General features: G+C 46.1%; 4 protein-coding genes and 3 long non-coding RNA genes across 16 annotated transcripts; 4 read left to right on the forward strand and 3 right to left on the reverse strand.

Moving 5' to 3' along the window:
- Positions 1-1,517: 1,517 nt before the first annotated feature.
- Positions 1,518-113,169, forward strand: SMAD7 (SMAD family member 7; the record flags this gene model as incomplete). 2 transcript variants are annotated; one of them, XM_079994974.1, is made up of 5 exons in its annotated part: positions 1,518-1,958; positions 9,818-9,908; positions 63,699-63,752; positions 72,858-72,932; positions 110,936-113,168. In XM_079994974.1, the coding sequence occupies 4 exons, from the start codon at positions 9,869-9,871 to the stop codon at positions 111,472-111,474; spliced, it is 708 nt and encodes a 235-aa protein (XP_079851100.1). In that variant the 3' UTR covers positions 111,475-113,168. The 2 variants fall into 2 exon arrangements, with proteins under 2 accessions (XP_079851100.1, XP_079851099.1); XM_079994973.1 differs by lacking the exons at positions 1,518-1,958; positions 9,818-9,908 and adding an exon at positions 61,124-61,844 and having other exon boundaries at positions 110,936-113,169.
- A 43,376-nt stretch (positions 113,170-156,545) lies between these two features.
- LOC307226408 lies at positions 156,546-460,975 on the reverse strand. Its single transcript, XR_013843379.1, has 2 exons — positions 460,932-460,975; positions 156,546-160,137 (listed from the first exon to the last, which is right to left on the reverse strand). It is a non-coding gene; the product is annotated as an uncharacterized lncRNA (long non-coding RNA).
- Positions 160,132-164,394, forward strand: LOC307226420. The gene is made up of 2 exons (XR_013843399.1): positions 160,132-161,053; positions 162,441-164,394. It is a non-coding gene; the product is annotated as an uncharacterized lncRNA (long non-coding RNA).
- CTIF (cap binding complex dependent translation initiation factor) lies at positions 163,802-356,191 on the reverse strand. Of its 3 annotated transcripts, none has more exons than XM_079994875.1 (13): positions 355,949-356,191; positions 299,157-299,369; positions 297,579-297,662; positions 290,082-290,204; positions 287,622-287,695; positions 286,451-286,555; positions 280,432-280,507; positions 242,572-242,648; positions 215,929-216,367; positions 211,830-212,129; positions 176,383-176,538; positions 167,652-167,705; positions 163,802-165,353 (listed from the first exon to the last, which is right to left on the reverse strand). In XM_079994875.1, exons 2-13 carry the CDS (start codon positions 299,334-299,336, stop codon positions 165,138-165,140), a joined length of 1,884 nt encoding a protein of 627 aa, XP_079851001.1. In that variant the 5' UTR covers positions 299,337-299,369; positions 355,949-356,191; the 3' UTR covers positions 163,802-165,137. The 3 variants fall into 3 exon arrangements, with proteins under 3 accessions (XP_079851001.1, XP_079851000.1, XP_079851002.1); XM_079994874.1 differs by having other exon boundaries at positions 211,830-212,159; XM_079994876.1 differs by lacking the exon at positions 290,082-290,204 and having other exon boundaries at positions 211,830-212,159.
- ZBTB7C (zinc finger and BTB domain containing 7C) lies at positions 391,482-644,630 on the forward strand. Of its 3 annotated transcripts, XM_079994871.1 has the most exons (6): positions 391,482-391,863; positions 489,230-489,294; positions 600,175-600,328; positions 625,045-626,217; positions 638,382-639,048; positions 640,716-644,630. In XM_079994871.1, exons 3-5 carry the CDS (start codon positions 600,276-600,278, stop codon positions 639,016-639,018), a joined length of 1,863 nt encoding a protein of 620 aa, XP_079850997.1. In that variant the 5' UTR covers positions 391,482-391,863; positions 489,230-489,294; positions 600,175-600,275; the 3' UTR covers positions 639,019-639,048; positions 640,716-644,630. The 3 variants fall into 3 exon arrangements, with proteins under 3 accessions (XP_079850997.1, XP_079850995.1, XP_079850996.1); XM_079994870.1 differs by lacking the exons at positions 391,482-391,863; positions 489,230-489,294 and adding an exon at positions 544,179-544,311; XM_079994869.1 differs by lacking the exons at positions 391,482-391,863; positions 489,230-489,294; positions 600,175-600,328 and adding an exon at positions 543,991-544,311.
- Positions 644,631-648,529: 3,899 nt separating this feature from the next.
- LOC307226430 lies at positions 648,530-653,714 on the reverse strand. Its single transcript, XR_013843411.1, has 3 exons — positions 653,416-653,714; positions 650,076-650,257; positions 648,530-648,726 (listed from the first exon to the last, which is right to left on the reverse strand). It is a non-coding gene; the product is annotated as an uncharacterized lncRNA (long non-coding RNA).
- A 427-nt stretch (positions 653,715-654,141) lies between these two features.
- Positions 654,142-693,080, forward strand: SMAD2 (SMAD family member 2). Of its 5 annotated transcripts, XM_079994969.1 has the most exons (12): positions 654,203-654,247; positions 655,169-655,237; positions 667,166-667,450; positions 677,994-678,083; positions 679,137-679,330; positions 681,965-682,099; positions 684,049-684,123; positions 685,765-685,818; positions 688,177-688,389; positions 688,812-688,949; positions 689,138-689,282; positions 690,415-693,080. In XM_079994969.1, the coding sequence occupies exons 3-12, from the start codon at positions 667,215-667,217 to the stop codon at positions 690,536-690,538; spliced, it is 1,404 nt and encodes a 467-aa protein (XP_079851095.1). In that variant the 5' UTR covers positions 654,203-654,247; positions 655,169-655,237; positions 667,166-667,214; the 3' UTR covers positions 690,539-693,080. The 5 variants fall into 5 exon arrangements, with proteins under 5 accessions (XP_079851094.1, XP_079851098.1, XP_079851095.1 ...); XM_079994968.1 differs by lacking the exon at positions 655,169-655,237 and having other exon boundaries at positions 654,142-654,247; XM_079994971.1 differs by lacking the exons at positions 654,203-654,247; positions 655,169-655,237 and adding an exon at positions 654,824-654,989.
- The last annotated feature ends 332,257 nt before the right edge of the window (positions 693,081-1,025,337 follow it).

Genomic DNA, 1,025,337 nt, shown 5'->3' on the forward strand with positions numbered 1-1,025,337 from the left:
AACGGCACCTTTGAGATACGTCAAAATTAACCTTCATGATCCAGAAAGCGGTTAGTCCCAAGCAAATCAGCAGGAATTAATGAGTGGCCTTGAAATACAGGTGACTCCAGACAGCTCAAGCAGGTGTGCCAAGCCACAAACTACAGCTTCCCATCGCTGCTAGTCAAAACAGACTCCTAAAACAGTTAACAACCTGATCCCTATTTACTCAGAAGACAATCTTACAGATTTAAATTGTGCTTATGCTTATGTTTGAACTGTTATTGGACTTGGGTTTGGGCTGTTCTTCATTCAAGTTAGGAACTATCAATCACAGCAGGCCTAAGTGATATTACATTTTTGATGTTGGCATCCGTCTGTCTCAAGAGAGAGTGGAGTGCAACTATGAAGGTGAAAGTCAAACTGTTGTGTTTGCAGCACCAAAGTAATCTCCCCAGGGCGCAAGCCCGGACAGCATGTGACAAGACACTCACACACCCCCAGCCTGGCTGATGTGGTCCAAAGGAAAAGAGCGATACATTTGGCACCAGCTTGGCTGTAGGAGTTGCTGGAAAAAGGTGTGCAAGCCGCCATTCAACCCTCTTAGGGACTCCACTTTGGATTTGTGTAGGGTTTACTCAGTGATTTTTTTCTGGGGGGGACGCAGGGGTATGCATACCCCTAAACATTTTGTGTATCTAATGGGAGAAATTTTTAAAATTAAAATTATTATTTTTTAAGATGACTGGCAGAATCCAAGACCTGGGAGAAGAACTGGTGGAGGAGGACTGGAAGAAATTTAAGGACTATCTACAAAAATATTGTAAATTGTATGAATGTTAAGAAAGATGTAAGATTAGCAAAAACACGGCTCCAACAAACTAGTTATAAAGAATATAAATTTAAATTTAATTGGTAGATGAAAAGATAAATTTTGGATAAGTAATATTTTATGATTAAGCTTCAATAAGAGTATGTTAAATCCCAAAATTTGAGACATTAAATATTGGAAAATTATATTATATGAATTAAATTAAGTTAATAATTTGCTGGTAAAATCTATGTTTAGAAAGCAGGAACAAGAGATGTGAGGAAGTCCAAAGTTGAGAATGAAATGTGGATAATGGAAAATATTTTGTTATTATGTATGTTTTTTATTGGTTATACAAAAATTTAATAAATATTATTATAAAAAAAAATAAAATTATTATTTTTTAGCACGGTGAATCGTCAGTTCCATTGCTACCCCTGATGGCAGCCTCATTTCCTGTTGCGGTGTTTCCTGATTCTCAGACGGAATGACAGTACCCCTAAACATATTTTTTTTTTAGGAAAAAAAGCACTGGGTTTACTCCTTAGGCTTTTCTTGAAGAAATCCCACAAGGCAGTGGAAGTATACGACCAGAGTTTTCTTTCTCCTGGATGAGCTACCTTCCCAGATTGACGGGCCCCACCTGCCCCTCACTTCCCTCTTCTTTACCTTAGTCAGGCCATCGGTCCATTGAGCTCAGCATTTCCTGAGCGGCTCCAGCCACACAGGCGCCTCCTCGGCCAAGAGGTCTACTTGTGAGTAAGCAGGGCTTGATATTCCTTCACTGCCTGCAGCTGCGGTTTCAGAAGCCAGCACATAGAGCAAGGCGATTCCTAGGCCTCAGGGCCCTTGGGCCTAGTTCCCGAGTACAAGCCTCCGGCCTGCCTTGCTTGTTGTGCCCTTTGCCTGTGCCACGGACCTTGGACTGCTGCCTCACTCTGCTCCGGGGTCGTGTTTGGGCCTAGGCTGAGTCTCTGGCTGGTTTGGGCACCTGCAGCCCCGCTATCTTTGCTGAGCAGTTTAGGAAGGCTTTCGTCTTCGCCTCACTGGGGCCCCGGACATGACAGCACCCTCGAGTGCCCATGAAAAGAAGCTGGATGATCCAAGTCCCTAGTTCTCAACAGGATTGCAAGCAGAAGGCCACGGGTTCAATCCCCAGCATCTCCAGGTACGGTCTTGCCTCAAATCCTGGAGAGCTGCTGCCGGTCAGGGTAGACCATGGATAGGCAAACTAAGGCCCGGGGGCCGGATCCGGCCCAATTGCCTTCTAAATCTGGCCTGTGGATGGTCTGGGAATTATTATTATTATTATTATTATTTGCATGAGTAGAATGTGTGTTTTTATTTAAAATGCATCTCTGGGTTATTTGTAGGCCCTGCCTGGTGTTTTTACATGAGTAGAATGTGTGCTTTTATTTAAAATGCATCTCTGGGTTATTTGTAAGGCATAGGAATTCGTTTATTCCCCCCCCCCAATATATATATATAGTCCGGCCCCCCACAAGGTCTGAGGGACAGTGGACCGGTCCCCTGCTGGAAATGTTTGCTGGCCCCTGGTGTAGACCGTATGGGGCTAGATGAGCCCAACGGTCTGATTGCAGCTTCCTGTGTTTCTGTGTTCCTGCAGGGCCTTTTAAAAGTGTGCCGTTGCTAGTAAATAAAAACGAAGTAAATGCCAGTTGGCTTTTTTCAGTAGCCTAGGGTTGCCGTATTCTGAGCAGCAAAAATCCGGACAGAAAAGTTGATGAGCTTTTTTGGCAAAATCACACACACACAAAATTGATGTTTTTGAGCTGTCTTTAAGGAAAATCAGCAAAAACAACGCTGCCGACCTGGGTTGCCATGCGCCCAGATTTTCCTGGACATTTTTCTGATTTCCGCCAGGACACTGCAGTATTCCAGATATGTCCAGGAAATTCCAGATGTATGGCCACCCTACAGTAGCCTGATCAGGAATTCTGGATTCTGCTGAATTTGCTGGGTCCCTATGCTGGATTCTTTGACAAAATGTGGTTTTACTTGTCAGAGCACTAAAAAAGAAGCAGCAGCTGGCTGGCAGCCCACCCTGATCTAGAACTCCTTACAACAATCATTTTTGTCTTTTTTTTCCTTGTTGCCTCTTGACACGAAGAGTTCCCACTTCCTTAACTCATGTTGATAGTAGTGCCAATAAAACCAGGTCTGGTATTTTAATAGCTGCATTCAATCAAAGCACATTTCTACATGGACGTTAAAAAAAAAAGGCATAACCATTCACAGAGCCATATTTTAAGGCTGAAGGGTAGGCACTGGTTCATTTTTATTTTGCTTTGCTTGTGATTTCTTAATTGAATTGACTCGTAAGTCAACTTTTGCAAAGTTTGTCTTCAGGGTCAGCTCCATGTTTGAGGGGCATCTGGGCAAAGTGGTCTCTGGTGATCTCACACGAGACTTTCCTCATGTTGGTGGTGGCAGCAACACACCAAGGGGCAACTACCAGTTTTAGTTTTTCATAATGCCCCATTGCGCCTAATGTAGTGTCACTCCAGGGCATCGTGGGAAATTAAAATTGAAGTTCACAGAGCCAGCTTGGAGTACCAAGGATCAGTGTCAGCATATTGGTGAATCCTGCAGGAACCCTGGCACCTGCCCTCAGATGCCAAGTAGTTATGCTGAATCTCATACCCCACAAGTGTCCCAGAAAAAAAGGGACATCCCATTTTTCTCTGCAAGAGCATGGCAACCCATTTGGCTGCTGTGATATTGCATGACTTCGCACTGAGATCTTGCCCTGAAAAAATGCGCTGGGGGGGGGCATCATCTCACGTGGCATCCCCAAACAATCATTTTACAGCACAGTCCCAATAACAGCACATATTTCAGACTCCATGATATTGCATGGGTCACGTGATTTGGGAGCACAGATGGAAAGATGCACATTCCCAGTTTTGGTACTCAATAAGTTGGAGGGTATGGGATCTGCTTGTGTTGTTTGGCTCAAGTAAGAGCCAAAGGTTATGTTTATCCTAGCTGTTAACCCCGTTCAGACATTAACTTACCTTGAGTTCAATATACACGTGACCTAGGCCTGCTCAAACCACACCTTCTCTCTTATTTTCATGGCATACCACAATCAAAGACTTCCTGGGTGAATTAACTATAGTTTTCCATATCACCTTTTTGATGTCTATAGGGGCGTTCTTAGCTTATCTAAAGTCTTGTCTGTTGACACACGTAAAAATAATAACATTAATAATTCTTAACACTTGCCTTCTCCCTCTTTAGCTGGTTTTGCTCAAGAGTTTTTTTGGAGCAGCTTTGAGTTTAGCCATAAATATAATTTCCAAATCCTGGCTTTGGGTAAGATGATCCGAGGCACCATTCCAGTGTCACAAAGATTTTGTTGCCCATCTACAAAGAAACAAACATTTCTTGGAAGGCGACAAGCGGGAGCTCTGTTTGTGTCCGTTCCCTGAGGGCAACCCAGTAATCAGTAAGGCGTTATTTTTAGGAAAATGAGATCCAATGCAGATATCAGTTCCCCTTAAAGCTACTTTTGGGCCTGCACTATTTATCTATTTTGGTGCCACTTCTGATGGCAGCACTTGCAGAGGCCCTCTCAGCTTCCATCAGAAGGACTGGCCCAAATGCCTGCAGAAGAATGATGAGCAACAGTTCGTTTTGAGGCCCAATTCAAAGTGCTCATGTTAGTGTTTAAAGCACGTAATGACTTGGGCTCCAAATATCTGAAAGACCGGCTTCTTCTCTACAGAAGAAACTTTATTTTTACCAATCTCCTCATTTGGGGAAAGTTTGCTCTTTTGAAGTCAAAAATGGCCATGTTGGGTTTGCTTGGTGATTGGTCGTTTGTTTACATGTATGGTTTTCCCAGTAGTGATGTATGGAAGTGAAAGCTGGACCATAAAGAAGGCTGATCGCCGAAGAATGGATGCTTTTGAATTATGGTGCTGGAGGAGACTCTTGAGAGTCCCATGGACTGCAAGAAGATCCAGCCTATCCATTCTGAAGGAAATCAGCCCTGAGTGCTCACTGGAAGGACAGATCGTGAAGCTGAGACTCCAATACTTTGGCCACCTCATGAGAAGAGAAGACTCCCTGGAAAAGACCCTGATGTTGGGAAAGATGGAGGGCACAAGGAGAGATGGTTGGATATTGTTCTTGAAGCTACCAGCATGAGTTGGACCAAACTGCAGGAGGCAGTGGAAGACAGGAGTGCCTGGCGTGCTCTGGTCGATGGGGTCACGAAGTCAGACACAACTAAACGACTAAACAACAAAAACAACAAAATGTTTAGTTTAATACCACCATGGTCATGACAACACCTACATCTTGCAGCAGGTACTGAACACCACTCAAGATTAGGTCCAGGGTTTCTGCTATGGCTAATTGCTCTTGGGCACAGTCAAATGGAATATCTAGAATTTGTACCTCTTTGTCATGACTAGAACACATATGTAGCCAGTCTATGTGCAGGAAGCCTTGTCCCCAGAGTTGCTCAGGAATTCCAAGAAACCAACAAATCAGTGCAGTTTTGAAATCAGTAGCTAAGGTCAGTTTTGATCAGGTTCATTCCACCACCATCTTGATTCAAAATGGTGTCCTGCTATATCCAAACACAGACAGAAAATGGCTCCTTGATCTCAGCAACCATCACCAAAAAATTGGTTTTGATATCTTAATAGGTGTCCAAATGAACGAATAAACACACAGCTTTCCAAAATATATAATGCAAGTGGATGTCACTTGGCTGGCAAAAGCTGTAAATTTTTCTTCCATCTGGTAACATGGAAGCTTACCTTTCAGCAGAATCCGCTGAAACACCTACTGTATTTTTTGCTCTATAAGACTCACTTTTTCCCTCCTAAAATGTAAGGGTATCTTGGAAAGCGTTGCAGCTTCAATTAAAGGCTCCATTTCTTTACATGACCCTGATGCCTGTATTCTGAAATTCCACATGGCAGTATTTTCATTGTGAAGAAACATCTTTCCTTTCTGACGCACCAACTTCTTTGTGAACTGGCCGTTCTCACTTTGGATGTGTTCACAGATACAATGGAAGTTCCATCATCAGGCCACCCCGAAGTGACTTATAAGAGGCAGGGGGTTCTTTTCAGTGCCAGGAAATGTAACATTATTGTTGTCTCTGAATTGGTGCTCTCGCAAGTTGTTAAATCCTTGGCCCCAAATTAAAAAGAGAGACAGAGAAGTATAGAATTATTTCTTTTCTTCCCGGGCCAGGGGGGAAGGCCGGAGGGAAGAAAATATATCAAAAGAAACGAACACAGTTACACAACCCTTTCTCACCTACTATCAAGCCTCATCTCTGTTAGCAAAAATATCATGTTACCTATTTTGTGTCTTTCATTGTGTGGGACCAACAAAAGTACAAACACTGTGATCTGCTATGGTGGATATCAAATGTTCCAGCCGGACAGGGTAATTTTGTGATCACTGAAAGAAGAAAGTTAGAGCAGAGTGTTCTCTAACTGCTACACAACTGTGTGAGACAATACATTATACTGAGCTGACTCGACACCACAGGACCCTTGCAGACTTCCTTTTTTTGTTGTGCGTTTATGATGATTCGTGCTCGTGATGGTATTGGGGCGGTTATATGAGATCCTGCTTTCATCACTGTTCGAGACTGCAGAAGTTTTGATTTGAACATATTTCCAATCAGTGTATTACCCTGAAGTAATGCTGAAAACCTGTAACTTCTTAGGTCTCTATGTGCATCAGTTCCAGGTAATTTTTTTCCTGCTTCTGCTGCACTGTATTTTGAGAGTGCCCCTGCAGACAGCAATAATATGGTGACACGGTGGAAACATCACACAACTAATAATTCAGAATGTTGGACAGGTGGTCTGGTGTAAGTCCATCACTTTTTGCATCAGTTACATGTTGCAGAATGCACCTGCAAAAAAAAGAGCAGTTTGGAGAGAGCCAGAATCTCATCAACCACTACGTAAGCAATTTGCAAGCTTTCTACATTCGGGAAAAAACTTTCCCATTAACCGCTGATGAACTGCTGTATATTTGTTGAATTGCCTTTTTCCCATATAGCCATCCCAGATGGGGGATCTCTTCTTTTTCCATCAGCTCTGTTCATCATTATACCATCTGTATGGCATTGCAAAGCTGGTGTTTCTGCTCTTGTGGCTATTAAAGCAAAGGTGCGACAGACTGGCTGTTGAAAGTGACCTGAGATGTGGCAAGCACGGCTCATCCATTCTCACATTAATAATAACTGAAGGCGCCTTTTTGAAATTTCATGTGGGTGGTGTTTTTTTGAAAATTTGCATATATATATTGGAATATAAATACTTAGATTTACTTTTATTATTATCCCAAACTTATTATTTGACGTTAAAAGTATGGGAAGAATATGGGATTTTTCTGTTGGCTGAAAGGGGGCATGGGTTAGAAAAGGCTAAGAAACAACGCCCCAGCAGAACGAGTACACTGGATACTGCCCGATATCTTTTACCCATGTACACATAAAAGCATTTTGCGTGTGTACGTAAAAAGTTAACGGTGAATGGTTCCAAAATGAAAACGGAAACCTGACATAAAGGCCGCAGGTCTGTGCAGCTTGTGACTCCTGTTACTCAACCTGATGGTGAATCCATACAGTTTATGGATTCTCTAGTGAATCCATGCCTGACCCCAGTGGATTCCATTTGGCTTCGTGGCTCATAAATGGCACAGGCTTTCTCTAAAATTCTATTTTGACTGACGTCCTACATCCCCAACCCCATTTGCTACATCGGTTTTCAAAGGGCTTAAAGAACCAAGTATGTTTTATCAGGGTACGGTGGCCTTCTGTTAGGGCTAAGCGTGGGACCTCTGTACCAAGGACCCAAAAGGGGCTTTGAATAATAATAATAATAATAATAATAATAATAATAATAATAATAATAATTTATTATTTGTACCCCGCCCATCTGGCTGGGTTTCCCCAGCCACTCTGGGCGGCTTCCAACAAAGATGAAAAGTACACTAAAATGTCACATATTAAAAACTTCCCTGAACAGGGCTAACTTCAGATGTCTTCTGAATGTCAGGTAGTTGTTTATCGCTTTGACATCTGATGGGAGGGCGTTCCACAGGGTGGGCGCCACTACCAAGAAGGCCCTCTGCCTGGTTCCTTGTAACTTGGCCTATCGCAGTGAGGGAACCGCCAGAAGGCCCTCGGAGCTGGACCTCAGTGTCCGGGCAGAACGACAGGGGAGGAGACGCTCCTTCAGATATACTGGACTGAGGCCGTTTAGGGCTTTAAAGGTCAGCACCAACACTTTGAATTGTGCTCGGAAACGCACTGGGAGCCAATGTAGGTCTTTCAAGACTGGTGTTAAAGGGTCTCGGCGGCCGCTCCCAGTCACCAGTCTAGCTGCCGCGTTCTGGATTAGTTGTAGTTTCCGGGTCACCTTCAAAGGTAGCCCCACGTAGTCCAAGCGGGAGATAACCAGAAGGCCCTGCCCATTAGCTGGTTGATCACCTGATCGTATGGGCAGTTTGTGCATCCGTAAGCTGTGATGGTCTGATGCTTGGGTACAAGATAGGTGCAAACCAGTTCAGGCTGCAATCCTACATGCACTTACATGGGAGCAGTCCGTGTTGACCTGAGTGAAGCTTACTTCTGAGTAGACGCCACTGGGATGTCACTGTTAATTGTCCCCTTTGGAAGTGATCAAGCCTTACTGAATCTGAGTTGGAAAGTGATACGGTGCCAAGCGCAGGGGCTCGAGGCAAATGATGACATATTCAAAGCTGTTTGGGGACGGAACTTCCGTTATCCCCGCTCTGTTCCAAGAACATGCCGCTGTTCCAGCAGCAGACTGGAAGGAGAGGCGCATGTTGCAAATACCGGGTCTTAGCAGCAGCCCAAAGCGGCTGAGGGTGATGACGGGAATGGGATATAGAGGTTGGCGCAGGCAGATGGGGCCTTGATACATCTCTATAGCAAAAAGGACCACTCCTCCTCCTCAGCCCTGTGCCTTTTAAATTTAAAACGGGCCCTGCCAAAATGCAATCCGATTTATTTACAGCCGGGACAGAATCTGTGGCCTCTTGACTTCCTAAGAACACAACTAGCGTATAGAACACAGGGCATAACAGGAAAGGCCTGGGATTCTGTTCCCTCTTCAGAAGCGAAAAGAAAAGCCCCAGAGGTTCCCCTCCTTCCTCTTTGCAAGTCTTTTGCACTCCCTCCACCGATGACTGATATATAAATGCAACCATATCAAATGGGCTGGTCCCATTTCAGGAGCACGCCCTGGCTGCCTTACATCTTGGCCCAAGATCGAATCTCACAAGATACTCTGCAGTGATTTACGGGTGACTCTCAGTTTGTCACTGGCTGTTGCAGGAATTAAGGCTGTGTTTTGCATGCTAAAGCCTTGCTTATTTTTCTATTCTTACTTAATCTATTTGAATAACACTACCAGGGTGCTGTTTCGTCTGGAGCATTTCCCATTCAAATAGCTATTGCTTCACTTTCTTCGCTCTTTCATGTTGCCACAGATGTGGCAGATCTGTGTTGTTTGCATGTTCCCTGTGTCGTGTTGCAGACCAAGCCACGACACAAGATTTAGGTAACGCAGATTTATGGCTACAGTTTTGTAGACTCCTTTGGGGAAGGGACGCAGTCGTAATCGCTGCAAACGCTTGTTCTTTCTTTCTGCTGGCGCCATTGTTGTCTTTTTCTCCTTGCAACATTATTTTTCATTTCATTTCTATAACACTTTATATTTTTTAAGAACAAAAAAATCAAAGAAGTTTACAGCCTACATTAAATCATCAAATAAAACACCCCAAAATAAAACTCTCCCCCCACAACCTCACAATGCCTGTGATAGCAACGTCCCATACCAGATGTAACCTATGGATAGGACTCTGAACTGAAAACAGAGATGTTTTATGTACCTTTGTTATCCATGAAAATCATTCAATAAAAAGAATTTTAAAAATACAAAATATACATTCAAAGCAACAGAAGAAGAAACTAAAATATAATCTTTTGCACAGAACACACCTGCTGCAGTTGCTGCCGCTGCCAGTGATTCTAAGTCAACAGCCATGCTCAGGAACACACAGCCATCATCTTCCAGAAAATCAGGTGAGTTGAGTGTGATGCTACTTCTTTTTCTTTTTTAAAAAAATAATTTTTATTGGTTTTCCAACACAAATAAAAACAAACAACACATTCACATACACAAACAAAAACATATACAACATGTATAATTTCATAATCCTGTTTTCATACCCCTTGTTTCTCCGACTTCCCCATACCTCCCTTTTACTGCATCCTTAGTTTTTAACATTTTTTTTTTAGCAATTCTCCAATAATTAATTATTTAATTCACTTTCATTACATTCCTTTTTCTTTAACTTATTAGTTACAGCTGCAATTCTCTATTTCTTATTCCCTGACATCTAGCACTCCTCAATTTTGCAATAATTTTTAAGATATATCTTGAATTTCTTCCAATCTTCTTCCGCTGTCTCTTTCCCCTGGTCACGAATTCTGCCGGTCATCTCTGCCAGTCCCATATATTCAATCACCTTCATCTGCCATTCTTCCAGAGTAGGTAGTTCTTGTGTCTTCCAATACTTTGCGAGAAGAATTCTTGCTGCTGTAGTAGCATACATAAAAAACGTGTGATGCTACTTCTTGCTATTCTAATTTTGCCCCAGGAGTGCTTTGGGCCTTCTTGTTGGAAGTAGTATTTGTGGGGCGGTTGGGAGAGCAAGCTTCCTTTGGGCCCTGGTATTCAAAGAGGATGTGGCAGATGCCAGGAGGGCAGTTCTCAGAAGTGTGCCCACTCTTAACACCTGGTCTTTCAATAGCAAATATGACATCGTTGACTGTGATGGTCTTCCAGGACTTCAAGAGTCTGCTGACAACAGCTTCACAGTTGTCAAAGGGATATTCCCACATGCCAAAGAAGAACATAGGCTGCCAACTCAAATTTTATTCTATAAGCAATGGAGACTAGAGTGTTTGGGGTTTTCCCCCCTACGTAGTCCACTCACAGTTTAGATCTGTTACAAAAAAAATTTGCCCCTGAAAAGCTGCTTCTTGAGAAACCCGTATCATTCAGAAAATAAAAGCTCATTGCAGGTTAATTCTGTGCTATCCCGCAGTTTGAGAACAGATGTATGTGGTGCCAGCCATCAGGAGGGTGATTATCCAGACCTGTCCAATTGACACTCTACCAAGACCTGTAATAGGCACTTCCTTCTTCATTTCTCAAGTCAGGAGGAAAATGCATGGATAACTTAATGAAGGCAAGGGTTTTCAGATATGTTGTGAAGTTACTACATCTACCCTTATGGGTGGCATGATCTAGCATGTTGAGGATGAGCATGGATCATTCCAGACTGAGAGAGACGACATTTTTTATGTTACAAATGGGTTTACTGTGTAAGCAGCCTTGGATTAGCCTCTTTTGCTCTTCTACAAGAAAACAGGTGGCCTGTCGAGAAGCTAAGCCAAGAGAGGTCAGTGGCTAGAAGAAATCTATACTGAGATAAATGCACGGAGGGTGATGTTCTGCTGGTGATTGTAATAATGAAGCTCACATCCACACTATGCCTTTAAAGCACTACAGTGGTGTCCCGCAAGACGAATGCCTCGCAAGACGAAAAACCCGCTAGACGAAAGGGTTTTCCGTTTTGGAGGCGCTTCGCAAAACGAATTTCCCTATGAGCTTGCTTCACAAGACGAAATGTCTTGCGAGTTTTTCTGACTTTTTCCCCCTTTCCCCCCCTTTTTCTAAGCTGCTAAGCCGCTTATCCGCTTATCCGCTAAGCTGATAAGCCGCTAAAAGCCGCTAAGCCGCTAATAGCGCTAATCTGCTAAGCCGTCAATGGGCTTGCTTTGCAAGACGAAAAAACCGCTAGACGAAGAGAATCGCGGAACGGATTCTTTTCGTCTTGTGAGGCACCACTGTATTATATACCACTTCACGAATCGCGACTTCCCCCAAGAATCCTGAGAACCGTATTTTCATCAGAGTGGTGGGAATTGTTAGGAGACCTTGAACCAACTATAGCTTGCAGGATTATTTGGGGGGAAGCCATAGCTCTTAAAAAGTCTTACAACAGTGCTTTAAATATAGTGCGGATGATTGCCGGATTTTTCGATGGGTTTCAGTTATGCACAATTTCGCCAACACGCATAGTGACTCGGAACGTAACCCGGGGAGTGGGGAGCTGCCTGTACTTTTGTGAAACATTTTCCCACAAGACACATGTGCACGAGGAACCCTAGGCGAATTGTTAAGCGAACCCCCGGCCGTTACTCAGTAAATTGACTTGGGAACAAGACAAGCCTTTTAGGTCTGGCCATAACTCTCTGATGGCTCATGTGGTCTGCCTGCAGATGACTGCGTGTTAACTCCCTGCCATCTCTCGGGTAGCAGCTAGAGCAGATAATACTGATCTAAATGGTCCAGTGCTCAGCCAATTAAGCTGCTATGTCATAGTTCCAAACTATATTTCGTGTTATGGGGAGAGATTCTACAAACAACTCCAGTCTGACTGTGGTACGAGTTAACACATTCCAGTAAGTCTTAACCTTAAAGGTAAAGGTAAAGGGACCCCTGACCATTAGGTCCTGTCATTGCCGACTCTGGGGTTGCAGCGCTCATCTCACTTTATTGGCTGAGGGAGCCAGCGTACAGCTTCCGGGTCATGTGGCCAGCATGACTAAGCCGCTTCTGGCGAACCAGAGCAGCGGACCAAAACGCCGTTTACCTTACCGCCGGAGCGGTACCTATTTATCTACTTGCACGTGCTTTCGAACTGCTAGGTTGGCAGGAGCAGGGGCCAAGCAATGGGAGCTCACCCCATCACGGGGATTCGAACCGCCGACCTTCTGATTGGCAAGTCCTAGGCTCTGTGGTTTAACCCACAGTGCCACCCGCATGCCTGGTCTTAACCTTAGGAGTTTTTTTATTTTGTTTTATTAATCATACACTTGAACCACCCTCTCCAGTGGATTGAACCCAGGGGTGGGGAACATGTGGCCCTTGAGATGTTGTTAGGACTCCCAACTCCCATCAGCCTCAGCCCGCATGGCCAGTGGTCAGGGATGATGGGCATTGTAGTCAAATAATAGTTTAGCCAACCCTGATTGAGCCAAACTTCACAACAGAAGGTTTAAACTGTCTGGCCCACAGTGTTAGATTATCCAAACGATAGGGTTGCATCCCACACAGGCAACCTTGGAGTGTTATAAAATGGGATTTGCAATTAGATTATTTTTTTTAAAGAATATATATAAATATGAATCTCCTAGAAAGACATTTAGGTAATGCAAAGTTTGCGTATTTGCCCTGTCCAAATCCCACCAAATTCATTTCTTTCTTTTTTTAATAAAAAAAAATCGCCCAACAAAATGAAAGTCAGGCTAGTTATAGCTTCTGCTAATAGCTGTCATGGTGACTGGTCCTGTATGCATACTTTGAACAGATGTAAACAATACTTGTGGTGGTAACCCACTGTGTCAGAAATGGGGCCTGGGCGTTAAACTAAGGGTGTATATTTAAGATCACTTAATTGAACTTCTGCATATTGTCTCTCTGCAGTCTGGTATGACCCCCAAAGCGTTAGGATACTTAAAATACCACTGTGTCCTTCTGAGAATTTGCCTCTTAAGCCAGTCCCATTAGAATTTATTGGATTTTTGTATTTTTATCTGGAAACGATAGGAGGAGACATTGATATATGTCTTTCTGCCATCCGTTTCCCACAAGGACTAAAAAGAAAAAAAAAAGAAAAAGGCAGTGTACCTTATTTTATGATCAAGGGGTCATTCATCTAGAGCTGCTTTAAAGCCACAGTAGACTTTTTGCCAATCGCTAATAGAAACTAAATAAACACAGCCAAAACAGTGTCATCTATCTGTGGGTGAGTAATTATGAAGGATTCCTCTTTAAATAGATGTTTAAGTAAATATAGAAATATCGTTTTACAAATGCTGGCTCAAGACGAGAGGCTTGCTGGACTGCACAGCAAGGGCACTCTGGTGTGTGTGTGTGTGTGTGTGTGTGTGTGTGTGTGTGTGTCTGAGTGTGAATAAGAGGCCCAATTTACATGTTATCAACATGGTGCAACAAACAAACAAACTCCCATCTCCCTGTGGCCAGGCTCCACGCCACATTTGTTATGGGCCTCCAGACAAGATGCCTTCAGTTGGCTGTTTCTCTTTCCGGCCCAGCAGGGCCTCCTACAAAGTCAGAGCACATCCAATGCCCTTTGTGATGGCACAGCTGAGGGTCAGCAATCTTTTTGGGCCGGTGTGCACATTTGGGAATTTGGAGAAAGCCGGTGGGTGCCGGTCACTAAACGCTTGCCGTGTCTGTCTCGCCAGTGTGGTGCATGCTCTAGTTATCTCCCGCTTGGACTACTGCAATGCGCTCTACGTGGGGCTACCTTTGAAGGTGACCCGGAAACTACAACTAATCCAGAATGCGGCAGCTAGACTAGTGACTGGGAGTGGCCGCCGGGACCACATAACACCGGTCTTGAAAGACCTATATTGGCTCCCAGTGCGTTTCCGAGCACAATTCAAAGTGTTGGTGTTGACCTTTAAAGCCCTAAACAGCCTTGGCCCAGTATACCTGAAGGAGCGTCTCCACTCCCATCGTTCTGCTCGGACACTGAGGTCCAGCTCCGAGGGCTTTCTGGTGGTTCCCTCACTGCGACAAGCCAAGTTACAGGGAACCAGGCAGAGGGCCTTCTCGGTAGTGGCACCTGCCCTGTGGAATGCCCTCCCATCAGATGTCAAGGAGATAAACAACTACCTGACGTTTAGAAGACATCTGAAGGCAGCCCTGTTTAGGGAAGTTTTTAATGACTGATGCTTTAATGTATTTTTAATCTCTGTTGGAAGCTGCCCAGAGTGGCTGGGGAGCCCCAGCCAGATGGGCGTGGTACAAATAATAAGTTGTTGTTGCTGTTGTTGTGCCATAATACAAAATGGCTGGAGTGGGGTCACGGCATATTGCAAGATGGCGTGCCCTCCTATGAACCGTCTCCACCGATGTGGGGGGGGGGGAGGCACCTATATCAGCCACTATTCCACGCACTCACAGAGAGTAGTTCTTCAGAATAGAAGAGGCGCATGTGAGCATGTTGAAAGGGGCTCGTTCGATATCGAAAGAACTGATCAGGTAGAGCAAGCCGTCTTTTATGCATTGTAGAATAACCTCCCCAGAAACAAGCCTTCTGGGCCGTGGTCTCCCTTTGCACTTGGCTTGGCTAGATCGGAGGCTATGTACGCTGTGTATGACCTTCCCAGCGCCCATCTCTGCTCAAACTGAGAGCCTCTCGCTGTTGCATAACATGAGACGCAGCCAGGTCAGAAAATCAGATTCAGCCGATCTTGGTAATCTTACTTGGTAAGCCTTAGCAAATGGTCAGCCTTGTGGGCTGCTTGGAGCAGCAATGACTGCTTGTTGTGGGTCACATATTTCTTTTCCTTTTTTATTATTTTGTTTATGCATTTTTACAACTTACATATACATCATACAGCATTCATCATTATTTCTTATCCTCGGACTTCCCAGTCCATCTCCCCATGGCATTCTATATAGTCTTTTGTCGGCTTTATAATCTATTATTCCACCCATTTTCGTCTCAAATCATCTTTTATTTAATGTTATCTGCTGCTCATGTGTTCATTCCTACTTGTAGGTTAAATTGACTATTATACCTTCTAAGATACTCTTAAAAGCACTTCTACTCGTCTCTTATCCGTGACTCATTCTTATTTCTTAGTTTCACGGTCATAGTTACTAATTCTGTGTATTCTATCAATTTATTCTGTCACATTTCTTTCATGGGTACATCTTTTTCTTTCCTTTGTTGTTGTTGTGTGTTTTTTGCATATACTATTCTAGCTGCGGCAGTCGCATTTAAAAAAAGAGATTGGGTGCATCTTTCGGAATACCATCACTTATTATCCTTAACAGAAATGCCTCGGGCCTTTTGGTAAATGTGATCTTAAGGATCTTTTCTAATTTTGTATGAATCGTCATCTCCCAGTATTCACTAGTATATTTACATGACCACCACATACAGAATAGGGTTTCCTCTACCGTGTGGCACTTCCAGCATAGATTTGACCCTTTTCTGTACATTTTCACCAGTTTGCTGGGTGTCAAGTACCACCAATACATTGTCTTCTGTAATTTTTCCTTAATAAGGTAGCCCATTTAATCATTGCCGCCTTTACCATTTCATCTTTAGTCTCCCACTCCCAATAGCAGTTTAATTTTTTCCCCCATTCCAACCTCACACCTCCATAGGACCACGGCCTGGCAGATAATGTTGTCAAATACCCCGCACCAGACACACACACACATGTGCACGCACACAGACGCATTGATTGGTGCTTTTATGAGATTGCTGCACTTAAGAGGCTAGTTGCACAGAAGCTGGTTTTCAGGAGCCGGTGCTCTGCCTAGATACCCTGCAAATTGAGTCTTAATCAGCTTGATTAATTAGCACATAGCAGATGTGCTTTTTATCTCCCCACAAACTCCTCACTCCTGTTTTATAAATGCACCATCGGTGACTGATACACTGCATGCCTTTTATTGTCATGATTTCAGCACCTCCATTCATTAACAAGAAATTCATTAGGAGTTTTCACATTGTCTGAGAATCTTAATTTCTCAGGTGGGGGTGGAAGGGGAGGTGAAAATCTTTGTGACATGACAAGCTTGTGCAATGTGAAGAAATGCCGTAATGTGCTTCCTTGCGCTTACATCCCGTCTGCTTATGGCTGTTAATGATCCAATAACTCCTTTTTGCAAGCGTAAGGGTGTTAACCAAGTAGCCTTTTCTGGCTTGAGGCCAGCACAGGTAAATTTGTTCTCCCTGTAAGTTTGTAAATTCACCGAAACCCAGAAATGTGAATTTACATATTTATTTCAAGTACTTAAATCCTGCCTTTTCCAGTGGCAAACAAAAAATCTTTTTTTTAAAAAAGGAAGCAAGTAAAACAAAAGGCACAAATGGACAATGTTAGAAATTAAACTTGTTAGAAATTAAACAATATTAGAAATTAAATATTCTACAACCACATTTAAAGTAGCAGGTGTCATCATTAAAACGGAGCACCCCCAAAATGACAGTGAAAATGTCTTAGTTCTCTGCTGGAATGTGTGCATGGATAGGCCAGAGGCGAGACCCTTAGGAGAACGTTTGACATTCTTGACACCCGAACAAAAAAGGCCCTGTTGTGTTGCTCGTACCCTGAGTAGGTATCAACAGTAGATCTCAACAGGAAGAGATCCTTGATACCCTCTGAGCCCAGGCTGCTTATGGCTATGAAGGTCAAAACCAGGACTTTGAATTCAGCTTGAAAACGGGTTAGTAGACGGCGTAAACGGTGCACAATTGTTATGAGTTGTGGTTTCTGGATTGTGCTGATTTGACGGTGCACAATTGTTATGAGTTGTGGCTTCTGGATTGTGCTGATTTGACGCAGGCCACAGTGGTTGCGTGCTAATTCACCATGCACCTTGCTTGCAACTCAAGTGCATTTGCTCTCACCATCTGCCAGACTAATGGTACATACGCATTAGCAGCTAAAAATGCAACAAGCTTATTTCCCCCTGCTGTGTTTCAAGTCCTATGTTACTGGACACGTCAGCAAGGGGGTGAGGATTTTGTCAATCGATGCACATTACCTGACTTGTGCTTGCATTCCCCAACTCTGCTTCAGGGGATCTGTCATCTGAGCATGTGCAACTGATCTTCAAAACGTACACACCTCAACTTACGGCGGCTTACATTTTCAAACCGGATGGGAGCTGATTTGAGGGGAAACGCATCAGACAGCACTATTTCTCAAGGAAATACAGGATACATATGAATTGGGATTAACATCGTGTGTACTTGATTTCAAACACCATCAGCATGAGCTCGCTGGAGCCACGATAAATGGTAATGTGTACACAACCTGAGTGGAATCTTAGGCAATGTGGACTCAGTTCTTAGCCAGGCACCTGGTGGAGCAAACACATGTTTTCAGAACTGCACAGATCACTCACTTCGACCAAACGCTCAAGTCTGGTGGTGTGCATTGGCTTGTTGTGGCATTCATTCATTGTTGGCTTGTTGTGGCTTTCATTCATTCATTCATTCATTCATTCATTCATTCATTCATTTTTATGGACAGAGGCTTTATTCTGAAATGGATGCACAACATGCAGAGCTGGACAGGGGATGACTTTTCCAGTGTAGCCTTATTGGAGTTCACCGATTGGGTCTGCTTTGCTCCGGGACAGGAGGAAGGAAGTCAAATGACACCGAGTTGGTTCAAAGAAAGAGTTTATTCTGCTCTCCGGATAGCAGAAGGCACTTGCGTGATCAAGTCCACAGCAAGTCCAAAGAAATGACAGGTTTCATGCAGTTTATATATCCTCCAGGCACCCTCTCCCTCCTCCCCTAGGAGCCCAACCACGTTGGCCTACGTACGCAGGTTGACATCACATATGTTCCTGCTCTGGTACTCTCAACCATAAAAGGATCTTCCTTCCTGTACTTCTGACCATAAAAGGATCTTCCTCTTCCTACTCTTATCTGGGACGAGGTCACCATCTCCAGGAACACGCTTTTGGCGTTTTCCCCAGACATCAGTCTTGCGCGTATTTTGTGGTCAGCACATAAGATAAAGTTCTGACGTGTTTTCTTTGTTTCCCTGAAAAGTCAAGGCCATCCCTTGCCGTGACTGATAAAGGAGAGAGCTTGTTTATGTTTTTGCTCAACAGCTCAAGTTTTACGCATTTAAAAGTGCTCTCTTTTGAAAGAACAAAAGGGGGGGGGGTTGAGTCAGTTTTAAACTTACTACACAGAAACCCATTCCTTCACCAGGACTGAACAGAAGTGAAAGGGGGCAGGTGCGTGTGCTGAATTGTTGCCACTCCGTGCAGCTGTTGAAAGGTACCAATTCATTCTCAAAGAGCAGCTGCTGCAAAAACAAACACAAGGAAGAGGCTTTTGGCATCCCACAGACAGACAGGTTTACTGTGACATAACTTTTCACATCAGCAGTTGCATCTGATTTAAGTCGGCTCCCAACCGTGAAATGTTGGCATCTGTCTGTCTCAAGAGACAGTGGAATGCGCCTCCAGTGGTGAAGTCAAACCACCGCGTTAGCAGCACCGAAGTGGCCTCCCAGGGGCGCAAGCCTGGGCAGTGTGTCTGCAGGTCCTGAGCTGCCCAGACAACAAGACCCCCCTCTCAGCCTTGCTGATGTGGTCCAATGGGAAGCAGAGAATGTGTTTGGCACCAGCTGGGATGCAAGAGTTGCCGGAAGGAGGCATATAAGGCACCATCCAACTATCTTAGGGACTCCACTCTGGACTTGTGTGGGGTTTACTCCTTCGCCTTTCCTTCTCCCGAAGATATCCTGCAAGGCAGCAGAGGCTTAGGATCAGAGTTTTCCTTTTCCTAGATGGGCTCCCGTCCCAAGGTTGACGAGCCCCATCTGCACCTCACTTCCCTTTTTCGCCTTGACTGTTGCACCCACTATGGGGTTTGAGCCCCTAACTCACTGAGGGTTTGAGCCCCATGGGGTTTGAGCCCCTAACTCACTGAGGGTTTGAGCCCCATCAATTTTCAACGGCTCATTCTATAATGCAAGCCCCATTGAAAGTACCAGGTCCCTGATCCAAGACTATCCCCTATACAAGATGCTAGCACTGTCAGTGGTTTTGAGATCAACAAAGCAACGCTATACGATGTGTACTTAGAGTACACTCAACTCCACTGAGTTCAGTGTTTGAAATATACTCAGAGTCAAGTGTGAATTTCATGCTCTTTATTCAGCTCGTAGTAGCAATGAGTGAAACTTTCCTCAAAACCTCTAGCAATATATACATTATTTACACAATGGGCTCCGCGTGATTGGCTAATTCCAGGCTGCTCCTGTAGGCCAATCAGGTTGCTGGTTCACTTTATCCAGGAGCCTGATTGGCTGCCCCTGTAGGCCAATCATGTCGCTGATTCACTTCCACTTGGAGCTGGATTGGGTAGCTCCTGCGGACCAATCATATTGCTGCATTCTGGATCCTATTGTTCTAGGATTCAGCTCAGTACATAACAGTGTTGCTTTTACTCCTAAGCAAGTTCTGCAGCCTAAAGGACTTGATTCTGAGCGGATTCCACAGTTGTTAATTTAGAACACCATTTACCTTCCCGCCGGAGTGGTACCTATTTATCTACTTGCACTTTGAGGTGCTTTCAAACTGCTAGGTTGGCAGGAGCTGGGACCAAGCAACAGGAGCTCACCCCGTCGTGAGGATTCGAACTGCCAACTTTCTGATTGGCAAGTCCTAGGTTTAACCCACAGCACCACCCACGTCCTACAGAGTAGGGTGCACCTATTTACTATTTATGCTGCTGTCCACCTGCAAATAATCCGTAGGAGGCTTACACTGCAAGAAGCATAACAAGATACCATGTTAAAAATACACTCTGCAACAATTCAAAACAGAGAGCAATGATAATTCAGCATAAAATTTCGTAGAGTGATCTCCTTCAGCATCTGCTTTAATAAAAGTTTCTAGTCCTCATTTCCACAGGGAACAATATTTGAGTGGTGTATTTACACAAGCTCAGAAAATGAAAGGGCCCTTTGGCCCCTCTCTGTTTTCTTGGGAGTCCTAATTCCAGTAGTCCCAGTCCTGGTCAGAAAAAAAAGCCTCCTTAACAACGCTACCCTATCGACTCAGAAGTTGTTAGTTTCATTGAACTCAATGGGGCTTCCAGGGAAGGGGGGTTAGGACTGTGGTCACCATCCTTCCAAAAATGTCCCAAATTCTACATCAATCGGAAATAACAACTACACGGTTAAAGGAGTGCATGCAAAGCCTTTTATGATTTGTTCCAATATCTGGATCAGACGGTTACATATCTTTCCTTTAGGCAAAGAGGCTTTCCTTTGCTTTGCCCTGCCCTGCCTAATCTCCGCACATCATACAAATTCTTAATATTTACATGGAACCATTAAGTATGCAAAGCACCTCTCAGATACGACACGACACCCCTTGCGACATCCGCGTAAACGTAGGTAGGTCAATATGATGATCAATTTTTTTCAGGGCTGCTGCTGATCTCATTTTACTAATCAGGAACTGAAACCGAGATGCCGATACGAGACATGTCTGGCGCAAGGAAGCTGAGCCACAGCTGCTGCCCCTGCCTCAGAGGTTGCACACTGAGTCGCAAGTCTGCATTTTAACAGAACCCGGGACATTTCTTCATTCGTGGAGTCATCCGCAATGCAATCGTTCATTCCCTCTTCTGGTTGCCATGTCTGGATTATTTATTAATTTATGCATCCTGCACCATCAGCATATATCGAAATACGAACAATGCAATCAAATGCAAAGCTAGATAAAGCAGTCACAAAGCAAATCAGCAAGTGGGGGAAAAACAAAAAACACCAAAGCTAGATAAAAGACTTGAGAACTTGCTCTTTTCAGTTATTATTACATTTATATTCCATCTTTTGTCCAAGGAGCTCAAAGTGGCATACATGGTTCTCCCCCTCCCCATTTTACCATGACAACAACCCTGTGAGGTAAAATCTCAATCAATTTTTTATTTCCCCCTGTACAGAGGAGGCACTCACATGTGATGGTCACATAGGCCTGTTTCTCTGAATCTACACATGAGTGTTTTCATACTTCTTCCTACACCAAAGTACTGTCAGTTTCAGAAATCCATAATGTTTGAAGCAGTGTGGAGAGGTAACTTGGGAAATTCCCAAAATAAAAGCTCAACAATACAGTGGTACCTCAGGTTAAGTATTTAATTCGTTCCAGAGGTCTGTTCTTAACCTGAAACTGTTCTTAACCTGAAGCACCACCTTAGCTAATGGGGCCTCCTGCTGCTGCCGTGCTGCCGGAGCCCGATTTCTGTTCTTATCATGAAGCAAAGTTCTTAACCTGAAGCACTGTCTCTGGGTTAGTGGAGTGTGTAACCTGAAGCGTATTTAACCTGAAGCGTATGTAACCTGAGGTACGACTGTATCCACTTCTTTGGCCCTGGTGGGTTGTTTTTTTTTTTAACGGGTGTATTCTGCAACTTGCCATAGCGCATCCGTGGAGGATCTATACTGAAGCATCCACACACCATTCTGCTTTGTTAGTTGTTTTGTGATGCTTCCCCAATGCCAGAGGCGTACCTAAGGGATTGGTGAAACCAGCCTCCGCTGGGAGCGCAGTTGCCCAGGAAATGTGTCTCCAGCTATCCGTGTATAGTTGTGAGATTAGACAAGCTGGGAGCTGAGCAGTGTGAGAAGTGGCAAGGTAGACTGCTCGAGACTATGGGGTGTATGATGCATATGCCGCCGCTATCTTTTTTTTTTATAAATATTTATTAGAGTTTCCAAATTAATACAAAAAAAAACAAAAATATACAAAAAGTGACAAAAATACAAAATTAAAAAACAGTTAAAACAAATATAGTTTCCATTACTTATTTCCATTAACTTGTTTCCCAGACCTCCTCTCACCTCCCCCTTTTGTATTCCAGTTCAAATTCTTAACTCAGCAAATCCTTATTATAACTTATTATAACTTATTGCTCAACCTTTACATTACAGCTGGTAACCACTTAATTTCTGTCCAACATCCCTCTAATGTCCATTAATGCCGCTGCAAATAGTCTTTAAATTTCTTCCAATCTTCTTCCGCCGACTCTTTTCCCTGGTCTCGGATTCTGCCGGTCATTTCTGCTAGTCCCATATAGTCTATCACCTTCATCTGCCATTCTTCCAGAGTGGGTAAATCTTGTTTCTACCAATACTTCGCGGTGAGTATTCTTGCTGCTGTTGTTGCATACATAAAAAAAGTTCTATCTTTCTTTGGCACCAATTGTATGCCACCACTATCTATATCGCAGCAAGATCAAATGTGAGATAAGTTGCTTTTTGGCAGGGAGGAAGGAACACGCTGATACAGCTCCTTGCCAAGGGTGCAAGGGACCCTAGAGGAAGTACTGGGGTTTCTTGGGTGGGTGGGAGCCGATACAGCTCCTTTCCAAAGGCAGAAGGGACCCCAACACTCTTGGCACTGCTGCTGTCTGCAGGGGCACTCCAACACTACAGAGCGATCAAAGTGGGGAAACCCTCCCTCCCAATATTTGCGGTGTAAAAAGTTAAATAATTTCAGCAGGAAGTTACAGAACATGCACTGATTGGAAATGAAGCCGTATGCCCACCCCAAAACTGTTGTGGGCCAAACAGTATTGTCCATGTATAAATCACCCCAAAACCGTCATGACCACAAATAATAATGAATGCCCTTGCAGTAGAGCAGGCATGTCCAAAGTCCGTTTTGGGGGGCTAATCCGGCCTGCCGGTCTGTTTAATCCGGCCCCTGTGGCAGTTGATTTCCTGGGGGTAAAATCCAAGAAAAAGCTCAACAACTTCGATCCTTTAAAAAGGTCAACAACTTTGGTCGGCCCTTTGGTCAGCCCTAAGCATGTTCACTTCATCAAATCTGGCCCTCTTTGAAAAAAGTTTGCACACCCTTACAATAGAGGAACCATGGGATAAGTACTGTAGTTCTTCATTTTAGAAACGACAAATCTGTGGTTTCTTGAATGATGGGAGTGGAGATCCTCCTTCAAATATATAGGCTTGGATGATCCTCAAGGTCTCTTCCAACTACAGTTCTGTGATTTTATGACCCATAAGGTCAGCCCCCAGGAGTGAATCTGTGAAATTAGGTAGGTTGTTTGGGGGGAGGTGACCCCAGGTGGTTCACTTCACACGTGTCCACGCTGAATTGCATTCCTACCTTACCACCCATTCACTCGATTTGGAGAGATCCTCTCGGAGCACTTCCAGATCCCTCTTTTAGTCCTAACTACCCTGAAGAGTTTAGCAGCATCAGCAAACCTGCCCACCTCCGCCACTCAGTGGCGTAGCGTGGGGGGTGCAGGGGGGCCGGCTGCACCGGGCGCAACATCTGGGGGGGGCGCGCTCGCCACCTCCGGAGTCACCGAAGAGCCTCGGGCGCAGGCTGTAGCAGAGCCCCATGTCTCGCGGAACCGACGAGCTGTGCGCGCGTCTGTGCTGAAGGCGTCCGGCAGGCAGTGGCTCTCAGCGCTCGCCGCGGTCCCCGCGCGTCAGGGCCACGGAGGGCGCGCCAGGCAGCCCCTCCTCACAGCCCCCCGCCGCCGCTGCTGGGCCATGTTGCATTTTCCTCGCCTCTCTGCCCTCCTCCTCCTCCGGGCAAGCGGCGTCGTTTGGGCGGCAGCGCCAGCGGCAACTCACCTCAGATCACCTGACACGGACCTGCCGCCGCGGCTAGGTAAAGGTAAAGGTAAAGGTACCCCTGCCCGTACGGGCCAGTCTTGACAGACTCTGGGGTTGTGCGCCCATCTCACTTAAGAGGCCAGGGGCCAGCGCTGTCCGGAGACACTTCCGGGTCACGTGGCCAGGGTGACATCGCTGCTCTGGCGAGCCAGAGCCGCACACGGAAACACCGTTTACCTTCCCGCTGGTAAGCGGTCCCTATTTATCTACTTGCACCCGGAGGTGCTTTCGAACTGCTAGGTTGGCAGGCGCTGGGACCGAGCAGCGGGAGCGCACCCCGCCGCAGGGATTCGAACCGCCGACCTTTCGATCGGCAAGTCCTAGGCGCTGAGGCTTTAACCCACAGCGCCACCCGCTCTACCTTACCGTAAATACCCCAGCCCAGGCAGCAGCAAAAAGAAGCTGGCAGCGGCAGCAGGTTAGGGGTTAGGGGCACAAATTACTTGCCTTGCCCCGGGTGCTGACAACCCAGGCTACGCCGCTGCCGCCACTCACCCTTAAATCTAGATAATTTATGAACAGAACAAAAGGTGCAGATCCGAATACGAATCTCCACTTATTCCTTCTCTCCGTTTCCTATCTATGTATCCATTTCCTGATCTACAGAAGGACCCCTCCTGTTATTCCATGACAGCTAAATTTACGGGGCGGGGGGGGGGCGGTATCTCAGAAGCAAGCTGAATATCATCGTGTTCTCCCTCCGCAGCGCAAAGCCAAGTTGAAGTCTCTGCGTGCGAGGCAGGCTTCTCCTGCTTTCCCTTCGCCCTGCTGTAGCTCGAGGGGCCGCGCGTCAGGCAGGCCGCCCACCGGCCCAGGAAGGAACCCGGCGCTTCCCCCCACCCCCCCTGGCCCGGCCCGGCTCTCTAGCTGCCTCCGCCTCCCGCTGGGCTGGAGGGCCCGCCGCGGCGCCAGGCGGAACCGGCTGCGAACAATCGGGGGCCGGGCGGCGCCTGCCCGCTTGGGCCGCCCCCGGGACTCCAGCAGCAGGGGCAGGAGCCGCGCGCCTCCTTGCTGCTGCGCGCTGCCGTGCGCCCTTGGCCTGGCGTGGCCCCGGCTGCCTGGCTGCCTCGCCCGCCCCCAGGGCTAAGCCATTCCTCGCCCGAGCGGCGGCGGCGGCGACTGCCGGGCTGGCATTGCACAGCCCCCGCCTGAGTCATCATCACAGGGACCGCCGGCAATGGAGCAACGCGGGGCGGGGAGGGAGCGCAAAGGACAGGGCGAGGGCGGAGAGCCGGGTGCTTCTCCGCGGGGTCACCGCCTCCCTGGCTGGCTGGCTGCCTGGCTGCTGCTGTTGCTCTTGCGCCGCCCGGGGACATCCAGCCCTGCCCAGCCCGGCTCGGGGAATCCCTCCCCCTGCCCTGGCTCCAGCCGAGCAATTGCGGAGTCGGGTCACCGAGTGCGCGCCGCTCCGGAGTGCCCGCCCAAGGCGGCGAGGCCACGCCGCAGCCAACCCGGCAGCTCGCGCAACCAGAGCGCCCGCGTGAGCCAAGGCGGCGCCGCAGCCAAAGGGCTGGTGGGGACGGAGGGCGCGCAGCCGGGGGCGCGCTGTGCCAGGAAGGAGGAGGTGGCAGGGATTGCCCGGGACGGTTCTGTGGGTCAGGCCGAGGCTCCCCATATTCGAGGAGGGAGACAACGACGCTTGAAGCGGCGGGAAGTGTGCCCGAGGGCTGCGATAGGCAACCGCGGTGCAATGGCTTCTCCACTCTCTCTGCTCCACGGCTTTTACGCACGAGGCAGGCTCTGCCGGTGGTGCGCTTTGTACACCGCTTTGAGCGCTCTATGAATGTGGTTAAAGAGATAGAAGGCTGGTGCTCCCTTGAACCTTAGGGCTGCTTTGGCTAGCTGCCAACCTGTGGTGGAGGCAGTTGTTGGATCATGTTCACCCCCTCTCCTCCTGCCTTTTGCGGTTTTAGCCCACACATAAAACTCCTTCCAGTTGCCATTGCGACCAGATGCAGAAATAGCCACACATAGCTGTGCCATTGGTTAGGAAAAACACACCAACATTCTCCGTAGCTGGGGTCCCCCCCCCCTTTTATTAGAGCCAACTAAAAAGCCATAACTCTTGCCAACCTAGCAGTTCGAAAGCACCCCTAAGTGCAAGTAGATCAATAGGTACCACTCCGGTGGGAAGGTAAACAGCGTTTCCATGTGCTGCTCTGGTTCGCCAGAAGTGGCTTAGTCATGCTGGCCACATGACCCGGAAGCTGTACGCCGGCTTCCTCTGCCAATAAAGCGAGATGAGTACCGCAACCCCAGAGTCGGCCACGACTAGACCTAATGGTCAGGGGTCCCTTTACTTTTTAAAAAGCTATAAAGTTGTGTGCGAGCTTTCGAGTTTCCCAGAGTGGGAATTGTGTGTGCATTTGCGTCGCGCAGGGGGTGTGGAGGTGAAGGTCTAACTCTAGGGGCCCATTTCTGTTTTCAGTTGAGATTAAGTCATTGGCAAATTCAGGTTGCCGGGTTGATTGTGAGTTTTTGCACAACAAAATCCGCTTTGCAATAAGGAAAGGGATAGGATAACAAGTGCCTGATGCAACATAGTCTAGCCTCCCCATAAACAAGTCAGAATGAATGCTCATCAAATAGCTAGCATTGTCTAATCGCCTTGCAAGCAAATCAGGTTGCATTCTCAGTAAGGTAAGATTACACCATATCTGAGTAAAGCAGGCAGGCAGGCAAGCAAGGGGATGTGTTTGAAACATGTCAAGAAGGCAGTTTCTGTATGTGCTGTAAAGGGAAGTGAGGGGCAGATGGGGCTGGCTCGTCAACCTGGGAAGAAAGCCCATCTAGGAGAAGAAAAACTGATCCTAAACTTCTGCTGCCTTGTGGGATATCTTTGGAAGAAGGAAAGGCTAAGGAGTAAACCCTACACAAGTCCAGAGTGGAGTCCCTAAGACTGTTGGGTGGTGCCTTGTACGCCTCCTTTTGGCAACTCTTGCATCCCAGCTGGTGCCAAACGTCTTGCTCTCCTTTCCTTTAGACCACATCAGTGAAGCGGGGGGGGGGGGTGTCTTGTCGTCTGGGCAACCCAGGACCTCCAGACACTGCCCAGGCTTGCACCTTAGGGAGCTCACTTTGGTGCTGCTAACACAGCGGTTTGACTTCACCCCTGGAGGCGGACTCCATTGTCTCTCAAGGCAACAGCAAGTCGAAACAAAATATATATTAAAAAAAATGATTTTGTTTTGACTACGGCAGACCAACAGCAAGGATAGGGGACCATTTGCAGCCCAAGGGCCACATAAGCTGCTGGGGGCCATTTGCCAGTGGTGAGTGAGATAGATAAATAAATAAATAAATAAATAAATAAATAAATAAATAAATAAATAATTTTTACCCCGCCCATCTGGCTGGGTTTTCCCAGCCACTCTGTTCGGTTTCCAGCAGAATATTAAAATATCAATCATTAAATACTTCCCTAAACAGGACTGCCTTCAGATGTCTTCTAAAGGTCCTATAGTTGTTTATTTCTTCGACATCTGATGGGAGGGCGCCACTACCGAGAAGGCCCTCTGCCTGGTTCCCTGTAACTTGGCTTCTCGTAGTGAGGGAACCAACAGAAGGCCCTCGGCGCTGGACCTCAGAGTCCGGGCAGAACGATGGGGGTGGAGACACTCCTTCAGGTATACTGGAAGCAAAAGTGGGCAAAACAAAGAACATTAATTTTACCTTCGCACAGTAGGCTAATTTCTTACATGCAGACATGCCTCCCCCCCCCCCCGAGTTTCTGAAAAGTGCATCATCGACAGACGCTGAGTACACAATGTAGGAGCAGAATGGAAATAAAAGATAACAGTTCCCAGTGTCATCAGTATACATTGGTGGCACTGAACTCTATGTCTTGCGCATGCAAGGCAACCTTGCTGCTGATGTGTCCTTGCAAGTCAGAAGGACAGATAAACATTAATGCCCACCCAATCACCCAGTCGGGGAACAGACGTATAAAGGTACGAGCACAAGAAGAAAACTGAGGAACGTGCACATCAGAACAATTATGTTAGTAAAAACAATTCACCCACCAAGAGTAATCTCTGTATACATAGATGATTCATATATAGATAAAGGGATTGCTAGTCCCTGGCCAACCCCAGGGAGTGTTACATATCAGTGATGAGGGAGCAACAAGTGGGGACCAACACACACACAAACACTTTTGTGTGCACATGCAGACAGTTACCAGCCAAGGAGAAGGCTATTATTATTTTAATTTATTACCCTCCCTTTACCCTTAGGTCCAAGGGCAGGTTACAACAATTTAAAATACAGCATTAAAAACAGTTTTAAAAATCACCCAAAAACAGGGTGCGTCCTAAAAACACACATCTCTCAGGTGTCAAAGGCTGTTCACTGAAAACTAGAATGGAAGCTGCCAGATGCAGCTCTGTGAGAAGGGAATCCACAATTTAGGGGCTGCCAGAGAGAATGCCAGAGAATGCGGGTGGCGCTGTGGGTTAAACCACAGAGCCTAGGACTTGCCAGTCAGAAGGTCGGTGGTTCGAATCCCCGCGACGGGGTGAGCTCCCGTTGCTCGGTCCCTGCTCCTGCCAACCTAGCAGTTTGAAAGCACGTCAAAGTGCAAATAGATAAATAGGTACCGCTCCGGCGGGAAGGTAAACGGCGTTTCCGTGTGCTGCTCTGGTTCACCAGAAGCAGCTTAGTCATGCTGGCCACATGACCTGGAAGCTGTACGCTGGCTCCCTCAGCAAATAAAGCGAAATGAGAGCCGCAACCCCAGAGTCGGTCATGACTGGACCTAACGGTCAGGGGTCCCTTTACCTTTACCTTTAGAGAGAATGTTCCTCTCTTAGGCAACCTCTCAAAAGACATAAGAGGATGGTGGAACTACCCTCTGCTGAGCTTAATGCCTGAGGGTCTGTAGGGAAGGTGGTCTTTCAGATATTGGGCCTGAGTCATTTAGCCCTTTAAAATACTGTATCGTTGTAAACTCCTTGGATTGGACCTGGAAATGAAGTGTCAGCCCAAATGAACTCCTCTTTGCTTATCAATGGATTCAACTGATTCATTCCCTTGATTCAACAGAGAAGGCAATCTGCATTTCCATCAGGGTGCTGGGCCCCTAGCATCTCAGTGCAGTCTGGCACATGTACATACTTCATTTACAGTTTAGTTTCCAGTCCAAGCAGGGAGGCATCGGGCACACTGCGGAGGAAAGTCAACCTCAACTCCTGAAATATATGCAATCAGTCTTTCAGTCACTCCACAAGCCAAATTAGCAACCAAGGAGGTAGATTGGCACACACACACACTTCACACATTTGTGCAGATAAGCATTGCTTGCAGAGAGCAGAAGTACACTCTGATGCATAAATGCACCCCTGCAGAAAGAGGTGGTTGGGGAATTGCAAAAGTAGATATATACTAGTAGACCTACAAAATCAGCTCCGCTGGTGAGAGAATAATAGTACCCAGAGTGTTTCAGTATTCCTTACAACCGCTCTGTTAGGTCATCCAGAATTTTGGATGCTTCCAGAAAACCTGTTTATCGAGCATTCGTCCTGATTTGTTTGCAGTCGAGAGTAGGTGATATTGGCTATTCAGTGGACATTTGGGAAGCTTGGGTGACGTTGCCTCAAAGCAAGTACTCTCCCAATGCATTTCCCCCTCCCTTTCCTTATCACAAAAAGTCCGGTCATCAGAATATAAGACTAGCCTGCTGGATCAGGCCAGGGTCCCATCTAGTCCAGCATCCTGTTCTCACAGTGACCAACCAGATGTGGGAAACCAGGGAGCAGAACACAAGCACAAGAGCAATTGTCCCATGGTTTCCAGCAACCTCCAGTCTTTCTTTGGAAAGCAGGCTTGTCGCCCGGGACATCCCGATCAGCTTTAATTCTGCAACCTGAATTTGTTGGTGTGTGACTGTATCCTACCTGGAAGTGGGGGCAGTCTGGAAGTGGCTTGCCATTCCCATATTGAGGACATGGGGAGCCGTGAGGCTGCAAGCCACTTGCTTAAGGCTACCTAGAAAAAGAGGATTTGATCCAGCAAACTTCCTGGCCTACAGCTCAGTCTTTTCATCCACAGTGCCATACTAGCTCTGAAGAAGGCACACATGCATAAGTTGTGGGATAAGTGCAAAGCGAGTCAGTCTTGGATCACACACCCTTTCATTCACAGCTTAGGACTGCGTTCTTATGAATCACATACTTCAGTCAAGAGGTGTACAGGAAGGCAGACAGCAAGCCAAGAAGTATTCAGTCACGCACACCCACACACCAGCCTGGGAACGAACACATCCCGTAAAGAAACGGATATAAATACTGCTACAGTCAGCCCATGTTTTCAGAAATATACCTCCCGAGTCCTCGAGTTTCTATTCTAAACTGACCAGACATTAATCTGTTTCTAGGCTAAGGCTTACAGATGTCCCTTTCCTGTTAAGATGCATTAAGTCCACTGCTAAATCCTCTGCAGAGCAATCCTGTCTTCATTGGGGCTTACTCGGATGGGAGCTGTAGTTGGAACATCTGGAGGCCACATCTGGGGAAGTGGTGGCTAGGACTGATGGGGGGTTGTAGTCCAAAATGTCTTGGGAGTGCCAGACTGGGTGTTCACCTGTTGGAATACTTTTATCTATGTTGGGATAATTCAGAAGTGAGGTTGCAGGTTCAAAACATCTGAGAAATGCTATTCATATATTTTCATTGTTGGGTCTCTTTTCTATCTGTGGCTTGCAGTGTAATTAAAACAGCCAGCCAAAGACATAAATAGTTTGAAGTCTAAAAACGTCCCTCCTAATGTTGTTGAATTCCATCGCTTTGGCCACACTGGTTGGGGCTGATGGGAACTGGAGTCCAACAACCTCAGGAGGTTCACAAGATCTCCACCCCTGCAATAAAGTCTCAGTAAACAACATGTCAATAGGACACAGATAGGAAGAAGAAGAAGAAGAAGAAGAAGAAGAAGAAGAAGAAGAAGAAGAAGAAGAAATTATACACCATCCACCTGACTGGTTTGCCCCAGCCACTCTAGGCAGCTTCCAACATGAAAGCACAGCAAAATATCAAACATTAAAAACTTCTCAATACAGAGCTACCTTCAGATGTCTTCTAAAACTCTGATAGATGTTTCTTTCCTTGACATCTGATTGGAGGGCGTTCCACAGCACAGGCGCCAATAGCGAGAAGGCCCTCTTCATGGTTCTATGTAACTTCACATCTCGCAGTGAGGGAACCACCAGAAGACCTTAGGAACCAGCTCAATGTGGTAACCACCAGGTGTTAAAAGCCCGCTGGAACAAAGCAACAGCAAAACCCAGTGCAAGCAGAATGGAGCCTGGAACATCTTCCGGGGAAGAGGGAGTGTTCCACAATCTAGGCACCACCTAGTAGTTTATAGAAAGCATTCTTAGGATAAGGTTTGGGCTCGTCATTGGAGAAGGCCTTGCTGTGGCTAGCATGAAATATATTGCAAATGTCCTTAAACCAGGTCAAACTCTTGGTCCTTCTAGCATGATATTGTCAACTTGGACAGCTCTTGAGGGCTTCAGGTAAAGAGAGAGTTTCCCATCACCTATGGGGAAGCAGGCCGTAGCTCAGTGTCAAAACATCTGCCCTGCAAGCAGAAAGCCCCAGGTTCAAGCGCTGGCAACAGAAGGACCCCAATCTGAAACCCTGGAGAGTTGCTTTCAGACAGTGCAGACTGTACTGAGCTCGGTAGACCAGTACTCAGAAGCGCCCTTGACAGCCTCATCCCCCAGAAGTGAATTCACCTAATTCATGGTTTTTGAATGGTGGGGTTCCTGGCCTGGCGCTTAGCTGCTATGCAACACTAGTGGGTGATGCAAGCAAGTGGCTTGTACAGTGAGATCAATGCATTGCCCTTGCACTATCCTTCATATTTTAACTGAAAGGGTGCAAGGACTTTATATATATACCGTATATCTGCCACCCTGCCATCAACACAAGCCTAAACCAACACTCAGCAGAATCTTGGTGAAAAGTTGTCAGCAGGCTTTTGTGCTTGCAGCCAGCACTTTTACTTAAAATAGGCTTGATGTATGGAAAACACCACTGTCCTTACCAGTTTCCAAGGCTCCAACATGGGCGTTATACCAGCCTAGTCTAGACTTAAAGTCAAAGGGATTTGCAAACATACTTATTAAGGCCCAAAGGGTTTTTATAAAAAAACAACAACCAAAAACTAGTTTGCTGAAGTTTAAAAAGAAATGATTTTCCCCTTCCTTTTTTTGTTTGTGTGTTAAAGAATCTTAAAATAACTTTCACTTAAACAAAAATTCCACCTTGATATTTCAAGCAAATGCAGTTGAAAATAAGCAAGATCAAGCTGTTGCTGCTTTTCTGGCCTCACAAATTGAGAAACATACAATAGGTGGAAGAGCGGGAATCCAGATATTTCATGAAACCAGGTTTATTGTTTAAAAATATTTTTCTTTTGTCGGTTTTCAGATTGCATCAAACATAAGTGATTTTGGGGAGCAGGAGGAACTCAGAATAAACAAACAGTTCAGCAATGTAATTCCTTGCACTCAACAGCTGCTGAAAATGTTTGCGTGCAAGCTTTTGAGCCATACAGAATGTTTCTTGACCTGGACATTCTGAGGAAGAGTTCTGTGTGATTCAGAAGCTTGCTGTATGCATTTTAAAACAAAAGGTGGTGGTGATGAGGATGACAACGACAACAGTACCAACAACAACATCCTCTTCCCACTGGCTCCCTGTTGCTTGTTAATTAACAAGGAAAATCTCTGGTTGACGATTCATTTACATTAATAGGAGCCCTAACATGAAGTGGTGTAACTCCCTTTTATTTCCAGTTGGCTTACACTGGATAATTTCTTGGTGGGTTATGCTATAAGAAATAATATTCTGTATTCTGGCATATTTGGATCACACAGGTTTACTGAGAACGGAATAGTTTTCTATGGCTGCTACAATCTTTACACTCACCTTTAAAATTATTTTTATTATTATAACTAATATTACTAATAGCCTTTTAAACAACTGCCTCAAGGCAATTTATACATAAGATAATTAAAAACACTTACTTGGCAGTAGGCCCCAGTGAGATTTGCTTCCATGTCAACATGCAGAGAATTACAAATGTGTACAGACCTAATCAACCATTTTAATCAACTAAAACTCATGTTATTAATTTTTTTCGAGAATAAGTGGGTGGGCTTCAGTTCCAGATAGAAGAAGAAGAAGAGTTTGGACTTGATATCCCGCCTTTCACTCCCCTTAAGGTGTCTCAAAGCGGCTAACAATCTCCTTTCCCTTCCACCCCCACAACAAACACTCTGTGAGGTGAGTGGGGCTGAGAGACTTCAGAGAAGTGTGACTGGCCCAAGGTCACCCAGAAGCTGCATGTGGAGGAGCGGGGAATCGAACCCGGTTCACCAGATTACGAGTCCACCACTCTTAACCACTACACCACACTGGCTCAGAATACGAAGTTTCAGATAAATGTTTGCCAACAGTAGAGCAGAGTAACAGGGGGGGATGCACCAGATGCAATGGCTACTTGGGGCAGAGTTGAGAGGTGAAACAGAATGCCTTAATTTGTCCCACTAGGTGACCTGAACAAAAAGAGGCGGCAGGGAGAGATAAGGCAGGATTTTTTATATGGAGTCAGACCATTGGCCCATCTAGTGCAGTACTGTCCACATTGACTGGCAGTAGATCTCCAGGGTTTCAGACACAGGGCCTCTCCCACCCCTACCTGGGTTGAACCTGGGACCTTCTGCACGCAGAATAGATGCTGTAGCCCTGATCCTACTTGAAAGGCTAATGCAAATAGATCAGTGAAGAGAGGGGTATACCTTTTAGAAATAACATTTAGAAATGAAGGATGGGTTGAATCTGAACTTAGTCATGCTTCCATGTAACACAAGTCTTCAGTGGGTCAACTCTAATTATGACTAACTTCTTTGGCGATCACTCGTAGCCAAGTAAGATTGTCTTTCATAAACACGGGTTTAAAAGTGAGTCCGTAAGTGACTGTGGAGGCCAATTCTGGATCCACACGTCTTTCCACAGTGGGGACATAGGTTTCCAGGTGGGAATTGATCATGATGAGGGTTTGCCAAGTGTGCCTTCCTCTTAGCGCATTTCTCCCTTTCGTCCTGAGTTTGAGTGTCTTCAAAGTCCACAAGACCTTTGGTAAAAGCTGTTCTCCAAACACCAGTTGTCGTTGTTTATACTACATTTTTTAAGATTTGCCTTCAGAGAGTCTTTGAATCTCTTTTGTTGACCACCAACATTATGCTTACCATTTTTAAGTTCGGAATAGAGTACAGTGGTACCTCGGGGTAAGTACTTAATTCGTTCCGGAGGTCCGTTCTTAACCTGAAACTGTTTTTAACCTGAAGCACCACTTTAGCTAATGGGGCCTCCTGCTGCCGCCGTGCTGCCAGAGCACGATTTCTGTTCTCATCCTGAAGCAAAGTTCTTAACCCAAGGTAATATTTCTGGGTTAGCAGAGTCTGTAACCTGAAGCGTATGTAACCTGAAGCGTATGTAACCCGAGGTACCACTGTAGTTGCTTTGGAAGATAGTAATCAGGTATCCACACAGCATGACTTGTCCAACGAAGTTGATGTTGAAGAATCATTGCTTCAACACTGAGGATCTTTGCTTCTTCTAGTACACTGGCATGAATTCAACTGTCTTCCCAGGTGATGTGTTAATTTTTTCGGAGACACCGTTGATGGAATCTTTCGAAGAGGTGGAGATGGCGTTTATAAGTGGTCCATGTTGGTAGTACAATAGCTTTGTAAACAAGCATTTGGTTTCCCTGCGAATGTCCTGGCCCTCAAACATTCTGCAGTTCAGTCGGGAGAAAGCTGCACTCGCAGAGCTCAGGCGAGGCCGGATTTCGGCATCAATGTCTGCCCTTGTGGAAAGATAACTGCCCAGTGTTATTTTGTGGAAAGAACACTGCGATCCCAACCATGTCTACTCAGAAAAGTCCCCATTGAATTCAGTGGGGTTTACTCCCAATTAAGCGGGGTTAGGATTGCAAACTATGTCTGGATCCAAACCCACCCAACCCAGACACTTGATGTGCCTTTAAAAAGTGTTTTTGATTTGTTGTTGCTTCTGTTTGGAGAGGGGACGCTGGTGGCACTGTGGGTTAAACCACAGAGCCTAGGACTTGCCGATCAGAAGGTCAGCGGTTCGAATCCCCGCAACGGGGTGAGCTCCCGTTGCTCGGTCCCTGCTCCTGCCAACCTAGCAGTTTGAAAGCACGTCAAAGTGCAAGTAGATAAATAGGTACCGCTCTGGCGGGAAGGTAAACGGCGTTTCTGTGCGCTGCTCTGGTTCGCCAGAAGCGGCTTAGTCATGCTGGCCACATGACCCGGAAGCTGTACGGCGGCTCCCTCGGCCAATAAAGCGAGATGAGTGCTGCGACCCCAGAGTCAGTCACGGCTGGACCTAATGGTCAGGGGCCCCTTTACTTTTACCTTTACTGTTTGGAGAAGGAAGTCTAGGAAGAGCAGGCTTGTTTTCGGGCGTGTTCCAATGGCATCCTGTACTTGCTAGGCAATCTCTCTTGAATCCTAAAACACCTGGCTTGTAAACGTCGAAATTTCGCAAAGGTCTGTTTTAAGAACGCAATTAGGAGTGGAAATTTCACCCAGGACTCTTTAAGTGTTCCTGATGCTGAAGAATGATTATGGACAGCTCCTCACCCACGGGGAAGCGTTTCCCCAAACATAGACAACTCCCCTGTCCAAACTCACTGCCTTTCTCCTAAAGGGAAACCTGGACATCACCTTTAAATGACTGAACCTGGGAATTAAGCTTCACAACCTTGTTGGGTACAAAAGACAATGGGCTCCCTTATTCAGGTCTAGTCAGGCCTGAATATTTAGGGCTGTGCCATTCACATAATGGGTTATAAAACTGGTTGCGTCCTTAAAATCAAATGACAATTTCTGGGTGAAACCTCGGATGAGGTCATTTCATGGAAGCTGGCTGGCGTGGCCATTGCTTCATGGGGCAGCATTTACGTTTGCTAAATGGCTTGCATGTCAAACCTTGAAGTGTTAAGACATGAGTCCTGGCGTTTCGAATCCCCTCCACAAACACCTTTAAATGGAAAGGAGGTGGACTCTGTCCTGCAAACTTGTTCCAAATAAGGGCCACTTCATATGCCATGGGGCAACAATTGTCCCCTGTGTGGATTGCAGCTAGGAAAAGGGAAACATTGGAAGCTGCCATATGCCAGTCACAGCACTGGTTCATTTGTCTACATTGAATGGCGGTGGCTCAACAGGATTTGAGGCAGGACTCTTCCCCCACTGACCCTACCTTAAGACACCAGAGATTGACCCTGTGGCCCTTGCCTGCAAAGTCCACCACTGAGCTATGGCCGTTCCCCAAATAAAACATGATGGACGCAAGTCAGCTTTATTTCCAGCTGTCACCGAACAGCTGATGACCCTGGTGATCCAACCAGCTCAATGGAGTTCAGATGAGCATTGCACTGCAGGCTGCAGGTGAATCCAGATGTGCAGTGCATTTTCTACAGGTTTGCTTCCCTATGCCAATGATCTCCCTTGCTGGATCAACACACATAGGTGTGAGATCAGTTAGAGGGCCTCAAACTTCAGCTTCACTTGAGCTAAAGGAAAATCTGGTGGAAACAGTTCCATTGTTGGAAGCTGCAAGAGGCTTGCTTTCTGTGTGACTCGGGGTCCCAGGGGCAAAATTATTTGATGTAGATTAGTTACTGTGTCCTACTTAACAATCCTGGAATCAAAAGTTGTACAGGGGCTCTTCTCCCCCTTTCTGCAGATGAATCTATTATAATCCACGCTAGGGATGCATGTCCATGGAGTTTTCTTTGCAGGGATACTGGAGCGGCTTGCTGGTTCCTGCTCCAGGTGGATCACGTTTGGTCAAAACTCTCCACTATGACCTGTCCATCTTGGGTGGCCCAGCACGGCATAGCTCATAGCTTTTCTGAGTTATTCAAGCCCCTTCACCACGGCAAGGCAGTGATCCATGAAGGGATCACTGGAAGGACAGATCGTGAAGCTGAGGCTCCAATACTTTGGCCACCTCATGAGAAGAGAAGACTCCCTGGAAAAGACCCTGATGCTGGGGAAGATTGAGGGCACAAGGAGAAGGGGACGACAGAGGACGAGACGGTTGGACAGTGTTCTCGAAGCTACCAGCATGAGTTTGACCAAACTGCGGGAGGCAGTGAAAGACAGGAATGCCTGGCATGCTCTGGTCCATGGGGTCAAGAAGAGTTGGACACGACTAAACAACAACAGGGATGCATGGGGTGTTAGGAGAGGGAGGGGTGGTGCCTGGGGGGATGCGACACACATTGTGCTCCTTCTGGGTTAGTTTGTCCCTCTTTGACCCCCACCTAGCACTCAGCCCTCACCTGTGGCTCCTGTGTTCCCATACTCTGCCAAACAGGCTAAGCCAAAGATGCTCTCTCAGATAGGCTAAGCTTCTAAGGAACAACTGCAGCGTTATTCAGGAGGGACTGGGGAACTCCTTGCAACTCCCGTAAATTTATTTGGAGGCACAACATAGGAGCGGCCTTGGATATCCAAGCTGCAGACTACACAAGCCAGTGCAGACAAGAGAGAGCATAATAGCAGTGATGATCCAGGTCATCAAAATGCTTAGCACTTAATGACAATGGTGGTTAAGGAAGGGCTGGGTCATTTAAACGTTTGTTTATGGGCTGGTGATATCACTTATTCCCAGCAAGAGGTCAGCAGCTCATATTTCTGAATGTCTTTAGGAGGTGGTAATTATCTGCCCTTTAATCCCACCTTTCTCTTTTTAAAATGTTCCTGAGATATTTATTTTCCTTTCTGCCCCTCCTCTTCCTCTCTTGTTCTTCTTTTAGAAGCCCAAACGTTTGCTGGGCCTCTGAGGCACCTCCTCCCCTTTATCCACTTCATTTAAAGACATTTTCTCCTTTCAGTTATAGCTGAAAATTGGGGTGTGTGTATGTCTTTTTTTAAAAAAATATATGTTCAAAGTGTTTTCCTTTTCTTTGCTGCTCGTTGAGTTTTTAATAAGTAGAACCGCCACCACGGTTACCATTCCATTTCCTTTTAACCTTTTGCTTTGAATGTAATTGATTCCTTCCCTTAAAACAGAGCCTTGAGGGTATTCAGAATAAATGTATCTGTGGCTTAATTACGTGTTCCTCAATAAAACTTGCAAGGAGTTAAGAACACAAAAAGACGGGGGATTTTGACAAGAGGGTAAGAGCATTAGGGCGCTCTAGGGTGTGGGGCAAGAGGGAGAAATTTGTTTATCTGCTTATTTTTCTGACTCATTTGGATAGACAGATTGGACAATGGCCGGTCTTTATTGAGCTGATTTCTGTGCAAGGAGGTTATAGAACAAGGAGCATCCGAACTGAATTCATCCAGCTTTGCTTGCAAATTGCTTAAAAGTTGCCATCACCTGGGGAAGACTTGGGTGAGAAGAGAGAGCCAGTGTGGTATAACCATTAAGAGAGCTGGAACATGATCTGGGAATCCTGGTTTCAAATCCCCACTCAGCCATGAAGCTCGCTGGGTGACCTCAGGCCAGCTACTGCCTCTCAGCCCAACCTACCTCACAGGGTTGCTGTGTGTGAGGGGGGGGGGACTGGGAGGAAGAGAACCATGTATGCCACCTTGAGAAAAAGGTGGGATATAAAGGCCATTGTTAAATAAATAAATTCACCCCACACTTTTCAATGCATTTGATGCCATTTTCTTACCTGGGAAAATTCCATGCCCCCCCCTTCCCTGCCAAAGTGGATTTCTTGCAATAGAGGTAACGGAGTATTTTGACCCACACTACATGAACCTAAATGCCCCACATGCGCTTGCATCCATCTCCCACGAAATAATGGCGGCCTGGGGGAGATCTGTGTCACTGTCATTTGGTGGGAGAAACGGCACAAACTAGAAGAGGTGGGAAGAGGCTTCTTTGGCAGGCAAAGAGGACGAGTCCTAGACAACCCCAGCTGCCTGAAGCCTTCTCAAGATAAGCATGTTTTGCAATCAGTGCTTCCGACTGAACTGGCAACGGTTCTGGTGAAAACAAGCAGAAAGCGTCGTTGGCACCAGAATTATGAAAACTAAGAAGAAAATTTGGGGCACGCTCCATTCAAAGCCGCCTTGTGCACAAGCCCCATGGTGCAAACTTGCACAACAGCATAAAGGTACACTTGTACAGGTGAGGTCCTTGGTAGATTGCATCCTTCATGGAGAACTTGTGGTCTTCTAGGTGTTGCTGGAATCCAAACCCCATTGTCAGAGGCTGGCTGGACCCTAAGGAGCAGTGGCTGGATGCTGAGGAGTGAGCACTTAGAGAAACTGGCTTGGAAGAAGGGATCTGTGATCTGGAGGAGCCTGAAACAGCCAAGAGACGAGAGTTAGAGGCAGAAGAAGCTGCAGGATTGGAGAATGAAGAACAGGTGCAGGAGGAGGGAGAGATACAGTAGGCCAGGCTGTAGAGTCAAGGGCTTCCACATCTCCCAGGACCAGAAGAGGAATGAAGAGGGAGGAGCAGAAGCAGGATACATTAAGACATAGTCTTCACTTGCTTGCACGCAGCCCGGATGATGGAGATACATAAGCCGAGGTCAAAGGTGGGCCCTCTCTGTTGCCGCAACTGCCTCACCGGTTGCACACCTAGAATGTAGGACTGGTGGACATGCCTTTTCCTAACTTGGAAGTGTACTTTTGACAATTAAGAGTGAATTCCTCTCTCTGGACATTCCTTGTCTAACAGCGCCATGGCACCCATGATCCTTGGCTGCTGGGTCTGGTGGGAGCTGAAACCCACAATTCTTCCACACCAGAATGGAGAGTTATAACTGTGCACATCAGACCTGCAACAAAATGTCGCAGTGCATCCTAACTGCGGTGCTCCTGTTCTGGGTTCCACCTTGCCACGACTTCCTCCATAATACCTCATAAGGTACTCAAGCAAGCCAGTTCTCTGCCTGCCCCACCATTTCCCATTTCTGCTGAAACTCAGAATGGCTGTTGGAGACCATTGAGCATCCTCCCCATCATTTGTCTGTTTTTGTACGGTGCTGCCCTCCTCCACTTTCCTATGTTCTGTACTTCCCTTGTTCTAGGGAAGCCTGAGATTCCTTGAAGGACTTATCAGTGAGTCTACGTGGTGTACAGGTTGGGATGTCAGATGGTTGGGGGAGTTCTGTGTTCAAATCCACTGTTGCCATTGAGAGCCTTGTTCCTCTGCTGCTTGGAATATACCAAAGGTTTGTTTTTAATTAAGAAAATAACCTCTCTCCCACTTCTGAATCCTCCTGAGACAAAACCAGTTTTCCTGCCTTGACAAAATCAGGCCTCCTGGGCAAGTGAAGCTCAGTCTTCCCAGCATCTGTCTTCTCAACATTTGTGGTCACCTGCAATTGTGGTCCCTCGGTAGGGTTGCCAGACCTCCAGATCTTACCTGAAGTCTCCAGGTTTGCCTGGCACCCTGGGGGACTGGAACCTCTAGGTGGGTGAGAACGCCTTTAATGAAGAAGGAAAGATTGTTAAGAAGACTGTGCACACTTGCCTGTGAGCTTCAGCCCAACAGGAGCTGGCTGCAAATTATAGTATAGACCAGGGGTCAGCAAACTTTTTCAGCAGGGGGCCAGCCCACTGTCCCTCAAACCTTGTGGGGGGCCAGACTATATTGGGGGGGGGGGGATGAACGATTTCCTATGCCCCACAAATAACCCAGAGATACCTTTTAAAGAAAAGCACATATTCTACTCATGTAAAAACACCAGGCAGGCCCCACAAATAACCCAGAGATGCATTTTAAATAAAAGGACACGTTCTACTCATGTAAAAACACGCTCATTCCCGGACTGTCTGCGGGCCGGATTTAGAAGGCGATTGGGCCGGATCCGGCCCCCAGGCCTTAGTTTGCCTACCCATATGGTATAGACATTTGGTGAGCAGGGTTCTGTGCTTCTCTTCTCCTCTCTCCCAATTAACCTCTGTCTCCAGGGCCCACCTCTAGACTTCAGGTTTGGGCCCCGAAATCCCAGGGTCTAGTCTGTTCCTAACCCGGCAGCCCTATCCCTGAGTGTAGCAGGGACACCCTTTAGAAAGCCTTGAGGTTGAGCAGTCAGTCCTTTAAAAATCTAAGGAACACCTCCTGCCCTCAAAAAGCCTAAGGCTCATGCCAGCAAAATGGTGAAGGGGGGGGGGGAGCCTGAGACTAGCTGAGTATTATTACAGGTACAACACATTCTGTTTAACGGACAGCCACCCTGCCTTCCCTCGTCCCTTTGGGCGTAGGTGTTCCAGCTTGGTGCCTCGTTCGCTTTGGGTGCTGGTAACTCCACGGGGGGCAGGGAGAGTTAGGTGTTGGGGCTTGGCTCCCTCTGAGGAAAGCTGAACCGCCACCACCTAGATTAGATTCTCTCTGGGCCTCGTGTGTGGTATGCACAGGAGAAAGGCGCAGGGTCCCGCTCCGAGCAAATGTTTTAGCCCGTTTTCTCGTCTATTGCACAGACTCCGAAGATCGCTGAGAAATCTGAAGAAGAGCACTGCCTGTGATTCACCTAATAGCCGCGGCTTTTCAGATACAGATCTAACCCGCACCCTGGGCCCCAGCCAATGGTTTTTAGATGACTAGCTAGAAAATGTTCTGCACTAAGCATTTGGCAAGTGGAGCAAGCAAAATGAAAGGTGGTTTTTGAGTTAAATAGCTCCACAGAAGATTCAAAAAATGGAGATACAGTACTTCATATTTTCTCATGGGGCTGTGAGCTTAATAAAATTCGCCAACCAAATTGTTTTGGTTCATACCTAAGGGGGAAAGCACACTTGGGGATTAATTACAACTTGACTAAGCAGAATTTAATAAATGCCTCTTTGCACAAGAATCGGCAGAGAAAATAGGATTACTTCTCCTCCGTGCAGCACAGAGTTAAACTGTGGAACCGGATCCCACAGGAGGCAGTCGTGGCCACCAACTGCGATGGCTTTAGAAGAGGATGAGGCAAATTCATGGAGGGCAAAGCTATCCTCAGCTGCTATCCACAGTGGCTATGCTCTGCCTTCGCAGCTGGAGGCAGAAATGCTTCTGAATATGGAAACCACAGAAAAGGAGAGTGCTTTTGCGCTTGAATTCTGCTTGCAGGTTTCCCACATGCACCTTGTTGGCCACTGTGAGAACAGGGCTCTGGACCAGAGAACAGGATCCAACAGGCTCTTCTTATGCAAATAGGCATCTAGAAGTGGTAAAGTTAAAGGGACCCCTGACCATTAGGTCCAGTCGTGACCGACTCTGGGGTTGCGGCGCTCATCTCACTTTATTGGCCGAGGGAGCCGGCATACAGCTTCCGGGTCATGTGGCCAGCATGACTAAGCGGCTTCTGGCGAACCAGAGCAGCGCACGGAAACGCCGTTTACCTTCCCGCCAGAGCAGTACCTATTTATCTACTTGGATTTTGATGTGCTTTCGAACTGCTAGGTTGGCAGGAGCAGGGAGTGAGCAACGGGAGCTCACCCCGTCGTGAGGATTCGAACCGCCAACCTTCTGATTGGAAAGTCCTAGGCTCTGTGGTTTAACCCACAGAGCCACCCGCGTCCTTTTATTGATTATAGTTTAGATATTACTTATTGTAAATGCTGAGTGGTTTTCTGTTTAACTTTTATATGTTGATATTACTATTTTATACTATTCTAATGACTTTTTTGATGTAGGTTGCCTATTTTAAAGTTATGTTTTATTGTCACATTTTTGTATTGAATTAGATTGTTATCAGATTTCTTGTTTCTTCAGCTTGTAAACCGCCTTGAGTATTGCAAGATAGAAAGAGATATACAAATTCAAAATGATGATGATGGACTCTCATTCATGGGAGGTTTTTGAACAGAGGTTAGATGGCCATCTGTCTGGGATTCTTCGGCTGTGATTCTGCATGGCACAGATGACTCTTGGAGTCCCTTCTATCTCTGCAATTCTATGATACTGTGCTGTGGTTTACTTGAGGGCCATTAGCTGGTGCCTTTCCTAGAGGGTGCCACAAGTCACTGGAGGCCGCTCTCTTGAAGCTGTGGAGGCACCTAGAGCTGAGTGAGTGGAAGCGGCTGATGCAAATGCACCAGTCTGTGCTGGGCAGCTGGGCCCATTCAGCAACCGCATGCCTATCTGATGTTCAGGCTCCCTTGGGCCCCAACATAGCTCAAGAGTGCCAACAACTGCCCCAGGGCCTCCCAGGGCCAGCCAAACGGGTTTCTGAGCCACCATTGAAATTTCCCACAATTGGGAGATGCATTTTTTTTCTTCCTGGGAAAGTGGTGGCAGCTGGAGGCTTAGAAGGTGCCTTACCAAGGTCATCTTCAAATATGGGGCTGGCTGTGACAGCGACTATGGAACATAGGAAGCTGCCTTATGCTGAGTCTGTGCAGAAATCCATCCAGTATTGTCTGCACTGACTGGCAGTGGTTTTTCAGAGATTCAGGCAGTGGACAGTGCCTGCCCTACTGGGGATTGAAGCTTGTGCATGTAAAACGGTTGCTTTATTCCCCCAGAACTACGTCCCTTTTGATTGCCATCTTTCTCCACCCACCACCTTGCCACTGCTGGCAAAGCCTCCTGATTGGTTCTGCTGCCGCGTCCTAGCCTCCCAGCTGACCAATGGGGCCGGCTGGTGGGCGGGGCTAAATGCGTTTAAACAGCCGCGGCAGCCCTCTTCTCTCAGTTTGCTCCTGCTTTCTTCGGATCTCCTGCCCTCCCTCCCTCTTAGGTCAGCTTCTTTTGCCTATTGACCTTGCTATGGACTTCGGTTGGTTGCCCAAGGGGCCTGGTAGGACTTTTTTAGCCATTTGGCAAATTGGCGCCAGCCACTTCGTTTTTTCGCCTGCCTCGTAGCAATTCGTCACAACTTTCTGGTATTGGCGGTTAGGCATTGGAATATGTGTGCTGTGTTGGAGGATTGGGTATGCGCCATCATCTACCCCTCCTCTTTTGGGTATTCCGTTAAAGGAATCCGGCGGTCGTGGATCCTGTCCGATGCCCTGCTAGTGGCTAGGGCCATGGCACGACCCCCTGTGACGTCATGGGGTTGCTTCCAGTTGTATTTGCATCAACAAGCTCCTCCCATTGGTTGTTAACCCTGATATGACTCCCGGCTGAGCGGGGTGGAGTCTTGTATTGCTGTTTCATCCAATGCCTAAGCCAATACTACTCAGATGCTGTATCCAATAAAAGTTGTGGCCTAATTTTGCCCATTAACCTAAAATAACGTGTCTGTGTGTTTTATTATAATCCTATGTGGGTGGAGGGTCCTCGACTCACAAATTTCCTTGCCTCTGCCTGAACATTGACTGTTGCACTCTTATTCCCCTCTCAAAGGGAACGGGGGGGTCCATCTCATTTGCATCTCCTCCAAACATGACCCAGCCTACTCTCCTATGCTGCCTTCGTCCGCAGATCACCGCCTCCCACAGCGAGGCCAAGGTCTGTTTGCACCACTCCCTGCTGAAAATCTCTGCCAAGGATCTCTTGCTTTCAAAACTGTAGGCCGTATATAAACCCACTGGGAGAGCTGCCTTGCCTGCAAAGTCTCCACTGCAGGCCCTTCTGTTGGTAGGTAATCTCATCACTCCATCTTCAGACAATCTCCCTGGCTCCTGGTTCATTATACAATGACAGCCAAATTGTCCTCTTTTGCTCTGCTAAATCTCCAGGGATCTGCCCCAAGCCTGGGCAGGTGCCTTCTCTTTTTGCTGCTTTTCTCTCTGTCTCTCCTTGCACCACTGGCAACTTCCTGGTTCTTTTGTTTTGTTTTGTACTTGGTCTCCTTGCAAAATGCTGGGTAGGTGATAAAAGTGTGAGAAAACAGTGACAGGATTCTCCATTTTCCCCATTATCCTCTTCCATTGTCCCACTGCTGCTGATGGCGGCAGCTGTTCCTTTCTGCCTGGTATTTTCTGTTTTCTGGTGTGTGTTTTTTACTGGATGGATGTGATTTATTTATTTGACCAGACAATTTATAAGCATCACTCTAAACTCCCAAGGCTGGCATATAATTCAGAGAATTTAAAAACAACAACTATACAATGAAGAAAGATTAAACCATAAAACACAGGGGCAACAGCAGCAGCAGCAGCTGGCAATAAAAACCAGCCCGAACCACAAAGCAAGCAATTAAAATAACTATTTGGTGTGCTGAATTGCCACAGCCGAGCAATTAAATAGGTGCGACAGGATATCAAAGCAGGGGCTGGGCAAGTTTCTTTGGGGAAGGCAGTGCAAATGGAAAGTTTGCACCACAACACTCCATTTGCCACTGTCCTGAGCTCAGATGCTGGTGGGATGAAGATCTTCAGGGGTCAGCAAAGTTTTTCAGCAGGGGGCCAGTCCACTGTCCCTCAGACCTTGTGGGGGGCTGGACTATATTTTGAGGGGGGGAATGAACGAATTCCTATGCCCCACAAATAACCCAGAGATGCATTTTAAATAAAAGCACACATTCTACTCATGTAAAAACACACTGAATCCTGGACCATCCGCGGGCTGGATTTAGAAGGCAATTGGGCCAGATTTGGCCCCAGGGCCTTAGTTTGCCTACCCATGGTTTAATACCTTGGTATCTAGAGCCCTGTGGCCCTACAAACACAGTGGAACCTTGGTTCTCAAACAGCTTAGTTGACGAGCAAATCGGCTCCTGAACGCCAAAAACCCGGAAGTGTTCCAGTTTTCGAACGTTTTTCGGAAGCTGAACGTCCGACACACCTTCCACTTGAGTGTAGGAAACTCCTGCAGCCAATCGGAAGCCGCGCGTTGGTTTTTGAATGTTTTGGGAGTCAAGTGGACTTCCGGAACGGATTAAGTTCAAGAACCAAGGTACCACTGTATTCTTAGACTCCAACACTGGTCGGTACCAGGCAGCAGTGCTGGGACTGGAGTCCATGTATATCTGGAGAGCCACAGATTCCCCGTTCCTGCTGTAGGCACTCCCAGTTAGTAACCTAGGAGCTGCATTGTACAAAATTATACATTTTGGAGAAGTCTCTGAGGGCAGCTCCATGCACAGTGAATTGCAGCAGTCCAGTCTAGGGGTTACGAGGCATGGATGACTGCGGCCAATCTTCGTCTGTCTGGAAGCTGCAGCCGCCACACCACTCTGAAGTGGGTGGGAAGTGCTGTGTGCTACTGGGGACCCTCCAATGACCATGTTGGATCTATCAGTATTTCCAGAGCATGCAAACACGAAAGAGCACATGCCTCTCCATGGTGGGCTGAGAGTGGGCAGTCCATCTGCTATCCAGGTGTATCAAACTGTGGGCAACTTGAAGCCCCCATAAGAGACAGCTGCATATTCCTGCTTTGCATAAGGTTGGACTAGATGATCCTCAGGGTCCCTTCCAACTCTGTCGTTCTATGATTCTATGATCCTGCTCTCCATTCAGACTTATACCAAGGAGCTCTAGGGCGGGCACACTTTCCTCTGTAGGGGATGAAAGTTAGGATACAGTGATGAGGAAGGATCTTAAGAGTTTCTTTTTCTGTTCCTTCTTTCTTTAGTTTCTTTTCTTTATTTCTTGTAGATTGGTTTGTTTCTTTTATTGTACTGTAAAAACTTCAATTAATGATGAAATGGTGAAATCTGCTATGATTAAATGGGCACAAGATGTTGGACATAACATAATGATGGCTGACTGGGAACAGTTATGGACCACTGGTATGAAGTTTACGTCATGTAATGCCTTAAGAGAGAATATAATGAAAATGATTTACAGGTGGTACTTGACACCAGTCAAGCTTGCAAGAATTTATCATTTGCCCGATAATAAATGTTGGAAATGTAAAGAGATTGAAGATACATTCTTTCACCTTTGGTGGACGTGCCCAAAGATTAAGACCTTCTGGGAGATGATCTATAACGAAATGAAAAAGGTATTTAAATATACCTTCCTTAAGAAACCAGAGGCCTTTCTCTTGGGCATGGTCGGCCAATTGGTGCCAAAGAAGGATAGAACTTTTTTTATGTATGCAACAACAGCAGCAAGAATACTCATCGCAAAGTATTGGAAGACACAAGATCTACCCACCCGGGAAGAATGGCAGATGAAGGTGATGGAGTACATGGAACTGGCTGAGATGACTGGCAGAATCTGGGACCAAGGAGAAGAGTCGGTGGAAGAAGATTGGAAAAAATTTAAAGTTTATCTTCAAAAATATTGCAAAATTAAGGATTGTTAGAAAGATGTTGGGAAAAGAAAATTACGTGGTTTTAATAGAAATGACATGAAGGATTAAGTAAAAATGAGTTGGTGAAAGAGAGAATGTAAAATTATAGTATATTAAGACAAATTATTAAGATAAAAATAAGGTTGGAAGGATTTGCTGAAATAAAAAATTGAATTAGAATACAAAAATGGGAGGTGTGAGGAGGTCAAGGAAATAAGTGAATGTAAGCAAGTGATGTACAGGTTTGATTTGTTTTTTATCTTTTTTCTTCTGTTTTCTGGTTTTTGATGATGTTTTTGTTTTTTATATGTATTTTATATGTATTGTTGTTTCTTTTTTTCCTTGTTATATTTCTTTTTTTCCCCTGTAATTTTTAAAATCTTAATAAAAATTTAAAAAATAAAAATATAAAAATAAAAACTTCAATTAATTCCAAAAAAGAGGCAGCTCTTCAAACAAGAGTTCCAAAGTAGGACCAGTGGTCGCCCTGAACTTACCACAACTCAGCCCAGGAACTGATCAGGGATTAATAAATAATAAGAATAGTAATAGTAGTAATAATAATAATTTATTTATATCCCGCCCACCCCAGCCAAAGCCGGGCTAAGAGCGGCTAACAACAATAAAAGTAACACAGTTAAATAAGCAAATGTTTTTAGGCAGATAAAGACTGCTTTGCCCCCAACGCAACAACCAACTCCCATAAATCTGGGGTTAGGGAGAAAACTGTCCTGGTTTGCCAGTTAAAAGGTTGCTGCCAGCTAGGCATGGCCTCTGATTTTATAAAAGCCTTTGCATTTTGAGCCCATTTGGAGGAGGTTGGCCATAAATAATAAATAATAATAATAATAATAAATTTTATTTATATCCCGCCCTCCCCAGCCAAAGCTGGGCTCAGGGCGGCTAACAACAATCAAATAATCCAACATTCTAAAAACATTTCATTATAAAAATTAATTAAAATCAAATTGATGGCAACCATTAAGCAAAAATTCTGTGCAGATTGCCAGAGGAGGGAAATGAAATGAAAACATTAAGTTAGGTTAATCCCAGAAAATGTTGAGCATGCCCCAGTGTTGAAGAGAACAAAAGGTATGCAGAACAACTTGGTTCCACCTAAAACCAAGTTTTCTCCATGAATAACCCTTGATGAGCCTGTGCTTCTTCCTGGCTCTGTCTGGTCTGCCGGAGGACAATTATGTGTCCTCTGGGGGATGGATGGAGGCTCCAGCGAAATGGCTTTGTAGGGGAAAAGAGCCCAAGGAGCTAAAGCAATAAAGGGCTTTTTCCTCTTCCCATTTTTGGTGGTGTCCAGTCACGCTGCATAATAAGAAAAAACAGGATATCCCCACTTAAAAGGTAAGGTCAGGCACTGTTAGCAACATCAGCATTCAAAGTATCCGATGTACCTTTTGGATTTAATACCAAATGAGGGCAGCCACCAGCACTTTTCGGCTTATTGTCAGAGCATCTCCTCTTGGTGATGTGTGGAAGGCGGTATATATTATGCCATCCTGCTGCATTGTGAGCCTCCATTTGTGCAGCCATAAGGTCTGGCAATTTAATGGGCTATTTAATATTTAAATGAGAGCTGCAGAAAATTGATGAGCATAGCCAGGGAAGGAAGGAAGGAAAGAAGGGGGATATAAGAGAGAGAAAGAGAGAGATTTGAATTCTTCCCTGACAGTCAATGGGACTTAAAAGTGCTTAACATTTGGTGAATTGTGTGCCCTAGACTAGGGGTGGCAGGAGGAAGACTGGGATCTGCTCAGGTAGATCTCTGAGTGATTTGCAGGAGATCAGCAAAGATTCCAAGCTTCTAATTGTTTGACAATAGCAGAAGCAACCACATTTAATAGCTGCATGGAGGACACCTCCTGGCATTGCCCTTGTATTTGATTTCTAATACAGTGGTACCTTGGTTCTCAACACCTTGGTACTCAAACAACTTAGAACCCAAACACTGCAAACCCGGAAGTAAGTGTTCCGGTTTGTCCCAACGGGCTGAACTTCACTGCATGTAATGCTTTGAAGGAAAATGTAATGAAAATGATATATAGATGGTACATGACCCCAGTTAAACTTGCCAAAATATACCATTTGTCTGATAACAAATGTTGGAAATGTAAAGAAAATGATGGAACATTCTTTCACCCCTGGTGGACTTGCCCGAGAGTGAAGGCCTTTTGGGAAATGATATATAATGAGTTGAAAAAGGTATTTAAGTATACCTTTACTAAGAAACCAGAGGCCTTCCTTTTGGGTATTGTCGACCAGAAGGTGTTAAAGAAGGACCGAACATTTTTTATGTATGCAACAACAGCAGCAAGGATACTCATCGCTAAGCACTGGAAAACTCAAGATCTACCCACACTGGAAGAGTGGCAGATGCAGCTGATAGACTATATGGAACTAGCCGAGATGACCGGCAGAATCCGAGACCTGGGAGAAGAGAAGGTTGAAGAAGATTGGAAGAAATTTAAGACTTATTTAAAAAAGCATTGTAATTTGGTTGAATGTTAAGATGGAGGCTAGATCATAAATAATTGACCACCACTAAATTAGATGCAATTAGGATGATAAGTGAGATTGAGGGAAAACTTTAAACCTTTGGGAGAACCATTAGATTATATTCTAAATGAATGGGACATAAGAATGTAAACAGGATGATAAATTGCGGGGAAGAATTGACAAAGATGCAAGTGGGAGCGGAAGACGTGAGGGAGTCCAAAGAAGTTAAGAAATTATGTTATGATATATGTTACATTGTTTATTATATTTGCATTTATGTTTAAAAATTTTAATAAAAATTGATTTAAAAAAAAAAAGTAAGTGTTCCGGTTTGTGAACCTTTTTTGGAAGCTGAACGTGTTCCGTTTTGAGTGCCAAACTTCCGTTTTGAGTGCCAAACTTCCATTTTGAGTGTTACGCTGGGGTCTGTCTGTTTTTGCTGTTTATTTTGCGTTTTTTGCTTTTGCAGCTCTTTTTGTTTTTGTGATTGTGTGGAACCCAGTTCAGCTACTGATTGATTGTGTGACTGTAGTACATTGTTTATTGCTTTCATTTTATATCATTAGATAGTAAAATTCATGTTAAATAGCTGTTTTAAGGGTTGTTTTTTAAAAGTCTGGAACGGATTAATCCATTTTGCATTACTTTCTATGGGAAAGCGCGCCTTAGTTTTGGAACACTTTGGTTTTGGAATGGATTAAGTTTGAGAACCAAGGTACCACTGTAGTTACTGATGTGTTGATGTTCTGTAGTGTGTGGTGCCACAAGTAGAATTTGTCCAGGTGATTTGAGCAATAAAGGCTTGTACAGGTGCAAGCAGTCTTTCAGGTAACCTTATCCCAAGTTGTTCAGGGCTTTCTTAACAAGACTTTGAGCATGTCTGGGATCTGAAATTCTGGAGTATTGGGGCGGGGGCATTCAGAGAAAGATGTGCTCCAGCACCAAAATGTTTAAAGGAAAAGGGACCCCTGACCATTAGGTCCAGTCGTGGCCGACTCTAGGGTTACGGCACTCATCTTGCTTTATTGGCCAAGGGAGCAGGCATACAGCTTCCGGGTCATGTGGTCAGCATGACTAAGCCGCTTCGGGCGAACCAGAGCAGCGCATGGAAACATCGTTTACCTTCCTGACGGAGCGGTACCTATTTATCTACTTGCACTTTTGACGTGCTTTTGAACAGCTAGGTTGGCAGGAGTAGCAACCGAGCAACGGGAGTTCACCCCGTCACAGGGATTCGAACCGCCGACCTTCTGATCGGCAAGTCCTAGGCTCTGTGGTTTAACCCACAGCGCCACCCGCGTCCCTTTACCAAAATGTTTACCTTTTAAAAAATCCCACAGGCATCCGGTTGGCCACTGTGAGAACAGGATGCTGGACTAGATGGGCCATTGGCCTGACCCAACAGATTCTTCTAAATTCTCATTCTGCTGTAAACACGCCGACCCAGTTTCCCTTGGAGGAAGCCTAGTAAGTCTTTAAAAATAAAAAGGCCTGATTCACCCAGAAACAACAGAGCAATAGAGAAACGCCTCTCCTTTTTCTTGACCCACGGACTATTACTGGAGGAGTGTTAAACACGAGATTAACTTCCTCAGTGAAATAAATGCAGCTAAAGAAAATCACATCTCCGTTATCCTGCCACAATTTCCTTAAAAAAGAAGAATGCAAATCATACATACTAATGATTTAGTTGTTCCTAATGGAACCAAAAGGTATCAGCTATGCACAAGAAAGAAGTATCAGCGGGTTTGGTGGATTCCCATTTGGTAGGAATGCAAACAAACAAACAAATAAATAAATTTGAAAGACTCCAGTGAAAACTGAGCAAGCACAGTGGCCAGGAATGCTGATAGACACCTGGGGGGCGGGGGTGGAAGAGAAATGGTAAACTAGGAGAAGAGAAGAAATGGAACAGAGTACAGTGGTACCCTGGGTTACGTAGTTGATTCGTTCCGGAGGTCCGTTCTTAACCTGAAACTGTTCTTAACCTGAAGCACCACTTTAGCTAATGGGGCCTCCCGCTGCCGCCACACCACCGGAGCACGATTTCTGTTCTCATCCTGAAGCAAAGTTCTTAGAGGTACTATTTCTGGGTTAGCAGAGTCTGTAACCTGAAGTGTCTGTAACCTGAAGCTTATGTAAGCCAAGGTACCACTGTAGCTGGAACACTAAGCTGGAGATCATCATGACATGAGCCACTAGATAAGATAAGAGCTCCCAGATGCAGAGGGGAAGGAAGGTATTGTGCAGCACAACCCTATGCAGGTTTCTTCAGGAGTAAAGTGCAATGATTTAGGGACGCGGGTGGCGCTGTGGTCTAAACCACAGAGCCTAGGGCTTGCCAGTCGGAAGGTTGGCGGTTCAAATCCCTGCTATGGGGTGAGCTCCCGTTGCTTGGTCCATACTCCTGCCAACCTAGCAGTTCGAAAGCACGCCAGTGCAAGTAGATAAATAGGTACCGCTCTGGCGGGAAGGTAAACGGTGTTTCCGTGTGCTGCTCTGGTTCGCCAGAAGCGGCTTAGTCATGCTGGCCACATGACCCAGAAGCTGTACACTGGCTCCCTTGGCCTATAGAGCAAGATGAGTGCCACAACCCCAGAGTTGCTGGACCTAACAGCTAGGGGTCCCTTTACCTTTTACTCCCAAGTAAGTGTGCAGAGGACTGCAGGTTTAACAGCGCAAGCAGAGGAAAGCAGAATAATCTTACAGCAGCTTAATGATGTCAGGAGTGAAAAGAGTTTGGGATTATATCTTTGGCATGTGTGTGTTTGTATGCCTTTGCTCTGTCACACCCTGGTGCCGTTAGTAAGACAATTAGTTTAACAGTTCCCTGTCTCCAACTGTCTGCCAAATGTTGAATTGCATTGCAAATTAACCTGAATTTATCACTTGCCATTAACTCTTCAAAGGCAGTTGTGGAACACGATTTCCAGCAATCCCCTTGGGAAGTGCAGTCTGGAAATACGGATTTGCATGAACCAGAAGCCTTGATTGTTATTATTTTTGCGGACAGCAGATCAGGGACAAAAGATTGCTGGCTCCATATTAACCACCACCATTTTCCAGTTGAATACTATATACGAATGCTGACACAGAAGACAGTGCCGTACAAACTGTTTCTGTTTTTTAAAAAACCGAGAACTGCGCTGAAAATGTTTTTAATCTGTTAATACTTTGGAAAGCTTTCAGCATTAAAATATATATATAAAAACATGTAAGGCATATGGAAACAGGTGTGTCTGAACTAAGCCGGATGTCTGTATCAGATAAAGAGAGGCGAAAGTAACTCTGTTCTCTTATCTAGGTCATTGAGCCATCATACTGATGAAAAAGAGTGAGTTGCAAACTGTTCGATATATTCTGATGCAGTAATGAGGAAGTAGGTCGGAAAGATTGTGGTCACCTTGGGGAAGATGCACAATTCCCCCCCCCCCAATATATCTCCAAGGGGCTAGATCCCAGACTCTAGCACAACTTGAAACAGGAGATCTGCTGTTACCCTGAAGGCCTGGCTTACCTTCTGCTAAAGTCTCAGCCTAAAAGTTGTACAGTAACTGATTGATGAATTACAAAGTTAGTCTTCAGGTCTGTGTGCTGCTTTTCCACTAAAGGAAGCACTGTGCGGTGAACACTTTGACAAGTCCAAGGCACTAATCCTGCCAGAGTTCTGAATGGGTTCAGCTATTGAGCACATAGCCTGCATGCTTTTGAGTGCTTTATTGATTGAAAACTTTATAACAGAATACAATAGATATTATAGGCAAAATGAGAAATAAAAATAAACAATTATTCATTCTTTAACTAATGCTTGCTTTGCACATACATTTGTTATTAAATTTTTCAAGACCTCCGATCTTCCCTTTGCATTCCCGATTTAAATTCCTTAAACACGTGCTTAAACTTTACTTTCTCCATATTTTTTGACTTACTATAAATTTTGTTTTGTACCATTATCCTATAGGGATATCCTATGGGGATTTAATTTCCTATAATTCCTAGCAGGAAGGCTTCAGGTTTTTTAGGGAAGGAGCATTTGAACATTTTCTTAAGCTCGTTATAAACCATTTCCCAAAATTGTCTGATCTTTTTACAGTTCCACCACATGTGGAAGGGGTGAAGGTGTCTTCTTCTATTTGTCCCTGTGTCAGTTTCAGTTTATTGGTTAATTTTTCTAGTAGGGCTGTTTCCCATACTATTTGGTACCCAAGCAAACTGCCAAAGGTCTTTGGGAAATACTAATGTTTTAAGAAGCAAGCTAAAATTCAGCAATGTAGCCTGAAGAAGGGTCAGCATTCTAGCATTTTGATGTCACAAATGAAAAAAGGAGTGTTTTGGACACTCGCCACACAGACCTCCTGTTCTTGAGGAACCCTCAACAAAGCCTTCTGAGATGGGGAGTTAAAAGCAGCACCTTGAATCGAGCTCTGGAAAAGTTCACACCCAGTGTTGACCTGCCAAAATAGCTTCCGTTCTCTTACCAGCTATCGTGCGGAGAAATATTCAGCAGGTAGAATTCTTCCTGCGGAAGCTGCTCTTCTACAGGTCGAGCGGTGGCTAAAGGAATGGAAGCCCTTCCAGACCAAAGCATTGGCGAACTTACATTTCAATCCGTTTCACTGATCAACTGAAAAAAGTTCAAACTACTCATGTTTACATTCGAATTATCCATGAGATGGGCGAGATCCACCAGCCTTTGTATGATCCTGTATTCCAGGGGTGGGGAAGCTGTGGCCCAGCAGATGTTCCTAGACTACAACTTTGGCCATCCCTGACCATTGGCAAGTTTGGGGGGTGTTTGTGGGAGCTGCGGTCCTTCAAAACCTGGAGGGCACATGTTCTCCACCTTTGCTGCACTCCTAGGAGCAAATGGTTATAATATAGCTCAAACTATTAATCCAGCCAGTCCAGTATCACTTACTTCTACTTGGAAGTTTCTCCAAAGCATAGGTGGAGGTCTTTCACATCACCTGACCCCTTTTTGACTAGAGAAGGACGTGGGACCTTCTGCCCATAAAGGATGGCCTCTAACACCGAGTGCTGGCACCTTGAGAACATCTTGCATTTCACCAGACCTACCAATGGAACTTCTTTGTGCATTGCTAAACAATCACAATGACTTATGCACAATCTCCCTGCTGCCTGGGCGTGTCTGACTTGTTTACTTCCTTGCATGATTTCATGAAGGCATTTATTTATAGCACGAAAGCATTCAAGGCAAGCAGCTAGAACATTGGGGTTGGACTGAGAAGACCCAAGTTCAAATCACCACTTGGCCATGTAGGTAAAATGGGAGGAGCAGCACGTAGAACGCCTTGAGTTCCTTGAAGGAAATGTAAATATAAGAAATAAATGAAAACTAAAGGGAAAAAAGAAGGAAGTCCATGGCTTGGACTTAGAACTGTGATGTCAATGCATTCAGGGGGAAAATAAGCTGAAATTTTACAGCAGCATGGAGCTGGGGGCGGTTCTGAAATGAAAGGCATCCATTATATGCTCGAGGAAATTATGAAATAAGGAGATCTGAAATAACCTTACAGGAGAATTCTGCTGGATCAGACAAGGACCCATCAACATCCTGTTTCTTGCAGTGGCCATCAAGAAGTCTCTAGGGAGCCTACAAGCAGGGCATGAGGGCAACAGCCCTTTCTCATTGCTTGTGCTGGATGTCAGACATTCTAAGGTTCGCTGCTTGTGAACATGGAGGTTCTACACATCAGATGCTGCTAGGTGGCACCAGATGACCCAACTTGCCTAGCCAGTTGCAATTTCATTGCTGGTTTAGTTTGTATCCCACACTTTCTGCCGGATCCAGTTTAATCCATAAAAGCTGCTAAGGACAAAGCAGCTAAAAATGGCTGACGGAATATAGACAACTTCCTTACACTGAGTCAGACCACTGGTCCATCGAACACAGACTGGCAGCGGCTCTGTAGGGATTCAGACAGGACCGTTCCAAGATGTTTGGGACTGAACCTGGGATTTTCTGCGCACAAGACATGAACTGGACTTTCCATTTAACATAAAAAATCTTGACCAGTTGATCAGAGGTAGAAAAAGACTGTGCCTGGTAAACCTCCTTAGGCTGGGAGTTCCAGGGGCGGCTACTGCAGAGAAGGCCCTGCTGCATTTAACTATCGATCTAACTTCTGGTATATGAGACAAATGGAACCACTGCTCCCAAAAGCTTTCCCAAAGACATGTGGGATTTAAGAGATTTAGGGCACAATTCTGTACCAGCTGACTTTCTGGGCATAAGCTCCATGGAACTCAATGGGACTTACTTTTGAATAGGATTGTGGTGTTATGTTTTAAATGGCAGAAACAGAACCTTGAGTTGTGCCCAGAAACTGAATGACACATGAGGACACCTTATTTTTAATTTCCACCTTTGGCGCTGCCCTACCTACATTTCCCAAAGCAACTCACTTAACTGATCTCTTGGCTCCATAAGCTTTGTGAAAGCATAAATTACCACACTTAACATTTAGGAAGCCCGTTCAGCATGCACGTAAATGCGACTTTCAATAACTATTTGCCAGGCAAATAGCACGAAGCACTAGGAGTCAGGGCGTCTAGACTGCCCTCTCGAGCTCTCCTAAAACAGGCTTTATGAGCACGAGTGAGAATCAAGAGTTTCCCATGCCTCAATGTCCCCTCTATAAAATGGGTGCAATAGCAATTTGCACCACCACTTCGCCCATGGCAGGCCACTTTCTTTTGTCCAACTGATTGAGCTCATAGGGCTGAGATCCAAGAGACTTGAGTTTAAATGGCTGCAATATGCAAAAAACGAGATTGCTGAATCCCAGATGGCATACACTGATAGAATTTGCATGACAACAACCCTGGAGTTGTTGGCTTGTTGTTAATGAGCAGCATGGTGCTACACACTGCTACACACTGCCTTCCTGCTCCATGGTGCTAGCAAGTGCTAGAGACAAGACAGTTGATGTCCAAACCCTGGATTGTGTGGCTTATTTCTTGCTAACAAACCAGGATTTGTAAGCCAGCAGTAGAGATGGGGCGGACATTGGCCATCTTTCATAATAGAGGTCAAAATTTGGCACCCCAAAATGGATCTTTTCGATTATGGATCGTCTAAATTTTGCGCCCCTGGCTTGGCACCCTGTGTGTGGGAATTGCTACACTGTCCTAAATTTGGCGCTGCAGTAGAAGACCCTGGTTTTAGGCTCGCCTTAGCGATCCTAGCTTGTGTGAACACAGCCAGTGGTATCTTTGAGCCCTAGATTTTTCTGCAAAAGGCCCACAATTCCAACTTTTCAAAATCATTATTATCACTTCACACATCCTGCTAATTATTTGTGGCACAAAGCTCCAATTCCAAGCTTGTGGCCTGGAGTAAAGGTAAAGGGACCCCTGACCATTAGGTCCAGTCGTGGCCGACTCTGGGGTTGTGACGCTCATCTCGCTTTATTGGCCAAGGGAGCTGGGGTACAGCTTCCGGGCCTGGAGAGTTACGCTTAAATTGACCTCTTGGTGCACTGTAAACAGAGTGTGCAGGGAGCAAACACTTGCAGGTGAATTGGGAAAATGAGCTGAAGTAGATGCTTCAAGGTATTTCTTCCCCAGTATCAGTGGACATTCCGAGCTGAGAATACCTGCCTGCTGGACCCTCCAAGATCCTGGGGAAATATGAGCAAAACGTACCCAAGAACCTCTGTGGGTTGCAGTTCCCTGACATTTTAGCATCCTATCTCTAATGGCAGTGGCGGTGTTAAATTCCCCAGTGGGACTACTGCAGATAAATTTGTTTAATCGGTTCCCAAACTATAGAATTCACAGTGCCAAATGCTCATTTATTCAATAGACTTTATGGATATGTCTAGGAAACTGGAGCCTAATTATTCTGAGTTTTCCCAAGTCCCAGTGAAGCCTACATGGGAAACCACAAGGATTAATTACCCTGCAACAAACCGTCCAGCCAGTTTAAAATAATTTTAAGTCCAATTGATTTTAGTGGTAGGAGAGATCAGAGCACACCCATAATTCCCTCAGTGAATAAAAAGGGACTGAAAAGTTTGTGGAACATTACATAGTTACCTACAAAAACATTTGCACTTTTTTAAATTCCTGGTTTACCCACCCAAGGTATAGATGTAATAATAATAATAATAATACTTCACACTTTAGTTTGGAGCACTTCGCATGCATTATCCTAAGATAGATTTGCTTTATTATTCCCATGTTGCAGATGGGAATGTTGAGGCCAAGAGCACAGAACCTTGCATCACTCATAAATTCCTGCAGTCATATCCACACTTAGCTGGGAGAAGTAAGCCCCCTGAAACTATAACATCTTGTCTGAAGAAGTGTCCTGGTGAGCTCGGAAGCTTGCCGGTTATGTTGCGGCATTTACTTCATACAGGTATTATGCTACTGTCCTTCTGGATGTGATTTACCAGCCTGTACATGGTGGATTGAATCCCTGCGGCGGGGTGCACTCCCGCTGCTCGGTCCCAGCGCCTGCCAACCTAGCAGTTCGAAAGCACCTCTGGGTGCAAGTAGATAAATAGGGACCGCTTACCAGCGGGAAGGTAAACGGCGTTTCCGTGTACGGCTCTGGCTCTGGCTCGCCAGAGCAGCGATGTCACGCTGGCCACGTGACCCGGAAGTGTCTCCGGACAGCGCTGGCCCCTGGCCTCTTAAGTGAGATGGGCGCACAACCCCAGAGTCTGTCAAGACTGGCCCGTACGGGCAGGGGTACCTTTACCTTTACCTTACCTTTACATGGTGGAATGTAAATGCTTTCGGGGAAAGGACTTGCCCTTTTCCTTATGCCAGCCCACAAAAATACAGTGGTACCTTGGGTTAAGTACTTAATTTGTTCTGGAGGTCTGTTCTTAACCTGAAACTGTTCTTAACCTGAAGCACCACTTTAGCTAATGGGGCCTCCCGCTGCTGCCACGCCACCGGAGCACAATTTCTGTTCTCATCCTGAAGCAAAGTTCTTAACCCGAGGTACTATTTCTGGCTTAGCGGAGTCTGTAACCCGAAGCGTCTGTAACCCGAGGTACCACTGTACCATATAGATGGATGGTGCCTGATATATAAACACAGTAAATTAACAGCAGTACAATATAGCAATAACAGCAATGGCTCGATTTGACGTGGAGCGCACTCTCGTCTCTTTAAGCATGGCTCCCTACCTAATTCCCATTAGCCAATCTTGCTCATTGTGCAAGTAATAGTAGTTGAGGGTAATCCGTGCGCGCACGCCTGCACCTAACTTCTATTCCTTTCCTCCTCTGACACTTCCTCAAACCTTTCCTGCTTTTCCTCCCTTCTCTCCTTCTTCTCTCTCCCCCCCCCCCGCTCTGCCTCCTCCTCCCCAGACTTCAGGAATTAAAGAGGAAAAAAAATAGCTTTTAGAAACCCGATGCCTTTTTTGCGCAATACAATCACTGTGCTTTTTTTTTAAAAAAATAAAAAAGCGACAGGGTGTCTAGACGCCCACGTGATAAGAGGCGGGCGGCGCGCAGGGGGGGGGGGACGGACGACGGGGACGACGACGGGTTTGCCTGGGCAGGGCAGCGCCGCTGCGCAGTCTGGAAGCCACCGAGGCAAGGCAAGAGATCGGGAAGGAGGGAGGGGGAAAGAGAGAGAGAGGGAGAGAGAGAAATAACCGGGGGAGGAGGAGGAGACGGAGTCTGGCTCGAGCTGGCTGGCTGTCTCGAGAGGAGGGATCAGAAGCGAGAGCTGCCCAAGCGCGCCCCCCCCCCCTCCAGCCAGCCAGCCCGGCGGCAGAGGCGCACTGGGGCTCTCAGCTTAGGTGATCTCCCCTCATCCCTCTGCCTTGCAAAAAAAAAAAGCTCTCGCCCTCCCCCGAAGGTTTTTTCCATTTTATTTTAACCCCCCCCCCTTTTTTTTTTTTTTTTGCAAAATCGCGGAGCTGCAGAAGGAAAGCTCGGGAAGGAGGAGAGAGGGAAGGAGGGAGGGAAGAAGAAAAGAGGTGGAGGAAGAGCGCGAGAGCGCGCAAGCCAAGCTCCGGGCTCTGCTGCTGCGTTTCGGGAAAGGAAGAAGGGAACGGAAAAAGGAAGGGAGGGGAAGGCAAGAGCCAGCCCAGGCGAAAGGAACTGGGTGGATAGTAAACCACCACCCCCCTCCTTGCCTCCGCCGCCGCCGCCCGGTTCCTCCTCTGGCTTTCTGCTGCGTGCTTGTGTGTGTCGACGGGAGAGGCGATGCTCGTGCTGGAAGGCGGAGGCGGAGGGCAAGCGGCGCAGGCAGCCGCCAGACGCAAGAGCTGAGAGGCGGAGGAGGGGCTGGCGACACTTTTTCCGCCGCTGTCATTCAGAGGAGCGTCCTCGCTCACTTCTCCCGGATTCCTTTCGATCGCCGACGGTCCCCCGACCCATCCTTCTCCTTCGCCCCTGGAACCAGAGGAGAAGGGGGGAGGGCAAGGAAAAAGGTGGCGGTGGGTGGAGAGATCTTTTAAAGGGAGAACTTGGAAGGGGGGCCCCCGGAATCCTGCGTTTTAAAAACTCTCCCTTTCTTGCTCGGAAAAGGAAGCAAGCAAGCGAGGGGCCACCCCGCCAGGGAGCAGCAAGATCAAAGCGCGTTTGGGAAGGGCAGACGCCGCCAGGGAGCGACCGGATCAAGGTGCTGCGAGCTGATCCGCAAATCGGGAGAGAGCTGCTCCTGCAAAGCTCTGCTTGGAAGAGGCGAAGAAAAACAGACCTATCGGGGCGAAAAGGAACGGGGATCTTTGGATGTTTTACTGTGGATTCCCCCCCCCCCCCTTCTCGACCAGATTTTTCTTCTTCCTTTGAAACGACCAGATCTAAATTATTGATTTTTTTAGTTTTTGGCTTGCCCCCATCCCCATTTTTGTAAACACCAGGTTCCCTCTTCCCCCTTCTGCACTTTTGGGCTGGATTTAGCACCTACTTTGATCACCTAAGGATCTAAAATCTTGTGCCTTTTTTTTTTTTTTTGCAACATTAAAGAAAATATTTTTTTTGTTTGGAAACGAAACTCCCTCCGCATCACCTCGCCCGAGGGCTTCTCCTTTGAACCACCGCTGAAGAAAATACTTCCATATCCCGTGGAGTTTCTTTGGACCGGGGGAGGGGGCGCAGAGGGCAAATCACCCCAGAACCCTTTCTTTGCCCCTTAGTGGATAATCCCCCCACCGCACGCACGCTTTAAAGAAACTGCCGGGGGTTTCTCCTTTTTGCTGTTGTTTTTGTGGATCTAGAAGGATTTGCGAAGAGAGGGAGCAAGGCAGACTTGAACCCGAGCCTTTTCCCAAGAGACTGGCGCATGCTTCACCTGGCTTCGCCTACGTCTCCCGCAGCAGGCAGCGCGCGGCGGCCGGCGCCCCCATCTCCCCCCGGCTCCGTCCTCTGTTTCCACTTCATCCCCATCATTTCAGGCTGCTTCTACTGGCTGCCTGGACTCGGCTCCCGGATTCTTCATGAGTTGCGGACGACATGCCCGTTTTTTAGCCGGGGAACCTTCTTCTCGTCCCGCATGTTCAGGACCAAACGATCGCTGCTCGTCCGAAGACTCTGGCGGAGCCGTGCGCCCGGCGGGGAGGAAGAAGGCGGCGAGCTTGGAGAGGGGGCCGCCGACAGCCGGGCGCATGGGGCGGGCGGCGGCGGCGGCGGAGGAAGCCGGGGTTGCTGCATGGGCAAGTCGGGGAAGCTCGCCAAGGCACACCTCGGATCGGAGGCTGAACTGAAAGCGCTGACCCACTCGGTGCTGAAGAGGCTGAAGGAGAAGCACCTGGAGGGCCTCCTGCAAGCCGTGGAGTCCCGGGGGGGCACGCGGACCTCCTGCCTCCTGTTGCCCACCAAGGTGGACTCCAAACTGGGCCAGCATTGGTACTCGCTCCCTCTGCTGCTGTGCAAAGTCTTTCGGTGGCCCGATCTCAGGCACTGCTCGGAAGTCAAGAGGTTATGTTGCTGTGAATCTTATGGGAAAACGCACCCGGACCTGGTCTGCTGCAACCCCTATCACCTCAGCAGGCTCTGTGAACTAGGTAGGCACCGCTTTACAAATAACCCCTTACACCCCCACCCTCAAAAACCCCCCTGAGTGCATCGGTGTGTGTGTGTGTGTGTGTTTTGGACGGTCAAAAAAAAAAAAAAATAAGGGAGAAATGTCAGGCCTTTGCATTCCAAGTCTTGCTGCCTTCAAGTTGCTCTGGGTCTTTGTGGTGCATTGGAATTTTTTTTTTCGGGGGGGGGCACAGGCTTGCATCATTCCCTGGAAATGTTGAGATCTGGAATTAAGGGGCGACCCATATTATTCGGCCAGGGACCCAGTTTAAGTAGGGTACCTCCCTGTGCCCATTCCAGCTTTGTTTTGTTTTTAAAAGTTGCAAGCTTTGATGCCCTGTCAAAGAAAAGCCCTGTGTTTTTGTTGTGCATCAGAGGCTTCCCATATATGTCTGTTTTCCTAAGTTAAAAAATAAATAAAATACCCAGGGAGATTTTTAATTTTAGGTTTGAAAGAAGCCCAAAGGGAATTTTCTGTGAGTAGTGAGAACAGTATCGGACCTTTTCTCTCTCTGTTGCAAACCTGCCCAGTTCTGGGTTTTAGTGTTTGAAGTTCCTGTTGGACCTGCAATCAGGGGGAATGAAGAAAAGCATGCAACAATGATGGAAGGCTCTCCCACCTTCCACACTCTGTAAATAAATGCATTTTTAAAACCCAGGCCATTAGTTTAAGGTGACATCAAACATTCCTCTGTGTTTTCTTAGTGTAGATTTTACTATTTATGCAAAGGAGCTGTAACGCATAGTGCAGGATCAAAGAGGTCCTGATTGGTTTTTGGCAAATACATCCCCAGATCCTCCGGTTTTTTAACATACAGATCTCCAGCCAGCCTGAGGTTTGCAAAAGTAATCCAACACTTTGCTGGCCAGCCGTCCCCAATATTCTCCCACTCAGCCCTCCTTCGCTGCTATAATATAAAAGACAACACACAATTTCCAGGCACCAATCTTCTTTCCTCCTCCGGGCAGGTTGCCTTTTGGTTTCCAAACTGGAAAGGTTGAAGGGGGGGGGGGTGAGAAGAGAGAAGAATCCTCAATGAAAACCCTTTTTTTGTGTGTGCTTCTGAGTGTAAAGTTCACAGCCTGCATCAAGTTTTGTGTATGTGAGTGAGTGAGTGAGTGAGTGAGAGTGAAAGAGAGAGAGGTAGAGAACTGTTTGGTATGTCTTAAGTCATGCTAGCGACCCCTCTCTCCCACCCAAGCCCTCTGAAAACCTCGAGGCTGCAAACTCCCCCCACTCTGACCCCCTTCTTCTCCAAACCGCTTGCAAAAACTTTGGCACAACTTTTGAGCAGCGCAGAAGAAAACTGCCCAGTTATGCAGGGCCGGGAAGTTCTTTTGCTGCTGTTGTTCTTTTCAAAGTGGGAGGAAAATGTGAGTCTTGAATTCTGTACTTGTATCTCTCCCTTCTCTTCCCCCCCCCCCCAGCCATCCCACCCGCCCTCTTTCCTCTCCCCACTCTCCCCCCTAGGCTTTCTGTGAAATGTTAAATGTGCATGCGGAGAGCTAGCCGGGGATTATCAGGGAGCCGGGATCAGTTGGTGATTTCCAGAGCTGGAGTGTTTCAGCCCAGCCAAGGAGGCCCCCGCTCGAGACAGCCAGAGGAGCAGATAGTGCGAGCGACTGGCGCCAGCCGGCCCCCTTTGTTTATCTGACAGTTAAATATCAAGGCAATCGCCGCCTAGCCTGCCCGGCCTCCAACCCCCAGAGCTAAGACAAACAGTTTTGCTACAAGAATGCCACTGTTATCATAAGTTCCTATCTTTCTCTCTCTCTCCCCCCTCCTCTCTTCTCATGGCTCTGCTTTTATTTTCTCTGTACTTTTCTAATTCCAGAGTCTCCCCCTCCTCCTTATTCGAGATATCCAATGGATTTTCTCAAACCAACTGGTAAGTAGACTTGTTTTTAAAACAAACCGAACATTTTTTGGGGATGGGAAACTTGGAAACTTTTTTTTCCTGGGAAGGCGGTTCTCTCCCCACATTGCATGCTCATGGCTCTTTCCTTACGATTGTATTGTTTTGTATTATTACTACTATTATTATTAAGAATCCATTGGTTTGTTTCGCTTTTTTCAGCTCTTGTTTGCTTTCCTAGCACTCCTACACAGTTAATCACAAGCAATTCCGCATTAAGATAAGTGGGATTTGTTCCTGAATAAGTGTGGATTGTGGGATTTTAGCCTTTGTTCTTTAAACCCACCAGCTTTCACAAGAAGAGTCTGCCACGGGTCTTTCTAAGCTTGCCTTCCTTACTTGGAATAAGTTCCTTTCAAGTCAATGGGGTTTACTTCCAGTCTGATTGAGATCTAAGTATATTTGCATTTTAAGTCCAAAAGAGAGGCTGCAGAGGAACAAGCATTCCTCACCTGTTCCTGCACATAATTTACTCAGATGTAAGACCAAAGTGAGTTCAGGGGAGACAGACTCTCCCAACTTAAACCTGCAGTCCAAATCTTTAAAGCTCTTCCCTTAAAAACAAAAACAAACTTGGGTTTCTGTTAAAATGCAAACAAAAAGAGCACTGCTTCATGTCATCCTGACATTTCACCTGTAATGTTTTAGGAGGAGCAGAAGGTGGAACAATAGAAAACTATTTATTTTTGATTGGTGAATAATGGAATGAGTGGATTTCGAGTAATACGGTTTTCCTGAAATGTCCTATTTGTTATTTCACTTTTGCTTGAAAATCCTGCTTTTGGCACAAGTAAGAGCACACCGAAAAAGAATTATGAAGGGGCACACAGATGTTTTTAGCACATTTCTCCCTGCATCCTTGGTTGCTTGTAATTGAATGGCAGGCTGCCAGGGCAGAAGCCCATTCGAGGCTGGCACCAAACGCTGTTGCGGTTGTCTGCATAAACTTTTGGCTGGCAGCAGGGCTCACCCTGTGCTAGATAAATAGGCTGGCATTGTGGAAGGGAGAGAGAGGGTTTAGTGAAAATCGGAAATGTGGATGAAACTGAGGGGGGAGGGAAATAAAATTCCACAAAGCCACTTCATATCTCTCCCAAAGATTAATGGACCAAAATACAGATTGCAGAGCAGTTGTCTCTATTGATTACATCCTGATGTCAAGTCGAGTCAATAGAGTTAGCAAGGTTTTTAAAATTGACTTCTTTGTAAAGGCCCAGTTTCAGGCAGTACCAGGAAACTAGTCTCTGCTCTACCGAAGTAAAACTTGTTACTGTTCAGTTCCCTGGACCTGTCTAGTTTGTCAAGTTTAAACATGGTTAATCCCCAGGGATGTACAAGATTGCAGTTTCCCTCTTCAGTGTTCCGGCCACTTTAGGCTGTAAGCTCCTTGCAGGCAGAGACCTTTATGAGAGCTGTTGTAGTGTAGACTGAGCTATGAATCAGGAAGTGCTTAGTTCAGTTATTTGCCATGAATGTGGCCTCCAGCAAATCAGCCTCAATTCCCCCATCTGCAATTTGGGGCCTAATAACACCGACATGCCTCTCTTCCAGGGTTTATTAGGATTATAGCTGGATATTGCATGTGAAACACTTTGAACCCTTGAAAGCACTATGCTGCTGTCCAGTATTATAAACAACAACAATGATTTCTTAAAATACTAAAAGTGATTGAAGCACAGCTGTGGACACCCCCCCCCCCCCCGCTTTGTTATTTTTGTAACTTTATGTGTGTTGAGGTGTTTAGCTCTCTTTTGGCCTGCAGTTCTTCTGCATGGAGTGAGGATCATTGAATACAGTGCTTCTTACTTCAGAGTAAACATGCACTGCACAAGGTAGTCGCGTCTTGCTGACATTTCTTTATGCCATGTGCAAGCAGGAGAATGGATTTGCAAGGGGTAGGAAACATCATTTAGATGTGCTCACTGAGATGACAATTAATGTCATGGTTTGCAATCCTTGCAACGCACAATTTATTACTTGCTTTAGCAAGCAATAGTGTGTGGTTTCTGATAGACATATGCCCACTCCAAGGTTGCGTTAGATGCTAAAGCATCTATCATAACAGGTTCCCAGCAGTCTGTCACATTGCAGTGTGACGAAGAACAAGAAATAACAGGTTCAAACCCCATGGCATCCTTAAATGCACTCATTTTAATTTTGCACTATATGGGTGCCATTCATTCCAAAGGAGGGAGAAGATTACATTTGGGGAGTCTGTTTTGCAGTGTTGCAAAAGCTGACCTGGCACCTATAGAAAGGGACTGCAGTTAGCCAGCTGTGCTCCAGTGGATGACAGAATGGACTTGAAGCTGTGACACTTTGCAATCAAATAACTGTTCTCGGTGCAGCCTTGGGCAAGTCACCTTCGCTCAGTCTCAGTTTCTCGTTTGTAAAATGGTGGTGCTGTTTTATCTATCTATCTAGCCTGCTTTTCAGACAAATGCTGTCTCCCAAGCAGCTCACATCAATTAAAAAAAAGAAATAATGACGAAGAGGCGGGCCCTGCCCCCAGGCTTGCAAACCGAAAAGACAAGACACACAAGGCAAAGGGGAGTGGAGGGAAAAGGTAGAGAGGGAGAGATCTTGGCTTGACAGCGCCAGACAGAACAATGTGGTGAGTTGTAAACAGGCGTTGATGTTCGTCTGGGGCCAGACAGATCTTCCCTTGCTTGGAGGCCTTTGCTGCCTGGATAGAGGTGCTGGCAACTGACCCAGCAGCCCTGACTGGTGGCTGAGGCCAGAATGTGCTTCCTGCCACTTCTGCAATCCAGGGACACAACTGCTGGGTCCTTAGAGCTGAACGTTCTTTCTAGCAGGGAAGGGGAGAGACAAAAGTCCCCTGCCTCTGGTGAATGTCAGTGTTCGTTGTTACCTTTTGGGACTCGTAGTGCAGGCAGTATGAGAGGTGCCGGCAGAGCCAACAAATTCTGGATTTGTTCCCAGGATGCTGGTAGCCAGTGCTGAGGGCAGACTGAGATGATGGGGCCATGGCCTTTTCGCCATAATGGTCCAACCTCTGCTGGTCAATGGACAGAGCTAGGCTGGCTTTGGCCTCGCCATAATGTTCTTCTTGGGAAGCAGAGGATACATTGCAGGAGTTCTTGGTTTTCCACCTGGAGGATGGGTTCAGGGTCTTGCTGTCCCATTAAAATGTGCCATGTAAAAATAGTGTTGCTTTATCTTGCGGCTGTTTCCTCTGAACTAAGCCCTACTGCATTTGATCAGGCTTTATCCCAAGGAAGTCTGCACACACTATTGCAGGTTCAAGGGTGCAATTCTAAACACACCTGCTTGGACAAAGCCAAGCCAGGGAGACTTACTTCCAAGCAAAAGTGGTTAGGATTGAGGTGTCAGTGTTGTGATTTGTGTGTATGTGTTTAAAAAAGCACATTTTTGTTTATTTACTGCTAATTGCTGTCTGTTGCAGAGACCCAGGGGAATTTGGAAAGAGTGGGCATATCTGGCAACACCAGAGCTGTTTGGAAAGAATGGTTAAGGGCCTGCCATTTGGTTTCCGGTAAAGATGCTAGGATAAATCTATTAGCAGGAGTTTAAACATCCAGTCGGCTGTTGCCAGGGCCTCATTTTCAGTTAGTGGAGTGATATATTTATTCATTAGCAAGTGTTGACATAAGGTAGCAAAACTGTGTGTAAACAGAAAAAAAAAGCCACAGAATGTGAACGTGCCGTTTTGAAAGGAAAAGTTCTCTGTATCGGCCAATGGGAAGTGATTAATGGACCCGGTCGGAAATGAAAAGGCCCCCCTCCTTTAAGTCCGCTTGGCAGTTGAACTCTGAATATTGTCGCACGTGGAGCATGGAGACAAAAATACTCCATAAGTCTGTCATTACAGGTGGTTATTACAACCTCTGACTCCCATTTGACTTCCTGTTTAATCAAGGCCATTGTGAGGATTGAGAGAGTGAGCAAAAGAGAAGTCAGTTGGTCTGTATATCATTTCTATGTTCTGCTATGATTTCCCCCTCTCCCTTTACTAAAACTGTTGTTTAAATACTGTTTGCTTGAGCCTCAGTAGACAAGAGTACTGGTGCTTCAGCTGGAGCAATTTGGGGACAGTGCAGATTGGAACGCACTGTGTTTTGAAGTGGTACAGCACTCTAAATCAGTGCAGTTTCTCCGTTTGCTGATAGAGCAACTGTACTAATGAAAACATTGATTGTTGCCTTAGGATGAGGAACCTCTGGTCTTCCAGATGTTTTGCGGCTTACAGCTCCAATCATCCCTGTTCATTGGCCATGCTATGCTGCCTGGAGCTAGATGGGAGCTGGAGCCACAACAAGATGTGGAAGTGCCACAGGTTCCCCATCTCTGCCTTGCATCCAAATTGGTGCTTAGGAATGCAAAACTCTTTCCCCAGCCCTGCTCTTGGTGATATCACCTTGACAACAAGCCGCTGTGCTTGCAGCACCAACATGCCTGCGTAGTTAGATTATTTGAATTGCCTTTGCTTGCGAAAGGGTGTTCCTCCTCGTGGATGTCTCCCAAAGCCTTTCTAAACAGGAATGTAGAAAACTTCAGAGCAACCTAATAAGATATGCAGATGTGTACTGTTAGTCCAGTTTTTCCAAAGAGGTTATGTGAGGCAGAGCAGAGTATCTGCAAAGCTATAGGCAATGGATGTTGAGTCAATACATGTTGAACAGCAGGAGTTTTGGTGCAGGGAAGAGAGAGACTGGTGCCATGTGTACCACCAAATGATGGTTCAGAGTTCCATTTTTGAGCTGCAAAGGTGAAGATCTTGGAACTATATACAGTCGTACCTCCGTTTACGTATCCCTCTGGTTACGTAAACTTCGGGATGCACGCCCGGCAAACCCGGAAGTATTTTACCGGGGTTCGGTGCAGAAGCCGTCCTCAGGTTGTGGAAACCTCGGGATCTGACCGGATCTCCGGAACGGATCCCATCTGCAACCGGAGGTACCACTGTATATTCTATACTAGTTACTCTAGAATTGATGGCTGGTAGCTGGAAATGTGGACAGCTGACTTCAACTTACAGTTGAAGTTGTTTTGGCCTACAACTCCCATGACCCCTAGCTAACAGGACCAGTGATCAGGGATGATGGGAATTGTAGTCCAAAACATCTGGAGGGCCAAAGGTTGGGGGTGCCTGATGTAGAGCATGCATGTCACAGAGACACTTGCAAACTGTATATGTACATCAGAGAAAAACAACATGTGTGTTCCCTATCTGCTTTAATTTATCTTACCATCTATCATGGTTGCAGCTGCCCTTCCAGTTAGTCCTGGGTGATGCTCATGGCAATCCTATTTTATCCTCCCAGCAGCCCTGTGAATGGTAGGTTATTACACTGAGAAATGATGACTGCCCCAAGATCACCCAGTTTGCTTGCTGACTGAGTAGGGATAGACACTCTAGGCGTCTGGTCCAGGTTCAGATCTCTTTCACCTGCCACACCATGCTTTTCCAAGGAGAAACTATAGAGCGGGAATCATGATTATAATTTGTTTTAGCGCTTAGAAGAGCTGAATCGGATATTGGCATGTGTTGCATTTTAATCAACCCACGATGATAATAATAAAAAAGGTTTTGTGGATGCTCTGTATGTGGGGCAATGGCCAAGCCTAGGTATTTTTGAAAGCCAACATCACCTCCACATAAAGCACTCTTATTCCACTTTATAACAGTTGTGGAGAATCTGAAGAACTGTAGTTTGGGAAGAGGGGTGGGAATAATACACAACAGTTCCCAGAATCCTTTGGAGAAGCCATGACTGTTAAAGTGGTCTGAGAGTGCTTTGAATGTATGGTGTGGAACTGGTGTTGAGTTTTAAAAATACCCGAAATATCCATATCCTGTGTGTGAAGGAGTTGTAATTTTTTGCTGTCCTCATTGTGGGCCCTTTGCTCATTTATGTCTCCTTGGTTTTTGGAGACCCCTTTGTCCACATTCCTACCTGCTCCATGGCCTTTTCCCACTTTAGCTTCGGAAAATCCTCTCCCTTCCCTTGTTTTCCTAGAGGTTCCTGAATTGCAATGTGATCTCTGCTACTGAAAGGGGCATCTCAAGCCCCCAGTCACATCATGACCCACAGTATTAAATCACACTGCTAATTCTGAAACATCAGGTTGGGAGAAACTGGGAAGGACTGTAGTTTGTTGGGTAGAAACACCTGCTTTACATGCAGAAGCTCCCAGGTTGAATCACTGGCCTCTCCAGGTAAGGCCTGGAAAACCACCTGCTCCGAAATCCTGGAGAGCTTCTGCCAATCAGTTCAGATAATACTGAGCTAGATGAACCAGCAGTCTGTCTTTGTTTAAAGCATACTCCCTGTCTGAGGTTTTCGGGAAGGGCCATAGCCCTGTGGCAGAGCATCTGTCTGGAATGCAGAAGGTCCCATCTTCATCCTCAGGTGGGTCTGGAAGAGACTCTGCAGTTATGAAATCTTGGAGAGCAGCTGCCAGTAGCCACATATTGAGCTAGATGGACCAGAGGGTCTGACTCAGCATAAGGCAAAAAAAAACTTGACATGAGCCAACAGTGTGACGCGGCAGCTAAAAAAGCCAATGCAATTCTGGGCTGCATCAATAGGAGTATAGCATCTAGATCAAGGGAAGTAATAGTGCCACTGTATTCTGCTCTGGTCAGACCTCACCTGGAGTACTGTGTCCAGTTCTGGGCACCACAGTTCAAGAAGGACACTGACAAACTGGAACGTGTCCAGAGGAGGGCAACCAAAATGGTCAAAGGCCTGGAAACGATGCCTTATGAAGAACGGCTAAGGGAGCTGGGCATGTTTAGCCTGGAGAAGAGGAGGTTAAGGGGTGATATGATAGCCATGTTCAAATATATAAAAGGATGTCACATAGAGGAGGGAGAAAGGTTGTTTTCTGCTGCTCCAGAGAAGCGGACACGGAGCAATGGTTCCAAACTACAAGAAAAAAGATTCCACCTAAACATTAGGAAGAACTTCCTGACAGTAAGAGCTGTTCGACAGTGGAATTTGCTGCCAAGGAGTGTGGTGGAGTCTCCTTCTTTGGAGGTCTCTAAGCAGAGGCTTGACAACCATATATCAGGAGTGCTCTGATGGTGTTTCCTGCTTGGCAGGGGGTTGGACTCGATGGCCCTTGTGGTCTCTTCCAACTCTATGATTCTATGGCAGCTTCCTATGTTCTGCCACACTAGTTGCAAAGCAACAGATGTCCCACTGTTGAGCTGGGTTTGGAAATCCTAGAAGACGGGTTGAGGAACCTGCGCCCCACACTTGCAGGGCTTCAGCTTCCATCAGTGTGGCCACTAAGGGGTCAGGGAATGGGGGAGATAGAGCTCATCAGCACCTCCAAGACCACGTAGTCTTCACCCCTGAGCTACAGTTTGGGACTTGGCCATCATTCTGTCCCTTCCCTCCATACGTTCAGTAGCTCCCCTCTGCTTTTTCATACTCTTTGCATGGGTCTAGCTCTATGTTATCTGGGCTGTACCACTTGAGGTTGCCAAGGGAGGTTCATGCGGTGGAGAGTGGAGCATTCCGCCATGTCAGTTACCGCCGCTACCCCCAGGTCTGACCTGGTACAGCCCAGGCTCCTGCTCATACCTGGAGTGAGAATTAGGGCCATCTCAAGAACGAAGCATTTGAAGTAGAGCAAGAGGCAAAGCGTTGATGTCTCATTAAAAAAATAAAACAAGAGGCCGTTTCCTTAGAACGCTGAAAACACTGTACATTTAGAAAGTGTATAGTATACAGTATTTCACAAGTAACTCAATTTCCTGTCTGCCCCATTGTTTTCAGTTTGATTAAGTATATCCTGTTAAACTGTATATTCCTGTTCAGGGTTATACTTGACTCTGATAAAATGAGATTACACAGTCGCATACGCACACATACACGTGTTCCTTCTCTTATTTTTTTCAGGAGTGAGTTCTTGGAAAAACAACTTGGAGGGATGGGTAGAGAGGGGTTGAAGGCAAAGACTCTATGTGTTTTTGCATGTGTCCATCACTGTGCTGCAGCTATTGCGTGTCCTAACTTCATGTAGCCATAGGTCATGTTGACAGTTTGCCAGCTTGTCTTGAAGTTGGGCGCATCCTTAGATCGGCTTTTGATTTCCTTTATTTCTCCCCTGGACTTGAACTGCTTAGATTTGGATTTATGTCTATGAGCTGGGCTCCAGTTTTCCTCAGGCCCTGGTGGTGTGGGAAATGGTTGAGAATATGTGACTTCTAGACTTTTTTCACCCTCCTCTCCTAGAGCAGATCAAACTTTGTTTTGTTTGTTTGTTTTGTTTCTTAAAAAACAAAACCACAGAAACGCTTGAGTTTTCATTGCCAGGAACTTGAAAATTCACTCCCCAACACTTGTTTTTCCGTAAGACTCTTTTAAAATGACATTACATAACAGTTTGTAGTAGGGTAGCCATGTTGCATCAAAAACACCATAGTCTTGTGGCACCTTAAAGACTAACAATTTTATGATGGCATAAGTTTTAATGGATGCATCTGATGGAGTCTTTTCCACTGGTTGTCAGACATAGTTTGCCCAGACAAACTATTGCAAAGGCTGGTCATCATTTGGAAGATTCCTAATGAAATAATATGGAAACAAGGACAGTTTTTGTATTTTTTGAAAGGAATGCCTTTGGCAAAATGCCCCCCAGTTCTTCTTCAGTTTTGCATTGTCAACTCACTGCCTTAACGCAAATCAGTAGTGCGCCAGTGAAAACTCCTTTTTGATCTTGAGCTTTGGCTTAAACATGGCAAGATGGATATTTGAATAACCAGTGACCAGCCAGAAGAGAAAACCAGCCAAACAAAAGAAGGGATGAGGGGAAGAGAAGACTATTCCAGCCAGTCTGTAATCTCGTGCTCATTGACTAATGTGATTAAGTGGCAGAGTGGAGCCTAGACATGGGTGATGAGTTAGGGTGGATGTATCATGAAGAATTGCAGTGTCTCTGTGCAGACAATTAGTAATAACTTCCTGCTAAACGCTCTGGAATGTGCTTCATTTGGCTGGAGACATTGTGTGCCTTTCTCTCTCTCTTTTTGAAGTGGTATGTCATGCTTGTTTCTTAATTCATTTCCCTTTTCTCTTGCAGCAAGTTGTCCAGACTCTGTGCCTTCCTCCACTGAGACAGGGGGAACTAATTATCTGGCCCCTGGGGGGCTTTCAGGTAAGAAACAGGATTTCATTTGTACCCATGCTGTTGTACATTTCATAAACGTTTAGCAAGACTTTTAGCATTCTGATCCGGCAGATGTCTGTCACTGTGGTTTGCCCTGTCGTGGCTGAAGTGGTACCCATCTCTTCTCTTGTGTTAACTGGTAGGACAGATCCAGACAAAACACAGCCTGTTCTGTCCCCCTCTCATGAATGCAGTCATGCAGATGTTGGGAACTCGGTTGTCTGAAAAGCTCCAGCAGATGCCTTGAACTAGTTCAGCAGCAGAAAAGTCAGATGTGTGCTTGCAAAAAATCTAGATCTTTGAATCCAACCTCAATTGTGGTTCCATCGAAGGATACAGTCAAGACTATTTTAGGGACCTGTTGTGCAAAGGGCTGAAGAGCCATTTCATATTTTTAGGGGTCAGCAGCCAGTTGATCTGTTGCCGCAGATTTTCTGTGCACAGGGGCCTTGCATGCAGAAGGCTCCATGTTCCTGGCACAGAGTTGTAGAGTTGGAAGGGGCCATGAGGGTCATCTAGTCCAACCCCCTGCAGTGAAGGAATCTTTTTGTCCAATGTGGGTCCATCTTCAGGGGTGGGTGGGAAATGCTCCTGCCTAAAACCCTAAAGCAGGGTTTCCCATTTTTTGGGTCTCCAGGTGTTTGTGGACTACAGTTCGCATCACCCCTAACTAGCAGGACCAGTGGTCAAGGGTGGTGGGGACTGTAGTCCACAAACAGCTGGAAACACTGCGCTACAGAGCTGCTGTCACTCTGTGAACGGAGCTTGATGGACCAGTGGTCTGACTCTGTGTATGGCAGCTTCCTTTATACGTTTGTGCCAGCAATTATTCAGTGTGTAGGTCTTTGCTGATGGTAGCTGGCAACTTGATAACCATAGTGCCTTTACATGCAAGATACTCACGCAGTGGGGAGCATCTCTTCTTGATTTGGCACCATACAACAGATTTGTGTGATGCTGTAGCATTTGACACTTGGTGTTGAATAGTCCCAGGGCATAGTATTTCCTGGCTGCGCTGAAAACACCAGCCACCTTTCCCTCGCATTATCTTTCTGGCCCAACAACCTCGCCGTCAACCCCCGTCGTTAAAAGAGCTGGTTGTGATCCTAGACAAAGACTGCTGCTAGGCTGGCAGCTGCAACACAGCAGTTAGCTGAGGGCATTGTCTGACTATGTGATTTATGCACCGAGAGTTAAATTATATACTGTCCACTGCATGGGTGTGCCAGAGCAGGCTTCTGCTCCCCCCACCAAAGGTTGCAAGTTTGGGCTGGCATTTCAGTGATTCTGGTTGGGCTGTAAGACATTTTGGTGGCCCAGAACTCTAGGGAATGGAAATGGCTGGGTCTCTTGCAAAAAGACTTGTTAAAAGAGCATTATGAGGCACCTGGTTCGGAGAGCTGTTGTCTCTCAAATATCCCTTTGACTTCTAACTTGCCTGTAATGTTTATGGCTGCAATCCTGAGCTGAAGCTCAGGGGGGCTTGAACCTTGATTTTACTCAGACGGGCTTCTTTCAAAGCCTTCTTGTGCTTCCCTTTTTTTCTTTTTTTTTCTTTTTGCTGCTTGTGTAGTTCTGTTCCTTGAGATGCCCCTGATTTTTGTGTGTGTGTGTTTTTGCTAATGCCCCAAAAATACCTGTCTGGGCTTGTGAACCTTTCGGAAGACAAATATTCCTTGGCCAAGGAGTCCCTGCTTGATTTATGGTTTGTGGAATGGTTCTGCTCCTCCACTCATTAACCCTAGACCGGAATGTCAGAAATATGTCGGCTATCTGGTGGTGAGTGTGGATGTGGTGTGTGTGCCTTTCTCTCCAGGAATTGCAAGCAGCATGGCTATATTTAAGTGAGACTTGTTTGCTTTCCTTTTAGCGTAATACATACCCTGCCTGTGTGTCATTTGAGAGGGGAGTATTCTGTTTGTTCAAAGGGCCCTAATGAGAATTAATCAAATGAGCAGGAGGAGAGGGGAAAAGAGAGAGAAGTGGGGGCACTTGCAGGTTAGCCTTTGTTTTTCCTTCCTTGAAAAAAGAGAGCAACTTGTGGTTCTAGTTTTTCAGCAGGGCCTCCTTCTGCAAAAAGCTGAACATCATATGTAGGGGTGGGGGGGGGGCAAAACGAGAAGAAAGAAAGAATCCGTACAACACAATAAGGATGCTAGGTGGTTTCAAAGAAGCAGAAAAACATGCGTGAGTACGCGAGGGGGGTGCGGTTTAGTTTCTCAGGATACCACATGAAATAAGCACAGGAAGTACTAGCTTTTAAAGGAGACTCTTTTTGAAAGCGTTTGCGCATTGATAACATCTTGGTCTGTCTAGTCTGCTGCTGAAGGGGAGGGAAAGTGGGGGGGGGGCGTTATGGGGCTGCAGGAAATAACATCGCCTGCCTGGTGGTGGAATGCTTTCTTAGTAATGCAGGGGGAAAGTGGAAAACTGGTGCTTTCAGTGAGGTTTCCAGTTGCCGTCTTCCGCACTCGAAGCCTCATTGAACTAGATCTTATCCCTCTATAATTTTGGGGTGGGTGGGTGTTGGCGACTTCTGAGTTTTTTTAGCATGCCAGAGAGCCAGGTTCCCACTCTAAAAAGGGAATCTGTAAAAAATAAAAATAAAAAAATGTGTTTGTTGTTTTTTAACTGGACATTTTGTAGATATTTACAGTTTAATGAGGAGGGGAAGGGAGTGCTTTAAGTCACAAAGGAAATGGCGAGCTCTGAAGCAGAAGCTGAATACCTGCTGTGTGAAGGAGCATTTGTTCTGAATTTTGCCTGATTTTCTACTAAATCCACTGGAAATCTCGAAGTGTGCCTCTGAAAATTCCCTAGGAGGAGGAGGTGACTGCAGTCAAAAAGGCAAAAGGGGAAAACACTATCTAGGCATAGCTAAGCGTTTTAAAAGTCCAGTCAGGAAATTTTAGCACATGCTTGACTCCCACCCATTGCAAACATTAAGGTTTAAAAGTGCTATTTGAACAGGGCTTTTCGTGAGCTATTATCAGGGGCATTTAGGATACTTTACGTTTATCTGCAGTAGTAATAACTTCTCTAGGTTTAAGTAGGGGACGGTTCGCTGAAAAGCACACATATTCTTCCTTTTTCCTATTGCCTTCCATGAATGAGCTAGGCCAGTTGCCTTCTCACTTTATCCCAAGCAATTACGAAATGGGTTGTCAGAGTCATCTGTTTGTTTGCTTATTTTTTTATTAAATGTATGTCCTCCTTCCTCCCAAAGGAGCTCTGTTGCTCTCAGCACACAAACCAAACAAACTTACCTGCCACGATTCTCTCTCAAATTCTTACACACACATCACATAGGCTTTCTGTCTCTCTCACACACAGACCATGTATACACAAACCTACCTCCCGTTTTTTATTCTAATCCGTCATCTTGGCACCATGAGATATATATGGTGACCTGTCTACAGAACCTTTCACTGCTATGTGACTTAACCTTTCAAATGGTAAGATGTAAGATGACAAGTATTGTCCCAGCACAGGCAAGCCTTCAGCTTTCCTTGGGCAGCTTCACATGCCTTTAAAAGGTGTACATCTAAGATGATCGGAATTCAACATTGAGCATTATGGTGAACGGAGTAGGTTCAGTCAGGGCAGACGAAAGCAAATCCTTTTTTAGGCGCAGAAATGGCAGTATACAGAGCACGTGGTTAACTTACGGAATTCATTATGGGAACTTATGGCATTCATTTGCAGCAATGGCCACTAGCTTAGAAGCCTTGTAAAAGAAAGGCATTTGACAAGTTCACGAAGAACAAGATTCTCCGTAGCTATTAGCTGTATGAACTAAATGGTTCAGCGAGAGTGTATCTCTGCAGATCAGAAGAGCAGCTGTTGCCTTCATACCTTGCTTGTGAACTTTTCAGAAGCCTTACAAATGCTGATGGCAGAATGTTGGGAGCAGATGGATCTGATCTAGCAATGTCGTTCTTGTTTTTGTTTCTTTACTTAGTCCTACCTTCCCAGAATGTTTTTCAGTGGTGCACACGATAGACCTCTTTAGGCATCACCCCCTCATGTAATCTCCCATCACTTGTGTAGCCCTGCCCCACTCTTGGGGGGAGGGTCACCGCTTCTGCGGTTTTCCACCTGCAGATTTTTCTACTCCCTACGTGATCTAGAACTTTAATCTCCTGGGGCGTTAAATATTCCAGGGAGCCAGTGACTTGATTCTGTTAGCAAAGAAGGAAGTTCCTTGCTTCAGAAGTTCAGGGGCAGCACTAAGGATTTGAGGGAGGGGGCATTATGCACACCCCCTTGTAGTTGTGGGGATGGAGGAAGAACATGGGGAAAGGGACATTGACCTCACTTTTAGCACTTCCATATTGTGAGTCTGTCATGTGAAACTGTTGAAATCAATGAACCAATGAGGTTAATTGGGGGTGCGATTTTTGTAATTGTAATGCCAAAGCAACCGTTTTGTGGATGCTTGCAATGCAGAGTGGCTGGGGAAACCCAGCCAGATGGGCGGGGTATAAATAATAAACCATTATTATTATTATTATTATTATTATTATTATTATTATTATGCCCATGGGCACACCGTTTTCCTAAAACATGGCCCCAGAGTCCTCTTCCACATCCAACATGGAAATGATTCTGGCTTTGCAGTAGGGCATGCACGGTGTCTGTTCCTGAAGTGCACTCTACACTGTTTTTTAGGAGAGTATTCAACATTATTTTAGCCAGCTCTCCCTCTCCCCCAGGAGTTGCCAGAATTCCCATCCCCACCCTAAAAAAATAATTCTGTTGAGTAGGCGCTGCTGGGTGTTTTGCTTCAAGGAGAGCATCTTAAAACAGTTGGAAGGCAAATGGTGCATTTTAAATACACATATGTATGTATGCCTAGCTTTTGCCTGAAGAATGCAAGAAGGGCCTGGCTGTTTTCCTTTAAGGGATGCCTTTCAGAGCTACAAATACTCCTGCAGTTCTGTTTCATGTGGCTAAAACTACTCTCCCTGATGAATGGCAAAGGTGTGTGGGGGGGGAACGCACACTGCCCAGAGGATGTGGGAGGGTGACCATCATGGAAGGATGAGAGAAATTCATGGGAGAGAGCGAGAAAAGCAGGGTGGGGATGGAGAGAGACAGACGCCGCTGCCCAAAGTGTTTCCCCCTCGAAAATAACCAATCTGACTCTCTCTTTCACTTGCTGTGTTTGCTGTTTTTCTTCCTGGCTTGGACTGAGCTGTGGCGGTTCCAGCTAATGAATGAGGCTCAGTTCAGGGTGGGAGGAAGCCTGGGAGCCTGGAGCCAGTGACTTGATTCTTTTGGCAAAGGAAGAAAAAGAGAGAGAGAGGGAGACAGAAATATATATATATTCTGGATTTGAAAACTTAATCCTGTGGGGGTCTTCACAAAGGAACTGGTTCCACCAGAAGTGACCTTTAATTCACTCTGCGCTGCCCTTTCATGTTATGTGTGGCGTTTGGAGGAAAAAAAGGATGAGAAGGCCGGGCCGTTGTAGGGAGGGAAAGAAACTAGGTTGGCTGGCCAAATTTTCTGGGACCTAGTTTAACTATGTTTTTTAAGGAACGTTCCCCCCCCCCCCCCCCGCCCTTAAAGGAGGATCTTCCCAAAGGTTAAAACCTGAACAGGGAAACTTAGGAGTAAACATGTGGCTTGGATCGATTTCCGCCCTCCCCAACTTGCCTCTCAGTTAATCCTCCTCTCCTGAGGCAAAAAAACCACCACCACTCCCTGGTTTTCTCTTTCCCCCACCTTCTCCATAGGTCTTTTGTCCATCTCGCTTTGTGACTCTCCTGCCCGTTAGTTTCTTTTGCAGTAAATAAACTTTGGGCAGGACAAACCTAGGGAGACACGTGGTGGGAGTGGTCAAAGAAGCCAGACATCTGGTAACTGAAGGTCTCGGGTCCCAGCCTGCAAACAGAAGGGATGCTGAGGCACAGCCATTTTTGCCAAGGCCGTTCATAGGATCACAGAAGTGTAGTGTTGGAGGGGGACCATGAGGGTCATCCAGCCCGACCCCCGGAAATCCAGGAATATGCAGCTGCCCCAGATGGGGATTGAACCTGCAACCTTGGCGTTACCAGCACCACGCTCTAACCAACTGAGCTATCTAGGCTGAACATTCATGTTGGAACTGGGTTGGCGATTGAGGCACAATCCATTTCTGTATCAATAGGAGGATACAGGTTACTTTTGGAATAAGTTTTGACGGGCAAGCTGCCTGTTTCGTGTGAGGGTATTTGTCTGTTTTTAAAGTGAGTTAGTCCACCAAAATCTCAATTGAATGCCAAGCTCTTGTTTTGAGCTTAGGCCAGCACCTTCACCTTGGCTGGAGACGTTGTCTGGGTAGATACGGCTGCATATTTTGAACAGCACCAGAAGTTATAAGTTATATGTTGCATTTAACCCGATGTAATGTGAGAGAGGAAGTGGGAGGCGAGTTAGGGACGAAGGGAGGAGGTGGCAACTAATCTACCTTTTGGTAAAGAGGGGCAAAAGGTGCCGGCAGGTTCGGAGGTTTGTTGCAGTTTACTGGATTAGTCACATGGGTGATCCTACCCCAAAAGTGATCCTGTTATGAACAGGGAGATGATGTCACCTGAGGGCGATTGAGAGTGAGGGGTGAGTGAGTTCAATGGAAATGAATAACCAAACAGTGAGAATGAGAAAGAAAATCACGAAAAAGAGGTGTTTGGGGGTTGTTCTTTTTTAAGCACTACGAAAACTGCAGTTTGGGCTCAGCTCTACGTATCTTGAAAGTTTGCACCTGTTTGTGTCAACGGAAGCTTTGGTCTCGAACAGTCATACTGTTTCTATTTCCGTTTTAAGGCAGATATTAGATTGTGCAAGTAAACTAGCCATAACATGAAGAGGTGTGACAGTCAAATGCACCCCACACATGAGAACAGGCCTCGTGTTATTTGACACATATGTTCAATTCTACTTCAGTTCACCTTTTTACTACGAAAAGCTCCAAAGGAAAAGCTGGTGGCCATTTCATTGTGAAATAGCAAACGGCCCTGGTATGTTTCACTATGCCTTTTGATCCTCGCTGGTATCTGTGTCAGCTACGGAGAGGCGGAACATAAAAATAAAATAACCTAGAAACCCTTCACAGTGGCAGAACCTGGTTTTGTTAGTGGCCAAATTTATCTTCTCTTCCATTTCCCTACATGTTAGGTGATAAAGAGAGCAGGTATCCTGTCAAGGGGGAAATTTAGAAAGCGATACTCGCAAAGCGCATACCTGTGGAAATCCCCTCTTTGATGCAAGAGTCTTGTTCTGTTCTGCATCTGACTACCCAACAGTTTGAAATCGTGCATGGTGTTATTGAGGGCAAATAATACTGGGATGGGGGGGATCATTTTATTCATACAAATCCCAATTACATTCCAGTCCCCGCCCCTTTAATATCACATTTATAGCTGCAGAAGAAATGCAATTGTTTACACTTCAGCATTCCTCTTACAATCTTAAAGTGAGACGTTTCTCTGTAAAACCACTAGTGGCTACATACCTTCAATCTAAACAATTGGTAGTGCTTAAAAAAACACACTCCATGGGGTCACGAAGAGTCGGACACGACTAAACGACTAAACAACAACAAAAAAACACACACATCAAAAAACCAACCCCATATACAATGGACGCTCGGGTTGCGAACATGATCTGTGTGGGATGCATGTTCGCAACCTGCAGTGTTCGCAACCCGCATCTGCGCACGCACGGGTTGTGATACAGCGCTTCTGCGCATGCGCAAAGCACAATTTAGCGCTTCTGCGCATGCCCAACTGCCAAAACCCGGAAGTAACCCGTTCCAGTAGTTCCAGGTTTCAGCGGTCTGTAACCCAAAAAAACACAACCTGAAGCGGCTCTAACCCGAGGTATGACTGTGCATCATTTATTTAAATCCCCTCCGCACCCAACATAAATACATATATTTCTCCATATATGGTTTCAAATGTGGTCCTGTGCAGCCTGTTTTCTTATTGCTGGATTTTTAAAAAAGAGGCGGGTTTTACAGAGCATTAGCTTGTACTTACGCCTTATTAAATGGCTTACCTAAAAACTCAGGTCTGTCTGTGCGAAAGGACAAGGTTATCAGGGGTTAATGCTAAGATGACAGCAATGGAGTCTTTGAAGTGAAACAGGCTGCCTGCCAGACTAGCACAGAAGCATTGCAGCTCTCCTTGCACATCATCTGACCAGAGCAGTATGTAGCAAACCGAGGAGACTCACTCTTGGCACCGCGTCCCGTGTAGTTTTTGGCCTCTGACGCTCCATTCTAGCTCCACTGCCCCCCTCCCTCCCGCTTTCTCTCTGTCCTCTGGGCTTTTACTTCCATAGGAAGGAGAAGCAACATTTCAGAAGCCTACAAAATGCGAGGGAGTCCGGATGCAACCCTCCTGTTCTGGATATGCATGTGCGCAGCTCAGTTGGTTGGAGCAGGGTGGTGATAATGCCCAGGTTGCAGGTTCAATCCCCGTATGGGAACAGATGCATATTCCTGCATTGCAGGGGGGTTGGGCCCAATTATCCAACTCTGTGATTCTCTGCTTACTCTAAAGTAGACAGCAATGGAAGTTAAAGTCACAACTAAGTCTCTTTGCTGTCACTGGGACTTGGTCACACAACTAACTATAGCTGGATTGCAGCCATTAATAACAAAAGTCAACATTCCTTGGGCCTTTAAAAAAAAAAGTTGGTTGCAGTGAGAAGGAAAGCATGTTGTTTATCAGACAGTTCTTATTATAAAAAAAACCATGTAATTTTTGTGAGTGTTTTTCTAATATAGGGGGTTTCTTTTTCTTCCCTTTCCAGTCTGCTACATTCCCTCAACAGTCCCCCCCCCAATAATGTTTAAGTGTTTGCATGGCTTTCTGAGCCCTTTAAAAAAATAATAATAATGGGGGGAAGGAGATGAAGTCCCAACAAATATACAAAAGCACACTTTTAAAAGTCTAGTCTAACCCTAATGGCCCGAGCCTGGCTTTATTTATGTATCTGCCTGCTAAATAAAATTTGCCCAGAGGAAGTGGTGAAGGCTTCATCACGTGAGATGGTTTACTTCTGCATGTAAGAGTTGGCAATTGAGCCAGATGGGCAACTTTAAATAGGTGCGGTTGGAGCGAACAGCCAGAGAGTTTGCATGAGGGAGCTAAAAGAAGTCTCCACGTTAGGAAATCCTTCTGTCTGCACAACACCTCAAATGGCATTTCGCATTCCCCAGGACCCTGTTTATGGCGATAGATTATTTAAGACGCAGTTCGGACGCTTACCTGTGTAGTGGCTGCCTTTGCAACGTATAAGGGTGGGTATCTGACACTCTCTTGCACTACTCATGACACTAATGTGTGATTTTGGGTGCTCCAAGGAGACGGCCTCCACTTTCCCCAGACAAACTGGATGGGCCGCCTCTTAACACATGTTGCATAATGTGAGTGGAGGAAGGAAGGGGTAAAATGTACCCCGGTAGAGATATGAACCGCTATTCCCTCGAGAGTCAGGGGGACTCTACGCAGACCTAAGAGCTCACACAGCTAGCTTTACCTCAGGCAAAATGGTTGCAACTTAACTGTACAGTGGTACCTCTGGTTGCGGAAAGGAGGGCCATTCGCAACAAGAAAAGTGCGCAACCTGAAGTGTCGTATCTGTGCAGGTACGCAGCGCAATTTGGCGCTTGTGCGCATGCGCGAGCAGCGAAACCCAGAAGTAACCCTTTCCAGTACTTCTGGGTCGCCTCAGGACGCAACCTGAAAAAACGTAACATGAAGCAAACGTAACATGGCGTATGACTGTATGAATGCAGAAAAGGCTTGAGCGAGACCAGCAGACTGGAAAAGGCCTGTGACCTTCTGCCACATCCACCCCTCTTCAAGTGGCTTCAGGCCTATTTTGCACACTATTTCCTTCTGTTTCAGTCAGTGGCTCCATGCCACTCCATTTCTCCCATGTCCTTGTTCCATGTGTTTTGCTGTTGGAACAATAAGCAAAATTGCCGCGGCGGGTTGTTTAATAACAGTCGTTTGTAATACTACCGCGTGAACAAAAGGGCAGCACTTTCAAGGGTGTAGCTAACTGCACGCGGGGTTTTCGGCGGTCACAGAAACCATGGGAGGTGTAGTATTTGCTGTGGAGGAGAGAGTCACATTTGCTGTGTAAACCCAGCCTCTCACGCAGCTGCTGATCCAAGACTCAGAAAACTGATAGGGATTTCTTGGCAAAGGTGGCTGGCTGCTCCTTCGGGGTAATACCTCAGGTAGGCACCGCTGGCTGTTCCTTCCAGCACGTACTTCCCATTCCTGTGTTTGCTCAGCGAGGAGGCTGCAACATGCTCCTTGGTTGCCCGCTGTTTGGCTATTAACTAAGGTTACTCTGGGGTTATCTGCTTTTGCGCTATCTGCGGCAGCCCATCTCCTCAGCTACTCTCGCCGGGTGGTTTTGAAGCGATGCAGGCACCCGACCTCTCTCAATTGTTTCGCCCAAATATTTGGGCCTCGGCCGCTGCCTTATCAGACAGTGCGGGTTTCGCAAAGATGAAAGTGACATTCCTACTGGTGGTGTCTGGCGCAGCGGCCTCCGAGGGAGCCGTGTAAAAGAAGACGACAACAGGGCCAGTCGGAGGTCACTGCCAGAGAGGACCATCTTTCTGAGCAAGATTGAATGACCCATACCTAGCAACCTGGCTCACCTCCTAGTGTCACAAAGCAGTTTCCCCTCCAGCTTGTTTTCAGCTAAGTGATATTAAGCACAGTTCCATGGACTTAGTTCAGTCCATACCACACAAAAGAAAGCAACGTTCGTGTTTACCTTATTATTTTGGTTTGGAGGGTTTTTTTGGGCATGCTACTGTTTTCTGGACGTGGGTGGCGCTGTGGGTTAAACCACAGAGCCTAGGACTTGCCGATCAGAAGGTTGGCGGTTCGAATCCCCGCGACGGGGTGAGCTCCCGTTGCTCGGTCCCTGCTCCTGCCAACCTAGCAGTTCGAAAGCACGTCAAAGTGCAAGTAGATAAATAGGTACCGGCCGGTGCCTTCCTCCGGCGGGAAGGTAAACAGCGTTTCTGTGCGCTGCTCTGGTTCGCCAGAAGCGGCTTCGTCATGCTGGCCACATGACCCGGAAGCTGTACGCCGGCTCCCTCGGCCAGTAAAGAGAGATGAGCGCCGCAACCCCAGAGTTGGCCACGACTGGACCTCATGGTCAGGGGTCCCTTTACCTTTACCTTTTTACTGTTTTCTGCAGAGTTTGTTTTAAGGTTTAACCGGGAGATGGTCTTCTGCTGTTCAGGAACTGACTATCTGTGAGAAGGAACATGGGCTGGGTGCTGTCAGAACGGTGGGAACTGAAAGTGCTTGATCTCTGGCCCCTGAGTTTGTAATTAGCTGTTTTAACCAACTTTACAACCTTGGATATATTCTTCATTTTATTTTATTCTGTTTTGCTGATAAGCTGGAGGGAACAGCTAGGTAATTTAATCACACAGAGCCACCGTGTCTTCAGAAGCACAGGGACTTTCTGCAAGAAAATGCTCATTAAGGTTTCTTTATTGGGATTTCCCCTACATCATTCTTACTTGTGCCTAGTTGCATTAGCGAGGAATGTCCAAACCCAACTCCTTTATATGGCTGGGGAGGGTCGGCTCTTTTCAGGTAGGCCTCATGTCCTTTCACTGCCTCTACCAAAAATAAATTATTCCATATTTAAGCCTCCCGCATCACATAGGGCCACCTAATGCAGATTTTACACCAACTATATTTCAATAGTTTCGCTCAAGGCAACTCATAAGCTACCTGGGACTTCATGTTTCTTTCTCCCCCTCCAACATGTACAGTGAGGGGGGAAAGTATTTGATCCCCTGCTAAATTTGCCCGTTTGCTCTCTGACGAAGTAATGACTGGTCCATAATTTTAATGGTAGGTTTATTATAGCTGTGAGAGACAGCATAACAACAGGAAAACCCCCAGAAACCCAGAAGCCGCACAATTTCTGTTCTCATCCTGAAGCAAAGTTCTTAACCCGAGGTACTATTTCTGGGTTAGCGGAGTCTGTAACCTGAAGCGTCCGTAACCTGAGGTACCACTGTAGCATGCAGACTGGGGAAAGGGGACTAGAATATGGAAAAACTGATGGCTTTATTCCTGGACAGGAGACGGGGCAGAAAAGGCATTGACCCCATTCAAACGTGGGTGGGCATAAATAGGGTGTGAAAGACTCGCAGGGTGAACCCAGGCGGAGTGAGTGAATGGAGCTGTGGAATGGTGAAATTGGGGGTCCTCTTTTTAAGCCTGGGCTCTTTAGCCTTTAAAAAATTACCCCCCTTGGCTTGATAAGTTCTTGTGTTCACAAACGGATAGAAAACCATTCAGCTTTCAAGACCATAGAGCCAGTTTTCTGCAGCCTTGGCCGGGGGGGGGGGATAACACAGAGCCTGAGGGTTTTTTTTTGGGGGGGGGAGACGGCATGTGTTGATAGCAGGTAGTATTTTTAAAACACGTAATGGTAACTTTCACCCTGTTCTTAACAGCAAACATTGAAACACGATAGGATATTGCATTATTGCTTCATGAGAAAAGTTTTTTTAAAAAATAATAATAAAAGAATGAAAGGACAAAAGGAAGGAAAATGTAGTTAGTAATTAGTGAAAGAGGAGAAAAAGACAGGGAGGCTTAAGAAGGCTGTCACACCCCCTTCCTAGTAATCACATGCTCTTTCAGGACCTGATTTCCAAAGAGAGACTGCCTGCGCGCTTGATTTTTATTTTTATTATCTCAAAAAATATTTTAATAGCAGGGTCACCTTTACTTGAACATTGCCTTGCCGCCTCCTGTCTCAGTTTACTGAGGAATCTTTTCATGATTTTCCCCTTGGTTTCCTTCCCCAGAAGGCGAGGCAAAGAGAGCGTTTTGGCTGGGAAGCTAATTTTGGTTTGGCTGCTGAGGATTAAAATTTGGTCTCCACCCAGTGTCATTATCTAGGTTTCAACTTGGGGTGGTGAAGGAGCACAGAAGAGAAGGGGGGGGGGGGAAAGACTTCATAAAATTTCGTTCAGCCCTCCTTTACCCTTTTAACCTTGCTACGCAGAGGGGGCTTTTATTTATTTTTTTGCGTGTTTGGTCTCTCTCTCCCCTTCCATGCTACTGAGTATGCTCATGTGCCTTTAAAAACATTAAGCCACCAGCCCTTTTTTCAGGAATTCCTTTGAAAGCCTCTTCAGTATCTCCCTGTGCATTAGCAAGAACAAAAAAGGAAGTAACTTTTATAGCTGCCTTGGTGAATCTGGCTTGACTGTCTGTAAAGAACTGGCACAATTAAACCCTTTCTTTAAAGGGGAAGGAAGGGGAAGAGGGTGGGAAAAGACCCTTTCAGGCCAATTATCATGCAGTCTGCCTTCCTAAGGGGCTAATGGTATCCTAGCTCCAGCCTTTAAAGCCCTGACCTTGATCTGATATCTTTCCCCCTTTTGTTTTTGGTAGGATCCTTTTATGTTGGTGTGAATAGAGATACAAGTTAAATCAGAAAGCGTTTAGCGTTGTCTATGGGCCTTTGTTAGCCTCCAAAAACCCTAGCCTTCTGTGGTTTGTGTTATCTTTTGAGATAAGTTTTGGTTACAGAGAGAGGCCCGAAAATGTGATTGCTCAGGAAATGCAACGGGAACAGCAACAAATAAGCCCCAAGCTATCTTAATTGGTTAGGAATCTGGTGATAAGATCACAAGCAAATGTCCTTCTGGCTTAGACAAACCACATCTAGCCCAATACTCTCTCCCCAACAGTGGCAACTCAGATGAACCTGCAAGTTCACAAGCTGGCCATTATGGAGATAACGTAGCAATCCCTGCCAGCATATGGGAAATCAGATGCCTGTTGACCCTCAACATATTAATGACTCTAAAGTCTAAATATAAACATTTTTCCAGGTGCTAAAACCCATTTGAGGCAGACGATTTCAGAATACAAACCCTGGTCAATTAACTAAACAATATGTCCTTCAACAGTAAGTTTGGCCTGTGCCTTGTTCGTGAAAATTAGTTGAATCTCTCTGCAATCACTGCATGAAGGTTAGCTCAGACCATTTGACGCATGGATGTGATTCCTGTGTGGCCTTCATTGCAAAGACAAGTTATCCATTTCTGGATAGATCAGATTGGCAGAAGCCCATAAGCAAACTTGAGGAAGAAGGCATGGAGTCACTGGGATGGTGGGTTTTTGACCTTAAATCCTCACTATCCTGGGTTCTATGCTGTTGCCTGTACAACAGTGGACAGTCCATGCCTGTGTCTGTCATTCCTCCTTCTTTCATTCTTTGCAATCTTTCCTTTTCAGAGCTAGCATCACGGGCAGAAGAGCTTGCTTTCCCTGTACATTGGTCCCAACCGACGGCAAATCTTATTGCCTCTATATGCAGCAGATTGAGACAGTGATAGAAGTAGACTTGTCATGATTACAAATTGCTGGGCGTGAGCCTGGCGTTTGCATCTAATTTGACTAGCCTCCCAATTTCACATGCATCAGGGAGAGAGGAAGCTTGCTTGGCTAGGGTGATAGAACTCCCTTTATTGAACTAAGCACAAAGCAGAAGTCTGGCTAGCTCCTTTGCTGCCTAAGTAACATCCTTCTTGTCTCCCCTTGCTTTTCCCCCTTTCCTTTTTGGCTTCAGTTTGTTTTCATAACAACGAGAGCCTGGGGTTGTAGTTGACAGTGTGTAAAGGCTTGCTGATCCTTCAGCGAGTGTGACTTGTCAAAACACAACTAGACGCCACAGCAGAATGATGCAGACGGAGGTGGATTGTCTTGTTTCTTCTGCCCTTTTTAACTTTCTTCTCCACCCCTCCCACTGGCATAATTTTGAAACATCATTCTTAAATTAAAAATGCACACATTGTCAATGCTCTCCTTGTTGTTTGGCGTGTGTTTGTGTCTGCCGTTTCCCCATGTGCAGTTTTACTCAATCAAGGCTCATATCCAAAGCAGCACATTTGGTGTGGAAGTCTTGTCTCTCTAGATGATAGATTATTCAGGTATGTCCTTGGGAGCCTTTATGTCTCTGGTTGGCTGATGAATGAGGGGCCCCTGGAAAATGAATGTTGATCTCCCTTTATTGCTAAAATCTACGTGGGAGGGAGAAGCGCTTTGGTGTTGGAAATGGCTGTACAAAAGCATGCATGAAAATCCCACTTGCTTCTCATGAGTAGTAGTCATTTGCTATGCAGCTCCTCCTGTGGCAATTTAGCAGAAAGGAAGAGTCCAGTTCATAGTGGTGATAATGTTGTGCCTTTAAAGAATTGGATTTACCAGGAACATAGCAGGGGCACCACCACTGCTGCTGCTGCTGTTGTTGTATGGAGCCGTGGACTTAATGTAACATAAAACAAAACATAATAAGCAAAATATTAAAATAATTATAAGTGTTGTTGTTTAGTCGTTTCCGACTCTTCGTGACCCCATGGACCAGAGCACGCCAGGCACTCCTGCCTTCCACTACCTCCCACAGTTTGGTCAAACTCATGCTGGTAGCTTCAAGAACACTGTCCAACCATCTCTTCCTCTGTCGTCCCCTTCTCCTTGTGCCCTCCATCTTTCCCAACATCAGGGTCTTTTCCAGGGAGTCTTCTCTTCTCGTGAGGTGGCCAAAGTATTGGAGCCTCAGCTTCACGATCTAGCCTTCCAGTGAGCACTCAGGGCTGATTTCCTTCAGAATGGATAGGTTTGATCTTCTTGCAGTCCATGGGACTCTTAAGAGTCTCCCCCAGCACCACAATTCAAAGGCATCAATTCTTTGGTGATCAGCCTTCTTTATGGTCCAGCTCTCACTTCCATACATCACTACTGGAAAACCATAGCTTTAACTAAACGGACCTTTGTCGGCAAGGTGATGTCTCAGCTTTTTAAGATGCTGTCTAGGTTTGACCCAAGGGAACTTTTGCCTATTCTGACACTACATAATTCTTTTCTTTTTTTCACCCCCCTGTCCATTGTTGTTGCTTCTTGCCTTCAACAGAGATGCAAGATACCTAAACCCAACTCTGCTTTGGTTTTGGATTTTACAAGGTGCTGAGGTTTTTTTTTTGTTGTTTTTTTAAATGTGGAACTGAAGGAGAAACACATGTATGTTTTCTTGTACTGCGTTAGATCTTGTGGCCTGTAATAGGATTGCCTTGCCTTTTGTAAAGGTCTTCATTTCAGGGTTACCCGGGAGGAGTCCAGATTTCTCTGGTGTTTCTTTTTTTTTTGCTTCAATGGAGGCTTCCCCTTCTTTCTGTTAAATCAACTGTGGCTGATAGATACTTTGAACCCTGAGATAGCTTCATTGTTCTCTGTAGGTACTTTCTTAGCTGAAGGCCCACCGATGTCGACCTAACAGCCATGACTCCTTATGTGTAGACCACAGTTCCTTCAGGCAGTGGTGTTGGTTTTCTGGGAAAAAATTGAATTGGAAAATTTTCCTATGCGATTTGAGAGTAATGAAAATGTTCCGTTCAAATCGGGTTGTGTGTGTGTGTGTGTGTGTGTGTGTGTGTGTGTGTGTGATGCTTTAGAGAGCGTTGTAATTTAGCCTATAAGCTTATTTTGCTTATATTCAATAAACAAAGCTAAAAAAACTGAACTGCAAAGCTTGCCTAATATTACATATTTGCAGTTTGCATCCTTTCACTGCTTCTAATAGACTTAAGAAACAGAAAATTCTCCATTTTGCAAAGGTTTGCCACTCCACACACCACTGCCTGTGGATGGGAGAGCGATCAGTATTTTATGGGTTCTAGTTGCTGACTCAGGGAATTTCATTCAGCTTCAGTAAAGAGGTAGAGTATACCTGTAAACAAGATGTGAATGCGTGTAATGTATATGCATATGAGAAATAGATCTGATAAGCAGCCTTGGGATGTAGCAATTTTCTTTGTTAGTAGATGTTATTTACAGTGCCGTCTTGCTGCCTAGAGAAAGTTTAAATCAAGTTTTATCTTTTCAAAGTGAGTGCGATGCCAACGCTCAGTGGACGCTCTTGTCTGGGTAGCTTTGCACCCTCCCTTCGAAAGACACACCGTGACTTATGCATTCATAGTTGGACAGAAGTTCATTAACTTCTGAAGCAACTCTTTATTTATGCCTGACTAACCAAAGCTGAGAATGTCTAAAGAACTTTCACTTTGTTGCTTCTGAAGTTTGCCCCAGGCCGTATCACTTGTAATGAGAGCTTGGGCGGACTTAATTCATAGATACCAGAAGTTCCAGAGCATTATTACCACACTGAGGGTTAGTGTTGAATATAAAGGATAGCTGGGACGAACTAATACTTACTCAGGTGAGTAAGAAACGAGATCGCCAGTTTCCAAACCGTGTTGCAGAGAATCCCAGGGTTTCTTGGAAACATATTAAGGGTGCTTCTCCAATTGGACGGTTAAGTGGTAACAGATAAGCTTTCTGCGAAAACGCATTTTTTATTTATTTCTGTAAGTAATTCATTGCTTTGACCATAGTTCACAGCACAGAGCATCATAGGCAGATTAAAAAGGGGGGTATGTTGACAAATGATACATAAGTAGTCCATATAACTCCAATAAAACAAACCCATCATTCAAAGATTGCACAATAAAATTCCCATTGATTCTTACGACAAACTGCTGTATGAGTGTCTAGATCAGACTGATGTAGCTTGGCAGCCACAAGAAGTAAATAGAGCCACTAGCACAACCCCTTATGAACCTGTTGCTATTGGCATGCTAAAACTCGAGCCAGTGGTCTAGTTCTAATTATATATAACGTTTATGAGTTTAACATACAATCTTGGCACAACAACAAAAGTAAACTACAAAATCCACATGAAAAGCCTGTGATATAATCAGAAATATGTATCTTTCTAGAATCGTTTGGCAGTGTGGGATTCCATGGCAAAAAAGATTGTGCAGAAAGGGTTTCCTGAAGCTAGATGATCTGAAAACTGGGGATATACATGTTGCAATCATGTCCTACTCGTGAGCATCTGTGATAACTGGCTGGTAACTATCAAAAGACAGAATGGAGAGATAAATGAACCATTAGTCAGCATGGGTATTCTTAAAAGTTCTTCCATTCATTAGGTTTGCATCCAAAACCAAACACACCGCAGAGTTAGAAAACTGCTTTAGTCTTGTGTGCTTTGGAAATTGTCTCATTCTGTTGTTGATTTCAATTAGAAAAAGGGTTGTGTTGTGCTGGTTTGTTTGATGGGTATGTTTGATGACTTCAGCACCACCTTCAAAATCACAAATCAACTAAGGGCTGATTTGCAGTGATCATAGAATAGTTTACAGGTTACTGTGAGCACTGAGATCATTCATTCATCACTCCCCCCCCCCCCCCCCAGCTCAAGCAGAAGTGGCAAACCATGATTTCTGGCTTAACATTACATCAAAACCAGGGTTGTGGTTTGCTGCAGTCCAAACAGATCACTGTTGGTAAGCAAAGAACAGACCTTGGCTCTACATCATGGTTTGTTTGGAGCGAAACAAACCACAGTCCTGGGTTTCAGGTGTAACACTAAACCAGGAGTTGTGGGTTTTTTTGCTCCTACTGATGCTGAGGGAAGTGGGAGCCATCTGGGCGCTCACAGTTAATCATGGTGCACAAATCCAGTCAGGTACATTTGCCACCAGGAGTGGACACTGGTTTCTGAAAAGGCAAATGGTGCGAAGGGAAGGTATAAGTTTGTATACTTTTAGACATACATTGGGCCGTTCTCCTTGACTCTTTGCAGATTCCACCATATATAAGGGAGTAGATGTGCTTGATTCCTAAAGTGCAAATGGTCTGTAAGTGATGATAGCTTTGGGAAAGTAACTTAGATCTATGTCATCAGAGCTCAGATGGTCACTTGCATTCATTTGGAAACCAGGCTGAGGCTTTTAGCCTTTTTGCAGAACAGCACATGCTTAAATCAAAAAGCATAGAGGTCCCACAGTTGTTCATGTTTCTTTCTTTACACCCTAATGGGCTAAACGGCGTCTCTCACTTTGAAGCATTAGTGGACTTCATTATACAGAGCCTTTTTCACCTGCTGTTAGTTTGGTGCTGATGAGCATGCCTGTGAGAGATTGCACATCAAAATTCCTGGATGTTTATGCTGCAAGTATACTTGTCTATTCAGAAGTAAGCCCTATAAAAAATAAGTCCCATATTGCTTGTTATTTTTAATAGATAGAATGGTCAGGCCATTGGCAAAATGGTGGTTAATAAGACTCAACTGACCGGGTTGTTGTCAGGATCACAAGTAGGTAACACATATGAAGTATTTTGACCATTTCAGAGAGAAATATTATTGTTAAGTATTATTGTTAGATGGAAAGCAGCTTTGAGTAAACTCTCTGATCTGTGTGAACCACATTGGTGGTTGGTACAAAGAGCAGAGGTGCCAGAATTCACTTGGTCGCAAGAAGACAAATGATGTCAAGGTAACTAGCTAGATGCTCCAGGAAAGCTCACAGGTAGACTGTGGTTCTGTTTTATGCTCTGGTAGTTTGAAGCATGCCATCTCTGAACATAAGAGCATGCGTTTCTGAAAACCATGATCAGAACCAATCAACAGGCCTATCTTCCGTATCACTTTTTTAAAAAACATTTTATGTTAGATCCCATCTCAGTATCCTGTGGCAATGAATTCCATTGGCTAATTATCCATTGTGCAAGGAATTGCTTCGTCATAAACCATGTGCCCATTTGCTTCACTGGAAAACATTTGAGTCCATGTAATTTTTCCAACCTGTTCCATCCCCACCACAATTCCACTGCCAAGTGTCTCCTCCAGATTTCCATATTTTCTCTCTCACTTGAACCAAAAGTCCCCGGCATCCCTTTTATGTACCTCTTCCAGTTCCGTTCTACCGTATTTTGTCTGCCATTGTGTGTGTGTGTTTGATTGAGTTAGAAAATCACCCTTCGGATTTTATATTGTTTGCTTCCTTGGGCATGGCCCCTGTATGGAAAGTCTAAATAGCTAGTTCGCTGATGGGAAATGGAGGATAAGAAATGTCGCTATTTCCAAGCACAATTCAAAGTGTTGGTGTTGACCTTTAAAGCCCTAAACGGCCTTGGCCCAGTATACCTGAAGGAACGCGTCCCCACCCCCATCGTTCTGCCCGGACACTGAGGTCCAGTGCCGAGAGCCTTCTGGCGGTTCCTTCATTGCGAGAAGCAAAGCTACAGGGAACCAGGCAGAGGGCCTTCTCGGTAGTGGCACCCGCCCTGTGGAACGCCCTCCCACCAGATCTCAAAGAGAACAACAACTACCAGACTTTTAGAAGACATCTGAAGGCAGCCCTGTTTAGGGAAGCTTTTCATGTTTGATGAATTACTGTATTTTAATATTTTTGTTGGAAGCCGCCCAGAGTGGCTGGGGAATAAATAAATTATTATTATTATTATTATTATTATTATTATTATTATTATTATATTACACAGGTTTGATGCTGGCTATCCTATGCTTGCAAGCACTTTTCTGTAAGCAACCAAGCCAGTAAGAAAAGGCCTTAGTGGCAACTTGACCTGAATATAGTACAGATACTGCAGTCTAGACAGAACCGGACTTTGTCACTGTAGCTCAGACTGCTGGGGGTTTAACCCACTTTGTAGGGACAGCAGTTCCTGATCGTTCTCTCTCTCTCCCTCCCTCCCTCCCTCTCTCCTAGTCTAGCCTGGCATGGCAAACTAGGTCAGGGGACGAAACAGCTCCAGCAGCAGCAGTTCATGCAAGTGCACAAGAAGCAAGAGACTCTGTTGCTGCTACAGACTCTTTTTAAAGTTTCCTGCTCCTCTGCTAGTTCACCCAGTGAATTGCTGCTACGCACGCAAACTCCCTCTTAACTTTTAAAACTGAAGGTTATTTCTTATTTTTTTAAAAAAGAATTCCCCCTCTCTGCTTCCCAGGAATGTTGGGAAGATTGATTAGCTTCATCAACGTAATGTACTATCTTAATTGTTAAGTGCTATTAATTATCCAAGAAAGGTAGGAGACAGAGGAGGTGGGTGGCCGGGCGAAAGGCTAGGGCTGTATTTTTATTTTTTTGCAGGGTGTGTGTCCAGATAAGCAGCATGCAGAGCTAGTCTAAATAGCCTTCTCTGTTGCTTTTGGCTATTAGCTTTCATTCTTGACTTTGGGGGGTCACTTGGGTTTCTATCTGGAGAGTTGGGGGCAGGGAAGGAGAGAGAGAGGCAGGACTGCTAGGCAATGGTTTTGTAGAGTTGGCTCTGTGAAAGAGAGAGAGAGCTTTTGTTGCCTGCGCTTAGGCACAGAAGTGATTAGATTATGAAGGCAGACAGAAGTAATGATTAACTTTTCCAGTCTGCATGCTGTCTCCAGACTGGCGCTCTGTGTTGTTTTCCCCCCTAAGTAGGCCCTGGCCCTGAGTCGACAGGGTATTAGGTTGTAAAGAAAGGCAGAAGGAAGGGAATGAAAGCCAGGGGGAGGAGGAGGGAGAGGAAGAAGCGAAAAGGGGGGAGGAGGAAGGCTGGCGCTTTTCTTCCATCGGATCCGGGAATGGAATTTATTGGCTGGAATGCAGTAAACGTTCAACATGCCAAACCTCTCCCCCCATCTAAACAGTTTTCATAATTGTTATTGGGGGGGGGGGGGGAGATCTGGGCCGGATGAGAACGGAGGGAGCATGAAAAGAACTTTTTGTTTCCAAACTCATTCATATATATATATATATATATATATATATATATATGCTGCTTATGTTTATGCTTAAGGAACATTTTCTTTCACTCTCTAGGAAAATAACTGCTTTAGCCTTTTGGCTAAAAAAAAGAGATGCCTTAAGTTTCGCTTTTTGCAGGCTGAGAACATTTGATCCGTGTGTTGCCGCTGAGAAGGGTTTCCTTTCTTCCGCCTTCTCTCTTTCTCCCTCTCTCTCCCATTAGTAGATTTGCAGAAAGTATAGTGGATTTGCACGGAATGTAACCAGGCATTCAGCAGAGGACGGAAAAAGGCAAAAACTCCAAATGCTGCTAGAGTGTTTAGTGTCAAATTGGTATACTGTACACAGTACTGGCTTATATTGAATGATGATGCTGTTGTTGTTTTGGAATTTGCAAAGTTTCTTAGCATAGCTGTGCCGGAAGAGGGGGGGGGGGGAGCAACGAAACTTAATAACCTATCACATGCAAAAAAGAAAAAAATCACCCCAAATGGGCGGTCAGTTTCAGTGAAATCAGATGTAGATATTCCAGGGAGTTTTTTTGGTTCAGATGCCACACCGGTGACACAAAAGTAGACCTCCCCAGAACCCAGTGATGGCCAAACTTGATCCTCCAGCTGTTTTGGGACTACGACTCCCATCATCCCTAGCTAACAGGACCAGTGGTCAGGGGTGATGGGAACTGTAGTCCCAAAACAGCTGGAGGGCCAAGTTTGGCCATCACTGCCATAACCCATCCCAGTGTAGGACGTGAATTGGCTCTCCGTGTGAAAAAGGAGATGACACATATTTAAGTTTTTGTGAATGAGAGAGAAGACTATTCTACTATAGGGTGGGGGGAGAATACAAATTTGGTTTAATACTCCCGCTGTTGTTTATAGAACACAAGTTTTGAATGAAAAGCGCCTTATTTTTCGATCAGCGCAGAAGATATTTGGATTTATACAGGAGAATCTGCCTCGACGCTGGCACTGGAGAGGGTTATTATTAATTTGTGAAGCTGTTTTGAAATAGGTGCGGAAGGCCTTTTATACGGGGATTGGGGTTACACATTGGTTCTTGCTAGCCCTAGGCGGTCTTTATGCTTGCTGGACTCTCGTTTGGTTAAGGTATCATGTATACTGACAGATCCTGAGCATGACCAGTCTAAGCCAACATGGCCATTGGTCAAGGATGATGGGAGCTTGACCCGTAAGGCCAGAGGTTTCACAGCAGTTTTGCTACAGCGCAGGGTGCAAAGGCAGGACATTTTGGGCCAGTACGATGAGACTGAATAGTATGTTGTGCTTTTCCTGCCTCCCCACTCTCTGGGTCAGCCTAGCCTACCTCACAGGGTTGCTGTGAGGATAAACAAAACCGGTGCACTCTCCCCAAAAATGCAGTTGAGATTTTTTAACAATAATGACTCCTTTCTGGAGCCAGAGAGGGAGGGGAAGGGGGAAAAAAAAACAAGAAGAGAGCTTTGGGGGCTATTTAAGTAGAAGGAGTGAAGAGACACCAAGGAGGAAATAAGGTTTTTGAAATTAAAACTTCAAAAATAATTAGGCTGGGCTTCATACCAAACAACAGCAAAGAGGGCCATTTACTGTAAATATTATGAATGGATTTGGCTGAGTTTCTCGATCCCCGCCCTTCTAAGACTCCTTTTTCTTCTGAGCTAAGTAGAAACTCTGCCTTCAGACACCACAGAACTCTATAATTTGCATGGCTGATGAGGCCTGTTGCCTGGGACAGAGGAGAATGGAGTCAGCTGGCTTTAGTCTAACCACCAGAGACAGCCAGGCCAAGCCTCCTTGGCGTGTGTGTCTGTGTGTGTGTGTGTGTGTGTGTGTGTGTGTGTTTTCTCCCCTAGCTATAAAGCATACTCATTCGAGGACTCGGTGGCTTCTGCCTGCTGGCTTTTAAAAGAAAATACAATTAGGCTTTAAAAAGGAATTCCTCCCCACCCCCGGCACCGCTCCATCTTTCGTCTTCTTCCTCTTTGGATCGTTTCGTAGCAATCGTAATTGATTACTTGTCATAATTAGACAGCGGCAGTGACTAATGAAGCATTTATGAATCAATGTATGTTTGCTTTCCAAAGACCCCTTTTAAAATGCTAGGAAATGTAGGTCTTTCTACTCTACGATCCCTCTCTAACGATAGGACACACAAATTTGGGGCGGGGCGTGCGTTACGTTCTTGCAGCCCGTGGCACCATTCACACATTCGGCAATATGGGTACCTTTAAGGTGTGGTGAAGCAAGTCAGGTCATTGGCGCATCTAACTTGGTGTTTTCAACATTGCATGCGCTTCCATTGTGCTGCACATGGATGCATCTGACACTGATGCAATGTCTAAATGCAACACATGCACACTCATTTTCATACACAAAGCTTAACTTTCATTATTCTTCAGCTGGGGAGGAGAGATCGGAGGAGAGCACCACTTAGACATTATTCCTCATAGCTGATTATTTTGGGTGGTGGGTGGGCTACTTGAGAATTATCTAGGGCGACCCCCCCCCTAAAGTGGGTTGAATACGGTGTGGGGGAACACACACTTTCATGTGAAACATTGCGTCATGTCAAGTAGGAGGTTGAGATCCATCAAGTGGAATGTCATTCACAAGTTACAAGTGGCAGCCCCCACCCAGGGATAAGAGAGGATGGTGGTTTCAACTTAGAATGGTTTCAACTTGCATGACTTAGAAGTCCATATTTAGTCTGGAGGTTCATAAATCACACATTTTTGGAGTTACGTAAACCACTAACTTGAATGCACCATCCATTCAGGTGGTCAGGAGATCATGGGATTGTGAGGACAAAATGGGGAGGTGGAGAATCATGTACACCACCTTGAGATCCTTGGATCCCAAACTGCTCTCTACAGAGAAATTGTAGGGAGGGATGTTTCAGTGAAACAGGAGACACTTCTGAGCAAGAAAGGTTGTTTGATAGTGGAACTGGCCGTCTTGGGAGGTAATGGTATCTCCTTCACTGGAAATATTTAAGCAGAGAGTAGGCCATCTATCAATGTTGCTGCAATTACATCCTGCTTTGTAGAGCCCGCATTGAGCGAGGGGGCTGGAATGGATGACCTTGCGGGGTCCCTTCCAATGCTAAAATGCTATGAATTAACAACTTGGAACTTGCTCTAAGTAAGTAGAGTCTCACTCCCTCCAGAAGCCAAATTCTGACACACATTTCCATTGTTATATATGGAATACCTTTATTCCATTTGATGGTGTGTCCAAGCATGGTCTGAAGAAGAGAGAATGAACATTACATCAGCAGAAACTTAAAAAGGATGGGGATCATTTTCAGAAACTTTTATATGCTTTAGCTTGTAGGGTTACATAGAGTAATAACTGCCTAATTAGCCACAGACACAAATTCATGCTCGGTTCTGGGGATTAAAGGCCTCATAGGCACCCATTGATGCTATGGACTATAATGGCTCCTAAAGAGATGGTGTCCTTTGTCAATAGGTAAAGGCAAAGCGACCCCTGACCGTTAGGTGCAGTCACAGGCGACTCTGGGGTTGCAGCGCTCATCTCGCTTTACCGGCCAAGGGAGCTTCTGGGTCATGTGGCCAGCATGACTAAACTGCTTCTGTCGAACAAGAGCAGTGCAAGGAAATGCAGTTTACCTTCCCGCCAGAGTGGTACCTATATATCTACTTGCACTTTGACGTGCTTTCAAACTGCTGGGTTGGCAGGAGCAGGGACCGAGCAACGGGAACTCACCCCGTCACGGGGATTCAAACCGCCACCTTCTGATTGGCAAGCCATAGGCTCTGTGGTTTAGACCACAGTGCGTTCCACTTTGTCAATAATCCACAGATTAAGAACTCCCTTAAATATTTGTAACATCACTGCCAGGTTGGGTCTTTGCAGCCTAGAGATCCAGCAGTTTTGTACAATCAGTGGTAGTACAGTGGTACCTCGGGTTACATACGCTTCAGGTTACAGACTCCACTAACCCAGAAATATTACCTCGGGTTAAGAACTTTGCTTCAGGATGAGAACAGAAATTGCGTGGTAATGGTGCAGCAGCAGTGGGAGGCCCCATTAGCTAAAGTGGTGCTTCAGGTTAAGAACAGTTTCAGGTTAAGAACTGACCTCCAGAATAAATTAAGTACATAACCCGAGGTACCACTATATTCAGATGGTCCATGGTCAATCCTAGAAGGCATTTCTTACGTGGAACGACTCTTAGAAGAGTGTGCAAGTTATGCTCTAGCTTAGTTATTCAATAACTGTTAAGAGATCCTTTGCTTAGTAAACCTAGACTTAGAACATATGGTGGACCACAGGGATTCTAGTACTGTACAGCATTTTGAAAAATGTGGTCCACAAGAAAGTGAATGAACAGCGGTTCTTTGGTGGCTCTCCTTGCTTTCTGCTCAGCAGTGGTTCCAAACAGTGGCAATATTTCATCTGAGCAGGCTGTGAGGAGTAAGATGGACAGCAGCTGGGAAATGTCCTGAACTTGTCACTGATGGTGGCATTAGTTTAATACACAGGCCCTTCTAAACTGAAGAACTTGATCTCCTGGGGGCATATATTGTTCTGTTCTCTGTTGGCATACCTAGGAGCCGGATAGAATGGCGAATGCAACAGGGAAATGTGATTATATTGAACTGTATGAAAGGAGCTTGCAATTTACATACGGACGTGATGCAAGGATCCACAAATGCACTTACCAGCACCCCATCTTTTCTTCCTTCCATGCCTTGGGAATTGCAAGGACTGACTTCAGGTGTCTGGTGGGATGGCAGAGCCTCTCCCTTATGTTGCACTGAACCTTGGGGAGAACTTGGGCTGCCCTGAGACATTTTGCTGCCTTTTGCGTGTCTGAGGCGCAGTAGAACCAGACCCAATATTTTAGTGCAGCGCTGCCCAAACTTGGGACTCCCGACTGTTTTTGGACTACAGTTCCCAGCTCTCCTGCCCATTGGTCCTGCTAGCTAGGGATGATGGGAGTTGTAGTCTAATAACAGCTTTAGTGTCTAAAAAGTTTTTGGTATAAGCTTTCGTGTATCTGAAGAAGTGTGCATGCACACAAAAGTTTATACCAAGAACAAACTTAGTTGGGTCTCTTTTTTGATATATATTTTGACTGTGTCAGACCAACACGGCTACCTACCTGAATCTAAACAGTTTTAGTGTCTGTTGCTGGGATAGCTAGCCTTGTGGTTTTCACATCCTGTGTTTATTCACGTTTTTGTGAATCTCTCTTGTACTAGTTACAGTGGTGCCCCGCAAGACGAATGCCTCGCTAGAGGAAAAACACGTAAGACAAAGGGTTTTTCGTTTCTTGAGTTGCTTCGCAAGACGAATTTCCCTATGGGCTTGCTTCGCAAGACGAAAACGTCTTGCGGGTTTGCTTCCTTTTTCTTAAAGCCGTTAATACCCAGGGAATCCGCGCTCCGCAAGACGAAAAAATCGCAAGACGAAGCAACTCGTGGAACGAATTAATTTCGTCTTGCGAGGCAGCACTGTACTGGAGGGAGGTCGTTGGCCATCTCTCAGTTGCAGAAGGAACACTTGGTTAGGGAAGTAAAAGTGGCTCGGAAGTTCTTTTGATCAGTTCATTCCCTTTAAGCCAGCTTGGCGGTGTAGCGTTCCTGATAACGTAAGCCTTGTCCTTTTATTCTTAGTTTGCGTTATGTTATCTAGGTGCATTTGCAATACTATATTTACTAAGAGATTCCTAGACATTGCCTCTGTGGGCTAGGCATTGCTTGAGCTTTTTCTCACGTGACATCTCTATTCACATTTCCCCTTGACTGCCATTTGCTCACCAACTTTTTGCTTGATGTGCTGAGCCCAAAAATGGATCCAGAACTGTTCTGCGTACCTCTATTTTTTTTAATTAACTTGTGGTGGGGTCTCTGGAGGCATATATTAGCATTTCAAAATCTATCTACAATTATATTAATAATTAACTGCAACCAGAACAGAAATCCCTTTGAATCTGTTCTTGGCGATTAAGTTGGGAATTCTTTACTACAGCTACAGGGGAGTAAATTCAGGGATGTAGTACAATCTCAGCCTTCTCCAGACCTAGTGTCTTCCAGATGCTTCATATTACAACACCCATCAGCCTCAACAATTAGCCATGCTGGCTAGGACTGATGGGAGTTGTAGTCCAAAACACACCAGGATGGGGTGTCTGTACTGTCTGAGATACCTTTATTATCACAGAGTTTTATGCTTTTATGGCTAGCTATAGATACAATGGACCCACAGAAATTATATATGTTTTTACTCTGTATTTTTTCTCTTATTTCTTCCATTTGTTTTCAGTCTCTAATATTGTGAATGTGTATTCTTTAACCTCTTGCAGTGAATGCAGAAGTAAGCCTGGGGCGCATATTGACATCTTTCCTAGGTTAGGACACTTAATCACAGTTTTGGGAGTCTTAACTAGTCTTGATAATCTCAAGGCTGCTGTGGATGTGCATTGTTTGAATACGCCACTGTGGAAGTGTACAACTCCTGTTGTATGCACAAGAACAATTTCCTGTCCAGGATTTGCTTCAAGAGGAAATGATTCTTTCCATTTTAAAAGGTGGCTATGCAGAGCACTGACTGGCGAGCACTTGTGACGTCACCGCTCCATCTCATCTGTAGAGCAGTTTCACAACTCTTTTTAATGGATGTTATTTTTTGTTTAAGTAAAATGGTGAAGATTTAAATTAATAAACATTCAAAAAAATGTTTAAAGGCATGCAGCCCACCTTAAGATTGTTGTGGATGCATATTTTGATATATATTAGCCAGTGTGGTGTAGTGGTTAAGAGTGGTGACTCGTAATCTGGTGAACTGGGTTTGCTTCCCTGCTCCTCCACATGCAGCTGCTGGGTGACCTTGGGCCAGTCACACTTCTCTGAAGTCTCTCAGCCCCACTCACCTCACAGAGTGTTTGTTGTGGGGGAGGAAGGGAAAATGAGATTGTTTGCCGCTTTGAGACTCCTTAGGGTAGTGATGAAGCGGGATATCAAATCCAAACTCTTCTTCTTCTTCTTAAGATTGTTATTCGTGCATGGGTATGTCTGTCGAATGGGTTGCAAAGGTGAGGAAGTGGGGTTTTTTACCCTAGATGCTGGCAATCTCAGAACTAATAAGACTCTGCTACAGATTGAATGCAGCACGAATGGGCAAACAGTAGCTTGTCACCTGCCTCATTCATGAAAATGATAAGCAAATTACGCTAATTGCATGCAGCTGAAAATGCAAATGAGCTTTGATTCTCTTATCTCATGATATATTACTAATCTGGCCTTTGGTTCTGAACGAATTGCCCAACCATGGCACTGAATAATGAGACCATCTGCACAGTTGGCTTCCCCAGGGACAGCTGGAACTACTGCTGGCTGTTCCAGTGCTAAGTCCCATTTTACAGTGAACTGCAACTGGGGAAGTGAGAATTGCAGAGATAAAGGCGCATTGCATGACAATGAGCAGCCAGTGAGTCTTCGATCTGCAGCCCTGGTTGGCCTCACTTGGTCTGCATGCTGATGTGCACCCAAGTAGTTGCAACCCACGATAACTGACTGCTGGTAAGATTCCTTTGGTCTGTTGTGGATGCTTAGAGCTCCCAGCGACAAACCAGTCTGAGAAACAAAGCAGGCAATGAAATTGCACGTGACAATTTGATGTTTGTGCTTCATCCGCTTCACACTTTAGCAACGCCCGCCACTTTCCTAACTGCAAAAAAGGAAAAAAAGGTTCCCTTTTGAAGTGGATTTGTCGATCTTAGGGCACCCAGAGTATATCTTAATCCTTTTCAGTTGAACAAACCTAAATTTATGGTGTGTGCTTGAATCCCTCCTGAAAAATAGCAACAGTCTTGGAGGAGGCACACCTCATCTAAAATCTTGGAGTGTGCATGATCTTGAGCAGGGGTCAGCAAACTTTTTCAGCAGGGGGCCGGTCCACTGTCCCTCAGACCTTCTGGGGGGCCAGACTATATTTTGAAAAAAATAAATGACTAAACAAATTCCTATACCCCACAAATAACCCATAGATGCATTTTAAATAAAAGGATGCATTCTACTCATGTAAAAATACGCTGATTCCTGGACCGTTTGCAGGCCGGATTGAGAAGGCCATTGGGCCGGATCCGGCCCCCGGGCCTTAAGTTTGCCTACCCACGATCTTTTTTTTTTTATTAAAATTTTTATTACATTTTCAGTTTACAGAAAAGAAAAAGAAGGACAAACCAGAAAAAAGAAAGAAAGAAAAACAGTTCAACTTTCAAAATACATTTTTAGGTTACTAACTGGACTTCCCCACATCTCCCTCACCCTGCATTCTTTACAATAAACATATCAGCAAATTATTACCTTGTTTCGTATCTTATTTATATCTTTCAGAGTGTTTTACTTCTAAATTTAAAGTACCTTTTGTCAAATATTTATACCTTAAGATAATACATAAAATAACTTTAAATTTCAACTTTTTCTTACTTATAACTTAACTTTCTATTTTCCTAATCTAATTGCAGGAGCTAAAATTTCCAAGTCATGCAGATTCTTAACATTCATACAACTTATAATGTTTTTGTAAATAGTCCTTAAATTTCTTCCAGTCCTCTTCCATTGTCTCTTCTCCCAGATCTCGGATTCTGCCAGTCATTTCAGCCAGTTCCATATAGTCCATCAACTGCGTCTGCCACTCTTCCAGCATGGGAAGGTCTTGTATCTTCCAATATTTTGCAATGAGTATTCTTGCTGCTGTGGTTGCATACATAAAAAAAGTTCTATCCTTCTTTAACACCTTTTGGTCCACAATGCCCAGGAGGAAGGCCTCTGGTTTCTTAGGGAAGGTGTATCTAAACACCTTTTTTAACTCATTATAGATCATTTCCCAGAAGGCCTTCACTTTTGGACAAGTCCACCAAAGATGAAAGAATGTCCCTTCAGCCTCCTTACATTTCCAACATTTATTATCAGACCGATGATATATTTTTGCAAGTTTGACTGGGGTCATGTACCACCTATATATCATTTTCATAATATTTTCCTTCAGGGCATTACATGCCGTGAATTTCATTCCAGTGGTCCATAACCTTTCCCAGTCTTCTAACATAATGTTGTACCCAATATCCTGAGCCCATTTTATCATGGCTGATTTGACTATCTCATCCTGGGTGTTCCATTTAAGCAGCAAGTTATACATTCTCGAAAGCGCCTTGGTCTTAGGTTCTAACAGTTCTGTCTCTAATTTCGATTTTTCCACCTGGAATCCTATTTTTTTGTCTGACTTAAAAACCTCTTGAATTTGAGCATAATGAAACCAGTCTTGCACCCTATTCTTTAATTTTTCAAAGCTCTGCAGCCTCCAATTATCTCCAATTTTTTCTATTATTTCCCAGTATTTCGGCCATCCGGCCTCCATATTGGGGTTTTTTCGAACCTTGGCCTCCGCTGGTGATAACCACCTCGGGGTCTTACCTTCCAATAAGTCTTTGTATTTTGTCCAGACCATAAATATAGCTTTCCTGACAATATGGTTTTTAAACATTTTATGAACCTTTACCTTATCGTACCACAAATATGCATGCCATCCAAAAACATTATTATACCCTTCCAGATCTAGGACGTCAGTGTTCTCAAGGAGTAACCAATCTTTCATCCAGCAGAAAGCCGCAGCTTCATAATATAACCTTAAATCTGGCAGGGCAAACCCCCCTCTCTCTTTTGCATCCGTTAATATTTTAAATTTTATTCGGGGCTTTTTGCCCTGCCAGACAAACCTAGAAATATCTTTCTGCCACTTCCCAAAACACTCCACTCTGTCCACGATCTGTAGGGTCTGAAACAAAAATAACATCTTCGGCAATACATTCATCTTTATAGCTGCAATTCGACCCAACAAGGAAAGTTTCAATCTTGACCAGATCTCTAAATCTTTCTTAATTTCTGACCAGCATTTTTCATAATTATCTTTAAATAGATTCAAATTTTTGGCAGACAAGTTTACCCCTAGGTATTTTACCTTTTTAACAACATTTAACTCTGTCTCTTTCTGAAACCCATCTATTTCCAAAGGTGTCAGATTTTTCTCCAAAACCTTGGTTTTTTGCTTGTTCAGTTTGAACCCCGCTACCCGACCAAATTCATAAATTAATTCTAACACTCTCTTCGTACTAGATTCTGGCTCCTGTAGTGTTAAAACCAAATCATCTGCAAAAGCTTTCAATTTAAATTGTTTCACTCCGACCTGTATTCCTTGTACCAACCGGTCTTCCCTAATCATGTTCAAAAGCACCTCCAGAACAGAAATAAATAACAGAGGGGATAGGGGGCAACCTTGTCGTGTTCCTTTTTCAATTTTAAATTCTTCTGTCACCACATTGTTTACTATCAGTTTAGCTTTCTGCTCTGAATAAATTGCCTCTATTCCATTTTCAAACCCCCGTCCCACTCCCATCCCTTCCAAATTTTTCTTCATAAACCTCCAAGAAATGTTATCAAAGGCCTTCTCCGCATCAACAAAAATTAACACTGATTTTGTATTAATGTTGGTTTGCAAAAGTTCCAAAATATCAATAATATTCCTAGTATTATCAGACAAATGTCTTCCTGGGAGAAAGCCTGCCTGGTCCTTGTGAATTACTTCATTTAATACTTTTTAAAATCTACTTCCCAAAATATCTGCAAAAATTTTGTAATCCACATTTAGGAGTGAGATGGGACGGTAGTTCTTAAGTTGAGTCTTTTCAGTTTCCACTTTAGGGATCAATGTGATGAAAGCTTCTTTCCACGATTCCGGTGCCTTCTTCCCCTCCAAAATCTGATTGCATACCTCCATTAATGGTTGTATCAAATAATCTTTCAATATCTTATAATACTTGGAGGTAAGCCCATCCGGACCTGGAGATTTGCCTAGTTGCATATTCTGGATGGCACCCTCTATTTCTTGTTGTGTTATTTTATGATTCAGGATTGTTCTCTTTTCCTGGGCAAGTTTTGGTAAACCATTTGTTTTCAAAAATTGGTCTATCTCCTTCTCCTCTTGTGGCCCTTGAGTATAGAGCTTTTTGAAATATCTCTGGAAACACTTCCTAATTTCTTCGGGTTTCTGGATATCTTTCCCTTCAATCTCTAGATTGGTGACTGTATTCAATTTTTGTCTCTTTTTCAATTGCCATGCTAATAGTTTCCCACACTTGTTAGCTGATTCAAATGATCTTTGTTTCATTTGTTTAATTTTCCACTCAACTTCTTGATTTATCAATTTCACGTACTGTGCTTGGTAAAATTTAATTTCTCTCAAGATCTCCTTCGATTTTGGCTTAGATTTCAACTTTTTCTCTCCATCTCTTATCTTCTCTAAAATCTTATCTTTTTTCCCCATTCCAGATTCTTTTCTTTATCGTGTTCTGTTGTATCAGAAACCCTCTCATAACTGCTTTGCTTGCATCCCAGATTGTTCTCCTTTCCACCGTAGTATTCAAATTTATTTCAAAATAATCTTTCAAGGTTTTTTGGGCCTTCTTCACAATCTCCTGATCTCTTAATAGGGTGTCATTCATTTTCCATCTAAAGGAGCCGATTGGAGTAAGTCTTAATTCCATTTTCATAGCGTTTCATAGCCTACCCACGATCTTGAGAGTCTCCTTGCCTCTCGAGATGGCAGTGCAACTGGCCATTCACATTGGGCGGAAGTTAACGCTTGGTCAAGGATCATAATGCACCCATCCAGTAGCTCCACATCACCGTTTGGTGTGTGTGTGCGCGCATGCATTTACGCCCGCCACCCATGTGGGAAACTTGGCGTTCAAGGAGGTCACTGAAACCTGCCTGTGTGGTGAGTTCGTAGCTGTAAGGGACATATAAATGGAGAAGTCTCTCTGTCTGGCACACACAAACACTAGAGCAAGAGAGAGGAGCCTGCAATTTATCTAGGCTCAGCAATTAACATAATCTGAAAACTTCTCTTTAACTGACGTCTGTCTGAAAATTGCTGGGTGGACCGGCGGGGCCAAGGAGATGAAAGGGAAAGAATGCCGTCTGAGGGATTTTATTTCATGAAATAGGGGAGCTACAGAAAGAAAGGTCCTTCTACACAGATACGCAGATAGAGATGTTCACGCACATACATTCTCTGCCTTTGGTTCTCGCTTTGCTTTTTCCTTTCATGAAAGCATTCTCAAAACCCCAACCCCCCTTTAACCTGGGAAATAGTTCTGTACCTTTTCTATTTTTTTTTATTTCTGTATAAAAAGAAATATACATCCCCTTTGTTATTCTGCACCGACGACTACATTTGAAGTAGTTCTGGAGAGTTTAGGTTAAAGGTAATTTGATATGAGCGTCCTTCGCCTATCCCTCCAGCCCTTTTCAACCCCCTCCCCTTAACTCTGCTTCTCTCCCCCCACATTTTCGGTGCCAGGTTTCAGTGGGATAGTTTTATTGAAACAAAGAATTGTGAGGCACAGAAAAGGGGACTGTTGGAGGCGGCCGGGTGGGGGGGTGGGCAAAGAGCTGAAAGACAAAATCAAGGCCCTACCTCAAAAATATGGGCAGCCCATCCCACAGGCCCCAGCGGTTTAAGGGAGAGGGTCTTCCGCCCCCTGGTCCCCAGGGATGGGTTGTAAATTTTATCTTTCTAATTCCCAAAACACTGCCTCCCCTCTCTTTCTTTTTTTTATAAATAGAAGCTGCCTCAAGCTACCAAGGAAATATTTTCCTAGCCGGCATTTAAAGGAGGAAATTGCACAACACTGTTCCCTCCCTCTAAATGTGGGTTTTTTTTAAGTATTGCAAACTGAATATACCACTCTCAGATCAGGGGAGGGCTGGCTTTAAGGAGTTGGAAGTGGGCGCAGAAAATGGAGCTGCAGAACGATGTGCTTTTGGCTCCGTTGATAGGTTTCCTCGATGGCGTAGCTGCCAGCTTGGAAAGCGCTCCCCCGACATCGCCAGCTCATTGTGGGAAAACTTGGTTTCGCAGGGATCCTTCCCGGGAAATAAGTCGAGAGGAATATAGGATGTTGCTGCATTCAGAGTCTGACCATTGGTCCATTCTAGCAGCTCTTTCCTGCCTCTCATGGTTTGGTTTGCCTCCATGGTTTGGTTTTCTTGGCAACGTGGGAGCCACAACCGAGGAGAAGCGTCAACTCTGCTGATGTTGATGTCTGAGGCAGGTCTTCCTCGCGCCACCCTTATTTATTTTTAAATGTTGCTGGCCTCCAGGGTGAAAACGGCAAAGCACCATAGACCCGAAATATTTGATTAGGACATAAATTCTGTTTTATAGTATTCTCAGTTTGCTTCTGCACTGTGGCTATGGGGCCACAGGCTTCCATGCGCACGGCACTGTAAGCATTGGTGATGGTAGACTTGAGTTTGCACCTAGGGAGGCTGCACAACTGGGTTATCACCCTGAACTGGCAACCCGCTTCACAGCACGCATGGAGCTGGGACACCCGATTCAATTTAGCGCACACATTTTCTCGGTAGTCCGTGCATCTAAGCAACCTGTGGATTTGCCACACCTTTCTCTGAACTGACACCTTTTCTCTGAACTGTGCCATTGGCATAGATACTCTGCATTTTCACCAGGGTTCACCTGTACGGGGCTTTGAGTTCAGTGTGCGTAGGATTGATCAGGGAAAATAGGCAAGGTGCAAATGCCACACTGAACTGTGGTAGAGGGTGATTTTGGAGCAAAATGTTCACATGCTCCTGACTGCTGCTTTAACACCCAGGGATATTTTGGCAGTTTCATGAGGACTCTGGTGGAAATATTCTTGAATTGTGAGACACCCCCCCCCCCGCCTGCTCTCCCCACCCCCGTTCCCTGTTTTCTGCCCCTTGTATTAAAAGGGAACTTTGCATAGAGTTAATAGTTCCCAGGCCTTCCTACGTCTGTAAATAGCATTGTGGAATTTCTGGGTAATCAGAACAGAGCTGATGCTCTCTGCAAGTTGCCTAGCACTTTGAAAGAGGGATTTGGAGACAAGGCTCCCCTCCAGCACCCTGGTGATAATTGCCTCCTTTACCCTGTTTAGCAATAGAGGCAGAGTTGAGAAAGAGAGGGAAGCAGATTTCCCCACCCCCTTTCCCCCCTTCCACCCCACTGCATTTTTTTGCTAACAAATGCAAGACTTCCGGTCTCCACCCCTGCTACCACAAACCACAGTCTAACTGCAATTCAATCAGATTTATAGCTCATCTGACGTCTGCATCCTTGAGCATTTATGACCAGCGATCTGGCTATAGGCTTAAATAAGGCCCGTAAATTATAGCAGATGATCTTGCCCTACCTCCCCAGTCTGGATGGAGCTATGCTTGACTCTCCTTTTATGTCTTTCTCCCTCCCTCCAAGACGAGAGGAAAATTTATTATATGAAACAAAGCTTAGGGATTGGCTTTTAAGAACAGGATGATGTACGCGGCGGGTTAGTCTGTGCGATCCCTCGCTGTCAGCCCTGCTTACCCACATTTGACATCACGAAAGATGTCTGCGGCTGATTAGCAGGGCTTTGGTATTATGTTATCTGCCATTGATTTGCCGTTGGCTTAAACTGAATGACTGTGTTCACGACCTGAAGGCTGCAGCCAGGCTGCAGGGTGGAGGTGAGGATAAATCAGTTACGGGAGATGCAAGGTGGCACGTTGTGCTGTAGTTTTGTGTCTTCAGCCAGTTCCTTTACCACAACATGATTTGATTGGCCCGATTCTGGAATAATCTAGACCAGTGTTTCCCCAAACTTAGTGGGTCTCCAGCGGTTTTTGGACTACAACTCCCATCATCCCTAGGTAGCAAGACCAGTGGTCAGGGATAATGGGAATTATAGTCCCAAAGCAGCTGGTGAGCCAGGCTTGGGGAAACACTGGTCTAGACCATAGCTGTCGACGTTTCCCTTTTTAAAAGGGAAATTCCCTTATTCCGAATAGGATTCCTCGCAAGAAAAGGAAAAAGTTGACAGCTATGGTCTAGACAGTGGGAATGGAACCAGGGTAGGAAGAGTAGCCAGAGCAGCAACAGTGATTAGTCCCAGATACTTCACTTTTTAAAAGTTCTGCAGTTTACCATCAGACCTAAGTTTGTGGAAGGTGTTTTGGTCATAGAGAGCTTGGTTCAGCTCTCCACGAATCCATTCATTCACACTGACTGTTATTGACACAAAAGTGATGCGATGAAGCATCACATGGCATACAGAGAGCCCTGCTGGATCGTCCAGCATAGAGTTGGCCAAGGGTCAATGCAATGCAGGAATGTCCCATACAGGGATCAAACCTGCAACTTTGGCGTTACCAGCACCATGCTCTAACCAACTGAGCTATCATGCTGTTTCTAAACCACGGGCAGCTCAATGCCTCTGGGAAGAACACAAGCTGGGCATGGAAGCAGCAGCCATACGCAACACCTGGCACCCAGAGGCCTCCTTCTCCAAAGGTGGAGATCTTGTTTAGCTCTTTTGACTTCGAACATAGTAACAGCTTTTCACTAAAGGAGGAACGGGAATCCTGAGCTGTGAAAACAGCCAGAAAAGCTTTCCTATAGAAGTGTCCTGCTCTTCTGAACATGTGGGTGTTGCCAAAGGAGCCACAGTCACACCATATGGCAGAAGCACAGTGGCCAGTCAACTGGTGGTGACTTTGCATTCTTGCTGCCACATCAAAATGGTTCCCCAAATCATGTCCAATGTTCGCCCATAATGTCAGCCAGGGAGGGATTTGTAATGCATGCATTCAGCCACATAGAACTCTTTCCTTCTTTCTGACTACAGGATCCAATTAAAACCCAGAGACTCTTACTTATGTGTATTTTTTTTGAGGGGGGGGAGTTCTCTTAGAGCCCACACTCCCCAAATATTTAATGATTTGTAAGCCCAATTCTCTAATGTTTAGCTGCAAACTACTTTGCATTTGGGTTAATTGATTCCATAATAAGACGGTTGCAGAATAAACAAGGAAAATGTTTGGTCTCTGTTGGATTCATGCAAATGAATGTGTGTATTCTGTTTGTAGCTAAAAACATAAATTATCTGGTACACTTAGTGGAAAGGAGGGGAGGGTTGGTGGGCCTGGGAAGACAAATGAAGGGGCTTTGCTGATCTGTTGTGACTATTTGGGTGGAGCCTGTGGCTGAGCTGGCAGAACACATGTTTTGAATGCAGAGGGTTCCAGGTTCAGACCTTGTTAGCCCAATACTTGTAGCACAGGTACCAGTCAGTACTGAGCTAGAGTTCATAAGAGAGCTTTATGTGTTCATTAAACGACAGGGGGCATGCATAGTTGTTCATATTCTGTGGTGTTGTTGTTGATGATGATGATGATGATGATGTTGATGTTTTGTTATGAGGTTAAACTTTGGTCTCCCATCTTCTCTCCCTCCAGATTCCCACGTTCTGCAAGAGCCAGGGGATCCTTCACACTGGTGCGTGGTAGCATACTGGGAAGAAAAAACACGCGTGGGCCGGCTGTATTCTGTCCAAGAACCGTCCCTGGATATCTTCTATGATCTACCTCAGGGGAATGGCTTCTGCCTCGGACAGCTCAACTCGGACAATAAAAGCCAGCTGGTGCAGAAAGTCCGCAGCAAGATTGGCTACGGCATCCAGCTGACCAAGGAGGTCGACGGGGTGTGGGTTTATAACCGCAGCAGTTACCCCATTTTCATCAAGTCGGCCACACTGGACAATCCCGACTCCAGGACGTTGCTAGTGCACAAGGTGTTCCCAGGCTTTTCCATCAAAGTGTTTGACTACGAGAAAGCGTACAGCTTGCAGAGGCCCAATGACCACGAATTCATGCAGCAGCCGTGGACTGGCTTCACCGTTCAGATCAGCTTTGTGAAAGGCTGGGGCCAGTGTTATACGAGACAGTTCATCAGCAGTTGCCCTTGCTGGTTGGAGGTTATTTTCAATAACCGATGATGACTCAAGAGACTTAGGCCGGACTCAACAATGACCTTTTATAACTACTTTGCTGCTAAATATCTCCTTCTGAGTGCTTGCTTTTTCATGCAAACTGTTTTTGTTCATTTGTTTTCTGTTTTGAGAAATAGCTTATGGAAAGATTTCTCTCTCTGTGTTTCTTTTTCTTTTTTTCTTTTCAGTTTTGGTATTTCGATAAGTTTCTTTTCTTCTTTAAAGTGTGAATGACCAATAACTCAGAAGGGGGAAAGGAAGGCACCTGGGAAAGGGCTGGGGTGGGGTGGAGTGGAGGAGAGTTTCACTTGAACGTACTTCATTCATTAGTGGGTCATTTTGTACCCTTTAAGTTATTATTGCCCGAACGTGGTGGGGGGAATTGGACGCAGCTTGGTTTATACATAGCTCCCTCTCGAATTCAAACAGGTTCCTGCCCCCCTTCCTCACACCCTCTTGGTGAACACACATCAATTTGGAGACCCATGTTTGCTCCCAGAGTTCTTGCGCACGTGGCTTTTACCCTGCTTGTTTCGGTTGAGGTATCAGATCTACACACATGCACAACAAGGGATGCCGTTGCAAGGCAGGAGAGCTCCAAACGCACATTGGAGTTACCATGCTTTTAGGAAGGAAAGAAGGATAACCTCTTTGGTTTGCCTTGCAAACTCGGTGCTAAACTGTTTGCAGGAGTCTGCCGCTGTGCGATGCCTTCGTGCCGATCTCGACGCAACATGCATTTCATTTCGCTGCAGCTTCTGCCCTTTGTGGCAGATCAATCCATCTGCTGTTTGTCACAAACACACCAACTCCTTTGCTGGTATGAAGGAAGCTGACCCTCTGCGGCGATGGAAAGCCCATTGTGGATTCCTGGAGCAGAGCGAATGTCCACAGCCCACGTGAAGGCGAGCAGAGTCCGATTAGGGAGCAAATGCAGCCGAGTAAATCTTTTGCCAACAATCTTACAACCTTTTCTTCTCTCTTTCTCTCCCCTTCCTACCCTCTCCACTGCGGCCATCTGCTGCTTTAACACTTCATGTCTGTGTCATTTGGGGGTGGGGGTGAGAAGCATGGGCTCGGAAGGGCATGCCCATTTTTCCCATTGCGCTTAGTGACCATTTGTGATGCCAGGAAAACAATTAAGGTGCATGGCCTGTGCTTTTCAAATTGATCTGCGATGCAGACTTGTTTGAGACCTTTTTCTTTTTTTTAATAATAAAAAAAAGACGAAAGGGAATTTCAGTATTTATCCCCTTGTAACCTGCCCTGGTCAGGTTTGCAACAGTACTGTTCGCATCCAGAAATTGCAGTCATTCATTTATTTCTTCTTGAATTCATACACTTAGTATGATAATTTTACACTGTTCTTAGCTCAATGAGCATGTTTAGACCTTAACATAAGCTATTTTTCTAAATATAAAAGGTTTAAGTGAACAAGAGAAGCATTCTCATTGGAATTTTAGCATTGAAGTGCTTTGGAAAACAAAACAACAACAAAAAAGAGACTCCTTTAAAAAAAAGAAACCCTGAGATTTATTAAAGAAAAAAATGTATTTTATGTTATATATAAATATATTATTACTTGTAAATATAAAGACGTTTTATAAGCATCATTATTTATGTATTGTGCAATGTGTATAAACAAGAAATAAGAAAAGATGCACTTTGCTTTAATATAAATGCAAATAACAAAATGCCAAATTAAAAAAAAAAAGGTAATATCACAAGATTGTGGTGTTTTTCTTTCTTCCTCTGGCTGTTATCATCCAGCTGAACGCTTTTCTAAATGAGTAATTTTGGGGTTTTTTTAAGTACACTTGATATGATAACCATGCACAGCTTAGTTTTTTCAAAGTGAGTTGGGTGTCAGGTGAATAATGGTGCTCAGAATTGCAGGGGTGTCTGCATAGCAGAAACTGGTCACTCGGGCAATAAAGTGTAACCCACGTGGGTGGCACTGTGGATTAAACCACAGGGCCTTGGGCTTGCCAACTGGAAGGTCAGTGGTTCGAATCCCTGCGACGGGGTGAGCTCCCATTGCTCGGTCCCAGCTCCTGCCAACCTAGCAGTTCAAAAGCACGCAGTACAAGTAGATAAGTAGGTACCACTTTGGCAGGAAGGTAAACAGCATTTCTGTGCGCTGCTCTGGTTTCGCCAGAAGCGGCTTAGTCATGCTGGCCACATGACCCGGAAGCTGTACGCCGGCTCCCTCGGCCAGTAAAGCGAGATGAGCACTGCAACCCTAGAGTCATCCACGACTGTACCTAACCGTCAGGGGTACCTTTACCTTTACCTTTACCTAACCTTGACAAAGGGAGAAGTCAGAATTGGGACCTTCAAGATAGGTGAACTTGGAAGCTTCCTCATGATGCAGGGGTGAGAATAACACAATGTGCCAGATGTTAACATGGTAAGATAAGGCTGTCCCATTTCCTGGTTTTTAATAAAATTATTTTAAGCATATAGGGAAGAAAGAAAGAATTCCCAGCTCACATTAACAAGAATAAATCTATCAATCTCAATTTATATCTTATCTATCGTATGTTCAAACAGATATCAAAACAAGATTGACGATTTTATGTTCCAGTGTAGAAAAAGGGCAGTTAAGATCTTCAGAAAATTGAAGTACAAGTTTCTCTGCAACCGTAGAGACTCTTGTTGATAATCTAAAAGTACACAAATGCAAAAGATTTTCCCAGAGTGAATAGGCACAACAATCTGGCTCTTCAAGCAAAAGTGGTTTACAGGTCAATAAGAAAACAAGACGGTTGGTGCATTCAGTGTTATAATATAAAAATGCATTAAACAAAAGGACGAAGTGTTTAGGAAGGGAGGAGGGATGAACCAACTTATGCACCCATTCTCAAGGTTACAGCCCGTCTCGGATGCAAGGAGTTTCAGTAGGTGGCGGTTGAGGAACAAGCCAAGGCAGCTGGTCTCTTCCTCACAGCTGATGGAATAAAGAAACGGTAAAAAGGTAAAGGACCACTGGACTGTTAACAAAGGTCATGTGGCCAGCATGACTAAACCACTTCAGGCACAACGGGACACCGTGACGGAAACCAGAGCGCACAGAGCGTTGTCTACCTTCCTGCCACAGCAGTACCTATTTATCTACTTGCTCTGGCGTGCTTTCAAACTGCTAGGTTGGCAGGAGCAGGGACCGAGCAACGGGAGCTCACCCCGTCGCGGGGATTTGAACCGCTGACCTTCCGATTGGCAAGCCCATAGCCATGCGATAAATGGCTAAAATACGTAAATATATGTATCGCATACATGTGTAATGAAACAATACAGTAGCATTAACTACTGTAAATGAGGTCTGCTGGATAGCTGAGTCAGTAGGAGATTGTTAATCTCTGGGTTGTGGGTTTGAGCCCAACATTGGGCAAAAAGATACCCTTTTGGTTTCTTCCAACTCTACAATTCTATGCAATATAGTAATATGCAGGAGGGAAATGGATGTAATTACATCACACTGGAGGTGAAGTAGAGGGTATGTTTAAAAGCCCAAGGGATGAAAAGGGGTGCAATGATTTCAGAGTCATAATAACCTTGCTGAATTGCATTAGGTCTTAATATTTTTAAGAGGGGGATAGTCTCTAATGCAGGGGTAGGCAACCTAAAGCCCAGGGGCTGGATGCAGCCCAATGGCCGCCTCATTCCAGCCCGCGGATGGTCCCGGAATCAGCGTGTTTTTTACATGAGTAGAATGTGTGCTTTTATTTAAAATGCATCTCTGGGTTATTTGTGGGGCATAGGAATTTGTTCATCCCCCCCCCCAAAAAAAAAGTCCTGCCCACCACATGGTCTGAGGGAGGGTCGCCTGCTGAAAAAGTTTGCTGACCCCTGCTCTAATGCCACCCATTTGCCCTCATGTTCAAGATAAACCTACCGTATTTTTCGCTCTATAAGACGCACCAGACCACAAGGCGCATTTAGTTTTTGGAGGAGGAAAACAAGAAAAAAATATTCTGAATCTCAGAAGCCAGAACAGCAAGAGGGATCGCTGCGCAGTGAAAGCAGACATCCCTCTTGCTGTTCTGGCTTCTGGGATAGCTGCGCAGCCTGCATTCGCTCCATAAGACGCACACACATTTCCCCCTTACTTTTTAGGAGGGAAAAGGTGAGTCTTGTAGAGCAAAAAATATGGTATATCTTGCAGAGGTGATGCACAGATGCACTGTTTTTAAAATTATTTTCCATAGTTTCAGTGGCATTCATACTTGCAGCTAGATTTTTGGTTGCAGGCATTGACTTTAACAATGCACCACCACCTCCACATAGTTACTCTGGCGTAGGAATTAGGTGGATGTCAATGAAAACAGTGCAGAGATGTTAGGCCCCGAGGCAGATCCACCCAGTGAGGTTCTCTGGGAAGGTAGGGGAGGAGGAGGAGGATGTGCTGGAGATCTTGTTTAAGTTTGAAGGGAGGTATAATTGCATAAAAGTCTACGAGGAAGACAGACTTGAGCCATAACTTTCCTCTCTGACACTGTCAGTCATAAAAGCAGCGCCTGGAAGAGTTCAAGGGTCGTGAAAACTTTCATCTGAGTCTTACAGTTCAGTTTGTTTTTCTGCCTGCTGGCAAGAGTTGAACTATTCAATTATCACGTCACATCTTTCCTATGGCACAATGGCTAGACAAGCCTTTTGTTGCGAGATAATCAAGCAAAACCCTCGCTTCCCTTCCCTGCCCAGAAAATCTGCACAATTAATACAACATCAAAGGGAAGAAAGAAAGAAAGAAAGAAAGAAAGAAAGAAAGAAAGAAATAGAAAGAAAGACTTATGATAGATAACAGGTCGAATGCCAAGTTCTTCCCTTACTTAGGGCTGAACCAGCCCAGCGTTCATCAACACCGGGACTGGGATGTGCAGACAATATTGTTAGCTTTTGCTTAGCAGCTTCCCAGTGTGAAGGTGAAGAGTAAGAAAAGGTTCTACAGTGGTACCTCAGGTTAAGAACTTAATTCGTTCTGGAGGTCCGTTCTTAACCTGAAACTGTTCTTAACCTGAGGTACCACTTTAGCTAATGGGGCCTCCTGCTGCCGCCACCATACGATTTCTGTTCTCATCCTGAAGCAAAGATCTTAAACCGAGGTACTATATCTGGGTTAGCGGAGTCTGTAACCTGAAGCGTCTGTAACCTGAAGTGTCTGTAACCTGAGGTACCACTGTATACTTAAGCAGGAACAATCAGATGAACAAATAAAGGATTGTGGACACCTGGCTTGACAGTAGTACATCTGAAAAGGATCTAGGGGTCTTGGTAGACCACAAGATGAGCCATGAGTCAACAGTGTGATGCAGTAGCAGCAAAAAAAACCCCAAACTGCTGCTACCACTGGCGGAGGAAAGGGGTGCGGTCCGCCCCAGGTGTCATTCCTGAGGGGGTGACATCGCTCCCCACCCCCCTGGGATGCTTCCCCTCAGGTGCGCTGCTCCGGGTGTCGCAGCAGCTAGCTCTGCCTCTGGCAGCTACTCTAAACTGGATCAGCAGAAGTAGAGTGTCCAGATCATGGGAAGCTCTTCTGCCTTGGTCAGAACTCCACCTGGAGTCCTGTGTTCAGTTCTGGGTACCATAATTTAAGTCAGGGGTAGGCAACCTAAGGCCTAGAGGCCAGATCACCTTTTAAAATTGGCCCATGGACGGTCCGGGAATCAGCGTGTTTTGACATGAGTAGAATGTGTCCTTTTATTTAAAATGCATCTCTGGATTATTTGTGGGGCATAGGAATTGGTTCATTATTATTTTTTCAAAATATAGTCCGGCCCACCACATGGTCTGAGGGATGGTGGACTGGCTCACAGCTGAAAAAGGTTGCTGACCCCTGGTTTAAGTTGACACGCTGGAACGTGTGCAGAGGGCAGCAACCAAGATGATCGAGGGTCTGGAAACCAGCCTTATGAGGAACAGTTGAGGGAGTTGGATATGTTTAGCCTTCAAAGGAGGAGATTGAGAGGAGATAGGATATCCATCTTCAAATATCTCAAGGGCATGGAAGACAACAAGCTCATTTTCTCCAGCTCTGGAGGCCACAACTCAAACTAATAGATTAAAATTACAAGAATGAAGACTTCAGCTAAATAATAGGAAGAACTTTCTGATTATTTGAGCTGTTTGACAGTGGAACAGACTCCCTTGGAAGGTGTGATCTCGCATTCTTGGAGGTTTTTAAGCAGAAATAGGATGGCCATCTGCCAATGATTCTTTAGTTGTAATTCCTGCATCGCAGGGGGTTGGACTAGATGACATTCAGGGGTTCCTTTCCAACTCTGCAATTCTACGATTGCATGATTCTGTGGTGTCTCTGAATGCACTGGCACCTTCTGGCTTCAAGCAATGACAGATATTGTTTTGTTTAGTCATGTCCGACCCTTCGTGACCCCATGGACCAGAGCATGCCAGGCACTCCTGTCTACAACTGCCTCCCACAGTTTTAACTATACGGGCCTTTGTCGGCAAGGTGATGTCTGCTTTTTAAGATGCTGTCTAGGTTTGTCATTGCTTTTCTCCCAAGAAGCAGGCGTATTTTAATTTCGTGACTGCTGTCACTATCTGCAGCGATCATGGAGCCCAAGTAAGTAAAATCTCTCACTTCCTCCATTTCTTCCCCTTCCATTTGCCAGGCGGTGATGGAACCAGTGGCCATGATCTTCGTTTTTTTGATGTTGAGCTTCAGACCATATTTTGCACTTTCCTCTTTCACCCTCATTAAAAGGTTATTTAATTCCTCCTCACTTTCTGCCATCAAGGTTGTGTCATCTGCATATCTGAGGTTGTTGATATTTCTTCCGGCAATCTTAATTCCGGCTTGGGATTCATCCAGCCCAGCCTTTCGTATGATGAATTCTGCATATAAGTTAAATAAGCAGGGAGACAATATACAGCCTTGTTGTACTCCTTTCCCAATTTTGAACCAATCATATCCAGTTCTAACTGTAGCTTCTTGACCCACATAGAGATTTCTCAGGAGACAGATGGAATGTCAATAAATGATCATATGGACGGTTCTGGGAGGAAGATCCAGGGCATGAGGGGAAGCAAGGGAGGAAGGAGCGAAGCGTTTGATGGGTGGAGTAGACTTTGGGGATGGCCGAGGTCAGAAAGGTGTGCTCCAAGAGGCACACTCTTCTGCATATGCCCCTCCCCTCTTCCAGGTAACATCTAGCATTGCACCAACTGTGGTGCGATGTCATTGTGCTGTATATTTCCATGCCCTTGCCTTGTGCAATCAGTTGTCGGGGGTTGTCATAAGTCCTGTCTTGGCAGGCTGGTCAGAGGGGGAAGAAGGAATGGGATGACAGTGTGGGGCGTGACCCTGGGCGGAGGCCGGGGAGCCCAGCGTGTTGGAAAGTGTTATTCTGGACTCTGAGCAGATTGTTTAGGGAGGAGTGCTCTGCCTGAGTAACCTCAGATACCCCAAACTATTTTTTTATTTTATTTTTTGGAGGGAAGGAGAGGGGAGATGCTAGACCTTAGGAAAGTTGCTTCACTTGTGTGCTTCATTTTCCTCGTGGTAATACCTTAGGCGGATGGTGACAGCAGTCATGAAATTAAAAGGCGCCTGCTTCGTGGGAGAAAGGTGATGATAAACCTAGACAGCATCTTAAAAAGCAGAGAAATCACCTTGCCAACAAAGGTCCGTATAGTAAAAGCTATGGTTTTCCCAGTAGTGATGTATGGAAGTGAGAGCTGGACCATAAAGAAGGCTGATTGCCAAAGAATTGATGCTTTTGAATTATGATGCTGGAGGAGACTCTTGAGAGTCCCATGGACTGCAAGAAGATCAAACCTATCCATTCTGAAGGAAATCAGCCCTGAGTGCTCACTGGAAGGACAGATCCTGAAGCTGAGGCCCCAGTACTTTGGCCACCTCATGAGAAGAGAAGACTCCCTGGAAAAGACCCTGATGTTGGGAAAGATGGAGGGCCCAAGGAGAAGGGGACGACAGAGGACGAGATGGTTGGACAGTGTTCTCTAAGCTACCAGCATGAGTTTGACCAAACTGCAGGAGGCAGTGGAAGACAGGAGTGCCTGGCGTGCTCTGGTCCATGGAGTCACGAAGAGTCGGACACGACTAAACGACTAAACAACAACAAACATTTTGGAGAAGCTGTCCTGTTCCAGCAAGCCTTTGGCATAAACGGACTAGCGAATTTCATTTAGTGATTCCTTGGTGATGCTGTCCGTTTCCCCCCCCCCCCCATGCTGCTGTCCCTTAACTGCTGAATTTGTTGGTTACTGGTTTTCATGTTCTTTGTCGTTTATTTTGTTTCTGATGTATTGCTTGTTGTTAACCACCTTGGTGTGTGTGTGTGTGTGTGTGTCTCCCCACGCTCTGGGACAGAAACGCAATGTATAAATATTTCAGTTCAGTCAGTCATCCAGTTCTCTATTCTTTCAAATCTCTCCTCCAAGAGCACGTCTTCCGAGAAGTCTCTGGCTTTCCTTCTAACCAAAGTGCCCATCCCCAGCTGAAACAAAATCTAATTACACCTAGCTGATTTTGTATATCTTGCATATTTGTACATATTTGTCCCCTCTGTCCCCCCCTTCATCTGTTAAACCATAGACTGCAAGATCCAGTGGAACAGGGGCTCATTTTTAAAATTTTCTTTGTTTTTTCATTTTACAATTTGCCGTACATAGCCAGGACAATTTTTGTCTTATACAGTCTACAAAGAGAAAAAGAAGAAGAGAAAAAGAAACCCTCCCACCTTGATTTCCTTCCCCTCCCTTCTGCAGTTCCATATAATATATTTTATTCCTGCCGCACCTCCAAGTTTACTGTGTTTAACATTTATTCTTTTAATTTTATAAAAATTAATTCGCTGTGAATGTGTACATCAATCCTGCTAATGTTTTTAGTTGTGTGCAACAGATTTTCAAATATTCACTAAAGCATTTCCATTCCAAATGATTGTAAAATGTTTTAGCTTATGTAATTCTATCAAGCAGTTTCCCCCCTCCAACCTAGTACCCACAGCATGCTGGCTGTGGCTGATGGGAGTTGTGGTCAAAAAAAAATCTGGGCGGGGGGAATCAGGTAGGGAAGGCTGCTACAAAGCGCCATGCCCCCAGAGGCCAAAATGTCTTGGGCTGGCTCTGATAATGGTTCAAAGATGGACCTAGGCAACAGGAAGTTGCCAAGTCAAATCTTCTTTCAGCCACGCGCTGCCCTTGTGATTCCATGCTCTCAGCCTCAGTCCCTCCATCTGCAGTATGGGCATAACACTGACTTACTTCACAAGGTTGTTGAAAGGACTGAACAGTCCGATGGCGCACATGAAGCACTTGGAACGCCGGACAGTGTGACATAAATGCGGGGCATAAGTGCGTAGAGAAAGGACTGGGCTCTCCATATGCCGTATTTTTCGCTCTGTAAGACGCACTTTCCCCCTCCTAAAAAGTAAGGGGAAATGTGTGTGCGTCTTATGGAGCGAATGCAGGCAGGGGGCTCTGCTCAGCGCTCCCTTTAAAGAGCGTGTGGAGTGTGTGCCGCTCCTGGGAACTTTCCCCCCCCAAATTATGGGATAGCCGCATGCAGCCTCTCCTGGGCAAGGGGAGCCTTCATCCCGCTGCCCGGTAGAGGCTGCGCGCGGCTATCCCAGAAGCCAGGACAGCCAGTGGGATCGCTGCGCAGCGATCCCGTTTGTTGTCCTGGCTTCTGGGATTCAGAATATTTTTTTTCTTGTTTTCCTCTTCCAAAAACTAGGTGCATCTTATGGTCTGGTGCGTCTTATAGAGCGAAAAATACGCTAAGTAGCACAGTGGCTGGCGGTGCTGATATTAACCTGGGAGCAGATTACTGCTCTTTCCAAAAAGTAGGCGCAAAGACACCGAGGTGTGAATTAGACAGAGACAATAATTAGAGTTGCTTTTCAGTTTGAGGGAGTTTCCTTGATTCTTCGCCCTGGGGGCTCAGACGACTGCAAGGATTCATAGACACTGCAGACTGCAACCGCCACCCTAGAAGAGATGCCCGCAGTGACACAAGGCACGGGGTTATTTATTTATATTTATGGGGCGCCCCATAAAATAAACCGCCTAGGCATCTCGTGAGAAATAAAACATAACAATAAAGTCATGCTACAATTAAACTCCACAATAAGGTTAAAAATACAAACCACCATGAAAGTCGGATACAAATAATCGGCACGTTAAAATATTATACAGAGCATAGAGAGTGAAACCATGCAACTGTCACGCTAGAAGGTCTCCTTGTGGCCTCTAGACTGCCAGTATTTTGTGCCTACATTCAAGGTTTGTGCAATTAAAGTGGATTAAAGTGCTCTCACACCCTAGCGTAACAAATCCACTCTTGTTCTTAAAGAAAAGGACTTTTTGTGGTTTAAGAAAGTGGTGGGGAATCGCACCAGAAAGTGTGGGATAAAAGGATGATTAACAGAATGGTGTATAAACTCCCCGCAGTGAGAGTGAATGTTCGTTGTCATATGACCTCCCAGCAAGCATATCAGAACAAATCCTCAGTAAAGTCTAGGCGTAGTATAACCTCCTTGTAAGCTTCGTGTAAGCAAATCAGGACAAATGTTCAGTAAAACAGGTCACCTGGAGGAGCCGTATAATATAAGATCTTAAAAGGTGTGGGAGGAATGTTGCCACCCTCCAGACCTCTCGTGGAGGAGGTACACGAAGAAAAGACTCAGAGGATGATCTCAGGGTCCGGGTAGGTGCATATGGAGAGAAGCGGTCCTTGAGGCATTGTAGTTCTGGGCGCCACAATTTAAGAATGATGTTGACAAACTGGAACGATTGCAGAAGAGGGCAACCAAGACGACCAAGGGTCTGGAAACCAAGTCTTATGAGAAATGGTTGAGTGAGTCAGGTAGGTTTAGCATGGGAAAGAGAAGACTGGGAGGAGATATGATATAATATCCAAAGGGCTGCCACATGGAAGATGGAGCAAGCTTGCTTCCTCCCGCTCTAGAGGGTAGGACCTGAACTTCAAGTTACAAGAAAGGAGATTCCAAATCAACATCAGGAATAACTTTCTGACAGTAAGAGCTGTTCAATGGTGGAACGGTCTCAGAAGGTGGTGGACTCTCCTTCACTGGAGGTTGTTAAGCAGAGGCTGGATGGCCTTCTGTCCTGAATGCTTTAGCTGAGATTCCTGCATTGCAAGGGGTTGGACTAGATGACCCTCGGGGTCCCTTCCAACTCTACAATTCAATGATTCTAAGGAATCAGAGGTATGTTGGTGTTTAATTGTCAGGGTGTATTGCCCCAAGCCACCATTTTGCCCTTGGCTCAGGTTGGTAAATCTCAGGGGTCTAGTAAAAACCTAAGAATGGATCCAGCAAGCCAGAGGTTTGCCCACTCATGGCATTGGCACATGCCATTTGTATGACGAAGAGCTCACTGGTAGAGCATCTGTTTGGCTTGCAGAAGGTGTGAGGTCCAGTCCCTGGTACCTGTAGACAAGGCTCCATTCCTTTTCTTGCCCATATCTCCATATCAATTTATGTGTTATGTGCAGACGCTGTGTGAAAAAAGACCCGGACTCAACTGAGGTGATAAGTTTCTTAGTCGGAGCACCTGGTCGGCCACGTACGGCCCTCGTGAGAAATAGGCTTTCACTCCAGCTTCTGGAGATCTGACATCAATCTTTTCCTGTTGGTGACAGTAATCTTGCTTTGTACTGAGGCTCCAGTGTAATCAGTACTAAATCTTCTAATGATATACTGCCATTCAGTAAATTATAGCACAGCTGGGGCTCCCTCGGTGTAGCTCTGCTGAGCTGTAATTGCAGGCTGCAGTAAAACAGGCAAAAACCATGTAACTTTGGGCTGATAAATCACCCGCGAAAAATGCTTGAACTGTCAAGTGCTGATAATAGAACAGGGTCTATAATGTTTCATGTACCATGAGGGAGAAGGCTAGGATGAAGGGGGAAAGTGTTCTTGCAATTTGATGTGTGTGTGTGTGTGTGTGTGTGTGTGTGTGTGTTGTGATCTCGACAGAAGCCAGAAGCTTTAGTCAGTCTCCGAGACAAGGCAGGAGGTCTTCCGTAGGAACCGAAGGCGGCTGTTTCACTAGGTGGTAACTCTTCCAGATGAATACGACCTGTTGATTCATTGCCTACCAAAGTGTGGGATCTCCTAGGAGACGTTCAAGGGCCAGTTGACAACCGTATTTCCTGAAGTGGAAAAGGAACCATGAGGCAATGTTCTCTCTTCCGCCATCTCCCGTGCCCTCAACCACCTGCCTCTTTCTAAATTCAGTCCAGGAGGTTGTACTGGATACCAGCGTCTTCGTCCTCCTCTTCATAGTCTCAGTACTGTCTTTGTAGAAGGCAGTAGGGATGAGGATGGGTCACAAATGGAAGATAACTAGGCAGTTATCTTTCCACAAGGGCCAACATTGATGCTGAAATCCAGCATTGCCTGAGCTCTGCAAGTGTGGCTTTCTCCCGACTGAAGTGCAGAGTGTTTGAGGACCGGGACATTCGCAGGGAAACCAAATGCTTGTTTACAAAGCTATTGTACTACCAACCTTACTGTATGCTTGTGAAACATGGACCACTTATAAACACCATCTCTGACTCATCGAAAGATTCCATCAACGGTGTCTCCAAAAATTTTTACACATCACTTGGAAAAACAGGCGAACTAATATCAGTGTACTGGAAGAAGCAAAGATCACAAGTGTTGAAGCAATGATTCTTCAACATCAACTTCGTTGGACTGGTCATGTTGTGTGGATGCCTGATGACCGTCTTCCAAAGCAACTACTCTATTCCGAACTTAAAAATTGAAAGTGTAATGCTGGTGGTCAACAAAAGAGGTTTAAAGACTGTCTCAAGGCAAATCTAAAAAAATGTAGTATAAACACTGACAACTAGGAAACACTGGCCTGCAAGTGCTCCAGCTGGAGAACAGCCTTTACCAAAGGTGTCATGGGCTTCGAAGACACTCGAACTCAGGATGCAAGGGGAAAAAGTGCTAAGAGGAAGGCATGCTTGGCAAATCCACACCGTGATCAATTCCGGCCTGGAAACCAATGTCCGCACTGTGGAAGGACGTGTGGATCCAGAATTGGCCTCCACAGTCACTTACGGACTCATTGTTAAAACCGTGTTTGTGGAAGATAATCTTACTCGGCTACAAGTGATCGCCAAAGAAGACAACTGGAACTAATTGACTCTCCCTTCAATTCCCTCATTCCACCCTTCCAGTCCCAATGGACACCAGTCATCATCACTGGTCTAGAGGTAGGTCATGCTGCAGGAATCCAATTTGCCAAGTTCTTGTAGTGTGAATTCACTTTTATTGTCTGTCTATTGTTATTTTAAGCCTCAAGCTGAATCTTAACTTATCAACTGCTCTGTTAGGTGAGTACCCACGAAACATGTACCAGTGCTGAGACCATATTTCCTCCCTGGATGTAAAAACATTTCAATATTATAGTCTTGATTATTCTGCAGTGGCAGCCACAACATACTTGAGGTAAACCAAGGTTCTTCCAGTGTCTTTTCCTCCAGCATATACATGCAGGACAGAACAATATCGCCTCGTTTTGAAACCATCCCTATGTACCTTGGGAGGCTGTCAGGCAGCAGTTTAAGCAATGGCGATTTTTATTTCATTTTTCTTACATTAACCAGCAACAATAGTGGTAGCAGCAACAACCGTAGTCATGGCAATTTACCTTTCTCCAGCCAAGTATTATTTCTGTAATACCTTTCTGCAAAGATATAATGATATAATCACCAGACGTGGTATTTTACTGTCATGGCTGCTGCTGTTGTTCTTGAGAGCAACATCACTACTTAAAAGGAGGAGAGCAGCAGACAAGCCAAGTTTGTTTGGCCAAAACTTTGGAGAATGAGCCCTGGGGCTAGAGGCATGTGATTCTGGAAGTGCTGTATTTTAGGACCGGTAAGTCCTTTCATCTGATGATAGATTTGAATGCTTGCAGCCTGAAAAGCACAGCAGACACTTGTTACGTAGTGATGGAGTTCAATAATGCAAATAAATGAGGATGAGGATCAATCAATCAATCAATCAATCGATTATATTTATTGCATTTATCTCCCATCACATTTTCCAGGGAGCTCAAGATAGCGTAGAAGATGGTTCTCCCCTTCCTAAATTAATCCCCACGACTACCTGTGTTGTAGGTTAGGCTGAGAGGCAGGGCCTCGCCCAAGGTCCCCCAGTCAGCTTCATAGAAGCCAGTGTGGTGTAGTGGTTAAGAGCAGTGGACTAGTAATCTGGTGAACCGGGTTCGCGTCCCTGTTTCTCCACATGCTGGGTGACCTTGGGCTAGTCACACTTCTCTGAAGTCTCTCAGCCCCACTCACCTCACAGAGTGTTTGTTGTGGGAGAGGAAGGGAAAGGAGATTGTTAGCCACTTTGAGACTCCTTAAGGGGAGTGAAAGGCGGGATATCAAATCCAAACTCTTCTTCATCATCATCTTAGTCAAATTGGGATTTGAACCATAGACTCTTAGGTCCTAGTCCAACACTCTAACCACTGTACCACACTGGCTCTCAATCAATCAATCAATCAATCAATCAAACAAACAAGGCTTGCTGAAGTCAGAAAGCACCGGTGTGCTGTGTTCTTCCTCATCCTGGGTAGCAGCTGTGAGGAAGACATATTTGTTTTTTTTAAAAAATAATATTTATTAAAGTTTCAGAAAAGTTACAAGAATAAAAGAAGAAAAAGAAGAAGAAAAAAAATACAAAATACAAAAAAGTAAAAACAATTAAGAACAAATCAACCTTTCCATGTCTTGACTTTCATTTACTTGTTTCCCTGACCTCCTCGCACCTCCCTTTTTTGTATTCTAGTTCAATTAGTTGTTTCAGCAAATCCTTTCCGTTTTTGCTTTTATCTTAATAATTTATCTTAATATATTATAACTTTACATTCTCTACTGCTAAAACCACATAACTTCATTCCAACATCCTTCTAACATTCCTTAATTTTACAATATTTTTGTAAATAGTCTTTAAATTTCTTCCAATCTTCTTCTACCGACTCTTCTCCCAGGTCTCGGATTCTGCCAGAGGAAGACATATTTGCAGGCAGGGGTCCACAAATTCAATTGCTAGAACCAGGAATTTAAGTCCGGTGAATATTAGGGAAAAGCCTCTACTGTGGCTGGTTGCAGGAGAAGACGTTTCTAAGCAGTTGCCGCCAGCACAAGGAGGCAGAAGGTGCCTCTTTCAAAATGGCCCCAGGCTTTGTCTTGTTATTGGAAGCAGCACTGGCGTCAAGGAGGAGAGGTAGATTTCTGTTGCTTCTACCCCATCATTGTCTGCAAAGATGACATGAAGGCTGGTAACAGCAACTCTGCTGTGTGGGAATTCCTTGCAAATGACCACAATGCCTGGAGACAGACAGGTTGTGTATCCATAGCAGTGAGTGGAGGAGGAATGACCTCTGGGAGGAGCGCAGAGTGGTGCATCTACAGTAGCACAACCAGACGCCTTCATCTGCCCCAGTTGCAACAAAACATGTCTCTACACAACCAGAGCAGGTGCTGTAACCTTCCAACAGTTCGACTTCACTCACAAAGGCACACTCTTCCATCGTCTCCTGAGACAGACGGTTGCCAACAACTAGACTGCATGTACTAAGAGAAACACTTACATTGTCTCTGTGGGGCAGGGGGCAAGAAAGCTGAACCTCACTGACCACTGGAAACAACATTTGTCTGCCAAACACAGCCAAAATGTGTGGACCCCTGTTTGGGAGGCTTTGTCACCAGCAGAAGGTCACAAATAGACAAAACGCAGGCAGTCAACTGCTGTCTCTCCCTGAAATTCTTGCCAGTGCCTCACTCACCATGGAGAACATCAGGAGGAAAAGGCAGACAGGCTTATGAGCACAGAACATTCTCTGTAATAATTATCATTAACGGACATAGTGCAGGCCTATAGCACTTGTTACACACCAGGCCAGACACAACCCATCATCTGCATACAGAGGCCAAAGAATCTCTCTGTTTGCACAACAACAGCAGCAGCAGCAGCAGGCATTATGAAGATGTTTCTTGTCAGGCAGGCAGCAAAACCAGAAGTTCATTAAGCAGTGCCTCAAGGCCATAGCTCACCGGTCGTGCAACTGATCTGAATGCAAAAGGCCACAGGTTCAACCCCTGGCACCTGCTGGGAAAGACGCTTGCATGAAAACCCTTAAGAACTGCTGACAGCCAGTGTGGGCAATACAGTGGTACCTTGGGTTAAGTGCTTAATTCGTTCTGGAGGTCTGTTCTTAACCTGAAACTGTTCTTAACCTGAAGCACCACTTTAGCTAGTGCCGTCGCGCCACCAGAGCATGATTTCTGTTCTCATCCTGAAGCAAAGTTCTTAACCCGAGGTACTATTTCTGGGTTAGCGGAGTCTGTAACCTGAAGTGTCTGTAACCTGAAGCGTCTGTAACCCGAGGTACCACTGTACTAGTTTAGAAGGTCCCTCCAAGTGCCTCGATTTTCCAGAGACAGTCCTGGAATTATGAAAAGGCATCCCGGCTTCTGATTTGATCCTGGAATGTCCCTCTTTTCCTGGCCAGTGCTGCTGAGCTTGGAAAGGAGGATGAACTGCCGCTTGTCTCGAGTGGCGGCAGCTGTGCCTGCGAGGGAGCATCCCGTTGCCCCTTCATGGCCGCCGCTGACAGCCTCCTCCCTTGGGGAGGAGGCCCAGCCTTCGCCACAGAGGCCCAGCCCTGTGTGGCAAACTGGCTCTGAGGGGCAGGAAGAGGGCAGGACCGCTCTGGGTGGGAAGAAAAGGGGAGGAGAGAGCAATGAGGCTTGATATTACACACACACACACACACACACACACACGTACGTGTGTGTGTGTGTGTGTGTGTGTGTGTGTGTGTGTGTTGTTCATCTGCATCTACTCTTGCCCCTTTCTAAAATTTATTTATTGGTGTGGGTTTCTCTTTTTCTAAATCTACCAAATAATAAAATAAACGTGGGATTAAGGGTTTTTCCTCAAAACGGTGGAGTGTGTGTGTTCTGTGTTCCGTTGATGTTGTGGTCCCTTCTTCTGCTCTACAAGTGGGGGATGAAAATGGGGGTGTTTGAAGAGGGTCAGCTTGCAGTGGGGGGGGCAGTGTGTGAAATGTCCCTATTTTCATCCGAGGAATGTTGGAAGGTATGCAATGGGCTGACTTAGTTGAAGGCAACATCCTATAGAGGCCGGTGCTTGGCTCTGTGGATCACGAGTTGTGAAGGCCTGAGGCAAAGCCTGTGTGGTGGCTTGCAAATTTCGACAGAGATTTGCCGCAAAAGGGAAAGTCAGATGAAGGATTAAAGGAAGAGCAGAGAGGAATGCAAGAGAAAGAAAAGGAAGAAAGCTCCGCGTCCATGGAGGCTGCACTCATTCTGTGCCAAGTCTGAGAACCCTCATCCCATAACATCCAGGCACACTTCTCTCCTAAGATGAAAACAACCACTAATATTCCTTGCCAGAGACATCTCCATAATTACTGCTGTTATTATTGTTGCTGCCGTGTCTCTCCCTCTCTCACACATGCTCTTTCTCTCTCAGTCATCAAACACGCTGTGGTACTCTTTGATGATCGTCAACGGCAAGGAGGCGAGGCAAAGTGCCTTCAAACCATCTTTGTATTAACGTCCCAGAGACTGAGGTTCTCATTATGTCATCTACCCCAACTCCCTTGGCAAGGAAGCTGAATCTGAGTTGTTTTCCCACTGGGTTCCTTGTGGAAAACATGAAGGTAGGCGGAAACACGAGTTATCTTGGAAAAAATCTGCATCTCCCAAACACACAGTTGCCGGTTGAACCGTAATTTGGGGTGGGGATTTGTGAGGCCATGGACATGTGAAGGGCTAACCATTCCTTCCTGCCGGTGGTATCTCCCTTGCCACCCTTCCCGCCAAGCTCTTCTCTCGCCATCCCAGCTGTCCGCCCCTCTCTCTCACTTGGCCAGTAGGATGTGCTGGTGAGGAACTGTCAAGAGAAAGGGCTTGGGGGATAATTAGCAATTGGGTGAAGAGTTAAAGCATCGCCTTCCCACCTTCTGATTCTTCTTGCAAATCAGGTGAAAATGGGGCTGGAAATGGTCTGGAATGGGAATGGGATTTGCTGCAATTTTTTTTTGCCCCAAATCAGGAATGGAACTCTTGTATTCACTGCCATGTGTATGCAAACATTAAGCAAATAACGTCTCAATTTTCTGCATTATTTTGATTGAAATGACTGTTGATGGGCAATTTCAAGGCCCCTCTTGCTGTTTACTTGAAGCCAAACTTAGACTGAACAACATTTTGCACAACATTTGCCTATTATATATATGCATGCATATGCGGTCTCTCTCTCTCTCTCTCTCTCTCTCTCTCTCTCACACACACACACACACACACACAAATTTGTGCATTGCTTTTCATGAAAATAATTATTTTCAAACAGAGGATGCCTTCGAACAGAGGACTTTCTCTGACAGCCCTTCAAACAGAGGAGGGTGCTCTCTAAAATAGGACACATGGTCACCCTAGCAGCAAAACCCCACTTATAAAAACCTTCCATTGGCACCAGTGCTTCAAAGGTGATGGTGGCTGGAGTCGCCCGCTTTTAATTCTCGGCATGTCCATTGTTGGCTTGGAGCCCCCGAAATGTTTTTCCATGAGGGAATGCAGCCTTTTAGGCTGTTTAGGTAGCTGGGGAACTCCTGCCACTTTTAACAGGACTGGCTGAGGGACAGAGGGACAGAGCGGTCTCTGGTAGTTGAATTTGGGCAGTCACAAAAGGGTAGCAAAACATTTTTTAGTTACTGTTGTTGCATTTTTTACTTTCAGAGACAAGCGGTTTTCTGCATCAGGCGACAAAATAACTTGACCGGCATTCGGCTCTGTGAACCTTGATGCGTACCGTGGTACCTCGGGTTACATACGCTTCAGGTTACGGACACTTCAGATTACAGACTCTGCTAACCCAGAAATAGTATCTCGGTTTCAGAACTTTGCTTCAGGATGAGAACAGAAATCGCGTGGCGGCAGCAGGAGACCCCATTAGCTAAAGTGGTACCTCAGGTTAAGAACAGTTTCAGGTTAAGAATGGACCTCCAGAATGAATTAAGTTCTTAACCCGAGGTACCACTGTATTTCTATTTCACCTCAGCTGAAACAAAATATCCTGGGCTGTCCCAGTCCCTGCATCCTCCTGGGCGACATCTTCCTTTCCCACCATCTGACAAGGCCCCCATGCCTAGCCAAAATGGCTGCCAGCCGAAGCGCTGAGCTCCACACAAAAGGCACCACCGTAGATGGGGCGCCTTTCATTATGACCTGCCCTTTCCCTCACCTGGAGACTCTGAATGGGAGACAATAACAGAAGCCTAGCTCGTCTCCTTTGTTTGCAACACCGTCTCCAAACAAACAGGCCTTTGGAAATTTCCCACGAGTGACTTTTGCTGAATGAAAGAAAGCGACGGATGATATTGCAAGCGGGGAGACATCAAAGGGGAGAGCGACTCTCCTCTTGGCCTGTCTGCGTCTGCCATCGGTAATGTGCCGGGATCATCTGGGCAGAAGCTTCACGTAATGACAAAGGATGTCTTAGGTCTTCTTAGGAGTACTTCACCCCCCCCCCACCGCACCTGCCTCTCTCGTCTGGCAGGAAAAACGCTCTGACAAGCCTCCATTTAACCATTTAGCTTTAATTAAAGGCAGTTGCTGTCGCAGCAAAACCTTTCACTGGAACTTGTGAACTGAATGAGACCTCTAGGTCCATCCAATTCAAGATTGCCTCTTCTGCCAAGGTCTCAGGCAGAGGCATAGCTGTCAACTTTTCCCTTTTCTTGCGAGGAATCCTATTCGGAATAAGGGAATTCTTATGGGCAGAGGGGCTGCATACACACTGTATGTTTAAAGCATATTTAAAGTGCCATACCCACCAAATAATCCTGGGAACTGTTGCTTGTTCAGGGCGCTGGGAATCGTCCCTCTTTGAAAGGAAAACTACAGTTCCCAGGATGTTTTTTTTTGGGGGGGGGCGGGTGCTTTAAATCTATGGTGCCTTTTGGCATAATTGGGAACTTGCCAACAGGGGACAGCGCCTCATCAGGAGGCCCACGGAGAAGACCCACACAGCCTGTTCCTCTTCTTGCAACCTTGCCGGGGTTCACCTGCCTCTCGCTCTGACCCAGACCACAGCAGAGGAGAGAAGTAGGGAGAAAGCCAGTGGTGGCCATGTTGAGAAAGAGGGGGAAGCATATGGAATGAATGGCAATGAGCAAACAGGCTTATTAAGGAAAGGGTGTGTATGGTGTCTTGCTGAAAGAGCCCTCCAAAAACTTGAAAAGTTTGAATCTGACTGCCCATGGATCTCCTCCCCAGCTAATGCTCTTGGTTATCAGTTGCATATACAGTGTACACAATCCTCTGTTGGAATATCCATCCAGGCCAAGTCTGGTTTCACCAGAAATAACCCCAGGAAGTGAGCACCTGGGCAGCAGGCTGAGCCACCTGTATACAGAACTTGCTTTCCCTTGGGGTGAGATGAATTCTGCCATTCCCATTTAAATTGCACCATTCTTTATAAACCTGCACAAATCTTCCACCTGCCTCATTAAAAGTTGCCTTCACAGAGCTACGCTTTCAATCTATGCCCCCAGCAGTCCTAGATGGACGATGCAACAGAATAATAAAAAAGGCAAAGGACCTATGGATGGTTAAGTCCAGTCAAAGGTGACTATGGGGTCACTTTCAGGCCGAGGGAGCCGGGGTTTGTCCACAGACAGCTTTTCTGGGTTGTGTGGTCAGCAGGACTAAACCGCTTCTGGCAAAATGGGACACAGTGATGGAAACCAGAGCTCACGGAAACGCTGTTTACCTTCCTGCCACAGCGGTACCTATTTATCTACTCACACTGGTGTGCTTTCGAACTGCTAGGTTGGCAGAAGCTGGGACAAAGCAATGGGAGCTCACCACCAGGGAGCGGATTCGAACCGCCTTAGGGAGAGAAAAATTGTCTGTGTGGGCAACCATGTGTAGAGGACATTTGACATGACTTACCACAATGCCCACTATATGCAGACCCAAGAAACCGATTCATGAAACCCCTTTTCACGAAGGAAACAAATCAAACCAGGTCAGAGAGGGTGAGATTGCTGCTGAGTGATCTCTGTGACTTTTTATACCTTGTCAGCTAGAAAGAAAGAGCTGGGTGAGTTGGGGGTCAATTGTGAAGGGGACCCTGAGATCTAATTTGCACATTTTATTTGAGAATCACTTTTATTTTGTGTAATAAGGAATTTTGGTGGATTTGATCATGGTTTTACTGCATAGGTAGCAACTGCTGGTTCTTCCCCCCCTTTCTTTGGATGATGCCGTGGTCTTTGGCTAGCGCAATAAAAGTTTATGTATGTATAAACTTGTACCAATACTTATAGAACAGCACAGGGAATAAATTATGCAAATGAGCAAATGAATGAATAAAATTCTTCCCCAGGAATAATTCCAAAAGGGCACTGTAACATGCAACCATCAGTCTGAGCAGGAGAGTCCCAGCAAACTGAAATGATCTAGATTCAGCAGCTGTTGGTGAAAGACAAGGTAGGTGATACATTTGTTTAAATGGGCAAATTCAATGGGTGTTTTTTTTTTTTTTATGCTGTCCTCAAGATACAAGAGAAGCCTCTCCTCCCAGCGAACGCTGTACATAATTGATAGAACCTTAAATTTTATAACACCCTGAATGCCTCTGAACAGCAAATGCTGTTGGGTCAAGCCCCAGCGAACTGGAAGAGCAAGGCCACCAAAAACATAATTAATAAGTGAAAAGGTAATTGCCTCATGTTTGAGCTGCTAGAATCTCTTCCTCCCTGTGCCAAGCGTCAGAATAAAGCTGCGGTGGTTCTTCGGAGTAAACTGAACATTGATGATCCTATGGAAGATCATACAGAAACAGCATGAATTTATTTTTTTTTAAAAAAAATCTCCATCGCCCCCCATCACTGGGCACTGCAACTAAAACGAGGCTTCCAGAATGGCTCTCTGTGCAAAATCAAGTGACAAGACAGCCCCTGCCTCCAGGCTGACCATCTGAACAGACACAAAAGGAAATGGGTTGGGAGGGAAGAGGAAGTGAACAAACTTGGGCAACGTACCCTTTTCTTGAGCAGGCAAATTTGTTTAGTGCCTGAAACAGCCCGGCACCTGGCTTTAGATCCCACTTCTGACACAAAAGGGGGCTTTGGGCAAGGTGCTATTGCCCCAGTACACCTATTCCCAACCTCAAAATGGGACCAAAGAGGCATAAAGTAAATGCTGAAGCTGTGGGAGCATTTGCAGGAGGTGAGCCTGACCCTTTGTTTGACTTGAAATGACCTTTGTTTGACTTGAAATGTTTTCTCCCTTCTCCTGGGGGGTTGGGGGACAGGGTTTAGGTTGTTTTTGTTTTTATTATGCACTTTGTGTTTTTATATTGTGATTTTATGTTGTAACCACCCTGAGACCTGTGGGTATACAGTAAGGCGGTATACAATTTGTTGTTGTTGTTGTTGTTGTTTATACCCCGCCCATCTGGCTGGGTTTCCCCAGCCACTCTAGGCGGCTTCCAACAAAGTATTAAAATACAATGGTCTGTTAAACATTAAAAGCTTCCCTAAAGAGGGCTGCCTTCAGATGTCTTCTAAAAGTCTGGTAGTTGTTCTTCTCCTTGACATCTGGTGGGAGGGCGTTCCACAGGGCGGGCGCCACTACCGAGAAGGCCCTCTGCCTGGTTCCCTGTAACTTGGCTTCTCACAGTGAGGGAACTGCCAGAAGGCCCTTGGCGCTGGACCTCAGTGTCCAGGCAGAACAATGGGGGTGGAGACACTCCTATTATTATTATTATTATTATTATTATTATTATTATTATCATTTACTTTTAAGGACTCCCTCTCCTGTAGTGCTCCCAAATCAGAAGGGGCAAAATGTGAGAATTTTCCTCGGGGGCGAGGGAAGCATTTGCTTGGGAGAATAGATGGCCGTGGAAAGGGCATGCGCCTTATCCCATTTCTCAGTAACTTAGCAGATTTGGGTTGGGACCAGACTGTAGCCAAAATGATGCCTTGATAGGCCCTAATACTGAGCATAAATAATGTGCAATAAAATGGATACCTGGAGAGGCTCTAAGTGGGCTGCTGGCAGAGAGAAACTCTCTTTCATGCTCAGAAGAGAAATGTAACAGGACAGGCCGGGGTTCTCCATCCCTATCTTGCCCATACTCTGTTTTGATTTTTTGCAGTCTAGCAACCTTAGTGGGCTTGTTTACAACACTGTGTTGGGGTGCAAGGGGAATTGTTACACCACGCTTAAACTCAAAAGGTTATGGTTCTTTTTGTATAGCCAGGTCACTTGAAGACAGAAACTCCCTTTGGATTTTGAGAGGCGCACACACAGAATCACTCTCGCTCCCCCCCCCCAAGTCTGCGAATGCTTAGGAAATGTGTCATCATTTGGAGACAGTCTGCCCGAACAGCCCTTTCACCTAAGTGTTCCTGTTCAAGGAAGTGTCAGGCGGCCCCTCCAGCGCATTCCTTAAAGATGCTGTCAAATGGCTTTTAAAAAAACCAACACAACCCACCCAACCTACTGTCCTTTTGCAATAAACTTTCTAATAATTGCTGGGCAGTGGAGAAGACAAAGAAACTGCTGGAGGTTTCAGGTGATTTCCAGTAAGACGGTGTCTGAGCTTCTTCAGAAAGCAGCTCTAACTGCACTTATAACAGGTCAAGGCTTACTTGCCTGTCCCTTTTAAACATTCCTAGGGGTTCTATGGGACGCAGGTGGCGCTGTGGTCTAAACCACAGAGCCTAGGGCTTGCCAATCAGAAGGTCGGTGGTTCGAATCCCTGCGATGGGGTGAGCTCCCATTGCTCGGTCCCTGCTCCTGCCAACCTAGCAGTTCGAAAGCACACCAGTGCAAGTAGATAAATAGGTACCGCTCCAGCGGGAAGGTAAATGGCGTTTCTGTGCGCTGCTCTGGTTTGCCAGAAGCAGCTTAGTCATGCTGGCCACATGATCCGGAAGCTGTACGCCGGCTACCTCGGCCAGTAAAGCGAGATGAGCACCGCAACCCCAGAGTCGGCCACGACTGGACCTAATCGTCAGGGGTCCCTTTACCTTTAGGGGTTCTATATCTGAAATGGAGAAATGTTACCGGACAGAATATTACACACACACTTTCTAGAAATGACAGTGCTTGGCTGAATCACCTCTGGCTGCTCGACCGGAGGATAGCAGCAGCGACGTATTTTTGGGTTCATGTCTTAAGAACGTAAGAAAAAGTCCTGCTGGATGAAGCCAAAGGCCCAACTAGTCCATCACCTTAGTCTTTCTGTGGCCAGTGAGATAACGCTCGCCCCACTTAGCATACCCAGCACCTATCTCTGATGGTGGAAGTAAAACAAAGACATTGTGGGCAGTAGCCATTGATAGGTTTATCTTCTGTGATAATGGCCATCGTTAATTGCTAGCAGTGAGCCATCATAGAGAGAGAGCTCCCACATCACTGGTTGTCAACGTCTAAAAGATATCGAGCATCAGAACAACCCTGGCCACTATAAGGAAATTCTGCCCTTGGTATGTTCTGTTTCCACCTCTGCATTTTGATTCTCTGGCCCCATATCTTGCACAAACTTATTATCCCAAAATACAGATGTGCTTTTACACTTGCAAGACTGGATATTTTGCCATCTGCGGTACTTGAGGGTCGATTCCAAAAGATCCTGCCTGAGAAACATCTTTGCCCCTGTGGAGATGGTAGCACCGAAACAGCAGCACACGTCCTCCTGTCCTGTACTCTCTACAAAGACCTGAGGAACGAGAGCATCACTCCACTCGTACTAACCATCCCAGGGCGCTCAACGACTGCCACAATGTCCTTTCTTCTATCAGATCAAAATGAGCAGATAACAGCAAAGGTGGCTAGGTTCATAGCAGGGGCAATCAGAATAAGGGCCACTAACTGATGGCTGATTCAGGACTTCAAATTGTGCTCTTATATCAAATTTCCTTTTCTGTGTATACTGTAATGTTTTACTGTTGCTATGGCCATTGGCTAATGCGAATAAAGTTCTCTCTCTCTCTCACTGCTTATCAACTGAATACTCTCCCCATTTCTGGGTACCACAATCTAAGAAGGATGTTCTAGGGCTACCATATGTCTAGAACTTCCCGGACATAGCTGACATTCATCTGTCGAAAATGGCTGACCTTTTCCAAAAACGACTAAAACGCCCTGGAAAACCCGGGCGTATGGCAGGTACTGTTGGCGATTTTATTGGAAAATAGCCCCCCCCCAAAAAAAAACCCTCAACAACTTTTGTGTCCGGATTTTCACTTTTTGAAATATGGCAGCACTAATGTTGACAAGCTGGAACGTGTGCAGAAGAAGGCGACCAAGATGATCAAGGGTCTGGAAACCAAGCCTTATGAGGAACAGTTGAAGGAGCTGACTATGTTTAGCATCCTTAGCAAATGACAGTTCCTTAAATTCTTTGAGAGTAAAAAATGTGCTTTAACTGTATGGTTTGTATGCAGCCATGATAGAAGTTTAGAACATTATAAAAGGTAAGAAGAGAATTTTCTTCCTCTCTCATAATTCTAGGACTTGGGGTAGAATTGATTAGCAGAAGGTTCAGGGATGGCAAAGGCAGCATATATTCATATGAGTCTTAGTTTGCTAAGGCCAGAAGATGTGACTGTGTTGTGCTACCAGCCAAGTTAGCTAAGAGGAACCTCAGTGTATAAAGTATACCTGAATACCAGGTGTTGGGAGTGAACGTTTGTGGGACTATCTAGTGAAGCTCTTTGTTGAAGATGTAATATGGATAATGCTTCTTTGAAACATACACTTTTGCTGTGCCCCACACTTACTAAGTTTTGGGAGAAACTGCTGGACTATATAAACAAGACACTTTTGGGAGGTGATTAAGCTCTTGAACTACATACCCATTGTATGGAAATTGACAGCAAAAATGGATTCTATGTGCCCTAATAGGGGCCAAGAGACTGATACTGGTGAATTGGAAGAATAGAGATACAACCCCCCTTGATCAATGGCTTGGCAACATTAGCAGCATTTGAACGTACAGTTTATAGACACAGACTTTCTTTGGATAAATACAATGATATTTGGAATGAGTTTACACAGATTATATTAGGTTATTTATAACTAAGTGTGTATTAGGATAAGATTATACACATCTGCATGCTAATTTAACTTGAGTATTTCCCCCCCTCTTTTTCAGTCTCACTCACTTTTTTCCCTTTTTTTGTCGCTATCCTTTATATAAATGAAATTCTTCCAATAAAGTATATTTTTAAAAGAGAAGTGTTGCCTCTTTGTTCCCTCATGAACTTCCCAGAACAATCGGTTTGGCCCCTAAGAATTCTGGCCTCGATGAGCTAAAAACATCAGAGGAGCCTCTTTGTAATATATTGTTATTGGATTTTCTATTATAGCAGCTATTACATCAAGTCAAAACCACAAAACTACAAAAGAAAAACAAAACAAGAGAGTACAGAGTTGAATACAGGAAGAGGACAATGCTACCTCATAAACAAGCATCCTTAGCTAAGGCATAGAGGATGAAATAATTATTTTAGAGAAGGAGGATCAGGATGGTATTATCATGGTTTTTTGCAGGGGATGGCCTTTCTATTAACACCAGCTGTAGTCACATGGGCATGGCCAAGGGGGGGCACAAATATTACTGAAAAGCATTGAAAGTACAGTGGTGCCTCGCAAGACGAAAAGAATCCGTTCCGCGATTCTCTTCGTCTAGCGGTTTTTTCGTCTTGCGAAGCAAGCCCATTGACGGATTAGCGGATTAGCGCTATTAGCGGTTTAGCGGCTTTTAGTGGCTTATCAGCTTAGCGGATAAGCAGATAAGTGGCTTAGCGGCTTAGAAAAAGGGGGGGGGGAAGGGGGGGAAAGTTGGAAAAACTCGCAAGACATTTCGTCTTGCGAAGCAAGCCCATAGGGAAATTCGTTTTGCGAAGCGCCTCCAAAACGGAAAACCCTTTCGTCTAGCGGGTTTTTCGTCTTGCGAGGCGTTCGTCTTGCGGGGCACCACTGTACTCAATTATCTTCTTCTTCTTTGGTGATCACTCATAGCCGAGTAAGATTGTCTTCCATAAATACAGTTTTAACAATGAGTCCGTGACTGTGGAGGCCAATTATGGATCCACACGTCCTTCCACAGTGGGGACATTGGTTTCCGGGCGGGAGTTGATCACGGTGTGGATTTGCCAAGCGTGCCTTCCTCTTAGCACATTTCTCCCTTGCGTCCTGAGTTCGAGTGTCTTCAAAGTCTATGACACCTTTGGTAAAGGCTGTTCTCCAACTGGAGCGCTCGCAGGCCAGTGTTTACCAGTTGTCGGTGTTTATACTAAATTTTTTAAGATTTGCCTTGAGAGAGTCTTCAAACCTCTTTTGTTGACCACCAGCATTACGCTTTCCATTTTAAAGTTCAGAATAGAGTAGTTGCTTTAGAATATGATAATCAGGTATCTGCACAACATGACCAGTCCAACAAAGTTGATGTTGAAGAATCATTGCTTCAACACTGGTGATCTTTGCTTCATCTGAGGTTCTGCTCGTCCCTCCCCCCAGCAGAAACCTCCCCCCCCCCCACAATGGCCCCTTTGCAGGGTATTTTTACCCATGATTTCCCAAGAAAAACTCAACAACTTTGGCTTCCCTTCCTAACAGAAATCCAGGCTACGCCCATGCATAGTCATGTGTTGAATAAAGGTAAAGGGACCCCTGACCAATAGGTCCAGTCGTGACCGATTCTGGGGTTGCGGTGCTCATCTCACTTTGTTGGCTGAGGGAGCCAGCGTACAGCTTCCGGGTCGTGTAGCCAGCATGACTAAGCCGCTTCTGGCAAAACCAGAGCAGTGTGCGGAAACGCCGTTTACTTTCCCGCCGGAGCGGTACCTATTTATCTACTTGCACTTTGACGTGCTTTCGAACTGCTAGGTTGGCAGGAGAAGGGACCGAGCAACGGGAGCTCACCCTGTCGTGGGGATTCGAACCGCCGACCTTCTGATCAGCAAGTCCTAGGCTCTGTGGTTTAACCCACAGTGCCACCCGCATCCCTTATGTGTTGAATAGAAGGATGCTAATCAATAACAAAGTGGGCTGTATTTGTCCTTCGCTGAGCTTTTTAAACAGCTAATTTGCTTCCCTGAATCAGTAGAACCTCTTTGGAGTAGACCAAGGGGCCAACTCGTATAGCATCTCATTCTCTCTTGCCAACCAGATGGCTCTCCTGGGAAGCCCACAAGCTGGACATGAACACAAGAGCACTCTGACCAACTGTGATGTCCATCGACTGGGTATTCAGAAGCATAGCACTTCCAGCACTGAAGTCTGAGTGAAGCCACTGTTGGCATGGACCAGGGGTCAGCAAACTTCTTCAGCAGGGGGCCAGTTCACTGTCCCTCAGACCTTGCAGGGAGGGGGGAATGAATTCCTATGCCCCACAAATAACCCAGAGATGCATTAAAACAAAACAAAACCACACACTCTCTACTCATGTAAAAACACCAGGCAGGCCCCACAAACAACCCAGAGATGCATTTTAAATAAAAGGACACATTCTACTCATGTAAAAAACACGCTGATTCCCAGACTGCCCGTGGGCCGGATTTAGAAGGTGATTGGGCCGGATCCGGCCCCCAGGCCTTAGTTTGCCTACCCATGGCCTGGACTGATAGTGGACAAGGCGTTTCTTATGCCCAGCCAGTAGACTAGAAATCTCGACACCACTGAGATAATGTGCCATAGTGGGCGCAAGCATTTTTGCCACCTGAAGCAAAGCCCTAACAGCAAATCCCCACCCACGCTAAGGCCATGCTTTAACAAGCATTGCTGCACTATTGTCCAGAACCACACGGTACCTGGCAGATGCTAGCGTGTAGCCCAAAGTCCAGTCAGGTCATGTTCCAGCCTCTGCAGCCGATCCAGGGGTCAGGACAGTCCCATGGCCTCCACACCATGGTCCAACCAACACAGAAAGTTGAGCAGACAAAACATCTCAGCTCTGTATGCTGATTGCAGCAGCTGGGCTTGATGAGGCCAGTGAGCCTCACCTGTTCAGAGCCTACTCCAGCTGAAGAACCATACCTTCTCCCAGAGCTAGCGAGCCCCACCTGGCCAGGTATGGAGCTGGGCTGTGGGCATTTGCTTACCTCTGCCACCTACAGCATAACTCTCTATGTCTCAGAGCCTGCCATGTTCGTGGAGACAAGGGCCTCTCTGGCTCTGGTGATGGTCCTGTTCCTGTGCAGTGACCCCCATCCCCTCGCCATCTTCTGTCGCCCTGTGAGTACCATAGTTTCTAGACCTTCCCCTCCATCTCCACCCCCAGTTTGCCATGGTGTGTCCTGGTCCCAGCTACACCCCTCGCCAACATCCTCTTCCTCCTCCCTGCCTGTTCATGACAACCATTCAGACATCACTGTCTGCCTTCATCTAGGGCTTGTCCGCATTTAAGCATGATTTAGCTGTTAATCCACAGCAATTTGAACTAGATGAAAGCAGTACAGGGCCCCATAGATTTGAACCTGTGTACATGCAGCAACTTGGGTCTTTCCCATTCATACCAGTTAGGTATTCCCTTTTGAGTTTGTCCCAACCTTCTATTTTTTTTTTTATTATTCTATTCTGCTAATTAAATACTTACAATGCATGGTTTTTTTTAAATTTATTTTTTTTATAAACAAAACGCTCAGCTCAGGAAGGGCGCAAAAGCACACTGTCAGACAATTGCAAATTCTCATCACAAAACTGCTTGTAGTTGTTTTTTTAAAAATAGTTTTTTATTAAAGATTTTTTTTGTAACGCAAATCAAACAAATAAGGAAACGTAGATATAACATCTCCACTTTCAGTGCAGAGTCTTTTTCACTGTTATGAGACTATTGTCATAGACTTTGGGGGGAGAGAGGGAGGGAGAGAGAGGACTGGTGGTTGGTGATATTTTCATTCCATTACATAGCGTTTATGCAAGGTTTCTGTGTTCATGTCCCACTGGGTAGGTCCTTTATTTATATAGTTGTTTGGGTTTTTTTTGGTGGTGTGAGAGATTGGAGGGTCCAGGTTTGGGTTGGTTGTGTTGTGTTGTGTTGGTTGCAGTGCGGCTTGTTTGTATGTCGGCGGGGTGGGTTGTGTCCAGTTAACCATATTGAATTGTATGTTGTTGTAGAGAGGGGGTAGGTCATTGTCTTGTTGTGCTGCATATGTGCTAAAGGGGAACCACACTGGGGTTAAGGCAGCTTCCTTTGCTTGTCACCGTGCTAGTTTAAGTCTGTTGGTTGTAATTTTGCTTGTACAGTTTTCTGGTTTTGTGCAAATCTGAGGGATTATTTACTGTCTACCCTCCTCTTTCAGGAGCAATGGAAACCAGAAGCACAACTGAAATAGATGAACGAAATTGCAAATTCTTGGCACATACCTTTCATATCAATTTGCTTTGCAATACCCTGTGTAGAATTTTTTTAATGTGGTTTACATGTGCAGCTTTCTGGTTTTGTGCAAAACTGAGGGTTCAGAAGTAAAATATATATGTTTAGCTGCATGCAGGGAATATGTATCTGCACAGCCAGAAAATAAATGAAAGCATTGAGGAAGTTATGTATATGGAAAGGGGAGTTACAGGAAGTGACGATTGACAGTGGCGTAGCGTGGGTTGTCAGCACCCAGGGCAAGGCAAGTAATTTGCGCCCCCTAACCCGTGGATTTTAGCAGGGGGCAGAGAGCTGCGAGTGCGAGTGCGCCCCCCCCCCAGATGTTGCGCCCGGTGCGGCCGGCCCCCCCTGCACCCCCCACGCTACGCCACTGACGATTGATCCACCCACCCTAAAACACCAAAAGAAATAATGTGCGACCCCAAATAGAGTGGTTTGGAGCCTCATTTTCCCAAATTTATTACCGCCGTGTCAGGTAAATCTGAACTTAAAAGGAGAAAGCATCAATATTGGTGCTGCAAGAAGGTACCAACATGTGGACTACACAGATTAAATAAGAATGGGAAGGCAAACAGCTGCAAGCACACAGCAAACTATGGTTTGCAAAAGCCCCTAGCCTTTGCTCAAGAAACCAGTCAGTCCTGAAACAGGTCATTTCACCCTTGCAGGATTAGAATCATCAACAGGTCTATGGTTTTCACCAGCTCTTGCAAGTTTTGTTCTGCTGGGCCAATACGGCTACCTGTTTGTTTGTGTTTTTAATACTGAGGAACTTCGGCAGCATTCCTGCTAATTAGAATAATGACACAGATAGGGGTGCTGACGGAACAGGTTCAGTCAAGGAAGCAAAGAATCGATTACAGGAAGTAACTGTAAAATGTAACCTTTTGCAAAATAATATTGCAAAATAATGTAAATGGGTTTGCACAATAATTATGGCTATTCCCCACCTCGGGCAATATTTTGCAAAGATTGTCTTCCTCCAAGCTATATGGTATGTGTATAATTACCTTGTAGGCATGGTATTCACATAAGCTTCCTGATCGGTTACAGACACTCAGACAAACACAATCACTCTTAACTTCCTGGTCCCCTCCCACACTTTTATCATGAAACTACATAGGCATTAATATTTCTTTTTCCCCTGGCCATCCGTTCTGTTTTTTAGGAGTGCAGTGAAGGAAGCTGCCTTATACTGAATCAAACATTTGGTCAGTCTCACCCAGTATTGTCTACAGACTTGCAGCAGCCCTTGGTCTCCCTCTGTCCTGCCAGGAGACACTGGGCACTAAAGCTGCCACCTTTTGCATGCAAAGTGAATGCTGTGCCACTGAGCTAAGGTACCACACAGGCACCGTTAAGGTGTGGTCTGTCCCATTCCAAGGAACTCACACAGGCTGTTCAAAACTGCAAGAAAACACCTGGAACCTAATTTGGTTACCCTAGGTGAAAATTGATTTTGCTCCACCCCAAAAACTTCTATAAAGGCATAATAGGGTTTCAGTTTGGGTGGAACTGCACCTTCTCGCTTCGAATGTATTCCCAACTATAGCTATCCCATATGTCTATCTAGCCCAGTAGTGACTACTCTGACTGACAGCAGCGCCACAACATTTCAGGCAGAGGCCTTCTCCATCACTAGTGACTAATCCTTTCTCAACTGGAGATGCTGCTTGCCCCACACTTCAGATCTTGCTGTTTCAAGGGTCTGGGCCATAGCTGTCAACTTGCAGATTTGAAAATAAGGGACCAGCAGCCAAAATAAGGGATTTTCAGAGCACAGGTATGTTCAACTTCTGAGCCCCTCCGAGCCAAAGGCAGAAAGCCCAGCCAGCAGCCAAACGAAGCCTCAAGCGGTGGTTCCCACAGCGCAGCAATCCGGCAAAGGGGATGCAGCAAGGAAAACCACCGTCCCCTCTCCGCTGGGAAGCGCTGAGCAAAGACGAGTCCCCAGGCAACACGGCCGGGCACAAGGCATACAAGCTCCATCCCCCAGTTGTTCTTAGACTCTTTATTGGGTGAGCAACGCAGCCAAGCAACGCAGTTGGAGCCTCCCTCCTCCCTGGCCGGCAGGGAGGGAGGGAGAGGAGCTGCTTCCTTGGAAACCCGGGAAATTTAAGGGACTTTCCTGCCAAATAAGGGACAGTTGACAGCTATCGTCTGGGCAGAGGTTCTCTCTGTGGGGCACTTTCTCTAAAGAGGTTCTCTCTGTGGGGCACTTTCTCTAAATCCCCAAATCCTGCCATTCCAGGCAGCTGTCTGAGCTGCCGATTAAGTTGGGCTAGACCTTTACGTTTGCTGAGAAATCCCAGCTCCTACAAAAACTCAAAGACTTGAGTTCGAAACTGGGTATGAAAATCGAAGGAAGTGAGTAGTTCGCATAAACTTTATTGATTTGCACAAAAATATCCTGCGGCTGTATTGTTGCCATTTTGAACAAGCCTCCTATGCAAGTTTGGAGGAATGGAACAGATTGCTCTGTTAAGTTGAGAAAGAAGGGAGGGATCCTGATCTGCAAAGATGAGTTTGATGATTAAAATTATTATTTCGGTTGTTGCAGCTCCCGAAGAGTCCTGGGCTTAAGATCCAGACAGTGGTAGCTCCATTTTCTTTAGCCTGACCTCCACATTTATAGAGAGATGACTTATTAATGGTGTTAGTGGCGGATCAAACATTACTAATTGATGCAGCCAATTTGTTTCCTCTGAATCAAAGTTTAATCAGGGAAGCTGGCCTCGAGGATTTCAAACGGGAGAGAGTGTGCCAAAGGTTGAGAGGGACAGAGAGAGTGAGGGGCTGCCGAAAACCAGGAGGCTATCTATAATGGAGGAGAAATGTTTGCTGCAAATGCAGAGCTTGGCTGCTTCAAGCCTTTCCCCAGGTGGAGACAGGACTGTCTTGGCCTTACATTTGCCAAATGAGGTGAGCTCTGCAGATGCACAAAGGAGGAGACTTTCGCCCATGCTGCTGGCCAATGTGGCAAGTCTTAAAAGCTACCTTGGTGCAAAGAAGTGCCCAGGTCCTTCGAGCAAACATGGCAGGCACAGTTGTGGACTTGAGGTCCTCCCATGATGCATACCCTCCAACATTTCTCCGATGAAAATAGGCGCTTCCCATTCCATAACTACAATTTTACTATTCACACTCCACACATCTTTTTGGGTTGCTGCAGCCACTCTGGGCAGCTTCCAACATATAAAAAAAACATAAATAAACCATTAAACATTAAAAAAACCCTTTCCTATATAGGATTGCCTTCAGACGGCTCAGGGGATCGGATAACTCCATATCTTTCAACATTTCTCCGATGAAAATAGGGGCGTCTTAAGGAAAAGCAGGACATTCCAGGATCAAATCTAGAAACCTTTTCTAAATCAGGGACCCCCCAGGAAAATAGGAATACTTGGAGGGTCTGCTGGTGCCCATGAAGTCTCTAAGCCCCCTCACTGCCCCCCTGGTCACAAGGTGGTAAAGGCAGGTCTTTCTCCAAGGAGAAATATATCGAGCTGAAGGAAGAAGTTGGGAGAGAGCTGCTCTTTCCCATTTCCCCTTTCTTATTGCTAGGGACGCGGGTGGCGCTGTGTCCTAAACCACTAAGCCTCTTGGGCTTGCTGATCAGAAGGTTGCAGGTTCGAATCCCCTTGACGGAAGGAGCTCTCGGTGCTCTGTCCCAGCTCCTGCCAACCTAGCAGTTCGAAAGCACACCAGTGCAAGTAGATAAATAGGTACCACTGAGGCGGGAAGGTAAACCGTGTTTCCGTGCGCTCTGGTTTCTGTCACGGTGCCAGAAGCAGTTTAGTCATGCCGACCACATAACCCGGAAAGCTGTCTGTGGACAAACGCCAGTTCCCTCAGAGCACCTCAACCCCATAGTCGCGTTTGACTGGACATAACTGTCCAGGGGTCCTCTACATGATTATTATTATTATTATTATTATTATTATTATTATCATCATTATTTATTATTATTATTATTATTATTATTATTATTATTATTATTATTATTATTGCTAGGGGGGATCTTTCAGCACCATGGATGGGGCAGGACCAAGACCCGTTGTGACTTTCTCCCCTTCCTGGGCCTCTAAAGGCAAAGGGACAATGGCTCTTTCCTCCCTCTCTCGCTGCTCCTCAACTATCAAATCCTCCACATCGTCCTCTGGTAGCCACTGCCACTCTGATCCTGAACCAGACAGGATCGCAGAGCTCATGACACCTTTTTTTAATATGCATTTGTAGCTGATTCCATGGCTTTGATGTATGTTTTGCATGCACTTAGCTGTGTCACGAGGTGATAAATTTGTACGTGTGGACTGATCCCAATCACTCATACACAATCGCTGTTTGCTGAGGTCTGGAACAGATGTAAATTTTCCCAAGAAATGCTAACAGCAATATTAAGTATAATGGCTTCCCATGGTGCCAGCTCTGTAAATAAAGAAGAACGGGTTGTACTAGTCCCTCCCCAAGCCCAGCTGTTGAGCAAATGATGCAATAGGTGGCCTGAGACCCGGCTGCCGGCCCCTACACCCAGTCATGAACAAAGAAAAAGGGGTGGAACTCCTGGGAACCTCCAGCCTGTGGCCATATATGTTGACATGTGGGTCTTGGTGGGTAAGGAAGGATGGCAAAAAGCTGAGGGAGGAGTCAACTGGAGGCAGAGCCAACGTGGTATGTTATTTATATAGGTAAAGGTAAAGGGACCCCTGACCATTAGGTCCAGTCGCGGATGACTCTGGGGTTGCGGCGCTCATCTCGCTTTACTGGCCGAGGGAGCCAGCGTACAGCTTCCGGGTCATGTGGCCAGCATGACTAAGCCGCTTCTGGCGAACCAGAGCAGCGCACAGAAACGCCATATACCTTCCCGCCGGAGTGGTACCTATTTATCTACTTGCACTGTTGTGCTTTTGAACTGCTAGGTTGGCAGGAGCTGGTACAGAGCAACGGGAGCTCACCCCGTCACGGGGATTCGAACCTTCTGATCAGCATTCCTAGGCTCTGTGGTTTAACCCACAGCGCCACCCACGCCCCATGTTATTTATATAGGGGCTGCCTATATATACATGGTATTTTACAATGCGCCAGGTGTAGTAGGTAACCAGTATCGAACTGCAGAGATGAAAGAGGATATCATTAACCTCCCCCAATATTTTTTGGCCAATATTGAGGGGGCTGCCACCCCTCGCCACTGCCAGGCACCCTCATGCACCCCAGCCCCCACCCAGCAGCTCGTGAACCAGGAGGCGGCTGCGACGAGTGTAGGAGATCTTTGTTTTGCTCGAGCAGTGCAGAGATTGCCCTCCATGTGTCCCACCCCGGGTGGCATCAGGTGACGCGTCATGTGACATGTCACATTACATGTCATGTGACCATGACTGCGCTCCCCCCTCAATGTGGGCACAAGTCGGCACCCCTGTGTGGTGCAATGGGTCAGTGCATCTGGCTGTTAACCAGAAAGAAGGCTAGTGGCTGGAGCCCACCCAGAGATAGCTGTGGGAAGGATTCCTGCAATGCAGGGGACTAGATGACCCTCGAGGTGCCTTCGGACTCAATAATAATAATAATAATAATAATAATAATTTATTATTTATACCCCGCCCATCTGGCTGGGTTTCCCCAGCCACTCTGGGCGGCTTCCAACAGAATATTAAAATGCAACAAACTATTAAACATTAAAAGCTTCCCTAAACAGGGCTGCCTTCAGATGTCTTCTAAAAGTCTGGTAGTTGTTGTTCTCTTTGCCATCTGGTGGGAGGGCGTTTCACAGGGCGGTGCCACTACTGAGAAGGCCCTCTGCCTGGTTCCCTGTAACTTGGCTTCTCGCAGTGAGGGAACCGCCAGAAGGCCCTCAGAGTTGGACCTCAGTGTCCAGGCAGAACGATGGGGGTGGAGACGCTCCTTCAGATATACTGGACCAAGGCTGTTTAGGGTTTTAAAGGTCAGTACTAACACTTTGAATTGTGCTCAGAAACGTACTGGGAGCCAGTGTAGATCTTTCAAGACCTGTGTTATGTGGTCTCAATGGCCGCTCCCAGTCACCAGTCTGGCTGCCACATTCTGGATTAGTTGTAGTTTCTGGGTCACCTTCAAAGGTAGCCCCACATAGAGCACATTGCAGTAGTCCAAGGGAGAGATAACTAGACCACGCACCACTCTGGCGAAACAGTTTTATGATTCTACGATTCTGGGAGCCCCACAGAGCAGGATCGTCAGGGGGAGGCACAACTTACTTCCCTAGAACTACTCTCTGAGTACCCAAGGAGAGGTAACTCCACCACTTCCAAGGCTGCCCCATCTCCTTGACTTAGAAACAGGGTGGAGTGGGAAACTGAGGTCTGGGAGCTGAATGTGGCCCCCCAGGCCTCGCTCTCTGGCCCTCTTTATACCACACCCCTCACCCACCCTGCTTCAGACACTCCTTCAGTCTTTTTGCCTGACTGGAATGTGTCCTTGAACTCTGACCATGCCGCTTGCTTGCCTATACAGAGGACAGAGAAGGGTGCCGGTTTGTAGAAACCAGCCTACTGTATAAAGGTAGCATGTATAGTCATTGCTCTGCCCACTTTGGCCTCTAGCATCGCCCATCACTAGTATTTGGCCCCTGGGACATTGCCCAGAAGGGAATGTGGACCTCAGGCTAAAAAGCATTCCTCACTTCTGATGTCAGGGAGCCAGCCAGCAATAAATCACACGGTGTATGTAATGTTTACTCTTTATTACAAGAAGCAAGGCCTTCTCAGTAGGTCTTGCTCCTGTGAGGCAGTTGTGGAGGCTTCCCACAGTTCCTCCTCTCCCGGGTGCTTCCCAAGCAATCTGAGACTATGCCAATGCATCTCTTCATACCTCTTTGCTCCTCCCTCTTCATACCTCTTCTGGTCCTGGGAGACCAGCGTGGGAGGGGAGCTTGTTGCAGGAGGAGGGGGACACCCTGGCTTCTTCACCAGCCTGATTCATGTCTGCCTCTTGACTCCACTCCTCTCTTGTTTCAGCTTCTGAACTCCTTTCTGCCACAGACTCTCCCTGCTCACAGGGTTCTGTTCCCTCTTCAGCTTCCGACACCACCTCCTCCCAGGCTTCTCCCTCTGACAGTAGTCCCACCACCACTCCCTGGGCTCTGAGCCTTCTTCCCTTGGGGATGTCCCAGCTGGAGCCTCCTACCATCCCTCTGTGTCTAGCAAGTCCTTGACTTGGAGGCAAGTATTTGAAGATGGTGGCCGAAGGCCAATGTCACCAAGAAGCAAGCTTGGCCACAGACAACGTCTCTATTTCCGTTGTCCTCGGTGGGCAAGAGAGATCTGTCGGAAGCTGAGCTCCTGGCTCATCATCTGTGACCTCTGGACCGACCAACGGCACACAGCATCTTCCTTCTTGAGGAACACCTTTTCCTGCAAGCCTGCAAAGCACTAGCAAGCCCTTTCCAAAGGGAGTGGAGGGAGCCTGCCTTGCTGTGCGCTGCTCCGCGGTGACAGTAATGCACAGGATTACAGAGCAAAGATAGATTTTACTGGAAAGATGAAAGGAAATTGCATCTTTAATAATTTAACTTGGGCAGTTTGGAGGGAGCCGCCAGGTTGTGGTCTTGGTGCCGTCAGAAAAATCCCACCATCTGTTCCTGGAAATCTGGCTGGCTCCACCGCCCAGCCAGAAAGACCACAGGAGGCTCTGTTTTCTCATTAAAAAGGGACAGCGAATACTCCACCGTGTCTAGACTAGGGTGAAAGGTTAAAACGCTCCAATCCCTGGAACATGTTAAAGTGATATCCCTGGCCAAAAGGGAGGTGGGGGAAAGATATGATAGAAAAATGTAAATGAATAAATAAAACTAATCTATAGAGCTGGAACTGACACAGGCAGATAAGAGTGGTTCTTTCTGTCTCCGTTAATAACCGTTGAATCCTGTTTTATCTTCCAATGCTGCTACTTACGTTTGAATCTGCACGTTGCTTTATGGTCTATGCGTTGTGAGGTTAGTTCTGTTAGATGCCCTTTACGCCTGTGGAGATGAGTCTGAGTTGATCACTGGCAAAGGTGACACCTGATCCTGAGCAAACCACAATTTCTCCACTTGTCTTTTTAAGTTGTTGCGGAAGCCTAGTCAAAACGTCTTCCTTGCATTGCATCAAAAAAGAAGAAGAAGAAAAAGGCCTACGTTTTTTCATAAACCTTCCCTCTGAATAGATGAGTTACAGCGATCAAGGCAATATGAAAACAAGGTTACTAACAGAAACGATTGTAGGCAGCAGCACACATCTCTAACTCGTAAAAGGATGTTTTCAGATACTGTGGCCACACAAACCAGCTCTTTCTGCATCAAAGACTACAGATGGCTAAAAGCAAAGTGTCTCTGTGATTGAATACAATTTCTCTTGTCAAAACCTTTTTGAAAGTCTAAGTAAACAACATCTCACCAGGCATATGAATAGGATCACCCCTATTCACATGCCTGGTGACCCTCTCAAAGAACTCTAAAAGGTCAGTGAAGAAGGATGTATATTTGCAGAAGCTATGCTGATTCTTCTTCAGCAAAATTTATCCTTCTGTGTGCTTGATAGTTTTATCCTTTAATACTTTTCGCCAATTTACCTGAAAATAACATTAAGCTAACTAGGCCTGTAGTTTTCTGGATCAACCCCAGATCCCTTTTATAAAATAGGCTCTACGGCAACCATTTCCCAGTCCTTTGGTAGAGATATTGATCTGTTAACTACTTTTGTTACAAGATAAGCATTGCTATATTTGAGTCCCTGTTGGATGGACGTCATCTGGGCCTGGTGATTTGCTTGTCTTTAATTTCTCCATAAGGTTTGGACCTTCATCTTTTGTCAGTACCATTTGCTTCAGTTCCTCAGACTCCATTCCTGAAGATATATTTGCCATGCATCTTCTGCAGTGAGGTCAGATGCAAAGACAAACCAACATTCAGTTTTTTTGCAACCTTACGTGTTTATTCTCTGTTAGCACATCTTTGGCTCTCTTGCTATCCAGTGGCCCAACTGCTTCCCTAGCTAATCATCTGCTTTGGATATATATTTAAAGATTTTCTTTTTATTGCTGGTCTCAATCAGGAGCAGATGGTTTGGTGGGTTGGCAGTGCTCACCTGAACTCCAGGTAATTCACTGATGCCTACCAGGAGGGACAGTGGGAGGTACCTGGTGGTGGGAAGACCTGTGCTGTGCAGATGCACTGGGAGGAGCTGGTGGCGCTGTGGTCTAAACCACTGAGCCTCTTGGGCTTGCTGATCAAAAGGTTGGCGGTTCGAATCCCCGCAATGGAGTGAGCTCCCATTGCTCTGTCCCAGCTCCTGCCAACCTAGCAGTTCAAAAGCACACCAGTGCAAGTAGATAAATAGGTGCCGCTGTGGTGGGAAGGGAAACAGCCTTTCCATGCGCTCTGGTTTCAGTCATGGTGTTCTGTTGCACCAGAAGCGGTTTAGTCCTGCTGGCCACATGACCTAGAAAGCACATGGAGTTGTGAGGGAGGAAGGGGACATGCAACTAGCCGGATCAACCCTGGTGATTGATGGGGTGACAGATGTCACAGCCAAATCGTCCTTACATCCCCGCGTCTTTCTAGTTTGTTTGGATGGGTTATTGGTTTGCTTTTATTATGTATTTTGTGTTCTCATTTTGTATTTTTATGTTTTGAGTCACCCTGTGATTTCCGGATGAAAGGCAGTATACAAATTTAAATAACAACAACTTCTCCTTTAAAACAAGGCATATTAGGTTGTGTTTTTTTTAAAAAAATCTGCTTTTATTGTTTGTAAGTCACTTTGAGTTGTGGTTTTTTTTTTTAGTGACTAATAAATGTAATTAATAATACTGGCAACGTCAGGGTGCTCAATTAAAATTTGTTTGGTGCTCGTGTGCAACAAACCTGTTTCCCCAAAAGATTGGACATTTTCTGATAAGGAAAGTGATGGGAAAATGCACCAGGGGTCAGCAAACTTTTTCAGCAGGGGGCCGGTCCACTGTCCCTCAGACCTTGTGGGGGGCGGCGGACTATATCTTGGGAAAAAAATATGAACGAATTCCTATGCCCCACAAATAACCCAGAGATGCATTTTAAATAAAAGGACACATTCTACTCATGTAAAAACACACTGATTCCTGGACTGTCCATGGGCTGGATTTAGAAGGCAATTGGGCCGGATCCAGCCTCCAGGCCTTAGTTTGCCTACCCACGGCTTGATGCATCATCTATTTGGGGACTTCCCTGGCTTTTTTCTGGCCCATGTAGGACCAGTCTGGATAGTTGGCCTTGGTGAAGACTTGACGTTTTCATCCCCCAAAAAGTTCTTTATTTGAGTTCCTACTGAAATGAGGCTGCATTTTAATGTTGTATTTTAAACTTGTTTTTAAGTTGTATTTTAATCAATTGTTTTTATACTGGTGTTAGCTGCCCTGAGCCTGGTCTTGGCAGGGGAGGGCGGAGTATAAATAAAATATAATAATAATAATCTCCCTGCAAACGAGTCAATAAACAGGCTGCTGGCCTCTAGAAAAGACAAGACCTACCTTTTCACCATGCTGCTGCAACTCCCCTCTTCATGACAGTTACGTGTGGTCCTTCATCCATGCCTAACAGATGGGAGTGGGGGCAGTCTTGCAGTGTGCGGTGTGAGGGGAGCAGCTCTGCTGCTGTTTTTTCTTTTTAAATAATATTTATTAAAGTTTCAAAAAAGTTACAAGAATAAAAGAAGAAAAAAAGAAGAAGCAAAAAATACAAAATACATAAAAGTAAAAACAATTAAAAACAAATCAACCTTTCCATGTCTTGACTTTCATTTACTTGTTTCCCTGACCTCCTCGCACCTCCCTTTTTTGTAATCTAGTTCAATTAGTTATTTCAGCAAATCCTTTCCATTTTTGCTTTTATCTTAATAATTTATCTTAATATATTATAACTTTACATTCTCACCTGTTAACAATCCATCTTTAAATACTCCTTTATAACATTACTGCTAAAACCACATAACTTCATTCCAACATCCTTCTAACATTCCTTAATTTTACAATATTTCTGTAGATAGTCTTTAAATTTCTTCCAATCTTCTTCTACCGACTCTTCTCCCAGGTCTCGGATTCTGCCAGTCATTTCCGCCAGCTCCGCAGCTCTGCTGCTGTACACCCTCCTTTTTAAAAAAATGAAATAAGGGATTGAGCTAGATATCTGATCCACTTTCAGAAAACATTTGTACCGATTAGCTGATTGGAAGGAATATTGAATGGGTGAGATTCTGTGCTTGTCCACACTTTGTCCCATGACCAGAAAGCAGGGGTCCAAACTTTACCCTCCTGATTTCCACTGGAAACCCCACACTTTACTGAGAAATCAAAACAAAGAAAACCCAATTGCTGTGTGCCCTGATTCATCCCTAAACCGTGAGTTTTCTGGGGGTGGAGAGTGGAAGAGCAAATGGATGTGTGGACATGGGCATAACCAGGATCAATATTTTTTTTTTTGGGGGGGGGGCAGAACCAAGCTATCTGCAATGGGATTGGTTCTTTAGTTAAGTATTTTTATTATTTACTTGATTGGGGCCCCCCTTGGCTATGCCCGTGGGTGTAAATGAGCCCTAAATCCTGGAGAATTTGTGTAATCAGTGTTCGCTGCTGAAGCTGTCTGGGGTGGTGGTTTGGCCCCTGATAAGGGCTGGGGCTGGGGTGGTGGTTTGGCCCCCGATAAAATATTTGAGGAGTCCCGCCCCCCCAGTTGTTGGGCATTGCCATTCATATGGTGTGTGTGCACAACATCATGTGATCATTTATGCTGGGCGGGGCTTACCTGCCCCCCTCCCAATATTTTATTCAAGTTGGCTGGGCTCTTGCACGGAGAGCATCTGTTCTGCCCCTGGCTTGACTGCGGCGAGTGTGTAGAAAGGGCACAGATTTTTTTAGCATGGTTGCAGAGAGAAAGGGGACAAAGCATGACAGAGACAAAAAGGATGTGAGCGTTGGATGTTCCTTCTTTGTTGCTTAGAAGGAAAGCAACACCAAGACTGAAGGACAAATGCACAAGCCATGAATAGGAGTACATTTTTTTCAGAGTCACGACAATGACTGCCTTTTCCTTGAATTCCATCCAACACCAGGTTGAATATAATAGATCAAACAGATTAAAGGAAAACACTTCTGAGTAAGAATGATTGGGTTCTTTTGCACGCAGAAACACAAAGTGCCTTTTTCTTTTTTCAAATGCACCTGGGCGCATGTTCAGAGATGCTCAAGCATGGGAGGGGAACATTATCCCTGCTATTGTACGCCTCTCTATAGCCCAGTTTAGAGGTTCACTGAATCACAAGGCAACACTTTTTCTGGGCTGCATGTTTGAAAGATCTCCTGCAGGAAGAAAACGCCATCCCATTAATGGAGACATCCCATGACCAGGAGGACGCTATGTGCTGCCCAGTTCCTTCAAGTTTTCTGTGTGCAGGTTGGGAGAGCATTCAAATATACAAATGGCCTCCTGTGGCTTGATGTGATGCGGTCCAGGAAGAGGCATAGTTTGATTCATGGTGTAGTGGTTAAGAGCAGTGAACTCGTAATCTGGTGAACCGGGTTCGCTTCCCCGCTCCTCCACATGCAGCTGCTGGGTGACCTTGGGCTAGTCACACTTCTCTGAAGTCTCTCAGCCTCACTCACCTCACAGAGTGTTTGTTGTCGAGAAGGAAGGGGAAGGAGAATGTTAGCCGCTTTGAGACTCCTTCGGGTAGTGATAAAGCGGGTTATCAAATCCAAACTCCTCTTTTTATTCTGCCAATAACAGCCAGCATTTAGGGGTTAAGGGTTTTGGGAGACTAGGGTTCAAATCCCCACTCAACGGTGAAGCTCAATAGATGGCCTTGTGCCAATCACTCAGCTGGACCTACCTCACAGCGTTGTTGTGAGAATAAAACGGAGAGTGGGAGAATTATATACACCACCCCTTGAGCTCCTTGGAGGGAGGGTGGGGTTTATTAATATGCAATAATACTAGCAGTAACAGTAATGATGTGGGCTGGTTCAGGGAAACCCACTGCTAAATCAAATCAAATTCAGAGATTGCGCTTGTTAAATGGTGGCACTTCTGTATCTGCCAGAACACATCTCTGTGATAGAACTGGAGAGTTGGGATCCCGAGGATAATCTAGTCCAGTGGTTCCCAACCTGTGGGTCCCCAGATGTTGTTGGACTACAACTCCCATCACCCCTGAGCTCTGGCTTTGCTAGCTGGGGGTGATGGGAGTTGTAGTCCAACATCTGGGGGTCCCACAGGTTGAGAAAGGCTGATCCAGTCCAACGCCTTGCAATGGACGAATATGCAGCTGCCGCATACGTGGATCGTATCAGCAACCTTGGCGTTATCAGCACCACACTCTAACCCACCAAGCTATGAGTGACCCAATATCTAAGCCGTGAAATTTTGCACCATCCCCACCAAAGGCAGACTGGGAGTTGTAGCTCACGGAAGGTCTTTCCCCAGAAAAATAAAAAGAGCATTCTCATGTCCCCGGGAAAAGCATAGTGGCTGCTAATGCACAACGCAACTTGTTTTGGCCACTCTTAAAAGTGAAGAAATGGTTCCATCCAGACCCAGGGTAGGGTGCATTCCTACCGCTGCCCAGAAGCCATCAGAACAGCCAGAAGGATTTGGGATAGAACATATGGTCCCTGAGGAACCCCCACCCCCAGTACACCTGTGGAAACTTCAGACCTCATAAATGTAATAATGGTGGATTTCCACCAGAAGTGATGAATGGAGGATGTTGGGATGGCCTTGAAAACGTAGCTTTCTGGAATTACCAACAAAGGAAGAAAGGCAATTGAAGCTAATGGAGTACGCGGAACTGGCCAAAATGGCGGGAAGAATCTGAGAATAGCAGGACCAAAAGTTCATCAAGGACTGGACCAAATTTGTAAATTATTTGAAAGACAACTGTATTCAATCAAGTACGTTGGTAGGATTGCAAGCAGCTTTGTAAGGAAAGGTACAAAACCCACTTCAGATAAGAATAAGAATGTATGTTTTCATGTTTTTGATTTTAAAGCAACGGTCAAATAGTGAAAACGCAGAAATCGGAAATGAAAGATAGGAAATCATAAGGAAGGTTTGAAGGAAGTCAGGGCCCTAAAAAGCCAAAATGTGTAATATAAGAGGAGAGATTGCAATGGAAAGTATGGAAAACAAGAAAACGTAGCTTTCAAAGCCACCCATGCTGCTTTGTTTTCTAGATTAATGGGGCTTACTCTATGGTAAATGGAGATAGGATTGCCATCGAAGGTTGTTTAATTGTGTGATGGTTTCGGTAGCATGCTCAGCCCTCTCCACTGCAATTGAAAGGGACTGTCTGTGTGTGTTTGGTGTGTGGTGAGCATTTAAAGACTGGAGTCGCTGGGAACAGCATATGCCTGCTTCTTGCTGGACCAAGCACACAAATGAACAATACAGTCCGTTCCAGCTGTTCTAAAAGTGAAAAAATGGCTCCATCCAAACCCAGGGGTTTTGTACTTTTTCTCTTTTCTGTAATAACTTCTTTTCTCCCATTCTTCATTCCAAGCCAAACAAAATAAGCAAGTCTTTTAAGACCACCAGAACTGATACCACATATCAACAGAGATGGCAAACTGTCGAGCTTGAAACTTTTATTACTCAGATGATGTATTTTATAGCATACAGCGGTTCGGATGTTCCATAAACAAAACTGAATTGCCATGAAGAATTGTCCTCTCCCTTCCCTTAACAGTCTATTAAATGTTGGAAATGATGGGAGTGTTTTCTCCCCAGCCGCCTTCCTCCTATTACAAACATCTAAGTCTCCCCAGTTCCAGAATGGTTTTTTTAAAAATTTTTTTAACAATATTTTTTTAAACAAAAGCACTTAAAAAAACCCAAAATATGATAAATGATTAAATTAAATGTTGGTTTTCAAACAAAATAAATACATTTTTTTTTGCAATTAAAAAAAATCGTTAACGTAACTCTGTGTTCTAAAGAAAACCACTGCTCCATACTGTTGTTGTTTTTTTGACACAGGATCTTGATAGCTTAAATGTTAACTTAATTCTGCAGACCCTAGATATGCATCCAGGTTGATAGGAGTATTAATGATTAGCCAGTTTAAGAAAACAATTAGCTTTAAATAAATTAAAAACAACAATACCAGACATATCCGGGGGGGGGGGGGATAAGAACCAGGGCTGCAATCCAAGGCATACATTTTCTGGAGGTAGACCCCATTGTGCAAAGGATCGCAACAGAAATGAGTAACTTCAAGGATGCTCACATGATCACTTAACAAGCTACCGTTGGTTTTTTTTGTCCTTCTCCAACAGGCAGGCTTTGAGGGAGACCTGCAATTTCATCTGGTCTTCGCCGAGCGTGCTGGATTCCGATCAAGACGTGGTAAGAACTTTTGCTCAGCATTGCAGCCGAATGGAAAAGAAACCCCCTGGCCCAAAAGGTTCTGCAATTGGATTTCACGCAAATAGTGTTCCTGCGTTGCTATCTCATTTTAGAAAGGCAAAGGGCTATACAACTGCCCGTCTCTCCTCTTGAGAAGACCTATTTGTTCCTACTCCATCCCCAGTCAACGACCTCATACCAAACAAGTGCATGGGAAACATTTTATTGCTTGAGCCAACTGTATTATGGCGCCTGTAGTCTTGTGAGAGGGTGGGGTTGTTCCAGGGTGCAGAGAGCCTAATGGCTGCCCCCCAAAAGTTAGGAAGTCCTGGTATACAGGACCCAGTGTTGTGAGAGCATAGGAAATAAAAAGGGGACTCACCACCCACATTTTTTTTTCAAAAAACCCCCCATCAAAACCCTGGAGCAGAGAGCAATATTAAACTAGATTACTTTAACCCTGAACGGGCATGATCCACATGAGTGGCTCAGGACTGTGGATCACGCTTCCCTAAAATCTTTAGGAAGAGTGGAGGAAACCCCCTTCTCCCTGTTCATGCAAACCCACTTGTCAAACGAAAGGGTAGCTAAAAGCGTTTCGAAGTTTGTCTGGTGTGCATTAGCTGGTCCTGTACTTGAGTTCTTCTGAAACGTTGCGGTAATTGTGAGAACAGAACAAGGGGGTGGGCCTTTCATTCCAGATTAGCATTCAGAGTAAAGAAGACAGTTCCCTTAAGAGCTGCTCTGTATGAGATTCCCAAGGGAGGGTTGCTACATAAGTCTAAGATCCTTCAGTGAAAACAAAAAACAAAAAACTGGGGCTGGATACCACCACAAAGTGTTTACAAAGAAATAAGCTGTTCCGCTCTACCACAATATGCTGAAATATCAATTCATTCCTGGTACAGAAAGGGGAAGGCCAATCACTTAATTTTCTCCAGACTTTTACATCTGTCCCCCCCGCCCAATCACCATGCTGTCACACTCAAGTGTGACCAAGAAACAAGGTTCAGGAAAGAGCTGTGAAGCAGGTTTGAGCCTCACTGTCCTGAGTCCCCAGGGACAGAGGCCAACTTTAGCCATCCCCCTTGTGCCATCTCCAAGTGCACTTCTTTCTTGATCCCATAGAAGTCATAGAATTGATTGCCCATCATTCCTATGGAAATTACTATACCACCAGCTAAGTCTTCACTATGGAGTGCACTGCGTCTTTCTGCATCTTAGCACTGCACCCCCTTCCTGGGGCTCTACAGTGAACAGCCCCTCCTGGAACATACTCACATTTTGCAAGGTTCATTTGAACCACAATCCCCCATGAAAGAACTCAAAACCTTCAGCTCAGAAGAAGGGAAGCCTCTTGAAGAAGAAGTGCAGGTGTAAGAAACCCCCAGTTTAGTGGCGTTCAGTCATGGTGTCCCCAATATGTCAGTGTAGATGTATGCAATGCTATCTGGCCCTTTATCCAAATGCAGCTAATTTTCACAGAATTGGACCCTGAGGGTCATCTAGTCCAACTCCCTGCGGTGCAGGAATCTCAACTAAGGAACCATGACAGATGGCCACTCAACCTCTCCTTAAAAACCTCCAAGGAAGGAGAAACCACCAGCTCTTCTGGGAGTCTGTTCCACTGCCGAACAGCTTTTACCAACAGAAAGTTCTTCCTAATTTTTAGTTAGAATCTCCTTTCTTTTAACTTTAGCCGTTGGTTTGGGTCCTAGCCTCTAGAGCAGGAGAAAACAAGCTTGCTCCCTCTTTCATGTGAAAGCTCTTTAGATATTTCCTCTGTCTTCCCTTATCTAGCCTAAACATACCCAACTTCCTCAACCATTCCTCATAAGGCTTGGTTTCCATATCACTGATCATCTTGGTTGCCCTCCTCTGCCCACCTTCCAGCTTGTCATTATCTTTCTTAAATTGTGGTGCTCAGAACCGGACACAGTATTCCAGGTGTGGTCTGGCCAAGGCAGAATAATAGAGCAGTACAACGACTTCCCTTGATCTGGACATTATACTTCTGTTCATGCAGCCTAGAATAGCACCAGCTTTGCTTTTCTGCTGCTGCATCACACTGTTGACTCATGTTAAGCTTGTGGTCCACCAAGACCATTAGATCCTTTTCAAATTACTGGCAAGGCAGCTACCCCTCACATCTTATATTTTTGTAGCCGGTTCTTCATGCCTAAGTGCAGAACCTTACATTTGTCCCTGTTGAAATTCATTTTGTTAGTTTGGGCCCAGTTCTCCGATCTGTTAAGGTCATTTTGAATTCTGATTCTGTCTTCTGCGGCATTAGCTACCCCTCCCAGTTTGGTGTCATCTGCAGATTTGATGAGCACCCCCTCCATTCCTTCATCCAAGTCATTTATAAAGACACTGAAAAACAACGGGTCCAGGATAGAACCCTGTGGCACCCCACTGGTCACTTTTTTCCAGGCTGATGAGGAACCATTGATGAGTACTCTTTGGGTTCGGTCAGTCAACTGGCTACAAATCCACCAAACCGTTACCTTGCCCAGCCCATGTTACCAGCTTCTCTGCAAGAATATCATGGGGAACTTTGTCAAAAGCCTTATTGGATGGTGATGTAGCTGATTTATTCCATATTGAGCTTGGCAGAGGCATCTCAACTAAATAAGAGATCGTCTTGCTGGAACAGCCCAGAGCAGGATTCGGTCTATAACAGATATGACAAAGATTCTGTCTCAGAGAAGCTCAGGGAAGGAGGACATTGAGGTCTAATGCTTTCCCTTTCTGGCTTGCCTACAGCATCTGGAATTTCTGATGTATACTGCAGCTGCAACTGGAGGTTCCATCTACCTGAGGAAAATCACCCCCAATCGGAAGCCACTAGCTTGTTGTTATATTTTAAAAGCAACAACACACCAACAATTTGTTGATGTCAAAGGGCTCAGGAGAAGCTGTTTATAATTTTTACCAACGTTTAGATTTCCACAGATGAGTGGAACAATCAGAACATCAGGTTAAATAATCAAGACACTGGCTGAAAGAAATTAAATTGGAGGATGCTTACATATAAATTAGTCATGGAAGGGCACTGGGACACACCGCTATCGGGAGATGAACACAGATGTTGCCCACTGGAGGCAGAGGAGGAAACCCAGGACTGCAGAAGGAAGTAATGGGACCGATTCCATTAAGGCTGGGTCCACGGCTGCTATTCAAAAGCAATCTCTATTAAAGGCCATCCCTGACTGGAGCTTTCATGGCTGGCGGCAGCAAAGCACTTTAACAGAATTACCGTCATGCGGCTTTTGCTTTCCCTCTTCATAGTCCAAGAAAATTGCAAGTGATTAAGTGAAAATTTAGGGCTTTCGAAAGGCAGTAAAATAAAGGTCTGCACTGGAGTAGGTCCTCCCTCTGCCCTCCATTTAATATTTTTCAGAGGTCAAACTGAAAGCACTGAATGGAACAGAGGAGGAATGCTGCACTTCCATATATGACACCAGGCAGTTTGTGGCCGTATTAATTCTTCATTGTGTTCTACCTCTTTGCTGCCTTCCAATTAGTGCAGGAGAAGAGATTCTTCCATTTGCCTAAACCAGAAAGAGTGCACAGGGTTGTTGTTGTGGTGGTTGTTGTTTTTTTTGCAATAGTGATGGGTAGAAAATAAGTTTGCAAGGGACACACACCAAGTGCCATCGAGGCTGAAATTACCTCTGAAATCTTGGGTGCCACACAGATTAGCAGGCATTTCGGGACAGGCGGCAGGGAAGTGGCCAAACAACTGGGAAAGTGACCCCAAATTTCAGCTCAACAAGGGAGACTAAGGCTGATGCCCTTCGCCCCAGGCCTCCTCCGAAAGTCTCACCACGAGGTTTCAAACTGGTAGCCTACATGTGGCAAATCTTAATTTTAGGGTAACTTGCAGTGAAACAGGACACATAGGCAACACACTTCTCCCAGTTAAGAGTTGCTACAAGGATGACTGCCTACTAACAGTTAGCAGTTGATGGTTTCCTCCCCTCCTCTATGAATTTCTCTTATCCTCATTTCTAAGCGAATGGCCCTTGCAGCATTTTCTGGCAGCATTTTCTTTCTCCCACTGTTTTTGGGTGGGATTCAGTCTCTCACTGTCAAATTCAGGTTGCACAAATGATGCTGATTTGATTCCCTTGTGCAACTAACCCGCTTCTTTCTCACCAGGAAAATGACAAGGAAATTCACTGATATGTTTTATCAATGGCTGCTGCTCCAAGGACTGGCAGGTACATGCATGCCTCTGCCAGTCCCTGGGAAGCAGCTGTTGGAGAAAGCCATTGCCCGTTGCCTTCTGCTTGTGGGCTTCACATTCAGATTTATTGGATGGCCAATGTGTGAAATCGGCTACTGGACCAGATAGGCCTTGGGGGTGTGAGCCAGCAGGGCTCTTTCCATGTCCTTACGATGCAGAAAATCTGGTTTAAAACCAGATCTGCCGCTTCTTTAATGGTACCCCCAAATGTGTCAACTTAAAGTGCACTTCCTCACCCAGTCTAGCAGCAAAGGGGTGGGGGCCCTGCAATATTCTTTTACAGAACTACTTTTCCCTTGGGATGTTAAGACTAAAGCCATGTCAGTAGTTTATTAAAGTCCGCAATGGAGATGTGCTCATAGCTAACTTCTAGGCTGCGGCGTCCTCGCTTTAGGTTGTTCCCTAGGATGGTGCTTGAAAAATCCCTGAGCTTTTGGTGGAACTGGAAGGATTGGGGGCCCAATCTACTGGATGCCCAGACTATTCCAAGGCAACCAACCCCATATTATAAGGGACTTCAGGAGGGTCAAGCCCTTGGGCTAATACAGGGCCGGTCCAGGAGGGATGCCTGCCTTAGATCCTGAATACTCAATCCTGTCTGTGGTGTTGAGACAACACCACTTGGTTCCACTGCGCAGTGGAACCAAGGTGGTCTATGGGCATACTTTGTCTGCTACCAACAAATAATGCATGCTTGATTTTTACATGGGTCCATTTAAAAGTGTTGGTGTGGACCCTTAAAGCATTATATATGGCCGGGGACTCCTAAACCTAAAGAGACACCTTAACCTTCTATGAACCTGCCCAGACCCTGAGATTGTCAGCTGAGGCCCTTCACTGTGTGCCACCTCCGAGGGAGACCTAGAAGGTGACATTGATGGAATGCTCTCTGCAGGGAGGCCCACCTGGCACCAACTTTGCCACCTTCCGGTGCCAGGCAATGGCATTTTTGGTTTTCTCAGGTATCAGGACAGCCCCAATGACTGCATGTTTGCAGTGTTCGCTTTATTCTTCTTGTGAATCGCTTCAGGGCTTCTTGTTGTCGGAAGGGATTCACAAATCCAATAAACCAAAATGTAAACCTTAACCACGGTTAGCAACACAAAGTGCCGTTACTCGCACCAGGCCTCATCCTGCCTCACAACTAAGTTGATACTGTTATCGAAAGGCCTGCGGCCATTTCTGCCCCCCACCAAGGACAGAGCTGCTTTTAAAATGAGGTGGGAATTGTGGTGTGAAGTACTCAGGAGGAACCTTGCCTTAGTAGCTGTGCCACCCTTCCTCTACTCCAGCCTCCATCAACCTTGGTGCTCCCTAGATGTCTTTGGGCAACTCAGTGCTGGCAGGGGCTGATGGGAACTGTAGTCCAAAAACATACTGAGGGCACCAGGTTGACGGAGGCCTCTCCACCGTAACTCCCTTCTCCCTACAGACATCTGAAGGCAGCCCTCTTTAGGGAAGCTTTTAATATCTGAAGGACTATTGTATTTTAATATTTTGTTGGAAGCCACCCAGAGTGGCTGGAGAAACCCAGCCAGATGGGCGGGGTATAAATAAATTATTATTATTATCTAAAAACTTCATCTCACGCAGATAAATAATCCTCTTTGGGTGGCTTATTCATTCAGAAAACTGGCCTTCTAGAGTGGGAGAAATAACCAATGGCAGGTTTCAGCTAAAACCCTATGGCTCTGCAACACAATAAGTATCGGGAAAATAAACACAGGGTTGTATCTAGACCCACTGAAATTAAAGGACATGGCTAACTTAAGTCGATCAGTGTCAATGGGTTTACTCTGAATATGACTCACACTGGATACAACCCATAAAAATGAAACTCTTCTTGTCAGAACACAAAAGGCTTTCTTTCGTCCTTCCTTCCTTTTTTCTCTGTCTCTGTTCAAAACTTCAAATACCACATACATACGTACATATCTCCTCCTATTTACTGGCTTCTAAAGAACAACTTCCACTCCCCTCTTCCCATCCCGATTCCCTTTCTTGTTTCTAGGCTCAACTGTAAGGGGCCCCGGTTCAACTGCGTAATTAGGAATAAGACTGGAATTAAAAAGCCGTTCGTAAGCAGGAAAAGTGTTAACACACAAACCCCAACCCAAAGGCTGAGCTGCTTCTTGATTAGCTGACAAATGTCACCCCCCACAACCTTCAACTTCAACTGATTAGCTGCAGACTGACCGTTTCTGAAATCATTTGGCGCACTGCTCTGAATTTCATTTAAGCTATGCTTTAATTTAATATAATTTAAGCGCATGATTAAGGAACATCCACACATTGCAACTGCTGAGAGAAGAACCAGTGTTTCTTGTACTGAACTCTTAACATGTGGATATCCTCTGTCCCTGTGCACACGCTTCTTTAAACACTTATGTACACGGCAATTAAAAGATTTCAACACTTTTGTATGAAATCACTATGTTAGACGTTCCCTTCAGGAAACTGGTACCAACGCTGGTGTATTCTGACAGCAATTGCAATGTATGGATTTGACCACCTATCTGGAAAACAAGTCCCGGTGAAATCATCATGGAATCAGGCTGTTAATGTGAACCCACCGGGCAAGACATTTTGTGGCTATAATACTTCTAAAGTGGCTTTGGGGTTGCGCTCCTGGTACTTCGAGGTCCTCAAGCAACCCTCCGCTTGCGTCGTAACATTATCTTTGCTTCCCAAAACTCAAGATAGCAATTTGTCCGTTCGTATATATAAGATATATGCTATACATAATGTGCATAAAATAATACACCAATGAGAAAAGAAAAGAAAAACAATACCCAGTGCAATTTTTCTTTTTTTTTGGGGGGGGGGAAGAGTGAAAGAGAGAATTTAATCCCCTCTGAATGTCTAATTTGGAATGGGGGTTTCAGGGTCGGATGAAAGGGGGGTGGAACAGGAGGAAAGCGAAGGAGACAAAACCATGAAGACAAGAGGAGTGAAAGAAAGGAGGGGGGGAGGAGGGGGGGTGTCTCTTTGCCTGACAAAAGCTGTCAATTACCAGAGTCTGGTGTGGAACGTGTCTGCCTTTGTCCCCCCAAAAGACATCTGCTGCGTTCTGCCTCCCGCCAGTTGGTCACTGCAAGCCAGGAGGCGGCTGGTGAAAGCCATCTCTATCTGGCTCTCCGCGCTCCCTATTCAAGCCCGCCGTGTTCTTTCTCGAACCGAAACAATGACCCGGCGGGATGTGGAGCTTGAATGAGCGACGGGGGCGGGATGGAGAAAGGGAATCCTCGAAACAAACAAAAAAAAAGCAGGCACGGAGGGAGTGGGGGGCGGCGACGGCACTTGAGGACACGGCTGAAAAGAAACATGCTTCGCCCCCAGGAACATATTCGTAAGCATGCTGGGAGTTTTTCTTCTTAGGTATCTGGACCACAAAAGGTCGCTCGGTCCTTTCCCTGGTTGCTGTAGCTCAGTTCCTTGCCCAAATCCTTTCTCTTCTCTCTCTCTCTCTCTCTCTCTCTCCTGTTGTGTTTTGCTTTTTGTTTTGTTTTTAAAGTGCGTCTCTTCCTCCTCCTCCTGGCTCTCCACCACCAACCCCGCCTCCCTCTCAGGCTGTCAGTTTCTGGATTGTCTTGTTGTAGTACTGCGTGATGGGGGGCGTCAGGGGGTTCCAGTTGTTGGCGTGCAGCTCAATGACCTCGAGGAGGAGGGACCGGGTCAGCATGGACTCCGAGGGGCACAGCATCTTGTCGCGGGCAATCGCCAGGAGCTCCATCATCATCTCGGGCAGCTGCTCCTCCAGGAGCCGGCCGGTGCTTTGCAGCTGTCGAGAAAGAGAGAGAGAATGAGAACGGGGTCAAACACTGGGCATTAAAGAGGGCCCGTCCCGCCCTGGTGCCACCAAGTCCACCTTCTCTCTCCACCTGGGAAGAAAGGAGGTGGAGAAGGAAGCCTCGTCTAGTTTTGCTTTTCTTTGGGCAAGCTTACGCATTTCGCTCTGGGGCTGCAAAACGCAGCAGTCCAGAGAGGCTCATGGGATCAGACTGCGGCCATCATGCTACGTCTCTGCTTAAAAGGATCGCAGCGTCTGCCAATGAGCGGCCAGGCTAAATGCAAACGGCTGGTTTTGGTGTACAAAGTCCTATACAGTGGACGCTCGGGTTGCGAATGCGTCTGCACACGGGCGGGTTGTGATTCAGTGCTTCTGCGCATGTGCAAAGTGCGATTTAGTGCTTCTGCACATGTGTGACTGCCGCAACCCGGAAATAACCCGTTCCAGTACTTCTGGGTTTCGGCGGTCCGCAACCCAAAAAGACGCAACCTGAAGCGGCTGTAACCCGAGGTATAACTGTACAGCTTGGGACCAGGATACCTAAAACATCGTCTCATCCCTTATATACTGCGCTCTGCCAGAGAGGGCGCCCTGCGGATATTTAGTTTATTAATTTAATTTGTATACCACCCTTCATCCATAGATCTCAGGGCGGTTTCACATCATAAAAATGCAAGATAAAAACACAAAATACACGATGAAACAAGAACAAAGCAAACCAATAACACCCCTCCCTCCCTCATTAGGAGGTCCAGTTCAAATGATACCAGAATCCGGCCTTTAGCATGGTGGCAACTCCTCGCTGGAGCCAGATGCTTTCTCTGTTGTCTATTGAGAATCTGCTAAAGGCCTTTTTTCAACAAGCCTTTTAAATGAGCAGTTTTATCCCATTCTGTATCTGCATTGGTTTTGATTTTTATTTATTTGACTCTAAAAAGTATAAACATACAAAAAAAAAAAAGCCCAAACACAATTCAAAATCCAAATATTGAGATTACTCTGAATCTCCTGACTCCCCCCCCCCCCCATCGCTTTCATGGGTCCAAATGATAATATTTACAACCACATATCAATACTTGTCCAAATGTTATCCTTCCAAATTATCCATACTTGCCATTACTTTACAAGTGGTGTTTAAAATCCTGCTAATGTTTTAACCTGCTTACAATGGTCTTTTAAATAAATTATAAACTTCCCCCATTCTTTTTTAAAGTTCTTGTCCTCTTGATTTCTGAGCTTCCCAGTTAATTTTGCCATTTCAGTATAGTCCATCACCTTGGTTTGCCATTCTTCTCTGGTTGGGGTTGTTCCTTCCTTCCGTCTTTGAATTTGTTTTTGTACGCAAAACTATTTTAATTGTGCTTATATGTGAGGCAGTTTTAATGGCTGGTGCTTTTAGTTTTAAGCCCCCCCCCCCCCCGTGTGCTTTTATAGGAAGAAATTCGTAAATGGAAATAAATAAACAGTGACATTATTTTGATTCATATCCTGCCTTTCAAATGCAACATCAGGGCGGCTGGACACAGCAACCCTATTTGGATAGTTACTCTTGCAGGATTACAATTTATTTTATTTATGGCAGTAATACCCAGGGCTGTCTTTAGCATATGCACAAAGATCTGTCCAGCACCCCCAAATTTAGTTTAGCCGACCCCAAATTAACTTTTGTTGAGTTTTTTGGGGGAGGGAGGAAGCCAAAGTTGTTGACCTTTTTTTTGGGGGGGGGAACAAACGCAAAGTTACTGAGCTTTTTTTTTGGGGGGGGGGCCTCATTCGCCTGTAGCAACGGCAAAAACTGTTTTGTTTCTTGACTCGTCGGGACTTTCGCTCCATTATCATTATCTATACATTTTGTACCCCCCAGAATTTGGTGCCCGGATGCCCCGCACCCCTTGCACCCTCGGGTTAAGACGGCCCTGGTAATACCCCCACCTTTTTCTCCAAGCAGCTCAATGTCTTCCAGGTCCCAGTCTATCCACTACACCAGTGTTTCCCAACCTTGGGCCTCCAGCTGTTTTTGAACTACAGTTCCCATCATCCCTGACCACTGGTCTTGCTAGCTAGGGATGATGGGAGTTGTAGGCCAAAAACATCTGGAGGCCCAAGGTTGGGAAACACTGCACTACACCATGGGAGGTGGGGTGCAAACGATTATTGGCCAGGCTCTCCCCACCCTCTTTCTCATCCATTGACTGATTTTCAACCATAGAGAGACCAACAAGAAACCAAAAAAACGAGGGGATCCATCTCCTGCCCTGCGTCTCAAAATGAAAATGTCAGTATTCCTACCTCCATTGCACAGCAAAGGACAGCATCTTCTTTTATGTCCTGAGACTGCAGCAACTGTAAAAAATACAAGAAAGCAAAATCACACAGTGAGATGCCACTTAGAAAACCCTTTCATGTACTAGAGATTTTTCTTAGCTTCCATATTAATCCATCCATTAGACTGGGGGGTGGGGAGTACCTGAAGCATTCCGGAGACTGTTGGACTTCAACTCCCATGAGCCCCACCTAGAATGGTCAGGGAGGATGAGAGCTTAGTCCAGCAATGTCTGGAGGGCTGCAGGTTCCCCGTGTTTACTTTAGACCAGCTTCCCGCAACTTTGCACTCTCCAGCATGAGCAATAGTTGTCAGGGACTGGCTGGAACCCTGAGGAGTGGTGACTGGAAACTGAGGAGTGGGGCACTGGGAGAAGTGGGGGTTGGAGACTGACTTGGAAGAAGGGGGTCAATGATCTGGGGGAGCCTGGAACAGGCGGGAGGCGAGAGGCAGAGGCAGGAGAAGCTGCAGAATTGGAGAGTAAAGAATGGCTGCAGGAGCAGAGAGAGAGAGATCAGGCTGTTGTAGAGTCAAGGTCTTCCACATCTTCTCCTGGGACCAGGAGAGGATTTGGAGCAGGGGCAGGTTACACACAGACGCAGTCATGGCCTGCTTGCACGCATCTTGGGTGGGCAAGATACATAAGCTGAGGTCTCCGTTGCAAATATACCCACAACATAACTGGCTGTGTTTAGCTATATAAATTCTTTATGCATCATATAAACATAACTCTTTTCACATTATCTAATTGAGCAGAAGCAATTAAGGATCAACATTTAGAACAGGAAATACAAATACAGGGGATGCTCGGGTTGCGAACGTGATCTGTGTGGGATGCACGTTCGCAACCTGCGTCTGTGTGGGTTGTGATTCTGCGCTTCTGCGCATAGAGCGATTTAGCGCTTCTGCACATGTGCGACTGCCAAAACCCGGAAGTAACCCGTTCTGGTACTTCCGGATTTCAGTGGTCCACAACCTGAAAAAACACAACCTGAAGTGGCTGTAACCTGAGGTATGACTGTAGATCAGTTCTTATATACATAAGGTCCAAGCTTTTGTGTTCCATGTATGTAGAAATGAATCAGTTTTTTTAAATGTAATGTCCAGATAAAAGCTTTTTGTGTTCCACGTTGGTCTTAGCGAATACATGTGTCAAAGGCAACAACTTTAAGGAGCAGTACTTTAAGGGTGCATGCCAAGGAGTAGCTGAGAGACGTAGGATGGATGGACACGCCTTCTCCTAACTTAATAAAATGCACTTTTGACAATAAAGAGCTAATTCCACACTCTGGACATGCCGTGACAGTCAGGGATGGTGGGTACTGTACTGCAAAACATGCTGAGGACACCAGGTTGGGGAAGGTGCTCCAGATCTTCCCTTCTCCACGGCTGTCTTCTTCGTCCACCAGGGCCACCCAGATGTCTCTGGGAGGACCCCAGGCAGGGCAGGCTGGAGACAGCCATCCCTCACAGCTTGCCTCTTCTGCCTTTGAAGGAAGGAAATGGCGGGAGTCGAGTTAATCTCCTTCGTCAGACGAGGAGCGGCCTTTGCTTTTGGAGCTAGAATAACACTGTGCAGAAGATTCCTTGGCATTCCATGTGCGAGAACCACCCAACCAGCAGACAGACTACATTTCCTGGCTGTCTGAAGCTGCACTAAACTTTGTGAGAAGAGGATGTGTGACTTCATCTGAAGAACGCTGGGAAACACAAAGCACGAGAAAGACACACACACACACACACACACACACACACACACACACAACCCAGGTGCAAGAGAAGGCATTCTGAAAGCTCCTCGCCCATGAAGTGATAGGGGGCTCAGTCTGTTTCCATGCATCGCCTATGGGCAGTGCTATGCCATCCATGTTTACATTTCTCAGGAGAGGACTCTGGCAGGTCACCCCAGAGCAAGGACAAGGAAAGGGAAGTGACGAAAGCAACACCATGTGAGTGACAAAGCCTCTTCCAAGGAGACGGCCGCACTCGTCAATTCTTATTGCTTCCCTCCCACATTTTAACTAGACCTGGAAATGGGAATAGGGAGGGCATTTCCTCTGCCAGCTGGCACGGCATTCCTCTTCCAGGAGCAGCTCGCTGTGGGTTCACCGGTGGAGCTGAAACAGTAGCTGATCTGCAACACTTACAGCTGATCTGCAACGCCTTCTGGCACTGCAGAAGGGCCAAGCTGCCATGTCTAGAAGAGGGTCAAATCCTGCCGCTGAGCAAACTACAGGGAGGAGTACTGTATAAAGGTGCTGGAGAGCCAGCGTGGTGTAGTGGTTAAGAGTGGTGGACTCGTAATCTGGTGAACCGGGTTCGCTTCCCCGCTCCTCCACATGCAGCTGCTGGGTGACCTTGGGCTAGTCACACTTCTCTGAAGTCTCTCAGCCCCACTCACCTCACAGAGTGTTTGTTGTGGGGGAGGAAGGGAAAGGAGATAGTTAGCCACTTTGAGACTCCTTAAGGGGAGTGAAAGGTGGGATATCAAGTCCAAACTCCTCCTCCTCCTCCTCCTCTTCTTCTTCCACACCTTAAGGAGGCAGTGATGTACCTCCTGTTTAAGATGTCCTTCCTGACTCCAGAACTTTAGACAACTATCGGCTAGTTGCAAATGTCTGCTTTGGGGGCAAGTACTCAGGAAGGCGATGGTGCTTCAACACAAATGGAAGCCGATGATCTGGACCCATTTCAGTCTGTTTCCAGGCCCACTTTTGGCCCTGTGACAGCCTTGGGTGCTTTGCTTGAGGGCCTTTGTCAGGAAAGAGACAGGGAGAGCACATGCTTTTCAATATCTAGGTGAAGCTGCTGAGATGTGTGCTCAGGGGATCTGGAATAAGGAGGAACCAATATGCACTGTTTCTCTGTTCCACCTGAGGCAGGTGAGGCAGGATAGTGGCTGGATATGGGCCAAGAACCCCAAAAAAACTGAATCTAGGAAAGACAGGTGCTATGGGCTGCAGGTTCTTGGGTCCATGATTTTGAGAAGATTTTCCAGATGTGATTGCGCTCCCATTGAAATAGCAGGTACACAGCTTGGGGTTGCTCCATGATCCAGCTTTGTTGCTTGAGGCTCAGGCGATTTCAGTGGCAATGAGTGCCTAATTCCAGCCACTTTTGCCTTACCCCCCCAGTTCCAGAATCAGAGAAGGATGTATTTGGGCAGTGTGGGATTCTGTCCTGCATTCCTGGCCACACAGCAATCCGCAGTGCAGAAGGCAAGAGGGGCGGCAGTCGGCACCACACGCCGTGAAGTCTCCAGATCAAATCCTACTTCGACCATGAGCTCACTAGGTGGCTTTAGTCAAGCTATTCTCTCTCTTATCCTCAGCTTTTCCACCTGCACTATGGGGATAATAATACTGGGTTCCTAAAAAGGGCTGTTGCAAGGATTCCTGAGATAATATACATGAAGCACTTTGAAAAATGTAGCATTTTAAGAATGATGATGTTCAGTTTTCTAGTATGAAATGGGAGTGCGGGGGAGGGAATCTGAATGTAGGGGGCGTTTCTGGTGTAATCCTCCAATGCCAAACAAAGCAGTAACCATTTTTGAGTTTTTGAAACTGTTTGGAGGGTGGTTTTTTGTTTTTTGTTTTATTCAAGTGCTGTATAAATCTTGTGAAATGAAATAAACGAAATAAATAAAATTCTCAGCCTCTGGGCTGCTGTGCCAGAGGAACAGGACCACCTCCCCCCCAAGCCATCTCACACATGGTAGATGTCTTAAGTGACAGAGGGCCTTTTCAGTGGTGGCACCTAAATGGGCGGAAACTTCTTCCCAAGGGAGACTTGGTTGGCCCCACCATTTATAGGAAGTTAAGACTGACCGGCTCAGCTCCTTAGGGAGCAATGGTTGTAACAACTAGGCCATGGGTGTGTGTGGCCTATACATGGATTGGGAAATCTTATTTTCAGAAGGGAAGGGCCATAGCTCAGGGATGCAACCTCTGCTTTGCATGCAGAAAATCCTACGTTCAGTCCATTGCATCTTCAGCTACGACTGGCAACGACTCCTGCTTGAAAGCCACTGTCAGTCACTCAAACAATACTGAGCTAGATAGGCAAATGGATTGATTAGTCTAAGGCAGCATCCTAAGATACACACAGACACACGCAGCAGTTTCAGGGGGCTTTTGGGAAAGCAGGTGTCAGGGGCTCAGGAGCAGAGGCACAGGGAAGAGAGGAGATGGAGAGCGAAGGGGAAGAATCCGAGGGGAGCGTAGGAGAAGAGGACAGTGAACCGAGGGATTCCATGAGCCTCTCCAGCGAATCGGAAGATTCACAGAAGGGGGCGCCAGTGGCCAGGGGTAGGGGGTTCCCAAGGGGAACGCCCCAGGAGCAAGGGGGCAGCAGGGACTCCCAGAGCAGTAGTTGGAAATCAGGACCAGCTTCCCCACCAGAGCAGAGTGGGGGGGAAGAGTCCCAAGGATCGGGGCCAGTGCATTCCCCACCAGGGAGAGAAGATAAGGCAGGGCTGACCACACCTCCATCGGAGAGTCAGACAACGGAGGGGAGGTCAGATCCGGCCAGTATCCTGGAAGAGGGAAGCAGTGACAGAAGTAGTGTAACGGTCAGGAGGAAGGTCACTGGGTTGGCGCGAGAGGCAAGTTCAAATGTACAGGAGCGCGGGACAGCAGAGAATGAGGATTGGGAACCGGGTCCTAAAGCCCGCCGGAGGCAGGGGGAGGAGTTAAGCGACTCAGCGTCAGAAGAGTCCAGAAAGGGGGATGCCCCAGCGGGCAGGAGGACCCAGAGGAGGAGAAAGCAGCGGAAAAGGTGGAGCAGGGCTAGGATCTTAAACTGGTGTCAGAGGGGAGGAGATTCAGACGGGACTTCGCCGGTCTAGGGTTTAAGACGTAGAGCTGCGCGCTGCGGCTTTGAAATGGAAACTGAACCTCAATAAAGACTTTTGTACATAACGACAGCCTCGCGTTGGTCCTCTGTGAGCTGGGACCTAGGGGCAGCTCTGACAGCAGGTAATTAATTTCTCCTATGCCTGACACCTCATTCTTGCAGTCCTCTAAACCCCAGTGAGCTTTTACAGTATTGCTGTTTCAGCTGCGATTTCAAAAAACAACAACCAAACAAACCGAAGTCTCTTGGGTAGCTGTGCTCTTCGCGATAAGTCCTGCTAAGGCTACTTTTCCTTTATTTGAAAGCACTGCATTGTTGTGGTGCTCAATGGCTGGTATTAAGCACACTCCCAAAGCTTTCTAAGAATGGAAGCAAACATGAATGGAAAAAAAAAAGTTAAACAAAACACAGATGAGAATGAAATGACTCAGGGAAACACTTCCTGCGGCTAGATTGCAGTTAAACTGTCTGACTTTAATAATATAAAACTCATGAGAGCTGAGAGGGTTAGTGCAAATATTCCAAAAAGTGCCTTTTTTTTTTTTGCTGCCTCCTGCAAACTTTTAAGAAGACTCTGCAGTGAACTGGTGGCAGCGATGGCCTGAGGGTTAACTAGCAAAATCCCAGAATAGGGATTCCCTGAGCTCCACATCCAGCCCAGCTTCACCACTCCTCAGCCGCCTTGCCAATTCTAGCCTGTTTACTCTGTTCAGTATAACGTCACAATACTGCAACCTGGGAGTCATCCCAAGTTAAATTATGGAACCCTTTGCCACAGGATGTGGTGGAGGTCATCTTTGAGGGCTTCAAAAGTGGATTCGAGAACAACAGCAGCAAGAATACTCATCGCAAAGTACTGGAAGATACAAGATCTACCCACCCTGGAAGAATGGCAGATGAAAGTAATGGACTATATGGAACTGGTGGAAATGACTGGCAGAATCTGAGACCAGGGAGGAGAGTCGGTGGAAGAAGATTGGAAAAAATTCAAAGACTATTTGCAGAAATATTGTAAAATTAATGAAAGTTAAAATGATGTTGGATTGAAACGAACTGGTTTCAGCAATAAGGTTAGAATGAATTCGCAAAAATAGGTTGATAATAGATGAAAATATAAAGTTACAGTATATTAAGATATTGGATTAAGAATAAAACAAAGAGGGGAAGGATTTGCTGAACTAAATATGTGAATTGGAATACAGAAAAGGGAGGTGTGAGGGGGTCAGGGAAATAAGTAAACGAAGTATAAGCTATGAAAAGATGGACTTGTTTTTAACTGTTTGTTTTTTCTATTTTCTATTTTGTATTTTTTTTCTTTGTTGACATCTACTTTGTAACCCATTTATTTTTCTAAAATCTTAATAAATATATTATAAAAAAAACAAAACAAAAGTGGATTCGAGAAATTCGTAGTGCAGAAAGATCTATCAGTGGCTACTTGTTTCACTTGGCTAAGTGAAACCTTCCAAGTTCAGAAGCAGTAGATAATAATAATAATAATAATAATAATAATAATAATTTATTATTTATATCCTGCCCATCTGGCTGGGCTTCCCCAGCCACTCTGGGCGGCTTCCAAAAAATATTAAAATACTGCGATACATCAAACATTAAAAGCTTCCCTAAACAGGGCTGCCTTCAGATGTCTTCTAAAAGTCTGGTAGTTGTTTTTCTCTTTGACATCTGGTGGGAGGGCGTTCCACAGGGAGGGCCACTACCGAGAAGGCCCTCTGCCTGCTTCCCTGTAACTTGGCTTATTGCAGTGAGGGAACTGCCAGAAGGCCCTCGGCGCTGGACCTCAGTGTCCGGGTAGAACGATGGGGGTGGAGATGCTCCTTCAGATATACTGGACCAAGGCCGTTTAGGGCTTTAACGGTCAGCACCAACACTTTGAATTGAGCTGCTGGGGGAACATCACCACAGAGGACTTTACGGTCTTCAAACAAAAACATCTTGGAGGTCCTGGGCCACAGGGAGGTTAGGCTGGCCTCAACCAGAGCCAGGGCTTTTTCGTCCGTGGCCCCGATCTGGTGGAACGCTCTGTCAGAAGAGACTAGGGCCCTGCGGGACTTGACATCCTTCCGAGGGCCTGCAAGACGTGGCTGTTTCACCAGGCCTTTGGTCAAGGCACAGTCTGACCCCCTCCTTCGGTAATCCTCACGGAACTCTAGCCCAATGGTTGCCATTAGTTTGATTTGAACTGATTTTATAATGAATTGATTTTAGAATGCTGTATTATTTTACTGTTGTTAGCTGCTCTGAGCCTGGCTTTGGCTGGGGAGGGCGGGATATAAATAAAATATTATTATTATTATTATTATTATTATTATTATTATTATTATATTAAGAGAGCCGCTGCACTTAGGTACTCTTTCCCATTGGCATCTGCAAGAAGCAGGATGCTAGGCTAGATGGCTCTCTGGCCTGATCCAGCCCTATCTTAACGTTCCTAAATGTGTGTGTGAATAACGGTAAGAGTGGAATTCAACCTAGTGCTATGGTGAAAGTTCAGTGGGCAAAAGGATTTCTCCTTTATTGACAGAATCTTCTTCCCTTCTCCCAGCCTGCCCCATAAATCTGTCCTATTGCTTCCATGAATCCTCTGGAGCAAATTTGGGGACCATGCTGGATTTCAGGTAGGAATTTCTCCCAATCCTACCCAGTGATGCCAAGGAAGGCAGATGTTCTACCATTGAGCTATGGTCCTTCTCCAAGGCGACGAGGAGAAGGGGAGGAAGTCCTTTGTTTTGCGAGTGGAAGTCATTCTATCTGAGTAATCATTGAGTGGAATCCTGCCCTCAGCCCTTTCTCAGGATCCTTTCCTTGCTGCGACAGGAGACTCGACTGAGCTGAAACGGCTTTTGCACAGTAAGCCTGCAGGGCAAAGAGCTGGCTGGCTTTTGTTTGGACCAATTAGATGACTCTTCCCCCTTCCCTGCCGCTGTTCCTTCGTCTCCTGCTCTCCTTCCTATGGGCTCCCAGGTCGCAGCAATGCTGAAGCAACAGCAGAATGACGGTTCGGTGCAACTCTTAAACGATAGAGCCTCTCCGCCTAGCATCCCTATTTCCCTTGGGGCTCCTGAAATATTACGTTGGAATACTAAATCCATTTGCCCATAATGCTTTTCATGTGTATCTCTCCATGGTAATAATTCCAAGACAACTCTCGAGAAGGGAGAAGTCGGGGCTGGGTGTTTTCCCTTCTTTCCCTTCCTTCTTTCCTTCCTTCCTTCCTTCCTTCCTTCCTTCCTTCCTTCCTTCCCTCCTTCTTTCCCTCTCTCCTTCCTTTCTTCTCCCTCCCTCCCTCCCTCCCTCCCTTCCCCCTCTCCCTCCCCCTTCCTTCCTTCCTTCCTTCCTTCCTTCCTTCCTTCCTTCCCTCTCTCTCTCTCTCTCTCTCTCTCCCTTCCTTCTTTCTCCTTCCTTCCTTCCTTCCTTCCTTCCTTCCTTCCTTCCTTCCTTCCTTCCTTCTTTTCTTTCTTTCTCCTTCCTTCCTTCCTTCCTTCCTTCCTTCCTTCCTTCCTTCCTTCCTTCTTTTCTTTCTTTCTCCTTCCTTCCTTCCTTCCTTCCTTCCTTCCTTCCTTCCTTCCTTCCTTCTCTCTCTCTCTCTCTCTCTCTCTCTCTCTCTCTCTCCCTCCCTCTCTCCCTCCCTCCCTTCCTCCTTCCTTCTGGTTGGAACAAGCCCTTTGTTCTAAAAATAAAACAAGAGAAAGGGCTGCGCAGGGTTATCAAGCGTTAATAAGGAAAAGGTGAGGGGGTGGGGGCCTGTAAGCTGCAAAACTGTGGCCCCGTTGTCAAATATGTTGTGTGGCTTGTCACTGGCCGACCCCGGAGACGCCTTACCTCCCTGAGGCAGGTATAGATGGGGCAGACGAGGACTCGGAAGGGCTCTGCAGTGCTGCTCCTCATGGTGCCAAAGACCTCGCAGAGGAAGGTGATGAAGCCCAGCCAGCGCTCCACGTCGCTCTGCTGCAGCTCCTCCCGCACGGTGAAGTCTTTCTGCAAAAAGAAGAAGAAGAAGGGGAGGAAAATGTGAATGTGGAGAGGCAAATCTCTTCCATTACAAGGTCCCAGGAGCAGGTTGCATTATTAATTCTTCTTCTTCTTCTTCTTCTTCAATTCATAATAAATTAATTAAATTTGTATACCGCCCTATACCAGCAGGTCTCAGGGCGGTTACAACACAAAATCACAACACAAAAAACACAAAATGAAAAACAACAACTCCTTGGAAGATCAGCGGAGCACATAACGTGTGGGAACCAAAGCAAAATGGAAAGAGTTGAACCAGGCATAGGCAAACTCAGCTCCTCCAGATGTTTTGGGACTACAATTCCCATCATCCCTGACCACCGGTCCTGTTAGCTAGGGATCATGGGAGTTGTAGTCTCAAAAACATCTGAAAGCCTGAGTTTGCCTATGCCTGAGTTGAACCATGGTCTGTGCATCTTGGTGCTATGTAAAAAGGCATGTTATCTATGCCAAGTTTTCTGGGGGAGCAAACGGGAGAAGCAGTAAGGTGTAGCACAGTAAGGTATACTACTTGTTTAATGAAGCAAGATCATCTCTGCAAAGAAACCCAGAAACCGAAGCCTATAAACAGGACAGGTGTGTCTTGTATGTACAGGTGAGTAGGCCCAACAGTGGATACAACAACTCCATCTCTCTAGATGCCTCCTGACCTGCCCCTAGTCCTCTTCCTTAGAAATCCAACGGTTGCCACTGAAACCCCCAGCTTCTGGGGTCAACTGCTTATTGTTACTCTCGATTCCTGCAACCATGGACCACATCAATAGGTTTCGAAAGCTGCAATTTCCAATGCATGATCTAAGCTGCTTAGGATAACCACATGGATTCTGGATTATGATTCAGGCAGCAAAACGAAACAGCTGTGCTAAAGCAAAAATAAAAAGGGGGGGGGGCAGAAGAGCCATGCATTCATTTGTGCAGGTTTTGATCCTGCCCTGTCTCAAGAACCGCCAGTGGAAAAAACAACGCTTTAAGGCAGAAAAACAGAAGGAAAAGTACCCTTGAACCCCAGGCAAATCCCAGGGGATGAAAGCCCGTTCCATGAGAGTTGCTCCCGGTGCCTTCATTTTCTCCCCCATGGAAATACACGATTGCATTTTCATATTAAAAAAAAAAAAAAAAAAAAAATCTTGCTAAAAAGTTGACCGCACTCTGATCATATATTATTTATTTATTTCATGTATTAGTCACCTCATGAAAATACTTCTCTAGGCGACAAGTTGATGCAAATGAAATTAAAGCAATATTATAATTCCACACCAATAAAACTCGCCCGGCAATAAAATCAGCACGGTGTAAACAACACGTCAGTCACTCAAAGATGATCATTAGCAGCAGTGTCTCTGCGAAAGCTAATACTAATCCGTTGCCACCAGTCTAGGAGGCCACGTAGAACATCCCATGACGTTTAACATATATTAAAAGATATTAGAAAATCTGAGAGGTTCCTGAAAAAGGGCACCAAGGACTTGAAATCATTCCACACTTTATGGAAATAATGATGTGCGTCTTTATGAACTGCTCACCGGGCCATTTTATGGTGTCAAGATGTCTTGCTATTTGTTACATGGTGCCCTCCCAGATGTTGCCGGACCCCAGTTCCCATCAGCCCTGGGCAGAAGGGCCAATGGCTAAGGATGATGGGACTTGTAGTCAACATCTGGAAGACGCCATTGTAAGCCACTTGGCTCCTTGCTCTTAAAGCTGATTCTGGTGCTTGCCTCCTAGGTGGGTCATAAGGAAAGGGTTAAAATGAGTGTGATGTGATTGACCAGAGAGAAACTGATAGGAGGAGCTAGAGTGAGAGTCGGTGTTGTATGAAAGTCAGTTGAGAGTTGGAGAAGTAAGAGGGAGGATAAGTCTGTGGGTTGGTCGAGTTGTGTTGTGAGGGAGTGAGAGGAATTGGTATGTGGAGTCAGATAGTTAGTTGGGATAATCAGTCTGAAGTTGTTAGGAACGTATAGGACACTAAAGGAACTAAGATTAAGAAACTGCCAAGAAAAATTAACTGAAACCATAAGCTTGTTCATGCCTATAAAATAAACTTGATTATTTGTTAATGTTAACAACTGTCTGGACTCTGTGTATACCCGTGAGAAACAGGTTGGTGGCAGCGAAGAAAGCAGTCACAGTGGTGGCACAGGGTCAATAGACCGTCAAACATTCGGGGACCCTGTATGATCGCCACACTGATATTTATTTATTTAAAAAATTAAAAGTAATACGGATGGTGAACCTTCAGAATCTCAGTCTTTGGGTGTTGCCGTTGAATGTGATGCCTCTGTGAGTAACTCCCCATGACTGCAACGTAAAATGGGAAGGATCTCTTTGGATGAGTCGGAGCCTGGCTATGTATGAAATCAGGGTTGGGGAGCCACCAGCCAAGAGGACACATCTGGTCTGTCAAGCCTCTGGCCTGTGAGGCTGTTTCAGCCAAGACATACCCACCTTGGGCAGGTAACAGCAGGGCTTGGATCGAACTATCAATCGATCTATCCAGAAACATCAAATGTGTGTGTATTTTTATCTGTAAGCTGCCTTAAGTCCCTGTCAGGGAAAAAGGTGGGTTATGAATAAATAACTACAGTGGTACCTCTAGTTATGAACTTAATTTGTTCTGGAGGCCCGTTCTTAACCTGAAACTGTTCTTAACTAGAGGCGTGCTTCCGCTAATGGGGCCTCTTGCTGCTGCTGCACCGCTGGCACACGATTTCCGTTCTCATCCTGGGGCAAAGTTCTCAACTCGAGGTAACTCTTCCAGGGTAGTGGAGTTTGTAACCTGAAGCATTTGTAACCTGAGGTGTTTGTAACTCAAGGTACCACTGTATATCTTCATCATCATCATCATCATTGCCAAAGGGAGTGTTACACTTCTAAGGTGGCTGGCTGGGGCCCTTATTTCAGCCGATGTACTACCTATCTGTGGCTGCATGTTGACGGTGAGTGGGCAATAAAATAAAAGTGGACACGATTCCGCAAACATGTGTGCCTTACACACATACAATGTGCACCACAGAAATGCATCCCTCTATGAAGATCTGCTCCATACATAGTAATTAAGCTTAAGAAAATCTCTGTAGGTTGGGGGTTCCCCATCCCTGTTCTGAACCAACAAGTTGGAGAGAGAGAGAAAGCAAAAGTCTACTGAGTTAATTGGGAACCGATTCCTAGCAAGTCTTGGTAGCACTGCACCTCTGATTGTGAACACTTTGGGCACGGGGGGGGGGGGTGCAGCCCCAACATTTTGATGGGATTCCTCTAATGCCACCCCTTAGCCCATGGGAAACAGTGGGGTGAAGATATACTACAGAGCTGCATAAAACAATTCATTTGCTAGGGCACACAACTGGCACTTGGGCAATATGGGTTTGCTCTAAAATGTGGAAACGTTACAAACTCGGACAACGCACAAGCATATTTTAGGGCTGCGCTCTATCCATGTGTTTTGACTTTTCAGCTGAAAGCAGCAGGGCTCAGAAATGCTGAACATAGGCAGGGTTGTGTTGTGTCCTTGATTTGGTATTTCTTTAAACTCTGCTTCAGAAGGCAAGCCCCTATAGAAATATATATATATATATATGAGAGAGAGAGAAATCAAACCTTTAAAAAGTGCAAGGCAGGCACGCTTTTCATCTTAACTAACAAATTCCAGGAGATTTTATGTTTTGACTACGGCCAGAGCAATGGGGTTTGTTGCCAGCTCAAAGGCTTCAAATAGAAAATGCACCTCTCCATATTTATCACTGGCAATGGGCTGCCATTAGCTGTAAGTAGTTCATGCTGGGTGCTTTAAAAGCTGCTGTGAAGCTGGCCAGCTAACTAAGAATATGTGAACTATAACACACCGGTGATCCTTGCTGGCTTTCCGTTATTTTAAGCTCTCCTCAATGCCAATAAATCCCTTCAAAGAAAATGTTCCTAATAATACAGTTATAAAACTCCCATTTACCTCGATGGCTATAAGAAGGGTCCAGATAGGACTTTGAGAAACTGCATGTTTAGATGCCTGTATATGCATATATTAGCAACGAGGAGTTCACATTTTAAAGCAATCCAACCCAGCTCTCACTTCCGGGACTTTTATGTGGATCAGAATGTCATGATCAATCAAACTACGCACTTCTCAAAATCCTGTGATGTTGTTTTGGTTAAAATAAATGCATAGAAAGAGACGGTAGGTAGGAGCCTGGTTTCATTAGCAGTAGCAATGCCTCGCGTTTATATAGCACTTTGAGAGTGTACAAAGTACTTTACATATGTTGTCTCAATAATCCATACAACAACCTTGTAAGGTAGGTCGGTACTATAGTCATACCTCGGGTTAAAGTAGCTTCAAGTTACCGCATTTTTTGCTCTGTAAGACGCACTTTTCCCCCTCCAAAAATTAAGGGGAAATGTGTGTGCGTCTTATGGAGCGAATGCAGGCTCCGTGGCTTCACCGAAAGCAATGCGAAGCCTGGAGAGCGAGAGGGGTCAGTGCGCACCAATCCCTCTTGCTCTCCTGGCTTTGCTTCGCTGGAGAGGTGCTGCGCAGGGAGAGCTGCGCAGTGCCCCTTCAGGGAAGCGGAATGAGAAATGGAAGGGGCTGTGTTTCTCTTGCCGCTTCGCTGAAGGAGCACTGCGCAGAGAGGGGAAGATTTTTTTTCTTGTTCTCCCCCTCTAAAACAAGGTGCGTCTTGTGGTCCGGTGCGTCCTAAAGAGCGAAAAATGTGGTAAGTATTTTCGGGTTGTGCTCCGCAGCGATCCGGAGATGCAGACATGCAGACGCTCAAAATGACATCACGCGCATGTGCGGAAGCGGCAAAACGTGACCTGTGCAGACGCGTGTTACTTTTACTTCAGGATGCGAACGGTGCTCCGGAACGGATCCCGTTCATATCCAGAGGTACCACTGTATTACCACTGACATCAGAAGACCCCTGCAGGGTCTGAGCAAAGGTCCCACATCCTGTCCCCCCCTGCAAAAAAGGGCAGCCAGAGGTTTTCTGGGCACCCACAAAATACCGATTATTATGGCGGAGTATAGTGATTACTCCAGCCTTGTAAATAAGCCCACCAAATTTACTGGCCTGCATAACTGTCCACTAGCTTGCTGGAAGCTGGCAGGAGGGGGCAAAGCACTCCGCCAACCTCCTCACTTGCCTGAATGGAATTCTGTGCTGCCGGGCTAGAGCTTAAACACAAGGCTAGTTTACTTTTCTCCCCGTTGGGGTTGTGCTGGGCCCAGGGGATAACCCGAGCAATGCGGTCCAGGTCCAGTCCTGAATCCAAGGATTCCACGAGGAGTCAGTCCAACAGGGCCAAGGCAGGAAACCAGGCAGGCTCAGGGTCTCAGGCAGGTTCTAGCAAATAGCAATGTTGCTCCCGCAACCTGTGGCGGGGTCTGACAGCCTTTTATCTCTGTCGGGGTAACGGCCGGTCCTGATCCCCCAGTGACTCACCTCCCTGTTTCACCCGAAGGCAAGCACTCCTCCTGCGAGTACTCAGGTCTCTCCTTCTCTCAGACCTCGGTCTCTGCAGCTCAGGAGATATTGGTGGGTTACTAGACCCAGAGGCCACCTCAGCCTCCACTGACCCAACTGGTAGTGGAGCAGCTGTAAGTGATGGCCCGGCTGAAGGCAATGAGGTAATCCCCGCATCTGGAGCCAGGGCAGGCTCAGGCCCCTGACTCGGCCCAGCTGGGGTTTGTTGCAGGGGAACCTGTGCAGACCGGGGCTCTTCAGGACCAGGCCCCAGACTTGGTTCAGATGCCGCCTGAGGCAAAAGATCCGGTGCGGACTGAGACTCCTCTGGTTCCAAGTCCGAGCCCAAGTCCCATTCACTTAAACAGGAGGAAGGAAAGGATGCCATTGGGAGAAATGGGGGTGGGGGGGTGAACCTGCTCTCACTGACCCCATGCACTGAAAACCAAGCCTCGTGGAATTTAGCCGGTCTGTCTTCCTGCACAGCCCCATGCCTGGTCTCTTGGCCGTGCGAAGAGTGTGACAGAATGCTGGAAACCGGATTGTATATATAGACAGGCAGATATAGATGCCATTGAAGAGAAATTTGTGCATGTCATGAATTCATGCGCGCAGAAATCCGTTCATGGTTCTTATTACTGCGGTTGCTTTATGCAGCAGATTCTCTAAGGCCCGACCGGCCACGTCACAAATAGCTCAGCCAGGCAACCTCCGCTTCATGGTGCAAAATCCCCCTTGCTGTTTAGTTCTCCTGCCACCCCCATATTCCCCCCCCCTTCCTTAGAAGCCCAAGGGAGGCAGCTGGAACTCCCGGGAGGCCTAGTTTGCATTGCGGTGTGAAAAGCCAGCCTGCTGCCAGATGTTAACAGAGCCAGGGCTGGGATGCTTCGAAAGGGGGGCAGGAGGAAGTGGGCTCGGGGCAGGCCTACAAGAGGGCTGCGGGGGCTCCTGGATGGGGGCCCGACAGTTTAGCAGCCTGTCTCACATGTACGTGGTAATGTGCTCACGACACCGTCCAAACAGGTTTGCAAGAAACTGCGACTTCACAGCAATTTGTCAGACAAAGAAATCAGGGAAGCAAATGCTATATGGTCATACCTCAGAAGTCGAACAGAATCGATTCCGGAAGTCCGTTCGACTTCCAAAATGTTTGAAAACCAAAGCGCGGCTTCTGATAGGCTTCAGGAAGCTCCTGCAGCCAATCGGAAGCCCCTTCAGACATTTGACTTCCAAAAATAGTTTGCAAACTGGAACACTCACTTCCGGGTTTGCGACGTTTGGGAACCAAAACATTCGAGAACTGAGCTGTTTGAAAACTGAGGTATGACTGTATATAGGTGTGTCTGCCTTCTGTCTTTATTTATCCATCCATCTCCACCTGTGCACACATAAACCCGAAACTCGAACTCAGCCCCATTTTGAGACGAAGTGCCCTTTGTAATTTGCCCTGTTGTGTTGGGGGAAGGCATTTCAGCAGAAGCAGAAGGTGGCGATGCAGAAGAGGGACGATTCCATGTCAACAGCAGACAAAACCGTTTCTGGATTGCATCACAGCTGACTGGAGTTGTGGGAACCATGCGCTTGAATGCTCTTTTGTATAGTATAAAACTGCCCTCATGTGCCGCTCCGAGGGATTTGCATGGGTCTCATGCAGATGAGACTGGGTGGCGCTGTGGGTTAAACCACAGAGCCTAGGACTTGCCGATCAGAAAGTTGGGGTGAGCTCCCGTTGTTCAGTCCTTGCTCCTGCCAACCTAGCAGTTTGAAAGCACGTCAAAGTACAAGTAGATAAATGGGAAGGTAAACAGCGTTTCCGTGCGCTGCTCTGGTTCGCCAGAAGCGGCTTAGTCATGCTGGCCACATGACCCGGAAGCTGTATTCACTTGGCCAGTAAAGCGAGATGAGCGCTGCAACCCCAGTCGGTCACGACTGGACTTAATGGTCGGGGTCCCTTTACCTTACATGCAGATGAAGCGCCCAGAGCGTAAGATTCACTTGTGTGTGTAGGGACACCGTTTTCCACAGCAGGCACTAAAATGCCTGAGGCAGGTCCTGAAAGTTGAGGAATCCACTTTGGACAAAGCGCGGGCCATGCTAGAAGAAGAGGAGTTTGGATTTGATATCCCGCTTTATCACTATCCGAAGGAGTCTCAAAGTGGCTAACATTCTCCTTTCCCTTCCTCCCCCACAACAAACACTCTGTTAGGTGAGTGGGGCTGAGAGACTTCAGAGAAGTGTGACTGGCCCAGCAGCTGCATGTGGAGGAGCGGGGAGGCGAACCCGGTTCACCAGATTACGAGTCCACCGCTCTTAACCACTACACCACACTGGTTCTCAAGCTACTTGCTCCCAAGACGTTCAGACACTCAGCAACAAAGGAGGAATGGGAAGGAGGGAAAGCCAGTATACTGTAAATATAAGCACATGGGAACAGCTGGATCTGGCCAGCAATTCATCGAGTCCAGCATGCTGTTCTCATAGTGGCCAGACAGATACCTATGAGAGGACCTGAGCATTGCAGTTCAGGAGCATTGCTGTCACCAATAATGGAGGAAGAAGATTACCACTGGGTTTTCCGTTCCGTCTTAATTGGAGAGCCCATATAATCTCTCTCTCTCCAAAGGGCCCCAGAGAAAACTTACACGCACATCTGCGAAGGAGCAAGCTGGCTGCTGAACATCTACACCCTCTTTCCACGCTCCTTCCTCTCTCATGCACAAACATGCTCGCTACGTCTTCATTTCATGGCAGAGGTGCCAAGGAGTCTGGTGGGTGCATTCGGGTCAGCAAAAATGGAGAGCAAGTAAGGGAGTGGGGCTCTGCGAGTGTCGGCATTTCCCCTCGCAGCCTTCTCGGCAGCCGCTGGTCTTTCACAGAAGAGACGTAACCTGATGAGGAATGCGCACAAGGACGCTCCTGTTGAGTGTGTCCACCACACACCGCTTGCACCCACTTCGTATTTTGCATCTCTTCGTCCCGTTTGCCCTCAGCTCAGCCGAGGAAACTGTCCTAAAACAACCCAGACCCTTGATCCATGTTAGTAGCTCAGTGCTGTCTGCACCAGAGGTGAACTGCTTGTGGCCTCCTGGAAGCTCCAGCCAGCATGGCCAACGGTCAGAAGTGGGGGGGGGGGGGGCTGCAGCCCAGCAACATTATGGCAAGCCCACCCTTGGTCTACACTGGCTAGCTGTGCCTCTCCAGAGTTTCAGACAGGGGACATTCCCAACCCTAGCCAGAGACTGGAACGTAGGACCTTCTGCATGCAAAGAACAATAATAATAATATAATAATAATTTATTATTTATACCCCAGCCATCTGGCTGGGTTTCCCCGGCCATTCTGGGTGGCTTCCAACACAAAGAATCATAGAGTTGGAAGGAATCTCCAAGGGTACTTAATCGAACTCCCTGCTCTTCTACTGAGCTATGGTAAAGTTAAAGGACCCCCCGATGGTTAAGTCCAGTTGAATTCGACTGTGGGGTGTGATGCTCATCTTGCTTTTCAGGCCGAGACAGACGGCGATTGTCCACAGACAGTTTTCATGTGGCCAAACCACTTCTGGTGCAATGGAACACCGTGATGGAAGCCAGAGCGCATGGAAATGCTGTTTACCTTCCCACAGCAGTGGTACCTATTTATCTACCGGCTAGGTTGGCAGGAGCTGGGACAGAGCAACAGGAGCTCACCCTGTTGTGGGGATTCGAACTGCCGACCTTCTGATCGGCAAGCCCAAGAGGCTGGGTGGTTTAAACCACCTTTACCCATGGGGAAAATTTATAATTCATCTTAAAAACCATTGTAAAACGTTAAAATCGTTATAACACTTGTAGTTTAATGGTGAATTTTGGATATACAGTGGTACCACGGGTTAAGAACTTAATTTGTTCTGGAGGTTCGTTCTTAACCTGAAACTGTTCTTAACCTGAGGTACCACTTTAGCTAATGGGGCCTCCCGCTACTGCCGTGCCACTGGCGTGCGATTTCTGTTCTCATCCTGAGGTAAAGTTCTTAACCCGAGGTACTATTTCTGGGTTAGCGGAGTCTGTAACCTGAAGCGTCTGTAACCTGAAGCATCTGTAACCTGAGGTACCACTGTAATGGAGATGTAAAAGATTTGGATTATTATAAAAGACACAGGAGGGAATGGTTAACAATAGGAACCCACAAAGGGGAGGAGGGAAGTCCAGGAAATTCTTTTGAGCTTTGTTTTTATGGTGTATTCTGGATATGTGATTGTGAAACTTTGATTTGAAAAACCAAATAAATAAAGAATAAAAAAGAAAACAAGCTGTCAGCGTTGACACCTTAACAAAAAATAAATAAAAATAAAAATAAACCACCTTTACCCTTTGTTACTAGAGGTGGGAATGACTACATGGCCAGAGTGGTAATAACTAAGCATGTCATGAAATCTGAGGTGCTGTGTTAAATGGCAGACTCTGTTTAGCTGCGGTGACAAAATGCTACTGCAGGTCACATCCTCTGTGAATTCATCTAATGCTGTCTTAAAGCCCCTGGCTCCAGTTACTGGCAGGGCAGCTAGTTGTGCAGAATCAGCTGGCAGCTTCGGGTGGGAATGCTGGCAGCGTGGAAAGGACCCCATTTCCAGCTCCAAGTGTGGAGCCCAGAGAAGCATCAGGTAGTGTGGTGCAGTGGTTAGAGCGAAATATAGGGCTGCTCCCTTTAAAAGACTTGTAGCCAACCCCTCATAGAACTACAATTCCTAGCACTCTTAAACTACAGTTCCCAGAAAGGGGGGGGCAGGTTAATGTGCTTTAAAAATATGATGTTTACACAGCCTAGGTTCAAATTTCCACTCACTTATGAAGCTCCCCAGGAGAACATGGGCTGTTCACTCCCTCCTGGACTAACCTACCTCACAAGGTTGTTTTGAGGATGAAATGGGGAGCTGGAAGAACGAAACTCAGATGCAGCCCTTTGGTAGGATAGGGTCCATTGTTCCTGACGGAATTTGTACGGTGCTGCAATTCAACTGCATCTCTGAATTGCAGTGCTTGAAACTCCCATTGTTCTAAGAGCATTTTGTGACAGGGAATTTCATTAGCGCAAGCAGCTTCTGAGCTCTGGGAGCAGGACTGCGCCAAAATTTCAGATTAAAACTGCTGAGTGGAAGGAAAGGAGGGCCTTTTTCTGCCTCCCCACTTCCTGCCACTCTCTGAAGACTGGAGAAGAGACCCCTCTTAAGAATATTAGGGGGGTGGGAGGGGAAAGACATGTGAAAAAGCATGTGAAAAAGGAACATAACATTCTAGCTGCAGTTCATTCATTTTCAGCGCTTTGTATTCTTGTGATTAAAAAAGCGAGCCTAGACATTCCGTTGTCGCGCCCATAAACCCAGGTTTAAGATTTAGCTCCTAGTTTTCATGTCTCCGTTTCTAACACTGCTGAACTACCTGCGGTGGCTGTAAAGTATAGATTGCACCAGCGCATTTGACAGGTACGGAAGACGCACGCATGCAACAGCATTAAGAAGCTCTTGTCTTGTCTGTTCACACACTGATGCTTGCACCGAGGGCCGGAAAGTTTTGCAATCCGAAAAAGCAGGAGAGGATGTAACCAGAAGCGGCCGTGTCCCCTGTCACATGCAAGCAAGTAGGCCGTGGACACCATGAGCTGGAGTTTGCCAACAGACCGCATTCTTCCTTTAAGCTTCACACTCGCAGGGCGTCCATTTTATAAGGCCGAGGTGCCGAGGAGTCTATGGGGAGCCGCCAAGTTTGGAAAGAGAGATGCGAGAGAATCTAAAAGGGTAGAGGGGAGGGGGAGGGAGCGAGGGAGGGGGTGGGGATGCAAAGGGAAGGTGCCATTCATGTGCACTTATCGGGGGTCTTCTTCCTCTTCCGATACTTTTACGATCGATTGTAAGCGCAAAATGCCAGCGATGTCAGCCAGTCTCCGATTTATGTATAAACTAAGCAAGCTATAGCTTAGGGCCCCACTCTACTGGGGCCTCCAAAAAATTTAAAGGAAAAACAACAACTGGATGTATGTTTCCAAAATATAAGATAAAAAACAAATAAACTAAAACCTACATACAGCAACAGTGTTTTGTGCTGTGTAGGCTCCTATGATGTAAGTAATGGACCCCCAATCATTTTAAGTTAGGGCTTAATAATTATTTCATTATTAAAATACTTCTTAATTGTATTTCAGTTCAACAATTACTTTGATAGAATACATATTTTTGTTATGTGCAAATGGCTTTAGATACCTATTAGGTCCATAAATGACCATATAGCATATATTCAACACACAAAAACAGGGAAAATTTGTTGCTGACAAAGGACAGCTGGACATTTAAAGGGCCCCATTACCTGCAGTAGCTGAGGGCCTCATCAAACCTAAATCCGGCCCTGGATGTGCAGGGCAGGGGCGATGAATCTAGGCTGCAGTCGCCACAGGGGAATAATAATAATAATAATAATAATAATAATAATAATAATAATTTATTATTTCTACCCCGCCCATCTGGCTGGGTTTCCCCAGCCACTCTGGGCAGCTTCCAACGAAATATTAAAAATATAATAAAACATCAGACATTAAAAACTTCCCTAAACAGGGTGGGCTGCCTTCAGATGTCTTCTAAAAGTCAGATAGTCCAATAACTAAAATTATTATTATTTCTGAAGGCAGCATCCGGCCTGAAATCTCACCTTGGCCATGAACTCAGCAGACGGCTTAGGCAAACTGTAGAATAAGGTAACTTCGTTTCTCACCTGGAGAGTTCTGCGCTCCCCCCCGCCCCCCCGGCACTCAAAGAGCCATGGCTGAGTGGCAGGACACCTGCTTGGCACGCAGAAGGTCCCAGTTCAATCCCCAGCAGCTCCAGGTAGGGCTGGCAGAGGGTTCGACTCTAGAGATGGCTCTCGAGGTCCCTTCCAACCGTTCTAAGATTCTGTGATCCCTGCCTAGAACCCCAGAAAGGCACAGCCAATCAGTGAAGACACTGGTGACCTAGATGGACCAATAGTCTGACACAGTGGCTTCCTATGTACTGCAATGTGAATCATAGAAATGTAGAGCTGGAGGGGACCATGGGGGTCATCCAGACCAACCCTCTGCAACGAAGGTGTACACATGCTCATTCAGATGGAGAAAGTGCATTTGGCTCAGACACATGCAGCGAAACACTGCGTTGCTGAAGGATCTGCTGCGTTGAGTGTTAGAAACTCAAGTATGTAAGCTGGGCACCAAATGGAACCTCGAATCTAGGTTGCAGTCGCCACGAAGGAATATAATACTAATACTATTATTCATTCATTCATTCATTCATTCATTCATTCATTCATTCATTCCCTGCTCATCTGGCTGGGTTTCCCCAGTCACTCTGGGAGGCTTCCAACCAAATATTAAAAATATAATAAAACACCAGACATTAAAAACTTCCCTCAACAGGGCTGCCTTCAGATTTCTTCTAAAAGTCAGGTAGTTGTTTATTTCCTTGACATCTGATGGGAGAACGTTTCACAGGGCGGGTGCCACTACCAAGAAGGCCCTCTGCCTGGTTCCCGGTAACTTTGCTTCTTGCAGTGAGGGAACTGCCAGAAGGCCCTCGGGGTTGGACCTCAGTGTCTGGGCTGAACGATGGGGGTAGAGACGCTCCTTCAGGAATGTCTATCCGCCAGACGGTTGGACTAGATGCCCCCTGGGGGCCCCTTCTGACACTTACAACAATTCACTTGCCACACTATGAAAAGAGGAGAAGCACACACAGTCGAAATGCAAATGGTATTAACTATGGACTAAGGCAGAGGTTTTTAAATTGTGGTTACATGTGGCGCCCAGAAATAACAACAACAACAATTTATTATTTATACCCCGCCCATCTGGCTGGGTTTCCCCAGCCACTCTGGGCGGCTTCCAACAAAGTATTAAAATACAGTAGTCTGTTAAACATTAAAAGCTTCCCTAAACAGGGCTGCCTTCAGATGTCCTCTAAAAGTCTGGTAGTTGTTCTTCTCTTTGTTATCTGGTGGGAGGGTGTTCCACAGGGCAGGTGCCACTACCGAGAAGGCCCTCTGCCTGGTTCCCTGTAACTTAGTTTCACGAAGTGAGGGAACCGCCAGAAGGCCTTCGGAGCTGGACCTCAGTGTCTGGGCAGAACAATGGAGGTGGAGACGCTCCTTCAGGTATACAGTGGTACCTCGGGTTAAGAACTTAATTCGTTCCGGAGGTCTGTTCTTAACCTGAAACTGTTCTTAACCTGAAGCACCACTTTAGCTAATGGGGCCTCCTGCTGCCCCACGCCGCCAGAAAACGATTTCTGTTCTCAGCCTGAAGCAAAGTTCTTATCCCGAGGTACTATTTCTGGGTTAGCAGAGTCTGTAACCTGAAGCGTCTGTATCCTGAAGCATATGTAACTCAAGGTACCACTTGACTTCACATAGTCACAACTGGACCCGCGCCAGTAGCAAAATGCGCCTGGCACCTGGCTAATTTCAAACACTGTTTGCATTAGTTTACTTTTCAACAGCCTGTCTCTACTACACCAAAATGATGAGTGGGGCTGGATCAATATTTAGAGGCTGGCTAGTTTAGAGAACAAAAGGCAAGTTTTGGCTGGTGTTGGGAAAGTGCAGAGGCGTTTTTCTCCCTCTCCTGTATAATACTAGATCCCATTGCCATCCAATAAAGCTGAATGGTGTGGAATTCAAGACAGACAAAAGGAATTACTTCTCCAGCCGACACTCCGTTAAAACTATGGAACTCGCTTGTGATGCCAGCCAACTTAAAGGTAAAGGGACCCCTGACAGTAAAGTCCAGTTGCGAACAACTGTGGGGTTGCGGTGCTCATCTCGCTTTACAGGCCGAGGGAGCCGGCGTTTGTCCGCTCCGCAGTTTTTCTGGGTCACGTGGCCAGCATGACTAAGCCACTTCTGGCGCAACACTGACAGCAGAGCAGTGCACAGAAACGCCGTTTACTTTCCCACCAGAGTGGTACCTATTAATCTACTTGCACTTTTTTTTGGTGCACTTTCGAACTGCTAGGTGGGCAGGAGCTGGGACCAAGCAATGGGAGCTCACCCCGTTGAGGGGATTCGAACCACCGACCTTTTGATCGGCAAGCCCAAGGCTCAGTGGTTTAGACCACAGTGCCACCCATGAGACAAATTCACAGAGGATAAGAGGATAGCAATGGCTTCCCCCAGGATCAGAGGCAGTATGTCTCCGAATACTAGTTGCTAGGGACCAACGTAATAAAACATGCCTGCACAGCTGCATTGCACTCAGGCTGTTGTTGTTTAGTCGTTTAGTCGTGTCCGACTCTTCGTGACCCCATGGACCAGAGAACGCCAGGCACTCCTGCCTTCCACTGCCTCCCGCAGTTTGGTCAAACTCATGCTGGTAGCTTCCAGAACACTGTCCAACCATCTCGTCCTCTGTCGTCTCCTTCTCCTTGTGCACTCCATCTTTCCCAACATCAGGGTCTTTTCCAGGGAGTCTTCTCTTCTCATGAGGTGGCCAAAGTCTTGGAGCCTCAGCTTCACGATCTGTCCTTCCAGTGAGCACTCAGGGCTGATTTCCTTCAGAATGGACCGGTTTGATCTTCTTGCAGTCCATGGGACTCTCAAGAGTCTCCTCCAGCATCATAATTCAAAAGCATCAATTCTTCGGCGATCAGCCTTCTTTATGGTCCAGCTCTCGCTTCCATACATCACTACTGGGAAAACCATAGCTTTAACTATACGGACCTTTGTTGGCAAGGTTAAGTACTCAGGCTGTACTTAAGTGTATACCTGAGTGTGTGCACACCCAAGTCGAGATGCATATACTCAAGAGGTTTAACTTTCTCCCTGAAATCTTTTAAAGCAGAAGCTTACCAAGCTAGAACTGGCCTCTCTGAGGCACCATTTTGGAAGAGACTTGGGATAAGATATTTTAGCGAGATGGTTCTGGGTGAGAGTTAGCAATGCTCCTAGGTGCACTCCATTCTCAAAAGCAAGAAAGCAAAGCTCAGAGCCACCTGTCACGATTCTCCTTTTCAAAAACTACTGCAGTTTTATTGATACAGGAGACACACCCTTTGTACCGGAGCAAAATAATTTGTGTGCTTTGCATTTATACCTAGTACCGAGGCCCGTTTAATTGGTTGCAGCTACCGTCACTGTTTGTGTAGAATCAATGATCTGGCGACCTTTGCAGGTACCTCTGAGTAGCCCACCAGGGAGAAGGGGCTTAGCCCAGGTTCGCTAGCCACACTAGCTTTCTAATTGCGGGGAGCTGTCTCGCACGGAGGAGGCATTCAGGCACGTTGCACTCCTTCTGCCAGCACCCCGAAGTGGCTCAGCCCAGATGCAGAAAACAAAGGGAGTCAACGGAAAGACCGAAGCCGTAGATATTTGAGGCGGTAGTAGGGCTGTGCGAGCAATTGCAGGCTCTTTTCTAAATTCTTTTGGTCGCGAAATGACAGAGGGGAAGAGAACGCGGCAACTGTTTAGTCTGCGAGGGAGGGGGGCCTGACCCGGGAGCTGGGAACATGCTGCTGAGGACTTGAGACCAGCCAGTTACACCTCTTTCCATTCTTACTGTTCCGCTTTGCTTCATCCTGCCTTCGCTTATCTGCCTCTCTGATGCAAGCCAAAGCCCTGGCCTTGGCATTAGCCCCCTCGGGAAGGCATGATCCCAGGGCAGGGGTGAGAACCCCTGCAAGGAATCTCAGCTAAGGCATCCATGACAGATATCCATCCAACCTCTGCTTATAAGCCTCCAAGGAAAGGAAAGTTCCCCACTGCCCTAGGGAGTCTGTTCCAGTGTTCCGTAGCTCTTATAATAATTTATAATATATATAATAATTTATTATTTATACCCCACCCATCTGGCTGTGTTCTTTCTAACGTTTAGTTGGAACCTCTCTTCTTGTAAGTGGAATCCATTGAATTGGGCCCTAGCCTCTGGAGCAGGAGAAAACAAGTCCATGTGACAGCCCATTAGATACAGGGGTACCTCAGGTTACATACGCTTCAGTTTACAGACTCCGCTAACCCAGAAATAGTGCTTCAGGTTAAGAACTTTGCTTCAGGATGACAACAGAAATTGTGCAGCAGCAGGAGGCCCCATTAGCTAAAGTGGTGCTTCAGGTTAAGAACAGTTTCAGGTTAAGAACGGACCTCCGGAACGAATTAAGTACTTAACCCGAGGTACCACTGTATTTTGAAATAGCTATCCTATCTCCTCTGTCTCCACTTTAGCAGGCTAAACATACCAAATCCCCTCAACTGTTCCTCATAAGGCTTGGTTTCCAGACCCTTGATTTCCCCCCCTGATTTCTTTTGTAATTATATAATTTCAGAGTTGGAAGGCACACCAGTTGTCATCTAGCCCATCCCCTGAAGCGCAGGAATCGTGGCTAAAGAATACCTGACAGATGCTTGACATACAGCCGTGTGCCCAGCACAGTAACATCATGCTTTGCTGTGGGCTAGTATATGTATCTTCTTCTTCAAACCCTGGGCAGGTGGGTAGCGGAGGTTGCCCCTTCCAGGCTCCCCTAAACAGTTCCTGCCACATGGAAACGCAAAAATTCAAGACAGTGGGGTGTTCCAAGGAGTTGGTAGGGTCCCTGCACCGCCCAGCTGCATCCTCACATTGCCATTTGCTACCTCCCCTGTAGGAGGTCACCTGTTGGTTAGTCCCACTGGGTAATATCAAGAACAGTTTTATTAGCTCCGTGGCGGCTCCGTGGGACACAGTCCGGCTTTCGCTCGCCAGGGTAGCAACAGGCACAGCATGTTTGCGGGCCGTGTGTTTGCAAAGCGATTCCAGGGGGGAACTTAATTAGCCGGCGATTCTGCAGAATGCTTTGAATTATGCAAGCCATCTTCATTACTTTGGGTTAAAAAAGAAACCGCTCGTGCGGTTCAGACCTTGGTCTACATGCCAAAACGTCAAGCTGGATCAAATTATTGCCTCCACCGATATTATACATGCTTCTCTCCCCCCCCCTCCCGCCCCCCTTTTAAAGCAAGGTTAATAGAGAAAAATGCTGGATGTTCATTAACAGCAGTCATGCTTCTTAGCTAGGCCAGAACACACACACACACACACACACACACACACACACAGACACAGTGTCCACAATGAATCCACTTCCCCCAAAATGTTTATCTATGATCGGTGCATTTTAATTTCCACTTTATGAAACAAAATTCATTGAGAAAGACACTTGCAAAACACAGCAGACGTTGAAATGCTTGCTTCTAGCCTGTAGCAGAGGGAATGAGTGCATTTTGTGTGTATTAAGTGCCGTGTATTTGTGTCTGGCCAGGTCCTAAACAACGTAGGCGCCACCTACAGGTGGCTCAGGCCCATACAAAGCTTCAAACATGCCACGTTATCAGAGTATGCACTTGACCGGCAAATCTCAGCTTTAAAGGTTGAAGCAGAAGGAATGCTGGCAGGTAGATGAGCAAAAGGAGAAAGTTGATGCAAGCAACCAATATCTTTAAAAACATCCCCCTGCAGATGGATGCACCCAGACCTTCTCAATGCCAAACGATGACAACAAACAGCAAAGTGACTTGTGGCATTGGGTTTGAATGGAGAAAAGGCCACTGGGCTTCAGAGCTCCTGGGAAAGTCATTCCCCCTCTGCCTCGCCAGTTTTGCTGGTTTGGTGTAATAAAATAATGCCGGGTTGAATCCAACACAAGTCCAACTCAAGAGCAGACCCACTGAAATTAACGGAGCCAAGTCAGACACGCCCATTAAAATCAATGGGTCTACTCTGAGTAGGACGCGCATTGGATACAACCCTATGCTAGTTTACTGAAAGGTAAAAAGGTAAAGGACCCCTGGACGGTTAAGTCCAGTCAAAGGCGACCATGGGGTTGTGGCGTTCATCTCGCTTTCAGGCTGAGGGAGCCGGCATTTGTCCACAGACAGCTTTCCTGGACACGGGGGCCAGCATGACTAAACCGCTTCTGGCACAACAGATCACCGTGACGGAAACCAGAGCACACAGAAATGCCATTTACCTTCCCGCTGCAGTGGTACCTATTTATCTGCTTGCACTTTGGCGTGCTTCCAAACTGCTAGGTGGGCAGGAGCAGGAACCGAGCAACGGGAGCTCACCCTGTCATGGGGATTCGAACTGCTGACCTTCTGATCAACAAGCCCAAGAGGCTCCATGGTTTAGACCACAACACCACCTGGGTCTTTTTTTATTACATTACATTAGGGAGGTTGGAGAGTTTATAACCCTTAAGAGTGCAGTCCCAACACATACCTGCCCTGGAGCAAGTCTCACTGAACTCAGTGGGACTTGTTTATGAGAGTTGGAAAAGGACCCCAAGGATTCAACCCCCTGAAATGCAGGAATCTCAACTAAAGCATCCACAACACACAGCCATCTAACCTCTGCTGAAAGACCTCCAATACAGGAGATCCCACAAACTCCCAAGGGAGTCTGTTCCACTGTCGTACAGCTCTTACTGTCAGAACGTTTTTCCTGATGTTTATGTGGGGCTACTGTTGAAGGTGACCCGGAAACTACAACTAATCCAGAATGTGGCAGCTAGACTGGTGACTGGGAGTGGCTGCCGAGACCACATAACATCCGTCTTGAAAGATCTACATTGGTTCCCAGTACGTTTCTGAGCACAATTCAAAGTGTTGGTGCTGACCTTTAAAGCCCTAAACGGCCTCGGTCCAGTATACCTGAAGGAGGGCCTCCACCCCCATCGTTCTACCCGGACACTGAGGTCCAACTCCGAGGGTCTTTTGGCGGTTCTCTCGCTGCGAGAAGCCAAGTTACAGGGAACCAGGCAGAGGGCCTTCTCGGTAGTGGCGCCCGCCCTGTGGAACGCCCTCCCACCAGATGTCCAAGAGAAAAACAACTACCAGACTTTTAGAAGACATCTGAAGGCAACCCTATTTAGGGAAGCTTTTAATGTTTGATGTATTACTGTATTTTAATATTTAGTTGGAAGCCGCCCAGAGTGGCTGGGGAAGCCCAGCCAGATAGGTGGGGTATAAATAATAAATTATTATTATTATTATTATGCACAGCATCAATTGATGGAATCAGCTGAGACCCTTGGCCAGCCTTGGCCATCCTCCCTCCTTCCCAGTGTGCAGATCGGTCCACACATTTTGTGCATGTGTGTGTTAAAATCATGGGATCCTATGTGCTCTACTGCTGATGACACAGCTTAAGGCACCCCCAAATTGTGGCACACAATAATAATAATTTATTATTTGTACCCCGCCCATCTGGCTGGGTTTCCCCAGCCACTCTGGGCGGCTTCCACAAAGACCAAAAATACACTAAGATGTCACATATTAAAAACACAAGAGAGCCCCCCAGTTGGTTAGAGTACTGTGCTGATAATGCCAAGGTTGCAGGTTTGATCCAGCTGCCTATTCCTTCACTGCAGTGGGTTGGACTTAGATTATCCTCAGGGTCTCTTCCAACTCTACAGGTCTATGATAAACCTTGGTACCTGAGCCCAGCAACCTGTGTTTCCATTCCTGGAGGATCCGTGGGTCCTTTTAAGCACCACAGAGACACATTCTCACTGCCCTATTAATGGCTTTCAAAAGGGCAGTGCTCCTCTTTCCCCTGGGAAAGATGCAAGCGATGACAGGAGCCCCTCTTGACCAGAGGTGGCAACCGACGCGCTTATCTGAGAATCTATGCTTGTCCTCCACACGAGGGGTTTGCAGCTGGAGAAGTGGCTTGAGACGCCGCCTTCTCCTTTATACCGGCCAGCCGCTGAAAATAGATTGGATGCAAATTGGTCTGGGAAACTTCAGCCTTGCTTTTGTTGATGGAACCGGCTCAAAGGAAGTGGAGCAAAACAGGCCAACAAACTCTGTGGGCTGTCAAAGGTCTTCCCTCTTCTGAGACTTTCAGGGACAAAACAAACCCTGTTGTCTCTGCAAAGGATAACAACCCATTCTAGGGTGGTTTTCAGATCAACAGGACAGGGGTAGGCTTGCCATAAAGCTATCATTTCTAATGTGTTGTTGTTTAGTCGTGTCCGACTCTTCGTGACCCCATGGACCAGAGCACGGCAGGCAAAGTATTGGCGCCTCAGAGGTGGCCAAAGTATTGGAGCCTCAGCTTCAGGATCTGTCCTTCCAGTGACCACTCAGGGCTGATTTCCTTCAGAATGGATAGGTTTGATCTTCTTGCAGTCCATGGGACTCTCAAGAATCTCCTCCAGCACCATAATTCAAAAGCAACAATTCTTCGGCTTAGTCATGCTGGCCACATGACCCGGACGCTGTACGCCAGCTCCCTCAGCCAATAAAGCGAGATGAGCGCCGCAACCCCAGAGTTGGCCACGACTGGACCTAACGGTCAGGGGTCCCTTTACTTTTACCTTTAACTAGGGAAAGCGGGCTCACGTTGTCTCAAGGGTTTGCAATAGGGCTGTGCCACCCGTAGAAGATTGCCGCAGGCAACTGACTGTGCAGCCAACAGGGTTGCACCAAGAGCCAACACATGCTCACCCAACCTCCCATCAATTCAACTCTGCAGCCACCAAACAGATGCCCTCTGGGAGAAGCAGGAGACCCCTTTCTGCCCCGGTCACCACACAGCAGCTGGGTGCAAACTCCACCCCCCACCACCCGTGCACTGCCAGTAGTACACTCGCAAGAAAGACCCCTTGCTCTCTTAAGATAAGATGTTTTTGAACAGGAAAAAACCAGAGAGGAAATCATTTTGCATCTTATTTATGCAATGTGAAGGGACCATCTAAGGATAGCTGGCTCTTTCCGGCATTAGTTGTCTGGTGCCAGGATCTGGGATTTCCCAACGCTGCAGCCGGTTAACACCGGCAATAAAACTAAAAGGTTCAAGTTCAAGAGATTCTAGCAGACTGACCTGGATTTAAGACGGCGTGTTCGGGAGCAGATGGCCTTGCAGACTTAATGCATTAGACTGGCTGAGTCCTTCAGCTGGCAAGATTCAGGGCTCTTTTCTTGACTTGGGGCAGGATGCCACCCTTTGAATGACAATACAATCTGCCCCAGGCATAGGAAAAGCCAACTGGATAGTGACCCAGGGTTGGGTTTCGATTGGGGGTGGGGTGGGGGAAATAGCCTGAATTTTGTGCACCTCTTATAACTATTTCACATCGAATAGGCACCAGCAACATACTGGGATCGCTATGCAACACAGACATCCTTCCTTGCGCAGAAGGCTTGCAGTCCTGCGGTGCGTTTGCCAGGGGTCAGCCTGCGATGGTGGGCATGATGCCCAGAACTGGGGACCCAGACGACACAATGTGAAGCTTCAGAGCAACTGCATGCAGTGTTGTGCCGTGAATTGCCAGCGTCCGGGGAAAGGCAAGTATCCTTGGCACCCCCCGGCGATAGGCTGGAACGACGGGGCAATAGCCCTGCAACCTACCAGAGGTTGCATGCGAGCTTCACAAAGGTTAGCCACAGTGAAATCCTTCTTCCAGGCTTCCCATAGGTTGGCTGCTGGGCGAACAGGATGTTGGACTTTGGCCTGATCCTGCAGGGCTCTTCTGACCCTCTTCTAAATGGCTGAACTGGCCAATGGCAGCTTATATCTCGCTTTCCTCCTACCATGTTGTTGGCCTCCGTCTGTCCCAAGAGACAATGGAGTGCCCCTCTGGGAGTGAAGTCAACCCCAAGTGGCCTCCTGGAAGCGCAAGCCTGGGCAGCGTTTCTGGAGGCTACCCAGATAACAAGACCCCCATGTCAGCCTCACTGATACGGTCCAAAGGAAAGCAGAGCAACACATTTGGCACCAGCTTGGCTGCAGGAGTTGCCAGAAGGAGGAGTTAACAGGCATACAAGACACCATCCAACCGTCTCAGGGACTCTGCTTCAGATTTGTGTAGGGTTTACTCCTTTGCCTTTTCATCTCCCGAAGCTGACCCACAAGGCAGTGGAGGTTCAGGATCAGAGTTTTCCTTCTCCTAGATGGGCTCCCTTCGCAGGTGGATGAACCCCATCTGCCCCACACTTCCTGTTTAGGGAAGCTTTTAATGTCTGATGCATTAAAAGGTAAAGGTAAAGGGACCCCTGACCATTAGGTCCAGTCGTGGCCGACTCTGCGGTTACGGGGCTCATCTCGCTTTACTGGCTGAGGGAGCCGGCGTACAGCTTCCGGGTCATGTGGCCACCATGACTAAGCCGCTTCTGGCGAACCAGAGCAGCGCACGGAAACACCGTTTACCTTCCTATTTATCTACTTGTACTTTGACGTGCTTTCGAACTGTTAGGTTGGCAGGAGCAGGGACCGAGCAATGGGAGCTCACTCCATTGCGGGGATTTGAACCGCTGACCTTCTGATCGGCAAGTCCTAGGCTCTGTGGTTTAACCCACAGTGTCACCCACGTCCCGTTTGATGCATTACTGTATTTTAATATTTTGCTGAAAGCTGCCTATAGCGGCTGGGGAAGCCCAGCCAGATGGGTGGGGTATAAATAATAAATTATTATTATTGTTATTACTTCTACAGCACATGAAAGAAGCTGCCTTCTTGACTGTTGGAGCCACTTTTGGTCTCGTCCACTCGATCTGCCATAGCCTGTCTTCACATGCAGAGGAAGTCCCTAGCTCACCGAGGGTTTAAGATCCATCAGCTACCCTCACCTGGTTATCCTACCACGCAGCAGGACAACATCCCAGCCATGCTAATCTGGCCATGCCTCCCCTTGCTGGGATCTGGTCCCTTTCCCTGTTCTGAGCACAATGGGCCTTGCTCTGGACTCCCTCTTTGCTGCCTTATCCCCAGAGGCACCCAAGGGAGAGCATTACATAACACGGCAAGGAAACTTTCCGTGGCTGGACGTTGCCAGGATTCGCCCTCCCTTTAAACTCCCCTCTCTGCCCAAGCCAGCAGGTATAAGTAGCCTGTTCCTGAGAGCGGCTGCCGGGCGTTCTTGCCTTAGGCTGAGATTCAGCACATTGCTAGTTAGCATGGCTGGGATTCTCTCGTCTGCCTGCCTGACTAGGCAGGAATCCACCCAGCCACCCAGGCTCCCCCCTCCTCCCACGCTGGCTCGGGGTGACGGAAAGGATATTCACATTAGCCGCTCAGACGGGCCCAGCCCGAGAGGTGCCGCTGCTCCGCTTACACACCGGGAAAACTTTGTGGAGCCATGTGGCTGGACACTTAATACGGGCTTCTCCGATAGCTCCCTTTATCTGCATGGGACCCGGCGGAGAGCGGCTCCCGTAACATTAACAAAACACAGCGAGGAAAGCCTATCAGGAGATTAGGGAAGAAAAATATGCAAAGGCGGGCGGCTTGGCCAGACTCAGTGGGCCGTGGCGGAACATTCCCAGCTCCGAGCGAAGTCGTGGCGCTGCCAGAGTTGCCTATAGCCCTAATTGATTCCAAGCTTTCATTTTCACCTGCCTCTTTGGGCAGCCGTCCAGAACCCCCTTCTCTTCTCCTCTCTTGGCAAACCCCCTCTCTGCTCTGCCCCCATATCTCATGTCTCAAGGTGGAATTTGGGTGATTGCAGACACTTGCACACCCTGGCTACCAAGGAGTGTACGAGATAAACACGTCGCTACAGAATTACCCGGAGACGTTCAAGGGTAAAGGAACAAATCCCTGGTATCAGGCTGAGCCCAGGAACGCAGTAAGCTGCAGGATTTCATCTCAGCCCCCCCCCCCCCCCCGTTTTAACCGTCAACTATATCTATAACACTTTAATGTGCTGGGCACCTGATGATTCTGATTTTGCTCAGTCGCTCAGTCGCACAACACCCCTGTGAGGGAGGGCAAAGAGGAAGCGTTTCTGTTCCACGGCTGGGAAATGAAAAACTAAGGGGTTGTGACTTTCCTAACGCCATCCACAGAATTCAAGGCTAAGCAGAAAGCTGAACCTGGGCCCAATGCTTTGTCCAGGCCACCAGAATGGACTAGATGCCCCTTGGGGGGGTCTTTCCTACTTCTACGGCTTCTTTGTGGCCTTCCAAAAAATTTAGGGCACAGTCTATTGGGAAGTTCTTCTGTGCAAGCCCCAATGATCCACTGGGCCCATTTGCTGGAGGAGTGTTGAAAGATGGCCTGGGAAAGACTGATCTGATTCTAACCAGGGACTCTTGGGTTCAGATCACTGGGCACAAGCTACTCAACAGGGTTGTTGTGAGAATAAAGCGAGAAAGGCCCACACACAGCACCTGGAGCTGCCTGGAGGATGAAGAGGATACAGACTGTAAGAAAGAAGTAAATGCATTCTTTCTTTCCTGAGGCTAAGAGGCAAGTGGCCAAGGTGATTCAATGGGTTGATGGCAGATACTGGGATAATATCAATCTTCAGTGGTCGTCTGCGAGATATGACAGATATGAGGAATGCACTGGCTCTGATTATTATTACTGGCTGATTATTATTATCATTATTATTAATAGTATATCACCCTTTATCCGCCGAACTCAGAGTGTTTCACAACATAAAGTACATTATAAAAACACAAAAAAACAGGGACAAAAGACACAAACCCATAATTCCCCTTCCAAACTCCAAACACATTTAAAAGGCGTTAATCAGCCTGTTTATAAACGTTGTTACCCAGCACCTAACGGTATATAATGAAGGCACCAGCCAAATCTCTTTGGGGAGAGCATTCCATATATGGGGAGCCACTGCAGAAAAGACCGTTCTCATGTTGCCACCTTCTGGGCCTCTTGCAGATGAGGCACACAACAACAACAACAACAACAACAACAACAACAACAACAAATAATAATAATAATAATAATAATAATAATAATAATAATAATTTATTTATAACCCGCCCATCTGGCTGGGTTTCCCCAGCCACTCTGGGCGGCTTCCAACAAAATATTAAAATACAGTAATGCACAAAGAAGGGCCTCAGATGATGACTGCAGGTTCCGGGTTGGTTCACATGGGAGACGTGGTCCTGAGCCATTTAAGGCTCTATAGGTCAAAACCAGCCCTTCAAATCGGGCCCATAAACTAACTGGTAGCCAGTGCAGTTGGCTCAAGATCTGTGTCATACGCTCAAACCGTCTTGCCCTGGTGAGCAGCCTGGCTGCTGAATTCTGCAGCAGCTGAGGTTTCCGAACAATCTTCAGGGGTAGCCCTATGCATAAGACGTTGAAGTAATCTAACCTAGAGGTTACCAGAGCATAGATGACAGAAACTAGGCTCTCCCTATCCAGATTGGGACGCAGCTGGGCCAATAGCCCAAGCTGATGGAAGGCATTCTGGGCCACCGAGGCCACCTGAAGAAGAGTTTGGATTTGATATTCAGTTTTATCACTACCCGAAGGAGTCTCAAAGCGGCTAACATTCTCCTTTCCCTTCCTCCCCCACAACAAACACTCTGTGAGGTGAGTGAGGCTGAGAGACTTCAGAGAAGTGTGACTAGCCCTAGGTGACCCAGCAGCTGCATGTGGAGGAGCGGAGACGCAAACCCAGTTCACCAGATTACGACTCCACTGCTCTTAACCACTACACCACACTGGCTCACCTGAGCCTCAAGCGACAGCAAAGGACCCAAAAGTACCCCAGAGCTATGTCCCGGCTCCTTGTTTATGATGCTACCACAACATTTTAAATACATGGTGCGAATGTGGGCACGGCGTTAACGGCCGACGATATTTAACAACGAACGAAGCTTTCGAGTTCACAAAAGGAGAGAACTCTTTAAATCGTACTCTTGGTACCTTGCAGGAAAACTGAAACTCTAAAAAAAGAAAAAGAGCACGGGCCATTGAGCAACGGTTTGCGACATGCGATACTTTTCACCAAGCGCTGGTGGGTTTTAGCATTGAGGAAGATATGGCCGAAGAGAACATTCTGGATTGTTCTGTAACCTGCTCCTCACATGCCTGGAATTCCAGTGTGACTGGGGCCAGCTCTGATTACAAGGCTGCGCTCCCTACAGGAATTTGCTGCCTGCCACTCAGGTAATGATGCGGCTGCACACTGAAGCTAAAGCACCATAAGGCATTATGGGATGCCTGGCTAGGCCGTGCACATTTGTGCAAAGCGCACGTGGTTGTCTTAATACCAGTCAAGGGTCTTTGGGTTAACCCTGGGGCTTGCCGTGCCATTCTCATGTGCTGACAGAAGTGTTCCCCAACCTGGCGCCCTCGGGATATTTTGGAATGCAATTCCCATCAGCCTGACCATAGAGAACTACACCCAGATAAACTAGACCATCAAGCCAAGATGAGAAGTGTGAACAAGTATGTGCCTTTACACAACCTATGTGAACTGGTAAACTCAACAACAGCTCTGCAAAGTGGACTGGTAGTGCCCCCATTTTACAAATGGGGAGGAAGAAGCTGAGGCAGGAAGAATAATAGATTTGTGGCTGAGGCGAGATCTGTTTATTATTATATTTATTGAATTTCTATACTGTCCAATGGTCACAGGGTGGTTTACAATATAAATTAACAACTAAATGATAGTTTGGGCTGACGATGCTATCAAGAACTATCCTCTTCAGTTTAGGACACCTGACCTGCAGGAACATCACAGCAAAGCTGCTAAAATCTCATGGACGTAATGAGGTGATAATAATCAATGATTTCATTGTTACTCCATCTAACACGAAATATAGGCTTTCAGTTAGTTCAGGCTTCCTCAACCTCAGCCTTCCAGACTACAATTCCCATCATCCCTGACCACTGGCCCTGCTAGCTAGGGATCATGGGAGTTGTAGGCCCAAAACATCTGGAAGGCCGAGGTTGAGGAAGCCTGAGTTAGATTCAAACCCATCTTTGGTCCGTTGAGTTTCTTTTAAGGTAATCGTTTCATTGCATTACAAGAAAATATAATTCTGTATGCTTCATCTGAAGGAGAGTTCTGGAGAACTGAAAAGCTTGTTCATGTAGCGGCATTTTAGTTGGTTGAGACAAATGTGCCAATCACCTGTGATCTTCTCAAGCGGACCAAGACAACTACCTACCGCTTTTGCACAGCCTGTAAAAAAAGCTTTGATCAAAACTCTGAAAATCTTGAGGTTCCTCTCTGTGAGAATTTCCCGATGGGGAAATCTAGCAAAACCAGGTGGAAAACAACACACTTTGAACCCGCCCCTTTGGTTGGACTTCCTGCCTTTGAAGAACAAAGCCTTCCATTCAGGGAGAAAAGTATCCTGGCTCCCTTGCTACGGGTTCGCAGCTTGCAGAATAGCATCAAGGACAGCTGCGCGGAAGCCATTTTGACTTCCTTTACTGGATTCTGTCTGGCAGGTGGTGCATTTGAGGGCGCACCTTCCTTCGTAAACTCCCGTGAGATGCACAGATGAAAAGCATTCTGCAATTGTCGGGTTTTTATTATTATTAATAACGCTGCTACAAGCCAATCACCTGCACACAATCCTCAGGGGAGTGATTCTCAATCTGTTACGGCAGATAACTGTTCACTCACCAAAATAACTCATCAGACCTTGATAAATGATGGAGACTTCCGCGATTCCCCCCCCCCTCTCTCGCGGAGCACAAATCATAAACCATAAAGACCTCGACACTGAGGGAGAAGGAAGTTGTAAACCCTACACTACAAAGTTAAATGCGTTTGCTTGTCTGGGTCCTTTAATGAAACTATTCCATTTCTATTTTATAGCTTTGCCTTTGTAAATACTATATTCATATCCACAGGATCCATGTTCCTGGCAAACGTTTTGGTTCAAGGCCCGATCCAAAGAGAGGCTTTTTTAAATGCCTGAGGCAGGAGGCACAAATGTTCTGCAACCTCCCAATTCTCATTTTGGAAAGACATGTTCAGGAACACCTCTGGTGCCCCGATGTCGATTCACAGGAGAAGGAAATAATTCAGGTTTTTAATTGCCTCAGGCTTTAAAAACATCAAGCATCAAAATCACGTCTGTCTACTTTAAGATGTGATTTAGAAACATGTACATTGAGATAAAATGTGCATTTTAATGCATTTTATGATAAAAGTATTTTATGAATTTCTGTGTGGATTTTAAATCAATCGAAGGAAATAATTCAGTTTTTAATTGCCTCAGGCTTTATAAACACCAAGCATCAAAATCACGTCTGTCTACTTTAAGATGAGATTTAGAAACACGTACATTGAGGTAAAATGTGAAATTTTAATGCATTTTATGATAAAAGTATTTTATGAATTTCTGTGTGGATTTTAAATCAATAAATCAATCACAGTTTGAAGTAGAAACGGGAAGGAACGGACTTAATGAATGAACACATGTGAACTTGACATGGTCCAGAAACAGACCGATAGGGTATGGCATAAATTATATCACGCGCTACTGTGCAGGGAAATAAGTCAACCCTCAGCTGTCATTATTTGGTGATGATGACCTTGTCTTTCCTCATTTTACATTTAGTTCGTCCCTCCGAGGATATGAAAATCTGGAGAATGGAACAGAGGTTAGAAAACCGGATTCCGTGAGCTGCTCAGTACTAAGTGAAGAGGACTTGCATCTCAGATGATGACTGGCAATATTAATGTTATTACGCTTAAACCCCACCTTTCTTTCAGTACGGAACCCAAGTCAAGCGTACACATGATTTTGAGGGGACCCCCTATCGTTCAGATGCAACTTCCCAGGCCTCCCTCCAGACCACACCCACTTTTTCAAAGCCACGCCCCTCAGCGGTCCTGCTTTACGCCCCAAATGTCTTTGAACTCTGGATGGATGGAGACGGATCTATGAGATGCCCACAGGAACTCAGCTCTCAGCTGTGGCTCCTAGAAGCTGTCAGCATGTGACAGTGGCCACACCCTGGGAACGGCTTCGACTGGCCGGCTAGACCCGGTGAGGGTAGCCAATGGGTCTCTCAAACCCTTGTTGAGTAAGGGGCTTCCCCTACAAGGCTACAATGGATCGAGCAGATAAGAGCAATGGTGAATCCAATGGTCAAGAACATGGGCTGGTCCAGCCGTGGGCTGGTTCACTGCCTCTCAGATCTTGTGGCAGGCCAGAGAAGTGGCGGGGAGCTGGAAGAAGAGATGAGGGGGGCAAGTAGTCCTCCTCTCCACCCCCCACCATTGCACTTACCTTCCCAGGGGCTGCCACCGCCACCACCACCACTGCTTCTTCTTCTCATGAGTAGGCAGAGCAAGCTTGTCCACTGCGATGTCTGGCCCACAGGAGCACCAGGGGGTGGCAGCGGAGGGAAGGTGAGCGGCGCAAAAGGGCTGGCTCCGGAGGGGGGCTGCTTAGAATGGCGCTCAGCCCAGGGGCGAAGGAAGGCGTCGTGACACCCGGGGCAGATGTCACGACCTAAGGCGCATGTGCGGCATTGCTTCGTATGACTCATGCACTGTACATAGTGACGCCGCACATGCGCTGTATAGCGGTTTGCCGCCGGCGCCTCTCCAACGCAGTACGGACAGTGCTAGGGATCCCTCTGGCACCCCTACAGCTGTGAGCAGAGACTCCTGGCACTGTCTGTATGGCGCTGCAGTGGCCCCGGTGGCAAACCACTAAGTACAGCGCATGTACGGCGTCGCACGCATGCACATAGTGATGCCGCACATGCGCTATATAGCGTTTTGCCGCCAGCGCCAGGATCCTCTGCTCACGGCTGCAGCTGTGAACGGGGGATCCTCCAAAGGCAGCTGCGGCAGTGCAATGGCCGCTCGCGCCGCCGCTCGCTGACTTCTTGTCACCCCCACAGGCATATAACCCGGGGTGTACTGCCCCCCAACCCCCCCGTTGCGTCGCCACTGGCTCAGCCAGCTTAGACCAGCCCCCTTCCTCCTCTAGGCAGGGCGGGGAGAAGCCAGGAGGAGGGAGGGAGGAGGCGCTGTGGTGTGTGGGAGGGGGGAGGGAAATGGAATGGCTCGGGGGGGGAATGGCGCAGCTCGAATGAACAGAATCCCCACGCCGATCCATGGACAGATCCTGAAGGCAATTGAGCCTGATCCAGTCCGTGGGTCTTAGTTTGCCAACCCCTGGTCAAGAAGGTGGTTTCTGCAAGCGCTGTAGGGGGAAATGAGGGGTAGATGGGGCTCGTCAATCTGGGAAGATAGCCCATCTAGGAGAAGGAAAACTCTGGCCCTAAACCGCCGCTGCCTTGAGGGACAAGAAAAGGCTAATGAGCACACCCTACACAAATTTGCAGACGGCTGGATGGCGCCTCCTTCTGGCAGCTCCTGCCGCCAAGCTGGTGCCAAGCATCTTGCTCTGCTTTCCTCTAGATCACATCAGTGAGAGTGGGGTTGTGCCATCTGGGTAGCCCAGAACCCCCAAACACACCGTCCAGGCTCGCACCCCACAGAGGTCACTTTGGTGCGGCTAACACAGCGCACTCCATTGTCTCTCAAGAGGGACGGATGTCGACAACAGCACAAAGCTAAAATTTATTTATGTTGCTCCGCCCTCGTTTGCTCCTGGCCCCTCCCACCCTGGCAATGGTGGCCCCCAGGAAGTTGCTCAGAAGAGAATGTGTCCCTTGGGCTAAGGGAGGCTTCCCCTCTCCAGCTTCAGGCCTTATCTTGGGATGTGTCTCAATCTCCTTTTTCACGCCCTCTTGTCTTGCAACATCCCTGTCGTGTCAATAACTGCATACGGATCTGGCAGTTTTAGTGCTTCTCCCCTGACCCCACCTCCTCTCCCGAAAGGTATCACATCCTTCTGTTTGATGTGTTGTTAGGAACGGTTGCTAAGGAGAGAAGGGTTCTATTACAATCCCAGTGATGCCCTCTCTATTAATACACTTTGCTATGCATACTTTAGAAGCAGACACCTCTCGGTTATAAAGAGCACGCAGATTTCAACAGAGGAATACTTTAACTTAGGTTACATACCCGGAGCTTGCAGGCAAGCCAATTAACGTCCGTTCCTCCCCACCCACAAACACACACTCCGGCCAATGCAACTGCTGGTATTTATAACAATGGTCGCCAGAAGACTCCCAGGGGGAGTATCTTTCCAAACTCCACAATCACAGGTCTCCCTCCCTCACGTTCTTAGAAAATGGAATGGATTGCCTCTTCTCGGTGGGGTTACCTCGATGAGGTATTTCCACATCCATTGCTGCAGCTGGAGGTGGCCTCAGTGGCGCAGAACGCCTTCCACCAGCTTCGGCTGGTGCCCCAGCTGCACCCCTGTCCGCACATAGCCTAGCTTCTGTCACCTAAGCTCTGGCAACCTCTAGGTTAGATTACTGCAACACGTGGAGCCACCTCTGAAGCCTGTTGAAAACTTCAGCCGGTGCAGAATTCAGTGGCCAGGTTGCTCAGATATAATGGGTTTGAACATATGATACCCATCCTGGCCTGAGTGCACCAGATCTCAGAATTCTGGGCCCAATTCTGAGCATTGCACACCATGTATGATGGTCCACTATCACGTGAGTGAGGGGACACACACACCCTTTTTCAACCCAAGGGCCGATTCCGTCATGGCCAACCTTTCTGAGGGCCACATATCATAGGTGACGGACAGACGCCACTCTCCATTCTCCAACCAGGCAAGGAAGAGGCATTTTCACAGTTTAAGGAGGAGTAAACATAAAAAGGAGTTACAAGAGCATAGCAGGGCCAGTGAAGGTGATAGGAGCCAGCCAGCCATAAATCACACTGGGCAAGTTGGAGTTAACTCTTTATGGGCAAAAGCAGGATCTAATGAGCACAGCATCTCATCTCTGCCAGGCCTTTGCCCAAGGAAGCAGTTGTGGAGAGACTGAAGGTCCCTGCCTTCCCACTGCTGCTGAAATCCCCTCCTCTCCAGGGTCTTTCCCAAGCAATCTGAGACTGCACCTCCACAAAGCTAACTTCTCCTCCGCCCTCTTCATGCCTCTCCTGGTTCTGGGAGACAGGAGAGGGGAGCTTGTTGCAGCAGGAGGGGGAGACACCCTGGCTTCTTCCCCAACCTGGCTCATCTTGGCCTCTCTCCTCCCTCTACTCCCTCCCTCTCTCTGCCACCAACTCTCCCAGCTCACTAAACCCTGTTACCTCTTCAGCTTCTGCCACCGCCTCCTCCCACTGACCACTCATTAACACCCCACCACTCATTAACACCCCACTACCAATTCCTGGGCTCTGAGCCTTCTTCCCTTGGGGGCTCCCCAGCTGGTTCCTCCCACCATTCCTCTGCATCCAACCAGTCTGTGGTAGAAGGGTGCAGCCTGCGTAGGATTTAGAGGGCCAGGCAAACAGGTTGTGTGGCCCCCAGCCCTGCCAGTGCTTGAGTGTGTTAGGCCCTCTGCTGAAGCTTGCTGCGAGACTGGTTCTTGCCAGCTTGCCTAAGCCTTTGCAGCCATTTGCTTCTGAGTCCACAGGGCCTTCTTTAAAAACACGAGCATCTGTTAGGCCCATATGCGAGGGGTTCAGGTCGACTGTTCCTGCTCAGTGGCTGGACTGAGAATTCAGAGGCTTTAGCGGTAATGAGGAAAGATGCTTATCCCCTATTTATCACACCCTTGCACAGCCTGGCAACATCAGGCTAAAAAAGGTCCTTCACCCTTCGGGGATAATGCACAGGGCCTCCAAAGGCTTTATCGTGAATTCAATTCTGCCTTAATCCCTGGTGAGAAGGAGGTGTGAACTTAACCCCTGCTGCTAGCTCCTCCTAACCAAAGCCTGTTTCGTGTTTTATCAGGAAGTTGGCAACAACTCGCATTGATGACAGTTTTATATTCAACCTGGAAACACTGGTGATTGAGGTTCCACCCCCAAAACCCAGATTCCTGGAATTTTTTTAGTTGCCTTGTCTTGAGGCACATTCGGCTTTGTGATAACCTTGCCCGGTAGGTTTGGCTGACAGAAGCATTGACTAGTCGGTCGCCATCTCTCCAGAGCAGGAACTTGAATCGGGGTCACCTCTGTTCACCTGCTGCACTACATGGCTCTCGCAGTTGCAAAATGACAGCTGTCAGTCAGCACTGAGCCCGGCATCTTGTTTTCTATAGGGATCCAGCCCTGTACGGCTTACTCCCGATTGAAATGCAGAGTGTTTGAGGATCGGGACATTCACAGGGAAACCAAAATGTTTGTTTAGAAAGCTATTGTACTACCAATCTTACTGTATGCTTGTGAAACATGGACCACTTATAAACGCCATCTCCAACTCCTCGAAATATTCCACCAACGGTGTCTCCGAAAATTTTTACACATCACTTGGGAAGACAGGCGAACTAATGCCAGTGTACTGGAAGAAGCAAAGATCACCAGTGTTGAAGCATGGATTCTTCAACATCAACTTTGTTGGACTGGTCATGTTGTGTGGATGCCTGATTATCGTCTTCCAAAGCAACTACTCTATTCCGAACTTAAAAATGGAAAGCGTAATGCTGGTGGTCAACAAAAGAGGTTTAAAGACTCTCTCAAGGCAAATTTAAAAAAATGTAGTATAAATGCTGAAAACTGGGAAACACTTGTCTGCAAGCACTCCAATTGGAGAACAGCCTTTACCAAAGGTGTCATGGGCCTTGAAGACACTCGAACTCAGAACGCGGGGGAGTAACACACCAAGAGGAAGGCACGCTTGGCAAATCCACACCGCGATCAACCCCCGCCCGGAAACCAATGTCCCCACTGTGGAAGGACGTGTGGATCCAGAATTGGCCTCCACAGTCACTTACAGACTCATTTAAAACCATGTTTATGGAAGACAATGTTACTTGGCTACGAAGAACTGACACCAATAATTTTAAGGTGAACTCATTGTTGCTTGATCCCCAGCATGGACAGGACATATATTCACTGTATATTCAGAAGGGTTTGAAGAAACTAGGCTGACCATTCATGGCTTCCTCCAAAGAATTGTGGGAAATGTAGTTGCAGGAGAGTGTTGAGAATCTGGCATTAAGACAAACCCAGTTATGACACACAGCAACAACCCCGCAGAGGTCTGTGGCTGGGAACCAGGGCAGTTTAAAGGTATTTTAAACTGGTTTAAATTTGTAGTGTGGACACACCTTACTGTGTAGCCACAGAACACCCTCACTTTTCTGGGACAGGAAGCAAAGGTCTTACAGGTCTTAAGACATAAACAACATATGATGCAGCTTACCGAGGTTAACCCTGCTCTCTTCCAGGCTTGGAAAAAACCTTTTGTTGTCTTGTTCCAGCGTGGAGAGAGGGCTGGGGGACATGACCTCTGCGGGCAGATGTCCTCCTGGATCCAAGTCTGTTCCTCTATGATGGCACAGACACACCAACTGAGTTCCACTGGGGAGGCCCGATTCTGGTGCAGGGCTTACTCTATGGCGCTTCCATACATGCAATGAAGGTCTGCCTTGCAACGTCTTGTGGGAAAAGCCTTCATGGTCCTGTGAGAGGTTTGACCCCCTCCCTCCCTCCCTCCACCTGCCTCTTTTAGCCTCTTCAGGCCACCAGATTCACACACGATTTCAAAATTCTATGCAAACCACTTTCAGAAGCCGCCTGTCTGCTGGGCCCTTCATCCTCAGGGCAGGTACCCAAGGCTACCTAACCTGTCCTGCCTCCCCCAAATCTATGGAGGCCGCCCATCAGTTCAAAACTAAAACAAAGTCCAAAACCACAGAATCGGTAGTACAGATCCACCTGGTCTTACAGTGAGATGAACATGTGCTTTGGAGAGACCACACAATTGCCAAAGCGGGCATTCAAAATAGAACAGGAGGCGGGCAGCGCCTATAAAATTATATCAGTCCATCGTAACCATGAAACGCTCGTGTAAACAAACACAGAAATGCTGCCCTGGGTTCCCCCTCCCTCTCTCCCCCTTTATGCTTTCATTTTTCTAAAATTAATTGGGTGAGAATGGAACGAAGGAGGCAGCTCAAGCACGGTCAGAACTTACGGACTTCTCTCTCTGTAAGCGACGGCATGCCAGCAGCAGCAGCGGCAGCAAAAGCAGTGGCTGCGATTTGTCTGGTTACCTGTAGCATGTTGAGAAGGAGGCTTCGGAACTTGGTGCCTTCCACCATGAAGAGCGCCATCTTGTCACAGAGCTTGGCAGCCATGGAGGCAAAGCTGCGGTCCGTCACGGCCTTCTGGTAAATGGTCCTAACTATCTCCCCGAGCATCTCCTCGGAGTTGGTGGAGTTCTGGGCCTCCTCCATGAAGTTGGTGAGCTTGGAGTCCACCCCGCTGCTGTTGTTCCGCATGCTGTTGAGAATTTCAATTAGTTTGTCCATTTTGTTCTTTTGAGGGTTGGTGGACTCCACGGCCACTTCGTCCTGATCCGTGAAAAGGGAAAGACAAGGCATCTGTTATGCAAGGGAAACGTGGAGCGGGGGCGGGGGGGGGGGGGGAGAGAGAGAAGAAAAAGGAAGGAAAGAAAAAGAAAAAGGAAAAAGACAGATCAGCACAGTTGCACCAAGCAAACGACAACTTTGGAAGCATGGAAGGAGGCCTATGCAATTAAAGTATACATTAAGCATGCTGCGAAAAATCTGAACTTGCAGTGAGGAGCAGCTAAAGTTTTAACCGGTGCTTGGACCCAACATCCAAGGGCGAGTCTACACTGCACACTGAATCCCATGTAACTGTCTCAACTCAGTTGGGGCAGGGGCATATAGCTCAGGGGCTAGATGCAGAAGGTTCCGGGTTTAAATAATAATAATAATAATAATTTATTTTTATACCCCGCCCATCTGGCTGGATTTCCCCAGCCACTCTGGGCGGCTTCCAACAGAACACTAAAACAGTGTTTCCCAACCTTGTGCCTCCAGCTGTTTTTGAACTACAACTCCCATCATCCCTGACTAGCAAGACCAGTGGCAAGGGATGATGGGAATTGTAGTCCAAAAACAGCTGGAGGCACAAGGTTGGGAAACACTGCACTAAAATACAATAACCTATTAAACATTAAAAGCTTCCCTAAACAGTCTCTGTCATCTTCAGGTAGGACTGGGAGCAGGGGCAGAGGAAGGGGGGTGCGGTGGGGGTGGTCCACCCTGGTTGTCACCACTGAGGTGTGGTGACAAAATGGAGGACGGCACTCACTGCAGGGCCTGCAGCGTACCCGAGCCAGGCGTCTCTCCTGGGAGAGACAAGGTGGCTTGGGCGCGCGCAGACTCCGTGCTGTCCAAACGGTCCGCCCGCTGCCTCCCCCCCAGCAGTAGGGCAGGGCTTAGTGGGAGGGGGCAGACAGACTCCTTGGAGGCCCAGCGGAGCGTCTTGCCCTGGCTGGCCCCACCCCTGGGCACAGGGCACACGAGCCACCCCAGGCGCCCAATTGGCTTGCTCCACCGCTGATTAGGAGACAATCTTGCCTGAAACCCGGGAGAGAGACTGCCAGTCAGAGCGGACAATTTAGAGTTTGATGGACCAATGGCCTGACTCAATATAAACCCTGTGTTCCTATGCTCACCAGGCAACTAACTAGACCGGCTCGGCTCAGATATGCAAAGCTTCAGAAATGGAACTGCATAAAGTGCCTATAGGCTCCTCTTCTGGGAACAAATCTTAAGGAAACCACAGCAATCAAAAGACAAACCTATTCCAAGCAAACATCTGGATAGGCCTCCGAGTTCAAAACTCTGCAGCCAAATGGGCCACTTTTTAAGGATGGAAGCTCTGTGCTTTTAACAACCACCTGGTAGAAAGAATTGAAGGAATGCAGCTGTCTCCTGTTGAAAAACCATACATGCTGAATTTCTGCCGCACGTTGCAGGCTAAGAAAAGCTTTCTAAGAAAAGAGGTGTTCGGCAGTGCAAGAGACTCCTTTAGGTGGTGGTATAGGCTCTTTGTCCTTGGAGGTTTTTAAGCAGAAGTTGGATCTCTCATGGGTGCTTTGGTTGAGGAAAATTAGCGCAATAAATGCTATCTTTCCATAACTGGTTTCTGGGCACTTGTCTGTGGCAACGTTTTTAAACAAGAGGTGATAGATAGGGGTGAATGTATATTGTTTTTGGGGGTATTAGTCCTCGTAGGCAAAAGCAACAAACAGCATAGAGTGACACCTAGTGGCAAGACGTGGAATTAGAGGACACTGCGCTGGACCTGTTAAGGCAGAAAACCAATGACATATAGCGACACCTAGTGGCAACAGACTTCCTAATGCAAAGAGAAGACAGAGAGCAAAAGGAAATTCCGCAACAACCACATTTTTCTATAGGATCAACCTTCCCTTAGTTCCACAGGACTCAACTCTGAACATAAATGCACATACCCTGGAAAAAGCCAACTAAAACATATCAGTGGTGTCCTATATAAATATATATACATATCTGTGCATATATCTATACTCCCATGTGGGTTTGAACACAATCCATCACAGACCTTTGTGAAGATGAAAAAATATACCTGCGTGATGAAAACAATACATGATGTTCCTAGTAAGGAGAACTACTAAAATGGACACCCCAGATTGTGGCTCGGAGCCACAATATTCAGAGATGTCTGTGCTGCGGGATGCTTATTGCAAACTCGGGGGGAAAGGTTGGCTCCCTGGGGTTTGTGGTTTCTCAATTCCAATCCACACTTTCCCCCTCCTCCTTCTCCCCCCTGCTCATGGCTTCCTTCTTACTTAGCAATTGCAGCATGGAATTCCTTCCCCTGCCACTTGGGATAGAAAGACCCCAATCTCTGGCTCGTGCCCATGCCAGCATCACATTAGGCTGGCAAAGCAGCAGCCCCACCACCCACATAAAGGGGTCCATTGTCTGTGGGTTATGCCAAGGTAAGCTGCCTAGGGAAGGGCTCGGACAGGATTTGTTTGTCTGCTAACCTCCTGGCTGTGTGTGCTTATTTTTAATCTTCTTGGAGAAGCAGGAAGTTGCTGCATTCCCACTGCACTACAAGCGGCGATGATAATGTCAATGAACACATAGCATTTGTGCAGCTAAGAATCCACAAACGCGACTCTCACTTTGAACTGGCAGGAGCAGCACGGCTCCCTCTAGCTCAGCCTTTCTCGACCTGTGGGTCCCCAGATGTTGTTGGACTACAACTCCCATCACCCCTAGCTAGCAAGGCCAGAGCTCAGGGATGATGGGAGTTGCAGTCCAACAACATCTGGGGACCCACAGGTTGAGAACCGCTGCTCTAGCAGCTTCCACCCTTCTGCACAAGAAGTGGCTCCCTTTGCCTTTGGGGGGGGGGAAGAGCACAGGATATACCTGCAATGTTTCTGGTCCTCATGGTGCAGAGCAAAATGTGCATGCTAAGCCAGTTCTAAGAAGGGGTCAGGAACCGGCAAAGGCCTCTCTGAGAGCTCCAGAGATAAGAGGGAAAGGGATTTTGCACTGCCCCTTTCTCCAAACAGCTTAGACCTCCCCTGTGAAAACTGCTGGGCAAATAAGTGCACACCTACGTATTTTTCACTCCAGACCATAAGGCGCACCTAGTTTTTAGAGGAGGAAATCAAGAAAAAAAATATTGGATCCTGCTCGTTGTCTTGGCTTCCTCTTTAGCCGTGCGCAACCTCTCCGGCTGGGAGAGGCTGCGCGCAGCTATGGCAATACCCCCACCTCCTGCAAAAGCCCACAGGAGCCGCACACTCCTTAAAGGAGTGCGCGGCTCCTGTGGGCTTTTCTACGAGGAGTGAGAAGGGACTGACTGGCTGCGTCAGTCTCTTCTTCCTCCTGGGGAAAAGCCCGCAAGAGCCGCATGAAGCCTGTGTGTGGCTCTTGGCGGCTTTTCCTGCTTGCCTCCCCCCTGCATTCGCTCCATAAGGCACACACACATTTCCCTTTACTTTTTAGGAGGGGAAAAGTGTGTCTTATGGAGCGAAAAATAACAGCAGGGGCAGCTTCGCCCCACTTTGCTGATTGAGCCCAAACCGAATATGCTTCCCTGCCCTGCTGCCGCCACTGCAGGCCGAGAAGCAGGAGCCAATTTCGGATGAGACCCTGCCCAAAATTGGCACTGACGCTGGTGCTGCTTCTCCGCCAGTGGCGGAGGCAGCAGGGCAGCTGGGCACCTGCAGGAGTGCCGCTTCCGCCGCCCGAGGCAGTGGCTTCCCCCTACCTAACGTCTGGGCTGGGGATGGGAGCCTGCGTTTCAGCTTGCTTCAAGGGGCAAGGGAGTCACCTTCTCTTTTAGCCTCCTGCGTAGTCTGTCTTTGGAGGACTGGAGCAAGTTGATTTTGGGCCTCTCGCTTATCCGCTCGTGGAGGCTGTCTTTCCGCCTGCTCTCCGGGTCCTGGATGTACTGCGGCGACTGCCTGTCCGTGCCTTCGCTGCCGCGGTGGACCTCCAGGGGGATGTGCACCGTGCAGACAGAGGTGTCCTCGATTTTCAGGTTCTCAGTCTCTTTGGCATTTCTGTGCGCCTCCTTGTCGTTGGGCGAGTGTTTCTGGTTGTGGTGCCACCGCCGGTTTTGGCTGTAGCCGTGGTGGCCGGGCCGGCCTGCCGAGTGCGGCACTTGGCCTCCCTGCGAGGGCTTCTGGTGTTCCCTGTTGTGTTTGGCCGTGCCCTGTTGGTGCTCCGTGTGTTGCTGAGACTTGTTTCCCCCAGGAGCCCTTTGTCTCCTGCAAAGACAAGCAGAGGGGGTTATTGACTTGGTCCTCTTCATTTAAAAAAATAAATAAAAATAGTGAATCCGTTAGCACATTTTTTTCCATTTGTAATTACATAAATCAATTTTCACATTACCAAAACCTCAGTAAAAGGTAAAGGTAAAGGTACCCCTGCCCGTACGGGCCAGTCTTGACAGACTCTGGGGTTGTGCGCCCATCTCACTTAAGAGGCCAGGGGCCAGCGCTGTCCGGAGACACTTCCGGGTCACGTGGCCAGCGTGACATCGCTGCTCTGGCCAGAGCCAGAGCCGCACACGGAAACGCCGTTTACCTTCCCGCTGGTAAGCGGTCCCTATTTATCTACTTGCACCCGGAGGTGCTTTCGAACTGCTAGGTTGGCAGGCGCTGGGACCGAGCAGCGGGAGCGCACCCCGCCACAGGGATTCGAACCGCCGACCTTTCGATCGGCAAGCCCTAGGCGCTGAGGCTTTAACCCACAGCGCCACCTGCGTCCCTCAGTACAGATACCTTAAAAAATATCGAATGAACTCCCCCCCCCCCCGCCCGGAGCAACAATAAAACTCCCAGAACAGTTGTAAAGCTAAGCAGGGTCAAATAGGATGGGGGAAGCACATGTTGAGATTCCTGCATTGCAAGGGGTTAGACTAGATCAGGCATAGGCAAACTTGGCCCTCCAGATGTTTTGGGACTACAACTCCCATTATCCCTGACTGCTGGTCCTGTTAGCTAGGGATGATGGGAGCTGTAGTTCCAAAACATCTGGAGGGCCAAAACATCTGGGGTCCCTCCCAATCCTATGATTTTATGATTCTATAAACTGCAGATAAAGAGCATAAAGAAATAACTATTACAGCAGGTTGAAAGCAGCACAAGTTTGGACATTACCATTGAATTTATTGCTCCGAGCATTATAAAAAACACCTGTTTCCTCATAAACCTGTTCATATGTATTCTTTTATAATAAGGTAGCTTAATCATAGTTCGATGGACCAAACCTTCTCGATTCATTCAGATATAGTAGGAATATATATTCTTCCCCCGTATCACTTTTTAGCTATTATAATCTTAGCTGCAATTATAAGGTGAATAATTATTTCATGATCATTTTCCATTATATCATCTTGTAGATAACCAAACAGAAATATTTTAGGTTCCAAGGGGATATGGTATCCTAATATATCAGCGATATCAGTCTGAATGGATTTCCAAAATATTTCCAATGGATGATAATTCTGGAAGATATGCATGTGATCTGTTTTCTTTTGGTTGTTTTTGTACCTGCACCTGCATTTGGGAACACCCAAGGGCTTTAGGGACGCGGGTGGCGCTGTGGGTTAAACGACAGAGCCTAGGACTTGCTGATCAGAAGGTTGGCAGTTCGAATCCCCACGACAGGGTGAGCTCCCGTTGCTTGGTCCCTGCTCCTGCCAACCTAGCACTTCGAAAGCATGTCAAAGTGCAAGTAGATAAATAGGTACCGCTCCGGCGGGAAGGTAAACAGCATTTCCATGCACTGTATGCCGGCTCCCTTGACCAATAAAGCGAGATGAGTGCCACAACCCCAGAGTCGGTCACGACTGGGCTTAATGGTCAGGGGCCCCTTTAACTTTAAGGGCTTTAGAGGATCTTCTGCCTCCCAGACATTAATGAGAGAACTCACCAACAGTATCTGACATTATACTGACAGTGTATGGGCTTTACTCACTTATTTTTTAATAAAATACCCATCTACTGATATTTCAGCAATAATAATAATAATACTCAGGACAGTGTTTCTCAAACTTCGTTCTTCAGCTGTTATTGGACTACAACTCCCATCTTCTCTGACCACTGGTCCTGTAGCTAGGGATGATGTGTGTTGTAGTCCAATAACAGCTGGGGACCAAAATTTGAGAAACACTGACATAGGAGGTTGGAAGGTACAGAAGCTAGGAGGGTGGCAGGGCAGTTTTCGGTGGTGCAGCCTAGTCTATGGAGCACTGTCTCCCCAAATGTAATCTCAAAACACCAATTGAAAACGTTCTCATTCATTCGGGCATCTGGCCTGTGATTTATTCTAGCCTGGGTAACACCGCCTCCCCATAGAGATCTGTTTGTTGTGCCTATGCTGTTAGGTGTCGTTGCCGTCCTTGTTATTTTAAAAACAATTTATTTTGTGGAGGCGTCCTGTACTCTGGATCAGAAGAAGGGTGGAGCAGAAAAAACACCCAACAGGCAAACAAAAAGACAAACAAACAAATTGGCACCCCAGAAAATAAGATATTGCAGCAGCAGGTGTTAATGTGGCAGCGACAGCCCCACTCTGCCAGATATCATTTGTGAATCGCTTCCGCCAAAACCCCCCGAAGCGATTTAACAATAAAACGTACCTAAAAACAATTTCGAGCTCAACACATATACAGATTGTATCCTGTTCTCTCTTTCTTTTGGAGTGTGGGGTAGAGATGTGGGATGTGCTTTAAATGTCCACAGCCTGGGACAAAACTCTCCACTCAAGTGGCTTGTTGGAAAAAGGAAAGGCTTTTGTAGACGCCAAGAGGATAACAGAGACAGAGCCTGTCTGACGTGGGGTGATACATGCAGCGGCTACTTGTACAGGGAATCTCCTTATTACTTCTTATCAGGAGCACCCTGGGCAAGAAGCTGCATTGGTGCCGCTCCTGCCCCCTTGGCAAAGAGAGCGCCCAGATGTCACAGGTGCCCCCTAGCTAAAGAGACACACACGGCAGATAGTTAACTCTGCATTGTCAAAAGCGGACACTTACAGTCATTTCTACGACTCCAAATACCCACAGGCATCAGTCCGGTGTGCCCACCTGGAACCTTCTCAGGCTTCGCCTGCCTGCAGGCACTTTGAACCGGCGCAATGTATTAGCAGAGCTCAAAATGTCTGAAACCGGTATCGCGATCCGTACACCATATTGTTTTCAGACCATTTATCAATATATTGCCCAGTTCTACTCAGCCCTAGGGATGCAGGTGGCGCTGTGGGTTAAACCACAGGGCCTAGGACTTCCTGATCAGAAGATTGGTGGTTCGAATCCCCGTGACGGGGTGAGCTCCCATTGCTCAGTCCCTGCTCCTGCCAACCTAGCAGTTCAAAAGAATGTCAAAGTGCAAGTAGATAAATAGGTACCGCTCTGGCGGGAAGGTAAACGGTGTTTCCGTGTGCTGCTCTGGTTCGCCAGAAGCGGCTTAGTCATGCTGGCCACATGGCCTGGAATCTTTACGCTGGCTCCCTCGGCCAGTAAAGCGAGATGAGCACCGCAATCCCAGAGTCTGCCACGACTGGACCTAATGGTCAGGGGTCCCTTTACCTTTACTCAGCCCTATCCAGAGATGCTGGGGATTTGAACCCGGGACCTTTGGCATGCAAAGAATGCACCTTCGTCTAGAGCTACAGCCCTTCCCTTCCTGCAAAAGCTTGAAGTCGCAGCCGACCCCTAGAGCCTTTTGTTGTCTCCTAGATAAAATCAAGTACAGAAGTCAACGATCCAGTTTTGCCAAACCCTGCAAACGAGGCAGATCTCTGTCCCGTGTAGTCATAACACAGTGACTGCCTCCAAGCCCTACACTTCCTTTTACAACCAGAACAGCCCTGGGGTTAGGCCACCGTAATGACATGCCCCTCACCACAAAGATTGCATCTCTTATATTTATTTAAATCTGGGGGAAACCTACAAGCAAGTTATAACCCTAAAGTGATCGTTGGCTTTAGGGCTGTGATCCAAGCCTGCTTACTTGGAGGCAAGTGCTGCTGACGTCAGCGGAAGGGGCTTCCGGTAAAATCTGTCTAAGATATTTTGGTTAGAGGAAGGGGCTGACTGATGATACAGTAAATTTGCAAAGATGTGGAGTTCTTGCTCTCTTGCAGTACAGTGGTACCTTGGGTTACATACACTTCAGGTTACATTCGCTTCAGGTTACAGACTCCACTAACCCAAAAATAGTGCTTCAGGTTAAGAACTTTGCTTCGGAATGAGAACAGAAATCGTGCTCCGGCGGCGCGGTGGCAGCAGGAGGCCCCATTAGCTAAAGTGGTGCTTCAGGTTAAGAACAGTTTCAGGTTAAGAACAGACCTCTAGAACGAATTAAGTCCTTAACCCGTGGTACCACTGTACACATTTATTCGAGGCCTGAGAATGTCCAAGGACCACATGGCCATTTCAAATGGGTTTGCAAAAATTCATCCTCTCATCGCTTCTGCGTGTGCACCCCTTATCTCTTGCCTGTGCTCCCAGTTTCCCTGCCTCTCCATCTAACGCTTCCCTGTTGGCTGTCTCATATCACAACCCCTGCCTTAATTCCCCTTAGTAGAAGCAGCTCGGCTCGTGTAGGCAAACAGGGGCCCATCTATGGTCATAGCCCACTGACCACAGAGACTATGTTGGTGGAGCAGAAGTACCGCCTTGTAAAAATCCAGCATGGATGCCTTCTCGGCCCAGTATACCTGAAGGAGGGTGTCCACCCCCATCGTCCAGCCCAGACACTGAGGTCCAGCACTGAGGGCCTTCTGGTGGTTCCCTCACTGCGAGAAGCCAAGTTACAGGGAACCAGGCAGAGGGCCTTCTCGGTAGTGGCGCCTGCTCTGTGGAACGCCCTCCCATCAGATGTCAAGGAAATAAATAACTAACTTTTAGAAGACATCTGAAGGCTGCCCTGTTTAGGGATGTTTTTGATGTTTGATCGTGTTTTTAATATTCTGTTGGGAGCCGCCCAGAGTAGATGGCGAAACCCAGCCAGATGGGCGGGGTATAAATAATAAATTATTATTATATGATGATGATGGTTGTTATGTAGTGAAGTTTCACCCTGGGCCAGCAGGGGGATACTGTATATAGTTTTCACTCAGGTCTGTAGATTGTTTTCACTCAGGTCCACGTCAGTTATTTTAGGCGGGAACTCTGGGCTCTTGTTGCTACAATGTTGACAGCCGGCTGCCTATAAAAGCAGGCCGGCTGAGCTGTTTGCAGTCAGTTCTATTCCAGCTTACAAAATAAAGAGCTACTTGGAGAAATCGCTGTGTCGTCTGCTATGTCAACCCACAACTTAACACTGGCGACGAGGATGGGATCGATGGACATCAGAGCACAGCCAGATGCAGCCAGCCTCTGAACTGAGCTGAATCACTGAGCTGAATCACAGAGCGAAATCACTGAGCGAAATCACTGGACAGAACCAATTCAGAGCTGACTGTTCTGGCTAAGAGCACTGTGTTCCATCCATCGCCCTTCACGCCGGCATCGGAATCATGGCTTCACTTGTGCCTCTACCGCCGTTTGCGCCAGCCTCTGAATCATGGGATTCCTACCTCGCTCGGTTCGACTGCTACCTTCAAGCCAACGAGCTGACAGCAGTATCAAAGGATCGGAAGCGGGGCCTATTCCTCAGCCTCTGTGGGCCTGAGGTGTTTGAGACGGCCCGAGCATTGGTTGCGCCTGAAGCAGTCCAGGCAACACCATGGGACACGATCCAAGAGAAGCTCCGCAACCACTACGCACCAAAGCCGTCCAAGATTGCTGCCCGCCATGCGTTCTACTACCGGAACCAGGCAGAGGGGGAGTCAATCAACAACTACACCACCGCCCTGCGACAGGCTGCAATGCACTGTGAGTTCCGAGACTTAGACGATGCCCTGATGGATCGAATCGTCTGCGGGGTCCGGGACATCCATCTGCAACGGCGTCTCCTCGCCAAGCCAGACCTCATGCTACAGAAAGCCATTGAGGAGGCTGTGGCCTCAGAAGCTGCTGAACGCTCCGCCCAGGAGATCCGCAAGTCCAGCAGCCCGTGTTTTGCTAGGAAGCCAGTTCCGGTGCATCATGAAGAGGCCAGCAGTGATGAGGCATCCTCCAGTGAAGACAATGACGTGCACCAGACAAAGCGGGAGCGCAGGAAGTTCCAACAGAAGTCCAAGGGCCAACCGGAATGTGCCGGCTGCGGAGGCAACCATTCCCGTGCCAAGTGTCGATTCAGAGACGCCATCTGTAGGAAGTGTTCCAGGAGGGGCCACATCGCTAAGGTCTGCCGATCGGCTCCGTCTGACACCCCCCCTTCATCGACTCGCAAGTCCAAGTCTTCACTCCAGTCTGCCAAGGAAAGTTGTTTCGCTCTCACCAACTGCCGCTGCCCGTCTGGAACCACGATTGGCCAAACCGACTCGCCTACGCGACGCAAGCTGAACGTCACGGTGCTCATTGAAGGAGCTCCATGTGACATGGAGATCGACACCGGGTCTGCCCTGTCCATCGTGTCATGGAGCACCATCAAAAGACTGGTACCCAGAGTGTCCAAAAGACAACTCGACTCTCACCGTGTACACCTGAGAGACTACCAGGGAAACGACATTCCCGTGGTAGGCGTTGGCCGGTTCCGGATCGCCTTCAAGGATTTTTCGGGCCTGCTCCGGTTGGTGGTGGTCGAAGGTCAGCGGCCAAGCCTCCTAGGGCTAGACTGGTTTGATGCCCTCGGCCTGGAAGTCACCGGCATCAACTGCATCTCTAACGCAGAGACTGAGGGTCTGGTCAAAGACTTTGCCGAGGTTTTTGACGGCACCTTGGGGCAATATACAGGTACGCCCATCTCCTTTAGCCTTGATCCACAAGTCGCCCCCATCAAGCTAAAGCCACGCCGGGTTCCCTTTGCTCTCAAGGCTAAGGTGGACGAACAACTGGACAAACTGATCGCCCAAGGAGTTTTGGAGCCGGTTGACCACGCCAAGTGGGAAACCCCCATCGTCACGCCTGTCAAGCCAGATGGGTCGGTGAGAATCTGCGCTGACTACAAGTGCACGATCAACAAGGCACTTCAGCAGCACGCTTATCCGGTTCCTTTTGTCCAACACCTGCTGCATTCCCTGGGTGAGGGTAAGGTCTTCGCTAAGCTGGACCTTGCCCAAGCCTATCAACAACTGCCAGTCGATGATGCCACTGCTGAAGCCCAGACGATCATCACCCACCGGGGGGCATTCCGTTGCCGCCGGTTGCAGTTCGGGGTGAGTGTGGCTCCTGGCATCTTCCAAAGCCTTATGGAGAGTCTCCTGCAAGGGCTTCCGGGCGTGGTACCATATTTTGATGACGTCTTGGTGTCTGCAGACTCACACCAGCAGCTGTTCGAGCGCCTCCGTGCCGTGCTGACCAGGTTCCAAGAGGCCGGGCTCAAGGTAAAGAGGGAGAAGTGCCAGATCGCCGTTCCACAGGTAGAGTTCCTGGGCTATCTTATCGATGCCTCCGGCCTTCACCCGACCACATCCAAGATCCACGCTATCCAGCAGGCCCCCACCCCAAAGAACAAGACGGAGTTGCAGGCGTTCCTGGGGCTGCTGAACTTTTATAACATGTTCCTGCCCCACAAAGCCACAGTGGCTGAGCCTCTTCACAGACTCCTTAGCACTAAGACGCCTTGGGCCTGGGGTCATCGGGAGACGGCGGCCTTCAACGCGGTCAAGGCTCTCCTTTCATCAGACAGTGTGCTGGTACAGTACAGTGAATCCAGGCCGCTGGTCCTTGCCTGCGACGCCTCACCTTTTGGCATCGGTGCTGTCCTTAGTCACCGTTTTCCAGACGGAAGAGAAGCACCGCTCGCCTACTTTTCCAGGACGCTATCTCCGACGGAACGGAATTACAGCCAGCTTGACAAGGAGGCACTGGCACTTGTGGCTGGAGTGAAGAGGTTCCATGAATACCTCTATGGCAGGACTTTTGACCTCATCACTGACCACAAGCCACTCCTGGGCCTCCTCGCCGGTGATCGTCCAACTCCACCGGTCCTCTCGCCACGCATGCTGCGATGGACTGTTTTCCTGGCTGCCTACCACTACCGGCTCATCCATCGCCCGGGGAAATCGATGGGCCATGCCGACGCCCTCAGCCGTTGCCCTCTTCCAGCATTTGTGGAAGACCTGGCTCCAGCTTCATCGCTCCTTCTGATTGAGGATCTTCTGGCAGCGCCTGTATCGGCTGCCACTGTGGCCTCCGCGTCTGCCCAGGATCGCACCATCAGCCGGGTGCTCAACTGGGCGTGGAGGGGGTGGCCACAAGGGCCTTTTGCATCGGAGTTCCAGCCCTTCGCAACCAGACAACATGAACTCTCAGCTCATCGCGGCTGTCTGCTGTGGGGAGACCGCGTCGTGATTCCCCAGGGACTCCGTCAGCGCGTCCTGGAGGCTCTGCACGTTGGCCACCCGGGAATTGTCAAAATGAAGGCGTTGGCTCGGTGTTACGTCTGGTGGCCTAATATGGACGATGCCATCACTGCCTGGGTGTCCGCCTGTCAAGCGTGCCAAGAGTCGAGGCCTGCACCACCGGCAGCTAAGGGACACACCTGGGAGACGCCAAAGACACCCTGGTCGAGGGTGCACATTGATCTGGCTGGCCCTTTTCACGGCCGGACCTTTATGGTAGTGGTGGACGCCTATTCCAAATGGCAGGAGGTCGCCCTGATGCCCTCCACCACTACCGAAGCTGTCATCCGGGTGCTGCGAGGCCTGTTTGCAACGCATGGGTGTCCTGATGTCCTTGTCTCTGACAACGGACCACAGTTCACGTCAGGCACGTTTGAGCGGTATCTTTTGGGACTGGGCATCCGCCATGCCGTAACGGCACCCTTCCATCCATCCAGCAACGGGCAAGCGGAAAGAATGGTGCGCTCGGCAAAAGAGGCACTGGTGCGCCTGGACCGGGGAGACTGGCATGAGCGGGTCGCCGAATACTTGTTCGTGCAACACATCACCCCTCATGCGGCCATAGGGAGGAGTCCTGCTGAACTGCTTATGGGCCGCCGCCTCAGGTCACCGCTCGACCGGCTACACCCGGACTTTGCCGTAGCTGAACCCCCAGGCTGTGCCAACGCGCCACGGTCATTTGTCCCAGGAAACCAGGTCTTTGCCCGGAACTATGGGTTAAAGCCTCAGCGCCTAGGGCTTGCCGATCGAAAGGTCGGCGGTTCGAATCCCTGCGGCGGGGTGCGCTCCCGCTGCTCGGTCCCAGCGCCTGCCAACCTAGCAGTTCGAAAGCACCTCTGGGTGCAAGTAGATAAATAGGGACCGCTTACCAGCGGGAAGGTAAACGGCGTTTCCGTGTGCGGCTCTGGCTCGCCAGAGCAGCGATGTCACGCTGGCCACGTGACCCGGAAGTGTCTCCGGACAGCGCTGGCCCCTGGCCTCTTAAGTGAGATGGGCGCACAACCCCAGAGTCTGTCAAGACTAGCCCGTACGGGCAGGGGTACCTTTACCTTTTATGTGGGGGACATTCCTTGGGTGCCAGCCACAGTAGTGGGAGTCACTGGACCTCCCTCGTACCAGGTGGCACTCGAAGACGGACGCTTGTGGCGACGGCACATAGACCAGCTTAGGCGCAGGGTTGGGGACTTGGACACTACCGAGGTGTCCCCAACTGCGCTTGCGGCTCCAGAAGAGACACGTACAGATGGCGAGGCCCCACCTACACCTCCCTCGCAAACTGCCAGCGTGGAGCCGAACCAAGCCGCTTCAGAGGGTCTGCCAGACTTACCACAGACTCAGACCACTCCACTTGCGGAGGCTCCACCCACAGCAGCGGATCCAGGGGAGTTGGTTCCAACGCCACCTAGGGTCGCACCACAGCCTCAGCAAGAACTGTGTGGCCCTCCGGACTTGGCTACCAGTCCCCGGCGGTCTGGCAGAGTTCCCAAGCGCCCAACTTATTTAAAGGACTATGTTGTTGGACATGTATCACTGTTGGTCTAAGTATGGGAAATGTAACCGATATGCTTTTGTGCCTAATTGAACCATTACGCGTAGTGCTGTATATAAGGAAACCATTACGATTGTAACTAATGCCTTATCTCGGTGGGGAGGGGTGTTATGTAGTGAAGTTTCACCCTGGGCCAGCAGGGGGATACTGTATATAGTTTTCACTCAGGTCTGTAGATAGTTTTCACTCAGGTCCACGTCAGTTATTTTAGGCGGGAACTCTGGGCTCTTGTTGCTACAATGTTGACAGCCGGCTGCCTATAAAAGCAGGCCGGCTGAGCTGTTTGCAGTCAGTTCTATTCCAGCTTACAAAATAAAGAGCTACTTGGAGAAATCGCTGTGTCGTCTGCTATGTCAACCTACAACTTAACAATGATGATGATGGAAGCCTCACAGTTTTACCAAAGGCTCCTGCATATAACCAAGATATTTGCCAGTATGATACTGTTACATACAGTGGTACCTTGGGTTAAGAACTTAATTCGTTCTGGAGGTCTGTTCCTAACCTGAAACTGTTCTTAACCTGAGGTACCACTTTAGCTAATGGGGCCTCCCGCTGCTGCTGCACGATTTCTGTTCTCATCCTGAAGCAAAGTTCTTAACCCGAGGTACTATTTCTGGGTTAGCGGAGTCTATAACCTGAAGCGTCTGTAACCTGAAGCGTCTGTAACCCGAGGTACCACTGTACTCCTCTTGGTAACAGCCATTGGGGCAGCTTAGCCAGCCCCACCTTTCCCCCATATTCCCCTAGCAGTGCATGTATATAGGGGGCACAGGGGACAACACACTGCTGTAGAATAGATGTCCCTATTTTCATCTGAGGAAGGTTGTGGTGAATGCAGACGCAGGGACGGAAGGGGTCTGCAGAGTCCACAACATTTGGAGGGTCATCAATTCCCCAAAGCTTCTTTCCTTGAGTCTTCCCCTCTTTTGTCTTGCTACTCTGTTGGGGCTTTGCTTTCCTCTTCCCAAGGAAGATCACCGTCCTGTCCTGCTCTCTTAAGATCAAAGCACCATCTCAATGGTGTAGCTCTGGCCTATGTGACATGAAAACAGCTTGGCCAATAAATTACAGAGCCTGAATTGTCCTCAGCAAACAGCAACAAATCCCCACGCACAGCACGGTATAGATTTTGTTGCTGATGCATGGTTTCCCAACGCACACAGGAAACTGTCCTATCAGAGGTCAGAGAACTGCGACATCGAGCTCAGTCCTGTCTGTTCCCACGGACAGTGACTGTCTGGGGTCTTCTCCATTTCCTCTTGCCTAAGCATCTTAACTGAAGTTGCTGGGATTGAAACTTGAACCTTTTGCACACACAGGTGAGAAATGCATGATTCTGAGAGGTTAGTTGAACTGCTGAAGGCAGACTTCCTATTCATTAGAATTGGGGGGTTTTTTTGGGGGGGGGGTCTATTTGGTTTCCGGGACGTGGGTGGTGCTGTGGGTGGAGCCTAGGACTTGCCAATCAGAAGGTCGGCAGTTCGAATCCCCGCTCGGTCCCTGCTCCTGCCAACCTAGCAGTTTGAGAGCACATCAAAGTGCAAGTGGATAAATAGGTACCGCTATGGCAGGAATGTAAACGGCGTTTTCGTGTGCTGCTCTGGTTCGCCAGAAGCAGCTTAGTCATGCTGGCCACATGACTCGGAAGCTGGACACCGGCTCCCTCGGCCAATAAAGCGAGATGAGCGCCGCAACCGCAGAGTCGGTCACGACTGGACCTAACGGTCAGGGGTCCCTTTACCTTTACTACTCATTTTGCATCACAGAGATCTGAAAAGAGAAGGGCATTTTGCTCTTGTCCCTTGCAAAAGGGGGGTGGGGTGGGATTTCTGCCTGCAAATGCAGCCCAAAAGGGTGTCTTGCATCCCCTCACAGATCTTGAAACACCACAGATTTCCAAAAAGGGCACATTATTGTCAGTTGTAACTCAGAAGATTCAAAATAATAATAAAAAAATTTAAGGAAATTGAAGGCCATTTAAGTTACAGAGGATCCAGGATTTGGTGCATCTTTGAACTGTCGTCTTTTCTAGAGCTTCCATGTTATGTTGTCTGTTTCAAATTGCATTAGATTAGAGCTGTGAGCAAATGGCTTCTCAAAAGTCTCCATCCTATTTGCAAACAGAGAAACCAGGAAGCCCCTTTCAACAAACTTCTTCAGGAAGATTTTTTTTAAAAAGTTTCTTGGGAATAGCACAATTTATCCCCCCCCCCCATAATGGTGGAGGTTCCTGCCCATTGGAACGGGTAGGGTGGAAAGCTGGGAGGCCAACAGTAGGTGGCGCTAGAGCCAATGATAGGTAGAGGCAACTAACTCTGGTTTTGTCCCCATTTTCCTCCCTGCTGAATTCTACAAAGGCAAAACCAGGGAGGAGGAAGCTGACAACCCATGCCACCTCCAAGAGTGGATATAAGTAAGATGCAGAGAGAGGTGATGCCCATCACATTGATGACAATTTCATGCATCATGACTTCTTTTTTCCAGGGGAGAAAAAAGGAAATCATCAGTAATTCTGAGGGGGGGGGGAAAGTCTCCTGTGAAATTTCAGCTCAGCTCTAATTAAAATAGTATTTCAAAGCTCCAGTGTTTTCTTAAGCGCTCACGCCATTTTGCAAGGGGAAATCCCAATTAAAATCCGATTAAACATTTTTCACCTGCAGCTAATGAGCTGATCACAACATGAGCTGATTCTGTTTTGGCCTCTTTCGCTGGAATTCCATGTACAGGAATAGGAATTTTAACCACAGACTACTGTATATAGTAGGGCTTGCTGATCTCATTTGTCATTTAACTCTCCAGACTCTTGAAAGCCAATGATTCCCAAGGCCTGGACGATTATCACAATGCAGAAATTTCCGAAGGAAATGTCAACAGGAAATGGAGTTGCAGGCCAGCAATAGAAGTTCTAATTTCTTCAGGTTCATGTAAAACCAGGGGACTCCTCTCTCTGTGTTGACTAGCCAAGCAACCATTGCCATGAAATGCTAAGTTTGGGGGTAAGGAGCACTTGTATATTTCAAGGGGGCTGAGAAGTTGCACAGGATCATCACTAGGAGGCAGGTTACACACTGGGGAAGGGCGATAGTTCAGCGCTTGGCATGCAGGAAGGTATAAGTAATACTGAGCTGGATGCATCAATGGCTTGACTCAATATAAGGCAGCTTCCCATGTTCCTAGAAGGGAGGTATTGCCCCTGCGGCAACAGTGACCTCTAGTGGCACCTAGTTGCCATTCATTTTTACAGAGCAAAATTAATTTGTGGGTTTATTTATTCTTCTTTTAGAAGGCATAGGCTTGCTTTTCTGTCTATCAAGCCAGCTGCCTGAGGAAGGAGCTGTGTTTGGAAGTAGCAGCCCAGACCTCCTGACCAGGAACACCTGATGGGCTCCAGAATCTGGCTTGGTGATAGAGGTGGCAGCGATTTTCCCTGACAGGTTGTTGATTGCCAAGGCAGAGTCAGACCATCTCCAGAACCTTACTTAGCCTCAGGTAAGGGGTGAGGCCCACAGTGCTATTTTTCTAAAAAATATGTTTAGGGGTACTCTCATTTTCCTAACCATATTGAAATACTGCCCCTCAATGAGGCCAAACTTAGATTCACAAAATGTTTAGGGGTATGCGTACCCCTTCGTACCCCCAGAAAAAAAGCACTGGGTGAGGGAGTCCATTCTTTTGTTCTAAGACAGAGTTTCATTTAAAAAAAAATATTTCTCATTTTCAATTTTACAACCGATTCACAAAACAATATAACCAAACCATCGTCATAACTTTGACATCCCTCCCCTCCCCTCCCATGGTTCATTGTTGTCTTATCTTTTACTGCTGCATATTCTACTTACTCCTTATTTATTCTCAACCAATTTATAACTCATTTACCATTTCCTCCTGCAATTATTCTAATCCTGCTAACGTTTTTAGCTGTTTGCAATAAACTTTCAAAGAATCCACAATCCTCCCCCCCTTTTCTTAAAAAATTCTTCCTGATCTCAAACTCTGTTACGTTAGCCATCTCAGCATATTCCATTAATTTAGTCTGCCAGTCTCCCTTGTAGGGGCTGTATCTTCCTTCCATATGTGGGCATATAACCATCCAGGCCGCTGTGGCTCCATACATAGTTCCAAGAGTTTCAAACAAAGATGGGCTCTTCCAAGCCCACATTCTCAACAAATTCACACTGCTGTCTCAGTGATGTCTAAAAGGTAAAGGTAAAGGACCCCTGGACAGTTAAATCCAGTCAAAGGCGACTATGGGGTTGCGCCGCTCATCTCGCTTTCAGGCTGAGGGAGCCGCCGTTTGTCCACAGACAGCTTACCAGGTCATGTGGCTAGCAGGACTAAACCACTTCTGGGGCAATGGGACACTGTGATGGAAGCCAGAGCACATGGAAACGCCGTTTACCTTCCCACCACAGAGGTACCTATTTATCTACTTGCACTGGTGTGCTTTCAAACTGTTAGGTTGGCAGGAGCTGGGACAGAGCAATGGGAGCTCACCCCGTTGTGGGGATTCGAACCACTGACCTTCCAATCGGCAAGCCCGAGAGGCTCGGTGGTTTAGATGTCTATGCTGGCTTGGTCATGTCCGCAGATTGGAAGATGGCAGGATCCCCAAGTGTGTGCTCTACAGGAGCTGGCTTCCGGCACCAGATCAACTGGCAGACCAACTCTGCGTTACAAAGATGTTTTCAAACATGACATGAAGGCTGGCAACATTAACCCTGTTGTGAGTTGAATCCATTGCCGACAACCGCAGTGCCTGGAGATGGGCAGTTAGATAATGCATCTGTAGCAGTGACCAGGGGAGGAATGACCTCTGGGAGGAGCACAGAGAGAAATAACGCCATGGTGCAACTGCAGTAGCACAACCGGACGTCCTCATCTGCTCCAGACGCAACAAAACATGTCATAGCAGGTGCTAAGTCCAACAGTTTGACTTCACAAAGGCACACTCTTGCATCGTCTCCTGAGACAGACGGTTGCCAATAACTAGACTGCATGTACTAAGAGAAACACTTACCGTATTTTTCACTCTATAAGACACACTTTCCCCCTCCTAAACAGTAAGGGGAAATGTGTGTGCGTCTTATGGAGTGAATGCAGGCTGTGCAGCTATCACTGAAGCCAGAAGAGCAAGAGGGATCGGTGCGCAGCGATCCCTCTTGCTCTTCTGGCTTCAGGGATAGCCACGCAATCCTGCCTCTTCGCTCAAGAGGCTTTGCGGTGCTTTCTTGTTTTCCTCCTCTAAAAACTAGGTGTGTCTTTTGGTCGGTTGCGTCTTATAGAGAGAAAAACATGGTGCGTTGTCTCTGTGGGGCAGGGGGCAAGAAAGCTGAACCTCACTGACCACTGGAAACAACATTTGTCTACCAAACGCAGCCAAAATGTGTGGACCCCCTGTTTGGGAGGCTTTGTCACCAGTGGAAGGTCACAAATAGACAAAACGCAGGCAGTCAACTGCTGTCTCTCCCTGAAATTCTTGCCAGTGCCTCACTCACCATGGAGAACAGCAGGAGGAAAAGGCAGACAGGCTTATGAGCACAGAACATTCTCTGTAATAATTATCATTAACGGACATAGTGCAGGCCTATAGCACTTGTTACACACCAGGCCAGACACAACCCATCATCTGCATACAGAGGCCAGAGAATCTCTGTTTGCACAACAGCAGCAGCAGCAGCAGCAGCAGCAGCAGCAGCAGCAGCAGGCATTATGAAGATGTTTCTTGTCAGGCAGGCAGCAAAACCAGAAGTTCATTAAGCAGTGCCTCAAGGCCATAGCTCAAGAAGAAGATCTGTAACTGGAAGCAGGAGCAATGATAGGGGAAGGGCCAGAACTCAGGCTCAGACCATCTGCTTTGCATGCAGAAGGCTGCAGGTTCAATCCCTGGTATCTGCAGATAGGGTCAGGAATGCCTCCCTACCTGAAACTATGGGGAACTACTGTCAGTCAGCACAGACAATACTGAGCTAGGTAGGCCAGTGGTTTGACTTAATAATAATAATAATAATTTATTATTTATACCCCGCCCATCTGGCTGAGTTTCCCCAGCCACTCTGGGCGGCTCCCAATCAAGTATTAAAAACAATACAGCGTTAAATATTAAAAACTTCCCTGAACAGGGCTGCCTTCAGATGTCTTTTAAAAATAGGATAGCTGCTTATTTCCTTCATATCTGAAGGGAGGGTATTCCACAGGACAGGTGCCACTACCGAGAAGGCCCTCTGTCTGGTTCCCTGTAACCCTCCCTAATGAGGGAACCACCAGAAGGCCCTCGGCGTTGGATCTCAGTGTCCAGGCTGAACAGTACAGTGGTACCTTGGGGTACATACGCTTCAGGTTACATACGCTTCAGGTTACAGATTCCGCTAACCCAGAAGTAATACCTCAGGTCAAGAACTTTGCTTCAGGATGAGAACAGAAATTGTGCTCCAGCGGTGCGACGGCAGCGGGAGGCCCCATTAGCTAAAGTGGTGCTTCAGGTTAAGAACAGTTTCAGGTTAAGAAAGGTCCTTCGGAACGAATTAAGTTCTTAACCCAAGGTACCACTGAATACGTATGGGACGCAGGTGGCGCTGTGGGTTAAAGCCTCAACGCCTAGGACTTGCCGATCGAAAGGTCGGCGGTTCGAATCCCTGCGGCGGGGTGCGCTCCCGCTGCTCGGTCCCAGCGCCTGCCAACCTAGCAGTTCGAAAGCACCTCCGGGTGCAAGTAGATAAATAGGGACCGCTTACCAGCGGGAAGGTAAACGGCGTTTCCGTGTGCGGCTCTGGCTCTGGCTCTGGCCAGAGCAGCGATGTCACGCTGGCCACGTGACCCGGAAGTGTCTCCGGACAGCGCTGGCCCCTGGCCTCTTAAGTGAGATGGGCGCACAACCCCAGAGTCTGTCAAGACTGGCCCGTATGGGCAGGGGTACCTTTACCTTTACCTTTACCTTTACCACTGAATACAGCAGTTTCCTGTGTTCTTCTGTTTATCCCTGTCTCCATTTCCCTCCACTTAAAAACCCCAAAACTCTTTATTTTTAGATATTTAGCCATTGGGGGTTTGGATGTGTCTTCTCAACCTCTGTAAAGTGCCGTGCAAACAAATAAAACAATCACGTTAGCACAGGAGCAGGCAATTTGTGAATACTACTGCGATTCACAAATCTTAGTTCAGCGAAATATTTAACTTATACCAGACATAAGAACAAGCAATCACCTTTCTGAAGCTTTGCTTCCACGATCCCCACCCGACGATCTCAGGAATAATTCTCCTCTGGAGAAATAACGTGTGTTGTTTTAAACATTTTTTTTTTTAAAAAAAGGCACAGAGATTTGTTTTACTTTGCAAAGAAACAAATTTGCGCTGACCTGCTTAAAATGTGCTTCGCTGGAGGAAGTGGCCATTAGCCTTCGCTGGTCAGTGGCTAAAACTGTCCCCCGGGCTTGTTTGCCAAACCAAGCTTGTCCATCAAAATTGTATTCCTTGGCACTCGTAGGAGGTCAGGCCTCCTTTCTGTGGCCAACTGGCTCTTAACTGTCAAGACTGAGCCCTTGTGTTTGGCTAACCGGAGGAAGAGCTGACCTGTTTTCTGTGGTAATGGAAGGAATTCGTGCTTAAGGTTTTTTAAAAAATGGTTGGCTGAGTTTATGAGACACTGGACCGTCTTTTACCAGAAAACTGGTTGGAAAATCAGGTGAGGGAGCATTCCTCTCTGACAGCCTAGCAGGAGTGTCTTCGTGTTACATTGGAGCAGAATGAGTGCAGGTACCATCCTCAAGTCTGCATTTGCAGGAGGAACATGTCTGAGCTCGTAGATCAGAACATCACTACCGCATCATTGTTAATTAACCGAAGGTGACTAATTTTAATGGTACAGTCATACCTCAGGTTACAGATGCTTCACGTTCGTTTTCTCGGGTTAAAGGTAAAGGTAAAGGTACCCCTGCCCGTACGGGCCAGTCTTGACAGACTCTGGGGTTGTGCGCCCATCTCACTTAAGAGGCCAGGGGCCAGCGCTGTCCGGAGACACTTCCGGGTCACGTGGCCAGCGTGACATCGCTGCTCTGGCCAAAGCCAGAGCCAGAGCCAGAGCCGCACACGGAAACGCCGTTTACCTTCCCGCTGGTAAGCGGTCCCTATTTATCTACTTGCACCCGGAGGTGCTCTCGAACTGCTAGGTTGGCAGGCGCTGGGACCGAGCAGCGGGAGCGCACCCCGCCGCAGGGATTCGAACCGCCGACCTTTCGATCGGCAAGCCCTAGGCGCTGAGGCTTTAACCCACAGCGCCACCTGCGTCCCTTTACGGACTGCCAAAACCCGGAGATACTGGAATGGGTTACTTCCGGGTTTCGGTGGTCGTGCATGCACCAAAGCGCTAAATCGCGCTTTGTGCATGCACCAAATCGCAACTGCGCATGCGTAGACATGCCACTGCGGGTTGCGAACGTGCATCCCGGATGGATCACGTTCGCAACCTGAGCATCCACTGTATTATCTTTTCTGTCCTTGTGTTTACAGGGTGTTTTGGTTTTTTTGCGCCGGTTGTTTATTGTATTTAATGTATACATTTTTTGGTATTTATTTAAAAACAAACAAACACACGCAGAACACATCTCTGAAATCCTCCCTCCACTCACAGCATCACTATGGCAACTATGGCCAGCAATGCTTTAAAATGCACATCAAAGATGATGGCATTTGCTATGGCTTAGCACCCACGGGCTACTATTCCTATGTGATGTTGCTTCTGAGAGTGCTGTTGTGGGAGCCTAATTTAATCTTACAAGCAGGACTATATTTCTTTTTTTAAAAGCAACAACTTTTTTAAAAACTTTATTTTCAACATAGTCCGCAACAACTCATACACACAAACAAACCCACCACCGTTGACAATTTAATTATCAAAATTAAGCTCCTATCCCCTTACACAAAGAAAACAGAACATAAAAATAAAAGACTTCCTTTATCCTGCAAATGGCCTCCTTATTTACTTCTTGTATACTGTTTTTTTTTAATGTGATTATTACAATTCTTCCTAATTATGACTTTAAAAAACCACAAAGTCTCCTGTAGAAATTAATCAAAACAAGTCCAGGTGTATATTTTGGTAAAGTATTCTCTGCATTTTCCCCATTCTTTGCGAAATTCTTGTCTAGGCTGTCCCCTAATTGTTTCTGTTAATCTGGCCAATTCCGTATAACCTAACAATTTATCCTGCCATTCCATTTTTGTTGGCACAAATTCTTTTTTCCAAGGACTATATTTCTGAGTAGACATGCAGTCTACACAGAGCATGTGAAATCTGCTCTGAAATCGTGTAAAACATGGGGCAAAATAGCATATTAAAAAACTGGAGACCAGGTAAGCATAGAATAATTTGTTTCGTCACTTCCTTGCTCCGTTGACGTCTGTTCCGTACAGAATTTTTACATTATTATTCTGTGTCATTGGGCGGCTAAAAGTTCTTGCACTCCTGACAAGTTCACAAAGAGACCTGTCAACTTCTTCCGAGATCAAATGACCAGGCACCGGCTAAGTTTACTTTAAAATTATTCCACTCCTCCCACATGCCCCTGCCTCCCACTTGCTCACATAATCCCAGCTGGAGCCCCACAGAGTCACAACCTGGTCCCCTTTCACCCTTCACAGTTCTAAATAGTCTATGCATTTAAACTATTTCCCTGCCCCTCCTCCTTTTTTGTTACAGCCGTTTTTATTTACATCTCCATGAATCTTTGACCCAGGGCAATGAGCCATTCCTCTGTAGTCTCTTTATTCCCCATAAAATATTATTTGCAGTAGGACTTGCAGTCAACAAACAATGGCTGTTCCAGCATCAGCCACAGTAAGCTCCTTCAGGGGATCTCAGGAAGGATGAACTAATCCCAATTTTCCATGGCATTTGGTTACTTCCGACTTGCGGTTTTTGCAAAAATGCACGTCAAGCTCAGAAGCATGCACCAAGCCCTTCCAATGTGAGATCATCGTAACTCGTTCCCCCTCGTGGATCCGCCACAAGAGATGTGCAGCCGAAGATTCGTCTAGTTGCTACAAGTCACAGTCAAATCCATCTTTCATTGCCCCTTTCCCCACGAGAGCACATTTCTTCACTTGCCTTTTGAAAAATTCCCTTCAGACAATCTGCCTTCTGCTTTCCTTACAACCACTGGACTAATGATTCGCAGTATTTTATGACTGAATGAACATACTCATGAACATTCTATGACATCACAGCAGCTCAGCCAGTGAGTGAGAGGAGGGGCTTACAGCAGTTTTCAATTTGGACTCACAACTGTCCATGGAGGCGCAGGTCAATTCTGTGTCCAGGGCAGCTGTCTACCAGCTCCATCTGGTGTGCCAGCTGAGATCCTACTTGCCTGTGCACTGTCTCGCCAGAGTGGTACATGCTCTAGTTATCTCCCGCTTGGAGTACTGCAATGCGCTCTACGTGGGGCTACCTTTGAAGGTGACCCAGAAACTACAACTAATCCAGAATGCGGCAGCTAGACTGGTGACTGGGAGTAGCCGCCGGAACCATATAACACTGGTCCTGAAAGACCTGCATTGGCTCCCAGTACATTTCTGAGCACAATTAAAAGTGTTGACCAGGGGTCAGCAACTTTTTCAGCAGGGGGCCGGTCCACTGTCCCTCAGACCTCGGGGGGGGGACTATATTTTTTTGGGGGAAATGAACGAATTCCTATGCCCCACAAATAACCCAGAGATGGATTTTAAGGACACATTCTACTCATGTAAAAACATGCTGATTCCTTACTTAAGTGAGTTAAAGGTTTGATTTGTTTTTTTATTTGTTTTCTCTTATCTTTTTTCGGTTTTTTTGATGATGTCTTTTTTGTATGTGTATTGTTTTTTCTTTTTTCATTTTTGATTGTTCTCTTTTTAATCTTTATTATTCTTTTTTTCCCTGTAACCTTTAAAATCTTAATAAAAATTTATTTAAAAAAAATAAAAATAAAAATAAAAACATGCTGATTCCTGGACCGCCTGTGAGCTGGATTTAGAAGGCGATTGGGCCAGATCCGGCCCCCGGTCCTTAGTTTGGTGACCTTTAAAGCCCTAAATGACCTTGGCCCACTATACCTGAAGGAGCATCTCCACCCCCATTGTTCAGCCTGGACACTAAGGTCCAGCTCCAAGGGCCTTCTAGTGGTTCCCTCACTGCGAGAAGTGAGGTTACAGGGAACCAGACAGAGGACCTTCTCGGTAGTGACACCACCCTGTGGAACACCCGCCCTTCAGATATACAAGGCATCTGAAGGCAGCCCTTTATAGCGGAGTAGTTAATGTTCAATCTTTTATTATGTTTTTGTATATACTGGAAGCTGCCCAGGCTGGCTGGGGCAACCCAGTCAAGATGGGCGGGGTACAAATAATAAAATTATTATTATTTATTATTCAACCATGTAAGTGTTTAGCGGGTACGTGGTTCTGCATGAAGTGGAGCATAAAACTGGGATGCTATGGAATTAGGGGGCATCACTAAAATAATGCAACCTTCTGGTGGAAAAGCAGCCATGTTACAATAGAATGGGCTGGTGAGGGGAAAATGAGAGTCAAGAAAATTTGTGCAAGGCAAGCAGCTACTTTCAGAAAGGAACAGCCACTAAACACGTTGCCACAATCTGTCATCTCCTTCTCTTCCACTTGAGGCTCTTCTTCTTCTAGCAATGAAAGGGAGGAATGAAACCTGGGCAGCTTGCCACTCCACCCACGACATCCCAGGGAAAGATGTCGAAGCGATTTTTCTACACCTTACCAGGCCAGACAGAATCTCATAACTACAAACACCTCATGTGCTCACTATACTACACTATGTACAGGGGGTGCTGCAAGTTGAAATGGACTTTTTCTCAGTACCCCCTCTTCCAGGTACAACCTTGTAACCGTACCCACACAGCAGGTGAAAAAACCGAGATTGAGAGAGTGTCTCGTGTAAGGCCACACAGTGAGTTTTGTGCAAAGATGAGGGTTTTTTTTTTTTGGGGGGGGGGTTCTCTGCTCACAGCTCACCCTGTTAACTACAAGGACTGCCCCCTCAGCCGCAATTCCTCCTAGCTGCATTTGAGGGAAGAACGAGATGGTGAGGCACCCTCCACTGGACTGACTGGGGAAAACCACCATCTAGCTCCTTGGCTCCCAGAACTGCCTTTGGTCATTACCATATTTTTCACTCCATAAGACGCACTTTTTCCCTCCTAAAAAGTAAGGCGAAATGTGTGTGCGTCTTATGGAGCGAATGCAGGCGGGAGGCTCTGCTCAGCGCTCCCTTTAAAGAGCCGCGTGGAGCGTGTGTGCGGCTCTTGGGGGCTTTTCCCCGAGGAGGGAGAAGGGCAGCCCATCAGTCCCTTCTCCCACCTCACGGAAAAGCTCCCAAGAGCAGCACACACGCTCCGCGCGGCTCTTGGGGGCTTTCCTGTGAGGTGGAAGAAGGGACTGACGGGCTGCCCTCTGTCCCTTCCCACACTTCCCGGAAAAGCCGTCAAGAGCTGCTACCAGGCTCTGCTCAGCGCTCCCTTGTAAGGGCTCCCTTTCGTCCCTCATCCCGCTTTGCTGGCAAGCCAGCAGAACAAGAGGCGCTGCGCAGCTATCGCTCTTGCTCTGCTAGCTTCTCAGCAAGGCAGGAGGAGGGAAGGAAGAAGCAAGAAAAGCGAGAGCCGCTTACATGCTCTGCACAGAATATATTTTTTCTTGCTTTCCCCCTCTAAAAACTAGGTGCGTCTTATGGTCAGGTGCGTCTTATGAAGTGAAAAATATGGTATATAGTTTGTTGTGTGACAATATGAAATACTGGATATACTGACTGGAGGTATTATTATTATTATTATTATTATTATTAGTATTAGTATACCACCCTCCATCTGTAGATCTCAGGGTGGTTCGTAGCATAAAAATACAAGATAAATAAACCACAAAATACATAATAAGAACAAAAACAAGTCAAGTTCACCTATAATGAACTACCTGAATACGCTTCTTTTCCTCTTTCTCACCCATTCCTTTTTTCCTTTTGTGTTGTGTCTCTTAAAGTCACTATTAAGACTGGGCGATATCTGGTTTTCATCCTTGTGATAGATCACTAGCTAAAGGAGTACTGAAGGTATTAAAAAATGCAGTCAAATGTCTCGCAGCTACAAAAGGTTTCAGAGCAGCCTATATAAACTTTAGTTTGATGCTCGTGTGATTTGAGGTGATACTGGGCCACTATCCTGTCCTTTTGCTCACTAAGAGCAGGAAGATGAAATGTCCTGAACTGGTTTTATTCAAGTGTTTGTCCAGGGCTTTGCATATCAACACAAGAACCTTAAGCCTGACCCACTAGTAGCATATAGGCAACCGGCACAAATGTTACAGGCAAATGTTGCCAGCAATCTCACCCCATAAGCAGTCTAATCTGCACCAGCTGGAGCTTCTGAACCTTGAGTTCCATGTGGTGCAATCCTGCGCATGTTTCCTCAGAAGCCCCATGGAGTTATTCCTAAGTAAGTGTTTACACTTTGCAGCTTAAATCAATGAATTAGAAAACAAGCCCTCCAAACTTTAGAAACGAAACAGAACAAAAATGGGAGAAAAACAACATCTGGAGGGCCACAGGTTCCCCATCGCAGATCTTACGGAGTTCAAAACAGCCCTGAGCGACGTTTGTTAAATAACAGGATTACAAACATGTCCCTAACTTTCCAGTTACAGTCTTGGTCAGGTGGGCTTCCTACTGTTAGCTTGGCTTTACACTTAAATGATCAAGTGGAGCTAGCGGGATTTTGGTTTGGTTTGGTTTTTAAAGATGTTTAATTAACTTCACATCCTGAGAAAATGGCGCCCTACTTTCCACTGAAACCCTTGGAGTAGCAAAAGTGTGTCCTTTTCTGTTGTTTTTTTAAACAGAAGCGTTTTGTAAGCTGCTGGTGACTTGCTTGGTTCATTTCCTCTGTTGATAATTGGGTCACCTGAGATTCTCATGAGCCCACATGGCCAATGGTCAAGGATGATGGGATTCCAGCAACAACGGGAGTGTCAAAGGTTCCCCAATTAAGACAAAATGCTCCTCTCCTTTTCCTACATGGTCTCCAACACTCCTTGCAGGTCTACTGGCCCAGAAAAGACACAAGGAGTTGAACTTTCCCAAATTTTCTTTACTGTTGCCTGGTCTTTCAACCCTGATATTGTTCGGGGGGCTTATACCAATGCTGTTCCAGACAATCTGTTCACCGCCTTTGGCCCTCAAGCCAGAACTTCCCTCCTTCGGCTTTCCTCTTCAGCCTTTGGCTCTCGCTCTCCTTTATCCAATGGGACGCGGGTGGCGCTGTGGGTTAAACCACAGAGCCTAGGACTTGCTGATCAGAAGGTCGGCGGTTCAAATCCCCGCGACGGGGTGAGCTCCCGTTGCTCGGTCCCTGCTCCTGCCAACCTAGCAGTTCGAAAGCACGTCATAAGTGCAAGTAGATAAATAGGTACCACTCTGGCGGGAAGGTAAACGGCGTTTCTGTGCGCTGCTCTGGTTCGCCAGAAGCGGCTTAGTCATGCTGGCCACATGACCCGGAAGCTGTACTCACTTGGCCAGTAAAGTGAGATGAGCGCCGCAACCCCAGAGTCGGTCACGACTGGACCTAATGGTCCCTTTACCTTTTACCTTACTCCTTTATCCAGCCCTGTCCTATTTAATGGCTTGCTTCGCAAGTCATGCTAAGCCAAACCATGAACACGCAGAGCTCTGGGAAGAGGAGAGTGTGGCTACTATGCCTGACAACAAATCCTAATTATTGGATTCTTTTGCCCCATCTTTTTGTGCCTGCCAAACAGCCATGTCATGCTTATGATATTTTATTCTCGTGCTAATTATGCTGTTTTAAATGTGCATTTTATATTTGACTTCACTTAGCAATGTTTTCTTTTGAAATGTTTTAAGATTTTCTTTGTTAACTTTATGTTAAATATGTATTCTGTAGTTGACCTCCTTTGTAATGTTTTACTTTGAAACCTTTAAGATAGTATTTTAGTTTTCTGTTAATTATGTTGCTTTGACTGTATACTCTATATTTGACTTTCTTCAGATTGGTTTATTGATGTTTTAATATTCTGTAAACCACTTTGAATTTCTTCTTAAAAATATAAAGCGGTATAGAAATGAAATTATTATTATTAATAATAATAATACTCTACCCGACTCCACTTGTTTTGCCACACTTTGCTAAACCGTGCCTTGGAATGAACACCTGGAAAAGCTCAGTTGGTGGAACATGAGACTCTTAATCTCAGGGTTGTGGGTTCGAGCCTCATGCTGGACAAAAAGGGGGGTTGGACTGGATGACCCTTGACGCCCTTTCCAACTCTACAATTCTTCTATGCCATTTGAACCCAGGCTCACAGTTTGTCCTGCTCAAGGCAAATCACAAGCTGCTCATGCATTTGTACCAAAGCCATGGTCTGGCTTATCACAACAACAACAACAACAACAACAACAACAACGACAACAACAATAATAATAATAATAATAATAATTTGTAACCCACCCATCTGGCTGGGTTTCCCTAGCCACTCTGGGCGGCTTCCACAAAGACCAAAAATACACTAAGACGTCACACATTAAAAACTTCCCTGAACAGGGCTGCCTTCTGAATGTCAGGTAGTTGTTTATCTCTTTGACATCTAATGGAAGGGCGTTCCAAAGGGCGGGCGCCACTACCGAGAAGGCCCTCTGCCTGGTTCCCTGTAACTTTGCTTCTCGCAATGAGGGAACCGCCAGAAGGCCCTTGTCACTGGACCTCAGCGTCCGGGCAGAATGATGGGGGTGGAGACGCTCCTTCAGGTATACTGGGCCGAGGCCGTTTAGGGCTTTAAAGGTCAACACCAACACTTTGAATTGTACTCGGAAACGTACTGGGAGCCAATGTAGGTCTTTCAAGACTGGTGTTATGTGGTCTCAGACACCAGTCACCAGTCTAGCTGCCGCATTCTGGATTAGTTGTAGTTTCCAGGTCACCTTCAAAGGTAGCCCCATGTAGAGCGCATTGCAGTAGTCCAAGCGGGAGATAACTAGAGCATGCACCACTCTGGCAAGACAGTCTGCGGGCAGGTAGGGTCTCAGCCTGCGTACCAGATGGAGCTGGTAGACAGCTGCCTTGGATACAGAATTGACCTGCACCTCCATGGACAGCTGTGAGTCCACAGTTACCCCATTCAGGACCAGGGAGTCCTCCACACTAGCCCGCCCCCTGTCCCCCCAAAACAGTACTTTCACGGTGTGAAAACCAGGCCAATATCTCATCTTTCCCTTGGGCACAAGAAAACATGTTGAATACATGCCACTCACAACCCTCCAGGACTTCCATCTTTGGGTTGCTCCCTGCAGATTGAAGTCTCAGCAAACACCTGTGATTTTAATGTGTGCAGGATTTTCGTTCTTTAGGTAGACAATGAACACACAAAAAGCATCGCCCGTTCAAAAAGCATTCTCCCTACCTCCGGTCATTCCTCCTCCTCCTAAACAATTTTTTGGTGTGTGCGATTTCAGCTTCGTGTGGCAACGGCTGATAACCCTGGCAGAAAAAGAAGGGGAGAAATAAGACAGTCATTAATTCAAAAAGAGGAGCCAGTGACACTTAAAGCTCATAAGAGGCAGGATGCTGGCGCTCCCAGGCTCTTACGATGTCCTTGTAACAGACTCAAACGCTGGCTTGAATGAATCATCCATTTCAACTTCCTTTGAGCTGCTGGAACAAAATAAACTTACTGTGACTTGGGGAGGAATCTCACACTACTCAACACAACCAGCCTCGTTGTTATGCAACTATCCGCACATGAAAAAAGGCGTTGCACCAAAACGGTTTAATATCATCGCCTTCTATGCTTCCAAAAAGGCTACCCTTTTGGAATTCACCCAAGAATATTATTTACACAGCACCATCATGGTACTTCGCTAAAACCAAAGAGGACCATGCCTTTTGGATCTTTCAGCTAGTCCTCTGAATGACCCAGGTCACCGAATGGGGAGAACTGGACCTCAGCACCAAGAAAGAGGAAAATGCAGCCTTAGCAAACTAATAATTTTAGATGCTCCATCAGTCAAATGTTCACTGTCATGTGACCTTTAGTTGATCATTTATTCAATTTATAAATAGCTCAGTCACTAGAGCTGGCATAGGCAAACTCGGCCCTCCAGATGTTTTGGGACTACAATTCCCATCATCCCTGACTACTGGTCCTGTTAGCTAGGGATCATGGGAGTTGTAGTCCCAAAAACATCTGGAGGGCCGAGTTTGCCTATGCCTGCACTAGAGCATGAGACTCATAATTTCAGAGTTGTGGGTTCAAGCACCATGTTGGGCAAAAGATTCCCACATTGCAGAGAATTGAACTAAATGACCCCTGTAGGCCCTCCCAACTCTACAAACTATGATTCTGTGATCCCATCCTTCTTCCCAATGGGCAGCAAACATGCAAGCAATAAAACATATCAAAACATCTAAGAAGGAACCCCTCAGTTCCAATACAGATGTACCGTGTTTTTTGCTTTATAGGACACACTTTCCCCCCTCCAAAAATGAAGGGGAAATGTGTGTGCGTCCTATGGAGTGAATGCAGGCTTTTGCTGAAGCCTGGAGAGCGAGAGGCGTTGGTGCACAGCGACCTCTCTCGCTCTCCAGGCTTCAGGCACCTATCCGCAAGCCTTTGGAGCGCTCCGAAGGCTTGCGGATAGCAGCCTGCAGCCTGAAGCCCGGGGAGTGCAGCGCCAACTCCTGCTGCGCTCCCCCGGGCTTCAGGCAGCTATCCGCAAACCTTCTGAGCGCGGCAGGAGTTCCTGCCGCGCTCAGAAGGCTTGTGGATAGCTGCCTGTTCTGGGGGCTGGGCACGGGGGAAGCTCGGGCTTCCCCCGCCCCCAGCCCCGCAAGCTCCGGGAGCGGCGGCGAGGTTGCGCGCAATCTTGCCGCCGCTCCTGGACCTGTCCTGGACTTAAAAACGAAGCCGCGCACAGCCTCTCCCAGCTGAAGAGGTTGTGCGTGGCTAAAGAGGAAGCCAATACAGCCAGCTGGATGGATCCTGCTCGCTGTCTTGGCTTCTTTGCTCTTTGGGGCTGGGGGGGGGGATAATTTCCCCCCATTTATCCCCCCCTAAAAATTAGGTGCGCCCTATGGTCCGGTGCGCCCTATAGAGTGAAAAATACGGTAGATTGGGAAGGATATCGACTTTTAAAGGCTTGTTGAAAGTTAAGGCGGCATCTGCCAGAGCCCCACTCCTGAACAGCACAGCGATTAGTTGAATTTGATTTATTATACTTCTCCGCCGCTTTTCATTCAAATGAATCCCAAAGCGGCTTGCAAATGATAAACAACAACAACATGATACAAACATCACAAATACAGCATAGGTCATACGGGATAATTAACACGCCATCAGTGAAACAATTACGATCTATAAAGAAACTGTTAACAAAGGAGCAACTGGGGAAAAAAAAAACAATTAAAGCAAAGGTCAAATTATATTATTAAGAAATCAATACAGCGTCTATAATATATAAAACAGTATCAACCTTAACAAAATAGCAACCAAAACAAAAACTAGGTGTTCATACACCTATTCTTCACGCCTCCATGACTTGTAAATCTTTCGGTGTATTCAACTCATTAATATAATATGGGTTTATACAGGGTGAGACAGTGTTTTAGGTATCCCAGGTGACAAGATGTACAGGGTTTTATATACATCAAAACCAGCACTTTGGATTGAGTTGGGAAAGAAGAACACAAACCACTGCAAGTTCTATGATGTGTTTTGCTGCATTAAAAAGCTGCTCACTGCCTTGGCCTTTGGGCCAAAAAATGCTACATAAACAAACCACAACGTACTTCATGGAAATCCCAAAATGCAGAGACTGGCACTACAAGTTTATCCAGTACCAGGGTGTTAAAAGACTTGGGGCACGGCACAGATTTCCAGATGCAAAAAGGCGCAGATGCAAATTTAGGCCAATTTTGGGGGGGCGGGGGCGGACTCTCGTTCCTGATACTGGGGCTTACTTCTAGCCATGTACATCCCAATAGGATTTTCTGGTCACAATATTGAATTGGCCAGATCGACAGAGGCAATTAGGGGTCAAAACAAGCAAAAATTCAAAAAAGAATGGGTAAAACGTAGAGAACATCTTAAAAAGCGGTGCCCTCAAATTAATACTTGGACTTGTTTTGATTAACTTCCGCAGAATAATTTATGGTACTTGCGTTAAAAACAGAAAGAAAAAGGGGTAATAATGAACTAAAAAGGAGACAGTTTACCAAAAAACAAAAAAAGAACCGTGTTGAGGATGAAGGAAGTCAATTAGAAGAACTGAAATATGGTACATATATATTATTGCTTATTTGTTTTCTGTAAGTTCTTGTACGCTATCATGTCTTATTTGTATTTTTGTGTGTGTGTGTGTGTGTTTTGTTGTTGTTTGTTTTTGTTTTGATTCTGTACTATTACTTTCATGTTTAGCTTGACAAGTGTGTGTGTGTATGTGTTGTAAAAAAACACAAAGGATTTTCTGGTCACAGTACAATGTGCGTGGATTGGATCCTCTGTCCCAACGCCTGCAATCGCAGACCCAATTATCCGTGGTCATGGGTTTTCCCCTGTGCCCATTTCATCCTCCTCAACACAACCCCAAGAGGCAGGCAAGGCTACGAGGGAGTGCCTCACAGACAGCCAGTAAGATTCACAGTCACCCAGTTAACTTTACTCATGGGCTGTTTCAGATGCTGGGGAGGCTAGAGGAATCAGCAATGCACTCTACAGGGTGAGCAGCAACCCTGCGAGTGAGGGCCGCTTTCTTTCATTTACAACTTTCTGGGGGCCACAAGGCAGCAGCAGGTGTGCCCAGACTGGCAGAAGCAGGCCTTTGTACTATGGGTTGAATTGCAGCCATGCAAAAAAAAAACAAACCCAGAGGTTTCTGCGCATTTGTACGCATCGTCACCCTCTGTCCAGCCAAGCAAGGAGGGACTATCACAGTTCAAGGACACATTCTATATAGTTAATAATAATAATAATAATAATAATAATAATAATAATAATTTATACCCCGCCCATCTGGCTGGGTTTAACAGAATATTTTAACGGAATATTTTAACATAATATTAAAATACAATAGTCTATTAAACATTGAAAGCTTCCCTAAACAGGGCTGCCTTCAGATGTCTTCTAGTCTGGTAGTTGTTTTTCTCTTTGACATCTGGTGGGAGGGCGTTCCACAGGGCGGGTGCCACTACCGAGAAGGCCCTCTGCCTGGTTCCCTGTAACTTGGCTTCTCACAGAGAGGGAACTGCCAGAAGGCCCTCAGCGCTGGATCTAAGTGTCCAGGCAGAACGACGGGGGTGGAGAAGCTCCTTCAGGTATACAGGGCTAAGGCCGTTTAGGGCTTTAAAGGTCAGCACCAACACTTTGAATTGTGCTCGGAAATGTACTCAAAAGCACTTGAGCAGGGCAGAGGGTAAGGCTGCAGAAGGACACAGCCTGCAGAGAGCCCTGATGAAGGACCAGGTACAGAAGCCTGGGCATTTGGCCTGTGCGTCTGAGGTGACAACACCCCCCCCCTCCTGCTGTAAGCGAAGTCATTTTTTAAAATAAAAGAGGGGGGAGAGGCAGAAGGTATTGGTCCTACTGCAAAAGACAGCAAGGCACAGGCTTCTTGGAACCCTGATCCAATAGGGTGCTTAAGATCATAGGAAGCTCCCTTACAAAATGTCAAGACTATGTTCCCTCCTGCCCAGTGTTGGCTGCAGTGCTTGTTTAAGCCACTTAGTTAAACTGCGGAACTCTCCGCCACAGGAGGCCGGCAATGGCCGCCAACTTGGATGGCTTTAAAACATTAGACAAATTCATGGAGAAAGCGGCTATCGGGGGCTGCTAGCCAAAAGGGCAGCACTGCTTCTGAACGCCAGTTGCTGGAAACCCCAGGAGGAGAGAGGGCTCTTGTGCTTGCATCCTGCTTGCTTTTTTCCCCCACAGACAACTGGTTGGCCACTGGGAGAACAGGATGCTGGATTGACTGGGTGACTGGCCTGACCCAGCAACTGAGCTATGGTCTGTGCCACAGTCCAGCAGGCTGCGGCTGGGAGCCCATGAACTCACAAACCATCACCTGCAAGCTTCAAGAAAAAAACACCTCAGAAGGCAACATGTCAAACAGCAGACAGGCAGGCAGGCAGACAGGCAAGAGTGAAATCTCCTCCATTCGGAGTGAATTAGCATCGTCTGTGCGCTGCAAAGGTTCGGCACTGGTGTGTGTTGTTGTTGTTTAGTCGTGTCCGCCTCTTCGTGACCCCATGGACCAGAGCACTCCAGACACTCCTGCCTTCCACTGCCTCCCGCAGTTTGGTCAAACTCATGCTGGTAGCTTCGAGAACACTGTCCAACCATCTCGTCCTCTGTTGTCCCCTTCTCCTTGTGCCCTCCATCTTTCCCAACATCAGGGTCTTTTCCAGGGAGTCTTCTCTTCTCATGAGGTGGCCAAAGTACTGGAGCCTCAGCTTCACGATCTGTCCTTCCAGTGAGCACTCAGGACTGATTTCCTTAAGAATAGATAGGTTTGATCTTCTTGCAGTCCATGGGACTCTCAAGAGTTTCCTCCAGCACCATAATTCAAAAGCATCAATTCTTCGACGATCAGCCTTCTTTATGGTCCAGCTCTCACTTCCATACATCACTACTGGGAAAACCATAGCTTTGACTATACGGACCTTTGTTGGCAGGGTGATGTCTCTGCTTTTTAAGATCCTGTGTGCTTTGCAATTTTATGGGAGGCTTCTCTACAGCTCCAAGTGTATAAGCCCCTCCTTATGGTTTCCAGACCTTCGCACCTCTCCTGTATAACCTGCCGTTGAGTTTCAACTTTCTCCACCCATCTTTCTGCCCAGAAGTGACATTCTACACGCCCCCCTTAAATATATATATATATATATATATATATATATATATATATATATATATATATATATATATATATAGCATTCAAATGAAATATATGCTAATCTGCTGAACAGGCAGACATTTATTCCAGTCACAGAATATTTAGAGGGTTTAGTTGGATCGCCAAACCCCTTGAATATGGATTCAGTTTGCACGTTGCCCTGTAGTCTGTGCTGGAATTTCTCTCTGTGTGTGTATGACTCTGTCTGAGCCTCAGGGAACGAGTGTTATGGTATGTCTGGCCTGGTCTTAGAGATGTTTTGGGGCCTCATTAGTTTGTGTAAAGAGCTCTGTGGTTCTTGGAAGAGGAGACGCTGCTCTCTAAAAATTGCAAAGTATTATTTATTTTCTCAGAACTACAAAGCTGTCGCAACCACTATAGGCATTAAACGTCCTCTTACTTATGAAACGGTGCTTTGCAGAGCGGCTGTAAAAGAAGCTTTGTAAAACCAACTCTTCAGATACCCATAATGATCCATTACCAGAATTCCTTTGGGAGCCTCCTCTGACACGAAGCCAGTGAATCACAACTGAGAGTATTTCACTCCACTCCAAACCATGATTTGAAACGGGCTTGAAACATCCCGGTTTGGGGGCAGTTCCTGCCTACTGCCAACCATAGTTTACCCGACTCAGACGTCACAGCAAACCATGGTGATCACAGACCACAGAAGCGAGGAGAGAAAGGATCCTATGAGCCTAAAGGGCGAAAGGAAAGAGAGGAGAACAAGGCGGGAACTCCATCAAGCCCCCATCTCCTGTGCGGGGTCCAGCTGCCATCAAGTCTGAGGGAACAACTGTGTGGTAAGAGAGCTGTCCTGTCCTCTTGGCCCACTCTGTTTATGGGTCTGATCTGGGAGGAAGAGAATATGCCCTCATAATGAAAGAAGGGCCTGCTGGATCAGGGTCAATGACCCATCTATTATAACATGTGGTGGGACTGTTGTTGTTGTTTAGTCGTTTAGTCATGTCCAACTCTTTGTGACCCCCTGGACCAGAGCACGCCAGGCACGCCTGTCTTCCACTGCCTCCCGCAGTTTGGTCAAACTTATGCTGCTAGCTTCGAGAACACTATCCAACCATCTCGACCTCTGTCGTCCCCTTCTCCTTGTGCACTCCATCTTTCCCAACATCACGCTGCAAACTTTCTTTATAGGGGAGTCTCTAAACCTCTCAATCATTTGGGTTGCCTATGCTGAACAGTGTCCTTATATGCAAAACAGAGAGTTTCAGTCACTCCTCCTGCAAAAATTTCTAGAGGGGGAGCATGTTCATCTCCTGCATCAAAAGCAACCAAGAGTCTCGTGGAGCTTCAAAGACTAACAAATTTATTACGGCACGCAGTTTCCATGGGCTCAAGCCCAGCCGGTCAGATGCACGAAGCGAAATCTTATTTGGCAGGTACAGTGGTACCTCAGGTTACATACACTTCAGCTTACATATGCTTCAGGTTACAGACTCCGCTAACCCAGAAATAGTGCTTCAGGTTAAGAACTTTGCTTCAGGATGAGAACAGAAATTGTGCTCCGGCGGAGTGGCGGCAGCAGCAGGAGGCCCCATTAGCTAAAGTGGTGCTTCAGGTTAAGAACAGTTTCAGGTTAAGAACGGACCTCCAGAACGAATTAAGTACTTAACCTGAGGTGCCACTGTATACAGAGGGAGGGAGTTGTCAGGTGGAAGATTAATGGCAATGAGGTACAAAGATTACAGGCAGTGATCGTCAGAGCTTCAGAGCATAAAGCCACAGTTGTAGGCTGGCATTACTTTTCTGCCCTCTAAGCACTCAGCTGAATAAAATGCACTCTGGTCTCTGTGGTGCACTATTGTTTGTTGGGGGAAAGCCATGGCTTTTGTGGGAGAGCATCTGCTTTCCATGCACAATGTCCCAGACTCAACCCCAAACATCTCTCAGTTGGGCTGGGAATGACTGACAGACTGTCTGGAACCCTGCTAACTGCTGCCAGTCAGTGCAAAACAGACGCTTCCAAATGTTTTCGGGCCACCGTCCCCTTGGTTCCATAAACTCATCCCCACTGCCTCCTAACCTACCTTCTGAAACGTTATTCTTCAGAATAGAGATCTGAGCAACCCACTAAGGAAGAAAATAACAAAATTAAATTTGGAGCAGTAACAAATGACTGCGTGTTTGTTCAAAACCCAATTAAAACTAGTCTGATTAGTGCATTAAAACTGGTTATTTATTTGTATACCGCCCTGCATTCAAAGATCATGAGGCGGTTCACAGCACAGAAATACAAAACGACAACACAAAACACACAATGAAACAAAAGCAAGGTAAAGCAATATCAGCCAAATGCCTGGTTCATCAGCCAGATGCCTGGTTGAAGAGAAACGTTTTCGCCTGGCACCTAAAGGTTATGTAATGAAGGTGCCAGGTGAGTCTCCCTGGGGAGAGTGTTGCACAAATGGGGAGCCACCACAGAAAAGGCTGAACTTGCTGCCAGCATTTCACAGTCTGTGATTTACACCTCCAAAGCTCCCTGCCTCTTAGAGCAGGGAGCCACTGGCCTAGAGAATACAATCATACCTTGGAAGTCGAACGGAATCCGTTCCGGAAGTCCGTTCGACTTCCAAAACATTTGGAAACCAAAGCGCGGCTTCTGATTGGCTGCAGGAAGCTCCTGCAGCCAATAGGAAGCTGCACCGGATGTTCGGCTTCCGAAAATCATTCGAAAACAGAACACAAACTTCTGGGCAAGGTACGACTGTACAGTGGTTCCTCGGGATGCAAACGGGATCCGTTCCGGAGCCCCGTTCGCATACTGAACAGAACGTAAGACATGACTGTGCGTCTGTGCGTGTCGCCACTTCCACGCATGCACGTGACATCATTTTGATCGTGACGTTATTTTGATCGTGACGTCATTTTGACTGTCTGCGCATGCGCAAGCAGCAAAACCCGGAAGTAACGCGCTCTGTTATTTCCGGGTTGCCGTGGAGCGCAACCAGAAAATACTTATCCTGAAGCATATTTATCCCGAAGTATGACTGTACTGAGCTCAGTAGACCGGGGTGGGCAAGGTTTACCTCACCTGGGCTGGTTCACTCCAGCAGAGATCCTTCGTGGGCCAGATCGCATGTGCATGCACGATTTCTGGCGTCTGCATCTGCACAGGTGCAATTTCCGGTGTCTGCGCATGTGCAGACATGGTTTCCGGCGCCACGGAAGTGAGTCCCCATGCCATGCCGCTTTAGCACAGTGCGCAGGGACTCACCAAGTGGGTGGCTCGGTTCGGGGGCGGTTCGGGGGACAGTTAAATGACCCCCCGTGGGCTGCTTGTGGGCCATGGGACTTAGGTTCCTGACCCCTATCAGTAGACCAATGGTTCAACCTGCTATATGGCAGCCTCCTGTGCCCCTAACAGCAGAGTCGGACACAACAGACTCCTGAGAGGGTCCTTGCAATATGCAAACCTTTCCTGCCATTGCTCCATCATAATAACAGGCTATTTCAACCATTCTGAACAGCTCTGCGTAAAAGCATTTAACACGCTGGGATGCTGAAATATCTTATGGATTTAGAATACTCCAGGACTTTGCTTTGCAGGAGAGAGAGAAAAAATACGCCAGTGGCTAGAACAAATGAAAAACTTTCAGGAACCTGGTGTTGCTTGCAGGAAGTAAGGAGCTGCCACCTTCCCACTGTCAGACTCACCGGCACCCTGAACTCAGCTGCCCTTTCAAACATTATCTCAGGTACGAGGGAGCTGCTTTGTACGTGAGCAGAAGCATTTAAATGACTTGCCTTACCCACACACGGGCGGGTGCTGGTTGCGTGGGAGAAAATATCTAAAGGGCACCTCAGCACCCAGGTTTCCCTGGATACTAGGCTGAGAGAAACACAGTGAAGTGGGCTGCAGGAGCCGGGAACAAAGCTATTTTTTGCTACCATTCTTGCATGAGAATGCAGCTGCGATAGAATCATAAGAGTTGGGACCCCGAGAGTCATCTAGTCCCCACTGGGTTGAACTTCACTGCATGTAATGCTTTGAAGGAAAATATAATGAAAATGATATATAGATGGTACATGACCCCAGTCAAGCTTGCCAAAATATACCATGTGTCTGATAATAAATGTTGGAAGTGTAAAGAAGCTGAAGGAACATTCTTTCACCTCTGGTGGACTTGCCCTAGAGTGAAGGCTTTCTGGGAAATGATATATAATGAGCTGAAAAAGGTATTTAAGTATACCTTCACTAAGAAACCAGAGGCCTTCCTTTTGGGTATTGTCGGCCAAAAGGTGTTAAGGAAGGATCAAACATTTTTTATGTATGCAACAACAGCAGCAAGGATACTTATCGCTAAGCATTGGAAAACCCAAGATTTACCCACACTGGAAGATTGGCAGATGCAGCTGATAGACTATATGGAACTAGCCGAGATGACTGGCAGAATCCGAGACCTGGGAGAAGAGAAAGTTGAAGAAGACTGGAAGAAATTTAAGATTTATTTTAAAAAGTATTGTAATTTGGTTGAATGTTAAGAAGGATGCTAGATCATAAATAATTGACCACCACTAAATTAGATGGAATCAGGGCGATAAGCTAATCAAGGTAAATATAAACCATTTGGAGAACGAATAGATTATGTTTAAAAGAATGGGACCTAGGAATATAAACAAGATGATAATTTGCTGGTTAAAATTTAAGACGATGTAAGTGGGAGCGGGAGATGTGAGGGAGTCCAAGAGGTTTTGAAAATATGTCATGATATATGTTATATTGTTGATTTTTGCACTTGTATTTAAAAACTCTAATAAATATTTATAAAAAAAAAGAGAGAGTCATCTAGTACAACCCAATGCAATGCAGGAATCTCAACGACATTTAAGCTCTAATGATCACCAGCTGTGATTTTTATTCAAGTCCCACATTATATATATAATTTTTACTAGTTTTTTAACATATCATTTTCAACAGTGATTAAGCATACTTTTACATCTTATTCAGTTTTTTTGACTTCCATCAGTCCTGTCTGAAAATTTTCCGATCTAATCTCTTAGTATGCATTTCTTATTTTCTCTATTACATTTCAATCTCATAATCAATATCTCTATCTTTTTCTACTTTGTAACACTTCGTATATTTCTCCTTACAAAACTAGAGTAATTTGTTGATTACAGTTGCTCTTCAAATAATTCATATACTTCTTCCAATCTTCTGTAAATCTCTGGTCCCGCAGGTTTCGAATCCTTCCTGTCATTTTGTCCAATTCTGCATAGTCCATTAATTTCGTATTTAAGACCCACATTGCAATTTACTCCCTTATACAGTGGAACCTCGGTTTTGGAGCGTCTTGGAAGCCAAACGATTCGGAACCCGAATGCCGAAAACCCAGAAGTAATTGCTTCTGTTTTTGAACGCGCCTTGGAAGTCAAACAGCTTCTGAGGCACGTTTCTCCATTTTTTTCAATGGATTTTGCCGACTGTCCATTGATCCTTGGTTGTCGAACGGTCTTCTGGAATGGATTACGTTCAAAAACCGAGGTTCCACTGTATAGCCATCAACTAAGATTTCAAAATATGGTCTGAAGCTCAACATAAAAAAAACGAAGATCATGGCCACTGGTCCCATCACCTCCTGGCAAACAGAAGGGGAAGAAATGGAGGCAGTGAGAGATTTTACTTTCTTGGGTTCCATGATCACTGCAGATGGTGACAGCAGCCACGAAATTAAAAGACGCCTGCTTCTTGGGAGAAAAGCGATGGCAAACCTAGACCGCATCTTAAAAAGCAGAGACACCAGCTTGCCGACAAAGGTCTGTACAGTTAAAGCCATGGTTTTCCCAGTAGTGATGGATGGAAGTGAGAGCTGGACCATAAAGGCTGATCGCCGAAGAACTGATGCTTTTGAATTATGGTGCTGGAGGAGACTCTTGAGAGTCCCATGGACTGCAAGAAGATCAAACCTATCCATTCTGAAGGAAATCAGCCCTGAGTGCTCACTGGAAGGACAGATTGTGAAGCTGAGGCTCCAATACTTTGGCCACCTCATGAGAAGAGAAGACTCCCTGGAAAAGACCCTGATGTTGGGAAAGATGGAGGGCCCAGGGAGAAGGGGACAACAGAGGACGAGATGGTTGGAAAGTGTTCTCGAAGCTACCAGTATGAGTTTGACCAAACTGCAGGAGGCAGTGGAAGACAGGAGGGTCTGGCGTGCTCTGGTCCATGGGGTCACGAAGAGGCGGACACGACTAAACAACAACAAGAAGATTTCATTTCAGGAATCTGATGAAGTCTGCAGGAGTCCATGACAGCTTACGTCGTAATGCATTTGTTAACATTGATTTTGCTACAAGCCTCTTTGCTGCTTTTACACAACGGTATGCCTTTTGCTTTGCGGTCTGTGAAAACAAGCATAGCCCTCAATAACTTGATGTATGTTTTCGGTTTATCACCTTCCTTATGAGGACTAGAAACCTCTCTGTTTTTGTTTTAAACAAAAAGCCAGTCTGTTTCCATTTCTCTGGGAATTCATCAGTCACATAAAATTATTTGTGTTCCCAGAGATACATGGCTACCCAATTGCAGTCACATCAGTTTTTAGAACCTTCAGCCAGTGCCCTGGGAACAAAGGTTCTCAAGGCATGTGGCCTTTAGTTACTGGCTAGAAGGTGAATGAAACCACAGTATTTTTCATACCAAATACAGGGGCCTGGATTCAAGCCTTCAGCTTCTCTAGGTCACCAGTGCTTGCTTTGGTGTACTCAAAACGGCAAAGGTTGCATAACCTACTTTAGGAAGGAGCATAAAAATAACTCACAAAAGAAAATCCCTTTTGTTAGAAGAATCAGCCAGTCAATGCAAAAAAATCAGTTACAATCTGATCTAGGAAATCCAGAGTTCTTTTCCCATGTTACGGCTGGGAATGGAACAATACCTTGTGAGTGGATGTGACTGCAATTGTTTTAACTGATGTTATTTTAGTTTTGTTTGGGTTTATTGCTTATTTGTATGCATTTCCTGTACCAGGGGTCACATTTAAAAACAGACTCCAGCATCAGGGTACCTGCGCACTGTCCACAAAACAGCAAAGAAATCACGGTTGGCGAAATATTGGGTAAATCAAAATAACGTGGAGCCCTTAAGTCAAATGATGGGTAAGTCAACAAAAGGCAAAAATTTAGGGAAGAGCATTACAAAAAGCGTAAAAGCATGTCCCTGTGGCAGATAATCTTTACTGAGTCCGCACCAGAAACTTTAGAAGTGCACAGGAAGGCTCTCAAAGAGAACAAACCCTCTACTGCAAAAGAAGCCCAGTGAGATTTATTCCCAAGCAAAGTGAGCAGAGTCTTGCAGATTTGAAAAAGGTCAGACTCATACAGGTCAAGCTGCATAAAGAAACTAGCAATGGGTACAGAATTCAGCATGTGTAGACTCTAAATAGTTTCTTAAAAAGCAAGTTTCCAGTCCTCGGGACTACAAAGATAAACACAAAGGGAGTTTGGGCAATGCTTTGTGAAACTTGGGGAGTTCTGGAGGAAACAAGATTGTGCGCAAGCAAGTTGGGTTGGTTGACACCCGTCTGCCTTGGGAGACATGCGCCTTTGCGGGAGAAGTCAAACTGTTGGAAGGTTGCAGCAGCTGCTGTGGCTGCAGAGACCGATACTGGAGAGACATGTTTTGTTGTAGCCGGGGCAGACGAAGGCATCCGGTTGAGCTGCTGCGCTGTGATAAGAGCACAGCTCAAGTTGCCTTTGTCTGTTCTCGTTCATGCTGCCAGGACCAAATGCGGTTGTCCCATGTGCGATGATCGTTCTCAACTCTGGCATCAAAATCTCCCAGAACGAATATGTGTTTTTGAAGTTTAGGAACCTTCTGACAGCCTGGTCTAATTCCTTAAAAAACTGCTTCTTGGTTTGCATGTCAGAACACACAGTGGGAGCGTAGACGCTCAAGATGCTAACCAGACCAGAGGTGGTTGAGAGGGAGAGGAACGCAAGCATTCTAAACCCTCGGTTGGCGGATCTATTGCAGACAGGGGGTAGTTCCTTGCTGCAAAGCCTGTGCTGTCAATGTCAAGCGTTTTCAGCTCACGGTCACGAACACGTTCTCCTCTACCAAGGAAAAACCCCAAGTGTCCTGGAGACATCTAAGGCCAGGTGATGGGAACCAGTTGCACTTGGTTTTCAGCAGACAATCGACACTGAACTGTGTGCGGGTCACACAGGGCTACCACAGTGCCGACTGCACATGCGCAACTATATACGTGCACATGCGAAAACTGCAGGGCTCAGAAGTGCATTAAATGCCAGTTTATTGTGAGCCCAAGGCAGGGTGAATTCTGGATTTCACACTGCGTTGCTCTTTACAATGCCGGCCAAGTGCTGATATCTTTGGCTGTCTGGGGTTTATTTTGGGGGGTTTTTTTTGCACCTGCATTATTTTGTCAGCTGGAATCATTTTTATTCAAAGTGTTGGTGCTGACCTTTAAAACCCTAAACGGCCTCGGCCCAGTACAGGGGTACCTTGGGTTACAGACGCTTCAAGTTACAGACTCCGCTAACCTAGAAATAGTACCTCGGGTTAAGAACTTTGCTTCCGGATGAGAACAGAAATCGTGCTCCAGTGGCAGGAGTCCCCATTAGCTAAAGTGGTGCTTCAGGTTAAGAACAGTTTCAGGTTAAGAACGGACCTCCGCAATGAATTAAGTACTTAACCCAAGGTACCACTGTATACCTGAATGAGCATATTCACCCCCATTGTTCAGATCGGACACTGAGGTCCAGTGCGAGAAGTGAGGTTACAGGGAACCAGGCAGAGGGCCTTCTCGGCAGTGGCGCCCACCCTATGGAACACCCTCCCATCAGATATCAAGGAAATAAACAACTATCCTACTTTTAGAAGACATCTGAAGGCAGCCGTGTTTAGAAAGTTTTTAATGTTTGAAGTTTTATTCTGTTTTTAATTTTCTGTTGAAAGCCGCCCAGATGGGTGGGGTAGAAATAAATTAATAATAATAATAATAATAATAATAATAATAGTTGTTGTTGTTTGAACCACCCTGAGCTCTTTTGATGAAGACCACTGTATAAATCCAATAAATAAAAAAATCAAAGACGATCTACACCTGTGTTGAATTTTAGACAGACTTGCATTTCAGATAGCTTTCAAAATTTATTTTATGATCTGTAACGTTATAGATCAACATTCCCTAACCTGGTGCCCTCCTCACAATGTCTTGCTGGGACTGATGGAAATCCAACAATATAGGGAAGAATGTTATTTACTGCTTCTAAGATGTTGCGAGGAGCCGCCTTGAAAGACATCCTATAACCACATAAAACAATAAATTATAATTATAGCAGCAGACTCCCACTCTACTAAGAGGCCTTCTATATTTGCAAACTCTGGTGTTTTGGGATTTTCCATTTTCTCATTGTCTCCCCTCCAAAGCACGTCTGGGTTCTCATGAACTTATTCTCTTCTCTCTAGACTACATGTTTCCCCGACTTGACAGCTTAACTGCCCTGGCTTGAATGAAGAACTCTGCTTTGTGGGCATATAGGAAAACACTTGAATAAAAAATGAACATTTAAAACAAATGTGTCGGTTTGCTTCGGTGGCGACATCAACGCTTCTCCCATGCCCCAGAAGAGTGACGTTACTGGTTTTTTCTCGCCGGTGCGTGGACTATATTAGTTGTCTGAAAGGTTGGGGACAAACCTTGATCTTCGCATTGTTCCCCAGCTGAAGCTGGGCTGTGATGGGTCCGTGCATCACCACCAACTGATAAAGCAAAGGGAGATCTCCCACTAGCAAATGAAGGCTGGAGGTTAATATAAATTCCGTGGGCTTGGCGGGGGAAATGGAGTCAAAGACTCAACAGCGAACCACATTCTCTTTGTCTGGCAGCAGCGAGTTTCATGGGGCTGAGTTATTGAGGAAGTTCGGCGAGGGTTATATTTGTTCCAGATGCACGTTTCCCTTAACCACTTGAAGTGGTGCTTCCCAGAGAGGAGTTCGTTCTTCGTGCTTTGCTTTTCATTTTCATTTGCACAACGCCGGAACAAATAACTTTAATCTTGCTCTTGCTGGGAGAAGTAGAGGGGTTGGGGTGGGGTGGGAGGCTGAAGAGATAAAAAAAACCCACCACGTATGCACCCAGATGCAGAAACCAGAAATAGAAGAGAAGACATCGTTGAGGCAAAAGGCAGGGGGGAAGAAATAATGGATAAGAACACACATACACACACACACAAAAACACACAGCATTTGCAATCAACCTTCTGTCTTCCTTTTGTCTGAGGTATTGTGTGTGTTTTTGTATTGTGTTGGAAGCTGCCCAGAGTGGCTGGGGCAACCCAGTCAGATGGGCAGAGTACAAGTAATAAATTATATTATTATTATTAACCATAAAAAGAAGGATAAAAAGGAAGAGAATACCACCTAAATTGCACAAGCAGTATCTAAATAAAAAATAGGTCCAACTCGACCCCATTCCACTAAGAGATATGCATTAAAATAAGATCCAAAGTCCTGAGGTGAATAAGAACGTTTTTGCCCGGCACCTACAAAAATGATGGGGAGAGCATTGCATCAACAGGGAGTCACCACCGAAAAGGCCCGTTCTCATGTCTCCATTCTCTGCACCTCCCTTGGACATGGAGAAGGGCCACAGAAGAAGAGGTTTTGTGTTGGTTCATGTGGGGAGAGGTGACCCTTGAGGTACTGGGATCCTGAGCTGAATATGGCTTTACAGCGGACGCTCAGGTTGCGAATGTGATCCGTGCGGGAAGCACGTCCGCAACCCGCAGCGCTGCGTCTACGCATGCACACGTCGCGATTCGGCGCATGCGCGAAGTGCGATTTAGCCCTTCTGCGCATGGGCCGAAACCTGAAAGTAACCCGTTCTGGTACTTCCAGGTTCGGCGCAGTGCGCAACCCGAAATCGCGCAGCCCAAAGTGTCTGTAACATGAGGGATGACTGTACAGGCCAAAACCTACACTATGAATTGGGCCCAGAAACTTAACAGGCAGCCAGTGCAATCGGGGCAGAATTGGTGTTACACCGTCTGACGTCCTTGCCTCAGCGGCTGTTTCCGAACTGTCTTCAACGGCAGCCCCACACATAGTGCATTGCAGTAATCTAACCCTCTCAAATCACACACTGCTTTGCTGCCACCTCCGAACACACTGGCGCCCCCAAGCGGCAGCTTAGATGGCTTTCATTGCTTGGCCGGCCCTGCGCGAGTGAACAAGCCTTCCTGAAATCCCCACCCAAACAAACCCTGAAGAGAGGAAGCGAAGGAAATGCCTGAGGCTTCCTAGAGGAAAAAACGATTCTAACACGCTTTTCAAAAGAACAATATTGCGCTAGGCAAATGACTCCAAGCTCTCTCTCCTATTCCCGAACATGGTCTCCTGTCTGTGGTGATTAAAGGAAAGGAGTTCTCATAGAAACACCTTATTTCCTAAGATGGAAACGTCCTCAATATTCATCTCGAATGAAGAAGTTAAATCAGCGGCTGGAGCTGAAGGCCATAGCAACAAAACAACATAACACCAATCGGAATTACGTGATAGTACACACATTTATCTAAATTGTCCTATCCTGTACATATTTACTCGGAAGCAGGGCGTACTCAGCCCCAGGAGTGTTGCTCCTAGGCTAACACGATGCGACCAAGGTGTTTTTTATTTTATTTATTTAACCCAATTTATAGACTGCTTGATTGTTGTTGTTTTTTTAAACGCACCCTGAAAGCCATTTACAAAAAAGATAAAACAAGAAAACTATCACTAAGAGAAATTAACAACAGTAATCAAAAACGGTAATTTAGTTAAAATAAGTAGACATAATTATCGGAACCTGAATATAGCAGGTGCCCTTATGACGTCGGGAAGCAACTCCATGGCAGCTTTTACCAGTCGTAAAATTGTAGAGTTGGATGGGACCCCCAGGGTCATCCAGCTCAACCCCTTGCAATGCAGGAATTTCAACACGCAGTGCCCCTCCAGCGTGAAACCATATTGGACCCTGCTTAGCTTCATAAAAACGCTAGCGGTTTTATTCTTCGTTTTAGAATAAGAGCCTTCACATTTCTGATATCCACAACAGCAATATAAAGAAAGTCAGAGAGCAGGGCTCCCCCACCACCACCCAAGGGGAACTCCCCAGAACTCAGTTCCAGCACCTCTCAGGCGGGTGCCATTGCCATTCCAGGAGAAAGAGCGAGGGCATTCGTGGTGAGTTCTGGCACCTCTTTTTCTAGAAAAATAGCACTGCCAGAGAGTGTTACAAGGAAGACACAGGCGGCGCTGTGGTCTAAACCACTGAGCCTCTTGGGCTTGCCGATCAGGTCGGCAGTTCAAATCCCCGCCACGGGGTGAATTCCCATTGCTCTTTCCCAGCTCCTGCCAACCTAGCAGTTCGAAAGCACACCAGTGCAAGTAGATAAATAGGTACTGCTGTGGCAGGAAGGTAAACAACGTTTCCGTGCACTCTGGTTTCTGTCACGGCATCCTGTTGTGCCAGAAGCAGTTTAGTCATGCTGGCCAGATGAACTCGGAAAGCTGTCTGTGGACGAACGCCGGCTCCCTCGGCTTGAAAGTGAGAGGAGCGCCTTTGACTGGACTTACCGTATTTTTCGCCCTATAGGACGCACCTTTTCCCCTCCAAAAATGAAGGGGAAATCTGGGTGCGTCCTATGGGGCGAATGCAGGCTTTCACTGAAGCTTGGAGAGCGAGAGGGGTCGGTGCGCACCAACCCCTCTTGCTCTCCAGGCTTCAGGAAGACATCCGCAGCCTAGGCAGCCCTGCGGGAGGTCCGGCAGGGATGTCTAGGCTGCGGATAGCAGCCTGCGACCCGGTGCGAGGGGCACCCTGAAGCAGAGCGCCCCTCACGCTGGGCAGACATCGGCCAGCCCCACAAGCTCGGGGGACAGCGGGGAGGCGCAGCGCCGCCATCCCGCTGTTCCTCGACCTTGTTCGGTTTCCCCGACCTGGTTTTGGGGGGGAAATAAAGGGAAAATTTTTTTCCTTTATTTTCCCCCAATAAAACTAGGTGCGTCCTATGGGACGAAAAATACGGTAACCGTCCAGGGGTCCTTTACCTTTTTAGCTTTACAAGGAAGAATAATGCAAAACCCCAACCAACAAAAAGAGACTTGTTGCTACAATTCCACTTCACTCTTGCCATCCATTCTACCCGTCCACTTCCGCACACATTATCTCTAGACAAAACACGTTGTCTAACCCTAACTCTGGCCTTTGGCTTGGAATCAACTTGATCCCCTCCCCCTCTTTCTTTTTTCCTTTCTTCTTCTGTGATGCAACCCCTATTTTGGGACTTCTGTGGCTTTTTTCTGGCCCACGCAGGACCAGTCTGGATAGTTGGCCTTGATGAAGATTTGATGTTTTCATCCCCAACAAGTTTTTGATTTGAGTTTCTACTGAAACGAGGCTGCATTTTCATGTGGTATTTTACTCTTGTTTTTATGTTGTATTTTAAACAATTGTTTTTATACCTGGTGTTAGCCGCCCTGAGCCCGGTCTTGGCTGGGGAGGGCGGGGTATAAATAAAAATTATTATTATTATTATTATTATTATTATTATTATTATTATTATTATTATTATTGTAACATGCATGGCTTTCACTTGGGTAGGTGAGGGAAACTCCTCAGGGTGCGGAAGGCGATTCGGAGCCCAAAGCCACGACACGAGCGCAAAATGGCTCAGCCAAACTTGGGAACGTAAAATCTTTTTTCTTGCCTGCCTGCAGAGCAAACCCTGTCGTGAAGCGCTCCCAGGTTACTCATTAAACGCAGGTCGGAGGGAACTTGTGTGAGTGTGCGTTTCAAGGGATGTGTGGAGCAGCCCAAGGTGGAGTTTACCTTGCATATCCTGTGATATACAATAGACGCCCCCCCCCTTTTCTGCATTTACAGGATTTCCCAGAGGCCCACATACACTCCCCACAGGGGAGCAGAGGGAGGGGTGGCATTTCCCTCGCGTGCCCCCCCCAACCTCTGGTTCCCTACAGATTGTGTCAGGCAGCACGTACGTAAGGCCTGGCCGTATAGCTCTGTGAAAAGAGGGAACTTGCCCTTTTCGCGGCAACTTCCTCTCCTGCGAGAAAGCCTGTCTCCAGGAAAGCCACTCAACCTCTGAGGAAATCCTTGGCTCCAGCAACCTAAAAAGGTTGCGGCAACGTGTTATGGTGTCCATTTACATGAATACACTTCCCAAAGGTTGACGTTGGCCCAGGGCCACCTTTTTGTCAGTTCAAGTAAACCCGTTTACGGGGATGGCTTTACGTGCAAAGAACGACGTGGAGAAGGGGGGTGGAATAAAAATCCTTCTGTTTTATAGAGGGATGCTTGCCGTACGAAATAGGTAGAGCGATGTCTTTGGCCGGGTCAATGTATAGATTGTAGAATAAGGGACCCCCAAGGGTCATCTATTCCAACCCCGTGCACTGCAGGAATCTCAGCTAAAGATGGCCATTGAACTTCGGCTTAAAAACCTCCAAGGAAGGAGAATCCACCACCTCCCGAGGGAGACCGTTCCACTGTCGAACAGCGCTTACTGTCAGAAAGTTGTTTCTGCTGTTTAGTCCAAATCTCCTTTCTTGTAACTTGAAGCCACGGGTTCGAGTCCTACCCACCAGAGCAGGAGAAAACAAGCTCGCTCCATCTTCCATGGGACAGCCCTTGAGATATTTGGCTATCATATCTCCTCTTTTCCAGGTTAAACATACACAGATCCTTCAACTGCTCCTCATAGGTCAGACTTTTAGTCTGTCATGGTCCAGTTCACGGGCGATCAAAGTCCAGGCTGGGGACGTCGGGACCGGGGCAAGATGGCGGGGCGGGAGCAGGAACGGGAGTCCAGAAGCCAGGAGTCAGGAAGCCAAGGGTCCGAGGATCAAGAAGCAAGGAGTCACAAAGTCAGGGGTCCGAGGATCAAGAAGCAAGGAGTCACAAAGTCAGGGGTCCTCTCAGTCTCCTCTTTTCCTGGCTAAACGTACCCAACTCCTTCAACCGTTCCTCACAAGGCTTGGTTTCCAGACCACAGATCATCTCGGTTGCCCTCCTCTGCACACGTTCCAGCTTGTCAACATCCTTCTTAAACTGTGGTGCCCAAATGGGTGAAAGGACACACAACCTTTTCCACGACTCAGGGGAGACTCGGGTTTTGAATGCTCCGCTCGATAAAAGAACAGAGAGCTAGCTTCTCAGGGAGAGGCTAGCCACTAAACTTCTCCCTGAGCTGCTAGCTTTCTAAGTGCAATGGGATTCTCCGGTCTCCTTCAGCATGTGGAGCCAATGTGGTAACAGTATTGGACTTTACCATGCCTAACAACTGGCCAAGCTGACAAGGACGCCACTGTCCTGCTAGGATAGCAGTCAAAACATACCATGCCTTATTTGCAGTCTGAGGCCACACAAGCAGGAGCGAGGAATTGGATCTGTATGGCGGATCAGATCTTTGTCTTCTCCATGCATGCCACAAAATTTGACAGGCGGGTGGAGCCTCTCTGCTAGTTATTATCAGCAGAGAAGAATTAGGGACCAGAGAGCAAGTGAGCCCTGACCGATCCAAACACCTTGCCCACTTCTTCTTCTTCTTCTTATTATTATTATTATTACCCCGCCCATCTGGCTGGGTTTCCCCAGCCACTCTGGGCAGCTACCAACAGAATATTAAAAGCACAATAAAATGTCAAACATCAAAAACTTCCCTAAACAGGGCCGCCTTCAGATGTCTTCTAAAAGTCAGATAGTCGTTTATTTCCTTGACATCTGATGGGAGGGCGTTCCACATGGCAGGTGCCACTACCAAGAAGGCCCTCTGCCTGGTTCCCTGTAACCTCACTTCTCTCAGGCATGGAACCGCCAGAAGGCCCTCGGCGCTGGACCTCAGTGTCCTGGCTGAACGAAGGGGTGGAGGCGCTCTTTCAGGTATACTGGGCCAAGGCCATTTAGGGCTCTAAAGGCCAGCACCGACATTTTGAATTGTGCTCGGAAACGTACTGGGAGCCAATGTAGGCCTTTCAGGACCGGTGTTATATGGTCTCGGCGGCCACTCCCAGTCACCAGTCTGGCTGCTGCATTCTGGATTAATTGTAGTTTCTGGGTCACCTTCAAAGGTAGCCCCACGTAGAGCACATTGCAGTAGTCCAAGTGGGAGATAACCAGAGCATGCACCACTCTGGCGAGACAGTCCTTTCCTTGATTGTCTTGGGATCCTGGACATCCACAACCTTTGACGGCTGAAGGTTATTCTAGCCTCCCATCGCTCAAAACTGGAGGCCTTGGGAGACCTGCAGCTTCTAATATCTCTGCTACCAACACCACACATAGAGGAGAATGCAGGAGGCCCAAGAGACCGACTGCTTTGTTTGGTGTAACCAAAGAATAATAATTTTTAAAAAACGGACTGGGCCAGTCCAGACATCCACCCCCGTTAGGTCATGTGCCTTTGCTCTATTCTCTTAGGTCTCTAAGGCAGCATGGATAAATCTCACAATGGAAGGAAAAGGGTGTAGGAGAAAGGATCAAGCCGTTGACCCCTTTATTGTTTTTAGGCCAGAAGATAGCTTCCTCCTGGCTTCTGAACTGCCACACTGAGAATATTTTCCAGCCAAGTCGAGCCGCACAGAGTCACTTTCTGATTCCTCCCCTCGCCGTCGCCTCCCAGCCCGGTTTGGCCGAGCCACGGGGAGTCACAGGGTTGAGGCCCATTCACAAATACCTGCCAGATATCACGTACTTTCCCGCCCGCAGCCCCAAACACACGCAGGCAGACACAGCCAGGAAAGGAGAAGAAAATCTAAGCAAACGAAAAGAAGTTTTGAATGGGTTGGTGGAGAGAAATTGTGGGGGGTGGAAGCGGCAGACTCCCAGACTGGCGTGTCAAGGTTTGAACATGGGGGAAAGGAACGAGTGTGCAGAAGGAGACACAGGTCTGGGGGGGGGGAACCCCCCCACCAAACACGAAAATAAAATCAAATAAGTTTCGTATTTGCTGGTAAAGGAATAGCGAGAGTTATTTTTCCAAAAAAACACAGGGCAGAATTGTATAACGATGTTTTTAAACCGAGTGTCACGAGGGTCGCCTTGAGCGGCCGACTGGAAAAACCCAAAGTGCCGTGTCGCCTTTTAATTGCTAAACCAAGCATTAAAAAAAAAAAAAAAAAAAAAACAGCACAGAAAAACGATAATGTGATTGCAAGGAAGGCTGTTCTTCACACACTGATGGGCTTATTTTTGCGCTCGTTTGTTCTTTCCAGCTAAGAGGCCCTTGGGCGCATGTTCGACTTGGTCAGCGATCTATTTAGTCTAAACTCGACCGAGGTTAGTTCTGACCACCCATTGCCCTCTAGCTGGACATATGGGAGACAGCTGCTCCAACTTAATAATATGGACATTAATAGTAGCTGGTGTAGAGTTAGCAGAAAGGTACAGGTAAAGATAAAGGTAAAGGGACCCCTGACCATTAGGTCCAGTTGTGGCCGACTCTGGGGTTGCGGCGCTCATCTCACTTTATTGGCCGAGGGAGCCGACGTACAGCTTCCGAGTCATGTGATCAGCATGACTAAGCCGCTTCTGGCGAACCAGAGCAGCACACGGAAATGCCGTTTACCTTCCCGCTGGAGCGGTACCTATTTATCTACTTGCACTGGCGTGCTTTCGAACTGCTAGGTTGGCAGGAGCAAGGACCAAACAACGGGAGCTCACCCCGTCACAGGGATTCAAACCGCCGACCTTCTGATTAGCAAGTCATAGGCTCTGTGGTTTAACCCACAGCGCCACCCGCAGGGTGCCCCCAAATCCAAAACTTGCCTCCACCATCTACTCACCAGCCAGCCCAAGGAAAGCCAGAGAACTCTCTGCCCATCAGCCTAGATACAAACACCAGGAGAGTCCTGCTAGATTCGGCCAAAGGACCCCTCTAGTCCAGCTCTCTGTTCTCATAGTGATCAGGCAAATGGGAAGCCGGGAAGCAGGACATGAGCTCAACAGCACAATCCTCACTCACGGTTCCCAGCAAATAGTATTCAGGAGGTGCCAAGCAGTCACTGAGGCTTGTAACTATTGATAGCCTGATCTTCCATTACCGTATTTTTCGCTCTACAGGATGCACCCGACCATAAGACGCACCTTGTTTTAGAGGGGGAGAACAAGAAAAAAATAAATCTCCCCCTCTCTGCACAGCGCCCTTCAGCGAAGCAGCAGGAGAAACGGAGCCCCTTCCATTTCTCCTCCCGCTTCGCTGAAGGGGCGCTGCGCAGAGAGGGAAAGCTGCGCAGCGCCTCTCCAGCGGAGCAAAGCCAGGAGAGCAAGAGGGATTGGTGCGCACCGACCCCTCTCGCTCTCCAGGCTTCAGCGAAAGCAACGCGAAGCCTCCGGAGCACGGCGGGAGCGATCCCACTGCGCTTCGGAGGCTTCGCGTTGCTATCGCTGAAGCCAAGGAGCCTGCATTCGCTCCATAAGACGCACACACATTTCCCCTTAGTTTTTGGAGGGGACAAAGTGAGTCTTCTAGAGCGAAAAATACGGTAATTTGTTTAATTTTCTTTCAAAGCCATCCAAGTTAGTAACCATAGGAAGCAGCTCTTAGGGACCAAGGGCGCTTTGCTCCCCCCCATAAAATATTTGAGGGGGCCACCCTCCCCTCCAAGCCGATATGCATTGCCATGTTGTGCGGATGCCTGATTATCGTCTTCCAAAGCAACTACTCTATTCCGAACTTAAAAATGGAAAGCGTAATGCTGGTGGTCAACAAAAGAGGTTTAAAGACTGTCTCAGGGCAAATCTTAAAAAAAAACAAGTGGTATAAACACCAACAATTGGGGAAGACTTGCCTGCGAGTGCTCCAATTGGAGAACAGCCTTTACCAAAGGTGTCATGGGCTTTAAATTCAGGTAGGTAGCTGTGTTGGTCTGACGCAGTCAAAATAAATTTAAAAAATTAAAAAATTGTCCAGTAGCACCTTAGAGACCAACTAAGTTTGTTCTGGGTATAAGCTTCCGTGTGCATGCACACTTCTTCACATACTCTGACACTCGAACTCAGGATGCAAGGGAGAAATGTGCTAAGAGGAAGGCATCCTTGGCAAATCCACACTGTGATCAACTCCCGCACGGAAACCAATGTCCTCACTGTGGAAGGACGTGTGGATTCAGAACTGGCCTCCACAGTCACTTAAGGACTCATTGTTAAAACTGTGTTTATGGAAGACCATCTTACTCGGCTACGAGGGATTGCCAAAGAAGAAGTACACTGCGATCAATTATGCAGAGAGGGGCTTACCTGCCCACCCCCAATATTTTGTTCAAGTTGACACCCCTGCTGGTGACTAGCACTATGTCCTGCAGGAACAATTTTCACAGTTCAACCACGCATTGCATTTCAGCTAAATTTTCCCATTTATGTTTTGTTGTTGTTTAGTCGTTTAGTCGTGTCCGACTCTTCGTGACCCCATGGACCAGAGAACGCCAGGCACTCCTGTCCTCCACTGCCCCCCGCAGCTTGGTCAGACTCATGCTGGTAACCTCGAAAACACTATCCAACCATCTCGTCCTCTGTCGCCCCCTTCTCCTTGTGCCCTCCATCTTTCCCAACATCAGGGTCTTCTCCAGGGAGTCTTCTCTTCTCATGAGGTAGCCAAAGTACTGGAGCCTCAGCTTCACAAGCTGTCCTTCCAGTGAGCACTCAGGGCTGATTTCCTTCAGAATGGAGAGGTTTGATCTTCTTGCAGTCCATGGGACTCTCAAGAGTCTCCTCCAGCACCATAATTCAAAAGCATCAATTCTTTGGCGATCAGCCTTCTTTATGGTCCAGCTCTCATGTTTAATAGATTATTGTATTTTAATATACTGCTGGTAGCCGCCCAGAGTGGCTGGGGAAACCCATCCAGATCGGCGGGGTATAAATAATAATAAATTATTATTAATTATTATTATTATTATTAAGTAAAAAGCTCCTTGCCCCCAACTGCGGCGAATAAGGCCCATTTTAAAATGCAGGCCGTGTGAAACAACACACACAGGAGAGCAACTTGCTCAAACCAGCTTACTTGCAAGCATACAGCATTGGCACGTTTACATGGGCCTTGCCCCATATCTCTGGCGTGCTACCAACAAACGTCTTGTGTCTCCTGGTTTGAACGAGGCACGTGGAGCCCCACACGCCACAGTTTTTCTTAGATGTCTGGCATTTGTTAAAATTGGGCCTTAGTTCCACACACTTGAGAGAAAACACAAGATCCCAGACTGGAAGGGAGCGTTGGACAATGGCTCCTAAGTGATTACCTGCCGGCTGCAGACAGGAAGCCAGCATTTTAAGAACTTCTGGTCTCCTATATTGTATTGGTTGCTATTTTCATAACATCAGAGGAAATGCTTAAAGGGGGGGATGGGAAGGGGGGGGCGCTCGGAAAAAAAAACCAACAGAGAGGATTCAGTGAGTTACGAACCCATTTTTAGTCTCAACAGGAAACATTAACTGGTTAAGTACCAAACAAAGGATGAAACATTAGCGTAGACTTAGCAAGCAGCCCAAAGTTTAATACACTAACATTAGGCACCGCCAAAGACGGAGAACGACTTTGATCGTAGCTTTAAAAAACAAAAAAACAAAAAAAAGTTTCCCCCAACTTTTTCTACTAAAGGCAGATCTAAAGCAAATTTAGAGGGTCCTGATCAGGCATAACGACTGTGTAGAAATGTACGGAAGTTAAAAATAATTTTGATAGAATTTGCAAAACGATTCAGATACTTCCAGTTTTGTGCTGGTGGCAGCACAGCGGACACAAAAACATGTGTGCATTTATGCATGTACAGTGGTGCCCCGCAAGACGAATGCCTCGCAAGACGAAAAACTCGCTAGACGAAAGAGTTTTCCGTTTTTTGAGTCGTTCCGCAAGACGAATTTCCCTATGGGCTTGCTTCGCAAGACGAAACGTCTTGCAAGTTCTTGCGAGTTTTTTTCCTTTTTCTTAAAGCCGCTAAGCCGTTAATAGCCGTGCTTCGCAAGACGAAAAAACCGCTAGACGAAGAGACTCGCGGAACGAATTAATTTTGTCTTGCGAGGCACCACTGTACTTATTACAGTGTTTTTGGTTGCAAAATCAATCCAGGTTAATTTAAATCCCCTTCCTAAGTCAGAGTTGTGGGGAGGGGGGGGGGTCTTGCCAGGTTTTCTTTTTCCCCTGGGTAAAGCCTACAGAGCGGGACCATTGAGGCTTCCAGCCTATGTGTGTGTGTACTTTACACAAATGCACATGTTGTGTGTGTGTGTGTGTGTGTGTGGCGCGCCCCAAACTGGATCTTGGACCCAGGTAAAATAAAGCCTAGTTTCGCCCCTGCCTAGTTTCGCAGGTGGCGCTGTGGGTTAAAGCCTCAGCGCCTAGGGCTTGCTGATCGAAAGGTCGGCGGTTCAAATCCCTGCGGCGGGGTGCGCTCCCGCTGCTCGGTCCCAGCGCCTGCCAACCTAGCAGTTCGAAAGCACCTCCGGGTGCAAGTAGATAAATAGGGACCGCTTACCAGCGGGAAGGTAAACGGCGTTTCCGTGTGCGGCTCTGGCTCTGGCTCTGGCCAGAGCAGCGATGTCACGCTGGCCACGTGACCCGGAAGTGTCTCCGGACAGCGCTGGCCCCTGGCCTCTTAAGTGAGATGGGCGCACAACCCCAGAGTCTGTCAAGACTGGCCCGTACGGGCAGGGGTACCTTTACCTTTACCTTTAAGCTACATTCACATGAGGCAAATGGTTTATGAACCCAAGTACAGTCATACCTCAGGGACGCGGGTGGCGCTGTGGGTTAAACCACAGAGCCTAGGACTTGCCAATCAGAAGGTCGGTGGTTCGAATCCCCGCAACGGGGTGAGCTCCTGTTGCTCGGTCCCTGCTCCTACCAACCTAGCAGTTCAAAAGCACGTCAAAGTGCAAGTAGATAAATAGGTACCACTCCAGCGGGTAGGTAAACAGCGTTTCCGTGCACTGCTCTGGTTTGCCAGAAGCGGCTTAGTCATGCTGGCCACATGACCTGGAAGCTGTACGCCGGCTCCCTCGGCCAATAAAGCGAGATCAGCGCCGCAACCCCAGAGTCGGCCACGACTGGGCCTAATGGTCAGGGGTCCCTTTACCCTTTACCTTTTTACAGTCATACCTCGGGTTACAGATGCTTCAGGTTGTGATATTTTTGGGTTACGGACCACCGAAACCCAGAAGTACCGGAATGGGTTACTTCTGGGTTTCGGCGGTCGCACATGCGCGGCAGTGCCAAATCGTGCTTTGCGTCTAAGCGCTGAATCGCAAACCGGATGTGCGCAGACATGCAGCTGTGGGTTGCGAACATTCGCAACCCGAGCGTCCACTGTACGGAGAGCCAAACTCTGTCAGAATATTTGTCTGAGGCACCTCAAATTGGATTAAAAACCAATGTTAAGATCCTAAGACAGGGGAAAGCCATTTTAAGACCATCTGTGTTGGCGACCATCACTATCTCTTCAGTGAAGAAATTCCACACTCTTAATGAAGTAAATGAAGTCGTTCCCCCCCCCCAGCCTGTCCTGAATCTTTCAACATTCGGCTTTATTGGATATGACCAAGTTCTAGCGTTACAGGAGAGAAAAACTTTCTCTCTGTGTTTGTGTGCAGAGAGCAGCTAAGTGAGTGGTTCTCAAAGTGTGTGGCAGGAGAGGCAGGAAGATTAAAGGGCAATCAAAGAAACATTTAAACATTTCAGTGTAGCGTGGTTATACAACCAGAAAGAGTATTCATGCCTGTCTTCAAGAGCATTGACCATTCTTCTAGAGTTCTCCACGGTTTATCATTGTGGATTTTCAACTTTGACAAATATGCAAGATCAGAGAAGAAAAAAAAAAGGCTTATTTGTGTTGAAGAGGTAAGAGGGTTTCTTTGTTTTTTGGTCTCAGATCCGATATAAATTAGATTATCTGGCAAAAGCAAGCTCACCCCTCTCATTGAATTTGTACTTAAGCTACATATGTAAGAGGTTCGTTTATAATTTTATTTTGGGAATGATTCATGTTCTCATGTAGCTGGATTGTTGTATGCTTTCTGGATGCCCTGTGATCATACGATAAAGTAAGTGCGTTCTGTGGAACAATTAATCAAGCACCACTAGGAGTTGTTTCTTTTTGTTTTCCAGCATATTTCTATTCAATAAGAAATTTGGAGTGGTGCAAGCAAAGGTCCAGCTCCGAGGGCCTTCTGGAGGTTCCCTCCCTGGGAGAAGTGAGGTTACAGGGAACCAGGCAGAGGGCCTTCTCAGTGGTGGCGCCCGCCCTGTGGAATGCCCTCCCATCAGATGCTAAGGAAATAAACAACTATCTGACTTTTAGAAGACATCTGAAGGAAGCCCTGTTTAGGGAAGTTTTTAATGTTGGATGTTTTGTCACTTTTTTATATATTCTGTGGGGAGCCGCCCAGAGTGGCTGGGGAAACCCAGCTAGATGGGAAGGGTATAAATAAGTTTAATAATAATAATAATAATAATAATAATAATAATAATAATCTGTAGCCCTCCAGTTATTGCTGAATTGCAATGTTCATCATTCTTGACCACTGGCTATGCTAGGTGATGCTTGGGAGTGATGGAATATCAGATCAGATCACAACCCTGCAGCCCTAAAGATTCACTGTCTCTGCAGCCTAGAGTCTGTCTGTCTGTCTGTCTGTCTGTCTGTCTGTCTGTCTGTCTGGAATCAAACTTTCTTGATACAGTCAGACCTAGGGTTACAGACCCTTCAGGTTGAGCGTTTTCGGGTTACGGACGCGCCGAAACCCGGAAGTACCGGAACGGGTTATTTCTGGGTTTCGGCGCTTTGCGCATGTGCAGAAGCACTAAATCGTGCTTTGCGCAGAAGCGCCGAATCGCAACCTGCCCATGCACAGATGCGGTGCTGCGCATTGCGACCGTGCCTCCTGCACGGATCACGTTCGCAACCCGAGCGTCCATTGTATAAGCAATTCACCCACTCCGAAGAATGGCAGATGAAGGTGATGGACTATATGGAACTGGCGGAAATGACTGGCAGAATCCGAGACCAAGGAGAAGAGTCGGTGGAAGAACATTGGAAGAAATTTAAAGTTTATCTACAGAAACATTGTAAAATTAAGGAATGTTAGAAGGATGTTGGAATGAAGTAATGTGGTTTTAGCAGAAATGATATAAAGGATTAAGTAAAAATGGATTGTTAATTGGTGAAAAAACAGAACGTTAAATTATAGTATATTAAGATAAATCATTAGGATAGAAATAAAGATGGAAAGGATTTGCTGAAATATCTAATTGAATTAGAATACAAAAAAGGGAGGTGTGAGGAGGTCAAGGAAATAAGCAAAGAAAAGAATGTTATGTAAAGGATTGATTTTTTTAAATTATCTGCATCTTTTCTTTTTTCTGGTTTTTTCTTCCCTTGTTTTTTGTTTTGTTTAAATATGCTCTTTATTTTTTTCTTTTTGTAACCTTTAAAAACTGAATACAAATCTATTGAAAAAAAAAAAAAAAAGCAATTCATCCACTCCTAGCTGGAAGCAATATGGTCCAAGCACAGTGGCCAGCCATTTCTCTAGAAAACTTCCCAGAAGGCAGGACAGGCAACGGGAGGAGGGGCAGCCAGCTGCAAAGCTCTCTCCCTCTCACACATACACATGGATGACAAACGACATGAATGCATGTAAGGAAACCCGCAGCGGCTCTTGTTCCCCCCCCCCCACACACACCCTTTCCCGAGAGCCAGGATCACGGCAGGGCACTTGTGCCAGGCTGGGTCCTGCCTCCGCAGAGCAAGGCTCCTTTCGCTTGGGTAAGCCTGAGGTCAGCTGCCACGACTTTGGCGGGAAGAGCGTGTGCCCTGACCCTTGTTCAGGATGTTGTATAGAAAGGCTGCTACTAACACATGCTATATTTCACTATTTGGGAAAAGCGACACCGGCAGCTTCTTCTCCAGAGAGCTCTGTTTAGCTTTGCAGAGGGAGAACCTCTCTGCCAGCGTCCAGCTGCCAGCTCATCTTGCATTGGAAAAACTACATCACCCTCTGCTGCAGCCTGTGGGAGGTGCATCCTTAAAAAAAAACCTTTCACAGAGGATAAATTGCAAGGTGAATCTATGTTTTTGTGGGAAGGGAATAATCAGTGCCGGATTTAATAATAATTTATAACCCACCCGGGCTCAGGGCGGCTAACACCAGTAAAATTACAGTAAAAACATAATAGGAAAAGAAACCCCAATTTAAAATACAGGATAAATTCAATTTAAAATGCAGCCTTATTTTAAAAGTAGCCCATAAAACAAAACCATAAGGGCAAGGAAACGTAAGGGTCAGACTGAGTCCAAACCAAAGGCCAGGCGGAACAGCTCTGTCTTGCAGGCCCTGCAGAAAGATCTCAAGTCCCGCAGGGCCCTAGTCTCTTGTGACAGAGCGTTCCACCAAGTCGGGGCCAGTACTGAAAAGGCCCTGGCCCTAGTTGAGACCAATCTAACCACCTTGCGACTTGGGACCTCCAAAATGTTGTCATTTGTGGACCCTAGGGTCCTCTGCAGGGCATACCAGGAGAGGCGGTCCCGTAGGTACGTGGGTCCTAGGCCCCATAGGGCTTTACGTATAAGCTAAACAAGTTATAGCTTAGGGCCCCACTCTCTTGGGAGCCTCCCCCCAATTTCACTATTAATATACTTCTTCTTAATTGTATTTCAGTTGAACAATTACAACAACTACCTGACATTCAGAAGACATCTTAAGGCAGCCCTGTTCAGGGAAGTTTTTAATGCGTGACATCTTAAGTATATTTTTGGTCTTTGTGGAAGCCGGCCAGAGTGGCTGGGGAAACCCAGCCAGATGGGTGGGGTACAAATAATAAATTATTATTATTATTATTATTATTATTATTATTATTATTATTATTATTATATAAAATACATACTTTGTTATGTTCAAATGGCTTTAGATACCTATTAGGTCCATAAATTACCATATAGCATATATTCAACACAAAAAACCAGCGACAATTTGTTGTTGACAAAGGACAGCTGGACATATAAAGGGCCCCATTACCTTCAGTAGCTTAGCGCTTCATCAAACCTAAATTCAGCCCTGGGAATAATAACTCAGTCAGATGGGTGGGTAATAATAATAATAATTATTATAATAATTATAATAATAATTCTTGGAAACACACTGAAACTTGACCAAGCCCTGTCAAATCAGTTCACCAGGGCGCTCTCTCTCTCTCTCTCTCTCTCTCTCTCTCTCTCACACACACACACACACACACTCATCAGGGCCATTTCACACATTATCCTTTAAACACCATTTCACCATTTTTTAAAAAAGTCCCATGAAGTGATGCTGCTTTGAAGTCCATCTTGAAAGTGCTGCTTAATGAAGTATTTTGCAAATGGTGCAACCTAAAAACTGCATTTATTTTTTGCTTGAAAGGATTCTGAAGAGACGACCTGTTGCACCCTCCCCATTTGAAAAAAAGAAATAAATGCATTCTTGTAATCTTTGCATACAATTCCAAGCACACTCATATTTTTTGTCATACCGGACATTCTGTAGAACGGAATGCACCCAGGACATTACAGTGGCAGGATAAGTCAGAGGGTGGGTATCTGCTGCCACCTCCTGGTTCACAACAAGAAATGCATCCAGCTCAGGGTTTCACAAATTCTGGGCGTTCATTGACTCCTTTGACAAGCTTATAAAATTATCATCAACCCCAGCCCAGGTTCTTAGGAATGTAAAGAAAGCAAATTCAAGAAATATCAATATAAAATCAACACAGATTACTCAATCACCATTATTAGATGCCATAAAAGGCAAGAAAAGAATTTTGCAGTCTTTCTGTCTGAGAATATTGTATTGTGGAATCGTTTTATAAAATACACTGCCCTTTATTTCTGAGGCTCAGAGTTCCTAAATACATATTCTGTACCTCCTAAACTTCTTTTCCTCCACAGGCCATTTTGAACCTCCTTTTAAACCCCCCCCCCCCACTTCTACTGACCCCAGTGAGTCAACATTTGACTGTTCTGGGAAATGCTGCCTTACTCTAACAGTTTTGGATGGAACTGCGTATTTATCAAAATAACAGCAGGGGTGCCTGAAACAAAGAGGGAAAGACAGAGGACTAGAGGAGATGCGCTTAACCCACCAGGTGGAACCTCTTTCCCCAAAATATACCCCCTAAGATCTGGAAATATGCCCCGAACCTCAGAATAATGGACAAGGGCTGCAGCTACATACTTTGAATGGAGTAAAAAAGGTAAAGGTAAATGACCCCTGCTTCTGGGGAGAAAAGCAATGACAAACCTAGACAGCATCTTAAAAAGCAGAGACATCACCTTGCCAACAAAGGTCCATATAGTTAAAGCTTTGGTTTTCCCAGTAGTGATGTATGGAAGTGAGAGCTGGACCATAAAGAAGGCTGATCGCCGAAGAATTGATGCTTTTGAATTATGGTGCTGGAGGAGACTCTTGAGAGTCCCATGGACTGCAAGAAGATCAAACCTATCCATTCTTAAGGAAATCAGCCCTGAGTGCTCACTGGTAGGACAGATCCTGAAGCTTAGGCTCCAATACTTTGGCCACCTCATGAGAAGAGAAAACTCCCTGGAAAAGACCCTGATGTTGGGAAAGATGGAGGGCACAAGGAGAAGGGGACGACAGAGGACGAGATGGTTGGACAGTGTTCTCCAAGCTACCAGCATGAGTTTGACCAAACTGTGGGAGGCAGTGGAAGACAGGAGTGCCCGGCGTGCTCTGGTCCATGGGGTCAAGAAGAGGCGGACACGACTAAATGACAACAACAACAAAGGACCCCTGACGGTTAAGTCCAGTCGTGAACGACTCTGGGGCATAGCTGTCAACGTTTCCCTTTTTAAAAGGGAATTTCCTTTATTCTGAATAGGATTCCTCGCAAGAAACGGGAAAGGTTAACAGCTATGCTATGGGGATGCAGGGCGCATCTCGCTTTACAGGCCGAGGGAGCTGGCATTTGTCCGCAGACAGTTTTTCCGGGCCATATGGCCAGCATGACTAAGCCGCTTCTGGCGAACCAGAGCAGCACACGGAAACGCCATTTACATTCCCGCCAGAGCGGTACCTATTTATCTACTTGCACTTTGACGTGCTTTCGAACTGCTAGGTTGGCAGGAGCAGGGACCGAGCAACGGGAGCTCACCCCGTCGTGGGGATTCGAACTGCTGACCTTCAGACCGGCAAGCTGTGATTTAGACCACAGCGCCACTGAATGAAGTGTGTTTAGCTGCCACACTGCACAGACCAGCCTTTTCCAACCAGTCGACCTCCTGCTCCCTGGGCAGAATTGCCAAGGCTGATGGGAGTTGTAGTCCAACAACACCCCCCCCCCATTCTTTTGAATGCTTTCTTGGTTGAAAACTTTGCAACAGAAATGTACAATAGATGTTATAGGCTAAATAAGAAATAAACAATAAACAATTATTCATTCTTTAACTAATACCTGCATTGTACATCCATTTGTGATTAAGTCTGACAAGACCTCTGATCTTCCCCTTGCATTCCCGAATTAAATTTCTTAAATACGCGCTTAAACTTTACTTTTTCCATGTTATTTAACTTACTATAGATTTTATTTTATAAAATGAACCTATTAACACGCCAAAGCTTAATCAATACCTGCCAATGGATTGATTTTTTGAAAATATTCTTTTACATAAAGGTAAAAGTAAAGGTAAAGGGACCCTTGACCATTAGTCGCAGACGACTCTGGGGTTGTGGTGCTCATCTCCCTTTATTGGCCGAGGGAGCCGGTGTACAGCTTCCGGGTCCTGTGACCAGCATGACTGAGCCGCTTCTGGCGAACAAGAGCAGCACACGGAAACGCCGTTTACCTTCCCGCCGGAGCAGGACCTATTTATCTACTTGCACTTTGATGTGCTTTTGAACTGCTAGGTTGGCAGGAGCAGGGACCGAGCAATGGGAGCTCACCCCGTCGTGGGGATTCAAACCGCCAACCTTCTGATCGGCAAGTCTTAGGCTCTGTGGTTTAACTCACAGCACCACCCGCGTCCCATACATAGTCTTTTACATAGACTCTGTATATATCCCACTTTCTGATAATTGCAAAAGGCTGGAAGGGAGAGGATATCCCATCTAAGTCAGACTGACAAAATAAAATAAGAGAGTACGCTGAACTGGCGAGATTATCAGCAAGGCTAAGGAGCATTACAGATGAAAACATTATCAGAGACTGGGATATATACAGGGTAGCCCAACAACATCTGGAGGAACAGCAAGTGGAGACAAAACTGAGCAAGATGCCAACACTATTAAGATCACACTTTTGGTGTCAAACCACGTCATTTCCCTTGTAGGATGAGAAAGGAGGCATGACTTAACCTCTCCACAGGCAACCAAGTCATAGAAGAATAGAGTTTGAAGGGACCCTGAAAATCATCTAGATCAGAGCTAGCAAGGCCAGAGCTCAGGGATGATGGGAGTTGTAGTCCAACAACATCTGGGGACCCACAGGTTGAGAACCGCTGGTCTAGATTATGGGTAGGCAAACTAAAGCCCGGGGGCCGGATCCGGCCCAATCGCCTTCTAAATCCGGCCCGCGGATGGTCCGAGAAACAGCATATTGTTAAATGAGTAGAATGTGTGCTTTAAAAAAAATTCATCTCTCAGTTATTTGTGGGGCATAGAAATTCGTTCATTTTTTCTTCTTCTTCAAAATATAGTCTGGCCCACCACATGGTCTGAGGGACGGTGGACCGGCCCATGGCTGAAAAAGTTCGCTGACCCCTGATCTAGTTCAACCCCCCTGCAAAGCAGGAATATGCAGCTGTCCCAAACGGGGATCGAACCTGCAACCTTGGTATCATCAGCACCATGCTCTAAGCAACTGAGCTATCCAGCTGAAAAGTCTATGGTGTCTTTCACTAGCTCCTTTGGAAGGAAGGTGGGATGTAAGTTGAATAAATAACAATGAAACACAATGAAACAGAAGGGAGTCTGGCACCACTTCAGCACTTCAGGTTATCAGTCAGATGACTCTGCTACAGGAGGGTGTCCTTCCACCAATGGCCGCCAGATGGCACAACATCCGCTCCAAAACTGACCGTTCAACTTAAGAGAAAGGCAGTGCAAAATACGTTCTGAGTACAGGCCTCAAGTATGTTCAACGATCACTCCTGCTCCTCAGGGAACTATGAAAACTGTACTTCCGTCAGAGAGGGCAGAGGTCTCTGAACCGAGAAGTCACAGCAGTTCCCAACTACAATTCCAAAGGCAACTATGGGGTTGCGGCGCTCATCTCACTTTTCAGGCCAAGGGAGCTGGCGTTTGCCCACCGACAGCTTCCAGGTCATGTGGCCAGCATGACTAAACCGCTTCTGGCACAATGGAACACCGTGACAGAAACCAGAGCGCATGGAAGCACTGTTTACCTTCCCGCCGGAGTGGTACCTATTTATCTACTTGCACTGTCATGCTTTCAAACTGCTAGGTTGGCAGGAGCAGGGACCGAGCAACGGGAGCTCACCCTGTCGTGGGGAGCCCAGCAGCAGCCATGGTTTTCCAACACGTCCTCCAGTTTCCTGCCAGCCCCAGTGCTTCAATTCTTGTGGATATTTTTGGACGTGGTAGTTTTGGTATGGATTGAAGAGAGAGCGGCAGAGGGGGTGTGTTTAAAGAGTGCTCCCCACTTTATTCAATTTGTACTTATAATGAAAATACAAAAATCAGAACTCCTATTAGAATAAATAAGTTCCATTACAAATACTGAAATACAGTAGTACCTCAGGTTAAGTACTTAATTCGTTCCGGAGGTCCGTTCTTAACCTGAAACTGTTCTTAACCTGAAGCACCACTTTAGCTAATGGGGGCCTCCTGCTGCCGCCGCACCGCCGGAGCACGATTTCTGTTCTCATCCTGAAGCAAAGTTCTTAACCCGAGGTACTATATCTGGGTTAGGGGAGTCTGTAACCTGAAGCGTATGTAACCCAAGGTACCACTGTACTAAACAAGATGGATAAAAATGTGTAACAGGAAAAGAAGTGGAAAGTTGGTTTAAAAGTGTGTGAAAGAAAGCAATAGAAGTGGAAAGAAATTGCAATTGAGTAGATTGGATGTCTAACACAAGGGTGGGGTAAGGGCGGAGGGATGGTGATGGGAAAAGGAAGTATCTGTGGGACTGAGTGTGGGTATGTATGAATATTTTTAAGGATTGTATGAAATGTATGTTTGTCTGTATATTTGTAATATTTAATGTTGAATTAATGTTGAATTATTTTAATAAAATTAAAATTAAAAAAAGAAAAGAAAACACAAAAAATACCGAAAACTTTGTGAAGAAACTGCGGCCTCGACACGATTCATTAACAACCGACAATCTTTTGAGACTCCACAGCGCTGAGAAGCAGATACTGTACATAATCTGACATCCATGTATTCAGAATATCCAGCTGTCCTGGCCGGCTGTACCTGCCAAGTTCTGACTGCACCACAGCAAGGAAGTACAAAGTACAGTTGCCCCAAAACCATGATATTGTGGAGTCTGTTCCTAACAGATGCGCTTAAGAAAACATGCCAGGAGCCTTTCAGCCACATAATACAGGAAAGGGACATCTTCTTGTGCCTGGGCTCAGAGGGCAAATTCTTAAAAAATATATGTAAATAAGAATACTTTTAATCAGTGCTTTTTTCCTGGGGGTACGCAAGGGTATGCATACCCCTAAGCATTTTGTGAATCTAAGTTTGGTCTCATTGAGGGGCAATATTTCAATATGAGTAGGAAAATGAGAGTACCTCTAAACATTTTTTTAAAAGAAAAAAAAGCACTGCTTTTAATAATATATCATGCCCACACCCCTGTGGAAAACATTGCAGACAGGATATAATCATACAAATCACTTTTTTAAAAAAAACAACAACTTTTTATTAAAAAGCAATTACCTCCTTATAATTTTATTTTAACTCACTAATGACTCTCAGTCCTCACTTCTGTGTGAAAATTGACCCTGTGCTCCTCTAAGTCCACAACTCAAGGGTAGTAAGAATATTTATACCCCTTATAACTGATTTCATCCATTAGCCCAGTGGGGTGTTTGATGCAACCCCTACATGGGCTTCATTCTGCAAATACCAAATGTGCTGTGTGTATTCTTACATCAGACTCAAAAATCCATAAATGCAATTTAGACAATGAAAAGAAAAAAAGCCCTTTATAGAGCATAATGCTCCAACGACAGCAAGGAATGGTTCTTGGCCTGAACAGCCAGAGACCAAGCATATTTGAGACACAGTTGGGAGCTTGGGAGACGAACGGCTCTCCCGTTTGGGTGTCAAGCAGACAGAACAAGTTGTACAAAGGAGATCTGGGAAAAGACTCACCTGCCAGGCTGGGAGAACCTTCCCTATGTCGTTGAGGTTGATTCCATCTCCGTCCTCGCTCTTCCCTTTTCCGATCCTGAGTCAGGGACAGAGAAAGGGGAGAATGAACACCGTGCGCGAAAATGTGTTCATGCACAGGCTGGCGGTCCATGGCTTACAAACAACACAAAACAAAACTCCGGCAGGTATTTCCCCCAACATGGCAAATGCCGAAAGATCTTTCTTCTTCTCCACGCCCCTCCCCGGTTCCAATTTTAATTTCCATTTCTTAACGATCCACCTTACATGAAAACTTTCCTCTTCCACCAGGCCTCTGGCTGATCAACATCCGATACCCTTTTAAAGGTGAGGTGGGGGATCGTTCATTTGTGTTCTTATCTTTATTATGCGTTTTGTGGTTTTTATATTGTCTTTCTATGCAGGGCCGGATTTAGGTCTGATGATGCCCCAAGCTACTGAAGGTAATGGGGCCCTTTACAGCGGTGCCTCGCAAGACGAAATTAATCCGTTCCGTGAGGCTCTTCGTCTAGCGGTTTCTTCGTCTTGTGAAGCAAGCCCATTGACAGCTTAGCGGATTAGCGCTATTAGCGGTTTAGCAGCTTTTAGCGATCAGCTGTTAAGCGGCTTATCAGCGGATCAGCTGATAAGCGGCTTAACGGCTTAGGAAAAGGGGGAAAAAAGGGGGGGCAAACCCGCAGGAACTCGCAAGACATTTTCGTCTTGCAAAGCAAGCCCATAGGGAAATTCGTTTTGCGAAGCACCTCCAAAACGGAAAACCCTTTCGTCTAGCGGGTTTTCCGTCTTGCGAGGCGTTCGTCTTGCGGGGCACCACTGTATATGTCCAGCTGTCCTTTTTCAACAACAAATTGTCACTGTTTTTTTATGTTGAATATATGCTATATGGTAATTTATGGACCTAATAGGTATCTAAAGCCATTTGCACATGCAGAATGTAGGCACCCTATATATAGAAATGAGCAAACCAGTGATTATTTTAGGGGGCAGGCTAGAAGGAAGGCCCATTACTTACATCATAGGAGCCTACACAACACAAAACACTGTTGCTGCATGTAGATTTTATTTTATTTGTTTTTTATCTTATATTTTGGAAATGTACATCCAGGTTTTTTTTCCTTTAATTTTTTGGGGGGCCCCAAGAGAGCGGGGCCCTAAGCTATAGCTTGTATAGCTTATACGTAATTCCAGCACTGTTTCTATGATGCGAACCGCCCCCCTGAGATCTACGGACAAAGGGCATTATACAGATTTAATAAATTAAATAAATAAACAAACTTCGCTTTCAGCGGCTGAGATGCGTACCAACGTCACATTGTGACACGATAACACATTCCCAAAAGAAATCATAGCACTGAAGAGAATAGTAATAAGCTCATTGCAGGTCTGTGGTCGGAGACAGAGGCAGTTGCAGTTTGAGTTAAGAGTGCTGGACTAGGACCCAGGAGACAGCGGTTTGAATCCCCAAGGCAGCCACCAAACTGACTGGGGTGGCCTTGGGCCGGTTTACTGCCTCTCAGCCTTACATATCTCACAGAGGTAGGAGAGGAGGAACCATTTATACGATTCCTGAGCTCCTGGGCGAAAAAGGTTGGGGTATGAGTGAAATAAATAACATAGCAGGAAGGGGAGCTTATCGCACGCAGAGGGAGACCTGTCTGTGCCTCCATTCAACGCACACAGCCCAGCAAAGGTACGCAGAGAAGGGCCTTTTTGGCTGCTTTCCCTGTAAACAGCAGTGACAAAAAAATTCCAGGTGAAGTGCAGAAGTACCAGCATTGAGAAGCATGTACACTTTGGGCACATTTAAAGGTTCATCTGACCACTTCGTTACATTTTTTTTAATAAGAAAAAATCTCAGCAAGTTTTGGGAGGAGAAGTTAAAAGTTAAATGAACTCCTGCAGTTGGATTTTGTATGGAAGTGACTAATAACTTAATGCTGTCTTTCTCCTATTGTAACTTAAAGAGTTACAGGATTGTATTAATTCATTCCGAGGCCCGTTCTTAACCTGAAACTGTTCTTAACCTGAAGCACCACTTTAGCTAATGAGGCCTCCTGCTGCTGCCGCCGCCGCCGCAGAGCGATTTCTGCTCTCATCCTGAAGCAAAGTTCTTAACCTAAGGTACTATTTTTGGGTTAGTGGAGTCTGTAACCTGAAGCATATGTAACCTGAAGCGTATGTAACCCGAGGTACCACTGTATTCAGTTTACGAACTCCACAGAACCGGAAGTAGTGTCCCGGTTTGCAGACTTTAGCTCAGTCTAAGAACGGAAGCCGAATGGTGAAAGGGCACTAGCGGCAGGAAGCCTCATTAGGGAAAGCACGCCTCGGTTTAAGAACAGTTTCGGTTTAAGAACGGACTTCTCTAACGGATTAAGTTCGTAAACCAAGGTATCACTGTACATCACTCTAGGGCCTTGTAAGCAAGCAAATAAACAAGATCTACACTGCAAGCTTACACAACTTCCCCTGAAATTATCCTGGAAACTATTTGGCCAGGTGATGCAGTTTCTCTATTAAAGATACTTCCCTCCCAACCAAACTACATTTCCCAGGGTTCATTGTGGAAGTGGGGAGGGGAGAGACTTTTTAGCAAGTCCCTTTAAATCTGGAATGTAGAGATGCCCATGGAAACATGTGTACCTATTTGTAGCCTGTACAAAAGGTCAGGAAGGCTTACTGCAATCTCTTTAAACAGCAAGAGTCCAACAAAAATACGACTGCTAGGAGTTTCAATGCCACATGGACCGCATATTTGCAGAAAAGTAAGTTCTACTGTTATTCATCATTAAACAATGGGCAATGTGGATTTCTATGGAACTCAAGGTGATGATATAACACAAACCAGAAAAACCTAAACCTTTTCCCCGGGGTTGCATGCTTCCGTTTCCTTCGGAACAAAAGCAGAAACTGGATTCAATGGCGTTTCCTCGCTGGGTTAACACTTGTTGACCCAATGTCTTTGATGTGAAAGGATTCTAAAAACCCACCCCAGGATGAGACTTTGAAGCAACCGCCTGCTTAAGCTGTTGTACCTTAAAGTTTCAGTAGCACAAAAGGCTGCGTGAATACCACAATTCTGCAGAAGGACACGACAAAGCACAAGGTTGTTGTACCGGGTGAGGAATTTAGGTGCTTGAAAAGCTCACACCTTCCATTTCAATAGGATTTTCTAAACAGGTCTCTAGCTTCCTAGCTGCCTGGAAATGTGTTGGAACAAATTGCACAGGGCAGCCCTGGGCAGTTCAACATTGTCCACTCCTCGCTTTTCCCTCTATGAAGTGGGAAGTGGTATTTGTCTAGACAACCCAAGAGACCAAATGTCTTTCATGCTGCTTCTTTTTTCTTAAAACAAAAGGCACGTAATAATTTACACTCTGCTAATGTTATCATCAGGGATGCGGGTGGCACTGTGGGTTAAACCACAGAGCCTAGGAGTTGCCGATCAGAAGGTGGATGGTTCGAATCCCCGCGACGGGGTGAGTTCCCGTAGCTCGGTCCCTGCTCCTGCCAACCTAGCAGTTCCAAAGCATGTCAAAGTGCAAGTAGATAAATAGGTACCGCTCCGGCGGGAAGGTAAACGGCGTTTCCGTGCGCTGCTCTGGTTCGCCAGAAGCGGATTAGTCATGCTGGCCACATGACCCGGAATCTGTACGCCGGCTCCCTCGGCCAATAAAGCGAGATGAGCGCCGCAACCCCAGAGTCGGTCATGACTGGAACTAATGGTCAGGGGTCCCTTTACCTATACCTTTAATGTTATCATCACCCCCTAATACTGAACTCGGGTGGTCTGGCACCCTACTACCAGTCTGGGTGCAAAAACAAAATTAAGGCAGTGGTTTCTACGGTCAAGGGGTACTCCCCAGGAATGCAGAATTATAGTGGTTAGCAAGTTAGAAGACATTTAAATGAAACCCTATGAAATGAAAACTTCTCAAACGGCCAAACGAGGATCTACGCAAAACAAGTTTCTAGCACCTGTGGAATGATGTGGATGTCAGTGGGGGCGGGGTAGGAAAATAGAGGGGAGGTTGTATTATTTGAACCCCAAACAATGCACAGTCTCATGCGAGCAGGATTAGGTTCAAAGATGTGTGTGCTTTGAGCCCTTCTCTGACCATGATAAAAAGGAGGTTTCAGGAGCAGTGGAAAGTAAAAAAGGATACTTCCTCTCTTTCTGCATCTCCAGAAACCACCCTCCATCAATAATAATAATAATAATAATAATAATAATAATAATAATAAATTATATTTACACCGTGCCCTCCCTGGCCAGAGCTGGGCTCAGGGAGGCTAACACCAGTAAAATTACAGTAAAAACATAATAGGGAAAAAACCCCAATTTAAAATACAGGTTAAAATGCAATTTAAAATGCAGCCTCATTTTAAAAGTAGCCCACAGATCAAAACCATAAGGGGCGGGAAACATAAGGGTCAGACTGAGTCCAAACCAAAGGCCAGGCGGAACAGCTGTCTTGCAGGCCCTGCGGAAAGATGTAAAGTCCTGCAGGGCCCTAGTCTCTTGTAACAGAGCGTTCCACCAAGTCGGGGCCAGTACTGAAAAGGCCCTGGCCCTAGTTGAGACCAATCTAATCGCCTTGCGACTTGGGGCCTCCAATGTGTTGTCATTTGTGGACCTTAAGGTCCTCTGCGGGACATACCAGGAGAGGAGGTCCCATAGGTACAACCTAGGCCCCATAGGGCTTTAAAGGTCAAAACCAGCACCTTAAATTATATGGTTATGTTCAAGCCTGGAAGCACAGCTAGAGAGGACTGGATGGGTGGGGGGGAAATAGTGAATTGTCTTTCTCCTGAAACCCCTCCTCTTCCTCTACGAGTTCTAAACAAACTCCTGCCTTGAGTCGCGGACACCTCGTGCAGGAGCAGTCCTCTTAAGAGGCTGCTGACACACCACAAATGTGGCTAAGGGTCCCCTACTTGTTACTGCTTTAGGAATCCTTGAAGCAGCTCAGCCATAACAGTTGCTGGATAGTTCAGGAGGGAAGAGTGATGGTGGACTTGTGTCCTGTCATTGAAGGAGAAGAGGGCTATCAATGGCTACTACCGTATTTTTCACTCCATAAGACACACCAGACCATAAGGCACGCCTAGTTTTGGGTGGAGGAAAACAAGAAAAAATTATTCTGAATCCCAGATGCCAGAACAACAAGAGGGATCTGGCTTCTGGGATACCATGTGGCTTTTCTGGCATCTGGGATAACCGTGCCAAGCCTCTTCAGGGCAGCGGGATGAAGGCTCCCTCTGCCCGAAGAGGCTGCATGCGGCTAAGGCAAAAGCCAGGACGGCGCGTCACTGAAGGGGCGCTGCACAGTTCTCCCTCTCTGAGAGGGAGAAATGCGCAGCACCCCTTCAGCGAAGCCGGAGAAGGAACAGAAGTCCCTTCTGCTCCTCCTCCGGCTTCGCATGACAGGCGCGTCGCTGAAGGGGTGCTGCGCAGTTCTCTCTCTCTGCAGGAGAGGCGCTGGGCAGAGAGGGAGAGCTGCGCAGCGCCCCTTCAGCGAAGTGGGAGGAGGAACAGAAGGGGCTCCATTCTCCTCCTGCTTCGCTGAAGGGGCGCTGCGCAGCTCTACCTCTCTGCGCAGCGCCATTCGCTTCATAAGACGCTCTCACATTTCCAATACTTTTTAGGAGGGGAAAAGTGCGTCTTATGGAGCAAAAAATACGGTAGCTGGAGGCAGAAATGCTTCTGAATTGCTGGAAGCCATAGGAGGGGAAGCTGTCATTGCACTCATGTTCTCCTTGCAACTCTAGAGGTGTGTGGTTGGTCACGGTCAGAACACGATGCTGGGCGAGGTGAGCCATTGGCCCTGATCCAGCAGGCTATTTTTATGTCCTTCTCATTTGGGGGTACCTGGTTGGTCACTGTGTGACGCTGGACGAGATGGGCCTTTGGGACGACCCAGCAGGGCTTCTGTTCCAATGGTCTTTGGGTTCCCTGCCTCCCAACCAGAAAGTAAACAAAGTCCGGCGACCTACTCACCCTTCTCTGTCTATGTGTGGGAGGGGATGCTTGGGGGTGTTGCGGAGCTTTCTGTGGAATTGCGTGAAATCAAGTTTTTCAGGTTGCAAGTCCCAGGTGGCACCGCTAGGAAGAAGAGAGAGAGCAAAAGAGGGGGTGAGACACAGAGCAGTTGAATCACACACACCACAAAATGGTTTTTTTAAATTGTGCAGGGATCTACTGAACAGGGCACTTGGGAGTTGAATGAACCACCAACCTCATGTGCTTTTATTAGACTGCTGTGGGCGAATGAGGACTAGATGAGCATAGGCACAACTTCCTTGGTGCCTATTTATTTTGCAGTAGGTACTACCTTACAGGGATGCAGGTGGCGCTGTGGGTTAAACCACAGAGCCTAGGACTTGCCGATCAGAAGGTCAGCGGTTCGAATCCCCGCAATGGGGTGAGCTCCCGTTGCTCGGTCCCTGCTCCTGCCAACCTAGCAGTTCGAAAGCACATCAAAGTGCAAGTAGTTAAATAGGTACCGCTCCAGCGGGAAGGTAAACGGCATTTCCGTGCACTGCTCTGGTTCGCCAGAAGCGGCTTAGTCATGCTGGCCACATGACCTGGAAGCTGTACGCCGGCTCCCTCGGCCAATAAAGCGAGATCAGCGCCGCAACCCCAGAGTCGGCCACGACTGGACCTAATGGTCAGGGGTCCCTTTACCTTTACCACCTTACAAGTAGCATTTGCTTTGGTGTGAGAAGTGGAGATTGCTTCTTATAAAAACCACCAGGTGGCATCTTAGAATAATTTCTATTAACAAAAATAGTGAAGATTTTCCAAAAAGATATCTTGCCTAATTTATTAGGGCATCTTATTTTAGTGCCTCTCTGCAGGGAAAAAAAAAAAGCTTTAGAGGCAATCTGACTGATTTTAATAATCAACTGAAATGTTATATAAAGGCAAAAACCCAGCTTGTAGAACTAAACAGCATTAGGAAGCTCGTCAAGGCAGATGGCCTGGAGCTGAGAATTTTACGTTTGCTTCCTCCCAGCAATCATCATAAACCAGAATAGATATTGCAAATGTAATGGTAGAACACAGTACAGCAGTGAGATTAAGAGGTTTAGAAGCAAGCAGAAAAAATTAGCAGGTAACCGAATGGAAATGCGGGGTGGTATGGTGACATTTTAAGAGGTGAACTGACCTGAAGGACTCGAGAGTATTGGCTGCCCAGATATCTGTTCCCAGCATGTCAAGGGAATTGTCTTTGTTGCCGTTCTAAAAAGAAGGTGTAAAATCTTCATTACTTTCAAGCAGAATGCCATGTCTACCATGCAACTTGCCTTAAATAACGGAGAGCGCTTTCAGATTACCCATTTACTGAGCATTCGGCAATATTCGCTTGCACAAAGTTTGCTTATGTACAAATCCAATACATGAAAATAATAATCTTTATTGCTGAGCGTTCACCCTGGTCTTCTTGTGAGATGTTTTACACGTCTTCACGCTAGTCATTTCTTCGCCCCACTCTTCTCTTCGCCCCCATCACTTTCCAAATTGCAAAAAATAAAATAAAAATAGTCTTATTCCTTTCCTTTGCTGAGGTAGGGTGACAGGGCGCACTGATCCAGTTTGGCTGTGCAAACTTGAATCCCTTTTGTAAAATATGGATGGTCTGGAGGCAATTCTGCCATTGCCGAATTTCAGTTCCAGAGAAACAGTGTGAGCCAATGAAACTGAGATGAGTTTGGACAGTGAATCAGGAATAAAACTGGTAAATGGGTTGTAACCGAAACCTACCCCAGAGTACATAGACAACATGGCTCAGCACAGATTTAATCAGCCCTTGTTGTTCATGGAGTGAGTTGGAAGATGAAGAGAGTTAAAGCAGCAGATCACCCTAGCGAGATCAGGGATATTTCCCTCATTCCCCCCCCCCCAAACCAGAAGCGACCATATAACTGCAGACCTGTTATTCTCCGGCAGGCGACGCTTAAAACAGATAATCAGCAATAAGTTCTGGCTGAAACAACAGTTGTAGCTGGAGGTTTCTCATTCAGACAATCATCCTTTTGATGGGTTCACAGTTTGGAGGCTAACAGAACATCTAGCTTGTCGAAACACTAAAAGCTGGACCGCACAACAACTTGTGACCCTCAACAAATGAGACACAGCCCACAGGCAAAGCACAACGACTAATGAGGGCCAACTCCTCTTGTGTGTGTGTGATTTATCAGGTGCTGAAAGGCTTCATGACATGGGAGTGTCACTTAGGGCTGTGCAAATGCTGTACTCAAGTGTTACTCAAATGATACACACACCTTCCCCTACATTTTGGTCACAGGAGCCGTCCGCATTGCAGTTGTGGCAGCCACATTCCCTCAGGATGCTGAGCCCATGTGGACATAGTCAAACTCTCATGATGCCCGGGAAAGTCTAAAAGCATGGGACGCCACCTAACTGCAAGAGCAAAATCCCCATATAGCAAACTACTGGGCTCAAGAAGTGCACCCTTCATTATCGCTTGGCTTGCTAATGGTTTGGAAATTTTGAAACTGGACTTAACGTAAAAGTAGACTTATGGATTTTTATTTTCAAAAAAGATCCAAATCTGTAAACTTTTGCTATCCACTCAAAAGAGTCGGGGGTCTCTTGCTAGCAACCATTCCAGATCTCTGTTAATTCTATTGAGAAGAAACACGTTCATTTTTGTTGGTCAAGTTCTTGTTCTTCTGTACAGATAACTTTACTTTGCAACTTACGCCATGGGATGCTGTATGTTTTCTTTTCATGGCCATTTTTTAAAAAAACAAAATCAGTAAAAGAGAGAGAGAGAGAGAGAGACAGCCTGGAATTGCAGGACTAATTTTGTTTTTCTGCTGAAAAGAAAGACAGTTCAGTTGGAGTTTCATTTTTCAGGTATTACGGAGCTGCCCTTTTCCTCTCATAACTGCCATCCGTCAGTCAGCACCCCTAAAATCAATAAGTTCCTTCTCTTGTTCGCATGATGCAAAACTCTAATTCTTTTTTCTAAAAAAAAAGGAAAAAAGGAAAAGGGAGCTAAATTTTGGGCCAGCCCAACAAATTATAGCTTTTCATATAAACGTGTGCACATGTGTAATTTACTATAAAGTTGTAGGGTATTTGGGTCACAGGACGTGGGCCCTTTTTGAGGAGTGAGACCTAGCTCATTCAACCACAGATTCTATGCCACACAGATCCACACCACACATTTAAAGCACTATCATACCACTTTAAACAGTCATTGCTTCCCCCCCAAGAATCCTGGGAGCTGTAGTTTGTTAAGGGCGCCGAGTGTTGCTAGGAGATGCCTATTCTCTCCTCACGGAACTACAGTTCCCAGAGTTTCCTGGGAATAGACGATTTGTTGTATCGCTCTGGGAACTGTAGCTCTGAGAGGGGAACAGGTGGAGGGTCTCCTAGCAACGCTCAGCACCCTTAAACTACAGTTCCCAGGATTCTCCGGGGGTAAGTGTTTATAAAGCGGTGCAGCGGTGCTTCGAATGTGTGGATGTGGCCACACACACACACTGAAGACTCATGTCCTTACAGGATGAGGCCTCCAATGAACAGCCACCACCAGACATCTCTTCCAGCTTTCCTAATCTTGTCTTCCACCACCAGCAAAACCACTAGAGGATACCTTGGTTGAATGACTGAACTGGCTGCTTCTCCCTCGGCCGCCAGACTTTGACACAGACCCATGCCTGGAGCCTGAACTAGGCTGGGATCCTGAGCTGCCACTGCTGCTGTGATCCCACTCTTCCTGGAAACATCAAAAACAACAACTCACTTTAGTTAAGGGCAACTTATCAAAGCTAATAAACGCCTTTTTTTTTTGTAGGGCAGGAAACAGGTGGGAGAGAGTTGAACCTGGAGTGCCTAGAGACAACCGCTCGCCTTTAGTATCTGAAACCCTTCTGTTATCCTGAACTAGGAATCCTGACTATTTTGTACCGCATTCTGTCCTGAGAATTCTAAGGTCTCAAATACAGAATATTCATAAATGCACACATATCTAAATATATAACCCATGTGTCTGAAATGGTACAGGAGAGCAATCCTGAAGCCATTTTGACTCTCTCAGGGACCTCAAATATTCCTCTGCAGTAAGCGAGGCAAATAGGGAAAGCCTTCCCATTGTCTTTTCGCTTACAAATCCTATCTTAAGGGCATATTTGTGTATGAATAGGGTGAGCCTGTGACCTGGATTCAGGAACCAAAGTACAGTTGCACCTTGGATCCTGAACGCCTTGAGAGTCGAACCTTTTGGCTCCCGAACGGCGCAAACCCGGAAGCGAGTATTCTGGTTTGCAAACATTCTTTGGAACCCGAACGTCTGGCGCAGCTTCTGATTGGCTACAGGAGCTTCCTGCAGCCAATCGGAAGCCGCACCTTGGTTTCTGAATGTTTAGGAAGTCGAATGGACTTCCGGAACAGATTCCGTTTGACTTCCAAGGTACGCCTGTATTAACCACCACAAAAGAAAAGCCAGGCTGCCCAGGTAATGCAATCAGCGACCATTATTAGGTACCCTGGCAGACAGGATTTCTACTGTAAACCACCTCCTAGGATGTATGTATGATGATTTTGGGGTGGTCTTTGGCTTAGGGGAAGTTGGGCAATGTCAAAAGTCTTTAATGGTTCCTGCACAGTTTTGCTCAGAGTCTCTCCCTCCTTGGAAAGAGGCGAGAGAACTCTGTTGCAACAGAAAAATGAAGATCTGCCTTGCTTTCGGCTGGATCCATTCTTCTCTGACAGATCATGGACTTAAGGGAGTTGGGCAGCAAAGCCAAACCCCAATTTTACATCATTCTCCCTGGCTCACATATCTCTAAAGCACCCCTGAAGTGTTGCAGGCGTCTCTGGTCTGCAACCAGTTCTTTATACAGTGGTACCTCGGGTTACATACGCTTCAGGTTACAGACTCTGCTAACCCAGAAATATTACCTCGGATTAAGAACTTTGCTTCAGGATGAGAACAGAAATCGTGCTCCGGCGGCGCGGCAACCACAGGAGGCCCCATTAGCTAAAGTGGTGCTTCAGGTTAAGAACAGTTTCAGGTTAAGTACGGACCTCCGGAACGAATTAAGTACTTAACCTGATGCATGCATTAACTGCTTTGAAAAAGCAGTCGAGGGGGGTTGGACTAGATGATCCTTAGGGTACCCTTCCAACACTATAATTCCAATCTCTGAGTAGAGAAGGGGCCGGGAAGGGCCACAGCTCTGTGGTAGGACACCTGTTTGGTAAGGAGAAGGTCCAACGTTCAACCCCCAGCATCCCCAGGAGAGACGTCTGCCTGAAACCCTGGTCAGCTGCTGCCAGCCAGTGCACACGATACTGAACTGGATGGTCCATGGGCTTGGTTTTGTAGAAGGCAGCTTCCCAAGTTTTGCAGTGACAGGTCGAAAGGTGCCTTGACAGAGCTCAGCCTAGGAATGTAGGATTTTATACCAAGTCAGACCATTAGTCCATCTAACCCAATACTGCCTGCACCAACTGGCAGTACCTCTCCGGGTTTAAGGCAGCAGCTTTTCCCAGCCCTACCTGGTGACACCAGGGATTGAATTTGGGGTGCTGTGTGAGGCAGAGGCCCTACCACAGAGCTATGGTATTTCCCCATGTGGCCAGAGAGATGAAACCTCGGACAGCTGCTGCCAGTCAGTGTGGACAACACTGAACCAGATGCAGCAATGCTTCAACTGTGCACCAGGCAGCTTCCTATGTTCCTGTAGCTCAGTGTCAGAGAACATGGTTTGCACACATAACATCCCAAGTCCAATGCCTGGCCGCTCCAGCTAAAAAGGATTCTCACTGCTGAGAAAAAGATCTATAGGCAGTCACTGTCAGTCGGAGTTAGCACTACTCTGGTAGAAAAGCAACTGATCTGATTCATTATATACCGTATTTTTCGCTCTATAGGACGCACTTTTCCCCCTCCAAAAATGAAGGGGAAATGTGTGTGCGTCCTATGGGGCGAATGCAGGCTTTCGCTGAAGCCTGGAGAGCGAGAGGGGTCAGTGCGCACCGACCCCTCTCGCTCTCCAGGCTTCAGGAAGACATCCGCAAGCCTTCGGAGTGCGGCGGGAGTGCCCACCGGGCTCCGAAGGCTTGCAGATATCAGCCTGCAGCCCAAAGCCCGGGGAGCGCAGCGCTGCGCACCCCAGGCTTCGGGCAGCTATCCGCAGCGCTTGCCGCCGCTCCCGGACCTGTTCTGGGGGCTGGGGTCGGGGGAAGCTGCGGCTAAAAACGAAGCTGCATGCAGCCTCTCCCAGCTGGAGAGGTTGTGCGTGGCTAAAGAGGAAGCCAAGACAGCCAGCGGGATGGATCCGGCTGGCTGTCTTGGCTTCTTTGCTTTTTGGGGCTGGGGGGGGGGATAATTTTTTTTCTTTATTTCCCCCCCCCCAAAAAAAAAAAACTAGGTGCGCCCTCTGGTCCGGTGCGCCCTATAGAGCGAAAAATACAGTATATACAGTGGTGCCTCGCAAGACGAAAAGAATCCGTTCCGCGATTCTCTTTGTCTAGCGGTTTTTTCGTCTTGCAAAGCAAGCCCATTGACGGCTTAGCGGATTAGCGCTATTAGCAGCTTTTAGCGGCTTAGCGGATCAGCTGATAAGCGGCTTAGAAAAAGGGGGGGGTGGGAAGGAAAAAAAAGTCGGAAAAACTCGCAAGATATTTCGTCTTGCGAAGCAAGCCCATAGGGAAATTCGTTTTGCGAAGCGCCTCCAAAACGGAAAACCCTTTCGTCTAGCGGGTTTTCCGTCTTGCGAGGCGTTCGTCTTGCGGGGCACCACTGTATTTCAGATCTTGTCTGGCCAAGCAACAGACTGAGGTGATGCTATCTTGAGAGAGCAAAGTTCACTGTTCCTCTTCCATCAGGGATGCTAAAATTCTTTGCAAGTTAAAACAAAACTGATCTCGGGTGAGCCCAGCTTGGGAAGGAACAGGATAAGCAGGGTTCAACAGTGCTTAAATGCAATGCACACTCAGGTGAAGCACACAAACAGAGACAGACACATGCACACACTTAGCTGGAAGGGTTGCCCACACTTAAAGTATCCAGAAGGACTGCAAAGAGGCAGTTTTGAGCTTCCATTAAAAAAAGAGTTAAGTCTCCTAAAAAATGGATTTATGAAGTAAAACTTGCAGATACCCTTCTAAGTGATTTCTGTGATGTATGAAATTCTAAATTTACACTAGTAAATTTAGAGTAGGCCCCAAGGATGGGGAACCTGTTGATGGACTACAAATCCCATGATCCCTGCCCATTAGCTATGCTGGTCAGGACTGAGGGGAGTCCACTGGTTCTCTGCCTGTGCAGTAGCTTTTGCCAACCTGGTGCCCACAGCTGTGATGTCTGAGAACACCGAGCGTTGCAGCCCCAAATATCTGGAGGGCACCAGGTTGGCAAACGCTGCTTTGAAGAGATTATAAACCCTTTCATGTGTGAACATCCCTGAAGGTTCCATAAAAACAGCCTCGATGCCATGGGGAAACACACATCAAGCAGGAATCCTGTCCATAAGCAGAACTACAGTGGTGCCTCGCAAGACGAAAATAATCCGTTCTGTGAGTCTCTTCGTCTAGCGGTTTTTTCGTCTTGCAAAGCACGGCTATTAGCGGCTTAGCGGCTATTAACGGCTTAGCGGCTTAGCGGCTATTAACGGCTTAGCGGCTTTAAGAAAAAGGAAACAAACTCGCAAGAACTCGCAAGACGTTTCGTCTTGCGAAGCAAGCCCATAGGGAAATTCGTCTTGCGAAGCGCCTCGAAAAACGGAAAACCCTTTCGTCTAGCGGGTTTTTCGTCTTGCGAGGCATTCGTCTTGCGGGGCACCACTGTACAAATACTGCAAGTCCTCCCAACGAACATTAATCTATAACACCAGTAAAAATTATTCCACTTTTCAAAGCTCTGCTTGTTCCGATAGGCAAAATGATAAGGCAGTGTGCATATGCCTTTAAACACCTTTGCCTTCATGAAGCTGGGACCATTTTAAACCATAAAGATATAGCAGAAATCTGGTGTACAGACAGTACTCAGCACATACGTTTTCGAGTTAGAATTTCTAAAACATGGAGACATTTGAGTTTAGAACATGCATGTTGTTACTGGACTCCCGCTTCCATTGGCCCCAGCCAGAATGGCTCATGAGCTGCAATGATGGGATGTGTAGTTAGGTGACGTTGGGAAGGCTACTGGCTCCCCAATCCTTGGTTTGGGGGGGGGGGGGAAATGTGACCCAGGTGGAGTATGGTGCTGGTTTTAGAAGTTAGGCATGGTATGAAAAAAGTCAAGAGAATTAGAGAAGGTTCTTTGTCTCTCTCTGCTAGACTACTAGAACTTAGGTCACCCAATGAAAATGGCTGGCAGGAGATTCAGGACAGACAAAACAAAATACAGTTGTATCTTGGTGCTCAAACGCCTTGGTTCCCACACGCTGAAAACCCGGCTGTTGGCTATTGTTTCCGGTGCACCTGCACCAATCAGAAGCTGCGCCTTGGTTTTCGAACATTTCAGAAGTCAAACGAACTTCTAGAATGGATTAAGTTTGGCGCTTTTGTTTTTGCTATTTATTTTGCGTATTTGTTTTTGAGGCATTTTCGGTTAATTTGTTTCTGTGACTGTGTGGAACCCAGTTCAGCTACTGATTGATTGTGTGACTGCGGCCAAAGTGAGCCTGAGTCCCACAGCAAACGGTGCCTCCATGTACTGCCTATTCTCCACGTGGAGCTACAATTCTCCGTGTGGTTTAACAGTCAAACCCACTTCCCAGGAAACTCTGGGAATTGTAGCCCTGTGCAGAGAACAGGGGCCTCCTAACAGCACCCATAACAAACTGTACTTGCTGCAATTCTTTTCTGGGAAGCTGTGACTGTTTAAAGTGGCATGATATTGCTTTAAATGGGTCCCTAGATTGCGTCCTTTCTTATGATCTGTTTCTCCCCTGAAGTAATCATATCTATTACTGTAGCTCTACCCTTCTCAAATAGCACTGCCTTTGTATCTAGTTTTTTCTCCCCATCTTTCCCAAACTGCAGCAGGGGAGGAGTGGGAGCACTTAACCCTTTCCCCACAGACAGTGGTCCCAGTGCAAATTGCCTTTCTCCCAATAACTGCAGCTGGAGAAAGGAGGAGTGATGATTCAGATGCAGGTTTTCAGAAGCCTGGAAAGAGTTGCTTTTCACTTCCAGCTTAAAGCAGAACAGCAGTGATTTGGGCACTGCTAAATCTTCCACATCTGGAAACACCTCTGGTTAGGGTGCTTGCCAAAAAAGCTAATGAAGTTGGAGAACTTTGCTAAACCTCAGCAAAACTAAGCAGCTCAAGTTTCTTCATTTAGTTCAGGCACCCCCAAACTCGGCCCTCCAGTTGTTTTTGGACTACAACTCTCACCATCCCTAGCTAACAGGACCAGTGGTCAGGGCTGATGGGAACTGCAGTCCCAAAACATCTGGAGGGCCGAGTTTGGGGGTGCCTGATTTTGTTGATAAGATTTATATACCCCTTGATTGCAAAAACCCTAAAAGCAGCTTACAGAGAGTTAGCTTGCAAACAAGCTAAGGTTTATGAAATACTGTTAAGAAAAGGCTGTTACGCACTGCCGCAAGGTCTTTTGTTTTGATTTCGTTAGCTTGGCTTCTGTAGCATAGTGAGTACAGGTATCAGAGTCCAACAACTTCTCATGATCTAGCAAACAGCTTCGAAAGCAAACTAAGGATAACATAGGCAACGCTGGAAGATCGCAACACAGAGGAACAAGCAGCTTTCAAAACTGGCTCCCACCATTACTATTTTTCTAGAAAAAGGGGTGCCAGAACTCGCCAGGAATGATTCTCTTATAATGGCTATGGTGCCCACCTGAGAGGTGCCGGAACTGAGTTCTGGTGAGTTGTGGCTGGGGGAAAAAAAAATCCTGCCTCCCACCCAGTTCAAATAGCAGAGCAGGGTAGTTGAAAACGAGACTTCTTCAGAAGCTATCTTCTTCCTTTTTCAGAAGGATCACCCAGAAATAAAATTTCCCAAAGTCGTACATTGCAACTGAAAATTCAGTTTAAGAGGGAAGGTTTGTGAGCAGTTATCAGCAAGAACCCCAAAGTCATGCTTCAAAATCCTTCTGGGGAACATTATTTTATGCTGCCAAGACATCTGTGTGAGTGTCTGGAGGCGGTTGGAGGATGGATGGCGGCTAACAGATTGAGGTTGAATCCTGACAAGACAGAAGTACTGTTTTTGGGGGACAGGAGGCGGGCAGGTGTGGAGGATTCCCTGGTCCTGAATGGGGTAACTGTGCCCCTGAAGGACCAGGTGCGCAGCCTGGGAGTCATTTTGGACTCACAGCTGTCCATGGAAGCACAGGTCAAATCTGTGTCCAGGGCAGCTGTTTACCAGCTCCATCTGGTACGTAGGCTGAGACCCTATCTGCCTGCGGACTGTCTCGCCAGAGTGGTGCATGCTCTGGTTATCTCCCGCTTGGACTACTGCAATGCACTCTACGTGGGGCTACCTTTGAAGGTGACTCGGAAACTACACCTAATCCAGAATGCGGCAGCTAGACTGGTGACTGGGAGCGGCCGCCGAGACCATATAACACCGGTCTTGAAAGACCTACATTGGCTCCCAGTATGTTTCCGAGCACAATTCAAAGTGTTGGTGCTGACCTTTAAAGCCCTAAACGGCCTCGGTCCAGTATACCTGAAGGAGCGTCTCCACCCCCATCATTCTGCCCGGATGCTGAGGTCCAGCGCCGAGGGCCTTCTGGCGGTTCCCTCATTGCGAGAAGCAAAGCTACAGGGAACCAGGCAGAGGGCCTTCTTGGTAGTGGCACCCGCCCTGTGGAACGCCCTTCCAGCAGATGTCAAAGTGATAAACAACTACCTGACATTCAGAAGACATCTTAAGGCAGCCCTGTTCAGGGAAGTTTTTAACGTGTGATATTTTACTGTATTTTTGGTTTTTATGTAAGCCGCCCAGAGTGGCTGGGGAGGCCCAGCCAGATGGGCGGGGTATCAATAATAAATTATTATTATTATTATTATCTCATGTCTTGGAAGTGAAACCTTGAGGCAAGGAAGAAACCCACAAAACACACAGACAGACAGACACACATTTCTCGCGGAAGGCTCCTGTTTCCCTTACCTGGTTTTGATTATGAGGTGCTACGTTCTTGCCTCGCGACGAGGAACGGTTGCCTTCTACCTGTTCATTGCAGTCAGCTGTCCACTGAAACAAAAGAGAAGGGGACAGGAAGGCGCCATGTGAAACAACTGCTTTGAGGAGGAGAACAACTTCACAAAGAACTTTGTTTGAGCTTGAAACTGGAGATTGAAGGGGAATCATTTTAAACCAGCCCTGCTGCGAGTTTATGCAGAAAGTTACTGACCCACAGAATTATTTTTTAGCCTGCCTGCCCACAGGTCAGCCACTTGTGGAATATCGACAGCCTAAAATTGATGGAGCTGCAGGGAATGGATAAAATTAAGCAAGGGGGTGGATTGGAGCCCCCTCCCCAAAAAGCTGGTTTCCCTGCTCTAGAGGCAGCGGTGGTTCGTGTTGGACGAGGACCAGGGTTCAAATCCCCACTCAGCCATGAAGCTCACTGGGTGACCCTGGGCCAGTCTAACCTACCTCACAGGGTTGTTGTTTTGGGGATTAAATGCTGAGGGGGAGAACCATGCTCACTACCTTGAGGTCCTTGGGAGAAAAAGTTGGGATATAAATGAAATAAATAATACAGCTGGAAGAGAAGTTTCATGGGGGGGGGGGGAGAGTGAGCTGTAAACCACCTTGAGAAAAAAGTGGGATGTTATTGTTGCTGTTGTTATTTGTTAAATGTGTATACCATCCTTCATCTGAAGGTAACAGGGCCGTTCACAACACAACATAAAATACAAATACAAACGAAAAGAAAGCCCAAAACAAGCCAATGACCTTCTTCCTACAAATACATTTATAAAAGGCATTTAAAGAGGAACGTTTTTGCCTGGCGCCTAAAGATGTATAATGAAGGTGCCAGGCAAACCTCCCTGAGGAGGGCATTCCACAAATGGGGAGCCCCCACAGAAAAGGCCCCGTCCTCGTGTTGCTGCCGCTCCGGAGCTCTGGCTGAAGTAACACACAAAAAGGGGCCTCAGACGATGATCGCAGGGTCTGGGTCAGTTTGTATGGGGAGAGGATATACCGTATTTCTCGCTCCATAAGACACATTTTTCCCCTCCTGAAAAGTAAGGGGAAATGTGTGTGCATCTTATGGAGCGAATGCAGGCGGGAGGCTCTGCTCAGCACTCCCTTTAAAGAGCCGTGTGGAGTGTGTGTGCGGCTCTTGGGGGCTTTTCCCCGAGGAGGGAGAAGGGCAGCTCCTTAGTCTCTTCCCCCACCTCGCAGAAAAGCCCCCAAGAGCTGCGCTCCCTTTAAAGAGCCGCGCGGAGCGTGTGTGCGACTCCTTGGGGAAAAGCCTGCAAGCGCCGCACACACGCTCCACGTGGCTCGTGAAAGGGAGCGCTGAGCAGAGCTTGGGATGCATACAGGCTCTGCTCAGCGTTCCCTTTAAATAATATTTTTTTTCTGGCATTCCCCCTCTAAAAACTAGGTGTGACTTATGGAGCGAAAAATACAGTAAATGCCATTCATCAACATCATCGCAAATGGCAGCCGATTCATTGTACTCTCCCCACTGCACCTTACAGCACCTTGTCCAAGTCGCCCACCTGTACGCACCTGCGAGACATTAGACTGCGTTTTCTCGCTCTCCCCGTCCCCTTCCGTCTTGTCCGTTAGCAAGCCTTGGACCTGATACTCCAAAACGTAGCTGTCGATGAAACGCTCCAGCTCTTCGATTTCCTGCGAACGGTTGCTCCCTGCCTCAGACGAGGCAGAAGCCGCAGAGGAATTTTCCATCACTCTGGATAGGGAGCCAAGAGCGGAAGGGGCCTAAGGGCAGGAGGGGTGGGAGAAGGAGAGAGAAGACATGGTTTTTACCTATGTGCCAATATTTGCATTTAAAAACAAAGAAGTCTGAGGAACTGCTCACTTGCACTCCTCAAAGCCTGTCAGAATTTTAAAGGACCTCCCCGCTCCTCTGCGTCAGCCTACAAATATCACAGGGCACTTATTAGACTTTTATCCAACCTTCCTCCACCCCCAAAGGAGCCTACAACACAAAGCAGCAAATACAACACAAAGTTTAGAAAAGGTAACATGTCAGTCAAATATCCTCACAGCTCAACAGCTGAGAACTGGGAGCTGCAGTTTGTTCAGGGCGGATCACTAGGACACTCCTATCCCCCCCCCATAACCAGCGTTTGAAATTCGCCAGGTACATTTTTGCACCTATTAGCCACTTGCGACCAAGTGAAGATGCCTGGGCGCTGGGATGGCACCCGATGTCTCCACCATCTGCCTGGGGATCTTTGGACCTGCACTGTTTCCACACACCAACAACACATCCTTTAGAATTTTACCTGTGATATTTCATTAAGCAGAACGAATTTCAGGAACGAAAAAACCCATATTGAAAAAATATGACGTTCCAGTCGCCCGACCCCAAAATGGCAATGAGGCATTCCATTTTGGCGATTGTAACCCGGTTGAAGGAGCCATTTGTTTCCAAAGCTGCACATAACTACGATTCCCAGAGTCTTATCTGGGAAGAAGGACTGATGGTTAAACCGGTTTAAGTCTGTGGTGCGGGTGTACCCCTTAGGCTTAGATTGGGGCGTGGAGGGAGGGATTTTCAGTGGCAACCAGGAACATAAATCTTGTGGGGGCACGCCAGACTTGGCCTGGGAGATATAATAATAATAATAATAATAATAATAATAATAATAATAATAAGTTATACCCAGCCACTCTGGGTGGCTTCCAACAAAACACTAAAATACAATAACCTATTACAAATTAAAAGCTTCCCTAAACAGGGCTGCCTTCAGATGTCTTATAAAAGTCTGGTAGTTATTTTTCTCTTTGACAACTGGTGGGAGGGCGTTCCACAGGGCGGGTGCCACTACCGAGAAGGCCCTCTGCCTGCTTCCCTGTAACCTCACTTCTCGCAGGGAGGAAACTGCCAGAAGGCCCTTGGCGCTGGACCTCAGTGTCCGGGCAGAACGATGGAGGTGGAGATGCTCCTTCAGGTATACTGGATCGAGGCCGTTTAGGACTTTAAAGGTCAGCACCAACACTTTGAATTGTGCTCGGAAATGTCCTGGGAGCCAGTATAGGTTTTTCAAGACCGGTGTTATATGGTCTCGGCGGCCTCTCCCAGTCACCAGTCTAGCTGCCGCATTCTGGATTAGTTGTAGTTTCCGGGTCACCTTCAAAGGTAGCCCCACGTAGAGCGCATTGCAGTAGTTCAAGTGGGAGAAAACTAGAGCATGCACCACTCTGGCAAGACTGTCTGCAGGCAGGTAGGGTCTCAGCCTGCGTACCAGATGGAGTTGGTAGACAGCTGCCCTGCATACAGAATTGACCTGTGCCTCCATGGACAGCTGTGAGTCCAGAATGACTCCCAGGCTGCGCACCTGGTCCTTCAGGGGCACAGTTACCCCATTCAGGACCAGGGAATCCTCCACACCCGCCCGCCTCCTGTCCCCCCAAAACAGTACTTCTGTCTTGTCAGGATTCAACCTCAATCTGTTAGCCGCCATCCATCCTCCAACCGCCTCCAGACACTCACATATATCTCTATATCATCCAGGACCGGTCGTGAAACCGCTGCGCTCCTGCCAGCGGCGCAACTTCATCCAGGGGTGCTGCTGGCAGAGGGGTCGGAACATGGCGGTTTCACCAGTGATATGCTGCTGAGTGAAAGCAACATCACAGTCTGTCCTCATATAGCGCAGAGGGAGAAAAAAGCTACAGATGGGGTAGGCTTCTTCTACACCACAGCTGAGTGAAGCCTGATGCTGCTGAGGAATTGGGGTCGCTCAGCTGGGGTGGGGGGAGCCCTTCCACCCCCAATGTGAGCAGTGGCCTACGCCGGCTGCATTGGCCCTAGCCTGCGAGGCACTGGAGAGAAAGGGCCCCAGCTCTGGCGGTGAGCTCTGCGATGGCTTCACCCTGCGTCTAACCTGCTAAAGCCAACACAGCTTGTTTCAACAACAACAACAACAACAACAACATAGTCATACCTCGGGATAAATGTGCTTCAGGTTGACCGTTTTCAGGTTACGCTCTGCGGCGACCCGGATGTAATGGACCGCAGTACTTCTGGGTTTCGCGGCTCGTGCATGCGCAGATGCTCAAAATGACGTCATGCGCATGTGCAGTAGCGTCGAATCGCGACCCACGTAGACGCGGGTTATGCTCTACTTAGGATGCGAACGGGGCTCTGCAATGGATCCTGTTCGCATCCAGAGGTACCACTGTAATAAGTGGTACCTCAGGTTAAGTACTTAATTCGTTCTGGAGGTCCGTACTTAACCTGAAACTGTTCTTAACCAGAAGCACCACTTTAGCTAAAGGGGCCTCCTGCTGCTGCCGCACCGCCGGAGCACAATTTCTGTTCTTATCCTGAAGCAAAGTTCTTAACCTGAGGCACTATTTCTGGGTTAGCAGAGTCTGTAACCTGAAGCGTATGTAACCTGAAGTGTATGTAACCCGAGGTACCACTGTAGTAGTAGTTTTATTTATTTATTTATTTATTCATTCATACCCTGCCCATCTTGCTGGGTTTTCCCCAGCCACTCTGGGCAGCTCCCAACAGAAAATTAAAAGCACAATAAAATGTCAAACGTTAAAACTTCCCTAAACAGGGCTGCCTTCAGATGTTTTCTAAAAGTCAGATAGTTGTTTATTTCCTTGACTTCTGGTGGGAGGCCGTTCCACAGGGCGGGCGCCACTACCGAGAAGGCCCTCTGCCTGGCTCCCTGCAACCTCACTTCTCGCAGGGAGGGATCCGCCAGAAGACCCTTGGAGCTGGACCTCAGTGTCCAGGCTGAACGAAGTGGGTGGAGACGCTCCTTCAGGTATACAGGGCCAAGGCCATTTAGGGCTTTAAAGGTCAACAGCAACACTTTGAATTGTGCTCGGAAACGGTCTATCGCGGTATATTCTTCAAACCATGATGTCTAGCTGGTGATGCGCTGCGATGCTGAAAATCTAACATCGCCCAGCCCTGCGCCAGACACACATGAAAGAATTAAAATAGCACGGGATTTCCTCTTTCGTACACCTTCACCACCCTTGAGGGGGGGTTCTAAGAAGCAAGCCATTATTAGCTCCTTCCAATCTGTGCGAGCATGTGCTTTGAGCCCTGTGGCAAGCCAAAGATGGCCGAACAAGAGTCCCAATTACCAAGGTCAGCTAACAATGGGAAATCAAAAGGCTCAGCACCGGGCGAGGCAAAGAAAAGAGGCAACGGTGGGGGACACATTTAGCTCTTTGAGCTCAGGAAGCCAAGAGATTCTTCCGAGCTCCGCTCTGCAGTGTTGCAGAAAGAAGCGAAGCTGCCACAAAAGGTTTTGCTTCAACCTCCACATGAAAGCACAGCCCATTGTAGTCCCTCCTGCACCACGACAATGGAGAGAAGCCGTTAAAGGCCGCCACTCACCAGGGCTCTTATTGCAGAACTGACAGATGGACAATGCCAAGCCAGGCGTGACATATGGGAACATGAATAAACACGGCACAGGGGGTGACGGAAGAGTAAATAATTAACTGGTTCTTAGAGGATAGCGGGACAGAATGAACTGCTGACTCCAGAGTCGAGATTGCAAATGGTCCGGATTCGGGTTTTGGCTCATTAGCCCCCTTAAAAAAAATATTAAAAATGCTAATAACTGGGGATAACTCCGCATACCTGCTGCAAATACATGCAAGCTATCCATCTCTCGGTAGGACAGCATCAGTTCTCTGGAACTCACCGCCTATTGACGATTAGGCAGGTGCCTTCATTGTACTGCTTTCAATGCCCGCTAAAACTTTCCCCTCAAGACAAGGCTACCCAGACATGTAAATTTATTATGTACCATTGTGAGGGGTGTTGTTGTTTTAATCTGCAAGTTTGTTAGCTGTTTATTAGGTCTGCCACTTCTAATTGCTACTTTAAGCATTTTGCACCATTTCATGAAAAGCGCTGATTTTTTAAAATAATAATAATAATAATAATAATTTATTATTTGTACCCCGCCCATCTGGCTGGGTCTCCCCAGCCACTCTGGGCGGCTTCCATAAAAACCAAAAATACACTAAAATATCACAGATTAAAAACTTCCCTGAACAGGGCTTAAAATGATGAAGTGGTGTTCAAATCATGCTAAATGTAAGTACAGTGGTACCTCAGGTTACATACGCTTCAGGTTACAGACTCCACTAACCCAGAAATATTGCTTCAGGTTAAGAACTTTGCTTCAGGATGAGAAGAGAAATCGTGCTCCGGCAGCACGGCAGCAGCAGGAGGCCCCATTAGCTAAAGTGGTGCTTCAGGTTAAGAACAGTTTCAGGTTAAGCACGGACCTCCGGAACGAATTAAGTACTTAACCTGAGGTACCACTTTAGCGAATGGGACCTCCCGCTGCCGCTGCCGTACCATTTCTGTTCTCATCCTGAAGCAAAGTTCTTAACCCGAGGTACTATTTCTGGGTTAGTGCAGTCTGTAACCTGAAGCGTCTGTAACCCAAGGTACCACTGCAAATGTACCGTAAATTTCGCTCCATAACACGCAGATTTTTCCTCCTAGAAAGTAAGGGGAAATGTCTGTGCGTGTTATGGAGCGAATGCCTACAGATGGCGGGGGAATCTGCTGCAGTTGTGAGCAGTCCGTGGCTCGCTTTGAAACAGCAAAGCGGGTGTAAGCGGCTCCTGTCAGCGAGCCGAGCTGGGGAGGAGGGAGAGAAGCAGAGCGGGCTTGGCTGCTTTAAAACAACCCCGTGCTCTCTGTCCCTGCCTGCAGTTTTTTGCTGTCCGATTTTGGATTAGCCACTGTAGGGGCTGTGTGTGTGTGTGTGTGTGTGTGCTTGAGCTATTGTTCTCCTCCTCCTGCTTCCCGTTCACTCTCCCTGCCCTCTCCCTCCGACTTTAGAATTGACACTCTGTGTGTCTGTGTGTGTGAGAGAGGGCTCCTTCTCCTCCTCCTGCTTCCCGTTCACTCTCCCTGCCCTCTCCCTCCGACTTTAGAATTGACACTCTGTGTGTCTGTGTGTGTGTGAGAGAGGGCTCCTTCTCCTCCTCCTGCTTCCCGTTCACTCTCCCTGCCCTCTCCCTCTGACATTAGAATTGACACTCTGTGTGTGAGAGAGAGGGCTCCTTCTCCTCCTCCTGCTTCCCATTGACTCTCCCTGCCCTCTCCCTCCGACTTTAGAATTGACACTCTGTGTGTCTGTGTGTGTGAGAGAGGGCTCCTTCTCCTCCTCCTGCTTCCCGTTCACTCTCCCTGCCCTCTCCCTCCGACTTTAGAATTGACAATCTGCGTGTCTGTGTGTGTGAGAGAGAGGGCTCCTTCTCCTCCTCCTGCTTCCCGTTCACTCTCCCTGCCCTCTCCCTCCGACTTTAGAATTGACACTCTGTGTGTCTGTGTGTGTGTGAGAGAGGGCTCCTTCTCCTCCTCCTGCTTCCCGTTCACTCTCCCTGCCCTCTCCCTCCCTGCCCTCTGCCTCCGACTTTAGAATTGACACTCTGTGTGTCTGTGTGTGTGAGAGAGGGCTCCTTCTCCTCCTCCTGCTTCCCGTTCACTCTCCCTGCCCTCTCCCTCCGACTTTAGAATTGACACTCTGTGTGTCTGTGTGTGTGTGAGAGAGGGCTCCTTCTCCTCTTGCTTCCCGTTCACTCCCCCAGCGCCCCTGCGACTTCCAGCGCCCTGCGACTTTAGGGCCAGTTCTCTCTCTGCGTGTGTGTGTGTTTTGACCTCACTGCGCTTGTTGGGGGAGAGTGTTGGTCGCAATTTTTCTTGATTTGTCTCAGAGTGGTTACTATCATGGTTTCCTTGCCGGGGAGGAGGGAGAGACGCAGAGCCTGCTTGTTCTAAAGGAGCAAAGCTGGAGAGGAGCCTCTCCTGCATTATCAGCAGCATCCTTCTCCACACACCCCACGTGTGCTCCTTGTCCCTTGAGTTCTTTTCCTTCCCTCCCCACTTAAAACGTGGTTACAAAGCACGGATCCACATGGATCCTCAGGATTTTTGCACTAGGTCACCCCAAATTCACCATCAGATCACATAGCATATCCATGGCTACAGCCTGCACCAAAAAACACACGCACCCACTGTTTCATGGGGCCGCAATGGCGCAAAAACGTGGTTACAAAGCATGGATCCACATGGATCCTCAGGATTTTTGCATTGGGCTACCCCAAACTCACCGTCAGATCACATGTCTGTGGCCACAGCATGAACCACAAAAATCATACACCCACTGTTTCGTTTAGAATATTTTTTTCTTGTTTTCCTCCTCTAAAAACTACGTGCGTGTTATGGTCAGGTGCGTGTTATAGAGCGAAAAATACGGTATGTTCTGAACATAAAGGTAAAGGTAAAGGTACCCCTGACCATTAGGTCCAGTCGTGGCCGACTCTGGGGTTGTGGCGCTCATCTCACTTTATTGGCCAAGGGAGCTGGCGTACAGCTTCCAGGTCATGAGGCCAGCATAACTAAGCCGCTTCTGGCGAACCAGAGCAGCGCACGGAAACGCCGTTTACCTTCCCGCCGGAGCCTATTTATCTACTTGCACTTTGATGTGCTTTCGAACTGCTAGATTGGCAGGAGCAGGGACCGAGCAACGGGAGCTCACCCCATTGCGGGGATTCGAACCACCAACCTTCTGATCGGCAAGTCCTAGGCTCTGTGGTTTAATCCAGGGCGCCACCTGCGTCCCTTATGTTCTGAACATAAAGGCGGTCAAAATCATTGTACAAGGCAAAATGGCCCTCCTAGCCCAGCCGGCACCCTGAGTCCAGGGACCAATCTGGTGTCCGCAAGCACAGAATAAATGGCAACAGAACCACTGTGTTTTGTGTCCAGCATCTGATAGTCCTGGGATAGGGAACCTATGGACCAGCGTTCGAAATTAGCCAGGCGCTAGGCGCATTTTGCAACTGAGGACTGTCAGAATGCAAGCTCTTTGAGAAGTCTTGTTGCTGTGTGTGGCAACTGAGAGAATACAGTAAAAGAATAAAATTGCAAGACTTTGCACCCATAACCTAGATTCCGGGAGCCATGTGGCCAATAGATTTTCTATCCTAGTTTCTAACACTGCTGTAGGCCTCCCATCGCACCAGATCATTGGCCATGCTGGCTGGGATGGAGTTGAGAGTCGAGGTAATTGTTGTTGTTTAGTCGTGTCCGACTCTTCGTGACCCCATGGACCAGAGCACGCCAGGCCCTCCTGTCTTCCACTGCCTCTCGCAGTTTGGTCAAACTCATGCTGGTAGCGTCGAGAGCACTATCCCACCATCTTGTCCTCTGTCGTCCCCTTCTCCTTGGCCCTCCATCTTTCCCAACATCAGGGTCTTTTCCAGGGAGTCTTCTCTTCCCATGAGGTGGCCAAAGTCTTGGAGCCTCAGCTTCACGATCTAGCCTTCCAGTGAGCACTCAGGGCTGATTTCCTTCAGAATGGAGAGGTTTGATCTTCTTGCAGTCCATGGGACTCTCAAGAGTCTCCTCCAGCACCATAATTCAAAAGCATCAATTCTTCGGCGATCAGCCTCCTTTATGGTCCAGCTCTCACTTCCATACAAATCCCTGCTCAGCCAGGAAACTCACTGGGCGACCTTGGGCCAGACACTGCTTCTTGGCCTGCCCTACCTCACAGGGATATTATTGTGAGAAAGTGGAGAGATGGAGAGATGTATGGACACCACACCTTGAAGTCCTTTGAGCAAAGGTGAGCTGTTAAAAGAGTTATGGCCCTTCCAAGGGATCCTTGATTTATAATGTAAATATGTTGGTTGAAAGAAAGCAGAGTTTGGGTCCCTGCTCAATAACCAGCTTGTCACCTGTCAACTGCTGCTCTTTAAACTGATCTGTGTTTTCTGCAAGCTCATGAATGTAGCCTGAAAGTTGACTTGCATACTTGAGGAGAGACTCCTGCCTGAAACCCTGGAAAGCTGCTGCCAGTCTGAGTTGACAACATGGAGGTAGATGGACCAGTGGCCTGACTCTGTCTAAGGCAACTTCCTAAGTCCCTCTACGGCAGGGGTCAGCAAACTTTTTCAGCAGGGGGCCGGTCCACTGTCCCTCAGACCTTGTGGGGGGCCAGACTATATTTTGGAAAAAAATATATGAATGAATTCCTATGCCCCACAAATAGACCCTGAGATGCATTTTAAATAAAAGCACACATTCTACTCATGTAAAAACACCAGGCAGGTCCCACAAATAACCCAGAGATGCATTTTAAATAAAAAGGACACATTCTACTCATGTAAAAACACACTGATTCCCGGGCCGTCCATGGGCCGGATTTAGAAGTCGATTGGGCCGGATCCGGCCCCCGGGCCTTAGTTTGCTTACCCATGCTCTATGGAGACTCGAAGAAAACCTTTTAAAGTAGGTTGTCTTCCGTTTACGAAATCTGAATTCGGGAAAGGCTGGTTGAAGGCTTCTCTGCCAACACACAGAGCTGCCCATTTTTCAGAATTCTCTCTTGACCACAGTTAGAAATTGGCAGGACCAGATCTGGCCATGGAAGATCTTGCTGCAGCGCATAGGAACCCGGGCGGAGGCATACACAGGTAAGATGCAATCAAAGCAGAAAATGAGAAGAGCATCTCTCTCTTTCTAAAGCGCTTCTGCTCAGGGGGATCAATAACAGCTGGCGCTAACCTTTGAATAGCTGAACTGCGTGGAAAGGAGTTTCCCAGTTAACTTTTAATCCCCTGAAAAACACAGGTTTTTAAAGGGAAAAAGCTGGCAGGCCTTTAAAATATACAGTGGTACCTCTGGTTGTGAACGGGATCCGTTCCGGAGGCCCATTCGCAACATGAGCAGAATGCAACCCACGTCTGAACGTGCGCAGGTCGCGATTCGCCGCTTCTGTGCATGGCGTCATTTTGCGCGTCTGCGCAAGCGAGAGCGGCGAAACCCGGAAGTAACCCTTTCCGGTACTTCCAGGTCTCCCCGGGACGCAACCTGAAAACGTTCAACCTGAAGCAAACGTAACAAGAGGTATAACTGTACTGTTATGTGCAGGAACCATTCTAATCACTAAAACGTATCTCAGTCTTGCATCAGCTCCATTTGTTCCCCAAAACACACTGCAGATTTAATGCAGCAGCCAGGGGCAAACTACGAGGTAAGATGCTTCTGTGTGAGCGAATGCCATTCGCCTGCATCTGGTGTGGAACAGAGTAGAAGAACAGCAGCTCAGAGTCCATCTTTAATCCAGGAAGTGAGGAAAACAAGTTGTGCCGCTTCCTGCTAGCCCGCGCAAATGATTTCAGTTTCGAATGTATATCCCAGCATTCTTGTAAGAAGACAATGCAAGGAGGCTTGCCCCCATTATTTACTAAAGCTGCCAGTAATTCAGTGTTTCTCAAACCTGAGTCTCCAGCCATTGTTGGACTACAACTCCCATCACCCCTGACCACTGGTCCTGCTAGCTAGGGATGATGGGAGTTGTAGTCCCACAATGTTTGAGGAAACCGTGCAAACTGAACCAGGTAGGGCTGGAAGTTACTCCTGCCTGGAATTCGGATGACACTGAGCTACAGAGACCAATGGTCTGACTCAGTATCAAGACCAATGTTTGAAATTAGCCAGGCACATTTTGCACCTGACTATCTGCCACGCAACCAAGTGAAGATGCCTGGCTGCCAGGAAGTCTTCACCATCTGGAGCTACTTGCCATGAGCTCATTGGATCTTGACTGTTTTCACACACTAATATCACATCCTGTAGAATTCTATCAGTTATATTTTAGCTGCACCATCAGAATGAATTTCAGGAACCAAAATGCTTCTTTCTGTGTATACTGGGCAGGAACAGTGAACAACCTTATACAGTGGTACCTCAGGTTAAGTACTTAATTCATTCCGGAGGTCCATTCTTAACCAGAAACTGTTCTTAACCTGAAGCACCACTTTAGCTAATGGGGCCTCCTCCTCCTCCTGCTGCTGCTGCTGCTGCTGGATTTCTGTTCTCATCCTGAAGCAAAGTTCTTAACCCGAGGTACTATTTCTGAGTTAGTGGAATCTGTAACCTGAAGCGTATGTAACCTGAAGCATATGTAACCCGAGGTACCACGCTACAGTGGTACCTCAGTTTAAGAACAGCCCCGTTTACGAACTATTCCGTTTATGAACTCTGCAAAACCAGAAGTAGTGTCCCGGTTTGTGAACTTTACCTTGGTCTAAGAATGGAATCTGAACGATGAAAGGGCACCAGCGGTGGGAGGCCTCATTAGGGAAAGTGCGCCTCGGTTTATGAATGGTTTTGGTTAAAGAATGGACTTCCAGAACTGGTTAAGTTCCTAAACTGAGGTACCACTGTAGTTAATTATTGTAGCTTGTCTTCACTTACTCCCCCCCCCCCACCCTGCTCACAGCTGTGAAGAATATTCCTGTGTTATGGTCCATGTCACCATTAAGAAAAAGAGGTAGAAATAGGCCAACAGGGAACTGTCTCTGGATCAAGTGACTTTTCTTCTTTAAAGTTCTCAAAGCTCTTGACCTAGCTCAAGGTTGTCATCTGAGATAGCCAGATGTTTTAACTGAGAATCAACCACAGTCAGACTATCATTTGAAAAACGAAACTTTAGAGCCATCTTGTCCCAAAATGTCAACTAGACATTCCGTTTTGGCAACTGTAACCTTTGGATTAAGGAGCCAATTGGCGTCTAGCTGATATAAAGGTAAAGGGACCCCTGACCATTAGGTCCAGTCGTGACCGACTCTGGGGTTGCGGCGCTCATCTCCCCTTATTGGCCGAGGGAGCCAGTGTACAGCTTCAGGGTCATGTGGCCAGCATGACTAAGCTGCTTCTGGCGAACAAGAGCAGCACACGGAAACGCCATTTACATTCCCGCCAGAGCGGTACCTATTTATCTACTTGCACTTTGACGTGCTTTCGAACTGCTAGGTTGGCAGGAGCAGGGACCGAGCAACGGGAGTTCACCCCGTCGCGGGGATTCAAACTGCCGACCTTCTGATCGGCAAGTCCTAGGCTCTGTGGTTTAACAGAGGCAAATTTTAAAAAATGCTGTATAAAGCCACTTCCGGCCTGCCCAGGAAGTAGGGTTGCGGGCTTCACGCCCCCCCCACGTCAGCCCCCGCGAGAACAGGGGAATCCCGGCCGGGTCTGCCCTATTTAGGGCCGGCGCAGAGGGGGCTCGCCCTCTTTTCGCCGGCTAGCCCTCACGTTTTCCCACCCTCCCTCCCTTTAGGTATGCTTTAGGTAGGTCTTTGACTTTGCTATGGACTTTGGTCTGTCGCTGCAAGGGGCATGGTATGAATTTTTCCCAATTGGCAATTTGTAGCCTTTTGGTTTTTCGCCTACCTCGTAGCAACTCGTCACAACTTTTCGGCGTTGGCGGTAGGCATTGGTAAGAAGGGGTTAAGAGGATGTGGGGGGGGGGAGGAACGCCATCACCTCCCGCCCAGTGAGCGAAGGGTGGTCCGTTAAAGGACTCCGGGGGGCGTGGCCCTGTCCGAAGCCTATGGAGGTGTGGGCCAAAGGCACGCCCCAGAGCGGTGACCCGGGGGAGCTCCTAGTCGACGTGCCTTGGCAGGAGACTCCCCCGATAAAGTGTTAACCCTTCCCCGTGTCTCCAGCAAATGGGCTGGAGCCGGATAGTCTATAGGACCAATGCCTAAGCCAATTCCTCTCATTCCTGAATTCAATAAAGTTGTGGCCTAATTCACCCAATTAACCTTAATTATGGTGTCTCGTGTCTTTATTTATCCTGGTGGGGGGCGGGAACTCGCCACGCAAACACCAACAACTGGGAAACACTGGCCTGTGAGTGCTCCAGTTGGAGAACAGCCTTTACCAAAGGTGTCATGGGCTTTGAAGACACTCAAACTCAGGATGCAAGGGAGAAATGTGCTAAGAGGAAGGCATGCTTGGCAAATCCACACCGTGATCAACTCCCTCCTGGAAACCAATGTCCCCACTGTGGAAGGACGTGTGGGTCCAGAATTGACCTACACAGTCACTTATGGACTCATTGTTAAAACTGTGTTTATGGAAGACAATCTTACGCGGCTACGAGTGATCACAGAAGAAGAAGATTTTGCTAGTATTCCAGAAGCACAGAAGCAGCACAAGACCTGGGCTGGTTCTCAGGCAGGCCCTGAGGTTTGTGTGTGTGGGACTCGGAAAGTGAATGGCCTCCTGTCGGCCATATTGGAAAATGGCGTCTATCTCCATCAGGCAGGGGAGCCATTTTGACATGTACCCCAACCAGGAGGAGGCAGGAAAAATGGATAATAAAGAAAAACCGAGAATGTGAAGGGCACAAGAGGTCAAGGGCTTGCTGAGACCATGAGATAATCCCTATTAGGAGAAGGGGAGAGGACAACATATGGGAATTTAGAAAAGCCGTAGGGTCATGGCAAAATACGGCCAATGAAAGTGGGGATGGGGGTGGGATATACATGATTTGATGAAATACTTTTCTCTCTCCCCTTATCAGAATTTAGACTGTAAGCATATTTGAAGCGAAGTCTGCTCTTTTTAAATTTTATTTTATGTACAGTCCTTTCAACAGAAGACTTTACATCCAAAATAAACCAGAACACAAGCAAAAACATGGCTCACATATTTTCATTTGTACCAAATTCTTCTCAAATTCCCTTGTTTTTCTATTCTTTAATGTTAGCCTTCTTTTAACTCCTTGTTCTTAGCCTCTTAAATCACCTAGGCATCCTTAACAATTTTCCAAGTATTGCCCTATCCCTCCCTCCCTCCCCCCCCCCCCAATCCACTGCTTCCCTTCACCAAAAGTCTGCTCTTTTTTATGTCTCTCTGAAAGTACCCTACACACCGGTGTAATACTGATATTCATATTATCATGTCACCCTAGTACCCGTTCATATATCCAAAATGCTGGCTGCCAAAACAGATGCAACACAGGACAAAATTAGGAGGAACTTTAGTAGGCAATCTGAATGAATTAATGAATATGTTACATATGGTGACAACAGACTATTAGCAGGAACAAACAAACAAACACACACACACACACACATTCTAAGATGGAATGGTTAATTAAAATATGGCATGTCACCAAACTGAAGAGACTGGCAATGTGTGCTGTTGCTTTTTTTTAATGTAGAGAATAGTTTCTTAATAATATTGTCATTTTGGTATTAGATGGCAGAAAACTGACGGAGCTGGAGGTATCTTTTACACTGAAAACACTGCCTTTGTTGTGTAATGCCTCTGCATATTTTATAAGTGCTTGTTTGTATTTTAGCACTATTGCATGAATTTGCTCACATCGAACAGCCTGTTTGCATTTGCTTTTACAGTCATACCTCGTGTTACGTCCACTTCATGTTACGCTTTTAAGTTACATCCCACGGCGACCTGGAAGTACCGGAAAGGGTTATTTTCGGGTTTCGCCGCTCGTGCATGCGCAGCGAATCACAACCCGCACGTGCGCAGACGCGTCGCTGTGGGTTGTGTTCCTTTCATGTTGCAAATGTGCCTCCGGAACGGATCCCGTTCGCAACCAGAGGTACCACTGTTCTATGCAAAAAATATTCCATATAAAGAAAGTAATGGGAATTTCCAGACCTGTCCCCCAGTGTTTTTATTTTTTAAAAGAAAAATGATGAGAGGTAATGAGGTTCAATTTTGATTGCAGCCGTGGCACAGAGAAGGGTGGAAGTTGGGGCCATGGCGTCGATAAGAATTTTTCCAGGGTGGTCTGGGTTCAAAGTAAAACAATGGAACAGTTGGATTGGATCCTGAACGCCTTGGTACTTGGACGTTTTGGCTCCCGAACGCCGCAAACCCAGAAGTGTTTCAGTTTTCAAACGTTTTTTGGAACCCAAAGGTCTGACGGGGCTTCAAATTGGCTGCAGGACCTTCCTGCAGCCAATCAGAAGCCACGCTTTGGTTTCCAAACATTTTGGAAGTTGAATGGACTTCCAGAACGGATTCATTTTGACTTCCGAGGTATGACTGAACAGTGGTACCTCAGGTTAAGTACTTAATTCGTTCCGGAGGTCCGTACTTAAGCTGAAACTGTTCTTAACCTGAAGCACCACTTTAGCTAATGGGGTCTCCTGCTGCTGCCGCATCGCCGGAGCCCAATTTCTGTTCTCATCCTGAAGCAAAGTTCTTAACCTGAAGCACTATTTCTGGGTTAGCGGAGTCTGTAACCTGAAGCGTATGTAACCTGAGGTACCACTGTATGGGGATTATGGTTCATGGAGGGGCACCTGCCCTCTTAGCCTCCCCTCTGTCAATGCCCATGGGTAGGGAATTTAACCCCTTCCAAACCTACTATTAGACCTGCTTGGGAGAGCAAACATAATACACACACCTGCCTTTTCCCCCTGTGCAGTTAAGAGCTGCTCCTGGGAGGAAAGATGACAAAAATAAGGGAAAATGTGTGTGTTGGGTGGCTGGGGGGGATGGTTAAGTTCCCCTCCCCCATATGGTGGCTTTGATTTTTTTTAAAAAAATCAGAGCCTTTCACTGCTTTTAAGTTAAAAAACAAAACAAAATAAGAGTAGGGAAGGATTGATCATAGATCTCCAGTGTGACGTCTGTTTTGGCCCCAAGTGATAGTGTTTGCCTCAGCTAATATCAGCATTTTGCCAGTAAAAGTAATGAGATGAAAGCGACTGCACTTGACAGTGTCATCTAGCTGACTGAGCAAAAGAAAATGGAGAGGGAGGGAGGGGAAAAACAGACTGGGGTGGGGGATGTCTTTCCAAATCCAGCTGGCAAAATGCTTAGTGCTGCAAACTGGTTCAACTGCAACGCAGTCCCTCATTATAGGTAAGGTGAGGGTAAAGGGACCCCTGACCGTTAGGTCCAGTCGTGACCGACTCTGGGGTTGCGGCGCTCATCTCGCTTTATTGGCTGAGGGAGCCGGTGTACAGCTTCCGGGTCATGTGGCCAGCATGACTAAGCCGCTTCTGGCGAACCAGAGCAGCGCACGGAAACGCCGTTTACCTTCCCGCCAGAGCGGTACCTATTTATCTACTTGCACTCTGACGTGCTTTCGAACTGCTAGGTTGGCAGGAGCAGGGACTGAGCAACGGGAGATCACCCCGTCGCGGGGATTCGAACCGCCGACCTTCTGATCGGCAAGTCCTAGGCTCTGTGGTTTAACCCACAGAGCCACCCGCGTCATTATAGGTATGGTTCTACTTAGTCCTTGAACTCTTTCCCACAACACCGCTCAGAGACCATAGACCTTTCTCCCCAAGCTGTAGCCCCAAGGGTTAGCCCCGTCCAACTCTACAATTCAATGCTTCAGGAGAAGAGTGACCGCTCTGCATACAGGAGGACCTAAATTTAACCTCTGCCATCTCCAGTAGAAAGGATTTGAGAGGATAGGAAATATTTCTATCAAAGGTCTGTCAGAAATACTGCCAGCTACCGTTGGTGGTACCAGACTTGATCAACAGTTTGTCCAATACAGAAAAGGGTGAACAAAATGATCAATACAAGTTGTTAAGAACTGCAGGTGGGGAGAGCGTTGTTACGTCCAGGCTATGCAGGTGGTCTTCCCCCTGGCATCTGGCTGGCCTCGGTGAGAATTGAGCGCTGGATGGTACATGACCCCAGTTAAACTTGCCAAAATATACCATTTGTCTGATAATAAATGTTGGAAATGTAAAGAACATGAAGGAACATTCTTTCACCTCTGGTGGACCTGCCCTAGAGTGAAGGCCTTCTGGGAAATGATATACAATGAGTTGAAAAAGGTATTTAAGTATACCTTCACTAAGAAACCAGAGGCCTTCATTCTGGGCATTGTCGGCCAGAAGGTGTTAAAGAAGGACCGAACATTTTTTATGTATGCAACAACAGCAGCAAGGATACTCATCGCTAAGAGCTGGAAAACTCAAGATCTACCCACACTGGAAGAGTGGCAGATGCAGCTGATGGACTATATGCAACTGGCCGAGATGACTGGTAGAATTCGAGACCTGGGAGAAGAGAGGGTTGAAGAAGACTGGAAGAAATTCAAGATTTATTTACAAAAGTATTGTAATTTGGCAGAAGGCTAAGAAGGATGCTAGATCATAAATAATTGCCTACCACTGAATTAGATTTGAATCTGACGATAAGTGAGATTGAGGATAATATAAAACTTTTGGAGAATTATTAGATTAAATTAAATGAACGAGATTTAAGAATCTAAACAAGATGATAAATTGCTGGAAAAAGTCTATAATGATGTAAGTGGGAGCGGGAGACGCGAGGGAGTCCAAAGAAGCTTTGAAAATATGTTATGATACAGATTATATTGTTTATTATTTTTGCACCTTGTACTTAAAAAATCTCAATAAATATTTATAAAAAAAAAGAAGAGAGAATTGAGCGCTGGACTAAATGGGCCTTTGGACTTCTCTCGAGGTTTGCTGAGCTCATTCCCCTAGAGCAGCGGTTCTCAACCTGTGGGTCCCCAGATGTTGTTGGACTACAGTGGTACATCTGGTTAATAACTTAATTCGTTCCAGAGGTCCGTTCTTAACCTGAGGTACCACTTTAGCTAATGGGGCCTCCCGCTGCCACTGCGCCACCGATGCACAATTTCTGTTCTCATCCTGAAGCAAAGTTCTTAACCTGAGGTAATATTTCTGGGTTAGCGGAGTCTGTAACCTGAAGCGTCTGTAACCTGAAGCGTCTGTAACCCGAGGTACCACTGTACAACTCCCATCACCCCTAGCTAGCAAGGCCAGAGCTCAGGGATGATGGGAGTTGCAGTCCAACAACATCTGGGGACCCACAGGTTGAGAACCGCTGCCCTAGAGGTTGAGAGTAGGCAAACCAAGAAGTGCTTCTCCAACATGTGCCTGTCCAGCCTAGACAAACCTTTGTAAGAGTCAAGCCCTCCTCAAGGAATACAGGAATTGGATCTTACTGGCAGAACCTTATAGTAGCAAGGCAGCTTCCACATACCCTGTCATGCATTTTACAAGCTTCTCTTGAGTTAGAATCATAGAATAGAATCATAGAGTTGGAAGAGACCACAAGGGCCATCGAGTCCAACCCCCTGCCAAGCAGGAAACACCATCAGAGCACTCCTGACATATGGTTGTCAAGCCTCTGCTTAAAGACCTCCAAAGAAGGAGACTCCACCACACTCCTTGGCAGCAAATTCCACTGTCAAACAGCTCTTACTGTCAGGAAGTTCTTCCTAATGTTTAGGTGGAATCCTCTTTCTTGTAGTTTGGAGCCATTGCTCCGTGTCCGCTTCTCTGGAGCAGCAGAAAACAACCTTTCTCCCTCCTCTATGTGACATCCTTTTATATATTTGAACATGGCTATCATATCACCCCTTAACCTCCTCTTCTCCAGGCTAAACATGCCCAGCTCCCTTAGCCGTTCCTCATAAGGCATCGTTTCCAGGCCTTTGACCATTTTGGTTGCCCTCCTCTTGTCAGTGTCCTTCTTGAACTGTGGTGCCCAGAACTGGACACAGTGCTCCAGGTGAAGTCTGACCAGAGCAGAATACAGTGGCACTATTACTTCCCTTGATCTAGATGCTATACTCCTATTGATGCAGCCCAGAATTGCATTGGCTTTTTTAGCTGCCGCGTCACACTGTTGGCTCACGTCAAGTTTGTGGTCAGGTTAGAGTTAGGTCTTCCAGATATATGAGGCTGGGAAGAGCAGGCAACGTTACCTCAGACACAGGGATGAGTCAATCTCGTCTCAGCCATTAACAGACCCTAAAGTGGAGAACTGCTGCATCCTGCTGCATCCATGCCAGACTGTCTCAAAAATCCCTGATCTCTGCATTGCAAGGGACTCCATTTGGCCACAGAGCAGCACTCTGAGACCTTTGACTACCATACAAAGGTAACTAGCTACCCAAGCAAAATGACGACAATTAATTTGCATCTCAAAACCCTTAATTAATTTGCATCTCGAAAGGTACGTGGGTGGCGCTGTGGCTTAAACCACTGCGTCGCTTGGACTTGCCATTCGGAAGGTCAGTGGTTCGAATCCCTGCGACAGGGTAAGCTCCCGTTGCTCGGTCCCAGCTCCTGCCAACCTAGCAGTTTGAAAGCATGCCAGTGCAAGTAGATAAATAGGTACTGCTGTGGTGGGAAGGTAAACAGCGTTTCCGTGCGCTCTGGTTTCCATCATGGTGTTCCATCGCACCAGAAGCGGCTTAGTCATGCTGGCCACATGAGCCGGAAAGCTGTCTGTGGACAAACGCCGGCTCCCTCGGCCTGCAAGCGAGATGAGCGCCCCAACCCCAAAGTCGCCTTTGACTGGACTTAACCGTCCAGGGGTCCTTTACCTTTTTTTACTTGTACATGAAGGAACATTTCCCCAGCCCCGGAACAATACTACAACAAAGACTGGCAGCATGCAGCTGCCAGAGCTGGGAAAAGTAAGAGTTGGCTCCTTGCCTTAATAGTTTAGTCCTGCAACTTCACTTCCTTCTGCATCGGCAGATCAGACCTCTCTTAACAAATCCTGCCTTCTAGAAACCAGGTGCTATCTGTTTAGAGATGTGGTGTATTCAGTAAGGTAAAGGTAAAGGTAAAGGTAAAGGTAAAGGTACCCCTGCCCGTACGGGCCAGTCGTGTCCGACTCTAGGGTTGTGCGCTCATCTCACTCTAGAGGCCGGGAGCCAGCGCTGTCCGCAGACACTTCCGGGTCACGTGGCCAGCGTGACAAGCTGCATCTGGCGAGCCAGCGCAGCACACGGAACGCGTTTACCTTCCCGCTGGTAAGCGGTCCCTATTTATCTACTTGCACCCGGAGGTGCTTTCGAACTGCTAGGTTGGCAGGCGCTGGGACCGAACGACAGGAGCGCACCCCGCCGTGGGGATTCGAACTGCCGACCATGCGATCAGCAAGTCCTAGGCGCCGAGGTTTTACCCACAGTGCCACCCGCATCCGGTGTATTCAGAGACCGTAGCAAATCAGCCTCCTATATGATGTGCAGTCAGGAATCTCAGGGTTACCTTCAAAGCCCTCTGGCCAACACCTTTTCTTTCTTTCTAAAGAAAACGATGAGAAATGAAATTACCGTATTTTTTGCTCTATAAGACTCACTTTTTCCTTCCTAAAAAGTAAGGAGAAATGTGTGTGCGCCTTATGGAGCGAATGCAGGCTGCGCAGCTATCCCAGAAGCCAGAACAGCAAGAGGGATTGCTGCTTTCACTGCGCAGCGATCCCTCTTGCTGTTCTGGCTTCTGAGATTCAGAATAATTTTTTTCTTGTTTTCCTCCTCCAAAAACTAGGTGCGTCTTGTGGTCTGGTGCGCCTTATAGAGCGAAAATACGGTATCTTCTCCGAGCAAGCAACGCAAGGACCGCTTGGCACCAGCCACATCTCTCAGAAATGCAGAGAGTTCGGGGAACGAGCAGGGGTATTTCATACACGGAAATAATTCTGCATGAGGCCAGGGGTGGTGGGGCGGGCAAGAAGACCCAGGTCATGTGACCGCTGGGGAGACCTTTCGCAACCTAAGCTAATCCCCTCTTTATAAAACTCTATGCCTACAGCCCCAATCGCAACTGGGTTTTTGTGCTTTCTTTCTTTTTTGCTGTTGTCCCTGCACACAGACCCGCGGCTGGGATTCAGAACACATTCCAGAGCCAACAGCCAAGCAAAACAGCAACACTGAGTGCAAGTCTCTCTGTATATGTGTGTGTGTTTGCGCACGCCTCACAATATGCATACCAGGGAGACCAAAATAGGCTGCGACAGCCGTGCCAAAGATCCCAGTAACGCTCTGCAAGGTTTCAAGTTGCATTTCTTGCATGAAGCAGTGGTCCCCGTTTCCATAACCGGGTACACCAATTTCCCTTTCTGCATCTTTGGTTTGGAGGTTTTCCCTTTGAACATGCACACCTACACACACTGTGGGACAGAGAAGAAGCCAAAACAGTGTTCGTTTCAATATATGGTGTGGGGCATATAAAATCATCCATTTTTAAAGAAACTTCATTCAATTAAAAGTGGTGTCTTTTTCCTTTGGAGTCCTCCAGAATAGATGACCAAGCCAGATACTGTTTTTATTCACCTGGAAATTCTGGCTGATGGATGCCCGTCAAATATTGCTGATACCATTTCATAGGAATCACAGAAGCAGATAGATATAGCTAGGTGAAAAAATACTAGGAAAATAACTCTGCTATCCTTTGCATCTTTTCTTAAAAAAAGCAAAAACATGGGGCTACAAAACCTTCCAAAGGTTTGACTTCAACTCCAAAGGCGCCCTCCTAAATTGTCTCCCGAGACACGCGGATGCCAGTGGCAGAAGCAAAGTCACAAGATCCTCAAAGTACAACGCAAAAAACCCTTCGGCTTACAGCAGGCGAGGAACCTTTAAGCAAAAACTATTAAGGGCAAACTGGTTCTTGGCACATAGGGATTCTGATATGCAGTTGGCTAAGGCAAATTCGCGGAGGGCAGATTTAGGTGCATGTTCCAATGCCTAATCCAGGCATCCCCAAACTCGGCCCTCCAGATGTTTTGGGACTACAATTCCCATCACCCCTGACCACTGGTCCTGTTAGCTAGGCATGATGGGAGATGTAGTCCCAAAACATCTGGAGGGCCGAGTTTGGGGGTGCCTGGCCTAATCAGAAGGGGAAGGCGCCCAACTCGGTGGCAGAGCATCTGCTTTGCATGCAAACGGCCCCGGGTTCAAATTTGGGCCCCTGCTTCACCTTGCAACCATCTTTGTGTTCTTTCTGGCTCCAGGAGAAGACTTTTCTTTTCACTCTAGCCCTTCAGGAGGAAGGGAAAGGAGATTGTGAGCCACTTTGAGACTCCTTAGGGTAGTGATAAAGCGGGATATCAAATCCAAACTCTTCTTCCTCTTCTTCTTCTCCCTCTTGTCATTAAGTCAAAAACAGCTGCGTTTTAACTACATTTCGGTTGTTATCGTTTCACACAGCGTCTAAAATGGTTGCGTTTTATTTGCAAGCCACCAGGAGAATTGGCGTTTTTACAGGCCCGCCGTATCAATCAAGCAAATAAACTACTACCTCTCTGCAGAACTTTACTTCTGCCTTATGCATTCCACATGGGCCCTTGCTCCCAGATTCCTACCACCATTCCTGCCCTGCTTCCATCAGCTGCCTTGAAAATCAAGCGAATGAAGAACAGGTGGCTGCTTCTCCTCTACCGTGTAACGAATCAGGACCAAAACTGTGTTTACTTTCCAAAGGAGGTGCTCAGCTTCGACTTAAGAAGGAAATCGAAGTGATGCTTCCTTGCAAGACTGAGACTTCGGAGGATGGCAGGATCGGAGCACAAGAAAGGGAGGGGACTTGTAGCAGGATCAGACTCATTTGTCCATCAACCCCCCCCCCCCCGTAGCTTGACCAATCACAGCGAGGAGCTAGGTGGAGTCATAGATCTAAAAAAACAGTGTAGACCTACACATACTGGCCAGCTTCTGTTTTGACTTGAAATGTTCATTTGGGGCTTTCTCAGAATTATATAAAGGCAAGAAGTTGGAGGGGGGGCGTCGGCCCACAATGACAGCAACCTGAGAGGTGACAGAATTGCTTTCTGGCTGAAAAAAACAGCACTGGAGAAAAGTCTAACAACTTTGAGTTGCTTCAACACATGGAGGCATTTAATGAGGAGTTTGATAGCCACCTATCAGGGCTGTTGGAGATTCCTACACTGAGCAGGAGACTGGTCTTCGTGGCCCCTTTAAATTCTAAAATCCTTATGATTCAGTTAACCCAAGAAGAATATTCGAAGAACTGCGGTGGCAAAGCAGAGCCATCACAGCTAGTAGCCGTCAACAGACCTCTCCTCCTATGAATTTGTCTAACCGCTCTTTTAAAGCCACCCAAGTTAGTTAGAAGTGAGAGCTGGACCATAAAGAAAACTGATCGCCGAAGAATTGATGCTTTTTAATTATGGTTCTGGAGGAGACTCTTGAGAGTCCCATGGACTGCAAGAAGATCAAACCTATCCATTCTGAAGGAAATCAGCCCTGAGTGCTCACTGGAAGGACAGATCCTGAAGCTGAGGCTCCAAGACTTTGGCCACCTCATGAGAAGAGAAGACTCCCTGGAAAAGACCCTGATGTTGGGAAAGATGGAGGGCACAAGGAGAAGGGGACGGCAGAGGACAAGATGGTTGGACAGTATTCTCGAAGCTACCAGCATGAGTTTGACCAAACTGCGGGAGGCAGTGGAAGACAGGAGTGCCTGGCGTGCTCTGGGCCATGGGGTCACGAAGAGTCGGACACGACTAAACGACAAAGTTAGTTAGTAGCTATCACCACTTCCAGTGGGAGTGAGTTCCACAGATTAATCCGCTGGCGTTCCGTGGCAGAGCAGTTGTGTGGAAACAGCTCTCTGAAAGGCCTGAATGCCTCCAAGCCACGCTTTCCAAGCCCGGCTCTTGAATCCAAGCCATTTGGAAACTTCGCACCATTCCCCCGCCAGCTCTTATCAGCAGAGTTCAGGGAGGAGAGCGGCATTAGCAATCGGAACAAAGCTGTCATTCCAGGCATGTTTTCAAAACAGCCCTGCTCCTGCCACACGCTCCCCATGCGCGCCTCAAAGCTGGGCACTCGTCCCAAGGCTTCCGCAGGGTGACCCACGCTTTGCTTTCTGACTCTGCCGGCAATCGCAGTTACAACTCTGCTGCAGAGACCTGGCGAAATCACCCCTGTGCCTCCTTCTCTCTATCCGCACAGAGCAGGGAAACGCAGGCTCACCTGTTGCCAGGTGTTCCCGACAGCTGTTTAATGCTACCTAGGAGTGTGGTGAAAGTTTGGAAGGCATCCATAAAAGCAAAACTCTTTTGAGCCTTAATTTCAAGCGCCCCAAGGCATCCGGCGCCACTATCTGCCAGAAAGAAATTAGGTGCAGTTGTTGTACATTAGAAAAAAGAAGCACTTCCCAATTAGGCGCGTTGTGAGATACAGCACTTGTGCCAGAATTCCTCCTTTTAAAATAAAAGCTGGGAGGGAAGAGATGCCAAGGGCCTTCGATGCACAACAACACATGTTTGTATTGCTGAGTTTCTATCCCTGTCCTGGTACCCAAGACGACGCAATTCAGAATGTTCATTTTCTTAATATTTAGGCCTACTTTGATCATGGGATGTGGATGGCGCTGTGGGTTAAACCACAGAGCCTAGGGCTTGCTGATCAGAAGGCCGGCGGTTCGAATCCCCGGGACAGGGTGAGCTCCCGATGCTCGGTCCCTGCTCCTGCCAACCTAGCAGTTTGAAAGCACGTCAAAGGTACCTATTTATCCACTTGCACTTTGACGTGCTTTCAAACTGCTAGTGGATAAATAGGTACCGCTCCGGCGGGAAGGTAAACGGCGTTTCCGTGCGCTGCTCTGGTTCACCAGAAGCGGCTTAGTCATGCTGGCCACATGACCCGGAAGCTGTACGCCGGATCCCTCGGCCAGTAAAGCGAGATGAGCGCCGCAACCCCAGAGAAGGCCACGACTGGACCTAATGGTCAGGGGTAACTTTTAAAATATTAAAAATAGGGCTGTCTTCAGATGTCTTCTAAAAGTCAGATAGTTCTTTATTTACTTGACATCTGATGGGAGGGCATTCCACAGGGTGGGCGCCACTAACGAGAAGGCCCTTTGTCTGGTTCCTTGTAACCTCGCTTCTCACAGGGAGGGAACCGCCAGAAGGCCCTCGGCGCTGGACCTCAGTGTCTGGGCTGAACGATGGGGGTGGAGACACTCCTTCAGTTATACAGGACCGAGGCCATTTAGGGCTTTAAAGGTCAGCACCAACACTTTGAATTGTGCTCAGAAACATACCAGGAGACAGTGCAGATCTCTCAGGATCGCTGTTATGTGGTCTCAGCGGTCGCTCCCAGTCACCAGTCTAGCTGCCGCATTCTGGATTAATTGCAGTTTCCGGGTCACCTTCAAAGGTAGCCCCACATAGAGCACATTGCAGTAGTCCAAGCAGGAGATAACTAAAGCATGCACCACTCTGGCGAGACAGTTTGCAGGCAAGTAGGGTCTCAGCCTGTGTACCAGGTGGAGCTGGTAGTCTGCCGCCCTGGACCCAGAATTAACCTGCGCCTCCAGGGACAGCTGTGAGTCCAAAATGACTCCCAGGCTGTGCACCTGGTCCTTCAGGGGCACAATTACCCCATCTATGGGCACTACAGACTCTCTAGGCAATATCTATGCATTCCCAACTGATATTGTCTTTCTATCATTTTAGGTTGCTAGGACTCCCCATACCCACTACCCCCAAAGCCCCAGCAATGGTAGCTGCTAAACATTTCCAGTTTCAGATTACAAGTCTTCTCAATGACTTATCTCCAGAGGTTCTAGGGGGAGAGCAACCAAGTAATGACTTCAATGAAGAAAATGCCAGTCACGATTATCGTTGAGAGCTGTAATACTTGCACACCAAGTGAATAATCCACCTAAAATTAAAGGTTCTACCTCAGGGTTTTTGAATTATGGTGCTGTAGGAGACTCTTGAGAGTCCCATGGACTGCAAGAAGATCAAACCTCTCCATTCTGAAGGAAATCAGCCCTGAGTGCTCACTGGAAGGACAGATTGTGAAGCTGAGGCTCCAGTACTTTGGCCACCTCATGAGAAGAGAAGACTCCCTGGAGAAGACCCTGATGTTGGGAAAGATGGAGGGCACAAGGAGAAGGGGGCGACAGAGGACGAGATGGTTGGATAGTGTTTTCGAGGTTACCAGCATGAGTCTGACCAAGCTGCGGGGGGCAGTGGAGGACAGGAGTGCCTGGCGTTCTCTGGTCCATGGGGTCACGAAGAGTCGGACACGACTAAACGACTAAACAACAACAACCTCAGGGTACCATTAGTTCAGCTCAGCAAATGCCCCACAACCAGTAGCCCTCGGGCAAACTGCCATCGTTATAGGGCAGTTATAGGGCAACCTAATCCACCTTATAGGGCAGTTGGTGGAGATAAAGTGGGAATAACCCTAAGCCATCTCTACCCCATGGAGCACCGTAAGCGGAAGAGCAAAAGTACAAAAGGGGATTCAGTCAACAAGTCAGGTCTGGTGCATTTCCCATTACACAAAGTTCCTTCAATGCGCAGATCCTTGCAGAATTTCACACTTGCAAAAGGGGGGGGGGGCTTATTTTTCTCAATCTCCTGTTCCGCTGCAACTTCAAATAAATGATTTTCACCATACATGTTCAAGTAGGGTTGAAAATGGGTTCTCTGGAGATCTGTGATGAAAATCTGCTTTCCTGGGGAAAATATGCTTGCTTAATTAATTTTGTAAGACAAAATTATGCGGGTCAATCAGTTTGATTCACTTAAAAAAGAAAGAAAGAAAGAAGCCAATATGTCTCCATCACTTCAGCAGAAACTGCACACATTAACTACTGTTAATATTGGAACTAACAACACCCCTTGTTGCAGATCTTGCATTGGTCACAAGGTCAGACGAGATGACCCCTATGACTCATTCCAATTCTAAGTTTCTATAATACTACAGAGCCAGGTGTGGGCTCAGCTCAGAGTTTTCCCATTTCCCATGAAATGACATCATTACCATCTTACCAAACGGAGCACCTACGTAGGAAGGCGACCTTGCCAAGATCCATATCTTCGTCAGCCAATCCTGGCATCCCCCTTCGGTACTAAAGAGATCACCGGGCCATTGTCCAAGTCACCGCTGAACCAGGAAAAATACCGTGTTCAGCTCTGAATTGTCAACTCATCCTGATCCCAAAGAACACTTGCTTGTTTTTAATGCTCCAGTATCCTTTTCCGCTTGGAATGCAGGTGGCGCTGTGGGTTAAACCACAGAGCCTAGGACTTGCCGAGCAGAAGGTCAGCGGTTCGAATCCCCACAACGGGGTGAGCTCCCGTTGCTCGGTCCCTGCACCTAACAACCTAGCAGTTCGAAAGCACCTCAAAGTGCAAGTAGATAAATAGGTACCGCTCCGGCGGGAAGGTAAACAGCGTTTCCGTGCACTGCTCTGGTTCACCAGAAGCGGCTTAGTCATGCTGGCCACATGACCCGGAAGCTGTACACCGGCTCCCTCGGCCAATAAAGCGAGATGAGCGCTGCAACCCCAGAGTCGGCCACGACTGGACCTAATGGTCAGGGGTCCCTTTACCTTTACCATACCCAAACAATTGGCCGTGTGGGCCTAAATACAAGAGCATATGACAAGGCTGGGCAATGCAATCAGTCTGCATCATGACAACGGACGTGGGAGGGAGCGTAATTTGATTTAGTTTGCATTTTGATGACAAACTACAGAATTTGCACTTCTTGAACCAATACGTGAACCCAAACACGGCTAACCTTCAAAATTCGCATTTCTCCCAATTTTGCAAATCAGTTTTCTTACTGAACAATGATTATTAAGAGGGCATTTATTATGGAGAAATGTGTAAAAAAGAATTGCACATATCAGTGGAAATAACTTCAAAATGCATGATGTTAAGAAAAATTGCTTTGAAAAAATGTTCGCATCTGTCAAAACTGGACGCAGAAGTTTATTGGGAGAAATTTGCACTAAAATACCAATGAATTTTACCAAGGATTTGAAGAAAATTGCAACAGAAAGATGCAGAACTGAATTTAAATTTGGAAAAATGAGAAACAGAGAGGAACCCAAGTTGGCAGATCTTTCCAATCCTAATCAATATTCACTTTTCAAAAAATCAGCTAACCGAAGATTCACGTTGGCCAGCTATGCAAAGGGCAGTAGTCATTCTTCCATTAAGCCATGTATGTGTCAGACAAGTGTATCAAAAGTGTGCCTTACCTCTGACTGACCACTTCTCCCCTCCTGGCCAACCCCCCCGCCACACATTTATTTTTAACCATACCTGCCTGCTCTGTCATGAATATATATATATATACATATTAATGTACCTACCACCTCCATAGGGACGCGGGTGGCGCTGTGGGTTAAATCACAGAGCCTAGGACTTGCCGATAAGAAGGTCGGCAGTTCGAATCCCCACAACGGGGTGAGCTCCCGTTGCTCGGTCCCAGCTCCTGCCCCCCAGCAGTTGAAAAGCACGTCAAAGTGCAAGTAGATAAATAGGTATCGCTCCAGCGGGAAGGTAAACAATGTTTCTGTGCGCTGCTCTGGTTCGCCAGAAGTGGCTTAGTCATACTGGCCACATGACCCGGAAGCTGTACACCTCGGCCAATAAAGCAAAATGAGCGCCGCAACCCCAGAGTCGGCCACAACTAGACCTAATGGTCAGGGGTCCCTTTACCTTTACCACCTCCATAGCTATAATCTTATGTAGGCCTGCAATTTTCGCTCCACAGATTATATAGTCCAATCTACTATAGCTGTATTTGCTTAAATTAGCAGGCCAACATTAACTGGAAATATTATATTTTTAAAAACCCCAGAAGAGCTATAAATGAAACTTTGCTCTTGATGCATTACCAGCAGCAGGAAATACAGCCCCCACCCCCCAAAAAATAAGCAGCAACTTTGGATCATTAAAGCACAAGCTACCTTACACTTCCTTTAATATCTCAAAAATGCTGAAGTTTTGGCAATACATAAATTCACCTAAACTTAACTGATTAGCTAGTTAAATGACTAATGATTAATCACCTAAATATTCTTTCATTGGTTGGCAGCCTATTTAGCTCTCTTAACGCCAAAGCCGGCTTCCTTTCCAAACCTCTAATTAACCACTGTTCTCTACACTCATTATCGGTTCCCCACCAGCCTGGAGGAACAGTCGGCTCTCAGCTTCTCCAACCCATTCAGAGTTGGCGTTTTGCTGCAATGCCTCATTTTAACTGGCTAATCAAACATTTTGTCTCATTTGACATTGTACCCACCTAATCTTTCACTTTAAATAATGCGGTGATTAGGCATTCCCGAGCCTTTCCTTGATTCTAGAAAGGCCCAGTGTGTGTGTATGTGCACAGGCAAAATTCAGAATGCAGAGAAACGAATGACATGAAAACACAGAAGATTGCCAAGCACAGATGATCTCGCACTGGGTAATATTCACCCAGAGCATGGGTTGGCAAACTAAGGCCCAGGGGCCAGATCCAGCTCAATCGGCTTCTAAATCCGGCCCACAGATGGTCCGGGAACCAGCGTGTTTTTACATGAGTAGAATGTGTGCTTTTCTTTAAAATGCATCTCTGGGTTATTTGTGGGGCATAAGAATTTGTTCATTTCTTTTCTCCAAAATATAGTCCAGCCCCCCACAAGGTCTGAGGGACAGTGGACTGGCCCCCTGCTGAAAAAGTTTGCTGACCCCTGACCCAGAGGAACATACAACTGTGTAGCTGTACAACACTCACTTATATTTCCCACACATGCTTGCAGGCTCATGATTTATTTCCCACACATGCTTGCAGGCTCGTGATTTAGCTCACTTGCCTACTCATGAACCATTGACCATTTCTGCTGACCGAGGGCCTCAGTGAGCCCAGAGGGTGAAAATGGTAAATAGGAGGGCACATCTGATATCCCTGCAGTCTACCATCTCACAGAAAACTAACCCAAATGTCTATGTCCTCTAGGAACTAAGGAGGTGAAAGCTACAGAATATTGGCTGAGCAGGCAGGATTCTGATGTCGTCAGCCAACACACCAGTCACATCACTCATCTCATACCCATCGGCATGATTCCAGCTCTCCAGAATAAGCAACCCCAAATGCGTGGCCTGCATCCCAGCCCGCAGTTGCTAGATTCTGTAGCAGTTTAAGTAATCACTTGTGTCCTTTAGGTGGGACTTTAAACATTACCAACATACAGTGGTGCCCCGCAAGACGAACGCCTCGCAAGACGGAAAACCCGCTAGACGAAAGGGTTTTCCGTTTTGGAGGCGCTTCACAAAATGAATTTCCCTATGGGCTTGCTTCGCAAGACGAAAATGTCTTGCGAGTTCCTGCGGGGTTTTTCCCCTCCCCCCCCTTTCCTAAGCCCTAAGCCGCTTATCAGCTGATCCGCTAAAAGCCGCTAAACCGCTAATAGCGCTAATCCGCTAAGCTGTCAATGGTCTTGCTTCGCAAGACGAAAAAACCGCTAGACGAAGAGCCTCACGGAACGGATTAATTTCGTCTTGCGAGGCACCACTGTATTAAACCGCCTCATACAGACACAGACATTAAGAGCAGAGAGCAGGAGTGACCAAGACGCAGCAACCCAGGTAGTATATGAAAGACTTTCTTATTAAAACTAATAATAAATTATGCAAATAGCAGCAGCAGCAACAACCCCAAACTACACCACCACATACACATGGAACAGAGGAATTATCATCAGACATACTCCTATGGCTCAGTTCATTCCACATAGCCAAGATACATGATCAGCAGAACGATGTGGTGAGCTCCTTTCGCTAGATGGTACACTCATACTTCATGTTACGTCCGCTTCAGGTTGTGTTTTCGTCCTGCATCCCGCGGCAACCCAGAAGTACCAGAACGGGTTACTTCCGGGTTTCACCGCTCGCGCATGCGCAGAAGCGCTAAATCGTTCCTGTGTAGACACGGCGCTTCGAGTTGTGGGCTTTTCAGATTATAGGCGGGCCTCCGGAAAGGATCCCATCCGTAACACAAGATACCACTGTACTGTAATGTGGGGAAGTCCAGTCCATGCTTTGTGTGTACCCCTATTCACCAGAGTCTGCAGCAGTTCCAGTCCAGGTCTTATAGAAAGCCCTAGAGACCAGTCCCCGAGGCAGCTGAGGAGATGCCTAATGTTTAGTAAAGGTAAAGGGACCCCTGACCATTAGGTCCAGTCACAGAGGACTCTGGGGTTGCGGCACTCATCTCGCTTTACTGGCCGAGGGAGCCGGCGTACAGCTTCCGGGTCGTGTGGCCAGCATGACTAAGCCGCTTCTGGTGAACCAGAGCAGTGCACGGAAATGCAGTTTACCTTCTCACCAGAGCGGTACCTATTGATCTACTTACACTTTGACATGCTTTCGAACTGTTAGGTTGGCAGGAGCAGGGACCGAGCAACGGGAGCTAACCCCATTGCGGGGATTCGAACCGCCAACCTTCTGATTCGCAAGCCCTAGGCTCTGTGGTTTAACCCACAGCGTCCCCTGCGTCCCCACCCAATGTTTAAGTTTCTTCTAAATAAAATTGTTTTGGGCACCATCCTTCATACAAGAGTGCATCTTAGGGGGACCACTTCCTATTGCCTGCAGACTGTCTCACCAGAGTGGTGCATGCTCTGGTTATCTCCCGCAATGTGCTCTACGTGGGGCTACCTTTGAAGGTGACTGGGAAACTGCAATTAATCCAGAATGCGGCAGCTAGACTGCTGACTGGGAGTGGCCGCCGGGACCACATAACACCGGTCCTGAGAGATCTGCATTGGCTCCCAGTACGTTTCCGAGCACAATTCAAAGCATTGGTGCTGATCTTTAAAGCCCTAAACAGCATTGGTCTTGTATACCTGAAGGAGCTTCTCCACCCCCATCATTCTGCCCGGACACTGAGGTCCAGCGCCGAGGGCCTTCTGGCGGTTCCCTCATTGCGAGAAGTGAGGTTACAGGGAACCAGACAGAGGGCCTTCTCGGTAGTGGAGCCCACCCTGTGGAACACCCTCCCTTCAAATGTGAAGGAAATAAGCAGCTATCCTATCTTTAAAAGACATCTGAAGGCAGCCCTGTTTAGGGAAGTTTTTAATATTTAATGCTGTGTTGTTTTTAACACTTGATTGGGAGCCGCCCAGTGTGGCTGTGGAGACTCAGCCAGATGGGCGGGGTATAAATAATAATAAATTGTTGTTGTTGTTGTTGTTGTTGTTGTTGTTGTTGTTATTCTTGTTGTTATTATTATTATTTTACTGTGTGAATTATGTGATGGATAATGGGCTCTAGTTTAGGTGTCACCTTCTATGTGCAACAAGCATTTTATGTGGGGTGTGGTGCATTCAAGCATGCAAGGTCCCCACACTGCAGTCTCAAAGGGTTCAGCTGGTCAATCCTGCACAGCTATGGTCTTACTTCCCTTTTGGGGGGGAGATGTCAACAGTTAACATAGGGGGGAAACTCTGCGGCCTCTGCAGCTAGGCTTTGTGCACTGGATGAGGGACTGACAAGCCGACAAAGCCAGGAAGCCTTTTAAAGGCATGGTTAACAATGCCGGGAATTCTGAGTATGGATTCCAGAGCTCCTGACTCATTATGAGACTCCCTGGATGAATTGCTTAAGGTGATTCAACACCCCTCCCCCTACATTTTTAGCCAGCTGAGCTTTTCTTAAAATTCACCTGCAGGTAACGTGAATATTCAGCTGGCAGCCATCAACAGTTCACAAAATCTGGTATCTAAATCGAACACAAACTCTTTCGGAAAGCTATCTGTGGACTGTGCCTGCCCCCCCCCCCCCCCCGCTAAACTTGTTTGATGCTATCAGGCAGAGAATAGCTTCACTGTATTCAGTCGGTCCGGTCGACCAACTCCCCACGGACATAACATGTTGTGTTTTGGAAAACAGGTTATTCTGGGGCGAAATGGAAATCTCTCCGAATATCAAAAAGTCTGTTCAGACATGATACCAGACATGGCACTTTGGGAACATGCCTTGTACTAATAATCAGTGGTCTGGGTTTTCCAGAAAATGTAGAATGATTTGCATTGGGAAATTTGCATCCAAAAAAAATTCAGTTAGTGTAACAAAATATTCTGATGCACTAACAAGTTTATTTTACTTGTAAACGCAGCGAAAAACTGCACCACTTGCTTAATATTGTATTTGCAGCTGACATCTTTCAGAGACTAATGCACTTATAATATAATAGAATATTTTCTGCAGAAAAAATAAAGCGCTAGAAAAATTTCTACCCCACCTTACTGGCTCACACTTTCCCTCTGATTTAGGAGCAAATCATGGTTTGCAGTGTCATCTGAGTCAGGTAAACTATGGTTTGCACAGATCGAAGTATGCCCAAATCAGATATAACAACAATATTAGAATCATAAAGAGAAACTGGTGTGAAGGGGAGAAGATGAGCACAAAGCTTGTTCTCAATGCCAAACCATGGTTTAGCCTTACATCTGGCACCACAATTCCAGCACCATTCTAGAACCTCTGCTAGCTTCTCCCTTCCATCCATTTCCTAGAATTCTAGCAACAATCAAACACCTGTGAGTAAAAATTACCACCTGCGTTCTTCCTGTTCCGATTTTCTGGTGTGGGTAATACTGGACTGAATTTGTGTGTATAGTAATTTTTTATTTGTTTTACAATTTAGTTTACATTCATAAAAAAAGAAAAATACAATAAAAAAATATATAGAATTCTACGAATTCTCAAGACTTCCACCCTCCCTTTCGTGGGGTCTGCTAATGAACATTTTCATGGCATATCATATTATCCTCCATTTATACTGGGCTAAATTTGTGAAACAGCACAAAATAACAGGACTTTGAAAAAGAAGAAGCAAAGAGCCAATTCTGAAACTGGTGGACCAATGGCTGTATCTAGACATGAGCTGAATTTCCATCAGCTTAATTTTATACTGAGAAGTGAAAGAGTGAACTGCATCCCCTAGCTTGAATGCTTTAGCGCAAGGAAACTCTCCACCTAAGTGAGCTTGGGTCCACTGCATATGTGTTAAATCCTCTCCTAGCCCGTAAGACTAGTGTTCAAAACTCCCATTGTTCTAGGCCAGCGGTTCTCAACCTGTGGGTCCCCAGATGTTGCTGGACTACAACTCCCATCAACCCTGAGCACTGGCCTTGCTAGCTAGGGACGATGGGAGTTGTAGTTCAAGAACATCTGGGGACCCACAGGTTGAGAAAGACTGTTCTAGGCCCATTTTGCAACAGGGAATTTCATCAGTGTGAGCAGTTTCTGAGCTCTGAGCGCAGTACTGCACCCAAGATATCAGATTAAGACTGCAGTAGACAGAAAAGAATACCTTTTTCTGCCTCCCCACTTCCAGACACTCTCTGAAGACTGGCAAAGGGACCCTCATAAGAATACAGTGGTACCTCAGGTTAAGTACTTAATTCGTTCCAGAGATCCGTTCTTAACCTGAAACTGTTCTTAACCTGAAGCACCACTTTAGCTAATGGGGCCTCCTGCTGCTGCTTCACTGCCGGAGCCCAATTTCTGTTCTCATCCTGAAGCAAAGTTCTTAACCTGAAGCACTAATTCTGGGTTAGCGGAGTCTGTAACCTGAAGCGTATGTAACCTGAGGTACAACTGTATTGGGGGGGGGGGGGCAGGCAGGAGAAGTATAGCTTTGTTTTTTTGCAGTTTTCAGGTGAGGACCAGACCATGTGAAAAATGAACATAAGAATTTAGCTGCGGTTCATTCATTTTCAGCTTTGTACAGTCAAACCTCATGTTACGTTTGCTTCAGGTTGAGCGTTTTCAGGTTGCATCCCGTGGCGACCCAAAGGTACCAGAAAGGGTTACTTCCGGGTTTCGCCATTTACACATGCGCAGATGCACAAAATGACGTTGTGTGCATGCGCAGAAGCGGCGAATTGCAACCCACGCAGACACGGGTTGGGTTCCTTTCAGGTTGTGAACGGGCCTCCAGAACAGCTCCCGTTCGCAACCAGAGGTACCACTGTATTCTTGTTTTAAAAAAGCGCACCTAGAAACTCCATTGCATAGGTAAAGGTAAAGGGACCCCTGACCATTAGGTCCAGTCGTGGCCGACTCTGGGGTTGCAGCGCTCATCTCGCTTTATTGGCCGAGGGAGCCGGCGTACAGCTTCCGGGTCATGTGGCCAGCATGACTAAGCCGCTTCTGGCGAACCAGAGCAGCGCACGGAAACGCCGTTTACCTTCCCGCCGGAGCGGTACCTATTTATCTACTTGCACTTTGACGTGCTTTCGAACTGCTAGGTTGGCAGGAGCAGGGACCGAGCAATGGAAGCTCATCCTGTCGCGGGGATTCAAACCGCCGACCTTCTGATTGGCAAGTCCTAGGCTCTGTGGTTTAACTCACAGCTTCCCATAACCTAGGTCTAATATCCCATTTAGCTCCTAGCTCTCATCTCAGTTTCTAACACAGTGTGAGACAGTTAAATGTCCTGCCTTAGTCTAGCCCCGAGTCCTGACTACAGACAATCACGTTAGCTTGTGAGGGTGGGAGCTCACAGGGGAGTATAAAAAGACACTCTGCCTAAGCTTTGGTTCAGGTGCTGAGGAATCATCCTGCACCGGCAATAATAGCAATCGACATTCTGCACCGGCTTCCATTGCATCACCTCCAAGGCAGGCAGACGTAGAACAGGCTGAAAAGCACAAAGAGATTCTGCTCCAGCCAGCAATTTCCAGTCCATCAATCATCATCTCCCCACAGACACATGTGAACAAAGCACACACGCGCGCCCCGCCCAACGCACACACCCCAAACTGAAACAATAACGGCGACTCCTCCTGCTTCGAAGAAAGAAATTAATTCCTAGAAGGAGGGCATGCATTGGCTCAAGGAATCTCAAGGTGGAAAGCCGGATTTTGGTAGGGGTAGGACCAGGAGGATTTTGGTAGGACCAGGAGGAAGAGACTGACACTTCGCAATCTTTGTAGAACCAATATGAACTAAGGTTGGCTATTCTTAACACATAAAACTGCCTTACACCAAGTTGGGTTTATTGATTATTGACTGGTTATTTATTCCATTTATATACCACCATTCATCCGAAGATGTCAGGGCGGTTCACAATATAGAAAAGTACAAGGTAAAAGCACAAAATAGATAGATCAAACAAAAACAAACCAGGGCTGAGAAACCTTTCTTAAGCCTCAGGGCCACATGATGTTGTGGGCAACCTTTTGGGGGCCACATGCTAGAGATGGGTGTGGCCAGACACATGGGGGGGGGGTGCAGAGCTGGGCCAGTGAGAATTGCAGCCTGTTGTTTGTGTGTACGGCCTGGGTAGAGTCTCAGGGGCCAGACAGGGAGCCCTGAAGGGCCCCATTACCTTTCCCAGACCTTCATTCCCTTCCACTGGTAACAGGAACAAGAGTTCATTTCCAGTATTGAAGTCAAATTCCATGCCTAAGAATCCTTTTATTCTGTGTCTGCCCACAGTTCTAAGCCCCTATTCTGCACTTGGCTCCATCTGGTGGACCTCAGAGCTTTATGAAAGAACAAAGTAAACCCCATAAATTCGAAGGCCGCTCCCTGCTGCCCCAAGATCTCAGAAAGCAAGACTGGGGGTGAAATACTCTCTATCAAGGGTTCTCCCCTAATGTTCAAAACAGATGCTACAGAATACACATGGCAGAAAGATTTCTATCCATATTTTCTGCCTTATTTCCTTATATCAAAGGGGGGAGGCCTTGTATTGACCTCCCTTACACCCCAACTTAGGGACACGGGTGGCGCTGTGGGTTAAACCACAGAGCCTAGGACTTGCTGATCAGAAGGTTGGTGGTTCGAATCCCCGTGATGGGGTGAGCTCCCGTTGCTCGGTCCCAGCTCCTGCCAACCTAGCAGTTTGAAAGCACCCCAAAAAGTGCAACTAGATAAATAGGTACCGCTCCGGCGGGAAGGTAAACAGCATTTCTGTAGGTCCCCAGTATCTCCAGGTATGGCTAGAGAAGATTCCTGATCTGAACCCTCAAAGAGATGCTGCATTGCAAACAGAAGTGAGCTAGATAGACCAATGATGTACTATGTCAGTATAAAGGTAAAGGGACCCCTGACCATTAGGTCCAGTTGTGGCCTATTTATCTACTTGCACTTTGACGTGCTTTCAAACTGCTAGGTGGGCAGGAGCTGGGAGTGAACAACGGGAGCTCACCCCGTTGCAGGGATTCGAACCGCCGACCTTCTGATCGGCAAGTCCTAGGCTCTGTGGTTTAACCCACAGCGCCACCCGCGTCCCCTATGTCAGTATACTGCTCCCCAAATTCAAGCTGGGTGCAAACAGCTGGTGTGTGTATGTGTTTGTGTGTGTAGAGCTTTCTTTTTCCAGGATGCATTAAATTCCATGCACTAAAAAAAAGTAAAAACCATCACAATCCAGAATGTGCAGTATTGAGATACAGGAGGACATATGGCCCTCAGAGTTCCATTTAGAAATCTGATACAACAGATTTCCTGATCGTTCTCCGCGATGAAAAACAGTGGCTCGCACAGCACAATTCACCCTATGGCTAGATAATGCATTAAATGCATTTTTAAAAAATTGTTTCCTCCCCTCCAGAGCTCACACAGTAGACAAAACGCTCCCCAAACGCCTATCTCCCACCCCAGATCACGAGCACAGCAGAACACGAAGCGAAGGATCTGTGATGTGTCAGAGGTGTCCTTGCTGTCACCCTTGACTTTTCTGAAGTTGGACATCGGCAATGCCAGGCGATAACCAGGGTTATGTACACTGCCTGTCAAGAAAAAGCACATGCCATGACCCAAAGTAACCCAAAGTCGACACCAAGAAAAGCAAGCTGTTGTAGCATCAATAAAGTTTTCCGGTTTGGCAGGTTTTAAGCTTACTTTGGTGACGGCCGAATGCCCTGATGATAGAAAAAAGAAAGGAAAAGTGTTCACTGTAGTATTTTATAAGGGCCTTATCGCAAGCACAGAGCCCTATGGTCCTGTGACATATTTGCATACAGATTCTAATTTTTGTGAGGCTCCTGCATTGTGGGGAGTTGGCCTAGATGCTCCTTCCAATGCTATTATGTCGATATTTGCGAGGGCTTCCAGATCAGGCCTCAAACTTTACCTGGGCAACAGCCTTCCGTGTCTCCTTTTGTCAATTCTACACTTGTAAACCAACCTAGTCCCATTCTTTTTCACTCTCTGCTGACTTCCCTTACAGGCTTACACCTGTGCTTCTGTTCCACCAATTTAGATGGGATTCCTTGAGACAGTGGTTCCCAATTACTGGTAGCTATGAACTGCAGGGACGCAGGTGGCGCTGTGGGTTAAAGCCTCAGCGCCTAGGACTTGCCGATCGAAAGGTCGGCGGTTCGAATCCCTGCGGCGGGGTGCGCTCCCGCTGCTCGGTCCCAGCGCCTGCCAACCTGGCAGTTCTAAAGCACCTCCGGGTGCAAGTAGATAAATAGGGACCGCTTACCAGCGGGAAGGTAAACGGCGTTTCCGTGTGCGGCTCTGGCTCGCCAGAGCAGCGATGTCACGCTGGCCACGTGACCCGGAAGTGTCTCCGGACAGCGCTGGCCCCTGGCCTCTTAAGTGAGATGGGCGCACAACCCCAGAGTCTGTCAAGACTGGCCCGTACGGGCAGGGGTACCTTTACCTTTACCTATGAACTGTAGACCCTGTTTATCAAAAGCCAAGCCATGGACCTCCTACTTTTGAAAACTGCGCTATCACTATGGAAGTTTTTTTGTTATGTGAATGGTGCCACAACCCCCTGGGGTCCACGGACCACCAACTGGGAAAAACTGCTTCGGGGAGGGATCATGTTCTTTAAGGCTCCATCTGTCCTTACACATTTAAAGGACTGTGATGCCACCTTAAACCATTGTGGCTTCCCCCAAAGTTTAGATGAGGCCCTCAAGAGTCCTGGCAGCTGGGCTACAGAAAGTCTGGGGGTAACATTTGACCCCATTTGAAAGTCCCCACCCCAGTCTCATTTATGTATTTAGAAGAAGAAAAAATTCTTTTCTAATTCTCAACCCCAGGGTTGGTTGCAAACACGTTACAAAACATATTATCCTGCATATTGAAAGGGTGGAGACGGAGGCTTTTCTTACTAGATTCTTACCTTTCCAATCTGCCCAGTGAGCCAGCTTTGACAGGTGGACAGAACCAACCTGCCTGTTAGCCACAATTATCCTGTGACCTATTTTCCCTTGGCCCTGCGGTTTGAAACCAGCCGGTTGTCGGTGCTTGCAAAACTCCCGCACGCCTCTGAAGCATCACTGCATTTCGCCTACTAGCGAGTTTATGGCTGAAGAGAGGTTTGAACCAGGGATTTCTAAATTGGTAGCTTACACTCTTCGAGTATGATACTATACACGTCTCCTTAAGAAGCAAGCCCTGCTTGATTTCAGTAGGAAATCGTGTACAGGTAAGCGTGTACAGAATTGCAGCCAGAGACACCACACCAGACGTACCACAGGAAGCAAATACACAGAAACCATTTATGACACTAGCAAAGGTCAGAAATGCCCAGGAATCAGGCCCATCACCAAATCTGTTTGTTTTGCTGCAACGGAGAAGAGTCGAGTCCCTGGGATGTCAAACAGGAGATAGATAGAGAAGTTCTCCGATACGTGGACTCCTTGCAGAGATCTATTTGCTTGGATGTCTGAGCATTGGGACGTAAGAGCCTGCCAAGAGTCTTGATAGCACAAGGACGGAAGAACGAGGAAACCCCGACAAAAGAACAGTGGCAAGAGAAATTGATGAACTATGCAGAATTGGCCAAACTGACATACAAACTGCAAGTTAAGGACAACTGTGACTTTAAAGAAGAATGGGAACTTTTCACAAATTACTTAAAAAGACAACAAAATTATTTGGACCCCTTGGCAGGTTTTGAATAAACATACACAGATTTATTGATTGATAACATGGTAGATATATGTGAGGATCTGTATAATTTTATAACATGCAGAGAATAATATGGGTTGAGAAATCAGAGAGGAGGAGCTGAGGGAAGTCTCGGGGGGAGGGTTTGAGGATGGCAAGGGGGAAAAATAATGAATATGATATGTTTTGATATGTTGTTATGCTGAAATTGCTAATAAAAACATTTAAAAACAAAACAAAACAAATCAACAAAACAAAACAAAACAAAACAAAACAAAACAAAACAAAACAAAACAAAACAAAACAAAACAAAACAAAACATAAAAGCTTGCCAGATGGAGCAAATGTCCCATGTAGCCTACGATCCTGTTCTTAGAGCGGCCAACCAGTTTTATCTTGCCCAGGGCAAACCAAAGTGACTTAGAACCCAACAAACAGCCCCACATAGATACATTAAAATTATGAGGAAAAAGAAATACATTCAAAACATCCCACCCACCTCTGAAAGGCCACAGATAGTTAAAGGTCAAAGGCCTGGTTACAGGTAGGTAGCCGGGTAGGTATCTGAAGAAGTTGTGCATGCATACGAAAGCTCATACCAATAACAAACTTAGTTGGTCTCTAACGTGCTACTGGAAGGAATTTTCTTATTTTGCTTCGTCAAAGGTTACAGAGGAAAGTTTTTGCCTTGCGCCTGAAGATATATTGATAGTGCCAGGCAAGCCTCCCTTGGGAGAGGATTCCACAGACTGCTCTCCCACTGCCACTGCAGAAAAGGCCCGTTCTCCTGTTGCTACTCTCCGAACCTCTCGTGGAGGTGGCACACAAAGAAGGGCCTCAGATGATGATTGCAGGGTCCGGGCTGGTTCACATGGTGAGGGGCGGTCCTTGAGGTATTGCGGTCCTGAGCCATGTAAGGCGTTATGGGTCAAAAACAGCACTTTGGCATTCGGCCCGAAAACTAATTGGCAGCCAATGCAATTGGGCCAGGATTGGAGTTAAATGCTTAACGGAACCGCCACTCCTGGTATGTCCCACGGAGGACCTTACGGTCCATAAATAACAACACTTTGGAGGTCCCGGGCCTCATGGAGGTTTGATTGGTCTCAACAAGGGCCAAGGCCTTTTCAGCACTGGCCCTGACCTGGTGGAACGCTCTGTCATGGGAGACCAGGCCCCTGCGGAATTTGACATCTTTCCGCCAGGCCTTTGGTCTGGACTCAGTCTGTCCCCCTCCCTTTCTTCTTTTCTTGATGGAACCCCTTATATGGGATCCTGCATATAAATTTTCCCTCGGCCCTTTTGCTGGCCCATGTAGGACCAGCATGGATAGCTCGCCCTGGTGAATATTTGATGTTTCCTCCCCTTATGGTCTTAATTTATGGGCTGCCAGTAAAATGAGGCTGCATTTTAAGCTGTATTTTAATCAATTGGTTGAAAACTGTATTTTATATTTAGTGTTGGCTGCCCTGAGCCCAGTCTTGGCTGGGGAGGGAAGGGTATAAATAATAATAATAATAATAATAATAATTATTATTATTATTATTATTATTATTACAGTGGTACCTCAGGTTAGATGCTTCAGGTTACAGACTCCGCTAACCCAGAAATATTACCTCGGGTTAAGAACTTTGCTTCAGGATGAGAACAGAAATTGCATGGCGGCAGCGGGAGGCCCTATTAGCTAAAGTGGTACCTCAGATTAAGAAGTACTTAATTTGTTCCAGAGGTCCGTTCTTAACCTGAAACTGTTCTTAACCTGAAGCACCACTTTAGCTAATGGGGCCTCCCACTGCTGTTGCGCCGCCGGAGCCCGATTTCTGTTCTTATCCTGAAGCAAAGTTCTTAACCTGAAGCACTATTTCTGGGTTAGTGGAGTCTGTAACCTGAAGCGTATGTAACCTGAAGCGTATGTAACCCGAGGTACCACTGTAGTGATAATCTATGCTGGAAATGTAAAGAAAAGGAGGGTACCTTTCAGCAAATTTGGTGGACCTGTCCCAAGGTGAAAGACTTCTGGGAGAAGATTTATAATGAATTGAAAAAAATGTTGAAATATATACATTTGTTAAGAAACCAGACACCTTTCTTCTTGGAATAATAGGTTTGGAATTGCCCAAAAAAGATGTTAGACTGTTTTTGTATGCCACAACTGCAGCTCGAATTTTATTAGCCAAGAATTGGAAAACACAAGAAGTACCAACAGTGGAGGAATGGCAGATGAAGATGATGGATTTTTCGGAGCTAGCCGACCTGACCGGAAGAGTCCGTGACCAGAAGGAGGAGGAGCACCAGGAAGAATGGAAGAATTTCAAAGACTATTTACTCAAATATGCTAAGATAAATTAAATAGAAACAGTTGCAAAAAAATAGATAGGCTAAGGATTTAAATATGTGAAGTTATAGAACAACATGTTTAAAGTTAAGATGAAAAGAAACAAGCATGTTAAGAGGACTAAGTAAATGTTATGAGATTTTATTTTGGAAAACTGTTACAATGATATATAATGAAATTCAGTCAAGGGAATTTGAGAAAATCATTTAACAATGTTACTAAGATTGGACCAAGTTCAGTTATGATTTATGTTTGTTTGTTTAAAATTTTGGAAAATCAATAAAAAAATTTGGGGAAAAAACAAAGAACAGAACCAAATGCATCGCTCAGGCCAAAAACATCCCCTACCACTGTTTCACGTGCACTCAAAATGTCTGGTCTCTGTTAGCTATTGTAACACCCTGTTTTGGGTTATTCGAAGCTGCCCTGATCATTTCCATAGGCAGTCGGATTTACAACGTGTTGCAGAGGTGTTCAGCCTGTGATGGAAGGTGTTGTGCTCAGGATCAGGATTACAGTTTAGGAATGTTTTTGGATCCAACGCTGTCAACTAGACAGGGACCTAAGTATTTTGCATCAGCGCCAGCCAATGTAAAAAGGACTCTGCCATGTGTGTTCATTCTGTGTTGTTTTTAAACGTAGACCCTGGTGCTGTTTTTAAAACTGCTTTAGCTATTTTTAAGGCTAGGTCACAACAGAAACAGTTGCCAGTCGCAAAAAGCACCTGGCGCCCGGGCTAATTTCGAACACGAATTAGATGTGTCGAGTTAAGAAGGACATGGGTTGAACATACTGGTGGTGGTCAGCCAGACTTGTCCACATCAACAGACCAAAATAATGGGGGGCGGGGGGGGCAGAGAGATGCTCTAATAAGCCAGGACCAGACAGCACTCTGAACACACCCATTGGCAAAGCCACATGACCTTGACCACTTTGATCTGCAGAACTGGGAGCGGCCACCGAGACCACATAACACTGGTCTTGAAAGAACTACACTGGCTCTCAGTATGTTTCCGAGCACAATTCAAAGTGTTGGTGCTGACCTTTAAAGCCCTAAATGGCCTTGGTCCAGTATACCTGAAGGAGCGTCTTCCCACCCACCCTTCTGCCTGGACGCTGAGGTCCAGCGCTGAGGGCCTTCTGGCGGTTCCCTTGCTGCAAGAAGCCACGTTACAGGGAACCAGACGGAGGGCCTTCTCAGTGGTGGCACCTGCCCTGTGGAACACCCTCCCACCAGATGTCAAAGAGAACAACCACCACCAGACTTTTAGAAGACATCCGAAGGCAGCCCTCTTTAGGGAAGCTTTTAATATTTGATGCATTACTGTATTTTAATATTTTGTTGGAAGCCGCCCAAAGTGGCTGGGGAAGCCCAGACATATGGGTGGGGTATAAATTATTATTATTATTATTATTATTATTATTATTATTCAAGTTCCTTATAATGTTTCTTCTGCATCGGTGATTTGTCTATCTTTTAGTGTGACATGGTCAGACTAAAGGGGTTGGTGTGCCCATGGATCTACACACAGATGGATCTCCTTCCAAGGCAATGGGAACCCCAGGCAATGGAAACTGTGTTTTTTAAAAATAAAAATAAAAATAAAAATTAAGAACTGCACAGATAATGTTGTGTTATGGGGTGGCCCACAAATGCCAAAAATATAAATAACTAAATAAAGTCTGGCTGTGCACCAACAGAAACCAGCAGCGGAATCTAAGAGCTGAGTCAGTCGTGCTTGATGTTGAGAGTGTCTTCACGCATCTGATACTGAATTGCCCAAAGGAGGTCATAGTGTGCAAACCCCGCATTGTCCCAGACTGTGTCCAAAATGACTCATGTGTGCAGCAAAACGAGTTTGGCTACTGCTCCCTAGGAGTCAGCTTGCAACGTCTCTGGCCAAGCGGCTAATCGCAAGAGGATGTGAGTGAAATAATGTACAACTTGCAACCTGAACCTGGTTGCACTTACTCAGGAGTCAGCTCCATTCAGGCCGACAGAATTTACTTTTGATCTGAGGTTGCAGAGTCGAGAATGCATAACTGCACGCTCTCCAAGATTTGATCCCTTTTATCCAGATATCCAGAGTCCCATGGACTGCAAGAAGATCAAACCTCTCCATTCTGAAGGAAATCAGCCCTGAGTGCTCACTGGAAGGACAGATCATGAAGCTGAGGCTCCAATACTTTGGCCACCTCATGAGAAGAGAAGACTCCCTGGAAAAGACCCTGATGTTGGGAAAGATGGAGGGCACAAGGAGAAGGGAACGACAGAGGACGAGATGGTTGGACAGTGTTCTCAAAGCTACCAGCATGAGTTTGACCAAACTGCGGGAGGCAGTGGAAGACAGGAGTGCCTGGCATGCTCTGGTCCATGGGGTCACGAAGAGGCGGACACAACTAAACGACTAAACAACAACAACACCTCGGGTTGGACAGAAGGGGACAGAAGGGGACGACATGGTTGGGCAGGAGGGGATGACAGAGGACAAGATGGTTGGACAGTGTTTTTGAAGCTACCAGCATGAATTTGAGCAAACTGTGGGAGGCAGTAGAAGACAGGAGTGCCTGACGTGCTCTGGTCCATGGAGTCACATAGAGTCGGACACGACTAAATGACTAAATAACATCCAGACATCCCCAGATTTCTAAGTAGCCAACTCACATTTTTTCTAAACCAAAACTGGAAGGATGCCATTTTAACTACAAATTGGAGCCTTTAACAATAACAAAAAAAAAGAGCAAGTGTAACTAAAAATTATTTTAGGAGAAGCCTCTTGTTGGGGGATGATTAACTCTGCAGCAGCTCTCTGAAGAGAGCATCACGACTAACGCTCCAGACAGTGCCAACACATGAAATGTAATTCCAAAATGTCTAGAGGGCACCAGCTTGGGGAAGCCTGCTGTGAAATAAACACTGACTGATCAACAACAACAACCTTAATAATCTCAGCACATATGATATTGTTAATGCATGAAGTGCCCTTGTATTGCCAGAGGTCTATTCTGGCTGCCTTCCAGAGTTTTGAGGAATGCACATCTCCCCAGGGAAGTGTGTTTGTGTGAGCGCACACATTTTCGAGGAAAGGTATATATATACAATGTCAGCACATTTGCCTTTTATTTATGTGCAGTTTATCCTGAGCATTGAGATTTTCCGCCGTTTGTTTTGCACAACGTATAGGCGTCTCCAACTGATGCTCAATCCTCCTACAGGCTGTGTCATTTCCCACACAAAGACTTGCACTCAGAGCACCTTACAATACAATAGTACCTCTGGTTAAGAACTAGATTCTTTCCAGAGGTCCGTTCTTAACCTGAAACTGTTCTTAACCTAAGGTACCACTTTAGCTAATGGGCCCTCCCGCTGTCACCGCACGATTTCTGTTCTCATCCCGAAGTAAAGTTCTTAACCTGAGGTACTACTGCCGGGTTAGCGGAGTCTGTAACCTGAAGCATTTGCAACCTGAAGCGTTTGTATCCCGAGGTACCACTGTACAGTTGTACCTTGGATCCTGAACACCTCGTGAGTTGAACCTTTTGGCTCCCGAATGCCGCAAACCCAGAAGCGAATGTTCCGGTTTGCGAACGTTCTTTGGAACCCAAACATCCGGCGCGGCTTCCAATTGGCTGCAGGAGCTTCCTGTAGCCAATCGGAAGCTGCACCTTGGTTTCTGAACATTTTGGAACAGATTCCATTCCAAACAGATTCCGTTCGACTTCCGAGGTACGACTGTACACTCATGAAAGCGCGAACCACAGTTCAGTGGCTGGACTGTCTGCTTTGCATGCAAACGGGTTCAGGTTCAATCCCCAACAAGAAGCAGGTGTGCTGGTCCCAGGGGGGTTACTGTGCGGCATGGTCCGGTCCGAGGCTGAAGCATGGTCCAAGGCAGGGAGTCAGGTGAGGTCAGGAACTCTGGCACAAAGCAGAACAGGGTGCCGGCAGGAACAGGCTACCAATGATGTTGCTCCCGCAACCTGGGACTGGGCTGGCTGGCTTTTATCTCCTCCGAGGCATAGGGCGGTCCCGGTCCACAGGTGACTCGCCTCTCCTGGCCTGGAGGCGAGCACTTCTCCTGAGAGAACTTAGTTCCCTCCGCCTCTCTGCCCTGAGCATCTGCAGCTCAGGAGAGGCTGGAGGGTTACTGGATCCAGAGGCAACCTCACCTTCCCCTGACAGGGCTGAGAGTGGAGCACCTGCAGGCAATGGGTCCTCAACCACCTCTGGAGCCAGAGTGGATTCAGCTGGTATCTGCTCCTGAGGATCCAGCACAGGTGAGGGCCCTTCAGGCTCCAGCCCCGGCTCAGCTGGTTCTGGAGGCGGGGACTCTGTGCAGGCTGGGATTCCTCAGGTTCAGCCTCTAAATCAGATTCCCAGGCCATCACAGTATGGAAAAGACCCAGGAGAGATTCTGCCACCGAAAGCAGACAAAACTGGGCAAGATGGGGACACTTTTGACCTGCTGCAAATGCACAGGAACTTGCCTTACACAAGTCAGGCCACTGGTCTATCTATAGCTCAGTACTGTCTACAGTGACCGCCAGCATCTCTCCTGGGTTTTAGTCAGGTGACATTCTCAGCCCTACTACGTGGAGGCGTCAGGGATCGAACCTGGAACCTCTTGCATGCAAAGTGCCATCAATTTGGATTTTAATTAACTTTTATCATGTTTTTATAATGTTGAACTGTTTTGGTGTTGTTAGCCGCCCTGAGCCCGGCTTCAGCTGGGGAGGGCGGGATATAAATAAAATTTATTATTATTATTATTCTACCACTGCCCCACTGAAAAGTCACAGGAAGACAGCTATGTTTCTAAGAACAGCCTGCAGCAAGAGCAATTTGTTCAAAAGGAAGTATCTCGGTTCTAATCTGTGTAATGATCTACCTCCAGCTTTCCCCAACCTGGTGCCCTCCAGATCTTTGGGACTGCAACTCCCATCAGGCCCAGAAGGATGATGCCCAGACAAGGTAAGAATCTCCATCTGATATTTGATGGAGAGTGGCTGGGGAAACCCAGCCAGATGGGCGGGGTATAAATAATAAATTACCGTATTTTTTGCTCTATAAGACTCACTTTTTCCCTCGTAAAAAGTAAGGGGAAGTGTGTGTGCGTCTTATGGAGCGAATGCAGGCTGTGCAGCTATCCCAGAAGCCAGAACAGCAAGAGGGGTCGCTGCTTTCGCTGCGCAGCGATCCCTCTTGTTGTTCTGGCTTCTGAAATTCAGAATATTTTTTTTTCTTGTTTTCCTCCTCCAAAAACTAGGTGCATCTTATTGTTTGGTGCGTCTTATGGCGTGAAAAATACGGTATTATTATTATTGTGTACAGCCCACTAATTGTCCAAGCTTCCCAGCATCCTCTGAGACTCTGAGAAAGAGACTGTGGCTTGCACCTGAAAGGCATGTTTGATGCAAAGTCAGGAAAACTTTCAGCTACCTTTCAAGCAGTATAACTACCGGACAGCACTCTCTGCACAGCAGACAGCATGAGTGCGTGTTTACTGTTCAGCCAAGGGCAACGTAACTAACCTGATCAGATTGCATGATGCAAGCTTTACCCTTGGACCCAAAGTACAAAATCCTGCATGAACATTTGCATATCCAGATGACAGGAACTGCTGCAATTTACAGAGAACTTTAAAAAAACGAAAGGCGTTTCTCAGCCTTCCTCCCCTACAAAACAACGTTGGGAATCAACACACTACTGTCTGAACCACTGAAAGGCAGCTCCGAATACTGAATATCCCCATGATAAGGACATGCACTAACTTCCCTGGTGGGTGGTTGTTGGCCTCTGTCTGTCTTGAGACACAAAGCAGTGTTCCCCCAGGGGTGAAGTCAAACCGCCACATTAGCATTGTGACCTCTCTGGGGCGCGGACCTGGGCAGTGTGCCTGGAGGTCTTGGGGTGCGCAGACAACAAGAACACACACACACACACACACACACACACGACCTCGCTGATGTGGTCCAAAGGAAAGCAGAGCAATGCGTTTGGCAGCAGCCTGGCTGCGGGAGATGCCGGAAGGAGGCATACAAGGCACCAACCAACTGTCTTAGGGACTCCACTCTAGACTTGGGTAGGTTTACTCTAGGGTTGGACGATGTCAGGTTTTCAACACTGCGATGTATCACCAGCCAAACATCACAATCTGGCGATATATTACAGAGTTGATAAAAGTAAAGGTAAAGGTACCCCTGCCCGTACGGGCCAGTCTTGACAGACTCTGGGGTTGTGCGCCCATCTCACTTAAGAGGCCAGGGGCCAGCGCTGTCCGGAGACACTTCCGGGTCACGTGGCCAGCGTGACATCGCTGCTCTGGCCAGAGCCAGAGCCAGAGCCGCACACGGAAACGCCGTTTACCTTCCCGCTGGTAAGCGGTCCCTATTTATCTACTTGCACCCGGAGGTGCTTTCGAACTGCTAGGTTGGCAGGCGCTGGGACCGAGCAGCGGGAGCGCACCCCGCCGCAGGGATTCGAACCGCCGACCTTTCGATCGGCAAGCCCTAGGCGCTGAGGCTTTAACCCACAGCGCCACCAGGAACAAACCACGCAAGCTTCCTGATTTGGGTAATCACCTGGGTGATGGGCCATTAAGAGGAGAAGAAGAAGAAGAAGAAGAAGAAGAAGAAGAAGAAGAAGAGAAGAAGAGTTTAGATTTGGTATCCCGCTTTATCACTACCCTAAGGAGTCTCAAAGCGGCTAACAATCTCCTTTCCCTTCCTCCCCCACAACAAACACTCTGTGAGGTGAGTGAGGCTGAGAGACTTCAGAGAAGTGTGACTGGCCCAAGGTCACCCAGCAGCTGCATGTGGAGGAGCGGAGACGCGAACCCGAGTCCACCGCTCTTAACCACTACACCACACTGGAGAACAAAGGAAATGGGCGGGGTTCCTTTTCCAACTCTTAGAAGAGTTTGAGAGGGTCAGAATTTGCAGTGATATGACCTAGAGGGCTGCAGGCTGGAACGCCAGAGATCAATACAACTTAGCAGTTTGAAAGCACGTCAAAGTGCAAGTAGATAAATAGGTACCACTCCGGCAGGAAGGTAAATGGTATTTCCGTGCACTGCTCTGGTTCACCAGAAGCGGCTTAGTCATGCTGGCCACATGACCTAGAAGCTGTACACCAGCTCCCTCGGCCAGTAAAGTGAGATGAGCTCCGCAACCCCAGAGTCGTCCGTGACTGGTCTTAACGGTCAGGGGTCCCTTACAACTTTCCAAGGAATACAGAGAAGTAAATCACAAACTAAACACTTCTGTATGTGGTTTACAAAAATTCATTAACAGTAACGTATAAAAATTCAACGCCTTCTAATAAAGTCTTAAATGCTATTTACAATGCCAAAATAATAATGACATACACAACTCAATCCCGTGGTACCTCAGTTTTCAAACGTAATTCTTTCTGGAAGACTGTTCGTGTTCCGAAACGTTTGAAAACCAAAAACTCAAAACGGAAATCTCAATAAGGAAGCCACATTTCTGGTTTGTCTTCTGAGGTGCGTTTGAAAACCAAAGCATTTACTTCCAGGTTTACGGCATTCGAGTTCTGAAACGTTCATCAATGGAGATGTTCGAAAACCGAGGTACCACTGTATTGGGTTGTGTATGTCATTATCATTTTGGCATTGTAAAAAAACCCATGCAAATATTCTTGCAGTAAGTCCAAGACACTAACTATATGTATACTTGTTGCTGGTGCAATTCCAACAGAACTCCAACAACATGATAACCAGATTTCAATCTGTTTTGTGAATCTTCTTCTGGTCAGCCCGAAAAGGAACTATGCAATGGCAATTCAATGCTCAACCAAATAGGTCAACTCCAACCTTGAAAAGAGGCACATTGCTCTTTTTGAAAAGGCTGCAACTATGGGAGAAGCAAGACCCTCTTGGAGTGTTAATGATGTGAACCCCTCCATCGTAGGCTCAGGTTGTATATATGTGTAAACCATATATCATAAAGACACCACAGTCTTCGCTCTGCCTCATTGCCAAAAGGAAATACGAATCCTGGGTATGTGCCTGGAACCCCTGGAATCTCGGGAGACTGAGGTGGCGTGCAACACTAGGTAAAGAACCAAAAGGAGTCAGCAGGACAACATGTGTGAAGCTCACCTCACTACAGAAAGGAAGCATCCATGCCATTGTTTTGAACACTTGACTGGGAGCTGCCCAGAGTGACTGAGGAAACTCAGCCAGATCATCATCATCATCATCATCAAACCTTTATTGGCATCACTTATAAACATTCAGAATAAATAGGCCAGTGCGATCTCGTCGCCATTTCAACAGTAGTCATTTCCAAAGGGAAGAAGAGGCGAGCAAACTCAGCCAGATGGGTGGGATAGAAATAATAAATTATTATTATTATTATTCATTTAAAGCACCCGACTTCACCCAAAGTATCCAACTATAGTTTGTTAAGGATGCTGAGGTCTGTAAAGAATAAACCACAGTTCCCAGGATTCTTTGAGGGGGGAGAAATGAGTCCTAAATGCACACAGACCAAAGACAAAGAGCAGCCATGTAACTCAGGAAGGCTTTGTTTAGCAGGGCAAGATCCTGACAGGCTGATGTAACCATGCTGATGTCATCAGTGTAGCTGTGGATTTAGCGCTGATTGCACCATCATAACCAGGATCAGAAATCCCTTCCTCTGGGGGAATCCTCAAGGGGGTACTATGGCAACTCGCGAGCCGTTTGATGCCAAGTGAGCCAGACCACAGATTCAGCAACACCCAAACGAAAGGATACTGAACTTACCTGCTATTCTTTGCCTGCTCTTACAAAAATGGCAAGATTTAATTTTGCATTCTACACAGCAATGGTGTATCTTGCACACGTAGGCCAGAGTTTGCTGCAACGTACCGATCCAAGGCGACATAAATTAACTGAACCTGTTAAATCCTTTAAAAATCCAATCGGGATGTTTCAAGCAACACACTGCTTGAGGGGCACTTACAGAAAACACAACAGATATTTCAACTTGGGACAAAGGGAAACCATTACATATCGTAATGGATACTGCCTCGTTAAGGTATTAATCTGACTTGCAAACCTTTCAGGTCTTCTCAGAGATGGAACGGGGAAAAAAGGCACAAAAGGATGGTTGGGAACACGGGAGGCAGTGTTCATTTCAATATATAAGGCTCTTCTTTTATCCCAAGTTTAAATACAGTGGTGCCTCGCAAGACGAAATTAATCCGTTCCGAGAGTCTCTTCGTCTTGCGGTTTTTTCGTCTTGCGAAGCACGGCTATTAGCGGATTAGCAGATTAGCGCTATTAGCGGTTTAGCGGCTATTAGCGGTTTAGCGGCTATTAGCGGCTTAGAAAAAGGGGGGAAACTCGCAAGAACTCGCCCGACGTTTCGTCTTGCAAAGCAAGCCCATAGGGAAATTCGTCTTGCGAAGCACCTCAAAAGACGAAAAACTCTTTCGTCTAGCGAATTTTTCATCTTGCGAGGCATTCGTCTTGCGGGGCACCACTGTATCTAATTGAGTTCACACAAGGACCCGTGAAGAATAGGAAGAATGTATGCCAGAGTTTCCCAACATGCAGCCCTTCAGATGATGACAGGAGGGGGAGTCTTACAACACCTGGAAACGCATCAGGTGGAGGAAGGAAAACGTCTTTTCTTCAGAAATACTGCTATTGGAACAGTGCATCCCATCAGCATCATCTATTTCCACTTATGCAACAGGACTCCCCACCCCACCGACACTCTCCCCAAATTAGCTCCAGAAGGTAGTTGTTGTTTGGGGAACCCCTGGAACATAGCTGTGGAGTAGGAAATATCTGATTTTCGCCTATATGGAACTTGCCGAACTGACTGGGAGGCTCAGACCAGAGAGAAGAGACGGTGGAAGAAGATTGGAAGAAGTTTAAAGAATATTTGAAAAAATATGTTAATATTTAAATCTTAGAATAGCTCTGGAAGTGGATATAGGCTGTAGGGTTAGAAGCAGAGGATAGTGTATTTTAGAATAGTATTATTTGTAAGTAATAAAATGTGAAGATTTTTATGGTAAAACTAAGCGTGATAAAAAAAATGGCTAGAAATTATTATATATGTAAACTGATAAAGATGAGGTAGAATGAAAATCAGATGGGGGGGGGGGGACTTAGGGAAGCTCACCTAACAATGTTTAGAAAAGAATAAGGATAAGACAAGAATTTGTTTGTATTGTTTGTTTTTCTGTTTGTCTTGTTTAGTTGTGTTATAAAGTGAATAAAAATGTTTTGGGGGGGAAAGGAAATATCTGGTTTTCAACATGTTATATCACCAGCTAAACATCACACTAGACTGATATATCATGATGTCTGAAACAAAGATGGAGCTATGGAGAGGAATTGACTAGTTTCACGGTTTCCCCCACATCCTAATTTTTTTACATAGCACACACACCACTCACCACGATTCATGATATATTGCCAGGTCAACAATTATGAAATCGATATGGACTTCTAACCAGTTTTGGATGATATTTCACCCAGCCCTACTGGGGGGAATAGAGAAAGAAGGTTCCATTCTGCAAGCAGGAATTCCTTGTGCGATGGAATGTTCACTTAGCACTACAGTAGATACCACTCACTGGTTTTCCCCATATGCAAATCTGCACTGATTTATCCATTGATTCAGCCAAGGCTTATTGGCACAGTTGGCCGAGATTTCTGCGATTGTGAGAATGCCACTGAAAGACGTGAGGGCTAGCAAGCGGAATGTGTGACCCGACTCCACTGAAAAGTGTCGGCTTGGAGGAGACATCTGTTAGCTCTGCAATGCCTATATTTCACATATCAAAGTTGCAACCCCCCTCCCGGCCCGGTGGTGCAGTCAACAAGCTGTGAGATCTCTAGAATGAGCATGGCACAAGTGTGTGATATGAAAACGGGTGGAGGGGACCAACACAGGACATTCCCCCCATTCCCCAGAGAGAGAAGAGTTTTTGGCTGATGCTCTCAGCACTGCATCACCACAAATAAACCACCCTGTGATTGTCGGATGAAAGACAATATAGAAATGTAATAAAATCATTAAATAAAGCAGGGGTCAGCAAACTTTTTCAGTAGGGGGCCAGTCCACTGTCCCTCAGACCTAGTGGGGGGCCGGACTATATTTTGGCAGTGGAAAATGAACGAATTCCTATGCCCCACAAATAACCCAGGGATGCATTTTAAATAAAAGCACACATTCTACTCCTTTAAAAACACCAGGCAGGCCCCACAAATAACCCAGGGATGCATTTTAAATAAAAGGACACATTCTACTCATGTAAAAACAGGCTGATTCGCGGACTGGCCGCGGGCCGGATTTAGAAGGTGATCGGGCCGGATCCGGCCCCAGGCCTTTGTTTGCCTACCCATGAAATAAACAAACTATAGGATCCAGGCCCAATTTCCTCCCATTGAAAGGTGGGGGCCAGCTCTGTCCTCTTTTTGGCGCCTACTTAAAACCTTCCCTCTTCCTAGGAGCCTTTTCAGGGCAAGGCTTTCCAGGTCTGCATTGCAATAGTTTTAAGGATGTTTTTGTTTTAGCACTTGTTTGCTACCCTAGGCTGCTTTGGGAGTAAAAGTGGGATTAAAAATAAAATAAAAATAAAAATGACAGGATTTCAGTGGTCAAACATATGACTCTTCTGCAGGAAGTCCCTGGAGCATCACCAGTTAAAAAGGGCCAGGTATATCTGGTTAAAGCTATGGTTTTCCCAGTAGTGATGTATGGAAGCAAGAGCTGGACCATAAAGAAGGCTGATCACCGAAGAATTGATGCTTTTGAATTATGGTGCTGGAGGAGACTCTTGAGAGTCGCATGGACTGCAAGAAGATCAAACCTCTCCATTCTGAGGGAAATCAGCCCTGAGTGCTCACTGGAAGGACAGATCGTAAAGCTGTGTTCTTGAAGCTACCAGCATGAGTTTGACCAAACTGCGGGAGGCAGTGGAAAACAGGAGTGCCTGGTGTGCTCTGGTGCATGGAGTTATGAAGAGTCAGACACAACTAAACAACAACAACAACCATGGTACTGTATAGATTAGGTGTAAGATGCCGCAGGGACCTGATGACAGATGCAAATTCCCCTCTATCCTTCCTAATCACCGTTAAGTGTCACCTTAAGTACTGACCTCACCTACTGTTAAACGTTTGCCAGGCTCTCTTAGCCAGAATTTGCTAACCAGCACTAAAACGCAGCTTCAAACCAGGGTTAGGCCTAACCATGGTTGGTGATGCCAATGCAGTGATTAACCATCTTTAAACCCATGTGTGAGAGTTTTTTTTTTGGGGGGGGGGGATTTGCAAGCTAAAAGGTCTACTTTGAACTCAAAGGTCTGCTTTGAAGAGCAAGCCCCAGTATGGCCTACCATGACTTCACAAACATGCTGGTTTCCGGGAAGAAAATCACAGGTGTTTTGCTCTTTCCCGGTTTTCTTAGGTCAGTGTAATATACTTGTTTGGCTTGGTGTGTCATCCGAACCTGGGATTGTGGCTGAGGTCTCACCTCCTTTACCATGGCTGTAATCAGAAGAGAAGCCTTGGCTATGTACCATATTATGATTATATCCTATTGCCAAAATGCAGCAGTTTGCTCTAGAAATTGCAAACACACTGTGCTCTGTGCCACCCCAAAGATTTGCTAATGGCACACAATCCCACTGCACAAGGATTCATAAAGCAAATTCTTCCTGCACGTACTGCAAAGGCACACTAGATAAACCATTGCATTTCACATAGGACAAAATTACTTTTCTGTACAAGTTTCTAGCTCTCATTGAGAGAAAGTGCACTTTGAATGAGAAAAGGGGAAACGGTTTGCTCCTAAAATACAGTACACGCTAGTGTATCCGGGCTCTATTCATTTTTCTTAGCAGAGCGCCAATTTACCCATCTACAAGAACTTGGATTAAAAGAACAGCAGTTTACGTTTCTGATTCAGAAGCCCACCATTCAAATCCAGCTGCCCACCAGACCTCCGAGAAGCAGCCGTCAAGATATCGGACATTTCGGCGCCTGATTTCACAAACCTGACACCACATCAAGGTGAGCATCCTCTTAAATACAGCAGATAAAAAGCAGAGACAGCTCTTTGCAGAGCTGCTGGTGATTTTGCTAAATGCAAAGATGTGTTTCCCCTGAAGGAAGCTGGAGGAAGGGAAGGACCGTGGCAGAAAGAGAGAGAGAGAGCCTTGCTCTCTGATCTAGCTGCTCCCCCCCCCCAGCAATCTGTTCTTCCCCTCAATACTGCAGCATAAACTCATGTACAGAAAGCTCTTACATGGCACAGGCTAGGAGCAAGAGCCCCCACCCCACTCACCTTCCGCTTTCTGGTCTTTGGAAGCATTTATCCTTCCCCATAACTAAGAATGACAGGAATGATCACCTAGGAGTCACACCTTGATACTAGATTGATGAGTTAAGGGCAGCAGGTACAAAAATCACCCCAAAGCACCAGAATAAAAACCACTGCAGGAAAAATATTATATATATATATATATATATATATATATATATATATATATATATATATATATATAAAATGGACCGCACCCATAACGTGCCTGAAAGCTGATCCAGCCTAGGATCGCTCCCCATTATCCATGCAGAGAGGATGGATCTTAAGGCTACAATTCTATGCTCACATGCCTGGGGTAACCACAGCTGGATTCAATGGGACAATGCAGGAAATGTCACCAATGGCAAAGCACCTTAGCTTGCTCTATGATAGTACCAGGAGATGATGCTCTGGGCTGTTCTGTTCTTATCTATCGCTCAAACCCCTTTCCTTCTCCCTTGGCTACAAGGCAGCGTGAGATTAAAAATGATATCAGGGATTTCGGAATGGAACTATTCTTGCCACGTCAAGAATTAACACTCAAATGAGGCCACCGGCTTCCATGCAAACTAAATCTAATTATCTTAATGGAAATCTGCTAGATTTTTTGATATATGGAAAAGAAATCCAGCTAGGATATGCCCCAAATCACATTGTCACCCAACAGAGCGTTGTGTAGAACTGCACACTGCCTGAACATAATGTGCTGCCTGCACACACACACACACACAAAGGATACCCTTTGGCTCACTTAAAACCCCAGAACATTGAAAATCCGGATAATCTAAGATCTGCATTTTAATAACACGGCAAACCTGAGTATCTATCAACGCATGACATTTAAAAAAAACCACGGGTGCTTGGACTGTGCGTTAGGCTGGCCACGACTCTTCCTTTCCCTAATGCAATCTTGAAACATTCCAGATTTAACCGAAATTGCATGAACCCCACCACCTCTCAGACAGAGAGGAACAATCCAAGCCTTTGCACGGTGTGTGTGGAAGTGGAATCGGACAGAAAAATCTGTGTAAAGCAGCAAGGGCCATTGGGCAGCTGAAAAGGATTACAATAGCCTCTGAACAATTAATCCTGTATTACGGAGGAGGGAGGGAGGGAGAGAGGAAGATGACCTCAAGATACATCATCAATGGAGGAGGGTTATGATTCTGGAGGACTTTTTAACACAGGAAATCCTGGAGGGATCGCAAATCTTCCATTCCACCTCCTCCCCACCCAACAAAATAACCCCCCAAAAGACATACGCAGTTGCATAATATACGCTCAAATAAAATTACACACATGCTTTCAAGGATTTACAGGCGAGGGGGTATTAAATAGAGAGGGGGGGGGGAGTCTGAATCCTTTTACTACACGCTTGTGAAAAATTACAACTACGAGTAACATCCATTCTCTTCCTCTCCCCGCCCAAATTCTGGCAAGGGAGCCTATCTGTGCGTCTCGGGAGTGATCATGCCGGAATGATGCATTTCATAAAAGGGCTGAGATAAATGCCACCAGGCCCGGGCTGCAAATAAAAAAAAAGACTTTCCCTGACATAAACTGCATTGGTTGGAAACGGAGGAGGGGGGGGGGGAGAGAGAAAGCGGGTGGGGGTGGGGGGAGCCGAGATGAAGGGGGAGGGAGGAGAAAAGAGGGAGGGGGAGTTGAAGTCTAGACAACATGCAATCGACACGCACATATCCACGCAGAAGGGGGGTGGGGAGAGAATCACATGGGACTGATTTGTTGGGGGGGGGGAGAGAGAGAGAGAGAGAAGAAAGCAAAATAAACTCCGTCCCAGTTTTGGCCTATGCAGACGCAGGAGGCGGAGAAGAGGAAGCTGGGGAAGAGAGCAGCCGGCTCTTCCTATTTTGATCTGAAGCAGAGATTCCCTCCTCCACCACCACCCCGCAGCAAAAACGCAGGAACACCTTGCAACTTGGTCCCCCGGTTGCAAAACAAAGGGGAGCCCCGCCTCGCCCCCCGCCTGAGTTACGAGGGTGTCACGCAGCCGCCACAACAACAGGGGAGAGACACGAGCGCCCTTCGCCTTCTCTTCCCCGCTTTTCCCCGGGAGAAAGGGCTCCTCCACCACCATCACCCGCGCGCGATCCAATGCGTAAAAACGCGGTTGGATCCAATGCGTAAAAAGGAGGATTCCCTCCTCGTCCCTTTTATTGCAACGCCTCCAGGCTGGGGAGGAATTGTGGTGTGTCGGGCGCGTACGCACGGATATATATCAGCACCAGTCATTTGCTGGCGATCGAGGCGCAGCACGGATGCCCACAAAAGGACCCTCGCGCGCGCATTCACACAGCCCTCCAGATAACCCCATAGCAGCCCAAACCCACAACAGCGCCGGATGATGATGATTACCTTTCTGGAGAGCCAAGGCTGGGCTGGAGAGGAGGAAGAGGGAGCCTCTGGGTGGATTCCGAGGGAGGAAGGAAAGGGGAAGGGGGGTCAGATTCCTTCTTGGAGGTGCATGAGTCCCGACTGGGGAGAGCTTGGGAAGGTGGAGGCAGAAGCAGGGCTTATTTTCGCTCTTATTTTCCAGGCTGTCCAACGACACAGAAACCGGGCTCCTGTGACACAGGCTAAGAGAATGCAGGAATGTGACGTTCCCAACTCCTCCCAACGAGCCACGTGCATAGACTTTAAAAAAGAAAGGGACGCGCTAAGCTTCCTGGGAAATGTAGTTCCTCTTCGAGGGGAGGAGAGATGGAGATGGAGATGGAGGGATTGTAATTTGGACGTGCGCGATCGGACGCACCTGGGAGAATCTTTTTGCCCTCCAAGAGCTGCGATTGCACAGGGCCGGATTTAAATAGGGCCCTTTATATGTCCAGCTGTCCTTTGTCAACAACAAATTGTCTGTTTTTTGTGTTGAATATACGCTAGATGGTAATTTATAGACCTTATAGGTATCTAAAAGCATTTGCACATAACAAAATATGCAGAATGTAGGCACCCTATATATAGAAATGAGCAAACCAGTGATATTTTAGGGAGCAGGCTAGCAGGCGGGGCCCAATATTTACACCATAGGAGCCTACACAACACAAAACACTGTTGCTGTATGTAGGTTTTATTTTATTTGTTTTTTATCTTACATTCTGGAAATGTATATCCAGTTTTTCCCCCTAAAATTTTTATGGGGCCCCCAAGAGAGTGGCACCCTAAGCTATAGCTTTAGCTTATACGTGAAATTAATGGACAATGCAGAATTAGATAAGATAAGATGACAGGAAGGATTCGAAACCTGCGGGACCAGAGATTCTTGGAGGACTGGAGTAAATATTTGAACTATTTGAGAAGCAATTGTAATAAACAGATTACTCTAATAGGATTGCAAGATGCGGTTGATGGAAGTCTAAAACACTGTGTAAGATATGAAAATATGTTAAATGATTGTTGGAAATGATATGTTATATATATATATATATAGGGACGCAGGTGGCGCTGTGGGTTAAAGCCTCAGCGCCTAGGGCTTGCCGATCGAAAGGTCGGCGGTTCGAATCCCTGCGGCGGGGTGCGCTCCCGCTGCTCGGTCCCAGCGCCTGCCAACCTAGCAGTTCGAAAGCACCTCTGGGTGCAAGTAGATAAATAGGGACCGCTTACCAGCGGGAAGGTAAACGGCGTTTCCGTGTGCGGCTCTGGCTCTGGCTCTGGCCAGAGCAGCGATGTCACGCTGGCCACGTGACCCGGAAGTGTCTCCGGACAGCGCTGGCCCCTGGCCTCTTAAGTGAGATGGGCGCACAACCCCAGAGTCTGTCAAGACTGGCCCGTACGGGCAGGGGTACCTTTACCTTTACCTTTACCTCAGGTTAAGTACTTAATTCATTCCGGAGGTCCGTTCTTAACCTGAAACTGTGCTTAACCTGAAGCACCACTTTAGCTAATGGGGCCTCCCGCTGCCGCCACTCTGCCGGAGCATGATTTCTGTTCTTATTGTGAAGCAGAGTTCTTAACTTGAAGCACTATTTCTGGGTTAGCGGAGTCTGTAACCTGAAGCATATGTAACCCGAGGTACCACTGTATGCTACATCAAACCGTTTAACCCAATGCACTCAGAAGTCGGTCCCACTGGGCTCAGTGAGGCTTACTTCTCGGGGGGGAAAGTACAGGACTGCAGCCTGAAGGCATTATTCCATTTTCACGGCTGGTAATACTTTTTGTTTGTTACTTATACATCTCTTTCCCACCCCCACCCAACTTTCCCCCTAATCATGGTCCCACAGCAAGTTGCAAAAATACCACAAATAAGGTAAGTACAATTTACATTCCTATAATAAACGAAAACCACAAAAAGCAAAGCAACAAAACAGCAGCAGACAGGGGAAGAGAAAACATCCAGTCATCCAAAGGCCTAGACCAGCCTCTCTCAATCTAAGGCCATTAGGATGTTTTGGACTGCAACTCCCATCAGCCTCAGCCAGCTCAGGCTAGCTGAGGCTAATGGGGGTTGTAGTCCAAAATAGCCAGAGGCTGACCGAGGTAAAGAGATTTGTCCTAAGCTGTATACAGTACTGGAAACAGGTTTGACATTTCACTCCACTGAGCTTCCTCCAGGGAGATCAGAAAGAGACCAGAGTCGGCTCAAAGATGAAAGAAACTGGAAGTAGTTATCAAAGCACAGAAAAGATGCTGGCATTTGTAAACAGTGAATTAATTTTCCCCAAAACCTCAGTCTTTATATACCGTATTTTTTGCTCTATAAGACTCACTTTTTCCTTCCTAAAAAGTAAGGAGAAATGTGTGTGCGTCTTATGGAGCGAATGCAGGCTGCGCAGCTATCCCAGAAGCCAGAACAGCAAGAGGGATTGCTGCTTTCGCTGCACAGTGATCCCTCTTGCTGTTCTGGCTTCTGAGATTTAGAATATTTTTTTTCTTGTTTTCCCCCTCCAAAAACTAGGTGCGTCTTATGATCTGGTGCGTCTTATAGAGCGAAAAATACGGTACATTATTTACACAATGGGTCCTGTGTGATTGGCTGACTCTGCTTCCCTCCTGGAAGCCAATCAGGTTGTTGCCTTCTATGATCCTACCTGCCTATTGTTCTAGGATCCAAGCTCAGTACATAACACATTTACTCAGAAATAAGTTCCATTGAATTCAACAGAGCTTATTCCCGAATGAGTGGGTTCAAGATTGCAGCCCAACACAATGTTTTCTCAAACTTTGGTACCCAGCTGTTGTTGGACTACAACTCCCATTGTTCCTGACCACTGATCCTGCTAGCTAGGGATGATGGGAGTTGTAGTCCAGCAACAGTTGGAGACCCAAGTGTCCTGGAAATATAACAAATTTGATTCGGAGTGACTTTGCTGGTCTTTAAATTAAAAAAGAAAGAAACTTCTGAAACTGTTGGATCCTGTTGTTCTTTATTTCAGGCCTCCTCATACACAGCATTTTGTCGGCATGTTGCCATAGCAACCTCACACCTCTGGTGGGTATCAGTACTTGGGGGAAATGCCCTTTTGTTCTGGGTTTTTCCCTTTCAGACCTTTTGCCCAAATTCTAGCACTCCAGACCCACCCACACAAAACAGTTACTTTCCTAACCATGGGGTTGCCAGCTTTTTAACAGGCCCCTACAGCTGCGTGAAAGCTGATGGCAGGACAATCCTAGGTATAGGAAGCCACAACAAGTTGTTGTTGTTGTTGTTTAGTCGTTTAGTCATGTCCGACTCTTCGTGACTCCATGGAGCAGAGCACGCCAGGCACTCCTGTCTTCCACTGCCTCCCACAGTTTGGTCAAACTCATGCTGGTAGCTTCGAGAACACTGTCCAACCATCTCGTCTTCTGTCGTCCTCTTCTCCTAGTGCCCTCCATCTTTCGCAGCATCAGGGTCTTTTTCAGGGAGTCTTCTCTTCTCATGAGGTGGCCAAAGTCTTGGAGCCTCAGCTTCAGGATCTGTCCTTCCAGTGAGCACTCAGGGCTGATTTCCTTAAGAATGGATAGGTTTGATCTTCTTGCAGTCCATGGGACTCTCAAGCGTCTCCTCCAGCACCATAATTCAAAAGCATCAGTTCTTTGGCGACCAGCCTTCTTTATGGTCCAGCTCTCACTTCCATACATCACTACTGGGAAAACCATAGCTTTTACTATACGGACCTTTGTTGGCAAGGTGATGTCTCTACTTTTTTTTAAAAAAGTAGAGACAACAAGTTACCCCTATTCTAAACTGGTGCCAGCCGACCCATCAAGCCAAGCAGAGAAAAATCAAACCTTTATAACAAAGTTTAACATAACACCATCTTTTTGCCACTGTAAGTTCCACATTTGAGCCAACTGTAGAGACTGCATAACCCACAAGTATCCTGTTATGGCTCCCATGATCTCGTGCGATTTCATGTGGCAATTCCCCCCTCCCTGGAAAAAAAAGCACTTTTCTTGGAGCTGTGATCTCTGTGTTTGGAGGTGCTATGTCTGTCCCCCCCCCCCAGCACTTTTTAGGGGAGGAAACCATAGTGTGAAATTGCTCGGGAACACAGCAACTGAAATGGCCGCTGAAATATACTTGGAGTCGAGTGTGAATTTCATGCTCTTTATTCAGCTCATAGTAGCAATGAATGAATCTTTCCCCAAAAACGTCTAGCTATATATACATTATATACACAATGGGCCCCGCGTGATTGGCTAATTCCGGGCTGCTCCTGTAGGCCAATCAGGTTGCAGATTCACCTCCTCCAGAAGCCTGATTGGCTGCTCCTGCAGGCCAATCAGGCTGCTGATTCACTTCATCCAGGAGCCTGATTGGCTGCTCCTGCAAGCCAATGAGGTTGCTGATTCACTTCCACCTGGAACTGGATTGGGTGGCTCCTGCGGACCAATCAGCCTGCTGCATTCTGGATCCTATTGCTTAGTACATAACAGCCACCTAGTCCCACAATAAAAAAATAAAAATGGGAAGATGGTGTCTGGGAATGTGGTGTGCCAGATTTTGGCTTCCAAGTGTTAGAGGGTATGAGATGGTCCCTGCCCCATCCAGCTCTGGCACAAGTATAACTGCACCCCTTTTGCATTTAAAGGAAATTTGATCTCGCCTTAAGACTAAGCTGGCTCCAGAGAAATCTGAGCGAGGTGGGAGACAAGACAAGAGCTACTGCCATTTGTCATCCACAGCATTTCAAACATGTAACTTGGTACTAGGCAAGGCAGCATCGATTTTCATTAAAGACCAGCACATCAAAGGATGACTCAGGTTGTAGAAATGGTACCATTTATTAGGCTACAGGCTGTCTGTGTTCTCCAGATTTGCACTGACTTGTAGCTTCCGTCGCTCAGCATCGCTACCCCATCACACTTTTTTTATTAATGTTCTTGTCAGAGCCAAGGTGAAGCTCTTGCAAGGAAATAGACAGGGATCTGTTAGCAGTCTCCATCTCTGGACACCTTTAGTGAATGACAGATGGCATTGTAAGTGCTTCCATAGCACAGTGGTTCTCATTCCACACCCCCCCCCCCTCTGGGCCACACTTTTGGGATGAAAACTAGCTTGCTCCACACCAATTTTTTAATTGGTAAGAAATACACTGGAAACCAAAAAGGAACAGCTCCTAGCAGTGCTTGATTTTTAATACAGAACACAACTACTTTATAATATGATCCCGAGAAATCCAGAAAGTATAAAACAATGCAGCTACATATGGACATGAATAATTCTCAAAATAAACGAGCCTCTTGCATATGTACCTTAAACTCAATGAGAGGGGTGTGAGATACACTGACATGTTTAAATGTTTCTTTGATTGTCCTTGCATCTTCCCACCAAAGTTTCCACTAACTTTCAAAACAAAATACTTGACTTTCGGTTAGCTGCAAGTCCCCTACCTGTGTTTTCCAGTATAACCACTTTGCAGCTCCAAAAACCTTTCCACTACCCGTGCATTGTGCTATGTTAGCAAGCAACATTAACAATACCTGCTTAACCAAGTTCCTTGTCTCTTAATCCCCTTTGCTTTTCTCAAGATAGGAATAAAACGGGATTTGCGGGTGAACAAACATCTGGCCATGTTGGAGACTGCAGAATGGTAACAGTTCATAGGTAAAAGGTTAACTCTGTCAAGCTTAGTAAGTGGAGCTGTCACTTGAAGACAGCTTAAAAACGTCAATAGGTCCCAGAAGCCGTCAGGTTACTAGCCAGAGTTCCACTTAGAACTCACATAGCCTGAGTTTTAATAAAGCTGCATTTGCTATAGACAATGTCACTCAGAACTGCTCATGGAATAGGGAAGGCTTCCTCAAAATTGGCCCTCCAGATGTTTTTTGAGACTACAATTCCCATAATCCTTGACCACTGGTCCTGCTAGCTAGGGATCATGGGAGTTGTAGGCCAAAAAGATCTGGAGTTTGAGAAAGCCTGGAATAGGGTCTGAGCACACAGGAACACGTGTGTGTTTGTGCTTAATGGTAGAGCTGGGTAATCTCTGTGTTCTGCAGGTCTTAGTTGGAATAAAAATGGCAAATATCAATAGGGAACTGTTTTTTCTCTACTTGCAACCCTAATTATACAGAATCATAACAGTAATTGCCTACAGAGAGCTAAGCGCACACATTGTTTGTTTAAAACGTGAACAATGCAATTAATAGTCCCTCTGAGTCCAAGGAGGGGGGGGGGAAATGAGATAATTCTCTTGCTTGCAAACTTCGCAGTCAGGTGAAGGTGTTGGGCGCTTCAGAAATGCTTAGAGGCAATTGCAAAGAAGTAACAGGACAGCCAGAGCAAATGGCAGGTTTAGACTACGAGTAAAGGTAAAGGGACCCCTGACCGTTAGGTCCAGTCGCAGACGACTCTGGGGTTGCAGGGCTCATCTTGCTTTACTGGCCAAGGGAGCCGACGTACAGCTTCTGGGTCATGTGGCCAGCATGTCTAAGCTGCTTCTGGCAAACCAGGGCAGCGCATGGAAACACTGTTTACCTTCCCGCTGTAGTGGTACCTATTTATCTACTGGCACTTTGACATGTTTTCGAACTGCTAGGTTGACAGGAGCTGGTGAGGCATCTAATCATAGCCTGCATTTTTATTAAGGCTTGATCAGGGCCTGTATTTTAAAATGAGCTTAAAGATTTTCAAATGTTCATGCCAGGCAGAAGACCAGCTGCCTAAGAACCTTGGCAAGATGTTTATTCTCCTGGACAAGGGGGCCCCCTGATTTATAGCAGAAAACAATTCTCAAAGTCGTAAAAAGGGAATTACAGGCTGACAGCCAAGGTTACACTGACCCTACATATTACAGAAGATAAAAAAAGAGATAAACATAATTAAGAGTTGATAAATAGTAAAATAAAACCATGTGCCTCCCATTAAACTTGAGCCATATTTTCCTAAGGTTGAAAGGTCAAGAGCAGTGAAAAAGGCAACTGGCTTGGCTGGAGAAGATAGGTTTCATCCTATCTTATTTTGAGGCTGGAAACTGTTCCTTCCTTTTTTACTTTGAAAAGGTTTATTCTTCTAAAAAGCTATCTATGTTATGTATTAAATATATTGGCTTAAATGTAATTATTGCAAAGGATTTAGAAAGAAAGAAATGTTAAATCCTTATGCTAGATTCTTATTTCATATAGTTGGAAGAGATCACAGGGGCCACCAGCCATCAGCCCAGCCCCCCTGCCAAGCAGGAAACATCATTAGAGCAGACATATGGTTGTCAGGCCTTTGTTTAAAGACCTCCAAGAGAAGGAGATCTTTCAATGATGATGTGAACTCAAGATCCTTGACATCTGTTTAAGATAAAAATTTAAGATTAAACCATCTGTTTTGGAGGGCAATAGGGCGAGGTGAGCTGGTAATTAAGGTTCCTTGTTGAGACACATGTAAGATATATTACTACTTATTTGTCATTTATAGATAGAAGAATATATAGCTTTTTGTTTCCCATAAAAGGGCAAAAGGAAATGGGTGTATCTTTTGTGATTGGTTCTAGCAAACAGCCAATAGGAATTTCAACCAGGCTGATTGGACAGAGGCAGCCACAGGAGGAGCAAGGGGGCTGGATTAAGGAAATATAAGTGCTGGCCAGAATGGCAGGAGGCCAGGCCAGAGCTTGGTAACCATAAACCACTGTGCCTCATATTTATTTGTCTGACAAATAAATTATTATTTTAATTTCTCTATTGCTGCGTTGAATATTTCATTCCAGCTAAGCGTTAACCACAAGCAGGGTGCTACACTGCGACCGAGCAATGGGAGCTCACCCCGTGGCAGGGATTCGAACCACTGACCTTCTGAACGGCAAGCCCTAGGCTCTGTGGTTTTAGACCACAGCGCCACCCACGTACATATAAGCTACCACAGTGGTACCTTAGGTTAAGTACTTAATTCATTCCGGAGGTCTGTTCTTAACTTGAAACTGTTCTTAACCTGAAGCACCACTTTAGCTAATGGGGGCCTCCTCCTGCTGCTGCTGCGCCGCCGGAGCACGATTTCTGTTCTTGTTCTGAAGCAAAGTTCTTAACCTGAGGCACTACTTCCAGGTTAGTGGAGTCTGTAACCTGAAGCGTATGTAACCTGAAGCGTATGTAACCCGAGGTACCACTGTATATGTACATATTAGTGACTTCAAACACAGCAAGGTTTCCCCCCTCCTTTCTTGCCACTGTGATTCAGTTCACATTTATATATAGATGTAAACAGCAGAGGGGGCAAGGATGTCTTCACCTGATACATGTTATCTGATTTGCTTTCACACACCTGCCCCCCTGCCTAGGCACAATCTAGGGGAGGCTGGGGGCAGAAGGGCCCCACAAAATTTTCAAGAAAGGAAAATTTGCAGCGGCTGCCCATGCACTCTGTGTGACATGCTCACCTTAATCACACAGCCCACATGGCATGCACCCTCTGGCATGTGTGTCACACCTCAACACAGCGCATGATGTGTGCATGATGTCAGCACATCGCATGGAGCAAGGTGGCATGCTTGACCCCCCCCCAACTCTTATTCAGGGAAGCTATCATCTGCACATGCCCAACGGCTGTCTCAAATAGACCCACACCAGCTGAACCACAGCTTACTTTTTCAAATCAGATGGAAGCTGGTTTGCCGGAAAGCTCATCAATCAACAGTATTTCTCAAGAAACTACAGGGTAAATATGGATTGTGGCTAATGTCAGGGGTACTTGACTTCAAAGTCCAGCAATGGGAGCACATTGGAGCCGGAGTAAACAGTAATGTGTACACAACCTTATAAATTACAGTTTGAAGGATACTGCCTTGCAATACAAGACAATGATAACACATAATACCAGATATTCAGAGTTTCTGAGCGCACCAAGTAGAGAAGCTCTTCCCCCTGCAGAACTTGACAAATTATTTAATCTGTTTCATGGCAGCCCCACACATTTTAGCTCCACGGTAGCTGCAAAAAAAGGGAGAGTGTTTTTCGTTTAATTGCCTTGACATGAGGATAACCAGATTTTATTATTTAAGACACTCTTTGTAGACTGCGAGAGCCATCCTGCTGCTGCTTATTCATGCCTCTGGAGTTTATTGGTCCCTGGGAAAAATGCTAAATATGGCATTTACTGCTTAAGTGCTTTTTATGTTGGAAACAGAAAAATGCAGCTTTAGTGCATGTCTGCAAACTGTCTGCTCCCTAAAGTGTCTGGCTTCACAACCACATCATTTGTTTAAATGAGTGCATATTTTATGAACTTAAAATTGGATTTGGCCATCATACGCTAAAGGAAGTCCAAAGCTGCAATATATCTTGTTTGTATAAAACACAATAATATGGTAAAAATAAACAAATCTCACTCTTTGCTATTTATTGTACAGTGGTACCTCGGGTTAAGTACTTAATTCGTTCCGGAGGTCTGTTCTTAACCTGAAGCACCACTTTAGCTAATGGGGCCTCCTGCTGCTGCCGGAGCACGATTTCTGTTCTTATTCTGAAGCAAAGTTCTTAACTGGAAGCACTATTTCTGGGTTAGCGGAGTCTGTAACCTGAAGCGTATGTAACTTGAAGCGTATGTAACCCAAGGTACCACTGTACTCACATATGAACGGTTGTCTCCATATGTTTTCAAACTGAAAACAGGGCAGTCTGCACCTCATCCCAGGCATAAACCACAACACATAATTAGTTTATAGGATCCCCTCTGCATTATACATTTAAAGCTGTATCATACCACTTTAAACAGTCATGGTTCCCCTCACAACCAGGAATCCTGAGAGCTGTAGTTTGCTAAGGGTGCTGACGCATCTTCCCCTGAGCCTGAGGAACTAAATCTCTCCCCTCTGCTTGTTGCCCTAGTAGTACAGGCCCTCCAGCCGACCAAAGGATTTGAAATCAAGAAGGGAGTGTCACGCTGTCTTCAGGCCTGAGGGCTGGCCCTTTAAGAATCTGAAGTTCCACAAGGGGGTGGAGCCTAGAAGAGGTGGCCTGACGCTTAAAAGCCCCCAGTCTGCTCTCAACCTCTGTGGGATCAGGTTGCTCACGTTGAGCTATCCGTGGTCCTGAAATGTCTTACAGTCATAAAGGTAAAGCTAAGGAAATCAGCCCTGAGTGCTCACTGGAAGGACAGATCCTGAAGCTGAGGCTCCAAGACTTTGGCCACCTCATGAGAAGAGAAGACTCCCTGGAAAAGACCCTGATGTTGGGAAAGATGGAGGGCACAAGGAGAAGGGAACGACAGAGGACGAGATGGTTGGACAGTGTTCTGGAAGCTACCAGCATGAGTTTGAACAAACTGCGGGAGGCAGTGGAAGACAGGAGTGCTTGGCGTCCTCTGGTCCATGGGGTCACAAAGAGTTGGACACGACTAAATGACTAAACAACAACAACAAAAGGGACCCTTGACCATTAGGTCCAGTCGTGATCGAATCTGGGGTTGCGGCACTCATCTCGCTTTATTGGCCGAGGGAGCCGGCGTACAGCTTCCGGGTCATGTGGCCAGCATGACTAAGCCGCTTCTGGTGAAGCATATTTAACCTTACAGTCATACCTCAGGGTAAATATGCTTCAGGTTGACTGCTTTCAGGTTACGCATCGCGGCGACCCGGAAGTAACGGAGCACGTTACTTCCAGGTTTCGCCATTCACGCATGTGCAGACGCTCAAAATGGCGTCACGCGCATACGTGGAAGCGGGGAAACTCAACCCGTGCACGCGCAGATGCGCAGACGCATGTTACGTTCTACTCAGGATGCGAACGGGGCTCCGGAACGGATCCTGTTCGCATCCATAGGTACCACTGTACCTATGGGTTCCAGCACCAGACCCAAGGTGCTGGATATAACGAACAGGGACTCATGCAGAAACACAGAGAGGGGCTCCTTGGAGAAAGTGTAATTCTTGCTCTTCCTTTTCTGTATATCTCTGGATTTTAATTTGCGGGGGGGGGGGGGGGAATGATCAACTACAGTTATCAGGAGGCCAGGGAACACTGTTCTAGAGTATACAGATTATTATAACCCTATTGTGAAATCCCATCATTTGGAGAGGCTCCCATTTAATTTTTAGCAATAACTTGTCTAGACATAATCTACAGCAGAGGCATCTTTATAAGGTCCTGTGTCTTCATAATTTGAAAGATATTACCGGTCTCATCCTCCTTTGTTCAGATGTCAGCTGAAGCTCAGTAAATCATTCATAACACATTCCATATCAGATGAATGGAGGTTCTCTTTCTGAGTGCAGTGCACCGTTTACAGTTTTATTGCATTTATTAATATAATATTTCAAAGCTAGACAGCTTTCTTTAAAAATGCACACATACGTACACACACACACACACACACACACACACACACACCATAGAGCATAGATCAGAATTATCTAGGTATATGTTCCATTTGGCTGGGACTGATTAATGTTTATACAGAGGTTTGACAATATAAAGTATATTGCACATACTATTTTTTGTCTGAAGAGGAAGGAAATGATACTCAAGATCTGTGAAGCTCAGCAAGCCTTTAATAATTTTGATTTGATCTTACCAAGTACATCCTCCGAACAGTTAGATTCACGGCTACCGTGCTGATGTGGGGTTTCCTGTGCCTTACTCAAAAGTTAGTTTTACCTGTGCTGTGGTTTATAACAGTCCGCTAAGGAACTTAACTGGAAGACCCTTGTCTTAAAAGACCTATATATATATTTTTTTTTGGGGGTGTGAAATTACACAGGGATGCCAACAGGATTTCCTGGGTCTGGTACACAGTATGTAGATGAGTTATTCGTTGGCAAGAACTGCTGCTTTATGTGCATGTATTAACTTAGCCTTGCCTACCTCTCAGGGCTGTTACAAATATTAAAGGGTGGGGAGGGTGTGTGTGTAACATACACAACCTTGAAGTCCTGTGAAGAAAGGCAAGATACAAATGTGTAATGAAGAAAGATAAAGATGCACAAAGCCAAAAGAGCTGCCTCCCTCTACTTTAACTGCAGCATTTCATAGTTCTGATATTTACAGCAAAATACCAAAATGAAATGAAAAACTTGCCAGTGCTGGAGATGTATCCACTGCAAATAATATTGCAAATATAGTTGATTATTGCACAATAATCTCCCCAAACGTTGGGGCCTGTTGCAATTCGTGTGGATGGTGTGCACTGCTACAACACACGTTGTAATTTTGTGCGTAGGATATGGCATTACAACCCATTTTCCTGACTCTCTCTCCCTCCCCCCCCTCTCTCTCCCCCCCTCTCTCTCTCCCTCTCTCTCTCTCTCTCTCTCTCTCTCTCTCTGTGTGTGTGTGTGTGTGTGTGTAAGAGCATCTTTTGTTTGTTGGTGCCACAGTTTTAGAGGGATGAAATCCTCAGAGCTGGACATTTGACAGCATGGATGCAGAATCTTCTTCTTTGGCAATCACTCGTAGACGAGTAAGATTGCCTTCCATAAACACGGTCTTAATGGTGTCTCTGTAAGTGACTGTGGAGGCCAATTCTGGATCCACACATCCTTCCACAGTGGGGACATTGGTTTCCGGGCGGGAGTTGATCACAGTGTGGATTTGCCAAGCGTGCCCTCCACTTAGCACGTTTCTCCCTTGCGTCCTGAGTTCGAGTGTCTTCAAAGCCCATGACACCTTTGGTAAAGGCTGTTCTCCAACTGGTGTGGTTTTTTTTACTACATTTTTAAAGATTTGCCTTGAGATAGTCTTTAAACCTCTTTTGTTGACCACCAGCATTACACTTTCCATTTTTAAGTTTGGAATAGAGTAGTTGTTTTGGAAGACGATAATCAGGCATCTACACAACATAACCAGTCCAACAAAGTTGATGTTGAAGAATCATTGCTTCAACACTGGTGCTTTGCTTCTTCCAGTACACTGGTATTAGTTTGCCTGTCTTCCCAAGTGATGTGTAAAAAATTTTGGAGACACCGTTGATGGAATTTTTCGAGGGGTTGAATAATGTTATATTCAATCGTCACACAAGAAGCAGGATGAACTCCTACGAAACTTGAAGGATACAGCCCAACCCTGCCTTCTCCCCCCTGAAATAATTCTTAGCAACATTGCCATAGTTATTGTGACAAATAATAAAAGGAAATCAATCACAATGAACACTCTCAAATTGCCCCTGGTTTGTTTTTTGCTTTTTTGGTAATGTGCAGTCCAATCCTATACATGTTTACTCAGAAGTAAGACCCACGGTGGCCAATGGGACTTAGCCCTGGAGCAGTGGGCATGCGAAATAACTCACTCCCAGGGAAAGCTATGGGGTGGCTTGCAAATTCTCTCAGCGTTTGGTTCATAACGTAACTGTGGAAAGGCAATAAAGACAGGCGACAGTTCCACATGACCATCGTAACACCGACCTTCCTCACAAGATTGCTGCACGGATGATTGAGACAATGTATGTGCAATGCTCTGGACACTCAAAAATGTCTCTGTAAGTGCTAAGAATTATTAATATCATCCATCACAGCAACCTGGCTTAGGCAATAGCTCAAGTTTCCCTGTGGACCTGCGTGTTGCTTTTGGTTAAGCCAATGCTTAACTGCCCTCTAGTGGATAGTTAAACACAGCCCAACGTAAAGACCTCATATTTAGAATGAGTAGCCTGAACGTAAAATCTGCATCAATAATTTTAAAAGTAAGCCTGTGCAATGGAAGTTCACACCTAACCAGCCTCCCTGCTCTACACATCTTGCATCGGTCCCCCCCCCTTCATTTTGTAGTATGCAATAAAATTCTTCTACATTTGTGTTTCAGGAACCCATCCCTAATCTGGAAAAGATGCTATTTAGGCCGATCCTTCAATATTGGATATTCCCCTAATTGCAGAAGCATGCCTGGTGCCTACTGACTATTGTGTGTGTCAGTCGGGGGTGGGTTGTGGAGACAGAAAAAATGTGAATGAAAAGTGGTATAGAAATATAATAAATCAAAACAAAACCCGAGGGAGAATGGGGCGTAACCCGCTGAAATCCTGAACATGAAAATCCAACCAGAGCTTGGTGCAAAAGACACTGAAAACAAAAGACTTTTGCATGCACAAATTTGTTCTGAGTACCAAAAAAGGAACAGAGCTCACAGTCTTCCCCCACAAATCAACCCATTCCTAGTTACAACCAAACCTGTTACAAATTCAGTTCAGCAGTAAAAGTTAGTTGGGGACCTTCTTGGACCAGGGAAATCTGGCCATAGCAGTTCATGTGTTGGGTACATCAAGGCTGGATTATTGCAATGCATTCTAAGCGGGGTGACCCTTGTGCTTGACCCAGAGGCTACAGTTAGTGCAGAATGCTGCAGCACGGTTGCTGACAGGAGTGAGGCCTTGCCAGCATAGAAGACGTGACCTGCGCATTGAGATCGGCACTGGTTGAAGATCTGCTACCTGGCAAAGTTCAAAGTGTTATTACTGTCACATGCCACCCCAATCTCCACAAGCAGTGTGTGGTTCCAGGTGTGCTTACCAGGGTTTGTGTTCCCTTTTGAGACAATGAGGCACAGCAGAGACTGTGGTGTCTTATTATATATGGTTCTATCTATACATATATATAACCGGCACCTGGATGGAGAGATTGCAAAGCCTTCACATCCTATGAGGGTAGCATAGGTGTAGCATAGGCAGTGCCACAGGGGCAGTTGCCCTAGGCACAAAATTCTTAGGGGTACAAAATTTCAAAAGAAAAAAGTAATAAAAAATAGCAGTGGCGTAGCGTGGGGGGTGCAGGGGGCGCCGGCCGCACCGGGCGCAACATCTGGGGGTTAGGGTTAGGGGGCGCAAATCCACGGGTTAGGGGGCCAAAATTACTTGCCTTGCCCCGGGTGCTGACAACCCACGCTACGCCACTGAAAAATAGTGTACCTTCCCCCTCACACAGAAAATCTCTCAATGTTCGAACATTCTCCACAGTTTTTCAACAGGACAGGGCAAATACCATACTTTCCCATCTATTAAAGGTAAAGGTACCCCTGACCGTTCGGTCCATTCGCAGACGACTCTGGGGTTGCGGCACTCATCTTGCTTTACTGGCCGAGGGAGCCGGCGTACAGCTTCTGGGTCATGTGGCCAGCATGACTAAGCTGCTTCTGGTGAACCAGAGCAGCGCATGGAAACGCCATTTACCTTCCCGCCAGAGTGGTACCTATTTACCTACTTGCACTTTGACGTGCTTTCGAACTGCTAGGTTGGCAGGAGCAGGGACTGAGCAATGGGAGCTCACCCCGTCGTGGGGATTCGAACCGCCAACCTTCTGATCGGCAAGCCCTAGGCCCTGTGGTTTAACCCACAGCACCACCCGCGTCACCCGTAAAAAAGACTACTAACTACCAATTTAGAGAGTACTCTGATGTGAATGTTCATTAAATCTAGTTTGTGGCACAGGTCATCATCCGATGAATTTTGAGCACTGCTGTGCAGAATCTGGCATCATTGTATGTTGTAGCAGGCTTGGTATCTGAAAGCAGCAGCGAGGTATAGAATTGTTCTGTGCTCCCTGGGTACTTATGGAGTAGTGGGGAGATGAGGCTAATACAAATGCCTCTATAGTATAGGCACCAGAGAAGCACATGCTCTGTTTTATCTATTTGCCCAGAGTCACAGGGGCATTGCCAGGGCTGCCATTTTTGCCAACAGCAGGCCTCTCTTAATAATGGCTCCGTGGGTATAATGCAAGCTACAGTTTAGTTTTCCAGAAGATAGATAGATGATAGATGATAGATAGATAGATAGATAGATAGATAGATAGATAGATAGATAGATGATAGATGTCAATTTGTCATGCATTCGTATTCCAGTCTAGCGACTTCTATCAGAATTCTCTAGGCCTTTCTGTTGTTCTGAAATTGGCCGCAAGGGGATGCAAGAACTTGGCAAATATATTATGGCTGCTATAAAATGCTAGCAATCCGTGCTCATTGCTCTCAGGGGCTGGTTTGCGGCGAGTTCTTGTTATTCCCACGGGCTCACTTTCATTCTACCTTAATCCAGCCTTTCAGGTCAGTAAGAGAAGGGGGAAATACCCGCATCTGCTCCCAAAATATTTTGATAGACCATCTCTTTTACCTATCTTCATTTGCAACTGACCTGACTTTGGTGACGATGATGATGGCATTTATTACCTGCCCTTCACCAGCAGGCCCGAGGTTGGGTAAGGACAAGTTAAAATTCAGAAATAAAAAGAATTAAAACCATCTCACCTTCGCAAGGATGAGAGCCAGCGGGATCTTCGGCCAGCCAGCATCTCTTCAGCTGAGCCAACCGCACAGGGCTGTTGAAGAAAGCATTTTTCTAGAGCCGACCAGAGCAGGTTGTAGTGTGCACATAGTTGGGGTGTTGTACAGTCACACCAGTAGTGATGTATGGAAGTGAGAGCTGGACCATAAAGGAGGCTGATCGCTGAAGAATCGATGCTTTTGAATTATGGTGCTGGAGGAGACTCTTGAGAGTCCCATGGACTGCAAGAAGATCAAACCTATCCATTCTGAAGGAAATCAGCCCTGAGTGCTCACTAGAAGGACAGATTGTGAAGCTGAGGCTCCAATACTTTGGCCACCTCATGAGAAGAGAAGACTCCCTGGAAAAGACCCTGATGGTGGGAAAGATTGAGGGCACAAGGAGAAGGGGACGACAGAGGACGAGATGGTTGGATGGTGTTCTCGAAGCTACCAGCATGAGTTTGACCAAACTGCGGGAGGCAGTGGAAGACAGGAGTGCCTGGCCTGGCATGCTCTGGTCCATGGGGTCACGAAGAGTCAGACACGACTAAACGACTAAACAACAACAACAGCAGTCACAACAGCTTCTCTGGCATGTAGATGAGCCCAGAGGCTAAAAAAAGAGTATGGTGACCCCTCTTTTGGGTGGTTGATTCCATGGTTGAGTCACTCTTACTGCCCAGTAGTTTCCCTTAATGTTCAGCTGAAATGCAAACCCTTTACAGTTCGCCTGTTTTTAATTGTTCTTAGACATTTTGCTCTTGTTTTTGATTCAATGTGTTTGCTGCCCTGAGCTCCTTCGGGAGAATGGGTGGGATAGAAATCCAGCAAATTGGATCCATTTAGTCCTGCCTTCTGGGGTGGTGGGGAGACTTAGATCTGCTCCTACTGATCTCATCCCCTCTCTGTTCTTGGGCTTTGACTTCCAGAACCAGATAACAGGATCGTGATGTCCTGTATTAAGGGACATTTGGCAGCCCTGCCTGCCTGAGCTGTCCTCACTCCCCATTCCTAATGCCTGAGGAATGTTCATTGATCTGTTAATACGTCTCATAGATTTATTTCTTTTGCATCTCCCCTTGCAGCCTCTCCTGGGGGGCTCTTTCTGTCCATCCTATAAAATGCACCATTTGAAGAGTTTGGATTTGAAGAAGAGTTTGGATTTGATATCCCGCTTTATCACTACCCGAAGGGGTCTCAAAGCGGCTAACCATCTCCTTTCCCTTCCTCTCCCACAACAAACACTCTGTGAGGTGAGTGGGGCTGAGAGACTTCAGAGAAGTGTGACTGGCCCTAGGTCACCCAGCAGCTGCATGTGGAGGAGCGGGGAAGCGAACCCAGTTCACCAGTGTCAGGGTATTGCCATCAGTGCCAGAGGGAGAGAGCAAGCTCCAGAGGGATTCCAGAGAGCGTCCCGGGATGGGGAGGGGCAGCCCATCTTCTGGGGGAAGAGAATCAGCGTAGCACCAGTGGAGAAGGGGGGCAGATGGGGGAATCGGCGAGGCGGTCCCTTGGCTCCTTGCCGGGGACCAGCGGGGAGAGTAAGGGTCCTCCGCTGCCTATGCCCTCCTTGCGCAGAAGGCTTCCGCGCAGGGAGAGTAGGAGGTGACTAGACGTCAAAGAGCTTCTTTGCTGGAAGAAGCTTAAGAAACGCCCACTGACGGATTCTGCCAGCGATTGAGACAGCCACGGGTGAGTGGCTGTCCGGACAGAAAAGGTTCATTCAGGCAACCCAGCCAGGTGTTGGTACCGGCTTACGCACGAGCAACCCCTAGAACCATTACAACCAGATTACAAGTCTACCACTTTTAACCACTACACCACAGTGGCTTTGAGTTTTTGTTGTTGCCCCCCCCCCCGGTGACATCCTCCCCCTCCTTTGTTTGTTTAACGCAACCCAAGAAAAAGTTTATGGGGACCTGAAAAGCTTTCTAGGTACTTTGCAACATATCCCCCCCCCATATCATTTTTATCAGTTTTACAATAATACTTTCCATTGCAATTTCTCCTCTTATATTACACATTTTGGCTTTTTAGGGCCCTGACTTCCTTCAAACCTTCCTTATGATTTCCTATTTTTCATTTCAAATTTCTGCATTTTCACTATTTAACCATTGCTTTAAAATCAAAAACATCAAAACATCATACATTCTTATTCTTACAGTATTCTTATCTGCAGTGGGTTTTTTTTTACCTTTCCTTACAAAGCTGCTTGCAATCCTACCAACGTATCTGATTGAATATAATTGTCCTTCAAATATTTTACACATTTGCTCCAGTCCTTGATGAACTTTTGGTCCCGCTGTTCTCGGATTCTTCCCATCATTTTGGCCAGTTCCGCATACTCCACTAGCTTCAATTGCCATTCTTCCCTTGTCGGTAATTCCTCTTGTTTACACTTCTGTGCTAATAAAATTTTTAACTTGTAAAAGATCTGAGTCTGGTTTGGGTATTAATGACTTTGCGACATATTTTAGCTGGTCGTTGTTGTTGTTGCTGCTGCTGCTGTTTCCCCCAGTGGACCAACAAGCTATTGGCATTGTTTCTGGGTGCCTTAATTACCTGTAAAATGCAAAATAAAATGTGGGAGAAAAACTTAAACAGCAGAGGAAAAGGAAATTACAAGCCCCATATGGTATGTCCACCAAATACCTTTCTAAACAGGAAGATGCTGAACCTCCCTCCTAACCAAAGCGGCTATCCTATCACATACATCCCTGTAGACAAGGAATTCCATACAGAGAGGCACCACCACTGAAAAGGCCCTCCTCCTCCTCATCTGTGCTATTATTCTAGAAAAAGAGATGCCGGAACTCATCACGAACCCTTGTTCTCTTAGAATTGCAATGGTACCCACTTGAGAGATGGCAGAACTGAGTTCCTGTGAGTTCCCCCTGAAAAAATGCCCTAGTTCCAGCTGGGGAAAAAGGCCTGCCCACAATTTTTAATTGCCTGCTTGTGCACGCACACACACCAACAAACACTTCATATGTGGAAAGAATTCTTTTATCACAAAAAAACTGAATGCAGAGATCACATTCTTCCATGCCTGGGCCTTGTTTTGTTTTTAATATTATTATTATTTATTAATTTTCAAATATTTACCCAATACTGTATTACTAGAGTTTCATCAATTATACAGATTCCAGTTAATATCAGAATAATTCCAATTATTTCCAAATTTAAACCAGCATCGGTCTCTCCTCAGAAGTATAGCTATGGGGTTGTCTTGATGAGCTCTTGTACCACTAAATACATGCTTTTATTAAAATGGGTAAAAATCACAAGATAAACATTCCACCCTTTTCCACAGATGGCCTTATTGGACATTTATGATGATTATGATGATTCAGTAGGCAGAGTGATGTCTGAAGATCTATTTACTGTGCTATTAGCAGCAGCAAAGTTGACAATTGCAAAAAGAATAATAAAAATAAAAACCTTGTATGTGAACTTATTAGAATGATGGCAGCAAGACATATGGAGACATGCACAGATGGAAAATTTAACCCGTAGCCTTAAAGAGATGAGGAAAGGAACCAAATAAGAAAAATGTGTAGAAGTGTATCACTTCATTGAATATGCCACTAATATATATATATATATATATATATATATATATATATATATATATATTAAGGAATGTTAGAAGGATGTTGGAATGAAGTTATGTGGTTTTAGCAGTAATGTTATAAAGGAGTATTTAAAGATGGATTGTTAACAGGTGAGAATGTAAAGTTATAATATATTAAGATAAATTATTAAGATAAAAGCAAAAATGGAAAGGATTTGCTGAAATAACTAATTGAACTAGAATACAAAAAAGGGAGGTGCGAGGAGGTCAGGGAAACAAGTAAATGAAAGTCAAGATATGGAAAGGTTGATTTGTTTTTAATTGTTTTTACTTTGTTGTATTTTGTATTTTTTGCTTTTTCTTTTTTCTTTTTTTTCTTGTAACTTTTTTGAAACTTTAATAAATATTATTTAAAAGAAAAAAGAAAAAAAAATACGCCACCAAATACTCAGGGTGATATTTGGGATAATGGTTCTGGATTAAATGTGAACCTCTCTCAAGTCCAATAATGTGTATCTGTTGTATTTTTTGTCATACTGATCCACCTCTCAGTGTAGGGTATAGACTTGTGTTCGTTGCTGTCTTTGTTATGCTTTGTTTAAATGTTAAAAAAATCCACAATACAGTTATTTTTCAAAGAGGACTTCTCTACCACTGCCATTCAACTATTGGTAATACAATGGTACCTTAGTTCTCAAACGCCTTGGTTCCCAAATGCCAAAAACACGGAAGTAAGTGTTCTGGTTTTCAAACATTTTTCGGAAGCTGAACACCCGATGCAGCTGTTGGCTATTGTTTCCGGGGCACCTGCACCAGTCAGAAGCCGCACCTTGGTTTTCGAACATTTCAGAAGTCAAATGGACTTCTAGAACGGATTCAGTTTGGCGCGTTTGTTTTTGCTATTTATTTTGCATTTTTGTTTTTGAGGCTTTTTCAGTTAATTTGTTTTTGTGACTGTGTGGGACCTAGTTCAGCTATTGATTGATTGATTGATTGATTGTGTGACTGCGGAAATGGATAAAAGCCCCCCATCCAAAAAATGACTATCATCAGTGCAGCTAAGAAAAAAAATAATTTTTATTTTTATCATCTACAATACTGACTTATTTATTTTATAGTACAGTACATCAATTATTGCTTTCATTTTATGGATCAGTGGTCTCGTTAGATAGTAAAATTCATGTTAAATTGCTGTTTTAGGGGTTGTTTTTAAAAGTCTGGAATAGATTAATCCGTTCTGCATTGCTTCCTATGGGAAAGCGCGCCTTGGTTTTGGAATGCTTTGGTTTTGGAATGGACTTCCGGAACGGATTAAGTTTGAGTACCAAGGTACCATTGTCGTGTAACTGGGATTTGGAAGAAACTAGATGCTAGACTGATTTGTTTGGGTACCCAGAGCTGAAGAAGCGACTTGTAAATGCTATCTTTGACAACAGTTAACTCTCTGCCGTGTGAATTCCTTTGGCTGCGAAGTGTCCTTGACATGGCCTTTCCGAAGGCCTCTGAAGGCTATTGAGCTTCTCTCGTCCCTCTGTGGATTTCCCTCCAGTCCGCCGATCCGAGGCCATTCTATGTCACTCTGTTGGCCTGTCAACTTTTCAGATCTCTGGCACACCTCTCTCTAGCCTCAGCTAACGGCAGCCAGTAACAGTTAGGATCCAACCAAGTTGTATGCTGAAAGGAAGAAAGAGGAAGAGGGTGGAGAGGCTTCAGGTGGCGCAATTCGCACTCCTGCCCTCTGGTCTGAACTTGCTATGGCAAAGTGTGGAGGGGCAGTGTGAGGCAGAGGGACCCCTTCCTCCTCTTCTTTTCAGATAAGAGTCTAATCAAAATGGGGTCATAGCTGTCAACTTTCTGATTTGAAAATAAGGGATCAACAGCCTCGAAAATAAGGGATCAGCAGCCAAAATAAGGAAGTGGTAGCCTCACCTGTCCCAGGCCCTCCTGTCTTCCACTGCCTCCCACAGTTTGGTCAAACTCATGCTTCGAGAACACTGTCCCAACCATCTCGTCCTCATGGTTCAATGTTACTAGTGAGCAAAGTTACCCAGTCAATATTTGAATCTTGTTCCTAACTTTTGGGTTTAAGTTTCTATTTAGCTGTCCATTAATAATGACAAACCGTATCTCCCATTCATCTCTCAGATCCCCTTGTAAATATAAAGTACTGCCCTCACCACATCCTGCGGTAAAAAATTCCCCAAGTTAATTACACATTGTGTGAAGGTAAGTGTGTGAAGCTACAGCATTCCTACTATCAGCTTAAGTGACACATTCACTCTCTCTCTCTCTCTCTCTCTCTCTCTCACACACACACACACACACAGAGTAGAGCCCCTCCGAGCCAAAGGCCCAAAGGCAGAAAGCCCAGCCAGCAGCCAAATGAAGCCTCAAGCAGTGGTTCCCACAGCGCAGCAACCTGGCGAAGGGGATGCAGCAAGGGAAACCACCGTCACCTCTCCGCTGGGAAGCGCTGAGCAAAGGCGAGTCCCCAGGCAACGCGGCCGATTTGATGGGCACAAGGCATGCAAGCTCCACCCCCCAGTCGTTCTTAGACTCCTTATTGGTGAGCAACGCAGCCGAGCAACGCAGTTGGCTGGCAGGGAGGGAGAGGAGCTCATTCCTTTGAAATCCGGGAAATTTACGGGATATCAACAATCCGGGATAGCAGTGGGAAACGGCACTGGAATAAGGGAGTTTCCCGCCAAAGGGCGATAGCTCAGTGGTAGAAATCTCCTTTTGCATGTTCAGTCGCTGGCATCTTCAGGTAAGACTAATAAGGACATTAGTCCAGATCAGTAGAAGGTAGCTTCCTATGTCTCAGAGGGAGTGACTTCCTGGATTGATTCCTGGGAACCACAAGGACGAAGATAGCAAATCCTGCCTGAATAATCCGGTTCCTTATGGACACCCTATGTCATTCCTGTTGAAGCACTAGGTTTGAGCATCTTTTGGAGACCACTCTGAGAGCCCCTTGAGGCTATAAAGCAGGATATAAATATTACGAATGAAGGAATGAATACAGTTTAGTAGAGGATTACACTAGCAACAGGCAGGGATCAATGCAAACTGTGTTGCTTAATGAGGCAAAGCAGCCTTTAGGATAAATGTTTGAGGAGACAAAGCAGCCTGGGCTGCTTCAGTGCTTTTTACATGTATCTGCCTTTAAAAACAACTTGGGAATTGGTCCAAAATATGGCTGCTAGAAGGTTTTCTGGTTCCAATTGACTGGATCAAAGTAACTGGCTGCCTGTTTGTCTCTAGGCTCCATTTTAAGGGTTCCAGAGCTTATTCTTCCTTTGCTTAAGAGACAGAGCCTTTTCATTGGTGGCCCCAGAGACTCTCAAATATCACCCCTGAGGAGAGCCACCAGATCGCCTCTCTGGCCTTGTTTTCACTCTAAGCTAAAAAGGCTTTTCTTTTGACAGATTTTTCATGTTCAAAGTTGCACTGCTGCTGGCCTTACAAATTATGTTTTTACTGTGTTGTGGCCTGCTCTTTTCAGTTTATTTGTGATAGTTTTTAATTCATTCACTTTCTGAAATATGTTTTCTGTTTTGTAGTTCTTACATGTGAAGCTGCCCAGAGGGCCCCGAGGGCAGAAGAGTTGAACATATATTTCTACCTTCCTTAGAGAACGTTGCATTGTGGCTAAGAGACAGCCAAAAAATGGAAAGCCTTCCGTTCAGATCTCATCTCAAGCAAGTCTCCCTTTCACTCTCAGCAACGTCATCTGTAATATGGGTATAAAAATGCTGTCCACCCTTAAGAGGGTTTTTCTCTCTTTCTTCTCTCTCTCTGGTGATCGTTTGTAGCTGAGTAAGATTGTCTTCCATGAACATGGTCTGAATGGTGTGTGACTGTGGAGGCCAATTCTGGATCCACACGTCCTTCCACAGTGGGGACATTGGTTTCCGGGCAGGAGTTGATCAAGGTGAGGGTTTGCCAAACGTGCCTTCCTCTTAGCGTGTTTCTTCCTTTCCTCCAGAGTTCGAGTGTCTTCAAAGTCCACGACACCTTTGGTGAAGGCTGTTCTCCAATTGGAGTGCTCGCAGGCCAGTGTTTCCCAATTGTTGGTGTTTATACTACATTTTTAAAGATTTGCCTTGAAGGAGTCTTTAAACCTTTTTTTGTTGACCACCCCCCAACACCACACTTTCCATTTTTAAGTTTGTAATAGAGTAGTTGCTTTGGAAGACAATAATCAGGCATCTGCACAACATGACCAGTCCAACGAAGTTGATGTTGAAGAATCATTGCTTCAACACTGGTGACCTTTGCTTCTTCCAGTACACTGGTATTAGTTTGACTGTCTTCCCAAGAGATGTGTAAAAAAATTTGGAGACACCGTTGATGGAATCTTTTGTACTACAGATGGTGACAGCAGTCACAAAATTAAAAGACGTCTGCTTCTTGGGAGAAAAGCACTGACAAACCTAGACAGCATCTTAAAAAGCAGAGACATCACCTTGCCGACAAAGGTCCGTATAGTTAAAGCTATGGTTTTCCCAGTAGTGATGTATGGAAGTGAGAGCTGGACCATAAAGAAGGCTGATCACCAGAGAATTGATTTTTTTGAATTACGGTGCTGGAGGAGACTCTTGAGAGTCCCATGGACTGCAAGAAGATCAAACCTATCCATTCTGAAGGAAATCAGCCCTGAGTGCTCACTGGAAGGACAGATCCTGAAGCTGAGGCTCCAAGACTTTGGCCACCTCATGAGAAGAGAAGACTCCCTGGAAAAGACCCTGATGCTGGGAAAGATGGAGGGCACAAGGAGAAGGGGACGGCAGAGGACGAGATGACTGGACAGTGTTCTCGAAGCTACCAGCATGAGTTTGACCAAACTGCGGGAGGCAGTGGAAGACAGGAGTGCCTGGCGTGCTCTGGTCCATGGGGTCACGAAGAGTCAGACACGACTAAACGACTAAACAACAACAACAACAATTCCTCTTAAAAGAATGGCAACAATGGGATGTATGGGAAATGCTTTGGGTGCTCAATGCTACGTAACATCATGATATGATTGGATATTGTGATATTATTGTTGGCTTTTTGCAGTATGGTAGCGCTGCAGAGAGCTTGCTGGGGAGACCATGCATTAAAAAGGGACTCAAAAATAACTTAAACAAGGTTTTAATTACAAAAACAAAAACTCCTTATACACTAAATACATCAGCAACAAACCAGACCCAACCACCAACCCAACCCCCAGGGTAATGGGAGAGCTAGGTGCTGCTCCTTATATACTACACCCAAATGCTGATACAGCTTAATCAATATAACTCAGCAGCACCTGCTATGTTTCACAGCTGTAAAGCTGGGTCTCGTTATTTTGCTCTGGCCCTTTCTCTGGCCCCTTAAAGACATACACATCGGGTGGAACAATGATGAACCTTTACATTTAAAGAAACCATTCAACAATTATCCCCAAGGGGTAAAGGTGGCAGGTCTGATGCGTGAGTCAAATTTACCTGCAACGTGATGTACCTGGAGAGCCCAAAGCAGCCACAATGTCCTGCCTCTTATATGTCTGATTTTGCATGCAAAGTGTTTGATTTTGCATGCAAGTCTGGGAACGTGCAGAGCAGGAGCACATGCAATGTTGTTGTTTTCCCCCACATGAATATCAGTGTTCCCTGCTGGGACAGCGCCTGCTGGGAAGGGTAGAGGCTGCAAAATGGGTGGGGCCATCTGGGCAAAACAGCTTGCAATATTCCCAGGCGCAAATGATCTGTGGAAAACTGTCCACATCCCTAGTTCCTTGGGTTTTATTGCAAGCATCATCATCACATTTTCGGGCTGTTCATAACGTCCCATCCCTTGGTGTCAGGAATTTCCGCTTCAGTTTATGTGCTTTTAAATGCAGCGTTGCGTGTTTTTGTGTTTTAACCCTCTTGGTCAGAAGTGAAACCTTCCAGATGGAAGTCTTACTGAAGAACAGGATACTGCAGCCCTTAGAAATAGCACCAACAAGGAGGGGGAAGTTGCGAGTAGAGGGTAAAAAGCAGGTGCTCAGATGTGTAGCTGCTGGATACGAAATTCTACTTTGTGACGAGATCCTTTTTGCTTTAATAAAATTTTATGAGTTTTCAAACAATTTAACAAATTCAGTTCAATTTCAGCACAATATTCCTTTATAATTTTGGCTTCCCACCCTTTATTCTGTGATGTTTCAGTTCAGATCATTCATCTACGGCCATAAAAGTAATATTTCTCCAAAACATATATCCTACATTACATTCCTTTATCATTCCTCAAGTTTCATTTGACTATAATATTTTCTCAGATAATCTGAAAAGGGTTCTTTCCCAGGTTGATGAGTCCCATCTGCCCCTCACGTCCTTCTACAGAAACCTTCTTCTTGGACCCACTTTTCTGCTCAATCCACCAGAGTCTGTCTTCACATGCAGGTGAAGTCCCTAACTCACCAAGCGTTTGAGACCCATCAGCTGCCCTCACCTGGTTTAGTCAGCCAGTCAAAGCCTTTTCCCATGGTGTGGCCGCTGTCAGTGTTGCAATGTTGTCATGCTGACAGTTTCTAGGAGCCACAGGTGAGCTCTGAGTGCAGGGTGGACAAATGACCTCAGAAGAAGCACAACATTTCCCCCACCAGAGGTACTCCTCCTCCACACACTTCTTAGCAGAACTTCCTCCCAGGAAAATGTGCAAAGGATTGCAGCCTAAATCATCATCTTGGGACAGAGGCTAAAGATCTGAGACTGTTTGGCTGTCAATAAAGTATTCAACCCAGGAATTAATCTGAAAAAAAAAGAACACGGCAAGAATGGTCCAGTTCACACATGCCTAAGTGCTTCACATGAATGTTCAGGGCTTGACGACTCACAGCTGAATGTTCACTGGATGCTTTGAGGCATCATGAGAATTGCAATTTTGCTGTCGGATCTGTAGTGGCTCATTCACACACATTACTGAACAATCTGTTTCTGTTTTTGCGTATGCACTTATTTATGCAATTCACGATTCGTTCAGGTCTCATTATCTGACTGACTGATTAGGCTTGGCTACTGCTCTAAGGGGGAAATAATTTCCTTGGTACTTGTCAATGGCAGCCGGGTAAACTCGCTGACCCTTCAAGATCTCTCAGAATCCTATGATTCCATGACAACCGGTTACCGCTGTTTCACCCTCATTAGAAACACTTCGGCAGATGTTCCTCACCAGCCAGCTGTGCTCTCTAACTTAAACATATGGTCACCCAAAATTGGAATTCTGCTAAATTTACCCTTTGCAACAGAGATTCGCTTGGCAAGGGTGGGAAATGATTCAGAGTCAGGAAGACATATTTGACCTAGGAATCCCTCCAGACAGGACTGCAATGTCTCGTCAGTGATTGCATGGGGCGTTCCTGGAAATGAAGGCACAAAACTGCTTTGGGGATGGATCTTTGTCAAACCACTGGTCCGCCTCGTCCAATATTGTTTCCATTGACTGAGACAATAAGGGGCTAGGTAGACTCCAGGGATCTCGGGCGTTGGCGGCGCCTCCCCAAATTGCATGGGAAACGGGTTAGAGTCCAGTGTTTCCTAACCTTGGTTCTCCAGCTGGTTTTTGACTACAACTCCCATCATCCCTAGCTAGCAAGACCAGTGGTCAGGGGTGATGGGAATTGTAGTCCGAAAACAGTCGAAGATCCAAGGTTGGGAAAACACTGGTTTAGACTAAACTGAAAGAGACCAAAACAGATTGAGTCTAAACTGTAGGGAGCACCCCCTGATGGCATGAGGCATTCAGCTGTGGAATGGACAGAACTGGAAAACAGCAGACTTGCCTTTATTAGAGCTTTAGACAGAGGCTGGGTGGGCATCTATCTGGGATGCTAGCCTAGCAGACCCACACTAGCAGAACCAGGCAGAGGGCCTTCTCGGTAGTGGCGCCTGCCCTGTGGAACGCCCTCCCATTAGATGTCAAAGCGATAAATAACTACCTGACATTCAGAAGACATCTTAAGGCAGCCCTGTTCAGGGAAGTTTTTAATCTGTGATATTTTAGTGTATTTTTTTTTTATGGAAGCCGCCCAGAGTGGCTGGGGAAACCCAGCCAGATGGGCGGGGTACAAATAATAAATTATTATTATTATTATTATTATTATTATTATTATTATTATTATTATTACTATACATGCAAAGCATATCCACTGAACGTTTAAAGCACAGATCAGGGATAGCTCAGCTGGTTAGGGCGTGGTGCTGATAACACCAAGGTTGCAGGTTCAATCCCCATGTGATGGCCTGGGATTCGGACTCGGAGGCTGACCCTGAGGAATCCCAGCCTGCACAGGAGTCCCCGCCTCCAGAACCAGCTGAGTCGGGGCTGGGGCATGAGCCTGAAGGGTCCTCACCTGTGCTGGATCCTCAGGTGCAGGCACCAGCTGAGTCTGCTCTAGCTCCTGAGGTGATGGAGGACCCATTGCTTGCAGGTGCTCCACTCTCAGCCCCGTCGGGAAGCTGAGGTTGCCTCTGGGTCTGGTAACCCTCCAGCCTCTCCTGAGCTGCAGAGGCTCAGGGCAGAGAGGCGGAGGGAACTAAGTTCCCGCAGGAGGAGTGCTCGCCTCCAGGCCAAGAGAGGCGAGTCACCTGTGGACCGGGGCCGCCCTATGCCTCAGGGCAGATAAAAGCCAGCCAGCCCCAGTCCCAGGTTGCGGGAGCAATGTTGTTGCTAGCCTATTCCTGCCTGCACCCTGCCCTGCTCTTCTGCCAGAGTTCCTGACCACACCCGATTCCTTGCCTTGGACCCCGCTTCAGCCTTGACGGACAGCCTCCATACTGCACCATTGACCTCGGACTGGACTCAGACCTCGCCTCTCGGTTAGCCCCCGGGACCAGCACACCCCATAAGGGACAGCTGCATATTCCCTCAGGGTCCCTCCCAACTCTACAATTCTATGATTTTGACTCCCCCGGCCAACAGGCGTGGACTTCAGTATTATGTCACTCTGAGCAATTTGAGCAATCTTATTTTCCACTATAATTTCTTTATACTTTATCATTATTATTATTATTATTATTATTATTATTATTATTATTATTATTATCATGCACTCCCTTGGCTTGCTGCCCTGTATAGAGGAACCACCTGCACAGCCTTAAATCCGGCGCTGCTCCCCCACCGCATCCTGGGAACTGCAGTTTGTTAAGGGCGCTGTGAATTGTTGCTCTGTGAGGGGGAAACTGCAGTTGCCAGGATTCTAGGATGGGAAAGCCATGCGCTTTAAATGTGCATCGATTTGATTTGATTTATTATATTTCTGTGCCGCTTTTTATTCAAATGAATCCCATTGGATGGGCTTTAAAGGTATGGTGTGGATCTACTGGAATCTTTTATCAGCGGGTGTGACCAGATGACTGGGGAGTCTCTTCTGCTGTTTGCACATGTGCAAAAGCTGCCTGAAATGCAGCCGTCTCAGCAACGACAGCAGCTTCAGATGGAAGCTGGATGGAGGGAAAGGGAATCAGACGGGAGTATTTCTCAAGCAGCTACAGGAAACCTATATGGCTATTGTCTGTGTAAGGTAAAGGTAAAGGGACCCCTGACCATTAGGTCCAGTCGTGGACGACTCTGGAGTTGTGGTGCTCATCTCGCTTTACTGGCTGAGGGAGCCGGTGTACAACTTCCGGGTCATGTGGCCAGTATGACTAAGCCGCTTCTGGCAAACCAGAGGAGCACACGGAAACGCCGTTTACCTTCCCGCCGGAGCGGTACTTATTTATCTACTTGCACTTTGACGTGCTTTTGAACTGCTAGGTTGGCAGGAGCAGGGACCAAGCAATAGGAGCTCACCCCATCACGGGGATTCGAACCGCCGAACTTCTGATCGGCAAGTCCTAGGCTCTGTGGTTTAACCTACAGCACCACCCGCTTCATACACCTTCTTCTTCTTTGGTGATAACTCACAGCCAAGTAAGATTGTCTTCCATAAACACAGTTTTAACAGTGAGTCCGTAAGTGACTGTGCAGGCCAATTCTGGATCCACATGTCCTTCCACAGTGGGGGCCTAGGTTTCCGGGCGGGAGTTGATCACGGTGTGGATTTGCCAAGCGTGCCTTCCTCTTAGCGCACTGCTCCCTTTCGTCCTGAGTTCAAGCATCTTCAAAGCCCATGACGCCTTTGGTAAAGGCTGTTCTTCAATTGGAGCGCACACAGGCCAGTGTTTCTCAATTGTCGGTGTTTATACTACATTTGTCACTATATTTATACTACTCATGAGAAGAGAAAACTCCCTGGAAAAGACCCTGATGTTGGGAAAGATGGAGGGCGCAAGGAGAAGGGGACGACAGAGGACGAGATGGTTGGACAGTGTTCTCGAAGCTACCAGCATGAGTTTGACCAAACTGTGGGAGGCAGTGGAAGACAGGAGTGCCTGGTGTGCTCTGGTCCATAATAATAATAATAAATTTTATTTATATCCCGCCCTCCCCAGCCGAAGCCGGGCTCAGGGCGGCTAACAACATTAAAACAGTATGACATTATAAAACATTATAAACATAAATTAAAATCAAAATTGATGGCAACCATAAACTAAAGCTTTGTAAAGATTGCCAGAGGAGGGGGTCAGGCTGCGCCCTGACCAAATGCCAGGTGGAACAGCTCTGTCTTGCAGGCCCTGCGGAAAGATGTCAAGTCCTGCAGGGCCCTTGTCTCTTGTGACAGAGCGTTCCACCAGGTTGGAGCCGCAGCCGAAAAAGCCCTGGCTCTAGTTGAGGCCAGCCTAACCTCTCTGAGGCCTGGGACCCTCAAGGTGTTTTTATTTGAAGATCGTAAGTTCCTCTGTGGGACATACCAGGAGAGGCGGTCCCGTAGGTACGGGGGCCCTAGGCCGTATAGGGCTTTGAAGGTTAAAACCAGCACCTTAAACCTGATCCTGTACTCCACCGGGAGCCAGTGCAGCTGGTATAGCACCGGATGAATGTGATCTCTAAGCGAAGACCCCGTAAGGAGTCTCGCTGCGGCATTCTGCACCCGCTGGAGTTTCTGGGTCAGTCTCAAGGGCAGCCCCACGTAGAGCGAGTTACAATAATCCAGTCTGGAGGTGACCGTCGCGTGGATCACAGTGGCTAGGTCAGGGCGAGAGAGGTAAGGAGCCAACTGCTTAGCTTGGCGGAGATGAAAAAATGCCGCCTTTGTTGTAGCTGCAATCTGCGCCTCCATGGAGAGGGAGGTATCGAAGATTACACCCAAACTCTTAACGGACGGTGCTGACACTAATTGCACCCCCGCAAGAGATGGGAGTTGCCCCCTCAGTCCCATGTCGTCCCGTCCCAGCCAGAGGACCTCTGTCTTCGAAGGATTTAACTTCAGCCGGCTCCCACGTAACCATCCAGCCACAGCCTCCAAGCATCTGATCAGTGTGTCTGGGGCCGAGTCCGGGTGGCCGTCCATCAACAAATAGAGTTGGGTGTCATCAGCATACTGATGGCAGCCCAGCCCAAAACTCCGGACAAGCTGGGCGAGGGGGCGCATAAAGATGTTAAAAAGCATCGGGGAGAGTATTGCACCCTGAGGCACACCACACACCAAGGAGTGGCGGGATGACAATTCCCCCCCAAGTGCCACCCTCTGTCCCCGACCAGAGACAAATGAGCGCAGCCATTGAAGGACTGTGCCCTGGATCCCCACGTCCATGGGGTCACGAAGAGTCGGACACCACTAAACGAATGAACGACAACAATACTACATTTTTAAAGATTTGCCTTGAGAGAGTCTTCAAACCAGTTTAGTTGACCACCAGCATTAAGCTTTCCATTCTTAAGTTCAGAATAGAGCAGTTGCTTTGGAAGATGATAATCAGGCATCTGCACAACATGACCAGTCCAAAGAAGTTGATGTTGAAGAATCATTGCTTCGACGCTGGTGATCTTTGCTTCTTCCAGTACGCTGGCATTTGTTCGCCTGTCTTCCCAAGTGATGTGTAATTTTTTTGGGAGACACCATTGATGGAATCTTTCCATCAACACCAGCAGTGGGAGCACACCAGCGATGGAGAAAACAGTACCTTAGCTTGCTTCTAAGCAATGCACAGAAGCTCAGACTGCACTACTGCTTGCTATACTCCAGATGATGGGAATTCTAGTCCGAAAACAGTTGAAGATCCAAGGCTGGGAAACACTGGTTTAGACTAAACTGAAAGAGACCAAAACAGATTGAGACTGTAGGGAGCACCCCTTGATGGCCCTCAAGGTGTTTATATTTGCCCCCTGGAACTCTCTCCCAGGCCACACCATCGCTGGCTCCCACATCTTTGTCTGGTGGGAACGTGTCCTTGAACTCTGATGATGCCACTTAATTGTCTGAATAGAGGACAGAGGAAGTGTTGGTGTATGTAGAACCGAGCCTACTGTTGTCGCTGGAATCTGTCTGTCTCTAAAGACAATGGAGTGCATCTCCTCGGGCAAAGTCAAACCGCTGTGTTAGTAGCACTAAAGTGACCTCCCTGGAGTTGCTGTGTTGAGAAGACCTCCGTCTTGGGCTCACTGATGTGGTCCAACGGAATGCGGACTAGCTTGGCTGCAGGAGTTGCCAGAAGGAGGCATACAAGGCTCCTTCCAACCGTCTTAGGGACTCTAGATTTGTGTAGGGTTTACTCCTTAGCCTTTTCTCCTCCTAAAGATATCCCACAAGGTGGAGGTTTAGGATCAGAGTATTCCTTCTCCTATGGGGACGTGGGTGGCGCTGTGGGTAAAACCTCAGTGCCTAGGACTTGCCGACCGTATGGTCAGCGGTTCGAATCCCCGCGGCGGGGTGCGCTCCCGTCGTTCAGTCCCAGCGCCTGCCAACCTAGCAGTTCGAAAGCACCCTCGGGTGCAAGTAGATAAATAGGGACCGCTTACCAGCGGGAAGGTAAACGGCGTTCCGTGTGCTGCGCTGGCTCGCCAGATGCAGCTTGTCACGCTGGCCACGTGACCCGGAAGTGTCTGCGGACAGCGCTGGCTCCCGGCCTCTAGAGTGAGATGAGCGCACAACCCTAGAGTCTGGCAAGACTGGCCCGTACGGGCAGGGGTACCTTTACCTTTACCTTTATTCCTTCTCCTAGATGGGCTATTTTCCCAGGTGGGTGAGCCCAGACCCTCCAAATATCCCTATTTTCCAGGGACTATCCCAGATTTACAGAAGCTGTCCCGGTTTCTGATTTGATCCCTGAATGTCCCGCTTTTCTTTAGGATGTCCCTATTTTCATCAGAGATATGTTCAAGGGTATGGCGTTATCCAGCTCCTGAGCCATCTGACGGCAGCCCTGTACGGTCATACCTCATGTTACGTTTGCTTCATGCTATGTTTTTTCAGGTTGCGTCCCACGGCGACCCGGAAGTACTGGAAAGGGTTACTTCCGGGTTTTGCTGCTCACGCATGCGCAATAGAACAAAATCGCGCTTCGCACATGCGCACAAGCGCCAAATCACACAGCGCACCTGCGCAGATATGGTGCTTCAGGTTGCAGGCTTTTCATGTTGTGAACGGACCTCCGGAACGCATCCCGTTCGCAACCAAAGGTACCACTGTATAGGGAAGTTTTTAAATGCTTGATGTTTTATTATCCTTTTATATATGTTGGAAACCGCCCAGAGTGGCTGGGGCAACCCAGTCAGATGGGCGGGGTATAAATATTAAAATTATTATTATGGAACAGACCATCCTTATTTTCATGGGAGAAATGTTGAAGAGTATGTGAGCCCCACCAGCCTCTCACTTCCCTATGCAGCATGTGAAGAAACCGCCTTCTTGACGGCTGGACGCACTATTGGTCTCATCTGATCAATTCACCCGAGCTTGTCTTTAGGGAAAGTCCCTAACTCACCAAGGGCTTGAGACCCATCTGCTACCTCCACCTGGTTTAGCTGGAGTATCAAAGCCATTCCTGGGATTGTGGCCGCTGTTGCATGCTGACAGCTTTTAGGAGCCACAGGTGAGAGCTGAGTGCAAGGTGGGAACCAGAGGTGGGTGAACTACCCGAAAAGGGGCACAGCAACTCCCTCACACAATGTGCCACCCCTCTCCTAACACCCCAAGCCTACTGCGGAATGGGAAAGTTTACATTCGCTGCTCTTCCCCACTTCTGCCCCTGGCCTCGGCCACCCCTGGCATGTGGCCTCTGGGAAAGCTGTCCAAATGGGAATGTGTCCCTTAGGCTCACAAAGGTTCCCTTTTCCTTTACTACCCCTTGCCTTGGAGTTCAGACCCGGAGCTGTGAAGGAAGGCTACTGCGCACACGCCGTCCTGCGCCACCATAACCTTCCTCCGCGCGTTCATTACCGCGCCCGCTTGCGCAGGGCTCTCCCCGGTTTCCTTCGGCCGGAGGCGAAAAGGCGTCTCTTTTGTGCGTGCAAGAAAAGCCCGGAAAGTCCAGACGAAGGCGGCACGCCTCCTTTCAGCTAAGCGCGAACACGCCAGCAATGCAAGCAGGAACTCCCCCAGTGCAAACAATCATAAAGAGCCCATCCCCTGGCAGGCGGTTCTCTCCGCTCCTTTTTCTTTTTCTTTTTTGGCAATGAATTACGGGATCTCTCTTTCTCTCCGGAACGCATTTCATTAAGGAAACCCAGCGCGTTGCGTCTCAACGAAACGCCTCCCTAGCGACGCCAACGCCGGGTGCGCTGAGAGCTTTCCTTCTTTCCCAAAGGATGTGGCCGATCTCTCAGTCTAGCCTACCTAACAGGGTTGTTGTTGTGAGGATAAATTTAGGGAGGAGCGCTTGCTGAATTAAGAATAGATAGGATTTTATGTGTGTGTAAACAGGTAAATGTTTAATGCCATCCCTGTACATATAGTTCCCTACAGAGGAGAAATCAGGCCCCGCCCGACCTAAACGACTGTTAAAATATTTTTTTTTAAAAAAAACAGTTCTGCATAGTTCTGGCGTTCGCTCAAGGGCGCGAAATCTCGCAGGGGTTTAAAAAGTATTTGGAATTAGTTGGGGTTTGTGCGGCAGGGTTGTCTTTCTGTGTGTGTTGTTGCACAGCATGTCCGGGACTGGACCTAACGGTCAGGGGTACCTTTACCTTTTACATAAATCAGAGACCTTGCTGGACCAGACTGAGCGTTCACTCACCTCTTCGGCTTCTGCCTTCTTAACGCTCACCAGTCAAATGCTCCAAGGGGAGCTCACAGAAGGTAACCACACCACTTCTGCCCTTTCTCTCCACCTGCTGTAACTCCGAGGTACACTGCCTTTGGCCATGGAGGTTCCATCCAGCTTACCATGTCTTACAGTCATTGACCGGGCTATCATGTCTCCCGTGATCTTGCCTGGCCGTGGAAGCCGCACGCTGCTGCGCTCCTGCTGGCGCGCCCCCCTCGAAGAAGCGCTCCCTTCTTTCCTTCTGCTCTGATACCTCACCGGCTGCCACCGGCCGAATATTCTGACAATATACCCGCCTTGCCTTTGCTCCTAGCGACCTGTGCCAGGCTTTTAGCAAGCTTCGCACGCTGGAAACAGGTGCCAGGGGAGTCTGAGCAAAAAGGACAATGATTCGCAAAGAGGCGCTTTGGAAAGGCGCGGGGAGCGCTTCAATCTTTGTGTGTGTGCTTATTTCTTTTTAATTAAAAAAAGGAAAAGCTTCCTCCCCGTAGGAAAGGACAGAGACGACTAAAGCTCCTCCTCCTTCGCCTCCCTCGCCTCCAGCAACAGTTTGGCTCCCCAAGGAGCGCGCGCTGGAGATTCCCCGCCACGCCAAGTGGCTGCGCGTAAAGGGGGCGGCGGAGGAAGGAGGGAGCAGGCTGGAGACACCAGACATCCGGGCCCTTTGCACATTCCTGATCTCTCCCACCACCCCTCCTTTCCTAGCCCCTTTGCTGCAGCCGCCACCTCCACAGCCTGGAGAGAGAGAAAGAGAGAGGAAGGTGGAGGACGCCAGCCAGCCGCTAGCCAGCCAGTCCTTCGAGGCTGCCCAAGTTCGGCGGCAGGTGCTGCCGCGTCCGCCTGTGCCAAGGCGCGCCGAGCCGCCCTGGGTACCCAGCAGTCGCTGTCACAGCCCGGGGAAGCGGACAGCGGCCGCGGCGACGAGGAGAAGGCGCGCCTCCGCCGCGGCTGCCCAGGAGGAGCCGGGCCGAGAGGATTCTCCCACCTGCAGGCATCCTCGCCGCCAGGTTGGTGCCGCTGCTTCCTTCTTTTGCCATCCATCCATCGAGTCTCCTCTCTCTCTCCGCCCTCCTTTGGTCGGCGGTGGCAGCAACTGCCGCCGGTTTCCCCCGCTGGCGAGGGAGGGTTTCGTCGCAGGTCCGGGAGGGAGGGAGGGAAGGCGAGCCGGGCGAGCGGACAGCGGCCACTGGCCCCGTGCCAGCGAGGTCGGTTTTTGCGCACGGAGCTGTTGCGCGTAACGGTGGCGTGAGCGCACAGGTGGTTGGTGGGTTTTTCCTCTCCTATTCTCCTTTTCTTTCCTTCCTAAGAAGGAAGTTTTTGGGTGCAGTAGTTTTTCCGAGAGAATCCGAGTGGATTTGAAATGCGCCCGCGTGGAGCGTTTTCCCACAAACCTTCATTCTCCGTTTTTGTTTGAATTTGCAAGGAAGCTGTCTCGTGGTGTGGGGAGCTGGCAAATGGGAAAGCCGTTTCGTTTGCAGCGCTTTTCGATGTGCGGCGCTTCTCGTTTCGATCAGACTTTTCCGGCTTACCCTTTTAATAAAAACACCCCCACCAAATTGACATTTCCCAAATAAAATAAAACCCAGGGTCAGTACTTAAAACATTCTGTCCAGAGGTCGGTAGATGTATCGCCATATGCAGCAGGCAAAAGCAAGGAAATTTAGGGCCTTTCAGGAAAAACGACCCTCCAAAATGAGTAAGGGGAGGCAGGTGGCTGATTGTTCTCGGTAGCCGCAGCAGCAAAACATCTCAGCCGGTACCGGATATTGAAAAAACGAGTTGGCTTTCCGTCTAGATTTTTTCGTGTCCTCCCTTCGTTTGGAGAACGATGGCTGACCTGGAGGGGTTTTTCTGACATCGGTGCCTGTTTCCTTGAAAGGGACGACAGCCCTGTGAGGTAGGCTGGCTGGAACAAGAGAGAGGTTGTGTCATGTCTTGAGCAGGGTTTTGAACGTGGGACTTCTGTGGTCATAACATCACTTCAGGGATACAGATCCGTGCACACTTACTTAGGAGTAAGTGCTACTGAACCCAATGTGACTTTATTTCTGGTAAGCTGCTACAGGGTATCACTGTAAAAGTGGGAGTTCTGTGCACACTTTGGAGTAAGCCATATGAGACGCAGGTGGGCTTACTTCCGTGTAAACATGGGGTGCATCAGGTTGCAATCATACTGGGACCCTCTCATTTTCCATTCTTGAACGTTGTAAATTGTCAGATTGCCAGAATAACAGGATTATTATTATTTTAGCTGCAAGCAAGCTTTTTGTTTGTTGCTTAACAGATGCAACTTTGTGACCAAGGCTGCAATCCCACACATTCTTCCTTGAGACAAAAGTCCCATTTATCTCCAAAGGGCTTACTTCTGAGTAAACATGGTGTAGGATTGCACTGAAGTCCAAGTGGATTTTTCCTATGAAACAGGTTGTCTAGGAAGTCCTGTGACCTTGTTATCCAGAGGCTTTGTGTTAATGCCCCTTAGGGATATTTTATGGAATCTAATTGTAGTGTAGGGAGAACCGGATAACAGGTAATTCTGCAAGTCTCTCATTACTCCTAACAATGCCATCCTGTGCATGTCTATTCAGAAGTGAGACCCACTGAGTTCAGGTCTGTGAGCAAAGGATTGCAACCTCAGCGTGCATTCTCTTAATTTCACCCCCAGAGGAACAAAGAGAAACAATGGGAAGAATTGCTTATTTTCAGTCAGTCTCATCTTTGAAAAAGTCCCTTTGCAAATAAGGCCAAATGTTATTACAAGTGAATTATTACTGAGAACGTTTGATTTTTTTTTTGGGGGGGGGGTGCAGGGCTGCAATCTGAAAAGGACAATTGCTAGGATGTAGGTTGGATTGGAGGGGCACGGGTGGCGCTGTGGGTTAAACCACAGAGCCTAGGACTTGCCGATCAGAAGGTCGGCGGTTCGAATCCCTGTGATGGGGTGAGCTCCCGTTGTTCGGTCCCTGCTCCTGCCAACCTAGCAGTTCGAAAGCACATCAAAGTGCAAGTAGATAAATAGGTACCAGTCCGGCAGGAAGGTAAACGGTGTTTCTGTGCGCTGCTCTGGTTCGCCAGAAGCGGCTTAGTCATGCTGGCCACATGACCCGGAAGGTGTACTCCGGCTCCCTCGGCCTGTAAAGCGAGATGAGCACCACAACCCCAGAGTCGGTCATGAATGGACCTAATGGTAAGGGGTCCCTTTACCTTTTAGGTTGGATTGGGCTCAAACTGGCTTTTAACATATTTAGGCTACAATCCTGTGCATGCTTATTCAGGAGTAAGCTCCCTTACATTTAATGGGACAAAGGATTTGGCTACATGTCATGCCATTTAGGAACTTTATTTATTTATTTATTTATTTAGCTAGCAGTAATCCACAAGGACATATTCAGTGACTACCGGTCATCACGGCTACACAGAATCCCCTTGCTCAAAGGCTGAAATCTAGTTTTTAGGGTGACACAGCTGGCTTCTCTGCATGACCTGTTTGTTGAGCATCCATCTGGATTTGCTTGTGTGGAGCTTATATATCTTCCGGTCCATGGGTCGTTTATCCCACACTCAATGTGCATTTTCTCACCACTTTCCTAACTGCAAAAGACGGAGCGGGTTTTGGGGGGGTGTTTTTTTTAAACCTTTGGATTTGTTTCACCTGAGTGCCAGAGCACTTTAATAGCACAAACCTACATTCCTGGCCTGATTTTGGATTCCCACACAATACTGGTAGCCTAGGGGTGACTGGCATTAGATTATGATTGGTCGCTGAGGAAACAGGATGCTGGACCACGTGGGGTTTTGGTCTGATCCATCAGGGCTGCTTTTACATCCTTAATCCCTTGCCTACCAAGAGCATGGTGTAGATTCTGGAACAGAAGCGGGTTCGAGTGCAGGTACCGGGGGGGAGGGCGGGCCCAGGTAAATCTTAGCATTTCCCCAGCCCCTTGAATGGCTGCTGGCCTTACAGCCTTACAGCCCTCTTGACTCCTTTGGCCAAAGGGAATCACCATAGCTCAGTGGCAGAGAAAGGTCGCTGGTAAGAATGACCTGGAGGAGGAGGAGGAGAAGAAGAGTTTGGGCTTGATATCCCACCTTTCACTCCCCTTAAGGAGTCTCAAAGCAGCTAACAATCTCCTTTCCCTTCCTCCCCCACAACAAACACCCTGTGAGGTGAGTGGGGCTGAGAGACTTCAGAGAAGTGTGACTGGCCCAAGGTCACCCAGCAGCTGCATGTGGAGGAGCGGGGAAGCGAACCCGGTTCAGCAGATTACGAGTCCACTGCTCTTAACCATTGCACCAAGCTGGCTAGAGCTACTGCCAGTTAGTTTAGACAGTACTGAGCTCTGATTTGCTATAAGGATCCTTAAGGGAAGGCTCACAAACAGCACCAACAAGAAATATAGTGGTTGAGGCTGGAAGGTAAAGTGAGTAAGCAGTACAGTGGTACCTCGGGTTACATATGCTTCAGGTTACAGACTCCGCTAACCCAGAAATAGTGCTTCAGGTTAAGAACCCAGCAGCAGCAGGAGGCCCCATTAGCTAAAGTGGTGCTTCAGGTTAAGAATAGTTTCAGGTTAAGTACAGACCTCTGGAACGAATTAAGTACTTAACCTGAGGTACCACTGTACATGGGATGAATGAAAGCAGTGTGTGTGAATGGGAGTAGCCCCCAAATTTAATTGACTACCAAGATTGCCTATTCCAAGCTAAGATGATGTGTTGGTACTCCCTTGATCCTCTGCCACAGCCTTTGCCAGCCATATTTCTCTTAACTTGGTAGCATATTGTGGGAGATGCCCTTGCAAGACCCCAGGTGCTTAACGTAAACTCGTCTCAACCTGGACTGCCTTGCTGTCTAGTCCCAAAGCCTAGCCTTACGAAGCCTCCTTTGCCATTGGGACTGAACTGAATGCATCTTAACCGCCCCTCCCCTGGTTTAATGGGTTGCATTCAGGGTGGGGGGCACCCTATCACTCGGCTCGTTCCTCTGTGGGTGGCATTGGCAGGGATGGATTGCTGAGGAGGTAGAGGCAATGGCCTCCTCCGTCAGATCATAGAATCGTAGCATGGTAGAGTTTGAAGGGTCATCTTCTCCGACCCCGTGCAATGCAGGAATCTTTTGCCTAATGTGGGATTAGCAAGGATGCAGCAAGGAAAACCACCGTCACCTCTCCGCTGGGAAGCGCTGAGCAAAGACGAGTCCCCAAGCAACGCGGCTGATTTGATCGGCACAAGTTCTTAGACTCCTTATTGGGTGAGCAACACAGCCAAGCAACACAGTTGGAGCCTCCCTCCTCCCTGGCCGGCAGGGAGGGAGGGAGAGGAGCTGTTTCCTTGGAAACCCGGGAAATTTAAGGGACATCATCGATAAGGGACAGCAGCGGGAAATGGCGCTGGGATAAGGGACTGTCCCGCCAAATAAGGGACGCTTGACAGCTATGAGCAGTATTGTATCTGGCAGGGATGCTGAAGGCCCTGCCTCCTTCTGCATAGAGACATACTGATGGCTCTCTGCCTCTTGAACTTTCCAGTCCACAGATGCCCCCTAGAGGACAGCAGAAGCCTAGCACGACTTCAGGTTGCAAACCTGTCATTGGAGTTTATTTACAGTGCTTCTTAACTTGCTCTCCATTGCAAAAAAAAAAAAACCTCTATCCTAGTTGTGGGCCAAATAGCCAGGGCAGGCCATTCAGACTTCATGTTCAGTCTTGGGTTTGGAAAAGTTGGTGTTTCTTTCTTTTTCTTTTCTTTTCTTTTTGAAACGAGCAATAAGCCATGATGCTGTTCCGTAGCAATATCCTTCCCTCGGGGTTCCTTATCACATTTACAGCATCTCTCTCTCTCTCTCCCCTTCCTTCCTGTGCACTGCAGGTCCCTAAATTATAGAAAATAAAGACGGAACAGCCCTATTAGGTCAGCCAGCCTGTCTTCCCTCCTAGCCAGAGAGGAGATGCTCCCCTGCAGTGCTCTTGAGTGCTTTCTCCTGCCAGTCAAAGACTTCAGATCTTTTTTCCTGGAGGGTTCTGGCCAGCTTGCTCTCTTATTCTCCTGGAAGATAGCAACACCATCTCTGCTTAATAGCTTTTGCACAGGGCGAGAAACAATAGTTGAATGAGAACTCCTTTCTCAGTTAAGATAGCCTCCTAGGGTGCATTGTGGAAATTGCAACGTAATTTTTTTTAAAGCAACAACCCCGTTTGCTTAACCTTGTGCATTAAGAACAGGTGTCGTTTTCCAGAGAACTCCTGTTAGGACGGATCGCTGCTCTTCCCCTCGCTCCTCTGTGCTAAATTTCACAGTGTCTCTCTTTAAGACGCAGGACTTCTTGAAATTGATTGCAAAGCTTCCGTAGACGTTAATAGGAGGAAAGGTTCAGGGCACTGCTGTGTGAACAAGAGGCAGACTTTTTTAGCTTATTACGTACATAATTGCAACACCTCTGTAAGCCAATTCCTCTGAGCCATGTTAGGCTCGGAGCTGTGGCTGGAACTGTGGAAAAGTTAGAGGAAGGGGGGGAGAGGGGAGAGTTTGGCACAATCCATTTCCTAAGCTGAAGAGTTTTACTGCAAATTTACCAATTAGCCATGATTACGACCCATCAAGAACAGGAGGGGGAGCTCTCATCGCATTTGCCAATGCAGCAGTTGGAATGAAGAGGAGGAAAAGAGATTGGATCAATTCGTTGTGGTTAGGTCTATCAAGGGGTAGTCATCATAATAGGTAAAAATGGAACTTCCATATACGGTGGCAGTCTATCTCTCAATACCAGATAGGTAAAGGGACCCCTGTAGGTCCAGTTGCGGATGACTCTGGGGTTGCGGCGCTCATCTCGCTCTATGGGCCGAGGGAGCCAGCGTTTGTCTGCAGACCATGTGGCCAGGATGACTAAGCCGCTTCTGGCAAACCAGAGCAGCGCACGGAAACGCTGTTTACCTTCCCGCCGGAGCGGTACCTATTTATCTACTTGCACTTTTATGTGCTTTTGAACTGCTAGGTTGGCAGGAGCAGGGACCGAGCAACGGGAGCTCACTCCGTCATGGGGATTCAAACCGCCAACCTTCTCATCGGCAAGCCCTAGGCTCTGTGGTTTAACCCACAGCGCCACCCGCATCCCTCAATACCAGATGCTGGAGTTGAATTGCATCACCTTTATTCCCTTGCCCATACATTTCCCAGCCACTGTTGGAATGGAAAAGGAGTGGCCCAGCTCGGAGAACCTGGAGGTATTAATCAGAGAGACAAATATTTCCCTACTGTGGATCCCTCAATCGCCAAGACAACACCATCCATGCACAAAAATGAGATATCAGCAGGCTTGGGGGAGACCCAAGGTTTGCAGAAGTATTCCCTGCCCCCAAGTGGGTAAGCTCCCCCACAAAACAGCCCAGTGAGGTATGAGCATGCTGTATGTCCCCAGAATGTTGGGTGTTTTTGGAGGGAGGTGGCACTGGAAAACCTGGGTGTGTGTGGATTGGAGTTGCCTGGAAAAGGGTGGCTGGCTAGAACCCCAAACTTCACATTGCAATATTTCGTGGGAGGTGTTCTAACTCAGGGTTGTTGCTGTTTTTGGTTGCTGTTCAACCTAGAGAGTTCACAGGCTATTGGTATTTCCAAAATGGATAGTTTTGCCAGTGTGCCTTCAGTGGGTTATTCGCCTGCTATTTTATATTTTCTCGCTCCCGAACCAAGAGTAGGTTGGTGCTGGATGCAATTGGTGCCCCATGGATCCTATGTTGCTGGGATGTCACCACAAAAGGCTTTGTAGGTGTGTGTGTGGGGGGTCTCCTAAAATGGATTGGGGATGCTTTCTCCAGGGAAACTCACCTAGCTCCACCATGGTCAGTTTTTATTCGACAAGCTAAGACGTTTCTGTTTACTCAGGTCTTTGGTAGTTAAGCTAACCTGTACCGTAACTCTTCTCTTTTATTGGTGTGGGGTAGGACTTGCCCTCATTGTGGTGTTGGATGAGCATTTTAGGAAATCTGTACAGTACTGTCTTGTACATTAAAAAAAAGAATTATAGCTTTTGATTTATGTGTTTGCATTTTATCTCGTAAAGTTGCTTTGAGGCTGCATGCACCATACATTTAAGGCACATTATTCCCCCCTGAGAATCCTGGGAACTGTAGTTTGTGGTGGTGTTGGGAATTGTAGCTCTGCAAGGGCCAAACTACGCTTCCCAGGATTCTCAGGGGGAACGAATGCGCTTTAAATGTATGGTGTGTGCAGCTTGAGACCTCTTTTGTATAAAGCGACAAACAAATGGAAATAATAATGATGATAGTATTAAAGGTAAAGGTAAAGGGACCCCTGACCATTAGGTCCAGTCGTGGCTGACTTTGGGGTTGTGGCACTCATCTCGCTTTATTGGCCAAGGGAGTACAGCTTCCGGCTCATGTGGCCAGCATGACTAAGCCGCTTCTGGCGAACCAGAGCAGAGCACAGAAATGCCGTTTACCTTCCCGCAGGAGCAGTACCTATTTATCTACTTGCACTTTGACGTGCTTTCGAGCTGCTAGGTTGGCAGGAGCTGGGACCGAGGAACGGGAGCTCACCCCATCACGGGGATTCGAACCGCCGACCTTCTGATCGGCAAGTCCTAGGCTCTGTGGTTTAACCCACAGCGCCACCCGCGTCCCTAATGATAGTAATACCTGATGAAATCTTAGTGGGGAAACACGGGCGCACCCAGAAACACAACCTGCCCCCTTCTTTACGCGACCCCCTTCTGTTAGGATGTGTGTTTGAGGGTGGGAATGATGTAACTTTATATCTCTATCCCTTATGAGCTACAAAAGAGATGCTGTACAGACAGGAAATATTGAGAGAGAAAAGGAAACACTTCAGCTGTAACAAATGGCGTTTGGCAAGCTGAGAGAAGGAGGATGCGGAAAGCAGGGGAGGGGGAAAGGGAAGGGGAGGCAGGTGTTCCCAGGGAGCAGGGTGTGTCCCATTTTGTATTTTAAACTCAGCACTTGTGAGTGCTGCTAATTTTACAGCCCACTGGTGCAAAAAGGGATGCGATACTCCCTCTTTGAGTAATGTGATGTTAAGAAAGCAGCTACCTGGTCTGCACTTAAAAAAACCCACAACAACAACTGGCTAAGGGATCCGTGATTCAAAAGAAGTTTCAAAAATGCGCTGCTGTGGTTTTTTTTTTTTGTTATTTTAGGGGGCTTTTGTCGTTTCCTTGCAAGGCATCGAAAGATTTGTTCGACACCGCAGTGCGTTGTATTGCATCTTGCATTTCTTGTTTTGTAAACGGCTCAGAGACCCATCCAGATGGGCGGGGTAATAATAATAAAATTATTATTATTAGAATAGAGACTGTTTTTCAGTATATAAATATATGAAATGAATAATAAGAGTGGTGGAAGAGAAATCAGTCCTGCTTTCAGGGACGGAGCTATTCTCAGCGCACAAATTATTTCAAATATTATTTTTATTGCGCTGAAATATATACAGCCCTGAGGTTGTGCCACAGATGCACCTGGATTCTCTAACTGGTCTGATCCGTAAAGACAGGATCAGGTGATCTTTAGGATAGGGTTACCAGACGTCCCCGGTTCCTGGGGACAGTCCCCGGTTTTGCAAATCTGTCCCTGGACAAATTTCATCCCCAGAATGTACCCAGATTTGCAAATCTGTCCCCAGGAAACGTGGCAGCCACAGCCTCAGCAGCCCAGAGCCAGACTGGTAGCGCAGTTGGCTCTGGCTGGCTTCAGGAGCTGCTCGCTGCTGCCGCCACTGCTGAAGGAGAACCGGGGATGTCTGGCAGTACAGATCTGCCCCCTTCCCCCTTTGTTTTGACAGATTGAGGGAGGCTTGGGAGTCGTGGACGGGCAGCTGTTGCCTAGGAGGGGCACAAGGTGCATGGTTTCTCTGCCAGGCAAGGTGCAAAGCCCTTTTCCTGCACCCTATGAAACATAAATGTGCAGAGTTTTTTTAAAAACTGGGCAACAGTCGACCACCTATGGCTCCCAAGCCTCCCCCGATCAGTCAAAACAAAGGAGGAAGGGGGCAGGAGATCGGGGGAGTCTCGGGAGTCTCGGGCACACGGCGCACCGTTGCCCAGTTTTTAAAAAAACTCAGCGCATTTATGTTTCACAGGGTGCGAAAGAAGGGCTTTGCACCTTTATACAATATGCATGTGTGCTTGGGCCCAGGGTCTTTTGCCTCACCATCCCCACTACTGACTCCCTGTTGATATTCAGCTTCAAAAAAAAAAAAAAAAAGTAAAAAAAAAGTGTCCCCGGATTCATTGAAAAAAATGTGGCAACCATACCTTAGGACGGCATAACTCTTTCTAAAGGGGGAAAGCTCATCTCCGAAGGACTTCCCCTGCTCATCTTTGTGTACAAGACACAGTGGAGCTTTTGCTTTGCTTTGCTTCCAGAAGCAATCTCAGAGAGCCAGGACTGTGGCCTCACCAGCCAGGGAGCTAGCACACACAATATTCTTAAGGTAATTGAACAGGTGCTAGTCTTTTGGGGGGTCTGCAGAGGTGACGACACTCGCATAGACAGTGAAGCCCTCCACCTGAAGATGAACTGTGGAAGAAGCAAGGGCAGGTCTCAATTTATCCCACCTGGGAATGGACCAAAGAGATGCCTACTGGCTAGTTGGGGCTGCCCCCTGGCAAACTCCTGCATCCCTGTTTCCCGGCATCCCCTCCAACATAACACCGAATATTCCTTCTCCAGCATTCTTCTGACTAATTTGCTTACTTTTAATGGTTAGGCAGCATTGCAGCCTGGCCTGAGCGATCTGGCACAGACTGGGCAGGATTGCAGCGTGCCCGCAGATTGACCATTAAATCTCTCCCCCCCTTTTAAAGAAAAACGTATTTTTAAAAGCTTGCCTAGCAAGCCTGCGCATCAGAGGACACGGGGATGCAGCTATTTCTTTTGCTAGCCAGTGGGCAGCTGCGCATTAGCATGCGTGGCAAAGAAAGGAAGCCACCAGGTGATCTAAGAATGTCGCTTGCCATATGGATCTCTTGTGCAGGCAGAGCTTTGCTTTCTGGATCCATTGCCCAGAGGCAGAAGGAATACAAGGCACTGCGTATGTCCGCAGCACAGAGGAGAAGTGAGAGAAGGAGGTTCAGCTAAACTTCCATGTGTGAGCCCGTTTCCATTGCGTCTATAACTTCATCCTGCTGTTCTTATGTTCTTTCCCCTGGCATAGGCACAAGGGGAAACCCGCTGTGAGTTTTTAACGCTAGCTGCCTTTGGCCTTACCCCCAGGGAACGAGATAAAAAGGGGCGTCAGGCAAGAATTGGGTGGAATGGGGGCATTTCTAGAAGCAAGTCTCTAGTGAAGGGGAAAGCAGAAGTAATTGCTCTGCCCCTCCTTATTGGCAAGAGCCCTCCATGGTTTTTCGGCTCCTGGGCAATGAGGATGCTGCCTCTGGGCTTGTTAATCGCCGGTGGATGAGAGCCAGCCTTGTGTCGGTCCCCTAACAGTATTGCTGGCCCGGAACAATGGGAGGGGCCTTTCTCTTCACACTGTCTCAGCATCCACTGTAAGAAAGGGTGTTTAGTCTGGGATGCTGAAGACCAAGGGATGCTTTCTGAAAGGCTCTTTGCTGCAGAGAAGCAGAAGGTCTGGACCAGGGCAGATGCTAGCATCTAAAAACCAAACATGGAGCATAAACCCAAATAACAGAAGGGTAACAGGTAAAGGGACCCCTGACCATTAGGTCCAGTCGCAGATGACTCTGGGGTTGCAACACTCATCTCCCTTTATTGGCTGAGGGAGCCGGCGTACAGCTTCCGGGTCATGTGGCCAGCATGACTAAGTCCTTCTGGCAAACCAGAGGAGCACACGGAAACGCCGTTTAACTTCCCGGTACCTATTTATCTACTTGCACTTTGATGTGCTTTTGAACTGCTAGGTTGGCAGGAGCAGGGACTGAGCAACAGGAGCTCACCCCATCACGGGGATTCGAACTGCCGACCTTCTGATCGGCAAGCCCTAGGCTCCGTGGTACTGCCTCCCTAAGGGTTACCGCGCTTTTGTTTCTTGCGGAGCTGGAGTGGCTTGTGCTGCAGGGCAGGCAGATGTTCAACAGGCATAGTTCCCGCTTCACTGCCAGGCAAATTTGCATGAAATTTTACATCATGAAGCACCCTGTGATCTTTGGATGAAGGGCGGCATACAGATTTAATAAAAAAGTTGTAGGCTCCTTGGTGGTGAGGCCCCTGGGCCTCGGGTGGCGGTTTTGGGCCTTGTTAGGTATCCTTTAGTCTACCTTCGAGTGAAAGGGGGTGGCATCTCATGCACCCCAATGCGGCAGCCTTTTTGCAGGGCCCGTTAAAGGGCGTTTGTGTGAGTCCCCAGCAAGTAGGTTAAACTCCCAATCTGGCGCTGTGCGTGGGCACAGCGTGTGTAAGTTCACGCTTTGCAGTCCCCTCACACGGCAGCTGTCTCCCTGCACATCCCCAGTGTAAGAGCGGTAGACTCGTAATCTGGGGAACCGGGTTCGATTCCCGGCTCCTCCACATGCAGCTGCTGGGTGACCTTGGGCCAGTCACACTTCTCTGAAGTCTCTCAGCTCCACTCACCTCACAGAGTTGTGGGGGAGGAAGGGAAGGGAGATTGTGAGCCACTTTGAGACTCCTTAGGGTAGTGATAAAGCGGGATATCAAATCCAAACTCTTCTTTTACTTCTTCAGCCCCTTGTGGGGTTGAGAAGGATACCTTCCAAGGGCAAGGCCAGGTTGCCTAAATCTGAAATCTGAATTCAATAAAGCTGTGGCCAATTCGAACCCATACCTTATTGTCTGGTCTCTGCCTTTGGGGGGGGGAGGGGCCCCAAGGACAGGGTTAGCATGTGGGCCCGCAAAGTGATTTTTGAGTGGGTGCAGCCATCTTTGGAGGCTTGGTGGAGAGTGATAAAACCTTTTCTCCCTGCCTCTTTATCCGATCAGCTATTCCTTACACTCTGGCTCCCAACCCAAGCGGCAATAGCCTGGGAGACTTCTGTAATCTTTGCAGATGGGGAAGGGAACTAGCTGACCTGATTTCAGCTAGTTAAGGTTGTTTTTCCCTGGCAGGTTGGATGTTGTTTGCCTGAATTTGTACCAAAGGTGTGAAGCAGACTAATTGGGGGTAGGGGCTCCTATTTTCCCCACTAGTTTGCTTCACATCTATAATGGGATAAGGGGTTGCTTGTGCGTAAGCGCTAAAACGCTCCCAGTTTTGTAGTTAGTTTCAAACTTTCCCTAACCGGACAGCCATGAGTGCCTGGCTGCCTTAATCACTGGCAGAATCCGTCAGTGGGCGTTTCCTGAATTTCTTCCAACATAAAAGCTCTTTGACAGAAAGTCTCCTCCTTGATTCCCTGCGTGACAGCTTTCTGCGCAGAGTGGGCATTCCAAGGGGAGGTCCTGAGCTCTCCCCACTGGTCTCGCTTGAAGCGTCTCTGAGCCTCACCTCCTTCCCTTCTTCTTCAGCGGAAACTCTCCCTCTCCCCCTGCTGGTTCCCTCCTCAGCATCCGAGGGTCTCCCAGCATCCGAGAGCCTCTCCACCACCCTGAGCTCCGATGGCAGTTCCCTGACAACATCTTTGCTACAGTTTGATTCCTCATCTTCCGCACAAGGCGTGTAATTCCGGACGCCCTTTTTTATTGTGCATGGTTTGTGATGTTTTGTGCTCATGATGGTATCAGGGCAGTCGTACACAATCCCACTTTCAATACCAATACAGCGGTACCTTGGGTTAAGAACGTAATTCGTTCCGGAGGTCCGTTCTTAACCTGAAACTGTTCTTAACCTGAGGTACCACTTTAGCTAATGGGGCCTCCCGCTGCCCCCGCATGATTTCTGTTCTCATCCTGAAGCAAAGTTCTTAACCTGGGGTAATATTTCTGGGTTAGTGGAGTCTGTAACCTGAAGCGTCTGTAACCTGAAGTGTCTGTAACCCGAGGTACCACTGTAGTATTGAAATAGCTTCATTTCCAATAGTGCATTTCACATAACATCCTCAGGAAATCCTGTACGTTTCTGTACCACGAAAGTTCTGGGGTGTGCGTCTTGCTTTTGTTGCCGTACAGTGCAAGAATGCCCTTCCAGACACCTTCGGTGTTGTAACATTGGGGAAGCATCGCAGAGAAACGAATAAAGCCCAGTGGTGTGTGTGGATGGTTCGGCATGAATGCGCTATTACTCAATCAACGACCCGTTGCAAAACAGCAGCAACAACACACACCCTAAGTGTCTTTTCTTTGAAACTGCCAGGAGGAAATTCATTGCCCTGATCTAATTCCCAGTCTGTTTGGGTTCTGGCAGTACCAGCGCATCGTCTCTGGGCAGAGAGAATAGAGAGCCTCTTGGACTGTTGCTTTTGCCTGCTTTGCTTTCTCCTTCTGTTTCCCTGTGCTTTAGGAGCACACGGGGTTAATTCTGTCCAGCAGCAGGAACCTCTTCTCACCCTTCTCCAGCTGTCACTGACACCTCTGTGACTTTGGCCCTCTTCCTTATTATCTCTCATCTCTGCCTCCTGGTTGCCTGGCAACACCCATCACTGTTGACAGGACTTCGTTCTTACACACTACTTTTATATCGCATGCTCCTTCTCTTTTTATTGTTGTAAAAAAAAAAAAGGAGAAAAAGTTAAAAATGTGCTCATTAACAGAGAGGCTCGGGCTGCCCTTGGTGAGGTCAAAGGTCATTTGGTCCCTGTTTTGTTTTGTTTTTTTTTAAGTTTTTGTCCAAATGAGGGGAAGAAACTGTTTCTGCACTAATGCTTTGCTACAGAAATAGATATTTGGGGTTTTTTGATTTCTCTGTCCCTGGAGCTCTGGCAGGTCACATTTAAAAATAAAGACGCAACACTGTTTGTCTTTAGATTATTAGATAACGTGACACGTCATCCATCGGTCGATTCAGACGTATCATTTTGCACAGACTTCCCCTGACCTGTAAAATTAGATCTTGTTATTACTGAATTCCTGTTTCTTCCTATGTTTATGATACTACCTTATTTTTTTTAATGTCTTATTGCTTTTATGCTGTATTTTTGCATGCCGCTTAGAGAATTGGAAATAGAAAGGGGTTTAGAAATGCTTTTGAATTGATAAATAGGTAATGCTGTCTTTCAGTTCCATAGTCACCTTAACCACTAGTCAAATGAACTATCCATGCCTTGTGTCCTTGAACAAGTCACTCCCAGTGACCGTATGTCCTTAATCCTTGAATCCTAAACCCTTGGATCCTAAACCCTAGGATCCAACTCCTAGGGGTTGAGGGACCTTTGGCCCACCCCATAAAATATTTGAGGGGCTGGGCCCCCACAAAGTTGATGGGCATTGCCATTCAGATGGTGTGTGCATGCTGTGTCTTGTGATCGATTATGTGGGGCAGGGCTTACCTGGCGCCCCCCCCCCCAATATTTTATTCAAGTTGGCACCTCAACTGGCTGCAGGAATGTCTGCGAGTCTCTTTGCAACAGGGCACCCTGCTCACGTGGGTCTGAAGATCAAGACCCCCACCCCTACAAAGCTGGACAGGAATCTCAAAATTGTCATTGCAAAACCATATATATATATTTATGGAGGAGGTAGCAGGAGAATCAGGTATCAAGTCTGCATGTATGTGTTTATTTATCTTCATTGCTTTCTACAAATCATCTGAAAGCAACTTACAAAATACAGAACAAATGTATTTGAAACCCCACAAATAAAACGCCAAACCAAGGACAGTCGTACCTCAGAAGTTGAACGGAATCCATTCCGGAAGTCCGTTCGACTTCCAAGATGTTCAGAAACCCAAGAGCGGCTTCTAATTGGCTGCAGGAAGCTCCTATAGCCAATCGGAAACTGCACCAGATGTTCGGCTTCCGAAAATCATTCAAAAACCGGAACACTCACTTCCAGGTTTTGATTGTTCGGACGCCGATTTGTTTGGGAACCAAGGCATTTGAGATCCAAGGTACGACTGTAAATGTTCACCCACAAACAAGCACAAAAAGAACCAATCCTACAGGCCACAACCTTAAGACCCCAAAGCCTGGGTGAACAGGAGTGTTTTTGCCTGGCTGGGAAAATGCTGACAAGGTTGGCACCTGGCTAATTTCCCTAGGGAGAGTATTCCATAACCAGGGAGCCACCACTAAAAAGGCCCACTCTCTTGTTCGTACCTCTTGCACCTCCCTTGAAGGAGACACACGGCAAGGGGCCTCTGATGAGAAATGTAGAATCTGGGAAGGTTCGTATGGAAAGAGGTGGTTCTTGAGGTATTGGGGAGCCCCGAGCCACAATACAGGTCCAAACCATTCCTTCAAATTGAGCCCAGAAGCCAGTGGTAGCTAAGGCACTCAGGTCATGCTCAGACCACCTGGTCCCAGTCAACAATCTGGCTGCTTAATGCTGGGGTTTCTGAACCATCTTCAAAGGCAGTCCCACGTATAATGCATTGTGGTAATCTAACAGAGAAGTCACCAGGGTATGTGCAACAGAAGCTAGGCTGTCCCCATCTAGATAGGGTTGCAACTATGTCACCAACCAAAGCTGATGGGAGGCACTTAGTTATAAAAAAGTGATTATATTCACAAACACAAATCCATGCAGCCTACTTTGGTTTTTTTAAAAAATACATTTTTATTAAAGATTTCTTAATTTACAAAAAAAAATACATGCATTGTCTCTTTTTTCAAGTTGTATTTTTTTACAGATCAGTTTCATTTGTTGTGAGACATGAGTGTTGTATACAATGTTAGGTTAGGAAGAAAAGGTGGAAAGAGGGGTCTGAGTCTGGTGGCAACGCTTCTGTTCTACTTAGTGTATTTGTGGGGTTTTGTGTCATTGTCACTTGTGTATGTTCTCTTTACTATTTGCTTGTATTTCTTTGGTGGTGAGAGAGGTTGGGGCTGGCCTAGGGTGTGGTTGGTTGTCTTTGACTGGCTGTAGTGAAATTTGTTTTTGTGTGTGAGTGGAGTGTGTGTTTGGATCAGGTTAACCAGATTGATTCGAATGCTGTTGGGTTTTGCTGTTGTTGTCTTGTTGGGCTGTGCATGTGATAAAGGGTAACCATACCAGGGTGAAGGCGTCTTCTTCTGTTTGTTCCGTGTCAGTTTCAGTTTGTTGGTTAGTTTTTCTAATAAGGCTGTTTCCCATACTATTTGATACCATTGGCCTATGCTTACGCCTGACAGGTCTCTCCAGTGTCTGGCTATGGGACTGCCTTTCCTGGTATGCCCCACGGAGGACCTTAAGGTCCATAAATAGCAACACCCTAGAGGTCCCGGGTCCTAAGGAAGTCAGATTAGCCAAAGGGCCTTTTCAACACTGGCTCCGGCCTGGTGGAACGCTCTGTCTCATGAGACCAGGGCCCTGCAGGATCTCATTTCTTTCCGCAGGGCCTGTAAGATAGAGTAGTTCCGTTTGGCCTTTGGCTTGGAATCAACTTGATCCCATCCCCCCTTTCCCTTTTCCTTTCTTCTTCTGTGATGCAACCCCTATTTTGGGACTTCTGTGGCTTTTTTCTGGCCCACGTAGGACCAGTTTGGATAGTTGGCCTTGATGAAGATTGGACGTTTTCATCCCCAAAAAGTTTTTGATTTGAGTTTCTACTGAAATGAGGCTGCATTTTAATGTTGTATTTTAATCTTGTTTTTAAGTTGTATTTTAATCAATTGTTTTTATATCTGGTGTTAGCCGCCCTGAGCCCGGTCTTGGCTGGGGAGGGTGGGATATAAATAAAATTTATTATTATCATTATTGTGCTTCTGGTTTCTGAGAGTAGGTGGGTTATGAGCTCTTACACAAATCCATGCAGCCTACTTTGTAACCACAAAAAGGAAAAGCAAACGGCTTCATTGTAACTCTTGAGCAACTAAACAATCCTTCTTGTGTGTCCTATAGCAATGTGTGTTTTTGACTAGCGTTGATCTTTCTTAGTGGTCTAAGTAAAGTCACAGAGCTCAAATCAGCCAGCCCTGATCATCGGCTCCCCAGAATTGAACTCTCCTTCCTCCCTGATGCTGCTGGTTTTTCAAAAAAACCCTCTAGCAGGCCAGAACAACTCTCCACCCATCCCCAGTGCTGCCAGCTTAAACATCCTGGTCACCCAAGTCTCCTTCTCCAACGACTAAAAGTCATTGCCACCAATCCACACCCTTTCCTCTTGGCTGCAAACACAGGCAAATTGCAAGTTTCTTTTTTTATATATATAATTTTTATTAACCGGGCAATCAAATCAAATTAAATCACATCACATAAATTCCGAATTACAAAGCCGAATTTTAAATTTTGTTGGGGGGACCCATATTTCAAGATCCGAAGTGGCCCCCCCGGCAAATTGTAACTTTCGCACCCTGTCTTGTTCACTGCAGTTCACTGCTTTCCACTCTGTTAAAATCCCCACCCTACCCAATAGCTGCACTGCTCGTTTCAATGGTTGGCTAGCAGAAGTCTGTTCTGCTTGCTCATGGACACCGTAAGATACAAACTCCAATCAGCGGCAGTCAGTGTGCCCAGTGATCAGAGATGATGGGACTGTAGACCAGCAACATCTGTAAGGAAGATGTCTGCCTTAGGAAGACAAAACGGACCTGCTCCTTCTTATCCTTGGAGATTGTGTAGTAGTTTCAGTGAAGGGTTGGGGTGGTATCTCAGTGTTAGAGAATTTGCTTTGTGTTCCATCCCTGCTATATCCAGCTAGTGCTGGGAGAGACATCTGATAAAGCCCTGGAGACTCGCTGTCAATTGCTGTAGCTAGATGGGTCAGTGGTTTGTCTCAGTGCAAGTAACCCTTCCATGTTCAAGGGTTGCTCTGGGTCATGCCTGGGCCCTCGTTGAGCCCAGGTTCTGTGTTTGACAAGTTTCGCCAATAAACCATGGCTAGCTCCTGTTTTGCTCATGGGATGCCAAGCGAAACTTGGAGGGAACAGACCTTTGGAGGAAATCATCCTGCGGTGGGTAGCAAACCTATGGAAAGGGCCTTCAGGACCAGGGAGAGCTCCCAGGGAAGGCTGATGTTGACCCAACAAGCTCCATAGCTCCGTCAAGCCTTCTGTCTCCAAGAAGGGCCTGATGACTGCATTTCCCAAGCATCGCAGCTGATTTTTGAATGCAGAGGTAGCAAAAGCGATGCCTTCCGGCGGTTGTTGGACTCCACCTTCTATCCTCCCTGACCATTGGCTTTGCTGTTTCTCTACAGCCATTGGCTTTCCTTCCCTAACCAGATGCTCTACTGTGCTGGCCGAGGCTTTTGGAAGTTGTACTCCAAAACATGAGCTTGCAGAAGGCTGTCCAGATTTAAGAACCACGCTCTCAGGAAAGACAGAATTTTCTTTCTCTTTTACTAGAGAGCAGTGACCGATATACGCCCTGGAAATGACATTGTTGACTGTTGATGATGCCAAACAAATGCCCCCCAAAAGCTGAGGGGAACCTTTGACCCTCCAGATATTGCGGAACTACAACTTCCACAACCCCTGGCCATTGACTTTGTTTGCTGAATGGAGTTGTAGTTTGGCAACATCTGGAAGACCAAAGTTCCCCCAACTCTGGTCTAAGAATTTAGTACGTCTTTCAAGGTTCTTTGCATCTTCTGGTTGTAATCACCAGAAACTCAGTTTGCAAACTGCTGGTTTACTAGAAATATATTGATAACTGGGTTGAAACACTTCAAGTTGGAGCAGGGTTTGAAATAGTACAGTGGGTGGGTTGCCTGTGTTGTTCAAGAGGTTAGATTATTTTGGGAAAATGGTCTTTCCCCATATGTTAGAAATGTATCTGAAATGTATGCTGGTTTAATTTCTTTAAAAATGGACATACACAATTATAATTCTTTCTTTCTTTCTTTTTTGCTGACTTTGGGGTGTTGCCCTCTAATTAAGGGAGTGTTATTTATACCTCTCACTTCCTCATCTTCTGGGAACTTCCTGTCTCTTTGGCTTGTAAAGTAAAAATAATTGGGCACAAGCCCAATCTGGTGGAGTTTCCTCAGAAGTAAGTCCCATGGAATCAAATGAGGACAATTTCCTTGTAAAAATGCTTAAGTCTGCAGCCTTGATAAAGTTTTATGAGAGACAAGGCTGGACCTGAGCAGTTTGTTTAGATCTGTGCAGTTCATCTCCTTAAAAAAAGAAAAGAAAACGGCAGCCCTTTTAAACTGCCTCTGTGATGAACTCAAGAATCAATGTGTGCGCTTATGAGCAGCTGTTTATAACTGGAGCTCTTATTGCGGTTTTTTGTGTGTCATGTTCTCTTTAATAGTAATTGCCAGCTTGCTTCGATAGCAACTCCTTTCTCTGGGCATCAAGGGATTCTGTCCTTATCCTACAAATTAGAACTATTAATTTATTTACATTATTTTTCGTGCCACCTTAAAACACTGGTCCAGCGAATGGCTTCTGCAACATATAGACAATCTCTTTGAGCAATAATCATTCCGTTAAAAGCAACAAATGGAGAAACACATCAGTAATCAAACCGAAATGGTTAATTCAAAATGAAGGGCATCAAAATATAAACATACAGACATACGAATTTAAAAATGGAGAGCAGAGGGATAAGAATCCATAGAGCTGAACAATATTAGAACAGCAACGTAGTCCGAAAGGCCTGGGGAAATAAAAATGACTTTCTCAGGGGCTGAAAAGATATTGGAGTAGGTATCTTATGGGTCTCCCTGGGGATGGTTTTCCATAACTGGGAAGGGGGAGGCACTGCTGCAAAGACCCTTTGCTCTTCTACTAACCCAGCGTATCTCACTATGGCCCTGTCTGCACTATGCATTTGAGTATCATGTCACTTTAAGCAGTCATGATTCCCCCCAAAGAATCCTGGGAAATGTAGTTTAAGGGCTCAAAGAGTTGTTTGTAGACCCCCTAATCCTCTTGCAATTCTCTTCCCAGGGAACTTTGAGTTTTGTGAGGGGAATAGGGGAAACGAAAGCTCTTTCTAAGCACAAACACATGGCTATTCTTTAAAACAGTATCCGGGCAAGTGGAATTCCTAAAAAAAACTTCGGACATGGACAGCATGCCCATTGCACACACATGTTTATGGGGCAATATCTGACCTGATATTTGTGCATTCATAGGTGTAAAAGGATGGCCAGTAGGTGCCATTCCTTACAATGGATGTGGGCATGCTGAGGGCAGAGGTTGCTGCTGTGGTGTCGCCCTCTATATCTGCCAGAAGAAAGGCCACAGCTTAGTAGGACACCTGCTTTGCATGCAGAAGGTCCCAGGTTCCATCCCTAGCATCTGCAGGTAGCGCTGGCTGAATTCCTAGGGAGAAACTGTGCAGACAAGACTGAGCCGATGGTCTGAGGCACCTTCCGATGTTCCTACTAAGAATTAAGAGGAGTTGGAGGCTGCTAGACTGGGCTGGCACAGTGGTCTAAACCACTGAGCCTCTTGGGCTTGCTGATCGGAAGGTCGGCGGTTCAAATCCCCACGACGGGGAGAATTCCCATTGCTCTGTCCCAGCTCCTGCCAACCTAGCAGTTCGAAAGCACGCCAGTGCAAGTAGATAAATAGATACCACTGTGGCGGGAAGGTAAACAGCGTTTCTGTGTGCTCTGGTTTCCATCATGGTGTTCCGTTGCACAAGAAGTGGTTTAGTCATACTGGCCACGTGACCCGGAAAGCTGTCTGTGGACAATTGCTGGCTCCCTCGGCCTGAAAGCGAGATGAGCGCCGCAGCCCCATAGTTGCCTTTGACTGGACTTAACTGTCCAGGGGTCCTTTACCTTTTCCTCCCCCCCCCCCAGTCTTGAGAAAACAAGGCCTTTCCTCCAGGAGGAAGATATGTCTGATGCTCCTCCTGCCTGCCTGTCCTAGTTTACTCATATTACACGGCTTCTCTATGCACCTGTGAACATCCGCTGGAGATGCGAGCATAGGAGCATAGTATGTAAGATGCTTATATCAGGTCACAGAATCATAGAGTTGGAAGGGACTCCAAAGGTCATCAAGTCCAACACCCTGCATTGCAGGAATCTCAGCTAAAGCGTCCATGACAGATGGCCATCCAACCTTTGGTTAAAAACCTCCAAGGAAGGAGAACCCACCGCTACTCGTGGGAGACGATTCTACTGTCAAACAGCTTTTGCTGTCAGAAAGTTTCTCTGAATGTTGAGTCGGAATCTCCTTTCTTGCAACTTGACTCCATTGGTTCTGGTCCTCCACTCCAGAGCAGGAGAAAACAGGCTTGTTCCCTCTTCCATGGGACAGCCCTTGAGATCTTTGAAGATGACTATCATATCTCCTCTTTGCCAGGCTAAACATACACAGCTCCTTCAACTGCTCCTCATAGGTCAGACTTTTAGTGTGTCACGGTCCGGTTCATGGGTGATTAAAGTCCCGGCTAGGGACGTCGGGACCGGGGGCAAGATGGTGGAGTCCAGAAGCCAGGAGTCAGGAAGCCAAGGGTCCGAGGGTCAGGAAGCAAGGAGTCAGGAAGCCAAGGGTCCAAGGATCAAGAAGCAAGGAGTCATGAAATCAGGGGTCCAAGGATCAAGAAGCAAGGAGTCACGGCGTCAAGGGTCCGAAGATCAAGAAGCAAGGAGTCATGAAGTCAAGGGTCCAAAGATCAAGCAAGGAGCCACAAAGTCAGGGGTCCGAAGATCAAGAAGCAAGGAGTCACAAAGTCAGGGGTCCGAGGATCAAGAAGCAAGGAGTCACAAAGTCAGGGGTCCAAGGGTCAAGAAGCAAGGAGTCGCGAAGTCAGGGGTCCGAGGATCAAGAAGCAAGGAGTCACAAAGTCAGGGGTCCGAGGATCAAGAAGCAAGGAGTCACAAAGTCAGGGGTCCGAGGATCAAGAAGCAAGGAGTCACAAAGTCAGGGGTCCGAGGATCAAGAAGCAAGGAGTCACAAAGTCAGGGGTCAAAGGATCAAGAAGCAAGGAGTCATGAAGTCAGGGGTCCGAAGATCAAGAAGCAAGGAGTCACAAAGTCAGGGGTCAAAGGATCAAGAAGCAAGGAGTCATGAAGTCAGGGGTCCGAGGATCAAGAAGCAAGGAGTCACAAACTCAGGGGTCCAAGGATCAAGAAGCAAGGAGTCACGACGTCAAGGGTCCGAAGATCAAGAAGCAAGGAGCCACAAAGTCAGGGGTCTGAGGATCAAGAAGCAAGGAGTCACAAACTCAGGGGTCCGAGGGTCAAGAAGCAAGGAGTCACAAACTCAGGGGTCAAAGGATCAAGAAGCAAGGAGCCACAAAGTCAAGGGTCCGAGGATCAAGAAGCAAGGAGCCAAACGCAGCAAGGCAGGGAACATGTCGCTGTGGCAAAGAGCCAAAGGGAAATGCTGACATTATATCCCTTCCTGGCTCTTGCCACCAGGTGCTGTGAGCTATCAGTCAGCCTCACCTGTGCACCCACGCCTTCCCTCTTCAGAACAAACTTAGGAAGGCCCCAGTCCTGCAGAGTCCTACTGGTGACAGGGCCTGGCTCCTGCACACACTCCTGGCATAGTCCATCTGTCTAAGAACTGTCCACTGCTTTGCATGCAGGAGGTCACAGGTTCAATCCCTGGCGTCTCCAGGTAGGGCAGGGAAAGATCCTGGCTCAAATATTGAGCTACATGGAGCAGTGGTCCAGCTCAGCACAAGGCAGCTCCCTGTGCTCTGTGTCCCTCCAGAAGGCGAGCTGGCAGCCCGTGTGCCTCCCATCACAGCGTGCAACTCAGAAAAGGCCTCTTCCCTTGGAAGCTGCATGTTTGAGGCTGTTTTTGCAGATTATTTCCTCCTGCAGCTGCCGATTTCCCCATGCCTTCCGGGCAGTTGAGTGTGACATTTGGGAACTCGCTGCGCATCTTTCCGCATCAATTCTCAGCAGTGTGCCGCTGATCGTGTTCTCTGTCAATTAAAAACCGAAGAAGGTAAGTGGCTTCTGTGCTGATACGGGAAGAGGAGAAAGGGGAAGGTCACACACACCAGTTGTTTTTCATCTCAAAGGAGACAGAAATTGGGTGCCGTTTGCTTCCTGATCGTGTTACATTACCCATTTATACAGGGATGCGGGTGGCGCTGTGGGTTAAACCACAGCAGAGCCTAGGGCTTGCCGATAAGAAGGTTGGTGGTTCGAATCCCCAAGACGGGGTGAGCTCCCGTTGCTCGGTCCTTGCTCCTGCCAACCTAGCAGTTCGAAAGCACATCAAAGTGCAAGTAGATGAATAGGTATCACTCCGGCAGGAAGGTAAACGGCGTTTCCATGCACTGCTCTGGTTCGCCAGAAACGGCTTAGTCATGCTGGCCACATGACCCAGAAGCTGTCTGCAGACAAATGCCGGCTCCCTCGGCCTATAGAGCGAGATGAGCGTGCAACCCCAGAATCGTCCCCGACTGGACCTAACGGTCAGGGGGCTTTAGCTTTTTGGGCGGGCTTTGCTTTGCCTGCAGGAAGGTTGTTCCCCCCATTCACAGGATCCCACACGCCCCAATTCTACCCATGTTTACGTGGAAGGAAGTCCAACCAAGTTCAATGGGAAACTGTAACCTTAAAATGCAGCAACTCAGACTTTTCACCCAAAACAGAACACATGTGCCACAATCTCCACCTTCTCCCCTGTAATGTGTACGTGGGGATTCGAGCCGCCAGCCTTCTGATCTGCAAGCCTTTGGCTCTTTGGTATAGACCACAGCGCCACCCGCACCCCTTCAAAAGTCTGCCTAGGTTATTATTATTCTTTAAAAGTTCCTCCATCCAGCCTGTTATATATTACTTACGTGGATTCAACAACTGGACAAGGAGACACCAAGTCAGGAATCTAGATTTCCTCTTTATTGGTACGCGTTTGCAAAGGCGGGCCCTCCGCTCCGAATTGGTGCGAAGAGCCCCGAGCATACTCCAGCACAAACATTTATACCCTATAGCTGCCGCCCCTCGTTAGAGGCTTGGCTTACAATCTACCTAGCATCATTAGACACCGCACTAATACAATAGCCAATCTACACTCTCTATTCTAACTCTGCCCTTTTATGGAATTACTCATTACTTCCCTATTCTACCTATTACTTCCCTATTCTACCTAGCCGACGTGGCATTCACACACCCACATCCCCTTGTACAAATTACTGAATTCGACACACTCTATTTTCTATTCTCACAATCCCCCCTCTTTTTGTATTTTGTCTCGAATTCACATAAAAGTTCATGGGCCACATTTTCTCCTTCATCCTCTTGTTGTATTATGTGCTATGTACCCCTGTCGAGTCTGAGCCATGGAAAACATTTTTTTCTCTATCTGTTCCTTTGCTGGCAGTTCCTCCCTTATATCCATATACATATATGCTAGAGGTGATAGGTCCTACTGCCAGGGGTTCATAACACTCCGTTTTGTTTCCCTTTACTTTACATCTATTATTTTGTGTCTGGTTGTGGATGCAAGGCTCTATATATTGGATGCATTCCGGGGCTACATTATAATACATCAATGTTTGTGTAATTTTCCTCCCAGTTCTCGTGATTTTAATACACTCGGTACATGAACCTGAGTCCTTATATTCTCCCCCTATGACTATGCATCCTATCATTATACCCAGAATCTGCCAATTAATTTTCATATTCGGGATCTAGACGGGCTAATGCTTGCTTCACCGTTGGGGTTTCTTTTAATAGGCACGTTATCCGTCCTCCCTCTTCTACCTCACAGAACTCTAGTATAATCTCCTCAATGCATATAAGATTACACTTTTCTGTGCAATGTACACATAGCACACACTCCTCGCAATGACCAGCAACAGCATTCAAATAAACATTTACAATCACAATAAAAACACATCACTCTTGTGATGCTTGTTTATCCTTGGTTCCTGATTTGGTAAGTCTTATTTTTAGCGGATTATCCGGACTGGTTGTCACCGCCCAATCCTCCGTTGGAGCTCTTTTCACCCGATGATAATGGGTCCATCCATGCTCTCTGGTCCGTACTGCTGATTCAGTAGTGAGCAGGACCTGGTATGGGCCTTCCCAAGTCGGGTTGAGCTTCTCCGTCCGCCACGCTTTTATCAGGACCAAATCTCCAGGCTGAAAGGTATGCTGTTGCTCCAATAGCGGGGGCCGCTGTGCTAATATGCCTTGCCTATGAAAAGACAATAAAGACTGGGACAGTGTATGCAGATATTTTCTGATGAATTGATCCCTAAATTCAACCTGAGGAGTTCCTACAACCGCCAAGTAGGGATGACCCATCATCATTTCAAAAGGCGATAGACCCGTGTCTTTTCGTGGGGCCACCCTCATTCTTAACAACGCCAGCGGGAGGTTTTTCGTCCAAGGTAGCCCATTTTCCAAATACAATTTAGTTAAATGTTTCTTTATCTCTCCATTTGCCCGTTCCACTTTCCCACTGCTCTCAGGGTGCCACGGTGTATGAAGGTCCCATTTGATTCCTATTGCTTTCATCACCTCTTGCATGGCCTTTTGTGTAAAATGTGTCCCTCTATCAGAATCTATTGCTTCTATTATCCCGTAGCGAGGGAGAAGATGTTCTAAAATGGCTTTGCTGACCACTTGGGCTGTTGCTCTCCTGCTAGGGAAAGCCTCAACCCACCCGGTCAGATGATCTTTAAAAACCAACAGATATTTTTGCCCCCCTCTTTCTGGCAATTCAGTAAAATCTACCTGTACCCGTTGAAACGGCCATACCGCTAAGGGTCTTCCTCCTCTCTCTACTTTCTTGGCCCGAGCCTTATTGACTTTTTGACACAATAGGCATTTCCATGCGATGGCGTGCGCCATTGGCCACATATCCTTACTCCAATATAATGGTTTTATCAAATTTATCATCCCCTCTGTACCGAAATGGCTTCTTTCATGTACTTTCTCCAATAAATTTAACATAACCAATTTTGGGAGCACTGTCTGTCCTTCAGGGGTTTCCCATCCATCTCCCTTTTTCTCCCATCCTTCTTTTTCTATATATTCTTTTTCTTTTGGACTGAATACCAGGTGTTCCAGATCCCGTTTATCTATAATGGGTATTTGCAAGACGCACTGTCTAATTATCTCTGTCTTTATTTCACCCTCTGCTGCTTCCCGCGCTCGGTGATCCGCCCATGCATTTCCTCGTTGCTCTGGGCTATGTCCTTTGGTATGGGCCAGAATATGTACAATACTGATCTTATGCGGCCCCATCAAAGCTTCCAATAATCGTTCAAGCAAAGCTACATGTTCTATTTGCTTTCCATCTGCCTTTATAAATCCCCTTTCTTTCCATGTCCTTCCAAAAGTATGTACCACTCCCCATGCATATCTTGAATCCGTCCAAATCGTCACATCCAACCCCCTGGCTAATTCCAATGCCCGGGCTAATGCCATTACCTCACATTTCTGGGCCGACCAAGTGCTAGGGAGTGCACCACTTTCTATGGTTTCTCCATCTTCTCGCACTATCGCATATCCCGATCTTCTCCTCCCCTCCTTAACATAGCTTGATCCATCTACAAACCATCTTTCACCCTTATTCAGAGGCTCTTCCCTCAAATCTTCCCGGACCTTGGCCATCAATTCTATGTCTTTGAGACAATCATGTTCCCCAGGTTCCCATTCCTGTCGCTCGCCTCTCAGAAACTCTGCTGGGTTTAAATTTCTGTCGGTTCCAATAGTTATATCAGAACCTGTCCTGAGTATACCTTCATATTGTACCAAACGCCTGTCTGTCATCCAGGCGGGCGCAGCCCCTGTCATTACTGCGCCGATCTGGTGAGGACTGTGCACTATCAGAGCCCCTCCAAAAGTCAATTTTCGACTTTCTAAAACGAGCTCTGCCGCAGCGGCCACGGCTTGAATACATGCTGGCCACCCTCTGACCACTGGTTCCAAGGTAGAACTTAGATAGGCCACTGGCTGATATCGCCCTCCCCTCTTTTGAGCCAGAACTCCTACTGCCGTCTGGGCAGCCACTGTTACGTATAAGTGGAAGGGTAATTGCAAATTTGGCAAAGCCAGAGCGGGGCTGGCTATTAAAGTTTTCTTAATCTCCTCCCATCTAATCCGATCCTCCTCATCTGATTCCACCTTTTTTTCTTTTAAGGGAAATTGTTTAAAAGGCGGGGGATCTGGTCCGAAAAATGTTACTCGGGACCAAACCTCTATATAAGGTTTCTCTTTTTCCTTTTTGGTCTTCACTAGATACAGTTTCATCTGTTTTATCCAATATGGATCTGTTTCCCCATCTGGCCTCCACCGGGACTTCCCTTCTGGACCTATGGGATACTCTGGCCAGGTTACCCTACATAATTTAATCATTACTGTCTTCAGTAATCCTTGGCTATAGGGCTTGATCTCCTTTTCGTCCCATTCTAGTAGGACTTGTCCCAGGGGACTATTTGGATCTATTGGATCCCTGTCCTCAATCCTTGGCCCCCTTTTACATTTACTCTGTCTCTTGCAACTCTCGTTCACACAATTACGCGGAATCGCCTGGCCGCTCCCCTCGCGGGAATACGGAACCGCAAGCTAATCCTCTCGCTGGGTCCTGGTCCCCAGTCCACACTCACGCGTCCGTTTGGAACCTCTCTTTCGCACTGAGGCCACTCATACACCCGTCCCTTCCCGGGATTCCTTTATATACTCACCCCTCTCAGTCTAGCGCCTCCTTCTCGGTCGGCTGGTAAACTGGCAGGCGTCCCTGCGGGGCGATGCAGTCCCTGACTGCAACACTTCTCAACACTATCCTGTTCGGCTTTCTGAGTTGGTGTTCCGTTCTTTAAGCCCTCGGGATCCGTCGCTACCGGGGTCTGAATAGCGGATCTCTCCGAAAATACCGGAGTGCCGGCTGATCCCCTTCCAATACCCCGATACGCAGATCGTCGAGGGCCCCACGTGGGGCGCCAAAATTGTTATATATTACTTACGTGGATTCAACAACTGGACAAGGAGACACCAAGTCAGGAATCTAGATTTCCTCTTTATTGGTACGCGTTTGCAAAGGCGGGCCCTCCGCTCCGAATTGGTGCGAAGAGCCCCGAGCATACTCCAGCACAAACATTTATACCCTATAGCTGCCGCCCCTCGTTAGAGGCTTGGCTTACAATCTACCTAGCATCATTAGACACCGCACTAATACAATAGCCAATCTACACTCTCTATTCTAACTCTGCCCTTTTATGGAATTACTCATTACTTCCCTATTCTACCTATTACTTCCCTATTCTACCTAGCCGACGTGGCATTCACACACCCACATCCCCTTGTACAAATTACTGAATTCGACACACTCTATTTTCTATTCTCACACAGCCCCTTCGCGAAATTTATTGTTTCCTGTACCTAAAGCTTCTTTTCTTATTTTTAAAAAAGTTTTTATTTATACTTTTCAAATGTATACATTTCATTAATTTTACAATAATTGTAACATTGCCTTCCCCCTCTTCCTTCCCCCTCTTCCTGCGGTTCCTTACATTTATTTTTAAATATCTACTGCATATCCAAAGTAATTTAATTTGCTCATTTAATTATCTACTTTAAATATATACTGTTAAGAAACTGCATGTTATTACAATAATCCTGCCAGTGTTTTTATCTGTTTGCAATTTATCTGTAAATATTCAATAAACCGTTTCCATTCTTTTATAAACAGTTTGTTATCTTGATATCTTATTCTTCTGGTGAGTTCCGCCATTTTTGCATATTCCACAAGTTCCTGTATCCATTCTTCCTTTGCTGGGACTTCTGCTTCTTTCCATTTCTGGGCAAGTAGCATTCTTGCTGCTACATAAATAAATTTCTAGACAATTTAGGTAGTTCTGTCCCTATAATTTCCCAAAGCTTCATGGCCAAGTAGGGGTTCGAACCCAGGACTTCCCAGCTTTAGTCCAACCCTCTAACAATAGTAGTTCTCATATAGAATTTCCAGGCGGCTCTCTTGAGACCTCCATCTCACAGGACCCACATTGCAACTGGGTAGTGAGAGGAAAGAATATTGCGTTTCTCAGCAGAACATTATATTAATTCTGCTTTACGTCTCAAAAACTGCCATGCTATCTTGCCTTTTTATAGAGTCTTTGTGTGTGTGGATGTTTGCTTATTGATGGCACTTTGCCAATGGAAGCGCTTCAGTTTGGAGACAAGGTTATTGCCTTGTAAATCAGCATGAGGTTATTGCTAATGCCTTTTAATTAAAAACCTAATAATCAGCTGCCTTTGTTTTAACTCTTAAGGAGAACTGTAAGGGGCAAGAGTCTTGTTGGCTTGGGCTGGGGGCAGACATGCACAGCTGGCACAGACATTAGTCCTCATTGTCAGAAGATGAAAATGAAATGTTGTTATTATTCTTTCCCATTCTCCAGTACACTGACATATCAGAGCCGGAATAAAAGTGTGCCCTTCAGCTCTCTTCCCCTCAGCTTAAAAACGGGCCACTCAACTTATTTCTTTTCCATATTTAGAACACTTATAAACTGTTGGATCAAAAAGATTCGAAACCATTAATTATGTGTTTTCTTTTAAAACAGATTTCGGGTGCTGGATTACTAGCTTGAATTTTGTAACAGTACAAACCTTTACATGCCTGTTTCAGAACACTGTTCAGCCAGACTAGGGTAGAGACTTCAGGGTGTAGAGACTCATTCTAATTACAGCCTGAGAAGCCAACTAATGGATGAATTTAAAATGGCCTATCTCTCTCTATCTCTCTCTCTCGATCATCTATATCATCTATCTATCTATCTATCTATCATCTATCTATCTATCTATATCTATATCTATCTATCTATCTATCTATCTATCTATCATCTATCTCTATCTATATCTATCTATCTATCTATCTATCTATCTATCTATCTATCTATCATCTGTCTATCTATCATCTATCTATCAATCATCTATATCTATCTATCTATCTATCTATCTATCTATCTATCTATCTATCTATCTATCTATCTATCTATCATCTATCTCTATCATCTATCTATCTATCTATCTATCTATCATCTAACATCTATATCTATCTATCATCTATCTATCTATCTATCTATCATCTATCTATCTATCATCTATCTATCTATCTATCTATCTATCTATCTATCTATCTATCTATCATCTATCTATCTATCATCTATCTATCTATCTATCTATCTATCTATCTATCTATCTATCTATCATCTAGCTATCTATCATCTATCTATCTATCTATCTATCTATCTATCTATCTATCTATCATCTATCTATCTATCTATCATCATCATCATCATCATCTATCTATCTATCTATCATCTCATCTATCTCATCTATCTCTATCTATCATCTCTATCTCTATCTATCTATCATCTATCTCTATCTGTCTGTCTATCTATCTATCTATCTATCTATCTATCTATCTATCATCTATCTATCTATCAATCATCTATCTATCTATCTATCTATCTATCTATCTATCTATCTATCTATCATCTAACATCATCTATAGATATATAGATATGTCTACGTTTGTCACTGACTTAATTTTGCCATTTCCTTTATTAAAACGGGTTTCCTCGGGTTTTCCGGAAGCATTTGATTATGTTGCATATGATTCTCTAAAGTTCTGGTTTTGTTTTGTTTTTTAAATGCGCATTATGATAAAAATGAATCGCCAGTGTTGCCATAATTTAACCACATTCAGCAAGTGTGGGGGCGAGGGGGAGAGGGGGAGAGGAAGGTGCATCGTGTCTTTTAAACCGTAACCATGAATGTAACAACGATGCCTTAAAGGTTAAGTTTTCCAGGCAAATCTCATGCCCCCGAACTTCAATTAGGGTTGATATTTCTGTGATTGCCCTTCTCCCATTCCGAAGACGGTGATTATGCCTTTTAAAGAACTGATTAAGCAGGGACCCACAGGAGTTTATTGCGGTGGTGGGGTTGACAGGAGGGGGGCGGAAATCACATGCGATATTCTCCATTCTGCAGGGCTTTTTTCCCCAGCGACCTTCTCTTTTGCCCCATGAATACAGATGGCTTCCATCGCTGCCTTTGCACTTCAGCTGTCACAACAAACTTTTCTGCCATCGGAAGAACACGGAACGCTTGAGGAAGTTGGCTGGGGCTTTATAGCCACTGGACTCCAGAAAGAAAGAAAGAAAAAACCTCATTCAAATATTCCCTACGAATAGGGGGCACAATCGCTTGTCTGTATGCTTATAACATAACTTCCAGCAGTGTCAACAATCAGAGCTGCAGCGCGTTCTGTTATTCTTCCTATGCAAGCACATCTTTTGAATGTGGATGCAAAATTCTGCATGCCTTCATAGGAATTGTAGAGTTGGAAGGGAACCCATGTGTCATGTAGTCCAACCCCTTCCAAGTATCCCTATTTTCCAATGACAGTCCTGGATTTACAGAAGCCATTCTGGTTTCTGATTTGATCCTGGAAAGTCCCACTTTTCCTTAGGACGCCCCTCATCTCACCAGAGAAATGTTGGAGGTTATGGTAAAGGTAAAGGGACCCCTGACCATTAGGTCCAGTCGTGGCCGACTCTGGGGTTGCGGCGCTCATCTCGCTTTATTGGCCGAGGGAGCCGGTGTCCAGCTTCCGGGTCATGTGGCCAGCATGACTAAGCCATTTCTGGAGAACCAGAGCAGCGCATGGAAAAGCCATTTACCTTCCCGCCGGAGCGGTACCTATTTATCTTCTTGCACTTTGACGTGCTTTCGAACTGCTAGGTTGGCAGGAGCAGGGACCAAAGAGCGGGAGCTCACCCCATCGCGGGGATTTGAACCGCCGACCTTCTGATCAGCAAGTCCTAGGCTCTGTGGTTTAACCCACTGCGCCACCCGTGTCCCTGGAGGTTGTGGTAGGATGTCCCTAATTTCATTGGAGAAATGTTGGAGGATATGGAGTTATGTGATCCCCGAGCCAAGGAGATAAGTAACTCTATAAGATTTAGAAGACATCAGAAGGCAGCCCTGTATAGGGAAGCTTTTTAATGTTTGATGTTTTGTTATGTTTTTATATATGTTGGAAGCCACCCAGAGTGGCTGGGGCAACCTAGTCAGATGGATGGGGTATAACAACAACAACAGCATTTGTTGTTGTTGTTGTTTAGTCGTTTAGTCATGTCCGACTCTTCGTGACCCCATGGACCAGAGCACGCCAGGCACTCCTGTCTTCCACTGTCTTCCACTGCCTCCCGCAGTTTGGTCAAACTCATGCTGGTAGCTTTGAGAACACTGTCCAACCATCTCATCCTCTGTCGTCCTCTTCTCCTTGTGCCCTCCATCTTTCCCAACATCAGGGTCTTTTCCAGGGAGTCTTCTCTTCTCATGAGGTGGCCAAAGTACTGGAGCCTCAGCTTCAGGATCTGTCCTTCCAATGAGCACTCAGGGCTGATTTCCTTCAGAATGGATTGGTTTGATCTTCTTGCAGTCCAGGGGACTCTCAAGAGTCTCCTCCAGCACCATAATTCAAAAGCATCAATTCTTCGGCGATCAGCCTTCTTTATGGTCCTGCTCTCACTTCCAGTAATAGAATAGGACACCCCTATTTTTATCAGAGAAATGCTGGAAGGTATGTGCTTTTATTTGGAATGTGTGGGTGGGGAAATCCTCTGCACCTCTAGCCCTTAGCATATTTAGGTTTTCGTCTTGGAAATTTGACTTTGGTGGTACCTACACTCACAGAAATGTGCCTAGGATTGGAGGTGTTATAGTCCAGAAATATTCTCTGTCTGTCTGTCTGTCTGTCTGTCTGTCTGTCTGTCTCTGCCCCCCCAAATAAAAGGGCACTGAGCAAGAAATAAAACAAAATAAAAAATGTGTCCTGCTTCACTACGCCCATGATTCTGCTTATTCTGCGTGGCCAGGCACTCTCCCAAATTTATAAATTTTACTCTCAATATTTGGGCCCAGGATTTTAAAACCACTTCCAAATCTGTGTGGGTTCTCCCCTCCTCCGCCTTCCCCACCCCTTAAAAAAAAAAAGCATGTGCAAAGGTCAAAAATAACAAACGCGTAGGAGATGGTTCGAAGCGGATCCCTCAAATAAGAGAGAGGCAGCTGTAAAAATCTCTGCAGAATGTTATTATGACCTTTGCGTAAGTGTTTTTATAGTTTCCCTCCCGCTTCACTTTTCTAGCTAGGAAACATGATTACACTTTTGGGTGGGAAGCATGAACTGGGAGTGAGTAACAGAATTACATGGCACGACCAGCTTCCAAACCCAGTTAAGTTATGCAAGTTTTTTTTAAAAAAGTGAATTAAAAAAGCAATTGCCCTGATCCAGTAGGGGAGAGCTGTTAAAGGTGTGCAGCATGACTCTTGATATGTTTAAAAAGGGACCCCTGACCATTAGGTCCAGTCGTGGCCGACTCGGAGGTTGCGGTGCTCATCTTGCTTTATTGGCCGAGGGAGCCGGCGTACAGCTTCTGGGTCATGCAGCCAGCATGACTAAGCCGCTTCTGGCAAACCAGAGCAGCGCACGGAAACACTGTTTACCTTCCCGCTGGAAGCACTTTGACGTGCTTTCGAACTGCTAGGTTGGCAGGAGCAGGGACTGAGGAACAGGAGCTCAGAAGTAAATCCTGCGATGCACATGGAGGCTTACTACTGGGTGAATGTGCACCAAATTGCACTCTTAATGTAGTTTAATCCAGGATTTCCCAAACTTGGGTCTCCAGCTGTTTTTGGACTACAGTTCCCATCTTCCCTGACCACTGGTCCTGCTAGACAGGGATGATGGGAATTGTAGTCCAAAAAACTGGTGGAGACCCACATTTGGAAACCCTGGGTTAATCTTCAATCCCTCTCCACAGGGAACCCTGCAAATTATGGTTCTATGAGGGGCTAGAGCTCTCTCTTTCTCTCTCTAATAAACAAGTAAGAATAAATCTTAGTCTCTTTACCAAATGAGGATTTCCAGGAATTTTTGAAGAGGGAGGAGGAGGGAGCCCCCGGTTTTAGGAGCAAGAGCTGGATGGCCATCTGTCATGGCTGCTTTAGTGGAGATTTCTGCATTGCAGGGGGATGGACTAGATTGGACCCTCGAGGCTCAGGGTTCACACCTGAAGGTCTGTAGCCAAGTTGCTCACTGCTGAAGGTCAGATTCAGTGCGACTCATGCAACACATTAGCGATGAATATACAGTGGTACCTCGGGTTAAGGACTTAATTCGTTCTGGAGGTCTGTTCTTAACCTGAAACTATTCTTAACCTGAAGCACCACTTTAACTAATGGGGCCTCCCGCTGCTGCCACGCCGCCGGAGCACAATTTCTGTTCTCATCCTGAAGCAAAGTTGTTAACCTGAAGCACTATTTCTGGGTTAGCGGAGTCTGTAACCTGAAGCGTATGTAACCTGAAGCGTACGTAACCAGAGGTACCACTGTACACAGAACAATAATTATACATACTTCATCAACCTTCTGAGAAAAATACAAAACATTAAACAAAACATTAAAAATACAAAACATTAGTCTTGGTTGACCGCAAACTTGACATGAGCCAACAGTGTGACGCGGCAGCTAAAAAAGCCAATGCAATTCTGGGCTGCATCAATAGGAGTATAGCATCTAGATCAAGGGAAGTAATAGTGCCACTGTATTCTGCTCTCGTCAGACCTCACCTGGAGTACTGTGTCCAGTTCTGGGCACAACAGTTCAAGAAGGACACTGACAAACTGGAACGTGTCCAGAGGAGGGCAACCAAAATGGTCAAAGGCCTGGAAACAATGCCTTATGAGGAACGGCTAAGGGAGCTGGGCATGTTTAGCCTGGAGAAGAGGAGGTTAAGGGGTGATATGATAGCCATGTTCAAATATATAAAAGGATGTCACATAGAGGAGGGAGAAAGGTTGTTTTCTGCTGCTCCAGAGAAGCGGACACGGAGCAATGGTTCCAAACTACAAGAAAAAAGATTCCACCTAAACATTAGGAAGAACTTCCTGACAGTAAGAGCTGTTTGACAGTGGAATTTACTGCCAAGGAGTGTGGTGGAGTCTCCTTCTTTGGAGGTCTTTAAGCAGAGGCTTGACAACCATATGTCAGGAGTGCTCTGATGGTGTTTCCTGCTTGGCAGGGGGTTGGACTCGATGGCCCTTGTGGTCTCTTCCAACTCTATGATTCTATGATTCTATGATTCTAAACAAAGCCACAAAGACTTGCGAACTACCCAGCCCAAAATGAACCTATAATGTCCGGCTTCAATAGAGCCTTCAAATGCTCAACTCAGTCTACTAGATAAGTTGATGAAGATACCAACAAAAGGCAGGTTCGGTGATATTCACAATACCGAGAGATGCCAGCAGAGCTGCAGGTAGATGTTAACAAAGTTTCAGACAATGAAGTTGCAGGGTGCCGGCGTTCTGCACCTGCCTCGCCCTGGCAGTCTAAGTAATCAAAAGGCCGCTGTTCTCCCCCGATGGGGCCCTTTAACTGGGTCTTGCAGGTAGCACACTCCCAAGATAGTTTTCCGGGCTTCTTCAGTGGTCTAATCTCAAAGTCTTGATACGTATATTGATATTTAATCTTATAGAGAATACTTTTTCTTGTCTTAAGCTGAAGAGACTGATTTGCTTAGGGTCAGATTCAAGCTGGGCGTTGGAGTCTTCCAAGTCTGCCGCAGTAGTGACACATCAACACTGGCATTGCTGGAACTGGGCTTGGGCAGGTTGGCAGTGTGGTTGGGGCTGCACAGGTGCCTTGGTGGCAGTGCCAGATTGGGTTGGTGACTGTGCCCCGCCAAAGAGCTCACCACCACTGACCTGCCCTGCCCCATCTCCATCTCAGTAAACTGTGGGGTGGGCATGAGTTTATAGCCTGGAAGACAGAATGTTGACATCTGTCTGTCTCAAGAGACAACGGAGTGCGCCTCCAGGGATAATAATAGTAATAATAATAATAATAATAATAATAATAATAATTTATTTACATCCCACCCTCCCCAGCTGAAGCTGGGCTCAGAGCGGCTAACAACAATAAAAGTAACGCAGCATTCTAAAATCAATTCATTCTAAAATCAATTCAGAATCAAATTAATGGCAACCATTGGGCTAGAGTTCTATGAGGATTACCAAAGGAGGGGGTCAGACTGTGCCTTGGCCAAAGGCCTGGTGGAACAGCTCCGTCTTGCAGGCCCTGTGGAAAGATGTCAAGTCCCGCAAGGCCCTAGTCTCTTGTGACAGAGCGTTCCACCAGATCGGGGCCACGGCCGAAAAAGCCCTGGCTCTGGTTGAGGCCTAACCTCCCTGTGGCCTGGGACCTCCAAGATGTTTTAGTTTGAAGAACATAAGGTCCTCTGTGGGACATTCCAGGAGAGGCGGTCCCATAGGGTTCTAGGCCATATAGGGCTTTAAAGGTTAAAACCAGCACCTTAAACCTGATCCTATACTCCACCAGCAGCCAGTGCAGCTGGTATAGCACTGGGTGAATATGATCCCGCGGCGAGGACCCCGTAAGGAGTCTCGCTGCGGCATTCTGCACCTCCTGGAGTTTCTGGGTCATTCTCAAGGGCAGTCTCACGAAGAGTGAGTTACACTAATCCAGTCTGGATGAAGCCAAACCATTCTGTTAGCAGCAGCAGTGTCACCTTACTCCTGGGGTTCAAGCCTGGGCAGTGTGTCTGGAAGTCCTGGGCTGCCCAGATGACAGCCTTGCTGATGTGCTCCAAGGGAAAGCAGAACAAGATGTTTGGCACCAGCTTGGCTGCAGGAGTTGCCATAAGGAGGCCAACAAGGCGCTATCCAACCATTTTAGGGACTCCACTCCGAATTTCCTTTAGCCTTTTCTTCTCCCGAAGATATCCCAGGAGAATGACAAACAGAATAAAATAGCCATCCATGTAGAGGAGCAACATGGTGATATTTATTAAATTTATACCCTCCCCTTCTTCGTAAAGGAGCCCAGGGCAGCAAACACATCAGTGATAAAACTATGAAATTTAAAATAAAACAAAAACAATTAAAAACATCTAAAAGCCATGTAAAATGTCTCAAGAGGACCACGTACTCTCACCGTTCATAATGTCAAAGTTGCCGGGAATGGAATCTGAGCCATCAAATGCCTGGGTGGACAGGAATGTTTTGAAACCCCTCCTTAAAGTGAATAAATAGGGAGACAGAAATCACCATGGAGGGGATTCCACAAATGGGTAACTTCAAATGACAAGGTCTTGTCGTGGGTCAGCGTTGTCAAATGGGCAGACACCTGTAGCCCCTCTTGCTGATTGTAGGGGCCAAAATGGTGGAGATTGCAGAAGGAGCTGTTTTAGGTAATTGGGTCACAAGCCATTTAGGGTTTTGGACACTCGTGCTGACACCTTGAATGACAGCAGCTACAATTTCAGAGTTAGCCTGTTGCTCAGGTTAGCAGCTGGTCTGAAAGAATTTAGTGTAAATGTATACTATATAAATTTAATAAATAGTAAGGGACGTGGGTGGCACTGTGGTCTAAACCACAGAGCCTAGGGCTTGCCGATCAGAAGGTTGGCGGTTCGAATCCCCGCAATAGGGTGAGCTCCCGTTGCTTGGTCCCTGCTCCTGCCCACCTAGCAGTTCGAAAGCACGTCAAAGTGCAAGTAGATAAATAGGTACCGCTCTGGCGGGAAGGTAAACGGTGTTTCCGTGCGCTGCTCTGATTTCGCCAGAAGCGGCTTAGTCATGCTGGCCACATGACCCGGAAGCTGTACGCCAGCTCCCTCGGCCAATAAAGCGAGATGAGCGCTGCAACCCCAGAGTCGGTCACGACTGGACCTAATGGTAAGGGGGCCATTTACCTTTATAAATTTAATAAATAGTAATGGTGGTGAGCAAGGAGGAGCCCATCAGAAGAGAAGTGATGTCGCCAGGCAAGGACAAAAGGCAGCTATGTGAATCTTCGAATCTCAACGAGTGAATGGGGTAAAACTATTTAAACAGGTACATAAAATAAATGACTCCAATGTTCAAAGAGTCTTTTCCTCCTTGTAGAGCAGTTACCAAAGAGGCGATCACTGATCCTGAGGTGGCCATGGAACATTAATGCTTCTTTCTGCATGTTTTTTGATAGCCCTCGCCAGCAAGTTTCCGATTCCTTGGGAAGCCTGACTCCTTGAAAGCAAGGAGTCAGCTTTGCCAAAAGAGGTATGGAAACGACCTCTGCTCCCTTATTTGCTTTAGTGTTTTTACGGTGGTTGTGGTGAACCACCATGGGCGCTTGGTAAAAGCAATGGGAGGGTGATTAAAAAAATAATAATGAAATAAATGCTTTAGAAGAAAAGGTTGGGTTCTTTGACGCCAAATTAGGTTTTTATGGTTTTTGGGTGCAGGAAATTTGGAGCCTTGCATGAAATGCTAGATGTTTCATTTCTCCATTATTATTTTTTAGCTTTCTTCTGAAATGCCCCGCTCTCCTTAATGAGTTATATTTGCTTGCAAACAGCAGGGGGAAAATATATCACCCATCCATTTGAATGAATTTTTCCAAGGCTCTTGAGTCTGCCCTGATTTCTTCCTGTTGAGGTCAGAGGGAGGACTGGCAGTGACTGCAGCAAAACACAACAGATGCCCAGTGCTGAGTGTTTGGAAAAGTTACCACCTGATGCATGCCTGAAGCTGCTCAGCTTTTCCCTTCCTCCCACCACCAAATCGGATTATGAATCAGTGCTACATAGCTTGGGTGCTTTAGAAATATTCAGTGGTGTTGATTTTTGGTGTGTTTTTTTTTTGGCCTCTTGGAGAAAAGGAAGCTCTTTTTTAAGTAGTGCCTCATGTCAAAATTGCAGCCTAGAATCAGAATCCTAAGGGTCATCTAGTCCAACCCTCTGCCGAGTTGGAATCACAGCTAAAGAACCCCTGACAGATGGCCATCTAACCTCTCCTATGAAGGAGAGCCCATCACCTTCTGAGGAAGCCCGTCCCACTGTCAAACAGCTCTTGCTTCCAGAAAGTTCTTCCTGGTGTTTAGCTGGAATCTTCCTTTTTGTCCTTTGAATCCATTGGTTTGGGTCCTGCTGTCTGAAGCACCAAAAAAGCCAAAACAACAACAACAACAACAACAACAACAACAACAACAACTTCTTATCATTTATATCCCGCCCATCTGGCTGAGTTTCCCCAGCCACTCTGGGTGGTTTCCAATTGAGTGTTAAAAACAATACAGCGTTAAATATTAAAAACTTCCCTAAACAGGGCTGCCTTCAGATGTCTTTTAAAGATAAGATACATACTTATTTCCTTCACATCTGAAGGGAGGGCGTTCCACAGGGCGGGCGCCACTACCGAGAAGGCCCTCTGCCTGGTTCCCTGTAACCTCACTTCTCACAGCAAGGGAACTGCCCTTGGCGCTGGACCTCAGTGTCCAGGCTGAACGATGGGGGTGGAGACGCTCCTTCAGGTATACTGGACCGAGGCCGTTTAGGGCTTTACAGGTCAGCACCAACACTTTGAATTGTGCTCGGAAACGTACTGGGAGCCAATGTAGGTCTTTCAAGACTGGTGTTATGTGGTCCCGGCGACCTCTCCCAGTCACCAGTCTAGCTGCCGCATTCTGGATTAATTGCAGTTTCTGGATCACCTTCAAAGGTAGCCCCACGTAGAGCATATTGCAGTAGTCCAAGCAGGAGATAACTAGACTAGAGCATGCACCACTCTGGCAAGACAGTCCGCAGGCAGGTAGGGTCTCATCCTGTGTACCAAATGGAGCTGGTAAATAGCTGCCCTGGACACAGAATTGACCTGCACCTCCATGGACAGCTGTGAGTCCAAAATGACTCCCAGGCTGTGCACCTGGTCCTTCAGGGGCACAGTTACCCCAAGATTGCTCTATCTTCCATGAGATAGCACTTCAGGTATTTGAAGATGGCTGTCATATCCCCCCCCCCCCAAAGAATGCAGCTGTAGTCTGTTTAGGGTGCTGAGAGCTGTTTCCAAACAGTTCCCAGGATTCTTTGGGGGAAGTCACGACTTTTTAAAGGGGTGTGATAAGGTGAGCTGTAAACCGGATGTTTTCCAAGAGACATGTATCAGAGAATAAGAACTCTCTCTGGTAAACAGAGTCAGTTGGCGATGATGCCTTAACCTTCTGACAATAAATATATATTTTTTAAAAATAAATTGTCCAATAGCACCTTAGAGACCAACTAAGTTTGTTCTTGGTATAAGCTTTCGTGTGCATGCACACAAAAGTTTATACCAAGAACAAACTTAGTTGGTTGCTAAGGTGCTACTGGACTTTTTTTAAAAAAAAAAAAAAAAAAATATATTTTGACTGCGTCAGACCTGCACAGCTACCTACCTGAATCTTCTGACAATAAGCGTCTTAAAAAATATACAGCTTCTATATGCCTCTGAAGGGTATTTTTTGGGTTTAGAAATTCCATTCACCAGAGAGCACAGATAAAAACGCAAATCTGTACCCCTGTGAGTGCTTTTCCATTTCTTTTACTAAAAGGTAAAGGTAAAGGACCCCTGGAAGGTTAAGTCCAGTTAAAGGTGGTGAAGTCTAGTTAAAGGGGTTGCGGCGCTCATCTCGCTTTCAGGCCGAGGGAGCTGGCGTTTGTCCACAGACAGCTTTCCAGGTCATGTAGCCAGCATGACTAAACCGCTTCTGGTGCAACAGAACACTGTGACGGAAACCAGAGCACACGGAAACGCCATTTACCTTCCCACCGGAGTGGTACCTATTTATCTACTTGCACTGTTGTGCTTTTGAACTGCTAGGTTGGCAGGAGCAGGGACAGAGCAACAGGAGCTCACCCTGTCGCAGGGATTCGAACTGCTGACCTTCTGATCAGCAAGCCCAAGAGGCTCAGTGGTTTAGACCACAGCGCTGGAGTGTGGAATTTTGCCCAACCTGAAGTGGCAAAGTGTAACAACCTAAATACCGGCCGTGAAAGTTTTAGTTTTCTCCTGGGCCTGTGTTTACGACGATGATTCGAGAGACCGGGCCCGGGCGTAAAGCTTAAATGGGCCAGATCTCATTAGCTATCCCCTCAAGCCACTTTTAAATATAGGCACTGCCTTCTTATCCTTTAGGTCACAGTAGGAACCTGTCTCCATTTCACATTTTGTGTGGGTATTTTTTCCACCCCCTGTCTTTCCGCGCTTTCCGGTATGTCAGGCGGAGATGAACTGACAGCCCTGATTCTCTTCAGCACGGGGTATGGAGCGGCACTGGCTGCTTGAGCATAAGGTGAAATCTTGATGAGCACCGCGGTGAACCCAGGGGAGGCAAGGCCTGTTTTATTAATGAGATCAGCTGCTGCCAGCTTACTCCTGCTGAGGACTAGGAGGGAGGTCAGGCAGGTGATCTCGGCACTCAGCACCTCGTTCGCCTGCCAAGCTCCGCACTTTAAAAGACCCCCTCAAGCCCCCTTTGGTCCACATATCCATCTAACCTGCTGGTTTGGGAGCAAATGAGCGCAGGCCAGCAGTGGGGCCAGGAAGGGTCTTTGCAACCAATTTCCCGCTCAGTGCAGAGAGCTTTGCATCTGCCACCGTAATAGGTTCATCTATTGCATTAGTCCGCAAGACTGATGGGAGAATGATTCGTGAAATATACTCGGAGTCGCGTAATGATTTCATGCTCCTTATTGCAGCTCTAAAACAGTGAATGAATTCTCTCCCCCCCCCCAAACCTCAGGCTTTATATACATTATTTGCACAATGAGTCTCGTCTGATTGGTTGATTCTGTTTCCCTCCTGCCTTTCCTGATATCATCCGCAGAAAGGTAAAGTAAAAAGGTAAAGGACCCCTGGATGGTTAAGCCCAGTGAAAGGCGACTATGGGGTTGCGGCGTTCATCTCGCTTTCAGGCCAAGGGAGCCGGCGTTTGTCCACAGACAGCTTTCCTGGTCATGTGGCCAGCAGGACTAAACTGCTTCTGGCACAACGGGACACCGTGACAGAAGTCAGAGCACACAGAAATGCCGTTTATCTTCCTGCCGTAGTGGTACCTATTCATCTACCTGCACTGGTGCGCTTTCGAACTGCTAGGTAGGCAGAAGCTGGGACAGAGCAATGGGAGCTCACCCCATCGTGCAGACTCGAACATTCTGTGGCTTTGACCACAGCACCACCTTCTTCTTCCATCAGAGGTGCTACCTCCCTCCCTTGAATACACCTGCAGAAATACACACACACTCACAGAACCATTTTGGAAGGGCACTAAGCCTCAGCCTTCTTTCCCTTTCCCTTTCTCCTTCTGTGATGCAACCCCTATTTGGGGCCTTCCCTGGCTTTTTTCTGGCCCATGTAGGACCAGTCTGGATAGTTGGCCTTGGTGAAGATTTGACGTTTTCATCCCCAAAAAGTTTTTGATTTTGAGTTTCTATTGAAATGAGGCTGCATTTTAACGTTGTATTTTAATCTTGTTTTTAAGTTGTATTTTAATCAATTGTTTTTAGCAACAGGTGATGGCCACCCTGAGCCCGGTCTTGGCTGGGGAGGGCGGGGTATAAATAAAATTTGTTGTTGTTGTTGTTGTTAGCCCCATCTCAGTTATGGGGATGGCAACACTGACTAATCTTTACAGTGGTACCTCAGGTTACATACGCTTCAGGTTACATACGCTTCAGGTTACAGACTCCGTTAACCCAGAAATAGTACCTCGGGTTAAGAACTTTGCTTCAGGATGAGAACAGAAATCGTGCTCTGGCGGCAGCGGGAGGCCCCATTAGCTAAAGTGGTGCTTCAGGTCAAAAACAGTTTCAGGTTAAGAACAGATCTCCAGAACGAATTAAGTTCTTAACCTGAGGTACCACTGTATTTTATTATTTAAATGAGGATATGAATATGGGAAGCCCTCTGAGTTCTTGGGGAGAGCACCACACAAATCCTATTACCTTCCCTGCTTCCGTTCTTCGTTCTAATTGTCGATACCAATAACAGCAGGACGCGGCTGTTTCCGACTTGCCTGGCCTTTCCCCTTTGCCGCAGTGCAACCACCAGAGATCTCCCATGGCCGGCGGCAACTTCCTCTTTTTCGGTATCCTGGCATGTGAGATGGGGTCAGGAACCCTTGGATGAATCTTCTTCACAGCTTGCCTCTGCAGCTGTCTCGTTCTGCTGCAGAGTTTGGGGAGTTGCTGCCTGAATTCTCATGGCATCTAATCATCTTCAGCTTCGCAGTCTTTCTTTTTTTGGTGTGTGTGTGTGTGTGTGTGTGTGTGTTTTTAAATCACTGGAGGACTAGATTGTGCCCTTTAGATGGAAGGGCGGAGAACTGTGAAGGCGATATTGTTGTCGTCCCCCACCTCCCAAAAAATATTTATTAAAAAAATCAAGTTGTTCTGCTCAAAGTGCCACATTATGTTTCACGTTGTGTCAAACTCCTCATGGGGCAGGAAAGGAGTTTTTGTTTTCTTCTTCTAAATTGTCTGCTGTGTTTTCACTCAGCAAAATCGTCTAATAATGGAAATATGGGCGGGTTTTGCAAACAGCTTATGAGCAGTAAACCCGTTTCTCAGACCATGTATGTTTGAAGGTGCTTTACTGCAAAATAAATAAATTCCTGCATGCAAAAAGCTAGCGTGGCAGGGCGCACCATTCTTCTTGACATGCTAGCATTCTGCATGCAGGGATTTTTAGAATGATCGGTATTTTTATTTTTATTTTTGTATGGGGGAACTGTTCTAGCATGTACCCAGCAGTACCCACCTGCAACTAGATCCTGAAGCAGATTTGCATTCCTCATCTGGAGAGACCGGCAAAATCCTACACTGCTTAGTATGAGAACTCAGGTGCAAACCGTAATTTTTTAGGTTATTTTTATTTTTATTTATTGTAAGATCTTGGGGTGGCTTGCAGAATGTCCCCTGTGGCCCAGGATCTCCAAGATGTTTTTGTTTGAAGACCAGAGTGGCTGGGGAAACCCAGCCAGATGGGCGGGGTATACATAATAAATTATTATTATTATTCCCCTGCAACAGTGGTGTAGCGTGGGGGGTGCAGGGCGGGCCGGCCGCACTGGGTGCAACATCTGGGGGTTAGGGTTAGGGGGCGCAAATCCACGGGTTAGGGGGCACAAATCCACGGGTTAGGGGGCGCAAATTACTTGCCTTGCCCCGGGTGCTGACAACCCATGCTACGTCACTACCCTGCAACAAACACCAGCTGGGCCGAGTCAGGGGCCTGAGCCTGCCTTGGCTCCAGATGTGGGGATTACCTCATTGCCTTCAGCTGGGCCATCACTTACAGCGGCTCCACTACCGGTTGGGTCAGGGGAGGCTGAGGTGGCCCCTCGGTCTAGTAACCCACCGACATCTCCCAAGCTGCAGAGACTAAGGTCTGAGACAGGGGTCTGCAACCTTTAAGACAAAAAGAGCCACTTGGACCCGTTTCTGAAGAAAAAAAAACTGGGAGCCGCAAAACTCGTCATTATAAAAATAACTTTTTGTCACTTTCTTTGTTTGACCCCTCAGAATTACTCCTCCTCATAGAAATAAACTTTAAATTAACAAGTTACCTTTTTTTTTGTGTGTGTGTTCTTCACTCCCCTTCAAAACAGTGACCAGCGTACATGCCCCCTTTCAATGCAGTGACCAGCGTACATGCCCCTTACAATGTAGCGGGCGGGCGGGCGGGAAGGTGACGTCGGGACGGTGCGTGACTAACGCACGCACCGCCCCCATGCGACGTCACAGCCAGTACAGCGCCTGCCACAGTGGGGAGTGTCGGGGAGCACAATGCGCTTCCTCCCCTTGCTAGTATCCACCCCAGAGCCGCGGCAAAGGTGTAAAAGAGCCACATGCGGCTCCGGAGCCGCGGGTTGCTGACCCCTGGTCTGAGAGAAGGAGACACCTGAGTACTCGCCTTCGGGCGAAACAGGGAGGTGAGTCACCGGGGGATCAGGACTGGCCGCTACCCCAGCAAAGACAAAAGGCTGTCGGACTCCGCCCCAGGTTACGGGAGCAACATTGCTGTATGCTAGATCCTGCCTGAGATCCTGTACCTGTCCTTGCCTGGTTTCCTGCCTTGTCTTGGCCCTGTTGGACCGACTCCTAGCGGAACCTTTAGATTCTGGTCCGGTCCTGGACCGCGTTTCCCGGGTTACCCCCGGGCCCAGCACATGGAGGCCAGGACTGGACGTTTGGTTGTCCCATTCTGTTTGCCAGTAACTTGCAAAGGAAGGGAATGGGACAATTTCAGGGGAGAGATGACAGGAAGGAGGGACCTGCTAATTAAGCCTCCTACCCACCCACCATTTTCCTCTCTGCACCCCTCATCCTGCACTGTGCCTGGCCCTTTTTCCAGCACGAAATGGAAATGTATAAATAACAATGGGGCAAGAGGAAAAAGAGAACACTGGGACTTTTTACAGGAAGTTTAGATGGAAAGACAGTTCCAAGGGAATTTGTCATTTGCAAGGCAGATGCCAGCAGCTAAAATCCCATTATTGGCCTCAATTAAATTTTCTGTTCCAGGTAATTCTAATCAGCATATAACAGAGGGTACTGAATTTGTGGTAGAAGTTGCATCAAGTTGCATGGGCAGTGTAACACAATCTAGATATGCAATATGGAATACGTTGGTGCAAAACAAATTTAGATAGTCCAGCATTTATTTTTATTTGGCTTTCTTCAGCAGGAGGCGGGTATACCAGCCTGATGAACAACGGCCACGTTTGCTCATAATATTATGCCAAACCGAGGTTTGACCTTGGCTCACAGCTCATGGTCAAGGAGGTTAGAGCTTAACCGCAGCCCCAGATTCTGATGACACACTCAAGTTTCTCTCTTGCAAACCAGCACATTAGCTCAGTCCCAGTAAGCCATAGTTTGGCATACTGTCATGAGTGAACCAGGCCATTATATAGAAGTAGGACAGTCACTGTGTGGAAATAGCAAACAATCTGTTTTTGTGAGCTGGTGTCAAATAATTATTTGGTAGCTGAACTGTTGAGAATTGGAGGCAAATGCAAGGTGAGAACATGATAAACAACATTACCTGTTGCTTAAATTTATTGATTACATTGTGTGTAGCTGCTAAGGAGACTTAAGAGTTGGGCAAGCTTTAGAATTTGTAGAAAACATAACACATGGAGGTATATCGACCCAATGCAAGGTAAGGTAAAGGTGAAGGACCCCTGACAGTTAAGTCCAGTCATGAACGACTCTGGGGTTGTGGCGCTCATCTCGCTTTACTGGCCGAGGGAGCCGACATTTGTCCACAGACAGTTTTTCCGGGTCATGTGGCCAGCAAGACTAAGCCGTTTCTGGCGAATCAGAGCAGCGCACGCAAACGCTGTTTACCTTCCTGCCGGAGCGGTACCTATTTATCTACTTGCACTTTGACGTGCTTTTGAACTGCTAGGTTGGCAGGAGCAGGGACCAAGCAATGGGAGCTCACAGCGTCGCGGGGATTCGAACCGCCGACCTTCTGATCGGCAAGCCCAAGAAGCTCAATGGTTTAGACCACAGCGCCACCCGCGTCCCCAATGCAAGGTAGGATGGCCTTTAATCAGTGCAATCGTAGGAAATCAGAACTGCATCCAAGTGATAACCATCTGCATCCAAGTGATAACCAGCTGCTGCAGAACTCCTAATAAGTTTCATAAAATAACTAATACATAACTTCTGGAGTTGGAAACGTAGAATTGTCGGTTAGCTCCATATACCTCCAGGTATAGGACGGTATATAAATTCAGTAAAATAAATAAATAAATGCATTCCATGGGTGGTAGATAGAACCCAAAGCAAAAATATACTGGGCATAATTCGGAGATGCTTTATTATTATTATTATTATTATTATTAAAAATTAGAATTGTTCCTTTGTGGTATAAGAAACTATACATTTATTATTTTTATTGGTGTCTAGGCAAAGTTTGAAAAAGTAAGACTGTGAATTAGTTTCGTAGATGATCAGTGGTGCAAGTGTTTTGAAAGCACAAAACTGTAAAACAATGAGAAACCTTTCTGTAAAAGAGACCAGAGGAAAAGTTGTTGGACTAGGCTGTATTTGGTCAAACCAATTAATGATGTGAGGGTGAAGTAAGAAAGAAGGGAGAAACTGACTGCAATTTGGCTTTTCTTTATTGGTCACGGGGAAAATAGAAAGCATATCATACTGTTACCTCATGTACTGTCATATATATACTCAAAAGGGCTTCCCATATGTGTATCCTTATTTAAATAACAAAATAAAGGTTGCCATCCCCATAACCAAGATGGGGCTGAAGCTTAGTGCTCCTCCATAATGGTAGTGTCAGTGTGTGTGTATTTCTGCAGGTGTATTCAAGATATATGGGGTTTTAGGTAAGAGGTAGTACCCCCTGCTGGAGCGGGCAGATGGTGCTGTGGTCTAAACCACTGAGCCTCTTGGGCTTGCTGATTGGAAGGTCGGTGGTTCGAATTCCCGCGATGGGGTGAGCTCCCGTTTCTCCATCCCAGCTCCTGCCAACCTAGCATTTTGAAAGCATGCCAGTGCAGGTAGATAAATAGGTACCACTATGGGGGGGGGGAGGCAAACGGTGTTTCGTGTGCTCTGGCTTCTGTCATAATGTCCCCTTGTGCCAGAAGCTGTTTAGTCCTACTGGCCACATGACCCGGAAAGCTGTCTGTGGACAAACGCCGGCTCCCTCAGCCTGAAAGCGAGATGAGCGCCGCAATCCTATACAGTGGTACCTCTTGTTAAGTACTTAATTTGTTCCGGAGGTCTGTTCTTAACCTGAAACTGTTCTTAACCTGAAGCACCACTTTAGCTAATGGGTCTTCCTGCTGCTGCCACGCCACCGGAGCATGATTTCTGTTCTCATCCTGAAGCAAAGTTCTTAACCCAAGGTACTATTTCTGGGTTAGCGGAGTCTGTAACCTGAAGCGTCTGTAACCCAAGGTACCACTGTAGTTGCCTTTCACTGGACTTAACCTTCCAGGGGTCCTTTACCTTTTTGCTTTACCTTTCTGTGGATGATATCAGGAAACACAGATTTTTTTTTCCTGAGTGAAATAATTAGATTTAGGAACCAAACAAGCAAACTTCATTTCAGTAGCCCTAGCAGTTGCAAGAAACGTCTGTGGAGATTTTGCTGCACAGTTTCCTCAAAAACCAATTTGCACCTTTTTGGTGCACTTGACTGGTTTGCTTTCAGTTTCACTCACACCCCCCCCAAACCGGCTAATGTTCCCAATGCCATTTGCGTAGCCCACACTTTTAAGAAGCGTTCATAACATGCAATTGTGTCCCGAGACAAATATAGGGACTGGGATTCTAGGGTAGGCAGCCTGCCTTTCAGACAACAAAGCCATCAGAAAGGGTGTGGTCTGTTCCCAACATCCTCCTGCATAAATACTTGATCTGGTTGCATGGTAACCCAGGGATTGGGCACAATTTAACCTCCCCACCCTCCTCCTTTTTTAAACCCTGGGCCACCACAAACGGCTTGATTTAGCTGTCTGGTCCTTTTGCATATAGGCTGCCCAGTCAACTGCATTCATTTAGTACTCTCCTTGCTTAGTTCAGCAGTGAAAGAATGTGTGATCTGTTTAGCATAGCTCTCAACTTACAGATTTGAAAATAAGGGACCAGCAGCCTCGAAAATAAGGGATCAGCAGCCAAAATAAGGGATTTTCAGAGCACAGCTATGTTCAACTTCTGAGCCCCTCCGAGCCAAAGGCAGAAAGCCCAGCCAGCAGCCAAACGAAGCCTCAAGCGGTGGTTCCCACAGCGCAGCAATCCAGCAAAGGGGATGCAGCAAGGAAAACCACCGTCACTTCTCCGCTTCAAAGCGCTGAGCAAAGGCGAGTCCCCAGGCAACGCGGCCGATTTGATTGGCACAAGGCATGCAAGCTCCACCCCCCAGTTGTTCTTAGACTCCTTATTGGGTGAGCAATGCAGCCAAGCAACACAGTTGGAGCCTCCCTCCTCTCTGGCTGGCAGAGAGGGAGGGAGAGGAGCTGCTTCCTTTGAAACCCGGGAAATTTAAGGGACATCATCAATAAGGGACAGCAGTGGGACACAGCGCTGGGATAAGGGACTTTCCCGCCAAATAAGGGACGGCTGACAGCTATGCTGTTTAGGGACCGCGGGGGGTTAGATATTCAATTCACTTTGCATTTAAAGGGGAACCCACCTAATCTGAGTTAACCTTTCCGAACTCAGAACGCCTTCAAAGTTTGCACCTCTCTGAATCCAGCAATCTGTACAAAATCTCTACAGAATTTTGGCTGCAAATTCCCAGTTCCCAGTAACCTGTACAGAACAGTGCTCATCGTAGGCGAATTAGCTTTGCAGATAGGAGTATAGGAGGCAAAACCGCATGCAAGAAATAAGCATCTTAGGATAAATTAGCTCTCAAATGCTGATGCACTTTCTCAATAACCCCCCTTTCCTTTAATTGCAAACTGATGTGGAAATGGAGGGAGCTGAACTGAATAGTGGAAAAATTTGAAATGTTTCAAATTTGCCCACCCCCATTAGATCTGACAAAAGAAGTTATTATCTCTTGCTTGGCTTCTCTCCTGTCTTGTGTTTCCTTTGCAGAGGTGGAACTCTCACAAACCCTTCCGAGATGCAAATAAAGGGTTTTATGAACTGCTGCTACGTTGACTCACAGAGAATGCATTCCCTGTGCATAAGGAGAACGAGGGGAGGGGCATGGGAAATGTATGTGTCAGTGGGAATGTCTGTCTTACGCAATGTTAATCGATAGGCGGGTGCTCTGATCCAGAGCTCTGTATGTGCCCCAGGGTGCGTGGAATTTCACCACAACCTAGTTTGCTTTGTAGGTGGGGAAGGTCCATGTGCACATTGAAGCCCACCTGCCATAGATTCCCATGTACTGAGAGCATGAGCATGGTAGTCACCTCCATGGCATTGCGCTTTGGAAATAATACTTAGCATTTGTATGCAGGTGGCGCTGTGGGTTAAACCACAGAGCCTAGGACTTGCCGATCAGAAGGTCGGCGGTTTGAATCCCCACGACGGGGTGAGCTCCCATTCTTTGGTCCCAGCTCCTGCCCACATAGCAGTTCGAAAGCACTTCAAAGTGCAAGTAGATAAGTAGGTACCACTCCGGCGGGAAGGTAAACAGCATTTCTGTGCACTGCTCTGGTTCGCCAGAAAGCAGCTTAGTCATGCTTGCCACATGACCCGGAAGCTGTCAGCCAATAAAGCGAGATGAGCACCGCAACCCCAGAGTCGGCCACGACTGGACCTAATGGTCAGGGGTCCCTTTACCTTTATCTTTGCGTATTAAGAGCTCTTTGCCTACACTAGCCCTGTACATTTATTACCTCTTCCAGGGGTCTCATGGCGGTACACATGATTCTCCTGCTCCACATTTCATCCTCACAACAACCTTGTGAGGTAGGTTGGCCCAAGAGATCGTGACTGCCCCAAGGTTATCCAGTGAGCTCCATGACTGAGTGGGGGTTTGAACTCTGGTGTCCCAGGTCCTAGTCTGGCACTCTAACCACTACACCACACTGCCTTTCATGAAATGGTGATATATGTAGCTGATGCCCTCTCTCTCCTTAAAATTGTCAGGTGATGACAGACCTTCTTCTCTGCTCGGCACTGGTGTCGGCCTCCATTTGGGATATTTTGGGGTGAATTTAGGCCCCTGGAAATTCAGGCATGAGTCCTCATAATGTTTAAAAATTACAGGAAAAGCCAAGTCTATAGGTGCACCAGAATAATTTATTGTTCTAACGCAACCTACAGCTATCACAAGATTACGACTCTCAAGCCACAATGAGACAAAGGAAAGAGCTATGAAAGCAATCTAATGAAATCGGTTGAGAAAAACAGAATACTGTCAACCTGTTACGGGTGCTGACAGACAGATTCATCAGGAAAAAGGATGAAATTTGCTAAGCCGAGACTGGACTGTTTTGGTAGGATGCCAAAGATTTGAGCTGCAGATTCAGTGGAACTGAGTTTTGGCATTCAGCCTTATCTCGCTTGATTGCTGTGAGCTGGAGGGGCTCGGAAGAATCTAACTGAAGGGTATGGATAGAATTGGCCAGAGAGGCAGGTCAATGTATATTCTCATAAGGTTGTCCCAACAGGCAAGGCAAGTGTGGAGTTGACAGCAAAACCAAGAGTTGTGATTTACAGGATTTGGACATAGAGGAAAAACTAGCAGGAGAGGGAGGGCGGGCGGGGTATAAATAAAATTATTATTATATTATTGTTATTGTTATTTTTTATTTTTTATTTCAACTGCGTCAGACCAACAGTCTACCTACATGAATCTAGTAACTCCTTCGGTTATGCTAGTCATGGCTCTTAAGTGGCCAGCTAAGGCCATTGTCCTGCAATTGCCTAGTTCAGCAACATACCCTCCAACATTTCTCTGAGGAAAATAGGAGCGTCCTCTTTATTCTTATTAATTAATATTATTATTATTACCCCACCCATCTGACTGGGTTGCCCCAGTCACTTTGGGTGGTTTTCAACATATATAAAACCATAATAAAACTTTAAACCTCCCTATACAGGGCTGCCTTCGGATGTCTTGTAGAGGTTGTATAGTTGCTTATCTCATTGGCTCGGGGGCCGCATAGCTCCATATGCTCCAACAATTCTCCAATGACAATAGGGATGTCCTAAGGAAAAGTGAGACATTCCAGGATCAAATCAGAAACTGGACAGTAAATCGGAGACTGTCGTTGGAAAACAGGGACATTTGGAGGGGCTGCACAGCAGAATCCTCTTTACAGATTTTAATCCTTGTTGGGTACAGAACCCCCAAAATTGGAAGGGACTCAAGGCATCATGCAGACTAACCACCCTGAAAAAAAACCCTCTGCCACCAGTGCTTTTTCCCCCCTAGAAAAAGAGGTGCAGAAACACCCACCTTTTTGGGACAGAACCTAAGCTCTATTTTAGGGAGTACCAAAGTTGTTCAACTTTGTTTTAGGGGAACCCTGCCTGCCATAACAACAGAATAATGCTGGGTTGTTGTAGTGTGTGTGTGTGTGTGTGTGTGTGTGTTTTGCAAAGACCTGCAGAGTCAGGCATGTCCAACGAAGCTCATTGCAATAAAGCAAACCACTGATTCTTTCTTTTCAAATCTAAAGATCTGACGCGATTCATTCCATAGAAAACGGCACAGTTCGCCCGGAGCTTAAATGTACAGGGTAGGGTAGTTCTGCCTCTTTTAAGCTTTGTTAGATATCGGCTCTTTAATTTTTAAAAACTTTGTTGTTGCTGCTGCTTTTGATCCCTGACAATAGTCGTTTAGAGCGTTCTGCTCGTCTGTCAGACTTCACCTCCCGAAAGCCACCCAACGGGATCCCAACAGAAGCAAATCATTGTCTTCATATAAGCGCTGTGCTCCTCTTTCATCTGATGCGGTGCTTATAGGACAACAAAGGGATTAACAGGCCAAGGAATGCTTTATGTATTAGCTCACCCAGACAACCACACCCTGGCTTGTCATAATATTGCTGATAATGGTTTTGGGGAGCAATGTTCTTGTGTGGCCGACTCCCACCTTGCGGGGGAGGTTGGGAGCTGGGGGCATTTTGGGGGCGCTCCCTCTGTCCTGGCTGCTGGATGAAGAACTCAGACTTGGGTCCTGGCAAACTCTTTAGTGCATATATCTCAGCAAATACAGTGGTACCTCGGGTTAAGAACTTAATTCGTTCTGGAGGTCCGTCCTTAACCTGAAACTGTTCTGAACCTGAAGCACCACTTTAGCTAATGGGGCCTCCTGCTGCTGCCGCGCTGCCAGAGCACGATTTCTGTTCTCACCCTGAAGCAAAGTTCTTCACCCGAGGTACTATTTCTGGGTTAGTGGAGTCTGTATGTAACCTGAAGCGTCTGTAACCCGAGGTACCACTGTACATGGACAAGGAATTGAACAACTACGGATGAGCTGAGATGTTGACCCAACAAGCTACACACACCCTGTCTCCTCCTTTTGAAGAGGGCACCAGCTTTAGCATGACCAACGACTGGTGTCTTCAGTCCAGCCCTGTTGGAGGTTACAGAGGAGAAAGCTCTTCCTTATTATCCTTCCAAGCAACGTCCATCATTAATCACGCCAGGTGATTAAGAGCTAGAAGGGACCTAAGAGCCATCTAATTCAACCCCCTGCAATGCAGGAATCTCAGTTAAAGCAGTTAAGCAACATATAGGTAAAGGTAAAGGGACCCCTGACCATTAGGTGCAGTCGTGGCCGACTCTGGGGTTGTGGTGCTCATCTCACTTTATTGGCCAAGGGAGCCGGCGTACAGCTTCTGGGTCATGTGGCCAGCATGACTTAAGCCGCTTCTGGCGAACCAGAGCAGCGCACGGAAACGCCGTTTACCTTCCCGCAGGAGCGGTACCTATTTATCTACTTGCACTTGACATGCTTTCGAACTGCTAGGTTGGCAGGAACAGGGACTGAACAACGGGAGCTCACCCTGTTGCAGGGATTCGAACCGCTGACCTGATCGGCAAGCCCTAGGCTCTGTGGTTTAGACCACAGCGCCACCCGCGTCCCAAGCAATATATAAACACTGTTAAATAAAAATGAAATTAAATCAGCCTTCTTTTTAAAAGAATGACAACCCTCAGAAAGTGGCCAGCTAATTTTGCCACCTCCTCAAGTTAGATTGACTCCTAGGTCTTATATCTATCTATACAGGGATCCTGAAATGTATTCTAAAAGTGCAATCTAATACCTGCCTGCTCAGGAGTAAGCCAGGCTGCATCCAGTCAGACTTATTGTATGGCAGTGATGGGGAAACCTTGGATTGGAGACCAAATACAGCCCCTCAATCCTCTCTGTCTGATCCTTGGGATTATTTTCACCTTCCACAACCACCCCAGGCCACGGCCCTGACCAGCACTGTTCCATACTGTTTCTGCCTGTCTGGAACGTGTCCTCAGATTCGGATAATGCCTTTCACTTCCCTAAATGGAGAACAGGGAGGTTTGTGTGAAACCTGTGTTGCCTACAAAGGTAAAGTTTACATCAATTGCCCTGCCCACCACTGGCATATGGCCTTTGTACGGTTGCCTGGAATGGACTGTGGCTCTCCTTTTGCAGCCCCAACTATAGTAAAGGCTGCTCATAAGTCAAAGTTAGTAGACTGCGGCTGCTTGTATGATCGATCTGGAGGAGTGAGCCCCTTCTACCATGTCTCTCAGGAGGTGACTAATAATAATAATAATAATAACCCATCTGGCTGGGCCTCCCCAGCCACTCCGAGCGGCCTCCAACAAAATATTAAAATACCGTAATGGATCAAACATTAAAAGCTTCCCTAAACAGGGCTGCCTTCAGAGGTCTTCTAAAAGTCTGGTAGTTGTTCTCTTTGACATCTGGTGGGAGGGTGTTCCACAGGGCAAGTGCCACTACCGAGAAGGCCATCTGCCTGGTTCCCTGTAACTTGGCTTCTCGCAGTGAGGGAACCACCAGAAGGCCCTCGGTGCTGGACCTCAGTGTCCGGGTAGAACGATGGGGGTGGAGACGCCCTTTCAGATATACTGGATATCCATTGGGGCTTGGGAGCAGATGAAGATCAGGGGGAGCCATGCAGGTCACCGGAGAGCAGACGAAAAGCCATTTCACATCCCCTCTCCCCTCCACACCCACATTGCAACTGAACATCGTGGTTTCTCTCTCCTACCCGGCAGATCCCATTACAGAGCATCTCACAATGGGCTTTTCAATGTTCCTGCTTCCCCCTCTCTCTTTCTACACACACACACACACACACACACACACACACCTCCTTCCTTCACAAGTCCAGGCTCTTCGCTTCCCCCTTTTTTCTTCTCCCAGGTACCCATTATCCGTGCTTACAAGTCACGCAGGAGGTCAGTTTGGTCTATCAACAGCTGCCGAGAGAGATGCTTGCCCTGTTTGCCTCACGAACATCCACTTCTGTGATCTCCGCATAGGCTTAGCTGAAAGGCAAGGTGAATCCTAGGTCTCTGCTTTTGTTTGGCACGAGGAAAACATCCCCGAGCAGCCTCACATGGGAAAGACGGCTGGTTGCCATTGCTGGTGTGAGTGTGTGTGTGTGTGTAAGTAACGCATAGCAGTTGCTGGAAGCTGCAGGAGGGGCGGTGCTCCTGTGTTCAGGACCTGCTTGCTGTGGGGCAGGTGGAGATGCGGTTGGGTCAGCCGCACAGCCCAGTTCCCCATGGGGAGCGCAATGGGGCACACAGTCCCTGCAGAAAGCAGCATTGTCAACCCATAGGCTTGGGACTTTTTAGTGTGTGTGCTGCCAAAGCCTCCTGCATCACGGCTGCCAAGCACCTGACGGCCTGGATAATAATAAATAATAATAATAATAAAAATAATAAAAATAATAAAAATAATAAATAATATTTTATTTATATCCCGCCCCCCCTAGCCAAAGCCGGGCTCAGAGTGGCTAACAACAATAAAAGTAACACAGCATTCTAAAATCAATACAGAATCAAATTAATAGCAACCATTGGGCTAGAGTTCTATGAGGATTACTAAAGGAGGGGGTCAGACTGTGCCTTTGGCCAAAGGCCTGGTGGAACAGCTCCGTCTTGCAGGCCCTGTGGAAAGATGTCAAGACCCACAGGACCCTCGTCTCTTGTGACAGAGCGTTCCACCAGATCGGGGCCACGGCCGAAAAAGCCCTGGCTCTAGTTGAGGCCAGCCTAACCTCCCTGTGGCTTGGGATCTCCATGTGGGACATACCAGGAGAGGTGGTCCCGTAAATACCGGTTCTCACCAGGTGAGGGCACAGATTCTCTATATGGAATTGGCACTGTGGAATCTCTTTGGCAACGTTAGGATACCCAGAACTCAGGTATGAATTGGGTGTCAAACCCCTTTGTCACACCCTGGAGGCCATCTCCAAGCCCTGTGTGCAAATCCTTCACTGGAGTCGTCTCAAACCGAAGACTGAGATGTGTTGGCCCACCATTGGTGGTGGTGAAATCAGAAGTCACAGTAGACTTATACTTTTATTATGACCTAATAAAGGCACCGATATGTTATTAAAATGGATTGCAATAAATAATTAGTTGGGCATAACAAAGGTGTTGCCCTACTTTTAGTTTTATGATAGTTTCGCAGAAGAGGCATAGCAGCATGTTAATCTCCTTAGGAGGGAGGCCCAGCACCCAAAGGTGCTGTGGGACAATTCATTGGGAATGGGTTTTGAACTATTATTTTTGTGCTGTCTTTATTTCACCCATGTACTAATTTTAAATTGTGCATTTACTCACCAGCTGGGTTCACATTTTGATGGTTCAGGCAGTATTTGGGCCCTGAAATACTGATGTTTTTCAGGCATCACACTGTGGGGTCTAAGACTGAATTATGAGCAACTAACTGCTCGGTTCAAATCTCATCCTCACCACGAACCCAGTTAGTTGTTAGGAAAAGCCTTGCGGCATTATCCCCCCTGGGGGAACAGCTTGCCTAGGGGTATTCAGGGAGTTCATGGCTGAGGTAAGATTTTACCACACAATCTCTTAGAACTACAGCCAGCAGTGGGTAAGTGTTTTCCTCTGCCCGTAAGGTGGTGGAGGTGCACCCAATTTTCAAAAATCCACCTCTGGACAAAATGGAGAGGTGTTATAGAACTGTTGCCACAAAACACCTAATATATCCTATTCTCCACCCCCCTCAGGAGTTCAAAATGGCACCCATGGTTCTACAGACCATTGTATTTTAATGCTTTGTTGGAAGCCGCCCAGGGTGGCTGGGGAGACCCAGCCAGATGGGCAGGGTATAAATAATAAATTATTATTATTATTATTATTATTATTATTACCCCTATGAGGTAGGTAAGGCTGAGAGGCCATGACTGTGCTCCAAGGTCATCCAGTGATGGTAGCTGTTGGCATCATCTGGACCTACTAAAATCTGGGATCAGGCTACTGAGCCCGCTTCAAGGTCCTTTTATTAATTTGCAAAGCCCTGATCAGTTTAGGTCCAGGATCTCTTAGGGACCACCTGGGTATCCCAGCCTGGTCACTGAGATCACCAGTGGGAGTGTTGCTGGTCATCCACCAAGTTGGCGAGGCTCATTGGACACCAACAAGAAACCAAACCTTTAATATGGATCTTCCAATAGGGATTCAACAGACATTTTCTATACTGAAATGTTTTTTATGCTGCCAGGCTTATGCAGGCAATTAAAAAAAAAACATTTTGCTGTAAGTGTTCGCTGGCGATCAGTAATTTGTGTGTGTTTTATTGTGTATATGTAATTGTAGCAAACCACCCTGGATTTGTTATGTTATGAAATTGCAGTATACAAGTCATTTTTATGAAGACATAATGGTTGTCTGTTTAGGTAATGGATTTATAGCTTTCAAGCCACGGTTGTTGCATTTGGGGGCAACCTCCAGGCGGTTGCTATTTTGGGGGTGGGATTCAGTCGCATCCTGGCAAATTCAGAGTGTGCAGTTAAAGCTGATTGGAGGGTTGTGCAAGAAGCCTGCTTCTGAAAAAGGTTGGGTTTTTATTTTATTTATTTTTTGCGAAAAGGCAAGGGATGGAAAACTGCCTGGGAAAGTTTGGGGAAATGCTTGCCTGGCGCAATACATCCCTGAAAACAAGTAAGTGTAAATGCTCATTAAATAGCCAATGCCGTCTCATTTCCCTGCAAACAATCTGAGATGAATGCTCAATAAGTAAGGTTTCTGGAATCACCATTGGCTTCCATAGCCCTGCGTTAAAGTCAAGGGGTGCTATTCAACTGTGTTTTGCTCAGCTTAGGTAAAGGTAAAGGGACCCCTGACCATTAGGTCCAGTCGTGACCGACTCTGGGGTTGTGGTGCTGATCTCGCTTTATTGGCTGAGGGAGCCAGCCTACAGCTTCTGGGTCATGTGGCCAGCATGACTAAGCCGCTCCTGGCGAACCAGAGCAGCGCACAGAAACACCGTTTACCTTCCCGCCAGAGCGGTACCTATTTGTCTACTTGCACTTTGACATGCTTTTGAACTGCTAGGTTGGCAGGAGCAGGGACCGAGCAACGGGAGCTCACCCCGTGGCAGGGATCCGAAGCACCGACCTTCTGACCGGCAAGCCCTAGGCTCTGTGGTTTAACTCACAGCGCCACCCGCGTCCCTTAGACCAACTTAAATTAATGGACCCAACCTAGGCATGTTCTTTAATTTCAGTGCGTCTACTCTGAGAATCGTCGAACACCACGCTAGGTCTTTGCCGCATTTCCAAACTGCAAGACAAAAGGAGGATAGCAGATCCCCTTGCCAGCTTTGAAGAACGCTCCCAGTGGGTGATTTGACACCTAAGTACATTCTTTCCCCATTTTGGCCGGCACCAGTTGGAAGAGCTTCCTGAGGCATCCTTAGTTTCTGTGTGCGGAGCTGGAGCAAAAAAACGCTCTCTCAGGACCAGCTGAGAAAATGTGTCACAAAGCAGCCATTGTCGCCTTCTGCTGCTGTTCCTCGCAGAGGATGTGTGCGTTCTCTGTGCTGGGTCCATGCAGGTTGCTTCTTCATAGCCTCCTCCTCCCCAAGAACCAAAGGCAATATTTGTGGTTCGCTTTACATATTTACGGTGGGAACCTGATGTCAGTCCCAGCTTCCTACCGCAAGTACCTGTGGCAACTAAGGAGAGATGAATATGTCACTTTCAGTTCCTCGTTTTTCCAGCCTTACACTCTGTTGTTTTTTTTAAAAGAATATTTATTAAGGTTTTACAAAGTCATAAATACAAAAATACATAGTAAAACAAAAAAAGGAAAAAACTCTCAAACAAAAATACAAGATACAGAAAACAAGAAAAATAGAAAAATAGAAAAAAGAAAGTTAAAATAAATCCATTTTTTATAACTTTAAACTCATTAGCTTGTTTCTTTGACTTCCTCACACCTCCCCTTTTTGTATTCCCATTAATATAATCAAATCAGCAAATCCTTACCCTCTTTCATTTATCTTAACTCTATATCTTAACATATTATAACTCTATATTTTCACCCGTTATCAATTCATTTTTGCATACTCTTTTAAACTTTGTTGCTAATGCCACTTATTTTCAATCCAACATCATTTTAACATTCATTAATTTTACAGTGTTTCTGCAGGTAGTCTTTAAATTTCTTCCAATCTTCTTCCACCAACTCTTCTCCCAGGTCTCGGATTCTGCCAGTCATTTCCGCCAATTCCATATAGTCCATCATCTTCATCTGCCCCAGCCTTACACTCTGTTTGCTTCATTTATGCATCTGTTTTTAAAAGTGCATGAACATTTGTATGTATTTTCTTTTCTTTTTCCCCCAAATCTTTTTTACTGAGTCTTACATTGCAGATTTAAATTCAAACATTAAACATCAACATCATCATCATTTAAGATTCCCTGAATCCATTTGCTCCCCTCTGCCCTTCCATGGTTACCATTTTCAAACTCCCCCCCCCAACTGCTTCACATATTTTCTCTATTTTTCTTAAATAGTCCATTTTTCACCTTAGTTTTTAATACATTGCAAGCGTTACTCAAATCCTGCCAAAGTTTTTGGTTGTTTACAGTGTTCTCTTAAATACATTGTAAATTTTTTCCCATTCCTTCTTAAAGTTCTTCTCTTCCTGGTTTCTGATTTTCCCGGTCATTTGCGCCATTTCGGCATAGTCCATCTTCTTCATCAACCATTCGTCTCTGGTCGGGGCTTCATCTTCTTTCCACCTTGGTATGTATTTCTTGCACATTTCTCCTTGTTTTGTTGTTGTTGTTTAGTCGTTTAGTCGTGTCCGACTCTTCGTGACCCCATGGACCAGAGAACGCCAGGCACTCCTGTCCTCCACTGCCCCCCGCAGCTTGGTCAGACTCATGCTGGTAACCTCGAAAACACTATCCAACCATCTCGTCCTCTGTCGCCCCCTTCTCCTTGTGCCCTCCATCTTTCCCAACATCAGGGTCTTCTCCAGGGAGTCTTCTCTTCTCATGAGGTGGCCAAAGTACTGGAGCCTCAGCTTCACAATCTGTCCTTCCAGTGAGCACTCAGGGCTGATTTCCTTCAGAATGGAGAGGTTTGATCGTCTTGCAGTCCATGGGACTCTCAAGAGTCTCCTCCAGCACCATAATTCAAAAGCATCAATTCTTCGGCGATCAGCCTTCTTTATGGTCCAGCTCTCACTTCCATACATTACTACTGGGAAAACCATAGCTTTAACTATACGGACCTTTGTTGGCAAGGTGATGTCTCTACTTCTCAAGATGCTGTCTAGGCCTGTCATTGCCCTTCTCCCAAGAAGCAGGCGTCTTTTAATTTCGTGGCTGCTGTCACCATCTGCAGTGATCATGGAGCCCAAGAAAGTAAAATCTCTCACTGCCTCCATTTCTTCCCCTTCTATTTGCCAGGAGGTGATGGGACCAGTAGCCATGATCTTCGTTTTTTTGATGTTGAGCTTCAGACCATATTTTGCACTCTCCTCTTTCACCCTCAATAAAAGGTTCTTTAATTCCTCCTCACTTTCTGCCATCAAGGTTGTGTCATCTGCATATCTGAGGTTGTTGATATTTCTTCCGGCAATCTTAATTCCGGCTAGGGATTCATCCAGCCCAGCCTTTCGCATGATGAATTCTGCATATAAGTTAAATAAGCAGGGAGACAAAATGCAGCCTTGTCGTACTCCTTTCCCAATTTTGAACCAGTCAGTTGTGCCATATCCAGTTCTAACTGTAGCTTCTTGTCCCACATAGAGATTTCTCAGGAGACAGATGAGGTGATCAGGCACTCCCATTTCTTTAAGAACTTGCCATAGTTTGCCATGGTCGACACAGTCAAAGGCTTTTGCATAGTCAATGAAGCAGAAGTAAATGTCTTTCTGGAACTCTCTAGCTTTCTCCATAATCCAGCGCATGTTTGCAATTTGGTCTCTGGTTCCTCTGCCTCTTCTAAATCCAGCTTGCACTTCTGGGAGTTCTCGGTCCACATACTGCTTGAGCCTTCCTTGCAGAATTTTAAGCATAACCTTGCTAGCGTGAGAAATTAGTGCAATTGTGCGATAGTTGGAGCATTCTTTGGCACTGCCCTTCTTTGGGATTGGGATGTAGACTGATCTTCTCCAATCTTCTGGCCACTGCTGAGTTTTCCAAACTTGCTGGCATATTGAGTGTAGCACCTTAACAGCATCATCTTTTAAAATTTTAAATAGTTCAGCTGGAATACCATCACTTCCACTGGCCTTGTTATTTGCAGTGCTTTCTAAGGCCCATTTGACTTCACTCTCCAGGATGTCTGGCTCAAGGTCAGCAACCACACTACCTGGGGTATATGAGACATCCGTTTCTTTCTGGTATAATTCCTCTGTGTATTCTTGCCACCTCTTCTTGATGTCTTCTGCTTCTGTTAGGTCCTTTCCACTTTTGTCCTTTATTATGGAAATCTTTGTACGAAATGTTCCTTTCATATCTCCAATTTTCTTGAACAGATCTCTGGTTCTTCCCATTCTATTGCTTTCCTCTATTTCTTTGCATTGCTTGTTTAAGAAGGTCTTCTTGTCTCTCCTTGCTATTCTTTGGAAATCTGCATTCAATTTCCTGTATGTTTCACGATCTCCCTTGCATTTTGCTTGCCTTCTCTCCCCCGCTATTTGTAAGGCCTCATTGGACAGCCACTTTGCTTTCTTGCATTTCCTTTTCATTGGGATGGTTTTCATTGCTGCCTCCTGTATAATGTTACGAGCCTCCATCCATAGTTCTTCAGGCACTCTGTCCACCAAATCTAAATCCTTAAACCTGTTCCTCACTTCCACTGTGTATTCATAAGGGATTTGACTTAGATTGTATCTTACCGGCCCAGTGGTTTTTCCTACTTTCTTCAGTTTAAGCTTGAATTTTGCTATAAGAAGCTGATGATCTGAGCCACAGTCAGCTCCAGGTCTTGTTTTTGCTGACTGTATAGAGCTTCTCCATCTTTGGCTGCAGAGAATATAATCAATCTGATTTCGATGCTGCCCATCTGGTGATGTCCATGTGTAGAGTCGTCTCTTGTGTTGTTGGAAAAGAGTGTTTGTGATGACCAGCTTGTTCTCTTGACAGAACTCTATTAGCCTTTGCCCTGCTTCGTTTTGATCTCCAAGGCCAAACTTGCCAGTTGTTCCTTTTATCTCTTGACTCCCTACTTTAGCATTCCAATCCCCTATAATGAGAAGAACATCCTTCTTTGGTGTCACTTCTATAAGGTGTTGTAAGTCTTCATAGAATTGGTCAATTTCTGTTTCTTCAGCACCAGTAGTTGGTGCATAAACTTGGATTACTGTGATGTTAAAAGGTCTGCCTTGGATTCGTATCGAGATCATTCTATCATTTTTGAGATTGCATCCCAGTACAGCTTTTGCCACTCTTTTGTTGACTATGAGGGCCACTCCATTTCTTTTACGGGTTTCTTGCCCACAGTAGTAGATATGATGGTCATCCAAACTGAATTCACCCATTCCCGTCCATTTTAGTTCACTGATGCCCAGTATGTCAATATTTATTCTTGCCATCTCATTTTTGACCACCTCCAACTTACCCATGTTTATGGTTCTTACATTCCAGGTTCCTATGCAATATTTTTCTTTACAGCATTGGACTTTCCTTTCGCTTCCAGGCATATCCGCAACTGAGCGTCCTTTCGGCTTTGGCCCAGCCGCTTCATCAGCTCTGGATCTACTTGTACTTGCCCTCCGCTCTTCCCCAGTAGCATGTTGGACGCCTTCCGACCTGAGGGGCTCATCTTCCAGCGTCATAACTTTTATATGCCTGTTGTCTTTGTCCATGGAGTTTTCTTGGCAGGGATACTGGAGTGGCTTGCCGGTTCCTCCTCCAGGTGGATCACGTTTGGTCAAAACTCTCCACTATGACCTGTTCATCTTGGGTGCCCTGCTCGGCATAGTTCATAGCTTCTCTGAGTTCTTCAAGCCCCTTCGCCACGGCAAGGCAGTGATCCATGAAGGGGACATTTCTCCTAAGAGATGCATTTTGATACAGGTTTCTGCCCAGTAGACATATTGGGGGGGGGGGAATTGCTTGCAAAAAATCCACTCTGGATTTGTGTAGGGGTTACTCCTCAGCCTTTTCAAAGATCTCCCTCAAGGCAGCAGAGATTTAGGATCAGAGTTTTCCTTCTCCAAGATGGGCTACCTTCCCAGGTTGACAAGCCCCTTGTTTACCCTCGCTAGATTCAACGTGCTGCCATCTTGCCTTTTTGCAGGGCAGATTCGAAGGTAAATCATATGCAGAACAAGTCTGCCCCTGCGGCTTGATGGAGGTATAAACTGTCTCTCATGCCTTGTTACGCTGTTGTTTCTATGGGGATATACATATACGCTCAGCATTTATCATCCCTGTTATACAAAAATCTCCAAATGGGTCCGAACTTCAATGTCTAAAATCCCTGGTAGAGGACAAGGGTCCAGAGATCATACTAAGGGTGGCCAAATTCTGTGCAACTGCCATAAAACTTAGGGAACAAGCTGTGCTACCATAATGACTAAGGCCTTAAATGACAACTTTAGGTTATATTTTAGTGATTAAGATTTGACTTATATATTTTAACTGTTGCTATATCTGTATTGCCCCTGTTATACCCAATTGCAGATCCAAATGTATCCTCAATTGAGGGGGGGGGGGCTGGGAGGGGGGATGGTGTGATGGCCTGGGATTCCGATTCAGAGGCTGAACCAGAGGAATCCCAGCCTGCACAGGAGTCCCCGCCTCCAGGGCCGGCTGAACTGGGGCAGGGTCTTGATGCTGAAGCGCCTGCACCTGTGTCGGAGCCTCAGGAGCAGGCACCAGGTGATCCCACTCTGGCTCCAGAGGTGGTTGAGGACTCAGTGCCTGCAGGTGAGTCTCCCCCTGGGCCCAGTAACCCTTTAGCCTCTCCTGAACTGCAGAGACTCAGGGCAGAGAGGCGAAGGGAACTGGTTTCTCCCAGGAGGAGTGCTCGCCTCCAGGCCAAGAGAGGCGGGTCTCCTGGGGGCCGGGACCACCCCTGGCCTCAGAACAGATAAAGGCCAGTCGGCCCGGTCCCAGGTTGTGGGAGCAACGTCGTCGTTGAGTTCCTGTTCCTGCCCGGACCCAGACCGGACCGGACTTTGACTACGCCTACGGTAACCTTCCCCCCGGGATCAGCACACAGCCCCATGTGGGATATACAGTGGTACCTCAGGTTAAGAACTTAATTCCTTCTGGAGGTCCATTCTTAACTTGAAACTGTTCTTAACCTGAGATACCACTTTAGCTAATGGGGCCTCCCGCTGCTGCCAGAGCACGATTTCTGTTCTCATCCTGAAGCAAAGTTCTTAACCCGAGGTACTGTTTCTGGGTTAGCGGAGTCTGTAACCTGAAGCGTCTGTAACCCGAGGTACCACTGTACAGTGATCTACTTCCTGTGAAGATGGAGGCTTTCCTTAGCCATCATGGCAGAAAGCAACTGGCAGTTCCATCTCTCCTGATGGAGGCTGCTCTGCTCTGTGTCTTAAAGACAATGGTTCAGAAACTCTTTGAGGACTAATTAGGTACCGTGCCAAAAGCACAGTGTCTCAAGTTGCATCAAACGAAGCGGGTCAAAGAAGCAATCGATGCTCTCCCTTTGGAAAAATATAAAAGCCACGAGTTATTTGGATCTGTATCTAGTGTTAACTAGAGCACACGAATCCCTTCCAAGGCAGGGAGCAGCAGCAGAAGAAACAAAACCTTATAATAACAAAGATAGATATTAATTTTAGCTGGTCCACTTGGCTAAGAGTCAATAGAAGCCAAATTGGATAGCTTTACCTGGTGACCGGAGGGCATTTTGCTTCCCCCTCAGGCAAGCCCAAGCTCCTGTGTGTATTTTAGTGTCTCTGAATTGTCAACGTCAGAAATGCTAACAAGTGTGTTATAAATTGAATGAGAATAGCTATTTTTAAGTTCTTTTACCTACTTCCTTAAATAGACACTTTGTGCGAAAGGGGGAGGTTTACAAGACGGGGTTCTGCAGCCTAAGTGAAAGTTAAGGGTAATGGGAAATAAATTAGAAACACCTTTGATTAGTCTATGGATATATGTTTTTGTTTCATAGGAATAACAGGCAATCGCCCTGGATGATCACGATTACCCTTCAGTGCGCCTGGGGAAAAGAAAACTCCAGCATTCAAACACTCATTAGGAACATAACAGAATTGCCTTATATGAGTCGGACTCACCGGTACATGTGGGATATCTTCAGGAGAAGAAAAGGCCAAGGAGTAAACCCTACACAAATCTACCTAAGATGGTTGTATGGCTCCTCATATGCTGGTGCCAAACATCTTGCCTCTGCTTTCCTTTAGACCTCATCAGTCTAAGGAAGTCAGATTATCCTCCACCAGGGCCAGGGCCTTCTCAGTGATGGCACCGACCTGGTGGAATGCTCTGTCCCATGAGAGCAGGGCCCTTCAGGAATTAACTTCCTTTCGCAGGGCCTGTAAGACAGAGCTATTCCACCTAGCTTTCAATTTGAACTTTTATTCCCCTTCCTTCCCTCCCCCTCCCCTTTTTATGAAGATTGGATTCACCGGTACATGTGGGATATCTTCCCTTTTAATTCCTGGTTGTAGTTCAAAGCATCTGAAGGGCACCAGGTTGGGGATGGCTGAGCTAGACCCTGGCCAAGTGACATCTCCACTCCTGCTAGTCAGGGATGTTTTGTATCATTCTTAAGACAGACTTCATTTTCAGATCAACAGCATCTTTGATGTCCATTGACTCTGTCCTTTTCAGTTCTGCGTTGCTCCTAGCAATCACGTTAAGTACCTCCATGATCTTTATTTTAGTTTCTTTTTCTGGTCCTAATTAATGACCCCAGGAGGAATGTGGCGGTTAAGTGGTACAGAGTTTTCTCCAGCAGCTACCTACCATCAGCCTTGCTCCACACGCAACCACTTTTGAAAACAATAGGGCAATCAGAGCCTCTTCACAAGAGTGCTCATATCTGCCTGGGTGCTTTTTTTTTAAGTGGGAGAGAAATAGATTGGGAGAAAGAGGTCAGCCATTTAGGTTAATTGATCCCAAAGAAAGGCTTGGAGAGGTCAGGATTGTAGGAGCTGGGTCCCTGCGGAACAAGTTTGGTCTGCAAGAGTCCAATAATTTGGATTCTACAATTGCCACCAAAATGTTCTATTCTTGCGTACGAGCACCTATGCACTGTCAGTCCCAGCATTTCACAGATGAAATTAGGGGTACTATTCTGCACTTTGCAAAATACACAGTTAGCTGTGTGTTGGTCCACACAGTTGGGCAATTTATTGGGCCCAGCATAAATGTCATGAAATATTGGGCGAGCTATAAAAGTCTATAAGGATTGGAGAATCTTTAAAGAATATTTAGAAAACTATGGAATGAAAAGAAACATCTTGGCAGAATTAGACTGATCCCTGTATTGTATAAATATAAGTTTGTAGGGAGGTAAAAGAAATTATATAAGAAATATGTAACTGTGCGGTATAAAGTAATGGGTAGACAAAGTACAGTGAGATTAACTGGAAGTCAGTTTTAAATTTCTTTTCTATAAATTTTATAATTGTGTTCAATACCAGGAGTATATATGATGATAATTATATTAATCTTCTTATATCTTTTTTTAAAAATAATAATATTGGGGGAGCTTTGGAGTCCCCTATAAATCTTCATCAGATTGCATGTAAAGTAAAACAGAGGTGAAGGGGAACAGGCGACATGGTGTATTATTTTTTTGGTAAAATCGGAGGAGAACCGTAAGAGTATTTTCTGTTATTGTCATTGGAAATGAACCTTGCCAGGCTGTTATGTGACAGCGTAGTCTCCTCACCTCAAAAAGAGTATTGAGGAGATGGAAAAAGTTCAGAAAAGGGCAAAACAAAAGAAAACAGCAGTCACAGGAATGGGGTGGCCCTGAAAAATTTGCTTGCGTTTAGGTTTCTGCGGATTTCGACTGACAAGATTCCTTGCAGGAGTGCACTATCTTGTGTGCTCCCCAGAGGTGTTTGGCTGGTTGCTGTGGCAAGCAGAATGCTGGACCACATAGGCCTTTGGCCTGATCCTGCAGTGCTTTTCTTGCATTCATACCCTCCTCTTCCTTTGCACTAAGTAACACTTAGTTCTCCATTCACCTGTGGCTGCTGAATTTCTGATTTGCTACAGTTTGTTTGTACTTGCCGATCAGAAGGTCGGTAGTTCGAATCCCTGCGACGGGGTGAGCTCCCGTTGCTCGGTCCTTGCTCCTGCCAACCTAGCACTTTGAAAGCATGCCAAAGTGCAAGTAGATAAATAGGTACCGCTCCGGCGGGAAGGTAAACAGCCTTTCCGTGTGCTGCTCTGGTTTGCTGACCACATGACCCGGAAGCTGTACGCCGGCTCCCTCGGCCAATAAAGCGAGATGAGCGCCACAACCCCAGAGTCGGTCACGACTGGACCTAATGGTCAGGGGTCCCTTTACCTTTTTACAGTTTGTGTAACGATTTGATACTATTGCATGTCTTCACACTCCAGGCTTTGCTCCACTTCCTGGATCAGCTACTTCTCCTGCTGGTTTTCTCTTTGGCTCTGCAAACCGCAAGGGTTTTGCAAGTTTAGGTCTTGCTGCTAACACACCGCATCCCCATCACCTACTTTTTCTATGCTATTATCCAAGCCCATCCTCTTCTAGTTACATGCACCTATTGGCAAGTGGCAGCTAAGCCTGGCCTGAAGCTATTGAAACGGTGTTGGGGTGAGCATACGCTGACATTCTCCGGTGTTTGTTAAAGCTGTAAAGCTTTTGCGATTTAGGTCAAGAGGGGAGGCTAAATTCTCTTTGCTTGAGCGGAGAACCAGGAGATGCTCTGTCCCGTACAGGCAGGGAGATTTGCTGCGAGACATTCAAAGTAATCCTCCATCCCTTTCCTCTCACAAAGTTCACAAAGGTGGAATTCTCGGTGCAATCTTACCTGTGCAAGCCCTGCTGAAACGAAGGGCATTGTGTAAATTTCAGCGGACGGTGCCCTTGTGTCGCCAAGTGAATTGATTGCGCGAAAATGGCAGATAAGCTGCCTGTTGCCCGACTTAATGGGAGAAAGTATTCAGCTTCTCCCTCAAAGGCACACCGTGTTTTCAAAATGGACTGTTTCTTGGCACGCTGGTGGGCGGGAGGCCAGCAGGAGTCAATGTTCTGCTTGTGATTCTTCATGGCAGGGAAACTAATTGTTGCAATCAGACGACAGCGAGGAATGTATTCCCTTTCACGTACACTTAAAAGAAAACAAGCCTTTCTTAAGAAATTCAAAGCAAGCAGCCCATTGAGCTGATTGGTCTCCGATTTGTGCTTCCATTAATGCACCAGGTTGGGGGTTGCTCATAATAGATAAAAAAATACCCAAACTTTCCACTTTAATTAGGCCAACAGTGTTTTGTCTGGTCGCCAGCTGGGCTTCCAGCCGTTCTCTTCCCCACCCCCGCTCCACCGTCCCATGTGGAAAAACAGGTCAGAGGTGCAAACTAGGACAGAGAACCCATTTGCCTGAGTGTTTATTTACTTATTGTGTTGCAGTAAGATTTGTTACCTTAATGTGGAGATCACAGTACTAAAGCAAAAAAGAAGGTGAACGGAGAAAAAACTTTAATCAGATATGAAAAAACCAAGACCCTGCCCCCTATGATTGTGCAAAGGCATAACATTGCTTGCTCCTTTGCGAAGGCTCGTCCTTCCCCCTCCCCCCAATTGAAAGTAGGAATGGGAAAATCTGTCAATTTCATTTTCTCTCAGCTTCTCATTTTCCCATTTCCCATCCTTAAGTTCAGTACCACATTTCCACATCAGCTGGTGGTGGTCGTTGTTGTTGTTGTTGTTTTTTAAAAAAGTCCTCATGAAAATTCACCTGCATTTTAGTGTTAATTGCTCTTAATGCACACAATTTTGCGTGCAACATTGCCTAATACAGTGGTACCTCGGTTTAAGAACAGCCCTGTTTGCAAACTATTCGGTTTACGAACTCCGCAAAACCGGAAGTAGCGTCCTGGTTTGCTAATGGAAGCTGGTCTAAAAATGGAAGCTGGATGGTGGAAGGGCACCGGCGGTGGGAGACCTCATTGGGGAAAGTGTGCCTTGGTTTAAGAATGGTTTCGGTTTAAGAACGGACTTCCGGAACGGATTAAGTTCATAAACCGAGGTACCACTGTATACACGTTTTTGCAAAGCATATTTTCCTTACTATTTATATTTCCCGTAATATAACACATTTCTACCTGTGACACTTATATATGCATGTTAACGTGCATTTTACCCTAGCAGATGTGTTTTTGCTTATATTACTTGACTGCACTGCAAAATCCAGAGTAGTACAAATTTCGAGGGATGTCTGTTTCGGAAGGTGCAAATCACCGTATTTTTCGCTCTATAAGACGCACCAGACCACAAGACGCACCTTGCCAATTATACAGATCTGCCAGTGGCGGTTTTCTATACCGTTACAGGTCAGTTAGTCGCTTCCCCTAGGGCAGAAACACATGACCGGAGCAGTTCTGGGGTGTTACTTTTCAAGTGTAGAATTGATTTATTGCATTTATAGCCCACCTTTCCTCCATAGAGCTCAAGGTGCTGTATATAGTTTTGTTAAGCATAATGGTTTAATTTCCTGAAAAGAGAATTTTGCTTATGTTACCGTATTTTTCGCTCTATAAGACGCACCAGACCACAAGACACACCTATTTTTTGCTCTATAAGACGCACCAGACCACAAGACGCACCTAGTTTTTGGAGGAGGAAAACAAGAAAAAAATATTCTGAATCTCAGAAGCCAGGACAGCAAGAGGGATCGCTGCGCAGTGAAAGCAGACATCCCTCTTGCTGTTCTGCCTTCTGGGATAGCTGCGCAGCCTGCATTCGCTCCATAAGACGCACACACATTTCCCCTTACATTTTAGGAGGGAAAAGTGAGTCTTATAGAGCAAAAAATACGGTAGTGAATGCAACTTTGAATGCCAAACTGAATCAAATTTCTCCTTTGTCCCTAATGCAAGAGCTTTGTCAAAAGAGGGAGAGGAATGGAATTGCAAATCATGCTATAGATCACCTCCCTTGAACTTGCAAATCAGTGGATCCCATCCTCTTTCTGTCAATTCGCAAACACTCTGACTGCTTAGAGGAGAGGTAATGTGTTCCTATTGGTTAGGGTCACCCACTTGACCAATCCAGGAAGCACTGCCCTTGCTAACTGGGCTGGGCTTGATCTTAGTCCTGTCATCACATTGTGGGCTCTGATTGGCTTGGATCACTTCTACACAAGCCCAGGCCTGTTCTTGGCTTGGTTGTGGCTGTTCTTCCCTTCACCATGAAATTACAATTCTCAGATTCTCCCAGGACCAGTCTGTGACTGTAGGGTTGGGGGAGAAATTCAGTTCAGTTCATGCTTGAAGGCGGACCTACCTGATTTCCACTTTCTGAAACAATCCGAGAACTGAAACACAGCCAGGCTTCAGCATTCACACTGCTCCGAATTTTGCCACTCAGTTCTGCTGCCAAGTAATGTATACAAAAAAATTGCAAGCACTAGGGTGAAGTTTGCACAAAAATGTGCATATTTGTAAAATAATAATAATAACGTACTAAACTGCATTGTGCGGGGGGAATTGCTTTGCAAAAAATTGTCTGTTGGGCAAATTTGAATACAAACCTGCATATTGTTTGTAGTTTTTATTTGCGGGGGTGGGTTAACCCTAAACCCTATGAATTAATAAACGTTAGGATTTTGATTATGTGGGATATGAATGAAAATACAAGCTGCAGAACTGTGCCAGACAAAGAATCCCTGGGCTGGCTTCTGCAAAGCAGCCTAGGCAGACTAGTGGAGAGCAAAGCCGTTAACATGACAAAAGGTGTTGATGGCCACCTTAAGACGAATCCGTGGGCCTGGGCAGACAGAGGTTGCCAAGATGACAGTGTGTCTCTGTGTGTGAGGTGACAGGAAAAGTGTCTTTAAGCAAGGTGTGCTTGGGCAGGATGACTGAAAGTAGGCTGGGAGATATGTCTTGGAATCCAGTGCTGCTCTGCTGTGGGAAACAAGCCCCTCTTGAGATGACCATGCTGTAAGATCTGGACTGCCTCCAATTAAACTCAGGTATAAAAATGTGAACAAATCCTATTTCCTAAGACTGCAACAGTCTCCAAAGCCAAGACCCTTGGAATTCTGTGTACAGCTTGGCAGGGATTGGGGTGACCGACAACAGTGTAATATGATAATTATGCATTAAGATGCTGGTGAGTTTTCATGGGTACTTTAAAAAACAATAATAATTCACAAACTGAGTAGAAATGCAGAGTTGTGAGCCTAAGAAGGGGAAATGGAAAACTGAGAAAAACTGAAATGGAGAAACTTGTCCCTCCCTATCTGTGAACCAGTTTTATGACAGCTGAGATGTGTGTTAGCAGCGCCAGTGGCTGAGGGGGCAGTTGAATGTGACGAATTTGTAAAAGCACAAATGCCCAAATTTCTTTACAGCAGCTGCCCAGTATGGCTTGGTCCTTGCTCTGTAGACTCTTTTTCCCGATGGTTAATCCTACTCTGATTCAGTCCACTTGCTAATATACTGGTTCCTCACCCAACAATGTCTTTTTGACTTTCCATTGCACTTGCCTCACAACTGGTCACCTAATTCAACGTTGGCTAGGGGGACCAGCCGTGAAGCAACTACGGCGGAATGAGAAATATGGGGAGTAGAACCAACACCCTCTTCAGATTCCCTGCTGGATCAGTTGGGAATCTTGAGTCTGACAGCCCCATTCAGTGTTTACTCCAGAGGCACTCTCCCCAGGTTTCCACAGAGCTTCGGAGGTGGGTGGGAATTAAGTGAATCAAGACCGGGATAAAACACAGTGAACTCTCTTTCTAGTGAGGAAACCAACACCGTGTGCCAACCCACCCCTTTCACTGGGCTAGCAAGCTACAGCTCGATCCAGAAAGGCTCACAACCTGGGAGGACTCTGCACGTCCCTCCCTTCGCTTGCCTCTGCATTTATATCCCAACATTTGTCATAACTTGCAGCTTAGTGCCTGCCCCAGGGCGAAGGCGGGAAGGGGAAAGGATTAGGGGAACAGGCCCTCTACCTTTGTTCCCTTTTTGCAAGCGAATATTACAAGAGAATGTCGGAGGATTTCTTCACCGTATCAAGAAAGCAGGAAAGGAAGAAACTGGTTGAGAGCTGAGCTTCTGGTTTGCATTTTTAAACTCAGGCATGAGAGTATTTTGTGTCTGGAGTACACAGACAGGATTTTTAAGAGAGAAGGAGACAGACAGAGACCAGCCGGTTCAAGGCTTCTGATCTTTGGGACTGCTGTCTTCCAGTAGTTCCTGCTTCAAGATCTGTCTTGTTTTTCATGGCTCAGGGTGAAAAAATGTCTCCGCAGTTGCCTCCCATACGTCACCCGTGGGTGAGGTAGAATGACCATGAGGCAGGAACAAAATGCAGCCTCCCGTCGGTGAAGTTCTCATCTCTGTGTGTACTAGGCGTGGAGGAGGAATTCAGTTGCATTTTAATGAGGAACCACCTGATTCTCACTTCTCGAACCAATTGTTGAACCCAAACACAGCCAACCTTCAAAGTTTGCACGTCTCCAAATTTTCTGATGCAGTTCACTGACCGAATAGTGTCTACCAAAATGTATGTGTTAGGGAAAACTGTGCGTAAAAATGCATATTTTAGTGAAAAGGACATTTAAACATGAAAAATTGCTTGCATGTATTAGTATGTATTGGGACATGGGTGGCACTGTGGGTTAAACCACAGAGCCTAGGACATGCCGATCAGAAGGTTTGCGGTTTGAATCCCCGCGACGGGGTGAGCTCCCATTGCTCGGTCCCTGCTCCTGCCAACCTAGCAGTTCGAAAGCACGTAAAAGTGCAAGTAGATAAATAGGTACCGCTCCGGTGGGAAGGTAAACGGCATTTCCGTGCGCTGCTCTGGTTCGCCAGAAGCGGCTTAGTCATGCTGGCCACATGACCCGGAAGCTGTATGCCGGCTCCCTCGACCAATAAAGCGAGATGAGCGCCGCAACCCCAGAGTCGTCCGCGACTGGAACTAATGGTCAGGGGTCCCTTTACCTTTATTAGTATGTATTAGTTAAAATGGCATGTTGATCATTTTTTTAATACATTCTAAGAACAGAAATTTCTGGGCCACCCTTGGAGTGAAATGGAACATTAGGTTTAGGATCTCTCTCTTTCTCTCTCTCTGGGAGATGGGTCATAGCTTAGTGGTAGAGCTTCTGCTTTGCATGCAGAAGGTCACAAGTTCAATCCCTGGCATTTCCAGGTAAGGCTGGGAGAGACTTTCCCCAAAACTGGGAGAGCCACTTCCACTGAGTTATATAGACCAATGGTCTGACTTGGTATAATACATTTTCCCATGTTCCTATGCCACTATTCCATGGAACAAAGCAACTCACACGTAAGATCGAACGAAGGTCAAAATACAGCATCCTAAAAACACACACACTGCAAAACATTCCAAAGTTGAACAGGATAAAGCATTACCAGAAATCTTGAACTGAGTCCTTTCCCGTGCAACTTGCACCACTTGGTCCTAATGACGGATTGTCACCTTTCCAGGAGAAAGAGCAAATCCAATGATGGCAAAATTCTTGGCCATCACTAGTTCTGCAATGGCCTCTTGTTATGCAGAAAGAAAGGGAGGATTTCTCTAGCTTCTTTTACAAACACCCGAGGAGGTCGATTCTCTCTTTTGATTTATTTGCTTTAATATTCTTGCGCACTGGCTTTGGACCTTTCGACTCCCTTTAAGCCTCAAGAGAACAAAGCCATTCCCAAGTTCTTAATTTCTTCTTTATGGAGATCTCCCCCCCCTTTCCCCCTCTCTGGTTTAGAATGAATGTGGCAGTTATGGAACCGGAAAACCTTGTCCATGAACAGGAAGATCTATGGCACCCTTTCTTTTCTTTTTTTTAGTCTCCTTTAACCTCCAAGCCCAGAGACCCAGAAGATTTCACTTCCCACATTTTGCTTCCTTGCCCCCCACCAGGCTCTAGCACCACTGGGCTTCAGGACCTCCTTGGTTGACGGGGGAACACATTTTCTACAAGAATTATAGTGCTGGAGGAGACTCATGAGAGTCCCATGGACTGCAAGAAGATCAAACCTCTCCATTCTGAAGGAAATCAGCCCTGAGTGCTCACTGGAAGGACAGATCCTGAAGCTGAGAGTCCAAGACTTTGGCTTCCTCATGAGAAGAGAAGACTCCTTGGAAAAGACCCTGATGTTGGGAAAGATGGAGGGCACAAGGAGAAGAGGACGACAGAGGACGAGATGGTTGAGCAGTGTTCTCGAAGCTAGCAGCATGAGTTTGACCAAACTGTGGGAGGCAGTGGAAGACAGGAGTGTCTGGCGTGCTCCGGCCCATGGGGTCACAAAGAGTCGGACACAACTAAATGACTAAACAACAACAACAACAACAACAAAAGTGTACTTAACATTTTCATTTTTGCATGCAGACCTTACGAACCATTGGCACATTGGCTTATTTGCACAGCATTCCTTTGTGAAATGGATGCCATTGTAGAGCATATGCAGAAATCAGCTGGGATTTAGTCTGTGCTTAGTCATGTGCTACCAGACTGTAAGCTGCACCAGCGGGCAACCACTACCTTTTGATGCAGATGGTAGTAACTAGCTGCAAGGTGGTGCAATTTCCATAGCTGCATTGTGACTCTCAGTGAAGAGTTGTCCATCAGGACTGGCAAACACATGGAGCAATGAAGGTGCAAGCCCACAGGCAGGCAACATGTCACAACAGGCTAGACCCAGGATAGCCAGTATGATGCTTCACAGATGTTTTGGACTACAACTCCCATAATCCTTGGTGAGTGACCATGCTGGCTGTGGTTTATGTTAGTGTGTAGCAACTAGAGGTACCATGATGGCTACCTCTGGATTAAACATTTCATAGGATAAGCAAGGAAGGGTGTGTAGTTGGTCAAGTACCAGGTCAGTTTCCACATCTGGAGGAAGTATTGCTTATGAATACCAGTTTGCTGGAAACCACAGAAGGGGGAAGAGAGCTCTTGTGCTCAAGTCCTGCTTGCACGTTTTCCACAGGTATCTGGTTAGCCACTGTGAGAACAGGATGCTGGACTAGATGGGCCATTGGCCTGATCCAGCAGGGCTCTTATTAGTCTTGACAGTGAAGGTAGAGTTGCTTCAAAGGAAGAACTGGGAGATATTCTGCAGACTTGCAAGGCAAGGTGGAACATCATTGGTCCCTTGTGACATCTGAGATAGCTGTTTAGTTAACAAGGTTTAGGCTGTCCGATAGTACTTTCTCCTCCCCTCCCAACTGCTGGGGAAGCTTTGCTAGGTGAGATAACATAACCGAAAAGTCAGCTGGCCAAGAGCATCTCCTTCCTTCTTGGTATGATTTCACAGAACACCCTTCCAGTTTCCCAAGGAGAGCGTCAGAGCATGGTTTCTTCAGCCCTACTGAGGGTAATGTGTAGCCCAGCTACTAAGCATAACATTGAGTTATCCCGTCACACTGAGTTTTTTCCAATGACTTAAGGCAAATAGCAGAAACATTTCAAGTTTGTTCCACCCATCCCATCTGGGCACACTATGTGTTCCCCTCCGCCTCCACACTTGGGTGTTAGTTGGGATGTGGATCCTGCCATTCCCTAGCAAATGATGTCCATCTTTTCCTTTTCCGTTGGCCTGGTCCCAAGAAGTGACTAGCTGGGCTCCAACTGAAGTTGCGATGCGAGTTGGTGGCGATTATAGATCTGCTTGACAACTGGTGGCCCAGCACCTCATAGAATTGGAAGGGACCTCAAGGGCATCTAGTCCAATTCAGGAATCTCAGCTAAAGCATTCGTGACAGTTGGCCTTCCAACCTCTGCTTAGAAACCTCCAAGGAAGGAGAGGTTAAGGGGGTGATATGATAGCCATGTTCAAATATATAAAAGGATGTCACATAGAGGAGGGAGAAAGGTGGTTTTCTGCTGCTCCAGAGAAGCGGACACGGAGCAATGGTTCCAAACTACAAGAAAGAAGATTCCACCTAAACATTAGGAAGAACTTCCTGACAGTAAGAGCTGTTCAACAGTGGAATTTACTGCCAAGGAGTGTGGTGGAGTCTCCTTCTTTGGAGGTCTTTAAGCAGAGGCTTGACAACCATATGTCAGGAGTGCTCTGATGGTGTTTCCTGCTTGGCAGGGGGTTGGACTCGATGGCCCTTGTGGTCTCTTCCAACTCTATGATTCCATGATTCTATGATTCTATGACCTTCTGATGGTGTCTGTTCCACTGCTGAACAGCTCTCACTGTCCAAAAGTTCTTCCTGATGCTTCGTCAGAACCTTCTTTCTTGTCTTGAGGAAGGACCAGCTACAGAAAATGTGTTCTCCCCCTCCTCCGCCAAAGTTGCCCCTGAGTCTAGAAAACGATTGGGGCGTGGACATTTATGTCAAAAGTTCTATTCAACCTTCTGTTCTCCTTCCCTCCGGTCTTCTCTCCCCCTTGCTCACTAATGGAACTCTTCTCGGCATCAAAGAGGCAGCTGTATTCAGAACTCTTTATGATTGCCTCTATCTCTTCAAGATTTCAAAACCGCCAACTACTCCTCAATTTGTTATAACCTGAAAATAATGGCAGATAAAGGGAATTTGTACCGGGAAGCATGCCAAGCTAAAGACATTAAATTATTGAGTGATCTGTATCTGGATAATGGATTTATGGCCTTTAACAACTTTTCAGAGAGAGGAGGGGGAATCTAATGTTTTTGTGTGTGCCTAGATTGGGAATTTCTGTACAAATTGTGACCCACTTCTTTTCCCTTCTAATTGTGATAATTTAAAAACTGATGAAACTACATTTGGATGCTATCTGCTGATTTCTTTATATTGGAAATTAACAAAAGGGGCTAATCAGTCATTTTAAGGCACTTTACAAGTCACTGTGTATTGGAAAAGGTACAACCATTCATCAAAGCAGAGCTTGAGGACAAAATAATTAGAAACCATACAAGCATAGCAAGGGAAGATTAGGCCAGAATTAGAACCTATAAAGTTCGGTTTATTTTGGGTTATGACAAAATCTGAGCAGGGGCTTTTGCTGTATAGCGTCTTGCTTAAGAAATATTTCATATGTGGGCTGGCTCGTTCAAAATGATTTGTGTTGGGATAAAAATGATCTTCTGTCGTTCCCTAGAGGACAGAGTGGTTCTTCAGAGTGTACCTGAAATGTTGCGTGGGTGGGTTTTGACTTTTGATGAGGTTGTGAGAATCTTGCTTTCTCTGAAGTATGGGGATTATTGTTGGCCATGGCATGGGGTAATGTGGAAGTTCTGTGGGCCACTAGCTATTCATAGAATCATAGAATTGGAAGGGATCTTGAGGATCATCTAGTCTAACCCCCTGCTATGCGGGAATATGCAGCTGTCCCATTTGGGGATCGAACCCGCAACCTTGGCGTTATCAGCATCACGCTCTAACCAGCTGGGCTATCCAGTCTTTCAATGACCTCATCCCACAACATCCGTTAAGGCTGATGAGCATCGGTGCCCAATAGCTTCTGTAGGGATATTGATGCCCCATTCCTCCTCTTTGGTAAAAAGGTAAAGGGACCCCTGACCGTTAGGTCCAGTTGTGGCCGACTCCAGGGTTGCAGCGCTCATCTCGCTTTATTGGCCGAGGGAGCCGGCGTACAGCTTCCGGGTCATGTGGCCAGCATGACTAAGCCGCTTCTGGCGAACCAGAGGAGCGCATGGAAATGCCATTTACCTTCCTGCCAGAGCAGTACCTATTTATCTACTTGCACTTTGATGTGCTTTCAAACTGCAAGGTTGGCAGGAGCAGGGACCGAGCAACGGGAGCTCGCCCCGTCGTGGGGATTCGAACCGCCGACCTTCTGATCGGCAAGTCCTAGGCTCTGTGGTTTAACCCACAGTGCCACCCGCGTCCCTCCTTTGGTAGTTGACCTCTAAAAGTTGTTTGGGGATATTCCGGTCACTGTCAGCCATTGCAGGCATGTGGTATCCTGTATGAGTGAATTTGCTGAAGGAGCAGCCACAAGGGTGTCTTGTCTTGGCAAAACAGTATGTCAGCTGCCACCTACCATAGTTTTTTACAGCAACCCAGATCCAGTTTTGCTACATCTCTAGCTCCAAGCACCCAGGTTTCCAAACGAGAGGAGCAGATTGCCTATTTTGGCAAGCTTAGTTGGCTACCTGTTGCTGTACTGGCTGGTTTGTGGGCTTATCCTACCTTCCCACACCATTTAATTGTGTATGGATGCTCTTGACTCGGTCCCCCTCCTTAACAGCGCCACACCTTTCTTTCTGCCTCACTTTTCCACCTAGAAAAACAGTATGACTACTGCTGTCAAAACAGGCACCAAATTTCCATAGGTGACTGGTGGATACAGTCAGTGGATACCTTCCACAAAAAAGGTGGTGTTGGTGTGGTGCTGTGGTCTAAACCACTGAGCCTCTTGGGCTTGCTGATCAGGAGGTCGGCGGTTCGAATCCCTGTGATGGGGTGAGCTCCTGTTGCTCTGTCCCAGCTCCTGCCAACCTAGCAGTTCAAAAGCACAACAGTGCAAGTAGATAAATAGGTACCACTGCAGCGGGGAGGTAAACGGCATTTGCATGTGCTCTGGTTTCTGTCACGGTGTCCTCTTGTGCCAGAAGCAGTTTAGTCATGCCCTGGAAAGCTGTCTGTGGACAAACGCCGGCTCCCTTGGCCTGAAAAGTGAGATGAGCGTTGCAACCCCATAGTCGCCTTTGACTGGACTTAACCATCCAGTGGTCCTTTACCTTTTTACCTTCCACACCACAAATCCATAAGCTCTGAGTAGGTCAAATAAAGACACCATCCACTAGAACACCTTGCTTTTAATTGCTTTAAATATTATTATTATTATTATTATTTACATTATCTCCTTCACGTTTGCTGTTCTGGACTCCTTTTGGAGGAAGAGCAGGATAGAAATTTAATAACCTACAGATAAATGCAAAGCAGAGTTGTTTTGCCAGATCACTCAGTAGCATATTCCCCAACATTTCACAGATGGGCAGTTGAAACATCCTACGGAATTACAAGAACAGCCCTGTTTCCACCCAAAAGTTCATTGCCTGCTTTGCATACCAGGAGAGGTTCTTCTCCACCAGCTCCATGTTTCGTTCCTTGACTCTTAAATAGCCTCTCCTGCCCTGGTTTTCTTTTAAAAAAACACTTGTGGAGAGTGGGTGTTCTGTTGGTTAAAAAGGTGGTAGAAAACCTATAGGTTCGAAGAGAACTGGGTCAGCTTTAGTTGTAATCCAGCTCTCATCATCCCTGACCATTGACCATTCCAGGTTGGGGCTGATGAGACCTCATTACTGTCATCTCAAGGGGTTGGACTAGAGGACCATGTGGACCCTTCTATCTCTACAATTCTGTGATTTATTTGTAGGTTGCCTTTCCTTAGCTGAACCATGCACATGTGGCATCCCAGAAACATCTGGGGGGCATTGCATTGGCTACCCGTTGCTCTGGACTGTATGTGGTACCCCCACCACTGTAGGCCCATTGCTACTGGTAAAGTGCCCTTTGTAATAGTCCCTTGCCTAGTCATTAATGCCTCCTATTTCATCCCGTCCCTTTGAAAGATAGCCCTTCGCTCACCTTGTCGAACATCCTGTTCTCACAATGGCTAACCAGATGCCTGTGAGAAACCCACAGGCAGGATTCGAGCACAAGAGCCCTTTCCAGCAACTGGTATTCAGAAGCGTTGATGCCTCTGACCAAGGAGGCAAAGCATAACCATCATGGGTAGTGGCCTTCAATAGCCCTGTTGTTGTTGTTTAGTTGTGTCCGACTCTTTGTGACCCCATGGACCAGAGCACGCCAGGCACTCCTGTCTTCAACTGCCTCCCGCAGTTTGGTCAAACTCATGCTGGTAGCTTCGAGAACACTGTTCAACCATCTCGTCCTCTGTCGTCCCCTTCTCCTTGTGCCCTCAATCTTTCCCAACATCAGGGGCTTTCCCAGGGAGTCTTCTCATGAGTTGGCCAAAGTATTGGAGTCTCAGCTTCAGGATCTGTCCTTCCAGTGAGCACTCAGGGCTGATTTCCTTAAGAATGGAGAGGTTTGATCTTCTTGCAGTCCATGGGACTCTCAAGAGCCTCCTCCAGCACCATAATTCAAAAGCGATAGCCCTCTCCTCCATGAATTTGCCCAATCCTACTATAGCTACTACTATGCTATGAGACCCACTGTCCTGTGATATACATTGGTACCTCGGGTTACAGACGCTTCAGATGCTTCAGGTTACACACAGCCTTTCTCAACCTGTGGGTCCCCAGATGTTGTTGAACTACAACTCCCATCACCCCTAGCTAGCAAGGCCAGAGCTCAGGGATGATGGGAGTTGTAGTCCAACAACATCTGGGGACCCACAGGTTGAGAACCACTGGTACAGACTCCCAGAAATAGAACCTTGGGTTAAGAACTTTGCTTCAGGATGAGAACAGAAATTACGCGGTGGCGGCGGGAGGCCCCATTAGCTAAAGTGGTACCTCAGGTTAAGAACAGTTTCAGGTTAAGAACAGACCTCCAGAACGAATTAAGTTCTTAACCTGAGGTACCAGTGTATGAGTTTGCACTACTGATGAAGCCCAGGATGGTGAAACAAGGCTAATATTCCGGAAATCCTTGTCTTAGACTCTGTGAAAGGATTCTGTGGAACTGTAACAACCTTTGGTGTGGATTGTTGGACTCTATGAACAGACAGGTGGAATAGACACTTTCACATATATGGGCCTTATGCATAAACTGATTAGAGAATGAACTGATCCACTGGGTCTTCTACTATTTCCGTTGAACTTTATGAGCTACTTCTGTTGAAATCTACAATTCAGTGAATAGTATATCTTATTTGTTCAATCCTCTTTCAAAGCCGTTCAAAGTCCTCATTCCCACCAGTTCTCACCACCATGAACAAATGGTGGGGGGAAATGATAGGTGTTGGGGAAGGCCAATCTAGTACTTTACTCTATGTACAAAACTTGTTTTCAGACAAAAGCAAGCAGGTAAACAAAAACTCAGGTCTGAGGTGTCATTGTGCATTTAATAGGTGCCCAGTTACATGGTGCTGAATGCCCTCACTAAATAAGATTTAGTCTCTCTGCCAACCACATGGCACCAATATACACAGCAGACACATAAGCCGGACAGCAGGGATGAGATAGGAAGATTCAACTGGACAAGCAGCTCAGCCACTTGGCTACAGGTAAGGTGCCCTTCATAATAGTCCCTTGCCTGGTCATTAATGCCTCCTATTTCTTCCCGTCCCTTTGAAAGATAGCCGTAGATAACTCATTAATTTGCCGTCCGTCCATTTGTCAACCCGAATGCCCACACTCGGACAGCCGAGACGTATTCTGTGCCCCGCATGCCTCCCTCGGTCTTTGCAGGGAGGGGATGTTGAATTAAAGGAGGCACGTACAATAGGACTCCTCCGGAGCGTCTCAAACGCCGTCTCAAAAAGATCTGATGGAATGTATCAATCACAACTGCCAGGTCCCCCACAATGCTCCGGCCAATATTTCCTCTCTCTCGGCGTGCGAGGTTGTGCAAGAGCTATTGTCGAGCTCATAATGACTACTGCACTTGGCTACACTCGTGGTATTCAGCTCATTACCTTGCGAAGCACTTTGGGAAAAGAACGCGCGGGAGATGAGAGGTGCCCTGTCGGGCCAAACTCGGCTCCATTTGGTAGTACAATAAGGTGCATTTTATCATGCAACTCTTGACAGACTTTCAGAAGGCAATTGTCTCCCTAATTCAGTATGCCGAGGCGAGTCATTAGCCAGAATTAGCAAAGCCACCGCAGCCCCACATTCTCCCTTTTCGCAGCCGAGATTTCAAAGCCCGACAAGTCAATCTCTGGTACTTTTGCCGTCACTTAAAATCTCTTTCAGGTAGAGTGCTGTGGGGGGGGGGAGGGGGGAACAGCCGCAGATACGGCAACTCACTCAACCTCTGCGCAAGCAAAGGAGGCAGCCACACGGCTCCAAAATGCTTCTGCAAGTGCAGATTAGCATGCCCGACTGATCGGCAGCACCCTTGGCATGCAAAACAACATGCCGCTAATCTGATGTCAGCAACCGGAATGCCATCCCATTGGAATTTCTTTCAGAGGCACAGTGGGGAGGGAAGGGCCAAATGGAAGGGGGGTCGGCACCTTCAAAAGATGCTCGTTGCACCGCCATGTTTATTTCTGCACTATGGGTATTTCTTATTTCTTAAAGCCCTTTGTGGCTTAGGGCCCTTGTATCTACGGGACCGCCTCTCCTGGTATGCCCCGCAGAGGACCTTAAGGTCCATGAATAACCATAGTTTAGAGGTCCCGGGCCCTAAGGAAGTCAGACTATCCTCCACCAGGGCCAGGGCCTTTTCAGTGATGGCTCCGACCTGGTGGAATGCTCTGTCCCATGAGACTAGGGCCCTTAAGGATTTAACCTCTTTCCGTCGGGTCTGTAAGACAGAACTATTCCGCCTGGCCTTTAATTTGAATTCAGCCTGATCTTTTATTTTTCTTATCTTCCCTCCCCCTCCCCTTTTATGAAGATCACCTGCTCTGAGACCCCACAGCTAATTCTCCCCTGGCCTCCTTGCTGGCCCAAATAGGACTAATTCAGCCAGCTAGCCCTGGGGATTATCTAATGCTTATTAGATGGATTTCCCCTAAATTGATTTCTGAACTTTGAATGTTATTGTTATTCATGTTTTTATACTGTATTTAATGCTGCTTTTACAATTAAGTGTTTTAAATTTGTTGTTGGCCGCCCTGAGCCCAGTTTTTGAACCAGGAAGGGCGGGGTATAAATAAAATTAATTAATTAATTAATTAATTAATTATTATTATTATTATTATTATTATTAGGTGCTTACATGCTTTGGACTCCTAAATGGTGGCAGGCCATAGGCTGGAACCACAAAAGGCATGGAAGATCCAAACCTTTCAGTCTTCCTCCCATGGGCCTGCATAGGGGCGCCAATCAAAGATCCAAACTGGCCAAATTCAGGTATATCCAGATCTTAACGCACCAGGCAGGTATCAGCACCTGGTATCCTTGGGCAACTGCCCAGGGCCCCAACCCTCCGATGTGAGGTGGAAAACTTCTGAAGAAGATTTCATAAGTTTATTGGTCAGAGTGAGTCAAAGTCAGTTGTAGATGCAACAGGAGGCAAGCTTGGCCAGATTCATTTTTTTTCTTTAGCTTTGCTTAAAAGGTAAAGGTAAAGGGACCCCTGACCATTAGGTCCAGTCGTGGCCGACTCTGGGGTTGTGGCGCTCATCTCGCTTTATTGGCTGAGGGAGCCGGTGAACAGCTTCCGGCTCATGTGGCCAGCATGACTAAGCCGCTTCTGGCGAACCAGAGCAGCGCATGGAAACGCCGTTTACCTTCCCACCGGAGCGGTACCTATTTATCTACTTGCACTTTGACATGCTTTCGAACTGCTAGGCTGGCAGGAGCAGGGACTGAGCAGCAGGAGCTAACCCCGTCATGGGGATTCGAACCACCAACCTTCTGATCGGCAAGTCCTAAGCTCTGTGGTTTAACCCACAGCGCCACCCGTGTCCCTTAGCTTTGCTTACAAAACCCAAATAAAACACATGTGCTAAATTAGGTTGCGTTCTAGGGCCCTTCCTCGGACAGAACAATTTCTTCCGGACTTTTGATTCCTCGTTTCATCTTCTCAACTTCCTTGTTGAACTGTTTCCAGAGGGTCATTTAGTCTGTTAAAATAACCTTGTGGCACTTAAAAGACTAGTGGCTCCATTGTAGTATAAGCTTTTGTGGACAAGAGTCAAAGGTACGTAAACCTCAGTTGGCAGAGCTGTCAGTCTGCCCATCCATCCATCTGTCTTTACCCACATGAAGGCATAAAGACAGAGAGACAATATTTAATTATATTTTTTTTTGTTACATTTATATCTGCCCTTTCCTCTTAGGAACGCAAGTTAGCATACATAGCCCCTCCCGTTTTTTCCTCACAACAACCCTGAAAGGTAGGTTAGACTGAGGAACAGTGTCTGGCCCAAAGTCACCCAGCAAACTTCATGGCTGAGTGGAGATTTGAACCCTGATCTCCCAGGTCCTGGTCCAACACTCTAACCACTACGCCACACATAATGACAAACAAAACAATACCATGCCTAGTATGAAAGGCCATAGATTGTTTAATTAGCCAAAGGCCTGGGAGAAGAGGAAGGCTTTTGCTTGACACCAAAATATATATAATGGTGGTGCCAGATGAATTTCCCTAGGGAGAGCATTCCACAAATGGGGAGCCACTACAAAGAAGGCCCGTTTTGTGTTGCCACTCTCCAGACCTCTTGTAGAGGAGGCACATGAAGAAGGGCCTCAGAAAATGATCTCAGGCTCCAGTCCTTGAGGTATTGTGGTCCTGAGTCATGTAAGGTTTTATAGGTCACAACCAGCACTTTGAATTGGGCCCAGAAACTAATTGGCAGATGGTGCAGTTGGGCGAGGACCGGTGTAATATGCTCAAACAGTCTTTCCTCAGTAAGCAACCTGGCCGTTGAATTCTGCATTAGCTGAAGTTTCCAAAATGTATTCAGAGGCAGCCCCATGTATATCATGGTGCAGTAATAATACTAATAATAATAGTTATTTATAACCCGCCCGTCTGGCTGGGTTTCCCCAGCCACTCTGGACGGCTCCCAACAGAATATTAAAAACGCTATAAAACATCAAACATTAAAAACTTCCCTAAACAGGGCTGCCTTCAGATGTCCTCAAAAAGTCAGTCAGTTGTTTATTTCCTTGATATCTGATGGGAGGGCGTTCCACAGGGTGGGCGCCACTACCGAGAGGGCCCTCTGCTTGGTTCCCTGTATCCTCTCAGTGAGGGAACCGCCAGAAGGCCCTCAGAACTGGACCTCAGTGTCCGGGCAGAACGATGGGGGTGGAGATGCTCCTTCAGGTATACCGGACTGAGGCCATTTAGGGTTTTAAATGTCAGCACCAACACTTTGAATTGTGCTGGGAAACATACTGGGAGCCAATGTAGGTCTTTCAGGACCGGTGTTAATCCAACCTAGACCATAGACTGCCGAGCATAGACGGCAGAAGCTGATTGCTGTCACAGGACAGGAAATCACCGTCATGATTCAAGCCAGAGTGAATAGAATCGAACTTCCTGGCCAGGCATTTTGCACTGCAGTCTCCCGTTGATATTTCCTCTGTTGGAGAATGACAGCATCTGGGTTTGCAGCCAAGGGGCTCTCAGTCTGCATGGCAGCGTCTGCCATGCTGCCATTTCCAACGCCGGACTTGCATCTCATTCTTCTCCTCCTCCCGTTTTACAAAGGTGTGCTATCCGGATCCGAGCACGGCCCTTCAACATGGGCTTGCTGCCTCTGCTGCAAGGGCAGGAGAGTCTTTGCTGACCCTGGACGGACGAGGGTTAAAGCTGGAGCACCCTGCTGAGGAGGAAAAGCACCTGCCCCACCCTTTAGGACTCATGCAAATCTGTCAGCCTCTGAGGGTGGGAGCTGACAGCTGGGACCCATCCAGGAATTCGCCCTTTCATGGGGAAGGGCTCGGGGCCTGGGCGAGGCCCCGTTCTCAGGGCGGGGTGTTGGCTGGAGAGCTGTTTGCAGTGCCCTTCCCTGCCTGCCAAGTGCCAAGCAGGGCGGAGGGCGAGATGGGCTGTGCAGAGAGAGGAGGCTGTTTGGCAGCTTCCGGCTGCAAACATCTTCTGACCAGCTAAAGACATTTCCCAGAACAGACGGTCGTGGTGAAGCCAGTTTGGCTCGTTCATCTAGGGGCTCCACTAGATGAGCTGTTTATTGGGCGCTCATCCTGGTTTGCTCCCATAAAGCTTTTCTGGAGGTTAGATTATAGCCAGTCTTTGGCTGTCTACATACTATGCCTTTAAAACACATTCAATGCACACACCCCCACACAATAATTCTGGTTTAACCCTTGCAGCAACCCTTAATAAATTCCCAGCAACCCTTAACAAATTATGGTGCCCAGAATTCTTGCCCGGGAAAATGTGCTTCAGTTGTGCTTCAAGCGTACAGTGGTACCTCGGGTTAAGAACTTAATTCGTTCTGGAGGTATTGGCAGTAAAAGCAGGTGATCTGTGATTTTTCCGAGGTGCTGCTTGCTCCAAGTCAACAGACCCAGAGAATAAAATTATTGCTGGGCATGTTAATCTTTGGTTCCTCCCATGCCATTGTTACAACCTGACAACAACTGGTCCAGAGGCAGCTGGTACCTTACAGCCAGCGTGGTGTAGTGGTTAAGAGCGGTGGACTCGTAATCTGCTGAACCGGGTTCGCTTCCCCGCTCCTCCACATGCAGCTGCTGGGTGACCTTGGGCCAGTCACACTTCTCTGAAGTCTCTCAGCCTCACTCACCTCCCAGGGTGTTTGTTGTGGGGGAGGAAGGGAAAGGAGATTGTTAGCCGCTTTCAGACTCCTTCGGGTAGTGATAAAGCGGGATATCAAATCCAAACTCTTCTTCTAAGACATGGCATGGAAGAAGAGCGAAGAGAGACAGACATGGCAGGAGTCAGTGAATTTTTTGCCACTCGCCTGTCTTGTGAATCTGACTCAAAAACTGGAACAGCTACTAGAAGTTCAAATGCTGGATCTGCAACCTGCATTGGCCCTCCATTTCTCAGGGTTGGCTGGGTTTTTTAGCACAGCTGCACGTATGTTTATACAGTGGTACCTCGGGTTAAGAACTTAATTCGTTCTGGAGGTTCGTTCTTAACCTGAAACTGTTCTTAACCTGAAGCACCACTTTAGCGAATGGAGCATCCTGCCACGCGATTTCTGTTCTCATCCTGAAGCAAAGTTCTTAACCCAAGGTACTATTTCTTTAGCGAGTCTGTAACCTGAAGCATCTGTAACCTGAGGCATATGTAACCCGAGGTGCCACTGTATTAGTTTATACAACCACCCTTTGCCGTATGGAAATAAATACCTGCAGGTTTGTTTTTTTTTAAAAAAGGGAACAGCTGCAAAAGTGCTCCAGGGGTTGTCGGCTGCTGGATGGAGAAGGTCTGAAAAACTGCAGAATAGGGTGGTATGTCCCCCTCCCTGCTCTTTCACCTCCGGCGCTCACACTGGGAGAGAAATGGTTCTGTTTTGGATTGGAAATGCTCAGGGCGTTTTGATCCAGCTCTTTGCTCCAAGGGTGCTTGTAAAACTGGGTGGAGCAGGGTGAGCATCAGAAAGTTGTTTCGGCACCGCAATAAAGCCACAGTGCCCTTGGGCCTTAGCTATTAGATGATGCACATTTCCTAGCAGGCACCTCCTGGAGGAGTTGGTGGGCTAGTTCAGACAAATGATAAACCATAGTTCAGGATTACAGGAAGAAGCGAACTTTGGGGAAGGCGCAGTGGCTCAGTCGTAGAGCATCTGGTTTGCTTCCAGGTGATCCCAGGGTTCATTCTGCAGCATCTCCAAGTCAGGGTGGGAGAGGTCTCTGTCTGAAACGCTGGAGAGCTGCTGCCAATCAGTGTTGTCAGTACTGGCTAGATGGACCAATGGTCTGATGTGGCGTAAGGCAGATTCTTATCTTCCTGATGCTCACATTGGACCTCAGTAACTCAGAGAAGCAAAAAGACATTCCTTCTCTCTTCAGTTCAGCTGTGAGGTAGGGCTGGGCGATGACTAGTTTCTAACAACGCGATATATCATCAGCTAAACATTGCGATATACTGATATATCATGATGTCTTAAGTAAGGATGGAGCCACATAGAGACACTGGCTGGCTTCACAGTTTTCCCCTACGTTGTGGTTTTTGCACATACATCATGAATCGCAATATAGTGCCAGGTCAAAAATTATGAAACCCATATCGTGATATGGACTTGAAACCAGTTTTGGATGATATATCGCCCAGCCCTACTGTGAGTTGGAATTCAGAAGCTCTTGCATCTTTTTTTGCTTAAGCACAGCTTGCCATGGTGTCTGAACTTGTAGTTAAACCTGGACTGCCTCACTCTGGTCTTCTGGAGCAAGGGAGGTTGGTTCTTGTAGGACCAAGGAGAGCTCCTTGTGAGCCACTTTCTCCAAGGCGAACCAAGGCCTTTTAAGTCACCCCTCTCATGCTCTGCTTCCTTTGTGGGCACAGTCTCTTATAGGGAGTCTACTGGCCTGAAGATGGACATTCTCCATGTTCTTCCATCTGATACACTCCCTTGGTGGTTGTTGTGCAAGAGATGCATGGTTCCTCAAGCTCAAGGGAAGATACTCATGGGGGTCATGGGTCCTGTTCCACAAGTCCTGGTGCAGTTGGACTGCTGCTTGCTATCACCAGGTTCATTGCCCCCCGATTACCAGTTCAGGAAATACAAATCAAGAGATTGTAACAGATGCAGTTGGGTTTTGATGGCCGGCAGTGTTCTAGTTAATGATTATTTGTTGTCACCATCTCTCATCCCTTCCCAGTCTTTGAGCAAAACCAGCTGTTAGGACAAATTTCTTTCAAAAGGCACAACCAAATATAAAGGTAGTTAGAAGGAGCATATTTGATGTGTACTATCAAATAATGGCCCAACCAGAATTCGGCAGCGATAGGAAAAGTGAAGCTGGTGGCTGTGGGGAATCCACACCCCACATTTGAGGTATTTCGAGATGTAGATAGCGCCAAGCAATTCCCAGTTACCGGGAGAAATTAAAAACGCAAAGTTATAGCTAGTGATAAAGCAGTCACTTGTCTGGATTAGGGCTCGTTCGGCGAAAATTCGTTATCAGCACGCAGAAATAGGAGAGAAGGGTGGAGGCAGGAAAAGAAGAAGGAGACGGCTATCTGACGGAACAAAACCGAGCACAAAAGGTTTTATCTGGCGTTTGTTCAAATGAATAGATTTCTTTTCGAAAGGAGGGGGAATGAATTGGTGGAAAATCTGTATATCTGCCCTGTCATTTTATTATACAAACAAGTGCGCAGCTCTCCAAAAAGAAGATCAGTCAATTTTCAAATAATGAATGTAGAGACTTAAAAGGAAAAGGAAGAAAACCTGCATCTGGATCTGGAGGGGTGGGGTGGGGGAGAAACACAGCGATAGTCTTGTGGTGAATATAAGTTTTTGTTCCTCAAGTCGATGGGGAGAAATTAGACTGGCCATAGAGCAATTTGAATTAGACAGCCACGTAGGATCCTGAGGTGTGTGTGTTTTTCCCCCCTTTCTCCAATCTGCTCCTCCCAGCTGGAAAGGGATGATTGATGTTCTTGGGGTTTCTCAGAGTCCATCCTGTTGATAGTATGAGTAAAAACGACAGTGTCCTTCAGAAGGAGGATGACCAACTTCTTCAGCCTGGGATGGAGGAGGGTGGAGGAGATTATTCTCAGTCAAGCTACTTGGGAATGAGACTCCGAAGAGCCCTGCTGGATCAGGCCCATCATCCATCTAGTCCAGCACCCTCTGTTTAAGAGGGGCTACCCAGATGCCACGGGTCTCAGGTGTTCAGCGGTGGAGTATGGGCTTTGCATGCAGAATGTCTCCTGTGTTCAGTCTCCTGTGTCTCAAATTAAACAAATGGAGTAGTAGGCTGTTGAAAAGACACAGGCTATATATCATGGGTAGGCAAACTAAGGCCTGGGGGCTGGATCCAGCCCAATCGCCTTCTAAATCTGGCCCGTGGACGGTCTGGGAATCAGCGTGTTTTTACATGAGCAGAGTGTGTCCTTTTATTTAAAATGCATCTCTAGGTTATTTGTGGGGCATAGGAATTCATTCATTTTTTCTTCTTCAAAATATAGTCTGGCTCCCCACAAGGTCTGAGGGACAGTGGACCGGGCCCCTGTTGAAAAGTTTGCTGACCCCTGCTCTAGATCAATAGCGGGTTTTTTCTGGGCAGGAGGGCACATTTGCAAGCTGGAGAAACTGTCACAGACACCACTCACTCACTTACTCACTCACTCACTGATTGACTACAATAGAATGCTTCTTTCAGAGCTAACTTCAGCGGTGGGAGGGGACCCTGCAGTCACATATGTATTTGTGGGTGTTGCATTGTCGGCCCTGCCCTAGACAGTCAGTAGGTGCCAAGGGCACTTCCCAGCCAAAGGAATGCACCCAGCAGAGAGTTAACGCTTTACTGTCAAAGATAACACAGTCGCTTCTGCAGCTCTAGATACCCACACACACCTGTCTAGCATCTAGGCAGCTGTTCCCAGGTCTGCGCTCTATGGAGCAGTTGCAGCAACAGGGGACCACTTCCCCTCCACCAGTTTATGGGCTGCACACTCGCAAGCAGAGACTACACCTGCATGGAAACTTCCTTCGCTCATCCCTTTTCAGTCCCCTCCTGTGTCACAGTCTGGTTCACGGGCAATCAAAGTCCCAGCTGGGGAAGTCGGGACCAGGGGCAAGAGGGTGGGAGCAAGAACGGGAGTCCAGAAGCCAGGAGTCAGAAAACCAAGAGTCCGAGGGTCAGAGAGCTGGGAGTCACAAAGTCAGGGGTCCGAAGATCAAGAAGGAAGGAGTCCCGAAGTCAGGGGTCCAAGGATCAAGAAGCAAGGAGTCACGAAGTCAGGGTTCCAAGGATCAAGAAGCAAGGAGTCAAATGCAGCAAGGCAGGGAACGTGTTGCTGTGGCAAAGAGCCAAAGGGAAATGTTGACCTTATATCCCTTCCTGGCTCTTGCCACCAGGTGCTGTGAGTTACCAGTCAGCCTCACCTGTGTGGCCGCGCCTTGCGTCTTCAGAACAAACTTAGGAAGGCCCCAGTCCTGCAGAGTCCTACTGGTCACAGGGCCTGGCTCCTGCATGCACTCCTGGCATAGTCCATCTGTCTAAGAACTGTCCACTAGGAAGGGAGGTAGCTCAGTAGTACAGCCTCTGCTTTGCATGCAGGAGGTCACAGGTTCAATCTCCGGCGTCTCCAGGTAGGGCAGGGAAAGATGCTGTCCCTCCAGAAGGCGAGCTGGCAGCCCGTGTGCCTCCCATCACAGCGTGCAACTCAGAAAAGGCCTCTTCCCTTGGAAGCTGCATGTTTGAGGCTGTTTTTGCAGATTATTTCCTCCTGCAGCTGCCGATTTCCCCATGCCTTCCGGGCAGTTGAGTGTGACATTTGGGAACTCGCTGCGCATCTTTCTGCATCAATTCTCAGCGGTGTGCACACACACCTGACATCCTGGTTCTGGGAGACATTGGTGGGGAAGCAGTTGCCTGATCTGCCTCTTCCTTCTTTTCTTCTGGCTCATCCCACACTCTCCAGCTCTGAAGCTTCCCCTGCCTCCAACTCTTGCCTCCTGGCTGGTACAATTCCCCACAAATCACTGGCTCCTCTCTCCTGAGACTCCATCCCTTCTTTCCCCCGTGCACAATTGTCAACGTCCTGACAGTCTCTGACAGAAGGAGTAGGAAGCTGCCAAGTTAGACCTTTGGTCCATCTATGGACCAATGTCTACCTTGACTGGCAGCTGATCTCCAGGGTTTCAGACAGGGAGTCTCTCCCAGGCTGGACCACTGAGCTACCTTCCTTCCTAGAGTCAGATTGACTAATAGTGTAACTTGGTGTAAGACAGCTTCTTACATCCAGTGTTCCCATCTCCAACAGATGATGTTCACAGGTGCATAGAGAAGCCCTGTTATCTGAGTGAACTAGGACAGTCAGGCAGGAGGAGCATCAAACATCTCTTCCTCCTCTTGTTTTCTCAAGATTGTATGGCTAGTCTAGCAGCCTCCAAATCTCAACTTTTAATACGATACGATACGGTAATCTTTATTGTCATTGTCCCAAACAGAACAACGAAATTGAAAAAATCTACATCAGACATTCAAAAACCCACAAGCTTGCTATGCCAGCTATCCCAGCCTGGTTAACCCCCTAAAAACTCTGATACCCCATAATTGAATACAATATACTCACATAAAGACTACCTTAGAGGTAAAGATAAAGGGACCCCTGAACATTAGGTCCAGTCGTGACCGACTCTGGGGTTCCGGCGCTCATCTCGCTTTATTGGCCGAGGGAGCCGGCGTACAGCTTCTGGGTCATGTGGCCAGCATGACTAAGCCACTTCTGGCAAATCAGCCGTTTACCTTCCCGACAGAGCGGTACCTATTTATCTGCTTGCACTTTGACGTGCTTTCGAACTGCTAGGTTGGCAGGAGCAGGGACCAAGCAATGGGAGCTCACCCCGTCATGGGGATTCAAACCGCTGACCTTCTGATCGGCAAGTCCTAGCCTCTGTGGTTTAACCCACAGTGCCACCCGCGTCCCTTAAAGACTACCTTCCACTGCGTTTAAAACCAAAATCGCATTTGGATAAAAACTGTTTCTCAGGTGGCTAGTCCTAGTCTTTATAACCCTGTACCTTCTTCCAGAAGGCAGAAGCTGAAAGAGATCATTTCCGGGGTGCACACTATCCTGCACTATCTCTGCAGCTTTCTTATGACACCTGGAAGCGTAGATTTGATCTAAGGTGGGAAGAGTGCACCCAATTATTCTCTCTGCAGTCTTTACAACCCTGGACAGCATCTTTTTCCCCTGACCGTGCAGCTCCCAAACCACACGCACGGACCATAAGTTAGTACACTCTCCACAGTACAATTGTAAAATGCCATCAACAGGTCCTTTGAGAGGTTATTTTTCCAGAGGGTTCTCAGAAAACATAACCTCTGCTATGCTCTCTTCATCAGGTCTTTGCTGTTTTCTCCTCAGGTTAGGTCATCTCTCAACTCCATTCCCAGAAATCGAAACACTGAGACCTGTTCCACGCACTTCCCCTCAATAATCAATATAGGAACATAGGAAGGTGCCTCATGACGAATCAGACCATCGGCTCATCTGCTTTGTTATTGTCTGCATCGTTTCTCCCCGGGATTTCAGCCGGGGTCCTTTCCAGCCCTATCTGCAGATGCCAGAGATTTAACTTGGGACCTTCTGCATGCAGAGCAAGTGTGCTTTCACTGAGCTACTGCCCTTCCCCAGAATAAGCTCCGCAGCTCTTTATCAACCAGCTGGTTGGAGAGCAGCTAAAATGGAGATTACAGGGCAAGTGGGCGAGGCTCCTGGGATCCCATAGCTATGAGCCTGCAGGTAATGTTGAGGCTTGGCATGTGGTGAATAGCAGTGGTTCTTCCACACACAGCCCAGGTGTGAGGTTGCGGGTAAGTGTCCCGAACTTGCTGCAAGGGTGTAAATGTTATCAGCAAATCTGTAATGAATGATGAAAGCTTTCTTTGCGCAATAATACTATTTGCACACGCGGCGCATGATGGTGATTCAGATCTGCATTTGTGCTGCTGGCTCTTCTTCAGAATGGGAATGGGAATGGGGTTAACTCATGCAGGTGGCGAATTCTGTGTTGTCAAAATGGCATTTCTTTCTCTGATTCTGGACTTCTCTCCGCCACAAACTCCCCCAGCTCACGAAGAAACTGTGATATTAATGCTGTATTCTTAGTTTTAGATTTTGATTTATGTGGAAATTGCTTCCCATTTGGTTGTGCATTTTTTTGATGTGGTTTATTTATTGTTTTTTTGGGACGTGGGTGGCGCTGTGGGTTAAACCACAGAGCCTAGAGCTTGCCGATCAGAAGGTTGGCAGTTTGAATCCCTGCGACGGGCTGTGCTCCCATTGCTCGGTCCCTTCTCCTGCCCACCTAGCAGTTCGAAAGCACGTCAAAGTGCAAGTAGATAAATAGGTACCACTCTGGCGGGAAGGTGAACGGCGTTTCCGTGCGCTGCTCTGGTTCGCCAGAAGCGGCTTAGTCATGCTGGCCACATGACCCGGAAGCTGTATGCTGGCTCCCTCAGCCGAGAAAGCAAGATGAGCGCCGCAGCCCCATAGTCGGTCACAACTGGACATAATGGTCAGGGGTCCCTTTACCTTTAACTATTTATTGTTTATGACTTTTGTAGTTATGTAAATCTTGTCATGCTGTAAGCTACCTTGAGCATTGTTTTTTTGACTGGAAAGGCGGCATACAAATAAAAAATGAAAATGAAGCCCTGTTATTACTTCAGCTTCCCACACCTCTTCCTCCCAGCCTTTTCCCTCTCACCACTCACTGTCGTCTCACCACCACTTCCTGGGCTCTGAGCTTGCTTCCCTTGGTGGTTCCCTAACTGGTTCCTCGCTATGAGAAGCCAAGTTACAGGGAACCAGGCAGAGGGCCTTCTCGGTAGTGGCACCCGCCCTGTGGAACGCCCTCCCACCAGATGTCAAAGAGAAAAATAACTACCAAACTTTTAGAAGACATCTGAAGGCGGCCCTGTTTAGGGAAGCTTTTAATTTTTAATAGGTTATTGTATTTTAGTGTTTTGTTGGAAGCCGCCCAGAGTGGCTGGGGAGGCCCAGCCAGATGGGCGTGGTATAAATAATAAATTATTATTATTATTATTATTATTATTATTATTATTATTATTATTATTATTACGCCCACCATTCCTCTGCGTCCAACCAGTCCACAATATCAGCATTCGAGGACACATTCCAGCCAGGCCAATATACCAAAAGAAGGTGCAAAGGAGAGCTGGTGAAGGTCATGTCTCGGAGAGAGAGAGAGGATCGGTTTGGGGATGGCTGGCGGATGGTGTGGGGAGAATCTCCCTGGCCAAATAGAGAGGCCTGAGCTTTCCCATCCCTTGTAAGGAATCAGGACTTCCTGCTGTAAGACCGCTTTTTGAGCCGGCTGCGCGAAGCATTTCCCTTTCCCTTCTTGCTGATGGCTTGCTGGTGTTTATCAGCTTTGTGGCCAGGGACCAAACCATTAGCTTTGAGCGCAGTCGTTGCACATCAGCCTAATGATCTCGGCTGGCGCGGCAACGAAGGAGAAGCAGCAGGCTAAAGGGCAGGAGGTCGGATGCTGTTAAGGGTCTCCGCAGCAGAAGGAATCGTTAGCAGCTTTGGGGAAGGGAGAGCGGGGCGGCGGATGGCGCTTGTTGCTGACCTTAGTCCAAACCTGTGCCTGCGCTCTGAATTAAAGGATATTGACGAGCATTCTGCAAACTGTCGCGTGCCTTGCCCGGCACAGTTTGCCTCCTGGGATTGTCGGCTGCATCTCGATTTCCTTATTAGTGGGTTTTTTTTTAACACCACTGCTTCCCAAAGGGGTGCACCTGTCATCGGGGGTGGGTGGGGGAGGGAGATGGTTTTGGAAATACGGCAACTGCAAAGCAGTGGGGGCACGCGTTAAAAAACAATTATTTTTGCAGCCACAGCAGAGAAAAGGGAAATAAATATCTGCGTCTGGTACTCACCGTGGAAACATTCTGTCGGTCCTGGCTTAAATGTATCCATTAACACAGGCGGTCCATATGTTCAAATGGATATTTGAACAAGGCTGCCAATTACATCCTGTCCGTTCCAACGTAGAAAGGGGTGTTCAGGCCACGGGGGAATGGATAGTGGCTGTTCACCCTTTCTAGCCATGCAGGATGAATCCCTTTGCAACCGCCGAGGCTTGAAGGGTCCATGCTCATTGCCTATCTGCCAGGAATGAAATTTCAAGAGTGCGTGGACACCTGCAAATATAAAGGATTGTGTTTTTCTGTTTCTTTCCTGTTATTTCTGCTTGAGTCAACTCTGACGAGAGAACCAGCTTCTTAGTAAAAGGAGCCAAAGTGGTGAATGATTAACATTCCCCAACAGTATTCACTGCAATTGTGCAGCATTCCCCAACCTGAGGGCCTTCAGTTGTTTTGGACCACAAGCTCTGCCAGCTGCAACCAGAATCACAATGCAAAGACAGGTGGTTGCTCTGAGGAGCCTGTACAATCTAACACAGCAAAGGCAGTAAGGGATAGTGGGAGTTGTAGCCTAATAAATTATGGAGGGCCTCAAGTTTATTTTACAGTGGTGCCCCGCAAGACGAACGCCTTGCAAGACGGAAAACCCGCTAGACGAAACGGTTTTCCGTTTTGGAGGCGCTTCGCAAAACGAATTTCCCTATGGGCTTGCTTCGCAAGACAAAAATGTCTTGCGAGTTCCTGTGGGGTTTCCCCCCCTTTCCCCCCCTTTTCCTAAGCCCTAAGCCGCTTATCAGCTGATCCGCTGATAAGCAGCTTATCAGCTGATCCGCTAAAAGCTGCTAAACCGCTAATAGCGCTAATCCGCTAAGCTGTCAATGGGCTTGCTTCGCAAGACGAAAAAACCGCTATACGAAGAGCCTCATGGAACGGATTAATTTCGTCTTGCGAGGCACCACTGTATTTTTATTTATTAGATTTATATGCTTCCCTTTATCAAAAGGGCGGTTCATAAGATAAAAATACAAGACAAAAGCACAAATAAATAGCTAAGACAGAAACAACAAAACAATAACGCCCCCTTCCCACAAATACATTTAAAAGGTACAGTGGTACCTCGGGTTACAGACGCTTCAGGTTACAGACTTGGCTAACCCAGAAATAGTACCTCGGGTTAAGAACTTTGCTTCAGGATGAGAACAGAAATCGCGTGGCGGCAGCAGTGGGAGGCTTAAGAACAGGTTAAGAACAGTTTCAGGTTAAGAACGAACCTCCAGAATGAATTAAGTTCTTAACCTGAGGTACCACTGTATAATATTAATCAGCCAAAGGCCTGGTTGAAGAGGAATGTTTTTGCCTGGTGTCTAAAGATATATAATGAAGGCACCAGGCAAACCTCCCTGGTGAGAGCATTTCACAAGTGGGGAGCCACTGCAGAAAAGGCCCTGTTCCCATGTTGCCACGCTCCAGACCTCATGTGGAAGAGACATATGAAGGAGGGCCTCAGACGATGAACACAGAGTCTGGGTTGGTTTTGATGGGGAGAGGCGGTCCTTGAGGCATTGTGGTCCTGAGCCGTTTTAAGGCTTTATAGGTCAAAACCAGAACTTTGAACTGGGCCCAGAAGCTAACTGGCAGCGAGTGCAGTTGGGCCAGGATCGGTGTAATACGATCAAACCGTCTTGTCCCAGTGATCAACATGGCCCAAGCTGGGAAAGGCTGTGACTCTTGATTCCAAAATACACCTACAATAGCCATTTCCCCTCTTTATAAAAATCAGCTGGGGTGAGGGCTGCCTATCTAGATTAGGACTGGGGTAGAGGAAGGTTATCCCCCCCCCTCATGATTTCCCTGCCAAGTGTCAACTTGTCATTGGAGGAGGGGAACAGGTGCTACCATATTCTACAGCAGCCTTTCTCAATTTGGCCCCTTCCAAAGGTTCGAATCCCTGCGGCGGGGTGCGCTCCCGCTGCTCGGTCCCAGCGCCTGCCAACCTAGCAGTTTGAAAGCACCTCCGGGTGCAAGTAGATAAATAGGGACCGCTTACCAGCGGGAAGGTAAACGGTGTTTCCGTGTGCAGCTCTGGCTCTGGCTCTGGCCAGAGCAGCGATGTCACGCTGGCCACGTGACCCGGAAGTGTCTCCGGACAGCGCTGGCCCCTGGCCTCTTAAGTGAGATGGGCGCACAACCCCAGAGTCTGTCAAGACTGGCTCGTACGGGCAGGGGTACCTTTACCTTTACCTTTAAAGATTTTGGACCGATGGAAATTGTAGTCCAAACATTTGGAGGGGGCACCAGTTTGGGGGAGGCCGTCCCCCTCTGAAGGCTATGGTGCTCAGAAACCTCTGCTAGTTTGAAATAAGGGTGTCTACCACTTACCTGCGTGAACAAGGACATGATCATTATCTCCAATATTCTTCTTTTTGAATTTTCTTCCTTTAGGAAGCGATCAGAGTATCACGGGCGGAAATGCCTTTCTGAAGTTTGACACTGAGGCGGGACAAACAGTGAGTATATAGCAAATTCCTCTTTTACTCCCATCAGTGACCTAGTTAAAGTTGGCTGCTTCTGAGAAATCAGAGCCAAGACTATTGACTTAAGGGCACACACTTATTTCCAAAGAAAGTTAAAGTAAGTGGGATTTACCTCTGAGCAGACATGCTCAAGAAGGAGAAAGCTGCAAAGAATATTTATTTTTGTTGCTTTTTAAAGAAACGTTGAAAATAAAGCCAGTCACCTGTACACAAACAATACAACTTGCATTCTGTTTCTAGAATGTTATGGGAAGAAGCAAATTAAGCAGAAATAGGGGAAACAAGGCATCAGGCTGGACTTTGGTTACCGGTATCTTTGGTAATATGGCACCCTGAGCGGGGCCAACGTTTGCCGCCCTCTCAAATAGATCTTCTTAATTATGGATTTTCTCAGTTTGGCGCCTGCTTGGCTCAGCACCTCTTTCTAGCACCTCTTTCAGCCAAGATGGTGCCAAGCATCTTGCTCTGCTTTCCTTTGGACCACATCAGCGAGACCGAGAGGGGGGTTGTGATAGGAATTTTGAGGTCTTAGATATCTGTTAAATGTTCATAAGTGTACCAACCTAGCACGTGCATAGATCAGCACAGGAAGACCGACTTCAAACCATTTTGATTCCCAAACTGAGCAAATGTTTTCTCTGCAAGGTCAAAGGAAAATGGAAAAGCCTCCCCATTGTCTTTTCCTTCACAAATCCTGTCTTAAGGGCACATTTAAGATATGAATAGGGAGTGAGGCTGTGACCTGGCTCAGGAACTAAGTATTTATCATTACAAAAGACTGGCCAGGCTTCCCAGGCAATCCAATCAAGTGACCATTAAACAGGTAACCTGGCAGACAGGAGGTAAACAAACCACTCAGATTGCTGCTGTAAACCGCCCTTTCTGTGATGTATCTGGGGGTGGGGGTGGGCTTGGGTTACACCCCTTCTGTGATGTATGTATGATGTATGGAGGGATGGTCTTGAGCTCCAGGGCAGGGAATTTAAAATGTCTATATAAGGCCTTGTTACAGATAGGTAGCCGTGTTGGTCTGCCATAGTCAAAACAAAATAAAAAAATTCCTTCCAGTAGCACCTTAAAGACCAACTAAGTTAGTTCTTGGTATGAGCTTTCGTGTGCAGGTATCTGAAGAAGTGTGCATGCACACGAAAGCTCATACCAAGAACTAACTTAGTTGGTCTTTAAGGTGCTACTGGAAGGAATTTTTTTATTTTGTTTTGACTATATAAGGCCTTGCGTGTCATTGTTCTGGGTTCCTCCTCCCTCCTGTGTGTGGGGGCAGCACCCTGTTGCAACAGATCAATAAAGATCAGGCTTACTAGCTGCTTTGCTTCTCAATATTCTCTGGTTGGCCTCTGTTATTTTCTCATACCAATAGGGAACCTACGTAAGGACTCTGTATGGGCTCTTGGATATCCCATAAGGGAAAAAGGCCAGATTTTTGTTTACAACAGGGTCTTGTCATCTGGCCAGCCCAGGACCTCCCTACACACTGTCTAGGCTTGCACCCCAGAGAGGTCACTTTGATGCTGCAGTTTGAGTTCATCCCCTGAGGCACACTCCATTGTCCTTCGAGACAGACGGATGCCAGTAACAACAACAATTTATATCCCACCCATTTTCCGCCATGGAGTCCAAGGCGGCATATATTTGTTCCCAGCGCGGTCACCCATCCAGTTATTGACCAGGCCCAGACCTGCTTAGCTTCAGCAAGGTGGTAGCCTCATGTATTGGGTTGCCATATGGACAGAGCCAGTATTCAGCCCTCCTAAACAGCATCCAGGTGGAAATCGCTGAAACGTCCAGGAAAATCCGGATGTATGGCAGCCCATGTTGGTAGTGTAGGTTCTGGCAAATCTCATTAAAAATAGCTAAAAGATCTCTCTCTTTTTTTGAGATTTCACTCAACAACTTTGCCAAACAACAACAACAACAACCCCCAACTTTTGCATCTTTCACTTTTTGAAATATGGCAACCATACTCATGTACCTTTAAGCTGGAACAATGAGTGTTACAGCTTGATTTTGCTCAGTGTCCTGCAGTATCCCTAATTTTCCTGCAGTATCCCTAATTTTTGCCCCCATACTTTAGCCCTTTGCTCTTCCTCTTTCAAAAGAACATTCTTTGTCTGCTTTTTAGTGTTGGTAGTGTGCAAGGGAAGAAAGTTTGCTATGGTGGATGCATACACACATACTGTGGTTATAACGATCCCTCCACCCAAAAGCGAAACTCTAATCTATGGCAAAGTGGTTAGAATCGTTATCTAGGCCTGCATAATTCCCCCTTCCATCCGGGAAACTGATAAAAGATCAAATTGGTGCTGTTTTCTTATCGGCACATAGAATTTGGAGGATGCAAAGTAATGACCTGTCAGCTTGCTGCCAGAAAGCCAGTTTTGCAACACGCGGGCCTCCCTTAAAATACAGAACAAAATACATAAATGCCTCGATTGCCTTTTTAATAAGGGCTTCTAAGACATCTACTTAAACAGAGAGAGAGAGACTTGCAACTATATGCATAGCATGAGTGCCAAGATCGCGCTATAGCTCATGATTTTGGGTATCTTTACGCCGCTGTATTTAGAGTCTGTTGCGTTTAGAGTCAAAAGGTGATGCAAGGTGGGATCCCAATAACAAGGCGACCCACTTGAGGGACTGGAATGAACCTCTTTCATAGAATCATAGAATCATAGAATAGAATCATAGAATCATAGAGTTGGAAGAGACCACAAGGGCCATTGAGTCCAACCCCCTGCCAAGCAGGAAACACCATCAGAGCACTCCTGACATATGGTTGTCAAGCCTCTGCTTAAAGACCTCCAAAGAAGGAGACTCCACCACACTCCTTGGCAGCAAATTCCACTGTCGAACAGCTCTTACTGTCAGGAAGTTCTTCCTAATGTTTAGGTGGAATCTTCTTTCTTGTAGTTTGGAACCATTGCTCCGTGTCCGCTTCTCTGGAGCAGCAGAAAACAACCTTTCTCCCTCCTCTATGTGACATCCTTTTATATATAACCTCCTCTTCTCCAGGCTAAACATGCCCAGCTCCCTTAGCCGTTCCTCATAAGGCAAACCTGGGGACTGACTGCCTAATGGCAGCCAAGCACGGCAGGGTTGTAGCATAAATTGCTTGCTGAGAAACATACTTCCAAGTGCTGTCAGGAACTCAGCCACAGGCAGTCTTGTCATTATGGGGTTCTGCAAAATGCCAGTGTCCCAAACCTGCCAACAGGAGAGTTCAGCTTCCTGGGAAGAGGGAGCATCCAGGTGGCTTGTTTTCAGTTTGCTGGTTCTCTGAATGGAAGCCTCGCTTCACGGTGCTTTAAGCAAGTCCAATGGAGCCCTTCATTGTAGGGGATTAGACTGGGTGACCCTTGGCGCTGTGGGAATGTTCAGGGATGCAGGAGAGGATATATTGTTTGATTATAGCCTTTCCAACTTGTGTTAACAAGTTCACAATTTAGCAGAGTAACATTCCCCTTTTTAAACTCACAGCGGATGCATTTGCTCAGGCTCGCGAAAGCCTCTGTAATAACTGTTCTGGTATTTCCCCCTTATTCCCCTATAAAAGATAAGACATGACACAGTCTTCTATAGAAGTATAAAAAGAGTTTACGCACATTCTGTTCACAATCGGATCCCAGAAGGCAGACTTAGCTTAGAAAAGTAACATACACCTGGAAACTATCTCATAAGGAGACAGTCTCTCTGACCTCTCTTGGCTGGAGGCCAAGAGAGCATCTTTGGCTAAGCAGATGTTCCTTCTTCGATGCATGTAGTCAAAGAGAGAGAGATGGCTGCCCTGCCCTGTGCTTTTGTCATTACCTGCACAGGTGAGGCCACGCCCACCTCTAGTCACATGCAGAGGAAGTCTGTCCCAGCCCAGAAGGAAACAGGAAGTTTACCTGCTGGCTGGACAAACATTCCTCCCCATGTGTAAACATGTTCACTCTAGGAATGTTGTACTTGACTGCTCTTCTGTTTCCCATCCCACAGGCGCCCCTTCCAACTCTGCAGTTCTGTGATTCGAACCACACCGCACATCTAAAGCCCTAATGGTGCCGGTCATGGCTTCCCCTCAAGAACCCGAGAGCTGCAGTTTGTTAAGGGTGCTGAGAGTTGTTAGCAGACCTCTGTTCCCCTCACAGAGCTACAATTCCCAGAGGTATTCAACGGTCAACCCATCTTCCCAGGCAACTCTGGGAATTGTAGCTCAGTTTTGGTGCGCCAAATGGCCGCCATGGGTGGCTTGCTCTGCCCCCATGGGCGGCTCGTTCCGCCCCTGGCTGCAGGGTGTGCGCGTGCCACTCTGGGCACCCAAGCAGCTATCCATCGCCTGGGAGGCCACCCTCCACACCACACACCCCTCGGAAGCAACACTTGCACTGAGCAGCACAGACACATGCTCTGCAGCTGTTCTTTGGTACTTACTTTCAACAGGAAAGGGGCATAATTCAGGGTTAGAGTGTTTGATTTGCATACAGAAGGTCCCATCTTCAATCCTTGGCATCTCCAGGTAGGGTTAGGAGGTCCATTGCCTGAAGCTCTGCCACGAAGGCTGGCTTAACCATTAAACAAAATAAGCTTAGGGCATAAAGAGGGACGCGGGTGGCGCTGTGGGTTAAACCGCAGAGCCTAGGGCTTGCTGATCAGAAGGTCAGTGGTTCGAATCCCCGCAACGGGGTGAGCTCCCGTTGCTCGGTCCCAGCTCCTGCCAACCTAGCAGTTGTGCAAGTAGATAAATAGGTACCGCTCCGGTGGGAAGGTAAATGGTGTTTCCGTGCCCTGCTCTGGTTCGCCAGAAGCGGTTTAGTCATGCTGGCCACATGACCTGGAAGCTGTACGCCAGCTCCCTCGGCCAGTAAATTGAGATAAGCGCTGCAACCCCAGACTTGTCCGCAACTAGACCTAACGGTCAGGAGTCCCTTTACCTATACCTAGGGCATAAAGGGAAGGGGGCACCGAAGACATTTTCCATTGCTAGATTTTTAACATTAATGGCTGCAAACTGCTCAGCTGAATGTTCATTTTCTCAACTGAAGTATATTAAGAATCCCAACGGGACAACTATGCAACAAGGTAGGCTGGGTGCCTCACCTCTACCAAGTATTGAAGCAGATGTGTTACGTAAGATTAGTTTTGAGGATCTGATCAAAGACTTTGCAATGAGAAAAATTATTTTTCAAATATAAATAAAGTGAAAGTGCAGATAAATAAACATTTTTTTCCATCTTACTGTAGGTTTCGTTTCATTTTGAAAGAATAAAATTTTATTTTACAGTTTATTATTGTTTCTATTTTGAATTAGATATATATGGGGGCACCAAAATCTTTTTAGTGCTTGGGGCCTTTGAAGGTCTTAATCCGGACCTGTCTGCCAGTCAGTGTCTATCTAGGGCAGCGGTTCCAACCTGTGTGTCCCCAGATGTTGTTGGACTACAACTCCCATCATCCCTGACCATTGGTCATGCTGGCTAGGAATGATGGGAATTGTAGTCCAACAACATCTGGGGACCCACAGGTTGAGAAATACTGATCTAGGGTTTCCTAAACTTGGGTCTCAGGCTGTTCTTGGACTACAATTCCCATCATCCCTGACCATTGGTCCTGCTATCTAGGGAAGAAGGGAGTTGTAGTCCAAAAACAGCTGGAGACTTAAGTCTGGGAAACCCTGCTGTGGACAGTACTGAGCTAAATGGACCAATGGTCTGATTCGGTATAAGGAAGTTTCCTGTGTCCCCAAGTCCATATGGCTCATGGTTCTTGGGGAAGCTGTGCCTGATTTTCCTACACGTAGAAGCTCCCCCTCCTACCCTAAGTCTTCTGGCTTCCATCTGAGGGATGCGTTCATTAATATTCCCTTTTCTATAGCGCACCTCCTCCTAAAAGAAAAGGTCTGCTGAACTTCTGGGGATAATAGCAGGACCACTGTTGAGTTGTAGCCATCTGACAAGGCTCTCATGGAGCGGATGCGAAGCAGGGTGCGATAATGGGTAGTTTGCAACATCGCTAACAAAGAGAGAGGGTGTCTTTTCAAAAGGAAATGAATCTAGGTTGGCCTGACTTCCAGCTGTGCTCCACTCCAGCCCTCCGTCCTCACGCACCCCAAAGAGAGAAAGAGATTGAGCTGAAGAAGGGGTCACTTCTTAGCGCTGACACCCCTTCCCGGGCCAGCCATCTCTGCATCCAATTTCATTGGTTTTCCATGGCTGGGGGGAGAGAGGGGGCTGTAGATAATGTCTTCCTGTTAATAGAGAGCCGTGAGCATTTACACTTCTGTATTGATACGAGCGGCTGTTTCATCCTTGCACGTCTGAGATTTCAGCCCTTTCAGACTCAAGGCAGGTCACGGTTTCGACGCCATTGAATGCATTGTGCAGAAGAGAACGGAATTCATTCGATATGAAAGCGTTGGCTTTCCCCCCCCCTCCAGCCCCCAGCTTAAAAAAAAAAAGAGTGGGGGAGTCTTCTTCCTTCTTCAGGTGCTGGGCTTTCAAGTCACACAATGCATCAAAGATCCTACGTGCAGACTTTGAAAAGGGCAGAAGGCACTCGCTAATATTTGGACGAAATGAATAATCAGTATCCCGAGACCCCGGCAACTAATTTGGAAGTTCTCGACGAGCCTCCTGGCAGAATCGCTCCCCTGGAACCCGAAGGCGCAGCTAACGAAACATTTCAAAAATGCCGCTTGGAGACCAACTTTCTGGCCTCCGCGTGCCCCCTGTCAGAATTGTTCCATGGTTAAGAGCTGCTTGTGAAAAGATGAAACACTGTCCATCCTGGAAAAAGCACGCTTCAAAGAAAGCCCAGGAGCCAGCGAGGGTTTCCCCCCCTTCCTTGTGCCTTGGTATTGAAAGTGTTGCTCGCAGGACTTCATAATGGGGACCTTACAATGCAAAGGAAAATATATTAGCATGGGGGTCCCGTTTGGCAGCGTTGTATTATACGGAGGGGGTCTAGAAAGATGAAATCTCTCGCTGCTGCGGCTTTTGCTTTTAAAAAAGAAACTTATTGTTGTAAAAAAGATGTTTCATTGCATCTTTAGACACAGGCCTGGTTGCTCTCCAAGTAACCTGTTGGTCTTTTACAATGGGAAGAAATGCTTCTTTGCAGAACGCCCGTGGGATCGGTTATTTTCTGGCGGTGTTGTGGCTTGCCTTAAAAACCTGAAGCAAGCCGTCTCCTCTTCTTAATTAAGCTGGGGGATAAATTAGGCAGGATGAGAGGATGTAGGCACCACCCCTGAGGTTAATTGCCATTTTCTCACCACTTGCGGAACCAGCCCCTTAAAGCTCATCTGGATGTTATAGTTCCACAGGAATCTCCAGCCCTGTTGTGGCTTCTGCCTTCCAGTTTAACTATTGTGGGGTTGGGGTCCTCCTCACTGTGTGAGCTTCCCCACCTGCGATCCACCTCAATTGTATTTGCTGGTGACACAAAGGAAGCTTTGGAGCTAGATCAAATGAGGGAGAGGGTACCTCTGATCTTCCTGGTAATATCACAGCGTGATGAGGTCGACCTGCCCCAAACCCCTCTATGATCTAAAGATTAAGGGCTCGTCCCTCTTGTCCCGTGTCTAGAAAGAACATGCCTAAGAGCTTTCCCACTTCTTCCATGCTGCCTAGGCATGGGTGCGAGTGGTTTAATGACCAACGTTCCCCTTGAAAACATGTTCTTTACTGCTGAATTGGAACAAACAGCAATCTGCAGAAAACCCCATTGCTGTCTGGTCTGATTCAGCAATACAATGCGGGTTTTCTCAGGGAGAAGCAGTGAGACAAAGTGGGGATCAGCCCTCAGAGAGTAGGGGTCTTGCTTTATCATAATATTTAGGGAACATATAGAACGGCAGTTTATACCGATTCAGATCATTGTTCCACCTCGCCCAAGGATCGGCAATTTTTTTTTAGCCACGGTCCACTCCACTGTCCCTCAGACCTTGTGGCGGGCCGTAGAAGCTGCACGGGGGTGGGGGAGCTGGAAAAAGAGGTGAGGGGGGCAAGTAGTCCTCTTCCCAGTACGTTTCCGAGCATAGTTCAAAGTGTTGGTGCTGACCTTTAAAGCCCTAAAGAGCCTCGTCCCAGTATACCTGAAGGAGCGTCTCCACCCCCATTGTTCTGCCTGGATACTGAGGTCCAGCTCCGAGGGCCTTCTGGTGGTTCCCTCGCTGCAAGAAGCTAAGTTACAGGGAACCAGGCAGAGGGCCTTCTCGGTAGTGGCACCTGCCCTGTGGAACGCCCTCCCACTAGATGTCAAAGAGAAAAACAACTACCAGACTTTTAGAAGACATTTGAAGGCAGCCCTGTTTAGGGAAGCTTTTAATGTTTAATAGATTATTGTATTTTAATATTCTGTTGGAAGCCGCCCAGAGTGGCTGGGGAAACCCAGCCAGATGGGTGGGGTATAAACAATAAATTATTATTATTATTATTATTATTATTTTATTTATTATTATTAATTATTATTTTATTCCCCCACCCCCCATACCCAGCCGCTGCGCTTACCTTCCCTGGGGCTTCCGCTGCCACTGACACCATCGCCACCTCTGCTGCTGCTTCTCGTGGGTAGGCAGAGTGAGCTCGTCCACTTCGCTCTCTGGCCCACAGGAGCAGCAGGGTGGCAGCGGTGGCGGGAAGGGTTGGCTTTGGAGAGGGGCTGCTTAAAATGGTGCTCAGCCAGCTCAGCCCAGCCCCCTTCCTCCTCTAGGCAGGGCGGGGAGAAGCCAGGAGGAGGGAGGGAGGAGGAGCCGCGGCTGTGTGTGTGAGACAGAGGGGGTAATGGAATGGTGCAAGAAAAAAATGGCGCAGCCCGAACAAACAGAATCCCCATGCTGAGCCACGGACAGGCCGCGGGCCGGATCCTGAAGGCAATTGGGCCTGATCCAGCCCGCAGACCTTAGTTTGCCAACCCCTGACCTAGCCCAATATTGTTGACAGCGGCTCCCCAGGGTTTCAGGCAGGGTCTCTCGCAAGCTGGAAATTTTTACCTGCAGGGCACTCTCTGGAAGCTTTCTGCAGTTATGGGTTATGGCCATTCTTGGGTGACGCTTTCAGAAGACCAAAACCCAAACCTCACCCCTCCAAACAATGCAAGTAGACTTTGCACCCAGTTGTGGGATGGTGGAAATAAGCAACACTCAACAAACTTTGCAGTGATTTTAATTTTAATTTTATTTTGGCTCGGCTGCAGAATTTTCATCCCCAGGCCTTTCCCAGGAGAGACACCTTTCATGGCCTCTTGAAAAAACACGCCATGAATAATATCAAGGGGGTGGGGGTGTCACAGGAACACCTAAGGACCAAATAATTACAATGTCAGCACAGTTGCTCCGTCAATGGAAGCCGAAAGTGCAAAAGTGCCTGACCACAAAAATCATTAAGTGAAACAGAGAACACGCTAATGACTGGGACCAGATTCATTTTATTTTTTTAAGAGTGAGATATTATAACGAAAATCCTTTTTTTAAAAAAAAAACAGCAAGTGTCTACTCCAAAACCAGCTCGCTATTCCCCAGGCTGCCCTCACTTGTCACATCAAACTTTATTTTTACCATCTGTGGAGCTGTAGCTAAAGTTTTAGCACTCACTTATCTCCTTCTCCCCCAGGCCACAATTAATTGAGGCCAGGAGAGAGGCTGGATCTCTCAGGCAATATTTACAAGACGAAGGGAATGTTAATGGCTTGCTTGGGCTGAGGCTATGGGCTTTTTTTTTTTTGCAAAAAGGTGCTGGGGAGAGCTGGGTTAGGAGGAGATTTCTGGGAAGAGTCTCTGGGAATTTGACTTCTCGGTAGATAAATAAGATCACTCCCCTCCACCCTCCCACTGCACTTCCCAATTAAACTTATGGCTCGGCTAGTTTTGCATTTCCCAGGGAGCCTTTTGGGGATGGAGTCGCCGTGTGAAATGGGCCGCTACATATTACGTATACACACACACACAGAGAGAGAGAAAATTCACTCTCTGCACACTCTTAGTTTTGCAGTCAACACAACAGCATCCACACACAAGTGGGAAATGCCAGTGCTTTGCAGGAGACTAAAAAGTCAAAGCGGGGGGGGGGGGCCTGGAAACCAAGCCTTATGAGGAACGGTTGAAGGATCTGGGTATATGTAGCCTAGAAAAGAGGAGAATGAGTGGAGAGAGGAAAAAGGTAAAGGAACCCCTGCCCATTAGGTCCAGTTGCGGACGGCTCTGGGGTTGCGGTGCTCATCTCGCTTTATTGGCCGAGGGAGCTGGTGTACAGCTTCCGAGTCATGTGGCCAGCGTGACTAAGCTGCTTCTGGCGAACCAGAGCAGCGCACGGAAACGCCGTTTAACTTCCCACTGGAGCAGTACCTACTTATCTACTTGCACTTTGACGTGCTTTCGAACTGCTAGGTGGGCAGGAGCAGGGACCGAGCAATGGGAGCTCACCCCATCGTGGGGATTCGAACCACCGACCTTCTGATCGGCAAGTCCTAGGCTCTGTGGTTTAACCCACAGCGCCACCCACGTCCCTTAACTGAGGGGAGAGGAACCCAAATCATAAAGATGATCAAGGGTATGGAAACCAAGCATTATGAGGAATGGTTGAAGGATCTGGGTATATGTAGCCTAGAAAAGAGGAGAATGAGTGGAGAGAGGATAAAGGTAAAGGAACCCCTGCCCATTAGGTCCAGTCGTGACTGACTCTTGGGTTGCGGCACTCATCTCGCTTTATTGGCTGAGGGAGCTGGCGTACTGTTTCCGGGTCATGTGGCCAGCATGACTAAGCCGCTTTTGGCGAACCAGAGCAGTGCACGGAAACACCGTTTACCTTCCCGCCAGAGTGGTACCTATTTATCTACTTGCATTTTGACGTGCTTTCGAACTGCTAGGTTGGCAGGAGCAGGGACTGAGCAATGGGAGCTCACCCCGTCGTGGGGATTCGAACCGCCGACCTTCTGATCAGCAAGCCCAAGAGGCTCAGTGCTTTCGACTACAGCGTCACCCGCAATAGCCATCTTCAAATATCTCAAGGGCTGTCCCATGGAAGATGGAGCAAGCTTGTTTTCTCCTGCTCTGGAAGGTGGGACTCGAATTAATGGCTTCAAGTTACAAGAAAGGAGATTCTGATTAAACATCAGGAAAATTTTTCTGACCGTAAGAGCTGATCGACGGTCTCCCTCTAGAGACTGTGGACTCCCCTTCCTTGAAAGTTTGTAAGCAGAGGTTGGATGGTCATCTGTCATGGATGCTTTAGCTGAGATTTCTGCATTGCAGGATGGGACCCTCATGGTCCCATCAAACTCTACAATTCTATAGAATCATAGGATTCTACAACTAGATCAGGGGTCAGCAAACTTTTCCAGCAGGGGGCCGGTCCACTGTCCCTCAGACCTTGTAGGGCAGTGCTGGTCTATATTTTGAAAAAAATAAAATGTACGAATTCCTATGCCCCACAAATAACCCAGAGATGCATTTAAATAAAAGGACACATTCTACTCATGTAAACTTTTAGAAGACATCTGAAGACAGCCCTGTTTAGAGAAGCTTTTAATGTTTAATAGGCAGGGTATAAATAATAAGTTGTTGTTGTTGTTGTTGTTGTTGTTGTTGTTGTTGTTGTTGTTGTTAAAACATTCTGATTCCTGGACCATCCGCGGGCTGGATTTAGAAGGCGATTCTGGCCAGATCTGGCCCCCGGGCCTTAGTTTGCCTAGTTGAACCTTTGACCTAATCCAGCAGGCTCTTCTTATTTTCTTAAGTTATTAAGTCAATAAGAACATAAGAATAGCCTCTCTTATTCAGAAGAAATTTCAGGTTTCTGTTTCCATCCATTCCCATAGCTAGCCACCTGCTTCCCGCAGCTTGGGCGAGTCGCACTTTAAAAGCAAGACCTGTAATATATCTAGAAGAGTCAGACTTAAAGCAAAATGTATTCTTCAGCCTAAGGGAGGGGAGGGGAGGGAACAGTTAACCCGGGTCAGAGAGGTAGCAGAAACCACCTGTGGAGAAATTATCAGCTTGCCGCTTCCTGTGTGTTTTGGAAAGAGAGTGGGCTGTGGGTGGTTTTCTTTCTTGAGGAGTAACTTGAAAGCAGATAAGGTCAGGGCTTTAAGGATTTTGCCTGGGAACAGTTCCCAGTCTTTTTATCAGCACAGAGCAGAAGGTCCCACATTAACCCTCTGCATCCTGGCTTCCCAAACTGCAAGACGAGTGGAGGGGGCAGTCAGGTACAAGTGGTTGCCTGGGTACAATCCTTCCTCTCTAGTCTTTCCCCCTTTTGTGTTTGGCCATGCCTGATATATTACAATATATGCCTGATATATTACAATATGTACAATATACCTATCTGCTAACTGAGGACTTGAACTCGGAGTTTCATAGGCTGCCTCTGGCCTGTTAAACAGGACTGGGCGATGGACTGATTATAAAATTCCCGAAACGGCACACACACAAAAACCCAAAGCAACAAGAGACAACGTAAATTAATGTATTTTTTTTACACTAAATACGTGTGAAAATGTTACATGAATACCAAGTTATTAATATATCAGGCATGGCCAAACTTGACCCTCCAGATGTTTAGGGACTACAATTCCCATGATCCCTAGCTAAGAGGACCAGTGGTCAGGGATGATGGGAACTGTAGTCCCAAAACATCTGGAGGGCCAAGTTTGACCACGCCTGAAATATATATGTTGTTTAGTCATTTAGTCATGTCATGGTCAAACTCATGTTCGTAGCTTCAAGAATACTGTCCAACCATCTCGTCCTCTGTCATCCCCTTCTCCTTGTGCCCTCCATCTTTCCCAACATCAGGGTCTTTTCCAGGGAGTCTTCTCTTCTCATGAGGTGGCCAAAGTATTGGAGCCTCAGCTTCAGGCTCTGTCCTTCCAGTGAGCACTCAGGGCTGATTTCCTTCAGAATGGATAGGTTTGATCTTCTTGCAGTCCATGGGACTCTCAAGAGTCTCCTCCAGCACCATAACTGAAAAGCACCAATTCTTCGGCGATCAGCCTTCTCTATGGTCCAGCTCTCACTTCCATACATCACTACTGGGAAAACCATAGCTTTAACTATATGGACCTTTGTTGGCAAGGTGATGTCTCTGCTTTTTAAGATGCTGTCTAGGTTTGTCATTGCTTTTCTCCCAAGAAGCAGGCATCTTTCGCACCAGGGGGAATTAATCGGCATACGACACCATCAAAGCACGTGTGAAGCAAAAGGGAATCCCAGGAGCCTCCGATTAGGAGATCTCCAGAATGCCTTTTAGTGTGGCCCCTGGAGCAGAGCCAGTAGATTTCAGAAGATGATTTTGGCCTGTTACAGATATAGCAATGGGGCAAATCGAGAGGGCCAGTCCTTTGAGCAGAAGGGACCTCGCTCCCCTTCTGCAGAAAGAGTACACTTTGCCCTCGTTGCAGCGACTTTCACGTAAGGCTATTAATGCAGAGGCTGTGCCAGATTGGAAACTCATTTGGGAAGGGGAATAATAAAACCCAGACCTCCCTGAAGACCCACCAGGAATCCAAACACCTGGGCCTCTCTTGGGATGCTAATGACTAGCTCTCTGCAAATGTGATTCAGTGGAGAAGGGAGGAGACCCGCGCCCTGCCTGAATGATACCACAATGTCTCCCTTATTAAGACAGCATGTTCTTACATTGTGTATACATTAAATCCGCTTTAATTGTTATTACCGTGGCTTAATTGCCTCTGCGTTGCCCCAAGCACCTGGGTGGATGGGGTGAGGCTCTATGCTGCCAATATTTTTGGTACAGTTAAACCTATACGTATTATAAAAAAGCCTGTTAGGCTTGCTTCACCCAAGGACAGCCTCTCAAAATGGCAGATGTAAAGGTGAACTAGAAACTAAGAGATGTGTGGTGAATGCGGTGGAAGTCTTTCAGAATATTTTAAATAGGATTTATATATTGTAATGTTTGAAGTATAAATTTGGTATTATTGGTTATGAAAAGTATTTTTTTTCTTTTTCCTTTTCTTTTATCTTTCGTCTCTTTTCTTTTCTAGTCTGCATGTTGGAAAATACGTAGACAAATGTGTTTACAGTGTTATGTATTGATTTTTGTTTCTATTTCTTTTTTCTTTTTATTTTATTGTAATATTTAATAAAAACTAATGAAAAACAAATCAAAATGGCTTCCAACCGTGAACGGCATTCTAGCGCATGGGTCTGTGCTCTTGCCCACATAGGGTGGACTCTCTAGAACAATTTAGACCAAGTTTTCCCAACCTGGTGCCCTGCAGATGGGATGTTTTTTTTTTAAAAAAAATCAAATCAGGAATCTCCCAGTCATTTGTTTCACTTGACGCAACTCGGTGCATTTGTTTCAAGCTGTGTAAAAATGCTTCAACTTACAGGAAGAATATTTTAAAATACACCTATCTTGGCGAATGAAAGATATGATTGTTCTTCTTGTTGTTTTCAGCTCTGTGTTTTGTGGCTTTTATAATAATAATAATAATAATAATAATAATAATAATAATAATAATTTATTTATACCCTGCCCATCTGGCTGAGTTTCCTCAGCCACTCTGGGCAGCTTCCAATCAAGTGTTAAAAACAGTACAGCGTTAAATATTAAAAACTTCCCTAAACAGGGCTGCCTTCAGATGTCTTCTGAATGTCAGGTAGTTGTTTATCTCTTTGACATCTGGTGGGAGGGCATTCCACAGGGCAGGCGCCACTACCAAGAAGGCCCTCTGTCTGGTTCCCTGTAGCCTCACTTCTCGCGGTGAGGGAACCACCAGAAGGCCCCTTGGCACTGGACCTCAGTGTCCGCGCTGAACGATGGGGGTGGAGACGCTCCTTGTGCATTACATTTGCACTCAGGTATTAATGCACAGTTCCATAGTTCCGTCGCTGCAGATTCTGGGTGTCTAGGAGAGAAGCAGCTCCCTGGAAACACCCTCCTGATGAGGTCACTGAGCAGAACAGTTTGCAGGTGGCTGCTTTATCTCAGGATCCTAGGTGTGTAACCTGATAGCTCTGTCTGGCACCTGGAAGGGACAGCTCAGCCTGCAATCTCCACCTTGCAACAGAGTCTACAAGATGACCTCCAGGTTGCCTTCGCTCAGGATTGTGGAGGTGCCAGACTAGTCTTCATCCTTTTCTCTAGAGCAGGGGCCAGCAAACTTTTTCACCCGTGGGCTGGTCCACTGTCCCTCAGACCATGTGGTGGGCTGGACTATATTTTTGGGGAAAAAAGAAAATAGAATGAATTCCTATGCCCCACAAATAACCCAGAGATGCATTTTAAATAAAAGGACACATTCTACTCATGTAAAAACACCAGGCAGGCCCCACAAATAACCCAGAGATGCATTTTAAATAAAAACACACATTCTACTCATGTAAAAACACGCTGATTCCCAAACCGTCCGTGGGCCGGATTTAGAAGGCGATTGGGCCGCATCCAACCCCCAGGCCTTAGTTCGCTTGCCCATGCTCTATAGCAGCAGTTCTCAACCTGTGGGTAGCCAGATGTTGTTGGACTACAATTCCCATCGCCCCTAGCTAGCAAGGCCAGAGCTCAAGGATGATGGGAGTTGTAGTCCAACAACATCTGGGGACCCACAGGTTGAGAACCACTGCTCTAGAGGAACAGTGATCTAAAACCAGTGCTCCCCACCCCCCAGAAAAATAGGAGCCAGTACTCACCATGAAATTGTTACAGTATGTGCCACACTTTTTAACAACAACAACCAACGAAAGAGGTGCCGGTATCCCCTGGGGGGGGGGGGGATATGCACTGGCTAAAACCATGTTTAAGTGCAAATGTTTCTGACATTACGTTGTGCGCTCTGCTGCACCCATGAACACAGAGAATGGAGTGTCGCGGGCTGAGTCAGCAGGCAACTTACAATTTTCCACCTGTGGTGTTCGGATCGAGTACCAAAAGTGCTCGTTTACGGGAGAAGAGAGCCACCCTAATTGTCTATGACAATCCCAAAGGGGCGTTGCGAGACCAAGCTGCCCTCCACCCGCTTCAGACAGTGCCCTTGTTTGCAGGCTGGCACTTCACATTCCTCCCATGCCGACAGGAGCTGACAGCCTTTGCCCACCTACTGAACCAGCGTCGAAGGCTGCGGTGTATTTAGGGCAGCGAAGCCTCCTTGTAGCGCTTTGGGCAGGGTGGCAAATGGGCTTCCGCACTTGCCTTCAAAAAGCCCGAGAGGATCTCTTTCCCTTCCCTGGCCTGCTTCTACACTGCCAAGCTGAGGCAGTCATGTTGCCATGAATGAACCATGACGACTAGGCTTGTGTTCCACCGAGGCAGCGTGTCGCCCCGCAGGAAAATAGCTGCCTGACACCTCTTCTCATTTGTTTGTTGTTCGTAAATTGCATTTATGCCCCATCCTTTTTCTCCACGGTGCTACAGGTGGCCTAGCTGGTTTCCCCTGCCTCATTTCATCCCACAACAACACTGTGAGGTAGGTTAGGCTGAAATGCAGTGAGTTGAGAGGCAAGGTTTCCTTTGTGGGCGAGTGGGGATTCGAACCCAGATCTCCCAGATCCGAGTCTGGCACACTAACCACTTTAGCTAAGATTCCTGCATCACAGGGGGTTGGAATAGATGACGCTCGTGGTCCCCTCCAACTCTACAATTCTGTGCTTCTATGAACCTCAGCCAGAACACCTACCATGGTGTAGTGGTTAAGAGCGGTGGACTCGTAATCTGGTGAACCGGGTTCGCTTCCCAGCTCCTCCACATGCAGCTGCTGGGTGACCTTGGGCCAGTCACACTTCTCTGAAGTCTCTCAGCCCCACTCACCTCACAGAGTGTTTGTTGTGGGGGAGGAAGGGAAAGGAGAATGTTAGCCGCTTTGAGACTCCTTCAGGTAGTGATAAAGCGGGATATCAAATCCAAACTCTTCTTCTTCTTCTAATGCAGGAATCTCAGCTAGGTCATACATGACCAGTGGCGTAGCGTGGGGGGTGCAGGGGGGGCCGGCCGCACCGGGCGCAACATCTGGGGGTTAGGGTTAGGGGGCGCAAATCCATGGGTTAGGGGGTGCAAATTACTTGCCTTGCCCCGGGTGCTGACAACCCATGCTACGCCACTGTACATGACAGATGTGGGAAGCGATCTGTGGGACTGTATGTGTGTCCTGCACACCTAACAAATTTGGCAGAAGAAGAAGAAGAACAACAACAATCTCCTTTTCCTCCCCCCCCCACAACAAACACTCTGTGAGGTGAGTGGGGCTGAGAGACTTCAGAGAAGTGTGACTGGCCCAAGGTCCCCCAGCAGCTGCATGTGGAGGAGCGGGGAAGCGAACCCGGTTCACCAGATTACGAGACTACCGCTCTTAACCACCACACCATGGTAGGTGTTCTGGCTGAGGTTCATAGAAGCACAGAATTGTAGAGTTGGAGGGGACCACGAGCGTCATCTATTCCAACCCCCTGTGATGCAGGAATCTTAGCTAAAGCGTTTCCTGGGCTTTATTTTGTGCTTTGATTAAACGCATGAATCTACAGCTCCAGATGTAATCTCTCAATCTTGTTAGCATTCCTCAGGGTAGAGAAAGGATGGAAAATGTGCATCCTACCACTCCTCAGGCACGAGGGTCTTTTGAAGGTGCTTTATGATCTTTTGTGCTTCTCACAACACCCCTGAGAGGTAGGCCATGATTATTTCCGGTGTGCAGATGGATTTTTAAAATAATAATAATAATCAGATTTTTCTGTTGCAATTCCTCCCGTGCAAAGGGGGTGGGGGTGGGAATTGCGGTAGTGGATGCAAAATTCAGGCCACTGGGATTCTCAGCTGCCACTATTTCCTTAAACAAGTTTCTAGTCCTTATGGGTGCAAAGGATTACCTGGAAGTTGCAGCCTGGGAATTGTGAAACGGTGAAGAATGTTAGAAGGAGGCTGGAATGAAGTTATGTGGCTTTAGCAGAAACGTTATAAAGGACTAAGTAAAAATAGACTGTTAATGGATGAAAAGAGGGAAGGTAAAGTTACTTTATATTAAGATAAATTATAGGATAAAAATTGGGAAAGATGGAAAGGATTTGCTGAAATAGCTAACTGAACTAGAATACAAAAAAGGGAGGTGTGAGGAGGTCAAGGAAACAAGCAAAGGAAAGATAAGTTATGGGAAGGTTCGTTATGTTTTTAAATTGTTTCTATTTTTTTCTTTTTTTCTTTTTTCTTCTTCTTATTGTGATGTGTTGTCTAGTTTTTGCTTAACTTGGTGTTTTCTTTTTTTCTTTTTGTAACCTTTAAAACCTTAATAAATATTTTTTTTTTTTTAAAAAAAAGGAATTGTGAAACGATGCGTTGGCAAGATTTCCAGCATCCGAGCGCAGCCCATTCATGCCTTGCGTAACCGCGGCTAGCGTCATCGGGACAAAATTTGCAAATCTGGAGACACAATTATGCAAGTTGGCTCCCTATTTGCATAAGTTATGCAGGTTGCTGCCTTCATTATGTTTGGGGTGTGGGCAGAATTAATTGAAATAATAATGATAATGATGACAACAGCTCGGATTACAGCCTATCCCCGGATATAAATTGCAGAAAGACCTTTCCTCCAGGCTTGGTTTATATCTCGTGCAGGACTTAGCCTTGCTGTGGTCAAGTTAATCCTGTGTCAAAGTCACTTTTCCTTGGAAAAGAGGAACTTTGAATCGGCAGCTGGGGAGAAATTCCCCGATGTGGGCGGACTCCTTTCTTTTCCAGTTTTTTCTTTTTACGAGGAACTTAAAATGAGGGAGAATAGAGAAGCTTCTCATTTCAAAACATGTTGTTCAGTCCTAATAGCTTGTAATGAGAGCTGGAGCAGTCTGGGTCTCTGAAGTGGCTGGAAAAGGGCGTCCATGTGTTGGGGTGTGTGTGTGTGTGTGTGTGTGTGTGTGTGTATGTGTAAAATCTTTAGGAATGAGAAGCGCCATTAATTTTGTTGACATGCATCCTTGCTACTTCACTGCCCTACGCTCCTTCCCTCAAGAAACTCATAACAGTCCTTAGTATTTACAGCGTGTGCAAGTGCTGTCATATTCCGTGAAGCCAAAATCGTTTGGCAGGGCTTTTTGGAGCTCTCTTAAGGGAAGGAGAAGATGGGTCTCTGCCCCAAGGAGCTTCCAATATAGGATTAGGAGGTAGGGAGGAGAGCAAAGTAAGGGAATGGAAGGAGGGGTAGATGAAGGGAACCAGGGTTGAGTGTCACACCAGTGGAGTCACACCCCTGCTCAGGCTGGGTTAAAGATGGAGCTGAGGGAGACGTTGTTTATTTGCTTCACAAAATTTATACGCTGCTTTCTTTCTTTTTGTAGCGAAACCTCAGAGCAGTTTGCAAAGGGAATGAAGCAAAAGAATTGCCAGTAAAAACCCATGGTATTTTTCTTATTTCTTTTTGCAACCTTTAAAATTTTAATAAATATTATTAAAAAAACAACAACAACCCAACAGTTTAAAACAACTCTGAAACATTAAAAAAAAAAATTAAAATTGACGATAAGCTGAAAAGCAAATTAAAACACTGCCTCCGACAGCGAAAGCAGAACATAGCCATTGTGGATGATAATAATAATAATAATAATAATAATAATAATAATAATAATAATAATTTTTATTTATACCCTGCCCTCCCCAGCCAAGACTGGGCTCAGGGCGGCTAACACCAGATATAAAAACCACTGATTGAAATACAACTTTAAAAAACAAGATTAAAATACAACATTAAAATGCAGCCTCCTTTCAGTAGAAACTCAAATCAAAAACTCTTTTGCGATAAAAACGTCAAGCCTTTACCAAGTCGATAATCTCCTCCCCTGTGAATTTGTCCACCCCCCTTTAAAATCTACCCAAGTTGGTGGCCACCACTGTTTCTTGTGGCAGTGAGTTCCATAGTTTATGCACTGCGTGAAGAAGTACTTTCTTCCTCCCCCCCACCGCCCTCTCTTAAGGGCAGCCTGCTGGCTAACCATGGGGAAAAGAAATCTTTTCACAGTGGCGAACATTTGCACGATTGTGCCCTGGGGAGAGCGGACTGTTGGCTAAAGGCAGCAGAGGAGGTTTGAAGAAGAAAAAAAGGGAGAATTATGGAGAGAGGTTTTCAAGAGGGAGGAGGATGAGGAAGTGACTCAGTTGCTTGCAGGGAGGGTGGAGAGGAGTGAAGATGGAGGAAAGGGAGGGGAAAGGAAAAACGTTCCAGAAAGAGGGGGAGTGGTGGAGGACATGAATGAAAGAGACGCCCCTCCCTGGGCTCTGGAGATGGACAGAGATGGAACCAGGCGTGGGGAAGCCAAAGTGCGTGGGAAGCAGAGAAGGGAGGAGAAGGAGATGTCGTCAGAGCAAAAAAGGCTCTCTGCACAGAAAGCCTTTTCTTAGCAGATGGAATCTTAACAGAAATACCCTCCCTGCCTCTGCCTGAGCAACGATCATCATTATTTATTTGATGTGTTGGTTGCATTTATATCTTTTTCTGTAATTATACATTTTTATTGATTTTTTAACATATCAGTTCCAACAGCCGTACAACATAAACTTCTCACCTTATACAATGTTTTAGATTTCCGTCAACACCTCTGATGATTTCCCATTCTTTATACTTATTCTGCGTTTCTTAATTTCTGTTTTGCATTTAATTGTCCTTCACTAATAATTCTCTTCATAGTCTTGCAATATTTCAAATGATCCACCTTACAAAGCCACTCCCGACATAAGGAGGGGGGGGGGTTTGCGGGCTCAAGCCCCCACCTACATTCTCGCGGGGCTGGCTGCAGCCCCGCGGGACTCAGGGATTTCCCAGGGTCATTATTATTCATCACCCACAGCGGCCAGCCAATCGGCTGGCAGTAGGGGCGGGCTTACTAGGGGGCATTTAAGGTCGGGGCAGCCCTGGCTTTAAGATTAAGGGGGTGATATGATAGCCATGTTCAAATATATAAAAGGATGTCACATAGAGGAGGGAGAAAGGTTGTTTTCTGCTGCTCCAGAGAAGCGGACACGGAGCAATGGTTCCAAACTACAAGAAAGAAGATTCCACCTAAACATTAGGAAGAACTTCCTGACAGTAAGAGCTGTTTGACAGTGGAATTTGCTGCCAAGGAGTGTGGTGGAGTCTCCTTCTTTGGAGGTCTTTAAGCAGAGGCTTGACAACCATATGTCAGGAGTGCTCTGATGGTGTTTCCTGCTTGGCAGGGGGTTGGACTCGATGGCCCTTGTGGTCTCTTCCAACTCTATGATTCTATGATTCTATGATTCTTTCTTTCTTCTCAACAGCTGCGGTTTCCCACCCACCCTCCCTGTAGGTTTTCACTCGGACTTTGCTATGGGCTTCGGCTGGTCGCCGCAAGGGGCCTGGTAGGAGTTTTTCCATTTGGCTAATTGGCTGTATTTTGGAAGCCACTTGGTTTTTTCGCCTACCTCGTAGCAAAACGTCACAAATCCTTTGGTTTTGGCGGTTAGGCATTGGCAGGGGTATTGTTATGCAAATGAGTTGGGGGGGAGGAGCGCCATCACCTCCCCCAAGATCTTGAAGGGTAGTTCGTTAAAGGACTCCGGGGGGCATCACCTCGTCCGAAACCTATGGAGGCTAGGGCCTAAAGCGCGCTCCCGAGCGGTAACCCCTCGGGGAGCGCCTAGGGATGTGCATCTCGGGGGCTCCCCCTGTTGGTGCTTAACCCTTCCCAGTTTTACCGGATAGTCTGATAGGGCCAGTGCCTAAAGCCAATACCGCTCTTATCTGTAATCAATAAAGTTGTGGCCATTTACGCCCATTAACCTAAATTCTGGTGTCCAGTGTCTTTATTTCATCTGGGGGAGGGGGCGGGAATCGCCAAGCAAAACCTCTTGCAGTTCTACTAGCATAATCTGTTCATCACAATTACTTTTCAAATAGTTCATATGTTTGCTCCAGTCTTCTAAGAATCTCTGATTCGCCTAATCCCCACAAAATCCCTGCCAGGTAGGTTAGACAAAGAGGCAGGAACTGGCCCAAGGTTACTCAGTGACCTTCATGACTCGAACCCTGGTCTCTCCCAGGTCCCAATCCGACACTCTAAACACTACACCACACTGGCAGCGCCCCTGCATACTGCTGTTTCTTGCATTGCCGGACCCCTTGTCCCTTGACTCTTTCTTTGCAGATCTGAGCAAAAATACCCCCTGAATTTCTCCACCTTATTTGCAGACTGCAAAATTGTGGGGGTACGTCATTTTGGCAAAAAGTCTCGTTAACATTTTTGGGTAGAGGTTTCTGCAGGCCTAGATGTCTGAATCAGACAACTGATTTCTCCTCTTCCTCAACACCTCTGGTGTTGCTTTTTAAAAGGTGGCATCTTGTTCACTGCTGCACCCAAACTGTGGCATATCTTGCCCTGCAAGGCTTGGATGACCCCCTCTCTTTAACGATCTTCCACCTGCTTGTTGCTGTTTAGTCATTTAGTCGTGTCCGACTCTTCGTGACCCCATGGACCAGAGCACGCCAGGCACTCCTGCCTTCCACTGCCTCCTGCAGTTTGGTCAGACTCATGTTTGTAGCTTCGAGAACACTGTCCAACCATCTCATCCTCTGTCGTCCCCTTCTCCTTGTGCCCTCCATCTTTCCCAACATCAGGGTCTTTTCCAGGGAGTCTTCTCTTCTCATGAGGTGGCCAAAGTATTGGAGCCTCATCTTCAGGATCTGTCCTTCCAGTGAGCACTCAGGGCTGATTTCCTTCAGAATGGATAGGTTGGATCTTCTTGCAGTCCATGGGACTCTCAAGAGTCTCCTCCAGCACCATATTTCAAAAGCAAATGTTTAATAGGTCATTGTGTTTTAATATTCTGTTGGAAGCCGCCCAGAGTGGCTGGGGAAACCACTGGGTGCAGTATAAGTAATAAAGTATTATCATTATTACTATTATTATTATTACTGACAACCAGATGACGTAATGGGAATTCCCCCAAGCATGATCTGAGCGCAATAACACTCTTCCAACCTGCGATTCCCAGCAACTAGCTATAATAGCAGTCTCTTTTGAGTTAAAATGGACCTTCCTGTTTAGGTTCTCGCTTCATGCCTTTGATGCCAGAAGCTCTGCTGCAAGTCATATATGGTGTTATAGATCAGGGGACCTCCCACTAAGCCCTAGAAATTAATGAATGGTAGGATTTGGATTAATTGGGATATGGATGAAAGTACAGGCTGCAGAACTCTGCTGGACAAGGAATTCCTGGGCTGGCTCATGCAAACCAGCCTGGCTGGCTTAGCGAAGAGCAGATTTGTTAACATGACAAAGGGGGTTGATGGACCCTCCGAGAGGAAGCCTTTAGCCTGGGGAGACAGGTGGTGCCAGGGTAAGTGGGTGTGAGGAGACAGGAAAAGGGAGACTTTTAGCAAGGTGTTCTGGGAAGAAGAAAGACTAGGAAGAGAGATGGGGATCCATCTTGGGCAGGCTGGCTGAAGGCTGGCTGCACTGCTGTGGGGGACAAGCCCCTCTTGAAATGACCATGCTGTAAGACATGGGTAGGCAGACTAAGGCCCGGTGGCTGGATCCGGCCCAATTGCCTTCTAAATCCGGCCCGCGGATGATCTGGGAATCAGCATGTTTTTACATGAGTAGAATGTGTGCTTTTATTTAGAATGCATCTCTGGGTTATTTGTGGGACATAGGAATTCATTCATTCAACAACAACAACAACAACAACAACAACAACAACAACAACAATAATAATAATAATAATTATTATTATTATTATTATTATTATTATTATTATTATATATTCGGCTTCCAACCGAATATAGCCTGGCCCCCCACAAGTTCTGAGGGACAGTGGACCGGCCCCCTGCTGAAAATTTTTGCTGACCCCTGCTGTAAGATCTGGACTCCCTCCATGCAGACTGAAGGTATAAATAGGTGAATCAACCATATTTCTGAAAGCTAAGACACTCTCTGCTGTGTCTCAATTCTCCAAAGGAACGCAGACCTGAGGGAGTGCCTGGAACCCCCTGGAATCTTGCAGAGAGTGGGGGGGGGGCACACACAACTTTTGTAACAATATTCTTAGTCTTTAAGCTGTCATGAGACCCTTTGCTATTTTGCTGGGGGTTGGGGAAGTTGGTTTGCGTCGCTGCAACGGACTAACCCCGCCGAAATATGCCCACCCTGCATCTGTTAAATGTCCTAGAAGCTCCTGGCGCCTTATCATTTGCACAAAGTCAGTAGGACGGAAAGGGAGAGAACTCCCCCACCCTTAGAAACCGTTTGTGCGTTAATTGCAAGTTAATAAAAACCCTGGCCGCCTCTGTGCCGAACTCGGGTGCATTCGGAGACTGAAGGGTGAGTTGTGCGAAAGCGTGTAGGAAGGGATAAGAAAAACATCCCAGCCTCGGGAGCGAGATTGGGCTGGGCCGGAGGGGGAGAGGGAGTTGAGGTCATCTCTCCTTTGGAGAGGCGAGAGGGTGTTTGCGGTTACATTGCATTCCTCAGTCTGCCTTCACAGGAATTAAGGCAGCAGCGGCTGGCAGAGGGATTGGAGGCGGGAGAGTCAGGCAAGACCGGCCTGGCAGTAAGGAAGATGGCATTTATATTTCCGAGGCGATATGATACAATACAGTACAAAACGATATGATATGATAATCTCTGTTGTCATTGCCCCATGTTGTTGTTCTTTAGGCATTTAGTGGTGTCCGACTCTTCGTGACCCCGTGGACCAGAGCACGCCAGGCACTCCTGTCTTCCACTGCCTCCCGCAGTTTGGTCAAACTCATGCTGGTAGCTTTGAGAACACTGTCCAACCATCTCGTCCTCTGTCGTCCCCTTCTCCTAGTGCCCTCCATCTTTCCCAACATCAGGGTCTTTTCCAGGGAGTCTCTTCAGAAGGTCGGCGGTTCAAATCCCTGTGATGGTGTGAGCGCCCGTTGCTTGGTACCTGCTTCTGCCAACCTAGCAGTTCGAAAGCACGTCAAAGTGCAAGTAGATAAATAGGTACCACTCCGGTAGGAAGGTAAAGGCGTTTCCGTGTGCTGCTCTGGTTCGCCAGAAGCGGCTTAGTCATGCTGGCCACATGACCCGGAAGCTGTACGCCAGCTCCCTCGGCCAGTAATGCGAGATGAGCGCCGCAACCCCAGAGTCGGCCATGACTGGACCTATTGTTCAGGGGTACCTTTACCTTTAGTAAGAGGGCTAAGCTGGATGCCTCTAATGAGGCCAGGCAACGGTCGAAGGCGACAAGGGTGAAGGAGAAGACCCAGAGAATGGGCTCATTCATTCCGGTTTCAGCGCCTGCTGTGGCTGTAGCGACTGATGCAGGAGAGATACGTTTTGTTGCACCTGGGGCAGAGGAAGGTGTATAAGCTATTCTATTCTTTAGCAGTTTACATATATCATAATTTCTAACCATCTTTCCCACCCCCACTTACTTTAACCATAAAAAACTTCACATTTTATCACTTATAAAATACGCTATCTTCTACTTCTAACCCTACCGCCTATATCCACTTCCAAAGCTATTCTAAGATTTAAATATTAACATATTTTTTTTCAAATATTCCTTAAACTTCTTCCAGTCTTCTTCCACCGTCTCTTCTCTCTGGTCTCAGAGTCTCCTGCTCAGTTCGGCAAGTTCCATATAGGCCATCATCTTCATCTGCCATTCTTTGATAGTTGGTAAATCTTGTTTCTTCCAATTCTTCGCAAGCAATATTCTCGCAGCTGTTGTGGCATACAGAAAAAAAAATAACATCCTTTTTGGAGATTTCACCCCCCAGTGTATAAGCTATTCTAAGTGGGAGAGGGAGAGGGAGAGGGAGGGGGAGAGAGAGAGAGAGAGAGAGAGAGAGAGCAAGTACCGTATTTTTCGCTCTATAAGACGCACCAGACCACAAGACGCACCTAGTTTTTGGAGGAGGAAAACAAGAAAAAAAATATTCTGAATCTCAGAAGCCAGAACAACAAGAGGGATCGCTGTGCAGCAAAAGCAGCGATCCCTCTTGCTGTTCTGGCTTCTGGGATAGCTGCACAGCCTGCATTCGCTCCATAAGACGCACACACATTTCCCCTTACTTTTTAGGAGGGAAAAAGTGAGTCTTATAGAGCAAAAAATACGGTATTCGTTTTATTTAGTCGTATCCCCATGATTCCAACGTTACAACACCCTCGTAGGGTAGACTAGACTTTGAGGGAGTTACCCAGTGAGCTTAAGAACGTAAGAAGAAGAACTCTGCTGGGTGAGATCAAAGTCCTGCCTAGCTTAGTGTTCTGTTTCCATTGGTCAAGCAGATGGGAAGCCTATTGCAGGACACAAGCATCAAGCCACTCGTAGAGGAGTAGAGGCTTGAGCCTAAGTGTCCCCAGTCTTAGTCTAGCTCTCTAACCATGTGATTGAAACATGCATCACACACCCAACAGCCTGTAAAGCTGCAAGTTTTGGTAACTTTTTTGTGTGTGCACCAGATAATTATGTGGTAGTTTCTGGATCCAACGGAAAACAAGTAACATGGGAATTTTAACTAGGAACTGTTAAAAGTGGTGCTTCACAGCGCTAAAGAGCTCCCATTACCTTCTCATGTAACCAGCAGAAATCAAATAAATTATGCAAAGTAAGTTGATACATTTTACTGTAAGGGCAATGTGTGTTGCTGTAAGCTCGGTCAATGTTGGCATTTACTGGTCTGTTTTAAGATTAGAACAGGGCCAGGGTTGAAATGTCACAAAAGTTGATGTCGTGACTAACAGAGTGCTCTCGGTTCGTGTTCCCAACTATCATTCTAGTGCCAACCCCCACATTTCCACGGAAAATAAAATGCTTGGTTTTGGGCATTCTTAAGAATGCCCAAATCCCAACAAACGTTGTGGCTTAGAAAATAGTAATTGAGAAATTGACTCACCAGCCAGTAGTGTATGAAGCTACTTTGTATTGAAACAGCTTTAAGGCCTCTTCCAGTCCTTATATCTTTTTGACAGGAGATATCATGGACTCAGTCCATGATATGGCACCTCCTACTCAGACTCTTAGGGACGCGGGTGGCGCTGTGGGTTAAACCACAGAGCCTAGGACTTGCCAATCAGAAGGTTGGCAGTTCGAAACTCCGCGACGGGGTGAGCTCCCATTGCTCAGTCCCTGCTCCTGCCTACCTAGCAGTTCGAAAGCACGTCAATGTCAAGTAGATAAATAGGTACTGCTCCAGCGGGAAGGTAACGGCATTTCCGTGCGCTGCTCTGGTTCACCAGAAGCGGCTTAGTCATGCTGGCCCATCTTGACCACTACTGTCTTAATCAGGAGAGGAGAACCTCCAGCCTGCAGATGAAGTTTGGCCAGGCATGGGTCCTAATTTGTCCCACAAGGCCATTCACCTGACCCGCACCTGGCACCAGTTGTGATGTCATATGTGGAGCAGGTAGAGACATGCCTGGACCAGCTGCACAACTGAGATCCCCACGGGGAATTCAATTTTACCAGTTGCACTGTGGTGTATCGGGTCAGGTTCAAGGTGCTGGTTTTGACCCTTTGTGGCTTAGGGCCCTCATATTTACGGGACCGCCTCTCCTGGTATGCCCCGCAGAGGACCTTAAGGTCCATGAATAATCATAGTTTAGAGGTCCCGGGCCCTAAGGAAGTCAGGGCCAGGGCCTTCTCAGTGATGGCTCCGACCTGGTGGAATGCTCTGTCCCATGAGACCAGGGCCCTGCAGAATTTAACTTCCTTCTGCAGGGCCTGTAAGACAGAGCTATTCCGCCTGGCTTTCAATTTGAACTTAGCCTGATCTTTTATTCCCCTTCCTTCCCTTCCCCCCTCCCCTTTTTATGCAGATTACCCACTCTGGGATCCCACAGCTAATTCTCCCCTGCTCTCCTCGCTGGCCCAAATAGGACTAATTTAGCCAGCTAGCCCTGGTGATCCTCTAACGTTTGTTGGATGGATTTCCCCCCAAAATTGATCTTTGAATTCTGAATTTATTGTTATTCATGTTTCATACTGTATTTTATGCTGTTTTCGTTGCATCAATTAAGTGTTTTAAATTTGTTGTTAGCCGCCCTGAGCCCGGTTTTTTAATAGGGAAGGATGGGGTATAAATAAAAAATTATTATTATTATAATTGCACAGCTAATCCCTGCAGGAAGCAGGGTTGAAATCACCCTCCAGACCTTTGGGGGTTGCCTGCATGACTTCCCCAGTTGCACAGGCCATCCCTGCATCAAGCAGACTCACCAGCCTGTTGCTTGGGAAGTGCTGAGCATCAGGCTGGCAAAGGCTGCTGCAGTTCCAACAACCAGCTGGTGGTTGGTGCTTGGAAAGCATTGCACAAGGGACTTTTAACAACACAGCTGACAGTCATTTTTTTTTTTTTTTTTTTTGATTCTTTATTGTCATTACACAAGTGCAACATTGCACAAGTGCAACGAAATTGGATGCCATCCCTTAAAAACAACAAAAGCAAAACAACAACAACAACCAAACAAACCACATTCCAGCCACACCCACACCCACACCCATCAAACTCCCAGGTCACACTATCGAGTTACAGCATTTAAAAAGGCCACAGCTCTTGGATAGAAACTATTTTTCAGTCTATTTGTCCTTGACTTGATGTTTCTATATCTCCTGCCAGAAGGCAGTAGTGCAAACAGACTGTATCCCGGGTGAGATGCATCCTGCAGGATGTTGTTTGCTTTCCTAAGACAACGGGAACCGTACAGTTCTTCCAAAGATGGGAGAGGATGACCAATAATCCTTTGGGCTGTGGTTATGACCTTCTGGAGCACCTTCCTCTTCCTAGCTGTACAACTGGAGAACCAGGCACAAATACAGTATGTGAGAATGCTCTCTATGGAGCCTCGGTAGAAGGACACCAGCAGTCTCTCACTCAGATTGTTCTTCTTTAAAAGTCTGAGGAAATAAATTCTCTGCTGGGCCTTCTTCACCAGAGCAGTGGTATTTGCGCTCCAAGTCATGCCCTGATCGATAGTCACTCCCAAAAACCTGAATTCCGCCACCCTCTCCACCCGTTCCCCTTTGATATACAAGGGCTGAATGTCCGCCTTTTTTTTCCTGTAATCCACCACCAATTCCTTGGTCTTAGCCGTATTAAGAGCCAGATTGTTCTCTCCACACCAAACACAAAGCCGCTCCACCTCGTCCCGATAGGCGGACTCATCCCCTCCTGAAATGAGCCCCACCACCGTAGTGTCATCAGCAAACTTGATGATTTTGTTGCTGGGATAGATGGCTGTACAATCATACGTATAGAGAGTATAGAGCAGGGGACTCAACACACAACCCTGTGGTGAGCCGGTGTTAAGGCTAAGGGCTGTGGACATATGTGACCCCACTCTAACCCTCTGAGAACGTTCTGACAAAAAATCCAAAACCCAGAGACAGGTGGAGTTGGAGAGTCCAATCGCCTCTAGCTTGGACACCAGTCTATGGGGGAGGATAGTGTTAAAAGCAGAGCTAAAATCCACAAACAGCAGCCTCACATAACTCCCCGGCTGCTCCAGATGGGACAGAGCAGCATGGAGAGTGATAGTGATAGCGTCTTCCGTGGATCTATTTGCCCTGTATGCAAACTGGTAGTTGTCAAAAGTTGATGGAAGACAGGAAATTATATGACGGCGCACCAGTTTCTCAAAACACTTCATGATGATTGGAGTCAGTGCAACTGGTCTGTAGTCGTTCAAACTACTGATTGTAGATTTTTTAGGCAGAGGAACAATAGTTGACGACTTCAGGCAGGGTGGGACAATAGACTGGTGTAAGGACTTGTTGAAGATCTTAGTAAAGACCTTCGCCAGCTGATCCGCACAGCCCTTCAACACCTTTCCCGTGATGCCATCAGGTCCAGCAGCCTTCCTCGGATTCACCATCCTCAATACCTGTCTCACCTCATGCTCCTCTACAGTGAATGAGGGGCCCCTATGGGCTGGTGGCTGTAATACCGGCGTCTCAGGTGGCTCCTTCTCGAAGCGAGCAAAGAAAAAGTTAAGCTCCTCCGCCAGCAAAGGGTCACCATCGACAGCACCAAGGTTAGGTTTGTAGTTGGTAATATGCTGAATCCCCTGCCACATCTGTCTTGTGTTGTTACTCCTTAAATTATCCTCAATCCTCTGCCTATAGACCAGTTTTGCCCGTCGAATACCCCTCTTCAAGTTTGCTCTTGCCACACTGTAAAGCTGCACCTCGCCCGACCTGAAAGCCCTATTCCTTTCCCGCAACAGGCACTGGACCTCTCTATTCATCCAGGGTTTCTGATTGGGATAAAACCGGATGGATTTATTTACTGTGACAGTGTCTGTGCAGTGATTGATATAGCACAGAACTGCCGCCGTGTGCTCCTCCAGGTCTGAACGATCGAAAATATCCCAATTGGTTCTCTCAAAACAGTCCTGCAGCTGGTGGATAGCGCCTTCAGGCCAGATTTTAACAGTCCTTGATATTGTGGGAGCCCGTTTCCTGAGTGGGATATATGCTGGTACCAGGAACAGAGACATATGGTCGGACTGGCCCAAATGTGGCAGCTGTAAGGCCCTATAGCCGTGATTTACATTCGAATAAACTTTATCCAGTGTCTTGTCCCCCCTTGTGGGACATTTCACATGCTGATAGAGCGTTGGGAGCACTGTTTTAAGTTCAACATGATTGAAGTCTCCCGCAATGATGTGCACAGCTTCAGGATGCTTGTCTTGCTGGCTGCTGATAAGGCTCTGCAGGCATCCCAGAGCCAAGTTGGCATTGGCATCTGGTGGCACGTACACACCAGTTAGCATAACAGCTGTAAACTCCCTAGGGAGATAGGCTGGTCTGCATTTAACAGCCACATATTCCAAATCCGGTGAACAGTAACTGCCCACGGTCTTAGAATTATTGGACCAGCATTTGTTCACATATACACACAGCCCCCCTCCTTTGGTTTTTCCGAAGTCCATGCCTCGGTCATGACGATGTACCACACAGCCTTCCAACTGAATAGCCGTGTCTGGTATGGACGGTTGAAGCCATGTCTCAATGACAAATAAGACGCAGCAATCTTTTACGAGACTGTTCTTTGCTGCCAGCAGCCTCAATTCATCCATCTTGTTGGCAAGAGATCTCACATTAGCAAGAAATATGCTAGGGAGTGGTGGTTTAGATGGACTCCTCTGCAATCTTACCAGGACGCCGGCCCGACAACCCCGCCTTTGCCTCCTGTCTCTACGCCGCCTTCGCCTCCTCCCTGGAGGCATAGTAATCCATGGAGAGCCCGGTGGCCTGGCTACTCCCACAGGAGCGTTATCTGGGCGAAAATAATCAGCTCTCACAGCTTGTTCACACTGTAACCCGACCTTCAGAAGTTCCTGCCTGCTATAAATCTTTCTTGCCCGGCCAAACATACTCAGAACAAGTAAAAATAATGAAAACAAAACACTGAAAACAAAACAAAACGCTGAAAACAAAAGGAGAGCACTGAGCCGCAGCGTCTCTGCGCGCCGCCATTAAACATATTATTTGGTCAGATGATTGGCAGGAGGGCTGTCACACCCACTTGTCAGAGTTGACCATTGGGGATGGGGACCAGTAAGGGTTTGTTCTGCTGGGCCAAAAAGATTTTCCATTCCTGGTTTCAATTCTTGGGCAGGAATCCTTCCCTACCTATCTGCATATATCAGGGCTGGGCATCAGTCTGAGGTGAGTCAGGAACCATGGGAGAGGCCAGTAGCCAAGACCAAAAAGTGGGTCAGAAGTGAATGGAAATGCAGATTAAGGAGGAAGCCAGAAGCAATATCTCAACTGCTTAGGAGCTACTTTGGCAACTAAACGAGATATACATTAAATGAGGGTGATAATATTGGTACAGTGGTACCTCTGGTTGTGAACAGGATCCATTCGGAGGCCCGTTCACAACCTGAAAGAATGCAACCCGCGCCTGTGCGTGTGCAGGTCGCAATTCGCTGCTTCTGCGCATGCGCATGACGTTATTTTGCGCGTCTGCGCATGCGCGAGCAGCGAAACCTGGAAGTAACCCATTCTGTTACTTCCGGGTCGCCGCGGGACGCAACCTGAAAGCGCGCAACCTGAAGCGAACGTAACATGAGGTATGACTGTAATTATTAAATGTCTGATAAGGATACAGGAACACACTAGAGTTCAAGAAGGCCTTGCTGCACAAGCAAAGCTCATCTGGAACAGGAGGTCCTTTGATACCCGATACTTTCCAGGCAGCCAATGGGGATGGAGTCAGGGTGTGAAGGTTACTTCATGGAAAAGGGTGCCACTCCCAATTCACTGGCTCACCACATGGGGCAGCTGTCCACAGTTCCCAGCAACTCCTGACCACCTATCTATCGAAATATGCATGTAAATACACATGGAATCACAGAATTGTAGAGTTGGAAGGCACCCATAGCTGTCAACGTTTCCCTTTTTTTAAAGGGAAATTCCCTTATTCCGAATAGGATTCCTCGCAAGAAAAAGGAAAAGTTGACAGCTATGAAGGGACCCCGAGGGCCATCTAGTCCAATGCAATGCAGGAATCTCAACTGAAGCATCCGGTGACAGATGGCCATCCAACCTCTGCTTAAAAACCTCCGATGAAGGCAAGACCACAAACTCCCGAGGGAGACCATTCCATTGCTGAACAGCTGTTACTATCAGAATGTTCTTCCTGATGTTGAGTCGGAATCCCCTTTCTTATAACATGAAGCTGTCATTTTGGGTTCTCCTTTCCAGGAGAAAACAAGCCAACTTCATCTTCCATGCCCTTGAGAAATTTGAAGATGGCTATCAGACCTCCACTCAGTCTCCTATTTTTCATGCTGAGCATCCCTCACTCCCTCAACCATACCTCATAAGGCTTGGTTGCCAGACTCTTGATCATCTTGGTTGCCCTCCTCTGCCCACGTTCTTGCCAGTATGCTTCTTAAATTGTGGCGCCCAGAACTGGACACGGTACTCCAGATGTGGTCTGCCAAAGGCAGAAAAGAGTGGCACCATTTCCCTTGATTGAGACCCTATACTTCTGTATACTTCCGTATAGTTAAAGCCATAGTTTTCCCAGTAGTGATGTATGGAAGTGAGAGCTGGACCATAAAGAAGGCTGATCGCCGAAGAATTGATGCTTTTGAATTATGGTGCTGGAGGAGACTCTTGAGAATCCCATGGACTGCAAGAAGGTGAAACCTATCCATTCTGAAGGAAATCAGCCCTGAGTGCTCACTGGAAGGACAGATCGTGAAGCTTAGGCTCCAAGACTTTGGCCACCTCATGAGAAGAGAAGACTCCCTGGAAAAGACCCTGATGTTAGGAAAAATGGAGGGCACAAGGAGAAGGGGACGGCAGAGGACGAGATGATTGGACAGTGTTCTCTAAGCTACCAGCATGAGTTTGACCAAACTGCGGGAGGCAGCGGAAGACAGGAGTGCCTGGCGTGCTCTGGTCCATGGGGTCACAAAGAATCGGACACGACTAAACGACTAAACAACAACAAAACTTCTGTATACATATACATACACATACATACATACATACATACATACATATTGTCTTGCTTAACGTTGAGATAGCAGAAGTTTGTACATGTACAGCTTCCCAGTTTACATTTCTCGTCTCTCATTTTGCATTGGAGGCCTTTGGAAAAATAGGCTTAGCTCAGGGCTAGCTAACATGCTGCCCTCTCAGAGTTTTCGACTACAGCTCTGCAGAGCTCTGACCATTGGCCCTGCTGGCCAAGGTGCTAGATCTTGTAGGGCACCATGTTTGCTACCCCTGACTTAGTTACACACTCACTGTGATCACATGTTTGAGGATCCTGCACCATATGACATACTGGACTTGCACAGTGACCTGGCCTTAGATAACTATAGGAGAACATCTCTCTGCTTGCCACCAGCCGAAGTCGATAAATGGAGGTTGCTATGGTTAAACACCCCGGGTATTTAATCATTAACGCACACTCTCACCCTTTCCCCTTCTCTAGCCTCTGGCCCCTCCCTCTGGCCCCAGCTTCCTAGAAGGAGCAGCTCCTAGCAGAAGCTACAAGCACAATTTCAAAAAAGGTTTTTTTTTGTGTGTGTGTCACACCCCCCCCTCTAGTTTTTCCAGATCGTATATCGGGTAGCCAAGTCAAATGCAAATGAAAATCAAGGGGAACAGGCAGCCATTACCCAGAATCCTTTTCCCAAGACATCAGGCGGTTGCCGTATGTTCTTGATGAGTTAATTAATGCTCAAGGACATAATAGGGCAGATTTGTGCAGCCAGTTAAAATGTCGCGCAGGTAAAACGAAAACGGATGGGGGAAGGGTCTGCCTGGAGTTGGGTAAAGGGCAGCGGGTGCTCATCTTCTCGTGGAACAACTCCTTAGCAATCTTTGGATGAGTGAGATGCCCTTTGGACGTCACAAGATGATAGGAGTAGCCACTGTGGCATTTTTGTAGGGCTCTCCCCTCCTCCTAATCAGCCGGCTAAGTAACTCTGGCGATCGTGGGTTCGTCGCAGAAGTGGAATTTGCAAGGCTCACACCTGACACCTCTCTTGACAAGTCAGTTCTTCAGGGTTTGGAGATGCGCAGATTCAGAAGTCCCGCTTTGAAACAGACCCCCAAAGTCCTGTTGTTTGTAACTCAAACACTGCAAAATAGTGGTCCGGCAAGATCCTCAGCAGTTTTCAAGTCGTCCGTGGGGAGGAAAGGTTTAGTAAGTCCTCTGTATCTCTGTTGCACACGGCTTGGAAACAATGGTATTGAATAGCAACTAAATTTAAAAAAACACAAACAGAATTATAATATAAACTCCTACCATCCTCAGCCAGATTTGCCAATGGTCAGGAATGATGGGAGTTGTAGTCCAACAATGTCTGGCGACCCAGGGTTCTTAAACGCAGATGTTCACAATACTGAGATGGGCTGACGACCTGTGTTGGTGCAAGGAAGCATTTCGACTTGCAAAGGTTATGCTACCATTTGCAGAATGCAATGGGCATTTGGATTGGTTTGAGCATACATTTCCCACTAAGCGACCAACCCCATGCACCAGAAGCTGGCTTAAAGCAAGCCTGGGTAGGTTAAGCAGGCATACAATTGCACCAGTTCCAAACTGCAACTAATCCAGAATGCAGCAACTAGACTGGTGACTGGGAGTGCTCGCCGGGACCACATAACACCGGTCCTGAGAGATCTGTACTGGCTCCCAGCATGTTTCCAAGCACAATTCAAAGTGTTGGTGCTGACCTTTAAAGCCCTAAACAGCCTCGGTCCAGTATACCTGAAGGAGCATCTCCACCCCCCATCGTTCACCCCGGACACTGAGATCCAGCGCCAAGGGCCTTCTGGCAGTTTCCTCATTGCGAGAAGTGAGGTTACAGGGAACCAGGCAGAGGGCCTTCTTGGTAGTGGCGCCCACCCTGTGGAACGCCCTCCCTTCAGATGTCAAGGAAATAAGCAGCTATCTTATCTTTAAAAGACATCTGAAGGCAGCCCTGTTTAGGGAAGTTTTTAAATATTTAATGCTGTATTGTTTTTAACACTCGATTGGAAGCTGCCTAGAGTGGCTGGGGAAACTCAGCCAGATGGGCGGGGTATAAATAATAAATTATTGTTCTTGTTGTTCTTGTTGTTGTTAACCTGGTTCATCAGAGGGGCTGGTGCTGCCCTGCCTGAGCCTGGAAGAGAGAAAACAAGCCTTTAAAAGTAGTGTTCTGTGCTGGGTTGCCAGGTCGTGTGACCAAGCTGAATGTGCTTAAGATTCAGACTAAGTCTCCTCCTCTGCCCACACCCGAATGCCCCGGGGGGGGGGGGAGGTTTACACTGACTTTTCTCTCAGCTCACCCAAATGTTTCATTGGCTGAGCTACAATTGGAGACTTAACACCGCCTGAGCCCATTGGACCTTACAATAGGACTGCCCTACAATTCTCTACCAAGGCAGATCTGATCTCTACTGCATATTTTGGAAGAGAATCTATTAGTAGTATTTGCATACGAAGGGTGTTCTTTCACTGTTTATTCTTATGGCCATGTGTTCTGTCACGATTCCCTGAGGCTTGGGGCTTATCCACACTTCCCTTTCCTCTGTGCTTTCCAAGCGTGGTCTGTGATCAAAACCTCTGTTTTTAGCACCTCCCCCCCCCTGCTCTGGAGCTTTCCCTGTGAAAACCTGATCTTTAGAACTCCGCCGGAGCGAACAGCAACGCACAGAAAACCCCAGTTGAAGTTTGCTCCAATTGAGTGCCAAAGAGCGGGTTTTTGCAGGCAAAAAAACTCACGTTTGGACACAGAGCTTTTAAGACAGGATCTGTGCCTGGAAAGATTGGGGCAAGAGGGATAAGCCCTTAGTCTTGTAGCCAATCTATTGATAATATCCAATCAGCTTTGGGATGTGGAATCTCTATTACTCCAGGAAGGGGCTCTTGAAGCCAGATCCAGTGGTACCTCGGGTTACATATGCTTCAGGTTACATACGCTTCAGGTTACAGACTCCGCTAACCCAGAAATAGTACCTCGGGTTAAGAACTTTGCTTCAGGATGAGAACAGAAATCGCGCGGTAGCGGCACGGTGGCAGCAGGAGGCCCCATTAATGGTGCTTCAGGTTAAGAACAGTTTCAAGTTAAGAACGGACCTCCGGAACGAATTAAGTACTTAACCCGAGGTGCCACTGTATTGAGAGCCAGAAATCTTTAAGTGGGTCAAGTGAAGATCTGAACCAGGGTGATATAAACTGAACAAGGAAGTTGTTCCAACATCCACCCACTTCCTGCCTCCCCAGCCCAGCTCCCAGCTCCCATTTATCTTTTCTCCGTAGGCCAGACCTCTCTGCAGTCATTGTGCTGTGGGCACAAAAAACTGCCCAACTTCCTTCCTTTGCAGTACAGATGTCCAGTGTGCTGCCCTCCACCCAGGCTGACCCCGACACAGAAGACTGGCTGTGTCCTTTCATTTGCTGGGCTTTTGTGTGGGTTTTCCTGATGAAGGCAAACAGATGCTTGACACTATCTGCCCTCCCCATGGTGTCCCCTCCCTGCTTTGTGGAATCACTGTCCCTGTCTCCTCGGGACAGCGGACACTCTGTGGACGTGGCCTTTGCTATGCATGGCTTATGTCTTCCCAGGGCTTGAGTCCAGATGCCAACCATTGGCTCAAGCCTCTTTGAGGTCACGTTATTGCACTTGCCTGGCCAAGCTGCTCTTTCCCCAATTGCTGCCTCTGTGATGGGTCTGATACATCCCAAATTCCTCAAAAGTGCCTTGGTCCAGGCTGAATGATGGAGGTGGAGATGCTCCTTCAGGTATACTGGACCGAGGCTGTTTAGGGCTTGAAAGGTCAGCACCAACACTTTGAATTGTGCTCAGAAACATACTTTCCATCTTCCATCCCCTTTCATTACTTGTTGCCTTCCTCTTGTTAGTTCGGGTGACAACCCAGTACCCCAGCATAGATTTTTAGGTTGAAACTAGCAATTTTAGCAATTTGCTTGAAAATTATTTAAACTTCGACATTTTAAACTCCGGTTCAGCTTCCTCCCACTGATTTGTATATGTCATCTCTCCTTTCCTGGTTCTTTCTGAATTAAATTGGGATCACATAGGAACATAGGAAGCTGCCTTATACCGTGTCAAAACTTTGGCCCATCTGTCTCTGCACTGCCTACTCTGACTGGCAGGGGCTCTCCAGGGTTCCTGGCAGGTGACAGTCCTAGGTCTACCTGGAACTGTCGGTGGCGATTGAACCTGAGACCTTTTCCGTGCAAAAGTGAACGCTCTGCTGCTGAGCTATGGCCCTCGTGAGCAGGAAGTGTCCAACTTGATGGAGCCAACCAGTGCTTGCAAAATCAGAAACAGTCAGTGTGCTTCACGATGATGCCATTGTGGGGGCAATCAATCTGGGCAAGCAGATATTTTAGGAAGGAGCTACCAAAACTCAAGGGACGTGGGTGGCGCTGTGGTCTAAACCACTGAGCCTTGCCGATCAGAAGGTCGGTGGTTCGAATCCCCACGACAGGGTGAGCTCCCGTTGCTCGGTCTCTGCTCCTGCCAACCTAGCAGTTTGAAAGCACGTCAAAGTGCAAGTAGATAGCTAGGTACCGCTCCGGCGGGAAGGTAAACGGCGTTTCCATGCGTTGCTCTGGTTTCTGCGGTCAAATGCCAGCTCCCTCGGCCTGTAAAGCGAGATGAGCGCCGCAACCCCAAGTCGTTCACAACTGGACTTAACTGTCAGGGGTCCTTTACCTTTACCCAACACTAAGCAAAAAGGGGTGTGGTCCCCTCCCCTCTCGACACTATTCAAAGGAGCTGCGGGAAAACGGTGAGCAGGGCCGGCGCCTACCATTATTTATGAACAAGTTCAGCTTTGGCTTGTCCAAATAACTTATTGCTATTGAGCACCTAGTATGAATCAGTCTTGTGTTCGGTTCTGCTGCTGGAAACATTAGTAAACACAGAGGTTTTTTGCATATGCTACTGCTTTATCGATCCTGTGGGTTTGGCTCAGTCGCCTCTTCTGGAGCGCAAGAACTGAACGTACAAGTTCTTCGTCACGTGAGCCGATGCCATTGATTGCAAAAGGACAGCTCCTGGGGAAGACATCGGCAGGAATGAGATCTGCAGCATGTTTCCTTTATTGCTACATGATTGTGCACAGATAGTGCTCCGCCTGATCCGGGGTGAATTTGTTGCAGAGTTTATCCTTTACAGTGTGATTTCACTGCCTGATCTTTATCCTCGAGCAGCAAAGAGAAATGCTGGTTTTGGCCTGGGGCTTTGCTTTGCCCTTATCGGGGACTGCAGCTTTACTCGTGGGAAAAGGAACAGAATCTATGGGAGCCTATTATTATTATTATTGTTATTATTATGCCGTGGGGATTCAGGTCTGCTTGAAAGTTGCGTAGTAAAGAAGCAGGTTTTCCGAACACCCCCTAAAACTAAGCTAATAGGGGAAATGGGTGAACTGCTCAGATGTATTTCTTAAATTTATTTGTCTCAAGATTTCGATCCTGCCTTTCCATTTCATGGTTAAGCACTCAAAGGAGCTACCATATTCTATGAATTATTATTATTATTAAAGCAAGCAAACAAAAACACCAGACAATTAACAGCAGAAAGCAATAATAATAATAATAATAATAATAATCAGTATCAAAAGCTCAGATTGTAAAGATGGGGTAAAGAAAAAATTAACATAAAAACCTGGCCAAATACCTGTTTAAATGAAGAAAGGTTAGAAATTGGCAGAAGGTGAGCCAAAGAGATGTCCTGTTAGATATTATGTTTGTTAACAACTATGCTTTCCCTCCTTTTTTCTAAATTATTTCTTATTAGAATGTATATTCTATGCATATCACAATACGATTAATATGTAGTTCTTTTAACAGGATACAAACATGAAAATACCCAGGCCCTAGTGCAAACAGAATGAGGAGTTGTGTTATTTTTGCAACGTTGGTAAACCGCTTTGACACTCCTTTGAAGTATGAAATGGAATACATGTTACCGTATTTTTTGCACCATAGGACGCACCGGACAATAGGACGCACCTTGTTTTAGAGGGGGGAGAACAAGAAAAAAAAATTCTCCCCCTCTGTGCCCAGCGCCCCTTCAGCGAAGCGGCAGGAGGTGCTGGGCAGAGAGGGGGAGAATTTTCCCCCTCTTGTTTTCCCGCTCTAAAACAAGGTGCCGTTCAGGCGGCTACCTTGGAAGCCTGGAGAGCGAGAGGGGTCGGTGTGCACCGACCCCTCTCACTCTCCAGGGTTCAGGTTCCTTTCGACCTGCTCTTTGGGCTTGCGGGGGAAGCCCACCACCAGCCCCAAAGAACAGGTCAGGGAGCAGCGGAAAGGCGTAGCGGAGAGCCTGCTCTGCTGCCATAGTCGCGCGTCACCTCTCCAGCTGGGAAAGGGTTGAGGGGCTATGGCTTCTTCAGCCCCTCATGCGCTCTCCCAGCTGGAGAGGTGGCACGTGGCTAAAGAGGATCCTGCCATAGCCGCGCGTCACCTCTCCAGCCGGGAGAGGGTCACGGGGGGCTTCTTTAGGATCCTGCCATAGCCGTGCGTCACCTCTCCAGCCGGGAGAGGGTCGCGGGGGGCTTCTTTTGCTCCGCGCGCGCTCTCACGGCTGGAGAGGTGACGCACGGCTATAGAGGCTCCTTCCATAGCCGCACGTCACCTCTCCAGCCGGGAGAGGGTCGCGGGGCTATGGCGTCTTCGCTCCATAGGACGCACACACATTTCCCCTTCATCCTATAGAGCGAAAAATAATGTATTTGAAAAAGAAAAACTGGTTGTTGGTGTAGTTCGTACAAAAGAGCAGTTAAAAGAAATAGCCTGTTTCTAGTTAATAGCCTGGCTGCTGTGTTTGGAAATACCCTAAGTTTCTGGACAGTCGTTAAAGACAGCTCCACAGAGTGTGTTAGAGCAATCCAGTCTAGATGTTGCTAAGGCTTATATGACCATCATAGCCAGATTGGGTGAAGGAAGAGGAAACAGCCCCAGACACTGCGTCATACGGAAGAAGCAGGTTGAGGGGCTCAAGCCAAGCTTCTAACAAAGCATTTGGGATTCAGGGCTGATTCTCCATCTATTGGAGAAATAACCTATCTAGAGATTATGCTGCAATTCCCATTAAAGTACCAAATTTTTCTGTGGGTGCGTAATGTTTTTCATGCTAGCATCTTCCAATGGAATAGGAGTGGCCAGGTTTTGAAGAGGTGTGTTGAGTCTTCCTTTAGAGTACAGGAACATCTGGTTTTCCAGATGTTGTTAACTCCCATCAAGCCCAGCCAACATGGCCAATGAATGATGGGAGTGGTAGTTCAACATCTCGAGAGCCACTAGTAGATTCCACACTAAGAAATGCCAATGGAAGTATCAGTGCTCAAGTATCTGGGGCTGACGGACCTCCCTACCCCATGCAAGAAAGTGTAGCATTCAATGCCCTGATGTTGAAAATAGGCTCGAGAGTTGAGTCTTGGGAATCCCTTGCTCAGTTCATGCTCTTGAAGCCAACCAAGACCTTCCTTCCCTCAGGCTTGGCACTTGAACTCCATGTGGGCTGCTTAATTGCAACACAGTGCCGGGAAGAAGAAAAGGTTGGCTTTGGATCAAGAAGTGCTTTGATTCTTTTCAAGGGTATTTCTGGAACCATCTCCTCTTGTGCAGAAACAAACAAATAACTTGCCATATTTGATCTGCAGGTCTTAAACTGCTTGCGTTCCAAATTGCTCAGCGGCTCTCCCTTCCCTTGTGCTCTATCACCATCTGTAAGACCGATTAAAAAGTGTTCTCTTTGCTCTCTGTGTCAAGGGGCGATCACAGTAGCTCTCCTTGGACAGTTGCCAAAGGGCTTTTTCTGTCTTGTATCAAATGATCCAAGACCCTGAGGGGTGCCAGGGACAGTCTGAATGGGGCTTGGCTGCAGCTGGAGTCGTCTGTCACCTCACGGTCCATATCAGGCAACAGGTATTGGCTTCCAAGGAACTGGATCCAGATTACAAGGGCAGAGTGAGCTCAACAGGACCCTGGAGAGCTTCCTGGCAAAGCAGACGTTGCTTTGACCTAAATTGGGGACGAGGAACCTCTGTTTTCCCTAACAGAGCTACAATTACAAGAGTGGTGCGACAATCAATGCCTCTTCCAAAGGAACCCTGGGAACTGTAGCTCAGTGAGGAGAATTGGGGTCTGCTAAACCACAGGGCCTAGGGCTTACCAATCAGAAGGTCGGCGGTTCGAATCCCCACAACGGGGTGAGCTGTCGTTGCTCGGTCCCTGATCCTGCCAACCTAGCACACCTAAAAGTCTGGAAGAAACTGTTCTGTCCGAGGAAGTGCCCTAGAACACAACCTAATTTAGCACATGTGTTTTATTTGTGTTTCGTAAGCAAAGCTAAGGGACACGGATGGCGCTGTGGGTTAAGCCACAGAGCTTAGGACTTGCCGATCAGAAGGTCGGTGGTTCGAATGACAGGGTGAGCTCCCATTGCTCAGTCCCTGCTCCTGCCAACCTAGCAGTTTGAAAGCACGTCAAAGTGCAAGTAGATAAATAGGTACCACTCCGGCGGGAAGGTAAACAGCATTTCCGTGTGCTGCTCTGGTTTGCCAGAAGCAGCTTAGTCATGCTGGCCACATGACCAGGAAGCTGTACGCCGGCTTCCTCAGCCAATAAAGCGAGATGAGCGCTGCAACCCCAGAGTTGTCCGCGACTGGACATAATGGTCAGGGGTCCCTTTACCTTTAATACCCCTCAGCACCTTTAACAAACTACACCACCCAGGATTCTTTGGCAAATTCATGACTGTTGAAGTAGTGCAATAGTGATTTAAGTGTGACCTAGATGTTGGAACTCCCATCAATCTTGACCAGTGGCCAAGTTGTCTGGGACTGATGGGAGCTGGAGTCCAGCAACCACTGGAGGAGCACAAATTCCCCTAAATGGTAAAGCAGATGTGCTGAGTGTCTCAAATCCCATAAGCAAAGAGGTGGCCTACGTATAAATGAGAAGAGTTCTGACTTGCTGAGCAGCCCAAGTTCCAGCCTTTGTCTTTTCTTCCAGGAGCCTCCAGGAGAAGTTAGATATATTGGGTGATTAGAGAAATAGAGGAACCATGCTTTCTTGCTCCTTGCTCCTGGAGCTTGAACTCCTGGACTCCAGCCTTCTCTCAGGAGGTCACAACTGGCGAACCTGTGGCCCTCAACATTTTGTGGGACTGCAACTCTCACAAACCCCGGCTATTGCTAGCAAGGGCTGATGGGAATTGAAGTCCAGCAACATGGAGGGCCGCAGGTTCCCCCTTCCTTGATTTAGGGGGCCAGCAGAGTGTGCTCTCTCTCTCTCTCCCTCCCTCCCCTCCCACCTTTTTTTGGGGTGTGTGGAAAAAAGGGAAGAAGACATTTTGAAATGGCGAGGCATTCAAAATGGCATGATGTGAAAGAGCTATGGACATACCTCACAATGGTGCCACAGGTAAAATCTAAGACATGGGTAGGCAAACTAAGGCCCGGGGCCCGGATCCAGCCCAATTGACTTCTAAATCTGGCCTGCTGATGGTCCGGGAATCAGCGTGTTTTACATGAGTAGAATGTGTCCTTTTATTTAAAATGCATCTCTGGGTTATTTGTGGGGCACAGGAATTCGTTCATTATTTTTTCCCAAAATATAATCCGGCCCCCCACAAGGTCTGAGGGACAGTGGACCGGCCCCCTGCTGAAAAAGTTTGCTGACCCCTGATCTAAGAGATGCCTGCATCTTGGGTTGCCACTTTCTCCTTTTGTTTACTGCTCTTCCGCCTATGTCTTGAAAGCAACCTGACACACACAGTGCAGGCAGCTGAAGCTTTGACCACCCCTTATCTCCACATTAGGAAAAGCTGATATATTTCTGTGTGTCAGGTTGCTGTTAACTATACAGCGGGAGGGTGATTAAAACAAGCTAGCATCTTTTAAACTTGTTGTTGTTGTTGTTATTTCTGCTTTTCTCGAGATTCCTCATTCCTCTGTCTGCATGCATTATACGACGTAGCATTCGAAAGATAGTAAGCCCCTGCCCCTTCACTCTAGAATATGCATATTTCACAAAGAATTAATACAGGGATAGACGTGTTGCCTGCTGGATCACACCAAAGGCCCATCTAGTCAACCATCCCATTCTCACAGTGGCCAGGAAGGAAGCCCACATGCAGAAATCGAGTGCAAAAGTGCTCTCCCAACTTGCGATTCCTCACAACTGGTATTCAGAGACATATTGCCTCTGACAGTGGAGGTAAAACTTAAAGTAGTTGTTGTGGCGAATAGCCACTGATAGCCGTGTCCTCCATGATTTGGCCAAATCCTCTTCTAAAGCCATTCAGGTTGGTAGTGCTCACTAGGCGATATCTGGTTTTCAATATTGCGATATATCACCAGCTAAACATCATAATATACCAATATATCGCAATGTCTGAAATAAGGATGGAGCTATGCAGCTGGCTTCATGGTTTGCCATACATTGCCGGGTCAAAAATTATGAAACCAATATCACAATATGGACTTCAAACCGGTTTTGGATGATATATTGATATATCAGCCAGCCTTAGTCATCACTGCACCTTGGGAGAGCCAATTCCACAATTTAGCTATACATTCTGTCAATAAACACCTCATTTTGTCTGTTCTGAATCATTCAGCATTCAGGTTCCTTAGATGGCTCCTGGGGTGAGTCTCTCACTGTGTTTAGACTATATGGTCAAGTTATGGGCTCCGACTGACAGCAGTCTGATGGGGAGAGTGATAGCACAGAGCTGCATATTCCCTGCCGAGCGTTCGCGGCCCATAGGAAGCCGTATTGTGTGACTGAATGTTCCCCAGAAGGTGGGGAGGGAGAAGCGATACGGGTCCGTTCTATATATAATTCATCTGTTTCATTAGCTCTGTGGTATCACGGCAAGTGGGAAGATTATTTCCGCGTTTCCGAGCATTGTCCATCTGAAATGGGTGCCCGGCGTTTTCTGAACTTCCAAACAATATACCCAAATAAATGAGCTCTCTGTTTATCCAACAAAGATCCTATCTGTCCTGTGCCACTGTATTCTGCTCTGGTCAGACCTCACCTGGAGTACTGTGTCCAGTTCTGGGCACAACAGTTCAAGAAGGACACTGACAAACTGGAACGTGTCCAGAGGAGGGCAACCAAAATGGTCAAAGGCCTGGAAACGATGCCTTATGAGGAACGGCTAAGGGAGCTGGGCATGTTTAGCCTGGAGAAGAGGAGGTTAAGGGGTGATATGATAGCCATGTTCAAATATATAAAAGGATGTCACATAGAGGAGGGAGAAAGGTTGTTTTCTGCTGCTCCAGAGAAGCGGACACGGAGCAATGGTTCCAAACTACAAGAAAGAAGATTTCACCTAAACATTAGGAAGAACCTCCTGACAGTAAGAGCTGTTTGACAGTGGAATTTGCTGCCAAGGAGTGTGGTGGAGTCTCCTTCTTTGGAGGTCTTTAAGCAGAGGCTTGACAACCATATGTCAGGAGTGCTCTGATGGTGTTTCCTGCTTGGCAGGGGGTTGGACTCGATGGCCCTTGTGGTCTCTTCCAACTCTATGATTCTATGATTCTAGGTCAATTTTGTAGCATGGCCACTGTGAGAAGATTTCTCCAAGTGTGTCTGCCTGGGACTCCCAGCCAGCAGTGCCTGAAGGGATTTTATTTATTGATGTGTTTATTTTATTTAATGACATTTATAGGCTGCTTGTGAAAACAAAACCTGAATGCAATATATATAAAATGCCAATTCAAGAGAGGTTAAAAACAAGTAGCTATAATACAAGTATCGAAATATAGGTGGTGATGAATCTTGACCCACCCTTCCCCTTAAGGTCCCAAGGCGGGTCACAACTATTTAAAAAGCAAGATTGAGATCTGTTTGAAACAAATAGCAATCGCAAGAGATGGGTGGGTCCTAGAATGATACATCTTAGGCGTCGAAGGCTGAGGTAAAGAGGTGCATCTTCAGCATTCTCTGAAAACTGTGTAGTGAAGGTGTGAGGCGCACCTTTGTGGGGAGGAAGTTTCACAAATTAGGAGCTACCACAGAAGCTGCCATACTAAGAGTCGAGTGCGAATTTCATGCTCTTTATTCAGCTCATAGTAGCAATGAATGAATCTTTCCTCAAAACGTCTAGCTCTCTCTCTCTCTCTCTCTCTCTCTCTCTCTCTCTCTCTCTCTATAATTTACACAATGGGCCCTGTGTGATTGATTAATTCCGGGCTGCTCCTGTAGGCCAATCAGGTTGTGGATTCACTTCCACCTGGAGCTGGATTGGCTGGCTCCTGCGGCCCAATCAGACTGCTGCATTCTGGATCCTATTGTTCTAGGATTCAGCTCAGTACATAACATACACATAACTTTTTAAAGAATTATTTTGCTTCAACTTTGAGCCCTGGGAGTGCAGTTAATGATGATGATGATGATGATGATGATGATGATGATGATTTATTTTCACCCCGCCCATCTGGCTGGGTTTCCCCAGCCACTCTGGGCAGCTCAAAACAAAATATTAAAAACACGATAAAACTTCCCTAAACATTGTTATCTTCAGATGTCTTCTAAAAGTCAGATAGTTGTTTATTTCCTTGACGTCTGATGGGAGGGCATTTCACAGGGAGGGTGCCACTACCAAGAAGGCTCTCTACCTGATTCCCTGTAACCTTACTTCTCGCTTCAGAAGGCCCTCAGAGCTGGACCTCAGTGTCCGGGATGAATGATGGGGTGGAGACGCTCCTTCAGGTATACTGGACCGAGGCCTTTTAGGGCTTTAAAGGACAGCACTAACACTTTGAATTGTGCTCGGAAACCTACTGGGAGCCAATGTAGGTCTTTGAGGATCGGTGTTATGTGGTCTCAGTGGCCGCTCCTAGTTGCCGCATTCTTGATTAGTTGTAGTTTCCGGAGCACCTTCAAAGGTAGCCCCACATAGAGTTTATAAACGTCCAAACCAGCCCTGGTTTATTTAGAGAACTGTTTCTCTCTCTCTCTCGTTTTTCCAGCTTTGAATTCAGTTCTCCACAGTTCCGCAGCAATTTGCAGATTTTCTAGCATTCTAACACTTTGTACACTTGTGTTATGTGCGCAACGAAAGGTCTCTTAAAGTTTCTCCCTCCTCTTGCCCAAGTTTCCACAGCCACCCTTCCCTGCCTCTTTCCCTCAACGCCCTTTCCTTCTCTGGAGTCAGCACCATCCACCAACCAGTTCCAAAACCAGTTCCTTAAAGCCAAAAGTTCTTCCGTCCCAGCCTCATGCAAATGGGCTGCAGGTTTTCCTTGATGCCAGCGCCAGCCGCCCAGTTAAGGAAATTAATTTACTCTTCCCTGCCAATCTTCACAGTTTAGCATCACGCCACATCCCTCGCCCCACAAGCAATGTTTCTGTTGTGACAGTGTCATGGAATAACCAAGGGTGGGTGGGTGTGTAAGGGAGGGGGGAAAGATCTTGCAAATAATAGTGATTATAAACAGAAAAACAATTCTTTTTCTTCTTCAAAAAACCCCAAAACTTTAGTAGAGTTATCGTTTTTGGAGAACATAGTCAACACTGGTTGGGGAGGGCGGCCCCACTCTGCCCAGTGTCTCAGCAATGTTGTGTCTGAGGCATTGTGAGGGGGGGAAATGGTGGGCTGTGGCGGCAGCAAAATACAGTGGTATCTCTGGTTGCGAACGGGATCTGTTCCGGCAGCCCGTTCGCAACATAAAAAGAATGCAACCCGCAGTGGCGCGTCTGGGTTGCCATTCGCTGCTTCTGCGCATGTGTGTGATGTCATTTTGCGCTTCTGCACATACGCAAGTGGCGAAACCTGGAAGTAACCCTTTCCAGTACTTCCGGGTCGCCGCAAGACATAACCTGAAAGAACGTAACATGAAGCGGATATAACATGAGGTATGACTGTAAAGCATAAAAAGTGTTTTAAAAATCTGCCTCACATACTCTTCTAGATCTTTTCTGAATCAACAGAAACTAACCTACTGTATGAAAGTGAACCTTGTATTCATCTCTCTCTGTCCGCTGTTGTCTCTGGCCCTGCCACTAGTGACGTGGGGAATCTCAACTGCAGATATCAGCAACTTCTACTTAGAAGTGCATAAAACCCACGTCTTTCCATTTCGAACCTGGAGTGAAAAATGCACCGTTCTGCTGGATTGCTAAGACAGGTCATCTATTAAGCAACAGGTGGTGCAATGTGGCCGATTAGAAAAGCCAGCCTTTGACTGTAGCATATTTTCTTCATGGACATGTATATATTTTTCATTGGATTTGTAGGAAGGCCATAAAGAGTTTAATTTCCAACTGGAACTCGGTCAATACCTTCTCAGTCTTGGAGCACATTTGAGACGTAATACGGAGGATGGGAGCAAAGGGAGGAAATCGGGTCAGCTGGATATTTTAGTTCAGGAGAAGCAATATTAAATGTTTGCCTGCAGCAAAAAAAGGCGGAGGAAAGAAAGAAGGAAGGAAATAAAGTTTTGTGACTATAAGCAGAAGATACATCAGTGGCTCAGTTCAACTCAGGAAAATGATGGGGAGTTTTTTCTTAGCCTGCTGAAATCTTTAAGGCCCTGTCCATACTATACATTTAAAGCAGTATCATATCATTTCCAGCAGTCATGGCTTCCCCCAAAGAATTTTGTGAACTGTACTTTGTTAAGGGTGCTGAGAATTTTTAGGAGGTTCCTATTCCCCTCACAGAGTAACAATTCACAGAGTGGTTGCAGGACCAGGCATCAGACTCCCCATACACCAACCCATAGAAATAAGAGACCAATAAGACTGGTTTTGAGTCAAAACAGGCCCAGCTTTATTGAATACAGTGGTACCTCGGGTTACAGATGCTTCAGGTTACAGACTCCGCTAACCCAGAAATAGTACCACGGGTTAAGAACTTTGCTTCAGAATGAGAACAGAAATTGCACGGCAGCAGCGGGAGGATCCATTAGCTAAAGTGGTACCTCAGGTTAAGAACAGACCTCCGGAACGAATTAAGTTCTTAACCTGAGATACCACTGTAAAGATAAAAGAGGTTTGGCTTGGGCATGGGGTAATCTAAATACTTCTAGCCCGCCCGCTGGAAGTGACGCATGGTCATTGCAGATGGGGGGTTCATAGGGTGACCCCACAGGGACCACCGTGGAGGGGGGAGCGCCTTCGGCCCTCGCCCCCCTGGGCACACGGATATGGCCACTCCCCCCGGATCCCTTTAACGGGATACCCCAGAGTTTGGAGGGGCAGGTGGAGACTACAACCTCTCCTCTGTCCAAAACAAAGGATTTCCCCAATGCCCAACCAGTTGTGATTATTGCTATGATGTAGGCGAAACCACTGGGTCAGAGCCAATTAGCCCAGTGGGCAAATTCCTACCCGGCCCCATAAAGAATGGCGACCACTGTAGCCACAGCAAAGTCATTGACTGGCAGTGTAAACCATGGGTGGGTGGGCAGGAAAACCCGGCGTAGGAACAAACAGGCTGAGCCCCAGGCGTAGGTTGCTTAAATGGGCATGGGGCAGATCCGAGGGAAGCCCACTGTTGGCTCCATCAGCTCCACTCCCTGGCACAGCCCAGGTCCCAGTCTGCACCCCCATTCGTCAAAGAAGGGTGCAAGCTAGGATCCGGTTCCTGATAGACGGCGGGGGCTTATGCCTCCTCTTCCAACCAGGAAGGGCAGAGGAGTTTGAATTCCTCCGTCAGGGCCCATTGAAGCCTCCTCCGTCCCGCACCAAAAGGGGTGAGTGGACTTCTAAAATAAGTCCCTCTTCCCAGGGAACTCTGGGAGGCGAACAGGGAATCTGCTAGCAACTCTCAGCACCCTTAACAAGGTACACTTCCCAGGATTCATTGGGGGAAGCTGTAGCCACATGTAATAACATAATTAATGATGTGATTGTTCCGTGGTTTTTTCACATGCTGGAAAAATAATGACGGCGAACGGCAGGCTGGAAAAGAAAAGTTGACAGTGATTTCTAGTCCTACTTGCCAGATTATATCGGCTGCCCCTTAAAAAGTGGGAGTTTCTGCGCCTCCTTTTCTAGAAAAACAGCAATACAGTCATACCTCGGGTTACAGCCACTTAGGTTGCATGTTTTTGGGTTACGGACCGCCGAAACCCAGAAGTACTGGAACGGGTTACTTCCGGGTTTCGGCAGTCGTGCATGCGCAGAAGTGCTAAATTGTGCTTTGCGCATGTGCAGAAGCGCCGAATCTCAACCCGCGCATGCGCAGACACGGGTTGCAAACGCTGCAGATTGCTAACGTGCATCCCACATGGACCACGTTCGTAACCCAAGTGTCCACTGTGTCTATTAAAATTTTATTAAATCTCAAAAAAAAAATTCCAAAACATTTACCATCCTATACAAAAAAAAATCAACATAACTTTCTTCTTGACTTCCCATCCCTCCTTTCCTATTGTTTGTTTTTTACTTCTTTTTATTAGCTGTTTTACAATATATGTGCTTTTACTATCTGAACTTTGCTATTCTGAGTTCTTTCAGTAATCCACTGCTTCTATTTCAAATCCTGCCCTCGATTTCAGGTATGGGTGATACTTTGATAGATAATCCATCAATGGTCTCTATTCCTCCTTAAATGCTTTGCCATTATGCCCTCTTCGTCTGGCAGCTATTTTCGCCATTTCAGCAGAAGTCAGCATTCCACTGTCGAACAGCTCTTGCCACCAGAAAGTTCTTCCCAACGTTTAATTGGAATCTCCTTCCCTATGTTTTGATTCTGTTGGTTCGGACCCTACCCTCTGGGGCCGCAGGAAACACGCTTGCTCCCGAAGGCCTTTAGGGAGGTATTTTTATATTCAACGGCTGCTGCTCGGACTTTGGTGGCAAAAGGGCGGAAGGAAGAAGAAGTCCCGACAATAATGGATTGGCATAAAAAGGTACAAGAATTTGCTGAAATGGCACAGTTGACAAACAGCCTGAGAGGCAACTCAAAACAAAAGTTTATGGAAAAGTGGGATAGATATAAGATATACGTTCAAAAAATACAGTAAAGGTTTGCTATCTATGCTAGCATTCGATTGACGTTGGAGAGAAATTGAGTTGAGAAACAAGTTTAAGGCTTCATATTGATATAGGAATGTATTAGATAAAATGTAAAGGAATAATACAGTGGTACTTAATTCATTCCAGAGGTCCGTTCTTAACCTGAAACTGTTCTTAACCTGAAGCACCACTTTAGCTAATGGGGCCTCCCGCTGCTGCCGCTGCGCGATTTCTCTTCTCATCCTGAAGCAAAGTTCTTAACCCGAGGTACAATTTCTGAGTTAGCGGAGTCTGTAACCTGAAGCATATGTAACCTGAAGCGTATGTAACCCGAGGTACCACTGTACAATAATTCATTTGTAAAAAAGGAATATACAACGTGATTGACAGGAAGTCTGTAGTGTTGGTACATATATGATTTTGGAATAGTTTTTGTCTTTGTTTTCTCCCCCCCCCCTTTCTTTAGGTATATAAATTTTGTATATAAACTCTGTATACATGTTGGAAATTATACTATAATAAGTCATGCAATGGGACGCGGGTGGTGCTGTGGGTTAAACCACAGAGCCTAGGACTTGCCAATCAGAAGGTCGGAGGTTCGAATCCCCACGACGGGGTGAGCTCCTGTTGCTTGGTCCCTGCTCCTGCCAACCTAGCAGTTCGAAAAGCACATCAAAGTGCAAGTAGATAAATAGGTACCGCTCTGGCAGGAAGCTAAACGGCGTTTCCGTGTGCTGCTCTGGTTCGCCAGAAGCAGCTTAGTCATGCTGGCCACATGACCCGGAAGCTGTACGCCGGCTCCCTTGGCCAATAAAGCGAGATGAGCGCCGCAACCCCAGAGTCGGCCACAACTGGACCTAATGGTCGGGGTCCCTTTACCTTTACCTTTAAGTCATGTAATGTAATATGACAATCTATACATATGTAACACAAGGACGTTAAAAAAGAAAGAAAGAAAACAAATTTGCTCCATCTTCCATGTGGCAGCCCTTTAAGGGGAGACCTTTACTGCCTTTTTCTGGTTATGCCAGGGGTTTTGCCCTTCAGCTTCTGTCCTCCCACGGTTGACTTTATGATGCTAGCCTTCTGTTCTTTCTGCACTTAACTCTCCTCCCAGAAATCATGATGAGTGGGGGCTCAAACTGGGAGGTGGAAGAGCAGATATACACAAGGGTGTATTCCTCCGAGGGCAATATAACCGGAAAAACACTGGGAGGCAATTTTCTTTTTTCTTCTTCTTCATTTCCAAGGCTGGGTAGATTGGCATTTACTGGACATGGCCCAGATTTTGCTAGGACCTTATCTTGGCGCAGGCATATGGTTTGCACTGGCTCTGCTGATTAATGTACCCAGACACTCCTTAGAAAGCCAGTAGCCAGTTGCTGATAGCGGGTTGGGTGTGGGATCGTAGGAGAAAGGTGGGAGAGGACGTTCAGAAACCAAAGGATTCCAAAACCTTTTTTAAAATAATAATAATAATAATTCCCCTAAGCATTCAACTTCTGCAATTAAAGTAAAGCCTCGCCCAACTTGTCAGCACACAGATTGCTGCTTGTTCGTCATTTGGATTGGTTGGTCGTATTTCAGGAGCTCTGCCCTTAGCAACCAGAAAACTTGGGCTGGATAAAGTTTTGGGTGTCGTCGATAAGGGTAATCAAGCTTAGCCTTTCCATGGGACTTTTTAGAGTATTCCAATCTCGGCAGTCCTTACAGCAACCTCATAAATTCGATTAATATTATCGCTCCCATTTGGCAGATGGAAGGACTGAGGCTGGGGGGGGGGAGGGAGGAGTAGGGGAGACATGCCTAAAGGCACCCAAAGAATGGTTCATAGTAAAGTCGGGATTTTGATGGGGATCTTCCAAGTTGATAGCTCGGAAGGTGAAAGCTGGCGGGCCAAGCATGCAGAATGAGACAGGAATTGAGAGGTAAATTGCTCCTGAGGTGGTAGAACAGAATATGGCGGACTGGAGATTTAGGGTTGCCATATTTTGAAGAGCAAAAAAGAGGACACATTTGCCGACTTCTACCTTTAACTATGGATTGCCATGACAGCTCTCATTTTACATACCCATGAAAAAGAGGAGGTGCCCTGGAAAAAGAGGACATATGGCAAGCCCTAGATTTAAAAGCAAATTAAATCACCCTCTTCCCTGGAAGCAGAAGGTAGCTCAAGAGGGAAGGAGCTGAACTAATTTCTCCTTGGTGCAAAAGTTTGTTGCTGTTTTTAAAGGGTATTTAAAATAAAAATAAAAATGTGGTAGTGCATTCAAAAGAAAAGACCTCCAAAATATGTAGAGGTACTATCTATTCCATACCCTCCAACATTTCTCTGATGAAATAGGGATGGCCTAAGGAAAAGTGGGGTGCGTATGGCGCTGTGGTCTAAACCACAGAGCCTAGGACTTGCTGATCAGAAGGTCAGTGGTTCGAATCCCCGCGACGGAGTGAGCTCCCGTTGCTCGGTCCCTGCTCCTGCCAACCTAGCAGTTCGAAAGCACGTCAAAGTGCAAGTAGATAAATAGGTACCGCTCCGGTGGGAAGGTAAACGGCATTTCTGTGCGCTGCTCTGGTTCGCCAGAAGCAGCTTAGTCATGCTGGCCACATGACCCAGAAAAACTGTCTGTGGACAAACGTTGGCTCCCTCGGCCAATAAAGTGAGATGAGCACCGCAACCCCAGAGTCGTTTGCAACTGGACTTAACGGTCAGGGGTCCTTTACCTTTAAGGAAAAGTGGGACATTCTAGGATAAAATCAGAAACCAGGATGGCTTCTGTAAATCCAGGACAGTCCTTGGAAAATAGGGACACTTGGAGGGTCTGTTATTCTACCACCACCACAGGATTCGACCACTTCATTTTACTGCAGTTGTATTATATATATTAATAATAGCATGGCATGTGCTATCAAGCTATCAGGCTAGGGGTTCAGTCCCTTGCGTGCAGGAATTCAGCCTGGGATGGATGCAGTTAGAACTAGTAATCTCCTACACACATTCCTGCCCAGATAATCGCCTCTGCCCTCCTCACCCATTTTTCCTGTCCTTCTTCCAACTGGCTGGATCCCTCCACAACTGCTGTTTCATACTCCATCAATGTCCCAAATCTACTACCCTTAAAATGCCCAGTATCTGCCTTGCTAAGCAGGTGCCCTCCAGACGTTTTGGACTAGCCAGCCTGATGGGAGTTGTAGTCACAACCTCTGGAAGGCATCATCATCATCATCATCATCATCATCATCATCATCATAATAAATTATTATTTATACCCCGCCCATCTGGCTGGGTTTCCCCAGCCACTCTGGGAGGCTTCCAACAGAACATTAAAATACTATTGTATTTTAAACTATTAAACATTAAAAGCTTCCCTAAACAGGGCTGCCTTCAGATGTCTTCTAAAAGTCTGGTACAGTGGTGCCTCGCAAGACGAAATTAATCCGTTCCGTGAGGCTCTTCGTATAGTGGTTTTTTCGTCTTGCGAAGCAAGCCCATTGACATCTTAGCGGATTAGCGCTATTAGCGGTTTAGCGGCTTTTAGCGATCAGCTGTTAAGCGGCTTATCAGCGGATCAGCTGATAAGTGGCTTAGGGCTTAGGAAAAGGGGGGGGGAAGGGAGAAAAACCCGCAGGAACTCGCAATACATTGTTGTCTTGCGAAGCAAGCCCATAGGGAAATTCGTTTTGCGAAGCACCTCCAAAACGGAAAACCCTTTCGTCTAGCGGGTTTTCCGTCTTGCGAGGCGTTCGTCTTGTGGGGCACCACTGTAGTTGTTTTCCTCTTTGACATCTGGTGGGAGGGTGTTCCACAGGGCAGGTGCCACTACCGAGAAGGCCCTCTGCCTGGTTCCCTGTAACCAGTAACCTGTAACCAGGTTAGCAGAGGCAAATCTACATCAAACAATCTCCTCTTTACTCCCCTCTAAACACTTACCCCAAACACAGTTCACTATATATTCCAGTGCAATAGGTTGAAACCTTGCATGGCATAGATATTTTATGGCATATTGTATGTGTGTGTGTAAATTAAGCTCTCTGTGATCCATGGATGCATTTTAAATTTGCACAGAAGGAATGCATTCTTAATAGTTAAGGTGTTACTGAATGCATTTTTTCCTAATTTAATTATGTTTTAACTATATCTGCCTTTTAAATCTGCCGTTTGTCTAGTTAGCTATTCGGAGCCTGTGCTCTCGGTTTGCAAAACTGCTGCTTAGATGGCAGAAGCCTGGGCAAGAGCCTGCCTTTCTTTAGGAAGAAAGGAGGGAAGAGAGAGAAAGTCTTTTCAGAAGAAGGCAGTTGCTGAGAAGGGAGCATCCAAAACAGGCGCTAGCTTCCCCCGCGTACTGTTAAGCCTTTCGTACAGGTGGACAGCCAGGGCTGGCTGCCAAATTCTTTTGGTTTAGAGGGAGTGGTGGGAAGGAATCCTTCAAACCGCTCCTAGAAGGGCTTAACTTTCCTCTTTCAAATGAGGGACAAGCTACTACGTTCTGCTGCAGACGTACGGGGAGAATGCCTTTTTGCAGATGTCTTTCTAAAACAGAACAGCACGTTTTTACGACTGAAGGCTCCGGGGGAAAGGAGGAGGAAAGAGTTGCGGAGGTAGGTGAGGCTAGTCTCCTCTCTTTCTCTCTCTCTCCCCTGCTTCGCTCTTTCCTCGAGAAAGGGTGGTTGGAGTTTATTATTTTCCATGCTTCCAAGTTTATTTAATCACAAGGAAGCATCCTGTCTTCTCTGTGCAGAGGCTAATTTGGTTAATTAAAAAAATGTTTCCAGTCTGCCTGAAGTGCCATAGCGTGTTTTGGTTTGTTGTTCTCTTTTACAGTCTATCACAGCCAACATGTTTTGTTAATTGCTATTCAAAGGAGAAGCTGTGATTCTCTCTCCTGTCTGTTTAGTGCTTCTTAAATCCTTCCAAAACACACTGGCGTCTTGGCTCGACGTCAATCCAGCAGATAGTAACAGCATCTTCAATTTTTGCATGTTTTCCCCCCATTTTGGATTCAATACATTATTTTTAATTTTTTTTCTTTTCTTTTTTGGCTGCTAAAATGTGGCATGGACATACCTTGTTGTTTTAGTGCCTTACTGTGAGTTTGGGCATGCTGGATTTTTGTATCCGACAAGATTGCCTCTTTCAGCTTTGTTTGAATCTCCCTTTTGCATGGGGTTTGATTCGTATATCTGACGGTCGCCTTTATGCTCCTTTGTGCCTCAACTAACATGTTGAGTAAAGACTTACCCTGGAATTTAATGTTGCGGATGCTCAGGGCTTTAGTTTTAAAAGCCACTCAGAGCGACTGCTTCCACTGCTCTCAGGGAAGAAGTCTGTCATTATGTACGGAAAACAAGAAACTATCTTATAACCATTGTGTCATTGTGATCCGAAACTCAGGACGGAATATCCTGTGAATAGCTTTGTGCAACTTTTGTGTGGCTTTCTTCTATTTCTTTTTTTGCAAATCAGATACTGGGAAACAGATGAGGTACTCTGGAGCCTTGGCACTTTGTCTTTTCACAGTTCAACCTGTGTGTGTCTACTCAGAAGTAGGTCCCAAGTAAGTGTGTATAGGACTGCAGACTCAAGTGTATGTTGGTTTAAAAAAAAAATTGTTGCAAACATTCTCTGGATCATCATGGTGAAAATAATATTTTATACCTTATGGTGTGACATAGGAATTGCAGCGATGTGCTTGATCGTCCATCAGTATAACCTCTTGCCTCTCATAGCTGAATGAGCCCTGAATGTGGTCAGGATTCGAGATGAGCAAATCCGTCAATCTATGTTTCTCATTTTTCCATTCTTAAGATCATTTCTCCACATTTCTACATCTGTTTTCTTTTCTTTTTAAAAGAAAAATTCCATTGTGAAAGTTCACCATCAAATTACTCCTGAAGTTTTGCATGCAATTCCCCTGATAAACACGTTTTTGGAAAGCATTCCCCCCCAAATATAACTTATTTTTGTATGCTGTCAATAATAATAGATGCACGTAGTCCATTATATGCCTCTTTGTACAGATTACTTGCTTGGATAGGTGCCCTGAAAAATTCAGAGGTGTGAATTTTTTTAATAAAAAGATGGCTGTTTTTCAGTTTGCGTATTGTTCTGTAAAGTACAAATTAGGCAGGTTCACTTTTAAATGTAAATAGAATCGAATTGTTCCCCTTTCTTAGCCAGAATGTGTACATTTGCTTTTTCTTCTACTGCATAATACGTACCTGAAATCTTCGTGGAAAACTGCTATATGGCCTTTCGGGAATAGTGCGTTGTTCAGTTTCTTTAGTAAAGAGCAGCTTGATATCATCAGTCTTGTAGGAATTGCTTTGACTGGAGTACAGATTGTTTAAACAATCCATTGATGGTTGGACTGTGGGTTTCCTTAAATCACACCAAAGTTAGGGACACTGAACTTTTTGTCACTCTTGGGATTTCTGAGGCACAATCGTCTCATGGATATCTGTTAAGAAATTGCACACACAAAAAACAATGTGTTTAGCATGTTTGTACACAAACACCCATTTTCGTCCAAAGACTTCAGAGGCTTAACATTTCCCTCAAACTTTGCTGGAAAACGTTGCTAGCTGGACCAAACATTTCTTTGAAATTTAACTGAGGAAGAAGCTCAAAATTCGCCTCGAATATCTCTTTGGGAAAAATCCAGTGATTGCTTTGTGACATGCAGGAAGTCCAACTGCCACTGCCACCCTATGAATGTTTACTAGTCTTTACGGAACTCTTTTTTGCTTTCCTCCCAAATTCCTCGCATCTTTCGCACGAGAAACTATCCGGATTTTGCTTTCTCTGTTGCTCTAGGCGAAATGTGGGCAGTAGCTCTAGGTTCTCTATATTTTCTGACAAAATCGGTTCGCGTTGTAGAAAGATGGTGTGCGAGCCAAACAAGCAAGCTATTTAATGTTGCTGTTGACGTTATTAGTAATATTATTTATAGTGCTGTCATTATATGTGCTGCTTTCCTGTGCAACACTAAAGGTTGCTCCTTGTAAAGTGGAGCTAAAAACATAGGGCGAGGGCAGAGGAAGAAGCAGGTGTAGCAAGGGTTAAGTGCAGGAACACACAGGGAATATACACACAGAGGCTTAAGACGGCAGTTGAATGGGTTAACCCTGAGTCCAGTGGTATTTATCCCCCAATAATAAAGTTCGACAAAACTGCCGATTTCTGTTTCTCCCAGTTTCTCATTATTTCAGTCTTATGTTAAGTTCACTCTGCCACATTTCCACATCGTTTTGCTATTTTTGTTTGTTAAAGACTGTCCTAATGAAAATTCATCAGAATTTTAGAGCAGATTTCTTCTTTTTTTTGCAAGCATTTTTGTTTGCAAGCAATTCCCCCTAATATAATGCATTTTAAATGTTATTTTTAATAATATGTGTATTTTAATTCATACTTTCCCCTAATATACACATTTTGGATTGGAGAACTTTGCAAAATTCAGCAAAATGCAGGTTTCAAAAGATGGATCTGTTTTGCTTTGTGTATTGTAAACTACAAACCGAACCAAAGTTTCCCTCCAGCGTTACCTGAGAGAGCCTCCATTTCGAAAATATAGATTCCCTTGCAGCCCCCATATTATATTTTTTCACATTTCAGGGTAATAAACAGGTTCTTACAATTGCTCTGATTACATGACATTCACTGGCAGTGATTTTAAGGATTTTCGGAGCCCTGTGCATGTTTGCAGAGTTAGTTTCAACAGTTAAGCAAAAAAAACATAACATTGTAGCCCAAATAAGTGCACTAGACCAGTGTTTCACAACCTTGTGCCTCCAGCTGTTTTTGAACTACAACTCCCATCATCCCTGACTAGCAAGACCAGTGGCAAGGGATGATGGGAATTGTAGTCCAAAAACAGCTGGAGGCACAAGGTTGGGAAACACTGCACTAGACAACCCTCTACTGCTAGGCAGAAGACCAGCATTCACCAGAAAGTAGTACAGTTCAGTAGCATGCATGCAAAAAAAAAAATTAAATGAAATTGAGAACTGGCATAACATAGTGTCTAAAACATAGTTATCAATTCAGAAGCCATAGAATCAAGGAATTGTAGATTTGGAAAGGACCTCTGTAAGCTTTGGAAAGGCCACCTGGGACGCCTAAATCACAGCTAGGTTGCCGCTTCAAATGTCACCTCTGCCATGAGCTCACCAAGGCGCCTTAAGGAAGTGCCTCTCTGGACTCTTTGGCCCATTTGTCTACAGTAAGTGCACATTATAAGCTCTCAGAGATGATCTCGCAACCCGGAATCCTTTTTTGCTGGTTTAGTGTGTTGTTTGAACTGGGACTGCCTCTGAACTGGACCAAACTGCCTCTACAAGCTGTGGCCCAAAAAGAAACGAGGTTTGGCTTAGCATGTCGTGCGAACCAACTCAATGCATGTGAGGCCCTTTGAACAGTTGCACTATGAAGATAATAATAATAATAATAATAATAATAATAATAATAATAATAATAATAATTTATACCCCGCCCATCTGGCTGGATTTTCCCAGCCACTTTGGGCGGCTTCCAACAAAATATTTAAATACAGTAATGCATCAAACATTAAAAGCTTCCCTAAACAGGGCTGCCTTCAGATGTCTTCTAAAAGTCTGGTAGTTGTTGTTCTCTTTGACATCTGGTGGGAGGGTGTTCCACAGGGCGGGTGCCACTACCGAGAGGGCCCTCTGCCTGGTTCCCTGTAACTTGGCTTCTCGCAATGAGGGAACCGCCAGAAGGCCCTCAGCGCTGGACCTCAGTGTCCGGGTAGAACGATGGGGGTGGAGACGCTCCTTCAGATATACTGGACCGAGGCTGTTTAGGGCTTTAAAGGTCAGCCCCAACACTTTGAATTGTGAAGGTGATGGATGGTTGGTGTGAGAAGCAGGGAAGAGAAGATCTCCCAGGATGGGAGCCTAGGAGAAGAAAGGGAAGCTCCCAGGTGAGAGCTGGGAGAATTCACCTCTTTCTGAGTGGGGTAAGAGTTAAGATTTACCTGTGAGAGAGATCTTTGTATTCTTCTTTTTCTCTTCCCTTTTTTTCTGTTTTTCTTTTTTTGGTAATATATTATGAAAAGTCTTAATAAAATCTTATAAAAAGAAAAAAAGCAGTAGCGCTACAGAAGAACGTCTTCCTGTTGTTAAATCCCTGCAGCTGGGATTGAAATCTGAATTCAGCTCTCTGAAACTGCACTTCCTTCAGGTGTCCAGTTATGTTCCTAGCAAAGGAAGCATGGAAGTTCATGTCATTGCCCCAATCCTACAATAGCATTTAAGTTTGTGGTCAAAGTAGTCAATTAGAGCCTCCGAAGAACAGAGTTGTGGTTGTTCGTGATATTTTACCCCATGGAGGGTCTTCATATCTCTCCATTTCAGCCAAAGGCCTGTTGTGGGACCTAATCACTTTCCCGCTGCGATCATGCTAGAGTCAGCATTTTCTCCCTCTACACACTGCATGGCTGAAACCACACTGTAGTGATGGATTTCTCCACAAAACTATCACACCCCCTGAATCCCTTTGTTGTGGGTCTTGTCGATGGCTCACACTAGTGCTAAAGGATGCTTTTTAAAGTCATTGCTTTTGTTTTGATTGCAAAGGCAATGTGCTCCAGCAAATAGAGCTCAGTTGGAAGAGCATGGAAATTCTTAATCTCTGGGCAGTGGGTTCGAGTCCCGTGCTGGGCAAAAAGATTCCTGCATGGCAGGGGTTGGGCTAGATGACCCTCACGGTCCCTTCCAGCTCTACAATGCTGTGGATCTATTATTCTAAATATGCCCTCTTCATGGGCAGTGGTTCAGACGGACAGCCCTGCCTTTTGAGCTCTAGAGCTGAGTGAGGAGGACACAGTTGGGTAGTATCAAACAATGTAGATCTGCCAGAGCAAGGATTTCCATTTGCGCAGGGGAACTCCCCCATGCCATGCCGTTGCTCTATGCTCCCACATCCCCCCCCCCAAATCTGTTCCAGAGGGTTTGGGGAACCTCCAGAAGAGATTTAGGGTGAGAAGAAAGGAGGAATATTCCACTGAGCTGTCAAAAGTCCTTACCCTGGCCTATAAAATTGGAGAAAGCGAGAGAGATATAGCCGCCCTGGCAGCATATCTCTTCTTTCTGGTATCCAAAAATGCAAGAAGGGCCTTTACACTCGCCAGAAGCCCAGCTCTGCCCTCGCTGGTCCCATACGCTCAGAGACTTTGCGCCTGTTCATTGGGGGAGATAGGAAGCCCAGAGCACTTGTTCTTTAGATGTCCCTTTTATGAAGAGGCACATAGTAAGACCATCGAACCCCTACTGTTGAGGCTCGCTGACCTCCCAGAGAAACAAAAATTCGACCTTTTCCTGTTAGGCAAAGATCAGAAGACGATCCGGATGGTCGCCAGATTCTGTGTACAGATTTGTAGGTGCAGACCATCCCCCATCTCAAACTAGTTTGTTAAGAAAACCCCCAAACTTGGTTTTATGGGTGACTCTGGGTCAGCTCCCTGCAGTAGTTTATTGTTGTACATTGTTTTTAAATTTATTGTTGTACATGCTTTTAATTGTTTGTTTTCCTTCTGTGACTGTACCCCCAAGTGTGTTTTATAAGCTGGTCTCTGATCTATCTATCATCTATCTATCTATCTATCTATCTATCTATCTATCTATCTATCATCTATCTATCTATCATCTATCTATCTATCTATCATCATCTCTCTCTCTCTCTATATATATATATCTATCTATCATCTATCTATATCTATCTATCTATCTATCTATCTATCTATCTATCTATCTATCTATCTATCATCTATCTATCTATCTATCTATCATCTATCTATATCTATCTATCTATCTATCTATCTATCTATCTATCTATCTATCTATCTATCTATCTCTATCTATCATCTATCTATCTATCATCTATCTATCTATCATCTATCTATCTATCTATCTATCTATCTATCTATCTATCTATCCTTACCTTGGTGGACCTAATTTGTTGCCTGCTGCCCCATATTTGTTGAAAAAGTGCTGAAGTGTGCATGCAACTTAGCAAGTGAAATAAGAGGTTGCCCAGTTGAGTGCTCTTGTTCAAGAGGAGGAACTTTCTGGAGATAAGAGCTGTTTGACAGTGGAGTGGACTCCCTCTGAAAGTGATGGACTCTCCTTCACTGGAAGTTTTTAATCAGAGGTTGGATGGCCAGCTCTCATAGATGCCTTGGTTGAGATCCTTGCATTCCAGGGGGTTGGACTAGATGACCCTTGGGGTCCCTTCCAACTATGATTCTATGACTTGGAGATTATCCATTCCACTCTCTTCCATTCTGGTTGGTTTTCTGTCCGCCTGCTTCCTCCAATTCAACAGACTCCCAGCATCCTGCGGCCATTGAACATGTTCAAGTCCCATTCAGCTTTTCTGTTTTTTTCCTTCTCTTGGACCTTTTGTCGTAAAGAATGCTTGTATTCCGACAAACCTTGTGGTTCCCTCAAGCATGACAGTGGCACTTCTGTTTTCTTTTTTGGTAGCCCCAAGTTGGAGGCACAGCAGTCATAACAGCACCTGAGCTTGTGGTATTTGTGCGTGTGTTCATGTCTAAACAGGACGTGGGTGGTGCTGTGGTCTAAAGCACTGAGCCTCTTGGGCTTGCCGATCAGAAGGTCAGTGGTTCGAATCCCCATGACGGGGTGAGCTCCCATTGCTCTGTCCCAGCTCCTGCCAACCTAGCAGTTCAAAAGCATGCCAGTGCAAGTAGATAAATAGGTACCACTCTGGCGGGAAGGTAAACGGTGTTTCCGTGCGCTGCTCTGGTTTCAGTGTTCCGTTGCACCAGAAGCAGCTTAATCCTGCTGGCCACATGACCCAGAAAAACTGTGATCAAATTCCAGCTCCCTTGGCCAGTAAAGCGAGATGAGCACCACAAGCCCAGAGTCGTCTGCGACTGGACTTAACTGTCAGGGGTCCGTTACTTTTTTTAAACATGTCTGAATACCCACTCGCTCTCTATCCGACATCGGTTTGAGGATTTCTTAATTCATCTTCTTTGACCAAGCGACCTCTAAGCAAGCAACATGGTTATGCAAATCTGCTTGATTTGAATAATGCATTGGGTGTTGGGGATTTATTATTGGAACATGATTTATTTCCAGTGTTTCAGTTTAGTATACTAGCTGTGGAACGTGGAAACATATTTTCGGTTAAGTCTCGTTTCCCCACTTTGCATGGACCCCTCTCAAGAATATCAGCGGCCCCTCTGAAGGCACATCTTGCAGTCTGTAGACCTTTGCAAAAAACAAGTGCAATGGCATACAGTGGGACTTTGGTTCTCAAACTTGATCTGTTCCAGAAGTCCATTCCAAAACCAAAGCATTCCAAAACCAAGGCGCACTTCCCCATAGGAAGCAATGCAAAATGGATTAATCTGTTCCAGGCTTTTAAAAACAACCCCAAAACAGCAATTTAACATGAATTTTACTATCTACTGAGACCATTGATGCATTAAATGAAAGCAATAATCTATGTACTGTACTATAAAATAAATAAGACAGTATTGTAGATGATAAAAATTAAAATTATTATTTTTTCTTAGCTGCACTGATGATCGTCATTGTTTGGATGGGGGGCTTTTATCCATTTCTGCAGTCACACAATCAATCAATCAATCAGTAGCTGAACTGGGTTCCACACAGTCACAGAAACGAAGCCACAAGCCACAATCACAAGTCAGTCCCATAAAACGAAGATCAAGTCACAGTCAAAAAAAGGAGAAAGCCACACAAACAAAAATGCAAAAATTAGCAAAAACCAAAGCTCCAAATATCACCTCTGCATTGCGTGGGTGCTCGGGACTCAACAGCCGACAGACTCAACAGGAAGCGGAACATGTTCCGCTTCCAAGGCAAAGTTCACAAACCGGAACACCTACTTCCGCGTTTGCAGCATTCTATTTCCAAGATTTTTCATAAACTTAGCTGTTCTAAAACCAAGGTACCACTGTACTGGGTTTATAAAACCTCCTAGTACTGATTCAGTATGTGTTCATTTTACATTGTGCACAGAAAACCACAATCCAGTTCTAGATTAATGAATCCAGAACAACCACCCACTGCCCTAGTAGTTCCCAAGGCCACAGACTTACAGTCTAGAAGTCATGACACAGAAGGGGGGGGGCGGGACAAGCAGAGAAGAGGGAAAAAGCAAACTGAGGTGCTAGTTCTTTAAATTAAACAGAAGTTTTTACAACGACTAATTAAGTAGTTCTTAATTAGTAGCTTTCTTATTGTGGCTCCTGCCCCTATAATTTCTCCTGACCAGTGGGGGATATGGTATTATTGAATTGTCTCTTAATTAGCCTCCCTGTATTCCCCGCTTTGGGACACAGGTGGCGCTGTGGGTTAAAGCCTCAGCGCCTAGGGCTTGCCGATCGAAAGGTCGGCGGTTCGAATCTCTGCGGCGGGGTGCGCTCCCGCTGCTCGGTCCCAGCGCCTGCCAACCTAGCAGTTCGAAAGCACCTCCGGGTGCAAGTAGATAAATAGGGACCGCTTACCAGCGGGAAGGTAAACGGCATTTCCGTGTGCGGCTCTGGCTCGCCAGAGCAGCGATGTCACGCTGGCCACGTGACCCGGAAGTGTCTCCGGACAGCGCTGGCCCCTGGCCTCTTAAGTGAGATGGGCGCACAACCCCAGAGTCTGTCAAGACTGGCCCGTACGGGCAGGGGTACCTTTACCTTTACCTATTCCCCGCTTTAGTTACTGTTGATTTTACTTTTTCATCAAGTAGAGCAATAAAAATAAAAACAGTGAGAGGAAACAGTAATTAAAGCCCCTGGAACTAAGGAATTAAGTGGGGCAATTCAGGGGCAATTCATCAATAATTTTTGGGCATGATGAACAGGAAGCAATTACATCCAGGCACCACACGAAGAAGCTTTTAATTAAACATGCAGTAGAGTTTTGTTGGGTGGCACATACTCTTCTGTGTTATGTGGTTTTTAATGTGTGCTCTTAGAATCTCCTCACGCCAATCAAAAACTGTGCATAAATTTGTACTTTACACTGGAATTAAATACATTTTATAAGACTAGGCGATCAATTTACATAAAAATGCAAATAATCACCACTTGAATTAATCTGAATTTTGAATTGTGTTATTGCTTTGGTTACTTCTGCGACCCTTTTTGATCCAGAGCTTTATTTCCTCATGAACAACAAGAATTCCATGTAATAGTTGTCAAGTCCTCCTGTGTGTGATACACATGTTCTCAAATTTCCCAGTTCGTTGTAAAGGTTTCTGCTTTAGGTGTTCTTTTTGTGTGTGTTTTCAACCCTTACTCAGTTCTTGTATGTTTTTTTTTTTAAAAAAAAATTAGGTGTTTTTAAGGATTTGCCTGTAAAGTTAAAAGGGTAGATGACATGGGAGTAGCCAGGATTTTTGTTGGGCGGGGCAGAACTCGGTGGGGGAGGGCAGGATTTTTGTTGGGGGCAGAACCAACGTGATTGTTCAGTTAGTTAAGTAACTTAGAAACCAGAGCGCACAGAAACGCCGTTTACCTTCCCACCACAGCGGTACCTATTTATCTACTTGCGCTGGTGTGCTTTTGAATTGCTAGGTTGGCAGGAGCTGGGACAGAGGAACAGGAGCTCTCTGGGTTGCGGGGATTTGAACTGCCTGTAAGTCACCCTGGGAAACATATGTGGGAGACAATTCACGAAACAATGTCAGCATTTGCTTTAGATAAAATCATTTCTAACCCGCTTCCTAGTTCAAAAATCTCTGAGCCGTGTACGGTCTAAGACAAACAAGCAATATATCATTAAAACCAAACTACAACCTAAAACCAATAGAACAGCAATATAAAAAGACAGGAAAGCATATGGAAGGAACTAAAACAGATATTTGGGGATCCAGGGAAAGCCCGGGCAAAAAGATATGTCATCATCGCCATCATCAAAACAACAACTGGAAGGGGAACCCAGCATTTATGACATCAGCAAGTTACTGCATGACCCCATATGAACTTCCAATGAAATTCCCAGCGCTAGAATTTCCACATTTTCCTGAAACTTGTGAATCATATGAGGAAAGAGGAGATGAAAAACTGGAAGTGCTTGGGGTATGACAAAAGAGTGGAGACTTGTCAGGTTTTTCTTCTTTTGAGAATTGGTAATAAGGCTGGGGTAAAGGGGAGGTTTATTTTGTTGGCTTTTTTTGACCCACAAGGGAATGTAGACCTCAGGATGAAAAGGAATGACCATTCTGAGCAATTTAAGACTCTCCATCCTCAGAGCTTTTAAAGAACTGGGCAGTGTGTTACAGCCACCATGGGGATGTGCTTGAAAATGGATATCACTGGTGAGTTGTTTGCTTCAGTGCGATGATATCTAGGTTTCCTCATCTTGCATGGCTATCACGTTGAGTTTGCCCTGCCAGTGGCCTCCACTGGAATGGCACACAGGAACAGGAAAGTCCACAATGTGATCATGTGACAGGAAGCACTCCAATATGCTATGGAAAGGAGGGGGTGTCAAATCCTAATTGAACCTTGAGCAGAAGCCCTCAGCAAGTGAGGGGGGGCCCTGATCTCATTCACATCCCATTTGTGAGCCCTCAACTGCAGCTGCAGTGGTACATCCCAAAGTAGTGCTTTGTAAAATTTTGGGCAAAATTCAAGAACAGGGCTGTGAACCCACCTTCCTGCCCCCAAATCAGAGAGCCAGTTTTGATAGAGAATAAAATACAGTTCGGAGTTTGCATGGGGTGGTCTGTTAGCTGCGGCACACTGTGTTTCACTTTTTGTTCTTCGTTGTCTCTTCCTGATGGCCAGCTGCCACCAGATGCCATGTCCCGCCTCCCATAATGCCTCTGGAATGATGCTAGTGGGATGTATTCAGGTAGCCACCCATAGAGATCACCATTTCCTACCCAGAATGCTCCTTGGAACAACGTTGTGTAATGACATAGCATCCTGCTGGGAGATATATTAAGGAGAATTCAACATGATGGCTGTCAGCAGTCAAGTGACAGAAGTCATGTTTTGAGTTTTGAGTTCTCCCTCTACATACCCCCTTAGCTGAAAGAGTTCCTCCCCCCATGGTTGTGGGCAGTGAAATGAAGGGAACATTCCATCGTGGTCCTTTCACAAACACAACTAACCCTTCCATGGAGAACCAGGTCTAGGTTTGTCAAACATTTTGTTGACTAGGCATGGATGAGTTCATTCCCTAGACAGTGAGATCACTTCCATCCAAGGTCACCCTCTCACACGAGGAAGATCACTGCTTAGTCTTTTGAAGTAAGTATTTCTAAGAAAGATTCCTGCTTCTGGGGAGGGGCCGAACCTGATGACTCACGCAGGTGTCCTTGAGATACCACTGACATTTGAGAGAAATATTAGGCTCTGGCATCCTAAATATCTTTGAATGTCACCGTGTAATTTGACGTGGAATGGTAATAATAGTGTAAGAACCAAGAACATGCAGATTGGTCAAGCTGACCCTGAGCTGCAGCTCAACATGCTGAACACACAGAAACTATTAATTCACATCTCCGTGGGTGTAATTATAGGGGAGACTTGTCCCCTCCCAAATTTCAGAATGGGTGTGGGGATATAATTAGTCTATTTCCCCCTCTCCCCTCCTACATCTTTTCAGCCCACAGTCTCCATAAATTCAACTACTTGAGAACATAGTTAAGAGGTAAAAGGAGTGGGAGGGCAGGGCAGGGAATCGCTGCCACACCGTCTGTCTCCATGGGCTGAACAAAGGTTCGGCTGTGAATGCAAGGCCATCAACATCTGGTCCTATTTGTTCATAAGTGAAAATGAATATGTCCATATGTTTCTGTAATGGTTCTAGGGGTTGCTCGTGCGTAAGTCGTTGCCACACCTGGCTGGGTTACCTGGGTGAACCCTATTCTGTCCGGACAGCCACTCATCCGTGGCTGTCTCAATCGCTGGCAGAATCCGTCAGTGGGCGTTTCTTGAACTTCTTCCAGCAAAGAAGCTCTTTGACGCCTAGTCGCCGCCTACTCTCCCTGTGCGGAAGTCTTCTGCGCAGGGAGGGTGTGGGCAGCGGAGGGCCCGTGCTCTCCCCACTGGTCTCCGTTGAGGAGTCATGGAGCCACCTCGCTGATTCCCCCATCTGCCCCCCTTCTCCACTGGTGCTACGCTGAAATCCTTCCCCACAAGATGGGTTGCTTCTCTCCCTCCCGGGAAGTTCTCCGGAACCCCTCTGGAGCCCTCCCTCTCCCTCTGGCTCTGATGGCAGTTCCCTGTCAGTTTTGTTGTCCAAAACACTTTAGTACTTTTTTGGGGTATGTGTGTGTGGTTTGCTCCAAAGTAGAAATGTTCTCTACAGCAGTGGCCTTCAAGCTGTGTTCTGGTCAACAATGTGGGTTTTCCAGAATCTTTCCTGGGCAAGTTTCGGTAATTTACACTGCAAATGTTCCATGTGCATTGGAAAATTTCCTGGTGCCTTAGAGCAGGATGGGAGAAATCTCTGGTCTGTAAGCATAGTTAGGCCTCCCCATCTGGCTCGCAAGGTTGCTTTGGCCAAGCCATTTCTACCTGCCCTGTGCCTGGTGTCACATATGGGGCAGGTGAAGTTGTGACTAAGCCCAAGGGGCATGTATAGCTCCGTGCAAGGTGTAGTGCCAGCCCTGAAAATCACCTGGCCATTGGAGTATCTGCAGGCCCTGAAGGCCAGTCGATAGCCAAGGCTTGCATTGCTCTTTTCATAGCTGTCACCACCAGGTGATGGACAGGGGTCAACTTTGTTCTCCTGTCATACAGGATGTCAGAATGATAAGGATCTGGCCTGCCAGCTGGATCCCGTTCCCCACCACTGCCCTAGACAATTATCTAATTTAGCATTTCAACTTGTATTTAGTAAACAAAGCTAAGAACATGGAAACAGCCAAGCTTGCCCAATGCTGACTTTCCACTGACTTTCCTCAGACTCATCACTGAAACTCCCGCCTCTCTAGAAACCAAAGCAGATATTTTTCTTCCACATTTTTTTAAAAATAAATTCGCTTGCTTCTGTTTCTATTTGTTGCTCAGCTTCCTCTTCTTTGAAACTAGATTTGGCTACAACTTTACTATGACAGAAAGCGACCCAAGTTCCAGTGGCTTCCTGGCTATTATTGTCAGGTTTTGCATGGAGAGTTTGCAAGGAAAATCAGGGAGCATTGTTCAAGGCTGTTGCGCAATGTAGTCCTAAGGCAGCTAATGGTCTGAATCCACAGGTCCGCACAGAGAGTTTTCACAAGAATGGCAGGGCTTCTGAGACCTCTTCCCCAGTACCGCCTGCCTGATTCTAGTTGTAGCCCTCTGTGCTTGCAATAATAATAATAATAATAATAATAATAATAATAATAATAATTTATTATTTGTACCCCGCCCATCTGGCTGGGTTTCCCCAGCCACTCTGGGAGGCTTCCACTGAAACCAAAAATACACTAAAATATCACATATTAAAAACTTCCCTGAACAGGGCTGCCTTAAGATGTCTTCTGAATGTCAGGTAGTTGTTTATTGCTTTGACATCTGAAACAGTTCTTAACCTGAAGCACCACTTTAGCTAATGGGGCCTCCTGCTGCCACTGCGCCACCGGAGCCCGATTTCTGTTCTTATCCTGAAGCAAAGTTCTTAACCTGAAGCACTATTTCTGAGTTAGCGGAGTGTGTAACTTGAACCATATGTAACCTGAAGCGTATGTAACCCTAGGTACCACTGTACCAGACTTTTAGAAGACATCTGAAGGCAGCCCTGCTTAGGGAAGCTTTTAATGTTTGATGCATTACTGTATTTTAATATTTTGTTGGAAGCTGCCCAGAGTGGCTGGGGAAGTCCAGCCAGATAGGCGGGGTATAAATAATAATAATAATAATAATAATAATAATAATAATAATAATAATAATTACCAAGAATGACAGGATACCACCCTGCCAGTCCTGTGCTGATGATAGCTGCACACACTGCAAGCTGACTCCTGTTCCTACTCAATTTAAAATATATATGGGGAAAAACACAGGCTCAGTTGAGGCCACTGGCTCAAATGGCACTTAGTTTCCAGTCTGGCAGTGCCAGTGACCAGGTTTGCTCTTCCCTTTCTGAATATAAAGATTAGCGCTGGGGATAAGGCTCAGGACCATGTGGCGGGGTCTGTCCTGCGCTTACAGTAATTACACAGGTGTATAATTGTCCAGCAGTGTTTGGCTTGCCATGTTCCCATTCAGCAGCACGACTGTACAGGTTTGGTCAGTGAGATAGCTGCATGGTTTATTTTCCTTTGGCTGGGAGCCCTGGAGGATGAATAGAGGGAGGGAATAAGAGGCTGGGATTTTTATTTATTTATTTTCTAATGCCAAGAGCCAAATGGAGACACCCAACACATTAGTCAGTGCTCTTTCACTTCCATTCTTTTTTCTCTCTTCCTTTCTTCCTTTCTTTCTTCAGTGGTGCACCAGGGCTGCCAACACACAGCGTTTAAGAATTGCAAAGCAAATCTCACCAAAAACTGTAGTGTCATGAGAGAGAGAGAGAGAGAGAGAGAGAGAGAGAGAGAAGAATCAGTTATTTCCCCAAAGCCTTGGGGCATTTTGGACTGCGATCATCTGAAGATAAGAATATAAGAATTGTAAAGTTAGAAGGGCCATCTGGTCTAACGCCCTGCAATTTAGCAATCTCAACTAAAGCATCCATGACAGATGTCCATCCAACCTCTGTTTAAAATTCTGCGGTGCAGGATAGTCCATCATCTTCCAAGGCAGTGCATTCCACTGTCAAACAGCTCTTGCCACCAGAAAGTTCTTCCCAGTGCTTACTCAGAATCTCCTTTCTTGTAACGTGAATCCATTGTTTCATGGTCTACCCTCTGTTTTTTTTTTTTAAATGATATTTATTAGAGTTTCAACAAGAAAAAAGTTACAAAAATAGTAATAAATAAATAAATACAAAAAATGCAAAAACCAGAAAAAATAAAAACAATTAAAAAATAAATCCCTCTTTCTGTTATCTTACCATTCGTTTACTTATTTTCATGACTTCCTCACACCTCCCTTTTTTGTATTCCAGTTAATAGTTAGTTCAGCAAATCCATACCCTCTTTGTTTTCTCTTAGTTCTTTATCTTCACATATTGTAACTTCGAATTTTCATCTAATATCAATCCATTTTTACATATTCCTATTTAACCTTATTGCTAAAACCGCTTCATTTCATTCCAACATCATTTTAACATTCAATAATTTTACAGTGTTTCTGTAAACAGTCTTTAAATTTCTTCCAATCTTCTTCCACCAACTCTTCTCCCTGGTCTCGGATTCTGCCAGTCATTTCCGCCAATTCCATATAGTCTATTACTTTCATCTGCCATTCTTCCAAGGTGGGTAGATCTTGTGTCTTCCAATACTTCGCGACATGTTCTACCCTCTGGAGCAGGGAGGGAAAAAGTTGTAACAGAAGAGCTGCACCAAACTAAGGGTCTAACTCTATTTTTTTAAAAAAATAAATTATTGGAAATTTTATTTACAACATAACACAAACCCCCCACCCCCAGCACAAACCCCCATCAGACACAAACATAACAAACAACAAGCATAATATACAGCAATACAACTAACCAAATAAAAGACTTCCTTTATCCTGTTTCTGGCATCCTTATTTACTTCTTATAAGCTGTTTTCTTTATGAATAATTATTAAGATTTTTCTAATTATAACTTAAGGTAAAGGTAAAGGTACCCCTGCCCGTACGGGCCAGTCTTGACAGACTCTGGGGTTGTGCGCCCATCTCACTTAAGAGGCCAGGGGCCAGCGCTGTCCAGAGACACTTCCGGGTCACGTGGCCAGCGTGACATCGCTGCTCTGGTGAGCCAGAGCCGCACACGGAAACGCCGTTTACCTTCCCGCTGGTAAGCGGTCCCTATTTATCTACTTGCACCCGGAGGTGCTTTCGAACTGCTAGGTTGGCAGGCGCTGGGACCGAGCAGCGGGAGCGCACCCCGCCGCAGGGATTCGAACCGCCGACCTTTCGATCGGCAAGCCCTAGGCGCTGAGGCTTTAACCCACAGCGCCACCTGCGTCCCCTAATTATAACTTAAATATCTACAAAGTCTCCTGCAGGCAGTAATCGAAACAAGTCCAGGTATGAATTTTAGGGCACTGTTTTGTGCATTTCCCCCATGCTTTTTGAGATCATACGAGACAAGGGTCTAACTCTAGTGTAGCATTCTGCCTTGCTTATTCTGCCAGCTGTTTGTAGGATGCTTGCAAGCAGGGATCTCTGTGTAGCCTTGGGATCTGGAGGTTCTCTTTAGTTGCCATTGACAGATTTATTCACAAATTTGCAAAACTCCAAAAAGCCACAGTGCAGTGATTCCAAAAGAGGACATCCATTGGTCCATCTAACTCAGCATCGTCTGCTCTGACTGGCAGCTGCTCTTTAGGATTTTGCTGCCAGCCCTACCTGCAGATGCCAAAGACTGAACCTGGAATCTTCTACATATAAACCAGATGTTCTACCACTGAGCTATGGTCCTTCCGCAAGAGCAGGGCTGCATAAAGTGCATTGCAGTCATCTGTTCAGCAGGTTTCCAGGGCACTGAGTAATGTGGCCCAAGCTATGCCAAGCCAGGACTGGTCAGAGCAAGTTCTCAAGGGCTTCAGAACTCTGTCTCAGGCTGAATGCTCAAGATATAGCTGGGTAGCTGCTGGGCTTTACGTTTTCAAGAAGGGTGCCAGCAGTTGCTTCCTTGTTGCGGAATCCTAGGCGTCGCACGATGGCAGCAGTACCTGGCAGACTCTTAATTCAATCTGTCTCCAGTCTCCATCTTGAAACTGAGCCTAATTGCACACTTTATGGCTGCAACATCCAGCCAAAGGTTCTTTTGTTTTGTTTTCCACCTCCCTCTGCCTGCACTTTGCATATCATCCACCCTGAATAAAGAGTTCTAGAGAACGTGAAAGCTTTCTCACCATTTTGGGTGTTATGTACTGAGTTGAATAGGATCCAAAAGGCAGCAGTCTGATTGGTCCTAGAACAATAGGATTCAGAATGCAGCAGTCTGATTGGTCCTAGAACAATAGGACCCAGAATGCAGCAGTCTGATTGGTCCACAGGAGCCACCCAATCCAGCTCCAGGTGGAAGTGAATCCGCAATCTGATTGGCCTACAGGAGAATCCCGGAATTAGACAATCACGTGGGGCCCATTGTGTAAATAATGTATATAAAGCAGACATTCTGGTGGAACTTTCATTCCTCCTCACCACTATGAGCTGAATAAAGAGCATGAAATCCATTCTTTACTCCGAGTGTATTTAATTGGGATATTTCGGCTGGTCCTAATAAATGCACTCTTCAACCATGGAGTTTTTCTCATGGACCACTGAAGCATCCTTTGATTCCAACTATGGAATCTGCTTCCACAAGGGGTAGTGATGCCTAACACATTGGCTGGCTTTGGAAAGGGGTTAGACAAAAAATGGAGGGCAAGGCTATCAGTGGCTACTAGCCTCCGTCCACTGTCAGAGGAAACGTTCCTCTGAAGATCGGTTGCTGGGAATTCCAGACTTCGCATCTCGTTGGCCACTGTGGGAACAGAGTTCTGGACTAGACATACCTGATCCAGCAGATTCTTCTTAGGGCCTGCTTGATCATGATCTCAGTGGGCGCCCTTGGCTCATCTGGTATCTCACACAAATGTAAAATAACAATGAATTGGCATGGGTGAGGATCATAAGGAACTTGGTACACTTTAAGTGGTTTTCAAGCGAACAACAGTCATTGGAGAGAACTGTGAATACAGCCAAAGTGATCTGCTTCGGGGCTTGTTGTTGTAAGTTGTGCTGGGGTGATGAACCTTTTTCAGCTTGCTGGCTTCATCCATTCATGGACAACCTTCTGGGGTTCAGATGTTGTGGCAGGCAGGGCCACCGGTCATTATTGCAATATACAGCTACTGACCTCACACTTGTGTGCATGAAAGAGTTAACCTGAGCCCAGAGCTCAGGTTGCCAGTGGGTGTAGCTTAGCAGGCATGCGGCCAATGGCTCCCAGCTGTGAGAAAAGCCAAGTGAACTGAATATCTCCAAAAAGCAAATTGTGCAGCCTGCATCTTTGCTAACCCAAATATTCCATGATCCTTTTTGTAAAGAAACCAAGCTCTTTTCTTTTTAAAATCGTTTGGAATCTTTTCCCATTTTTATTTTACTGCCAGCAGATGGAGACTTTGTTTGCTATAACTTCTGGAAACTCTGTGGGTAAAATCTCCACTTATTTGCAAAGCTAAGTGTCTGTGATTTATTCTAGCCTAAGTATTTCCATGGGAAATGTTTGTATAAAGGTGGATGGAGACAGATGCAATTATCACCATTGTGCTTAAGTCTGCTAATGGAGAGTAAGCTCTTTCACCCAACCCTCCCTCCCTCCAACAGTTGGCTGATCGAGGGTGTGAGAGCCTGTAGGGTGTGAGAGCTATGTATTGTGATTGGCATTTCCAGGGATATTCGAGAAGAGAGAGATTTCCACCCCACATGGGATAGTAAGCCAAGAGCTACTGTATTGCGGAATTTTGCAGGAGTTTCTTGTTCATGTAGGCAGATTTTATTGATTCAGGATAACACTGACTCAGCACCCTCTGAAACAATGCCAGGTATCCCTGATCCTAATCATTAAAGGATCATTCCTTTAAAATATGGGGACTCTGGCAGATGGCTCCCTAACTACCACATAAAGTTCTTTTCCCTGAGTCTCGGTTATGTGTTAAATAACGTGCATAGCCTTTGCACTGAGAAGGAGAAGCTGTGCTCACATCCCCTGTCCAACAGCTTGTGAAGAAGAGTTTGGATTTGATATCCCGCTTTATCACTACCCGAAGGAGTCTCAAAGCGGCTAACATTCTCCTTCCCCTTCCTCCCCCACAGCAAACACTCTGTGAGGTGAGTGGGGCTGAGAGACTTCAGAGAAGTGTGACTGGCCCAAGGTCCCCCAGCAGCTGCATGTGGAGGAGCGGGGAAGCGAACCCAGTTCACCCGATTACGAGTCTACTGCTCTTAACCACTACACCACACTGGCTCCACACTTAACCACTACACCACACTGTGAGCCCCTGCCTCTGTGTCTTTGCACTAAACATCTCTAAAGGGCCACCAGTGTATGCGGAGCTCAATGTGCATTGGTGTGCTATGCAGTCAGGATCTCCGAGCGCATAATGCTCCCCATAAGTGGGCAACCCTTTGCAGATGTTCAGAGCAAATGCACAGACATGGTAGTACATGGGATTGGGGGACAGGGCTAACGGTGATATCTCCCTCCCCCCATCCACACAGAAATGCTGTGCATGACTTAATGTGAGAATGTTAGACATGCTGCTCACTGGATTACACCTCCCCAAGAAGAACTGAGGTTTGGAATTGGGTGACTAGACTCTCCTTTTTCTAGGCCACAGCTGAGGGTTGTCCACACAGACAGATGCGTGCAGGAGGCCATACCACCTACCCCCCCCCCCACCCAAGGAAAAATTGAGATATTTTTGATATCAACAGCTCTCTAGCGAATCAAACGGTGCCTAATCTGCATTGTGGGAGGAGCCCTGAGGCCCTTGCAAAATCCAAACAGGCTGTGCTTTCCCAAGATTTTGCCTCGAGTTCACATCATCATCATCCATTTACTTTAATTGCTCCATAATTAATTGCAGCAAAACTGTTCCAAGTTTTGCCTCAACACACGCACAGCTGAGAAGGTGGAACATCACCACTGAACCCACTGCCCTTCCTTCTCTGCCTTTATTGCCACGAAAGAAGTGTTGGCTGCTAAGGGCTTTACCTGGTGTTTATCACTCTGGCATCTTCTATGCTTACACAACAAAGAGCGTGGTAGCTGTAGGTGGAACCGATATGGGAACTGAAAGGTCTGGTCTAGTGTCAGCTCTAGGATTTTTTTTTTGGGGGGGGCACAATTCTTGCCACTACCTCCTCCTTGCCACTACCACCAATGCCAATTCCTTTGCCTGTGCCTTCTCGGGGGGGGGGGGGGGGCGGAGGAGAGAGAGCCAAGTAAACAACAACAATAACAACAACAACAACTTATTTATATTCTGCCCATCTGGCTGGGTTGTCCCAGCCATTCTGGGAGGTTCCCAATAAATATTAAAAACACATTTAACCATCAACTGTTAAATAATAATAATAATAATAATAATAATAATAATAATAATAATATATCATTTATACCCCGCCCATCTGACTGGGTTTCCTCAGCCACTCTGGGCAGCTCCCAACAAAATATTAAAAACACGATAAAACATCAAACATCAAAAACTTTCCACAGGGTGGGCACCACCACCGAGAAGGCCCTCTGCCTGGTTCTCTGTAACCTCACTTCTTGCAGGGAGGGAACTGCCAGAAGGTCCTTAGAGCTGGACCTCAGTGTCTGGGCTAAACGATGGGGATGGAGACGCTCCTTCAGATATACTGGGCTGAGGCTGTTTGGGGCTTTAAAAGTCAGCCTCAACACTTTGAATTGTGCTCAGAAATGTACTGGGAGCCAGTGATGATAGTTTAGGACCAGTGTTTTATGGCCTCGGCGGCCACTCCCAATTAAAAACTTCCCTGAACAAGTAGAGGACGATGCTTCACCTCCTCACTCTTGCGCCTGTAGGTTTGCTCAGAGGAGTGATCAGGGATTGCCAGTGTGGCACAGAGTTGTCCTTCGGGTGTTTGCCCTGGGGCTCTCGAAGCCTCTACATGTCGCCACCCTCTTGGTCCTGCAGTGGTGAGAGAGCTTACCTTTTTCTCCCTTGACAAGTACACAGAGCTGAAGAAGGTAGTTGGAAGAGTGACCCGCCCAAAAAATTGTGCAGTTGGAAAAATGGGGAGAAAGGCACACTAGGTATACAGGCAATGCCTGGGACAATGTAAACAGGCAACCCCTCCATTTACAGTCATAAAAAGTAAAAGGTAAAAGGGACCCCTGACCATTAGGTCCAGTCATGACCGACTCTGGGGTTGCAGCGCTCATCTCGCTTTATTGGCCGAGGGAGCCGGCGTACAGCTTCTGGGTCATGTGGCCAACATGACTAAGCCGCTTCTGGTGAACCAGAGCAGCGCACAGAAACGCCGTTTACCTTCCCGCTGGAGCGGTACCTATTTATCTACTTGCACTTTGACGTGCTTTCGAACTGCTAGGTTGGCAGGAGCAGGGACTGAGCAACGGGAGCTCACCCCGTCGCTGGGATTCGAACCGCCGACCTTCTGATCGGCAAGTCCTAGGCTCTGTGGTTTAACCCACAGCACCACCCACGTCCCTTTACAGTCATACCTCGAGTTAAATATGCTTCAGGCTGGGCGTTTTCAGGTTACGCTCCGCGGCGATCTGGAAGTAACGGAATGCGTTACTTCTGGGTTTCACCACTCACGCATGTGCATATGCTCAAAATCATGCGCATGCACAGAACTGGCTAACCGCGACCCGCACATGCGCAGACACGGGTTGCGTTCTACTCAGGATGCGAACGGAGCTCCGGAACAGATCCCGTTCGCATCCAGAGCTACCACAGTACACACGGTCAATATGTGCACCAAATCGTGCATCATGCAGAACCCAGAAGTGACCCCAAAGCATCACCAAAAGGGGTGCAATAGGGCGGGGTGAGAACAGGGTGTGTGGGGATGAAATGGGGTGTTTGCAGACTTTTCCAATGGTGTTTCAAAAACACGTGATTTCACATGTGCAGAGCCTGGGAACCTAACCCCCGCATAAATGTGGGGGTTGCCTGTAAAGAAAAACATAAACAGTCCAAATCATATTAAAACTCTTTTTGGGCAAAACCTCCTCTACTTCATTTTCTAAGTTGCTATACCAAAAAAGAGAAGAAGCTATGAGCAAAGAGATTAACATAAGGGCAAGAGGGGTGGAATGTACAAGAAGAATTAGCAGCTGCATAATTCTTTTTCCCTGCTGAACATTATCCAATCTGTGTTGGCAGAAAGATATATACCGTACAATAGGTAGACCCTGTTTTCTGTCTGCCTCCTTAGAAGTTAATACCACAAAAAACACCAACCCACGCTCTAAGTAGCTCGTATATTCTTGCCCTCAGAATAGAGCGTCAGACCTTCAAAATGCAGTGAATCGCTGTGAAGGGAAAAATACATATGCCTTTTCTTCCTATGCAATTCATCCCCTTCTAGCATTTCAGCCGCTACCTGTAATAACTAAGCCATTCGTGCATTCACTCCCCGATCACAAGGACTTTCATCGCTTTTTTACATTTTGCAGAAAACCCTCTTGTGCAAACAATGGTGGCTGCTTCTTATAAATATCAGTCGCGGTGGGTATTCGTTAGAAAGTGGGATGTACCCAGGACCACCTGAAGCCTGTTTGGTTCTGTCACCTGGCGTTGCTCTTGTTTGAACAGATGCACAGATTCCTGCCCTGCCCAAGACTCTCCCCAAATAGTTTTCATAAACAAAGATCGCGCCGTGCTACCCTAAACGCACCTGTGTCCAAACCAATTACGGGTCTCGCCAAAATAGTAATCATAGACAAATCTCTCCCTCAGTTATTGGCAAGTTTTCATCCCATTTGGTGATGGGATACGCATGCAATCACCTTCCTGCTTTCTGATGTGGTGATTTCAGCACGCCCATTTTGCATTCTGGATGTTTCCTTTGAATGTGCCATTGTGCGCTGAGAGGTGGTATTTATCTCCGCTTCAGTGGGAACCAGTTGCTCTCACTGATGGCCCTTCCAGACTGGTTTTTTTTTTGGGGGGGGGGCGGTTTATGTGTGGGCATATTCTGCAACCCAGCGATGCAATAATACTGCAATAGTGGTGGATTTATTCTGGACTGTCCATACGCCATTCAATTTTATTTATTACTCCATAACGCTGCCCCAGTGTTATCACATTACTGCCACCCGGAGGGGTATATTGATCTACAGCGCAACAAAAGTGAGGCAAAACAACAACAGCCCCCCCCCCAACTCTCAGAGCATCTTGTGTTATAAAAGTGACAGCGTTTCAGCAGGAAGTTATGGGATATGCACCGGTCAGAAACAAAGCAGTATATCTGAAATATTTGCAGGTGCAAACCGTATTTAAAGGAGGAAAAACTGCCTCAATACCTCAATTTACCCTAGGGGTACGCAAGGCTACGCCGTACCGGCACCTTTTTTGTTATGTTTTGTTGCTGTTGTTATAAAGTGTGGCCCTTACTGTAATGATGAGTAACCGGCACCTATTTTTCTAGAATATATATATATATATATATATATATATATATATAGTTAAATGTCCAGGACAGAAGCTAACAAGAGGGGATGTGAGTCATAAGACACTGAAACATTCTGGAAAAGTACCGTATTTTTTGCTCTATAAGACTCACTTTTCCCCTCCTAAAAAGTAATGGGAAATGTGTGTGCGTCTTATGGAGCGAATGCAGGCTGCGCAGCTATCCCAGAAGCCAGAACAGCAAGAGGGATTGCTGCTTTCATTGCGTAGCAATCTCTCTTGCTGTTCTGGCTTCTGAGATTCAGAATATTTTTTTTCTTATTTTCCTCCTCCAAAAACTAGGTGCGTCTTGTGGTCTGGTCGTCTTATAGAGCGAAAAATACGGTATGCTGTTCCCAGGGCCCACCTATAATGTTTGGATGCCCTGTCCTTACTATGGTAAAGGTAAAAGGTAAATGTAAAGGACCCCTGGACAGTTAAGTCCAGTCAAAGGCAACTATGGGGTTGCTTTCAGGCTGAGAGAGCCAATGTTTGACAGCTTTTCGGGTCATGTGGCCAGCATGACTAAACCGCTTCTGGTGCAACGGGACACTGTGACGGAAACTAGAGTGCACGGAAACACCGTTTACCTTCCCGCTGCAGCAGTACCTATTTATCTACTTGCTCTGGCGTGCTTTCGAACTGCTAGGTTGGCAGGAGCTGGGATAGAGCAACGGGAGCTCACTCCATCATGGAGATTTGAGATCATCCCTGACACATATCCTGTTAGCTAGGGATGATGTGAGTTGTAGTCCCAAAACATCTGGAGGGCCGGAGTTTGCCTATACCTGGTGTAAGTGTACTTTGGGCAATAAAAGAGTTAATTCCTCGTCTGACAGCACTGTGACAAAGGGCAACTGGGGAGCGGGACCAGAGAAGAATTCAAGAATCAGAGGCAAAGAGTAGTCAAGGTTGGACAGCATCATGGAAGGCAGCAGCAAAGAACTGGACCAAGAAAGGAAATGAGCTCGAGAGTTCAGGTGGACCTTATTGCCCAAGCTGGGATAGAAAGTCCATTATATTCGACTTCCGGGTTAGTGCGATCGGATTAATGGCGGATTCCCTCCGAGCTCCGGAGGGAATCGGCTCTGCTGAGGACGGGTCTTACCGCGCCGGCGACGCGGGGACCCTTAGAAACCGCAGGCGCGGAAGCCTGCGGACTTGGTGACTCGGCGGGCACCTTTAAGCGCCTTCCCTGACCCACGAAGAGCCTTTTTAAAGGCTACGGAGAGGGTACGGGGAGCGGCGTGGTGCTGTGAGTAGACCGCTACTTCAGTGGAGCGTAGCCGCGAGCCATGGCCGGAGAGCGCTGACTTTTTTCCCAAAATTCGGATTGGAAAATAAACAACCCGTGAGTAGATTGGAATCTGGACTTTAAAATTTATACCTTTGAATTCGGTACAATCGGGGGATGTGCTAAAGGGAAGTCCGCACCCCCCCTACCTACAAACGATCTAAAGCAAGGATTGGAGAACTAAGGTGGAGAGTATTGTTTTTGGTGTCAGATAAAAGATACTTCAATGAATTTGACAGAAGAAGTCTTTGTGCTGGAGAGAAAGTGAGGAATTTTGGAAGCTTTTGTGTAAACTCCCCCCCCCCGAACCCGGGAGTGTCCTGTGCGTAAGCCGGAGGAAAAAGAATAAGGAGTTTGACAGCTGTCAAAGGAGCTGTCAAACGGGCGGTTAAAGTTAAGAACTTTGTTACTTAATAACTCTCTGAATTAAAAGTGTTGCATTTGAACTGAGGTGGTTGGAAACAACGTAGCTATAAACAATAAGTAACGGACTGTTGGAAAAGGACTATCAAGTAATTGGAATCCCCCTAGGGGGATCTAGAGACACTACAATCGCTGCAGAGGGAAAATTACTGGCAGAGATAGAAAAAATGTTTTTTCTCGTGGGAATCCTGCAAGAGCAGAGTACGGCTATGAACAAAGAACTTATGACCTTGAATTCTAAAACAAACAACTCTGCTGAATGCATAAAGGATTTGACTAATAAGAAATCTGCAGCTGAACCAGAAGAGATATTTTTGGAACAGGTGGAGAGGAAAGAAGGAGCGGAAAAGGAAAATACCAATCAGAAGCCTATATTGTCAGGAAATAAAGAAGAATATCTTCGGATTACAAATCTGCGAAAGATGAGAAAGATGAAGGAGAAAGTCCCTGGAGTACCAGGAATACTGGAATTTAAAAGAATAAAGAAATATGATTGGGACTTCCTCTTTGAGTATGGGAGAGCAGCTGACCTTTTGCAGCAACTGCTTTTAAGTATTTTGGATGGAAGAAAACTTGGTGTGACTGCGACTGAACTCCTTCGAGACCTGAGGACCAACAAAAAGGGTTACCAACAAAATCGGCGGAGAGAGACTGACAGAGACTTGAAGGCCTCGGATGTGAGGAATCCGGGCTAGGAACTGTTTCTGTGGACATAAGGGATGGAAACTGGGGTAGGGAGGGAGGGGAGAACAGAATTTTAAAATTTTATGATTTTTGTATTTGGCCATTATGATATATAATTAATTAAAATATAAAGGGAGAAATTCGTGGGAGAGAAATTAGGTCGACCTTAGAAAAAAGATTTAATGTTTATAAGAGAATTGGATAAGTTAAATGTGGATAAGTAAAAAGAGTTAAGTTTTAAAAATAATAATAATATGTTAAAGATGAGAGATAAGAACTTGCTGAATTAATTATTGGAATTGGGATGTATGAAGAGGGGGTGGGGGGAAGTCAAGGAAAGAGGGTAAAGAAAGTAAGAGTATGAAATTATATAAGTTTTGTTTTTGTTTTTGTTTTTGTTGTGTGTGTGTGTATAAAATGTGAAAACCTAATAAAAATTTTATAAAAAAAAAGAAAGAAAGTCCATTATATTCCTCCTTGCCTAGGGCAAGATTAGAAGATTAGATTAAAAGATTAGAAGAGGCTGCGATTGCAAGGTTCGCCACACGGGGCAGTAGGCACTACTTCCTGTCTGAAAGTTGTTCAATTAGAGACTGTGCTTATGCAGTCTTGGCACTCATAGAGGGACGTCTGAATCCAGGTACCTTTCCACCTGAGCTCCTCTCAGTTGGTGCCTGGCTGCTGGAACTGGAAGCTCCAGAGGCAGTTCCCTAGCAGGCCAGATTAACCCTAACCTATCCTTGACCATTTTAGAGACTCTCCTTCGGGAATTCTGCCGCTTGGCTGTTGCTCCAGTTTGGTAAGGCGCTGCTGAAATATTGGTAGCTCTCTCAGCTGGATTTGAAGCAAACTAAGCTCTTCACCGGGACGCAGGTGGCGCTGTGGGTTAAACCACAGAGCCTAGGGCTTGCTGATCAGAAGGTTCGAATCCCTGCGACGGGGTGAGCTCCCGTTGCTCGGTCCCTGCTCCTGCCAACCTAGCAGTTCGAAAGCACGTCAAAGTACAAGTAGATAAATAGGTACTGCTCCGGCGGGAAGGTAAACGGTGTTTCCGTGCGCTGCTCTGGTTCGCCAGAAGTGGCTTAGTCCTGCTGGCCACATGACCCGGAAGCTGTATGTCAGCTCCCTCAGTCAATAAAGTGAGATGAGCATCGCAACCCTAGAGTCGTCCGCGACTGGACCTAATGGTCAGGGGTCCCTTTACCTTATCTTTAAGCTCTTCACCTGAAACTTAAATGGGATAGGAGACGGTTCAAAATCATTCAAAAGAAGAGGAGGCGCTGTTGTGCCTGATGGCTCAGGGGGCAGGGATTGATCAGTTGGAGGGCAGGACTCTGGCACAAGGGCTACCCCCATCCCCCCTCTTGGACCAGAGCGGTCTATCTGTCCTCCATCGCTCTGCTTGCAAAAAAGGAAAACCTTAGCCCCTCCAGCTGATGACCCTGTACCTGCTATGCATACTAAATCTACTGCCGGGATATAAAACTCTTTACACTGATTAATTTGAGCTCGCTGATGGCTCTTATCCTGGTTTCAGAGTAATTGTTTCTCTTGTCTGCGGTCTTCCCTCCTTACATTTCACTGCATATTTATTAGGTTCTCTGCCGAGGCTATCTGCGGCCACATTAAACCAATTTACTCCTTGAAACGTCTGACCTTCGATCTGCCAGCTGCATCCTTTCTAAACCAGCAGCGGAGAAAGCGGAGCCTTCTTAACAATGGGCTGGCCGAGGATTCTTGTACCTCTGAATTGTCCCCGGGTCCGCAAAGAAATCAAGTTATTGCACCTTAATCACCGAAAGTCATTTTTATGCTAATAGAATTTTCTATTAGGCCCCCTCTGCTTTCCTGGTGACCTGGTGGTGTCATCCTAGTTAAAAATACGAATGCTTAGCCATGTCTGCTCTGAAAGCTCTGTTGATCTTATCGAGGGTGTGCAAGCGAGCAGAGAGTTGGGGTCTCTTGGGACTTTGCACACTGATGCCCTTTGTGGGCCACACAAAGCTGCAGATGGGAGGGGGAAATGTCAGTATAGCCATCCCAGAATTTAACTTAGCTCCTCCCACTTTGCAGCCTATTGGCTCCTCCTCTCTTGTTGTGCCTATGAGAGCTAGCCAGTAAGGTGTGCATCAATTTTTCGACTTCCTGACCTGTGGTGGCTTCCTGGTCATCTTCAAAGGGGAAATTTGCTAACCTGCTAGATTTCCAGCTTCAGTGTTTTACTGAAGGCTGCTGCCTTCCCTCCAAGTCTTCTTCAGGCAAACATCTCAGCTCAAACTCAACCAGCAAATGACTTAGTCTTCTGTTCATCTGCTGCCTTTATGTGGCTTTCCCCTCTAATATCTGCCCAGTGCGCCTTCCTAACTCCTGTTCTTGGTGGAGCTAGGTTTTGGGCTCTCCTCGTTTGAGCTGGCTTCACAACGAAGGGGACCCTGGGCATATTACACCCTGACAAGACCCCTCCACTTTGCTGAGATTTCCATTCCATCTTAAGGAGCAGACGTGTGGAACTGTTGTGTGTCACATGTCTGTTTACATTCCAGCACAGTATGATGGGAACTTCCGTTGTGTTTTTGTGCTTTTGCTTTTTCCCGTTCTCTCTGAGAAAACGAGAGAGAGAGACAACATGTTTCTTTGTCCTGATTTATGATTAATAAATCTGTAGTTGTAGTATGCTTCCACAAGCCTCACGCCTATTTTGTGTGCGTAGTTCGATCTGCTGATAGTGTGCCCTGGCTCTGAAACCTGGGTCGCTGATTTACATCAGAACAGAGGCCGATGGGTCTTCACAGTGGACACCTGGAAGGAGACAGCTCAGTTGGAGCTAGCCAGCTGGCCTCCCGGCCCTCTGCATTTCAACAGATTTATCTTGCAGCAATTCTGGGTTGGACTGATGGTTGTGTTGGTTGAAAACTTCTGGAGGACATTAGGTTGATACCAGCTTGGACTATCTGTCTGTCTATCCCAAACAGATGGACAATCAAAGACTGTGCCTGCATATCTGTGCTCCTCCCACTTCAAGCCTCTTCTGGTCCTAGGAGACCAGGGGAGAAGAAAGCTTGTCACAGCAGGAAGAGGGAGACTCCCGTGCCTCTTCACCAGCCTGACCCATCTCTGCCTCTTGGCCTTCCTCCTCTCCAGTTTCAGCTTCTGCCTCTGATTCTGGACTTCTCTCTGCCACCGACTCTCCCAGGTCACTAAGCCATGTTACCTCTTCAGCTTCTGCCTCCTCCTCCTCCTCCCAGTCTTCTCCCTCTGACCACTTATCGTTGTCCTACCACCACTCCCCTGGCTCTAAGCCTTCTTTCCTTGGTGGTTTCTCCACCTGGTTCCTTCCAGCATTCCTCTGCATCCAACCAGTCCATGACACTGGCTGGGACTGATGGGTGGGGTGCCCCAAAACCTCTGGAGGGCATTAGGTTGAAAAAGATTGCTATACCAGCTTGGGCCCTGTGTCCATCTATCCCAGAAGTGTCTGCTCTGACTGGCAGTGGCTCCGTAGGGTCTCTGGTTGTTCTTGTTGTTTAGTCGTTTAGTCGTGTCTGACTCTTCGTGACCCCATGGACCAGAGCACGCCAGGCACTCCTGTCTTCCACTGCCTCCTGCAGTTTGGTCAGACTCATGCTGGTATCTTCGAGAACACTGTCCAACCATCTCGTCCTCTGCCGTCCCCTTCGCCTTGGGCCCTCCATCTTTCCCAACATCAGGGTCTTTTCCAGGGAGTCTTCTCTTCTCATGAGGTGGCCAAAGTATTGGAGCCTTAGCTTCAGGATCTGTCCTTCCAGTGAGCACTCAGGGCTGATTTCCTTAAGAATGGATAGGTTTGATCTTCTTGCAGTCCATGGGACTCTCAAGAGTCTCCTCCAGCACCATAATTCAAAAGCATCAATTCTTTGGCGATCAGCCTTCTTTATGGTCCAGCTCTCACTTCCATACATCACTACTGGGAAAACCATGGCTTTAAACTGTACAGACCTTTGTTGGGTCTCAGGCAGAGAAGTCTATTTCCCATTGTCTGCTAAGCTGGCCTGTTTGTTTCCCCAAAGAGTGGAGATGGCAGGGATAAAACCTCAGGCTTTCTGCATTCAAAAGGATGTGCTCCTCAGCTGAGCTGTACCCTTCTTCTTGGGACATCTTTGGACTTTTCTGAATCGCCACTCTAGCATTTGCCTGGGCCTTCCCAGATGAACCTGAGAGGACTGTCCACTCCAACACACACAGCCCAAAATGACAAATCACAGCCGAGGGAAACATCTGCAAGACCGCATAATGTCATTTCTGGCCTTGCAGCCCTTGCAAAGGTAGATTTGGTTTCTATTAATAAAGGGATAATAGAATGGGGGAAGCCTGGCACCAGGGCGGCCTTTGGCCGGTTACAGCCGCCTTGCAGTTATAGCAGCAGTTGCTGTACAATTATCTGACCACACCGTAGAACCACAGCAGAATCAGAGGCTGCCTGGCTTTTTATTCTTAGTAACAGTATAATGGAGAAGGTAGGTGGTGGGGACCTTCATTTGAGCTGCCTTCCTGTGGCTGAGGGGAAAGGCAGAGCCAACGGAAGGTCACACAGACCCCCTTCTGTGTGGCGTGGAAGTGTGTTTAGGGGCTGCGCTTGCAGGCAGAGAAGCAGTGAGCTTGGTTCAAACCCTTTCTTAGCCTTGAGCAATGTGGGTGGCCTCGGTCAAGTTGTTTTCTTGTGACTTTGGGAGCCAGCGTGGTGCAGTGGTTAAGAACGGTGGACTCGTAATCTGGTGAACTGGGTTTGATTCCCCGCTCCTCCACATGCAGCTGCTGGCTGACCTTGGGCCAGTCACACTTCTCTGAAGTCTCTCAGCCTCACTCACCTCACAGAGTGTTTGTTGTGGGGGAGGAAGGGAAAGGAGAATGTTAGCCGCTTTGAGACTCCTTCGGGTAGTGATAAAGCGGGATATCAAGTCCAAACTCCTCCTCCTCTTCTTTTTCTTCCTCATCCGTTAAAAGGATGGAATTGGAATGGTGTGCATCACAAGGGTTAATGGGAGACTGAAAATAGTAAGGACAGCCACCACCACCCTGCCACTTATGTGCATTCCACACACACACAACCACGTTTACAGTGGTACCTCGGGTTAAGTACTTAATTTGTTCCAGAGGTCCGTTCTTAACCTGAAACTGTGCTTAACCTGAAGCATCACTTTAGCTAATGGGGCCTCCTGCTGCCTCTGTGCCACCGGAGCACGGTTTCTGCTCTCATCCTGAAGCAAAGTTCTTAACCCGAGGTATTATTTCTGGGTTAGCGGAGTCTGCAACCTGAAGCGTATGTAACCTGAAGCGTATGTAACCCGAGGTACCACTGTACCTGGGTTTGCACGAAACAAATAAGTAAATAGATTGGCCTTCTCTCGCTCTGCCTGCTGCCTGGACGTGAGTGAAGGAAGGAATGTTGGAACCCTGCCCAAGTGAGGGAAGGCAGCCTGGGCATCAGCCCCAATCAAGGGAAAGTTTGGGACAGGCTGGGCATCAGCCCTGAACAACTTCCAGGCAGCAGCCCCAGCAGGGCTGGACTAACCATTAAGCAAAAGAAACACATGCTTAGGGCATCAAGGGAAGAGGGGCACCACAGAAGTTTTCCATTGCTGGATTTTTAACATTGACCGCCACCGATTGCTCAGCTGAGCATTCGTTTTCTCAGTTGAAGCATATTAAAAATCCCAACGAAACAACTATGCAACAAGGCAGGCCGGAGATGTCTTATCTCTGCTAAGTCTTCTTTTTCTTCTTCTTTGGCGATCATTTGTAGCCGAGTAAGATTGTTTTCCATAAACACGGTTTTAACAATGAGTCTGTAAGTGACTGTGGAGGCCAGTTCTGGATCCACACATCCATCCACAGTGGGGACATTGGTTTCCGGGCGGGAGTAGATCATGATGTGGATTTGCCAAGCATGCAAATGTTTCTCCCCTGTGTCCTGAGTTTGAGTGTCGTCAAAGCCCACGACACCTTTGGTAAAGGCTGTTCTCCAATTGGAGCACTCGCAGGCCAGTGTTTCCCAGTTGTCGGTGTTTATACTACATTTTTTAAAGATTTGCCTTGAGAGAGTCTTCAAACCTCTTTTATTAACCACCAGCATTACGCTTTCCATTTTTAAGTTGGGAGTAGAGTAGTTGCTTTGGAAGACGATCATCAGGCATCCGCACAACATGACCAGTCCAACGAAGTTGATGTTGAAGAATCATCGCTTCATCATGGGCGACCTTTGCTTGATGTGTTAATTTTGGATAAATTTTGAGGGTCTCTGATCAAAGACTTTGCGATTAGAAAAAGTAGGAGAATCCCCCACCCCAAAAATACAAATAAAGAGAGAGTCTACGAAAAGAACAGGATAGCCTGTACTTCCACCTCCCTCCTGCTTACTCCATGAGTGGTTTGTGTGGGTGAAATGTGTTGTCCTTGCCTGTTGCTCCAAGTTCACAAACCCACTCTCTCATCCCATCCTCATGATGCAGGCACCGACGAGAGTCAGGAGATCTAATCCGCCCACTGAGAAGTCCCTTTGCAGAGTATAATTATTTCTGTTTCCTGAAAGGATTAGAGGATTTAATTAGTGTCCTGTTTGACGTGCCCAGCTCAACAGGAGCGGGGGAACGCACAGCCTTCAGAGCACCAAAATACACATTGCAAAAGGCTAATAAAACGGCAGACATCCAGCAAGTGTGTGTTACGTTTGTGAAGGAGAGTGTGTGGCTGGTTTGGGGCCTTTCATTCAGTCCCCGGTGTCTCTAGGTGGGGCTGGGAGTGGCCCCTGCCTGGAACTCCGGATGCCTGAGGCTGCCACAGAGTCCACTGCCTTCAAATAATTTCTGTGTGGCGATGGAGGAAGCAAAGTATAGTTTAAAATGAAGTTCACACACCCAGATAGGTAAAGGCACCTTGGAGAAAGAGACAGACAGACGGGCAGACAGACAGACAGGGAGAGGTATTGCAGGACACATTAGGGAGGAAGGGAAAGTAGCAGAATTGCAACACAGGAGAAAGGATATTGGTTAGAGGTGGTAAATAGTTTCAAAGGTGGGAGTGCTTGCTTGGTGGGGATGCAAAATTGTTTATATATTTTGGACCACGGTCTTCGGTATTACCGTCCAAATTGTTAAACAACCCCTATTGCCTAACCCAGCCTAAGCCCTGCTTTCCCTAAATAATAATAATAATAATAATAACAACAACAACAACAACAACAACAACAACAACAGCATCTGGCTGGGTTTCCCCAGCCACTCTGGGCAGCTTCCAACAGAACACTAAAATACAATAACCTATTAAACATTAAAAGCTTCGCTAAACAGGGCTGCCTTCAGATGTCTTCTACGTTTTCCTGCAATTCACATTTAATTCTTGCAGATTCCAGATTCCAACCCTACTATCCAGCTTAAAGGTTTAATTCTTCCTCTACTGGTAGCTGCACATCTAGTGATAGTGTATCACTGGAAATCCCAGGTGAGAACTGGTTCAATATTTTTTTGGGATTTAGCTAGTTCAGAACGACTAAACGGGCTTAAGAAGAGTTGCAAATGGGGTCATAAAGAAAAATATCTTTATGAAACCTGGTCTCCCCCCCCCTTTTTTTATCCATAAGGGAAGAAGAAAGTAAAGCTCTCCCACCAGCCTCACAAACCTGTCTCTGTTTATCTATGCACACTGCCAATGTTTTAAGACCATGTAAAATGATGCCATAACTGTTTTTTGTCTTGCTTTGCTATGACTGTATTATATAATAAAAATATTTTTTAAAATTAAAGTGGCGGGGGGGGAGTATAAGGGATGTTAAAGGGGCCTTTCTAGATCAGGCCCAAAGCCCATATAGTTCAGCAGCCTGTCTTCTCAGTGGCCAAGCATATGGTCTAATGTGAAACCCGCAAGCAAGGCCCGGGTTCAACAACACTCCCTACACTCTGTCCACAGTGGAGGTAGAATGTAGCCATTGTGGCTAGTAGCTCTTGATCACCGTCTCTCCCATGAGTTTGTCCAAAAAGCCTTCCAAGATGGTGGCCATCTTGTGGGAGTGAATTCTGCAGTTTAGCTAAAAAGGACTACAGCCGCACCTTGGAAGTCGAACGGAATCCGTCCCAGAAGTCCTTTTGACTTCCAAAACATTCGAAAACCAAAGCGCGGCTTCTGATTGGCTGCAGGAAACTCCTGCAGCAGCCAATTGGAAGCCGTGGAAGCCCCGTTGGACGTTTGGCTTCCAAAAATAGTTCACAAACTGGAACAGTCACTTCCGGGTTTGCCAAAACATTCGGGAACTAAGCTAAGGTTACGAGACATCCTCGTTTTCCGGGGACAGTCCCCGGATTTACAAATCAGTCCCCTGCCAAAATCCATCTATTTAATAGGAAGTTGAAAAGTGTCCCCGGATTCACTGAAAAAAATCTGGTAACCTTAAACTAAGCTGTTTGACTTCCAAGGTATGACTGTTTTAATGTTGTATTTTAATCTTGTTTTTTAAGTTGCATTTCAATCAACTTGTTTTTTATTTGTTGTTAGCCGCCCTGAGCCTGGTCTTGGCTGGGGAGGGTGGGGTATAAATAAAATTTATTATTATTATTATTATTATTATTACTACTACTACTACTACTACTACTACTTCTACTACTTGTTTTGGTCTGTCCTGAATCTTCAATCAGCTTCGCTGGATGACCTATAAATTATAGTATTGTTGTGGAAGCAGGGGCAGGGGGAACACATCCCTCTCTACTTTCTTCACACCCGGCATAACTTCAAAAGACTTTAAAATGTGACATGGTTGATCCCAAATTACATCACAGGAAACATCTGATAGGTACCCATTGTATCCAAGCAGTAACCTTCTGCATGGAAATCACAATAGCAACGAATGTGCCAGGAACGACTGGCTGCCTATTTTCAGGTACAAACGTGATGCTGTTTTAAATGCTCAGAAAAGCGCTGTATCCGTGCAACAAGAAGGCAGCCTCAGGAGAGAGGATAGGCAAGTTATGGGCAGCAAACAAAATTCAAATGTAAAAAGTCGGAAGGCTGTAAGCGGAACCTTGGTAGTCATAAAACATTGTAAGTGCCTCAGGGGCAGCTATTATTTTTACGATAGTCTGTGAAGTGTGAATATTCTTTGTCTTATACAGAACTAACAGCCTCATACCCAGTGTTATTTGGGTACGTTTAAGAAACAAACAAAAAAAAAAGTTGACCAGTGCCATTTCAACAACAACAACAACTTATTATTTATACCCCGCCCATCTGGCTGGGTTTCCTCAGCCACTCTGGGTGGCTTCCAACAAAACACTAAAATGCAATCACTCCACCATCTTGATTCAAAATGGCGCCCAGTTGTATCCAAGCATAGATGAAGAGCTGCTTTGCCTTGTCAGGAACCATGGTGCAAAATTCGGATGCAATGTCTTAAGAGGTGTCCAAATGCACAGCAAACAACTTTCCAAAATATATAGTAGATGCATGAATTAATAATAATAATAACCACTACTCATTATCCATGCAAGGCAAGTGCCCACTTCTCCCTGAAGCATTTCCTCAGAGTGTCTGGAGCCAATATCCTGCCTTTTCTTATGTGGCTGAAATCTCTTCAGGAGCCTTTTCCCCCTGCTATCTGCAGATCATCTCCACTTTTTCGCCGTGAAATACGACACCTGTCTCAAGCCGCTCCTCATCCCCTCCATCTTCCTTGAGGATGACAGGAAAGCGACCACTTAACAAATGGGCTGCGTCTCTGAATATCCCCGTTTCCGACGCGTCGCTATCATATTTTTAAGGCTGACTCGTTCCCTCCGCACTGTCCGCCCCTTGCGCAGATTGCAAAGAAGCTTTTATTGTTTCCCGAACGATTTCTTGAAGTTTCCCAGCTCGTGATGTCTTTGGGGGGCTCCTTTAATCTTCCCCCTCCAAAGCGCTGCTTATGTTTTTTAGTGCTCTCGCAAAAATGGAAACACTTTCCCAGCTGTTTATACATCGCTATCCGATAGGCTCCCAGGGACGCGGGTGGTGCTGTGGGTTAAACCACAGAACCTAGGACTTGCCAATCAGAAGGTCGACAGTTCGAATCCCCATGATGGGGTGAGCTCCCATTGCTCGGTCCCTGCTCCTGCCAACCTAGCAGTTCGAAAGCATGTCAAAGTGCAAGTAGATAAATAGGTACCGCTCTGGCAGGAAGGTAAACAGTGTTTCCGTGCGCTGCTCTGGTTCGCCAGAAGCGGCTTAGTCATGCTGACCACATGACCCGGAAGCTGTACGCCGGCTCCCTCGGCCAATAAAGCGAGATGAGCGCCACAACCCCGGAGTCGGCCACAACTGGACCTAATAATCAGGGGTCCCTTTACCTTTTATCTAATAGGCTGAGAATGTACGAGCATAAGGAGCTGGATCAGGCCAATGGCCCATCTAGTCCAGCATCCTTCTCTTAGGTTTAAGGTGCTGGTTTTAACCTTTAAAGCCCTATACGGCCTAGGACCCTCGTACCTACGGGACTGCCTCTCCTGGCATGTCCCACGGAGGACCTTACAGTCTTCAAGCAAAAACATATTGGAGGTCCTGGGCCACAGGGAGGTTAGGCTGGCCTCAACCAGAGCCAGGGCTTTCTCGGCCATGGCCCCAATCTAGTGCAACACTCTGTCACAAGAGACTAGGGCCCTGCTGAACTTGACATCTTTCCTCAGGGCCCGCAAGACAGAGCTGTTCCACCAGGCCTTTGGCCAAGGCACAGTCTGACCCCCTCCTTCTGTAATCCTCAAAGAACTCTAGCCCAACTGTTGCCATTAATTTGATTCTGAATTGATTTTAGAATGAATTGATTTTAGAATGAAATCAATTCATGAAGAATTTGGAGCAAATGATTCAGCAGAGGAAACACAGCCCAGAATAACTAAGGAGATAGTACAAGAATACTTGGCTAGTTTAGATGTATTCAAGTCTCCAGGGCCAGATGAACTGCATCCAAGAGTATTAAAAGAACTGGCAGATGTGATCTCAGAACCACTGGCAGTCATCTTTGAGAATTCCTGGAGAACAGGCGAAGTCCCGGCAGACTGGAGGAGGGCAAATGTTGTCCCTATTTTCAAAAAGGGGAAAAGAGAGGACCCAAATAATTACCGCCCAGTCAGTCTGACATCAATACCAGGGAAGATTCTGGAGCAGATCATTAAGCAAACAGTCTGTGAGCACCTAGAAAGGAATGCTGTGGTCACCAATAGTCAGCATGGATTTCTGAAAAATAAGTCATGTCAGACTAACCTGATCTCGTTTTTTGACAGAATTACAACCCTGGTAGATGAAGGGAACGCAGTGGATGTAGCCTACCTTGATTTCAGCAAGGCATTTCACAAGGTGCCCCATGATATTCTTGTAAAGAAGCTGGTAAAATGCGGTCTTGACTATGCTACCACTCAGTGGATTTGTAACTGGCTGTCTGACCGAACCCAAAGGGTGCTCATCAATGGTTCCTCTTCATCCTGGAGAAGAGTGACTAGTGGGGTGCCACAGGGTTCTGTCTTGGGCCCCGTCTTATTCAACATCTTTATCAACGACTTGGATGATGGACTCAAGGGCATCCTGATCAAATTTGCAGATGACACCAAACTGGGAGGGGTGGCTAACACCCCAGAGGACAGGATCACACTTCAAAACGACCTTGACAGATTAGAGAACTGGGCCAAAACAAACAAGATGAATTTTAATAGGGAGAAATGTAAAGTATTGCACTTGGGCAAAAAAAAATGAGAGGAACAAATACAAGATGGGTGACACCTGGCTTGCGAGCAGTACATGTGAAAAGGATCTAGGAGTCTTGGTTGACCACAAACTTGACATGAGCCAACAGTGTGACGCGGCAGCTAAAAAAGCCAATGCAATTCTGGGCTGCATCAATAGGAGTATAGCATCTAGATCAAGGGAAGTAATAGTGCCATGTATTCTGCTCTGGTCAGACCTCACCTGGAGTACTGTGTCCAGTTCTGGGCACAACAGTTCAAGAAGGACACTGACAAACTGGAACGTGTCCAGAGGAGGGCAACCAAAATGGTCAAAGGCAAATGCAAAAAATGATCCTATCAGGCAAAACTGTATGCAGAAATGTGTATGTCAAGATAATTTTTATCTAAAATGCTGAAGAATTTTCACAAGGACTTTATTTTTATTTTCATTCAAATTGCTTTGGAAAGGTGGAGAAGTGAAGTGAAGTCCAGAAAAACTGAGAGAAATTAAATGGATGGATTTGCCAATCCCTATTGAAGTGAGCTGGGTGAAACTCCTTTCCCTTCACAATAGGGAGCAGTGTCTGTGGCAGAACGAAACGAAAACCCAAACCCACCCATAAAGGTTCAGGGGTTGGGTGGGAAGTTGTCAGAATGAGATTTTGCCTTGGGCAACAGAATAGCATGAGCCAGCCCTGCATAAACGGTAATTGCAGCAATAGATTTTGGGGTGTGGGTTAATTATATAAATCCCCACACCCTGCAAGGGTGCGGCATTGTCTTTTGACCTCACGGTGCTCTTTAGGGTTGCGTCTTTGTTGTGTGCCTGGTTGTGACTCGTTGGTGTTCTTCCTTTTTTTTTAATTAAAAGTGGTGTGTCAATTCTAAAACTGGTTTCAGACGCTTCCCAAAGATTCCTGCTACAGCGTTTCAGGGCTGTTATTTATGTGGAGTTTGGAATTCAGGTATCTACCGTTAAGTCCTCCACCGTGGGCTCTTTCCCTGAAGGCTACCTTTCTTTATGCAGGGAGTTTTAACAAATGCAGAGGCCTTAGAAATGCAGACCCACTCAACAGAAGCTGTGAAGGCCTGATAGGACTCTTGTCACGTGATTTTGTATAGATCAGGGGTCAGCACACTTTTTCAGCAGGGAGCCGGTCCACTGTCCCTCAGACCTTGTGGGGGGCCAGACTATATTTTTTTTTGGGGGGGGGAAAGGAAGAAAGAATGAATTCCTATGCCCCACAAATAACCCAGAGATGCATTTTAAATATTTTTTTTTTTTAATAATTTTTATTCAGTTTTCCATATATTTTTTTAACAAATAAAACAAAACAACAAAAGACAATAAAAAGCAACATGTATAATTTCCTGCTCTTAATTTCATATTTCTTACTCTCCCGACTTCCTCGTACCTCCCCTTTCTGCATTCTCATGTCAAATTAATTAATTAACAAATCCCTCCCTTACTTTCAGATTTATTATAAAAACATTCATTTTCTTCCACTTAATCATAATCGCTGTTAACCCCTATTTTTCTTATTCAACATCAATCTAACATTCACTAATTTTAGAGTATTTCTTTAAATAGTCTTTAAATTTTTTCCAATCTTCTTCCGCCGTTGCTTTTCCCTGGTCACGGATTCTGCTCGTCATCTCTGCCAGGCCCATGTAGTCGATCACTTTCATCTGCCACTCTTCCACGGTGGGTAGGTCTTGTGTCTTCCAGTACTTTGCTATAAGAATTCTTGCTGCTGTTGTAGCATACATAAAAAAAGTTCTATCCTTCTTTACAACCACTTGGCCGACCATGCCCAGGAGAAAGGCCTCTGGTTTCTTAGGAAAAGTGTACCTAAGTACCTTTTTCAGTTCATTATAGATCAGTTCCCAGAAAGCCTTAATCCTTGGGCATGTCCACCAAAGGTGAAAGAATGTTCCTTCTCTTTCTTTACATTTCCAACATTTGTTCTCGGGCGAATGATAGATTTTCGCAAGCTTGACTGGGGTCATGTACCACCTATAAATCATTTTCATAATATTTTCTCTCAAGGCACTACATGCCGTGAATTTAATCCCGGTGGTCCATAACTTTTCCCAGTCAGCAAACATTATGTCATGACCAATATCCTGGGCCCATTTAATCATTGCAGATTTAACCATTTCATCTTGTGTATTCCATTTCAACAGCAAGTTATACATTTTTGACAAGTTCTTAGTACTAGATTCTAACAGTTCAGTTTCTAATTTTGATTTTTCCACCTGGAAGCCGACTTTCCTGTCTAGTTTAAAGACTTCCATTATCTGATAATAATGCAGCCAGTCTCTCACTTTCCCTTTTAACTTCTCAAAACTTTGCAATTTCAGTCTGTCTCCTTCTTGCTCCAAAATTTCCCAATATCTCGGCCAATTAACCTCCATATTTAATTTTTTAACGGCTTTTGCCTCCATTGGCGACAACCACCTTGGAGTTTTACTTTCCAGCAAATCTTTATATCTAATCCAGACATTATATAATGCTTTCCTGACAATATGATTTTTGAAACCCTTGTGAACTTTTACCTTGTCGTACCACAGGTATGCATGCCATCCAAAAAAATTGTCATAACCTTCTAAGTCCAAAATATCAGTATTCTCAAGAAGTAGCCATTCTTTCAACCAGCAAAACGCTGCTGATTCATAATACAATTTAAGGTCTGGCAGGGCAAATCCGCCCCTTTCTTTCGCATCAGTTAATATCTTAAATTTTATTCTAGGCTTCTTGCCCTGCCAGACAAACTTAGAAATATCTTTCTGCCATTTCTTAAAACAATCCATCTTATCCACTATTTGCAATGTTTGGAACAAAAACAACATTCTAGGCAGTACATTCATTTTTATAACTGAAATTCGACCCAACAAGGAAAACTTCATATTTGACCAAATTTCTAAATCTTTTTTTACTTCCGTCCAAGTTTTCTCGTAATTATCTTTAAATAAATTCAAATTTTTAGATGTCATATTTATACCCAAATATTTCACTTTCTTAACCACATTCTATTCATGTAGAAAAAAACGCTGATTCCTGGAGCTGGATTTAGAAGGATTTAGATCCGGCCCCCGGGCCTTAGTTTGCCTATCCATGTTCTTGTTCTTTAGTCGTTTAGTCGTGTCCAACTCTTCGTGACCCCATGGACCAGAGCACGCCAGGCACTCTTGTCTTCCACTGACTCCTGCAGTTTAGTCAAACTCATGTTCGTAGCTTCGAAAACACTGTCCAACCATCTCGTCTTCTGTCGTCTCCTTCTCCTTGTGCCCTCCATCTTTCCCAACATCAGGGTCTTTTCCAGGGAGTCTTCTCTTCTCATGAGGAAGCCAAAGTATTGGAGCCTCAGCTTCATGATCTGTCTTTCCAGTGAGCACTCAGGGCTGATTTCCTTCAGAATGGATACGTTTGATCTTCTTGCAGTCCATGGGACTCTCAAGAGTCTCCTCCAGCACCATAATTCAAAAGCATCAATTCTTCGGCTATCAGCCTTCTTTATGGTCCAGCTCTCACTTCCATACATCACTACTGGGAAAACCATAGCTTTAACTATACGGACCTTTGTTGGCAAGGTGATGTCTCTGCTTTTTACCCATGGTATAGATCAATTACAAGACCTATTTTCATGGCCTGGCTTTTTGTGCTTGGGGCTAGGTTGATAGGAGAACCAGGTATTAACATTTGCTTGATCTCTTTTATTAAATCATTTCACATCTTATTTCATGTGTGGTGTTTCATGGCTGTACCAACTGTAAGCCTCTCTCCATCTACCACACGTTCAGATCAGCCTTCCTCTGAGAAGCTCAGAGAGACATACATGAGCTCTCTTCTTCCACGACACGGCCCATATCACCCCATCAGTTTCCTGGTCAAGTTGGATGGCAAAGCCCAGATCTTACTGGTCCAAGTCCTTGAGCAAGGAAGTCCAGGCCACTGAGCTCATGCTGTTGGCTCCTGAAACTGGCCTGAGAATATTTTTGTAGCATTTGTTTACAGTGGTACCTCTGGTTGCGAACGGGGTCTGTTCTGGAGGCCTGTTCGCAACATGAAAAGAGCACAGCCTGAAGCGCCGTATCTGTGCAGGCGCGAGGCGCGATATAGCACTTCTGTGCATGCGGCGAAACCCGGAAGTAACCCTTTCCAGTACTTCTGGGTCGCCACGGGACACAACCTGAAAAAAGTAACCTGAAGCAAACATAACACGAGGTATGACTATATTCTAATATTTAGAATTGTAAACGGCGTTGGATTCCTTGGTAAAAAGGTGACGTATTTATGAATTCACACGGCACCACATTAGCTTGATGAACCTGAACAGAAATGCCCACATTTTACAGCATTCTGGTCCCATGTCCAGAAAGATGATTTTGAGAAATTTACAACACGATGATCATAATAAGCATCCACGTTGAGCCTCAACATTAAGCCTCCATTTAGCTGTCATGGTTAATGGTAGTTGGTTAGTCTTCCCTCCATTAAACAGCACAATCTTTTCCATAAAGGCATCTGAGCTTGTAGCCACCTTAGCCAGACAGGGCTTATCAATGTGATGTTGTTGGACTACAACTCCCAGCAAGCATGGCCAAGGATGATGGGAACTGTAGTCCAACAACATCTGGCTGCCTATCCCTCCTCCAGGAGTTAATCCCATGAATGGATTGTTTCTCTTGTAAGGAAGTATTTCCTTTGTTTTTGCTTCCAAATTGACTTCCTGCCAGCTTTATTGGAAGGAAAGACTAGTCGATCTAGAAGTCAATCTTGCTTAAATGGATATCAATGGTGCTCCCCCCTCCTTTTTCTTTTTGGAACTTTGTTCTCTGAGAAGCACATCAAGCCTGATCTGCTGGGGTTTCAGGAAACCGGCGACGGCAATGTCCTCTGCTGGGCTTTAGAGAGGCATTGATCATTTGATTCCTTTGCTCTTCATTTGCTTTGAGTCTGTAATTGCGTTTGGTTGCTTTTGCGTCGTTTTTACGATGCAAGCTTTTTGACGGGTCTCCAGAATGCAAAATGGAAAACAGGATGTACATTTTAAAAACATTAAAAAAAAAAAGCGAAGTAGTTCTGCATAAGTGTGCTGCTGTAGTAAATTAAGCGAGTCAATCAATCTCTAATGTGATAAATGACCTTGAGTTCACATTGACTCTGCTTCAACCGCTGTCTTGCCTTATGTGAGTAATCTAGGCAGTCTGGCTGTTCCTCCAGTGTACTCTCTTGCTGTTTAAAGGTGATTTCTTTGTTAGCTCTGGTTAGTTGTCCTTTAGCCTACCATCCGGTGCTATGGACAGTGCAACGTTTTAAAGAAAAAACATGTGGGTATATTATTATTATTATTATTATTATTATTATTATTATTATTATATAGCCACGCACAAGGTGGGCATCTGGAAGGGGGGGGGAACCTTAACCTTTCTCTCTTTTTTTTAAAGAAAATCTTTATTAATTTTCCCATAGACAAATAAACATAACATATAATACAAAAGACGATGCAAATGAATAAAAGCAATAAAGTAAGAAAAGTTAGAAAAACAAACATAAACAAATACAACATATTACCCTTACATAACAAATGAAAATATGTAACTTCCAATAATTCTCATTATACTACTTATGTTATCTGTATTCCTGGCACAGATTCATATTATTTTATTTTGTATATAGATATATAATTCACTATTACATTTTGAATAATTCTTGGTTAACCTTTCTCGTGTTGTTGAAAACAAGGGGTGCCAGAGGCACAGCCCCCTAATTAAAACCACATCCTTCCCAACCGGAATTAGAAGCCGAAATAAGTTTTAAGGGCTGGGCTTGTTAGAAAGACTATTCTGCTTAAAATGTCTGTTTGGCAATGATAGCTTGGGCTTGGGGGCGGATTCATGACAGACGACCACATCTTCTTGGACTTAATGGAGACTCCAAATACTGCTCCTATTATCTCAGCAATAGAGTCTGCAGTTTTCAAAAAAAAAAAAAAAAAAGGTTGGGGAAAGGAAGAGAAATAAGGCGCTTAAAATATTCTTTTGAGATTTATGTTCCCATTAGAAAGCTGGCAGAATAAAGTGAGAGAAACAAGTAAGGTCATAACCAAAGAGAGCCCCAGCTACTGCTAAGGTGTTTGGGAGCACTGCTGTGCAAATCGTTTGATTAATAACCAGGTCCTTGCCATAAAACCATTGAGTGGAGCTGTTTCCCGCCATCGCTTGTGGCTTGGCCCACTTGCCCGAGTCATCTAGGTGCTGAAGCATGGTCAAAAGCAAGCAGGAATGGGAGTCAATGAAGTTGCTGGGGGCTTTCCATGACAAGTGGGGGGTGCAAATGTACCGTGACGGAAGCCAGAGCTCACGGAAATGCCATTTACCTTCCTGCCACAGTGGTACCTTTTAATCTACTTGCACTGGTGTACTTTCGAACTGATAGGTTGGCAGGAGCTGGGACCGAGCAACAGGAGCTCACTCCGTTGTGCGGATTCGTATCACCAACCTTCTGGTCGGCAAGCCCAAGAGGCTCAGTGGTTTAGACCACAGCGCCACCTGCATCCCACATGGTACATGATTGTACCCGCATGGGGAGTAGTACCATATTTTTCACTCTATAGGACGCACTTTTTCCCCTCCAAAAATTAAGGGGAAATGTGTGTGCGTCCTATGGAGCGAATGCAGGCTCCATGGCTTCAGCAATAGCAACGCGAAGCCTCCGAAGTGCAGAGGGAGTGCTCCCTCCACGCTCCGGAGGCTTCGCGTTGCTTTCACTGAAGCCTGGAGAATGAGAGGGGTCGGTGCGCACTGACCCCTCTCGCTCTCCAGGCTTCAGGGATAGCCGCCTGAAGACTTTGGAGTGCAGCGGGAACTCGCGCTGCGCTCCAAAGGCTTCGGGTTCCTTTTGCTGAAGCCGGGAGAGCAAGACTCTCCTGGCTTCAGCAGAGAGGGAGAGCTGCGCAGTGCCCCTTCAGCGAAGCGGGAGGAGAAATGGAAGGGGCTCCTGTTTCTCCTGCCGCTTTGCTGAAGGGGCGCTGAGCAGAGAGGGGGAGAATTTTTTTTCTTGTTCTCCCCCTCTAAAACAAGGTGCGTCCTATGGTCGGGTGCGTCCTACAGAGCGAAAAATACGGTAGATGGTTGATGGAGGGACTGTGGGTGTGAAGCAGAGAAATGTCGGTCTCCCAAGGTGAGAGGCTGTAAAGAGAATGGAAAGATCCCAGATGAGAGCTGGGAGGGTCTGCTACCGTCTGTGGATGGTAAGATCTAGGAGCTACCTTTAAGAGAAGGCTCTGTATTTTATTTGTGCTTTTTGTAGCTGTTTTTTATTCACATTGGTTATCCATATCTGATTGTATTGTGAAAACCAGGGGTCAGCAAACTTTTTCAGCAGGGGGCCGGTCCACTGTCCCTCAGACCTTGTGGGGGGCCAGACTATATTTTGAAGAAAAAAATGAACAAATTCCTATGCCCCACAAATAACCCAGAGATGCATTTTAAATAAAAGCACACATTCTACTCATGTAAAAACACCAGGCAAGCCCCACAAATAACCCAGAAATGCATTTTAAATTAAAGGGCACATTCTACTCATTTAAAAACATGCTGATTCCCGGACCGTCCACGGGCTGGATTTAGAAGGCGATTGGGCCGGATCCGGCCCCCAGGCCTTAGTTTGCGTACCCATGGTGAAAACCTTTAAGAAGCATCCTCTCCTTTTTTTTTTTTAAATTAATTTTTATTAAAGTTTCCACAAAATTTTTATCAACACAAACAAAACATAAATACATAACAATAAAAACATAAAACATATATAATTTCGAGTCTTAATTTCTTATACCTTATTTTCCCGACTTCCTCATACCTCCCCTTCCTGCATTCTCATGTCTATAATTATTTAACAAATCCCTCCCTTATTTCAACTTAATTTTAATAATACTCATTTTCTTTTAACTTGTCCATTACCGCTGTTAACCACTATTTTTCTCATCCAGCATCAACCTAACATTCACTAATTTTTGCATATTTCTTTAGATAGTCCTTAAATTTTTTCCAATCCTCTTCCACCGTCTCTCTTCCCTGGTCTCGGATTCTGCTCGTCATCTCTGCCAAACTCATGTAGTCTATCACCTTCATCTGCCATTCTTCCACAGTGGGTAGCTCTTGTGTCTTCCAGTACTTCGCGATGAGTATTCTTGCTGCTGCTGTAGCATACATAAAGATGTTCTATCTTTCTTTAACACCAATTGGCTGACTATGCCCAGGAGAAAGGCCTCTGGTTTCTTAGCAAAGGTGTACTTAAGTACCTTTTTCAGTTCATTATAGATCATTTCCCAAAAGACCTTAATCCTTGGGCACGTCCTCTCCTTACCCCTCGCTCCAACTTCTGAGATTTTACGGGGCATTACCTACACAGTTTTGACACTGCTTTCTCGGACGTAAAGGCTGGAAACTCCATTTTTAAAAAACGGGAAATTCTCACAGTTCCTCTGGAAGCTGAATCCTGCCTGACAATTCTGGACTTTTGCAGTGTTTCTCCAGCACTGCAGCCTAAGCCCAGACCCTGGGATACAGCCACACCATCACATGCCCAATGGCATCGTAGCACAACACTAGCTCCCTTGTGCATCAGAGGGTTTTCATGTGACATGTCAGGAAAGATCGACTAGATGGACTGCAGACTTTGAGTTCGCTGCTACCACCACCTCCTCCTCCTCCTTGCAATGCCCAAATTAGGCTGAATGGATTCAACCAGACACCGGAGTTCAAATTTCATTGCCATAGAAAAGGCTTTTTCTAGGAGTTTGAGGAACAAACCACCTAGTGAGCTGTCTCTCTCTTTAAAATTGCAGCTTCAAATTTTAAGTGCAATTGTAAAAATAAATAAATAAACAGAGAGGAAGCAACCGCAGTCTTTGCCGTGAATTAAATGGAGGAGAGGGTGGAGTGGGATACAGTTTTGTTGAGAGTGGGGTAGGGAAAATGTATGTGAAAACCATCCAAATGCATTCTGGAATCTGCATTTAACCAGGCCACAGGTTCTTCTCAGATGCAAAACAGCTTTGGTGGGTCTTGAGGAACGCCATAGAATTACTTAGCATGGTATCTTGAGAAATGGATCTGTTCTCTCCTGAACCAAAGCTTAGCCTGCCTCAAAGCGTTGTTGTGGTGATTGTGTGAGGAGTGTGGAGGACCATGTACGGCACCTCCAGAGAAAAGTAGGATTTAAATGCAATAAATAAACAAAATAATCAAAGGGCTACATCTTGAATTTTTTTTTATCAGTATGGATCCTTAAAGCCTGCCCTTTCAGATTTCATTTTTGATGCCATTTTGGAGTAATAATGCATTTGTTTAATTATTATTCAGTATATATATCCTGCCCTTCCTCACAGTCTTTTATTTTTTTTTTTTATAAATATTTATTAAAGTTTCCAAATTAGAACAAAAAACGAAAATACACAAAAAATAACAAAAATACAAAAATACAAAATTAAAAAAACAAAAACAAATACAATTTCCATTACTTATTTCCATTAACTTGTTTCCCAGACCTCCTCTCACCTCCCCCTTTTGTATTCCAGTTCAAATTCTTAACTCAGCAAATCCTTATTGTAACTTATTGTAACTTATTATAACTTATTGCTCAACCTTGACATTACAGCTGGTAACCACTTAATTTCTTCCTTCCTCACAGTCTTTTAGGCACCCTGGTCCCAAACTCTATAGGGCTTTGGATGCCAGAAGCATGAATGGCATGCAAAAAAATGTGGAAGAGATGCACATAAAAACACACAAATTCACACACTGATGCAAAAGTGAGACAAACTGGAGATTATAAAAATGAGAAAATGCAATTGCCAGATTTGTTCATAGCTATACTGAAGTCTTGGAAGGAATGCAAACAATTTGTCAAATCTTAAGTTTTCTCTTCCTAGTTGAGAGTATATACCATGGGGCTTGCTATAATCACGAGTCTCTGAAAACCTCAGCAGTGATTATATTATGGATGTTGCGTTGAACAAATGTGCTTCTCAGTCTACAGATTGTAACTGGCACAAAACTGATTCTCCTCTGAAAGGTGATCCTGGGTGGGTGAGCTTTGTGCTAGAAGTAAAACAATGTTGAGTAAGTACAGAGCTGTTAGTTTAACATCAGTGATATATGACATGGGTTCACCAAAAGTACATTGCACCAGATAGACTTTTATTTTTAATATTTTAAGAGAGAGAGAGAGGAGGAGGCGGAGGAGGAGGAAACAAAGAAGAAATTATCTGATTTATTCTGGATGGGAAGTGTGGCTTGATCAAAATGTTTGATTACAGCAACACAGAGTGAGCAGATTATTATTATTATTATTATTATTATTAATAATAATAATAATAATAATATACTGCCTTATACCCTCAGGTCCCAGGGCGGTTCACAGGATAAAATCAAAATATAAAACTACAAAATACATATATAAAAACAACAGCAACCACCCAATAACACACACCCCAAACACATTTTAAAATGGCATAAGGTGTCAATCAAATCAAATAATGAAACAGAAAGTCAAAGATAGAGGTACTACATACTGGACTAAGAGTGAGTTGAAGGAAAGAAGATTGGAGGATACGCCAAGGAGCGCAGTTTTGAGTCAGCAGAGCTTGGTTCTTCCCTGTTTGTACGTGCATTTCATAGAATCATAGAATCATAGAGTTGGAAGAGACCACAAGGGCCATCGAGTCCAACCCCCTGCCAAGCAGGAAACTTTGGTTGATCCTGCAAGTTATGCATGTGTAGGAGCCAGTGGCGTAGCGTGGGTTGTCAGCACCCGGGGCAAGGCAAGTAATTTGCGCCCCCTAACCCGTGGATTTGCCCTAACCCCAGAAGTTGCGCCCGGTGCGGCCGGCCCCCCCTGCACCCCCCACGCTACGCCACTGGTAGGAGCTGAGTCTTTAGAAGCATCTGTATTGTCAGAATTGCCAGCCACAGGGACAGCTTTAACGTCTGGGAAAGGATAGCAAGAATTTCCTTTCAAAAACGTCAACTGGACAAATGGGTCTGATCTTAGCACCTAAGGGCTTCTTCACCCAACACAATACATTAACATGTCTCTGAAAGCATCTTCCTATGGGTCTCTGAGCGCCCTTGTGCTTATTTCCTTGGAAACTGGGCTACTCGATAAAAGGTGACAGGCAAGTGAGTGTGTTAAGTTGTGGGCGAACATAGCAGACGACACAGCGATTTCTCCAGAGCAGCTCTTTATTTGTAAGCTGGACAGAACTGAACAGCAAACAGCTCAGCCGGCCTGCTTTTATAGGCAGCCAGCTGTCAACATTGTAGCAACAACAACCCAGGGTTTCCCGCCTAAAATAACTGACGTGGACCTGAGTGAAAACTATCTACAGTATCCCCCTGCTGGCCCAGGGTGAGAACTTCAGTACATAACAGAGTGGATCATGGCGGGCAAGGGGAACTCAGGCCTTGGCCTGCCAGCAAATCCCGTTTGCCACCCTTAGGTAAAGGTAAAGAGACCCCCCCCGACCATTAGGTCCAGTCGTGGCCGACTCTGGGGTTGAGGTGCTCATCTCGCTTTACTGGCCGAGGGAACCGGCATACAGCTTCCTGTTCATGTGGCCAGCATGACTAAGCCGCTTCTGGTGAACCAGAGCAGCACACGGAAATGCCGTTTACCTTCCCGCCGGAGTGGTACCTATTTATCTACTTGCACTTTGACGTGCTTTCGAACTGCTAGGTTGGCAGGAGCAGGGACCGAGCAACGGGAGCTCACCCTGTCGCAGGGATTCGAACCGCGACCTTCCGATTGGCAAGTCCTAGGCTCTGTGGTTTAACCCACAGCGCCACCCGCATCCCGTGCCACCCTTGCTTTATGCCAACTCGACAAGACAAGTTACCCCAATGTTACAGGTGAGGGAGCTGAGGCAGAAAGAGAGGCTTGCTTCGTGAGTTCAATGCAGGCAGTTGTAGCTGGCATCCATCTGCTTGGGGAGACAATGGAGGAGTGAGCCTTTGGGGGTGAGGTCAAGCTGTTGGAAGGTTGTAGCACCTGCTGTGGCTGTAGATATGACATGGGAGAGACATGTTTTGTTGCAGCTGGGGCAGATGAAGGCGCCCAGTTGTGCTGCTGCATGTGCACCAGGGCGTTTCTTCTCTCTGCAGTCATTTCTCCTCTAGTCACTGCTGTGCTGGTCCCGAGGGTAAACCGTGCAGCGAGGTCCGTGTCCAGTCTGAGGTTGAGGAGGCTGTCTGTCACAGCTGAAGCGGGGTCCGAGGCAGGAAGTTGGGTGAGGTCAGAAACTCGGGCAGAAGAGCAGGACAGGGTCCAGGCAGGAACAAGCTACCAACAATGTTGCTCCCGCAACCTGGGACTGGGGCTGGCTGGCTTTTATCTGCCCTGAGGCATAGGGTGGCCCCGGTCCACAGGTGACTCGCCTCTCCTGGCCTGGAGGTGAACACTCCTCCTGCGGGAACTTACTTCCCTCCGCCTCTCTGCCCTGAGCCTCTGCGGTTCAGGAGAGGCTGGAGGGTTACCAGACCCAGAGGCAACCTCAGCGTCCTCTGACGGGGCTGAGAGTGGAGCACCTGCAGGCAATGGGTCCTCCATCACCTCAGGGGCCAGAGCAGACTCAGCTGGTGCCTGCACCTGAGGATCCAGCACAGGTGAGGACCCTTCAGGCTCCAGCCCCGGCTCAGCTGGTTCTGGAGGCGGGGACTCCTGTGCAGGCTGGGATTCCTCAGGTTCAGCCTCCGAGTCTGAATCCCAGGCCATCACACCTGCTATGGATGCACAACTTGACTGCCTGTCTCCAGGCACTGTGGTCTTCTGCAAGGGATTCCCAGAGGGCAGGGTTAATGTTGCCAGCCTTCTCATCCTGTCTGCAGACATCTTTGTAACGCAGAGTTGGTCTGCCAATGGGCCTGGTGCCTGAAGCTAGCTCCCCGTGGAGCAAGTCCTTGGAGATCCTGCCCCCTTCTGTTTTGTGGACATGGCCAAGCCAGCGTAGACGTCTCTGAGACAGGAGTGCGAACCTGCTGGGAATGTTTGAGACTCATGGCAGGCAACTTGCTGAAAATGAGGATTTCCTGAGTCATCACTCAGATCTCTTAACCACAGGATTGCACTAGCTTGATATCCTTTCTAGCAAACCCCTACCTTGGCAGGATAAGCATATTGATTTTGTGTGTACGTGTGTTGTTTTTATCTAGCGGTACTCACAGAGCTGAACACAGAAGCCTCAACAGGAGCACATGAGACATGTATTCAAAATGTTGCAATTCATTTAGTCACTAAGGTGAAAGGCAGGTTCATTTATCCTGAATTCTCGTCCCATTAAAGGAGGGCAGCTGGCAGAACCCAACACTATCAGGGCTGCTGAGTTGCAGGTGGAATCTGAGCCCCAGGCAAAGGAAATCTATTTTTGCAGGTCTCTGAGGATTACACGGGAGAGTAACATTTTCTTCCTTTTCCCTGCTTCTCACCCTGCTCAAGAATGAGAACTGTGAAAAGCAGGGAGCATTTTCGTCTCCTCGCTTGTTCACATGGCTTCCTTAACTGTGATACAGTGTCTGGAATCCTTCAGGACAAAGGCCTTGATGCAAAATCCAAGCCTGTTATATAGATTGGGGACATGCCAGACATGCCGGGGTGCGTTTGGGACGTGAGGCTGAAATCAGTGTGTAGGTAAAAGGTAAAGGTAAAGGACCCCTGGACGGTTAAGTCCAGTCAAAGGCGACTGTGAGGTTGTGGCGCTCATCTCGCTTTCAGGCCAAGGGAGCCAGTGTTTGTACACAGTCAGTTTTCCGGGTCATGTGGCCAGCATGACTAAACTGCTACTGCCGCACGGAACACGGGGACGCTTCTGGCGAACCAGAGCAGTGCATGGAAACACCGTTTACCTTCCCGCCACAGCGGTACCTATTTATCTACTTGCACTGGTGTGCTTTCGAACTGCTAGGTTGGCAGGAGCTGGGACAGAGCAATGGGAGCTCACCCCGTTGTGGGGATTCGAACCACCGACCTTCTGATTGGCAAGCCCAAGAGGCTCAGTGGTTTAGACCACAGCACCATCCATGTCCCTAGACTAAAGGACACGATCCACTTTAGGAAGCACTGTGCCTCCAAATATTGGTTGCTGGAAATCACGAACGGGGAGAGGATCTGCTACACTCAGATCCTGCCTGCAGACTTCTGGCTGGCCACTGTCGCCACATTCCCACTATATGTTGAAAGCTGTATCGTTCCACTTTAAACAATGACAGCTTCCCCCAAAGGATTGTGGGAGTGCTCATTTGTTAAGGCTGCTGAGATGTCAAGGACTGGCTAGACGAGGAGGAACGGTGGGAGGCTATAGCCACGGAAACACCCAGGGAAGCATCAGAGCGGGAAGGTTCCGAGCCAGTAGACTAGTGATGGGATACAGGTCAGAGGAAGAAGAGTGGGGCAGGTGGGTTGGAGGCTGAGCAAGCAGCAGGTTTGAGTGAGAGTGAGGCAGCTGAGGAGGAGACTGAGGCTGCCACAGATCTTCAGCCCCTGCCAGTTCCACTCTTCTCCTCTCCCTTCCTCCCTGTCTCCCAAAATGAGGAGGGCATTACATGTAGCAGAACAAAAGGCACAGAGACCCCCTCCTTGAAGGGGGTTGCAACTGTTGGGAAGGCAACCGGCTGGGGAGGAGCCTTAGGATGAAGTGAGAGGTTCAGATCCTCCGTATGGCCTCGGTCCAGTATACCTGAAGGAGCGTCTCCACCCTCATCATTCTACCTGGACACTGAAGTCCAGCGCCGAGGGCCTTCTGGCGGCTCCCTCACTACGAGAAGCCAAGTTACAGGGATTCAGGCAGAAGGCCTTCTTCGTAGTGGCACCTGCCCTGTGGAACGCCCTCCCACCAGATGTCAAAGAGAATAACAACTACCAGACTTTTAGAAGACATCTGAAGGCAGCCCTCTTTAGGGAAGCTTTTAATGTTTAACAGACTACTGTATTTTAACACTTTGTTGGATGCCACCCAGAGTGGCTGTGGAAACCCAGCCAGATGGGCGGGGTATAAATAAATTATTATTATTATTATTATTATTATTATTATTATTATTATTGGCAACTGCTTCATCAGGCTAGTCCTACCCATTGAGTTCTTTGTTTGTATTTTGTCTCTTTGAATAAAGAGTCAACCTACTGCTCATCTAGGAGTCTCTGGGATGAACCAGTCCTGACATGAGAGTTTGTTAGGCGGCTCCTTGTGGAGCTACTGTTCCCAGAGTCCCCTGGAAAGAGGGATTGACGGTTAAGCCACTTTTGGGAGATGCTCCCTAACTAAACGGCTTGGGAATTTTGGCATGGTCCCTTGGGGCAAAGCAGCTCCTTTGGTTCGGTTTCTTTTTTCCCCATTATTAGTGGCTGTCAGTTACACCCTGTTGGCAGAAACCAAACAAAGCCTTATCTTGGGTGTAATAAAGTTCTCAATCATTGGGGGATTATTGTCCCAGAGCATTGTGGGGAATTAAAGATGGGAAGTGGGAGGAACACTGGTGAGTTTCACACACACACCTATCCTAAAAACGTGCCACACCTCCTAAATAGGGTGACCCCGTGTCCTGCTGCCAGTGAGCTACTGGGCCCAGCTCAAAGTGTTAGTACTAGAGTACAGATCCCTAAATTGTTTGGGACTTAAGTACCGTATTTTTTGCTCTATAAGATGCACCAGACCACAAGATGCACCTAGTTTTTGGAGGAGGAAAACAAGAAAAAAATATTCCGAATCTCAGAAGCCAGAACAGCAAGAGGGATCGCTGCGCAGTGAAAGCAGCAATCCCTCTTGCTGCTCTGGCTTCTGGGATAGCTGTGCAGCCTGCATTTGCTCCGTAAGACGCACACACATTTCCCCTTACTTTTCAGGAGGGAAAAATTGAGTCTTATAGAGCAAAAAATACGGTACCTAAAAAGTATGTTTGTGTAGTTGGCATCCATCTATTTGGGGAGACAGTGGAGGAGTGTGCCTTTGGGGGTGAAGTTGAACCATTGGGGAGTTACAGCGCCTGATGTGGCTGTAGAGGCTGACATGGAAGAGACATGTTTTGTTGCAGCTGAGGCAAATGAAGGTGTCTGGTTGTGCTGCTGTGGATGCACCATGGATTTTCTTCTCTCTATGCTCCTTCCGGTGGTCATTCCTCCTCTGGTCAATGCAGTGGAAACATGACTTAACAGCCTGTCTCCAGGCACTGCAGTCACCTGCAATGTATTCCCACATGACAGGGTTAATGTCGCCAGCCTTCATGTCATGTTTGCAGACATCTCTATAACACAGAGTTGATCTGCCAACAGGCCTAGTGCCTGAAGCCAGCTCCCCATAAAGCGTGTCTTTGGGGATCCTGCCATCTTTTATTATATATTATTAATAATAATAATAATATTATTTATACCCCGCCCATCTGGCTGGGTTTCCCCAGCCACTCTGGGCGGCTCCCAACAGAATATTAAACAGAATAAAACATCAACCATTGAAAACTTCCCTAAACAGGGCAGTCTTCAGATGTCTTTTAAAAGTCAGGTAGTTGTTTATTTCCTTGACATCTGATGGGGGGGGGCGTTCCACAGGGAGGGCACCACCACCAAGAAGGCCCTCTGCCTGGTTCCCTGTAACCTCACTTCTTGCAGGGAGGGAACCGCCAGAAAGCCCTCGGAGCTGGACCTCAGCATCCAGGCAGAACAATGGAGGTGGAGGCGCTCCTTCAGGTATACAGACCTGAGGCCATTTAGGGCTTTAAAGGTCAGCACCAACACTTTGAATTGTGCTCGGAAACGTACTGGGAGCCAATGTAGATCTTTCAGGACCAGTATAATATGGTCTCGGCAGCCGCTCCCAGTCACCAGTCTAGCTATATACATGTTCGTACTAAAAGTTCTGTGAACTAAGAGAGTGCCTTCCCCAATATTTCACACCCCACAATTGGCAGGTGAGGCCTTTTTGTTGGTGCTACTTGATTGGCTGCCTAAATGCTGTTGACCCATGACGGGGCCTTTTAAGTGGTGGCTCTCCATTTGCAGAACAAGGTGTGCCCCTCATTGTTGAATTTTTGGAGGAATCTCAGTACATTCTTTCTTACCCAGGCATTTGAGGGCTGGAAAATACTTTTGCTGGCTGCTGTTTGAGAGAATACTTTAAACTGTTTTTAGAATACTTTTTAAATTTTGTTGTTGTTGTTGTTGTTGTTGTTGTTGTTGTTGTTGTTGTTGTTGTGTTTGCTGTCCTTGGGCTTCTTTGGGAGGAAGTGTGGGATATAGATTGATTAATTGAATGAATAGATAGATAAAGCAGCCCAGTATACCTGAAGGAGCGTCTCCACCCCCATCGTTCTGCCCGGACGCTGAGGTCCAGCGCCGAGGGCCTTCTGGTGGTTCTCTCATTGCGAAAAGCAAAGCTACAGGGAACCAGGCAGAGGGCCTTCTTGGTAGGGGCGCCCGCCCTGTGGAACGCCCTCCCATCAGATGTCAAAGTGATAAATAACTACCTGACATTCAGAAGACATCTTAAGGCAGCCCTGTTCAGGGAAGTTTTTAATCTGTGATAGTTTAGTGTATTTTTGGTTTCTATAGAAGCCGCCCAGAGTGGCTGGGGAAACCCAGCCAGATGGGCGGGGTACAAATAATAAATTATTATTATTACTATTATCTTATACTTGTGCATTTGGTTATCATCGTTTTTTAAAAAATTCATTTGCTTCCTATCGGCCAAACAGTCCAATTTATCCTTTCGAGCGTTCAGCCTACCCCACAAAGTGTCCTCGTATAAACACAGGCTCTGGCTCTGACATTGGCCCAGGTTGCCAAGAGTCTTGTTGACAGACAGGAAGACTCACCCAGCTGCGGGTTCGAAATGAGGGACCTTGGGCCGGAGAAGGGGCGTTCATCCTGTCCTCAGTTTTTGACAAAGCTCAGCAAATACTGTGGTCAGCTGGCAGCCGAGGTTAAGGCTGCTCTCACAGAGAATCCTCAGGGAAACTTTGCTAGTTTTGTCAAAAGGGTGTTTTTTATTTTATTTTTGAAGATTGCCAGGTGCTTCTTCTGAGCAGGAACCTCAAAATTCACCTCAGAATTTTCCCTTCAGGTAAAATTCGGCGGCAGCTCAAGCCCCAGGTCTAACAACAGTGGTCGCAGTGTGGAGAGTTTATTTACCATCCCGTTAACTCTGATGCTGCTTAGAGATAGATGAGATCCACTGGACAGTTCTCAACTAGCAACCTGTTACCTGAGAGCCCCAGGTAAGAATATGCAAAACTCCCCTCCCCCATTTTTTCAGGGTGGGGGTGCTTAATTTAAATTGAGCAGTAAATGTGCATAAAAAATGGACACTGGGCATGTTCAGCAGGGCTCCTGGAGAATGTGCACACCATCTACCCATGAAGAGGGAATTGTGCACATTTCCCAGTCAATGTGCATAATCTCCAAGAGAACTTGAAGAATATGCATTCTCCGGCCAATATGCATCACTGCCAACAGACTTTGGGGTAGGCTTGGAAGTTGTGGGTGGGCAGTGCGCCTTGTGTCACCCCCCCCTCAGTCAGGGCACCCAGGGCAGCCCACCCCCATCGCCCCCCTTCCTATGTCCCTGGTTACCCCTGAGCTAATGAGATAAGTAGGCATACAGCCTTTGGAAGTCACCTGAAGGCAGTCCTTTATGGGGAAGATTTTTAAAAAATGTTTAATGTTTTATTATGCTTTTATATATGTTGGAAGCCGCCCAGAGTGCCTGGGGAAACATAGCCAGATGGGTGGGGTATAAATATCACCATCAACATCATGGAATAGGCCGTCCCTATTTTCATCGGAGAAGTGTTGCAGGGTATGTTTGTGTGTGTGTGTGTGTGTGTATGTGTGTGTGTGAAAAGCAGCCTTTCTCTGCATCTCGCCCTGACCTAGCCACTGTGATCCACGCGATGGTCACCTCCAGACTTGATTACTGTAACTCACTCTACGTGGGGCTGCCCTTAAGACTGACCCAGAAACTCCAGCGGGTGCAGAATGCCGCAGCGAGACTCCTTATGGGGTCCTCGCCATGGGATCACATTCACCCGGTGCTATACCAGCTGCACGGGCTCCCGGTGGAGTACAGGATCAGGTTTAAGGGGCTGGTTTTGACCTTTAAAGCCCTATACAGCCCAGGACCCACGTACCTATGGGGCTGGCTCTCCTGGTATGTCCCACGGAGGACCTTACGGTCTTCAAATAAAAGCATCTTGGAGGTCCCTGGCCACAGGGAGGTTAGGCTGGCCTCAACCAGAGCCAGGGCTTTTTCGGCTGTGGCCCTGATCCGGTGGAACACTCTGTCACAAGAGACCAAGGCCCTGCGGGACTTGACATCTTTCTGCAGGGCCTGCAAGACAGAGCTATTCCGCCTGGCCTTTGGTTTGGACTCAGTCTGACCCCCTCCTTTGGTAATCCTCACAGAACTCTAGCCCAATGGTTGCCATTAATTTGATTCTGAATTGCTTTTAGAATGCTGTGTTACTTTTATTGTTGTTAGCCGCTCTGAGCCCGGCTTCGGTTGGGGAGGGTGGGATGTAAATAAAATTGTATTATTATTACTATTATCCATGAATGTAGTCTTTGGAGAGGGGCAAGCATAGGATTGAATGCAAAGTTTTACCCAGATCCATCAATCGGATCACAAGGCGTCAAAACTGAGGAGGCTACTTTGGTGATATTGAGGGGCTGGGGGACCGAGGAGCTCTGTTGTTTTTGTAGTTACTAAAGAAAATGAGAAAATAAAGGAGCAACCCGCCCCAAATGATATGCTTTCTGCTGCCCCAAACCTTTCAAAAAAAAATTGTGTGCAATCTCCGTTTCCACACTCCCACCCCCACACCAGTTTACGGGGCCTTCTTTTACTCCTCCTCCCCACCTTACAATACGGGCCAGTAATTCTCCTCAGGGAACTTTAATTTAGAAAGGAGCAGAGGGAATTGGAAGCAATAAAATCTGGAACCAGCAACAAGGCTGGGCAATGGGATGAAGAGCAGAGGAAGCCAAAAGCTGGACTTGAGGAGGAGTATGTGGGGGAGAGAGAGAAAGAGAAGGGGAAATTGTGGGCTGGACCTCTGGAAAATTTTCTTGCATGGTAAGGTCAATAAAACTTCCCTTCCAAGGGAAGTGGTGTGTGTTCCCTGCAGCTGGAGTGGTTCAGGCGCATCCTTGGAAAAACACAGTGCGGGGAGGAGGGCAATGTTTGAATTTGCAGGGAACAATCCTGTCTTGGCAGGGGACGCGCTGGATGTGCTAACAGGTCCCTTCCTTATTATATGTGTGTGTGTGTTTATCATTAAATATCTACAATTAAGAAACCCTCTTTCACACTCTTGCCTGCAGACTCTGTCCAGGGCTTGCCTGTGCCTGCTTTTAATCCAACCGTAAACCTGCTCAGACGCTCCATGGCTTCCTCGCTTGCATTGTTTCCTGTGCCCCACACCCAGCCCTGATAGAAAGATAACTCCCCTTACACACACACACACACACACACACACAAAACACACACACACACACAGGTCCCACCCTCCTCTCAGTGACTCAGTCCTTCAGCCTGAGAGCTGCAGCCGTGTGGGCACATATGTTTCTGATTTAATGTGCCAACACGCCAACCTCAGCTTCCCCTTCTTTCCTCCCTGAGGGCTCTGCGTTGTGGTTTCTCCCCCCCCCCCCCGTTTGTATATATATAATTTGCTTTTGAAAAATACGCCTAAGGCCCATCCCCATCCTCTGTCTCCTCACCTTCTCCCCCCCCCAATTCCACTCGTCTCCCTTTCTGTGTTTTTTTTCTTTTCTTTTCCTGTGGCGAGTGGCCTATTTTAGGGTTTTCTCGACAAATCCTGACAGCTTCTGAGGACAGGACGCTGTCCAGGTTCGTCCAGCCTGAGGCGCTCTCTGGGCAGCTTTGAGCCAAACCAGTTTTCTGTGGGTAAGCCCGTCTCATATTCTGCAGAGTTTTCAGTCAGGAAGGAAACCCACCCATTGAGCCTGCTGTCAAACAGGGTTTTATATATATATATTTATATCCTCTTTGGGGACAGGGCAAGAGAGAATTGGCCTGACAGAATGAAATAAAGATCTGCTTAGTTGAAGCACGTTTCCCAGGAGACAAGTTTAAAGCAGCCTTGCCTGACCTGATGCCCTTCAGATGTCCTGAATGCCTTGCAGACTGCAACTCACACAAGCCCCAGCCAGTTTGGCCAGTGGTCAGGGATGATGGGAGTTGTGGTCCAAAACAACTGAAGCCTGGGCTAAGAATTTAGTGCCTTTTCAGGTTTAGCAGAAAGGGGACTGAGGCTGTGTTCCTGTTTCCACTTACCTGGACTCAGTGAGACTTATATCTGAGTAGATATGTAGTCATACGTTGTGTTGAAGTAGCTTCGGGATCAGTATTTTTGGGTTGTGTACTGCAGTGACCCGGAAGTAATGGAGCGTGTTACTTCCGGGTTTCGCCGCTCGCGCATGCGCAGACGGTCAAAATGACATCACGCGCATGCACGGAAGCAGCGAATCGCTACCTGTGGACACGCAGACGCGGGTTGCGTTCGCTTCTGGATGCGAACGGGGCTCCGGAATGGATCCCGTTCATTTCCAGAGGTACCACTGTATAGGACTGGGGAGAAACTTGGTTGAATTCATGCATTAAATGGAAAATACAGCCATCCTTTGAAATTTGCGCTGCTCTGAATTTTGCTGAATTTTCACAAGGACTTTTTTAAAAAACCAAAACCAAAAAGATAGCAAACTGATGTGTAAATGCAGAGAACCAAACTTAAGATTGGAAAAAAATGAGAAACTGAGAGAAACCCAGGGCTGGATTAACCATTAAGCAAGATAACCACATGCTTAGGACATCAAGGAAAGGGGGACACCATAGAAATTTTCCATTGCCGGATTTTTAACGTGAATGGTCACAAATTGTGCAGCTGAACATTCATTTTCTCAGCTAAAGTATATTAAAAATCCCAACAGAACAACTACGCAACAAAGCAGGCTGTGTGACTCATCTCTAGTAAATATGGAAGCAGATTTGTTTTGAGGATCTGATCAAAGACTTTGCAATTGGAAAAAGTAAGAGAATTTCCCCCTAGATATAAACAAAGTGGGAGTATACACAAATAAACATTGTTTTCCATCTTCCTGTAGGTTTTGTTTCATTTCAAAAAATAAAATTTTATTTTAAGGTTGTTTATATTTTGAATTAGGGACGCAGGTGGCGCTGTGGGTTAAAGCCTCAGCGCCTAGGGCTTGCCGATCGAAAGGTCGGCGGTTTGAATCCCTGCGGCGGGGTGCGCTCCCGCTGCTCGGTCCCAGCGCCTGCCAACCTAGCAGTTCGAAAGCACCTCCGGGTGCAAGTAGATAAATAGGGACCGCTTACCAGCGGGAAGGTAAACGGCGTTTCCGTGTGCGGCTCTGGCTCTGGCTCTGGCCAGAGCAGCGATGTCACGCTGGCCACGTGACCCGGAAGTGTCTCCGGACAGCGCTGGCCCCTGGCCTCTTAAGTGAGATGGGCGCACAACCCCAGAGTCTGTCAAGACTGGCCCGTACGGGCAGGGGTACCTTTACCTTTACCTTATATTTTGAATTAGATATATATGGGGGCACCAAAATGTTTTAAGTACTTGGGGCCTCTAAATGTCTTAATCCGGCCCTGCAGAAACCAAAATTGGTGGATTCATCCGTCTCTGATCTATGGATATAAAATAGGAAGAGGTACTCTTGTTGTTGTCTACAGCTGCCCACTGAGCATACAATCAGCGGCAAACCTGAGTTTGCAATGTGTGGAACAGACTTCTGTGTTCTCACCTTCGGTGGTGAAATGCCCTCCTCCCCTCCTTGCGCCACACCAGGCAGGCAGAGCCGCCAGCTTGGGAACGGCCATGGAGCCTGATGCCAAGAGAGCCTGAAATCCCAGCTGCGCTCTGTGTTTGCCAAATGAGAAAACGCTGGGCGCTCTGCCATGCTAGAGAGAGCTGCAGCCTGATCCCTGAAAGTTAGCAGCCAGGAAGGTGGAAGCTGGCAACCAGCCTCCCACGCACCAAGTTCTGTCCATAGAGGCTGGAAATTCTGCCGCGGACATGTTTCCAGGTGAAATCCGAGGAAGAAAGACATCAGTGGAAAAACCTGGCCCTTGAGGCCTCCAGGATGCCAAGGGCCTTTGGAGACAACAAGTGTGAGCCTTTAGAAAAGAAGATCTCTGGGCTCACAGGCAGGGGAATGTTGCTATTCAAACTGGGTAGAACGCGAGATAATTTAATCCCAAAATCTATGACGAGGGCAGCAGTCCCACAAAAAGCCCTGAAAGTAAGTTATTACATGAACACTGTTCCACAGCATTTGATATTTTCATTTACATACAGTGGTACCTTGGGTTACATACGCTTCAGGTTACAGACTCCGCTAGCCCAGAAATAGTACCTCAGGTTAAGAACTTTGCTTCAGGATGAGAACAGAAATCTGCTCCGGCGGTGCAGCAGCAGCGGGAGGCCCCATTAGCTAAAGTGGTGCTTCAGGTTAAGAACGGACCTCCGGAACGAATTAAGTACTTAACCTGAGGTACCACTGTACATTCATTCGAAATAAGATGGGTTTATGAAGCGATTCTATATCCTCCCACCACACTGACGAAGAATTCTACAAAGCAGTAGTCTATATCCGGAATCACTGTTCAGTGTTGGACATCATATTTGCTGAATACACAAAGCTACACAGCTTGTCTGTCATCGTACAAAGTCTGGTACCTCGCTTCATTTAAAGATTTTCAGAGACTTTGAGACTAAAGATTTCATTTTGGACTTGTTATGGTTTGAAGGAATTCTATAAACGATTGTTTATTGCATATGTACATGGTCATCATGTTGCCTAGACGTTGCTGACGTTCTCTTTGCAACACAGGGGTTTGTTTGGTTACTGAAAGTAAGTGGGGAAAACACCACCAGCTTTTGCACACAGGTGCAAAAACCACTACCGCCTGGTGCACAAGAGTGAATAAAGATGTGAGGTCCATGTGCTCACCCCTTGGCTGTTGTTCTAGAGCCATTGCACCAACCTGCCAGGACAGGGGCTGCCTGTCCCATTTCGTGACTAAATTGTGACTTTGGAGGACTCAGCCAATATTTACGTGAATCAGCCTGCCTGTGAGCTTGTTTCTGTGCCCCTATAATGCCTGCTTGGCTTGAACAGCTTGCAAGGAAAGAAATCAGACTGTTGCAAAGACATTCTAACACTCTTGCCTTTGAAGGATAAAAAGGTAAAGGTACCCCTGCCCGTACAGGCCAGTCTTGACAGACTCTGGGGTTGTGCGCCCATCTCACTTAAGAGGCCAGGGGCCAGCGCTGTCCGGAGACACTTCCGGGTCACGTGGCCAGCGTGACAAAGCTGCATCTGGCGAGCCAGAGCCGCACACGGAAACGCCGTTTACCTTCCCGCTGGTAAGCGGTCCCTATTTATCTACTTGCACCCGGAGGTGCTTTCGAACTGCTAGGTTGGCAGGCGCTGGGACCGAGCAGCGGGAGCGCACCCCTCCGCAGGGATTCGAACCGCCGACCTTTCGATCGGCAAGTCCTAGGCGCTGAGGCTTTAACCCACAGCGCCACCTGCGTCCCCTTTGAAGGATAAGGACCATATAATGTCCGCCCCCCATTATCTGGGGAAATGAGGAGCTGAAACAATATGATGTGTGATTTGGTGACATGCAAAATGCATGTATTGACTTGAAGTTAATAAAGAGCAATGGAGGGCATAACCTAGGACAGAAATGACACATAAACCACATCAGTAAGATTAGTTAAGTGTCTTCTTTTTTCTGGCTGCATCCAAGTAGACACGCAACCCATGAAGTGTTGTACCAAACCCAGATTCCATTTCCATACAGCCACACAAATTTGTATTTATTTGCATGCCCAGAAGTAGCATTGAGTTTTTGGTACTATATTTAAGCCTGGCTTAAATAAAAGTTCAGCGGCCTGTGTGCCTTTTCTGTCTGCATTCCAGCAGCTGCAAATGGTTGGTGCTCTCCTTTTTTTAAGGTCCTTTCAACTAGGACTGAACAGCTCTTCAAAAGGAGGACTATCATCTGTAAAGTAAGAGACACAGCCAGCTTAGCATGCTGCTAGACCTCTTTTCTAGCCACCATGCTAAATCATTTTTGTCTGCTTCCTCCTTCCCTTACTTCTTCCTTACGCCTCTTCCTGCATTTCCCCCAACTCTCTGTCTTCCCATCTTCCTCCCCTTTCTTTGTTGGGAAAAGAAGCAAATAAAATGAGAGTTGAGCCATTGGTACGACCTCCCTTACGTAGAAGCAAGGACGGTAATGGGTCATGATGCAACAGCTGAAGACTCCTGCCCTGGGAGACTCTACCATATTACAGAATTGTAGAGTTGGAAGGGACCCCAAAAATCATTTATTCCAACCCCCTGCAATGTAGGAATCTCAGCTAAAGCATCCATCCAACCTTTGCTTAAAAACCTGCAAGGAAGGAGAGCCCAACACCTCTGGAGATGTCATACAGCGTTACAAATACTCGTTTTGTTTTGCCTTGCCTCCCCCCCCCCCCCGCAGCTCAGCGAGAGCCAGTGTGGTGTAGGGTTAAGAGCGGTGGACTTATAATCTGGTGAACTGGGTTCGCTTCCCCGCTCCTCCACCTGCAGCTGCTGGGTGACCTTGGGCCAGTCACACTGTTGTGGGGGAGGAAGGGAATGGAGATTGTTAGCCGCTTTGAGACTCCTTCGGGTAGTGATAAAGTGGGATATCAAATCTAAACTCCTCCTCCTCCTCCTCCTCCTCCTCCTCCTCCTCCTCTTCTTCTTCTCCTCCTTCTTCTTCTCAGAGCTGCCTCTGCCAGCTTACATGGGGGGAACTGAGGCAACAAATGAAAGTCAGATGACAAGCCATTAGCAAGTGCGGAAGGCAAGGGCCTCAATTACCTATTAACCAAAACAGAGCATGACACAAAGGCAGGAAGGAGCGATTTAAGCTCTAGCAGGAAATCTTTTCTTCAGGACGTCTTCTGTAGTTGGACGGATTAGCGTAATCTTGTGTATGGATCTTAATCCGCTCCTTACTGCCTTGCACAAATCAACATGGAAAAGGGAACCATCTTTTTGTTGTTGTTGTTGCTGCTGGGTTGGTGCTGTTTGAGAGGGCAAGAGAAAGGCAGAGGTTGGGAGCTGGGAGCTTCACCCATGCCGTGGGCCTTGTTGCTGGGAAGCAGTGAAACATTCCTCATTACTTTTGTGTGGAATTGTGGTATGTGTGTGTGGGGTTGGGTGTGTGTGTGTTTCAACAGCAGATTTCACGGTCCCTCTTGCATTAGCGAGCCTGGTCACAGAATCATACAATCTATATAAGAGATTCTGGGTTGTTGTTTTTTAATGTTTGTTGTTTTGTTACGTTTTTATACATGCTGTAAGCCACCCAGAGTGGCTGGGGAAACCCAGCCAAATGGGCTTGATATCAATAATAAAATTATTGTTATTATTATCATCATCATCACCATCATCATCATCATCATCATCATCATCATCATCATAAGAGATCATTTAGTTCAACTGCCTGATGATGAAATAAATAGAGTACTATCTGCGTCCTTTTCAGGAGTGAACAAAGGCTAACTGACACCCAGGGCGGGGCAAACCGCTGGCTGCGCAATCGTTGCATCGCTATGTACAATGCATGCTTGGCGTCGCTATGTAGGCTGCATGTGCGGCGTCACTACGTACAGCGCATGCGTGCAACACCGTGCATGCGTTGTATGTAGTGGTTTGCTGCCGCCGCCGCCTGAACACCAGGCGGTTGTGGGATCCTCTGCTTGTGGCTGCAGCAGCGGCAGAAAGATTCTCCACTTGTGGCTCTAGTGGCGGCGGAGGGATCCCACCACTGTCCATATGGCGCTTGGGTGGCGCTGGCGGCAAACCACTATGTACAGCGCATGTGTAGCGTCACAATGTACAGCGCATGCGTTGTATGTAGTGTTTTGCCGCCGGCACCACTCGAACACCGTACGGATGATGGTGGGATCCTCTGCTCACAGCTGCAGCAACAAACGGAGGGTCCTCCACATGCGGATGTGGCGGCTCAGGGGTGGCGGGGCGAGCACCCCGCGGGGTGCCTTCTTGTCACCCCTCCAGGCATGGCACCCGGGGAACACCGCCCCCCCTTTGTGACGCCACTGGTCCTTTTACATGCAAGGCAGGCAGCTCTGCAGCAGGATCAGGCCAAAGACCCATCTAGTCTCTCACCCTGCTCTCACAGGGGAATCTGAATGCCACCCCAGACTGCAACAGTCCCGATAGGTGGGATATTGTGTTCTTTGTTTTGGTCTACGTGTATAGGATTCTACATGCACAGCCTGTATTTGAATGTCCAGACTGTGTGTGGAGCCATCAAAAGTGGGGTCAGCACCCTGGGTGACCATGGAGGGCAGTGCCTCTCTTGTCCTCTGTGCCAGGAATGGGTTCTCTTCTTGGCCAGATTTCAAAAGCGCCCTGTGGGCGATCAGTTCAGACCTCTGGCAAGAGTTGATCTGCTCCTCTTCCGGCATCCCAGGAAGAGACTAGAGCAGGAGTCAGCAAACTTTTTCAGCAGGGGGCCAGTCCACTGTCCCTCAGATCTATATTTTGAAGGGAAAAAATGAACGAATTCTTATGCCCCACAAATCACCCAGAGATGCATTTTTTTTTTTAAAAAAAGCACACATTCTACTCATGTAAAAACACCAGGCAGGCCCCACAAATAACCCAGAGATGCATTTTAAATAAAGGGACACATTCTATTCATGTAAAAATACGCTGATTCCTGGACCGTCTGCAGGCCGGATTTAGAAGGCGATTGGACTGGATCTGGCTGCTGGGCCTTAGTTTGCCCACCCATGGACTGGAGAAAGAAGGGGTAGCAGAGAGAGAGAGAGAGAGGACCCCTGAGAGATTGCTCCAAAAGGAACGTGGGTCTTGAGTTAGGACCATGGTTGCCTCCACACACTCAGCATGGTTACAGTGGGGCTGGGGAATATCGGCCAATCTTAGATGGTCAAGGAAAAAAACCAAACAAAGCCAGCCTTTCACTTCCACTCAACAGGCCCACAGTGCCACAGAGATTGCTTCCTGAAATTTCTGCTTCCTAAGGCCTGGGAACCTGATGCCACATTGAGTGATTATCCTGGAACTGCACACTAGAAGGATTAAGGAGGCTGTAATATAAACCCTTATTTGTGTGGTCACTATTTAGGGCGGTGCTGAATATTCAAGTTGAAACTGGATCTCTCAGCAGAGTTGAATTCTCCTCCCGAAAAATACTTCGATTGTGTGAATGTTCACCTCCCCCACTCCCTTTTGAATAAAAGCGCTGTTTGGCATCATTTCATCCCCTGGCTCCTGCACCTTCCTGAACTAGTCACATGGGTGATTTCGATGGATGCAACGTGCATGGGTTGGGGAGCACATGTTGTAACAACCTCGCTGGAAGCTGAGCAGGTCTTGAGTTTGGTCACTTCCTGGATGAAGTTCCAGAGTTGCTGAGTCAGGGAGTGGCTCCCCCATGTGGTGAACCACTGAACAGCAGGTGGCACCTCCTTGCGAATTATCCTCAGGCCCTAAACTGGCTCTTCTCTCCTCCTGAAGTTCCCATTTGAAGTCAGCAAATGCATCCTCTTTTTTGGTCTTCAAAATATGGCAACCCTAATCTATCGATCTATCATCTATCTATTTTTTTAAAAAAATATATATTTATTTTTATCAATTTTTACTTGAAATTTCCAAAAAACATACAACATATTTTCTCATCTTATTCAGTGTTTTGGACTTCCATCAACCACATCTGAAGATTTTTAAGTCTTTTTCACTTGATCTGCATTTCATTAATTTCACTATTACTTTTAATAGTCCTTCACTAATAATTCTCTTCATACTTTTCTCTGCAATATTTCACATAGTCCTCCTTGCAAAACTTCTTGCAATCCTACTAGCGTAATCTGTTGATTACAATTGCTTTTCAAATAGTTCACATATTTACTCCAGTCCTCTGAGAATCTCTGATCCCTCAGGTTTCGAATCCTTCCTGTCATCTTGTCTGTTTCTGAATAGTCCATTAATTTCATCTGCCATTCCTCTTTTGTCGGTAATTCTTCTTGTTTCCATTTCTGGGCCAATAGTATTCCTGCTGCCGTATCTGTCTGTCTATCATCCTTCTATCTATCTATCTATCTATCTATCTATCTATCTATCTATCATCTATCTATCTATCTATCTATCATCTATCTATCTATCTATCTATCTATCTATCTATCTATCTATCTATCATCTATCTATCTATCTATCTATCTATCTATCTATCTGTCCATCTTATCTATCTATTGGCCCAAACATATGCAAATATCCCACCCCACTCCCATCTGCAAGACAGAAAAACACAAATCCGTTGGGGTCAAAAACCGACAGCGACTGGGAGACCCGGCCATCGTCCTCCCCCCCCCCCCCCCAAGGAGCTGCCACTTCTCTCTGGTGCGACCTGCTACGCTCTTGCTCTCAACCACATACACAGTTGTTTTCTTAAACAGCTCTCCTGTTTGCTGACGCTGCATTTCCAATCGCAGCTGTGGACTGCCCTGAGTGGTTTGTGGCAAAGGGGAATGACTCAGCAGAGGAAGGGGAGGAGGAGGAGGAGGAGGAGGAGGAGAAGACACAGGGAGCATTGTCATTGCTAGAGGCTTGGTTCCCACCCCCCTTCGAACGAGAGAATCGGAGGAGGACGGGAACCCTAATAGCCAAGATGGTGGCTTTTGTAGGTGGCTGCTGCCAGATAGAATTTCTGTTTTCACCAGCCTGGGAAAGAGCAGAGTCCTCTTCCCCTTGCCCAGATTTAAAATGTCTGGGGGTTTCATTAAGAAAAAGCTGTCCCTTAGCTCCATTTTCATTTGTTTCTGGCCCCCAGAAAACAGGGGGGAAATATTGCAGACATTGCATGCACCATTTCTGTCTTTCTGATCTGCCTGCTTGAATCGAGGAGGTACTTCAGCTTGCATTTTTGCCTTGCTTTGTGGTTGGCAGCTGTGGACTCTACCCTATCGGTTTCAAGCCTTTGGTTGGCACATTTCCTTTGCCTGCAGTGGTATTCTGTACCAGAGGGTTGAGCATAGCATAGATTTGAGACCTGCTGGCCGATCCCTTGACGATTTGAAGGAAATCAACAAGGGTTTCTGATCTCCCCCAGCTTGCTTTACTAATGCCAGCAAACTGGACTCGTAGACAGCCGATGAAGCTGAAGTTTGGAAGATGCAGGACAGGAGAAAGGAAGAAATAAACTCATTCCCACAAGAGGCAGTGATGGACACCAACCTCTAGAAGGGTTTAAAAGAGGATTGGACAAATTCATGGATGAGGCCTGTTGATGACTGCTAACCATGTTGGAGCCAATGTTCTTTCTCTCCACAGTTGGAGACAATACGTAATGGTTTGGAAAACCAGTTTTTGGAAACCACCGGGAGAGTGCTGTTGTTGTGCTTGAATCCTGCTGTGAAGAGAATGCTGTGCTAGACATGGGCATCTAGTTGTCCACTGTCAGAAGAGAATGCTGTGCTAGACGGGCCATTGGCCTGAACAGAAGGCACTTCTTATGTTCTTATATGTTCTTATTTCCTGCCCATCCATTCTGGTTGAATTGTTGAAATGAAGAAAGCAGGGTGTGTGTGGGTTGGTGGGGGTGTCCACCACGAGTGGATTTTCACATATGGGAGGACTGTGATTATGCTGGGCCCGGGGATAACCCATGAAACACGGTCCAGGACCGGTCTAGAATCCGAAGGTTCCACTGGGAGTCAGTCCAACAGGGCCAAGGCAGGACACGAGTCAGGAAACCAGGCAAGGACAGGTATAGGATCTCAGGCAGGATCTAGCATACAGCAATGTTGCTCCCGCAACCTGGGGCGGGGTCCAACAACCTTTTATCTTTGTCGGGGTAATGGCCGGTCCTGATCCCCTGGCGACTCACCTCCCTGTCTCGCACGAAGGTGAGCACTCCTCCTGCGAGTACTCAGGTCTCTCCTCCTCTCAGACCTTAGTCTCTGCAGCTCGGGAGACGTTGGTGAGTTACTAGACCCAAGGGCCGCCTCAGCCTCCCCTGACCCAACCGGTAGTGGAGCAGCTGTAAGTGATGGCCCAGCTGACGGCAACGAGGTAATCTCCGCATTTGGAGCCAGGGCAGGCTCAGGCCCCTGACTCGGCCCAGCTGGTGTTTGTTGCAGGGGAACCTGTGCAGACCGGGGCTCTTCAGGACCAGGCCCCAGACTTGGTTCAGATGATGCCTGAGGCAAAGGATCCGGTGCAGATTGAGTCTCCTCTGGTTCCGAGTCCGAGCCCGAGTCCCAGGCCATCACAGTGATCTCCTTTTGATTCTGGAACTCAGAACAGGTTCCTGGGCTCAGAATTGTTTGATTCGACATGGAAGCTTGTTGCTTGGATATCTATAAAGGTAAAGGGTAAAGGGACCCCTGACCATTAGGTCCAGTCATGGCCGACTCTGGGGTTGTGGCGCTCATCTCGCTTTATTGGCCGAGGGAGCCAGCGTACAGCTTCCAGGTCATGTGGCCAGCATGACTAAGCCACTTCTGGCAAACCAGAGCAGCACATGGAAACGCTGTTTACCTTCCTGCCGGAGTGGTACCTATTTATCTACTTGCCCTTTGACGTGCTTTCGAACTGCTAGGTTGGCAGGAGCAGGGACTGAGCAACGGGAGCTCACCCCATTGCGGGGATTCAAACCGCTGACCTTCTGATCGGCAAGTCCTAGGCTCTGTGGTTTAACCCACAGCACCACCCACGTCCCTGTGGATATCTATAGCATGAGCCAAAGCTAGCAGCGAGCAAGTGGAAGCACCTACGTGATCTCTAGCGCCTGCCTCTTTCCCTGATCCTCACAAGCACCAGTTAGTCCTGGGAATGGCAATTCTGAAGCCTGTTTGCTCAGATGCAACTGAATGAGCCAACTCTTCCTGGGTAGCCGCTGGTGGTCACTGTGGACACTTCTGAGCTAGATGGACCAAAGGTGTGACTCACTATTAGGCAGCTTCATATGTTCCTATTCTCCCCTACTCTTAAAACAAAATGGGGTGTTAAGGTGAAGCATGCCTCCCATGTTAATTCTGCAAGCCGTGTGGAATTGGTGATAAGCTCTTGGTGGGTGCAATGCGGGAAGGCGTGGAGCCCAAGAGAGAGGGCCAGTTGATTGATGTCATTGCCTTGGTACACAAAATATATTTCGTTGCAGTGGAGCTTTGGGAGGAGAAGCCACTGGATGAGGAGGGTGGGAGAGGAAATCTCATCTCAGGAAATCAACTCCGCCGATTTGTATTTAATTGCCGTCCCCCTCGATAAGGAACGGTCCCAGAACCCAACAGCTGTCAGCACCCACACGGCCAGAGAGTTAAAATTATGGGCAAAGAGGAGGCCAGGATGTTTAAATATGGAAGAGGGACGGTTTGGACCGAAACTTGAGCAAATCGAACCTGCTTGTTATGATCATGCTATTACATGGTAATGTGCAATTATGTCCGAAAATTGCATGTTTCTGCTGGTGGGTCAGGCAGTCGCCGTTTTACTCATTTCCTCCATGAAGGGATAGAATGGAAATCGCCAGATGCCAACTGCTGAGGGGAGGGAAAGCACCCCTCCCCTTCCAAGACATTTTGACTTGATGTAAGGTCATTTGGAACTCCATTATGGGGCCCTTGTCAAGGACAGAAAATCCCAGGTTCCTGGTGACCTTGCACTTAGAATATTGATGCTGGTTCCTAGAGATGTGGCGGTGACTTCAGGAAAGCTAAACTGTCTTCTTCCAGCTCTACTTTCTAAGCCTTCATTGGACATTTCTAGTGCTCTCCAGCTTACCTTATGCTTTCTAAGCCTTCATTGGACATTTCTAGTGCTCTCCAGCTTACCTTATGCTGCTTGTTGTGTTTGGGTTTTGGTACTGACATTATGGAAGACTTTCCCAAGGTGCCTTGCGGTGCCCTTAGAGTTTCCCAGATACTTACTCCAGATACTTCAAGATCATCACCCATTACAAGTTTGTTTCTGGGTTTGATTCAATTTTTAAGTTTTAAGCCAATGTATCTGAACAGCTGAGGACGCGGGTGGTGCTGTGGGTTAAACCACAGAGCTTAGGGCTTGCTGATCAGAAGGTCGGCGGTTCAAATCCCAGCGACGGGGTGAGCTCCCGTTGCTCGGTCCCTGCTCCTTCTAACCTAGCAGTTCGAAAGCACGTCAAAGTGCAAGTAGATAAATAGGTACCACTCCGGCAGGAAAGTAAACAGTGTTTCTGTGCACTGCTCTGGTTTGCCAGAAGCGTCTTAGTCATGCTGGCCACATGACCCGGAAGCTGTCTGCGGACAAACGCCGGCTCCCTCGGCCTATAGAGCGAGATGAGCGCCGCAACCCCAGAGTCGTCTGCGACTGGACTTAACAGTCAGGGGTCCCTTTATCTATCTGAACAGCACCCTACTCCCATAGGAATCTGCCTAGTTGTTGAAATGATCTAACATCCGACTCTGGGTGCATTGCACATATCTTCCGAAGGGAGGTGTGTAACTACCAGTGGCAGGGTCTTCTAAGTAATGGCACCTTGCCTGCAGAGCTGTTTCTTCTTTCCATTTGTTGATGCCTAATTCATTGATTTTCAGGTTCCAGGTGAAGGCTGAGGCTGCTGTCCCAGCTCCTTTCACCTGGGAGTAAGCCCTGCTGGATTCAGGAGGATTTACATCAGAGTAGACCAAGTTTCCCCATGAGTAGACCAAGTTAGGGTTGTTTCCCCATGCGTTGGGTTCATGGCAGAAAATCGGCTTCGCTTAGAAAAAGTCACAGGCAGAATCTGTAGCATTTCCAGACCAGGGTGGGGTTTTGAAGGCACACAACAACACCACTCGCTGAAGCGAAGCGCTGGGTTGGTCTATTTTGCAGACAGGAGACTGCTTGGGAACCTCAGTTCTCTTAGCGTGGACCTTTCTGCAGCCAAAATAGCACCACCAAGGCAGACTAAGAGCTATCAGCAGGCTTGGGGAGACACTAGATCAGTGGTTCTCAACCTGTGGGTCCCCCAATGTTGTTGGACTACAACCAAGGTTGCAGGTTCGATCCCTGTATGGACCAGCTGCATATTGCAGGGGGTTGGACTAGATGATCCTCAGGGTCCCTTCCAACTCTACAGTTCTATGATTCTATGATTCTATCCCTGAGCTCTGGCCTTGCTAGCTAAGGGTGCTGGGAGTTGTAGTCCCACAGCATCTGGGGACCCACAGGTTGAGAAAGGCTGCACTAGATAAAGATTGAGCACGCTCCTTGGGCACAGAATGCTGTCTGAGGGGGAAAGTGGAACACCATGGGTGAGGTGGGAATAGAAGGGAGTATCTGGAAAAGGGGCCAGGGCTGAATGGCTGCAGCCCTGAACAAGAACACTCCAGAGGGCAACCCCATTTTTACACATATTCCCCCCCTCTCTCTTTACTTACTCTCCCTTAAAATAATAAATAAATACTGGCTACACTATTGCTTCTCTGTGGTAGGCAATTTTTCACAGCAGAGAAGCTGAAGTTGAAAAGAGGGTTGGAGTAGGGACATGCCGAACCCCGAGATAAATCTCGAAGCACTGCAGATTGCAAAGCAAAGCCTCTTTCAGAGGCTGGGGTGGGTTTGGCTGCGGTTTCGCAAATATAGTCTCCAGGGTGTGTCCAGGGGAGGTTTGCAATAACAAACTTGGCCTGAGCCCCGCATGCCAAAAGGAGAGACAATGGCAGGTTTCCCCCTCCGGCTGTGATCTTGTGGTGTTGTGTGGTTGGGTGTGTGTGTGTGTGTGCGTTGGAGGAGTGGCGGGAGGGGGGTGGACGAAAGAGAGAGCAGAGGGAGGGTTGTTGATTGCTGGTGCTCATAAGGCGGTTCAGGAGATTTATGAGCCAAAGCCTGCCTCGCTTGGAATGCTTCGTGGCTCGGGGGAGTGGGCGTCTCGGCGGATTAATGGATTCTGGTTTTTACCTTGCAAGCTTGAATTTCAAACCCCAGCCCTGTACAGACTGGCTTGAAGTTTATTTTCAGCTAGTGATGGCTGCTGTTTTCATATGCAGAAGGGAGAAGGCTGCTCCCAACCAAAGCTCTTTCAGGTCATACACACTCTCTCCATGTACAGAGTCCGTTCCTGAACCACTACAAAGACTGGGCTCTCATTCAACAATTTTTGACCCCTTCCTGCACAAGTGTCTCCCATAAGCCCTGTGCGTAGGCCGCGCCTTTCCGCATCGCTCCTCAAAAAGCGAGCACCGTTTTGCATTAAAATGCACATGCGCTAACTTATATGCAGATTAAGAAACAATTGCAGTCACAGGGGCGTCTTAAGCATATCTGGCGCCGTGGTGCAAAGCTCACTCCGGCAGCCCCTTCTCCCCGTTTCCCAGAGTTTTTTTTAGGGAGGCTGGTGCTGCTGGCGGGGCTGGAGGAGGCGGGCAGCGGCTGGAGGGCAGCTCCTCCTGGCGGAGAAGAGGCAGAGGCTGGACGCAGGGCCTCCTGGCTCAGCCGGCCGCTTCATGCCATAGTCGCCATGGCAGACGGAGCCTCCGGGTGCGGTGCTGCTTTGGCGCAGCGTGGCGGGTGAGGGTGGTGAGCTGATGCTGGGAGGCGCCGCGTCCAGCCTCCGCCTCTTCCCTGGCACCTTCCAGAACTTGGCACCCTGGTGCCCCATGCCACTAGACTCTATGGGTAAGATGCCCCTGTGCAGTCATTTAAATTAGAAATGCATCTCATCATAGCTGGGAAGATTGGGACCAGGTGAAAGCCAGTTGCTACTAACTGGGATGTGGAGCTTCAAAGCTCCCTCCTGCTCTCCCTTGTTTAGGTTCTTCATCTTCAAACTGAACCAAGCCGCCTTTCAAATAGAGGACCGTCCTCTGTAAAAAGGACACTCTAACCACAAGGGAGCTTTGCCAGACAGGCTGTATCTCTTCTAGCAGGAGCAAATTCCCATCTTTTAGGAGACATCATTTGGTTGTAGAGAAGAAATGCATGTGGCATCAACTTAAAGCGTAGGGCAGGTTCAGGCAATATAGTGCCCTCCAGGTGTAATAATAATAATAATAATAATAATAATAATAATAATAATAATTTATTACTTATACCTTGTCTGGGCGGTTTCCAACAGAATATTAAAACATGATAAAATATCAAACATTAAAAACTTCCCTAAACAGGGCTGTCTTCTAAATGTCAGGTAGTTGTTTATTTCCTTGACATCTGATGGGAGGGCGTTCCGCTACCGAGAAGGCCCTCTGCCTGATTCCCTGTAGCTTCACTTCTCGCAGCGAGGGAACTGCCAGAAGGCCCTCGGGTCTGGACCTCTGTGTCCGGGATGAATGATGGGGGTGGAGATGCTCCTTCAGGTATATGGGCCACAACTTCCATCAGCCTTGGCCAACGTGGCTGATGGTGATGAATTAAGAGAGTTGTGATCCACATTTGAAGGGCACCAGGTGTCTCCTGCTGGTGTAGATGATTATCAGGTTCTACAGAGCGTTGTCCATGTGTAAGGTGGTTTGCACAATTTAAGAGAACAGGTCCCTACCCCAAAGCAGAGGTGGATTTCAGGGAGCATGGCAGGTTCCAAAATACTGGGCACTGAGCCGCAGAGGGGGTGCCACACTTCAGCGTAACTATGATGTACTGAACGCGTACAACAGAAGGCGAGAGGTGGCGGCTGGCACATTTTGACCTTGCATAGGGCGCTGCTGAAATTTGAATTACCATAGTCCGCCCCTGCCCAAGAGTCATGCAGTCTGTAAATCAAGATGCATGTGGCAACTGAGGAGGAAGAGAGAAATGTGGACACAGCAGTATGCACTTATTGCAGTTGCCTGTACAGTGGTACCTTGGTTGTCAAACTTAATCTGTTCCAGGACTCATGGAAAGATTCGAAAACCAAGGCACGGCTTCTGATTGGCTGCAGGAACTTCCTGCACTCAATCAGAAGCCGTGAAAGCCACGTTGGACGTTCGGCTCCCCAAAAATGTTTGCAAAACGGAACACTCACTTCCGGGTTTTGGCATTCGGGAGACAAAACGTCCATGTAGCAACCAAGGTACGACTGTACTTAGGACCCCTCTAGCATCCTTTATATTGTGCAGTCATGACAATTTGCGCTCATGATGATATCAGGGCAGTCATACGCAATCCCGCTTCTGATACTGTTTGTACCTGGAAAGGTTTCCAGGTGGATGTGCTGCTTTGGTGCGCATCCTGCAACATACAAAATGAATATGAACAAAAGGAAGACAAAACAATCCTCTGGATCCCACCCCTTTGGGGTGTTAACGGCCCATCAGTGGGTACCAGTGGGTACCATCAGTGGGTACACTTGATTATACTTCATTCAGGCTTTTATATGTGACTAGTCCAGGTGTTGGAAGATACAAAAACGGAAAAGGAAAGATTATTAATGGATAAACATGCAGACCCATATCCTTCCAAACCCCCATGCCATGTTATTGTTTGTTGCATGTTGACACTTAAGCTTTAATTGTGAGCAAGCCAGGGCTGATGAGGGCTGTGGTTCAAAACATCTGAAGAGAACCAGGCCAGTGAAGACTGGGACTGAAACAGTTTGGGAGCAGATTATTTGAAGGAACGCCTGCAACCATATAAACTGGCCCCCCCAGGCCCAAGATTGGCTTCTGAATCCCCACTTGTAGACCTGCTATCAACATTCATCAAAATAGTGTGTACTAGAGATGCGGTCTTTTCATTGGTGGCCCCATATCCCTGCAGCTCTGCCTAGAATAAGTTCAAATGGCTCCTTTCTCATTAGTTTTTAAATGTAACATAAAAACTAAATTGTTCCAACCTCCATTCAGTGAAAAGTGTTGCGAGCTGGGTTTTAAGCTGCGGCTTGTAGCTTCTGTTACTGGGACGTGTTATTTGCATTAAAAAAAATTGTTGCAGGGTTTTAATTCTCTGCCGTAAGCCATCGGGTGGTAGCAAGCCCCACAAAGGCACCACTTAATTGCACTCTTAGCAAGGAGCACGCCCGGCAGAACAAAACAGGACTGACTTCTGAGTAGCCTTAGATAGGACTGCCCAGTTAATAAATAAAACAGAAAGGGGCTAGGAAGAGAAATGGCCGGCTTGCTGTTAGGTGTCACCTTCATCCCTCTCTCTCTCTCTGTCTCGGCTTCTGCCAGCTTCACCCTGAAGGGCATGAGATTTTGAAGGTCACTGCAGAGCCGGCTGTTGCATCCTGTCCAGCAGTGCAGAGCAACACAGCTGTCGAATTGTTAGGCTGGCCAAAGGGCGGCTGGGAGAGGCCTTTTCTCCAGACTTATGTCAATGTTGTTTAGAGGGATAGTTGGGATAATTAGCAAATGATCTGAGGGGTGGGGTGGGAGTCTGTGTGGAGAGTGCAGTTCTTTTGCTGCAGGTAAACAGGCCTAGCCCTCTAGGTGCCTGGGTGGAAGACACTGAACTGCGCAGATATAGAGAAAGAGCATTAGGGTTGGGGGATAAATTCGATTCGGTTTGCATTGAAAAGAGAGCCTAACTAAGCCTCTTTCCGAAACGAAATGTGAAACGAAATGCAGCCAACTAATTTGCCCTTCTCTAAATTTGGCAGTGCAGTTCTCCAGCCAAGCAATGTGTACATAAAATGCATATGCTGGGGTAAAGCATGCATGCAAATGCATGCTCGTAATGTACGCTGTGGGTTAAACCACAGAGCCTAGGGCTTGCCGATCGGAAGGTCGGCGGTTCGAATCCCCGCGACGGGGTGAGCTCCTGTTGCTCGGTCCCTGCTCCTGCCAACCTAGCAATTCGAAAGCATGCAGTGCAAGCAGATAAACAGGTACCACTCTGGCGGGAAGGTAAACAGCATTTCCGTGCGCTGCTCTGGTTCGCCAGAAGCGTCTTAGTCATGCTGGCCACATGACCCGAAAGCTGGACGCCGGCTCCCTCAGCCAATAAAGTGAGATGAGCACCGCAACCCCAGAGTCGGCCACGACTGGACCTAATAGTCAGGGGTCCCTTTGCCTTTACCTGTGCACTTAACATCACATGTTGTTTGGCTCTAAGAATGAGAAAACCTTCTTTTCCTTTCCGGTCTTGTGGATGGCTTATGCTTCCTTACTCAGAAACGTAGCAAAACAAACAAACAAAAAGCAGCCAAGCAACGACCAGAGGCACCAGCAAAAATACATGCTGGACACACGTGAAAGAGATTTGGAGACCTCTCTGCCCTGGCACTGCTGGAAACCTAGAACCGGCTTCGATGGCTGGTGCATCTTAAACAACTCTTCTACCTTGAAAAGTCCAGGGGAGCTTGTCTCAGGGTACGGAGGGAAAGGAATGTGTTCTGATTGCAGAGCAGTCCAATGTTTACGGCGTGGGCTTCCTCAAGCGTGCCACTTCCCTCCCACCCACAGAAGATCAATCAGCAGGTGAGACCTTGAGGTTATCTCTCTGCGCCATGCCCACTGCCCACACTCCCACCCAGCCAGCCTCTCTTGCTTGGCAATTACTGTGTGGGAGAAGGATGGCCGGCCTTGGGAGATGGGATGGAAGCAGCAACCGAGAGCAGCTGCTCTTGCAAGCCAACCTTCCTCAATTAATTTAATTTATTAGGATTTATACACCGCCCTTCATCTTTAAGATCTCAGGGCGGTTCACAGAATAAAATACAGGATAAAAACGAGCAAACAATTAAAAGCAAAACAGCAGCTTTTGGCTTGGCTGGTTATTGGGGTTTTTCTGGTGGTGTTAAATCTGCGTTTTCTGTATTATTTAAGTTTTGTTTTAAACCATTAACTCGAGACACCTTAAACCTTGGGAAATCAGCTAATAAATGCCCTTTGTGATACTTCCTTGGTTATATTCAGCACAAAAGACATCCTTATGTGCAGAAACCTGTTTTTAAGGGCTCCCCTTTTCCCACCTGGGCTACGTTGTTCTCACAGGCAGACCAGCACGTGGGCTTTGCTGTGTCAGATTGTGGGATAGGAGCTCACACGGCTGAGGGCTTCTGCATGCGAAAGGGTTTCCTGCACAAAGAAAGCTAAAATGCCAGGGAGAAAGGTTTCTGGCCTAGCCCGTTCCTCAACAGCTAATTTTCTGGGTGCAGAGAACTTCCTTCCACCTGTACAGAGGGGAGCAGTCTGTGCAATTTGCAAGTGGTACAGCTCGCCTCAAAAGCAGCAACAGTGCTGGAAATACATCTTTTGAGGGCAAGTTTATGTTTCTAATTGCAGGTTAATGTAGAAATGAATTGGAACACAGGGCAAAAACTTGTGAAAGTGAGATTCATCCATCCCTACTTATCGCTCACTTCCCAATAGAAAATATTCCAGATACAAAGGTTAGCACTGACTCCTTCCATGGCTGACCCTGTTTAGATCTTAAGTGAAAATGTGTGCTCTTCAGCACAGTTGCAGTGCATCTTTAGCCTGTAGGAATGGGAAAAACCACCCATTTTGGTTTCTCTCCGTTTCTCATTTTCCCAGTCTTGGGATGTTATGTGCAATACAGCGGTACCTCGGGTTAAGTACTTAATTCGTTCTGGAGGTCCGTTCTTAACCTGAAACTGTTCTTAACCTGAAGCACCACTTTAGCTAATGGGGCCTCCTGCTGCCGCCACTCCGCCGGAGCACAATTTCTGTTCTCATCCTGAAGCAAAGTTCTTAACCTGAAGCACTATTTCTGGGTTAGCGGAGTCTGTAACCTGAAGCGTATGTAACCTGAAGCGTATGTAACCCGAGATACCACCGTATTGCCTAATATACACATTTTTGCAAACCAATTCCCCCTCATACACAGCAATGGAAACTTCTATGTCATTTTCACCAATACACCTCAGGCTTATCCTTAAAGCCAAACAGTGTATACCAAAACACTTTGGGTGAAAATGCAGGATTGCCAAAGGGTGTCTCTCTCCCCCCCCACCACCCCAGATGGCTGCCTGCCTTTTAATTTTAATTTTTTTAAAAAAATTGCCTAGCCTGCAAAGCTGAATGTGCACATGTTAAATGCACGTAAGTTAAAGGTAAAGGGTACCTTATTATCCTGACCACCATCATACACACTATCAGCAAATTCTTTCTCGGAACGTGGCTCCGTATGTAGGCAAAATGGTGCCGCCAATTCACAAAAAGCCCTAGATTTTATATGGGAGGCTAATGAATAAATTGCTGCTGCTGTTGTTATATTGTGCAATGCCTCTGAAAGCAAGTGCAGAGAGGAGTCAGCTTGCCCCTGTCGCAGGACACAGGCAGGCAGACAACACGCTCTGTGCTGCCCCAACCTCTTGGGGCAGCTTTGCTGTGCTGCAATGCTCAGGTGTGTTGCAGCGCCCCTGCCCGACCCTCTGCATCAGAGCAAGAGTTGCGCCTATAACACCAAATTTGGACCGGAGCTTGTGCTTCACTCACACAGTGAAGCTGCACCCTCTGTGCTTGAAAAACCCATGCGGCACAAAACAAGTATTTCAGGGGATGGAAGGATGTGGGAGACACTGCGACCAAGGAGGAGTGCAGTGGCAGGGATAATTAAATGAAGGTGGAGGCCGAAGGCACAGGAGAATAATGGGAGGCGGCTCCATTTGTCGGGAACAGTCTAAATAAAGACCGAGAGCAGACAGAGGAGGGGAGGGAGGGAAGAGTGCAGGGCAGGGTGTGGGATGAGATCACGGAGGGCCTTGAAGGACAGAACAAGGAATTCAATGCCTCGCGCACGGCGAGACGCGATGTGTCTGGGGCACCTGGGAGCAGCCAACGAAGTTAATCGTGATTCCCTTAATGTGCTTTCTGAAAGAGGGGGTGGCGATAAGGACTGCAGGAGTAGTGAGATGATAGATGAGCATTTGGGGTGGGGTAGCAGAGACAGGAAGGACAGGGAGGCACCTTTGTGGGAAGGTTGCTGGGGACGCTTTGTGCTAGGGATGGGAAATAAAAATTCAGTGTCAACATAAGCTGGAATCTATAGCCTGGGTAATCGTGGCAATATTAATAGGGTGAGGTGTGGCAATCACACAGGGTCCTCGGACGTTTCACCGCCTATTGATCCCTGTGCCACCACTTTATTTCTCGCTGCCCTACCTGGGACAATACTGAGTCCAGTCAGGGTTAAATTGAAACATAAACTTCTGTTTATTTATTGCAGTTTAACAAGCGTGTGGTTTCATAAACGGTATCAGTCAATTACAATATTGGGGTGCCTATCCAGACCTATAACTTTTGCTACCTGCTCTCACTCACTAAACCACCTCTCAGATATTTACTTGTCTTCCTAGCCCCTAACTGTTCCTGACTCAGCCTATTTCGCCACACTAACTCAACCTACCCGCAAACTCTATCCCAATTCACTCCCACTCCAGCCAACCACCCAACTCCCAACGAACTCCTCCCTTCACTTCTCCCAGAGCTGGTTTTATAGTCCCACTGACTCCACCCCCCTGGGTCCTGACTGGGCAACCTGTTTAACTATTTCACCTCCAGCACTCTCTCATATGTTAACATTACATGGGGAAATATTAAATTCTGGAGAAACCTTCCAGGGGTCACATAGCAAGGTGGGCAAGACCAGAAGCAAAACTGGGTGGGCCAATGAATTGACTGGATTCACGGACATCCGACTCTTGCATTGAAAACAGTGAGGTTGTCTGTTGCTTTTATCCTGATGTTTCACATTGTTTTTACCGCTATTTTAAATTTTCAAATGTGAGTGCTGTTTTGGGCTGATCGGTTGCAAGCAATCCATCTTGGGAGGTTGTAAAGCGATCTAGAAATCCCTTAAAAGATGGCAGTGATGGTGATCAATTGCCTGTATCGAAAGGCAGATTGAGTCCCATGTTTTGAAAGATTTTTCTTTCTGGGGATTTTGTGCCTCTGCTGTCTTCAAGGATAAATACGAATGCGCTAATTCATTTTGTATGTGTGTGTGTGTTTCATCCTAGGGCTCTAAGTGAGAATATGGCCAATGGCATTGAAGACCTTATAGGGATCCCATTCCCAAACCACAGCAGCGAAGTCCTTTGTGGCTTAAACGAGCAGCGGCACAACGGCCTCCTCTGCGATGTCATCCTCATTGTCCAGGACCAAGAATACAGGACCCACAAGTCTGTCCTGGCTGCCTGCAGCCAATATTTTAAGAAACTCTTCACTACCGGCACTTTAGCAGACCAGCCCTATGTTTACGAGATTGACTTTGTTAAGCCTGAAGCACTTTCGGCAATCCTCGAGTTTGCCTATACCTCGACCCTCACCATCACCACCTCGAACCTCAAGCACATCCTCAACGCGGCCAGGATGCTGGAGATCCAGTGTGTCATCAACGTCTGCCTAGAAATCATGGAGCCCAGTTTGGAGGAGGGAGACGAGAGGGAGGAGGAGGAAGAAGAGGACGATGAGGAAGAAGAGGAGGACGAGGAAGAAGAGGACGTGGGAGACTTCGCAAACCAGAACCTAACAGACGTCCAAGACGTCGGCTGCCACCAAAGTCCTTCCAAATCTGACCTCGCAGAGGAAGCTTACTCAGAGAGACCAAGCGGGTTCTCTAACCATTTTCAAGCTAACAGCTCCAATGGCTCCTTGGGCGTGATAAGAGACTTCTCCATCGAGTCCCTCCTAAGAGAGAACTTGTACCCTAAATCTAGCATGCCAGAACGGAGGCCGGCTCTGTCTCCCTTTGTTCCTGACCTCTTCCCGCACTTGTGGAACGGAGACTTTGGCGCCTTTTCCCAGGTGGAGGAGCAGCAGGTGGACAATGGCCCCTTGGATCTCGTCATCCGGAAGAGGAAGATCAAGGAAGAGGAGAAGGAGGAACCTTCTCCCGCCCTGTTCCCCAACGACCTCTTCAAGGACATGTTTGCCAACAACCCGGTGACCCATTTGGGACACATCAAGGCGGAGAATGATTACGGAGCCTACCTGAACTTCCTCAGCGCTGCCCATTTTGGGGGAGTCTTTCCTCGGTGGCCGGAAGAGAGGAAGATCAAGCCCAAGGCTTCCCAGCAGTGCCCCATCTGCAACAAAATAATCATGGGAGCCGGGAAGCTGCCGCGGCACATGAGGACCCACACGGGGGAAAAGCCATATATGTGCAATATCTGTGAAGTCCGATTTACCAGGTCTGCACACGTTAAAAAAATACTAGACACCCCAGCAGATATAAGATTTTTTTCCTATGTGGTACGGTATATAATGAGTGCATGCTTTATCCTGTTCTGTTTACAAAGACTTCAGGCTTTCATATGTACCTTTTGCTCTACAAGACTCACTTTTTCCCTCCCAAAAAGTAAGGGGAAATGTGTGTGCGTCTTATGGAGCGAATACAGGCTGCACAGCTATCCCAGAAGCCAGAACAGCAAGAGGGATTGCTGCTTTCGCTGCACAGCGATCCCTCTTGTTGTTCAGGCTTCTGAGATTCAGAATATTATTTTTTCTTGTTTTCCTCCTCCAAAAACTAGGTGCGTCTTATGGTCTGGTGTGTCTTATAGAGCGAAAAATACGGTAGTTATTTCCTCTCCCCCATCTTAATCCTCACAGCAACCCTGACAGGTAGGTTGGGAGGAGATGCAGTAGGCATCATGGACAACTGGGGTCCTGAACCATGATCTCCCGGGTCTTAGTCCAATGCCTTGGCCCAAGGATGGAGAAAATGTAGACCCACAGTGTCGCTGAGCTCCCACTGCCATCAACCCCAATTAAAAGGCTGAAAGGTCAGGGATGATGGAAGCTGAAGTTCAACAGCTTCTGGAGGAAAATATGTTCCTCATCTTTGCACAAAGAATTCCTCAGTGCGAAGAAATCAGTTCGAATAGGAGTCTCCTAAAAACTCTCAGCTCACTTAACAAACACTCTGTACTCCTAACAAACCACAGTTTACAGGATTCTGCAGGGGAAACCGTGGCTGTTTAAAGTGATATAATAGTGCTTTAAATGGATGGTGCAGGTGTGGCCCAGGTCTGTTTTTAATAGCGTTACTTGCACGCTATGGGAACTTGGGTAATGGCAAAGTTGGGCGTCTGCTTAGGGCTCACACCTCAGCAGGAGCCCACCAGTCCTTGGGATAGCTGAGTCAGTAGAGCACGGGACTCGTAATCTCAGGGTTGTGGGTTCAAGCTCCAGATTGAGCAAAAGATTCCTGCATTGCAGGGGGCTGGACTAGATGACCCTCAGGGTCCCTTCCAACTCTACGGTGATTCTATGATTCTGTGACAAGAGCCCTCCCTTTTGCTGCAGTGAGGAGGTAGACTTGGTGAGGAAGGACAGACATGAGGGGGGAACAACAACAACAACAACATCAATAATGATGATGATGATGATGATGATAATAATAATAATATATTATTTATACCCTGCCCATCTGGCTGAGTTTCCCCAGCCACTCTGGGTGGCTCCCAATCAAATGTTAAAAACAATACAGCATTAAATATTAAAAACTTCCCTAAACAGGGCTGCCTTCAGATGTCTTTTAAAAATAAGATAGCTGCTTATTTCCTTCACATCTGAAGGGAGGGCGTTCCACAGGGCAGGTGCCACTACCCAGAAGGCCCTCTGTCTGGTTCCCTGTAACCTCACTTCTCGCAATGAGGGAACCTCCAGAAGGCCCTCGGCACTGGACCTCAGTGTCCGGGCTGGATGATGGGGGTGGAGACGCTTCTTCAGGTATACAGGACCAAGACCGTTTAGGGCTTTAAAGGTCAGCACCAACATTTTGAATTGTGCTCGGAAACGTACTGGGAGCCAATGTAGGTCTTTCAGGACTGGTGTTATGTGGTCTCGGCGGCCACTCCCAGTCCCCAGTCTAGCTGCTGCATTCTGGATTAATTACAGTTTCCAGGTCACGCCCCATGTAGAGCACATTGCAGTAGTCCAAGCGGGAGATAACCAGAGCATGCACCACTCTGGTGACACAGTCTGCAGGCAGGGAGGGTCTCATCCTGTGTACCAGATGGAGCCCTATGAGGAATGAGTTGCCTGAGAGCCCTCCAGAACTGGGAGCTGCTGCCGTCTGAATGCCTTTATTAACAGGCTAAGTCAACCTCATGCCGACTGGCGATGAGAAAGGGGAGGCAGTGAAGAGAGTCAGAGACGCCCCCAGAAAACTGCTCACAGGAATCAGCGTCTCCCAGTTGTAATCTCCAATATCATGTTCTGGTTGAGAGTATTATTATGCTAAAAGACCGTGCTCATTAACCATTAATTATCATCTGCGAGAACAGGCCTGGGAATTGATTTGCCTCTGCAGTCCAATTTAATTCGCCAGGAGGATTTTTGAAAGGGTTCTTCTGCAGCAGAAGGTTAGGCCTGTAGAAGCTGCTGAAAGCCCCTGGTGCTGGGGGCAGGGGCAAACCCCAGTCTCACGCTTCCCTAAGGATATGTGTGGGAACCAATGAGATTGGGCAAGGGAGTGTTTCCCCCCCCCCCAGAGAGTTGCATCAATCCGGTGCCAAGGACAAGAAACAGCATCTAAAGCTGCTGTTGAGAATTTTCTTTCATAGAAATGATCACCTCCATAACATAGCATGACATTAACATTCCCACCAATAGAAACATATTTACATACTATCTAATGCTAGCTAGCTAGCTAGCTAGCTGGTGATATTGTGTATAAAAGGTAAAGGTAAAGGGACCCCTGACTATTAGGTCCAGTCGTGGCCGACTCTGGGGTTGTGGCGCTCATCTCACTTTATTGGCCGAGGGAGCCGGCATACAGCTTCCGGGTCATGTGGCCAGCATGACTAAGCCGCTTCTGGCGAACCAGAGCAGTGCACGGAAACACCGTTTACCTTCCCGCCGGAGCGGTACCTATTTATCTACCTGCATTTTGACGTGCTTTCAAACTGCTAGGTTGGCAGGAGCAGGGACCGAGCAACGGGAGCTCACCCTGTCGTGGGGATTTGAACCGCGACCTTCCGATCTGCAAGACCTAGGCTCTGTGGTTTAGCCCACAGCGCCACCCGCGTCCCTCTCATATTGTGTATATATTGCAGTTAATGTGAGCTGAATGAAGAGGGTGCATAGGAACCGGACAATGTGCCTCTTTAGCACTCACATTGTCATATTTCGTTTCAATAAGCTGAAATATATACAAGCCTTTTGGCTGTTCCTGCTTCACTCCCTCCTTCTGCAGCTAACTCCCAACCATGGCTTCCTATCCTGGCTTGTTATATTAACCATAGTTTCCTAGTTTGGGGCGTAACAGGAAACAGTGGTTCACAGAAGACACCTTGGTTTGCTTTTACAAGGGGTGCAAGCATCTGTGACCCACTCAGAGGTTGGGCATGCTTGCCACTTGAGTGTGTGAATGATGCACAAACCCCACATCTCTCAACGTTGCTTTCGGGATTACTCACATTCAGTGGGAGCATTTGGCTTAGAGTTTATTTGGTGCAGTGTAGCCAATCTGCACACCAGCAGCTAAGTAGACCTAGGGGACATGACTGTGGCAACCATGATGGAAAAGGCTTGGGAAACCTGTTGTAGCAGCCTTATAGCAATCTGGTTGTGTGCATTTGGCACCGTGCCTGGGACATGGCTTTTGGAACCCCATCGCCAAGGCCCCTAGCAATCAGCAGTTGCCACTTCACATCAAAAACCAATTTCAGCAGCAGTCGCTTGTGGCCAACTCTGCCAGTTTGGAAACAAATCGCTGCACAGGCTTTCCCCTTTCTAACTAACACATGCAGTTAGTTTTATGACTGTGCTCCGATGCTTGTCTATTTCACTCTAAAGCCAGGTTGGCAAGTTCTGTTGGCAGGAAGGGCCATAGCTCAGTAGGAGAGTATCTGCTTTGCATGTAGAATAATAATAATAATAATAATAATAATAATAATAATAATAATAATAATAATAATAATAATTTATTTGTACCACGCCCATCTGGCTGGGTTTCCCCAGCCACTCTGGGCGGCTTCCAACAAAGATTAAAAATACATTAAAATGTCACACATTAAAAACTTCCCTGAACAGGGCTGCCTTCAGATGTCTTCTAAATGTTCGGTAGTTGTTTTACTCTTTGACATCTGGTGGGAGAGTGTTCCACAGGGCGGGTGCCACTACTGAGAAGGCCCTCTGCCTGGTTCCCTGTAGCTTTGCTTCTCACAGTGAGGGAACCACCAGAAGGCCCTCGGTGCTGGACCTCAGCGTCCGGGCTGAACAATGGGGGGTGGAGACGCTGGTTCTGGTTCAATTCCTGGCACCCCCAGCAGGACAGGGGGAGATTTCTGCCTGAAATCCTGGACTTTCACAGCCATTCAGCATAGGCAGGCCTGAGCTAGATGAACCGATGTTCTGACTGAAATACAGCTTCCAATTTCTGCGATCGCTGAAGTTTCTCAAGAGGCATTGCCCCTCCTTTGTTGCTGCCTTGAAACAAAATTAGGGAAAGAAAGAAGCTGTGCTTCTGTCACTGCTCATGGAGACCCTCAACCCCTAGGAACAGCTGAAGAATTTCTCTTGTCCTTGGAAAAAATGGTGAAATGGTACCCTGCCCCCCCACTATAAAGGTAAAGGGACCCCTGACCATTAGGTCCAGTTGTGGCCGACTCTGGGGTTGCAGCACTCATATCGCTTTATTGGCCGAGGGAGCCGGCGTACAGCTTCTGGGTCATGTAGCCAGCATGACTAAGCCACTTCTGGTGAACCAGAGCAGCGCACGGAAATGCTGTTTACCTTCCTGCCAGAGCAGGACCTATTTATCTGCTTGCACTTTGACGTGCTTTCGAACTGCTAGGTTGGCAGGAGCAGGGACTGAGCAACGGGAGCTCACCCCGTTGCAGGGATTCAAACCGTGACGTTCTGATCGGCAAGTCCTAGGCTCTGTGGTTTAACCCAGAGCGCCACCCGCGTCCCTATAATAATAGAATAGAATAGAATAGAATAGAATAGAATAGAATAGAATAGAATAGAATAGAATAGAATAGAATAGAATAGAATAGAATAGCGGACCCACCACTATATTGTTCCACAAATAGGGTAGAGAATTTCAAGAGGCCATTGGTACCCAGCAATCATTCACTGTAGCTGCTCTATTTTCCAGGCAGCAGTCTGGGGGCTGGAAGTATATTCTAGCTTGCAAACAGACCCTTATTACAGTACCTTCTCTGTTGCTCCCACCTGACATTTCCATTGCAAAAACAAGGGTCTGGTTCTCCTGTTAAAGATGGCAAGGCTCTTTTATACAGCAGGCCTCACCTAGCAAGTAAGGATTTCCTAAGAAGTGCAGGGCATTATATACAAAACTCAAAGAGACATGTGCACATTCAGATCAGAGAATCAGAGTTGTAGAGTTGGAAGAGGGTCATCTGGTCCAACCACTGCAGATGACTAGATGACACAATGAGATCCAAGAAAGGCGAGTCCACCAGCTCTTGTGGGAGTCTGTTCCATTGTTGAACAGCTCTTACTCCCAGAAAGTTCTTCCTGGGGTTTAGTTGGAATCTCCTTTCTTGTAACTTCAAGCCATTGGCTCAAGTCCTATCATCCAGAGCAGCAGAAAACATACCTACTCCATCTTCCATATGACAGTCCCTTAGGTATTTGAAGATGGCTGTCATGTCTTCTCCTCTTCTCCAGGCTCCTTCGACCGTTCCTCATCAGGTTTGGTTTCCAGACCCTTGATCACCTTGGTTGCTCTCCTCTGCACATGTTCCATCTTATCAGTATCCTTCTCAAACTGTGTCAACCTGAACTGGACACAGGATTCTAAATGCAGTCTGGCCAAGGCAAAATAGAGTGGTACAGTGGACGCTCGGGTTGCGAATGTGATCCGTGCAGGATGCACGTTCGCAACCTGCCACATTCGCAACCCACAGCGATGCACCGGCACACGCATGGGTTGCGATTCAGTGCTTCTGCATATGCGCAAAGCGTGATTTAGTGCTTCTGCGCATGCACGACCCCCAAAACCCGGAAGTAACCCATTCCTGTACTTCCAGGTTTTGGTGGGTCCGTAACCCAAAAAAACGCAACCTGAAGCGTCTTTAACCCGAGGTATGACTGTACTGTGGCTTCCCGTGATCTGATGTGGAATCTTTCTCACGAACATGCACACACTTAACTTTAGGGAGGAAGTAGATTCACAAGAAGAGCACTAGCAGATCATATCAAAGGTTCATGAGCCCATTTCCCCCAGTAGCCAATTTGATGCCTATTTAGGAAGACCACCAGCAACAGGGTGGCTTTAACTTCCACCCTTAGCAAGGCAAAGTCTGCCTTTCTGTGCCGGTGAGCACATCTGGAATTTTGAGGAAGTTCTGTGGGCATCAGTCACAATTCACATTTAAAGTAACACTGTTCCTATACTGGGAGGCTCATTTTCCTTATGAACAAAAATGTTTTGAAGCTTTCCAATTACAGTCTGGCAGGGCTTCCTGGGATCCACTAAGATGGCTTTGTGGCCTTAGAAATTGGCTCCAAAATCAGACAGACAACCTCTCAGATAATCAATGATCTCCAATTCCCATCAGTTCCAACCAGCATGATTTTTTTTTGGGGGGGGGGGTTGGGAGTTCAGCCAGGGGAGTGCTACGGGTTCCCCAGTCCATGGTGGCACCAGGTTTGTGCCAAGCACCCTGGTGTTGCAAAAACAAATGCTAAGATCGTAGCAGTAGTTTAAAGTACTGCTGCAGTTTTGTGTGGATTTTTTAATTTTTATTTTAAGGACTGCATCATGCCAAGCCATGATTCATGCATCCTTGGACTGGTATCAACATGCAAGTTGGTGACGGGACCATTTGCAAATCCATTGTGCACAGAGGGAGGCAATTGCTCTTTCCTGACCCTCCCAGGTTGCATCATGCTGTTTGCAAACCCTCTGAAGGGTTGGTTCCAAGAGCACAATCTGTGTTCTTGCATGCTGGTACAGCTCACCTTGGAATGAATGGATGGGGCTGAGCTGTGGAACATGGTGGAATTATTGGGCTTATTAGTTTACAGCTTACTAGTTCACAGCAGCTAGACTGGTGACTGGGAGTGGCCGCCGAGACCACATACAGTGGTGCCCCGCAAGACGAACGCCTCGCAAGACGGAAAACCCGCTAGACGAAAGGGTTTTCCGTTTTGGAGGCGCTTCACAAAACGACTTTCCCTATGGGCTTGCTTCGCAAGACGAAAATGTCTTGCGAGTTCCTGCGGGGTTTCCCCCCCCCTTTTCCCCCCTTTTCCTAAGCCCTAAGCCGCTTATCAGCTGATTTGCTAAAAGCCACTAAACCGCTAATAGCGCTAATCCGCTAAGCTGTCAATGGGCTTGCTTCGCAAGACGAATAAACCGCTATACGAAGAGCCTAACGGAACGGATTAATTTCGTCTTGCGAGGCACCACTGTAACACCGGTCTTGAAAGACCTACACTGGCTCCCAGTACGTTTTCAAGCACAATTCAAAGTGTTGGTGCTGACCTTTAAAGCCCTAAACGGCCTCGGTCCTGTATATCTGAAGGAGCATCTCCACCCCTATCGTTCTGCTCAGACACTGAGGTCCAGCACCGAGGGCCTTCTGGCAGTTCCCTTGCTACGAGAAGCCAAGTTACAGGGAACCAGTCAGAGGGCCTTCTCAGTAGTGGCGCCTGCCCTGTGGAATGCCCTCCCACCAGATGTCAAAGAGAAAAACAATTACCAGACTTCTAGAAGCCATCTGAAGGCAGCCCTGTTTAGGGAAGCTTTTAATGTTTAATAGACTATTGTATTTTAATATTCTGTTGAAAACTGCCCAGAGTGGCTGGGGAAACCCAGCCAGATGGGCGGGGTATAAATAATAAATAATGATGATGATGATGGTTATAGTGCCATCAGTCGACGTGGCACTTTCTCACATAGACAAAAGGGGCATGCCCCTTACATGGAGGAGCTTACGGTATAAAAGTTGAGGGTGATGGAGAATGGATGGGGGGGGGGAGGACAGGGAACAAGGGGTGCACAGTTTTTGGTGCTTCACCTCAAAAAAGACATTGCATTGCTGGGAAACATGCAGAAGGGATAGCCAGCATTGCATCATCAAGATGTTTTGGCCAAAGCCCAGCAACGATGAGCTTGGTAGCCCCACCCGGAGGGTATCAGATTGGCTACGCACTTTCATTGGAATAAGTCCCATTGAATTAGATGCCTCTTACGTCTGAGCAGAGAACTGCACTGTTAAATGAATGAAGGGTTGGAAAACTAGAAGGACAGGTCAAAGGGTTGGAGGTCTTTTAGTCTAGAAGAAGAAATGATTCAGCAGGGGGTCGTTGAAGGTTGAGTTGTCACAAAATAGTGACGAGAAAGCTATGGGTAGAAAGAAGTTTTTCTCCTAGCTCATAATGCTAGAACTCAGGGAGATCCGAGGAAACTGAATCTTGGAAGATTTAGGATGGTTAAATGGAGGACTTCTTCATACAAACACATAACTGAAGCATGGAAGTGGTGACGGACGCTGGCTTATGTGTCTTTAAGAAGATGCTAGGCATGTTTCTGGTGGAAGATCAAAGGCTGTTAGCCAGGATGGCAACATAGAACCTGCATGTTCAGGTGCAGTATACTTCTGAATATCAGTTGATGAGGAGCATCTACAGGAGAGGACCATCACCTCCAAGCTCTGCTTGTGGGCTCTGGTTGGACTTGGACAGCGTACAAAGCAGACCACTGGAGGTTTCTTAGGGACAATGATCAAATGCATTTTCCGGCTTTGTTTCAGCTGGGAATGGGTGGGGTGTCTCAACCTGTGTGCAAGGTAAATAGCAGCCCTTGGCTACACCCAGAATACACGGTGCACCAGAGAAGTGTTTGTTGTTGTTGTTTTAAGTGGCAAGCCACTGGTATAGAAGCCATGCGGGCTGACTGTGTAACAGGGTGGAGTTTGCACAAAGGACAAAGAGCCCTCCCTGTGACCCTGGTTCTCAGACTGATCTTGTGACACCACTGTCAAGACGTTCAGCATTGGCCAATGAAGTGGTGCAGCAAAAGTGGGCATGCGTTGAGAAATTAGAATTAGAATTTTATTATTATGGTCATAGACCAGTTCCGGGTCACTTACAATATCAGGAAAATCTTAAAACACAACAGGGATACATTGGGTTGCAATTGGGTATAACAGAGACAATTCAGATGTAGCGGCAGTTAAATATATATATAAAATATATATATATAATATATATAATTATATATAATATAAATATAATATATAATGAGAAGGGCCATAGCTTAGTGGCAGAGAACCTGCCTTGCATGCAGAAGGCCTCAGATCCAACCTCCAACATCTCCAAGTAGACCTGGGAGAAACTCTGTTTCGGAAACCCTGGAGAGCAAGTCAGCATGGGAGCCCTGGGATGACACTTTGCCCAGGGCTCCCTCAGTCCTGGAGATCCGCTGCCAGTCAGCATGGGAGCCATGGGATGACACTTTGCCCAGGGCTCCCTCAGTCCTGGAGAGCCGCTGCCAGTCAGCATGGGAGCCATGGGATGACACTTTGCCCAGGGCTCCCTCAGTCCTGGAGAGCCGCTGCCAGTCAGCATGGGAGCCATGGGATGACACTTTGCCCAGGGCTCCCTCAGTCCTGGAGATCCGCTGCCAGTCAGCATGGTGGCCATGGGATGAGACTTTGCCCAGGGCTCCCTCAGTCCTGAAGCCAGCCCTGAATTACAGAGATGCTGGAGGCTGAGTTCTGCATCTAAGGCATGTTCACTGAGTTATGACCCCTTCCCAATAGTAGGACCTCCCCTGCCGTCAGCACTATGCATTTAAAGCAGCATCGTGCCCCTTTAAAAGATGCTGTGGCTTCCCCTACAGAATCTTGGGAACAACAGAGCTCCCATTTCCATGGTGGTTTAAGCATCAGTCCTTCTTTCCAGGGAACTCTGGGAATTGTAGCTCTCTGAGGAGGACCAGTGTCTCCTAACAACTCTCAGCACCCTTAGCTGCATTTAAAACAGAATGGAAGATGCGGATTTGAGATGTGGATTTGTGCTGCCACCTGCTGGCTCCAGGAACTCTCTGCTTGCTCAGTTCTTTGTGTGCTAAGCTTTCCGCACAGCGAGGTCCAGTTGCGGCATCTAAGATGGTTTCTAGGAATCATTGTTTGACTTGTGTCTGCATCTACTGTGGCAAAAAGTTGGAGGTCCCTCAGCCTGTTTGATGTGGCCTCTCTTCAGTTGCCTGGATCCAGTTCTTGGAAGTCGTCCCCAAATCCCAACTAGATTAGCCCATTTTAGAATCACAGAATTGTCATCTAGTCCAACCCCCTTCAGGGACGCGGGTGGCGCTGTGGGTTAAACCACAGAGGCTAGGACTTGCCGATCAGAAGGTTGGCAGTTCGAATCCCCGCAAAGGGGTGAGCTCCTGTTGCTGGGGCCCTGCTCCTTCCAACCTAGCAGTTTGAAAGCACGTCAAAGTGCAAGTAGATAAATAGGCACCGCTCTGGCGGAAAGGTAAACGGCGTTTCCATGCACTGCTCTGGTTCAGCAGAAGTGGCTTAGTCATGCTGGCCACATGACCCAGAAGCTGTACGCCGGCTCCCTCGGCCAGTAAAGCGAGATGAGCGCCGCAACCCCAGAGTCGGCCACAACTGGACCTAATGGTCAGGGGTCCCTTTACCCTTTACCAACCCCCTGCAATACAGGGATCCTGCCCACAGCTGCCCCTGGGTGGGCTTGAACCACCATCCTGTTGGTTAACAGCCAGACCCATCGAAAGAACTGTGCGTGCGAATTTGACAATGTAGCCCATGTTTTTATACCGAGTACCGTTGGGTTTTTTTTGCAGCTGAATAAATTAAGAAAAATAAGTATGGAGGAACAGGTATTGTTCTCTCCTTGATTAAGCTACCCAAGGATTCTTGGAGATCTTCAAAAAAAAAAAAAAAAAAAAAAAAGGTTGGCCAGTCATCTGTTAGAGATGCTTCAAAACACCTTAAGAAGCCAATGAATGTAATATAGCAGTTGCCAAGCGATTGCTGTGCCACCAAGACTGAAATTGTAGGGCCCATGTTTAGTAAGCAGCACCCACCCACCTGGGGATTGTTACAGTTTATTTACATGCCACCAGAAAGGGCCCCCCAAGGCAGCTTCCAGAGAAGAAACACAGGATTTCAAAAATGCAAATTACAAATTATTTTTTTGAAAATTCAAAACAGGATCTTAACATTTCAAAAACGTGAAGATCCACGTGAAGGCCACTGCGACAGGCATTTTTAGGAGCCTAGAAGTGCTTTCCTCATATTTATATTCTTTTATGATGTTCATGTTACCTTATGGAGTACTAAAAGGCAATGTTTATACAATTTCTAACTGAACGTTTTCCCTTAACTGTTCTTTTCAAAGTTGTGTTTCTCTTAAGGGTTTTGTGGTTCTTTTCCTTTAGCTATAGTCCATCAACACTGAATGGCCCACAGAGTCTCCATTTGATTCATAGAATCATAGAATTGCCGAGTTCTTCCTGATGTTGAGTCAGAATCTCATTTCTTGTAACGTGAAGCCATTGGTCGTACACTCCAGAGCAGGAGAAAACAAGCTACGTCCATCTTCCATGTTCCATAGCCCTTTAGATATTTGATTATGCCTATCATATCTCCTATCATTCTCCTCTTTACCAGGCTAAACATACCCAGCTCCCTCAACCATTCCTCATAAGGCTTGGTTTCCAGAACATTCCTGTGTTCCTAAACTAGCCTCCCCCCCCCAATCTTGTGACTCCAGATGGTACTGGATTCCCAACTCCCATCCATCTCAGCTGACCTGGCCAGCTGTCAGTGATGTTGTGAACTGTAGTCTGAGGACCACAGATTCAGAGAGGACCTAATAATAATAATAATAATAATAATAATAATAATAATAATAATAATTTATATTCCGCCCATCTGGCTGGGCTTCCCCAGCCACTCTGGGCGGCTTCCAACAAAATATTTAAATACAGTAATGCATTAAACATTAAAAACTTCCCTAAACAGGGCTGCCTTCAGATGTCTTCTAAAAGTCTGGTAGTTGTTTTTCTCTTTGACATCTGGTGGGAGGGCGTTCCACAGGGTGGACGCCACTACCAAGAAGGCCCTCTGCCTGGTTCCCTGTAACTTGGCTTCTCACAGTGAGGGAACCGCCAGAAGGCCCTCAGCGCTGGACCTCAGTGTCCGGGCAGAACGATGGGGGTGGAGGCGCTCCTTCAGGTCTACTGGGCTGAGGCCGTTTAGGGCTTTAAAGGTCGGCACCAACACTTTGAACTGTGCTCGGAAATGTGCTGGGAGCCAATGTAGGTCTTTCAAGACCAGTGTTATGTGGTCTCGGAGGAGCTGCCCCAGACTGATAATGTTGCTTCTCCTTTCTGCAGGCAAGACAAGCTGAAGATCCACATGCGGAAGCACACGGGAGAAAGGCCCTACCTCTGCATCCACTGCAACGCCAAATTCGTCCACAACTACGACCTGAAGAACCACATGCGCATCCACACAGGCATCCGCCCTTACCAGTGCAAGTTCTGCTACAAGAGCTTCACCCGCTCGGACCACTTGCACCGCCACATCAAGCGCCAGAGCTGCCGGATCTCCCGGCCCAGGAGGGGGCGCAAGCCGGCCACCTGGAGAGCGGCCAGCTTGCTGTTTGCGCAGAACGGCCAGCCGGACGACAAGAGCTTCCTGGTGCCACCGGCCCTCCAGGAGATGAGCGGCCATCTTGGCGGCGCGGCCATGTGCCTTCCGGGCCCCAGCCCTAAGCATTTTATGGACGGGGCCAAGAATGCTCTGAATTTGCAAGAGCTGGAGAGCCAGTTTGAGGAAACCCAAATGAAGCTCTTTGGGCGGACACACCTGGACGTGGAGAGGAATGGAGGCCTCCTTGCCTTCGCGCTGGGCCACAACGAGAGCCTCTCGGCCCGGCCGTATTTCTCCCTTCCCGACCCCTGGGGGACCGGGTTCAATGGACTGGCGGGACTCAACCACCTTGCTCCCATTTCCGAAGCGAGCAACTAAGTGCCACCTTCTATCCAATGGATGGTTTTGGTAGGTTGATTGTTGGCAGAGGAGCTATATTTCAGCTAGGAAGCCAAATCATGTGCAATTCTGACTCTTTACTTCTTTCTCTCCCATACAGTACATGTGATTGGTTAACTCTGGTCACATGGGAAGTACAGTAGTACCTTGGTTCTCAAACTTAATCCATTCCGGAAGTCCGTTCCAAAACCAAGGTGCACTTTCCCATAGAAAGTAAAGCAAAACAGATTAATCCGTTCCAGACTTTTAAAAACAACCCCTAAAACAGCAATTTAACATGAATTTTACTATGTAACGAGACCATTGATCCATAAAATGAAAGCAATAATCAATGTACTGTACTTTAAAATAAATAAGACAGTATTGTAGATGATAATTTTTTTAAAAATAATAATTCTTATCTGCACTGCTGATAGTCATTGTTTGGATGAGGGGCTTTTATCCATTTCTGCAGTTACACTGCGTTCAATCAGTAACTGAACTGGGTTCCACAAAGTCACAAAAAACAAATTAACTGAAAAAGCCTCAAAAACAAAAAAAACCCAAATAAATAGCAAAAACAAAAGCGCCAAACTTATTCCATTCCGGAAGTCCATTTGACTTCTGAAATGTTCGAAAACCAAGGCGCAGCTTCTGATTGGTGCAGATGCCCCAGAAACAATAGCCGACATCGGATGTTCAGCTTCCGAAAAATGTTCGAAAACCGGAACACTTACATCTGGGTTTTTGGCGTTTGGGAACCAAGGCGTTTGAGAACCAAGGCACCACTGTATCTTATTACATCCGCCATTTTGTTTTGTGCGTGAGTGACTTGACTACAATGGCTGCATCTCCATGAACACTGAAGAAGAGGCAGCGTTAGATAACTGTCTCTCCAAACGCAACAGAGGATAGGAGTGCTAGATCTTAGGACACAGCCAGTCTGTTATGGGAAGAAACATTGGGGTCCCGAGCTGTTGAGGGCTTTAAAGCACCAGCGCTTCACATTGGGCTTGGAAGCACATAGGCGGCCAATGTTAATTCTTTCAGAACAGGTGTAATATGTATCAGTTGAAATTCCAGAAGACAGTTTCTGCGCTCATTGAAGCCTCTAAAGGTAAAGGTAAAGGTAAAGGGACCCCTGACCAATAGGTCCAGTCATGGCCGACTCTGGGGTTGTGGTGCTCATCTCGCTTTACTGGCCGAGGGAGCCGGCACACAGCTTCCGGGTCATGTGGCCAGCATGACTAAGCCACTTCTGGTGAACCAGAGCAGTGCACGGAAACACCGTTTACCTTCCCGCCGGAGCAGTACCTATTTATCTACTTGCACTTTGACATGCTTTTGAACTGCTAGGTTGGCAGGAGTAGAGACTGAGCAATGGGAGCTCACCCCATTGCGGGGATTCGAACCACCGCCATTCTGATCGGCAAGTCCTAGGCTCTGTGGTTTAACCCACAGCGCCACCCGTGTCCTCATTGAAACGTCTAGGTTGTCCATAAGGGCAGTCCCACAAACTGTGCGTTACAGTAGTCTAGCTGGGAGGTTACCAGAGAGCATGGCAATCCCCCATTTTTATGTGCAACCTTCCTTCCAAGAATAATGGAAGAAAAACCATAGGACCATGACTTTAAAAAATGGACTACTGAAAGCAAATTTCCCTGTACCTGAAATTTCTTTTCTTTTTCTCTCTGTAGGCCCCCTTCAGCACTGCTTGGCTCCCTCTGGTGAAGGGACCTTTCAAGGATCAAAGACTTTTTTTCTTACTGGAAGACTGTTGAGAATTAAATCAACCCCCCCCCCCAAAAAAAAACTGCCTGCGTTTGTTTAAAACCCACCAAAAGACTTCTCTTATTTGCACCAATGTGGGGAAGGAGAACAGAATCTTTCAAGAACCGCGTCAGACTATTTTTGTTTCTAAATGTACAGACATCTTTCTGAGCTACTGTTTTGCAGATTATGGCTTCCTTCAGGTTTTGAGGGGTTATTTGAGTGTGGGGAGGGCTTGAGGCGGGGGTGGGGAGTGTCCTACGATTTGGAGTCCTTGTAAAATATCCAAAGATTCTGAGTACTGTATAATCTACAAGAACTTGAAGCAAAAGGGACATGCTTTGGTTATGTTTCCTGTTTGTTGGGACGGGGTATTGTCAGTAGGGTGGATGATCCTTTGGAAATTTTCTATTTATAACTATTTTTATGTGACTGCTTTATGTAAAAAGAAGAATGGGGGTGGGATACCATGTCAAACAGATTTGCCTTAGATAATCAAGGGACAATCATCCTTAACTCTTGTGGACTCTCTAGATTCTTGTTTTAAAAGACCGGAAAAGATACTTTTATGTATTTATTAAGCAGTATTAGTTGATTTTCTTTTTCTTAAATTATTGGCAACATGCAGGGTTTTAAAAAAATGCACATCAGTAAAACACGGGGAAGGAAAAGGCTGATTCACACATGACAGGGCAGCAAACCTGGGTTTGTCACCAGGTGCACACTCAGCAGGTGACATAACCGTGGCCGGTCATGGTTTTTGACAAATGTACTTCGATAATGCATGTGTTTGTAAGCGTATGGGCCACATGTCCTTAAGACATCTTCAGGGTACACCGTAGAAACGTAATGTGTGAAAAGATGCTAGCAGGTGTTCCAAAATTTAACCCAGCCTTCCCCCAACCTGGTGCCCTTCAAACGTTTTGAACTACAACACCCAGTTCAAGCCCACCTATGTACATTTAGTGCCATTCTGTTTGACGTATGGGACCCCCAGAATGGGCTGCTTCCAAAGGCCTTTTCCATGTGACTTTGCACCTTATTAGACTTCTTGATTGTTAAAGGGAACAATGGACGCTGATTATGTTGCTGTTGTTAACAAGTTAAGGCTGATTGCCCCTGGATGATCTCATTTGGGTTACCGTATATGTTAGCTGGCTCGTGGCTGGGCTCATTTTCTGGTGGAAGGGACATTTACAGACCATAATGCTCTCGCAGCTTCTTGACATTTCACTGCAATGCAGCCCCCCGGCATCCCATAATTGCAGCTGCCTGCTTCGAGGGGGCGAATACCCCATTGTGGGCTGCCCTGCCCTTGACTAATTGTTCCCTGTGATCAAGTATGTGTAGAATTTTCCACAGCATCCGGAACCTAGATTCTGACAACCTTCCGCTTTCCTGTTTTATTTCTCTTTGGTTTTTGTTTTTATAAATAATGCATACTTCTAGACCCTATGATTTTGGAGATACATTTGAAGTCATGTGACATGGACAGCTGCTCACTTTGGTGCAACGAGCTCTGGTTGGTGCCTTGGTGAGAGATCTGCTCTACAATGGGATTTCAGCACCACACACACATAAAGGGATGGTTGCCCCTCCACTGAAGTGAACAGGAAATCTTGCTTCCGCAGAAGCTCTCTCTGTGTGTCAGCATCACAGCAAACAAGAGGTTCTGGACTATAGCAGCTTCTGGAACTTTGGAGATAGGTTTGAAGCTCAGTTATGCATCTGCTGCATTGCTGAGCTTCATCATCTACCCATGCGCCTTGCGTTTCAGTTCCCCCGAAGCTATCCACATGTCTGCCATGCAGGTGGAAGCAACTGTGGGCTTTTCTGCCTCTCTCCCCACTCCAACTGCAGGCAAAAACAGCTGCTGCCAGAGAGTTCTGTGAAAATAGTAGACACAGACGTTCTCTCTCTGGTAAGGAGAAGGTAGATGCAGCTAGCAGGGTGCAAGTACTCTCTTCTTTTGGGGAGACTGGGGAATGGTGTGACCCAGAAGGAATCTCTCCAGCTTCACATCAAGTCCTCCTAGATCAGGGATGAAGAACCAGTGGCTTACCAGTTGTTGGACTTGAACAGCCCAAGAAAACATGGTCAGGGATGATGCCCAGCAAGATCTGGAGGGGCCACAGGTCCACCACCTCTGCCCTGGAAGATGCCAGCACAGGGAGAATGGTGTGTTTTAAATGTCTCCCCACATTTAGAGGGTAATACCTGAACTTGCCCATCACATCTGCTAGTGCTAAAACAGGAAATTGCCACACAGACATTCCCAAAACACATTTCCAACATTAGGAGACTTTATTCTGATCCAGAATAAAACTGGCGTATAACTGAGCAGGGTTTTGTGCAGAAGATATTTGCATGAATTGCAACGGATTTGTTCCATTTATCAGAATTGGAGGGGAGGGCCTCTCACTCATGCAGAAGATTAAGGGTGCTTGCTATCCTGTAACTCATTCCTCACAATGTGCAGGATGAATATTCTGATGTACCAGCTTGCCCAGGGAGGTTCATTCTGATCAAGGGTATCGCTGGAGACAACGCAAAATCTGACAGGCCACAGTCCAACATAGCTGAGCTGGCCAAAGCCCATCGGAATCAATACTAAAAGTGGGTTGAGCTCCTGAGTATGGACTGATTCCCAAATGACGAATGGACCATCACAGGCATGTCTGAATGGACCACCACAGGTGCAAAACCACAGGCAGAGCTTGCCTATCTGTTTGCACTTCCAACACACAGGTCTTCCAGTGGTGTCAGTTCACACCTTCAGCTGCCAATCACAAAGTGCACAGTAATGAAGTTTGAGAGAGAAGGAAGTGGTGGGAAACACTTGAGTAAGAACAGAATCGAAGAACAGATTGCAATAAAATGCCCCAGTCAAATACTCTGCTATAGGCCCTAAAGCTTTGATGCCTGGATTCATCCACCCTTCCCAAAGGCTTCTTGAGGGAATTCTCTGCAAGAGGGGAGCACTTTGCAGGCATTGCTTTGTACGGGTGTCCAGTCCACAGCGACCACCTTTGTTGTGGTAGATGAGGAGAATTGCACGGTGAAGCACATAGAAGCAGAGAGGGGCAATGGAGATTTGTGTGTGTGTGTTAACTGAAATTTCAGAAGACGGTTTAAAAATCACCAGCGGGCAAGGATTCAAGGCCCACCATAGCCCTTCCCTGTGACTTGAGAAACCTGAATCAATTGTGCAAAATAGTAGGCGGGGTGAAAACCTGTGGTATAAGTGATGCAAAGTTGAAAGAAATGATTTAGCATTGCTTCAGTTTGCATAATTTACGCAAGCCACAGGACCCAGCTTTTGTATTGCTCAGGAGCAGATTATTATTATTAAGCATTAAGTACACATGGCCCTGACTATTTTGATCTTTCCATTACCCTTTCTGCTTCCACATGATTGGATCTCATTACATACCGATAACACTTGACATGGTGAACAAAGTGGAAGTCCCAAGCCATGGCATTCCCCCTGCTTCAAATGTTACCCATGTGGTCCCGGACATGGACCAGAGGCAATCATTCTGCAAGCCTTCCTTTTAGCCAAGTGGTTGTTCTGCACAGATGTTTCAAGATACCTTGAGGATGACCTTGCATGAGCATCTCTGGCCAGGGCAGTGAGCGGTCCATGTGAACATGTCGAGCAAATGTCTTACTTGCACTAATTGCTGTAGAGCAGAATGTGATCAGACTCTTTCCATTTGATTTAATTTGGGGGCAGGGAAGAAATTGCAAATCCCATCCACTGACAAGGAGCCGGTCCTGTAAACATACCTATTGCACATTTTTGCAACCCGTGGACAAAATAAAATATTATCTCAAATCAACCAGTCTCCTAAACCTCTCAGAATTATGTGTTGTTATTTGATCTGCATCTGTTTCTTAAAGGTAAAGGTAAGGGGACCCCTGACCATTAGGTCCAGTCGTGGCCGACTCTGGGGTTGCGGCGCTCATCTCGCTTTATTGGCTGAGGGAGCCAGCATACAGCTTCCAGGTCATGTGGCCAGCATGACTAAGCCGCTTCTGGCGAACCAGAGCAGCGCACGGAAACGCCGTTTACCTTCCCGCCAGAGCGGTACCTATTTATCTACTTGCACTTTGACATGCTTTCAAACTGCTAGGTTGGCAGGAGCATGGACCGAGCAACGGGAGCTCACTCCATCGTGGGGATTCGAACCACTGACCTTCTGATCAGCAAGTCCTAGGCTCTGTGGTTTAACCCACAGCGTCACCCGTGTCCCTATCTGTTTCTTAAGGCCTCCCTAATCCTCAGCCTTCTAAAAGTTCAATCTGATATGTGTTTGTTCTGAAATAAGTCCCCATTAAGTTAAATGAACCAAGATGATCAAGGGTCTAGAAGTCAAGCCTTATGAGGAATGGTTGAAGGATCTGGGTATGTCTAGCCTGGGAAAGAGAAGACTGGGAGGGGAGATGATAGCCATCTTCAAGTATCTCAAGGGCTGTCACATGGAAGATGGAGCAAGCTTGTTTTCTCCTGCTCTGGAGGGCAGGATTCGAACCAATGGATTCAAGTTACAAGAAAGGAGATTCTGACTAAACATAGGGAAAAACTTTCTGACAGTGAGAGCTGTTTGATAGTGCAACAGTCTCCCTCGGGAAGTTATGAACTTGCCTCCCTTGGAAGTTTATAAGCAGAGGTTGGGCCCTGGGCCTGAGTTCCTTACTCCTTCCAGTGACTGACAGCGACTCTCCAGAATTTCAAATGGGTTTCTCCCAATCCTACCTGAGTCTATGTGCATGCAGTGCAGATGTTTCACCGCTGAGCTATGGCTTAAGAATAATCTCTGCAGCTCTTCAACACCATCTAGTGGCCAAATAATGTGGGAAACTGTCGGAGACAAACTGCACAGTGCTTATTTATTACGAATATATGAAATTATTTTATCTTCTCAAGGCCTGATAAAGAGTTCTGGGGAAGTGAAACGCCTGCATGCTATTTGGCAACATTCCTCTGACCTAATAGTGGCATTTATTTCATTTATTCGTCTCATAAAATTTATACACCGCTTGATTGTAAACACACACGCACCTTGAAGCAGTTTACAAGGAGGTATTGCCCTGCTATGAATTTTAGGTTTGTTTTTTTTAAAAAAATGATATTCTTTAAAGTTTACAACACATCCAAAATGAATTGTGTGAAATAAGGTGACAAATAAATGAAGATCCCATCAAATAGTTCCCATGATGGAAATCTATTTCTAGGCTGCAGAGAGCTGGAGAGAGTGAACAGACCACAACCAGACTGCGGTGTTTGGGGTCAACCAAGAGTTCATCCCCAGAGCTTCCCGTTCCTCCCCACCATGTGACTTCTTCAAAGCAGAAATGGTGGCCCAACTAAATGAACACAGGAAGCATTAGAAATGCATATTGCATAATCCACTTATGGTTTAGTAAGTTGACTCTGCCTCTCCAGTTACCTGTGGCCAGTTTAATGCAATGCTACCATAGGGAGAATTTTGCCTGATTCAGATGGATCACTGGTATTGTTAAATAGCCCTTGACGTCAAACTCTATAAGTGTGTTTACTTCTAACTCCCACTGATGTCAATGGGGAATGTTTGCTAGTGCATTGTATTTTAACTCATGGATAAAAAGGTAAAGGTAAAGGACCCCTGGACGGTTAAGTCCAGTCAAAGGCGACTATGGGGTTGTGGCGCTCATCCCGCTTTCAGGTGAGGGAGCTGGCGTATGTCCACAGATAGCTTTCCAGGTCATGTGGCCAGCATGACTGAACCGCTTCTGGTGCAACGGAACACCGTGACAGAAAGCAGAGCACACAGAAACGTCATTTACCTTCCTGCCACAGTGGTGCCTATTTATCTACTTGCACTGGTGTGCTTTCGAACTGCTAGGTTGGCAGGAGCTGGGACAGAGCAATGGGAATTCACCCCGTCGTGGGGATTCAAACCACAGACCTTCTGATCGGCAAGCCCAAGAAGCTCAGTGGTTTAGACCACAGCGCCTCCTGTGTATAAGTCATGGACACCCAATGGACACAGCACACAGTTAGACTGAAGGACTTGCTCTCACAAGAGCCAGTGATGGCTAACAGCCTAGATGGCTTTAAAAGAGGACTAGACAAATTCATGAAGGGGACGGCAACAGACGGCTACTAGCCATGATGCCTGGGCTCTTCCTCCAAGGTCCAAGGTCCTGCTTACGGATTTCCCACAAGCATCTGATTGGCCACTGTGAGAATAGGATGCTGGACTAGATGGGGCATTGGCAGGTTCTTAATAAAGTACTAAGCACCTGTTGCTTGCAGCATTTGGGACTCTAGCTTTCAGCTCCAGCTCCATATGTCAGAGATCCTGGATTGGACAATACCCAACCCAGGTCAGGAATGGCTCCTGACAGCCACCCCCCCCCATCTGCCCTGAAGAATGGAAACGTGGATCTCCAATCTGCATGCTATTCTCCATGTCTTTTGGATGCTCTTTTACTCCACAGAGACCAGTTGAGGTCCAAGTGGAAGCCATAAACTTCAAAGAAAGCTGAGATGGGGACATGTGCTATCTCGTGAAAAGCATTTTAGAGGCAAGGTTTCCAAATGTCTGAAAAGGTAAAACTGGGGAGGGGGGATGGAATAAATTAATAGAAGAGGAAATTATCCACATGCCTGGCAGGAAATGGTGGAGAGAAGATGATGACATCTTGGGGGAAAAGAAAGGGGGGAGAGACAATTACAAAGATAAATACACAAATATATGAATAATTAAATTATGGGTGACTGACATACAACAAGTTTTGCATATTAAGTAGATGTGACTTCAGCACTCAAGTAAGCATCTCTGAACATCTGTGAGACCTGAAGGAATCGTAGAATTGTAGAGTTGGAAGGACTCCGAGCCTCATCTAGTTCAACCTCCTACAATGCAGGAATCTCAACTAAAGCATCCATGAAAGATGGTCACCTAACCTCTGCTTTAAAACCTTCAAGGAAGGAGAGTCTACCACCTCCCAAGGGAACCTGTTCCACTGTCAAACAGCTCTTACCATCAGAAAGTTCTTCCTGATGTTCAGTTGGAATCTCCTTTCTTATAACTTGAAGCCACTGGTTTGAGTCCTACCCTTCAGAGAAAACGAGCTTGCTCCATCTTCCATGTGACAGCCCTTTTTAGATATTTGACGATGGCTATCATATCTCCTCTCAGTCTCCTTATTTCCAGGCTAAACATACCCAGCTCCTTCAACTCCGCATTGTGTACGTGATTCAGATTGGCTTTGGGGCAGGAGAGAGACATCAATGTCCTCATCGGCTGTAGAACGGGGGTAGGGAACCTCATGCCTGGAAGCCAAATGCGGCCCCAGACCTCTCTATCTAGCTCTCAAAACTCCCCATGCCATGCTCCCACTCCATCTCAAGAGACAATGGAGTGTGCCTCTGGGGGTGAAGTCAAACTGTATTAGCAGCATTGAAGAGACCTCCCCAGGGCACAAGCCTAGGCAGTGTGTATGAAGGTCCTAGGTGGTCCAGACAACAAGACCCCCCTCTTGGCCTCGCTGATGTGGTCCAAAGGAAAGCAGAGCAAGGCCTGTAGCACCAGTTTGGCCACAGGAATTGCTAGAAAGAGGTATATAAGGCGCCATCCAACCGCTTTGGGGATTCCACTCTGAATTTGCATAGGAGATAATGATAGATAGATAGATGATAGATAGATAGATAGATGATAGATAGATATCTCCCTCTCATATGTTTCCAGTGTGCACAGATGGTGTAGAAAATCTCATTTAGGCCCTAATCTGCACAAACATATGCTTAATTAGCCCTAGCCCTTTTTTTACATAGTATAAATCGGAAGCAGACTGTATTGCTATAACTGACTGATCGTACAGTAAATTGGCTTATTCTTATCTTCCTGTCTGTGTCATTCAGATATTGTGATGAGTATTAACTTCATCCTATTGAAGAGATAAATGAGAAAATAATAAAGGTGAGATCAGGGTTAATCAAACTAAGCCCAAGATTATTGCATGCACTTAATTGGGCTCACATGACTTCCAAAGAACCCTTGGTTTCCTATTACTTCCCCTGCTCTCTTCCAGCATTATGACTTTATAAATATGGTTTGGGGTGGCCCAAAAACATGCAGAAAGGATTGGCTTAAGTTGTGTGATGCTTTGGACATTGTTGTTTTCACAGGAGGGGTGTGGGTGTAAGCATGAGGGCCAGCTCTGCACCTGCCATCGTGAAACATCTGCCAAGGTTCAGACTCCATCAGGTACAACTGCCTTGGTGGCCACCCAAGACCACCCTTGAAAGGTTGAGTGTAAATTTAAGAATGAAGCAATGTTAAGACAGGTCCATTGTCAGGGCTGGGCCGGGAGAGGAATCCCATCTGCACTCCAATCCAGCTAAGGAGATCCATGGGTAGAAGGGGGCTCCTGTATGCTTTGTACTTGCTGGGAAGTGGGATGAGACCATAGCTCATTGCAAAAAGTCAAATCTTTGGGGGAAGCCGGTTTGCTGTGCAAGACCTCCCAATCTGCTATAATTCTGCAACCTGAATTTGCCACAGTCTGGAAGCAGCCCGAGAGAAATCATTATGCAAGTTTACAAGTGAGACAAATACATTCACAACCATCATATTCAACCTTAACTTGCACAGAATCTGGGTTTACACACTGGGAAAGAGCAAGTTCTTTGTAGAGAAGAAAAGATGTATAATAAAAACAAAAACAAAGAATAAAGAGGCTTGTGGCACCTTAAAGACTTAACAAATTTATTATGGCATAAGCTCATGTAGGCAGATGTATGTAGCCTGATGCATAAAGTGAGGTATGATTTATTGATCCATAAAGCTTGTTTGCTCCTTCTCTATAAAATGTCTGAGATTATCTATAATAGAACAACAAATTTAGACAACATATATAATTTTTAAAAATGTTTTAAAGCCAGCAGCAATTTAAATATAACAAAAGGAAGACAGCTTTAAAAAAAAAAATGCAATTCAGCCTTCCAACAATTCTTTTCTTTTTTAAAAGCCTTTTGGAATTAAAATGCAGGTGTGTCTTTTAAATCGTAACGTCTGTAAAGGTGAGTCAATGGAACCAGACTTTAGACACAGATGTGAAAGATGGTGAAGTAATCTTTGGAGGAAACACTTTTTAAATTAGCACGTAGGACCCGGGTTGCGCAATGTGCAAGGTCAGTACATTGATCTGACAATTAGGTCCCGGCTGTGTAGTATCATAGCAATAATAATCAGAAATGTCTGTTTTGCTTGTTAATTTATTACATTTTATCTCACCTTCCATCATCTTCAGTTATCTTTGCCAATGCTCAGGGACGAGTCGAGTTGTAGTCTAACAGCTTCTGCAGACCAAAGGTTGAAGAATAGTGCTCTAGAGGAAAAGGCCATTTCTATACAAAGGCAACTTTGATGCTTCTCTCAGCTCAGTCTCAAGGTTAAGCAAAGAGCTGTTCTAAGATCTGCATATATTTACATGAAACATAAGGGCAAAAGATATTATAAATAGCCTGTGAAGTCTCTAGGAAACTACCTCACCTTCTGGGAAAAGAAAGAAAGGAAAAAAAGCCACAAAGTGTTATGTGCTAGGGGAAGAGACAGATACACAGTGAGATTGTGGCAGATTTAAATCATAACGAGATCAGTCATGAATTAACTGTTCAGCTGAGCCCTGAGAAAGACCTCAAATACATTCCTTCTAAAGTGACCATTAGTAAGCCATTAGGAATTAGTAAGCGTCTGACCTATAGATCACACTCCCCTTCTCCAATTTGCATCCCAGGGACAGGCTGACTTTTGTCTGCTCCCCCCCCCCCATCAGCTATCACCCTCGAGGTCCAGGTATTTGTTTTGTAAATTTGAAACATGACTGCATTTTGCAGATTTTATAACAATTAAGGCAGAGCTGCTTGTGTTCGCTGATGCCCAGTGTATGCTTCCTTTCAAGAGCAGAAAGAGATCCTTGCAATTTTATAACAACAGAAGGAAGGTTTGCTGGATCAGGCCAGTGGCCCACCTAGTCCAGCATCCTGTTCTCACAGTGGCCAAGTAGATGCCCGTGGGAAACCTGCAAGCGGGACCTGAGCATGAGTACTCTCTCCTCATGGAGTTTCCAGCAACTATTATTCAGAAGAATTTCTGCCTCTGCATTACTGGTTGCGAAGGCAGAGCTTCTTCTTCTTCTTTGGCGATCACTCGTAGCCGAGTAAGATGGTCTTCCATAAACACCGTTAGCCGTTGTGGCTAATAGCCACCGATTTCTCTCTCTCCTCCATGAATTCATTCAACCCTCTTTTAAAGCCATCCAAGTTGGTGGCCATCACTGTTGCCTCGTGTGGGAGCAAGTCCCCTAGTCATCATCATCATCATCATCTTCTTCTTCTTCTTCTGCAATCACTCGTGACCGAGTAAGATTGTCTTCCATAAACACGGTTTTAAAAGTGAGTCCATAAGAGACTGTGGAGGCCAATTCTGGATCCAACACGTCCTTCCACAGTGGGAACATAGGTTTCTCGGCAGGAGTTGATCACGTGAAGGTTTACCAAGCATGCCTTCCTCTTAGCGCGTTTCTTCCTTTCGTCCCGAGTTTGAGCATCTTCAAAGTCCACAACACCTTTGGTAAAGGCTGTTCTCCAAACACCAGTTGTCAGTGTTTATACTACATTTTTAAACCTTGAGAGTCTTTGAACGTCTTTTGTTGACCACCAGCATTACACTTTCCATTTTAAGTTCGGAATAGAGTAGTTGCTTTGAAGACGATAATCAGGCATCCGCACAACATGACCAGTGCAACAAAGTTGACGTTGAAGAATCATTGCTTCGACACTCATCATCTTTGCTTCTTCCAGTACAATGGCATTAGTTTGCCTGTCTTCTGAACCTTCCAACATTCAGCTTCATTGGATGTCCACGAGGTCTAGTGTTATGAGAGGGGGAGAAAAACTTCTCTCTCTACACTTTCTCCATCCCATGCATAATTTTATAAATTATCATGTCACCTCTACCAAATGCTGCAAGCTTTCCTGGCAAGAGTTGCTCAGTTTCCCCCATCATTTTGGTTGCCCTTTCCTGAACCTTTTCCAACTCTGCAATATCCTTTTTGAGATGAGGCAACCAGAACCGTACACAGTATTCCAAATTTGGTTGCTACCCTAGCTTCTCAGCAGTTGAGTTGCTGTTGCTTACCAGGAGGGGCGAGGATTGAACGAAATAGTTCAATCACCAATAAGGCCAGATACATATAAAACGTGCATTAAGTCCCCATAATAGCAATACGGCATGCACAGAATAGCTAACTCTTCTTGGGTTGCTGACAGAGGAGTGGGAGGACTGTTCATTTGTCCAGTTCTTGATAAAGATCTCCTTGGTACTCAGATAAGGTTTATTTTGCAACAGGGGGATTTCTGTTATCCCTGAACAAATCAGAATAGTTCTACCTAGCAACTATCTCACTGAAGCTCAGCATAAAAATAATCTATTTCCTGAGGAATTAGAACTTTACAAAGGTATAAGGACTTGATAAAAACTGTATGCAGCTGGAAGCACTTTTTGCTGGTACATTATCACCCGTGAATTGTTGTAGATCAAGCTGGTGTTAAAGACTGTACCTAGGGGCCAGTTAAGGCATTGGCAATCCCAAGGAGCAAAAGACTTGTGATGTTTATTCAGCCATTCCCTTTTTGAATGGTTATCATCAGAGATAGTTTAGCCCTTTATGGGCCAAATTATGGCAATGACACTGCCAGTTTTTTCAGAAATTCTGGCTCCTCAAGAGTACAGAGTGCTTCATCTTTGAAGGGTGCCATCTTTGAAAAACACATCTTTTAGAAAGTGAGTGAATATGAAGGATCACAGCCAAATACATCTCCTGTCCCCTAATTTCACACTGTGTTGTGCTGATAACTGGCCAGAATACTGACATACAGGTCATGCCCACTGGCCATTTTGAGAACAGATTTGAAATATACTCAGAGTCGCAAGGTTTCGGATCCTATTGTTCTAGGACCAATCAGACTGCTGCAGTTTGGATCCTATTCAACTCAGTACATAACAAGATTCAAAGCTAGGTTGGCCATTGGTCATCTTGAGAACGGATGCAGGGCTTAGGTTGGCCACTTGCCATTTTGAAAACGGGATGTTGGACCAAATCCATCAGACTTCTCTTCTGTTCTTTTGACCTGAAGTTTAATTTTGAGAGACCTTTGAGCTAGGCCGCACACTTGATCTCCATGACTGCTGTTGTCTCCCTCCCTTCGGTGGGAAACCTGTAGATGTCCAGATGTTGTTGGACTTCAGCTCCAGCTCGACTTGGACCATTTGGGGGATGCTGGCTGAGGCAGAAGAGTGCTGGGAGCCCCAACAATGTCCGGAGGGCCAGAGCTTCCCGGCCCTGCATTATTCCATTGACAACATCCCCTAAGCAATAAATTTTGAGGGCGCTTCTTCATCTGCCTCCATCCACACTTTGGCAGACCTGCCTGCACATTGCCGATTATTACAGAAATGGTTCTTCAACGGCCAAGTTTCCCTTCACAAAAAAACACAGTTCATTCCCTCAGCTACACCCCTAAACCATATTTTGTTCTGAAGGCCTAATTCTGTGCAGTCTCTGAAATTTTACCTCACACACAGGTGTGATGTTGGGCATGTGCAGAGCCAGGCTGAGGGAGGCGGGAACGGATTGTTTTGTGGCATACTGTGTTTAAAATATGTCTTTATTTTTATTAAGGTGAGCTGAGAAACTGTATGTAACTGTGTTGTTTTACTCTGCTGCTATTAGGACGTGGCGGAGCTCGGGGCCTATTTCCCGCTGAGAGAGAGACAATTCCCGCGCGGAAGGTTACGAAGCGCATCTGGCGGAGGAGTTCGCGCCGACCTCCTTTCCCTCCACCTCTAGTGCGTTTGCAGCTCAACCCAATTTCTCCCACCCCCCACCCGCCTTGGCGCAACCAACCCCCAAATATTGAGAATACGGGGAGGCAGCCCGACAACAGGCGGGAGGGCCAAACTGACACCCGCCTGGACCAATGCGCCGGCGCCTCCCGTCCCTAGCGAGGGCGGCGCCTCTCCCTCCCCTCCCGCCTCCCCTCCGACGCCGCGCGCCCTGCGTGCGAGGCGATTGGCCGGCGCCTCCACTCGCCGCTTTTCCAATGAGAGCTGAGGCAGCAAGAGAGAGCGGGAGAGGAGGAGGGGCTGAGGAGGAGTAGGCGTGGCCGCTCGAAACCCCTCCCCTCCCGTCCCTCCTTACCCACTCGGCGCCGCGGCTTCCCCCGGACGGGCGGCGGCGGCGGCCAATGAGGTGCGCCGCGGGAGGGGCCTCTTCCCGGCAGCCAATAGCAGGCGCGGAGCGGCGAGCTCGCGGTGAGGGGGGGGGGGTGCTGAGAAGAGGGAGAGGGGCCTGCCAGCGAGAGAAGGAGCGAGGGTGGCAGAGGCGCAGCTCGGGGGGCGAGGAGGTTGGTCTCTGAGGGGGACGCGGGGCGAGGGGCGGCGGGAGGGGAGCGGGCGCCCAGGCCGGGGGTCCCGGAAGGGCGTGCGGGGGGCGCCCAGCGGCCTAGGCCCCGCGGCCTGGGCTGCGCGAGGGGGGTGGCTCCCTCGCTTTGTTGTGGTGGGAGTAGGCGGTGCTGCGGCGGGGGGAGGGGAGGCCTCCTCCGGGTGGGTGGGGGAGGGGAGGAGGAGGAGGAAGGTGATGGTGTTGCCACCCAGCCCCTCAAAAGACCCCACTTTCCTTCTTGCTCGCGGGGGGGGGGCTTTTTAAGGGAGGAGGATTGTTTGCTGGTACTCTGCGCCCCCCCCTCCTCTGACCAAGCTTAGTAGGAAGGAAGCCAGCCAGGCCACACGCACCCCCTTCTATTCAGTCAGCTCCCCCCCCACCCCACACACACTCTCTTTTTCATTACTCCCAAGGTGGGAAACGCGCGTGGGATCGCCGCCCCTTCTCTCTCCGCTCCCTCCCCCGTTGCGCGCGTGCGCTTCGGAGCCAGCACCCGCCGGGGGTCCTCAAGTGAGGGGCGGGGGGGGGGTGTTTGTGTGCTTTTAACTTTCCGGAGGAGCGGGGTTAACAAGTCCCCGAGCCCCACCACTTCGAAAACAAAGCAAAGCAGCAGAAGCAGCAGCAGCTGAGCGGACGTGCCTGGGAGTTGGTGGACGCGGGGAGTTTGTGCGAGCGCCGACCTCGGAAGGCGTGTTTGCTCGGAAGTAAGCCCCTGTTGCGACTTCAGGCTTTCCCCTCCCCACCCCCTGAGTAATGTGTGCATGAAAGGATTACAGCCCTAGGCGCAGTTACTAAGGAGTCAGTTCCGCCGCAAGTTGATGGGGTTTACCTCTGAGTAAACATGGTTAGGATTACCCACTTATTCTTTATCTCTCTTCCTTAGATGCTGTTAGTTGGGTATGAGGCAAGCAAATTCAAGCGGCTGCAGAATTCTGTGTTTCCTTACAACCATGTGCGTATTTTAAAAGGTTGCACAGATTGACTTCTCAGTGTGCCAAGGATTGCTGTGTACACTTTCTGTTGTTGGAGTGGAGGGATGGTGGGAAGAGTCAGCAAAAGCCCATCAACATTTTTTTAGCAGTCGTGGGGGTGAAAAAGGTGAAATTCCCCCTCCCAGAATTCTTATTAGTAGAGAAGCAGCTGAGAATAAAGTATTTACTTCAAACTTGTGCTACAAAAAGCAGCAATATTAGGAAGGAAATGTGCAAAATAAGAAAGGACTGTCCTAAAAATCTTAATGTTGGTGTTTCTCTGTTCCCTGCACCCTTCTAGCAAACAAGCAATAAGACTGAGAACTGTATTTCTAACATCTCTTCCTAAATAGAGAAAATGAGTTCTAGGGCTTTTATCTCCAGGGTTCCATTAAAAATAAGATTAGGACAAGTATTTATACATTCTGCAAACACAGAAGTTGAGCACTTTGCCATTTGCACTAATTGTATGTTGTTAAATTGAAAGCTGAGGCTTTCTGAAACAAGGTGTGTTAGTGAACCAACAATATAGGTTCTGGTCACATCTGCAGGCACACCATATTGTAAAAGGCAGTGTACATGATTTGATGTGTAAAAGATTAGGACTGGGATGCGCAGCACTGTATGCCATGACAGTCAACATGGGAGGCTTCTGGGAATTGTTGGTATTCTTGTCAAGGCTGCTGGGTCATACACAAGTGAGTTTCTTCAGGCTAACTTACTGCTGAGTGGGTTAGATTTGTTCTTGTAATACAGGAAAGGCTGATTCTGATTGTAAACGGTAATGTACTTGAAGTGCATTTCTGTTGAGCTAAGTTGTGCTCCAGAGTAATTTGTCTGCCTTGTGCAGTACAAAGTCTTGATTATCATACTAAGTATGAGATTAGAGGTGAGGTTGCGGCCGTGTATTGTTGCAGGAACAGCTTGAGTATTATGTGCTGTGAATTATAAATTTTTATTTGTTATTTAACGGCTGTTGTGGTTTTACTTTTACTGTAACCTGCCTTGGAATTGCTGTGTCGTGAAGGGCAGGATATAAATAAATCCAGTAAATAAAATACAGAAGTGCATGTATTAGAAAAACTCACTTATGAGCACCTGCTGTGATCAAGGTTGTGAACATGTTATGCACTCATGTGGCAAGCAGCAAACATCTGTTTGAAAGAATGTAATTTAAATAGGCATGCTGGGCAAAGGAGTGAGGGACGTACAAAAGAACTGAATGACTTGCAATGGAGTGGAAGTAATCTTTTGAAAATCCTCTGTTGTTTAAAATGAGTTCTAATAGCAAAAAGCAGGGGATGTATTGTGGTTTTACAAGGTTGCCTTAATGTTGTTTGTAAGTTGCTATTTGTCTTGTTACAAGTACTCACTAAGCTGTGAAGCTTTACATTAGTTAAGTTGGAAGTACTGAACTTGGTGAGATCGACTTTGAGCCAACATGCATAAAAATGGACTACCTAGGCCTATTAGGCAATGTGGGCTAATAAATCTTTCTAACTTTCCTAGGTGTATTTGCAAGACAGCATTGTCTGAAGATGAGGTGAACTGCTTTCCCCCCAGTCTGTAAATTTTCATAATTTCCTCTGGAAATTTCTGTTCTCACAAGAGTATTGGCTTTGTGCACTCTGAAGGGCAGGATAATGTTTTTAAAATAGTATTTCACACATTAAAAGTATTTGACAAATGCTTGCTTGACCTTGCAATAACCCTGTTAAGGTACACTGCTGATAGTTGAAGCCTTAGTAGACTTGCCCCAGGCCATGAGGAGAATCTGTTTTTAATCTGTTGTTAATTTGGGAATTGAGACCAGGTGTCAGCACGCTACCTAATCCTGAGTTGCAGGAGTCAGGTGTTCTGTTTAAATTTTGGGGTGCTCTTACTTAGCTGTCAAAATGTGTAAGATTCTAATTTCAATCTATATGCCTATGTTCACTTATTAGTTTAGATTGATTGTATTCAGGATTGTTGGAAATGTTTTTTCAGGATGTCTTTATGAGTGCCAAAAGGATTATACTGCATGTTCGTATTTGATGCTTTTACAAATGGATTGGGTCAGAGCTTGCAGCCTAAGGAGCTGATTACTGCTCTCTTCATTAGCAAATAATGGATTTAGTAAAATAATATGGGGAAAACAATTCTTGTGCTTAATTTTGTTCTAACTACAGAGATATCTTCTGCCTATCTTGATTCAAGAGAAATACTGAGCTACCTAGACTTTTGCAAGTTTCATCTTCACTGACTCACTCTCACAAGTAAATGCTCATGTGAGAGTCCTATTTGGCTGAGCAGTATAATGTCAGAGAAGGGGGCATGTGTGAATTTGCACCTCCTCCAAGCAGTTACTCGCAAGAGCTTAGCTAAAATGACTCTCACTTCAGTATTTGACACCTGTGTATTTTAAAAAGTGCTGTGGAAAGAGGAGGTTATTAGACTAGACTTCTTACTCTGCACTTGATGGGAAGCCTAAATTTGCAATCTTACCAGTACTCTTAAATTCCTCAGATGGCAGTTGTCTATCCAGAGAGCTGCTTCAATGTGAATTTCAATGTGAAATTCTTAAGATATTACAAACCCATGCATATAGTCAGTACTATTAGAAGAGATTATTTGGTTCTAAATGAGAGAGAACCATTAAAAGACAATAGTTTGTTCTTACTGGTACAGTGAGATTGTCCACATTCCTTTAAATATGTTGTATTTCCAAGGACAAAAAACCAGTAATTGAGCATTACTGTCTGCATCTATGGTGCATTTAGGCACAATACTGAACAATCTGTATAGGTAGTTACTGTGGTGCATATTTGCCACTAGTCCACTATTAGCATAGTTCACATAGTTCACATTGTCAAGTATCAAAGTGTATTTTGGTAGGAATATTGGCATTTCTGACTTTGGTAGTTTAGTAACGTAGCCAAACGCTAGAGGTATTAAACAAATAGTGATGGTACGTTTTCTCCCCCCCCCCCCCCCGAAAAGTTGGCACTGTGTACAGTTACAAATAAATCAAGGGAGTGGCTGTTGCCCTGACACAGTAGCAATTTGATTGTCATTGATACATCACCAGTAACAAGGGGGCATTTGTTGTGGCTATCTCTTGTTGGGAAACACAGCCCAAGGCAAGAATGGCAAAGTTCTTCACTTGCAAAGCTGATTTTGCCCAGTTAAGCTCTTTGGTGATCCAAAGCTTTGTTGTGATGCCCATCACTGCCACCCAGTCCCAGATTTCGGATGAAGAGAATCTGGATCTCCCACTGGCAGATTAGCTTGAACTAATTTTTGCCTGGCTCAACCTATGCTGTTTCCTCAACGAAATTATGTTAATATGGTGGTTGGACCTTGTCAAATGCTATGGCAGAGGCGTGGCTTCACACCTGGTAGACACTACTTGAAGCAGGAAATGAGACCTCTCCTTTCATTTCCTGCCTGAAGGGGTGGCTGTCAAGTGGGGTAGGAAAGGAGAAGGCTAAAAACAATATTCTGCCCCATCTGAGCTGTTGCCACCTGCTTATCCCTTATCTATAGCATATCAAGTAATTGCTTATGCATATGGATGCACTTTTTTGAGATGAAAGCTCCTTACATCACATAAGGTGCAATTTATGTTGCTGTAAGTATTCACTTGGCTGCAAAGAGGCTGTATAGAAGTTCAGACTGTTCTGATCTACTAGATGGATCACTCTGAGAAGAAGGGAAGCAGTAAAACAGGATCTCACTAAGCAAACTTGTAATCTGAGTAGAGTTGGGCTTTTGAAGGGGGATATTTTGTCACATTTTCTTTTGGAAGGACAGAACATCTGTGCAACTTGTGCGGTGTAGAGTCTAGAGGAGGTGGTGGTTGTCCTTGCCATGTTAAATGAGGCTTCCTCACTTCATTGTGAGTAATGACATCCCTGAGCACCTGATAACTGCTTTAATCATGTGTTTAGTGTAGTTTCACAATTGCAGCAGACAGCAAGGTGTGTTCATAACCTACAGTGTTAAGTGTTCACACACTTAGGCCGCCCCCTCACATAATACTAGAACTTCAGATTATCAAGGAGATTGATTTGAATTAGTTTTAGGGCAAACTAAAGGAAGCACTTTTTCACACATTTCATTATTAAATTCTTGAGTTCCGTACCACGGGATGTAGTGATGGCCCCTAATTCACGTGACTTCTACAAGGATTAAGAGTTATGGTCTTTCAGTAGCTCAGTACTTAAATAGAAGCCCCGCTGGACGTTCGGGTTCCAAAGAATGTTCACAAACCGGAACACTCACGTCTGGGTTTGTGGAGTTTGGGAACCAAAACGTTCGACTCGCAAGGCGTTTGAGATCCAAGGTATGACGGCACTGTATATCTCTTATGGCCATTCTCTTTACATGCGTTCTTAGATGTAGGCACTGTAGACAACAGAAATGTAGTGCAAAATGTCAGACTTGCTGTGCGTTGAGGTTAGCTGGTGTGGTGACTTGCAGATGTAATTCCCATCTACCCACCCAGCATGAGGAATAAGCAGTTACGAAGAGAGTTGATAATCCAGCAACAGTTGCAGAACACCAAGTTAGCTATCCCTGTTATGGACTCTGGGCCTTACTGAGCTGATCCAGGGCTCTTTTGCCAGCCTGTCCTGTGACTACAAGTATATGTAGCAGGCCTCTCTATCCCAGTTATTTGAGGGGTTTGGAGGAAGATGGAGGCTGTGTTGGGCTGCCATCTTAGCAACAGTTGATAAATACTGAATTTCAGTGGTGAAAACTCTCACCCTTCTTGCAAATGGCAATGAACATTTGAGCCTTGTGATGATTGGGGGGGGGGGCATCCTCTTGTGTATTGTCACACCAAGGGGCCAGGATGTGTTAATAGTGTGGAAAGTGGATAGGATGCAGCAGTGCCTGTGAATTGTCATTCTTGCTGAAGGGAGGAGAGTGAGGAATAAATGTGGATAGGCGAGTGGGGCCATCTATTGCCCTGTGAATAGCATGGTCTGTGCTCTTTAAAAAACTAACAAACTCTTTATTATAGCACTCTGGTTCACAGAGAAAAAAGTCTTTTAAACTGTAAGAGGTTTGCATACAAATGATCTTGCAATACCAAAAATATAGTTTCTTTACAGTGTGAGTGTCTGGAGTTATAGAATGCTGACCACTTGCACCTTAGAGTGATGCTCATTATTTTGAGCCAAGTTTCCAATTATGATATGCACCCTAACCTTCCCCTCTCTTATTACCACTGAGAAGTGACTTGAGCACACCAGCTGCGACTTGTCTGCTTCTGTTTCCCCCACTATTTCACTCCTAGTTTGCTTTGTTTCCCCACTTCTGAGATAACTGGTTAATGGCCATCCTGATAAGAGGTACTGAGAAGTATGGGAAATAGACACAAAGTGGCGATAGTATTCTGAAATTGATAATACAGTGTAGTGTAAGTGGATATTCTGTTGGCTAAACGTGAAAAGGCATAAGTTTTATTGTTACACTGTTGGTGAATGATATAATAATTATGATACAATTTTACTATGTTTTTATATGTGCTGTAAGCTGCCCAGGATGGCTAGGGAAACCAGCCAGATGGGTAAGGTATAAACAATAAAATTATTATTATTATTATTATTATTATTATTATTACTATTATTTTTTTTAAAAAAACCTTAATGGCAGTATCTGAATCTACAACCATGTCTAGGTTACCTCTCTTATTTCTGGAAAAGTGGCATCTGGATCAAGTATTGTCCTTTAATCATGTGAACAGTGCCTGTAAATCACGCATAGGCAAACTCAGCCCTCCAGATGTTTTGAGACTACAATTCCCATCATCGCTGACCACTGGTCCTGTTACCTAGGGATGATGGGAGTTGTAGTCCCAAAACATCTAGAGGGCCGAGTTTGCCTATGCCTGCTGTAGATGAATGCAGAAAAGTTTATACCAGGTTTTGTACACTGGGCTATTGTTTAAACAATTTAAGGGTTTTCAGATGTACATTGTATTACCTTATTGGACCATGCATGTAAATTCTGTAATTGGAAGCATCCCTTTAGGGGTTTGACTTGCTAAGTGAGCTGTAAATTCTGCTTTCCAAATTGGATTTAATTACTTCTATTCTAAATCCACAGGACAATACCAAAGCTTACTTTGTTAGAATATTTGTAATTGTTGACCTGTTAAACTGAATTGCTGCAAGTCATGAGATAGGATTAGTTGTTCCATGAAGTAGAAAGTAGTTGTGGTATTTGTGATCTCTGGTCGACTACAAGAAATTGAGGTGCCTAAAAGTTAAAATAATATTATTTGAAGTCTGTGGATTGATGATGCAAGTTGTTGACTTCAGTTGTTGGTTTGTTCTGGTTTATAGATACTTGATAAGAATGTCGTTCTGCCCCATAAATGACCAAGAAGTAAAAGTGAACAAATGGTTTCTCTTTTTGACGTACATTGTGACTATTATAACAAAGGCAGTTTGAACGCTTTGAGAGCACTAGTGAAACCAGTTCCCTTTTTATGCTACTTTCTATTTATACCCTTCTCTTTCTACATTTTGTGGCTGTGGTCTGCAGATCTGCATGACAGTTTAAGGCCAGCTTTGAAGTACATCAGAAATTATATTTGCTTTATTGTATAAGCCAGAGGTAGCTAACCTGTGACCCTTCGGGTGTTAATTTTAATTTTATTTATTTGGAAAATTGCATTGTAGGTCAGGTCTCAACATATAAAACTACATAAAATGGTATATTGAAAAAAATTATCAGCTAACATTCAGAATTTAATTCTGTATCTAACATTCCTCTATCTGTCCTTCTCCAGTATTCAAAGTTCAAAAGTCCTGGTGCCAAAAACTAACTGTTGTCAGTGCCTGCCTAAAGTTGGGGAAGGAGAGGAATTCACAATCAGGGTTCCACCACTGAGAAGTCCTGTTGTGAGTCTTGCAGCCTGGACTTTATTTGGTGCTGGTACAAACAAAAGGGCCTCCTCAGTGAATTTTGGATTGCCTTCAGGTTGGTACCTATGTGGAAAGAGGCAATTTTATTAGGTGTCAAATAACTGGGGTCAAATAAGTGTCTAGTTTTTGTAATACATAGAAGATGGCACTCCCTTGGGAGGTTCTGGACTCTCCTTCCTTGGAGGTTTCTAAGCAGAGGTTGGATGGCCATCTGTCATGGATGCTTTAGCTGAGTTTTCTACATTGCAGGGGGTTGCACTAGAAAGATGACCATTTGGATCCCTTCCAGCTCTATGATTCTATGTTTTCCTGCTTCAACAATATTACATAAAATATCATTTTATGTAATTGTATTTTGTATACATTATAAAATTTACAGATAAAAAATGTTCTATTTCCAAACAAAACATTTAAATAGCTACCTTTCTACCAGTAGGACAGCGTGGGGGGCCACGGGAAGGAAACAAGGTTGAAAGGGGGCCACGGTCAAAAGGAAGGAGGTTGGGAAACACTGGTCTATAGTAATCCAATATATGTTCTATTTGCTCTTCGGAGTTGAGAGCCCTCATGTTCTGGCAGCTTGAATGATCGAATAATTTTGTCTCTGCTTAGCAGCTGAAGGGTATTTCTGAGCTGCTGAGTCTGCTAAAAGAGAATGCTCCGGCACTATATTCAGCAAGGAGGAAATGCGACTTACGCTGGTAGAATGCCCATGTGGTCAAGGGCTCCTTCTATTCATCTCTTGTTATCCATCCTACAGCATGAAGTTTCTTATTCCATTTGAGATGTTCTCCAAACCTTTCTGTGTGCTTCCCTTATTTCCCAAGATACCAAATTTTACTTTCTAACTTTTGGTGCTGGAGTTGGGCTACGGAACATGAATTCCAGTTCTCCTTGCTCGTGGTTACCTGACTTCACACTCCATCACACTGGGTCACACTCTCAGCCTAATGTAACTCAGATGGTTGTTGTGTAAGGATAAGAGAGAAAAATAGGGTAACCCCCATGCACAGTGCCCTTAGCTCAAATAATGAAAAAATATGGCTGTAAATGTGAGACAGCATTAAAGACCTTTTAGTCTTCTTGGGTTATTGGTGGATATGCAATATCTGTGGTCTTGCTATTTCTGCTTTGTATTCCATTGCTGGCTGTTGGAATATGTAACACTGATCAGCGCCTCAAGTGTTTTTAATAGAAATGAGTAATTGCTGTGGTACCTTTTTTTTTTTTGGTTCATTTTAAAGCTGATTAGTTTACTGTCATGACAGGAACTTTCAGTTTTCATTAGATGTTTAACAGACCAAGTAGGTGGATAAATTTTAAAACCAGTCTTTTCCCAACTTGTTGCCCTTCAGCTATGTGACCACGGTGACTGGGGTTGATGGGATTTGTAGTCAAAAATGACTAGAAGGCACTGAAGGAAGACTGGTCGAGAACATGAGGATTCAACGCTGAATCCAGCTTGGCCAGCATCCTGTTTCACTCTTGTGGAAAGTCTGTAAACAGGATCTGAAGGACCCAGGGCCTGGAATTTGCATATAATTCTTATGACTTTAACCATTGATGCACATCCTCCAATTCATTTAACCCCCTTTTAAAAGTAATCTAAGTAAGTGGCAATCAGCACATTATGTGGCTGCAAATTTCATAAATGGGAGTGCTTTGTGAGGAAGTGTATTCTTTTATTTGTCCTGAATCTCTGCCCATCAGTTTCATTGGATGAGCCTGTGTTCACGTAGTAATAAGAGGTGAAAAAGGTGTATTTCTCTACACCATGCACAATTTCTTAAACCTCTCTGATGTCCGCCCTCCAATTGCCTTTTTTTTATAAACTGGGGCTGGGAGGAGGGAGGGACCCTTTTTTTAGCCAGAGGGCCACGTTTTCTTATGAGGAAGCTTCTGGGGGCCACATGCCAGTGACAAGCTGCTCAAGAAACGAAAAGTAGGTGAAGTAATGGATGTGACTCTTACCTTTGTACTGTATAGTCATTGAGAAGCATACAGCATATGTGAAGTCTGTATGTGATCAAACTGATGACAGAGGAACGATTTAGTCTTTGAATCAGACAAAGGCTCCATAATCCCAGTTCAAGCCATAGAGAGTCTGAAATGCTTTTCCATTTTATATATACAGTGGTACCTCAGGATGCGAACGGGATCCGTTCCGGAGCCCCGTTCGCTTCCTGAATAATAATAATAATAATAATTAATAATAATAATAATAATAATAAATTTATTATTTGTACCCCGCCCATCTGGCTGGGTTTCCCCAGCCACTCTGGGCGGCTTCCAACAAAGATGAAAGATACACTAAAATAGAACATGAGACGCGAGGGCGTGTGCGCTGGTCGCGTTTTGCCGCTTCTGCGCATGCTTGTGACATCATTTTGAGCTTCTGTGCATGCGCAAGTGGAACCTGCTCTTCCACTTCACGGGGATGAATTTCGCAAGTGGCGAAACCCAGAAGTAACACACTCCGTTACTTCCGGGTTGCCGCAGAGCACATTCAACCCGAGGTATGACTGTATGTTCCTATTAATATCCAACTTATAGATGGAACCTGCTCTTCCACAGTACGGGGATGAATGAAAATAGGTTCTTTGAGAATTAATTCCCCAACAGAACCCCTTAATTAGTCTTGACTGGAAAGATAACCTATATTTCCTAATGTTATGGTACTGTTAAACTTGATCCTCATCTTGGTAAAGAATGAATGCAAAGTGCAGTTCCTGTGAAGAAATGAGGTGCTTTGTAGCATTAGCAAGTTGCATCTCTCTTTAAAGTGAGCCTCGGCCGTCTTGCATGTTCTCAGATGCATTATAAATCTAGTATATGGTGTTCATTATAGCTGTGTTAAGGCCTTTATAAACATTTTGATTTTATGTTGGAATTTTAACTGCAGGGTGTTTAGTCAGTTGAAGATGCTTTGCATGAGAGCATTTCTTCAAACAGGAAAGCTGTCCCTTTTAATTTTGCTAAGTAGTAGTGTCATAGCTGAGCTGGTTTTGCTGCTTGGACTTTTTTACCCCATTTGTCGCCAGTTGAGTAGTTGGATAGAACTTAGCACAGTGGATGTAGTTGGCAAAAGAACCGGTTACAAGAATGGAGTTTCCAACTAAACATCAGGAAGAACTCTCTGACAGTAAGAGCTGTTCTACAGTGGAGTGGACTTCCTTGGGATGTCCTGGACTCCGCTTTAGAGCATTTTAAGCAGAGGTTGGAAGGCCATCTGGTATGGATGCTTTAGCTGAGATTCCTTCCATTCAGCATGCTGCCGGTTTCTCCCAGCTTCCATTTTTCCTCACCATGCTTGTGTAGAGAAGTGCAAGCTTGGGCCTTGCTTGTGTTTCTGTCTTTCTCATTCGCCCTTTTATTGGAGCACTTGCAGGAGAAATAGGGCACAAGCTTGATTTGGCACTGTTTTGTCTAATACCAAGTTCAAGCTTTTCTAGAATCGGCTGCAGCGGCCGAGTAGAAAGAGTCCATTTCTTCCTCAACGTTAGAAAAACAGATTTCCTTCCACCCACCCCTTCATTTTTTTAAAGATAAAACAAAATTTATTAGAAATCTGTTATTTAAAGACATTGCTTTCTTTTACTAAAGGGTAAACATCATTTTTACTCTGAATGCACCTCCCCCAGTGTAGTTTTGGGTGTTGACCGGAGGTTTCATGATACAAATGTTTTCTGCAATCCAATAGAGTGGATGTGCTGGACCCCAATAACAGGAAGAAAAGAGATGTCGCCACAGATCAGACATTCACAAAATCAGACATTCACAAAAACATGGTCTTGATCGTGGGAGAGGTGGGATCTTGTACCTCTCCTTACACTGAGCTTGGGAGACATAGATGCTAGGTCCCCAGGGCAATCCTCTCTCCCCCCCCCCATTTCAAGAGGAGGAGGAAAACAGGGAATTGCCATGCTTGCCAAAGGAGTGGTGAAGAAGGATGAGCAATTGCATAATTCTCAGTGCTATACAGCAGAGTTCATATTCTGCAGTTAATTAAACCTTAGTCCTCGGGACTGAATTCTGCATTCTATTTTTGTGTGAATAAACCAGATCTCTATGCTCTATTTAAATCCCAATAGCTGAGGTTTCTCCTGATTTTTTTTGGCAAACAACTAATAAACGCTGAACAGGAGAGATGTGTGAGGAAGGTGTAGAAGCTTGTGGTGTCTTGACACTGCAACCGTTTGCAAAGATTGCACATAATCAAATGTAACTGCAGTCATGAAAACCAGAAACTTGTTTTCAGACTTATCCTCATTGATTGAGCTTTGTAATCAGTTAAATGAATACAGAGACTCTGATAATGGACTTTGCTGAGAGTGGCTAGCACATTGCGCTGTGACAAAGCATTATGCACACATTCAGCACTCTCATAGCTGGTCTTGACACAGAAATGTGCAACCTTTTCCCCTGTTACTCTTGAGTTTTAGAATTTATTTAAAATGTATAACTTCCCAACATGTATTGGAATCACCAGAAGACACCCCTGTCATACCATTCTAGTATTTTTAACACCAATTCAAAGGAAAAATCTGTCTCCCCTAGTTGCAAAATAGATGTGATAAGCTGAAATTCAGGAAAAGTATTTTATTTATTTCTGCTTAAATCTGTTGCTTGCAGTGATGCATAGGATGTTGCTTGGGAACTTGTTTACAAGGATTGGTGAATTGTAGCAAATCATGCATACATTTTCTAGGGACAACTGAATGATTATGAGTTATGCCTAATTAATGCTACAGTTCTATGCCCATTTACTGTGGAGTAAGACCTGTCAGAATTGTGTAGACTAAAGCATGCATAGGGCTCTCTTGCATATCCTCCTGGTTTCAGTTGAAGTTAAGCCTCAGCAAGTAGGTGCAAATGGGAATGTGGGTGCTCATTAAAAGAGAAGTACCATGGTCAGAACCGTTTAGATTAGATGAAAGATCAGACAGTGTTCTTCCTTCAAACCTTCTAATAGATTTCTTCTTTCCATAGGTTCTAAAGGGCAGCTAAACCATTGCATAAGTTGAGCCACATCTGGGCCATGTCGTCTATATTACCGTTTACTCCACCTGTTGTGAAGAGACTGTTGGGATGGAAGAAGTCTGCTACTGGTTCAGGAGGTGCTGGTGGGGGTGAGCAGAATGGTCAGGAAGAAAAATGGTGTGAGAAAGCAGTGAAAAGTTTGGTGAAGAAGCTTAAGAAGACAGGACAACTGGATGAGCTTGAAAAAGCAATCACCACACAAAATTGCAATACAAAATGTGTTACAATACCAAGGTAAGAACTCTATAGATCGGAAACAAATCAGTGCCAAAGCAAACAGCAATTTAAGTCTTAAACTAAATAAAAAGTCCTTCAGCAAGGTATTTAATGGTACGAATACCTTTTTACATGGGTTTACTTTCCTTATTTTGCCTGTATTTTAAGCTAACTACATTTTCTTTTTAAGAAGTAGCTGGGATAGTTAAATTGTATTACCTAGATTTCTTGCTCTACTGATATGTGTATTCCTAGAAAGACATATTAACTGACTCTTTCCTTGGTCAACACTTCAGTTCACTAGCCATGTGTAAATGCCATCCTGCAGTTTTATGCACTGGTCTTGCTTCAGCGGTATAAAACTACGTTTTCACGATATGAATGGGTCTTAGTTTGTCTGTTTCGGTTCCAGAATGCCTGCTTGTCCTCTGTTTGGATTTCTGGAACATCCTTCTGGTGCTCTCAGCATAAGAAAGGAAAGCTTCATGTATGGTGAAGTGGAAAGTATTCTTTGCAGCACAGGTATCCACCAGGATCGGATTCCTTCATGACTTCACACATTTTAAAATTACGCTCACAGCAGTCGAAGGTCAATAAGTATAACTAAGATGCAAGCATTGTTAGAATGCAAAGTCCATTATAAAAGGCAGTTATAGAAGCTGGTAGTAGAAAGAAAGTAGAAGAGAAGGAACTGTGTTAGCCCAGTTTGAGGAAATTGGTATGCAATTTTGTTTAGAGAATTGTTCATCTATATCAGGTATTACTGAGGAAGAGGCACTGTTGATTCTGCAAAGGAATTGTTTCTTCTTTTATATTACAAATTATTTATGGCTGTTTAAAAAAATGTAGGCAAGATTAATTCATCGATACAGTGTTACTGGATATATAAAAAGCTCTTTGGAAACATTGGTGCCCTTTTTGTTAAAAGGTTAGAAATATAGAAACAAGTGGCAAGTATTCATGGTTGAAGGGTAAATGTGCAGGCAATGACTGACTTATGCGCTTCCGATTGACGTGCGATTGCACATGTGCACACAGCACTGAACCTGAAAATGTTACCAAAAGAATGGTACACTTTACTCGGGCCCTACCAACACGTGTGGGGGTCTGGAACATAACCCACGCAAAACGAGGATCGCCTGTATATCAGAAGGTGTATTCCTCTTCTAGTGACCCACTCAGGATTTAAATAGCACTTTAGGGGGTTCAGTAGGCACAGATGCTCATAAGACTGTTAAATCCGGATGCACAATATTTTTCATTTTGATGTGATTTATTACAACTGTTATTTACTTGACAAACTATTTAAATAAAAATTTTAACCTTTAAAATTTTATAAATAAGTGGAGTGGATGATACTGGAGTATGGTAAAATCATGATGAGTGACATAGAAGTTAACTTTAAAACATCCTAGTTTATGGAATTCCACGCCATGGGATGTTATGACATCTTGCCATAAGTAGCTTTTCAATAGTAATTATGTTGGGCACAGGTTTGTTAGTCACTACAGATGGTAAGCCAGAAGTATGGCTTCCTTGAAGAGACACTAGCCCAGGCATAGGCAAACTCGGCCCTCCAGATGTTTTGGGACTACAACTCCCGTCATCCTTAGCTAACAGGACCAGTGGTCAGGGATGATGGGAATTGTAGTCCCAAAACATCTGGAGGGCCGAGGTTGCCTATGCCTGGACTAGACCTATGACTTTCCCTAATCAGTTCTTTTGTTCTAAATGTAGACAAGTACAATAATAACCACCCACTACGTTTTCAAAAGACTAATATAATCCTGTAGGGTGGCATGTTCTTTGAGCTTTCATTTTTATGTGGTCTTAAGACTCCCAATTTAACATATGGGAGTGATCTTGCTTTTTTAAAATTAGAGTTGGCAAAGTCTCCAAAGTCCATGGTGTAGAACAAACTGGATTCAGTCCTTGGACCATATGTTTGACAGCTCTATGCTTGAGATCTCATTCTAATTCCTTTGCAAGCAAGTAACCCAAACTATACAGAGAAAATAATAAATTCATAATATATAAGTCAAACATAGTAACTATATATAGAGAGAGGAGATTGTTAATCTGGATCTTAACAATATTTCACACCAGTAAGGCAGATACTTGTTATCAGCATTATATTTTCATATAAATAATTGGTATCCAGAGTTGTTCAAATGAACAAAAGTTGTTAACCACTGAGGCTGTATCCCACTATATGGTATCCACTTAGTAGGTATAATTATATTTGTTGCTGTTAGGAGGTTTCTTACTAATTCCAGATGTTCACATCTTAAAACTCTCTTAAAATGCCCAAGTAAAGTATATAAAGGGTTGGTAGTATAGAGTATCAAATCATCTTGTCTGAGCTACAGACTTCTTCTAGGTATAGTGTTTGTATAACTCCATGTGTGAAGGAAAAGGAAAAGCGATTCAAATTTCCCACATTTCCCGCAGGTACTACTGACTCCACAGTTTATCTTCTTTTGAGGAGTAATGTCAGCTGTACAAAACCATGTAGAAATTTTATTTTACGTTAACACCCTGCTGCAAAAAATATTCTTTCATTGTTCATCTGAAATTCCTGTATATTTGGCAATCCTGTTTTAACTTAATTTGATTTCCTTTTAATTTATGTCTGGATATGTTTTTTTCTGTTACAGTCTGGTCTAAATTTGCTTTTAGAAATGCATTAAATATTTCCAAACTCTCATCTCCATTTCTTAACAGTTTTGCTTTGGCATCTCCCACTGACCGCTCCAAATAATCAGTGCAAGAAACTGAGATATGAAAGCTAGGAGCTAAATCGCACCTTAAACCTAGGTGATGAGTGGAACAACGGAACTTCTAGGCATGCCTTTTTAATAAGAATACAAAGCTGAAAATGAAGGAACTGCAGCTAAAATATTATGTTCATTTTTCACATGCTCCAGTCCTTCCCCTGCCCACCCCCCTAAAATTCTTAAGAGGGTCTGTTCTCCAGTATTCAGAGAGTAGCTGGAAGTGGGGAGGCAGAAAAAGGTCCTTCTACCCTTCCACTCTACAGCTTTAATCTGAAATCTTAGGCACAGTACTGCATGCAGAGCTCAGAAACTGCTTTCGCTAATGAAATTCCCTGTTGCAAAATGTGCCTAGAACAGTGGGAGTTTCGAACACTGCAAATAATAAACTTTGAATAAACTTCATAAAGCTATTGGGGTCTTGGGTGCATTTGCACCAGAGTCGAAGGACATTTCCCCTTCTCATTTGATTCATGCTGTGTGTTCGTGTGTAGGTATAAGTGCGGTTTCACAAAGAAAAGCAAGCTGTCTCGGCCTCTAGTGACAGACTGGTAAACTGGATGCTCTCTGCTTTCTCTTGTAAGTAATTGTCTTAGATCGCCGGAAAGCACACCTGTAAGAGGTATCCTAAGATGTCCTGGCTGCTTTCCAGGGAGCCTCCGGCACGACTCACCCATGCAGACTGACAGTCATGGAAGGACGTGAAGCCCACCCCCCCCACCCCCGATTGCAATGCTAAACCAAACCATAACCAAACGTGTGGGCTTTTGGATAGGAGCTTGCGACTCTGGTCATTTTTTGTTGCACTGCACTGAGCTAAAGCATAGTTTGTCTTAGTGCGTTGTCAGAACTTGGTTGAGGGTTAGTTGTCATGGACAAATAATGAGCCTTGAACCATTGGACAAACTATGGCACAGCGGCAAAAAGAACCACTGAAGAGCAACTTGGAGCCTCCACATTTGTGCTAAAGTGGGTTAACATAACCAGTGGATTCAATGTTGCAGCCCTAAAAGCAACTAAAATGGTGTTAAATTCTGATAGCCACGATCCTCTTTATTTAGTAAGGTGATATTAGGTACTTTATCACTTTAGGTGTACAGTGGTACCTCAGGTTACATATGCTTCAGGTTACAGACTCTGCTAACCCAGAAATAGTGCTTCAGGTTAAGAACTTTTCTTCAGGATAAGTACTTAACCCGAGTACCACTGTATAGTGTTATGTTGGTACATAAAAATACCTTGTGTCTTTTTATGATATACCATATCCAGGGAAAGCACCTTTAGTAACCACACAGGTTACTAGTTTGAGAAATGAGGAAGTGGATTACTGGGTCAGTAAGGCATGCAAATTGAAAGAAAGAAAGAAAGAAAGAAAGAAAGAAAGAAAGAGAAGGCTGAGTGTAGAGCTGCTCTTGACTCTCTATCTGGCTAGTAATTTACAGCATGGTTTCTGGATAGTCACAAAAGGTGGGTCTCTCTAATTACTTTGTGGTGTTCTGTTGCCCTTCATTGTTCTTCTATGCATCATTTGTTGTACTCCTCCTTGATGCTTTATAGGAGAGACATTTGGAGTAGAGATTTGACAATCCTTATCCCTGAGTAGGCTAAGTGTGTAGTACCCCATTTGAAGTAGGTGTTCGCTAAGCAGAGCAACAGCCAGTAATGGTTTAGTGCGCTGAACCACTAGAGACCACCAGTGTGATGTAGTGGGTAGAGTGTTGGAGTAGGATTGGGGAGATACAGGCTCAAACCGCCACTTGACCATGAAGTTCAGCGTGTGAGCTTGGGCCAGTCCTTATCTCTTGGCATAACTTCACAGTGTCCTTGCGATGATAACATGGAGGGAGAAAATCATAGTTTGCTCCTTCAGTCTCTTTGGAGAAAAGGTGAGATACAAATGCAGTTGGCTTTAATGCCCGTTTGGTAATGGATCTACTTTTAGGGACTGATTAACATTCTATTAATATTTAAATGTGTTTGTGGGAGGGGGGTTATTGGTTGGTTTTTGTTTTATTATGCATTTTGCGTTCTCATTTTTAATTTTTATGTTGGGAACTGCCCTGTGATCTTTGGATGAAGGGTAGTATTCAAATTTAATAAACAATAATCTTAATAGTTACCGTATTTTTTGCTCCATAAGACGCACCTGACCATAAGACGCACCTGGTTTTTAGAGGGGGGATGCAAGACAAAAAATACTCTTTAAAGGGAGCGCTGAGCAGAGCCTGTATGCATCCCAGGCTTCTCGGCGCTCCCTTTCACAAGCCACGTGGAGCGTCACTGATGGGTTCCCCTTATCCCCCCTGGGAGAAAAGCCCCCAAGAGCCGCACACACGCTCTGCATGGCTCTTTAAAGGGAGTGCGGCTCTTGGGGGCTTTTGTGGGAGGTGGGTGAAGGGACAGAGCGCGGCTAAGCCAGAAGCTAGAACAGCGAGAGGGAGTGCATCGATCCGTCTCGCTGTTCTGGCTTCTGGGATAGTTGCGCAGCCTCTTCAGGGCAGGGGGATGGAGGCTCCCCAGCCCTGAAGAGGCTGCGCACGGCTAAGCCAGAAGCTAGAACAGCGAGAGGGAGCGCTGCACAGTGATCCCTCTGGGATAGCTGCGCAGCCTGCATTTGCTCCATAAGACGCACACCACATTTCCCCATACTTTTTAGGAGGGGGAAAGTGTGTCTTATACAGCGAAAAATACAGTAATCCCCCTCGCTCATCTGGAACCATTTCTGTATGAGCCGACATTCTGAAACTTCATATGATGAAGTAGACTTTTGTCCATTGATGGACAGAAGGTGCCTTGTAACCTAATCTTGGACTAGTGGCCAATTTTGGCTTAGTGATGGCATCCTTACAAAGAATGCCTGGATAGCTCAGTTGGTTAGAGTGTGGTGCTGATAAGGCCAGGGTTGCAGGTTCAATCCCCATATGACAACTACATATTCCTGCATTGCAGAGGGTTGAACTAGGTGATCCTCAGGATCCCTTCCAACTCTACAATTCTATGAATGCTTGACTAAGTGGGCTTAGGTCTGATCGTTCAAAAGTAATTATGGTTGAACAAGAGTGTTTACTGAAGGTCACTTAACATAGATGAGTTATGTCTTAATTAATAAATCCTGAGTATGCACGCTCAGGGTTGTAAATGTAAAACACATTGGTAGGCTATGAGAATTCTAATAAAGGAGACCACACAAGACTTCAGTCTTGTTCTCATTGTTGTGGCTCATTCTACAGTAAATGTTAGTCTTGAAATACCACAGGACCTGTTCGGGCTAAGATAGGGAGGGATGTATACACTTCTGTTCCTATCTTTTGTTTTAGGTCTGAAGTTTCCTGTGGAAGACAGGTCTGGAAACCTGTTATTGCTGCTTCAGTGTCCCGCAAGGAAAAAAGATGCTTGCCTCTGAAATCCCACAGCTGCTTCGCATTTGCCACATCAAGTGGAGAAAAATTGTGTGAGAAGGGTTAAGCACACATCCTGCTTGTTCTTCCCCATGCAAATCTCCCTTGGTTTTCTGGGAAGTGAGGACTGAGGCTCCTAGAACAGTGAATTCTTAGCTGGACCTAAAGTAATGCTTGCTACTTCCTGTTCTTCACCAGCAGGAAAGGAGGCGAGTTCTAACCAGGCAGTAGCAACTGCCCAAACTTTATCTGGCGGTTTCCGAGAGTTGCGTTGCATATCTGAAAGGAGGCAAATGTGAAAAACTGTAGCGCACAATCTGATGCTCATCACTGCAGCTTGTCAAATTCTGCTTAAAAACATCTTTCGTCTGCACATCTTTCGTTGTGCACCTTATTATCACCTCTGTACACTCCTAAGAAACTTGCTAAGGCAATCACTGTTGAAGGATTTGCTTCGTGGCAGCTCTGTCAATGCTTCAAGAGCAGTGAATTTTAAAAGTAGTTTCCATTTACTGCAGGCTCTTGAAAACAGCTCCTTATAATTAGCATTCTCAAATTCAGATGGCACGCGTGGAAGGTCGTAATAGACCTTTGATGTTTAAAGGAGTTCCCTCGTTTTTGCTCTTCTTCCTCCGATGCTTAAACATTTACCACAGTTACTGCTCTGGGAGTTAACCCATTCAGTCTAGTGACCCCAGATATATATATGTAATAGACCTTCCAGCTTTGCTTTCCAAGAGTTATGGGTAGAACTGAAACATGTGTCATTCTCCATCATCAGGGCCTTTGTGTGCTCATACTAGAATCTGAAGCATAGAATCACAACTGAATTTGTGTTTCGTTTCCTGAGACATTTCCCCCAAAGTTTTATGGTAGAAGGAAACACTGCCTTTGACCGCTCAACTTTCGTCTTCCTCCCAACGCAGTGGAGTCAGGAGATTCTGGAAACCATTTGAAGCAGAGATAACTGGCTATTAAAGGCTTACTCACACAGAGTGCACATATAGGACCCTCCCATATTAGATTATATATTTGGACCTGCCATCGTAAGGATGTACATATAAACAAGCTTTTCAAAATCATCCCACTCTCGGGAAATATGTATTGTCTTTTCTAAAATAGTATTTCTGATTCAGGGTACCAGCATAAATGGCCTTATTAGAGCTTTTAGTGAATACTTACAAAACACAAATGTTTGGGCTAAGTTGTTGTTTTGGCAATGAATTTGTATTACTTGAACTTTAAATTTTCAGTTAGCCAGGTAGCGTCAGAATAGCAAAAACATAGTGATTTCTGGCATCCGGAACCTTTGCTAAGTTTTCTTTTAACTGGGTGAGGGGCTTTCTAAAAACTTAGTGAGTCAACAGGAAGTTCTGGTCAACCTTAGCAGGTACTAATTTCCAAAACCATTCCTCTAAAACTGTGCGTGCCAAACGAAAAGCTGTTTTGGAAGCTTCTTCCAAAGGGAGAAAATGGTCTTTTGGGCTTGAGACACTTAAGAGACTGTTTTTCAGAAGTGTCCTTGTGGTCTGCGTATGAAACTTTCCCAGAAAGTTAACTTAATGAAATACAGAAAATGAATGAAATGCAGGAATAAAGCACAACAGCCTCATTTTATTTCCAGGGGGCTTCAATGAGGTTGGAGTCAAGTGCTATGCTTAAATATTTAATTTTCTTACATCTATATTATTCCTTTCTTTTGTCACGGAACCAGTGCGTATCCAGGCACTAACTAAATCCAGAATTGCTTAGCTTCAACAAATTGGTTTTTTCATGGGCCTTCAGCCCACACCCTGGGACTGCAAGGGTGTAGATTAGGTATGTGAGCAACAGACAAAAGCACACACACATGGGACTGTTTTGTGGGACCTCCTTGGAATCTGGTGAATTGAACATCTATAGGTCCTAGTGATAGCAGCTAAAATATGATTTTCTAAATTTTAAAAGGTCATTTGTGGCTGCTGTCAATACTAGGGTGAGCCAGTGCCATCTAGAATAATTTAGGAATTGAGGGGCGGCAGTTGCTGCTTGGGTTACTTGGCTGTATGAATTTTCCCTTCTTGCCTCCTTTAACAGGTTCTTCATTGGAGTTTAACACCCCTTTTTATTCAGTTTGTGAATGGTATATGCATAGCACCAAGAAGCTGTTGGTAGGAACTTCCATGGGGGAATATGCAGTCCTCCGTGGCCAAGTCTTGGTTCCTCAACTATGGTTAATTGTTCTGAACCACTTAGGATATCTTTCATTTGCGATAAACGAGTGTTGATCAGGGTTGTTTATATCTGTTGAACACATGCGGAAAATCTCAGATGAAACATCCACAACACTTTTGTGATTTATGAGCAGGAGCAGTTTCCAGTTGATAGATAGTTGCTGCAAAACCTTCATAGGTTGAGTATTGAGTTATCTTTTCACATGTAGTGGTGGCTGGAAGAAAAGCCATGCATGGGAATTGGCTCTGTTTCCAGCTAATTGAAGTCTCTCTAAGAAAAAAAAAAAAAAAATTTCCAGCAGCCTGAGCCATTGGGGTGTGATGGGAAGTAAGACCAGAAATGGACTTGATATTTTCAAGAAACGTGTGTATTTTGAAGACTACAAATAACCACTTGCTGGTCAGAATCGCATCAGGAATTCCAGTCAGGAAAAAATTGTGGAAGTTTTTCATTCTTCTTCTGCATTTCAGCTACAGAAGACTCACTAGCAAATCGGGCTAGTGCTATATAGCACACATACATTTGAGCTTAGTTAAAACCTCAATACCCAAAGGACCACCTTTTTTTCATAAATCTCTACCTGACCTCCAACATCTACAGAGGCACTTCTCTAAGTCCTTCCTTATTCTGAAGTGCAGAAAGCTACAGAGAAGGCTTTCTCAGCATTGCCCTCCCACCTCACGGTTTTGGAACACACTCTTTAGAAAGGCTTGCCTGGCTTAATGTCTCTTTGGTGCTAGACAAGTCCTTTTATTCACTAAAGGTTTTTAGTGTTTTAATTGGTTATTTATTTATTTATTTATTTAGCAAAATTAATAGGCAGCTTGATGGTTAAAACAAACCCTCTAGTTTACAAAAAAATCACTTAATATAGTGCTAGTATCTTTTATTGATATTGAGTATCTGCTGACAAGATTGCTGTGTTACATGACAGTGAAGAGGTGTGTTAAGTCTCCTAACTTGTGCTTCTGATGGATTTCAGTGCTGTGCCATAATTATGTTTTATGACTGTGTAGCCATTTAAACTGTGTCACCCAGAGAACCCCCAGGTAAGGGGTGACTCAAATATATTCAAAGAGGTTATTTGTTTATTCATTGTACTTGGAAAGTGAATTGAGGAAATCAAAAAAGCGATGTGTTGACCAGTTACTGTTGGGTAACCGCTAGAGTGAAGGAAATTCTAAGCAAATGAAGTTTATACCACTAAGCATGTAAATTGGCTTGCTTCTTTTGACTTGTGACATTTGGCCATCCAGAAATAGGGTATTATTGCCAGAGAGTAAGGTGCATAACTGAGAACTCTTCAGGTAGGTGGAAAGCAAAGTGCAGCAGCTGGTTCTTGAAGAATACCAAACGGTATAGAATAAATAGACAGTGATATTCCATGTAGGCATTCTGTCACTGGTATAAATCAGGTTTGTTGTAATATTGTACCCATATTGATGACATTGGTTGCTGGGACATCCATTAAATCTTTGTCTTTTGAGAAATGACTGCCATCTTTGTTTGGCAACTTAAAGGTTTTTTGAGTTAATAAATGGCATTTCTTGTACCTTAAGTTGAGCTGTTTGAACTTCTCCTGTTGGATTTCCGCCTGCATAAATGTGTACTTTGCAACAGCATAACATTGGACGTATCCTTTTTCTTATATGGCACTGAAGAAAATGGGAGAGGATTGTCATAAGGCCTTTCCACTACACAGAAAAAAAAGCCTGCACATTCAAACTAGTAATAGATCTACATCGCTCTTGTGGTTCCTGATTGCTGTGTTAACAACTTGTGGAAATCTACCATCATATTGACATGGTTTAGTCTGTGACTTTTCATATGCTTGCAAATATACTCCCTAAAGATAGAAGATACTATTGTGTACTGCCACGTTGAGGAGGTTTTGCCTGTTTTAAGGTATATTCAACGTATGCTGTTTGCTTAAACCCAGCGAACTTGTTCACCTTTTTGGAAACATCATTTTACCTTGAATCACATGTTCCATTTTATTGGCCTTCTTCATATAGAATATACAGCATTTGAGGCTTAAGAAAAGCTGCATCTTCTATGTGAAAGGAAGCTTTCTGTACATTCCCCCATGTCTTTACATCATGGTAGTTTGAATAACCATGCTTCCATATTCACATCAACTTTTTTGTTTTTGTTTTTTTTCAATTTTATGCACAGCACTTGCTCTGAAATTTGGGGACTGAGTACACCAAACACGATAGATCAGTGGGATACCACAGGCCTATACAGCTTCTCTGAACAAACCAGGTGAATATTCTGCCCTGTGTCTCATTGTAGAGATCTTGTGGGAGGGTTGGCTTTCAAGGGTCTTGTCTAGTGGAAATGCTTCCTAGTCAGCAAAGCATTTTAAAAAAACAACTGATTTTGCCTTAAGTGTTCTCAGCTGATGTTTTAACCAATGAAATTCTAATTTTGGAAAAGGAAAAAAAAAAAACCTCTCTCCACATCAGTGCCGTTCTGAAAAGGGGAAAACTTGGGGTGGGGTGGGGGATGCAACCATATGGTCTGTACTTGTTTAATAAGAATTGGGGGCAAGTGTGTGTGTGTTTAAAACAGATTGCACACTGGGGTTTTTTTTTTGCGGGGCGTGGGGTTAGCTGATCAGGTGTGTGCATTCAGAGACTTACGGAAGGTGTGGGACACAGCTTGGGGAGTGAGCAGCTTGTTTAGGTTTTTGATGGTTTTTTTTCCATGTCACCCTTACTCGCATTGTGTACTGAGGTTTGTCTTTCCCATCCCATGAGTCATAAACCATCTGCATTTGTGTAGGCCTAGGCAGTCTATCTTAAAACTAGCAAACCTTTTCAACTGGTAGCAGCAAGGGGTGTGAGGAACCGACCGTGAAACCACAAGCAAGCCCAGTGTATGCCGAACGCAAGCTTCAGGTTGGGAAGTGATGTGGATTGCTTGGAGATCTGACTGCTGTAACCTTACGCGCAATCTTGTATGACAGAGATGTGCTTAAAGCAAGGAGCAGCGTCAACTAAAGTGTAGCATAGTATCCATGGCGAGCAGGCTTAGGTGTAATGTACTGTTTGCTTAGATGTGCAGTCGTTGTCACCAGCGCACCCTGTCACCCAGGGACTCCTTGATTTCAAGTGCCAATAATAGTAGTGTTTGCTTTAACGATAACACTACCTCTTACCTGAGAACATCATAAATGTCTTTTGTTGGCTCTCTGGTTTAAAGGGGTGGTGGCAATGAGAGGTGCTGTATATGCTAATGATACGGAATATCTTGGCTTATATGTGCTTCCTGAGAACTTCCCTAAATGTTCTGGAATACTTTTCCTCCCTTTAGGTCTCTCGATGGCCGCCTGCAAGTATCCCACCGTAAAGGATTGCCACATGTTATTTACTGCCGTTTGTGGCGCTGGCCTGACCTTCACAGTCACCATGAACTTAAGGCAATTGAAAACTGTGAATATGCTTTTAATCTTAAAAAGGACGAAGTATGCGTAAACCCTTACCATTACCAGAGAGTGGAGACTCCAGGTAGGAAGATGGCAAGCTGCTCTTGGCGTATCGGTGTCTGCTGCCCTGGCTTCTTTTGCTAAGAATCTTACTAACAATGTGTGCAAAGCTGAAGTGAAAGGAGTCCATGTTATTGTTTTGGAATTCCAAGAGCTTGAGTGAGAGCTAATCCAAAATTTAATCGGACAATGGTGCTTAAATGTTGAAAGGCATTGTTGTTGTATTGAATGCATGTGTTTGGCGCCTCCCAGGATAGTTTGGAATTGCAAAATGTTAACAAAAATGCTTGCAGCTAGGGCAGCAGAGCGTCTCTTTCAAAACTATTTGTTCTCAGTTGCAGAGACTCTGAGCAAAACACAGTACTTTTAAACATAAGTGCACATACAGCTTAAAGGCTCCCCCCTACTTTTTTAGTCATAGCCACTAAGCTGACTTGTATGCTCAGCCTTTTTTCATATCTGGAGAGTGGACTCCATAAGTGAGCAGCTACTACCTGGAGTGTGTCTCCCTTGTGGCTTCCACCAGTAAAAGTTCAAGCATCAGTAGCAAAAAGAGGTGCATGCATTTAATTTTTTTATTGGCATTTGTACAGGGAACTTAGAATGTTGCGTCTCCACTCCTGCTTTATCTTCACAACCCAGCCATATGCTGGGAAATAATGTCTGGCTCAAGGCAGCCCAGTGACCTTTGTTGGTCAGTTGGGATTTGCACCCTGGTTGTCCTAATTGGATTTATGTTCTGTAACAGAATGTTGGACAAAGCTGAGAAAACCAGGGGTCAGATGTTGACTGTAAAACTCATTGGTTGGCCTCGGGCCACCCTCTGTCTTCCAGCCTTAAACCTACCGTATTTTTCGCCCTATAGGACACACTTTTCCCCCTCCAAAAATGAAGGGGAAATGTGTGTGCGTCCTATGGGGCAAGGCAGGCTTTCGCTGAAGCCTGGAGAGCGAGAGGCTTCAGGAAGCTATCCGCAAGCCTTGGGAGCTCTGCGGGAGTTCCCATCGGGCTCCCAAGGCTTGCGGATAGCAGCCTGCATCCCGAGGCCTGGGGCGCGCTGCTTCGTGCAGATATCGGGCAGCCCCACAAGCTCGGGGGACAGCGGGGAGGCGGAGAGCTGTCATCCCGCTGTTCCCCGACCTGGTTTGGAGGCTGGCGCTGGGGAGAAGTGTGCTTCTCCCCACCGCCAGCCCCAGAAGCTCGGGGGACAGATATCTGTAAGCCTGGGGAGACCGGCGCGACTTCCCGCCAGGCTCCCTAGGCTTGCGGATAGCAGCCTGCTCTGGGGGCTGGGGTTGGGGGAAGCTCGGGCATCCCCCGCCCCAGCCCCGCATCTGGGGGGGGGGATAACTTTTCCCCCCTTTATTTCCCCCCAAAAAAACTTGTTGCGTCCTATGGGCCAGTGCGCCCCATGGGGCGAAAAATACGGTAATTCACAGAGTGGTTATGACTAAAAACAGGGAATGCCCATGATATCCAAAACTCCATGGAGGAAGGGGAAATAAATGTGACTGCCTGTCTTAAACTTTTCTGCTTGAGAAACACCTATGGAACGGAGAGCCAAGAGACGAAGGCTGAGCCAAAGACCCTTTGTATATCTGTTGTGGCTGGGGTTGCATTCTCTCTGATAGGTCAGGTTCATAGTTTGGGGGGTTGGCTTCACATTCGTTGTTGACTGGTAGTGTCTTTTATCAACCTAGGGTCGGAGCTAACAATCAGCCTATCTAGATACAGTGCAGCTTAAATCCAGTCTGGAAAGCTGGAGTCTCCTCTGTCTTGGGCTACATTTTGAAGACTGGAAGCTTCAGCTGGTGCAGAATGCAGTGGCTTGGAGGTCACCTCCAAGGAGCTTCCTGAATGAATAGGGTAGTTGAACCCCGGTCTTTTTTTATTTAAGGGAATGGCTTTTTGCAGCCCTTTCCCACCTGGCCTGGAAGGATGGGGCCCTGATTGACTCCAGCGTTTTGGGTTGGGGTATTGTTTGCTTGGGGAGGGGGCAGGTTGTTGCTCTTTTTGATACTAATTTTTTTAACCCTTATTTTAGAGCTTACCACAATTTATGTCAAAAGTGTTTAATTGGGTTGTGATTTTTTTATGTTTATTGTTTATGACTACTTTTGTTATCCTTGTAATTATGTGTTTTTTCATGTTGTAAAACACCTTGAGCATGGTTTTAACTATGTTTTGTTTTCAAAAGTTGCTCATAAAATTTATTAAATAAAATGAATTAAAAAATAAATACATCCTGCTTGATTCCAGGGGAGATATCGCTTGCCATGTTGTCCATACTGGATACTTGTGCCCTCTCTCCTACCTAATATTTACCTTTGTCTTTTTTTCTTGAAACAAAACTGATCATCTGGTCATTATAACTGTTTGAAATTGATATTACCTAACATACTGAGGCTGCAATTCTGTGCATGCTTACCTTTCCGTAAGACCTATTTACCCAAGTCAGTAGCTGTGCAATTCTGTGGTTGTCTGTTGAAGTAAGTCCCAAAGTGGGAGTTATTTCCAAGTAAACATCCATAGAACTGCACTGTTAGTTCCACAGATAGGATTGATGCAACTTAGTGTTTGCACTAATCTAGCAAAACTATAGCAAATCTAGGCAGTCTCGTTAACATTTTTTTGGAATTTGTTTCTCCTCTCCCAGTTCTGCCTCCTGTCCTCGTACCACGACATACAGAGATTCTGACTGAACTTCCACAACTTGATGACTATACTCATTCCATTCCCGAAAACACTAACTTTCCAGCAGGAATTGAACCACAGAGCAATTACATACCAGGTATTATGTGAAAGCAAATGGCGTGACGAGTGGCCTCATGCCATCTGAAGGACTAATTTCAAGTACAACAACCAAAGAAAAAGCAAATAATGCAGGGAGGAGGGTAGGGCACCCCAGGATTTGAGTTTCTTTGCAGCGGCTGTGCTGGTGGTAGCTTCTCTGACCCTTAAGAAGCCTGTTCAGCTTTCAACAGAATCTTTTATCAGGATTGATAGCCCGCCCAACTCACAATTGAGTTTGGGATCAGTGGATTGTTGGGAATGGACTTGACATTTGATCATCTGCTAACATCCTGGATTTGGGATAAGAGGCACAGTCCACTCAGGCTTCTAGTAGATTTTAATGTGTAGACAGTAAACATGTACTAAATTCTGCTTTCTTGTTCTGTTCTTCAAAGCCTAATCAAGGTTCCAATCTGTATAGGCTGAGTCCAGGATATATTTGAGAGTACTTCTTACATAGAAGCCCTCTTGTCCTTTAAGATCTGCAGATAGACCCCTGCTCGCTCTCTTGGCTATGGGACGTCAGAAACCTCAGGCCCAGCATTTTCTGCTTAGAGACACACCTCAATCCTCTTCCTGAAGATTTGTAAACCAAAGAAGTGTTGCGTCTTCTTTTTCCAGGCTTTAATCCGTGTAACTTCTGATGTGCCTCTAACCCTGTTTAGCCAGTTTGTTCCCCTACATCAGGGGTCAGCAAACTTTTTCAGCAGGGGGCCGGTCCACTGCCCCTCAGACCTTGTGGGGGGCAGGACTATATTTTGAGGGGGGGGGGAAGAATGAACGAATTCCTATGCCCCACAAATAACCCAAAGATGCATTTTAAATACAGTGGTACCTCGCAAGACGAATGCCTCGTAAGACGAAAAACTCGCAAGACGAAAGAGTTTTTCGTTTTTTGAGTTGCTTCGCAAGATGAATTTCCCTATGGGCTTGCTTCGCAAGGCGAAAACGTCTTGCAAGTTTGTTTTCTTTGTCTTGCAAGTTTGTTTCCTTTTTCTTAAAACCGTGCATTCAGGGGGTGCAGTTGCGACTTGACTTCGAGGAGCAACTCATAGCACGCGGTGTGGTAGCCTTTTTTGAGGTTTTCGAAGACTTTGGTGATTTTGAAGCTTTTCCAAAATCCGTGCTTCGCAAGACGGAAAAATCGCAAGACGAAAAAACTCGCAGAACGAATTAATTTCGTCTTGCGAGGTACCACTGTAAAAGGACACATTCTACTCATGTAAAAACATGCTGATTCCCAGACCATCCGCGGGCTGGGTTTAGAAGGCGATTGGGCCGGATCCGGTCCCCGGGCCTTAGTTTGCCTACCCATGCCCTACATTGATTTGGCTTTGTGATTGTTCCAGTCTCTTATATTTTACGTATAAGCCACCTGCAGTGTTGTGGCAGGCAGATAGGATCTACACTATGGAAACAGATCCTGTATGCTTTAGATATTATTGGATACACATTGATTCATAATTCTTAACATCTTTTTTTTTAAAAAAGCTATTTAGGTTGTCATATACTTCATGTTGTACAGTACCTGTTCCCCAAGGGAGGAGGGAAGATGAGAGGTGTTTTTGTTTTCTCCCTGGAAGACTAGAGCCCATTGGCATGTCAGTTGGTATTTGTCTTGCTTCGGGCTGGTTATAATCTAGCCCTTTTTGTGGTGCACCCAGATTGGCCTGTTTTTCAATCAGTTCTGCTAGAGATCCATCCACCCACAGTGTAGGGGGCATGTAGCCTAGAGAGCAGGGGAAATGGCAGGTGGCTGGTGGGTTTTATTCCTGTTTCCTCATGTAACATAGACAGTGGCATAATGAGATCCCCTGCAATTTATAAAATAAAGGCTGTGTGCACTCTTTTAATTCTGCAAATTTTGAAAGCTTTAACGTGTGCAGGTTGTACATGACCATGAGAGAACCCTTTCATTTAATGGCTCATTGATTGTACTTTTGGTAGAAACACCACCACCCGGTTATATCAGTGAAGATGGAGAAACCAGTGACCAGCAGTTGAACCAAAGCATGGATACAGGTAATGGTCTTAATTCTTACTGAAGACTTTAAATATGTAAGGGGGCTTAGCAAACCTCCCTTTGTTCTGATGAAGATTTATTAAAACATTTCTGTGCCCCCCTTTCCACTGTTCAAGTTGGCTTACAGTAACAAAATGAAATCTGATTGTGTCTCAACATGGGGTTCAGCCTTAATTCAGGCTGATGGGCAGTTCACTCCTTGGAATATGACTCCACTTCCAATTGTATCAGCTGATAGGTACATTTCACACTAGCTGCAGCTTCCAAGTTGCCTTCATGGGTTGTCTTGAGTTGTGTCCCTTGTAATAGTTAACTGAGGTTACGAAAGCATGGATCCGTGTCTCAAGATCCCTTTCCCCCTAAAGGTGTGAAGCTTTTGCAGTAACTGTGGTTGGTAAAGGAGGTTTACCACACCGCACTGCCTCTTTTCAGCCCCAAGGTATTCTTGAACGCAGGAAGTGGGATCAATGTAACACGTGCAAGCTACCTTTGTCTCCCTCCTTACTATAGAACCAGTAGCTCTATTAAGAAAGGAAGGGAGTGAGGCAGCTGCACACCTCTTCACAGCAGGAAAGAGGCAGGTCTTGGGGCCCAGCTCTGATGTAAAACCCCCCGGTTGTTACAAGTACAAACTAGAAACAAGCCTGGCTTTTGATACCCCAATTTGTTAACAGGCTGTAGTTTGAGTGAGCTTCACTTTGCCAAGTTTGGATGCAGCAAAAAAGAAGGGCTATCCGTTTTAAACTGTGAACTAGCCGTAGTCCAACAAGCAGTTGTTGTGTCTAAACCAGACCTTTAGTTTCTGCAAGTGGCCAGGCAACCATTTGAGTTTAGTGCAAATCCTCTTAATACTGTACTCTGCCTGAGTTATTTCATATAAACAAGGGGCAGCGTGGCCTTCAGGGTCCAGGGTCAAAATGGGGACGCTGTGGTTGGTGAGAGGTTGAAGTGTTGTGGAGATAAAGGTCTGCAAAGATACTCTGCGCTGAATGTGGGTCATTGCTTGGGAAGTCTTGAAATGTGTCAAGAGGCATGAATTGTATTGTGTGCAGATCAAAGAGCAGTGCTTGTCGTAGGACTAACCTTGCAAAGTTTTGTCTTTTTCTTTGCGGAGCAATTATGTAGTGGCGAAAGCACAGGTTATCAGCTTGTTTGATGGTGTTATGTGTATGGGGGTTTTTGTGTGTGTCCGTCCCCCCACCCTGATCCCATAACCTTGGGTTTTTGTTTTGTTTTGCTACTCCTGATAGGGGTAGGCTTAAGTAGTAAGCCAACCGAAGTTAGCCGAGGAAACGGTTCAGTTTCTGCTCGCCTTCAGTTATGGCAAATGCTCCATCCCAGGCTGCAAACATGGGTATTTCTCAGTCTTTGTAATACAGGGACAATAGTTTCTGTGCATATGGCAAGAGGTTACTGGCATTTGTCAAGTTAGAAAAAAGCTTGCCTTTGGCTCACTTTCCAAAATATTCTTTTGCTGAACAGTAGCAATATTGTAGCATATTCAGAGTAAATCTAACATGGGATTGTGCTAGTGTAAACGGGTCCCAGGACCTCAAAACTGCTGCTGGCACAGCCTCCAAATGTGATTACTAAAGTGAATTTTTGTTGTGAACTAACATTTTTTTGTATTAATTCCTCAGGATCTCCAGCAGAGCTGTCTCCCAGTACACTCTCTCCTGTCAATCACAGCCTGGGTAAGTTGTAAACACTTCTTTATAATAAATGAGGTAAATGTGCTTGCATTTGGTTGATTATTTTAGAATCCATTGCAGGTGGAATTAACTTGCGGAGTATGGGGAGAAGTGGTTTATTGGGGTGCGGGGGTTAGCAGGGACAATCTCTTTTTAATTTTATTTTAAGCACCTCTCCTGTGTCATGTTTTAAGTATGGTTTAACTATGGTTTAATTGCTGTCTTGTGTGTTTTAATCAAGGTGTATTCTATGCTTGAACAATGTTGTGCAGGTGGCTTTTTTGGTAACCTGCTGAGTAGACACACTGGGCAATGTGCTGTTCATAAATAAGCAGTATGAGGAATATCTTCTGGACACATACTTGCAGGCTAAAGTAACTGCAATATTCAAAGCATTGGAATAGTGCTTTTTTAGTGTTGTAGCTGTTTTGTATTCTTCCTCGGCAGTCCTTTGAAAAGTCCTCCAAGGTAGATTTGTAATGTCAGCTGTATCCTATATGGGAAAGCTGAGGCTTAGAGGGCCTTTCCTGATGGGGTGATCAAGGTTGGGATGAGATTTGACCCAGGGCTTTTGTTGTTCATGGCTTGGTTACTTGGCCACTCTGCTACATTCACCCCCCCCCCCGCAAATAAAATCCCTTTCTGTATCTCTGGGGTGTTATTTTTTTAAAAAAGCATATTGTTCTGTTACTGCAACCCTTGTGAGAGGTTCCTGGACTGTGCAGTAGTCTGCCACTTTTTAATAGTCTGCCTGACTATTTCTATTTGGCATAAATGGAAAGGGAAGAATTGCCTGGTTTATTTTTTTTTTTTTGTCCTAGTTGGCAGTGGGGAATGGTTTGGGGAGAAATATTTGTTGGCAGTTGATTTTGGCTGGTAGTTGATCTATTATAGGGACATACTTTGTGGTTACAGTTATATCATATTGTCCTGTAAGAGCTGTTTGTGAAGCAGACTCCCATGAAAGGTAGTACACTCTCCTTCCTTGGAGTTTTTAAAGCTGAGAATGGATGGCCATCTGTCATGGATGCTTTAGTTGAGATTCCTGCATTGCAGTTCTATGACCCATGATTAAGATTGCCCTTAGAATCTCTTGAAAACTAGGCACTGCTGAACTGATATCTAGTTGATTCAGCATCTTCTAGTAATATTTTCTCTGAGGGTTGACTCAATATTGCTTTGTTAGGTTCCACAGTACATAATGTAATTGCTTCCTTCTTTTGATCATGGGAAATGTAGAGGTGGTTGACGGTATGTCACGAAGCATGTCTTGTATAGTACAAGGTGTTCTGGATGTGGAGCATTTGGAAAAATCAAGCATTCCAGACAAGAACATGCCTTTAATTTTGTGTGTACGTGTGTGTACACACACACAGAGAGAGAGAGAGAGAGAGAGAGAGTGTGTGTGTTGAGGCAACTTGGAGAGAACTAGAGGTTTTGGAGTCTGGTAAATTAGCATTAAAAATATGTTAAGCTTGTTGGATCTGTCGCACAAGATGAAAGAGAGGAAATGCAGAATGCAGAGGTTTCGAAGAACGTACCATATTTTTTTTCTCTATAAGACACACTCCCCCCCCCCAAAAAAAAAGTAAGGGGAAATGTGTGTGCGTCTTATGGAGCAAATACAGGCTTCGTGGGCCAAGCTAGAAGCCAGAACAGTGAGAGGGAGCGCTGCGCAGTTCTCCCTCTAGCTGTTCTACCTTCTGGCTTAGCTGCGCAAAGCCTCCGCAGGGCAGCGGGGAGCCTTCATCCTGCTGCCCTGCGGAGGCTTCGCGCGGCTATCCGTGGCTTTTGCGGGAGGTGGGGGAAGTGAGAGAGCGCGCGGCTCTGTCACTTCCCCCACCTCCCACAAAAGCCCCCAAGAGCAGTGCGGAGTGTGTGGGGGCTTTTCCCCGAGGACGGAGAAGGGCAGCCCATCAGTGACTCCTCGGGGAAAAGCCTGCAAGCACCGCACACACGCTCCACGCGGCTCGTGAAAGGGAGCGCTGAGCAGAGCCTAGGATGCATACAGGCTCTGCTCAGCGCTCCCTTTAAAGAATTTTTTTTTCTTGCATTCCCCCTCTAAAAACTAGGTGCGCCTTATGGTCAGGTGCGTCTTACGGAGCGAAAAATACTGTATATTACGTCTTTTCTGCTCAAACAATAGTCAATTAAATGTTTATTTAAGCCAGTGAAGGAAACTGCATCAAACATAATGTGCAGCTAAGAATTCTTTGAGAAGTCTCAAGGGAATAGCCTTGTTTAAGGAGCACAACTAGAGGAGGATTTGGGGAGTATAGCCTTGACTAGCTTCCTATTGCCAAATGATAGTGCAGCATTAATACATGTTAACCACAAGAATTCTTCCTCTTTCCCTTCCAGACCTGCAGCCGGTTACCTACTCAGAGCCTGCTTTTTGGTGTTCTATAGCATATTATGAATTAAATCAGAGGGTGGGAGAAACCTTCCATGCGTCACAGCCTTCACTTACTGTAGATGGCTTTACGGATCCATCAAACTCTGAAAGATTCTGCCTAGGCTTGCTCTCCAATGTTAATAGAAACGCCACTGTGGAGATGACAAGAAGGCACATAGGTATGTACTTCTCTCCACGTGTTCCAGCAGCTCTCCTGCTTCCTCTAACCTTCTTCCCTTGAACTGCTGAAAAAACAGTTCCTTCCTTTGCATTCTTCTTTTAAAATTGAACATTGTTTGTTATTTCTTCATCTAAGTAATGGCAGCATAGTAGGTCATTTGTACAGTAGCTGAACGGTACGTTTATATCGCTGCATCTTGGGGCCCCTCAGATCTGCTTGTGATATATATTAAAATATAAGAAGAATGAGCAACAGGCAGTAAAGCAAAACTAAGCAGCAGGTGCTTACTGGAAGAGCACAAGCATCCAGAAAATATGTAACCAGAGATTGGCTAAACAAGACCGTTTGCACTTGCCAGTATGTTGGATCTGGCAAATTTTAGCTGCTTCTGTTCGTTTAATGTTCTTTTTCTTTTTCTAGGGAGGGGAGTGCGCCTGTATTACATTGGCGGAGAGGTTTTTGCTGAGTGCCTAAGCGATAGCGCAATCTTTGTTCAGAGCCCCAATTGTAATCAGAGATATGGCTGGCATCCTGCAACCGTGTGCAAAATCCCACCAGGTAAGAGGTGTATAACCAGCAGAGATCAGCCATCATTTCAGTGTATTGAAATGTATTTATTTGCCTTGCTGTGATGCCTAAGGAAAACATGTTTTGAAAAAAGTTGGGTAGGGGGATTGAATCACTTAAATGTATGTAATGTAGTGGTACCGATCATTCATCCTTTTACTATTTTTCCTTTTTTGTAGGCTGCAACCTAAAGATCTTTAATAACCAGGAATTTGCTGCTCTTTTGGCTCAGTCTGTAAATCAGGGCTTTGAAGCAGTGTATCAACTAACCCGAATGTGCACCATAAGGATGAGTTTTGTTAAAGGATGGGGCGCTGAATACAGGTACAGAGTGGCATTCCTCTCCTTGTTAGTAGAACCATCCTGCAGCCGGGATGTTAATGTAGGCCTGACGTTCCCTTTTACAAATTAAGCAAATCGGTATCGTCATCATATTGTCATCTTCAGATGAAGGGTGAAATAGAAATTTAATAAATAAAATCATTGCCCACATTTTATTTGTACGCCACCTTTCATATAGTTAAAACCATTCTGGTGATATATCGCAGTGTTGAAAACCTTTATCGCCCAGCCCCAAATTGGTGACAGAACTTGCTCTTGGGGGGGGGGGGTTGAGGCACTGGCTCTTTGCCCCTTGTGGTCTTAAAAGTGGCCATGCAAGCTGATTATTGAGCGGGGACTCTAACCAGGGGTCAGCAAACTTTTTCAGCAGGGGGCTGGTCCACTGTCCCTCAGACTGGGGGGGGGGCGGACTATTTTTTTTTGGGGGGGGGATGAACAAATTCCTATGCCCCACAAATAACCCAGAGATACATTTTAAATAAAAGCACACCTTCTGCTCATGTAAAAACACGCTGATTCCCAGACCATCTGCGGGCCGGATATAGAATAGAATTTATTATTTATACCCTGCCCATCTGGCTGGGTGGCTTCCAACAGAGTACAGTGGTACCTCGGGTTAAGTACTTAATTCGTTCTGGAGGTCCGTTCTTAACCTGAAACTGTACTTAACCTGAAGCACCATTTTAGCAAATGGGGCCTCCTGCTGCCGCCGCGCCGCCGGAGCATGATTTCTTTTCTCATCCTGAAGCAAAGTTCTTAACCTGAGGTACTATTTCTGGGTTAGCGGAGTCTGTAACCTGAAGTGTATGTAACCTGAAGCGTACGTAACCAGAGGTACCACTGTATTAAAATACAGTGGTCTGTTAAACATTAAAAGCTTCCCTAAAGAGGTCTGCCTTCAGATGTCTTCTAAAAGTCTGGTAGTTGTTCATCTCTTTGACATCTGGTGGGAGGGTGTTCCACAGGGTGGGTGCCACCACTGAGAAGGCCCTCTGCCTGGTTTAGAAGGCGACTGGGCCAGATCCGGCCCCCGGGCCTTAGTTTGCCTAAGCCCTTGGCTTGTATGCTGGCTTCACAGTGTATTTCATCCCCCAACTCTTTCTCCCTTCTTCAGGCGGCAGACGGTAACAAGCACTCCCTGTTGGATCGAGCTTCACCTGAACGGGCCTTTACAGTGGCTGGACAAAGTATTGACTCAGATGGGCTCTCCTTCAGTGCGCTGCTCCAGCATGTCGTAATGCTCCTCGTCTCCACTAGCGCGCTTGAAATGCGAAGTCCGGGCAACAGACTTAAATATTAACAGCTCGTCTGTCGTAGTAACTCGTGTGTGGTCTCCATGAACTGTTTCCTATCCAAAAAGTTCAGAGAGAGAGAGAGAGAGAGAGACAGAAAAGCACTTGAGGGTCTCATCAGTTTCTAAGCACCTTGTGGGTTTTGTTTCCTATACTCTGATGCTCTAGATGAAAAGTTAGTGTATAGAAACGCCTTCTGCCGAAGGAGGGAGGGACATATTAAATACTTTAATGGTGTTTTTTATTGGGTATATATAAATTGAGTGTCCTAAAGGTTTACCAATAACATGAGTGGTTCAGTTAATGTATCATGGGACCCCCCCCCCCCCAATTTTGACACCATTCTGCTGTCCTGAGTTTAAATTCCCATTGATAGATGTGCGGAGCTCCTTGACTTAGGCAGCCATCTCGTAAAAAAGCCCAAGTTCTTGCTTCTCTATATTTTTTTATATTTTTATATATAAATATATATGCAGGCTTTCCGCTGCCCTATAACAGACTTTATGCAGAAAATCTCCTCTCCCCCCCCCCAACTTTTCCAAGTGTACTAGCTGTCACCTTAAAAACCCCTCTTTGGAGCGGGAGCGATTCTTGGGTTCCATCTCTTGAAATCTTGCGTGTTGAGTATGCTTAGTGGGCCTGAAATAGGCAGTGCCACGTTCAACCTTTCACTCCTTGCCCCCATGCCCACCTCCCCCGGGCCAAAACATGCTTTAAAAAATAGATCCTTCCATTGCCCACCTGAAGTAGTGGCATCTGTTGCCGGCGATGGGTGCTGCTGGCACTGAGGTCCAGCTTGCACCTTAGTTTGAAAATATGACTTCTGACTAGGGTTAAGCGATCACAAGGAGGATTATGCTTTCCTGCCTTCTCCTCCCTCCTGCCGTTAGCTATGGTTAATTACCATGGAATCAACATTCATGTGCTATTGGTTTTTCACCTTGACCATGGCTAACAAATGCTACTGGGATCATGCTTAGCTGGGATCAAGGAGGGAGCGGAGGGGTTCAGACCTGGGTGGAAGCGAGGAATCTCTTAACTGCCGGCATCAGCCCTTTGCCCTGGAGTGTTGCAATCTCTTAAATGCTAGGTCTGCAGCGCATGCGCACATGCAGCTGTTGCAAAATAAGTTTTTTTGACTGAGAATAATCCACATTTTTCTCCCAAGAAAGACTTGTTCACCGCCTTCAGATTGGTGAGTGTGCACTTTCATAGCAGCACCCTTATTTTTCAGAAGTGACAAAGCGAGCAGCTGTAAGATGTTGCTGGTCCTTTCGTATCTTGAAACCCTTTATGAGAACTTTCCCTTATCCAGACAGCAGAGATGAGTATGTGAAATGCAGGAGTTGAACTCTATCCCTTTGCACTCAGCAGGGGTTTGTTTTTGGTTTTTTTTAAAGGTTGCCAGGATGCAACCCAGAGTCTCATCTCCGTTGCTCTTAAATCCATTGCTAAAATGCAGGAGACACAAACTCCAGCTCTTCTCCCTCCCAAAGTGTAGTGGGACTCCAGATACGCCAGACAACAGTTTTGGGGAGTGCAGATTGAAAGGAACAGTTGAGAGCAGCCGCACCATCAATTATCTCCTGCTTCACTGGTAGATTTTTTTAAGATAAAAGTCTAAATCAGATTTAATCTGGCTGCCCTACCAGTTTTTCCCTCTCTCCCACACAGTGAAATGTAATTTCCACAAGGGTTTGAACATAAAACTTAACATTTCTTTGAAGGTTTACCGGGCTGGTCCGAACAAAATTGTATGGCTTCGCTTAATGAGCATCCATTGCAGAAGGAGTGGATCTTGCCAAAGTCATTGCTTCTGCAGACTCCCTAGGCTGGGTGTTGCGACCAGCCATAAAAAGAGAAGATTCCCTAGTACATGTTATTGAGAACCCTTGGACACTACATCTGAACCTTGCTTTAAGAAATATTTTGAATTATATTCTACAGATAAGTCTGGGTTGGGTAAGGGTTGGGAAACTGTATAGCAGGGTTATTCTGACTTGAAAAGTATACATCTTACTAACAATCTTGTGATCTAGCTGTCTGTCATTCTCTTGTTGTTGTGGCAGTAGCAGGATTGCCTTTTTTTGTCTGTTTTCTTTCCTCCCCCCCCCCACGCCCCACCCCAAATCGTTTATTTGCACTAGTATTGTACTTTGTAAGTACACCTAGTGACAACTTCAGCTTTGAGAACAAACGTGGCCAGTGTTAAGCTTTGCAATCAGCTGACTGAACGGAAGATAAATGATGGATTTTTTTATGCCTTAAGAAATAAGGGCATAGGAGCAATACCAAATATCGAGCCTGAGGGTGGGCAATCAAAGTGGGTCAGACAATTTTAAAAGAATTGGCGAAGCCATTACCAATTTGTGTAGTTTTACCAGTAGCCTAATGTATTGGTAGAACTTGTGAACCTAAGAAATAAGCTTTCATGCGTGTTGCATTTGCCTAATATGTGAATACACTAATAAAAAAAATTTAATTCTCACCATGGCTTGTTTGAATGGTTAAGCAGCAACATCCTCTGCTATCTGTGAATATAACTGGTCCAGGATCCAAAACACTGTGACTTGTATTGCATGCGTAAGGGAGTCTGATTGAACTTGTGGAACGACATCCCCAAGAGATTGTAAAGCTCTCTTGAAACTGGAGGTGGGGGTGGGATGTGCAATATGGCATGGTTTGATGGGAGCAGGTCTGCCATTCCAAAGCAGAAAAGCATGTGAGGTTTAAATAATACTAATAATTGGGTATGTCCATGGTTGACATTGTGGGCTTGGAAATTTCAGCTCTTTTGAGCATCTTTTGCTTCCTTGAGGGTACCAAAATGCTTTCATTGTCTAGCAGGTGTGAAAGCAAAATGGCTTGTGTGTATTGCTGGAATGATTTCCAGGACCTTGATGCATCAGTATAGAAGACATGGCTGCTGTCAGGGAGTGATCACAAAACATTTGTGGAAAGTGTCTTTCACAGAACTTAAGTTAAAGGAAAAACCAGTTTCTGACCCTTAGTGCCATAGTAGCAAGTTCAAAAGCAAGCGAGCCAAATTGTCAGTTGTTGTGAAAAGTGGGGCAACTGTGCTTGGGCCTTTCTCATTTCTTCAGGATGCCTTTGTCCTACTCAGGCTACTCTCCTATCCTTCCCTTTCCTTCCTTCCTTCCTTCCTTCCTTCCTTCCTTCCTTCCTTCCTTCCTTCCTTCTTTCCTCTTGCCATCATATTGCTCCTTGGCCAAAACTACAAAACCCTACAAAATCTCAGCTGTTGGCACTTGATCAGGCGAAAGGGCTTTACACTGTTGTGTTTAGTGGCAATAACCTATTAAAGTTGGTAAACATTGTGATCATCCATGCCTGGTGGTAGTCTTTTCTTTTTCTTTTTTAGAGAAACAAGTGTATGGCACAAGCGTTTTGCTGGTTGCTGTTTTCTTGAAAAGCTGTTAAAATCTGAGGGATGGGAATTTGTGTTTTAGTGACAACTTTTATTTCCAATCATATTAAGGGGAATTGTGTAATCTGCTGAGCTGTGGTCAGGGTCTGCGCTCTATGCATTGTGTCAGAGAGGCTTTTATAGCCAGCTTGTCTCATATGATACCCTGCAAAAGAGTATGCTGAATTTTGTTCCAATGGCGCCCTATTCATTTATTGCAGTTTGGTTCGAAGGCACCGTCCCCTTCCTGGCAGGTGCTCAAGTTCATTGAACTGTCAATGATAAATATAGAGCTTGTTAATGCAAAACTTGCACAGGCAGGGCGGAACTGTCCAAAGGAAGATGCCTAAAGACATGGAACAATGCAAAACTTGCAAAAATGGACGGAAATTCTTGGCTCTCAGCTGTTCCTCTTGAACAGTGGCCTGTGTTCAATTATGATAGCTGAAAGCGAAGTTGGTGGTGTGCTACTTAGAAGCCATTTAATTTTTTATTTTTTTAAAATAATATTTATTCGGAGTTTAAAAGTTACAAAAAGAAAAAAAAACCAATACAAAATACAAAAAAAGAATACAACAGCAACAGAAAAAAATAAAATAAAAATACATTCACTTAAAAAAGAAAAAGAACAGATTAGACCTTTACATAACTTTCTTCCTTTACTTATTTCCTTGACCACCTCACACCTCCCAATTTTGTATTCTAGTTCAAATCGTTATTTCAGCAAATCCTTCCAACCTTATTTTCATTTAAGTAATTTAATTTAATATATTATAATTTAACATCCTCTCTTTCGTCAATCATCAACTCATTTTTACTCATTTTTATTTTATAAACCTGATAAAACAGAAGAGTTTTTAAATACTATTTCCAGTGGACATAGGTCAGGGCTGTAACGTTTTCCTTGGCCTCACCCTTGTTGCAGGGGGATGTGGAGCTTGTGGCCTTCTAGGTATTGCCTAATAAAAGACAGCCAGGCCACAATTTACATGTATAAATTGGGTCCAGGAAGAGAGCAGGGAGTGAGAGATCTCGAAAACCAAATTCTCTGCAAAAGGAGACTGTGAGTAAATGGTCCTCTGTCAGTGCCTTGGCTCCCTTCATCATGACCAGTGTTCAAAATTAGGTGCATTTTGCACCTGACTTTCGACCAATTGTGACCAAGTGAAGATGCCTGGTTGCCAGGATAGTGCCCGACATCTCCACCATCTGGAGGTGCACACCTGTGGACCATTGGATTTGGACTGTTTTCACATACTTAATACCCCATCCTGTAGAATTCTATGAGTTATATTTTATCTGCACAATCTTAATGAATTTCTGGAAGCAAAATGCTTTTTCCTGTGTAGCCTGAGCAAGAGCAGTCACCATTAAGAAAAAGGTCGGAACAGACCAATATATATGTGGACTGCCCCTCGATCAGGTGACTTTTCTTCTTTAAGTTCTCAAAGCTCTTGACCTAGCTCAAGGTTGTCATCTGAACTCGCCAGATGTTTAACTGATAATCAACCACAGTCAGTCCATCATTTGAAAAACAAGACTTTGGAGCCACCTTGCCCCCAAATGGCAAGTAGACATTCCATTTTGGCAACTGTAACCTTTGGTTTAAGGAGCCTTTTGGCACCTAGCTAGTATATCTTGAGTTTCTAACGCTGATCCAGACCTTACAGAAAGGTAAGTTTTGGCGTGAAATGTCAGAAACGGTACCGAAGTCGAGGATTACTTCACCAGTGAAAGAATGGAGCAGACTGCTTTGACCTTTTGTGAAGTAAGGAAGCATTACCCAGGGGAGCAAACCTCTCAGGTTTTGAGTCATTTGGTAATGTGGACATAAATGCACATGTGAGATCTTCAGTAGGTCCTGTCTGTGTGTATCTCACTGTCTATTGCAATTTGCAATTGAGGGTTCCTGGTGAGTGTCTCACCATTTGAGGTAAAGGAAATGACTCCGACAGAATGGGCCTTCTTGATGACATCCCAGTTGGTGGAACATTATGCCCAGAAATCTGCCTGCTGTTGCCCTTAATCATAGCTGTCAACGTTTCCCTTTTTTTAAGGGAATAGGATTCCTCGCAAGAAAAGGGAAAAGTTGACAGCTATGCCCTTAATTATTATGAAGACCTTTTTGTTTGTTTCTGAGGTGCAGTTTTAATTCTGTTAACTGTTCAATGCTGGTCTTGAGACCTTTTATTTTTATTTATTTTTTGCTTCATTGTATCGTTTTTGTATCGTTTTTACTCTTTTTGAAAACTGCCCTGAGAGAGCAATTGAAGGGCCCTATATGAATACAGTGGCACCTCGGTTTTCGAACGTAATCCGTTCCGGAAGACCATTTGAGTTATGAAACATTCGAAAACTGAAAACTCAATAAGAAGCCACGTGACATGTTCGACTTCCAAGGCGTGTTCAAAAATCAATGCATTTACTTCCAGGTTTATGGTGTTTGCAAACCAAAATGTTCATCAATGGAGGCGTTAAAAAACGGAGGTACCACTGTATTTTCATTTGCAACTCTTTTTTGTGCCAACCTCCACCCCTCTTTATGCCATCCTCCTTTTTCTCACCCTCCCTTGTTATGAAGCACCCCTAAAAATACCCAGCTTTTGCTATGATAGCCTGCACCTCAGAAGGAAGGAATCCAACCAGTGGCTTCAAGTAACAAGAAAGGAGATTCCGACTCAACATTGGGAAGAACTTTCTGACGATAAGAGCTGTTTGCAGTGGAGCTGTCTCTCTCGGGACATGGTGGACTCGAAGGTTTTTAAGCAGAGGTTGGATGGCTGTCTGTCCTGGATGTTTGAGCTGAGATTCCTGCGTTGGGGGTGGGGGGTTGACTAGGTTGCACTACAATTCTGTGATTGCTTGTGGGGAACTTTCCAGGGGTCTCTTACCAAAGGTGTTTGGGGCCAGAGGCAAGGATGGACGGAGCAATAGATGTGTACAACTGAAGTTTCTGCAGGCATCCCAAGCAGAGAAGGACTAGGCATGCCTGCTGTTGGACGACCCATTTGAGCCAGGCAAAGACATTCATGGAGGGCACAAAGGAAGGGTGTGGCCTTTTCAGAGTCCCAAGGGCCACAAAGGAAGACCCGGGGGGCCACATTTGGTCCTCTGGGGTGGTAGAGCCTGAGTGTGTTCTGACCAGAGTGGAGTTGCACCAGTCACTTGGTGCCAGAGCCTCCATTTGGCATGAAAATATGTCCCAGGTTCAAGCCTTGGCATGTTCAGTTAAATGGACCAGGTAACAGATTACGGGCTAAGAGCCTTCTTGTGTCAAAGATCCTGGAACCTTAATTCATTTATTGTCTCATTTGTAGATCTTGGCACACGGTTCAGGAAATTATGATCTGGAGTCAATGTTCCTTGACTGCCAGCAAAAGGCTTGTTGGGCTAATGGGGTAATGATGACACAATATGAAATCATTACTATTTTTTGTTACTTATTGAATTTATATAGCGCCCTTCATCTGAGGATCACAGAGCGGTTTGCAGTCTAAAAATCCAGCGCAACAGTTGCACCAGTGGGAAGTTTGTTGTTCAAATGGGGGTATTCGGGTGACACCAGATCGCTGAACAAGAAGAAACAAAAACTGTGCTGGCTTCCTGTGCCTTTTCTCGCGCACGCCATTCCGCTAGCGCAACTAAAAAGGTAAAGGGGCCCCTGACCATTAGGTCCAGTTGTGGTCGACTCTCTGGTTGTGGCGCTCATCTCGCTTTATTGGCCGAGGGAGATGGTGTACAGCTTCCGGGTAATGTGGCCAGCATGACTAAGCCGCTTCTGGTGAACCAGAGCAGCGCACGGAAATGCCTTTTACCTTCCTGCCAGAGCTGTACCTATTTATCTACTTGCACTTTGACGTGCTTTCGAACTGCTAGGTTGGCAGGAGCAGGGACTGAGCAACGGGAGCTCACCCCGTCACGGGGATTCGAACCGCCGACCTTCTGATCAGCAAGTCCTAGGCTCTGTGGTTTAACCCACAGCGCCACCCGCGCCCCGCTAGCGCAACTAGCACACCACTAAAGAACTTCAATTTAGTGCCACATTGAATTTCTTCCATTGTCTTCCAAAAGTTAAAACACTGTTTTGTGTTCCGCTAAATGGTGTTTTGCCAAAGAGATGTTGGGGAGATAGAATGTTCTAGAAAGCTCACAGGGAGAGACATACACTCTTTCTCTCTTTTGGTGATCAAAACCAGAATCGCTTTTATTTGTTTCTGCTGCTCCCACACAAAAAAGCCATGATTCCACTGAACTTAAAAGAGAAGTTGCACAGGAAATTACTTGTGTTGTATTTTTAAGGTGCTTTTTTGATTTCTGGACTTGAATGGAAGGCTTCCATACATCAAAAGCCTTCCTCTTGACCATGAACTGCTAATTTTTATGGTGCATTTGAAATCCCCTCTCCCTTGCCATTTTTAAATTGGATTGTAAAAAATAAAAAGAAATGCAGTCGTAGCCCCTGGTCACAGAAACCTAGAACTGGGAATTATTTTTAAAACACGAGCATATTACTGGCCTTAAAATGAGAGAGGGAAGAAAATGAAATCCATATTTCATGAAAGATGCATGTTGAAATCATGAAAGGAGATATTTATAAGGGAGCCACAGCTCATTTAGAAAGGATGGAATTCTTCCTTTAGTCAAACCACATGGTCAGCAGCTAAGTGATCTGTCAAATGATGTAACAGTGTATCTACCCAAAGCAGTGTGCCACTTCTTTTCTGCTTTCAACCACTGTTGGAAGTGATCCTGCAGCTAGCATGCTATACAGTAAAGGTAAAGGTAAAGGTAAAGGTAAAGGTACCCCTGCCCGTACGGGCCAGTCTTGACAGACTCTGGGGTTGTGCGCCCATCTCACTTAAGAGGCCAGGGGCCAGCGCTGTCCGGAGACACTTCCGGGTCACGTGGCCAGCGTGACATCGCTGCTCTGGCGAGCCAGAGCCGCACACGGAAACGCCGTTTACCTTCCCGCTGGTAAGCGGTCCCTATTTATCTACTTGCACCCGGAGGTGCTTTCGAACTGCTAGACCTTTCGAACCGCCGACCTTTCGATCGGCAAGTCCTAGGCGCTGAGGCTTTAACCCACAGCGCCACCTGCGTCCCATAATACTTGCTATACAGTACAAATACTTGCTATACAGTAGCAGTCAGCAATTAATGGAGGACCGGCCCTATCGTTAGGTAAAGTGATGTGTCTGCCTAGATGCTTGAGATGGTGAGAGAGTTGCAAGCAAAGAACCAAATACTTGCAGATAAAGTTACATTTGCGTCAACAGGCTCCTTCCACTGGTGGTTAACCCTTGATAGACTCACCCCTCCCTGAGGGGGTGGAGTCACTCTCTGTGGTTTATCCAATGCCTAAGCCAATACCTCTCACATGCTGTAATCAATAAAGTTGCAGCCTTTTTTAGCCCATTAACCTTATATGCTGTGTCCATGTTTCTTATCCTCAAGCGGGTGGCAGGTCCTCGAATCACAACTCGTGTTGGAGGACAGAACTGAACATCACAGGGCCGTCTCTGTACCCCTAAGGCAGCCTCCTGCCCCCAGACATGGCGAGGGATTCTGTACTATCGCTTGAAGCTGGAGGTGTTGGGAGTTGACCCTGGGATGTTTTTTGTGCCAAGTGTGTTCTGCAGCTGAGCTGTTACCTGCTGCTGAGGGCCTGGATTAGGCCTTTGCCTGTGTCCTTGTGCAGCTAGAACACTTAAACCCATGGGATAAACAGTGACCTTGAAACCAGGATGAGAAGTGCCGGGTTGCCGTGGATATCTGAGCCTGTTTTGCCTTGAAATCTGCTTGTTCCCATTCATAAACTTCATCCTTAGAAGCCCATCTGTAATACAGGGGAGGGTTAACTACAAACTGGGAGCCAGAAATTTTCGGCAGGGGAAAGAACCCTTCCCCCCCCCCACTGTTTGATTTTATTTCTTCCTTTCATGAAACTAATGCGCTGCTTGATTGTAAAAACAAAACAGAACTCAAACTGGTTTGCAAAAGCGTAAAGCAATACAACTATTGGTAAAAACAGTTAAAAGCAACTATTTCAATTGAAACTGAACTGAACAAATGAACTGAAACACGTCAATCTACAAATCTGGGTAGAAATGTTTTTAGCAGGTGCTAAAAAGTATATAGCGAAGACACATGGATGCCAACAAATTCATGAAGGATAAGGCGATCAGTTTGGGACGCGGGTGGCGCTGTGGGTTAAAACACAGAGCCTAGGACTTGCCAATCAGAAAGTTGGCGGTTCGAATCTCCGCGATGGAGTGAGCTCCCGTTGCTCGGTCCCTGCTCCTGCCAACCTAGCAGTTTGAAAGCACGTCAAAGTGCAAGTAGATAAATACGTACCGCTCTGGCGGAAAGGTAAACGGTGTTTCCGTGCGCTGCTCTGGTTCGCCAGAAGCAGCTTATTCAAGCTTATTCAAGCCACATGACCTGGAAGCTGTACGCCGGCTCCCTCGGCCAATAAAGCAAGATGAGCGCCGCAACCCCAGAGTCGGCCATGACTGGACCTAATGGTCGGGGTCCCTTTACCTTTAAGGCGATCAGTGGCTACCTGCCATGGGAACTTTAGCCCAGTTGAAGGCAAGAAACCACCATCCCTTTTGACTACAGTTAAGCATTATTGGCAACATCCAGTGTTTTGTGAATGAACCTCCACTTACTGTATTTTTCGCTGTATAAGATGCACCAGACCACAAGACGCACCTAGTTTTTGGAGGAGGAAAACAAGAAAAAAAAAATATTCTGAATCTCAGAAGCCAGAACAGCAAGAGGGATCGCTGCACAGTGAAAGCAGCAATCCCTCTTGCTGTTCTGGCTTCTGTGATAGCTGAGCAGCCTGCATTCGCTCCATAAGACGCACACACATTTCCCCTTACTTTTTAGGAGGGAAAAAGTGAGTCTTGTAGAGCAAAAAATACTGTATGTACCAGATCCTTCTCCTTGCAGATTCCCACAGGTCCCCAAATCTGCTCCGGGGCATTCTCCAGGTTCTGGGTCTGTTTGGATGGACACCCCTGAATATTTTTACCAGGTCAGGGTTAGGAAAATGCTCCTCTCTGCTAGCATCCCACTTATTTAGGTTTCTGTTGAATGTTTTCTTTCATTTCACAGGGGAAGCAAAACATTCCCAGCAGCTGCTGGGATAGTGTACTACAGAGCAGGGCGATAAAGCTTCTAAAGGAACAAACATCATGTCGGCTTAGAAGATAGTGGAAGACGTCAAACGTGACTTAAAAACCAGCTTTTGGGAACTGATTTTTAAAATATCCTTATCTGCGGAGGCAAAGTTATGTCTGATGGGCTTCTGATGGCCTTGATCTACCACGTCACAGCTCCGAGTGCAAATTCACATGTGACTGTGCATTTAAATAAAATAGAATCCTGCAGCCTTGGAAATCTTTATCTTTCAAAGGATGGGGGCGAAGTGAAGCTGCTGAAAGAGGCTGGTTAATTAGCACAAGTGCATCATGCCAAATGCAAAGGAGATGGAACGATAAGGTATTGTTGGGGTTGCGATTCGACTGGGGGAGCTAATGGACTGCTCCAGGCAACTGCGCAATAAAAATCTAGTTATGAATTTATCAAGAATGCCAAGATAAACAGCTCTGAAGGCAGTCAACAGGCAAAATTATTGCTTTTTTCACCTTGTCCTCCCGTTCGATACTGAAACGCTATCTGTTTAAAGACACAACCCCTTCTAATTCACCCAGCCTTCTGTTCAGCATTTCAGTTTTGCTGCCCCTTGGGCCACAGGAAGCTGTCTTATACTGAGATCATTGGCTCATCTAACTCAGTAATGTCTGCACTGAACGGCAGCTGCTCTCCAAGATTTCAGGCAAGGACCGTTCCTGGTTATACCTGGAGATGCTGGTGACTGAGCCTGAGACCTCCTGCATGTAAAGCAGATATCCTGTCCCTGAGCTGTTTGGCCCCTTATAGAATCATATATTCATAGACTTCTTAAGTTGGAAGGGACCCTGAGGGTCATCTAGTCCAACCCCATGAAATGCAGGAATTACCGCTAAATTTGAAACTTGATTCACTTTCTCTGCTGTGTAGGGAAGCAGACATGCTTCACTGAGTCAGCTTTGATGAACATATTCGGAATTTTGCGATCAGAAGATCTAGAAAGGAGCTTTTTAAATTTCAGTATGCATGTACGTTTTGTGTCATTTTGAAAAATAATAAAAGAATTATGGGTTAGTATTGCTTTTATTTTGAATTACATATGGGTGGGGCACAATAACCTTGTAAGTGCCTATGGCCTCTAAAGGCCTTAATCCAGTAGTGCTTTTCATTTTTTTAGCTGGTTAAAAAAAAGAGAGGTGCTGGTAAGGTAAAGGTAAAGGTACCCCTGCCCGTACGGGCCAGTCTTGACAGACTCTGGGGTTGTGCGCCCATCTCACTTAAGAGGCCAGGGGCCAGCGCTGTCCGGAGACACTTCCGGGTCATGTGGCCAGCGTGACATCGCTGCTCTGGCCAGAGCCAGAGCCAGAGCCGCACACGGAGACGCCGTTTACCTTCCCGCTAGTAAGCGGTCCCTATTTATCTACTTGCACCCGGAGGTGCTTTCGAACTGCTAGGTTGGCAGGCGCTGGGACCGAGCAGCGGGAGCGCACCCCGCCGCAGGGATTCGAACCGCCGACCTTTCGATCGGCAAGCCCTAGGCGCTGAGGCTTTTACCCACAGCGCCACCTGCGTCCCGAGGTGCTGGTAGTCATATATTGATAAAAGTGTTGGAGGTGCCAGCACTAAATGGATCTCACAAGCAGCAAAAAAAGTAAGGTGCCAATGTGTACGGTTGCAAAAGAAGTCCTAAACACCTCTCTCTGCCTTACTGTTTTACAATCATCTATGGGACGCATCCAGGGACATAGGTGGCGCTGTGGGTTAAACCACAGAGCCTAGGACTTGCCAATCAGAAGGTTGGCTGTCCGAATCCCCGCGACGGGGTGAGTTCCCGTTGCTTGGTCCTTGCTCCTGCCAACCTAGCAATTCGAAAGCACCTCAAAGTACAAGCAGATCAATAGGTACCGCTCCAGCGGGGAGGTAAACGGCATTTCCGTGTGCTGCTCTGGTTCGCCAGAAGCGGCTTAGTCATGCTGGCCACATGACCCGGAAGCTGTACGTTGGCTCCCTCGGCCAATAAAGCGAGATGAGCGCCGCAACCCCAGAGTCGGCCACGACTGGACTTAATGGTCAGGGGTCCCTTTACCTTTACCTTATGAGATACTGAAGCCGTGGAGTACAACCAAGTGGGATGATACGCTAAGTCTGGCCTATGAAATATCCCCCCCCCTTTCTTATGAGCAAAATACATGTATGAGACCGAGACGCACTGATTATGCAACCCAATGAAATGGTGCAGTGTTTCTCCATGTGAAACCTGTCAGGGAACTGCCATCGGAGCCAAGGGTGGCACTGAGGCTCCCTAATGATGATGCTGGAGAGGGAACCAGAGAGGACGCTTCCGCTGGGGAAGGAGATAGAGGTGACACCAGGGAGAAAGGGGAGTCTGAGGGAGCTGCGGAGAGAAGGCTCCAGGACTCTTCCAGTGAAGCCAGCAGAGAGAGCACAGAACCTCCTCTGGGGACGCCCACTCTGTGCAGACAGCTTTCGCGCAGAGAAGGGAGACGACGATTGGGTGTGAAAGAACTCTTATGTTGGAAGAAATTCAGGAAACGCCCACTGACGGATTCTTCCAGTGATTGAGACAGTCATGGTGTACTGACTGTCCAGCCTGGGGGAAAAGTTTAGTCCAAACTACTCAGCCTGGAGGTGTTTGCGCTTTACGCACAAGCAACCCCAAACCCCATTACAAAACCCTTTCATATACAATCACAAAAGTGCATCTTCAGTAGAAGCCAAGGGCTTTGACACTGTCAGGGGAACAACTGCTGAAACGAAGTCAACTGAAATTGAAATGAGAGGCCAAAAAATATTCATCTAGGTCAGGCATGGCCAAACTTGGCCCTCCAGCTGTTTGGAGACTACAATTCCCATCATCCCTGACCACTGGTCTTGTTAGCTAGGGATGACGGTAGTCCCAAAACAGCTAGAGGGCCAAGTTTGGCCATGCCTGATTTAGGTGATCCATTACGTTGTTGGCGAAACTGAAATTATCCCTCTCTACAAAAAAAAAAAAAAAAAATCAGTCTCTTATCCTCACCCAGGTACTTGAGACAGAAGCTTCCCCTGTTCTCTTCCCTTGGAATATAAGTTTGTGGGAAACCACCTCTGTCTAAAAGATAATTTTTTTGCAGTGGGGCGAAAACCACCCTTTTGCAGGTCCTACAAATTCTGATCCCAGCATGACTTCAGCACCAATTGCATTGCGTTTCACGAAGCGACCACATGATGGTAGCAGAGAATAGGAAACCACAGGTAAGAAGGCGCCATTGACATCCTCCTTAGAGTAGAACACTCAGCCCCACCTTCTCCCATGATGGTGAGAGCAGGGCGAGGTTTCAGGTCTGCCACTTAACCACTGCTAAGATTGCTCTGCCTGTTACCAGCCCATGCAATGAGAAGGATGAAGTCCGTTAAGATTCAGCACATCCCATTTGCCTTGCAATGGGTTGTCCTGCCTGCTAGCTTTCCACAAGCATCTGATTGGCCATTGAGAGAGCAGGATGTTGGAGTGGATGGACCACTGATGGGACATCTAGCAGGCACATGCTCTGGTTATCTCCCGCTTGGACTACTGCAATGCGCTCTACGTGGGGCTACCTTTGAAAGTGACCCGGAAACTACAATTAATCCAGAACGCAGCAGCTAGACTGGTGACTGGGGGCGGCCGCTGAGACCACATAACACTAGTCTTGAAAGACCTACACTGGCTCCCAATACGTTTCCGAGCACAATTCAAAGTGTTGGTGCTGACCTTCAAAGCCCTAAATGGCCTTGGTCCTGTATACCTGAAGGAGTGTCTCCACCCCCATTGTTCTGCCCAGACACTGAGGTCCAGTGCTGAGGGCCTTCTGGCGGTTCCCTTACTGCGAGAAGCAAAGCTACAGGGAACCAGGCAGAGGGCCTTCTTGGTAGTGGTGCCCGCCCTGTGGAATGCCCTCCCACCAGATGTCAAAGAGATAAACAACTACCTGACATTTAGAAATCATCTGAAGGCAGCCCTGTTCAGGAAAGTTTTTAATGTGTGACATGTTTATGTATTTTAAATCTTTGTTGGAAGCTGCCCAGAGTGGCCGGAGAAACCCTGCCAGATGGGCAGAGTTCAAATAATAAATTATTATTATTATTATTATTATTATTATTATTATTATTAGTCGGCTGTCGTGTTTGCACTCTTCAAACTAAACCACCTGCTAGCAACTGAATGGTCCAACACCCAATTATTTCTCTCTGTTTGCTTCAGGGTGGATACAAATCATAGAATCATAGAATCATAGAGTTGGAAGAGACCACAAGGGCCATCGAGTCCAACCCCCTGCCAAGCAGGAAACAATTATTTTTTTAAAAAAAAATCTGATTTTTAAAATTTAAAATGGATTTTTAAAGTTAAATGCTTTTGGAAGAAAAATCTTTCTAAAAATAGTTTTCTGTTTAAGTTACATTAAAGTCCAAAGGCCTATTCATCAGGAAATAAAGATTTATTTTAAGTTTTTATGTGTGCTAAAACACAGTCTAAGTTTTTTTTTAATTGTTTAACCACCTCAGTTAACAAACATGGATACATATGCTATAATGTTATTGTCTTAGTTAAATAAATTGTTATTAAGGAGGTGATTATTTTTCTCCTTCCGATAAAGTACAGCAGAAAAGTTGTCCAAATATCAACAGCTAACTTACCAAACCTCACCAAAAAAATCATAATTATCTGTCTGTATATTTCTAATAGTATAACCAAATCAGTAATTTTTTATATAACTGTAAAAACAACTCTGGAAATTTATTATTCCAAAAATGAAACCTTCATCTGGTTGTAAATATTACCAGCAAGAATGAGTATTTCTGTAAAAAGAAAAGAAAAAAGATTTAAATCAAGTCTTACTGGCTAGTGATTTAAATCAAATCCACCCTGGTTTGCTTCCCTCGCTGCCAGGACCATTCACTGTGCAAGCCAGGCTTTTGGAACCTAGTGCCCTTCAGCCGTGATGGACTACAAGCCCCATCAACCACAGCCAGCACACCTGATGGGACTTGTAGTCCAACATACCTGGAGGGCACCAGGTTGCAAAGGCCGGTCCATATTTAATTCTGTGTCTTCTCTCAGAAGGTGGTGGACTCTCCTTCCTTCCTTGGAGGTTTTTAAGAAGAAGTTGGATAGCCCTGGGTCATGGTTGCTTTGGTTGAGATTCCTGCATTGTAGGGGGTTGGACTAGATGACCCTCAGGGCCCCTTCCAACTCTACAGTTCTAAGATATTGCAGTTTCCTAAGTGTACATATGAAAGAAAACAGGTGGTATGGGAAAGGAGACGTACGCTACCAACCTCTAACAATAGGTGGTGCTGAATTCTTTGAAATCGCTCTCTCCTACTCTGTATTTGCAACACAATATTTTCCACCATTGCATCCATGCATGATAAAGGCAAGCCTGATCTCTTATAATTTGCAATATTTCTTGCAAATCAATCCATAAATATAAACAACAGAACGGAAGGAAAACTAAGCTGGGATTTATACGAGGAGCTTGACAGTTGCATACCAATCCCGGTATTGATTCTGTATCATTATATTACAAACCCCATTATTGCACGGGGCTGTATTCGGCTAGATGGAGAAGAGAAAAATGAAAAGAATCTGTTTCAAGGTTATTACACTCTTGTATATGTATACAAATCTATATTTGCATCAAAGCCGAGGGAAGATGCCCCGGTCCTGAGCAAATCGTTGGAAAGGGCATCGGGCAACCATGCTGCGCTTTTGCTGTTCTGGGTTAACCTGATCTGATAGCTATTTCCCCCTGTGTTAAGAACACCCCAGATTCTAGACAAGGGGTGGTTAATCTGTATCCCTCCTATTGTTGCTGGACATTGGTTATCTCTGATCCCTGGGCAGTGTAGTGTAGCAGTTAGAGTCTTGGACTAGATCCAGAACTACCCAATATTATCCGAGTGTCAGGAGTGAACCAGCAGTAAATCACACAGAGCAGGTGAAATTAACTCTTTATTAGAAGACACAGGATCTGCTCAGGAGTGCCAGGTCTAATGAACACAGCAACTCTTACTTGGTGGATCTTGCCACTATGAGGCAACTGCAGAGACTGAAGGTCTATAAACAGCCTTCCCACAACTTGCCATAGTTTTTAGCACCTCTGCAGGCTGTGAGCGAAACTGCTGTCAAACTGGGATCTATTCAGGGCTGCCCTGAGTTGCCCTGCGACTTAACATCTTCGTTAGTGAGTTCCAGCACTTATTTTTCTTGGGAAAATATATATTGGCTAGGGCTGGTGAGAGCTGGAGGAGTTGAGGATGATTAGTGTGTGCCAAGCTGGAGAAGGCTGTTTATAGTTTGTTAGTCCCATCACATTCATCCAGGCCTTTACCAGCTGCACTGGCTCCTGGTGGAGTACAGGGTCAGGTTTAAGGTGCTGGTTTTGACCTTTAAAGCCCTATGCAGCCTAGGACCCACGTACCTATGGGACTGCCTCTCCTGGTATGCCCCACAGAGGACCTTAAGGTCCACAAATGACAACATTTTGGAGGTCCCAAGTCGCAAGGTGGTTAGGTTGGTCTCAACTAGGGCCAGGGCCTTTTCAGTACTGGCCCCGACTTGGTGGAACGCTCTGTCACAAGAGACTAGGGCCATGCGGGACCTGACATCTTTCCGCAGGGCCTACAAGACAGAGCTGTTCCACCTGGCCTTTGGTTTGGATGCAGTCTGACCCTTATGTTTTCCCTCCCCTTCTAGTTTTGATCTATGGGCTACTTTTAAAATAAGGCTGCATTTTAAATTGCATTTTAACCTGTATTTTAAATTGGTCCCCCCCCCCATTATGTTTTTACTGTAATTTTACTGTTGTTAGCCGCCCTGAGCCCAGCTCTGGCCACGGGAGGCGGGGTATAAATAAAAATTATTATTATTATTATTATTATTATTATTATTATTATTATTATTATCTTTCTGCTCCTGATAAAAACAGCTCATTATTTATGGAGGGCATAGAACTGCCCTCTTCCTGTGTGTGTGTGTGTGTGTGTGTGTGTGTGTGTGTGTGTGTGTCCCAAGGAGAGAGAAGTGCTAATAGCACCCAATGCCATAAAACCCTTTGAATGTGGGTGCTCTTTTAGACAGAAGGAGATGATCTTGGGGCGTGTGGGTGTGTGTTTCCATTTCATTTAGACACAAGACATGCAACAGTTACATAAATTGAGAATCAAAATAAAGCAGCAGTAGATGCTCAAATAAACGTTTCCGAATATACTGTATTGACAGAGTTGTATTAAAGTACATGCATCATAATTATTCCAGATGTGAAATGACGCGTAATAAAAAATGTGTGTGCTTAGATTGTTGACTATTAGTAAAAGGTATTTTGTTTCCATGATAATTTTAATTTATTGGGATTTACAGTAATTTATAAGGGGTAAGGGAGAAAAGGGGAATATATACTTCATGCATGGCAAACTGTGCTGTGAACTAGGGGCGCTGTTTTATGTGTGTGATTTTTTATTTATTCAGAAATACCACTCGTAGAAAAGCCACCCAAAAGCAGCTGGTTAAAATCGGTTAAAACCATGAAGCAATCTTTAAAATCTTGAGCAATCCAGTTACAAAAACAAGAAGCAGCAGTTGTGTGTGTATATATATATTTAATAAAATTGAAACAAGTAAATTTTAAATGTTGCTTTTTAGGGATGGAAGAGGAAGTTCAAACTTGCAGTTTCTGATGTATGCAAGTTCATGTGCTTCACTTTGCTAATCTGTGTTCTGCTACCTGCGCAGGTGACGCGAAACACAGGATGTTGCTCTATTATGAGTAACAGGATCAGATTTTATTTGTGTGCGATTCAAAATTACTCATAAACCTCTGTGTTGTATTGTGCTTGTGGTGGAGAAGCCTCTCACCCTGATTGGTTGAGTTGATGTGATGTCACGGCATGTTGCCCATGAACATTCCTGCTGCTGTTGGAATGTTTGAACTCCAGGTTTTGTGAGGGAAGAGAAGACTGTCAGTTTTGGCTACTATTAAAACATCATATAGACCCTAGAGATGTAAGTAGGTTTGTGGGGATCGTTTGAAGATTAGGAGGAGGTGAGGATAAAGTAAGTATGTGTGGTTGTTCTGGGAATGTTCAGGGTGGCAGGAGAGGATATATAGTTTATTAATATCCTTCCTAACTTGCGCTGGCAAGTTCCTTTATGTAGCAGAGTTACATCCCCCCCTTTACATGCACAGCAGATAGCTGGTTGAAGGCTCGTGAGAGCCTCTCAGTATTATACAATTCAATCTGTCTCAGATTGAATTGTATGTTCCTGGTAAGTTCCCTTGAATCCCTCTTAAAAGAACAAAAATGCCACAGTCTTATTCAAAGTCAATAAAAGAACTTACATCAGTTCACAGTTGGACTCCTGAAGGCAGACATAGTTGCAAATATGTACATGTGGATCTACCCCATATGGGGGAATAATCCCAGTGTTTCTGCTAGCTGAGAGCAAGCAGAGCAGTCCTAGCTAGAAGCTGGTCAAATGAAGAATGAAGTCAAAAAGAGATAGGTGTGCTGCGTGACTCGTCCTTTTGTTACCTGGACAGGTTAGGTCACACCCACCTTCTATCACATGCAAAAGGAAGGATGCTCCAGCCAGGAGGAACAGGAAGTTTCGACTGGCTGGACCAAACCCTCGCATGTCTTCTCTAGCATTATAAGGAATGTTGTACTTCACTGTCTCTCATGAATCACATCCCACAGTTGTGTACCACATATGCTCTCCCATGAAGGAAGAGTGGGATAAAAATATAGTAGAATCATAGAACTGTCCCCCATCGAATTTGAAGCCATATTGGACCCTGTTTAGCAAGTGTGCTAGCAATTTTATTGCTGCACCCCTAGCAGTTATAGATTCTCTCAAAATAGGAACTGTGTTATTAATTATGGGCGTTCGGCAAAATAAGGCAGATACTTCTGCTGATATAACTCATCTATTTAAACTGCTGTAAAATAATAACGAACCCTGACACAAGAATTCAAGTGAGCTTGGGTATAAAATAAATAAGAAACTGCAATAAAACCAATTTTGAAATATTCAGTTTGGGCAATCTCAGGACTGGGCATTGGTCCTGAGGGATGGTGAAGCCAGAGGCAAAGAAGAATCCGGAACCAATGCGGAGAAGCCAAGGAGGCTGGAGGGGGATAGAACCCGTAGGAAGGGTACAGAATGAGGCCCTTCATGAAAATAACGGAGAAGCAGGGAACTGAGGGAAGAGAGTTCTCTGACGAAACTTCATAGCGCTTAAAACCAAAGAGTCTGTATGCTGGAACAGGGGAGAGAAAAGAAGGGCAGGTAAAAGAAATGGAAAATATCACAATTTTCCAGGGTGGGGTTAATCTTTGGCAGCAGACACACACCTAAAAGTCCTCTGGCACCGTCTTTGATTTATTTATTTTTTATTTAACAAGATTGATATACCGCTTAATCAGGAAAAAACAAATCCCACAGACTCCTGGGAACAATATAAAACATTGGTCAGAAAATACCATTAAAATCAAACATGAAAGAAACCTAAGTGGACATAAGAAATCAAAATATGGATTAAAAATCTTTTTTTAAAAAAAATGAATACAAAAGAAAAAAGAAATATGCACAATAGAATAACACTTGTTTATTATGGCATTGTTTAGGGGCCCTGCGGCTCTCTGGAGATTGTTGATTTGATTCACCTGGCTTCTGTTTTGCACGTATGTTTTTCTACGCCAAAGTTATTTATCGCATTATATTCTGCGTTTTCCTCCAAGGAGCTCAAAGCGCCTTTCTCTCCCTCTGAGCCACTGGTAAAATCCAATAACTAAAAAAAGCAATCGTAAAAAATCGGGGGGGGGGGGGGGGTGATCACAGAATAAAGGGTGAAAAAAGCAGAGGTATTACCACAAGTCTGAGTCTATGGTTCTCAGTTGGGTGAATGCAAGTTCTTTAAACCGCAAACAAGCAAGTTGCAGTAATACTAGAAAAAAGAATTTCTAATGGGGACCTGACTCAATTTTTAAATTTTTATTTAAAATATTTTATTAATTGTCAAGAAGAAAATAATATAAACACAAATCTTATCCAAACAATTGGTTTCCCTGCTTCCCCCCCAAAGACTCTCCAAGAGAATATGATGAATGTTCCAAATTTCCCCAGAAACCTTTATTGTCTACTTAGTTACTGAATTTACATGTTGCCGTTCATCCATAGATATCAGGGTGGTTCACAAAATAATAAAAAAGACAAAAACACAAAATATATAATAAAAACAAAACAATAGCTCTCTACCACAAACCAATAACCCCCCTCTGCCCATTCTCACAAACACATTCAAAAGGCGATACAGGGTGTTATAGCTAGTGGGTGCCAGTCATTTGAGTATTTTATGAAAGGGTTCCATGTTTCAACACAATCGTCCGTATCTGGATCTGACTCCATGTTGTCCTCAAAACAGCCCTGATAGGTAGGTGAGGCTGAGAAAGAGAGAGTTTATTGGCCCATGGTCACTCAGTGAGCTTCGTGGTGGCCAAATGCGGTGCCAGATTTACGTATAAGCTAAACAAGCTATAGCTTAGGGCCCCACTCTCTTGGAGCTCCCAACAAAATTAAAAGCAAAAAAAAAATTAGATGTATTTGGATATATTCCAAAATATAAGATAAAAAACAAATAAAATAAAATCTACATACAGCAACAGTGTTTTGTGTTGTGTAGGCTCCTATGATGTAAGTAATGGGCCCCACCTGCTAGCCTGCTGCCTAAAATATCACTGGTTTGCTCATTTCTATATATAGGGTACCTACATTCTGCTATTTGTAATTATTAGTAGTTTGCATCATATATTTACACCTATTATTATTTCATGTTATAGCAAGTTTCTGGAGACTAGATTATGAGTCTTTGTAAACTGTGTTTCTAAAGGAACTTTTGTTATTGCCAATGTGTTTGCATTATTAAGTTTGTTATGAGTAAAAAATAATTTTAAGTTAGAGCTTAATGATTATTTCACTATTAATATACTTCTTCTTAATTGTATTTCAGTTCAACAATTGTTGTTCTTAATCGTTTAGTTGTGTCCGACTCTTCGTGACCCCATGGACCAGAGCACGCCAGGCACTCCTGTCTTCCACTGCCTCCCGCAGTTTGGTCAGACTCATGCTGGTAGCTTCGAAAACACTGTCCAACCATCTCGTCCTCTGTCGTCCCCTTCTCCTTGTGCCCTCCATCTTTCCCAACATCAGGGTCTTTTCCAGGGAGTCTTCTCTTCTCATGAGGTGGCCAAAGTCTTGGAGCCTCAGCTTCAGGATCTGTCCTTCCAGTGAGCACTCAGGGCTGATTTCCTTCAGAATGGATAGGTTTGATCTTCTTGCAGTCCATTTGATAAAATACATCTTTTGTTATGTGTAAATGGCTTTAGATACCTATTAGGTCCATAAATCACCATCTAGTATATATTCAACACCAAAAACAGCGACAATTTCTTGTTGACAAAGGACAACTGGACATATAAAGGGCCCCATTACCTTCAGTAGCTTAGGGCCTCATCAAACCTAAATCTGGCCCTGGAAATGGGAATTTGAGCCCCTCCCCCCATCTTTAGCCAGTCCGAGGTAAAAAGACAAAATGGCGCTTTCCCTATTCCATGTACAAAAGCCAACTTGACTGTCAATACTGGTATAGGTAAGGCCCATGAGGTGAGCTGAGGCAGCTGCCTCAGGCGGCACAACCGCAATAGCATGCCCTCCAACATTTCTCCGATGAAAAGAGTGACGTCCCGTTCCATAATGATAATTTTACTATTTATACCTCACACACCTTACTGGGTTGCCCCTGCCACTCTGGGCAGCTGCCAATGTATATAAAAACACAATAAAACATTAAACTTTTGAAAGTAACCTTCCTTATACAGGATTGCCTTCAGACAGCTTGGAAGTTGGATAACTCCATACTCTCTAACATTTCTCCTTATAGGAACATCCTAAGGAAAAGTAGGACATTCTGGAATAAAATCGGAAACTGGGATGGCTTCTCTAAATCAGAGACGTCCCTGGAAAACAGGGACACTTAGAATCATAGAATCATAGAATCATAGAGTTGGAAGAGACCACAAGGGCCATCGAGTCCAACCCCCGCCAAGCAGGAAACACCATCAGAGCACTCCTGACATATGGTTGTCAAGCCTCTGCTTAAAGACCTCCAAAGAAGGAGACTCCACCACCCTCCTTGGCAGCAAATTCCACTGTCGAACAGCTCTTACTGTCAGGAAGTTCTTCCTAATGTTTAGGTGGAATCTTCTTTCTTGTAGTTTGGAACCATTGCTCCGTGTCCGCTTCTCTGGAGCAGCAGAAAACAACCTTTCTCCTTCCTCTATGTGACATCCTTTTATATATTTGAACATGGCTATCATATCACCCCTTAACCTCCTCTTCTCCAGGCTAAACATGCCCAGCTCCCTTAGCCGTTCCTCATAAGGCATCGTTTCCAGGCCTTTGACCATTTTGGTTGCCCTCCTCTGGACACGTTCCAGTTTGTCAGTGTCCTCCTTGAACTGTGGTGCCCAGAACTGGACACAGTACTCCAGGTGAACTCTGACCACCTGGGGTCTGCAATAGGAGAACTGATAATGGAAGATCTCACAAGAACTCTACTAGATTTTGTGAGAGCTCACCAGAACCCGTACCACCCCAAATCTCCCCCAAAGGCCTAAGTGTGTGTCAACAGGAGCAACCCACATCTTCAGTGCAGATTTAAAAAAAATGATTATTAACAGTTTTTCGTTGACTATTCCAAAAAGCGACAAAACCACATACAGCCAAACAATAGGCCATAATGTTTCCAAACCATGTCTTCTGGGTGATTAATTATTATTATTAGTTAAATTTGTATAAAATCGTATACCACCCTCCATCTGTAGATCCAGAGGCACTGGCTTGGACCCAAGATTGGGGGGGGGGGAGGGCAGCGTTGCGTCACACGCGTGATGTGCATTGCACTTCTGTGACATCACACATGTGACATGTGTCATGCAAGGAGTCCATATATCAGAGAATTTCCCCTCTTTCTTGTGAGCTAAGCTCAGTTTCTCATCTGTTGCCAATTGAGCCATGTCTTCTGGTCGCCGTACAATTTCGGTGTGTAAACCTCTCTTATCTAAATGCTTGGTGTATAGCTGCCCTGAGTGTTCAGATGTTATGGAAGCCCCACAAGAACCATGTATATTTTTGGAACTATTTCATACTGTCCCTTTCCTTGAGGGCATCAACAGGTTTGCTCCAAATACAGTCATACCTCGGGCTGAAGTTGCTTCAGGTTGAGCATGAAGTTGCTTCAGGTTGCGCTCTGCAGTGACCCAGAAGTAACGGAATGCGTTACTTCCGGGTTTCGCCACTCGCGCATGCACAGACGGTCAAAATGATGTCACGTGCATGCGCAGAAGCAGCGAATCTCGACCCGTGCATACGTAGACGTGGGTTGCGTTCGCTTCAGGATGTGAACAGGGCTCCAGAACGGATCTTGTTCGTATCCAGAGGTACCACTGTAAAGGAAGCAGGCGCGTAAATAATACCGAAGAGAAGGTCCCCCATCATTTTGGCTTTGAGTGGCTCTGTCACCACCGCAACTCAGGACTCTGGTTTCCAAAGGGGCATTGGGTCAGAGGTGAAAGTCCTGCTGGCAGTGTGAGGGGAGAATTAGTCCCTTTGTGTTGCTGATGCCACCAAGCCAGGGAGCCCACGACCGCTTCCATTCAGAAGTGACCTTTCTGTGACCGAGACTCCATTGAGCACCCAGGTCCTCCTTAGGTTTCACCTGAAATGTTGTTGACACAAATAGAACCGGCTGTGCAGAGAAGCTCAAAAGTAAGGACCTCGAAGGGCCATGTTGTTTGAAAGTCAAAGAAAAGCGGAACAAGCTGATTGTGCTGATAAGGATCTTTTGGCATGCTAACCAAACCTTTAGCTAATAATACTAAATGCTTACAAAAGCGACCCCTTCGGTCATTTACGGGTAATAAACTATTAATTAGAGCGTTGTCATAAACTACCCTCGACCTCTCAGCCCACACAATAGCCCATCCTGAGTCTTTTGTTCTCTCCCCCTTGATTCGGGCATTGTCAAATGTTGGCTACAGGTGAGCATGGGCCTTCTCGCGCTTTGGGAAAGGTGAAGCCTCGTAACTTGAGGATGTTCACCAACTTCAAAGCTAATTAGTTTCAAATTAAATTTTCCACTCTGCCAGGCCAGGCACAATAAGAGAGGTCTCAAGACACAAGAGGGCGTCTGGAAAAGGGGGGGGGAGGAGGAGGGGGGAGAGAGTGTGTGTAAAAGAAACAGCAGGCATTTAATATGTATCTACGAGGACTAATTGCGGAGAAAATAAAAACCAGAAGAAGTATCGCTTAGGTTCTTAGGAGCTGCTGCCTCAACGGAGTGACGCCAGCCTGCATCACCCACTCTCTCAAATGTTCCTCTTTATTGTCAGGGATGAACAGGGGAAGAGGGAATTGCCCTGCTTCTTTCGTTTCCCCCTTTTCTTTTCACCGCCAATGTTATTTGTTAAATTTTGTGATGATCGTATAAAATGAAGGGGAGGAAATCTTTTCAGCCGAAAGAAAAAACCTCCCCAAATGAAAAATGCAAGCCACTTTCATGCTTGGAGGGTGTGCAGCATATTTACTCAGAAGTAAGCCCCGCTGTATTCAAGGGGCTTACTCCCTAACTGGTGTGTTCAGAGAGCAGCAGCCTCTTACATGCTCTGCAGAGAGAAGGGCTGCCATACGTCTGGATTTTCCAGGACATTACCGGGATTTCAAAGGCGGAATTGATGCCCAGGGGGATGCGTTTTGTCCTGGATCTTAAGCAAGTCAGTCAAAAAATCATGGTTATTTTTGGTGTTGTTTTTTTTTTTAAAAAAAAGGCTCAACAACTTTGGCGTTTGTCTAAAAAAAAACAAAAACCCAACAGTTTTGGTGGTTTCCTTAAAATAAGTTTTTACTTTTTGAAATATGGCGGCCCTAGCAGAGAAACCCATTCATTTGTATCACATTCCTTTACCCCATTAACAGTCTGACCCTGGACCCTGCAGGAAGTTGGTGGCTGTCCTTACTACATCTAACATGAGTCAATGCCATGGTCTAACTCTGTGCTGCATGAAGAAATACTTCCTTTGGTCCGTCCTGGTCTGTATTCGGTTACATTGGATGCCTGCAAGTTCTAGTGTTATAGGACAGGGAGGAAAACCCTCTATCCAATTTCTCCACCCCATGTATAATTATATACAGCTCATACATGTCTCCTCTCACTTACCTTTTCTCTGTACCAGGAGTCAGCAAACTTTTTCAGCAGGGGGCCGGTCCACTGTCCCTCAGACCTTGTGGGGGGCCAGACTATACAGTGGTACCTTGGGTTACATATGCTTCAGGTTACAGACTCCGCTAACCCAGAAATAGTACCTCGGGTTAAGAACTTTGCTTCAGGATGAGAACAGAAATCGTGCTCTGGTGGTGCGGCAGCAGCAGCAGGAGGCCCCATTAGCTAAAGTGGTGCTTTAGGTTAAGAACAGTTTCAGGTTAAGAACGGACCTCTGGAACGAATTAAGTACTTAACCTGAGGTACCATTGTATTATTTTTTGGGGGGTGGGGGTGGGGAAGAATGAATTCCTATGCCCCACAAATAATCCAGAAATGCATTTTAAATAAAAGGACACATCCTACTCATGTAAAAACACGCTGATTCTTGGACCGTCCGTGGGCCGGATTTAGAAGGCGATAGGGCTGGATCCGACCCCCGGAACTTAGTTTGTCTACCCATGCTCTAAACTAATAACTCCCCCCCCATTTTTTTTTGCAACCTTCCCCTACAGGGGAGCCACCCCACCCCCCAGATAAGGGGCTGCCCTTTTCTGAATTTTTCCCAGCCCTACAATATCCATGGTGACTGTGGTTGATGGTACCAAAAGCCCTGATCTATACTTGCACCAGGGACGCAGGTGGCGCTGTGGGTTAAAGCCTCAGCGCCTAGGACTTGCCGATCGAAAGGTCGGCGGTTCGAATCCCTGCGGTGGGGTGCGCTCCCGCTGCTCGGTCCCAGCGCCTGCCAACCTAGCAGTTCGAAAGCACCTCCGGGTGCAAGTAGAAAAATAGGGACCGCTTACCAGCGGGAAGGTAAACGGCATTTCCGTGTGCGGCTCTGGCTCTGGCTCTGGCTCTGGCCAGAGCAGCGATGTCACGCTGGCCACGTGACCCGGAAGTGTCTCCGGACAGCGCTGGCCCCTGGCCTCTTAAGTGAGATGGGCGCACAACCCCAGAGTCTGTCAAGACTGGCCCGTACGGGCAGGGGTACCTTTACCTTTATACTTGCACCAAATTCCTTCCCCCTTACTGGCATTTTGTTGTTGTTGTTTAGTCGTGTCCGACTCTTCATGACCCCCTGGACCAGAGCACGTCAGGCCCTCCTGTCTTCCACTGCCTCCCGCAGTTTGGTCAGACTTATGCTGGTAGCTTCGGGAACACTGTCCAACCATCTCGTCCTCCGTCATCCCCTTCTCCTTGTGCCCTCCATCTTTCAGGGTCTTTTCCAGGGAGTCTTCTCTTCTCATGAGGTGGCCAAAGTATTGGAGCCTCAGCTTCACGATCTGTCCTTCCAATGAAGGACAGATTACTGGCATTAAGCTGGTTTTAACACTGACTTTGTGCTACTGTGTTTCTGGTGGTTTTGAGATGGTTCAATGTGCAGATTTGAATTGTTCATAATATTTCAGAGCACTGTCGGTTGTCTTCATTGGTGGGAAGGGATCACTGTGACTCACTGGTCAGCTACCACCCATGGCAGCCTCCGGTCAATAAAGCAAGTGAAATCCAAGGAATAAACCCTACAAAAAAATCTGGAGTGGAGTCCCTAAGATGGTTGGATGGCACCTTGTACGCCTCCTCCTGGCAACTCCTGCAGCCAAGCTGGTACCCAATGTCTTGCTCGGCTTTCCTTTGGACCACATCAGTGAGACTGAGAGGTGCGTCTGATCGTCTGGGCAGCCCAGGGCCTGCAGACACACTGCCCAAGTTTGTGTTGAGATTTCCATTCCACCTTAAGGAGCAGACATGGAACTGTTGCGTGTCACATGTCTGTTTACATTCCAGCACAGTCCCATGGACTGCAAGGAGATCAAACCTCTCCATTCTGAAGGAAATCAGCCCCAAGTTTTCACTGGAAGGACAGATCCTGAAGCTGAGACTCTAATACTTTGGCCACCTCATGAGAAGAGAAGACTCCCTGGAAAAGATCCTGATGTTGTGAAAGATGGAGGGCACAAGGAGAGGATGAGATGGTTGGACAGTGTTCTCAAAGCTACCAGCATGAGTTTGACCAAACTGTGGGAGGCAGTGGAAGACAGGAGTGCCTGGCATGCTCTGGTCCAGGGGGTCACGAAGAGTTGGACATGACTAAACGACTAAACAACAACAACAAGCTGGGAACTTCCGTTGTGTGTATAGCTTTTGCTTTTCTCTGTCTCTCTGGGAAGACAACGAGAGAGACGGCATGTTTCTTTGTCCTGATTTATGATTAATAAATCCGTAGTTGTAGTATGCTTCCACAAGCCTCATGCCTATTCTGTGTGCGCAGTTCGCTCTGCTGTAATAGTGTGCCCTGGCTTTGAAGCCCGGGTCTCTGATGTACGTCGGAGCAGCGGCCGATGGGTCTTCACAGTGAGATGGAGACAACCCAGCTGCGGCTAACCAGCTAGCCTTGCAACCCTCTGCATGCTGCCAGTTTGCACCCCAGAGAGCTCAAGTCAGTGCTGTAAAATTTATCTTGCACATTGCAAGAATGCTATAAACCACTGGCAGGCCTGAATGGGATATAAATGTAAAAATAATAGTAAAAACAAAGAACAGTTCTGTATGGTAGCAGTAGTAGAAATACTACTACTACTACTACTACTACTACTACTACTACTTAATCAATGACTTCCAAAGAGGTGGCGTTTCAGAAGATGCCACCCTCTGGAGGCCCATAGCTCAAAATTTCCTGCAACTGGTGGTCTTGCCCAACCAGTGGTTGAATGTAGAGGCCAGTTGTTTTCTTCACTCACATTTCTTCTTTGCTCTCTCGTAGTGAGGCTGTAATTGTTCGTAAGTGGTCTTGGCACTTCATGAAGTACAGTATGTGTTTAATGGGTCGTTAAGCCATGATAAATAACCCTGCTACATAGATAGGTGCACCGGAGGCTTATAATTACACAAGGAGAGGGTAATCTTGACCGTGTTGTGGAGATTGGCAGAAGGCTCCCGCTGCTAACTGAGCTGCCGTTGGTGTAAGAGCAGTGCAGAAGAATTATTGAAGCACATTTCAGCCTGTTAACATCAGGACCTGACAGACTACTGCTCACCTACTCTGGTGTTGTCTCCTCTGACAAGCAACATCTCAGACAAAGGCCTTTCACAGACATAGAATCATAGAATCATAGAATCATAGAATCATAGAATCATAGAATCATAGAGTTGGAGGAGACCACAAGGGTCATCGAGTCCAACCCCCTGCCAAGCAGGAAACACCATCAGAGCACTCCTGACATATGGTTGTCAAGCCTCTGCTTAAAGACCTCCAAAGAAGGAGACTCCACCACACTCCTTGGCAGCAAATTCCACTGTCAAACAGCTCTTACAGTCAGGAAGTTCTTCCTAATGTTTAGGTGGAATCTTCTTTCTTGTAGTTTGGAACCATTGCTCCGTGTCCGCTTCTCTGGAGCAGTAGAAAACAACCTTTCTCCCTCCTCTATGTGACATCCTTTTATATATTTGAACATGGCTATCATATCACCCCTTAACCTCCTCTTCTCCAGGCTAAACATGCCCAGCTCCCTTAGCCGTTCCTCATAAGGCATCGTTTCCAGGCCTTTGACCATTTTGGTTGCCCTCCTCTTGTCAGTGTCCTTCTTGAACTGTGGTGCCCAGAACTGGACACAGTGCTCCAGGTGAGGTCTGACCAGAGCAGAATACAGTGGCACTATTACTTCCCTTAATCTAGATGCTATACTCCTATTGATGCAGCCCAGAATTGCATTGGCTTTTTTAGCTGCCGCGTCACACTGTTGGCTCATGTCAAGTTTGTGGTCAACCAAGACTCCTAGATCCTTTTCACATGTACTGCTCTCAAGCCAGGTGTCACCCATCTTGTATTTGTGCCTCTCATTTTTTTTGCCCAAGTGCAATACTTTACATTTCTCCCTGTTAAAATTCATCTTGTTTGTTTTGGCCCAGTTCTCTAATCTGTCAAGGTCGTTTTGAAGTGTGATCCTGTCCTCTGGGGTGTTAGCCACCCCTCCCAGTTTGGTGTCATCTGCAAATTTGATCAGGATGCCTTTGAGTCCATCTTCCAAGTCGTTGATAAAGATGTTGAATAAGACCGGGCCCAAGACAGAACCCTGTGGCACCCCACTAGTCACTCTTCTCCAGGATGAAGAGGAACCATTGATGAGCACCCTTTGGGTTCGGTCAGTCAGCCAGTTACAAATCCACTGAGTGGTAGCATAGTCAAGTCCGCATTTTACCAGCTTCTTTACAAGAATATCATGGGGCACCTTGTCAAATGCCTTGCTGAAATCAAGGTAAGCTACATCCACTGCATTCCCTTCATCTACCAGGCTTGTAATTCTGTCAAAAAACAAGATCAGGTTAGTCTGACATGACTTATTTTTCAGAAATCCATGCTGACTATTGGTGATAGTATTCCTTTCTAGGTGCAGTATTCCTTTCTAGGTGCTCACAGACTGTTTGCTTAATGATCTGCTCCAGAATCTTCCCTGGTATTGATGTCAGACTGACATGAATCTTTAGAATCAGGATAGAAGAGTTTGGATTTGATATCCCGCTTTATCACTACCCAAAGGAGTCTCAAAGCGGCTAACATTCTCCTTTCCCTTCCTCCCCCACAACAAACACTCTGTGAGGTGAGTGAGGCTGAGAGACTTCAGAGAAGTGTGACTAGCCCAAGGTCACCCAGCAGCTGCATGTGGGGAAGCGGGGAAGTGAACCCGGTTCACCAGATTACGAGTCCACCGCTCTTAACCACTACACCACACTGGCTCTCAGCCAACTGGTCCTTCCTGAAGCTGTTGGACTACGACTCCCATCATCCCTGACCATCAGCCATGCTGGCTGGGGCTGATGTGAGTTGGAGGCTAATATCCAGAGAGCATTCCCCGCCCTACAAACTGAAGTCTATCATTGAGCTTTGGGCCAAGATCTCGCATGGACAGTCATATGATTGGTATTTCTCTCTGGATTCTTTTATCAGCAAAGGCTTGTTTATTTAAGAAAGCATAAACAGCTTCTAAAGGAACATTTCTGATGAGGTATGCTATAAAGCAGGGGTCAGCAACCTTTTTCTGCCATGGGCCAGTCCACCATCCCTCAGACCTTGTGGGGAGCCGGACTATATTTTGGAAAAATATAAATGAACAAATTCCTATGCCCCACAAATAACCCAGAGATGCATTTTAAATAAAAGGACGCATTCTACTCATGTAAAAACACGCTGATTCCCAGACTGTCCATGGGCCGGATTTAGAAGGCGATTGGGCCGGATCTGGTCCCCAGGCCTTTGTTTGCCTACCCATACTATAAAGTTATTAGAAAACAGAGTGTATAATTATATACACGCAGCAAACACAAACATCAAATCATGTTCCTTCATTATAAAATGCCTGAGTCATCCTTCAGAGAAGGCTCCCTTGAAAAAGATGTTTTCTGTAGCCTCCTAAAGGTAAGAATGCTAAGCGCTTGCCTAATTTTATTCCAGAAATCCGGAACTGCAATGCTAAAGGGGGGCAGTTTTTAGTGGGTCGCACGTATCTGTAGGCGAATGGTTCTCTTAGCGATGCCCCATCACAGGAACACAGTTGCTGGTCAGGGGTCTATGGAGAAAGCAGGGGTATTGGATGAACTCATAGCGCCTGGAGTGGCTGTGCGCCACTGCTGGCTTCCTCCAAATAATTTTGGGAACTCTACCTTACCCTTCAAAGAGTTCCCAGCACCCTTGTTGTTGTTGTTGTTTAGTCATTTAGTCGTGTCTGACTCTTTGTGACCCCCTGGACCAGAGCACACCAGGCACTCTTGTCTTCCACTGCCTCCCACAGTTTGGTCAAACTCATGCTGGTAGCTTCCAGAACACTGTCCAACCATCTCGTCCTTTGTCGTCCCCTTCTCCTTGGGCCCTCCATCTTTCCCAGCATCAAGGTCTTTTCCAGGGAGTCTTCTCTTCTCATGAGGAAGCCAAAGTATTGGAGCCTCAGCTTCACGATCTGTCCTTCCAGTGAGCACTCAGGGATGATTTCCTTCAGAATGGAGAGGTTTGATCTTCTTGCAGTCCATGGGACTCTCAAGAGCCTCCTGCAGCACCATAATTGTAAAGCATCAATTCTTCGGCGATCAGCCTTCTTTATGGTCCAGCTCTCACTTCCATACATCACTACTGGGAAAACCATAGCTTTAACTATACAGACCTTTGTTGGTAAGGTGATGTCCCTGAGGAAATTTCACCCCTCCCATATCCAAGAATCTGCTGATGTTCTCTGCTGATTCTCCAGAGAGGAGGGGGGCGGTTTCTGCTCTCTACTTATTCCGCTCCAGCCTCACATCAAAGAGAGAAAGAGACTGAGTGTTAGAGAGAGATCGTGTGTATAGATAAGGTTGCTGCTAAGAGCAGCTGCAGACATTCAGTGCAGTTCAGCATTTTCATTTAGACCTCGTTTAGCTCTGTATATAGTTGTGTATAATAGTTGTAGTTAGAATAAAAGAAGATAGTCTACAGAGCTGCTCTCCGAGTCGTTTATGCTCTGCTAGACTCTGCTATACTCTGCTGTGTGATGACTGTCTTCTTGTGGAAGTGAATCCAGTGCTCACAACTCTAAGCTGTGAGTCCACAGCACTTTGACCTGTTCCTGTGCAGAAGGTGGTCTCTGGAAGTGCTACCCAGCTCGCCTAGCCCAGTTGGGGCTGAAGTGGATGAGTCCAGTCCGTGGCACCGGCTCAAGGGCGATGCTGACAGTCTCTGCTTTTTAGGATGCTGTCTAGGTTTGTCATTGCTTTTCTCCCAAGAAGCGGGCGTCTTTTAATTTACAAACTACAATTCCCAGGATTCTTTGAGGCAGCCATGTCCTTTAATTGTGTGCTGTGTACGAAGGATCACATAAGGAATAGCTTTCTTCTGAGTCAGAACTCTCCTAGTTGAATTTTGATGCTTCCAAATCGTTCTCAATATGGCCGGTTAATTGTGTGACTGATCACTGGCTGGTGGTGTTGTTGTATTGTTTTTAATGTGGCCTCTTTCTCTCCCCCCCCCCCAACCACTTGAAAACCCAACTACATGATACACCCACCGGGTGCCCTCGTGTCGGAATATTTTCTTCCACGTCTAAGGGCTCCCAGGTTTTTCCCCCTCCCAAACACCTCTAGAGGGCAGTCGTGAGAAGTGGAGATGGCTTTGACTAGGAGCGAATGCTCTCCTCCAGCAGCTGCGTTTATGGTACCCAAACACACTTCTCTGTTTGGAGGGTAATTTAGAGCAATTACACCGATTATTATTGCTTTTCTAATTAGTGCTTTTCCTACAGAATTAGCTGAGTGTTTATTAGGAACTGCTTGTTGCCAATAGCTTAACTGCTTCGCCGCTGGGTTTTTTTTATCAACCGCTAGAAGGATTTGTAAATACGAGTGTACATGTGGGGTTGTTTTGATTGTCTGCCTTAAGACTAAAAAATCAAGCCAATTAGATATTTTGTGTTAACGCATTGATGAGACGCGTCCACTTTTTGTGACCTTAACACGAAGGAGGTGTGTGTGATTCAGTCCCTGAAGGTGTTTTTGTGTTTGTGTGGCAAGAGATGTTTTGAATGCTCTCTGCTTTCAGGGTTTTCTTTTAAATCCACAAGTTTCAATCCCTCATGGTTATCTTGATACAGATGTGAGAGTATTGCACATAATTTCCAAGGAAGAATATCTGTGGAATAAGCGCAAGAGTCTGTACACCTAATTATAGCAATGCACAATATTTCTAAAGGCAAAGTAAAAAAAGTAGACAGAAGCTTGCAGACATCCGATACCATCCATACTCTACAACAGTTGTTTGAACAACTGCAAAAAGAAGTTCTCTTGTGTGTGTGTGTCTAAGGAGAGGGAATATTTTATTTTATTTGTTTGCAGAATTTATATCTCACTCATCACTCAAAAACTCACAACATGCCCAATCTCTGGCAGTGTATATGCCATACATTTTCAAAACACATGGATTCCTCCAAAGAATCTTGGGAACTTTAGTTTACCCTTCAACTAGCAAAAGTTCCCAGCACCCTTAACAAACTACAATTCCCAGGATTCTTTGAGGCAGCCATGTCCTTTAAATGTATGCTGTGTGCTCCCCACAAAAGAAGACTGGCAAAATAAATTAATGGAATATGCGGAAATGGCTAAATTAAGGGAGAAACTTTGAAATCAAGACAATAACAAATTTGAAAACGAATGTGAAGTTTTTATTGCATATATATTAAAGCAATGTATACAAGTTAACACATTGGCAGGATTTTAAGAAACATTTGAAATACGATGATAAAAGATAGAATGGGATACAATAAGACGAATAATATTACACAGACAAGCATGAATTAATGATGAAATAATGGAACCATTGGAAGGGGCAGAGGGAAGTCTAGGGTTTTGAGAAATCCCACATTTGGCTGCTTTATTGAATGTGTAAACAGTGTTGTAAGGTTTTTAATTTATTTTTATTTTTTTATTTTTTATGCTTACTTTATTTGATGTGATATTGAAAATTAATAAAAAATAGATAAAATAGAGACAGACGGATGCCAGCAGTTTAAACATGATGCAGGGGAGGCTAAACCCACATACCTAGTCAAGGTCCAAATTGGTAGCTTCACATTTAAAACTCTGCTCTGAAAGGCTTTGTATGAAGCATTTACTGGACTTTTCTCTGTATAAGACAAGTTTTTTTACTCTAAAATAATGTTTAAAAAAGGGACGCGGGTGGCGCTTGGTCTAAACCACAGAGCCTAGGGCTTGCTGATCAGAAGGTTGGCAGTTCGAATCCCCGCGATGGGGTGAGCTCCCGTTGCTCGGTCCCTGCTCCTGCCAGCCTAGCAGTTCGAAAGCATGTCAAAGTGCAAGTAGATAAATAGGTACCGCTCCAGCGGGGAAGGTAAACGGCGTTTCTGTGCACTGCTCTGGTTGCCAGAAGTGGCTTAGTCATGCTGGCCACATGACCTAGAAGCTGTACGCCGGCCCCCTCGGCCAATAAAGCGAGATGAGCGCCACAACCCCAAAGTCAGCCACAACTGGACCTAATGGTCAGTGGTCCCTTTACTTTTACCTTTACCAGACTTGGGCTAGCAGTAACCTCGCCGCTGTTGTTGCATATAAAAATAATTTCTGGTCGCTCTTGACTATATCCTCTCCTACCATTCCTAACATGAATGCCTCTGGCTTTTTCAAAAATGTATATCTAAAGATCTTCTTTAGTTCGTTGCATATATTTCACCAGTACGTTTTTACCTTATCACATGACCACCATGCATGTCCATCTTGACAGTTATGTTCCACCTCCTCTGTCAGGAGCAGGACGTTTCTGAACACCAGTTGCCGGAAACAGAGGGTGGGGAGTCTACTGTTGTCTACTAGATGAGACACCGGCCTGATCTAGAGGAGAAGAAGTCAGAGCAGACACAGCGTTGTATCACATGTGTTGTGCATTTGCAGCGCCTAATTTGGTCAGCGGTCTGACCTGCTATGATTCCTCGGTTTGGATGAGCTTTTCATCCATCTCCCCGTCCCCTCTCTGAATGTTGTTACGTATTCTTTTGCCGTCCTTCTGCCTAACCCCTCGGTGTCACGGCTTACGGAATGACTACATTGCTAAACATTGACCGGGAGGTAAAAATCCAAAGAATCACATCATACTTATGAATTTCCACAAGCTACCTTCCAAGTAAATTCCCGGGGATAAGTGGTACGGGAAATAGCGTACACTAATATGTGTATGCACACATACTGGACAAAGCTGTCTTCCTAACTGTTTAACTAGTGAAAGGTGTTGAGATAAATTAAATTCATAGTCAATGGATCAGCCCTTATCCCTCTCTTGGGGCAAGAGGATCTGTCTCACTATAGGAAAAGCTGGTTTCTGCATTGAGAGTTTATACTGTACTTCAACAGGGTGCAAATTAGATCAGCTATGGGCCTTTATATTGTGCTCATCCTGCTGGTCTTTTTTGTATTTTGGGAAATTAAGCACACACCTGTTTCTTTGCCATTTAATCATTTATTCAGTGCTATCTAGGGTCAATTCACATGTTGAATTTTTTTTGCCCAACTGCTTATTTCGTCTTTGTTTATATAACATGAGAAGGGACAGATCAAATACACGAGTTGGTCAAATACACGAGTTGGGAAGCTGATTCCTGCACCCCCTTAAAACAGTGGTTCTCAAACTTTTTTCCTCTGGGTCGCCCTTTCAGAATAAACATTTGCTCGCACCTCATTGAATTTTTTATTGATAAGAAATACATTGGGGGGGGGGAACAACAACTAGAAGGGCTTGATTTATAACACAGAACACAACTACTTTAGAATATGGTTATGGGACATCTGGAAAGTATAAAACAATGCAGCTACATAAGAACATGATGCGGGTGGCGCTGTGGTCTAATCCACAGAGCCTGGGACTTGCTGATCAGAAGGTCGGCAGTTCGAATCCCCGTGACGGGGTCAGCTCCCATTGCTCGGTCCCTGCTCCTGCCAACCTAGCAGTTCGAAAGCACATCAAAGTGCAAGCAGATAAATAGGTACCACTCTGGCAGGAAGGTAAATGGCGTTTCCATGTGCTGCTCTCGTGTCACCAGAAGTGGCTTAGTCATGCTGGCCACATGACCCAGAAAAACTGTCTGTGGACAAACATCGGCTCGCTCGGCCAGTAAAGCGAGAGGAGCGCCGCAACCCCAGAGTCGTTCACGACTGGACTTAACTATCAGGGGTCCTTTACCTTTTTAAGAACATGAAGCATTCCCAGAATATAAACGAGCCTCTTACATATGCACCTTAAGTATGTATACAAACTCAGTGAGAGGTGTGTGCTCACTTTTACTGGGTATCCCCATTTATAATAGGTCTAATTTGAGACAAACAAACTTTTATCTCCTTATCAATATTATTATTATTATTATTATTATTATTATTATTATTATTTGTTATTTATACTCCGCTCATCTGGCTGGGTTTCCCCAGCCACTCTGGGCAGCTTCCAACAGAATATTAAAAATACATTAAAACATCAGTCATTAAAAACTTCCTTAAACAGGGCTGCCTTCAGATGTCTTGTAAACATCAGATAGTGGTTTATTTCCTTGACTTCTGATGGGAGGGCATTCCACAGGGCAGGTGCCACTACCGAGAAGGCCCTCTGCCTGGTTCCCTGCAACCTCACTTCTCGCAGGGAGGGAACCGCCAGAAGGCCCTCGGAGCTGGACCTCAGCATCTGGGCAGAATGATGGGGGTGGAGACGCTCCTTCAGGTATACTGGGCCGAGGCCGCTTAGGGCTTTAAAGGTCAACACCAGCACTTTGAATTGTGCTCGGAAATGTACTGGGAGCCAATGTAGGTCTTTCAGGACTGGTGTTATGTGGTCTCGGCGGCCACTCCCAGTCACCAGTCTAGCTGCCGCATTCTGGATTAATTGCAGTTTCTGAGTCACCTTCAAAGGTAGCCCCATGTAGAGCGCATTGCAGTAGTCCAAGGGGGAGATAACTAGAGCATGCACCATATGCTCAACACAAAGAAGCCTCCCCTCTTTCCTGATCTTTCATATTTGTCAGTATAAAAAAAAGTCATGGGAAACTGTGGAAGAAAAGTCAGTGTTCTCCAAGAGAGGTGTGGATGCTGTTTCTGGTTTTATATCCCCAAGATATTAGGCACTGTATACATAGAGCAGCAATTGAATCGCAGTACTTATGGCTTTAGATCTATCCCCAAATCTAGTCAGTGGTGGACCTTGGGATCTCAAATTTCAATGGCACCTTGTGCGGTTGTGTTTGTCTTTATTCTTTCTTTGTTACACTTAGTTTTCAGGTTTCACTATCTTATTTCGTGTTTTCTCTCTCCCTTCAACTATGCTGCACCTCGTGGGATGACACCATTGCTAAGTATTGTGCCAGACATAAAATCCACTCAGTTACTTCATATTTATGGATTTCCAAACACAAGCTTTAAAAGAAATTCTTGGGGATAAGTAGGATCAGAAAGACACACAATAATATGTGTGTGCACACGATGGCAAGGAAAGCTGTGCTCCTGGTGGTTTAAATAGCGGGAGATGGCAAGGAAGATGCATTTTCTGGTTTATTGACATTCTTTTGGGGAGAGTTTGATTTCTCTACGGATTCTGAAGTGGCTTCCCAGTTACAGATACAAAATTATCCCAGTACAGGGGAAAAAAACAAAACCTGAAACACAACTTTTTGGATGTGTAACATCACCAAGCATGCAGCAAGTTAGCGAGTGGCGGAGGGTATGTTTTGTGGCAACTGGTGTCCTTTTCCGTAATGTTGCTTGCTGCCCCAAACTCCAAACGGTGCCACATTCCAGGCACTTACCCAGGGTTTGGAATGAGGGACAGCAGAGACTGTGGTGTCTGTATTATATATGTATGTATCATACATACATATATTTCTGTATGGTTTATTTACACATTTACACCACCTGAGCCTACAATTGAAGGGTTCACAGCATTTATACCTTAAGAGGGTACTGGATTCAGATCTCAGGCATTGCTCTGCCTTGCAGGCTTCAACCTGCTTCTTCCTCCAGTTTCCAGCTTACATGCACACACAACTTAGCTCTGGCCTTTGTGTCGTCTAACTAACTACCACTGAGTTGAAGGAGGGAAGCCCACCCATTTGGCATCCGGCACAGAGCCACTTTTTTACCTTCACAACCCATATCTAGAGGACTGTAATCACACCAGGAGGGACGCGGGTGGCACTGTGGGTTAAACCACAGAGCATGGGACTTGCTGATCAGAAGGTTGGCGGTTTGAATCCCCACGACGGGGTGAGCTCCCATTGCTCGGTCCCAGCTCCTGCCAAGCTAGCAGTTCGAAAGCACGTCAAAGTGCAAGTAGATAAATAGGTAGGTATTGGCAGGAAGGTAGACAGTGTTTCCATGCGCTGCTCTGGTTCGCCAGAAGCGGCTTAGTCCTGCTGGCCACATGACTCGGAAGCTGTATGCTGGCTCCCTCGGCCAATAAAGCAAGATGAGCGCCGCAACCCCAGAGTCGGCCACGACTGGACCTAACGGTCAGGGGTCACTTTACCTTTGCCTTTAGTCACACCAGGAAGTTAGCCTGGCTATTCCGGGAATTTGAATCCTAGCTTGGATTTTAACGCTTGTTCTGTCCAGGAATTAGAAGGGTCTAAGAACACAGACTAACCCACCACCCTTAATTAAATATCTCAGAACACTATTATGAATCTGTAGCCCGCCTGCCTTGTCTGGACTGAAATGCATATTTAACCTGCGTTGTGCTTATTGACATCACCAGACGATGAGCATCAGGGTCACATACATGCTCAGCAAACAATGGCTGCAACGCTGGGGGAAGATGACCTGTGTGCATGGAACAACTGCCGTATATCAAACACCATGGAGCCTAGATGGTGGGCGTTGCAGATAATAATAATCTTTTTTTATATATATATACCCCGCCCTCCCCTGCCAGATCCGGGCTCAGGGTGGCTAACATCAGTAAAATTACAATAAAAACATAATGGGGGGGGGACCAATTTAAAATACAGGTTAAAAATACAATTTAAAATGCAGCCTCATTTTAATAGATCAAAACCAGAAGGGGAGGGAAAACATAAGGGTCAGACTGAATCCAAACCAAAGGCCAGGCGGAACAGCTCTGTCTTGCAGGCCCTGCAGAAAGATATCAAGTCCCGCAAGGCCCTAGTCTCTTGTGACAGAGCGTTCCACCAAGTCGGGGCCAGCGCTGAAAAGGCCCTGGCCCTAGTTGAGACCAATCTAACTTCCTTGTTGTTACTTGTGGGCATACCAGGAGACGCGGTCCCCTAGGGACATGGGTCCTAGGCCGCATAGGACTTTAAAGATCAAAACCAGCACCTTAAACCTTATCCTGTACTCCACTGGGAGCCAGTGCAGTTGATAAAGCACTGGATGAATGTGGTCCCATGGCAAGGACCTTGTAAGGAGCCTCGCCATGGCATTCTGCACCCACTGGAGTTTCTGGGTCAACTTCAAGGGCAGCCCCGCGTAGAGCGAGTTACAATAATCAGACCTGGAGGTGACCGTCGCATGGATCACTGTGGCCAGATCAGGACGATGCCACCATCCCTGACCATTGGGCATGCTGGTTGAGGCTGCTGAGAGGTGGTAAAGTCCCCTGTCTTCCTGAGGGTCTACAGGTTGCTGTTCTCTGCATCAGCCTTCCCCCCTCTCTCACATGCCAACATGTTGTCCCCACACCAAGAAGCGGATTTAGGGCAGAGCAAGCAGGTGTGGTTGCACCAGGCATGCACCCAAGCAGGATGCTTTCTCAAAACCCAGTAAGCGCTTGTCTGGCTTCAGGAAGGAGGTTGGAGGGCTTTGACAGGGCCCTAGGCTCCTCCTGCCTCCTTCCCAAAGTCGGGCAAGTGCTTACCAGGCTTTGGGAAGGAGGTAGGAGGGCTCTAGGACCCTGACCGAGTTTTGCCTCGGCCCAGGTATACCTGAAGGAGCGTCTCCACCCCCATCGTTCTACCCGGAAACTGAGGTCCAGCACCGAGGGCCTTCTGGCTGTTCCCTCACTGTGAGAAGCCAAGTTACAGGGAACCAGGCAGAGGGCCTTCTCGGTAGTGGTGCCCACCCTGTGGAACGCCCTCTGATCAGATGTCAAAGAGATAAACAACTACCTGACATTTAGAAGGCATCTGAAGGCAGCCCTGTTCAGGGAAGTTTTTAATGTGTGATATTTTGATGTATTTTTGGTTTCTATGGAAGCCGCCCAGAGTGGCTGGGGAGGCCCAGCCAGATGGGCGGGGTATAAATAATAAATTATTATTATTATTATTATTATTATTATTATTATTGAAATCTTGCCAGGCTAACTGGCAGAGACACCTCTCCTCTTCTTCAAGAGCTGCAGGCATGGAATAATTACAACAGGGCACGATCTCCTATTTTGATATCTGTATCCCAGCCACCGACGTCTTTTTTTTTTTTTAAGATAATTTTTATTCGTTTTTCAAACACAGAACAAAACAAAAAAAACCAAAAAATTCAAAACACAAACAAAAACATACAAAACATTTAAACCAATATAACTTCAAAATTATATTTTCATACCCTTCTTTCTTTTGACGTCTTGCCCTGGCTCCATCACCTGTCAGCCGGCCTCCCGCTGTGCAAACGACAGGCCAGGTAACGGTCTCAGAAAAACATCTCCCTGCAGGAGTTATGTTGCACCACCTTTGCCTGTGGAAATCAGAACAGGGGTCTTGGCAGGTGCTGGCCTGGGCTGTTGGATACTTGCCAGGTCTCAGCAAGGCTGGAGGTGATTAGCTGGTACCTCATTGCTTCCTTCTATGGTTTTCCCAGTAGTGATGTATGGAAGTGAGAGCTGGACCATAAAGAAGGCTGATCACCGAAGAATGGATGCTTTTGAATTCTGGAGGAGACTCTTGAGAGTCCCATGGACTGCAAGAAGATCAAACCTATCCATTCTGAAGGAAATCAGCCCTGAGTGCTCACTGGAAGGCTAGATCGTGAAGCTGGGCTCCAATACTCTGGCCTCCTCATGAGAAGAGAAGACTCCCTGGAAAAGACCCTGATGTTGGGAAAGATTGAGGGCACAAGGAGAAGGGGACGACAGAGGAAGAGATGGTTGGACAGTGTTCTCGAAGCTACCAGCATGAGTTTGACCAAACTGTGGGAGGCAGTGGAAGACAGGAGTGCCTGGCGTGCTCTGGTCCATGGGGTCACGAAGAGTCGGACACGACTAAACGACTAAACAACAACAACAACATTGCTTCCTTGCATGGAAACATGTCCTTGGTAGATACAGAGCTTGGCTCCATGTTCTGCTCAGTCTTGCAGTAGACGCTGGTCCATTAGGATGAATGGGGCACTGCCCCACCAAGCTCAGCTTTACCCTCACTTAACCCCACCCCACATTGATACACCGCTTGATTGTAATAAACCCTCAAAGCAGTTTACAAAAAGCCATGCGGTTTTAAGGTGGATTTTTAAAAACCGATTTGGTTCATTTTCACAAGGTTTGTACAACCAGTCCAGCAAAGCGGAGGAGGAAATGATAGCCAGCCTTTTTTTTCTCAACAGGGAGGAGGATGGACACAACTAGAATAAGTTGACTCACCTGTTTTCGCCTATCTGCTGTGATACATTATTGCAATCAAACCAACAATTCATGTCTTGCTAGAGAGGAACATGAAGGTGCTGAGGCTCACAGAGTTTTGCTGTAAAATTTTGCTAGAGAGAATGCTATCAGATCACTTTCCTTGTCTGCCTTGTTAGGAAGCTGTAACACTACATACTTCCTGCCTGGTCAGTCTCCTCTTTCTTCATCATGTCTCCAAGCTGATCACACATGCACATCTGACCTCTGCAGCTCAGACACCACTTTGAACTTTTGTAACTTAGATAGTAGTTATAAACCTGCCTTCATTTTACTGCTGTACCTTTGCTTCAAGACCTAGATTATGTAAGTAAATACTACTTTTACTTTTTCACAAAACAATGTGTGTGAGAGATGGTTATTTTTAAGGGGGAGAAAAGGGGTAGGACCAGGAAAATCTAGTCTGCCTTAAAGCATCCTAGACTGTTGTTTCTAGACGGTTAAATCAATCAATCTTGTATTTGCTTCCACGTTTAAAGGATGGTATTCTGCTGATCTCACTCACATGAGGAAGGAAGGATAATAGCAAAATAATATATCCTCTCCTGGTGCCCAAATCTATTCCTACACCCTATTCCACCCAATTAGCAAACCCAAAGGATGATGTGCATTACTCAACATCTGGTAAGCCAGCCCCACTCTGCTGAGCCGGGCCCTGGATTTCTGCCCCTGAGTCTTCCCTGGTGTGATGACCTGGGATTCGGTCTCGGATGCTGACCTGAGGGATCCCAGCCTGCACAGGATTCCCTGCCTCCAGAACCAGCTGAGCCGGGGCTGGAGCCTGAAGGGTCCTCACCTGTGCTGTGTCCTCAGGTGCAGGAATCAGCTGAGTCTGCTCTGGCTCCTGAGGTGATGGAGGACCCATTGCCTGCAGGTGCTCCACTCTCAGCCCCATCAGAGGAAGCTGAGGTTGCCTCTGGGTCCGGTAACCCTCCAGCCTCTCCTGAGCTGCAGAGGCTCAGGGCAGAGAGGCGGAAGGAACTAAGTTCCCGCAGGAGGAGTGTTCTCCTCCAAGCCAGGAGAGGCGAGTCACCTGTGGACCAGGGCTGCCCTATGCCTCGGGGCAGATAAAAGCCAGCCAGCCCCAGTCCCAAATTGTGGGAGCAACATTGTTGGTTTCTAGTTCCTGCCTGAACCTTGTCCTGCTTTCCTGCCTGAGCTCCTGACCTGCCCTGGCTCCCTGCTTGCAAGCCTATTCCTGACTTCACCCAACTTCCTGCCCTGCTCCCAGTTTCAGCTACTACGGACTGCCTCCATGTTGCACCTTTGACCACAGACCAGACTTTTACCTTGCCTCTCGGGTAACCCACGGGACCAGCACACCCTGGTAGTGCTGCTGTGAAATGTTGAAGGGTTTGTTTCCTGTGCTCCCCTTCTTTTTTACGACTTTTAGTTTTTGGTTTTAACAGTCTCTAACCGCTGCTCGTAGTTCAGCCCTTGGGGCATGTGAGCTATGGAAATATGCAATTAATACTGCAGCAATCATAATTGCTAATTATTAAATCAATGCAACCTTTGCTCCTCCCCTCCTTTATTATATTTTTGTGTGTGGCCTAGTTCTGTATTGTAACGTGATCTTAAATAATGGGGGAAGAGTGATTGGTGGCTGAGCAATGTTCCTAGACAGGGGGAGAGCTTAGTGAGCTGTGGATAACAAAGCAAAGGCTCTCTCCATATTTCAGAAATAATCATAAACATTTATTATAATACAGTGGTACCTCGGGTTAAGAACTTAATTCGTTCTGGAGGTCTGAAACTGTTCTTAACCTGAAGCACCACTTTAGCTAATGGGGCCTCCCGCTGCCACTGAGCCACCGGAGCACGATTTCTGTTCTTATCCTGAAACAAAGTTCTTAACCTGAGGTAATATTTCTGGGTTAGCGGAGTCTGTAACCCGAAGCATATGTAACCCGAGGTACCACTGTACTACATTTTATCAGTGTGAAGTGGAGGCAAGGAAGGCCAATGGCCCATGTAAGGTCAAGAAAGGGCACTGCAGCTCCCTCCAGCTCCCAACCTGGTCTGTGGTCAGGGCTAGAGATAGACAAGACTGTCTGTGTCCATTTCTGTCATGTCCTTATTTTCCTCATGTTAAAATCTGTTCCTTAGATCTCCACCTCAGATTGTGAAATCGTGGTTTTTTTTAACTTCTCATGGAAAATCAACAGCATTTATGTGTGACTTTCTCCTAATAAACACATATCTGTATGCAATTTTGCCCAATACAAGTTTGCAAACAAGTTTCCCATACAGAATGCATGTCTGCATATTATTTCCACGGCTATATTCGTGGTTATGCACACTTTGCCCTAGTATATTTCTTGGTTGCAAAATTCAGAGAAATGCAGATTTCCAAGGATAACTGTGTTTTGGCCCGCATATTGTTTCAGGAATTATGAACTGGCTTGATTTGCCTGAACCAAACCTTCCACCCATTCCTAGTTAAGAGATGGTTTTGACACTGAAGGAGTGTTGACTAGATCATAGAAGCACAGAACTGTAGAATTGGAAGGGACCAAAAGGGTAATCTAGTATAGCAAGTCAGGAATCACAACTAAAGAATCCCCACCCCTTGTCTGAGGGGTCATTTTGTGGGGGTGTTGTCAAGGGTGTGTGTGTTGAAGTTGTTTAATGTTCCATAAAATGGTGTATAATTTTAATTTTACTGTTTTTTGGTTTTTTTTAAGTTACTGTGCAAAATGTGTGAACACATGATGAAGGCTTGTATTTTTTCCACTGCAAAGACGGGGTGCACTAGCTTTTGGGACTGAGTCACAGGTCTTTGGATAGAATTTCATAGTGTTTCCTTATGTTAATGAAGCAGCTCAGACTACTGAGAGTCACAAGCTGTTTTGCAAGCAGCCCCAGGTCCCTCTGGGCATTGCCCAAGATTCAAGCAAAGTTGGAAACAGAGGGGGACAGAGTTTATTTTGGTTTTTAGCTGAAAAGGCTGGTTTTCAAGAAAGATATGTTCCAGAGCCTTATACTGCGATCAGTATACGTAAGAAGGGAAATATATAACTGAGACAATGCATTATTTATTGTTTTTGTAACACTTAAATCAAGTTTCTGCAAGTGAAGCTTTGAAACTTAATTCTTGTGGTGGAGATTTATTTTTTTCCATACAAGAGACCAGATCAGAAAGAACTTCCGCTGCCAATATTAATAACTCGCAAGTGTGTATGGGAGTTTGGCAAGGGGTAGGAGCCAGTGGGGTTGATAAAGCGACATGAGTGAGGGTACAGCCCCTAGTTTATACCCACACATGCAAATAGCTGAATAGTAATATGTCAGAGATATGAAATCTGTCCTTCCTGCAGATGTTGTGGACCAGGCAACATGGCCAGGAAGAAGAAGAGGAGGAGTTCAGATTTGATATCCCACTTTATCACTACCCTAAGGAGTCTCAAAGCGGCTAGCAATCTCCTTTCCCTTCCTCCCCCACAACAAACACTCTGTGAGGTGAGTGGGGCTGAGAGACTTCAGAGAAGTGTGACTAGCCCAAGGTCACCCAGCAGCTGCATGTGGAGGAGCAGGGAAGCAAACCCAGTTCACCAGATTACTCTTAACCACTACACTACACTGGCTCTCAGGAGTCAGAGATGATGGAAGCTGGAGTCTAGCAACATCTGAAGGGCGACACTGACCTAGGTGCTTAATTCTGGAGTTATCACCTGGATCAATTTAACGATGAAATAAAGGGCACGAGAAAATGTAGTTGGTAAGTACTAAAGAGCAAAGTGTTACAGCCTGTTCCATCTGCCTTTCTGTTTGATTCTCACAAAGGGGATGCGTAGATGAAAAGCCACAAGGCTCTCTCTCCTGTTTAGCAGAGGTGAAAGAAGCGTCCATTTTCCCTGCAAAGGCAACGTGAAAGCAAAATCAAGAGGGCTTATGATAAGATATGAAAGACTTAGATGTGAGCTGGGAGCTGGCTTTGAATGGTGGCCCCAGGTGGCAGAAGGCACATCTATCATGCACCGAGCAATTAGGAGCAAGGTTTGTAGTAACTACTTTCTCTTGCTTACTGCTCTGATAAAAGGTGGTCTGGCAGAACACAATGATAAAGGGCAAAATGACCACCATGAACTGACTGATGCCAACTGGTGCTAAAATACTGCCAGTGCACAGTGCATTACAGAACCCCTAGGCTCTAGGTCAGAGCACGGCCCCTTTAATAGATCAGCTTGCCAGCCAAGAGGGTGATCTTGAGGTGGTCTTTGTTAGGATTCTTGCTCCGTGTTTGCAGTCATTGGATTGTTGTCTATCACATGACGGTGTTTGTTTTCATTCCACCGTGTGGGAAGTGACAGAGACAGGATGTTTGGGTATTACTGTGTTCCGTGAAGTGGGACTATTGTCCTTTGTTCTTTTTCTCTTTGCTGTCTGATGAGAAAGAGGAAGGAGCTAAGGCAGAATGCTCCGAGTGTATTATATGTAAATTGAAATATACTCGGAGTCAAGAGTGGATTTCGTGTTCTTTATTCAGCTCATAGTGGTGAGGAGGAATGGAGGTTCCCCCAGAATGCCTGCCTTATATACATTATTTACACAATGGGCCCCACATAATTGGCTAATTCCAGGATTCTCCTGTAAGCCAATCAGGATTCTCCACCTGGAGCTGGATTGGATGGCTCCTGTGGACCAATCAGACTGCTGCATTCTGGATCCTATTCAACCCAGTACATAACATCCTATTCAACTCAGTACATAACATTTAGGTTGTTATTTCATGGGATAAGTCAATTAATGTCCTATATACATAATAGTATTAAGATCTTCAAAATAGTATTATGTTCTTCAAAGGACAAGCCTTCCATTGAGGAGGCCTGAGGAGCTCCCTTAAACCGAACCAGCCCGTTTCCCCATCTCACACAGTATTGTCTACACTGATTTGGCGATCGTCCTCCTCCAGATTTTCAGACAGGAGATGCCAGGAATTGAAACTGGGAGTTTTTTTCATGCAAATCAGATGCTCTACCACTGAGAGGCCTTTGCCCTCTCCATGAGGCTACGAGAGCCAGTTGCCAGAAGGAGTGGAGAAGAAGACCTTGGGCAAAGGTCCCCGAAACACTCCTCCGTACGGATGCTGCCCATGGAACAAAAGCGCTGGCAGGGCCTGGAATTTGCTAGGAACTGACGACGGCCTTGGAGAGCAGCAGATGGTCTAGGAAACTAGACCGTTAATCCAGCCAAATTATGGCAACAGATGTTTCAAGATGTTTGCATTCAGATTCAAACTGTTCGCCCACTTGGATGTACCACTTTCCTTATTAATTAATAAAAGACACACAGGCGCACAAAATCTGACATCCGCAGTTGCCTGCCAAAACTTCCACGGCTGGGTGTTGATGTGGTTTCTTTTTTTAATAAGCAGATGCTGAAATTTTAAGGGCCCTTACCTTCCCATTCGGGCTCCTTGGTGCTTTTTTTTTATCCCTTCGGATGGATGAGCCTGAACGTTAGAGGAAAGAAAAGTGTGTGTGTGCGCGCGTGAGACAGAGAAACGGCAACAAAGACCGCAGCCGTGCGCAGGCTCGACACATTTTTGCAGGCTACAAAATAGTTAAAAGGAATTGCGGGGTGGGGGTGGGGTGGGGGTCGGCTTGAACCCCGGCACCGCTCTGTGCGCCTGGGTAACAGCGGGATACACCACAGGAAAGATTGCTGGACTGTAATGATGTGCCCTTGCCATATGGAAATGCCCACTAGCCCAGCCGCAATGTCCTCTCCGGTGCGCAGAAGGGAGATGTGGCTTCAGTGGGAAGAGGGAGCATTATTGATGCCTTTGCCTCAGGGATGGAAGCAGATAATGGATGGTGGGACATAGGCTGTGCTTTGTCATCAAACGAGGGGCCTGAATGATGGGGCACGCCGGAATATTATCAGTCATCCCTTGATCAAGATGTAATACCATCAAAGTCCTTTTTCTCCTCTCCCTCCGCACCAGCGAGTGCTTCGCTGTGCAGCAGCAGCAGCAGCAGCAGCAGCTGTAGACTGGACTGTATTAAGGTGCCGTCATTGGCAGGTTTTTCTTTAAGAAAAACCAGCAGCAATTCAGGCACCCAGAATGCACACCGGATCTCCATTGTCCACACTAGGAAACTGTTCAGGCCTGTGGTGTGATGGGGGTAGCTCTGTATGCAATCTGGTCCAATCCTCTGCCCAGACTAGGAGATGCACACAGCTGCTCTAGATTCAGATTCAAGCCCTATCCCTTTAAAGCATTATTATCTCTCTCTAAGCGGTCATGGCTTCCCCCAAAGCATTCTGGGAGCTGTAGTTTGTTAAGGGTACGAAGAGTGGTTACAATCCCCATCAATCAGTCTCTCTTCCTGGGAAAAGGTTGTGGCCCTTGCAAGAGCACTGGGGCCCTGGAAATCTGCCCAACATTCTTAGGTGCTGACACCAACTTTGACTTCATGTTTTAATAATGTGAATTTGCGCCACTGCAACCATGTGTGCAACTCACACTGATCACATGGAAGGTTGGTAAAGGTAAAGGGACCCCTGACCATTAGGTCCATTCGTGGCTGACTCTGGGGTTGTGGTGCTGATCTCGCTTTATTGGCCGAGGGAGCCGGTGTACAGCTTCTGGGTCATGTGGCCAGCATGACTAAGCCGCTTCTGGCCAACCAGAGCAGCGCACGGAAAAGCCGTTTATCTTACCGCTAGAGCGGTACCTATTTATCTACTTTCACTTTGATATGCTTTCGAACTGCTAGGTTTGCAGGAGCTGGGACCGAACAATGGGAGCTCACCCTGTCACGGGGATTTGAACTGCCGACCTTCTGATCAGCAAGTCCTAGGCTCTGTGGTTTAACCCACAGCGCCACCCGTGTCCCATGGAAGGTTGACTTCAATGCAAACAGTGAGTGAATTGCATGCAGCAGGAACCTGTGTGCATGAAATGGCTTTGCATATGGAATGACTGTTGGATTGGGGGTACAGGGATACTATGGAGTTCTTTTCTGGGTGGTGAGAGAAGAGAGAGAGAGAGAGTTGAATGCTTTCATTATGTGTTTCTAATTGTTAGTTGCCTTGAGCCTCTGTGGATAAGAGAGGTTATTTATTTTTAATTAAAAATGAGCACCCCAATTCAGCTAAGGAGATACGTACATATAAGCAGGGTTTGGCACACATGTTAATTGCTGCATCAGAAAGTCCCATCCACATTCTAGTGCAGGGCTAGAGCTGTATTGGGGGGGGGGGTAAAATGTTGAGTCAGTTGGTACATACAGTTCAGACCATCTTCCAGTCTGGTTATGACCCCCCCCTCCCAAGACAGTTAGAGGCCCTAAGCACTGTTAAGATTACAGTGCCCCCATATGTAATCCAAAATAAAGACAATGCTAAACCCTAAAATAAAAATTTAAAACCAAACAAAGCATAGATTTATTGCAGCAGATGATGGAACCTGATTTCCTTGCATTATTTTCATCTTTGTTAGTAGGATGGCCCCAATTTAGGTGGGGATAAGTAATAAAAAGAGAACAGAAAAATGGAGGAAGGGTGTAGAGTGTAAGGCAATGTAACAAAGTTCCGACTACCCCTGATGACTATTTCAATGCTTTAAAAACCCCCAAAGCTAACATTAAAAAAAAAAATCTCAATTTTTCTATGCACCTGTTTCCTGGTGCCCTAACATGTGCTTAGTCTGCCTGTTTGTTAATCCAGCACTGACCTCACTACTAACTATAAAGTGTTCTGTGATCCTTGTCCTGCTTTCGTTGTGCTATACTGCCTAGGCAGACGGCAACGATGCTGTAATATTGGGGAAACTTTGCAAAACAACTGATAAAGTGCAGGATAAACCCATCACAAATGCACCGTTATTGCACCAATGGCAAGTTCGCTTAAACCCGGGTAAGTTTCTGTTGAAGCTTTTATGTTTTAATTGGATGTCACTGGCTGTTCCTGATAGTTGTTTTAGGAAAATTCCATGTAAGCTGCAATACTGCATTTGTGGGGTGGCTGCAAAAGAGACCCTCCCCTATTATTTACTGAATGGTCTCCTTTATAAGCAATGGAATGGTGATTATCTCTTTGCACTCCCACCACATATGTAGAAAGGTTTCTGTCCCATTGTTGCATCTCCAACAGATATCACTACAGTTTTTATACATTTTTGCCAGTCTGACCTGGGCTGACCAACTACATTCTTTTTGCAGCACCCCTGTGGGGCTCAGGAGTCCAGTTCTGTCACCCCTTGCCTGCAGAGCTGGCAGCCTCTCACATTTTTCAAACACCCTCCCTTGTGAAGTGTGCCTTCACCCTTCTCTCCTGTCCTCTCTCCTCTCCTTGGGCAGCCCCAGAGCCACCATTTTTCTGGAGAGCCGGAGAGCCAGGGCTGCTGGAACAAACAGCTGTACAAGCCTTTCGGAGGCAGAGACATGAGAGGGCATCAGAAGAGGGAAGGAAAGAGGGACAGAGGCCAGTGTTGCCTGCGGCACCCCTGACCATCATTCAAGGCACCCCAGGGTGCCACGGCACCCTGGTTGAAAACCAGTGATGCATCTCACTGAGTATTACTTACTGGCCGATTCATCCAAACAGCTGGAGTAGCTTTTGCTAGTCTGGGTAGCAAAGTGTGTCCTTTTGTTTTTGCGCTGACATCTGTGTGGCACAAGTTATTTGAAACGGAAGTGTTTTGATTTGTTTTCAGTGACAAATGGATGTGTGCCGGCATTTGTCATTTCCCCCAAATTGCAATTTTGGTATGACTTACGACCTAAGGGGGGGAAATAAATAAATAAATAAACAAGCTTGCTATGCTAATTACTAATGAATATCAGAGGAACAGGAGAAAAGAAAAGAGAGAGAGAGAGAAGTAAAGAGGCAGGCTTGTGGTGAGCACAGCCTGCTTCTACGTCATCAAGACAAAGTGGATGTGTGAAGGAAATGGACTGATTTGTTATTATAGCACTATAAAGATTGCATGGGTGTTTGGGGATTACAGGGTTACCGTAACTTGTTAAACCTGGCCTGCTCAGGGGTCAGACCTGAAGGTGGTAGAGTCACTGAGGGTGGTGTGGTTGGCAGGGAGTCAATGCCAGCTGATGAAGAAAGACCATCTAGCTTTTTGGAATTTGTGGACTGGCCACCATGTAGCCATTTGGGTATACATATTAGGGAATCAGATGAAAGGATGAGCAGATCAAGGTGTGATGGCAGGGTACAAAGGAAACACTCGCCAGGCTGGAAGGGATGTAAGAAGTGGCAAGTCTTTAGCTAGGGAGTATGTCTAGGGGACATACAGGGACTCAGGTGGCGTTGTGGTCTAAACCACCGAGCCTAGGGCTTGCCGATCAGAAGGTCGGTGGTTCGAATCCCCACGACTGGGTGAGCTCCCATTGCTCGGTCCCTGCTCCTGTCAACCTAGCAGTTCGAAAACACATCAAAGTGCAAGTAGATAAATAGGTATTGCTCCAGCGGGAAGGTAAATGGCGTATCTGTGCGCTGCTCTGGTTCACCAGAAGCGGCTTAGTCATGCTGGCCAGCTGTCTGCGGACAAATGCCAGCTCCCTCGGCCTATAGAGCAAGATGAGCGCGCAACCTCAGAGTCGTCCGCGACTGGACCTAATGGTCAGGGGTACCTTTACCTTTACCTTTATGTCTAGATCAGGGTGATTCAGTGGGCAGCCTAAGTGCTGCATGTGGCTGAACTATAACCCTTCATGTGCAAGAACGAGCACATGAACTCAGGATAACTTTAGGTATTTTCACAGCAATGGCTTCTGCAGGCACAGCTAAAATCTCATTAGCCACTAGTATCCTCTTTGTTGATTATCTAACAGACAATTGTGTTTGACAGAACACCACACAGGCCTTTAACACCAACATATAATACGAATAGAAATCCAGATTCATGCTTATACAGAAAATTCAGTAAGTGTCTCTATTTACAGCCCTAAGGATACTCAGGAATGCTGTGTGTTCTGGGTGGTTTGGCTGGTCAACTCTTTAATAAAATGCTCTTTATCCATGGAATTCTTTTGATTTTGCAGTGCTCACACAGATCTTCCTCTGCTGGTGAAAAGTGACCCATTCATTTCAATGGACGTTGTGCCCTGGTAGGGTTCCGCCTTGGGTTTAACAGAGATGCCTGTGTCCCGACTTCATTTCTGATTAAAGATACATTTGCGTTCCCAGAAATCATGTGACAAATACAGAGACGTATTTCCTCCTACTCAGAACAGCTCTGCACTCATCTGAATGGATGCTCTGTGCAGGCAAGATCCCTCCATGGAAGTTAATGGAGATACCTGCATGTGCACCAGAGGTCCACAGTGTTAAGATGTGCTTACACCAGGTGCCGAACTGCAACTGCAGCTGATCCGTTCCAAAAATGCCACTTCCAGACCAAGTTGTTTAGATTTGCTTCTTCCCCTTGATAAGTTGCAATGGCGTTTCCTCTTTTCTCTCGGTGGGGGTGCAATCAGCAGATGTGTCAAATGACTTGCGTGTGCAAGTCATCATCTCCTCTGAAGTATGCACATTGAAGGTATCAATAGTAAGATTTACTCGCTCGCGTGGCCCCAAGAGATATATCCCAGGGCTTAGTTAAAGATCATTGCCTCTATTTATCATCTCGTCACCGATTCCAGCATCTCTCTAGACGATTCTATCGGGAGCTCTGGTACCAAGGAGAGAGGATGGGGGAAGAATCAGGGAGGCAGGATTCTGGAGTTGCCCTCTGGAGTTTGGCTGTTGATTTCTGGGCTTCACTTCCTGTGGGAATGCTTAAAAATGCACTTGAGCATAAACAGGGGTGACTATTCTTTTTCTATACCCCCACCCCAATCTTAAGTGCACTTCTCCACATTTCCACATCACTTTATGGTGTTTTCCTTTAAGAATTTTGATGCTCACTTCTCCTAACACACACATTTTTATTTGCAATGTGCACCTTTTTGCAAACAGATTCCCCCTAACGCGATGCAATTTTGCATGTTATTTTCACCAGTGTATTCATTTACACACACACACTTTGGCCTAGTACAGTCAAACCTTAGTTGTTGAGCGTAATCCGTTCTGGAAGCCCGTTCGGCTTCTGAAATGTCCGACAACCAAGACGCGGCTTCTGATTGGTTGCAGGAGCTTCCTGCACTCAAGTGGAAGCTGTGTCGGACATTCGGCTTCCCCCCAAAAAGTTTAAAAAGCAGAGAATTAGCTTCCGGGGTTTCGTAATTTGGGAGCCTAAACGGCCTCAGTCCTGTATACCTGAAGTAGAAACTGAGATCCAGCGCCGAGGGCCTTCTGGCGGTTCCCTCATTGCGAGAAGTGAGGTTACAGGGAACCAGACAGAGGGCCTTCTCGGTAGCACCTGCCCTGTGGAACACCCTCTCTCCAGATGTGAAGGAAATAAGCAGCTATCCTATCTTTAAAAGACATCTGATGGCAGCCCTGTTTAGGGAAGTTTTTAATATTTAATGCTGTACTGTTTTTAATACTTGATTGGGAGCTGCCCAGAGTGGCTGGGGAAACTCAGCCAGATGGGCGGGGTATAAATAAATTATTATTATTATTCCAAAACGGAAATGTTTGGGAGCCACGGTTTCTTTGTACACAGTACTAGGCTGGAAAGCAGCACTGCAAAATTCAGAGAATCACAGATTCATAGAGCTGGAGGAGGATCCTCTAGTCCAACCCCCAGAATATTCAGCCATCACACATGGGGATTGAACCTGCAACCTTGGTGTTATCAGTGTGGATTGCCAGGAATGGCTGCATTTTAATTCACATATTGTTTCAAAAAATGCAAATTTCACTAAGTTTGCCTTTAAACGAAAAGTGCATAAACTTTCTCCTCCAGCCCTGTGTTTTATCTCTACTCTCAGAGGCATTATTCCTCTGAATACTATGAGCTGGGAACAACAAGTGTGTGGAGAGTGCTGTTGCCTCTCAGGACCTGCTTGCAAGTTTCCCATTAGGGCATCTGGTTGGCCAGCCTCTCCTGCTATGCCTTTTGAGAACCATTGCAATATGAGAAGCAAAAGGCAGCCACCCTTCAGGTGGGCTTGCCGATGGAAAGGTTGGCGGTTTGAATCCCCGCGACGGGGTGAGCTCCCATTGCTCTGTCCCAGCTCCTGTCAATCTAGCAGTTCGAAAGCATGCCAGTGCAAGTAGATAAATAGATACCACTGTGGCGGGAAGGTAAACACCGTTTTTGTGTGCTTTGGTTTCCGTCATGGTTTTCCGTTGTGCTAGAAGCAGTTTAGTTCTGCTGGCCACATGACCCGGAAAGCTGTCTGTGGACAAACACCGGCTCCCTCGACCTGAAAGTGAGATGAGCGCTGCGACCCCATAGTCGCCTTTGACTGGACTTAACCGTCCAGGGGTCCTTTACCTTTACCTTTACCTTTTACCTGGTTGGCCACTGTGAGAACAGATGGACCTTTGGCCTGATTCAGCAGGCCTGATCCTCTTATGTTGTCAGAGGAGCCCTTCCTTGCTTTTCTGCCCTTGCTTACCCACCTGTAATTGCAGTAGAAAACCAGGATCGCCAAGAGATATTCGTCTACTTATAAGACAGTGGTTAACAATATTGCCGTGGGTTATGTTACTTTCCGTTAGACCAAAAACTTTTCATCTCTAACCTTTGGAGGTGACCCTCAGGGAAGAAAGTGTCATATTTAGCTTTTATTGAGAGCTCAGCTTTCATGAATGTTTTATTGCCGGGGGTGGGGTGGGGGTAAATATCACTTTCTCTTAACTTATTTACATCCGCCCAGCATATCACAGAGGGCTTGTCAGCATGAAATATTAAACCTTCTCTTGGAGAATCTATGCTTTTGTTAAAAGTGATGCAGCCTTGTGTTTTCGTTTATTTATTTATTTCTGGTCTTGTGTACCCTCCCAACATTTCTCTGATGAAAATAGGGACATCCTATTCCATCATCATCATTATCACCATCGTAATTTTATTATTTATACCCCACCAATGACTGGGCTGCCCCAGCCACTCTGGAAAGCTTCCAACATACACCCCTGTGCAAATTATTTGAAACAAAGCATGTTTTCTATCTTACTTGTAATCCTGTACACAAAACAAACACAAAAAGTCAGTTGATCATTATGGCGTCGGAAGCCTGCAGCCAATGGAATGAATGATGCTGTCAGAGAGCGTTACTTCGCCGGTCTAGGGTTAAGACGTAGAGCTGCGTGCTGCGGCTTTGAAATGGAAACTGAACCTCAATAAAGACTTTTGTACATAACGACAGCCTAGCGTTGGTCCTCTGTGAGCTGGGACCTCGGGGCAGCTCTGACAGATGCGCTTGCCACAATATACTGAGGTTCTACGAAACAGAGTTATCCCAGAGCTGGAAAAGAGGTATCCTGACGGTACTGGGATATTGCAGCAGGACCTAGCCCCCTGTCACACACCATCGAAAGTGGTGAAGAAATTCGTGACAGATTACACGGACGTAAATCCCATTGAGAATTTGCGGACTATATGCAAAAGTCGCCTCCATGCTGTAGACTGTACGACTATGGAGAAGCTCATTCAGGCGCTGATTCAAGTGTGGTTCAGGGATCTGAAAATCAGCAGTGACTGTTTGAAACTAGTAGACTCCATGCCAAACCGTGTTCAAATGCTGCTTAAAAATAGCAGAGGTCATATCCATTACTAATGTACGTATACGTGAGTTTTGTACATGTATATGTGAGTTTTGTACAATAAACTACATTGTTTCAATTAATTTGCACAAGGGTATATATAACAACATAATAAAACATTAAACACCAAAAACCTTCCCTAAACAGGGGAAGGTTGCATAGTTACTTATCGCCTTGGCTCGGGGGTTGCATAACTCCATACCCTACAAGATTTCTCCAATGAAAATAGGGATGTCCTATGGAAAAGCAGGGCGTTCCAGGATCAATCAGAATCTGGGATCACTTCTGTAAATCCAGGACTTTCTCTGGATAATAGGGACACTTGGGTGGGGGGTATGATCTCATACCTCCAGAAATCCAATGATTTCTCAGTTTTCTCCAGTCTCCAATTCAGTTCTCCACTTGTGTGCAGCTATTTGTGTATGTGTGTCTTTAAAAAATCCTCATGAAAATTTTCCAGCATTTCATTGTGAATGTCTCCTAACACACACATTTTTTAGTTTGCAGTTTTGTCTCAAGTGCACATTTTTACAGACAATTCTCCCCACACTTAATGCATTTTTGTAGGTTGCTTTCGTTAATCCTTTGCAAAGTAGATTCTGTGAGGCTGCCTGTTTTGTGTTGCGCAAGAGATCAGCCTAACAGAGCAGCAGCCCGATGTAGCACTTCAGATGATTTTCACTAATATATGCATTTTAAGGCACACTTTTCTCTAATATATGCGGTTCCTTGGCTGGAAAACTGCATCCGAAATCCTGAGAATCTGAAGGGTGGCTGCCTTTTGCTTCTCATATTGCAATGGTAACTCAAAGGGCATGGCAGGAGCGGCTGGCAAGTGTGGCAGGAAGATTCCAAGACAAGCAAAGAAACATGGGACTCAGCTACATTAGTAAAAAACACCCCAGTGCTTTGAATGTGTTATAAACATGCAACTCCAGATGGTGCTGGAGAGAGGAAAAAAATTCTTTGAGATTTTACATAGTGTTTTTTTCTTTTGTTATAATCAGTGATTTTTTTCTGGCGGTATGCAGGGGTACACATACCGCTAAACATTTTTGTACTTTTGTCCATTTACTGTTTTTATTTCCCCCGATTTGAACTATAAAATGGTGATTTTCTTGAGTCAAAATGAGAGTACCCCTAAACATTTTTTTTTTAGGAAAAAAAGAGCACTGGTTATAATGATTTAATTTCTGACTTAATTATAGTGTTTTCCTTCCTGTGTGTAGATCCACCCATAGAAACATTGCAGTGTAGCATAGCACAGCATAGCATCAAAATAATTTATATAGATATACAACCAGAAATAGTATCCATGCCTCTCTTCAAGAGCACTGGCTATTCTTCTCTACAGTTTTCCATGACATGTTGTTGTGAAGAGGGATTTTTAATTCTGACAAATATGCAAGATCAGCATTGAGAAAGGATTCTTCAGGTTGATGAGGAGATGAGAGTTTGTTTGTCTCAAATTAGACCTGATATAAATGAGATTACCCAGCAAAAGCAAGTTCACAAACCCAGTCCACGGGCCTAGATTAATGAGAAGCCTGTGTTTTCTTTAGCCCGGTAACCAGGTCTCAGGCTGGCAGTGCAAATGGATCCATATATACTGTGCATGTAAAAATGTGTTTGTGGTGCAAACCTCTCCCAAAGAATCCTGGGACCTGTAGTTTGCCAAGAGTGCTGGGAAAGGTACCTCTGTGTGGGGTGAACTACAATTCCCAGAATTATTTGGAGGAAGCCATGTGTCTAAATTTTGCCTTAAATTTATGGTACGTCCACCATCTGCGTTGCTGCAGAGTCTCAGCTGAGTGCAGGAACGCAAGCCAAATGCATCTCTATTCTTTTTTCCACCTCAGTTTCACTGCCCCATCTCTTTCCCAATTTCCTCCATCTCCTCTCATCCACTTTATGTTTCGGGAGGTATCAGAAGCCCGGCACGTTCGCCGGGTGCCCGAGTCCCTCTGTATTATTGATTTAGAAACCCTTTGTGTTTTTCCATTTAAAGTAAAAATTGATCTCTCCTCTTGGCCCTTGATCCTGGCGGAGATTAAGGTCAAGGTTTATTCTCTGCGCTTGTGACACAGAAGCTATCCCTCTAGACACCAGGAGAGGAAAGAAAGAATCATAATGGAATGGAGCACATCCACGCCAATCCATTGACAGACCTGCCAGGAGCAGGGAGGATGTCGGGGATGTTGCGTCCCAGGCCTTGCATATCAAGACCTTCCACACCAAGGTCACCAAGTGAGCTGATGTTTCTGTGTCTTTTGAATGCCTCTTCCTCTTTTTGGTTCCAGAAAGATGTCGGGTTCCTTCACTGCAAACACAAGAAGCTGCCTTTTATTAAGTCAGGCCTTTATTCCATCCGCCTCAGTACTATCTACACCAGGGGTCAGCAAACTTTTTCAGCAGGGGGCCGGTCCACTGTCCCTCGGACCTTGTGGGGGGGCCGGACTATATTTTTTTGGTAGGGAATGAACAAATTCCTATGCCCCACAAATAACCCAGAGATGCATTTTAAATAAAATCACACATTCTACTCATGTAAAAACACCAGGCAGGCCCCACAAATAACCCAGAGATGGATTTTAAATAAAAGGGCACATTCTACTCATGTAAAAACATGCTGATTCCTGGACCGTCCACAGGCCAGATTTAGAAGGTGATTGGGCCGGATCCAGCCCCTGGGCCTTAGCTTGCCTACCCATGCGCTACATGATCCCTGATAACTTGGTTCCGTCTCTAGGAAGAAGTCTTGGTTTCAACGGCGTTGAAGGAACTTCATACAGTGAGCCATAAAAAAGGCAGAAGGGATCAATGAGAATTTAGGGGACATTTTGCCCCTCGCAGGTTCTATTTTCACACTGAAAATGTTTACGGGTGAACATTCAGTGTCTGCCACTGAGGTAAAAGGTAAAGGTAAAGGGACCCCTGACCATTAGGTCCAGTCATGGCCGACTCTGGGGTTGCGGCGCTCATCTCACTTTATTGGCCAAGGGAGCCGGCGTACAGCTTCCGGGTCATGTGGCCAGCATGACTAAGCCGCTTCTGGCGAACCAGAGCAGCACATGGAAATGCCGTTTACCTTCCCGCTGGAGTGGTACCTATTTATCTACTTGCACTTTGATGTGCTTTTGAACTGCTAGGTTGGCAGGAGCAGAGACCGAGCAATGGGAGCTCACCCCGTTGCGAGGATTCGAACCGCCGACCTTCTGATCGGCAAGTCCTAGGCTCTGTGGTTTAACCCATAGCGCCACCCGCATAGGTGGAGATAATTGAATTTCTGTAGGGGCAGAGGTGAGAAAGCTGCTCCTTGCAAAGCTTGACCCAATTTTTTTTGGGAATTTAGTTGTGGAAGTAGTAAGACATGGTTTATCTTCACTATCAAGTAGCCATCATTTAACTCTAGGCCTGATTTTCTTCTTTCCTTCCACTGCATAAGTCTCAAAACCTGGGAGGGGATAATTTATCCACCACGTTGAAGTTTGAATGGACCATCCTGCCATATGAATAGAACAACAAAATAAACTGAACACCAACATTTACCCAAATCTACTATGCCTTGTAATTCTGGGGGACCCGAGTACAGACATGCAAAGCAAGGGAATTCCATTAAATTAAATTAAATCCTAACCTCTGAAATCTCCTCTTAGGACTCAGTTATGGCGGTAGGATAACCATGCCAGCCGCTAATCTTTCCATTAAAACCACGTCACCTATTTCCTAAACCTTTATTTAGACAAAAGCAGAAGCTTTCAGGACCATTAAAGGCTCAGGCCAAGAGATAAGGGCAATTTCTTTATTGCTTCAGATGTCTGGTGTTGGGATGGGTGCCGCTTGTGATCGTCTTGGGGCAAACCGTTATTTAATGTAACCTGTGAGTGCAAGGATTACATTGCAGGGCACAAATTATTGTTCCTTTTCCATATGATTGCCATTAGCAAAATGGGGAGAGCGGATATGAAACGTGTGATAATTGTCCTTCATTGTTCCCTGGCAAATGTGGCGGCTTAGCCTAGTTTCAATTTTCAGGCAGTTCTCAGATGAATCTACTGTGTGTGTGTGCTTGTAAAGTGTTTTGCATTTCTGGGGTCAACACCCACAACTCTCTTGTCTGTGGTTCCACGACCCTTTGCCAGCACCTCCCCGATTTAATAATCAGCAAATGATCCTTCTGATTAAAACAAATCTAATCCACTTTCACAGGGTCAAATTGGGTTTTTCATTCAGCCTCTCGAGTGAGGTTTTTAGACAGAAATTCACGAATTAACCTGAGACGTTTAAGGTGGATTTGTACTGAGCTATATGGAAAGCACCCCCGGGTGCAAGTAGATAAATAGGGACCGCTTACCAGCGGGAAGGTAAACGGCGTTCTGTGTGCTGCGCTGGCTCGCCAGATGCAGCTTGTCACGCTGGCCACGTGACCCGGAAGTGTCTGCGGACAGCGCTGGCTCCCAGCCTATAGAGTGAGATGAGCGCACAACCCTAGAGTCTGTCAAGACTGGCCCGTACGGGCAGGGGTACCTTTACCTTTACCTTTATATGGAAATGGCCTCTTCAAATTCTCCACTCTACTTGAGGGGTGCAGGAAGAGAAATTGGGGAGGTGAAGAAAGGATTTCTCCAGCAGGAAGGAGATAAGATATTTTCTTTCTTTTTTTCTTAGGAATTTAGACAGAGCATATTATCTTAAAACATATCATCCTTAATTCCCCACCCTTTCCCCCCTCCCCCTTCCCATAAAACAACCCCCCTCTTCACCCACCCCTGAATTCCCTCAGTTCCAATCTCTGGTTTCTCTATAAATGCTATTTTCTGCATGTTACAAAATTGTATAAATCCTTAATTTGTCTAACTGGTTATTATCAATAAAAAGTTTGTGAGTGTTTATTCAAAGCCTGCCAAGGAGTCCAGTTCGCTTTGTTGGATCTTTAGATACTTTGTAAAAGGTTCCCATTCATCTTTAAAGTCACAGTTATCCTTGTACCGTAATTTATGTGTCAGTTTTGCCAGTTCTGCATAGTCCATCAATTTCTCTTGCCATAATTCTTTTGTTGAGATTTCCTTGTTCTTCCGATAAGACATTTTCAATAGTTTCTCAAGGTGGGACTCAACTTGTGGCAAGAGTACAGCTTCCTTCCTTCCTTCCTTCCTTCCTTCCTTCCTTCCTTCCTTCCTTCCTTCCTTCCTGTTGCTAATGGCATTATTATCACTATTAATAATAAATTCCTAGCCCACTCTTCTTCCCAAAGGTGCCCAGGGTGGCAATTAAAAACATTTAAAAACTGTCACATACCCTCACAGCCAAAAATCCCTAGGTTGCCAGGAACAGTATTTTTCAGCCGTCGGATGCTTGGGTGAGCAGGAATGTATTTCAGTTCCTCCTGGATCTTAATAATGAGGGAGACAGTAACACTTCACCAGAGAGGGCATTCCACAAATTTATTTATTGCATTATGGAGAGCCACCACCAAGAAGTCCCTGTCACAAGTCAGGATCCTAGGCATAGAGTTGTTGCAGGAAATGAAATAAAGCAAATTAATTGGCAAAGTTTCTCTTAATAATGCTAAAACAATCTGAGTAAAAGTGTGTTGTCCCTACAGCTCTGTTCTGAACCTACAGCTCTTTTCTCTAATCAAGGCCTCTCCCAAATACAGTAAAGGATATTTTTTTTCTTATGTAAACAAAGAACCCCTCTGATTACTTCTCAGATATGAATGTTTTCACTCTGCCCACCAAAAAATGAGCTTTTCATTTTTCACCTGATGAAAATACTTTGGTCTGGTTTGCTCAGCGACCATAAGATTCTAGCACCTTTTAAAATCATGAGCATTTTGTTTTTCTTTGCTACTTCGTTTCTTTGAGGGTGGGGCCAGTAGCGGTTGATGGGGCAGCAACACTTCCCTGACTTCTCATCGCTGACATTTTGTTGGCTTATCAGCAGGGGCAGCAATAAGCTAGTAGTGAGGTCATCACAGTGCTAACACACCAGCAGAGCCTGTCTAGTATTTCCCCTGCTGCTGCATTCACACTGCGCCACGTTTGTGCCTTTTTATTTTATTTTTTTTTGCTTTGGCTTCATTTCCATTTTGAGTTGCTGTCCTCCACCCAGCTCTGATATCAGAAACCCACTATTTTTGGGGAGATGGGGGAAGCCTTGTATTAGCCATGCATTATTGGTTTTTTTGGTGAGTAGTGTGACATCTGCAAACAGCTTTCTAATTGCCCCAATAAATCTGTGTGATTGGAAAATTCTTGAGATTTTTATTGGGAAGGATATTTACAGCAATTAAAACTAATTAATTGTGAGTTTCTATATTCATCTGAGGAAGGTTTCGGATGCGCTGATCTATTTCTGTGCCTCTAAGAATGCAGTCTCAGCAGGAAAACTGAGGAATCCACTGATTTGGGATCAGTGTGGTGCTAATGACAAGCGTTCTTTGAAAATTAAGGTTTAATTCCCTCCCTTCCTCTTCTAGCAGTTCACATGAGGGTTGGCACATTGTGTGGATAACAATGAAAGACAAATCCTACATCCCCATGAACTCATTAGGTATCCTTGGGCGGCCAGTATTCTCTGTCTCAATCCCTTCCCTTGAGATGTGGCAATAATAATATTGATCTGCTTACAGGGTTGTTGTAAGACTTGTGGGGATCAAATGCTTCAAATAATAAGTGTTTCTATAAGTCCTAAGCGTACTGATAAAGATTATCTGTTGATCAGTAGATATAATCAATCAAGAGCCACTGTGAGTGGTACTATGAAAAAGGTTTATTTTTTTGGCATTTATATGTCACTTTTCTATGATGAAATCTAACCTAAGACCGCTTATAAAAACAGTGGTACCTTACTTCTCAAATGCCTTGGTACTCAAACAACTTGGAACCCAAACACTGCAAACCTTGAAGAAAGTGTTCCGGTTTGCGAACTTTTTTTGGAAGTCAAACGTGCTCCATTCTGTGTTACGCTTCCATCTTGAGTGCCACATTCCGTTTTGAGTGCCACGCTTCAGTTTTGAGTACCGCATTGAGGTCTGTCTGTTTTTGTTATTTATTTTGCGTTTTTGTGGCTCCTTTTTTTTTGTTTTTGTGACTGTGTGGAAGCCAGTTCAGCTACTGATGGATGGATTGATTCTGCGACTGCAGTACATTGTTTATTGCTTTAATTTTATAGATCAATGGTCTTGTTAGATAGTGAAATTCATGTTAAACTGCTGTTTTAGGGGTTGTTTTTAAAAGTCTGGAACGAATTAATCCATTTTGCATTACTTTCTATGGGAAAGCGCATCTTGGCTTTGGAACGCTTTGGTTTTGGAACGGACTTCCGGAACAGATTAAGTTTGAGAACCAAGGTACCACTGTAAAGAGATACAACAAAATTAAGAACAGTCCTAGCCATCTAAAAAAGGATGGCCTTGGGTTAGGTAGACTTGGGTGTAGTTGTCTCTGAGATGATAAAGCCTTGATGAGAGGCCCCAGCTGAGGAACCCCCCAAGGGGAAGATGGCTCAGAGCCAGGAGACTGAAAGTGGGGGGACAATAAGTGGTCAGGGGGAGCAGACTGGGAGCAGACTGGAAGGAGGAGGTGTTGGAAGCTGAAGAGGCAACAGGGTTTAGTGAGCAGGAAGAGGCTGTGGCAGAAAGCAGCCCAGACTGAGAGGCAGGAGAGGAGGGGGACCAGGAGACAGAGATGAGGCACGCTGCTGAAGAATCCAGTGTCAGGGACTGGGCAGAGGAGGAATGGTGAAGACCGCCTCCCCAGCTTGACCCTTCCAGAGAAGAAGACGAAGAAGACACTTCAGAATTACAACAGGGGTTTGAGGGAAGTCACAGCTCAGGGGAAGATAAGGGGAAAAGTTGGGAAATAATGGGAGAGGAGGAGGAGGCAGAGTTGGAGCAGCTGGCTAACACATTATCACTAGAAAGCATTCCAGACCCACCATCTCCCAGAACCCGGAGAGCCTTAAAAGTAGGAGAGCAAAGAGCTCAGAGGCAGATGGCCCTCAGGAGCAACTGTAAGGGAGGTGGTGCTGTTGACGAATGAGGTAGTGGGAGAAAAGAGGTGTGTGTGGAGATTTGGAATAATGGACTGTTGGGTGATAACGCCAAGGCCTGGTGCCACCCCCCAACGCAGCGTCGCCAGGGATTCATCACTCTGGTCTTCCATCACACTGATGTGGCCCATATCCAAGGACATGAGCAGATGACAAGCAGAGTTCAAACAGAAGCTTAGCCTTGAGGAGTAACATCTAAGCATAAAGGTAAAGGTAAAGGGACCCCTGACCGTCAGGTCCAGTTGCGGATGACTCCGAGGTTGCAGCGCTCATCTCGCTTTACTGGCCGAGGGAGCCGGTGTACAGCTTCCGGGTCATGTGGCAAGCATGACTAAGCCGCTTCTGGTGAACCAGAGCAGCGCACAGAAACGCCGTTTACCTTCCCGCCGAAGCGGTACCTATTTATCTACTTACACTTCGACGTGCTTTCGAACTGCTAGGTTGGCAGGAGCAGGGACCGAGCAATGGGAGCTCACCCTGTCGCGGGGATTCAAACCACTGACCTTCTGATCGGCAAGTCCTAGGCTCTGTGGTTTAACCCACAGCGCCACCTGAGTCCCTAACATCTAAGCCTAATTTATTGCAAATTAAATCAAACGCAACAGAACAAAGAAAAATACAGCTTCTCTCCCTGTCTTTCTTCCTCAGAGAGAGAGCTGCAAAAGCAAAAGCTATACAGAGCGGAAATAGCATATTTCCCTTTCCTATCACAAGACTCCCAATAATCAGTGCTGGAATGTGAACAGACATGTGACATGTAACAATCCCACATATCTCCAGCTCAGGAGGAATGGAATTCTCAACAAGGACAATGCCATTATTCCAAGGGACTGCATTCTCAAGCCCCTCTCTGTAAATATTGAATAAAAAGCAGAACTTTTCCTTGTCTTATCCGATCCTGGCCACCTGCTGTGGGGGTTGATTCCTCTGGCGCCTGACTTCCAGGGAGGCTCCCTGTCCTTCTGCGACCAGCTCCCCTCCCCTCTGGTCTCCCAAAACCTGCAGAGAAATGAAGAGTAAAGCAACGAGAGACAAGATTGTTATGTCAGTACAAGTTCTCACCCTGGGCCAGCAGCAGGATACTGTAATTAGTTTTCACTCAGGTCCACATATGCAAATAAGGAATTGAAAGTGACCTTCAGTGATTGGATAGTTACAGAAAGTTGTTACTGTTGCTTTGTAGTTGAGCTCTATATAAGCAGATTGGCTGAACCCTTCAGTTCTGTTCTGGCCTGTGAATAAATAAGAGCTGACTGAAGAATCACTGTGTCATCTGATATGCTCACCTACAGCTTAACAAAGACGGTGGAGCCTTAGGCTGCTGGGGAAAGAGGAGCCTTGGGGAGCAGTGGGAAGGTGTGGGCCTTCAGCCACCGCAACTGCCTCACTGGGGCAAGACCTGCTGGCAGGGGTTGCTGAGCTGTCTTGTTTCTTTGAATAAAGAGTTAACTTCTTTGACAAACCACGAGCAACTTGGCTGCCGAGTTCTGCACCAGCTGAAGTTTCCAAACTGTCTTCAGAGGCAGGCCCACATATAACGCATTGCAGTAATCCAGCCTAGTGTTTGGTTGAAGGCGATGGGCTCCATCGAAAGCCATAATAATATGACAATCTAAAGAGCTTTTCTGAACTGATGTGTTTATGTGGGGACCATGTAAAAGCCTTGTTTGTTTGCTTTTCTAAAGGGGGGAAAAATATCTTATCCAAATCTGATAATCATTTTTAAAAATATCTGCCCTGGGACTTAGCATTTGCTTTTTATTCATCACATTTTGTGCTGGGAAGCGGGTGGAGGTGGGAAAAACAAGCCCCCTGCTTGCATCAAAGGCAGAAATAATGGTTTGAAAGTACTTAAAAGCTTATGGGTAGGAAAACTTAAAACTGGATGGATTCAACCCAAATCCTATCAGATTTTCTTGGTTCTCATAAACCTTTAATCAGCTCCCGGGGGGCATATTTGCTAAACATAAAGCAGGCGATTCAAAAAGCACACAAACTACTAGGATTCTGGGAGTGAGCGGGGAGATTTTGCTTTTCAGCCTGATTTAAGAATGGGACTTTATGAGTGGAGCAAGTTGGTGATAGGAATGCATTGGAAAGGCAGGACTGTGATCAAGGCCCACCTGGACTGTCCAGCTGAACTCTTCCCATTTATTTTAAATCTTCTGATTTTAAAAAAATCTTATTTAAAAATAGTTGTCATTCTTTTTCCATTCTTGAAACAAGACAGGGTAAGAATACTAATAATGGTGATAATTATATAATAATAATAATAATACCCCTCCCATCTGGCTGGGTTGCAAATGCTGCCCAAGATTTACAGTTCTGCAAGCCAGATTTTGACTTTGAATAGCAATTTCAGTTTTGACTTTTTAATGCAACATTTTTACCCCCAGTTTAAAACGCTTGTGCTTTTGGAAGACACAAGATTTACCCACTCTGGAAGAATGGCAGATGAAGATGATGGACTATATGGGATTGGCAGAAATGACCGGCAGAATCTGAGACCAGGGAAAAGAGTCAGCGGAAGAAGATTGGAAAAAGTTTAAAGACTATTTGCAGAAATATTGTAAAATTAATGAATGTTAGAATGATGTTGGACAGAAATTAAGTGGTTTCCAGCTGTAATGCTTAAGAGATACGGAAAATAAGGTTTTGAAATAAGTAAAAACTAATGGTGAGGATTTGCTGAATTAATAATTTGAACTGGAATATAAGAAAGGGAGGTATGAGGAGGTCTGGAAAATAAGTTAAAAGAAAATAAGTAAATGGAAATTCTATGTGTTTTTAGTTGTTTTTATTTTTGTATTTTTGTATTTTTGTTGTTTCTTTTCTTTTTGTTTTACATTGTATCATTCTTGAAAACTTCAATAAATATCCTATAAAACGCTTGTGCTTTTCACTTGCTGGGTATTTTTTTTTTTTCCTGCTGGAAAGTGTCAAATGTGGAATCTTACTAACTGCCACCTTCAACCACAAAATGCTGTTGCACATCATTTAACAAATAGCAATTCATTGTCAAATATAAAATATCCTAATGTTAGGATGTAATATAGTCAATGAAATTGAATTTCAATAAATATTTACAAGTATGGAAATTTGTCAATGATAATTTTTTTGCCATTCAATTGTAAGGCGGAAAATTAGAATTAAGAGTGCCTTGCAGGTTTCTAATTTCGACAGACGTCCTGCGTCAGATTGTAGAAAATATCTTTGCATATACCTTATGAAATTATTTCAAATATGAATGGAACCTATCAGATCCTTCAATTTGGTTGTCACCAATCATATTCTGTCTGATACTGAACACTTTTTGTGAGTCAGGTATCAAATACCAGCAGACAAGATACCAGAGACAGATACAGAATATTCAATGGATAATAGAATAGGCAGTGTTATGTACTGAAGTTTTCACCCTGGGCAAGGAGGGGGATACTGTAGATAGTTTTCACTCAGGTCTACATAGGCAAATAAGGAATTGAAAGTGGCGCTCAGTGATTGGATAGTTACAGAAAGTGGTTACTGTTGCGTTGTAGTGGAGCTCTATATAAGCAGGCTGGCTGAACCCTTCATTTCAGTTCTGGCCTGTGAATAAACAAGAGCTGTTGAAGAATCGCTATGTCGTCTGATATGTTCGCCCACAACTTAACACAGAGAATCCCATTTGATACAATATCAAAATCATGGGAATTTTGAGGGGATTTAATTCAGAGCAAATTCATTCCAGCTCTAAACCGAACCTTCATGTATCAGAAGCAAATACAGTCCTACTTTGGAAGAAGAGAAGAAGAGTTTGGATTTGATATCCCTCTTTATCACTACCCGAAGGAGTCTCAAAGTGGCTAACATTCTCCTTTCCCTTCCTCCCCTACAACAAACACTCTGTGAGGTGAGTGGGGCTGAGAGACTTCTGAGAAGTGTGACTAGCCCAAGGTCACCCAGTAGCTGCATGTGGAGGAGCGTAGACACGAACCCAGTTCACCAGATTACGAGTCTATCGCTCTTAACCACTACACCACACTGGCTCTCGAACAGAAGTCAAATGGAATCCGTTCCGGAAGTCCGTTCGACTTCCAAAATGTTTGGAAACCAAAGCGTGGCTTCTGATTGGCTGCAGGAAGCTCCTGCAGCCAATTGGAAGCTGCAGAAGTCCCCTTGGACATTCAGGTTCCAAAAATAGTTCGCAAACCGGAGCAGTGACTTCCGGGTTTGCGGCGTTCTGGAGACAAAACGTTTGAGAGCTAAGCTGTTCGAAAACCAAGGTACGAGTCCTGAGTTCAGTTTCTGGGATCTCCAGGTAGGGCTGGGAAAGGGCCTTGCCTGATGCCCTAGAAAGCTGCTACCAGCCTGTGTTGACAATACTGAGGTAGATAGACCAACGGTCTGGCTCAGTGTAAGGCAGCTTCTCATTTTCCCAATTCATTTCAGATTGTTCTAATAACATGATTTTGGAGACAAAGCACTGAATGGTTTATATGAATCTACTGCCTTGCACAGCAGGCTGACTTCACTAGTGTTTGCTTCAGCATCTGGGGGAATCGTATAGGATTGCCTTACAGCAGCGACTGCTACATTTTCTTTTGCCATAAGATAACCTTATAATTCCTAATGCCGTACGATTGCTGGAGGATTACTGTGTGCTAATGTAATAGAATCAGATGCAAACCGAGGCGCTAAAGAAGTGGTGGAAGAAACCAGTATTTCAAGTAAAGTAGGTCAGGAAAATGTATTCTGATGGTGGTGGAAGGGGGAAACGGCAGCAAGCCAACTCCCTTCAGAAGGGAGGAAAACCCCTCACAGGTATCAAATGCATTAATGGGAGGCTTGCCTTCTGTCTTCTTAAAACACCATAAATGAAAACTGCTGTTTATGTAGCTTTAACGACAACAAAGCCCACAGTATGACATGTAAACACGACGGGTACATGCCAAAGAGCTGCTGTAAGAGGCCTTAAGACTACGAAACCCATGATGCAGCGTGACTGTAAGCAAGATACACATGCACAGGAGCAACTAAGGGGCACAGATGAAGTGAGAAATGAATAATAAGGAGACATTTGGCAGGTATCTTCCCGCAGAAATATGTTCATCTTGGCCACAAAGTGGAATTCCCTTCAGGGAGTGGTCAAATTATACCGCAGAGACATCACCTTGCTAACAAAGGTCCGTATAGTTAAAGCTATGGTTTTCCCAGTAGTGATGTATGGAAGTAAGAGCTGGACCATAAAGAAGGCTGATCGCCGAAGAATGGATGCTTTTGAATTATGGTGCTGGAGGAGACTCTTGAGAGTCCCATGGACTGCAAGAAGATCAAACCTCTCCATTCTGAAGGAAATCAGCCCTGAGTGCTCACTGGAAGGACAGATCCTGAAGCTGAGGCTCCAAGAATTTGGCCACCTCGTGAAAAGAGAAGACTCTCTGGAAAAGACCCTGATGTTGGGAAAGATGGAGGGCACAAGAAGAAGGGGACGACAGAGGATGAGATGGTTGGACAGTGTTCTCGAAACTACCAGCATGAGTTTGACCAAACTGCAGTGGAAGACAGGAGTGCCTGGCGTGCTCTGGTCCAGGGGGTCACGAAGAGTCAGACACGACTAAACAACAACAACAAAAAACTGACCTTGAGAAAATTGTCTGTCAGCTGAATTCTTTCCATTTGTTTCCTGTGCTTTAAAGATGCCTCTGAATTCCAAGAGTGTACCTTGATTATATTGTTAAATCTTCTGGCTGCCGTTATCTTTCGTCAGGCTTCTTGATGGACCAGAATGAATGACCATTGTCCCTTTGTCCCCCACTCCCAGTGTTTGGGAGATACACAGAGATCTCTGTGGAACCCTTGCAAGGAAAATAACCCACCAAACCTGGGGAAAGTGATACCAGCCTTCTTCCTGGGTAGCTATGATCAAGCTACGAACTAAGAGCAGAAAGATCTTGGGGTGTCCAGGTATCCCTCTCTGAAAATCATTTCTGAGGGATTTGATCAACTGTCTGGTTAAGGTACGGCATTTATTTGCGTGTGTGTATTATTGCTATTCTTCTTTGGCGATCACTCATGGGCGAGTAAGATTGTCTTCCATGAACACGGTCTTAACAGTGAGTCCGTAAGTGACTGTGGAGGCCAATTCTGGATTCACACATCCTTCCACAGTGGGGACATAGGTTTCTGGGCAGAAGTTGATCACGGTGAGGATTTGCCATGACATCTTTGGTAAAGGCTGTTCTCCAATTGGAGCGCTCCTAGGCCAGTGTTTCCCAATTTTCCAAGCTTATTGCTATTATCAGTAGTGGTCCATCAGTAGTATTTCCATTTCTATCCCACCAGTCCTCTGAAAGGAGACCAGGGCGGCAAACAACAAGGCGATACATTTTTTAAAAATAAAATTAAAACATCTAGAAGCATTTTAAAACAGCCACATATCCACACAGCTAATAATACCAAGGTTGCAAGGAACAGCATCTTCCATCCATCAACTGCCTGGAAGAGCAGGGATGTTTTCCGATTCTTCCTGAATGTTCATGGGTGAGCGCATTCCACAAATGAGGAGCCACTACCAGAAAGGCCTTGCCAAGGGTCAAGTTCTGTCAAGCAGCACCCAGAAGCAACACCAACAGGACCTCGCTGACTGATCATAAGGCCCAATACTCCTCTGCTCATTTCTTATTGCTGGTATTTCATATTCTCCTGGCAGTTTCACTCCTCTCATACCCTCCAGGCGCCCCTACTTTCAAGGGGCAGGCCCAGAATTATAAATGCTGCCTCAGCTTCTGATACGATCCTGGAATGTCTGCATCTAAACTTGCCCCTTTCGAAAATTTATTTATTGGTGTTTTGTTTTTTGTTTTGTAAATCAAACAAATAATAAAATAAATTAGGGATTAAGGGGTTTTCTCAGGACGGCAGGGGTTGTGTTTGCTGTGTGCCATTGGTGTTCTCCTTTCTGTTAGGAAACGCTCTGCTGGGGGTGGGGACACAAAAATGGGGGGGGGTCAAGGAGGGTCAATTGGCAGGTGAAAGGAGTGAGAAATGTCCCTATTTTCATCTGAGGAATGTTGGCAGGTATGTTTCTACATATTTGGGTGCTAAGCTGTTTTGCAGTAGATCAGTGGAATATTATAAACTGTAGCATGCCTCTACTGATCTGTGGGGAAGATGGACGTTATCATCCAAAACATCTGGAGGGTACAAGGTTGGGTTAGGCTATCTTAGGACCTGATGCTGTTCAGAGTATAGATCATACGAGCCAAAATAAACACAGTGGTACCTTGATTCTCAAACTTAATCCGTTCTGAGAGTCCGTTCAACTCCCAAAACTGTTCAAAAACCAAGGCACGGCTTCCGATTGGCTGCAGGAACTTCCTTCACTCAAGCGGAAGTTGCGTCGGATGTTCGGCTTCTGAAAAACGTTCGCAAACCGGAACACTTTCTTCCGGGTTTGTGGTGTTCGGCAGCCGATTTGTTGGGCAGCTAAGCCATTCAAGAATCAAGGTATTACTGTAAATAAGTAAACAGCCAGGGGCCCCAACCTTTTCATACCAGCAGCACATTTGCAAATACAGTGGACGCTCGGGTTGTGAATGTGATCCTTGCAGGAACACTTTCGCAACCCGCAGTGGTGTGTCTGCGCATCTGCGCATGCGCAAGCACTGAAACCTGGAAGTAACACCTTCCGGTAATTCCGGGTTCGGCGCAGTGTGCAACCCGAAATCGCACAACCCAAAGTGTCTGTCACCTGAGATATGACTGTAGAACAATCCATCGTGGGCACCACAAAATACCCGTTTCACAGAAGGAAAACTGACAATGCTCAGACCTAGCCAAAACAGGCAAAAAAGGTTTGGAGCCTTGTCAAAACGAGTAAAACACAGACAAATAAGCAGCCAACTCTCCAAAACTGGCAGTCCACAAACAGTTCCAAATGCTTGATTTTAAAAAGCAACATAGGATCATCAGGAAGGTTTGGTGGATACTCAGGTGTCTGTGCATCTGCCGGGACTGTGGCTCCCGTAGGTGACATGTTGGGGACCTCCACCCTAGACATTGGTTTAATCCAGGAAGGGGCTTCCTATCTTCTTAAGCAAGACCCTATGCTTTGGATGGTGTGATGTCATAACCATTAAGAGTTTGTGAGTGTGGACTCTGGCTTTGTACATTTGAAATGTCCTGGACGGCCTTTGCAGAACGGCTGCAACAGCAATAGAGGATGCAAGACTGGTGTTCTTCCAGCCTTGATCTAGACTAAAATCTTCAAGCCACAGTAGCTTTTTCCATGCACCATCTGACAGTACCAGAAAGCCCTTTGCAGCCCTGGGTGAAATTATGATAACAAGAGGAGAGAGAAGGAGAAAAGCTATTACTGACACCATGCTTTCATTATGCAAATGATATTAAGATAGGCTGTTCGGATTGCCCGTGGCTATGCTATAATCTCCATGCAGTGATTATAATGTGTCAAACTTAGTCATTTTGATTATGACATGTTAATTACATGCCATCCTCATGCAGACATGAATATTACTCGCAGTCAAACAAAACCACAAATTGGGGGCACTGATTGTTTCGCTTTGTTTGGACTTTTTGTGGGTGTTGCTGTTGATAAAACAGATTGAAAGATTAGAAGGCTGCATAATATCAGGCCAAGTCATTAAGAGCTTGGTGGGGCTGGTTGTCAATGGTTTGCTGTAGTGGCATTTGGTGGACGTAGTCTGCCTCCATCCCCAGTTCCTCAGGAGGAACAAAGAACATAACAATTGTTTTAGTGGAGAAGACCATGTTCCACCTAGTCCAACAGTGGCCAGCCACATAGCTCTGGAAACCAGAATAAGAGGCCATTCCCTCTTGTTTCTCCTTTGTAGGAAGATAGGAAGCTGCTTTCTCCTGAGTTCATCTAGCGTGTTGTTGTTTAGTTGTTTGGTCATTTAGTCGTGTCCAACTCTTCGTGACCCCATGGACCAGAGCACGCCAGGCACTCCTGTCTTCCACTGCCTCCCGAAGTTTGGTCAAACTCATGCTGGTAGTTTTGAGAACACTGTCCAACCATCTTGTCCTCCATCATCCCCTTCTCCTTGTGCAAGAAGACTCTTTTCCAGGGAGTCTTCTCTTCTCGTGAGGTGGCCAAAGTCTTGTAGCCTCAGCTTCACGATCTGTCCTTCCAGTGAGCACTCAGGGCTGATTTCCTTAAGAATGGATACTGTCAGAGCTGCCCCTAGGTCCCAGCTCACAGAGGACCAATGCCCGATCGTCGTTATGTACAAAAGTCTTTATTGAAGTTCAACTTCCATTCCAAAGCCGCAGCGCGCAGCCCTACGTCTTAAACCCTAGACCGGCGAAGTCCCGTCTGAATCTCCTCCCCGCTGGCACCAGTTTAAGATCCTAGCCCTGCTCCACCTTTTCCGTTGTTCTCTCCTCCTCTGGGTCCTCCTGCCTGCCGGGGCTTTCCCCTTTCTGGACTCTTCCGACGCTGAGTCGGCTGACTCCTCCCCCTGTTTCCGGCGGGCTTTAGGACCCGGTTCCCAATCCTCATTCTCTGCTGTCCCGCGCTCCTGTACATTTGAACTTGCCTCTCGCGCCAACCCAGTGACCTTCCTCCTGACCGTCACACTGCTTCTGTCACTGCGTCCCTCTTCCGGGATACTGCCCGGATCTGACCTCCCCTCCGTTGTCTGGCTCTCCGATGGAGGCGTGGCCAACCCTGACTTATCTTCACTCCCTGGTGTGGAATCCTCTGCCCTCGATACCTGGGACTCTTCCCCCCCACTATGCTCTGGTGGGGAAGCTGGTCCTGATTTCCAACTGCTACTCTGGGAGTCCCTGCTGGCCCCTTGCTCCTGGAGTGTCCCCCTTGGGAATCCCCTTGCCCTGGCCACTGGCGCCCCCTTCTGTGAATCTTCCGATTCGCTGGAGAGGCTCATGGAATCTCTCGGGCCACTGTCATCTTCTCCTACGCTGCCCTCAGATTCTTCCCCTTCGCTCTCCATCTCCCCTCTTCCCTGTGCTTCTGCTCCTGAACCCCTGACAGATACGTTTGACCTTCTTGCAGTCCATGGGACTCTCAAGAGTCTCCTCCAGCACCTTAAGTCAAAAGCATCAATTCTTCGGCAATCATCCTTCTTTATGGATTGAGGTTGAATCCTGACAAGACAGAAGTACTGTTTTTGGGGGACAGGGGGCGGGCTGGTGTGGAGGACTCCCTGGTCCTGAATAGAGTAACTGTTCCCCTGAAGGACCAGGTGCACAGCCTGGGAGTAATTTTGGACTCACAGCTGTCCATGGAGGCGCAGGTCAATTCTGTATCCAGGGCAGCTGTCTACCAACTCCACCTGGTACGCAGGCTGAGACCCTACCTGCCTGCGGACTGTCTCGCCAGAGTGGTGCATGCTCTAGTTATCTCCCGCTTGGACTACTGCAATGCGCTCTACGTGGGGCTACCTTTGAAGGTGACTCGGAAACTACATGTTAAGTTGTAGGCGAACATGTCAGACGACACAGCGATTCTTTAAACAGCTCTTTTTTATTCAGATGCCAGAACAGAACTAGGCTGAGGAGCTCAGTCAGCCTGCTTATATAGAGCTCCAGAACAATGCAACTGTTGCCATTTTCTAAAACTATCCAATCACTGAACGTCACTTTTCAATCCTTCATTTGCATACAAAACTATCCAATCACTGAACGTCACTTTTCGATCCTTCATTTGCATAACTATCTACAGTATCCCCCTGCTGGCCCAGGGTGAGAACTTCAGTACATAACACTACAACTAATTCAGAATGCGGCAGCTAGACTGGTGACTGGGGGCGGCCACCGAGACCACATAACACCGGTCTTGAAAGACCTACATTGGCTCCCAGTACGTTTCCGAGCACAATTCAAAGTGCTGGTGTTGACCTTTAAAGCCCTAAATGGCCTTGGTCCTGTATACCTGAAGGAGTGTCTCCACCCCCATCGTTCTGCCCGGACGCTGAGGTCCAGCGCCAAGGGCCTTCTGGCGGTTCCCTCACTGCGAGAAGCAAAGCTACAGGGAACCAGGCAGAGGGCCTTATCGGTAGTGGCGCCCTCCCTGTGGAACGCCCTCCCACCAGATGTCAAAGAGATAAAGAATTACCTGACATTCAGAAGACATCTTAAGGCAGCCCTGTTCAGGGAAGTTTTTAATCTGTGATATTTTAGTGTATTTTTGGTTTCTATGGAAGCCGCCCAGAGTGGCTGGGGAAACCCAGCCAGATGGGCAGGGTACAAATAATAAATTATTATTATTATTATTATTATTATTATTATTATTAATGGTCCAGCTCTCACTTCCATACAGCACTACAGTGGTACCTCGCAAGATGAATGCCTCGCAAGACAAAAAACGCGCAAGACGAAAGAGTTTTCCGTTTTTTGAGTCGTTCCGCAAGACGAATTTCCCTATGGAAATTCTTGCGAGTTCTTGAGAGTTTGTTTCCTTTTTCTTAAAGCCGCTAAGCCGCTAAACCGTTAATAGCCGTGCTTCGCAAGACAAAAAACCGCAAGACGAAGAGACTCGCGGAATGGATTAATTTCGTCTTGCGAGGCACCACTGTACTGGGAAAACCATAGCGTAGCCTTCCTCAAACTCGGCCCTCCAGATGATTTTGGCCTACAACTACCATGACAGGTCAGCAGATCCTGATGTAGATCTTTATTTTTATTTTTTTCCAATAATATTTATTGAGTTTCATACAAATATAATGCATACAGTAAAACAAATAAAGTAAAAAACAAATAAAAAACAAATAAAACAAATAATACAAGTAAACACAAAAATATAACAAAAAACATATAACCAATACCAATTAATTAATTAATTAAATTTCCAAACTCCTAAACATATTACTTGACTTCCTCTAGTCCCTCCCATCTGAATTTCCTTGTAACTGAATGTAACAGTATTATTCAGAAACAATATTCCAATTATAATCAAATTTCTTAACTTTTCTTTACATTCTAAATCTCATTTATTTACAAATTCTTAATTTAATCCTAGGCCTGTTGGGTACTTTCAAATAACTTCTAATTTTTAATATTACAATATTTATTCAAATAGTCTTTAAATTTCTTCCAATCTTTATAGATTGGAAGATTGTAGATCTTTATTCCCTGCTTGTTCCTGATACAGATCTTCACCCAACTCTTCTTCCCTGGTAGGGTTGGGGGCACCATTTTGTGGTTCGCTTCAGGGGCCAAAATGTCTTGGGCCAGCCCTGCGACTGTGTCTAATCCTCTTTGAAATTTGATGGCCATGACTGCCTTTCGGAGCAAGTCACTTAGTTAAGCTATGTGCTGTGAGAAGAAAGATCCTCTTTTGTTTTCTCTGGATCTTTAATAATAATAATAATTTATTATTTATATGCCGCCCATCTGGCTGGGTTGCCTCAGCCACTCTGGGCGGCTTCCAACATATTAAAATATCAAACACAGCAAAGCGTAAAACTTCCTTGTACAGAAAAAAATCTCCCTGTGCATCATGCACAAATTTTTCAAAACTTTTTTTTTATCGAACAACACAAATGAGCCCACACGCAAAGAGAAAAACAAGCATTCACAACCAATTGATATAAGTTCTACATAAGGACAAAAATAAAAATACAGGGGGAAAAGGAGGAGTATGCTGATTATTATGTTGCCCCTTACTCATTTTTTTTTCTATCAACAAAAAAGCCCTTGATTTGATGTTATGTCATAGAATATATAAATAAATAAGCCTGCATTTGAAAACTAGATGCCAGGGAGAAGGTTTTTCACCTGACTATTCTCCCTGAGACACTAGTTTTCTAAATGCAGGGTTTTTTTGTTTTTTTTTAAAAAAATCTGTTTTGTTTTCAGAGCAGGTACGTGGTACATGTGAGCCACCAAGGCAATCTGGTCTGGGTATATAGGTTTGCCTCCTAACTCATATCTAGGCCAATGCCTGATTGTCTTCAGCCCCCCACTCCCCTTAATAGACATTTTTACACTTTCTTTTCCAACCCCTCCCCCTTTTAAGAACATATAGTTCTTTTGTGGCTTGACGCTGTGAAAAAGTGCAATTTCAGCAGAGATGGTTCAATAAAGTATTCCCTGATGATGAAATGTGTCATTAAATATAGAAATAGATCCAGCACAGCCTGGTCTACAGAGATTCCCTTGAATGGGATATCTAGGTAAGAAAAAAAGAGGCTAAATTGCCCGTGATACCTTGGTAAATGCTGTTGAGAAGGGGGAGTGCTCTCCGCTAGGGAGAAACACTTAAACCAGACGTATAAAGAGCTGGCATTCCGGCTTGACTGATTAAACTGAAACAAATAAACCTCCATCGAAACAAATCTACAAATACATCGCGGTCTTCCACATCTGTACGGTGCTAGCTAATGTTCCAAATGTATCTAAGGGAGAGCATCATCTTTGACAATTAATTGTGGTGTAGGACTTTTCTAGTGACAGGGATTTGTTTTCTTTCCCCCTCCCCCATATGAATACTTGAAAATAAACTGTGGGAGATTGTTCCCAAACAAACAGCGCTTATTTATTACATTCAGAATGGAGTTTTATTTTGAAATGAAATGTGTTGCATCGCTATCTCACTTCTTCTCCAAGGAGCTGGGGGCAGCTTGTGTGGTTTTGCCCTTTCCCACTTTGTCTTCCTCCTCCTCCTCCTCCTCCTCCTCCTCCTCCTCCTCCTCCTCCTCCTCCTCTTCTTCTTCTTCTTCTTCTTCTTCTTCTTCTTCGATCACTCGTAGCTGAGTAAGATTGTCTTCCATAAACACGGGGAGACATTGGTTTCCAGGTGGGAATTGATCACGATGTGGATTTGCCAAGTGTGCCTTCCTCTTATCACGTTTCTCCCTTGCGTCCTGAGTTTGAGTGTTTTCAAAGCCCATGACACCTTTGGTAAAGGCTGTTCTCCAACTGGAGCGCTCGCAGGCAAATGTTTCCCAATGGTTAGTTGTTTATACTACATTTTTAAAGATTTGCCTTGAGACAGTCTTTAAACCTCTTTTGTTGACCACCAGCATTACGCTTTCCATTTTTAAGTTTGGAGTAGAGTAGTTGCTTTGGAAGACGATAATCAGGCATCCGCACAACATGACCAGTACAACAAAGTTGATGTTGAAGAATCAATGCTTCGACGCTGGTGATATTTGCTTCTTCCAGTACACTGGTAATAGTTCACCTGTCTTCCCAAGTGATGTGTGAATTTTTTCGGAGACACTGTTGATGGAATCATTTGAGGAGTTGGTGTTTATAAGTGGTCCATGTTTCACAAGCATACAGTAAGGTTGGTAGTACAATAGCTTTGTAAACAAGCATTTGGTTTCCCTGCAAATGTCCCTGTCCTCAAACACTCTGCACTTCAGTCGGGAGAAAGCTGCACTCACAGAGCTCAGGCGATGCTGGATTTCAGCATCAATTTTGGCCCTCAAGGAAATGGCTCCAACTTTACATCCTGCCCTACCTCATGCACATGTGGCAATCTTGGGTGATCTGCACACCTGACCTAGCGAAAGAGAAGTCCAAGGAAGCAGCAGGCCACACATGTCTGTCTTGAAATGGCCATCCATGTCCTATTGGATTGGCTGCATGGGTCTTTTAAATGTCCATCCCCAATCCAGATCTGCCAGTTATTATTATGCAAGGCCTTATCTGCGACTAAAGTACCTGGATGTCATGAAAAGATGCTAATATATCATGATGGCTATGTACTTCCTTGCATTTTGACTTTGGTGATCTTGACTGTTGGAGAATCGGTCCTAGTGGCTATTTTCCGGCACAAAAGAGGGACCTTAGAACACCCCTTCCACACATCGCTAGACTTCATTGTATCTTTCTAAATGTGTTTCTTCCTGCTGGATCAAATTCAGGCATGTTGTTGTTGTTGTTGTTGTTGTTGTTGTTGTTGTTGTTGACCTTCTACAATCTCCACAATTGTCTCAAGGCAAACGACAAATGAACAGCAGGAAACTGTTGAAAACACCCACCCACCCACACCCAGCCAGCACATTGCATTCCCAAGGTACGGGTTAAGTTTTACAATTGTCAAGTTGATGTGCTGAACCGCATGGTAGAGTCAAAATGGTGTGCTGAATACCATGGTATAGTCCTTCCTGGACTGTGACTGCGGATGGGCTGAATGATGTGCTTTAATTGTTATTAAATGCCCCCCTATGTATACAATTTCCTGCATGTAAAAAATTAGGATGTAGAAGAAGTTCACGTTTAGCCCTCTTATTGGCATGCTTGCTTTCTATATCGCAGGGAGGTGTGTAAATGTGATCAACAGACTTCAGCCTGAAATTTAGTTTAGTCCTAAAAGGACTTTGTAAAACGACTGATCTCTTGGCACTGTACTTTGACCAGACTGTAACAGGAAGTAGGCTGCTGGATTTGTATTGTATTCTGCTTTTTCCTTGCCCCATTCTGCCTTTTCTAGGGGGCGGGGGACTTAACTGGGAAGAAAACGTGGCTCAGAGGTGGAGCTGACTCCTTGCGTATGAAAAGTCGGCAGTTCCATACCTGCCACTTAAAGTATCTCAGGGCTGGCAAGACCACATGCTCTGCGTCTTAGAGAATCACTGCCAATCAGAATCAATTATTCTGGTTTAGACGGGGTACTGGTTTCACACAGTGCCTTGTTCGCACACAGCGCTAAGTCAAACTTCGGCTGTGCTACTGGGTGCCAAGCCCTGGTTTGGCTTAGCATCACGCCCCCAAACAAACCACCAGTGGTTAGACAAGAACAAACCTTGGTCGCAGCTCCCAGTTTGTTTTGAGGCGAGACAAACCACAAGCTTGCATGTCAACATAATGCTAAGCCAAACCATAGCTTATTTCCAAGTGGCATGGCAAGAGAGCGAGGAGGAACAAGGTGGTCGCAATTACCGCCCCCGCCCCCCCGCAGACCAACACACTTTCTCAATCATGCTAAGCCACAGTTTGGCTTAGCATTGCATGAGAACCAAGCCAATGTGACTATGAAGACCAATGTAACATTCTATTTTTATTTTTATTTATTTGATTTATATACTGCCCTTCATCACAAGATCTCAGGGCAGTTGACAAGATAAAAATAAAAGGTAAAAGCACAAATAAATAGTTAAAATTGTGGGATGTGATATGTAAGTAGCAGTCAAGTACAACATTCCTTGTTTTCCTAGAGTGGACACGCGGGGGAATGTTTGGTCCAGCCAGTCAAAAACTTCCTGTTTCCTCCTGGCTGGGACATACTTCCTTTGCATGTGACTAGAGGTGGGCGTGACCTTACCCGTCCAGGTAACAAAAGGGACAAGGCACAGAACACGCTCTCTTTTTGACTTCCTCTGTCGTTGGAGGAGCTTTTCGCTAGTGATGCTCTGTTGGCTTCCAGCTTCCAGCCAACAGAGGACACTGGGATTATCCCCACATGTATATACTTTGTAACTAAGTCTGCCTTCAGGGATCCATCTGTGAACTGAATGTGAGTAAACTACTTTTATATACTTTACACAAGATTGTGGTGTGTATATTCTTTTAAGAGGGATATAAGGGATCTTACCAGGAACCTTATAGTGAGAGGCTTACACAAGCCTGCAACCAGTTATCCGCTGTGCGTTTAAAAGGGGAATGGGAAACTCTGCTAAGTAAAGGAACTTGCTAGCGCAAGTTAGGAAGGATATTAATAAACAATATATCCTCTCCTGCCTCTCTGAACTCCCATGAGCACATTTAAAAGACTGTATAATATTAATTAGCCAAAGGTTTGGTTGAAGAGGACCATTGTTGCCTAGTGCCTAAAGATATGTAATGAAGGTGCCAAGTGAGCCTCCCTAGGGGAGAGCATTCCACGAATGGGGATCAGCCATACTATGGTCTCACCTTTGCATCTTGCCTTGTATCAACAATTCAGACACTAGCTCATCCTTTGGCTGACTGCAAACATCAGTCTTTGCTTTTTGTAAAGCTGCTCTGGGGGTTGAGGGAGGAGGGTGTGTCAGTGACATCCCAGATGCTGGTCAATGGGTGCTGTCCACAGGCAGCTTTCTGTAAGATTCAACTGAACCAGTTGAATTAATTTTTCAGAGTTCACCCTAAGACAAGGAGGTACACCACCAGGATTCTTGCCCGCACTGCTCTTAAAAATTACCTCTGTCTTCAGCCTAATTCTTCAGTGTCTTCTGGGGCTATGGGTCCCACTCAGTTCTTTCTCCTTTGCTCTCTCCTTAAAGGTAAAGGGACCCCTGACCATTAGGTCCAGTCGTGACTGACTCTGGGGTTGCAGCGCTCATCTCGCTTTATTGGCCAAGGGAGCCGGCGTACAGCTTCCAGGTCATGTGGCCAGCATGACTAAGCTGCTTCTGGCGAACCAGAGCAGCGCACGGAAACGCCGTTTACCTTCCCGCCGGAGCGGTACCTATTTATCTACTTGCACTTTGACATGCTTTCGAACTGCTATGTTGGCAGGAGCAGGGACCGAGCAACGGGAGCTCACCCCGTTGCGGGGATTCGAACCGCCAACCTTCTGATCAGCAAGTCCTAGGCTCTGTGGTTTAACCCACAGTGCCACCCGCTCTCTCCTTACTTAATGCTTTAATTTCCCTACTCTGTTTCAACCTCAACTTAACTCCCTCCCCTCCAGACCCAGATGCAATGGCAACTAGATCTGCTATCTCAGCCAATCTCTAGGATAATGCGCAGAACAGATTTCTTGTTTGGTTCTGCTCTTCTTCTGCAAGCAACTCCCTAAATAAGCTTGCATGATCTCAGTTTTACACCACTGTTGTCGAGGCAGCCGGATCAGTCCCGTCTACTGTACAACGAACCCCCGCCTCTACCCGCCTCTCCCAAATTCTTCGCCACCCACCTCCACTGACAATTCTAAAGTTGGCTCTTATACAAGTGCAATTTGGGTAGTTCATCTGAGAGTTTGCCATTTGCTTGTAATGTACAAAATAAATTTTAAATAAAATCAAAGGCATCTCCCCCTAAACATTGTGTTTTATTTTACAGAGGGACATTTCAAGTAAAGTTTTACACAGGTTTAGCCCAGAGGGAAATTAAACTCTACATTTAAATGGAGATTGCACACACAGGAATCCATTAGTTTCAATATTTCTCAGCAGGAGGGTTCAGAGTTATTTAAATAAGTTTGGATATTAAACCTAAAGTAGCCATTAAAGGAATGTAGATTTGTTTGCTTAGTTTTTATAGAAATCTTTCTGTTTTCCAGCTGACTGGTGGAGGGGGGAGAGAAGAAGGAATCCATTGCTTGCATGATGGCGAATCTTCTTAATGCATTAGCACATTAGTTGGGGGGGGGGGAGAATGCCCTTCAATATGGCATTTCCTTTGACTTTTGAAGCAGTAAATTACAGAATACTTAGGAGTTGCAAAATATGTTCTATAGCAGAGACAATTCTCTCCCCCCCCCCAACCTCCATTGCAAATGTTCATTTTGGGTAACCCTCCACCCTCCTCGTTCTTTATTCCTTCCAAGTAATGCTAATATAACCACGGGCATTAAAGCATATTGGTTATGTTGGGTTCTTTGATTGTCAGCGAGATGATTTTAAAAGTTATTTAGGTCCTTGTGTTACATCTCTGCGACGGCACGGTTTAAAAAACAAAACAAAACGCCAACATTTTGTAATGTTTCTTTTTTTGTCGGTTTTCTTTGGGGATTCATAAATATTGATTGTACCGTAAAAAATTGATGGAATCTTGAAAGAGACTGCCGCCTGGGCAGCTGGGGAATTCACTCAATTTTTCTCAATAGCTGCAGTCTATAAAAAGAGGAGATTTTTGCAAATTGTTTCTCACCTTGTCTTTTTAGTATTTAATAGCTCTCAATTCTGCAGTCCCGTGAACCATGCATGTGCCTTGTTTTCCATCACAACAGTCTACACACACACACACACACACACACACACACACACACACAGGTTCCAAAGGAATTAAAAAGGGAGAGTGGTATCAGAGGGGTTAAATGGCCCTTTTCAGAGGATGCTGGAAGAAGATTCATTAATGTGGCAACAGGCCTCTTCTCCAGCAATTGTTATGTTAACATTCTCTCTCTCCCCCTTACCCCCAAACTCCCGTACTTTTAGCCAGATTTAGAAATGGACAGGCGGAAAGTGATTTCAGCTTCTTGATGAAAAAGCAGGCTCTGAAATGAATTTGCCACAGTGTCATATCATCCACAAGCTACCCGGACTCTCCTTATTCCATCTGTAGATTAAAGGAGTCATTCCCAAACTGTGGGCTGATGCGTCTTTGTGTACTGTGAGAAAGAGGTTTGAGCACCGGGAGAAATAAATTATTTCCGTCATTAAAGGATCCTGTGCTGCTCAGGGCACACAGCTCTGGAAGAGGGCTCTCGCCACACCTCTGCAGGATCTGACCCCACCTGACCCCACCTCCTCCCAAGCAGCCTGAGCATGCTCAGTGGCTATGGGAAGGGATGGAAGACTGACTGGGAGCATTGTGCTGTGGGTCCCACTCACAGTGTCTCAAGAGACAATGGAGTGCGCCTCTGGTGGTGAAGTCAAACCAAACACGACTTCTCCGGGGCGCAAGCCTGGGCAGCGTGAATGGAGGTCCTGGGCTGCCTGGACAACAAGACTGATGTGGCTTCAAAGGAAAACAGAGCAAGATGTTTGGCTTAGCTGCAGGATGTGATGGCCTGGGACTCGGGCTTGGAGTCCCAGAAGATGCCTTTGCATTGGGAAGAAAATCTCACATTGGTGCAAGCAAGGGTTGTTGGGATTGGTTTCCTCCCTCTCAAAGAAAATGTAGTGTGATGGCCTGGGACTCGGGGTCGGACTCGGAGCCAGAGGAGTCTCAGTCCACACTGTATCCTTTGCCTCAGGTGGCAGCTGAACCTAGTCTGGGGCCTGATTCTGAAGAGTCCCAGTCTGCACAGGTTCCCCTGCAACAAACACCAGCTGGGCCAAGTCAGGAGCCTGAGCCTGCCCTGGCTCCAGATGCAGGGATGACCTCGTTGCCTTACAGCTGCTCCACTACCGGTTGGGTCAGGAGAGGCTGAGGCGGCCCCTGGGTCTACTAACCCACCAATGTCTCCCAAACTGCAGAGACTCAGGTCTGAGAGAAGAAGAGACCTGAGTACTTGCAGGAGGAGTGCTCGTCTTCGGGCGAAACAGGGAGGTGAGTCACTAGGGGATCAGGACCGGCCATTACCCCGACAAAGATAAAAGGCTGTTGGACCCCGCCCCAGGTTGCAGGAGCAGCATTGCTGTATGCCAGACCATGCCTGAGATCCTGAACCTGTCCTTGCCTGGTTTCCTGCCTCGTGTCCTGCCTTGACCCTGTCGGACTGACTCCTAGCAGAACCTATGGATTCTGGACTGGACTGGACCTGGACCGCGGTTCTCAGGTTACCCCCGGGCCCAGCACACAGGAGTTGCCAGAAGGAGGCATACAAGACGCCATCTAACTACCTTAGGGACTCCGATCCAGATTGGTGTAGGATTTGCTCCTCAACCTTTTCTTCTCTTGAAGATCCCATAAGGCAAGGTTTAGGATCAGAGTTCTCCTTCTCCTGGATGGGTTATCTTCCAAGGTTGACAAGCCCCATCTGTCCTTCACAAGAAGAAACCATCTACTTGACTGTTGGACCCACTATTGGTCTTGTCGGCACAATCCACTGGGGCCATGGGAAGTCCCTAACTCACTGAGGGTTTGACACCCATTGGCTACCTTCACTTGGTTGAGGTGGCCAGTCAGAGCCATTCCCAGGATGTGGCTGTTGTCACATGCTGACAGCTTCTAGAGCAGGGGCCAGCAAACTTTTTCAGCAGGGGGCCAGTCCACTGTACCTCAGACCTTGTGGGGGGCCAGACTATCTATCTATCTATCTATCTATCTATCTATCTATCTATCTATCTATCTATCTATCTATCTAATCTATCTATTGGGGGCCCAGACTATCTATCTATATATCTATATATCTATATAGATATATAGATTTAGAAGGCAATTGGGCCAGATCCGGCCCCCGGGCCTTAGTTTGCTTACCCAAGTTCTAGAGCAGCCTTTCTCAACCTGTGGGTCCCCAGATGTTGTTGAACTACAACTCCAATCACCCCTAGCTAGCAAGGCCAGAGCTCAGGGATGATGGGAGTTGTAGTCCAACAACATCTGGGGACCCACAGGTTGAGAACTGCTGTTCTAGAGCCACAGATGAGAGCTGAGTGCAGGGTAGGACCAAAGGTGAACAAACTACCCCAGAAGCACAACTTATCCCCCCACTAGAAGTACTACCCCTCCCCTAACACCCCAATTGTTAACTTCAGTAAAAATGTAAAGGTAAAGGGACCCCTGACCATTAGGTCCAGTTATGGACGACTCTGGGGTTGTGGCACTCATCTCGCTTTAATGTCCGAGGGAGCCAGCATACAGCTTCCGGGTCATGTGGCCAGCATGACTAAGCCGCCTCTGGCGAACCAGAGCAGTGCACGGAAACGCTGTTTACCTTTTCGCCGGAGCAGTACCTTTTCAGCTACTTGCACTTTGATGTGCTTTCGAACTGCTAGGTTGGCAGGAGCAGGGACCAAGCAATGGGAGCTCACCCCATTGCGGGGATTCGAACCACCGACCTTTCTGATTGGCAAGTCCTAGGCTCTGTGGTTTAACCTACACCGCCACTCGCGTCTGTCTAAAGGCAAAAACTTGAGCCAGCACTGAAGGGAATGATATTCTAGGAAGCAGAGCCCAGGCTCTTCCTTTTTCAGCGAAAGATATCACTCACTTCTTTTAAGAAGGGACCAAATGGCTTTGCATTTCCAAAGGCATTGCTTCACCCTGTAAAAAGAAAGCATCGATGCAGTAAAAGTTCCTCTTCTGGCTTTTGGGCTGAAGAGAACAGGAGTGCAAACTCCCATTAACCTTAATGGAAGAAGCCGAGGGAATAGAGAGTGCCAAAAAGGATTGTTGATGGCTTTTGTTGTTGTTTCGGAGCAGGGTGGGAATGGTTTGTACTGCAGGAAAAGTATCTAGAAGATGGTTTATGGGGCCAGAGCTTTAAACCTTTATTACATGCACTCAGAAGAAGAGCATAGGATGGCAAAGGCAAGTAGATATTGGGCAAATGTGTGTGCGGTGCTTAAAAATAAACCCCCAAAGTCTAAATTCAGCAGCCAGGTAATCCAGATTTTGTAACCAAGGAGAGCTGGATTCACTGAGCTGTATGTGTCATGCAAAGTAAGAAGCTGCATGTTTTTTTCTTGTTTTGCAGTGTGGTGTAGTGGTTCAGAGTGGTAGTCTCGTAATCTGGTGAACCGGGTTCGCTTCCCCGCTTCTCCACATGCAGCTGCTGGGTGACCTTGGGCTAGTCACCCTTCTCTGAAGTCTCTCAGCCTCACTCACCTCACAGAGTGTTTGTTGTGGGGGAGGAAGGGAAAGGAGAATGTTAGCAGCTTTGAGACTCCTTCGGGTAGTGATAAAGCGGGATATCAAATCCAAACTCCTCTTCTTCTAAGACATGGCATGGAAGAAGAGCGAAGAGAGACAGACATGGCAGGAGACAGTGAAGTTTTCACCATTCACCTGTGTTGCGAATCTGACTCAAAAACTGGATCAGCTACTAGCAGTTCAAACTCTTCTTCTTCTCCTCCTCCTCACATGAGTGATTCCCAACATCACCTGAAGTGCATCAGACAATGGCAGATGAAGATGATGGACTATATGGAACTTGCCGAACTGACTGGGAGACTCCGAGACCAGAAAGAAGAGACAGTGGAAGAAGTTTGGAAGAAGTTTAAAGAATATTTGAAAAAAATATGTTAATATTTAAATCTTAGAATAGCTTTGGAAGTGGATATAGGCTGTAGGGTTAGAAGTAGAAGATAGTGCATTTTAAAATAGTATTACTTCTAAGGGATAAAATGTCAAGATTTTTATGGTAAAAGTAAGTGTGATAAAAAATGGTTAAAAATTATGATACATGTAAACTGCTAAAGATGAGGTAAAATGAAAATCAGATAGGGGGAGACCTAACAATGTTTAGAAAAAAATAAGGATAAGACAAGAATTTGTTTGGATTTTCTGTTTTTCTGTTTGTGTTGTTTAAAGGTAAAGGTACCCCTGCCCGTAGGGGCCAGTCTTGACAGACTCTGGGGTTGTGCGCCCATCTCACTTAAGAGGCCAGGGGCCAGTGCTGTCCGGAGACACTTCCGGGTCACGTGGCCAGCGTGACATCGCTGCTCTGGCCAGAGCCAGAGCCGCACACGGAAACGCCGTTTACCTTCCCGCTGGTAAGCGGTCCCTATTTATCTACTTGCACCCGGAGGTGCTTTCGAACTGCTAGGTTGGCAGGCGCTGGGACCGAGCAGCGGGAGCGCACCCCGCCGCAGGGATTCGAACCGCCGACCTTTCGATCGGCAAGCCCTAGGCGCTGAGGCTTTAACCCACAGCGCCACCTGCGTCCCTTGTGTTGTTTAGTTTTGTTATAAAATGAATAATTTGGGGGGGGGGTGGGGTGGAATGAAGTGCATCAGACACAGCATCGCTCCTGGGCAAGTGGGGAATGTGAATGGCAGCTCCAGTATGCCAGGTGATTGATGGAAGGCTGTCAAAGGTGCTCCAGGTCAGATGTCAACCACCCAGGAAACCGGAGCCCTGGCAACTGCTCAAGGATCCTGACTTCTGGCAGTGCCCTTGGAAGTGGAGGTGTGCATTGTGTATCTCACTCAGCAACCCTCTTCCTCTGAAGATACGGCAGACCTTTCAAACATACCTCTGCATCCTTGGGGACTAGAAGCTTGTTCTTTGGCGGGAGCAGGTGGGAAACAGAGGAAAACTCAGATTCTCAGGGCACTGGATTCCTCATGCATTTGGTGCTTTTCCTATATGCCAGCAGAATTGTGGCACCCACAGTGTCCTGGCGGATAGTAACTCCACAGAAGAGTGTTTCGATCGGGAATGATTTAAATATCATAATGAATGGTGCTGGGGGACAACAAACTTCCATTTTCAGAACAGTACATTTCCAAGCACAATTGAAAGTGTTGGTGCTGACCTTCAAAGCCCAAAACGGCATTGGTCCTGTATACCTGAAGTAGCGTCTCCACCTCCATCGTTCTGCCTGGACGCTGAGGTCCAGCTCTGAGGGCCTTCTGGCAGTTCCCTCACTACAAGAAGCCAAGTTACAGGGAACCAGGCAGAGGGCCTTCTTGGTAGTGGCACCCGCCCTGTGGAACGCTCTCCCATCAGATGTCAAAGAGATAAACAACTACCTGACATTTAGAAGACATCAGAAGCCAGGCCTGTTTAGGGAAGCTTTTAATGTGTGACATTTTGATGTATTTTTAATCTTTGTTGGAAGCTGCTCAGAGTGACTGGGGAAAGCAAGCCAGATGGGCGGGGTACAAATAAATTATTATTATTATTATTATTATTATTATTATTATTATTATTATTATTATATTACACCCCGTCACACATTTCCAACATTTTCTTGATGCCAGTGAGGACCATATGCTTTTAAGAAACAAGAAAACATTTAAACAAAGTTGTATTTCTCAGGTCAGACTCTTTGTGTGATTTCTTTTTGCAACCGGGCCATTGTGTTGTAGAATATGCACAGTTCTCCCCTATTAGTGATTTTGATTCTCTCTTTACAGAGGGATTGGCTGCTGTTTCACTTCCCTTCAGTCCTCAGAAGAGCCATAAGGAAAAGAGTTTACAAGAACAGAGGGATTCCTCACGACCGCCATATTTTCTGAGATCATACTCCATGAAGAGATGTGTATTTTTTTGAATTAATCACTGCTTAACATGCTGGCTTATTTTAATACAGTGGAGCCCCGCAAGACGAACGCCTCGCAAGACGGAAAACCCGCTAGATGAAAGGGTTTTCTGTTTTGGAGGAGCTTCACAAAACGAATTTCCCTATGGGCTTCCTTCGCAAGACGAAAATGTCTTGCGAGTTCCTACGTTCCCCCCCTTTTTTCCCCCTTTTCCTAAGCCGCTAAGCCGCTTAACAGCTGATCGCTAAAAGCCGCTAAACCGCTAATAGCGCTAATCTGCTAAGCTGTCAATGGGCTTGCTTCGCAAGACGAAAAAACCGCTAGACGAAGAGCCTCACGGAATGGATTAATTTCGTCTTGCGAGGCACCACTGTAATGCCTCTGTGAACACTCCGCAGTCTTCGACACCCATCACTAGGATATGAATTGTCTCATCTTCCTGAAGGTTGAACAATGTTACTCAGGGCTGACGATATATTTGCAGCGTTTGCATCCAGCATTTAACAGCAGCATCAATGTGTGGAGTTCTTTACAAAGTACGAGAGTGCTGGCCCTCACTCCAAGGAGCTTACAGTCGAAATTTAATGGCTCAGGACTGAAAAACCTCAAGGAGCGCCTCTCCCTATATGAACTGACCCGAACTCTGCAATCATCCTGTGGGTCCTTCTTTGTGTACCTCCTTCACGAGAGGTCCAGAGGGCAGCAACGTGAGGGCAGGCCTTTTCTGTGGTGGCTCCCAACTTGTGGAATGCTCTCCCCAGGGAAGCTCGTCTGGCATCTTCATAACATATCTTTAGGAGTCAGGTGAAAATGTTTCTCTGTAACCAGGTCTTTGTCTAATTAAACAATCTAAGGCCTTTTAAAACTGGGGGGTATTGTTTTTGTTTGTTACTATGTTATGTACAGTGGTGCCCCGCAAGACGAATGCCTCGCAAGACGGAAAACTCGCTAGACGAAAGAGTTTTCCGTTTTGGAGGTGCTTCGCAAAACGAATTTCCTATGGGCTTGCTTCGCAAGACGAAAATGTCTTGCGAGTTCCTGCGGGGTTTTTTTCCTCCCCCCCTTTTCTAAGCCGCTAAACCGCTTATCTGCTTATCCGCTAAGCCGATAAGCCGCTAAAAGCCGCTAAACCGCTAATAGCGCTAATCCGCTAAGCCGTCAATGGGCTTGCTTTGCAAGACGAAAAAACCGCTAGACGAAGAGAATCGCGGAACGGATTCTTTTCGTCTTGTGAGGCACCACTGTATTTTTGTGTTTTTATATTGTAAGCTGCCCTGTGATCCTTGGATGAAGGGCACTATATAAATGACAACAACAACTTTTAGTTTCAAAATAAATAAATACAAATGGATAAATCCTTGCAGTTTCTTAAATGAGGGGTCCCAGGAATTCCTTGATGTTGGCATCCATCTGTCTCTGGAGTCAATGGAAGAGTGTGCCTTTGGGGATGAAGTCAAATCATTGGAAGCTTTCAGCGCCTGCTGTGGCTGTAGAGACCAATATGGGAGAGACATGTTTTGTTGCAGCTGGGGCACATGAAGGTATCTGGTTGTGCTGCTGCAGATGCACCATGGTGTTTTCCCCCCTTTGTGTGCTCCTCTCAGTGGTCATTCCTCCTCTGGTCACTGCCCCATGAAACTTTAGCAGCATTTAGTGCAAATTTATCATAATATCCACCTCTTTATTTACAACCTAACATACACATTTTAGCGAATAAGCTTTCCCTAATGTAAGTCACTTTTGTACACCATTTTCAGTAATATATGCCTTGCATTTTTGTTCACTTTCCTTGGCTGGAGAACCACACTGCAAAATTCAAAGCAGGTGGCTGTGTTGTCAGTTCATGTGCTGTTTCTGAAAGTGCAAATTCGGGAGGTTTTGCTTATAAATGAAAACTGACCTGAATTTCTTCCCTGCCTGTACAGTGGTACCTCAGGTTAAGTACTTAATTCGTTCTGGAGGTCTGTTCTTAACCTGAAACTGTTCTTAATTTGAAACACCACTTTAGCTAATGGGGCCTCCTGCTGCTGCCGCGCCGCCGGAAGACGATTTCTGTTCTCATCCTGAAGCAAAGTTCTTAACCTGAAGCACTTTTTCTGGGTTAGTGGAGTCTGTAACCTGAAGCGTATGTAACCTGAAGCGTATGCAACCTGAATCATATGTAACCCGAGGTACCACTGTACTTGAATATAAAGGTGAAGGTAAAGGGACCCCTGACCATTAGGTCCAGTCGTGGCCGACTCTGGGGTTGCGGTGCTCATCTTGCTTTATTGGCCGAGGGAGCCGGCGTACAGCTTCCGGGTCATGTGGCCACCATGACTAAGCCACTTCTAGCGAACCAGAGCAGCGCACAGAAACGCCATTTACCTTCCCGCCGGAGCGGTACCTATTTATCTACTTGCACTTTGACGTGCTTTCAAACTGCTAGGTTGGCAGGAGCAGGGACCAAGAAACGGGAGCTCACCCCGTTGCAGGGATTCGAACCACCAACCTTCTGATCAGCAAGCCCTAGGCTCTGTGGTTTAACCCACAGTGCTACCCGCGTCCCTCTGTACTTAAATATACCTAAGAGCAAATCTGAGCAGAGCCTGAGTGCTACAAGTGAGTGCAATCACCAAGCTTTCCAGCTCACCTTGATTGTAGCAGATGGGGGAAGGATAGTAATGTGCTCCAGCTGCTGTTAAAACCTCTCTGCCGCCACCCCCTCAAACACTTGAGCACCAAGCTGCCTAAGAGAATTTAGCGCAGCCGTTTAACACCACAAACTTCCTAGATGTGGAGTGGCTTGCTAAATTGCAACCTTTCCACTTGTGGTGGATGAATCAGAAGACCTCTTCGCCATTAAGTAGGGGGCCGCCTCAAACGGCAAGCGCAGGCAGACATGTTCAATCATGAGCAACATGTTTGTTTACAGGGTCTCTAAAAGGCGGCAGTGGGGATAGCCTAGTGGGAAGGGGCGAAAAGAAGGATTGCTAAGGCTGCTTCTCTTGCTACATTTTGCAGATATTCAATGCCCGTTGTTGAGCTACAGGCTCCCTCCAGGAGTCAGACAACCTTTTTATTGTGCATTCAAGATTACTTGTGTCTGTGAGGATTATCAGGGCTCTTATACTTGATGCTGCTTTCGGCATCTTTTGTGGCTACAAATGTTTGGGGAGCAGGTGAGCTGCTTAACTCCCAATCATTGCATGCACCGTTTCCCCCCCTGCAGACGTCCTGTAGCTTTTCACACCCCAGATACCCAAGGGGTATGTGTGTCATGCTTTTGTTGCGCACTAGTGCAAAAGGGATGCAGGTGGTGCTGTGGGTTAAACAAACAAAGCCTAGGACTTGCCGATCAGAAGGTTGGCGGTTCGAATCCCTGCGACGGGGTGAGCTCCCGTTGCTCGGTCCCTGCTCCTGCCAACCTAGCAGTTCGAAAGCACGTCAAAGTGCAAGTAGATAAATAGGTACTGCTCCAGCGGGAAGGTAAAGGCGTTTCCGTGCGTTGCTATGGTTTGCCAGAAGCGGCTTAGTCATGCTGGCCACATGAACCAAAAACTGTACGCCGGCTCCCTTGGCCAATAAAGTGAGATGAGCGCCGCAACCCCAGAGTTGGCCACGACTGGACCTAATGGTCAGGGGTCCCCTTACTAATGCAAAAGTGCCAATAATTTGGACACATTTTGATTATATTTAATGACCACTGTTTTAACAGTGCTTTATGTTTTTGCATCGTAACACCGCCCCGGTGTTTTGTGATATGAGATAGTAGGCAATATAAACATATTTAAACAAATGAAATGAAAGTTGCCCCAGCTTCAGATTCTCAGCCCAGAAAGACTTGCTTGTTTGACCCTGTGTGCATATCCTTCTCTGTGCTTGGGAGCAGCCCAGCTCATTTCCACACAACTCCGCTCATTCCCTCCTTTCCTCAAAGTAGTTTTCAAGTTGCATTAAATAAACAACAGATATAAAGTCCAATTAATTAATGGACACTCCATGCTGCTTAATTTTAAGGCTCCCAATTTGCCGGTATATCTTGTAAGCACAACAAGCCTTGGAGTTCCAGGCTGAAGAGGGGCAATTTACTCTTAAGTATTTCCTTAATTAGAAGTTAAAATAAATATGGGGGATTTTTATTTGCCGTGCTGTCTGCAATAGCTCTGTGGATGGCTCTGCAATTTACTCACCTCCAACACAGCATGGTCTGGTTCCTACACCTTGGAGTGGTGGGCTTCTGCACATTTGCCTCCATGATTTCAGCGAGGGGGGTTTGAAGCCAGTGAGACCTCTAAGGTCATGAATTTTAGGGAAATGGGATCTGTTGTCACAGACTGGTTGGACGAAGGGGAATGGTGGGAGGCACCAGCTGGGGAACCCCAAGGGAAGAAGGCTCAGAGTCCAGGGATTAGTGGTGGGACAACAATGAGTAGCCAGAGGGAGAAGAGGGAGAAGCCTGGGAAGAGGAGGTGTCAGAAGCTGAAGAGGCAACAGGGTTAAGTGAGCAGGGAGAGTCTGTGCCAGAGAGAAGCCCAGAATCAGAGGCGGAAGCTGAAACTGGAGAGGAGGAAGGCCACGAGGCAGAGATGAGTCTGGCTAGTGAAGAGTCACAGGTGTCTCCCCTCCTGCTGCGACCAGCTCCCCTCCTGCCTTGCCTCCCAGAACCAGAATAGGGCTGAAATGGGTGGAGAAGCAGGATGCTGCACACAGGTGCATTCTCCAGTTGCTTGGGGAAAGCCCTGGAGAGGAAGGGACTTAGATGACTGTGGGAATTTCAGTCTCAGAAACTGACTCATGGGTAAGACATGCTGGAGATGAGCTGCTGTGCTCATTAGGCCTGATGCTCAGCCAAGTCTGTGAAGATTGTGTTTTTGCCAATAAAGAGTTAACTCCAACTTTGAACGGTGTGATTTACTGCCGGCTCACTTGGACAGATGTAGAGATAGGCAGAAACATGCCTTATACAGTTTAGAAACTTTAGCTGGTGCAGAATTCAAGGGCCAGGTTGTCCACCAGGACAAGGCGGCATTGGTGGTGGGACAACAATGAGTGGGCAGAGGGAGAAGCCTGGGAAGAGGAGGTGTCAGAAGCTGAAGAGGTAACAGGGTTAAGTGAGCAGGGAGACTCTGTGTCAGAGAGAAGTCCAGAATCAGAGGAGAGGCAGGAGAGGCGGGAGGCCAAGAGGCAGAGACGAGTCTGGCTGGTGAAGAGGGGTGGGGGGTCTCCCCTCCTGTTGCAACAAGCTCCCCTCCCTCCTAGTGAGGCAGGAGAGGTGTAAATAATGCCAGTATACTTCACATCTGGCATCCAATGCCCATTGGCTTTGGATGGTACATGGGTAAAGGTAAAGGTATCCCTGACCATTAGGTCCAGTTGTGGATGACTCTGGGGTTGCGGTGCTCATTTCGCTCTATAGGCCAAGGGAGCCGGCGTTTGTCCGCAAACAGTTTTTCCGGGTCATATGCCCAGCATGACTAAGCTGCTTCTGGCGAACCAGAGCAACACATGGAAACACTGTTTACCTTCCCGCTGGAGCAGTACCTATTTATCTACTTGCACTTTGACATGCTTTCAAACTGCTAGGTTGGCAGGAGCAGGGACTGAGCAACGGGAGCTCACCCTGTTGTGGGGATTTGAACCACCGACCTTCTGATTGGCAAGCCCAAGGCTCAGTGGTTTAGACCACAGCGCCACCTGGGACACAGATTTTCACAGTCCTCCAGCAGCTATGGTAGCTCATTTACCAGGTGTAATGTATTTAGTGTTAACTCTGGAAGTGTAGACTCAGTTCCCACCAAATGAAGCCCCCTGATGTACATTGGGCTCTACGTTAATAATTACTAAACTATAATCAATGAAAATAACACAATGCAGTCACAAGCTGGAAGTGTGCATGGCCAAAAGTGAGGGTAGCCAGTCCTCTCTTGCATGAAAATGCACACTGCCCGCTTCCCGTGTCCCTCTGTCACGGATGCTTCAGTTGAGATTCCTGCACTGCAGGGGGTTGGACTAGATGATCCTTGGGGTCCCTTCCTAATCTTCGATTCTATTATTACTCTGAGAACCCATGCAGGTCCATGGAGGAGTGGGGTTATCACTCATTAACTGATTGATCTGATGGCCAGGGAAGGCAATTTGCATGCCCATCAGGACAGGACAGGACAGGTTTAAACGTCCCTGACCAGTAGTGGTTCCTCTTTTTTTACCTCCGTATTATTTGGGGGTTTTGGGGTGTGGGTGTGTGGGTGTGGGTGTGCAGGTGTTTTATCTAGGGTTTTTTTTTTAAAAAAAAAACCCACAACAGTGCTGTGCTGATTTTATTATTTTTCTTATCTGTACTTTGACAGATCTTTTTATATTGTTTTAATTCTGCTAGAGTTTAATGATTAGATTTTATAAGTATCTTCTTTGTATTTTATCTGCGTTTCAGTTTGTGCCTTGAGACTCAGTCTGGGGAAAAGGTGTAATAATAATAATAAGAAGAAGAAGAAGAAGAAGAAGAAGAAGAAGAAGAAGAAGAAGAAGAAGAAGAAGAAGTTTTGTGGAGTGGAGGAAGTTGGAGCACTGTCAGTTTTTATTCTGGGAAATGGGTCTTTTCTTGGACCCAGTTTGTTAGGCTTCGAAAAAGTTTGGAGACCCCTGCTTTGGAGGTACTCCTAAGAGCATCCTTAAGGATCCAGTGGCGAAGAAGAGGTTACTCCGTTCCATACGCCTTTTCTCACCGCAACTTCTCTCTGGGTCCTGCAAAACAAAAAACTTATTAAGCAGCTGCCTGTCACCTCTCCTTAATAAATAAGAATCTCTTTTGGTCTTTGTGTCTCCTTCACCTCTGGGGTTGGCCTCCTGTAAACACACTGCCAATTAAACCTCGTGTCTAGCAAGGCCAAAACTAATGAAAAGCAATAGAGAATTCACTGCCTTTTAATGAGGAAAGCATTGCTTTTTACTGGGAACAATTTATTGGGCCAATTCCTCCCGTCCATCACCTTGGGGAGCTGCGGCCTTTTCTTCCCTCCCGGTAGCTACTTTGTCAAGCGCCGTGCAAAATTGCACGCCGAACATGGGAAGGTGAAGTCTCTGACTCAATTTATGGTGTGACATCTCTGATCTTGCTCCCTGGATCGGTAAGCGATCCTGGCAATGATATGCATAGAAATTAATTAATGTGCCTGCCGGCTATCCAGCAAGCCCCCATCGCTGATAATAGATCAGCTTACAGGAGTTTGTTAAAGGGGCGGCAGTGTCTGTTTCTGTTTGCAAACGCAGAGACAGTGTCAGCTAAGGGCAAACCTCTGGGATGATTGCCGTCCTTTTAGCCATACAAAGGAAGAGGGAATGGCAGAGAAGGATTCAGCATCTGTGGCGGGGAGGGGGGGAGTTCATGGTTAAGAGGGAGAGAGAGAGGAGAGAGAAGAGAGAGAGATGTGGGTGGAGTAGTCCTGAACTGGTGGAAAGCTTACTGAAATGTCCCTTTTCAGATTGGTGTGGTCAATTGGCATGCACACTGACTTCAAGGGTAACTTAAGTTTGTATCAGGCCTTTCAAGAAGTGACGGTCTCTTCACTGAATTGATTTCCATTTTTAGACATGGGATGAATACATGAACATTGCCAATGTCTGTTTCTGCCACAACTCTCTGACATGAAATAATGATAAACTATGTTGTAGCATGAAAGGGACACGGGTGGCGCTGTGGATTAAACCACAGAGCCTAGGACTTGCCGATCAGAAGGTCGGTGGTTCGAATCCCCGCGACGGGGTGAGCTCCCTTTGCTCGGTTCCTGCTCCTGCCAACCTAGCAGTTCGAAAGCACATCAAAGTGCAAGTAGATAAATAGGTACCGCTCCGGCGGGAAGGTAAACGGCTTTTCCGTGTGTTGCTCTGGTTTTCCAGAAGCGGCTTAGTCATGCTGGCCACATGACCCGGAAGCTGTACACTGGCTCCCTTGGCCAATAAAGCGAGATGAGCGCCGCAACCCCAGAGTCATCTGCGACTGGAGCTAATGGTCAGGGGTCCCTTTACCTTTATGTTTTAGCATAGAAGGAAATCAGCCCTGAGTGCTCACTGGAAGGACATGTCCTGAAGCTGAGGCTCCAATACTTTGGCCACCTCATGAGAAGAAAAGACTCCCTGGAAAAGACCCTGATGCTGGGAAAGATGGAGGGCACAAGGAGAAGGGGACGACAGAGGACGAGATGGTTGGACAGTGTTCTCAAAGCTACCAGCATGAGTTTGACCAAACTGTGGGTGGCAGTGGAAGAGAGGAGTGCCTGGTGTGCTCTGGTCCATGGAGTCACGAAGAGTCAGACACGACTAAACAACTAAAGAACAACAAATGTGTTAGCTCTATGGGAATGATCGTTGAACACACAAACTCCCCGCCTGCTCCCTGCTTATATAGTCAGAAGACTGGAAACATTTGCTTTCAGTTTTTACTAACTGCAGTTACTCATTGTGCATGAACCCAGGGGAACTGTGGTTAGCCTTACATATATTTTAAGGAAACAAGCAAGCTTCAAACCACAGTTTACGATCCAGGCTTGTTTCTTGAAGCCGTAGTTAAGAATAACCATGGTTCTGGGTTTAGACATAACAAATAACCGTGGTTACTCTGAAACAGAATTGACAGCTTCCAAATCTCTTTCCCAAGGCTATGATGGAGAGGAAAGGAGGGGGGCTGGGTGCAGAGGTCCAAAGCTCTGCTACAGAACACTACATCTGAACCTGAGTCCAACAACTCTTGTTGGGGTCTGTTCCACTGTTGAAGAACTCTTACTGTCAGAAGTTTTTTCCTGATGTTGATTCAGAATCTCTTTTCGTGTAACTTGTATCCACTGGTCATCTTTAACCTTGATTCTGTCTTCAGTGTCATTGGCTACCCCTCCCAGTTTGGTCTCATTCCTGCAAATTTGATGAGCATCCCCTCAATTCCTTCATCCAAGTTGTTTATAAAGATGTTGAACAACAATGGGCCCAGAACAGAACTATGCAGCAGCAGTGTGAGAGCCAGTGTGGTGTGGTGGTTAAGAGCGGTGGACTCGTAATCTGGTGAACCGGGTTCGCGTCTCCGCTCCTCCACATGCAGCTGCTGGGTGACCTTGGGCTAGTCACGTTTCTCTGAAGTCTCTCAGCCCCACTCACCTCACAGAGTGTTTGTTGTGGGGGAGGAAGGGAAAGGAGATTGATAGCCGCTTTGAGACTCTTTCGGGTAGTGATAAAGCGGGATATCAAATCCAAACTCTTCTTCTTCTTCTTCACCCCACTTGTCACTTTCCCCCCAGGATGATGAGGAACTGTTAGTGGGAACTCTTTGGTTTTGGTCAGTCAACCACCTAACAGCTACTTCGTTCAACCCACATTTACCAGCTTCTTCACAAGAATAACATGGGGACTTTGCCGAAAGCCTTACTGAAATCAATAAGCACTATGTCCACAGCATTCCCTTGATCCACCAAGCTTGTAACTCTAACAAAAAAAGAAAAAGAAATGAGATTCATCTGGCATGACTTGTTTTTGATAAACCCATCCTGGGTCTTAGTACAGTGGTACCTTGAATCATAGAATCATAGAGTTGGAAGAGACCACAAGGGCCATCGAGTCCAACCCCCTGCCAAGCAGGAAACACCATCAGAGCACTCCTGACATATGGTTGTCAAGACTCTGCTTAAAGACCTCCAAAGAAGGAGACTCCACCACACTCCTTGGCAGCAAATTCCACTGTCAAACAGCTCTTACTGTCAGGAAGTTCTTCCTAATGTTTAGGTGGAGTCTTCTTTCTTGTAGTTTGGAACCATTGCTCCGTGTCCGCTTCTCTGGAGCAGCAGAAAACAACCTTTCTCCCTCCTCTATGTGACATCCTTTTGTATATTTGAACATGGCTATCATATCACCCCTTAACCTCCTCTTCTCCAGGCTAAACATGCCCTTAGCCGTTCCTCATAAGGCATCGTTTCCAGGCCTTTGACCATTTTGGTTGCCCTCCTCTGGACACGTTCCAGTTTGTCAGTGTCTTTCTTGAACTGTGGTGCCCAGAACTGGACACAGTACTCCAGGTGAGGTCTGACCAGAGCAGAATACAGTGGCACTATTACTTCCCTTGATCTAGATGCAATACTCCTATTGATGCAGCCCAGAATTGCATTGGCTTTTCTAGCTGCCGCGTCACACTGTTGGCTCATGTCAAGTTTGTGGTCAACCAAGACTCCTAGATCCTTTTCACATGTACTGCTCTCAAGCCAGGTGTCACCCATCTTGTATTTGTGCCTCTCATTTTTTTTGCCCAAATGCAATACTTTACATTTCTCCCTATTAAAATCCATCTTGTTTCTTTTGGCCCAGTTCTCTAATCTGTCAAGGTCATTTTGAAGTGTGATCCTGTCCTCTGGAGTGTTAGCCACCCCTCCCAGTTTGGTGTCATCTGCAAATTTGATCAGGATGCCCTTGAGTCCATCATCCAAGTCATTGATAAAGATGTTGAATAAGACCAGGCCCAAGACAGAACCCTGTGGCACCCCACTAGTCACTCTTCTCCAGGATGAAGTTACAAACACTTCAGGTTACAAACTCCGCTAACCTGGAAGAGTTACCTCGAGTTGCCCCAGGATGAGAATGGAAATCGTGTGCTGGCGGCGCAGCAGCAGCAAGAGGCCCCATTAGTGAAAGCACACCTCTAGTTAAAAACAGTTTCAGGTTAAGAATCGACCTCCGGAACACATTAAGTTTGTAACTAGAGGTACCACTGTAATCGAAGGAAATGTGCATCCGAGCCATGAGGGGACTAGTAACACATTTACACAAACATACACCCTAAAGTCCTCAGTGCTTGGACAGGAATATAAGGAATCAGGCAGTCCCTAAGATATCCTGGACCCAAGTTGCTAAGGGTATTGTAAAGTAATACAAGAACTTTGAACCTGGCCTGGTAGAACATGGACAGCCAGTGTGAGCTTCTAAGCAGCCCTGTTAAATGCTGGCAATACTCTGTCCCCATCAACAGCATAGCTGCAATTTTTTGCACCAGCTGGATCTCCCAGAGCAGGTCAAAGGGTATGTATTTAAATTTACAACACATTTCCCCTCACATGGTGGTCAAAGCAGCTTACCATGAGGCTACAACCCAGCAAAATAGCATAAAACATTATAAAGCAATTCCTTTTAAAGCCACCAAAAGTGTACAAAGGCAGGAGCAATTCACATCTCACTTCCATTACCAGCTCGCAAGAAAATGAGCTCCCAGGAGCAAGGAAAGCCTGGTGGAACTGAACGGAGAGCAGACATGTTTCATTCTGCCTTCCATCAATGGAATCTCTCGTCAGCATCACAGTTAGGCAGGTGCAGGCAGTTGCCCTGCACAGGGCGCCAAGCTGTCCAGGGACAACAATAATATCAATAATTTTCCTGTCCCTGTTTTCCAGGGACAGTATTTTTTCCTGTCCCTATTTTCCAGGGGCAATAATAATAGCAATTTTTTTTATAAAAAACCCCCCTATATTTATACTGGTAACTACCCAAATTTGGGACATGGGTGGCGCTGTGTACTTGCCCATCAAAAGGTCGGTGGTTCGAATCCCCGTGACGGAGTGAGCTCCCGTTGTTTGGTCCCTGCTCCTGCCAACCTAGCAGTTCGAAAGCACATCAAAGTGCAAGTAGATAAATAGGTACCGCTCTGGCGGGAAGGTAAAAGGTGTTTCCGTGTGCTGCTCTGTTTCACCAGAAGTGGCTTAGTCATGCTGGCCACATGACCCGGAAGCTGTACGCCGGCTCCCTCGGCCAATAAAGCGAGATGAGCACCGTAACCCCAGAGTCGGTCACGACTGGACCTAACAGTCAGGGGTCCCTTTACCTTTAATAGCTACCCCACTAGGGGGCAGAGCAGCAGTGGCACCAGTCTATTGGCTAGCCACTTCTTCTGGCCTGCTTGAGTCTCGATATTCTTTCCCTGCTTCCTACTACCTGGTTGCTCACTGTGAGAACAGGATGCTGGACCAGGGAGGCCGATGGCCCAATCCAGGAGGCTCCTCCTGTGCTCTCTTATGCTTAAGCCAAGAAATGCATCGTAAAAATCCAAGTGTAACATCCAAAAGACCAACGTGTTCCAATACACATATTAATCTAGGAGGTGCAGATCAGAGAGCAGCTCATTTCAGTACAGTGGTACCTCTGGATGCAAACGGGATCCGTTCCAGAGCCCCGTTCGCATCCAGAGCAGAACACACCCCGCGTCTGTGCATGCACAGGTCGCGATTCGCCACTTCTGCGCATGCGCGAGATGCGAAACCCAGAAGTAACACGTTCCATTACTTCCGGGTGGCCGCGGAGCACAACCCGAAAACGCTCAACCTGAAGCAACTTCAACCAGAGGTACAACTGTATTTATAGAAGTGGCACCTCCCTCCCTCCCTCTTCCATTCCCCAGAATCCTTTGCATTGTGCTGGAGCGTCATGCAAAGCTTGCACCTGGCTCCTTGGCCAAAGGAACAAGCACAGCAACAAACAAACAAACCCCCAAAACACCTTTGACGGAACTTTCTACAAAGCCACTTCCGATATCAAGAGGAAGTGGTGTTGCGGGCTCACGCCCCCAACAGATCACGCGGTGGCTGGCTCCAGCCCTGCGCAACCAGGGGAATCCTCGGGCCGCATCAGACCCAGAGCCAGCCAATCGGCGTGGCCTGGGTCATTTAAGGCAGGGCTCCCCCTGCTGGTGTTAACCCTTTCCGGTTTTCATGCTAACAGGCTGAAGCCAGATAGTCTGACAGGACCAATGCCTAAGCCAATACCGCTCTTACCTGTAACCAATAAAGTTGTGGCCAATTTTCACCCATTAACCTAAAATAATGGTGTCCTGTGTCTTTATTTATTCCAACTGGTGGAAGGCGGGAATCACCACGCAAAGGACTGATCTGTGGCCCCAGCCAGAATCTGCACCCAAAGGTCAGTATGGTCAAGCGGGAAATCCCCAGGGATACCCAACAACAGGGCACAACCTCTGCTATTAAAAAAAAGACCAAAGCAGAGCCCAGATACAGGCGAAACGTTTAGCACTGGCAGCCATAATGCTGGCAATGGAATAAGGCCTCTCTTGCTCCGCCTTCCAGCCCCCCTTCTCCCTCCGCCCTTCCTTCCTCGTCAGAAATTAAACAACTTTTACACACCGCAAAGCCTTCAGTACCGTATGCTAACGATGTCCCCGACGCCCTCTTCATCTGATCAAGCTTAATTGCCTGTGTCAGGCTGCCAATTAACAAAAGGATCTCCTGCATTACCAACTTCCACAGCTACCTGCAAGGTTAATTGAATCATGTATACCCAACGCTCCGGCAGAGGAAACTTTGCGATCCCCTTCCAAATCGAGGGCTTAGAAAGGGGAGCAATTAGAGAAAGGGAGGGTGGGGAGGGATGAAAAATTTTCACTTATTTTTAGGACAGTTTTTTTTTTAAAAAAAAATTGTTTCTAACTGGAGTGGTAGACCACTGAGAAAAGATGGAGCAATTGCCAGGAAATGTCCATTTATGGATGGGGAGGAAATTCAGCTCTGCCTCCAGTCCCATACTGCATGCGTAGTATTTGATAGAGATGAAGGAAGAGCGAGAAAGGGCAGCTTTGCTGAATCCCAGTTGCCCAATAAATGGTTGGTCCCAATATGCTTATCAGGCCATCTCTTCCCTTATGTTCCATCTTTATCACTTCAGTGGATGGGGCAGTGGGACTTGATGTGGGGAATTCAGCTATAAAGATCTCCTGCACTCCCCCCCTTTTTAAAAGCAGCTGCAAGTAAGGTGGCCAGTTATGCGTCACCCAAAAAGGAGAAAATGCATTGCCAAAAGTGAGGACCAGGCTGGTTTGCATAAAATTCACATGTTAATGCACTTATTTATTTTAAAGTATTTCTAAGCTGTTTGATATTTAAAATCTCCGGTAAACCAAAACAGAAACAAGAAAACAGTATATCCTTTAAAAAAAACATAGAAGGGGATGAAATGGAGGCAGTGAGAGATTTTACTTTCTTGGGCTCTATGATGACTGCAGATGGTGACAGTAGTCACGAAATTAAAAGATAGCTGCTTCTTGGGAGAAAAGCGATGACAAACCTAGACAGCATCTTAAAAAGCAGAGACATCACCTTGCCGACAAAGGTCCATATAGTTAAAGCTATATAGCTAAAGCAGTAGAGATGTATGGAAGTGAGAGCTGAACCATAAAGAAGGCTGATCACCAAAGAATTGATGCTTTTGAATTATGGTGCTGGAGGAGACTCTTGAGAGTCCCATGGACTGCAAGAAGATCAAACCGATCCATTCTGAAGGAAATCAGCCCTGAGTGCTCATTGGAAGGACAGATCCTGAAGCTAAGGCTCCAATACTTTGTCCACCTCATGACAAGAGAAGACTCCCTGGAAAAGACCCTGATGTTGGGGAAGATGGAGGGCACAAGGAGAAGGGGACAACAGAGGACGAGATGGTTGGACAGTGTTCTCGAAGCTACCAGCATGAGTTAGACCAAACTGCGGGAGGCAGTGGAAGACAGGAGTGCCTGGCGTGCTCTGGTCCATGGGGTCACGAAGAGTCGGACACGACTAAACGACTAAACAACAACAACACCATCCCCTTAACGACGCAAGATCTCAACTGGATTACAGCATTGTCATATCGTTGCATCCTGTAATGTTAGCACGAGCCTGTTTTAGTTTCTGATGGTGTTAATATACAGATGTTGCCGTAATCCGTTGCTGTTTTTCTTTTTTTAATTTACTTTCCATCTCCCCCATGTACATTTTGTGGCAAGGTACTTTATTCTGTAGCAGCTCATTTATTTTAAAAGTTATTGTCACACATGTCCCTGCTAGCACACTAATGTCATTTATGGCGTGCTTTTCAGCTTTTCCTCGGCAGCCTGGTGGGGATTGCATCTTCCATCCCGTTGCCTTCCCCCCCTCCCCACTTTCCATCTTAGAAGTAAGAGCCTGCTTTTTAGTGAAGGTGTGTGGGGAGAGATGCAACTCTGTGCTGTGGCTCATAACGGATGTTTTTAATGTAACCACCGACACGCACATGGCTTCATGTACCCCTTTTGTTCTGTTAAGTCAGGGATGGAAGGAATTTGGCCCATTTCATATTCAAACCTCTCTGATTTTCGTTTCTCAAAGAAATAGATGAACTGCGACCATCCTTCGAAATTCACGGCTCTCCGAATTTAGCGATGTGGTTCTCTGACGAATCAAAATGTACAAAATTGCGTACGTTTAGGGAAAGTGTAGCACAGTGGTTCTCAACCTGTGGGTCCCTGGATCTTGTTGAACTACAACTCCCATCATCCCTGACCACTGGTCATGCTGGCTAGGAATGATGGGAGTTGTAGTCCAACAACATCTGGGGACCCACAGGTTGAGAAACACTGGTGTAGCAGATGTGTGCGTCTTGTTCCAAACTCTTTAATTTGAGGAGCCAGGCACGGATACTGCTCTTCTACATGCAATGCACCCATTCTGCTGCGGAGCTGTAGGCATGTCACATGGACCAAAGCTGGGAGCGGCTAGCAGGAGAGGGCGTGAAACCAAATTCCATGAAGTGAAGGCCACATCCTAACCAGTGACATGTGGTGAAATTTTTCATAGGGGAACAGTTAGGGTCAGAGGCACCAGCTCGCAGGGACGATTGGGAAGGGAGTGATGTCGTGTGTGAGAGCATCATGCCTCCCTCCCAAAGCCGGGCAGAAGCTTCCTGGGCTTTGAGAAGATGCCTGGCCTCTGACAGGATGTTGGAGGCCTCTTGCCTCCTTCCCAGGTGGCAGGAGGGCTCTTGGACCCTACCAGAGCATCACGCCTCCCTCCCTAAGCCAAACAGAAACCTCCCGGGCTTTGGGAAAGAGGAGCCAGGCTTTAATACTTTAATACTCTAATTTACTGGGAACATTTAGGGAACTAGCCTAGTCCCCCTAGTCCATTAGAAAAAAAAGAGCAGTCTGTTACACCACTCTGGGACTTGTAGCTTCACAAGACAAATAGGGTTCTCCCAACAACTCCCAGAGAGTAAAACTAGGAAAATGGAGCCATTTTGCTTAATCAAGGAGCATGCTTACAGGACTATATCCCTTTTGCCTGTTCCAATGTACAGAGCAGAACATACATGGGAAAGCTTGGATATTTTCCCCATAACCTGGTGGGGCAGCAGATGAGAATCTTGATGGCCGCATCTTTCCAAAATGTATTTGCAATTTGATGATGTGGGTTCTGGACAGCCTGCTGTTCTCAATTGCCCGTTACGTATTAAGGACAGTTGAAGCCATGAGATTTTTTTGTTGTTGTTAATGTGTTCCTTCTTTTTTTCTAAAAAAAAAACCAGTGGATTTTTTTATTATGCATGAGCCACTCAGCGGCGATACTTCCTTTGTTTTACATTTTGCATTCATTAAAAACCAGTCATCTGCATATTTTGTGAGACCTTAGGGGTCTTTTCTCCCCTTGATACTGGCATGCAAGTCCCATTAGTATCAATGGGAATCGAGAACACACTGAGAAAGGAAAATATCATTTGGTGCCCTTTGGTGCCAAGCTGAGATTTTATATATCACGCAACACACACACACAGGCACACACACACACACAGGCACACACACAGAGAGACCATAAACTGGGATTTTATGCATAACACTCACATTCCATTGGGGATCATCTTTGCTAAAAGCCACATGTAAATGCTAGGCAGCCTGAGTGAAGGACCGGGAACCTGATGCTTTCTAGATGTTGCTGCACTCCCACTCCCAGCAGCCCCAGCCAGCAAAGGCGATGGGAGTCTGAAGTCCAACCGTATTTGGAAAGCTGCAGGAGCGTCTCCACCCCCATCATTCTACTCAGACACTGAGGTCCAACGCCGAGGCCCTTCTGGCGGTTCCCTCACTGTGAGAAGCCAAGTTACAGGGAAGCAGGCAGAGGGCCTTCTCGGTAATGGCACCCGCCCTGTGGAACAGAATAGTGCCACTGTATTCTGCTCTGGTCAGACCTCACCTGGAGTACTGTGTCCAGTTCTGGGCACAACAGTTCAAGAAGGACACTGACAAACTGGAACGTGTCCAGAGGAGGGCAACCAAAATGGTCAAAGGCCTGGAAACGATGCCTTATGAGGAACGGCTAAGGGAGCTGGGCATGTTTAGCCTGGAGAAGAGGAGGTTAAGGGGTGATATGATAGCCATGTTCAAATATATAAAAGGATGTCACATAGAGGAGGGAGAAAGGTTGTTTTCTGCTGCTCCAGAGAAGCGGACACGGAGCAATGGCTCCAAACTACAAGAAAGAAGATTCCACCTAAACATTAGGAAGAACTTCCTGACAGTAAGAGCTGTTTGACAGTGGAATTTGCTGCCAAGGAGTGTGGTGGAGTCTCCTTCTTTGGAGGTCTTTAAGCAGAGGCTTGACAACCATATGTCAGGAGTGCTCTGATGGTGTGTCCTGCTTGGCAGGGGGTTGGACTCGATGGCCCTTGTGGTCTCTTCCAACTCTATGATTCTATGATTCTCTGATTCTATGATTCAATGATTCTATGAACGCCCTTCCACCAGATGTCAAAGAGAAAAACAACTATCTTGGAACAAGATGGAGACAGGGTAAAATTGCAGAGTTTTGAAAAATTAAAAAACAAAGTGCGAGATTTGCTTCATTATTACCAAATAATGGAGGCATATAATTTGGATAAAAAAGTTGGCTTCCAGGTGGAAAAATCAAAATTGGAAACAGAATTGTTAGATCCCAAAATTAAGAATTTGTCAAGAATGTGTAACTTGCTGTTGAAATGGAACACTCAGGATGAAACGGTGAAATCTGCTATGATTAAATGGGCACAAGATGTTGGACATAACATAATGATGGCTGACTGGGAACAGTTATGGACCACAGGTATGAAATTGACGGCATGTAATGCCCTAAGAGAGAATTTAATGAAAATGATTTACAGGTGGTACATGACACCAGTCAAGCTTGCAAAAATCTACCATTTGCCCAAAAATAAATGTTGGAAATGTAATGAGACTGAAGGTACGTTCTTTCACCTTTGGTGGACATGCCCAAGGATTAAGACATTCTGGGAGATGATTTATAATGAAATGAAAAAGGTATTTAAATATACCTTTCTGAAGAAACCAGAGGCCTTTCTCCTGGGCATGGTCGGCCAATTGGTGCCAAAGAAGGACAGAACTTTATGTATGCAACAACAGCAGCAAGAATACTCATCGCGAAGTATTGGAAGACACAAGATTTACCCACCCGGGAAGAATGGCAGATGAAGTTGATGGACTATATGGAACTGGCGGAAATGACTGGCAGAATCCGAGACCAGGGAGAAGAGTCGGTGGAAGAAGATTGGAAAAAATTTAAAGATTATTTACAGAAATATTGTAAAATTAATGAGCTTTAGAAAAATGGTGGAATGAAGTTATATGGCTTTGGCAGAAATGTTATAAGGAACTAGGTACAGATAGATTGTTAATGTATTAAAGGGGGAAAAAACAAGGTTAGAATATGTTAATATTACTTACAGGACAGAAAACAGAGGAAGAGGGAAAGGAATTGCTGAAACAGTTAATTGAAGTGGAATACAAAAAGGGAGGCGTGAGGAAGTCAATGAAACAAGTGATTGAAAGATAAGCTTGAAAATATTGGAAGTGTTTTTAATTGTTCTTGTTTGTTTTGTTAATTCAATGTTTTATGTAGTGTTTTTGTTTCTGTTTTTGTATTGTATTATATTGATTTGTTTAATTCTTTTTCTTTCTTTTTGTAATCTTTAAACTCTTAATAAATATTATTATTTTTTTTAAAAAAGAGAAAAACTACTATCAGACTTTTAGAAGACATCTGAAGGCAGCCCTGTTTAGGGAAGCTTTTAATGTTTGATGCATTACGGTATTTTAATATTTTGTTGGCAGCCGCCCAGAGTGGCTGGGGAAGTTATGTACCATCAGAAATGGTGGCTGTCTCAATCCTCATGATACACACCATATATTTAAAACACACACAAAAAAAAGAAACACGAGAACTGTAGTTTATTTAGGGGTGCTGGGAATTGAAGCACTCGGGGGGGGGGTTAGCTACAGTTCCCAGGATGCGGAGTGGGGGTGGGGCATGCATGCTTTAAAAGTATGATGTACAGTGTAAGTCTCTAAAGAACTATCATCCTAAATTTGGAACATTATTATTATCATTTTGCTTAGATTTCTTTTCACGGCGGTGGGGGGAACTGAATGTAAGTAGCCTAAGAAATTGGACCTGCCGAGTGGGCTTCAGCCTTCCAACTTGGTGTCCTATTACACCACCGACCATTAGCCAGACGTGATGGACTAGCTTCTCTGGACGACTAGTTAAAGCATCCGCAGTGTCTCGAATGTACCATGACCAGTGACAGATGACATGCCGAAGAGTATGCAAAGGCCCCTCTCGACGACAATAGCCCCAACGGTAGCAAAACATTGCAATGGTAAGACGAAATAGATGCTTCGTGGAGCATATAATGCCCTGGCGAGAATGGCAGGGGGAAGTGGGAGGGGTGAAGAAAAGCAGAATTAATGCCTAATGCAGGCATTAACATACCCTTTCGAGAGGCACCGCGGCTCAGCAGCCACGCACTCTCGTTTGTTTCAATTGTTGGAATGGGGCTGTTGTGTTTAACGCAGCTTTATTCTATTTCTCCAGGCTGCCTCACGCTCTTATGGGAAACAGTAGGAGATCATTTCTTGAATGGGGAAGCGTGTTTGCTCAGGGGCAAAATGTGCTGTGGAGTGAACTCCTTTGTGTCGGTGTGATTGGGAGGCAGCGGTAGTTTCTAACAATGCAGGAAATAAATGCCTTATGTTCTGTGCGCCAAAGGGTCCGCAGGACACATTTCTCAGCGGAAGAGGCAGAGCAGGGAGCCCTTTGATTTGAAGTGCTAGGAAGCACCAGGTCAGCCTCTGAACACCACACCACCCTCAGAGTCCTACAACAGCAGCAATGGCTCATTCTGGTACAAGGCTGGTTCAGCTTGTAATACAGCAAATTATGAAACTAGGTTGGTGCAGAAGGTCTTAGGTCCAAACTTGCACTCTTACTCGCAAGTAGGAATGGAAGAATTTGTCATTTTTGGTTTCATCCAGTTTCTCATTTCCCCCCCGGTCATCAAGTCTGGTATTCTAAATTTGAAAAATCAGTTTGTAATTTATTTTTGTTGTTCTTCTTTTAAAACAACAACAACAAGCCACAATCTGCTTTGAAATTCAGCATTTTAGTGCAAATTTCTCCCAATAAACACTTTTTTGCATTTCCCCCTACTCAAATGCATTTGTGTGCATCATTTTCACAAATATATGCATTTCTATATGCATATTTTACCCCGATATATGCTTTTTTTGGACATTAACTGTCCAGAAAGCTGCATTGCAAAATTCAGAGAAGTGCGAATTTGGAAGATTGGCTGTATGTTGGCTGGTGCATTGTTTTGGAATGTGTGAATTGAGCATGTCCACCTTTAAATATGAAACTAAACTGAGTCCGTTCTCCCCCATCCCTACTTGCAAGTAAGTGCATTCCTTTCCCCTGCTCTACTTTTTGACCACCCGTAACTCTGCTCTTCTTTGCATAGGTGTCAGTTGCTTGGCTGCAAAGCTTTTGCTGAAGATATTGCCAACTAGCAAGATGCTCACTGAGTGGCAGCACTGGTCACTGTTATTATTAAAAGTAATTTCACTTACATTCTGCTCTTCCTGAAGGAAGCTCAAAGCATGTGTCTCTTGTATTCCAGTCATACCTCATGTTACGTTCTTTCAGGTTATGTCCCACAGTGACCCAGAAGTACTGGAAAGGATTACTTCCGGGTTTCGCCACTCGCGCATGCGCAGAAGTGCAAAATGATATCATGCGGATGCACAGAAGCGGCGAATCACAACCTGCGCGTGCACAGACACGCCACAGCTGTTTGCGCTCTTTTCATGTTGCGAACGGGCCTCCGGAATAAGGATGGATGGATTCTTACTCAGTTCTCTGTTCACTGGTTTTTAAAGGGGGGGAAAGGAACACACCAAAAGTGACCACTGTAACAAAGGAAATAGATTCCACACTGCCTGGACTTGTCTTGCTTTCTAATACTGTATAAAACAAAGCAATTTTCATTCCTTCCTCCCTGTTTCATCCACCGAGCCCACACTGGTTCACTTAGGACAACTGCATCCCATAATTTTACCGACCGCTCAGTTTAGGTTTTTTAACGGATTGCAGGGCAGTGAGTTATGGGTTGCTGAATGTGGGGCAGATGAAGGCACAGATTTGCATAAAACTTGCATAGTCTAATTTTACAGATGACAATTTCAGAATGATTCCTGTAATTTAAATAGCAATTGCTATTGTGTTCCATGAGCTCCAAGTGCACATTTGAAAACGGGTTGGGTGGGCCAGGAGCAGAAATCGGAGGCAGGCTCGGCCAGAGTTAAACACTTTTAAGGCCTATTGATTTTACTAAGAAACTTAAACATGTGTTCGGCTCCCCCACTGAAATCAATGCAGGTTGAAAGTACTTAACTTCGGCTGGATTATGCCCAATATTTTTAACATATAAAATTCTGCCAAATATACTTATTTGGTGCCAGGTGCCTTTGGCCTCAGACACTCTGTGCTTATTCTGAGGATGCTTTTGGACCACAACCGGCACAAGGAGTCAGTGTTGTCATGGCCCCTGACCCAACATTGCCACTGCTGTCTATTCACTTGCCATCTCGCAATGCCTTCTTCCTCTGGGCTGTGGCTCTGATGGGACCAAAAGGAACATGGGGAGCCAATGGGGAAGCAGCCGAAAAATTTAGTGAGGCTACTCAGTAGGTGCCAAAGGACTTCCCAAAAGCTGGAGCCAATACAGTTTGAGACACTACAGCAGAGCTTTCCAAACTGTGTATCGCAACACGTTCTGCCCAGACACTGAGGTCCAGCACTGAGGGTCTTCTGGCGGTTCCCTCACTGCGAGAAGCCAAGTTACAGGGAACCAGGCAGAGGGCCTTCTCGGTAGTGGCACCCACCCTGTGGAACGCCCTCCCAGCAGATGTCAAGGAAATAAGCAACTATCTTACTTTTAAAAGACATCTGAAGGCAGCCCTGTTTAGGGAAGTTTTTAATGTTTAATGATGTATTGTGTTTTTGAGATTTGGTTGGGAGCTGCCCAGAATAGCTGGGGAGGCCCAGCCAGGTGGGCGGGGTATAAATGATTAATAATAATAATAATAATAATAATAATAATAATGATGATGATAATAAAAATTAGTGGTGTGTTGGCTGCAGTGTGTAGGTGTGTCATGCGAACGTTCCCTGTGTTCCTCCTGGGGCTGGAAAGGGGTTAATTTAACCTCCAGTTTGCTAGTAAAACTGAATTAGTGTTGCAAAATTATGCAAGTCTAAAAAGTTTGTCACCAGTATGAAAAGTTGGGAAAGCTCTGCGCTACAAAGACATTACAAGCTTCTCCTAGTACATCTCCACTGTAATGGCTGCACTGAAGCTAGAATAATGTGAGTCAGGGACCTAGCCCTGGAAAGGACAAAGTATAACCTTGAGGATTCACCAGTCTGACCTGAAGCTCATTTCTTCAACAGGGCCATCAGTGACCAGTGAGGGAGGCTTGTGGGTTCTTGCCAAAGTAACTCAAAGCAACTTACAACAATGAATAAATAAATGACACAAGCACTGAAACTGACAGAAAACAGAGCAGAGAAAAAACACGTCCTTATTTTAAAAGGCGGGATTAAAACAAAGTAAAAGATTAATAGCTGAAACAGATCTAACAGAGATTTAGTCAGGTGAAAAGGTCTGAACAAATAAAAAGGCATTTGTCTGGAACTAGAAAAACATAACCTGATGCTAAGCGAGACACTCCAGGGAGAGAAAGTAAGTGTTTATAGGATTTTTCCAAATGGATGAATCTGTCAATTTCAGTTTTTCTCAGTTTCTCATTTTCCTGGTTTAAGCTCAGTTCATCCCATTTCTGAATCAGTTTCCATATTTTAAAAAAAGGTTTGCATGGAAGTTTGCATGCCTTTTGATGCACGTAGCTCCTAATACATGCAGTTTTGTGTGCAATTTTGCCTAAGATGTGCGTTTTTTCAAGCAATTTTCCCTAATATAATCATTTCCCTACATTGTTTCCACTAACCCATGCAAATTTGTGTGTAACCTCTCCCCATCTTCACATTTTTTTTGTACGCATATTTTAGTCAGAGAACTTTCATATCATGAAATTTGGAGCAGTGCAAATTTCAAAAGACAGCTGTGCTTTGGGTCACATTTTGGTTTGGAAAGGGAGAATTAGCAGGTTCTCATTAAAACGTGAACAGGACAAATTCGCCACATCCGTAATAGGATTACAGATGTAGTGCAGCTCTATAACTGAAACAACCCTCAATAACACATAATTTCATAATTTAATTTTTTTTTTTGCATGCCTTACAGTGGTACCTCAGGTTAAGAACTTAATTGGTTCCGGAGGTCCATTCTTAACCTGAAACTGTTCTTAACTTGAGGTACCGCTTTAGCTAATGGGGCCTCCCACTGCCGCCGCCACACGATTTCTGTTCTCATCCTGAAGCAAAGTTCTTAACCCGAGGTACTATTTCTGGGTTAGCGGAGTCTATAACCTGAAGCGTCTGTAACCTGAAGCGTATGTAATCCAAGGTATCACTGTATTTATAAAGTGTGATACAGTGGTCAGATGAAGAGTACCACTCAAAAGCATTGATGCAAGATATCCCCAATTGCAAGACTGGTCTCATGTCTGGCACCTGAAAAATCTCCTAAAGCCGGGACACAGGTGGCACTGTGGGTTAAACCACAGGGCCTAGGACTTGCTGATCAGAAGGTCGGTGGTTCGAATCCCCACGACGGGGTGAGCTCCCGTCGCTCGGTCCCTGCTCTTGCCAACCTAGCAGTTCGAAAGCACGGCAAAGTGCAAGTAGATAAATAGATAAATCTGGCGGGAAGGTAAATGGCGTTTCCGTGTGCTGCTCTGGTTCACAGAAGCTGGCCACATAACCCAGAAGCTGTACGCCGGCTCCCTTGGCCAATAAAGCGAGATGAGTGCCGCAACCCCAGAGTCGGCCATGACTCCCTTTAGGATGAAAAGATCATGGGAATCAAGCATACACATATTTGCTCCATAGTTCAGCTTCCATCATATGCACAGGAGGAGCATACATCTACTGGTCTAGTGCACAATTGAGTACAGGCTTTCTACCAATAGCAGAGTGGTGGTGAGGTTGCATGGATGCACTGGGTCAGTTGTGGCACTCCCACCAGCAGTGCTCTACTGCTTTCTGTTTCTTAAGCTGACCAGGCTTGGTACACTCTGAGTTAATTGGTTAAAAAAAAAAAAAGAAAGAAAAATCTCCTAAAGCCAAAGGAGGATAATGATTTGGTGGGGAGGTGCACCAGAAAACAGGATTGTCCGTAGTGCAGAGGGGTGGCTGCATCCTATGTCTAAACACGATCAATGGACCCTCCTGTGCAGGTAAGACATTGTTGCCAGAAGCCAAGTTGAACTCAACAACCTAGGGACAGGTAAGCCAAGGGATTGCAGGTAGGAACAGGATAGCGACCACTTTGCACCAGTGTGAGTGCTGCTGCCAGGACCCTGAAGCAGGACAGTTCTTGGGTTTACCTGGGGTGATTCCAGCTGGGGTGTTCGGCAGCGAATTTCTTACTGACCAAACTCCAGTAATAACTACTGGCAGGAGAGCACTGGTTGAGTTATACTGACTGTCTCTGCAAAGGCAGCCCGCCGCTTTCTGCCTAGACATATGCTTGTTCTTGGCAGCCTGGTTTCCAGCTAGCACTGCTGAAGTTGACGGTTGTGCATTCTCTTTTATGAGGTGCCCAGAGCGCCGGCGGGATTGTAAATCTTCCCAATTGCTGCTAGCTGGTTTTCCTTTCTTTACCTTTATACGATCAACGCCATGGAGAGTTTCTACCTTCGGAAGAACCTGGCGGGAAAGCTGCCCCTGTACTTACGCCATTTCAGGCGGAGGGGTGCCGGTGTCTGCACTTTTGAATGCTCGCCAAGGGGGGGGGAACACATACACACACAGAGAGAGCATGTCAGTGAGAAGCCTAGAGTGCCAAGCCTTTTCTGTGATGTGTTCGTCCTGTAGGTGGGACTCTAGAAATAGGATGATGAATGGCAAGTGTTGTTGTTTAGTCGTTTAGTCTTGTCCGACTCTTCGTGACCCCATGGACCAGACCACGCCAGGCACTCCTGTCTTCCACTGCCTCCCGCAGTTTGGTCAAACTCATGCTGGTAGCTTTGAGAACACTGTCCAACCATCTCGTCCTCTGTTGTCCCCTTCTCCTTGTGCCCTCCATCTTTTCCAACATCAGGGTCTTTTCCAGGGAGTCTTCTCTTGTCATGAGGTGGCCAAAATATTGGAGCCTCAGCTTCAGGATCTGTCCTTCCAGTGAGCACTCAGGGCTGATTTCCTTCAGAATGGATCGGTTTGATCTTCTTGCAGTCCATGGGACTCTCAAGAGTCTCCTCCAGCACCATAATTCAAAAGCATAAATTCTTTGATGATCAGCCTTCTTTATGGTCCAGCTCTCACTTCCATATATTACTACTGGGAAAACCATAGCTTTAACTATACGGACCTTTGTCAGCAAGGTGTTGTCTCTGCTTTTTAAAATGCTGTCTAGGTTTGTCATTGCTTTTCTCCCAAGGAGCAGGCGTCTTTTAATTTTGTGGCTCCTTTCTCCATCTGCAGTGATCATGGAGCCCAAGAAAGTAAAACCTCTCACTGCCTCCATTTCTTCCCCTTCTATTTGCCAGGAGGTGATAGGACCGGTGGCCATGATCTTCTTTTTTTGATGTTGAGCTTCAAACCATATTTTGCGCTCTCCTCTTTCACCCTCATTAAAAGGTTCTTTAATTCCTCCTCACTTTCGTTCCCTAAGGAAACATTTACCCTGTGGACAGGTGTGAGTCATTGTGTTCAAGTTTTGCTCCGCCCAGGTGAAGAGGCAGGATGAAAAATGCTTCAGGGATGTGATTGGCTTCCAATCAGTTTTACGGACTCGCCAAGCTCATCAGAGTCAACACCACACAGGGAAGTAAAATTAATAATAGAAAACTCATGTCCCGATAACTTGTGAATGGTGGTGGCTACAGGGAAATACGTAAACATCTGGATACAAACCATTGCAACGCCCACTAGGGTGAGGGCTCGATAGCCTGGCAAAGTCTCCTAAAATCTACCATTCAGGTAGGTACCAACTGTACTATTTCAGGAGGGTGTCACTGGGCTATGGGGTTGGGATGTACCACAGCATACCCAACTAGGGCGGGATGGAGGGTACTAAGGCAAAAGGACTTGCTGCAGAACCATACTGCCAAAAGCAGTCTCCATCTTATAATGGCTCGATTGCCCTATTTGGAATTAGAAAGGAATCTTCCCTCCTCTGATTGGCTATTGACCTGGGGGAGAAGTGTAACATAGGAAGTACCGGTAGTTTTATACCAGGCATAGCAAACTCCAGCCTGCCCTATTTGGAATTAGAAAGGAATCTTCCCTCCTCTGATTGGCTATTGACCTGGGGGAGAAGTGTAACATAGGAAGTACCGGTAGTTTTATACCAGGCATAGCAAACTCCAGCCTGCCAGATGTTTGGGACTACAATTCCCATCATCCCTAGCTAGCAGGACCAGTGGTCAGGGATGGTGGGAATTGTAGTCCCAAACATCTGGAGGGCCGGAGTTTGCCTATGCCTGCTTTATACTGAGCCAGACCAGTAGACTAGGGTGGGGAACGTGCAGGCTTCTAGATGTTCGGGACTACAGCTCCCATCAGCAATTGCGATCTGGAGTCCAGAGGGCTCACGGCTTGACCTGTTGCAATTTTTAAAAAGACGGATTTGTGATTAAGCATTTATGAACCCGCCTGGTTGTCTGCCCGCAAAGCACTGCTTAACAAATCTCCTTCTATCTGTTGTTGTTGTTGTTGCTTTGAGTGGTTAACATGGTAGCTACGTCCCTGAATTACCATTCACCTCTCTTCTCTCCCCCCCTCCCCGCTTGTGAGAGGGCCAGATGCTACTTTGCGATCTTGGCACTCCTGTAAATGTGTGTTCAAGGAGACCACATATTAATAATGAACATTCGCGACGGGCAGGAGGAAGGCAAGTAGGGGGAGAGGGGGAAGAGGGACTCTTGGTCAGGAACACGATGCAACTCCCTTCTATTAGTTTGCCCTTTCATTCATTTTCCTGCGCTAACAATAGAAAAAATAAAATTGACAGGGAGGCTAATTATAAAACTGCCTGCTCCACTGAGTAGTTCTGTGGTAGTGGCTGAAATAGACTCACAATTGCTTTTTCCGTGGCATTGCAGTAGCCTATCTCAAGCTTTCTAGCTTGTCCAAAATGGACTCACTGGCAGGTGTGAGCCCTTGCTCACATCTGCCATGGAACCCCAACACTGCAAAGGATTCTGGGACCACATTCGCACAATGCATTTAAAGCACCATGATTCTGCTTTAAACAACCATGGCTCCCTCCCCCCCCCCCCCAGAATTCTGGGAACTGTACTTTGTTAAAGGTGCTGAGAGTTGTTAGGAGACACCCTTTCCCCCCTCAAAGAGCTACAATTCCCAGAGTTCCCTGGGCAAAGGGCTTGATTGCTAAACTGCAAGAACTGTGGGGCGCTGGATTAGAAAACCCTTTGGGCTTCTTCCAACAGTTCTATGATTCTGTGAGAACGTCAGAGTGTGGTGAGCCAGTTGGTGTAGTGGTTAAGAGCGGTAGACTCGTAATCTGGTGAACCGGGTTCGCTTCCTCACTCCTCCACATGCAGCTGCTGGGTGACCTTGGGCTAGTCACACTTCTCTGAAGTCTCTCAGCCTCACTCACCTCACAGAGTGTTTGTTGGGGGGGGGGGAGGAAAGGAAAGGAGATTGTGAGCCACTTTGAGACTCCTTTGGGTAGTGATAAAGCGGGATATCAAATCCAAACTCTTCTTCTTCTTCAGAGTGTCCTACAACACCACTGGACAAACCACTTTGCTTGTATCAGGCCTTGGTAGCTGGAGACCAAGAATCCAGTTCTGGCATGAGCAAAACCCAGTCGAATTAGAGCGGTAGAGGCTGGAGTCTGGTCCCAAACAGAAGCTGCTTTCAAGTTCAACCTAGTCTAGCCTGACAGCACAGCATCGCACACTAAGGATAGCTGCAGACCGCCCCTCTTCCAGAGGAAACCTAGGAATATAGAGCTAGAAGCAGTGTCCATTTCTGAGCTCAGTGGGCCTAGCAAGAGGACTTGCCCTTTGAGGTTTTGAAGGCAAACGTAGGGCAATGGGAAGAGAACCGGCAAATGACCTGCCTGCCTTAACTCCTCTGTCACTTGCAGGTTGTGGCTCTGTTTAATGGACCATATTCCCCGAAACTGAACGAGAGTTCCTTCCTTCTTTCCCTGTTGATGCTTTAATAACTGGATCATAACTTTCTTTCTTTCTTTCTTTCTTTCTTTCTTTCTTTCTTTCTTTCTTTCCCCGACACTGATAGGCGAACCCCATGGATGGGGCCCACGGTATTTTTTTCACAGTGTCTCGGAGCCTCCCTCGTAGCTTAATGTAGGCCTCTGCCGCACCACGCAGCGTACATAATGTGTCCTCCTAGGGAAAATTTGCATAAAGGATAAATAAGAGAATCACAATGTGAAGTTTATTCATTTTTAAATCCTGCAGCGTTTGTGATTGAAGGCCCAAGCTCAGATGTTTTCCTGATGCGTACCATTAAGGCTCAGGGCTTTGCCTAATGCCTCTTCTGGTACTGCGGGGGGACATAAAGCGAGGCTGTTTCCCCACACTGGAGTCTCATTTTCAGCGCGTACCACTTGACTAGGGAGTAGGGAGCCGGCATGCCGCATTATCTTCTAGCAGGCCCGCTCTCTTTAATTTGCTGTAACCGAGCCAGCACATTAAATACAAAACATATTGATGTTCCCGAAGAACCCTGGAGGGTCTTTACCCTGCCTTGTCAAAGGAGCAGTGCGTTCCTTGAGGGAAGGAACAGGCACTTTGCCACGGCGAGAATGGCTTGCGTGAGGCTGGCAAGAGCACAGCTGACAGAGAGGGGCCTGCCCATTTAACTTCCTTAGCGGAGGAAAGCAGAGTTGAAGCCATTTTAGTATCTGACTCAAGATCAGGGTCAACGGAGAAGCTCTGTGTAGCCCCATGGTCGCAGTTGCGTTTAGGCCAGGAATGTCAAAACTCCGGAACTTTTACTCGGTATTTTTTGCTCTATAGGACGCAACCATAGGGCACACCTTGTTTTAGAGGGGGAGAACAAGAAAAAAATTCACCCCCTCTCTGCACTGCACCCCTTCAGTGAAGCGGCAGGAGAAATGGAGCCCCTTCCATTTCTCCTCCCGCTTAGCTGAAGGGGCGCTGCGCCTTAGCTGAAGGGGCACCTACCCTTCAGAGAAAGGAACCCGAAGCCTCTGGAGCACGGTGGGAGCTCCCGCTGCGCTCCGGAGGCTTCGGGCGGCTATCTTTGAATCCTGGAGCCTGGAGAGCTCTCACTCTCCAGGCTTTAGCGAAAGCAATGCGAAGCCTCCAAAGCGTGGCGGGAGCGCTCCCACTGCACTTCGGAGGCTTCGCGTTGCTATCGCTGAAGCCAAGGAGCCTGCATTTGCTCCATAGGACGCACACACATTTCCCCTTAATTTTTGGAGGGGGAAATGTGCATCTTATAGAGCGCAAAATACGATAGCCCTTTTCAGTATCTTCCAGGTGGTGGCAAAGCTATTTGCTCCAGCACCGGGAGTGGTGTACATCCGGGGGGTGTGGCTGGTGCGCATCCCGGGGGCATGCCGCGTGTCCCAGGGGGCATGGCCCTGTCAGTCTTAGAAAATGAAAAGGTTCTGAATTCCTTTGTCTCCTCAGCCTGGTCCTTGGATCCTTGTTGGCATAAAAGAGTCCATGAGAAGAATGTCCTTGCAGAGTATTTTCTGCTTTTATTCTTTAAAACGACCAACTGTAAACACATCAACACTTCCAGCTTTCACCAACCAACCAACTAACCCACCCACACCCAACACTAACATTGACCACTCTATATATACAGGTACAATTAGGTGAAAGGGTGCATGAGTCATTGTAGGCCGCTGACTCATGCTGACTTAGTTCTTTTAGCAGTAAAGAAACAGCGGCCAATTTTTAGCCGTGACAGGCCCACAGCCCACGGGAGGCATAGCATTCATGGGGGGGGTGTAGCGAGCGGCACATGTCCCAGGGCATGTGCAGCGAATGGCCCAAGGGGTGGGTGGGGGTGGCCTCGATGTCACCCCCCTAGGATGGCACCCGGGGCAGATCGATACCCCCACCCCCACCCTTGTCCTTCCAGGACAACAATTACACCCACACATGAGTAAGGAACTCATAAGCTGTTTCCTCTCAGCCGCTAGAAATATCGCCACTAGACACTGGAAAGACCTATCAGGAGTGAACATAGACCACTGGTACCAAAATGTATGGGGAACCACCTTACTAGAGAAGTTAGGCATCAAACTTAAACTAGCATGGGGACAAGCAAAGGAGGCAGCCGCCTTCATCCCGGTGTGGTTCCCCTTTATCACATACACAGCACAACAGGACTATGACCTATCTCCCTTCAACAGCATATGAATCAATATGGCTAACTTGACTCAACAACCGAACGCAACCAAGCGAGCTCCAGACCCCCTAATCTCTTGCAATATCAATAGAAATAAGTAACTAAATATGTAAACAAAGGACCTGCCCATGTGACGCTGACACAAACCCCTACACTACAATAGGCAATGGAACGAAAGGACAATACCCCCCATCTGTCTCCCTGCTCTCTTTCCCCTCTCTTTCCCCCCAATTGCAAGATGTCTATGAACGAACGATGCGGGTGGAGAAGCTCCTCCAGGTATACAGTTATACAGAATGTTCTTGTGCTCGGATCCTGCTTGTTGGCTGTCCACAGGCATCTGGTTGGCCACCAAGAGAACAGGTTGCTGGGGCTAGGCGGGCCATTGGCCTGATCCAGCCAGCTCGCCCAATGCTTCGTTCTTCTATGTGCTCACTAATGGACAATGCTTCCCATATGGTAGAGGGAATGGCATTAGTAGCCTGCCCTTCGCCCCAATGTCCCAGGGTGACATTACAACAATGAAAACACTAAAGCCAGTTTGAAACAACTTACAGCCACAGAAACAAGATGAGTCTTAAACATAGAAGTCCTCCTTCCCTCACCCCAGGTGTCAAAAATTAGGGTAAAGCTGCATAATGATTTTCTTTCTATTTTGTACATGCTTTCAGATACTATTGAATACAGTGGTACCTCAGGTTACAGACGCTTCAGGTTACAGATGCTTCAGGTTACAGACTCCGCTAACCCAGAAATAGTACCTCGGGTTAAGAACTTTGCTTCCGGATGAGAACAGAAACCATGCTCCGGCGGTGCGGCGGCAGCAGGAGACCCCATTAGCTGAAGTGGTGCTTCAGGTTAAGAACAGTTTCAGGTTAAGAACGGACCTCCGGAACGAATTAAGTTCTTAACCCGAGGTACCACTGTATAAGGCATTTAAGAAAAATTCTACATAACTCTAGGATTGCATGGCAAGGTGGCTAAGTTTGGTTTAAAAAATACTTCCACCCCCAGCAGGAGCAAGTCCTTTAAGAATTGCTGTGTACTTGTACGTGTGTGTGTGTGTGTGTGTGTGTGTGTATGCCTGCTATGGGTCTATAGCAGCATGTGGGGTGGTTGCAGTTTCAAGGAGGTGTTAGATATATCAGACAAATTGCTCAGTGTCTTCACATAATTCCGGGGGTGGGGTTGGACAGGATTGTTAAACTGGCACAAACCAGGTTTAATTTGCAGTGCGGACGCAGAATTTGTTGGCTGGGGTGTCAATGACATTCCAGCTCTTCGTTTTAGTTCTGGACTTGAATTAAAGAGCCTTTAAACTCTTTCCTGGAAATGGCAACTATACAACAGAGTGTACAGGGACACGTACAATGAACAAGGAATGTGATTTGCAACTAAATAACTTTGCAGGGGGGTGGGTGAGCAGAGCAAAGCACCCCTAACCTGAAGCTGCATTCTTAATCCCACTATTGCTTGGCTCCCTGTTCCCACCCATGGAAAGCTCATGTCAAGCTTATTAAGTTACATGGCAATATGTGCCACAGGTAATGTTTATTCCAAACCATTTGATGCAGCTTTAGTGGCAATCCTTCAGATCCCACGCAATCACTCGCTAGCCTGTGAATCAGAAAACCTTTTGTGCTGAAATACTAACAGTCTATGGAATCACCATATTTCAACTCTTAAGTATGTATTCCATCCCTAGGTGCTGTTTCTTAATACGGGGACAGGAAAATCTATCATCTATCTATCATCTATCTATCTATATCTATCTATCAGCTCTCTATATATCTATCTATCAGCTATCTATCTATCATTTCAGATTAGATAAATTTATTGTCATTGTCCGTATATACACAGTATACACAACAACGAAAATCAAACACCCAAGACCGGATTCACATACACATTTGCACGTATCTCCAACACTCTCATCCTATTCAGACATAATCTATTAAAACATACATAATCCAGAATATAACACAACCTATTAGAAGCATAGCATAACCTATTTCCTTTTTTACTTTGCTTTTTTTTGCAAAGGAATTACATGTTCCTTCTTTCATTTCTTTTTCCAGATAGCACAGATAGCAAATCACAGCTTGGAGAGTTTAACAAGGAGCATGGTGTCTTAAATGACTGAGATATTTATTTACACAAAATGGCAGACAGAAAGTTAAAGAAAAGTAAAGAAGGTTTGTTGCTTGAACTACCAATACAGAAATATAAAAGAGGCAATATTAGTTAATGCAAATTTACACAGGCTATTTGCTCTTCATTTGGACAGACACACACAGAGAGAGAGAGAGAGAGAGAGAGAGAGAGAGAGCGCAACAGCTTCTGACAGAGATATTTTCATGGACTGGTTGGATGTAGAGGAATGGTGGAAAGAACCAGCTGGGGAACCCCCAAGGGAAGAAGGCTCAGGGCCCAAGCATTGGTGGTGGGACAACAATGCGTGGTCAGAGGGAGAAGACAGGGAAGAGGAGGCATCAGAAGCTAAAGAGATAACAGGGCTTTGTGAGCGGGCAGAGAGAATTCCAGAATCAGAGGCAGAAGCTGAAACTGGAGAGGAGGAAGGCCAAGAGGCAGAGATGAGTCTGGCTAGTGAAGAGTCACAGGTGTCTCCCCCTCCTGCTGAGACCAGCTCCCCTCTCGCCTTGCCTCCCAGAACCAGAAAAGGGCTGAAATGGGCGGAACACAGGAACATTCTCCAATTGCTTGGGAAAAGCCCTGGAGAGGAGAGGACTGTGGGGATTTCAGTCTCAGCAACTGACTCATGGGTAAGACATGCTGGAGATGAGATGCTGTTGCTCATTAGGCCTGACACTCAGCCAAGTCTGTGAAGGTTGTGTTTTTGCCAATAAAGAGTTAACTCCAACTTTGAACGGTGTGATTTACTGCCGGCTCACTTGGACAGATGTAGAGATAGACAGAAACATGCCTTATATTGTTTAGAAAGTTTAGCTGGTGTAGAATTCAAGGGCCAGGTTGTTCACCAGGGCAAGACGGTTTGAGCAACCTGACCTGACTGCACTGCCTGCCAATTAGTTTCCGGGCCCAATTCAAAGTGCTGGTTTTGACCTATGAAGCCTGAGGACCGCAATAGCTCAAAGACGGTCTCTGCTCATATGAAGTGACCTGGACACTACAATCATGATCAGGGGCCCTTTTTCTTGTGCCTTCTTCACAAAAAGTCCAAAGGGTGGGAACATGAGTGCAGGCCTTTTTTGCAATGGCTTCCTGCTTGACAAATGCTCCCCGCAGGGAGGTTTGCCTGGGACCTTCGTTACATATCTTTAGGAGCCAGGCAAAAACATTCCTATTCTCCCAAGACTTTGACGGATTAAACAAATATACGGCCTCTTAAACTGTGTGGTTTTTGTATGTATTTTTATGTTTTTATATTGTAAACCGCCCTGTGATCTTTGGATGAAGGGTGGTATAGAATGTTAATACAGTGGTACCTTAGGCTAAGAACTTAATTCATTCTGGAGGTCCATTCTCAACCTGAAACCTGAGGTACTACTTTAGCTAATGGGGCCTCCTGCTGCTGCGCAAATTCTGTTCTCATCCTGAAGCAAATTTCTTCACCCGAGGTATTATTTCTGGGTTAGCGGAGTCTGTAACCTGAAACGTCTGTAACCCGAGGTATAATAATAATAATAATAATAATAATAATAATAATAATAATTTATTATTTGTACCCCGCCCATCTGGCTGGGTTTCCCCAGCCACTCTGGGCGGCTTCCAACAAAGATGAAAGATACACTAAAATGTCACATATTAAAAACTTCCCTGAACAGGGCTGCCTTCAGATGTCTTCTGAATGTCAGGTAGATGTTTATCGCTTTGACATCTGGTGGGAGGGCGTTCCACAGGGCGGTGCCACTACCGAGAAGGCCCTCTGCCTGGTTCCCTGTAACTTGGCCTCTCGCAGTGAGGGAACCGCCAGAAGGCTCTCGGCACTGGACCTCAGTGTCCGGGCAGAACGATGTACCACTGCAATAATAATAATAATAAATAATAATAAATAATAAATAATACTTAATAATAATAATAATAGCTCCACCCATTTATGCACAATAGCACCTCTGTTTTCACTGCTGTGCATGACATTTGGATTCCAGAGTCATCTGCTGGCTCTATGCATTCAAGTGAAACAACATCCTTATTTTCATCTGTGAAACAATCAGGAGTGGCTGGGCGATAGTGTAGATTCATCCTAGCTGAACAGTGCAAGGATGAGTCAAGGCAACTGTGAGCTTGAGTCTGTGCAGGCGCGCCAGTAGAGGGCACCAGATTGGCGCTGACCTCTCTGCCATCCTGCCACTCTAGGAAACATTGCAGCAAGATGGTCACAGATTTGAAAACCGTACCTTGTTTTCAGATGATGCCCCTGTATCTCTCAGGAGCCATCTTTGAAGAGGCATCGCCCTGTCTCTCTGACACCTCTTTTATCTCGTTGCTTGATTTATGCTGCTGTCTCCAGTCTTTCCATTTAAAAACAATCCAACGCTTTTCCAACCAGCTGTCCGTTGAATCGGAAGCACCCTTTCTTTCAGCCCGGCAAAACGTTCTCCATCCAAATCATCTCCTAACAAAATGTTTTCAGTTGATCGGATTTTCTGATCAGTTAATCAACAAAATGTTGAAAAACTGGAAAAAAAAGAAACTGTGTCAACGAAAAGGGAATGGCAAGACAAGTATATTGAACTGGCTAGATTAACAGAGGCAATTAGAGATCACACTAGACAAAAGTTTCAAAAAGCATGGGGGAAATGCAGAGAGTACTTGACAAAACAGTGCCCTAAAATACATACCTGGACTTGTTTCGATTAATGCCTGCAGGAGACTTTGTGGATATTTAAGTAATAATTAGAAAAAATCTTAATAATTACTCATAAAGGAAACAGATTATAAGGAGTAAATAAGGAGGCCAGATACAGGATAAAGGAAGTCTATTATTTGGTTGTTTGTATTGTTGTATGTTATGCTCACTGTATGTTATGTTTATGTTTAATGAGGGTGGATTTCTGTATTGGGGGTGGGTGTGGGGTTTATGTTATTTTGTAAATAAAATTTCCAATAAAAATTTATAAAACAAAATGTTTTCAGTTAATCAAATTTTCTGATCAATTAATCAACAAAATGTTGCTCTTTTACATTATTCTTACCAGTGCCTTTTTAAAAAAAAACAACAACACTGTTTTGGTTTTTAATATTTGGTGCCAATCCCATTTGAAGTTTTGAAAAGGCGAGGGAGACATGTTTTCAATAAACGGGAGGCATTTTTAAATAAATGGCAGATGCTGGTCTAAGCCTTGGTCCAATCTGGCAGGCCTTGTCTTATGTTCTGATGTCTTTAAATAAATATACCTGTGTTTCGCAGATATCTCTATCTTCCATTTCTACATGTACCCAGTAGAATTCCGATACTCGGGGGATTTATTTGTGTGTTGTGCGCATTTTCTTCCAGTCTCTCTCTCTCTTCACCAGAGTGACTTGTTTGTGCTGTCACCAGCCGTCGTTTTGGTAAATGGCGAGTTAAACAGATATATCCAAGCGTAAAATCTAAAAAATGTTCCCTGTGGGCGCCCGGGGGGTGTTGTTTGAAATCAACTACATATCAATTGAGCGTCAGCAAGCGGATCCGATGATACATTCCAGTCCGCAGACGCCTTATAAATTACATTTTTTTGCTCACGATCTAGCCTCGCCTCTGCTCCCCAGAGGCCCTTCGACGGAGCGCAATGATTGTGTTGGAGAAATGTTTGCTCAGCTTGAGTGTTGCTATTAGCATCGCATGTGCCAGGGCTCCCTCTCCCTCCCCTACCACGCCCTGCCCCCAATTCTCTCTCCCCCCCCCACCCCACATTAGCGCTCTCCCTTCCCTCCCTCCTTTCTCCCCTTCACAAAATGCAATATGTGCCTGGTAATTTTTCTGTTCATTATCTCATTGTTTTCTGTAAGTACAAGGTTAGATTGAATTACCGCTGGCTCTATTGTCTACTTGTAATTCTCCTTCCATGCCGTGCTACTAATGAATGGGCAATTTAGTCAATTCTTTGTAACGGTTTCTTCTGCGCGTCAGCCACTTAATTACTCTGAGCTTTTCTCACTGCTGCTTTATTGCACAGAAGCTCGGGCTGCTTCCAGGCCCCGGCTCGGAGATCTCCGCTGCCACAAACAGAGAATAGGCAGCCATGCTTTCTCGCCATTGACACTGCTGTCGCAGCGCTCAGGCATCATTTATGCCAATAAGCAGGATAATTCCTCGTTGCTGTCAAGGCCGTCTCAGGTCACGTTCGCACCCTGCTGATTTAAGCATTCATGGCTTCCGCCAAAGATTCCTGGGAGCTGTAGTTCTTTCAGGGGGCCGAGAGCTGCTGGACACCCTGCCTATTCCCCTCATGGAGCTACAGTTCCCAAAGTTCTCTGGGAAGAGGGATTGACTGTTGAACCACCCTGAGAAGCACAGCTCTGTGAGGGGCAGGGGAGTCTCCTAACAACGCTCAGCACCCTTAATAAACTACAGCTCCCAGGATTCATTGGGGGCAAGCAATGAGTGTACAGAGTGGTATCACAGTGCTTTAAATGTGTGGTGTGAATTTGGCCCCAGACTAAGCAACAGGGGAAAAGCAAATCACATTTTATATTTGCAATTCTATTCAACGAACATTGAAGCTTTTTAAAATCACTGACTGTAATGTTTGCACTTCATTGCCACTCATCTCCCACCTTACAGCTTTCTCCTTTATATGCCTGCCAAATAAGATTTTTTTTCTACGCTGCTGACAGAGTGGCCCTGAGTCCAAGAAACGCTTACGCCATAATGCATTTGTTAGATTCCTTGATGTTTTTGCTGCAAGAGATTAACATGGGTGCCCCTCTTGAAATGTTACATTTAATTGCCCATTGATTGATTTTTTTAAAAAAAATTCTAAATCCCTTAATTTTTTTATATAAAAAAACTCTGTATGGTATACAAAGATAAAATATAAAAACAGTGGGATAAAAACAGAGGCGCCGCATAAAAACCAGGAAAACGGTATTATAAAAGATAAAAACTGGAATTCATTAATAATAGGATGCCATCCCAAAATATAATGGCATTATGAGATGTCAAGTGATGGATAGATGATGCCTCGTGTATGGTAGAAGGATATTCCACATTTCAGGAGCAATGGTGGAAAATGTCAGTATATTGAAACATCACAGCTGCAGACAGCCAGATTGTTGACATCACATGATGCGCTTATCTGTGGGAAAGAAGAATTTCCCAGGACGTTCACAGGCTGGATAAGTCTTTGTGAAGAGTGTAATTTGAAACCTTCTGACTGCGCATGCTCAGGAAGTTTGTCAGACTTGCTAGAAGAACTGAACTGAAAGGATGTGTTTTTCTCTAGTGCTGTAATGTCAGAAATAAATATCATGTAAATAGATTTCTGACTTATTTTCTTTCCCCTGCGGAAGCAGGAGGGAGGGGTTGTGCATTTTACCCACGCTTGGGAAAATGTCGCCTATCAAAATCTCCCTGGTCTGTCCGAGATATCAGCCAGAGGAGGTTACCGGTATGCAAGCTCCGAGGACAGTGAGAGGGGCCAGCCTCTAAGAGGGGGCTTGCAAACCAACAGAAAATGCCCATTTTGGGGGTTGATAAAAAGGTTGTTGTTATTGCCAATTGATTAAAGATTATGCTCATCATCAACTGCTGTGTGCATCCAACCACTGTTGTGATAGGGAGAGAGATGTTGTTTCTATACTCTGGCTTAAAAAGTAAAAGGACCCCTGACCATTAGGTCCAGTCGTGGCCGACTCTGGGGTTGTGGCGCTCATCTCGCTTTATTGGCCAAGGGAGCCGGCGTACAACTTCCGGGTCATGTGGCCAGCATGACTAAGCTGCTTCTGGGGAACCAGAGCCGTGCAAGGAAACGCCGTTTACCTTCCCGCCGGAGTGGTACCTATTTATCTACTTGCACTGCTAGGTTGGCAGGATCAGGGACCGAGCAACGGGAGCTCACCCTGTTGCGGGGATTCAAACCGCCAACATTCTGATTGGGAAGTCCTAGGCTCTGTGGTTTAACCCACAGCGTCACCCGCGTCCCTATACTCTGGCTTAGATCCTAGCTAATATTCCACTGGAATCCTACCCACCAGCTGAAGAGGAGCAGCATTTACCACCTACATCCCATTCCCCTAGCAGACCCTTTGCCCCTTGAAAATCTGCTTCAGGTGGTTGGTGTTTTGGGGACCCATGAGAAGTGGCCTAGGGGGGCAGGGAGTGAAGATAGGCAATAGATTTCACCAGGTCCTTGTACTCCGGAGCAATCGTTAGGACCCAAATTGCTTTGGACTAAAACTTCCAAGAGCCTTGGATTTAAGATCACCGGGTTGATGGCTTTTTGAGATTGATGGACTTATGCTGGGGACTGAAACCGGGAAGCGGGTATGGGTGGAATGGAAATTGGGAACTCAAAGTGTATATAATATAATCTGCTTTTTTGGTTTTTTTATGAGAGTTGGGAAATTTGTGGAAGGGAATCTTTTTCGACCCTAGAGAAACGTCTCAAGAATAAGTATTGATATATAGGTTTGGATGAGAGTTAAGATTGGATAAAGTAAAAGTGGTTTTTAAAAAATATTGTAAAATTAAGGATTTTGTTAGAAAGATGTTTGAAAAAGAGAATTGTGTGGTTTTGGCAAAAATGACATGAAGGATTGAGTGGAAATGGATTGATGAAAGAGAGAATGTAAAATTACAGTATTTTAAAACAAATTATTAAGATGGAAGCAAGGTTGGAAGGATTTGCTGAAACGACAATTTGAATTAGAATACAGAAATGGGAGGTGTGAGGAGGTCAAGGAAATAAGTAAAGGAAGAAAGTCATGTAAAGGTTTGATTTGCTTTCCCCCCCTTTTTTTAAAGGATTGTATTTTTCTGTCTTTTTTATTTTTCTTTTTTCTCTTTTTTCTTTAAAATTTTGAATAAATATTAATTTTTTTTTTTTAAAAAAACTGAAATTCTATCTACAGTGGTACCTCAGGTTACAAACACTTTAGGTTACAGACTCCGCTAACCTGGAAGTAGTACCCCGGGTTAAGAACTTTGTCCCAGGATGAGAACGTAAATCCCGCAGGAGGCCCCATTAGCTAAAGTGGTACCTCAGGTTAAGAACGGTTTCAGGTTAAGAACAGACCTCTGGAACGAATTAAGTTCATAACCAGAGGTACCACCCTTTCTATCTTTCTATCTTTCTATCTATCTTTCTATCTATCATCTATCTCACAAAGCTTACAACCAAACAATAATGAATCAATGGATCCGTATAATGCTAAAACAGCACACTTGCAATATGTCATCATTCCACACTCGGCAAACATTTACAAGGCAGGCAGCCTGATTCACTCATCCAGTTCCTGAACCCAAATATGAGCAGAGAAATATTAATGTTGAATTAAGGCCACCTTTCGCTCTCATTGGCCGAGCTCTGCCTTTGATCACTCAAGGTTCCAATTTCATATAGTTTATGTCATGGATACGACCAGATGCCCGATATGTTCTAAAGAGTTACTCAGCTGGGACTCTCCTCTTGGGTGAATTCACACTATGGGCCCAGCCACTGATGAGTTGGGCAACATGTAACACAATCCCTCTTCTCTTGAATTAATTTCAAATGAAACTAATTCCCTGTAGCCTCTGTTTACATAGTGGAATACTAGTATAGATGAACTCAAGGCCTCAAGGTGAGGCCTCCCGTTTGGTTCCATGGCTGCAAAAAGGTTTGAATCTAGGGATAAAATGCTCCCTTAAAAAAGAAAGAAAGAAAAACCTCCTTTGGAATGCCTTCTGATTAAATGCCATTAGAGATAGGGAGAGGGGTGTGTGTGTGTGCGTGCGCATGTGAATTAAAACTATTTGGCATCCCAATCTTAATTAGCACAATTTGCCGCTGCAAAATTCTGCAATTGGGGTTATGAAATAACAAGCAGGACCTATCACAAAATGTCACAGTGTTGAGTTCAGGGTTTCCATCATTTAGCCCCTTTAATGAGAATTCATTCTGATTTGTTTTCAGGGAGGTTAGATGACACTGTGTCAAGGCAAGCATCCCATTCTTTCCCGTTCATTTTCTTGCCACTTCCCTTATAGCAAAAGCCCTATCTTTTTGGAAAGCAGATGTGTTGCATGAGACTGCTCAACTATCATTGCACAACCTGAATTTGTCAGTATGTTACTGAGTTCACATGAAAATAACACATGGAGTTTAAGGCTATAAGTGGCTACTAGCTTCAGCTTTGGCATGCTGAAGTCTTGGTGCCCCCCCCCCCAGTAATTTTTTAAACAAAACAATATATGTTCTACATCTGCATGCATTTAGAGTGGATGTTCTGCCCAGAATTATGGACTCTCTTTGCAGGTGACGACATTGGTGCATACGTGAATATGCTAAACATAAAGAAGAACTTTCTGACAATAAGAGCTGTTCGACTGTGGAGCAAACTCCCTCGGAAGGTCATCTGTCAGGGGTTTCCAGCATTGCAGAGAATTGCACTAGATAACCCTTGGTATCTCTATGATTCTGTGCTCTGAGAGAGGAAGAATTCTCCAACAGTTTGGGAGGAAAGGGGGGGAAAGGGGGGGGAGAGGGAGGGGGAGAGAGAAATGCCAGAAATTTATCTGAAAATTATTTCTGATAAATTTTCGCTCCGCTCCGCTCAAAATTTTTAACATTATATCTCATTAAGTAAAAGACAGCATTGATTAAACCTTGCATGGCATTCAACTTCTAGGTAAAATTAAATTTAAAAAAAATTAAAAGGGCTCGCAGATCTCAGTTAAAAATGGGATGCAGCCAATATTGGACCCATTGAAATGAATGGGCCCAAGTTAGTCATGTCTATTAATTTCAGTGGGTCTACTCTGTAAGTAAAACTTAGTTGACTACCACCCACACTTTTTTGCCCAAGTTTTCCCTGATCTATAGGATTGGACCGTGTTATTACCGATTGTTGATCATTACTGATTATTATCAATGGGTCTCCTCTGAGTAGAAAAGAAAAAGACCAGCATGGGATACAACTCAATGGTGCTTCCAGATTGGGGGGGGGGGGATCAATGTTGCAAATGGGTCACTGAGATACCACAAATGGGTAGTTGACAACACCAGAATGTCAAAGTCTGGATTAGGTGGGTGCAAAATCGGCGGATATCTTGATGTTGACTATTTTGGGTGGGTTCTACAAGAAAACAAAACAAAATTTAAAACTTGCAGGCACGAGGAGCGCAGATCCCACAACTGACACCCGTTTAGTTGCACCCTTTATCTCCCCAATACTAGGCTTGCTGCTACCCCCTCCCTTGCAAAATTATCCTGACATCTTTTGCTTTAAGTAAAGAAATAAACCTTGTCTCTTCCACATATCTGGGACAGCAGAGCATTAGGATTCTAAATGGAGCCCACTGGATATCCCCCCTGGAGCAGAAAATTCAGTTTGTCTTTGGAAATGCATGTTATTTAATACCAGTTTATATCTATTTGTCTCCCTCCCAAATAGTTAATGAGAGAGCAAGGAGAGGGAGACTCAGCCCAGGAGGGAAGCGAAGTGCTGGCAACCCCCAGATTTGCTTTTCTGCCGCTTGGTTATAATCCTTCATTGGAACTGACACGTTGATAGCCACAGTTTTTTCTCGGAAGTGACCTTCATGTTGTCCATCGATTCCCAGTGGCTATCAACAACTCGCAATTGGAGTGACAGCCCCGGTCAAAGGTCAGTCCTTAAATAAAGCTTCTGGATTACTAAACACCTGAAGTTCAGATGAAAATGGAAATCTGACACCTCGTTTTATGTGACAGGTTACCGCTAATGACACTTTGGGAGCGTTAAACGACTCCTACTCTTTAACTCGAATGCACATTTCTCTGCCTGCCACTTGATTCTTGCAAGGGCTTCCTCTCCTGCCGCTGGCTAGATTTTGTGGGCCAGACTAGGGGGTGGGGATTTCTCCCTAAAGCCCCTCTCTTATTGTGCTAACCCCCATGTCTTGAAAACCCAGCACAACTCTTTAAGAGGTAAACACATCAAAGGTGATTTAAAAAAATATTTTTTTTGGGGGGGGGTATGTGACGTATGAGGGGACGCAAATGGCGCTGTGGGTTAAAGCCTCAGCGCCTAGGACTTGCCGATCGAAAGGTCGGCGGTTCGAATCCCTGCGGCGGGGTGCGCTCCCGCTGCTCGGTCCCAGCGCCTGCCAACCTAGCAGTTCGAAAGCACCTCCGGGTGCAAGTAGATAAATAGGGACCGCTTACCAGCGGGAAGGTAAACGGCGTTTCCGTGTGCGGCTCTGGCTCGCCAGAGCAGCGATGTCACGCTGGCCACGTGACCCGGAAGTGTCTCCGGACAGCGCTGGCCCCTGGCCTCTTAAGTGAGATGGGCGCACAACCCCAGAGTCTGTCAAGACTGGCCCGTACGGGCAGGGGTACCTTTACCTTTACCTTATGTGACGTATGGGATGCAGGTGGTGCTGTGGGTTAAACCACAGAGCCTAGGACTTGCCGATCAGAAGGTCAGCGGTTCAAATCCCCGCAACGGGGTGAGCTCCCATTGTTCGGTCCCTGCTCCTGCCAACCTAGCAGTTTGAAAGCACATCAAAGTGCAAGTAGATAAATAGGTACCGCTCCGGCGGAAAGGTAAACGGCATTTCCGTGCGCTGCTCTGGTTCACCAGAAGTGGCTTAGTCATGCTGGCCACATGACCCGGAAGCTGTACGCCGGCTCCCTCAGCCAATAAAGCAAGATGAGCACCGCAACCCCAGAGTCGGTCACAACTGGACCTAATGGTCAGGGGTGCCTTTACCTTTACTATGTGACGTTAACATATGAGAGTGCTGGAGGTGAAATGGTTAAACAGGTTACCCAATCAGAACCCAGGGGGGTGGAGTCAGTGGGACTATAAAACCAGCTCTGCGAGGGGTGAAGAGGGAGTTTGTTGGGAGTTGGGTGGTTGGTTGGAGTGGGAGTGAATTGGGATAGGGTCTGTGGGTAGGTTGAGTTAGTGTAGCGAAATAAGCAGAGTCAGGAACAGTTAGGAACTAGGAAGACAAGTAAATATCTGAGAGGTGGTTTAGTGAGTGAGAGCAGGGAGTGGAAGTTATAGTTCTGGATAAAGGTAAAGAGACCCCTGACCATTAGGTCCAGTCGTGACCGACTCTGGGGTTGCGGTGCTCATCTCGCTTTATTGGCCGAGGGAGCCGGCGTACGGCTTCCGGGTCATGTGGCCAGCATGACTAAGCTGCTTCTGGTGAACCAGAGCAGCGCACGGAAACACCGTTTACCTTCCCGCTGGAGCGGTACCTATTTATCTACTTGCACTTTGACGTGCTTTCGAACTGCTAGGTGGGCAGGAGCAGGGACCAAGCAACGGGAGCTCACCCCGTCGTGGGTATTCAAACCGCCGACCTTCTGATCGGCAAGTCCTAGGCTCTGTGATTTAACCCACAGTGCCACCCATGTCCCATAGGTCTGGATAGGCACCCCAATATTGTAATTGACTGATACCATTTATGAAACCACACGCTTGTTAAACTGCAATAAATAAATAGAAGTTTATGTTCCAATTTAACCCTGACTGGACTCAGTATTTTACCAGGTAGGGCCTGGGTGGTGGCAGCGAGAAATAAAGTGGTGGCACAGGGATCAATAGACGGTGAAACGTCCAGGGACCCTGTGTGATCGCCACAGAAATGGTCTTCTGAATGATGGCCACAAGCAGTTCCCCAGGCAGGAAACCCAACACCGTTCTTTAAGCATGGGTGTGCTCCAGCCGTGTCTAAAATGGGGAGCAAGGGGTGCAATTTAAAGCACCAAGGGGAATGGAAGTGAGGCAGTGGGCAGGATGCGGCCTTTGCCTGTTGCTGTTCCTCAACCTCCTTCCCTTGTGTGGAAGCAGATGGTCACTGAGCTGGATAGCTCAGTGGGTTACAGAATGGTTCCAATAACACCAAGGTTGCAGGTTCAATCCTCATAAGCAGGCAGCCCCAAACTCGGCCCTCTAGATGTTTTGGGACTACAACTCCCATCATCCCTAGCTAACAGGACAGGTGGTCATGGATGATGGAAATTGTAGTCCCCAAACATCTGGAAGGCCGAGTTTGGGGGTGCCTGCTCATAAGGAACAGCTGTCTATTCCTGCATTGCAGGAGATTGGTCTAGTATGATTTTTTGGTTGGTATGCGTCTGGGGTAGGGACGCGGGTGGCACTGTGGGTTAAACCACAGAGCCTAGGACTTGCTGATCAGAAGGTTGGCGGTTCGAATCCCCACAACAGGGTGAGCTCCCGTTGCTCGGTCCCTGCTTCTGCCAACCTAGCAGTTCAAAAGCACGTCAAAGTTCAAGTAGATAAATAGGTACCGCTCCGGCAGGAAGGTAAATGGCATTTCCGTGCGCTGTTCTGGTTCGCCAGAAGCGGCTTAGTCATGCTGGCCACATGACCCAGAAGCTGTACGTCGGCTCCCTCGGCCAGTAAAGCGAGATGAGTGCCACAACCCCAGAGTCGTCCGCAACTGGACCTAATGGTCAGGTGTCCTTTTACCCTTCACCTATGTGTCTGGGGTATACAAGGACCTGAGACTATTTGGATCTTATGTTTATAAGACCACACCTCCCTTAGAGTATAAGAAACAAAGTTAGCATGAAGGTGGGAGAGTAATTGAAAGAAGGAAGGAAACATGGAATGTCAAATGCTTTGACTTCAGCAACGCTGCTCTCCCCTCGTTTTTTTTCTCCTGTAAAGCTAATTTCTTGTGGTTTCTTATTAACCAACATTGTCATCGCTACAAAAAGCTGTGAGCTCAATATGTAAGCAGAGCACCCTATTGATCAGATCAGAAGAGAGACTGGCTCTTCTCCATTGCAATTGCCTTGTCGTCTTAAACAGTTTTGGACAGACCTTTATTCTAATTGCAGTGCGAAAGCTTGGTTTTTTTCCCACACCCTCCAGCTGAACTCCAACACCAAAAGGAATAATTGAAGTTCTTTTCTTCTTTATGAAGTGACCCTCATGATGTTCATTAATCTTCACTAGCAAGAAAGGGCCATTCCGAATTGGCACGAGGGGTCAAAGGCCAGTCAAATAAATGTGTGTGTGTGTTGCATGTGTGGATGTGCACTACTTAAACAACAAAGCAAACAAAAGACCTTCCTGAATGAGTTTTTTAAAACTGGCACAGCGAGGGAAAAGAATAGTCTACAACCTTTCTCCCTGACATGTTAGGTTTCTGCATGCGGGGAAGTCAGTGGTGGTGGATCTTTCCAAAATGCAGAGGGATGGGTTTGAAAGAAGGAAATTGGTCGAGGAGAAAGACTACTTCTGTCCTCAGTGAAATGACTCCAGTGAAGGCTGGTTCCCTGCAATGCAAGAAACTCAACTAAAGCCATCCATGACAGATGGCCTTCTAACCTCTGCTTAAAAACATTCAATGAAGGAGATTCCACCACCTTCCAAGGGAGACCGTTCCACTGCCAAACAGCTCCCAGTACATTTCTGAGCACAATTCAAAGTGTTGGTGCTGACCTTTAAAGCCCTAAATGGCCTCGGTCCAGTATATCTGAAGGAGCGTCTCCACCCCCATCGTTCTGCCTAGACACTGAGGTCCAGCGCCGAGGGCCTTCTGGTGGCTCCCTCACTGTGAGAAGCAAAGCTACAGGGAACCAGGCAGAGGGCCTTCTCAGTGGTGGCACCCGCCCTGTGGACCACCCTCCCACCAGATGTCAAAGAGTACAATAACTACCAGACTTTTAGAAGACATCTGAAGGCAGCCCTGTTTAGGGAAGCTTTTAGTGTTTGATGGATTACGATATTTTAATATTTTGTTGGAAGCCGCCCAGAGTGGCTAGGGAAGCCAGCCAGATACGTGGGGTATAAATAATAATAGTAAAGGTAAAGGGACCCCTGACCATTAGGTCCAGTTGCGGACAACTCTGGGGTTGCGGCCCTCATCTTGCTTTACTGGCCGAGGGAGCTGGCATACAGCTTCCAGGTCATGTGGCCAGCATCACCAAGCCGCTTCTGGCGAACCAGAGCAGCACACAGAAACGCCGTTTACCTTCCCGCCATTGTGGTACCTATTTATCTACTTGCACTTTGACGTGCTTTTGAACTGCTAGGTTGGCAGGAGCAGGGACCGAGCAACGGGAGCTCACCCCATCACGGGGATTCAAACCACCAACCTTCTGATCGGCAAGTCCTAGGCTCTGTGGTTTAACCCACAGCGTCACCCACATACTGCATAAATAATATATTATTATTATTATTATTATTATTATTATTATTATTATCTTACTGCCAGAAAGTTCTTCCTGATGTTTATTTGGAATCTCCTTTCTTGTAATATGAAGCCCTTGGTTTGAGTCCTACCCTCTGGAGCAGGAGGAAACAAGCTTGCTCCATCTTCCATGGGACAGCCCTTGAGATATTTGAAGATGGCTGTCGTATCTCCTCTCATTCTAAACATACCAAACTCCCTCAACCATTCCTCATGAGGCTTGTCTTCCAGACCCTTGATCATCTTCGTCCTCTGCACATGTTCCAGCTTGCCAATACCCTTCTTAAATTGTGGCACCCAAACTGGACACGGTTCTCCAGGTGTGGTTTGACCAAGCTGGAACAGAGAGCAGTACAGTACTATTACTTTGCTTCTACTGAAGTATATACAGTACGTTCTGGGAAAGCGACAGAGATAAAATGAAACTGAGAGGCCACCAGATTTAAATCTAGAAGAAAAATCTAGGAGAAAAATCATCCAAAATCTAGACCTATGCTAAGAGCATAAGGAGAAGCCTTCTGGACCAGGTCAGAGGCTAGTAGAACTTCTTTCATGCCAGCATTTTAAACGAACAAAAAATAGAAGAGAAAGAAAGAAAGAGAAAAACAGAAAGCAAATGTTTTCCCTTACTCTAAGACCTTACGCCAAGTTTCAGCCAGGAGCAAATTTTTACAGCCAGGGTGATAAATCAAAACTCAGTTTCTAATGAAAATGCTGACACAGGTTTAACTGTAACGAGACTCGCAGGCACCACTGTAAAGAAATTAGAGCCACAAATTCAGTATTCCCTCGACACGTCAAGTTGAATGGTTTGCTGCCGGTCTTCAAAAGGAGTTCTGAGTCTCGTGACACCTTAACGATTAACCATTGTATTGTTGCAGAAGTTTTTTTTTTCTGGGTGGCTTGAAAAAAAAAAGGATTAGACAAATGGATGGAGAGGGCAGGATCATCAGAGGCTTCCAGCCATCGATGGCTATGTTCTGCCTACCTTGTTGGAGGCACAATGCCTCTGAATACCAGGTGCACAGAATCACAGATGTGAAGACTGGTATTGCTTGTTGCCTTTCCATAGTTATCTGGTCGGCCACCACAAAAGCAGAATGCTGGACTGGATGGGCCTTTGGCCATGATCCAGCAAAGCTTTCCTCCTTTTCTTCTGCTGTTTTTGCTGTAACTCAGGCATAGGCAAAATCTGGCCCTCCTGATGTTTGGGACTACAGTTCCCATCATCCCTAGCTAACAGGACCAGTGGTCAGGGATGATGGGAATCGTAGTCCCAAACATCTGGAGGGCTGGAGTTTGCCCGTGCCTGCTGTAACTGGTTAACACTTCTGCTACTCCTGGCTCCCTCGGCCAATAAAGCGAGATGAGCGCCGCAACCCCAGAGTTGGTCACAACTGGACCTAATGGTCGGGGTCCCTTTACCTTTACACCATTCATGCAGGGATCAGCAAACATTTTCAGCAGGGGGCCAGTCCACTGTCCCTCAGACCTTCTGGGGGGCTGGACTATATTTTGGGGGGGAAATGAACAAATTCCTATGCCCCACAAATAACCCAGAGATGCATTTTAAATAAAAGGACACATTCTACTCATGTAAAAACACGTTGATTCCTGGACCGTCTGCCGGATTTAGAAGGCAATTGGGCCAGATCTGGCCCCCGGGCCTTAGTTTGTCTACTCATGATTTAAAGCTTCTCTGGGGGAAGCCATGACTGCTAAAGTGGTAGAAATGTGTTTTAAAAGCCTGGTGCAGATATGACATTCGTTTTGTTCTGTATGGGAGAACTTGAAACAGGAAACCTGAAACAAGATCCTAGTCCTGTGTGCTCAGAGTTTTGCTGGGTTTTTAGAACTGGAAGTGGTTTTGTGTTAGGTAAAGGTAAAGGGACTCCTGGCCATTAGGTCTAGTCGTGGCCAACTGTGGGGTTGCGGCGCTCATCTCGCTTTATTGGCTGAGGGAGCCAGCGTACAGGTTCCGGGTCATGTGGCCAGCATGACTAAGCTGCTTCTGGCGAACCAGAGCAGTGCACGGAAACGCCGTTTACCTTCCCCCCAGAGTGGTACCTATTTATCTACTTGCACTTTGACGTGCTTTCGAACTGCTAGGTTGGCAGGAGCAGGGACCAAGCAACGGGAGCTCACCCTGTCGCGGGGATTTGAACCGCCGACCTTCTGATCAGCAAGTCCTAGGCTCTGTGGTTTAACCCACAGCGCCACCTGTGTCTCTAGCGCCCCCGTGTTTTGTGTTACTTCCTCCCTAAATATACTTTCATTTATCTCTCTTAAGACGACAAAGAAGAATAGGTTAGGCAACACATCCTTAGGCATATCCTTTATACTGTACAGGCTTCTTTCCAAATCAATCCAGCATCCGAAGAATCAAGGGGGGGGGTGTGGAAGGGAGAGAAAGAGATGCCTTTGTAGCAAAACAAGGCTAGTCAATAGCATGTGAGAAAACAAGTGGAACAGTCCCAAAGGTAATTTGCAAATCTGCTGAAATCCCGAACAAGCTTTGATTTAACCGAAGCTTGAAATGGCTTTTATTTACTGTCTATTGTGGAATAAATGACATCTCATAAACAGGTTTTATCCATTACCCCAGAATGGAGATCACTGTGTTAGGGACATTTTTATCCTCTTGATATAAAACAAGATATGCGATTGCGTGTTATTACAAATGGAAAAATCAATGCCAAGGCACACACCTCTGAAATTTCATTTTCGCCAAACCCCATTTCAAAAAAATAAAAAAGTGAGAAAAACAAACACTCTCTAATAAAAAAAGGGGGGCCTCTTTTTTTTTTAATACAAAACACAGAGCAACAGAGAACAATAACAAAGAATGAATAAAGTTGTTCCATCTCGAGTCCTTCAGTTGTGCATTAGTCACACAGTTGCATATATTTTGGAACATTCCGTTGAGCTCCCACCAGGCAAGGAGACCGAGGGTTGAAATTAGCTTCCCTCTCTCCTTTGCATTTTGTGGAGTGCATTAGCTGTATCTCAGCATCCATAGAGGACACTGGTCCTCTGTGGCCGAGAGGTAAATAGTTTCGGTTTCAGGAAGGTGGATTTAGATTGGTCTCCAAATAAAGCCCCCTTGCCACACGACCAAATATTGTTGTCGGTAAGGGAATAGGAGCGCTGGCATTGCTTATTCAGTAGACACGTAAAGATACAGGAGAGTAAACCTAGGATATTTGAATTCCTTTTGGCACTCGGCCGCATTATCACGACCACAAGGATGCCATGGGTGATAAACAGAAGCGCTGGCTATGAACACTGCACCTCTTAGAGTAGCTAATACTTTAAACGCTTTGATTTCAATTGCAGGTGAAGACCCGCCTCTTTGCCTAGACCTTTGGGGAAGGGAGATCAGATTGGGGATTCGTATGTTTTGGCTGCCGCAACCTTTCCATCTGTATTTTGCGCTTCTGTCCTTTAATGCTGTTTCTAGCTTTAATTTGAAGTTGGATGTTATGTACTGAGTTGAATAGGATCCAAAATGCAGCAGTCTGATTGGTCCTAGAACAATAGGATTCAGAATGCAGCAGTCTGATTGGTCCTAGAACAATAGGATTCAGAATGCAGCAGTGTGATTGGTCCTAGAACAATAGGATTCAGAATGCAGCAGTCTGATTGGTCCTAGAACAATGCAGCAGTATGATTGGTCTGCAGAAGCCACCCAATCCAGCTCCAGATGGAAGTGAATCCACAACCTGATTGGCCTACAGGAGAATTCCGGAATTAGCCAATCACGTGCAGCCCACTGTGTAAATAATGTATATAAAGCAGATGATAGACTATATGGGACTGGCAGAAATGACCGGCAGAATCCGAGACCAGGGAAAAGAGTCGGCGGAAGAAGATTGGAAGAAGTTCAAAGACTACTTGCAGAAATATTGTAAAATTAATGAATGTTAGGATGATGTTGGACAGAAATTAAGTGGTTTCCAGCTGTAATGCTTAAGAGATATGAAAAATAAGGTTCAGAAAAAAGTATAAACTAATGGTGAGGATTTGTTGAACTAACAATTTGAATTGGAATACAAGAAAGGGAGGTATGAGGAGGTCTGGAAAATAAGTTAAAAGAAAATAAGTAATGGAAATCCTATGTGTTTTTAATTATTTTTGTATTTCTGTATCTTTCTTTTTTGTATTTTTGCTATCTTTTTATTCTTTCTTTTTCTTTTTCATTTTATACTGTATTATTTTTTGAAAACTCTAATAAATATTCTATAATAATAATAATAATAATGTATATAAAGCAGATACTTTGGGGGGACTTTCATTCCTCCTCACCACTATGAGCTGAATAAAGAGCATGAAATCCACTCTCGACTCTGAGTATATTTCATTGGCTCTCTGAAATTATGAATGGTCTCTGATCTTAGTCATACTCCCAGTAGAACTGCTGGCATGAATTTGTCATGGGACAAAGGTCTTTGAGAGCAGAAGCAGTAAAGTGTAGAAAGTGTTGGAAAATGCTGAAAAGTGCAAACTCATTCAGCTAGCTGACTCACCCTCTAGATCAGACATAGGTAAACTCAGCCCTCCAGATGCTTTGGGACTACAACTCCCATCATCCCTAGCTAACAGGACCAGTGGTCAGGGATGATGGCAGTTGTAGTCCCAAAACATCTGGAGGGCTGAGTTTGCCTGTGCCTGCGCCTGCTCTAGATGACTCATTCCTTGTACAAATACTGTATCTTTTACAGGAAGACACACGGAGCCAGGAAGGGATAAATACAATGAACTCAGTGTGCTTCTCTGGCCTAGTCTAATCTTCTTCTGTTTTACCTTGCTGTCCTACGTTATGTGTTTGTAAAGAAGTATGTTTTTGCTTCAGTAAAATTTTATTCATTTACTGTGAAGACTCTGCGTTTTGACTTCGCTGCGCAACAGAATTGGCATGGCTAAAGTCCATTTGTATGCCAAGTGGTGCTTAGTTGCATTATACATTTCTACTCTGGGACCCTAGAATCATAGAATTGTAGAGTTGGAAGGAACCACGAAGATAAAGGGCTTTAAAGATGCTTTAAAATGAGTAAATATTAGTAAATATCCAGAGGTTGGATGTGAAACCTGTCATGCTTGTTTTGGTGAGATGGAGAATGTTTGACTCTTGTTGCAAACTTGAGCGTCTTCTTTCCCCCCGCTATATTCTTTTTCCTCTTTTTCCTCTTGCCTATACTTGCCATTTCCTTCAAACGGCTATAGCAAATCCTGCTTTTTGCTCTTTTTTTGGCCAATGATGTCAGAGTGGTACATTGGTCTGGATATTGGAGGCACATACTCAAAGTCACGTGGGCCATTTGGATTAAATGGCAGTTTGGGCAAATGAGGCTAAGGATACTGAATCATCCTTATGATGGCAAATTAAAAAATATAATAATAATAATAATAATAATAATAATAATAATAATAATATCTTTGATAAGTGACAGAAACCATGGGGGACTACAGACACCAACTCCCCTGAAGACCTCAGAAGGGATAGAAGAGATCAGTCAGTCTCTGAGGCATCCTGGACCCAAGTTGTTAAGGATCTTGTAAATTAATGCAAGATTCTTATTCTTATTTAAATAAGATTTTATTAAGACCTTACATAATACAATATAATAAAAACAAACTAATCTAAAAAAAAGGGAAAAAGAAGAGATCTTTTAAGAACTATATGTGAGAAGAAGAAGAAGAGTTTGGATTTGATATCCCACTTTATCACTCCCCTTTAGGAGTCTCAAAGCGGCTAACATTCTCCTTTCCCTTACTCCCCCACAACAAACACTCTTTGAGGTGATTGAGGCTGAGAGACTTCAGAGAAGTGTGACTGGCCCAAGGTCACCCAGCAGCTGCATGTGGAGGAGCGAGGAAGCAAACCTGGTTCACCAGATTACAAGTCTACCGCTCTTAACCACTACACCACACTGGCTCTCTGAAAAGGAAAGGAAACTTCCAGGTGAGAGATGGAAGGGTTCACCTTTTTCTGTGTGGGAGACACAGAAAATGTTCTCTATCCCATGAAGATCTCAACCCTTATCCCACTCAGAAAAAGGTGAACCCTCCCAGTTCTCACCTGGGAGCTCCCCTTTCTTCTCCCAGCCTCCCACCCTGGAATATCTTTCCTTCCCTGCCTCTCACACAGCTTCATCTCATCCATCATCACCTTCAGCTGTATGCAAACCCCTCAAAATTAATGCAAGAATCTTGAACTTTGTCCAATGGCATATGGGCAACCAGTGCCAGCTTTTGAGTGCTGAAGTTAGCTGGAGGAGACTCTTGAGAGTCCCATGGACTGCAAGAAGATCAAACCTATCCATTCTTAAGAAAATCAGCCCTGAGTGCTCACTGGAAGGACAGATCCTGAAGCTGAGGCTCCAAGACTTTGGCCACCTCATGAGAAGAGAAGACTCCCAGGAAAAGACCCTGATGTTGGGAAAGATGGAGGGCACAAGGAGAAGGGGACGACAGAGGACGAGATGGTTGGACAGTGTTCTCGAAGCTACCAACATGAGTTTGACCAAACTGCGGGAGGCAGTGGAAGACAGGAGTGCCTGGCGTGCTCTGGTCCATGGGGTCACGAAGAGTCGGACACGACTAAACGACTAAACAACAACAACAACAGTCTGTCACCATTAATGGGCTGACTGCAACATTTTGTAGCAGCCTGAGCTTCTAGTCCAGACCCAAGAATGGTGGCGAGAAGCTGCCCCAGGAACAAAACCACTCCAAACACCGGTGAACTACAGACATACTTTTTCAAGGTGAGCATCCCACCTCTTCCATTTGCTCAGCTTTGTCAAAGGTGAAATCAGCAAACGTTTAGTGCAGTACCATTAAGGATTTAAACAGTGAACCATTCAACTCTGGTACTCAAGACTGACACTGGCTGCCCAAATTCTGCCTGGCCAGGTTCAAGGTTCCCGTTGTTTATCAAGCATAGGAAAGTAATAATAAAATTCCAACTAGGAATGGGGAAGAAAATTGATTCAGTTTGCATCAAGCAAGACACAGCCATCCTTTGAAATTTGCATTTTTCTGAATTTTGCAGTATGGTTCTCCAGCCAAGCAGTGTGAAGAAAAATGCATAAACTAGTGTAAAGTGTGAATAATAATAATAATAATGGTTTATTATGTTTTTATATATGTTGGAAGCCACCCAGAGTGGATGGGACAACCCAGTCAGATGAGCGGGGTACAAATAATAAAATTATTATTATTATTATTATTATTATTATTATTATTATTATTATTATTTATATCCCACCCATCTGCAAATATTAGTGGAAGTAACATACAAAGTGCATTATTTTATGCAAAATTGCTCTGTAAAAATGTGTATATCAGGCAAAATTCTGTACAAATGTATATATTTGGAGAGATTCACACAAAAATGCTGGTGAATTTTCCTAAGGACTTTTTAATATCACAAATTACTGTGGAAATGTGATGAACTGAAGGTTATAAAAATGAGAAACTGGGAGTAATGGAAATTGTAAGGTTTGGTGATCCCTAATCCCACCCTGTTTTAGGTTTGGTATTTGTTCTGAGTGATGTCCTCTTGGCCACTTCAGAAATCCAGATAACATGCAAAATGTTGACATGTGTTATAATCTGGTTTCTACCTTATCATAGATTTTAATTAGTTTTCTTTTTTTAAAAAAATAAAATCACTTTGTTTAATTGTTTTTACAGATTATTGTATTGCTTTATTCATTCCTGTAAACCGTTTTGAGGTTCTATGGCAATTGAGCAGTACAGAAATCTTGTGAGATAAATAAGAAATAAAACAGCTGATGAAATTGGACATCTCACTGAAGACCAAGAAGACAGGAAAGAAAGAAAACCAGCCTGATGAGTCCTTTCTAAAATGAGATTGAATTTTAACCCTGAAACTCGACAAAGGTTTAGGATCACAAACCGGCTTGCTATAATAGCATCAGAACGAAAATTGCCTTAAGACCCATTGACCTGCTTTTCAAAATGCCAGGTATTTATGGCAAAGCCTGAGTTTCCCACTAGCTGCCCACCTGGGCCAATTGTCCCAGGAAGCCATTTAGGGCAGGAAGCGATTGAGAATGTTTAAGTAGGATTCTGGTAAAGGCAAAGGTAAAGGGACCCGTGACCATTAGGTCCAGTCGTGGCCGACTCTGGGGTTGCGGCGCTCATCTCACTTTATTGGCCGAGGGAGCCGGCGTACAGCTTCCGGGTCATGTGGCCAGCATGACTAAGCCGCTTCTGGTGAACCAGAGCAGCACACGGAAACGCTGTTTACCTTCCCGCCGGAGCGGTACCTATTTATCTACTTGAACTTCGACATGTTTTCGAACTGCTAGGTTGGCAGGAGCAGGGACCGAGCACTGGGAGCTCCTGCCAACCTAGCAGTTCAAAAGCACGCCAGTGCAAGCAGATAAATAGGTACCGCTGTGGTGGGAAGGTAACACTGTTTACTTTCCCGCCAGAGTGGTACCTATTTATCTACTTGCACTTTGACATGCTTTCAAACTGCTAGGTTGACTAGATCAGGGACCGAGCAACGGGAGCTCGCCCCGTCACGGGGATTCGAACCGCCGACCTTCTGATCGGCAAGTCCGTATCCCTCGGCAAATGGACAGAGAGGAAATTGGGGAGAGGAAAGAAAGGGAAGAGAAACCTTTACAAAGTTGGAAGATGAAGTTTGCCCGAGGCGAATCTCAGCAGTTTTAAGCGACGACTTTTCTATTTCCATGTAAAACTGTCTGTCGAAAGGTCAGGCAACATTTACAATGAGGAAAGTTTTATAGCCTTGCCCATGCATGAGCACCTGCAATCAGAGGTAGTGGGGGAAAAGATTCAATTTACCTTTCCGTTGAAATGCTCAGATTCCCATTTAAAAGTCTAAGGCCCTTGATTATTTATTGATGTCTTTTCTCTTCTTCTTCGCTGTCTGAGTCTTTACTAGGCTGCCGTGTGGCCTAAAGGATTTTTTGAATTAAGTTCTCTCCAAGTCGTTTTCCCCCTTGGGGGATATCCAATGAGACTCCAAGCTGGCCCAAACTCTCCCCCCTCCTCCCCCTGCTTTTTTTTTTTTTTGTCTTTATCCTATATCTGTTTACTTATACGTTGGTCTGAAATAAACTTAAGAAACAGCAAAGCAGCCATCAAACCACTGGTTTATTTGACATTTTATTTTATTTACTTTGGGGTGGGGGGAGAAGGAGGCTGAGAAGCACATCCTGAGATACATTATCTGGCAGAACAACTCACATTTGCGGAAAGATGGGCAAATCGTTGGTTCCTCATTCTTCCCCCAGCCTCAAATTCAGTTTTCCAGCTTTCCACACCTGTTTTCGATTTATTTATTTCTAAAAGTCGTCAAGAAAATTCTTCAGTGTTGCAGCGACAGTTTTTCTTAACATAGACGTTTTGGTATACAATTTCGCAGAAGACACGTCTTTGCAAGCACTTTCCCCTAACACATTGCAATCTCTTCGCTTAATTTCACTAATATACACATGATGCATATTTTCTTCTTCTTCTTCTTTGGTATCACTCGTAGCTGAGTAACATTGTCTTCCATGCACATGGTCCTAATGGTGTGTCTGTAGGTGACTGCAGAGGCCAATTCTGGGTCCACATGTCCTTCCACAGTGGGGACATTGGTTTCCGGGCAGGAGTTGATCATGTTGATGGTTTGCCAAGTGTGCCTTCCTCTTAGCACGTTTCTCTTTTGTCCTGAGTTCGAGTGTCTTCAAAGCCCATGACACCTTTGGTAAAGGCTGTTTTCCAACTGGAGTGCTCGCAGGCCAGTGTTTCCCAGTTGTCGGTGTTTATACTGCTTTTTTTTTTTAGATTTGCCTTGAGAGAGTCTTTAAACCTCTTTTGTTGACCACCAGCATTGCACTTTCCATTTTTAAGTTCGGAATAGAGTAGTTGTTTTGGAAGGCGATAATCAGGCATCCGCACAACATGACCAGTCCTTAGTATATGCCTATTTGTAGCACATTAGTTGGCTGGAGAACAGCACTGCAAAGTGTGGAGAACTTTGAATTCTGATGAAGAGCTACGTTTTTGATTCACATATTGTGACGCCAACTAAGAATCATAGAATCGAAGACCTGTAGAGTTGGAAGGGAACCAAAGGGTCAACTAGTCTAAACCACTGCAATGCAGGAATATAAATAAAGACATGTGACACAACTGAAGTTTGGGTGAGACATGGGGTTGTGTTGATTTAATTTTTGGTATATATTTTCTGAAAGGGAACTACAGTGTTGGAACCTAACTGCTAACCAGTTGGGTGAGCCCAACGCTGCCACAGGAAAGGGAGAACTACAATCTCCAGAGTTCCCTGGAATGTCAAAAGTAAGACCTATTGAACTCAATGGGGGTTTACTCTCAGGTAAGCAGGATTAGGATTGCAGTCTAAGTCATAGGAACATAGGAATCTGCCTTATACAGCATCAGACCATTGCTACATCTAGCTCAGCAATGTCTACACCAGGGTTTCCTAAACTTGAGTCTCAGTAGGGGTTTACTCTCAGGTAAGCAGGATTAGGATTGCAGTCTAAGTCATAGGAACATAGGAATCTGCCTTATACAGCATCAGACCATTGCTACATCTAGCTCAGCAATGTCTACACCAGGGTTTCCCAAACTTGAGTCTCCAGCTGTTGTCGGACTACAACTCCCATCATCCCTAGCTAGCAGGGCCAGTGATTAGGAATGATGGGAATTGTAGTCCACAAGCAGCTGCAGACCCAAATTTGAGAAACCCTGTCTACACTGACTGGCAGCAGCTATCTAGGGTTTCAGATGAGGGATATTCCCACCCTGGAGACCTGGGACCTTCACTATGACCCTTCTTGAAGAGCACATCCAGATTGGTGCAATAGCTGTCTCTTGCCCTGCATATCAGATCATGTGTGGCTCTTTTTCTTCTCCCCCAACCTCCAGCAAACAGGGAATGCTAATAAGTACATGAATTAATGTAGTGACCTCCTTATTGACACACTTTCATTTCACTTCTTCTTAAGCACCATGGGAGGAAAACCCAGAAGAACTGTTAAGAGAAGAGTGACTACATTTAGAAAGAAGAAAACATCTACCATTAAAGAGAGTGCATACCAGCCTGCTAAGTAGCAGCAAAGTGATGTCATGACGCCGTCCATTATATAGGCAGATATGCACCTCCCCCTTTTTTAAAAAATAATATTTATTAAAGTTTCAAAAATGTTACAAAAAGGAAAAAGAAAAAGAAAATAAGAAAAATACAAAATACAGAAAAATAAAAACAATTAAAAACATTTCAATCTTTCCATGTCTTGTCTTTCATTTACTTGTTTCCCTGACCTCCTCACACCTCCCTTTTTTGTATTCTAATTCAATTAGCAGTTTCAGCAAATCCTTTCCATTTTTGCTTTTATCTTAATAATTTATCTTAATATATTGTAACTTTACATTCTCACCTATTCATAATCCAATTTTACCTTATTCTATAACATTACTGCTAGAAATTTGCGTTACTTTATTTAACCTTATCTTGCCGTAAAACACCTTGAAACTTAAAACTTAATGCTTATTTATACATAACTCCTTATATCATTTCTACTAAAGTCAGACAGTTTCATTCCAACATTTTCCCTAATATTCATTAATTTTACACTAATTCCCCAAATTAAAAAAATTTCTTTATAGACTTTCCAATTTTCATCCAACGTCCCTTCTTCCTGGTCTCGGGTTATGTCAGTCCTTACTGTCCATTCCATTTAGTCCATCAACCTGGTAGTCTTATGTCCGAGGCTCTTAAATCTCTTCCATGCCCCTTCTGCAGATCTTCTTCTTCTTGTTTATACTCATTGAGGAGTAGGTCTCTGGGGGATTTCAGCCCATAATTATCTCCATCTCCCCTCATCAAACCAGATATGCACCTCCCAACCGTGTGCTTTCTCCATAGTCCTTTTGGACAGTTTTCCACCTTAAGTAACTGATAAAATATTTAAAGCAGGATACATCTCTGCATAGACGAGATCTACATTTATAGATCACAGAGAGCAAAGCCTCTAAATACCACTCAGTACCACTATATGCTAGCAAAATGCATGTAATTATGGTGGGTTGGGGACGTGGATGGAGGAAGGCTTGCGTTATATAGGGAGCTGGTGAGGACCAGACTATATACTGTACTGCATGGATAAGGAGCCTGTTGCCCTCCAGATGTGGTTGGACTTCAACTCCCATCAGCCCCAAGTACCATGATCAATGGTCAGGGTTGATAGAAGCTGTAGTCCACAAGTTCTCCATCTCTGCCTTGTGGGGTGAGGGCATGCCACGAATGTTGTCACCACGATTGGTGCTCTCTTTTATTCCAGTGGAGTGGAAGAAAGTCAAGGGTTAGGGTGCAGGCAAAGCCATCTTCTTGCTCTGATTATCTTAAACATTGTGAACCAAACTTCCTTCTGAAGCTCAGCTCCATCCTGATCACACTAGGTGTGTTGGTCACACCAAAGTGCGACAAGAATGTCGGGAGCTATTTATTGCTTTCCCCCTTCAATTTTACCTCCGTCGAGCTCAGAGTGTGCTCCTAGTCTCACCGTTCTGCAGCAGAGCATCTCCTTTGCATACAGAAGGTCCCATGCACAATAGCTGTCATCTCTAGCTAAAAAAGAACACATTATATAGTAAGTACAGTGGCACCTCGGGTTAAGAACTTAATTCGTTCTGGAGGTCTGTTCTTAACCTGAAACTGTTCTTAACCTGAAGCACCACTTTAGCTAATGGGGCCTCCCGCTGCCGTTGCACCGCCAGAGAACGATTTCTGTTCTCATCCTGAAGCAAAGTTCTTAACTCGGGGTACTATTTCTGGGTTAGCAGAGTCTGTAACCTGAAGCATCTGTAACCTGAAGCATCTGTAACCCGAGGTACCACTGTAATCAGAAACCCCCGTGCCCGAGACCCTGCAGAGATGCTATTCCATCTAGCGGTCCTGCGCTTGGAGTCACACAGTGGCTAAAGGATGGAGCCACAAATCAGAAAGGCTCTGGCTTGAATCTCACCTCTGTCATGAACTCACTACATGGCCTTAGGCAAACCTCTCTCTCTCTCTCTCTCTCTCTCTCTCTCTCTCCCCTTCAGTTCCCCTATCTGCAAAATTGCACGGGGAGGGCATTCATACTAATTTGCCTTGCAGGGTTGATTACAATTACTTAATGCATCTGAAGTGCTTTCATAGAATCATAGACTTGGAAGGGATTTTGAGGATCATCTAGTCCAACCCACCAGTCTTGAAAGACCTACATTGGCTCCCAGTATGTTTCCAAGCACAATTCAAAGTGTTGGTGCTGACCTTTAAAGCCCTAAACAGCCTTAGCCCAGTAAATCTGAAGGAGCGTCTCCACCCCCACTGAGGTCCAGCTCTGAGGGCCTTCTGGTGGTTCCCTCACTGCGAGAAGCCAAGTTACAGGGAACCAGGCAGAGGGCCTTCTCGGTAGTGGCACCCGCCCTGTGGAACGCCCTTCCACCAGATGTCAAAGAGAACAACAACTACCAGACTTTAAGAAGACATCTGAAGGCAGCCCTGTTTAGGGAAGCTTTTAATGTTTGATGCATGACTGTATTTTAATATTTTGTTGGAAGCCACCCAGAGTGGCTGGGGTATAAATAATAAATTATTATTATTATTATTATTATTATTATTATTATTAACCCTCTGCAATGCAGGAATATGCAGCTGTCGCATACAGGGATCGAGCCTACAACCAACCGAGCTATCCAGGAACACTTGAGTATCCCATACGAGTGTTCAAGCTTATAATTATTAATTATCTTAACTATAAGACATACCTGTTTGCCCAAACTTTTGGTCTTCAACTTAGACCATACTGTGGCACGATTTATGGCCGGTTTATGCTGTACGTTTTTTAGTGGGATGGGGGCGGGATTTTTTTTCTGTTGATGGATGAACACCTTTAGAATTTTTTCTTTGTTCTGTTGTTTTTTATTCTATGTATCTGGCTTGAAATGATTGACAAGCTGTTTGCTGTTTTAGATATTTGTAAGTTGCTTTGAGAGTCTCTCTCTCTTTTGTTGTAGAGAACAAGAAATAAGTGCAATCAATAATGACAACAGTAACACTACTACTAATAATAATAACAATAATTCCAGGATAAATAAAAGCCATTGTAAGTTTATAGAGTCAACTCAATACACCACTGGAATACAGCAGCATTTATAAATGAGAATTTATGGCTATAATGTTGTGTTGCCCATTTGAAATAACAAGAAGTACAAAACTCTCATAAGATTTTGAAAATGGAAGAAAAATGCATTAAACATTGATTTATATATCAAATCAAACTCGGTGGAGAAATCCTGTGTGTGCATGTACTTATGTGATGTAGCTGTAGTATATTATCGGGTATGTGTGCTCATTTCTTCTTCTTTTAAAACAGTTATAATCATATTAAAGAGGTATCTCTGCATTATTTAAAAGCACATGGCTTAAATGCAGCGGGGGCAAACGATTTGTCCCAGGTTCAAAGTACTGGAAATTCCATTCATCAAAATGAGAAACTCTAAACAAGGGTATTTTCCTACCGCCATAATTACTGACATTGATTACATTGTATTATCGAATCTACTCTGATTGGCCTCCCTTTTATTATTTAACATGCATAAGGAGAAGTCTCTTGGAATATTTAAGAGGCTAAGATACTGCAGAAAGAGAAAGGGAGGAAGAGAGAGAGAGAGAGAGAGAGAGAGAGACGGGGGTCTGTTACTAATGAGGTGGAAATTCAGACTAGGCTATTGATGTTTCAAAATGCTATGTTTTGGGGATACGTTCTCCGTTGTAACATAGATGTTCTAAATGTGGCAAATTACCTATAGAGATCCCTGATATTTCGCCCTGTCTTCCATTTTGATCCATGTTATTGTTCCAGGGCAAGCATAATCACAATAATACTTTGTGGTATCTATATCTGTATCTAGATAAATAGACACAGTGCCTTCAATATATTCTTTCTTTTTAGCACCAGCTAAAATTACTTTTGTTTAAGCAACCCTACCAGATACGCAGAATGTTGGCATGTTTCAATAGCTGAATCTGGTTTTTAGCTTAGCGTTGGTTTTCTTTATTTATTACTGTTTTAAATAGTTGTTTTAACATGAGGAAAGTCATGGGCCAGACAGCGAGACCACAGGGTCTGAGCTGCCCCACCTTTGCCATAAAGAAACCAAGCCTTTTAGGGCTTTTGATATGGGATTATTATTAGTAGTAGTAGTAATAGTAATGGTAGTAGTCTGAAGATCACAGGGTGGTTCACAACATAAAATTCCAAAATGAAAACAAAAAAAAGCAGAATAGAGTAAATCAAAACAAACAAATAACCCCCCCCCCCACACACACATAATCATCCCATGTAATAATTTTGATGGCGGTTAGGATCCAAAGAGCTTCTTTTCGCATGTCAAGTCAGTCTATTTTAATAATAATAATACTAATACTAATAATAAATAGACAGCAAAACAGATGTTTTAGAGCTCAACTCCCATTTGCCTCTGACAGCAAAACCATTACTCAGAGATAATAATAATAATATAAATTTTTATTTATACCGCACCCTTCCCGGTTCAAAAACCGGGCTCAGGGTGGCTAACAACAAATTTAAAACACTTAATTGTAAAAGCAGCATAAAATACAGTATAAAAATATGAATAACAATAAAATTCAAAATTCAGAAATCAATTTAGGGGTAATAAGCATTAGATAATCCCTAGGGCTAGCTGGCTGAATGTTAGCTCTAACCTCAGTACAGTAGTGGATCCTAACACGTCCTTTTACTTTTTCTATCCACATGAAGAGCTAGTTGCTCTGGCACCCGGAGCGGTGTGCACCCGGGGGCGGGGCTAGCCATCTATGGGGGTGGGGCGGTGATGTAACCCCCCCCCCCCCAGGATGACACCTGGGGCGGACTGCACCCACCACACCCACTCTGCCTCTGCATGAAGCAAGCAATCACTCTTTTATCAGAAAAAGCAAATCTGGACCATGGAGTAGTAAATCTTCTCTCGGCCACTGCTACTCAATGGCACTAATGTTAGAGAGAGATACCTCTGAAAGGAGTCTGATGTGCAGCTGAGCTTGTGTATTTGGCCCAGAGTAATCTTGGTTTTTTGGGGGGTGGGGGGGTGGCAAAACAAAAATACTCCCAAACACATACCCTCAAACATTTGTTCAATGGAAATAGGGACGTCCTATTTCAGAATAAGAATTACACTTTTATTATTTATATGTCACCCATTGACATTTTTTTTAAAATCCCTATACAGGGCTGCCTTCAGATATCTTCTAAAGGTTGTATAGTTACTTATTTTCTTGGCTCGGGGGGTCACATCACTCCATACCCTCCTGTTTGATATTTAAAATCTGCGGTAAACCAAAACAGAAACAAGAAAACAGTATCCTTAAAAAAAAACATAGAACGGGATGAAATGGAGGCAGTGAGAGATTTTACTTTCTTGGGCTCCATGATCACTGCAGATGGTGACAGCAGTCACAAAATTAAAAGACACCTGCTTCTTGGGAGGAAAGCAATGACATCTTAAAAAGCAGAAACATCACCTTGCCAACAAAGGTCCGTATAGTTAAAGCTATGGTTTTCCCAGTAGTGATGTATGGAAGTGAGAGCTGGACCATAAAGAAGGCTGATTGCCGTGTTGGTCTGACACAGTCGAAATATGTAAAAACCTGTATCTGAAGAGGTGTGCATGCACATGAAAGATTATACCAAGAGCAAACTTAGTTGGTCTCTAAGGTGCTACTGGACAATTTTTTTATTTTAATGTTATATATTTTGTAAATAAATGGGGCTGTGTTACGGTGCAGCATTATTGACAGGGAGCGGGTTTCCGTCGATTACACAGGCTCTTTGAATATGGAGGCTCATTTTGAGAAAAAGCTATCTATGTGTTTATTATATGTATAGCCCACCTTTCTTCCACAGAGCTCAGGGTGTCGCTGAAGGTTCAACAACTCTGCAAGGTAGGTTAGGCTGAGAGTTGGGGGCCAAGTAGGGATTCGAATCCTGATCTCTCAGATTCTAGTCTGACGCTCTAAGCCAGGGGTCAGCAATCTTTTCCAGCAGGGGGCCGGTCCACCGTCCCTCAGACCATGTGGGGGGCCGGACTATTTTTTTTTTTTTTGGGGGGGGGGAAATGAACGAATTCCTATGCCCCACAAATAACCCAAAATTGCATTTTAAATAAAAGCACACATTCTACTCATGTAAAAACACCAGGCAGGCCCCACAAATAACCCACAGATGCATTTTAAATAAAAGGACACATTCTACTCATGTAAAAACACGCCGATTCCTGGATCGTCTGCAGGCCAGACTGAGAAGGCGATTGGGCCACATCTGGCACCCAAATTTTTGCCTGTCTGAAAGCCATCTGAGCCAGCGGCCCCCTTCACATTTTCTGCTGGTGAATGGCTACCTCAGGTTTTTCCCCACCCTCTTCTCCCTGCCCCCCTGCCTGTTCCATGAAACCTTCCCATTTCTCAGTTTTTCAACTGGCAAATTCTTCCCTTTTCAAACTGCTTTGGTCAGGCATAATTAACCCAGGTTAGTGAAAGCACATGTAACACTACATGCAAGAGGTCCTAAACTGGAGCCATAAAATTATCGAAGGGAAAATGGAAATCACCCATGTCAACCTGCTATTTTCCCAGCCTGTACCTATAAATTATATTTTACTGGATGTAAGTGCAAAGCAGTTCCATTAATGTGAAATATGAAGCCTCGGCGTGTTGACAGAATATTGCAAAAATACTTGGAAAGGAATAATAATAATAAACCATACACACACAGAGAGAGAGAAAGTGATGGTGAGTGGGAAGTTCTGGAGTTTTTCTCCCTCTCTCTTAACACTGGAACTCACTGGGCATCAAATTAAGCTGAATATTGGAAGATTCAAGACACAGAAAGTGATGGTTCTGTGAAACAATATCCCTGTCAAGATATGACAGCTGCCCATTATTTTCACTTTCTGAGAACAGTTGAATACAGTGGTACCTCGGGTTACATATGCTTCAGGTTACATACGCTTCAGGTTACACACTCCACTAACCCAGAAATAGTGCTTCAGGTTAAGAACTTTGCTTCAGGATGAGAACAGAAATCGAGCTCCGGCGGCAGCAGGAGGCCGCATTAGCTAAAGTGGTGCTTCAGGTTAAGAACAGTTTCAGGTTAAGAATGGACCTCCGGAACAAATTAAGTACTTAACCTGAGGTACCACTGTATATTTTTGTTCTGGCAGGCTTTCCAACCTGGATAAATGAGTGTCCAATTGTTAGGGTTCTAGTTTTGTTTCAAATGTATGCTTTTAGAGTTTTTAGCTGTTTTTAATTATTTTATGTGTAAATAGCCTTGAGACATTGGTTTAGAAAGCAAATTGACTGTACCAGTGGTAGTAGCAGCAGCAGCAGTAGTAGTAAGGTAGTTATAGCCACCAATTTGCATGGCTTTAAAAGATTACAGGCAGCCCCCCATTTTTGTGGGGGTGTTACATTTCGAGGCACTGCGCCAATCTGTGAAATTGTGTCTAATTGCTCCTGTTTCACCCTTTTAGTGACGTTTCAGTGATGTCTTTATGGCATGATTGCGCACATACTGAACGTGCCTAAACAGGGGACTGCCGGTATGCAGATTTACAGACCTCCCTGGAGGATTGGTGAGGTATAAATGCAAGCAATAAATTATAGTATAGTATAGTATAAAGTTTAACACTAAAATTTGGTGCCCCTTGCTCTCTGTTCTAAATCATTCTTGTGGCGCCCCATGCAGTGCTGGTACCCAGAGCGGCTAAACCAGTCGCACTACCCTAAAACCACCTCTGGGGGATACCTTTAATTCAGTTGATTTAAAAGCAAATCTGCCTAATTTACATTTTCTGAAACCATATGAGAACTGACACTGCCATTCTTCAAAATCCTCACGCCTCCAAATTTTTCAGTGCAGCTGTCCAGGAAAGTAACGCCCACGAAAATGCATAGACTGGGCCAAAGTGTGAGCAAATGCCCCCATAATTATGAAGATAACATACAAAAATGTGTTATATTGGGGTGAAATGGCTCTTCAAAATTTTGTATATTGGACAAATTGCTTCATAAAACGATGCATAACGAGCAAAACCGCTTGGAAATATGTATATATTTGGAGAAATTTTCCATTAGGACTTTCCTGGAAGAAAAAGGACTTGCAAAGTGATTTGGAAAAGGGGAGATCTGAACCCAAAAGGGAAGAAAAAGCAAGAGAAACCCAAAACGGACTGGTTTGCCCAGGGGCGAATTTGATACTGCCCAAGCCCCAGCGATATTCAAGAGAGACAGTGAGGAACAAAGAGCTGCAGTTTGCAGCACATTCCTAGCGGATCAAGCGAAGGTCTGCAAGGTCGCAGCAAGTTTCCCCTCTCCTGTCATGTTTGGCCCAGAGTGCAATGACGCAACCATGAAGTTTAAGAAAAGTTTGGCATTTATACATAATCTCTTTTGTTGCCACGTCTAAAACAACAACAACAATAATAATAAAAAAAGCAGGCCAGGAAGGAAAAGGTTGCATCTACCAGACCTCAGAAAGCAAATACTAATTCAGCAGTCTAGTCACTCTGTCAAACATTTAGTGTATCAGGGTTGATTGTTCCCTGCTAGGTATAGGCCTGGGTATATCTGCCAGGCCTTTTGTCATGTTAACTGCTGCCGATCAATGGATTGAGGTCAGGACTTCTGATGTAGGTGGAAGCTTAGAGGGAAAAAAGTCTCAAAGATTCATTTTTTCTCGTCTGGTAACACTCCGGTCACTTATTTTTTCTCAGTTAGCCTCTGCTGTTCTAAAGTGGATATTGATCAGTGCTTTAATGCAAAGCTGTCAAATTAATTTTGCAGAGCTGGGATATGACTGGCCTAAAATGGCTTCTCCATCTGTTCTCGGCTGCAAACCTATGAATTTTAATCATGACCAGAATGGGCTTCTGGCTTTTTTTTGTTCGAAACTTGAATAGGAAAGGTTTAAACTGTAAATGCCATGGAATGGTGCTGTTTTGTTCTTTTCGAAGGCTCATGTGGCTGAGGTCAAAGAAATTATTATGTCTGCGTATTCTTGTCAGATGCTTGGAATCTTTGTGGAAGATTTCCCTCCCCTCTCCCTCTCTCCTATTCATTTCTCAGCTCAACCTTCTTTCGGATCTCTCCCCACCACCCCCAACTGAGCAAAGGCATGTTGTTAAACATTGGCTGGCCAATCTGAGAGTAGCTGCGCCCATACCTAACACATAAGCACTAATGCTCAATTTCCCCTTACCAGTTCACCATATGATCTTAACTGTTCTTGAGGACTTTATCTCTACATGCATTCCATGTGGGGCTGCCCCAAGGCTGCTCCAGTAGCCACAGCCAGTGGTGCAAAGTAGAGGGGGCTTCATTGCTCCATGCGACAGAATATTGCCATCGTGCTGTAGATGTCCTCTTTTTTTCCAGGACACACCCTCTTTCTCATGGGCATGTAAAATGAGAGTCATCATAGTGATCCAAAGTTAGAAGTCAGCAAGTATGTCCTCCTTTTTTTGCTCTTCAAAATATGGTAACCCTATTTAGGCCACTGCTGGAGGAATTGCACCACTGTCTGCTGGTTAGCTACTGGGCTTTGTTCGAAGTGCTGGTACTGATGAACGAAGCCCAATAGAATTTAGGACCAGGATATCTAAAAGATAGTCTTGTATACTACCCAACCGATCTCTGCAGTCTGTGTGAGAGCCTTGGGAGGTTTTTATTCCAGTCTGTACCTGTATCTAAAACCATAGTTTCCAATTGATCACACGGTAGTTTCTAAACTGTCATTAGACATGTCTTATTGCTTTGCAGTATCTTAAGCGGAGCACTTAACAGGTAAATACATAATATTAGCCTTTGGTGCCATTGGTTTAATTTTGTGGGATACTCTGCCCATAGAGAATCAGAGGGTGCCTTCTTTTCTGACTTTTAAACGTCTGCTGTAAATTTTTCTATTCCACCAACCCTATATGCAGGCAATTCAGAGCTCATCCTTCCCCAATGGTTTGTTGATGCTCGTTTTTAACTTGTTTGCTTTTAACTTGTTTATAACCCTCTTACACTTTTATTGTGCAGTTTTTATGCTTTTGGTGTTGTAAACCGCTTTGACATATTTTTGCGATTTCGTGGTATCTAAATATTCTTCTAAGCAAACAAATAAACCATATCTATCAGGGTAAGGCCATAGGCAGCTGAACAGAACACAAGGGAGCCTCAATCTATCTTCTTGTACTGCTGAAACTTCTTACTACAGTATTACATATCCCCTCAAGATCAGTTTTAGATTTTATATTCTGTTTTCTTTTAGATTTTGTATTCTGCTAAAATGTTTTGTAACTGACTTTGTATATTCTGGATTAAAAGAAAACTAGTAAAAACTGAATTCAGGAGGCTTGCCCTCACTCCCAGTAAACTCAGCTGAACCCACGATGGAAAGGAAAAGCAGTCTCAGATCCTTCTCCAAGTAGCTCAGTTTGTCTGGAAGTCTGCACACACCTTGTAAAACTGTGTGTGATTAGCCTTAGCTCTTAGCAGTGAGGACATCATTGTGGTAAGTCAGGGAAAACACCTGATGTATAATCCAGTACAGGTTTCATCACATACCAGTCACAAGCAGCAGATTGACATTGTCTAATTGATCTACTTTAACCCAGTGTCATATTGAATCCAAGCAATGCCTGTTCCCCTCACAGAGCTATAGTTCCCAGAGTGGTTTAGCAGCCAATCCCTCTTCCCAGGCTCTGTGAGGGGAAATAGGCAGTGCCGGATTTACGTATAAGCTAAACAAGCTATAGCAGAGTGCAGATGGGTCCTTAGAGCTGACTTCCATTGGCCTAGTACAAAATGGCACTGGAGACCACCATCCGACCTGCTTTTCATTGTGAACAATTTAATAGTTCCGTAAATGTCAAATGTGTGCGTGATTGATTGATGTGGCGTTGCTGCTTCCCCAGCTGTTTGACTGGTGGGACAGGCAGGGGGCAAGGGAGCCTCTTAAGTTACCATGGAGCGGGTTTCTTGAACAGCAGTGGCTCTATGATTCCTAAATCAATGCAGGTAGAAGAAGAAAGAGGGGGAGAACTGGAGACACAAAGGAAGAACAAAGTGAGCCCATAAAAAAAAAAATCAATAACCCTTCCCCATAAAATAAATTGAGATTTGTGAAACTCACTTCCCCTTGACGTCAGAGGTGCCAATTCAGTGATTTCATTTAAAACCAAATTGAAAACTTATCTCAGCCACTGGTTTGTTGTGTCTCTCTCCTGAAGCTCGCTAAGTTAGAAGAAGAGTCCCACTGCTAATTATGTACTGCACACAGGGGCAGTAACCCTTACTAGCTATGTAGATGTGCAGCAACAGTTCTACCCCATAGATGGCAGGCAGGGTAGGGTTATGATGTGGGCAACACTCTGAGATGAGCCAAGAACCAAAAACTGGGAGCCATGGGATTTGGGAGCCATGGACATTGTGACAGAAGAGTGATTCGGGACTGAAGAACGAGGAGCCAAGAATGAGGAGAAAGCCAGAAGGCAGTGGCACAAAGTGGGGGTGTGCAACAGCAGGGGCGGAGGCCAGGAACCCACAGCAAAAAATAATTGTGAGTGCCCTGGGCCCCCCAGGCCCCCTGATGTTGGCGCCAGTGCTATGGTATATTGTGTAAAGGTAAGTGTCACATGGACATTAATGCAGTGAGGGAACATGGAGCAATGGCAGTCACTACCTGCAGCAACAGAACAAGAAAAATAGCAATGATGGATGTCAAAGTCGCAGATCAAGGGGGCAGGTTTTGCTGTCCCACAATTAAACTTTGTTGTTTAGTCGTGTCCGACTCTTCGTGACCCCATGGAGCAGAGCACACCAGGCACTCCTGTCTTCCACTGCCTCCCACAGCTTGGTCAAACTCATGTTGGTAGCTTCGAGAACACTGTCCAACCATCTCGTCCTCTGTCGTCCCCTTCTCCTCGTGCCCTCAATCTTTCCCAACATCAGGGTCTTTTCCAGGGAGTCTTTTCTTCTCATGAGGTGGCCAAAGTATTGGAGCCTCAGCTTCAGGATCTGTCCTTCCAGTGAGCACTCAGGGCTGATTTCCTTCAGAATGGATAGGTTTGACTGTTGTTTATTCCTTTATGTATTTATTTAGTCAGAAAATGGGTGAGTGTCGGCCATAGGGGGGCCTCATTCAGGAAGGTTTCTGTTGGTAGTGGTGGAGATCACAACCGTAAAGACCCCCACTGCCTTTCTCAGAGGAGAAGGGTCTCAGATGACATTCAGAAGGTCCAGGTTCATTCTTGTTGGGAGAGGCAGTCGGTTCAACACATTCCAGAAAGACATCTGTTCCATGGTGTACCCATAGCAAAGGAGAAGTTGTTACAAAGCTTTGTGAGAAGGTACCAGACCATGATGCGGGTGGTGCTGTGGGTTAAACCACAGAGCCTAGGGCTTGCCAATCAGAAGGTCAGCAGTTCGAATCCCTGCGATGGGGTGAGCTCCCATTGTCCGGTCCCTGCTCCTGCCAACCTAGCAGTTCGAAAGCACAAAGTGCAAGTAGATAAATAGGTACCACTCTGGCGGGAAGGTAAACGGCGTTTTCGTGCGCTGCTCTGGTTCGCCAGAAGCAGCTTAGTCATGCTGGCAACATGACCCGGAAGCTGTACGCCGGCTCCCTCGGCCAATAAAGCGAGATGAGCGCCGCAACCCCAGAGTTGTCCGCGACTGGACCTAATGGTCAGGGGTCCCTTTACCTTTTACCGGTCCATAAGGAGCTGGTGTTCTTTGATGGTCCAAGTGTTTCATGATCTACAAATGGGTATAAACATAGGAGGAGTATGAGTATAAACTGGAGGAGAGCATCGGTTCCTCCAGTTCAGCATGGTCTACACACAATGCAGCTGTGGTTCCGCAGGGTTTAAGGCAGAGGTGAACCTGGGACCTTTTGCATGCAAAGCAGATGTTCTGCCACTGATCTACAGCTCTTCTCTTGATATAAATGTTTGGGAAAGAGAGAGAGGAAGAAAGGCGAGGGCAGCTTGAGAAGGCACCACAGGGGCAAGCAAATCAGTTGGCAGCGTTGTTATGTTTCTGTTTGGAGGTTAACTCTGACTTGCTCAGCTCAAGTCATTCCGTGGCTGAGAACGGATTCTCGATTTGACCTCCTCAAATTGAATGTTCACTTTAGCCTAGATTTGCAGAGCTATTTGTTAATGCTTGCATACAGGGGCTGTTTTCTCCAGGGTTTTAAAGAAAAAACTCATTTCAATGTAAAATTCACAGCGTCAAATTGAAATTTATTTTGAGAAGAGTTAGCGTTCCTGATTTTCAGGCGCACACAATCACGTCTATGTCAGATGGTAATTACACTTTTTTTTGTGCATCAGCTGCCTGTACAGAGTGGGGGAAAATGGAAGATAATGTTGTTCCATTGAACTATTGAAAGTTCTTTTGTTGCTCTTCGCCCAGGGAGATTCCGGACAGGCAAAGGAAAGAGGGCTCCATTTGAATCAATCTATTGCTGCAAACAAAAACATTAATATTTTTTTTTAAAAAAAAAAACTCGGGCTCTTAGACAAAACTCTGGTTTCTTCCTCCAGCCTTTGCTTTCGTTGAAGGGGATCGTGATACTTACAAGCAAGCCTGCTGTAATGTTCTTCAGGAAAACCTACTGAAAATATTACTGTTACTCTCACTGCCTTTTGACAAGAAACGGAGGCCTGTCCAGCGCCTGGATAGAATTTCCTTAGTTATCTCTTGCATGTACATCCTACCGTTCCCCCCAAAAAAATCAGGGTCCTGCACACAGTTCTCTCTGCTCTGCTTTTCCCTCACACCAACCCTGTGAGGAAGATCATCTTGCAAAATAGGCAATGGACCAAGGGCATACAGGGAGTAATATTTCTACCCAGATCACCACATTCAGTTTAACCTCTAACCACTGGACAAAGTACCAACTCCACCTGGTACGCCGGCTGAGACCCTACCTGCCCGCGGACTGTCTCGCCAGAGTGATGCATGCTCTAGTTATCTCCCGCTTGGACTACTGCCATGCGCTCTACGTGGGGCTACCTTTGAAGGTGACTCGGAAACTACAACTAATCCAGAATGCGGCAGCTAGACTGGTGACTGGGGGCGGCCACCAAGACCACATAACACCGGTCTTGAAAGACCTACATTGGTTCCCAGTACGTTTCCGAGCACAATTCAAAGTGCTGGTGTTGACCTTTAAAGCCCTAAACAGCCTCGGTCCAGTATACCTGAAGAAGCGTCTCCACCTCCATCGTTCTGCCCGGACACTGAGGTCCAGCGCCGAGGGCCTTATGGCGGTTCCCTCATTGCAAGAAGCAAAGCTACAGGGAACCAGGCAGAGGGCCTTCTCGGTCGTGGCGCCTGCCCTGTGGAACGCCCTCCCATCAGATGTCAAAGTGATAAATAACTACCTGACATTCAGAAGACATCTTAAGGCAGCCCTGTTCAGGGAAGTTTTTAATCTGTGATATTTTAGTGTATTTTTGGTTTTTATGGAAGCCGCCCAGAGTGGCTGGGGAAACCCAGCCAGATGGGCGGGGTACAAATAATAAATAAATTATTATTATTATTATTATTATTATTATTATTATTATTATTATTAAAGTATGGACTAGAAGAGGAGAGGAAAGACTTCAGGCTTACAGTGTACATTACCAGAGATGAATCTAATCTGTTGCTTTCAGTTCCTCAGTTTTAAGAACATAAGAGACTGCCGAAACAGGCCAATGGCCTGCCTAGTCCGAAATCCTGTTCTCACACTGGCCCCCCAGGTGTGTGAGGTAAACCTGAAAGACAGAACTGAGCACAAGAGCACTCTCTTTTCCTGTGGTTTCCAGAGACTATACAGTGGTGCCTCGGGTTACAGACGCTTCAGGTTACAGACTCCGCTAACGCAGAAATAGTACCTCAGGTTAAGAACTTTGCTTCAGGATGAGAACAGAAATCGTGCTCCGGCGATGCAGCGGCAGCAGGAGGCCCCATGGGCTAAAGTGGTGCTTCAGGTTAAGAACAGCTTCAGGTTAAGAACGGACCTCCGGAACGAATTAAGTTCTTAACCTGAGGTACCACTGTATTGCCTCCAACCATAAAAAAGAGCACAGTGTCAGTCAGGGATAGAAGCTGTTGATCGCCTTGTCCTCTATGAATTTGTCTAGGGACACGGGTGGCACTGTGGTCTAAACCACAGTGTCTCTCAGACTTGCCGATCAAAAGGTCGGCGGTTCGAATCCCCACAACGGGGTGAGCTCCCATTGCTCTGTCCCAGCTCCTGCCAACCTAGGAGTTCGAAAGCAGACCAGTGCAAGTAGATAAATAGGTACCACTGCGGTGGGAAGGTAAACAGCGTTTCCGTGCGCTCTGGTTTCCATCACGGTGTCCCATTGTACCAGAAGTGGTTTAGTCCTGCTGGCCACATGACCCAGAAAGCTGTCTGTGGACAAACGCCGGCTCCCTTGGCCTGAAAGCAAGATGAGCGCCACAACCCAAAGTCGCCTTGCACCATTTACTGTCTCTCAGCCTAACCAACTTCACAGGGTTGTTGTGAGGATAAAATGGAAAAGGGGAAGAATTGTGTTTGCCACCTTGAGCTCTTGGGGGGGGGGAGTGAGGTATGAATGCAATAATAAATTAAAATAAATTAAAATATTCTGTTAAGGAGGGTGGAACTTTTTTCTGTGTTGCTCTGATACATTTGTCTGTGCAGATGAAAAACAAATCCAGATTTTCTTCCTTCTTTGCATGGCACTCCTCATAAGAAAGTGAGTCCTGTGAGCATTTACCAAACATAAAACTTCGTGAGTGAATTAGGATTCATAAGATGTGCATCAAACATGAAACACAACCAAGTTGCTTATCCTGTCTTCTGTCGTCTTCTTCTTTGGCGATCACTCGTAGCTGAGTAAGATTGTTTTTCATAAACACCGTTTTTACAGTGAGTCCGTAAGTGACTGTGGAGGCCAATTCTGGATCCACATGTCCTTCCACAGGGGGGGCCTGTTGGTTTTAATCATCTTTTGAATATGTTTAAATACCTCCTTTGATTGTTTTAAATTGATAATCTTAATGTTTTGTTTTAAATTTTTGTAAACAGCTTAGAGGGGGGTTTTTTTACCCATAAATTTTGTTAAAATAAATAAAACACACGCGTGTAGATTAGCAAGGAACTCTGCAAAATTGATACTGACAATAACTATTTCTCCTCTTAATCTTATTTTCTTGAAGTTTGTGGATAATACTTGCAATGTTACATAGTGTTCACCTTACAAACGAGATCATTTTTGAATGTCTTCAGCATTTCCCAATTAATTTTTGGATATGCCAAACTATTTTTTATCAGTTATTTAAGTTGCAATCATCCACATCCTAAACTCAGTGGCACTTATTATATAGACTATAATAGACTACATAGGATGGCATTGCTGACACATCTTGAGCTTTGCTGGAAGAAGGTATACATTCACTACCTATGCAGATGAGTATAAAATCCAGATCTTCTTCATACTTTGGATGTGATTTCTTGCGAGAAACTGAGTTGATTAATGTGGATCTCTCTGATGCATTTTTCCTCCCTGTGGAGGGATTTTCTCTGTTTCCTTAGTCTCACTTTCTTGAACATTTTCTCTCCTTCTCGCCCTTTGATTCTGTATTGATTTTGACAGCGAAACATCCCTCTCGACTTGCCACACATCTTCTCTCAACATACCTATCTCCTCCACATTTTTGACAAGCTGGATTGCCATTTGAGCTCAGCCTGCTGGTAGGTCATCAAATTCTCCGGGAGTGGTGATTCTGAGCCATTCTACAACTGACCCACAGCTTCTGGCTCTCTTGTTACAGTGGTACCTCGGGTTAAGTACTTAATTCGTTCCGGGGGTCCATACTTAACCTGAAACTGTTCTTAACCTGAAGCACCACTTTAGCTAATGGGGCCTCCTGCTGCTGCCGCGCCGCCAGAGCACAATTTCTGTTCTCATCCTGAAGCAAAGTGCTTAACCTGAAGCACTATTTCTGGGTTAGCGGAGTCTGTAACCTGAAGCGTATGTAACCCGAGGTACCACTGTATATTAGGCTGAACTGCGTTGACGGACCAGAGAAGACTAGGCAAGGATAGCAAATGTGGTGGTCTCCAAATCTATTGAGACTGCAGCTCCTTGGTTGTTGGCCATGCCGATTAGGGTTTATGGGAATTCTAGCCCAAGGACATCTAGATGACACCACATTGGCTATCCCTGAAATATGGGGAAAGAGAAAAGCAGTTTATAGAAAGACAGGACTTTCATTTACAGTTTATGGTTAGCAGGCAACACTGTGTAGCTCCACATATGACATCACACATATGATGTCACACATATGACATCACACAGTGGAAGGAGGCACACTGGGGCCCTGCGCACCCTCTGAAAGGCCCAATGGGGCCCTGCCCCCTCATTGAATTTTTTTTTGAGCCCCCGGTCGGTTCCCATGGCCCTACATAGATGGCGTGCCTGACTGTTGGTTACTAGTCTCTTTCATGTGTTCTCTTCACATATTGCTCTATGGATGTGGAGGAGAAAGAGAAATATGTACCCTGGGGAAAGTCTTGAGGGCAAGTCAGAGTGGTCTGATGGGCTGCATTTGGTCTCTGAGCTCGTGTCTCTCCATCCCAGTCAGGGCCATCTTAACCATAGGCGTTAGGGGTGTGGGGCACCCGGGCACCGGGCTCTCAGGGGTGCAAGGCCAAGAGTCCAGGGCCCGAGAGTTGGAGTCCGGGGAAGAACCCGCCCGTTGAACCACCACGACAGGCTCTTCTGCTGTGGGTGGCTCTACACCATGAGCTTGGGGGCGAGCAAGCCAGCGAGGATCATCTATTCCAACCCCCTGTGATACAGGATTATGCAGCTGTCCCTTACGGGAATCGAACCAGCAGCCTTGGCATTACCAGCACCATGCTCTAGCCAACTGAGCTATACTTGCATGTTTGGCTTTAGCCCTGCCCACTGCCAGCTCTGCCCTCATGTGCGCCTGGGATTGTTGTAGGGCCATGGAGAGGCCTGCCCAGAGCGCGCTGCCCACCTGACGAGGCACCTGGCCTAGCGCTGCTGCCTCACAATCCTCTGTGCCCTGCACACCCGGGGCCAAGCGAGGTGCTGAGCCCTGCGTGCGTGCCTCAACAGCCGGCCCAGAGCGCACTGCCCCCCCCCTAAAAAAAGGTCAGCAACTCTGGGCAACGGGGTGTGTGTGTGTGCTGGGTGGATTTTTGCACCCCAGCGCCGCATATGCTTAAGATAACCCTGTATACAGTGAGGTTGGGAAAACTCTTGTTGTTTTTTTAGGGGAAGGTTCATTCCCTTAGGGGTAATCTGACAGGAGTCAAATGCTGATGGTGGGCAGGGCTAAAGCAAGTACCGTATTTTTCGCCCTATAGGACACACTTTTTCCCCTCGAAAAATGAAGGGGAAATGCGTGTGCGTCCTATGGGGCGAATGCAGGCTTTCGCTGAAGCCTGGAGAGCGAGAGGGGTCAGTGTGCACCGACCCCTCTCGCTCTCCAGGCTTCAGGAGAGCCGCAGCGCCAGTCCCACAAGGTCAGGGGACAACAGGGGAGGCAGAACGCCGCCATCCCGCTATCTCCCGATGTGGTTTGGAGGCTGACGGCGGGGAGACGCGTGCTTCTCCCGGCCGCCAGCCCCGCAAGCTCCGGGGACAGCGGGGAGGCGCAGCGCGTCCTCCCGCTGTCCCCGGACCTGGTCTGCAGGTGGGCGGTGGGGAGAAGAGCGCTTCTCCCCGCTGCCTGCCCCGCAAGCTCCAGGGACAGCTGGGAGGCGCAGCGCGTCCTCCCGCTGTCCCCGGACCTGGTCTGCAGGCGGGCGGCGGGGAGAAGAGCACTTCTCCCCGCTGCCGGCCCCACAAGCGCCTGGGGGCGAAATAATTTTTTTTTTCTTTGTTTCCCCCCCAAAAAACTTGGTGCGTCCTATTTGGCGAAAAATACGGTATAGCTCAGTTGGTTAGAGCATGGTGCTGGTAATGCCAAAGCTGCTGGTTCAATTCCCGTAAGGGAGAGCTGCATAATCCTGTATCACAGGGGGTTGAAATAGATGACCATCAGGTTCCCTTCCGACTCTGTGATTCTCTGTTTCTGTGGTCAAGGCCAGATTCAGAAGTGGGTGGAGGCAACCCGTTTCTCTTTGTCTGCCAAATCCTTCACACCCACACCCCACAAAATTAAGCAGGGGGGGGACACAGGTTGCCCCCCTGTTTTGCATGCACAAACATTCCAGCAAAATCTGAGGGAGCTGTGAACGAGGCAGAAAACTCCCCAAAATGGCAACCTTAGTCATGCACCCTAACGTTATTTCCAAAAGGCGTCCCTAGAATCTCTCCAAAGGACAAAAATAGGGAGAATGGCAAGGTTTCACTAGAGGCAGGTGTCAGAAAAATGGGGAAGGCATTCCTTGTTAAACAGGGACAGATGAAATGTATGCGGCAGTTCGCCTTCTGACAAGATGCTTCAATGACGACCTCAGAGATGAAGACAGGAGGAAGGTCTCACCTCAGATGTTTCCTCGGAAGATAAGGGTTTTCCTTTGCAGCAAAGAACCTCAGACATCTCAAATAATGTATGTAGCTCTGGGGTGGTTTCTGACAGTGCAATATTGTGTATAATAACAATTACCAATGACCTCTATTAGGTTGTCCAGTCACATTAAAACCAGCACATTTGGAACCTGCCACAGCCAATTTGCCTCAAGAGAGGTTTTATTCGGGGCGATATGATAGAGCTGTAAAGCAATCTTTTTTCATTTAAATAGTTTAATTGAGGAATGCTATCCAGTGTCTCAAAATTTAATGTATACAACAATTTGTTCCCTCTCCTCCTCCTCCTCTTCCCTCTCTCTTTTTCTCTCTCTTTTTCAGAGCTGAGTTGGAAGAAAATGACATATGATTCTTATAGTAAGAAAGCAATTACATTTTGGCGTCTGCTATGCCCATCTGCATATGTTTTTAAACATAAAAAGAAATTCTTAATATGTAATTGTCAGGTAATAAAAAGGGGAAAATATTTTACTTTGCATTTATGAAGTAATTTTTCAAAAGCATAAGGGAATTGCATCTTAATGCTCTTATGTTTATTACCACCCTGCTAATGCTACAAGTTCAGACATTTGAAAAAAAAAGAGAGAGGAAAACATCGATAGACAGATAGATGCAAAGCTCACATCTAAGCATGATAATACACTCTAAAGTAATTAGGGAAAGGGAAAATTATAGAAGGAGTTATCTGTATACTGAGGCTCCAAGGGGTGATTCTGATGCTACTGACATCAAGGAGAAAACTTTCGGCTAGTTCCAAGAGGTTGGAATTGAATATGATTAGAAGTGTCATTAACATTATAGAGGGCTCTGCTCTGCTCCTTTCTCACCTTTCCTGACTTCTGATTCATTCCAGACCCATGTAGACATCTGCATTGCACGCAAAAGGTCCCAATTCAAACCCTGGCATCTCTAGGGCAGACTGGGATCGTTCACTGTCTGAAATCCCAGAGAGCTGCTGCCAGTCAGTGCAGACAATACTGACCTAGGTTGAACAATGGTTTGACACAGTAAAGGTGTGGGAATGTTAAGGATAGTAGGGCATAGCTGTCAACTTACAGATTTGAAAATAAGGGACCAGCAGCCTCAAAAATAAGGGATCAGCAGCCAAAATAAGGGATTTTCTGAACACAGGTATGTTCAGCTTCTGAGCTCCTCCGAGCCAAAGGCAGAAAGCCCAGCCAGCAGCCAAACGAAGCCTCAAGCAGTGGTTCCCACAGCACAGCAACCAGGCAAAGGGGATGCAGCAAGGAAAACCACCTTTCCGCTGGGAAGCGCTGAGCAAAGGCGAGTCCCCAGGCAACGCGGCCGATTTGATCGGCACAAGGCATGCAAGCTCCACCCCCCAGTCGTTCTTAGACTCCTTATTGGGTGAGCAACACAGCCAAGCAACACAGTTGGGGCCTCCCTCCTCCCTGGCCAGCAGGGAGGGAGGGAGGGAGAGGAGCTGCTTCCTTGGAAACCCGGGAAATTTAAGGGGCATCATCAATAAGGGACAGCAGCGGGACACCGCGCTGGGATAAGGGACTTTCCCGCCAAATAAGGGACGGTTGACAGCTATGTAGTAGGGAAGGATATGTTGAACAAGTATTATCCTTCCCTCACTCACGCTAGTAAGTGATGTAGCAGAGCAGATTCTCCTCAATACAGCTGGAAGCTGGTATGCAGATTCGTTTGAATCTCTTAGTTAAGATTATTTCCTGGTGTCCCTTTTTATCCCTCCCAAAATAATAAAGACATGGGAGTATTTTTGAGTAAAGTAACAAAAAGTTTACTCACATTTCAGTTCACGATACGATCCCTGAAAGGCAGGCTTTGCTTGGTAGTTACACAAAGAAACGGTGAGTTTGTCTCCTATGGAGACTGAATTCATGTGCTGCTGGCTGAGAGCCAGCAGACAGCAAAGTTACATTGAGACAAAATGGCTACAGGAGAGCAGCGTGGAAGCAAAAAAGAGAACAAGACAACAGAGAGAAGACTGAGAGATGAACTGAGAAGATGGCTGCGTGACTCGGCTCGTTTGTGGAGTCAGCCAGGGCCATGCCCATCTCCCAGGTCACATGCAGGGGAAGGAAGCTCCAGACCAGTGGAACAGGAAGTTACACTGACTGGATGTCCCCCTGCTTGTGCCCACTCTAGGGAAATAAGGAATTTTGCATTTGACTGTACTGATGGATTGTTGTTGTTTAGTCATGTCTGACTCTTTGTGACCCCATGGACCAGAGCACGCCAGGCACTCCTGTCTTCCACTGCCTCCCGCAGTTTGGTCAAACTCATGCTGGTAGCTTCGAGAACACTGTCCAGCCATCTTGTCCTCTGCCGTCCGCTTCTCCTTGTGCCCTCCATCTTTCCCAACATCAGGGTCTTTTCCAGGGAGTCTTCTCTTCTCATGAGGTGGCCAAAGTATTGGAGCCTCAGCTTCAGGATCTGTCCTTCCAGTGAGCACTCAGGGCTGATTTCCTTCAGAATGGATAGGTTTGATCTTCTTGCAGTCCATGGGACTCTCAGGAATCTCCTCCAACACCATAATTAAAAAGCATCCATTCTTCGGCGATCAGCCTTCTTTATGGTCCAGCTCTCACTTCCATACATCACTACTGGGAAAACCATAGCTTTAACCATATGGATTACATCCCACAAAAAGGACACCTCCTTGGTTCCATTTTCAGGGGGGCTGGATTTGACCTATAAAACCCATCTCTGGACACTTTCACGACACATGACACATACCTTCCCAGGGCATTCCTGGAATTACAGAAGCCATCCCGGCTTCTGATTTGATCCCAGAAGATCCTGTTTCCCCCCTCTCCAGTATCATCACCCAGAGGCGGAGCTATCTGCTCTGGCACCTGGAGCAGCGCACTTTCTGTGTACCTCGGGTGGGGCTAGCCATGAGCGGCGAGCGGCCCGGGTGGGCACCGTCTGTGGCGACCATCCCGGGGGGTGCTGCCCATGGCGAGCATCCCAGGGGGGCAGCATGGTGATGTGACCCCCAATCAGGGGTGACACCCGGGGTGGACCGCACCGACCTCACCCCACTTCCTCCATCAGTGTCACTGCCAAGCTCAAAAGTTGAGGATGAGCTAGTGCTTGCAGCCAACTCTGGTGCTTGGGATTGTGCTGCGCTCTCACGCCAGTCAGCTGGCTCCCACGAAACCATTGCACCAAAAGCATGGTACGCCCTGATTTTCAAGAAGAAGAAGAGGAGGAGGAGGAGGAGTTTGGATTTGATATCCCGCTTTATCACTACCCTAAGGAGTCTCAAAGCGGCTAACATTCTCCTTTCCCTTCCTCCCCCACAACAAACACTCTGTGAGGTGAGTGGGGCTGAGAGACTTCAGAGAAGTGTGACTGGCTCAAGGTCACCCAGCAGCTGCATGTGGAGGAGCGGGGATGCGAACCCGGTTCACCAGATTACGAGTCTACCGCTCTTAACCACTACACCACACTGCCATGTTGGATGGCACCCTGAGCCTTTGTAGGTGGAGTCCCAGGCCAGGTGCAAATAAGCCAGGCAAAGTAGGGAACAGGTTTATTGCAGGACTCACAACCAGCTCCTACATAAAGCTTAAATAAATAGGCCAAGTTCAAAGGCAACTACTTCTGCCTTACAACTGATGGCTCTGAGAAGAAGATGATGCTCAATTCTATTTGTACCATAAGCAAGGATGGGCTAATGTGTTAATTCTGGTTTTGCTCAGTTTCTCCGCATCAGTTGTGTGTAGTTTTTTTTAAGTCCTAGCGATAATTCATCAGTATTCAAGTACAAATTTATCCTAATATACACATATTTGTATACATTTTTTGCCTAATATACACAACTTTTTGAAATACAATGTGTTTCTCTGCTATATGCATTTTTGTGCATGTTGCTCGACTGGAGAACTTCGTCACCGTATTCGGTGAAGTGTGAGTTCTGAAGGATCGCTGTGTTTCAGTTCACATATTGTTTTGGAGTGTCCACATTAGGCAGGTTTGCCTTTAGATGTGAATTTCGCCAACATCCTAACGAAAAGACACATCCAGAAATGGTTTGGTAAATCATTGCAGACGTGTATTCTCATGTTGCCCATGCAATTTGCGTCTGAATGTAGATCTTTGTTGCTGCATTAGGGATTAAGCCCCCTACACAAACACACACACACTCATAGAATAGTAGTCCAACCCACCTTAATGGAGGAACCACAGTTTCATAATATCCATCTTTGACCACATCTCAGCTGAATTAACCAGATCAGGCCCTCCAAGTGTCCCTATTTTCCAGGGACAGTCCTGGATTTACAGAAGCTGTGCCAGTTTCTGAACTGATCCTGGAACATCCCTCTTTTCCTTTGGACGTCCCTATTTTCATTGGAGAAATGTTGGAGGGTTTGGAGCTATGTGACCCCCGAGCCATCTGCAGGCAGTCTCATATAGGGAAGTTTCTTAATGTTTAATGTTTTATCATTTATATGTTGGAAGTTGCCCAGAGCGGCTGGGGCAACCCAGGCAGATGGATGGGGTATAAATAGTAAAACTATTGTTATTGTTATTGTTATTAGAAATAGGATGTGTATTTTTTGTTTTTTTCATTTCGTTTCTTTTTCTTTTTTTTTCTTCCCCCTTTTTGTATGGTTGTATGTATCGGTGGTTTTGTATTTTCGCCATATGGTATCTTTGTTTGTTATTTCTTGTTTTCTTTTTTGTATCTCTTTGTTTGTTTGTTTGTTTGTTTCTGTTCTTATGAAAAAGAGTTCAATAAAAAATATTTTTTAAAAAAAAAGAAATAGGATGTCCCTATTTGCATTGGAGAAATGTTGGAGGGTATGACAGATGAAACCAAATGGCTCTCCAAACAACTTCCTGGCTTTTTATGAGCTACAGACATGCCCCCATTTGGCTTTTGAACAACTACATAGTTGTTCAAATTTCAGGCATAGGCGCACACACACACACACACACAATGAGTTATATATTCACTGAAGAGGTCTTGTGTGTAGGAATATTATTATTATTATTTTAAAGAAGCCCTGCAGAAATTGGAAATGGAATAGCTCGGAGAGAGAAAAAATATATATCCTGGTTCAGCTTTTAATCAAATTGTATCAGGCAGTATTTCTAGGCCCTATTTAAAACTAGCACAATAGCAGAATAGCTTCCTCCAGACTCTATACCCACTTAATGCTGCCCTAACAAAAGAGCAAGGAAGAACCTCAAAGGAGCCCTCGGAGATGCAATCTGTACGCCTGGCTTTTTTTTAAAACCCTGCTGAATGACTGCTTGAAATGTATTTGCCTTCCGCCTCCGACATACTTAAGATCTCAGTAATAATAACAATAATAAGATGATTCCTGAACCGACGGTGCCTGGCAATTGAACACTCGTCCGGCCCGCGCATTCTTGATAGTAATTTAGAACATTAAGTAATTACTCGGCTGCCCGCTGCGAAACTTTCAGAAATCTACTCCAAAGCGAAAGAGACAAAAGGGAGGCAATGAAATCCAATTGCGCTAGGACGGCAGACAGATGGGGCCTGCTCTCTAATGCCATTGAGTCTATTCACGGCAGGGTCTTTGGAGAAGGCTAAGGGTTCTAGTCCGTACAACTTCAGGAGCATCAATGGCCATGGAAGTGGAAATGAAGATCTGGGCTCTGCGATGGAAGTACATTTTTGATTCAGGCAGCTGGGGAAAGCATTCAGTCAAACCTTGCCAAGGCTGTAGTTGTGTGTGTGTGTGTGTGTGTGTGTGTTTTAAAAAAACTTATTTAGCAAGATTTACATATACTTAGGGACGCAGGTGGCACTGTGGGTTAAAGCCTCAGCGCCTAGGACTTGCCGATCGAAAGGTCGGCGGTTCGAATCCCTGCGGCGGGGTGCGCTCCCGCTGCTCGGTCCCAGCGCCTGCCAACCTAGCAGTTCGAAAGCACCTCCGGGTGCAAGTAGATAAATAGGGACCGCTTACCAGCGGGAAGGTAAACGGCGTTTCCGTGTGCGGCTCTGGCTCGCCAGAGCAGCGATGTCACGCTGGCCACGTGACCCGGAAGTGTCTCCGGACAGCGCTGGCCCCTGGCCTCTTAAGTGAGATGGGCGCACAACCCCAGAGTCTGTCAAGACTGGCCCGTACGGGCAGGGGTACCTTTACCTTTTACCTTACATATACTTAGTTTTTTTTAAAAAAAAAACCTTCTAAAATGGTAGAAAATATTAATCAATATTAATCAAAATTTTGCCTGTTTTCATTGCTAACTTTTGATTAATATTTGATCATAAAATAATCAAAATAGAGATAAAATTAGCAGATCCTCTGAATCTGCTGGCCTTATCTGTTTGATAGTTGTATCTATTGCATTTATATAACAATTGCTTCACAGCATAAAGTCATGGAAACAGAGTGCAAGGTTTAAAAAGAATAGAAGACAAAAACAAACAAACCACAAGTTATAAAATATATAAAATCATAGAATTTTAGGGTTGGAAGGGGCTCTTAGCGTCATTTATGCCAACTCCCAGCAATGAAGGAATTCCTGATAAAAAACCCATCCCTGCAAACTCCAAAACCAGCAAAACAATTTAATCAGGTATTAAAGCCTCAGCGCCTAGGGCTTGCCGATCGAAAGGTCGGCGGTTCGAATCCCTGCGGCGGGGTGCGTTCCCGCTGCTCGGTCCCAGCGCCTGCCAACCTAGCAGTTCGAAAGCACCTCCGGGTGCAAGTAGATAAATAGGGACCGCTTACCAGCGGGAAGGTAAACGGCGTTTCCGTGTGCGGCTCTGGCTCTGGCTCTGGTCAGAGCAGCGATGTCACGCTGGCCACGTGACCCGGAAGTGTCTCCGGACAGCGCTGGCCCCTGGCCTCTTGAGTGAGATGGGCGCACAACCCCAGAGTCTGTCAAGACTGGCCCGTACGGGCAGGGGTACCTTTACCTTTACCTTTAAAATTGATATGGTGTTTATGTAATGATGGTGATGATGATGATGATTTAAAACAAAAATAAAACCAACAGATTTTAAAATCAAATGCATGTAATGAATTGTCTGTCTGGGGAGGCTTGCCTAAACAAAAGAAAAAAACCTTTAGCTGTTGTTTCAATTAGTTACAACAAAGGAGGGCTGTGGTGAGGCTAAGGTGGGGGAGATGTTTTCGTGCCACGTTTGAGGGAATGTGCGGTACAAAAATGTAATAAATAAAAGCCAGATTGTGCAGCAACGACACCCAGCCATTTGCTTGAAGAGCCATGAAATGAAAAAATTAGAAACTGGCAAATGCAGAAGTCAGTGCTACCTCAGAGCTTGGCATAAATCTCTGTTGCCATAATCACCTTCTTGGGCATTTCCTTTCATGGACTATAACAGCACCTTCAACATCCCTTGGTCACATCCACAAATTCCTTAACCTATGCATTGCCGAATTTATGTATAAGCTAAAAAAGCTATAGCTTAGGGCCCCACTCTCTTGGGGGCCCCCAAAAAATTTAAAGGAAAAAAACACCTGGATGTACTTTTCCAAAATATAAGATAGAAAACAAAGCAAATGGCTTTAGATACCTATTAGGTCAATAAATTACTATATAGCATATATTCAACACAAAAAAACAGCGAAAATTTGTTGTTGACAAAGGACAGCTGGACATATAAAGGGCCCCATTACCTTCAGTAGCTTAGGGCCTCATCAAACCTAAATCTGGCCCTGGTCACTAGTAATAATGTTAAAAGGGATGGAGAAAACCAGAGGAAAGACAAATCCATCAATTTTGGTTTTTCTTGGCTAATAATAATAATAATAATAATAATAATAATAATAGTGCTTTTTCTTTAAAAAAATGTTCAGGGTACTCTCAATTCCCTACTCATATTGAAATACTGCCCCTCAATGAGGCCAAACTTAGATTAACAAAATGTTTAGGGGTATGCGTCCCCCTGTGTCCCCCTAGGGAAAAAAGCACTAATAATAATGATCACTTTTATATACCACCCTATACCCACAGGTCTCAGGACAGTTCACAGGATAAAATCAGAATATAAAACCTCAAAATACATACCGGTAATCAAAATAAAAACCAAAAGAACCCAATAACCCCCTTCAGTTCTCCACATTTATGCAGCAATTTCCATTTAAAAAAAATTCACCAGCAACTCTTTGCAAATTTCTCTGGATAAACATATTTTGCTTTCACTTTTGACTAACAAGCACTTTTTTCTGCAAACAATTTCCCCGCACATGTTTCTCCCTCTTCCCCGTGTTATTTTCACGAATATATGCATTTTTACATACACTTCTCCCACATGGATAGTTAAATATGCAGATAAATAGATAACTGTTAAGTTGTGGGTGAACATATCAGACAACACAGTGATTCTTCAAACAGCTCTTGTTTATTCATAGGCCAGAACAGAACTGAACTGAAGGGTTCAGCCAGCCTGCTTGTATAGAGCTCCAGTACAACGTAACTGTAACAACTTTCTGTAACTATCCAATCACTGAACGTCACTTTCGATCCCTTATTTGCATATTTGGACCTGAACTATCTACAGTATTCCCCTGCTGGCCCAGGTGAGAACTTCAGTACATAACAATAACTATATTGCGGAATTTGAAGATGTGTGAAGTTTGATGGATAACAGTGTCGCAGTCCGTGTATTGGTTCAAGAAGTGAAAAGGAGGTACTTTTCTGAATCAAAACCTGAACAAAATCAAGCTTCTCCCCCGTCCTTCATGGACGCCTCAAGGGTTGAGCATCTCATCAGTTAGAAATAAACATGACTGTAATGGTTATAAGGGGTTACTTGTGCGTAAGTTGCCGTTACATTCGGCTAGATTGCCTGGCTAACCATGCCTCGGCTGACAGCCCTTCACTCCGTGGCCGTTCAGTCGCTTGCAGAATCCGTCAGTGGGCGTTTCTTGAACCTCTTCCAGCATAGAAGTTGTTTGACGCCAAGTCTCCGCCTACTCTCCCTGCGCGGAACTCTTCTGCGCAAGGAAGGAGTGGGCAGAGGTGTGCCCGTGCTCTCTCCACTAGTTTCGGGCGAAGAGTCTTGGAGACCCCTCTCCGAATCCTCCATCTCCCTCCCTTCTCTGCTGGTGTTGCGCTGAATTCCTTCCTCTCTGCTGGTCCCCTCTCCTGCATCGCTCGGGAGCCTTGCCTCCACCTCTCGCTCCGATGTCAGTTCCCTGACAATGACATATGTGGTGGACTTGTAATAAGGGGGAACCATATTGGGAAATGATATATAATGTGTTAAAGAAAATGTATAAGTAAAAAAAGGTAAAGGATCCCTGACTGTTAAATCCAGTCGCAAACGACTCTGGGGTTACGGTGCTCATTTCGCTTTACTGGCCGAGGGAGCTGGCGTTTATCTGCATTTTTCTGGGTCATGTGGCCAGCATGACTAAGCCGCTTCTGGCAAAACCGGAGCAGTGCACGGAAACACCATTTAACATTCCCGCTGGAAGGTACCTATTTATCTACTTGCACTTTTTTGGCGTGCTTTCAAACTGCTAGGTTGACAGGAGCTGAGACCGAACAATGGGAGCTCACCCTGTCCCAGGGATTCGAACCACCGACCTTCCGATCGGCAAGCCCTAGGCTCACTGGTTTAGACCACAGCGCCACCTGCGTCCCTAATGTATAAGTAAAGGAACCCCTGAGCATTAGGTCCAGTCGTGGCCGACTCTGGGGTTGCGACGCTCATCTCGCTTTACTGGCTGAGGGAGCCGGTGTACAGCTTCCGGGTCATGTGGCCAGCATGACTAAGCCGCTTCTGGCGAACCAGAGCAGCGCACAAAAACACTGTTTACCTTCCCAGCGGAGCGGTACCTATTTATCTACTTGCACTTTTGTGTGCTTTTGAACTGCTAGGTTGGCAGGAGCTGGGACTGAACAACGGGAGCTCACCCCATCACGGGGATTTGAACTGCCAACCTTCTGATCAGCAAGCCCTAGGCTCTGTGGTTTAGACCACAGCGCCACCCGCATCCCAAATGTATAACTACACCTTTGTTAAAAAGCTGGAAGCATTTTTATTGGGTATAGTGGGTGAAGTGATACCAAAGGGAAATAAAAAAAAAAAAAATTATATGTACAACAACTGCAGCAAGAATCCCTTTAGCCCCAAAATGGAAACAACAAGAAATACCAACAAAAGAAGAGGGGCAGATGAAGATAATGGACTTTGTGGAATTAGCGAAGCTGACGGGAAAAATCCAAAACCAACGTGATCAGGCTTTCCCGAAAGACTGGAGTAAATGCATACAATATTTGAAGGACTATTGTAAGCCATTAACAACACTAGCAGGGTTGTAAGAAGACTTAAAATGATAATGGTCACTACCCTTTTATTTTTATTGAAAAATTGTGATATTCTGAATGAGTGAAATGGAAAATGTATAAATGCTATGATATTCAAATTTAAATATACTCTTAGTCGAGAGTGAATTTAATGCTCTTTATTCAGCTCATAGTGGTGAGGAGGAATGGAAGTTTCCCCCAGAATGTCCGCTTTATATACATTATTTACACAATGGGCCCCACATGATTGGTTAATTCCAGGATTCTCCTGTAGGCCAATCAGGTCGAGGATTCACTTCCACCTGGAGCTGGATTGGGTGGCTCCTGTGGACCAATCAGGCTGCTGCATTCTGAATCCTATTGTTCTAGGACCAATCAGACTGCTGCATTCTGAATCCTATTGTTCTAGGACCAATCAGGCTGCTGCATTTTGGATCCTATTCATCTCAGTACATAACACAAATGAATTCTGAAAACCATGAGGCGGAAAGGAGGGAAGGCGATAGGCTCGTATGAGCAAAAGAAGTGAAGTGGATAACGAAGATGTGTTTAAATATTATAAAATGGAAAATTTACACACACACACACACAAGAAATAAGCACATGAACATTCCCCAGTCAGGAAAATGACTCTTTTTTTCCTAAGCCTTTACCAACCACGTTCAGCAGCCAGCATCCGAGTCTGACTCGGCGCCCGAGGTACGTGAGTCAGCAGAGATGCCCTACATGTTATTGCGGACATGTATCACCTTGATGCGATTTCTGCTTGGTGCTCGGTAGCAGATATTAATGAAGCAATTAATAGAGCTTAAGAGTGATTCCCATTGCCAAATGCTGAATCCAGCTGAGCCATTTTATTACGGCTGCGTCGGAACCGCTCTCCAAGGTCCTGTTTGGTGTAGGCCAGACCCCCCCCAAAACCCGCCCTTCATGGAAATCGCCGCTCCTTCCCTGGTTCTCTTTTGTTCCCTTTTTAGTTACGTGGCAATGCGAGTGGTTGTCAAATCCCGGAATAAACTGGGGTTTTGACGCAGGCTTGAGGGTCTGCCCATAGCTGTTAACTTTTCCCTTTTCTTGCAAGGAATCCTATTCAGAATAAGGGAATTTCCCTTTTAAAAAAGGGAAACATTGACAGCTATGGGTCTGCTCCCTGCTGAACCACTTTAGATCTGGTTCCAGAAGCCACTTAATAATTATTATAATTTATTATTTATACCCCATCCTTCTGACTGCGTTTCCACACCTGGCTTGGAGTCCACACCTCGCCCGTAAATGGCTTTAATTTGATAGCAGATCAAGCAGCAGGGGAGTGGGTTTGTGATGGTGATGGTTGGATGATGATGATGAAGAAGAAGAAGATGATATTCTGCCCATCTGACTAGGTTTCCCCAGGCACTCTTGGTGGCTTCCAACAGATATAAAAACATAATAAAACACCAACCATTAAAAACCTCCCTATACAGGGCTGCCTTCAGATGTCTTCTAAAAGTTGTGTAGTTATTTATCTCCTTGACATCTGATGGGAGGGCATTCCACAGGAATAATAAATAATCACAGTAAGGCTGCAGTCCTACTCAGACTTACCTGGGAGTAAGTGCCATTGAACTGAATCGCAATTGCTTCTGAGTAGACAGAATTCTACTCTTCCTAGAATCATCGGTTCAGGAGTCCAAAATGAGTCTCTCTTAGAAACCTCTCCTGCAAGGCGATCTGCACATGCTCTAAAACACATTTATCAGGAGCTCATCCTACACTTGAGTAGGACCCTGGCATGGGTCCCGACTGGCATGTTCTCTCCCTCCTGGTCTTTCGTTCGGGAGCTTCAAAAGCTTTCTTCTGCCCGAACATCACAGCGACAGATGCCAACAGACACTGGCACACTTAGGGATCCGCAGTGTTTGCTGTTTGTGTAACAGACCTCAGCAACTCAGCATTTTGGCTAATCTACTGTATTTACACATAAACACACACAGAGCACTGCAACATGGCTCCCCCTCTCTCTAGCATCAGACAGCAAAGAGAAAAGGAACAAAGGACAATAGTCCCATTTCACGGAACACAGTAACACAAACATCCTGTCTCCGTCACTTCCCACTCTGTGGAGTCAAAACATACACCGTCATGTGAAAGACAACAATCCCATGACTGCAATCACGGAGCAGGAATTCTAACAGATGATAATCTGCCCATCTGCCCATTTAAGCAGTCTTCTAAGAATTCTTAAAGGAATTGCAGAGCTACAACTCCTTTGCTGAAAGACCAGCAAAGTCTGGGGCTCAGCTATGCAGCTGAAAATAAAAGGTTTTAAGTGTGTTGCAAAGTGCAATATACAAATGCAACACTAGATGGCAACAGTGAGCTATGGCAAATTCAATGTATTATTATTATTTTCAAAACATTTTTTTAAAAAAGCATTTCCACAAGGTTTTTGTATATGTGTGTAGATTCCACCCAGCTCCATCAGGCTCCTCACTAAGCTCTCATCAGCACCCATCACATCAGGAGACCAGAGAGGGACAAAGATGAACCTGCAGGGTTCTGCTCTATTGAAAGACCAGCAGCTTTTAGTTCCTTCCCTCCTTGATATTGTTCCATTCTATCTGGTCATTACAAAAACTCTGTAACTAGCACCTGAGTTCCCCTTATTCCTCTTCCCTCCCAATCCCCTTTCCTTTTGTGTCATTTTTTTCAGATTGTGATTCCAAATGCAGGGCTTGTCTTATTACAGTGGTACCTTGGTTTAAGAACATCTTAGTTTATGAACAACTTGGAATAAGAACGCTGCAAACCAGGAAGGAGGTATTTTGGTTTGTGAACTTTGCCTTGGAAGCAGAACATGTTCCGCTTCCTGTTGAGTGTGTTCCGTTTGTAAATTGAGTCCCCTGCTGCTAATCAGAGGCTTCCTGTTGAGTCTGTCGGCTGTTGAGTCCTGAGCACCCACACAACACAGAGGTGATATTTGAAGCTTTTGTTTTTGCTTTTTTTGAGTATTTGTTTGTGTGGCTTTTTCCATTTTTTGACTGTGACTTGTTCTTCGTTTTAGGGGACTGACTTGTGACTTCGTTTTTGTGACTTGTTTTTGTGACTGTGTGGAACCCAGCTCAGCTACTGGTTGATTGTGTGACTGCAGAAATGGATAAAAGCCCCCCCTCCAAATAATAACTATCATCAGTGCAAGTAAGGGGGGGGAATAATTAAACCACAATACTGTCTTATTTATTTTATAGTATAGTACATTGATTGTTGCCTTCATTTTATGGATCAGTGGTCTCGTTAGATAGTAAAATTCATGTTAAATTGCTGTTTTAGGGGTGGTTTTTTCATTGTCTGGAACGGATTAATCCATTTTCCATTACTTTCTATGGGAAAGCACGCCTTGATTTAAGAACACTTTGGTTTAAGAACGGACTTCCGGAACGGATTACGTTCGTAAACCAAGGCACCACTGTATTAACATGTGTAAACTGCTCTGGGCATTTTGGGGACAGGGATTTTTGTGTGTGTGTGTGTGTGTGTGTGCGCGCGCGCTTTACATAAATAACAGGACAGAACTTGAACAAGAGATCCTACCTCCATTCACTTGTGAGAGGAAGTCCCATTGTCTTCAACAGGACACTTCGAATTAAACATTCTTAGAATTGCAGTGGGGTAAATCCCCCCCCTTTAAATTGTCATGGATTGGGAGACATAAATAATGATTTTCTGCCTTCACCATCTCCCCAGGTATATTTAGTCAGTCAGTCACTTGAGCGAGAGTCTCCCTTCCTTTCCTCCTTCCTTTATTTTATGTATTTTTAGAATGCTACGTTCCATCCAGCTTGCTGGTAGGGAAGGAGAAATTAAAAGAAGCCTCTGTTTCGGGGATGGATTATTTATTACCACAATTAGCAGCTAAGTTCTGGTGCGGTGCCAAGAGAACCTTCCTAATTTGTCAACCATGTCACCCGGCACACAAGAAGCTTGAAGGAACGACGGATTAAGGCGGGTGATTGTGGGTGGTTTATGAAACTTTTTATGGGCATCTGTACAAACAAACCTTTTGAGGATCGTTTAATGGGCTTGCCTGCCGAACGAGACTGAAAACCAGCGTTCCTCAATGGTCCACGGCACCCGGATTAATCAGAGATTCAGCTGGCAATCAGTGCTGCTGGTTATTTGATTTTTCTGAATAAATAACAAACTGTAAGCAATCGTGTTTATTTATTGACAAAGTAAAGGCCGGTGATATTTCATTTGCTGCAGAGGGGTGTGTTTTTCCCCCCTTCCTGGCAGAGAGAAAAGCATGTGTTTCATTTGATTTCATCCCAGGGCTAGTTTCTGGGTTGTTTTGGGTTAGGCAGTGTGTTAAGAGAACATCTTCCTGACCCTTTAAACCACTTTCCTACATGTGATCTTTCTCTGAGGCTCAGTATAGTCCAAGATTTGGAAATCTAGGAAATGGCAATCTCAGATTCCTATATTTGTGAGATGCACACACACACACAAACACACGAAAGAAGGCCCCATCTACACTATACATTTAAAATAGCATCATACCACTTTAATCAATCCTCAAAGAATCCTGGGAAATGTAGTTTTTAAAGTGCTGAGATTTGCAAGGCGACCTCCTTATTCCCCTTAAAGGTAAAGGGACCCCTGACCATTAGGTTCAGTCGTGGCCGACTCTAGGGTTGCGGCCCTCATCTCACTTTATTGGCCGAGGGAGCCGGCATACAGCTTCCGGGTCATGTGGCCAGCATGACTAAGCCGCTTCTGGCAAACCAGAGCAGCGCTCGGAAATGCCATTTACCTTCCCTCTGGAGCGGTACCTATTTATCTACTTACACTTTGATGTGCTTTCGAACTGCTAGGTTGGCAGGAGCAGGGACCAAGCAATGGGAGCTCACCCCATCGCAGGGATTCAAACCGCCAACCTTCTGATTGGCAAGTCCTAGGTTCTGTGGTTTAACCCAGAGCGCCACCCGCGTCCCTTACTTATTCCCCTTAAAGGTTAGGTAAAGGTACCCCTGCCCATACGGGCCAGTCTTGACAGACTCTGGGGTTGTGCGCCCATCTCACTTAAGAGGCCAGGGGCCAGCGCTGTCCGGAGACACTTCCAGGCCACGTGGCCAGCGTGACATCGCTGCTCTGGCGAGCCAGAGCCGCACACGGAAACGCCGTTTACCTTCCCGCTGGTATGCGGTCCCTATTTATCTACTTGCACCCGGAGGTGCTTTCGAACTGCTAGGTTGGCAGGCGCTGGGACCGAGCAGCGGGAGCGCACCCCGCCGCAGGGATTCGAACCGCCGACCTTTCGATCGGCAAGTTCTAGGCGCTGAGGCTTAAACCCACAGCGCCACCTGCGTCCACCCACAGCGCCACCTGCGTCCCTTATTCCCCTTACAGAGCTACAATTTCCTGAACGCTTTAACAACCAATCCTCATCACAGGGACCTCTGGAGATTGTAACTCTGCGAGGGGGAATAGAAGATCTAGTTCTCAGGATTCTTTGGGGAAAAGCAAGACGGCTTTAGGTGGTATTATACTGCTTTAAATCCATAGTACAGATGGGACCAAAGAGAGAAGTATCAGTATAGAAGTGCAGAATTTCAATCCCTACTTTTCCATATCTAAAACCTGGTGACATAGAAAACAATATCTTCATTACTCTAAATAATTAATAGATGGTTTACAATGTGCTTTTTAAAAGGACCCTTTTTGTCTTCCTTTGTTTACTCTAACATAATTCGTGGTTCCCTAACCGAAAAGCTCCCCGCTTGCCTTTCTTCTATTGTCAAAGCTCTGCTTGGTCTCCAGCAAAAGTATTTTAGAAGCAGCTATAAGCTTTAACCCAGAAGCTAACTTTTCAGAATAACCAAGACTTGCAACTTAGACCTTTTATCATATGTGGTGGACATGTCCTAAGGTAAAGGACTTCTGGGGAAAGATTTATAATGAGTTGAAAAAATGTTGAAAAATACATTTGTTAAGAAACCAGAAGCCTTTTTACTTGGAATAATAGGATTGGAACTGCCCAAAAAAGATGTTAGATTATTTTTGTATGCCACTACAGTGGCAAGACTGCTACTAGCTAAAAACTGGAAATCTCAAGAAATAGCAACGGTAGAAGAATGGCAGATGAAGATGTTGGAGTTTTTGGAGCTGGTCGACCTGACTGGAAGAATGCGCGATCAGAAAGAAGAGGAACACTAAGAAGATTGGAATAAATTTAAAGATTATCTAGCTAAACATTGTATTATAAGATAGTTAGAAGGTACTTGAAAGTATCAAATAGGCCTAGGATTAGAATAAGAATGTGGTATAGTAATATAGATTTAAGCCAATAAGAAAAGAGATGAAGATAGTTAATTGAAGGAGTTACTTGTATTAGAAAGCTGATTTTGGAGAACTGCTACAAAGGTGTCACAATGAAATTCAGTTAGGGGGGATTTGAGGAAGTCAGATAACAATGAAAGTTAATTTGGATTTTAGAAGTAATAACTGTTTTTCTTTTTCTTTCTATTTTCTTTTAGTATTGTAATGTGTTTTGTTTTGTGCCTTTACAGTGGTACCTCGGGTTACATATGCTTCAGGTTACAGATGCTTCAGGTTACAGACTCTGCTAACCCAGAAATATTACCTCGGGTTAAGAACTTTGCTTCAGGATGAGAACAGAAATCGTGCGGTGGCGGCACGGCGGCAGCAGGAGGCCCCATTAGCTAAAGTGGTGCTTCAGGTTAAGAACAGTTTCAGGTTAAGAACAGACCTCCGGAATGAATTAAGTACTTAACCTGAGGTACCACTGTATATGTTATATTTGTTATGAATGTGGAAAATTAATTTTAAAAATTGGGGGGGGGAGACTTGCAACTTCGAGGGCTCGAGGTGAACAAAACCTGAAAATAAAATAAAAAATGCAGACTTTTGAAGCAGTTGGTCCACAGGCAGAGCAAGTCTGAGAGCAGCTCAGCACAGCCAATAAGGCACTCAGACTGAGAAACTGGACCAGGCTTAGAGGCTCTATAGCAGAGGTTTTCAACTTTTTGGAGTCTGTGATTCCCTTGACCAACTACATTCTTTCTGCAGCACCCCTGTGGGGCTCAGGAGCCCAGTTCTGTCACCCCTTGCCTGCAGAGCTGGCAGCCTCTCCCCTTTTTTGAACATCCTCCCTTGTAGAGTGTTCCTTCATCCTCCTCTCCTCTCCCCGCTCCTTGGGAGTCCTCTGGGCAGCTACTGCCGCCACCGCTGGTCTCTGCCTCACAGAAACCCTGGACTTGTCTGTCCATTCCTAACAACAAGGACCAGCAGACTGGCTGGTTGGGTTCCCTCGCCCGCTTGCTTGCTTACTCCGAGGCCACCTCAGCTCCTGGCAACCAGCACCCCCTGGCCAGCCCCAAAGCCACCATTTGTCTGGGGAGCTTGCAAACAGGGCTGCTGCAATAAACAACTATGCAAGCCTTTGAGAGGCAGAGACACGAGCGGATATCAGAGAAGGGAGGGAAGAAAAGAGGGACAGAAGCCAGTGTTGCCCACGGCACCCCTGGCCATCATTCAAGGCACCCCAGGGTGCCACAACACACTGGTTGAAAACCACTGCTCTATAGAGCCAGGTGAGACCTCTCTTTCTTTCATCATGCAGAGCTAGTAGCTGCAGTAAGATCTTCAAACGTCAACCTATATGAAGTTTGGTATGCTTATGTCTGGGAATTAATGGAACTTTGATGGAAAAGTTAACAGAAAGGGTATGTGAAAGAAAACAACGTGAGAAACTATATAACTTTTACATAACGTGGTCCTCCTTTATTACATATGCATCAAAGAAAGAACATTTAAACCACCTAAGACACATGGGAGCATGTGGAATGATATTTTTTAAACCAGCAACTGTAGAAATATTTTTTTTATTAGATTATATTTTTTTAATGAATATTTATTAGCATTTTCAATAACAAAACAAAGACAAAAATAAACAAGAAATAACAAAAATACAAAAATACAAAACTTAAAAACAATTAAAAGAGAGAAAAAAAACACATAAAATTTCAATTGCCTATCTTCTTTTAGCTTGTTTCTCAGACCTCCTCACACCTCCCCATCTTGTATTCCAATTCCAATTATTAGCTCAGCAAATCCTTATTACTCATTTCTCAACTTTAACTTAATAATTTATTTTAACATGTTATTATTTTACTTTTTCTCTTTCATCCACTTCCTCCATTATATTACTAATGTAATTACCTGGACGTAGTTGGGGCTGGGTTTTTTTGGGGGGGGGTAGGGGAAAACTGTATTTGATTATATGTTGTTCTTATATTCAACTACTGAAATAAAATATTATTTTTTTTAAAAAAAAGATTTTCCGGCCAGCCACTCTGGTGGTACCAAAATGCAACCAGACAGCTCTCCAGGAAAATCCCTGCTCTTGTGTATGTGATCCAGGTCCAGTGAAGTCTGGGGTGCAGAATGTGAGGGTGGAATCAAGGGGAAGTGGAAGGCAGTCGGGGACATCTGGGAGATGGTGAACTGGAGAGGACAAAGCAGTGAGTCATGTAAGAAGGAAGAAAGAGGGGCAACAGCTAACAGACTGAGAAGCCCAGTTGCAGAGAGTAAACTGCTCACATCCAGGAAGTGATGGATAATTGACACTCTTGCCGAGTCACCAAAAGTGGTTGGGTTTTAGTTTCATTTGCAGTCATACCTTGGAAGTCAAACGGAATCCGTTCTGGAGGTCGGTTCAACTTCCAAAATGTTTGGAAACCAAAGCGTGGCTTCTGACTGGCTGCAGGAAGCTCCTGCAGCCAATTGGAAACCGCGGTAGCCCCGTCGGACGTTTGGCTTCCAAAAATAGTTCGCAAACCGGAACAGTCACTTCCGGGTTTGCAGCGTTCGGGAGCCAGAACATACAAGTACCAAGACGTTCAACAACCAAGGTACGACTGTATTTATTAAGCATTATTGATATGCCGCCCAATAATATGATTCCCTGGGCAGCTTACAAGAACAAGCAAAATCTTAAAATACAGTTATAACCAAATGACAAGATTGCAATGCTCTGTAAAACTCCAACTGCAGAGAACAAAGCCAATCGATAGCAGAGACTCCCAAAGAATGCCAACAACATTTTAAAGCAACTTTAATACAAAAAATCCAAAGGTGTAAAATAGAAAGGCGTTTATGCAGGCCATGTCCTCCTGTTTCAGCCTATCACTGTGGCACAGAGTAAAATGGCAGGGTCTGGCTGCCAGAGTTCCCTGGTCTGAGAACATAAGAAGAGCATCAGACTCCTTCTGGAAGTATTCAACCAAGAAATGGACACCTGCATGGCACTCCTTCCTCCCTTCCACACAATTGCTAATTAAGAAGTTTCAATTGTAGGATGTGGAACACATAGCAGTCAAGTACAACATTCTTAGAATGGACATGCTAGTGGATGCTTTGTGTCACCCGGGAGAAAACGTCCCGTTTCCTCCTGAGCTGTGACAAACTTCCTCTGCATGTGACTAGAGGCCTCTGTGTGTGTGTGTGTGTGTGTGTGTGTGTGTGTGTGTGTCCTAACCTGAGCAGGGGGGCACAGCTCCTTCCTTTGGCTCTTCTCCATTTTGATTTTCTACATGTGAGGAGAAGTGACTGGCTGTTCACAGTCACTTGGGACTAACTACTTTATGGGATAGTTCCACATGTAAATACACTTTTGTAACTTAAGTCTGCCTTCAGGGATCCAACTGTGGGATCCAACTGTGAACTGAATGTATGTGAGTAAACTACTTTTGGACTGACTTTAATAAGATTGTCATGTCTATTCTTTTGAAGAGGGACAAGAAGGGATCTTACCAGGGATCTTATACTGAGAGGCTCAGACGAGCCTGCAACAATCAAACTGCTGTGTGTTTAAAAGGGAATGTTTAAACTCTGCTAAGATATAGAACTTGCTAACACAAGTTAGGAAGGAGATCATTAAACAATATAGCCTCCTGCATCCCTGAACATTCCCACATCAGTAGCTTGAACCCCCAAATTTATCTTAATCTATTTTCTCCCATCTCAGCTGGACAGCAGAGTAAGATGCATTTCTAGATGCCATTTCGCAAAACATTTCCTTTAGACAAATGCTTTCTGTCTGGCACCGTTTTAAAACTTTTAACACCCATTCAGGATTTACCATTTTTGTTTCTATGTTAATTTTCCAGCCCAACTCAGGCATAAGAGGTGATGGTTTTCAGCCTTATTAACTAGGAATCTTTCGGATACGAAGGCAACCTCACCTCTCTGTCTGGCAACTCTCCTGTTTGGACTCTCCCCTTCTTTCTCTTTTTTTCTTTCTGCTGCTGAAGATATGCTCTCACCTCCACCTCATATGACTAAACCCCAGCCTCACAGAACAAGTAAAGAGAGGTAGCAAGCTCTTTCTCAAGCCCATCAGCTGCCAAACACTCACGTCTCTCTTTCCCCTGCCTCCTGCTTTGAAGCCCAGTCAGGTCCCTCTTTCTGGGGGACACGTGCTCACTTCCTTCCCTATGCATTTCCTTATCTGGTTGCCTCACCCCAGAATCTCAAATACATTTTTATTAAATTTCCACTTTAAACAACAAACAACAAATTTCAACATTCTTCTACACAACTCCTTTCCGACCGCTCTGCCAAGCAATGACTTCCCTCCCTCCTGGCCACAGGCTTTCTTTTTCAATCTACATCTCACAGTTTCCTGTCCTTTCCAGAAATCCACGTCGTAAGATTTATTTCATTCCTGCTAATGTCTTCAGACTTCTACAGTTATTACTTATATAATCAATAAATTTACTCCAATCTCTTTGGATTTTTGATTCTTCCTGGTTTTGGATCTTGCAGGTCAGTTTTGGACTTCCGGGTTGGCGCCATCGCCGAATGGCGGACTCCCTCCGAGCTCCGGAGGGAGCCTGCTGGGCAGGGGTTGGGTCCCGCCGTGCCGGCGACGCGGGGACCCTAAAAAACCATGGGCGGTGATGCCCATGGACTTGGTGGCTCGGCGGGCACCGTTTGCGCCCCCCGACCCGCGAAGGAGCCTTTTTAAAGGCTGTGGAGCGGGTGACGGGGGGGTGTGGTGCTATGAGTCCACTGCTTCCCCTGCCTAGCGAAGCCGCATGCCATTTGACGGAGAGCACCGACTTCTTAATTTGAAAATTTGGATTAAAAAGAACAACCCGTGAGTAAATTTATCGGACTTAAAAGGAAAAATTTGTTTTACGAATTCGGAGCGAGCGGGGGAGGTGCAAAAAGGAAGTCCGCCCCCCCCCCTGTTGTAGAGGTTTTAACGCAAGGATTTGACAACTAAGATCGAGAGAAGAATCTGTTTATTTGAAAAAAGTTATTAATTTCACGAAGGGAAATTATAAGTAATTGTGCTGGAGGAGAAGAGTGGTTTGTGAGAACTAAAGTGTAACCCCCCGGGAACCGGGAGCGATCCGTTATGAGAGACTCGTGAAGAGATATAGAAATTTTGACAGCTGTCAAAGTAGCTGTCAAAGTGGGAGAATAAAAGAGAACTTTGTTACGATGACTTTGCCGGTTAGATTCGATACAATTTGGATATAAATTACTGAAAATAAGGCAACAAGTTAATTTGACTTTTGGGTGTGATCTGGAAGGAAACTAAGTTACCATAATCCCTCTAGAGGGAGTTCTGGGACATTGCAAGAATGGCAGCAAATGGAAAAATACTCATGGAATTGAACAGGACTTTTTATCTCCTGGGAAAGCTGCAAAACCGAAGTATTATTTTGTCTACAGAGGTCTCTACACTAAAGGAGACAATGGATTTATCTATTGAAGAAAGGAAGGGACTTGACGTAAGTTTGTGTTCCTGAACAAATAAAGCCTCTGTAGAGGAACCAGAAGTTTTTGAATTAGAAGGTTTTTGCAGCGGAACAGGAAAAGAAACCTGAGGAATAAAGGAATAAAAACTGGACTAAGCTCGAAGTTGGAACATTTGGGACATCCAGACTTTAAAAGGATCAAGAAACAGAATTTGAGTTATACTCTTAAATATAGAGGTCTGGATGGAAGAAGAATGATCTTTTCTGAGAGTTTCTCTAAGATTGGGCCTTCTGAAATTAAAGACTACCAAAAAGACGGCAAAGTGGAATCGAGAGAGATTTAGACATGGACGTGGGATCTCCAGGCCGGCAGTAGACAGATGGATGGATTTTGGGGATCGAAACCGGGAAAGGGGGGAGGGAGATTTGGAACCCAAAGGCTGTAAAATTATATCTTTTTATTTTCTCTTGTTTTACTTTGTGTGACAAAAAAAGAAAAGAAAAAAGGGGGAATTCGTGGAAGGGAACTGGAGTCGATCTTAGGGAAGTATAAAAAACATAAAGAGAAATGGTTATACAAGATAAATTAAATTTGAATAATGGGCTAATTATAATTATAATAAGGTTTTAAAATTTGGGGTAAGAATTTGTGGAACTAATCTAATGGAAATGGAATACAAGAGGGGGAGGGGGGGAAGTCCTGGAAAGATGTTAATGAAAGTAAGGTTTTATTCTTCTCTTTTTTTCTTTTTTTTCTTTTTTATTCTGGATTTTTTGGAAACTTTAATAAATATCATTTAAAAAAAAAAAGTTTTGCCATTTCCGCATAATCCATCAGCTTCTCTGCCACTCCTCCCACATTGGTAACTCCTGTAATTTTCAATTTTTGGCTAATAAAGTTCTTGCCGCAGTCGTTGCATACCCCAGAATCTCAGATTCCCTCTTTCCTCACGATCCACAACCACCCACTGTAAAATGGACCCTTTCCTCTCAGCCATGGCCCCAGAGTCTCCCACCTGTTTCATCCTGATTTTTACCTAGAATCACAGAATTGTAGAGTTGGAAGGGACCCTGAAGATCAGCTAATACAACCCCCCGCTCCACTCTCCTGTTAAATGTAATTGATTTAATTGACACTGACATTGAAATGGGAATGGCTCTGTGTATTAATGAATGGGGGTTTTCCATGAGGCTAAATTGAAGCCAAGAATCGGACTCTGAGCTCTAGCTGAGTTGATCAACTATTTTGTTTTCTGCTAGCTAACATGTGAGTGTTTAACCTTAGATCACATGAGAGGTATTGAACTGCAAATCACCATCACAGAAGGAGCTCTTTGTTTCCCAGAATGAGGATGTAAATGAAGCTCTCCAGGTAAACGGCCTAAGGCAAGATGCAGGCTGTGGAGAGAAACAGACCTCTGCTTCTAGGCCCGTTGGAATTATTTCATATTTTGTAAGATGCTGATCCTATGCCTTAGACTGGCATAGGTCTTATGGAACTGTTTGGATGTATCATTTGATGTCTTTGTTCTGTTTTGAAGAAAGTTCCGCAAGTAAGATTTTGAATGACATTTAGTGAGTCTGCACAATGCTTCATTTCCAAAAGGAGTCAGTTTTTATGCATCCAGTCACTTCAAATTGTGCAATATTAATATCTGCAATATCCGCCAGCCCCTTGTTCCTCTGACAACCTCTACTTCTCTTCTACAAACACCTTGGGTCAGCACCCATCTCTCTCCACCTTTCTGGTACAACCTTCACTCCTTCAGCCAACATCCTCCCTCTACTGCCTTTCCTTGACCACATCTTAGTTTCCCTATGTGCTCCCAGGAATGCTTTTTAATGCTTCTGAACGCATCCTAATATAGGCATGCTGTTTATTTGTTTTGTTAATGTCTTTTGTAAGTGTGCTAATTTCCCTTTCGAGACAACAAACTAATTCCCTCTTGAGGTAATAAATTCACTTCTGCTTTATCTCTGTGACTGTATTAACTCTTGGGATGCCAAACTCTGAAGTGGGTCAAGGTCCCATTGCCAAGAGATCCCTATAACTGAGTGTCAGGACTGCATGTGAGAATTGTAGGTCTGTGTGCAAGCTACACAATTCATAAAAGGTTGGTGTGGAAGGCCAAAACCCGAGGCTTTGTTTTCCAAGATGCAAGGTTTTATATCAATTGCTGCAGGACCCCAGTAGTTCAGCAGATCAGAGAGTGGAAATGTGCTTGTTAGAGAATAACTTATGTTGAAACAAACCTATGAGAGTCCGGTTAGAATCTTGCAAACAAGTCCAGAAGTAGAGAGTGTGCATTGCCAGAACTCCAACCTCCTCGTAAGGAACACCCAAGGTTTATTTTAACTTACTTTATTTATTTAAACAACTTGTATTCTGCAGTTGTCTCTAGGAGGTGTATAAGAGACCCAATACAATAAGATTTTGAAAATGACTTAAAACTAAAAGATCAGAAGTTCAACAGGGAGGGTGCATGTCTGACCTCAGCATGACTCCATGCGGACATGAGCCATAGATGTGACGTCTGGGGTACCACTATCAGTGAGTCCCCCAAAAACCTCAGAGATCAAGCAGAGATAAGGGATAAAGGCAGCCCCTGAAGTATTCGGGAATCAAGTTGTTAAGGGCCTTGGAAATCGATGCAAATTGCATGCTTTCCAAGCACCCCAATTTTGCAGGGACAGTCCCAGAATTCAGTGGCGTAGCATGGGTGCGGGGCGTCCACAGGGGTGCTTGCCCCGGACGCAAAATTGTTACGGGGCACAAAATTCCAACACTGGGTGCTGCTTCTATACAGTAATCTGCTTCCGTCGCTGTGCTCTGTTGAAAACAGATTCTCCATGCAAACCAGGAAGTGACCTCTCCAGACAACAGAATGACTCCATGACTGCGATCTCCTGGGTGATGCAGACGCTGTTAGGCAATTGAATGCGCATGCATACTCCGTCCATTTCCCTCCTTCCCACCCCCCCTCCACACGGCATGTGCCATTGGACTGTGCCGTTGAACTGGAGAGACCTGTTTGAGTGTGTCACCTGGCTGGGTTGTAGCCTAGTGTACACAGGTAAGAGCCGCATCTATTGCTTCACCTGCTTTTGACTCTGGAACTGCCCACCATTGGCATGTATCCCTCGGGCTGAGAAAGATTTCCTGCCCCTGTTGCAGGGACAAAAAGCTCCAAAGCTGTGGGGCAGTCTTGGTGGGGGGCACGTATTTGAAGGCCCTCTTCTCCTATGGCTGGCAGAACTGAGCAGCCATGCTCATTCGAGTTGTCTCTGTGAACTGGGACGCGAGGGAAGGTGATTGGCAATGCCCAGCACCAACCAAGCCAAAGCTTAGAGCCAAAAGGGGTGGGGTGTTGGAAAGCACATTTCTGATTTAATACAAAGACCACCTGCAATAAGCAGCAAATTGCTTCGTGAAGATGATTAATTACCATCACGTTTAATTGCGAGATCATAGTTCAAAGCATCTCCGGGGGCCCTTTATTGGACTTTTTTGATGGAATCCCCTTTATCTATCCATTTTTAACATAGTGCGTTTAATTGAAGGTGAAAGGTAGGAATTTGTTAACGGCTCCACTTCTCAGCGGATGCAACACGTGAGTGGCTAATGAAGAAAAATGGAGCGGTGGATGCGTCTGGTAGATCTGATACTTGCTGTGATCAAGAGGAGGAGAATTACCCAGGCTGGTGGAACACAGCAATTCCGCTACATATGATACAGTTACTCAACCAGCTGGTTTTGCTTCGGTCTACTAAATAAGGGAGCAGGCAGCAAACACCTGAGAGATAGAGGCCTCTACATAGTTCTGCTTTAGAACTGATGGAAGTCCCCATCCATTTTATTGTTGCCTGATTTAGTAAGCCCTTGAAAGTGTGTGTATGTATGCAGACAGAGGTGGCCCAACCATTTTACTTATCTGCTTTAGGGTGGCCAGGGTTTTTTTTAAAAAAGAGGAGAAGAAGAAGAAGAAGAAGAAGAAGAAGAAGAAGAAGAAGAGTAGTAGTAGTAGTAATAGTAGTTTGGATTTGATATCCTGCTTTATCACTACCCGAAGGAGTCTCAAAGTGGCTCACAATCTCCTTTCCCTTCCTCCCCCCCCCCAACAAACACTCTGTGAGGTGAGTGAGGCTGAGAGATTTCAGAGAAGTGTGACTAGCCCAAGGTCACCCAGCAGCTGCATGTGGAGGAGTGGGGAAGCGAACCCGGTTCACCAGATTACAAGTCCACCATTCTTAACCACTACACCACACTGGCTGGTGAGAGACAGGATTCCCCTTACAATGTGAAGGCAGACTCCAGCAGATTGACGAGGCCAATAGTCTCTAACAGTCAAGAAGGCATGTGTTGTAGAGGGAAGTAAGTGGCAGATGGGGCTCGTCCACCTGGGAAGGCAGCCCATCATGGAGAAGGAAAACTCTGGCCCTAAACCTCCATTGCCTTGCAGGATATCTTCAGGGGTAGAAAAGGCTAGGGAGTAAATCCTACACAAATCCAAAGTGGAGTCCCTAAGATGGTTGGATAGCACCTTGTACACCTCCTTCCAGCAACTCCTGCAGCCAAGCATATTGCTCTGCTTTCCTTTGGACCACATCAGCCAGGCTGAGAGGATGGTCTCATCATCTGGGCAGACCAGGATCTGCATACACACTGCCCAGGCTTGCCCCAGAGAAGTCACTTTGGTGCTGCAAACTCAGCAAAAACAATTTGGAAGGCAGCAGTTATGAGTTACCGAACTCTGCAGCCACAGTAGGTGCTATGATTCTCCAATACCTTGACTTCAACCACCTGGAGGTGGACTCCATTGTCTCAAGACAGACAAAGGGGGGGATTAATGAATGAATAGGGCTGGGGCTTGCTGCCCTTTTGGAGGATCCCCACTCTTAGCAACTCATTTGCTGCATGAAAGCCATGAAACCCTCCAGGCTGATTTTCAGACACCCACACCCATGCAGAGATTCATTGTACACATAACTCCAAGGTGCAGGACCATGTTAGTTAGTTAGGCACCCTTGACTCCTACTGAGGTCCAGCGCCGAGGGCCTTCTGTGGGTTCCCTCATTGCGAGAAGCAAAGCTACAGGGAACCAGGCAGAGGGCCTGCTCGGTAGTGGCGCCCGCCCTGTGGAACGCCCTTCCAGCAGATATCAAAGCGATAAACAACTACCTGACATTCAGAAGACATCTTAAGGCAGCCGTGTTCAGGGAAGTTTTTAACGTGTGATTTTACTGTATTTTTGGTTTCTATGGAAGCCGCCCAGAGTGGCTGGGGAGGCCCAGCCAGATGGGCGGGGTATAAATAATAAATAATAATAATAATAATAATAATAATAATTATTATTATTATTATTATTATTATTATTATTATTATTATTGGCATCCCCCTCTGGCCAGCCCCTTTGATGCATGGGCATTCCATTGAACTGGGATGGCACCAAATGCAAGGCACGCTTGCAATGGGGCCATGGGGGGGGCACTCTAAGGCTCCCATTGGTTCCTTTGCAACAGCATATGATGTCAGATGAGTGACAGGTGGGCATAGTTGGAGAATGTCTGCTGGGCCAGATTAGGAATTCTGGGGGGTGGGCCTAATTTGGCCCACGTGGGCTGAAGGTTCTCCATGCCTGTTACAAAGAACATATACAGTGGTACCTCAGGTTACAGAAACTTCAGGTTACAGACTCTATTTTTTTATTAGAAATTTCAACACAATAATATTAACAAAAATACATCATCCATATTGTTTCCCCCCCCCCATTTTCCCCCCCCCATTTTCCCCCTCCCCCTCCCCCCCCTAAACAGAAAACCCAACCTCCCACCCCACCCCCGGACTTCCCTCAGCTCCTTTCTCTGGTTTCTCCACACCTCTTTCTCTCTCCATGTTATAAAATTGTAAATATCCTCGAATTGTCTATCTATATATCACAATAAAAAGATTGCAAATGTTTATTCAAAAGCTGCAAAAGAGTCCAGTTCATTTTGTTGCTTCTTCAAATGTTCCATAAAAGGTTCCCATTCATCTTTGAAATCACAGTTATCCATGTCACGTAACTTGTGTGTCAGTTTTGCCAATTCCGCATAGTCCATCAGTTTTTCTTGCCACAGTTCTTTCGTCGGGATTTCCTCATTCTTCCATCCTTGTCCTATTAAGACTCTTGCCGTCGAGGTTACAGACTCTGCTAATCCAGAAATAGTACCTCGGGTTAATAACTTTGCTTCAGGATGAGAACAGAAATTGTGCGGTGGTGGCACAGCGGCAGCGGGAGGCCCCATTAGCTTCAGGTTAAGAACAGTCTCAGGTTAAGAACGGACCTCCAGAAAGAATTAAGTTCTTAACCTGTGGTACCACTGTACAGCTGTTTGCAAGCAGGATCACAGGGGAGGAGAGGACTGGAACTCGCAGCCCAATGAGTACAGTGTTAACTCCAATCCGTAGAGGACCTGAAACAGTGGATCAATAGAATTCAGTTGTACTCATTACTCAGTGGGTTGTTGGATTGGACACAAGCTTTGAGGATGTGTGTGTGTGCACGCGCACGCAAATGCTAAAACATTAAGAGGCACGAGAAACCTCATATGTCTGAGACACCTCCTAGAGAATTTCATTGCTCACACTGTCAAGGTGCGCTTGCAGATCAGGTTGAAATACCCTGTCACACGGATAAGGAAAGCTCTATAAACTCGGCCGCAGACGCCTGCTCCAGTCTGCTCAGGTAATCAGCTGGTTTTCACAAACGCTTTATTCTAGCATCATATCAGAAGGAAATGCACTTTGAAAGCTCCCACAACCAAGGAGAGCAAAGGAAACAAATTGATTATGTTATTATTGCACGGATGAGATTGAGGCGGGGGGCACGGAGAGCTCCGCTATTAAATGTTTTGTGGCCCGTTCTCAACCCTCCTCACTCTGCCTGCGATTGCTAGCGCAGTGCCATGCTATGAGATCGAGAGATTAAACGACCAAGTAACGAGTTTCTGGCCATTCCTGGTGGTGGAGCGGAGGTAGCAAAAACAGGCAAAAAAGTTCAACAGCTCAAGTGGAGCTGCATGGAAGCAAATAGCTGTGTGTTGGTCCTCCTGGCTTGCCATACCTGCCTCACTTGCTGGGGCGGGCCATTCCTTGTTATGCCAGGAGGGCCACCACGCTATGCGAACATTAGGCTTGGCATGCCACTCAACCAATGGGTCAAACAGACCACAAGCCAGAGCCAATGACTGTTAGTTGACTAGTCAGTGGATCGCTAATTCAGGCACAGTCAAATACTGTGAAATGTTATTTAGGGGATTTGAATTTAATTCTAAATTATATACCGGAAACGTGGGAGATTACAAGGGGTAAAAAAAAAAAAATGGTTGTATTGTGCCATATTAGAAGCAAAAAAACTTGTTTTGATGAATTGGAAGAGCAGCAAAAAGATCCCATTGAGCACATAGATTGACAATATGGACATTCTAGTTACACACGAACGAATTGCATATCAGCGCAAATTAAGAATGGATAAATATGAAGAAATTTGGAAGGAACACTTAAGCGATAAGGCGGAAAGCAGTGGGAAGTAGGGGGAGGAGAGGTGGGGAAATATTGATAAAAAGGTGTAGTTATAGGTATATCAGTACTCAAATCTGAATTGTTAAATTGTGTTATTAGTGTTATTGTGGTTTTTGTTGTATGCGTTTTTTGTGGTTGCTGTTTGTATTGAAAAAAATGATTAAATAAATTTTAAAAAAGAAAAGAAATGTTTTCGAAGCACTAGATTCAGCCGCCCAGTTAGCCTGTGCTGTACTGCTAGCCACTACAAGCAAAATGGGGCTTCCCTCTCCTCTCCTCTCCTCTCTCCCTGCATGTCACCAATCCTGGTGATGTTGTGCATCTCATGCCACTAACCCACCAAATAGGGCTGCGATCCCATGCAATGGGAGTAGGCTGTGTTGCACATGGGGCTAACTACTGATTCATGCGCAGGACTACCCTATTAGAAGAAGAAGAAGAGTTTGGATTTGATATCCCGCTTTATCACTACCTGAAGGAGTCTCAAAGCGGCTGACATTCTCCTTTCCCTTCCTCCCCCACAACAAACACTTTGTGAGGTGAGTGAGGCTGAGAGACTTCAGAGAAGTGTGACTGGCCCAAGGTCACCCAGCAGCTGCATGTGGAGGAGCGGGGAAGCGAACCCAGTTCACCAGATTATGAGTCCACCGTTCTTAACCACTGCACCACGCTGGCTTCTTCCTGGGACAGGAGCTACCATCCCAGCAGAAACTATGCCAATTCGGAGCTGATCACCAAACCGCTATAAAAGATCACTCAGTGGCAGAGAGATATATCTAAATTTGTCTGGCAGGGCAAAAAGCCCAGAATTAAGTTTAAGATACTAACTGATGCGAAAGAAAGAGGGGGCTTTGCCCTGCCGGACCTAAAGTTGTACTATGAAGCCGCAGGCTTCTGCTGGCTAAAAGACTGGCTACTTCTCGAAGACACTGACGTATTGGATTTGGAAGGGTTTAACAATGCTTTTGGTTGGCATGCATATCTATGGTACGATAAGGTTAAGATCAATAAGGTCTTTAAGAACCATATTGTCAGGAAAGCAGTTTTTAATGTCTGGACAAAATACAAAGACTTACTGGAAAACAAAACTCCGAGGTGGCTCTCACCTCTGGAAGCTAAGGCCCGAAAGAGACTCAATATGGAGGCCAAATGGCCAAAATATTGGGAAATATTAGAAAAAGACGGAGACAATTGGAAATTGCAGAGTTTGGAGAAAATGAAAGATAAAGTGCGAGACTGGTTACATTACGCTCAGATTAAAGAAGTTTTTAAAAATGACAAAAAGGTAGGGTTCCAGGTGGAGAAATCGAAGTTGGAAACAGAATTGTTAGAACCAAAAACTAAGGTATTATCAAGAATGTATAACTTGCTGCTGAAATGGAATACACAAGACGAAATGGTTAAATCGGTTATGATAAAGTGGGCTCAGGATATTGGGCATAATATTATGTTTGAGGACTGGGAAAGGTTGTGGACCACTGGGCTGAACTTCACTGCATGTAATGCTTTGAAGGAAAATGTAATGAAAATGATATATAGATGGTACATGACCCCAGTTAAACTTGCCAAAATATACCATTTGTCTGATAATAAATGTTGGAAATGTAAAGAACACGAAGGAACATTCTTTCACCTCTGGTGGACCTGTCCTAGAGTGAAGGCCTTCTGGGAAATGATATATAATGAGTTGAAAAAGGTATTTAAGTATACCTTCACTAAGAAACCAGAGGCCTTCCTTCTGGGCATTGTCGGCCAGAAGGTGTTAAAGAAGGACCGAACATTTTTTATGTATGCAACAACGGCAGCAAGGATACTCATCGCTAAGAGCTGGAAAACTCAAGATCTACCCACACTGGAAGAGTGGCAGATGCAGCTGATGGACTATATGCAACTGGCCGAGATGACTGGCAGAATTTGAGACCTGGGAGAAGAGAGGGTTGAAGAAGACTGGAAGAAATTCAAGATTTATTTACAAAAGTATTGTAATTTGGTTGAATGCTAAGAAGGATGCTAGATCATAAATAATTGCCTACCATTGAATTAGATTTGAACTTGATGATAAGTGAGATTGAGGGAAACATAAAATTTTTGGAGATTAGATTAAATTAACTGAACAAGATTCAAGAATATAAATAAGATGATAAATTGCTGGAAAAAAATTTATAATGATGTAAGTGGGAGTGGGAGACGTGAGGGAGTCCAAAGAAGTTCTGAAAAATGTGTTATGATCCATGCTATATTGTTTATTATTTTTGCATTTTGTATTTAAAAAATCTCAATAAATATTTATAAAAAAATTAAAATAAATAAAAGATCACTCAGAAAGACCACTCGCCAAGAACTGGAGCAGATTGTTGTTGTTTAGCTGTTTAGTTGTATCCAACTCTTCGTGACCCCCTAGACCAGAGCACGCCAGGCACTCCTGTCTTCCACTGCCTCCCGCAGTTTGGTCAAACTCATGCTGGTAGCTTCAAGAACACTGTCCAACCATCTCGTCCTCTGTCGTCCCCTTCTCCTTGTGCCCTCCATCTTTCCTAACATTAGGGTCTTTTCCAGGGAGTCTTCTCTTCTCATGAGGTGGCCAAAGTATTGGAGCCTCAGCTTCAGGATCTGTCCTTCCAGTGAGCACTCAGGGCTGATTTCCTTAAGAATGGAGAGGTTTGATATTCTTGCAGTCCATGGGACTCTCATGGAGCAGATTCCGGGTAATTAAATATACAAAGTAATTCTTCCCTTAAGAGATGGCCTTCTCCCATTTATTTTGGTTTGCAAAACCCTTGTGAGGTCTTCAGAGATGTATCACTGCTTACGTCGTACGCTGTATGTTTGTGGGTCTCCCTCCCCACCCCCACCCCCACCCCACAGCTTCCCCATCAATGTCCAATGCCCGAAGCCGACAATTAAAATAAGTGACATGGATGTGTCTTTAAAAGAGAGATCTATGGAAAACTAAAGGATTGTCTGTCAGAGAGAGGGGTGGAGGGGGGGGCGATGAAAAATGGACGCCTCGCCTCACTGAATGGATGAGTGGGAGAAATTCTTGTCCGTTCCAGCACCCAAAGGGATAAAACCCAATGATAGCCTTCTCAACTGCTTAGTAGATAATGCATGTCCTGTTTGGGAGCGAGTAATGTGTTTTTTACTTCTTTCTATCTGGGAGAAATGAATCAAATATGAGGAGCAGTGGAAACATGATTTTCAACCCATTGCTTTTGATTAAGTGCTTGAACATGTGGGTCCTGAGACTTGCAATAATACTAATGGGGCATAAAGCACTCTAAAGAGGACATTCCTACGTTTGCCCAAATGCCATTATCCTAGAATCAGAGGGAAGAAAAGGGAACGGCAGATGCAATATGTCCACTGTTAACCTTTTCGACGCTGCCGCCGACAAGAAATCTGCATCGCCCCCGTCCCCACCTCTGGACATGATGCTCCCTTCATAAATTATGCTGCGCATTTCCAGGACACTGTGAGCGATTGCTTAATTTCCAGGAGAAATGGTGTGTGTGTGTGTGTGTGCACCTTGCGACGCTTCCTGCGGTGCAATATTTCACTGCGGGAGTCAGATGATCAGCAGAAGGAGAGCGCACCTGCAAAGTGTGGGACGCTCGTCACCCAGCTCTCTTGTTCTGTCTTTGGGGGGTGGGGGTGGGACAGGCAGAAGGAGCCACTCCTGAACACAGCACATGATCCAAGTAGGGCATTTGTTGCCTCGCAATGGCGACTGCTTTGGATGGCTTTTAGGAGAGGATCAGACTGTCTGTCAAGACATGTAAAGTAAAGGTAAAGGGACCCCTGACCATTAGGTCCTGTCGTGGCCGACTCTGGGGTTGCGGCACTCATCTCGCTTTATTGGCCGAGGGAGCCTGCGTACAGCTTCTGGGTCATGTGGCCAGCATGACGAAGCCGCTTCTGGCGAACCAGAGCAGCACACGGAAACACCGTTTACCTTCCCGCTGGAGCGGTACCTATTTATCTACTTGCACTTTGACGTGCTTTTGAACTGCTAGGTTGGCAGGAGCAGGGACCAAGCAACGGGAGCTCACCCCGTCGCAGGGATTCGAACCGCCAACCTTCTGATCAGCAAGTCCTAGGCTCTGTGGTTTAACCCACAGCACCACCCGCGTCCCTTGTCAAGACAAGTAGTGTCTTGTCAAATCAAAACGAGGTGTGTGTGTGTGTGAGAGAGAGAGAGAGAGAGAAAGAGAGAGAGGGTGAGTGTGTGTGCGTAAAAAGGGACTAAACAATGTAATGCAAAGCAACAACAACAACAACAACAACATGAAAAAAGGAACCTGCAATGAAGTGTTGCATTGTTGCATTCTCCTGATTAGAGTTACAGGCAGGCAATCGTGTCCTCTTCTCAGGGCAGTGTACAGCATTAAGAACACATTGTACGTTTTATGTCCCTGTCACATTTCTGTTCCTCCCCTGAGGAGTCAGTCAGCTTCTTGGGTTTCCCCTTGCCAACTTAAGTCCCCACCCTTAATTTTGTTTTCCCCCTGAAAACTTTTGTCTTTCCTCAAGCCTGCTGATACTTCAGCCTCTTGTGTGGATGGTGCTGCTTTGTGTGGTGTGGGGTAGTGGTTAAGAGCGGTAGTCTCGTAATCTGGGGAACCGGGTTCGCATCTCCGCTCCTCCACATGCAGCTGCTGGGTGACCTTGGGCCAGTCACACTTTTCTGAAGTCTCTCAGCCTCACTCACCTCACAGAGTGTTTGTTGTGGGGGAGGAAGGGAAAGGAGAATGTTAGCCGCTTTGAGACTCCTTTGGGTAGTGATAAAGCGGGATATCAAATCCAAACTCTTCTTTGTCTACAAGGCGGCACTTGGAGACTCGAGTTTGCTGTTAGCTTATAATGGCTGTACAAAGCCTCCATGTTCAGGAGCACTATACCACGGAATGGCAGGTTCTGGCAAGGGAGGGCTATTGCTTTATTGAGCTGTCACGGGCTCCCTGGAGGCATCTGACTGCCCAATGTGAAAAGCGGACTATTGGAGTTGATGGACCATGGACATGATCTTGCCTTACTTACTTACTTACTTAATTTATTTATTACAAGTTGTAATTGTAATTTTATTCATTTTGTAAACTGGTTTGAAGTGTTTTTCTTTCCTTTTACAGATAAAAACAGCCATTTTAAACATCCAAGTAATAATTAAAATCAGTGATAAACTAAAAACAAATTTTAGAAAACCTTGCTTGTGCGTTTAGTAATAACGCTTGGGTAGAACACACTGAGGACTAGCTACTTGTCACTCCTGCTAAGTTCACAATGCTTTTTTAGCAATCCCAGGCAGCAGCAGACCAGCCAGCTATTTTGCCGTTTCTTGCAAAGTGGGGGGGGGGGGGAGAGAGAGAACAGGAGGGAGGGTGGAAATTCCACGATGCCTTGGTAACATCGTCCTCAGTGTAAATCAAACATTCCCTGTCATGTTGATGGCTTGTGTTAGTCTAATGTATTTTATATTACTCAAAAGCATTGAAACCCTGCAGCTTTCCTCATATAGGCCGTTATGCGGTTATCATTAAATTGTCTTGCAAAAGAACATTATCGGTAATTATAGCAGACACTAAAATCAAATGATCAGTCTGGGACCTTTAACACCAAGAGGAACCATTAGAAGTTAATCAAATAAAAGGATGAGAATAATTATGTTAGGATTAAACAGTAATATGCCAGAAGTTATACACTTAGCTGACTATACCTCTTTCTGCCCCAACCTCCCTGCGCTGGCTCCAAAAGTCAATGTCTTGTTTCATATAATAATAGGTCGGTGACAAATGCAAATGACAATCTCATCGGCCGTTTCCCAGATGCATGCCACAAACTGAACTTTCAAGGTTCGGAGGAGGTTCAGATAGAAACGGCATCCAGAGTTGCACTCTGATAATGAAGAAGACCAAAATAATAGTGTGGGAGTTTTTTTAATTTAAAAAGTGCAAAGTTTTAAGAATAAAACTCAAATCCATTGGTCAGTGAAGCAGAATGCAAATACAGTGGTACCTCGGGTTAAATACGCTTCAGGTTACATACGCTTCAGGTTACAGACTCCACTAACCCAGAAATAGTACCTCGGGTTAAGAACTTTGCTTCAGGATGACAACAGAAATCGTGCGGCAGCGGCAGTTGGAGGCCCCATTAGCTAAAGTGGTACCTCAGGTTAAGAACAGTTTCAGGTTAAGAACGGACCTCCGGAACGAATTAAGTACTTAACCCGAGGTACCACTGTATGAAAATTGGTTGCAAGCAGGCAAAGGTGGAATTTTAAATGCTTATGGGTTTTATAATTCTATTCTGGGATTTTCTCAATGCTGTTGCAGGTTATAGCAAAGCCTGTGTATTCACAATCCTGTTCACAGTGGCAGAAGCTGAGCAGAAGAGCACTCTGTTTTCCTGTGGTTTCCAGCAACTGGTATTCAGAACCATTGCTGCCTCTGACCATGGGTGGCTAGTAACTCCAACCATCATGGCTAGTAACTCTTAACAGCCTTATCCTTGTGTCCAATCCTCTTTCAAAACCATCCCATTGGAGGCCATTTCTGCCTCCTGGGGGAGCAAGTTCCATAGTCTAACTATGCACTAAGCAAAGGTAAAGGTAAAGGGACCCCTGACCATTAGGTCCAGTCACGGACAACTCTGGGGCTGTGGCACTCATCTCGCTTTATTGGCCAAGGGAGCCGGCATACAGCTTCCGGGTCATGTGGCCAGCATGACTAAGCCGCTTCTGGCGAAACCAGAGCAATGCACGGAAACACTGTTTACCTTCCCGCCAGAGTGGTACCTATTAATATACTTGCACTTGACGTGCTTTCGAAATGCTAGGTTGGCAGGAGCTGGGACTGAGCAACGGGAGCTCACCCCATCGCGGGGATTCAAAGTGCCGACCTTCTGATCGGCACGCCCTAGGCTCTGTGGTTTAGACCACAGCACCACCTGCATCCCTAAGTACAGGGTTGGATTAACCAATAAGCGAAACAAGCGCATGCTTTGGGCATCAAGGGAAAGGGGGCATGCTGGAAATTTTCCATTGCCAGATTTTTAACATTGATGGCCACAAATGGCCCAGCTGAGTGTTCATTTTCTCATTAAAAATCCCAACAGAACAACTATGCAACAAGGCAGGTTGGGTGCCTTATCTCTACTAAGTATAGAAGCAGATTAGTTCCAAGGATCTGTTTAAAAGACTTTGCAATTAGAAAAAGTAGGAGAAACGTTTTAATACAAAAATAAACACTCTTTTCCATCTTACTGTAGGCTTTGTTTCATTAATTTTTTTCACAGTTTATTATTGTTTATAAGCAATGAGGTCCAGTCCTTTCTGCAGTAAACTTTCCTCTCTCTCTCTCTCTGGTCCCAGAGAGAGCTCCTAAGCTTTGCATAACTTCTCTGCAGCAACTGCTGCTACTGCTAACCATCTCCAAGCATACACACATTGGCTTCTCAAGTTTGAGAGCTCTGCAGCTCGTGTTTCCTGAGCTGAGTCATCAGGTAGCTTATCTCACTCTAATGGAACCATGCCAGCCTTCTCTGCTGCTTTTGCCAGAGTGCAACCTTTTTGCCTAAAAGTTAACTTCCCATTTTAACATTTTAAACACAATGCAATCAAACACAGCATTCCACGTACATTGAACTTATATCTTTAACGTGGAATGTAGCTTATGGTACCTTGACGAGAGTTGCATCCATTGTTTTGTCCATTTTTTCCTCTGGTATCTGTCCCCAGAAAGTTGCTTCCAAGAGAATATGGTCATCAGACTGAAAGAGGTTCTCCATTCCTGGTGCAAATTCCAGTGAAGATTGTTCAAGACAGCATCTTTCATAGCACAGGCAAAGAGGCGACAAATTCTTCCTTTTAAAATCTAGCAATCATAAAAGCAAAGTGACATTTCTGCATGAAATAATACCCCTGTTTTACTTTCTTACATTATTTGTTAATGGTAACTGCTGCTTATTTTATTTTATTTTAAGCCCTGTCAGGAAAAGGGGAGAAATGTGACTTTTTTAAAAGTGCAATTTTTGTGGCTGTTTTATTTAGCAATTACTTGGGAAAATTTAGGGCCAAGTCAAAAAGGTTACCCCAGTGAGTAGCTGTTCATAAATTGCAGACATCCTGCGCAATACATATTGTCATCCTGACAAGTCCTTCTAGCTGATTTTTTCCCCCTCTGCCTTGTTCCAAAAGTGTATTTTATGAGCCTGTTACTAGCCGATGCTGCAAGGCTTAGCCTAATGAATCTGTCACCAACACTATTGATTGACATGCCGGTGTAAGTGAGACATGTGATTCCAATTGACTTCCTAATTACTGCTGCTGTGATGTCTCGCCAACTGGTGAGGTCAGAGGTTAATAGATTTGATGTTCAGTCCTTGCTGCCTCTGGAACCTGGAGTTAAACTAGCTCCTTAGAAGTCAATATCTGAATCAAGTTCTCAAGGCTACTTCAGAAGCTGATCAATTAAGCCTTTCTTGTCTCTTCTTTTGGTTCCCTGACAAGAGGCTGGTGCAGGAGGGGAGGGGGGGTTGCAGGGAAGGGACACCAAGAGTTCAAAAAAAGCAAGAGATTTAAGGTAGTTTATGGATGGTTTTGAAAGAGAGGAACAATTTCTCTCTCTCTTTTTTTAATAGTATTTATTAAAGATTTTCAAATATAACAAAAAAAAGAAAAACATCCAAATTTAAGGCCTTATTTTCAATATCATCTTTCCAGGACTTCCCCCTCCCCACCCCCTCTTGTATTCCAATTCTTTCAAATAGATTCAACAAATTCTTACCCCAAATTTTAAAATTATTATCATTAACCCAATTTAAAAAATATTTTCCCATCCCCTAAAATCGACCTGTTCCCTTCCACGAGTTCCCCTCTTTAATATAAGATACAGATTAACATAAAAGAATTAAAAAAAGAATAAAATATAATTTAACACCCTTTGGATTCCAAATTTCCCTCCCCCCTTTCCCGGTTGCGTTCCCAATGTCCATCAAATCCACTGTCTTCTGGAGCTCCCACATCTGAACCATAATCTAAGCCATAATCCTTCACCAGTCCGCTTTGCCGTCTTTTTAGTAATCTTTACCGTCTTTTAATCATCTTTAATTTCAAATGTCCAATCTTAGAAAGGGTCTATCTTCCAACTTTGTCCAGTTCTTGTTTTTCTTGTTGTTCTTGATGTTCTCTCTTCTCCTTTTTTCTTCTTTTTTTCCCCCTGCTCTCCTGCACAAATGTTCTAATTCCAAAAAGCTTGTAATTCCTCTACAGAGGCTTTGTTATTCAGGAACAAAACATTACGTCAAGTCCCTTCCATTCTTCAATAGATAAATCTATTGTCTCCTTTAGTGTGTAGACCTCTGTAGACAAAATAGTGTTCCATTTCTGCAGTTTCCCAGGAGATAAAATGTCCGATTCAAATTCCATGCCAGCGATACTTGTAATAACTCACAGCTCCTCTAGAGGGATTATAGTAACTCAGTTTCATTCCCGATCTCACCCACCAGTCAAAGTAACTTATTATTCCTTGTTTTAAACAGTTTATATCCAATTTATAACAAATGTAACCAGCAAAGTCCTCGTAACAAAGTTCTCTTTTTGTTCTTCAGTTTTGGCAGCTCCTTTGACAGCTGTCAAAACCTCTATTTCTCCTCTCCAGGCACTCTCACGGATCGCTCCCGGGGCTTCCGGGGGAGGGGTTGTATTTTAATTCACATTCCACTCTTCTCCTCCTTCTCCTCCAGCCCAGCTTATAATTTTCCATCGCGAAATTAATATCTTTATCAAAAGAAAAGGTTGCGCTCGATCTTAGTTGTCAGGTCCTTTGCTTTAGCTCCTCTACAACAGGGGGGAGGTTGACTTCCTTTTTATACCTCCCCCGCTCGCTCCGAATTTAAGAAAAAAATTATTCCCCTTTTTAATCCAAGTTCCAATTACTCACGGGTTGTTCTTTTAAGTCCAGATTTTCAATGGAAGAAGTCAGCGCTCTCCGCCAAATGGCATGCGGCTTCGCTCGGCAGGGGAAGCTGAGGACTCACAGCACCACCCCCCCGTCACCCGCTCCGCAGCCTTTAAAAAGGCTCCTTCGCGTGGTCGGGGGGGCGCAAACGGTGCCAGCCGAGTCACCATGCCCATGGGTTTCAGCGCCCATGGTTTTTGAGGGTCCCCGTGTCGCCGGCGCAGTAGAACCCAGCCCCTGCCGAGCAGACTCCCTCCGGAGATCGGAGGGAGTCCGCCATTCGGTGATGGCGCCAACCCAGAAGCGAGAGGAACAATTTCTCAAAACAAAATGCTGTGCATCGTGCTTCAGTAGAGGCCAGAGCATAGAAAACATCAGTCGGCAAAGCTGTTCAGTGGTTCGTTTCTAAAATGACATATTCTTGGGGCTGAAGATATCTGCTTGCCACACGAGATTTCCCAGAAAACTTATCCTCTAATCCCTGATTGATTGATTGATTGATTGATTGGCAGACTTCCTCCTGCTGCACATCTATTAAACCTACAGGAACTCAGCTGCACCTGGTGCATTTATTTTATTTCTGATTTGTAAGTTAATTTAAGCTGTAGCCTGAACCTTGTCCTCACCAGGGAATCGTTTGCCCGCGTCCCCAGTACCAAAGAGAGAGCAAAAAGCACCAGGAAAGATTCTTCTTTGGAGAAAAGAGTTTATTGTAATCTGTGCACAGAGACAACCAGCAGAATAGGTTCTGAAAAACTGGTTGTGAAGCAATACACTTCAGCAAACTTTCTTATACTTTCTGAACATTCTCCCCCCTCCCATTCCTTCCCCAAACTTCTCCAATCAGCAGGCAAATGTTCAACTTATTCCCTTATATGGCACATCTATATTGCTTGCTAAACATTCCCTCATACATGTCTTTCTGCTGGCTAAGCACTTCCCCTCCCCTTTTGCTTATTCGTGTCTTTCTTATCTTTGCATTACTAAGGCAGGAAGCGCAAGGCAGGAAACGGCCTCCTTAGCAGGCCTGGTTAAATTTGCAAACAGCTGCAGTTTCTTGCTAGCTGGCAAGGCAGGAAATGGACTCTTGACCTGCCAGACAGATTTAGCAAGGCTGTGTGCTAACTGTCTGACCACAATTGCAGAAGTAAGGATTAGCACAGGATTAGCACAGGAATTTACTGCAGAGAATATTTGAAAGCAACCCTTCTTAGGTAAAGCAACCCTTCTTAGGTACAAGGTACAGAGAATATTGAGAGAAACCCTTCCCATCTCCCTTCACTCCCTCCTCTTCTTATGAACAACCTAATACCTAGGTTCGTTCTGGGGTAGGGGTCTATAATCTCTCATTACAGCAATCACGCGAGGTCCCATCGTGCGGGATATCATCTTTTCCATCATATGTTGCATACATTGCATCAAGCAGGGAATACAAAAGCAGAGCAATAATAAAAGCATTAAAGGCCCTATCAGCATCATAACAATATGCCCCATCCATCCCCCAGGAAAGATGCCATCCAGCCAGGACATGTCCCACCCACTCCAAGTCTGCACGGGGACATGTGCTACCTTTTCGATGCTGGCTGCTAAATTGCGGATGGCTTCTTCATGATCTGAAATGTTAAAACAGCAGGCTCCTCCAGTTAGATTGAGGGCTGCACAAAAGCCACCTTGCTTTGCCAGAAGAAAATCCATTCCCAGACGCAATTGGAGGACGGCCGTTCGGGTTTCATCTAATTGTTTGGCCACCAACCTGAGTGCGGTGGCCGTGGCATTGGCCACAATCTCCACTACCGCCTGGAGTCGGATGATTCGGTTAAGATTATAAATGGGCTCCCTGGCACCAGTTACCAACTCACCAGGGTTCCAGGAGGCCGGATCATAATGGGCAATTATTCGTTCAGGTGGCCACTCGTCCTTTCCCCAGGTCTGCTTACTGCCTGAGGCGATCCCTGATATGTCCACAGAGCGGCGTTGCCGCCAGGGCTTTTGAGAAGGGGACAAAATCCACATGGGGGGTAAAAGAAAGGCAGGGAAGCAAGTCCCATGCCAGGGGTAGGGCAAATCATGATAAGCAGTGGTTCCACAAACCCAATAAAGACCCAATTTTCTCTGGCTTACACCCTTCTGCGTGATCAGGATTCGATTAAGGATTTCTATCGAAGCCTGGCACCTTCCATCACACCCTAGATAGGTGACCCTACTGTTTCGTGATGTCACATTGCCTGGGTCACAAGAGCAGGTACAGTGGGACATTCCAACAAAAATAGGTGAGGACTGACTCCTTTGCTGCGTCACACACAACTGTCCACGAACCCTATGGACTCTTAAAGGGGATGGTTGGTCCCATTGTGGCCAGAGCTCAGAATCTGGGAGCTTGGAGAAATTCCGGATGGTGGAATAATTGAATGGCAATGGGAGGAAAGGTAAGCCTCCCAGAGCATCCGTTGGGGCAAGGGTGCATACCAGACATTTGGTCTTATTAACTGAATGGGCCATCATTTCGGCCATCTGTAACCACCTATTGTGGGGGCTTCTGGCTCCCCAATCATATATTTGTTTGGTGACATTGGCATAGGAGATCTTGACTCCCTGTCCTGGGGTGATGGTGCCATCAGATCCTTCTGATAAAAAGAGGATGAGTATCATTAAGGGTATGGCTGGATTACGCTTTCTCCCACAAATTCGGCCACGCTCATGCCAACAGAAATAAGCAAGCATCCAAAAGATCAGAGCTGTACAAATCACCGCCAGCCACCAACCCCAATAATTCCATGGTTCCTCCCACCAATATTCGGGGGTCATTTCTAGCTTTTCCTCTTATCGCTGAAGGGCCCACTGATATTCGTATTCAATTATTCTCCGGGCCTCAGGGGTGGCTTTCCACTTTTCTGCTGAGGCACCCACTATATGGAGCAATTTCCCTATAATCCCTTGTTGGTGGGCTGGACCCTCGTGCTGTCTCTCCAAAATATTATATCCAAAAGGGGCCTCTCCCTCTTCATATATTAACATGCACCCACAGGAATATATCCACCCCTGCAACAGCCTGACACATGGAGTGACTATATCAAGGGGTTCTGGTCCTAATACCAAAAGACCTAATGGTGCCTCTATATTTGCTGGAGAGCAAGTCTCTACGTTGGGGACGCTGCCCGCGGGCGCCCCTCCCATCCAATTCTTCAGCTGTGCGTAGAGATATCAGCTTCCGGTGTGATATCAGCAGAGCGGTCGTCTGTCAGGCGTCTGGAGATAGTCAGCCGAAGGGAGTTCTCTGGATCTGGTGTAACTGTCCAGTCTGAAATGGCTTTCTTCACTCGAGTATGGTGGACCCATGGGGTGATGCCAGCAACCTTCACAGCAGTAGGTGTAGAAAGTAGCACAGTGTATGGTCCCCTCCAGCAAGGCTGTAGGGGGGCTCGCTGCCAGTCTTTCACCCACACTTCATCACCTGGCTCGAACTGATGAAACGGTTCCGTTAACACACATGGGGTGCGAGCCTGGGTCCACCTGTTGAGACAGGAGAGAACTTGGGAGAGTGACTGTACATAGTTATTCAATTGTACATCGTGGCTAGCATATGGAGTTAGCATTCTAACGTATGGGACTGGTCTCCCAAACAAAACCTCAAATGGTGACAAGTGGGTCCGCTTTGACGGGAGACTGCGGACCCTGAGCAATGCCAGAGGTAACATTGCCACCCAATTAGACCCGGTCTCCTGCATCAGCTTGGACAGCTGATTCTTTAGAGTTCTGTTCATTCTCTCTACCTTTCCAGAACTCTGGGGTCTATAAGCAGTATGCAGCTTCCAGTTGATCTGGAGCGCTTTTGCCAGTCCCTGTAGGACTGCATGAACAAATGCTGGTCCATTATCAGATCCTATGGACCTTGGCAATCCATAGCGAGGGATGATTTCCCTAAGCAGGCCCACTTTGGCTTCTGGCCCCTCCCACCACTGTCATGAGGCCTCTGGAAGATTCCTTCCAAGGTGATGCAGGCCTTGAGCTGAGAGAGCTTTCTACTCCTGCCTTACATGCATTGCAAATCTGGGTCCGCAGTGCGCGTATGCATGAAAAATGCAAACTTCTGCCATGCTATGTTGTGTCTTCATTTCCACCTTTGCTTTCCCCACCGTTAAAGGTAAATTGTACATGAATTGCTCCATCTTCTGGCATATGGGCCCCCAAAAAATTGCCCTGAAGGAAACATGGTCCTTGGACAGAAAAATGGTTCTCCATTCTTGGTCTAAGCTGCAGGTTCATTTGCAACATAGCGCGTTCTCCTTGAAATGAGAGCATGTGTTGCGGTGGGTTTCTGCCAAGCCAACCCTCTGTTGCCAGGCAGGTAAATGAGCTGGCCTGAGGCAACGATTGGATGGCCGGGTTGCTGGGGCAAATTGCATGTTGCAATGTGGTGGGTGGGACCAAAGGCTTTAAATATTGGGGCACTCAGCTTTTGCTTTCTCTTTCGCTGAGTGCATCGGATCGCCCGCCCGCCCGCCCTGAGTTCCGGTTGACCGTGCTATGCCTGTCATGGGGTCGCCTCCCGTTGGGGCAGGGGCCTAGTAGGAATTTTGTCCATCTGGCTGATTGGCTGGGGCCATTTGGTTTTTGCCTACTACTTAGCAATTCGTCACAACTTGTAAGGTTGCGGTTAGGCATTGGTTATAAAAATTGGTGGAGGAGGGGTCAGGATAGGCTGGGCCTGCCCCTCCAATGATGGTGTGGAAGGGAATTCCATTAAAGGAATCCTGGGGCTTGCCACGATTTTGTCCAATCCCTGAAATGGGACCAGGGCCGGCAAGCCCTGGGGAGCAGGTTGGGTGAGCGGTGAGGGTCTGTCACTCAGCTCAACTGCTCCCCCATATTGTTTTCCCTTCACTGGCTTCCAAGGGAGTTCCGAGGAAGTCAGCCAGGCGGGGGGACAGATAGTCTTAACCAATGCCTAAGCAACCACTCACAGATTATGTATTTTAATAAAGTTGTGGCCAAAATTATGCCAAAAACCTTAAACAAAAATTATGTGTGAATTGTGAATTATTTTGAGGGGTGGCTTGGGGACCTTGACACGCAACTGTCGGTGAAATAACGCTACTCTTGTTTCAGGACACAATCCTAACGCTTCCTCCAACATCGCGTAGAACTGATGGCAGTTACCTTGGAACAAGTGCTGCAGAATGTCAGCAGTTACACAACCTCCCCCAACCCAGAAGTATCGATCCTCTGGGGACCAGGCTGTATTAATTGGGGCCATGTAAGTACCTTAGATAGGATGTTCGGAAGCTAGATTAATTTTCCTTGCAACACCTTTGAGAGACCTGAAGCAGGTTCATAACACACCTGAGGGAAACATTAAAGAAAGCCACCTGAATAACGTTAACATTCTCTCGGTGTACACAATTAGGTCATCCCCCAAACCTGGGAGTTAAGTATGAAACGGTTCCTACTTCATTACTGCTCTCCCTCAAGGCCCAAACGTTTCGCTTCTAAATGTGTGACACCACGAGCTGATCCCTTTCTCTCCAAAGTGCCATTACTGGCGACTGGCACTGGAACAAGCTTTTTTTCTGTTATTTCAGAGGAGCCGTTTTATTCTTTCACCTTGGCACATGAGAAATGAAGAGTTTTGCAGACTGAGGGGCCACAGATATCTCCGCCATGTAAATGCTGGGCATCTGACTTGAACAAAAAGTGTGAACTACTACTTCTACTACACAAACACAGTGCTTTTTTGTGATGGTAGTCATTGGTACAGTGTATTATCCTCTCTCTCTCTTTGCTACCCCTGGCTGCCATTTTGTGCTGGTGCCTGTGGTGCTTTTATCAAAATATGATTCCCTTTTCCCAAACAGCTACACACACACACACACACACACCACTCAGGGGTGCTTATAATAATAAAAATAAAATACAAAGAATAGATCGATTAAAATACATATATTGAAAATACAGTGGTAGCTCAGGTTACATACATTTCAGGTTACATACGCTTCAGGTTACAGACTCCACTAACCCAGAAATAGTGCTTCAGGTTAAGAACTTTGCTTCAGGATGAGAACAGAAATCATGCTCTGGTGGCATGGCGGCAGCAGGAGGCCCCATTTGCTGAAGTGGTGCTTCAGGTTAAGAACAGTTTCAGGTTAAGAACGGACCTCCAGAACGAATTAAGTACTTAACCTGAGGTACCACTGTACACAGCAGATAAAATACGTAACATGAAAATCCATTGAAAATAAATGACAAAAATTACAGAGGAAAATGACAGCTTCCTAGGAATAAATGTTGCAAACTTTAGCAGATTTAAGGGTCAGGGTGCTTAAAGTGGGGACAAATATATGAAGTTCTGGGGCTAACTGACAAATTAACAATTAACAATAAAGGTATGAATACTGTGGAGAAAATGAATTGAGAGAGGCTCAATGCTAGAAGTGGAAGTTAATTAAATGAAATTGGCAGTGGATTTAAGGCGATACATACGATACAATGATGACATAACAATGCAAATACAATGGGGGGTGCGCACGTGTGCGTATGTGTGTGTGCTTATGTGTGTGTAAAATTCTCAATTGTCAGCCACACTTACAAATCATCCAGTGCATATAACAATACTTTCACAAAAAGATTTGAAGGACAGAATAGATATTACATATCACCGCTTATTTATGTTCTGACTCACACCCTTGGATCACGTACTCAGACTTTCAGCCTGAGGAAACCCAAAAGCTTCCTTCACAAACATGGAAATTATTGCTATGCACTGTGGTAAAATTGAGTAACTTATGTAATTAGTTATGTACATGACATAAGTCATATTGCCTTCATGTTTTTCCCACCCCACTCATTGCAATGCAAAGGAAACATGAAAAAATGTAACCAATTATTGTTTGCAGACTGAAAGCAACAACAGCGAATGCTAATCATATTTGCTGGACAGATTTCCATTCTGGCCCTGAGACGAAGAAGTGAACTTTGGCAATTTCCATTCCCATTTTGTTTTGGGGTTTTTTCAGAATTCTCCTACAGTGAGAATATAATGATCACCTCACCCCAGGAGGGAGACAGGCTGGTTTTTATTCGTCCTTTTCCTGTGATGCAAGTTGGGTGAAGCAGATCACCAGCTAGATTTCTTGAGAACTTCTGAATCTACTTTAGAGTCAAGTTTGTAATGGGAATTGATTACATTACCCTGTCAATCAAAGGACAGGGTTTCCCTCCTGCTCTCCCTTTGTGGAAAAGGAAAGAAGATGAGGAAAGCTTGGCCCAAATTCTGATTGATTGCACACCAGGTTGTATTAGACAATCTAGATCATTTTGCCAATATGAATTTTGGAGATGTTAAAATCACAAAGTCTCTTGGAAAAAGAGAGGGGAGGGGAGGAAAGGGGAAACGGGTTTTATGGAAGAGGAAAAGGAAAATCATTAGACACTCAAGAACAGCAATAATTCACCCATATCTCTGTGTTATGTACAAATAATGCCCGCGGGAATTGCCTACAAACATCATTTTGTCATCTGTCTGTTTTGTCCGACAGCGCTCAGATTCTCATTTATCGCTGCCAAGTTCCTCGCCAGCCATTCCGAGAGCAAAGCAAGCGGTGGGAGATTCCGATAACATTTCTTATCTCTCGTCTTTAGTTACAACCAAATCTGGAAGTCCCCTGTGAGTAAATAAACCTGCTTAAAAGGGACACGCAGGAAACACATGGTTAACCAACGCTGCATCTAAATGTCCCACTGTGTCATGAGGAAATGTCCAGGAGAAGCGGGTCAACTCATGAGGAGGGGAAGGAGGAGCTGGAGTTGGTTGATCCTGGTAAGGGGCTAGGATGGACCTCATCTGGCCCACAGGAGGTTTCCGAGTCATCAGAGGAGGAGGCTGGAAGTGCCAAGACCTGGAGAGGGACTCAGTGCATTGTCTGGGGGAGGGGGGGGGAGAGAGAGCCCTGTTCTGGCATTGTCAGACACCCACAACTAGTCTCCTTCCTTGGAAGAGTGTCCTCCACCACCTTCTTCTGTCAGCAAGCCTCTGTCCGCAGGAGAGGCCCTGGAGGAGAAGCCTGACTTGAGCCAGCAATGTCTCTTGCGTGGCGAGTTCCTGACCCCCCCCCGGTAGAAATAATGACACATGACACAATTATTAAGGTTAATGGGCTAAAAGAAGGCCACAAACGGCCTCCGTCCAGTAGACCTGAAGAAGCGTCTCCACCTCCATCGTTCTGCCCGGACACTGAGGTCCAGTGCCGAGGGCCTTCTGGCGATTCCCTCGCTGTGAGAAGCCAAGTTACAGGGAACCAGGCAGAGGGCCTTCTCGGTAGTGGCACCCGCCCTGTGGAATGCCCTCCCACAAGATGCCAAAGAGAAAAACAACTACCAAACTTTTAGAAGACATCTGAAGGCCCTGTTTAATAAATAATAATAATAATAAATTTTATTTATATCCCGCCCTCCCCAGCCGAAGCCGGGCTCAGGGCGGCTAACAACATTAAAACAACATTAAAACAGTATGACATTATAAAACATTATAAAAATGAATTAAAATCAAAATTGATGGCAACCATAAACTAAAGCTTTGTAAAGATTGCCAGAGGAGGGGGTCAGGCTGCGCCCTGACCAAATGCCAGGTGGAACAGCTCTGTCTTGCAGGCCCTGCGGAAAGATGTCAAGTCCTGCAGGGCCCTTGTCTCTTGTGACAGAGCGTTCCACCAGGTTGGAGCCGCAGCCGAAAAAGCCCTGGCTCTAGTTGAGGCCAGCCTAACCTCTCTGAGGCCTGGGACCCTCAAGGTGTTTTTATTTGAAGATCGTAAATTCCTCTGTGGGGCATACCAGGAGAGGCGGTCCCGTAGGTACGAGGGCCCTAGGCCGTATAGGGCTTTGAAGGTTAAAACCAGCACCTTAAACCTGATCCTGTACTCCACCGGGAGCCAGTGCAGCTGGTATAGCACCGGATGAATGTGATCTCTAAGCGAAGACCCCGTAAGGAGTCTCGCTGCGGCATTCTGCACCCGCTGGAGTTTCTGGGTCAGTCTCAAGGGCAGCCCCACGTAGAGCGAGTTACAATAATCCAGTCTGGAGGTGACCGTCGCGTGGATCACAGTGGCTAGGTCAGGGCGAGAGAGGTAAGGAGCCAACTGCTTAGCTTGGCGGAGATGAAAAAATGCCGCCTTTGTTGTAGCTGCAATCTGCGTCTCCATGGAGAGGGAGGTATCGAAGATTACACCCAAACTCTTAACGGACGGTGCTGGCACTAATTGCACCCCCGCAAGAGATGGGAGTTGCCCCCTCAGTCCCATGTCGTCCCGTCCCAGCCAGAGGACCTCTGTCTTCGAAGGATTTAACTTCAGCCGGCTCCCACGTAACCATCCAGCCACAGCCTCCAAGCATCTGATCAGTATGTCTGGGGCCGAGTCCGGGTGGCCGTCCATCAACAAATAGAGTTGGGTGTCATCAGCATACTGATGGCAGCCCAGCCCAAAACTCCGGACAAGCTGGGCGAGGGGGCGCATAAAGATGTTAAAAAGCATCGGGGAGAGTATTGCACCCTGAGGCACACCACACACCAAGGAGTGGCGGGATGACAATTCCCCCCCAAGCGCCACCCTCTGTCCCCGACCAGAGAGAAACGAGCGCAGCCATTGAAGGACTGTGCCCTGGATCCCCACGTCGGCAAGGCGGTGGTCCAGGAGTTCGTGATCGACCATGTCGAAGGCTGCTGACAGGTCTAGAAGAATCAGCAGCCCCGACCCGCCTCGATCCAGCTGCCTGCGGAGATCATCTGTTAGGGCGACCAGAGCCGTCTCGGTCCCATGACCAGCGCGGAAGCCGGACTGGAATGGATCCAGAGCTGATGTTTCATCCAGAAACCTACCAAGCTGTTCAGCAACCGCTCTCTCAATCACCTTACCCAGGAATGGAAGATTCGAAACCGGGCGGTAATTGGATAGATCTAAGGGATCTAATGATGTTTTCTTTAAGAGCGGGCGCACCACTGCCTCCTTCAGTTCCCCTGGGAATGTCCCGGTGCCAAGGGACAGATTGATGATATCCCCCAGGGGGGCCCGCACCTCTTCTGGACACGCTCTAATCAGCCAGGACGGGCACGGGTCGAGAGGACAGGTGGTGGGCTTTCCAGCTCGGAGGAATCTGTCTACATCAGCTGGGGATATCCAGTCAAAGTGGTCCAATACTGAACCCGAGGACAGTCGAGGGGCCTCCAGTTCCTTTATTGTATCCAAATTGGCAGGGAGGTCATGGCGGAGCAACAAGACCTTCTCCACAAAAAAAGCTCGCAAATGCCTCACAGCTGTGTGTCAAATTGTTATTTAAATTTGGCTGTCCTTCGAGGGACGTTAAAGACCGAATTATACTAAATAATTGCGCCGGGCGAGAGCTAGCGGATGCAATGGAGGCCGAGAAGTAGGACTTTTTAGCGGCCTTCACTGCCATCTCATAGGTTTTCATAAAAACCCTATAAGATGTTCTTGAGGCTCCGTCACGGGCACCCCGCCATACTCGCTCTAGCCGTCTGAGGTCCCGCTTCATTTTCCGGAGCTCCTCGGTAAACCAGGGAGCCCGGTTTCTGCGGGGTCGCAGAGGGCGCTTAGGTGCGATCTCATTGATGGCTGCCAGGAGCTGGGTATTCCAGGCCTCAACAAGCTCAGTCAATGAGTCGCCAGGGGGAGAAAGGTCCCGCAAGGCTTGACGGAATCTATCAGGGTCCATCAGCCTCTGCGGGCGAGCCCAAATTGGCTCGCCACCCAAGCAGGGTGGGGGTGGAACGTCAATCCTGGCTTTCAGAGCATAGTGATCGGACCATGGCACCTTCATCGAAGGAAACATGATCACATCTATACCGACGCCAAAGATCAAATCCAGCGTGTGGCCTGCTTGATGTGTGGGGCCCGAAACAAACTGGGAGAGCCCTAGTGTCGCCATGGAAGACACCAGGTCCAGAGCCTGTGAGGAGGGAGTGGCATCAGCATGGATGTTGAAGTCCCCCAATACCAATAGGTTAGGGAACTCCAAGGCCCAGCCGGCCACCGCCTCCAGCAGGCCTGACAGGGTGGCTGCTGGTGCGCTAGGTGGCCGGTACACCAGCCAGACAGCCAAGCTCACCTCGGAGCCCCACACTAGGCCAACACATTCAATGCCAGGGATCAATGGCGATGGTAGAGCCCTGAAAGAACAATCTTCCCGGATTAATAACGCCACCCCTCCCCCCCGGCCCACAGTCCGCGACTGGTGAAGGACGGAGAAACCCGGGGGCGCCATCTCTCGTAAGGTAACAGTATCCCCTTCGCGCACCCAGGTCTCAGTCACACATGCCAGGTCAACGCCCTGCGAGGTGAAGAAATCTCGCAGGGTGGCGGTTTTGTTGCCTATAGACCTGGCATTGCACAACACCAGTGACGGAGGTGAGTAATCCTTGCTCACCCTACCCTCGTCTCTCGGGATGGGGCGCAGATTGGAAGGGGTACGAGCATATCCGTATCTCGATCCCCTTCGCCTATGACATCTGCCCCCACCGCCATACCTCCCTCGCCCCTCCACAGTAGGAATCCCAAGCCTCATACTTGCCTCCATTTACAAAATATAAAAGCAAACAAACAAAACAATTACATGAAAACAAAACCAATCCCCACCCCACTCCCCAACCACCCCAACCCAACCCAAAATAAATCAAAACAAAATAAAAGTACATGGATAAAAACCACCGCTTATGGTGGTACAACAAAGCAAAAAAATAAAAACAGTTTAAAACATATAAGAACACTTCCAACAACCGCTGCAGCAGCACCAGTGTCCCCGAGGCTGCGGCGGTGGTGAGCGTGGGCCCCGCCCCCTGGCCTGGTGGAGAGTGGGCCTGCAGGGGGAAGAGCCCTCCCCACAAATGCACGGCAGAGTGGCAGCAGCGATGTTCCGAGGCCTCCGTGGAGCCTTATATGCTGAGGTGGAGTCTGGGGCCCGCCCCCAGGCCCAAGGTAGAGAATGGGCTTGCAGGGGGAGCGGTCCTCCCCAAGACTCACTGGCAAAGCGGCAGCAGCAGTGTCCCGGGCCTCCTTGGAGTCCTTCACGCTGAGGTGGAGTATGGGCCCATCCCCAAGCCCAAGATGGAGAATGGGCTAGCAGGGGGAAGAGCCCTCCCCACAAACGCACGGCAAAGCTTTTAATGTTTAGGGAAGCTTTTAATGTTTAATAGGTTATTGTATTTTAGTGTTCTGTTGGAAGCCGCCCAGAGTGGCTGGGGAAAACCCAGCCAGATGGGCAGGGTACAAATAATAAATTATTATTATTATTATTAGTTACAGGTGATAACAGGTATTGGCCTAGGCATTGGACCTAACCGACTATATCTGACACCAGCCCGTCTGCTGGAAGTCCGGGAAATAATTATTTGTTCTTTAGGAAATACCGTATTTTTCGCCCTATAGGACGCACCGGCCCATAGGACGCAGCTAGATTTGGGGGGGGGGAATAAAGGGAAAAAATTATTTTTCCCCCAGGCGCGGGGCTGGGGTGGGGGAAGCCTGAGCTCCCCCTTCCCCCAGCCCCCAGAATGGGACCCAGAGCGATGCCGAAGCTGCGTGCAGCTTTGGCATCGCTCTGGGAGCTTGCGGGGCTGGAGGAGGGGAAAGCCCTCCCCAGCCTTCTAACCAAGTCGGGGGACAGTGGGAAAGACGCGCTGCGCCTCCCGCTGTTCCCCGAGTTTGTGGGGCTGGCGGCGGGGAGGAGCATGCTTCTCCCCCACGCCAGCCTTCTAACCAAGTCGGGGGATAGTTGGAAAGGCGCGCTGCGCCTCTCCCACTTTCCCCCGAGTTTGCAGGGCTGGCGACAGGGAGGAGCAGGCTTCTCCCCCCCGCCAGCCTTCTAACCAAGTCGGGGGACAGTGGGAAAGGAGCGCTGCGCCTCTCCCACTTTCCCCCCAGTTTGCAGGGCTGGCGACGGGGAGGAGCAGGCTTCTCTCCCCCCCCCCCCCCGCCAGCCTTCTAACCAAGTCTCCCACTTTCCCCCGAGTTTGCGGGGCTGGCGACGGGGAGGAGCAGGCTTCTAACCAAGTCGGGGAACAGTGGGAAAGGCGCGCTGCGCCTCTCCCACTGTCCCCCGAGTTTGTGGGGCTGGCGGCGGGGCTCTCCTGAAGCCTGGAGAGCGAGAGGGGTCGGTGCGCACCGACCCCTCTCGCTCTCCAGGCTTCAGCGAAAGCCTGCATTCGCCCCATAGGACGCACACACATTTCCCCTTCATTTTTTGGAGGGGGAAAAGTGGGTCCTATAGGGCGAAAAATACGGTAAATTCATCTCCCTGCCTGAAATCAGAAACTTCAGTCTAAGGATTTGTGGGATGTGATACATAAGTAGCAATCAAGTACAACATTCCTTGTTTTCCTAAAGTGGACATGCGGGGGAATGTTTGACCCAGCCAGTTGAAAACTTCCTGTTTCCTCCTGGCTGGGACATACGTCCTTTGCATGTGGCTAGAGGTGGGTGTGACCTTACCTGTCCAGGTAACAAAAGGACAAGGCACACAACACTCTCTCTCTCTCTTTGACTTCCTCCGTCATTGGAGCAGCTTTTTAGCTAGAAATTCTTTGTTGACTTTTCAGCTTTCAGCCAACAGAGAACACTGGGATTATCCCCATATGGGATAGATCCACATATATATACTTTGTAACTAAGTTTGTGTTCAGGGATCCAACTGTGAACTGAAGTTGTGAGTAAACGTCTTTTTATATACAGTGGTACCTTGGGTTACGAACTTAATTCGTTCCGGAGGTCCGTTCTTAACCTGAAACCATTCTTAACCTGAGGTACCACTTTAGCTAATGGGGCCTCCAACTGCCACCGCCAAGCGATTTTCGTTCTCACCCTGGGGCAAAGTTTGTAACCTGAGGTACTACTTCTGGGGTAGCGGAGTTTGTAACCTGAAGCATCTGTAATCCGAGGTGTTTGTAACCCGAGGTACCACTGTACTTTAAACAAGATTGTGGCATGTTTATTCTTTTAAGAGGGATATAAGGGAACTTACCAGGAACCTAATAATGAGAGGCTTACACAAGCCTGACACCAGCTATCTGCTGTGCATTTGAAAGGGGAATGTAAAACTCTAAGCAAAAGAACTTGGTCTGTGTGTGTGGTTTGGGAGCTGCACAGTCAGGAAAGAAACAATGCTGTCCGGGGTTGTAAAGACTGCGGAGAGAATAATTGGGTGCAGTCTTCCCAGCTTGGATCAAATCTATGCTTCCAGATGTCATAAGAAAGCTGCAGAGATAGTGTAGGATAGTGCGCACCCCGGAAATGATCTCTTTCAGCTTCTGCCTTCTGGAAGAAGGTATAGGGTTATAAAGACTAGGACTAGCCGCCTGAGAAACAGTTTCTATCCAAATGCGATTTTGGTTTTAAACGCAGTGTAAGGTAGTCTCTATGGGAGTATATTGTATTTAATTATGGGGTATCGGAGTTTTTAGGGGGCTAAACAGGCTGGGATAGCAGGGTTGTTGGTTTTGATGTAGATTTTTTCAATTTCGTTGTTTTGTATAGGACAATGACAATAAAGATTATTGTATCGTAATGCAAGTTAGGAAGGATGTTAATAAACAATATATCCTCTTCTGCTTTCCTGAACATTCCCACAAAATAAAGGAAAAAGAGAACGTACGTAGGAACGCTAGCCAAAACTGCTCTAAAATTTAGTGGGTGGATTTCCTGGTTTAGCATCCTGACATGTCACCTGTAGCTACTGCTTTATTTGAGGCGTAGGTCTCAGGTACCCTAAGTGGCATGTATCCCCCATCACACACACACACACACACACACACACACAAACAGACACCCAGGTAGGATTTGACGAAGATGAGCCAAAGGTGGAGCTGAAAACCTCCCAGCTGTTCCTCTCCCTAACTGCCTCCCTGCTACAGCAGTCGCTGTCAGGGTGGGAACCTGTTGTAGCATTTTGTTGTAAATTGCTGTGGGAACCAATCTGCAGTCATCCAATAAAATCTTCCTGAGACACTGATGAAATTGTTCAGCTTTTTCTTCCCCCGGCATGAACATCTATCATTCTCAGATATTGCAAAATCAGTAAGGAGAAGTTAGGGCCGGTGCCAGTGAGACAAACATTTATGTAATCCCAGAGAGAAAGAGAGGGAGGGGGAGGGAGAGTGAAATATACCTACTGTAAAATAAAATACAGTTAATTCTGGTGCATAGGAAGGCCCCAAGGGACGCTGTAAGAGATACTCGGATTGGGATCTTTTCTGCAGGTTGGGCAGGGATGTAAATAGCAGGTGGGGAAAGGATAGGAACATACCTTGCAGACCATTGATCCACCTGGCTTGGTACATAGCTGTCAAGTGTCCCTTATTTGGAGGGACAGTCCCTTATCCCAGCGCCATGTCCCGCTGCTGTCCCTTATTGATGGATGTCCCTTAAATTTCCCAGGTTTCAAAGGAAGCAGCTCCTCTCCATCCCTCCCTGCTGGCCAGGGAGGAGGGAGGCTCCAACTGTGTTGCTTGGCTGCCCGGCCCACCCCCCTCCGGCCTCCTCTCACCAGCCTCAGCCCCTGGGAGCCTCGGGCCCTTCCGCCGCCATCCTCCTCACGGCCGCCAAACTGAGCGTCTCTGCCTGGGGCCTCCCCTCTGCCCATCGCCGCTGCTCCCGCTCCCGCTAGGCCGTACTGCGGCTGCGCCACCAAAGGACCCGGATGAGATGAGCAGCCTGGCGTGGCCTATGAATTGTTGAGGAGCCTTGAGAGGAGAGCGAGGGCAACCATAGAGAAAGCAGTTCAGAGAGAGGAGGAAGAGGAGGAGGCGGAGGCATGGGCAGGTGTTCCAAGGGCTACAAGCGCTTCTCCCATAGATTTGTAGTGGTAGACTAGCATAGATGGTCTGATCTGCAGGTTTACTTCGGGCGCTATTTTCCCCTCCCCTTCCTCCCGCCCCACCTGATGGATTTGAGAGCTGCAGATGGAGCACGAGAGAAAAGATGCAGAACTGCAGCAGCATCTTCCTAGCTTGGACTTCGTTTTGCGCGAAAAGTGGTTGCTGCTTGTAGTTATTTAATTGCAGTGTTTCATCGGCTGGTGTCTTGAGCAGCAACCTCTGGAAACGAAGGGCTAAAAACTGGCGCTGCTCTCCAAAATTATCTAGTCCCTTTTAACTTCATATTTCAGCTGGTTGACTAAAATCCCTTATTTTGGCTGCTGGTCCCTTTATATTCAAATCTGTAAGTTGACAGCTATGGCTTGGTATTGTCTACACTGACTGGCAGCAGCTCTCCAGGATTTTAGGCAGGGAGGTCTACCTCAGTTTGAACCTGGGACCTTCCCACGAATCCCACATGCAAGCAGATGCTGTACCACTGAGCTAGGCCCGTTCCACAATCTCTTGTGGCCACCACTAAACTTGCCTTTTGAAGTTGACGTTGTTGCTTTTAGCTTATTCCCTAACCCTAACCCTCCATAAACCAGTGTGATAATTTTATTTATTTATTGGGGGGAAAGTTTTATACAAACTTCCATAGAAGCTTATAATTTACGGTTAAAACCAGTGTTGTTGTTTAGGGATACTCTCATTTTGACTCAAGAAAATCACCATTTTATCGTTCAAATCGGGGGAAATGAATACAGTAAATGTACAAAAGTATGAAGATTCACAAAATGTTTAAAGGTAAAGGTAAAGGGACCCCAGACCATTAGGTCCAGTCATGGCTGACTCTGGGGTTGCAGCGCTCATCTCGCTTTCTTGGCCGAGGGAGCAGGCGAACAGCTTCCGGGTCATGTGGCCAGCATGACTAAGCTGCTTCTGGTGAACCAGAGCAGCGCACGAAAACACCGTTTACCTTCCCACCAGAGCGGTACCTATTTATCTACTTGCACTTTGACGTGCTTTCGAACTGCTAGGTTGGCAGGAGCAGGGACCGAGCAACGGGAGCTCACCCTGTCGCGGGGATTCGAACCGCCGACCTTCTGATCGGCAAGCCCTAGGCTCTGTGGTTTAACCCACAGCGCCACCCATGTCCCCCACAAAATGTTTAGGGGTATGCATACCCCTACATCTCCCCAGAAAAAAAGCACTGGTTAAAACACTTTTCACACACTATACCTACCAACTGTCGCACTTGGAGTGGGACATCCTGGATTAACAGAAGAGGCCCAGCAACACCTATAAGATGTTCAAATAAAATATATTTGGGTTGTTTGGGGGTTGTTTGTGGAGAGGTGTTGTTGTTCACTTGTTTCCACCCCACTGAATTTATCTTGATTGACACCAGAATGAATATTTATTGCTTGGCTGACATGGTGAATAATTTGACACTGCTACTTATTATGTATTGCTCATTATGTATTGTGAACCATTAGGAATGGTCTAGTATTGTGCATTATGTATGATAATGCATTTCTTATTATTATGAATTGTATTTGTATAACTGTTTTAACTTTTTGCGTTGTATGTCAGCATGTAAGAAAACACCGTTTTCAATTCCGCCTTGGATTTGCTGCATGCAGTGCTGTTTCCGTTCTTCTGCAGTTTCACTTCTGCTAAAAATTGTGTTATTCATCTTGCTGAGTCTGCTGTGGAAAAATTACACAACTTGTGCAATTTACATAATTAATCACATAACTTACATCAGTTACATAAATTACATTGTCATTTGCATTATTCCACTCCATCCATTTGGCATAAAAGAAATGTGATGCAAACTGGAGAAATAAGTAATCTGTTATGCATCATTTACAGGCAGAAAGCAACAACTTCAGCTAACACCAATCATATTTGTTGGATTGGTTTTTAATCCAGAAATGAGATGAATAAGCGAACATTGGCAATTCCTGCTCCAATTTCCAGTTTCCACATGCAGAGAGCGATGAGATACCCCAGCTTCTGATCACAGTTAGCTTAAATGAGCGGAAGACTCGTGACTTTTAACAATACAGTGGACGCTCGGGTTGCGAACATGATCCGTGCAGGATTCATGTTTGCAACCTGCAGCGTTCGCAACCCGCAGTGGCACATCTGCACACGTGCGGGTTGTGATTCACTGCTTCTGCACATGCGCAAAGTGTGATTTAGCGCTTCTGCACATGCATGACCGGCAAAACCAGGAAGCAACCCGTTCCAGTACTTCCGGGTTTCGGCGGGTCCATAACCCGAAAAAACTCAATCTGAAGCGTCTGTAACCCGAGTATGACTGTAGAGTCAACCCTCTGAGGCACTCTTGCACACATCCCACAGTAAAATAAACATTAGGGTGGTAGGTTGGTTGCCATACCCATTAATTTCAATGGGTGGGATATAATTAATCAATTAAATAAATAAATCCATATCCTGGATTCACTCCCAGGGCAGCAAACGCAGAAATGTCAATTAAAACATCAAAAATACAGAAACCAATTCCAATACAAATGCAAACTGTGAAAGATCTCCACTAAAAAGACTTGTGGGCACCTGAAAGACAACAGAGATGGCACCTGTCCAATACTTAGCAGGAGAGATTTCCAAAGATTGGATACCACAATGCTGAAGGCCCAATTTCTATCAAACATACCTCTTGAGAAGACAGTATTTGTCCAGTGCTCTCTCCTGCAAAACATAGTGATCAGCTGGTTACAATAACGGGCGAGACAATCTTCTGGGTATCCTGGTCCCAATTTGCACAGGGCCTTGTACACTGTGCCGGCACCCTGAGCTTAGCCCAGTATGTCTCTGCAGGTGGTTTCTGGTGGGGTCTTGGTGTGGCTTTTTAATTGAATGCTAATAGGATTTTGGGAGGCAGGAAATTTGACGGGGGTGAGCTACACATAAGGTAGGTTGCTTTTGAAGAAGGAAAGAAAAGTCCAGCAAGACTAGGCAACTGTCAACAAAGACTCCCTTTGTTTCCTAAGGAGGCAGGCAAAGTTTTGAAACCAATAATAATTTTTAGTGCCGATGGTTTGTTTGTTTTTTTAAAAAAAACAACCTTGCAACATTCCCCCTTTTTCATGCTTTTTCATGGCGCTACGGAGCTTGTTTTATTGACACTGGGATAACATACCCCCTGCCCTACGATTGTTAAAACTCCATTGCTTTTAAAAACCCATCATCCTGTTTGTCACCAACGACCTTAACAAACGTGGCCTGCCGTCCTTGAATGTGTAGCCAAGAAAGTTGTCAAATTTCCAAACCCTCTTCTTCCACCTTTCTCCTCCCTCCACCCCCCCCCCTTTTTGAAGCTTACTACCAAAAAAAAATCAATTTCAATCAACACGGAGTGTAATATTATCAAATGTCAGCTGTTCAGGCCGTGTGCTTCGAAAATTATCCTTGACAGGTTCTTGTCGAGTTAATTAAGTGCTCCAAAAGAAAGGAGGTGTCTCTATGGGAGGGAGAGCAAAAATTCCTCACTTGCCAGCTCCTTGTCTTCGAGACCCCAAAGGTTCTCTTTGGGGTGGGGGAGAGAGAGAGAAGATTACCTTAGGGGGTTTTATTGATAGATCTTTGCCTGATATTGGAATGATTCTGGGGCAGATAAATCACATTTAGATTTGTTAGTAATTGAGTAGAATTGATTGAAGTGTTCGGATAGCCCCAGAGGGAAGGCGGCTAGTCCTTCTCAGTTCTATAGAGGTTGTCATCAGATAAAGGACCTCATTGGGCAAGAGGGATAAAGGTCTAATTGTTTATATGTTCAGCGACTATTTCCACCCCAGCCCACCTCCTTTCCTTTTAATTCCCTCCACCCCAAGCTTAGGTGTTGCAAAATGTCATTAAAACACACGCACACACAACACAAGCCGTAAATAAAAATTAATGCTGAGCGATTGTGAGCGCAATCAAAAGCGTCGTGACCATTTTGAGAGGATCTATCATGGTTTTCCTATTACATATGAAATGTATATATATATATATATATAATAATGACCGTGGCATTTCCCCTTTTCTCCATCTGTCTTTTTAAAATTCATGTAAAGGTTTCACGATCATTGCAATAAATTTCTTTCTGGACAGTATCATGTAGTCCAATTTAACAGCACGTTGATCCCGGCTAATATACGCTCATTAAAGTAATATTTTATCAAGGCAAGTTTTGTTTTTCTTCAGGTACCCACACGTTGGACGCCTTCTGTCAAATGCTCTGCGGCAGCAGTACGGTTTCTCTGACAAGCGTGATGCTGCTAAACTTATTAGTGCTGTTTTAAAGGAAATGGAAAAGAAACGGTGATTTAAAGGCCTTTAGGAAGCAGGATTCATCTCTCAAAGGAACAAAGGGAAAGGAAAGGTCCAAAATCTATCCAACAGGAGTTGAAGAAGCTATTAACTAGTCATTTTGCAGCTCATATTATGGTGCAATCCTATGCATGCATGTCTATTCAGAAAAGGCCCCTTGACTTCAATGGGATTTACTCCCAGGAAAGTACATAGAGGACTGCAGCCTAACAGTGCACGCCTATAGCAGGGTTGGGAGAATTTGTCAATTTCAGTTTCTCTCTGTTTCACATTTTCCCAATCTTAAGTTCAGTTTGCCCCATTTGGAGATGTCTGCTTGAAAATAGGTTTGGATTTTTGTGTATATTTCTCACAATATACAGTGGTTAAGAACTCTGGTTAAGAACTTAATTCGTTCTGGAGGTCCATTCTTAACCTGAAGCTGTTCTTAACCTGAGGTACCACTTTAGCTAATGGGGCCTCCCGCTGCCACTGCACGATTTCTGTTCTCATCCTGAAGTAAAGTTCTTAACCCAAGGTACTACTTCTGGGTTAGCGGAGTCTGTAACTTGAAGCGTTTGTAACCTGAGGTACCACTGTACTCATTTTTGTAAGTGAATAAGAGATCAGAGGATTGGGAAGGCACTGGATCCTTTGATCCATCCCTGGCATGCCCCCCAGTCCACCCCAGGGACTTTGGAGTCTCCTGACATTAGACCTCTGATATCAGTAGGACAAGGGGTGTGGAAGTTCTGGTGAGGCAAGTTACCATGGAAGTCTTCGCAGCAGCAGAAAGGATTCCAGCATCATCCTTGAAGAGAGAGACCCATTGCTTCCTGTGGCCCCAGAGATGCCTCCCCAGGGCCCTAGAATTGCCAAGCCCCTCTTCATGTTTGTCAGGTATAAGGACCATGGGTTGAGGACCCATGGGTATAAGGTTGGGTATAAGGACCATGAGAGCCAGTGGGGTATAGTGGTTAAGAGTGGTGGACTCGTAATCTGGTGAACTGGGTTTGCTTCCCTGCTCCTCCACATGCAGCTGCTGGGTGACCTTGGGCTAGTCACACTTCCTTGAAGTCTCTCAGCCCCACTGACCTCACAGAGTGTTTGTTGTGGGGGAGGAAGGGAAAGGAGAATGTTAGCCGCTTTGAGACTCATTAGGGTAGTGATAAAGCGGGATATCAAATCCAAACTCTTCTTCTCTTCTTCTTGTATCTAAATTTAGTCCTAGTCAAAGTAGACTCATTGAAATGAATGGGCACATCTAACTTAAGCCCGTGGATTTTAGTGGATCTGCTCCAAGAGGAATGCAACCCTCAGGGCCAATGGCTTCCCAGAAAAGGTGGATTTGAAATAGGGATCCTAGGAAGTAGTCCTAGGAAGAGCATAAAGTGGCCCCAGAAAGGGCAGCGAGAGATAAATGAGTGGAGTAATCCCTTAAAAGAAAATCGCATCCATTATGAGTGATTGCTAGTGCAATTTTATACATGTTGAGGGAACGGCCATAGCTCAGTGGTAAAGCATCTGCTTTGAGTGCAGAAGGCCCCAGGTGCATTCTCCAGGTTGGGCTAGTGAGAGGAAACCCTGCAGAGCCACTGCCAGTCAGTGTACTATACAGTGGTACCTCGGGTTAAGTACTTAATTCATTCCGGAGGTCCATTCTTAACCTGAAACTGTTCTTAACCTGAAGCACCACTTTAGCTAATGGGGCCTCCCGCTGCCGCCACGCCGCCAGAGCATGATTTCTGTTCTCACCCTGAAGCAAAGTTCTTAACCTGAAGCACTATTTCTGGGTTAGTGGAGTCTGTAACCTGAAGTGTATGTAACCTGAAGCTTATGTAACCCGAGGTACCACTGTATATGATGCTGAGCCAGATGTGTTTTTTTAAATATTTTTATTCATTTTCCTTTTTCATTCATTACATACATCTCAAATTCTTAACATTTACTATATATTCCTCCCTCCCCTCCAAGACTTCCCCCAACTTCCGCTTCTGGTTGTTTCTCCTTTCACCCACTTTGCTATCTCTTAACAGAAAAAGTTATTAATAACATAACTTCAAGCCTAAAGACATAAAAATAACAGTAAATACACCATCATATTTCACTATCTTCTAAACATTTTCTAATGCCAATAATGTGAATGTTTCTTTAAACCTGCCATCAAGTCTATTGACTTCCTTTGTTTCTGCAAATATCATATGAATGGTTCCCAATCTTTTCCAAAGTATCTGTTGTCTTTTCCTTTTAGTCTATCTGTCGTTTTTGCCAGTTCTGCATACAGTGGTGCCCCACAAGACGAATGCCTCGCAAGACGGAAAACCCGCTAGATGAATGGGTTTTCCGTTTTGGAGGTGCTTCACAAAATGAATTTCCTATGGGCTTGCTTCGCAAGACGAAAATGTCTTGTGAGTTCCTGCGGGTTTTTCCCCTCCCCCCCTTTTTCTAAGCCGCTTATCTGCTTATCCGATAAGCCGATAAGCCGCTAAAAGCCGCTAATAGCGCTAATAGCGCTAATCCGCTAAGCCGTCAATGGGCTTGCTTCGCAAGACGAAAAAACCGCTAGACGAAGAGACTCGCGGAACGGATTAATTTCGTCTTGCGAGGCACCACTGTAGTTCATCAACTTCTCTCGTTCTATAGCTGGTATTGGAAGACTGGAGAAATACCAACTAAATACCAACTATATATGATGCTGAGCCAGATGGACCAAAAGTCAACCTGGTGACAAGGCAGCTTCCCTTTATTTTCCTAGACCAATTTGTGGTATTGAGAAGGTGTAGTTCAGTGGTGGAGCACATGCTTTGGCTGCAGAAAGTTTTGGGTCCAATCCCTGGCATCTCCAAGTATGAGCAGAAATGACTACTGGTTTGAAACCCTGGAGAGGTGCTGCCAGCCAGTGTGCCCAATACTGAGTTAGATGGACCAATGGTCTGAATGGTTTTACGGCAACTTCCTATCTTCCTTTGCAAGCCCCTCTGGATTCCATAGGACTTCATCCCAGGTAAACATGTAGAGAGCTACATCCTCTTACCTTGAAGTTTCAGGAAGCCTTGCGTAGACTTCAATCCTACATGCATTCCCCAAGCTCCACCAGCTGTTGTAAGCTGAATTAATATCACAGCTGACATAAGAAGTAAAAAGAGGGGATGGGGAAAGAATAATTCATTTCTGTGTTCAGTATTTTTTTTATACTGAGCTTTTCACTCCACTAAACGAAGCTGGCAACTGGCAAAGATCACACACGTAAAGATGTCTTAATCTTAAATATAATTAGATATAATACCACACGCGGCGCTGTATGATTAGTAAAATATATGATCATTAGTTATTAGATTAATGTGTCTGCTTGTGTAACGGGGAAGCCATTTGCAGGCAGAAATGAAATAGCTCAATTTGCTGTAATTGACTGATCTCCCATAGAGAGTATGGGTGCATTTGCAACTTCAGGAGATGATTCCATCGGATGTTACGAGCGCAAACACTACCTTTGCGGAGGGGCCTGGAGATACCGGCGGCTGCAGAGTCTATAGCAGGGGTCTCTGACATTTTGCAGTCCAGACGGTCCCCCTCACTAGAGTTGAGCACTGATTTCAAGTCATCTTTTTCTAACAGGGGGGAATCACCGTTAGTCCGGGGTCACCACCACGACACCCACACCTGCCAGCGTGTCTGATGGTACCTCCTATAGTGCCCACAAAAGGTCTCAGTACACATTCCCCTCAAAAATCCACAATGCGTGAGTGACTCTTCCTGCTCAGTTCCTGTTCGCACAGACTCGGCCTCTCCTACACACACACAGCGTGGCAGCCATTTTGTGTTATGCCACACCTCCACAGCAGCCATTTTGTGTCTGGTGCCAACAACACTTTCATAAAATTCCAAATGTGTCCACTGCAGGGCCGTAGCTAGGGGGTGGCGGGGAAGGCCCTCACCAGGGGCACAGGCAAGGGGGGCACAACATCGGCTAAAAAATATGTCCATAAATATGTCTATAAATAAAAATGTTGATTATTGCCTCATAAGGAAAGGTTTTTAATAGAGGGGTTGGGGGCACAATCTGGACGCAGTCTGGACACCAGGGGCGCAAGATCACCTAGCTATGGCTCTGGTCCACTGGTCCAAAAGGTTTTGCCTGAGGTTGGGGGAGTCACATCTGGTTGGCCACTGTGAGAACAGGATTCTGGATTAGATGGACCATGGGCCTGATCCATCAGGGCTTTCTTATGTTATCTTCTCCAGGTTAAAAATACCCAACCATTTTGAATAAGGCTTGGTTATTTCAGATGTATAAGAAACGCTGCTTTGTGGAAACTAAATTTGCATGACTCGAGAGGCAAACAAGAGTACTGTGTGTTTTTCATAAGTGGGCTAATCATCCTTAAAGGCATCCGTCAGTGCCAGACAACCTGTTTATTGAACATAAAGATTTCCCCACTCCAAAGTCATCAGCTGCAATCTTTGTTCTTGGCTCAGGACCGATCTCTGCAAAGAAGTTTGAAAAATCCTCACGTGAGTGAGTAAACACTCGCCCTGTGGAAACGTGGTTCCTCATCTTTGCTTGTGACGTGTTTGCAAATCAAGGCGCTGAAGTTGGATCTCTCCATCCGCATTGCGGGTCCCTTGTGCATGGAGCTCCACCCTCTTGACTCTGACATGCCTGGGGTGTCAAATGCCAGTGGAATGAGCAATTGAGCATCTCCTTTGGAGCAGCCAAGATCCGCCAGGCCCTTAAATTATCCACTGACACCTCATAATGTTCCAAGGTGCTGTTGGCACCCCACAACTCTTAACTTCCTTCCCCCTTTTTCTTAAATAGGTTTCCTTATGGTTTTTAATTTAGAATTTTATTTTATTTTATTTTATTTTTTGAGCCACAGCAAATAAGCGAACCATTCAAATTGAAATGCTGGAATGAACCAAGCTGAACAATAAACTAAAAGACGCCTGGAGCAAGTTGAGCAATAAACAGGTTTTTAATTTTTCCCCTCCTCTCCCTCTCTCTCTTTCTCTCTCTGCTCCCACTTCCATCTCTCTGGTGTCTGCTTCTGATGGATGATGTGACAATGGAAGGATCCTCCATAAATTCTAAATTCTGAATACTAAATCAGTGAGCAAGAACCAAACTCGAGAAGACAATCCCTTCTGCCAGCCCGCTTTACTACTTCTCAACGTAGATTAGAATACATCACACACTACAGATAAATAAAAAGACAGACAGATGGGAATATAAGAAGACAGACCAAACAAAATATGCAAGCATTTCTTTCCATCCTACATTTGGCTTGGTCTTAACTCAGTCAGGGTTCCACTGGTGATATATGTTCTGCAGACACACCATTGCATTTCTATGGGACATTCTCAAAAACGTCTTGGAAGATCGAACAGTTGCATGGGTGATGCAGGTCTTTTGGTTTGGCTCTATCCATCTCGATCATCACAGAATTTCATATGGCTATCTTCAGTCAAAGGTAGATATAGCCAGTAATCGGGGGGGGGGGGGAATCTGGAGGATCTAATGCACAAGGGCGGGGAGAGAGGTCTTTGTCTTTGTCTATCAACAAAAAAATTAAAACGCATTCACCTTTTAAACAAATATTTCCTTATTTATTTACATTTCTCCCCTTTCAAAGTGTTTGGATGGAGTGTTAAGAGAGTTACAGGTTGATATGTCTACTCAAAAGCAAGCCCCGTTGAGCTCAATGGTACTTACTCCCAAACAAGACTATTGGCAAAACCTATTTGGTGTTTCGCAACTTTCTGACTAGTTGCAGGATCTTAGCCAGACCTAGCAGAGTACACGCAGAAACCACGGAAGCAATTGGCGACTTGGCTGCAGACAGGATAGACGAAGCAGGAACCAGGAACTTGTAGTTAGGTGTTTATTATATAAAGGTAAAGGTAAAGGTACCCCTGCCCGTACGGGCCAGTCTTGACAGACTCTGGGGTTGTGCGCCCATCTCACTTAAGAGGCCAGGGGCCAGCGCTGTCCGGAGACACTTCCGGGTCACGTGGCCAGCGTGACATCGCTGCTCTGGCCAGAGCCAGAGCCAGAGCCAGAGCCGCACACGGAAACGCCGTTTACCTTCCCGCTGGTAAGCGGTCCCTATTTATCTACTTGCACCCGGAGGTGCTTTCGAACTGCTAGGTTGGCAGGCGCTGGGACCGAGCAGCGGGAGCGCACCCCGCCGCAGGGATTCGAACCGCCGACCTTTCGATCGGCAAGCCCTAGGCGCTGAGGCTTTAACCCACAGCGCCACCTGCGTCCCGTGTTTATTATATACAGTGGACTATTTACAGGAACAGAACACAGATCTTTAGCTAGCATTCTCTGACATGACTCACAACTCCTACACTGACACACAGAACTCTGAACACTGAACTCCAGAACTAACACATTACAGTTAGTAGGCCATTAATTGAGAGAGCTTGACCAATCAGGGAGTCCCCATGCCTCTGTTATCACCAGGCAGACTTACTCTGCCAAGCCTTAATTGCCTCTGTGTGAGTAGCTGCATGTACACAGTTTCCCAACAAACTCATACCAAGAACAAACTTAGTTGGTCTCTAAGATGCTATTAGACAATTTTTTTGTTTTTATTTTATATTTCAAGTTACACTACGTAGGGTTGAGGGAACCTGTGCCGTCCCCTAGATGTTGTTGAACTTAAACTCCCATCGGACTAGCTGGCATGGCCAATGGCCAAGGATGATGGGAGTTGTAAATCAGCAACTTATGTAGGACTACAGGTTAGCCACCCCTACTGTGTACACACTGAAATCATCTCATGCTGTGAAAAGTCAAGGGAGAGCTGACTTCTACATGTGTGGCTATCACTTCTGTGGATTTAGTTGTGTCAAAGTGGCCCCGTGAATGGGTGGATGTGTGGCCTGATCATGGCACAACACAGTCAATGGGAACATTTCGTTCACTTCATCATCATTATCGATATCATCACAAGCATGTTTCATCAAATCAAAACCGACAGATGTCATGGACTAAGTGCTGGAGTGGTGGGCAGCAGCAGTTGGGGAACCCCCCAGGGGAAGAAGGCTTGTGGAGCAGTGGTGATATAATTATGAGTGGTCACAGGGAGAAGAGGAAAAAGAATAGGAGGAGGTGTGTCGGAAGCTGAAGAGGTAACAGGGCTTAGTGAGCAGGAAGAGTCTGTGGCAGAGAGCAGTCCAGAATCAGGGGCAGAGGCTGGACAGGATGGGGGCCAAGAGGCCGAGATGAATCAGGCTAGTGAAGAAGCCAGGCCATCTCCCCCTCCTGCGTTGACCAACACCCCTCCCACCCCGTCTCCCAGAACCAGTAGAGGCAAGAAGAGGGAGAATCAAAGACAGACATGTCGACCGAGTCTCAGATTTTGGGGGAAGGATCTGAGGGAGGAGGACTTAGGCAACTGTGGGAAGGCGGAAACCTTCATATGTCAGGAGTGCTCTGATGGTGTTTCCTGCTTGGCAGGGGGTTGGACTCGATGGCCCTTGTGGTCTCTTCCAACTCTATGATTCTATGATTCTATGATTCAGTCCCCCCAAGATCTGCCAGGACGAGTTGCTGTGTTCACTAGGCCTGGATCCTGAGCAGACCTTGCTTCCTGGAATAAAGAGTTGCATGGTTTATTGCTGACTTGCTCTTGGCACCCACTCCTGACAATAGATAATGAAACATGCATTGGGTGGAGGGCATTTGGAGGGTGTTTATAGTGGATGCTCCTCACTTTACACTGTTTTACTTATATACACAAGGACCTGGAAAATAACCCCCACATAAGTGGAGGGATGTCTGTATCCTTTTCTGAGGTGAGGCAACCAGAACTTTAAGCAGTATTCCAAGTGTGGCCACACCATATATTTGTATATTGGTCTTATGATATCAGCAGTTTTGTTTTCAATTCCTAATGATTCTAGCATTGAATTCTCCTTTTTATTCACAGCTGCCGCCACTGTTCATCCTCAGGCATTTCCTACTTGAATACATGCTCCTCTTTTCCTGTACCCATAAGTTCTCGCTCCAGAACACCCATTTTTTATTTCATTTTTATTGTGGTGAGCCTCTTTGAGCTCAGCTCGGTTTTGGGGGAAGCAGTGTGCATATATCAAGCCAAACCAAATGAAATTAAGTAAAGCCGGAATTTCACCATCCCCTTGAGCATCCTTTTGTATTATGGGATGGATTTGCTGTGCCATTTCCAGCCATGTGATGTTAAGGAGTAAATAATTGTGTCCAATTCTATCCTTGGCTTTGGCCTAGAATATTTTCACCAAATTTGTTGGCAGAGGGAGGGGGGAAGTGATTCTGTCCCTTTAACAGATGGAGTAAACAGAAATACACCAAATGAGCAAGGATGTAGTCATCAAAAAGCGTCATTTGCTTAATAAAGTCTGCGAAAAAGCAGCGGTGTCTGGCCAAAATCGCTAATACAGACCAAAGTTTGCCCTGCTCTATCTGAATAAATATCTTCATGAGGTGTTGGGCCTGGGAATGGTTCCTTGATTTATGGGTACAGCTCAAGGAGCTGATATTGCAAATCTTGAGATTTCCTTCCATTGTTAAATGCCAAATTTATGCACAATGGCTTGGCAATACAGAGAACAACAACAAGGTTGAGCTTGGGAGCAGGGCACAAGCTCCTGTTTAATCAGTTCAGAGAGGCATCAGGTGATTCGAATTAGCACGCGGAAATGTATTAAAAGAATTCATTTTGCTAATAGAAGCTCTTATTAAAAATGCCTGCTTGTATATTAGACACCTTTGCTTATGATTCTTAATATTTCCATATCATCCTGAAAATCAAATTTTATTTTTCCCCCTCTGTAAATGCCATCAAATTATATTTTCTATTAAAATGTTAATATCAAAGCAAATTAAGCCAGGCTGCAGATTACATATTAGCAATGCTGTTTTGTGGTTTTTTCCGCGACCCACACTCTTCCTCTCCTGTTATGAATTGCATCGCTGAAACATAGAAGCTTGGAAAATATTCTGGAACTAGGGGGGGAAATGAATTAAAATATAACATCGTTTGTTATTTATGCAGCTGCACCATTCTCGGATGCCCCAAGGACTCGTCCTTCCTTAAATAGCTCCTTTCATTCGTCTCTCTTCCGAATCCCCTTAAAAAGTCACCTTTTCCATGACGCCATTCACACAGCCCTTTAATTTACTATCAATTTGAACGCAATTGGGTCACATTTTTCGGCCTGAGTGCTGCGTTCCCTTCTGAGTACCATTCCAAGGTCCACATGCCAGGGGTGGGCGGAGCCAGAGACAAAAGTGGGAGGAGCAATTGATGTAAACGTTACCTTTCTACAGGGGTCTACTTTCCACACGAACCTTTCTTTATTCCTCCAGCCAGGCAAACAAGAGCCATTATCAGGTTTCAAAGATGACCTCCTAGCCAGGCAACAAACACAAGGAAGGTGCAAAGTAGGATCAGCAAGGAAAGCGACTGGGGAGGATGTGTGTGGCATGGGGAAAGTCCTGGGGGCCAGATACAGAGCATTGGAGGGCCACATTGAGCCCCCAGGCCTGAATTTATCTGCCTCAAATCAAGCCTGGAAAGGGGGTAGTACGGGAGGAGGAAAAAAACAGACTCAGGTACCTGTTCTTAAATAATGTATTTGGTTCACGCCCAACAGTCAAAATGGTTTCTCAAAAGTGGCTATAAGCACAAATGCAGCTGCGTGATGGCCAAATGGCTTTCTCAGACCTTGGAGAGATCCCCAAATAATTATCCCTAGCTAAACCTCCTTCCTCATAAAAAATGGATCTTCTCCAGATTCTATATTTGGTGGGGGGTTTATTTATTTGTTTGTTTGTTTATTAGTTAGTTAGTTAGTTAGTTAGTTTATTGCATTTATTGCATGAAGCTCCCTGGGTGACCTTGGGCCAGGTTGCAAGGTGGTTAGATTGGTCTCAACTAGGGCCAGGGCCTTTTCAGTACTGGCCCCGACGTGGTGGAACGCTCTGTCCCAAGAGACTAGGGCCCTGCGGGACTTGACACCTTTCCGCAGGGCCTGCAAGACAGAGCTGTTCCGCCTGGCCTTTGGTTTGGACTCAGTCTGACCCTTATGTTTCCCTCCCCTTCTGGTCTTGATTTATCAGCTACTTTTAAAATGAGGCTGCATTTTAAATTGCATTTTCACCTGTATTATAAATTGTGACTTTTTTCCCATTATGTTTTTTACTGTGATTTTATTGCTGTTAGTTGCCCTGAGCCCGGCTCTGGCCGGGGAAGGCAGGGTATAAATAAAATTATTATTATTATTATTATTATTATTATTATTATTATTTAGATCCCACTTTCCCCCCTCCCCAAGGAGCTCAAGGCTGCACCCATGGGTCCTTTCCCTACCCTCCTCATTTGATCTCCACAACAACCCTGTGAGGTAGGTTAGTCCGAGAGATTGCGACTGGCCCAAGGTCACCCAAGGAGCTTCATGCGCAGGAGAGAATTAGAACCCCAGTCTTCCAGTCTGACACCCAAACCACTACACCATGCCAGCTCTCAGCATAGTGTAGTATTTACTCCTAGCCACATAATGGAGAACAGGGTGTCCTTCCTAACTGGACCCGACCCCAGTGAACCATCCTGGCTTCCAGCACCATCCCGGTTGTTTCTCTCTTCAGCTAAGCAGTGCGCGTTGTTAGTTACCCGGCGATGATTACGAAGCTAATTAAAACATACTAAGAGATGCACTATAAACCTGCACGGCGCATGGAGCAAATTAACCAAGTTCAGCTTGCCTGTTTCATTGTGCTTTTATTATGATGTTTTCAAATGAATTTTGAATAGTTTTCTTAATCTGTTTCATTCTGCTTTGGAGCATCCCACTCTTGCCAACGCCCCCACAGGGATGATTTCCGAGGAGTGTGACACAATATCTCGATGTTCTTGCTGCTTACTTATAATTAAGCTGTTTTGAGGTGTGAAATGAGCAACAATTAAAAAAAATGAACACCCTGCTTATTGAGCCAGGTGCAACCCATCCGTGCATCTGAAAATTTGCCTTCAGTGCCATCTTAGCGTCCCACTGGCTTGTTACAGGAGCTGAGTCTTATGGGTGATCCTCTTGCCCTCTTTGCTACTTTGGCCCAGACAGCCTGTTTAACTTGAAAAGCAAAGTTGCCAGGATTTTGGGTGGCAGTGACTGGTTCCCTTGAGAGCTCAGGTGCCCCTTTCAGCAGCCCTATACTCTGTTTTATATGGGGATGATGAAGAAGAAGAGTTTGGATTTGATATCCCGCTTTATCACTGCCCTAAGGAGTCACAAAGCGGCTAACATTCTCCTTCCCCTTCCTCCCCCACAGCAGACACTCTGTGAGGTGAGTGGGGCTGAGAGACTTCAGAGAAGTGTGACTAGCCCAAGGTCACCCAGCAGCTGCATGTGGAGGAGTGGGGACGCGAACCCGGTTCACCAGATTATGAGTCCACCGCTCTTAACCACTACACCACCCTGGCTCTATCACTGCTAAGAACAAGGGACAGATGGATCCATCCATTCTCAGTTTCCCATTCTACAATCTTGAGTTCAGTTCTCCACATTTCCACATTAGTTGGTGAATTTTTATTTTAGGGAGAGAGAAAAGCCCTCGTGAAAATTCAACTATTTTGTGCAAATTTCTCCTTGTCTGCAATTCTGCCAGTGTACACATTTTGGCAACGTAGTTTTCCCTAATATAATTTTGTATGTTATTTTCACTAATATACACATTTTAAAATGCACATTTCACCCCAGGTGCGTGCATTTTTGTACACGTTACTTGGCATTGCAAAATTCAGAGAAGGGCGATTTTTAAAGGACGGTCGCCCTTCATTTCTTCTATTGCTGCAGAAAGTGCGCCTTAGGTAAAGTCAGCTTTCAACTGTGTGTTTCATTCTGCTTAGAAGTCAGTTTGCCGTATGAGCTGCATAAAAAATTATAACAGGATAATATTGAATGCATAGTGAATTGAACCTCCCGCATCCCTACTTAGAAGATAAGGTCCCTCTAGCTAAGTACCCTGGGAAGTCCACCAGCAAGGTCCAAAGGCAACAGCACAATTCCACTCACCTGCTATTCATTCTTTCTCTGAGCACAGAGGTTCCATGCAATTGTTACTCTTTCTAACAGCAAACTCACGTGGTGAGCGCTGCCAGGATTGTAGCCAAAACGGAGACACGAAGAAACAACAGCAAAGTAGTACTGTGCTTGGAGGTGGGACTCCAAAGCTTGTAGAAGTACAATTTTTAAAAAAAAGAAATTGAAGGGGAAAACAACATTGACAACAGCTTGGGGATTTGAAATGTAGACAGTGAGTTGGGGGAAAAGAAGAGAATGCAAGGAGGTGGGAAGAGTTGACTGCTAAGCTTGGCAGAAATGGCTGGCTGGAGACCTGAACACCTGTTAGGAGATTCCACCTTTTGTTGCAGCTTCTACTTGTAATGACTAATAGCCATTGACAGACCTTCTCCATGAGAAAGGTCCATGTTAGTATTGGCTACTATCTATTGCAGTATAACTAAGTTAGATCTATATTTATTTTATTTTTTACTAAAACGATTGCATTGCCTTAGGTGTTTGGGGGCACAGCTTGTGACTCATAAATAGCAGAAAGATAAACCCAGAAGTTGTACATTGAAAAATGCTGCTGCAACTCACCCCTCAAATATTGTCAATCACTGACTTCTGATGAGCTTCGGATGTCCAACAGCGTCAAATGCTGTTGAAAAGGTGCATGTGGAACAAAACAAAATAGTTAGCAAACATTTGCACATTCAAAGAAAATTCAGCAAAGAAATGTTCAGGGGATAAATGTCAAAAATTGTGTGTGTATTTTTTTTCTTTTGCTGCAGGCACAGGTATTTCAACTCTTTAAAAATAAAAACCCCGATCACATAGACATGCCCTTTGTGGAAGCCGTGCGGGCTGTCGAAATCCCAACAGCCCCTTCCTAGAGATTTTCCAGCCTGCCAAACAATTGAGGTAGCTAAACCCCACAGCAATCAACAAGCCAGATTTCCAATCTGGGATTTTAGCACTTAAAGCAGTCGTTTTAGCACCATTCCATTCCCCTCAACGCGGGCGCTGATGAATATGCAACCTTAATGGCTTATTGTGCATTATGCCCTTCATTACTGCTTAAAAATTTATCAGGCCATTATGTATTTAGTGGCTAGGGAGGGTTAAGGTCAAGCGAGGAGAAGGGGCGGGATGGGGTGGGGCAGGGAAGGCAGACGTGGATTTGGCACTGCCAAGGGGTTAATTACCCCCAGCCCTAAATCCCTGCAACATCAAGTAGCAAAAACCAGAAGCACAGAAGTGGAGATTAGAAGAGGAATGTGTTGTTTACAGATAAATAAGCATAATGTAGTGTAATCCCAATTTGTGTTTAATGCTGGATTTCTCCATCAAACAGGAGGAAGGATTAAAATGTGTCAAAGTCCGTGTTTTGGCTAGCCATGCGATGGTCTTAATTTAAAAGTAGGGAATGGGCAGTGCTTGAACATAGGTGGAGAGATAATTGTGAAGAAACCAATGGCTATCCATTCTTTTGAGATTGGTCAACGTCACAGCCAAAGCCTGTTCTGATGTCAGGGAATGGGCAAAGGAGGAATGGTGGAGATGGCCTCTCTAGCCTGACCCTTCCAGAGAAGAAGAAGACAGTTCAGAATTACCACAGGGGTTTGAGGGAGATCACTGCTCAAAGGCGAATGAGGGGGAAAGCTGGGAAATAATGGTAGAGGAGGAAGAAGCAGGACCAGAAGGGCCAACAGCTGACAGACGCAGCATCTTTAGAAAGCATTCCAGACACACACACCCATCTCCCAGAACCCGGCGAGCGTTGAAAGTAGGAGAGCAAAGAGCTCAAAGGCAGAGGCCACATCTCAGCACTCGCAGTAATGACACATGAGAGGGAGGGAATGGAGACTCACTCAGGGCAACACCATTATTCCAAGTGGCTGCATTTCTAAGCCTCTCTCTGTGAATATTGAATAAAAAGCAGTTGGTAAGCACTTTTCCTCCTCTCATCCGTTCCTGGCAACCTACCGTGGGGGGTTGGGTCCTCTGACGCCGGACACCCAGGCAATTTTTGTCCACCACCCTTTCGTGACACTCTGGTGAAACTTCCCTGGAATAGCAGCATGACATCTGTCTTAGGATATTCAAAACAAAAAATTCCTTCCAGTAGCACCTTAAAGACCAACTAAGTTAGTTCTAGGTATGAGCTTTCGTGTGCATGCACACTTCTTCAGATACACTTCTGAAGAAGTGTGCATGCACACGAAAGCTCATACCTAGAACTGACTTAGTTGGTCTTTAAGGTGCTACTGGAAGGAATTTTTTGTTTTGACTATGGCAGACCAACACGGCTACCTATCTGTAATTAGGATATTCACATATTCACATTGCAATGTTCCAAATCTATAAGAACATAAGAAGAATGCTTCTGGATCAGGCCTGTGGCCTATTTATGTGGGATGTGAAACACAAGAGCAGTCAAGTACAACATTCCTAGATTGAACATGTTTACACATGGGGAGGAATGTTTGTCCAGCCAGCAGGTAAACTTCCTGTTTCCGTCTGGCCTCGAACAGACTTCCTCTGCATGTGACTAGAGGTGGGCATGGCCTCACCTGTGCAGGTAACAACAAAAGCACAGGGCAGGGCAGCCATCTCCCTCTCTATGACTACTTTCATCGAAGAAGCAACATCTGCTTAGCCAAAGATGCTCTCTTGGCCTCCAGCCAAGAGAGGACAAAGGGACTGTCTCCTTATGAGATAGTTTCCAGGTGTATGTTACTTTTCTAAGCTAAGTCTGCCTTCTGGGATCCGATTGTGAACAGAATGTGGGTAAACTCTTTTTATACTTTTATACTTTTATAGAAGACTGTGTCGTGTCTTATCTTTTATGAGGAAATAAGGGGAAAATACCAGAACAGTTATTATAGAGGCTTTAGCGAGCCTGAGTAAACGCATCCGCTGCAAAATTTAAAAAGGGGAATGTTACTCTGCTAAATTGTGAACTTGTTAACACAAGTTGGAAAGGCTATAAACAAACAATATATCCCCTCCTGCATCCCTGAACATTCCCACAATCTAGTCCAGCATCCTGCTGTTACAGTGGCTAACAAGATGCCTCTGGGATGCCAGCAAGTGGGAAGCCAGAGAGCTGAATGAAACAGCTCTCTCCCAACTTGTGGTTCCCAGAAACTGGTATTCAGGTACATACTACTCTGAGAACGTAGGTACGCTTAGCACATAGCCATCATAGCTACAGGCTACAGAGAGCTGTATCCCCCATGAACTTTTTTATTCCTCTTATAAAGCCACCCAAATTGTTGGCCATAACTACAGCTGGGGTACTGCTGGGGTACACTAAACTGACAATGACCTGGGCAACGCAATTGGCCAATGCATTGTGCAGGTACCATGAACCTGATCCCGTCTGGCCATTTGGGGTCAAGCAAGAACCACAGGCACAATTTATTAGAGTTTAAATTAGGATACCTTTACATGATACAGACGCAAGTGAGTTGTCACTGGGGCCTCTAGCCTGGCTTGCTGGAAGAATACTGGGGGGTCGAGCCTCGTGAGAATTAGGAGGACTATGGCATACATCAAATAGGTACGGCCCTACAAGCTTGCTGTGGGGAGTGCTATGGACCTCGGCACCCACCTGGGCATTTGGGACAGCAGTGCCTCCGTTCCCAGCCATGTCATTCACGTCAAAATGGTCTGGTTCGTTTCAGCTGTCCTTGTGGTGTCAGAGCTGGGAGCTGTGGTGACATTATTTTGGAGGGGGACAGGAATCAGCCAATGGTGTCCTCAACCTCCTCTTCTGAGATTCTGTCCCCCACATGGCACCAGGACTCTGTTCAGATGCTATTTGGCACACCCAAAAGTAGAATTCCAGGAGCTCCGTGGAGACTAAAATACCCAAATGCTGGAAAGAGTGGCTTACATTCTGATGGGACATGACACTAAGAGGGTGGTGTGATGGAAAAGAGAAGGGAAAACAAGCATGCTGAAAGATTTCATGTGTTTTCCTGTTACCAGGTGGCGTGACCAGTGGCATGATGGAGTCAATGCAAGGGGGTGGAGCTAAGTTAACATATACTATTGACTATATGGTTGTGTGCATTATGTAGTCCCTGACAAATGGGCTTATTGACCGACATTGGCTCCCAGTACATTTCCGAGCACAATTCAAAGTGTTGGTGCTGACCTTGAAAGCCCTAAACCGCATCGGCCCAGTATACCTGAAGGAGCGTCTCCACCCCATCGTTCTGCCCGGACACTGAGGTCCAGCTCCGGGGGCCTTCTTGGCGCTTCCCTCACTGCGAGATGCCAAGTTACAGGGAACCAGACAGAGGGCCTTCTCAGTAGTGGCACCCGCCCTGTGGAACGCCCTCTCACCAGATGTCAAAGAGAACAACAACTACCTGAGTTTTAGAAGACATCTGAAGGCAGCCCTCTTTAGGGAAATTTTTAATGACTGATTTTTTAATCTTTTGTTGGAGTGACTGGGGAAACCCAGCCAGATGGGTGGGGTATAAATATATTATTATTATTATTATTATTATTATTATTATTATTATTATTTGCAGTCTGTCCACAGATCTACACATGCAGCACATGGCTTTCTTGCAATTGATGTACAGCTGTTTCACCTTTATTATACAGTGGTACCTCGGGTTCAGAACTGAATTCATTCTGGAGGTCTGTTCTTAACCTAAAACTGTTCTTAACCTGAGGTGCCACCTTAGCTAATGGCACCTCCTGCCGCCGCTGCGCTGCCACCACATGATTTCTGTTCACATCCTGAAGCAAAGTTCTTAACCCGAGGTACTCTTTCTCGGTTAGCGGAGCCTGTAAACTGAAGCATCTGTAACCTGAAGTGTCTGTAAGCTGAGGTACCACTGTACTGGACTTTGTCAGCTGACAGAAAGATCTGTAAACTCCAGCCATTGATGAGATCAAGCCAGTGTTTACTCCCTCTCTCTCTCTCTCTCTCTCTCTCTCTCTCTTCCTTCCCCAAAAAACAAGTTCTTAAGGTAAACTTATGGCAGCTCCATGAAATATTGTTTGTTATAACAGAGCAGCAGAGATAATGTTGTTTCTAATTTCCCTCTCTCAGTCAGAAATTAAATAAAAAGTCGTGTCTAATTTACAATACTGGATTGAACATAGACAAGGACCCCATGCGGGGAACTTATGATATATTCTTCCTAGTTTTTATAGCCATTAAAAAAGATTATAGGATTTCTTTCTCCCTCTCCTTCTCTTTGAGGCCATTTACATTTCTTCTGAACTCTCTGTGTTTTATTTGATGCTCTTAAAAGTGCCAATGTACATAATAAGTCAATCAAGAAGTTAAATTAAGAAGAAAAAAATCTCAACGCGTGGGGCGGGGGAATGACACATTTCTTTGACTATAGCAAACATATGCACTTGGTAATCTGATCCTCACTACCTAATTGCTTTGGTGACATTGTAATAAATATTATTGAGCTGGGGGGTGAAGGCGGGCACCAGACATGCAACAGCAGACCCAAAGCAAAAGGGGGGGGGGAGAAAGAAGCAAATAAGCTACTGCCCATAAAAATATGTTTTACAATCTAGTCACAGTTCTACACTTTCCCCTTTGATTTCAGTGCATGTGTGTGTCTATATTAATTTACTACGTTTGTAGGCTGTCCAAGAGTGGGATAGAAATATGATGATGATGATGATGATGCGGGTGGCGATGTGGGTTAAACCACAGAGCCTAGGTCTTGCCAGTTGAAAGGTCAGTGGTTCGAATCCCCGCGACAGGGTCAGCTCCCGTTGCTCGGTCCCTGCTCCTGCCAACCTAGCAGTTCGAAAGCACACAGTACAAGTAGATAAATAGGTACCGCTCTGGCAGGAAGGTAAACGGCGTTTCTGTGTGCTGCTCTGGTTCGCCAGAAGCGGCTTAGTCATGCTGGCCACATGATCCAGAAGCTGTACACCGGCTCCCTCGGCTAATAAAGCGAGATGAGCGCCGCAACCCCAGAGTTGTCTGCGACTGGACCTAATGGTCAGGGGTCCATTTAGCTTTACCCTTATTATTATTATTATTATTATTATTATTATTATTATTATTATTATTACACAGCACCTTCTGATCAAAAGCAGCCAATCTGAGCATTGATAAGCAGGAATTTCAGCAGCAAGAGCCATTACTGTTCTTTAGCTGCCCCAGGATAGAGGGAACATCTAACTGTGGTAGCACTGAAACTCTTTGCTTGTAAGCAACTGTCGAAGCTGCTTGAAGGTCAAGCCGGTGGTCTTCTGAGGGCCATACTGTGTTTAAAAATAAATAAAGAGCCTCCCTCGCTGCTCGGAGGCAGGGATTTAAGCAAAAGTTACATCTTCAAGCAACGTAGTCTCCCATGACTCACCCCGTTAATGTCTGCCTGACCGTTTAAGGAGCACTGTCGCCCGCCCCACCCCCCCGCCACCCCATGCCCCTTTCCCTTATCATGTTTAAATCTGTCACGGATGTCGGATATTGCTTTCTTAAGTGGGCTCAACTATATCACAGGCTGCTGTGGTAATGCTGGACCGGAGCATCACTCCATTTTATGTCCTTAAATATTCATAAGAAGATTTGCAGCATTAATATCTTAGAGGGCTTACAAGAACACTTAAATAATGTGTCTTAGCTTCCCTTGCCCCCCGCCCTTCCTATTGTCCACTAACCTCTCCCCCCCCCCCCCAAATGTCCTAGGCTGTTCTCATTTGCGTAATGCATTGAGCTCTACTTAATAATTGCTCTGGGACCTGGTCAGTGGTTCTTTGCTTCACTGCTACCCGGTTTAATTACAACCTCCATGGCTTTCTCATAGGTGAAGCTTGCTCTGTTTTACAAGAAGGGGGGGCGGAGAGAGAGAGAGAGAGAAGGGAAAACAAGGTTTGTCAAGGCAAGGTTAATGCATGGGAAATAAGTTCCACTCATTTACACACAACCACCCATTTCATCTTTAAGTAGACAAGGGGAGATCATTCATAATGTCACGACTCTGGGTCCTTTTTATTTATGGAGAAAGGTAGGGGGGAGGTAAGAAGAGTATTGATTCATTGGCGATATTAACAAAATGACTGTTAAAAACAGGCTCAGGAACATTTCTCAATTGGTAAAAGGGATTGATGGATTCTGCCCAGCTAGGATATTGGCACAGGGCGGAGAAGAGATTGCATTAATAGGGGAGGCAAGGGAGAAAAATGGAAGCTCAACAGTAGAGCATCTCTTTTGCAGGAGATCCCAAGTTCAGTTCTCGACATCTGCAGGTAGGGCTGTGATGAGAGACTCCTTTGAAAACCCAAAGAGCCAATCGGTGTGGACAATGCTTTGCCAGATGGACCAATGGCTCAATTTGGTTTAATGTAAGCTATGGCTCCCAGTAGTGATGTATGGAAGTGAGAGGTGGACCATAAAGAAGGCTGATCGCCAAAGAATTGATGCTTTTGAATTATGGTGCTGGAGGAGACTCTTGAGAGTCCCATGGACTGCAAGAAGATCAAACCTATCCATTCTGAAGGAAATCAGCCCTGAGTGCTCACTGGAAGGAGAGATCCTAGAGCTGAGGCTCCAATACTTTGACCACCTCATGAGAAGAGAAGACTCCCTGGAAAAGACCCTGATGTTGGGAAAGATTGAGGGCACAAGGAGAAGGGGACGACAGAGGACAAGATGGTTGGACAGTGTTCTCGAAGCTACTGACATGAGTTTGACCAAACTGCGGGAGGCAGTGGAAGACAAAAGTGCCTGGCGTGCTCTGGTCCATGGGGTCACAAAGAGTTGGACACGACTAAACAACTAAACAACAACAACAACAATGGCTACCAGACATCCCTGTTTCCCAGGGACAGTCCCCGGATTTACAAATCTGTCCCCGGACAAAATCCATCCTCGGAATGTCCCCTGATTTCATTTAATGTCCCTGGATTTATATTTTAAGTGCTGTAGATTTATTAGTAGGGAATGAATGTTGCATGATTGGTTCAACAGCACAAGACACATCATATGGGGACTTCCGGTGGGGCAAAATGGTGGGTGCCAGGGCAGCGAGCAGCTCCTGAAGCCAGCCAGAGCCAACTGCACTACCAGGCTGGCTCTGGGCTGCTGAGGCTATCCCTGCTGCCGCCACTGCCAAGGGGGAACCGGGGACACCTGGTGCGTCAACTGGGGGAGCTGCTGCCCCCCCATGACCCAAATCGAGCCAGAAGCGAGCGCGCCCGGCCACCCAGCAGACTTCCCAAAGGTGCTCCGGGGCCAGGAAAACCCCGGAGCCGACAAAGGGAGAAAAAGGAGAGGAGAAGGAGAAGGAAGAGAGAGAAAGAGGAAGGAGAAAAAAGAGGGAAGCCCTGACCTTGCCACACCACTGCCACCACCACCACTGAGGAGAAGCAGGAGACCACTGGGAGGGCAAGGACATGTGGCCGAGCCCAGGCCTGACCTGAGCCTACTCCACAGCAGCTAGCACTCCAAGAGAGCAGACCTGGGCCCAGAAGAAGGCTGTGTGACAAAGGAGAGCACAGAAGAGAAGATATTACTTCTTTTTAAAAAAAAAAGTGTGCCCGGATTCTTTGGAAAAAATCTGGTAACCTTCATGTAAGCTTCCAGTCTTTAGGATCCTGCCATTTCCAGACTCATGCTAACTGTGGTGATCACACAGGGTCCCCGGACGTTTGACGGTCTATTGATCCCTGTGCCACCACTGTGATTGCCTCTTCGCTGCCACCAACCCGTTTCTCCCAGGTACACACAGAGTCCAGACAGTTGTTAACATTAACAAATAATCAAGTTTATTTTTATAGGCATGAACAGGTTTAAGGTTTCAGTTAATTCTTCTTGTCAGTTTCTTAATCTTAGTTTCTTTACTGACCATTCGTTCCTAACAACTTCAAACTGATTATCCCAACTAACTATCTGACTCCAGCTAACAGTTCCTCTCACTCCCTCACAACACAACTCGACCAACCCACAGACTTATCCTCCCTCTTACTTCTCCAACTCCCAACTCTCAACTGACTTCCACACAACTCCAACTCTCACTCTAACTCCTCCTATCAGTTTCTCTCTGGCCAATTATCTTCACACACATTTAACTCTTTCCTTATGACCCACCTAGGAGGCAAACGCCACACTAACCATGTCGGCTCAGAAGTCAGTCTTGACATCAGAAATGTTTGGATGACGTCACCAAATGTGGGGGGATTGCTCTACAGCAGCGATGTCCAACTTCCAATCTATCAGGATCATGCAATTGACCAGGATCGTTCAGTGACGCCCCGCGATTGACCAGTAGATCGCGATCAACCTGTTGGACATCCCTGCTCTACAGATCTCCAGCTGTTTCTGGACTACAAATCCCATCATCTCTAGCTAGCAGGACCAGTGGTCATGGATGATGTGAACTGTAGTCCTAAAACAAATGGAGACCCAAGTTTGGGAAGCCCTGCCCTAATGGGGAAACTTCCCAAACAAGTGAAAGCCAAAAGCAATGGACACATTTCATGCAACTTGACAAGACTGGGCCAATGACGCAGCTTCTTCTGCTCCTTATGTACTTACCTTCAGAGGTCTTCTAGAATTAAATTAAATTAAATTTTTAAAAATTTAAGCAACAAATGAAATGACCTAGTGATTCTTATAGATGCCTTTGTGGAAATACCTGGAGCACTTTGTATGCATATACAGTGGTACCTCGGGTTAAGAACTTAATTCGTTCCGGAGGTCCATTCTTAACCTGAAACTGTTCTTAACCTGAGGTTCCACTTTAGCTAATGGGGCCTCCCGCGGCCACCACCGTGCAATTTCTGGTTCTCATCCTGAAGCAAAGTTCTTAACATGAGGTACTATTTCTGGGTTAGCGGAGTCTGTAACCTGAAACGTCTGTAACCTGAAGCATCTGTAACCCTAGGTACCACTGTACTTCAATCCTTAGTATTTCCAGAGCTGGCCCTACCATTAGGCAAAGTGAGGTGGTGGCCTCAGGCGGCAGACACTAAGGGACAGCAATGTGAGCTGTTAGAGAACAGAGAATAGCATGTCACAGGAGTGAACCTGGCCACAAACTCCCTTAAGCTGGCGATTTGTCCTCCGGTAAGGGATATGGGTGGTAATGTTTAAACCACCAAACTTCTTGGGCTTGCCAATCGGAAGTTCGGTCGTTCAAATCCGCGCAATGGGGTGAGCTCCCATTGCTCTGTCCCAGCTCCTGCCTACCTAGCAGTTCAAAAGCACACCAGTGCAAGTAGATAAATAGTTACCGCTGTGGCGGGAAGGTATGGCTTTTCCGTGCGCTCTGGTTTCCGTCACAGTGTCCCATCGCACCAGAAGCAGTATCGTCATGCTGGCCAGATGAACCCAGAAAGCTGTCTGTGGACAATCACTGGCTCTGTCGGCCTGAAAGTGAGATGAGTGCCGCAACCACATAGTCGCCTTTGACTGGACTTAACCATCCAGGGGTCCTTTACCTTTACCTTTTCCTTCAGGTGCCTTGGAGAGTGCTTCCTGCAGGCATGCCAATCCCCTTCGTACTGATCTTTGCAAAGTGTTTGGATTTCTATGAAGGAATTTTTGTTAGTTCCACCACCCATAGAAATTCAGGGTTCGTGTGGCCTGGGGGAGAGCATTCTCCATGGCAGTCCCTAAGAGGTGGTTTTCCTTCCCCTCTGGCACCTCCATCGTGTCACTTTCATTGAGAGACATTGTGGTGTAGTGGTTAGGGAAGGCAGGGTTCAAATCCCCACGCAGCAATGAAGCTCCATGGATGACCTTGGGCCAGTCACTGTGTCTCAGCCTAACCTACCTCACAGGGTTGTTGTGGGGGTTAAATGAGGAGGAGGAGAACCATGATCACCACTTTGAGCTCCTCGACAAAAAAAAGGTGGGATATAAAGGCAAGGGAATCAATTGCATACTGAAGAAGGCACACCTCCGTACCCTGGTCTTTGGAACTTAAGGTTATTGAATTTTAGGAGCCACACTATTATTCCATTTGTAAGTAGATTTAACATATTTTACAGTGGTACCTCAGGTTACACTTCAGGTTACAGGCGCTTCAGGTTACAGACTCCACTAACCCAGAAATAGTGCTTCAGGTTAAGACCTTTGCTTCAGGATGAGAACAGAAATTGTGCTCCGGTGGCGTGGCGGCAGCAGGAGGCCCCATTAGCTAAAGTGGTGCTTCAGGTTAAGAACAGTTTCAGGTTAAGTACGGACCTCCAGAACGAATTAAGTACTTAACCTGAGGTACCACTGTATTCTTGTAATTTTTTTATACTGCTATAACTCATCCTTGGACCTTATTATAAAGGGCAGATGACAAAACCTGTTGTTCTTGTTGTGGCACTCCCCCCATTCCATGTACAAAAGCTGACCAGAATGGTCATGGAATCATAGGATTGTAGAATTGGCAGGGACCAATAGGGCCATCTAGTCCAGCCCCCTGAAATGCATGAATATTTTTGCCCAATGTGAGGCTCAAACCCACAGCCCTAAGATTAAGAATCTCATGCTGTACTGAGTAAGTGATGGGACAGGGTCCTCTGCTGAAGGCAGCTGGCCAGCTGGGGGGGGACACAGAGCAGGTCATGTGATACACAGCACTCTTCCCTCCCACCCTTTCACCATTCCTCAGCAACTGCCGCCAGAGGCAGCTGCCTTACTCTGCCTAATGATAGGGCCTGCTCTGCCTAGTTAGATGGCTCAGTCGGTCCAGTTACCTTCAGGCAGTGGAACATGATTTACTCTCCTCGGATTGTTCCATAAATGACTGCACATAATGCTGCACATCATCTCTCTGACCAAACGTTGTGGCCTAAATTTGGAGGAGGGAGATGGACCTATTGAAAGCAGCTGGCATGCTCTGAACAATCAACTTCGCTCCTCGTGCGTTTGTTGTGCAACTTTGGGGTTGTGAAATCCAAATCTGAATAATCCTGCACGCTGCTTCCGCGGCTGATCGCTTGAGCACTAATCACATGCCTGGTTAATTTGATAATGCACGTAATGCTTCGGGAGATCCCCTTCAGGAGATTAATGAGGTGGAGAAAGAGAAGATTGTTACAAACCTGCCGCTTCCTGTACCTCCCAAGAAGACAATGGGAAACAAATGTGCCAAACATCCTCTCCACACCACTGTGTACTAAGCATCATTATCACGGAGCTGGTGCAGTCCATTATAATTATGCACCGATAAGCAACGATCCAACTGTGCGGTGAATGGCAGAGATGAAGACATTTCTCTTTCATGGGGCACACAGCACACAGATTGTTCAAAGTTTTGAAGAGCATCGCTTGGGGCAGCGTGCAACTTTAGCCCTAGTTCTATGGTGTCCCTGGGTGTGCGCCTTTTCTTTACCTCTATGAGAATCAGTAGCAGCCACTGCTACAGGGAGTTGCAGTGAAGGCGAAAACACTTCACCCAGCTTCTGGCACCGAGTAGCCTGACCCAGAGTGGCAATGACCCAGCAGAAGGATCGAGAGTAATGTGGCTCCATTAGGGTTGCCATACACCTGGAATTTCCTGGATAATTTCTGGAATATGGCAGCCGCAAGCAGTAACTGGCAGAAATGTCCAGGAAAATCTGGACGTATGGCAGCCCATGTTGGCAGTGTCGTTTTTGCCGATTTCCCTCAGAAATAGCTCAAAAATTCCTTTGTGATTTTGCAAAACAAGCTCAGGAAGAGCCAATGAGGCCACTTACATACAGGGTCCCATAGAAAGAAGGGGGTCAGACTGGGCCTGAACCGAAGGCCTGGCGGAACAGCCCCGCCTCGCAGGCCCTGCAGAAAGATGACAAAACCTGCAAGGCCCTGCTCTCTTGCGACAGGGCATTGTCAAACCGTGGTTTGGGGTGGTGTTGATGTTGTCTCTGCTCTAATCTGTTACTATTGCTAAGGTAAAGGTAAAGGGACCCCTGACCATTAGGTCCAATTGTGACCGACTCTGGGGTTTCAGCGCTCATCTCGCCTTATTGGCTGAGGGAGCCGGTGTATAGCTTCTGGGTCATGTGGCCAGCATGATTAAGCCGCTTCTGGTGAACCAGAGCAGCGCACGGAAAAGCCGTTTACCTTCCCACCTATTTATCTACTTGCACTTTGACGTGCTAGGTTGGCAGGAGCAGGGACCGATCAACGGGAGCTCATTCCGTCGTGGGGATTTGAACCACCGACCTTCTGATCGGCAAGTCCTAGGCTCTGTGGTTTAACCCACAGTGCCACCTGCGTCCCACTATTGCTAAGATTCTGGTATGATTCTTGGGCCAGGTCTTTGTACACACCTACAATGAATTTCTTAAGAATACTGGATTCTCCGGAGGGAAACCCAAACCTTGTGGCAATTTGCATCCGCTGCACTTGAAAACTTCATCCTGATCCGAGTCAGAAAATAGCCTCTCACCTCTGTATGAATACAGGAAGCAGAGGGGTTTGCCGTCACCCTTTGATCAACGGCACAGACCAACTTGATTTCCACTTACCAGAATGCCCAAGATAACTCTGCAGACCACATTATAGGACATCTACATCCCCTGTTGGTGAATGAGAGAAGCCAGCCATGTGGTCTTTAAGAAGTGAAGTAATTGCATGCAGTGCCGTTGATTACATCATAAATTGACACCTAGCCAAGAGATAAAAACCCTGGTTTTATTTTTGTTTTAGCCCATGGAGGAAGCTGTACTTGAAACGACTGCCCCGGCACTAACTCACGATCCGTAACGAAGCTATAGATCACATCCGTAATCCTGTGGAGTTCATTATCTCCTAATGCTGCCTTCTTTTTCAGATCAGAAACTTGACCTGACCTGTGAACTGCGCCATCGATTGCTGCCTCTAAACGGTCAGCAGCCCCATTTTCTAATCGATGCGGTGGAATAATTTTATACATATTTAAATTATATATTACTTTAATGCTTCTTAAATTTATCTATCACTTTCCTCCCGGAGCTCACTTTGCGTCCCACTCTCGAGGGCGGCGGGCGCATGTGGGCTGCTTTGCGGTGGGCGAGGGCGATGGAGGAAGACAAAAGAGGCAGTAAAGGAGAAGATGCAGACAGAAGCAGAAGCAAGGCCAGGATTTCATCCATCTTTATTAAAGCCCTGTTCAGAATCGCAGCTGGAGGAGGGCAGGGGCTGTGCAGGATTTTTCTTAAAGAACCGAGTAATGAATTAATTAAAGCAAATCAGCACCTACAGCAAAAAAAAAAATAAAGATCAAATCTAGGCTCATTTGGACATCTTGAAAGACAGGAAAACTATGAAAATAAGAGCAAGGCTTAGAGTCAAACGACACGTGCATAGCTGTCAACTTTTCCCTTTTCTTGCGAGGAATCCTATTCGGAATAAGGGAATAAGGGAAATTCCCTTAAAAAACAGCTATGCACATGGGGCAAAAGTAGACCACAGTTAGATCTCCAGATGTTTGTTTTTAAAGGAAGTGGGAAGGAAGAGCAATTTTTTAGCGTAACAGAAGCAGTGGGGAGGGATGTAAAGGTAAAGGTAAAGGTACCCCTGCCCGTACGGGCCAGTCTTGACAGACTCTGGGGTTGTGCGCCCATCTCACTTAAGAGGCCAGGGGCCAGCGCTGTCCGGAGACACTTCCGGGTCACGTGGCCAGCGTGACATCGCTGCTCTGGCGAGCCAGAGCCGCACACGGAAACGCCGTTTACCTTCCCGCTGGTAAGCGGTCCCTATTTATCTACTTGCACCCGGAGGTGCTTTCGAACTGCTAGGTTGGCAGGCGCTGGGACCGAGCAGCGGGAGCGCACCCCGCCGCAGGGATTCGAACCGCCGACCTTTCGATCGGCAAGCCCTAGGCGCTGAGGCTTTAACCCACAGCGCCACCTGCGTCCCTGGGGAGGGATGTACACTGATTTTAATCCTTTCCCTCCCTACTCCCCCCCCCCCATAACCAATATTGTTCCTCTCCAAATTTGCTAAATCAACCCTACTGCCAGGGGTGGGATATTTCTGTGTTGGGTCTGTATTCTCCCCACCGTTCCGGGGTCTCAGGGCCGAAGTACGGTGGTACCTCGGGTTAAAAACTTAATTCGTTCTGGAGGTCTGTTCTTAACCTGAAACTGTTCTTAACCTGAAGCACTACTTTAGCTAATGGAGCTTCCCGCTGCTGCGCAATTTCTGTTCTCATCCTGAAGCAAAGTTCTTAACCCGAGGTACTATTTCTGGGTTAGCGGAATCTGTAACCTGAAGTGTCTGTAACCCGAGGTACCACTGTATTTCACCGCCCTGTAAACTGCAGACGCCTGGGATAGATCCTGGGTCTTTAGGCATGCAAAGGAGATGCTTTGCCATTACGCTGTTGCTCTTCCCTCTTCACAGAGCCTGTACAATACAGGCCCCTGGTCTTCTCTTGAGGCAGATGGATGCCAAAAACCTTTGGAAAGGCAGGTCATTCCCTTTCCCTGGGAATCACTAGGAGTTGCAGTTCTGTGAGGGGTAGGTAAACATTCCTAAAAGAGAACCCATTGCAAGCGAAAATTTCCAGCATCCTTTGGGGGACAACAAGACTATTTAAGTGGCATACAACTTAGAATAAGCCCGCTCACCCCTTTTGGTCTGGCAGCATTGCAGGACAGAGGAGGTTTCACTGGGGCCTTGACAAAGGAATTCCCCTTCCTGATAGGTGGAGGGGGAACAAGCACAACTGGATCCCAGCCTGCTCCCTGCTTTGGAGAATGCAGATTTAGGCTGGGACTTGGGCTGTGCCAGGGGGCGGAGCTGCTGGAGCCGATGGTGGGATTCCCTCGGATCTGCCCCTTGTCCATTTAAGCAGCCTACACAGCGGGTGGTGCTGTGGGTTAAACCACAGAGCCTAGGACTTGCCGATCAAAAGGTCGGTGGTTCGAATCCCCACGACGGGGTGAGCTCCCGTTGCTCGGTCCCTGCTCCTGCCCACCTAGCAGTTCGAAAGCACGTCAAAGTGCAAGTAGATAAATAGGTACTGCTCTGGCAGGAAGGTAAACGGCATTTCCATGCACTGCTCTGGTTCGGCAGAAGCGGCTTAGTCATGCTGGCCACGTGACCCGGAAGCTGTACGCTAGCTCCCTCGGCCAGTAAAGCGAAATGAGCACCGCAACCCCAGAGTTGGTCACGACTGGACCTAATGGTCAGGGGTCCCTTTACCTTTACCTTTACACCTGGGGCTCAGCCTGTTTGTTGCTGTGCCAGGTTTCCCCACCCACCCACCCTCAGTTTAAGCTGCTAGTCAATGACTTTGCTGTGGCTACGATGGTCGCCGTTCTTTATGGGGCCTGGTAGGAATTTGCCCACTGGGCTAATTGGCTCTGACCCAGTGGTTTCGCCTACATCATAGCAATCGTCACAACTGGTTGGGCATTGGGAAAATCCTTTGTTTTGGACGGAGGGGAAGTTGTGGTCTCCACCTGCCCCTCCAAATGCTGGGGTATCCCGTTAAAGGGATCCTGGGGGGAGTAGCCATATCCATATGCCCAGGGGGACCAGGGCCGAAGGCGCTCCCCCCCCCCATGGCGGTCCCTGTGGGGGTCACCCTACTGGATGTAAGTCTTAGGAACTCCTGCCTAGGTTGACCATGCATCACTTCCAGCGAGTGGGCCGGAAGTATTTAGATTGCCCTATGGTGGGTGGTGCTGTGGGTTAAATCACAGAGTCTTGGGCTTGCCGATAGGAGGTCGGTGGTTCGAATCCCTGCGACGGTGTGAGCTCCCATTGCTCGGTCCCAGCTCCTGCCAACCTAGCAGTTCGAAAGCAGCAGTCTGATTGGTCCTAGAACAATAGGATCCAGAATGCAGCAGTCTGATTGGTCCACAGGAGCCATCCAATCCAGCTCCAGGTGGAAGTGAATCCGCAACCTGATTGGCCTACAGGAGAATCCCGGAATTAGTCAATCACGTGGGGCCCATTGTGTAAATAATGTATATAAGGCAGACATTCTGGGGGAACTTCCATTCCTCCTCACCACTATGAGCTGAATAAAGAGCATGAAATCCACACTCAACTCCCAGTATATTTCATTCTGTATAGAAAGCAGGTGGTCCTTTGCTGTGATCTGGTTCTGCCCCCAATTGCTCTCATTGCGGTTTTGAGCAATGCAATGAGCCACGCATTGCACTGATGAACAATTAAACTGCTTCCGAAAGGAAAGGCCACCACAGGAAGGATGATGGGCCCTTTGTCTTGCAGAAAGCTGGGTGAAGGGTAGCCGCCCGACGCAGTGGCCGAGGCCTGAGATGCCGAGAATGAAGCGAATTGGAGAATCTCTTCCCTTCGAGTAAGACAAATTTGTGCAGGGTAACCACCAGGCCTTGCCGGGGAAGCCAATTGGAAAAGAATGATAGCAGCCCCAGTGCTGAAGTTCATCAAAGTCATCTCTTTCGGCTAAGCTCATTTTTCACAAGCCAAAGGGATATTTACCTGAAGTACACCTGTAAGGTATAGCCGACAAGATTGAGCAGAACATTGCTTTATTATATTTCACACCCTGATGATTCAATGTGATGGGAGAGAGGGAGAGGGAGATAGAAGGGGGGGGCAGGTTACTTTAAAAAAACCCCAACAACAACCATATTATGTTTTCTCATTTCTCAGAGTCAAATGCATTGCTGAGGTCAGAATACTGACCGCAGAGTTGTATGTGCTTCCAAATACCTGTGCCGCATGAATTTAATCTGAGGGGGAAGACGGGCAGGTTGCAAAGGCTACCCCACATCCTGGAATAGAAAGAACCTCAGAGGACATCGCCCCTATCCTTGGCTCATGTTGGCCAGCCTTGTAAGAACATAGGCTTATACCAAAAAGCCACTTCCGAGCTGGAGAGGAGGTGGGGTTGCGGGCCCACCCCCTCCCACACACGCGGGGGAATCTTCGGGCGTGTCTACGACCCGGCCCGCCAATTAGCAGGCTGGGGAGGCGTGGCCTAGACCATTTAAGGCCGGTGCGCCCGGGAACCGCCCTCTTTGCCCCATTCCAGCTGCTCAGTTTTCCCAACGCACCCACCCTTTAGGCTTAGCTAGCTTTGACCTTGCTATGGACTCCGGTTGGTTGCCGCAAGGGGCCTGGTAGGAATTTTTCCACTTGGCACACTTCCAGCCATTTGGTTTTTTCGCCTACCTCGTAGCAAACGTCACAACTTCCTCGGTATTGGCGGTTAGGCATTGGCAGGGGTAATTGTTATGCAAATGAAGGGGGGAAGGAAGCGCCATCACCTTCCCCCAGTGAAAAGGGTAGTCCGGTAGAGGACTCCGGGGGGCGTTGCCCTGTCCGAAACCTAGGGAGGTGAGGGCCTATGGCATGCCCCCAAGCGGTGACACCCGTGGGATCCTAGTTGGCGTACTTCAACAGGACTCCCACGGCTGGTGGATAACCCTTCCCAGTCTCCATGCCGGGTAGTCGATAGGAGCCAATGCCTAAGGCCAATGCCTTCCAATTCCTGTAATCAATAAAGTTGTGGCCTTTTACGCCCATTAACCTTAAATAATGTGTCCGGTTTCTTCATTTCACATGGGGGGAGGGGACTTGCCATGCAACAGGCCATTGGTCCAGCTAGTTCAGTACTGTCTACACTGAGTGACAGCATCTCTCCACAGTTTCACACTGTGGACATTCCCAGGAGATACCAAGGATCTAACCTGGGACATTCTGCAAGGCAGATGGTGTGCCACTGAGCTGTAGTTCTTTCTCTTTTTTCAATTTTTTAAAATTGATTTTCCAATATTATAACAAACATAACAACAAACAAACAAAAATTTACAATATAAAAAAAAACAAAGAAAGAAACATTAATCTTAACTGTTATAATCCCACTTTTGTTATCATTGTTAGGTGACTTCCTCAAATCCCTCTGGCTGAGTTTCCATATAGTTCATTGTAGCAGTTTTCCAACACTATTTTCATATAAAATTTACTTGTTCAATTAACATCTTTCTTTCTTTTCATTTTGACTTCTATCCATGATATTACGCAATTTCACATATTTAAATCCTAGGCCAAACTGTTACTCACAAGTATTTCTATTTAAGTTATCTTAGCATATTTAACTAAACAGTCTTTAAATTTCTTCCATTCCTCTTGATACTCCTCCTCCTTCTGGTTGCGGATTCTTCCGGTCAGGTCGGCTAGCTCCAAAAAGTCCATCATCTTCATCTGCCATTCCTCCACTGTTGGTACTTCTTGTAATTTCCAATTTTTGGCCACACTGAGCTGTAGTTCTTGTGTTGTTTTTAAGCTGTTTTTAATTGTGCATCACCTTGAGATGAATGTGTAGAAGGTTATTGAAAAATAAGTAAACAGCAGGGGAACTTTGCCTGAGCCCTGAAAGAACAGCACATTTGCGCATGACCAAGGCATTCCAAGGTGTCCCAAGCTCTTGCCAAACTCCTCGTTCTTGGTCTTCAACTTGATCCATGATTCACAACAACATTGCTATGGTGTGTGTGTGTGTGTGTTTGTTTAATATCTGCAGCATTTTTAGCTGGGGAAATATTAATTTGCTCATGAGGCACTGCAGGGTCAGAGACAGAATGCGAGAGAGAAGGAGAGAGAGAGAGGTTAATGCACCTGGGCAGGAGCCGAGAACATTTGCATCCACAGTGGTCATTAATCCATGGAATAGTAATTTGTGAAAGAGAAATCAATCTGAGGCAGGAGGGAGAAAAGGCTTTAGTCCCAAACTAACTGGCTGCCTTCTGCACTGTGTCTTGTTAAGCAAGACCCAGGTACATAATGGCCTCAATTTCCACATAGGGTTTTCTTCTCTCTTTTTTTGCTACAATTCTGAGAAACTAATGGCCACCCTAAACAAAAATGTATCCGTATTCTCCTGGCCTCTCTGTGCACCGCTAATAACATGGCAGGTTGGGGGCCTTGGCAAAATGTTCTCAAGAGGGAACACAGTAGAAAACAACTTGGATACGGGCTATCGCATGGAAGATGGAGCAAGCTTGTTTTCTCCTGCTCTGGAGGGTAAGATCTAAACCAGGGGTCAGCAAACTTTTTCAGCATTGGGCCAGTCCACTGTCCCTCAGACCTTGTGGGGGGCCGGACTATATTTTGAAAAAATATATATATGAATGAATTCCTATGCCCCACAAATAGCCCAGAGGTGCATTTTAAATAAAAGGACATATTCTACTCATGTAAAAACACGCTGATTCCTGGACCGTCCGTGGGCCGGATTTAGAAGGCGATTGGGCTGGATCCGGCCCCCAGGCCTTAGTTTGCCTACCCATGACCTAAACCAATGGCTTCAAGGAGATTCTGACTAAACAGCAGGAAGAACTTTATGGCAGTAAGAGCAGTTCAACAGTGGAACAGTCTCCCTCTGGAGGTTGTGGACTCTCCTTCTCTGGAGATTTTTAAGCAGAGGTTGGATGGCCATCTGTCATGAACACTTTAGTTTAGATTCCTGCATTGTAGGGGGTTGGACTTTGACCTTTGGGGTCCCTTCCAACTCTATGACTCTGTGACCTGATATAAGCATCTTACATCCTATGCTTGCATCTCCAGCGGGTGATGTTCACGGGTGCATAGAGAACCCCTGAGTAAACTAGGACAGGCAGGCAGGAGGAGCATCAGACATCTCCAGGAGGAAAGGTCTTGTTCTCTGCCCGGACACTGAGGTCCAGCTCCTCAGTGTTTTAAAAATAGAGACCTATTAGTTTTAAAAATAGAGACCTTCTGGCGGTTCCCTCCCTGCGAGATGTGAGGTTACAGGGAACCAGGCACAGGGGCTTCTTGGTGGTGGCACCCGCCCTGTGGAACACGCTCCCATCAGATGTCAAGGAAATAAACAACTATCTGACTTTGAGAAGACCATCTGAAGGCAGCCCTGTATCAGGAAGTTTTCGATGTTTGATTATTTTATCGTGTTTTTAATATTCTGTTGGGAGCTGCCCAGAACGGCTGGGGAAACCCAGCCAGATGGGCCGGGTACAAATAAATTGTTGTTGTTGTTGCTGTTCTAGACACACACACAACTGCTGAATGTGCACCTTGAGAACTTTGTGTTTACATGCTATTGTTCTCCAACGTTTTATCATAGGAAAGTGCACACTTTTCCAGAGTGTTGTTCCTTTTTGGAATGTAGCACCCTTCAAACAGCAAGTGTATTATTAAAAGGTGATTAGGTCAATGGATGGAGATAGGATGATGGGACAGATCTATCGCTGGCTCTTGCCTGTGATCCTGTATGCACCTTCTAGGTTCAGAGCCAAGCAGGGGTGTAGGAAGGGGGCGGGGTGTGTGGTCCGCCCCGGGTGTCATCCCTGAGGGGGTGACAAAATGGCACACTGTGGGGGGGGGCGGCACTTACCGCGGGGCCTGACCTGCAGCGTGCCCGAGCCATGCGTCTCTCCTGGGAGTGACATGGTGGCTCGGGGCCCTGCAGTGCCCAAAACAGCAGTGTGGGGCTTGCGTCTGCCAGGCTGTGGGCAGCTCACCCTGGCAACCCCCCTGGGTGGATCACCCCACCCCCGTGGGAGGATCGCCCTGCCCCCACCGTTCTGGGTGCCAGAGCAGCTAGCTACACCTCTGAAGCCAAGGATGCCACTGGTTGAGAAGCAAGAGTGAAAGAGGGCTTCTGTCTTCATGCTATTCTGCTGGGCTTTCTGGAGGCAACTGGTTGTTGTCAGGAGTTCAGGCTACACTTGAGTAGGACCCTGGCAGAGACACATGCCCTACTGGCATGTTCCCTCCCTCCTGGTCAATCATTCGGGAGCTTCATAAGCTTTCTTCAGCCCGAACATCACAGCGACCAATGCCAACCAACGCCGGCACATTTAGGGATCTGCAGAGCTTGTGCACCTTGCGTGACAGAACCTCAGCAACTCAGCATTTTGGCTAATCTACTTTATTTACATATAAGCACACACAGAGCACTGCAACATGGCTCCCTCTCTCTCTAGCATCAGACAGCAAAGAGAAAAAGAACAAAGGACAATAGTCCCACTTCACGGAACACAGTAACACAAACATCCTGTCTCCGTCACTTCCCACTTTGTGGAGTCAAAACATATACCATCATGTGAAAGACAAAAATCTCATGACTGCAATCATAGATCAGGAATTCTAATAGTTCACACACATGGTGCTGAATGAGATGGATCTCCAGGAAGGGCCATAGATAAGTGGAAGAACATCTTCTTGCATGTTGAAGGCCCCAGATTCAATCCTAGGAAATCGCCATGTTGGACCATTGCCTGAAATGCTGTAGAGTTGCCAGTCAGTGTAGAACAAAGGGAAGGAACCTTCCTCAAGTCAAGGGCCACATGCCCTTCTGGGCAACATTTGGGGGGCCACGTACCAATGGTGGGTGGGGCCAGGGGTAAAAGGGAGTGTCAATTTTAACTTTGGTGTTGTAGGCTGGTTTGTTTGCACTCCTCTCTGTTCTCCATCCATGCTGGCATCACCAAAGTTCAAGGATGCATTCCAACCTGGCAAAAGCACTCCCGAGAACATAAGAAGTCTGCTGGATCGGTCCAGTGGCCCGTTTAGGGCCGCATCCTGTTCTCACAGCGGCCAACCAGATGCCCATGGGAAGCCCATGAGAAGGATTCAAGCACAACAAGACACTCTTCCCAGCTTGTATTCAGAAGCATTAATGCCTCCGACCTCGGGTTCGAATGAGGGTTCAAAGCAGGGCTGGTGAGGGTTGTGGCTTGGGAGGTTGTGTGATCTGGGGACATGTCCCATGAATCACATAGGGGCACCTAGAAGCCCACATTTGGCTCCCCATCTCGGATGTAAACAATCCTGGTTGAGATGGCCCAGTGGTCAGACATAGGCAGATTCCTATAACCCTGTCTTGGGTCTGATCCCGCATATCTCTTCTTATGTTCTTCTAATCAGCCTACCGCAGTTCTACATCTTATGAAAGCTAGCAACTTCTTTAATACTGGCGAAACCTCCCTGTCCTTCAGTGGCCTGACTTACCATACACTGAGCCATCCCGTCTCCCACTGAATTCACATCTGGTGAATCCATCTTGGATCAGCCTCATTGCATCTCATGAGATACGCCCAACAGAACAGTCTCCCAGCTCTCAGAAAGCCTTGTGTCCAGTGGTGACTGTATCAATAATTCTTGGCACGGATCTCATTCTTGGCATCCATCTTCCGCTTAAATCTCTTTGACTCCCCTCCCCATTTCCACATCTTGACATCCATTAAATTCTCAGCCTTATAGCCAGCACCTCACTTTGTCCAAAGCTTACAGATGCTGTGTGCTAGTTTATCCAGTTCAGTCAGTCCATCAATAAACCTGAGTGTCGAATGTGCCTGCGCTCGTGCTCTCTCTCTCTCTCTCTCTCTCTCTCTCTCTCTCTCTCTCTTCTTTGTGGGAGGATTACTGTAAGTTATGGGGATGTGATACCCGGCACCAGACCTGTTTCTTTGGCACTGGGAAAACATGAATTGATGCCTCTCATGATACCATGAAGCAAATTCCACACCAGATGTTCAGTCTTCAAGCTGGAACTGATGTGGTCATTTGATGAGGTCAGTTTTGACTAGTGAAGGCAAAGTTCCTGGTGGACCTGGTGGGCTTTCGCAGGAGATCTGAGCACCAGAGCCCTCTCCTCTCCAGCAACTGGTATTCAGAGACACAATGCCTCTGGCAGAGGGGGTACAATGGGGTACAACATAGCCATCATAGCCAGTGGCCATTGGTATAAAGTGTAGGTTTTTAAAAATAAATGGGTGAACTGAGTTTGTTGCGATTCAGAACAGGACAACTGATTGACAAGTCCAACAGCATAAACCCAGACGAAGGTTCCAAGCTTCTTCATCATGACTGAATCTTAGCGCGTGCCTGTCACCAGAGGGCACTTGGGGAACATGGCACCACTTAGCGCAATGTTCTTTTCCCAACCCTGAGCATCACAGCACTTCTCTGATTGACTGTTCTCACATGCATTTTGTTTACAAACGGAATCAAGCCAGTGGAATAGAGTAGATGGAAGCCACTGGCTGTGAAGGGACAGGCACAAAGCACCGCTGCAACAGAGAGCAATTAACGGATCATAAATCTCAGTTCTGATTAGAAATATATTACAATTCAGGTGCAATTCAGGTCAGAGAAGCCTATGTTTGTGATATGGACCAGATGATGATGGTTTAAGAAGAGTCTGTTGGATCTGGCCCATGGTCCATATATTCCAGCATTCTGTTCTCACAGTGCCTGTGAGAAACCTGCTCTGGACAAGATAAAGCAACAAACAAATTTAATAAATAATAAATAATTCAGAAATCTTGTGTGATGCCGCCCTTCCTGGACTGCGCCACTGCAGAGTGCAGGATGTTTTTCCTGCTTCTCGATCAGCAGCGCATGTAGAAAACGGCACGTCGGGGAGAAAGGTTTAAGAGAGCCTCCTTCTTCACAACCTAGTTTATTACATGCATCAAGCTTTTTACACAGTAGAGCATCCAGAGACAAGACCTTCCTTGTGTGTAGGAATCTTAGCACATCACAGCAAAGGCTGTGAAGGCATCTGACTGACTTTGGCCAGGGAGGTTGTGGGTAATAATAATAATAATAATAATAATAATAATAAGTTATTATTTATACCTCACCTATCTGACTGGGCTTCCCCAGCCACTCTGGGCAGCTTCCAACAAGATATTAAAATACCATAGTACATCAAACATTAAAAGCTTCCCTAAACAGGGCTGCCTTCAGATGTCTTCTAAAAGTCTGGTAGTTGTTCTTCTCTTTGATATCTGGTGGGAGAGCGTTCCACAGGGCGGGGTGCCACTACCGAGAAGGCCCTCTGCCTGGTTCCCTGTAACTTGGGAACCGCCAGAAGGCCCTCGGTGCTGGACCTCAGTGTCTGGGCAGAACAATGGGGGTGGAGACGCTCCTTCAGGTATACTGGACCGAGGCCATTTAGGGCTTTAAAGGTCAGCACCAACACTTTGAATTGTGCTCAGAAACGTACTGGGAGCCAACGTAGGTCTTTCAAGAGTAGTGTTATGTGGTCTCGGCGGCCGCTCCCTGACGAGGGCCTGCTCGTCATAAAATAATCAGTCTCACACCAGGATGGATTGAAAAGGCCTAGCCAGCAACAACTGAACTCTACTGAGCTGAACTGAACAGAACAGAACTGAACTGAGCTGAACTGCTCAAGCTGCTGCAGCCTAGCATTTTATTACTGAACAGCCAAAACTTATAACATTGTATAAACTCAGCAGTTAAAGACATTACCATACAAGGAAATCACACCATTATCAGGGTATGCTGTGTAAACCAATCACAGGGCTAGCATGAGGTGTTCACGCGCTGATCATGCCCAGCACAGCCTGCCCTGCCAAAAGGTCAGGCTGCAGTAAATTTCCACTCATGTGCCCATTTTTCCTATAGGCACAAACAACCATATTCCTACAGCTCCCAGTCACCAGTCTAGCTGCTGCATTCTGGATTAGTTGTAGTTTCCGGGTCATCTTCAAAGGTAGCCCCACATAGAGCGCATTGCAGTAGTCCAAGCGGATGGACATTCTGGGTGGATGCTGAGACCAGTCTTGGAAGGCCATTCTTAAAGTGTTAGGTGTTTGTTTCATCCTTGTGGTGATGCTATCTTGTGTCCAAAAATTAATGACTTGCCTTCTTCATCCATAGCGACACTCTGCGGAAAGAACCTTTCAGGCAGGGCAATCCAACAAAATTTGTCGTTAACCAACTTACATGTCAAAGATGCTTCTCTGTGCATCTTTAAGGCTACCCAAACCACATTGAATGCTTAATGATTATCATGGTTCCATGCTCAGCAGTGCACAATCACCTCATTCAACACAAACATGCACACTTATATGTGCATGTAAGTTTGTGCAATGTGTACTGTGTGTGCATGTGATGATGATGATGATGGTGAGGATGAATCCATTTATTAGATTTCCTTTCCACTCTTCCTCCCAAAGGAACCCCAAGGCAGCAAAGAGCAAAATGACAAAACCCTACAATATATACGTGTGTGTGAAATATGTGTTTGTGTAATTTGTTTTCCTGCCGTGTCAAAAATGCAGAGCAAGAAAAATTAAAGGGAAACAAAAGGAATATCGGGCGATTGAAAATCCCCTTATTTGGGTCTATGAGGGGTAGGAAACCTGTTCCCAGCTTTGTTTTATTTGTCATCTAAATGCAGACAGGAAGAAAAATATAAATATGGAAGACGACCTCCGGCACTGGTATTTTTTTGTTCTGATATATATATATATATATATATATATCCCCTTAAGGTGCATGCAGAGTTATATTCATGCTTTGGATAAGTTTCATAATAAAGGGGTGGGAGGGAGGGCTGCTTCCTTTTATCATTTCCAGTGTTTGTGCATGTGCGTGTGTGCATGTGCGCCTCCCTTTAAAGCAACTCCATTAGCACCGCGGCAAGCCACCTTAAGCGGCGTCTGACATGTACAAACTGTTGCCTCCAGGTTTCCCCGTTTGTCTGGCTCCCTCGCAGTGTGAAGGTTGACTTGAGTCATTTTGCACCCAATTACTTTGCAGTAAATTCGTCGGATGATTCTTGTCGCGTGGTATTGATCCGGCGTGTCACCTTGAACTTGTTTATTGACACATCAAATTCCAAAGGCAGCCCCAGCGCAATTTACCACTTCCCAATTATGGTATTTATATGATGTCACAGAAGATGCTTGCCATGTTCGGATGAGGGCTATTTCTCTCTTCCCGCCGCCCCCCCCCCTCCCTTCCTCTAGCCACCCCGCTCTCTCTACCAATCACCCGGACGAGGCTTGCTATTTTTCTCTGACCTTTCCCGAGACAGATGGCAGCCCATAAAACACATCATTAACACACATGTCATTTTTAGCTCGCTTGGTTTGCAAGGAGTACTTTACTCAACAGAACATTTTTCAATTTCTCCCTTGATTGTGGCCTTCCTAAACAGCCCATTCTGGCCAAAGAACCGCAGAACTTATGTCAGTTAACCAACAGGATGTTTCTACAGAGGCAATTGACATTTGCTTTCTTAAAGGGTTTGTTTTTATACAGTCCTAAGCCAGCAGAACCTTTAGGAACTGAATCTCTTTGTGGAAGTAGGGATGGGCGAAGAAGTCCATTTTTGTTTCTTTCGGTTTCTCATTTTTCCGACCTTAAATTCAGATCTCCACATCACATTTTCGCGGTTTATTTTTACTTATTTTTAATAAGATGCTGCTGATGTCATGGATGCTTTTTCTGAGATGCCTGCAATGCAGGGGGTTGGACTAGATGACCCTTGGGGTCCCTTCCAAATCTACAATTCTATGATTCTATGAAAATTCAACAGCATCATAATGCAAATCTCTCCTAATAGACCCATTTTTTTGTGTGTGCCTGATACTCACATTTTTGCAAAGCAATCTCCATAAATGAAACATATTGTCGTCTCGTGATCTACACAAACATATGCAATTTTTATGCACATTTTACATGCATTTTTGTACACCTTACCTGTCTGGAGTACTGCACTGCACACAAAAAGCGCAAATTTCAAAGGCTGGCCGTGTTTCAGTTCGCTTTAGAAAGTTTCAGAAAGTGTGAATTAAGAAGGTTCACCTTTAACAGTGAGCTCTTCACACTCCTCAGCCTTACTAGTAAATGGATAAATTTGGTATTCTGGAGGAAGCCACCTTGATTCACAGGAACTTAGATAGCATGTACTATGTCTAAATGAATATATCTGCCTCTTTCCCTTTGCATGCTCTGATCATGCCTTCTCCAGATCCCTCAACCCAGAGAAGTGTAGCTGGTGCTAGCCTGCAAAGTAAGGTGCAGCCAGCCTCATCACTGTATTCTTAGTAAAAACAGGGCTCTCGTAAAAGACTTCTGCGTGTTCAGACCCAGAAACCTCCCCCTAAATAAATTCACACTTGACTCAAATTTTAGGTTTCGTTTTTGGCAGAATTTAGGCCACAACTTTATTGATTACAGAAGGTGAGTGGTTGCATAGGCTCTGGTTTGACTAGCTCCCTGCCATGCAGGTAGCGCTGACCCAGGGCACCAGCATAGGTGAGCCAAGGGTGAACACCTGGATAAGCGGAGAGCCAGGAACGGGCTAACTCCACCACCCAAATGTCCCCCTGGACTCAGGCACGGGCACAACCCCCGCTCAGGGGTTGACCAAACCGCGTTCCTTTAACGGAATACCCTTCACATAGGGATGGCGAGAGCGTTCTCCCATCCCTGTCACCTGAACCAGAGCCTATCTGCAACCTTCCAAGTTGTGACAATTTGCTACACGGCAGGGGAAACCCAAATGGCAACAGCCAATCAGCCTAGCGGGGAAAATTCCTGCCGTGCCCCTGTCCCAACGACACACAACGGCATAGCAAGGTCAAGCGCAACAAGCCCTAAAAATAGGGAGAGGTGGGCAGGTGTTCCGAATGTACGCGCCAAAAGAGGAAGCTCTGGGTCACGTGCATGGGCATAAATAGGTCCCTCAAACCATTTAGACTGCATCCCATTGGCCAGATTGTACCCAGCTTCGAGGGACCTACCAATCGGATGTTGTGGCTTACCAACTGAACCCACCCACAACACAGGGTGTCAGTTGTCCAGGTCTCACCGCAATACATGCCCTCTTTAAGGGAGGAACCAATTTACCTGCTTGCTCTCGTTTTGCTACTGTATATTTGCTCTCTCAGTTTAAGAAGAAAAGTCTGCAGCAATCCTTTAGCTCTGGGCTGGCCTATTACACCCCTGTTTAAAGATCTGCTCTCGCTGCTGAAATTTGTTACTGGGACAAGCTGGTGGTGTTCCTATTAGTCTCTAAAATCCTGAAGACTGGGACCAGTTTACCTGAACGGTCACCGTACTCTAATCTGCAGAACTGGCACGTTTACAAGCAACATATCATGTTCATTCTGAGCTTGGGAAAAACCAATCTCTTCATGTGGCAGCATGTTTCCTCTGGCACTCCCTGCCTGTTGATATTAGGCAGGGAGGCAGCATGCAGGTGGCGCTGTGGTCTAAACCACTGAGCCTCTTGGGCTTGCCAATCAAAAGGTCGCGGTTCGAACCCAGCTCCTGCCAACCTAGCAGTTCGAAAGCACACCACTGCAAGTGGATAAACAGGTACTGCTGTGAGGGGAAAGTAAATGGTGTTTCCATGCGCTCTGGTTTTTGTCACAGTGTTCCATTGCACCGGAAGCAGTTTAGTCCTGCTGGCCACATGACCTGGAAAGCTGTCTGTGGCTCCCTCAGCTTGAGAGCTAGATGAGCACTGCAACCCCATAGTCGCCTTTGACTGGACTTGACCCTCCAGAGATCCTTTACCTTTTACCTATTATGCAGGAGTCTTCATTTCAATATTTTTCACTCCAGCTAGAACATTTTCTGTCCAGCCAAGTGCATACCCAGACATGTAATTTTTTTAACTGTTTATTTTATCTATATTTTGATAATGTGATTACATAATTTTGTACACCTCGTAATTTTAGCTTAACGGGAAACATGTATAAAATTATGCCTCTCAAATGTTGCAATCTTTCCTCACAGGGGAGTTGTTCCACCTCTTTGCCCTGATCCGTTCCCTATTTGCAAATGCAATAATCAATCACTAGGGTGAGCCGATAATGACTGGGTTCCAATGGGATCTCTCCTTTCATATTTCCCCCCAAAAACAACAACAACAACAACAACAACACACAAAAAACCATACACATTAAATTCAAAGGCACATCTAAAGTCATTCCAAGACTGGCCCTGTGTTGGATATGGAATCCTGTGGCAGGTTTCATGGCTGAAATCCAGTCCTGCTCTTAGGCAAAATGCCATTTTAAATATGAGAAACATTTGTATGCAAATGATCCATGGCTTTCCCCCGCCCCCAACTCCACAGCCCCTCAACGAAGAGAGGGGGCAACCATTTAATCAGGTTATCTTGTTTGAACCTTCTCTTGAGCTTAGGGCGATGTTAAAGACAAATAGCAGAAATCTGTACTTGTCTGGTAGATAACTTATCATTCCTGTCAACCTCCACTTTGCTGAAATGTACTTGGGAAACAATTGAAGGGGGCGGGGGGAATGAGAGGGAGAAAGGATGGGGGGGGACACAAATCATGCCTAATTTTTATATTCTGGGACCATATCTATGGCATTCGGAGCACCGAGAGAAATTCAGAAATGCTTCTTTATCTATATATTTAGGCTTTCTCACATGTAAGAGGTTCATAGATGGTGAATTGGGATCTGTTAGTTGATTTCTGGGTGATTTGCAGCTAGCCAGCAAAGGCTGCTGGCTCCCAGTTGTTTAGCAACAGAAACAATAAAAAGGACTTTCTCCACCAAAGGCTGCTAAATTGAAGGAAGCTAACTAATAGGGTATCTTTGTGTGAATGGACTGTGTGCTCGGTGCAATTCTCGTCCTGTAAACAAATTCCTGTATTGCAGGGGTTGGACTACATGACCTCTGGAGCTCTCTTCCAACTCTAGGAGTCTATGAATGTGCTCAGAGTTACCCTGTCCATTTATTATGCCATTTATTACGCACAGGGCCCTGGTTCATAGAACATGGGTAGGCAGGGGCAAGAAATTCAATTCAATTTCAACTGAAAGGCAAAAGTTACTGTCAGGGGTTCAGGAGCAGAGGCACAGGGAGGAGAGGAGATGGAGAGCGAGGGGGAGGAATCCGAGGGGAGCATAGGAGAAGAGGACAGTGAACCGAGGGATTCCATGAGCCTCTCCAGCGAATCGGAAGATTCACAGAAGGGGGCGCCAGTGGCCAGGGGTAGGGGGTTCCCAAGGGGAACGTCCCAGGAGCAAGGGGGCAGCGGGGACTCCCAGAGCAGTAGTTGGAAATCAGGACCAGCTTCCCCACCTGAGCAGAGTGGGGGGGAAGAGTCCCAAGGATCAGGGCCAGTGCATTCCCCACCAGGGAGAGAAGATGAGGCAGGGCTGACCACACCTCCATCGGAGAGTCAGACAATGGAGGGGAGGTCAGATCCGGCCAGTATCCCGGAAGAGGGAAGCAGTGACAGAAGTAGTGTAACGGTCAGGAGGAAGGTCACTGGGTTGGCGCGAGAGGCAAGTTCAAATGTACAGGAGAGCGGGACAGCAGAGAGTGAGGATTGGGAACCGGGTCCTAAAGCCCGCCGGAGGGAGGGGGAGGAGCTAAGCGACTCAGCGTCGGAAGAGTCCAGAAAGGGCAATGCCCCAGCGGGCAGGAGGACCCAGAGGAGGAGAGAGCAGCGTAAAAGGTGGAGCCGGGCTAGGATCTTAAACTGGTGTCATAGGGGAGGAGACTCAGACGGTACTTCGCCGGTCTAGGCTTTAAGACGTAGAGCTGCGCGCTACGGCTTTGAAATGGAAACTGAACATCAATAAAGACTTTTGTACATAACTACAGCCTAGCGTTGGTCCTCTTGAGCTGGGACCTAGAGGCAGCTCTGACAGTTACCTAATTCACACTTTCTGAAACAATACACAAACTGAAACTCAGCCTTCCTTTTAAATCCACACTTGTCTGGGCTTTGTACTGCAGCTCCCCAGCCAACTAACATGTATGTACAAAAAAAAAAAGTCCATAGATTAGGGTACAGTGTGCATATATGTGCTTACAGTGGATGCTCAGGTTGCGAACGTGATCTGTGCAGGAAGCACGTTCACAACCCGTGGAATTCGCAACCCTCAGTGCTGCGTGTGCACACAGGCGGGTCAGGATTCGGCGCTTCTGTGCATGCACAAGCGCCGAAACCCGGAAGTAACCAGTTCCGGTACTTCCAGTGCGCAACCCAAAATCGCACAACCCAAAGTGTCCATAACCTGAGGTATGACTGTATATTAGTGATAATAACATACAATGATGCATTATATTGGGGGGGAATGCAAAAATGTGTACGTTAGGCAAAATTGCACACAAAAATGTGTATATGAGGAGGAATTCACACTAAAATGCTGGTGAATTTTCACCAATATTTTTTTTATATATAATTGTTGAAATATGGAGTACTGAACCTTAGGTAAAGGTAAAGGTACCCCTGCCCATACGGGCCAGTCTTGACAGACTCTGGGGTTGTGCGCCCATCTCACTTAAGAGGCCAGGGGCCAGCGCTGTCCGGAGACACTTCCGGGTCACGTGGCCAGCGTGACATCGCGGCTCTGGCGAGCCAGAGCCGCACACGGAAACGCCGTTTACCTTCCCGCTGGTAAGCGGTCCCTATTTATCTACTTGCACCCGGAGGTGCTTTCGAACTGCTAGGTTGGCAGGCGCTGGGACCGAGCAGCGGGAGCGCACCCCGCCGCAGGGATTCGAACCGCCGACCTTTCGATCGGCAAGCCCTAGGCGCTGAGGCTTTAACCCACAGCGCCACCTGTGTCCCTTGTACTGAACCTTAGAGCGGAAGAAATGAGAATCTGAAAGAAACAGAAGTTGAAGATTCTCCCATTCCCACTCACAGAATCATAGAATTATAGATTTGGAAGGGACCCCAAAGGTCATTTAGCCCAACCCCCTGCAATGGTGAGATGGGGCCTTGATCCATGCTTGGCTGGGGCTGATGGAAGTTGTAGTCAAAAACATATGAAGGACATCAGGCAACAGCTGGTCTAACCACAGCTTCACCTCCAGTAACTGAACTCAGTGACTCTAGGGTTTGGATTTTAGTACAGCTGTCCACTCTCCTAGGGACGCGGGTGGCGCTGTGGGTTAAACCACAGAGCCTAGGACTTGCCGATCAGAAGGTCTGCGGTTCGAATCCCTGCGATGGGGTGAGCTCCCGTTGCTCGGTCCCGCTCCTGCCAACCTAGCAGGTCGAAAGCACGTCAAAGTGCAAGTAGATAAATAGGTACTGCTCCAGCAGGAAGGTAAACGGCGTTTCTGTGTGCTGCTCTGGTTCACCAGAATTGGCTTAGTCATGCCAGACACATGACCCGGAAGCTGTACGCTGGCTCCCTTTGCCAATAAAGCGAGATGAGCACTGCAACCCCAGAGTCGGCCACGACTGGACCTAATGGTCAGGGGTCCCTTTACCTTTACCACTCTCCTGGCCTGGCTTTAAGTTAGTGATTGTGGACAGTGGGGAGCCAGAGCTGGCTGAAGAAGCACCCTGCTTTTCTGGGCACCCACCTGGCAAAGTGCTCATTTGGTGACCTGAATTACAGGGTTGGACATGCCCTTAATAAAAACTTAGCAGGGGGCTCGTGGCCACTCAATTTGCTTGTGGCATTCCCGGGAGCCAAATAAGAATGGACAGAAAACAAATGCTACCCTGTTTGCCGCTATTGGATTTATGACATGTCAAGTTTAAATAGCATCTACGAGGCTTAAAATGGTCAAGATGGGGGAATTCATTTTTCAAGTCTATCGAACACAACGGGATCCTTCCTCCCGGTGCAAACTGGTGCCATGTCATCAGTTCTATGGTCCCCATGTTTTTGGAGGACGTGAACTTCCTATCTTTGTCCCTGTCTCCTTATCTTTGCATGGAATTTTCTTCATGGCTTAAACTGTACCAAAAACAGCATCTGTTCTGCTTAAGCATATTGGCTGGCATGGGGAAGCTATTGGCTGGTTAATTGGCAGGTACCAATTAACCTTGGTGCCCAACTCAATCCAGCATGTGCCTTCAAGTTGTGGTGGCAACTTCTGAATAATTAATCCCAGAGACGACTCAAACCCATTGTCAGCTATCTTTTCGGTTAGTTTTCATGTCGGTAGCTAAGTTTTGCTGCTGGTCGTTCATCTCTTTTGAAAAGAGTCACTCTTGTCAATGAGAAAATACAGTCCCTAGCAAATTAAACCGGTCAGGAACCAGAAAAGGAAGGAAGGAAGGAAGGAAGGAAGGAAGGAAGGAAGGAAGGAAGGAAGGAAGGAAGGAAAATCTTTTATACCAGTCAAATTGATTGTTTACTTTTAACACCCACATACCTCTGCAGGCTTTCAGAAAAAACAAAAACTCAGAGAAGAGGGAATTTTGCAAATACCAGGACTTCAGTGAAAAGCTGAAGATGAGTTCATGAGAACAACGATCAACTTTGCAGTTTGTGAAGACAAACAGGACCTACAACAAAATGTTGCAGTGCATCCTATTAGAAGCATCCTTGTGGAGCACCCAAGACAACCAGCCATGTCTTCCTCTGAGATACTGCAACCTCTAAGGACTAGCCATTAAACTCCCCCCCTTCCTGGTTTTCCATTTTTCTGTTCCAACTGACAGGCAGCATTAAGAACACAGGAGCATAAGAAGATGGATCAGGCCAGCATCCTGTTCTCACAGTGGCTAACCAGATGCGTTTGTGAAGTCACAAAGAGGACTTGAGTGTAGCATTTGGGATTTTCCCCAATTGTGATTCCCAGCAACTGGTGTTCAAGAGCATACTGACTCTAAGAGTGGAGGTAATACATAATAAGACTTGGTTTCCATCCCCTTTTCATCTTGGTTACCCTTCTGTATACATGTTCTAGTTTGTTAATATCCTTCTTTAAATTGTGGTGCCCAGAACCGGACATAGTACTCCCGCTGGGGTCTGACCAAGGAACAATAGACTGGTACTATTATTTCCCTTGATCTATGCTTCTGTGTTGCACCACACTCTTGACTTGTCTCAAGATTGTGGTCCACTAAGACACCTAGATCCTTTTCACATGTACTGCTTGCCAGGCCAGGTGTGCCCCGTTCATATAAAGTTCTAGTACAGGGTTTCCCAAACTTGGGTCTCCAGCTGCTTTTGGACTACAACTCCCATCATCCCTAGCTAGCAGGACCAGGAGTCAGGGATGATGGGAACTGTAGTCCAAAAACATCTGGAGACCCAAGTCTGGGAAACCCTGCTCTAATAAAAGAGAGGTGAGTCAAGCTAATTTGTGTACCCTGCCTTTCAGATTGCACTGCCACAAGATACAAGAATAAGAAACGATGTAGGATAAACTTTATGTTGTAATTAAAGTTGCATCTAGTTTCTATCTTTCATCTTCTTTTTAAGGCACTATGTAGCAAGCTATTAAATATATAAATGGCCTGACCATGGTCAGTCAAACCTCTGGCCCAGCGGTCCCGCTATGTTAGAAGTGCAAATGCCTTCTTTATTTCATTTCAGGTTGTGATGTGTTGGGTCCCAGCCACGTTCACACATCAGGCAGGATCAGGCCTCTAGTACTTACTTTTCATTACCCTTAAAATCAGTAACTGGATATTGAATTCCGTTGAAGTGAATATCAAGATTAATTGACCTGAGTGGTATATATTGATCCAGTAGAAACCAATTTATTATCAGGGGAGAATCAATCTGTATGTTTACTGGAAATAAAGTCTGAAGCAGATTGTAGCAGCAGCTTACACTGGTATAAACTGGTGCAGAAACTACAGTTCACACCCGTTTTGGCTTTACCAATCCAGAGAGCTCTGTTGACATCAGAAGAGCTCCTTCAAAGCCCGTTATGACACCTAGTACAGCTATTGCTCGCACTGACCCCCCATCTGTGCGTCTACCATCAATGGACCATGGCGCAAGCCTACTCTGACACCTGGTGTGGCTGCTGCATCTACAGTTTGTTTGACCTGGTGACTTCAGTCTATAGGTACCCTCCAACAGAAGTTCATTTGTTTATTGACAAAAATATAAATGTGCCAGTATTTCATAAAAAATATCAACAGTACATAGGTAAAGGTAAAGGGACCCCTGACCTTTAGGTCCAGTCGTGACCGACTCTGGGGTTGCGGCGCTCATCTCGCTTTATTGGCCGAGGGAGCCGGCATACAGCTTCCGGGTCATGTGGCCAGCATGACTAAGCCAGATCTGGTGAACCAGAGCAGCGCATGGAAACACCATTTACCTTCCCGCCGGAGTGGTACCTATTTATCTACTTGCACTTTTACGTGCTTTCGAACTGCTAGGTTAGCAGGAGCAGGGACCGAGCAATGGGAGCTCACCCCGTTGCGGGGATTCAAACCGCCGACCTTCTGATCAGCAAGTCCTAGGCTGTGTGGTTTAACCTACAGCGACCATACAATAAAAGCCATAGGCTCCTCTTGTATGCCTTCAACTTAACTGCAGATGATATGCACTCCCATTCAAGGACTGGTAAGGGTCTGTTCAAGCTGGCACATCTCTGTGCCAAGACAAAAGTGCAGCAGGTCCTTCTCTGAAAGATGCTGTTTGCAGATGATGCAGCCTTGATAGTGCACTCAGAGGAAGCTCTACAGAGACTCATCAACTGTTTTGCTCAAGCCCTTTTGGGAGTTTGGCCTTACCATCAGCCTGAAGAAGACCAACATCCTGGGTCACGATGTTGCCAGCACTCCACACATTGGTGACCACACTATTGAGGTGGGAAGTGATTTTGTCTACCTGGGTTCCACCATAAGCAGCAACCTCTCCACTGATGCTGAGCTGGACAAGGGCAAGGCAGCTATGGCAATGGCTTGCCTCTACAGCAGGGTATGGAAGAATGTGATGCTAACGTCCAAACCAAGATGAAGGTTTACCAGGCTTGGGTGTTGAGCACGCTGCTTTAGGAAAGTGAGTTGTGGACAACTTACAACTGCCAAGAGTGACATCTCAATGCCTTCCACATTCCCTGCGTTAGGAAGATGTTGGGCATTGTATGGCAGGACAGAATCTCAGACAAAGATGTGCTCTCCAAAGCCCATACTCCCAGCAAGCTCGCACTCCTGTCTTAGCGACATCTACAATGACTTGGTCATGTCCACGGAATGGAAGATGGCAGGATCCCCAAAGATGTGCTCTATGGGGAGCTGGCTTCAGACACCTGGGCTGTTGGCAGACCAACCCTGTGTTACTAAGATGTCTGCAGACATGAAGGTGTGCTGGGCCTAGGGGTAAACCCAAGCAATGCAGTTCAGGTCCGGTCCTGAATCCAAGAATTCCGCGAGGAGTCGGTCTGATAGGGCCAAGGCAGGAAACCAGGCAGGCAAGGTCTGGCCCAGGGTCACAGGCAGGTTCTAGCAAACAGCAATGTTGCTCCCGCAACCTGGGGCAAGGTCCAACAGCCTTTTATCTCTGTCGGGGTAATGGCCAGTCCTGATCCCCCAGTGACTCACCTCCCTGTCTCGCCCGAAGGCGAGCACTCCTCCTGCAAGTACTCAGGTCTCTCCTCCTCTCAGACCTAAGTCTCTGCAGCTCGGGAGACGTCGGTGGGTTACTAGACCCAGAGGCCGCCTCAGCCTCTCCTGACCCAACTGGTAGTGGAGCAGCTGTAAGTGATGGCCCAGCTGACGGCAACGAGGTAATCCCCGCATCTGGAGCCAGGGCAGGCTCAGGCCCCTGACTTGGCCCAGCTGATGCTTGTTGCAGGGGAACCTGTGCAGACCGGGGCTCTTCAGAATCAGGCCCCAGTATTGGTTCTGATGCCCCCTGAGGCAGAGGATCTGGTGCGGACTGAGACTCCTCTGGTTCCGAGTCCGAGCCCAAATCCCAGGCCATCACAGAAGGCTGGCAACTTGAACCCCGCTGTCTGAGAATCCCTTGCAGATGACTGCAGTGCCTGAAGACAGGCAGTCAAGTTGTGTATCCATAGCAGTGACCAGAGAAATGACCACAGAAAAAAGAAACTCCATGGTGCATCAGCAACAGCACTACCAGATGCCTTCATCTGCCCCAGGTGCAACAAAACATGTCTCTCCTGTATCGGTCTCTACAGCCACAGCAGGCGTTGTAACCTTCCAACAGTTTGACTTCATCTGAGACAGGTAGATGCCAACGATAGAGAGGGCTAGTATATTCCCAACAGTCTTCTGCTTTGACTGTGAACTTCAGATGTGCAGATGCTTCTTCCCCCTTTTAAACTCACATTTTGAAAAGAAGATGCACTTAGAGTCTAGAATATAAAGTATAAAAGAAACCAAACACAGTTATTTACCTCCTGGGAGGCAAATAATAGCATTCATGGAATGCATCGCAGCCTGTCTGGTTATGCTTGTTTGCATACAGTTTCTGATTTATTAACATTATTGTAGACCTCAGTTGCTAAAGAAGCAGGCAAGTGAAATGTTCTGATCCAGCTGCAGATCATTTGCAGTCAAGCATGAGCTCAGTATGGTCATTAATAATAGCATCAATAGTATAGTGGGGGGAGGAGAGAGGGCAACTGTTATTTGGACAGCTCCAGAGGCATGACCTCATCTTTACTTTCAGAACGCCTCTCATTATGAAGAGGCTTGGGATGGAGGAGAGAGGGGCTGTATATTGCAGGGGTCCTTGGGAGGCCACAATGCACCCCATAGAACTGAATGGCAGCTGCTGACTCGCTGGAGAGGAAATAACATTGTATACTAAGGATTTCGAGCAGAGAAGTTGTGTTTGTCCTTTGCAAAAAAAAAGGGGGGGAAGAAGGGAGAAGCAGTGGCATAGCGTGGGTTGTCAGCACCCGGGGCAAGGCAAGTAATTTGCGCCCCCTAACCCATGGATTTGCGCCCCCTAACCCGTGGATTTGCGCCTCCTAACCCTAACCGCCAGATGTTGCGCCCGGTGTGGCCGGCCCCCCCTGCACCCCCCACGCTACGCTACTGGGGAGAAGGGAGAAGGGGAAAATAAAAGGAAAAGGAAAAGGAATCTCATTACATTTTGTAGCACCAATCTGAAACTGCCAGACTGATGACCGGGAATGGCCATAAAAGATCTGCATTGGCTCCCAGTATGTTTCTGAGCACAATTCAAAGTGTTGGTGCCAGTGCCGGATTTAAAAGGTAAAGGTAAAGGTACCCCTGCCCGTACGGGCCAGTCTTGACAGACTCTGGGGTTGTGCGCCCATCTCACTTAAGAGGCCAGGGGCCAGCGCTGTCCGGAGACACTTCCGGGTCACGTGGCCAGCGTGACATCGCTGCTCTGGCGAGCCAGAGCCGCACACGGAAACGCCGTTTACCTTCCCACTGGTAAGCGGTCCCTATTTATCTACTTGCACCCGGAGGTGCTTTCGAACTGCTAGGTTGGCAGGCGCTGGGACCGAGCAGCGGGAGCGCACCCCGCCGCAGGGATTCGAACCGCCGACCTTTCGATCGGCAAGTCCTAGGCGCTGAGGCTTTAACCCACAGCGCCACCTGCGTCCCTTGTGCCGGATTTACATATAAGCTAAACAAGCTATAGCTTAGGGCCCCACTCTCTTGGGGGCCCCCCAAAAAATTAAAGGAAAAAACACTGCATGTACATTTCCAGAATATTAATATACTTCTTCTTAATTGTATATTCAACACAAAAAAGTGATAGTTTGTTGTTGACAAAGGACAGCTGGACATATAAAGGGCCCCATTACCTTCAGTAGCTTAGGGCCTCATCAAACCTAAATCCGGCCCTGGTTGGTGTTGACCTTTAAAGCCCTGAATGGCTTCGGCCCTTTGTACCTTAGGAAGAACTGTGTACATTAGGAAGAACTTCCTGACAGTAAGAGCTGTTTGACAGTGGAATTTGCTGCCAAGGAGTGTGGTGGAGTCTCCTTCTTTGGAGGTATTTAAGCAGAGGCTTGACAACCATATGTCAGGAGTGCTCTGATGGTGTTTCCTGCTTGGCAGGGGGTTGGACTCGATGGCCCTTGTGGTCTCTTCCAATTCTATGATTCTATGATTCTACCTGAAGGAGCGTCTCCTCCCCCATCGTTCAGCCCAGACACTGAGGTCCAGCTCCGAAGGCCTTCTGGCAGTTCCTTCACTGCAAGAAGTGAAGTTACAGGGAACCAGGCAGAGGGTCTTCTCGGTAGTGGCAACCACCCTGTGGAATGCCCTCCCATCAGATGTCAAGGAGATAAACAATGAAAAGTCTAAGAAGAGAAGAGGAGGAGGAGGAGGAGGAGGAGGAGGAGGAGGAGGAGGAGTTTGGATTTGATATCCCGCCTTATTACTACCCGAAGAAGTCTCAAAGCGGCTAACCTTCTCCTTTCCCTTCCTCCCCCACAACAAACACTCTGTGAGGTGAGTGAGGATGAGATACTTCAGAGAAGTGTGACTAGCCCAAGGTCACCCAGCAGCTGCAGGTGGAGGAGCGGAGACGCGAACCCAGTTCCCCAGATTACGAATCTACTGCTCTTAACCACTACACCACACTGGCTGTGCGACTAGCCCAAGGTCACCCAGCAGCTGCAGGTGGAGGAGCGGAGACGCGAACCCGGTTCACCAGATTACGAGTCTACCACTCTTAACCACCACACCACACCCTACACAAATCTGGAGTGGAGTCCCTAATGTTGTTGGATGGTGCCTTGCACACCTCCTTTCCGCAACTCCTGCAGCCAAGCTGGTGCCAATCGTGGATCCTCTGCTTTCCTTTGGACCACATCAGCAAGACTGAGAGAGGAGGGTCTTGTTGCCTGGCCAGCCCAGGATCTCCATAGACACTGCCAGGTTTGCACCCCACAAAGGTCAGTTGCTGCGGCTAATGTAGCCATTTGGCTTCACCTCTGGAGATGCACTCCATTGTTTCTTGAGACAGATGGATGGCAACAAAAGTTAGGGTTGTAACCCACCCAAGTCGGATTTGGGTGGGCACAAAGACTTGCCTCGCTCTCTCACTCTGATTCTTTACTTTTCTGTGCTATTATAGCTGCAAAGCTAGTTAAGAGGTTTGCCGTATTTTTCACTCCATAAGACGCACTTTTTTCCTCCTAAAAAGTAAGGGGAAATGTCTGTGTGTCTTATGGAGCAAATGTGTGGTCCTTGGAGCTGAATTGCCCAGGGGCAAAAAGCAGATCATGCTTTTTTTTAAAAAGAAAGAGGGAAGTGGGTATTGAAACAAAGCCACTGATCGGCAAGCAATCAGGAGGCAGATAAGGCTGCTGGTAAAGGAGGCTGCCAGGGGGGAGGTAAAGACAGGGGAGGTAAAGAACTTGCAAGGAGAGGAGACAGGAATGCTAAAACAAGCAATGAGGAGAGAAATTAGAAGAAAAGGAGGAGCAAAAAACTGCTCTAGCTAAGGAAAAGACACTAAGGCAAACAAGAGGGAAGGGAGTGTTGAAAGGAAGCAGCTGATCGGTAAGTGATCGGGAGGGTGATAAGGGGACTAGCGATGAAGAAGGCTGCCTGGGAGTGGGGAGGTAAAAGCCCATGGATCCTCAGGATTTTTGCATTGGGTCACCCCAATTCACCATCAGATCACATAGCATGTCCATGGCTATAGCCTGCACCCAAAAAATCACACATCCACTATGTCGTGGGGCCACAATGGTGCAAAAACGTGGTTATAAAGCATGGCTCCACATGGATTCTCAGGATTTTTGCATTGGGCTACCCCAAACCCACCGTCAAATCACATATCATGTCTGTGGCCACAGCATGAACCACAAAAATCATACACCCACTGTTTTGTTCAGAATATTTTTTTCCTTGTCTTCCTCCTCTAAAAACTAGGTGCGTCTTATTGTCAGGTGCGTCTTATGGAGCGAAAAATCCGGTATTTAGGTTTGTGAAAAATGCTACCTTGCTCTGCTTTAAGAAGCAAAAGGTCTCTGGTTCAATCCCCATCCTCTCCAGGTAGGGCCTGAAACACTGGAAAGAGGTTGCCGGCCAGTGCTGACAATATTAAGCTAGATGGCTCAACTTGGTGTAAGGCAGTTTCCTATTTCCTAAAGCTAGTTTTCATGTTAGAAATAGTCGCCCCTATATTTTCTCCTTGCCTGCTGTCTACCTCTGTATCTGGCTGTATGGTCCTTATCAATGACAGTACAAAACTCTCCAGGCCATTGATAACTCCCCAGTCATATTTTCAAGAATCGAACGCCTCCAATGCATCCTCTTATTGACCGCCCACCATTGAGGAAGTCCGAGCTACTCTTACAGACACTCCAGCTAAATAAAGCCATTAAGATCTCCTCCATCCCTCCCAGGCTGCCTTAGGACTGCGGCCTCTTAATTGCTGCCAATATCTACAGAGCACTGTCCAAATCTCATTTGGAAGAATGATCATATGCTCGGTAATGTGCATGTTAGAATAATAATAATACACTAAAACACCGCAGGGGGGGGAAAGGCCGATGACTCAGCAAAGTGGGGTGCTATTTTTGGCACACAGTAATCTTCCCAGATTTGTACGTTGACAATTGTGGACTGGGCCCATTCAAAACATCTCGGAACGGAACTGAAATCAATGATGCACAACCGGCTACTTTAACCAACAGTATATATTTTCTGAAGACAAAGGGTTTCGCTTTGGGGACCGGAATCAATAGCTTCTCTCAATGTGCTTTAAGAATACAAGCGGCGCTAGAGCTGGAATGGAATTGTTTCACAGAGCTCTCCATTGCAAATTCTTAAGCAGAATATTCTGCAGATACTCTCTGAATGGGAAACGGCACGCAGTATCTGCTCTGCATGGAGAAAGTCTCTGGTTACAGCTACGTTCTGGAGGGACTTAATGGAAAAGCTGGTGCACAAATTGAAGTGGGCAAGAGGAGCCAAGCAGGAAAATGGTGGGGCTTTGTTTTGTCCACAAATACTCCAGAAAACCCGTGACCCGGAAAACCACGTGACCCGGAAGTGTCTCCGGACAGCGCTGGCCCCTGGCCTCTTAAGTGAGATGGGCGCACAACCCCAGAGTCTGTCAAGACTGGCCCGTACGGGCAGGGGTACCTTTACCTTTACCTTTTACTCCAGAAAAGCAAAGAGCCCTTCGAAAGGTTTATACTAACTTGTGGATTATAGATTCAGAACATGTTTTAGAGATGAAACCTGTTAGATTTCTTGGTGTACCTACAGGAATACAGGCCTTCATAATGTACTTTTGGGGGTCTCTGGGGAAAACTTCATTGGGTTCCCAAGATTCTGCAATGGGAACTGAACTTCAACCACTTATGGGGTGGGGGACAGGCTCCTCATGCCTACATTTCTTGCTTAATTATCTATGGTTTACGGTGGGACACTCTTTCAATTTTCTACTTAAGGTGCCAACATATTGACATCCAAGCTTTCCCATAATTCCCTTACAGATTGCCAACAATAGATAGAAGATAGATAGATGATAGATAGATAGATGATGTTAGATAGATATAGATGATAGATAGATAGATAGATAGATAGATAGATAGATAGATATAGATAGAATATGATAGATGATAGATGATGATAGATAGATAGATGATAGATAGATAGATAGATGATAGATAGATAGATAGATAGATAGATAGATAGATAGATAGATATAGATAGATGATAGATAGATGATAGATAGATAGGTAGATTAGATAGATAGATGATAGATGATAGATAGATAGATAAATAGATAGATAGATGATAGATAGATAGATGATAGATAGATAGATAGATGATAGATAGATAGATAGATGATAGATAGATGATAGATGATAGATGATAGATAGAGATAGATAGATATAGATAGATAGATAGATAGATGATAGATAGATAGATAGATAGATAGATAGATAGATAGATAGATAGATAGATATAGATAGATGATAGATAGATGATAGATAGACGATAGATAGATAGGTAGATTAGATAGATAGATGATAGATAGATAGATAGATAGATGATAGATAGATGATAGATAGATGATAGATAGATAGATGATACAGTGCTTTTTCTGGGGGGACGCAGGGGTATGCACACCCCTAAACATTTTGTGAATCTAAGCTTGGCCTCAATGAGGGGCAGTATTTCAATATGAGTAGGAAAATGAGAGTACCCCTGAACATTGTTTTAGGGGGGGGAAAAAAACACTGGATAGATATATATCTGAACGTATTTTCAAAACACCGTTACAAGACAGAACACTTAAGAATATATAGAACTTCTGAGTAGTCCATCTATATTAACTTTACGACAACCCTATAAGGTGGGCAAGTACTATTATTACTCCCATCCTGCCGATCAGAGAGGCTGAGAGATAAGGAGAGGACGCCTAAGAAAGTCTAGTGAGTTTGTGGCAGAGGTAAGATTTGATCTAACCACTCTGCTTTGCCACCTCCTAGCCAGAGTGAGGAACAGCACAGTCGCATCCTGTTTATTCTAATAACTGGTTCCTGACAAAATTATCCCTAATTTACACATACCCTCTACCCCATAAATCCACATAAAGCAGGTGATTTCACTGCCAGGTACTTTTCTTTCTTTCTTAATTATAGTTTACAGGGAGAGAAGCTGTCATTAAAACCGCATTTGTCACTCCGCAGAGATAGGAGTACCAGGGTAGCTCCGTCTATAATGAGAAGACAACACGCTATAGTTATTACGAGTGCCTGTGGCAGTCAAGCGCTGAGTTTTTAATGGTACCAACTGTAACTTGAGGGATGTCATAGAAAGGGGGAGATAGAACTGTTTTACAAATATACACAGCGAGAACAGATTACAGGCAACGCTGAGAGTATTTTGCAACAGCTCCGCACACACGCAGAAACGGGGATTGAGTCCAGAAATCAGCATCCCGAAATTCTCAACTTTCAGGGTTTTGTTTGGTTTTAATGATGCAAGTTTCTAGTCGTTGTTGATGTATGAAGCTGCATCCAATGTTAGCCATACTGAGAGGAGACCCACTGAATTCATTAATTATTGTTATTATTTGTTACATTTATATCACACAGTTAAGGGGCCGCGGGTGGTGCTGTGGGTTAAACCACTGAGCCTAGGACTTGCTGATCAGAAGGTCGGCGGTTCGAATCCCCACGACGGGGTGAGCTCCCGTTGCTCGGTCCCTGCTCCTGCCAACCTAGCAGTTCGAAAGCACATCAAAGTGCAAGTAGATAAATAGGTACTGCTCCAGCGGGAAGGTAAACGGTGTTTCCGTGCACTGCTCTGGTTCACCAGAAGCAGCTTAGTCATGCTGGCCACATAACCAGAAGCTGTATGCTGGGTCCCTTGGCCAATAAAGTGAGATGAGTGCCGCAACCCCAGAGTCTGTCACAACTGGACCTAATGGTCAGGGGTCCCTTTACCTTTATCACACAGTTATTTCCTCCCATGAGCTCTGTGAGGTAGGTTAGGCTGAAAGTCTGTGACGGGCACAAGGTCACCCGGTGAGTTGCATGGCTGAGCAGGGATTTGAGCCCCTAGCCCCATGCTCTAACCACTACACCACTCTGGCTAATAATTAACACGACTAACTTTGACCCATCAAAACTTAGTTGGTTACAACTCAGAGATTGTGGGGGGAGCGTGAGGAATACCTGGTGAAATCTCAGAGTCTGGTTGAGGGGTGGGGATGACAAATGTGGGTGGGACTTCCAGAGATCAGGGGCGTGGCTTTCCCCTTTGATCCACAGAATCCGAACAAACTGTTAGAAAGAGCTGATCTCCTTCAGGCTGCAACCCTAAACACATTTAGCAGGGATAGGTTGGGGAATCAATGCACTTTGCATTTGAAGCCAAATATGCACTTAAAAAAAAATGTGAGAAATTAAATCTTGAAGCAAATTTAGAGTTTCCTGATCAGGTGAAATACCCGAAGAATTTTGATTACTTTCAAAGTGAATGAATGCTGATAAAACTAGCACAGTGCCATTCCAGAGTTTTTCCTTAAATTTTAAGATCTGGCTCTGGGGAAATTGGAAGTTCAGGCTCTGGTGAAACACCCAAGAAATTCTGAGCTGAATTTTAATATGTTTTCATATGACGAACAGAATTTCTCAGAGAGGTATATAATAGCACTTGTAATTTACATTGTACCTAGATGGGTGATTCCAGTTGATGAGCAACTTTGAAAATCTAGCCTCTGGAGTAATTTGTTTCGGGGTAAGTCACCCTTTAGCCATATATTTTCCTAAAATGTATTGAAGGATAACCCGGGGAGGAGGAACCTAATAGCAATTTAATTTTCCATCTAATAAAACAGATTTTATTTACATGATCTGCAAGTCTGCTTACCATATTGAAGCTGACAGACTGTCCAACTTGCTTTGGTCTCTAATTATTGAAGTGAGGCAAATATCTGTTGAGTGACATACTTTTTTTTTCTTTTTTTGAGATTATAAAATGGAAGAGGCCCCTTGGTGGTTTAATCAGCCTTCCTCTTCTTTTCTGTAAATAACATTTAATCATCTTAACCAGTCACATTTTCATAATAGCCTCTTTCGCCAGCTTTCAGAAATAATATTAATCTGCTAAAAAAAAGAGAGTTGGGGGTGGCTGGAGACTGGATCTCAAGGCTTTAAAATCTCACTTACTTAAGGTCATGATTATTGCTTATTTAAGCAGATGGATTGCAAACAAAGCAAAGCAAAAAAAAAAGACAACAAACAACAACTTAGAAGACGTCTGGCTCATGGGCAGCTTCTCTTGTTTATCCTAATGCCATTGCTTTATTTACCCTGCAGCTGCGATATAGATTATTGCATGCTATAAGTGACATTTTTGCTGGGTTCCACTTGCAATTTTCGGGCTATTGCTAGTGCACGATAACCTCTGCTCGTATGTGAAGAAATGTCGGCTACTCTGTGCAAGATTCCTGTCTCGGTGTTTGCCACATCCAGTTGTGCATCCTCATTAGTGGAGTGGATTTAAGGCGTTTGAAGTTCCCAAGTGATATTGCAGAGCTTAACAAGTGCCTCAACGCTGTATCTGCATTATCTACTTAAACTGGTTTAATAGTTATTCCCTCTCCACAGGAAACCTGTTTGCTTGCTTGCTTGTTTGTTTGTTTTGTATAGTGCCATCAGCGTGCCTGACGTTTGATAGAATAAACGAGGACAGGTCTCTGTGCTGAGGACTTAAAAATTTAAAATTCAACAAAAAGCGAAACCGCAAATGAAGGATGCAAAAGTAAGCCAGGAATGAAAACTAGATGGTGCTTCTGCTTAGCCCTGGTTATTGGCTTAGTTTCAGGAAGACATTTTTATTCACACTTTCCCCTAATATACACACACACACACACACACACACACACACACACACACACCTGTTGGTTTGAGAATTGCATTGCAAAATTCAGAGAAGTGCAAATTTCAGAGGCTAACTGCGCTTCAGTTCACATGTTATTTCAGAAAGTGCGGGTTTGGTTGATTCAGCTTTCAATGCAAACTGAAATGACTCCATATCCATATAGCCCTTCCCCTTCCTTTACCTTGAACATGCCCCCTTTCCTCAAGGGAAAGAACTTCTGTATGCAATGCACATGCTCTCTGCCACTGACCTACAACCCACAGTGCCATATACTGTAAATGCACTGTTACACGCCACCCCAATCTCCATGAGTGCCTGCTGACTGTTGTGTGTGTTGGCGGCGGTGGGGACAGAAAAATGTGAATGAGAAGTGGCATAGAAATATAGCAAAACAAAACAAAACAGAACAGAACAGAAGGGGGCAGAGAATGGGGCATAACTGGCAGCGCTTACCAGATGCCAACCACAATTGCTCACTCCAAACCTCCTTGCTCAAGCCCCAACTCTCCACAGGACTCAACAGTCAATGCAACGGCTTATGGGATTGCACTTGCAAAGGCTTATGGGATTGCTAGGCGCTGTTTTTGTGTATTTTGCCCCTTCTGGGATCTTTTAGGGCCATTTTTGCCATTCTTAAAGTCACCTCTGCCTTTGGCGCAATGTGCCCATGCACAATCATGAATCAATTGGATGCACATGAATTGGGAGTTGTGTGTGTGTGTGTGTGTGTGTGTATACACACACACACACATATATATACATACCTGCATACGTACATACATACATACATACATACATACATACATTAATGACTCTTCCTATTCTTGTGACTGTAATTTTTATTCAAACTGCTTTTAACATTGTATTTACTTAATTGCTGTAATCCACCCTGGAACCTTGTGTTGAAGGAGGGCTAAGAAACTGAATAAGCAACAATAGCAATAAATAACAAAAGGGGATCTTTTTTTGAAACATCCCCTCCTGACCCCCTCGCTCTAATCCCCATAACCATCTTTGTTTATCATCTGTGCTAATGCAGCTGTGCCCTTGTTATAACTTCCCTCCTAAAGCCCTAATCCGTGCAGATCCGTTTAGCGCTGGGAACACCAAGAAGGAGTAAAGCCATTACTGAGCTGACAGGGCAGTGCAAAGAAAATGCAGTGATGGACTAGCCATCACTTGACCTGAATGCAAAACTTATATCCTATTGGATTGACCTTTTCCCAGAGAGTAATGGATGTTCCCACCTGTCATCTCTGCTACGTTGCTAGTCATACTGTCTAGATTGTGTGTGTGTGTCTGTGTGTGTGTGTGTGTGTGTGTGAGAGAGAGAGAGAGAGAGAGAGAGAGAGAGAGAGAGAGAGTCTTGTTTTACAATTAAGACAGATCTTCAGCATAATCCACTGGTGCCAATCAATACATACCTTTAAAGAAATATTTCCAGGTTACTGTGTGTCAGTATGACTTTTGGGAAAGGTTGTGGCTATGACAGTAGGTTCTTAGAACAAACAAGTTAACCAGAAGATTTTTGTTGTGTGTGTGGTTTTTTTTAATAACGCAGGTGCTAAGTCAGTGAATGAAAAATGCAGCCCTCTTCTGGGTGAGACAGGTAACAGCTGAAGGACAAACTACACATTACGCAGGAAGTCTAAGACTGGGTCTCCTGGCCTTCCCGTCCCCCACCCCTCATACCAAAATATAGCTGCAGGAGGGAAAGAGGTGGTTTGCTGTTTTTCTCCCAATCCATTTTCCCAATCAAAATCCCCCAGTGCAAAACCTTGTCTCACAGGGGTGGGAAGCAGGTATCTATATTCCAAATGTGTCCACAGGCTTTAAAAAGCTAGCAAACCCCTGCTTGAACCCAAAGCCCCAGAGTGCTTTGACATGCCAATTCATTGTGGCAGTGCTCATGGCAACAGCATCTACATGATGTTGTCCTTGTCAAAATGACATCCCTCGACTGGTTCCCTCCTTCTTGTTCCTCCCTCAACCACCCCCGTTTGACAACCTTGGATAACTCTGACCCGATCCGAAGTGGGGTGATTTGGGGCTTCCACAACCCAGTCAGACTGAACTCTAGGTTGACCAAAATCAACCCAAATTGGTTCAGGATCCAGGATGTTGAGAGCGTATTAACTTATGGTCTGTGTGTGTGGTTTGGGAGCTACAAGGTCAGGGGAAAAACAGTGCTGTCCAGGGTTGTAAAGACTGCAGAGAGAATAATTGGGTGCACTCTTCCCACCTTGGATCAAATCTATGCTTCCAGGTGTCATAAGAAAGCTGCAGAGATAGTGCAGGATCGTGCGCACCCCAGAAATGATCTCTTTCAGCTTCTGCCTTCTGGAAGAAGGTACAGGGTTATAAAGACTTGGACTAGCCACCTGAGAAACAGTTTCTATCCAAATGCGATTTTGGTTTTAAACGCAGTGTAAGGTAGTCTCTGGGGACGCAGGTGGCGCTGTGGGTTAAACCACAGAGCCTAGGACTTGCCGATCAGAAGGTCGGCAGTTCGAATCCCCGTGACGGGGTGAGCTCCCGTTGCTCGGTCCCTGCTCCTGCCAACCTAGCAGTTTGAAAGCATGTCAAAGTGCAAGTAGATAAATAGGTACTGCTCCGGCGGGAAGGTAAGTGGTGTTCCCGTGCACTGCTCTGGTTCGCCAGAAGCGGCTTAGTCATGCTGGCCACATGACCCGGAAGCTGTACGCGGCTCCCTCGGCCAATAAAGCGAGGTGAGCGCCGCAACCCCAGAGTTGGTCACAACTGGACCTAATGGTCAGGGGTCCCTTTACCTTTTAAGGTAGTCCCTATGGGAGTATATTGTATTTAATTATGGGGTATCAGAGTTTTTAGGAGGTTAACCAGGCTGGGATAGCTGGGATAGTTGGTTTTTTAATGTCTGATGCAGATTTCATTGTTCTGTATGGGACAATGACAGTAAAGATTATCGTATTGTATTCGTTGGGGGCCTGTTCACAGTTCTGATTCCAATGCCTAGAAAGTCAGCCTAGAAAGGATATAACCAAGCAGTATTGTTAAGGGAGAGAAGACATGCCCAACATGTCGAAATGTCCTAGCCACAATCCTGCGTACATTACCGATAATCTAACAGCATATATTGGACGCCTTTCTGGAGCACTACCCAGGGTGTGCTGCAACACGTTGAAAGAAGGTCCCATTTGTAATTGCTTTATTAATATTTATTAAGTGAGCACTAGCTTCAGGTACATTCTTTAATAACTTATTTATAAAGCGTGCTTATGAAATACATTAAAAATACATTCTTTCACAGATAGTGCTTTAACAAGCCACTATAAAGTGTACTATCCAAAGGCAGATAATGACCACATTGGAGAAGCTGGGAACATGCTAGACTTGAAGACAGGGAAAGAGGGAGGCTGATAGCTACTGGGTTGTGGGTAGTTCTTAGCTCGGCGGGTTCCAAATTTTGCAGGCATCCTTCAGGGAGGTCAGGGAGAAAGAGGAAGAGGAAGGAAGTCAACCATTGCCATATCATTTTGAAAGCTGGCTGTATTTGGAAACTGCATACACACAATACCTATAAAGCACATTCAAAGCACATTTTCTTCCCCCCCCCAAAAAAAAGAATTCTGGGCACTGTCGTTTAAGGGTTGCTGGAACTTGTAACTCTGCGAGGGATAAACTACAGTGCCCATCATTCTTTCAGAAAGAAATGTGCTTAAATGTATAGTGTGAAGCCAGCTTTGGACGGCACAGAATTGCTTTTGGGTTTCAGTTTTTTTAAATTAGAAAAAGCATTGTTTTGGAAAGCCATGTGAAAAATTATTTTGCTTTCACTTTTGTGTTTTTTGCATTGTCTTTGGTATTCATAAAATGTTTCCTTCTGCAGTTTTCCAAGTGCCATTTAATTAAGCACATTTAATGTCCATTAAATGAGCAGCTTTCACAAACATTTTATTATCATGTTTTATTAAAAAAAAAAACCCTACCCACTAAAAAATGCTGCCATACACTTAAATATTGATGGGCACCAAAATTAACATGAAGCAACATCTGTGTTTAGCCGATGAGTACTTAAAATGTATTCCAAAACTCTCCACTTAAAAAATGTTTCAAACGTAAATAATTTCCTTACAGGACTTTGCATTTTAAATTTTAAAGAGACGGATCGGCTGCCTTTTGTGAAACGAGGGGAAATCAGAACATCTGTTTGTAACAAATTTTTAGTTTAAAATGTTAATAGTATTGAATTCTTGTGTTGTGGAATTAAAATGCTCTTTTTGGGGAAGGCTAGTTGGGAGCGGAAAACCCACACAAAATATTCAATATGAGCCCTTGAAGATGGAGATTTTGAAAAAGTACAGGGTAATATCTACAATATTGAAGAGAGAAGTCACCTAATAAAGTACAGTGACTGTGGGTTGTTGTTTTTTTTATTATTATTATTATTATTATTACATGGGCACCATAGAACAGAAGTCAGAGCGGGACTTGGACAACTGTTGTCCTGCAGATGTTACAGTGGTACCTCGGGTTACAGACGCTTCAGGTTACATACACTTCAGGTTACATACCCTTCAGGTTACAGACTCCGCTAACCCAGAAAAAGTGCTTCAGGTTAAGAACTTTGATTCAGGATGAGAACAGAAATCATGCTCCGGCAGCGTGGCAGCAGCAGGAGGCCCCATTAGCTAAAGTGGTACCTCAAGTTAAGAACAGTTTCAGGTTAAGAACAGACCTCCGGAACGAATTAAGTACTTAAGCTGAGGTACCACTGTACTTGACAACAATGCCTGTCATCCCTATGGAAAGGTTGCAACATTTGGGACTTTTTAGTTTAGAGAAAAGGCGAGGAAGAGGTGCCGTGATAGACATTATTCTTATAAAAAAATGAGGAACATGGCAATTCATAGACATCCAATGGAGCTGAATGTTGGAAGATTCAGGACAGATGAAAGTTCTTCTTCTCCCTTCACACAGTGTGTGTGTGTGTGTGTGTGTGTGTGTGTGTTTCTCTCTCATTTTTATCTTACTTTCCAGAACAGCACCTTCCCTGTTTTCGTTTCCAAAAGGGGGACTACACACAAAAAAAATGATATTCGGTTTTAGGTGTCACAGGAAAAAAGAGCAACAGGGCGAGTGTCTCCAAAGGCTGTTGCCTCAAGGCTGGAACACCTTGAGGACCTTCCTGAGGAACTGGCAAGGTGCTGCTGTTCCTCTGGCAAAGAGAGGCATGGGTCAGGCCTGCGTCGTCATTGCTCCTTGACAAATCACCCATGGAGAAGGTAAGGAGACCGGAAGTCATGATGGCAGTCTGAACAAGCCATTCCTAAGCCCATTTCTGACCAGAGAGTGATGGGCCACTCAGGTTACAGACGCATCAGGTTACAGACTCCGCTAACCCAGAAGTAGTACCTTGGATTAAGTACTTTGCTTCAGGACGAGAACAGAAATCGCACGGCGGTGGTGCAGCAAGCCCCATTAGCTAAAGTGGTACCTCAGGTTAAGAACAGTTTCAGGTTAAGAACGGACCTCCAGAACGGACCTCTTAACCTGAGGTACCACTGTATAAGTGTTATCCATATGCATACAGTATATGGTTACTTATAACCTGTTAATATATATTTTTATAAACATGTTCCAAATATCATTATATTTGTCCATACAAAGTCTACATTTATAAGCAACCCATTCATAAGTCGCAAGGGTTATCATGTTTTCAATCCATTGACTAAAGAGAGATATAGATTTATTTTTCCGTTGCATCAGTATCAGTCTTTAGCCATTGTAAAGGCATGAAGAATCCATTTACGTTGCCCAGTTGTCAAATTCCATATAGAAGGTACGTAATTCAAAAGAATATTTTCCTCTTAGAAATTTAACTTTTCCCACGCAGTCATGGTCATGCAGTCTAATACTTTCTCCCAAAACTTAGTAAGTGTTGTTGTTGTTTATTTGTTTAGTCATATCCGACTCCATGTGACCCCATGGACCAGAGCATGCCAGGCACTCCTGTCTTCTTAGTAAGTGCAGGACATTGTAAAAACATGTGTTCTTTGAATGTTCCTTGACCATTCAACTGACTGGGTGACCATGGGTCAGCCTCCATCTCTCAGCCTAAGATGTCTCATAGGAATTGGCTGTGAGGATAAATGGATGAGCTGGGAAGCACTAGATATGACGGCCCCAGCTCTCTGAAGGAAAGCTGGAATCAGGTTTCTTTGGCTCCCCTGCCATGGCTTTCTCCGTAACTCTCAATGGGACATGCATACCATTCATCTTTCTCTTCCCCAGGGCTCTGACCTCATGTTGCTGTATTTAGGGAGCTAAGGGGAAAGAAATAAGATATGGAAGTATTGAACTGAGCGAGTTGGCTGTTAATTGCAGGTTCTTCTGGAAGATGCTAAGTCATAGGGGGCCGTGATCTCACCAACTTATATTGGAGCGTCCCACAGAGACTGTTTGCCATGACCCACATGCAGAAAAAGTGGCGGGTTCATGGTGCCCTGCCCGACCTTACCGTTGAAAATGATCTTTATGAGATTTCCCTAACTCTTGCTGATAAATGGCAGTTGTTGGGATCATAGCCTAAGGCTGCCATCCCGTACTGCGTTACGTACTGCAGGCAGTAAATGTGCGTTTGAATAAACATACACGCATAGGATCGTTCTGTAGAAGTGCTGCATAGGGCTCCCCTTGATGGCCTATATATTGAGCATTCATCTTGATTTGCTTGCACAAAGCTTACGCCGATCATATCTGGTCTTTATTGAGCATTGATTAGTATTCATTTCTGGGGCAGTTATACAACAACGGGCATTCATCCTGAGTTGATAGTGGGTGTCTTTATTCCTGCCACATTCCTAAATGCAAAAAGGCTGTGGGTGGTATTCTACTAGTCATACTCAAAGTAGACCTGTTGTAATCAATAGGCCTAACTTGGCCTTCTTGGTCATCTGTTTTCAGTGTTAGATGCAGATGGAACCGCTAACTGAATTTCTTTGAAGCCAAGCACCATTTAGGATCATATCCCTAATAGCATAATGTACCTTACCTAATAGCATAATGTACTTAAGATGCAGGTGGCGCTGTGGGTTAAAGCCTCAGCGCCTAGGGCTTGCCGATCGAAAGGTCGGCGGTTCGAATCCCTGCGGCGGGGTGCGCTCCCGCTGCTCGGTCCCAGCGCCTGCCAACCTAGCAGTTCGAAAGCACCTCCGGGTGCAAGTAGATAAATAGGGACCGCTTACCAGCGGGAAGGTAAACGGCGTTTCCGTGTGCGGCTCTGGCTCGCCAGAGCAGCGATGTCACGCTGGCCACGTGACCCGGAAGTGTCTCCGGACAGCGCTGGCCCCTGGCCTCTTAAGTGAGATGGGCGCACAACCCCAGAGTCTGTCAAGACTGGCCCGTACGGGCAGGGGTACCTTTACCTTTACCTTTACCTTATTCTAGGATATCTCAGGCGGTAGAGCATGAGACTAATACAGTCATACCTCATGTTAGGTTTGCTTCATGTTACATTTTTTCAGGTTGTGTCCCACGGCGACTCGGAAGTACCAGAAAGGGTTACTTCTGAGTTTCACCGCTTGCGCATGTGCACAAGCGCTAAATCATGCTTTGCGCATGCACACAAGCACCAAATCACGCCATGCACCTGCACAGATACAGCGTTTCAGGTTGCGGGCTTTTCATGTTGTGAACAAGCATCCAGTAAGGATCCCGTTCGCAACCAGAGGTACCACTGTACCTCTAGTTACGAACTTAATTCATTCCAGAGGTCCTTTCTTAACCTGAAACTGTTCTTAACTAGAGGTGTGCTTTCACTAATGGGGCCTCTTGCTGCCGCTGCACCGCCGGCACACGATTTCCTCCCAGGGGGGAGGTTACCGTGGGGCAAGGTCCAGGACCTGAGTTGAGGGTCGGCAGATGGTCCTCCTCGGGCGAAGCGGGGTCCACAGCGGGAAGCCGGGCAAGGGCAGGAACTCTGGGGGAAACAGGACTGGATGCTGGCCGAAACAGCTCATCAATGACATTGCTCCCGCAACCTGGGACCGGGCTGACTGGCCTTTATCTTCTCTGAGGCCAGGGGCGGTCCTGGCCCCCAAGAGACCCGCCTCTCTTGGCCTTAAGGCAAGCACTCCTCCTGGGAGAAACCAGTTCCCTTCGCGTCTCTGCCCTGAGCCTCTGCAGTTCAGGAGAGGCTGAAGGGTTACTGGGCCCAGGGGGAGACTCACCTGTAGGCACTGAGTCCTCAACCACCTCTGGAGCCAGAGTGGATTCACCTGGTGCCTGCTCCTGAGGATCGGGCACAGGTGCAGGCGCTTCAGAATCAAGGCCCTGCCCCAGTTCAGCCGGCCCTGGAGGCAGGGACTCCTGTGCAGGCTGGGATTCCTCTGGTTCAGCCTCTGAATCGGATTCCCAGGCCATCACACTTATCCTGGGGCAAAGTTCTCAACTCGAGGTAACTCTTCCAGGTTAACGGAGTTTGTAACCTGAGGCGTTTGTAACCTGAGACGTTTGTAACTCGGGATATCACTGTATCATAATGCTTTAAATGTTTGGAGCGAATGTGGCCAGAGTCTGTACACCTGAGTGCATTTGTTCATATTCATCCTTTGTTTACTGTTTTATCCACACACAAAACATATTAATATAGCACCAAATCTTTAGGGCAGACTTGCTTCTTTCCCTTTAACCTTCAGGCAGGACACCACGTGCCACTATGGTGATATATTAATAACGTTATATTTATTTATTCATTCATTTGTTCATTCAATTTATGCAGCCACATGCTTAAGGAAGCCTCGGGGTGGCTCGCAGCAATTAAAAACAGCCATAAAATCTCATCAATACAATAAAATCAGTTTAAAAATAAACGGCATAAATAACAGATGACAACGCAGCAAACACTGATGCAATAGTTAGGTCTTCTGGGATAAAAGCCACGCCTCCCCTAATAGTAAAGTCTCAGTCCACTTCTCCCCCAAAATAATCAGAACTGTGGGAGGGAGCTCCAGCGTGGTGTAGTGGTTCAGAGCGGTAGACTCGTAATCTGGTGAACCGGGTTCGCTTCCGCGCTCCTCTACATGCAGCTGCTGGGTGACCTTGGGCCAGTCACACTTCTCTGAAGTCTCTCAGCCTCACTCACCTCACAGAGTGTTTGTTGTGGGGGAGGAAGGGAAAGGAGAATGTTAGCCGCTTTGAGACTCCTTCAGGTAGTGATAAAGTGGGATATCAAATCCAAACTCCTCCTCCTCCTCCTCCTCCTCCTCCTCCTCCTCTTCTTCTTCTTCTTCTTCTTCTTCTTCTTCTTCTTCTTCATACAAAGGGGTCTGCCAATCAGAATACTCCTGTTCCTTGAGCCATCCAATCAAATGACAGGCATTAGTGACACTTGGAAGAGGACTCCATTTGATGAGCTGCACTGAGATTCATTCTAATAATTGTTGTTGATGATGATGATGATGATTTATAAATTGCCTTCTAAATAATAATCTCAAGGTGATTTACCTACCTGCGGTGCAAGCCTGGGCAGTGTGTATGGAGGACTTGGGCTGCCCAGATTACAAGGAACGCCCCCCCCCCCCCAGCCTCACTGATGTGGTCCGAAGGAAAGCAGAGCAATGTGTTTGGCACCAGCTTGGCTTCAGGAATTGCTGGAAGGAGGCGTACAAGGCGCCACCCAACCAACTTAGGGATTCCACTCTGGATTTGTGTAGGGTTTGCTCCTTAGCCTTTTCTTCTCCGGAAGATGTCCCACAAGCAGGTGATTTGCACATTAAATCATTATAAACAATGAAAAACACAAAAACAGAAAATACATTTAAAACAGGACTAAACCCGCCAAGGGATGGTTTTCCCCTATGTACTGGGAATTCCCAGAGGTAAAGGAATTCTGGAATAAAATCCTAAAGGTTATTAATGAAATTTTTAAAGTGAAGCTTTCAATAGACTTTGATTTCATGACAATGGGTATACTTGGAAACACGGCTATAGAGAAAGGTGACCAGTTTACCTTCAAAGCTATGATATTAGCGGGAAAGGCAACGGTAGCTTTAGGTTGGAAAGATGGAGAAAAATGGACAGTAGAGGCATGGAATAGTTATTTGTTTGAACTTATTCAGTCGGACATTGTCACAGTCATGTCACAGGAAACAACGTGGAAGGTCAAGTCCACCACGATAAGGAACAGATGGAACCCTGATCTTCAATAGATAAAAACTACTGGAACAAAAGACATTCAGTGGAAACGAAAGATGCTATGCCCGTGGCTGAGGATAATTGTTCGAACCCTTCCAAGGGATATGGGAGAGGTGGTAAGGGAGGGAAAGGAAAAAAATGTACGGGAAATTTAAAAATTGGAAGGAGATATTATAATGTATGTAAAAATCCCAAACTCAAATAAAACTGGGGGAAAATTTTTGATTTTTTTTTTAAAAAAGGACTAAACCCATAATGAAGTAGATACTCAATTTAAAGATCTGCTTATTTGGCTGGGAAAGCCTGTCAGAACAAAAATGTCTTCAGTTGTTATTACTGGAAAGTGCAGATACTGGGTTCCTGCCATATCGCAGCAAGATTGCTGTTCCAACGAACAGGGGCAACCACGTTAAAAACCCTCCTCTGGGTTAATGCAGAGCAGATTTCTGAGAGCTTTGGAACTTATTTAAAGTTATAGAGGTCAAGAAAGTCTCTTTAGGGACATACAGTAAGCAGCCTGGGCTATTTGTCCGTCTACCTCAGTATTACCTTCTTGAGCCTTTCCTGAACTGGGGATGTTTTGAAATATATCCCTCATCAGTCTCAGCGTTGGCTGGGGCTGATGGAAGTTGTAGCTGGAAATGTATGGAGGGCACCAGGTAGAGGAAGCCTGGCTTACTCTAACTAGTAGCAGTACTTCAGGGTCTCAAGAACTTGAAGTCGGAGGGGCTGAGGATTGAACTTGAGGTCTCCTGTACGTGAGGCAGGTACTCTACCCACGAAGCCCCTTTCCAGATTGAATCTGCAGTCCTTGGGTTCTAGCCAATGCTAGTCCTACTCAGAGTAGGCCCATTTAAATGAATGGCCATTAACTCCAATGAGTCTACAGGACTAGCTTTGAGTACAACCCATTAGATTGTTTTCAGTGTGAGTTGGGCTCAGAACAGAACCATTGAAACTGGTGGACGTTCCAAACTTAGATCCATTCGTTCCAGAGGACCTACTCTATGTGAACTTAGCTATACACCCCATTAATTATCCAGTAAGAATAATTGGGTTGTTAGTTGTAATCAGCACAGACCTACTAAAATTGATGGATAGGCCTAACTTAGATCCATTAATTTCAGTGGGTCTACCCTAAGTAGGACTTAGCTGTATAATTCATTAATTTTGTTGTTGTTGTTGTTTAGTCATTTAGTTGTTTAGTCATGTCCAACTCTTCGTGACCCCATGGACCAGAGCATGCCAGGCACTCCTGTCTTCCACTGCCTCCCGCAGTTTGGTCAAACTCATGTTCGGAGCTTCAAGAACACTGTCCAACCATCTCGTCCTCTGTCGTCCCCTTCTCCTTGTGCCCTCCATCTTTCCCAACATCAGGGTCTTTTCCAGGGAGTTTTCTCTTCTCATGAAGTGGCCAAAGTATTGGAGCCTCAGCTTCAGGATCTGTCCTTCCAGTGAGCACTCAGGGCTGATTTCCTTCAGAATGGATAGGTTTGATCTTCTTGCAGTCCATGGGACTCGCAAGAGTCTCCTCCAGCACCATAATTCAAAAGCATCAATTCTTCGGCAATCAGCCTTCTTTATGGTTCAGCTCTCACTTCCATACATCACTACTGGAATTCATTAATAAGTAATAGCAATTATCCAAATACTGAAACATAGATTACCCTTGAGTGAGCAAGCTGGAGGACCTCAGCTAGAAGCCTGGAATGTCCCCCACATTCTCCAATGGGACAACAAGGTTGGAAAACTTTGCCGGGCTTGGGCCCTTCCTCTTCTCCAGCTCCAGCTCAGCCTTCTTCCATGATTATTGAAAGCCCCTTGACGGCCCACTCTCCCTTTGCTGCGTTCCCCCCTGCTGGAAACTAAAATGGCACAGCTAATTTCATTTCCTTTTGCTTTCGTTTGTCTATCTGCGGCATCCTTTTTTCCTGATGTGTTTAATCCATTCTCAATTTCTCATCATCAAGCACAAGGTGTCCCCTTAGGTTAGGAGAGAGCTTGTCAAAAAAAAAAAAAAAAAAAGGAGGGGGGCATAACCGCATAAATTTACAGAGGTAATCACTAATCTATCTCCTCTTTTTTCCCCCTTCTTCACAGCCCATGGAACCATTAACTAATATCGCCGTCTAATCTTCTCCCCTGTTCTTTCCCCCTTCCACTTATTTATTTTTGCAACCAGAAACTCCGGTTATAAACATTCCTACTGTCAAAACTTGTCATCCTCATTACCTCAAGGCGGGCGCCCAACTCCGTTCTTCTAATTTCATAGTTTCTCGAATTTACAGCCGCTGGAAATTGAGTACAAAATCCATTATCATTTGTATATTTTAATTATGTAAATGAGGCAGCTCAGCTGTGCTGTCCGAGACCTGCAGGGATGCCTAACTTCAATCTGGGTGATTACAATTTATCCAGTCGAGTCACTTTAATTGTAACAAGCTAATTACATTGTTTCATTTGGCTTTAACAAAAGTCAGAGGCAGGCGGGGGGTGCGGGGGGGGGCAGGGCGAGGAGTAGGAAAGAGGAGATGGAGCTTATTGGCAAAGGCCTGGGATGACTTCTCTGCTTTTGACATTTCTACGTTGGAACCGGTTAACCCTACAGCTCCAATCCTGCCCAGAGCCAGCCAATGGAGGCTAAATAACTCCCGTTCTTAACACAAGCAGGGATGGAAGGACCTGTCAACTTCACTTCTCTCCATTTCTCATCTTCTCCAACTTTAATTTCAGTTCCACACATTTCTCTAGCAAGTGGCGAACTTCTGGTCCTTAAATCCTCGTGAAAATTCGCCACCATTTGGCGGCGAATTTCTCCCAATAAACGCATTTTGAGCCACAGTTTTGACTAATCTACACATTTCGGCAAGCGACTTTCCCTTACGCAATGCATTTTTGTATGTTAATTTCATTTTTAGGTGCAGTTGCTCCTAACGTCTGCACTTTTCCTGTAAACATTGTTTGGTTGGAGAACTGAATTGCCTTCTGTTTCAAATATACAAACTAAATTTGCAAACTGAATTGAATTTCCTCCCATCTATAGGGCCAAGGAAAGCAACAACTGCTGGTGAAACCAAATAACGACTCTCCCTTTGCTGTATTCAGATCCACAAGGATTAGATGGTGATATAAGTTCATGATTCCATGTGAGAGGTGAACTGCAGTCACCAGGAAAAGCAATCTTCTACAAGTTTTGATGGAGAGTACTTGAATTATTAGGGACACGGGTGCCACTGTGGGTTAAACCACAGAGCCTAGGACTTGCCGATCAGAAGGTCAGCGGCTCAAATCCCTGTGACGGGGTGAGCTCCCGTTGCTCGGTCCCTGCTCCTGCCAACCTAGCAGTTCGAAAGCACGTCAAAGTGCAAGTAGATAAATAGGTACCGCTCCAGCGGGAAGGTAAACGGTATTACTGTGAACTGCTCTGGTTCACCAGAAGCGGCTTAGTCATGCTGGCCACATGACCCAGAAGCTGTATGTCGGCTCCCTCGGCCAATAAAGCGAGATGAACGCCGCAACCCCAGAGTCGGCCACGACTGGACCTAATGGTCAGGGGTACCTTTACCTTTTTACTTGAATTATTTGGTTGGGGGCCAGGGGAGTCTGTTCCCTTTAACTTTGGCGCTGTCCTCTTGGATTCTGCTTTTAAACAGCTAAACGGAGCCTGATTTGGCTAAAGTAGAGGGCAATGGAGGGGCTGCATTGGTTTACTTCCATGGCAGCTCATGCCATGTATGCACTGATAGACTCAGAATAATTTGGCAGCTGCCACGTCCATGTCCTTCAGAACAGCCTTTGATAGACAAGGAAATAACGCCAAGGCGGACACGATAAATTCTGAGTTATTGTAAGGATGAGATTATGGGTAAAAGTAAATACATATAGGAAAATTGCAGCAATATATATCCCAAATCCAGGCTATTAGGGCATTTAGAAACAAAATAAACCAGGACAAATCCTGTTTAGAACCACAGAGTGCGGCCAATAAATATATTTTGTCATCACCATGGCTGCAGAACCAAATACCCACTGCCAAAGATACACACAGGTACATAAATTAGAGCTACAGAAGCTGCAGTTCGAGCGCCATTCATTTTTCTGTAATCCCACTTTGGCCCTGAGGTAAATTGTGGAGATGACCTCTAATTTTCCTCCTGTGTTCTGTGAATAATCACATTGCTCTGCACTCACATTGCCTCTTTCCATCCAAATCCATGCAGCTGCTGTTCAGCATCATGATGTGCACTGGACTCAAGCTTCTGTTCCTCATCATTAAAGCCTTCCACCTTGACCTGCAGCACCATTTTGAATTCTTGCTGTCATGTGATGAAAAGCTCCTCTTGTGCTGACCCATGTCAAAGCATCTCCTCAGAGAGGAGCCAGTGACAGATATCCTTTTATCTGTGGTGCTAAATTGTAATGCTGGGTGTGAATTTCAAGGCAATGGCCTCATTTCATTTGTATCAAACTGGAATCCATGTATAGACCCATTCAACAGCATGTGAACCACTTTTAAATATTTTACCATGCATATATATTTTTCTGTCTCTTTCCTTCTTTCCCCTTCTCTCTCTCTCTCTTATGCTCAGCCTCTCCCCTTTTCTTCCAAAAAGGACAGCAACCCCTATCTCTATTTTTTAAAAAACACATATTTTTAATGGCAGGAAAATGCTGTTCCAGGAAATCCCTGAGATCACTATAGTATTTAAGGAATATTCTAAACTGCTTTTAAAATGTTTCTGAGCAGGAACTGATTTACCAATAATAAGGTGAAATATTATAATTTGACAAAGGGTAAATAAGTGTTTATAGAAATGCGAAGAATATGGAAAGTTATGTGGAAGTCAGAAAGAGGGAGGGAAGGAGGTCGATGCTCTCACAGAGCAATATATTAAGTCATGGAATTATTTAACAAAATGTGAATATTATTTAAGTGGAAAACTCAATGAATATTTTTTTAAAAAAAAATTAAAATGTTTCTGAGCTCCTTTGGGAGGAAAGGTGGAATTTGAATGGAATTATTAACAATGACAATGGTTATTACAGGAGTGGAGTGACTCTACAAACATTCTTGGACTCCAGCTCCCATCATCCCTGGTCACTGCCTATCCTGGCTGGGAGCTGGTGGCAGTTGTAGTCCAGCAGTATCCATAAGACCACCGGACTCCCACACCCAATAAATGGAGTTTCCATGGTCAAAGCCAGTATATTGGTGGGTGATAGCAGAGGAAGATTGTTGCTTTCATGGTGGGGATTCCTGGATTCATCTGGCTGGTCACTGTAAGAAGCAGGGTCCTGGACATGATCAAACATATTCTGTTCCTACTCTTCATTCATAGCTATCTTCCTCTCTTAAATGGCTCTCCCCTGTTGTTCCCTAGGCCTGGAATTATCTCTGAAAATGCCCACATGGTGCTACCTCTTTGTCTCTCTCTCTGCAAACCCCACCATCTCAAGGAAGCAGTTGGCTTGACACCTTAAACTTCAGACATGGCCTAATCAGAGTGGACCTCTGCAGCTGCCCATAGCATTGCTCCTCTGTTCTGCTGTTTGTAACGCTCCTCTTCCATTTTCTGTCTCTGCTATTTAGACTGTAAGCCCATGGGAGCAGGAACCTACTTTTTTATTTATGTTTACTTATGTTGCTCTACAGAATGCTGGTGGCACTGTGGGTTAAACCACAGAGCCTAGGGCTTGCTGATCAGAAGGTCGGTGGTTAGAATCCCCACGACAGGGTGAGCTCCCGTTGTTTGGTCCCTGCTCCTGCCAACCTAGCAGTTCAAAAGCACATCAAAATGCAAGTACAGTGGTACCTCGGGTTACGTACCTAATTCGTTCCGGAGGTCCGTTCTTAACCTGAAACTGTTCTTAACCTGAAGCACCACTTTAGCTAATGGGGCCTCCTGCTGCCACCGCACTGCCGGAGCACAATTTCTGTTCTCATCCTGAAGCAAAGTTCTTAACCCGAGGTACTATTTCTGGGTTAGCGGAGTCTGTAACCTGAAGTGTATGTAACCTGAAGCGTATGTAACCCGAGGTACCGCTGTAGATAAATAGGTACCACTCTGATGGGAAGGTAAACGGCATTTCTGTGCATTTCTGTGCACTGCTGTGGCTTCGTCAGAAGCGACTTAGTCATGCTGGCCACATGACCCAGAAGCTGTATGCCAGCTCCCTCGGCCAGTAAAGCAAGATGAGCACCACAACCCCAGAGTCATCCACGACGGACCTAATGGTCAAGGGTCCCTTTACCTTTACTTTATGTTACTCTACAAGTCCGCCTCCACCCAGAGGCATAGCAAAGTCAGGTGGTTTTTGTCGCACACACACACACCCCACACACACACATTGCAATTTTTGGGAACGTTGCCCAGAGTTGTTGAGCTGCCAGCGCCGCCAGCCAGGGGGCGGATTCTCATGCGACAATCGCGACAATCATGAAAATCTGCCTGCCAGGAGTGTGAGCGCTGCCACGCCGATCCGCCCGGGGTGATTTTGTCACTCCCCTAGGCATTACATCCGGGGCGGACCGCACACACACACACACACACACACACACACACCCTTGCAATGCCCCTGCCTCCACCACCTCCTCTCCAGAGAAAAGTGAGAGGAACTCAGCTTCTATAATGGAATTCTCCTGGTTCCTTCCCCAACAACACCCCCTGTGCCCCATTGAGGGACCCCCCCCCCCCCCGGAACAGCATAGTTTGGGGGCTGCAGCAGAATTCAGAAAATGGAATAATTTATGCCTTTGGGCCCAAGACGAACTATGTGCATTGATAGGAAGCAGGCATCTCTTTAAACCTTAAAATCTGCAGCATATTGAAAATGGCTCGTTATATCATCACCTTAGAGGGTTTAGCTGACTTCTGCCCTTCCTGTTGAGAAGTGAGATCGTTTTGGGAAAGGATGCAAGAGGGAGACAAGAAGTACTCTAGGTCTATCAGTCCTCCTCCCACTCCTTCATCCCCCCCCCCCAGGAAAAAATTGATGGGAACCACGACATCTCTGTGGGTGTGTTTAATGCACCAATTTCCTTTCCATAAGATCATTTTGTAGCTGGTGAGGGAATGCAGGAAGACTGTGGTTACTGCTGCTTGATTGAATGGGGCCTGGAAAATGTTTATCCTGGGAAAATGGGATCCAGACCCATCTTCTCCTTTCAGTAGCATCTTGCTTGCATGTGTGGAGTCTGGTTTGCAGGGTTCTGAAATGCTTGTGCTACAGTTGCCCCCACTTAAATCTATAGAAGTGCTCTAAGCAACTTGCTCAGAGAGTAAGCTAATGTTCTGAGGCAGAAAAACACCCACTTACCAGTTGGATCAATTTACTGGATACATTTTTCTCTACCTCCAACCCCTATAGAATCATAGATTTGGAAGGGACCCCAAAAGTCCAACCTCCCCCCCTACAATGCTGGAATCTCAACTAAAACATCCATGACAAATGGCCATCCAACCTCTGCTTAAACACCTGCAAGGAAGGAGAGTCCACAATCTCCCAAGGGACCCTGTCAGAAATGCTGTCAGAAAGTTCTTCCTGATGTTTAGTCAGAATCTCCTTTCTTGTAACTTGATTGGTTCAGGTACTATCCTCTGGAAGAGAAGAAAACAAGCTTACTCCATCTTGCATGTGACAGCCCTTTAGCTATTTGAAGATGGCTATAAAAACTCCTATCATTCTCCAGTTCTCCTAGCTAAACATACCCAACTCCCTCAACCATTCCTCATAAGGCTTGGTTTCCAGACCCTTGATCATCTTGCTCGCCCTCCTCTGTACACATTCCAGGTTGTCTATATCCTTCTTAAATTGAGGTGCCCCAAACCAGACACAGGACTCCATGTGTGGTCTGACCAAGGCAGAATAAAGGTAAAGGGACCCCTGACCATTAGGTCCAGTAGTGGCCGACTCTGTGGTTGCGGCGCTCATCTCGTTTTATTGGCCGAGGGAGCCGGCGTACAGCTTCCGGGTCATGTGGCCAGCATGACTAAGCAGCTTCTGGTGAACTAGAGCAGTGCACAGAAACGCCGTTTACCTTCCCACTGGAGCGGTACCTATTTATCTACTTGCACTTTGGCATGCTTTCAAACTGCTAGGTGGGCAGAAGCAGGGACCGAGCAATGGGAGCTCACCCCGTCACTGGGATTCGAACCGCCGACCTTCTGATCGGCAAGTCCTAGGCTCTGTGGTTTAACCCACAGCGCCACCCGCATCCCAAGGCAGAATAGAGCAGTACTATTACTTCTCATGATCTGGACATTATCATTCTACTGACGCAGCCTCGAGTAGCATTAGCTTTTTCCACTGCTGCCAGTGAATTCACCAATATTAAAAATAATAATGTTGTGCTTCAGTAAATTAAAGGTGCTTGAGGGGAGATCTCACAAGGATATCAAGTGAGGGTTTTTAACTGCTTGACCAGTTAATTAGTAGAACTGAATCTACAAGTTGATGTCTTGCTTATAGCATCCAGCATACTTTGGGTCAAGTCCCAATAAAGGTATTGCCCCACAATGGTCTTTGGAGTATTTCTTTTTTTTCCCTATGGACGGACACAATTACCTTTACCTGTTATTGTTAGAAGCATTTCTGGTTAGCAGTCAAGGTTAGGCAGTTAACATGTCATCAATGGAGGCTGATGAGTGGGAGATGACATGTTGAAAGTTGGGGATGTGTTTGCTTTTTCTGGAATGGGGTGCTCATCAGTTAAATCATGTGGGGAAAGGAAGAGAGACCATAATAAGCCCACAGGTTATCAGCCCAAAATTCCTCACTCTGAGGAAGGAACACCTGTTCTTGGGGTTCTTCCTCAAATATTGGGGTGATCAGAGGTGCAACAGCCTCAGAGCTCTTCCTAAGAGTGGCACCAGCTCCTCTCCTGGGAGCCTTGAGGCTGCAGTCCTAACCCAACTTACCTGGGAGTAATCCCCATTGATTCCAATAGGACCAACTTCGGAGCAGACATGGTTAGGGTTGTGCTGTGAAACAGAGATGGGGATGCTGTGGTCTTCAACTTTTTAGGAGGATATACTTCGTTTGCACATTTATTATACACTAGTAGAGGATGGACCTTAAATCAGTACCTACTCCACCTGCAGAAGCTCCCAGGCTCAAACCCTGGTACCTCCACCATCCATGGCATCATCGCCACACCTGGACTTTGGGCCAAAGGTCTAGGGTCTCACTGCCCACAGTGGATGAGGGGACACCAACCAAATTCAGCAGAGGTGGATTTTCAGGTTTTGAAGTAACACAACATTACAATCTAAATAGGTGTTTGTGTGTGTAGACCATTAATTCAGGTGGACCCCCAATTAAGGCCAGCGCAGGTGGCGCTGTGGGTTAAAGCCTCAGCGCCTAGGGCTTGCCGATCGAAAGGTCGGCGGTTCGAATCCCTGCGGCGGGGTGCGCTCCCGCTGCTCGGTCCCAGCGCCTGCCAACCTAGCAGTTCGAAAGCACCTCCGGGTGCAAGTAGATAAATAGGGACCGCTTACCAGCGGGAAGGTAAACGGCGTTTCCGTGTGCGACTCTGGCTCGCCAGAGCAGCGATGTCACGCTGGCCACGTGACCCGGAAGTGTCTCCGGACAGCGCTGGCCCCTGGCCTCTTAAGTGAGATGGGCGCACAACCCCAGAGTCTGTCAAGACTGGCCCGTACGGGCAGGGGTACCTTTACCTTTACCTTTAAGCACCACTGTTCACTTGTATAGCCGCTGCCAGGATCCCCCAAAAGGGGTGCTGTAGGGTTCACAAATGGGAGTGAGGGAGTCCTTGCAGCAAGTTCAAAGCCTGACAGACGAGAGATGGAGGCCCTTAAATAATTCAAGAGCATCATTTTGTAATGCACTGACCCCTTGAGCATTGTACATCATTCACTCTGATTCCTCCCTCCTCCCTTCCAATGCAGTCTGCCCGGGCCTCCCAAGTCCCACCCGCACATCATTAATGACCTTTTATGAGAATTAACAGAGAGAAAAAGCATCAGCTACATCTCTCCTGCATTTTTAAAAAGCACCAGCCTACTTTATCTATTTAGGGTTTTTTGCCCGCACAGATTAGTTTTGTGAAAACAATTAGAGTGATTTAAACAGTTGGTTATGGAAATGGCTATTGAGCTGCGTTGGTAATGCTCAGCTCTATTCATAGAAAGCATTAGGCTCTGTCAGCAACTGAACAGAATGGGAGCACAATTTAGAGGAGAACCACCTTCGGATTTCAGCTGCTTCTGATGCAGTTTTTAAGATGCTTACAAGATGTGCCTTCTGTTCAATATGAAAGAGTGGCTGATTGACCTCTAGGGACGGGGAGAAATTTGATTCACTTCGCATTTAAAGGCGGACCTACCAAATTTGCAGTTTCCTAAACGATGCACAAAGTGAAACAACACCCCCTTTTGAAATTTGCATTTCTCTGAACTTTGTGATGAGTTTCTCCAGCCAGGCAATGTGTACCAGAAAAACTGAACTTTTTAAGGTTAAAGTGTCCATAGAAAGGCATATATTAATGAAGATAACATATAAAAACGGAGAGCATTATGGGAGACTTAATGTGCAAACGTATGCATCAGTCAAAACTGAGTTAAAAATGTGTTTTATTAGGAGAAATTTACACTAAAATGCTGGTGAATTTCCAGGAGGATTTTTTATTTTTATTTTTTAAGAAAAAGAATTGCAAACTTGATGTGGCAATGTGGAGAATAGAAATTAAGAGAAAACTTGTAGGGCTTAAAGCAGGGAGACCTAAAGTAGGCAGAGCCAGAATCCACAAAAGGCATATCCAACTAATTCTAGGTTTGTCTCCCCCTGAATTGGAGGAGGCTGTCAGGCAGTGCCACCCACGACAATGATTTAGGTAAGAAGGCAAGGTAGGTGAGGGCTGACTGAAGGCAGAGTGAGGGTGGTAGAGCAGGGCCTCACTTGCCTATATAGATCAGCCTCCACTGGACACAAGCTACAATTTTGTAGTCTTTTCTTGTCCTCTATTTTTCAGTGCTGTGTAAGTAGCCAACTGTCCTTAACCTGTTGAGTTCCACATTCTGGAAATCACCAGTCCTTTGAGAACTAAGAGGGAGCTTCTGTGTTATGTTATAATAATAATAATATTATAATAATAATTTATTATTTATACCTCGCACATCTGGCTGGGCTTCCCCAGCCACTCTGGGTGGCTTCCAACACAATATTAAAATACCATAATACATCAAACATTAAAAGTTTCCCTAAACAGGGCTGCCTTCAGATGTCTTCTAAAAGTCTGGTAGTTGTTGTTCTCTTTGACATCTGGTGGGAGGGCGTTCCACAGGGCGGGTGCCATTACCGAAAAGGCCCTCTGCCTGGTTCCCTGTAACTTGGCTTCTCGCAGTGAGGGAATCGCCAGAAGGCCCTTGGCGCTGGACCTCAGTGTCCGGGTAGAACGATGAGGGTGGAGACGCTCCTTCAGATATACTGGACCGAGGCTGTTGGTGTTTCTCCTCAATTTCTTCCCCTGATGGACAGAGGAGGGAGCTTTCACACATACCCCTTGGAGCAGAGATCACCAACATGGTGTTCTCCAGAAGCTATTGGACCCTCCCTCCCATCAGCCCCAGTCATCATGGCCAATAGTTGGGGTGATGGAAGTTGTAGTCAATTCTCCCAATAACAACATCCCTAGAGATGGAGAAAGGATGTATCGCAAGGATGGGGAACCTGTGATCCTCTATACGTTGGTGGACTACAGCTTCCATTATCCCTGTCCGTTGGCCATGCTGGCTGAAGCTGTTGGGAGCTGGAGACCAACAACATCTGGAGAACCACAGGCTTGATGTATCAGGATTCCTTGACACAGCCTTTGCTACAGCTGAAATGTTGCAGAGGGAGGAATTCCAGGAGAACATATGAAGAGTCTGATGGAGCAGACCAATGTCTCCTCTGGTCCAGCATATCACAGTGGCAACCCAGGTGCCTGTGGGAGACCTACAAGCAGGATCTAAGCACAAGAGCACGTCCCCTCCTGCAGTTTCCAGCAACTGCTATTCAGAAGCATTCATGTGTCCAGCTGTGGAACATTGTCATTACCCAGAAAACACCATCCTATCCCTGAGTCCTGCCTGACTAGCCCAATAATAATAATAATAATAATAATAATAATAATAATAATTTATTATTTATACCCCGCCCATCTGGCTGGGCCTCCCCAGCCACTCTGGGCGGCTTCCATAAAAACCAAAAATAAAGTAAAATATCACACGTTAAAAACTTCCCTAAACAGGGCTGCCTTAAGATGTCTTCTGAATGTCAGGTAGTTGTTTATCGCTTTGACATCTGCTGGAAGGGCGTTCCACAGGGTGGGCGCTTTGCTTCTCGCAATGAGGGAACCGCCAGAAGGCCCTCGGCGCTGGACCTCAGCGTCCGGGCAGAATGATGGGGGTGGAGACGCTCCTTCAGGTATACTGGACCAAGGCCGTTTAGGGCTTTAAAGGTCAGCACCAACACTTTGAATTGTGCTCGGAAACGTACTGGGAGCCCAAGGGAAAGGTGGCCCAACTGGAGGTGTCACCGAAAATTTTTACACATCACTTGGGAAGACAGGCAAACTAATATCAGTGAACTGGAAGAAGCCAAGATCCCCAGTGTTGAAGCAATGATTCTTCAACATCAGCTTTGTTGAACTGGTCATGTTGTGCGGATGCCTGATGATCGTCTTCCAAAGCAACTACTCTATTCAGAACTTAAAAATGGAAAGCGTAATGCTGGAGGTCAACAAAAGAGATTTAAAGACTCTCTCAAGGCAAATCTTCAAAAATGCAGTATAAACACCGACAATTGGGAAACACTGGCCTGCGAGCGCTCCAATTGGACAACAGCCTTTACCAAAGATGTCATGGGCTTTGAAGACACTCGAACTCAGGACGCAAGGGAGAAACGTGCTAAGAGGAAGGCATGCTTGGCAAATCCACACTGTGAAACCAATGTCAACTCCCACCCGGAAACCAATGTCTCCACTGTGGAAGGGCGTGTGGATCCAGAATTAGCCTCCACAGTCACTTACGGACTCATTGTTAAAACCGTGTTTATGGAAGACAATCTCACTTGGCTATGAGTGATCACAGAAGAAGAAGAAGAGGAAGGTAATAACTGGCCTAACCTGTCCCAGTGAGAAGGATGCCTGCTCACATATTCTAGGCGTTGATGGGAGAACCATACCATTTCTTTGGTGTGGTTTAATCTACAAAAACAAACCCAGTGTCATTCCCTCCACCCTAGTAGCAAAATAGGGGGAAGCACTGGAATAAATACTTATCGACCTGTTGATCCTATTTAAAACAACAACTAAGAGATATTTTAAAAGGAGGAAATGAAACTATAATTGGTTTATTAAGCATACACACACACATACCCCACTTAACAGCCTTTTCCCTGCCTAATCTCATTTGCTTTTTTCCCTTCCAGCCATTTGTTTGCATTTACGAACGACACAAATTATCCTAACATTTGTGCACACTTCATCAACATGTTTCCTCCTCGAGGCACTTTACAGTGTTAATTAATGAATTAAGCACTACTAGATAAGTAGGGGACATGATACCAACTTCACAGTTGGGCAACCCTAGCCCTTTTCAACTCCACTAGGGGGCAGCCGTTGCAGGTCCCTGGACCTAGCCATGCCCACTTAGAGAAGTTGTGGTATCCTCCACTCCCCCACCTGGCCAGCCATAGCTATCAACAAAAAGAGAATGGAGTCAACGGCATTTGTTGCGGCACCAGAACTTGACATCAAGCCAGACCTCATTGTCTTTTCAACGTGGTCCTCTAGGAAAACTAGTAATCAATACATGGATTTACATTTACAGCAGTACCTCAGGTTACAGATGCTTCAGTTTACAAACACTTTGGGTTACAGACTCCGCTAACCCAGAAGTAGTACCTCAGGTTAAGAACTTTACCTCAGGATGAGAACAGAAATTGCACGCTGGCGGCACAGCAGCAGCGGGAGGCCCCATTAGCTAAAGTGGTACCTCAGGTTAAGAACAGTTTCAGGTTAAGAATGGACCTCTAAAATGAATTAAGTTCTTAACCTGAGGTACCACTCTACATAATGTTTCTGTTTTATTTATTTTTTCATTTTACTGTTTCACTACTTTGTTGCCCATGGGTTCTTTGGGAAGGAAGGGTGTGACAGAAGTTAAACAATACAAGGAGGAGGAGGAGGACCAGGTGGTGGTGGGAAACGTATTTCATTTTTATTATATTTCTCATGGGGTTTTTTTAAATATGTTATAGGAATTCTAAGGTCTTATTATGTGTGTGTGTGTTCATAAATGTACAAGGCAAACACATACATAAGTATATAAACCACATGTCTGAAATAGTACAGGAGAACAACGCTGAAGCCATTCTGACTCTCCCAAATTGACCTCAAATATTTCTCTGCAAGGAGGAAGGAAATGGGGGGAGAGCTTTCCAATTGTCTTTGGACTGTAGGGGCTTCCACCTCCCTGTAAATACAGTCTGGCAAGTATCTGTTAAGCTGAGCACAATATCAATATGCGTAAGAGATTCAGGAACTAAGTATTTACCATCTCAAAGGAATGGCCAGGCTACCCAGAAAAGGCAATCAGATAAGGCATTATCAGGTATCCTGGCAGACAGGAGAGGAGCAATACACTCAAATTTCTGCTGGGGACCACCTCTTTCTGTCCTGCATGTATGATGTTTTGGGGGCATGGTCTTGAGCTACAGGGGAGGCAATTTCAAAAGTCTATATAAGAGTTTGCACACCAATGTTCGGGGTTTCTCTCCTCCCTTCATGCGTGGGGGAGTGGGGGACCCTGTTGCAACAGTTTAATAAAGATCAGGCTTACTAGCTGCTTTGCTTCTCAATATTCTCTGGTTGGCCTCTGTTATTTTCTCCTACTGATAGAAAACCTACATAAGGACTCTATATGGGCTCTTGGATACCCATAAGGGATAAAGGAACAGTTTTTCTCTTATAACAAATATATGTGGACCCCATTTTCTCACTACAAGCAGCCCCCCATTTATACAAGGTCACTCAGAAGCAACCCAGAAACATCATAAAGATGTCACTGAAATGTCTCTAAAAGGGTGGAATGGGGGCGGAATGGGGCATTGGCAAGCTTTTTCAATGGGTTACAATTATATGCGATTTCACTGATGCACGTGGTGCCTCGGAACATAACCCCTGCATAAACAGGAGGCTGCCTGTACATGGTGCGGATGTGTTGATAGTGCGCCACAGTGAGAACATTGGTCTCCAACTGGTCCAGATCCAAGACCCACCTCTGACTCCCAACCTGCAACATGGCACCCACTTTCACATATTCACTTTTGATTTATGCTTAATAGTGCTGAACTAGGGCCAGGACCTTTTCAGTACTGGCCCCGACTTGGTGGAACGCTCTGTCACAAGAGACTAGGGCCCTGCGGGACTTGATATATTTCCTCAGGGCCTGCAAGACAGAGCTGTTCTGCCTGGCCTTTGGTTTGGACTCAGTCTGACCCTTATGTCCCCCCACCCTATGGTTTTGATCTATGGGCTACTTTTAAAATGAGGCTGCATTTTAAATTGCATTTTAACCTGTATTTTAAATTGGTATTTTTTTCCTATTATGTTTTTACTGTAATTTTACTGGTGTTAGCCTCCCTGAGCCCGGCTCTGGCCAGGGAAGGCAGGGTATAAATAAATATTATTATTATTATTATTATTATTATTATTATTATTATAGCACGTGATTAATCATAAAATGGCAAGGGGGGTCACGCACAAGGAAGGTTTCATTCCCAGTGCCTTTTCCCTCCTGTCACACAGCCTGCACAGAAAATCAACTGCAACGGACAGGAGAGGAATTCAGTTCAATTCACACTGAAGGGTGAGCCTACCTCGTTCACCCTATCCAAAACCAACTTGCAAACTGAAACGCAGCCATCTTTTGAAATTTGCACCTCTACGAATTTTGCAATGCAGTTCCCTAGCCAAGTAATGTACACTAAAAAAAAAAATTCATATACAGTGGTACCTCGGAGTACATATGCTTCAGGTTACAGATGCTTCAGGTTACAGACTCCGCTAATCCAGAAATAGTACCTCAGGTTAAGAACTTTGCTTCAGGATGAGAACAGAAATCAGGCAGTGATGGCGCGGCGGCAGCAGGAGGCCCCATTAGCTAAAGTGGTGCTTCAGGTTAAGAACAGTTTCAGGTTAAGAACGGACCTCCGGAATGAATTAAATACTTAACCCGAGGTACCACTGTATACTAGGTTAAAGTGTGCATTAAAACTGCACACGTTCCTGAAAATAACCCAGGGTGGGTTACAACAATTAATCTTACACAACATTAAAAACTATATTAAAAACTTTAACAATCACAAAAATAAGGTGGGCCTTAAAAATATACATCTCAGTGTCAAAAGTCAGGGTAAAGGGGCACATCTGCAGCATTTTCCTAAAGCTGTGTCATGATAGTGCCAGACACTTCTGTGGGGATGAGATTCCACCATCTAGGGGCTTCCACATGTGGGAATGTTCAGAGATGCAGGAGAGGATATATTGTTTGATTATAGCCTTTCCAACTTGTGTAAACAAGTTCACAATTTAGCAGAGTAACGTTCCCCTTCTTAAACTTGCAGCGGATGCGTTTGCTCAGGATCACTAAAGCCTCTATAATAACTGTCCTGGTATTTTCCACTTTTTCCCTCATAAAAGATAAGGCACGACACAGTCTTCTACAAAAGTATAAAAAGAGTTTACTCACATTCTGTTCACAATCAGATCCCAGAAGGCAGACTTATCTTAGAAAAGTAACATACACCTGGAAACTATCTCATAAGGAGACAGTCCCTTTATCCTCTCTTGGCTGGAGGCTGGAGGCCAAGAGAGCATCTTTGGCTAAGCAGATGTTGCTTCTTCGATGAAAGTAGTCATAGAGAGGGAGATGGCTGCCCTGCCCTGTGCTTTTGTCATTACCTGCACAGGTGAGGCCATGCCCACCTCTAGTCACATGCAGAGGAAGTCTGTCCCAGCCCAGAAGGAAACAGGAAGTTTGCCTGCTGGCTCGACAAACATTCCTCCCCATGTGTAAACATGTTCACTCTAGGAATGTTGTACTTGACTGCTCTTATGTTTCACATCCCACACCGCAGAGAGGGCTGTCTCCTGGGCTGCCATGAGCTTCTGAGAGCAGTGGAACAAGCAAAAGGGCACCTTCCACCAATCTTAGCACCCAAGAAGGTCTGTAGGGAAGGAGTTGGTACCTCGTGTATTTGGGGCCTCATTCATTTAAGGCTTTAAACACTGCATGGTGTGGCTATTGTGCAAAGTTTGCATGCCTTGGCCACATGGAAGGCCTGACACTTTGCTGATTTCAATGGGAGCAATCAGTGGGTCTTAAAGGAGCCTGCATTTGGTTGGGCCATGCCTAACATGATCTCTGCAACTAATGTGTTTGACCTTGATCAGGATCTGTTTCCAAAAGTTGTCTCCTGCTGGATGTGACCTCCTAGCATTTGTCTCTGCAATAGGTATCCATTTTGTATTGTTTTAAAACTCACATGACGTTATTTGGGTAACCATTTTTAGTCTATTTCATGCATTACCTTATGATCTATGCGGAAGGTGATTATTAATAATTAGAAAATTAATTGTCATAAACATTTTGCATGAAGATTCAGAAACGGAGTTCTGGGCCCACCCATCAACTTTCGCCACCGTCCCTGTATATTCTGATATAAGTAACACAAACCAGTGTGAGCAATTAATCAGTCGGTAATTAGGAGCTGACACGAACATTTACTACCATCAGGCATAATTTGTATTATTACAGATGATTAAATAAAATGTAATTGAGTGAGCAGGCAATTTGTTAAGCACACGGACGTGCAGCCCTGTCACCTCGGGCTCAGGTCTCATCAGGCCTTACTTAGCTAAGCAAGGTCAGAATAGGTCACAATCTGGATGGGAGACCAGCCAGGCCAGGAAACAACACTGGCACATTTATTTGTGGGTGCTGTTGGCAGTGGCCTACTGGATGCCTTTGGTAGCATTAGGCAATTTTAGACCTTGGACACAATGGTCAACAGTATAGAAGGGTGCTCTGTATGTTACTTCACAGGAACATAGGGAGCTTCCATATTGAATCAGGCCATTGGTCAGTCCAGTTCAATATTGTCTGGCAGGCACTCTCCAGAGTTTCAGTAAAGTAAAGGTAAAGGGACCCCTGACCATTAGGTCCAGTCGTGGCCGACTCTGGGGTTGCGGCGCTCATCTCGCTTTATTGGCCAAGGGACATATCGCTTTATACAGCTTCCGGGTCATGTGGCCAGAATGACTAAGCCACTTCTGGTGAACCAGAGCAGCGCATGGAAATGCCGTTTACCTTCCCGCCGAAGTGGTACCTATTTATCCACTTGCAGTTTGACGTGCTTTCAAACTGCTAGGTTGGCAGGAGCAGGGACCGAGCAACAGGAGCTCACCCCATCGTGGGGATTCGAACCGCCAACCTTCTGATTGTCAAGTCCTAGGCTTTGTGGTTTAACCCACAGCGCCAACCGCGTCCCTAGTGCCACCCGCGCTTCAGAGCCTCTTCCAATTCTACCAGGGATAGATGCTAGGATCTTCTGGCTCCAGTGCAGTTGCTCTACCACTGAGCTTTCGTTGTTGTTTAGTCATGTCCAACTCTTCGTGACCCCGTGGACCAGAGCACGCCAGGCACTCCTGTCTTCCACTGCCTCCCACAGTTTGGTCAAACTCATGCTGGTAGCTTGAAGAACACTGTCCAACCATCTCGTCCTCTGTCATCCCCTTCTCCTTGTGCCCTCCATCTTTCCCAACATCAGGGTCTTTTCCAGGGAGTCTTCCCTTCTCATGAGGTGGCCAAAGTATTGGAGCCTCAGCTTCAGGATCTGTCCTTCCAGTGAGCACTCAGGGCTAAGGTGTGTAAAAATGATGAGCTTGCAGCCAACAAAGTCATGTCTACTTAAAAGTTTAATCAGTTAAAATAAACACTTAATTGTGCCTGGAATTACTTATAACTACAGCCATTCAGAACCACTGGAGTGAAAGAGGTCTTCTTATGCATTCAAAAGAGTCCAAAAAATGGATTTTGATGGATCTTCGGTTGCTGGTGGCCACCAAGAACACCAGCCTCTGTTTCATTTGCTGCTTGCATTTGGCACAGAAAGGTATAAACAGGAATTTGGGTGAGCACACAGTTGATGGAAAACAAGTGCAGAGGCGCTGTCTAAAGCACACAGGCTGTTTAGGGCTTTTTAGGTCAAATAGAAAGAGACTTGGAAATGGTCTTTGATTATTAAATGGATACTTACGCAGAAGGATAATCGGACCAGGTTCAGCAGGATAGGACCTATTTGAGAACTGCAGGCGCACAACGGAAGGATTAAAGGCAGAAAGTAATGTCGGCTTTCTTACATAGACCAATAAACAAAATCACTTCCCTGACATCAGGAGGACCTGCTCATCTATCGCCTTCCTTTCCCGAAGTCTACACCAAGGCTTGGGCACACGATTTGGGTCAGTGTGATGTTTAAACTCTTAAGTGGTGCCACTAATCCTCATTAATCTGACTTTAAAGATGGGATCTAATGCTTAATGCGCAAAGGCTAAGACTGCCTGTTAATGCGCACACCCCTGCCTGGAGCACATTAGCGCACAACTCTTGCCGAAGGAATAACCTCTTTGGGATTAGGTGGGAGCCAGGGTTAAAAATAAAAAAAACAATGTTTTGGAGAGAGTGGGAAAGACATCCTTAGGAAGTCTTCCACTCCTCTCCTCCTCCAAATGTGTGGTATGGTTTTCCAGTTTCAATTTTTCCACTACCCATTGGCAACATTGCATTGTTCTTAGCTCATTTGAGAGACAGTGTGGTTAGAGCAGGTGTCCCCACCTTCGGCCCTCCAGATGTTTTGGCCTACAATTCCCATCATCCCTGGCCACTGGCCCTGCTAGCTAGGGATCATGGGAGTGGTAGGCCAAAACATCTGGAGGGCCGAAGGTTGAGGATGCCTGGGTTAGAGTGTCTGACTAGGATCTGGAAGACCAGGGTTCAAATCACTGCTCAGCCATGAAGCTCATTGGGTGAACTTGGGCCGCTCACTGCCTCTCAGCCTGACCTACCTCACAGGGTTGTCATGGGGGTTAAATGAAGAGCAGAAAGAACCATTCCTAACTGAAAGCAATGGGGGGGCTGTGAATGAGGCGGTGACTCCACCACTTCTTCATGCCACACTTCTGACCAGGTCAGGGTTTGGGTTGCCCTGTCGGCAGGTAGCCATCACAACATCCTGCAGCAGTAATAATAATAATAATAATTTATTATTTATACCCCACCCATCTGGCTGAGTTTCCCCAGCCACTCTGGGCGGCTTCCAATCAAGTGTTAAAAACAATACAGCATTAAATATTAAAAACTTCCCTAAACAGGGCTGCCTTCAGATGTCTTTTAAAAAGAAGATAGCTGCTTATTTCCTTCACATCTGAAGGGAGGGCGTTCCACAGGGAGGGCGCCACTACCGAGAAGGCCCTCTGTCTGGTTCCCTGTAACTTCACTTCTCACAGGGAGGGAACCGCCAGAAGGCCCTCGATGCTGGATCTCAGTGTCTGGGCTGAACGATGGGGGTGGAGATGCTCCTTCAGGACCGAGGCCGTTTAGGGCTTTAAAGGTCAGCACCAACACTTTGAATTGTGCTTGGAAACGTACTGGGAGCCAATGCAGATCTCTCAGGACTGGTGTTATGTGGTCCCAGCGGCCACTCCTAGTCACCAGTCTAGCTGCCGCATTCTGGATTAATTGCAGTTTCCGGGTCATCTTCAAAGGTAGCCCCATGTAGAGCGCATTGCAGTAGTCCAAGCAGGAGATAACCAGAGCATGCACCACTCTGGCGAGACAGTCTGCGGGCAGGTAGGGTCTCAGCCTGCGTACCAGATGGAGCTGGTAGACACAGCCCTGGACACAGAATATGACCTGCACCTCCATAGACAGCTGTGAGTCCAAAATGACTCCCAGGCTGCGCACCTGGTCCTTCAGTGAGTTTCATGATGTAACAATGCACTTCCTGCCATCCTACCCCGAGTCTCCCACCATTCATCTTCAGTGGAAGACCCCTCTGTTCTTAGTAGGATGAGAGAGTCTCTCTTTCTCCACATAGCGCATGACTTTGTTTAATAAAAGTTGGTAAATGTGCCATGCAGATCTGATGACTCACAATCATGCACGGGTACACCATTTGTGAGATAGGCACAGCTATTGTAAATTTTCCCCAAGTATTAAAGGAAGCGAACACATAATGAACTCAGTAGCATTGGGGGGGGGGCCACAAGGGCGGTTGCCCCAGGCGCAAAATTGTTAGGGGGCACAAAATTACAACTCCCTGTGCTGCTTCAATACAGCTGTGTTCTTCTGTTGCTGGGCTCCATTGAAAACAGCTTCTCCATGCAAACCAGGAAGTGACCTCTCCAGACAACAGAACGACTCTCTATGGCTGTGGTCTCCTGGGTGACGCGGATGCCATTAGGCAGCTGAATGTGCATGTGTACACTGTCTGTTTCCCTCTGTTATGTACTGAGTTGAATAGGATCCAAAATGCAGCAGTCTGATTGGTCCTAGAACAATAGGATTCAGAATGCAGCAGTCTGATTGGTCCACAGGAGCCACCCAATCCAGCTCCAAGTGGAAGTGAATCCGCAACCTGATTGGCCTACAGGAGAATCCCAGAATTAGCCAATCACGTGGGGCCCATTGTATACATAATGTATATAAAGCAGACATTCTGGGGAAACTTCCATTCCTCCTCACCACTAAATAAAGAGCATGAAATCCACTCTTGACTCTGAGTATATTTCACCCTCCCTCTTCCCTGTCCCAGGCACTGTCAACCCATGATACGCCGCTGAACTAGCTCAGCGCTTCCTGTGCAGATGAGTCCTGCCAGCTACACAAGTGAAGATGAGTGGTCTCTGAGCTATCTGTTCCAACCACCGACTGGAGAGTTCAACAGTCCAAATCTGCCAACTGCCAGGTATATTGCCCTGGGCAGTCCCCTAGGTTACCTGCCCCTCTCTCTTTCCCTGTGTATACATTGAAGGGGAAAGCCACAATTTGTACACATGGGGTGCCTTTAAAAAAACTGATGCAATGCACACATATTATGTACTCTGGAATCTGTTTCAAAGTAGAAGATGCATCATACAAAGTGGCTCTTGCTGGGCATTTGTTTTATCAATGAAACAGTCTTAAGGATTTCTGCGCATTCCAGACTGAAGTGCACACTCAGCGGATGAATTAACCACACATTTTAGAGCCCGCAAGTACTCATTGACACAAGAGGTAAAAATTAGAGCTCCAGCAGAGCTGTAATGAGTTGTTGGCAGCTATTCGCTTTCCCTTAAGCCTCTACAAAACAGGTTGCTAAACTGAATCTTTGCAACTAAGAAAAACCCACCTTAAAGCAACTTAGAATGCAGTCCTATACCCACTTACCCAGAAGTAATCCCCTTAGAATTCAGTGTGGCTTACTTCTGAGTAGACAATATAGGATTTCACTTTTGATATCTTTTGGGTTAAAACTGAACCCACTGAATCCTATAAAGCAGACTTCCAGGCCTGTGGGTGCAGGATCAAAGCCTAAGACGGTTTAAGGTGTTAACAAAACACTGTAAAAATGTACAGACCCACATGGTTCACCAGCAGCAGGCAATTGTCATGGAAATTTTTCTGCGATTTCCCTACAAGGCCGCAGTTCCCCAACGACAATATTGCTTTTTAATATATTAAGTGGATTTAGCAGTGCAATCACATACATGCCTACTCAGAAGAAAGTCATATTGTGTTCAAGGGGGTTTACTCCCCAGGTTAGTGGAGTTCGGATGGTAGCCTACATAAGTCCAAGGACACTGGACTCCAGCTCCCATCTGTGGCAAACTCCCTAAAAAAAAAATAGAAGCTTAGTTAACGTGACTAGGTTGAGGTGTTTTAATCTTAGACACTGCCTCTTAGGAACACTTGAGAAGTCTGAGATTCCCAGCATGTGTTTGCGAGTCAAAGTAAGGATCAATCACATTTGAAACAAAACTGGAATATTGTTCAAACATACTCAATGAGGGTTAAATCTTCATGGTTACTCCCATAAGGCACTTTGTCTCCACTTTGTCTCCACCTTAGAGAAACAATTAAGAACTGTACAGTGGTACCTCAGGTTAAGTACTTAATTCGTTCCGGAGGTCCATACTTAACCTGAAACTGTTCTTAACCTGAAGCACCACTTTAGCTAATGGGGCTTCCTGCTGCTGCCGCATCACCGGAGCCCGATTTCTGTTCTCATCCTGAAGCAAAGTTCTTAACCTGAAGCACTATTACAGCAGAGTCTGTAACCTGAAGCGTATGTAACCTGAAGTGTATATAACCTGAGGTACCACTGTACTTAAACTTCCACTTTAAGCCTGCTTCCAAGTTAAACTACTTCCACCTAGTATGACTATTTGTTCTACTAAGCCAGTACAACATTCCCAGACCCTTCTGGGTTCCTTACCTTCCCCTCAGGGTAATAATCTGGGTTGCCCTGGCAAGGACACCCCTAACTATCCAGCTAATCCCTTCCTAGCCCTTTTGCAAAGCCAATCCAAGCCCTATCCCAGCCCAAGCTGAGCCCTATCTGACAAAGTGTCCAGTTCTAACTTTTAACTCTCCACTCCCTCCTGATTGGCTGCAGGGTCTTCCAGGGGGTGTTCTAAGGCCCATCCATCACACCACCACCCCCGGCCCAAACAGCCAAGAGTGAAGGGAGTTTGCAGTTCAATTCTAGTCCCCATCTCTCATCTAGACCTTTTAGAGATGGCTTTCTACTCATTCTTCCATTTCATTTCTATACCACTTTATATATTTGGGGGGGGGGCGCGCCTCAAAGCGGTTTACAACACATTTAAACGTCAAATGAAACAATCCAGAATAAAATGTCGCCGAAGAAAGACAAATACAAAGTCTACATTCCAAGCAACTAAAATATTATCTTAAAGATTTCAAAATAAAACATCATGAAGGAGGTCAGCTACAGCATGCACATTTAGCGCTGCAGAGTTAACAAAAATATGTGCCTTAAACGTTTCAAAGGAAAACATTACTAAAGGAAGCCAAATATAAATGCATACTTAAAACAGTGTAATTAACATGAGGATAAACTATGGTCATAAGAATAAAACATGGTTGCTTGACAAAAAGTGCAGCCTCCCAGTTTACTGGCTGTAGAAGGCCAGAGGACTGGTTAGTGTTCACTTTTTTTACTGCTACCGACCGCCAATCAGGGCAGACAATACTGAACTAGATGGACCAATGGCCTGATTTGGTATAAAGCAGTGCCTTACGTTCCCAGCATCCAACAGACAGTCCCACGATATAAAACTTCCTCATGTCTTGGAGCACTAGAACTTATCCGACACCAGATGTGCTGCCACCTTTCTGAGGTGTCCTGTTGAAGTTTATGTAACTGTGTCTGCAAAGAGTAAATAAGTTTAAATAAAAGAGTTGTCGCACTCGCCATTCATCATAGGTCTGAAACGTTTATTAATGCCCCGTCACTGGCTAATAGAGACGCTCCCACTCCCTTCTCAGCTGTGTGCAAACAAACAGTGGTGATTAAGCACCAGATTAAACATCCTCATGAATAGTTAAAAGCCTGTTTTTGAAAGTTTCCTGTCCTTTTACACTAATAGCCCCATTAAAACCTGTTTACAAGCCGGTCATGAGAGTAACTGGGTGCACTTAAAACATGTGAGGCTTCCCCCAAGAGGAACACTCCAGTCATCTTAGGATGGCCTCTGATCAATAGGCTTCTTAAAGTAAGACTGTCTGCCTGAGGCCAATGAGAACAATCCCTGCAAATGATACTTAAAGAGTTGGCCGAGGCCCAACTGGTTAATTAGCGCATCAAAAATTAGTATTAGCTGCTCAGCGAGGATACTCACCAAGGGAGTCTATAAACCACTTAAAACTAGTAGGACCTGTGTTTAAAACTGCCCATGCAAAAATCAGGAAGGGAAAGGACTGGTTCACACATGCCTTCGAGGACTGCAGCATTGAGGGAGGATCTGCATGTGTGAATGGCCATTGCCAGTCCAACATGGCCAACGGAACTTTCACATCAGCCCCAATGCAATGGAATGTTGCATTGGCATCTGTCTGTCTCAAAGACAATGAAGTGTAGTACAGCTTGGTGTAGTGGTTAAGAGCGGTGGACTCGTGAATTTCGAAAATATGAAATTCACTGCATGCATGACGATTAAGGAAAATATTATGAAAATGGTATACAAATGGTATATCACTCCCGTCAAATTAGCAAAAATGTATAAGACATGTAATAAATGTTGGAAATGCAAGGAAAGGGAAGGGACATTTTATCATATGTGGTGGGAGTGTAAGAAAGTAAAAGGCTTCTGGGAAATTATATATAATGAGTTGAAAAAGATGTTTAAATATACGTTTGTGAAGAAACCAGAAGCCTTTCTGTTAGGAATTACAGGAAGAGAAATTAACAGAAGTGATTATAAACTTTTTCAATATGCAGTGACTGCGGCAAGAATCTTAATGGCTCAAAAATGGAAACAAGAAGAATTACCAACATTGGAAGAATGGAGACGGAAACTGATGGATTTTGCTGAATTAGATAAACTGACAGGAAAAATTAGATATCAGAAAGATCACAAGTTCACACAGGACTGGAGAAAGTTTACGATTTATCTGGAAAATATTTGTGATGAACAGACAATGCTAGTTGGATTTAAAGAGGCTTTGTGACGAGAAAGGGTATTGTAAGAGGGATAAGAGCTGTAAAGATTAATTAACTGGCAATACAATTATAAAGGAAATGTGAAATAAATTTAAAATTATGAGGATTGTGGAGGGAGCGGGGGGAAGTCCAAAAGAATTTTGTATTATAGTGATATGAAATGTGTTATTTAAATTTGTAAAAGAAAATTTTCTTAAAAAATTAATAAAAAAAAAAGAGCGGTGGACTCGTAATCTGGTGAACCGGGTTCGCTTCCCCGCTCCTCCACATGCAGCTGCTGGGTGACCTTGGGCCAGTCACACTTCTTTGAAGTCTCTCAGCCCCACTCACCTCACAGAGTGTTTGTTGTGGGGGAGGAAGGGAAAGGAGAATGTAAGCCGTTTTGAGACTCCCTAGGGTAGTGATAAAGTGGGATATCAAATCCAAACTACTACTACTACTACTATTCTTCTTCTTCTACCTTCCCAAGTGGACAGGCCCCAGCTGCCCCATACTTCCCTCCACAGCACACGCAGAAACCGCCTTCTTGATGCTTTTGGCCCACTATCGCTTTTGCTTTTATGATGTTTACTGGTTTTCTGCTGGTTTTCAGTTGTCTTGTTAGTATATTGTTTTTAAATTGAAATGTGTTGTATTCATTCATTCAATCAATCAATCATTCAATAAATGAATCGGTCTGTCCATCTTGGTCACTGTGGATAGCCAGCAGATGAGATGAATGATCAGAGATTTTAACCAATGAACCATAATAGTCATTAATTATGGGGGGATTTTCTTGATAGCTAGGAATCACTCCCCAGCCTTCGGAATGTGATAGCCATCACAAATGAGGAAGATGTCAGATGCAGTGTTCAAAAGTGCTGGCTGGGAAGGAGCCAGGTTGATGAAGCTTTGATTTCCAGCTAGGAATAAAGGTGGGGTAATAACTGTTTTTTCCACATATACTACTACTACTACTAATAATAATAATAATAATAATAATAATAATAATAATAATATCTTTATTGTCATTGCCCCCTCTCGGGGACAACGAAATTACTTGGCTGCTCCATCCACCCAGGTAGGGCACTCCACTCAAAATCAGAACAACTATAAAAACACTAATTAAAACAATATCGTATCGTACGGACCAACAAAGGTCCGTATAGTTAAAGCTATGGTTTTCTCAGTAGTGATGTATGGAAGTGAGAGCTGGACCACAAAGAAGGCTGATTGCCGGAGAATTGATGCTTATGAATTATGAGGCTGGAGGAGACTCTTGAGAGTCCCAGGGACTGCAAGAAGATCAAACCTATCCATTCTGAAGGAAATCAGCCCTGAGTGCTCAATGGAGGGACAGATCCTGAAACTGAGGCTCCAATACTTTGGTCACCTCATGAGAAGAGAAGACTCACTGGAAAAGACCCTGATGTTGGGAAAGATGGAGGGCCCAAGGAGAAGGGGACAACAGAGGGCGAGATGGTTGGACAGTGTTCTCGAAGCTACCAGCATGAGTTTGACCAAACTACGGGAGGCAGTGGAAGACAGGAGTGCCTGGCGTGCTCTGGTCCATGGGGTCACGACTAAATGACTAAACAACAACAATACCAATAGATAGATGATAGATAGATAAATAGATGATAGATAGATAGATGATAGATAGATAGATAGATAGATAGATAGATAGATGATAAATGGATAGATGATATAGATAGATAGATGATAGATAGATAGATGATAGATAGATAGATAGATAGATAGATAGATAGATAGATATAGATAGATAGATATAGATAGATTAGATAGATATAGATAGATAGATAGATAGATAGATAGATAGATAGATGATAGATGATAGATAGATAGATAGATAGATAGATAGATAGATAGATGATAGATAGATAGATAGATGATAGATAGATAGATAGATAGATAGATAGATATAGATGATAGATAGATAGATAGATGATAGATAGATAGATAGATAGATAGATAGATAGATAGATAACAGATAGATAGATAGATAACAGATAGATAGATAGATAGATAGATAGATAGATAGATAGATAGATATAGATAGATAGATAGATAGATAGATGATAGATAGATAGATGATAGATAGATTGATGATAGATAGATAGATAGATAGATAGATAGATAGATGATAGATAGATAGATATAGATAGATGATGATAGATAGATGATAGATAGATAGATGATAGATAGATAGATAGATGATAGATAGATAGATAGATAGATAGATAGATAGATAGATAGATGATAGACATATAGTCAAGTGACGTAGGGTTGCCAAATTTTTGAATTAACCCTGTGCTTGTGCCCATAAGCGGTGTCTGGAAGGCAGAAAGAAAACAGATGACTTTCTCTGGCATGGAGATACAGAAGAGCTTCCTAATTTGTGAGTATTGTGCAGATGTTAAAGGCGCAGGAGCCACGGGGTGGGGAAGCTTGGCAACCCAATGGAGCACACACTGATGTGAAGCAGCTAGGTTGTCAGCTTTATAGCCAGTAGGTGTAAGCCAGCTGTGCCTTTTACTGCAGTTTGATCCACGACAATTAGCAGGTAATAACATTGTTCTCCATGCTGGGGGGGGAGAAACATCACCTGCTAATTCCTAAAGATCAAGCAGTTGTTAAGGATGCAGCTACAGAAACCAGGTGAAAAAAGGGAGCAACTCTAGAAACAGCCGTTGGGCATGCTATTGCTTCCAACAGTTTTTGTTGTCTTTCAAACATGTCACTGTAATACAGGGGTTGGCAAAAAAAATTAGCTGTGGGCCGGTCCACTGTCCCTCAGACCTTATGACGGGCCGGAGAAGAGGCACTGGGGGGGGGGAGTTGGAAGAAGCAGCAAGGAGGGCGAGTAGTCCTCCACCCCAGCTCCAGCCACTGTGCTTACCTTCCCAGGGGTGCCGCTGCCGCCACTGCCGCTGCTTCTCATGGGTAGGCAGAGGGATCTCGTCCGCTCCACTCTCAGGCCCACAGGAGCAACAGGGAGGTGGGGGTGGGGGTGGCGGCGGTGGTGGAAGGAAGATGAGTGGCGCAAAAGGGCTGGCTCCGGAGAGGGGCTGCTTAAAATGGCGCTCAGCCAGCTCAGCCCAGCCCCCTTCCTCCTCTAGGCAGGGCAGGGAGAAGCCAGGAGGAGGGAGGGAGGAGGTGCCGCCGTGGTGTGTGTGTGTTGGGGGGGGGGGGATGGCACAACCCAAATGAACAGAATCTCCCAGTACATTTCCGAGCACAATTCAAAGTGTTGGTGCTCAACTGACCTTTAAAGCCCTAAACAGCCTCGGTCCAGTATATCTGAAGGAGCATCTCCACCCCCATCGTTCTACCCGGACACTGAAGTCCAGTGCTGAGGGCCTTCTGGCGGTTTCCTCGCTGCGAGAAACCAAGTTACAGGGAACCAGACAGAGGGCCTTCTCTGTAGTGGCGCCCGCCCTGTGGAACACCTTCCCACCAGATGTCAAAGAGAACAATAACTACCAGACTTTTAGAAGACATCTGAAGGCAGCCCTCTTTAGGGAAGCTTTTAATGTTTGGTGCATTACTGTATTTTAATATTTTGTTGGAAGCCGCCCAAAGTGGCTGGGGAAGCCCAGCCAGATGGGCGGGGTATAAATAATAAATTATTATAATAATCTCCACGCCGATCCATGGACAGTCCATGGGCCAGATCCTGAAGCCAGTTGGGCCTGATCCAGCTCCCGGGCCTTAGTTTGCCGACCCCGCTGTAATAGCATGTGGGGGGGGGGAGAAAATATTAGACCCCACCCCCCAATAGGTGCATCTTTTATTTAGGTTAAGTTTTCTTACAGTATCTCAAAAAAAAAGTCACCAATGTTGCGGCTTTGGTAATACTAAATTTAATCTGGAAGGTGGCCAGATAAAGCAGGTTATTAATCAACAAAACTTTCTTTAATCGTTTGACTATGTCCTTATGCTGTTGTGGGTGGTGATACAAAATTATTATTTTTTTCTATAGTGGCTCTTTGAGATGCATGAAGTTATCATTCAGCCAGGGATGAGAATCTGTGGTCCTCCAGACACTGCAGAACTACAACTCCCACAAATCCCTGGCCAATGGCCAGGGACGCTGGGAGTCCATCAACATTTGGTGGGTAACAAGTTCCCCATTCTTGCAAGTCTCATCCATGCACTGTGTTAGATGGATTTAGATGCGTAGGAGAGGATATTTCGTTTAGCAATTATCCTTCCACTTTCTCACTTGTGTGAGAATGCAAATACCTATTTCAGCGGAGTGATATCACCAACCATGCACAGCTTATCTCTGGAAGCTATTAGGACAAGGTTGCATAACCTTCTAGAACAATTATGATATTGAATGATGCTTTAGGCAGGCTTGGATTATCTTCTCCTTTTGTATGTTGCCCTCTTAACAAAGAAATCACTCTTGGACTGTTTAGTAAACAAGAAAAAAAATCAATGTTTACTTGCATCAGAAGTCTTGCCAGGATTCAACAGATACAGTGATGAAAGTCAAATAATCTGAAATTACAAATATCCATAGTCCAGTTCAAAATGGAGACTGCTACCTTCACAGGTAGGAAAAAGAGTGTGTAATGACAGGGATAGGTAAAGGTAAAGGGACCCCTGACCATTAGGTCCAGTCGTGGCTGACTCTGGGGTTGCTTGCTCATCTTGTTCTATAGGCTGAGGGAGCTGGTGTTTGTCTGCAGACAGCTTCCGAGTCATATGGCCAGCATGACTAAGCCGCTTCTGGCGAACCAGAGCAGCGCACGGAAACGCCGTTTACCTTCCCGCCGGAGCAGTACCTATTTATCTACTTGCACTTTGACGTGCTTTCAAACTGCTAGGTTGGCAGGAGCAGGGACCGAGCAATGGGAGCTGACCCCGTCACGGGGATTCGAACTGCCGACCTTCTGATCGGCAAGTCCTAGGCTCTGTGGTTTAACCCACAGTGCCACCCGCGTCCCAATGACAGGGATAATTAGAGATTAAGTTTTTATTGTTCCCCTTCCAATCACGAAAGTTTAGAGGATATGACATCGTAGAGTCCTCTGTCTGTGACTATCTAGCAATCATGTGTTTGTGATTTGGGCCGCAGATCCTGCCACACACTGTAGAGACTGTGGCAACATGATTCTTATTCTTTCGCACTCACTATTTTAATTGAAGGAATAAGGGCCCCTCCAGATTTTCTTTATTTATTGAAGACATTTATATACCACTTAAATATTTGCATTTCCAAGCGGTGTACCAAAAAAACAACAACACAGAAAATGGGAAAAGGAAAAGTCATCCTAAAACCAACTACCTTTAAATGCTATCTTGAACAAGGAAGTCTTAGACCAGACTTCCACAACCTCAGCCCTCCAGATGTTTTTGGCCTACAACTCCCATGATCCCTAGCTAGCAGGACCAGTGGTCAGAGATGATGGGAATTGTAGTCTCAAAACATCTGGAGGGCTGAGGTTAAGGAAGCCTGTCTTAGACACAAGTGTCTAATCTCAGGTGGGAAGGCTTGGGCCCACTACAGTGAATGCATGGCAACTGGTAGTTGCAAGCCGTGCATCTCAGCCATGAGTGACTACCAGAGATTCCTCCAAAGATCTCAGTGATTGGGTGGGAATAGAAGTAATCAGGAACCCCTTAAGATGTCCTGGACCCAGCTGTTAAGAGCTTTGTATATGGATACAAGATTCTTGATGTCTTTTTAAAAAAAATTAGACATTTATGATGGTTCGTGCTCATGATGATTTCAGGGTGGTTATACACCACTCCACTTTCAGCACTGCTTGCAGCTGCAAAAGTTTTAGGATAGACATACTGCTTTGTTTCCAATCTGTGCAGGCCATTCCTGATGAAATCCTGTGACTTTATACCACAAACGTTTCAGGGGATGGAGCGGGGTTGTCTGCTTCAGTTGCACAAGCCGACCTCTCCAGATCTCAATAATGCGGTAACGTTAGGAGATGCATCATAGAGCAGCTAAGAACGTGGAATGATGTGCGGCGTCTCCAGTGTAAATCCACTCACTAATACACTGCTATTGCATCAGTGACACTTTGCAGAATACACCTGCCAAAAGGAAAAAGGGGAAAATCAGCACTCTGGAGAGCACCAAAGTGTGCCTCGTTTTAATTCCTTTACTCACTATAGAAAAGTGAGTAGCGCTTCATTTTTCAATGCAATAATGTAGTTTTAGTTGTATGATACATTTTTTAAAAAATAAATAAGCAATATGTCGTAAGTAGTTTATAAGAATAAAATCATTAAACCATACAATAAAACCATTAAAAAAAAATAGGTAGGTATCAATTAAGCATTGTGGAAAGATGTGTTTCTTAATTGTCAGCACAAGGCCAGGCGGAATAGAGCAGTTTTCAGCGGTCTTTTGAAAGTTGCCACAGAAAGTACTCGCTAAATGTTTGCTGTTAGAACATGTATGCATAGCCCTTAATGAACTCTGACTTCTGGGGGATGTTATATGTTTTGCACTTCTGGGAGGAATAAATCGGACGCAGGTGGCGCTGTGGGTTAAAGCCTCAGCGCCTAGGACTTGCCGATCGAAAGGTCGGCGGTTTGAATCCCTGCGGCGGGGTGCGCTCCCGCTGCTCGGTCCCAGCGCCTGCCAACCTAGCAGTTCGAAAGCACCTCCGGGTGCAAGTAGATAAATAGGGACCGCTTACCAGCGGGAAGGTAAACGGCGTTTCCGTGTGCGGCTCTGGCTCGCCAGAGCAGCGATGTCACGCTGGCCACGTGACCCGGAAGTGTCTCCGGACAGCGCTGGCCCCTGGCCTCTTAAGTGAGATGGGCGCACAACCCCAGAGTCTGTCAAGACTGGCCCGTACGGGCAGGGGTACCTTTACCTTTACCTTTTAAATCCGGCACTGGCACCAACAGGGGTACCTTTACCTTTACCTATTTTATTATTATTTATTTATTTGTTATTGCAGTGTATCTCCCTTATAGGAAAGGTATAAGGACAACTACTACTTATCTAAATAGCCCATTCAGATGCACCAGCTCCTCCAAAATTGTTTCTGTGCATAGATTGTGGAGTTTGTAGTGATCTTGGTAGGACTGCCAGATCTAGTGTCCTTCTTCAAGGCGGGTCGCCGGCCTCAGAAACGTTTCCAGGGAGGGGCTTAATCCGCCAGGAAACTGCCCTTTCACATCTCCCTGCAGGAAATCAGTGGAAGGTAGGGCAAGACACATATGTCAATAGAACTTGCTCTGGAGGACTTACTGGTAGATTCTGACACCCACCACCACGGGCTGGTCGTATTTCCCAGTAAAGGTGCACATCTAGTGCACACACTTTACTGGAAGTCCGGGGCTTACTTCAGAGTAGGCATGCATAGGGTCCTGCTGTGTGGCGCCACAGGATGGTGCTAGACTGGACATCGTTCAGACGGATTGACCAGGTGGGGAAATTTGGGGGGTTCTGCTCCCCATACAAATAGAAAGAGGTTCACAAGTTCTCAATAAAGGACAGGAGGGAGTCCTGCCCGACGAAATCGTGTAAAGAGGTTAGGATCGTGTCCTACTTACATTTCAACGGGGAAAGGACGAACAGCGCGATCTTCTGCACATTTGCTCAGAAGTAAACTCCAGGCCGTTCTTCGCCCTCAAGCTAAGTGTATATAGGATCGCTGCCTAAGACTTCGGCTGCGATCCTGTACACACACGGGCTGCAAATCTCCCCTGACGGCTGATTTGGAAGTAAACCGCCCTCAAGGAACACAGCGGGAATTGTCTGAGAGTAAAAAAAGTGCACCGGATTGGGTTCGGTGTCTGGAAGCATCTGAAACCCGGGCGTCGACCCCAGTGAAATGAGATGGGATTTTTAAAAAACGGATTAGGGGATCGCCGTAAAACCTAACCACGCACATTATTGGGACGGCGAGTCCCGCTGAACACAATGGTCCTTACTTCTGAGTAGATTTGGAGTGGACCGGGCTATCAATCCGAGTCCAGTCGCTTTATTCGCTCAAACCTGGATTGCTGAAAGTGTTTGGAGGCACTGCAACGAAAAGGAAGGTTGACACAATTTCTAAGCGTAAAGCTCTGAGATGCGCGGGCCGATAGAAAAGGCAGAAAAGCGTCGCTTTCCCTCTGTGACTCCCTCCAAATCTCTTTGATATTTGTTTTTAAATCCTTTTTACCCACCTCAACGTACAACTTTCCAGGCTTCACGCTTTTCAGTGTTGAAAGCGCAATAAGCAAGAGATAATGAGAGGCGCTTGCTTTTTATTTTACATTAGTAATAGGAAATTCAGTTTCTGCCGTCGGTTAACTCTGGCAATCCGGGAGCAAACGGATTTTGGAAGAGCTCACATTTTCTTGACCCCCAGGGGGGAGGTCTACCTGTTACTCCTTCCCAGGTATCTACACGCAGATATGAAAAGCGGCTGTGAGGGACCGATCCTGTCATTGTCGTGGGATAATATACTTTCTAGTCTCGCTCAGGAAGGAAAAGATTCAGCTCCCTGCCCCAAGAAGCTTACAAACCTACCAGGGGTGTTCAGATGCGAAGGGAAATAGGTGTCCTGTTTCCTATTTACAGTTTGCACCCAGGAGATTTTGCAACTGTATATATCATGCCTGGAAGAGAGGGGGCGGAGCGAAATCCACATCAGTTCCATTCTTTATATACCACTATTAAAAGTGTATAAGACAGACAGACAGACAGACAGACAGACAGACAGACAGACAGAAAGGAAGAAATTCTGAAATTCGAAGGGGGTGATTGGCCGTCGCCCGTACTCAGTGAAAGATCGACAAATCAGGATCCTGCTACAGCCTCGATGCTTGACAGCTGTCCATCTTCTCCTTAAATATCTCCAGCAAAGGAAAGCCACCACCTCTGGGGGCAGGGTGCTTCACAATCTTAACAGCGCCTGTGAAGTTCCTACCAATATTTTTGGCAGTCGTCTCCCTATTGTTGACGCCCTCCTCGCACCTAGGAAACGCAGAGGTAGACTTCCTCTGTTTGGAAAAGTTCTATCTTAGCTGTCGATGATAGACGTGCACTCAACTCCCCATTAAAACTGATTAATTCTTTATCAATCTACCTATGCTGACGGCACCGTGAAGCCTAGGCATTACTATCTGCCGTGCATTTGACGCACCCTGGCATAGGAACCAACTCCTAGGGCCCGAGACCCCAATAATTTTTTTAAGGGGGGCGGGGCCCCCCCAAAGCTGATGGGCATTACCATTTAAATGGGGTGCATGCCCCTCATCTTGTGATCGATTATGCGGAGCAGGGCTTACTGGGCCCCCAATATTTTATTCAAGTTGGCTCCCCGACATCGTGGACTTGAGAAAACTTTACGCGGCGGTAAGGAGCCCACCACTTACTTCTGGGGAGCGCGCAGCGCCCTCCGGCTCAACAGGCTTGCGGGCCGCGCTCCCGCCCCGCTTCCCGCAGACGTTTTCGCGGTGGCAGCGGAAATCCCCCGGGGTGGGCGCTGTGGTTAATGCAGCTCCCCCAATCTGCGCCTCTTCCCCTCGTCCGCCAGCTAAGGGCTGTTCTCTTAATGAATTACTAATGAGTTAAAATTGGACAGCAGGCTTAATTAAAGCGTAGAGGCAATGTGTTTACCACATTGTAATTGAACTCATTAGGGCTGGGAGGGTTGGTGTTTTGCGTTTTCTTTAGTCTTCCTCTTTTTTCCCTTGTCTGTTTTGTTTGGAGTTGGGGTTGGTTTTTTTAAACAGCCGCCTGTTTTGCTTTGGGGTTTTGCTTTCCCCCCCACTCCCCGCACACCTCCCCCCCCCCCGCCACCGCGTCCCGTAGCAAATCACGGGCAAAAATAGTTTGTTTGGGGAAATTGGGGCGAAAGGAAAAAAAGAGGGCCAATTATTTGGATGAAAAACACGACTGGGGTGGAAGGGGAGAGACGGAGAGGGTGAAATTGCAGTCATTTTCTCCAGGGTAGCGCCTGGACCTGGGCTGAGAGACATATAATATATGTACGGAGGTGGAGAAGGGAAATATATTGATTTAAAAGGAAAGGGATATCGAAAGGAAAGGGTGGAGACAGGAGGCCTCCAGGGGCGAATACTGAAGGTTATGTAACTCGGGGTTCTTGCCCTTTAACCACCCAGCCAAAACCGGTGTAAATCCGGGGTACTTTAAGAGGAGTTATTTTTACACATCTGTTCACTCGCTTACTGCGAGTGTCTAGGGACACTCTAAGCCCCAGGCTGAATAAGGAACCAGAGCAAAAGAAAGTTGTATTCTTGGGTCTGTACCCCGAAGTAAGACACGAAGTTGAGTGCCCAGCGAGTGTCCTTCTTGGCGCCATTTGTAATCCGTGTGTTGATGACGTTTACACGTCTCCACGCTTTCCCAGCACAACAACCTTGGGAGGTTGGGCGGAGAGACAAAGGTAAAGAGACTTGGCTCAGCCCAAGTCAACTAATGAGCTTCGTGGCTAAGGCTGCGATCCTAACCCCCACTTGCCTGGGAGTGGATTCAATAGGGCTTAATTCTGAGTAGGCATGGCTAGACTAGTCAACTGCATAAGCGCTCTATGCCAGGCGCATATTTTATTATTTATTATTATTAATAAACGCGGTTCTCCTCCTCCTGGGTCTTTTCCAGAGCATAATGTGGCGCGGCTTGCAACGCGTTATCATCAAGGCTCCGCTCCCTGATCTTTAGAGCGCAATCCTCATGTATTAACCTACAGGGCTGGTTCCATAAGTTAGTGTGTTTAGGATTGCCTATTTAAGCATTTGCCCCGGCAAAGTCAACCTGGAGACTCCCGAGAGCGGGCGTTCTAACCTTAGGATCACAGGCTTACATGTCAGCCAAAGCAGAAGATGTGACCCTATTAAACAGACCCCCCGGGGGGTGGTATAAACCCGCTTCGGCTGCACTGGCTTTTGGACTGGTCTCCAAACACGATTCTGAGAACTGCAGGTGGTTAGTGGGACGCAAGGTCCAAATGGGCATTTCTCGTGTGTTTTGGGAAACGATTGGGTTTTGTGCGCGCTGGGTGGGAGTCCCGCTTCCAAGCTCTTTCCCTCCTTACAGGCCTCGCAGGACGGATCCAGCCCTCGGCTTCCTTTCCGAGCATTCGCTGGGGCTTACTTCCTGAGTAAGCGCGTTTAGCATTGCGTCGTCAATCAGCTTCAGCGCGCGGGCTCCAGCTTGGCAGCGGCCTGCCCCCTTCATTTCCGAACACGCTTAGGATGGCGAGGCTCCTGCTGCGGAAGTAAGGCCCGCAAACCTAAGAGCGAAAGGCTCGATTAGGGAAGCTCAATGGCAGAAGCAACGCTGTAGTCAGACTAACTCAGGCTGCAGTCCTAACCCCACTTGCCTGGGTGTAAACCTTATTGGACTTGCTTCTCAGTAGACGACGGTTAGGAGTGCGCGCTATGAACTGTAGTCCCCAACATACTAACAGCGCGATCCTGTGGATTAAATAGGATTTAGCTCCCAGGTAAGGGTGCGCAGTAGGATTGCATCCTAAATTCCACTGGTCTCTGGTGGGGAAAGCCTTAGTTAGGAGGCTTGCAGTGCTGAGCCCGCTCAGTGGGGAAATCTGCAAGTTTTACTGGGGGCTGAATGGGTCCCTGTTCCACGCCGTGGAGCCAAACGTCAGAGTAAATAGGCAGAGGATCGCCCAACGAGTCATCGCCCTCACCCTGCGACTTCTTAGAGGCTTGCTACAGTGGAGACCAATGCGCTCGTTCGGCCAGCAGATTCTCCAAGCGCATTCCGATTGAACCAGGCGGGGAGAGGAAGAGCTAAGAGGGGGAGGAGGGCAGTTTGGTTGGTTGGCTGACTGGCTGGTTCCAGCAGCTACAGAGCCCTCGAGGAGGAGGTGGAGGCGGCGTGCTGGCGTGCCGGCTGGCTGGCTGGCTGCTGCTGCTACTGCCGCCTGCCTAGGAGAGGGCAATCGCCGTCCCCCCGCCCCAGCCCACAAGAGGGAGGGCGAGAGCCACGGCCTGCCGCCAAAGTTCCCCAGCGAAGAGACGCCTGCGAACTCGCCGCCCGGGAAGGAAGCTCCGTCGAGTCTCCGCGCTAAGGCGCCGCTCGGATGGCCCGAGCGCTGAGAGGCGCTTGGCCCGGCTGCGGGAAGCAGAATCTGCGGGGCTGAGGCAGGTAAGCTCTGGGCTTCGCTCCCTTCGATAAACCCTCTTGGCAAGGAGTGAGGGTCTTGAGGGGAAAGGGGCACTGAGTTTGAAACGGGCTCTCTGTTTTATGACTGTTATTTTCAGACGACTCTCTGGCGCAGCGGCCACGCACGATCTCTTGGTTCAAGGTGGGTCGGTGATGGAGGTGTCATCTTCCAGGCTTGGGTGCCTTCCTGTCTCCGCCGCCTCTGGGTTGTCTTTCTTGATGCTTCGCAGTCTTCCATTGTTGTGCTTCTGTTTCTAGGTTCTCCCCACCCCCCACTCCAAAACGCCAACCAACCAACTCACTCGCCAGCCAACCGCCCTGCCAATTCTGCGCTATTATAATTGTCCTATAATTTGTTGCTGGCGACGTCTTAATTTGCTGAGGGTGGATCTATTTGATTAAGACAATTAATCTTTGATTACAGGACTCTGATGTCATTTGACAATAAAAACGCTTTCCTGGCGTTTATTTGACGTTGATGCTTCTTCCTCGACAAGCTTCTCCCCTCACAAAAAAAGTGAATTTCTTCCCTGCAAAGGAAACTTGCCATAATTTAAATTGAACTCCCAACAAAAAGGTTTTTCTTAAGTGGATAAATTTCCGCTTGGGGAAGTCTGACTGACGAGGAGAGAAAGGAAATGGAGTTATTTGGTTTTGAAGTTTTATTTGCAAATGGGCTTAGCAAGGTTTGGATACGCTGCAGTGACATCTGGTTTGTTTGCGTGTTTGGGAGGTGAGGGTTGTATTTCCATCCCTGAATAATCGGCATTGCTGAATGTCGAATGCTGGGCCCCAAAGGTAGCGGAGAGTGTTTCTTTCGTCCTGCCTCAGAAAGGATCCTGCACTGAGGGATCAGTCTGCTCCTAATATATAAAACGTAATAATAATAATAACAATAATAATGGCGAGGTTCCTCACACTTGGTAATTGCACTCCCTGGCCGAGGACCTCAGGCACTTGAGGACTGGCTATGGTTACACGGCGGTGCGGAAATAGCCACTGTACATGCCCAGAGGCACTCTTATTAATATTAAAGAACTAAGCCCGGGCCGGCACAAACTAAGCGAAGTTAGGGAGCGAGAAAGGAACCAAGATTTCTCTCTTCTCCTGCTTATCTAACTCTCAGATAATGCAACGGAACCCCGAAATATTATTTAAAAAAACAAACAAACACGTTTTTGTTTACGTTAGCAATTAATTACTTAAAGTAGAGGAGGCGGTGATGCGGGAGAGGGGGCGTTTGCGGAAGGAGCTGTCCGTTCAGCACCACAAGCCTCGGCTGCTGTCCGTTCAGCACCATCAGGTCGGCATTCAAAAGGCTTTGAGATTTTTTCCCACTCGCAAAAACGGGGCCGTAATACTGCACCGTCTCAGAAAGAAAACCCTTAATAGTTACCATGTATATCGGGAATTCCAAACAAGGTTGCTGTAGAGAGTTTGAATGTAGCATATTTCTCAGCCTCATCCGCAATACCTTTAAACCCTACTAGGTCCTCTTAACCGTGTAGGGACTTCTGGCTCCTAAAAGCCTTTGACTTGGAAAGCGCCCCACTGATTTCAGTAGTATTTATTGCGCTTAAGATCGCCGCGGTAGGGTTGGAAGCGATTTACGGTCTATTCGGCACGAATCTCTAGCACAGAGGCGGGACTCTTCCTAAAGCAGCCGGATCCGTGACAGAAGTATTTTGATTGAGTTTTTCTAGCCTCACTGAATTACATATAGAGGCCTTTCAGCTAAATTTCTGGTTTGCTCTTAAATGAAAGACCGCCCTTATTTCTATCGCATATACCGTTCTGGGTACGGAGTGGTGGGTTGGCTTAAAGAGCTACAATCTCTTGCGATCGCCGTTCAGGGAAAATATAGAATAAAATAGGAGCTTTAATTTGTAAGAAGAACAGGCTGCCTGCCAGTTTTTGGAGCCGTGTCGTCTTGTGCGGTTACATACCCTTTAAAAAGAAAATGAAATTTCTTGAAAGTGCCCCCTCATACAAAAGATTCATGCCTTCCTCCCCCATCCCCCGCATTTTAGGAAGGTTACTTTCCGCCCTTAACTTCTGCTGACCCTTGGAACTGCAATTCAAC

This window comes from Podarcis cretensis, assembly GCF_951804945.1.
Source record: "Podarcis cretensis genome assembly, chromosome: 11".
Taxonomy (NCBI): Eukaryota; Metazoa; Chordata; class Lepidosauria; order Squamata; family Lacertidae; genus Podarcis; species Podarcis cretensis.

Coding starts and splice junctions, on each gene's coding strand:
- CTIF (XM_079994874.1), bottom strand. CDS start 299,336: ATGGAAAATTCCTCTGCGGCTTCTGCCTCGTCTGAGGCAGGGAGCAAC. Junction 297,663..299,156: donor CGCAGTCTAATGTCTCGCAG/GTGCGTACAGGT, acceptor CTTTTGTTTCAG/TGGACAGCTGACTGCAATGA. Junction 216,368..242,571: donor AGGAGGAGGAATGACCGGAG/GTAGGGAGAATG, acceptor TTGTCTTTGCAG/GAGACAAAGGGCTCCTGGGG.
- ZBTB7C (XM_079994869.1), top strand. CDS start 544,178: ATGAGGGACAAGCTACTACGTTCTGCTGCAGACGTACGGGGAGAATGC. Junction 544,312..625,044: donor AGGAGGAAAGAGTTGCGGAG/GTAGGTGAGGCT, acceptor GTTTCATCCTAG/GGCTCTAAGTGAGAATATGG. Junction 626,218..638,381: donor TGTGAAGTCCGATTTACCAG/GTCTGCACACGT, acceptor TCCTTTCTGCAG/GCAAGACAAGCTGAAGATCC.
- SMAD2 (XM_079994968.1), top strand. CDS start 667,215: ATGTCGTCTATATTACCGTTTACTCCACCTGTTGTGAAGAGACTGTTG. Junction 678,084..679,136: donor AGCTTCTCTGAACAAACCAG/GTGAATATTCTG, acceptor TCCTCCCTTTAG/GTCTCTCGATGGCCGCCTGC. Junction 684,124..685,764: donor GAACCAAAGCATGGATACAG/GTAATGGTCTTA, acceptor TTAATTCCTCAG/GATCTCCAGCAGAGCTGTCT.